We start from the raw sequence: 1,153,433 nt of genomic DNA, 5'->3' as shown, positions 1-1,153,433 counted from the left end.
GACGAGTTAGAAGACAGGTATTAAACCTATAATTGTGTAAGTACAGACAAACATTGCATAAACAAAGCAAAAATTACATAACAATGTCATAGTTATCCACTGGTCCAAAATTCACAATTTCATAAAATCAGTGAAAGGAACATTCAACATGCTGCACCCACTGAGTTTCTCCAGCAATTTTGTGTACCAAAGGAACATTAGTTAGTCGCAGGCTTTGTCCCGCCCCTATCTTATAGAAACATATACAATTCTTAAAGAATTGGACAGGGTAGATGCAGGAAAAATGTTCCCGATGTTGGGGGTCCAGAATCAGGGGTCACAGTTTAAGAATAAGGGGTAGGCCATTTAGAACTGAGGTGAGGAAAAACTTTTTCACCCAGAGAGTTGTGAATCTGTGGAATTATCTGCCACAGAAGACAGTGGAGACCAATTCACTGGATGTTTTCAAGAGAGAGTTAGATTTAGCTCTTAGGGCTAAGGGAATCAAGGGATATGGGGAAAAAGTCGGAACGTGGTACTGATTTTGGATGATCAGCCATGATCATCTTAAATGGCGGTGATGGCTCGAAGGACCGAATGGCCTATTCCAACACCTATTTTCTACGTTTCTATCTCTGTTTCAGCTTTCATTGCCACAAACCGTTGTGGAGGCTAACACATTGGGGATGAGCTGAATGGCCTAATTCTGCTCCTTTCTTATGGTTTTTCTCCCCCCCCCCCCAACAATCAGTCTGGAGAAGGGACCCAACCTGAAACATCGACTATCCTTATCCTATAGACATGCTGGCTGATCTGCTGAGTTACTCCAGCCCTTTGTGCTTCTTTTAGTTAGTGAACATCAATTTGTCGTATACTGACTTGTGCCAAAACAATGAGAAGCAATTATAAGCAAAAAAAATGAAACTATAGTTGTCTTCACCACCATCAAACCACCTAACCAATTATCCAAAATAATGCAGATTGTTGGCATTGAAGTGATTTATACTGTAAAGGAGTGATTCCTGACACACTGTAACCTTTACTAAGAGTTTATTATAGCACATGGCACACACGTCCCAGCACTGACTGCATCCAGCCTTCAGGCGTACCGGGACCAAGAGGGAGGAAACAAAGGGAGGATATCACAGTTATACTAATATGATGGGGCGTGGTTAGTGGTGATGAGGTAGCTACATTATAGGTTGCATGCATAAACCATCTACATCCTTCCCCTTACAAATTAAACAAGTTACGGCAATGGCAGGTTGGTTATACAGTACCTGCAAGCTAAACGAAGTCTCCGTATCGAGCCGGAGGTTTGACAATCCGACCCGAGCGAGTGCGCACAGCACCCTCACCCTCCCCACCCGAAAGAATAGGAGGAGGGACAGGAACAGGAGGGAGAGAGAAGGTAGGTGGAGACCCAAGCTTGAAAGGGGAACCGAGAGGCACAGGTGAACCAGGTGAAACAGAAGGGGTAGAATGAGCAGAATTCTGAGAGAGATGAGACCTGACAGGGGACGACAGGGCCGGAGAGGCGAACCCTGGAAGAGCAGGGGGAGGAGACCGAGGCACACGGACCGACCGGGGCATGCAGGGAGCAGAGGGTAAGTTAGTGGAGGAAGGCTCGACACGCGCTGGAGGGGTATACGGAATCGCAGGAGGTGGTATGGGCTCGTTGACCGCCAACAGGTGCTGGCGGCTGCGCCGGTAGATAGTCCCCTCAAAGTCCACCAGGTAGGACCGTGGCGAACAGTCGACCCCGACCACGGTGGCGAGTCGGGAGAAGCCGGTAGACGTCTGCAAGCGGACGACCTGGCCAGGCAGCAGTGGGGATAGGGGGCGGCAGGACTTGTCGTGCGAGCGGCGCTGGATTTCGTGCTTCTGAGCAATCCGTTGCTGGACAGCAGCAGGCTGCAGGACTTTGGGCATCAGGGACTGCTGGGCAATCGGCATCGGAGGGTGAATAACGCAGGACATGAGGCGTTGGGCAGGGGATCGCATTGTACTGTCCTTGGAAATATTCCGAAGGTTCAACAGACCCTGATAGAAATCACCGTTGGAGAGACGGGATTGTTCAAGCAGGTGCTTTGCACTGCGGACCGCACGTTCAGCCAGTCCATTGCTCTGCGGGAACTCTGGGCTGCTGGTGAAATGATTGAAGTTCCACTTCTCAGCGAAAGCTTGAAATTCGGCACTAGTGAACTGACGGCCGTTGTCGGTCTGCAACTGAACAGGGGAACCAAACGTGGCAAAATGACGGCGTAGCTTACTGATCACCATCTCGGAGGTGATGGCAGGGAGAAGGTCCACCTCGAACCAATTTGAGTAGGAGTCGACCAACACAAGGTACTGCTTCCCACGCCACTCGAAAATATCGGCAGCCAGTGAAGACCAGGGCATGTCAGGGGCAGGCTGTTGTAGAAGCGGCTGTCGCTGCTGATGCGGGGCAAGAGAGCTGCAATCCGGACAGGAGGCCACCCTGGCCTTGATGTACTTTGCCATGCCCGGCCAATAATATTGTTCCTGGGCATGCGAGATAGTGGCATCTGCCCCGGGATGCCCCATGTGGGCAGCGTTGAAGTACAAACCATGCAGCGAGGCAGGGACGACCACCTTGTGTCCCTTGATGATAATACCGTCCCGGAGGACCAACTCATCGCAAACCAGAAAAAAGGGGTGGACGCCAGCAGGCAATGAAGTCCGTTTGATAGGCCACCCGCGCTTGATGACAGCGGCAAGCTGTTGCAGGTCAGGGTCGTTAGCAGTGTGCTCAACCAGGCACTGGAGCTGCTTGGAAGGGACGAAGTTTACGTTAAGTACCTGTAGGTCTGCCTGCTCGAAGGGGTGCTGGTCGCAGGAGGCCCGGGGGGGCCCGGGACAGCGCGTCGGCCACATGCATCTCGGTGCCCCTCTTATAGACGATTTTAAAGTCGAACCGCTGTAGCTGCAGCATCATCCGCTGTAGCCTGGAAGGATGTAGATGGTTTATGCATGCAACCTATAATGTAGCTACCTTATCACCACTAACCACGCCCCATCATATTAGTATAACTGTGATATCCTCACTTTCTTCATTGTGGCGACCATGGTGGAGACCCATTCGGTGGGATCGCTGACAGCCTCCAGCACTCCCATGTTAACCATATGCTTCAGCACAGCCTCCACCTTGCCCTTTATGGCGAACGACACTCTGTGAGGTGGGCGGATCACAGGCACCACGGATGGGTCTGTTGCGATTTTATACACCAGCGGCAGCTTCCCCAACTTGTCGTCGAACAGGTCCGGGTACTCGGATAGTGGATCCATCACTGCTTGCACCTCGTGGACCGTACGGTCGAAGGACACCAGACAAAGATCCTGGCAGGCCTGGTTGCTCAGTAGAGTTACACAGTCGCAATCCAGAATAAAGAACGACAGGTCACGGGATGATTTCTGCAGCACACAGTGGAAGGTCGCCCTCCCTACAGGTGTTAGCTCCTCTCCCCCATAGGCACGCAAAACAGAGCGATCTGCAGTTAACAGCTCATTATTTCTTATCTTGTGAAACAGTGATGTTGACTTTACGTTCACTTTTGCTCCAGTATCCAGCTTCGCAGAGAAGGACTTATTGTTCACGGTAATGAGCACAGATGGATCGGGGAGGCGAGATCGGCTGTGGAGGAGAGTGTAAACACTTGCATCTCCCATGGAATAGCTGAGCTCAGAGCTGGGGGCAGTGTCGACAGAGGACTGAGAATCCATCTCACTATCAACCTGCTGAAGGTTGTTTAGGAATTGTCTAGGAGCCGAGGGCACATTCCCACAGGACCGGCAGGCAGCTGCAAAGTGGTTCATTTTCTTACAGAAATTGCAAGATTTTCCAAGAGCTGGGCACTGTGACTCCGTGGGGTGAACATAATTACAGTTTGGACACCTCTGAGAGCGCGAGACCCGGAATGTACGAACGGGCCGCGGTGGAGGGCGAAAGTTGTCCTGCATACGTCGTTGTCCAGCAACACCAGTCAGATTTATGGCTCGGCTGTCAGATCCCCTCTGCCCATGCGGAGGGGTAACCACTTCGGCGATGCGGCACGCATACATTGCTTGAGTCAGGGTTAGGTCAGGCCGTTGCAGCAAGTCGGCACGTAGTTTCTGGTCGAGCATGCCAGTGACGAGAATGTCCCTGGTGAGCTGGTCGCGCATGGTCTCAAAACGGCACCGCTGAGCAAGGTAGCGCAGGTCAGCGATGAAACACTCGACAGGTTCGTCCGGCTGCTGCTTCCGTGAGAAGAACCTAGCCCGCTCCAATATGCGGTTGGAGGGCAGGTCGCAAATCTCTGCAAATTTGCGCAAAAGACATACCGGGTCATCGGCAGATTCAGCTGGCTCGACAGGCTGGTCGTTGTCATCCAGGACCGCTGGATCGTAGACAAAAGCCTGAGCTCTCTTCATGGCGTCGGGACCGGCCAGGTTAAGCAGGAGTGAGGCTTTGACCGCGGCTGGGTCGTTCCGGTGCGCAATGTTGACGAAGTGAGTGTAATCCATCACAAAAGTAGACCATCGCTCCGCAATGTCAGCGTCAAAGACAAGGGGAGATGGCTTTCGGCATGAGGATGCCATATCAAGGGAAACCCAACACAGGGCACTCACGGGACAAATAAAAGAAAACCGGTAAACGGGAGGCGTGCGTTTAACTATCTGACACCATGTAAAGGAGTGATTCCTGACACACTGTAACCTTTACTGAGAGTTTATTATAGCACATGGCACACACGTCCCAGCACTGACTGCATCCAGCCTTCAGGCGTACCGGGACCAAGTGGGAGGAAACAAAGGGAGGATATCACAATTATACTAATATGATGGGGCGTGGTTAGTGGTGATGAGGTAGCTACATTATAGGTTGCATGCATAAACCATCTACATATACCATAGCTGCAAACATGCGCTAGTATAGAATGGCTTACAGCTAGTAGACCAGAGGTCTTGCATTCCCTGGCTAATCCATTTTAATGTTCTGAAATGCTCCTAGCTTTATAACACCTATTCAGTATTTTTAACGTCTGAAGTAATAATATTTGGAATATTTAGAAAAAAAACACGCCATTCAGCCTACGTTAGCTATGTTAGTTTCTTGGCTTTTGGTCTCAGTTGACTACGTTGGAGTGAATTCATTTTGTTTTCCATAATCTTGTGCATTAAAGCTCTTTAATTATGATGAGGTTTCTATATCCTCTACCCTATTGTGCAGACACCCTTCAGGTATAAAACAAACACAGCTGACTGTTCTATTCTTTCGACTATAGATGAGGCTCTCACCAGGGTCTCCTCTATATCCCGTAGCTCCGCTCGCACTCCCCATCCCCCCATTCGTAACAAGGACAGAGTCCCCCTTGTCCTCACCTTCCACCTTCAGCCATCACATACAACAGATAATCATCCAATATTTTTGCCACCTCCAACGGGATCCAACCACTGGCCACATCTTCTCATCTCCTCCCCTTTCAGCTTTCCGCAAAGACCACTCACTCTGTAACTTCCTGGTCAATTTGTTTCTTCCCACCCAAACCACCCCCTCATATAACCATATAACCATATAACAATTACAGCACGGAAACAGGCCATCTCGACCCTTCTAGTCCGTGCCGAACACATAATCTCCCCTAGTCCCATATACCTGCGCTCAGACCATAACCCTCCATTCCTTTCCCATCCATATAACTATCCAATTTATTTTTAAATGATAAAAACGAACCTGCCTCCACCACCTTCACTGGAAGCTCATTCCACACAGCTACCACTCTCTGAGTAAAGAAGTTCCCCCTCATGTTACCCCTAAACTTCAGTCCCTTAATTCTCAAGTCGTGTCCCCTTGTTTGAATCTTCCCTACTCTCAGTGGGAAAAGCTTTTCCACGTCAACTCTGTCTATCCCTCTCATCATTTTAAAAACCTCTATCAAGTCCCCCCTTAACCTTCTGCGCTCCAAAGAATAAAGCCCTAACTTGTTCAACCTTTCTCTGTAACTTAGTTGCTGAAACCCAGGCAACATTCTAGTAAACATTCTGAGGCCACGCGCCAACTCTCGGACACCTCCTCCTACTTACCCTTGCACCATGACCCCACTGACGAGCACCAGGCCACCATTTCTAGCACCATCACCGACTTCATCAATTCCCACGCCCTACCTGACCAAGCCTCCAACCTCATCGTTCGCCAGCCCCGCACGGCCCGTTTTTACCTTCTCCCCAAAATCCACAAACCCGGCTCTCCCGGCAGACCCATTGTCTCTGCGTGTTCGTGCCCCACCGAACTCATCTCCACATACCTTGACTCCATCCTATCCCCCTTGGTCAAATCCCTCCCCACCTATGTTCTAGACACCTCAGACACTCTCCGCCGCCTCCACGCATTCCACTCTCTGGGCACTCACCCCCTCATCTTCACCATGGATGTCCGGTCACTCTACACCTCCATCCCCCACCAGGATGGCCTCGGAGCCCTCCGGTTCTTCCTCGACCAGAGGAGCAACCTATACCCAGCCACTGACACTCTCCTCCGCTTAGCGGAGTTGGTCCTCACCCTCAACAACTTTACATTTGACTCCTCCCATTTCCTCCAAACACAAGGCGTAGCTATGGGCACACGCATGGGCCCCAGCTACGCCTGCCTCTTTGTCGGGTACGTTGAACAATCCTTGTTCGAGACGTACCAGGGCCCCATCCCCGACCTCTACCTCTGTTACATTGACGACTGCTTTGGTGCCACCTCCTGCACCTACACACAACTGACTGACTTCATCCACTTCACCACCAACTTCCATCCGGCACTCCAATGCACCTGGACGATTTCCGACACTTCCCTACCATTCCTTGACCTCACCATCTCCATCGCAGGGGACAGACTCCTGACCGACATACATTACAAACCCACTGACTCACATGGCTATCTGGACTACACATCTTCCCACCCTGCCCCCTGTAAAGACTCCATCCCCTACTCCCAATTCCTCCGCCTACGCCGCATCTGTTCCCAGGATGAGACATATCATACCAGGGCATCGGAAATGTCCTCGTTCTTCAGGGAACGGGGATTCCCCTCCGCCACCATAGATGAGGCTCACACCAGGGTCTCATCCATACCCCGTAACACTGCTCTCTCTCCCCATCCCCGCACACGCAACAAGGGCAGAGTCCCTCTGGTCCTCACCCTTCACCCCACCAGCCGGCAAATACAACACATAATCCTCTGCCATTTCCGCCACCTCCAACGTGACCCCACCACTCGCCACATCTTCCCACCTCCCCCCATGTCTGCCTTCCGTAAAGACCGCTCCCTCCGCAACTCTAATTCTTCCCTTCCCTCCCGCACCACCCCCTCCCCGGGCACTTTCCGTTGCAACCGCAAGAAATGCAACACCTGTCCCTTCACCTCCCCCCTCGACTCCATTCAAGGTCCCAAGCAGTCGTTCCAGGTGCGACAAAGGTTCACCTGTATCTCCTCCAACCTCATCTACTGCATCCGCTGCTCTAGATGTCAGCTGATTTACATCGGTGAGACCAAGCGTAGGTTGGGCGATCGTTTCGCCGAACACCTCCGCTCAGTCCGCAATAACCTACCTGACCTCCCGGTGGCTCAGCACTTCAACTCCCCCTCCCATTCCCAATCCGACCTCTCTGTCCTGGGTCTCCTCCATTGCCAGAGTGAGCAACAGCGGAAATTGGAGGAACAGCACCTCATATTCGGTCTGGGGACCTTGCGTCCTTATGGCATTAACATTGAATTCTCCCAATTTGGCTAGCCCTTGCTGTCTCCTCCCCTTCCTTAACCCTCTAGCTGTCTCCTCCCACCCTCCCATCCGCCCGCCCTCGGGCTCCTCCTCCTCCTCCCCTTTTCCTTCTTTCTTTCCCCCCCCCACCCCCCATCAGTCTGAAGAAGGGTTTCGGCCCGAAACGTCGCCTATTTCCTTCGCTCCATAGATGCTGCTGCACCCGCTGAGTTTCCCCAGCAATTTTGTGTACCTTCGATATTCCAGCATCTGCAGTTCCCTTTTGAACAACATTCTAGTAAATCTCCTCTGTACTATAAATCTCTCTGTAGACTTTGAAACTCTACTTCATTACCCGCAACCCCACCTATCTTAGTATCATCTGCATACTTACTAATCCAATTTACCACACCATCGTCCAGATCATTGATGTACATGACAAACAACAGTGGACCCAACACAGATCCCTGTGGCACCCCACTCGTCACTGGCCTCCAACCTGACAAACAACCATCCACCATTACTCTCTGGCATCTCCCATTCAGCCACTGTTGAATCCATCTTGCTACTCCACCATTAATACCCAACCATTGAACCTTCTTAACCAACCTTCCATGAGGAACCTTGTCAAAGGCCTTACTGAAGTCCATATACACAACATCCACTGCTTTACCCTCATCAATTTCCCGAGTAACATCTTCAAAAAATTCAAGAAGATTAGTTAAACATTGAATTGAATTGAATTGAATCCTTTATTTGTCATTCAGACCTTTCGGTCTGAACGAAATGCTGTTGCCTGCAGCCATACATGTAATAATAACAAAACACAATAAACACAAATTAACATCCACCACAGTGAGTTCACCAAACACCTCCTCACTGTGATGGAGGCAAAAGTCTTAGAGTTACTGTCTCTTCCCTCCTCTTCTCCCTCTGCGCCGAGGCGATACCCCACCGGGCGATGGTAAGTCAGTCCCGCGGCTCAACCGAGCTCCGCGAACGGGCCGGTTCAAGCTCCGCGGCCCGGGGGATGGTCGAAGATGCCCGCAGCTGTTGTGTCCTCCATTGGCCCGCGGCCGAGCCCCGGATCCAGGTCGCCGCCGCCAGAACGCCGCCAGAACGCCGCCGTCTCCGCTCCGCACCGGGCTGCCCACAAGGCAGCGTCTCAGCCCCGCACCGGGCTGCCCCCACGAGAGCACCTTCCAGCCGGGAGCCGGTCCGCCCACACGGCAGCGTCTCAGCCCCGCACCGGGCTGCTCACACGGGAGCGCCTTCCAGCCGGTAGCCGTGCCGGCCGCACAGGAGTGTCTCAGCTCCGCACCGTCCGCCCTCACCGGAGCACCGAGTCGTGCTGCTACCCGGACGTCGCCACAGCTCGAAGACGGCCAGCCTCGCGTTGGTGAGTCCTGGCTGGCTCTACCTCCGGACCCTCGAGGTCGGTCGCAGGTTGGAGGCCGCCAGCTCCGCCATTAGGCCTCAGCGCAGACGGGGGAAGAGAAGGGGGATACGACAAAAAGTCGCATTCCCCCGAAGGGAGAGACAGAAAGCTCTGTTTCACCCTCCCCCCACACACATAACACCACCTAATAACCAAAAAAATTACTAAACTAGACAAAAAAAAACAACATAAAAAGTAAAAACAGACAGACTGCAGGCGAGCCGCAGCTGTATCACAGCGCCGCCACTTCCGGAATGACCTTGACCTTCCAGGCACAAATCCATGTTGACTGTTCCTAATCAGACCCTGTTTATCCAGATGCTTATATATATTATCTCTAAGTATTCTTTCCATTAATTTGCCCACCACTGACGTCAAACTAACAGGTCTATAATTGCTAGGTTTACTCTTAGACCCCTTTTTAAACAATGGAACAACATGCGCAGTACGCCAATCCTCCGGCACTATTCCCGTTTCTAATGACATTTGAAATATTTCTGCCATAGCCCCTGCTATTTCTACACTAACTTCCTTCAATGTCCTAGGGAATATCCTGTCCGGACCTGGAGACTTATCCACTTTTATATTTCTCAAAAGTGTCAGTACTTTCTCTTCTTTGGTCCTCATAGTTTCCATAGCTACTCTACTTGTTTCCCTTACCTCACATAATTCAATATCCTTCTCCTTGGTGAATACCGAAGAAAAGAAACTGTTCAATATCTCCCCCATCTCTTTTGCCTCTGCAGATAGTTGGCCACTCTGACTCTCTAATGGACCAATTTTATCCCTCGTTATCCTTTTGCTATTAATATAGCGGTAGAAACCCTTCGGATTTACTTTTACCTTACTTGCCAAAGCAACCTCATATCTTCATCTGGTACTTTCCCTTGCAACCGCAGGAAATGCTACACTTGTCGCTTTACCTTCCCCCTCGACTCAATCCAAGGACCCAAGCAGTCTTTCCAGGTGAGGCAGAGGTTCACCTGCACCTCCTTCAACCTCATCTATTGCATCCGCTATTCTAGGTGCCAACTGCTCTACATCGGTGAGACCAAGCGCAGGCTTGGCGATCGCTTCGCCCAACACCTCCGCACAGTTCGCATTAACCAACCTGATCGCCTAGTGGCTCAGCACCTCAACTCCCCCTCCCATTCCGAATCCGACCTTTCTGTCCTGGACCTCCTCCATGGCCAGAGTGAGGCCCACCGCAAATTGGAGGAGCAGCACCTCATATTTCGCTAGGGTAGTTTACACCCCAGCGGTATGAACATTGACTTCTCCAATTTCAGGTAGTCCTTGCTGTCTCCCTCCTTCCTCTCCCCTTCCCAGCTCTCCCACAGCCCACTGTCATTGCCTCTTCCTTTCTTCTTCTCGCCCCCCCCCCTGAAGAAGGGTCTCGACCCGAAACGTCACCTATCTCTTCACTCCATAGATGCTGCCTCACCCGTTGAGTTTCTCCAGCATTTTTGTCTACGTTTTATTCCTCTCCTTAACTTTATATAACGTGTTATTATATTTTTTACCAGGGACATAATTCCTCCTTTTGCACCATGCCTTGTCCTCTCTTAACTTTATACATTTCATTTAAGTATTTATTCAGTCTCATCTGTTCCAAAGAAAACAATCATTCTTGAGGCATTTTCTTTACTTAAGTACAATTCTGTAACAGTAGTAACATCTGTACAAATGTTCCCAACCCTCTCTAAAGATATATTCTTGCTGTAGTGTGTTAATATAAACTGTACACTGCACTTAAATGTACCTAATTAGTGTTCTATACAGTTTATGCTCCAAATAAACCTCCTCCCAATCATTTTCATTGGATTGTATTAGCACTCTGTCACATACTACTTTAAAAATTTGAAAGGGGCTGAATCTAACCAAATTTCTACTTTCAGTTTTATTGAGAGAAACAAGTCCATTCAACACAGTATATAGCAGCACTAGCTGCAAACAATTTAACCTTTCAGATCTTCTGTCATCAACCAGTGTGGCGCAGTGGTGAAGTGACTGCCTTACAGCATTAGAGACCTGGGTTCGATACCGACTAGGGGTGCTGTCTGTACGGAGTTTGTATGGTCTCCCTGCGACCCTATGAATTTTCTCGAGTGCTCCGGTTTCCTCCCACTCTCCAAAGACGTTAATTGGCTTCTGTAAATTGTAAGTTGTCCCTAGTGCATAGGATAGTGTTAGTGTATGGAGTGAACTTTGGTCAGCACGGACAGTCGGTCGAAGGGCGCGTCTGAAGTAAAGTCCAAACGCAATTACACTATGAAAATAAACAAATAAAACTGATTGTATTGTATTGTTGTAAACCAGGAGATAGAAAAATAAATAAATTGCAAAAAAAATCATAGGAAAATAAAGCAAATTGTGGTATAATGTTCAGTTTGAACAAATGGGAAAACTGATAGTTACCAATTAAGTTAATGAAATGGAACAAAGGACTGGAAGCACAATGGATGACTGATTTGAAATTACACATTATCCACACCCTCTTAAAGTAACCCCTCTGCTTACTGAATCCCCAACATATGATCATTGTTGTAACTTATTTTTACAATAGAGTTGTGTGATGAGGATGTGCCTTGAAAAAAATGTGCGGACTATTGCTTCTTAGACAGAGGAGATTGCAGCTGTATGGTTTCCATCAACCTACTGCTCATCAATTGGAGATCTGGGGTCACTTCATACTTGGCCTATAGTTGCTCTAGAGGCCAGTCACCTAATGGTCAAGGGAAAAACTAGTTGAAAGTAGTAAATATAACATTAAAATTTTAAATTAATTAAGCAACATTACATTTTCACATCATGGAAATTCCTTCCTCAATGTTTCGGCAAGCATTTTCATCAATATAATTTAATTACTAAGTAAAATGACTTAATAGCAACAAACACAAAGAACTGCAGATGCTGGAATCTTGCAAGTGCTAGAATGACTCAGTGAGTCAGGCAGCAAATCTGGAGGATATGGATAGGTGTCGTTTCGGCTCGGGGCCCTTCTGACTATAGCATGTTGTTTGCATTGGTGCAAAATTGCTTCTTAATTAAAAGTAGACGAGATTTTTGCAGGGAAATTAATCCAATGCTTCTTTATGAAATGGGATTGCAATCTAGAATTTTATTTCTTCGATATATTTTTTTTATACTTTTCCATCAATGTGCAATATGGTGAAAGGTATTTGGACTGCAATTGTTCAGTCACAACTTACTTAAGGACTAATTTCTCTCAATCATATGAAAAAAGAAGTTCCTGTGATTGAGATAATGAAGATATTCACTTCTTGCATAGCAGCACATTTGATAAGATTACACAAAGGAATGTAAAATTATTACGCATTTTAAACACCTTCCATTTTGCTGATGCTAAACAAAATCCTGTGTGACATACTGGAGATTCTATGGGATGTTCACAGGATGGATATCGAGAGGATGTTTTCTCTTCTTGGTGAAAATAGAATACAGGTTCACTGTTAAAAAATAAGAGGTCCCCGATTTGAAACAGATGAGGGGATTTTTTTCCCCTCTCAGTGGGCCGTGAATCTTTGGAGCCCTCACGCTCAACGAGCAGTGAACGCAGACATTTCAAAACTTTTTGTCAGAGGTACACTGCTTTTTGACAATCAAAGAGATAGAAGATTACAGGGGTAAGCAGGAATGCAGAGTAAAGATTATAGTCTTTGATTTTATTGAATAGTGAAGCAAGCACAAGGGGCTGAGGATTTTGTTTTGTAATTTGTATGTACCTGTATATATAAATAAGCATGAAAATGAAGAACGGAAGGCACAGAAGTGCAGTTTCGGCCTCTGCTGTTTGCTCATAAGACATGACTTTCTGCAATCTAATGTGTAAACAATAATATTTGGCACTTACTTCACATTCTGTAAATGAACCACAGATGAAACCTGCATTTCATTGTCTTTAAACTTGCTTAACAAGCATATTGGATTAAACTTTTAAATCCATGTTTCTGAACCTCACCATTAAGGCTTTACAGTAAACATTAGAATTTCGGCTTAACCCCTACATATTTTTCTCTCTCTCTATAATTTCAAGAGGCGGATATCATTCGGTGTGGTTCAGTCTGGAACCTGCCTCAATTATTAAAGTTTTAAAGATGTTTTTTTTCTGATCAGGTTACACTTTGAATGTTGTACGCTTGCAAGTTCTAAAGTGGGTTAAATGGAACCAACAGAATGCCCTCTACTGTCAACCGTATATATATATTGATGGAGTTAATCGTGTCCTATTTAATCCTCTTGTATGAATTGACTTGCTCTAGGCCTTTGGGTTACTGTTATTTTTTTTCCCCCACTCTGAGTAAATCGCTCCAAAAATGAAAAGGGAAAAGAGATTATAAATGTTTTAGAAAGGCATTGTGTGTATTTACAAAGTGGCTGACCGTAATTTCATTGCCATTGGTCACGCACACCATAAAGACCCACACACACCAAACGCCGTGCTTGTTAACCCTTGTATTGAATCCCTATCCTCTATAAAAATGATGAGGTTAAATATTAAGCAACTCCAGTAAAAGGACACCTGTATTTGCTGGTCACATTATGCACAAACTGAAAACGCTTTACAGCTGGCCAAATTAGCATAATTAAATCCACATCAATTAGAAAAGCTCAATCAGCCTATTCCGGCCTTCTCATGCAGATAGTGGCATTTGTCTAAGGTGATAAATAACAAAGACTTTCAGAGTTGAAGACTTCATAGCTGAAAGGAAGAGTAATAGGATTTGTGTATTGTCCTGATGTTTTCACCTTAAAGCTAGTGGAAGTGATTAGCACAAAACACACTATTGAAAGAGGTACAGTTGCATTTTGCATTCCAATTACGATGGTACACAGGAGTCAGCATTGCAGATGTGCATTTTACAACGTGCCTCTGTTGCAATTACTCTTTTATCCACAAATAATGAGGGTAAACAAAACCTGGCTTTGTGACTTTGGCCCTCCTTTGCAGAGGGAAGCCCTGATGACCCTGCGATCATAACAAGACTTCACTGTGTGATGCTTGCAAGTAAATTCCTCCAGATGAGAAGTGACATGGGGTTCAAGGGTTAATTTGTGTAACAGGCAAATTTGCATACAAATGAAAAATGATGAAATTTCTGCTCCTAAATTTTCAATGTCAGTGACATCAAACAGCAGACAGCACTCCCTTGCTGTTCGTGGAATATTCATTACTTGTGAAACAGGAACATCTTGTTAGGTATTAATCTGAAACTTAAAGTCATTGGCTTAATTTGTTAAACTTTATCACTTACAACACTTGCCTTCCTGTTTTAGCTGCTCTTTGTTACTCTCCATGTGTACTTATGCATCACCACATAGGACTAATAAATTGCATAAGATTAGGGTGGTGGAATCTGATCCCTGAGGAACCTTCATTTATTTCACAAAGTCATTGATAAATGGAAATATCCTGCATTTGTTCTCTACCACTGGGGTAGAGTCATTTTACAGAGCTTGGGGCTGCAGTTTGAAAATGATAACAATTATTTTAAAATACATTTTTAGTGTATGTTCTATTACTTGTATATTTATTGTAAATATAGTTGAGTTTCATAGAACCAAAGATTTCATTTCACTTGTTTGAATTCAGAATGTCAAGTCTGAGAAGAAGATTCAAAGGAAGTTCTTCAGTAAACAAACATGTCACTTTTAGCAGATTCTTCATCTGCACACCTCTTCAAAATTGGGCTGGCATGAGCAGTATCTGGTCGAAATGTTTGCCAGCATGTATTTATGCCGTGAGTTAGGAAAAAAAATGTTTTGCAACTTTACAGAAGATGGGAGTTAGTTAGCCTTTCCACTTTCGTTGAAAAGGTGGTGGCAAACCATCAGATTGATCTCCTGACGTCCTTCTGAAAGGTTTCCGACTCTACTGCTGGTTAAGGAATTCTATTGTCCAGGATTTAGTCTAATTATGAAATCAGCAATATATTTTCAGTTTAAGAAGGTGAATGGCTTGAAGGAGAATCTACAGCTTGAGGGGCTGAATGCACTACACCTGCTCCAATTTCATAATGTTCTCTTGTTTTCCCTAGTATAATTCAGTTTAGAGATACAGCATGGAAACAGGCCCTTCGGCCCACCGAGTCCGAGCCAACCGACGATTCCATTACACAAGCACACACTACACACTAGGGACAATTTTCAATTTTTACCGAAGCCAATTAATCTACAAACCTATATGAGTGTGGGAGGCGACCAGAGCAGCCAAGGAAAACCCACATGGTCACGGGGAGAATGTACAAACTCCGTACAGACAGCACCTGTAGTTAGGATCGAACCTGGGACTCTGGCAGCAACTCTACAAAAGAGGCCTTGGGATTTAGCAATGTTGTTGAGATAGATTTACATACAGTGGATTTTGTTGATGATGAACATTGCAGATATGATGTGCCCCTGGTGGAAAGATTGAATTTCTTCATCCCATCTAAAATCTGCTTTTGTAGCCACAGTATATTCTACTCGATGATAACTCCCAAGCCATTGATGGTGAGGAACCTGGTGATGTTAAAGTAGTTGATTGTAACTAATGGATAGGCTTTCATAATGGAGATGGTTATTGCCTGACGTTAAGCATCAGTGCCTGAAAGTAGCCCTGGTCTTGCTGCATGCAGACATAGAATGCTTCAATGTCTTTCGTATTGCAAATTGAATTAAAATTTGGGCAATCATCAGAAAATTTTACACTTTTTTCAATGATCTTATTAGGGAAGGAAGATGGAGATGAAGATGGCTGAGCCCAGAACTCTGTCCTGAAAAAACCCTACAAGGTCCTAAGGTTGGGTTAATTGACCATCAAACACCACATTTATCTTCCTTTCTGTCAAGTGAGATTGCAATCAATGGAGATCTTCCCTCTTGATTCCCATTGACAAGTTTTACCAGGTTCATTGATACCATCGTCTGTACCGGTCCTCTGGACAATCCCTCTGATGCACATCCAGGATTAAATTATTTTGTCTAGGTTTGAATGAAGGCTTGAGTAAGCCTTGGAGGTAAGAACCCATGGCGGATTCCGAAATGAGCATCAGCAAGCTGATTATTGGTATTAACGCTTCCTGAATCACAATGTTGATGAGCAAAAGTAGAGAGTAAGGTGGCAATTAGCCAAATAGGATTTGTCCAGCATTTAGTGTAGAGGACATACCTGGATAAACAAATTAGTATTTAGGGTATTGAATTAAATGTGTTGAAAGCCCATGCATTTCAGGAATTCCCTTCTTCAACAGTACACCCAAGACATTGTGTGGTCCTGCATCCTTTGCCAAGTCCACTGCTCTCAGTTGATTCTTGACTTCATAAGGAGTGAATCAAAGTACCTGATGCAGGGACTGCTGGAGGAAGCTGAGTTGGTTGGCACATCTGGCTGAACATGATAGACTGGATAGAAGTAGAACTGGATAGACTCGGTTTGTACTCGCTAGAATTTAGAAGATTGAGGGGGGATCTTATAGAAACTTACAAAATTCTTAAGGGGTTGGACAGGCTAGATGCAGGAAGATTGTTCCCGATGTTGGGGAAGTCCAGAACAAGGGGTCACAGTTTAAGGATAAGGGGGAAATCTTTTAGGACCGAGATGAGGAAAACATTTTTCACACAGAGTGGTGAATCTCTGGAATTCTCTGCCACAGAAGGTAGTTAAGGCCAGTTCATTGGCTATATTTAAGAGGGAGTTAGATGTGGCCCTTGTGGCTAAAGAGATCAGGGGGTATGGAGAGAAGGCAGGTACAGGATACTGAGTTGGATGATCAGCCATGATCATATTGAATGGCGGTGCAGGCTCGAAGGGCCGAATGGCCTACTCCTGCACCTATTTTCTATATTTCTATGATATTTAGATCCCTCTACTTTGTCCATACGTTGTACACCATCCTCAATGAGGATGGGGTTAGCTTGAAGCTTCCCTTCCTATCGTTTTCTGATTAAAAATATCAAGCTAGAATGACAAGACACAATAAGCTGGAGTAATTTAGCAGGTCAGGCAGCATCTCTGGAGAAAAGGAACAGGTGACGTTTTGGGTCGAGACCCTTCTTGAGAACTCAGGGTCCGAAGAAGTGTCTGGATCCGAATTGTTACCTATTCCTTTTCTCCAAAGATGCTATCTGACCTGCTGAGTTACTCCAGATTTTTGTGTCTATTTGGTTTAAACCAGCATCTGCAATTCCTTCCTACACAAGCTAGACAGACAATTGGATTGTTGAGTTTTAAAACAATCCATTAATTGTGAGGTGGTCGGTGTGTACTTTCCACATGCTTTTGCTGTCTAAACTGGCATATAGTCCCGTTTTACAGTTTCTACAGGTTACCACTTCAAATATACTTTGACGTTATTTACAAATGTTTTCAGTGATTAGGCAACAGAAAATCAGGCACTACACATTCATGTACAGGCTTACAGTGGTATCAGAACAATGAAAACTCTTCATCTTTATACCCATCGTCTTCTGTACATGCAATCCATTAAAGTCTTAGATTTAGAAAGATTAAATTTCCTTAGGATAACACTGAATGAGGGGATTTAATTTAGTCAGTGTTTACACCTGTCTAATCTGATTTGAGTCAGTTTGAAGCACAGATGGCTTTAGACTGGCACCAGGCTTGGAATTTTGTAATCCCAGCATTTGATGGAAGGTGCCATTTAGATTGAAGTTCCTCAGCCCTCAACTTTAAATTAACAAGGGATTTTTACTGTGTCGTTGGCTAAACATGAGACATTCATATTTATTGCTCAAAGGTTTTGTTAACTTTTGTTTGACAGATAGTATTATATCTTTAAATGTAATACTAACTACTGAGACTTAAGGGCCTGTCCCACGAGCATGCGACTCCATGCGGCAAGCGCGACCTAACGTGGTCGCTTGAGCTGTACGGCCTCGCGGGGCCGGTCCCACTTTGATCGCCGGACCGTACGGAGTTGTGCGGAGCTGGTCCCGACATCGCGCGGGGCTCCGAAAAACTGACCGTGTTCAAAAATTCTGCACGGCAACGGCCTGCCGGCCCGCAGCCGCCTCGACGCCGTACGTACCGCCTCGACGGGCGTGCGCAGCCTCGACGCCGTACGTCACGCGCGAACTTCCTGCGGACTTCGCTCGAACTTCATGTCGACCTCCGCGTGGCCCCCGCTTCTAGTTTGGTCGCGGTTGCCGCATGCAGTCGAATGCTCATGGGTCAGGCCCTTTATACTTCAAAAGGGTATGTTTACATTTTGTTACTTAGCATGATTTGAATGTCGTTACACCTACTGTATATAAATACCTAGCACTACATAAATGTTACTGTTGCACAATTTACTTACAGCCTTGGCTAGTGACACCAAAAACTGCTAGTTGTTATTGGTATGAAATGCAAACTTTTTTGAACTTGAAGGTCTTATCTCATTTCAAGTAGGGCTTCATTCTTTCCCAAAAGTTCACCCTAGAATGGGAATCATTATTTTGCCAAATAAAACTTGCATATTGTATATTTTCTGAATAATCTAATGTGCATTCGGATCAGAATGTAGTTGTTCTAAAAGGTTTACCAATCCTTGCAGTTAAATCAGAAGATCGGTAAATTAGGTGGAAAGACAAATATAACTGATATTGATTCATGGTGTTTTGTCTCTTTCTAAGATGACTACATGAAAAACAGAAAATGGAAGAATTGTTCTGCTCTGAAGCACAATGAAAACGAGAAAACTAATCCCAGTTGTCTGAATTCCAGTAATAAGATTGAGCGGTTTAGTAATTCGGTTGGCTTCTTATTAGTGTATCTGAATCTTGCAATCATTTTTGTAAAGAAAGCAGAATGTGTGGGGAGGTTAATTCGTGATTTACAGGGAAGAATATTTTTAACGGCTTGAATGGCAAAATAATTTACAACATATTTCAATAGAATATGTATTTCCTAAACTAATCTCTTCTGGGTCGGCCCCAAAAATACAATTCCCATTATCCTCATTCTTAGTCTTTAGACTTTACTTTAGTTTTTAGACTTTAGAGATACAATGCGGAAACAGGCCCTTCGGCCCATCGAGTCCTCGCTGACCAGCGATCACCTTGTACATAGCACTATCCTACGCACTAGGGACAAATTCCAATTTTTTACCATGCCCAATTAACCTACAAAACTGTGTCTTTGGAGTGCGGGAGGAAACTAAAGTACCCAGAGAAAACCATGTGGTCACAGGGCGAACGTACAAACCCCGTTCTCTACTCTTCAACTACAAGATCGCCAGTTGAGCTCCATTCGGCGCGGCCCTGTCGGCTCCGGAAGCCACGGTCTCGAGTAGGGAGGCGGCCGTTCCAGGGTTCCCATGCCGCTGAGAGGACCCTCCCGACGCCGGAACATCATCACCCGGCGAGGACGGCCTGGAACATCGGGCCTCCGTAGAGGCAACTGTGGAGGCCTCAATAGGCCCGACTATGGGTGAACTGGGGTTGGGGACTGGACTTTGTGCCTTCCCCCATAATGGGAACCATTGTGGGGGGATGTTTTTATGTTAAAGCTATTTATTATTGTTATGTTTGTATTCTTTCTTATGTGCTGCATTGGCAAAAGGAATTTCACTACATCTAGGTGTATGTGACAATAAATCAACCTTTGACCTTTGACCTTTACTCTACCGCTGCGCCACTAACAATCTTACAGGAGAAATTTCTAATGGAATTAAAACATACTTTGTTCAGGAAAATTGCTTAAATCTGTGTTAGGGTTTACTTTGTCATGTTAATAACACCACAGTCTGGGAATTAAATCTTTATAAAACAAAGTTGTCTCCAGGATGAAACTTGAAAGTTGTTGAATTGGTGGGCATTTGCAAGTTGGAGGTGGTGACAGGGTGCTAAGAGATTTCAGAAGATTGTTATAAATCATTTTCCTCATATTTCAGGTTTAACGTCACACTCAAATATTCTCTGCTCTCATTTTAAATATGTGACTTAAACATTTTAAATTGAATGAGGAAATTCAACATTGTTAATTTTTATTTAAAGGGGGTGGCTTAAAGGAGCAGAAGGGAACGTTTTCAATGGAATTTGTTTATTTCAATCTATGGTGGTATCTTATATACTACATCATTTAAAACTGTGTCAGAATTGAAGATCACAAAGGCAAATGTTTTAAATGTTTTAGGAAATTGCCTGGGTGACAAGTGACAAAGGGAAGGACAAATTAACACATGGACAGAATTTTTCATTGACATTCATTTATAGGATGGCACTGACAATATTGCCCATTATTATTCATGTGTAATTGCCCCTGAATGGAAGTTATCATATGTGGGTCTGGAGTCAGATGTAGATCAGATGAGTTAAGTATATGAGCAGTATATCTTCCTTAAAGGATATTATTGAAATAGGTGGGAGTTTTTTTCCCCCCAAACAATCTGGTGATTTTATGGTTCTTGTACTGAGACCAGCTTTTCTTTTTAAGAAAGCCTGATTTATTTAATTACTTGAAATGAAATTCCTCAGCTGCCATGGTGGGATTCAAACTAATGGCTTTGAAACAATAGCCTAGTCCTCTGGCTGCCGGTCCTGGTAACGTAACCACTACACCACCGTATCCCTGTTGTTAGTGATGTCCTGCAAGCATTTGGCTGGGGTCCGTAACTATTTCCTACATTTGGTAGTGCCCTAGATGATGGTTTTGCCATGTATTCAAGTTGACATGATAATTGGTGGTGTCATGAGAAGTGTAGATGCAGCATGTAATTAAAAAGAGATATTAATAAATTAATAATTGTGCAATGTTGTGGCAAATGGAATTTAACTCAGGCAAATGTGTGATCGCACTATGTCTGTGCCCGACACCAGATTCCCAAAAATAGACACACTATACTGAGCTCCTGCCTCAAGAGGAGATTACCAGAACCGAGAAAAAGATTCAAGGATGTTCCGAAAGCTTTATTGAAAATGCAAAACCCCCACCAACTTTTGGGAATCCTTGGCCCAACATTATGCAAAGTGAAGAAGGAGAAACCTGCACTGAGAACATGGAGTCCATTCATTGTGAGCATAAAGAATGGCATTGTAAATGGCAGGAAGGCATGTCCCATCCACCTGTAACATAAGGTACATCCTGCCCCTCTCTGCATGTCTGCATTAAGAATGTTCAAAGACTGAGTAACCTTTCTTTTGAGGTCAATAGTTCCAGAGTTCCATGGAATATATTTATTTGGATGTGCTTGAATGCTCCTTTTCATCTCTTAGATTCCAGCATTTCATGATGATAGTTCACCATTGGCTTCATGATGGAAATTAGGAATGCAAATAAATGCTGGCATTCTCTAAATTGCCTATATTGTGTGAATAATTTTAAAAAGATATATATATATATTCTTTCACTGTCCATTTCTAATTGTCCTTCAACTAAATGACCATCTCAGAGGGCAGTTAAGAATCAAATCATTCAAGGACCAGAGGACATAGGTTTAAAGTGAAGAGGAAAAGATTAAATAGGAATTTGAGGGGTATCTTTTTCACAAAAGGTTGTCGGTGTATGGAGCAAGCTGCCAGAGGAGGTAGTTGAGGCTATCACAACATTTAAAAAACAGTAAGGCAGATACATGGATAGGACAAGCTTGAAGGGATATGGACCAAACACAGGCAGGTGGGACTAATGTAGCTGGAACGTTGGCTGGTGTGGGAAAGTTGGGCAAAAGGGCCTGTTTCCACGCTGTATCACTCTATGCGTCTATGACTCTAAACACATTGTTGTAGGTCTGTGGCCACATATAGATCGGAATGGTGTTGGTATTGGTTGATTATTGGTTGTGTATTGGGATACAATTAAAAACTGTTTGCCTGCTGAAGCTGTACATTTCTGAACATGTCGTTATTAGTTGAACAATAATCTAGTGGTTTCCCCGTCACCCTTCCTGACTAGCTTTATTTTGCAGATTATTTTTATGTACTGGATTTAATTTTGCATCCCTAATATTGGGATTTGAATGCACCATCTATCTCTGCTCTCTGGTCCTCTGGATCAGTAACTTAACCACCGGCTTACTGTAACCTTTGACAGTCAACAATCCTTCAATTGGGCAACCCAGACTGTTCATGCTCTGCCTCCTAAGGGAATGCAGTAAACTATAACCAGCAACCAAGCTATGCAGGTACAATGAATCATAGTGAATTACACTAAATAAGCATTTTCACTCAGTCAAAGTCAATTTAGGTCAGGCGCAGATGTGATAGATGACTCTTTCAGTCAGAAAGAACGGGCATGCTCATTTTGTTTAAGGTTGTGTAATAAATAATGTAACTTCGTAGTTTCGCAATTGACAAACCGGGTAAATAAATTTGCCTATACTTTTTTTTTCTCCTCACGAATGCCTGACTTATTTCAGTGAAGAATCACCAAATTGTACTTTTGTTAATAAGAGGTAATAGAAAATATGTTTGCATATTGCATTTGCCTTTCCTCAGTGGTTTAGCAAATGTAATAATGATCCTTTGAAGTGACTGAAAGCCAAAATGGTATTATTCAAAGCACTTTTACTGTCAATTGGGATTTTTTTTAGATAGCTTCTACCTAAGTTGAAACTGGTTAAATGCATATTATAAATAGGTGCAGAATATATGATTATTTCCCCTTGTCTTTAAAAGGTGACCGTTTTATCATTTCTCATTCCTGAACGAAGAAAACAGCCTTGTATTCCCTAGGTGGATCATCTGAATTGCTGTAAATCCTCACAATTCCTCGTGCGTTGCAAAACATACCTGGCTAATAAAGTATGATTATGATTATGATAGTATGATTATGAAATGTGTGTGCATGAGTGTGTTTGTAAGTGTAGTCAAGTCAAGTCAAGAGAGTTTATTGTCATGTGTTCCAGATAGGACAATGACATCCTTGCTTGCTGCAGCACAACAGAATATTGTAATCAAAAATACAGAACAGTTCAGTTCAATATACACATACATAAGCAGATAAAGTGCAATAGGCTGTTACAGTTCAGAGTCTGTTTGTTGGCGAGTTTAATAGCCTGATGGCTGTGGGGAAGCATGTGAGAGTGAGAGAGAGATAGTCATGGATGGAGGGTGTGGACAGGAATCATTTAATGAGATTGTTTTACCATTCAAGGTAATACTCATACAGAACCACTTTGAAGTACCAAGTTTCACTGTTACTCCATCCAACTATCAACAGCAACTTCTACATTAAAACATAGCTTAAGGTATTTGATTTATCAATGACTTTCATTGCATGAAACATTTGGAATTCAAGAACAGAGGCCACAGGACTATTCTATTGCTCTGATTTTTATTTCATCTGAAATGAGAAAAAAGTTTATTGATGAAAAATCTTGATTATTTACTTTATATTTCAAATATTTGATTATCTATCAAAACTATTCACCATTTACTGTTTTTATTTGGATAACATTTATAGTAATATCAGAAAATACTGATAATTAAACAGTCTTTTTAACGGCAAACAAACTGACAAACCATTGTAGAATACAAGAGTTTGTGCTGATGGAAGAGGCCCATTCCCATAAGGCACTACATTACTGATCAGGTTCAATGGGTTAACTTTGGGTCCTCTTTGAAGACTCAAATAGATTTCAAAGCAAGCCTTCAATACAGGGGATGCATTTTGATATACAAATCTAAATAGCTTCTCTGTTGTAGATGTATTCTGAAATTGGTTTCTGCAACAAGTGTCCACAGATAAAACTGATTCATATCTATCTGAAACAGATTTGAACTCCAAAGCATTTATTCCCAAAGAATTGTGCTGTTAATGCACTTTAACATTCATGGTAGCTTGCACTTTATGCAAATTTTAAACTTTAAGGATTTTAAAAAATCTTTTACCCTACGTTTGCTTGCTGTATTAAATCTGTTTGGAACTTATTTTTGCTACCCTCATTTTTCTAACTTTTGTTTTGGTACTAATTTAAAAAAAAACTCATCAATGCGATCTTTCAGAAGTAACTCCAAAGCTATTGTTTTGGTCACAATGTAATTCAATGACTTATTATTGTGCAAAGCTTAACTGCTGTCCTACTCATAGTTCTGTTTCTAATGTTCTTACATTCTAAAGCCCAATTACTTGACTTCTGTAAGTTGTCAGTTAGCATTTATAATCAATTAGTTCATCATATTGATTAGCTGGCATGGCCCAAATTACTCAAAATGAACTTCTTTTCATTCCAACTCTATTTACACAGAGGAAAGAACCATGATTAATTGATAAAAAGGTAAAAGGAAAATGCTTATGTGGACATTTTGAACCAAAATGGTTCTCTGAGTGATCATGCAGCACTCCTGAAGTGATTGGAATGTATGACGCGCTGAAAAGCTTTCCCCTGTTGAATAAACATAGAATTGTGTGGATTAAGCATATCATTAATATGCATGTTAAATCTTGAAATATTGGTCTGTGTCTCCCTGATATGTGTGTACAAGCTGGCATAAGTATTTGTAGACATTTGTAGTCACCTTTAACCACTTCCGAAACCATTCCCACTTGCTTTAAATAGACCACTATCATCCAATGAAAAGCAAAGTGGCGTGCCTTATTAGATTCAAGATTCAAGATTCAAGATACATTTAATTGTCACATGTGCCAGATGGCACAGTGAAATGAAATTCCCATACAGCCATACAATAAAAAAAATAAAGAACACACACTATAGAATTTGATATAAAACATCCCCACACAGCAGAATCAAAGTTTCCCACTATGTGGGAAGGCACCAAAGTCAGTCTATCGTCGACCCAATCTGACATCCAACATCAAATTTCTTCTAATCTCAAACCTAATTAGTTGACCCCTTATTACGAGGCTGTTATCCCTTGGTCTACTCACCTCAGCCATGGGAAACATTCATTCTGCATCGGCCCTGTTGAAGCCCTTAAGTATTTTATGTTTTTCAATTAGATTACCTCTCATTCTTCTCGACATATCTTTATGGGCCCATTTGGCTTGATATCTCCTTATGTAGCATATACAGTGCCCTCCATATTGTTTGGGGCAAAGACCTATCATTTATTTATTTGCCTCTATACTCCACAATTTGAGATTTGTAATAGAAAAAAAATCACATGTGGTTAAAGTGCATATTGTCAGATTAAAGGCCATTTTGATACATTTTGATTTCACCATGTAGAAATTACAGCTGTGTTTATACATAGTCCCCCATTTCAGGGCACCATAATGTATGGGACATTGTTTCACAGGTGTTTGTAATTGCTCATGTGTGTTTAATTGCATCCTTAATGCAGGTATAAGAGAGCTCTCAGCACCTCATCTGTCCATCACCTTTGGAAATTTTATCAACATGAGAACCAAAGTTGTGCTAATGAAAGTCAAAAAAACCGTTACGAACTGAGAAACAAGAATAAAACTGTTAGAGATATCAGCCAAACATCAGGCTTACCAAAATCAACTGTTTGGAACATCTTTAAGAAGAAAGAGAGCAGTGGTGAACTTACTAATTGCAAAGGGACTGGCAGACCAAGGAAGACCTCCACAGCTGATGACAGAAGAATTCTCTCTATAATAAAGAAAAATCCCCAAACACCTGTCCGACAGATCAGAAACACTCTTCAGGAGTCAGGTGTGGATTTGTAAATGACCACTATACGCAGAAGACTTCATGAACAAAAATACAGAGGCTGCACTGCAAGATGCAAACCATTGGTTATCCACAAAAATTGAAGGGCCAGGTTACAGTTTGCCAAGAAGTACTTAAAAGAGCAACCACAGTTCTGGGAAAAGGTCTTGTGGACAGATGAGACGAAGATTAACTTATATCAGTGATGGCAAGAGCAAATTATGGAGGACGGAAGGAACTGCCCAAGATCCAAAGCATTCCAATTCATTTGTGAAACATGGTGGTGGGGGTGTTATGGCCTGGGCATGTATGTCTGCTGAAGATACTGGCTCACTTATCTTCAATTATCTGAACTGCTGATGGTAGTAGCTTAATAAATTCTGAAGTGTATAGACACATCCTATCTGCTCGTTCATACAAATGCCTCAAAATTCATTGGCAGGCGCTTCATTCTGCAGCAAGACAATGATCCCAAACATACTGCTAAAGCAACAAAGGAGTTTTTCAAAGCTAAAAAATGGTCAATTCTTGAGTGGGCAAGTCAATCACCTGATCTGAACCCAATTGAGCATGCCTTTTATATGCTGAAGAGAAAATTGAAGGGGACTAGCCGCCAAAACAAGCATAAGCTAAAGATAGTTGCAATACAGGCCTGACAGAACATCACCAGAGAAGATACCCAGTAACTGGTGATGTCCATGAATCGCAGACTTCAAGCAGTCATTGCATGCAAAGTATATGCAACAAAATACTAAACATGACTACTTTCATTTGCATGACATTGCTGTGTGCCAAACATTATGGTGCCCTGAAATGGGGGGGGGGGGGGACTATGTATAAACACTGCTGTAATTTCTACATGGTGTCACCAGAATGTATAAAAATGGCCTTTAATAAAATCTGACAATATGCACTTTAACCACATGTGATTTTTACTATTACAAATCTCAAATTGTGGAGTACAGAGGCAAATAAATCAATTATGGGTCTTTGTCCCAAACATTATGGGCACTGTACACCACGCCAGGAATCAATCTGATGAAAACTTGCTACACTCTTTCATAGGTATATTGTTCCTTTTGTACTAGACCAGACGGGCACAATTTTTCAGACAAGCTCACCAGGGCTCCATCAACTTTGAAAGAAAGCAGCTCTTCTCTTCTACTAAAATCCTGTTGTAGTAAAATCGAATTTACATTTTGTCTCCTCAATTGCTCGTTGGACATGCATGTTTAGTTTAACTGATTCATATTTGGGGCACCCAGGTCCATCTAAACACCATCACTTTAGAATTCAACATCCTCAGTGTCCTCCATTTGTTCCTTGAACAGAGGCCCAATCATTTCCCCTCAACTAATACTCTCCTCCACCTGGTGGAACTTTTAACAACTCACTCTGAAATACTTATTTTTACTCATACCTCTCACTTTCTTTAGTCAAATGTGCAGCCATGGACACTCACATGGGCTTGGCTCTGTAGCTTTTTCTAAGGCTTTCAAACCTCCAAAAGGTCTACTTTCCTCTAACCCTGGCCACCTTGTACATCCTCATTTCACACCGTCAGATATCTGCACGTCATTAAACACTGATCACTGGGTCACAGTTATCCTTCATCCTTCTTCTCTTTTAAGGCATTTTCTAAATATACCTTTGTCTGTTCTATTGCCATCTACTGTTTGGTTGTTTGATTAGGCTCCCTTGAAGCAACTTGGAGATTATACTTTCTTAAAGTTAATAAATAAATGCATTTCTAATGGACCTAAAAGGACAACATATTAGATGCAGTTTTAAAAGGTATAAAGTATAATTTGACATTGAACCAGTTTCTCTCTGACTAGATTACTGCCATCAGATAGGTAGGCAGAAATAAACTGGCAACAGTTATTGACACATATGTTCCATGTAATATCTTGTTGAGGTTTCAATGATAAGTCAAAAGAGAAACACTGGAGCACATAATTTCATCTGACCTTAGATGCATGTTATTGTATTGCACTACATTTCTACCTGTTCTATATTTCATAATGCAAATAATGTAAAATCCAAATGTTTACTGACAGTAGAGAAATAATGCACAGGGCAAAAAATGTCAGGATCAAAATCAAAAAATCAATTAATCTGGATAACTGTCAAAATATAGGACCAATCAGTTGTTAATTGACAACTGTAAACTAATTCTCTACATGCTTGTTTTTACTTTTACAATATGTCAAAAGTTATTAATGTTCTCAGTTGAATTTTTGGATAGCAATTGTCACAACTGAAAGGGATTTAACGTAATCAAGTGTGTACTCAAACAGAAGGTGGTAGCACATTGCTTGTCAATTAGTTTGAAACAAAAACAACACTTCGCATCTTGCATTAACATAACACCTTTAATCAAAGATGTCCTGAGTTACACCACAGAAGCATAAGTTTAGACTGTTAACAGTTACAGTTAAAAAAAATGTCTAACTATGAAGAGTGACATTAGTCTGACGATATAAGCCTTGTGAGAGCAATGATACCTTTCCATCGTTTTACAATTTTGAGAGCGTATGGGCATGGCTTCCTCTGGCTTTACCAATAAATTACATTAATGGAAGTCCCCATTCTATTGCAGGGCCTCATTGACCAGCTTGGAACCAAATTCATTGAGATAGTTACTGCTGAAAAGTCTAGGGAAACCTAAGAAAATTCTAGGCATGAAATGTTCCTGACAAGAGCTCTTAAACCTAAGGAAACATGCCAGGAAATTCTGGACATTAAATTGGGAATTAGGTTTTCAATAAAAAGGTTCAGATAAGTAAATATTTATATAATGTCAGTTATTTACGGTTCACTAAAATGTTTTACCAAATAAACAGTATATCGATGTTTAATTATATTCCACCTCAATTGGGTGTTCATAAGTTGTAGGAGCAGAATTAAGCCATTTGGCCCAGCAAGACGACTCAAGTTTGTCAACCCAACTTCTAACATAAGAAAATAATACGCACTTGTCATTTCAATAGCTGAGGTATGGAACAAAAGATTCATTTTGCAGTATCCAGATCCTACTCTCATTTAGCTGGATACGGGACAGTAAGGTCTGCCTGACCTGCTGACTATATCAAGCATGTTCTGTTTTTATTGTATATTCAACAGTGAAGTTCTGAATTATGAGAACTGTGAAGTTTGATTGTGAGAGTGACTAGTAATTCTGAATCTGATGTAATGGGACATTCGTTTTTGTTTGTAATTTAGCAGGATAGCCACCTGTGTTTTTATTTCCATCTAATATCAGTGTAGATTCTACACGTACTGCATGGTAAGTTTCTTCAGATTAAAAACTGCAGATGGGGATCATGACAGAAGCCTCCTCGTGCCGATCCCTGGAAGCGACGACGCGATGCACTCTGACGCGTCGGGTGACAATTCTGTCAACATGTTGGATGACAACAGAAGCCAACAGCGAGTTACATCGTCTGACACACGAGCAAACGAACGAAAAACTGCAGATGCTTATTTTTGAAATAAAAATGGAAAATGCTGATCATATTCAGCAGCTGAAACTGCATTTATCAATAAGAGTTCATGTTTCAGGTTTTTAATCATTCTGCTTATAAAATCAACTGTCCTAAACATAAACTACACAGTATTGTCAGCATTTTCTGTACTTTTCCCTGAGACCTAGTCTAAAGGCTGAAAAAAAATTGCAATGGGATAATGTTGCGATTTGTGCAATGAACAATCACAGTTAGGCATTTTGCATTCCTAGAACTTTCATAGGTTGAACCAACATGGACAGTTCTTCCCAGTGTGCTAATCTAGGTCTGCAGTGTGCAAAGTGACCGAAGAGTTGGTGGTGTATTTTAGGAGGAGAGGATCACCCCTGTCCCCTGTCTGGTGTGGATGTACAGTTTACCAGGGAATACAAATATCATGTAATGTACTTGGACAGTAAACTGGACTGATTCAGGAACACTGAGGCCCTGTACAAGAAGGGACAGAGCCGGCTGTACTTTTTGAGAAGGCTCAGCTCCTTCAATGTCTGCAGTAAGATGCTGCAGATGTTCTACCTATCGATGGTAGCCAGTGTTATCTTCTTCGCTGCCAGGTGCCGGGGCAGCAGGGCGAAGGTTGCGGATGGCAATAGGATCAACAAACTCATCAGGAAGGCTGGCTCTGTCCTGGTGGCAGAGCTGGATTCATGGGAGGTGGTCTTGGAGGGGAGCATGCTCCTCAATCTGTGGAGCATCCTGGACAATACAGCTCACCCCCTCCATGACACACTGGTCATCCTGAGGAGTACCTTCAGCAACAGACTGGTTCCACCAAGATGCAGGGCATAATGCCACAGGAGATCCTTCTTCCCTGTGGATATCAAACTTTATAACTCCTCCCCTTTCTGTTGTAGAGTAGATTGAGTGACCCCCCCCCCCCCCCCCCCCATATCGTTGCACATCCCCCAAGCCTTTCCACTTGTCACTTTAATTTCATGTTTCATGTAATTTGTGCTTTCATGACAGTAGGCAGATCAATTTCCCTCCTGGGATAAATAAAGTTCTATCGTATCGTATTGCATCGGATTATTCTGTTGAAAATCCAGATCCACAAACAATGCCATTAAAAATGTCAAGGATTGGTGAAAATCATTAGATAAGTCAAACTGACAACCTTTTACAGAACAGACAGCTAAAGGACATGGATAACATCCACATAGGAGTGCTGTCAGCGACTGATGGTACTCAGAGGGGGTGTGCAAAAGATGTTTCATGTGTAAACACTATCAAGATAAACAATATCACTACCAATTACTTTGCTGTGTGCCTGTGGCTGTCATTCATTTTGCATTAGCAATAATCAATGTTTTATTTGGTACAAAGACCTTCTCAAAGAGGTTGCGTGTATCAGCTTCCTGTGAATAGTTTCACAGAGAAATGTTGTCGTCTTGAATTTAACTAGTAGTTTGCTGTAAATAGATTATGAGAGAGATATCAAGAACTATTTATGATTGTTATGATTGGCTACAAAAAACAAACAATCTTATTAGCCAATGAGGAATATTGGCTGGCACTGCATTTTAAGATTGAAATTCACACTCTGCCTTTTTCACATTCATCTATTTTGTTATCAGTTTATTATTATCACGTGTACTGAGATGCAATGAAATGCTTTTGTTTGCATGCTATCCAGTTGAAAATAAAACTATACATGAATGCAGTCAGGCTCTTGGGTTTTAAATGTACTTAATGCAGCAATTTGTGCATTTGCCTGCCTTAGAAACCCTCTAGTTTCCTTGCTGAAGAAAACTTTTGAATGGAAGACAGCGTATCTGTTTATCCTTAGTAAGACCATTATGACATGATAGACTGAGATAATAGTCACCACAGCAGCACAGCTGGTAGGGCTGCTGCCTCACAGCGCCAGAGACTCAGGTTTGATCCTGACCTCGGGTGCTGTCTGTGTGGAGTTGGCACATTCTCTCTGTAACCATGTTGGTTTCCTCCTGTTTCCTCCCATATCCCCAAAATGTGCAGGTTTGCCTCTGAAAATTGCTTCTGGTGTGCATGGAGTGGATGAGAACGTGAGATAACGTAGAACTAGTGTAAACAGGTGATCGATGGTCGGCGTGGTCTTGGTGGGCCAAAGGGCCTCTTTCCATGCTGAAGCTTGAAACTATACCAAAGTACACTAAATAATATGACGTTGAGGTGATAGGCCAAGCTGGTCGGAGAGCCTGTGTGGAGATGGACTTTGTGGACATGATGGTATTAGTTTGTGTAATGTTGTAAAATTGAAAGAAGAACCCACCCAGCATCCTCATGGATAAAAGGAGAAATAACATGATGCCTGGCCACAGTGTGGCACAATAATCCAATATTCAATTGGTGCACCTTCCACAATGGATAGACGACCAGAGTGGATGGAGGCTGGAGCACATCTTACTTCCTGACTTGTCTGGGGGACTCACTCTTTGTTGGTTGTCCATGGTGACTGCATCTCCTTGATCCCCTGTCCCCAAGGCTGATTAGTGAGTGGCATAATTCTCCTTGTTATCATTGCATATGTACACTGCACTTTGTCTATATGCAATATGAAAATCAAAATCAAACCAAACTCCAAGAAAATATAAACAGAGTTCCAGAATAGAAAGATGAATAGCAAATGAAATTCACTATAGCCAAGTATGGGGTGGCTTGTTATGTTAAGTTAAAGAAGCAGATCACTTGTCCTTGGAAGGTAACTAAGTGGAGTTTAGCCCAAAGATTCTGGCAATGTTAACACATAAAATATTATAAATAACAATTCCAGTTGATACGGTCATAAAGAGAGTGAATAACACACTGCATTTAATTTCTAATGAAACTGCATTCTAAAACAAGGAGGCAATGTTAGTTTTATTTGGAATTTTAGTTTGACCACACATGGAGTACTGAGCTCAGTTCTATTCTCAAAACCACTAATAGGATATTGAAGGTCTGGACAAATTAAAAAAAAAAAAATTTACAATCAGTGCCAGATCGGGAAGGTTGCAAATTAGGAAAGACTGAGAAGACCATAGTTTCTTACCCTGGAAAAGAGAAAACTCCAAGGATACTTCATATGGACTTTTTATATTACAAAAGTTTGGAAAGATGTGGTGATCTCAAATAAGAGCAAAATATAGAGAGATGCATCTGATCAAGGAAGAGGGCCTTGACCCGAAACATCACCTATCCATTTTTGTGAGGGCAACTGCTTGACCCGCTGAGTTACTCTGCCATTTTGTGTCTATTTGCAGAGGGAACCTGTTGAGCTTCTCTAGTATTTTGTTTGCTGCCAGACGGATATAGAGCAGAGTTGAAGGAAGAGTAACATCGGCCAGTTGTGTAGAATAACCTTCTATGATGCAGGAGATTGTAATTCTCCAGATTACATATTTTTTACTTTAATGGACCCAATATTATAGATAGTGACAAGGCAAGGAAGGGGCCAATAATAGTTACTACCATTCACACACTTGAAACAGGAACCAGGTTAGGCATAAATAATATGGTTATTATCAATGTGCTTAAAATAGCAATGGAGATTGTGTCATTAACAATGAGTTACTATGTAGTGAGTTCCAAGTGTGAATTCCAATCTCAGGTGCTGCAATGAAACAGAATCTTAACCTAAAATAAACCTTTGAGTTGACAAGGGTTCAAGATATCACAAACCGAATTCAGAACGTCCTCGAGAAGGAAGGTGAACAGCCGACAGTAGTTGTGCACGTGGGCACAAACAACATCGGGAAGAAGAGGAAGGAGGTTCTGCAACGCGGGTTTAGAGAGTTAGGAAGAAAACTGAAAAGCAGGACTTCCAGGGTGGTTATCTCTGGATTGCTTCTAGTACCTCGTGCCAGTGAGGACAGGAACAGGGAGATAGGGGGTCTTAATGTGTGGCTGAGGGACTGGTGCAGGGAGCAAGGATTTAGATTTATAGATCACTGGGATCTCTTCTGGGGTTGGGTGACCTGTACAAAAGGGACGGGTTACACCTTAACTGGAGGGGGACTGACGTCAAAGTGTTGTATATGAATGCACGAAGTATAAGAAATAAAGTGGAAGAGCTTGAGGCTCAGTTAGAAATTGGCAAGTATGATGTTGTGGGAATTACAGACATGACATGGTGGCTGCAAGAGGGCCAGGGCTGGGAACTGAATATTCAAGGGTATACCTCCTATCGACTGGTGGGCAGAGGGGGTGGGGTAGCTCTGTTGGTGAGGAATGAAATTCAGTCCCTTGCAAGGGGTGACATTGAAATAGGAGAAGTGGAGTCAGTATGGATAGAAAAGGAATTGTAAGGATAAAAAGACCCTAATGGGACTAATCTACAGGCCCCCAAACAGTAGTCTGGATATAGGGTGCAAGTTGAATCAAGAGATAAAATTGGCATGTGGTAAAGATAATGCTATGGTTGTTATGGGAGATTTCAACATGCAGGTAGACTGGGAAAATCAGGTTGGTACTGGACCCCAAGAAAGGGAGTTTGTGGAATGCTTCCGTGATGGATTCTTAGAGCAGCTTCTACTGGAGCCTACCAGGGAGAAGGTAATTCTGGATTTAATGTTGTATAATGCACCAGATTTGATAAGGGAACTTGAGGTCAAGAAGCCATTAGGAGGCAGTGACTATAATATATAAGTTTTAATCTACAATTTGAGAGGGAGAAGGGTAAATCGGAGGTGTCTGTGTTATAGTTGAACAAAGGGGACTATGGAGCCATTAGGGAGGAGCTGGCCAAAGTTGACTGGAAAGATACCCTGGCAGGGATGACAGTGGAACAACAATGGCAGGTATTTCTGGGAATAATACAGAAGGTGCAGGGTCAGTTCATTCCAAAGAGCAAGAAAGATTCCAAGGGGGGGAGTAAGGGGGGACCGTGGCTGACAAGAGAAGTTAGGGACAGTATAAAAATAAAAGAGAAGAAGTACAACATAGAAAAGATGAGCGGGAAACAAGCGAATTGGGTAATGTTTAAAGAGCAACAGAAGATAACTAAAAAGTTAGACAATACGGGGAGAACAGATGAGGTACGAAGGTAAGCTAGCCAAGAATATAAAGGAGGATAGTAAAAGCTTCTTTAGTTATGTGAAGAGGTAAAAAATAGTTAAGACCAAAGTTTGACCCTTGAAGACTGAAAAGGTGAATTTATTATGGGGAACAAGGAAATGGAAGATGAGTTGAACAGGTACTTTGGATCCGTCTTCACTAAGGAGGACACAAACAATCTTCCTGATGTACTAGGGAAAGAGAGTAAAGGGATAGTTAATGACCCCAGAATTAACGGGAAAAAATAGCCAAGTGTAATAGGGATCGATGTGAAAGGTGAGATGTGTAAGGAATTAAAATTATGGTATATGAATGCGCAAAGTATAAGAAGTCAAGTAGATGAGCTAGAGGCTCAGTTAGAGGTTGGTAGATATGACATTGTGGGGGTTACTGAGACGTGGCTGCAGGAGGATCGGGCCTGGGAACTTAATATTCAGAGTTACACATCCTATAGAAAGGACTGGCAGGTGGGCAGAGGAGGGGGGGGGGGGGTAGCTCTGCTGGTGAGGGATGGAATTCAGTCCCTTGAGAAGGAAGACATAGGGACTGATGAGGTAGAGTCACTGTGGATTGAGTTGAGGAATTGTAAAGGCAAGAAGACACTAATTGGTGTTATCTACAGACCCCCAAATAGTAGCCCGGATGTAGGGTGTAAGTTGCAGCAGGAGTTAAAACTGGCATGTAACAAAGGTAATGCCACTGTGGTGATGGGGGATTTCAATATGCAGGTAGACAGGGAAAATTAAGTTGGTTCAGGACCCCAAGAAAGAGAGTTTGCAGAGTGCTTCCGAGACGGAGTCTTAGAGCAGCTTGTAAAGGAGCCGACCAGAGAAGAGGCAATTCTGATTTAGTGTTGTCTAATGAACCAGATTTGATAAGAGAACTCGAGGTAAATGAACCGCTTGGATGTAGTGATCATGATATGATCACATTTAATCTGCAATTTGAGAACCAGAAGGTTAAATCGGATGTGGAAGTGATGCAGTTGAACAAAGGGGACTATGAAGGCATGAGAGGGGAGCTGGCCAAGGTAGACTGGAAAGGATCCTAGCAGGAATTATGGTGGAACAGCAATGGCAGGAATTTCTAGGCATAATCCGGAAGACGCAGGATCATTTTATTCAAAAAAGGAAGAAAGATTCTAAGGGGAGTAGGAGGCAACCGTGGCTGTCAAGAGAAGTTATGGATGGAATAAAACTAAAAGAAAAGATGTATAACACAGCAAAGAGTAGCCAGAAGCCAGAGGATTGGGAAACTTTCATAGGCAACAGAAGGAAACAAAACGGACAATACAGTCTGAAAAGATGAAGTACGAGGTGAAGCTGGCCAGGAATATAAAGGACAGTAAAAGCTTCTTTAGATATGTTAAGGGAAAAAGAGTAGCAAACTCAAATGTGGGTCCCTTGAGGGCAGACATAGGTGAAATTATTATGTGTAACAAGGAAATGGCAGAAGAGTTGAACAGGTACTTCGGATCTGTCTTCACTAAGGAAGACACAAACAATCTCCCAGATGTACTGGAGGACAGAAGATCTAAGGAGGTAGAGGAACTGAAAGAAATTTTCATTAGGCGAGAAATAGTAATAAGTAGGCTAATGGGACTGAAGGATTATAAATCCCCTGGGCCAGATGGTCTGCATCCCAGGGTCCTCAGGGAGGTGGCTCTAGAAATAGTGGACGCATTGGTGATCATTTTCAAATGTTCAATAGATTCAGGATCAGTTCCTGTGGATTGGAGGATAGCTAATGTTATCCCACTTTTCAAGAAAGGATCGAGAGAGAAAACGGGGAATTACAGACCAGTTAGCCTGACTTCAGTGGTGGGAAAGATGCTGGAGTCAATTATTAAAGAGGTAATAATGGGGCATTTGGATAGCAGTAAAAGGATTAGTCCAAGTCAACATGGATTTATGAAAGGGAAATCATGCTTGACTAATCTTCTGGAATTTTTTGAAGTAAAATGGATGATGGGGAGCCAGCGGATGTAGTGTATCTGGACTTTCTGAAACCCTTTGATAAGGTCCCGCACGGGAGACTGGTGACTAAAATTAGAGCACATGGTATTGGGGGTAGGGTTTTGATGAAGGCTTGGTGTTGGGGCCGCAACTGTTTACTATATATATATATAAATGATTTGGAAGAGGGAATTAGGAGAAATATTAGCAAGTTTGCAGATGAAACAAAGCTGGGAGGCTGTGTGACCTGTGAAGAGGATGTTATGAGGTTGCAGGGTGATCTGGACAGGTTGATTGAGTGGGCAGATGCGTGGAAGTTGCAGTATAATATAGATAAATGTGAGGTTATCCACTTTGGTGGCAAAAACAAGGGGGCAGATTATTATCTCAATGGGGTTAGGTTAGGTAAGGGGGAGGTGCAGCGAGACCTGGGTACACCAGTCACTGAAAGTTGGTGTGCAGGTACAGCAGGCAGTGAAGAAAGCAAATGGAATGTTGGCCTTCATAACAAGAGGATTTCAGTGTTGGAGTAAAGAGGTTCTTCTGCAGTTGTATAGGGCTCTGGTAAGACAATAATCTGGAGTATTGTGTACAGTTTTGGTCTCCTAATTTGAGGAAGGACATCCTTGTGATTGAGGCAGTGCAGCGTAGGTTCATGAGATTGTTCCCTGGGATGGCGGGACTGTCATATGAGGAAAGATTGAAAAGACTAGGCTTGTATTCACTGGAGTTTAGAAGGATGGGGGGGATCTTATAGAAACATATAAAATTATAAAAGAACTGGACAAGCTAGATGCAGGAGAAAATATTCCCAATGTTGGGCGAGTCCAGAACCAGGGGCCACAGTCTTAGAATAAAGGTGAGGCCATTTAAGACTGAGGTGAGAAAAAAAGTTTTCACCCAGAGAGTTGTGAATTTGTGGAATTCCCTGCCACAGAGGGCAGTGGAGGCCAAATCACTGGATTGATTTAAGAGAGAGTTAGAGAGAGCTTTAGGGGCTAGTGGAATTAAGGGATATGGGGAGAAGGCAGGCACGGGTTATTGATTTGGGACGATCAGCCATGATCACAATGAATGGCAGTGCTGGCTCGAAGGGCTGAATGGCCTCCTCCTGCACCTATTTTCTATGTTTCTGTGTTAAAAGATGAAATAGTGGCACATTTGGATCTGAGTTAGCATGGATTTACGAAGGGGAAGTCATGCTTCACTCATCTTCTGGAATTTTTGAGGATGTAACTAGGAAAATGGACAAGGGAGAGCCAGTGGATGTAGTGTACCTGGACTTTCAGAAAGCATTTGATAAGGCCCCACCCACATAGGATATTAGTGGGCAAAATTAGGGCACATGGTATTGGGCGTAGAGTGCTGACATGGATAGAAAATTGGTTGGCAGACAGGAAACAAAGAGTAGGAATTAACGGGCCTCTTTCAGAATGGCAGACAGTGACTAGTGGGGTACCGTAAGGCTTGGTGCTGGGAACGCAGCTATTTACAATATACATCAATGATTTAGATGAAGTGATTCAAAGTAACATGAGCAAATTTGCAGATGACCCAAAACTGGGTGGCAGTGTGAACGGTGAGGAGGATGTTCTCAGAATGCAGGGTGACGTGGTAAGGTTGGGTTAGTGGGGAGATGGGTGATTCTTCAGTAAGTGTCTACTTTGAAGTTTCTGGAAACCAATTATCCATATTACTAAAAGTCTGATCTTGTCCTCTTCCTGTTGTTCTGTACATTGATTTTAGAAAAAACACTGCCATTTACGGCTGTGATTTTTGGCCATCTTACTCAGAGTCCCCCTCTGCTGCGCAGAACAAGAGGAGTTTTCCCATCGATTAAAAATAAAACAGTTATTAGTGTTTAAAAAATGTTGAGATTCTCTCTCCTGAAGGCCACACCTCTTGCGGAGGGACTATAAAATCCGGAAGTGTTGAGTGCCTCAGTCAGTTTCTGCAAGATGGGGGAGCGAGAAGGTCACGTCTCTCAGTCTGAGCTGTGAATAACGCTGCACACATGTCTACTAAACTGCGAATGGTTTTACTGACCTGTCAGTGCCCTTAATGTGGTTTGAAAATTTAGTTTGGAAATGCTAAAGCTGTGTTGCCTTTGGTTTGGAAATTCTAAAGCTGTGTTGCCTTTGGTTTGGAAATGCTAAAGCTGTGTTGCCTAATTAAAGTTGCCTTGCCTAATAAAAGTTGCCTTGCCTAATAAAAAGTTGCCTTGCCTTTTATATAATTAAAAGTCTAATCTTGACCACTTCCTGTTTGCGCTTTATATTGATTTTAGAAAAAAACGCTATCACATACGGCTGTGATTTTTAGCCATCTTACTCAGAGTCACCCTCCGCTCACAGGTGCCGAGGATTATTCCCATCGATGAAAAATAAAAGTTATTAGTGTTTTAAAAATGTTGAGATTCTCTCCTGTCAATCATGCCATGAAGGCCTCACCCTTCTGGTGGGGGGGGGGGGGAGGGACTATAAAATCCAGTTGTGTGGGTGTGGCTCAGTCTCTGCAAGATGAAGGAGGGAGAGGTCACAACTCGCTGTCTTTAGTGGCCTTGCACCCTGCTTGAAATGGTAAGAAACTGCACTTGAATTTGGTGGCCTTGCACCCTGCTTGAGATGGAATTTCAAGGAATAGCCGTGAGTCAACTGCCAGCCCACCGGCCATGTGTGAGTGAGCTGCCAGCACAACAGGCTTGAGTGACTGAGCTGCCAGCCCAAGAATCCATTCAGCCAACAATGTCCATGCTAGCCCTCTAGAAACAAGTCCTTTCATCCCACAACACCCATACAAGCGCACCAGAAAAGATCAAACCCTAAATGAATAAAGTGTTATTTTATTTCTTTTTTCCTGATGTTTGATAGCCCTCCCCCCCCCACCCCCACTGGCCACCAATATTGGAATTGGTGGGGAGGTGGAATATTACATTGGGGTCCATCCCTCCCGTGTGATGCTGGGACCTAACGGGTCCCACTTAGTCTAGTAAAACTTAACTTTTTGCAAATTTGAATGTTGTTTCACATAGATGAACATCTCTACTATGGGAAAATATGTTTGGGGCAATCTTAGGGCATTTGATTTATTTTTTCCTCTAATTTTTCCAGGTTGCCCATTGCATTCAGTCATATCCGTTGCATTTTTATGATGAACAACACTGTTATATATATAACTGATATAAGATTATAAAATCAGTCTTTCAAATTATTGAGTATCTTCCTCAAATAAACCACCAAAAAATAATGTTTCTGTCTAACGCATTGATTTTAAACCTTCATAACATTTGACTGCTGAAAAAAGTGGTGATTTTCAGCAAGAATGGTAACTGTCACATGACTTTTCACCAACTTCCTCTAAAACAATATTAACTTCAGATGAATAGGCAGAAGCATACTGTTCATTTATCAATTACAATTCATAATTATGGTCATTGTTGTATTATTTTACACATTATGAGCATAAAATACTCATTTGAAGGATATGACAGTGGGATGGAAATGATCAAGTTCGAGCGTGCCATGCGACGGAGATTACTAAAATTATCTTTAGGGCCAGGGTTAGGGTTAAGGTTAAGGTTAGGTCTTCAGGTCTTGTCCCTCTCCCCCCACTCGGGAACACGGGCTGAAGTGGGCCGGGCGTGGAGAGGGACATCAGGTCACGGGAAGAGGCGACGGCTGCAACAGGCCTTTGTGTCCGGTTGGAGCTGGAGATGAAGCTGGAGCTGGAGCTGGAGCTGGAGCTGGAGCTGGAGCTAGATGGATATCGGGGGTGAAGTTACGGAGCTGGCCGTGATGGGTATGGTGGCCCAAGCCTTTAGCCCAGCATGGCCTCGCCATATAGTTTGGATGAATGGCACATGGCACGAACACATCTCCAGGACAAATAAAAAAACACAATTTTTAAAAAAAAATCTAAGAGTTCAGCACTGATCGGAGATGGCGCTGATTAAAGGTACGTACTCGTTATGCAGCAAAAAGCAGAGTTTTCACATGCTTCTAGTCCCGCGAATCAGGAGAAATTCACAAGGTAGAGGACTTTCGAATTCCACGGTCTTTTGAGGGCGGAAGTGCGCGTCTTTCATTTAAATCCACGTTGGATTGCTCAACAAAGGTGAGTGATGGGAAATGACCAATCGTCGGGACAAGAGATTTTTGAAAAAAACTAAGATTTATAATTTTCTCAAGAATAGATGATTTTTTTTTGATTTAAAAAAAAAAAAATTATTAGAAGTACGGTAAGTTACAATAATACACAACACATATGTCTTAATACATTTTTTTGTACCGCTTCATTTTTTAAGCTTTAAGAAAAAGATAGAAGTAAAGAAAGTAAGGAAAGTGCGCAAGAGTCGTGAAGGTGCAAGAGAGTGTTGAGAAAAGAAAGTCCCTTAGAAAAGAAGTTAGAGAAGGAAGTAAAGAAAAAAAGAAAGTAGACCCTAGAAAAGAAGGAAAAAGAGAGGAGAAACAATCGCTCTATTATAACATTAAACTCCGCAGAAAGGGAACTCCCAACCAAGTCTGTTTTTGTTGTTGTTTTTGTTGCCAGATCCTGGTACCATTTATTTATGTATTTATTTATTTATTTTTTAAATTACTATTGCACCTCATACTTGTAATAGTTCCAAAAACATACACCACGTCTTTTGGAATTGGTCTGCTTTGCCTGCTAAGAGGAATCTCATCTCTTCCAGATGTAGTGTTTCAAACATATCTGATATCCACATTTTTATTGTTGGTGTGGGCGCATTTTTCCAGAATTTAAGTATAAGCTTTTTTCCCATTATTAGCCCATAATTGAGTAAATTATTCTGAAACACGTTTAGTTCAGGGTTACCTTCCGATATTCCAAAAATAATCCATTCTGGTTTTGGTACCAGTTTTATTTTAATTAATTTTGTAAAGATGTCAAATATTTCATTCCAGAATGTTCGTATTTTTGTACAAAAAACAAAAGAATACGCTATGGTAGCTTCTTGACACAGACATTTATCAAGGGTATATATGGTGATTATTAATATCTACCGTTTAAAAGTATTTTTATTTCAGATAGATCCCCCATCAAATAAACATGCCGACTTGAAATTTCACAAGTAACCATCGGGGTTCCGGCAGGTCGCATGCTCGTGGGACAGGCCCTTAAGGCATTTAGAACGGAGATGAGGAAACAGTTTTTTACACAGAGAGTTGTGAGTCTGTGGAATGCTCTGCCTCAGAGGGCGATGGAGGCCGCTTCTCTGGATCCTTTCAAGAGTGAGCTTGATAAGGCTCTTAAAGATAGCGGAGTCAAGAGGTATGGAGAGAAGGCAGGAATGGGGTATTGATTGTGGATGATCAGCCATGATCACATTGAATGGCGGTGCTGGTTCGAAGGGCCAAATGGACTACTCCTGCACCTATTGTCTATTATCTATGTCACACAGTGGATGATCAAAATAATCATAAAACCACAGAATCGTTGCACTGAGCATGGCCATATTTTCCATTAAGTCCGTTCCAAACTTTTCTTTTGAATCTGATTAAAATTGTCCTTTCTCTCTTCTCTTATTTGCAGCTGTAAGGACTGCTAAGTAACAGCATTGAAGATTTGTGTTGTTATCATCGATATCTCAAGACAAAAATAATGCTAGAACATCTCAAGACTTGCAGTTTCTTTGTCAATGAAAGATGTTTTGAATAAGGTGAACAAGGGGGGGGGGGGGTGAAATGCAGAATGGAATAATCTGAACAAATACAAAAAATTGGCTACATTTGAACTGGACTTCAAGATCCTCTGGATGGTAATGAATGGATTATTTTAGCCAATGTCCATTAACTGTTGATATTTGCTTGCCATTGAAGCCACATAGTGCAATCCATAGTTATCTGCAAACAATGAAATGACATGCAACTTAATATTTTTTTAGGCAGGGATCCCCTGATGAGTTGTAACTAAATGAGTTGTAACGTAATGAGTTGTAACTAAAATGAAAACTTTGTTATCCTTTTTGCTAATTTCAATGAGGACAATAGCGATGATAATAATCTTGGACATTACTTTCTTTTGATTCCTATTCAGCTGGAAAACACCCAGGTTCTGCAGTGGACCTAAGACTGTTGAGATACACACTATGTCATTACTGACTAATATCAAAACCCACGCAGGTCACGGGTCAACTGTACAGACAAGCACCTGTAGTCAGGAACGAACCTGGGTCTCTGGCACTGTAAGGCAGTAGATCTACTGCTATGCCACATGCCACTCTTACCATCTCTAAGGCCAACTATGGTCTATTAAGTTAAATTCTAAAATCTTCACTCAGGTGTCAGATCCCAAACTAATTTAATGATTCCGTACAGATTATGCACAAATTATGACCCTTCTTTCTTGCTGTTTAACTATTGCGTCTTGGTTATTCATTCTCAATCCCCTCGGTAACTTCCATTCTGCCACCTCGATCTTTACAATTATATCCCGCTCACCTTCCCTTTTTATTTCATGTCTGTTATTTATCCCTCAATTAAGTAAAATTTGTTTGGGCATATTCATGTCTGGGAGGAACTGAATACTTTGCAGTCGGAATGCATAATATTCTTTAGACTTCCGGCAGCCTTTGAGGAGAAGTAATACATTAAAGAAGTGAGAAGGAACTTAAGGCAACAAAGCCAAAAGGGGTTCTGAACACAGATGTGAAGATGTTGCTAACAATATGATGTTGGAAGTACACAATGTGAAAAAATGTATTGTAACTTAAGATTATGAAATTTATTATAAATTATTGATTTAAAAAAAGCTAATACAGGCCGTGAAGTACCTTGTACAGTTTAATGAACTGTGTGTTATGGGGTATTGTTTACTGGAGTTGGAGGAAACAGCAGCTGTTCTCATAAATGCTGGTTGGTTACTTTGTCAGTTACAGAATGTTCTTGTTAATTATAGTCATGAGTTTGATTATTCCTATAAACGGTTAACCCTAAGAATGCTGCAGGTGAAATATCACAATTGGTATTTATAACATTCCTGTTCTAATTTTACAGCTTCCTTCGCTCCAGAAGCTGATCCAGTACCTGGACAAAACAATTTTCAGGCTCCCGTATCTTCTTCCCGACGACAGGAGTGAAAAGAGAGCATGGCCATAGTGGTGTGGGTCTCTGATGATGCTGGCTGCCTTTTTGAGGCAGCGCCTCCTACAGATCCCCTCCATGGTGGGATGGTCAATACATATGATGGACTAGGCAGTGCTCACCACTCTTTGCAATCTGCTTCATTCCTGGGCTTAATATTTTAATGTCAGGAATACAAAGGCAGCATGGTGGTGCAGTAGTAGAGTTGCTGCCTTACAGTGCTAGAGACCCGGGTTCGATCCTGACTACGGGTGCTTGTCTGTACATTCTCCCCGTGACTTGAGTGGGATTTCCCCTAGGAGCTCCGGTTTCCTCCCACACTTCCAAGATGTACAGGTTTGTAGGTTAATTGGCTTAGTACATTTGTAAATTGTCCTTTGTGTTTGAAGGATAGTGTGGGGATTGCCGGTTGGAGTGGATCCAGTGGGCCAAAGGGCCTGTTTTCGTGCTGTATCTCTAAACTCAATTAAATAATATCAGGAGTGTCTTATGGTGGATGGTCAATATTCGAGTTTACTCCAATCTTACTCCAAATTGTTTAAAATTACGATCTTGGTCTGGGGATAAATGTTTCCTGTGATTGGTTTATGCAAAATTAACAGAACAGTGAATCAGTGTTATAAAACAAAGTCAGTGGAATAATACATAATTAATGAAATAAAATTACAACAACATTTTTTATTCATCACTAGTCCACAATAACCTTAAAATAAGATTACAATACAATACAATACAATACAATACGGTTTATTTGTCACATTGCACATAAGTGCAAGTGAAATGAATATGGCAGCAGCGGTACAATTATAAAGAACACACACAAAAACACAATAAAAATTTAACATAAACATCCACCACAGCATTCATCACTATGATGGAAGGCACACATTTTGGCCAGCCCTCCTCCATTTTCCCCCGTGGTCGGGACCTCAACCCTCCGCAGCCAGAGTTATTATTGTGGAGGAGAATATAGCAGACAACAAAACAGAGAACGAGGGCTTACCAACAAGTAAAAGTGAACTTTTTGGGTGCTTTTTTATTATTTAAGGTATATTCTACGATCACAAGACCTGCCGAGTTAGCACTTTGTGTTTGATGCAGTACACAGACTAAGTTGTTCCCACACCAAATCCTCAGTCTTGTCACATCCAGCCAAATGGTGGTGGGCATTTAAACAGTCTCTAACAACATTTCCATTCTCAGTGATGATGGGGCTTTGCATTTGAGTGTTAAAAGGTAATGTTGAAGCATTCACAAACATGTTTAGTGGGCAATCAAGTTCAAGTGAGTTTATTGTCATGTGTCCCTGTATAGGACAATGAAATTCTTGCTTTGCTTAAGCACACAGAAAATAGTAGGCATTTACTACAAAACAGATAAATGTGTCCATATACCATGATATAAATATATACACACATGAATAAAAAACTGATAGTGCAAATAACAGAAAGTGGCTGCTAATAATCAGAGTTTTGTCCGAGCCAGGTTTAATAGCCTGATGGCTGAGGGGAAGTAGCTATTCCTGAACCTGGTTGTTGCAGTCTTCAGGCTCCTGTACCTTCTACCTGAAGGTAGCAGGGAGATGAGTGTGTGGCCAGGATGGTGTGGGTCTTTGATGATACTGCCAGCCTTTTTGAGGCAGCGACTGCGATAAATCCCCTCGATGGAAGGAAGGTCAGAGCCGATGATGGACTGGGCAGTGTTTACTACTTTTTGTAGTCTTTTCCTCTCCAGGGCGCTCAAATTGCCGAACCATCACACCTTTCTACTTTGATCTCATGTTTTCAGCAAATTTGATTCACTCCATATGTCTTCAAGAAAGGAGTGAGGGAATTGTATACAGCAAGGTCTCTGGGACCAGACAACATACGGTGGCTATAACGCTTAAGTCCAATTCCAGAACTAACCACAATTCTAGCTCAGCGGTTTCTGAACAGTTACGACTAGCATCTACCCAACAACATGGAAAATCATCCAGGATTTAAGGGTGGCGCAGTGGCATAGCAGTAGAGTTTCTGCCTTACAGCACCAGAGACCCGGGTTCTATCCTCACTATGGGTGCTGTCTACGGATTTTGTACATTCGCCCTGTGCCCACATGGGTTTTCTCCGGGTGCTTCAGTTTCCTCCCACAATCCAAAGAAGTGCAGGTTTGTACGTTAATTGGCTTTTGTAAATCTTCCCTGTGTGTAGGATAGATTTGGGTGATCGCTGGTCAGCACAGACTCGGTGGGCCAAAGGGCCTGTTTTAACACTGTATCGCTATGTCCGAAACTAAGACTCCAGCAGGTCAAGACATAGTTTTACCATCAATTTACCAAAGGCATCTAGGGATGACCAATAAATATTGGCCATGCCAGCAATGTCCAGATCTCCCAAAATAAATAAAAACAACTCCAGGACACAAATATTATTAGGACAATTAAAAATAATCTGTTTTATTGATGTCTATTGATGCATTACAATAGGCCAATTGAGGAAACTCTCCAGCTTCTGATCACAAAACTGACACGAGTTTATTTATGTTTAATTGATGAGGCAGATAGAATCTTGGGTTAATGCCTTGTTCACCTGAAAGACTGCATTTCTGACTGCACTAAAGAATTTGCCGAGATCCTTAGAACTTGCAGCACAGAGAGCAGCATCTGACATATTGTGGCTGTGCTAGTACTTTGGCTAAGTAATCGAGAACTAATCTCTCAGCTCTCAATTAAATCCACAAAATTCTGAATACTGAGGCAAAGCCAACACTATCGAGTTCTGACCATTGAAAATAATTTCACATATTGTCAAGTATCTGTCAAAATATTTTAAGCAATTTCTTAAATCTGAATTTTGTTTGGTGTGAAATTAATTTGCACTTATATAGGACTTTAATATAGGAAGCCCACCCAAGGCTCTTCTATGCACATTCTCGATAGCAAGTTTGTTCTTTCAAATTTAGTACGTTTTAATTGCTCCATCATTAGCCCTCGATACTTTTCCTAATGTAAAACATTTGTTCAGAAAGGAACGCTTTGTCCCAGGAATTAGTAGATTCAGAGAGTGACGTTTAAATGAGGAATTGGACAAATAATGGAAGCTGATGCTATACAAGGAAAGTAGAAGATCAGTGCATTAGTACCATTTTAGATTGCTTGGATGAATTAGAGTATTGGGGAACCAAATGCCTCAGTCTGTGCAATAATTTCAATGATGTTCAATAATAAATTTGATGATAAACGTGAACAAAAAAAAAAAATCTCAATTGTAACTGCATACTTCGTTGATGAACGTGACTTGGATTTTAATAATTTAGTTTCCAAACTTAACTTTTGAATTTGGTTCATGTAATGACCAAGTAATGTATTTGTATGTCAGATAGCTGGGATGCAGATGACATTTTAAAGGTTCATGCAAAATTCGCCACTGCTCAACTTCTGTTGAAGGATAAAGAGTAAGTACTTGTGTCCATGCATCAGGAGTAAGCTCAAAACCAGCATGTATGGTAGATGGAGCAAATCATTTCAGAAACAACCCAACTGCTCACCCTTTGGCCACCTTAGGTTCTATCTGCAGAAGAGCCTTCATTTCCCATGTTGGTCATCAATTATCTCAGAACACCGAAGGCAGGAGTGGAGGTCCTCCACTGATCTTAAGGATTGCCCAAGGATCTGATTTGGGACCAGCTTAATGGTCAATACCATTTAATGAAGAAGGTTAACAATTCCTCAGAATCAGCATCAACTACAGAACCACTTCATCATTAAAATGCCAGACATTTCTACAGGTTAATTATTAAGAAACTTTTGAGGATATCAATTAATTTTGCAGTATTGAAAGACCATGCAAGCATCAATTTAGGACAATGATGATTGAATATGAAAATATTGCATGGCCATAAATCAAACCATGTCAATCCATTCACTGAATTTTTAAATACAGAATATTTTGTTGCATTAGGCTTAAATGTCAGCACAACATAAAGATATCAGTGCAAATTTTGTTTCATTATCTTCCAAGAAATCTGCACAATTCTGTACATTTTTTAGCATAGTGAAAATGAGTCACAGAAGACTCCCCAGAATCTATTCAAATGTTGTGTGATACTATGTTACCTACATAGAACATGATTTAGCCTTTTGTTCCTCATTGTAAATAGCAAGAACATTCACATTCTGAATTTCTGTCAGTCTGCTGCAGATGTACCGTTTAACTGCTTGGACTCTCTATTGGTTCCTCAACCAGAAGGTTGTATATAAACAACATGTAGATAATGGATGGTTGTCAATAACTTGCATGGCACTAATTTGGTTAATCAGATAATGTCATAAACCATGAGAACGAAGCTCGATTAGTTAATGGATATTAGCAAAACCACAGTATTGACTGTTGCCTGGAATTCACTGGCTGAGCAGTTTTTAGATTTTGTTCTTTGCAATGTGTTTTCAAAAGTTCCTTTGGGATAAAAGGGGCAAACAAGCCAGCTGGAGTCAGTAGGTCCAGTCTGTACTGTGTTGAAACTTCCGTGAGTCTTGGATACCATCCATGATGCTGTCCAGCAGGAGAGCCTGGTCTTCATAGGAATCTCCTGCAACATGCAGCAGAATTTCATCTCAGATCCCACGTCAGCATAAGCTAGCTATGACCAGGCATTGGCGAAGCCATAGCAATAAGCAAAGTAAGACTTTTTTTTTTCTCCCTCGCTATTCTCTAGCGATTCCTTTCTTGGCTCTGAATTTTTTTTTCTGGTCAGACAGAATATGCGGAGGGAGAAAAACAAACTTTTATCACATGCAGGCAAAGGAGATTAGTTTAACTTGGCATTCGGTTCGGCACAGGCATTGCAGACCCAAGGGTCTGTTCCTATGCTGTACTGCTCTGTACTATAATAGGTTGATAAGTTTTCATGCGAATTGGTGAATTTTGTCAGAACTGGCCAGTTCTGATAATGTTAGCTCAGTATTTCCTTCTCTGCCTTGTTCTTGACCTCCATCGCCTTCTCTGCAACTTGAAACATGCTTGTTTCCTAGTAGTTCTGAATTCAAATCACTGACCTAAAATGTTAACGCTATTTTCATTTACTTCGATGATGCTTGACTTGCTCAATATTTTCAGCATTCTCTCTATTTTTAATTTGGATTTTCAGCATCCTCTGTATTGTTTGTTTAAAAAAAAAATGGAATCAGAATATAATTAGAGTAATCATTTCTTCAACTCTTATCCTTAGCACTTCAGCACAAATTAGGAAGGTTTATATACAATTCCTGAAGGCATTCCACTGGGGAAGATAATTCAATGGAGTCAGAGAATGATTGTTTTTTTTTTTGCATAAATCGCTTGGCCAATTTTAGATCTTTACTATTTTCTCAGCTGTTATCAGGTGCAAAATCTCTCAGCCTGCATCAATACTATTGAGTCAGTCTCCTGAACCTTCATTCTATTTCACCTTTCAACACTATCTACTTAATTATTCCAAAATTATTTGAAGTAAAGCAAGAGAACAAATTTCAAAAGCTTCATTATAGTGAGGAATATATTGATTATTTTTTTTTTTAAATTAAACAGCGTGACTCTACAAGCTTGCAAAAGAACAAAACAGAAACTGGTAAAGATGTCAAAAATGACAGACTACATTGATTACATACCCATAAAATCTATTCTTTCTGCTCAAATTATAAACATTTTATTACATTCCTTAATGGAAATGTCAAATTGTGGTGTGATATTTAACAAAATTGCATTGTGTGTTATTGCAAATAATTTAGGTACTAACTGGACAATAACTTTGAGTTGGTTTGTATGTAAGCTTACAAATAAGAGATTAACGTTTTAGAATGTCAAGCTGAAAGATATGGGGAGATGAATAGAGAGACTCATTTTAGTTTACAGATGAACAAATTGCATACAATTTATATTTTAATGGATATGTCAACAAATGAAAATTTCATGGTAGATGACCCAAAATGCTGAAAACCAGAAAAGGCACCTAGAGTCATAAGAAAAAGGAATGGAAGCAAAGGTCCAGAGGATTGATAAATGGGAAGATAAAAGGGAACCAATGCTATTAACAATCGACAATAGAAAATAGACAAAAGGCAATAGGTGCAGGAGTAGGCCATTCGGCACTTCGAGCCAGTACCGCCATTCACTGTGATCTTGGTTGATCATCCACAATCCGTATCCCCTTCCTGCCTTCTTCCCATATCCCTTGACTCCGCTATCTTTAAGAGCTCTATCTAACTCTCTCTTGAAAGCATCCATAGAATTGGCCTCCATTGCCTTCTGAGGCAGAGAATTCCACAGATTCACAACTCTCTCGGTGAAAAAGCTTTTCCTCATCTCTGTTCTATATGGCCTGTCCCTTACTCTTAAACTGTGACCTCTGGTTCTGGACTCCCCCAACATCGGGAACATGTTTCCTGTCTCTAGCGTGTCCAATCCCTTAATAATCTTATATGTTTCAGTAAGATAACCTCTCATCCTTCTACATACCAGTGTATACAAGCCCAGTCGCTCCATTCTTTCAGCATAAGACAGTCCCGCCTTCTCGGGAATTAACCTCGTGAACCTACGCTGCACTCCCTCAATAGCAAGAATGTCCTTCCTCAAATTTAGAGATCAAAACTGCACAAAATACTCCGGGTGTGGTCTCACTAGGGCCCTGTACAACTGCAAAAGGACCTCTTTGCTCCTATACTCAACTCCTCTCATTATGAAGGCCAACATGCAAATAGCTTTCTTCACTGCCTGCTGTACCTGCATGCTTACTTTCAGTGACTGGTGTACAAGGACACCCCGATCTCGTTGTACTTCCCCTTTTCTAACTTGACACCAGATAATAATCTGCCTTCCTGTTCTTGCCACCAAAGTGGATAACCTCACATTTATCCACATTAAATTGCATCTGCCATGTATCTGCCTACTCACCAAACCTGTCCAAGTCATCCTGCATTCTCATAGCATCCTCCTCACAGTTCACACTGCCACCCAGCTTTGAGTCATCTGCAAATTTGCTAATGTTACTTTTAATCCCTTCATCTAAATCATTAATGTATATTGTAAATAGCTGTGGTCCCAGCACCGAGCCTTGCGGTACCCCACTAATCACTTCCTATCATTCCGCAAAGGACCCGTTAATCTCTACTCTTTGTATCCTGTCTGCCAATCAATGTTCTATCCATGCCAGTATCCTACCCTCAATACCATGTGCTCTAAATTTGCCTACTAATCTCCTATGTGGGACCTTATCAAAGGTTTTCCGAAAATCCAGGTACACTACATCCACTGGCTCTCCCTTGTCCATTGTCCTAGTTACATCCTCAAAAACTGGGTGTGATCACTGACAAATTACTGAGAATTTTCTTTGCCAGCATTTTCTTTGTGCTGACATTGCAAAATATCCTACGAGTCAGTGCCATCCCCATAGGACAAACTTAGAGCAGGACTTAGAGCAAGGAGCCACAGTCAAGTTTCAGGCTGAGTTGACTGTCTCCAGTTCTATGTGCATAAGATTTTAGGATAGCCTTTTATTGTCATCCAGACCGAAGTCTGAACGAAATTTAAGCAGTCATACATACAATACAATACAATAAAAAAACAACAATAAACACATATTAACATCCACCACAGTGAGTCCACCCAACATCTCCTCACTGTGATGGAGGCAAAAGTCTTAGGGCTGCAGTCTCTTCCCTCCTCTTCTCCTTCTGCGCTGAGGCGATACCCCCCGGGCGATGTTAAAACCTGTCCCGCGGCTCAAACACCGCGGCCCGGGGTAGTCGAAGCTGCCGCTCACCAGACCTGCTGACGCAGCCGCTGGCCCGTGGCTGAACCCCGGTCTCAGGCCACCGCCACCAGAACTGCCGTCCCAGCCCCCGGAGCATCGTTCCAGCCCCGGGCCGGATCGCCCTCACGTGAGTACTGCCACCGTCTCAGCCTCGCGCCAGGCCGCCGCTCCTCCCTCGCGCCAGGCCGCCCCGACTGGGCGCCGCTTCTCCCTCGGGCTGGGCCGCCCCGACCGGGCGCCGCTTCTCCCTCGGGCTGGGCCGCTCCGACCGGGCGCCGCTCCGACCGGGCGCCGCTCCTCCCTCGGGCTGGGAACGCCGTACCTCCCCGAGCTCGGCCACTCCGACGGGAGCACCGTTCCTTCCTCGGGCCGGCCGTCACAGCCCCTCACGAAAGCCCTGTTCCAGCCCCGAGCCGGGCCGTCCTCACGGGAGCGAGCTCAGTGCGAGTCCTGGCGGGCTCTGCCTCCTGAGCCTCGAGGTCGCCAGCTCCGCCATTAGGCCTCAGCGCAGACGGAGGCAGAGAAGGGGAATACGACAAAAAATCGCATTCCCCCGCAGGGAGAGACAGCAAGCCCCGTTTCAACCCCCCCCCCAAAAAACACAAACTAAAAACCAAAACTAGACTAACCAAAACGAAAATAAACAACACAAAAAACACAAAACAAACAGGACTGCCGGAGAGCCGCTGCAGCCAGAGCCGCGCCGCCACTAGATCGGCAGCTGGCGTGTCCGTGCTTCCAAGATGATCCAGGGTCTGGATCAGCAGTATAGGGTTTGTAACGCCTGCTGGCTTTAGTGCTACCTCACTTTAAGGCCAAAGTTTTACTTATTTAAAATGAAGGGCTTATATTTAAATAATGTCTTTCTGGATGTCCCAAGACACTTTACATTCAATTAATTACTTTTTCTTAAACCAAAGTGTGTGTCGCTGCCATAATGCAAGAAACACGATAACCAATTAACCCATAGTAAATTCTCAGAATCTGCTAGCTAACAATGACCAGTAACATTTTTTATTAATATTGAATGAAACCTAAGTTTCATCCAGGACACTAAGCATAACCTTTTAAAATTGTGCCATGAGAACATTTACATCAACCATAAAAAACAGACCATGTCTCAGTTTAAAGTTTCATTAGGCTGGATTCCTTCATTAAACCTATCATGAATAAAAGCATTGTGCTATTGCTCTACAATTATTATTTAACATAACAAACAAACCAAATATCTCTATGCAAATGTTAGTGGCATTTCTTTTTGATATGGAGGTCATCCCAGAATTTGCAGGACTATTTTTGAATAATTTCCAGTGAAGCCCAAAGATGTATGGAAGATTCTGATTACTAACCATTCCACATCATCGAGACAATAAGGTTGCTTCATTTTTCTTTCATTCTGAATACTGCTTGGAATTCCAATGATATGCTTAACACAGCTGGTTAACATGAAAGATGTACTGTTCTTCTTCACAGGTCACAGTGGCTCTATATGTCAAAATAATACTAAATTATACTTCCACAACACGCAGACTATATCAGGAAGATCTGTATTAGAAATAGAAAGCCTATTTTGAACTGTAGCATTTCCTTAACCTTATCATCCATTTAAAATGATCAATTATCAAAATATTTTGATACCTGAGCATCATTTATTCAGTTGGAAAATCTCAAGGAGGCATCAGTGATGTTGTATCAATATTATAACAAACCACTAATGGCTGCACGGATAAATAACTTAAACAAAGATCATTGCATAGATCATAGGAATCTGGTGTAGGCCATTCAGCCCATTGTATTTCATCTGCTATTCAGATAGGGCTGATTTATACTTCATCTACATTTATTTACACATTTCTGGAAGCTTTTGTAAGACAGTATCATCATTGGGTATAAATGCTAAAGAAACTTGCTGGGGCTTCAACGCTGAGAAGGTAACTGTGATGTATCTATGTCTAATGAGAAGATTGCACAAAGTCAGGAGTGTCATATGCCACAGATAAAACAATGAAATTCTTCCATGTAGCAGCACCACAGAATATGTAAATATAGTTAACTGTAAACAATATAGTAAACGAAAAATAAAAGTTCAGTGTGATACGCACACATGTAAAACAAACAAACAATAATAGTGCAAAAAGACGAAACCAATTCTATATAGGTCAGAGCTTTACTCTTGCTCCTGTACCTTTCCCCCGATGGCAGGGGTGCAATGAGTGTATGAGCAGGGTGGTGTGGGTCTCTGATCATGCTGGCTGCCTTTTTGAGGCAACGACTCCTGTAAATCTTCGACGGCTGGGATCAATATTGGAAACTAATCACAGGTAGCTTTCCTGAATGAAGTGTTTGCTTTTTAGATTTTTTTTGAATGAGCTGCTATGATGAAAAATGTTAATGTCAACTCAAATTTTTTTTAAATTTTTTTTTACCCTAACACTTTCAAGAATCTTCATAGAGACAGAGTCCAGCCCCAAGAACACATTGCTGTTAAATTGTGTATTGATAACAGATTGGGTATTCCAAAGCAGGTCACATTAAAAAATGTAGCACTGAAACAAATCATTCAAACTATTAGTGCACATCTGTATTTCTACTTAACTCATCTATTGCATTGCACTCCATTTCCTGTTCATCGCAACTATTCCCTTTGGTAATTATTTCCATATTCTTGTAAACAAATAATAAAGAAGATGTTGGAGGTACTCGAGTGCCAATATCTCCAGAAGCAGAACCTATGAACATAAGAAATAGGCTAAGAGTAGGCTATTCAGTCCATGATGCTGGCTGCCTTTTTGAGGCAGCAACTCTTGTAAATCTTCTGCCATTCATCATGATTATGACTTGCACATTATTCCTGTGCCCTGTCCCTACATCCCTTGATTCCTTTAATATCCAGAATACTATTCACCGCTATTTGTATGACAGTCCATGAAAGAAACCCTGCACCTCAATGGATGGGAATTTCCAGATGTATTATCCTTTGAATGATTGGACATTCCTTCTAATTTCACTCATTAATAACCTCACAATTTAACAAATGTGATTTTGAATTTATATCTTAATTTTTTAATATAAATTGTGTATGGGATAAGGCTCAAGCAGAAGCTTAGTGCACCATATGTTCTAATATCTCTAACTCTGGACATTCACTACTTAATCCTGCTTTCTACATTTTATATTACTACTGATTCTGCTACTTGTCCAAGGATTCCTCCTGCTCTGTTCTTCATTGGTCTATAATATAGTACCTTACTGAAAGCATTTGGGAAATCTGGGTAAATGTCTTTAGAGATACAATGTGGGAAAAGGCCCTTCGGCTCACCGAGTCCACTCAGACCAGCAATCACCACGCACTATCCTACACACTTACACCCTAGGGACAATTTGCAGAAGTCAACCAACCTACAAACCTACAAACCTGTATGTCTTTGGAGTGTGAGAGGAAACCTTAGCACCCGAATAAAACCCACACGGCCAAAAGGAGAACGTACCAACTATGTACGTACAACACCCATAGTCAGGATCATCGAAACATAGAAAATAGGTGCAGGAGTAGGCCATTCGGCCCTTCGAGCGTGCACCGCCATTCAATATGATCATGGCTGATCAAACCCAGGTCACTGGCGTTGTGAAGCATCAACTCTACTGCTGCACCACTGTACATCTGAAATACATCCACTGTATTTGTCATGTCTAACCTCTCATTTCCATTTCAATGAAGCTGATCAAGTATGACTGCAAGATTTTTTGTTGAACAAACACAATCAAGAGGATGTCAATTGGATTGTGGATCACACAAGTCTGAAGTCCTTCCTCAATATTATCATTACTTGTTTAGAATAACTCAAATTATAAGTACCAATCTATGTAATAAATTTTACAGGCACTTTCTTTTCATTCTTTTTTCTTATGTTTAATGTTGAGTTGCACGCATTGCAAACAAGCCCATTCCCGATTGTCCTTGAAATAGTGATGGCAAGCCACCTTTTTGAACGGCTATAATCCAATATTTTCTCAGGAATTCTGGAAGCTCTAACGCATAGTGCAATTGCAAAATGAGGCTTTGCTCTCACATATCACAATGGTTGTTATAAAAATATGGATTTAAAGCAGAGGTTAATGGCTCCGGGACAGTATGCTAATTATCTCAAAGAGATTGAGTATCCTAATCCACTATTCCCTAAGTTTTAGGAAAATGCGAAGTGACTTAATTCTTAAATGTTTCGATAGGGCAGATGCATCCCTGACAGAGGAGACTAGAACCAGGGGCTATAGCTTCACAAGGAGGCCATTTAAGGGCGGCATGGTGGCCTGTTTCCACGCTGTATCTCTAAACTAAACTAAGTGGAAGAAGTGTGTTGGAGAATCTGCAGTTCTCTCTCCCAGGAAGGCCTCATTCATCCATTGTTTTCAAAATATAGATCAATGGTATTTTGGGTACTGGAGAAATCAAGAGATATTGGGGCAGGGAAGGAAAATTATGTGCAAGAGAGAACATGTCATAATCCTGATGAATGGCAGGGCAGGTTTAATAGCATGAAGGAAATGCTCTTTCAATAAATGCAGTTTTGATAAACGTTGTATTTATTTTAAAACACTAACCATTCACTTATGTGGTAGAGACAGTAAATATACATCAACATATTTTTTTTTTATGGCAACAGCCCCATATCACCACTAAGTAAATTTCTTCCCTTTGAATCTCAAGCTCTGGATTGCTTTTCTCAGGAACTTTGGAGCCACTTTATCTCCCACAACACGTATTACTGCTTCAGTCTACATTTCACAACCTAGTACAATATTTTATTTGTGCTCTTTTAGGTCTTTTGATTGTAAATTGAGACGTTTAAAGTGAACCAAAGTTAGTACACTTCAATCTTTTAAAATAAAACAGACCCTTTTTTGGGAAGTCAGTGATAGAACATGGAACAGTACAGCACAATAACAGGCTCTCTGGCCCACAATGTCTGTGCCAAACATGATGCCAAGGCCAGCTCTTATCTGCCTGCATATAATTCATATCCCTCCATTCCCTGCATATCCTTATGCCTATCCAAAATCTCTTAAACACCACAATTATATTGGACCCCAGGCAGCATGTTCCAGGCACTAACTCACACTGTGTTAAAAAAAAAATACCCAGCACATCTCCTTTAAATTTTGCCCCTCTTACCTTCAAATACAATTTGAACCTTTCTATTTGTTGTAAGTTGTGATAAAGTCATGATCAATAATTTCTAATTACCTTGGTGAGTAAACGTACAGGCTAACTGAAATAAGAGGATGTAGTACATTGTTAAATCAAGCATGTTGTGTCATATTTTTACACATAAATAAGACAGAGGAAATTGAATTGAAAGTCTTATGCAATTTTGTGATAGACATTAATGGACAATTTGTTGGCCATTTGATAGAATTGTTGTTTCTCCATGCGAAAATCCTTAGTTTCAGGCAATAGAAAGCAGCTCTAAGCAATTCACAGAATGATCTTTTAGGCATATTTAGGTCAGAACGTTAAGGCAAACATAATTTTCTGAAACATACATACAAGAACAGCTCACAAGACATTTTAATGATTTTTACTGCTTTCCATTTCATATACCTGCTCTTTCTAAAAATGATACCTCCATCCTAACTATTTATTGAGACATTTCCAGTTATACATTGCTTGATAAGGGATTATGAAGCTACAATACACAAGAGATTTTTTAACAATTCTATTTGAACAAGTTTATAAAAGGAATATTTGAAAGAGATGTCAAACCACCAATGGATTAAAATACATTTTCAGGTATAATATTTTTCAATATAATTAAAACACATTGTGTTGGAGTAACTCAGCAGGCCAGGCAGTATCTGTGGAGGAAATGGACAGATGACATTTCGGGTCGGGACACTTCTTCAGTCTGCTTGTAGTTAGGGGAGAAAACTGAAAAAGAGGTGGGGGTGGAACAAAGCCTGGCGAGTGTAGATGGATACAGGTGAGGGGAAATTTGATATTCAGATGGGTGGACAAAGGCTAGAGATGAAAAGGAGACAAAAGGGTAAGTTGAGAGAAGAGGAGTGAAATGTAAAGCCAGAGGGAGGGATATAAGTGGAAGGGGACTTGGGGAGGGGAAAAGGGGTATGATTGGGAGGAAGGTGGTGTATATGAGGGGGGAGAGCAGTTATTTAAAAGTGGAGAACTCAATGTTTTATACCATTGGGTTGTAAGCTACCAAAGCAGAATACGAGGTGCTGTGCCTCTCGTTTGCATGTCAATCAATCAATCAATCAATCAATCAATCAGGCCTCATTCTGGCAATGGAGGAGGACCAGGACAGAAAGATAGGCATCGGAGTGGGAAGGAGAGTTAAAATGATTAGGAACTGGGAGATGCAGCAGTCTTTGGTGGACCGAGGGCAAGTGTTCAGTAAAACAATTGCATGGCCTACACTTGGTTTCGCCGATGTAAAGAAGGCCACATCTAGAACACCGAATGCAGTAGATGAGGTTAGAGGAGTTGTATATGAACCTCTGTCGCAGATGGAAGAACTGCTGGTTCGTCTACAACTCAACAGTATGAACGTTGAATTTTCCAATTTTAGGTAACATTCACTCTCTTCCCACTCCAGTGTGCACACATTCCTCCCACTACATTGCCTTCATCCTTTCACCTCCCTATATCCCTCCCTCTGGCTTTACATTTCACTCTTCTCCCCTTATCTTACACCCTTTTGTCTTTTTCATCTATGGAAGTGATGAACTATAATGCTGAGAACTATATTCTGCTCTCTGTATATTTGTTCTTTGCTCTACCTATTGTATTTGAATTTGACTTGATTGTAATTATGTATGATATTATTTAATCTTATTGGATAGCATGCAAAACAAAGCTTTATACTGTACCTACGTACACATGACAATAATAATAAACCTAAACCAAAATCTTTCAGATACACGTTTGAACGAAGGCTATTGTGAGGACAGTGGTTACATTTAATTGCTTCTATTTCTCTAAATTATGAAAAAGTTACTGGTGTTTTATTTCAGAATTTCGGCAATATCAATAAGGCAAAAATCACCCTGTCAAAGAAAAGTTAAATTGCATGTACAATTAAATAATTCTTTATGGAAATTTAAATTGAGCAATGCACCATTAAACTTACCTGCTGCATTCATTTAATTGTTTCTTCTACTTGACAAACTTGCTGCTGCAGCCACTCTTTGTTAATTAAACAGTTAGTTTGATCAGCATTTAAAAGAAGAAGTGCACAGAAACCTTCTTTGATAAGCAATTAGTATGATTAGAAGAGCAGAAGGACAGGTTCGTCTATATTTCTTAAACTCAAATGACACTTTCCTGGATAACAATTTATTGCTGCAGTTACCGTGTTCAGTTTTGATTTGCAGGATTCTCATCTGTCTCATCTACCACTTACTGTAGTATTAAAGGAGACGTAGGAATAAAGAAATTCTGTGGTGATACTTGTCTTTGGATAACAGTAGGCGTCCCCAGTGTTTGTTTTATTTTGACAAACCTTGTTAGCCAGTGCCTGATTCAAATCTAATTAGCTTCAGTTGCTTGCTTCACTAGTTACAATGGTTAGTGTTTCTATGTGTAATCAATAAGTAATTCTTGAAAGGAATGTTGAGATTCACCCAGTTACCTTCCATTTAACATCAGCTGCTTACAACATTTGCTTTATTTCTTAATTATTCAGTAACAAGTAAAAAAATATTTACGCTATACATTTGCAATCAAATGTTTTTAACATTGATATTCCCTTGTGGTTGAGGATAAATAGCTTGAAGTCTAGTTTGCTGGGGTTTGAGAGAGCTGATGAAGTCTGTGTATATTGCAAAGACACCTGTGGAACAGATAGTATTTGATAGGTTGGGTGGGTTATTCAGAGTGTAGTTCCTGTTGCTAACATAGAAACTCAAGGTGCTCGGTGTCTTTCTGAATACCTTTCTGTTTTCACCAGTCAATGGCTATGAATCAATGAGGACTTTTTTTTATTTCCAAGGGCATTGTGAGAGCATTCTTTGTTCCTCCTGAAAATCTCTCTGACGGGGCATGGAATAGTGCTGGTTTCAGGAGTTTGCAGTCATAAGAGCCAATTGAGCACAATTAGATACTTGACACTAGGATGTTGACATTGGTTCACTTGACCTGCCTGTAGATTTGGAGGATTTTGCACACACAATTTTGGTGGTAAATCACCTGAGTTTGATGCATAAACTGTAAGCTATGCAGGTCTCCAAAACATAGAGGAGAGTGTAGATCTGTACTCTAATATATTTTTTAAGAGTTTTGTTCAGTTATCTGAAGGCTGTGCAAATGCATTAGAAACATTTGTGCTACCTTCATTGAATAGTTGCTCCTGAGATATGGAAAGTGATGTATGTGTTTCAAGAACTTGGCATGTTTATTGAAGATCAGAGGAAGGAGGTGGTGTTGTATGATGGGGCCCAAGTTGGTAGAAGACTTTCAGAATGTTTAGTGTAAGGTTACCCCTGCGTTGTTCAGCGAAGGAGTCTGCAATGGCCTGTAGGTCAACTTCTGAATAGGCATACAAGCAAGCATCAGCAGGATAATGCAAATCGATGACTAATCTAGGTTCTTGCATGGAGGTCATGGAGGTTGGACAGTTTCTTGTTCATTGTGTAGATTTACTCCACTCATGGGAAGCATGTTGGAAGCGAGGCGCAACAGTGCAGGGAAGAGCACTGGGAAAGAATAGATGCAATGAGATGGTCTTGCTAGACCCATTGGTTAGAATCACAACTTGCATGCATCATAGTGAGAACATAGATTGGCAATACATTTCTGAAAATACCTGATTATCTGAATATCTGATTCTCCACAATCCACAAGGTGACAATGTCAACATTAATTAAACTTAAGATGGACCTGTCAGATCCTCGCCTTGATCTGAATGCAATTAACACACTCCAAGGCCGCTAAAAACAAAACGTTCAGTGTTTTTGGAGTGTTTTTGTTATATTCAGATCAAGGCAAGGATCTGACAGGACCATATTATGTACTGCCCTCTAAAATGTTTGCCACCTGATACAGATCATGTCTATCTCGCGATAGGCTGAATCCACCTTACCAATCTGGAGAAATGTTTTGGACCACTGAGTGGAAATGGTCGAGGAAGACTTTTTGGCTACTGTCCTTGTGGCTGACAACATGAGAATCTCTCTATTCCATAATTTTACTTCTTTCTTGAAGGTAGTCATGATTCTGGTGTCTTTGAGATCCCCTGATCAGTTTTTCCTCTTCCTAGATAAGGAAGATGAAATCATGAATTCATGAAATCTAGGAACTCAGTGGGTCAGGCAGCATCTGTGGAGAAACTCAATGGGTCAGGCAGCATCTATGGAAGAATTTAGTGGGTGTCAACAACATGGAAGTGTATGCGTGCATTTAACAGGAAACAAAGTGTAGGAAAGCTCACGTTTAAACTAACAGGGCAGGGGGATGGGAATCAATGCAAGGAGACAAAGGGCCATAAAAGGAGGACAGAAGCAAAAGGTAGAAGGATGATAAGAAAAATAAACCGGAATGCTTTGTCCCTTAATGCGAGGAGCATTCGTAATAAGGTGGATTAATTGAATGAGCAGATAGTAGTTAAGGGATATGATATAGTTGGAATTATGGAGATATGGCTCCAGGGTGACCAATGCTGGGAGCTAAACATGCAGGGGTATTCAATATTCAGGAAGGATAGACATAAAGGAAGAGGAGGTGGGGTGGCAATGCTAGTTCAAGAGGAGATTAATGCAATAGCTTGGATGCTGTAGAATCGGTATGGGTAGAACTGCGAAATGGCCAAAGGCAGAAAATGCTTGTTGGAATTGTATATAGACCACCAAACAGCAGTAAGGAGGTTGGGGATGGCATCAAGCAGGAAATTAGGGATGCATGTAGCAAAGTTACAGCAGTAATCATGGGTGACTTTAATCTACATATAAATTGTGCCAACCAAATTGGTAACAGCACTAAGGAGGAGGATTTCCCGGAATGTATACGGAATGATTTTTTAAACCAATATGTAGAGAAAATGACCAGAGAGTAGGCCATCCTAGACTGGGTATTGTGTAGTGAGGAAGGATTGGTTAGGATCTTGTTGTGCAAAGCCCCTTGGGCAACAGTGACCAAGCATGGTGGAATTCTGCATTAGGATGGAGAGTGAAACAGTTAATTCAGAGACTAGGGTTCTAAACTTAAAGAAAGGAGACTTTGAATATGAGATGGGAATTGGCTAGGATTATACTTAAAGGGTCGATGGTGGAGATGCAATGGCAAAGATTTAAAGACTGCATGGATGAACCAAAAATTCTTCATCCCTGTCTGGCGAAAAAATAAAAGGGAGAAGGCGGCTCAACCATGGCTAATGAAGAAAATCAAGGATAGTGTTAAATCCAAGATAGTGTTAAATTGGCCAGGGGAAGCAGCAAACCGGAGGACTGTGAGAAATTTAGAACTCAACAGAGGACGACAGAGGGGTTAATTAAGAGGGGGGGGTACATCTTCGTTAACCATGGTTGAGCCGCCTTGTCCCTTTTATTTTTTCGCCAGACAGGGATGAAGAATTTTTGCCTTACATCAGTAGTAGGGAAGATGGTTGAGTCGATTATTAAAGATGTAATAGCAGCGCATTTGGAAAGCAGTGACAGGATCGGTCAAAGTCAGTATGGATTCATGAAGGGGAAATCATGCTTGACTAATCTCTGGAATTTTTTGAGGATGTAACAAGTAGAATCGATAAGGGAGAGCCAGTGGATGTGGTGTATCTGGACTTTCAAAAAGCCTTTGACAAGGTCCCACCCGAGATATTAGTGTGCAAAATTAAAGCGCATGATATTGGGGGTAGCATATTGACATGGGTAGAGAACTGGTTGGCAGACAGGAAGCAAAGAATAGGAATTAAAGAGTCCTTTTCAGAATGGCAGGCAGAGACTAGTGGGGGCCGCAAGGCTCAGTGCTGGGGCACCAGTTATTTACAATATGTATTAACGATTTAGACGAGGGAATTAAATGTAACATCTCCAAGTTTGAGGATGACACAAATCTGGGTGGCAGTGTGAGCTGTGAGGGTGACTTGGATAGGTTGGGTGAGTGGGCAGGTGCATGGCAGATGCAGTATAATGTGGATAAATATGATGATATCCACTTTGGTGGCAAGAACAGGGAGGCAGATTATTATCTGAATGGTGTTAGAATAGGAAAAGGGGAGGTGCAACGAGACCTGGGTGTGCTTGTACATCAGTCACTGAAAGTAATCATGGAGGTACAACAGGCAGTGAAGAAAACTAATGACATGTTGGCCTTCATTGCGTGAGGATTTGAGTTTTGGAGAAAGGAGATCCTACTGCAGTTGTACAGGGCCCTGGTGAGACCGCACCTGGTGTATTGTGTTCAATTTTGGTCTCCTAATTTGAGGAAGGACATTATTGCTATTGAGGGAGTGCAGCGTAGGTTCACCAGGTTAATTCCAGGGATGGTGGGACTGACATATTATGAAAGAATGGGTCGACTGGGCTTGTATTCACTGGAATTTTGAAGGATGAGAAGATACCTTATAGAAACATAACATTCTTAATGGATTGGACAAGCTAGATGCAGGAAAACTGTTCCCAATGTTGGGGGAGACCAGAACCAGGAGTCACAGTTTAAAAAGAAGGGGTAGGCCATTTAGGACTGAGATGAGGAAAATCTTTTTCACCCAGAGAGTTGTAAATCTGTGGAATTATTTGCCACAGGAGGCAGTGGAGGCTAATTCACTGGATGTTTTAAGAGAGAGTTAGATTTAGCTCTCAGGGCGAAAGGAATCAAGGGATATGGGGAAAAAGCAGGAACACTGTACTGATTTTAGATGATCAGCCATGATCATATTGAAAGGCGGTGCTAGCTCGAAGGGCCAAATGGCCTACTCCTGCACCTATTTTTCTATGTTTCTATGTTTCTACAAGAGGGTGGTTTTGTGTGAGAAGAATGAGAAGGTACTGAGTGTGTGAGCTCAATTATCTGTGGAAAGCCATGTTGAAATGGATCCAGGATCGTGAGTGAGTGTTGATCCGATGCCAGCAGGTGCAGTAGTTGTGAAGGTTGGCTCAGACATAACACACTATATATCTCAGGAAGCCCAAATTTCAATCAGCTTCATTACTCTTTATTATGCTGCACATACTCTGTTCACCTCTGTTTCAGTCACTATTTCTGGCAAGGATGGAAAATTGAATTTCTTTTTAAAAATATAACCTGTGCACAATGTGTTACATTTGGGGCAGTAATTCCATTTTAGGTTTCTGCGGCAGCTTTTCTCTTGCAATTTCTGATTTTATCTTAACTGATGCAATGAAGTACTGCTTTGGACTGAATTGCCAACCATCTATCTGTGCTCCATGTAATTGACAAGTTGCCCACCAGGGAAACATATGTGATTTCCATAGTTAGTAAGGAATCTTGGGTATGTTAGTACAAAATTGTTAACTTAAATTGGGGATGTCCAGCAGCAATGAATGTGACGATTCCATTTTTCCAAATTTAAGCATTGTTTTTTAATACTGGAATGTTAAAAAAATATATATGCAAATAATTTTTTTTATTCCGAGCTGTTTTGTGAACAAAGTATATCCAAGAGCATATCAAAACTGCTCAGTGCCGCGTGCTGCAATTTATTCATTACAATGAGAAGCTCAAAACATAATCAAAAGGACCTTTTGAAGTGGTGTTAATTATAAATCAAAATAAATGTATGAACAAAAAGACTGCGTTATGAAACATTGGTGGAGAATGCATCCTCTCTATTCAGTGTCCCAATATTTTGTCTTTTTTTGGAATTGGCTGATTCCAGTCAATGCGTTTTGATCTGTCTCAGGGATGGCATGTCCAAGTTCCAATATTCTCTTACGGCGAATGGAAAAAAATAAAGCATAAAACTGTCTTTAATCTGAAGAAGGGTCTCGACCCGAAACATCACCCATTTCTTCTCTCCAGAGATGCTGCCTGTCCCGTTGAGTTACTCCAGCATTTTGTGTATACCTTTGATTTAAACCAGCATCTACAGTTCTTTCCTACACATTTAGTCTGGCACTGTTTGCAGTCTCACTTGGAGAAGGGATGGCGAGTGCAGGAAGAAAGAAGGTGGTGCAGGTGCAGTAAGAATTACCCGTGTGAAGATATGGCCAATGTACATCATTTGGCAGAGTGGAGCTGAGTTCATTCCAACTTACCACATGATAATATTGCCTTGTGCTATTTTGTAATGGTTATTTCAGTTTATTTCAGTTCAGTTCAGTAAGCCCCTTCGGCCCACTGAGTACACGTTGACCATTGATTCACACTAGTTCTGTGTTATCTCACATTCTTATCCAGCCCTTACACAGTCAGGGCAATTTTGCAGAGGCTAATTACCCTACACGCCCGCATGTCTTTGGGGTTTTGGAGGAAACCAGAGGAAAATTAGGGATGGATATTAGTCATTGTGCTTGGCATCACCTCCCACACCCCCTTGGCATATAATTGAAAGGACTACTGTCTAAGATTGCAATGGCATTAGAGATGCAGATAACCAAATGCAGATAATTCAGTTCCTGAGATTGGCAAAATGATTCATGAATACTGAAGCTTAGAGGTGGCAGGGACATTCTGAAAGAGATATGTATCTTGATCCCGAAGAGTGATGGCAGCCAAGGCCTTCAACCTCCATGCCAAGTGGGGTTTCCAGTGGCTTGAATATAACATCGGCCCCAATTTTGTTGTATTCCTGAGCCTTCTCTTTAACTTGATGTCAGTGCATTCTGAATAATGGTAAGAAAAACTGAACATGCTGGAAACACATAGCAGGTGGAGAGAGAAAGAGAATTAATATTTTAGTCAAATATAGACGCAAAATGCTGGAGTAACTCAGCGGGACAGGCAACATGTCTGGAGAGAAGGAATGTGACATTTTGAGTCGAGACCCTTTTTCAGACAGAGAGTCGGGGAAAGAGAGGAGAGATATGGAAGGGTAAGGTGTGAAAACGCAGATCAAAGGGGACAATGCTCAAGGGAATGTAGAATGGTACATTTGTTAGATGAGGGGAAGGTAACAATGAGGCATACAATCAGTAAAATTTAATCAAGAGGATGATAGACAATAGGTGCAGGAGTATGACATTCAGCTCTTCGAGCCAGCACCGCCATTCAATATGATCATGGCTGATCATCCACAATCAGTACCGTGTTCCTGCCTTCTCCCCATATCTGCTGACTCCGCTATCTTTAAAAGCTCTGTCTAAATCTCTCTTGAAAGCATCCACAGAATTGGCCTCCAATGCCTTCTGAGGCAGAGAATTCCACAGATTCACAACACTCTGTGTGAAAAAGTTTTTCCTCATTTCCGTTCTAAATGGCTTACCCCTTATTCTTAAACAGTGGCCCCTGGTTCTGAGTCCCCCAACATCGGGAACATGTTTCCTGCCCAAGCACTTAATAATCTTACATGTCTCAATAAGATCCCCTCTCATCATTTTAAATTGCAGTATACAAACCCAGCCGCTCCATTCTATCAACATATGACAGTCCTGTCATCCCAAGAATTAACTTTGTGAACCTACGCTGCACTCCCTCAATAGCAAGAATGTCCTTCTTCAAATTTGGAGACCAAAACTGCACACAATACTCCAGGTGTGGTCTCACTAGGGCCCTGTACAACTGCAGAAGGATCTCTTTGCTCCTATACTCAACTCCTCTTGTTACGAAGGCCAATATGCCAATCGCTTTCTTCACTGCCTGCTTTAACTGCATGCTTACTTTCAGTGACCGATGAACAAGGACCCCCAGATCTCATTGTACTTCCCCTTTACCCAATTTGACACCATTCAGATAATAATATGCCTTCTTGTTTGTGCTACCAATGTGGATAACCTCACATTTATCCACATTAAACTGCATCTGTCATGCATCTGCCCACTCACCCAACCTGTCCAAGTCACCCTGCATCATCATAGCATCCTCCTCACAGTTCACACTACCACCCAGCTTTGTGTCATTTGCAAATTGCTAATGTTACTTTTAATCCCGTCATCTAAATCATTAAATAACTACGGTCCCAGCACCGAGCCCCACTAGTCACTGCCTGCCATTCTGAAAGGGACCCGTTAATCCGTACTCTATGTTTCCTGTCTGCCAACCAATTTTCTATCCGTGTCAGTACCCTATCCCCAATACCATGTGCTCTAATTTTGCCCACTAATCTTCTATGTAGGTTTCTTATCAAAGGCTTTCGGAAAGTCCAGGTACACTACATCCACTGGCTCTACATCCACAAAAAAATCCAGAAGATTAGTCAAGCATGATTTCCCCTTCATAAATCCATGCTGACTCGAACCGATCCTGTTACTGCTATCTAAATGTTCGGCTATCTCATCTTTTATAATTCCCTGTTTTCTCTCTCCCGCCTTTCCTAAAACGTGGGATAACATTAGCTACCCTCCAATCCACAGGAACTGATCCTGAATCTATAGAACAATTAATATATTTGAATAACTAGGATGTGTCAATGCCCTTGCATCAGAGCAGTGAACTATCAGAGCAGGGGACTATTCCCAACATGTTCTGGTTTTATTTCAGTTCTCCTGCATTCTGCAGTTTTGCATTTCAGTTACACGATTGAAGTGGCTGTCTCTGACTAAAAAGTGTAATAAGATTCACAAGTATTCAGCTGATGTTAATGGGAGAAATTTGATATCACTAGCAATAAGCCTTCCCTTTATTAGTGTGTGCTAAGCCTCATAGAAAGAAGAAATGGGACGTTTTCCACATCGCCTTCCCTCCCCTGCCCCAAACTGTTAAAAAGTCACAATATACTTCTGATAAAATTAATTGAAAGACAAATCATTGTAGAGCTGGGAAAAATCCAAATAATTTGAAAATACGAGAGTGAAGAATATCCAACTAGCCCTGATCTATTCTTGTAGCCCTGCTGCGATTAGTAACTACAAATGCAAAAGGAACAGGCATACAGGAGGATTAAAGCACATTGTTCAACCTCTCTTTGGGACTTTTTCATGTTGAAGCCAATCAATATCGTTTGTTGCGATCACTTCCTCATTGCAATTCCATTTATCATGTCTTTAAATGATCTCCTCATTATATAAAGCCACAAAAGCCTATTCAATATACACATTATATTGAACACAGACCCCAGTCATTACATGTAAGTCACAAAACCAGTCAAAAATGTCTAAAATATAACACTCTCATTCATAAGGATTTTGTCTGTAAGTGTTTGTTCTCTAATGAGCTCCCCTCAGAGCTGAGTTCATACTACTCTAACTATCCTGAAGGTGTTTCTTGTAGGAAGATGATAAAAGGATACTATTGAGAGTTTCTGTGGAAATATTGGTAGGTAAAATAATTGAATTGAATTACATTGTCAGAAATTCAAATACATTTAAGAGGAAGAGATTCATCTTTGGTATTCATGATTTTACAAATAATTTAGATTGAAAACCAAAAGGAAAAGGCTATATAAACGACTAAAAAAAATGTAACAAATTGCAATCTCAACATGGTCCCAATTTGAATGGTGAATTTACTGCAAATAACCCTTTCCAATTCGACAATTACAGGCAGATGTGTTTGTGTCCTTCATATATTAGTGATCAGATGAAGCCTTGCTTTTTACATGTAATCTATATTACTAAAAGTCTGTTCTTGACCGGTTTTGGCGATCTGTGCTGTGATTTCTGAGAGAACGCCGCCACCTACGGCCGTCATTTTTGGCCACCTCGCTCAGAGCCCCCCTCCGCCGCATGTGTGCCGAGGAATTTTCCAGTCGATGAAAAATGACAGGGATATTAATGATTTTACAAAATTCCCCATTCTCTCTGCTGCCGGGGATGGACTATAAAACCAGGAAGTGGTGTGCCTCAATTAGTCTGCAAGCTGGAGGAAGGCAGAGGGTCACGTTTCTCTGAGTTGTGAATAACACTGAACACATGTCCACTGTGAGTAAGTACCCTTAATGTGGTTTGAAAATGAAAATATGGTTAAAGTAAAAAAGCACTGCCTGCAAATGGTTGTTTGAAGGTTTGGGTTGAAATAAAAAGGCACTCTCTCCCCCCCCCTCTCCTCTCCCCCCCCCCCTCTCCTCTCCCCCCTTCTCCTCCCCCTTTCTCCTCCTCCCCCCCTCCTCCCCCCCTCCTCCCCCCCTCCTCCCCCCTCCTCCCCCCTCCTCCCCCCCTCCTCCCCCCCTCCTCTCCCCCTCCCCCCCCCCCCCTCCCCCCCCCCTCCCCCTCCCTCTTCCTCTCTCTCCCTCCCCCCCTCCTCCCCCCCTCTCCCCCCTCCTCTCCCTCCCCTCTCCTCTCCCTCCCTCTCCTCCCCTCTCCTCTCCCCCCCCTCTCCTCTCCCCCCCCTCCTCTCCCCCCCTCTCCTCTCCCACCCTCTCCTCTCCCCCCCTCTCCTCTCCCCCCCCCTCTCCTCTTCCTCCCCTCTCCTCTCCCCCCCTCTCCTCTCCCCCCCCCTCTCCTCTCCCCCCCCCTCTCCTCTCCCCCCCTCTCCTCTCCCCCCTCTCCTCTCCCCCCCTCTCCTCTCCCCCCCTCTCCTCTCCCCCCCTCTCCTCTCCCCCCCTCTCCTCTCCCCCCCCCTCTCCTCTCCCCTCCTCTCCCGCATCTCTCCTCTCCACTCCCCCCCTCTCTCTCCCCTCTTTTTTTTCCCCTCCTCCCCTCCATCCCCTCCCCCCACCATCCCTCCCCTAAACCCCCCTCTCCTCCACACACCCCTACCCCCTTCCCTCCACCCCCCTCCCCCTCCCTGCTCCCCACCTCTCCCCCTCCCCTCACCTCACCCCCTCTCAGCACACCCCCTCACTCCCCCCTCTCCTCTCTCCTCCCTCTCCTCTCCCTCTCCTCTCCCTCTCCTCTCTCTCCCCCCCCTCTCCCCCCCTCTCCTTCCCTCTCTTTCCCCCTCTTTCCCCCCCTCTCCTCCCCCCCTGTCCTCAACCCCCCCTCTCCTCTCCCCCCTCTCTCTTTATCCCCTCTTTTTCTCCCACTCCTCCCCTCCATCCCCTCCCCCACCGTCCCTTCCCTAAACCCCCCTCCCCTCCACACACCCCTACCCCCTTCCCTCCACCCCACCTGCTCCCCACCTCTCACCCTCCCCTCACCTCTCCCCCTCCCCTCTCCCCCCCCTCCCCCCCTCTCTTCTCCTCACTCTCACCCTCTCTCTCTCCTCCCCTCCACCCCCACATTTCCCCTCTCACCCACCCTCCCTCTTCTCCTCCTCGCCACCCCCCTCTCCCTCTTGCCCCTCTCTCTGTGTCTGCCCATTCTCTCTCTGCCCTCACTCTCTACCCCCCCCCCCGCCCCCCTCTCTAGATGTGACTGCAAGTTGGGGGCTATGCGTCAGTAGATAGGGTGGTTATGGGGTAAAAGGAGCAAATGAATAATATTAATATAATATCAAGGGAGGTAATTAGCGCGAGTGCTGCATGCCGCCTCCCCCCCCCACAACCGTACGTTGGGGGAACAGACCCAACGGGTCTGCACTTGGTCTAGTATTATATAAAACTAGACCAAGTGGGACCCGTTGTGTCCCGACCCCTCAAGTAGCGGATGCGGGGGGGGGGGGGGGGGGGTGGGCGGCCTGCGGCTGTCACACACAGTAACCACCCTCCTCCCACACACACTGACCACCCCCTTGATATTATATTAATATTATTCATTTGCTCCTTTTACCCCATCCCCCGCCCTATCCACTCACACATAGCCCTCAACTCGCAGGCACGGCTAGAGGGAGGGTGTAGAGAGAGAGGGACACAGTGCCACAGAGAGGGACACAGTGGCACAGAGAGGGACACAGTGGCACAGAGAGGGACACAGTGGCACAGAGAGGGACACAGAGGCACAGAGAGGGACACAGTGGCACAGAGAGGGGCACAGAGAGAGAGGGAGGGGGGGAGAGAGGGAGAGGGCGGACGAACTCTGCGAGTGGGTGGCATGGACACTGAGCGGGCGGGGGGCCACGGGAGTGCTTGGGACCTTGCGGGACCTCGGAAGACCACAGAAAACCTCGGAAGCCCTCGGAAGCTCAACCAAATTTCTGCATGTTCAGCGGCTTCAATCCAGAGCCCGGGGGACGGGGGCGGCTGGGCTGTTGGCGGGGCGGGGCGGACGGCTGGCCGAGTACGAGTCAACTGCGAGCGGGAGGTGATCAAATGACTGCGAGTCGTGACGTCTCACAGCGCGTGGAAAACAGTGCGTAGCAGGCGCCGCATGGAAAACAGTGCGCAGCAGATGGCGCGACCAGTCTTCAGATTTGTGAACAATTTTAATAAATATCTCTAGAAATAATGCATCAACTTTTCAGATAAGGCGATTTTTGACATCACGGCGTAAATCTCTATCGGAACATGTAAAAATGTCACCATTAGCGCGTCGTGTTTTCGAGGAAATGTGAAACACACACACGCACCAGAAGATCAGAATTTTAATAGTTACTAGACCAACTGGGCATGTCACATGGGAGGCTTGGTCCCCCAACGCATGCCGTTCCCCTTATTCCAGCACTCACCCAGAGCCGACAACTGTCCAGGGGTTGCTCATTTCACCTTATTCAGCCTCCCTCATTTTTACACTTAAAAAAAAATGCATTTGCACTTGCTAGGGCGAGCAGAACTCGGTGTACTTGGATAGCAATAATGTTGCGAGCAGGGCTAAGTACAGGGCTTAGCACAAGGAAAAAGCAGTTATTTTTCCAAGTTTCTGCACATTTGTGAACATTTTCATAAATTACGCGGGAAATAATGCATCAAATTTTCAGATGAGGTGATTTTTGACATCATGGCATAAATCTCTATAGGAATATGTAAACATTTCACTGTCGTGTTTTCGAGGAACGCAGACGAACAAAACACAAATAAATACACACACATCCAAGATCAGACTTTTATAAGTAAATAGATAAGCTAAGATAAGATAAGATAAGGTGATAATATAACGGGGACTCGCAGGAGTCCAGCCGAAAACTAAGCGGACACAAGTTGTGCGCTTGAGACGTGTTTTAATCGGAAAGATACAGCTCCCTACTCCTCAAATGGGCATTGCCCGACCTTAAATACCCTTATGGGTCAACCCCGTGACCTACGCCTCCCACACCGAGACACCTAACTCCTCCCTCCAGAGCCAAGGGTTCGCTGTGCCAGTGTCCTACCATGAGGTGCCGCCTCAATAAATTCATGTTCATAAGGTCATGTGATAGAAACAGAAAATCAGGCCATACCACCCATTGTCTATGCCATCCAATCATGGCTGATCTGTATCTGCCCTCTAACCCCATTCTCCTGCCTTCTCCCCATAACCCCTGACACCCATACTAATCCAGAATCTATCTCTGCCTTAAAAATATCCATTCTTAGCCTCCACACCCTTCAGTGGCAAAGAATTCCACAGATACACCACCCTCTGACTAAATAAACTCCTCCTCTTCCCTTTCTTAAAGTTCATAAGATGATCTAGGAGTTCACATCATACTTTGCTATTCTGGAAATATCTTTGCTGTCTCATGAAATTCATTTGGCCACAAGCATTGTAAAATCAACTCAATAAAAATACTATAAATAACAGAAACAGCCTTTGGTAATTAATTTAACAAACAATTTCTTTCTTGCAATGTAATGTTGGAGAAATGCTTAACTGACGATTGACACATTTTGCCATCTCTCTTTCATTCTCTTGCTGAAATTTATAACAAATAGGAACTACAATCAACCATCAATGTTATCACTACCCCTTTTCACTTCATCTACTCCACCATAAATTAAGATCCTCACTCTCTTCCCCATTGTCTTGCTTTAACCCCATATCTGTTCTCAAAATAAATCTCACCGGATATGTGATCACTGATAAGGTCCCTTAATGCCCGTGAGTAGGTGGCAGTAAGTTGTCTTTGTAAAATTCAACAATTCTTGTAGTGAAGGAATCCTATAGTGCTATAAATTCAGCACACCCTCATTATTGCAGACCTTTTTATAACAGATTTTGGTTATAGCAGATGGATCTACTGACATTCAGCGCGAGGCTGATCTGCCAACGCCACAACCAGGCCCACCCCATCTCCTCTGCCGCTTCCAGGCCAGTATGCCAACGCCTCCCTCGGCCCACACCGCTCGCCAACTGCTTCCAGCCTGCCACTGCTGACACTGCTGAGTCTTACCTGAACTCTAGCCTCAGCCAATCTTTGCCGCAATTCACCTGGATTTCAGGCCCAGTTCCAGGCCAAGAGTCTGAAGAAGGGTATCGACCCGAAACGTCGCCTAACCATGTTTTCCAAAGATGCTGCCTGACCAGCACTTTGTGTCCATTTGTGTATGAACCAGCATCTGCAATTCTTTGCTTCTATAACTTGTATAGTGATATTCCCTCACTCGGTTATAGTGGGGAATGGGCAATAACAGACACCATCCTCCCCCCCCCCCCCTCCCCATGGTCCGTTATAATAAGAGTTGACTGTATCTCATGTTTTTGACCCATAATGAAGAAGGAACACTAAACATTTCCGAGTTGGTTTTATATGTAATTTGGAACAAGAATCTTGTGCTCCTATGTCTTTGATGTTCCAGGTGATTGAAGCTGTGGGGTTTGAGGATGTGGACTTGAAATATGCTGTCAAATGTTTTTGTAGATTTTGCGTCCTGTCGTCACCGTGGGCTAGTAATAAACACATTTTGCAGCAATGATTGTTAAGTGTGCCAAACAAGTAATTTGTTGTGTCCTGCGTGGGGCCAAGCTTCATGTAGGTTGCTGGAGCTGCAATCATCTGGTTAAATGAAGAATATTCCATCACATGTCTAACGTGCCTTGAAGATAGTATCTCAGAAGTATCAGGAGCTGATTCACTTGTCACATTATACCCATGATCTTTCAACCACAGTATCAATGTAACTGATTTTGTCAAGAATCTGCTGAGCTGTGACCCTCAAATAAGGATGTTGAATGCCAGTGGAAGGTTGGTGTCTCTCTTGTTTGGAATGGTCACTATTTGGTGTAAGTGGAGAGAACATTATTTGGCACATCAGCTCAAGATTGAGTTATTCAGGTCTTGCTTAAAGTGAGGAATAGTTATTTCATGATCTAGGATTGCGATTGATTTCATTCCAATATCCATTGATCATCTTTAGTATGACTAACCATCCACAAGCCTCTCAGGTAGATAATTATGCAGATTCCCTTACTGAAGAAGTCTCTCCTCATTGCAATCCAAAATGCCATACCCTAATTTTCCCAACCAGGATAATTTTCTTTTAGCATTTAAACTGCTAAATCCTTTCAGATTTAAAACACACACCTCCAGATTCAGGGACATTTTCTTCCCAGCTGTTATCAGGCAACTGAATCATCCTACCACAACCAGAGAGCAGTGCTGAACTACTATCTAACTTTTTGGTGACCCTTGGACTATCCTTGATTGGATATTCCCTTATCATGTATCGATATACTGTAAATGGCTCGATGGTAATCATGTTCTGTCTTTCTGGTGACTGCATAGCATGCAACAAAAACCTTGCACTGTACCTCGGTTCACGTGACAATAATCAAAACTGAAACTGAGATTTTTGTGTCAATGTGGTTACCCCCTCATTCTTCAAAGTTTCAGTGATTCTGAGTTTATTTTACCGAATATCATCGATATGAATGGATTGAACTTGGTGTTGAAAGTCACATTCCCCAAATGGTCGGTTGACGCTTAACTTGCTAAAATGGTGAAGGTTAATTACAACAGTATTAGGCAGGAACTGGGAAGAGTAGATTGATAGTGGCTGTTCTTAGGCTCGTCCATATCTGACATGTAGGAGTTGTTTAAAGGCCAGTTGGTTAGAATACAGGATCAACTTGTTCCTGTGAGGAAGAAAGACAAGGATCACAAGATTCAAGAAACTTGGATGAAGAGAGACATTGTAAATTTTGTCAGAAAAAAAAAGGAAGCATATGCAAGGTTTAGAATGCTGAAATTGGACAGGGGTGATTGAAGAATTAAACAAGTAATCCGAAAGGGTAAAATGGGCCATAAAATGTTCTTGGCATGTAGGATTAAGGAAAATTACAACGTAATTCATCAACGCATTAAAAACAAAAGTGTAGCACAGGAAAGGGTAGGATATTTCAAGGACAAATGAGGACATTTATGCGTGGGTGCCAGAGGAAGTGGGCAAGATACTAGATGAGTACTTTGCATCTGTATTCACCATGGTGAAGAACATGGAGGATAGTAAGATCGGAGCGGGGCATGATGATATCAAGAAGGAGGAGTTGTAAGGTATTTTGGAGAACATTGAAGTAGATTAGTGTCCAGGGCCTGGTTGGATTTATCACAGGTTACTGAGAGAAATTATATTGGGAATGCTGTGACAGAGGCATTCTCTTTAACCAACGTGCGAGGTTCTTGAGGACTGGAGAAGAGCCAATAGTGTTCCTTTTTTCAAGAAGGGCAATAAGGATAATCAGCAAATTTTCAGCTAGTGAGCCATGCGTCAGTAGTCGGGAAATCAATGGAGAAGATTTTTAGGGAAATAATTTACTCACATCTGGATTTACAGTATTGGGGATAGTCAATATGACTGTGTATGGGGGAGATCATAGCAGACAAACCTGGTGGAGTTCTAGTAGGGGGAGGTGGTTAAAGCAGATATGATAGCAACATTTAAGGGGCACATAAACAGGCAGGAAATTGAGGGATATAGACCAGGTGCAGGTAGATGGGATGAGTTTAATTTGGCATCGTGGATGGCACAAATTTTAGGGGCCGTATGTTCGGATCCTCTGCTGAACTATTCCATGTTCTATGGTAAAATGAAAGGAGCATAGTGATGGGTTTCAACAGGATACATGCAAACTTGTGGAATGGACAAATGTATGGCAGATGATGTTTAATGTGGAGAAACATGAGATATGTGCTTTGCTAGGGAAAAAATGTGGAGACACAACATAAAGGGTACTGCTCTAGAGTAGGTGCAGGAGCAGAGGAACCTGGGGGTGGTCATGCACATAGCGTTGCAAATGGTAGGGTAAGTTTCAAAGATGGCTTATAAGGCATGCACTGTGCTCAACCAGTAGAGATATGAAGTGTAAAAACCAATAAGTTATACTGAATCTTTTTAGGCACTGATCTAGCTTATTTTGGAGTACTGTACTCAGTTAAGGTCACCACATTATAGGAAAGATGTAAAACTTTAGAGAGTACCCAGAATAAATCCAAGAAAATGGTTCCTGAAATGCGGGATGACAATTCCAAAAACTGGTTAGATAGGCTAGGGCTGTTGTCTTTGTGAAAGAGAAAGTGCTGATGGATTTGATAGTGGTATATGAAACAAGTTGTGGACCGGACAGAGTGATGGGGTGCATATTTTGGGGGTGAGGTTGTTAATTCTGGTCAAATTGGAGATGCCAGGACACTAAAATTGAGTAAAGGTTTCTGTGTTGCTAAGCCATTTGGTCAATTTAAATATGCCTTCTGCAGAAATGGGACAAGCTGCAGAATGGTGCCAGCTTGTCTAGAGCCTAGATAAGAATTGCAGGGAAAGAATGGGACATTTGCAGTTTCTTACAATTAGGTGTAAATTGCATGAAACGGATTTGGTGAATGCAAACCAGACATACACATTGTAAAAGGTACACAACATTGCTGGGGAAACTCAGCGGGTGCAGCAGCATCTATGGAGCGAAGGAAATAGGCGACGTTTCGGGCCGAAACCCTTCTTCAGACTGATGGGGGGTGGGGGGGGAGAAGGAAGGAAAAGGGGAGGAGGAGGAGGAGCCCGAGGGTGGGCGGATGGGAGGGTGGGAGGAGACCGCTAGAGGGTTAAGGAAGGGGAGGAGACAGCAAGGGCTAGCAAAATTGGGAGAATTCAATGTTAATGCCATCCGGACGCAAGGTCCCCAGACGGAATATGAGGTGCTCTTCCTCCAATTGAATTGTAAATATTGTTGCAAAGCTTAACTTTGCTAGATGTTGATTGGGTTAAGGGTTGAGCCTTGTCTGGGTTTCTTGAACATCTAGGCACATGTTGCATAATTTATCTCTGTTAACTTGCATCTAGAAACTTCATCAGATACATTGTATTAGTTACTGTATTATTGGGTTAGGGTATCTGTTATTGGACTGCAAAGAGACCACCCCCATATGGTTCGGTCCCCCAAGGTTCGGGGACTTATAAAAGGTAGCTCCCAATGTCGATCTTCTGGGAGAACGCTTAGGACTGCGTGACATTTTGGAGTGTCTCTGCTTGCATGAGGCTAGAAGGGCTTGGCCAGGAAGATACAAGGATCGAACCCGCGGTGGTTAGGTATAGTAGAGGGGAACTGTTATTGTGTTTTTCCAAAATAAAGTTTAGATGCGCAAGTGCTTGACTCAGTATCTGATTGACTGAAACTACACTGGGGGGGAAGCTTAGAATGAGCTATTTACATTGGGGGCTCGTCTGGGATCTCAATGGACCCCCAAACACAAGTTTGCGATTAAGGGTGTTGAGCTGTTTCAATTGCGAGTGCAGAAATAGGTGCCATTGTGCGGTTTTCGCATTGATTTCCAGCACTTCACTAGTCGGGGTGGATCGATCATTCGCGAGCTTGGGAAAGGGTCCCAACGAGAATGTAGAACAGAGTCTAGCAAGCACGGGGGGATGGATAGCACTCCTTTTGGTTAGGGGCCCATAAAACCAGGGCGAGGAGAAGCCCAAAACTTAGTCGTAGTTGGCCGACTGCAGCTGTTTTACGAGGTCCAAACGTGCATCCAGTCCCTGATTTGGTAATCAATTGGTGGGGTATTGAAATACGTCTGGTTTATGTGCTAAGCGGTGAAGCATTTGACCTGTCGTTGCTGGGAGCGCTAATTGGAAAGGTGCATTCCGCAAATCAGCATCGACTGCCAGCGCGAAGAGGCTACGTGCTGACACCCAATAATAACGGCTGATCAACAGTGAATAGTAACCCTCTGATCGATTGTTGATTAGTACCTGATAATTAGAGCCAGGATTTTGCCATAAATGCCGTGCATTTTCATGCCATTTTTGATGATTTCACCAGGATAATGCCTTTTTCATGATCGTGCCTAAATCAGCCTTTTTCTTTTGCAGTTTTGTTAAAAGGTCATGCTATTTTCTCTAGTTGTACCGTGATTACAATGCCATTTTCTATGTTAACATGTTAATATTAATGTTATTATTAATGTGTTAACATAATATAACTTCACCACCGGGGTGAAACCGGGGCACCACTGTCGGTCATTCATTCGTTCGTACCGCTGCCCACTGGTTCAGTCTTCTCCAAGATCAATTTAAAAAAAGAATTGCAGATGCTGGAAATATTGAAGGTAGACAAAAAATGCTGGAGAAACTCAGCGGGTGAGGCAGCATCTATGGAGAGAAGGAATAGGCGACGTTTCAGGTCGAGACCCTTCTTCAGACTGATGTGGGGGGGTGGGAAAAAGAAAGGAAGAGGCAGAGACAGTAGGACTAGAAGGAGAGCTGGGAAGGGGGAGGTGGAGGAGGGAGTAGACAAGAGCTATGTAAAATTAGAGAAGTCAATGTTGATACCGCTGGACTATCCAAGCAAAATACCCAAGCTTGGCTCCTCACTACATTTACTGCTGGCTCCAGTCGCAAATCTGAGTTTGAGTGATCTGTGCAAAGCATTCATTGATGCTGGAATTTCACTGTGGAAATTGGAAAACAAATCTCTCAGAGGTTTTTTAGAGAAATACACAGAGGACCATATACCAAGCGAGTCATCATTATGGAAACATTATGTTGACAGCAACTTCAACATTGGTGTGCATAAAATTAGAGATGAAGTTGCATGCAACAAAATATGGATCTCTATAATCGAGACAACCGATGCTGTGGGGCGATATGTTGCCAATGTGGTCATCGGTACACTGGAGGCAGGTCAACCATCAAAGGAGTATTTGTTGACATCGGAGGTATTCGAGGAGTCAAATAACTCAACTATTGCTCAGTTGTTTATATCTTCACTTGCTATACTTCGACCAGAAAGTATAAAACATGAGGTATAAAACACGGGAACGTTCATGCAGCTCCGTACATGAAAAAAGCTGCTCGTGCTCTTAAAGTTTTATTCCACAAAATGTTGCATTTGACATGCTTAGCTCAAGGACTTCAGAGAATTGCCAAGCACATGCGTAGCTTGTTTCCAAATGTCAATCGCCCAGTTTTCAATGTCAAGAAAATCTTCATCAAAGCACCGTCACATGTGCAGTTGTTCAAGGAAATGGCACCCGAGATTCCGCTACCTCCTCAGCCCGTTTTGACTAGGTGGGGTGCATGAATCTCTGCTGTATTCTGCAAAGCTGCAAATTTTGAAAATAAAAATAAATCGTCAACTGTTTTGAAGAAGAAGAATCTGTTCCAGTCAGGATCGTCAGTGAAATCATGCAGAAAAAGTCCCTTGTGTTTATTGCTTCCAATTTTGCAAACTTCCCACAAGCTATCACTTCCCTTGAGGAACATGGCAAAACATTAATGAATAACTGACGATATTCGTCAAAGTAACTGACGATATTCGTAAAGTTCTTGGTGATGGTGAAAGACAGACAAAGAAAATGTGAGAGAGTGATTTTAGCTAACAAAGATCTTGAAGAAATACAAAACATAGCTAAAGTTGTCAAATGTAGTTGGAATGCAGAAGATATTGACATGAATATAGAGTCAGTAGCTTGTTTTGAGTATACACCAATGACCTCAGCTGAGGTAGACAGAATTTTTTCACAACTGAAGCATATTCTGTCATAGACGGCATAGTTTAACACCAGATTATTTGAAAAAACTGCTAGTAATTATGTGCAACCAGGCAACTTTGGTCATTTAATGTAGAATACCTTTATATTATTATTTTAACCCATATTTTGGTTGGGGAAATAAATGCCTTTTAATGCCTTTTTCGTCAATAAATGCCTTTTTCGTGCCCCTTTTTGTAATTTTATTATGCCTTTTTGCCTGCCTATTTCAGTGTTTTTTAGTGCCTAAACATCCTGGCTCTACTGATAATGAAGAGTAACTGAGAGCCGGAACCTGGTTTACTCGGTGAAAAGTATCCGGATGTGAGAGGTATCCCTAATTCTGTAGAACTTAGAGAGGAGGGATAGAGGTCCTCCTTTAGAAGTCCAGTTTTAGCAGGGGAAAGTAACATTTAGTAGGAAAAGTAGTCCATTTAAGAAGTAGTACCCCTCAGCAAAGAGTACCCTAGGAAGCGGAAAATCTTTGGTATCAGAGAGAGAGGTTCACTGATTGATAACAGCATGACGCAGCATTGAGATCGAGTGTTTGTAAACTGTGCGCTAGCATGTTAAATTATTATTGTAAATTGTAAAAATCCAGCATCATTTTTAGCATCTTTATCGGATCCGAATTGTATAAATAGTTTGTGTACGTAAAAGGTTTAGAGTGTGTTAAGATCACGGACCGCTACTTGTATTGTCTGTGTGAGTGCTTAAGGATTTTTGGGTGTTAGATAATTGAAGTGAAAGTACGTTTGAATTGAACATTTGCATTTGTTTAAATCGGGTTTGTAGTATTGTTAGAATCCGATTCATGATGGTTCGATTAGGGTTTAGGCTGCGGTCCAAGGAGCTTTTTTGTTCAGGTTCCCAACTCACGGAACTACCTACATTTTTAACATATTGTGTAGAAATATTACATAAATCATACCTGAAACTCATCAAGAACAAAACCTGCACATTTTTAAGAAATATGAGAAAACCCTCAAATTTTCTGAGTAGTAATTGCCCAATCAATGCACGTTTGACATTGAGGTCGGACGCAAATTAACCAATCCCGCGCTTTGTTTTATGGTTGCTAGGCAGCGAGGACCTGGGATCATGGCTGCCTCCTCAGTACATCAAAACAATTACAAGGTTTCCAATGAATAAAGGTAATGCTCACCTTGCTGTTCATTTTGTTTCTCAGTTGATTTACTTTTAGTAATATAGATAGATGGTATAATAATATATGGTTTAAGGAGACTGCAATACAGAAATAGGCTCCCCATGGTGTAATATGGGCATTGGACACTAGATGGCGCTTACTTTTTCGATTTATTTTTCTTAGTTTAATTAATTAATGTGCAACTTTTGGTACTGACGAGTTATGACTTCCTTCTCAATTATATTTTATCTAAATCTGTGCAAAATTTCATGTAGTTCTGAGACATGGGTCATGAAAGTTGATTTCTAGACACATTTGTGATGCTCGACGCACAGCCTAGTTCGTATTCTTTCAATCGCTGTGTCGGGGGAGGAGTCGTTCCGTTGACCGAGTACGCCACGAGGAGGATTTATTAGAGTGTGATTCATCGTCATAATAAGTGGATTCTTGTAGTTTTTATTGGCGTGTGTCTTGGTTTACTTGTAATTGGCGGAATAATTTCTTGTTTGATTATAGTTTTACTTGCGTGGTTCGGGTTTATTTGTCTGTGTGAACTTAAAGTGTTCTGAGTGGCAGAGATTGCTGCTTGGGAGAGATTGCTGCTAATATTTAAATATTAAGAGCCAGAGCCTTAGTTTGGGAAACTGGAGATTCTTTGTTTACAGGCTGAGAGTTGAATGAAGTGACTGTGATCGAGCTGATAAGAAAGTTGAGAGCGCGATTGAATAAGAGCGATTGAGTTGAACAATTTAATAGAGCGATTGAATGGAATGATTGAATAACGGTTGGGAAAGATTGAAGGAACAATAGTGTGAGAAGGTTTGAATCTGCTAGATGTTAGTCATTGCGTGGGAGCGATTGCAGTGGCCTTGGAGTCTGAAAGGAAGGAGTGAGTAATGAGTGGGTGTGAGTGCTTTGAAACTTACCTGTATTGTGACTATTGTGCAGTGGATGGCGAATGTCTCAGAGAAGGATCTATCAAATATTCCTGAAAGTCCGATAAGAATAATTTGTGAGAAAATTCCGGATGAAGCAGAGAGATTAAGAAAATTATCAGGAATATTAAATAAAGTTTTGAGGAACGAGGTTTGGCCGATAGGTGGGCTAAAGTCTATAGTAGGAATAAGCTACATAGATACAGTTGTTAGACGTTATAGAAACAGTGAAGAAGGGAACGAGCTTATTGAAATATGAAAGGAAAGGAAATAAATAAGTCGTTCTGCTTTCTACTTTAAGAATGGCAGCATTCAAGTTAGGGATTAGAATGGAAGAAGAGAGAACTGGTCCTGCTCTAGACATTCTGGAACAGGGAAATGAAGATGGTGGAAGCCAGTAGCAGGAGCAGGAGAGAACATCAACTTTTAAAAGAGAAATGACTGAGATGGCTCCTAAAGGGGAGGTGCCGACTAAAATCAAACTTATTAAATTTAGTAAGAGTGCTGCGGTTAGTGTGGATCTCGAAGGGAGAGAAGCCCAATATATACAAGGGTGGGCAGACTTTTTCGGAACAGAGTCACAGCATTCCTCTCAGCGCTCTCATGTTCTTAGTTCGGAGACACCATGTGCAGCTTGCAAACAGGGCACTCGGGAGGAGTCAGTGGTATTTCCGTCTCCACCCACTAAATTCAAATCCAAAATAGGAAAATCGGGAAAGGACTCTCTAGCTCCGATGATTGCTTCACCAGCAGAGGATAGTGTGGGGGATCAAGGAGTTAGAAGAAAGGTTCCGCAGAAGTGGGTGCAAAAAATTAATTTGGAAATCAAGTGGAAAAATGAAAGAACCTTTCCTAAAATATAAAATGTAGCAGAATGAGCAGCATTTCCGAGGGTGAGACAGCAGGAGACTATGTTGTGGCTGATCCTGACATCGATAACATTATAAGATCAGAGCAAATTCCCAACGATATGGATATGGAGCGGTTTCCCCAAAGACAATTGCCTAGTAGGAAGCTGCCTCCTCCGCCTTTAGAATTAGATCCCGCAATAGGTGCAAATTATCCCCGGGCCACAGCGTCCACATTTCAATGCAACCTGGTTCGACGGCAGCTAAATCCTTCCAGAGACGTACTAAAAATCCAGAAACGGGAAGTAACTTCGAAGGAAGATAAGGAGGAGGAGGAATTTAAAGCGTGGTAGACGTGCCATTCCGAGAGCCGACTTTCCCTCGGTTTGGTTGGAGAGGCTATAGAGCTGTTAGACCTGATCAATGTTACAACTGTGGGGAATCAGGACATTGGAATCGATCTTTCCCTGTGAGGGAATACCGAGAAGGAAAGGAGCAAAGTAGAGTGCCACGGGGTCTAAGAAGTCAGTGGATCCCTAGAGGATACAGGGACACTTGGGACCCTGAAGGTAGAGGAAGAGGACACTGGCCAGAAGATCAGGGAGCAAGGACAGTCTGGCAGCTAAATCCATTCCGATAGCCCTAATCTGCCAGCTAATACAAAGTATGAAATCTGAGGGCATCCTCACATGGCCCAAAAATAATAATGTTAGAAGAACAAGAAAGAACACCACCCCTTCCGAATCCCAGGAAGAGAGTCACTAAGAATCTAATTGGGATCGAGAAACCTAACGAAAAGAAAGGACTACGAAAAGGGAAACATTGTGGCTGGTGTCAGAAAGAATAAGAACTAAAGAAAACTAAACTGGCACTAGGGTGAGAAGAAACTAACTTATTGTGCAGGAGTAGGGATAGGAGTCATTAAACCATTGTGAATATGATCAATAACTTGTTATTAAGTTTGTACCTGCAGGACAGTATAAACTACAACACACTACTATCTGGGGAGTGAGGTAAAGAGTATGTGGACCTTTGAGAACGGGCAGAAGACTCAGCTCAGGTAAGATAGCTCCCCAGAAACAAAGAAGAAATGATACTGTCCTGTCCCTTTAAGACACATCTGGGAAGGCCAACAGATAGAGAAGGCAGCTCCTCATATCCCTACTCCTTTGAAAGTAAGAAGAAGAAGATACCTACCCTAGTGCCCAACTTTAAAATCATCTAGCTTTTGACACCAGTGAAGGAAAAATAAAATAACACCATCCAACCTTTTCTAACAGATACAGACAACCTACTATTGGGGCAACTTATAATTTGAAGAATTGAATTTGAATTTGAAAATAGACACTCCTCTGTGGTTTGGGGCAAAACACCTACTTTGCACCTAAATTATAGTTATTAGAAATAAATTGATAACATTTTGAATTTGGTCTCTAAATTGTATGGTGATGAATTGGAGGGACTTTAAAGTTTGAGATTTGGAACTGACTTGTGAGATTTGGCTTAGGAGTACTTAAAGTTTGATTATTAATTGGGTATTGTTATTGTCTCATCCCCAGACAGGCAGCCAAAGATGGGAAGTATTATTCAGAGAACATCAGGAAAGGATGGAACTTGGGAAGATCTGGTAACATGGAAATATTATTCAGGGACCATGAGAGTTGGAATTGGAGATAGTAAAAAAAGAGGAACTGTGAACAGCAAGACTTCCCTTTAATAGACCAAAGTTTGCATTCTAAAGAATTACTTAGATGTAAAAGGAAATTAGTTATGAGAAAGAATCCCTATTGACTGAGAGACGAGCCAACATACTAAGGAAGAAGTATTGGAGGAGAAGTCTATTGAATTAGATGGAGAAATGAGGAAATGGGTGTTGAGGTATCAGAGGTGATGTATTTGACTGGTGGATCTAAACTGTTTAACCCTTGATAGTAAAGCAGCTTCTATTATCAAAGTGTAAAGAAATTGTCCCTAGATTCGGCATTCTTAATTGGCTTTATGATGAAATTGACAACATATGGAAATTGATTGATTAAATTTGAACAGCTGGGAATTCCACAGGAATTGGAATGGAATTGTTTTATCGACCACAAGCTGTGGAATGAGAAGGGTGAGACAGACCCTGAAACTTAAAATATTAAATTGAAAGCTGAGACTGAATTTAGTTGAATTGAAACATTTTTCATGGTTTGCTTTAAATAAGAGTCACACCCGTAGGGAAATCTAGACTGAACCCAGCTGAAATTTATATGAGAAACCATCATCAGATATACATTAAGGAACATTGTGTGAATACGGAGAGGGCTGATTAGTGTTGATCCTAGGATAGTAAATAGTATATTATGGAGCAGAATATAATAGGGATAGTATAGTGAAATAGAAAAGGGTTTGTGAAATAGAAATACAATGGAATGTATGGAAAAGCATTAGTGCATGAATGGTAACTTGCTTTGTCCCAAGTTCTTCAGGAATTATAGGTTATAGATTCGACTATGGAAAGGGATGGAAGACTAGGCAACAACACAGATGGAGGAAATTTGCGCCCATGAAAACTCGGGAGGTGAAGACTCATCAGATGGAAATTATGAAGCTACGCCCATGAAAACTCGGGACGCTTGATAAAATTCTGACAAGAAACATCGTTGTCTTGTTGTTGTTAATAGATGGAGAATGTAATAGTCACGCATATGTATATCTGGTTATCTGATTATTTGATTATTTGGTTATCATAAATGATGATTTATCATATATGGTAAAAGGAAGGAATGTAAATTCTGCTCAAATTGGAGATTGCAGGACACTAAAATTGAGTAAGGGCTACTGTGCTGCTAGGCCATTTGGTCAATTTAAATATGCCTTCTGCAGAAATGGGACAAGCTGCAGAATGGTGCCAGCTTGTCTGGAAACTAGATAAGAGTTGCAGGGAAAGAATGGGACATCTGCAGATTCTTACAATTAGGTGTAAATTGCATGACACGGATTGGGTGAATGCAAACCAGAAATACACATTGTAAATATTGTTGCAAAGCTTTTCTTTGCTAGATGTTGATTGGGTTAAGAGTTGAGCTTTGTCTGGGTTTCTTGAACATCTAGGCATATGTTGCATAATTCATCTCTGTTAACTTGCATCTAGAAACTTCATCAGATACATTGTATTAGTTACTGTATTATTGGGTTAGGGTATCTGTTATTGGACTGCAAAGAGACCACCCCCATATGGTTCGGCCCCACAAGGTTCGGGGACTTATAAAAGGTAGCTCCCAATGTCGATCTTCTGGGAGAACGCTTAGGACTGCGTGACATTTTGGAGTGTCTCTACTTGCATGAGGCTAGGAGGGCTTGGACAAGCAGATACAAGGATCAAACCTGCAGTGGTTAGGTATAGTAGAGGGGAACTGTTATTGTGTTTTTCCAAAATAAAGTTTAGATGCACAAGTGCTTGACTCAGTATTTTATTGACTGAACCTAGACTGGGGGGAAGCTTAGAATGAGCTATTTATAAGGTCACCAATTAGAAGTCACAGGTATAAAGTAAAGGAAAAGAGAATTAAGAGTGACATTAGCAAAACAAGATTTTTGGTGGCATGTGATTTGTATCTAGAACAATTTGTCTTCAACTGTGTTTGCACTGTAGGGACAGTGACAATGATATTGTTGTGAAAACCTACTTTGAAGAAAGGGCTGGTGGGTGGAACTTGAGAGTTGTTCTGTGCTGTAATCATATTTTGTTTCTCCGATTTCCCCTTATGGGGCCAGCTGCTTATCCCAAATATCATTCCAGCTAACTTTTATTCCCGAGGCTCAAAGACAAATATATCTTGACTTGGAGACAAAGTCAAAAAGTGTACAGAATGTTCCAAACATGATCCCGCAAAATCGCTTTAGAATTGCAGGAAGACTTCCTTAGTATTGTAATTCAGTCGTTTACCACATCTACTAGTTCAGCATAATCTGCTGGTTATATCCTCAAAAGCACAATTTGCCTTTCATGTTGACTGGCTAATTGTATTATGATTTTCCTTTCAATTTACCTATTACAGTTTCCTTAATAATGGATCGCAACATGCTTCCAATAACTGATGTCAAGCTAACCACATCTCATTATTTTCTCTTTCTTTCCTTTCTTGATGAATGTTATTGCATTTTCTCCTTTTCAATCCATAGTACCATTTTAGAATGCAATAAGTCACAAACAGTACATGCATTAATTCTGCAGCATGTCAGTTCAAATCCTAAAATGGCATCCATCAGATCCAGTGGGTTTTATTGACTTTTAGTCCCATTCATTTTGTCGTATGTGATTTTTACTAATACATCTTTCCTATTAAATCTTACCCCTCTCACAAACCCATGCCTGATTTCCCCACCCTGGGAAAAATACTTTGTGCATTCACCTTTTTTCTTCTTCTCATGATTTTAAATACCTCTCTAACTTCCCCATGATAAAATACCTATAAAAGATTTTACAGTTTTTTATTACTTCTGACACGATTTTTCGATTTTTAAACTCTATCTTGGTCGTTTTTTTTTATTATCCTTTGCTGATTTCTAAACTGTCCCAAAATATTGGGGCACATTACTCTTTCATTTAATATAGTTACTACATGGTTAATTGTGAATTAAATTAATCTAGTGGCTTAAACTTTGCTGAGAAAACTGCACTTTCCTAACATGCTGTGTGTCACAAGAGAAGGATATTTTCCATGATGCTTCTCATTTACTGGGGACTGAAATGTCTAACCACAAAGCTGTTTGATGTCATCTCTCAGCAGAGCTGGCAACAATGCCAAAAAATAGTTATTTGATAGCAATTTTCTTACAGAAAACAGCTGTAGAAATTTGCCATTTCCACAACTTTAGATCATATCATGCCATTTTTGAGGAGACAGGCACATGTCAGACAGAGAGAATAATAGATCCCTTTTAATTGGTTTTCTATTTCATCGAAAATATACTGCTTATAAAATTGTAAATGATGTTAATTGAAAACTGGTGCTGCTAGTGATGTCTCCAGTAGAGTTGAGTTGAGTTTCAAATAGTCTTAAGCTCCAAATACTGTCATGGTTGACGATAAAAGATTCATTGGATTTTTTCACTGCTGTAACACTAATAGGCCTTTTTCACGGGGCGACTTGACGCAAGAGTTAACCAGAGTTTAACATCGTGGGAACCTCGTGCGATAACAGTACGGCATTCATGGACCACCGTGGACCACCGTGGCGCTAACGGCAGGTAATCGTGTAACTTGGTGACTCGGGAGAAAATTCAAGCAAGTTTGAATTTCTCCAAGAGTGACTTGTACACTTGTGGTTGAGCATTGCAACTTTATATGAACGTAGTGGCCAGTGCGATATCCGTGCGATATCCGTAATAACTTTTGCGGTTACCGTGGGAACTCCTGCGAACGGTAAACCCGGAAGCTGGACAGAGGGGACAGAAGGTGAGTAAAAACCTGCTGATTGTATCTGATTCCACTTTTCGTAGCAAGTTCCACTTTTCGACACAAAATGCTTGAATAACTCAGGCAGGAAGCATCTCTGGAGAACATGGATAGGTGACGTTTCGGTTCCAGCTGGGAAAGAGGAGGCAGGATCAATCGTGGCAGGTGTCGGAAGGAACTGCAGATGCTGCTTTAAATCGAAGATACACAAAATGCTGGAGTAACTCGCTGAGTTACTCCAGCATTTTGATCTCTGGATGGAAGGAATGGGTTTCCCAAACTCACCCATTCCTTAAACCCATTCTTTCTCTCCAGAGATGCTGCCTGTTCCTCTAAGTTACTCCAGCATTCTGTGTCTATTCCAGGTAATAGATGGACACGGGCGAGGGGGCAGATGGTTTGAACAAAGACCCTAGATTAAAGCATAGTATGTAAGATAGGATTGTGAAGCATGGGGAAGGAATGTTTGGGGGAGGAGGGGGGGGGGAGGAGGGGGGGGGGAGGAGGGGGGGGGGAGGAGGGGGGAGAGGAGGAGGTGGGGGCGGAGGAGGGGGGGGGGAGGAGGAGGGGGGGGAGGAGGGGAGAGGGAGGGGGGGAGGAGGGGAGGAGGGGGGGGGGAGGAGGGGGGGGAGAGGGGGGAGGGCTGAAAGAGGTGCGAGTCTAGATGGGCCACAGTGGGGTGGGGTGCGGGCGAGGGAAAGGTAAGAAATGGGAGGAGAGAGAGGTTGTTAGAGGTTACCTTGTGGCTAGCATCCGTCCATCCATGAGAGATGATGGTGTGGCTTTAGAAACATAGAAAACAGGTGCAGGAGTAGACCATTTGGCCCTCCGAGCCAGCAGCGCCATTCACTATGATCTTGGCTGATCACCCAAAACCAGTACCCCGTCCTGCCTTCTCCCCATCTCCCCTGATTCCGTTAGCCCTGAGAGCGAAATCTAACTCTCCCTGATAGGAGTAGAATGAGGCCATTCGGCCTATCAAGTCTACACCATTCAATCATGGCTGATCTATCTCTCCCTCATACCCCATTCTCCTGCCTTCTCCCCATAACCTGTGACACCCGCACTAATCTCTGGGTTAGGCAGCAACTCCACTATTGTGCCGCAGTGCCGTTCCAAAATTCCCTGTCTGCGTGTGTTTTAATATCCCAGCCCAGCTTTAAACCTGGGAATGGGAAGGGTGATTTTACAGAAAATAGAACAATACAGGAGGGGACCAGTAAATGGTCAATTAGGGGAGGGCACCAGTAAATGGTGAATTTGGGGAACGCACCAGTAAATGGGGAATTAGAGGAGCGCACCAGTAAATGGGGAATTAGGGGAGCGCACCAGTAAATGGGGAATTAGAGGAGCGCACCATTAAATGAGGAATTAGGGGAGCGCACCAGTAAATGGGGAATTGGGGGAGTAAATGGGGAATTAGGACAGCAGCAGTGATAGTCATTGATTGTGTTATGTTATGCACGGATATTACACTGGTGTGAACTTGTATAATACGCTGAGCGGCAAAACTGGACCATGAGTTTAAGATCAAAGATTTGCGTGTAAATTGATATGACTGATAGACACAAAATGGACCCTTCTTCAGACTCTCTCCAGAGATGCTGCCTGTCCCGCTGAGGTACTCCAGCTTTTTGTGTCAATCTTCGACAGATTGGGTTTGCTGTAAATGTCTGTATGTTAATATGTGTGTCTTTTCCTCTTGGGCATTACTTTGTTTCTGTTGGTGGCTCCACATTTTATGATAGCCTGAAGTGTGATAAAGCTTTTACCTCAGCAGTTTGATTGTCAGTGCTTGTTTACCTCATTGTTAAATAAATATATTTTTTACTATCAGCTTGATGTCTGCAATTCTTCATTAACACATCACTATAAGATGAATGTCTCTAATGTTATAATCCCTCTCATGCTGAAACACAAAATAGTTGAAGGGAGGTGATATAATCACATTTTCATTAAGTTTCATTTTTGAGTGTTCAGGTCCATCAATTGTTGAGCTATTTAAACGTTTGAAAGTTTCACCTCTCGGTAGAAAATAAAATAAGCCAATCAGCACGGTAAATGTGAGACAAAGTCTTTAATCCTATTTGACAATATAAAAAGACGACTTCTTGCACATATTGAGAGAAGGTGCATCACACCAAACATTTGTCTATAAAAGGGCCTCGCAAACACGAAAATCAACAAATGAGGCACGCTAGATTATTTTAAACACATTATATTCATTAACCTCCGCAACAAGCCTAAACTCAGGCATTAAAAGGGACAATGCAATGTGCTAAATGGCAGGTTTTGCGGACGAACATCTTATAGGAAGCACTTTTCAGAGGACAACACTAGAAAGTCAGCTTATTTGCTATGCATTTCTGCTAACATGCAGTAATGTTCCTGTGGTCGGCTACCCATCAATATAGCTGTCCTGCCACGGCACACTCCCCAATTGTGAATTGTAGTAAGCGCAGAGATGGCCTCTTTGCTCTTTCACACCCAGTGAGACTTCCTCTTAATTCTCTTTTTAATTAATCTCTCCCTTCTGCCTTCACGCAAGCGTCCTCGATGCACATAGTGGGCTGCTGCATACAGCGCGTCAATGAAAAAAACCACCATCCTGTACTCGAAACTCCTTAGTATAGGCATGTCTCCAAATGAGCCAATTCAACCAAGGGAGAATATTTATAGTGTGTGAAAAAAAAAGTGACATCATTTGTGCCACGTGTAGTTCACAATGTTCATTCAAGATTTAACGGGAAAGCTCGGGAGACGGACAAGTCACTCGCACAAATAACGGAAATGCCGAGTACCGTGGGAACTCTTTATCTACACCCCGTTATATCATGTGATATCGTGCTAGACCACGACCACTTCACTCTGGTTACATCTTGCGTCAAGTCGCCCCGTGAAAAAGCGCTTTTACCCCATGTTTTTTTGATTTTCGTGAATGATTGTAATTTTGTACTTCTTTGTGTGATTATGTACAATATTTCTTAAATCTTGATTTAACACCTTGCTTTCTGTTTATTTACTTTGATTCAAAGTCAATCCTAACATGCCGTGTATTTGATGCTAGCTTTTAGTTCAGATTAATATTTTGCAATATTAACATACCTGAGTTAAAATAAGCAAATTAATCCTCGATTTAAAAAAAAGCAACAAATGAAATGCACATAACGGCATTAAATATTTTGCATAGAAATTCATCTCTGGTCACTTTTGCCAAACACAACATATTGTCATGTCAGCATGGTTTTCCTCTGAAATTCTCTCCTAAGAAATCCATCTCTCCTCCTAGGATCAACCACATTGTCCCAGAAATCATTCAGTCAAATTAACAGTCAGTCATTGCTTGTGTGAGGCACTCTACCAGCTCAAATAACACTACGGATCAGAGATGGGTTGTATGAGTGTTTCCACAATTTTATATTGTTACTTGAATTAATAAACCCTCCAGGTTAAAGATAAAGCATGATGCCAGTTAGATATGCCTTAAATGTGCCGTAAAGATATGCTTTTTCTCCATACATCTTGCAGAATCACAATTGTTTTTTCTTCAAATTAATCAAAACTTTCAGTTAACTGATTGAAGTGAGACAAGTTTTACTGGAGTTGGATATTCACAATAAGCTAAACATTATAATTTAATTGCTGGATTTAATGATTTCTCTGCTTGCAGGTATACAACTTCAACATTGGTTTAGATATGGTTTTCTTGTTGATTACAGTGCAAAATACCAAATTACTCCTTCAGGGCGGCAGTTTCTTTTTTAACATTAAATGGGAGAAAGCTGTTTTTTCTCCATAATTAACAAATCACTAATGATATCTCATTCTCAGAAATCACACATTTCAAAGCCTTGTAATTTCATTAGGGAGGCGTTAATTATATTAAAAAAACAGGTATTCTCCTGTTTTCAGTTGAAGTAAGAATGTTGGGCACTAAATTAAAATCTTTAATATTGACAACAATGTGCAGCAACATGGCTTCATTTACACCTCAGGTAACATGTGTAATTAATCCATAAATAGTTACAGTTTGGCTCGAAATCAAGAAATCAAGCTTTAATTAAGTTTGTGATGGTAAACCAAAATTTCTGTTTCTTTTCCCAAATGTTCTGTTGAAGTAAAAGAATAGAGTAGAAAAAGTGAGGCCATCCCCATTAGATATGTCATTGCCACTCGTTAAAAGATCTAAAAAAAAATAATGTGTCTGTATATTGAGGCAATGAAGTTTTAATTTTTAGATATAACAGCCCTTCATTTATTTTCTTCTGGCTCAGTGATTACATGGTAAAACTTATGACCTTCTTCAGACATTCTGTGCCTGCAGGAAAAATCTGCAGCTCATTAACCAAAGAACCTTTTCAATACTAAATTCAAAAGGAAAAGTTTAAAAATAATCCGAAGAACAGCACAAGTACTCTTGAAATGTATGAATCTAGTTGATAGATATAATTTGTGTGAATGGTCCAAAGTTACTTGATGTCACCATGGATGGAATGTGAACCACAAGCAAAAATAGCTTGATGTAGTTCTCTCTTGTATAAATGCATATTGAGGCTTTGGGGTCCACTGATACAATGTTAATACTGTCTATCTCTGATAAAGGAAATTATTTTAGCTTACAGCGATGAGGAATATGAATGCTATGAAATGCATTCTTCAGCCAAAAGTGACAAAAATGTTCATGTTCTGTAGAATATTTAAGGCCACAAATTGCTAATCTATACACATTAAAATTCTGTTGCCTTGTTGAGCTACGTAAAGCCCTGAAAACACTGGACGCCTAAATCTGCAAGAATGCCATTTTATATCATGTGATTAGTCAGTTTATAGATTAAAGTATCATTTTCCTAATGAAACACAGAAGTGTTATGTGTGACTCTAGGCAAGAAAGCTGTTCACTACCAAATACATTTGGTTAATAGGATTGTTTTAATGTAAAACTGTTTACAACACTTTGTCAGGAAGTTAAAATGCCTTTCAGGCCCAAAGGTCAAGGTCAATTTAAGCATCCTGCATAGAATTGGGCTTTTCACTTGGTTTATGACACTGCAATTATCATTGGCCTTTAACCCTCTAAGGGCATTCCATCACAGGTGTTGCTGTGGAAATCGGAACAAATACAGAACAGGTATTATGAACGCTCTGACTTCTTTGATGAGAGGCAGTGTTTATAATTAGATTGGAATCCAGCCAGTCTCCACATCATTAAAGTGTGCAATCAATACAAAATCAGCACATTTTGTGTGAATTTATTTTTCATTTGCTTGCTCTTAATTTCCATAGCATAGTTTGGAGTAGCTCGGGGAATGAGTCTGGCAGTTATGAGGTCTCTGTGGGTCAGAAGTCAGCGATTCCACTGGTTGAAAAAAAAAGTATGAATGTAAATTGAAGGATTTTGTGTGCCGCTATAGAACTAAGACATTAAGCTTTGGCAGAATGTTATTCAAACAAGTGAAAAAGGTTTGCAGAGTTAATATAAGACTTACTATTAAAGAGAGTCCATTTTGTTTTCCACAAAGGCCTCAATGCAGAACAATACATTATAGGTTACTGCCTTTAAAAATTAAGCAGCTCCAAGGATTAAGATTTTTTCCTGACAACGTTATATATTTCCATCTCTCGTTTGCTTAAAGGATGTGTTATAACTGTTGGTGACAACTCACTGTGAAGACTGTCCATGTTTCATGTTACAAGGAAAACATGAAATTAAAATATTGTTTTAAGGAAAATTCAATTTTACAATGTCTTTCCAATGAGAACAGTGACGAAAGCAATAACAGCAGCAATGACATTCATTTAACTAGAACTTTTAATACAAAGTGCTTGAGAGGAATGTTTTTAAATATAATTTGATAAAATAATCACATAAAGACGATACATGGTTGGTGATAGAAGTCTTGGAAGTATGATTTAAGTAGCCTCTCAAATGAGAGAGGAAAGAAACAAAGATTTAGAAGGGGATTCTTCACAGCCGAGAGCCAAGTCAGCAAGGCGCTGACTATTGAGGTGATTAAAATTGAGAATATATAAATTGGCAGAAAGGAAGGAGTGATTGATGATACAGAGGTGAGATGGGATGATGCAATGGAGGGAATAAATAAGAGAATTAGCTGAATGGGCAGATGATAATGTTCAGCAAGCATAATGGTGAAGGACCAGGGCAATGAAAAGTCAGATTATGGGGAACAATGTTTTACACAAAACCCATGTTCAACTTCAGTAAGATTTCCACAGAGAAATAGGAAATTGATGATCCCGATAAAGACGTAGATGTTTGTTGAGAAGCTCATTTCGTATAAGATAAATTTACAAAGTTTTAGCTTCAGGCAATGACCCAGAGATCAAACAGGTGATTCAAGAACAGTTGCCAAATCAAAATGGCATTTGTTCTCAGCAAACCTTCAATACAGGAAAATTCTATTCATCCAACACAGGATCTCCTACCTGATCTGGTGCAATTGAGTTGACGTCACCTTGCAATAATTCGTAGATGAGAAATTGGAAGAGGCAAAGGATCAATCCTTGGGGGATTATAGACAATAGATGCAGGAGTAGGGCATTCAGTCCTTCGAGCCAGCACCGCCATTCAATATGTTCATGGCTGATCATCCACAATCAGTACCCCGTTCCTGTCTTCTCCCCATAACCCCTGACTCTGCTATCTTTAAGAGCTCTATCTAACTCTCTCTTGAAAGCATCTGGAGAATTGGCCTCCACTGCCTTGTGAGGCAGAGAATTCCACAGATTCACAACTCTCTGGATGAAATTTTTTTTTGTCATCTCCGTTCAAAATGGCCTACCCCTAATTTTTAAACTGTGGCCCCTGGTTCTGGATTCCCCCAACATCGGGAACATGTTTCCTGCCTCTAACATGTCCAATCCCTTAATAATCTTATATGTTTCAATGAGACCCTCTCATCCTTCTGAATTCCAGAGTATACACGCCCAGTAACTCCATTATATCAACATATGACAGTCCCGCCATCCCGGGAATTAACCTTGTGAACCTACTCCCTCAATAGTAAGAATGTCCAAATGACCAAACCTGCACACAATACTCCAGGTGTGGTCTCACTAGGCCCCTGTACAACTGCAGAAGGACCTCTTTGCTCCTGCACTCAAATCCTCTTGTTATGAAGGCCAACATGCCATTAGCTTTCTTCACTGCCTGCTGTACCTGCATGCTTACTTTCAGTGACTGATGAACAAGGGCCCCCAGATCCCCTTTTCCCAACCTGACACAATTCAGATAATATTCTGCCTTCCTGTTTTTGCCACTGAAGTGAATAACCTCACATTTATCCACATTAAACTGCATCTGCCATGTATCTGCGTACTCACCCAACCTGTCCAAGTCACCCTGCTTCCTCATAGCATCCTCCTCACACTTCACACTGCCACCCAGCTTAGTGTCATCTGTAAATATGCTAATGTTACTTTTAATCCTTTCATCTAAATCATTGATGTATATCGTAAATAGCTGCGGTCCCAGCAGCCGTGCGGTATCCCACTAGTCACTGCCTGCCATTCTGAAAGGGACCCGTTAATCTCTACTCTTAGTTTCCTGTCTGCCAACCGATTTTCTATCCATGTCAGTACCCTACCTCAATATCATGTGCTCTAATTTTGCCCACTAATCTCCTATGTGGGACCTTGTCAAATGATTTCAACAGATCACGGAGCAAATGCATGATGAGAAGATACTGGAGGCTAAAAGGTAATGATTATTGAATGTTATCCCTAATGTGATAGTAAAATTCACAGTAAAAAGGAGAATCCAAAATAAAATTGATAGATGGAAACAAGGACCTTCACATACACCCATGGTCTTATAGCAAATAAATTGTGAGCCATATTTTGAAGGATATTCTCTTATGAGCCAAAGGCATTTGTCATAAGCTAAGTTCATCCGTTCAGATCTTTGGACTAGGGACTATCTAAACAAATTGATGCAAAAAATCACCAAAGTAGACCTGCTTACCAGGCTGGTAACATAATGGTTAAGTCACTCTGTTGTGCGGCAATCTCTCGACCTGGGTTCTGTTCCCTAGGCTGCCTGACAATTGAATCTGTCAGTCACACTTGGGATGAGTTTTGTCAGTTGTCATTTGAGTCACTAGGTAGGAAGCCTTGTGGTGGCAGAGCACTTCCCCCTTGGGGAGGTAAAATGCGACACACTGCATTTTACCCTGCAGCAAGTATATTTCCTGTTGGCTGCAAACAGAATGACATTGCCATCAAAGTGCTGCCAACACCTTCACCAGCTAAAGTGGGCAGGCAGTGTGGAGGTCTGAGGGGGGAAAAGTGAAGCAGACATAATTAAAGAAGCACCATTAGCAAAGCTAGCAAAACATTTTTGCATATCCAGGCTACTTTTGGGCAAGCCTTCAGTTTCAGGGTGATATTTCCTTAAGCTTGTTAAAATAGAATTTCAGATTTAAACTGGTTATTCTCAAATTGCTCAACATTTGTTTTTAGTTTTAGAGATACTGTGTGGAAACAAGCCCTTTGGTCCACCGAGTCCACGCCGACCATCGATCATCCGTACACTAGTTCTATGTCCTACACACTAGGGGCGATTTACAGAAGCCAATTGACCCACAACCCTGCATGCCTTTGGAATGTGGGAGGAAACGAAAGGCACCCAGTTACAGTGAGAACGTACAAACTCCATACAGACAGCACCCGTAGTCAGGATCGAACCCGGGTCACCGGCGCTGTGAGGTAGTAGCTCTAACACTGCACCACTGTGCTGCCCTAATCTATTGAGATCTATTCCTGATGTTTATTGATAAATCCCATCCACAATAGTATTGTTATTTTATTCTATATATTCTGAATAATTGTAAAACATACAACATATGGCAGATTAAAACAGGTTTGGTCTCATAATGAATTCTGTTTATTGATAGTTCAATTTCCATAGTATCTTAAGTAACTACTCACTGGACATAGTTAAGGTCCATTTTTTGTCATTACCTTCGGACAATTCCAGGGATTGCTTGATGCATTGCTTTTTTATATTACAAAGATTGACAGTGTTCAGATACCCACTGAGAAAGAGATATTTCCAAAGTATTATTTTATTACATTTTTCTATTATCCTTTGCTTCTATGAACTTAAGTTCAGTGGGAGCAACAATTGTTCTTGAAACTGCATGGAATATCTGTTTGTGAAAATGCAACGTCATTCACCTGCCTTTTATTTGTGAACATGATGTTCTATATCCTTGGAATAATCACAAAGCTTTATGTTGGTTGGTGGAATAACAATCCAATCAATAGGTCAGAGGTCAAATGACTAGATGATTGATGAGATTGGTTAATTTCATGATAACTGTGAAGATTCAATTCAGATAATAAAATAAATTTGAAATGAAATGTTGGTCTCACCTACAATGACTATGTGGAGAAAATTTCCTGAGGAAGATATCTGCTGCCTTTGCAAGCCTACATGTGATACCAGATACTTCAATGTAGTTACCAATTAACATCAATCTAAAATCACCTAGCAAGTGGTTCAGTTCCAAAAACAATGAGGGATGGGAAATATCTCTTGGAATGACCAGCAAAGCCCACTTCTTAGAGTCATAAAATCATATAGTCATGCAGCATGGAAAAATGCCCTTTGCCCAAACTTGCACGTGCTGACAAAGAAGCCCTATCTCTAGGCTAGTCCCACCTGCCCGAATTTGGCCCATATTGCTCTAAGCTTTCTCATCCTTGTACCTGCCCAAATGTATTTTAATTGTTATTTTCTCTTTTAAATGTGGTTCCTACCTCCTCTGGCAGCTCATTCCAGATACCCACCACCCTGTGTGTGAAGAAGTTCAGGTTCCTATGAAATCTTTCCCCCCCCCCCTCACCTTAAACCTATGTCCTCTTGATTCCTTTTCTCTAGATAAAAGATTATTGAGTCCTGGCAACAAACTTCTTTCTTGTGAAAGAATTGAAAACAGATTACCCGGTACATTTAAGAGAAATTAGTCATTAAATGACTACAATAGGGGCTTTCTTCTCTAGGTGAAATATGGAGGTGCTGATTTTGAGGACTCTCCCAATGATATTTTTAACGTCAGCCGTCAGTAATTAGGCTGCATAAGTGCTATTAAATTTCCAGAATAGAAATTGGAATTTATCCCAACAATTAATAGTCTCTTCTGCTGAGGTGTTGCATTCATTAACTTGTTCCTCATAGAATCATAGAGTCTTACAGAACTAGCTAATCACAATTTATCCTAATCTCATTTTATTCCCCATTACATCACACCATCTCCTCCAAATTCTACCATTTGTATCACAGGTTGCCTTGAGTTTGTACACATTGTTTGCACTTTGTGGGTGCTATTATTAACTCATGGGCAAAAGGATTCTTCAACCTACAGTACTATCTTTGTACAAAGGCCGCATTACATTATCAATGTCAACTTTGGAGGAAGAACAACTGGAAGAGAAAAGGAAATTACTGCTGATGACAGGAAATGCTGGGAGTAGTGGCCTTTTTAAGTTTAGATTGGGTGGCACAGGTGGAGCAGTGGGAGAGTTACTGCCTTACAGTAGCGATGTCACAAAACCTACCTTCAGCGGAGCTGCAGTTCTGCCAATGGCCGTGTGCGCCTTTGGGGGGGGGGATTAAAATGCAGGTTTGTATCGCTTGTCGGAGCAGGATTTCCTTGGGCTGCTCGTCGATGAAGAAAAATCGATCGGACTTCCGTTCCCGGTTTTTTTAATTTAAAAAATCGCTGGACAATTTAATAGTTGGATTAAAGTAAAAAGCGACTTCGAATGCCCTCAACGCCTACAACGTGACGGATCGTAATATCAGGACAAAACAAAAGGTAAGTCGTCTATTTCACATATAATCTAACTTCTTGGGGTGACTTTAATCTAATTTTACGACACGAAAATGTTATTTGGATCCCATATGAACCAGCAGTGTCTTTGCCTGCCAATATGGGCTTACAATTCACGGCACCGGCAACGTTCCAATCGATCGCATTCCAGAAACACACACTCGCAAGATGATTTAAATCCTCTTTTTTTTGGACAATCATGTCATAAGAGGATCTAAATCATCTATATTTTGTGTTATTGTCTATCCATAATCAATATTTTTATACTAAATATCCACAACAGTTTTAGCCACATGTTTTGTGCAAAAAAATAATAATTTTTATTATATTGCGAGTGGATGTTTCTAGATTAATTTATGGGAATTAAACATTAAATTCCTTCCATCTGGCATATAAATTCATGACAGTGAGATTTTAAAATCATGTTCTATTGTGAATTCCTGTGTGAATGGGATTAGCTTGTTATTTGGATACTTAGGCTATTAAAAAAATATATCATTTTCTTAAGAAATGGATAGATGTTTAGATCTAGTAATTGAAGTTAGATGAATTTAATTGATTTGATGAAACTGATGAATATGAATTCTTTGTTGGGTATTTACTATGTTTTAGTGTTTAACTTTATCATTTCTACCTTTTTTCTAAAACTGCAAATAATAACTTGTTTCTGTTAATGCTGTTCAGTGTTTTTTTCCATTACATTTTAAACAGATGTCTCCGAAGAAGAAATGCAAAATTGTCAATCCAAATGCCCAGCAAAAGAGACTGATTTAGACAGCATTCGCAGAGATTATCCAAATTTGGACTACTCCAAATGTGATGATCTACAGGACATTCTTAATGGGAAAGTAGTGGGCAGAAAGGTATGTCATGCGTGGTTTGAAGAACAAAAATTTCAGGTCATCCAAGTAAGATGTTTTATATTTGTTTCAGAATGCTTCAAACTATAATAACTGAAAATTTCATTCAGTTCTCTTAATTTTTAAGAAAGTTATGGGCTTTTGACTGTCCTCGATCACAGCTTTTGTGTGTCAATGGAAAAGCAATAGGGAACAAGATGCTAATTTCTAAGTATGAAAATGGCCATAATCTTTTTAATACTGAAGATATCAAAGTGAATTAGGTGTCAAATTAAACTTCTTTTTATGCTTTATCTGATGGGATAAATTGCACTTGATTTTTTAAATCTCAAAATTTTGTAACATTGCTACTTACAGCGCCAGAGACCCAGGTTCAATTCTGTCTACAGATACTATCTGTACGGAGTTTCCACGTTCTCCCTGTGATTGCATGGATTTTCCCTGGGTGTTCCAGGTCTCTAGTGCTGTAATGTAGCAACTCTACTGCTGTGCTACTGTGCCACCTTAAACCTGACCTAAAGGGATTCTTCAACCGACCACTCTCCCCAAGGCTTTCGGGCCAAGTTTGCAGATGATACGAAAATAGGTGGAAGGGCAGGTAGCGTAGAGAAAGCAGGGATTCCGCACAAGGACTTTGACAGTTTGGGAGAGTGGGCAGGGAAGTGGCAGATGGAATATAGTGTAGCAAAGTGTGGAGTCGTGTATTTTAGTAGTACCAATAAAGGTGTAGACTATTTTCTAAATGGGGAGTGAATCCAGGTGCAAAGGGACTTGGGAGTGTTGGTGCAGGATTCCCAAAGAGTTAATTGGCAAGTCGAATCGGTAGTAAAGAAAGCAAACTCAATGCTAGCATTTATTTCAAGAGGGCTTGTATACAAAAACAGGGATGTAATGCTGAGGCTCTATAAGGTGCTGGTAAGGCTGCTTTTGGAATATTGTGAGCAATTATCGGCACCATATCTGAGGAAGGATGTGCTGGCTCTGGAGAGGATCCAGAGGAGATTTACAAGAATTATCCCAGGAATGAGTAGGTTAACATATGATGAGTGTTTTTCGGCACTGGGCCTGTACTCACTGGAGTTTGGAAGAATGATGGGGGGACCTCATTGAAACATACAGAATAGTGAAAGGCTTGAATAGAGTGGATGTGGAGAGGATGTTTCCATTAGTGCGAGAGTCTAGGACTAGAGGTCATAGCCTCAAAATGAAAGGACTTTCTTTTAGGAAGGAGATGAGGAGAAATTACTTTAGTCAGAGGGTGGATAATTTGTGGAATTCTTTGTCACAGAAGGCTGGAAGGCTGTGGAGGCCAACTCAGTGGATATTTTTTAAGGCAGAGATACATAGATTTTTGGTTAGTACAGGTGTCAGAGGTTATGGGAAGAAGGCAGGAGAATGGGGTTAGGAGGGAGACTTAGATCGGCCATGATTGAATGGTGGAGTAGACTTGAAGGGCAGAATGGCCTAATTCTACTCCTATTACATGACCTTATGATCCCCTTACACACATACAGCAGTTGTAATGACGTGCTTCAGTTTCCAAACAAGGAATTTTCATGAATCAGAGGTTTGTTTTTGTTTTCATGATTGTATCATAGGCAACAATTTTGCTATCACCCAATTTAATAATTTGTCTGAAAAGTATTTATTTGACATGAAATAACCTGTATATTTTTTAAATATTAAAATCCTCCATATTTTGCATTTCCAATTAAGTACTTTAGAGAAACATGGCAAACAACGGTCACAGGGAGAGCATACAAACTCCGTTCAAATAGAACCCATAGTCAGGGTCAAACCCAGGTCTCTGCCTAAAACTCTGTTTTAGAGTTTTTAGTTTTAGAGATACAGCATGGAAACAGGCCCTTCGGCTCCCAATCATCACCGACCAGCGATCACTCTGTACACTAACACTATCATACACACTAGGAACAATTGTACAATATATTTTCCCCAAAGCCAATTTACCTACGAACCTGCACATCTTTTGGTGTGTGGGAGGAAACCGGAGCAACTGGATAAAGCCCATGCGGTCACTGGGAGAACGTGCAAACTCCATAAAGTCAGCACCTGCAGTCAGCATCAAACCTGGGTATCAGGCGCTGTAAGGCAACAACTCTACCACTACATAGAAACAGAAACATAGAAAGTAGGTGCAGGAGTAGGCCATTTGGACATTCGAGCAAGCACCACCATTCAATATGATCATGGCTGATCAACCAAAATTAGTACCCCGTTCCGGCTTTTTCCCCCATATCCCTTGATTCCCTTAGCCCTAAGAGCTAAATCTAACTCTCTCTTGAAAACATCCAGTGAATTTGGCTCCACTGTATTCTGTGGCAGAGAATTCCACAGATTCACAACTCTCTGGGTGAAAAGGTTTTTCCTCATCTCAGTCCTAAATGGCCTACCCCTTATTCTTAAACTGTGACTCCTTGGTTCTCGACTCCCCCAACATCGGGGACATTTTTCCTGAATCTACCCTGTCCAATCCTGAATTGTATATGTTTCTATAAAATTCCCTCTCATCCTCCTAAGTTCCAGCGAATACAAGCCCAGTTGACTATTCTTTCATGTACGCCACCGTATCGCCCCAAATCTTTCTAATGACATTGCTTGAGGTATAAACGTTTGTCAGGAAAAGTTTGTGGTGTTCTTTGAATCATGAATTGGGTTTATTAGTGGTTCCCAAGAGAACAGATGGGAGTCAGTTTTACATCTCAATCAATGGAAAGTGCCTCATTACTGCATCAGAGTGTCCGCCTAAATTACAAGCCTCTGAAGGACAACTGGAACCAATAACTCCCGCAGTTAGAGGTATAAATGCTGTTAAGGTTGATAGTTTGTAATATTTACCTATTGCTGGCTTTTGGCCCAAATCAACAGGCAGTGGCCAGAGCATGTGTCAAACAGAATAGAGTCTGTATTGGTTGTCGTTGTAATATGACATAATGTAGCAGGTTGATGCCAAATAATAGAGCTTTGTGCACGATTGTAAACTCTACAAATATGTTTAGCGTTGTCGGGTACAATTGGAGTTAATCTATATTATTTCCCCACACACTGACATTATCAGAATTAATCATCTAAAAACTGCTTATTCAGCAGTGTGAAATAATGCTGTGGCATTTATTTTCTTCATGTATGTATTTGGTTAGATTTGGCCTACTCCCCCAATTACTCAGTGACCCTCCAGCTTCTCCCAGAGAACATTGTTCATTAGCCTTTTCTGATAGTAATTTATTTTGCAGATGGCATTCAGAGTATGTATACATAACCTTTAATCCATCTGTTGTTAGCACTTCTTTATGCTGAAACCTTTATTGCAAGGTTCTTGTGATCAACACCTGGAAAAGTCTCTCTAGTCCTAATGCAAGGCCTGAAGTACGCTGGGATGGAGGACAAGGTGTGTTAGGACTGTGTACTGACTGTACATTAACAGTGACTTACAGCATCAATCTGTTTAAGATTCCTCAGTATATCTTAAATAAAGTCTTACCATCATAGAAATCCCCTATGCACCCTGCCTTTATCTTTGCCTGCTTATTGTTTATGTGTCCCTTGATAATAATCACTGAATTTCAATTTTCATTCATAAATATTTCATCCCAGTTGTCATGCTGTCCACTTATTTTATTGTTTAAAAAATAAATTCTCACAAAATTTGGAAAGGACTGTTCTTGCAGAAGATCTTTTGCTTTTTTTAAAAAGTAAGATTTGATGGAACGTCGTCAATAAATGAGTACTGCTATTTGATAAATTAATTGAGCCATGGGGTTAAATTTAGTCTCGAGATACAGTATTTCCTTTGAAAACTAGTCTTGAAAAATCATCCATGTGCAGCAACCTCCATATTCAGGTAAGAACATATGTCAAAAGGCACCAACACTTAGACATTTCTTCAGCTCCATGATCTTGGTTAAAAGCCTATAAAACCAGTGAAGCATTTTATAGCTTGATTGTAATCTTCCAACACAGACAGAGTTCTCCTCAGGCACACAAAATAACTTGACACACATACATACAGCTGACACAGTGTGACATATGGAATGGAGAATCACTTGTTCCTATACAGTCAAATAACACTGGGCAGTATTTAAGTAAGTCCAATTTAATTTTCAATGGGTGCTCACTGACTTTCTTTGTCTAAATTCACTGATGCTGTTTTATAAAAAAAGAAACACATTTTGTCAAAGTTTTGTATAAGCCTCGCACTGCTACAGTTTAATTTTACATTGGCATTTTATGTCTGTGTGTCCCTATCCTTTAATATAATTTGAACTGCTCTTCCATGACATTCACTGTTAACAATCTTATTGTTGATGAGAGGGAAGATTATATCATCATGGGAACATTTCTTCTTTTTCCAGTGCTATTCTTTGCATGCCAATTGACATTTATCCTGAGCTGAGTTTCCCATTATGCAAAACAGAGGGAATAAAATCTATGCCCCCTTTGTTTGCCCACCACAAGCAAATAAAGCTGGCTCTGAATCTTTTTATATTATTGCTGTTATTACCAAACTGTGAAATCATAATTCGGCAAAGCTTTATCTGATATTAATGTAATTCTGTGGCCACATTCTGCACTTCTATATATATATTTTAGGCTTAAAAAATGGAGGTGTGCCTGACTGTATGAAAATGTAATGCAAATAAGCCTTCACCCCTGTGGTACTTGAACTGTTTTCTCTTTGATAACCCAATTATTGTCTCAAGAGCTGTGTCAATTGCTCAAGCGATCTCTTCTTGAACAAATCACTCCTGTAACCTCGAGCACTTTATATTTGATTCTGCTATTTTTTGACAGTTCAAAGCGATCAGAGCCATCCTCACAAGGATGGGGATTGATTTTGTGTTCTCGCTTATCATGCTAATTCCTCTAAAATCAGTCTTTTCATCCCCTGCATGATTACTGCTGTTTCCAAAGGCTGTGGTCTGCGCAGAATCAGATGTGCTCTGTATTTGCATGAGTCTCAACTGCCCATTGCCTCAATGATTTAGCCTGGTATAATTGCATAATTATGTGTGACTCTTTCTTTACCCACTGGTGTTATTAAAACTATGAAGAAGGGAACAGAAATGTTATTAGTCACCAAGAGAGTGAACAAGCTGATCGATATTTTTAGAGAGCCAATGGCACTAATGTCATCATTGATTACATTAGCAAAGCTTTGAGCTGGAGTGAGGACGGTTTGTTTTCCAATTATTCATTTTTAAGGGGATGTCTTGATACACTTTTTACGGTTTTTGAAATTTCACCAGCTAGACCAAATCATCAATTGATCAAAATATATTCCCCTCCAAGAAGAAAATACATAGGTGGGAAGGAATAACAGGATATTTATACCAATGAGAAGTAAAATGGTAAACGTTGAGTGGTTTATAGAATTTGCTAAAACACCTCTACCTGCCAATGATTTGTTCACCTCATGCCTGTTTACCTGTAACTTTTATTCTGGAAAATGTCATTCAGCATGGAATTTTCTGTTGATCAATTTCTGATTATTTCTCAATCAACTTGGAGCAACAATATCACAGTTGTCGGTCCCTGTTGTGTGAGTGTCATCATGCATCAATGATATGGAGTATACTGACAGTTGCCATTGGCACTGACAGTTGCTGTCAGCACACAAGCAGTCCCAAAATGGTATAAAATTTCCACACAAAATTAAAGCGGTAATATGCAATACCATAGAAGCAGTCCAAGGCTGCATTGTTTGGCTGACAGCTTATGATGGCACCTGAATGACTCAATTAAATTACTGCATGAAAGCATTTTCCATACATAAATATCAGAATTACAGATTTTAAAAAAAGCATGTTGCAAAGAATGTAGCTTTGGCTTTGAATTGAAAGTTATAACGTGGAAACTCGCCATTCGGCCCACCGAGTCCACGCCAGCTGTTGATCACCCATTCACATTGGTTTTATCTTATCCCACTTTCTCATCCACTCCCTATACACAAAGAGGAATTTTACAGAGACTAATTAATCTACAAACCCGCATGTCTTTGGGATGCGGCAGGAGACTTGAGCACCTAGAGGATACGCACGCAGTCACAGGGAGGACTTACAAACTCCGCACAGACTCCACCTGAGCTCAGGAATCGATTCTAGGCCTCCGGTGCAGTGAACCAACATCTCTACCAGCTATGTCACTGTGCCACCCTTGTTTATCACAGTAAAATGACTGCAACCATCATATCCAGCATGATACTTATACATCAATAAAATCTTCTGCTAGAGGTAAACAGTGCTCCGGGGATGTGTCTAAGGTTTCCCAGGAAAGAGCTAGAATATGAAGGGTGAGTTGCTCAGAATAGAGCTGTTAGACCCTTTTGCACTTCAATGTCTAATTGTATTCTTCCTTATTTGATGAGGACCACTTATTCTTGCACTTCAAGCTCATTAATTAAGAGCGGAATCCATAAATGATTGTCACCCTCTTTTGAGAGAATTCCAGAAAAAAAATGCTTTGAATTTTTTACAAAAATGTTGCAGGCATTCAGGTTTTAATTTCATCCAGAGTTCATGTTCCCCAATTAATTAAAAACAGATGGAATGAAAGAGGTTGCAATATATTTGTGGTAGGACCGATGTGGGTGTCATAAGCAGAGTGAGGTCATTTGTCTTTACATGCTAGTAATATGTACATCTCCCTGGAGATCTTAGCAAGTGGAATTCCTTCAGGCTGACAGAGGTTTTAGATTTCTGTGGTTTGTTAAATATCTTCTGTAACTCACCTGAATTTCTCTATTGAAATGCCAAACTTATATCTTATTGAAACAAGATTGTAAATTAGAAGTAGTTCACTACAATGCTATTGCTCATTAAAAATCTTCACAAATGTACCCCTTTGCCATCCCTTGATCACTTCCATGGTCCAACTTTGCAATATTCCACCATATTCTCCTCAATCATCTCTCCCAACAGAATTTCAGTTCCAATCTTCTACTTATTGATTTGCCTCGAAACCAACCTTTCTTCCATTGACTCACGGTACACTTCCCGCTGCCTCGCCAAGGCCACCAGCATAATCAAGACGAGTCTCTGTTCTCCCATCTCCCATCAGGCAAGAGGTACAGAAGTATGAAAACGCACACCTCCCAGCTGTTATCAGAAAGCTGGACCAACTAGATCTACCATCTACCTCATCGGAGACCTTGGACTACCTTTACTCAGACTTTACTGGACTTTATTCCCTTTATCCTGTATCTGTACACCATGGACAGGTTGATTATGATCATGCATAGTCTTTCCCACTGACTGGATAGAACGCAATAAAAAAGCTTTTTACTGAACCTCAGTACATGGAACAATAAACTAAACTAAACTAAACTATAATCAACACCCAATGATTGGTGCACATACAGTCTTCTCTTTCCATACCATGATCCCATAGTCCACCTCTTCATACTTGGTTATCTTCCTCTAGTGGGCCTCCTCCAGATGGTCCTCCCACGACGCTGTCAGTTCCAACAAGACAATGTTTTTGGTCGCCTCTGAGACCAGGAGTCTGGCCTCAGGGTGGTCATAGCAATGTGCTGTGGGAACTTCAGCTGTTTCACCAGGTCTAATCTTTCTCCAACTTCAGTCCATAGCTCAACCAATAAATCAAGTCCGCAATGGAAGAAGTTTAAGAATAAATGGCTTAAGTAGGACGTTTGGTGTGTAAATCCTTTTTTTTAAATCATCCATCACGTCTTTGGTCTTGTGCTCAAAAGGATGTTGTTGCCAGAATTGTAGTGAGTAATTTTAATAGTTTAGCATTTTAAGCCAATAGTATAATAAAATGTTTTGATTGCCGGAACATGCATTCAGAGAATTTTAGTGTAAAATGCAACAAAATAAAATATGTTCCAATTGACTTCACATCCGACACAGTAATATGCCTGTTAAAACTAAATCGCTGCCCATTTATGTTGACGTTTCAAGAAGCAACTTTTTCAACCCCAATAATAAATGAAAATTTGTGTCTTCATTTTCATCTCACACATTGTATGACCCTTTCATGTCTTATACAGAGACACACTTTGCAATTCTGATTCATCATACCAGCATTTGCTGGGAATTATCAGAAAATATATTGAGAAATGGACGTGAATTACTGGCATGGAAACTTCTCCCCTGAGTTCATTGAAGGTGACTAATTGAAGGACTTACGATAAATATGAGCATTTTTAGATTATTTGAATTGTTTGGGTTGATTTGCATATTTTCAAAGTATTTGTGTTGTTATATTTCTAACAAAAATACTTCCATTATATTATTAATACATTATTTTCCGAATGTTAAATACATGTAGAAACATTTTTTTGACAGCTGGCTGTCAAATAGCTATCAGTTAGCCCGCCAGTTTCATGGTAAGAGTTTTTCCTATACCCGGTTCATGAGTTTTACCCATTCAGAGTTTGCACCATGAAGATATCATAAAGATGCATGAAGCTTAACGCTGTCTATAAAATTCAGATCAATAGTCACAACCTAAAGAGCGTAGATTGAGAAAAATGTCCCATGTTATGATACAAAAACATTTAAGTTTTTCTGATGCCTTGTTTTCTGCCCTCATGTACAGTTACAAACACAGTTTAAATGTGTTCAACTTATTTTAAGTTGTGAGGATGACAATAAAAGTGTCACCATCATATGCTGTATTTGAAAGCAAAAAGGGAAGGAATAAATTCAATTGTTACATTTGGAGTGATATTCAGTCCTGAGTTCACTCACTAAATATTATTGTTCATCGGCTCTTTGTGTTTAATGATTTGAAATCCCAAACTCAACCTGAAGGTACTTCTTCTTCTTCTTGCGTATGGCGTGCACAGCCTAAGGTTGTAGGACAACGTTCTATTTGATCTTATTTGATTGTGCACGCCAGGTTGATTGCATTCGTCGAAACAGGGCGGACCACGTGAAGGTTGCAATCTCCCACCCCAACATGAGTGTACTGAATGGCTCCAAAATGCTACATAACTGTGATACTGTTTTTGCTTCTTCAATGCATACACTTCCAGAAAGAAGTATAAAGCCTCAGATCTACCTACATTCAAACATAAATATGTTCTTAGTTTCAAATCAAGGACAAAATATTAAATATATATATGCATGTCTGTCTGTGTATGCGTTTGTGTGTATTTGGTTTTAAAAGTCTTTCAGTCAGATGATCAAAAACACGTTATTTCACTGCACCAATTTAAATATCATTCACTCATTCAATATCTTAGACAGTGACATAATGAAACTTTGATATGATGAACATTTCAAGGCAAATATAATGTATGAATAAAAAAAGTTAATGTTACAATGTCATGCAAATGACATGGGATTTCAGGAATGCATCATCAGTAATTGGTTGAATGACATTTTAGCTGTTGGTACCTGAAAGGAAATCAAGCACAATTTAATTCACAAAGAATCATTAAAATGCTTTCTTAAATATATGTACAGAGGAGGCTTCCATGGGAACAATTTAAAGTTACCAAAAGCACTCATAAATTATGGTGAATTATCTATCTAATTTACAGCTTGCAAGTTTGGAATTCCAATTCAAACCACTTAAAACTGGTATCAAATGTAACCGTAAAACACAGTACTGGAATAATTATGTGAGTCAAGCAGCATCTCAGGAGGACAGGCGAGGATAGGCGATGTTTTGGGTCACGTGTAAAAAAGGATCCCGACTTGAAACATTGCCTATCCATAACCTCCAGAGATATTGCCTGACCCGTTATTCCAGCACTTTATTTACATTTATCTTCTTCTTGCGTATGGCGTGCACAACCTAAAGTTGTGGGACAACGTGTTCTATTTGATCTTATTTGATTGTGCATGCCAGGTTGATTGCATTCGTCGAAACAAGGCGGACCAGGTGAAGGTTGTAATCTTCGACCCCATTTACATTTGTGAATCCTTTGGGTTACTCTTGATCTATCTTTTGTACATTTGTACTGGTCTATAGCGCTGTGGACCCAGAACTAAAGTATCGTCTAGTGTAAGGATGCAGAGCAAGAGATTAATGACTGACATAAGGAAAATCTGGGAACTGGGAGGTCTGGATAAGCCTGGGAGGTCTGGGAGGTCCATAAAGAAATCTGGGAGGTCATTTAAGACTTAGGTGAGAAAAAACGTTTTCACCCAGAGAGTTGTGAATTTATGGAAATCAGAGGGCAGTGGAGGCCAAATCACTGGATAGATTTAAGAGAGAGTTAGATAGAGCTCTAGGGGCTAGTGGAGTCAAGGGATATGGGGAGAAGGCAGGCACGGGTTATTGATACGGGACGATCAGCCATGATGACAATGAATGGCGGTGCTGGCTCGAAGGGCCGGATGGCCTCCTCCTGCACCTATTTTCTATGTTTCTATGTTTTTATGAAATTCTCTGCCACAGACAGCAGTGCAGTCACTCAATGAATGTACTTTTAGGTATCCAGGCATATACAGTACGACATCATGGGTTATGGTGAGAGACCAAGAATATGATATTGAGATATGGAATCAGGTATGATTGTATTAAGTGGCAATGCAAGCTTAAAGGGGTAGATGACATACTCCTGTACTTATTTTCCGTGCTTCTATAGAGTTATACAGTGTGGAAACAGGCACTTCAGCCCAACTTGCCCACACGAGCCAACATGTCCCAGCTACACTAATCCCACCTGCCTTCATTTTGCCCCATATCTCTCCAAACATGTCCTAACCATGTACCTGTCTAACTGATTCTTAAATGTTCTATGTCTATGTTATGGTTGCGATCAGTAAGAGATAACATTAGCAGTGGCTGTTATGGAGAACAGTTGTCTACATTGCTGCACAGAAGAAAGATATCGATATAAAACATATAATATCTCCAAATACACATAGTTATAGTGAAAAATAAACAGGGTGGATGGGATGACATGAGAGCTGGCATGGACCAAATGACCTCCCTTTGTGTATAGAAGCACAAAACAAACATCAATGAGAAATGCATCTCACATATCCTTAATAATACAGGTAACAGAATGCTTCCTTTAAAATTGTTCCTGCCACTGTTGTAGTGATTGTTTGTGTGTATTCATTGGAATGAGATATCACAAAATCAGTTACAGTTGAGAAGAGATGGCCCTTTGCATTTCGGGACAGTGAACATCTGGCCAGTCACAAATGTAGATTAACAAAACATTAAATCAGTAGTCAAATGAGAGAGGGAGTATAAATGGAGTTTTCAGACGTGGAAACAAGGAACTGCATTTGCTGGTTTACACAAAAAGAACACCACGTGCTAGAATAACTCAGCAGGTCAGATAGCATCTCTTTTGAACATGGATAGGTGACATTTCAGGTCAGGAACCTTCTTCAAACTGAAGTATTATATGTAGCACACTGTAACAATATAGCATGTAATGTTATATCTGTAGGTGTACCATTTACATATATTCTGCGCTGTTTACTTTAGCTTTTGCATTACCTGTTGTGTACACGGTTAGTATAATTTCTCCAGTTAGTATGCAATACCTCGGTATACCTGACAATAATAAACCCGTGCCAGTGCCAACAACGAGGGAGGCACAAGGAGGATAGTGTGAACCTCCTCATTACAGCTCGGCATTGCAACAGATGGAGATCCTGTTACAATACTGGTGCTTCTTCTTCTTATCGAGTCCACATCACAAGATTAGAAATTGTTCAGCCAGAGCTGAACACACTTCTCGGCATCTGCTTACAATGGCGTCTTGCGCTTCTTGTTCTTCTCGAGTGTGGCGGTAGAAAGATTGGTGGAAACAGAGCCTCGACATGAACACTCTATCCTTGACCCCATTACTGGTGCTAATATGTTTGGTACAATTCAATATCAACATTGGTCTAATTTAGAAAACAAGAATTGACTGAGGGAATAAAAGAGGAGAGCAGCTAGAGAAATTTAGTGGGACAGATATGATCTGTGGAGGAAAGGGGACAATTGATGTTTGGGTCGAGATCCTTCATCTAGTCAAAAAGAGTAGTGGGGAACTTCGGAATTGATAACTGCCAACTTGCACAGTCCAGTATTTATCTCCTACAGAAGATTCACTAGCAGGACTGCCATGATAGGCCCTATTGTATTTGCCTGCCCTTGGCCCACTAAACCTATCTCCTTACACCTCAACTCTATCTTGTTCCCACTTGTCCAGTTCCTTCCCATCTACATTCAAGATACCACACGTACAGTACAACATTTTAACAATTGCCCTGGAAACTGCAGCCTCATGTTTACCATGAATGTCCAGTCGCCATAAGGAAAGATGTGTTGTCTAAGCCTCTTGCAGGAGAATGCCCAGTTAATATTTGGGAAGTTAAGGACACTCACTATGACAACCCGATTTATTTTACATCTTTCCATAATCCATGTGTAAATCTGTTCCTCTACCTCCCATTCTCCATTGGGAGGCACAGTGTAATCCCATGAGAGAGATTACACTTTTTTTAGCTCCATCTATATTGTAGCAATGTTACAAAATTTTGAGATTTTAAAAATCAAGTCTGTAATTTATCCCATCAGATAAAGCATAAAAATAAGTTTAATTTGACACCTAATTCACTTTCATATCTCAAGTATTTAAAAAGTTATGGCCATTTTCATACTCGGAAATGAGCATCTTGTTCCCTATTGATTTTCTATGGACATAACAAAAAAGTTGTGATCGTGAACAGTCAAAAGCCATAACTTTCTTAAAAATTAAGAGAACTGAATGAAATTTTCAGTTATCATAGATTGAAGCATTCTGAAACAAATATAAAATAATCTTACTTGGATGACCTGAAATTAAAGCATATAATTAGTTAGTTACCTAATTGTAGCTAATTTCAGACTTCAATTACTAGATCTAAACATCTATCCATTTCTTAATAAATGATTAACATTTTTAAATAGCCTAAATGTCCAAATAATATTCACAAATAATTCACAATAAAACATGATTTTTAAATCTCATTTACATTAATTTATAGGCCAAATGGAAGGAATTCAGTGTTCAATTGCTGTAAATAAATGCCCATTTAAATCAGCTTTCCAGTGGGTCCCTGTGGAACGCGCTGGTTTAGAACGTTCACATTGTGGTAGATTTGTGCCCCAAATGCCCAGAAAAATACTGCGCGATATAATAGGCCCAAAATGAGCTACTCGCAATATTAAACTTTGTATAACGGGTTCTTTAGAAGCCCTTTTTAATGTAAAAATATACAACCTACCTTCAGCTGTCTGCTTTATAAGACCCTGCGGTCGCGGGTTTAGAGATTGATTTTTAAACTACTATAACTATTATTCAAGGCCTTTAAACCTAATAATAGCTTTTGCGACGGGGTCTTCCAGCGATTTTTCGTTAATAATTAACTAGGCTGAACATCTTCGATTTGAACAGCCTAGAGAAAATCGCGTTTTAAACCCGCCCCCTCTAAACGGCGCCAAAATCGCGCACACCCGCAGCGGCAGATTTTCAAAGACGCTTCAGGTAGGCTTTGCAACATACCTATATATTGTCTGCATGGATGATCCCTCAGTATATTCTCTCCGAGTAGATGTGACATTATCTTACTTAGTAATGCAACTCCTATATCTCTTTTACTATCGCCTCTATCACTAGAAAGTACAGCACAAGAAGAGGCCCTTCGTCCCACAATGTCTGTGCCGAGTGTGATTCCAAGACCATCTTTAATCAGCCCGCACATAATCCATATCCCTCCATTCCCTGCATTTCCATCTGCCTATCCAAAAATCTTTTAAGTGCCAGTATTGCATCTTCTTCAACCACCACCCCGGCAGCATGTTCCAGGCACTCACCACCCTCTGTGTAAAAGAACCTGCCTCACACATCTCCTTTAATCTTTACCTCTCTCACCTTAAAGCAATGCCGACTTTGATTTTTCCATCCTGGGAAAAGATTCTGACTGTCAACCCTATCAATGCCCTATGAAGAGAAGACAGAGGTGATTTTGTTTGGCCCCAATGGCTGCCGTGAACCTCCCTTTGTTGACTTGGGTCCACTGGCAATGTCTGTAAAGCCAACCGTCTTGAACCTGGGTTTTAGGATGGACAGTGATTTTAAACTAGACAAACAAATAGGCGCGGTGTTAAGTCCAGCTTCTTTCACCTAAGGAAGCTGGCAAAGGTGAAGTCCATTCTCGAGCGGGAGCATTTTGAAACAGTAATCCATGCCTTTATTACATCTAGGCTGGATTACTGTAACGCACTCTACTCTGGAGTCGCACGAGCTTCATTGGCTCGTCTCCAGCTTGTTCCAAATGCTGCCGCTCGCCTTTTGACTGGAATTCGAAAGAGGGAGCACATTACGCCAATTTTGGCCTCCCTACACTGGCTCCCAGTGCACTTTCGAGTTCATTTCAAAATTCTTTTATTTGTTTTTAAATCATTGAATGGGCTCGCCCCGCCTTATCTCTCTGAGCTGCTCCACCTATATGCTCCTGCCCGGTGCCTCAGGTCAGCTGATCAGCTGCTCCTTGAGGTACCAAGGTCTAAGCGGAAGCTCAGAGGGGATAGAGCCTTTTCTGTTGCTGCTCCGGTACTCTGGAACACCTTGCCGTTGCACATCAGACAGGCCCCCTCACTGTCCATCTTCAAATCCTCCCTAAAAACATATTTTTATTCTTTGGCTTTCGACACTGGCTGAGGCATTGCTCCTGTTTTTAGTGCTTTTAATGTCTTTTAATTTTTAGTGTGTTTTTTATAGTCCTTCGTTGTACGGTTTTTAATGGTTTTTAATTGTTTGTAATAGCTTTTTGTTCATGATTTCTCATGTACAGCACTTTGTGGCAACTGTAGTTGTTTAAAGTGCTTTATAAATAAAGTTATTATTATTATTATTATTATCACAATTTCATATGGTTCTAGCAGGTCACCCCGCTAACCCCAGGCACTCCAGAGAAAACAAGCCAAGTCTGTACGACCTAATAGGAATCTGAGGGGTAACTTTTTCACACAAAGGTTGGTGGGTGTATGGGACAAGCTTCCAGAGGAGGTAGTTGAGGCAGGGACTATCCCAACATTTAAGAAACAGTTAGATAGGTACATGTATAGTACAAGTTTGGAGAGATGTGGACCAAAGGCGGGCAGGTGGGACTAGTGCAGCTGGAACATGTTGGCCGGTGTGGGCAAGTTGGGATGAAGGGCCTGTTCCCACACTGTATGACTCTATGACTCTATGACTCTCCCTGTAGCTAATACCTCCTAATCCAGGCATCATTCAGGTAAATGAAGATCCTTGTACACATTCATAAACCTATAGGTTTCTTTAAGGCAGGGTTTCCAAACCCTTTTTGTCCCGTTTACCCCTGGCAACTTTAACAGCACATAACAATGTTATTTAATTTATTTATGAACAACTAATGATAAACAGATATACCAGAACCAAACACAGTCACAATGAGAACAAATATGTCCAAATCCAGAATCAACAAATTTACCCCCTGGGTAGGTGAAATTTACCACCTGGGGGTAAATTTACCCCAGGTTGGGAACCCTTGCTTTAAGGCGTTGAAATGTTGCTGTCCATTACTAACATTACTAACATCTGAAACACAAGTGTAGGTCCTAGATTATCAGGGTTCTGTCAAGGTTCCCGGAGGTTTTTGTCAGTCTCCCTACCTGCTTCCACTACCTGCAACCTCCGGCAACCACCTGCAACCTCCGGGAACCGGACGGAAACCTTGGGTGGGGCGCAAAGTCTCCAGAGGTTTCCGTTCAGGTTTCCTAAGTGGGACAGGGGCATAAGTGTCAGCTTACCATTGTTCCAGATAGAAAACAACATAATTGGTGAGTTAATCAGGGTAAATGAGGGTCCAGCGAAACTTTTCCTGTAGCTGCTCTACATGCTGGATTACTTGAGACATATCCAGTTGGCTCTGCATGTGTGAACCTGATAGGAATCCTCTTGTCACGTTTAAAAGAAGCGTATGTTGTTTTCCATCTGGGTCATCTGGACAGAAACAATATTGATATTGAAGAGGCTTTGAGATAGGCATATGGATTTGCAGGGGCTGGAGGGGTATTGATCATTTGCAGGCAGAGGAGATTAGTTTAACTTTGCATCATGTTCAGCACAGTTATTATGGGCAGAAGGGTCTATTCCTGTGCTGTACTTATCTCTGTTCTAGAGGGAATTCCACAGCTAAGTGGCAGCCTTGTGAAACTGGATATTTAAAAAATGCTAAATAGTGTTTATATGCTACACTCAACATTTTTTGTGGTATTCCAAGGTACTTTAATTTATTCGTTAACAACACTTGCTCACTTCCCTGATCAGTTAAGAGTTGACAACGTCAGGCCCAGAGTGACATTGGGGCCAGACCAGGTACGGGAGGCTGAATGCCTTCCTAGAAGGGTATATGTGAACCAAATAGGATTTTATGACATTCCAATGGTTTAATGATTGCTGGAACGGGGAACAGCTTTAATTCCAGATTTTTATTTCATTTAAATCCCTCAGTAACCACAAGAGATGCTTTGATATTACTGGTTGAACTTTACTGAGTTTATAACTCCACTCACAACTTTGCTGCAAAACTTACTATCTATAACATTTTATTTTTATTTCCATACTGTTGCAGTTAATCTGGCCTGTCTTTTTTAAGGCCAATGGTATCTCTCTCTGCCCCATGTAGCCGTTTATAAATATAGTTAAGTTCAATTAGTGATCAATGTATTGCTAGTATTGAATCCCAGAAATGACTGGCTTTCTTATTGTGGATTATTATGTTTTAGCAACTAAACTATACAGATGTATGATAGAAAATTTCCAACAACAGTTTTCAGTCTTATTGCTGGTTTGAGAATGATTGAGCTTGTTCTAAACTTCAAAACTTTTGTGTACTTTAGACGGCAATTTCCACTCTCCTGTCATTGTGGTTTCATTTTGAAGACTGATTCTCCACCTCCATTGCATTGAAATGCACACCTCTGTTTTCTGGCTCCAATGCTCTCGGGCACTGGCCACTCGCAGCTGCTCCTGTCCTCAAGCTGCTCCAACTGGCCCCAATGCTCACGGGCACTGGCCGCTCGCGGCTGCTCCTGAAGCCGCTCCAACCGGCCCCAATGCTCATGGGCACTGGCCGCTCGCGGCTGCTCCTGAAGCCGCTCCAACCGGCTCCAATGCTCATGGGCACTGGCCGCTCGCGGCTATTCAGAGTCGGACTCATCGGAGTCAACGACTCTGTTAGTTTTTCGCTTCGCTCTACCGCCCGGCCGTGGCCGGTGCGGTAGCGAAGTCGGGCACCGCTGTTCCCATTACGGGAGATTGGCGTGCCGTTGGCTGCTGCTGCTGGCTGCCCGCAACTCCGCGGTTCTCCCCCGCCAGCTTTTTCGCAGCCTTCATGGATCTGGTCCATGTCTCCACCTGTAAGGTAAGTGGAAGGAACGCAGAGTCTTCTTACCTGCTGTTCCCGGCTTTCAAATTCTGCCGCTAAGGGGAACATCGTTCCCCCTGCTGTGACTCGTTGCAATGCGTGTAGCGATATGACACGCATGCGTCCTGGCGGGGTTCTTCACGTAGTCACTCACGTTACTCCTCATAAAATAACGATCAAACTTCAAACTGGTAAGTTCTCGTTTAATCTTACTATTTTAAAGTTTCTTAACATGGTCAGTACAATGCTCTCATCCCATATTTGGGAGTACCTGGTTCTTGGGGGATTAACATTAAAAATGCCCCTCATGAGTTTGGTTACCAGGGTGTGTCCCAACAGAATGCCGCTCTGTTCCTTGCCACAGGTATGTTGACAGAGCACTTCTGGCGCAGTTGATGGCACTATGACTGAGCCTCTCATCGTAATGGAGGCTAGCCAGGAATTCCAGAACAGACGGGATGTTCATAGATCTGTGGGTGATGTTATTGTTGTGACAGTACTTTTCCCATTTCTTGATGACACCAAGTACTGTTTTTTGGTGGACTGTCTGTGGGCCGCTGATATAATATCCACTGTTCGGTCCGTCAGTCCCAGGTGTAGTAGAGGTGCTTTCAAACTATACAAATTAATAGGTTTATATAATTATGACATGGGTAACTACCCCTTGTTGCGGGATGAACCAGTAAATTAGGTCTATGATGGATGGTGATGCATGGTTCTAATACCATGTCGAGTATCCCCGGGACCCATGGTTGAGTAGGCCAATCTGGTACTATCAAAATACCAGACGCGGAGTCTTGCTATATTTTCCTTAATACCTGACAGATGAGGCAGAAAGGAGGGAATGCATAAATAAACAATATCCCCCAATGCAGCGAAAATGTATCTGTTGCCGCTGCCCCAGGTTCTGGTTCCCATGAACATAATTCGATAACTGGTGTGAGCCTGGATGTGAATAGGTCGATATCTGGTGTTCCATACCGTGCTGTAATTTCAACAAATACATTTCTATCCAACATCCATTCAGTGTTTTCGTTGAATTTGCATGACCTGGTGTCTGCCACTAAATTTAGTTTACCTGGTAAGTAAGTAGCTGATATCCAAAATCTCTCTGGATACACTATTGCCAAATTGTTTTGGCCAGATTGTCACATGATGTTGATTTGTTTCCACCCATATGGTTGATATATGCTACCACGGTGGTGTTGTCAATATGTAGTCTAACATGCTGGTGATATAACCCAGAACAATATGACTTAAGGCCATGGAATGCACTTAACATTCCCAGGTAGTTTATGCCCAGTGTTTGTAATAATGATGCCTCCTGTGCATTCCATCTCCCCCACAGCTGGAGATGGAATTGGTAGCACCCCAACCAAGTGCACTGGCATCAGTATGTAGTACCATAGACGGGTTGCTGATAATGTTTGGATTGGAACAATGCCTAATGTTATCTTTCCACCATTTTAGTTCCATTATGGCCTCTGTTGGTAGCTTCATTGGTCTGTCAAAATGACCACCATAATTTTTGAGTGTTCGTATTTTGCCCTCTGTAATTTTTGATAATGTAAAGGTCTGATTTGTGTGGCTGGAAACGCAGCCACTATTACCAATTTTACTTTGGAGTCACGTGAGTGACTACGTGAAGAACCCCGCTAGGACGCATGCATGCCATATCGCTACACGCATTGCAACGAGTCACAGCAGGGGGAAGGACGTTCCCCTTTAGCGGCAGAATTTAAAGGTCAGGAACAGCAGGTAAGGAGACTCTGCGTTTTCCCACTTACCTTGCAGGTGGAAAGATGGACAGATCCACGAGAAGGAATGCTGCGAAAAGATGGCGGGGGAGAACTGCGGAGTTGCGGACAGCCAGCAGCAACAGCAGCAGCCGATGGCACGCCAATCTCCCGAAATGGGAACAGCTGTGCCCGACTTCGTTCCCGCACCGGCGAAGCCGGGCGGGAAAGCGAAGCGAAAAACGGACCGAATGCCAGACTCCGATGAGTCTGACTTTGAGCAGCCGCGAGCGGCCAGTGCCAGTGAGCACCGGGGCCGGTTGGAGCGGCTGCAGGATGACGAGCAGCCGCGAGCGGCCAGTGCCCGTGAGCATTGGAGCCGGTTGGAGCGGCTGCAGGATGACGAGCAGCCGCGAGCGGCCAGTGCCCGTGAGCACCGGGGCCGGTTGGAGCGGCTGCAGGATGGGGAGCAGCCGCGAGCGGCCAGTGCCCGTGAGCATTGGAGCCGGTTGGAGCGGCTGCAGGATCAGGAGCAGCCGCGAGTGGCCTATGCCCGAGAGCATAAGAGCCAGTTGGAGCGGCTGCTGGAGGAAATACTCCAAAGTGGCAGGCTCCGGGAGATGGAGGCTAGCCACAGTGGGCAATTAGTAAGCCCCACAGCAGTACCCCTTGTGGGGCTGCACAGTGTCTCTCCCTCATCAGAGGAGAGCACGGAGGGTCAATTCTGGGCTGACCATGAAGAGGGCAGTGAACGACATACCCCCAGTATGCCTGGGGTGACAGAAAACATGCTGGACATGGTGTCCCAGTTTATCCAACCAGACCAAACTGGCCAAGACCTGGAGCCGAAAATAGCGGCAAGCATTGACTATATGTCATTTTACCAACTACAGGCACAGGCACTATCAGACACCATGGCACGACATTTACCTCCAGGGAACTGCAAGTCGCTAAATGTTCCCAGTGTAAACCAGTGCATCTGGAAACATGTGGGGACATCAATAAGAACCAGGGACTTGAAAATTCAGAAAGTCCTAAAAGTCCAAACGGCAGGAATTACAGCTTTTGCCCGCACATTGAAGGAGCAAAACATGACCCAAGACCACCAAGATGCACTAGCTTTACTCTGCAACTCACAATATGAGTTGAAAAACATCAGGAAAAGTGCTATCCAACCAGCTTTAGACCCCAAATTTGCCGGCCTCTGTAAACCTGGAACCTCCAAACCGCCAATACTACTATTTGGAGGGGATCTACCAAAACAAGTCAAAGAACTTGAGGAAGAGGCAAAAACACTGGGGCTCATAAAAGCAGCAACCAAAAGCCACTACGGCCAAAAATATCACCCCCTACGGAACCCCCAGTCGGCCAATACTAAACGGAGCAAGCGCAAAAACCAGGAACACCCAACATCGGTCTTTTTTAGGCCATGGCCCAGACCGACCGTCCTGGAAAATGCGCAAGCCTTCAACTCAAACCCAACAACAGACCCAGACAACGGCGCCTCAACGTCAACGGAGGATGCCGAAGAAATAACACACCTACCACTGGTAACCATGGAGGTAGGTGGGTCTGGTTCCTTAAGAATTAAAGGGAGCATGAAAGTTGGTGGGAGATTACGATATTATTTGGATGCATGGAATAAGATAACTACCGACACTTACATTCTAAGCAGTATCCAGGGTTATACTATAGAATTTATACAAAAACATAACCCTCCAGTACAGCATGTACCAAACCGAATGTTCGTGGAATTGAACAATGGAACCAAATCACAGGAATTCGTGTCCAATATCTTTATAAAAAACAAGAAAGATGGTGGTTGCCGCATCATCATCGATTTGACTACTTTAAATACCTTTGTACAATATATTCATTTCAAGATGGAAACCTTTGTTACTGCTAAGTAATTGATTTCCGAAGGCTACTACATGGCAAGCATCGATTTAAAAGATGCTTACTATACAGTGCCCATAAGAGGTTGTGAGATATATTGTTTGTGCTCACAATCACTACTCAGAGACTAAATCGTGGAAACAAGAAATGCTTTATTTGCGAGTCTGCAGAATCGGGTGCCTCTCCAAGTTGAGACACACCGAGCTAAGGAAAAACGTCTATTTTTATACAATTCAGTATACAGTCTTTATTGATCGGACGCCTCCCCTTCTGACCCCTTCCAATCAGGGTACCGAGGTTCACAATCTTCCAACCCTCCCCTCCGTGCGTCATCAATCATTCCCTCTCCTCCCACATCATACATCGCATGTACATTTAAATTAGGTTCTTTGTCATGAGGGGCGTAAAGTTAATATTCATTTAACTTATTAAGCATGCGCAATATCTGTTGGCCTAACCTACTTAATTGCCTTTGAGTGTTCTGTGTTGTCAGCTACATTCCTTACCTCATCTTGTTATTCTACAATGTTATCAACAGCTCTGAAGGTCTGACTGTTTGTTCGAATCACAAGGTTGGTGATTCCAACTTCTCGGCCCATCACAAGGTCGGTGATTTCAATCACTCGGCCCCTCGCAATGATGGTGGTTTAATCATCTTATCCCTCACAATCCTCCCTTTTTCTTTTGCTACGCATCCTGTATTAAACCCCATTCCTAGACTTCCTGCTGTTCCAAAGCTAATAACATTCTTTTTTATCTCTCTTTCCTCAGGGTCCTCTCTCGGCCTCATTATCATTATCTTCTGGACGCTTCCTTTCTCCCCCATGGGGACTACAACTGCCTGCATTTGGCTTATACTTCTAGTTATAAGAACCCTGAGACATGGTATACAACAGGGGATAATGATCAATGCAGCTAATGCCCATACAATCACCAGTCCCACCGCTTTCCACCAGGCTCCTCCTAAGATGTAATCCCACCATCCTGCTCCCATGATTGTGTTCCATCTCTGTACCGGGACATGTGCTATTTTTCTGATTCCTTCTGATATATCCATTACTGCTTGCCCGTTGTCATCTATGTTTAGGCAGCAATTAGAGAGGTTGAATTTTCCGCATACTCCTCCCTCTTCGGCTAGTAAGTAGTCTAAGGCCAAACGGTTTTGGTATATCGCTGTTCTCATCTGTGTCTGCTGCTTTGCCAACATCTCTAGTGCAGATGCAGTCTGGTTAGTAATTACTTCCAGCACTGCCTGTAGTCTTATGATCCGATTTAACATATACACTGGGGTCCGGTAGCCCCAGGATCCGTCCTGTGCCCAAGTGGCTGGTCCATAATATGAGATGATTCTTGCAGGTGGCCACTCATCATTTTCCCATTTTCCGATGTCCATTCCTCTCTTCGTTCGGTGTAGATCGTCAAAGATGGGTGTTCCTAGCGACCGCCCCTCCTCAGTGGTCAACAAAAAAAACCCTGGTTGTATCAGTCCAATTAAACAAGTCCCACTACATTTTTCTGGCAATACCGAGTATGCCTTGTGTCCGCATATCCATAGCAGTCCTTCAGGGGCCGGTCCACTAGAGGTAACATTGTCCCATATGTCCTGCAACACTGGGATTCCCTGGTAAGGGTTGTTCCCGGTGCAATTCCATAATCCAGTCGATTCGCTTCCATCAGTCTTCATCCAGATAGTACAGTTTCCTTCATCCTTTACAGTGGGATACCATTGAGGTTCCTCTGGCCACCACACTCGGGATTGATTTGGCCACTGGGTGATGATGCGCTGGCAGGGGCTGCTGCCTACTAGAATGGCATCCTTTGCCCAGGGCCTGGCGATACACTCAGTTCCAACCGGGGTGTGTGTCAGGACCCATTCCTGGGGACTTCGATCTCTTCCCACCGTCAAATTCCACTTTATCAGGTCCCATACATCAATGACAGATCCTCTCCATGGCCAGCATGAGCTCATCAGCGGTCCTCCACAAACCCAACAGTTAGTCACATTCAGGGTTCTGGCTATCCAGAGGGCCAAGTCCACAAACAGGTTTCTTCCCACCGGGGATCTCAATCTGCTGCTTTATTTCATCATACATAGTCTGGTGCAGTTGAGGCTGGGAAGGTGGGGGAGGTTTGTTGACTACTGCTTCTGCTAACTTCCCTATCACTACCTCCTTAATTTGGTCTAATGTTTCCTCCCTGGCTCGGGAAGGGATGCCTAACTGTCCTCTCTTGGTCATGCAGACCCATTTCTCCCCTTTTGGGCAGGTAATGTGCCCAACACTTCCTACATGTCCCTTATTTTCTACTACATAATACCCCCTCCCTCCGTCCTGACAAACAGCTCTAGTCCTTAGGTCGTAGCAATCATCACTTACATGGGAATGATAGGTAAATGATCTGGTTGTTCGCCCTCCATATCTGATAGGATGGTAGCACTTATCACAGTTATTAACACTTCTTATAATGGTTACATACATAGTTAGTAATACTACAACTGCTCCTTTCATGTTGTTAGTTTCATACACTTATTTCTTACTGAAAGTTAATGCCAGGGGCTTATTCCCTGGTTTTACCGTCCACTGATCGTCTTTCTCAGGAACTGACGGCGGGTCAACGGGTCCTTTAACCCGGGTCGCATGTGTCCACTCTTTTTCTTTTGTTCGTACTGCTGTCTCTGTTGTCAGCAATGCCATGTATGGGCCAGTCCACCGGGGCTGCAGTTTCTCCTCCTTCCAACTTTTAATCAGTACCCAGTTACCGGCCTTTATAGCGTGTATTGGAAAGTCGAGTGGTGGACTTTGTGCCAACAGTCCTTTTATTTTTAATTCTGCAAGGGAACGAGACACTGCCAGTAAATAGTTCCTCAGGAACACATCGCTGCCTTCGAAGGTCGGCGTGCCCTCTACCTTTCCAAGATAGGGCAGCCCAAACAACATTTCGTAGGGAGACACCGCAATATCTTTACGGGGTGCCGTTCGTATTCTTAATAATGCAATTGGTAAACAATTAGTCCAGGGTAGTCTGGTTTCCTCCATTAACTTAGTTATCTGTGCTTTAAGGGTTGCATTCATCCTTTCCACTCGCCCAGAACTCTGGGGGTGCCAGGGTGTATGCAATTTCCAATTTATTCCCAAGGTACTGCAAACCAACAGGTGAACCTTAGAGGCAAAATGTGTTCCTCGGTTGGAATCTATGGATTCGATGACCCCGTATCGGGGAATGATTTGTTCTAATAATATCCGGGTTACTGCCTGAGCGGTGGCATTTATCGTGGGAAATGCTTCCACCCACCTGGTGAAATGGTCTACAACTACTAGGAGGTACTTCCACCTTTGTATTCTTGGAAGTTCTGTAAAATCTACCTGTATTCTCTGGAAGGGTCTTATAGCCAATTGTTGTCCTCCACCAGGGACAGCTCTCATTACCTTCTTGTTAACCCTCTGACATAACACACAATCGGTGACTGTCTGCTTAGCCAAAGTATAGATACCTCGGCAAGCGTAGGTCCGTAGTAGTGTGTCACACAGGGCCTGCGCTCCCCAATGTGACTGGGAGTGCAGTTGTGTCATCAAATCCCGAGTTAATCCTTTGGTTATCATTTGTTTCCCATCCGACGTCCACCACTTCCCGTCAGTGGAACGCCGAGCCCCTAACTCATTCATTTTATCCTCCTCCTCCTGTGAGAATACAGGTATCTTTCCTACTCCTTCCCTTAATGGTATTAAAGACAACATCCTCACTGTTCCTTCTGTCGCTGCCTTTTTGGCGGCTCCGTCTGCCGCTTCATTTCCCCTTGCTTCTAATGAGTTCCCCTTTTGGTGTCCCGCCACATGGACCACCGCTATCCTTTCTGGCAAATGTAATGCTTCCAGCGCCTTCTCAATTAATTGCTCATGTGCCAACTCCTTTCCTCTTGCTGTAATCATCCCCCTTTCATTCCATATTCTCCCAAACGTGTGCACTACACCAAATGCATATTTGGAGTCGGTGTACACCGTTCCTTCCTTCCCCTCCAACAATTCTAACGCCCGTATTAAGGCATACAATTCACATGGCTGAGCCGACCAACTACCTGGCAACCTGCCCGCCTCCACTCCTTCAAATCCTTCTCCTCCTATTATGGCATACCCACTATATCTTTTTCCATTTATACAGCGGGAAGAACCGTCTATAAACCATCTCTCTCCCTCTACCAGAGGCTGCTCCTCCAAATCCTCCCTGCTCTTGGTCTGTAATTCTATAACTTCGCTACAGTAGTGTTCTGGTCTCTGCCCTTCCTGCTCGTCGTCCGCCGAGTATAAAAACTGGGAAGGGTTTAAATTCTTATCGGTCAGAATGGTCAAATCGTCTTTTTCCATAAGTATCACTTCGTACTTTAGGATCCTGGAGTCAGTCAACCACCGGTTGGACTTCTGAGTTAGTATTGTCCGGACCGTGTGGGGAGTAGATACTACCAGGTCACCTCCAAATGTCAATTTTCTACTTTCTTCCACTAATATTGCTGTTGCTGCGACCGCTTGAATACATACAGGCCACCCTCGTGATACCGGATCCAAGAGTTTAGAAAGGTATGCGACTGGCTGTCGCTTCCCTCCTCTCTTTTGTGTCAGTACCCCCAACGCAATTCCATTCTCCGCATTAACAAAGAGATGGAATGGTTGATCGATGGACGGGAGGATCAGTACCGGTGCGGTGATCAGGCTATTCTTTATTTCTCCAAATCTCTGTTCGTCCTCAGAATCCCATTGTACTGTATCAGTCTCCTCACACAATTTATCATACAAGAACTTGACTTGTCGGGTGTAATTGTCTATCCATAATCTACAGTATCCAATTAACCCGAGAAACTTCCTGATTTTTTTTTTTTTTTTGTTCCTTGGCATCGGCAGCCCGGTGATCCCAGCTATTCTTTCGGAGTTTATTCTCCTTTTCCCATCACTAATCAGGTGTCCTAGATATTTAACCTCCTGTTCTACAAATTGTAGTTTATTTTTGGACACTCTCAATCCATTTTCCCCTAAAAAGTTTAAGAGGGTTATGGTTGCATCCCTTACTGGCTCATTCTCCGCCTGAGAGTAACAAATCATCTACGTACTGCAATAATTGTGTCCCATAGGTCCTGGGAACATCCTCTAATACTTGTTCTAATATTTGCCCGAACAGGTTCGGGGATTCAGTAAATCCCTGAGGGAGCACAGTCCATCGATACTGTTGCTTCCTCAGTGTGTCTGGGTTTTCCCACTCGAATGCAAAGAGGTCTCTACTTTCCTCAGCCAGGGGGCAGCTCCAAAAGGCGTCTTTCAGATCTACCACACTGAACCACCTATGGTTAGGGGGTATACGTCCCATTATGGTATAAGGATTTGGGACTACCGCGTGTCGAGCCCTAACTACCCTATTCAATTCTCTGAGGTCCTGGACCAGTCGGAACGTTCCGTCAGTCTTTCTTACAGGGAGTATTGGCGTGTTGTAGGAGGACATACAACTCTCCAATACTCCATCCTTCAGTAAGATTTCTATAATTGGCTGCAGCCCTTGCCTTCCTTCCATTGAAATCGGATACTGTCTTACTTGTACTACTTCACTTCCTTCTCGCAAGGCTATCCTCAGAGGTGGTATTCTTAGCCCTCCCCTATTTCCCTCTCTTGCCCACACCTGTGAGACTATTCTTTCTTCATCTTCGGTCGTCAATTTATATAGTTGTACTATAATCTGTCCACCTACGGGAGCTGTGCCCATTCCTAATTGAACTTGTAAGTCCCTTCCCATCAGATTTATTCCTGCCTGGGGCACCAGGATTAAGTCTTCCATGGCCTCTCGATTTTCATATCTTACCATTACTCCTTCTATCTCGGGAGCTGTCATTACCTTTCCCCCTACTCCAGAGATTTTGACTTGCTTTTCCCCTAATCCCATTCCCCCGGTATCCTGGTTACACTTGATCTTTCCGCCCCTGAGTCCACCATAAATACCGTGTCTTCTCCTTGGGGACCTAATTTTAAGTTTACCAAGGGTTCCCGTGTATTTCCTACACACCCCAAGGAGGGGAACCCCTGATCCCCCTATTCCTCCATCAGTGTGTACGATTGTACTTCATGCCTTATCTTTGGACATTCTCTTTTAAATTGTCCTTCTTTGTGACAATGATAACACCGGGATGGCCCGGTGCGCCATCCCCCTGATCCTTGTTCTTTATTTCCCGGGGGACCCCAACCTTGGTCCCTCCATTCACCCCTTCCTCTTTCTCTTCTTTGAAAGTTTGGGGTCCCTGGTTCTCGCCCCCCCTCACGGGAGGAGCAGATGTCCTGACCACGGGGGTTCTTTGGGTTGGGTTCCAACGCCACTTATTTCTCAATCCGACAACTCTTCGGATTTCTCAATAAGTCAGACGCACACCTCACCCCCCCCCCCCCCCCCCCTCACCCCATCCGTGCAACATCCGCCCCAATGGACTATCAGGCGGAATGTGCGGCTCTTCACCAGTTTGAGCCTTTTTCCCCCGGGCCCTTACTTTGCCCGTTCCGGTTACCCATCCCTGTCAGACCTTTTCCCGTCCAACAGAACCCAATCGCCCGAGTAATACTTAATAGTCAATATTCTTACCCGAGTCCTGTGCACAGGAATTGCTCGATTGATTGATCCCTTTCACCGGATTCCCTCTTGTTTCCAGGGTCTCTTGTCCGAATATCACTCGCTCAAACCGCTGATGGCAAGCAAGGTGATCAGAGACTGCTGAAATCAGCAGGGTGCACCTTCCCTTCCTTTCGTGCCTCCGTCAAGCGGCCGGAGTGGCGATCCCGGACGAGCCCCCAACTTGTGAGATATATTGTTTGTGCTCACAATCACTACTCAGAGACTAAATCGTGGAAACAAGAAATGCTTTATTTGCGAGTCTGCAGAATCGGGTGCCTCTCCAAGTTGAGACACACCCAGCTAAGGAAAAACGTCTATTTTTATACAATTCAGTATACAGTCTTTATTGATCAGACGCCTCCCCTTCTGACCCCTTCCAATCAGGGTACCGAGGTTCACAATCTTCCAACCCTCCCCTCCGTGCATCATCAATCATTCCCTCTCCTCCCACATCATACATCGCATGTACATTTAAATTAGGTTCTTTGTCATGAGGGGCATAAAGTTAATATTCATTTAACTTATTAAGCATGCGCACTATCTGTTGGCCTAACCTACTTAATTGCCTTTGACCTAAAGAATAGCTTCTGTGTTGTCAGCTACATTTCTTACCTCATCTTGTTATTCTACAATGTTATCAACAGCTCTGAAGGTCTGACTGTTTGTTCGAATCACAAGGTTGGTGATTCCAACTTCTCGGCCCATCACAAGGTCGGTGACTTCAATTATTCGGCCCCTCGCAATTATGGTGGTTTAATCATCTTATCCCTCACAAGGTGACCACAGATGTTATTTAAAATTCAACTGGATGGGTCAGCTTGGCAATACAGGGCACTACCTTATGGGCTGAAATCAGCCCCCAGGTTATTCACAAAAATTTTGAAACTAGCGTTACTGCGTTACTGCGAAAACAAAAACACATGGTAATGGCATATCTAGATGACATATTTATTGTTGGCAAAACTTTGGAATTGACCAAACAAGCAGTAACAGCCACAAAACAATTGTTTGAAGAACTGGGATTTATCATCCGTCCAGTTAAGTCAAAATTAACGCCTTCAACAAAAATGGATTATCTGGGGTTCACCATTAACTCAGTTCTCATGTCAGTGACTTTACCGAAAGAAAAAGTTACAGCCTTGAAAGAGGCTTGCAGCGAAATCATTGACATCACCAAACCATCCATTAGACTGGTAGCTAGAATAATTGGGAAAATAGTGCCTGCATTTCCAGCCACACAATTTGGACCTTTACACTATCGAAATTTACAGAGAGCAAAAATAAGAGCCCTCAAAATTAATGGTGGCCATTTTGACAGACCAATGAAGCTACCAACAGAGGCCATAATGGAACTAAAATGGTGGGAACACAACATCAAGTATTGTTCCAATCCACTAATTATCAGCAACCCGTCTATGGTACTACAAACTGATGCCAGTGCACTTGGTTGGGGAGCTACCAATTCCATCTCCAGCTGTGGAGGGAGATGGAATGCACAGGAGGCATCATTATTAAAAACACTGGGCATAAACTACCTGGAAATGTTAAGTGCATTCCATGGCCTTAAGTCATATTGTTCTGGGTTAAATCACCAGCATGTTAGACTACAAATTGACAACACCACCATGGTGGCATATATCAACCATATGGGTGGAAATGAATCGACATCATGTGACAATCTGGCCAACACAATTTGGCAATGGTGTATCCAGAGAAATATTTGGATATCAGCTACCTACTTACCAGGTAAACTAAATTTAGTGGCAGACACCAGGTCACGCAAATTCAATGAAAACACTGAATGGATGTTGGATAAAAATGTATTTGCTGAAATTACAGCACGGTATGGAACACTAGATATCGATCTTTTCGCATCCAGGCTTAATCACCAGTAATCAAATTATGTTTCATGGGAACCAGACCCTGGGGCAGCAGCAACAGATGCATTTTCGCTGCATTGGGGGAAACTGTTTATTTATGCATTCCCTCCTTTCTGCCTCATCAGTCGGGTATTAAGGAAAATACAACAAGACTCTGCGTCTGGTATTTTGATAGTACCCGACTGGCCTACTCAACCATGGTTCCCGGTGATACTAGACATGGTATTAGCACCATGCATCACCATCCATCATAGACCAAGTTTACTGGTCCATCCGGTGACATAGGAAAGTCACCCCTGTCATAATCATACAAATCTATTAATTTGTAGAATTTGAAAGCGACACTACAACACCTGGGACTGATGGACCAAACAATGGGTATGATTGCATCGGCCCACAGACAGTCCACCAAAAAACAGTACTTGGTGCACATCAAGAAATGGGGGAAGTACTGTCACGACAATAACCTCAACCACAGATCAAACAACATTCCGTCTGTTCTGGAATTTCTGGCAAGCCTCCACTATGATGAGGGCCTCAGCTATAGTGCCATCAACTGCGCCAGAAGTGCTCTGTCAAACTACCTGTGGCAAGGAACAGAGCGGCATTCTGTAGGGACACACCCCCTGGTAACCAAACTCATGAGGGGCATTTTCAATACTAATCCCCCAAGAACCAGGTACACACAATGTGAGCATTGTATTGACTATGTTGAGAAACTGGTCTCCACCTACAGCTCTGTCCCTACAAACACTAACGATGAAAACGGTCATGCTGATGGCTTTGGTCACAGCACAAAGGGTCCAGTCACTACAAAAACTAAGGCTGGACAACTTGACTATTTCATCTGGGAATTTGACTTTTCATATCCATGAATTAATTAAACAGAACAGACAGGGATCAGCAGGGCAAAAAATAGAGTTCCGGGCCTACCCAACGGATGATCGTCTCTGTATAGTAACTCACTTACTATTATATATGGAACATACAAGAATCATCAGGCAAAGAAATGGCACTGTTAATCAGCCACAAACAGCCACACAAAAAAGTGACAGTCCAGACCATCTCAAGATGGCTAAAACAGGTCCTAATAAAGGCGGGAGTAGATACTAACATTTTTAAATCTCACTCCACCAGGGCTGCAGCTACATCTGCAGCAATACAGTTGGATGTTCCAATGGACCAAATCCTCAAGACTGCAGGATGGTCAACGGAAAGAACGTTCCAACGATTTTATAATAAACCAGTCATTGAACCTGGAACATTTGCAGAAACACTTTTAAGTTCTGTAATATGATTTTACCCCATAAATAGGGGCTATGATTTGGTGTTAATAAAATTTTCGTTGTTTCAATATCATATTGATATCTAATGATGTTAACACTATTCTCCCCATAATCAAGGCAGATGTGATGCATGGACTCGTTTCCACGGCATGAAATCACAGAGCTTTAAAATCTTCACGTAGTCACTCACGTGACTCCGAAGTAAAATAGTAAGATTAAACGAGAACTTACCAGTTTGAAGTTTGATCTTTATTTTATGAGGAGTAACGTTGAGGGAATACGTGCCCTCCGCTCCCACCCTTGATCATATACTCAACTGGTATCTCTTCTCTAATCTTACTATGTTTAGTCATTACAGTTATCTGTGATTTCACACCGCTGCTTTGAAGAATGACACGCATGCGTCCTAGTGGGGTTCTTCACGTATTCCCTCAACGTTCCTCCTCATAAAATAAAGATCAAACTTCAAACTGGTAAGTTCTCATTTAATCTTACTATTATTCTTGCTACCAGTCTGATGGATGGTTTTGTGATGTCAATGATTTTGCTGCAAGCCTCCATTAAGGCTGTAACCTTTTCTTTCGGCAAAGTCACTGACATGTGAACTGAGTTAAGGGTGAACCCCAGATGATCCATTGTGTTAAATAACATCTGTGGTCACCTCTAATGGGTACTGTATAGTAAGCATCTTTTAAATCGATGCTTGCCATGTAGTAACCTTAGGAAATCAATTGCATAGCATCAAAATGCCCCTCATGAGTTTGGTTACCAGGGTGTGTCCCAACCGAATGCCGCTCTGTTCCTTGCCACAGGTATGTTGACAGAGCACTTCTGGCGCAGTTGATGGCACTATGACTGAGCCTCTCATCGTAATGGAGGCTAGCCAGGAATTCCAGAACAGACGGGATGTTCATAGATCTGTGGGTGATGTTGTTGTTGTGACAGCACTTTCCCCATTTCTTGATGACACCAAGTACTGTTTTTTGGTGGACTGTCTGTGGGTCGCTGAAATAATATCCACTGTTCGGTCCGTCAGTCCCAGGTGTAGTAGAGGTGCTTTCAAACTCTACAAATTAATAGGTTTATATAATTATGACATGGGTAACTACCCCTTGTTGCGGGATGAACCAGTAAATTAGGTCTATGATGGATGGTGATGCATGGTTCTAATACCATGTCGATTATCACCGGGACCCATGGTTGAGTAGGCCAATCGGGTACTATCAAAATACCAGACGCGGAGTCTTGCTGTATTTTCCTTAATACCCGACTGATGAGGCAGAAAGGAGGGAATGCATAAATAAACAATATCCCCCAATGCAGCGAAAATGTATCTGTTGCCGCTGCCCCAGGTTCTGGTTCCCATGAACATAATTCGATAACTGGTGTGTGCCTAGATGCGAATAGGTCGATATCTGGTGTTCCATACCGTGCTGTAATTTCAACAAATACATTTTTATCCAACATCCATTCAGTGTTTTCATTGAATTTGCGTGGCCTGGTGTCTGCCACTAAATTTAGTTTACCTGGTAAGTAGGTAGCTGATATCCAAAATCTCTCTGGATACACTATTGCCAAATTGTGTTGGCCTGATTGTCACATGATGTTGATTTGTTTCCACCCATATGGTTGATATATGCTACCACGGTGGTGTTGTCAATATGTGGTCTAACATGCTGGTGATATAACCCAGAACAATATGACTTAAGGCCATGGAATGCACTTAACATTCCCAGGTAGTTTATGCCCAGTGTTTGTAATAATGATGCCTCCTATGCATTCCATCTCCCCCACAGCTGGAGATGGAATTGGTAGCACCCCAACCAAGTGCACTAGCATCAGTTTGTAGTACCATAGACGGGTTGCTGATAATGTTTGGATTGGAACAATGCCTAATGTTATCTTTCCACCATTTTAGTTCCATTATGGCCTCTGTTGGTAGCTTCATTGGTCTGTCAAAATGACCACCATAATTTTTGAGTGCTCGTATTTTGCCCTCTGTAATTTTTGATAATGTAAAGGTCCGATTTGTGTGGCTGGAAACGCAGCCACTATTACCAATTATTCTTGCTACCAGTCTGATGGATGGTTTTGTGAAGTCAATGATTTTGCTGCAAGCATCCATTAAGGCTGTAACCTTTTCTTTCGGCAAAGTCACTGACATGTGAACTGAGTTAAGGGTGAACCCCAGATGATCCATTGTGTTAAATAACATCTGTGGTCACATCTAATGGGTACTGTATAGTAAGCATATTTTAAATCGATGCTTGCCATGTAGTAACCTTAGGAAATCAATTGCATAGCAGTAACAAAGGTTTCCATCTAGTAATGAATATATAGTACGAAAGTATTCAAATTAGTCAAATCTATGATGATGCGGCAACCACCATCTTGTTTATGATAAAGATTTTGGACACGAATTCCTGTGATTCATGTTGGGTTTCCTCCATTACTCCTTTTTATAAGGCCACTGTAGTTCAGCATGCGCTTTTGATTTTTCTTTGCCTGTAAGCACGAACATTCGGTTCGGTACATGCTGAACTGGAGGGTTATGTTTTTGTATAAATTCTATGGTATAACCCTATACTTCTGAAAATATAAGTATCGGTAGTTAATTTATTCCATGCATCCAGATAGAATTGTAATCTCCCACCAACCTCGTAAGGAACCAGACCCACCTACCTCCATGGTTACTATTGGTAGGTTTGTTACTTTTTCGGCATCCTCCGTGGACGTTGAGGCGCCGGTGTCTGGATCTGGAGTTGGGTCGGTGTTGAGGGTCAGCGCATTTCCCAGGAAGGCCGGTCTGGGCCATGGTCTAAAAAAGACCGATGTTGAGTGTTCCTGGCCTTCGAGCTTTCACCAGTTTGTCTTGGCCGACTGGTGGTGCGTAGGGGTGCTGTTTCTGGCCGAAGTAGTTTTTAGACGTTGCTTTAATGAGCCCCAGGGTTTTACCCTCTTCGTCAAGTTCTTTTGCCTGTTTTGATAAGTTGCCTCCAAATAGTAATATTGGTGGTTTGGAGGTTCCAGGTTTGCATAGGCCTGCAAATTAGGGTCTAAAGCCGGTTGGATGGCACTCTTCCTAATGCTGTTTTACTCATATTGGTAGTTGCAAAATAAAGCCAGTGCATCCTGGTGATCTTGTGTCATGTCTTTTTCGTTTATTGTGCAGGCGAAAACCGTAATTCCCGCGTTAGGACTTTCAGAACTTTCTGTAGTTTCAAGTCCCTGGCTCTGATTGAGGCTCCGACATGTTTTCAAATACACTGGTTGGCACTGGGAACATTCAGTGATTTGCAGTTCCCTGGTGGTAAGTGTCTTGCTATGATGTCCAATAATGCCTGTCTCTATACCTGGTTGAATGACAAGTAGTCGATACTTGCAGCTATTTTAGGTTCCAGGTTTTGGCCAGTTTGGTCGGGTTGAATAAACTGGGACACCATATTCAATAGGTTTTCTTGCACCCCATGCGCACTAGGGGTATGTTCTGCACACCCCTCTTCAGGGTCAGCCCAGAATTGACCCCCCTGTGCTCCCCTCTGATGAGGGAGAAACACTGTGCAGCCCTACAAGAGGTACTGCTGTAGGACTTACTAGCTGCCCACTGTGACTAGTCTCCATCTCCCGGAGCCTGTCACTTTGGAGTATTTGTCCAACAGCCGCTCCAACTGGCTCCAATGCTCTCGGGCACTGGCCACTTGCTGCTGCTCTTGTCCTCAAGCCGCTCCAACCGGCTCCAATGCTCTCGGGCACTGGCCGCTCGCGGCTGCTCTAGTTCCCCGCTCCCAGCCGCTCCAACCGGCTCCAATGCTCACGGGCACTGGCCGCTCGCAGCTGCTCCTGAATCCGCTCCATTCTCGAAGGCCAGGAACACTCAACATCGGTCTTTTTAGGCCATGGCCCAGATCGTCCTTCCTGGGAAATGCGCTAACCCTCAAAACCGACCCAACTACAGATCCAGACACCGGCGCCTCAACGTCCACGGAGGATGCCGAAAAAGTAACAAACCTACCAATAGTAACCATGGAGGTAGGTGGGTCTGGTTCCTTACGAGGTTGGTGGGAGATTACAATTCTATCTGGATGCATGGAATAAATTAACTACCGATACTTATATTTTCAGAAGTATAGGGTTATACCATAGAATTGATACAAAAACATAACCCTCCAGTTCAGCATGTACCGAACCGAATGTTCGTGCTTACAGGCAAAGAAAAATCAAAAGCGCATGCTGAACTACAGTGGCCTTATAAAAAGGAGTAATGGAGGAAACCCAACACGAATCACAGGAATTCGTGTCCAAAATCTTTATCATAAACAAGATGGTGGTTGCCGCATCATCATAGATTTGACTAATTTGAATACTTTCGTACTATATATTCATTACTAGATGGAAACCTTTGTTACTGCTATGCAATTGATTTCCTAAGGTTACTACATGGCAAGCATCGATTTAAAATATGCTTACTATACAGTACCCATTAGATGTGACCACAGATGTTATTTAACACAATGGATCATCTGGGGTTCACCCTTAACTCAGTTCACATGTCAGTGACTTTGCCGAAAGAAAAGGTTACAGCCTTAATGGATGCTTGCAGCAAAATCATTGACATCACAAAACCATCCATCAGACTGGTAGCAAGAATAATTGGTAATAGTGGCTGCGTTTCCAGCCACACAAATCGGACCTTTACATTATCAAAAATTACAGAGGGCAAAATACCAGCACTCAAAAATTATGGTGGTCATTTTGACAGACCAATGAAGCTACCAACAGAGGCCATAATGGAACTAAAATGGTGGAAAGATAACATTAGGCATTGTTCCAATCCAAACATTATCAGCAACCCGTCTATGGTACTACAAACTGATGCTAGTGCACTTGGTTGGGGTGCTACCAATTCCATCTCCAGCTGTGGGGGAGATGGAATGCATAGGAGGCATCATTATTACAAACACTGGGCATAAACTACCTGGGATTGTTAAGTGCATTCCATGGCCTTAAGTCATATTGTTCTGGGTTATATCACCAGCATGTTAGACTACATATTGACAACACCACCGTGGTAGCATATATCAACCATATGGGTGGAAACAAATCAACATCATGTGACAATCTGGCCAACACAATTTGGCAATAGTGTGTCCAGAGAGATTTTGGATATCAGCTACCTACTTACCAGGTAAACTAAATTTAGTGGCAGACACCAGGCCACTCAAATTCAATGAAAACACTGAATGGATGTTGGATAAAAATGTATTTGTTGAAATTACAGCACGGTATGGAACACCAGATATCGACCTATTCGCATCCAGGCTCACACCAGTTATCGAATTATGTTCATGGGAACCAGAACCTGGGGCAGCGGCAACAGACAAATTTTCGCTGCATTGGGGGATATTGTTTATTTATGCATTCCCTCCTTTCTGCCTCATCAGTCGGGTATTAAGGAAAATACAGCAAGACTCCGGATCTGGTATTTTGATAGTACCCGATTGGCCTACTCAACCATGGGTCCCGGTGATACTCGACATGGTATTAGAACCATGCATCACCATCCATCATAGACCTAATTTACTGGTTCATCCCGCAACAAGGGGTAGTTACCCATGTCATAATTATATAAACCTATTAATTTGTAGAGTTTGAAAGCACCTCTACTACACCTGGGACTGACGGACCGAACAGTGGATATTATTTCAGCGACCCACAGACAGTCCACCAAAAAATAGTACTTGGTGTCATCAAGAAATGGGGAAAGTACTGTCACAACAACAACATCACCCACAGATCTATGAACATCCCGTCTGTTCTGGAATTCCTGGCTAGCCTCCATTACGATGAGAGGCTCAGTCATAGTGCCATCAACTGCGCCAGAAGTGCTCTGTCAACATACCTGTGGCAAGGAACAGAGCGGCATTCTGTTGGGACACACCCTGGTAACCAAACTCATGAGGGGCATTTTTAATGTTAATCCCCCAAGAAACAGGTACTCCCAAATATGGGATGAGAGCATTGTACTGACCATGTTAAGAAACTGGTCTCCCGCTACAGCTTTGTCCCTACAAAAACTGACTATGAAAACAGTCATGCAGATGGCCTTGGTCTCGGCACAAAGAGTCCAGTCGTTACAGAAACTAAGGCTGGACAACATGACTATTTCATCTGGAAATTTAACTTTTCACATCAATGAACTAGTCAAACAGAACAGACAGGGGTCAGCAGGCCTAAAATCAGAATTCAGGGCCTGCCCGACAGATGATCGTCTCTGTATTGTAACACACTTACTATTATATATGGAGTATACTAAGATCATCAGAGGCAAAGAAATGTCACTTCTAATCAGCTACAAACAGCCACTCAAAAAAGTGACAGTCCAGACCATCTCTAGATGGCTAAAACAGGTCCTAATAAAGGCTGGAGTAGACACTAGCATTTTTAAATCTCACTCCACCAGGGCTGCAGCTACATCGGCAGCTTTGAAGTTGGATGTTCCTATGGACCAAATCCTCAAGACAGCAGGATGGTCAACGGAGAAAACTTTCCAACGATTTTATAACAAACCAGTCATTGAACCTGGAACATTTGCAGAAATAATTTTAAGTTCTGTAATATAATTTTAACCCATAAATAGGGGCTATAATTTGGTGTTAATATATTTATCGTTGGGTTTTCAATATCGTATTGATGTCTAATGATGTTAACACTATTCTCCCCATAATCAAGGCAGATGTGATGCATGGACTCGTTTCCACGGCATGAAATCACAGAGATTTAAAATCTTCACGTAGTCACTCACGTGACTCCGAAGTAAAATAGTAAGATTAAACGAGAACTTACCAGTTTGAAGGTTGATCGTTATTTTATGAGGAGTAACGTTGAGGGATTACGAGCCCTCCGCTCCCACCCTTGATCATATACTCAACTGGTATCTCTTCTCTAATCTTACTATGTTTAGTCATTACAGTTATCTGTGATTTCACACCGCTGCTTTGAAGAATGGCACGCATGCGTCCTGGCGGGGTTCTTCACGTAATCCCTCAACGTTACTCCTCATAAAATAACGATCAAACTTCAAACTGGTAAGTTCTCGTTTAATCTTACTATTTGCACTCTCCTGTCATTGTGTTTTCATTTTGAAGACTGATTCTCCACCTCAATTGCATTGAAATGCACACCTCTGTTTTCAGATTCTCCATATTTAGTTAGTTGTGGGCAAGAACTAGGTCTAATGATCAACTTTAATTATGACTCAAGCAGTGGTGGTCGAAAATACTTGTGCAGCCGTTTTAAGTGATTTTGCTGGAATCCTGGAAATGGGATCTGAGCAAGAATTTTGAAAGATCAGTGACGCAAATGAACACCCACTGAAGCAACAAACTGTCTAAATATCTAAAATACCTTACAAAAGCCAGAGGGAGTTATTGTTTCCTCTAATATTTGTTAATTACGCATCAGACTGTGTCAGGATGTGCGGCAGAATGATGTCAAGCATCTTGTTATAACCAGTGTTTTGCAGAGGCCATAGTTACAAAGGCTTAACCGCTTCATCTGCTATGCCAAGGTATGACGATCTACCACAAATTTATGGTGAATATGTGTACTAGGAATAATTCCATCTAATTCAGTCTCATATTACTTTGGAAGTTTTTCCTAAACACTTGGGGTGCATACTGCAGCAACTATTTTGAAAATAAAATCCTTTTGTTACTGGATGGTGTGTGTTCTTTTCAGTGTATTCTCTTTAAATGGTACTCTGGCATGTGGGTCTGTATCATGTCACTTGCTAAATCCAGTTAATTAATCCTTTTTAAAACCTGGCGATTGTATTGAGAAAAGAGTTTTGCCAAATTTGTACTAACTCACTCCAGAACATATTGTTATATACAAGAGAAACTGTCTGTTTAGGGGGAAATGTGATGCCATGTGTAACAGTCACTTGGCCGCAGAACTACAGTGCAATGTCTGTCAAGGTTCAATGATCTTACGAGATAAGATAAGATGATGCTTCAAATCATGATCACATGCAGTACTATCTAACAATGATCTTGGCCACAAGTCTTCATTACAAGGTAAGTAACAATACAACTCTCCCACTACCTCTTTCGGGGGAAGCTTAGTATATTTGAAATTAGTCTTTCACTGAGACCTTTATGTGCTCCGACAATTCTCTCGATTTGGGTCATGCAAGTAGCAGCATATATTCTGAGCATTCTACTCCGGTTTAATAGAGAAACACTATCAAATTCATTTTGTAGGTCAGCTCATCTCTGATTTCCATTCATGCATTGCTGCATGGAGGTCAGATGACAATGTACCTGACTTGCTGCTCTTTGTCAAGCCTATGGATGGATAACATGCTGAGTTGGGTGTCTAATTGCATTTGAATGTGGCCCTTAACATCAAATGGCAAAAGTAAGTGTAAGGAAATGGTTTGATGGGTACATGTATTTTACCTGATCTTAATTAGTTTAAAATAATTTATTAGCAATTAAAAGTTTTTAAGTACATTTGTTATTAAAAGTTTCCAATTAGTGACATTTGAAAATAGTGTAAGCTATCAAAGGTGATCAGCATGGTTCAGGAGCAAGACTTTTGAAAGTGCTGCCTGAGGTGGAGTTATTTCTGGAAGATCACTCCACTTTAAGGCTGGCTGCCAAAAGGGGCTGTCCCACTGCGGCGACCGGATCCGCGAGTTAAGAAGAGTGTCTTCGACTTCAAGCTCGAGGGCACTCGCCTGGAAAACTTAGAAATGGATCGACCCTCAGCGTTGAAACAGAAAGCTGGATCGACCGACCGCGCACACACACACACACACACACACACACACACACACACACACACACACACACACACACACACACACACACACACACACACACACACACACACACACACACACACACACACACACACACACATCACAAAGACGGGGCCCAGGGAAAGCGGGGGAGCGCTGTCTGAAATTCACACCCGCGATGAAGAGGAAGGTAAAATACTGGCTGCACAGTGTACGGTAAACCCTTTAGAGAGTGTGGGGGGGGGGGGTGGGGGGGGAGGAGTAAATGGGGAGAGAAGGTTGAGAAGGGGGGGGGGAGAAGAAGTGGAGACACTTTTAAGAAGTCACACAAAGTTTAATAAAGTTTAGCGGGCATTTTACCTACTGGTTGGTTTTCCTTGGCCCAGAAAACTCCAATGAGCCAATTAAAACGCCCGGTCAGCGAAAGAGATTGCTTACGGCTGCCCTCGACTGCCTGTAACTAAATAGCGACCCCACTCCACTGCACCACGAGTTAAAAAGACCCATGCCGATCAAATTTTACTCACGGAAAATATTTCAACATGCTGAAAAATTAGCTGAGGCCGCGAGTGGGCGGGAACTTCCTTCAAGCATGAACGAGAGCAAACCTCACAGGTTGACCTCACAGGACCTCCTTAGGACCACCTGTCGACCATGCTGCAAGTTTGAGTCGAGGGCAAACTCTTCTAAACTCGCAGATTAGGTCGCCGCAGTGGGACAGCCCCTAAAGTGAGACTGCCAGGACAACAAGGAAGATAGGTCACAGAAAGTCTGGCAATGGAGTAGAGAAGGTGACAAGCATGGAGATTTCTTCTGAACACAGCATGAGAGAGTGATAGCTGCAATTACTATTGTCTTGAAATGTCTACACTGGTTAAAAATTGACATCAAAGTTATACCTCGAAGTGAGTACATGAAACATATTTAAAGATGCCCAGTGACCAAAGTCAATCATGGAACTGTATGAGATAAGATAGGCCTTAGAAGTGCAAACATATATAAATGCTTTCCCACCATTTTGTTTAGCGGCTGTTAATAGACAATAGGTGCAGGAGTAGGCCATTCGGCCCTTCGAGCCAGCACCGCCATTCAATGTGATCATGGCTGATCATCCACAATCAGTACCCCGTTCCTGCATTGTCCCCATATCCCTTGACTGCTATCTTTAAGAGCTCTATCTAACTCTCTCTTGAAAGCATCCAGAGAATTGGCCTCCACTCCTCTTGTTATGAAGGCCAACATGCCATTAGCTTTCTTCACTGCCTGCTGAACCTGCATGCTTACTTTCAGTGACTGATGAACAAGGACCCCCCAGATCTCGTTTTACTTCCCCTTTTCCCAACCTGACAATATTCAGATAATAATCTGCCTTCCTGTTTTTGCCAACAAAATGAATGACCTCACATTTATCCACATTGAACTGCATCTGCCATGCATCTGCCCACTCACCCAACCTGTCCAAGTCAACCTGCATCCTCATAACATCCTCCTCACAGTTTACACTGCCACCCAGCTTTGTGCCATCTGCAAATTTGCTAATGTTACTTTGAATCCCTTCATGTAAATCATTGATGTATATTGTAAATAGCTGCGGACCCAGCACCGAGCCTTGCGGTACCCCACTAGTCACTGTCTACCATTCTGAATGACAATACACAATAGACAAAGTAGAATAGGTGCAGGAGTGGGCCATTTGGCCCTTCAAGCCAGCACCGCCATTCAATATGATCATGGCTGATCATCCCCAATCGGTACGCCGTTCCTGCCTTCTCCCCATATGACCTGACTCCGCTATTTTTAAGAGCCCTATCTAGCTCTCTCTTGAAAGTATCCAGAGAACCGGCATCCACCACCCTCTGAGGCAGAGAATTCCACAGACTCACAACTCTATGTGTGAAAAAGTGTTTCCGCATTTCCGTTTCAAAATGGCTTACCCCTTATTCTTAAACTGTGGCCCCTGGCTCTGGACTCCCCCAACGTCGGGAACATGTTTTCTGCCTCTAGCGTGTCCAAACCCTTAATAATCTTATACGTTTCAATAAGATCCCTTCTCATCCATCTAAACTACAGAGTATACAAGCCCAGCCGCAACATTCTCTCAGTATATGACAGTCCCGCCATCCCGGGAATTAACCTTGTGAACCTACGTTGCACTCCCTCGATAGTAAGAATGTCCTTCCTCATATTTGGACAATAGACAATAGACAATAGGTGCAGGAGTAGGCCATTCACCCCTTCAAGCCAGCACTGCCATTCAATGCGATCATGGCTGATCATCCCCAATCAGTACCCCGTTCATGCCTTCTCCCCATATCCCCTGACTCTGCTATTTTTAAGAGCACTATCAAGCTCTCTCTTGAAAGCATCCTGAGAACCTGCCTCCACCACCCTCTGTAGCAGAGAATTCCACAGACTCACCACTCTCTGTGAGAAAAAGTGTTTCCTCGTCTCCGTTCTAAATGGCTTATTCCTTATTCTTAAACTGGGGCCTCTGGTTCTGGACTCCCCGCAACATCGGGAACATGTTTCCTGCCTCTTGTGTGTCCAAACCCTTAACAATCTTATATGTTTCAATGAGATATCCTCTCATCCTTCTAAACTCCAGAGTGTACAAGCCCAGCTGCTCAATTCTCTCAGTGTATGGCAGTCCCACCATCCCGGGAATTAACTTTGTAAACCTACGCTGCACTCCCTCAATAGCAAGAATGTCCTTCCTCAAATTAGGGGACCAAAACAGCACACAATACTCCAGGTGGGGTCTCACTAGGGCCCTGTACAACTTCAGAAGGACCTCTTTGCTCCTATACTCAACTCCTCTTGTTATGAAGGCTAACATGCCATTTGCTTTCTTCACTGCCTGCTCTACCTCCTTGCTTACTTTCATTGACAGATGAACAAGGACCCCCCAGATTCCATTGTACTTCCCCTTTTCCCAACTTGACACCTTTCAGGTAATAATCTTCCTTCATGGTTTTGCTACCAAAGTGGATAACCTCACAAATATCCACATTAAACTGAATCTGCCATGCATCGGCGCATTCACCCAACCTGCCCAAGTCACCCTGCATTCTCATAGCACCCTCCTCACCGTTCACACTACCACCCAGCTTTATAAAAGGACCCGTTAATCCCTATCAATGTCAATATCCTAATACCGTGGGCTCTAATTTTGCCCACCAATCTCCTATGTGGGACCTTTTCAAAATATTTCTGAAAGTCCAGGTATACTACATCCACGGGCTCTCCCTTGTCCATTTTCCTAGTTAAAAAATTCCAGAAGATTAGTCAAGCATGATTTCCCCTTTGTAAATCCATGCTGACTCGGATCCAAATGTGCCGCTATTTCAATACAATACAATTTATTTGTTGTCATTTGAACCCAGAGGTTCAAACGAAATTTGGTTTCTGCAGTCATACAAACAAGAAGAAGTACCAAGACACAACACAATTTACACGAACATCTATCACAGTGAATCTCCTCCTCACTGTGATGGAAGGCAAAGCCTTATCTCTCCCCTGCACTCCTCGTTCTCCTCCCGATGTCAGAGTCAAAGCCCCCGGCGGGCGATGGTTATTAAGTCCCGCGGCCATTATAAAGCCGCGTCGGGTGATGCAAGACCGCGCTCCAGGTCATCCTCAACCCCACAACTCAGGCGGGAGAAGTCGCCGTTGCGGAAGCCCCGAAAAGCGGTCTTCCAGCAGGGACCCGCGGGCTCCCGGTGTCATCGTCCACCGGGCCAGCGGCTGGAGCCCCCGAATCTCCTGGGTCGGGCCGCAGCAGCGCGCCACCACCGCTCCTCCCGCTCCGAACTCGGCCAGCTCCGCGATGGTGGGTAAGTCCGCAGCTCCGCGACTGGAGCCCCAGGTCGTTCCGGTTGGAGGCCGCTCCGCGGTGCTCAGCCCCAACAACAACAGAGACCCGACAGAGAAAAGGTTGGGTTCTCCATGCAGGTGAAAGATTTTAAAAAGTTTCCACACATACCCAGTTTAAAAAATAAATAAAAACTACATACAAACGAGACAAAAAATTTAAAAAACGACAGACGGACTGCAGAGGCCGCTGCGACGTGAGTCGCGCCGCCCACCCGACTTCATCTTTTATAATTGACTCCAGCATCTTCCCCACCACCGATGTCAGGCTAGCTGGTCTATAATTCCCTGTTTTCTCTCTCCCGTCTTTCTTAAAAAGTGGGATATCATTAGCTACCTTCCAATCCACAGGAACTGATCCTGAATCCATATCTTCTGAATGCTCTTTCCATAAGATAAGGCACTGTTCCATTCACCTCTACCCCATTGAGGACATTAGACTTTGTCAAAGGAACTGATACATTATAATGTGCGACACTGCTGAAAACTATATTTTGCACTCTGTATCTTCCTTTTTGCTCTATCTATTTTATTTAATCTTGAACCAAATGCATCCACGCATGGTATATCTGATCCATTTGGATAACATGAACAACAATGCTTTACACTGTATCTCGGTACATGCAACAATAATAAAGCTGGACACTCCCCTTAGCCCCTGACGTCACGTGATAGCCTTCGTAGCTACTGACGAGGGTTCGACCATAAGTGGTCTGTGTATCAGCTTACGCCACAAAGTAACAAATGTTAACACTTCAATAGGATCTCATTCAAATATACACTCTGTCAAAGAGTCTCTTGCCAGATGAAAATGCCAATAGAGATTTGCATGGAACACTAAATTAGGATGATCCTGTGGAATTAACCTTGAGTTCCAGCTGGTTTTATCATATTTCTTTTAGGCAAAATGCTGAAAAGCTAAGGCTGTACATCAGTCTATGCTTAAATGCCAATTTCCAATTGGTATTACCAAACATCAAAAGCTCGATGAAGCACATTTAAGCAATTTTCTAAGGTGGCACATTAATGGTGTGTTCCAAATGAATACCGTATATAAAATGAGGTGGTCAGTCCCTACTAATTTATTGTCAGTGTACAAAAGAAGCAAACCTCAGATATTTTGATATGACTTTATGCACTGTGTCTTTTTAATCGATTCCAAATCAATAAGTTAATAACATATCCCCTGAAATGATTCCAGTAATGATAATGTGTTACCGGAACGTTAAGTATAAGTACTACACTTTAACAAGATTTTTTGCTCCTTGGAATGTGTTTAATACTATTTCAATTATTCACTGCAGACCAAAATATTTTGACTGTTCTCCAGGTACATAATCAAGTTAAAAAAAAACTTGTAGGACCAACACGACAGAGCATTAAGATATTGTGCAGACTCAGAATAAACCCAAATCTGAATTACTTGCTCTGTTTGCTAGTAAACCTTGCAGAGCAAAACAAAACTGAATATTATGAAAAATTCGTAACCTGGGAAGCAATTTGGATCCCAGTAATATTAGCAAACAGGTTGCCAATTACAATGGAATCAATGAGAAAATGCTACGGGTTGAAAATGGTCAATGTCACTTGCGCAAAAATGGGCTAATTACCCTTGGCAGCCTATTGGACCTTGCGGCTGATTTTCTGTTAATGCAATTGATCGTGGAGTAAAATAAGTTGCCAATTTTCCATCAGGCCACTGTGCAATGCTGACATTGACCAGCGATGGTTCTCAAGGTGCTTATCAAAAGCGTTCATAGTTCTTGAAAGCCCAATTTTCATTATGGCCTGGCGTATAACTTTATTCAGTTCCACTGACCAAATAATCCAAATAGAATGGTCAGTGGAACAAATAGTTTTGTCTCTTTTTGTTTTGATGGAGACAACACTGTGGATAGTTTTTATCCATTCAAATTAAATTGTTGCCTCTTGATGTACATATAAATAACTAATGTTAGACCTTGAGGTTTGTTTCTTTGCATAACATTAAAATGAAACAATTATTATGCAACAATTTAAAAGAACTGCAGTCTAATTAAACAGTACATATTTGTTTAAATTCTAGGTTTTGCTAGATGTTGAGGTGGGGAAAATACATTTCTAGCTTGTGTCAATGATTTGGATAAAGAAACTAAACGGGCATCATATTTGCAGATGCCCTAGACTGGGTAAGGCAGAGGAATAGATTATAGCCCAGAATCTACAAACAAGGGAACCATTCAAATGTTGCAGGCATTGCCAAAAAAAAGTCACAAGGTTAATCCCCAGTGTCAGATGTTTGAAATATGAAGAGGACTGGTGAGACTTTATTGCTTCAGCCCTGAATCTAGGTGTCTCAGCCATGAACAAAAAGATTTATGTAGCTTTATATTTAAACTCGACTAAGTGGGAACCCATTCCCCAACGCAATATTCCATCATTCCATCACCTGTTCCCCAATGCAACCCGTTCCCCCAAAGCAATATTCCACCACTCAACCATAGCCCATAACTGCGCAGACGTGGCTCATTTCCCCTCATCCCCCAACACTCCCCACCCCTCCTCTTCATGTGTGGGAGGAGAGGAGGGGAGGCCGGTGTGTGGTGGGAGGGGAGGAGGAGAGTGGGGGTGTGTGTGGGCAGGGGGGTGGAGGTGGGGGGGGAGCATAGGGCGGGGAGGGTGGGGTGGGGGAGGGGGGTGTGGGGTGGGAGGAGAGGTGTGTATGTGTTGCGTTCTTCAGACGGGGGCTGTTGGGGGCCGGTGGGGGATGGGGGTGTATCCTGCACCCGGGGGAGAGGGGGTGGTGTGTGGGGGAGGGTGTGGGGAAGGGTGTGTGGGGGAGGGGGTGTGCGGTGGAGGGGGGGGGGGGGGTGTGGAGGAGGGTGTGTGTGTGGGGGGTGGTTGGGGGGGGGGGGAATTTGTGGGGGAGGGAGGTTGGGGGGGAGGGGGGTGTGTCTGGGAGTGGGGGAGGGTGGGTGTGGGGAGGGGTGGTCGCCTCAGATGCCACTTGCACTCGGCTCACTCCACACTCTGCTCACCCCATACCTTCAGCTTTCGGCCTCACTCAGCGGCTCCAGGACTGGCTCCGGTGCCACTCAACGCCTCCCGGCATGTCGTGCTGGTCGCTACTCACGCTACTCACTCCCCGCACGCTGCTCACTCCTCGCACGCTGCTCACTCCTCGCACGCTGCTCAATCTCTGCATGCTGACAAGATGAGAGTTGTATAAGTATACGAGACCAAGTGGGACCCGTTGGGGGGAGAGGGGGGCGTAGGGGAGAGAGGGAGTGGGGGAAGAGAGAGAGTGGGGGAGGGAAGGGGGAAGAGAGAGAGAGGGGGAGAGAGAGAGTGGGGAGAGAGGAGGGGGAGTGAGAGGGGGGGGGGTGTAGATTGGTTACTTCTTACTAACCAATTGTAGTGCTTTTTAGTAGAGCTCTGCCTACTATGCAGTTCATATTATTAGAAATCAGTTCATGTAGTTAGTGTGAGTAGTTGCTTAGCTTGCTTTAACACCATGCTGAAGTATACTGTGAATAGACGTTAATAAATGTGTTGTACCCTGACGTGCGTATGACTGGGATTATTACATGGTGTCAGAAGTAGGATCCAAGGCGACTAATATTTTAATTTGATAATTTTGTTTAAGTGTTAAGAGGGAACACGTGGTGTCCATGGGGACTTTGGAGGCTTTCCATGAATACTGGTCGCCGTTGAAGGTCGAGTGTTTTGTTGATAAACGGAACACTCGACCTTCAACGGCCATTCGTGGGTCCAGTTGACGTTGATGTTATTAATTTGATGATCATTTGTTTGTAAACTGTCAGAATAGGCAGTCTTTGATTGTGTTAATACTCTATGTTTATGTTTATTTTTTGAATAAAAGTAGTTTCATAATAAAAAATAAAAAAAATAAATAAAAAAAGGCGATATTGTATTTGAGGGGCAGCTTTCCAAGCTTGTTGTCAAACAGTTCTTTATATTGTGAGAGAACCTGCTGATTGCAGCCCTCAGTGCAAGAGAGTTGAAGGACACCATGCCCAAAGGAGACTAGGCCTAGATTGTGGCATGTATTGATACCATGTATAGTGCAGATTCCCCACGGATATTGAGTGTGTGAGACTGCGAGTCTATGATGCAGTTCAATTCAGTTTTCCAAGAGGGTGCAAAACCTCACCCTCGTAGGCCAGTTGCGTGGCCGTAATGCTCAGCATTACGTATCCATTTAAATTCAGATAAGGACAGGACATTGCATTATGCTCCTGTATCAATCTTAGCGAGCGCAATGTTGTTGTTGATAATCAGGGTGACTTCAGGGTCGAGCTGCTTATCAATAACAAAATTGCGCTCACTAAGATTGACACAGAGGTCGCACGTATTCAGAGGTCACATGTTTGATGTACCCTCCCACTACCGGGCCGACTGTTCCCTCGCGCCCAGTTGCTGCACAACAACCACTGACTCCTGGTTCCAGAACACTGATGCAATCATAAAGAAAACACATAAGTGCCTCTACTTCCTGAGAAGATTACGGAGAGTCGGTCTGTCAAGGATGATTCTCTGGAACTTCTACAGGTGCACAGTAGAGAGCTTGCTGACCGGTAGCATCATGGCATGGTACAGCAACCCGAGTGCCCAGGAGCGGAAAAGGCTGCAAAAGGTGGTAAACACTGCCTAGTCCATCATCAGCTCTGACACATCCGAGATCAGACTTTTAATAGTTACTAGACCAAGTGGGACCCGTTGGATCCCGTCCCCTCAACGAGCGGTTATGGGTGGGGGCAACCTGCGGCGCGACGCACATACTAACTACACCACACACACTAACCACCTCCCCCCCCACACACAGTAACCAACCCCACACTAACCACCCTCCACACACACACAATAACCACCCCCATTGATATTATATTAATATTATTCATTCGCTCCTTTTGCCCCATCCCCGCCCTATCCACTCACGCATAAGGAAGGATGCCAGGGGAGGAAGAGAGACCAGGGGAGAGAGAGGCGGGGGAGAAGAGAGAGGAGGGGGTGAGGGGAGGGGGGGAGGGGTGAGTGGAATGGGGGGAGAGAGGATGGGGGGAGAGGAGGTGGGGGGAGAGAGGGGGGAGGAAGAGGGATGCTGGGGAGAGAGAGAGGTGGAGGGGGGAAGAGAAGAGAGAGGAGCGGGGGAGACGGTGGGACAGAGGGGGGGAGGGGGGAGAGGAGGAGGCGGGGAGAGGAGGAGTAGTGGGGAGAGGGACCCGAACTGAGACAGTTCAGAACCTCACCTAATGTTACTTTTAATCCCTTCTTGTAAATCATTAATGTATATTCTAAATAGCTGCGGACCCAGCACCGAGCTGTGCGGTACCCCACTAGCCATTTGGCCCTTCAAGCCAGCACTGCAATTCAATGAGATCATTGCTGATCATCCACAATCAGTACCCCGTTCCTGTTTTCTCCCCTTATCCCCTGACTCCACTACCTTCAAGAGCCCTATCTAGCTCTCTCTTGAAAGTATCCAGAGAACCAGCCTCCACCACCCTCTGAGGCAGATAATTCCACAGACTCACTACTCTCTGTGTGAAAAAGTGTTTCCGCATTTCCGTTCTAAATGGCTTACCCCTTATTCTTAAACTGTGGTCCCTGGTTCTGGACTCCACCAACGTCGGGAACATGTTTCCTGCCTCTAGCATGTCCAAACCCTTAATAATCTTATATGTTTCAATAAGATCCCCTCTCATCATTCTAAATTCCAGAGTGTACAAGCCCAGCCGTAACACTCTCTCAGCATATGACAGTCCCGCCATCCCGGGAATTAACATTTTGAACCTACGTTGCACTCCCTCAATAGTAAGAATGTCCTTCCTCATCTTTGAAGACCAAAACTGCACACAATACTCCAGGTGTGGTCTCACTAGGGCCCTCTACAACTACAGAAGGACCTCTTTGCTCCTATACACAACTCCTCTCGTTATGAAGGCCAACATGCCATTCGCTTTCTTCACTGCCTGCTGTACCTGCATGCTTACTTTCATTGACTGATGAACCCCCAGATTCCGTTTTCCCCTTTTCCCAACTCCATTATTATCTGAACACCATTCAGATAATAATCTTCCTTCATGGTTTTGCTACCAAAGTGAATAACTTCACAAATATCCACATGAAATTGAATCTGCCATGCATCGGCCCACTCACCCAACCTGTCCAAGTCACCCTGCATTCTTATAGCATCCTCCTCACAGTTCACACTGTCACCCAGCTTTGTGTCATCTGCAAATTTGCTAATGTTACTTTGAATCCCTTCATCTAAATCATTGATGTGTATTGTAAATAGGAGCAGTCTCAGCACCGAGCCTTGCGGTACCCCACTAATCACCTATGTGGGACCTTATCAAATGCTTTCTGAAAGTCCACGTACTCAATATCCACTAGCTCTCCCTTGTCCATTTTCCTAGTCACATCCTCAAAAAATTCCAGAAGATTAGTCAAGCATGATTTCCCCTTCGTAAATCCATGCTGACTTGAACCGATCCTGTTACTGCTATCCAAATGTGCCGCTATTTCATCTTTTATGATTGACTCCAGCATCTTCCCCACCACTGATGTCAGGCTGACTGGTCTATAATTTCCTGTTTTCTCTCTCCCACCTTTCATCCTTTGAAGAATGAAACACGTTCCCGATGTTGGGGGAGTTTAGAACCAGGGGTCATAGTTTAAGAATAAGGGGTAGGCCATTTAAGACTGAGATGAGGAAAACCTTCTTCACCCAGAGAGTTGTGAATCTGTGGAATTCTCTGCCACAGAAGGCAGTGGAGGCCAATTCACTGGATGTTTTCAAGAGAGTTAGATTTAGCTCTCAGGGCAAAAGGAATCAATGGATATGGGGAAGAAGCAGGAACAGGACACTGATTTTAGATGATCATCGAAGGGCCGAATGGCCTACTCCTGCACCTATTTTTCTATGTTTTTTCTCTGTTTCTATTTCTAAAGAATGACCTTAACAAATCCTAAGAAAAATACAAAGAGCTGTAGAAACTCAGCAGGTCAGGCAGCATTTGTGGAGGGTATGGATGGGTGACGTTTTGTTTCAGGACACTTGGTTGAATAAATAAATCCTGCTTAACAAATCCCACCTACTAATGGACTTTCACCTGCTAGATTGGATGAAAAATCATTGGCAATTCAGATATGTGCTTAAGTCAGTAAGGGTGTTTCATTTGTAAAATTATACCAATAATGTGAAAACATTGGCAAGAATCTGGTTCAAAGGAATTGTCAGATGAAAAAGTAAAGGAAAAATGCATATATCTAAAAATGTACTCTTAGTCTAAAGTACTAATCAAATGCTCCAATAACTGCTGCCCATTATAATCTACTTCTAAAATATGGTTTTATTGAAGCCAACATAAGGGAACTTCACCAACAAGGTATACTGCACAGGTGGTAGTGTATTGACTCTTTAACACTATTGACTGCTGTTGAATTTCCATTCAGAATTTGGAAGTCAGTAAAAAAGTAAAACAAAATGCTGTCAGTATAATGTTGGTCTTTTAGCATCTTAAAATGGAAACTAATGTCTTTACTTTTATTGTACATTTTGTTTTTCTCAAAGGTTAGTAGTATGTATTTTAATTGCACCAGTAGACATATGCCATTTGCAGTCATTTTTTTCTGAGGATATTACTTCAGATGAGGAGCCAATTCCCTAGAATGTAAATGTGGATGATAAGTTGTGTGGAAGTAAAATTCTAAATACTTAAATCCAAGTAGACCTGGATTCTCCAATGTAATGTAATAGCACATTGATTTTGTTCCATAATCCCTGTTCATTATTCCCTCAGTGGTCCTTGCTGTTGTCAACCAAACAAACCCATCATCTACTGAATTAATGAAAACTGAAAATAAAAGAAACACCTAGCAGATCGCACAGTATCTGTGGGAAAATAAATAGAATTAACATCACAGATTAAAGACCAGCTGAGTGTTAGCAGCATTTTCTATGTGCAGGACAGATTCTCGGCACCTGCTATTTTTAAACCATCTATTGTTGTGTTAGATGGCCTTGGGATAATTCTATGTATATCAATCTAATTGTCTCCAGAGCATCCCTACGAATTATTACATTGGACAGTCACTACAATTGTCTCCCACTGATCCATTCTTTTCTCCCTTTGCTTCATCGTTTAAATATTGTTCTTTCATGAGATCGTCCTTGGGTACAAAATCTCAGAGTATACCTATGGCACCCTCCAGTACCTTTTCACCAGCGACCCTGATCCATTCAAAAGATTGAATCACCTTTGTACTTGCTGCAAAACTGTGTTTTGTCCTTGTCTGGAGAAAGAGCAAAAGATTCCAAAGTGTGACAATAACAAGATTTCCAAATGCCTTTGTAAAAACTCTACTCCACTTTGTTTGCCAACTGCTGTCTCAACTAAAGCAGATATTTATGCCCTAAGTATTATTTGTAAATTAAATTGAGACTTTAATTTCATGTACTCCCAGATTCCTTGATTACAAGCCTGGTGTCCCAATAACTCATTTACTACTGATGTCATTGACTACCTTGGAATGATTATTTTAATAATCTCTCCTTGCCTCCCACCCCTATGTATTTTGGCTCATTTAACAATCTGAATCTTATCTGTTTCATTGCATTGCCTGTATTCATCCTTGTAGACACCCACTCCCCAGAGACTATAGTTAAAATACTGATATGTGTAATGTTGATTAATGCATGCTTCCATTCAAAATAACTAGCATGGGATATTTTACGTCAAGTTGAGTTTATTGTCATGAGCACAGGTACAGTGAGGTAAAGGTACAATGAAAATCATGCTTGCAGCAGCAGAAGCAGCATCACAGGCATAAAGACTCGTATAACACCAAAACATACATTTAATGTAAATTACACAAATATAACATAATTTATAGAGGCCAAGTAAACTACAAACCTGCATCTCTTTGAGGTGTGGGAGTAAATCGGTGGAAGCCCATGTGGTCACAGGGAGAATATGCAAACTCCACATTGCCATCACCCGAGATCAGGATCGAACCCGGGTCTGTAGTGCTGTGAGGCAGCTGCTCTACCAGCTGCACCGCTCTGCATAGTTAGGGGGATAGAGATTTAAAACCAACCTTGATTATGTTGAATTGAGGGGCTAAATTATCTGCTCCTTCTTCAATACCTTTATGTTCTGTGCTTATGTCTCTGGAATGGGGGTTTTGCTACAAATGTTTGGTTCAGATGCACAAATGCAACTGTTAAGCCCAGCTGAAACATTGTGCCTCTGTGTAACTAGCACTTCTTTTTTTCCGTCATGGAATCCATATGTAATCTGAGAGAAGCAGGTCAATGTCATATTTGGTTTCTGGAAATAATCTTTTCTAAATCATTTGTCTTGAGATAAACGGAAACAGAAACATATGAAATGCTCTAGTTATAAAATTTAATAGAAGTTTGTTTTGAGGTGATTATTAGAATTTTCAGTGATATGGTGGTCAATATGTTTACTGCTTTAAGACTCACAGAATTTCTGGTCCTACAAATTTCAGCTGATAGTCAGCAGCGGGGTCACTAACTGCTCCAGTTCATCTCGTGAAAACAATTAACGTCGATTATTAAGTAAGTGGAAAATTTTCACTTTGAAGTTTTATTAAATTAATTAATTACAGTTATGGGCTCGTTAATGAGTGGCTATTTATAGACAGAAATAATTTGTTGGCTGGAGTTTTCAATTCATCACTATCTGTGCTGCACCCAATGTTTATTTCAGTTTTTTTTTCTTTAAGTATTTTCGACTATCAGTATCTATGGGGTATCTGTTATTTTTTCTGGATTATTCGGGTGGAATAAACGTAGATCCAGCATTTTGTAGGTATTATAAATGAAAATTAGTTTTGGAAATGTTACCTAACCTTGTTGATGAGTTCAAAGCTTACAAGGAAGGATTTGCTCTTTAGCACAGACAAGTAATTATGCACTGTAGCCCATGATTTATTTATTTTTACCCATTAAGTTACATTAATTTGTCGAGGCTATGTAAGTTTCTGATTATACACTCTTGGGTTGTGTCAAATGCCTAAGCAGAAAATCTCTTCTGAATACCTTGGATAACTTTAATGTTGATTGGGAAACAATCAATGGTTAATGCTGATTGTCAAAGTCATTATATTATATAACGCTCATGGATTTGTGTCACAACAGACATTTAATTCTCTAGAAGGTAGACAAAAATGCTGGAGAAGCTCAGCGGGTGAGACAGCATCTATGGAGCGAAGGAAATAGGCAATGTTTCGGGCCAAAACCCTTCTTCAGACTGATGTGAGGGTGGGGGCGGGAAGAAGAAAGGAAATGGAGGAGCCACTGGGCTGAGGCAGAGTTGAGAAGGGGAGGAGAAAGCAGGGATTACCTGAAATTAGAGAAGTAAATGTTCATACTGCTGGGGTGAAAACTGCCCAAGCAAAATATGAGGTGCTGCTCCTCCAATTTATGGTGATCCTCACTCTGGCCATGGAGGAAGCCCAGGACAGAAAGGTCGGATTCGGAATAGGAGGGAGTTAAAGTGCTGAGCCACCGGGAGATCAGGTTGGTTATTGTGAACCGAGCAGAGGTGTTCGGCGAAGCGATCGCCAAGCATACGCTTGGTCTCACCGATGTAGATCAGCTGACATCTAGAGCAGCGGATGCAATAGATGAGGTTGGAGGAGGTGCAGGTGAACCTCTGCCGCACCTGGAAGGTTGGAGGAGGTGCAAGTGAACCTGGAAGTTTGTTGATGAGTTCAAAGATGAGTTCAAATTCTCTAGAACTTGTTTACTGACATCGCTAGATGTTAAATTGACCTCTTCGATGCCCTCAATTTACATCTGTGTTTTTGACCTCAAAAAGGGATAAAGTCGTATAAATTATTTCATGCAGCGGAACTGTGTTTATTGTCAATGGGAGCTGTATTGCCTATAGAGCTCTACTATATCAGTAAGAGAATTTCTCCAGTTTTCTGTCCCGTTCATTGAAAGCTAGATGCTATTCTTTAAATTATGAGTCGACCAGTTGTGCATTAAGTAGACAATTTTACTTGATATTTATTATATACATCAATGATTTGGATGAGAACATACAGGGCGAGATTAGCAAGTTTGCTGATGATACAAAAGTTAGTGGTTTTGCAGATAGTGAAGATGGTTGTGAACGATTGCAGCGGGATCTGGATTAATTGGCCAGGTGGGCGGAGGAATGGTTGATGGAATTTTATACAGAGAAGTGTGAGGTGTTGCATTTTGGGACGTCGACCAAGGGCAGGGCCTATACAGTAAATGGTAGGCCTCTGGGTAGTGTTGTAGAGCAGAGGGATCTAGGACTACAGGTGCATGGTTCCTTGATGGTCGAGTCACAGGTAGATAAAGTGGTCAAAAAGGCTTTTGGCATTTTGTCCTTCATCAGAGTATTGAGTATAGAAGTTTGGAGGTCATGTCACAGTTGTATAAGACATTCGTGAGACCGCATTTAGAATATTATATTCAGTCTGGGCACCATGTTATAGGAAAGATATTGTCAAGCTTGAAAAGGTTCAGAAAATATTTATGAGGATGTCGCCAGGACTAGAGGGTGTGAACTATAGGGAGAGGTTGAGTAGGCTGGGCCTCTATTCCATGGAGTGCAGGAGGATGAGGGGAGATCTTATAGAGGTATACAAAATCATGAGAGGAATAGATCGGGTAGATGCACAGTCTTTTGCCCAGAGTAGGGGAATCGAGGACCCGAGGACATAGGTTCAAGGTGAAGGGGAAAAGATTTAATAGGAATCCGAGGGGTAACTTTTTCACACAAAGGGTGGGAGGTGTATGGAACAAGCTGCCGGAGGAGGTAGTTGAGGCTGGGACTATCCCATCGTTTAAGAAACAGTTAGACAGGTACATGGACAGGAGGCATATGGACCAAGCGCAGGCAAGTGGGACTAGAGTAGCTGCGACATTGTTGGCCTGTGTGGGCGAATTGAGACGAAGGGCCTGTTTCCACACTGTATCACTCTATGACTTTATTTGTCTTCTTGGCTGGCACTTCAAATTCTCGTAATCCTTTGCATCAATTATTCCAGTTTAATTCCACGATCATTACTGGCACTAGATTTGGAGAAGGGAGAGGAAAACTGATGGTTTGATAATGCAGCATAAGATGTGTACGGACCTGCTGGTATTTGTATGACTGCAGAATTAAGCAATCAAACTGCACTTTGGCATGGAAGAACTCTTGTTTAATGTTCCCATTAAATCCCATTCATAAACCGTGTTCCACTCCCACCACCAGTGTGGTCTCTGTGTACATCCAAATTTGCAACCGCTTCCCTAAAGAGCTGACCATGGAAATTTTATTACACTGTACCACACAGAGGTTTTATAGGATCTCTCTACCCATATGTTTTAATGACATTTTTTTGTATAAGAGCTCCACTATTATGTTTGATCATCATTGCCACCTTAAATTATAATTTTTTTTAAATGAGGATAACAACCATGTTATAATATTTCCTTCGAACTGTGTGATATGTAGATGTGACATTTATCCATTTCCCATTTAAGAGTGACCAAAGTCCTGACAAATGGCCATGATAATTATACATAGAAACATAAAAACATAGAAAATAGGTGCAGGAGTAGGCCATTTGGCCCTTCAAGCCTGCACCACCATTCAATATGATCATGGCTGATCATCCAACTCAGTATCCTGTACCTGCCTTCTCTCCATACCCCCCGATCCCTTTAGCCACAAGGGCCACATCTAACTCCCTCTTAAATATAGCCAATGAACTGGCCTCAACTACCTTCTGTGGCAGAGAGTTCCAGAGATTCACCACTCTCTGTGTGAAAAATGTTTTTCTCATCTCGGTCCTAAAGGATTTCCCCTTTATCCTTAAACTGTGACCCCTTGTCCTGGACTTCCCCAACATCTGGAACAATCTTCCTGCATCTAGCCTGTCCAACCCCTTAAGAATTTTGTAAGTTTCTATAAGATCCCCCCTCAATCTTCTAAATTCTTGCGAGTACAAGCCGAGTCTATCCAGTCTTTCTTCATATGAAAGTCCTGACATCCCAGGAATCAGTCTGGTGAACCTTCTCTGTACTCCCTCTATGGCAAGAATGTCTTTCCTCAGATTTGGAGACACAATACTCCAGGAGTGGTCTCACCAATACCCTGTACAACTGCAGTAGAACCTCCCTGCTCCTATACTCAAATCCTTTTGCTATGAATGCTAACATACCATTCACTTTCTTCACTGCCTGCTGCACCTGCATGCCTACTTTCAAGTCTGAAAAGGGTTTCGGCCCCAAACATCACCTATTTCCTTCGCTCCATAGATGCTGCTGCACCCGCTGAGTTTCTCCAGCATTTTTGTGTACCTGCCTACTTTCAATGACTGGTGTACCATGACACCCAGATCTCGTTGCATCTCCCCCTTTCCTAATCGGCCACGATTCAGATAGCAGTCTACTTTCCTGTTTTTGCCACCAAAGTGGATAACCTCACATTTATCCACATTATACTGCATCTGCCATGCATTTGCCCACTCACCCAGCCTATCCAAGTCACCTTGCAGCCTCCTAGCATCCTCCTCACAGCTAACACGGCCCCCCAGCTTCGTGTCATCCGCAAACTTGGAGATGTTGCATTCAATTCCCTCGTCCAAATCATTAATATATATTGTAAATAGCTGGGGTTCCAGCACTGAGCCTTGCGGTACCCCACTAGTCACTGCCTGCCATTCTGAAAACGACCTGTTTACTCCTACTCTTTGCTTCCTGTTTGCCAGCCAGTTCTCTATCCACATCAATACTGAACCCCCAATACCATGTGCTTTAAGTTTGTATACTAATCTCTTATGTGGGACCTTGTCGAAAGCCTTCTGAAAGTCCAGATATAACACATCCACTGGTTCTCCCTTATCCACTCTACTAGTTACATCCTCGAAAAATTCTATAAGATTCGTCAGACATAATTTACCTTTCGTAAATCCATGCTGACTTTGCTACAATGCATCACCACCTTATTGAGGGAGTTTATCGGAGTGATTAGTGTGTTCTTGGTATAGCTTTTGCCAGTCCATCTTTACTAAACCACAACATATTGTGAGAACAAAGGGGATAATCATGTGATTCACCATTCCCTTTGATGAGCAGCAGTTGCAGAAAATGTGGCATGGCAGATTTTAGCCAATTGATTAGTGTCATTTTTTCCAAGCACCATTTCTCTGATATATGGTGCTCTTAAGCATTGGTCTTCACTGGATTTGTCAGATTGCAGTATTGCTCCTAATATCAATTTTACAATGATATTTCTTTTTGAAATTTAAACTACTTCCATTGATCGGAACTAACATTACATGCTATATCTTGAACTTACTATGTTGTTGGATGAGAGATTGGAGATGCTGGAATTTGAAACAAAAAATCAGATTGTTGGAGAAACTCAGTGGTTTGAGTTGAGGGTACTGTAGGATTTTTTGGGGCTCATTTTGGGGATAATATCCATTTTCTGGTGTCCAGCTCAGAAACACAACTTCTTATGCAGTAGATTACATGAAGATTTTAATGAAATTATTTCGTCATTTCTAGACATAAACCTTTCCCTACGAGGACTAATCTCTACCTTGCAGATGCCAGAAGGCAGCTCTCGGATACCTCCAAATGCCTATGCCTGGACCTTGATCTCACCAACAAACACCAGGCCACTGTCATAGATATCATCTCTGGAGACCTACCCTCCTCAACCTCCAACCTGAAAGTGCTCTGACCCAGCACCTCCCTCTTCCTTCTCTTACCCAAGACCCACAAACAGCACAGTCCTGGTATGCCTCTTGCTTCTGCCTGCTCTTGCTCCACTGAATCTATCTCCTCCTACATTGACTCTATCCTTTCTCCACTTGTCCAGTCCCTTCCCATCTACATTTGGGCACCTCGCATGCCCTTTACTATTTTGATGATTTCCGACTCCATGGCTCCCATTGCCTCATCTTCATGTCTTTTAACACCACCATCTCTACCGCTCCCACTCCAAAATTAAAATCCCATTATCAGGATGGTCTTAAAAGCTCTCCACTTCTTTCTGCAACAAAGATCAACCATTTTTCCCCTCTACCAACATTCTCATTCACCTGACAAAAATTGTTCTTGCCCTGAATACCTTCTCCTTTGATTACTACAAATCAAAGGTGTAGCAATGGGAACTCACATAAGCCCCAACATGTCTGTTTCCATCTCAGGAGAAAAGCTATCTACTGATATTTACTGATCCCTCAGCTACCTAGACCAGACTTCAGATTCAGATTCAGATTCAATTTTAATTGTCATTGTCAGTGTACAGTACAGAGACAACGAAATGCATTTAGCATCTCCCTGGAAGAGCGACATAGCAAATGATTTAAATAAATAATAATAAGTGATAATAAGTGTCCGGGGGGTGGGGGGGTGATTGGCAGTCACCGAGGTACGTTGTTGAGTAGAGTGACAGCCGCCGGGAAGAAGCTGTTCCTGGACCTGCTGGTTCGGCAACGGAGAGACCTGTAGCGCCTCCCGGATGGTAGGAGGGTAAACAGTCCATGGTTGGGGTGAGAGCAGTCCTTGGCGATGCTGAGCGCCCTCCGCAGATAACGCTTGCTTTGGACAGACTCAATGGAGGGGAGCGAGGAACCGGTGATGCGTTGGGCAATTTTCACCACCCTCTGCAATGCCTTCCGGTCGGAGACAGAGCAGTTGCCATACCATACTGTGATGCAGTTGGTAAGGATGCTCTCGATGGTGCAGCGGTAGAAGTTCACCAGGATCTGAGGAGACAGATGGACCTTCTTCAGTCTCCTCAGGAAGAAGAGACGCTGGTGAGCCTTCTTGATCAGAGTTGAGGTATTGTGGGTCCAAGAGAGGTCATCGGAGATGTTGACTCCCAGGAACCTGAAGCTAGAAACACGTTCCACCTCCGTCCCGTTAATGTGGATGGGGGTGTGCGTGCCGCCCCTGGACTTCCTGAAGTCTACAATGAGCTCCTTGGTCTTCTTGGAGTTAAGGGCCAGGTTGTTGTCAGCGCACCATGCTGCTAAGTGCTGGACCTCCTCCCTGTAGGCCGACTCATCGTTGTTGCTGATGAGGCCAATCACCGTTGTATCATCTGCATACTTGATGATGGTGTTAGTACCATGTACAGGTGTGCAGTCATAGGTGAAGAGGGAGTAGAGGAGGGGGCTCAGCACACAGCCCTGTGGAACGCCGGTGTTCAGGGTGAGGGTTGAAGAGGTGTGCTTGTCTAACCTAACAGACTGGGGTCTGTTGGTTAGAAAGTCCAGTATCCAGTTGCAGAGGGAGGGGTCGATGCCCAGGTTACCGAGTTTGGTGATCAGTTTTGATGGTATAATGGTGTTGAATGCTGAGCTGTAATCGATGAACAGCATTCTTACGTAAGTGTCTCTGTTGTCGAGGTGGGAGAGGGCGGAGTGAAGTGCCGTTGAGATGGCATCCTCCGTACTCCTGTTCTTGCGGTAGGCAAACTGATAGGGATCCAGTGTGGGGGGTAGGCAGCTTTTGAGGTGTGCCAGGACCAGCCTCTCGAAGCACTTGGTGATGATGGGGGTAAGTGCAACTGGGCGGAAGTCGTTGAGGCTTGCCGCAGTGGAGTGTTTTGGCACTGGCACGATGGAGGTGGATTTAAGGCACGTGGGGACAACTGCTTGGGCAAGTGACAGGTTGAAGATGTCAGTCCAGACGTCTGTCAGCTGCGCAGCACAGGCCCTGAGCACGCGCCCGGGGATGCCGTCAGGGCCAGCAGCTTTACGTGCATTAGTCCTACTCAGTGCCACGAATACGTCGTAGGGGGTGAGTGTGAGGGGTTGGTGATCGGCAGGTAGCACAGCCTTGATGGCTGTCTCTAGATTGTCCCTGTCGAGACTTCTTCCAACCCTGAATTTTGAAAGAATAACTTCCCTTTCTGCCAGTTTCTCTGTCTCTGGCACATCTGTACTCAAGATCAGGTTTTTCATTCCAGGATATTGAAATGTTTTTTTTTAAGGAAACATGGTTTTCCTCCTACTGTGGTTGACAGAACCCTTTGTTTGCTCTCTCTCCATCTCCCCTCCCCCTCCCCCTGGCCCTCTCCCCCTCCCCCTCTCCCTCTCCCTCTCCCTCTCCATCACCTGTCGCCCTCTCCCCCTCTCCCTCTCCCTCTCCCTCTCCCTCTCCCTCTCCCTCTCCCTCTCTCTCTCCCTCCCTCTCCCTCTCTCTCTCTCTCTCTCTCTCTCTCTCTCTCTCTCTCTCTCTCTCTCTCTCTCTCTCTCTCTCTCTCTCTCTCCCTCTTTCCCTCTCCCTCTCTCCCTTTCTCCCCCTCACCCCCTCTCCCCCTCTCCCTCTCTCCCCCTCTCCCCCTCTCCCCCTCTCTCCCCGTCTCTCCCTCTCTCCCTCTCTCCCTCTCTCTAGCTCCTCCACTACCCAGTTTCATTCCTTCTAAATTCCATCCACCTACTACACATACATACACTTGTTGTTGTTGTTGTTGTTAACTATAATTGTCATTCAGGTATACACATAGACACAGTGCACATTGAACGGAATTTTGTTGCATTGACTCTTCAAAGTAGCAGCAGAATATAATATTTATATCAGGCGATCAGTAAAAGTGCTTAGTGTGTCCATAAAAAGTGCTTCATGTGCATAGTTCTGTAAAATAGATATGTAGGAAAGTTTTTTAAAAGTGGCAATGTATAAGAAAGTTCTAGCATCGGTTTGATTGTGAGTGCAATAGTCTTATGCCCTGGGGGATGAAACTGTTGCAGAACCTGGTTGTCCCGCTCTTCATGCTGCGGTACCTCCTCCCAGAGTTCAGCAGTGTAAACAGTCCATATTGTGGGTGTGTGGGGGCTCTGGTAATGCCCTTAGCTCTTGTCAGACAGCGTTTGTAACCAATGTCCATGATGGAAGGAAGAGAAGTCTCAATGATATTTACCGCTGTCCTCACCACTCTCTGAAGACACTTCCAGTCCGCAGCTGGACTTCACCCTTTAGATCCATACCCCTGGTCCTCTGTTTCTATCTGCCCTTCATTTTACTCTTTGTGGTTCCCAGTATCACTTCCCTTAAGGGCCTGTCCCTCTAACGCGACTTTTCAGTGCCTGTCTTCGACCTTCAAGCTCGAGGGCACTTGCCTGAAAAACCTTGAGCTGGATCGACCGTCAGCGATGAAACCGCAAGCCGGATAGACTGTCTGCACACATACACACACAAACACATCGCAAAGGCGGGGGCCAGGGAAAAAGGGGGAACGCTGTCTAAAATTCACACCCGCAATGAACAGGAAGGTAAAAGACGCTGGCACAGTTACGGTAAGTCCTTTAGAGAGCGCGGAGAGGGTGGGGGGGTGGGAGAGATGGGGGAGAGATGGGGGGAGAAGGGGAGAGATGGGGGGAGAATGGAAGGAGAAGGAGTGGAGACACTTTTGAGAAAGTGCCAGACAACTAAAGTTTAGCGTGGATTTAACAGGTCGGTTTACTTACCTTTTATTTCTCAACGAGCTTTACCTTCGACCACCCTCGATTACCTTTGATTGCTTTGATTACCTACGAATAACATGCTGACCTACTACGACCTACCTCGACTAAACCTATGAGTAAAAAACTATCGATTTTTTTCTATGGCGACCTTTTTTTACTCGCGGGCATTTTTCAGCATGTTGAAAAATACGCTGTGACCTAGCTGAGGCCTCGAGTACGCAGGGACTACTCTCGAGCATGAAGGAGAGTTACAAGGATCTCCTAGGACCTTGTGTCGACCATGCTGCGAGTTTGAGTAAAGATGATATTGCAAATGCCCTAGTTATACTTAAATAAACATGACCTTCAATTCATTTTTAATATATGAAGTTTTTGTGCTGAATCCCAAAATATTACATACTGAAGTGGTTTTGTTATATACTGTATGGCTGTTGTCTTGAACATTTTGGCTAAAATCAAAATCCATAAAACTTTAAATGTACTGAGGTTCATAAAATAGATATCATGCATGAAGAATTATGGCATTTTATGTTGATTGCAGTTCTGACCATGAGTTAAAGAACAGATACTCAGTCATTTTCCAAAATACAGTTATCCAGCACATTTGCAATTTCAACAGTAATGATGTGCCGTCTTTGTTGTTCGTTCAACATCACTAAAAAAAATTTTGAACTTCTGACAGCTTTAATTTTACGGCAGCCTATTTCTTAACATCTCGGGTTGGGTCACAGTCAATTAAAGTACAGTCTGGGCATTCATAGATTAGTCTTGTGAAATACTTACATTAAAAAAAAAAATCTGTTATTGTAGTTCTTATTTCTGTTGTAACCTTAGTGAACCCGCTAATTACTTACTCCTTCCTGCCGCTTTTTTGATAGTGTGCATGTTTTGATACAGTTAAAGGACCATGATTTGGTTGGCAGTCATTCAATGCAAAGCTGGCAACTTAAAAAATTAAGGTAAAACAGCGCAATGCATTCAAAGCAATTGATGAACAAATTATAATGCAGCCAATAATGCCAATTCATAGCAAAGAGTCTCCAAATCCACTTTTAGTTAATAGATACCATCTCCCTGTAGAAATAATGTAAAATAATGTATATTCATCCTATTTAAGAAGGTGGGTTTAGACCCCTTTAATTTTCCATATTTAAAGCAGAGAAGAGTTTAAAGCTGGGGAGGAAGATAGCTCTTCTTTTGAGTTCCTTAGAAAAATAAAGTCTTTCAGTTGGATTTGACCCTCTACAATAGATTGTGGAAATAAATAGGTGATTTTTATTTTGAACTATCTGAGACAAGTGTAGTGGATATACTCTGACTGGATGTGGGAACTATATGGTGAAGGTCTTCTGCAGATAATGCAGTATTACATTTTTATTCAATTTGTTTTGTAGCAAACCACACTGATGTGATTAGCAAATTCCTCCAAGCTTTCTGCAAGATAGGTCTGTATTAGTATCTGTCAATAGATGCCTAGTGGTAGTAGTGGCTAAATATGTGGCAGCCGTATTTTATTGTTATTTTAAAGCCTTTGCGAATAGAACTGACATAATATTCAAGGTGTAGACGAGGCTACACTTTGCTTACTGTGTAGGAAGGAAGTGCAGATACAAGATGATACCAAAGAGAGATACAAAATGCTGGAATAACTTAATGGGTTAGGCAGCATCTCTGGAGACAAGGAATAGGTGATATTTTGGGTCGGAAAGGAGAGGGAGATTTCAGAGACAGTCCAAGCACCTAGTCCAAGACAGATTCTTTGGGTCTGAAATAGGGTTCCAACCCAAAATATCACCTTTTCCTTTTCTACAAAGTTGTTGCCTGACCTGCTGAGTTACTCCAGCATTTTGTGTCGATCTTGGAATACTGTGTTTAGTTTTTGTCATCCTGCTATAGTAAGAAGCTGGTAAGGGTGCAGAGAAGATTTACGAATATTTTGCCGGAACTTGAAGGCCTGAGCTGTAGGGAGAGGTTGGGAAGGCTAGAACTTTTTTCCTTGGAATGCAGGAAACTGAGCGGTGATCTTATGTAGGTGTATAAAATCATGAGGGGAACAGATAGGATGAATGCACAGTCTTTCACCCAGGGCAGGAGAATCTAAAGCAGGAGGACTTAATGAAGATTTAATGGGAACTTGAGGCATTTAAAAGACATACAGCTACATGGCTGGGAAAGATTGAGGGATGTGGGCTAAACTTAGACAAATGGGACTAGCTTAGTTGTGCATCTTGGTCGTTTTGGATGAGTAGGCCAAAAGGCCTGTGTCCATGCTGTATGACTATGACTCCATGAAGTGAAGTGACTGGTGTAGTACATTTAGGTGCATTGTATTTATCTTTCAGAACATAATTGAAAATTATAAAATATCACTAAATATAATTTCTCTCCCCCACCACACTTCCCATTGTCACTCTCCAATTGCAACCTCAATCCCTACTCAGCATCTAATTGTTGCCTTCTCACTTCTCCTACCATTACTTGCAAGCTTGAGGTCCAGAATGGCAGGCAGTGACTAGTGGGGTACCGCAAGGATCGGTGCTGGGACCACAGCTATTTACAATATACATCAGAGATTTGGATGAACGGATTCAAAGTAACATTAGCGAATTTGCAGATGACACAAAGCTGGGTGGCAGTGTGAACTGTGAGGAGGATGCTATGAGAATGTAGGGTGACTTGGACAGGTTGGGGGAGTGGGCAGATGCATGGCAGATAAAGTTTTATGTGAATAAATGTGAGCAACTTTGGTAACAAAAACAGAAAGGCAGATTACTATCTAAATGGTGTCAGGTTGGGAAAAGGGGAAGTACAACGGGATCTGGGGGTCCTTGTTCATCAGTCTATTAAAGTAAGCATGCAGGTACAACAGGCAGTGAAGAAACCAAATAGCATGTTGGCCTTTATAACAAGAGGAGTTGAGTATAGGAGCAAAAGGGTCCTTCTGCAGTTGTACAGAACCCCAGTGAGACCACACCTGGAGTATTGTGTGCAGTTTTGGTCCCCTAATTTGAGGAAGGACATTCTTGCTGTTGAGGGAGTGCAGGGTAGGTTTACAAGGTTAATTCCCGGGATGGCGGGACTTTCATATGCTGAGAGAATGGAGAGGCTAGGCTTGTACACTCTGGAGTTTAGAAGGATGAGAGGGTATCTTATTGAAACATGTAAGATTGTTATGGGTTTGGACACGCTAGAGGCAGGAAACATGTTCCCGATGTTGGGGGAGTCCAGAGCCAGGGGCCACAGTTTAAGAATAAGGGGTAAGCCATTTAGAACGGAGACGAGGAAACACTTTTTCTCACAGAGAGTTGTGAGTCTGTGGAAGTCTCTGCCTCAGAGGGTGGTGGAGGCCGATTCTCTGGATACTTTCAAGAGAGGGCTAGATAGGGCTCTTAAAGATAGCGGAGTCAGGGGATATGGGGTAAAAGGCAGGGACGGGGTACTGATTGGGGATGATCAGCCATGATCACATTGAATGAGGGTGCTGGCTCGAAGGGCCGAATGGCCTACTCCTGCACCTAATGTTTATTGTCTATTGTCTATTAGGTTGTTCCAAACCATGGTATGTGCTTTGTTGAAATTTTAATACGACTTCATTAATAATAATTCTTTCAAAGTTAGCCGTTGACCAATTGAAAAAAGATGTAGATCTGATGCATTTGATTTTCTTAGTTGCTTATTATTTTCTAAGCATCGTTGGCAAGGCTATCATTTATTGTCTATTTATTGCCTTAGCTACCTTTAATACTAATTTAACCCTCTTGAATGAATGTTAAAATTGAATCTGCATTTGAAATTCGAACCACACACTCTGTAAAACAAATATTTTTCCCTGTCACTTTATTTTTTTCACTACAGCCTCTTTATCAACAAGATTGGAGGAATAAATCTTTATGTGACTCCTTATTAGTTGCCTTTTGAAAGTTTATACATAACACTTTTATATTTTCTTCATCTATTATTTTAAATAAAACTCTCTATCATGTTAGTTAGGCATGATTAACCTTTAGTAAATCCAGACTTGCTTTATTTAAGCAATACCCACTTTTCAATGGACTGCTAATTCTGTTTGTAAATATCATTTCTATAACTTTCTTCACTGTGTAAAGCTGACTGCTCTGTAGTCACTGAGTCTACCCCTCATCTTTGTTTAGAACAATAGCATGAATCTTACAATCATCTGGAATTCAGGGACTGTACCTGAATCTATTGATATTTGGAAGATTATTGACAGAACACACACAACTTCCTTCTTTATTTCCCTTTGTAGCCCTGGATGCATTCCATCTGTATGAGGTGATTTTACCATTTTGTACAGGTAGAACCTTAATCCCTTCCTTTATTAATTGTCTATTCAGAATCTCAACAGCATCTCCTTTTGGTGAGGTTTCATTCACCTCCATTTTCGTCAGTGGGCCAGAGGGGCACCCCCCCCCCCCTATGATCCTACTTATTGGGTGTCATTTTGTTTATTGGTATCTCTTCTGTCGGAAAAATGATGTTCCCTGGAAAAAAAATCATTTGGCCTATGGTTTTTAACCCCTTATTTCAATCTATGTCAAAATTGTGTTTTTTTTTTCACACTTTGCCCTCTTTCTTGTGGCTCTCTTCCATCATCCCATGTCAACTGGAAAGCAAATGCAGATTTTCGTGTGCAGCATTGGAAGCGTGATGATGGGGATGAAGCATTCAAACTGTGTACAAGAAAACATCTGGCATGGATGCTTTCCCGGAAAGCGTGTAGTGAGAAAGATCAAGAGCTTCCAGCTTGTGCTGGATTTGTCTCAGCGACATGTGAGGTGACCACAATTGACTACTATCCTGTGATCAATCATCCCATCACGGAATTTTGTACAGTTCAAGAGTGTTTATGAGCTTCTGAAGAAGCAAGTCATGAGGTTGGCCAAGAATATGTCATTACATCATTCGACTTGGGTGTCTGCATGTAGATATCCTCTCGTGTGGAGTCATCCTGCAAAGTACAAGAAACACATTGTGCTGATTGGCACATTTCATGTCATCTGTGCATACTTCAAAATGCTTGAAAAGAAAATGGAAGTATCCAGACTTATGGAAGGATCCGGACTTATGGAAGTCCTTACGGAACCTGGACATGTCTACTGGTTCTATGAAAGGTGTTATGACAGGAAAGAACTACAACAGAAGTCTGCACTGCCACAAGATGATGGTGGAGTGCTTGGAGAGACTCCTTCTTGATGAATTCCTGTCTATGGCTGGAAAAGATGCGGTGCTTTTCCAGCCATACCAGAGGAATCAAAGGGCATCTTTCAAGAGCTAATCCGATCTCCAACAAAGCAGGCTCTTGCTGAAGTCATGGCCAATGCAGATCTCAACACATTGATGGAGTCGAAAGAGAGCTTCAAAGCTGATGTTCGAAAAGGATCTCTCGGGAAGACTGCACAATTTTGGTTGTTGTATATGGATTCTGTGTGGATTGCTGTCTCATTGATTAGGACTGTGAAAGAGAACAACTTTCCATTGTACTTGCACTGTTTCATATGCCCAATCGCTTCTTCACCTTTGGTGGTCACAATTACTCCTGTTATCTGACCCACCTTGCTGTGTTCTTGGCAAATATCGAAGAATCACATCCCGGTGTCCTGGCTTTCCTCGAAACGGAGGCCATCAGTGTCACTAGGTCGTTCAAACTAGGAAATCGCTGTGCAAAATGATTGAGGTGACGATTATGAAGCATGGCAAATCTCTAGGTGGTGGTAGTGGTGTTGGGCTCTCTGGCATATTGGAGAATCACAGTGCTTATCAGAAATGGGTTTGAACTTCAACAGAAAGGGCACATTTTCTCTCTGCAACTCTCAGCCTCGCAGACATGACTTCTGGTACCAATCGCGGAATCAAACACAGAGATCAACAACCAACTGAGATAAGGAAAAGTGAGGCATGAGTAAAGAAAGCCATTGACGCTGTAAAGAGCTTCCTGAATCATTTTGACGTAGATGACAAGACTGGGTTGTATGTATTCCCTTCTGGTGTACGTGTTCCGGCTGAAGTTGAGAAAGATGTCATAAAGGTACTTACCACAGGGAAAGAACAGAAAGAGAAGTTCATCAGAGAGCGACTTGAGAAAAAGACAGCATTCTCCGAACCCATCAAGAATCTGAAGCTCAAAACCATGGCAGAAACAAAGAAAAGAGTGAAGCTGAAAACATCTGAACGAAAGGTTAAAGAATACAAGCAACAAGGAGATATTGCTTTTCAACTGATGGTCAAAGCACAAAGTTCTGGCAGTCAACTCAATCTACGGGAGATTATGAAGTACTCTCTGACCCCTGTACCTTACTGCATTGGTACATCAGACAACTTCTTTGCAAAGACTGATAAATCCAAGGGCCTACACTACCTATTGAAAGATGTAGACAACTCACAACCTCCTGCCAGTAACAAGACATTGATAGTGGAAGGTGGCAGTTGCATTGTACTATATCAAAGAGATTCCTGTAAACTTCAAAGAGATAGGCATCAAAATCCGCAATGCATTGTCATCTAATGATGTAGTCTTCAGTACTGATATGTACAAACCAGATTCAGTGAAGTCAAGTGAACAGACAGAATAATCAAAGGAGGAAAGACCAAAAAACCAAGAGATTGGAAGCAGTTCTTGGCCAATGATGAGAACAAGAAACAGCTCATTGAACTTCTTCTTGATGTGTGGAGTGAGCATAACATGGCAAATAGTCTACATGGAAGGGAGGTGATCTTCATTAAGGAAGGAGAGGTCGATATTTGGTTTCAATTTATCTTTGTCAAATCTGTTATAATCCATCTGAAGTTGCAATGTTACAAAATTTTGAGATTTAAAAAATCAAGTCTGCAATTTATCCCATCAGATAAAGCATAAACAGAAGTTTAATTTGACACATATTTCACTTTCATATCTTCAGTATTAAAAATGTTATGGCCATTTTCATACTTGGAAATTAGCATTTTGTTCCCTATTGCTTTTCCATTGACTTAACACAATAGCTGTGATGAAGGACAGTCAAAAGCCCATAACTATCTAAAAAATTAAGAGAGCTGAAATAAATTTTCAGTTATTATAGATTGAAGCATTCTGAAACAAATATTAAACAATCTTACTTGGATGACCTGAAACTAAAGTATATAATTAGTTAGTTACCCAATTGTAGCTAATTACAAAATTGAATTACTTGATCTAAACATCTAGCCATTTCTTAAGAAAAAGATTAACATTTTTAAATAGCCTAAGTGTCCAAATAACATTCACACAAGAATTCACAATATAACATGATTTTAAAATCTCATTGTCATGTTTATAGGCCAAATGGAAGGAATTTAGTGTTTAATTCCCGTAAATTAATGGGCTTTTAATCATCTTGCGAGTGGGTTTTGTTTGGAACATTGCGGTTGCGGTGAATTTAAACCCTATATTGGCAGGATAAATACTGCCGGTTCGTATGTGGCCTAAATCACCGTTTCGCAATGTAAAATGTGGATTAAAGGCATTTTAAGAAGCACTTTTATACTTAAAATAAACGGCTTTCCTTTACCTGTCCCGTACGTGAAATCCGTCCCCGTTGTCGGCGTTGACGGCTTTAGAAACTGATTTTTAAATTACTCCAGTGCTGAAATTGTCGGGCGATTAAAATTTTTTTTTTTTTAAATCACAGAACGGCCGTCGGAACAATTCTTCAGCAAAAGCTTGCACTCCGAGAAAATATATCCAGGACAGGTAGGAGAAAAAAGTAAGTTTTGTAACATACCTATCTGAAGTCAAGTGGACTAACTATATCTTGGGGTGGGCTATATATATATATATATATATATATATATCTTTCCATAGCTATTCTAAGCCCTACAATATAACATCTATTTCCTAAATATTTTCCTACAGGTATGTGTTCCACATGGCATGGCACTTTTTGCAAAACCAACTCCATAAGTGCTTCAAAAATCAAATGTCTGGAGGAACTCAGTGGGTCAAGTGGCATATGTGAAGAGAAATTGACTGTCAATATTTCAGAACTACTCGAGACGAAGGATCTCAACTTAAAGTCAACTGTTCACTTCCCTCCACAGATGCAATCTGACTGGCTGAGTTCCTTTAGTAGGAACCCACTGACTCCCATGGCTATCAAGACTACACTTCTTCCCACCCTGCTTCCTGTAAGGACTCCATCCCCTACTCCCAATTCCTCCATCTACGCCGCATCTGCTCCCAGGATGAGGTGTTCCACACCAGGGCATCGGAAATGTCCTCATACTTCAGGGAAGGGGGTTCCCTTCCCCTACTATAGATGAGGCTCTCACCAGGATCTCTCCAATACCCCGTAACACTGCTCTCTCTCCCCATCTTTCACCCCACTAGCCGTCACATACAACAAATAGTCCTCCGTCATTTTCACCACCTCCAACGTGACCCCACCATTTGCCACATCTTCCCATCTCCCCCCCCCTGTCTGTTTTCTGCCAAGACCGCTCCCTCCGTAACTCCCTGGTCAATTCTTCCCTTCCCTCCTGCACCATCCCCTCCCCGGGCACTTTCCCTTGCAACCGCAAGAGATGCTACACTTGTCGCTTTACCTCCCCCTCGACTCCATTCAAGGACCCAAACAATAGTTCCAGGTGCGACAGAGGTTCACCTGCATCTCCTCCAACCTCATCTGTTGCATCCGCTGCTCTAGATGTCTGCTGAACCACATCGGTGAGACCAAGCGTAGGCTTGGCAATCGTTTCACCGAACACCTCTGCTCGGTCCGCATAAACCAACCTGATCTCCCGGTGGCTCAGCACTTCAACTCCCTCTCCCATTCCGAATCCGATCTTTCTGTCCTGGGCCTCCTCCATGTCCAGAGTAGGCACCACCGGAAATTGGAGGAGCAGCACCTCATATTCCGCTTCGGCAGTTTGCACCCTAGCGGCATAAACATTGACCTCCAATTTCCGGCAGCCCTTGCTGTCTCCTCCCCTTCTCAGCTCTCCCTCAACCCTCGGGCTCCTCGTCTTCCTTTCTCCTTTCTTCTCCCCGCCCCCTCCTCATCCTATATCAGTCTGAAGAAGGGTTTCGGCCCGAAACGTTGCCTATTTCCGTCACTCCATAGATGCTGCTGTACCCGCTGAGTTTCTCCAGCACTTTTGTTGACCTTCCTTTAGTAGTTTGTTTTATGCTCCAGATTCCAGCATCGGCAGTCTCTTGTTCCTCCAACATTGGCATAAAAACATATCAACATAAAAAAACTTATTTGAACCCATCACATCCTGAGAGACTAGTGGAAGCAGAGTGGGTGACAGCTTTTACGAAGTTTGGATGAACATTTGGACTGTCGAGGCATTGAAGAATATGGGCTAAGTGCTGGAAGATGGAATTAATATGGATATGTGCCGACTGGACACTCAGACTCCTATTATTGCTACTCAGTGACTTCTTCCTATCTCCATAATTTTCCTGTAGGTTTTCCTCTCAGTCGTGCTTCCGATAGTTGACAGCCTATCACACAGTCCCCATGGTACAATCATACTCTTTTATTTCTTTAAGTTGATAGATTCTGGCCTTGATTGTTCCTCTGTCTCCAGCATTGCAATGTTCTTCTTAATCAATACTACTCTCCCTGCCTTTCCTTCTCTTCCCTATTTTTCCCTAAATCCTTTGAATCTAGGAATACTTAATGGATTTTTTTGTCAAGCAGGTTTGCTGTTATGGTCATGATATTGTCACCGAACATGGTTAATTGTGTCTTGTTTAAATATGCTATTTCCCTTTAAATGGATGCACTGTAAACCTGTCAGACATGTTTTGTATTATTTCTTAGTCTGGCACTACTTAGAATATCCCTGTTCCTTCTTTTGATGTTATTTATCTCCCACAATTATTTTGGTACTTTTTTCTCTCCTCTTCTTCACAGCGCCCATCCCAAACTGAATTATTTAAAATTTTTATTTCAAGCTGATGTGATATGCTGAAAATATAATCACTTCCTGACCCCTCTTCTCTTTTTCAGCTTTGCCCCCCAATCGTATCAGTCTGAAGAAAGGTCCCAACTTGAAATATCACTGGTTTATTCCCTCCTCAGATGTTGCCTGATCCGCTGAGTTCCTCCAGTACTTTGTGTTTTGCTCATAAATCCAACATACAGTATTTGCTTCAAAATCAGTTCAAATTAAATTGCATTCTTAATATTTGTATTTGTTTTGCTTTATCCCCGACCTATAATACTATCTTCTTTATTGGACATGCCGTGTAATCCGCTTAGGCCAAATGCTCAAAAATAGCGCGGCAGTGATACCAGCAGACAAATGATTAACTTACTCGATTAACTAACTAGATGCAGGAAGATTGTTCCCGATTTTGGGGAAGTCCAGAACAAGGGGTCACAGTTTAAGGAAAAGGGGGAAATCTTTTAGGACCGAGATGAGGAAAACATTTTTCACACAGAGAGTGGTGAATCTCTGGAATTCTCTGCCACATAAGGTAGTTGAGGCCAGTTCATTGGCTATATTTAAGAGGGAGTTAGATGTGGCCCTTGTGGCTAAATGGATCAGGGGGTATGGAGAGAAGGCAGGTACAGGATACTGAGTTAGATGATCATGCCATGATCATATTGAATGGCGGTGCAAGCTCGAAGGGCCGAATGGCCTACTCCTGCACCTATTTTCTATGTTTCTATGTCCATGTTGCTCAAAGAATATTTCTTTGAAACTGTAGCTATTTTCCCATAAGCATGAGAACATTTATTTAATTTGTATCCCCTAAAATGTTGGGTAGCATAACCGAATGTATGCATTCATGGGTTGCCTGCTTGTTTCGTTTGAGCCTCACTGAGGTTCAAATGACATTGAATAAATATTGTATTGTATTGTATTGTATTGTATTGAAGTTTATGGATCTAGTGGAATTTAATACAGCACAAATAATGTATAAAGCAAGAAATATTTCTACCAGGAAATATACAAAAATGTTCTTTAACAGAGAGGGTGGTTATAATTTGAGAGGAAAATTTAATTTGAAGAAACTTTATTTTTGCACGACAATGAAGAGTATGTGTATTTTAATCTGTGGGGTAAAATTGTGGATTGATTTGGATGTGGAACTCAAGCAAAGCACAAACATTACTCAGTTTAAGAAGAAGTGCAAAAAAAATATTTGCCAGAGGTATACGAATGAGGAAGGCTGTGATGATGGTTACGTTTTAATTTATTGACACAGTGTGATATTCGCGTTGTACGTAGAATTTGGATAATTGTTTATAAACTGTATAAATGTATGTTTGCGTGCATGCACATGCGTGTATATATGTATGCATGTGGTTTATGTATGGATATATGTATGTATGTATGTATGTATGTATATGTTTGTGTATGTGTGTATATATATGTATATATGTAGATGAGATAAAGTTTGTGAATTAATTGATGCGTAGCGGAGAAGGGGTAGGAATAAATAAATGCATACTTCCTCCTACTCTTTTTCAAACATATAAGATTTAATTTGTGATGTTAATGAGGTTATTCTATGTTGTGTAGAGGTTTACTGTTCATTTCATTTTATTATTTTGCTTTGTTTTTAACTTTTTTTGTTTTGCATGTTCGAAATCAAATCAATCTGCAGATTCTAGGTTTCAGATTTTAGATTAGAATATTAAAAAAAATACAAAGTATTTCTTTGACAACATTTCCTTGTATCAGCAAATTGTAACTTTGTTTTCTTTCTGCAAATTACCACTGAAAAGCTCAGTAAGGACTGGGAAGCACAAATAGAAACAAATATGAATTATTTTCAAATATGCTGACGTTAAATAGGTAGTATTGAGAAACATTTCACTTTGATCACACTGCCTACTGTTATCTGGTGAATTATCATGATAATTTTAAATCTTCCCCTTTAGAGGAAGTAATCCAGAATATTCTCATCGCTGCAGCTACTGTATCGGTACCCATATTGTCTGCTTTGCAGTAATGCAGATCAATACAGCTCCAAAGCTTTGACAATATTATTAGCAACGTGTATTACTGTATATGTTAAATACTCGGACCTCTTATAGATTATCTGATCTTGATATAATAGTTGCCATAAAATATATTGTTTGCATAGAATTTCACTGAATGTTCCTGCTAGAATTCTCAACTGCTCCATCAATGTATAATCACTCGTGTTAAAACAAGTGGAGATTGTTCAAAAAGGTATGTTTCTTTTTGTACACTTTCTGGATGACAAAGGAACACTTCTGTTGATTAAGGGGTTCCAGGGAAAAGAGGATATTTATGGTCAGAGGAAGGTCTTTCATTTTGTACATGTTACCTTTCAATGCACTTAGTGAATTTTCGAAACCATTGTGAAATTAACACAATCAACCAAGCTGCACTCTTTGATTGATTCAGGGGAGACAAGATCATTAATTAGGTAGAATAGACTGGAAGTAAATTCTGAAAGAAAATGATTTGGAAGTTATAATGAATAAAATTACCAACACTTTGACGGTTGCCTTGCCAGAGATCTTTCAAAGTTTCTGCAGAATGAGTGGTGTAATTTTGAAACAAATTATACTGGGGTTTGCAGGCAAATTAAGAATATTTCCACTTAACAAAATCTCATACAGTCAGGGCTGTTCAGTCAGTGTTAACTGGATAGAAAATGCTGAAAATTCATTATGACACATTGGTCATAAGGTCTACTCCCCCATTCAATCATGGCTGATATATCTCTCCCTCCTAACCCCATTATCTGCTTTCTCCCCATAACAACTGACACCTGGACTAACCAAAATTCTATGTATCTCTGCCTTTAAAATTATCCATTTACTTAGCCTCTACAGCGTCTGTGGCAAAGAATTCCACAGATTCACCACCCTCTGACTAAATGAATGTCTCCTCATCTTCATCCTAAAAGAACGACCTTGAAATCTGAGGCCATGACGTCTAATTGGTGATATTAAGATTTAACATTAGGATGTAATTTAACATTAGAAACAGGAGAAGGTCATTCAGACACTCAAGCCTGCCTCATCTCTTCAAATACTCCCGATGATCTCACCTCCACCACGCTCCAATGTAGAGAATTCCAGGGATCCACCATCATGTTAGACAATATAAAGGCCTATAATATTGAAGATCATATAATGGTTAAATTGACCGTGTGCGGACGTGGCGTCAAGGAACGAGAAGCCGAAGCAAAGAAGTGGAAGCCAAATAACCGAACGGAAACGAAGCCGAAACGCCAACTAACCGAAAGCGTACAAAGCCGAAACGCCAACTAACCGAAAGGGTGGGACACCTAAAAGCAAACTCACCGAAAGGCCGCTCTGCCGAAACACCAACACACTGAAAGGCTGCGTCGCCTATAAGCCAACTCACCGAAAGGCTGTGTCACCTACAAGCTAACTCACGGAATGGCTGCTCTGCCGAAAAGTCAAATAACGGATATGCCGTCGCTGGGGGGGCGGGATTTGTCAGCGATTGGTCCAGACCCTCACGTCCATTACATCACTGGCCGATAGAGACGGGAGGGTGGGGGTCATTTTCCCACACAACCCATAGGTGACTGGGCACTCGAGCACCAAGTTGTAAGCGGTCGAAGGAACGCATCCCTCGGGACAGTCCCCACTCTCCCATGTCCGCCCACCGCCTCGTCTCCGCACTGTGACAGGCTGTGTGTTGGCTGTGCCGGGTAGAGCAGAGGTGTGGGACAGTCTGGTTCCTCCGCCCACCCAGAGTCACTGACCGCGATGCACCGCCATAGGACCCCAATACCCACACCAGGGTGCTTCAGACCCCCAACCCCTGGACTCCAACCCACAACGGGGTGATTCACCTCCGACACCCTCACCAGGTGATTCAACCACCCATCCCGGACACGGGGTAAGACGGCTCGGGGCATTGGCAGCAATAGTAAATCACTTTTAAAACTTGTGGGGGGGGGGGGGACACAAATTCCCTGGTGGGCCGATGACAAGTGTGCATGACAACAAACAATTTTATCTCCTCCCACTCCCCCCCCCTCCACCCCCTCCCCCCCTCCCCCCGACCCGAAACGCTACCCATTCCGTCTCTCCAGAGATGCTGCCTGTCCCACTGAGTCACTCCAGCATTTTGTGACTATCTTTGGTGTGACAGTTGTCTCATTTCACCGGCTTCATGTATTGCGCGCATGGAAGAGATGCTTTACATTCCGCTTGCATCTATCCATCCAAGTGTGCTCTTAACGAATTCTCACATCTTTGCGAGGGAGGGATGGAATGAATGTAACCACCAGCTAAAGCAAAGGCATGGTTAGGACAGGGAAATAATCCAATCACTTAATTAATCAGGTTCCTGAATGTAAGAACTATTTATACATGTATCACTTTTGTTTTTAAATCAGCAACTCTCTTTTGAGTTTTAATGCCGACCCTGTCCTTTGGGAAGGGTTTGCGGCAGCTGGTTTCATAGTGCCTTCATTGTTGGTAGGTGCTGATCTTTCACATGGACTGCTGTCAGTGCTAGTTTTCTCAACTTCCATAGCCGCTCTGCATTAGTGGAGTTAGACGTGAATCCGCTCTATGATTTTTGGCAGTGACTCGTCCGTGCTGCGATTGCTTTTCGACTTCATTTTTGTTGCCCATCAGATTTTAGGCCGAAAAACAATGTGATGCCGAGCGGACATGATGTCAAAAAGCAGAAAAAAAGCCAAAACAAAGCAAGGTCGATGATCTATGGGAAAAAAAATCTTACTTATCGAAAATAAAACAAATATCAATTTCTTTGAATAACTGACATCGAAAAGCTGAAAAAGAACATTACATATCGAAAAGGAAGGTATTACTGTGTTTAAACAATAAATTAAACATGCTTCCTGTTGTCAAGTTGTGGGGGGGGGGGGGGGGGAGTGGGAGGAGATAAAATTGTTCGTTGTCATGCACACTTGTCATCGGCCCGCCAGGGAATTTGTGTCCTCGCCCATGTTTTAAAAGCGATTTACTATGGCTGCCAATGCCCCGAGCCGTCTGTCCCCACGGCCGGGGTGGGGGTGAATCACCCAGTGTGGGTGTCGGGGTTGAATCACCACATGTGTGGGTCGGGGTCCGGGGGTCGGGGGGGTGAATCAACCTGGTGTGGGGATTGGGGTCCGATGGCGGTGCATCGCGGTCAGTGACTCTGGTGGGCGGAGGGACCAGCCTGTCCCACACCTCTGCTCCACCCGGTGCTGCCGACACTCAGCCCGTTACAGTGCGGCCTCACGGGAGAGATGTGGCAGAGGGTGGCCATGGCCGTGGGAGAATGGGGGCTGTCCTGAGGGATGCGCTCCTTCAGCCACTTACAATTTGGTGCTTGGTTCTGAGTGCCCAGTCACCTATGGCTTGTGTGGGATAATGAGCCCCACACTCCCGTCTCCATTCGCCAGTGATGTGATGGACGCGGGGGTCTGGACCAATCGCTGACAAGTCCTGCCCCCCGGCGAAGTCATGTCCGTTATTTGACTTTTCGGTAGAGCGGCCATTCGGTGAGTTGGCTTGTAGGCGACGCAGCCTTTCAGTGAGTTGGTGTTTCGACAGAACGGCCTGTCGGTGAGTTTGCTTTTAGGCATCCCACCCTTTCAGTTAGTTGGCTTTTAGGGGATCCGACCTTTCAGTTAGTTTGCTTTTCGGCGTCCCACCCTCTCGGTTAGTTGGCGCTTCAGCTTTGTATGCTTTCGGTTATTTGGCGTTTCGGCTTCGTTTCCGTTCGGTTATTTGGCTTCCATTCTTTGCTTCGGCTTCTCGTCCTTCGACACCACGTCCGGGTACCAATTTAACTACATAGAATGCTATGATCTCCTTAACTATTGGAATAAAATGAGTTGAGGTGATTGCAAATGAAAGAAAATGTTTGTGATAACTCATTATGGAATGGTAGCTGTGTAGTACCATTACTCACTGCATCAGTGATGGGAAGGAAGCTGAATACAAAGGTGCAGTCAACGACTTTGTTGAGTGGTGTGGGCTGAATCACCTGCAGCTCAACACCGACTAAAGATTTAGTGGTGGTATTTTGTTGGTTCACATGCTTGATCAATGGTGTTTTATCATTAATGTTTTATTATTATTAATGCTGTGTTTTCTGAGTCATTTGTAACTGTCACTGTATGTCATGTTGTTACTTGTGGACGGAGCACCAAGGCAAATTCCTTGTATGTGAATACTTGGCCAATAAACTTACTTACTTACTTACTGTCCCCTGTTAGGGTGTGGATGCACAATTTACCAAGGAGTACATGTGCCTTGGAGTTTACCTGAACAGTAATCTGGGCTGGTTCAGGACCGCTGAGGCACGGTATAAGAAGGGACAGACCCGTCTGTATGTTCTGAGGAAGCTCCACTCTTTCAAAGACTGCAGTAAGATGCTGCAGATGTTCTATTAATCGGTGGTAGCCAGTGGCATCTTCTTCGCTGTCATGTACTGAGGTAGCAGGACGTAGGCCTTGGACACCAACAGAATCCACCTCATCACCTCATTAGAAATCCGTCCTGGGAGTTGAGTTGGATTCATTGGAGGTAGTCATGGAGGGGAGGATGCTCCCTCAAACTGTGGAGCATCTTGGGCAATACAGCTCACCCCCTCCACGACACATTGGTCAACCTGAGGAGCACCTTCAGCAACAGACTGGTTCCACCAAGATGCAACACAGAATGCCACAGGAGACCCTTTTTCGCTGTGTCTATAGACCTCCTCCCCCTTCTGTCATGGGGTAGACTGACTCCCAACCCCCCCTTCCCTCCCTCCCCCGTCCCTCTGTCCCTCCATCCCCAACCTTTGCACATCCCCAATCCTGGGCTTCCCACTCATCACATTAATTTCATGCTTCATGTATCTTGTTTTGTTTTATGAATGTTGGCAGACTAATTTCCCTCCTGGAATAAAGAAAGTTCTATCGAATCGTACCGTATTGTTACTGTGAGTGGTAATCACACCATTAACTGTGCATTTTATAACCTTCTGAACCGTCTGAATTTGTATGAGGGTGATTTGTCTGAAGAAGGGTTTTGGCCTGAAACGTTACCTATCTCCTTCACTCCATAGATGCTGCTGCACCCACTGAGTTTCTCCAGCATTTTTGTGTACCTTCTGAATTTGTAGTCGGCAGGGCAGTACTCTGCATATCGCCAACTCATATCATGTTGTGACTCACTTTGCTGATATAATCAGTTACTTTGAACCAGTGTACTGCTTACCAAGCAGAGTATAGTGGTTTTCCTCTGCAGTATAATTGCTGTGTACCTGTGACTTTCTTCATTTCAAAAGAGCTATTTTATGTGATGGAGTGTTCAGTACGGGGTGGCAATGGTGGTTTGCAACATTGGTTTTCCTATCATATCTTCCAGTAGTTATTGTAGACACAAAATGCTGGAGTAACTCAGCAGGACAAGCTGCATCTCCGGAGAGAAGGAATGGGTGACGTTTCGGGTCGAGACCCTTCTTCAGACTATTCCAGTATCTATTCATTTCATGACAATACTACCCAAATGTTAATTGGTTAGTACTATTTTTTTCACCATTCAACGGGAAATTATTACGCTTTGGATCAAGACGATAATAACTATTTCTGAACTGTTTCATGTTACTACAGAAATTACAAGTTTACAAACCTTTTCAACAAATGCACCAATGACATAAAATGAAGTTGAGTATTCTACTAATTTATACTACACTACCATTTGGAGAACAGAATATGACTGAAGGAAATTGGGAGGAGTAAAAACCAAAACAGAATATTTATCCATGAACACAGAACTGCTTGGAATTTATTGGCAGTTTCCTATTCCAAGGTCTCAAATTCCATTCAGTTAATCATCAATTTCGGGAGTCATTCTTCAAGGGTCTTATGCTCAGGTGCAATATTCAAATTTGGTTGCAAGAATCTTTGTTTGATTTTGCAGAACTTGCCATTCTGAAAAAAACCACCAATTCATGACTTTTCAACCCATAATAATAATAATAATAATATCTTTTATTGTCATTGCACGTCACTGAAGTGGTGAAATGTAGAGCAATATTTCTCATGTTTTGGTATCAGTAGAGTTGTTGCTGTTGGCTTTTGTCAATGCAGCATGTAGATGAATGAAGCATTTCTGTGAATGCTACTATACAGTGGTTCAGTCACCCCTTAGTTTAGATTAGCTTATAGATGCTTTGGCCCACCAAATCCTTGTCAACCATCGATCACCCGCATACTTGTTCAATGTTATCGCACTTTCACATCCGACAGACTGGGGGCAATTTACACAAGCCAATTAACCTACAGATCTGCATGTCTTTAGAAATTGTGGGGAAACCGGAGCACCCGAAGAAAACCCACACAGTCACAGTGAGAATGTACAAACTCTGCAACAGCAGGACCCGTCGTCATGGTTCGAACAGGGGTCTGTGGAGCTACGAGGTAGCAGCTCTACTGCTGCACCACTATACTGCCTTAATTCTGCAGATGGAGCTTTCCTTGTGTTTTGGAATAAACCGTTACAGGGCAATACACACACAATGAGGTAATCATGGAATTCCACCTTGATGTGATGTATTTGCATCGTGTGATGTTGTGTTCAATGGAAAACAAACATTGAATGCATTTACATATTTATTACTTTGAATGCAGTTTGCAGACCAACACCAGAGAGGTATCAAATTGTTTGTTGAAAACAATCCCATGGCATATCCCTTTAAGAACAACTCTGATTGCAAACTAGACAGAAAAGAGAATATTATTTTCAATTTGGCATTCTTGAAAGTTACTGCATATACAACCCCAGTAGCAATTTGCAAAATGTTCTGTATTCTCACATCTGATTTTTTTACTGCAGTTCATTTTGTTTTGGTCAGATAAATCTATCAAGGAAATGTCTTTGAGCATGCTGTTAAATTGCCTGGGCTAATGAGGGTTAAATTCAGATTCAAACCATAAAAAATATTCTGTACCTTTTACACGGTAGACTGGTTAAAAGGATCAAATCAAACTAAGGAGTGTCATGTTAATAAGGTTTATCATATCACCATGAATCTTAAATCATGTTCAGCAATGCCTGTTTTAATTGCATTAAACTAACAATATGTTCTTTCCACTAATTAGGCCCTTTAGGAATGTCTACATTAAAGTATCTTTAATTTTCCTATGTACTGCTCATAAAACAAATCACAGATTCTCCCTATATGCTCGCATGATTCAACCGAAGGCTTTTGAAAATATGCAAAAATTGAAAAGACCTCTAGGAGTTATTAATTCATGAGGTTTCAGTGAATATGAAGAAAGAGCAGATTAGTTTGTACCTAGTGAGATTGCAAAGCTCTAAAGTGTCAGAATTGATGTGCCTTCTTGTCATAGTCAGGAGCTGTTGCTTAGCTTCTGAGCGAGAGATCTTCAGAACCTCAAGCTGTAATAGATATCTGAACAAAGTAAATATAGAGCAACAGATTGGGGAGGGGATTACAAGAGCAGCAAGATGATATTGTGTGCGGCAAAAATAAGCTCAGGTTGGTTATCGTGCAATCTGAACCTTGAGCTTGTGTTACTGCCTTTAACTTCTTCCTCTCCAGCCTTTGGTCTTTTTTTTAATAGATATTGCTCTGATTTATATTTCATAGATGCCACAGACCCTCAAAGGTTTACCAGTATTCATAATGGATTGAGATCCCAATGGAGTGATGCCACTGAGTGTTTGTAACAATCTTTAAGACATGATAAAAGTGCAAAAAATTAAATACATGCCCAGTGAAGATGCAGTAGTAAAAAACCCCATATACTGCCAGAACTATCAGTGGGAAGAATTCAAAGTGTTTCTCGTTATAGTTAAGTAGTAAGGTAAATTATTTTTACAGTGTTTGGGATAGACAATCCATGGTTGTTTCTGCTCTGTTTTGGCAGCAATCCATTGGATTTGTTTAGGTTCCAAATGAGTCCTATCTGAACTTTGTGCAGAAGGTAAGTCAAAAATGAACGGAAACCTGCCCATTATTTACTGGGTGGGCTTAGCACTGTCAGGGTCTACCCATGTAATGCAAGCCCAATGTGTTGGTTATTGATTTATACGTGCTTTGATCAGCCATAACTACCCAGCAAGTAATGGTTATCATGCCCACCTGAGGATCGAAGGCAGGATTAAGACCCGGACTTCTGAAAATAATTAATTTGGTGATAAATGATCTCTACGAAGTTCACTGCAGTGGTTCGTTACTCTTAATCTAAAGTCAGTGGAGTAATATTATGCATGTTACTTTGATATTATAAAGCTACATATTCAAGTTCAAGCAGTTCTATTTCAAATATTTTTATATATACATCTATACATATAGGAAATGAACACCACAGATTATATGCATTATTCTTTTTATAGTACAAAAACATTATTTATAGTAGTGCATGTGATGTTTTTCTATTTTCTCAGCATTCTTTGCAATATAAAATGGATGATTGTGCAACACAAGGAAGTGTTGTGTACCAAAGATGTCATTATAAACATATATTCTTCTGGCAACAGATCAGTACAATTTTATCCCCTGTTGGTTTACCCCCATGTTTTTTTTCCCGTGATCTTTACACCACAGGCTGAATGTCACCTACCTGAAATGTATCTCCTTCCACTGTTCTCTGCTTCTCTGATAAGGGTTCAAAGGCAAACTCAGTGTTTCCCTGGAGCTGAGACTGGATATTTGGTTGGTGCAAATGACCAGTGAAAGACAATAAATGGGAAGTTTAATAATGACTATTTCTAGAACTATATAACACTATAATTTATTTCACCACATTTGGAAAGGTGAAGTAATGGAGTAATTTCAAAACTAATCTGCAGAAAAAAACAGAGCATTTTGTCAAACTTGGAACAGGCTTGAGACAATGGAAGCATTAATATCATTCTAAAACAAACAGGATAGTCTTTATACAGAAATTATTTTGGATTCAGGCCATTTTGTCAGTCATGTGGTTGAGATAATAAGTTAATTTTGGATCTATGATTTCCTTGGATTTATGATTTCCTTACTACCACATACTGTTCTGATTGATACGCATTGGTTGCTATGATTAGTCCATAACTTCATTGTGTGAGAATTATATGAAGTAAAGGGTTAGTGGAAGGCAAGCTGGTAGAAAGCAAGCTAGGAAATATTAGTCTTTCTTTATCTACCAGTTCATGCATGTGAGTGTTATATTTAGCAAAAACTGAGGAATTGAATGTCCACTCATTTACTGTATATGGGCTATAAATATAATGTGAATCATAAAGTAGAAATAATGGAAATGAAACAGCCTTTGGTTCAAAAGAAAGCCAGAAAAAAATAAATCAGATGAGTTGATGTTGTGCAAGAAGCTTAAGCAGTTCCAATTTTATTTTCAATTTCAAAACAGATAACATGGTGGAAAAATGGTAATGCATTTACCTAGCAAAACCAGAGAGATACCTGTACAATTTTGCTTACAATTGAAGTATACAAAATTGTTGCACAATAGATAGCAATTTGGGAGACATTTTATTTAGGGTTGTTCCATAAAGGCCAATATCACTTAAAAAAGATGAAATATAATTTGGTCACTCAGACATATATTTTGGTTGAATAGTCGTTGTTCTCACTTGATGTTAAAACTCGAATAAAATTGGGCTTCAGCAACCACTATCAGGTGATATAATTTAGAAAGCTGCGTCCCTTTTTCTTCTATAAGTTCCCCTTTTCTGAATTGTACAATGATAATTGATCAGAAAACAAATGTTTTCTCTTGTCAGTTTTTCATGTTGAAGAGCGATTTAGAAATAGACCTGGAATCTCGATTAAACCCTGTCCTTGCAGTGTTCACATCTTGACACAAGCATACAACCATCTGAAAATGGTTTATCTGCGCAGTTGGTTTGTTAGGAACTCAATGAATTACATAGTTGCAGGACGCTTTTTTTTTGTCAATTCCTATCGGCACAACATCATGTGACCGGAATTCGAAAATGGATCTAATTCGGAAAGGCTGATCATCAAAACTGCCAAAAGCTGTTATTGCAATAACTTTCTAAATTTTGCTGATTTCTTGACATATATTTCCATAACATTATTAGGAGATAATCCTGCTCTTTCACAAAGCAGATACAGAGAAATATTTATACAACATATTTTATGTTTAATTTTTAAGAATACAGGTACTAAATAATAAAAACAAATATTATCAGTATTGCAGTACCAACAGAGTCACAATATGTTCTCTTATTAAGTGAGAGAGAAGACATTTGGAGATTGTATATTGAAGTTATTTTTTCAGCTGCCACTGTGTGTTGACAATTTAGAGACTCAAAGTCAATAGCAAATGTTGGACTTTAATTTTCAGTCTTTTGTGCGGAAGGCACCTTTTTCCAAATTCAGCAAGTCTCTGTATCCAAACCTTGCAGATCAAATACAAGGAGTTGTATTCCGTGTTGTCTCTGGAGAAATCTGGCCTTGCGAGCTGTAAATTCCTGCCAGCAATGCCCCTTCAACGGTTGTGTAAAACTCATTGAGCTTTTTGTTAACTCAATCAATAATCAGTTGAAAGTGATTCATGCATGAGGACTGGATGTTAAGACAACGCTTAGTTCACACCCTACTGGAAGTGGTTTTTGATGAGAAAATTAGCATGGGCTGGGCTTCAGATCTGCCTGGCTCGCACCTTTGAGTCCAGCAAACATGCGTGATCAGTGTTACCAGTTCAAAGCCAAATTTTTGTAGGTGGGTAGAACTTTCTCACCTCAGTGAGGGGGAAAAAAAGCCAACATTTTGTCTTTCAGAAAATAAACTGTCTGGCATGAGGTAAACCTCTGAGTGCGAAAGTCAGCGGAAGTGAAAAAGGAACCTAGCAAACACGAAAAGCAAAATATCAGTAGGAGAAACCCAGTCTTAAAGATAACATGAAATAGCTTTTCTGTTTGTTAGGATAGCTTCATTGCTCAAAGAGAAAAGCAATCTTCCAGTGAATTATTGAATTAACCATTGATCAAACCCGAAGTTGTATCTATGAGACTGGGTATAAAAAAAAGTTGATCGATGTACAAGTAGCTATAATTGGTTAATTAGAAAGTTATTGCAATATTAACACTTGGCAACTTTGTCATCATTGCCAGCAACCCTCTACTACTTCATGAGTGCTAATTCTTCATACTTGGCAATAAGTTTTGATAATCTGTAGAAACAAGAACTGCAGATGCTGTTTAATACACAAAAGGGCACAAAGTGCTGGAGTAACTCAGCAGGTGAGGCAGCATCTCCGGAGAACATGGATAGTTGGCGTTTTGCGTCAAAACCCTTCTTCAATCAAATTATTCAATCTCATGGAACAGATCAGACAAAATCCTCAATTGACACAAACTTTATTAATCTGTTGTAATCTGATCCTTCTTCTAACCTGGGAGTGACCCAGAATGCTACACATTTCAAGGAAAATTAAGTTTGTCAGTAAATGCTGATTTGACTATCTACACCCACATCTATCGAAAGAGCAAAAGACACTTAGTATTTGGTCACAAGCCTTGATTTTTTTAATGAAATAGTTTATGTGATGAAGAGTATGTGATGATTAGTTTGTTGCTTGGTGTGATATTCAGATGGATGAGGAATTGGGATAAATCAGATATCAGATTTAATTACCCAGGAAGCAGGGGTGGGGCTTTGAATAGATGAGTGCAGTGAGAAATCTAAAGCAGAGGCCCAGATTTGGTGGACAAGGGTGGAGGAAAATATAAGAGCAGCGGTGGGCCTATTGATCCCTATATATGTTCCACCAATCAATCATCGATGATCCGTATCCAAGTCTATGAAGACCTTAAACTATTATATTCCTCAAGCTCAATTAACTGAGTAAATTGAAGAAGGGTCTCGATCCGAAACGTCACCTATCTCTTCATTCCATAGATGCTGCCTCACCTGCTGAGTTTCTCCAGCATTTTTGACTGCCTTAAATTATTTATGAGATAGTTCTTTATGCCTTGCTATAAAGAGATGTCCTTTATCTTTTCTGAAATGTTCCAAAGCGATAAGTGATATTCTCCAGACTATTCCTTTAAAAAAAATAACGTTAAAAATATGCCCTTTAATTTACTCTATTTTAATAATTAAAATTACATTTTGTTGTCTTCAATCACTGACTGTTCAAATAATCATGCAGTTTGAGTTTGACTGCAATCTGGCCAATATTAGCAGAATATTTTAGATTAGAAAAGTAAAGGCACTTTTGTCCAAATAGTTTGTACTGAATCATATAAAAATAAGCAACCATCAATCGGTGATTAAAAACAAAACAAAATAATAAAAGCACAATTCCAGGTAAAATTAATCTGTACAGATTAATATAAATGAAACTGAGGGAAAAAACAAAAAAAATGAGCATGCTAATGTGCTCGCAACCTTGTGCATGCAGCAGAACCACAAATTAACAATGTTTTCACAAACATCATATCTGAGAGCAAGATTAACCTCTGGGAGTACGGCACGCTCACAACCCCTCGGGGTTGAAGATTTCAGCATGCTCGGTAAGTATCAGATCGATTATCTGGTTTTGGTACATCATGTTCACTGCCATATTTGAATTTTCCATTTCAGGCCACATAAGAGTTGGTCCAAATACGATGCCTAAACTTTGCGACACCATCAGGTTCACCATTGACTTTGCTATTACCCTGGAATTTAAAAAAAGAGAAAAGAGATCAAAGTTTTTGAACCAGTCAGTCAGTTTCATTCCACTAATTAGAACATGAAACATTGAACATAAAAAAGTACTGCACAGGATCAGGCCCTTTGGCCCACAACTTCTGGGCCGAAAATGGTGCCAAGATATACTAATCTTATTTGCCTGAACATGACCCATACATGTCCAGAACCATGTGTCTTTCTAAGAGCTTCTTAACCACCACTATCGTATCTTAATTGGTTGAAGATGGACTAATACAGGTGAACTATTACAATCCTGAAGATGGACTGATTTCTGACTTACTGATATGAATTTGGTCAAAAACAAAATGATTAAAACCTGAATAGATCCCTCTATAGACTTCACAATCCGTCAATAGGCCATCTCAACAATGTTTTTCAATCTGGGCCAAACACCATCTGTCCTCAGTTTAGTTAAAAAAAAAAGGCTGCATTTAAGAGTTGCTATTTGCCTATTCTGTATTCAGTAAACCAATAAAGACAAATAGTGATCAAAGAAATCCCATTTAAGATGTTAGTTTGACACATTTAGTGCACAGAATAGAATATAAAATGTTACTTCCTAACTTGCTTAGTTGCTTCTACAGTGTATGCCACAAAAGATCATTTTTCCCTGTGGCTATCAAGCTGTACAACTCCTCCCCCTTCTGTCATAGGGTAGACTGATTCTCCTTCCCCCTCCACAATCTTTGAACATCCCCAATCCTGGTCTTTCCACTCGTCACTTTAATTTCATGTTCCATGCATCTTGTTGTGTTTCATGACTGTTGGCAGACAAATTTTCCTCCTGGAAACAATAAAGTTCTATCGTATCGTATTGTATGGACTAATGTAATCCATATTTGAGTGATATTCCATTGCAAATAAATATTATAGGTCAGTCTTTTAGCTCCGATTAATTTGAATAAAAAAACATACGGAGGAAATCCGATTATACATAGTGCTATACGTATGTGGAAACAACTAAAACCCACTCTAAAATTGGGTAATTTATCCCCTTTTTTCCCCGATTGCAAATAACCCTTCTTTTAAACCAGTCTGTTCTAGATAGAGGATTTGTTCAATGGAAAACCCATGGAATTGAAACAGGGGGAGACCTTTACCAAAATGGTATTTTTCTCTCATTTCAGGAACTACAACAGAAATACGAGTTACACGCTAATCATTTTTTTAGATATCTGCAACTTAGAGACTATGTAAAACTACAAATGCAAGATTACAGACTTGTACCAGAAACCCTTGATGAATGTTTGAATAGACATCCCAACACAAATAAATTAATATCTTATATTTATAATATCCTCTTAGATACTGAGGTCCCGTTTTCAGAATCATGTAGACGAGCATGGGAAGACGAGTTGGCTCAACCCATAATAAAAGACACATGGGATGAAAGTTTACAATATATAAATCACTGTTCGCTAAATGCTAGACACTCCTTGATTCAATTCAAATATTATACAGACTACATTATTCGAAGGTAAAATTAAATATGATTTTTCCAAATATTTTCCGCTCTTTGTGATAGATGTCAATTTCAAGAAGCCAACAATGCATACCTTTGTAACTTGTATAAAAATTCAAAATGTCTGGGTGGACATTTTAAAAATTATTTCTGAAGTTATCAATATCCAATTGGACCCAGAGCCAAAATTAATAATATTAGGATTATCAGAACATACTACAAACTTTACGACAAGTCAGTCAATTTCTTGACTACAGTCTGATAACTGCGAAAAAGTTAATACTAAAATTTTGGAAAAAAACAGCAGCCCCCACAATTAAAATGTGGGTTACGGAAATGACTGAGACCTTGCATTTGGAGAAAATAAGACTTGTCTTAATTGATAAACCAGAACTTTTTGTCTCCATTTATTGAATATTTGAAAAGGTAAACTGGTTTAACACATAATCAGGGTTGAAACCTGAGTTTCGGACTGGATGAATAGTTACATTCAACATTTCCCGGATCTGTCCCCATAATCTTGTCATTGGTCGTTTCTCTCTGCGTCTCCTTTTTTTAAAATCTCTTCTTCTTCTTCTCTCTCCATTACTTTCTCTCATCTCTTTCTCCCTTTATCTTTACTCTTAAAAAAAAACTGAAGCTATGTAAGAAATCTGTAATTAAATTGTCGCTTATTATTATTTGTACATATGCTTCTAATAAAAATAATTATTAAAAAAAATAATTATAGGTCAGATGGTACAATTTGCTGCATCAATAGCCATCCTAATTTATTGAGGTAGAATTATTCGCAATCAATGACAAATTACAAACAGTAATTTGTTGACTTTCAGGAACTTAGTTGAGACTTTTCAAACATGCTTTGCAAAGTCCCGACGCAATGAAAATCTATGACTTTATAAAAAAAGATTTTTGTCAGAAAGTTACATCCAAATCCCATAGTGAGAAGAAAATGAACCAACTTCACTATAAATTGTTAATTTTTTTGTGATATTTTCAAGATAAAAAGCTAACACAAATTATTTACAGATGGGAGAGCACATTGCATTTTACTCAGTTTAATTTCGAGATACAGCACGGAAACAGTCCGCAGCGGCCAGCAATCCCCACACATTAACACTATCCTACACACACAAGGGACATTTTACATTTATACCAAGCCAATTAACTGACTAGCCTGTACATCTTTAGAGTGTGGGAGAAAACCAAAGATCTCGGATAAACCCCACGCAGGTCTTGAGGAGAATGTACAAACTCCGTACAGACAAGCATCCATAATCAGGATCGAACCCAGGTCTCTGGCGCTGTAAGGCAGTAGCTCTACTCTGCACCACCATGCCACCCCTCTGCTATAGGACACTACGCCAAGTCTGACAGTAAAGCTGTGGAACCAGTTGTGAAATGACTTTTGGAGATCAGCTGATGCCCCGCAATCCCATCTTAAATGAGCAACAGTGTACGCCTGGAAACTATTGTAAGATGTAAAGACATCAATGGTAATCCTAAATAGGAAGGTCCAATAATGTTCTGAAATATCAACAGCAATTCCTGAACAATTCTGGAAGCAAATTAATTTTGGAACCCACACTATCCCTCTGTGTGCCAATTGGTGGCCACCAATCTTTGACGGTAAATAATTTGCTGGCATTGAGGAAAGAGCACGGTATGGAACTGATTTGAATGCTTATGGACCTGGTGAACAATATAATCTTTTCCATCCATTGACAATTCAATGTATTTTTAAAATGTATTAATTCACATGATGCGAATATATCAGCGTTTATTGTCCATCTCTAACTGTCCCCTGATCTGGTTTACTACGTCATTTCAAAGGACATGTGTTCAATTACTCTAACCAATCTCTTCACTTAATCCAGAGAAAGTGTCCTATCTGGATGCATTACGATGGCTCCAGAACTGCCCTGCCAAATACTGTAAGGAATCGCAGAGAGTTGTGAGCACAGCCCAGTCTATCACACAAACTAGCCTCCGTCCAACTCCACGCTGCCTCAGGAAAGCAGCCAACATAATCAAGGACTACTCACACACCTGTCATTCTCTTTCTCCTCTGTTCCATCAGGCAGAATATGAAAAAGCTTGAAAGATGATTCCTCCAGATTAAAGAACAGTTTCTTCCCTACTGTCCCCAAACTCTTGAACAAATCTCTCATATGCCAGGGATGAATTCCTGACCTTCCAATCTTCCTCACTGTTCTTGCACTTTAAAATAAATATTTTCCCTTCCCCTGTACTGGCAACACTATATTCTGCACATAGTTTATTTTCTCTTTTGTGCTGCTTAATGTATTTGCATATGGCATGGCTTGCCTGGATAACATACAAAACAAGTTTTTCACAGTTTCTTGGTGTGTGGGACAATAATACACCAATACCAGACAAATAGATCAAATAAGGGGAGCAGAATTTGTTCATTCAAGAATGTTCGTAAACCAATAGTACATGTTTCCAGATATCAGTCCACATTATCACTAAGGTAGCGTGCTCTTAATGATGTCCCAACCTATGATAACCTATCTTGTATGTTTAAATAACCCTAAAGAAGAGAATAGATTTGGCATCTCAATAGATTTTAGACTGTTTATTGTATATAACATAGATTAGCTCAGTTCGTTTTAAACACAAGATATATTTTAGTCATAAACTTAAAAGAATGTCTATATGTCAATGATTATTGACTTCAGGAGGTCCCATTCTGGAGAATACGCCCCAATCTCCATTTACGGGGAAAGTGTGGAGAGAGTGTCCAGCTTTAAGTTTCTGGGCACTCACATTTCAGAAGACTTCACATGGTCCACAAACACCGCCGCGCTGGTCAAGAAGGCACAGCAACGACTGTTCTTCCTGAGGACATTAAAAAAGACTGGTCTGCCCCAACAGCTGCTGACAACGTTCTACCGCTGCACCACAGAGAGCATACTAACGTACGGCATCTCTGTGTGGTATCTCAGCTGCACGGAGGCGGAGAGGAGAGCTCTTCAGCGCGTCGTCAACAGAGCGCAGCGGATCATCGGGACAGAGCTACCAGCCTTGGAGGGCATCTACCACACACGGTGCCTCAGGAAGGCCCTCAGCATCCATAAGGACTCATCACACCCCTGCCATGGTCTTTCAACTACTTCCCTCCGACAGACGTTACAAGGCCTTCTACGCCCGAACCGCTAGACTCAGGAACAGTTTTATCCCAAGAGCTATAGCGGCTCTGAACCGGCCCTAATGAGTGCCCCCCAACCCACTCCCTTTGGACAGTCTCCCTCAGATGGTCACGTCAATCAATTCAGCTTGCTTATTTATGTATTGTATTTATTTACCTTTCTTGTACATCAGTGGAGCTGCACACTAAATCTCGTTGCACTGACGTGCAATGACAATAAAAGATATATTATTATTATTATTATTATTAAAAATACAACATTTTAACTTGTGGAAAATTGGTAGTTTTTAGTTTCAGTTGTGGATTGTCTGATCTTACTTAGATTCTATACATTTGTTTACATCAATCCGCAACTGTAATCAAGATGTTCAAGGAAAATGTATTGGAGTGTTCACATCTAATGAAGTACCTTGAGTGAAGTCACATAAAATTAAGTGCAAGTGAGTAAATACAACACATACTGTCCATGTCCAACTGAATAATACCATTGAGATCATGGGTATCAATTTGGATGACTGGGAACAATTTTTGACCAGAAGACAAAGGGAGCACCATTCTTTTCAAATATTGGCAGGGTAACATTAGGATTTTAATTGGCAGATGGAATCTAATGATTAAAGGACAATACCATGTCGCTCAGTGCTGCATTGAAATAGCAGGTTGCATTATATATTGAACAAAATGGTTGGATTTGAACCCACAAGTTTTTGATCCTGAGGTGACAGTGTTATCAACTGAGCCAAGTTGCCACTTTTTAGTGCCATAAAGCACTGCATGTCTCGAGCAATCATTACAATAGCTCGATTTATAAATGCACATCTGGTGGCAACTACCATTAATGGTTCAAGCTCTCTTAAAATAAAATTCTGCTGCAGAAAATTGTTTTCTTCCTGCAGCGACATGAAGCAATGTTAAAGGAGACTTAACACTCACTCATGAGTGCTTTGCAGGTTTTCTTCCTGCAAGGTGCTGCTATGAAATAGTAACTATTATATTGGCGATTCGTGCTTTAGCTGACAGTATTTTTGCTGTGTTGCATATTTTTATGTCTTTCCTTAAAACTGAAATAATACAACCAATTTGTACCAAGGAAGATTTCCAGGCAATGTTAAAAATTAAAAGATTGTCAAAAACAATTTAACTGATGAGTCACTCAATAATCATATTATATATGATCCATTCTTTTGATAATGCTGCCATTATTCACCACTGTACATTTTATTATATTGTTGTTTTTTTTTAAATGCAAGTTTTTCTTGTTGCACCACGCTACAGACTGTGCAAAATAGATGCTCTTTTCATTGTGTCAATAAGCTGTTCTGATCTGAACACCTTTATCTTAAGTTAATTTTACTCAAAGAACAGACAGTGGCATTCTTGCATTTATTGACTGCAGGTCACCTCCTGAGGTTGAGGCTCTTAATCAATTTCTTCAGAGGATGGCAAACTAAGCCTTTTTGAGAATGTGACAGAAACATCTCCACGTTAGGTTGGAACTATGGGACAGACGGGAAAATAAAAGAAAACAGCTTTTTTAAGATTGTCTGCATTTCTGCACATCAAACAGGCTGAGGTTATTAGTCCTTATTATGCATATTAAGTAAGCCCATTAATTACAACACCAGGGAAATGTTCATTGCTAAGTGAATGCCTCCTGATGGGTACTGATACTTGGAACTTTCAGATGTGGCCCCATCTGGCTTTGTATGAACCAGCCCGGGCATATGAAAGATCACAAAAACTGGCGAGATACTCCTTTATTTAAATTATTGCCTTTATTACAAAGATGTGGTTGTAATGTAAGACAAAAAATGTTGTTTGTAAAGTTAGATATCCTTGTACCTGACTGGATTTTTACACGTAAAATTGCTCTTGGGCACCAAAGACAGTTAAAGTAATGTTAATTAATGAGTGCGCAATCTCAGGTTAGTTCCTGGTGGGTTTCAGTCCATGGCACAAAGCTGCCTATATTTCAGTACTAATTGGCACTAAATTGGCAGCCTCACTGAATGAGGCCTCAAGGATGATTAGTACAAATACCACATTAAAACACATGGAGGCTAAGTTGGAAAGCCACGGAAAATGGTCAAAGTACACCAAACACATGCTGCCTGCTCCTTTGCATACATTCTACATTGATGCAGTTCACTAATTATTCAGACGGTGATTCTTTTCTCTTAATTAATGTGAGCTTGGTCATATAAGCCTGATGGAAGACATATGAGCTTCAAAAGAATAGATGACACTTCAGATTATTATTGGACACTGATTAACCTGTTTCTAATCATCATTTACTGTTATGTGCTCACACCTTTCAGTAAGATTGGACCAATGTAAACACGCCTCAGGTGCACACTCATATTGTAGGTATCACTCTGCAACTAAGGTAGTCCAATGTCTAAACAAATCCAAGTTTCTCACCACAAGTGCTCTTTCATAATTAATTACATTAATTACAATCGCAGGTCACAGGCTGGTGCCTGTTTTCCGGAGCACCCGTTGCAACAGCTGCGGGCAGCTTCGACCACCCCCCGGGCCGCCATCGCCCGGTGGGGTATCGCCTCGGCGCAGAGGGAGAAGAGGAGGGAAGAGACAGTAACTCTAAGACTTTTGCCTCCATCACAGTGAGGAGGTGTTTGGTGAACTCACTGTGGTGGATGTTAATTTGTGTTTATTGTGTTTTGTTATTATTACATGTATGGCTGCAGGCAACAGCATTTCGTTCAGACCGAAAGGTCTGAATGACAAATAAAGGTATTCAATTCAATTCAATTCAATTCTGAGCAATACTTTTAATCTATGAATTGGAGCTAATGATAAATGTGGGTGCAAAATGCAAAAAATAAACTTATTTTTTCAATTCTCTTGCATTTTAATGAACAGAAAAACATTTTTTGTGCTTAACTGCGTTTTGATCTCAACAGCTCTATGCATAAAAATTATTTCCTGATCAATAATGCTAAACTCCCGATACAATAGACTGCATTTATACTCTGCATCTGGGGGAACTGAATATTGAATTCAGTCGCATCTAAATAGCACATTTAGCACTAATGATCATTTTCAAAGTGCGTAACTATTACAATAGTCTAGAATACACTGATATAGGATTTCTTATATCGGTACACTGAGAACATATATTTTTAATTATTTATGATTTGATACCGTAAGAGTTTCAAGTATAATATCAAGTATTTAAGTGAGTCAAATTAGCTGGACAATCTACTTGAGTGATCAGAGCTACTTGACAAATATAGACATTGTCAGATTTTTTTTTAATGTTCTGCTTGAATTGTAGGTCACTTTCATGATGGTGTTCTGGCAAACATTATTGGTTCATTTTCTTCCAGGACCACTCTCACCTTCTCAATTGAAGGCAAATCTACTTAAATGGGAGGATTAAATAAAGCATCGGAAAAGGCATATCCTTTCTCAAAAGGAATCCATAAGGTTATGCATTAGTTGAGGACACTGTAACAAACATTTATGATAAGAAAACAAAACATTAATAAAGAAAACACATTTGCTATTTTGACATAAACAAGACTGAAGTGGACCAGATGTGCTTTTTAAAGAATAGAATAACAAGCTGTTGTTAGCTGCACAAAATGTTCCATGTGGCATTTATTGGCAAGTGATAATGAAAACAAGACTTCAGAACTCTGAGAACAATAAAACAAAACTTGAATCAAACACAATGGATAAAATAACCTTCAGCATCAGTTTAGAAGGTGCTTCGATGGCAGAAATGGAGAACGAGAGTTGAGCTTCTAAACATGCTGCCTAAACGCTAAGCACTTTATTGCCATTCAGTGACCACATTGAGCAAGCCGAGTGTTACTAATTAAGATTAACTTTCAGTATATGGGTTTATTGCTTATAGAATTGAATGGTCAGGCTCATTGAAAGAAAGCCGGTTGAATGTACCATTTTGTCTCTTTTTCAAGTCACATAGACCTTTCCTACAGTGTAGACCTTGTGATTTGCTATTTTTGACTGAAGTGTAATTGGGCTGTTCTGCTTGTGGGACATGGTGTTGTGAAAATAAATGCAGGGACCTATTGCACTTTTCATAGCTGGATGTCAGTAATGCTGGAGGAGGAAAGAGTTAAAGCGAATCTTTGATTTTATTAACACTTCATTTATGTTTGGTTGCTCCTCAATAATGCAGCACTGTACTTCCATTTGTGGTGTTGCAGTTGTGTAAAATATTGAGGATGGCAAAGGAGAATGTTAAATACTTTGGGGAGATTCATGTCCACTAAGTTAGCCCTACTAATGTCACCAGTACTTTTCTTTTTAACAAAATGCAACTTTTCTCACATGCTTGGAGTTTATAAAAGCACAATTTTTAAGGAATGAATTCCATTGACCCCCACAGTGACAGTCCATGGAAAGCGACATGGTGACACAGTGACAGAGCTACTGCCTCACCGAGCCAGCGACCTGGGTTCAATCCTGGTGCTGTCTGTGTGGAGGTTGCATGTTCTCCTTGCGACCTTGTGGCTTTCCTCCAGGTGCTCCAATTTTCATCCAACATTCCAACGAAGTGTGGGTTTTTAGGTTAATTGGCCTCCGTAAAATTGCCCCAGATGTGTAGGAAGAGGATGAGAAAGTGAGATGACATAGAATTAGTGTGAACAGGTGACCAATTGTCCATGTGGTCTTGGTGGGCCATAGGACCTGTTTCTATTCTGTATTGTAATAAGTAAAGTAAAGATATGGATTACAAGATACGTTGCATATGTGGTGTAAGTTGAAAACTAGTGGTTTTATCTTATTCACTGACATAATTCTTATTAGTTCTTATTATGTTAAAGATTATCTACATTCATTTTGCATTGGGGAAGTTTCTGAATCGGATACGCCTCTACTTCATTAGAAAGCTTAGGAAGATTGGCATGTTCCCTACAACTCTCACCAACTTCTACAGATGCACCATAGAAACCATTTTATCACAATGCATCACACCTTGGTTTGGCAAAAAGCTCCATCCATGACAGCAAGATATTGCAGCGAATTGTGCACGCAGCCCAGACCATCACACAAACTAACCACCCTTCTATTGACTTCATTTATACCTCACGCTGCATTGGCAAGGTCAGCAGCATAATCAAGGACGAGTCGCACCTTGGCCACTCCCTCTGCTCCCCTCTCCCATCAGGCAAAATATATAGAAGTGTGAAAATGCACACCACCAGATTCAGGGACAGTTTCTTCCCAGCTGTTATCAGGCAACTGAATCATCCAATTACAACCAGAGAGCAGTATTGTTGACCCTTGGACTATTCTTGTTTGGACTTTGCTGGCTTTACATTGCACTAAATGTTATTCCTTTTATCATGTAAGCCACTCAATGGCTCAATTGTAATCATGTTTTGTCATTCTGCTGACTGGTTAGCACGCAACAAAAGCTTTTCACTGTACCTACCGTGACAATAAACTAAATTGAACTGTAAGCTTGGGTTGCAAAAGAAATGCATGAAAATGTATTAATTTCCCCCAACAATTCCAAAAGTTTCATGGGTAGTGGCTGTCTTCTGTCACCATTCTTGATCGTGTCCGTATCTGGTTATTGTTGCCTGCAGGATGTTTCGACGTGAGGTCATCACAGATCTATGTCCTCACTTTCACATGGGAGCCTTGGGCCTATGTTTGAAAGTAGGCACCCACGATGATTTTACCTCTTTCCTTAAATAGGAAAATTTTGTGGACAAAGATGTCAGCAGACAAGCTGATTTTATTTTTCATTATGTTTAATGGCATGGTGCAGCTAGACAGAATGGAGATGTTTAGGCAATTCTTTTGTCACACAAAACACTTGCATAAATTATTGGGGGTGGCACAGTGGCACAGTGGTAGAATTGCTGCCTTACAGCGCCAGAAACCCAGGTTCAATCCTGATTATGGGTGCTATCTGTATAGCGTTTTTTACGTTCTCCCTGTGACCATGTAGGTCTTCACCGGGTGCTCCGGTTTTCTCACCCACTCCAAAGACATACAGATTTGTAGGTTAATTCGGTAAAATTGTAAATTGTCCCTCGTATGTAGGATAGTGTTAGTGTATGGGGTGATCGCTGGTCAGCGTGGACTTCATGGGCCAAAGGGTCTGTTTCCATGTTGTATCTCTAAAGTCTAAAGGCTGATTCCTTGTTTTTGATATAACTATTCTCCGCTTTTGCATTTTTTCTTCTGGATTAAGGACCCATTTTAATTGAAGTTGGAGTTACTGCAGTTTCTGTTTCTTCTTTTCTTTATATAGACTCTGCTCTCTGACTATATAGACTTTGCTGATCTGTACACCGTTTCCTGCAACACATATGCTTCAGGTCATTGACTTATGTCACATTATCAATTGCTACACTAATTTTCAATTTATTTCTGGAGACGTAAGCATCAGTATCAAGGTTGACATTATTTGCCTAAAAGATATTTGCCCTTGAATTGGTAGTGGTGAGTCAGCTTCTTGAACTGCAGTAGTCCTGTGGAAAGTACTCTCACTATGTTTTTGCATTGGGAATTCCAGCTTTTCCTGAAAAAAAAAAAATCTGATCGCACATATCATGCTACTTTCTGGTTCACATTTTTGCAATCATCAACACGTGTGGCTGATGACCTTATAAAGAGGAAATTGCAACAATGGTGAGGCAATGTTAACAACTTGGCTTCACCACTTAGTACAACTGCAGTATCCTTGAAGGGTGTAGTAATGTATTGTTTGGCATTGCACAACGAAATGGAATCCAATTGGATATTTGATAAATATTAAGCAGCATGTTTTAATAACTAGCAGTCCTTCAGAGTTAAAACAGGAATGAGAAATAAATTTACTGGTGCTTCAGTATGCATTTAAATAAAAATGTAACGAAAATAAAACTTGCACAAATCAACTAGATTACATTACTGGCATGCTTTAACATTGGAATGAGATAGATATACAAGACAGAAACAAAATAATTTGTCAAAGATAAAATATGTAGAGAGTTCAGTAATAAACTGTATATGAATCCCAAAAAAAACATGCCAAATTAAACACAAACAGGATGCTGCTTCTTAAAAAATTATGGCTTAATAGCACTAAGCATGAATTCATCTTTACAGAAGAAGGCTTTGTACACCCATTAGTCTTTTGGCAACAGACAGAAAAGTAATATAAATTTAATAACATAAAAGAAGTGGAAAGGAAATGCCAAAGCTATTCCTTGTCAAGCACAACTGGAAAGAGCAGTGATCCATCAATTTAAGATTATTACAGAGACAATCTATAATCCTAGGCTAAAGATGCTGGAACGTACAAGCATGGACTCTGGTTCCTTGCTATGTGTAATATTTTCCAAAGGCCAGTTGAAAAAGTGTTGCAATTTCAACGAAGCCATTACACACATAAGTCATGTGGTCATTTTTTTTTACCAAATCAAAACCCTGCTGTTGGATTAAAGGCTGCTGCTTTCAGATGTGCATCATTATTTGGTGAGATGGGTACTTTGTTATTACTAGTCTACATGTTAGGCAAAAATGATTTCCTGTTGAGAGGCAGCAATCTCCCCCCACTGCAAACTCTGTTTGAACATAATGCTATGTACATCAGTGTACCTTCTAATCAGTTGCAAAAGTATTGCAATTACATTTTGATTAAAAACTAGAGAACAACAAGAATATATATTTACATACAGTTTCTTGTGTAAACGAGCTTCACAGTAAGAGGAAATAGTGGAAATATAAACATTTCTATGGTGCCTGATTGTGTCCTCAAGTATTTTATAGCAAACAATTTATTTTTGAGGTAAAAGGCACAATCCTGCAGATGTATTTGGTAGCTACTTTATGCACAGAAAGGCGACATGATGAAAGAAATGAGTGGATGTTCAGGTAATTTGCTTTTGGTGACTTTATTTGGGAGCTGTATGTTCATTAGAACATAAGGATAATTCATTCATAGTCACCAATGGGTGTTAAAGGATTTTTTATTTCTCAAAGATAAAATGGTAGTTAATTAGTCACTAAATTATTTCTGGTGCAGGTGAGTGACATAAGAATCAGAGTGATGGGCTTGTGAAAAACCATAGGCTGACAGGCCACAGAGAAAGGCACATAGAATTTCTGGCATGGTCTGATGGGATGAAATGAATCCTGTGTTATGATACTTGAGTGTCAATGTCAGCAATGGTTTAACATTGCATCCCGCTGATGCCAACTTCCCAGTATAAGATTATGCACCCAAATTCCTTGTTGAAACAATTGCAGTTACAAAGCCCCTCACACAAATTTACAATGTCCAAAAGTACGTCATTGGTAATAAAATGCCTTGCTGGCCTACTGTATTGTGGGAAATGCAAAAGACAATTTAAAAGCAGATGGATCCCATAAAGAGTGAAGTGATAATAACCATGTAAACATTGCTTGAAGACATTGATTGGGAGATAAATATTATCCAAGGCACAAGGGGTAATTTCCTTGTTCTTGACTGAAATAGTGCCATGTGATCCCATGCACTCAATTGCAATCATCAAATAATTCGTTTTCTCTTTTATCATTTTCTAGTTAACATGGGACTATCTACATAAGAATGGGGGTAATGTAATAAGAAAATACGAATTGGGAGAAAGAATAGGTTACTTGCCCTTGAGTTTGCTACATCGTTCTCACTCATGCCCCATAATCTTTCACACCATTGCTTATCCAGAATATATCTGCTTGCCATAAAAAAAATCAAGGAGTGCATTCGCTACACTTTGTTTGAGTCTCTCAGCATTTAGATGATAAAACCATTTTTTTCAAGTTTGACACAAAATGCTGGAGTAGCTCAGTAGTTCAGGAAGTATCTCTGGAGAAAAGGAATAGGTGATGTTTTGGGTCGAGACCCTTCATCAGCCTCATTGAGATGCTGCCTGACCTGCTGAGTTCTCCAGCATTTTGTGTCTATCTTCGGTGTAAACTAGCATCTGCTAAATGTATAGAAGTGTGAAAACGTACACCTCCGGATTCAGGGATAGTTTCTTCCCAGCTGTTATCAAGCAACTGAATCATCCTATCACAACCATCCTGGATAGAGTGGATGAGGAGAGGATCTTTCCACTAGTGGGAGAGTCTATGACGAGAGGTCATAGCCTCAAAATTAAAGGACGTTCCGTTAGGAAGGAGATGAGGGAGAATTTATTTAGTCAAGGGTGGTGAATCTATGAAATTCTTTGCCAGAGAAGGCAGTGGAGGCCGTCAATGAATATTTTTAAGGCAGAAATTGATAGATTTTTGATTAGTACGGGTGTCAGGGGTTATGGGGAGAAGGCAGGGGAATGGGGTTAGGACAAAGAGATACATCAGCCATTATTGAATGGTGGAGTCGACTTGATGGGCCGAATGGCCTAATTCTGCTCCTATCACTTATGACCTAACCAGAGAGCAGTGCTGAACTACTACCTACCTCTTTAGCGACCCTTGGACTATCCTTGATCGGACTTTGTTGGCTTTACCTTGCACTAAACATTATTCCCTTATCGTGTATCTATACTCTGTAAATGGCTCAATTGTAATCATGTATTGTCTTTCTGATGACTGGATAGCACGCAACAAAACCTTTTCCCTGTACCTCGGTACACGAGACAATAAACTAAACTGATCTGAATTTCAACTACCATGTATGTGTCTGACAATTACCGAGTACTTTATTCTGTTTATTCTCATAATCCTCAGTGACTATTATATTCAAATCATTTTGTGTCATTTGCTTATTTTGACTGTGTTGTGTGCAACGTCCAAATCATTAATGCATATCCAATACAGTTGTAGCTTAAGGACATTATGTTTGAAAATACCAATTCACTACAAACCTCTTTCCGCCCCTCTATCAATTTTGCCTCACTGCTGCTACAATTTTTTTTAACCCATGGACTTTCATTTTGCTATGAACGCTGCAATGCATTATTCTCTCAAGCACCCAATTTATTAAACACAAAATTCCCCATGCATATGCACATCAACGCCTCCATCCACTTTCTAAGTTATTTTGTTCAGAAAAACTCAGTCAAGTAAGTCCAACAGGATTTACCCTGAACAAATCTAACCTTTCAATCCTTCATTAGTTCATATTTTTCTGAGTGGTTCGTTAGATTATTGTTTCTATTCGCACTACTGTCCGTCATTATAAATAATTTATATTTGTACCATGAACATTGACCACAGGACCTCAACCATCTCCATCTCTATGTTTTCCAATATCTTATGTAACTAAAACTATAATTTCTGTTATTATTTCTTGAAAATTTCAATACCTTTCCAAGGATCTCGAATATTTTGCTGTCATATTCATTGGCACCAGAACAATAAAAAATTCTTACTCGCTGGAGGGAATATTAACGTATCAACATTACAAATACTTATACGATAAACAATAATGCAACAAATTATCTGTTACACAAAAATGCTGGAGAAACTCAGCGGGTGCAGCAGCATCTATGGAGCGATTATCTGTTATACCAGGTGATCAGACCATAATAGTGCAAGCCGAACTACATAGTACAACCTTTAACAAACTCCATAGTATGATGCTGAGGTAGGGCTGTGCAGGGTGGTTTAAGAGCCTCATGGCTGATGAGAAGTTGTTCCTGAACTTGGAAGTAATGGTTTTCAGGCACCTGTATCTTCTTCCTGATGTTAGCTGTGAGATGAGAGCATGGTTGGGGTAGTGTGCGTCTTTGATGATATTATGCTCCTTTCTTGAGGCAGGGCTTCCTATAGATCCCTTCAATAGTGGATAGGTCAATATCTGTGATGGTCTGGGCAATGTTCACCACTTTCTGTAGTGTCTGTGATCCTTGGTGTTCAAGTTACCAAACCAGGCTGTGATGCAAAAAGTTAATATGTTCTTCATCATACACCCGTAAATGTTTGTTAGAGTATTTAGCGACAGGCTGAATCTCCACAAACCTTTGAGGAAATAGAGGTATGGATGACCTATCTATGTAAATGTATCAATGTACTGAGCCCAGGATAGAGATATGCAAGTAGAGGAACTTAAAGATGTTGACTCTTTCCATCAATACCCTGCTGATAGAGACAGGTTCATGGACCCTCTGCTTTCCCTTTCTGCTCAGCTCCTCGGCCTTGCTGGCATTGAGAGCAACATTGCTAATCTGATAGTACTTAACCTGATTATCAATCCCCCTCCTGTACTCTGATTTGTTACCTATTATTCATTCAACAATGGTAGTATTGTCAACAAACTTAAAGATGGTGTTGCAGCTGTGTTTGGCTACACATCATGGATCTAGAAAGAGTAGAGCAGGGAACTAAGCACATAACCTTGAGGTGTCCCTATACTAATAGTCAGTGAGTAAGTAGTGTTGATGATAATTCATACTGCTTGAGGTCTGCTGATAGGAAGTCAAGGATCCAGTTGCATAGGGATAAATAGATACCCAGTTCCATGAACTTGATGAGTTTAGAGGGTGATGGTATTGAATGTTCAGCTGTAGTCAATGAAGAAGGGTCTCGACCAGAAATGTCACCCATTTCTTCTCTCCAGAGATGCTGCCTGTCCTACTGAGTTACTCCAGCAATTTGTGTCTATATGTAGTCAATGAACAACAGTCTGGTGTGGTTATTCCTATAGTCCAAGTGGTCCAGTGCAGAATGGAGAGCCAGAAAGATTGCATCTGCTGTTAATCCATTGTTGCAGTCAGCAAATTGGAGTGGGTCTTGATCCATACGAAGACTGGAGTTGATATGCATCACAACCTACTTCTTGATGTACTTCAATCACAATAGACCTGAGTGCCACCATTTGGTAAATTTTGGTCTATCACTTTGCTCTTCTTGGACATCGGCATTACGGGTATCCTTTTAAAGCTGGTGGGGACCTCAGAACATGGTGGTGAGAGGTTTTGCCACACTTCCTAAAATCAAGTGTACGCTATCCTCCAGCCAAAGTCCAAAGTTGAGGGTTCAGACCCCAAACATCACCTATTCTTTTTCTCCAGAGATGCCGCCTGACCTGCTGAGCATTCTGTTTCTATCTTTGGTAAAAACCAGCATCTACAGTTCCTTCCTACACACCTGTTTTACGTGTGTAGCTGTGGTTATAAGGCAAGTGTCTCAAAGATCAATTTTATCTCTCCTATCAACGTTCTCTAGCATATTCAATGATACATGCACTAATAAAGTTCTTTAATTTTACACCTCCTGGACATAATACTGCCTAGAATCTGACTATGGCAAGGAAGAAATAGGTCTACAAAATGTCGTGACCTCGTTCTCTCATGTTGATTGCTTTAGAAGGTCCTCAAGAACTTTCTTAAATCCACTATTAATATGATGAGACACAAAAATCACAGTTTTTCACTTCTGAGGCCAACTGTCAAAATGATTTTAAATATATTAAGCGATATACAGATGTGATGGACACTGAAAGGACTTCAAGCTGATTTTTGTTATGTTAACGTCTTTCTTTACATTGCAGCATCTTTACGAAATAATTACAATTAATGCAAATCTCCTGTGGCACATGGAAGTTAGAGTGCCAGGTAGGAGGGTGGTGACATGTGTCAACGATTTAGAAAAAAAAAAATGGATGCACAGATGATAATTCCATTCTTGGTCTAGGTAAAATTGACTTGCGTAATGAATTCCAGTGAGATTTTCTTTGTACATTTATTCTGCGCTCTCATAAAACATTTGCCAGTTTGTTGGTCTTAGCCATTTCAGTCATTGATTCCTGTTGTGACCACATTCCTACTTAAGCTTAAGCACTTCCTGGCAAGCTAAAGTTGACCTTAAGAGCTTCATGCTGTTAGTTAATCATTGCCAACCATCCCCTCATCAACCAACAGAGATCAACTTCCCAGAATAACAGTGTAGCAGGACACCAGGCACTCATTCCTTTGTGTAGTCTTTCTGAATTGAGGGAAACAATAACAATACAATGGTGTCTACATGCTGTGATTCCCGTCCCTCTGCCATCTTTATCCTCTTGCGGAATGATAAGTTAAATGTTTCATATTTCATTACTATGTCCAGTTATGAATAAAACTAGGGATTTTGAAGTCTATCCCTTGTGGGATCTTGATTTTCTTTAAGAACATGAGAATCAAGGCATTTGCTAATGGCTACCGACTGTGCTAAGATACCAATTTCCCAATCAGCAAATTGTATGATATAGAATCTGACAAAGATTGAGGTAAGAAGATAGACACAAAAAATTGGAGTAGGGTATCGACCCAAAACATCACCAGTTACTCCAGGTTTTTGAGTCTGCCTTCAGTTTAAACCAGCATCTGCAGTTTCTTCCTACACAAAGATTGAGACAATCCCAATTTAATGAAAAAAATAGTGCAGGCAGTTGTTGATTTGTAGGAATAGTTTAAAGTATTATTAAACAATAGTACATCATGTGATCTGAGAGTCTATCAGATACTTGATATAATAAATGGTGCATAATAGCTGAGAATTGTTTCTAAAGTTTTGCAACATTTATGTTGTTATTCCTCAATCATATCTGACAAGTTCATCTTGTCTCCACTTTTCCATTTTTTTTTACAAACTTATATCCTCTTTGTATATTATTAACATTTCCGTTTGCCTTTACATTTTAGAGTGTGCACCTTGATGTCTTTGTAATAAAGTTAATCCCAAATCAAGTCCCAAATTAATTAACCTTAGATCAGAAAGAAAGATCAGGTTGTTTGAGATAGTTCTTGCAAAATTATAATATTAGTTTAAGTAAAATAAATTGTATCATCATTGACAGTAATTCTATTTAATCTCCCGTTAAAGCTTATAATTATTATGTTGGAATATAAATAAACAAAACATACTAGTTATCAAAAACAAGTTAAGGAATGCTCATGGTTTTGATTCCTGTTTATAAAATTATATTTTAAATGAGTAATTATACTTTGTTGATTCAAATGGAATAAAATTAATAGTCCCTAATTTCTTCAGAGCCTGGGTGGAAGAAAATGATAATGTCATCAAATGGAAGCAGGATATTGGACAAGACCTGGAAATGCACGATATCATTTTGAGCTCCTTTTTAGCCAAAGCCTTGGGATCGACAAAGATCTGTTTCCTATCTGGCTTTGTATATTCTGAGGTCATTGATTCATAGAGTCATACAATGTGTGAACAGGTCATTTGACCCAACTCATCCATACCCACCTAGGTGTCTCCCTCAGTTAGTCCCAATTGTCTGTATTAGGCTCATGTCCCTCTAAACCTTTCTCATCCATGTGCCTGTCCAAATATATTTTAACCATTGTACCTGCCTCTGCCACTTCCAGCAGCAGCTCATTTCATATACACACTACCCTCTGTGGAAAAACTTGCCCTTCAGGTACCTCTCACCTTAAAACTATGCCCGATGAGGCCAATGTGGGAACCACAGACCACATCACAAAGGGGCAGGCAAGTGCATAGATTGCCAAGTGATGCACTCTTGCTGTTTCTACAGGTCTTCAATGCACTCCTGACACATGGACTTGAGGTTTTCTACTCCATCTCAAATGCTACCTTTCCATTTTGACAGTCATGTATGAGCGATTCCCAAGAGTTAGTGGAGATGTTGTGTTTCTTTCAAGGAGGCTTTGAACCCAACCTTGAATATTTTCTCTTGTGCACCTGGTAATCTATTCCCACAAAGAGCTTGGAATTGAGTATCTGTTTTGGCAGTGTAATGAAGTGAATGCAAATGACAGTGAGGAAAAACGTTTTCACCCAGAAAGTTGTGAACCTGTAGAGTTTTCTGGCACAGAAGGCAGTGGAAGCCAATCCACTGGATGTATTCAAGAGTGAGTTAGATATAACTCTTAGAGCTAATGTAATCAAGGGATATGGGGAAAAAGCAGGAACAGGGTACTGATTCTGGATGATTAGCCGTGATCATATTGAATGGTGATGCTGGCTCGAAGGGCTGAATGGCCTACTCCTGGACCTATTTTCTATGTTACTTTCTATGTAATGGCCTGTCCGAAGTAGCTGACAGAAAGCTACTGGGAGTCTCAATGGTGTAGATGTTGGCTTCGGATAGGAAACCTGTTGCTGTTTCACTTATCTTACATTATCTTATCCTCCAAGGATAAGATAGGGTAAGCCATCTGAACCAACACCAGTGGAGGATTCTGTGGAAGCAGTGTTGGTGGTAGCATTCTTGTGCCTAAAGGCATCTGTGGTAGTAGTCCATGTCGCAGAGGAGCAAAGATCATTATTGTTCAATGGATCACGAGTATGAAATTGCAGATCAGAAACATGTATTTTCTCTCTCCAGCGCGGCCTTTATCAGTCCAGAGAAATAGTGTCTGAAGAGCAAGACTTTTGAATTAATTGTCTCCTGGACCTTGTTTGTTCATCAAAGGTGCTACACAAGCTTAGGTTGATTCTTTTTTTTTTTTCAGCAACTCAGCATAATGTAAATAGTAAATCAAGGAAGAATACACAATTAATTGGGTACACCTTTTACTAATTTGTTACTGTGCTGATACATTGAACTTTTGTCATCAAAATTTGAGCCTCATCCTTTCCCTTGTATATAATATTTGCACCCTTCAATTTCACTTAGCATGTCGGATGTTGCACACATCCTGCTTGATTCAATTTGAATTTGTCAATAAAGAAATTATATTTTTCACTTTTAACCAATTTTTGCACATCCTTCATCAGCAATAAATGTAAAATTATCAGCTAATAGTCCATATATATTATGCTTATCTTTGCCAAGATCAAGCAGATATTTGAATGGCCCAGTACTGCACAACTTACTTAACAAGAGCCAAGTTTACAGTGATGGATTTATGCCAGACATGAACAAACATTAGAACTAGGTGCATGTGTCCCATCTGTACTTTATTTTAGACACATTCAAAAATAACACTTGGGGTCAAAGTCTTTTAACAACGAGCCCTGTACACATCAGCACATAATTTTCTTTTCCTTTACATTAGAAAATTGCATACTGACAATCTCAAAATTAGAAAATCTCAACCATGTGCCGCATGCAGACATTTCCCTGTCAATCTCTCTTCAATTTATATTTTCATTGCCATGCCTCTCTTTACATATGCAAAAGTTTAGTGCATTAGAAATCATGGAGAACTCAGTATTACTTTTCCTACTTTTGCTGTTGAATTAATCACTCCTTTTGTTTAAATTGTTTTATTTGGTTTGCTTTCTTTCCTGTTTTTTTTTTAATTGCACCATTCATCTTCCTGCCTTCTTTTTACAAAAAGGTGGAGAATTCAGTTAGTATTCCTGAGGAATTGTTAACTACTTTTTAAGCTTGGTACCTGCTGGGATCCGCTGGAGAAAATAGCACAGCTGTGCATCTGGCCTTCTGCTGACCCAGAACCTGTAATGGCAATATCCCATAGTTTTTGCCAGGTGGGGATGCCAGTGTCTGCAGATCACTGCACTGTGTGCACCTGGTCTGTCAATTTAAGCTGTCTGTGGAGTCCCCTGGCATAACATCATGCTTACGATATCACTTAAAGATTGACATACTGTGATTGGGACCTTTCCAGGGACTGTGCTGCATTAGCCAGTCACACCTTCACAAGGCATATTTGTGCCATTGCATCTGGCATCACAGACTCCTTTGGAAATTTAAGTTTCTGCACGCACTGATTCTCTGCCAAGGCAAGACGTGCTGCTCACTGCTGGTAGCAGAAGGGCATGGGGATACTGAGGACCAGGTACAAAAAACCTCTGACACTCGACATACTCCCATTTGTCACTTTGCTCCAAAATTTCCATCTGTGGGGAGTTCCACTGGGAAATCCTTTGGTGGCAGAATTGGAACTGAAGAGTGAAAAAATAAGTTGCCAAAACAATCAGATGATGCTCCTGAAAGGTTAAGTTAAGCATCATTTTTCCAGGTGGGAGTTCTTAATCTAATTAGTTTTCTACCCAGAAATGCATGCATGGTATTAATTCCACAGAGATCTGGTAGATGAAGCACTGCCAGATGTTGCCCTTTGTTACACCTCGTAATCATTCCTGGAAACCCTAGGGACATCAAAGTGTTTATTCTATTCCTATTAGAGTACTACTGGTTTCTGTACACATTATGGGTGGGAGCAGGGGTATGTACCAGTGTTGAAATATGACTGCAAACCGAGCCACATTAAGTGCACCCCTTATGTCCTTGGTGATATTGGGCCATGTGTAGGGCACTGTATAGGAGTTTGTGCTAGATTGCACTGTTTATTTGAGTGCAGCTTGCAAGAAATTGTCCAGACTGCTTTAAAATATTTCAGAATTTCCAGCACAAATTACATATATTTCATGTTGAGTTTCAGCAATCTTATTCATAGATTAAAAACTACTGCACAAGATGGCCCTGTGTAATATAAACTAGCTACATCCTCAGACTAAATTAATCACCATTCTGAGGTCTCCGTTTTGTAAATACTTGCTTTATAACAAGCAAGTGTTTGAATATTGTTTCAAAATTTAATTATCAGTATTTTTTTTAAATTTTTTAAAATTTGTTTTATTTTGTAGTTGGACTAATCAGACTGAGCGTTTTGTTTTTGTATTATCCAAATTTTACCGTTAACCTGTGCAAACTGAGTAATATTTTTTAATGCAAACAGAGTCCAATTTGGTGATTCATGGCAGATTCTGTATTCAAAGGAGTTTGTTCAGAATTTTGGGGAAAAATTACTTACAAAAACCAGCATTACTCTACATCTGAGTCAGGGATTTCAATCCAAATTGGAAACTCTACCCTCTGTTACACTGAAAGTTGCAAGCCTCACTAACCTGTTGAATAATATCATGGCTGTGATTACCTGAACAATGGTACAAGCCTGTGAAATTTACCAGTGCCTAAAAGTTTATCATTATTCAAAATATAAATGAGTATTCAATAATTGTAATACTAAATTGTTAGCAACCTCAAATAAGAATCTTTCAGGATGCTTACACTGGTACAATCATACTGATATGAAACAGTTTAATTTTCCATGTATACTGCAAGCACCAATTATGTACAGTGTAAGTTTGATCAAGGGACTTGAGAGTGAAGTCCAATGCAAATTCACTCTAGAGATACCATGGCCAAAACTAAACTGAAGTTACTTCATGCTGAAGTTAAATTGTCAGTAATTCCATGCTTAAGGGTATGATTTCAACCACCTTTGCCATGCTAAGCAGGAGATAAAACCTTTGGGCTTCATCACTCTGCCTCTATTTCAACACTTGGGAGCAGGGGTGATCACTTGAATCAGTGAGACATTGTACATTTTAACCTGATCGGAGAACCAGTCAGGGCTCAAAGAACATTCTGAGAGCCAACTGACCCAGAGAAATAATAATGAACAGGTAAAGCCTGCTAGGGTGGAATGGAAGAGTCAGCAAGAAACTACAAAGTTTATCAATGTGAGTTGTGTGTCAATTGGATCAACATAGTATGCCTGGGGCCTCAACTTGAATCACCAAGACATCGAAAGCTATAAAGCAAGTGCTGTAAGTTGAATAGTTGGGTACTGGATGTTTGCCATAGGCGTGGTGCACTATAGGGACTGATCGTGTGCTGTCACCTGCAAAACTTGCTATGACTGCCATTTGCAAAATGTATCTGGAGAGCTTTGCAAACCCAAAGTGTGATCTATTTGAGATTTGCAGAGCAGCAGACAGCTGGTATCCTCTCTTTATCCACCAGTGAAACATTAACTCCAGTAAAGGAAACCAAACAATACTTCCTCCAGTTACTGCCTGAGCTCATTTTCTTCTCCATTCAGTCTTCCTAAATGTACAAATACCCGACCCCCACCTGAGTACCATGAATGGCGCTGAATTGTTTCCTGTGGCATCTGGTCCACTCGCGTCTCAAATTTGACATATCTTTGGTTCTAACTACTGCCACAAAGTTGATGATTAAATATTGTCTTTCAATTGGAATCACATAAAACGTTTGGTAATTTTGGCATGTTGACTACATGACCAATTTGACTCAAGTCAACCTAAAATTTCCAGAATGAAAAATTATTTTATTCGAGGAATATAGTTCTCTCAACATTTGGATTACAGTCCTGTTGTTGGTGGAACATTAAAAAGCAGATATGTACCAAGTCCAACCCCTGTCTTTATTAAATGGTGCACATGACATCACATCCAGTGGGCTAAGTTCAAACACAAATCCTTTGATGTTGTTCTGTGCTACATCTGTGCGCATTTGCTCTTTATGTTTAGTCAGCAGTGCTTAGCTGCATCGGCCAAAATCATTTGGATTTAGGGTCTAAACCATTATTTCATGTTGCTTATTTTAACCCACGCTCAAGAACTAAGTAGGAACACACCAGCTAATCACAATCCCATATTGTACCTAATAAACACCCTTGCGAACTTGTGTATATAAGCAAGTTAAAAGGTCAAGGGGGAGTTCAGTACAAATTAAAGTATATAGGTCAAAATTATTTTTATTTAAATGAAAAACAGACACGACTGATGAAGATTTTAAATGGTTCCTTTTAGCGCGCTGCCTCGTGGAAACTGAATAATCATATTGTCCTGGAGACACAAGGAACTGCAGATGCTGATATAAAAAGCAGTGCTGGAGTAACTCAACGTGTTAGGCAGCATCTCTGGAGGAGATGGATAGGCAATGTTTTAGGTTGGGACTCTACTTCAGACCATTGTCTTCCAGAGATGCTACCTGACCCGTTGAGCAACGCCAGCACCTAGTGTTTTTATCAATCATATTGTCCTGCTCTACCTACTCATCAATGAAAGTCAATACATTTTTACTACACTTTTTGGTCACAGCAGTTGAAACAAAAGGAAATAGGTAGAAATGTAGAATGTAAAGTGTTCTTCATATATTCTGGATATGATTCAGCTTTAATGTGATGATATATTAGATTGGTCAGTTCAAGGATGCCAGTGTACTCAGCCTGGCAAAGTTGAAATTAGTTCCACTCATTTGCAACCATTTCCCTCAGAAGTGCCGGGTAGGTGCCTGCTAGAGTCATAGAATCATACAGAGTGGAATCAGGCTGTTTGGCCCAACTTGCCCACGCCGACAAGATGCCGTATCTACACTTGTCCCACCTGCTTGCACTTGGCCCACATCCCTCCAAACCTGTCCTATCCATGTATCTGTCTAATTGTTTCTTAAACATTGCAATAGTCCCTGCCTCAACTATCTCCTCTGGCAGCTCGTTCCATACACCCACCACCCTTTGTGTGAGAAAGTTACCCCTTAGATTCCTATTAAATCTCTCCCCCTCACCTTAAACCTATGTCCTTTGGTTCTCGATTTGCCTTCTCTATGCAAGAGACTCTGCATCAATCCGATCTATTCCTCTCATGATTTTATACACCTCTATAAGATCAATACACCTCCGTAAGACCAATACACCTCTATAAGATCAATACACCTCCATAAAACCAATACACCTCTATAAGATCAATACACCTCCATAAGACCAATACACCTCTATAAGATCAATACACCTCCGTAAAACCAATACACCTCTATAAGATCAATACACCTCCGTAAAACCAATACACCTCTATAAGATCAATACACCTCCATAAGACCAATACATCTCTATAAGATCATTGTTTTACCCTGCTCTCCTTTGTGCTGTTCGAGTTTCACCGTGACCACCTGTCTGCACATTCTTGGCTCAAACATGAATCAGAGAGATGAATTCCAATTCCAGAGGTGAGATGGGGAAAAAAAACTCATCTTGATATAAGAAGAACATTTCACTGAATGTGGCTTCCAGATGTCCTGCTACAAATGATGTCAATGAGCAAAAATGGGGACACTGTCCAATGGGCTGCAATCATATGCTGCACAAAGAAAGATGTTTGTGATTTTTTTCCAGAGTCCTATATAACTCAGGGTTATGGATTGAGGTATTAAGGGTTATGGGGAGAAGGCAGGTGAATGAGGTTAAGAGGTAAAGTTAGATCAGACATGATTGAATGGCGGAGTAGACTTTATGGGCTGAATGGCCTAATTTTGCCCCTTTCACATGATCATATGAAGCCATCACAAACATGCATAATTGATCTATTTGCCTAATAAACCAGATCACCAATGCTCATTTTGACTGGATTAATGGTCTACTATAATTTTATTTCAGCAATGTAGTTCTTTAGTAAACCTTTCCTTCTCTTTGATGTTCCAAGGATTGGATGGTTCCCGCTTGTTGTTTATAAGATCAGTAGACTACTGTCCAATGGCAACATCCTCTTACTGAATATTTTCATTACTAAAGGGCCTGTCCCACTGTACGAGCTAATTCAAGAGTTCCCCCGAGTTTTCCTTGATTCGAACTCGGAGAATTACGGTAATAGCCGCTCGTAGGTACTGGGGGCTCTCGTGGACATTTTTCAACATGGTAAAAAATCTTCACGAGTCTTCACGAGCTTACCGCGTTTCCCGAGTACCTGCTGTTAGCATTACGAGCCACTAAGAGACGTCCCGAGCTCTGACATACCCGCTACATACATTCTACGTGCTTACCACGAGTTTGATTTTTTTTTAAACTCGGGAGAGCTCTTGAATTACCTTGTGAAGTCGGACAGGAGTACCTTACCTTCAAAAGTAGGAGATGTGTCACAAGCTCTAATTATAGAGTTTGCTGTATCTGCTATATTGAACACGGGGGTGGAAGTCCAGTGGTTAGTTGAATCAGCCTGTTTTGATGAGTCTGATCTGAATCATTTTGATTCCCACACAGATTAAGAACAGCAGTATGACATTTTTACTTTGCAGAAAAAGCACTGTAATCACATTTGCACCATGCACTTGAAGTTTTTTGATGTGGACCAGCTGTAAGTTCTGCACAAGACTCAATTAACAGCTGCATTGTACACAGCATTGTGATTATCTGTCTACGGATGATGTGTGGATCTAACTGATGCCCTTTACATTGAGATTTATTAGCTAATGAAGATAATGCATTAAGTAGTACTTTACAATGATTCTGAACCCCATTCTAATTAAACCTAATTTATTCTTTCCCTTTCTAATGGCTTGCTGCATCTACGCTTTAGATTTCTGTGATTTGGGTACTATCTTTTCTTTTGGAAGCCCCAATTTTCCCAATCTGTCTCCTTTAAAACGTATTTTACTTTCTAGCTTTTTAACTGGTGGATACATTCACATTTCCCATATTGTACCCCACCTGGCACTTTCATGCTTAATCACTTAATTGGTCTGCATTGTTTTGCAACCTCCCTATATCCTCCTCAAGGCTTATTTTTTTCTCATATACCTCCCAGTATGGTATCATTGGCAAACGTAAATATATTATACTGAATTCCTTCATTCGAGATGTAACTGTACATTGCAGGTAGCTGAGATTGAAGCCCTGATCCTAGCATCTGTTTACATCTGCCGTCCTGACATTGGCCCACTGACGTCTACTTCCTGCTCTGCCATGTGTTGTTAATCCCAGTTCATATGAGCAAATATTCCTTGAGCCGCCTTGTATAACAATCCATTATGCAGCATTTTATCAAACCTCTTGTGAAAATCTAAATTTTCCACTTCCATTGGTTCTCCTGTATCCACCCTGCCAGTTTCTGCATCAAAACAAATCTAAAAGACCCATAGATATTGTTTCCCTTTTATAAAACATTGGTGACAGTCTGTAATCATATGGTTTTGCACCAATACCCAATGATAAATTGTGACCATATTTTTCTATTACTTTTATCAGAGAAAAACAATAATAATTTTTCTCTCTCTCTCTTCTCTTGAACAATTCTTTTATTGGATACTTTTCAAATCGAGGGAACCATTCTAGAATATAGGAAATTATGGAAGATCACAGCTAATGCATCCTTTGACTTCTGTAGCTAGGTGGCAAAATTGGCTTTGAAATATAATCTGATGTGATACATTTTTGTTTTGTTGTACCGAATTAAAAGTTACTAATACATTATTTATGTTAAGGTATTGCTCCATATGAAAATGTTCATCCACTTTCAATATTGTTTTGGATTCAGGAGGATCTGCCCACGTAGCCCCTCACATTAAAGGAGTACTTCTTAACGTCCACTGACACTTTGCACAGAGGCATGACCTGAGGGCACTACAAGAGTACCCCCTTGTGGTCCGAATTAGATGTTCTGGGTGTTGCATCTAACATTAAGTGCACCTTGCCAATCTGCCAGTAGCCAAACTGAAGAGATTTGAATGAGTCAAGGCCAATTACAGGTTGATTTTACAGGAGGCAGGTAATAATCAAGAAAAACTTCATTTAACTTTTGCTTATGAATAAGAATAAGAATAATCCACAGAGAAAGTAGAAATAAGGAACCACATATGCTGGTTTACAAGCAGAATCTCTGGAGAACATGGACAGGTGACATTTTAGGTTGGGACCCTTCTTCAGAATGATTTTGGTGGGGGTGGGTGGGGAAGAAAGCTGGAAGAGATGACGGACAGGAGAAGGTCTGGCTGGTACAAGGTTGATATGGGTGAGGGGATTTTTGATAGGCAGATGGTCAGACAAAGGGGGTGGGGGTAGTTATCTAAAATTCGATGTTCAGATTGTTGGATTATAAACCACCAAAGAATATGAGGTGCTGTTCCTCCAGTTTGTGTGGCCTCAGTCTGGCAATGGTGATGGTGCAAGGCAAAAAGGTCGGTATGAGAATGGAAAGATGAGATTAAATGGTTAATAATTGAGAGATCCAGAAGGCATTGGAAGATCAAGCACTTGCTCTCAGTCCGTTAAGGCCTACTAGTTCTCCTGGATGCTAATAATTTAACTCCTCTTCCCATTCCCAACATGACCTTTCTGTCCTGAGCCTCCTACATTGGCCAGAGTGAGGCCACATGCAAATTGGAAGAACAGCACCTCATATTGCACTTGGGTACTTACAACCCAATGAGTATGAATATTTGAATTCTCCAAATTTAGGTAAACACAACCCCCACCCCTTACTTCTATCCTCACATCCCACGCTTCTTTCCCCTAGCCCCTGCCCTTTTCCCCACTTGAACTTGCACCTATTTCTCTCCTCCCATTGCACCTAATTCCTTCTTCTAGCTTCACAATTTATAACTCATCAATATTTTTGTCTCACACATTCTATCTTTTCACTACTGGCCTTTATCCAGCCATCTGCCTGTAAAAACACCTCTTCACCTGTATCAAGCTATTACCAGTGTAGGAAGGAACTGCAGATGTTGGTTTACACCGAAGGTAGACACAAAATGCTTGAGTAACTCAGCGGGTCAGGCAACATTTCTGAAGTAAATGAATAGGTGACGTTTTAAGAGACCCTTCTGCCTACTAGCTGTCAGGTATTGTCCTGCTCTTCCTTTCTTCCAGCTTTCTTGCCCCCTCCCCCATCCCCCACAATCAGTCTGAAAAAGGTCCTGTCCAAAGAGTCATCTATCCATGCTCTCCAGAGATGCTGGCTGACCACGCTGAATTACTCTAGCACTTTGTGTCCTTTGCTATGTCACATTATCTCACATTTTCTGTTTAGCCTTTTGGGTCAGAACTGTTCTGTGAGTCAGATTTTCCTATCTAAACTCACTTCTGAAATGTAACAAGAACAGAGAATGATTTGTTTCCTCTTTTATTACTTTGACTCAAAGGAGAAAAGGTGGTCTATCTTCTGACTTTTGTTTGCTATTGAATGATGCACTAGGAATTCTGTCAATCAAATTGGTTGAATCTACCTAGATGTAGTCAATGACAAAACTATGTTTGACTCAAATGAAATATGATATCTCAATTGTAATATGTATAGATTAACCTGAGATGTGGCTTAACATATATCATTAAGAATATCCTCAATGCTAGCCTATTTATTTTCACTGTCCTGTTAACATTTGTGGAATGTATCCTTTGGGATACTTCAGACTTCGTTGCTAAAGTATTTCTGTAATGTTATTAGTAAGGGAAATTTGGGATTTGACCTTTGCATTGTTAAAGGAAGATACAAAAGTGTTGTTTAAGAAGCTTTTAGAAAGGCACATGGAACTGCAAGAAATAGCCCCTGTCCCACTTAGGAAACCTGAACGGAAACCTCTGGAGACTTTGCGCCCCACCCAAGGTTTCCGTGCAGTTCCCGGAGGTTACAGGTGGTTGCCGGAGGTTGCAGGTAGTGGAAGCAGGTAGGGAGACTGACAAAAACCTCCGGGAACCGCACGGAAACCTTGGGTGGGGCGCAAAGTCTCCAGAGGTTTCCGTTCAGGTTTCCTAAGTGGGACAGGGGCATATTGTACAGACAGATGAGATCAGCTTAACTTGGCATCATGTTTGGCGCAGGAATTGTAGGCAGAAGGAGCCACTCCTGTATTGCACTGTTCTATGAAGAGCGACATTTGTCCAAGTTAAAATTGCATACAACTTCAAGACTAATTTGAAAGTAGAAATATTGACATCAATAGTTTATCTCTCTCCATGTACTGTATATAATACGCACTGCAACCATGTCACAGTAATGTTGGAATGATTGGATGTTTAACTTGGTGGATGGGTATTCAATGCATTGACCATGGTAGATAATAGAAGGGGATGGTGTCTCAGTTAGGTATCACAGTACTCAGCATACGAGAGCCTGTTATAGTAACCTTGGTAAGTGATTGATTTAATTGAGTTGTGTAGTAAATTGGTGTAGTGAAATGCTTATTGCCAATGCAGCACATAAAAAAAGAATACAGACATAACAATAACAAAGAAATTTAAACATAAAAAACATCCCCCCACAATGGTTCCCATTTTGAGGGAAGGCACAATGTCCAGTCCCCATCCCCATGTCCACCCATAGTCGGGCCTATTTGGCCTCCGCAGTCGCCTTTACGGAGGCCCGATGTTCCAGGCCGTTCTCGCCGGATGATGGTGCTCTGGCATCGGGAGAATCCTCACAGCGGCATGGGAACCCTGGAACGGCCGCTTCCCTTACCGGAGACCGCGGCTTCCGAAGCCGACAGGCCGCGCTGGATGGAGCTCCACCACTGGCGATCTCCGCGAGAGATCCCAGGCTCCCGATGTAAAGTTCAGCGCCGCGGCCCGCGGCTGGCCGCTCCACAAGCCCGCAGCTCCGCGATGTTTTTATCGGCAGTCTCAGCTCACCGGAGTTCGAGCATGGCGACCCGGGCAAGGCATCGCCCGCTCCACGATAGCGCTTCAGCGCTGTACCGCCGCCGAAGCCGAAGTTCTGGCTAGTCCCGGCAGGAAAAGCCGCTCCAGGCCCGCTGGTAGGCTGTGAGGACGGATCGAAGGTGCTGCCCGGAGAAAAGCCGCCTCTCCGACCAGGTAGGGACCCTGAAAAGCAGTTTCCCCCTCCCCCCCCCCACCACATAAAAAAGACTAGAGCTCCAGAAACAAAACACTTTAACTAACTAAAAATAAAAAAAGAGGTGAAAAATGGACAGCTGCAGGCTGGGCAGCCATACCCATACAGGACGGTTGTAGGTTAAATACAACATTATAGCCATAATGAGATATTGCCATAATGAGATGTCCCATTTAAGCGATTTTTAGGCGTCTGCCATAGTCGTAGCAGGTCGCCGAAAAACTGGCGACTGGACCCCCCTATGAATGAATGAATGAATGAATTATATCTTTATTTCGAACGATTAAAAAAAAAAGAAGAAAAGAAAAGATGAAAATGAATAAATAAAAGGAAAATTATATATATACACATATATATTAACATAAATACATACACACATACATACATATACATGTACATATATACATACATACATATACACATATACACATACACATATACATAACATATATGTACATACATAAATTAAAAAATCAAAAGCCAATTTCAACATATGACAATGTCTAGGACAATGACAAGCTACAACAACCTACCACCTAGTTGACGTCAAGCTACGTCAAGCAACCGACAACCGGCGACCCATTAGGACGTCCATCTACGACCATACCCATGACATCCTAAAACCTACGACCACACAGGCGGCAACCTACGAATACCGAAGTCAATCTACGCACACCCGCAGCAATCTACGACCCTGTCAGCGACAACTGAAGACAATTCAGTCGCCGGTACCTGAAGCCGGTTGACGTAGGTAGTCGCCAATTGAATTCACCAAAGTCGGCACCGGCGACAACCTACATTACCTGGCGACTGTCGCCGAAAAGGTTTGAACATGTTGAAAATCCAACGGCGACCAGAAAGACGCTACGACTCTAGGCGACTGAGGAGACTACTCACGACCATACAGGCGACACCCCAGTGACCATGTGGCAACAGCCTAGTCACCTGTAGTCGCCTATAAAATAGCTTAAGTGGGACAGGCCCTAAACTGATGCACATGAACTTCAATGCCACCACGGATCCATGAACCATGTTAACACTGGCTCTCATTTTTTGATGGAGATTTATGCTTAAACAAAATGGGTGATGCAAACCTTTATCTTTTAAAACTTAATTGTCAATGAAAAAATACCACGTACTAACTAATTGAAAATTGGACTTTTATGTGCAGGGCAATGAATAAAAAAAGAATGAGATGATGATGAATTTGTGCAACCTCGTAGTTGGCATTAGCTGGAGTATCTTGTGTGGTCCAATGAACTGCCAATGTCATTCTTCATTAGGTGCCAAGAAAGGAGGCATTAATGGGTTGTATTGCAGCTTCATTTATTTTCAGCAGTTCTTAATTATACATCAGGGGTAGATTTACAAGTACATGCTGCTGACACACACCCTCACCTGCTGGCAGCACAAATCAGAGACTGAGCAATTCACAGACCACCATTTTCCAACCAATGGTCGGAAAGTCATTCAGATTTTTAATTTGCACTGCTGGTGGGCCAAGTTCCTCACTGGTGGCCTGGAGTCGTAAAGTTACGCCCATTATTGACAGATAGTGTTACAGGTTACGTACATAGCTGAGCAGAGCAGATAAAACTGACAATACTTAACATTTTGATAATTACTATGATTCCGAAGACAAAAGCATTGTGGAAATGTTGCTAGTCTTTCCTTTAGAGAGTGCAATTAAAATCAACTCGAAAGCAATCTAACAAGCTGTCAGCTTTGGCTCAATGATAGCAGTTTTGCCTCTGAGTCATGAGGTTGTGTTTTAAACCTCTACTCCAGAGAACGGAGCATGTAATACTGGCTGACAATTTAGTGGAGATAATGAGGAAGTACTGCACCATCTTTCTGATGCATTTTTAAATCGAGACACTGTCGACCTTCTCTCAGTAGGATGTAAAAGATCCCATGCTACTATTAAAACCAGAGCAGCAAGGTTGTCAAGGCCAGTATTTATCTCTCAACCAATATGGCGAAGTAAACCAATTACAGGGTCATTTAATTCTTGTCATTTATGGGACTTTGCTGTGTATAAAGTTGGCTTCTATGTTTTCTTGGGTTACAAAATGCATTAATATTCAAGAATTGGCTGTGAAGTGTTTTGGGACATAACAAAGTTGTGAAAGATGTAATACAAATTATTTATTTCTCTTTCATATTGAATTACACCCACAAAGAGTTTAAGGATGAATTCCTTTCAATGGTTTTCCTGTTGTGAAAGACTTCTATCTGATTTGACAAATTTGAAAGAAGTTTAAAAGTCAAATGTCTTTTGAGTTCAGTTGGTACAACAGTCAAATGTTTTTTTCAAAAATCCATCTAGCTAAAAAAGAGAAGGCATTGTTACTAGTATGGAAACGCAACTGTTACAATTAGCATCAATGAACTCTGACCTGCTCCCAAGAATCTTAGCAGAATAAATCACATTGTACGGACTAATTGATTCCATGCAACAGCAGCAATTGAAGGTGGAAACCAGAAAGCAGGATGTTTATTAATGAAGGTTCATTAATCAAGATTGACAATAGTTAAGAACGACAAACATGGAAGGCGTAATGTGAGTTAGAATAGATATTAAGTATTAGGGGAGCTAATGCAGTAACAATAATGGCCAAACAAATGGCACTGAGGTGGTATGGAAGCCAACATAAATGGCAACATCCCAACATGTTTACGCAGCACTGAAGATTCTGTGAGTAATTAATTATTATCTAATTTGAACCATAATACAACAGGATATAGCAGTTGGTTACTGATGCTTTCTTGCCCTTCGGCACACCTCATTAGGGTCATAAGTACAGTGGTTGTGTTGAAGGTCAGTTAGATAAGTTTGAGATCACTTTTACACAGGATTTTCTTTTGTGCACAGAAGATCTCGCTTCCCTGCCTCCAGCATCTCCTGACGATCGGAACACCGTGAACACTGAACAATGCAAACTTGTAATCACGTACTTTGTGTTTAGTTGACGTTTACGTAAAATTGTCACATTTACAAAGTCTACACAATACACATCTTAGAACACTGTGTGGAGGTTACCTTCTGCCTCAAATCAATTAAACATCAGGATTATTTAAGAAATATTCAACTACATTTTCTCATTTTTCACCACAAGAAATAAACTGGCACCGTCATATGTATTTATGTTGGAAAATAATTACATCACATTTAATTGTGCAATCTCTCAAATGGCTTTGATTATACTACATAACAAGATTCTTCATTAATCTTGGTGCTAATTTTGTTTCTTGCGAACATGATAGCAAATTAGAAACAATTCTTCATAAAGTACATTAAAATAGCTAAAAGATGTCAAGGAATGTAAATTAAAACTTTTCTATAAGATGTAAAAGGAATGTCCCTGGAGTTATTTCTGAATAAGTTCTTTTTTTTCCCCTTGACATGAACATGTGCCTAAAAGAGTTGGTGTTTGTTTCTACCAGACATAGGAAACAAACATTTCACATTTTTACAGATGCTTTTAATTTTGGAGTGGTTTCCAATGCAATTTAGATCAAAAGTATCCATGTAGACAATCCAGAATTGCTTAATTCCATGCCTTTCCAGGATAAAGTTGAACCACATCAGTAGGTATGGGTGTGACACCCACAATACTGGAGGCACTGCCAAATACTGGAGGCACTCCCATAAAGTATCCCAGAAATATTCGAGGCAGGCATCCATCTGTCTTTATAAAGCTAAAGAGCTGTTAGAAATATGTTGTCTCAGATAATTTATTTCTATCTTAAAGGTAACATGACATCACCAGCCTGAGAGCAAATTAAGCATGATAATGACCAATGCAACTCTAAAGATGGTGGCTTAAATAGATAAACAATGATTAGCAGCTGTCTTGCACCTCAGAAGCATAATTCTCATTGTATTTTCTGGTAAGTGAGGGTTTTCAATATGTATCAACAAATTCACTGATGTCATTTCATTTCATGCTCACTTATTTTGATACTTTTTAGTTCATTCTATTGCTCTTCTGTAATCAATTTCCTATCATAGAAAGAAAACTAAATATTTAAACATCCCATGATTTATCAGTTAAATGATCAGATTATTTTGAACCAATAAATGAACCTAAAGGTTCCACTGCTTCATATTAATCGATTTTCCATTATAATAAGAGGTAGTCTGCCACAACCATAAGGCCGCACCTTTTTACTAAAAGCATTTACAGCATACATATGGGTGCAGCTCTAGAGATTGTCAGTATTAGAACTCAACCTCTGTTCTTTCCATATTCATGAGATTGGGGCTGTGGGAAAGTGAGTGCTGACAATGGGGGCGAGAGAGAATGTCATCCAGTAATGTCAGTAGTTTTGTAGGCTGAAAATTCTGAGAAGTATAGGAAATAAATTTCTACAAATGCACTCTCTGTTGCAATGGAGCTATTGGGAGCCAACATTTGAAGTTGCCATCAGCACAATGACTGGTAGGGTTGTTGGCTCACAGTGCCAGAATCTTGGTTTTCATCTTGATCTTGGATGCTGTCAGTGTGGAGTTTGCATGTTCTCCCTGTGACCACGTGGATTTCCTAAAGGTGGGTTTCTAGTTGGCCTCTGTAAAACTGCCCTTATGTGTAGGAAGTCAGTGAAAAAGTGGGATAATACAGAACTAGAATGGGTGATCGATGATTGGTGTGGACTCGGTGGGCTGAAGAGTCTGTTTCCATGCCGTATCTCTAACCTAAACCTAAATATTAGCTTGAATGACAAAGGGAATGCAAACTGTTCCACAGCTAATCACATAAATCAATAATATTCATATCCTCCAGCAAAGACTTGTAATACAATAGGGACATCTGTTAACCATCTATTCGTTGGTAAATTTCTCTTTGTACATAACTCAAAAGAAAATGGTAGATGACACTGTCACAAAAAGTAATTATCTCAAGCTAACAACAATTGGAATTCAGATATATGACTTTTGGGCTTAAACGGAGGTAATGTGTATCCTCTAAATACTCTGTAGCCAACTTATCAGTTACCCCGTTATCCACCAGATCTTCACCCAAAATAAGATAGACACAAAAAGCTGAAGTAATTCTGGAGAGAAGGAATGGGTGACGTTTCGGCTCGAGACCTTTCTTCAGCCTTCTTCACCCAAAATAAGATGGAGGATTAGCAAGTGACTATCACTCTATGTGGTAAATCATCAAAAACAATTTAATAGCATAAATCAAAATATCCAAATTGCTAGTTAGTACTATGACTATATGACAATTAACAGATCACTTAGCTTGAATTCAAATCAGCACGCTTGAAGATGGATGAAAATTGGCTTCATTGCATTTTTTGGTTTTGTCCCTTCACAGGTCATTTACCTCCTGAAAGACTAATGGATATGGCTCCCTGGTAAATTCATAAGTTGATCACAATGCATAATGAGGATGGTCTTGCAACATGATGCTTACCGAGTAATGAAAGCACTCTTCCTGCAGAAGAACCTCCTTTAAAAGTAATAAACATTTTGAAATGGATGCTCCTGGCAGTTCCAGGGCATTTGAGTGGGGTATCTTTCCTTGTTTATTTCAAACTGATGTTTTTCATCAAAATGTCTGTCTATATACAGCTTCCCTCAGTTGTTCATCAAAATGTCTGTCTATATACAGCTTCCCTCAGTTGTTCATCAAAATGTCTCTTTACCTACCTTTGCCCTCAGCTTTTCATCAAAATGTTCATCTATATACCTTTGTCCTCAATTAAAGATGTGCACCAAGCCTACTTTCGAGATAAATAAGTGCTAAACATTTCAGTATACAAATCTGTACAAAAAAATCCCAATCTTGAACAAGAGTTCCACATACTGCCAACTTTATTGGAGTGACATTGTGTTTTCATATGGTCTGAGCATTAGGCCAATTTAAAGGCCAAGGTTTATGATTGCAGTAATGTTGTTACTATTCACAGACATTAGAGATTGCGACACCAACACTAACTTCCGGAGTACTTAAATATGGATTTAAAGATGGAAATCCAAAAGTTTTCATGAATTATCCCCTGCATCGTGCACTGACTTGCAATCTTCCACAGTATGATCTCCCTGTGTCAATGAACTCATGAAAACTTTAGGTTTACAAAAACTTTTTTCACTGTAAACATTCTTAAAGTTTATACATTGATATATGGTATAAGTGACATTTTGGTGCTATTCTGAGCCCATAATTATAGATCACCAACCTGTCTGGAACTAAATATCTAATTTTATATGTGGTTTGCAATTTTCCTGGAAAAATATATATAACCATGATGAATTTGAAGGTAACAAAATATATATATATTTTTTTTTAATACAGATCATGGTATTTCACTATCTCGTATGCAATTTCAGTGGCTGCTTACTTACATTGATGATATTCCAGTCACTGGATGCCAAAGGTCCTTTTGAATTTACACCTGTCAGAACCAGTGTTGGGAAAGATGCCATGCCATAGAACTGGCAAGGTAATTGTAGGGAACCTTTTTTTAAGTCAGAATTGTTACTGTCCCTTCATCAATGACTGCAAAATCCATTCTTAAATATTAATTAGCGACAGCTCCCATCTCCCAGGACCCATTTATAAAGTTCATTATGGCTGAAGAGTTGGATGATTGTAGACTTCAAGGCCAAGAATCATCAACTAAAATAACAAAATGCATCCCTGATTAGTTGTAAGAAGTATGCAGCATACTTGTGGCAACATGTGTAAATGATGCACAGCCCAGCAGAGTTGAATGTTCAAGAAACATACTATAAAAAGCTTTTCTTCCTTTTTCCTGACCACAAAAGGTATCACTATTGCTCCACCATTTTCCAATCTTAATTCAACACATTCCCTTCCCTCATTCACAAGGACCCCTTCTCTCCTCACCTTTCCACTCCGCTCCTCCCCTCCCCATCCCCCAGGATTTTACGGAGGAAATGAATCAATCCTCAGCTCCCTTGCTTCAGGCACATATTGGTAACGCAGTTAATTCATGACACATGAAAGAGGGACTGAGTAATTCCACAGAAAAGTGAGCAATTGTACACCGGTTACATGATAAAATAACGAGTGGCAATTACTGTAATATAAAAGGTCAGATGGGAAAGGTAGAAGCTGAGTTGTCTGTTTTGTTGTTTTGCATAGAAGACAGATATAAATCTTCACCTAGCTGATATCTTAATCATAATCTTGCATATCTCTGACAGGTTTTTTTTCCATGAGCTAGAGTATTACTAAAGGAAATGGTTGTTGAAATGATTATGATGTTGTTTAAATACTATCGACCTTCACGACCATTTCACTTGTACTCTACCCACCTACTTCGGGGTTTGGACAGTTATGTCAACAACTATCTCTGAGAAGGAAATTATACAAAACCCAGATATTGCTAAGGTACATTGCTTGATAAGATCAGCTCGATGGCTTTCCAATATTATCAGTAAATACTATTAAATGCATAGGCAGTATATCTGGGCTAATGCATCACTTAGGCAACAACCTGAGATACTTGCTACTTTTTTTTATATGGTCTTGATTAGTTTGAAAAAGATTCAAAATTTCTGCTGCCCAATATATTCTTCTTTAATAAGTGTACAAATAATTCATTTGTTTCAGTTTGAAACATTTTATAATCAAGACAATCAAAAGTTAACTAAAGTATCAGTGTTCAGTGTAAAGTATCAAGGAAAGAGCTTTCATGTCGCAGCCCTATTTTAACCAATTTTTCCACCAAGAAGCACAAGAAGCGCAATGCAGACATCATTGTATGCAGATGCCGAGAAGTGTGCTCAGCTCTGGCTGAACAACTTCTAATCTTGTGTGTGGATTCGACAAGAAGAACTGTCAGTTAATGCTAATTAAATTAAATTTACTTTGCATTTATCAATCTGTCTATATTTTAAATGTGATAATCTATGATATGCACAAAAGGTGTCTGCAACTTTTCTCATCTTGTTTATACTTGGAATGTATTTGTCATTTGACACTTTGACACGTAGAGATGCTACAACAATTAGTTAGGAGAGTGGTTATGTGAATATTTACATGTGATTTTCCAATATAACATTAAATTATGACAATAATAATAATAGAAATGTATTAATCCAAATTGAGAAATGACTTGCATCACCAAATCTGGAAACCTGGTACAGGTCATACTTGACTGTGACGATCCTTGAATATAAGAGGGTGGTCAAGTAACATTTAAGAATGCAATGTGTGTTCAGTTATGCCATCAACTTTGTGTAGGAAGGAACTGCAGAAACTGGTTAACATTGAAGAGAGACACAAAATGCTGGAGTAACTCAGCGGGTCAGGTAACATCTATGGAGAAAATAAAGAGGAGACATTTCAGGTCAAGACCCTTCTTCAGACTGAGAGTCAGGGGAGAGAGAAATTAGAGGTATTAAAAGGTTCAGAACAAATCAGAGCCGACACCTATGACCAAGGCAAAGTTGAACCCCCAATGGTCCATTGTTGGCTGTGGAAGAGGTGATAATGAAGGGATATATGGATGCAAGCAATGGAACTAGCAGGATGACTAGGCTGAGGGAGGGGCAGAGAAAGATGGAATGCTGGGATTACCTGAAATTGGAGAAATCAATATTCACCTATTCTTTTTCTCCACAGATGCCATCAACTTTCCACATTACAATTTTTTGTATTCAAATTCATAATGGACGTTCCTTTTATATGCTTACCATTATTGGCAAAAGTGTACTTATATTCTGTTCAGTTTATACAGGTAGATACAAAGGCCTAATGCTGTGGATTCTGGGAATTTGAAATATTACCAGAGATTTTGGAACTACTCAAGAGGTTAAATTTAAATTTAAATTTCTTTATTTATATAGCACATTTTTAGTCAATTTGCATTGACCCCAAAGTGCTTCACATAATTACATCCACACACACAGGCAAAGGTGGGTGAAGTGTCTTGCCCAAGGACACACACAGGCAAAGGTGGGTGAAGTGTCTTGCCCAAGGACACAACGACAGTATGCACTCCAAGCGGGATTCGAACCAGCTACCTTCCGGTTGCCAGCCGAACACTTAGCCCATTGTGCCATCTGTCGTCCCAGTTAAGCAGAATCTGTGGAGAAAGGAGCTAAATAAGTGGGGCTGAACTTCCAATGTTCTAACACCACTGGCTGCCTAACTTCATTTCTTCCATCATGGCCTTGGATGTATTCTGCTGCTGGAAGCCTGACTCCCAGCACTTTGGCTTTGCAGTGCAGAGCACAGTGGCACAGGATCTATCTCTGCCCAGGCAGATGGCTGTACTTACAGAATTACTTTTAAATCTGGTGAAGCCCCGCCACAGAACTAGCCAGCTGTTAAAGCTGTCACAGCTGCTGAATGAGTGTTTTATACAGACAAATAGAGATTCAATAATTTAATTAAAATTTAAAAAAAGTTTCACTTATCTTTCTCCCAGCAGCCAATTTCTTCTATTTAACCCGAGTGCAGGTTCAGCAGACAGCTTTTTCTGTCTTTTTAAAAATTCGACATCCAGGCCTGTGTCCTTGAGAAAGTACTGATGAGGCACGTACTGTGCCAAAAACCTTTGCCGTACTTTGAGTAAAGGCACTTCTGCACATACTGTAGTTGATTAGGGGTTCCCAGGATTTAAATCCAGTGATAATACATTTCCAAGTTAAAATAATGGTGCCACTTGAAGAGCAAACCGCAAGTGGTGGTATTACTATACACGAGCTGCCTTTGCCATTCTTGATGATAGAGGTCACATATTTGGGAAGTGTGTTAGCATAGTCTAGGAAAGTAACAGTAGTCCATTTTATAGATGGTTCATACTGCAGCAGTGGAAGGCAAAACTGATGTTTAGGGCATCTGATATTTAGGGCATCAGATGTGGTACCAGTCAAAATGATGACTTGCCTAGAATAGTGTTGAGCTTCTTGCTGTGCTCATCCAGGCAAGTGGAGCAACCCATCTCACTCATGACTCTTGCCCTGGAGTGTCAGGAAGAGAGTCACTCACCACAGGATTCCCAGCCTCTCACCTGTCCTTGTAGCCACAGTATTTACATGGCAGGCCAGATGAGTTTCTGGTCATTGATGACCACAGGATATCAATGGTGGAAACTCAGTGAGAGTAATGTCATCAAATGCCGGGGTAGGTGTTCATTAAGAGTACTTTTGTGGAACAAATGGTACTTGCCACTTAACAGCCCATGTCTAAATGGTGTTTGGGATTTGTTGATTGCAGGCATTGCTTAGTTGAGCTTAGTTTAGTTTAGTTTAGTTTAGAGATACAGCGCAGAAACAGGCTCTTTGGCCCACTACGTCCGTGCCGATCAGCGATCCCCACACACTAACGCTATCCTACACACACTAGGGACAATTTACATTTATACTAAACCAATTAACCTACCAACCTGTACGTCTTTGGAGAGTGGGAGGAAACCAAAGATCTCGGAGAAAACCCACATTGATCACGGGGGAGTACGTACAAATTCCGTACCGACAGCACTCAAAGTCAGGATTGAATCCAGGTCTCTGGCGCTGTAAGGCAGCAACTCTACCGCTGCGCCACCGTGCCACCCTATTGTGAATTGTGAATTGAAATGAACTTCTGTGCAATCATCAGTGAATAATTTTACTCCTGAACTTATGATGGAAGAAAGATCATTGATAAAGTAACTAAAGACTGTGGGCTGAAGACATTGCCTTAACAAGCTCTTGTAGTGATTTCCAGGTGCTCGAATGGTTGATGCTGGAATGATTGGCATGCAACAGCCGCGACACAGTGGCGCAACGGTAGAGTTGCTGCCTTACGGTGCCAGAGACCTGGTTTTGATCCTGACCATGGGTTCTGTCTGTATGGAGTTTGTACATTCTCACTCTGACCACATGGGTTTTGTCTATGTATTCCAGTTTCCTCCCACCTTCCTAACATGTACAGCTTTGTAGGTTAATTGGCTTCTATAAATTTTCCCTAGTGTGTAGGATACAAAACTGGGATAACATAGAACTAGTGTACGAGTGATCGTTGGTCGGCGCGGACTTCTTGGGTCGAAGGGGCTTTTTCCACACTTTATCTCTGTCAATGAAAACAAAACCAGCTTTCTATTACCTGAGGTATAATTCCAACCATGTTTGTCCTTTGATGTTCACAGACCAGAGTGCCTTGATGGCACACAGAGTAAAATGCTGCATTGATGTCAAGGGCAATAACTTTCACTTTACCTGCAGAATTCATCTTTGAGATTTATGCTTGAACCTAGGCTGTGTTGAGACCTGGAGCTGTGTAGTCATGGTAAGACCCAAACTGGGTATTGGTGAGTAGGTTATTGGAGAGTTAGTGCTACTTGATAGCACGGTCCATAAGATGGGAAGCCAGTGGGACTAAATGCTAGGTATACAAAAATGCTGGAGAAACTCAGCAGGTGCAGCAGCATCTATGGAGCGAAGGAAATAGGCAACGTTTTGGGCCGAAACCCTTCTTCAGACTAAATGCTAGTCAGTTGTACTCGTGAGGAGTTCACAACGGTAGCTGGCAGCCCAGGCTTGTGTCCATCTCTGTGTTGACATTGGATCTCCAATATGGGCAGATCCTGGCACTGATGCTGAAATCAGGTTAGAAGAATAAGCCCATTATTTCACTTTGATTTAAAAAAATAGAAAGAGCCTGTGTAACTCAGCAAGTCAAGGAATATCCCTGCAGGACATGGATAGGTGACGTTTCAGGTTGGGACCCTTCTGATTATTGATAGCTGCTCTTGATTTCAACTTGTTTGGAAAAATTTAGACTTTATAGTGTAAATCAGACAAAATGAATTAGCAGGTTAAAATAAAACCATGTCTTCATATCCAAAACCACTGTTGTACTAATATGTATTTCTGTTTGTACATGCAAATACTTACTTATTTATAAATTTCTTCTACGAGTTTCTTTTCTCTTGACAAAATAGGCAATTCTGGACTATACTTACACTCGACATCATTTGAGATTAAAAAATATATAATATCTCTTGTCTTCCTCTCTTCTACCTTTATGATACTTTAATTTTCTCTGCATCTCGGCATGTTTACATTAATGATGGTAGCTAAGTGAACCATCAGGACAACCATCATTATTGAGTTAGTAGACCCTAATTCTTGTTTGATATTCATAAATATCTCACTATCTGCTAATTTCATATGTCACCCTAGGAACTTAGTCCAATAGCTAAAATACGTGTGCTGGCTCAGCTAATCTGCACTTCACACAGGCACAAGGAACTGCAGATGATGGAATATTGAGCAAAACACAAAGTGCTGGAGTAACTCAGCAGGTCAGGCAGCATCTCTGGAGAACATGGATAGAGAACATGGTTTGAAGAAGGGTCCGACCCAAAATGTAGGCTATCCATGTTCTCCAGAATTACTGTCTGACCTGCTGAGATACCTCAGCACTTTCATTTGCTGCACTTATTAGGTCTCTACATCTCAACAGTGCACAGCAGTGCCTCTACCCATCACCTTATCACGTGTGCAGGAAGGAACTGCAGATGCATGTTTACACTGAAGATAGATACAAAATGCTGGAGTTACTCAGCAGGACAGCAGTATCTCTGGAGAGAATTAATGGGTGACATTTCAGGTTGAGACTCTTCTTCAGTCTGAAGAAGGGTCTCGACCCGAAGCATCGCCCATTCCTTCTCTTCAGAGATGCTGCCTGCCCCGTTGAGTTACTCCAGCATTTTGTGTCTACCTAACTACATATGCTGCCATCTCTGTTGAATCCTAGTGCTTTCCAGTAGCTTCAGATACAATTCAGCTGGTTGCTGTTTCGGTTCGGATCAGGTACTGCCTATTATAGTTACCTACTGATTTAATCCAGCTCTGTACATTTGTTTGTTATGAGTCAATTGCCGCTCCAGTCAGATACTAGAATTTACACTATTCCTTGAATGTCTAATGAAATATCAATGCTCCTCAAAACTTCTACAAGATGTAAAATAATTCAGCAGATATAAAATTTGTGCATTCATTAAAGGAGTAGATCCAAGTTTACAGAATCAAATTGGTCCCATCTTGCCGTCAAGATAATCAAACAGTAATTAATTCAGCAGCAAGAACAAATAAGAAAAATGTCCCATGTCGGGTCAGCCTACAAAATTATTTTAAGTAGAATTATTGCTAAGTGGCTGCTTTTGAATGTTGTCCTGATACACCATATAGCTGCAATGCATAGTTATGGTCACTTTTTGCTTATTGCTGTCATCTTACTTAATAAAGCCAAACGATCATATCATTTCTAATCAAAATAGTGAAGTCTTCTGAAAGAAAAATAAGCAACTGAAACTAAATGCTTACGCTGAGAAAATAGTCTAAAAACTGCTGATGTTAATAGGATCCTTACCAGTTCCTGCATTTGGAATGCAAGCCTTAGATGTTAATGTAATAATGCATTCCTTTTTCTGAACTGTTCCACTGGACAATGCCATATGTTGAATCCAAAAGTTTAACAGCACAGCTGAATCCAGATCTTCTCAGCAGGATAATCAGCTGAGTGTGGGAGGGGCACTCTGTGTTTGCCAATTTGAAAATATAGGCCTGTATTCCAAGTTAACAACTGTTGTAAATTATTGTTCTCAATAATGACTGAAAATGTAAAAAGCTGCAAGATTTAGAAGCCATGTCGTTGTTTTTAGTGGAGCATTTGCCAAAATTAATCTTTTTTTTTTGGCTGTCTAAGACACTAGGTGTGGGTCCGCTCCATCTCATTCTGAGGTAGAGAGCAGGAAAATTCTCTTAAACTCTTGTGCAAATGTTATCCTTTAACCAAAACGGTAAAACTACGATAATCTAGCACTCACGGGCCTGAGATATTGGTGGACCAGCAGATTTCCTGAGTTATCCCTATTAATGCCCAAACAATATTATTATTATTATTATTATTATTATTATTATTATTATTATTATTATTATTATTATTATTATTATTATTATTATTATTATTATTATTATTATTATTATTATTAAATAATTGCTGTCATAATAATGCTAATTATTTAAACATATTACCCAATAAGAAATGGAATATACACAAGCTCTCTGAACTGTGAATCCAGTTGCAAATAGTAAGATTAAACGAGAACTTACCAGTTTGAAGTTTGATCGTTATTTTATGAGGAGTAACGTTGAGGGAATACGTGAAGAACCCCACCAGGACGCATGCGTGTCATTCTTCAAAGCAGCGGTGTGAAATCACAGATAACTGTAATGACTAAACATAGTAAGATTAGAGAAGAGATACCAGTTGAGTATATGATCAAGGGTGGGAGAGGAGGGCACGTATTCCCTCAACGTTACTCCTCATAAAATAACGATCAAGCTTCAAACTGGTAAGTTCTCGTTTAATCTTACTATTTTACTTCGGAGTCACGTGAGTGACTACGTGAAGATTTTAAAGCTCTGTGATTTTATGCCGTGGAAACGAGTCCATGCATCACATCTGCCTTGATTATGGGGAGAATAGAGTTAACATCATTAGACATCAATACGATATCGAAACCCAACGATAAATATATTAACACCAATTATTGCCCCTATTTATGGGGTAAATTATATTACAGAACTTAAATTTGTTTCTGCAAATGTTCCAGGTTCAATGACTGGTTTGTTATAAAGTCGTTGGAAAGTTTCCTCCGTTGACCATCCTGCTGTCTTGAGGATTTGGTCCATAGGAACGTCCAACTTCATAGCTGCCGATGTAGCTGCAGCCCTGGTGGAGTGAGATTTAAAAATGCTAGTGTCTACTCCAGCCTTTATTAGGACCTGTTTTAGCCATCTAGAGATGGTCGGGACTGTCACTGTTTTGAGTGGCTGTTTGTAGCTGATTAAAGTGACATTCCTTTCCCTCTGATGATCTTAGTATACTCCATATATAATAGTAAGTGTGTTACAATACAGAGACGACCATCTGTCGGGTAGGCCCTGAATTCTGTTTTTAGGCCTGCTGTTCTGTTTGTTTGTTCTGTCTGTCTGTTCTGTTTGACTATTTCATTGATGTGAAAAGTTAAATTTCCAGATGAAATAATCATGTTGTCCAACCTTAGTTCTGTAGTGACTGGACCCTTTGTGCCGTGACCAAGGCCATCAGCATGACTGTTTTCATAGTCAGTTTCTGGAGGGACAGAGCTGTAGCTGGAGACCAGTTTCTTAACATGGTCAGTGCAATGCTCACATCCCATATTTGGGAGTACCTGGTTCTTGGGGATTAACATTAAAATGCCCCTCATGAGTTTGGTTACCAGGGTGTGTCCCAACAGAATGCCGCTCTGTTCCTTGCCACAGGTATGTTGACAGAGCACTTCTGGCGCAGTTGATGGCACTATGACTGAGCCTCTCATCGTAATGGAGGCTTGCCAGGAATTCCAGAACAGACGGGATGTTCATAGATCTGTGGGTGATGTTTATTGTTGTGACAGTACTTCCCATTTCTTGAAGACACCAAGTACTGTTTTTTGGTGGACTGTCTGTGGGCCGCTGAAATAATATCCACTGTTCGGTCCGTCAGTCCCAGGTGTAGTAGAGGTGCTTTCAACTCTATAAATTAATAGGTTTATATAATTATGACATGGGTAACTACCCCTTGTTGCGGGAAGAACCAGTAAATTAGGTCTATGATGGATGGTGATGCATGGTTCTAAAACCATGTCATGTATCACCGGGACCCATGGTTGAGTAGGCCAATCGGGTACTATCAAAATATTAGACGCGGAGTCTACTGTATATTCCTAAATACCCGACTGATGAGGCAGAAGGAGGGAATGCATAAATAAATAATCCCCCAAAGCAGCGAAAATGCATCAGTGGCCACTGCCCCAGGTTCTGGTTCCCATGAACATAATTCGATAACTGGTGAGAGCATGGATGCGAATAGGTCGATATCTGGTGTTCCATACCGTGCTGTAATTTCAGCAATACAGTTTTTATCCAACATCCATTCAGTGTTTGTCATAGAATTAGCGTGACCTGTTGTCTGCCACTAAATTCAGTTTACCTTGTAAGTAGGTCGCAGATATCCAAATATCTCTCTGGATACTCTATTGCCAAATTGTGCTGGCCAGATTGTCACATGATGTCGATATGTTTCCACCCATAATGGTTGATATATGCTACCATGGTGGTGTTGTCAATTTGTAGTCTAACATGCTGGTGATATAACCCAGAACAATATGACTTAAAGCCATGGAATGCACTCAACATTCCCAGGTAGTTTATGCCCAGTGTTTGTAATAATGATGCCTCCTGTGCATTCCATCTCCCCCACAGCTGGAGATGGAATTGGTAGCATCCCATCCAAGTGCACTGGCATCAGTATGTAGTTCCATAGACGGGTAGCTGATAATGTTTGGATCGGAACAATGCCTAATGTTATGTTTCCACCATTTTAGTTCCATTGTGGCCTCTGTTGGTAGCTTCATTGGTCTGTCAGAATGACCCCCATAATTTTTGAGTGCACGAATGTTTGCCCTCTGTAATTTTTGATAATGTAAAGGTCCGATTTGTGTGGCTGGAAACGCAGCCACTATAATGCCAATTATTCTTGCTACCAGTCTGATGGATGGTTTTGTTTTGCTGCAAGCCTCCATTAAGGCTGTAACCTTTTCTTTCGGCAAAGTCACTGACATGTGAACTGTGTTAAGGGTGAACCGCAGATGATCCATTGTGTTAAATAACATCTGTGGTCACCTCTAATGGGTACTGTATAGTAAGCATTTTTTAATACGATGCTTGCCATGTAGTAACCTAGGAATCAATTGCTTAGCAGTAACAAAGGTTCCCATCTAGTAATGAATATAAAGTACGAAAGTATTCAAATTAGTCAAATCTATGATGATGTGGCAACCACCATCTATTTTATGATAAAGATTTTGGACACGAATTCCTGTGATTCGTGTTGGATATCCTCCATTACTCCTTTTTTATATGGGCACTGTAGTTCAGTATGCACTTTTGATTTTTTCTTTGCCTGTAAGCACGAACATTCGGTTCGGTACATGCTGAACTGGAGGATTATGTTTTGTATAAATTCTATGGTATAACCCTATACTTCTGAAAATATAAGTGTCGGTAGTTAATTTATTCCATGCATCCAGATAGAATTGTAATCTCCCACCAACCTCGTAAGGAACCAGACCCACCTTCCTCCATGGTTACTATTAGTAGGTTTGTTACTTTTTCGTCATCCTCCGTGGACGTTGAGGTGCCGGTGTCTGGATCTGTAGTTGGGTCGGTGTTGAGGGTTAGCGCATTCCCCAGGAAGTAGTTTTTAGACGTTGCTGTAATGAGCCCCAGGGTTTTACCCTCTTTGTCAAGTTCTTTTACCTGTTTTGATAAGTTGCCTCCAAATAGTAATATTGGTGGTTTGGAGGTTCCAGGTTTGCATAGGCCTGCAAATTAGGGTCTAAAGCCAGTTGGATGGCACTTCTTCCTAATGCTGTTTACTCGTATTGGTAGTTGCAAAATAAAGCCAGTGCATCCTGGTGATCTTGTGTCATGTCTTTTTTGTTTATTGTGCGGGCGAAACCCGTAATTCCCACTGTTAGGACTTTCAGAACTTTCTGTTGTTTTCAAGCCCCTGGCCCTGCCATGTTTTCAAATACACTGGTTAATACTGGGAACATTCAGTGTTTTGCAGTTCCCTGATGGTAAGTGTCTTCCAATAGTTTTCTTGCACCCCATGTGCACTAGGGGTATGTTCTGCACCCCTCTTCAGGTTCAGCCCAGAATTGACCCCCTATACTCCCCTCTGATGAGGGAGAACACTGTGCAGCCCTACAAGAGGTACTGCTGTAGGACTTACTAACTGCCCCCTGTGACTAGTCTCCATCTCCCGGAGCCTTCCACTTACCTGCTCCAACAGCCGCTCCAGCCGGCTCCGATGCTCTCGGGCACTGGCCACCTCATGGTCACTGGCCATCGCGGCTGCTCCTGAAGCCGCTACTCCTCAAGCCGCTCCTGCTCCAGTTCCTGCAGCCGCTCCAACCGGCTCCAATGCTCACGGGCACTGGCCATCGCGGCTGCTCCTGAAGCCGCTCCTGCTCCAGCTCCTGCAGTCAGCCCAGGATTGACCCTCCGTGCTCCCCTCTGATGAGGGAGAACACTGTGCAGCCCCACAAGAGGTACTGCTGTGGGGCTTACTAACTGCCCACTGTGGCTAGCCTCCATCTCAAGGAGCCTGCCACTTTGGAGTACTTCCTCCAGCAGCCGCTCCAACTGGCTCTTATGCTCTCGGGCATGGGCCACTCGCGGCTGCTTGAAGCTGTTCTTCCTGCAGCCGCTCCAACCGGCTCCAATGCTCACGGGCGCTGGCCGTCGCGGCTGCTTGAAGCTGTTCCTCCTGCAGCCGCTCCAACCGGCTCCAATGCTCACGGGCACTGGCCGTCGCGGCTGCTTTTGAAGCTGCTCCTCCTGCAGCCGCTCCAACCGGCTCCAATGCTCACGGGCACTGGCCGTCGCGCCTGCTTTGTTCCCCGCTCCCAGCCGCTCCAACCGGCTCCAATGCGCACGGGCACTGGCCGCTCGTGGCTGCTCCTAAAGCCGCTCCAACCGGCCCCAATGCGCACGGGCACTGGCCGCTCGTGGCTATTCAGAGTCGGACTCATCAGAGTCAACGACTCTGTTAGTTTTTTGCTTCGCTCTACCGCCCGGCCGTGGCCGGTGCGGGAGCGAAGTCGGGCACAGCTGTTCCCATTACGGGAGATTGGCGTGCCGTTGGCTGCTGCTGCCGGCTGCCCGCAACTCCGCGGTTCTCGCCCACCAGCTTTTCTGCAGCCTTCGTGGATCTGGTCCATGTCTCCACCTGTAAGGTAAGTGGAAGGAACGCAGAGTCTCCTTACCTGCTGTTCCCGACTTTCAAATTCTGGAACGCAGAGTCTCCTTACCTGCTGTTCCCGGCTTTCAATTTTTGCCGCTAAGGGGAACGTCGTTCCCCCTGCTGTGACTCGTTGCAATGCGTGTAGCGATATGACACGCATGCGTCCTGGCGGGGTTCTTCACGTAGTCACTCACGTGACTCCGAAGTAAAATTTACCCACCTTCTTGATCCTTGATGTACTGGACCCCAACCCCAACCCCAACCCCAACTCCAGTTCCTATTGTTCTCTGGCCCACAGTCCATAACCCAGCTTCAGCCGTACCCTGAACCCCTGGCTCTGGCAGCACTCCACGCTTACCCTCTAGACTCATAGTCTAGATAAACGAGTGAGCCAGATCCAGACCATCAGGCTTCCTGAACAATCAGTTGCTAGGTCATTCCAATTTCACTGTACCACCAAAATAATCTTAGTACTTTATCTCTGTGCTTTCTGCATTTTTATTTTCATAAAACAGACCTTGAATCAATATCATATGCTTTGTATCTGGAAGGCACCATATAAATGAAAATTCTTTCTTTCTTGCAAGGGGGCATAAAAAAAGCTTCCTGATTGCCTTTTTGCAAACTGGTAGCCGCCTTAGTTTCAGGGATGAGAGTACAAAATCCCTCTATTAATAGCACCATAATTCTACGGTAGTAGTTTCTACATTTAATCTCTTCCACCATGCATTTTGAAAGAATGCATTTAACATATTGCTAAAGCAGAAACGATCAGATGGAACCTTTCGCCTGCAGTTTTAAGTGCTAGAAGACCAGAATGTTATACTTCTTGTAAAGGGAATGAAAACTAAAGAAGGAATCTTGCATATTAAAATAAATAATAAATAATGTTTTTTTGTGTGCTTACTTCTGTAAATGTGTAACGAGAACGCTCAAGGTATCGTGGTTAGGTTTTGGAAGTTTCTTCACCAGTTTTGCAACACACTGAACACGTTGATCGTAATCCTGATTTTCTGTTGGGTGAAAATGACTACAGTTAGGACACGAGTTGAATACCATTATTTTTCCTCAGCTGGTTTCTTGTGACACATTTATTGCATTCTGATGCATATGTGACAGTGACAGCTGAGTAAAGATACTACAATAAGAGAGAAACTGAATGCATTTTTAGTTCTTTTAACTAAACAATTGTTCACTTAATCCAAGAGATTCATGACAGTGATGGAAGGCATGCATGACCCAGATTGCCATCTGAGTTTTCTACAGTTCTGTTTCTGAATCTTTAAAATCAATACAGTAGGTCTATTGTAATACATCGGCATGGAAAGAAAAATCTAAAATGCAGAGGTTTTTGAGTTCAAGGTAGCAGTGATAATTCATTTTAATTGGTTTATCAGATACAACATATCATAAGATGTTAACCTGTTAATCACAGCTTCAAATCTTGGAGTTGTACGGCAGAAATGACTGCCATTAGCATGATTGTATATTGGCCTAACATTCCAGCACCACGTTTCACTAGTTTAAAGAGGTTAAACCATTTATTTCATGCTGGGATTAAAATAGAATTAGATACACATGCTTTAAATTTATCTGATAGGCCTGGAATTTCCTGGAATATTTTTGCCATTATTAAGCTGCAAGAACATTGTAGCACATTTTCGCTGGGTGAAGAGATTTGCATGACTTTTTTCAGTTTAAACAGAACCATCGGTGAGTCATAGAGTTGAACAGCACAAAAACAGGCCCTTTGGACAACCACATCCATGCCAACTCTTTTGCCCATCTACATCAATCGCATTTGCCTATACGAGGCCCAAACCCTTCCAGAGACACAAAATGCTGGAGTAACTCAACAGGACAGGCAGCATCTCTGGACAGAAGGAATGGGTGATGTTTCGGGTCGAGACCCTTCTTCAGCACTTTATGTCTATCATCGGTGTAAACCAGAGTCTGCAGTTCCTTCCTACACCAAACTTGCCATGTCTCGTCAATTTATTTGCCTGTAAATATACCTCTTAAACTTCATGGTTGTATCTGATTCCAGCACGCTCTCTGGCCGTGGTTTCCAGACATCAACTATTTTCTGGGTAACAAACATTCCATACAAATCCTTTTTAAAACTCCTTCTGTAAAAATGTCTGCCAGGGCCGCAGTTCCCCCCTTGCTTATCATAGGAACCAAGGATAGATCTCATCTGGCCTTTGGGATTTATTGGCTATTATGCGCCCCGTAACCTTTGCCTCTACTTAATATTAACCCGCTCTAAATTATCTATGTACCCCTCTCTGAACTCACCATCTTCCATGCCCTTCCACATGGTGAATACAAATGAGAAATATTTATTTAGAGCCCAACCCACATTTTCTGAAGCCATACACAGATTCTCCCTTTGTTACTACGAGGACCTGCTCTTTTCCTAATCCTTACAGAATGTCTCATTAATCTTGCTTGCCAAGGATATTTCCTGGCCCCATTTTGCACTTCCAATGTTTTTCCTAAGTTCTCTATACACACTCTATATTTCTTAAGAGACACTCTTAATCACCTTTGCCATGTATCCTTTTTTCTTATTTGAACATAGACTATATAGATAATTGCCATTCGGCCATTCAAGTCAGCACCGCCATTCAGTGTGATCATGTCTGATCATCCATAATCAGTACTCCGTTCCTGCCATCTCCCCATATCCCTTGACTCCATTATCTTTAAGAGCTCTATCTAACTCTCTCTTGAAAGCCTCCTGAGAATTGGCCTCCACTGCCTTCTGAGGCAGAGAATTCTACAGATTCACAATTCTGTAGATCAACCATATTAATCTCTGTCAATATAACCTTCACCACATATATTATGCATGATACACATTCCACCAAGTAATCCAGTCCAGGATTTGAGTAGGAATGCAGCCACTGATAACAGCCTGCTCGTCCCTTAGTTTGGTAGTCTGTAAGATGATGCGATGGATGTAACAGTATGTATTGTTCTCTCTGCATGGGTTTTAATAAATGCTTTGTGGTTCACCTAATACTTTGTAATGGTTTGATTACAAAACAAACTCTCTGTGTGAAAATGTTTTTCCTCATCTCTGTTCTGAATGGCTTGCTCCTTATTCTTAAACTGCCCCTGGTTCTGGACTCTCCCAACATTGGGAACATGTTTCCTGCCTCTAGCGTGTCCAAACCCTTAATAATCTTATATGTTTCAATAAGATATCCTCTCATCCTTCTAAATTCTGGAGTATACAAGCTCAGCCGCTCCATTCTATCAACCTACGATCTTATACTCCACCTTCCTTTTCCATTAGAATCCATCATCTGCAGTCATCCATCATCTGCAGTTCTCATCATGGCCAATCCTTTGCTGTTATCATCACCCCTCTTTCTCCACTTAAATCCATCCACCAAACCACCCCTCCACAAGTGGGTCCACCCATATGCCAGCTCCTGCCTACCTCACTCACCTCTTTACACTAGCTATTTCCTCCTCCCCACTTTTTCAGTCCAGGGAAGGGTTTCAACCCAAAATATTGACTGTCCATTTCCTTCCACAGATGCTACGTGACCTCCTACATTCCTCCAGCAGTTTGCTTTTTGATTCTCATGCTCAAGATGCTTTTCACATTTCCTAATTTGATTCCTCATTTTCAGTTTCTTATTTTTTCCTATAAAAAGTTTCCTCATCCATCAGTCTTATAAATAAATGAAGTAAGTCAAATTGCCTATTTTACTGGCATCAGTTTGATGTTACCATCACTGGCTGTTTAGTAGTTCACGTAGAAATGGGGCAAAATTGATTCACCTCATCTCCCAAAACTAGCCACCAATTTAATTTCAATGCCGAAACCTGTTCTGTGGTAGTTTCTAGGCTTTCCTGAGGAAATTAGAATGGAAATATATATTGGAAATAATGTGAATTTTCGCAACTCAAAGGCAATATATTTAATTTTCCATTTACTTTTGGCCTTTACCTGTTGTAAAGACTTAATTGTTAACAAGGTGTTAACTTAATGGGCAGACTTGAGTTTTGTTTCTAAGTAATACATATCTTCCAGCCACTTACAAAATGCTTCAAATATATATATATTTTGCGCCATTACCATTACCTCATTATAAGTTGTTGCCACATTTTAAGTGATGCGAACAGAATTCCTCCAATTTTCTCGTAGCACTACCTGAAGTCAACAGTACACACTGGCAAGCTGGTCAAAGAGCTTAAACATAGATTGGGGTGGGAGGAAGTGGGGAGCAAAGAACAATTTACAATGCATCTTGCATCTTGCAGTAACTCCAGTTGATCCTGGCTGCTTGTAATGCAGTTAACTGTTATGTGCTGACATTTATCAAAATAATTTAACCGCATTGGTCATTTGCAGTAAAGGTACTTTATCTTGATAAGAACTCAGTATGAATTATAGTTTGCAGCTAGGTAGAAAATTGTGCTTTCTGGATACCTTTTTTTGTTATAAATCACCCAGTCACAACACTGTTCTTTCGTACAAACCTGCTGAGACTAGTTTTTCTGACACCATTTTCATGCTTCCTGGAAAACTTTCAACTACTTCAGCTAATGGTAAATAGACCATTATTTTTAAAGATGTTACCTCAGCAGCTCACCGCTGAATATAATGAAGTGTTTGTGTTAAAGGGGGAGAACAATTTGGACTTCCTATTCAGAATGAGAAAAAGGAAGCTGTCACAGTTTAAATCTACATCCTTTCCTTCAAGCACGTTATCCTTTTTTTCCGGCTTTTAATAAACTCCTTTGAAGTTAGTAACAAATTAAAAAAACAACATACTATTTTAATTTATTTCAATTTTTTTTTTTTTTGCAAGCCAATGAGTCGATATTTTATGTCAATTTAGTATACAATAGCTGCTACATGAATAAATGTGATTATTTGATATTTTGCTGAAATACAGGTCAGTGGGTGTTGTATTAAGAGTTTTCTTTGTTAAATGGGATGCATTTTCATGCAGAAAAATCATCCCATTTTCTTATGTAATCTAACCTCCTTTCTTTAACTTCTTTGCCTTACATTCTTACAGAAGAAAAGATGGGTTTGTGGCTTAATCCCATGCCTTTTCCCTTAGGGGAAACTACAAAAAGACACAGGAATGTCCATTTAATTTCCTGTGATATGACGTTCTTTCCCATCCTGGAGTCAGCAATTTGCATCATTCTACTCAACATGGCTTCGATGAGGTAACTAACTGCGACACCAACTAAAGCCAGCAGTACAAAGGATTAAGGTTGTTCTGTACTGGAGTTTTGTTTTAAAGCATTCAGATCATAATGCAAAAGGGTTATGTAATAGCACCCTATTTTTCCGGATTTCATGCTTATCAGTGGAACAAATTTCCTTGAAACTATGGAATTATAGGGACCAACTTTTTTTCTCTAATTAAATTCACAATTTGCATTTCAACAATTAATCTATAAGTAAACTTAATATATGTCCATTTATAACAGATGGATTTTGTGATCTTAAAAATGACAATTCTGGTTACATATCATTCCAACTTTGTGTCAGAATAATATATTATGGATTGCATGGTGAGTGCTCAAGTCCCATTAAAATGATATCCTTCTTGACTTACAATGAGCAACAGTATAGGAGATCCATTGCAGCTTTTCAAAGTTATACAATGATATCAAATCTATTATGGAGTGGACTAATACTATCAATCCTAATGGGCATTTACTGTACCTTCACAGAAATCACCTAGCTGAAACAGAACTCAAATGGTTGAGTACAATTTATTAAATGAGGTGTTAAACCTGGAATATCCTAACACAAATTATACTTTGATAGCACGGTGTTTGGTGTCAATGGAAGAATGAGTTTGCATTTATCTGACTTCTTGCACATACCTCATGATACCCCAAAGTGCTTTAGATCAATGATATATTTGGAAACACCGTTGCATCTTCGTACTTTTGTACCGTCGGAGAAACATCAGCTCACTTGCACAAAGCAGTGATAATGATCAGGAAAGGTTTCTTTCAAGTCTTTGGACACAATTAATATTGGAAAATTGCTATGCTTTCCTTCAGTAATACCAAAGTCCTCTAACATTTCGTGTAATTTCTGATAAATATTCAGCATTTTTTTTATTTGTAATATTTCTTGATTAGTACAGGTCAGAGGTTGTGGGGAGTTGGCAGGAGAATGGGGTTGGGAGGGAGAGATACATCAGCCATGTTTGAATGACAGAGCGGAATTGATGGGCCAAATGGCCTAATTTTACACCTATCCCTTATGGCCTTATGATTTGCATCTCATTCCTTTAATTTTTCCTACTTTTCATCTGTTTACCGAACTTGCCTTCCCGGTTCCGATGATAGGTCAAAGACCTGAAACTTAGTTTAGTCCCTCTCTTTCTCTCTTTCTCTCTCTCTCCAGATGCTCCTTGACATCCAGCATTTATTGTTTTGTTTATGTGTGAAGTCAGGAAGTTGGTTTAACACGCTGTCTGAAAAAGAAAAAAACCTCTTGCCTTAGAAATGCACTAAAATATCAGTCTGGATGATGTACTTTCGTCCCTGGACTTCAACCTGTGGCCTCTTGACTCAGAGGCAAGAGTGCCAGCATTGAGCCAAGGTCAATTCCTCAGTATACTGTACATGTTACATTTTTACATGGCTGTGAAGGTGATTAATAACAGTGGTGTTTTTTTAAAAATAATTATTTCAGTTGCACAATGCTCTGGTTAATTATATATCTGAGATCTGTTATTGCAAGCTGCAGGTTAAATGACTCAAGTGAATACAATTGTTCATGAGAGAATGTGATGTTTGTAATTGTGAATTAGTGTTCGACAGGCACGACTCCAAGGCAATATAAAGTCAAATGCAGTTAGCTCTAGTTTTTTTTTGGCCAACAATATTAACTAAAAACAATTGTTGGTGGAATCTTTGCAGAATGTACTTGGCTTTTTCTCGGATGCCTTTGCGCATAGCTTGTATGTGCAATTGGCGCATAAAAGCCAATTTGTTCACATTTGATTGTGCTAGTCATCATTTCGAGACCAATTATTGACCAAGAGGAAATGGGCCCAGCATCTTCAGAAATGATTCTCATTAGTGCACTGTAAGTTTACCCAGGGTCAGAAGCTCAACCAAAGATGTTATCTGGTATGCCGTGGACATTTCTGATTTTAGTTGCGGACAATGCACAAATTGAAGGAGCCCACCATTTTAGCCACACTAATTTTTCTGCATTTCTCTTCTATTCACGACCGTCACTAACAATGACAGCAGCATCTCTATATTATGCATCTCAGTGCAAGATGTTGTGATCAGCCTGAGCCTCTCAGCAAGTGTGTGGACTACTGCAAGATCACATCTGATGTCCCTCTTCACCACAATGTTTCATCTACTCTCTGGCTACCTTTCACATTGATGCACCGCGGCTGTTCTCACTATTTATGCTCAGCTTGGAAATGACACATCAACTTTGTTCTTGATGAACCACGCAAATTAATGATTTATTTCAATGGATATTTCACTATTTTTTCTTTTGTAGGTCATTAATTGGATTGAATGTAGGTTCCCAACTAAAACACAAAGACGATGAACTTCATTTTCCAGTAATGTGTGCTTATTTTAACTATTGCTACATCATTTTTTAAATTGCTGATCATTACTGACTGTTTCTAATGGTTCTATTGGATATTGTTTAGATGTGACCCACTGGTATTTTTTTCCTCTTCAAAAGTAGCCATTGGTTACAACAGCTATTTCTACTTCGTGGATCAGCAATCCCTGTATTTTATTTATACATTTCCGTTAAGGATTTCAGAATAGAACAGCATCATGCTTGGCAAGGACACTATGGGCTGAAGGGCCTGTTCCTGTGCTGCACCGTGCTATGTTCTAATTCGTGAAGTCCTTTCGATCACAAGAATCACCGTTATCGTACTTGCTGAGATCATTAATGCAAACAAAAGCAGGAATTCAATGCAGCATCTTTCTGATCTGCATAAATATGTACCACATATGGTGACAATGGGATGAATTATATTGCTCGTTAGTCATCGTGCATGTAACAAAGCGTCTGTATGTATATATCTGCATGGCAACACAGAATGTGTCGGAGGTCAGATGTGACTGACAAATAACTCAGCATTGAGTCTAAAGCCCCTGTCCCACTTAGGAGACCTAAACATCAACCTCTGATGACCTTGCCCGCCACCCAAGGTTTCCATGAGGTCACCGGAGGTTTCGGTCACTCTCCCTAATGTTTGAAAGTGGTTTCCGCGTGGTCGAGGCTTCATCTAGGTTGCTGCTATTTTTTCATCATGATTAAAACCGGCCTCGATTAAAAATAGGTTGCTGTTTTAAAAATCGATTCTTTTTTTAGTCGCAGGTCCAAGTTCAAGTTCAAGAGAGTTTATTGTCATGTGTCCCTGATAGGACAATGAAATTCTTGCTTTGCTTCAGCACACAGAACATAGTAGGCATTTACTACAAAACAGATCAGTGTGTCCATATACCATTATATAAATATATACACACATGAATAAATAAACTGATAAAGTGCAAATAACAGATAATGGGTTATTAATGATCGGAGTTTTGTCCGAGCCAGGTTTAATAGCCTGATGGCTGTGGGGAAGTAGCTATTCCTGAACCTGGACACATATGCGTGGGAGGTGGTAGGAGGTTGCAGGTCACCTCGACCTTGATTTTTTTTTGGGTGGCGGGCAAGATCACAAGAGGTTGCTGTTTAGATCTCCTAAGTGGGACAGGGGCTTAAGTGTCCTCCATTATATCTAGAGCTGAAGAGCTACATACACTACTCATCTCTCTCCTCAGTTTGATATTACTTATTGAATGGAGCCACTGACCTCAGCTAAAGTGGTAAGAGAAGGTGATTTGCTTCTTTTTTTAAAATTATAATTAATGCTATTGGTTTTAATTAATTTGTACAGGTTGAATACTTGAAAGTTTGAGTTTTTAAAATTATTTAAAATTGATCTTTAGATACAGTGGAAAATAGCCTTATTTTAGAATGGTCCACAAGTAGGCTGCTGCATGGCAAAATAACAGTGGCAAGACCAATGGGAGGCACAAAAGACTGCAGATGCTGGAATACAGAGCATAAAACAAAGTGTTGGAGTAACTCAGTGGGTTAGGCAGCATCTGTGGAGGGAATGGACAGACGAGGTCTTGATGAGGTGATGAGCCCATCAGACCCATGACCAAACTGATAGGACCAAAGGGAGAGCTGTGGCTGCCAAATGTAAATGCGATTGCAAGTATTCTGTGAGAGAGAAATGTGTGATATGGGGCAGGTTCAATGCAATTTGGCCTATGTTGTTCATAATGTGCTCTGCATTGGAAAAAAATGAAGTTCAGAATGTATTCAGAGGTAGAGAGATGCAGCGTGGAAACTGTTTCCAACCTGAAAATTAGTCTGAAGAAGGGTCCCGACCCAAAGAATCACCTTTCCTTTGTCTCCACACATGCTGCCTGACCCACTGAGTTACTCCTGTACTTTATATCCATCTTCAGCATGGAAATAGGTCTTGTGGCCCACTGAGTCCACGCTGACATCAGCCACCCCATTACACCAATCCTACATTAATTTAATTCAACTTCATTCTCTCCATATTGTTTTAAATCCCCGCCCCCACCCCCGATTCTATCATTAACTAACACCCAAAGGACAACTGACCTAGGACAAGAGGACAATTGACCTACCAACATGCACGTCTTTGGGATGTGGGGGAAACTGAAGCACCCAGTAGAAACCCATGCGATCAACGGGAGAACGTACCAACTCCACACAGTCAGACCCTGAGGTTACAATTGAAGCTAGGTCTCTAGCGCTGTTAGGCAGTGACTCTACAAACTGTGCCACTGAGCTGCCCCTAAAAGGACACTGAACGGGTAAAGAAGCAGCAGAGGGTAACTTGCTTATTTATGACGCAGTTGGATGTTATTCAGCCCATCAGATCCATGCACTTTACTCATATACCCATCCACTAACTTACCAGCTATTCTTGGAAGGATATTGGTGCAACAGGCAGAAACCCATCTGGTCGCTGGGATAACATGCAAACATGCAGACAGCACAACGTTCCAGATTGAACCCGAGGTCTGGAATTGTGAGGCAGCAGCTGTGCAACAGTGCCCCCCTTCATTGGTTAGGTTCTTTTGTGAATGTTCAACTTCCTTATAGGTTTAAGTCAACTTCATTTGAAGCTGCAAATCTGACCCCTCAGTGACCTGCATGACTTAATTACCTCCCTATTGTTTTAATATTGTTCAGTCTAACCATAATCAGTACATGGCATCATTGCCTGTAGGAAGTGGATATAGTTATATTGGGATTTATTAGGAATTAGTAAACTGTACATTGGCATCTTGATGGCTGAAGTACACGATTAAGTACACAATAAAAATACACACTGGCCATACACATGGGCATAAGTAGGGAGGGGGAATGAAACACAAAGACAAAGACCCAGGGATATTGACACAGAATTAACATGCAATCAAATCAGCAACATATTTACAAAGGGAAATTTTTAGGAAGTATGCTTTCATACTGAAACTCCACAAAGTACTTCACGGACAATGAATTATTTCTCGAAGGCTTGTAGCTACAGTACATTGGCAGACAGTGTCATATACCACAGTGGAATAAATTACCAGCTAATATGCTTTTGTTTTTCATTCAACTTCCTGGATAATGTTGGCTAGTGCTTCAGGAAATCTCCCTGATTATCCTTTAATGGATCTTTCAGATTCCTAACCAACTACCTCTAATTCTAGGTCATTAGTTGGTGAAACTGTTTATTCTTAGATATAAGGGAGGCTAGCCACTGTCCCTTGGCCAGACTTCCATCTACTTCCATCGGCAAACCTGAGCTCTGTTAGCTACCTCCTAATGCTCATTAAATGCTGTTGACCCATTGCCCTGTCTTCGTTGACCTAGATTAGTTTACTGTCTGATGCTTCCTTGGATTTGCCGTTAGGTTTTTGTACAACAGCTTTCTTTACTACCACTGTAGGCTTCTTCAGTAATAAAATAGCACTGGCCTCATGCCTCCTTGACTTAACTAATTTCACAATTGGCAGGCAGGACTTCACCCACTGAGACAGAAAATTTGAAATTGCTCTTAATCATCTCTAGTCTTTCCTTCTTCGAGTCATACAGCATGGAAACAGACCCTTTGGCCCAACTTGCCCATGCCGACAAGATGCCGCATCTATAAGATGCAGTCCTATTTGCCTGCATTTGGCCCATGTCCATTTAAACCTATCCTATCCATGTACCTGTCCAAATGTTTTTTAAACATTGTGATAGTATATGCATCAACTACCTCCGCTGGCAGCTGATTTCATATACCTGCAACCCTTTGCATAAAAAAGATCACCCCTCAAGTTCCTGTTAAATCCTGTCAAAATGCAACACCTCGCATTTACCTGTATTAAACTCCATTAGCCATTCCTCCGTCCAGCTGCCCAACCAATCAAGATCCTGCTGTAACCTTTGACAACCATCTTTGCTTTCTACAATATCACTGACTTTAGTGTCAACTGCAAACTTACTTGCGCCTTGCATGTGCTCATCTAAATCATTGATATAAATCACAAACAGTATTTGACCAAGCACTGAACCACGAGGCACACAATTATTCACAGTCCAGTCTGGAAAACAACCTCCCATCATCACCCTCTGCTTCCCCCCATGATGCCAATTTTCTATCCAGTCACCTAGCTCTCCTTGGGTCCCATGCAGACTAAACTTACAGAGCAACCTTGTCGAATACTGCAGAAAACCATATATACAATGTCTACAACTCTGTCCTCATTAACTTTGCTTTGGTTACATCTTCAAAACACGTAATCAGATTTGTGAGATCCAATCTCCCACATACAAAGAGATGCTTCTTAAAAACTATTTTGACTGCGCTTCTGGTTATCAAAATGACTACATTTGAGAATTATTTAAGTAGCTGTAAAGCACTTTGGGTTTCCTGAAACTAAAAAAGACACTTTGTGAATGCAAATGTTCTTTTATTTCTTATATATCTGATTATCTTCCATGTGAGTCATTGTCACACTCTATGTGATAGTGCTCCTGTGAAGTACGTGAGGCATAACATCAGAAGGCCAGAAGTCAAGGTACAGAAATATCAGACTTAGAGTCAGCGAGTTACAGTGTTGTACAGCAGATAAACAGGCCCGATAGTCAAACCATATCCAGGCCTGTCTATACCAATCCTATTTGAAGAGGGATTATGGAATTCCATGTCCCTCTACATGTGGAAGTTCATTTAATTTCAGGAGCTGTATACAATAACCACACAAGTCTCAGCTGCTTCTTCCACCCGTCTGATTTTTAAAACTTTTTCATCTTCAAGGAACAAGATTTGTTTTTCTATTTTGTGGCCGTCATGACTACTTTTTTCAGTTTAGTTTAGAGATACAGCGCAGAAACAAGCCCTTCAGCCCACCGAGTCCATGCCAACCAGTGTTCCCTGCACATTAACACTATCCTGGACACACTAGGGACATTTTACTACTTTAGCATGCCAATTAATCTACAAACCTGTACATCTTTGGAGTTGTGGTATAATATCACCATGGATTCATCCGCTAGCTGTAATTTTATTCATTTGACCAGAAGCAGAAGGTTCTATTTCTAAGAACCCAGCAGCAGAAGATTGCATTTCATGTAGTTAAATGTACAATATTGCACTCCACCAAAATCATATTGATAGTGGTCTCTGAATATTTGGCTAATTAGCAAATATCAACTGCATGTCATATGAGACTATATACATCCAAGGAAGGTGCTCCACTCACTTAATTTTAACCCAGTATCCTTTTCCACCCATGTTTGGTTCATGGGTACAGTATCAGGTTGACTTCAGAAAGATCAAGTGTCATGATAGCTCTCCTGATTCTCACCATATAGTTTGTGTTGTACCCCCCTTCCTGGTGGCTGAATGACATAGATGGTGCTGTGATAAATGCCGTATACCATGCAGCAAAGTAAGCAAGAAACTAGCACTTCATCTAAAAACCACCCTCCAATTATATGCATGTACATATATGTGCATCCACATAAACACCCAATTACCCATCCCCTCCGTGCTGCACAACATCAGGCTTGTATATCTGTTATATATCTGTTATATTGGAGAGGCTGTTCAGAAGACAGAAAAGCCGTAAATTTCCAGGACCGGACAATGTTTTCCCCTCTACTCTCAAGCTCTGTGCCGAACAACTGGCACCGGTCTACACAGACATTCTCAACCAGTCCCTGCAAACCTGTACTGTCCCTGCCTGCTTCAAAGTCTCCACTATTGTCCCTGTGCCCAAAAAGGCAAGGATTACTGGTCTTAATGACTACAGGCCCGTCGCACTGACCTCTGTAGTCATGAAGACCCTTGAAAGGGTTGTGCTGGCCCAGATGAAAAATATCACCCTCTGCAGTTTGCATACCGGGCCAATAGATCTGTGGATGACGCAGTCAACCTGGGCCTGCACTTCATCCTCCAGCACCTAGCCCGCCAGGGGACCTATGCAAGGATTTTGTTTGTTGATTTTAGCTCTGCATTTAACACCATTGTGCCAGAGCTAATACACTCCAAATTTTCCAAGTTGACGGTGCCTGAACCCCTCAAGTTCGGTGGATCACCAGCTTCCTGACAGACAGGAAGCAGCATGTGAGGCTCGGAAAGCACATCTGGGACCCGCAAACCCTCAGCATAGGAGCACCGCAAGGCTGCGTACTCTCCCCTCTCCTCTACTCTCTCTACACCAACTACTGCACCTTCACTGACCTCTGTCAAGCTTCTCAAGTTTGCGGATGACACAACCCTGATTGGACTGATCCAGGATGGGGAAGAATCTGCCTACAGACAGGAAGTGACACAGCTGGCATCCTGGTGCCATCGCAACAATCTGGAGCTCGATGCCCTTAAGACAGTGGAATTGATAGTAGACTTTAGGAGAGCTCCCCCTCCCCTCACCCCATTCACCAACAACAACACCACAGTCTCATCTGTGGAGTCTTTTATGTTCCTGGGAACCGGCATCTCCATCTTAAATGGGGGGGCTACCATCGACTCCACAGTCATAAAGGCACAACAGAGGATGTACTTCCTGCGGCAGCTGAGGAAGCACAGTCTGCCACAGGCAATGATGGTCCAATTCTATACGGCCATCATAGAGTCTGACCTCACCTTCTCCATCATGGTCTGGTTTGGCTCAGCCACCAAGCATGACATCCGAAGGCTTCAGCGAATCATCCGATCAGCTGAGAAGTTTATTGGCTGCAACCTTCCCTCCATTGATGAACTGTACACTGCAAGGGCCAGGAAGCGAGCGGGTAAGATCATCTCTGACCCCTCTCACCCTGGCCACAGCCAGACTTAAAAACAGCTTATTTCCACGAGTAGTAGCTCTACTCAATAACCAAAAATCTGTAGCCTCCTTTTGCTCTGGTATTTTATTTCATTTACATGTTTAATCAATACTGTTTTATTATTAATGTTTAAATGTTTTATGTGTCATTCCTAACTGTCACTGTATGTTATGTTGTCATTTGCCGGCGCAATTCTTTGTATGTGGCAAATTCCTTGAATACTTGGCCAATAAACGTATTCAAATTCAAACATATAAGACATTGAGGAGTAGGTAATAATCTCTTGAACTAAAGTGACAACTCTTAAAGTTGACTGCTAACAACTCGAAGTAATAATAACGGTCTCCATCATTGAAAAGTTGCAAAGCTATTTTTCCCACTTGCTACATTCAAATTCCAGGGGAAAAATACTGAACAATGATCTTAGAATACATTATAAATGTCCTGCATTTATCAGTTGATTTAATCTAATTTAAAGATAGATTAACCTGGTCCTTTGAAAACATGTTTAGTTATCCCAGGTAGAATCAAGTACGGGACACTCAGTTGAGACATTATTTTCTGCTCCATAATAATGGCACATTAGTTGGTCCATTTTTGCTACATTTATAATGTTCACAAATTGCATTCTAAAGCGCCTGTCCCACTTTCACGACATAATTCACGACCTCTGCCGAGTTTGCCCTTGACTCATACTCGCAGCATGGTCGTCACGAGGTCGTAGGAGGTCGTAGGTAGGTCGTGATGCTAGTCGTAGGTACTCGTGGCATCAAGTAGGTTGGGGAGTTTTTCTAGCCTGATGAAAAATGTCCACGAGTAAAAAAGGTCGTGAATTAGGTTGTGAAAGTGGGACGGCCCTTAAGTCATAGAAAAAAGACCTTCATTAAGTGGTCAGGAATTTAGACATTCCACAAGTCCCTGGTGGGATGATGATAATAGGAGAAATGGAGGAGGTCAGGGAGTTGGCTTGTTGCTCATAATGAACTGATTGAAAGATACAGCATGGAAACAGACACTTTGGCCCACTGAGTCCATGCCGACAATCGATCACCATTCACATTAGTTGTATGTGTTCCCACCTTCACATATGTACTAGGCGTGATGTACAGATGCCAATTAATCTACAAATCCAGCACGGGATTTGGGATATGAGAGAAAACTGGAGCACTTGGTGGAAACTCACATGGCTACTGTGCTGCCCGATCTCCCAATAACCACAAATATCCGACTGGATGCCAACCATACTTGCAGAGTCTGCTATTCATGTCTTCAGTCCACTGCATTGAAGAGGGTTGAACCAACATTTTCTGACTCAGGTGGAAACACTACTGGGCAAAGCTCAATCCACACCAGGAAACACAATTTTGTTCCCAAGGCATATGAGACTGAATCTGATTGTGATATTTTTATAAATTGTTATAAATTGTTAGTCTGAACTCAGTATTGGATGACAGTATTGGAAACATGGGCAGCATGGTGGTCCAGCGGTTGAGTTGCTGCCTTACAGTGTTTGCAGCACCGGAGACCCGTGTTAGATCCCGACTATGAGTGCTGTCTGTACGGAGTTTGTACGTTCTCCCCGTGACTGCATGGGTTTTCTCCGAGATCATATTTTTCCTCCCACACTCCAAAGACGTACAAGTTTGTAGGTTAATTGTCTTGGTATGAAAGTAAATTGTCCCTAGTGTGTGTAGGATAGTGTTAATGTGCGGGGATCGCTGGTAGGCACGGACTCGGTGGGCCGAAGGGCCTGCTACCATGCTGCATCTCTAAACTAAACTAAACAGATTCTATTTGATTAATGATGCTTCTTGATGAAAACATAAAGGAGCTTAACATTATATAAATTTCTGCTGGATAACCAATGTCCAGCAAAGGTCATGGTGATGTATTATTAATGCTTCTTAATATATTTCATGGAAGTAACTAGTAATCTTCAAGGTGATACATTGGAAAAGCATAATTACTTTTTTAGTAATAATTGTGTATTTACATGTTAAAATTTCTTATCTCAAACTTACATGTGAATTGTTTCTATGCAGTCATTAATATTAGTACAACATTTTAAACTGGAGAGTAATGATGCATGGTGGCTGCAGGATGATGCATAGAACATAGTGCAATACAGGACAGGAACAGGCTCGTCGGACATGGGCCTATACTCAAATTTATAAAACATATATACATACATACTGTGGTGCTTTTAGTAAATTACTATTAAGGCATTGAAATGTTGTGCAGACAATAGGAAAGAGAATGTTACTGAAAAATAACATTCTTCTATTATCTTGAATAAAATACATTTTGCCAGAATATGGATTGTGCACATGTGGAAACCTATCATTTATCTGTCTAATGGATGCTCTAAGTTTGAAGATAACAGAACAGGAAAATATTAATCTGAAGAGCACATGCTTTATAAAATGTGGAGCTTGTCATAATCTCATCATTCATCATTTTATTACTCATAACCTGAATCGGGACTGAAGGACGTAGCAATTTATGTCTGCTGGCCTGTTTTACCGTGGTTCCAACTACCAAGAATCAATGATATCCTTGATCATACAATTAAGCTGAAAAAAATACTTTCAAGCCAGCATAATTAGTTAATTGTTCATCACATTCAGTTACAAGATATATACATCAGTGATGTGTTCTTAACTGGAACTACATTCGAACGGATGATTTTCAGTTTGAATCTGAACAGGACATATGTATAGAATCTGATTCATCCTCACGACTGATAAGCTGTTCTTTGAAAATAGTTAACCTCATAACAAGGGTACCACAAATGCCTGAAGAGACTGATAATTTTAAGCTGTGAAAGGAAAATGCACGACCATAATGAAATTTCTACAATCCGTCATGTGAGCAGTAGGTCTTTATCGATGGGCCACTTTAACCATGGGGACCTGGACATTCATCTGAGCTTGTGCTGGAAGTTTTTAGAGGTCACAGGAAAAAAGTGAAGCAGAAAACAAATATGCGGGCCAGCACTGCTCTCAAAGTCAACGAGCACCAATCTCATACTCAGAATCCTTGCCTTAGGTTCCTCGGGCTGATCTACACGGCACATGATGCTGAGTTCATCCAGCACTTTGTGTCCTTGTATGGCTCATGATGCTTCATTGCTGCATGCTGCACTGCAGGATTCATAAATAACTCAACCAGCAAAGTAGCGAACTCTCTATGAAAGTTACTTGTGCAATTATATCAGGAAGAAGCATTTAGTTTAGTAAAGTTTCGAGATACAGCACGGAAACAGGCCCTTCGGCCCACCAAGTCCACAATGATCAGCGATCCCTGGACATTAGCGCTACACACACTAGGAACAATTTACACTTATACCAAGCCAATTAACCTATAAACCTGTACTTCTTTGGAGTGTGGGAGGAAACTGAAGATCTCGGAGAAAACACACACAGTCACGGGGAGAACGTACAAACTCCGTACAGACAGCACTCGTAGTCGGGATCGAACCTAGGTCCCTGGCGCTGCAAGCATTGTAAGGCAGCAACTCTACTGCTGCGCTACCGTGCCACCCCTTTTACAAGGCTACCAATAGTGCAGACATTCATAAGGAGATCCTTTTGATACCACCATGCCAACTTCCTTTCACAAGTGCACTTAACACAAAGAGGGTGCCTTTTGTCCACACTATTTTCAGAACCATGTATAGATTCCTTTAGCTCTATGTAGAACTCAGCTACCTGCCTCCCATCACTATTGTCTGCACTCATTCTTTGCCAACTATCCCCAGAAGTGGATTTATCATATAATACTTTAAGTTGTTGGAAAGTTGAACTAATCCTGAAAACTCAACTTCTAATACCCACAATTCTTTCAATAGAGTATCATCACACAAGGGAGGTTGCCAAACCTGATTTGGACATGAACTTGAAAATGGTGTCATTTTTAAAAATGAAAGCTTTTTAAAACAGCATCAGGGAAATTACTAACACCACTTAAAAGGGGGGAAGGGGGAGATTCTAGGCTCATAAGTTATAGGAGCAGAATTAGGCCATTCGGAACAACCCAATTTTCCCGCATTCTCCCCATAACCCGGGACACCCGTACTAATCAAGAATCTGTTTCTAGGCTGTTTGTTTTTAGATATCTCAGATAAATCAGAGATTTTCAGATATTTTTAGTCTATGTGTGGCAACTAATACAAAATGTCTTCTCCCTTGATGGGAGACTTAGCACAGATTGTTTTAAATATCCACAGCATCTGACCTTAACTGGAAGGGAAATGTTTAATCCTCATTCAAAAATGCCCTTGAATAGATGGTAGTGAGGCATCTTCCAGAATTGTTGCAGTCTTTGTGCTCCCACTACCCTGTCACACCAACATGACCAATAACAGCAGGAAGGCATGGGCCACAATCCGCCGCCTCGGTGAAGACCATACCACACCGCCCACGCTCGCAACAGTCACAGCAAACTCAGTTGCAGCACAGCTGGTGGCAAACGGTTGTAGCCAAAACTGGCGCAGACCCACAGGAGAATGCCGCCGGACAGCGGTAACAGACCGCCTACAACCAGCCAGCGCTCTCACCAAGCCCTTCGACCTAGAAGAATTCGAAGCTGCAATGAGCATGCTGAAACCTGGGAAAGCAGCAGGAATCGACGATGTACTGACGGAAATGGTACAGCACCTTGGACCAAAAGCAAAGACCTGGCTCCTAGCAATGCTGAACTCATGCATGGCACAGAAAACAACCCCACCTGTATGGAGAAAGGCCAAGACTGTCGCAATTCCCAAACCTGGAAAGGACCCATCATCCCCAAAGAGCTACAGACCCATTTCCCTCCTCTGCATCACCTACAAGCTCTACGAGAGGCTACTACTCCAACGCCTTATGCCACTTATAGACTCCAAGCTTACTAAAGATCAAGCTGGCTTCCGCCCTGACCGCTCCTGTGCCGGGCAGCTACTGAACCTCACCCAACACATTGAGGACAGTTTTGAGGGCAAACTCATCACCGGAGCAGCTTTCATAGACCTCACCGCTGCCTAGGACACTGTCCAGCACCGCACCATGATCAGGAAACTTTTTGACATGACTGGTGACCTCGACCTGTGCCAAGTCATCAAAAGCCTTCTCAACAACAGGCGCTTCTTCGTTCAACTAAACGACAAGAAGAGCAAATGGAAAGCCCAAAAGAATGGCCTACCACAAGGCAGCGTACTGGCCCCCCTCCTCTTCAACATCTACACCAACGACCAACCACTTCCCCCACAATGCCGCCGCTTCATCTATGCTGATGACCTCTGCATCACCACCCAACAGGAGAACTTCCAGAAGATCGAGTCTGTCCTGGAAAGCGCCCTCCAAGAGATGACAACCTACTACAATAACAACCACCTTAAACCCAACCCATCAAAAACCCAACTATGCAGCTTCCATCTTAAAAATCGAGATGCAGGAAAACAACTGAGCGTCTCATGGGATGGCCACAAACTCTCCAACCACTTCCACCCCGTGTATCTCGGAGTCACACTCGACAGGACACTCTCTTTCAAAACCCACCTTCAGAACACCAAAGCCAAGGTCAACACTCGCAACAACATCCTGCGCAAACTGGTAAACTCAAAGTGGGGCGCTGATCCACCAACCATCCGTGCAACTGCCCTAGCCCTGTGCTTCTCCACAGCTGAATATGCGTGCTCAAGCTGGAGCCGCTCCCACCACACTAAACTGGTTGACACAGCCCTCAACGACACCTGCGCATTATCACGGGGTGCATAAAGACAACGCCAGTCCCGTGCCTCTACGCCCTAGCTGGTATTGCCCCCCCCCCCATATCAGACGATCCATCGTTGCCCAAGACTAGCGGAGAGCACAGGAGATCGATACCAGGCACCCCCTGCACGGACACACAGCACCTCCACCCCGACTGAAATCCAGAGCCAGTTTCTTGCAGACAGTCCCACCTCTCCAGATAACCAAAGAAACAGCAAGGACCAACATCTGGAAAGATGAATGGAACCAGCTCAACACACGAGCCCACGACTGGATGGAGAGAGGAATCACTCCGACTGAATGCCTCGCCAGCAGGCACGACCTCCCATGGCCAACCTGGAAGACCCTCAACAGATTACGAGTGGAGCAGGGGAGGTGCAAAGCATTTATGAAAGCATGGAACTACCAGGCAGAAGACACATGCAGCTGTGGAGCAATACAGACAATGTCCCACCTACTGGAGTGTGACGACGCCCCCCCAGTGCAGCCCCCAGGACCTGGCTGAACCGACCCGACCAGCTGTGACCTGCGCCAGATGCTGGCAGAACGACATCTGAGATTGCAACGGACTCGAAGAAGACCCTGTCACATATGGAGTTTTAAGGTTTTGTATTAACAACGATGGACCTTTCACAGATGCCACTTAAATATGCTGCTTGGTCCTTGATCATGCAAAACTTCTTGAGTGCTGCCAGAGTTGCAATCATCCTTGCATTGGGAATGTATCACCTCATCATTTCAACTTGCATCTTGTAAATGATTGAAATGTCAAGAGTCAGAAGACGAATCATTCAAAGCAGGTTTCAAACTGATGGGTCCTGTATTGAAATATCACCTAGGCATCATCTCCAGGGATGCTGCCTGACCCGCTGAGTTACTCCAGTAAACAAGCATCCGCAGTTGCTTGAGTCTAGATTTTTCCTACACCACTGCAAAATCTCCTCAGGATATGTCTACTTTGATGAGGTTCTCCTCCTCTCTTCGACAGGAATTTTGTTGGGAATCGCTGAAGGAGAGTCCCGACCCGAAACATCACCTATCCATGTTCTCCAGGGTTGCTGCCTGACCTGTTCAGTTACTCCATCATTTTGTGTCTAACACAATTTCTGACTTGCTATTCCAGCAGCTGTATTTTGTGTTGCTGTTCCAATAATGTTGCTGGTCATTGGTGGTCTTTGGCATATGGATGCTACAATGTTTGGGGATGGTAATGCAGTTAAATATCAGACATAGTGGTTTGATATTTTATTGATAGTGATGCACATTACCTAGCTCTAATACAACTTGAATGGTACTTGCCACATAAACCAATACCTGATTATTGTAGTCTTTCCTACATTTGGGCATGTGCTGAAATCATGGACGTGTGTTTCTAATTCAGAGCTTCTAATGAAGGGAGGAAATTGTACTGAGGAATTTTGGGGTTGGGATGACTGAAATTCAAAAAATATATCCATCTTCACATGATTTCAAAATAGAAAGTGCTAGACGAACTCAGCAGGTCACAAGAACGGCAGGGTGGTGCAACGGTAGAGTTGCTAACCTACAACGCAAGAGACCCGAGTTTGATTCTGACTATGGATGCTGCCTGTACAGAGTCTGTATGTTCTCCCTGTGACTGTGTGAGTTTCTTTCTGTGTGCTCCGGTTTCCTCCCACTTCTCCAAAGAGGTACAGGTTTGTATCTTAATTGGTTGCGGTAAAATTGTAACTGTTCTTAGTATGTAGGATAGTGTTAGTGTATAGGGTGATCGCTGGTCAGCACGGACTCAGTGGGCCAAAGAGTATGTTTCCGCAGTGTATCTCTAAAGTCAAAAGCAAACTCTAATGGTCAGGCAGCATCTGTGGAGGGAATGGACAAGTGATGCATCAGGTTGGAAGCCTTCTTCAGACTGAAGTCTGAAAAACGGTCAACAACCCAAAACATTGGCTGCCCATTCCCTCCACAGATGTTGCCCGATCTGCTGAGCTCCTCCACCACTTTGTGTTTTGCTTGAGATTTCAGCATCTGCATTCTCTTGTGTTGCCTATGATTCCAACCGGATTCCCCTCCTTTTCCATTAACTCCAATTCCACCAGATTGTAAAACAACTCATTCAGCAAGATGTAGAAAATCATGTCCATTCTAAGGGCATAGGACATAGCTAATGTCAATGATACACCAAATATGAAAAAAACAATACATTCTATCAAGATTTCATGTCGAAGTAATGTGCTCAATGTATAAGATATTCCAAAAATTAAGTTACCCTTGCTTTTGTATGTGATAGTTCATAAGAAACTCATAATTGCAGATCTACAGTATTTGTCATTAACAAATACAGTATCTTATATTTTAAAAGCACTGATGTTGAACTGTTATATTGACATCTTGAAATATGATTCCTCCTGAGAGCTCTTTGCATCCAGGAAGCAGCTAATGTTATCCCTGAAGACCATTTTGCTAACAATTATCAACCCTTTTCTCTCTACTCAAAGGAATGAAAGCCTAAAATAGGGAGAGAAGTAACAAAGGTAAAGTGTTGGACAATCATCATCCTATGAGGAGCCCCATTGGGCGGCACGGTGGCGCAGTGGTAGAGTTGCTGCCTTCTAGTGCTTGCAGCGTCAGAGATCCAGGTTCGATCCCAACTATGGGTGCTGTCTATATGGAGTTTGTACGTTCTTCCCGTGACCACGTGGGTTTCCTCCGAGATCTTTGATTTCCTCCCATACTTCAAAGACGTACAGGTTTGTAGGTTAATTGGCTTGGTGTAAGTGTAAATTGTCCCTAGTGTGTGTGGGATAGTGTTAAATTGTGGGGATCGCTGGTCGGTGTGGACTCGGTGGGCCGAAGGTCCTGTTTCTGCTCTGCAACTCTAAACTAAACTAAACTAAAGATAGATTTTCTCACATTATTGTGTGGGCAGATGGGGCTCGTCAGCCTGGGAAGGCAGTCCATCTAGGAGAGGGAAAACTCTGATTTAAAACCTCCACTGCCTTGTGGCCATATCCAGTCATGGAAAAGGCTCCAGGAGTGAACCTCAAGAAAATCCAGAGTCGGAGCCCCTAAGGCAGTTCGTCGTTGTCTACAACCTCGCTCTGGCAGCTCCGGCGACGACGCTGGTGCCAAACTGTAACGGCCCTGCTGTTCCTTTGGATCGATCAGCGACGTGGAGAGGGGGGATGTGCTGCATGGGCTACAGCCTGTCCTCCATATGACATCGCCCAGGCTTGCATCCAACCAGGATGCATCACCATGGTCAGTCATGACTGAGAGGGGCCTACTACTACTATGACTACTATTGTGTGGAAAGTGGAATGTGATCAAATTGCTATTGGAAATGGTTCATGAGCTTTGTTGAGCTGGTGTAGTTGGGCTACCTGAAGCACACCAATTCAAAAAGCCTTTGACTGTAGTAACATGAAAGGACACTCCCTATAGTCCAGTCAATCGAAAGGCACAAGATACATTTGAAAGTGGACTGGGACAAAATGGATTATGTTTCGGTGGGCAAATTGAACCCACACTGAATTTGAGTTCAAGGCATTTGAGATCCCATGATTAGTCTCACTCTGTTATTCAGATCCAACCGATGCTGTGAGACATTGTGAAATCCTCAGTGCTTCAGATCTGTACCCACAACATACACTGAGTTCTGGACCCTCACATGTGGTAAGATTCTACTCCTGGCACAATATTCCAGTCTGGATTGCAGATGATGAAGTAACTCTTTTGATCCATTTGAAGAAATAAACTCAGATCAGTGTCACTGCTGGGTACTGGCAGGGATAACATTGCTGCCATACATAACCATCTGGATACATACTGTTGCATATTTCCATTGTAATGGCATCCACCCGTACTAAATTCCATGTAACCAAGATAATCGTCACTTGTTTGCACAGAGTCCCACATGAACTCAACCTAATGCTGAATCCAGCATGATGGCTGTCTAGCAAAACCATTTTACCTCCTGAAAGACACAACCACCTTCCTTTTATGCAACCTGGACTGGATTTGCACCCAGGTCTTAGTCAACTGCGCCACCTAGCTAATCATTTTTATTTACTGTGACATGCCACAACAATAGAAAGAAATGGTAGGAGAAAAAAATTTGAATCTTAAATTATTCAAACAGAATACTAAGGTATTTGTATCGTGCATTATTAATTGAATAATTTAATGCTCTGTCTAGAAATGAGACAGTTGTCATGTTTTGTAAAATTACAGTCGTCAATTTGTGTTTTTGCCAGCAGTTACTAAAGCTCTCTGTCAGTGGTTTAATACAGAATTTATTCAGAATCATTAGCAGAAGCACTACAGAGGCCAACATCAGCATATCAAACTCTAGGTGCCAGTGTTACAACAGAATGACCGATAAAGCACAATTTTTTTTCATATTCGGTGTGACCAGTCATGTGATGCATAAAGTCTAAATGGCTTACTGAATGTTGTAGCACGGTTCCATCCCATTGGCTGCAGTAGGGGTGCATGCAGATGGATGACAGTGACAAGGGGGAGAAGTGCTTTTGCTTATCCGTGCGTTAAGATGCCATCCAGAGGCTCCGTGCTGCAGACACTTCATTAGAATGCCAAGATAATGGCAAACTACCACTCAGAGTGACACCCCATTTCCTGCTTACTGATCTCTCCCACCTCAGCAGATGTCAACAATCCTACGCAGCCCTCTGCACAGCCCTGATTTTCAAACACTTTGACTTCACATTTCTACCGTCCCTCTGACTTGAAAAATGTTACAGAATTGCAAGCCGAGAGGAAATTGTTCTGCATTTCCTGACAAATTGAGTTAAACGGACGTTAAGTGAGCCTTAAGAAAACAAATGGCTTTCTTTATCACAGGTGGATACTGATGCTTTAATGGGCCTGTGCTGATTGTATCGTTGCTAATGGTTTGACTGGAAGCATTAGAATTTTTCATTAAAAAAAAATCTGGCAGAGCACGCCTTGCTAACACAGACCTGTCAAGCGCACTCTGTCCCTTTTGTGCAGGGAAGCAGATGTTTCTAAGTATACTATAGACTGGCATTAGATCGAGTGGCAGATGCCTGTGATAGTGCCAGGATTTTTAGATTTTTATGAAACGAGCATGTGGTGTTCTGGGCAGGAACTTCTCTGTTCAAACTTTACTGATTCTCAAAAGGCATTTTTATTTCCCGGTTTAGATCTCCAATTTTCATTGTAAGTGTCCTATTACACCTAGGTATCTACCTGAGGCATTTACAGCAAGCTTGGTTATGTGTCCACACAGCCCTTCACTTCACTCATTACGAGGTTCAATTCACTCCCTTCCTGCCTTTGTTTCTAATCATTGCAACAGCCATTACATTTCTGTGTGGTTTGACAAGTTCCAGATGATTTTAAATAGCACTTCATTTTGATTTGTTTTATCATCTGACAAGTTTTAGGTAAATGAAAAAAAAGGTAAATGGCTTCATTTTCTGAGCAAACTATTACCAGAACCTTGCCAAAATTAAGCAAGATTAATTAAGCTTGTTTTAAGCCTTTGAAGAATTTACTCCAGCAATATGTGTGCTACATACAACAAGTTGCTAACTCAAACTGGACTGATTTTACCTCATCTTATTTGGTAAGGGAAAAAAACAAATGATCTGCTCAATTCTTCAGCAAAAAACTTACAGGCTCATTAGGGGACATCCTCTCCCTATGCATTTTTGTATCAATTGGTGCAAAAGTGAAGCTAGAATACTTAATGCATACCACAAAATGCATATTCAGTATCAATGGGAGTCAGTGAATATTTCATTGACTAGCTTTCGGAATTTTCTGACAATTCCCCATCGTCACAATGACTAAAGCAGTGATGAAACCATCTTCTTCTGCCAAACCAAACCGTTCAGTGAACGAGCTGTTAAAAATAACCAAATTCTGAAAAAATGACAGAAAATTTCCTGCTGCCTGACTTAAAGCAATTATAATGATTAACTGCAGCTAATAATGCCAGATTTTATGTCAGCAATATGTCAGCATTTGCCACTGACCTTGAAAGAGCTTACCTACAAAGTGCACAACTAGTTACACAATGCAGATTCCCATTTTTACCAGCATGCATAGGATTGAGTTCAATGGACAGAGATGATTGCTAACACCAACAGTGATGTCATCAAAATGGCTGAGCAGCTGATCTGATTTAGGAGTTCATGCAGCCAGGAAACCAGGAAGTAAAAACACTAATTTCTTTAAAGCATTTTAGCGGTATTACAGAAAATGAAATAAAGATTAGGTCACACATGAGATTAAGATGGTTGCTGAAATATCATTGACTATAAAATATAATTTCCATTATTTTAAAAATTATTGCCTATAAAAATCACACTTGGGCAGTAGTCGTAAAGTACTATCCATAGTACAGTGTGGTTCACTCTAAAATTCAATTTCATTGACTTCAATGAAATGAGAGAAAGTGTAGAGCATATCAACATTACCATAAACCATAAAAGGACATAAAATGCCGGTGTAACAAAATGGATCAGGCAGAATCTCTGGAGAACATGAAGAGGTGATGTTTTGGGTTAGGACACTTCTTCAGACTGTCTGTGAGGGTGGGGGGTGCAAATAAAGCCGGGAGAGCAGAGCGGCAGGACAACATGTGGCAGGTTGCCTACAAAGTGTGGCAACAAAAGCTTTTCACTGTACCTCAATACATGTGGCAATAAACTAAACTGAAACTGAATTGAACTGAGGTAATAGCTGGAAACATATGGGGGGGGGGGGGGGGGGGAGAGTTCATAGGCAGATGGTTGGAACAAAGACCAGAGATTAAAGCAGGTGTGTAACAGAAGGATTGAAGATATGCAAATTGTGAAGCCAGATGAAGGAATGTAGGAGGAGGGGAAGGGGAAGGGGAAAAATAGGTGCAGGTGGAGCACAGGGGGTGGGGAGGAGAAAGGAGGGGAGAAAGTATATATGCCATGTTCAGTACTACCAACTAAAGATTAATTTCTGAGCAACGGAATTTTCATGTTATTTTGATAGAATATTTCTACACTGATGCAAAAATTCGTTTCTGAAGGTCAAAAAGGTTATTCTGCAGCATTTATATCTCAGCATGCCATTGAAAATAGTCGCAACCTATTCACAAAGACGATACTGTCAGCATTGTTTGCAAGAATAATTTTGAAAGCAGCATCAAATTACTGGATAAACAGACACAAATTGCTGGATTAACTCAGCGGGACAGGCAGCATCCCTGGATGGAAGGAATGAGTGACATTTTGGGTTTAGACCCTTCTTCAGACTCAGGGGAGAGGGGGACACAGAGATAAGGAAGGGCAAGGTGCGAAAAAGACATCAAAAGAGATGCAGTTCAAGGAAAATGTAGAATAGATCATTGTTAGCTGGGAGGAGATGCCAACGAAGCATACAGAGATAACATTTAATCAGGGGGACCGTCTGTCACAGGAGATGCTGCCTTTCTCATTGAGTTACTCCAGCATTTTGTGTCTATCTTTGGTGGAAACCAGCGGGTGGAAGATTACAACCTTCACGCGGTCCGCCCTGTTTCGACAAATGCAATCAACCCGGCATGCACAATCAAATAAGATCAAATAGAACAAGTTGTCCTATAACTTTAGGCTGTGCACGCCATACGCAAGAAGAAGTGTAAACCAGCATCTGCAGTTCCCTCCTACATATCAAATTACAGGATCTGGGAATGACAAAATGCTGGAGTAACTCAGTGGGTCATGCAGCATCCCTGGAGAAAATGGGTAGGTGATGTTTCGGCCCAGGACCGTTCTTCAGTCTCATGGTCTACAGGGATGCTCTCTGACTCGTTGTCTGACTTGCTTTCCATGGTAAACCAACATCTGCAGTTGCTTGTTTCCAAATTACTGGGTCTGGTTAAATGCCTCAAAGATGACTGATACAAAAAAGTAAAGTAACATGGACAACCATTTTTGGATCGCTACATTTAACTGCATAGATGCCTGACATTGTGGTCATATTTACAGGGTAATAACGAATACTAACAGTTTTGACATTTTTTACAGACACAGTTTCCAGTCATTGTATTGTTAGTCACATCAAAAAGGTTGCTTAAGTTTTGCAGATTCCTGCCTCTCAATTGCGAGCAGTTTCAGGGAAAATGAAGTCATTTTGGTGTTAAATTAATTCTCAGCTCACACAACATTATATAGACAATGCTGTAATAAGTGGCTCAACAGCTAGGGGTAATTTCTTTTGTAATATTAACCCTCATCTCATGTAAATAAACAAACCAATAAAATCCCTTTTGATTTGGAATAATTCTAAAATGCTTCACATATTTTCTGAAATCCTATACTTTACTCTTTAACTTGAATTTAATCAGTTTGATATCTCTGCTCAAAAGGAACGTATAATTTCAATAAATGTACATAGTTAACTCTCCATCTGAAACAGTTGCACCAGCTATAATTATTGCATTACATTCTACTCTTTTAATTTTTCCTCCCATTTTCTAAGGTTTGTTCCCTAAGCAATTATGTTTGGAACCTTTTGTTTTCTTTGTTTCATCTTGCCTCTAGCATACATTTTTGGAGGTGAGGCAAATTATTAAAAATAAATTGCCTAATTTTTTGAGCCACATGGGAGTACGACCAAAAGGACTAACATGAATTTTCATCACATCTTTTAGCACATAAAATCTCTGCCTCCAGACCTAAAGATACACCCATAGGTAGCATTACATAGATGGTTAAACTGACCTATTTAAAAAAAAAGATATTACATTTATTTTGCCTTTGTGTCAAATAACTTGTTTTAAACTAATTGTGTGTGTGCACTGTTTTTAAGTATATCCACTAACAATTTAATGAAACTACATATAATCATATTTAAGCAAGGTCAGTCATTCTTTTTCATCAATTGACATCCTTCCTACATGTATGCATATCAACAACAAATTATTGCTTGCAGTATTAGCAAATGAATATTTAACTTAGATGTGACTTTCTTGCTTGCATTTTGAGGGAAGAACAAATCCATTTAAAATAACCAAGTCGGAATCTTGTGTATATAGTATTTTATACTAACAACATGTCATTTTAAGCATAAATTCCAGTATCAATAAGAATGAACAGGAATGCTCTGTTTCTCTGAAATAAAATAGCGTGTAAAATCTCATGGTATAGATATTGAAAAACACGTGCAGCAAAATAATGGATGGATGGTGTTAATAAATTTAAGAAGGATATTGTCGGCATATTGATGAACAAGATACCTCAATGATGTAAGGGATGAAGTCATAGAGTCATACTGCATGGAAACAGGCCCTTCAACCCAACTTACCCATTCCGACTAAGATGCCCCATCGATACTATTCCCACTTGCATGCGTTTGGCCCATATACTTCCAAACATTTTCTATCACACCTGAAGTGTGTCAGGTTTTTTGAACTTTGTCATTGGCTGGCGACTGCTCCAGTGGTCTATTCATATACCCACCATTTCCCGCCTTTAATATTACTTGGATATTAACTCAAATTGTGCCCTGTGTTGGAGCACAGAGGCTAGTTTGTAAATATACCACATAAATATTGCAGTTGAGAGGAACACAAGTAAAGACATGCTTTGAGTTTTTACTTGTTATAACTTGGCTGACCAGAATTCCTAGAATGATGGGGAGAATAGAACCGGATCAGTGTTGGATTAATGTAAATGGTTACTGGGTGGTTGGCAGACACTCCATAGTCCAAAGGACCTGTCTCCATTCAGCATGGCTCTACGAGCTTGAGTTTACAATGAGTGCTTTTAGTGGAGTAGATTTTATATGCACGGTGCATTTTTTGTTGGAAGCCCCAGTCATAGAGTCATACAGCATGGAAACAGGTCCCTTGCCCCATGGTAAAACTTGGCCATGCCGACCAACATTCCCAATCTAGACCAGACTCCCCTGCCCACATTTGTCCCAATTCCCTCTAAAGTCTTTGATATCCATGTACTTGTCCAAATCTATCTATACATAACTAAAACTCTCATCTTGTCATCTTCCAGTATGCGTTGTTTTCACATTTGTGCAAAAATGGTATGCAATAGCGCTACGATTTTTCGCCACCTTACTCACTGTGCTGCAATTGTTCCGATCGGTGCTATATTTTAAAAGTTATGAATGTTTAAAAACCTCCATTGTCAGTCGCTGGCCGTGGCCCGCCTCCCTGCCGGCGCCCACATACCTGCCGGCGTCGCCCGCCTCCCTGCCGGCGATGCTTATCCACACTTATGCCGGCGCGTCCCGCCTGCCTGCCGCCGCAGCCCGCCTGCCTGCCTGCCTGCCTGCTGGCGCTGTGTTCCTGCCGGGGATTCCGAGGCCAGGCCTCCTCCGGGGCACGCAAGAAGGGAGAGGAGCGGCAACCTCGAGATCCTGAGGAGGTGAGGAGGAAGAGTGGGGGGTTTTAAGGGAGAAGAGGTGGTAGGGAGGGAGAGTGAGTGGAAAGTGGGGAAGGTGAGGAGGGAGAGTGGGGAAGGTGAGGAGGGAGAGTGGGTGGGAGGGTGGGATTGAGGGATAGGAGGGGGGTATGGAGGGAGGGACTGACTGAAGGTTGGGGAAAAGAGAAGGAGAGAGAGGTGAGGGAGGGATTGTGAGAGGGGAGGAGGAGAGGGGAAAGAAGATAGAGGGTGAAGAGGAGGGGATGGAGTGCTGGGGGATGAGGGGAAATGAGCCGCGCCTGCGCAGTTGGGGTCTACGGGTGAGTGGTGGAATATTGGGTCCCTCTTAGTCTAGTGTCTTTTAATTGTCATTATAATACCTGCCTCAACTACCTTCTCTGGCAGCTCATTCCATATATCTACCACCATCTATGTGAAAAAGGTGCCCCTCAGGTTCTCTTAAAATCTTTCTCCCCTAACCTTAAACCAGATAGGCTTGGTCTGTCACCCTATCTATTCCAGTTCAGTCACCGTATCTATTCCAGCTTAAAGCTTGAGTCTTAAAGCTTTTGAAAAATCATTAAAAATTAAAGTCATTGCAATGTCAAAGTATAACCATTCTCTTTACATTCATATGGTCATAGAGTCTTACAGCATAGAAACAGGCCCTGCAACCCAACTTGCCCACACCGGCCATCATGTCCTATCTACACTAGTCCCACCTCCCTGTGTTTGACCCATATCCCTCTAAACCTGTCCTACCCATGTACTTGGCAGCTCGTTCCATGCACCTACCACCCTTTGCGTGAAAAAGTTACCCCTCAGATTCTTATAAAATCTTTCCCCCTTCACCTTTACTTTTGTATTTTTTCATCGTTTATTATTAAGATTGCAGCATTTAATATCAGGAAGTTTAGCATTCATGCTACAGGACAATTATTTATGAGACTAGAGAAAACGGAATGGTGTTTACAGCACAGTATTTACCTTGGACAATACGACATAAAAGTTGGTAACACTGCAATCTTTTGCAGATATCAATGCAAATCAATACCATTGAGATGTTTTCTTCTCTCACCAATAGCTTCATATAAACATATCTCCAGTCAGTATATCTAGAAAACCTGAAAATGAGACCCAGGTCATAATTTAAGGGACAAAAAGTGATACTTGGAAGTGAAGCTCCAGCTCAGGACCGGATAACATCCATACTCTATGCACACTTCAAATTGTCTGAGCTCCAATTAATGACTATTTCCAGAAGGATACTCTCTACCTGATCTTCTGAATGTACTATCGTTTTAAACAGCAACCCATCAGGTCAATAATTCCATCAGCAATATTAAAATCCCTGATGACCCATGACAACGCTTGTTATTATTATTCCCAACAACCACAAAACAGTCATGGATATTATGGGTAATTTCCCGGTGACCTCAGAACCATCTGCGCAGAGAATAAAATAAATATTACTTTATTATTGCACCTGAATTTGGATTTCCAACTTCCCACAAAGATGTATCATTGCGGTTTGGCCACTGAACATATCTGAATGTAAATACGTAATTGCACATGCACATATGCACATGACATCACGATGCACAATGATACGATACCCATATGGTATAAGTACATGGCTAGTTGTTGTCAGTTCAAAGTTAAGCCCATTAATACAGTGCAAAGTTTCTGGGGTTCATTTGATGCAATTTGGGATAGTTTAGTTTAGAGATACAGTGGGGAAACCCGCACTGACCAGCGATCCCTAATCCCTAACACAATCCTACACACACTAGGGAAAATTTACAATTTACCAAGCCAATGAACCTACAAACCTGTATGTCTTTGCAGTGTGTGAGGAAACAGAGCTCCCGGAGAAAACACAGGTCGCAGGGAGAACTTACAAACTTCGTACAGACAGCAACCATAGTCAGGATCGAGCTTGGGTCTCTGGTGCTGTAAGGTAGCAACTCTACTGCTGCACCACCGTGTCCCCTTCGATTTATCAACATAGGTTTGTTAAATGAGTTTTCCCTGTAAGTTCATGAGCTAGGCAATCTGCTCTCGACCACACATAACTAGAGAAAAGAGAAAGTAGTGTAATATCTCCTCACTCAAACAAAATGGAAATAAAATATAGGAAGTGAACATCTCCAAAGGGTGGAGGACAATTAGTTTTGTGTCAAGTGGATAAAAACCGACACTGGCAGTTTTATTTATCTGGACACCAACCAAATTAATTTTAAGGATAACTGACCTTTCCATTTGCCTATGAGAAGATGACCTTTAAATAGACAGAAAAAGAAGAAGAGGTATGTGCATTCAGGAGGTAAATTTCTCTTTTTCTGTGCAAGTGAAAATAAAATGCAATGCTATTTACCTTTATTTAGCTCATTTAATGTAATAACTAAAGTTAACAAGTGAAAACTTTTTAGATGGCCAATTACTGTTCTATGCCACTTGTCCCTACAAACTGACACTGAAGTATGCCATACAAATTAATTTTCCTCCTGGGATAAATGAAGTTCTATCACATCGTATAGTTTCATATCATATCGTAAGTACTGAACTAAACATTCTGCTTCACTATTTCTCCTGAATGTGAATGAGCACCGGCAGGTATTTGAAAATTATAGTTTAAAGTAAATAAAAATCTGAAGCTGTTTGAAGAAAGCAGATCACCCAGAACGCATTAAAGTAGAGGTAAGAGAAAAGGGATGTTGCATTGAAGAGAGAGATAAAGTCAAATGACACCTCTTTATACATTCCATGGGATGTTTAGCTCTTGGACAAAATACATATGATTTTTCAGCAGAAATGTTGACTGAGAAAAAGCCAGGTTCAAAGCAAATTCAATTTACACACTTTAATGCAAATTGTATCCAATGTAACTTGAATCCATTTTGTTCCAAGAGTTCACTGTTCAAAGCTGCTGACTTTTTTGTGTTGTGGACAAATTTTATATCTCTGCATATTAAATGCGTGGGTACAAATGTAAATGTGTTTGCAAAACATTATGCGAAGATTTTGCCTTGTGGCTCAGTTATTTCTTCACACTATTTTTTTCCTTTATTTTCTTGCAAGCAAATAAATGATTGCTAATTTCAAATACATGTATGCCAAAATACAGTGAAGGCGCACACCAACATATATAGATTGGTGGTAATTTACTTAAGCAATTGGAATGTCTCATAACAATAACCAAAACTTTGATATCTGGCATGTCCTGTTCATTAACTCATTTTATTGCTGTATTAAAGTGCAAAAATACTTCATTGGTTATACTGCAAAGCTCTTTATCGCAAAGAAAGGTCATTTATTCGATTCTCTCAATAGATGTATTGGATGGCAGAAGAGGTTTGCAGGGACTCTTTGGCTTTGCTTCTATTTCCCTGGTTCTATCTTCTTAAACAAAGGCTGTGAATAGAAACTCTTGAGCTTTTCAGAAGAAATTAACAGATCTTTGACTGGGAGTAGAGGAGATGAAGTGGACAATGAGTGGAAGGAAGACAAAATGATTCATGTAAGATCATAACATGGGATGGAATGCATGCATGCAATTATATTGTTGCTTTTGAAAATCTTGGAAGTCCCATCTTGAAAAATGTCAACAATTCTTAATATTTAATTACATTCACCTACAGTGTCAGACAGGCACACCTCAAACAAAGTACAATTAAAATTGACAAAAATAGCAAAAAGGAAAGGCAGCCTAATGTACAATAATAACAGCTGATGATGACAGCTGTTCAGTTTGTCAATGAATTTGTTCAGCTTGCTGGCAGAATGTGCAAATCAGGGATGCCGTTCATAATAATGTATGTTGATGTAGCAAGCGTTTGCTATTAAATGGAACCTTCGGAAACTGATGTGAAACATTGAAAACCTGGAATTACATGAAACTTCAAAGGATGTTTATACACCTACCAACTTTAGTCCCCTATTTCCTCCAGCAGTGACAGCCGGGCTCAACATTGCCTGCTGCTAGATTAGGGTGCAGCTGTTATGCCTACTGGCTCAATCCCACATGGGCATTAAGAGCTACTCTACTGGCAACACCTCCCATGAAGCACTTCTGTTATGGTCTTTGCAAGTGAAATTTCATGTCAAAACCTGCAGCTTCCTACCACATGCTTTCTGAACCAACAAATTGCAAACATGATCTACTCAAAACATGAGCTGATATTTATTCAATGGAACATATATCCTAATTTACTAATATATATCTTTGCACGCTAATGTTGCAAACATTAGTTAACTTTGGATTATTTGCTGGCAGACAATACCTAAAAAAAAAACCAGGGTGGACTTCTTGTTAAGTGGTTCAAGACTACTACATTGCCTGTTATTGGAATTAATCTGCACAGGTTTCTAAATTTCATGGTTGCATAGCATCTCCAAGGAAAATCTCATGGTTCAATGCGTTATGCTCAAGTCACACTTTCTCTTGGCTGATAACGATTGGTACTTCAGATTCAGCCTTCTAAATGGTAGCAAGAATTATGTGGAGATAAGCCACTTGCCCTTGTGAGCATTTGGTGAGAACGGTCCTTTGGTAGCATAGAAGAATCCATAAGATTGTTGTAGATTTAAAGCCACAGCAAAGAAATACATTGTTTTAGTCTTATTTATCTAAAATTAAATTTTGAAATAATCAGAATTTATGAAGGAAGTCATCTAAAAAATAAAATGTAAAATAATGCATATTTATGCCATGATCTCTCTAGCATGATTTATTTTCTCTTTGACATCTTTTGCATGAAAACATAGCAACTTCTTAAAGATCAGCTATAATAAATATGTCTACATTGTAAAAGTGTTTGCAGGTATTCAGGCACTTTGGGTTCTCCGAACACAGCATTTGACATCCAATTTCTATTTTATTTACTGATCTTCGGTTTCCTCCCACACTCCAAAGTTGTACAGGTTTGTAGGTTAATTGGCTTGGTATAAGTGTAAATTGCCCTGTGTGTGTATAGGATAGCGTTAATGTGCGGGGATCGCTGGTCGGTGCGGACGCGGTGGGCCAAAGGGTCTGTTTCCTCGCTGTATCTCTAAACTACACTAAATTAAACTAATTTTGGATTCTGGAGATTATAATATTTTATATTTATGGAATCAGATCCAATAATCCATTCTTGATCTGGAAGATAATATGATATTTTTTTTGGACGTAAAAAATACTGATATTACTGATTTCCTTTTTCCCCATTAAGTCAAAGACATTATTCTACACTTCCTCAGATCTATTGAACTGTCGAGAACCGTGAGGAAAACACTGTAGTTTCATGTTAAACAAGGAGGTACTAAACTATCTTTTTTTCAGTGCAACATATTCTCCATGTTCTGCCTCTATAATCACTGAAAGATTACGGACACAGAAAGATCGTTTCATCTATCAAAGCCAGACATGTATAAACCCACGTGATGACAAAACATTTACAAGAGGGAAGTATACATAACTAAGGGTATTTGAGCTTTATGCTTCTTGAATTTATTTTTAAAAGTAACAGCTGATTTAAAAATTTTAATGGTATAAATTGGTACAAATAATACTCAGAGATTGGAATTATCACCTGAAATTGGTGCCCTTTGTATAACGTTTTGCTGGCTGTTTGTCAGTATTTTTTCAATATAATTATTGGAATTAAGTGAAGGAGCAGGAATCGTTCAGCTGAAATTGTACACTCCTTACTAATAAGCCAGTTGCATAACTTCTCTCCTTAGAATTGGCCAAATCCAAATTGACAGAATGACATCAACCATCAGTAATGACATCACCAACAGCTATTGCTGCAGGATCTTTAAGATGACATTTTGGCATAGCTGCAGTTTCAAATCTGAGCTATAAACATGCTTTTTTCCCTCTGTAATGTGGTGCAGCTTTAAAGCAGATCCAGTAATAAAAATGACTGAGTTTGGTTCAGACAGCAATTTCAGCCTATTTTTCAACACATGGCTCATTCCAGCTCAGAGTGACATAAAGCAACCCTTCCCATCTACCCAAGAGGTTAGTATACTCTCCAGGCACACAGCCATGCTCTGCCCTCATAAACTTGTGTGTGCACTGGGACTTGCTGAACATGCTCTAGGGCTGGATGACATCTCCCTTCAGTGTGCCAACATCGGTCCCTCAGCACTATGTAGACTACAGTGTGCTGACTACAGACTGCATGCTGTGGATGATTTAATATACACAAACATCAAAGTACTTTCCTTGGTAATTATATATTTTCTCTTACAAACTTAGTGCCAGCCATTTTATGAACAATTGGACTCAAGCAAAAATTACTGGCATAGTTTAAAAAAAACCCTCGGTAGATAGGAGTGTATTAAGCAGAAACACTACTACGAACTTTTATTTGACATTTTATTTGGCTTTGAAAAATGACCAGCATTAGATTATAACATAATTTGTCTTGTCTTTATTACTAGCACAAAGGACACCATTCATTAATTATTCTGCTGTTGCAGCTTAACACTGCCTGGAAAGGTCTCTCTTTGGACAGATGGCTGGAAAGATGTTATTTATATCAATCAGTTCAAAATGCTCAACAAGGATTACTGTTTCTGTGACTGCAATGATTTATTTTCTTTTACCTCTTACACCATACACCCCTTGCCCATTGTACAAATTGTTATGTTCACTACAAGAATAAGCACCGACAATGCTGTACCAGAAAAATATGAATTGTCAAACGATGCTGATTTAAATACTTCCCATTATTTTAATTTGAAAATAAGTGCTTTAGGCCTTTGCTACTTGGTGTCGCTATTTTTAGTTAACTGCTAAAACAATTCATCACTTACTAACATAAATCCTTTCACTGAAAATATTAATTAGAAGGGCCCGTTTGAAAATGTTTCCCTTATTATAGTCTATAGTAAATAAATGGGTTAACAAGACAAGTTACTGAGTTCATTAAGTACAAGTCATATTGGAGTCTTAAATGAAGTTTGACCTCAAGCCATTTAGAGGATGTCCTGAATGCTGACACAAGACAATTGTATTTGTTTTTTCGTGGCCTGATCTCCCCCTGTAAACACCCAATGCTTCTTGCTATTCTACGGAAAAAAGGCTTTGTTCATTCAGAAAGATTTTCTTGATTATAATTGTCAAAATCTCATTTCACTTTCATACTCTATCCCAGCACCTCAATCATTCATATATCCAATGTGTTAAATTACTTGAAAATCTTCAACTACCAGACTTTGCATCTATTTTAAACAGAAAGAGAAAGGATTCTAAAGGCAACAGCATTGCATTAAAAAAAAACGCAGTCAAATTGTTTATTTACTTTCAGGTAGTTCATCTGTAAAATTTTGCCATAGGATCATCTTACTCGAATTAACCCTCTTTTGGCCTAACAACAGTAAAATGAGCATATACTGTACTCAAATTGAATAACATCTTCCTCAACTCCATCCATAGCTTCCAAAGCAATGTAGCCATGGGAACACTAATAGGTGCTGCCTATTGTATGCTGGTGTTTCTGTGGGATATACGGAACAATCTTTGTTTCTGTCCTTTGCAGGCATCTCCCTCATATAATTTTGAAATTCACTTCTAAATCTATTTCTGGTGCATCCAACTACTATACAAATTTTCATCAAGTTTGTTGCAGTTTTCACCCTCTTACTTTCATATAGTCCATCTCTGACTTTTCCCTTCTTTTTTGAGTTTACTCCATCTTTATCTCAAGGGACACGTAAGTGACCAATATCTATTACAAGCCCACAGACTCTCACAGATATCCTGGTTACACCTATCCCTACCTTGCTTCCTGTAGGGACTCCATTCAATTCTCCCTGCAAATCAGTATTACCCTATTTCCCGGCAATGAAGACACTACTTTTTACCCTAAAATAAGGCCCGAAATCTTACCCTCGTCTTGTTAGCCAAGAAAGATAGACTTGGCTATCCCTCATTGCAGCGGCTGTAAAAGGCCAGCACCCCTGGGGGGGGAGAGAGTCCCTTCCACAGCGTGTGGGGAGTCTGGCCCGGGTCAGCATGGCTGGGCCACCAGGGGTAAAGTTGCGTGGAGGGCAGGAGTGTTGAGGAGGGGGTCGGTGATCATGCTAGCAACTCACTCAGTAGCTCGGGTGGCTGCGGGCAGCCGCCAGGAACGCACAGCGGAACTCCAGCTAGACCTGGAGCTCGGAGGTGACCTGGGAACTGCAGATAGACCCGAGACTCGCAAGCGACCTGGGAACTGCAGCTGGTCCCGGGGCTCACAGGCGACATGGGAACTGCAGCTGGTCCTGGGCCTCACAGGCGACCTGGCCAGTACAGCCAGTCCCGGGGACACGAGGGATCTGGGAACTGCAGCCAGTCCCGGGGCATGCAGGATGCAGTGGTGGCCCGCCATCCACTCACAAAGATGCGCCCTGTCCCCTATGCAAAAAGGTTGCCGATTCCTGTACTAAACCAAACCCTTGATCCTGTCCCACCAGCCTTTTTCTAAAATTTAGCAACTCAAAATGGGGGTGCGTCTTAATTGCCGGGAAATATGGTAATTACAGTATCTTCACACCATTGCATGTCTCTTTCTCTTCTCCCTCATGCTTTCATTTTTCAACTACATATGTTCTGTTTCTCCCACTATTTAAAGCTTAGCTCCTTAGATCTCTTTCTATGTGCACCTTTTCCAGATGGATGAACTGCAACTTTAGACTTTGGAAATACAATGTCCTTGGGTCCACCGGGTCCACGCCAACCAGCAATCACTAGTTCTATCCGACACACTAGGGACAAGTTACAATTTACAGAAGCCAATTAACGTACAGACCTGCACGTCTTTGGGATTTGGGAGGTACCTGCATCACCTGGAGGAAACTCATACGGTCACAGGGAGAACGTACAAACTCCGTACAGGCAGCATCCATAGTCAGGATCGAACCCGGGCCTCTGCGTTGTTCCACTGTCCATCCCAATTGACAAGACCTCAACACATTCTCTCAGTCAACATCATCATATTGTGCCATTCAGTTTTGTTTGGGATCCCCAAACACGAGCATTACCTTTAATCAGTGCAGCATCCCCACCTTTCTCTGCAATGGAACTGCATTTGCTTTCTAATTTTTCTTAGTTCTGAGGAAAGATTATTAACCTTAAATGTCAACTCTTTCTTCCTCCACAAATGCTGCCTGACTTACTGAGTACACCCAGCAATTTCTGCTTTTATTACAAATAACCTTGCAGGTTCTGTTTAAGATTTTAGCCATATCCTTCTGCTTTTAGTTGAGGAAAAACAAGTCTTTGTGGATCTAAGTTGTAATTTATTAAACATAAAAGAGCCCTTGATGAAATATAGAAATGAGATACATTTTGCATTTCAAAGATTTAAGCTGACAACTTAGTTGCATGCAAATGAGGGAGAGATTTGTAAAAATATTTGAAAAGAAATTATTCTTGAATGTACTTATTACAATAATGCGGCATGTAGATAAGTGTAACATGCTGCACAAAAAGGCATTCATTTCTCCAAAGTGTTGAAATTAGCTTCATTCTGCTATTGTGAATTAATGTTCATCTGCCAGAAAGCTGAATATGCAAGAAGCGCAAAGAATTTGTAATAAATCTGTTAATTACATATTTAAGTGGTGCATCTCTGTTGTTTTCCCACTATGTTTTCAAAAGTAGGCTTGTTAATACAACTTTTGATTATTTATATTTAACTCAATGTATTTTTGGTTAAAATTCTTTTAGTTCAACACAATCAAGAGCTGTTTGCTTTCAAAATCAGATATGCTATAAGACATATATTTTATGATTGTGCTCATCACATTCACATTTGTCGAATGCAAATAAGACCGACCTAAGTGCTTTTAAACTGCAATTTAAATAAACTATGTGGCCAACTCTATCAAAATCTGTTTAAGGTTGCCATGGTTGACATATCAGTAGGGTCAGATACATGAGCAACAAAGGTCACCTCTCTCAATTGATTTATAACCTTCCAACGTTCTGTTACTTGATGACACCAATGTTTATAAAACAGCAAAAAAAAAAATCATTTGGCGACTCAGGCCCATTTTCTGTTATTTTAAGAGGGTTTTCTTTAGCTTTTTATTTTAAAATTGTTTATGTTTTTCTGGTCCAGGGAACCATGTTCTTCATCATTTACACACTTTGTAATTTACTTAAAACATGAATTTCAGTTTAAGTGAGCATAGCACAAATTGAAAATTTTAAGTACATCTGTGCCTGAATATTTATGTGGATACATAAATCCACATCATTAAAGGCACAGAAAAAAAATATTATTCATCGATTTTGTATTATATCATAACTAAATATTTGAATCAAATATATTGGCGAAACATTAATTGGCAGTATTTGGTCAAGAATCTTATGAATTGCATAGTTCGCCTGTGCATAAATATGACCATAATCTCTTTATTACTAAAACTCTCATCTTGTAAGTATATTTGTATGTATATGCCTGAAATACAGCCAAAACAGAACATGACAGCGCTAAAACTTTAGGCCCACCTTACTCACCATTTGTCTGGGGCGTGCAGTGGCAAGTTTAATTCGATTTGACAAAGTAATTCCTTTTAAAAACTTTAATTTACTTTCTATCCCCGGGCCCGCTGCGCTACCACTTGCCGGCCCCGTCAGCCATGCCTACGCAGGTGGGGGAGGGTTGCCGTGCCCAGTATCAGTGCATGCGCAGTTTTGGAGGGTTTCCAGGCCCACCGCCATTTTGAGATTGCCATTTTGACTCGTGTCACAAAGGGGATCTCTGGCATCACAACGGGGATCCATAAGCCGCACCTGCACAGGTGGGGGAGGGTTGCCAGGCCGGGATCACCATTTTTACAGAACATCGCCTCGTGTATCAGTGAGTGGTGGAATATTGCATTGGAGTAGGGGCATCCAACGTGTCCACGCTTGATCTAGTTTTATATAATCATTTAAAAAAACAATGCAGTTCTTGTTCAGTTTGTCTCCATGAAAATACCACATAATTTACACATTTTCAAATTAACTTTGTTTTATTCAGTATCCTTGCTTTTCCAACAGTTTTTTTCTCTCCGAATGACACCTGGTTAGTGTATCAAATCCACAACTCTGCCTTCAATTAAAATGCTTCATGATCTTTATACTTACAATTTGAAGTCAGTCTCGTTAAGATTAGACTTAGTTTGAATTTTCATGCTGCTCATTGCATGTTTTAAAGATGAATAACATTTATTCACTCATTAGTTTTATGCAAACTAAGATGAACATGAAAGAAAAATTGCAATAAATTATGGATAGGTTGTTAAAAATCTCTCTCTATTCACATTACAGTATTCCTGTTTAGAAATGGCATATTCACTTACTTTCAAAATTTTGCATATTTAATGCAATTCTGAAAAACATTCCCAAAATAACAATTTTGCGGTAATCTTAATTAATGTCTGTAATACAGTGAATATAGGTGCTCAGATCTCTATGATGAAATAAATACAGGATTAATTTGGTGTATTAGATGTGGGACAATTTCATACATCAATATGCAGTCTCATACACTAATGTGTTGTGTTGTTTAGAGGTTGTAGAAACCCAGTGGGAAACGGGTAACAGGTCCACAAAGCAATAAATCAATCTATCAATGATTCACGGTTGTTTGTCATACAATAAAAAGGGGATCAATATCTACATGTTCCTTTAATGGACAGAATCTTCAGTATAAGATGTAATGTATTTCCAAAAATTATCATAATTACCCACACTGTGCTGTATTAACACAATTCATGTGCTTCCAATTTAAGAGAAACCTTTGGTTGTCTAAAGTTAGACTAATTCCAATTCCTGCACCTGTTTCTTCTGATTTAGAATGTAGAATGGAGGTGCAAAAAAATGACAATCTATATTATCAGTAATACACAATACAAAAAGTCAAAATATGAATGCAGATTTTCCACCATCATAACTATAATAGGTGTTATTTTATCGTAACTAATCTCAACAGGACGCTTTAATTTAAGATCCAAAACAATACAGAGCATGAAGAAGGGTCCTGAACCAAAATGTCATCTATCTATTTTTGCCTGACCCACTGAGATACTCCAGCATTTTGTGTCTATCAGAGTAGGATGACTCCAATAAGAGGGAAGAAAAATCATAGTAAATGCAAACTACTGCAGATATGTTTAAAACCTCACTGTTACTGATACAGTAGATTACCGTGTAAAGGAACATTCTAAATTGAATGTATTTCCAGTTATTCTGGTTAAAATATTATAAAAGGAAAGGGTTCAATTTAAGTTCTGTTGTATTATCGTTATCAGTTCAATAAATGGCCCTTCACGGATCATGTGACCGAATGGAATAACTAAGTTCTCCAAGGATTAAATGTTTGATGTTTTAAATATTGTTTCCTCATAATCCTTATCTCCTTTCTGTGCTGCATATTGGCTGTGTTTGAAGAACCAGTCCCACAGAAGACTTCTGATTAACCGTGCTCTATTCTGTGCATTAGGATGCGACTTACATATTGCATAAAGAATGCGTTTTACTCTGCACGGACTTACATATTGCACAAAGAATGTGTTTTACAATTATTTTATAGAAAGCATAAATAACGATTATAAAAGTGGATATTATTACTGGATAAATAAATGTTCATTTGTGGCCATCTTAAAGCAGTTATTGCCTGCAAAAATGAATTATTTGGAAACCAATTATTACAGGTGAACGTTTGAATAGGTAATAACAAACTTTATCAGAATAGCACAAATCCCATTAGTCAGAGAACAGCTGTTTCCAATTTTAGTGGCAGATTTTTAAAACTTTATATTCCTGAGGGATAGATAATGTGTTACTCTTTCAGCAAAACAAAGTAAATAGAGAGGTACAGAATTAAAAAATAAATAACTCAATCACAAAAAAAATAGGCGTATTAAGCTCCTGGCATTCACACTTTAATAAATTCTGGACTTTTCTTTCTACGGTACCATTTCACATTAATTGCTTACATATAAATAAGTAGATGCTTCTTGTGGGAACAAGAAAGGCCTGAATGTATTTGTGCAATAGCTACTGGAAAAGTCAGGAGTGGACTTGCAGTATTTTGATGAAGTCTGTTGCATTAAATCTATCTGAAGTTTTTGATAGTTCACAAGTTCACATGTTATAGGAGTAGAATTAGACCATTCAGCCCATTGAGTCTACTCCACCATTCAATCGTGGCCGATATCTGCCTCCTAATCCCATTTCCCTGTATTCTCCCCATAACCCTTAACACCCATTCTAATGAACAATGTGTCTAACGCAGCCTTAAAAATATCCTCTGACTTGGCCTCCACTGCCCTCTGTGGCAATGAGTTCCACAGATTAACTGCCCTCTGACTAAAGAAGCTCCTCCTCACCTCCTTTCTAAAATAATGCCCTTTAATTCTGAGGCTATGACTTCTGGTCCTAGATGCTCCCACCAGTGGAAACATCCTTTCCACATCCACTCTATCTATGCCTTTCATTATGCTGTAAGTTTCAATGAGGTCCCCCCTCAATCTTCTAAACTCCAGCGAGTAGAGGCCCACTGCTGTCAAAAGCTCATCATATGCTAACCCACTCATTCCTGGAATTATATTTGTAAATGATTCAGTAATAGTTTGGTAATGTAATAGTTCAGAGATATCTATCTATTCCCATGAAAATATTTGAATAAGAATCAAGTCAAAGAGTATAGATCCTTCACGAGGTGAACTTCGAGGTGAATGCTTGAAAAGCATCTGGACCTGATGGTGTACCTGGCCACGTTTATAAAACCCGTTTGGATCAACTGGCTAGAGTTCATCTTCAACCTCTCATTACTATGGTCTAAGGTTTGCACCTATTTTAAAAGAGCATCAATAATATTGATGCCCAAAATGAGTAAGGTTACATGCCTCAATAACTACTAACCAGTGGCACTAACATCATTGGTGATGAACTGCTTTGAGAGATTGGTCATGGTGCATATCAACTCCCACCTTAGCAAGATCCTGGACACACTACAATTTGCCTACTGCCACAATAGCTCCACGGGGGCTCTCCATTCTGCACTGGACCATTTGGACAAGAAGAACATGCATGTCAGGCTGTTGCTGATTGACTACAACTGATTAGTATGGGTGCCAATTGATTAGTATGCATGTCAATGGTTATGGGGAGAAGGCAGGAGAATGAGGTTAGGAGGAAGAGATAGATCAGGCATGATAGCATAGTGGAGTAGATTTAATGGGCTGAATTGCCTAATTCTGCTCCTATCACATGACCTTATCAGCTCGGCATTCAACACCATAATTTCATCCAAACTGGTTATGAACCTCAGGGAACTGGGACTCTGCAAATCTCTATGCATTGGATCCTTGATGTTCTCATCACCAGACCACAATTGATACGGATTGGCAACAACACTTCCCCTTTGTTAACCATTAACACAGGAGCACATCAGGGCAGCGTGCTCAGTCCACTCTATACACTCTATACCCAAGATAGTGTAGCGAGACACAGTTCCAATTCCATTAGGTTCAAGAAAAGCTTTTTCCAGGAACCATCACACTCTGGAACACTACAAACACTAACTAAACTATGAACTATGTCTTGCTTGCACTAAGGTCTTCGGACATTTTGTAATAATATTGCTTTTTTTATTTATTATGTTTTCGTTGAATATTGTGTTTACAGGCCTGTGATGCTGTAAGTACGAATTTAATTATTCTGTTTTTCAGTACATATGACAATTACACACTTTTGACTCTTGACAAAGCAATCTCTCAATTTGCTTGCCCTTCCTCTACCACATTAATTCGAGCTTCCAATAGCAATTCTTGTTTTCTCAGTTAATGATAATTACATTCTCAACTGCCTAAATTTTGGTCCTTCCTAATCATCCTTAAAGCGTTGATAGCTTAATCTTTTCAACTACTCATCTTTGATTCCCAAATACTTTGTTCTACCTTAACTATCCTTGCCAGTTTCCCTGGCATACCCTTCAAAGCTCTTTTAAAATCAGACAAGATAACAAATTTCCAAGATTCACTCTTCTATTCTAAAACAATCTACAGTTCAAGATTCATTCTGGAAAGAATGGTAAATCCTAATAACCTTCCTCAACAACAAACATCCTCCTTAAATGTCTAGAAGTGCAAGGAAATCAGGTTACAAAGATTCATTCTCATCGGTTTCCTCTTCCACTTTCTTCTCATTATTCACTGATGAAATCCAAACTCTCTACTGTGTCATAACTATTTACTCCCCAGACCACAATATCAAAGATAAAAGTTGTAAAGTGCAGAAACAAGTCTTTCAGCCTATGCCAATCTGTCTATCTTAATCATGGTGCCTATCTACATGAATCCCGTGAGGCACATGTATCTTTACATCTTTCCCATCTAAGTACCCATCCACATGCCTTTTAAACCCTGTAATTGTATCTGCTCTACTACTTCCTCTGCCAGCTTGTTCCATATAACCACCCTGTCTCCATATAACCATCACAGATCTTCAAATTTGTCCCCTTTTCCCTTAAACCTAAATTTAGCCGCCGCAACCCCAGATAAAATACTTTCTTTATACTTTAGACTTTATAGATACAGCACGGAAACAGGCCCTTTGGCCAACGGAGTCAACGCTGACCTGTGATCACCCCAGACACAATTTTACCGAAGCCAATTAACCTACAAACCCATACATCTTTGGAGTGTGGGAGGAAACTGGAGCACCCAAGTTATGTTAAGTTTTCTGAAAACAAAACACAATAGTAGATTTAAAAACAAAAAGGATTTGTTTATGGTTTTTTCTCATTTTAATAAACTATGTCCCTATATATCCAAAGGCAGATTTCTGATCTCAATCTTCCACCAGATATGTAGACTGTGGGCCGAGGTGCTTTTTTGTTTAAATTTGTGACCCAAATCACATAACTACCTGAATTTTTAACATATTGTGTAAAAATATGATAGAAATCATACCTGATACTCGTCAAGACCAAAACCTGCACATATTTTTAAAATATGAGAAAAACCTCCAATTCCCCGAGTAGTAATTTCCAATCAATGCAGGTTTGACATTGCATTGGACGCCAATTGACCAATCACGCGCTTTGTTTCATGGTAGCTTGGCAGCGAGCACTCTGGGATCATGGCTGCCTCCTAATTACATCAAAACAATAGCAAGGTTTAGAAGGAATAAAGGTATTGCTAACCTTGCTGATAATTTTGTTTTACAAGTGATTTATCTTTGTAAAGTAATGATGTGAACTGTTAAATAAAATTGATAACTAAAAATGTAGAGCTAAGGTTAGGATTAGGATCAGTCGGTCGGTCGGGCTGTCGGTAGGCCGGTGGATGCTGTGAAGGATCGGTCGGACTGTCACGGCCGGCCCATGGATGCTGCGAGGGGTCGGTCGGGCTGTCGGGCCAGCCCGTGGATGCTGTGAAGGATCGGTCGGGCTGTCGATAGGCCAGTGGGTGCTGCGAGCGAGCGGGTGGACTGACGGAGCCTGCACTATGGGGGTGCTGAAGGCGGCCCGGGCGGCATGCTGCTCCCCACCATCATCACCATGATGATCCAGAAGGGCATGCTGGCGGAGGAGGACGCGCTGAGCGGCCACACTTACGGAGCCTGCAGCCGGTCCCAAAGCGGCTCCAGCCGTGGGCAGTTCTGGAAGGGGGGGCGAGTTAGGGTTAGGAATTTTCCTCTTAGTGGAAGATGCCTTAGCCTTCCCTCAGCCTGGCACTGCCCTAGTCCCACTACTGCCGTGACCCCCACTCTGCAAACTGGCAGTCAGTGGGGTTCAGTAAAGAGGGGAACCCACAGGATCTGCCCTCACCCATTAATTAGTCAAGAAACATTTTCGATGCTTAGTCCACAGCCTAATCTATATTACTAAAAGTCTGATCTGTTGTTCTGTATATTGATTTTAGAAAAAACGCTGCCACTTACGGCTGTCATTTTTGGCCATCTTACTCAGAGTCCCCTTCCACTGCACAGGACAAGAGGATTTTTCCCATCAATAAAAAATAAAAGAGTTATTGGTGTTTAAAAAATGTTGAGATTCTCTCTCCTGAAGGCCACACCACTTCCGGAGGGACTATAACATCCGGAATTGTTGAGTGCCTCAGTCAGTCTCTGCAAGATGGGGGGAGCGAGAAGGTCACATCTCTCAGTCTGAGCTGTGAATAACATTGAACACATGTCTACTAAACTGTGAGTGGTTTTACTGACCTGTCAGTGCCCTTAATGTGGTTTGAAAATATAGTTTGGAAATGCTAAAGCTGTGTTGCCCTTGGTTTGGAAATGCTAAAATTGTGCTGCCTTTGGTTTGGAAATGCTAAAGCTGTGTTGCCTTTGGTTTGGAAATGTAAAGCTGTGTTGCCTTTGGTTTGGAAATGTAAAGCTGTGTTGCCTTTGGTTTGGAAATGCCAAAGCTGTGTTGCCTTTGGTTTGGAAATGCCAAAGCTGTGTTGCCTTTGGTTTGGAAATGCCAAAGCTGTGTTGCCTTTGGTTTGGAAATGCTAAAGGTGTGTTGCCTTTGGTTTGGAAATGCTAAAGCTCTGCTGCCTTTGGTTTGGAAATGCTAAAGCTGTGTTCCCTTTGGTTTGGAAATGCTAAAGCTGTGTTGCCTTTGGTTTGGAAATGCTAAAGTTGCCTTGCCTAATTAAAGTTGCCTTGCCTAATTAAAGTTGGCTTGCCTTCTATATAATTAAAAGTCTAATCTTGACCACTGCCCGTTTGCGCTTTATATTGATTTTAGAAAAAATGCTACGTACGGCTGTGATTTTTGGCCATCTTACTCAGAGTCCCCCTCTGCTCATCAGGTGCCGTGGATTTTTCCCATCGACGAAAAATAAAAGAGTTATTAGTATTTAACAAAATGTTGAGATTCTCGCTCCTGTCAATCACGCCATGAAGGCCACGCCCCTTCTGGTGGGAGGGGGAGAGACTATAAAAAGGAGAAGTGTGGGCGTGGCTCAGTCTCTGCAAGATGGAGGAGGGAGAGATAATGACTCACTGTCTTTAGTGGCCTTGCACCCTGCTTGAAATGGTATGAAATTGCACTTGAATTTGGTGGCCTTGCACCCTGCTTGAACTGTTAAGAAATTGCACTTGAATTTGGTGGCCTTGCACCCTGCTTGAAGTGGTAAGAAACTGCACTTGAATTTGGTGGCCTTGCATCCTGCTTGAAATGGAATTTCAAGGAATAGCTGTGAGTCAACTGCCAGCACAACAGGCTTGGAATTGGAATTGGTGGAGAGGTGGAATATCGCGTTGGGGGACCAGCCCCCTCGTGTGATGCTGGGACCCACTGGGTCCCAGTTAGTCTAGAATTAGATATAGATCAGATTTAGACCAAAAAAGAGGAAACATTTAGTCAATATAAATGTTTATCTCCGCACTCAAAATAGTCTTTATTAAGTCCCAATTTTAGTCTGAGATGCCTGAAAGGTTGATCAAATTCTTGGTAATCTCAGAATCTTAATCACTCCTATCACCTCTTGCCAACTCGAGACACTAAGTGTCTTAGCCTCCACCCATGTAAAATCCTGTACTCATATCGCACAGTTGCGGTATGGATCATCCGGATTGTTTACCTTGTCGTGGTGAAGAGAATGGCGAGACCCAATCATTCCGAGAGCGATGCCGTCAGAAGCACCAGCTTCTGGTAGGGCCACCCATGGCGGTAAGGTCAAGAATGAGGGTCCAGACTAAGAACGATCCAACCTCAACGGTGGACAAGGCAGATTAAGTTATCTTCATGTGAAGACGGATGAAGGCTGCAACAGATCTATCAGCTCCAATATCTCGGTTCCCTTGCCATTGGAATGAGTTGATTGATTTCTGAAGGACCATGTGCTTCTTGGAATGCAACGTCAAGTACACGTTAAAAAAACACACGCACAGGCGTCTTCATTCTGTGTGCTGCAAAGCCAGGATTGGACACATAAACCACCTGATAGTCCATAAAAACAACAGAACGTAGACGACCATCCTGGACCTCGAGGGATAGCCACGATGACGACGGTATGGATGAGATGGACCGATAGAGCCTTTTTTCTGTGTTGTACATTTCCACGATTCAGCACTGTACCAAGAACTACTTATCTATCATCCTGTCGCGGAACTGACGGCCAAAGTGGGACAGGCCCAAGACCCTGGCGCGATGCAACGTCTCACATTCAACTGCAGCAGAAGCAAGCAAACGATCGCCGAACTCGGCCAGGTGTAATTCAGCGGGACCGACAGCATCTCTGGAGAGACTGAAGAAGAGTCTCGACCCGAAACATCACTCATTGCTTCTCTCCAGAGATGCTGCCAGTCACGCTGAGTTACTCCAGCTTTGTGTCCATCTTCAAATGACGTCACGCGCTCCAGACAGCTGTGCGTATGCATGTAATCGCGCCCGACCTTCGCGGGACCATCGCGGCTCAACGCGACCACAAGGTCGCGTAATTTGCGTGCCAAGGACACGTAAGTGGGACAGGCCCTTTAGAGTCTACCTTATTTCCTTATTCCTTTATAAGTCCAAGTAAATTTGCAATCTTCCCAAATACTAGTTTCCTCATTTCATTCTGCCACAGCATGGTTTCTCCAGATTCCTTGATCTCAAATTGTAGAACATTCACAAAAACACACCTCTCTCCTTTCCCTATTACCATTCACAAGACAGGTTCAACTCATCTGTAGTTACTGGTCTTATAGGATATCTGAACCTAAGCCAAGGCAGTGTAACTCCTGACCAATCCTTTTTACTTTGTAATAGATCTTACTTTGCCTTCCTCTATCTTCTCCCTTCAAACACTCCCTGAAATGCTGTTTTTGAATATTGGTTGCTCTACCTGACTTGGCAAAGCCACTGACCATGTGATGACTCCCCAAAATCATCCATACAAGCTTCTCTTTGATGATATTTGGCCACATTTTATTATCTATGCTTATTTTTCTTCCTTATGCATCTGTGATGTGCCTTGCGGCATTTTTTCTACATGAACATGTTATATGAATGCATGTTAATGTTGCTGTTTTAGGTTACACTTGCAGAATGCCAAAGAAAAATGCATACATATTTAATATCAATAGCAGAAATGAATACTGTGAACAAAAGACAGTTAAGTTTCATTATGGCAAAAAACTGTCCTGAGGTAATGATACCTTAACAGTTTCCACCATGCACAGGTAAGAAACATATTAATATCTGATATAATGTAATAAGCATTTCAAACGTTACAGATAATGTAGAACTATAAATCAGAGTCTCTGAGGTATGACTAAACAAATCAAATTCTTTAAGGAATGACTGACCAATGTTAAAAAAAGAATGAAATGCCATGAACACAGTTTTAGTTTTAAATTTTCCACACAATTTTCAACTTTGCAAAAGTCTTTCAATATTTTCTTTGATAGCACAAAACCTTTTTAGGGCGGCACAGTAGCGCAGTGGTAGAGTTGCTGCCTTATAGCGCCCGAGACCCAGGTTCGATCCTGACTACGGGTGCTTGTCTGTACGGAGTTTGTATGTTCGCCGTGCGGCCTGCGTGGGTTTTCTCCGGTTCTCCTCCCACACTCCAATGATGTGCAGGTTTTCAGGTTAATTGGCTTGGTATAATTGTAAATTGTCCCTCATGTGTGTAGGATAGTACAAATGTACGGGGATCACTGGTCTGCGTGGATCTGGTGGGCCGAAGGGCCTGTTTCCGCACTGTATCTCTAAACTAAACAAAACAAAACCTTTTCTTAAAGCATAACTTCCTGCTCTCTTAGTGCCAGTCAGACCTCAACTAGCAGGAACAACAATGAACTGAATGGGACCAGACCTGTTACAACATAAACTGTTACAACATGTAACCATTACCATTCTCCAAGACCATGTTGTGCTATTCTTTCTTGGTTACACGAGGTAAGGGTTAATAAAAATGAGGCTTGTGTTCCATAAGATGCAGTTCCAGGTTTGCTGGTCAGAATCGCATATTCTAATTTCTGGAAAAACTGATTCATTGATGAAAGCATTGCACTGATGTTTCCTTTATGGATATATCTTTGAGCAATGCTCATAAAAACTCAATTCATCAACATGAATTGTTGACTTTATTGCATGATGTCATTAGCAACAAGCTCACAATAGGGTGAATTTGTCACATAGGCAGGTGGTTTGAGATCTCTCAGAGATACCGAATTATATAAATTCTAGTTTTTTTGTAAATTTATGCCAAGTTTCAGGCAGTAAACACAGCTGCCTTGATTCTCTTCCAGAATAACAGCTTGGAAAGGCATGGAGGAGTTCTCTAAATCCACCTGAGGACACGGCCTATAAACAAAATAATGGCAGCTTGTTGACGGCTCGATAATTTGGTTGACTAAGACATTGGTCAAAGACTGAGTACTTCCCTTAGTAAAATCATGGTTTCAGTCCAACCATGGGATAAACGACAAAATATGTTTTGCTGACAGTGATCAGTGACTGTAAATAAAATTACTTTTGGCAATTGAAATATATAGTCATTCAAGAATGGGAGTCTTCAACATAAAATACTGCTGGTTTGGCATTGCCAAATCAATATTAAACATCTGGAGAATGAAAAAAAAAATTTGATGTGATGGGACAGATTCTGCTTAAGGTATTTATTTTGATAGATTCATGCCTTAAAGAACCCAGCGCTGCCATCAAAGAATGAACAGAACTACCCTTCTATCCAAGGCTATAAATTTGCAGTTTCCCGATAATATGATGACAAAGCTACACTTAGAGACTGAAGCTTCTTAAATACAATTTAAATTGATCAGCTGACGTCCATAATGGATTGTTCCTTGATCACAAGGGGAAACACAACAATTATAAAAGGAATCTAGCTTTCAGCATGGTTCCAAATGTTTTTATTGTGACGAAGTAATTGTTTTTGTCTTGGAGAACTTAACATTACTGGAAATTAAACTAGTGGTTTGATTCATTCATTGAACATCCTGACAGCTCGGAATAAATGCCAGGAGTGTATGTGTTCAAGGGCATATTCTATGCAGGTTACTTGCTGCACTTTATACCTGTTCCAAGGAAATGTCACATAACAGAAGAGATAACTGCACTGTAAATTGTTAAGTGCACGGAAGAGAGGAGAAATAATTAAAATGCACCGTTAACATTTGTTAAGCAACTATACAAGGAAAACCAATTAAAATGTGGTATCTACAAACTGTGATACATCCATAAACTGTGAATTCAAAAGATAATTTTCACCTGGGTTGAAATACATCTACTTAATTAAAGAAATCAAGTCAATAAAAAATATCCTTAAAGTTACTTCCATTAATTATTCTTTTGACTGCTGCTACATACATATTCTGCAATAGCCATTTAACCCTTCAACGGATTTTTGAATATAATAGTCTAAAGGGTTTAATTTTGTCCAACACATCGCATAACACATTTGTGTAAAGTTTCACTGTGCACCAATTTAATAGTGTCTTCAGCTTATTTATTTTAAATTGGTTAACAACTTGTAATCACATAAAGAAGCTTGCTAGATAACACAAGACACCCCAACAAGCACAGATATCAAAAGGGAAATTAGACCTTCTCTTCTTCATTTTGACACAATTTTGCAAGATGAACACTGCAATTTACATATTAATTTAAGATTTCTCCAAAATAGAATCATTTCACAATGTTGCTTCCCATATAAAGTATATAAGAAATACAATCTATAGATAACATTTCAAAAGAAACTACTGTAAGACACAAGCTTTGTATTACTGCCTTGAATCTTACCATGACCCATTTTCTGAGCGGTCTTAAATTTGACCTGGACAACCCTAATAATCCATCTTAAATGAACGAGTTTATAACTAATTATCTCAGGTTTTTAAAAGCCATTTTTAATTTTAAAAGCAGAAAGAAAAATTATGTATGTATTATTTCTTAAACTAGAATAATTTTGTTTATACTTGTATATATACTGAAGGACATCTATACTTAAAGTTGCACGAATAATTGGCCCTATTTAAAATGATTTTTGATTCCAATGGTATCAACAATTTGCAATATTTCATGAATGCAAATTTCATTATAGTTTTGTTTGTTAAGGGACATTAGTTTGTATTATGCAAGAATGCAGGTTCATGGGCACTCTCTTGTACAGAAAATGATTCTACAATGCATTACCTAAAACTAGAAGGAAACATAACCATGATGCTGCAGGATTGCTCTGTAGGTACAATTCAGGGAATACTACCTGCTTATTATGAATAATAAATATTAATATGTGCATATGCATACAGAGGAAACCTTTATCGTTTGGATAATGTTCATGAGATTGTTGTACAATAAAAATCTTTCCAAAATAAATGCTCAATTAATTTGATAGATATGGTACTATTTCTTTGAATTGCAATTACAATGCTTTAAAGATAGACACAAAATGCCGGAGTAAATCAGCGGGCCAGGCAGCATCTCTTGAGAAAAGGAATAGGTGGTATTTCAGGTCGAGACCCTTATTCAGACTGCTCTTGAACTACTGCTTATTCATAATATTGCAGAAAAGGTTGTGTGCTACTGTGTAACATCAGCTAAAACAGAAACAAGCATTAATTATGGCACCATTGCCATTCTATTTCTACTGAAGTATTCAGTGCACCAGGTGTGCAAGAAGGAACTGGAGATGCTAGTTTAAACCGAAGATAGACACAAAAAGCTGGAGTAACTCAGGGCATGACAGGCAGCATCCCTGGAGAGAAAGAATTGGTGATGTTTGGGGTTGAGACCCTTCTTCAATTTGAAGAAGGGTCTCGATCCGAAATGTCACCCATTCCTTCTCTCCAGAGATGCTGCCTGTCCCGCTGAGTTACTCCAGCTTTTTGTGTCTATCTTTAGTGCACCATGAGTGGGAGCAGGAAACTTAAAGCAAGCAAAATTGTGTGGTAAGTGCAATTTTGGATAAAGGCAATGCAAATTTTAAATTCTCAGCTTGGAGAGTTTTAGAAGTTCTGGAATTCTAATAAGCTTAAAGTGAACCTTACACTTAGATACACCATTATCTGCTGGAAAAAGGCTAGCTCAAAAGATATAACAATTTTGTTCTCATACATCTAAAAAGAAGCGTAAAGGGCCTGTCCCACTTTCACAACCTAATTCACAACCTTTTTTACTCGTGGACATTTGTCAGCATGCTAGAAAAACGTCCTGACCTACGTGATGCCACGAGTACCATCACGGCCTGCTACGGCCTCGTGACGACCATGCTGCGAGTATGAGTCAAGGACAAACTTGGAAGAGGTCGTGAATTAGGTTGTGAAAGGATTAAATTAGAATACAATTATTACCCAACAAAACAGATGAAATAGAGACACAAGAGACTGCAGATGCTGCACAGGATTTAAAAAAATCAAACTGCTGGAGGAACTCAATGAGTCGGGCAGCATTTGTTGGGGAACGGAGTTGTTGTCGTTTTGGTTCAAGTACCACGAAGATACATGATGTAAAGAGGTCAGGGGGAGGGGTGAGACAGACAGACAGGCTAGTAGGTGATAGGTGTATTGAGAAAGGGTGACGGGTAGATGGGGCCAGGTGGGAGAGAAAGGGATGGGTTGGGAGGCAGTGGTCGATGGGTAAGCAGTCAAGGAGAAAAAAAGGCATAGGGAGTCAGGAAGGAGGGGGTTGAGGCACGAGGATAGACATGGAGACAAGGCTAGAGAGTGTCAAGTGGGGACAAAAAGCTACGTAGTGGAATCAAGAGACTTAGAAGATGGCAGGTGCTGGAATCTAGAACAAAAACAAACTCAGCACGCTAGGTAACATCTGTGGAGGGAAATGGACAGACGGCTTTTTGGATTGGAGACCATTCTTCAGATTGATGGAATAAGGAGGAAAAAACAGGAAAAGAGAGGTATTGGGCAAAGCATGGCAAGTGATGGGTGGATACAGATGAGGGGAGTGGTGAATCATAGATGGGTGGAGTAAGTGACAAAGGCTAGAGACGAGACAAAAGGGTGTCAGACAAGCAGGGAACAGGATCGTAATGTGAAATCAGAGGGAGGGCTCTGGGTGGAATAGGACGTAGGGGAGGGGGGAAAAGGGAGGTCTCAGAGATGGAAGAGGTGGGAAATGAGTGAAAGGGGAGGGGAAAGAAGTAAAGTGATGGGTGAAATGTGTGCACACTGTGTGGTAGCCGGGAGAACTCAAGGTCAATGAAATGGATGAGAGGCACAAAAAAGCTGGAGTAACTCAGCGGGACAGGCTGGATATCTGGAGACAACGAATGGGTGATGTTTCGGATCGAGACCCTTCTTCAGGCCTATGCAATACTGGAAAAATTGTGATGTTGGGAATTTATTTGCCATTGAAATAAGACAATGTAATTCCAGCAGAAAGTGGTAATAGATACAAACTGAATATGTAAGTTTAAAATCAGATTACTTGGGCATATTAATTTCACAGACTGTGATTGTTATTGCATGTAAAACAGTAGTCGCAGCAGTTTACCAATTAAAAATAATACCTGGAACACCAGTTTACCTTTTATTTCTGATCTTTCATCATTAGTACATGATATTCACAGCAGCCAACCAACTCCAGGAAAAATGCCGTCAACAAAGGCAGCTTTTGTACATGGCCTTCATAGACCTGACAAAGGCTTTTGACTCGGTAGACCACCAGGCTCTTTGGAGCATATTATTAAGGTACGGTTGTCACGACAAGTGCATCAGAATATTGAGGCTTCTACATGATGGCATGTCGGTCACAGTGCTCAGCAACTGCGGCTCTGAGTCCGAGCCCTTCACTGTGGAAACGGGGGTTAAACAGAGGTGCATCATTGCACCCACCTTGTTTGTCATCTTCATTGGTGCCATACTTCACCTCATTGGTTAAGAGCTGCCATAGGGGATCGCAATGATGATGAGCTCTTCAACCTTAATAGGTTGAAGACCAAGAGCAAAGTCGGGAACACCGCCATCATGGAGCTTCAATACTCAGATGACTGCACCATTGCAGCGCATTCTGCAGAAGGCCTCCAGGGCATCCTGACTGCCTTTGCCAAGGCATACAGAGCCATGGGCCTAGCCTAAATATCAAGAAGACCCGGGTCCTACATCAATCTCCACCCAACCATCCGTCTACCCAGCCCACTATAAAAGTGGACGACACCACTCTTGAAAACGTTGACCACTTCCCCTACATTGGCAGCATTCTTTCCTCAAAAGCTGACATCGACTCTGAGGTCAACCATCGCCTGAGTTGTGCCAGTGGAGCCTACGCCAGACTCAGGAAAAGAATCTTTGAAGACCGAGACCTAAAGGCTCAAACAAAACTGCTGGTCTACAGCCGTTGTCCTCTCCACCCTGTATATATGAAGCCGAGTCATGGACCACCTACAGCAGACACCTGCAAGCTCTGGAACAATACCATCAAAGAGCCTTACAAAAGGTTCTGAGGATCAGCTGGAAAGACAAATGCACCAACATCAGCGTTTTGGAGGAAGCCAACATGACCAGCATCACCACCACAATAATGCAGCACCAACTTCGATGGACTGGCCATGTCATCTGCATGTCCAACACATGTCTCCCTAAACAAATCCTGTACTCTCAATTGAAGGAAGGTCGGCAAACCCCAGGCGGGCCAAAGAAACGCTTCAAGGGCAACATCAAGAGCAGTCTGAAGAAATTCCACTTCACATCGAGCAACTGGGAGCACATTGCACTGGACAGGCACTCCTGGAGGAAATCCGTGCAGGAAGGAGCTGCACGTCACAAAATGGAACTACGCCGTGTCACAGAGATAAAGCGACAGCACCGTAAGGAGAGAGAAGGGGGCTCGACGGCTACCAACCACCACCATTCTCCACTGCTCACGTGGCACCAAGGTGTGTGGATCGCGGATTGGCGTCTACAGACATCTGCAGACCCACAAGTAGACAACCCTATGGAGAGGAGAGGACAGTCATACTTGTTTCGAATGACCGCCGATGATGAGCACTTTTTTTCTTTTTTCTTTTGCCATTGACTAGTCAAAAGTAATTAAAAATGAAGGCAGAGCTTTTTTGTAGTGAAATTATGGAGCATACAACAAAACACAATTATTTTGAAAACTGTAGATGAGGAAAGAGTTTAAGTTGTAATTCTTTCTTATTGGATCAGATATTGCTTCAGGCATTAACTTATGGTTAACTAGACCCGCCGGGGGGGGGGGGGGGGGGGGGACTTCGGCACCACACACACTAACCACCCCCACACACACACACACACACTAACCCCGCCTTGATATTATATTAATATTATTAATTTGCTCCTTTTACCCCATCCCCGGCCCTATCCACTCATGCATAACCCCCAACTGCGCAGAGAGTGGGGGTAGAAAGGGAGAGGGAGGGGGGTAGAGATAGAGAGGTGGTGGGGGGCGGGGGCGCTGCTTCACTGGGGAGGCTTGGTTCTCAAACGCAATACTCCATCACTCACCCATAGGTCCCAATATTCACCACTTCCTAGAGGGGAGGGGGGTCAGAGGGGGGGGGGGAGCAGAGAGGGATGGGGGAGGGCAGAGAGGGAGGAAGGGGCAAAGAGGAAGGGGGGCAGAAAGGGAGGGGGGCAGAGTGGAGGGGGGGCAGAGTGGAGGGGGGGCAGAGTGGAGGGGGGGCAGAGTGGAGGGGGGGCAGAGTGGAGGGGGGGCAGAGTGGAGGGAGGGCAGAGGGGAGGGAGGGTGGAGGGCAGAGGGCAGAGGGAAGCCCCCCCCCTCTCCCCTCTCCCCTCTCCCCTCTCCCTTCCCGCCTCTCCATCACCCCCTCCCTTTCTAGGATTCAATTCAATTCATGAAAAACAATGGAATCAACAACCTGGCAGGCTGGGGGGGTGGGGCCAGGAGGCAGTTGGGCCAGGTGCAAAGGCATTGTGAGGTCAGCAGGTCGGGGCCAGGTGGGACCAGCAGCCAGGCTGGGGGTTGGGGCCGGGCGGGGCCAAGAGGCAGTTGGGCCAGGTGCATAGGCATTGTGAGGTCAGGAGCTGGGCAACTAATATTTTTTTTAAATGTCAGTTTGGTGATCAATTTTAGTAAATATCTCGGGAAATAATCAACCAAATTTATATTGGATTTTTGAAATCATAAGGACATTTTCTACCAGAAGATGTAAAAATGTCACTGTTATTGTAATGTCAGCAGCTGGGCAGTGGTCAGATTTAAATAAAAGGTCAGATTGGTCAACAATTTTAATTAAAAAGTCAGGAAAATAACGTACCAAAAATTTACAGAGGAGTGGATTTCTAAACTCGCAAGGAAAGTCTCTACTGAAATATGTAAAAATGTTCCCATTTTGGCGTCTAGTTTTCAAGGAGATGCATTTCACATGCAAAATGACACACACACACACACTTTGGCGTCTAGTTTTCAAGGAGATGCATTTCACATGCAAAATGACACACACACACACACACACACACACACACACACACACACACACACACACACACACACACACACACACACACACACACACACACACACACACACACACACACACACACACACACACACACACACACACACACAGTTTTAGTAGATACTAGACCAAGTGCAGACCCGTTGGGTCTGTTTCCCCAACGCGCGTTTTGGTGGTGGGGGGGGGGGGGTGGGGGGGGGGGGGGTGAGGCATCACACTAACCACCTGGTCTATTGGGTCTGTTCCTCCAAAGCACAGTTGCGGGGTGGGAATCTGGCTGGGGCTGGGGCTGGTGCAAAGGCATATGTAAATGGATCCATCCCGATTGGACATATGTGAGCATTGGGCATTGTGACATCACACGATGGAAACGATTCAAAAGGCAGACAGGCAGCCGGACGGACGCCGGATGTCGGACGGATGCCGGCAGCCACAGACTTTTATATAATAACTAGACCAAGTGCAGACCCGTTGGGTCTGTTTCCCCAACTCGCGTTTGGGGGGGGGGGGGTGGGGCGTCACACTAACCACCTGGGTCTATTGGGTCTGTTCCTCCACAGCACGGTTGCAGGGTGGGAATCTGGCTGGTGCAAAGGCATATGTAAATTGATCCATCCCGATTGGACATATGTGAGCATTGGGCATTGTGACATCACACGATGGAAACGATTCAAAAGACAGACAGGCAGCCGGACGGACGCCGGACGTCGGACGGATGCCGGCAGCCACAGACTTTTATATAATAACTAGACCAAGTGCAGACCTGTTGGGTCTGTTTCCCCAATGCGCGTTTGGGGGTGGGGGGGGGGGGGGTGAGGCGTCACACTAACCACCTGGGTCTATTGGGTCTGTTCCTCCACAGCACGGTTGCGGGGTGGAAATCTGGCTGGGGCTGGGGCTGGTGCAAAGGCATATGTAAATTGATCCATTCCGATTGGACATCTGTTAGCATTGTGCATTGTGACATCACACGATGGAACGTTCACCAGGGGCTGGGGCTGGGGCTGGTGCAAAGGCATATGTAAATGGATCCATCCCGATTGGACATATGTGAGCATTGGGCATTGTGACATCACACGATGGAAACTAATCAAAAGGCAGACAGGCAGCCGGACAGACGCCGGACGTCGGACGGACGCCGGCAGCCGCAGACTTTTATATAATAATAGAAGATATGATATGATATGATATAATATGATAATAATTCAGTAGTTGCAATTGTGCTGCCCCAGCCATCAGTTACAATTATCTTAAGTCATGGTTGTTTGGTTAATAATTTTTCCATAGTACTACCTCAATTGAATAATTACTTTGGTTCTGTCTTCACTAAGGAAGACATAAATAATCTGCCGGAAATAGCAAGGGACCAGGGGTTAAATGAGATGGAGGAACTGAGTGAAATCCAGGTTAGCCGGAAAGTGGTGTTAGGTAAATTGAATGGATTAAAGGCCGATAAATCCCCAGGGCCGGATAAGTTGCATCCCAGAGTACTTAAGGAAGTAGCCGCAGAAATAGTGGATGCATTAGTGATAATTTTTCAAAACTCTTTAGATTCTGGAGTAGTTCCTGAGGTCTGGAGGGTAGCTAATGTAACCCCACTTTTTAAAAAGGGAGGGAGAGAAAAAACGGGGAATTACAGACCAGTTAGTCTAACATCGGTGGTGGGGAAAATTCTGGAGTCAGTTATTAAAGATGGGATAGCAGCACATTTGGAAAGTGGTGAGTTCATTGGACAAAGTCAGCATGGATTAATGAAAGGTAAATCATGTCTGACGAATCTTATAGAATTTTTCGAGGATGTAACTAGTAGAGTGGATAAGGGAGAACCAGTGGATGTGTTATATCTGGACTTTCAGAAGGCTTTCGACAAGGTCCCACATAAGAGATTAGCATACAAACTTAAAGCACATGGTATTGGGGGTTCAGTATTGATGTGGATAGAGAACTGGCTGGCAGACAGGAAGCAAAGAGTAGGAGTAAACGGGTCGTTTTCAGAATGGCAGGCAGTGACTAGTGGGGTACCGCAAGGCTCAGTGCTGGGACCCCAGCTATTTACAGTATATATTAATGATTTGGATGAGGGAATTGAATGCAACATCTCCAAGTTTGCGGATGACACGAAGCTGGGGGACAGTGTTGGCCGTGAGGAGGATGCTAGGAGGCTGCAAGGTGACTTGGATAGGTTGGGTGAGTGGGCAAAGGCATGGAAGATGTAGTATAATGTGGATAAATGTGAGGTTATCCACTTTGGTGGCAAAAACAGGAAAGTAGACTATTATCTGAATTGAATTGAATTTAATTGAATTCCTTTATTGTCGTTCAGACCGTAAGGATGGTGGCCGATTAGGAAAAGGGGAGATGCAACGAGACCTGGGTGTCATGGTACACCAGTCATTGAAAGTAGGAATGCAGGTGCAGCAGGCAGTGAAGAAAGCAAATGGTATGTTAGCATTCATAGCAAAAGGATTTGAGTATAAGAGCAGGGAGGTTCTACTGCAGTTGTACAGGGTCTTGGTGAGACCACACCTGGAGTATTGCGTACAGTGTTGGTCTCCTAATCTGAGGAAAGACATTCTTGCCATAGAGGGAGTACAGAGAAAGTTCACCAGACTGATTCCTGGGATGGCAGGACTTTCATATGAGGAAAGACTGGATAGACTCGGCTTGCACACGTTGGAATTCAGAAGACTGAGGGGTCATCTTATAGAAACTTACAAAATTCTTAAGGGGTTGGACAGGCTAGATGCAGGAAGATTATTCCCGATGTTCGGGAAGTCCAGAACTAGGGGTCACAGTTTAAGGATAAGAGGGAAGACTTTTAGGACCGAGATGAGGAAATCATTTTTTACACAGAGAGTGGTGAATCTGTGAAATTCTCTGCCACAGAAGGTAGTTGAGGCCAGTTCATTGGCTATATTTAAGAGGGAGTTAGATGTGGCCCTTGTGGCTAAAGGGATCCGGGGGTATGGAGAGAAGGCAGGGATGGGATACTGAGTTGGATGATCAGCCATGATCATATCAAATGGCGGTGCATGCTCGAAGGGCCGAATGGCCTACTCCTGCATTTATTTTCTATGTTTCTATGTTTCTAACTATGCCTTTGCTTTAAACGATGGTCACATCCATTCCATCCCTCCCTTGCAAAGATGTTTCTATTACTTTAATTTCCTCTTGAAATACAGGACAATATATGTTTTGAGGATGTACATGTTTAATTTATTATCATTGGAATTACCAATGTAATCACCAAATTGTATTTATTAAACTGTTTGCAGGATACGGAAAGCAGAATATTTCTGGATGAAACGTATTTAATAGATCTGTAACAATGTCCGACAGATCAGGTCAATAAATGAAGTGTGACAGGTACATGGGGTGAAAACCCTGTTGCATTTCCCATTCAAAAACCGAGAGACTGGAATTGGAAAATCACAATACTATTCTTCTGAAAAAGAAAAAAAAAACAAAGAAAAAAACAAAGTGTCAAAATAATTCATTCTAATTTACAGTTTTGGTTTGAGAACTGTACACATCAGTATGTTTTCAATTTTTCATCTAATTTATGTATTGAAGTGGAACAGAATCATGCAGTTATTTCCATAATTCTATATGCATTGTCTGCATCTTTCATGAAAGTTGAGGCAGCTTTTAATAAAGAACTTTGATTGCCGTATTAGTTCAATTGAGCCCCTGGTTGCACTCAGTCAGCTATGTTGGGCAGGTCATGTCACTCACATGCCAAATACCAGATTCCCGAAACAGAGTTGGATGAATTGCTTCCCCTTGTCTGAGAGATTGCTGAAGAAGAACAGCAGAAAATGGGAGCATATTTAGACTTTCTAGAGACTGCAAAAACAAGCCCACACCGTGTCAGCCCTGGCCAGCGATCACCCTGTACAATAACAGTATCTTACATACTAAGGATAATTTACAAGTTTTACCGAAGCCAATTACCCTACAAACCTGTACGGTTTTGGAGTTTGGGAGGAAACTGAAGCGCCCGGAGAAAAACCACGGAGTCACAGGGAGAACGTATGAACTCCATACAGACAATACCCGTGGTCATGATTGAACCCAGGTCTCTGACATTGTAAGGCTGCAACTCTATTGCTCCACTACTGTGCACTGTGCATTTCACCTAGAGTACTTTTAAGTTATAATGAAGAAGTGGAAGTTTGTGAAGGGCCAAAAGCATTATACTGTACTTTAAACAAAAATGTTAAGAGAAGATGTAACAGAACTGCTCAAAGTTATGAAGGGTTCAGTAGAATACAGAGACTATTTGCACTGGTCTATAGGACTGGAAACATTGATGCAACATTATTACAGGTAAAACAAAACAATAGTGCGATCATTGCCTGATGGGCAATGTTTTTTTATGATCTTTAGAGGACAGTGAAAGCAGTTTCAATAATAAACTTCAAAAAGGAATAGCACAAATAGGAGAGATTTGGAAGGGCATCAGGAAAGTACTTGGGAGTAAATATTTAGGAAGCAATGCATTATGACTAGTTCATAAATTTGATGTTTCTATTATTTCATTGTCATAAACTGAAAATTAAATTATATGAAAATTGAACAAATATCCATATTGAAGAAGGAGAAAAAGGAAGTTATTTTGCCCACAAGGTAGGCCACATAATGCATCGAAACAGGCACTTTCATTGAAGAGTGAACATAATTCAAAATCAGCGACTTCTTGAAAGTCCGTGGTTTCCTCCAGTGACTTGTCCAGGGCCTTTGACAAAGGATGTGGGCCTGAGCAGTCCCAGGCAGATGTTGGGAATCAAACACAGATAAGCACTCTTTAAGTTGAATGTATGCCTCTTCTTCAGGCTCTCACCAACCCTTTACATCCTCATCACCACCCACTCAATAACACTCGCCTGACCCCTAAACTTGTAACTCTAGATGACCTACCAGCCCTGCCACAGATCTGCCCTGATTCACTACTGACTGCAGACTCCACATTGCGGCTGTCAAATGCACAGCTGATCCAACCAATTCTGACACTCCCTCTGTTGAGCCAACAACTTTGATCAGATAGCTAATATATCCTACTGCCAATCTATCACTGGTTTTATAACCCCACACATACACCATGGTCTACATTCGTACACTTTGACAAACAATCCAACTTTTGTTCCTTACCACTGCTCCTTACTGAACAATATCTCCACCGATTCCCTTAGGTTGATCATTGCCACTATTGCTCTACCCAGCAGTTAGCCCAAAGCACCAATCTGGCTTCTTTGCCCAACAGTCCCAAAGGCTCAAATGTATCTATCATATATTCTTTGTGTAATCTGCATTGATGGAACAGGCAATTGAGAGAGTTCCTTTGTACAAACTCTAAAAACTGAGCATATAAACATATGAATCACGGACAGGTATCAACCATTCAGTCTCTCAAACCTTCCAGCTAATTAATTATAATTGATGATTTAATTGTAAACCCAACTTTGCAGTGCCATCCACTTGTAGTAATCCATCACTTCCTTTTCATCAATCTATCTTGGTCTTAAACATGCTCAAAGTTTCAAAATCTCATAGCATTTAAAGAACAATAAAAAATGCTCCAACTGGGCCTTAAATGGATGATTCCTTTCTTATGAGCAATGATTTTTTTTCTAAATTCTTCCTCAAGGAAACATACTCCCACATCCATCTTTCAAGACCCCTCAGGACCTCATATATTTCAATCCAGCCCAATCTCATTCTTCCGAACACCAGCAGGCAGAGGATTAGCTTATCCAACCTTTCTTCAGAAGACAATCCATTCATTCCAACTATTAGTCCAGCAAACTTTTCAGTTCAATCTTTCTTCACAAGACAATGCATCCATTACAGCTATGTCCAGCAAAATTCAGAACTACTTTGAACATATTAACATTATTCCTTAAATAAGAACAATACCATATACAGTCCTCCAGTCTTGATTTCACCTGTGCCAATATAACCAAACCATACCTCCTTACATTTGTATTGAATTCCCCGATCAATAAACAATAATTTCTTGCGAGCTTTCCTAATTACCCTTTGCGCCTGTATATGCCTGTTTTGTTAATCAAGCATTGAGGCATACAGTCGCCTGTGAATCTCTACAATCACTCAACATTCAGACAGTACACATATTTTTGTATATTTAATAACAAATTGGACAATTTCACGTTTTCCACATTTACTCCATTTGCTAAGTCTTCACCCTTATATCTTTTTGTAGATGTTTTTTTGACCTCCACATGCTTCTAATGCTCTTTTTAGGTCCTCATGAGCTGCTGAATCTACTAACACGACATTTGTGGGCTTGCACACCAAATTTCAAGTATTCAGTCTTATAACTTATGGCATCACCTATATTTATCTTCAGAGTATAATAATTATTTTCAGTATTCCATAAATTGTCCATACAAAATCGGGACTTTAGTACTGTGATTACTTTTCCATCACAAAGTTACATATGTTAACAAAAGTCATAGCCTGAATAAATGTTAATTCACCTGAGTCCCAATGATAGCTTTTGGCTTATCGGAAGCAATATTGAAATTAAAGGGCCTCATGTGCCACTTTTATACCAGCCATTGGTGTAATGGTAAAAAATAGACAATAGACAATAGACAAAAAATATTTAGTATCATATTTTAAAATCAATCTAAGCTAAAACGGTATTGATTTTCATGACTTAGTGTACATCTCTGTGGGATTTTATTTGAATGGGACAACTGGCATTTCGCAAATGATAGACAATGAACAATAGACAATAGGTGCAGGATTAGGCCATTCGGCCCTTCGAGCCAGCACCATCATTCACTGTGATCATGGCTAATCATCCACAATTCGTACACCGTTCCTGCCTTCTCCCCATATCCCTTGACTCTGGTATCTTTAAGAGCTCTATCTAACTCTCTTGAAAGCATCCAGAGAATTGGCTTCCACTGCCTTCTGAGGCAGAGAATTCCACAGATTCAGAACTCTCTGGGTGAAAAAGTTTTTCCTCATCTCCGTTCTACATGGCCTACCCCTTATACTGTGGCCCCTGGTTCTGGACTCCCCCAAAATTGTGAACATGATTCCTGCCTCTAGCATGTCCAATCCCTTAATAATCATATGTTTCAATAAGATCCTCTCTCATCCTTCTAAATTCCAGAGCATACAATCACAGCCACTACATTCTCTCAGTATATGACAGTCCCACGATCCCGGGAATTAACCTTGTGAACCTATGCTGCACTCCCTCAATAGCAAAGATGTCGTTCCTCAAATTTGGAGACCAAAACTGCACACAATACTCCAGGTGTGGTCTCACTAGTACTCTGTACAACTGCAGAAGGAATGCTTTGCTCCAATACACAACTCCTCTTGTTATGAAGACCAACATGCCATTAGTTTTCTTCACTGCCTGCTGTACCTGCATGCTTACTGTCAGTGACTGATGAACAAGGACACCCAGATCTCGTTGTTCTTCCCCTTTTCCCAACTTGACACCATTCAGATAATTTTCTGTCTTCCTGTTTTTGCCACCAAAGTGAATAACATCACATTTATCCACATTAAACTGCATCTGCCATGCATCTGCCCACTCACCCAACCTGTCCAAGTCACCCTGCATCTTCATAGCATCTTCCTCACAGTTCACACTGCCACCAGCTTTGTGTCATCTGCAAATTTGCTAATGTTACTTTGAATCCCTTCATCTAAATCATTAATGTATATTGTAAATAGCTGCGATTCCAGAATCAAACCTTGCGGTACCCCACTAGTCATTGCCCGCCATTCTGAAAGGGACCCATTAATCCCTACTCTTTGTTTTCTGTCTGCCAAACAATTTTCTATCTATGTCAGTACCCAGCCCCCAATACCAATGCAACATCTGTGCATGCCCTGTCAAATGTGTAAGTCCTGAACTTATGGATTGATTCAGAGGGGAAAATCTATCATTTTTGCTACCATCTAGCTCCAAGTTGCTGAGGTTTCTCGGCAGTGAGGTCAGGGACTGCCCCACCAATTCTCTACTGCGTCACTTTCAAAGGGGAGTGAGTGTAGAGCTAAAGATCTGAATATAATGAGGAAGGCAAGCTCATCCTTTCAAAACAATTTTTTTCAGATTAACATTTTTCAGTGTGCTTTTAGTTAACTAATTTTAAAACAATTGTTAAAAAATGTGTTCAGTTTAATTTAGTTTAGTTTAATGATACAGTGCAGAAACAGGCTCTTCGACCAACCAGGCCCACACTGACCATCAATCCCAATACACTAGCATTATCCTGTACACTAGGGGCAATTTACAACTTTTACTGAAGCCAATTAACCGATAAACCTGCACATATTTGGAGTGTGGGGGGAAAGGGAGCACTCAGTTGAAAACCTGCGCGGTCATGGGGAGAACGTAGAAACTCCGTTCTTGAGGCAGAACCCATAGTCAGGATCCAACCTGGGTCTCTGGCACTGTAATGGGCCTGTCCCATTTAGGTGATTTTTTGGGCGACTACTGGCGACTGCCGCAAAATTTTCAACATGTTGAACATTTTTGGGCGACAATGGCGATAACGTTTACTGTCGTAGGTTGCCGTAGGTGCTGTCGTAGTTTGTCCACAGGTGTCGTAGGTGAATTCCATTAAAACTAGTCCCTGGCAGTCGCCTAAAGAGTTGCCTAAGGGGGACAGGCCCATAAGGGATCAACTCTACCACTGCACCACCTTACCGCCCATTTGGGTTAACTTGTGTTTACTCAAAAATACAAATTTAGTAGCTGGAGTAAACCACCTGTGTCACCGTTCATTATGATCCTGCCCGATCTGTCCTACTGCCTCAACTCTTCTTCGATGCCAGTTCCAAATAGCCTTCTATACCCTGGTACTTAAGAAACGTATCTACCTCTCCTTTCGGTATCTCCAGTGATGTAGCTTGACAGAGAATTCAAAAGATTCATCATCGTTTTCGAGAATAATTTGCTATGCATGTCAGTTTTATATTGTGGATATGTAAGCCCCCTCAATCTAGATTCTACCATCAGTGGAAGCATCTCAGCATCTATCCTGTCTTGCTCTCACAAAGATCTTAAGCATCCTAACCCTAGGATCAATAAAATTGCTTCTCATTGCGGCTTGTTATTTTGTGTGTGTAAATATCAGAGACATTTAATGAACATCTATTTATCCTCCTGCGTTTGGTGCCCAGCAAAACTGGAGGTGTGTTCAAAGCTTTCAGGAGCACTTTGGAGCAAAGGACTTCCTTGTTTTCATACCAGAAGCCACTTTACTGTCCATACCTTGTTCCTGAAGTTCAGATTGCTTCTGATCAGCAAGCGATATCCTATGCATCAGAGCAAGATATTTGGTTGTGGGAAGACCATTGAGCAGCAATTATGGACAGGGGAGTTAAGGGGCTGTCCCACGTGGGCGACCTACTCGCTGCACGGTCGGCACAAGGTCGTAGGAGGTCTTTGTAACTCTCCTTCATGCTCAAGAGTAGTCCCCGTGTACTCGAGGCCTCAGCTATGTCGCGGCGTATTTTTCAACATGTTGAAAAATGCCCGCGAGTTAAACAAGGTCGCCATGGAAAAAAACGATATTTTTTTACTCGTAGGTTTAGTCGTAGTAGGTCGTAGTAGGTCAGCATGTTAGTCGTAGGTAATCGAGGGTGGTCGAAGGTAGTCAAAGGTAGTTGTAGATAGTCTTCATCATAGTCGAAGGGAGGTTGAAGGGAGGTCCACCTCATTCAGCATTATTTCTTTAAAAAAGTTGATAGCAAAAACATCCCAAAAACAAATCAAAGATTACTAAACCATAAAGATAGAAACAAAATGCTGGAGTAACTCAGCGGATCATGCAGCATCTCTGGAGAGAACAAATGGGTGATGTTTTAGGTCGAGACACTTCTTCAAATGTGTCTGAAGAACAGTTTTGACCCGAATCGTTATCCATTCCTTCTCGTCCCACTGAGTTACTCCAGCATTTTGTGTCCATTTTCAGTAAACCAGCATTTGCACTTCCTTCCTATACAAAACTAAACCATCCCAGATTTGAAACAATAAGACTATTTAACTATGAAAACCTTACTGTAACCAACAAAATGGGGCATATGGAGTGCGATAACTAAACCAGCATTTACCAATATTCTGAAACTGCTGGAAGAAATCACCTTATTGACATCATGATAAAGATTTATGTACATTGGCTGTAAATTTACACGGGACAGCTTGCATCTTCCTGTGTAACAACATTAGATAAAATACAATTGTGTAAAAAAATAACAAAATAAATTGCTGTCATGAATATTAAGAAACTGGAACTGAATAAACACAATTACATTTAGGGCACTGATTTATGGATGCCATTCTGTTTGCAAATTAAAAAAAAATATTAACCTCATCCTGTTAAGTGGTGGAGTGTAGAATTGCAAATTGCTCCTTTAGTGCTCTGAGGGTTAAATTAATATTGTATTGCACTTACTTATGGCGTCTACAAATTGATCAAAAAAGCCGAATGGAAAAAGTGGCTCAGGCAGCTCTCTGAAAAACATCTTTAGTGCTCCTGTGACGACGTGGATGTCCTCCCACTGGCTGTCATCCAAATTCAGCTTCTCTTCTGGGAAAACATGAAGAGAAATGGAACAACTGGTTTTAATGAAACAATTACAAGACACTAATTATTATGTTAATGTTTGCCTACTATCATCAGCAACCGTTAACAGCCTCCTGCACCTAGAGGTTTCGAGCTGTGCAATTTTCCACAGAAGAACATATTCAGTACAATACCATCTGCAGGAATATGGTGTGCACTCTCTCTCTCTTTCACACGCACACACATACACGCAAACAAAAGGACATAAAGGTTCATGTTCATGACTGAAGATGTCAGGTACACTTATACCCATAATGCTTTTGCTGAAAAAATTAACAGCACTACTGAACATGATTCAATGCTATTAGCATTCAAGGCTAAGAGGGGCTGCGTAGTGGCAGCAACTGCTGGCTGAGCTGAACTCATGGGACCGGCCTGCAGGCCTTGCAGAGCCAACATGAGACATATGCTCAACATGGCAATTGAAAATGAGCTATTACTTTACATGTGTCAACTCTGCCACGTACAAGGGAATTAAAGATAACTCCCTTCCTTTGCTTGAATTTTGTGCTAGTTAGGAGTGAGCAGTAGGATTGGGCATTACTTCATCACACTCACTTTCCAGAAAATATTTTTTTTTACTGCTGTACTTAAAAAAATAAAACAGGTATGAAACGTTACCCCAGCACTCAAATAACAAGCAGATTGTTATTAATGTAAAGCCCAGGTTAAAAAAAAAATTTGAAACACCATCTTGTTGATAGGTTAACCTGAATGCTAACTTTTATCATAGCTAAAAACAAATCCAATTTTTCACAACAGGTTTAAAGACATTTCTGCCTGACCAAATTTAAAACAGGAACGTGTAATTGCATTGGTGTTGAACGACACCAGATGCTATATGTTGACATGGACTTTCATTATCCAGACCATCAAATGAGTTAAATCTCCAAAAAATAACTGTGCTGAAGATGGAAAATGTTTTTTGAATAGTTGCTGATAGGTTGAAAGTATATGTGCTTTGAAATTCAATGGCATAATACCCTTTTTGCCACATAGTTTACAATTGTAAATTGTTTACCCCCCCCCCCCCCCCCCCCTCCAGAGCAAAACGTAATTATGACTATTTGCAGGTCTTTTTGAGTCACTTGGAAAATCCGATGGGGAACTTCCTTGGTGATTCACCTTTGCAATGTGCACATAATTTTTCCATTGGGGTCTGTAGCATGATAACTTGTTGTGCAAGAGAATAGACTGCATGAGGGTATCGGAAGTTGGATGCCGTGTTCAAACTAGCATGGAACCAAACCAGGCTGCCTCTCATCTAAATAAACCATTAAGTAACCATTAAGTAACACTCTGCTACCTCATCTACCAACCATCCCAATTTCTGGTTAGACAGCAGGTCCCACAAATTATTGCCTGCCACATTTCATATACTTTAAGCAAATTTCAATAATTTGAAATTAAGTTAGTCAGAGAAGGTGGGTTGACAATTTAAATATACATAAAAATAAAAAAATAAATCTATTGCCTAGAAACTTGAATCACCCTAATTTAGTCTATTAAACTGGTCTGGAAAATACCCAATCAAGGACTGTAAAAACATTGCAAAACTGGGAAAGTTTATCTTATAAACAAGATTCGAACACATTTTTTTCTGATTGCAGCATAACAATGTTATCTGCTCAACTCCCTAAGGCCTGCATAGGCTGCAGATGATGCATCTTTTGTAATGAGAAACACAGGAGGTGGGACTCTGCCTTAAAGAACTCTCCCATGGCAGCTACATTTCAGAGATACAAAAAGGCTGGCTTTGAAGTGTGAGAAAACGTGGGGAAATATTCCACCACTTTTGTGGTCGCACTTCCCCCACCTACCATTATTAGCATAGATTGCGTCCTGTGTCATAAGTGGCCGTAAGCCAGTGCAAAGCACAGATTCATCACTGCAGGAGTTGCAGCATGTATCTCTACCATGCATAGCTGTAATAAGCATTGTGCGCCCCAGTAGTATTATGAAAACTGCAGAGCATTAAGAACTCAGGCAGGCAGACACTGATAGCTACAAGTTAACTTCTCAGTTAGGATCTTCTAACACATGTCACTTCTAGACATGCTTCTAGTTTATAGGGAATTTAAAAAGAAGACCATGGGTTGCATATCATTCTTCCATTTTTGTTGGTACTGCAGGGCTGAGGCTTAGGCATGTTGAATGCATCATTGTATGTGCAAATTACGTCATAAACTGCTCTGGATGAAGACATTTTTTCTTATCTCAGTCTTGAACTGTTGACCCCTGATTTATCTTGTGATATAGAAGTACAACGGAGCTAAAATAGGCCAGGATGAACCATCAATATTAAAGTAGTCAAAGCTGATTCTAAATGCCCCAGACAAGAGATAAATCACCCCTACACCTACACAATCAATTTCTGTAAGTTTTATATTTTATTCAAATCACTTCTCATTCTTCTAAACTCCAATTATAGGCCCAGTCTACCATTTATTTCCCCTTGGGACTATTTATCCATGGCACGTATCTGTCTAGTAAACCTTAATATCTCTCCCTCTATCTTGAGTATCTCCTTCCTTCTGTAGGCCTCTACACAATATTCCAGGTGCAGTCACATCAGGGCTCCATATAAATATGGGAATCTCATTTATTCTATCTGCCCTTTTAACCATATAACCATATAACAATTACAGCACGGAAACAGGCCATCTCGGCCCTACAAGTCCGTGCCGAACAACTTTTTTCCCTTAGTCCCACCTGCCTGCACTCATACCATAACCCTCCATTCCCTTCTCATCCATATGCCTATCCAATTTATTTTTAAATGATACCAACGAACCTGCCGCCACCACTTCCACTGGAAGCTCATTCCAAACCGCTACCACTCTCTGAGTAAAGAAGTTCCCCCTCATGTTACCCCTAAACTTCTGTCCCTTAATTCTGAAGTCATGTCCTCTTGTTTGAATCTTCCCTATTCTCAAAGGGAAAAGCTTGTCCACATCAACTCTGTCTATCCCTCTCATCATTTTAAAGACCTCTATCAAGTCCCCCCTTAACCTTCTGCGCTCCAGAGAATAAAGACCTAACTTATTCAACCTATCTCTGTAACTTAGTTGTTGAAACCCAGGCAACATTCTAGTAAATCGCCTCTGTACCCTCTCTATTTTGTTGACATCCTTCCTATAATTGGGCGACCAAAATTGTACACCATACTCCAGATTTGGTCTCACCAATGCCTTGTACAATTTTAACATTACATCCCAGCTTCTATACTCAATGCTCTGATTTATAAAGGCTAGCATACCAAAAGCTTTCTTTACCACCCTATCTATATGAGATTCCACCTTCAAGGAACTATGCACAGTTATTGCCAGATCCCTCTGTTCAACTGTATTCTTCAATTCCCTACCATTTACCATGTACGTCCTATTTTGATTTGTCCTGCCAAGGTGTAGCACCTCACATTTATCAGCATTAAACTCCATCTGCCATCTTTCAGCCCATTTTTCCAAATGGCCTAAATCACTCTGTAGACTTTGGAAATCCTCTTCATTATCCACAACACCCCCTATCTTGGTATAATCTGTATACTTACTAATCCAATTTACCACCCCTTCATCCAGATCATTGATGTACATGACAAACAACAAAGGACCCAACACAGATCCCTGAGGCACCCCGCTAGTCACCTGCCTGTGTGACCCCATTTTTAGGGAATTATGTACCTGTACTCCAAGATCCCTCTGCCCGACAACACTCCCCAGGGCCTTACGATTCACTGTGAAAGTCCTGCCCGGGTTTCATTTTCCAAAATTCAACACCTTGCACACAACTGCATTAAACTCCGTTTGCCATTCCTTAGAAAGAGGCTGTTTATGCCCAGCTGATCAAGAGCCTGCCATATTTTTTGATAACCATCTTAATTTTTTACAATATCACCCACTTTAGTGAGCTCCTTAATATTCCCAGCATTTTCTGATTTATTTCTGATATTTAACATCTGCAGTATTTTAATAGTCTCCAGTTAACCTGCAATCAGTTGCTCACCATTGATTGCTTTATCAGTTCTATTCATAACAACATATGTTTTGAGTGCCAGATCAAGATCTTTATATAATTACTGACCAGTATTTACCACCCACATTAACATTGTGGCTGAAAGAGCAGGAAAGAGGCTATTTTTATTGAAAGTTCACTAAGTAACTGGATGAATCCAACCATATCACAGATCACCAGTTTCTTCCAGATGTTTATTTTTTGGAGGACACAATCATGACAAGCTTAGCACTTTCTAACATGGTCAGTACTCCAGAAGTACTGTGGAGTTTTCATAGGTCTTTCAGATATCTGTTGTCTTGTGATATTGTCTTTTGTTTTTCCTTATCTTGTTCAATGCTATTAACTCTAGAATACTTTTAAGTTGTAAAATAAAAATTTATTCCTGAAAAATCAGTGCTCTGGGCTTTTTCCAAAGGCTACCCCGCTGACTGCTTCTATTTGTTTATTTTGAAAATCAATCCAGAGGTATTGTTCAGGTACAGCAATAAATGTGCAGAGAGGGCCTGAAATAGAAAGTGAATTTTGGCATGAATTCCATCAGATGAGGCAAGTTTAAGGTCCAGTCAGACGTTTGTAAAAATTGGATGAATTTGAAGATAAATAACATATGTGACCAGGAGAGATAATTTTAACAATTTTAAATTATATTTATTTTATGAAGACGTAGAAGTGCATGAAGAATAGTGGATTTGTAGTAAAAAGCTTCCATATATATTTTAATATCATGCATTCATGGGTTGATTTATTCCCTTTAAGGGCAATAAATTGCTTTGGAGCTATTATTTAAGTAAAAGAAAATGTTGAGTAAATGAAAAAATGTTGAATCTTTTTAACTTTACTGAATTGTTGCACAAGTATATAGCGCAATATATATTTACCAGGTGCTCTATAAAGTAGGGAAAATATGACTTTACTCAAATGAAAAGTATTAACATATCAATGACATGCATTTGCTAAGGCCTCATCTGATTTTGAATTTAAAATAAGAACTTTCTCTTACAAATACAATGTAATACTTTTAATAGAGTATGATAACATATTTATGATTTCTAATTGAATATATCTTCATTTTGAATCATTATTAAAACACAATTAGCACACATGACTCGAAAGTAATCGTCCAATTTCACTCTATAAATGCACTACTGTTAAAAACATTGCAATTCTTTTGAAAATAAATTGGAACTTTTGCAGGTCTTATTCTCTTATGTACACTAAAACCAAACTCACTCTGAGAGGTTATCCCATGCAGTGGTATTTCATTGTCATATCGAAATCGTATAAAGCACCAAGTTGGAAAACTGCTCCATTTGAATACATCCTTGTTTAAATTTAGCTTTTAATCATTGAACTCAGCCATTCACACGCTGTCCTGATCCAGATCCCCATCTGTTTGATTGAAAACACTTCAGGAGTATCCCTTTATTACATTACATGGTTTTAATTTCAATTGACTCCAGCCTAGTGGGTCTGTTCAAAACAGTCAATGCTAAACAATGACATCAAGAGCCTAAGGCCTAATGTGGCGTATAGTCACTTTAAAGAACAGAGGTTTTTAGTTTGTTGAAGTCTGTCAACTACTTTGAGCTGTTTATTCTCACCATGGTGTCACACCCCCTACATGTCCCTTTTGATACAAACTGTTTCATTTTCTCTTTGGTCAAATCAAATCTTACCCCTTAGCCCCATTACCCATTCACTCACCACACTGTCTGGGTTTTTTTTTCCCAAGTTAGTTAATCACTTTCTGTAACATTACAGTGCAATCCTTTTGTTCCTTATTGCTGTTTTAAAAATCTTACATTAGCTACTTTATATTATGTTTGTTATACAGTACACACATTGAGATCAAAATATAGTTGATACATTTTCATGTAATTCTGTATTTTCTTTCTCACTAGTTTAGGCCTTTTTTAATTGTAATTGTTTTCCAATCCATCTCAAATTAATCTTGTCACTTGGTTATCCTGATACTAAGCATGCACACTGAAGACTATTGCTAACATTTCACTGAAGCTCTTCCTAATGTTGTTATGTGTTAATGTCTGCAATTTCATTTTAAAGTAGATGTTTAATACCAGAAAAAAATTAAGTAAGAGATGTGTTCACACAACTCTTTAAACAAAAGGCATTGTGTTAATAATTGGTTTACCCCTGAGCAGAATTATGTTGCATTTATTACTGAGTTTCTCAGAACCTTTCAGGAAATGTGGTCCTTAATTTTGGTGAGATTCCCATTCTGTCTTGGATTTCTTACATTGTAAATGTTCCCCAAATAAAAACAAAACAAAATCCATCAGCAATGAGATTGTCAACCTTTCCGGCATGAAAAATGACAATTCATATTCACTCAAAGAACAATCAGGTTTGTAACTACCTGAAACTGTGCTGTGTAAAGGAAGAGCACTCAAACTACACATTTTGTACGCACTGACATGTGTGGTCTCTTTTGGCCTCAAACATTACCTCACATGTATCCCTTGACTATGGAGGTCAAGGCCATGGCAACTCTTAATTTACTATCTTCTGGAACTTTCCAGGTTTCAATTGTGATTCTCTGCCACATACTACACTTTGTTGCTGACTGCTGCATTTAGGAAATTGCACATCCTGTGAGGCTTTATCTACTTTTCCCTCAGTTCACATGAGATGGCAAAATGGGCATGGATATTCACCTACAGTCCACACTTCCTCATGGTACAAAGGCCCAGATACTTTGCCTGTAAGCCTCTACCTGTAGTGCTTAGTTGTAACTAGCTAGGGTTTCCATGGCCCCCCATGCACAAAAAAAGCCTTCTGTAGCCACTTCTTCTGAAGTCTTATTCTGAAACATTAGGAGCTCTCTCTCCCTCATACCTCTGCCATCATTGCAACAAACATTCATTCAGTAATAACACTACCCCATAGCGGGAAGAATGCTACTTGTTTTTGTGGTACACAGTATTTCTTTGGGAACTGGCTCCAAAGATCGCATCTGCTAGGCTACCTGTTCATTTTTTTCAGGAATTATAACACAGCATGAGTGTGGCAAAATATGTCATTTTAAGGTCCAAAAATGTGCTTGAAAAAGGATAATGTCTTCTTAGTTACTAAGATGTATTTTGCTCCAAACTGGAGGACCAGACAGATGTTTGGCAGCAATGGTGAGACTGGCTTGCCATCACTTCCAACACGTGAAAATCATGGTGGCTAAAATGACAGCAAGGCATTACCTCCTGATAGAGTCATAAAGTCATAGAGTGATACAATGTGGAAAGAGGCCCTTCAGCCCAACTTGCCCACACCGGCCAACAATGTCTCAGCTACACCAATCCCATTTGCCTGCGCTTGGCCCAAATCCCTTCAAACCTGTCCTTTCCATTTACCCATCTAACTGTTTTGTAAACAATGGGATAGTCAGTCCCAGCCTCAACTACCTCGTCTGGCAGCTTGTTCCATACACCCACCACCCTTTGTGTGAAAGGTTACCCCTCAGATTCCTATTGCATCTTTTCCCCTTCACCTTGAACCTATGTCCTCTGGTCCTCGATTCCCCTACTTTGGGCAAGAGACTGTGTATTCTGATGAGCTCAATGCATTCCATGCACACTTTGAGAGAGAGAACACTGATGTATCTACTTGGCTCCCCACAGCCCCTGATAGTATTACAATCTTAGTCACAGAGTCCGACGTCAGAAGATTGTTCAAGAGGGTGAACCTTCAGAAAGCATCTGAACTTGATGGTGTACCTGGTCGCATTCTCAAACCCTGTGCTGACCAACTGACTGGAGTTTTTTGCCTTCAACCTTTCAATAACGAGCTCTGTGATTCCTCTGTGATTCCTACGTGCACAAGAAGAATAAGGTGACTTGCCTCAATAACTCAGCGGGACAGACAGCATCTCTGGATGGAAAGAATGGGTGACGTTTCAGGTCGAGACACAAAATATCTCCCATTCCTATCCAGAGATGCTGCCTGTCCCTCTGAGTTACTCTAGCATTTCGTGTCTATCTTTGCTTTAAACCAGGATCTGCGTTCCTTCCTACACAAAATATTTTTCAGTATTTCCAAAAAATTCACCCTGGATTAAAAGTGCTAAATCTGCACCACATCCAAAGTGTATTCCATTGAGTTCTGATTAATTTCAGATTACAGCACTCTGGTGTGACCATAAAGTGTGTTTAATGAATCAATGCAAGGATATAATTTTAGACATCTGTGTCTTCAGAGGACTGATCTGCTAATTAGCAAATTTGTGTGAATAAACTAAATAATCTCACTTCTAAAATGTAGAGTTATCTTGGTGATGTTCTGGTTAACAAGAAAATAAACAACATCTTGAAGACTTGCAAGTAATTATTTGTGAAGATCTGATTAGTATTTTCTTAAAGGTGTTTGAAAAAAAACCATATTGTACGTTAATTGTTTCATACATTTGATAATGTGGCAGAATACTCTCCAGGACCCTATATCAGTGAAGTGACTGGGAAGTGAAGGTTCAATAACTAAAGTGCCTGACTTCTGTGGGAAACCAAATGAAACTGCATTAAGGACTGCAAGTGATTTTGCAATGCCTCTCCAAGTAAAGGCTACAGTACAATTAATCTGCTTTACATCTGGTTCATTTTTAGGCACTATCCAGGGATTTAACTGCAGTCATACAGCCATGTTGTGTGCCTCAGATGACAGAGATTTTTGTCAGGTGAACATGTCCTGAAAAACAGTTATTTGGGTCAATGCAACAGCAGAAAAATGTCAGACATGGCTTGCACCAAATATCTGGCTGTCCACAATTCAATTAATTGTACACGTACAGCTCCCAAACCATTTGCTCTCAAGGAGGATATAAAGTTGTACCATGACAGCAATAAGCACGGTCAATGATCCCTCATGTAAAATAAGTTATCAAACTCCACAGTACAGCTTAAAGAATAAGTCCCTGAAGTATGCTGCTTCTCTTGGATATATGGTCCACAGAAGTTGTACCTCTCTTTGTTTCATGTGTACTGTTTCAGCTCATCTCAAGTTTGTTGACCTTTCGGCAGATTATTTATCACATTTTATCGTTTGCCTTCTGCAAACGGAAGGTGGCATTATTTTAACAGAGATTTGTACATTCTTTGATTCTACTATAATAAAATAATTCAGGAAACCTTAAACCAAATCTTAAAATTATTTATAAATAACATTAACAATGCTTTTGAATTAAAGTTAGAGTAATCATTTGCTACTTTAAAAATAACTTGCAATACAACTGACAATGTTAGTAGAATTTTCAATCAACAATTTAGATTTTTTTGTAGTTTAGTTGCTTTTAAGGATAAAAAAACTTGTTCTTCTAATGTATTTTCTTCATGATCATTCTTGGCCTTCCAACCCAGGCAGCAAACACAAGGAGTAGAACTGTTTTGTTGCTTGCCCATTGATCACAATGACACCAGCTACTAGATGGGTGGAGTGTTTTATAGGTGCCTTTCAAACTAAAATGTTAACTTCCTTTGAATAAACAGAGGCCATCTGGCCAATATCCTTAAGCTGCATCAACTGCTGAGTAGGATAGTACAGTATGTGGGGATTTTCACACGGATTTTACTGAATTGTACAGCTCTGAAGTCATTGAGTTACTTATTATTTTGTCATTAAGACTAGCATAGACTTTCATCTAATTCTTTATAGGTGTTACAGGAATTAATTAATTATGAAAACAATGTATATAGTAAGATGGAGGCCATTCAGCAGATTGTGACTATACCATATTTTTTCACAGAGCTATCCCATTAATCCCAGCAAAAAGCAAACTGCTGGAGGACTCATGGGTCTGAGCTATAGAGCAAGATAGGTTTATTTCTTGGACCACAAGAGTAGAAGGGGCGATTGTATAGAGGTGTATAAAATCAAGAGGAGAATTGATAGGGTGAATGCACAAAATCTTTTCCCCATGTTCAGGAACTTGTAGTTTCTTGAACAAACCAGCACAAACTTTTTCATTCAGAGGGTGGTGGGTATATGGAATGAGCTGCCAGAGGAGGTAGTTGAAGCAGATACAACAACAACATTTAAAAGATATATGGATAGGAAAGGTTTAGAGGGATATGGGCCAAATGCAGACAAATGGTATTTGCTTAGATGGGGCATATTGTTTGGCATGGGCAAGTTGGGTTGAATGGCCTGTTTCCTGCTCTATGACTATGGCTTACTGACTTAAAGGATAGTGGGTACAAGCCAGTGTAAAGAGGAGAGGGGATGGGGTGAGGAAGGGTTGAACATAACCCTAACCAACACACTCTATTCTCCTTTCCCATTCCTTCTAGCTTCTCCCTCCCTCCCTCCTATCCGCACCATCACATAGCTTCCCCAATGTCATTTCTGGTTCTCTTATCTCCTCCCTCAGTTGATTTGATCTGCCCATCATCCCTACCTAATCTGATTCCACATAAACTTCAATAATCAATAGCCAATAGGCAATAGTCAATGTGTAGGAAAGAACTGCAGTTGCTGGTTTAAATCAAAGGTAGACATAAAATGCTGTCTGCTGTCTGAAGAAGGGTCTCGACTCATCACCCATTCCTTCTCGCCAGAGATGCTACCTGTCCCGCTGAGTTACCCCAGCATTTTGTGTCTACCAGGCAATAGTCAATCGCGGTTTTTACTGTCACGTATGTTCATTGTTAACACAATGAAATACTTGTCCTTTTTTTTTTTTTTTCAATTCAACTTTAATGTCATTGCACAAATACTAAGTATGGGTACAACAAAATGCAGTTTTGCGTCAGTCCGTAGTAGTAGTGCATATAGAAATTTAAAAAAAAGAAGATACAGAATAATCAAAAATACAGAATAATTAAACAATGGGGACGGAGGGACCGGAGAAATCTATCGGCGGGACTCCGAGTTCAGCAATGTGATGGTATTGTAGAAGCTGTTCCTCATCCTACTGGTACGAGACCTGAGGCTCCTGTACCGCCTCCCTGATGGGAGGAGGGCAAACAGTCCATGGTTGGGGTGGGAGGGGTCTTTAATGATCTTCCCAGCCCGTCTCAGACACCGTTTTCGGTGGAGGGCATCCATGGCAGGGAGCGGGGCACCGATGATGTGCTGCGCGGTTTTCACCACCCGTTGTAGTGCCTTCCTGTCCGCAACAGTACAAGCAGTCCAGTAGAGTATCACTATACCCCTAGTCAGCAAGTGTACAGGAATAATCTACTGAGCCACATGCACGAGGCGTCATGGTTTGGTGCCATGTTCAAAGTCATGTTCAAGTTTTTACGCGCAGTGCCTATACCAGGCAAGTCTAGTCGTCTTCTTCCTTGGATGCCACGTCCCTCTCCTCATTCCTTTCTCCTCTTACTTATCAGCTTCTGCATCTGCACCTCATGTTTCCATTTATCATCTTTCAGACTATCTCTAGCTCCAGCTTATCCTCCCCTATCTGGTTCCACCTGCCCCTCTTGTTCTCTTTTTTTCCTCTTTCCTCATCTGTCTCCGCCTATCATGCACTATCTCCTGACTCCACCCCTCCTCCACCTATCTCCCCTCTACACTCTCAGTCCTGCTCAAGTTAAGTTGTTAATTACCATATGCACGGGTACAGCGAGGTACAGTCACAATGAAAATCTTGCTTGCAGCGGCATCACAGGCACATACACGCAGTTAAACACACAAAATGCAAATTACGCACAAATTACAATTAATCTACAGGATAATGAAAAAAGGCTGTGCAAAAGAAAAATCATTAGTGCAAAACACAATTGGAAAACATGTCCATCATAGTGCAAGAAATGATACATATTGTTTCATTGCTGATGTAAAATTTGGATTGTGCTGGTTTGTTCAAGAAACTGTGAGTTGCTGAACCTGGACGTTTTGACCCAAAATGTGGACTATCCTTTAGTACCACAGATGCTGCTTGGCACATTGATTTCCTCCAGCTGTGTTTTTTGCTCCATGTTCCAACATCTGCAGTCTCTTGTATCTCCTGATCACCTTCCCATATGCTTTCCCTACAACCCTGTATTGTTTATCCCAGAAAAAGTTCAGATTAACCCTTGTGGTAAAACAGGTGCAAAGTAATAAAAAATGTGGACTGGGACAGAACAATTTCTACTTTCTTAACTATAAATCATTATGTGAATTTCTCAAAGAGGCAACTGAAATCGCACATCATGGTTTATTCCTTCAAGTACCATTGATTTCCACTGATCATTTTACCAATGCTTCAGATTATGAGATGATGCTCTGGTATTAACAAAACAAAAACAATTACATTTTTAAAATTTCAGACTTCAATAAAATATGTTAAAGTTTGCAACTGATTTAAAAATAATAATAATAACTTTGTTTTACGATACAAGGTTTAACATGCACACTGGTTTGGGAGCTGGGTTCGTTGGGTGTCATGAAAACATTCATGTACAAGTTATTCAAATGATTTTGCAGATGTGTGTGAATCGCAAGACCAAGACAAGTGCAGAACCTCAGAACAGACGCAATATTGTTTGCCACTGCTGCAGTGTCCATGATTTTAAATTCATAATATAATAGTAAACAACATCAAACCGACTTTTGCTTTGCACTACCAATGGGTTTCTTTGGAGCTTTGCACTATTCTTTAAATTGACTTTTAAAAGTTAAATTTCAGATTTTTCAAGTACTTGTTTCGCACAGGCTTATTGAAAAAAACAAAGATCTTAGCTCTCTTTCACAACCTTCAAATCTTTATATTTTTGCTGTTACACCATTAACAGAAAACGCATAATAATCAAGGGATAGAGTAATCATTCTATTCAATATAAGAGGGAACCAGCAAATCAATTAGTAAGCGATTATAATCCTGACTATTTGAATACAGATTACAATAATGTTGGCACCTCGAGTTACTGTTGCTTTGTATAATTCATCATTTTTCATGATCAACAAAAAAGATGTCAAGCACAGGGCAAATTGCCCAATTCAGAATGCTCCTGCGGCAACAGGTTTTTAAAAGGGAGATGTTTCCATACTGATCACCGTAGAGAAGTGTAGTTATCATTCAATGATTAAATAGAAATCTAGTTCATGACCTACTGCATCACAGCTTTCCAATGCATTACCTGAAGCAGTAAATGAAATGAACAGTCTTTAGCGCTATCGGATAGCAAAACAAGAATCTATTTTGCTGCATGCATAATGGAAGTAGCACGACTTGGGCCTTTCATGTTAATTTAGCATTGCATGAAATTCAACGCCACAGGTCTGAGGTCAAGCATCATTCATCATTAGCTAAAGTGGCATTTTCTCCACTTCATAAAGCAGCTGCTCAGAAGAAAAAAGGTATTCTTTAACAGTACAAGGCAAGGAATACAATTCGTTCTCTATGAGGAATCAACCACAGAAAAAAAAGGTGCCCCAGTGTCAGAATTCGAGTGTGTGTAAATTTGGTGATGTCAGCTGCCATAACCCGGAGAATCACAAGACCATTGCATTCCTCAGCTCATAAAATGAGCGGATAAGTCATATCCATTCTGGTTGTAAATGAATTACTGCTTGACTGAAAGCAGGTTTTTGTATTCCTTAATCATGATTTATGTTGGCCTGTTATCCTGTTTGTTGCAACTTTCCAGTGCTCCAACTGTCAACAAGAGCGCCATTTATTCACATGGTAACCTCAAGGCAACAGAGAGACTAAATCGGATAATTTATCTGGAACAAATGAGAAAATAAAGTTTTCTCATAAAAGTATTGCTGAAAGTTAATTTTACTTCAGAGGCAATCTTGACATTATATTAAAGGGACAGCCTAAAGAGGTAAACAGTTATTTTAATGCTTTGTAAAAGCAGATGTAATTGTAGAACCTTAAACAAAAGTACTGGGTTATGCAATGCACCGTTAAAATGGAATTGGCACTTATTTATCACTATGTACAATCTGTCAACATGTGATAAAACATTTCTAAACCTATTCTTGAAAGCAAGAAGTGAATAATGGAAAATACTGAGTTAAAATGAGAGTACTATTTTACGTCATCTTAAATTTGCACAAAATGCCATATAATCTAGTTATTAATATCTCTTCTCATTTTTGGAAGTTCAGCAAAATGCTGCTGCAATTTCATTGCTACAATATCATTGGTCCTGCTAAATGCACAATCATGTTGTCAAGAATTAATACTGTTATGCTGCTTTTGTTTCATCGAGGTCATAGCTAATATATTTAATGTAAAACTTCATATATTGTTTTTACTGAATTAATAACTGTTGTACAGTTAAAGTATCATTCAATCAAAGGAAACAAAGTAGAAGGTACACTTGGCTGAAATATTTGCAATAAAATATGTTGCGTAACATTAACATCTGAGTGCGCTTGACACACGCAATCATATTTATTTACCATTTCTTTAAAATAAGTAATATATTTTTGTTTGTATTATTTTAATAGGTAAAGAATAAATTATGTTTTGTAAATTAAACCTTTATACAATGATGTTATGGAATATGATTTCTAGGCTAGGAATATTATATGTGAGTGAATATTGAGATTGTCCTGTTATCTCTGCACAGCATTAATCTGCAATTGGGTAATGTTTCATTAAATGGCCATTTAAAAATACAAGGGATTGTAAAGATATGTTGTGCTTTGAGGGACCAGGACATGGTTCAGGGATTAACTGGGCTGGCGATTGCATGATTGTGACAATAAAAATAATTATGTACAAATAAAAACACTTATTTTAACTGCATGGACTTACTGCTGTGGTACAGTTTAGTTGAATACGATTTATTGAATGAAAGGAGGGTACAAAATATTTATACCGGCCACACACCTCCTCCGTGGGTTGAGATGTTAACTGGTACACATGCCACAGCATCAGTCTGCCTTTGGCTGGTGCATTGAGTTTAATCATTCAGAAGGAATAATGGGGGATACATTTAACAACATCAACAACTTCCATTTATAATGGTACCTTGAGCATACTAAATGCTCGTGCAAGTGCTTCAAAGGTGAATTACCAAACCAAAAAAATGATGCCAAGTAACAAAATAAGGTATTTGGAAAAATGCTCGAAAAGTATGGTCAAAGTGGTAAGTTTAAAGGAACATGTTAATGGGCAAAAATAAAATGGTAATAAGGTAAAGTGATTTAGAGAGGTATTTTTGGAGGATCTTAGTAGCTGAAGATATGGTATCCAATGGTGGGAATTAAATTTGGAGATTTTTTAGACCTCAGAATTGGAGAAGCTCAAATACGTTGGAAGGCAAGACAATGGAGGAATTACAGAATAAAAAAGTGTATGGATGGATTTGATTCAGGAATGAGAATTTTACGTTTATAGGATTCTTTAGCCAGGAGTTAGTGTACGTCAACTAGCAGAGAGAAAATGATTGGATTGTATGCAATGAGAGTTAGGACATGCCACAGATTTTGAAAGTCATCAAGTTAACAAAGAATAGGGTTAGAAAGGTGAGTAGGGAGCAGTGTATTGAGCAACTGAAACCTACGAGAGCTTTGGTAGAGATGGATTCAAGCAGTCTAATGAGGGTGAGGGATGGTGTCAACAGAGGGCTGGTTAATTAGATTGACCTTTAATCCCATAAATGCTTTATTAATACATTATGTAAAGACAATATACTCAAATACTGGAAGAGACGTTGGATGCTTTTAAAGCCTCTGAGTAAAAGAAAGAATGGAAGCTCAGATTCAAAGGCACTCAAACAAGCCCTATTGGCACACATTGATGCACTCTATGCTGATGCCATTTGCTTCAATTAGGCTCATTCCCCTCTATTTTCCTATCCAAGTACCTGTCTAAATACCGCCTCTGGCACAGCGTTCCAGATATTCTCCAAACTGTGTGTTAAAAACTTACCTTGCAGATCTCCTTTAAATGTCTCCCCTCTCACCTTAAACCTGTGCCTCGTCCTGGGAAAAGGATTTTTGACAATCTGTCCCATCTATTCCCCTCTTAATTTTATAAACCTTCATAAGGTCAACCCTCTTACATTCCTGGGTGAATAAACCAAGCCTATTAATAACAGTCCTCCATTCTAGAAACATCCTGGTGAAACTCTTCTGCATTTACTCTATTGTGACTACATCTTTCCTGTAGTATGCCGCCCAGCACTGTACACAACACGCTAAGCACAGATAATCAATGGTTTGTTCAAGCGGGATGTGATATCCCAAATTTTACACTCAATGCCCAACCTTATGAAGGCAAGCATACCAAATGCCTTTTCCATTTCCCTATACGCTTTCAAGGAGGTGTGGCGTTGAACTTCAAGATCTCCCAGTGCATCAGCATTCCTAAGATCCCTACCATTTACTCTCCAGGTCCTACCAGAGTTCGACTTCCCAAAGTGCATTGGTGGATTAAATGCCTTCTGCCACAGTCCCACCCAACTATTCAACTGCCCTGTGTCCCACTGTGTCCTTAGGAAACTTTGTTCCCTTTCTGTGACTCCACCAATGATCATGTGATCTGCAGTTATCAAACTATATTCTTATCCGTCATTTATATACATTACAAAGAACAAAGCTTCCAGCACCAATCCCTGTCGTACACCACTTGAGACCTACAGCCGTCAAAGAAATGGCCATTCACCACTACCCTCTGTCCCTTACCATAATGTTAATTTTAGATCCACTATGCCAACACGCATTGCATCCTAATGCCTTACTCCAGCCGACCATGCAGGTCCTTATTTAAAAAAAAACCTTAATAAAGTCAAAGTAAACCACATCGACTGCTCAGCCTTCATCAACTTTCTCATTACCATAATTACCTCCTCAGAAACTTCACTCAGATTTGTGTGACATGATCTACCCTTCACAAAAGCATGCTGTATCGCTGATCCAGGCTTGATCCTGACTCCAGGTGCTGTCTGTACAGAGTTTGTATGTTCTCCCTGTGACTGCGTGGGTTTTCTCCTGATGCTCTGGCTTCATCACACATTCCAAAGAGGTGCAGGTTTGTAGGTTAATTGGCATGTGTAACTTGAGCCTAGTACGGAGAATAGAACTAATATTCAGATGATCAATGACCAGCGTGGACTTGGTGGGCCTGTTTCACACTACATTTCTAAACTAAAATAAAACTAAAACACTTCCACACCACTGATGAAAGGCTCACAGCCTATAGTTTCCCGGCTTGTTCCTACTGCCTTTTTTTGAACATGGAAATAGCATCAGCTCTCCTCCAATCTTCTGGTGCCTCCTCCCTTAACTCTCTTGGCTTCATGCCATTTCCCTGGTGAAAACATTCATTTAAGATCTTGCTCAGATCTGCTATGTTATTATCTCAGATGTTAATTGCCCATTACTTATCTCTGGACGTTCTCTATCAGTTCTAAACTCTCCAGGCTGAGGAGCCAACATATTTGCATTCATTGCAGATCTTTTTCCAGGATCTTTTATGTTTCAGTGAGATCACATTTCAGGATTCTAACTTCCAGAGTATCCTGTGCAGCTTTACTCATCCTCTCATTACGGGCAACCATCTCATCCCAGGAATTAATCTTATGAATCTATGCTGTACTGCCCCAAAGTATTTATCCCTGAGCATGGAGACCAAGTTTCTCTGTGTAAAAAAGTTTTGATGTGATGTCACCCCCAAATCCTGCATATTTATAACATGTCCTTCTTATTCATCTTTTTCAATCTTGAATCTTGCAATAAAACCCAATATATTACCAGTCTTAAATAAAATCAGAAAATGCTGGGGCTACACAGCAGATCTGATGAAGATTGACATATTGCCTCACTCTTTTCAGACTCTGCTTGACCAGATGACTATCCACAACATTATCTGTTTTAATTTTGGATGTCAAACGTCTGTAGTTCTTTACCTTTCAAATATTATTTCGAACAAAGGTAAATATCCTAAAAGCTTGTTGTTCCTCTAAGTAAATTTATGATGCTTCACGAAATTTATAAATCTACGAATCTGGCATTCAAGAAAGGACAAAGTGAGCAAGTGCAGGGAAACACCATCCCCTGCAGGTTCTCTTTCAAGTCACACACTATGTGACTTAAAACTACTTCATGGTCCCCTCAACTTGATCTAAGTTTATGGTTCTTCTCACCAATATTACAACATGAGTAACCTCACCAGGACAGAAACAATTGAAGAATGTAGCTCACCAACACCTTCTCAAGGGAAATTAGAGATAAGCAATAAATGTCGACCTGGCTAGTGACACCTATGTTCTGTACATGAATGAAACAAAACCTCTCCGCATTTACAACATATTGCTAAAACCAATGGGATTTCAATTAATCAACATTACATTTAAGGCTATATATTCTCAGTGGTGTCATATGTGATCGATGGCAAAATAGCGAAAGCAAAAAGATTACTGTTGATGTAAAAATAATACAACTCCTGGAAAAAAAAGACTACTCGCTCCCCACTGACTCCTTTAACATATTTAGTTTCAAAGATGGACGGGTGGGGGGTTGGCTTTAATGCCTTTCAACCTGAGCATTCTTTTCCCTTTCTTAGACATAAAATCAAAAGGCCAAGCAATGCACCCTCAAACTCCCCTGCAGCCAACAAAGATACAAAGAGGGAAGCAAGAAAAGTCAAATCACAATGCAAAAAGCATTAGTGCCAGAGCAGCAGGATATCTCCCTAATTTGACTTTCCCTACAGGTGGTATGCAGCTGCATCAGAGCAGGTTATTTCACTGCCGGTCACTTGTGCTGTAACAAAGTGTTGCCTGTGCTCGACAGAATATATTTAGTGATGCGCAACGAGTTAGGACTATAATAAGAAAAGCATTTTTTTGGCATTGCCCAAGGAGACTCCCTATGCTGGGCATGGACAGTAATGCTCTTGTTTCAGTGTCTGCCGACAGAGATAAAAGCTGTCAGGAAATGCTGGTGCACATGACCCATTGGAAATTTTTTTTTGTAACTTGCATATGACTGGCTGGCAGACAATTCTTATCTCATTGAAAATGAATAAAGTCGCCTAGGATCTGAAAGTAAAGCAGCGGCAGCTCACAGGAGCCTTGAAATTCACAAAGAAAACTTTCTTGTTTAATACTTTTATTATGGAGTGGCATCTCAGTAGCCAAGACAAGCTATTGCCAAGACATGGATGAAGAAATCAAATTGCATTAGGTTCTGCTGGATTGGATCAATACCACCTGAATTAGATTTCATGGCGTCATCCATGATCAGTGTTCCATCTCTGAGCTTGGGGAATACTCAACACTTTTTGGAGATTTGTCTATTATATTAGTTCTATTTCATTAAAGTCATTGAAAAATGTAATAAATAGTTAACAATTAAAAATATGTACTTATATAAAAATGTCTGTTAACTGGAAGATTCACAGCTGATTCCCGAGTCTCGAGGACATGTTTGGAACTGTTCATTTATTTGAACTTTTAAAAGGGACAACATGTGGTGTTACCAAGTTGCATGTGTTTTACCAAATCCAAATATATAAGGCGTTAGAATCATTCTCATAGAACATAGAATCAAAATATTGAAACTACACTTACACTGTACCTTTGCCAATTGTATGTTAAGTTGTGCCTATCAGATACTGAGATCAGTTCAATGATTTGAGGAGAGCTATTGAATAAGGAAGACAGATATATATTTTAGACACTCTGACACTAAATGAGAATTTTTCATGAAACAACAATATGCTTTTAGAATAAGCTGTCCCTAGCTCATTTCAATGGATGGTGCTTCTTTGCTTATAATCTCACAATAAAAACATAATTTGTTATGTATTACCAGTAATTGGAGGACACTTAGGGTTTTTCAGGCAATTTGATTCCCCATGTTAGTGAGGCAATATTTGACTTTTCTTTGGACTAAAATGCAGGCACTGTCCTCCTAATGGGATTAATGGGTGTCATTCATTGACGCCATTCTATTTCATGTCCATATATATATAATAATGACAGAAAGAGTTTGTTGCTATTCCTTTCATTCTTCCCCAATTGACTGAAGACGATAAACAGTAAACTAGCCTAAAAGATATAGCTCTCATTTCTGGTGAGAGTGTTGGGGAGATCAATCACAGCAATAGCTACATTTACGTAGCACCTTTGATGCAGTAAAGTATGCTGAGAACCTTCACAGGTTCACAAGTTATAGTAATAGAATTAGGCCATTCGGCTCATCGAGTCTACTCTGCAATTCAATCATGGCTGATCTCTGCCTCCTAATCCCATTTCCCTGCTTTCTCCCCATAGCACTTAATACGTTCTAATCCAGAATTTGTCTACCTCTGCCTTAAAAATATCCACTGACAGCCTCCACAGCCCTCCGTGGCAATGAGTTCCACAGATGAAATACCCTTTGACAAAAGAGGCTCCTCCTCACCTTCTTTCTAAGTGAGTGCCCTTTAATTCTAAGGCTATGACCTCTCGTCCTAGACTCTCCCACCAGTGGAAACATCCTTTCCACATCCACAACCTCCACAGATCCATTAACAAATCATTTAACACAATGATGCAAGGGGCAATCTGGGTTTATGACTAATAACTTGGACAAAGAACAGATTTTAAGGAGGGATAGAAACATAGAAAATAGGTGTAGGAGCAGGCCATTCGGCCCTTCGAGCCAGCACCGCCATTCAATATGATCATGGCTGATCATCCTAAATCAGTACCCCATTCCTGCTTTCTCCCCATATCCCTTGATTCCGTTAGCCCAAAGAGCTATATCCATCTCTCTCTTGAAAACATCCAGTGAATTGGCCACCACTACCATCTGTGACAGAGAATTCCACAGATTCACAACTCTCTGGGTGAAAAGGTTTTTCTTTGTCTCAGTCCTAAATGGCCTAGCCCTTATTCTTAAACTGTAACCTGTGGTTCTGGACTCCCCCAACAATGGGAACATTTTTCTTGCATCTAGCCTGTCCAATCCTATAAGAATTTTATATGTTTCCTTAAGATCTTGCGAACTTGTAGAGCGGGTAAAAGTTATTGATGCAAAGGTTTAGGAAGGAAATTCCAGAGTTTAGAGCCTTGGCAGCTGAAGCCCTATGTGCGAATGGTGGGTCAATTATGCTGGAGAATGATCAAGATGCCAGAACTGGAAAAGTAGAGACATCTCAGAAATTTGGAAGCATTTGGAGGGAGAGTTTTGAAATAAGGGGGAACATTTTGAACTCAGTGTTTGCTAACCTGGAAACCAATGTAGGCCAGTCAAAACGAATGAATGAGGCTTACCTGTGATGCATTTACTTGTACATGCACTGGGTTATATGTTCAGAGAAATGCTTTAACCAAAATCACTTGGAGTCATAGGGTCATACAGCATTGAAACAGGCCCTTTGGCCCAACTTGATCATGCTGAACAAGATGCCCCATCTATACTCATCCCAACTGCCTGCGTTTGGCACATGTCCTTCTACACCTTCCCTATCCGTGCACCTGCTCAAAAGTCTTTTAACTGTTGCAATGATCTTGGAGTGGTCAGGTGAATAATACTAGGTCCTCTAATTTTGGCAGTTTAGTTTGTACTGGTAGGGAGAAAATTAAACAGCTTCATCTCTGGAGTGAATCCTGCAAATTAACCTAATTTGCATTCAACAAGATGACTAAGCCACTCAACCAAGTTTTCAATTGACTACAAGATAGTCTGCATCCTTCTAACTGTTTCTATCAATGACATTGCACAGCAGCAATATTCAGCATCCCTTTGGTTATACATTTTGGATCTTACAGATAATTATTGTCCAAACCTTAAAGTAGTCTTTGAGCATGTGTTGCTATGATCTTTATAAAGCCCATTTCATTTCCCCAAGTGTAATCAACTCACTTTAAGTGATGCAACTAAACACCTGAACAGAGAGCAACTGGAGGAATTCAAGGGTCAGGCAGCATCTATGCAGGGAAATGGACAGTCGACATTTTAGGTCAAGACGCTTCGTCTAGTCTAGAAACCGCTGAATTCCTCCAGCCATTTCCCCTTTTTTATGATAAAAGTGCCACATATAATCAAAATACTGAGATTGATTATAAAACATTAATGTTTATTTCTGGATTTGTATTACTCAAGTATTGCCTGCCGTGCTAAGAATGTCCGATACTGTCTTGTGTTATGGCCCGTGTACCTGTGCTGCTCAATAACCAATACGTTACCTTCACATAACTAAAACAAAAACTATGAATGACTAGTTTGGATCTGATGCATTCATTTAAAGGGGAAGCCCCACTTCACGCTGTTTCTGATAATTTTCTCCGATTTATTTTGTTTTTGAAAGTAATTATTTGCCTGTGATTATTCATTTCTTCACGCAAAGGGGAGTCACCCTTCATGTGAAGAAGTAAAATAATTCTAACAACAAATAAAGATCATGAATCATATTCCATTTAATGGAAACAATAACGAATGAAGAGAGCAGAGAAAAAGTGTGCAATGAAAGGATTCAGTTAAACTCATGAGCCTTTGTGGTTCAAGTTTTACAATGTTAAGTAAAATTACTATGCCTCAGTTGCCACTGAATTAATGTCTCTTTTATTAATATTGTAATGGATTTTTTTTTCCCCAGCACGATAATGGATAAAGGTCCCCTGAGTAAGAAATGTTATAGTTTTAATAGTAAGAGATATTTGCAAGTTGTAGCAGGATGGAGAATGAGCTATCAACTAGACTATAAATGCTCATTGTCTTTTGCTGAACTATTACAGAAGAATTGAACTGAAATGTTCTGGAGCATGTTTGATTACTCTCAACAGAAGTAACAGTGGTTTCCAGAAACTGAAAAGGGGATTGTCAGTGATATCAGATTGCATGTGGATCTGAAGTCACCCCGTTTGTGGAGTAACTCTATTTCACTGCATGGTTAGCATCAGGGTGACTGGGATTACACAAACATGTATTAACTATGCTAAATTGCATGCTAATAATACAGCGCAGGCACCTTAAATTAGCAATGTAATTAGAGATTATGTCTGGATTGTTTTTTTTTACTTTATATTGTCTACTTTTGTGTACATTGTTGCTTTGTTTTTGCAGGTTATGCTTTGATTCTTTTAGCATAAGTTATTGATTCAAAAACACCTTAAGAATGACCAGGAACAGGGTAATTCACTAGAACATTTCTTTCTTTTTTTAATTTCAAATGCTTTGTCCTGGCTAGTTCATGTTTTTTTCTGTTTTGTTGGACTTGTATTTGGTCAGGCAATCGGAGACTACTTCATTAAATTCTCAACTTATGATTTGTAGACCACCTCCATGTTGGACTATTATTTTCATAATTGTTCAAAAGATTTGGATCCATTAACATTGGGTGTTTTACTGATTTAAGTGGTAATTAACTGCTCAGATGACAAGAGGCTTTATCGAAATATGGACCGTATAATATATCTTAACGAAAGAAAGGTATTGTGGCATAGATGTTTAGGGAAGGAACTTTGGAATGCAAGGCCTAACAATTTAACCTGGGTATTTGAAATCTGAATAACACACCCAGATAACATCTAGTATTAAATTTTTTAAAATAATAATTGAGCTATCCTAAAGTATTCAGAGTAATGCAGTGGAGCTTCCACTACCACTTCACTTATGCGCATGCCTTGGATCATGCTGCTTCTTCTAGTGTGAACTGGCTAGAATCCCAGTACATTGGTGAGTTCCAGGTAGCATGGGGCCTCTCCAGATGCAAATAGTTTGATTCGGTGACAAGAACAGTTATGTCACCAGTGAGTACATACCGACTCCTCCAGTTGTTGAAGCTATTGTTTAAAATGAATATTTTCAGAAACACTTTAAAGAATTAAATTAGGTTGAGCAAATCAAATAAAACCTATTTCATACTTTTCTCCAGATAGCCTATTTTCTCCACTGATTATAATGTACTTATGTCAGGTTATCCTGGCGTGGAATCAGCGGGATGATTTCCAAGCCTGGGAATAAGACATTTGCAGATGCTTGCACCACCTCTATGAATCCCTTGACCACACTTTGCCATGTGGAAGGCTAATCTATAGCCTCCATTTGGCAATTGCTTGGCTGTGGACATATCTGCCAACAAATCCATTATGTATCTTGGAGGAAGAATTGTCCCCTTGCGAGACACTAATGTACAAATACACTGATGCATCAAATTACCAAAATTGCATAGAACAATTTCATTACTACAGTCGTGCGATTCCCAAAGACTGCAGCACCATTTGTCCTTTCTCCTTCGGCCATTCCTCGTAATTTAGATCTGCAATTCCAAGAATCAGCTTTGCTGTTCTTCTTTAACTTCTCAGTAAAGATGATGCTTTTCTTTGGCTCTGGTGTTTAGAATTTTGCAAACTGAACATTTAAAGCCATTTGCACTAGCTGCAATGGAGGAAATTTTAGCCATGGTTTGCTGTCTTTCAAGCATGCCAGTGAGGAGTCAAAAGTCAAAACCACCACAAATGTCTCATTATGAATGATCAACAGGATATGTACTACTAAAGAGATGCCATCAGTCTTGCAAGTTTTCCTTATCGCTGCTGTTTTCAAAGTAAAAGATTATATTACCCAATGCATGCTATTTGCAAAACTGTCAAAGCTTGCTCATTAAAGTCAATAATTCACTACCATATTGTAAATTACATCGGTAATCGATCTTTCTTGTTAGTGTTTTCCAAGCAGATTATAAAGACTTTAACATAATTCAATAGGCATCACTATTATTTCCCTCTGACGTGGCAAGTAATATTCATGTTTTTGAGAAATAAAGAGTCCAAGATATTCAACATTTCCAGGGTCAATTCCATCCTAGCCAATGGGTCACCACTGCCTAGTTGATAACCATTTCCGCCTTTTTAAATATTTAATTCTCAACCATCAACATCACAGGGCCGATGTACTATCCATAAATTGCATCACAACAATTCATTCAGGCATCTTCACCAGCACTTCCGAAATTAGTGATCCATATCACCAAGAAAGGCACTTCTGGTGCATGGTAGAAGCAGCACCTCCAATTCCCTTCCTTCATCATTGTTGATTGACCAAACTTCAGGAACTCCCTATTCAGAAACATTATGAGAGTATCTTCATCCCAGTAGCAGTAATGGCTCAAGGCAGCTCATGCTAAGGGGAATTAGAGGTAGCTAGTACATGTTGACCTTGCCAGTGATGCTCACAGCCTAAAAATGAACAATAATAAACCATCTATGCTGCCTCGATTTGTAATGCCTCCATTTCCTAGATTACGAAAGGAATGGGATACATTATTTGGACAGTTACATGAATAGGGAAGGTTTAGAAGGATATGGGCTAAACACGGGCAATGGGACTTGCTTAGATGGAGTATCTTGGTCGGCATGGTCCAGTTGGGCAGAAGGGCCTGTTTCCTTACTATAATTTTCTATTCCTATAATTAATGGGAATTAAGATTGGGCTCACATGAAGAGCTGGGCTTCATAATGCGGAGTATTGCACCTGCAGATGAAATTTGGCAGGTTTAGAATTCATGCATAAACTAACTTGCCAAGCTCCTGTTTGTATTTTTTTTTTCAAAAACAGTATTGAGATTCATTAGGCAGTCTGCTATGCCCAAGTCTGCTGACTACTGTATATAAGAGGCCTTCACACGCCAAAAGTATAGGTGCCACCCACAGTGTCTGAAGGCACAGCAGCACCAGGCAGTAAGATTCGCCCTTGCTGTGATCTGGAACAGGACACTGTCAATATTAATTGACAGGAAACCCATTCCAGAGATCCCCAGAATAAAAGAGCAAATGAGTCTGCTGGAGAATTAAAATTATTCAAAGATTTTTTTTGAATAAAGTCAAAGAAGTTTCATTACATATTTCTATCTCCTGCATAAAAAAGCTTACAAATCCTTTCAATTCAGCTTTAAACATTAAATCCATCAGCAGACGTGCAGTAAAATAAATTTTGCAGATACATTCATAAACAAAAATCTTATTTCCATAATTCATACAGCTGGCTGACATTTATTGTCACATCAGGTGCAATGGGGACATTTCATGAACATTAACATGTACAGCGTCATTTGTCAACAAAGCAACAATGTAAGCAAATCGTTCTGCACTCACACAGATTTACAGTGTGCGCTGCCAATTGCTAATTATGGTGTGTTGCTTATTTGCAGCAGCCCATTCTACTGAATTATGTTAAAGATAGGATCCCAATCTGCAGTAGGGGAATGATGCTTAACTTGAAAGCTAAACTGACATGGAGTCTAACAAACGCATTTGCCTGATAACAAATGAAGGAGATGGCCTTAACAGAGAATTGAATACCCAGATCTATGCATGTAACACTTTCTTCCTCCCCTCTGTCTTGGCACCTTTTTTTTTTGGAAACAAATAGTGTCCATCAGTTGTCACAGCTTTTTTTTGTAAGAGTAACTGAAAAACTATTAAAACTTCCACTGGGAACTGGGAGAATAAACAAATGATAAAGTGATGGTCTAAATTGCAGCTGTGCTGTTATAGTAAAAATGGGAATTAGTTCTATGGCAGAATTACTATATCTTGCACAAAAGACCTACACTGACAGTTAACATATGAATTCAGATTTACCGATAACAACATTACAGAAAACAATTATATTTATATGTTAATAAATGCCATTTTTACAGTGACAGTTTGGTAACAGCAGCTTCATTATTTTTTCCTGTAGTACTGGGTACATTGTACATTAGCATCCTCTGCCATATTTTGTTACCTTTATAAATGGCTATTTTGTTCTCATTCACCTGGGGAGCCAGTAAGCTTTAATGTAACAGAAATGTAGGGGAAGATTGCATTTTGGGTTAGCCTAGTCAGTTTCGAGAGAAAGACTGGTCAGCTGCAGTGTACACGTCAACACATTCGGTACTCCCGCCCCTGTACACAGATAAGGTACGCAATGCATTGGAGCTGCGATGCGGATATATGCCTTTACACCAGCTCTTTCCCTGGGCTCTCAATTGCGTCCAGTGGCATTCTGTAATAAGCGATCTATTCATGGCACATTCGCTGTGGTCCCTATTCATTTGAAAAAGCCCTGTTGACCTTCACCAGAAAAATGAAATGAAGGCTTTTAGCTTTTAAACTTATTAAACTTTGTTTACTTAATTTACATTAGTCAGGATTTTGAAGTGAATTTATTATTTCAAGTTTCAAGGAATAATTTGTATTTTTTAAGCTCAGGCACCTCACGTTTTACACAGGGGTTACATTCTTGAAAAATAGTGCGTACCTCAAAATTACTTAAACTAAACATATACGCGACTACATTGCCAGCTGTAAATTTGAATGCGTCATTTCAAAAATATGAGCGAGTAAATTAGGCTTTAGTATTAACTAGACTAAGTGGGACCCGTTGGGTCCCTGTCACACGGGAGGCCTGGTCCCCCAACGCAACCCGTTCCCCAACGCAATATTCCATCACTCACGCCTATCCCCCTCCCATCAAATCCACCCCCCTGTCCCCCTCTCCCTCTACTCTCCCCTTCTATCCCACCTTGCCCATCATCCTGGGCCCCTTCTACCCACCTCCCTACCCCCCACACTCCACTAGCCCTCTACCCCACTCACTCCCTCTCTTCCCTCTCCTTCCCTCCCTCCCTCTCTCCCCCCTCCATCCCTCTCTCTCCCCCTCCCTAATTCATTTCTCCCCCTCCCTCATTCTTCACTCCCCGCTCATTCCTCTCTCTCCCCTCTCCCTCCCTTATCTCTCTCTCCCCCCTCCCTCCCTCATCCCTCTCCCCCTCTCCGAGCCAGAGCTGCCCGCAGAAAAGGAAACTGCAGGATGGTGGCGGCCGGGCAGCCCCCAAGGCGCTGATACATCTTGACCAGGCCCCGGGCTTGGGCACGACTCCAGCCCTCAGCTCGGCCACCGCCTGGGATCCTGTCCAGGCACCGACTTCATCTCTGGGCTCATCCCTGACCCCGGACCCAGGCTTGTCCTTGGTTCCAGTCTAGGCCCAGGCCCAGGCCGTCCCCGGGCTCGGCCTATGGCTCCAGCCCAGGCCCAGAACCTGGGCTCATCCTGGGCTCCAGTCCGGGCCCAGTCCTCGGGCTCGGCCCGTGGCACTACCCTCCCCACCAGGCCCTGTGCGGCCGCAGCACCTGGGGCAGCGGCACCACTCATTCACCATGGCGACCTCCAACCAATAGACAGTGGACGCGGCCAATCAGTGCGGTGATGGTGCCAGGATCTTCCGGCGAGGCCCCTTCCTGAGTGACAGGAGAGGCAACCAATCTGCGTGGCGGTGACTGACAGCAATCTGCGCATGTGCAGTTTTTACGATATTTAAACCTCGATAACTTTTACCATCGATTGGAATGAAACTTGTTGCACTCGCAGCAGAGGAGAATGGTGAGTAAGGGGGCGAAAGATCGCAGGGTTCGATCATCCGGCGCGGGGGAGCTGTTAAAATGTAACAAATCACACAAAATACATTTTAACCTAAACATCCACCACAGCGAATCCTCCACATTCCTCACTGTGATGGACAGCGAAAACAAGTTCAATCTCTTCCCTTCCTTGTTCTCCTGCGGTCGGGGGTCTCAAGCCCTCCGTTGACGGGACGATCTTGAGTCCCGTATCCAGCGGCGTTTGGGCCCTCTACATCGGGGTGATCAGCTCCTGCATCGGGGGGATGTCAGCTCCCCTGCACCAGACGATCGAACCTCGCATCGGGGCTGGTCGAGCCTCTGCATCGTTGGAGCTCCCGACTCACCTCTCCCGAGACTGCAAGCTCATTATGGTAAAGTCCACGGTTGGAGCGATCCCAGGCAATGGATCGACTCCGATGTTAAGTCCACGCCACGCGGAGGGGCTCAAGGTCAGTTCGAGGAGGCCTCCAGCTCCATCAATGTTAGGCCACAGAGCGACCAGAGATGCGACCAGGAACAAAATCGCATCTTCGGCAAGATAAGAAACTGAAAAAATGTTTTTTCCGACCCCCTTCCCTTCCGCCCACATAAAACAAACCGGAGAACATCTACACAGACTTTTAAAATGCATTAAAAACAGACAGACTGTTGGCGGGGCTGCCAACCGTGCGGTGCCCCTGGTGGCTAGTGTAAGAGGTAGCCCGTAGTGCCCTGTTGTCAACACAGGATTAGGGTTGTGCCATTTCAATCAAGAACCTGATAGTTGAAGGAAAGTAGCTGCTCTTAAACCTAATGGTGTGTGATTTCCTGCTTCTGCGCCTCCTGATTGACAATAGCAGTGAGAAGAGGCATGACCTGGATGGTGGGGATCATTGATGTTAGATGCCGATTGCATGAGTCATGTGTTTCATGCAGGTGCTTTCAATGGTAGGGAGGGCTGTGCCAGTGACGGACTTGACTGAATCCACCACTCTCTGCAACCTCTTGCATTCTGTGGTTTGGAATTGCCATTTCAGGCTATAATACAACCAGTCAGGATACTTTATACAATACCTCTGGAGAAGTTAGTTAGAGTATTTGGTGAGGTGCCGAATCTCATTAAACTTTTAATAGATTGAAGGCACTAGTGTGCCTTCCTCATGATTACGACTATGTAATGAGCCTAGGATAGGTCATCCGAGATATTAACATCCAGGAATTTGAGGCAGTTAATGACATTGAACCACTGATCAAAACTGGCACAGGTCTCCAGCCTTCCTCTTTCAGAAGTTAATGGTTAGTTATTTGGTCTTGTTGACATTGAACAAGAGGTGAGGTTGTTGCTTCGGTACCAATCCATCTCTCTCTTGAGATGCTGGACTCATCACCACCTGTGATTGGCCAACCACAGTGCAATTCATCATTGGCGATTATATACATGGCAATAGAGCTGTCCTCAGCCACACAGCAATGGTGTAAAGAGAGTAAAGCAGAGAACTAAGGCTGCAGCAAAGAGGCGCACCTGTGTTGATGGTCACTGTGGAGGAGATAATGTTATCGATCTACACTGATTAATGTTTGCCAATGAGGAAGCCGATGAATATATCTAGCACTGCATAGTACCCAGGCACATACACTCTTGCCCATAATTTCAAAGCAATGGTAGCATTTATATTACAGCCGGTCTCAGACTACTGCAGAACATTATGCAAAGGTAACAGACTTGCTGCTGCCATATGCAACTCATAGTGAGAATAGTAAAATGATTCTAAGCATACACAATGGGAGATCTGAGTTAAGGGCCTGTCCCACTTGGGAGACTTCCACCGCGACCTCTAGCTACCTTAAGCGACTAAAAAAAAATCAAGGTCGCGGTGACCTACGACCTCCTACGACCTTCCTCGACTATGTGTACGACCTCCTACGACTATGTTGAAGACCTCCCTCGACTATGAAGAAGACCTCCTTCGACCTACTTCGCCTATGTTGAAGACTGGCTTCGACCATGTACTTTATACTCGAGGATGGTCTCTGGCAAATTGGTCCGCGAATGAACACGACCCCCTTCGGCCTCAGAGCACCACACCGAAAACCAGTAACGACCAGTGACGAGTGTCTACAGCTCAAATGATCACCTGATAAAATGATGTCATGTCTGCATTTTTTTCTCAGCTTTTAAAAAAAATAATTCTGAACCATGCAAGCAAGGAAGGAACTAGTTTGGAGGATGTTAGTAAACATACAACTACTGCTCTTTGCAGTAGCCCTTTTGCTTCAGCAGCCTTTTAAGAAAGGCAGAAGGGGAAGAGCAAGAGTGAAGAGGAGGCACAAGAAGAGGTCTCAATGGGTGAATGGAGATGATGTGATGGACTGTCCCAGTACACCAGATGACTGGAAGAGAGTGGCGCTGTGCTTTGACAAAAGATGGAACTTTAGGCACATATGTGGGGTAGTGGATGGCAGCACGCCATTCTTGTCCCTGTCCCTGTACACCTCATTTTCCTTATCGTACAGGATGGCATTCTGCTGGAACCATTCATCAAGGTCCCCCTCCTGCTGCCTGGTGAAGGCGTAGGGCATAACCTTCCTCCAGCCCTCCCTCACCATCAATGGGGCATCTGCCTCTGATGCTGTGTCAGACACAGGAGAAAGGGCTGCTTTGCTGCCTTCAAATGAGGCAGTGAAGGATGGGGTGGTGGTGGGGACATATACTACCACCCTGGTCTCCTCCTCCAGGGGTCTCTCATGCAGGGCTACCTCCTCCTGCACTATCACCTCTTGTGGCATCACCTCCTGCCACTCCTCCTCCCGGGTGGGAAACACCTGCATGACAGGTTTTTTTAGGGTTGTGCCCTCCCCCTGTGCTGCTACCTTTTTGGTGCCATCTCTAAAACACGTCTCCTCTCCAAAAAACTCTCCAGTTATGAATGAACATGCTCTGGGGTGACAGAGATCATGTGCTGCTGTTTACATTACCTTTTTTTCCTACTGACCTTTGTTTCACCCCGGAGCTATTACCTTCGACTACCTTCGACCACCTTTGAGTACCTGCGACTAGCACCATGACCTACTACAACCAACTTCGACAAAAAAATTATCGATTTTTCCCACGGCGACCTATTTTTAGTCGCGGCCAATTTTTAACATCTTGAAAAATACGCCGCGATCTAGATAAAGCCTTAATTTGCCACTTTTCATTTCACTGCACATCTCGTATGTGTATGTGACGAATAAACTTGACTTGACTTGATTACACGGAAACCACTCTCGAGCATGAAGGAGAGTGACGAAGACCTCCTACGACATCGTGGCGACCTTGCCGCGACTATGGGTCGCGGGCAAACTCGCCAGAGGTCGCGGTGGGACAGGCCCTTTAGTTTATTGCCATGTGTACCGAGATACAGCAGAAAGATTTTGTTGTGTGCTAACCAGTCAGCAGAAAAGGATTTTGATCCCTGTAAGATTATGAGGAAGAAGCATAAATTGCATGTGACCAAAATACCACTCACCACATATGTGCCAAATTTACCTTTAATGTTCTCTAGACTGAGATTGTCAACCAGATTTCTCTGCTGTACAGTATAAATTTGCACCTGACACAACTACTTGTCAAAACAAAATCTTGCAATAACTTCTCGGGTGATATGAAATTCATACTCAAGCAACATATTAGTCTGTCATGTGGATTTGTCACACTTTAATTACAGCAATGGGGAAAAAAATCAGGTTGTTAAAAGGAATTGCTCGTGTTAAAGTAAATTAACTGCACAATTATGGCAGAAAATCACAGCAGTTTTGGCCAATGGACTGGCCCTATAACTGCTTGGGCTTACCTACCACCATGTTTGCCTGCCCAGATTTACCTTTTGCAAACATTCAGTGTCAAATAAGCTGACCCAACAAAACAACGAGCTGCCTCACAAGGTGGAGAAGGCCTAAAGAGGTGAGTTGGCCTCAGGTGCTACCTAAAGGTTTTGTTATTTATAAATCCACCGATATGTGAAGACATTTAAAAAAACAGTAATTAGATTTAAATTACTTTTTTTTTTAAATTTAAACATAGGGATTAATTAAAACACCTTCAATGCTATTTTAATTAGGATGTTAACCCATTATCATGTGAATAAATTCATTAAAATAATGGGTAGAGAATTTTCACGCAATTTGTTTACATGCAAATATTATTCAAAAGACTATAGCTGGATGTAAACTCTTCAGATAACGTGATGCCACCTATTCACTTTTCATGTACTTATTGTGGTAAAATTATTTCAAATCAGTGGTTGGTCGATTTAGCAATTTCCATTCATTGGTGAAAATGATGCATGTGAATTCATAGTCATCTGCTACTTTATTATTATACAAATCAAACTAAAAGATAATTTGCAGATCAGTAATATACAATTACCATCTCACCAGTTAGCGGCTAGAGTGGATTAACCCGATCACAGGTTGCAGGACCCTTCACTTAAATAACTTCTACATTGAATTACATCCTGACATTTGTTTATATCATCATCTTTATTATTCCATAGTTTCTAACCCAGCTTCACACATAAACACTCATGATTCCATCTGGCATGTGCATAATAGCTTTCTGCTATCTCCTTAACAGATTAAATAGAACTATCAAACTTTGTGATTTATGCATCTTAACTATGTATGACAATTTTACAAATCTGCCAATGTGGGAAATAGTCAACAGGTTTGGAAGCATCTGAGAGAAAAATAAACAGATAATTCCTCTGATGAAGTACCTATGACCTGGAGCATTAACTTGGTTGCTCTTTCTACAACTGTGGCTGATCTGCTGAGTATTTCCAGTGTGTTTTGCCTTAAAAAAAAAACAAATTGCAGCAAGTGTGCATAACCAGCACACCCTAATTGCATGTCGATTTGGTAGTGAAACCACTTCATTGAACCTTTACAAACCATCTGGTGAAATTGCTCCCACATTGCTTGTGTGGATTGAGTTCTAAGATTCACCCCACTGACAATGAAGGGAACAGTAATATATTGTAGAAGTCTGAAGTCTAAGTCTGAAGAAGTGTCTCAACCTAAAACTTCACCTATCCATGTTCTCCAGAAATGCTGCTTGACTCATTGAGTTTCTCCAGCATTTTGTGTCCTTTTGCGTATTAACCAGTATCTGCAGTTCCTTGTTTCCAGTCCAAATAATAGTCTCGACGTGAAACATCACCTTTCCATGATCCCCAGAGATGCTGTGTGACCCACTGATTTATCCACCACTTTGTGTCCTTTTGAACAGTGTTATCTTTCCAAGTCAAGGTAGTACTTGGCTTGAAGGGAATTAGAGGGGCTGGCCTTATCCTTCTATATAGAAATCACGCAGAAGTTTCCTCTCATCTGTCCATCCCCTGGATTGCAGTGCATCGTCCAGAAGGCTCAAACTCTGGGAAGAGAGACTAGAGAAATCTTTGGAAGACATTCATATGGCAATCGATCCCTCTGAGAAACTCCCACCAAGTTCCGACCATGGATAATCTGGCGCAGTCTCAAAAGACTGCTGAGAGGCATGGGAAGGAGCAAATCGAACATGCTGAAGTGGGGGTATGCTGAAGATGCGGCAGACTGCGAGTGCGGATGGGGCCATCAGATCATGGAGCATCTCCTGAGCTGTGACATGCGGCATGACACATGCACTCTAAAGGACGGCCAATGACGTGGCACTAAAATTTGCTCGCTATTGGCAAACAGTTGTGTGATGACACAAAATAATAGCTAACTTTATAGACAATTGAGAATTGTTGATTTTGACAAGAGATTATATTAATACAATTCCAATGGTACAGTGAGATTTCAACGATTCCAGTGCACACACTTTAACAGAAACTGAGATGATTTATATTTTCATCCGCAATTATAAGCAGATTGCTGAAATGGCTGACTGAGGAGACTGGAAAATTAATGAAACAGTCACCAAATGAAAGGGTTTCTTTCATGTCTTTTCACCTCCATCTGGCACTCCTCATGTGGGAAATTGTATGAATTAGTCTGTGGATTCCTATGACACAAGCCCAAATGCTTAGCAGGTGAGCCACATATTTGATTTAATCTGAAAAGCAACATTAGATTCAATCTCTGGAATGTCCAGTTTAACATTTCGACTTCGAGCAATTCAGAAAGTGAGAGAAATTATAATGTGAATCATTTATGATGATTTCTGATGATGACTATAATTTCCTCACAGTAATTAGTGAGGAATTCACACAGGCAACACGGAAGAATTTAGAAGTCTGTGTGGATCATTGATGATGGGAGCAAAACCTACCAGGATTTCAGCTCCTTACACAAAGATGCAGAACAAAATTGGAAATGCAGAAAATCTAAAATTATAAAAGAGATTCAGAGTAACAGCAAAAAATATATTGGGATAAGCAAAGACATACTAGGAGTTAATAGTGAGAAACTGTAGGCTCTGGAGAACCGAGAATAAAGAAAGAACATACCGGCAATGAAGACACACCTGCGTCGAAGTTGCACCTCCATTTTGAGTTGCTAAATTTTGATAAAAGGCTGGCGGGACATAGAATTTCTCACGCTTAAATAAATAAGTAAACAAACAAATAAATAAATAAATAAATAAATAAATGAATGAATAAATAGATAAATAAATAAAGTAACAATTCAATTTGCCCAATGCTTCCATATCTCCTCCATTCTGAATGAATGAATGGGTGGGGGGTGGAGGGTGACGGCAGGTGGAGAGATGGTGGTAAAAATGGGAGCACACCGGGACAAGTTGAATCAGTTGTGATCTTATTGAATGCCAATACTTGTTCAAAGGACCAAAGGACCAATTACTCGCGCTGACACAGGAGTAAGCTCCACCGCCCGCTGACCTGTTATCCATCGCCCGCTGACCCACTCTGCTCTATGATCTTTGCTCTTTAGCTGGTCCCCCTCACTGTCCGGTCTCCGAGCCAGGTCAAAAATAGGAATAACGAGAAAGACACGGCAGGGAATGCCATGCAGTATCACCTAGCGCAGCAAGTGTCCTGCTTCCGGCGGCAGTCGGAATGTTAGGATTTGTGGGAAATGGTTGACATTAGTGAGGCTGGCGAGTGGCAGGAGAGAGGTGTTCAGACGGAGAGCACTGCCAGAGGTGAGCAGGCTGGCCGAAGGCGCTAAGGTGGCGGACGGTTCCACAGCCCGGTCCTGGCGGCCGCTCACAGCCACCCGAGCTACTTCCCTCCCCGGCCACAATGCGGTGGCTCCGCGCCCGGAGCGCCACGGCAGTGGTGAGTGAGGGAGTTGCCGGCATGATCCCTGACCTCCTCCTTCTCAACGCTCCTGCCCGTGCTGACCCGGGCCAGAATCCCCACACACTGTGAAAGGATCTCCCCCAACCCCCAGCGGCGCTGTCCTTTTACAGCCGCTTCCCACTTTACAGCCACTTCCCATCAGTTGCCAGCAATGAGGGATAGACTTGGCTAACATCAAGAACAATGTTGCTGTACTGAGGGATAGCCAAGCCTATCTTTCTTGGCTAACAACCTAACCTTGGCGTAGGTAAGTTTTCGTGCCTTATTTTTTGGTAAAAAACAGCGTCTTCATTGCCGGGAAATACAGTACTTATAATTCAGGAAATATTGTCAGGATGTTCAGAATATGATGGTTGGGAAAAACTAGGCATCCACAAATTCAGTTTTTCATATTTGAGAGAGGGAACATGATATGGCTGTCTAAATTCACAGAATATGCAGAGTTTCCGACAAATAATTCAGGACATGAATGTGCAAGTACTTTTGGGTTTTTACTGCTTTGTATCAAAGCAACGTGTTAAAAATGTAAACAACAAACAAAGCATAAAACTGATGGAGTGTCTAGCGAGATCTAAGCCAGAAACACAGTGCCAATTTCACAGATGCTGCAAATTTAAAACTGTGTCAAAAATATGTTGATGACAATTAAAAAATTAAAAAATAAATTGTAGAAACTTAAATAAGTTTAAAAAGAGAAGTGAAATTCTACTTTGGTAACATGGGGGCAAAAATACCTTTCCTCTGATTAGTTTTAATAGCATGAGTGTAATGCTATCAAATGTTATATTATTAAACATATTAACATATATCAATATGTTATGTTATTCAATAAATTTACAATTTAATTTAGATACAGCTTATTGGATTCAGAAGTTGTGAGGAGTTTGATTTCCATTTCAATTACTTTCAATGTATTGCATGTTTAAGGCGTTGCTCTTTAAGGGTTAATGGGACAGGGAATTATGATATATTACATAATATTTTGTGTTATTTATCAGTGTAAAGTCCATACTATTCAGTGCTGAGGTAGAGTTGTGGTTAAGGACGAGATGGTGATTCAAGATGGAAAGAAGCTGTTCTTGAGCCAGAATGGTCTCAGGCTCCTCCATAGGCAATTGTGCAATAGAAAATGACAGTGAGCCGGGAATGTGGCCCTACTTGGCTATCAAAGCAGCATATCAAGCACTTAGTCTGAGAGATGTCTACATCACCCTACACCAAGCCTCTACAACAAGATGGAAACTGGTCTCCCAGAGGCAGAGAGGGCACTGGGGTTTGCAAAAAGTAACAACATGCTCAGAGGCAAATATCCAGCAATCTCAGGAGACAGAGGTCTGCCCCTCTGATGTTAAGGATTAGAATATTTTAGTGCTTGATGATATGAATTCATTTTCAGTTCTAAAATAATGTGCCAAAGTGCAAATTTGAGCAGCACTCTGTGTGAGGTACAAGGACAGCATTATTGGAATGATAGATCAACGACCATATGAGAGATTCCTGCACAGAGCATGTTGATTACAGTTGAGATGTTCCTTGACACTTTGATGGTCTCTGTTCCTCTGAGTGTTAATCAATGTTCCTTAGATTTATTATTGCTTGAACATTAAATTGTTGCGTCTTATATAGCACTGGAATGGCATGGACAGCACAGGCTCAAATCTCAGAGCTCTACAACCTGTTAGATCTGTCTTAAAATGTAATACAAAGGTAATGGATGAAATACACTGTCTCTTATTTGGAATCAATCAATAGAGCTAAAACTAGAAGTAAAACAGAATTCTAATTTCCCCCATGGATTATACCAATACCTTATCTTTATATGCTTATATTTGCACACAGTGGGGAGTAGGGCATGTTCTTTCAAATTAATGACTTGTGTAGTTGGTACAAACACATTGTAGATTCATTGAAGTACAAGCATAATATCCTTTCATGGTAACTGACATTTTTAATTGTGCTGAAATAATGGACATAAATAAACATCTTTTGTTCTGATCTCCTAGCAAGTTGAGCTTTGTGGAAAATGAAATGAAAAATGTAACTATCCAAAAATTCATATTTTAGAAGTTACATACTTTCATCTAAACTAACTTATTCTTATCCAGCTGAATGTCGAATTTCAAAATTATTTTGAAGAAAATAAATGCCACAGAACCTTGTATTACATTTTGCCAAATCCCAGACAGGAATAGACTATCAAAATTAGCAAACTTTTCTGTTGAGTGGGCATCAAAGAGAAATCAAAGCATCAGCATTCTCCTCTTCCGTGTCCTGATCCCAATAAATATAACCTATATATATACTTCACAAAAATTGCTGCAAATGTGACAACACATATTTTATCCTGACCAGAACGGACAGCACCTTCGCTATGTGTCCACTTAAGCCATGAAGGTACATCACTGTAATACAATAAACACACCTCATCGCACCTTCAGGGTAAACCTCCAGTGTCTTAAGGGAACATAATATGTTTATATTCAATAAAGACTTAACTCATATATTTAATTAGGTAAGGTTAGTGGAAACACAATGATATACTTGTCGAGGGTATTCAATGAAAAATATGGAATTTTGCTAAATCTTTGATGAATCATGTTGTAAGTACTGTGTACAATTGTGCTTGTCATAATTTTAAAAGAAAGTAGAGACACTGGAGAGGAGTCCCGGGAGGATATCGAAAATGTTAAACAATACATATCAATAAGTACGAACAATCCATGTGTCTTCTTTTGAAGTTTAGTGTGCTAAGTCATAACACATAGACAAAACTAAGAAACTGTGGAGAGGGTTAATGTTTTAAGTCAAAACATCGGCATCTGCAGGCTTTTATAAAATATTTCCAGAGGTTTTGATAGAGTGGATGCAGAAATAATGTTCCACTCATGGTGAGATACACAACTATAAACCATCAATATACGATGATTAATAAGCAGTATTGGTACATTGACCTTCATTAGTCAGGGTATTGAGATTAAAATTTGGGCCAATATGTTACAGTTGTACAAGATATTGGTAAGCCCACATTTGGATTATCGTGTTCAGTTCTGGTCATCCTGTTATAGGCAGAATGTCACTGAGCTGGAGAGAGTGCGGAGAAGATTTACAAGGATATTGCCAGGATTCGAGAGCATGAGCTATAAGGAGAGGTTGGGCAGGCTAGCACATTATTTCTTGGAGCACTGAAGGTTGAGGGATGATCTTGTATGGGTACATAAAATCATGATGGAAATTGAAAGGGTCTTTTACCCAGAGTAGGGGAATCAAGAACCAGAGGACACGGATATAAGATGCAGAAGGGAAAGATTTAATAGGAACTTGATGAGTAACTTTTTTCATAGAGGGTAGTGGGTACATGGAACGAGCTGCCAGAGGAAGCAGTTGAGGTGGGTATGATAACATTTAAAAGGCATTTGAATAGGTGCATGGATAAGAAAAGATTGGACGTATATGAGCCAAAAGCGAGCAGGTAGGACTTGTGTAGATGGAGCTGCTTGGATGGCATGGGCAAGTTGGGCCAAAGGACATATGTCTGTACTGTATGACTCAATTACTTTATGACTCTATTTCCATTTAACAATCTAAATATTTGTTGGTATCCTTTTTACAGTAATCACCCGGGCTGTTTGTCGTGCTTTATATTCAAGAGTTTGCATGGAGTAGACAAATTATGCAAATCCTCAATATTGGGGTAAATGATTATTTAAACGCAGTCATGAAAAACACTTGCAACACATTGTTTAATCCCGGTTTGGGCAGGAAGATAAATTTACAGGCCATGGCAGTGTAACAGTGTTCAGCAGTGTGCAACCATGTGAATTTAAGTCAATTGGTTATGCCAATTGGTCTTAAAAACATGATTCATTTGGAGCTGAAATGAGGTGTAGTGACAGTATATGTACAACTGATTGCCAAATAAAATTCAGTAACTGAATAACTTTACACGTGAAATAACAATTAATGGCCATGGGTAATATGAAGTAATTGACCAACCATTATTAAGAGAAGAATTTTTGCTTAAAAAATTGCCACACAAATTCAAACCACACAAGATAAATCATATAGATAGACTACTTTGGGATGATGTAACAAGGAATAATGGAACAATGGAACAGATTTTTCTGGATCATGCTGACAGTTACACATGAGTTAAGAAACTATTCAATAAGGAAAGACACAGGCTTAGGTATTGGATTACTTTACACATTTTCTTCAGCGAAATGGGATTGAAAATGAATTGGCAAATGACCAATTAATAGCACGGATGCCTTATGTTATGCCAAACATTGTGCTAAATATTTTAATGAGTTTTTGTGGTTGGATTTCACCCATGGAGATTTCATCCATAGATAATGTCATCAGCATGCATCAATGATGTAATTTTGCCTGATGCACGGTAGTTATTCGAGGGACCTCTAATAAGTAACTATTGGTCAACACTCCTCAAACAACCACAATGTATTAATGTTACGCAGAAGGAGACTTGCAAAAGTAATTCATTCTACATATTTGTTTACCCGTGTCAAATCCCACAGGGATCCAATTCATCCTACATCATCCCATCAATCTGGCTTTTGAGATTGTATAGGAGCGAACAGCGGATGCTGGTTTACACCGAAGATAGACACAAAATGCTGGAGGAGCTCAACGGGTCAGGCAGCATCTCTGGAGAAAAGGTGATGTTTCGGGTCGTGACCCTTCTTAAGATTTTTGAGTTTGTTGACCTCTTATGAAATGAAAATGCTGACGTCTATGATAACAGTGCATGTACTGAAAGTGACTGATTTTTTTTTTACCAAGTTACTAATTTAACTACCAACTCTGTGACTATAACACATATTACAGTGAAGCAACAGTGGCCAATTTGCTTATTAATGTATATTTTTAGAATATGTGGATTATATTTCATTGATTGTGAATTTATTACCTTTTTATCTCATTCCTACTTGAGAGAGAATTAAGTTAACATTTCACATGGGTATTCTGGGCAATTATAAGTAGGTGCCATCTTATCAAAACAATTAACGCAAATTAGTGCTAATATTTAGAATTTTAGCTGAACAATTGAATGTACTGGAATCTATAAATTAGCTCATTCATTATTATTTAATTAATTCATTACTTCTCACTTCTTTGCATTATTATAAGTGTAAAATATTCCACCAAAGGAAAATGAAAGAAATGAATTTTAGCCTACTGGAGTCTTTAGTTTGAACGATGGTGTCATTATCAGTTAAATTAACAATACTTTTGCATGTGTATTCACTTATCAGTGTAATTAAATCCCTGTTAAACGCACCACATGGGTTGTAATAGTGCTTAAGAGACTTGTTGACTTTCTGTTACTCCCCCCCAAAAAAAAACAATTAATTGAGTTAAAACATTTTATTCAGTAAATTATTTAATCAACTTTAAATCGTTATTTAAATGAATAATTAAACATTGTGTAATTAATGTTTTGTAACAATGCAATTGGCTCCCACTTAATTAATCTACAATTTTCACAATAAATGAGATGAGATTTGATAGACTCATTTGCAACATCTTCATTTTGGCATCTCGTTGCTTCACTGTAATCATTTGTTTACAGCATTAGAATTTAGTTTCAGTAGGAACGTTTTAATGGTTTCCCTAGTTGATCTAAATGTGGACAAAATGCAACACATTTTTGAAAGTAAATTAACTTTGTCAGTCACATTGAAAATGCAAAAACATATGGAGAATATGTCACTTCCACTTGCTAACAGTGCTAACAATCTTCTTCTTCTTCTTGCGTATGACACGCACAGCCTAAAGTTGTAGGACAACTTGTTCTATTTGATCTTATTTTTGATTGAGCACACCAGGTTGATTGCATTTGTCGAAACAGGGCGGACCACGTGAAGGTTGCAATCTCCCACCCAGTGCTAGAATGACTTTACATTTCTCACTGTGTGCTTTGACTTTGCCTAATATGGCACAGGGCCAATGTTTTTTGTTTTGCCTTTCATTTTGTTTGTGGTTATCAACTAAACGTATGTCCAGTGATCTCTAAAAGGTTTCTGAATTTTGCAAAAGGATCTACATACAGGTTTGCAATGATTTATTGGAGTCATATGAATATGTTTAAGGGGTCTCTGTTTGCAGCTACAATGCACAAAAAATAAGTATATTGTTGCAGAGTTGAGTTACAATTTGTCACCTACATTTTCAGTGAATAAGCTTCAGAACTAAACTGAATGTTCATCACTCACCTTCATTATATTACAATCAATTTATTTGGAATTAGATTTTGTGTTTTTCAGTTATTTAGTTAAACAATTTAAATGTATGAAATGTTAACATTCTAATTCATTGCGATTATCAATGCGATTTTTACAAGAATAATTATATATACTGAATCTGACAAAAACAACTTTTAAAATGTCCTCATTATTTTTATCTGTGAACTGATTAGTCAATATGCTTTCCAGATCATCAACATTGACATTTAGGTCTTCCTAGTAAGTTTAGTTCTGTATCACTAACTGTTTCAAAGGTAGAACTTTCTTTCCCATACTAGTCATTGACGTATTCTGAACCACCCATCACAGTGATGTGACAGATAGCAATATCTTTGTGTAAATGCTGTTCCAGGTTCATTATGCAAAATAAGCAATCACAGTTCATAGTTAGGTGTTATTGCTTAAGGCACGATAAGAATGTTCAGCCTACAAGTCTATAATATGTCCTCTGCCACGTGTTGCTTTCATTATTCACAATGTGGAAAAGTTTGAGAATGGGATCTAACATCTTTCCACCTTTTATTCAACAGATGGAGCAGGCTTTTGGTGATTAATTGTGGGGAGAAATTAATCTTTTTTCAGAATTACAGAAGCACTCTCATATCATTTGATGAGTGGATCTTCACATTGGATCGTTAATATCCATCTAACCAAGCAGACAGAAATTGAATTTAAAATTATATCCCAAGAATCTGTCTTAAAAATAAAAACATTGTTTTGATTTTGAACCCCACTATTCACTAGATTTTGAGCTTGGGCATTGAGGTGGGGCTGAAGTCTGCAACCATCATATGCAGTAATTTATATATATATATATATATATATATATATATACATACAGATAGATAAAGACAAAAGATGCATGGTATCTTTATACTTTAGACTTTAGAGATACAGTGTAGAAACAGGAACTTCAGCCCACTGAGTCCATGCCAACCAGTGATCACCCTGCACACTAGCACTATCCTACACCCTAAGGCCAATTTACTATTTTACTGAAGCCAATTACCCTACAAACCAATACGTCTTTGGAATGTGGGTGGAAACCTGAGCATCTGGCGAAATCCCACACAGTCACAGGGAGAATGCACAAACTCCGTACGGACAGAACCCGTAGTCAGGATTGAACCCGGGTCTCTAACGTCGTAATGCAGCAGCTCTACTCCTGCGCCACTATGCCACCTTTAGAACCTTTTCTTGTAATAAAGAGTAGCTTTATTTGTGATGGTAGATTATAAGTATCTGCTTTTATGCTTGAAATCAGAGAGATCATTATTTCTGGTTTATGACAAAATAATTTGGTTTTGTTTTGGTAATATTTTGTTGCTAGAAGTAACTTCTGCAGGGAGCACAGACAACCAGCACGCTGAATAATGTCCTTATAAAAGTGATATTGATTGCAGCAAAACCATTGCAGGATCCCCAATAAATAATTAACAGTCAACCCAAAATAATTTGGTTAATTCTAAACTAACTCTTTCTGAGGCTAGGATAGAGAATCCTTAGCTTTGGGAATGTTCCGTCTGGTCCCACTCCCAATGAGTTATTTGCCTTATTCAGCGCAGATGAAATGTCTAAACCTTAAAATACTGAAATCCAAATTGATAATGTGACCTCTTCTCTCCTAATTCCTTGAAATTCCACAAATGTCCCATCAATATTATAGAGTTCTATAAGATTCTATATTACCATGGATCATTTATAAATTAGAAGCTTCATGGTAAAGTTTAAGCAACACTTTGTCGTTCTTTAAAATGAAATGTTCTGTAGGAAGTTCACATTAGAGGCAAAAGCATACAAATTTACCACCAAAATTTCATAAAACACACTACAAACAAGTTAAATAATAGCATAAACAAAGATTCTAGCTTACCACTTAAAAGCTAGAATCTTAGCATTTAATTTAGGGCTGTTTTGTGTCAGTTTAATTCTCCATATATTATATCTTCTGATTGTAAGCTTAGATCTATGCAGGCATTTCATTTATTCTCCATTAAATTTGTGTGTGTTTTTATGCAGTAAAATGCTCCCTCAATAACATATATATTTGTTAATTTGCGCTGTGGTGCTGACTCTACCAATCTGTTGGTTTACACAGAATAATATTATTCTGGATTATGGTGTTGCCCTACTTATACAGTTCAGGCTGTCATTAAGATATTAGTGAAAGAGAAAAAGATATATAGATTAAACTTAATAAAAACACCTTTCTTTATGTTGCCCAGCTGTCCAACTCCCAGTAAGCCAGCATAAATATTTTTTTGTGTGTCATGCACCCGTGAAGACTGCAATTATCAGGTAGTTCAATTCCTCTGTTCCACACACTAAGTGTTTTTGTATTTGGGATTGTGGAAACAGATGATGAAATGATTGATGCACCATACTGCACATCAGGAAATATATTAGCATTCAAAGTAAACACTTTAAAAGTACATAATGGTTCCAGTATATATATTAAGAATTGGCTTGCCTGACATAGGTTAATTAGATTGTCTGGTTGGAACCAGTCACACATATAGACAGTTTAAGACCATTTCCTTTGCTGATGAAATATTGCCGACTGATTAGTTTAGCAAACAATGGGATTTGTGATGTGGTCTGGAGACTGTCTTGCCAAGCAGAATATAAACATATTTTGAAAGGTGCAACATTCTCACATCCATCCAAGCTTTTAAAATGGGCCTGTTAGAAAGGAAATGCACAATCCCATTGAGGTAGATAGCTGTGCCTGAAGGTTTTTGGAAGTGATTTGGGAAAGGAACAGGATATCTGGTGAATGCAATGCAGTAGTAAACAAAAAGGAGTATTTGATGATTGTATGCCTTGGTGTAAAATTAGATGAGGAAGGTCATAGATTCCTAATTATCCTGTTTCCATTTGAGATATCTGTACAGGTACGTAGGATCTATTTTGAGTTTATCAGCTATTATTTTTACATCCTTGACATTGCAACAAACCAGAACACATATTTATTGCAGGAACAGAAGGAGGTGAAATGTCAAGCCTCAATGATTTTGCTGATCCCTGACACTAACATTGTGAGATTTATCCATCTGAAAATGGAATGCCTCTTGTCATTCACTCATTAAAAACTTATCGCAGGCATTTGCTTCTATCTCTTCATTTGTGATAAAATTCATATGAATTTGGCTGGAACTTGATTATTAAAGGGAAGAAAATAGAGATGTAGGTAAGCAGAACATGATAATTTAATGCCTCTTTTCTCAGGCATTGTCGTACTCTTACATATGTGTCATTTTACATTCGCACTTTGAGAAATAAAACTGAGTTTAATCTTAATTCCAGGATTTGACCACATAATCTAGAGCGATCTTTCATTCAGTTTGAAGACAGAATTATCTCTGTGCACTGACATTAAACCAGGATCCCATCTGTCTGCTGAGGTGAATGTAAAATATTTTTCAGTAAATCCTGATAATATTAATCCCTCAACCAACAGATTAGCTCGTTGTTGATTTGCTGTTTGTCGAACCTTGCTGCACATAAACTGTTTGATGCATTTGTCTGCAGTTCAACATGCATATACTTCAAAAGTAATTATTTGGCAATGAAGTGGGATATTCTGATGATATGAAAGGCCCTTGATGAATATAAGTTCTTTCACTAAACCCTATTCAAATTTAGACTGAATTAAAGACCCATTTCATGCCATTTTACACAGTGTGAAATTAGGGTCTTTAATGAAAACCAAGAGCAAAGGCTAGATGCTTTTGAAATATACAATGCAAAAACAATGCTAAGTATCAGCTGGAGGAGAGTGATCAACAATAAAATATGCAGAATGGTCTGTGACTTGTAAGAAAAGAATACTACAACAAAATGGACATACAGTACCACTATGCCCCATGCATGATTACCCTACAGAATATCAGTTTATAAAAAAATGAAAGATGATATCCAAAATGTAATCTTGCATAAAACTGAATGTCTCCATAGTGACTTTGTTTGAATATTGTTACGTTAACATTTAAACATTTGGACTACTATTCTTTTATTTTAAGTTTTGAAAGTAAAATAGTGGGATTAAATACCTCTTTAGTGACTTTATTTGAATATTATTACATTAGTTTATAATATGAGTAATAATAATAATAATAATAATAATAATAAACTTTATTATGGACTCAAGGTCCAGACAAGGGGCAACATTACATTAAAAATGCATTGCATATCAAATATCATAAATACATATAAAATCATGGTATATCACTTATAAAAACATCATAATTTATATATATTTTTTAAACCCACAATACTTAAGTTAAAAATCCAGATTAAAAGATGATCAATGTCCTACAACGAGACAACGATACCAGTGTCTCCACAGCTGGGATTCATAGCATGTAGTGCTAACCCTTATGTTTGTCAAGGCCACAATAAGCACATTTTTAGAGTCATTTATCCTGCAAATGAATTTATACATGTGGTGTCTTAGGATAGCTTCTAAAGTACTGACTCCTGCAGCCACAAACATATTACTGGCACTACACCATCTAGGTTGCCTTAGCAGTGTTCTCGTGGCATCGTTATATGCCACCTTTAGTCTCTGCATACTTGTCTTTAAATAGTTCGACCACAGGTGCGCAGTGTAGAGTGGTGTGCAGTATGCTCTAAATAGCGACATCTTCACCACATCTGCACACGCACCAACGTCGTTGCCTATAAACATCCTCATCATCTGTCATTTGTTCTGTAATAATATGCCCTAGATATTTTATCTTATTACATTATTATACTTTTATATTATACATTTGCACTACTATTCATTTATTTTAAGTTTTGGAAGTAAAATAGTGGTATTGCTTTGAGAAAGAAACTAAAATAGTTTCAAGTTTTTTCAATTCATACCAGGTTTAGATTTATGTTTACTATTGCCATGTCTACCAAGGTACAGTGAAAAGCTTCCGTTTGCATTCCATGCAATCAAACCAGATAATACAATGCATGAATACAATCAAGCCATACACAAGTACAAAAGGTAGAGTGAAGATACCCAAGTGCAAAATGTAGTTCTCAACAATGAAGCACAACAGTTCCAGAGAAAAAAATGCAACATTTGCAATGATGTAGGTTAGAAAGTCAGACTGTAACCTTGCTTAAAGTCATAGTGTCAGACAGCAAGGAAACAGACCCTCCAGCCCCACTTTCCCATGCCGATTCTAGTCCCACCTGTCTCTATTTGGTCCATATGGCTCTAAATCTTTCCTATCCATGTACCTGTTCAAATGTCTTTTAAACGTTGTTGTAGTACCTGTAGATTGGCTATTGCATGTTAGCCAATTAGAATGCTTAGTAATTATAACTCCGCCTGATTATATGATTTATAGTGTAAATACTCGCCTACTGAACTTCAGTAGCTGCAGTAGACTGAACGTGTGATGTACTGCATATGTGATGAGGAACTAGACAATAAAGATGCCTGTGCTTCAACCTGTGTGAAACTAAGCTAGTTACATAGTGTCTGAAAATTGGGTATAGCCCGCATCTATTTACCGCAATTTATTTTGTTTATCAGTTTTTATTTGTGAGTGATTTTGACGCATGGCTAACTCCTGTCAAAAGCCAAGCCCGCTCGTGTTTGATTCTGATATAGCCGACGCTGGCTAGTGTTTGAGCGAGACTATGCTCACTATATCCGCATCCTTCACCGAAACGACCCCGATGACCTAAAGGCATCGCTACTGTTAAATCTAGCAGGTCCGGAAGCAATGATCCACGGAGACAGCTTTGAATTCGCACCAGCACACCTCGACGCAAACGGTCTGGTACTCATGCCAGCTGAAACTATCGACAACCCAGCGGTCATACTGAGAAAGTTTAGAGAACTGTGCAACACTGGGAAAGCTTGTCACAAGTGCAAGAAACTCAATCATTTTGCCACGTGTTGTCGGTCTCGTGGGAACACTGCTTCAAGGACAAATCTGCACCCGATTCAACAAGATTCTGATTCCCAAGAACAAGACGATGCTTCCCACAGGAACGATTCCGATAACACAGACATTGACTCAACCGTACTATCCCTTAACCTGCACTCCCCAGCCAAACTGATGGATCCTGCGGTGACCATGATAATCAACAACAAGGCTTTGAATGCCAAATTCGACAGGCGCCAGAGTGAACGTAATGTCACTCAAAGAGATGTCACCACTGTCACCACTGAACTCATGAAAAAAGACTCCTCCACCCTGCATGCTTATGGGGGGGGGGGGGGAAGTTCTTCACCCGCTGGGTAAAGCTGATTTAAAATGCACCGTTATTGAGTAAACAAAAAACCTTATCTTTTACATTGTTCAACCAAACTCAGAAGCCCTGCTTGGCATCAATGCATGCCATGATCTAGGTCTGGTTTACTTCGGGCGTGCTGTCCATAAACTCTGTTTGACAGAGGAACCAACGCAACAAATGCTATCCAATTTTAAAGACTTATTTGACAACAAACTTGGCAAATTGCCTACGATATACAAGATCATTGTAGACCCCAATAGTTCGCGCATCTCACCGCGTTCCCCATGGCAGGCGGGAAAGAATACACGTCGAACTCAAGCATATGATTTCTATTGGAGTCGTTGCCGAGGTCAGCGAACCCTCGGACTGGGTCTCCACTATGATCGTCACCACAAAAAAAGATAAGAAAGAATGACGGATCTGCATCAACCCTAAAGATTTAAATACAGCAATCAAACGCCAAAACTATCTGATGAGAACCACTGAGGACGTAGCGGCACAGATTGGCAATGCAACGGTATTTTCAGTCCTCGATACAAAAAGCTCTTTCAGGCAAAAACCACTGACTGGGCATCAACTGCCCTAACAACTTTTCCCCTCCATTTGGCCGCTACCGGTTTTTAAGAATGCCCTTTGGCATCAACTCTGCCAGCGAAGTCCTTCAGCACGCAATGGAACAACTATTTGCAGAATATGCATGTGCCATCATTGTTGATGACATCATAGTATATGGCCGCGACGTGACCGAGCATGATGCCAACCTAAAAAAATACTGAACCGTGCCAGAGACATTAATCTGAAACTCAACCCTCTGAAATGCAAGTTCAGAGTCCCCGAAGTCACCTAGGTTGGTCATGTTTTTACCAGCAATGGATTGAAACCTGACTCATTAAAGACTGCAGCCATCAACGATCTGCCGGTCACAACCGACGTCACCAGCCTACAGCGATTCCTCGGCATGGTCAACTTCCTGGGCAAGTTTATTCCCAACCTCAGTGAACTGTCTGCTCCCTTACGACAACTGACCCACAAGGATAATGCATGGTCTTGGTACCCACAATCCCAAAGAGCATTCGAGACTTTAAAACTCCAGCTAGCCAGTGCACCTACTCTGGCATACTTCAATCTCAACCTTCCAGTCACTATCATCTGCGATGCATCCCAGTATGGGCTAGGCGCAGCATGCCTACAAACATCATTCGACGGCGACATGATGCCCATCTCTGACGCATCACGCACCTTGACTGAAACCAAGCAACGCTATGCTCAGATAGAGAAGGAACTGCTCGCCATTGTGTTCGCCTGCTCAAAATTTAAAGAATTTATTTTTGGAAAAACCTTCACGGTCGAGACCGACCACCAGCGACTAGTTACCAACCTGAGCAAGCCCACTTATGCTGCCCCTGCTCGATTACAGCGAATGATGATGCAACTGCAACGGTTTGACTTCCGCTTGGCTACAAGAAAGGTAAAGACATGCACATCGCAGATACACTCTCCAGAGCCCCGCGCACCACCAGCGAATGACACCCATTTGAGCAGGACGAATTCTCGGTCCTAAAGGTCTCGTTTGTGCCCACCGATCGCCTGCGCCGCCTTGCCGAACACACAGCTGCAGACAAAACCTCACAGCTGCTGACCTCCGTCATAAGAGGCGGGTGGCCAAACAAGCAGTCCGTTTGAAGTATGACTCTACTTCCTGGTCCGTGACGAACTGGTGTTACAGGATGGAATAATTGTCAAGGGTCACAAGGTGGTCATTCCCCCAACCCTGCAGAACGAGTACTGTGAGGAAATCCACGGAGGCCACCCTGGCACGGAGGCCACTCTAAAACGAGCAAAGAATATGATCTACTGGCCCGGGATGACCCAGTACATACGTCAAAAACGGAATTGTGCGATTTGCAACAGTCAGTCACCGCATCAGCAGAAGCAGCCCCTCTTACCCGAGCCAGCTCCCTCTCTACCATGGTCATCACTGGCTGCCAACATCTTTGCATGGCACGGGAAACACTACCTCGTTTTAGTGGACTCCTACTCCGACTGGTTCGAAATTGACTTTCTGCCAACGATCACTTCTGAAACAGTGATCCAAAAGCTGAGGATTCACTTTTCTGGACATCGGGTACCCGTTCAGCTTCAGACTGACGAAGGAACTCAATTCACCAGCTAAAAGTTTAAGTACTTTGTTAAACGGTGAAACTTCCAACATGTCACCTGCAGCCAAGAGTACCCACAGTCCAATGGACTTGCCGAGCATGCCGTTCGGAGCGCAAATCAACTCATGGAGCGCTCCTATCTCGCTAATTCTAAGGCTATAATATCTAGTCCTAGACTCTCCCACTAATGGAAACATCCTCTCCACATCCACTCTATCCAAGCCTTTCAAAATTAAATGACTGTGGAAATAGTTGGAACATTATTTTTTTAATCGGTCTTGGCATTATGAACCTTATTTGAGCTGTATCATTTTGCGATTTCATAATTATGGAGAAGTATGAATTGCATTTTGATAAACTCTGGCCCCAGAGATGAGTAGAAATAGACAATTTTCATTTCCTCCAAACAATGGGACACAAATTGATAGGTGAAGCTGAATTACATTAAAAAAAATGTCAGGCAAAATATTTTGGCAAATCAGTGCTTCTTTCATGATGCAATGAGTTGATTTGTATATTTTTTCAATGTTGATTTTGTTTTAACCTGAAATAACTGTGCCAGTTATCTTGCAGAACATAGAATGACAAATCCACACAGCATTAATCAAGGCTGCCAAACATTACTCAATGCAGATCGAGCAGCTAAATCAAACAGAATTATACTGTTTAGAGTTGAATGTACTTCACTTGGGGATAGCCTGCTGAATGAGATCTGGATATTTGATTTGGACCCAAGCAACCAGTTTTAACATTTCTCAGAGGCTCAAATACAGTATATTGTAGGTGCTTTTGGATGACATTTTGAATGTGAACAATTGAAAGATTTGAAAAACAAACACCTCATATTCTGAAGATCACATTGTTCATATAGTCTGAATGGCAAATACTTGGATTCTGCATTAAGAATTGGACAGTCAATGCTGTAAAGATTCATTTCGCACGCAGCATTTTGCCTCAATGTTAAAGCAAAGCTTGTATTCCCAGGCTATAACAAAAGATCATTTTGTAGTTTGAAACAATTTCACAACCATTTATAATGATTAAATTCAACAAATTCTCCGCAGCTAGAGAAACGTCAAAGACATGAGTCTTCGCATTTCCATTTAGGCAGGTTGATGAGAAAAAAAAGTTGCATATATGCATTCAGCACAACTCACCATGGTCCACTACAAATCGTAATTTCTGTATTATCGCCAGATTGCCGCTCACTCTGTAAATGCCATCAGCATCCAAACCTGACAAAACAAACATTAATCTGTGATTAAATTAAAATTTTAGAACATTTTTTCCTCCATGCTCCTTGAACTTGTGGCCTTATTAGAGCAATTACATCTACCCAAACTTGCTGACTGACACTGCATATACATTTCTAACAGTTCGGTCATCTGTGAATGCATATCTCATAGTCTGTTTACACCAAATCAGTCTCATGCCATTAGTTTTACCTGACCAAGGTCTTCAGGGTTACAAAGAATAAATCCATTATCAAACAGCATAATCATTAACTCAATTTTTATTTGCATTTATAAAGATTTTGTTTTGATTGCTCATGCCACACATTGAGCATTGACATTGTGACATGTTTATATCCCTATTCGCTCCAAAATGAAAGATGCTGCAACACCTTGACTTATTGCTATGGCACCTTAATGGTGCACCAACAATGAGACGAGATAGCATATTAATGCTGGTTGGTACAACTAAACAAACTATACAGCAGTGTCAGTGTACAGCATTCTGCTTCTAAACTTCATTCCATTGACTTCAATGGGGTGAAATTCAGAGGTTAATGTGCTGGTGATCAATTAAGTGATTATTCAGACTTTTTCCTTTTGAATGTAGGAGACTAAGAGATGATCTTATCGAGGTGCATAAACCATAAGTTGTGTAGCTAAGGTGAACGCACATTTTTCCCAGGGATGGAGAATCAAGAATGAGGGAGCATAGATTTAAGATGAAAGGGGAAATATTTAAATAGGAACTTGAAACATAGACATAGAAACATAGACAATAGGTGCAGGAGTAGGCCATTCGGCCCTTCAAGCCTACACCGCCATTCAATATGATCATGGCTGATCATCCAACTCAGTATCCTGTACCTGCCTTCTCTCCATACCCCCTGATCCCTTTAGCTACAAGGGCCACATCTAACTCCCTCTTAAATATAGCCAATGAACTACCTTCTGTGACAGAGAATTCCAGAGATTCACCACTCTCTGTGAAAAAAATGATTTTCTCATCTCGGTCCTAAAAGACTTCCCCCTTATCCTTAAACTGTGACCCCTTGTTCTGGACTTCCCCAACATCGGGAATAATCTTCCTGCATCTAGCCTGTCCAACCCCTTAAGAATTTTGTAAGTTTCTATAAGATCCCCCCTCAATCTTTGGAGGAAAGTGAGAGGCAACTTTTTTTTTAACCACGAGGGTGATACATATATGAAATGAGCTGCCAGGGCAAGTGGTTGAGTCAAGTATAATGAACAACATTTAAAATACATTTGACAGATACATGGATAGAAAAGGTTTTTTAGGGATATGGATCAAACATGGGGAAAAGGGGGTAGTTTAGATGTGCATCGTGGTTCGCATGAATGAGTTGGGCTGAAGGGCCTGATATGACTCAAAGTGAGATTATCGTGAGGATGAATTTAAAGGCAATCTTCTGCTTTCACATCTTCTGGATGCATCTTCTATATCTGAAGTAGTCGGTCCTTCTAAAATTTATTTTGGTTTAGCTCAGAGATATAGTGCAGAAACAGGCTCTTCAGCCCACTAAGTGTGCACCGACCATCAATCGTCATGCACTAGCACTATCCAACACACTGGGAACAATTTACAATCTTTTACCGAGCCAATTAACCTACAAACCTGTATGTATTTGGAATGTGGGAGGAAACCGGAGCACACGGGGAAAATCCACGGAGTTACAGGGAGAACGTACAAACTCTGGACAGACAGCACCTTTATTCAGGATCAAACCTAGGTCTCTTGCGTTGTAATGCAGCAACTCTACCATTACGCCACCATGCCGCCCCAGACACCAGACTGCGGAGTTTCAAAACTGAGCAGCAAAATAGAAACCGAAAGTACCCATGACCATCAGTTAGAAAAAGATAAAGTTGAATCATTGGATTAATTGCAATTAATTTGGGGATTTTGTGGAGACATTTGGAGAAAACCTCATGAAGAATTTGAAGGTTGTTCATCAAATGAATACATTTGTTATTGCTTCAAATTACAGTTTATCTGACAAAATATCACCCCGATCATTTTGTACAATGAAGGAGCACAATGTAAGTCCTTGTTTTAACGACAAATTGTCATCTCCTTGTTTTATACAGGCTAAAGAATCCAATTTTTTTGCACGATTTGAGTTTGGAAGTTGCAAGACTAATTAAGATGACAAAGAATTTTCTTAACTGAAACATTTCAGTGTATAGATTTTTATGCCAATGAGCAGGGGGTCTGCTGGATGACCACAAATTTGTATGAATGGATTCCACGGAGACATCTTGCACAAAAATGTAGGGCAACGCATTGAGATCCCAAGTAAGAGTGTCAAATCCTGGTGCCAGCCTGCAATCAAACTAAAGACATTTAGAGGCAACTTTACTGGACGCACGTATTGAGCACTTTTGATTCCAAATATTTTTATCATCAACCGTGAAAGCAGGAAGACACCAAAATAATGAATCAGTTGAAATAATTGAATAAGGGGCGGCAAGGTGATGCAGCGGTAGAGTTGCTGCCTTACAGCTCTTGCAGCGTCGGAGACCTGGGTTTGATCCCGACTACAGGTGCTGTCTGTACAGAGTTTTTTTTACGTTCTACCCGCGACCTGCATGGGTTTTCTCCGAGATCTTCGGTGTACTCCCACACTCCAAGACGTACTGGTGTGTAGGTAAATTGACTTGGTAAATTAAAAAAATTGTCCCTAGTGTGTGTAAGATAATGTTAATATGCGGGGATCGCTGGTCGGCGCAGACCGGTGTTTCCGTGCTGCATCTCTAAACTAAACTAAACTAAAAGATCAAAGTACAACTTAACTACAAGATTCAGTTAATCAGATTTTATACCATGAACCCAGCACATTTTTGGTACTTTGTTTTGATTCTTGCTGTTCTCAAATATCCCATTCCTCAACATGCTGTGAACTTGAGTTCACAGGTCACCCATAATATATTAATTTCCCAGATATACATAATCTTTTGAACTATAATTACTCAGGAAAGCATTAATTATTTAACACCTTGACTTTAGAATGTAGGTCTATGTTGATTAGTGAGTTAAATGAAGATCTTAAGTGACATGATTTTTTGATATCAGTGCATACATATGGAAGTTGTGGGCAACATATGTCGTGAATTTTTTGAAGTGAAAATGTTGATTTCCTGTCATTATTATGAAATGCAGTTTGTTCACAGAAACAAAGACAAATGTGTTTCTAGAAATGTCGTAAGCAATGACCAATTTCTATTTTGATGGATGCAGATTAATAGCCACCTAAAGACTTGCACTGTAGTTTGTTCGTGTCAGGATGTGGCTTGAACTCCATAAACACACTTAATTATGCTGCTACTGGGAGGGAATAGATTGGATGCCTCTCCAAACTGGGAGCGAAAATGGATGGGAAAATTGGCAGAATCATCCCTGGACTGCTTTGCCATGTCTCCTCACTGCTAATACAGAACTAGTTATGTTTATTGCTAATACTAGATTCAACTTGTCTGCCCATTCAATCACACTGGATTTGGGAGGATCAAAAGAATCAAGACAAAATAGTGAATGTAATGATCTTACTAAAATAAAGTCACGCCTGGAAGTGTTTTTGAAGCTTAGTTTGACGGTTTTTAACACAACCGCGATATTAAAGATTTTAAAAGTCTTTGGAAATCCTTGTTTTATGAAGTGTTTCTTCCATGTACAAATTTCATGGCTGTGTTATTCGCTGCTGTTTGGAAAGACAGGGGAAACCTGCAGTGCCAAGCTTTAGATGCTTCTGTGCTTGTCCTTTATCGATTATTGAATCAAAGACATGGAGCACCTAGAAAGAAAATTGTTGACTTTGGAAAACATACGATAAGTACATTATGGACAGGTTTTCAATGTAGTTCTACTATGCAGCAAATGTAAATGCAACATAGAACAGGACAGCACAGGTAGGCCCTTCGACCCATGATGTCAGTGCTACCCATGATGTCAAATAAAGCACGTCTCGACGTGGTTTATATCTTCCCCCATTCCCTGTCTGTTCAAGTGTTTGTCTACATCTCTCTTAAATGTTGCTACTGTATTTCTTTCCATCAGGCTATTCCCCCATCCTCTCCCTCTATTCACCCACTCTCCCTCCTCACCTCCTCCCTCTTCTTTTCCCTCTCCTTCTACCCTCCCCAATCCCTCCCTCATCACTCCTTTCCCCTACCCTCAGTCACTCCCCCCTCCCTCCCTCCCTCCCTCCATAACTCCTCTCCCCTCCCTACTCTCCTCCTCTCCCTCTCTCCCTCTCCTCCCCCACTCTCCCTCCCCAGGATCTCGAGGTTGCCGCTCCTCTCCCTTCTTGTGTGCCCCGGAGCAGCATCGTCCGTCGGCGCCCTTAGAGCCAGGCCTTGAATCCTCAGCTCGGCCCGGAAGCACCAGCAGCTACGTCCGTGCCGGCGTGTGGGTGGAGGGTGGGGGAGGAGATGGGATAGAGGGAGGGGAGGGTAATAGGAAGAGTAGAGGAGTTATGGAGGGAGTGAGGGAGGGATTGGGGAGAGTAGGAGGAGAGGGAAAAGACAGGGGAAGCTTGGAGAAAGACGGTGTAAGAGCCACGGGGGAGAGGGGGGTATCACAGAGGAGGGTGGCAGGAGCTAGCGAGGGGGACCAGCGGGGAAGAGGCAAGAGCTGCGGGGCTATGTAATGGTGGTGCATTTGGGACTCACAGCAGGCACTGGACGCTCTCTTCCGCCGGGATCAGACTTTCCGCTTTCCGTTTGGCGGCATCTCCGACCGCTAAACCTCGCTAACTTTTACAATATACTACCGATCAGAACGAAACTTGTTGCACTCGCAGCACAGGAGAACGTTGGGTGAGCTGATGAAAATCGGAGTGCTATCGCATACTATTTTTGAGCAAATAGAAAAACCACGCAAACCGGAAGAGCACAAGAGCGGAGTTTTAGTTAAGCATAGATGTTTAAAGAGTCATAGAATGTGAAAACATGCTCATCAGCCCAACATACACACACCGACCAACATGTTCCTTCAACACTAACCCCACCTGCCTGTGTTTGGCCCATATCTCACAAAACCTGTCCTATCCATCTACTTGTCTAATTGTTTCTTAAACGTTAAACGAACGCTAAAATAGTCCCTGTCTCAAATACCTCCTCTGGCAGCTTGTTCCATACACCCATCACCATTTGTGCGAAGAAGTTACACTTCAGATTACTATTAAATATTTCCCCCTTCACCTTCAACCCATGTCCTCTGGTGCTCTATTCCCCTACTCTGGGCAAGAGACGTTTATTTTATACTTAGCACTATTTTTTTTATCCAGCCTGATTTTCAAATGCATTATTGATCTGTTTATTTGGATTCCTTCTGGTTAGACAAATCCCCAACAAAACAATATAGCTGGTGTCAAAAGTGTGGATAAATGTTGAATATCATTTCATGTAATAATATTCACTGTTAAAGGGGGGGCAATTGAAAATAACTAAATCTTGAGTTTGCATTTATATCAGTATTATAGTAATGTGGAAAGTACAGTTGTGCTGTCTGGTGGACGCAGTGCAAGGTTTGGGAGTTACAGATCTTCATTTTTCATGGTGTTCAATACTTTCTAGGAAGCTCTGACTTGGTTGCTGCACTGTAGCTGTTGTAGCAAATTACTTGAGGCTGGAAAGCAATAGAATCAGTAGAAGTGAAGACAAAAATGTGCCTCTATGAACAAGAAGTGAAGTTAAGATTGAAACTGATAGTTTGAAGATTAAGCTAGGCCATTTGTTTAATTCCTTATTGGCAGAATTAGACAGGTTCATACATCTGAGCTCTGACATACTGAGTCTCACAGTTGTCACAGAAGCTGTGAGATATGCCCTCTTTCCTGTCTCTTTTGTAAGCGCTGAATGTAGCTGAGGCCCATTTGATTATTGGATGTGCTTATTGGAGAGAAGTGTGAATTTTTTTCATCATGTTCATATTAGTTCAGCCAATTTCAAACCTATGTGGATTCCGTGCAACACTCATATGAACAGAGTTCATGTTATTAATGACTAGTGAGTGAATCAATGTTACCTCATATTTGGAATTGTAATCTTCACATAGAAAGGAGATGAGAAGGAATTTCTTTGGTCAGAAGGCAGTGAATCTGTGGAATTCATTGCCACAGATGGCTGTGGAGGCCGTCAATAGATATTTTATGGCGGAGATTGACAAATTCTTGATTAGTGAGGGGGTTATAGGGTGAAGGCAGGAGATTGGGGTTGAGAGGGAAATCTAGATCAGACATGATTGAATAGATTTGATGGGCCAAATGATTGAAGGAAAGATTCAGCATGGAAACCAGCCCATCAGCTCACCAACTCTACATCAATCATCCATTACCCATTCACACTAATTCTATATTATCCTACTTTTTGGATCCATGACCTGCACATCAGTGGCTCCGTCAGTTTCCTTCCTGTGCCAACTGGTGATTTCTGATTTCTGAATTCTCTCCCCTTTTAGAAAATAGTCTACACCTATATTTCTGCTACCAAAATGTGCAGTCCGCACTCTTTGCTATGCCGTGTTACATCTGCAACTTCTTTGCCCACTATCCTCTATTCTATTTTTCTGCACTACCTGCTCCTGCAACTATCGTGTATCATCCTCAAACTTGGCCACAAACCCATCAATTCAATCATCCAAATCATTAGCATACAACGTGAAAAGTAGCAGACGCAATATCAATCTCTGCAGAACACCCGCTGAGTTCCTCCAGCAATTTTGTGTACCTTCTGCAGAACATCTATAGTCCCTGGCAGCCAACCAGAAAAAAGCCCTGTCTATTTTTCCTATCTATTCCGCTCAGGATCTTATATGCATCTATAAGATCGATCACCCCTCATCCTCCTGTGCTCCAAGTAATACAGTCCTCAAGTTCTGACAACATCCTTGTAAATGTTCTCTGCACTATTTCCAGCTTAACAACATCCTTCCTATAGCTGGATGAGCAAAACCGAACACAATACTCCAAATGTTGGCAACACTTGTACAATTGTAACATATCATCCCATCTTCTGCACTCAATACCCTGACTGATGAAGACCAATGTATTGAAAGACTTCTTGACTAACCCATCTACCTGAGATGCCACTATCAAGGAAATATTTACCTGCACTCCTAGATCTCTCTGCTCCACATACTGCCCAGGGTCCTGACATTTACTGTGAAGGTCCTGCGCTGGTTTGACCTCCTAAAATGCAACACCTCACACTGTTCATGTTTTGGTTCATTAAAAGTAAATGTGAACAAGCAAAGGGCATGAAAGGTGAGTCCAGGGAGAGGACTTGTTCTCACACAATCAGGCCCAATGTGCGATTTAACAGGGGAAGTTTAATTGTATGATTGTTCATGCTAAATTTAATCTTACATTGACTTGTTAGATAACAATTCCATTCCATGGCAACTTGAGGAGCACAAAGATATTCAAAATAAAATACAGACTTCAAAGGATTTTAATATTTGAGTTGCAATCATTTAATTGCCTGCAGTGATAATGCAGAAAATTAACTCTCTTCATCCACTCTGTAACGCATAGGACCTGATAAACTTCTCTCTTAACTTCAGTTGAAATGAAAATTAGGCGATGTGTCTGAAGAAAAAAAAGCACATCTTTCCACTTTAGACCACTGCAAAAGCTACATTTCAATTGTACTGTTTAAAATATGCAATCTGTGAGTTCTTCAATGGATTCATATGACAGGCGCTTTCTCAAACAGTTTAAGGATGTTATCTTTCCCACTTGCCAATTTCCTTTAGATCCATCAACCCCATCCAAAACATTCCTATGCAAGGAAGAAATGCTTTTGAAAAATTACTTTCTCAGATTTGATGAATTTATGTTGGGCTAATTAGTAAAGTCATGGGCTGCAACCTTTCTTATAACACATGAAATGAATTTTTAACGTCTCAAACTAAATTATCCATGTTTTTAATGCCGTGAATTGATTTGTGCACAATCATGCTCAAAATGATGTCCTCCAGAATAAATAGATACCTTGGTCAGCTTTTCTACCTGTTTCATCATAGAGTCGGAATTGTGCAGTACAAAAACAATCCTTTTCGCCCACCACATTCATGAACACAAATGTGGTTTGCCTGCATTAGGTCCACATCCCTCTGTGCCTTCTGTCATTAAGTGCCAGTCTCAATGCCTCTTAAACATGATCATTGTAACAAACTCCACTACCTCCTCTGGCAGGTATCAACCACTCTGTTGTAAAAATAAATACTCCCTCTAAACGTAACATAGAACTAATTAGTAGGCCCCTCTCGGTCATGACTGACCATGGGTGATGCATCCTGGTCGGATGCAAGCATGGGCAATGTCATATGGAAGACAGGCTGTTGCCCATGCAGCACATCCCCCCTCTCCACGTCGCTGATCGATCCAAAGGAACAGCAGGGCCGTTACAGCTTGGCACCAGCGCCGTCGCAGGAGCTGCCAGAGCGAGGTTGTAGACAACGACGAACTGCCTTAGGGACTCCGTATATTCTTGAGGTTTACTCCTGGAGCCTTTTCCATGACTGGATATGGCCACAAGGCAGTGGAGGTTTTAAATCAGAGTTTCCCCTCTTCTAGATGGACTGCCTTCTCAGGCTAACGAGTCCCATCTGCCTGAGGCTCGTGGGGGCGGGAGCGTCTACCTTCCTGCGCAGGTCTATAGCACCTGCCCACTGCCCGAATAGAACTAATAATTACTAATTAATTAAAGAAAATGTGTCAGGATAGGCTGAACATTCTTAATATAAACAGCCAGACAGAATATATGGCTTAAATCTGAATTATGACCAGAGTGGAGTTGATACTCAATTGCATGCACATCCTGTGTGAATTATTTTCAAAACCTCAGTCACTTTGATGGTTTAAAATATTGAGCAACTATCTGAAATTTAAAAATTAAATCGAGCACAGTTTAATTGTTCAAGATTTACATTCTACAATTTTTTTAATTTGTGACAAGTATGCATTATAAAAGATTTCCCATGGAAAGTTTTACTCAAACATTTGCAAGTGTCCATAGTCATATATATTTATTTTAATTGGTTACAGATACCAAATGACATAAGGAGTTTGCAATATATTTTTGTCCCTTGAGAGTTCTTTAAGCACTATTCAGGACGTATATGGATCAGAAACACAATTCTGAATTCAAATTGTGTATGAGTTGAAGGATTATTCAGTTATGGTCTTTTGTTTGGTTTCTGTCCAGGATCAAGATGTAAGCTTGTTTTTGGTATTTGAAGAGACATATATTGATCAATTGAGTGGTCCTTTGTGACTTTGGTAAAATTAAGTTTAATGTTGTTGTCTTTTACAGAGGAGACCAGCAAGTCTGATACAGGCCTGTTGGGAAAATATTTTGTTCTTGGTGGGGACTGTAGTTAATGAGTGCACCCTGACTCCAGCCAGTAACTGAGACAAAGTATAATGTGGGATGGAAGTGTTCGACTGTGTTGTTTGTCTCAGCTTAACAGGACCAGCAATCGATTGGAATAAGGACTCCAGCTCTTGCATCGGGCTCCTTTGGTAATGCAATCAATCACCCCAACCATTTAAATTTTAATTCCCCTTGAGGCCCTTAAACAATGCTATACACAAGCAATGCCAAATTGGCAAGGAAAAAGCTAAACTCTCTTGTAGTTTGAGATTCATGTTGCTAAATAACGCAGGACATTGATGATGGGGTAAACATTATATTGACTATTTCCCATGTTTTGAAGGACATCACAAGATGTTTACACAAGCCAACAGTTTTATAGATGTACATAGGATCTAGTCCTACCTCTGAAATTTACTCTGAAATTTACTTGAATTAATTGACGGACAATGGTTTGAGCATTCCCAGGAGAAATATTTTAGTACATTGAGACTGCATATTCTGGAATCTGGAAACAATTGCTGGAAACATAGAAACATAGAAATTAGGTGCAGGAGTAGGCCATTCGGCCCTTCGAGCCTGCACCGCCATTCAATATGATCATGGCTGATCATCCTACTCAGTATCCCGTACCTGCCTTCTCTCCATACCCTCTGATCCCCTTAGCCACAAGGGCCACATCTAACTCCCTCTTAAATATAGCCAATGAACTGGTCTCGACTACCCTCTGTGGCAGAGAGTTCCAGAGATTCACCACTCTCTGTGTGAAAAAATTCTTCTCATCTCGGTTTTAAAGGATTTCCCCCTTATCCTTAAGCTGTGACCCCTTGTCCTGGACTTCCTCAACATCGGGAGCAATCTTCCTGCATCTAGCCTGTCCAACCCCTTAAGAATTTTATAAGTTTCTATAAGATCCCCTCTCAATCTCCTAAATTCTAGAGAGTATAAACCAAGTCTATCCAGTCTTTCTTCATAAGACAGTCCTGACATCCCAGGAATCAGTCTGGTGAACCTTCTCTGCACTCCCTCTATGGCAATAATGTCCTTCCTCAGATTTGGAGACCAAAACTGTACGCAATACTCCAGGTGTGGTCTCACCAAGACCCTGTACAACTGCAGTAGAACCTCCCTGCTCCTATACTCAAATCCTTTTGCTATGAAAGCTAACATACCATTCGCTTTCTTCACTGCCTGCTGCACCTGCATGCCTACTTTCAATGACTGGTGTACCATGACACCCAGGTCTCGCTGCATCTCTCCTTTTCCTAGTCGGCCACCATTTAGATAATAGTCTGCTTTCCTGTTTTTGCCACCAAAATGGATAACCTCACATTTATCCACATTATACTGCATCTGCCAAACATTTGCCAACTCACCCAGCTTATCCAAGTCATCTTGCAGTCTCCTAGCATCCTCCTCACAGCTAACACTGCCCCCCAGCTTAGTGTCATCCGCAAACTTGGAGATATTGCCTTCAATTCCCTCATCCAGATCATTAATATATATTGTAAATAGCTGGGGTCCCAGCACTGAGCCTTGCGGCACCCCACTAGTCACTGCCTGCCATTGTGAAAAGGACCCGTTTACTCCTACTCTTTGCTTCCTGTTTGCCAGCCAGTTCTCTATCCACATCAATACTGAACCCCCAATGCCGTGTGCTTTAAGTTTGTATACTAATCTCTTATGTGGGACCTTGTCGAAAGCCTTCTGGAAGTCCAGATACACCACATCCACTGGTTCTCCCCTATCCACGCTACTAGTTACATCCTCGAAAAATTCTATAAGATTCGTCAGACATGATTTACCTTTTGTAAATCCATGCTGACTTTGTCCAATGATTTCACCACTTTCCAAATGTGCTGCTATCCCATCTTTAATAACTGACTCTAGCAGTTTCCCCACTACCGATGTTAGACTAACTGGTCTGTAATTCCCCGTTTTCTCTCTCCCCCCCTTCTTAAAAAGTGGGGTTACGTTTGCTACCCGCCAACCCTCAGGAACTACTCCAGAATCTAAAGAGTTTTGAAAAATTATTACTAATGCATCCACTATTTCTGGAGCTACTTCCTTAAGTACTCTGGGATGCAGCCTATCTGGCCCTGGGGATTTATCTGCCTTTAATCCATTCAATTTACCCAACACCACTTCCCGGCTAACCTTGATTTCACTCAATTCCTCCAACTCCTTTGACCCGGTCCCCTGCTATTTCCGGCAGATTATTTATGTCTTCCTTAGTGAAGATGGAACCAAAGTAGTTATTCAATTGGTCCACCATATCCTTGTTCCCCATGATCAACTCACCTGTTTCTGATTGCAAGGGACCTACATTTGTTTTAACTAATCCCTTTCTTTTCACATATCTATAAAAACTTTTGCAGTCAGGTTTTATGTTCCCTGCCAGTTTTCTTTCATAATCTATTTTTCCTTTCCTAATTAAGCCCTTTGTCCTCCTCTGCTGGTCTCTGAATTTCTCCCAGTATGCTGCTTTTTCTGGCTAATTTGTACGCATCATCCTTCGCTTTGATACTGTCCCTGATTTCCCTTGTTATCCACGGATGTACTACCTTCCCTGATTTATTCTTTTGCCAAGCTGGGGTGAACAATTTTTGTAGTTCATCCATGCAGTCTTTAAATGTCTTCCATTGCATATCCACCGTCAACCCTTTTAGAATTAATTGCCAGTCAATCTTGGCCAATTCATGTCTCATACCCTCAAAGTTACCTTTCTTTAAGTTCAGAACCATTGTTTCTGAATTAACAATGTCACTCTCCATCCTAATGAAGAACTCAACCATATTATGGTCACTCTTGCCCAATGGGGCACGTACAACAAGACTGCTAACTAACCCTTCCTCATATAAATAACAACAGAAAATGTGATGTTTGGATAGTCAAAATCCATGATCTTAACAACTTTTCGTAATATAAAGTGGAGCTGTTCTGTTTAAATCAGTGTGTTTGAAAATGTAAGAAGTAAAATTAAAGAAAGAAAGTAAATCAGCCCAGCTTTTCAACAGTGCGTAAATTAAGTCGAGTTAAGGAATGGAAACAGCTATAGAATATTGCAGATAACTCCTGAATTTGAGGAGTTGTGCCAGAATATCTCATCCTAAAGAGGTTATTCATCTTCTGCAAAGTGAACAAGGGCGTTCTAATTGGAAGTAATGTGATAAAACCTCCAGAACATCCAATTGGATTTAGTGACTCGATGGGATGGGAGATTGCAACCTTCACGTGGTCCACCCTGTTTCGACTAATGCAATCAACCCAATGTGCACAAACAAGATCAAATAGAACAAGTTGACCTACAACTTTAGACTGTGCATGCCATACGCAAGAAGAAGAAGAAGTGACTCGATATGGGATCCATCTGTGAAACTGAATTAAGATGCAAGAGCTAACTTAACTATGAGCTCAACAATAAACAGTGGAGGCTGGCAACACACACTCTTCCATAGTTTCTAGTTAGTTATGTATTTTCCAAAATATAATTGTATATTCTTTACAGTTAATTTATATGATTACATTTTTGTGGATATCTTTCTAAAGATCAAACTTCTGAGATCACAGATTTTCAGCATATCAGCAAAAGCAGTTACAATTTTTAGCCATGTTTATTTGAAACTCTGTATGTGATAGACCTTAGAAATTGATTAATTATAGTGTTACAATACATTGAAAGAGATGTTAAATGGGACAGAAATTTGCCACTGACTTCAATGGAATAAATTTCAGAACTGGAGTTCCTGTTTGCATTGTACGTGTTACTACAGCAATACTAGTGCACAGAATAAAGTTGAATATCTACTCTGGTTTGTTTGTCCATTTATAGACTATCATTCAGCTGACTGATTTGATAATATTATCAATGAGTGGACAGAATATATTTAATTTATAATTAAAACAAATATAGAAAGTCTGTTCAGTTGGATTTTCATTGTGTTTCTTACTTAGGTCTCATTAAGACTTTTTCAAACAATTCAAATGCAGAATAATAGCTGATGTTAATATTTTTGTTCTTTTTTGTGTTAATGATATTATCATGAAGACTGCCTCACTGAAGTCACTGAACCAAATAATATGAATGTCTAAAATCAATGTACACAAATTTATAGCACTAATATTATTCCCTTTTTTTTGCTTTATTTGCAATGGTGACTGTGACTAGCATTGACGATAAAGTTGCTGTGCAGTATATAAAAAGACTACCATGGTAAAGGTCATTGGCAACTTCCTTGATTTGCTGATCATATAGGAATTCTGATCTTTAATTGGGCATGTATGGTTCTGCTAAATATGTCTTTAAATATTTCATTGTGGTCTCATCCTGGTTCTTTTGTTATAATACATTCTGCACAATAATGACAAATATTATTTCTTCTAACCGTGACTGTTTTCTTGATAAATCCAAAATTTCAGTATTTGCTTTAGAATAATAAATTCAACACAGGGTGGATAAATTGGGATCATGATGTTCCACATCTAATCTACCATGAGAGCGCTGTTCTAAGCCCTGTACAAACATTAGCAGCTGCTATAGTTCCATGTTTCACATCCTCCTCTTTCCTCCACACCAAACCTGTGAATCTTCACCTCCAGCCCTGCACCAACATACAACCTGGCCAAGTATGACAGCTACTAATAGACAAGCTGATATCTTTGGCCTTTTAAACGAGCCTCAATAGTACCAATCGTTATCTGCAGGCCACATTTGGATCACGTTGCGTACCAGCTGTGATGTCGGGCCAGGTTGCAAGTTGGTGCAGTGCTGAAGATGAAAAATCACAGGCTTATTAACCATTTCATGCCAGAAGTATCATAATGTGAATTCCTCCCTCAAAATTCCTACAATGTTAAAAATGTGTTCGGGTGTGACCAAAATTATGTCTTTCCAGAGAGCAGAAACATCTAAACATCCATTCTGATGCTTAGAATTGAAAATGACACAAATATTTTCAAGGAACATAGCCATATAACATATTCAGTAAATCCATTTTAGATTTAGATGATGTAAATATGATCAATTAATTATTAGCATATGATGACATTCAAATGAAAATAATGGTCATCTCTGTTGGCCTTGCTTGATCCACACCCCTCAATGTCAGGCTTTCGTTAAAAATCTTAGTTTGTTTTGGTGTATGCGATATTGTCAACAATTATAATTTTTGCAGGTCTGTTGTAATTCAGCAGACAAGCAATACACATGAGAACATATTAATAGTCTTACAGGGTGCACCTCTTGGTTATATTTTATTCATGTTTAAAGATTTGGAGGGGAAAAAGGCAACAGATCTGTTTTGTGAAGAAGAGTTACTGATTTTTGGTTATTTCTGTATTTTTTTAATTAAATCGCAACCACTGTAATGTTTTTTGTTTTTAATTTACACTCTTTTCACCACTTCATGTTCTTTTGGTCTCTATTGCTCATGTCAAACAAGTAAACAATTACATTTGAGTCCCTCTAAAATAGTTAGGCGCATTAGAAAGCTTGATAAATCTCTTCTCACTGAGTGGGAAGAAGCTTTACTTCATACCACCTGAATATCTCAATGAGTATCTTTTCAAGAACTGAACTGTTCATTAGGTGCAAGTTTCAGCATGGATCAGTTTCTGTCATTTAGTAGAACCATATATGCAGCATGGAAACAGGCCTTTGGGCCACCACTTCTGTGCTGACCATCATGTATTAATTTACCCAAATCCTAAATTTATCCCATTTTATTTTCACTCTATAATAATAATAATACATTTTATTTATGGGCGCCTTTCAAGAGTCTCAAGGACACCTTACAAAAATTGAGCATGTATAGGAAAAACATGTAAGGGGAATGAAATAAATAGTAGAGACATGACTAGTACACAAAGTAAAGACAGAATTCAATACAAAACACAGCATGAGGCAATTAATGCACAGATGAAAAGGGACGGGGACGTGGGGCTAAGGATAGGCAGAGGTGAAGAGATGGGTCTTGAGGCGGGACTGGAAGATGGGGAGGGACACGGAATTGCGGATCAGTTGGGGGAGGGAGTTCCAGAGCCTGGGAGCTGCCCTGGAGAAGGCTCTGTCCCCAAAACTGCGGAGTTTGGACTTGTGGATGGAGAGGAGACCGGCTGATGTGGATCTGAGGGACCGTGAGGGTTGGTAGGGGGAGAGGAGGTCAATGAGATATGTGGGGGCCAGATGGTGGAGGGCTTTGTAGGTGAGGACCAGGATTTTGTAGGTGATCCGGTGGGAGATGGGAAGCCAGTGAAGTTTTTTGAGGACTGGAGTGATGTGATGCCAGGATTTGGTGTGGGTGATGAGTCGGGCGGCTGCGTTCTGGACCAGTTGGAGTCGGTTGATGTAGGTGGAGCTGATGCCAAGGAGAAGTGAGTTGCAATAGTCCAGTCGGGAGGAGATGAAGGCATGGATGAGTCTTTCAGCAGCAGGCGGTGTGAGAGAGGGTCTGAGTTTGGCGATGTAGCGGAGATGAAAGAAGGAGGTTTTAATGACATGGCGGATGTGAGGCTCAAGGGAGAGGGTGGAATCAAAGATCACGCCAAGGTTGCGGGCCTGGGGAGATGGGGAGACAGTGGTGCCGTCGATGGTGAGAGTGGGGTTATTGATTTTGCTGAGTGTGGCTTTGGAGCCTATGAGGAGGAATTCTGTCTTATCGCTGTTGAGTTTGAGGAAATTATGTTGCATCCAGGTTTTTATAGCTGACAAACAGGAGTTGATATGGGAGAGGGGGGGGTTGTGGGGGGATTTGGTGCCAAGGTAAATCTGGGTGTCATCAGCGTAACAGTGGAAGTCCAGATTGAAGTGGCGGAGTATCTGACCAAGGGGGAGGATGTAGATGATGAAGAGGAGGGGGCCGAGTACGGAGCCTTGGGGAACGCCTTGAGTGACTGCGGCTGTAGCAGAGGTGTGGTTGTGGAGAGAGATGAAGTGGGATCTGTTGGAAAGGTAGGAACGGAGCCAGCTGAGTGCAGAGCCTTCAATGCCGAGGTCCTTGAGTCTGGTGAGCAGGATGTTATGGTTCACTGTATCGAAGGCTGCGCTCAGGTCGAGGAGGATGAGGATGTTGAGGGAACCAGTGTCAGCAGAGGTGAGGAGGTCGTTGAGGACTTTGAGGAGAGCAGTTTCTGTGCTATGGAGGGGGCGAAAGCCAGATTGGAGGGGTTCAAGTAGGTTATACGCAAGGAGGTGGGAATGAAGTTGCGACGCAACGATACGCTCCAGGGTTTTTGAAAGGAAGGGGAGGTTTGAGATTGGGCGGTAGTTAATGAGAGAGGAGGGATCAAGACCAGGTTTCTTTAAGATTGGTGTAACATTCACCAATACATACATCTTTTCGAGGTTGGTGGAAACAGGAGCATCTGCAGGAATTCAACATTGTCTCACAAGAATGTGTACAGATCACACGGACACACCAGAGGTCAGGATTGAACCCTGGTAACTGGAACTGTGGGGTAGCAACTCTACTGGCAGCTCTACTGGCAAATATGAAAATTGCCTGCTCTCAGAAGCATAATCTTAAATTTGAGAGTTGTGTAAATCTTACATAGAGAAGGTTCATACTGGGAAGCTAATTCTGGGCTGATTGAGTACAATAAGCACAGTGCAGATGGATGGAGACTCAAGAGACTGCAGATGCTGGAATCTTGAGTGAAGAACAAAGTGGCGAAGGAACTTTACGTGCCCACGGTGGTGTTGTGGTGGAAAGTGGACATACAATGCTTTGGATCGAGACCCTTTCTCAAACTGTTGGATTTTTTGAGGGGGGCTGGTGCTGTATTATAATCATCTCTTATATCTCCCTTCTACTCTGATTCCACACCATGCACTGCCAACTATTCAGCTGGGATCATCTAAACACCTTGCATATAACTCACTGACACTCGCAGGACAAGGTTATATATAACTGTGCCAAGAACAGTTAACCTGGCACTTGTGTACCTCTGACCCTCATGCTGAAAGCAGTTCTTGGTCATCACTGGACTTGTACAAGACATTAGTAAATGAGCTTCCAGGTGGTGTTTAAACTGATGCAAGTAATTATCACACTATGATTTAGAAAGTGGAAAATAGACAAACTGGTATTTAATGGTTTTCTTCCCTTCTTGTCCCACAACATATTCAATCCTTTTAATTTCCCCCCATGAAGGAGACATTGATATATGTTAATTGAGGACTTGTATCTGACTTAAAACCTTTGAAAATGATTTGATATTCCACTTTACGATGTATTTTGCTTCTGGAGTTCTGTCCTGCTATTCTGTGTTTACATTTTGCTCTGACATTGACTACAAATCAACCTCGTCTTACTCCATTATTAGGTTTCTTTGTTTATTGAGATTTGCAAACATGTACTGTGGCAGTAGAGTAAAGGACTTTCAATCTGTTGACTGACTGTTGTACTCGATGATAATCTCAGTGCATCCACTTCATTGGCTTCCTTTAAAGGTGGCAAAATCCCAGGAAGTTATGGCAGAATTCCCTGTCTAACAAGCTCAGAGACTTAAGGACTATTACTGCTACACATGCCAAAGTTGATAACCATTCAATGAGCGTCCTAACATTTCATTGCATACCCAGTGAGTGAGGACCTTATAAGTACAACGTTTAAAGATTAACAGATTCGTATTCTAATATCCCATTAATCCAAATATTGAGTTATATTGCACAAATTGCATTCAAGTCATAGTGTTCTAAATTCCTAAAAACTGTTGCCCAAATATTTGTGTCAAAGTTTTGCACACAAAAGATCATCAATCACTTTCCTACATTAAACTCAGATTTTATTTCTCATTATTAAGTTAAGGAATTTGAAATGTTGGATGCGTTTTTAAAAAAATCAATGAGGAGTGAATGCAATATCCAGTAAGTTAATCAATGCAGATGGTGGCATTGACTGTACATTGGAACCAATCGAAATGTTTAACTGAGCAAGTTACCTGAGCACTTCAAATCCAATTCTAATTACCATGCTCTTTCCTAGTTTTGTATAGAGAAAGGCACTAAGTTAGGCGTGAGAAAAACCACATGGTCACATAGAGAAAATACAAACTCTGTACAGTACAGCACCCATAGCCAGGATCAAATCCGGGTCTTTGATGCTGCAAGGCAGCACTCTACCGCTGCACCGCTGTGCCAAGTCTATTATTATGTACATCAGTAAAATGAGGTGCAGGTATAATGAAACTCTTGCTTGCAGCAGCATCATAGGCACACAGTCTCAAACAAACATGCAAAAACATAAATTGTCCACAAATTATATATAGAAATATTAAAATGCCTTTTAGAACAGAATTTGGCAAAATCATTTGGTTGATTTAATACTAATAATAAACCAATAGAAATGCCAAACAATTACACGTAAAGTTCTGCAAGAAAGCAAAAAGAAAGAGGATTTCAGAAAATAATATGTTAGTGCAAAACACAATTGGAAAAAAGAGCAAGTCCATGGCAGTGCATGAGGTGGTCCAACCCCAGGTGGGAAAATCCACAGAACTGAGAAGAGGAAAAACGTTTTCACCCAGACAGTTGTGAATCTGTGGAATTCACAGTCACAGAAGGCAGTGGAGGCCAATTCACTGGATGTTTTCAAGAGAGAGTTAGATTTAGCTCTTAGGGCTAACGGAATCAAGGGATACGGGGAAAAAGCGCGGAACAGGGTACTGATTATGGATGATCAGCCATGATCATATTGAATGGCGATGCTGGTTCGAAGGGCCGAATGGCCTATTCCTGCACCTATTTTCTATGTCTATGTTTCTAAAACTTAACCACCATGGTATATGTTGCCAAATAGTTGCATGAAATTCCCACACATTTAGGTACCCTTCTAAACTGCCAAACAAATCCTCATTGCTCGTACATTTCAAAACTCAACTTCTTAAATAAATGGTCAGTACCCTGGTCATAATTGAAATGAAGTTCTAAATTTGTCAAATTAACTACCTAGCAAAATGCTTTGGTTATTTTAATGTACAGCTTTGTTTCTATTACTGTGTGGGAGATCTAACAGGCCTACACTTGTTTTTTATATCATGGTCATCAATGTAGATTGAAGTAAGGCCTTCAAGTAACTATTCTTGCAAGAGTCCCCTGGTTCAATGCCAACATTCTGTGCTTGCAGACACTTTAAGCCAAGTCATGTTCTACTCTTTTGTTTTGCAAGATTGATTCCAGGGATTGGCGGTTGTAATAGGAAAATAGATGAGGCAGCCAAGGCTGGGCTTTCTAGATCCAGGGATGACAGTCTCAAAATTACAGGGCAGCTTTTCAGGATTGTGATGCAAACAAATCTATTCACCCAACGGTTAGTGAATCTTACAACATTCTCTATCCAAGAGTGTTGCGGAGTCTCATCACTGACTATAGTCCAGACAGGTATCGAAGGATTTTGGAAACATGGGGTTAATACAGGATAATGTCACTGAGATATAGTAGAAGATGAGCCATGATCTCACTGAATGGCTGAGTAAGTGCAAGAGGTCTAATGGCCCACTCCTGCTACTGGTTCTTTTGTAAGTTCTTACCACCTAAATGTGTTTGAAAATGTTCAATGGGAACATGAGTATTTTTGTATAAATTATTTTCAATAAACCGAGTAGAATCATTGAAACAAGTATGCATTAACGGTTGTACATATTGAATCACATCAGAAAAGCTACGCAAGTATTTTCTTAAAGTGAGCTGTTTGTGAAAATAATTGAAAAGCAATAACTAATAAAATAGCATATAGACAAAAAGCACTGAAATTTGAAATGGGTGGTAGAGATTATTTTGAGTTCATATATTCTCATCTATTTGCAACTCATAATCAACTATAAGAACCCAGATAAAGATTTGCTGGGGAATACAGTTGGTTGTTCCCAATTAGAAGATCATATCTATCAATCTTCCTCTGTCTGCACACAATAACTCAGGATGGCTTCATTAATTTTTATTACATATCCAAATCAGTTTGTTTCCTCCCATGCATTCTCCCCCTGAATTTTGCCTCTGAAAAAAAGCACCAACATGCACAACTTTTCTTTTGTTATGCTAAGACTGGAGTCCAGAAATGATTGTTTGCCATTTTAATATGTATACACAGACCCTGATTTATGTGGTTTGTTTGTTATTTTAATAGAGGCATTTTCTTCAATTTTACTAATAGGTTTTGTGCATTTTAATCTTTTGTGAAAAATAAATCTTACAGAATTTATTCTCCCCAGTTTTCCAGCAATTTTGTTACACAACTGATGTGTTATCTTGCACAAAACATCTGCAATTTGAGGACTTTTTTTTTACAAAGTACAAACTTCAAAATTGATTTATTGTCAGATTATGGCTAACATCAGCTGGAGTGTGTAAAAGTGTGTTGAAATCTGAACTGAGAGGGTAGCTCTTTGTACAGGGAGTTAACCATCAATGACTTATGTGCTGTTAAAGAACCATTTATCCAGTGGAAGTTAAATTTTAGGGCACGAGACAATGCCTCATCACCACCCACACGCCCAAACCTTCATTTGCACCACAAATCTATATCTTAAGTTAAAAAACCTCATCAAATTGAAAATAATTTTCCCTGCCACAGCATATATTTGTGTAATACATGTTTTGAAAATAATTGATACTGCGTTAATTAGCATTTCAATAAAAAGACAAAAAGATTGAATAGAACTGGATTTGACATTTATGAGTACGGAGGAGACTTTACAATCCTTACTACCAGTGAGACTGCAACATACACTTTTTTAGGGTAGTTTAAGACTCCATGATGCCAGCAAAAACATTACTCACTGTTATGTCATAGATCTAATTATGCCCTGACCATTGTTTTCTTACAATACTGAATACCACAGGCCATGGAATCCCAAATTCCAATCAATGATTGCCTGATTATTTCAGTATAGACCCTTTAAATCAACATAGAGCCATCGAATTGTACCACATGGACGCAGGCCCTATGCCCACTGCATTAATATCGACAATCAGGATTGAGCCCTGATTCTAAGCCCTGTTCTTTCAAGCAGGCACGCAAATCGCTATCAAAACATGGGGGGGGGGGACACAATTTCTTGGCGGCCACGCGCGCATGCGCGCACACACGTGCACACACGTGCACACACGTGCACACATGCATGGCTTCGGCCATGGGCCCTGTGGACGGTAACATCAGGAGCTGACTTGGTTGGTGACCGACTCCGAACTCCAGCAACAGCAGCTTCGTCCGCCCCGAATCGTGGGGCTTCAAATCGGCCCATTAGTGGGGGCTTCAACATCGGGATCCTCGATCGCCTCGACGCAGCAATTTGATCACGGGGCGGAGGAAGATCCCGCGGCCAGCCGCGCCGCGCTGGGCAATGAAAAGCCCCGCGAACAGGCCGATTCAAGCTCCGCTCTATGATCTTTGCTCCACCAGGACATCCCCCTCCTCCAATCACCGCGCTCAATCCTCAGTCCCACCCGCCCCCTACTTCCGCCTCTGACCGACACCTTCCTCCAATCATCGCGCTGAATCATCATGGTCTCCCCCCCCACAGTCTGCTGACCGACGTCTCTCTCGTCCAATCGGCGCCCTCGGTCATCATTCCCACCCCCACTATCTCATGGAAAGCGGAGATTTTTAATAGCTTTTTGTTTACAGTTTTAAAATACGGATCACAAAACATGGGGGGAGGGGGGATCATCCCCAACCTCTTAAAACATGGGGGGGATTTCAGCCCCTGCTTTCAAGTACCTGTTCACATGTTTGTTAAACAATCTTGGTATTCCTGCTTCCACCACCTCCTCTGACAGCTCATTTCAGATACCATCTCCTCTGTAAGCTTCCTCCCTCTCACCTTATGCCCACATGTTTTAGACACCCTACTGGGAAACAGATACAGGCTATTCAACTTATCTCTGCCTCTCATAATATTATAAACCTGTATTATGTCACCTTATAGCCTCTTTTGTTCCAGGGAAAACAGACCCAGCCAGATCCAAACTCTCCTCATAACCAAATCCCCCCTAATCCAGGCAACATCCTTGTCATTCTTTTCCATACCCTCTCTAAATTAATCACATCCTTCATATAGTGATGACCAAATCTGCACAAAATGCTGAAACCAATGTTTGCCTCGCTGTTCAAAATCTTTTGACATTCACTTTCCTGCCCTATCCCCATAATTAGTGATCCTTCACTGATTATATCTCTATCTGTTTCAGCTTTAAATATATTTCATCCCACACTACTTTCCAGCTAAGGATTCCACACTCACAACCTTTCCAGTGAAGATACCGCACCCCAACGGTATGAACATTGACTTCTCTAATTTCAGGTAGTCCTTACTTCTCCTCCCCTTCTCAGTTCTCCCTCAGCCCCCCACCTCTTCCTTTCTTCCTCCCGTCCCCCCCACCCTCACATCAGTCTGAAGAAGGGTTTCGACCCAAAACGTTGCCTAATTCCTTCGCTCGATAGATGCTGCCTCACCCGCTGAGTTTCTCCAACATTTTTGTCTACCTTCGATTTTCCAGCATCTGCAGTTCCTTCTTAAACATACTGTTCCTCATCCCATTTGGAAATTAGTGACCCCTTAATTCTGAGACTGTCCTCTGGTCCTTGTTTCGCAGGTCAGGGAAACAACCTTCCTTCATTTACCCTGTGAATTCCCTTAAGAATTTAATATGCTTCAATATAATTACGTTTCACTCATCTCAAATGAACACACTCCTGACCTGTCAAACTTTTCCATGAGGCAATTCTTCCTTGTGATCCAGCTTTGATTCGTTCCATATATCTTTCCTGAAGGAAGGGCACTACAACTATAACCCAACTGTAACTATCAGAGTATGTCATAATTGACCACCGGGTGGTGCCCGTAATGGCCACCTCGTCAGCAGTCTGTCTTCTCCCTTCTCTGTTTTTGTTATTTTAAGTATGTCTTGAATCTTTGTTTTAACGTCTCTTGGTATGTTTTATGTGGGGGGTGCGGGGAGGGGGGGGGGGTCATAGGAAACCTTTTTCAGACACTTACCTCGACAGAGATGCGATTTTTCTCTGTGTCGCATCTCCGTCCCCCCTTTGCGGCCAACAACTTGGAATGGTGCGACCTTTCCTCGAGACCGGCCCGGAGCTTCAAGCCGCAGGTGCGGTGCGGACTTACCATCGTGGAGCCTGGGATCTTTTACTGAGGATTGCCAGTGTTGGAGCTCCGACCGTGGGGCCTGTGGACTTTAGCATCGTGAAGCAGCGGTCTCCGGTAAGATGCGGCCGACTCGGGAGCTCCATGTGTTCCGGTCCGTCCCGATGCCGGACCTTCGATCATCCCGACGAGAGGGCTTGAAAAGCAGACTGTCGGCAACGGCCCTGTTCAAAGGTCCCGACCACGGGTGACCAAAGGAGGAAGATGACTGAACTTTATTGCCTTCCATCACAGTGAGGAATGTTGACTCCACTGTGGTGGATGTTTATGTTAAACTTTATTTTATGTGCTGTGTGTATTTTTGCTGTTTACTTAGTACGGCTGTATGGTAACTCAAATTTCACTGTACCTTAATTGGTACATGTGACAATTAAATTGAATCTTGATCTTGAATTGTAAACTCCAACCCACTATTTATTAAATCCAGTATTCCTGCGTACCCACTACACATGGTTGTTAGCTTTCTGTGTTTCATGTATAGGGCCCCTAAATCCCCTTGCCATGCAGATTTCTTCATTCAAATAGTAATCGGTTTTATAATTCTTTCTTCCAAACTAAACACCAGATTTTTCCACAAATACTCCATTTGTAAAGTTTTGTGCATTCACTTAGCCCATTAATTCTATTTGTAAGTTGCCTATATCCAACTCACAACTTTCCTCTCTTCTACTTTTAAGTATCATTCACAAATCTGGTTTAGTTTAGTTTAGAGATACAGCGCGGAAACAGACCTTTTGGCCCACCGGGTCCGCGCCGACCAGCAATCCCCGCACCCTAACACTATCCTACACAAACTAGGGACAATTTACAATTATACCGAGCCAAATAGCCTACAAACCTCTACGCCTTTGGTGTGTGGGAGGAAACTGGAGAAAACCCAAGCAAGTCATGGGGCGAACATACAAACTCTGTACAGACAAACACCTGCATTCAGGATCGAACCCGGGTCTCTGGCATTGTAAGGCAGCATCTCTTCCACTGTGACATCGTGCCACCTTTACATTCACATTCTTCTGCTGAATCATTAATATATGATTCCAGCACTGATCCCTGTAGTGGTTCATTAGTTACAGGTAACCAACCTGAAAATAATCTCATTATAATTACCTAGTGCTATATAGACAATCCTTTATGTACACCATCCAACACAATGACTGCAAATAACAATGTAACCTTTTATATGGGACCTTACTGATAAATCTGAAAACTCATCTACTGGTTCTCATCTATCCACTTTGACTGATACTTCTGGCAAAACTCGAATAAATTTTGTTGGCAATAGCCAGCTGTGCTTTGATGCTGGACTTGTCAAGTAATTGCATGGGAAGGAATTCAATGGGAAATCTTCCTGACTTCCTGGGCTTCTCAAGAAACCACTCTAACTTGGGAACTATGAGGTTTGTTTGACACTGATGCTGGGATTTTTTACTGCTAAGGTTGCTTTCTTAATGGAAGTTATTATGAGTCACCACAACTTAGAGTTGCTGCCTTACAGCGCTTGCAGCACCAGACACCCGGGTTTGATCCCGACCATGGACGCTGTTTGTACGGAATTTGTACATTCTCACTGTGCCCTTGTGGGTTATCTCAGAGATCTTCAGTTTCCTCCCACATTCCAAAGACGTACAGGTTTGTAAGTTAATTGATTTAGTATAAGTTGTCCCTAGTGTTTGTAGGATGGAGTTAATGTGCAAGGGCCTGTCTCCGGACTGAATCTCTAAACTAAACTAAAATGAACTAAACTAAACTGACCCTGAGATGACATATGGATGTAATGTATAAAGAGAGATTGAATAATAGCATAACTTATGTACATCATCTGAAGGAAAAGTTTCAACCAGCATTATTCCGCCATTAACTCTTTAGGAGCATAGAGTTTATGTAGAAAATACCATTTTTGTTTATTGTTTCTGTTCCTTTTTTAAAAATATACAAAAAATGACTTGTTTATTTTAATAAAGTTTATAAAGGTTATTTTTTTCAATGTTTTCAATGATTTGCTATGAATCAGCTCCATGTTTTGATTACATAAGTAAGTGCAGTATGGGTTGGTTAATCCCTTGAATCTTACTACAATTTCTAACACATTTTGTTGGCAATAGCCAGCTGTGCTCTGATGCTGGACTTCGTAAATAATTGTGCTTAAATAAAGGGAAGGGATTCAATGGGAAATCTTCCTGCTAAAACCGTCTTTTGACAAGGGGTCTCGAACCTGAAATGTTGAAACTGTTTGTCTTTCAACAGATACAACCTGACTTGCTTAGCACTTCCAGCATTTCTTACTTTTGCTTTAGACCCAGCATAGGTAGAGAAATGCTCCTGTCCCACTTAGGAAACCTGAACGGAAACCTCTGGAGACTTTGCGCCCCACCCAAGGTTTCCGTGCGGTTCCCAGAGGTTGCAGGTGGTTGCCGGAGGTTGCAGGTAGTGGAAGCAGGTAGGGAGACTGACAAAAACCTCCCGGAACCTCCGGTAACCGCACGGAAACCTTGGGTGGGGCGCAAAGTCTCCAGAGGGTTCTGTTCAGGTTTCCTAAGTGGGACAGGGGCAAATAAATGGGGGATCAATAGCTATGTGAGAGGAAAGAATTCAAGTAATTTATATATTTTTTCAATATTGGTTTAATTTAAATGTCCCCTCTGCTTTTATGTGTTTTTCCAAAGCACAGAACCTTTTTAAACTGATCAAATTACATTAACACATTAGTTTAATCAATTTCTATTGTAGGAATTATGTTTAACATAACCTGAACCTTTGTTCTATTTAAAAAAAGGTTCAGTTTTAACTTTTTAAAGGGGTGGTTGAGGGTAGTATATAAAATTATGAGAGTCATAGATAGGGTAGACAGTCAAAACTTGTTCCCAGTGTTGAAATGTCAAAGACATCAAATGTCAAAGGGCATAGCTTTAAGGTGAGAGGGGCGACTTTTAAAAGAGGTGTACAGGGGAAGTTTTTTTTGCACAGAGAGTGGTGGGTGCCTGGAATGTGCTGCCAGGAGAGGTGGTGGAGGCAGATAAGATAATGGCATTTAAAAGGGTTTTAGATAGCCGTGTGAATATGCTGAAAAGGGAGGGATATGGATGAGATGTACAGGCAGAGATTAATTTAACCTAGCATCATGTTCAGCGCAGACATTGTGGGCCAAAGGGCCTGTTCCTGTGCTGTAATATTTTATATTTTAATAATGTTTCTAGTTTAATCATATATTCCATATTGAACAGGTATATTTTAATGTACACAAAAAAGCTGGAGAAACTCAGCGGGTGCAGCAGCATCTATGGAGTGAAGGAAATAAGCAACGTTTCGGGCCGAAACCCTTCTTCAGACCCGAAACGTTGCCTATTTCCTTCGCTCCATAGATGCTGCTGCACCCGCTGAGTTTCTCCAGCTTTTTTGTGTACCTTCGATTTTCCAGCTTCTGCAGTTCCTTCTTAAACACAAGGTTTATTTTAATGTTTCATGATATCAAAGATGTTACCAAATATTAAAACTCTCACGGCTCATTCAGCCATCAAAGTGTTTCAGTAAGTTTTATGATGGGAAGGCCCTGTATAACACTGTGCATCATGATGGGAAAGCCCTCAATGACCATACCAGATCTAGGTTTGTCTTGAAAGGTCCTGGTGGAGGATACACTCAAGGTAAGCGTTGGAAGTGTGGGAATGTTTGCGCACCCAGGAAAGTCCTACATTAAAAATTGATTAAACTAATGTGTTGGCGTAATTTGATCAGTTAATAATTGACACCATACTCAATAATATTTAATCTTGGCAGTAGCTCCGTGAAAATGCAGTCAATTGATTAAAGTTAAAGGCAATTTTCTCACTATTAGGTTAAGCCTTTAAAGGATGTACTGTTACAGGTTAGAGTGACTGTTTATAGAAGCTATCAAAAAAAATCAGCCCCGGCACTTTACAGCTGCTCATTGTTAGAAAAGTCCAAATAACTTGGAATGAACAGTTGCAGCTGTGCACCGATATTATCCTGGGATAATTCACACGTAGATTGATGCCATTTTATAAAATGATCATAGGCTTTATTGCATTTTGCTTTGCAATACCAAAAGGAGTGTTTTAATCACGTCAAAAACAAATATATATCTTGGGAACATTTTAGCTCCAGTCGATATTCAAAATGTAAACTACATATCTCATAGATGTGATGCGTTTATCGTTTTATCATCCTCCCAGAGTGATTTCAGGAAAGGAAACAGACTCACATGATGGAATGTGGGAAATTATTGTGAAACCATGTCCAACCCACTTAAACCTGGGCTGTAATTCCTTGGCAAGACTTGAATGCTGAACTTTACATTTCAGCTCAAGCTTTTGTTTAAATGATCGTACTTAAGTCTTTTCCATCTATCAGTGGATCATTGGTAAGTCACACAGGACAAGGAGAGGAAACCTTTCAGTCACACACTTGCAAATGCGTTCAAATCACAAGAGATAGATTTTCTGTGAAAAAAACAAACTGTTCTGTGCAGCAATGAGGGAAGTTTTCCCACATGATGGCACTTCCTGTCATCTGTGCACCATGAGTCAAAGTCTATTTTTAGCAATAGTAGTTCTGCTTCCAGTTACCACAGTGAGTATTTCACTGCCAAAAACAATCCAAATTTAACAATTTTATTGCAAGAATATTCATTCCAGTTGCGTTGATCAAAAGGAGTGGAACTAAGAGAAGCCGGAATTGAGTTGTTTTTTTTTTTAACTTTGTTTTTGTAGTGAAACATACTTCTTTGATTGGGGTTTTGATCACCTGTTCCAATATGTCCTTATGTGTCAGGTTTGAAGTGAAATTTGAAAGCAGCGGCCAAGTAGGGCAAGAAACCACTCTAATTTTGGAACTATGAGGCTTGTTTGATACTGATGCTGGGATTTTTTACTGCTAAGGTTGCCTTCATAATGGAAGCTATTATAAATGACTACAACTGACCCTAAGATGGAATATAGGAGTAATGTACAAAGAGAGATTGAATAATGGTATAACTTAGTTCAGACTAAAGGAAACGTTTCAATCACCAGTATTGTTAGTAACTCTAAGTCTTTAGGAGCATTGGTAGTGTTTATGTAGAAAATAATATTTATGTCAATTGTTTCTTTTCCTTTGAAAAATATACACACAATGATTTTCAACTCTCGATTATTCTATTGATTATTGCAAAGGTTATTTTTCCACTGTTTTCAATGATTTGCATCTATCAATCTATGAGATAGCTTCATGTTTTGATTACATAAGTGTGGTATGGATTGGTTAATCTCTTGAATCTTACTAAGATCTTATAAAAGCATTATTCTGAGCAACAGTTATTCTTGCTCAACAGAGCAATTCTGAATGCTTGCATGAACATTGGTTGATCTTGAAAGAGCCATATGCATTCTTAAATTGAAAAGCACACATCTCCCTTCTTCATTGGGACACTATAATGTATTTAATATTGTTTATCCCAGTTAGCAAATTAGCCAATTTAATCGGACAGTCGGTCCATATTTCATAAATAGCGAAATTGAGTAAAATGTCCTTTAGTACATTAAGTGGGAAAGCTGGATCTGTGCAAATACAGGTATGTAAGAATGTTTCGTGGAAATGTTTGCCATTCATGGCCTTAAAGTGATGGCATGTTTCCTACTTGTTTAAAATATTTCTAATGTTCCGTCATTAAATTCCTGTCATGAATCTTACTTCTTTTTATTTGGTAGTTGATAATCATTCACCAGTGTCAGAATAAAGCAAAGTGGTCCCACAATGAGAATTATGAAAAAATTCTGTCACATTAACTGAATGTGGTTAAAGATATTATTAAAGAAATATTAGTGAAGTTTCAATCACTTGGGTACTGTAACACTATGGACCATTCTAACCATCCAGTTGCCTGTAATTTTCATCAGAAATCGAGGTCATGAAAATGAAACATGAACTATTTGATTTGCTAAATGTTTTCAGTATTTTATTTTTGTTTCAGGTTTCCAGTTTATTTTTTAGCTTAATTTTAACTTGGCCTTCTAAATATGTGGGGGAAAAAACAGTGAGAACTGTCCATGAGTATGTAGACTGAGCTTCCAATGGCATGATTGGGTCCCCACAGTCATTTGAATTAGTAGTCTGATGCTTAGCTATCAGATGAAGCTAAATGGGTAAAGAGCTGTGGCTGGAAGATGCCCAAACAAGTTAGTGCCTTCCAGGAAGTTCTTATTTCCTCTGTTTGAGGCTTCATTCCCCTTTTGTCCCTTTTGAATCCGACACCTCTCTCATCCTCACTCTCATTAACATATCAATGCATCTCGGCTTGTTGCTTTGGTCCTCTTTGGCACCTCCCACAGCATGAACCTTTGCTCATGCCCTTTGGCCACTTGCCACATCTTATTGTTTTTGCTGAGTAGTTGACTGGAAGTATGCAGATGGTTTTTTTTAGCAGTGAACCTGATATTCTGGCCATTTCTGTTCCTGATCGCCCAATCTTCAACCCCAAATTAAAATTGGAACTGTAAAATGTCAATTTGATAAAAGAAAATTGCTTTTATGGGTAAATCTGAAACCCATAAAGCCACCTCAAAGCATTTTTGCTGATGAATAAATGGTCAGTATTATAAAACATTGTAAATGTAGTGAAGACTATATCATATTGTATCATAAAAATCACAAACAGGTGAGTTGCCACTTATTTTCTTTTAATCTGAATGTATGCAGTTAACCTTAATGAAAACATAGAAACATAGAAAATAGGTGCAGGAGGAGGCCATTTAGCACTTCAAGTCTGCACGGCCATTCATTATGATCATGGCTGATCATCCACAATCAGTAACCCGTGCCTGCTTTCTCCCCATACCCATTGATTCCGATAGCCCCTAGAGCTCTATCTAACTCTCTTTTAATTTCATCCAGTGAATTGGCCTCTACAAATTCACAACTCTCAGGGTGAAAAAATATTTTCTCATCTCAGTTTTAAATGGCCTCCCCTTTATTCTTAGACTGTGGCCCCTAGCTCTGGACTCCCCCAGCATTGGGAACATTTTTCCTGCACCTAGCTTGTCCAGTCCTTTTATAATTTGATACGTTTCTATAAGATCCCCTCTCATCCAGTGAATACAAGCCCAGTCTTTCCAATCTTTCCTAATATGACACTCACCATCCCAGGGATTAACCTTGTGAACATACCCTATTGCCTCAATAGCAAGGATGTCCACCCACAAATTAGGAGCCCAAAACTGCACACAATACTCCAGTTGTGGTCTCTCCAGGGCCATGTACAACTGCAGAAGGACCTCTTTACCCCTATACTCAAATCCTCTCATTATGAAGGCCAACATGCCATTAGCTTTCTTCACTGCCTGCTGTACCTGCTTGTTTACTTTCAGTGACTGGTGTACAATGACACCCAGATCTCATTGCACTTCTCTTTTTCCTAATCTGACACCATTGAGATAATAATCAGCCTCTTTGTTCTTGCCGCCAAAGTGGATAACCTCACGTTTATCTACATTATAATGCATCTTCCCACTCACTCAACCTGTCCAAGTCACCCTGCAACCACCTAGCATCCTCTTCGCAGTTCACACTGCCATCCAGCTTTGTGTCATCTGCAAATTTGCTAGTGCTACCTTTAATCCCACATTAATATATATTGTAAATAGTTGCAGCCCCAGCACCGAGCCTTGCAGCACTCCACTCGCCACTGCTTGCCATTCTGACAGGGACCCGTTTATTCCTGCTCTTTGTTTCCAGTTTGCCAACCAAACTATGTCCATGTCAATACCCTATCCCCAATAACATGTGCTCTAATTTTGCCCTCTAACCTCCTGTGTGGGAACTTTAAAAAAGGCTTTCTGAAAGTCCAGATATACTACATCCACTGGCTCTCCATCCATTTTACTTGTCACTTCCTCAAAAAATTCCAGAAGATTAGTCAAGCAGGATTTCCCCTTCATAAATCCATGCTGACTTGGACCAATCCTTTTACTGCTATCCAAATGCGCCGTTATTACATCTTTAATAATTGACTCCAGCATTTACCCCACCATCGATGTCAGGCTAACTGTTCTATAATTCCCCGTTTTCTCTCTCGCTCCTTTCTTGAAAAGTGGGATAACATTAGCTATCCTCCAATCCACATGAACTGATCCTGAATCTATAGAACATTGGAAAATAATCATCAATGCGTTCACGATTTCTAGAGCCACCTCCTTGAGTACCCTGGGGTGCAGACTATCAGGCCCTGGGGATTTTTCAGCCTGCAGTCCCATCAGTCTATCAATACTATTTCTTGCCTAATGCTAATTTATTTCAGTTCCTCTGTCTCCCTAGATCCCCTGTCCTCCAGTACATCTGGGAGATTGTTTGTGTCTTCCTTAGTGAAGACAGAACCAAAGTACCTGTTCAACTCTTCTGCCATTTCCTTGTTCCCCATAATAATTTCACCTGCCTTCAAGGGGCCCACATTTGTCTTTACTAATATTTTTCACTTAATACACCTAAATAATCTTTTTCTCTTAACATACCTAAAGATACTCAATGCTAGAAAATAAGTGATTCTGAAAAGTTTGCCAGCAGTTCCTGGAAAAAAAAAACCAGGTTAATGGACAGGACATTATGCAATATGAAATTTGGAACTGCTCCTACGAATTGCACTTCAGATAACTATAACAAAAACATACTTATATGCATATAAAATGTTGAAAACAACTCCATGGACAGCTTGACTGTCTTCAGCTGATTAACAACATGTTGTGCAGGTCACTGATCTATAGAGACACCTATTGTAACTTGTGCGCAAGAGATGGAAATTATATAATGTATGTAAATGTACATTGAGCTCCAGGGCATCAACTATCCTTTAATCTATTCCAGTTTTTCAACTCTGCCAATCCATTTGAGGGAACGTGCACTATATGAAAAATAGGATTTACTTTTGTCAGCATTCTAACTCTGTTTGTTCAATACAAAAGCATAAAATGTACAAAATGAATCAGAGGACAATAATCGGATTCATCTGGCTAATAGGCAATTGTGCAACTCAAATCATCAGTGACAAAAAAAATGTGATTGTTATAACAAATAAACATTTCCAAAGCCACAGGAAAAGAAGTCAGGACCCAAAGGTATAATTAATAATCATTTTAGTGGTTTCTTAACTGTTTGGAACATGAATCAGTGGGAGAAGAATCAAAGAGAAAGTTATATGATGAAAAGTGTTTGTTACAAAGGTCAGATCTCTGCCTGGCAAACTCTGTGAAAAAGCCTGGGAAAATACTGATCACACATACAGCCAACATATTTAAAGCCAATAACCTCCCCATTTCTTTAAACACACATCTACAAGTACCACTGGATACTGTCAAACAGAGACAGCAAAAGCACAACAGCTGCTGGGCAAATGAAACTGGAAGATAATACTTGTCTATGACAAAATAATGGTGAACACAATTGAGTTTCCTGCCAAGGGCTAGATTAAAGATGGGTGACTTTCTGATCCCGGATGTGGCTTATTGGCATCAATCTCAAACATGAACTCCTTTGCATATCCTTACTATTGAAGCACAAATTCTCTTCAAAAGGAGGCATCTAGAATAATTGGCAGAACATTTACAGTTCACTGAAAAGTTGTCCTAATTTCTGAGGCACAAGAAAAATGTTTGCTGATATGCAAACTACCACGACAGTTTTAGTTGCTAACATACTCTGCGAGTGGAATGCATTTCCCTTGATTGCCAGCTTTATGTTTAACTTTTTTAAAGTAAAAAAACTGAACAAACTAACGTTGATGATTCAATTTTCAATGTAAATTTAGGATAAAGATAAATATTAATTACTTTATTTACTGATGCAAAAGCATTTGTGTTTTCTGGTATTTTTCCCATTTTCACCTGGGTGACTGTCAATACTTAACTCACTGGGTATAGTAGTGTCAAATGTATTACTGAAGTTGGGCAGTGATAATGTGATTTGTGGACTTGGTGAATGAGATACCAGAGGAATTGTCATCCTAAAATAAATAGGCAGACCTCCCCACGTATTGCATTGTAAATTCCACTGTATTTTACTTGAAATATAATAGTTAGATTAAACGAGAACTTACCAGTTTGAAGTTTGATCTGTATTTTATGAGGAGTTACGATGAGGGATTACGTGAAGAACCCCACCACGACGCATGCATGTCATTCTTCAAAGCAGCGGTGTGAAATCACAGATAACTGTAATGACTAAACATAGTAAGATTAGAGAAGAGATACCAGTTAAGTACATGATCAGGGGTGGGAGCGGAGGGCACGTAATCCCTCATCGTAACTCCTCATAAAATACAGATCAAACTTCAAACTGGTAAATTCTCGTTTAATCTTACTATTTTACTTCGGAGTCACAGGAGTGACTACGTGAAGATTTTAAAGCTCTGTGATTTCATGCCGTGGAAACGAATCCATGCATCACGTCTGCCTTGATGACTGTAAGAGGAATTGTGTTAACATAATTTGGACATGAATTCGACATTGAAATCATAAAATTTATTAACACAAATTTATAACCCCTTTTTATGGGTTTAAATTAATTTACAGAACTTAAATTTGTTTCTGCAAACGTTCCAGGTTTCATTACTGGTTTATTGTAAAATAATTGGAATGTTTTTTCCCCCAGACCATCCTGCTGCCTTGAGGATTTGGTCCATTGGTACATCCAACTGTATCGCTGCCCCAGCCTGTGTTAGCACCTGTTTCAGCCATCTTGAGATGGTCTGGACCGTCACTCTTTTGTGTGGTTGATAGTGGCTGACCAAAATGTGCCTTCTCATTGCCTCTTAGGATTTTCGTTTTCTCCATGTATAACGACAGATGTCTTATTATACACAGACGGTCATCTGTTTGGGTATGACCTAAATTGTATATTGAGGCCTGCTGATCCCAGTCTGTTCTGCTTACTAACTCATAGATATGAAACGTAATATTTTCTGTTGAGGAAGTCATGTTGTCCAGTCGTAGTTTATGCAGTGACTGTACCCTCTGTGCCGTGACCAATGCCATTAGCATGACTGTTTTTAATGTCAGTCTGTGTAGGGACAGAGCTGTTGCTGGAGACCAATTCCTGATCATCTTCAGGATAATACTTACATCCCTATTTGGGAGTACCTGGTTATTGGGGGATTAGTATTAAAAATTCCCCTCATAAGTTTTGTTACCAGTGGGTGAGTCCCAACAGAGTAACGCTCTGTCCCCTGCCATAGGTAAGTCGATAGGGCACTTCTGGCGCAGTTGATGGCACTGTAACTGAGCCCCTCATCATAGTGGAGGCCTGCCAGATATTCCAGAACAGACGGGATGTTCATGTCTCTGTAGGTGATGTTGTTTTTATGGCAGTGCATCGCCCACTTCCTGATATAGACCAGATACTGTTTTTTGGTTGACTGTCTTTGGGCCGCCGAGATCATGTTCACTGTTCGGTCCGTCAGTCCCAGTTGTAGTAGAGGTGTTTTTAAAACTCTACAAATTAATAAGTTCAAATGTTTATGGCATGGGTGGCTATCCCTTGTTACGGGATGTAGCAATAAATCTGGTCTATGTGGGATGGTGATACATGGTTCTAATACCATGTTTAATACCACTGGGAACCATGGTTGAGCAGGCCAATCGGGTACTACCAATACCAGACGCAGAGTCTTGTTGTATTTTCCTTAATACCCGACTGATGAGGCAGGAAGGAGGGAATGCGTAAATAAACAATTCCCCCCCCCCCCAATGCAGCGAAAATGCATCTGTCGTCGCTGCCCCAAGGTCTGGTTCCCATGAAACATAATTTGATAACTGGTGGTTAAGTCTGGATGCGAATAGATCGATATCTGGTGTTCCATATTTTGCTGTAATATCAGCAAATACTTTTTTATTCAACATCCATTCGATGTTTTCATTAAATTTGCGTGACCTGGTGTCTGCCACTAAATTTAGTCTTCCTGGTAGGTAAGTGGCTGATATCCAAATATCTCTCTGGATACACCATTGCCAAATTGTATAAGCCAAATTGTCACATGATGTCGATTTGTTTCCACCCATGTGGTTAATGTATGCTACCACGGTGGTATTGTCTATCTGTAGTCTAACATGCTGGTGATATGATCCAGTACAATATGACTTTAGGCCATGGAATGCACCCAACATTTCCAGGTAGTTTATGCCCAGTGTGAGTAATAATGATGCCTCCTGAGCAGTCCATCTACCTCCACAGCTGGTGATGGTATTGGTGGCTCCCCACCCAAGTGCACTGGCATCAGTTTGTAGTACCATGGAAAGGTTACTGACAATGATTGGATTGGAACAAAGCCAGATGTTATCTATCCACCATTTTATTCCATTTTAGCTTGATTGGTAGTTTCATAGGTCTGTCAAAGTGACCTGCATTAATTTAGAGTACTTGTATTTTTGCTCTCTGTAAGTTTTGGTAATGTAGAGGTCTAAATTGTGTGGCTGGAAAGGCAGCCACCATTTGCCAATTACTTTTGCTACCAATCTGATGGATGGTTTGCTGATGTCAATGAGGTTATTCAAGCCACTATTAAATCTCTAGCCTTTCCCTTAGGCAGAGTCACCGACATGTGAACTGAGTCAATGGTGAAACCCCCAAATAGTCCATAGTAGTGGAAGGCATTAGTTTAGATTTAACTGGATGGATAATAAATCCCAGTTTTTCAAATAACAGTTTTGTGGCTGTTACAGTTTGTTTGGCCAATTCCAAAGTTTGGCCCGCAATGAGTATGTCATCTAAATATGCCATGACCATGTGTTTAGGTTTCCGTAGAAACGCTAGGGCTGGTTTCAAAATTTTTGTGAACAGCCTGGGGCTGATGACCCATTTGGCAGTGCTTTATACTGCCAGAGTTGCCCATCCAGTTGAATTTTAAGTAACATCTGTGGTCACCTCGTATAGGCACTGAATAGTAAGCATCTTTTAAATCGATGCTGGCCATGAAGTAACCTTTGGAAATTAATTGTTTAGCAGTAACAAAGTATCCATTTTGTCAGATCTATGGTGATGCGACAACCACCATCTTTTTTGTTTTGATAAATATATTGGACACGAATTCTAATGGTTCGTGTTGAGTTTTCTCAATTACACCATTTATGTAAAGCCGCTCCAGTTCAGCTTGCGCTTTTGATTTTTCTTTATCAGAAGGCACGAACATTCGGTTCGCTATATGTTGAACTGGAGGGCTGTACTTGTGTATAAACTCTATTGTATATCCCTGGATACTGCTTAAGATGTAAGATGTACGACTCAACCATCATAGGATTCATCACCAACCAAGAAACTGAATACCGTGCACAGGTCAACCAAGCAGTGACCTGGTGCACAGACCATGATCTCTTACTCAACTCATCAAAAACAAAAGAACTCATCATCGACCTAAGACGCCAGCCATCCCCCAAAACTCCTGTGCTCATTAAAGGTGAATCCATCTTCATCACTGACACTTTCAAACTCCTTGGAACCCACATCAGCAACAACCTCAAATGGAGGACAAACGCAGACCACATCTATGGAAAAGCCCAGCAAAGACTTTTCCATCTCCGACAGCTAAGGAAGTTCAGAGTAAGGTCTCATCTCATGCTCCGCTTCTATACAGCCATCATCGAAAGCATCCTCACTTCATCCATCACAGTCTGGTTCGGCAGTCTCGACTCACTCTCCCGGAAGAAATTACAGCGCATCATAAACAGAGCATCCAAAATTATTGGCTTACCCCTACCATCCCTTGAATCACTTTACCACAAACGGACACTTCACCAAGCCCGCAAGATCATCTCTGACCCCACTCACCCTGCACACTATGCCTTTCAGCTACTGCCCTCTGGGAGGCGTTACAGGTCAATTGCCTCCAAAACAAACCGCTTCAAAAACAGTTTCATTCCCACTGCAATTAACTTTTTAAACTCTGTACGGTGAGGAAATACGAATAAGCATGGCCCTTATGTATTATGAAATGTGTCTGTTTGTATGTATATCTATGTTACAAGTTTAATATTTGATGAAATGTTGGAACCTGTACCGAGCTGTACTGAAAACAAATTCCACCAGCCTGGCTGTGTGGTCATTAAAATACAATACAATACAATACAAAAAGTATCGGTTGTTAACATGCTCCATGCATTCAGAAAAGAGTGTAGTCTCCCCCCAACCTCCATGCTCCCTGTATTTTGTAGCGAACCAGACCCACCTACCTCCATAGTTACCAGTGGCAGGTTTACTTCTTTTTGTAGGTTCTTCGCTGCTGTTGTTGCGCTGGTGTCTGGATTTTCGGTTTGGTTGGCGTTGGAGGTCCCCGCATCTTCCAAGAAGGCCGGCCTGGGCCATGGCCTAAAAAGACTCATGTTTTGAATACCGGGCCTTCGAGCTTTCACCAGTTCTGCTGGTGGGTGCGTAGGGGTGCTGTCTTTGGCTGTAGTGTTTGTTGGAGTCCATTTTATTAGTCCAGTAGGTTCTCTTGTTCCTGCACCCCTTGCACACTTGTCTTTCCTTCTGCGGACCCCTCTTCCAGGTCAACCCAGAACTGACCCGCAGTGCTCCCCTCTGATGAGGTAGAAGCACTGTGCAGCCCTTCAAGAGGTACTGCTGTGGGTTTATCATAGGGCCCACAGTGACCCGACTCCATCTCCCGGAGTCTGTCACATTGGAGCAAATGCTCCACACACCGCTCCATCCGGCTCCAGCGCTCTCGGTCGCTGGCCGCCCGCGGTTGTTCAAAGTCGGACTCCTCTGAGTCCACGAGTTTGTTTTTGTGTCTAGCCTTTCTGCCCGGCTGCGTGGATCTGGCCGGTGCGGAGGCGACATCGGGCACAGCTGATCCCACTATCGGTGATCCGAGTGCCGCTGGCTGCTGCTGGCTGCCCGCTGCTCCGCGGTCCTCCCTCACCAGCTTTGTCATTACTGCCGTGGAGTGGATCTGACCGGTGCGGAGGCGACATCGCGCACAGCTGATCCCATCTAGCCCACCAGCTTTGTTGCAGCCCGTTGGTTTCTCCACCTGTAATCAGCATGGTAAAAACACAAAAAGACCGCAGCTCTTACCTGCAGGTCCAAGTTAAAATTGTCGCTACGGGGGAACGTCGTTCCACCCCGCCTCCTGCCGTTTTCGACTTGTCCAAAAAGTCGACGGCCCCATTTGAATAGTCTCCCGCCCGGCCGTGGTGTTCTGGCCGGCGCGGGACCAAAAGTCGGCACAGCTGATCCCTTACGGGGCTTGTGCCTTCAGCTGCTGCTGGCTCCCGCAACTTCGCGGTCCTCCCCAGCCAGCTTTACTCGCAGCACTTGTGGACACTATTTTGTCCAGCTTCCCCCCCTGTGTAAAAACAGCGCGGGGACAAAAACTACCGCAGAGTAAATCACTTACCTGCAGGTCGCGGTTTCAAACTTACCGCTGCGGGGGACACTCCACCCCGCCTGTCGTTTCACAAGCGTGAAAGCGATATGACACGCATGCGTCATGGCGGGGTTCTTCACGTAGTCACTCACGCGACTCCGAAGTAAAATTGCACATTCGAATGGTGTTGATATGCTGACTCAGGCATAGTCTCAGGTTAAAGGGTTAACTATTTAGGGGGGACTTGATAGAGGTTTTTTAAATGATGAGAGGTATAAACAGAGTTGACGTGGAAAAGCTTTTCCCACTGAGAGTAGGGAAGATTCAAACAAGGGGACATGACTTGAGAATTAAGGGACTGAAGTTTAGGGGTAACATGAGGGGGAATTTCTTTACTCAGAGAGTGGTAGCTGTGTGGAATGAGCTTTTCCAGTGAAGGTGGTGGAGGCAGGTTCGTTTTTATCATTTAAAAATAAATTGGATAGTTATATGGATGGGAAAGGAATGGAGGGTTATGGTCTGAGCGCAGGTATATGGGACTAGGGGAGATTATGTGTTCGGCACGGACTAGAAGGGTCGAGATGGCCTGTTTCCGTGCTGTAATTGTTATATGGTTATATGGTTATATGGTTATATTTAGGACTGAGAAGAGAACACTTTCTTTGCATGGAGGGTTTTAAATCTTCATTGAATGTATTTAAGGCTGAGACTGATTGTGATGTTGGACGTCAGTGGATGTGCTGATCAGGCAGGGAAGTTGATGAGACATAGAATCAACCTGCTTGAAAGGTGTAGAGCTTACCTCTAGTTTCACGTCATATGATCTTCAATTCTTATACTGCCTGTACATGGCCTGAATAAACACCAGTGACCCACTCATCTGTTTTTGATTACGGAGCAAAAAACCTCAATAGCTATAGTTAAATGTAGATTAATGTATTAGTGTGGCAAGTTGTATTCATGTTTGGATCAAGATTTGAATGAGATAAAGATTCCTATAACATCAGGACAGGTGATGTCTGCTTCTGATTGTTTCTTTTTAATTTCAAACCTATCTTCTAGAAGGGAAATTACTCTTTCTAATCCAAAATATTATGTACTGCATTTGAAGCTTTTTTTGTTGTTCCCTAAGAAATTCTTATGTCATCGTTTACAATTGAATCAATCGATCAAGGGTACAAGCCATGTTCTGACTTGCAAGCATGCTACCCTTCAATAGAGCGTGAAAAGCAAAGTATGTACCTGCAGCAAGACTTATTCAACTCAACATTGAAGGCTGTACTGCAAAGGCAATTTAGTGGTCCTCACATTAAAAAATTGTTAGTTTGCAACAAGGAACTTTCAAATGAATTTTTGAATTAGATTGTGAGGTGAAAGGAATGAACTGTCTTTTGTTCTCTGATCACCTGTGATTTTGCCCTTGACAAGCCTTGCAAATCCACAGAGAAGCAGTAGTGGTTCCACCAAATCAGGATTCATTCCCAAGCCTGTAGATATGTTGATGCTCAAACTAATGGTGGAGCAAACCCCATTCATACCTTCTCAAAATTCTGATCAACTCTGAATGTTCCAATTCCAAACACTTCAACATGAAAATGGTGACCACGTTAAACATTAATCCTTGACATAAGCATGAGAAACAGACTATTTTGTAGAATCACAGGAAAGAGACAAGGATAAGATAAAGATTATACAATGAAAATGGGGCTCAGCAATCAAACTGTAATCTATGTGATCTTTATCTTATAAAATAAGAATGGCTCAGAGCAAACTTTAACAACATGCAGGAGAGTTGCAGCTAGGATTGATCTCCTCTACACGTGGGAGCAGACTCCTTTGAGTTGCTGCCAGGAAGAGTTATGCTTAAAATCATCTCAAGTTAGAGATCTGTATGCGTGATTAATATTTAAGCAGATGGGGTGAATGCTTGTACAGATGGAAACAAGCTCCTCCAAGTGATAGTTGAGTGAGCTGTGCTCTGAGTTAGTTTGAAAGGAGCACAGGTGATGATGGTGCAATTAAAGTTCAAATTAAATGCAAAATATCATATGAATGCATGGTATTTTGTTCATTTTACATTTCATTACCTTTGATAGTTTCTTGTTTTTTTTACAACTTGCAGTGTTTATACTTGTTTCATTTGCAATATTTACTCATTCATACAAACTTTTTTTTAAAAGAGTTCTGGTTTTTACTGCTCTGTAAGCCTTGACTAGTTTTACTCAACCTGAATGAGTTTGGACCTAACTCAGGGAAAATGCATAAGGAACAATGAACTATAAGGGGAAATAGGAAAGTTAGCTCCTGTGATTCATTATTCCCTTCATATTCTTTGCTGACAACACCATAAAGATTGCTACTTCCTCGAGGTGAAGCCTGAAGAAACCCAAACCAGATAATGTGTCAAAGAGTGTTGTTTTAATTTATAAATCTTTGGTACAATTATTTACTCACTCCACAAAGCCATGCCAGATATTCAGTTATTACATAAAAATGTGTTATTTGAGTTCTGAATTGGTTTAAGTGTAAATGTGCCTTAAGGGAAATACAAATTATATCTTCACTATTTGCAGGCAAGTGGATTGCTCCCAACCTAATGTTAGATTAATAATATTTACAATTGTGTGCGTTACCATTTGATTACAATTCAGAGATATCCAGCTCCAGTCTTGTTATGTTGTTATTGCCCCAATATGAAATTGAATGGTTGAAATGAAATAAGGCTGCCACAGTTGCCATTTCAATCCTGCATTACTACATTTCAGCAAAAAACTAAAGAATGGACCCAAGAGAACAATTTTGTTTCTGATATAGAACAGGTGTTTCAATTAATCCATCGTAACTGCTCAGTGGTTATCACCTCTGATTCACAATGTCATGGAGTCAAGTCCTACTTCAAAGCATTAAGGACAGACATGAAAGGTGATATTCCGTTACAGAATCTTTGGATGGCTGTTTAAAATGCATGGTTCAACCTCAATCTTGAGAAGTAAAATGGAAGAGTTACCATTGATGGCCGGGTCCATATTTATATATTTTTTACAAATGTATTAAAATAAACTCTTTGGTTATTAGCATATTACGATTTGTAGGAGTTTGCTGTGTGCAAATCAGACAGGAAAGTCGACAAAGTTACAAAAGCACTTAACGGGCCATAAAGTGATAAAATGAGTGGTGCTGAATGGGACAGGAAAGGATCAATAAATATGCAAACTTTTCTTTTTGTAATGAATACTTTTGGTAATTGTGCAATCTGTTTTTTGACATGAACCTCTATTTACACCAATTATATGTGTTTTATTATTTTTGGTATTCTTGGTCTTAGTGTTGATATCAGTGATGTTTCAATGATATAACTTCTCCCAACTTCTGCACCATTTTGATCAGTCTTCAAATGACAAAAGCAGAGAGGGGCAGGGGGTTAAATGCTGTTTCCTCATAGGGGAGTGATAATTAGGGGACCAGGAAAAGGACAAGCCATTTGTAGGTGAGATACTCAGCTGAGAAACTTGCACACCTTCAAATTGGCCTGTGTGGGAAGGAACTGCAGATTCTGGTTTAAATCGAAGATTGACACAAAAAACAGGAGTAACTCAGCGGGACAGGCAGCATCTCTGGAGAGAAGGAGTGGGTGACATTTCGGGCCGAGACCCTTCTTCAGTGGACTGTGTTTGTTTAGCCCTTAAAGTAGTGTAAATCTGAGAAAATAAGGATCAGGCAGGAAAGTGACATAAGGTGGAGGAATAGCTTTGACCTCATGGAAGAGTAGAGCATACTCAAGGGGTTACTTGTGCTTTAATTCCTTGTCTAATATTATTATATTTGTGCGTCGTCCAGTTCAGCTGAAGACTACATTCAAAATGTTACGTTTTCCTCTTTTCAAGCGCTGCTGGTTCACTGTACGTTTATATCATGCACTGCTTTTTATTTCAGGGGTCAGATTGAATCAGATGATATAAGCCAAACTATATTTCCTTCCTCTATTTTACATGTAAAGCAAATGAAATACAAACAGTGGCCAATGAAGTCATGCAATTCAATTAGTGTGCGATTTATTGCATTTATTATTTAACAATAATTAATCTGAAACATTTGTACTTTACTGGAATAAAAGCAAATTAAGGTAGAAATGAGTGCTATTGACCATTTAGAATGTAGCTGAGCCAGCGATCTGTGTTAAAGTGTGCAATTACCATTAATTGTTTCTACTTATATATAACATTCATTTTCATGTGGCAAACTAAGCTAACTTATACAATTATTTTTTTGAATTGTAGCTTTATTTATTAATGTACAGTTAATTAAAATTAGATCTAGAAAGTCCCAGAAAATTATGATCTAATGTACATTCCATGTAAAGTGGTAATTGATGGTAATATTGCCATTATATTAATAAAACAGCATCAGTTCCCCAGTGCTTTTCTGGAATTATGGACTCCAACTTCGAAGATACCTGACTACTAGATAACTCCATATCTTGCCCAATTACTTCACCATCTTATATTAAGGGTGAATTCATCAATGACACCCTTAATCATTGCACACATTCAGAAGGGCTTACCAAATAAATGTTAGGGATGGGATTCTTTTTCGACTCTTGAACTCACAATGAAGAAAAATCAACCAATTAAAATTTAAAAAAAGCTTTGATGCAAATGTGGGACCTATGGTGGAACTTTCAACCATAAATGCAGGTTTTGAGAATATAATGTAAGAACGTAGGAAATAGAAACAGGAGATGGCATTTGGTCCCTTGCACCAGTAAAGTATTTTACCTCTGTGCCAAATTGCTCTACCTTAATATTCATAAATCTATTGTTTTTTTCCACAGCACTCATTATCCCGATACTGTGAACATTTTTTTTTTAATGCTATCCAGTCAAATCATACTCAGTACAAACAAGTAAACCAGGTAATGCAAATAAAACAAATCCCAATTCTGATAAAGGGAGTTAAAGGGCCTGTCCCACTGATGCGACTTTACAGCGACTGTCTTCGACCTCCAAGCTCGAGGGCACTCGCCTGGAAAACCTTGAGCTGGATCGATCGTCAGCGATGAAACCGCGAGCCGGATCGACCGTCTGCGCGCGCACACACACACACACACACACACACACACACACATCGCAAAGGCGGGGGCCAGGGAAAGCGGGGGAGCGCTGTCTGAATTTCACACCTGCGATGAACAGGAAGGTAAAAGATGGCTGCACTGTGTATGGTAAGTCCTTTAGAGAGCACGGAGGGGGGGGGGGAGAAGGGGAGCGAAGGGGAGCGAAGGGGAGCGAAGGGGAGTGAAGGGGAGAGAAGGGGAGAGAAGGGGGGGGGGAGAAGGAGTGGAGACACTTTTAAGAAGCCAGACAACTTTTATTAAAGTTTAGCAGGCATTTAATTTACCGGTCGGTTTTCTTTGGTTTTGAAAACTCCAATGAGCCAATTAAAATGCCCGGTCAGCGAAGGAGATTGCCTACGGCTGCCCTCGACTGCCTATAATGACATAGTGACCCCAATCCACTGCAGTAAGAGTTCAAAAGAATCGTGCTGACCAATTTTTACTCACGGAAAATTTTTCAACATGCTGCAAAATTTTCCTCGACCAAACTGTGGCCACGAGTATGCGAAAACATCCCTCAGTCATTTTTTTGCTTTTATAACAATAGCAGAATGTTATTCTCTGCAGGACTAAAAGATTGCCATACCTAGGCCACACAACATGGAAACAGGCCGTTCAGCTCACCATGTTCATGCTGATGCAATGCTCTACAAGGCGCTGGTCAGGCACATTTGGAATATTGTGAGCAATTTTGGGCACCATATCTCAGGAAGGACATGCTGGCTCTGGAGAGGGTCCAGAGGAGGTTTACAAAAATGATCCCAGGAATGAGTAGATTAACATTTTATTGGTATTTGACGCCACTCAGCCTGTATTCGCTGGAGTTTAGAAGAATGAGGAGGGGACCTCATTGAAACGTACAGAATAGTGAAAGGCTTGGATAGAGTGGATGTGGAGAAGATGGTTCCATTAGTGGGAGAGTCTAGATCTAGAGGTCATAGCCTCAGAATTAAAGGACGTTCTTTTAGAAAGGAGATGAGGAAGAATTTCTTTCTTTAGTCAGAGGGCGGTGAATCTGTGGAATTCTTTGCCACAGAAGGCAATGGAGGCAAAGTCAGTGGATATATTTAAGGCAGAGATAGAGAGATTCTTGATTAGTATAGGTGTCAGAGGTTATGGGGAAGGCAGGAGAATGGGGTTAGGAGGGAGAGATAGATCAGCCATAATTCAATGGCATAGACTTGTTCGGCCAAATGGCCTAATTCTGCTTCTATCACATGATTATTACCTATTTATCCAAATCACATTTACCAGCATTGACTCGTAATGTTCTACATCTGGGAAATTCATGTGCTCATTTACTTACTTCTTAAATGTTGCTAGTGACAATACCTCCACGACCCCTCAGGCAATTTGTTCCACATTCTAGTCACTCTCCATTTGATAAAAATCTTTCTAATTTTCCCACCAAAGCCTCCTCCCTAAACTAATGCTCTCAACTTATATACACCTTAAGACATCAGTAAACATACATCCCTGCTGCTCCCTTCTTCTTCTTCTTCTTCTTCTTCTTCTTCTTCTTCTTCTTCTTCTTCTTCTTCTTCTTCTTCTTCTTCTTCTTCTTCTTCTTCTTCTTCTTCTTCTTCTTCTTCTTCTTCTTCATGGCATGCACAGCCTAAAGTTGTAGGACAACTTGTTCTATTTGATCTTATTTGATTGTGCACGCCAGGTTGATTGCATTCGTCGAAACAGGGCGAACCACATGAAGGTTGCGATCTCCCACCCCCCTGCTGCGCTCATACCATTAGTTTGCAAAGTCAATACTCCCTAATGCTGGAATTAGCTTATATTGTCCCCAATAATACAGCAATCTTTCCCAACACTAATATTTTCTGGGATTCTTAGAACAGTGAATTGAGATCCTGGAATATGTCCTGTGAGCTGAGTTCCACTTTGTCTGGTAAATAACCTGCAATCTGACCTACTTAACCTATTCTAAATTACTCTTATGTTTCATGCCAATACCTTCAGAACGTGAGACCGTATTCCTCCCACCAATCTCAGGGACCATCCCTAAAGTAATGAGTCAGATTCCTGGTAAGAACTCTAGGCAAAACACCCACATGCTTATTAATCTTTTAAACTACTTTAAATAGACATCACAGGGGGATGTGTTTGCATAAGCAGCACAAGAAAGAGGCAATGGAATGATTTGCTGGCATTGTTGTCGGAACCACTGGGCAATTTACCAGTATGCTGAAATCTTAGCTTTCAATGCTGCTCTGATTAATGTATAACTAATCTGTTGGCTGTATGTGTCACCGGTCAATTGCTGGTATCATGTAAAATATCTACTGGTGAGTGTACAGGATAAAGGGAAGTGCAATGTAGATTAAGATGTCATTGAGTATTATAGGACATAAACAGGCTTGTCAGTCTAGAGTGTCTGTGCTGGCTATCAAGTACCTTTCTATAATAATCCCATTTTCCAGCACTTTACTTGCTGCCATCTATGTCATGATATTTCAAGTGCTCTTCTAAATACTCCTTAACTTTGTGAGAGTAGCTGCCTCCATCATCCCCTGAGGCATTATGGTCTGGATTTCAGCTACCGTCTGGTTAAAAATAATCTACTTGGAGACTATTCTAAATCTCTTCACCCTTACCTTAAAATAATGCTTTCTGCTAACTGACACCTCTGGTAAAGCAAAAAGTCTCTCACTATCTACCCTATCCATACCCCCTCATCATTTTCAAAACCTCCTCATGCCACCTCAACTTTCTCTGCTCTAAGGAAAACACAGACAGACAGTTTCTCCTCAAGAGGTAAAACTAGATGATATCTTGGCGACTCTCCTCTGGGCCCTCTCTAGTGTACTCACATCATTCCTATTGTGTGGTGTTCAAAACTGCAGCCAATACTCAAGCTATGGCTGGACTAGTGATTTATCTAGTGATGACTAAACAGTGGCACAACCTTGCTCCCCCAACTTCCTTTTCCTTTAAGCTTATTTATCTCTGGACATTTTCATGGGAATTATTCAATTCACCTATTTTTTCCATTATGATCGCACTGTAGTGCCAGACAAAGTCAGACACTAAAAGTCTCATCTGCATCTTCCCCCCATTTGTCTCATCATAGTCTGCCATGCTTTCACATATTCAGACCTTCAACACTAAAATTCATCTACTTTTGCTCTTCTCTGAAGATATATCTTTGAATAAGCTTCGGGGCAAGTAGATTAATGTCCCTTTCAAGGGTTCGGTGTTTTCCTTTGACTAGTGAAATTCTAGTGAACTGCCTTGCTGTGTTTTGTTATAATTAAAGGTGGTGTTTGAACTGAGAATGAGCGAGTACAAATTTTACACTCAGAATCAATTTTATTCTCAAGCATCAATCCTCAATATCCCCTTGGTTTTAGCTCACCAATCATTAGAATATCCATAATACTGAAAATTAAATGATACTCATAGTTATTATATGTTCTAATTAGACTTTGCCACTGGCCATAACATAATGAAACCTTATAAGGAGAATATTATACATATGTCCACGGCTATTTACGAGGAAACAAAAAAACGTGTTATAGATTGTAATTAATTTGGACCATGTGATCTTGATTTTCAATGGAATATTACTATAGACAATGGACAATAGGTGCAGGACTAGGCCATTCAACCTTTTGAGCCAGCACCGGCATTCAATATGATCATGGCTGATCATCCACAATCAGTACCCCGTTCCTGCCTTCTCGTCATATCCCCTGACTCCGCTACCTTTAAGAGCTCTATCTAACTCTCTTGAAAGCATCCAGATAATTGGCTTGCACTGCCTTCTGAGGCAGAGAATTCCACAGATTCACAACTCTCTGGGTGAAAAAGTGTTTCCTCATCTCCGTTCTAAATGGCCTACCCCGTATTTTTAAACTGTGGCCCCTGGTTCTGGTACATCTAAACACAAACTGGTTTAAAGTAAGGATTTAAAAAAATGTTACATAATTAAGCTGAAGGCAAATTCATGTTAATATTCATCTTTTTGTGGGGAGGAGGAGAGAGGGCTGTTACACTGTGATGATGGAAAGTAGACATTGAAGCAATGGTGCATGCTGAATTCTCGCTAAAATCAATGTCAGATGTTATAGATAATTCAAATTCAGAGAATCCTCACTTTAAAACAAAGTTCAGCACTTTAAAAAACTTGGCAAGAAACTCAGTATGAAATTTTAGAAATGAGTGTGTTTTGGTTCCTTGTGTGATAATACTGAAGACAATGTAAAAGGTTCTGCTTTTCCTTGGCTGTTTCTGACTGATTCCATGCATCATTGTAACTCTCACCTCTTCTGTTTATTCAAATTCAAAACTAAATGAGTTACGTTATTTTTCGACTAGTGCAGAGCAATGACACAGATGGTTGGGGAGAAAAAAAAATCGAAAGGTAGCATTAAATGCTCAAGGATTCAATTGTGTGTACAAAAATGCAATACTTCCAGACTTTTAGAGAAATTAATGTTTGTGTTGATCATTTTAAGAAACAGGCTAGTATAATTTGCAACTAATAAACCAATAAAAAAATGGTTACCAATTTTTCATGTTGAAATTTACCAATATAAATACTGTGACATGACAACAACCTTTTGCTATTCTTTTTGAAACATTCTCCACAATAAAGCCTCGCTTAAGAAAAAGTTTGTTTTTGTGAATTTCAACTCCAAATAATATCTTTCTAATAAAAGATATTAAGGAAGTATTTGGAAATATCTATAATACACGGCGGATGGCACAGTGGCATAGCGGTAGAATTTCTGCCTTAAAGGGCTTTCTCACGGTGCGACCTGACGCAAGACTTAACAAGAGTTTAACATCGTGGGAACCTCCTGCGATAACAGTACGGCATTCGTGGACCACCGAGGACCTCCGTGGCGCTAACGGCAGGTAGTCGTGTAACTTTGTAAGGTCGGGAGAAAATTCAAACATTTTTGAATTTCTCCAAGAGTGACTTGAGCACTTTTTGGTGAGCGTTGCAACATTGTATGAACGCAGATGCCAGTGCGATATCCGTGCGATATCCGTAATGACTCTTGCGGGTACCGTGGGAACTCCTGCGAACGGTAAACCCGGAAGCTTGACATAAGGTGAGTAAAAAAGGTGGTCTCAATATCGCCAATGGATCATGTGTCCATCGAGGACGTCCCACCTAATTGTCATTGTTTGAGAATCTTTTTCACAGTAAGACTTGCAGAGATGCCTCTCAGAAAAGCGCAAAGAAAGGGGTCAAAGAAAGTCAGAACGTTTTTAGCCATGCAGGTAAATGAGGAGGAGACTCAGCAAGAGAGACAGGTGGAGAGGCAAGAGGAGATGCCAGAGATACCACTGCCTGGAGCAGGGAGAGGGTGATCAAGGTGGATTTGAGATTGCCTCACAATCAGCACGGGAAATGTGATACAAAGTCTTTATTCCTATTTGACAATATAAGAAGCCGAATTCTGTCACATATTGAGAGGAGATGCATCACACAAAACATTTGTCTGTAAAAGGGCCTCGCAAACACGAAATACAACAAATGAGGCACGTGAGATTATTTAAAACACATTATATCCATCAACCTCCGCTACAAGCGTGAACTCAGGCATTTAAAGGGACAATGCAATGTTCTAAACGGCAGGTTTTGCGGACGAACATCTTATAGGAAGCACTTTTCAGAGGACAACACTAGGAAGTCAGCTTATAACATGCAGTAGTGTTCCTGTGGTCGGCTACCCATCAATATAGCTGTCCTGCCACGGCACACTCCCCAATTGTGAATTGTAGTAAGCGCAGTGATGGTCTCTTTGCTCTTTCACACTGGATGTGCCCGAGTTACCTTTCAAACGCTGTAGTGAGACCATTTTCAACTTGTTCGCACCACTTCTCCAAGCACCTAGTGTTACTTCCCGTGTCACTGTCCACTATGTCACCGTCCTGGATGGATGTTGCTGATCCAGCAGCTGCACCTCTCATTCAGATCAGGTTGTGCAGAACACATGCTGCATATACTATACTCTCCACATTCTTGGGCCTCTGCTCCATTGTCTTGAGCAAGCATCTAAATCTGTTTGCCAAGATGCCAAAATAATTTTCTACTACCCTCCTGGCCCTTGACAGCCTGTAATTGAAGATCCTCTGTTCCTTAGTTAGATTCCTCTGTGGATATGGCTTCATAATCCAGGGCCGTAGTGCAAAGGCTTCATCAGCAACCATCGCATATGGGGTGTCCGGGCTGTCTTCTCCTGACAGAGGTTCTGGATCAGGCATGCCTGCTGTTCCACCTTCCATTTTCTTTCCAAGCCAGGTTTCTTTCCAAATCCGGCCATCATCAACACTTCCAGGTGTGCCCACATCCACATACAGGAAGTTGTAATTATAATCAACCACCGCCATGAGTACAATTGAGTGGAATTTCTTGTAATTGAAATAATTTGAGCCACCTCCGGGTGGTTTACGAATTGCCACATGCTTGCCATCCAAAGCCCCACATGTGTGAGCAAAGTTCCACCTGTTTTCAAACCCCAGTGCAACTCTCTTCCACGCATCTGGTGTACTGGGGCATTCCATCACTTCAGCCGAATAAAATTGGATGATCGCCTCACAGGTTTCTCGGACAATACCACAGATGCTGTTGGTGGTGACAAGAAAGTTGTAAGATAGACTTTTATAAGAATCGCCTGAGGCCAAGTAGCGGAGGGTGATTGCTATGCGCAACCCTGGTTCCAGTGCCTTTCTCATTACAGTGTCAGTCTTCTTCAGCAGAGGTCCCAAATTATTCTTTAACTCATTAAAGAGCTCGGGTGAAATTCTGACAAAGTTTTTGAATGCACTTTTATCCTCTTCGCACAGCACATTAAGCAATTGCTCATATTGTCCAAATTGAGGTCTCCGTTGAAACATGGGCTTAACCCAGTGAGACTTCCTCTTAATTCTGTTTTTAATTAATCTCACCCTTCTGCCTTCACGCAAGCGTTTTCGATGCACATGTTGCGCTAATGCATACAGCGCGTCAATGAAAATAACAACCAGCCTGTACTCGAACCAACTTTGTATAGGCATGTCTGCAAATGAGCCAATTCTACGAACGGAGGATATTTATATAGTGTGTGAAAAAAAGTGACATCATTTGTGCCACGTGATTAACTACACTACAGTCCACGATGTTCATTCACGATTAACGGGAAAGATCGGGAGACGGATAAGTCACTCGCACAAATGACAGAATTGCCGAGTACCGTGGGAACTCTTTATCTACCCCCCGTTATATCGTGCGGAACTCGTGCTGGACCACGACCACTTCACTCTGGTGACATCTTGCGTCAGGTCGCACCGTGAGAACCGGCCATTACAGTTCCAGAAACTTGGGTTTAATCCTGACTACAGGTGCCGCTGTACAAACTTTGTACATTCTCCCTGTGACCACATGTGTTATCTCCGGGTGCTCTGGTTTCCTCCCACAATCAAAAGATGGGTAGGTTTGTAGGTCAATTGGCTTCTGTAAATTGCCCCTAGTGTGTAGGATGCAAAACTGGGATAAGATGCAACAAGTGTACCGGTGATCGTTGTTGGTGTGGACTTGGTGGGCTGAAGGGCTTGTTTCCAGCCTGTATCTCTAATCTAGACCAAACAACACTATTTGTAGTTGGAAACCAGATATATCTCTACAGTTGTTTTTAAGCTTACCCAGATATTTTAGTATCTTCTTTAATGCCTTCCCAAAGCAATACGTATGTATTGATATAAGAAAATAAAGTAATTTGCCTCAATTGTGAAAGTGTTTTCCCATTAAAATTCCACTGTTCATTAGGAGAATTTCATCTTGCAGCAAATCTTTACAGTTTCCAGTAATAAATATTTTCCAGTGAAAGCATCACAATTAAAAACAAATGGTCTCTACATTCTGGTGCTGTAAAGATAGTTTTCAGTCATCAGATGGATGATAAAGAATGTCTATATCCTCCAAATGGATCAAAAAACTGCGTTCATAACTTATGATTCATGTTCAAGTTTTTCCAAACATGTTGGGAATACGAGGCTGCTGTGACATTCTCATTGTAATTCCACGAAGCAAGTGCAAGGAACTGAAAATGAAGCATTTTTAATCCCATACAGAAATGAGCCTTTTGAATTCTGACCCAAAAGTGTTTTGATAAATTCCCCACTGAGTTTTTGAAAGCCCGGATAGATATAGTTCCAAAAAGTCACAATGGTGAAAAGGCCCCATGCACCATGAAGAACTTGAGATATTAAAGCATTTCCAGTCCTTACTGTGGCAAATGCTCTCCCTGTATCACAAAGGATCCTGGATAACAAGCAGTGTTTCTTCCAAAAAATTAGTAAAGACCAGAGTACCAAAGTGCAAATTGAAGCGGTAAACAATCTGATTTACTGAACAATAATAACAAGTACTGAAAATTTCTACAAATATTCAGATCAGGCTACTTCCGTGGGAAGAGAAACTGAGTTAACGTTTCAGGTTGAAGACCATTTTCAGAACTTGGAAAGAGACAAAAGGAGTTTGTTAAGCTGCAGAGAGAGAGTGAGTGTGTGGAACGACTCTGACAGGGTAAAACCAGAATGGTCATAGGGATAATGTGTTAACAAGCATATCTGGTCAGTGAGTAAATGGGTGCCATTAGAGAGTGAGAACATGCATAAAGGGACATGGAGAAAAGAATGTAGGTGTTGCAAAATGCCGAGCAAGAAGTTATGCTAAGCAGATGAGGCCAGGCATGACCTCCACTCTCAGAAAAAAAAAAAAGAGGAGATAAAAAACATACACGCCATGCCAAAATCACAGATAGACAACAGATACTGACAAAAGCTGGTCACCTTAGTCATAGAATTCAATATTATTTCAGAAGTCTGTAATATGCCAAAACAGAAGATGAGGTTCTATTCCTCAAGCTGGAATTATGCCTCACTGTAATAGTACAGGAGGCCATAGATCGATAGGTCAGAGTAGAAATGGGAAGCAGAATTAAAAAGGCAGGCAACAGGAAGCTCTGGGTCGCTCCTGACGATTGAACACGGGTAGTCTGTAAAACAGTCACCAAATATTCTCGGGAATTTCTTTCATCCTACTTGCCAAAAGCCATTTTGTGGCTCCTTATGGATCTTCTAATTACCCGAGTGAGTTCTTTACTCCTTGTTTTATGTTCGTCAGTTGAATGGTAGCTTTTTTAATATCTAGTTCATTTTTTTTACCTCAATTCCTCTCCATTATAAAGTAATGTCGGAAGATTTCTACATCAAGGTAAAGTACAAAATTGCAAGCTATTGTTATTGTGTTTGTTAATAACCCATATTTATTTCTGGAGCAGAGAACTGTAGTTGAGCAAAGCATCCACCTGGTATCACATCATATGTAATTCTCTGTGTATAATCAAATAAAAGCTTTGTACATTTCACAGCTTTCCCAGTATCAAAAGGAAATAATCTATGAACTGACCGGTCTTCAAATTCTCAGGACATATTAAAGAACTTCACAGTCAAGGAATTATTATTAAAGTGTAGTCGCTCTTGTTATGAAGGTAAATGCAGCAGAAAGGTCCTTTAAAGATCAAATGAATTGAGTGACAAGTTAATCTGCTTTTGGTCAGGAATATTGGATATTAGGAGAACTCCCTGGTTTTGATTTGTCGATGGCATGGGATCTCTTTCATCCTTGCAGTCTTGGTTTAATATCTCATTTGAAGGATATTACCATTGACAATGGGGCACAATGGGCCAATTTTAATTAGTGCCAGGATTCTTGGTGCCACCAGAATTTGCTGGATCAGCTGAGACTGTGCAGTCGTTAGTTAGACTCACGGTTAAAATAGTATCCGCCTTTGATGAAGCCATCAGAAAGCAACTCTGTGATTTAAAATTAACTTCACTCCTTTCCATTTGTGATCTTAACTCTTTCGCCACCTTCACTGTCATTACCAAATTTCTAAAGATTTCACATTAGTCCCTGTGTTGGTCTGCAATTTGTTTTGAAATCATAGTTTGTTTGACCCAGAAATTAGGAATATGAACATGTTAGCCAAATTGATTCTAAGAAACTAAATGGTATTACCCACAAGTGTTATATTTCACTCAGTTCCGACGTGCCAGGTATTATATGGCATAAAGTAATAATAATAATAATAATACATTTTGTTTATGGGCGCCTTTCAAGAGTCTCAAGGACACCTTACAAAAATTGAGCATGTAGAGGAAAAACATGTAAGGGGAATGAAATAAATAGTAGAGACATGACTAGTACACAAAGTAAAGACAGAATTCAATACAAAACACAGTATGAGGCAATTAATGCACAGATGAAAAGGGACGGGGACGTGGGGCTCAGGATAGGCAGAGGTGAAGAGATGGGTCTTGAGGCGGGACTGGAAGATGGTGAGGGACACGGAATTGCGGATCAGTTGGGGGAGGGAGTTCCAGAGCAAAGTAGAGGCAAGTATGTCGCTACTGACCTGTCAGTGGGGAACTCCATAATTTGTGATATTTTCTTGCTGATACAGATATAGTTGTGACCATTGTAAAACTATTAGTTTGGAGTCTATTTGTAATTGAGATCATAAAAAAATACATGAGGATATGAGGGAAGGCTGGGTCATACAACTCTTAAAGGCTTGTTTAATCATTCTGTGTTGTGGTTGATCCTACAACTCGTTAATTTTCCCAACTATACCCCATGTCTTCTGGTCCCTTGGTGTCCAGATAGATCTCCAGTTTACATGTATTCAACGGATAAAATTCTGGAGTACATTTTTTTTTGGAACTCTATACTCCAGAAGGCCACAAGTACATTTCAACAACATTACTTGCATTCTTTTGTGGTAAAGAATTCAAAAGCAAAAATATCCAAAGAAATGTACAAAGTTAATTACGGGCAGTTTTACAAAACTGAGATTGGGCCTGGGGTTGTCCATAGTTGAAACAGATTTATTTGAGGCTCTGTATATGCTGGCTAATTTAAGATGAAAAATGGGCCTAAAGGAGTTTCTGACCTTTATCTTTTATGACCTCAATAAATAATTAGTAAGGGAATCATTTGGCACACTCTTAAACTCCCATGTAAGGTTTTCTCACAACACCATCTACAGGTATAAGTCAAGCAGAATCTTATGCCACCTGCAGTATATTATAATCCAAGTAGATAATACACCAGCCTAAGTACAACACAGATTTCCCTGAATGGTGATTCACAAAAAATTATAATGCTATAAACACTTTATAGCTGTTTATTTTAATTGTGTACAATAATAAATCTTCCGCATCCAGGCTTTGCTATGCATGCCACATAATGTGAATCTCTGATTCACCTTAGAAAATGATTATGTACATGCTGGGTAAATAACATTTTACTTCTGCCACATGAATTGACTCAGAATTGGCTCTGTGTAGTTCCTTCAAGCAATTATATTCACGGTGTCCTCTGCTGACATAAACTGATAGTGATGAAGTACAGTTGCCCGATTGAACCAAAGGCAACTTATTGTTAGTTAAAATTGAATGAAAGATTTTAAAGTTATTGTTATTGATAAGTTAGGTTTCACAGGCAGATGAGGAAATGGAGAGTGCCAGAAAAATGTATCGCCTGCCTCCCAATCATCCAGCAACTCAAGGAGATTAGTGAGCTAAAGTGCTTGTCTAACATTTTAATGATTCCTGTTCTTCGTCTATTGTGGACAAATGTTTATACCTTATATAAACTGTCATCATATCGTTGCTAACTCCCCTTCACTTTGGCAAAGGTCCTGAATCCCAATGCAGGGAAAAGCCTTTAAGTGTCTTTAGAGTAGATTGTAAAGAAATAAAACAAAGCTTCTCGTAATAATATTTCCCGTGTCATAAGCTATCTCAGGAAAACTTTGCTTCCATGAAAGGCTTATTTGATAGTGTCATCAGTAATCAATTCTAATGAAAGTGGCAAAGAAGAATTAATAAACAGATGCCTACCTCTTTTCTCCACGGCCTCAATGCAAAGTTTCACAAATTTTGGAACAGTGCTTCCCTCACGTTTGCACAGTGTAGCCAGGTGGCAGCCAAATACTCGATCTATTAAATAATATAAACACATAGCTTGAATCAATTATAAGACAATAGCTTTGGTAACAATGCTAGATCTTTTTTCTGCTTCTCAAGGTAAGTTATCTTTCTCTAGTATTAGTTTTTTAATCATCTCTCTGAATCAGCAGAAATGTTACCACTGAATGGATGGATATTAATAAATATATGAACATGCAAAGCAATTACTGCTACCGTACTGAGCAATTTAACTAAATAGTAGCTGGATCCATAAAACTATTATAAAACTAGTTACAGTCCTTTTTTTCTGTTTTTGATTCTATCATATATTACTGCCAATATGATTATGGAAGTTGTTACATAGATATTGCAGTAAGACACATTGGCAGTGAAAAAAAACAGTAAATGACGATAATGGTGTTTCAAAATAAAATGTTTAAATGCTTAAATGCTTGTACGGGATGTAACATTTAGCATGAAGTAATTTTTGCTAAAACTTGGTACGTTAGATGTGAGCAGGATGATCTTGAATTTGCAAGGTGTCAAAGTAAACCTGGAATGGGAGATTACCATGAATACATATTAAATAAAATGATGAACTAATCATGATTAAGATATTGACAAATAACAACATTTAAAAACAGTACATGCTGATGACATTGTGGTGGTGGGCCTGATCTCCAATAACGATGAGAAGGCCTACCGGGAGGAGGTGGCTGATCTGGCACTCTGGTGTCAGGACAACAGCATCCTCTTGAATGTCAAAAAAACTAAGGAGCTGATTGTGGACTTAGGAGGGCACAACATGCGAGGACGTACACAACATTGAAGATAAATGGGGATACTGTGGATTGGGTGAGCTGCTTTAAATACCTGGGAGTCCACATTTCAGAAGATCTGACATGGACATCATACGCTGCAGCACTCGTGAGTAAGGCAAGGCAGCGCCTTTACCACCTCAGGCAATTGAGGAAATTCAGAGTGTCTCTGAGGATCCTCCATTGCTTCTACTCAGCGGCTGTAGAAAGCATCTTGTCCGGAAACATCACAATTTGGTTTGGGAACTGCTCTGCCCAGGACAAGAAGGCTCTGCAGAGAGTAGTGCGTTCGGCGAACGCACTATGGGAACTACATTCGCCCCCCTGCAGGAACTATACATCAGAAGGTGCAAATCCAGAGCCAACAAGATCATGGGGAACCCCTTCCACCCCAGCAACAGACTGTTCCAGCTGCTACGGTCAGGCAAACATCTCTGTTGACATGCTGTGAAAACAGAGAGGATGAGAAGGAGTTTCTTCCCAGAGGCCATTAGGACTGTAAACTCCTATCACACCAGGGACTAACTTACTGTACCACTCTACTGTTGTGTGGTGTCTTTTTTAAATTGCCGTTTTTTCTTTTTTTTTCCTCCCACAAATATGTAATTACTGATTCTATTCCATTCTGTTTTATAGTTTTTTTTGCTTAATCCGCAAGCATTGCCACTTTTCACTGCACATCCCGTATGCGTATGTGACGAATAAACTTGACTAGACTTGAAGCATACAACAGGTCAGGCAGCATCTGTGGAAAAAGAGATAAAGTTAATGTTTCTGGTTGGAGGCACTTCATTGGTGTCTTCAATTTGAAACATTAACTCTAGTGCTCTTTACATCGATGCTGCCTGACCAACTAAGTATTTCCCGCACTTTTTGTTTTATTTCATATTTCCAGCATCTGCAGTTAAAAATAATTATTAATGATGTACTTAAGTTTGACAACAATGATAATACAAGTAATTCCATCTGAGGTACCTAAATACATTTTGTATACCTTTCATGTTATTCAGTTAGCTTGTTTCAGGTTAAGAATTTAATGGTTTGCTGTGTAAAGTTTCAAGCAATTTATCTATTTTCACACAATAAAATGGAATTAAATATGGATGTTCATATGTTACAGATGTTAATGAGTTCATTTTTCTTGGGAGAATTTCCATGCTTACAGTGAGACATGGGAACTAATCTCGAATAGTATGTCTGAGTTCTGAACTAGCAAACGGCATCCAATACTGCAGATGCTGGAAAACTGAAATAAACGAAAACCAGAAATCAGAGCTGGTTCTGATGAAAGGGGATTCATTGATCTAAAGCATCAACTCTGCTTTTCTCTCCATAAATGCCATTAAACTTGCTGAATATTTCCAGCATTTTCACTTTATATTCTGATTTTCAACAATGAGATGTTAAACCAGATATCAGCTTATTGTCCATTTGAATTCTATTGCATTCATATTGCAGAAGTGATTCTTTAGGAAATCATGATTCATTAAAATATTACACAGACATTGCACAAATAGTTATACTGGATTTTCAAATAAAATGTTTTTATTTAATGCATGCCAAAAAACATATCATTAGTTAAAATGAACAGAGTCAATTATTAAGATTCTGGTGGAACTATGCATTTGCTTATGGATAGTGCTGGACTGAAATTTGTTATTTTAATTTAGTTTTGAAGTATTTGATTCAAAACATTAGTTTAGGTGCCAATTCTCATTGTCCTTCTGTATTTAACAGGCATGATATTAATTATATTAATCTCGAAATTTGGTAAAGAAAAACTTACGTTGATCATCCTCTGAGCAAAATAAGATGGTTGGTTTAAACAGGACAACTGGATCTCACCTTTCAGCAAGAGTGATCAATGGTGTTAAGGTGTAATTGGAGCCAGAAGTTAGACCTTTTGTTGTTTGTTAACAACAAAGTTGGAAAGGAAGAACTCTAGAACTTTAAGGTGCACTTGGATATAGATTTAGCAAACATTTCTTGATGTATGAGATTTCTTGATGTATGAGATAAAGATTAAAATCAACAACACATCTGCAACATTTCTGACAACTTTTTTCAGCAGTTCTGCATATCAAGGCAAGACCCCACGTTATTTTGGATTCAACGCTGTAACCTTTCCAATGAACTTCAGCATTGGAGAAAGGCTAAGGCTAGGCAAAGGATTTATATTGTCACAAATTTCTCCTGGTTTCAAAGAGACCCAATATATCCAGCATGCCGAAGCTTGAAATATTGTCATTTTCAAAATAGTGGATATAAAATCTTGCTGAGGATTCAAAGAGAGATTTCACTTGTAATATTTTCTGTGGATAGCTAACAACTGAGTTATGAAATCCAATTTCAAGTATGAGGATCGGATAACTTTGACACTAACCAAATGCCTGTGACTCCCTTAATCCCATCTAACAAAGGACTCAGCAATCAGAACCATTATGTGCAGCCGCTATAGTAGACACTTGTCTATGTTGCAGATCTAATTGAATCCTGACAATATTTTTGATCTAGCACTTTATGTTACCATGAGGAGGGACTACTGACAACCATTCTTCTCCAGAATAATTCCACATTCCTTGATCCTCAATTAACTGTGTCCCTGGAATAGGGGGCAGAGTTTTGCATTTGCTACCCTCAGAAGCAGAAAATAGCACTTTTTTTGCATTTTATTTTGAGTGTTAGTTGTAATTGCAGAGAGAAAGGATTGATGGGTACGAGGCATGTGGATCGCACACTGTCATTTTTAGAGTTCACGGAGTTTCTTTAGAAAATGCCAAACATTTTTGTGCCCAGGGAGCAGCTACTCATATGTCACAACCTTCAACAGGGCAACAAAGTTTTAAAACAACAAAATGTCTTCAATGCCATACAATGCAGGAATAGTCTATAAGATAATGTGCAGTTCATGAAACAAAATGATGCTCAATTTAGAATACTGTACTGCAGTTCCTTAACACGTTCCTAATCAGTTTCCTTGATTTGCAAAAATGGGCTGGTGGAGGTCGCAAAATCACAAGTAGAATTTTTTTAACTTAAGTTAACGTTAAATTCCCAAAATTAAATGTCTGCAAAATGTACATTGAAATAAATAAATGTTTATATTTGAATTGAATGATTTGGCTCCCTCCTTTGGACAAATTTGTTACAGATGAATTAGTGCTGTAAGTGTGACAAACTCAGCTTTTACATTAATCTGGAGATTCTTTTTTCAAATTTCTTATGCAAGACATCAGGCTAATATTAAATAAAATTGTTCCAGGGACACAGTTAACTGAGGATCAAGTTTCTCCAGGTTGTAGCAAGATACAAGTTGTGGCTACTTCCAAATTATTACATTGTTGCCAATAAGACATGTCAAACAGTGTTTTATTCTGCTAAAATAACCGCTAACCTTTTAAAAACTAAAAAGTGAGCACTGCAGAATAATTCCACTACTCACGAGAAGGAGGAAGTTTATCCTCCAAATATTTGCGTTCTTGAAAAATGCATTTCTTCTCCCATTTTTCTGCATTGACAGTTACATCTTCACTGACAAGCATGCTCCTTTCACATATTGTATGTTTAGGATTTTTGAGGAGCTGGAGAGTTCATTGTTCTTCTGCCTGTCCAGCTGCAGTGATTTCTAGGCATTTATCAACGTTGAGCTCTAAACAGTGAACTTATGCTTAAAGTCTCATGTAAACCTTGTGGTGTTATTTTTTCCTATTTTGCCAATGGGTCAGGTTTATTATTGTCATGTGTACCAAGGTACAGTGAAAAGCTTTGTTTTGCATTCAATCGAACCAAATCAGATAATACTTTCTAAAAACACAATCAAGCCAAACTTGAGTACAATAGATAGTGTCAAGAGAAAGACACAGAGTGCAGAATATACAGTAGTTCTCGGCATTGTGGCACAACAGTTCCAGAGACAAAATCCAATGACTTCAATGAAGTAGAGGGGAATCAGACTTTACCCAAGCTTATAGAAGGACCATTTAGAAGCATGATAACAGAGGAGAAGAAGCTATTTCTGAGTCTGGTGTTGCCTGCTTTCATGCTACTATCTTCTGCCCGAAGGGAGCAGGAAGTAGAAGGAATGAATGGGGTAGGAAAGGTCTTTGATTATGTTGCTGGCTTTCCCAGGGGAGTGTGAAGTGTAGACGGAGTCACATCTTTGTAACTAAATTTCCAAAGGTAAAATGCAGACCTTTTTACTTGCCCTTGAATAAGTCCAGCTTATTAGGTTATTTTGATTACGGATCTCAGGATCAGATATAAAAAGTGAGCAAGTTAAAACAAAAATCCTGTGATTTTTCAGGGAATAATTAGATTTTATGTTTCCTTTTTATTTGTATATACTAATTGGTGGTTTCCTTTGATTTGCTTTAAAATAAATTTCTAAAGTTTTGAACCCTAGTATTAATAACAATGTAGCAGAGTGACATTCTAGGTTATGATACTCCGTCTTATTGTATGAGATGTCAGGCAGCCCCAATACATCGATTCACTCAAGTAGGCAGATACCCACCTTCAAGCATTATGAACCATAACTAATAGTTTCTGTTTTTGCAGTAGTGAGTTAAACCACTTCACAACAGAGCCACTACTACAATTAGTTTCACTAATGCCAAGTAATGTAGCTTTAACAGAAAAATGATTTTGTCAGCAATAATCTTGGTGCCATCAATCCCAATGTCAAGGCAGTTCTTTTTCCATTCATTGCGCTTACTTTATACCCACGGAAAATTAGAAACTATATTAAGACATAATATAATATTTGGTTACTGATGCTCAGAACATTCTGTTTTAATGAAAATTTCATATTCTACGAACAAAATTAAAGAGAACCTCCATTAAGCAGTATTTGAGTTGAATCAAGATTTGAATGAGTGGGAGATGAACATGATGCTCTATTGAATGTGAATCAAGATCATAATAAATATGTTAAGTGAGGAAGTTCTACCTTTTATGGAATTTTAAGGACCACTCTAATTGAGCAATAATAAATGTGATAATGGTATAGCATACTGTAATGGTCATGATACGTTTTAGCAAGCCATGGTTATTTTGGCAGGACATGAAGCTGATACCACAAAGTGACCTTGATTAGCTAAAATTAATCATTGTTCCACATTTCATCTACTGCTTTAATGATCTGAAAGTGCAAGGACAAATAATTGAAAATTATATGTCTATTCTGTTCCGATGTCCTTTAACTTTCCTTTTGAACAATATGTTTACGACAGCTTTAATATCCAGGGGTTTAAATAAAATGCCTCGCCTTCAAAAAATGTAATAACCTCTTCACAAAAAATATTTATTTGCCAAATATGCTGAAAGATGTATCTCTGAGTTATCATGCAATCTATCTCATTTTCTTTTCATTCCACTAAGGAGAACATTCATTATATTTCTTTTCTTAAATACAATCTATCCTTCATTTTTAAATGGTGTTACAACCAATTAATTTCTTGCTGTTAAGTCCCACTATATTAGAAAATACTGAGAAATGACATATGAGGATAACATTAAGTTTAATATCAGATACCAGTAAATATCAATAATGTAAGCATAGCTTCATTTTGAGAGTTGAATTTTCAGTAAACTGGTTAATTTTCTGCGAGTGTTTTAGGTCATTGTAGAGCTTAATGAAAGTTCTAAACTGGCATATTTTACTTGACTAAACCAACTTCTCATAACTTATTTAAAGAATGTCACACCCAATGGGCACTTCAACAGCTAACTTTTAAATATGTGGACTCGCACATAGTATATGAAATAAAGGACTAGTTAATTTGGCGGCATTTTAATCAGTATCAATATTGGGAAAAATGCAATTGCTATTTAAAAAAAAAGTATTTGGACAATTTCAATAATTATGTTTGACGGGTCATTTCAATAATTGTGTTTCACTACTACACCCATCGCCACCCATGTGAGCAAATTAGACTAGCTTGGATAGGGCATCTTGGTCAGCAAAAATTAGCTGGACCTAAGGCCCTGTAAACATGCTGTATGACTTCATGACTATCATTCCTTCAAATCCTCCAAGCAGTACTTTATTTTGGACACATACTGTATTTCGTTATCCAACTCTCCAGACAATAACATTTCATATTTCCCTTTATTCCTCAACAACTCAGTGCCTTCCTCTGAACATAGAAATGTTTTAGCAATATTCTTGCATGCTTTAAAGAAGCGATTGAAAATTGTAAACATTTTGTCATCAATTTATGCAGAATAATATCTGATCTGTAAAAATATTACATAAGAATATTTTGAACTGTGTGAACCAGACATGGGGGATCTTAAGAAAGTATTTTACATACTATTGTGCTAGGGTAATTTGCCAGGCTATCAGTGTTGTTTAACATTTTGATAATAATTAATATTATTATAAAAAAATGTAGCAATCAGTTCATTGAAATAATATTTGCTTATGGAATTTGCTTGAACTTGCATTGATATCCCAGATCGTAACTGCTTATAGTTTGCCATACAGTTAGAAGAGGCCAGGGTAAAAACAACATCGCAGACAGAGGCATGTAGATATGCACAAGTAGGTTTGTTACAAAATGGAGGATAGTCACATCGTATGTTAATGACTAGGTATTATGGGACTTGAACACATTCCATTACTGTGGTCTCAGTGACAGAACTGATTAGATGGGCTTCTGTTTATCAGAATTGAGACAGTTCAAGGTGGGTACAAAAGGTCACTGAATACCAGAGACATTGTTCTAGCTTTGAGATAGTGCGCAGAATGTCTGGTAAGCATCATGGGATGACACAGAGCTGTCTCCAGGATGGTTAAACTGTCTCTTGTCTCTAATTAGAGACCTGGTTGGGTATGCATGTATTGTGTATAATCAATTACTTATATTGTCTGTAGCCAGCAGATGAACTAGAAAATATATATTAAAAATAAAAATATATACTTTTCCTTTATTCTGAGGAAAAGTTGTCTGAAATATTAAAATGCGCAGGGAATTTCCCCCACTCATGATAAACAATAAACCTTTAATGGTAGCATCAAATAGTTCAATGATATTGCTGTTGTTTAGTTTAGTTTAGTTTAGAGATACAGTGTGGGAACAGGCACTTGATCCCACCAAGTCTGCCCTGACCAATGATCATCTGCACACTAGTTCGATCCTACACACTAGGGACAATTTACAGAAGCCAATTAACCTACAAAACCACCATCTTTGGAGTGTGGAGGAAGCCGGAGTACCCGGAAAAGACCTATACGGTCACAGGGAAAACGTACAAACACCAAACATCAAGGTTGAACCTGGGTCTCAAGCATTGTAAGACAGCAATTCTTTCTCTGCACCATTGTGCCACCAGTGTAATAGCAAATACATTAAAATAAGGCATTTTAAATATGGCCTGATTATTGCAAGTTAACATTTGCTTCTAAATGATTGTTATCATATGATATCTATCTGATTTCATATTCATATTTTAAAAAGCATTCCAAATCTCTTGATCAGGGGACAATTATGTCGAATTAGAAGGTAGAGCTGGGACAGGAGAAAAACAAAATGATGCACTGATACTTAAATCATTATACAGCTAAATTGTTCAGCTCACAACTCAATGATTGAATTTACTACACCAATGTTATTAAGTGTTTTCGACCACATGCAGAATTAGTGCCAATTGTAATTGGCTGAATTAGTACCAAGGTTCTGGATCACACTGCTCTTTGACTGCATATGATTATATATAATGTCTCCAGTACAATAGCAACAAAAACAGCGATCATGCAAATATAGGTTTATAAAATCTGCAAAAGTTTTGAGGACTATCCCGCTTTTGCATCTCTTAATCACCGAAAAAAATACACCGTGCTGGAATCAGACTGAAAAAGGGTCATGACCTGAAATATCGCCTATCCATGTTCATTAGGGATACCGCCTGATGTGCTGAGTTACTCTAGCATTTTGTGTCGTTTTATTTGTAAACCAGCATCAGTAGTTCCTTGTTTCTATCTCTTAATCACCTAGTTTAACTGGTAAGTTTCAATCAATGCTACGATTTAGTAAAGTACCCCACCTTTCCAGTTGAAGGGGATACGGCACTGGGATGAACAAATTTAAAGGATGTATTCACAGTGAATATGTGAATAATGTGATTCATTCATACGTGAATTATAGTCGTTTCGCTATTTCTTCTCATGCATCCATCTAATTTTCCACTGTGGTTTACACAGCACAGTTTTACAGCTGGACCAAAGTTTTAAACATTTTGAAACCTTCAGATAGTTTTTTTTCTTCTTAAGCCAACACAAATCACATAATATGGGGGAAAGGTTCCTCTTCTGTTTTTGAAGGGTGGTGCCACTTTGAGAGATATTGAAGCTCTGAAAGGCATTGCATAAATGCTAGTTATTTTCAAACAGCAGGCAGGCAAGCCTTCATTGGCTCCATACGTGGGATGGCCCATTCACAAGCTTATTCATATCCAGTCTCACTAGCATCAAACAGTTCTGTCACAAATGATCAAACTCATTCCATTTATTAAAGTCCTTTTTGTGTCAGTCACAACCAAGTTTTTTTATTACATTCACAAGATTATGACTTCTTTTCAACTGTGGCCAAGCTGCTCACAGTCTCAAAAACAAGCATATTTCTGTTAAGATTTTTTTTTGTGCAACTGGAAATGCATCTAAATTAATGTGACTTTGAGTGTTGCACGATCCATTCCTGTCATCATATCCTTGATGCGCTTCCAAATTCTTATTGAGTTTAAATTCATGATGTAAATTCAGAGTGATTTCCGGTTCTTTTTATTCTGCTTTGAGTATTTGTGCACAGAACTGCACATTTTATACAAGTAATTATTGCTTCGAGCACCTACTGCATTTCTGAGGTATTTTCATCTGGGAAGATCCCCTTGAGGAGAGTTACATGATGGTCAAGGTCATTGAAACACACACACACATGTAAGGCAGCCCAGTGAAATCACATTTGATAAGCATGAACATTTTCCAGCCAAATATGAAAGATAATTATTACTGTTGACTTGGTAACACAGATGTTGGGTGTACTCTAGAATTTTTCCTTGTAAGAAAAGATGTCAAATAGTTATTTCAGCATTAAAAAAATGATTATCCCAAATAAAATCAAGAAAAGCATTTAACACATTAAATCGTGAAATCATTCTAGGTGTTTATAATGTGTTTCTTTTTAAGTAACTTTCATGAAAGGACGTTAACATTTGAATAGAACTGTGAACAGTTAACTTTAATTATGACTATAACCTCAAAAACCTGATAGCATTTTAACTCTTAACATTATATTTCATTGTTAGTAATAGAATACATGAACCAAGATGGAGACTGGGCCAGAGGCATACATGTGAGTGATTTCTTTTATAATTAACCCCTTTGCAAACAGAAAGGAACAGTTCTGAACTTAATTGCTGAGCCCTTAGGAAAGATGTTTAGCTTTCAAATGCATTCATTTAAGAGTTATATTTTATGCAAGTGTATTTTAATTTGGGCAACCATAATTTGTTTTGCTACTTTTTTGGGAGTACTTGGACAAGTGTACATTTCCAGATCAATTTACAATAGCTCACTTTCCCTAATCAACTAGCAGAAATAATTAAAATAAGCTGCATCCTGATCACTTTGTTTCAGTGAGAACATTGTTGGTTGAATTCAAGGTCAAGAAATCCAACATTTCACAAAAACGTAGAATAATAATCTAAACTGCTTCCTCAATACAATCCTAAAAGGATGCTGCACTGTTGAATAGACTATGCTGATTAATGCCACTAAATTTCTGCACCAACTCATCTTCCATGCCACAATTCTTAGCCACATTACTCTCCAACATAAGGGCATAGATAGTAACAAGCAAGTTGCTCAAGAAGGTAAGAAGGTAGATAGGTTAGTAAGCACAAGGGGCCAATTGGCCTATTTTGTCTGCATCAGCTATCCACTGGAGAACCTCAACTCTCTGATTCCATCCATTGGACCCTTCTGCATGGTCTTGCAAATGTTTTCCCCACGCATTTACCCATTTCATTTCCCTATCGAAGGCCTAAATGGAACGTATCTCTACTAAATCTATGTTAGCACAATCCACAGTCCACTGCTTAGTAAAATGCTATCAATTCCATCTAGTACCCCAGAGACACAGAAGACTTGGAGATGCTGGAACCTTGCATTAAAAAACACAATGCTGGGGGAACAGTGTGTCTGTGGAGGGACCTGCAGGATCTGTGGGTAAGACTGAAGTAGGATCCTAACCTGAAGCATGATCTGTCCATTTCCTTCCACAGATGCTGCGTGGCCTGCAGAGTTCCTCCAGCATTTTTTTATCCCCATTCAGACCCCTCAGCATTGTATGTAGGAAGAAGCTGCAGATGCTGGTTTAAACCAAAGATAAACACAAAATGCTGGAGTAACTCAGCAGGACAGGCAGCATCTCTGGAGAGAAGGAGTGGGTGACGTTTCGTGTTGAGATCCTTTTTCAGACAATTCAGGGAAAGGGAACAAGAGTATAGACAGTGATGTAGAGAGATATAGAACAAGTGAATGAAAGATATGCAAAAAGGTAACAATGATTAAAGGAAACGGGCCATTGTTAGCTGTTTGCTTGGTGAGAACAGGAACCTGGTGTGACTTGGGTGGAGAAGGGGTGGAGCAAGAGGGCGTGCAGGGGTTACTTGAAGTTTGAGAAATCAATAATCATACCACTGGGTTGTAAGTTGCCCAAGCAAAATATGAGATACTGTTCCTCCAATTTGTGATTAGCCTCACTCTGACAATGGAGGAGGCCTAGGACAGAAAGGTCGGTGTGGAAATGGGAATGGGAATTAAAGTGTTTGGCAGCCGGGAGATCAGGTAGGTCACTACTGCCCCTCACTGTCTATATCTCTTGTTTCCCTTTCCCCTGACGAGTCTGAAGAAATGTATCGATCCGAAACATCACCCACTCCTTCTCTCCAGAGATGCTGCCTGTACCGCTGAGTTATTCCAGCATTTTGGGTCTACCCTCATCATTTAATATATTTTATCAAATCCAAACACTCTAAGCCTATAGAATTTACCTTTGTAATTGTAATCTCTTATCCCAGGAATGATCCATGCCTTCATTTCCTTCATATAATGTGGCAACTTGAATTGAACACATTACTACAGTTGCAGCCAGATTTGTGTTTTGGGAAAGTCCAACATGCCTTCTCTGCTTTTATACTTCATGCCACTCTCAATGAAGTGCATAAGTTTGGATAACTTACCAATCACTTTTTCAAACTGTCCAAGCTCTTTTAAATACTTGTGTTCGCATAACGCACTCTGCTCCTGCATTCCTTGATATTGTTTTGACGTTTCAGATAACCTTGATTTATGGCTCCTTATCAAAATCCTTGTGGGAGTCTATGTGCACCACATTAACTACATTACTCCCATCAACCTTACTCCCATTAACCTTAACAAAAACATTGAAATTTATTATACTCACTTTGTCTTTAATATGTCTTAATTAGTCCATTTTCTTCTAGATGTCCATTAAATCTGACCAAGGTTTCTAAAAGGTTGCACGCCACTGAAGTTAAATTGATAGACCTGTAGTTACTGGTCATTCTTATGGGCCTGTCCCACTTAAACGATTTTTCAACGGACTTCCGGCGACTGTCAAGTTGCTGGCAGTCGCCTGAAAAACCGGCAACTGGAACAGCGACTGTCAGAGTGGAACACACACACACACAAACCCATTGCTTCCTTCACCAGCCTGTTATGCAGGCGGGGGACAGGGCAAGCGAGGGGTGCGCTGTCTAAAAAATTAACACGGTGCAAAGCGGAGAGGAGAGAGAAGGGGAGAGAGAAGGGAGGGAGAGAAAAGGAGCGAAGGGGGAGAGAAGGGGGGGGAGAGGGGGAGAGAAGGGGGGGGGGGAGAGGGCGAGAGAAGGGGAGGAGAAGGGGAGGAGAAGGGGAGAGAGGGGGGGAGAAGGCGTGGAGACAGTTTTAAGAAGTATAATAAAGTCAGCGAAGGAGATTGCCTACGGCTGCTTTCGACGGCCTGTAAGTAAATAGCAACCCACTCCACTGCCCTTCGACCTCCTTTGACTACCTATGACTAGCATCACAACCAGCTACGACTAGACCTGTGACTAAAAAATTATCGATTTTTCAAACGTGGATCTATTTTTAGTCGAGGCCAGTTTTAATCATGATGAAAAATAAGCAGCAACCTAGATAAAGCCTCGACCACACGGAAACCACTTTCGGCCATTAGGGAGAGTGACCAAAACCTCCTGTGACCTCGTGGTGACCTTGCAGCGACCATGGGTGGTGGGCAAGGTCACCAGAGGTTGCTGTGGAGGTCACCTAAGTGGGACAGGCCCTTTACCTTTTTTTTCCCCAAAGAAATTCACCAGTCAGCACCGGCTACAACCTACGAGAACCTCCGAGAACCTTTGACCCTCTGGCAACCCATTAGGACCTCCTGGCGACCCACCTACGGCTCGAGAATTCTCGCTACTCTCCATGGCGGCTTCATTCTAGCCGCCGCTAATTTTTCAACATGTTGAAAAATTCACGGCGACCATAATGAGCCCGCGACTAGTTCCCAGAATGCGGGAACTCCTCACGACCATGAAGGCAACTCCCCGGCAACCAACCGCGAACATGTGGTGACCATATGGCGACTGCATAGTCTCCTGCAGTTGCCTAAAAAGTCGCCTAAGTGGGACATGCCCATTATTCTTTTTCTTTCCGACTTGTATCCAAAAAGCTTTCAAAGATCACGGTCAGAGCACACACCATCTGCAAATTTCCATTTGCATTCCACCTGTTCCTGGGGATTTACCTACTTAACAATTTGCCAGCTTTTTAAATACCTCTGTCTTAATTGCACTATTATTGCTTGTTTATTTTTATTTTCAACTTATTTTTGAACTGAACTTTTTATTGTTGTTTACTATGGGTTTTACAGAGTACTATATTTAGTTTAGTTTAGTTTAGAGATACAGCACGGAAACAGCCCCTTCGGCCCACCGAGTTTGTGTCAGCCAGTGATCCACGTACACTAGCACTTTCCGACACACTAGGGACAATTTACAATTTTTACCAAAGCAAATTAACATTGAAGCCTTTACGTCTTTCGAATGTGAGATGAAATCGGAGCTCCCGGAGAAAATCCTCGCCGTCACGGGGAGAATGTACAAACTCGGTACATACAGCACCCGTAGTCAGGATCGAACCCGGGTCTCTGGCACTGTGAGGAAGCAACTCTACTGCTACACCACCATGCCGCTCCATTTACCTATCTGTGTAGGAAGGAACTGCAGATGCTGCTTTACACTGAAGATAGACACAAAATGCTGGAGTAACTCAACAGAACAGCACCATCTCTGGATAAGATCATAAGGTCATAAGGTAATAACTGATAGGAGCAGAATTAGGCCATTCGGCCCATCAAGTCTACTCTGCCATTCAATCATGGCTGATCTATCTCTCCCTCCTAACCCCATTCTCATGTCTTCTCTCCATGACCCCTGATACCTGAACTAATCAAGAATCTATCTATCTCTGCCTTAAAAATATCCATTAAAGGCCTCCAAAGCCTTCTGCAGCAAATATTTCCACAGATTCACCACCCCCTGACTAAAGAAATTCCTCCTCATCTCCTTCCTAAAAGAATGTCCTTTAATTCTATGATCTTTAGTCGTAGACTCTCCCATCAGTGGAAATATCCTCTCCATATACACTCTATCCAAGCTTTTAACTACTCGGTAAGCTGCAATGAGATACCCGCTCATCCTTCTAAACTTCAGCGAGTACAGGCCACGTGATGTCAAACATTTTCACCCAAGACGTCACCCATTCCTTCTATCCAGAGATGCTGCCTGTCCAGCTGAGTTATTCCAGCATTTTGTGTCTATCTTCCATTTACCTATCTGTTGTGCTGCTGCAAATTAAAAAAATCATTATTCTGTTTCAGGACATAGGACAATAAAACACTCTTGGCCCTTGTTATCAATTGTTAACACATCTAGAGCCTCAGTTATCTATAAATTACTCTTAATTTGGGAGTATCCACTTCCTTGATGAAGACAAATGTAAAGTATTTGTTTAACAGTGCCCTCAGCACAAATGTGCCTGACCCATTCCTCTCCTTAATGGGTCCCACTCCTGTGTTTACTATCCCTTTACTCTTTATATGCCTGCATTTTGGATTTCCGTTTATATTGGCAACCAATCAACCCAAGTTTTTCTTTGTTCAACAACCTTTTCAGCCAACAGCTGCACGTTTTGCATGACAACACGCTTTATGGTTATGACTTTCACCCCAGGAGTTTACATTGGGGATCCTGTGGCAATTGGCATCAGCATTGGCAACCAATTAATTATGGTTGGTCAGGTTTGTCTGCCTGGATTCAATGCCATATCAGCAATTTCGTTTATTAATTAGTCCTGGATTATGTGAGGCCACTTCACAGGAAAGCAGTACAATTTCAGTTTTCAAGACGACTGCATCTAAATACAGACAAAGGCCTTTGTGCATATTGAGCCTGAGTATTCACCAACTATATTCAACAGTAGGCTCTATATTTACAATTGGTCACCATAAAAATAACCTATTATGTGGGATTGGATACATGCAACAACTAAACTTTTTCACACAGAGTTGTGAGTGTGTGGAATTCTCTGCCTCAGAGGGCGATGGAGGCTGGTTCTCTGGATGCTTTCAAGAGAGAGTTAGGTAGAGCTCTTAGGGATAGCTGAATTAAGGGATATGGCGAGAAGGCAGGAACGGGGTACTGATTGCAAATGATCAGACATGATCACATTGAATGGCGGTGCTGGCTCGAAGGGCCGAATGGCCTACTCCTGCACCTATTGTCTATTGTCTATTGTCTAAATAAATAAATTAAACCAATAAATTGTACACCCATTAGTATAATTTCCCCATGGAATTAATCAAAAGAAAGCTGTATCTTTTCCAGGTGTACTACTTGATATTCACTTCTCCACGGAAATAAATGGAGAAGTGTTTCTTGTGTAATCTTGGAGATACCTGCACCATTTGTCAAGCATGTGTGGCTTTCCTTCAAAAGGTATTTGGTTATGAAGGATGCTAAGTTATTCTAAGGGCGTGAAATGCACTCTATCAATACAAGACCGTTCTTGATTGTTTATAAGCCTGTCGCTTGTTTGCCAACTCAAATCACAGTAATAATGCATATTGTGCACTGATGCAACACTAAAACCATATTACACCAATGCAGAAGCAGTTGTTCATCCAGTGTTTAACTCCTGCCCTGTCAGTGTTGTGTAATGAATTGATTTGCTGCTTTTCGGTGTTTGATTATGTATTATTATTGACATTACCAAATTCTATTTAATTGGAGAAATACTGTTCAGTTCAAAATCAAATCATATCAAGGATGGTAATATCCATAAACCAAGATTATCAGTTCAGGAAGAGATGGTGAAAAATCACTTTTTAAATGGTGTTGGCTCTGTATCCCACACACTGCACAGGACATCCAAGTTTACTGTGTAAGCTTGATGTTCACATTTGATAACAGGGCAACTGCACCTCCACGCTGTATCTCTAAACTGATCAAAGGTAAACCATGATAAAGTTAATGTAGTATTGGAATAATAACCTGATCTGGTACTGAAGTCTAACTCAGTATTTTGCCTTCCATCACAGTGGGTCACTGTGATGGATGTTTGTGTGAATTAAATTGTGTGTATGTCTAGGAAATTGTCTTTGTTTGTATGGCTGTGGAAACAGAATTTCATTTGAGCCTCACTGAGGCTCAAATAACAATAAATTGTATTGTATTGTTGTATTGTATTGTTGTATTGTATTGTATTTGTAGTTTATGGGTTAGAATGATCAGGAAAGCAAGCAAGGCTACCAAGTACTGAAGAAATAATTCATAAATAAAATAAATATATAGTTATACGTAATGACATCAACTGTGTGTAAAGAAAATATTTTTTTTTAAAAGAACGTCAATTAAATCCTGAGCCTTGCCATTATCTGAAACCTTCATGAGCTTCAAGTTGACAAATAATTTAAAGAACAAAATATACAAAAATAATTTGCAATTCAAATAGAACAATGTATTTTTTTCAATTACTTTACTGGTGTTAGGCTTTAATAAGACACTTGCATCATTCATATCTAAATATTGAATATAATTCATCTTGTATTTTGTCCTAAACAAATGATACAATGTGCTGGAGTAACTCAGAGGGTCGAGCAGCATCCCTGAAAGACATGAATAGGTAACATTTCAGGTCTTCAGATTGATTACGGTCACGGGAGAATGCTGGAAGAGGGGGAGGGATAGGAGAAAGCCAGGCAACTGGTAGTTGTATACAGGCTAAGGAGGTTTGAATTTCCCAGTCTGAAGAAGTGTCTTGACCCGAAACACCACCTATTCCTTTTCTCCAAAGATGCTGCCTGACCCGCAGAGTTTATCCAGCATGTTGTGTCTATCTTTGGGTTTCATTGGCAGATGGTTGGTTAAAGGCCAGACATTAAAAAACAAAAAGCTGTATGATAAGGAGAGAAGAAGTGTGACATGTGAAACCAGTGGAAGGGATATAGATGGAAGGGGTCAAGGGGAGGGGCAGAAGAGGGTGGGATTGTGGGAGACAAGCATACACATCCAGTTGGGGCACAGGGAAGAAAAGAAGAGGGTGTTTGTTGGTTAGTTACCTAAATTGGAGAATTCAGCATTCATACCATCAGCTTGTGAACTACCTAAGTAAAATAAGAGGTGCTATATTTTGTCCTATATAAAATAGTCTCGTCCTTTAGTTATTACGTGAGGTTGGACAAACTTGGATTGCTTACTCCGGAACATTAAATGTTGAGAGGAAACCTGTTAGAAGTAGATAAAATTATGAGAAACATAGACACAGTAAGACAGTCAGAACCTTTTTCTCAGGTTGGAAATCTTTAAAGACATGAGGGCAAAGTTTAAAGTTTGAAGATGATGCTCGATCTGTGTTTTTATCCACAGATAGAGGTGGGACCTGGAACATGTTGCCGGGGGTGGTAATGAAGGCAGATATGGTTCAATGTAAGATGGTTTTAGACACACACAACAATATGCAGGACATGGAGAGATATGGATCAAGTACAGGCTGGGGAGATTAGTTTAACTTGGCATCATGTTCAGCATGGACATTGTGGGCCAAAGGGCCACTTCCTGTGCTGTACTGCTCTATGTTCTATCTTGGTTGTATTTTACAATAAATAAAATATGTTTCTTTTAATTTATCTAGACACGTTGTGTGCAGAATCAGGAATTTTAATTGAGTGGAGGAGTTACATGCGAATGAACAAGATAGTGATGATCAAGAAACATATCCACTGATTTACCCTCACATCAAAGAGCAAATGCCTAAACATTTGTTATAATTTAGAAGATAATACAGAGATGTTTAGTTTAGAGATACAGCATGGAAACCCCTTTGGCCCATTGAATCCACACCGACCAACGATCCCCATACCCTAACGTTATCCTACATAGAAACAAAGAAACATAGAAAATAGGTGCAGGAGTAGGCCATTCGGCCCTTCGAGCCTGCACCGCCATTCAATATGATCATGGCTGATCATCCAACTCAGTATCCTGTACCTGCTTTCTCTCCATACCCCCTGATCCCTTTAGCCACAAGGGCCACATCTAACTCCCTCTTAAATATAGCCAATGAACTGGCCTCAACTACCTTCTGTGGCAGAGAATTCCAGAGATTCACCACTCTCTGTGTGAAAAATGTTTTCCTCATCTCGGTCCTAAAAGATTTCCCCCTTATCCTTAAACTGTGACCCCTTGTTTTGGACTTCCCCAACATCGGGAACAATCTTCCTGCATCTAGCCTGTCCAACCCCTTAAGAATTTTGTAAGTTTCTATAAGATCCCCCCTCAATCTTCTAACTTCTAGCGAGTACAAGCCGGGTCTATCCAGTCTTTCTTCATATGAAAGTCCTGACATCCCAGGAATCAGTCTGGTGAACCTTCTCTGTACTACCTCTAGGGAAATAATGTATTTCCTCAGATTAGGAGACCAAAACTGTACGCAATACTCCAGGTGTGGTCTCACCAAGACACTGTACAACTGCAGTAGAACCTCCCTGCTCCTATACTCAAATCCTTTTGCTATGAATGCTAACATACCATTCGTTTTCTTCACTGCCTGCTGCACCAGCATGCCTACTTTTAATGACTGGTGTACCATGACACCCAGGTCTCATTGCATCTCCCCTTTTCCTAATCGGCCACCATTTAGATAATAGTCTACTTTCCTGTTTTTGCCACCAAAGTGGATAACCTCACATTTATCGACATTATACTGCATCTGCCATGCATTTGCCCACCCACCCAGCCTATCCAAGTCACCTTGCAGGCTCCTAGCATCCTCCTCACAGCTAACACTGCCCCCCAGCTTCGTGTCATCCGCAAACTTGGAGATGTTGCATTCAATTCCCTCGTCCAAATCATTAATATATATTGTAAATAGCTGGGGTCCCGGCACTGAGCCTTGCGGTACCCCACTAGTCACTGCCTGCCATTGTGAAAAGGATCTGTTTACTCCTACTCTTTGCTTCCTGTCTGCCAGCTAGTTCTCTATCCACATCAATACTGAACCCCCAATACCGTGTGCTTTAAGTTTGTATACTAATCTCACTGGAGTTAAGTTACATTTATACCATGTCAATTATCCTAGAAACCTGTACGTCTTTCAAGAGTGGGAGGAAACTGAAAATCCATGCAGGCCACGGGGAGAACTCCGTACAGACAAGTATCCACATTCTGGATCAAACTCGGGTCTCTGGTGCTGTAAGGCAGTAGCTCTACTGGTGCGCACCATGCACCTTATGTGATCTGCATGTACAGTATTTAAACTACGCATGAGTGATCTACAGTCATGCTCAGGTGCAAGGCTTGTGTGGATATCCTTAGATTTTGGAGTGAAATTCTCAGACAAGCATCTTAATGTAGCAGGTTACAGAAGAATGCGCATGCATATAGTCATCGAAATGCTGGGAACATTGGCAGTTCTGTACGAGAAAGATTGCTTGCATCAATTTTGTACAGGGCATTGCACAAGGGCTGGAATCCATCCTTTTCACCAAAATGTGCATCTCTATTGGCAAACTTATTGGTAGAACCATGCTGTATCGGCAGACATGTCATGCTATTGTAGTGGAACTTCAGATAATAATCATAAGAGCTCAGCTTTGCTCAGACTCCATTGGTTGGATGATCAGTGCTCAGGGCACTTTAAGGGTGACAGAGGAATCCAATTTCACCAACTGGTGGGACTGCTGAAATACTGCCCCAATTGAGTACTTGGTTTCATGGCAATATAACCGCTTGCCTATGCTTTGGATGTTAGTTTTCCTTCTGCTCTACAGCCACACTATGATTGTTTGACAGCCAGTCAGACCAAATGTATCTGAAGCTAGGTCTTCAACGACCAGACCTGTCAGTGTCAGTCTCAAGGGTCATCTGGACTATCCTCAGCCATTCTGCAGCTACGGGGAAAGTGCTTTAGAGATAAGGGAATGCATAAGAGACTTTAAGGGATATCAGGTTGACATTAATAGCCGCTATGATTTTTAGCTGTATATTAGACATTAGACAATAGACAATAGGTGCAGGAGTAGGCCATTCGGCCCTTTGAGCCAGCACGGCCATTCAATGTGATCACGTATTTGTCAATAAATAACATGCTACCAGTAATATTCAACTCGGCAGACTGTTTTTCTTCCCTCATGTTTTACTGTGGAATTCAACTTTGAGACAGTTTCGATGTAAAAATCCTTGCAGTAATAGTATCCTGTTTTGACTCCACTTGCTTTTGCTGGCTTTTTTCTCCAGATCATTTGAACTAGTAATTGCAATAATGTTTTGAAAAAGTCAAAATAATGATTATGAAATTGCTAAGCTATATCAATTGCAATTTAAAAAAAATGCAGCTCATGGGCTGCATCAGTGAAACCTCATCTGTAAAGTAAAAAATGCCAAATCAAAATCTATACCATATTCTATTGATGATAAGGACACACCTTTTGATATTCATTTAATTTTATTACCCTCTTTCAGCAAGCACAACCACCACTGTGTCATCCATTCTTTACTAGTCTCCACCTGTTTACAGACCTACTCCTCTATGTCCACCCCCCTCTCTCTGCAACATAAGACTGATGTTGCCTCTTTCTTTTTCGTTCCAATGAAAGTTCAGCAATTCAAAACTGCTCATTCTATTTCTCTAAGTATACCTAGCATGCTGAGCATTTCTATAATTTGTTTTAATTTACAAAATTAATGCTGACATTCTACAAAGCAATCAGAATCACCAATTCAAATATTGCTCAGATGTTAAGACCAAGTTGAAAATCTTACTCCAAGTGCAGCATCTGGTTTATCGTTAAGATGGTACAAAGCCATTGAATCTCTAACAAGACAAGGTGATCAACACCAGCAAACCATTTTTCTGTATTACTCAGTGTAATATTAGTAAGTGAAGCGAAACTTAAAATTTCCCCTAATTGTAATGCAATGCTAAATTACCATGGTTACCACCATCTTTAATTATTTGCAACAGTGAATTTACCTCCATTTAAAATATGACTAAGTACCATTTTACAAAAAAAGACATCAAATGGTTCATAGTCTTTCAGCCAATCACAATTAAGAATCAATTAATAATATAATAATGATATTCAGCTATAGCTATGATCAATTTAATATCCATTAAAACATTAAATTCTATTTAAAAAACCCGATAGTGAATGCTCCTAAAGCAGAATAAACTTGATTGAAAAGTTTTAGGGTAGCGCTATGCTGATGAATCATTTAAACAATCACAGCTGTTTAATATTTTTATGGTATATTAATCATGAAGCCTATATTATGGACCAGCTCGGACTCTTAAAAAACCTGCATGATCATGCCATTTTACTGCTGATGCAACACATTTCCAATTTATGTTATAAGAACAGCTGACATTTTGCAACATAAATGCTATAACCTTGTTAAATCACGTAACTAAAAAAAAACTGGCGAAAGGGAACAAAAAATGGTGCCAAAGCAGCCAAGCTTTCAGATAGAAAAATGCACCAATAAAATTGCTAATTGACCTATAACCAGTTTTAATTGATAACTGGCCTGCACAATAGTTAGAGTTTTGTCTCCTAACCCATCATTTCAGTATTTAATTCTCAGCTGTAGAAGTCATTATTGTTAACTAAAGGATGCTTGAAATAAATTAGATTCACTTAAAATTCAAGCACTAATAATTTGATTAATGATATATCAGAGGCAATGGTACTGTGATCCTTTTCAATGGTTTAATTTGAACGTAACAAAGTGGGGGCTTATTCTATTTATAAGGTGCACACAGGCAATTATTTATTGATAAAACATACTTATTTGACAATCCAAATTCAGCGTGCAATTTTGGTCATAATCATTGAAATGCTCAATGCCTAAAAATTGTCACCTAAACTCCTTCGTCAACATTCAAGTGCTGATTAATCACCTTTATCCAGGAGCTTCATCTGACAGATTCACTGATACTAGAGAGAGGCTCAACTCACATGAAGAACTTGGGTACCAAACGGGTTCTCAGGTACAATACTGGAAATTTAGTGGAAGAGGTTGTTTTATTCACAGCAGTGAGAGATACCATCTTGTCCTCCATCTCATGTCATGAAAAAGTTCCTGTTACTCTGCCAAGCCTGTTGACTTCTTCCAAATTCTCATCAGCTAAAGGGATAATTAGAAAGGTGCACAGACTAAGCTCTGCTTTTATCCTGGTGGGAGTAACAGAAAATTTGATATTTTGGAAAATTCAGAGAGACTTGTTGAGACCACATTTAGAATATTGCGTTCAGTTCTGGGCGTCATGATATAGGAAAGATATTGTCAAGCTTGAAAGGGTTCAGAAAAGATTTACGAGGATGTTGCCAGGACTAGAGGGGTTGAGCTATATGGAGAGATTGACTAGGCTGGGTCTCTATTCCATGGAGTGTAGGAGGATGAGGAGAGATCTTGTAGAGGTATACAAAATCATGAGAGGCATAGATCGGGTAGGGAAATTGATGACCAGAGGACATAGGTTCAAGGTGAAATGGAATAGATTTAATAGAAATCCGAGAGGTAACTTTTTCACATTGGTGGGTGTATGGAGCATGCTGCCAGAGGTGGTAGATGAGGCTGGGGCTATCCCATTGTTTAAGAAACAGTTGCACAGATACATGGATAGGATAGGTTTGGGAGGGTTATTGACGAAGCGCAGGCAAGTGGGACTAGGGTAGCTGGAACATTGTTGGCTGGTGTGGGCGAGTTGGGCCGCATGGCCTGTTTCCACACTGTATCAATCTATGACAATATGAGTTGGTAGAGCCACTGAGTCAAATGGGATCTTTTATGTCATAAGAATTAGGGGAAAAAAAATATTTCTGAACTTCCCCAGATGTGCTTTGGAATTTGCCTTTGAAGCTCCAATTAAAATGACCATAAAGCTGCAATAACTTCTCAAAGTAAGATATGAAAATGACACAAACATCATGTTACTCCCAAACAGATCATGGCTGTGAGCAAAAGGTATAATTGAAGTATCAATTGTTTACTGGACAGTAAACTGGACTGGTCCAGGAACTTTGAGGCCCTGTACAAGAAGGGACAGAGCCGACTGTACTTTTTGAGAAGTTTCCGCTCCTTCAATGTCTGCAGTAAGATGCTGCAGACGTTCTATCAATCGGTGGTTGCCAGTGTCATCCTCTTTGTTCCCATGTGATGGGGCAGCAGGGCGAAGGCCACGGATGCCAATAGGATCATCAAACTCATCAGGAAGGCTAACTCCGTCCTGGGGATGGAGTTGGATTCATGGGAGGTGGTCTTAGAGGGATGCTCCTCAAACTTATTCCACCAAGATGCAGGACAGAATGCCACAGAAGATCCTTCTTCCCTGTGGCTATCAAACTGTACAACTCCCCCTTCTATCGTGGGTAGACTGAAACTGACATCCCTCCCCCCTCCCCAATCTTTGCAGATCCCCAATCCTTTCCACTCATCACTTTCATTTCATGTTTCACGTATTTTGTGTTTTTATGATTGTTGGCACATTAATTTCCCTCCTGGGATAAATAAAGTTCTATCGTATCATATCGTATCATATCAGTGACCTAAATGATGCGGAAACTCTTTGTGGAGCTCTAGGACACAACTTTAAGTACTAACTGTTTAATATAGTTCCAGACAGCTGCTCCTTGTGCTGGATTCAACTTATTACCAAGATGGCATCGTATGTTAGAAGTGTATTAAATAACCATTTGCATTTCAGGTACCATTTTGGCCATAAGAATGCAGAGTGTTCAGTAAAATTACCTCAGTGTCTCTCAAGACATACAGTTATAAAATATTGGTAACCCGAAAAAGCCTAGAATGCTTGACAGGTTCTAGTGTTATATTGTTCTTTTACTATTTAATTGTGATTGAATCTGCACTCTTGCTTATAGTAACATATGGTTATGATCTGCATCCCTGCTTACTTAGATAGGTTTCCATCTGTTGAGATGATTTCAGGCATTGACCATTATAGCTTTGTGATTGACTGTTAGAAAGCATGTATGAAATGAACATTATTCAGATCATTTTATTTCTCTCTTCAGAGACAAAGCATTTCTTTCCATTTACTGTTCCATCGAGCAACATGGCCAATAACTCATGAAATGTGCCCATCGGGCATAATCAAGCCAGGCTATAAATTAAGCTGCTGATTTAATGTCCGACTTCAAAATTGACTATATCCAGTAATCCAAGAGATGTACAAATGACAATGTATGTTTGTGTAGGATATACCCCAGCTACACTGTATGATAATCCATAAGGCATGAAGTCACGATTGTTTTCAACAGGTCAGGACTTGTTATAAAATATCCATTCAGCCATCACAAATATGATGTTCTCTTTGCACTTTAAATATACTTCTACAGAGTAACACTTTGGCTCATTAACATTAATTTTGTTAAGTTTTTTAACTGCTGCAGCAGAACGCTATTATCCCATGCATTCGGTTATGCATCATTATTTTAATATATTCCTGAACTTCAAGTCAAATATGTCAAAGTGGTGATGAGAATTTCTCCCAAGGACCCCTGCACAAGTTCATTTTTAATGAATGTTGCTTAATGCTTTACAAGAGCGTAATTATGGCATAAACATTCCCTGTATTGGCTCTGGGGTTCCATTATATGATATATGCTGCATTTACAGAAGTCACCTAAGCTTAATGGTTCATGCCTGCAATAAATTACTGATGGAACAGCAGCAGCAGGTTCTGGGATCACTATGATTTCTGATTTTATTGGGGCCTATCCACAATGGTCAAATAATTAATTCATAATTAGTAACGTGACTATCAAATTGCTCAAAGCAGATAATGTTTTTATAAAACAATAAAATGTGAATACTTAGCCATTTTTCAACAGTGGATTAAGATGGCACACAATGGGAATTCTACCCTGTAACCAAACAGATAGGTCTCCCTTGAAATTGACCAGAATGGATCAGTACGTATTTCTTCTTCCTGTCTTTCTAATGGTTTAGGTCTGAAATCTAATGTGTAGGTAACGTGGCAATAAATTATTATATTACATCTTCAGTGCTGTCATATATGGAGAATATTCCCACCTTAACATCCAAATTTACGTTTTATTTGAAATCAGACTAAAGATTGCCGAACTATTTTGTCTTTCAAATAATCAAATTAAATTCTGAATGATATCCCTGGTTAAAATAATAATGGTTTAAAAGTTAATTAAGATTAAAGTAAATTCAATTATAGTTTTCTTTTGTTTGGACAAGCATTATAGCAAAACACCAAAACATCAAACCAGCTTCTGAGAACTCATAGATTTTCTTATTAAACCCATTCTCCTTGGAGGAAAACTATCATTATGGAGAAATATATAACAAAAAGTGAGTGTGCGCATGGAACTAGAGCATATCATTTCTAAGTAACACATCCAGAAATATATAAGCTATGTAAATATTGATTACAATTTCCAAATATTTTGTCTAGATTTACAATCATATATCTTATCACCGAGTCAAATAAAATGTAAGTGATAAACATTCGATCAAAAATCAGATGCCAATTCAGTGTAACAACTGTTTGAGTTTTAGTTTTAGTTTGCCTATGCCTTCTATATGTCCCATCAAACCGCAAAAAAAAGTATATTGTCCCAATTCTGTGGTTCTTTCAATGAGATGGATGGAAAATGCTACAGGTTTTACCAATGCCAGGTTACTACAATGCTAGCCACTGGGAACAGTCGTATTCTTTTCTTCCTCATCCCTTCTCCATTGGCATCCCAACCACATATTGCAAACTCATGCTGTTTGAATGGGGAGCCAAATCTGTTCCTTATGATGCGTATTTAATTTTCTGTCATTTTCAAGAAAATTACACTGTAAATAGAAGTTACCGTAAATCCCATAAAATTGTCAAAACAAAATGGGTTTCCTGTGTTGTTAGGTTACTTGGCTACTGTAAAAGCTCCATATAAGTAGATGAGTGGGTATGATCTGGAGGGAGTTGATGGGATTATGGGGATATTAAATGGGTTTTGGAAGAGCTCGGGGACGTCTCTTAGCGGCTCGTAACATTAACGGCAGGTACTCGGGAAATGCGGTAAGCTCGGGAAGACTCGTGAAGATTTTTCAACATCTTGAAAAATGTCCACGAGAGCCCCGAGTACAGACGGGTGGCCATTACCGTAAATCTCCGAGTTCGAATCAGGGCAAACGCGTGAGAACTCTTTGAATGAACTCGTACAGTGGGACAGGGCTTTTAGTATATTAAAAAAATGGGTGCATTATAATCCATGCTGTATTTTTATACAACTGTAAGGATGATTGATAATACTTGGGAGACGGGTTTTTTTCTGAAAGGCAGATAGACAATAAAAATATATATCTTCTGGATAAAATGGAAAACACCATGCAAAGAGTTATAGATTTATAGATTGCTAAAGAGATCACAATAATATAAAACCGAGAGTAGATTGTGGAAACAATTATAATTTGCAGAAAGTAAATTATTTTGATTGGAGCTATCTTTTCCTATGCTTCAACAGACTACATTTTTCTTGATATTATATATTCCCATTTTGAAACAGTTAACCACATAATGGCTGTGCATGCTATTTCATTTCTGAAATATAGTTTGATTAAAGGTAATGGAAGTGAATTTTGTATTGTATTCTTGTATTGTATTCAAATTTATTGTCATTGTCTCAGTTAGAGACAACGAAATGAATTTCCCTTACAGGCAGTATCATAAAAATAAAAATAAATAAATAATAATAAATAATAAAACATATTAAAAATAAAATAGAATTTAAAAAAAAAGCACAAACAGTGAAAGTCCATGACACAACATAACACAGTGGCACCAAGGTGAGGAAGGCACCATAGTCCAGCCAGCCTCCACTCCGTTCTTCCCAGATGTTCACTCGTGGTCGAGGCCTTCCTAGCACCCGCAGTCGCCGCCCTGGGTGGCCCGATGTTCAGGCCCTCACGCCGGGCTGGTGGAACGCCGACGCCGAACCCTGACGGTGAACATCCTCCTCAGCGGCCCGGACCTCCCGATCAGCCGCCTCCCGCAGCCGGAGTCCGCAGCTCCCGTGTCCGCAGGCCGAGCCGGGCAGAGTCGCAGGACCCCGCGCTGTTCATCAGCGCCGCCCGCGTTGGGAGCTCCGCAAACCGCAGCTCCATGATGTCGGTGCAGCAGGCCCAGCACTCCGGGCTCCAGACGGCGATCCCCGGTAAGGCATCGCCAGCCCCGCGATGTATCAGCGCTGTCCCGCCGCAGCTGGAGCTCTGGTCGATCCCGGCAGGAAAGGCCATGCCAATCCAGTAGGTAGGCCGCTGGGGGGGGGGGGGGGGGGGGGGCGAGGACGCGAATCGAATAACAGTCGCGTCTTCACCAGGAAGCGGCTGAAGGACGGTATCCCCCGCACCGTACCCTCTTCCCCCACATCAAAACACAAAAACCCCACAAAAAAACACACTTTTACATAACTAAATAAACAAAAAAACAAAAAGATACCGGGCTGTAGGTGGAGGCTGCTGGCACCAGCGCCACCGGAAGTACAACACTTGGGAGGTAGAATGTAATGTGTCCTGCTACATTTGATATGGTATGATACATTTAGAACTATTGACTGGAGTTGAATTTCTAGGAGATCATGCTCACCTTCTATTTTGACAAAGTAAGTGCTAATACTTGTCTGGCTGTTGAAAGTGCTAAGACAAACTTCTCCATTCATATGTGCATGTACCAGCAGCTAACCTCAGAAACTCTGTTAATAAATTGGGTTATAGGTCAAAGATTGACAAATGATTTCTAACAAAAACCTCAAAATATGATGCTAGAAGTTTTCAGGACATATCTTATCCTTAGATGGTAATTATAAAATTAACTGTGTCTGGCGGGTTACCTTGATAAAACACAAAATGTTAATGAAGGCTGGAACCAGTGAATATTTCTGCTTGTGAAGGAGAAGAATCCTGAAAAGTCAAGACCGCAAATACCTCCTTAATTGATTCATGCAAATGGTATTCTCTAAGTGGCTGCTGTTAAGGAGAGAATTAATTAACAGATCTCCCTTATTTCGGAATCTAAGAATTCCGACACAAATTGCAGTGACAGGGTCTAGAAATACACCTAATGACAATCTTAACGAATTTGGTTATCTACAAGATTATTATAGGAAAAGCAAAGTATTTCAGTTCCAAGAAAGGAATCTATGTGTTAAAATGTTGTCTCTTGAGAATGGCAGATAATTTGGAGAAATAAAACCAAGATCACAATACATCATAAGCAAGAGTGGACTACTGGACCCTTCAAGCCTGCCCTTCCATTTATTATGAACATGCATGTCTTAGTCCATACCCTCAAATCTTTCTCTGTGCTCGATCCTTGATGTCCTCAGTCTCTGATCTTCCAAAAAGGTATCTACATATTAAAGATTTCTAATAAACTGGTCTCCACAACTCTGCAATAGAGAATTCCAAAGATTCACCACTCTTTGCAAGAAAAAAAATCTACATCCCTCAGTTTTAAATTACTTCCCCTTTATCTTGAAACTATGTTCCTTCAGTCGAGGCTCTCCCACTCATGATAACATCTCAGCATCTACATTATCAAGCTCTGCTTTGGATCTTGAGATCACACCTCATTTTTCTAAACTCCAAAATAATACAGACCTCTCTCTTGACTGGACAACTTCCTCATCCCTGGAATTAGTCTGGTGAATCTCCTATGGGCTGCCTCCAATGCTCCTTTATACTTTATAGGTAAAGGGACCAAAACAGTACACATTTCTGCAGGTGTGGGTTCTTCAACAGCACTCTGTCCAAATGTAAAGAAACTTCCATATTTCTAAACTCCCACTTCCTTACAATTTATTAAAAACACAGGAGTGAAGGACATAAATTGTTTGCTCTTATACTGTATGTCTTATTATGTTATCAGGACATCCTGGTTATTTTTCTAAGAAATTTGTGATTTTGAATTGTAGCCAGCATTACAACACAGTAATACATCACTAAATCTGAACAGAGATGATTCCTACAGCAGTGATCGTACAAATGGCAGATAATGATGTAGAGCTTCCCTCTGACATGCATTAAACACTCAACTTGGCAATTAATGTATATTACGTTCCACCTCTCTAATTTGATGTCATTGCCTTGTGCAAATGTGACTACATTGCAGATTTAGCACAAGGAATCATAGATGAATTTCCACCTGAAGTTAATTTTAATATTGTTGACAGTGATAAATATCTTCAATGAACTAACTCCCTTGTTCTTTCTGAATGGTGGTATTCGTGTGGTCTATATGTGGTGTAATATCTCATTCAAATAACGTAATCCTCATTTATTAATATTTCTTCAATAAAGAACTGAAGTGTCAGCATGGATTATATGTTCAAGGCTCCAATGTTGGACTTGAACCCATAACCTTCCACACAATGCTGTGAATGCTATAACTGTGCCATAGCTGAGAATGTAAAACTATAAATGAGATGGTCTCTATAATGGACAAGTGATCCATTTAGCAAGATTAAAGCCTATGACATGGTGAAATTTTAACTCAGTTTCCTATGCAGCCGTTGGAGCAGGGGTATCTCTTTTGACTGAGGAATTGACTGAGTACAGTTTCACTTTAAGTTGCTCTCTCAATGGCAACAGGCTATTAGATTAATGATATCAGAAGCTGAATCTCAGCCAGGCCCCTCACATTATTTTTTAACTTATTATATCAATTAGTGGTGCAGTTCATTTTATGAGAGTGTAGCAATGTAATTTAGGCTATAAAGCTCAAGATGAAGATGAAAGATTTTAAAGTTTTAGTAGAATTGCTCGTCATTTAAGTTTAGTGTTAGCTGATGGCTTCTCTTTCAAAATCTGCTCAGCAAAAGGTGAATTACAGACCTTCCATAAATTTGCCAGTGATCTCATAATGTGCACAAAGTGCAAATCCTGAACTGTAATCCTTCACTTGTGTAACTGTGCAGTCAGGTTACCTGATATTTTAAATGAGAAACTAATATATATTTTATTTGTCCCGATCAAATAGATAGATCAGATAACTGTTAAAATAATTCAATAAACCCTTTTTTTAAATTGAGAAATGATAATACATAGCAATGGACCTCTATAAAGTTAAAAATATATATATTTAAAATTATTGCTCGAACAATCACAGAACAGTGTTTGATGCTTCTGGTTTTGCAGTGTTATCCTGCACCAGACTCCGCATATGTTTTAAAATTCACAAATTGAGTAATTACACATCCTTGACATTCGATTGTGAAATAATATGATGTTTTGATTATAATGCAGCAACAATATAGGGGAGAGATTATGCTTGAAAAAAATAGCTTTTTTGCTATGGAAAAGGAATTGTAAAGAATAGTCTATGTTTCTTTCAACAATGTTCAGAAATATACGGAAGCCTTTGATTGAAAAGGAGAGATTGTAGAATGGTAAAACCTTTACCTGCACATGAAAATTGGTCACAAAATAATTAATTCAACATGGTCTCACACAATATTAATATTTTTTTAACCTATATAATCAATTAGTGTTCCTGATTGATAAACAACACCCACTCAGCTTTATTAAGTATTTCCTTGTTTTACTGGAGGATAGAATACTGTATCCAAAGGCAATGTTTTTTTTAACTCTCAGTTCATACAGGCTTAATCTGTTTGTCTACCCAGCTGTTATCAATTTAAACCCAATGAAACTCCCACACTGAGTCCATTTAAGCAGTCAATTGTAATATATCATGAAATGCGCAGTTATTCTGAATTGGCTAAAAAAGTAAAATTCATACTTAAGAACTAACAGTAAGCTGCATAACCCAGTAAATCATACATCAAGCACAGGCAGTTAGTCAATATTTGAGTATGGAAAATCAACAGGCATTTTAAGGGAAATAATCCTGCAGCAGTTTATTTTGTGGCTGTTATTCATTAGGGAAGGATGAGATGATTGATATGGCTATGGCTTTAATACAAAAGCATGGACAAACTAAACTAAATCATCTCAGATTTTACGCTAATATATCTTACCATGCAGAGATGCTATCTGACCTGTCACTAATAGCTGTACATAAATGTCACCTGACATCATTCACAAGCTACTGCAGGCCAGATTGGCAACAGATTGCTTTTACTGTAATGGTATTTGTAACCAGATTTCTCAAGATGGAGTTCTCACATTAGTTGACCTATAGAGGCTTATATTTAAATGTATAAAACTATTGTATTTATTTGTATTTCTGCAATAATGTATTCAGATTATTTCAGATTCAGAAGCTTTGGATATGTTATTGCCTAACCTATTCACTGTCAGTTTTACTTTGATATTAGTGACAGATTGAAGAGACGATTGAGGCAGTTGGTTTTAAATATATAATACTGACCTCAAAGTGTCAGTTATATCATTGCACAAAAAGTAATTTTGAAGCTGTTTGGGAAATAAAACTAAAATATCCTCACCTGTTGATTGTCAAAAATCGAGTCACATTTTATCCTTTAACGTGTCTCAATTTACTTAACATGGTCTGAATATACTTTAATGTGTTGTGCTTTGATGAAAATGAAACAATATTAACTAATAAATCATTGCAGGAATGCAGCTGGTGTTTATTTCAGGATATAACTGGTCTGAATTCTATCTTCAGCAAGTTTGGAAGGTATCTATTCAGCCATACTTTTACTGTCTGTATTCTCTGTCACCTTAACAGTTAATTGAATTCTGGATTAGAGCTCTTCCCTCTCTTTTTATTCTTCCCCTGCTTTATTGATCTTAAACCCACAAAACATTTTTTGCTATCTGAATGAAATCCGGTTTCTATAATCATCATGCAAAACCCCCTTCAATATTTAATGATTGGATTATAGTTTATTATGTCTAATACCCAATAATAATTTGCATGGCTAAATTTGGACTTGCTTATTCTGTTCAGTCTTTTGACAATATTTGGTTACTTTTCACTTTCTAATTCTGACATTCTGCACTCCAGATCTGAATGCATCCTTTCTCTTTCCATCAGTGAATTCTGTCTGGGCTGTTGGATTTTCGTGTTTTGTTTTAATTTTTGGTACAAAACAGAATGCAAATCCTGCCAATGTGAAAGCTCCATGGAAAAGTTGCCATAGCTAATGAGGAAGTCCAGCAAAAAATGATCTATTGTGTCTTATAAATCATTTTGGAGAGATGAGAGTGCCTTTTCAGAAAATTCCTCTTCATGTTTTGACCAAAATACATGTGGCTAAGAACCAAATTATATGGGAACAAGGGGAGATTATGCAATGAGCTAATGGATCCAGGCTAATTCATCTACATTCAAATGAAAATACAATGAAAGTTTATGTCCTCTGTAATATTGTTGCATATACTTATATGTTTCCTATTTTCTTAGGATTGTGGGTATAAACCAATAACAAGTACTGGACTGTATGGGAATTTGAAAGTGAGATCTAGTTGCAACTCTGTAGGTTCTGCTTGGACCTACCAGTGATCTGAAAAAGAGTAGAAGATAATGATGCAACATGTTTCATTTGTTTGTATGTGGATAAATGCATTGTTGTGTGTAAAACTAAAACATGGAGTCAAAGAGTCATAGAGTGATACAGTGTGGAAACAGACCCTTCGGCCCAACTTGCCCACACTGGCCTACATGTTCCAGCTACATTAGTCCCACCTGCCCTCATTTAGTCCATATCCCTCCAGGCCTGTCTTATCCATGTACCTGTGTATCTGTTTCTTAAATGTTGGGATAACCCGTGCCTCAACTACCTTCTCTGGCAGCTTGTTCCATATACCCTTTGCGTGAAAAAGTTACCCCTCAGATTCCAATTAAATCTTTTTCGCTTCATCTTAAACCTATGTCCTCTGGTCCTCAATTCACCTACTCTGGGCATGAGACTGTGCATCTACCTGATCTATTCCTCTCATGATTTTATACACCTCTATAAAATCATTTCTACTTCTCCTGCGCTCCAAGGAATAGTGTCCCAGCCTACTTAACCTTTCTCGAAAGCTCAGGCCCTCTTGTCCTGGCAATATCCTTGTAAATCTTCTCTGTACTCTTTCTAGCTTGACAACATCTTTTCTATAAGATGGTGCCCAGAACTGAACACAATACTCCAATACATGCTGTGACAAGAATCAGCTCAGGAAAATACAGTAATGATAAATAGAGATAGAAAGAAGTTTTCATAAATACTGAGAACAGAAATAAAAAGCTAATGAAAAGCAGAAGATTATCACCCCCAGTGCAACGGTTCTTCCCAATACTCTTTAAATCTTATTTTTTCGTAATTGGAACATTAATGATTTTCAAATCAGAGCTTCTTAATTTGAATGTAACTTCCACATTATATTGTTGATTTTGCTTATATGTCAACATCCTGGGCATCACTACCTTCTATAAATGCAACTAGAGATTTTCAGATTTTGATTACTTGGCAATAACAGTTTCATCTCTGATCTCCCGAAACCCTGACTGTTTATAAGGTATGACAGGATTGTGACAGAAAACCTTCCACTTGTCTAGATGATTCCAATTGTTCCAAAATCAAGATGCTCTATTATCCAGGACAGAATCATTTGCTCAACTGACAACTCCTTGACCATAAATATTGAAGCTTAGAGACTGTGCACATAATTGTCCCACAAATTAGACTTAATCATGGATTTAACGGGAGTAGGTTACAGAATCAATTACTATAGGGTGAAATTTCACCTGTTGGAAACTGGATCACCCTCATGTATGCTCACCTATTGATGTCATAGGTGAGCATCTATTTCCAGCAGGAACTACTACTGGGGAGAACACATAGACTTAATTCTTCATTTATGGAAAAACTAGTAGAGAATTGCCCCGGGATAAGAAATCTTCCATTTACAAGATTTTATATCATGAGCTCAATGTTTTGACAATAGTATTGGCCTGTTATCAACATTCACTACTTTGGTCATGAATCAGTGTTGCTCACTTCAATGATCATAACCTCCTTTTGCAACCCAGTTCTAAGCTGCATTCTTTAGGCTATGGTCTGATCATCGAATAGCTTAGTGCTATATTGTAGGAAGTTGGTTGGGGCCAAATAATTATGGGTGTCGAGATACAAGGGGGACCAATGTGCTGCCACCCTCCTACAACCATTCGATAATTTCCTGCATCTACATAACAACCTTTTCTGTTCTTATACGGTGGCTGCCATGGGGAGATTACCTTAAACACTAATTCACCTTCCAAAAAGCAGCACGACAATGCCACAGCAACAGTAATCTTGCTTGAAGCTTCAAAGCAACTGTACAGGTCTCATTTTTGCACTTGATTGTGCGTATGAAACACCACTCACCTGCTTTAGATGATTTTGATAAATTTCATAAATGTTTTTAAATGGAAGATCAACATGATCCACAAACCAATACATAACATACATTTAGTGTATCAAAAAGTGTGCTAACATTCATTTGCAGGCAATGCTCATTCATCCAGTTTAGTAGCAATTAATATCAAATTATTAGCTAATTTGCACTTTGGATTCTTGGCTGAATGAATTGATTGTCATAGATAAGAGATTTTCATAACTAGAATTTCAATCCAAGTCCAAAAGTAGAAAGGATAGAGAGATAATGCACGGTGGCACTCAGTTACAACCATCCCTTAAAGATGTTGTACAGTGCAATAGTCATGACAGACATGAAGTCTTCAAAAGAATAAAATCAATGGAGGAGTGCCTGGATATTGCATTAAGTTAGTCTCGTTCCCTTCCTTTAGTGGTAGTGACAAAGAGCCACAAAGTGCTGAAGAAACACAAAAACGAGTGCATTGTTTCTGTGAGACAAATGTCATAAAACTTTGCCTGTTTTTATTTACGTTGTCTGTAGCTTACCCATTAGTGATGCACTCCTGATAAATAAACAATGTATGTAATATCAGAGGCTGTGGTACATCAGAGTACTTTAGTGAAGGGCCACTTCACTGAGGAATGAAACACATTACCTTTAATCAGGCCTTTCTCTTGTAAAGTTTTCAATGAAGGTCGTCTTGTTATAAATTTTTTTAGTCTGCTCTTAACTCTCTTCTTCTCAGAGGTGTCAGATGCGCTGTGGTTCAGTCGTAGTACTAAGGGATGAAAGAATAAAATGGTTGTCACTTAACTGAAGCAATTCCTTGTAGAGATAGCTTTCATGTCCTATTACTTTGAAAACTAAAATAAGTATTTAAGGATATTGAGACCTTCTGGCATGCAGTATAAAATAATTCTCATTTCCAAAGATCCTGTTCCATTGAAGACGGGTTGATCCTCGTGATGCCCTGTCTTTTAAAATAATCTAAGCTCTCCAATTATCTTCCCTCCTTCTCCTGAAAGTGTTGACCCTGCCAGGCTACAGTTCTACTCACACCAGCAGTTCCAAAGAAATAAACACAAAATGTTACCCTTTGTTGGACATTGCACACCAAACAAGCTGCGCTGGCAGAGATTTTAATGGCACACACACTTTCCAGCAATCAGGAATAGATAAAAAAATAATTGATCTGTATTCGCTCTCTACTTTAGAATTCTTCAGTCTAATTAGCATGAAAATGTTAGTTAGAAAATCAAAGCAAAATCTGTTTATCTCATGCCATCCTTCAGATTACCACAATGGTTTGGTTTATTCCAGAATTTAACAGTCATATAAGTAGTCTGATTTAAAACCTAGTTTAGATAGGGATAAATATGGTTTGAAACTATATGTGCCAATCATATAAGTTAAATGGCTTATCCTTGCAAACAATGCATAAAAAAGTTGCATCTGAACGTGCGAAGTGTTCATATATTAATATTATACAATACATCTTCAAGTTCAACACTTTAAAAACAGATGGTATTCTAGTTTTCTTGGTCTGCATTAGCTATAATTAATGCCTTAGATTCTTTAAAAAAATTTCAAATGGAAAAATTCCAGAGAGGTATGCAGACTGCAGTATCTTGGTAACTTGAAAGCTGAGATAAAATTCACAATAAATAGCGACTTGGCCTCAGCCAAATGAGAACAGCAGATTATTATTGAAACAGAAAGGATACCTGTAATCTAACAGGTTTAAGGAATTCAGAAAAAGAAGCCACGTGCAGTCCAGTATTTGCCACAATTTTCAGTCTTTGAATCACATCTTCTTTGCTCACAGGACCATATATGTTTTAAGTCACAGATGGAAAAGTCTCCACTCTACAGTATCTATCACTGGCTTGGCATTATGAATGAAGTAGTGTAATCAAATAGTACAACATAGCAAATACAATTGAGATGTTAGATACAGAGAGTCAATATCTTCCTGCCTCTCCTCTTAGCACATTCCAATACTTAATCAAATTATGAAAGACATAAAAAAACTACCAATAGTGAAAACCTGAAATAAAATTAGATAATGGTGGGAACTCTTAGCAAGTCAGGCAGCATCCGTGGGAATGGGTGCTTATTTGGCTAAATGTACCCAACATGGTAAGTTATAAATACCAACAATTGGCAATTAGCAAGTGTCCTATAAATAATGCACCTGCTATTTGTAGGATACTTGTAGGTATACAGCTATAGCAGTTATAATAAGTAGAATTTAAAACATACTTCAAAAAGTTTTTCTTCAGCCAATAATCGAAGATACTAATCATAAAAAATAGTATAGCTTTGTAGAAATATTTTGGAAAGACATTGCACTGTGCCAACATGGATATACTGATGGCGGCACAAGGAATTGCAGATGCTAGAATCTAGATATACTGTCACTTGACACATATCTGAGATGGTTGTTGCTGTGATTTATCTTCCAATCTATTCAGCATATATAATAAGGGTAAAGTTGAATGATCAACACTAACACATATTGAATGGTGAATCATTGAACTTGACTCTAGTGGCTCTAGAAATCGTGGATGCATTGGTGATAATTTTCCAATGTTCTATAGACTCAGGATCAGTTTCTGTGGATTGAGGGTGGCTAATGTTATCCCACTTTTTAAGAAAGGCGGGAGAGAGAAAACAGGGAATTATACACCAGTTAGCCTGACATCGGTGGTGGGGAAGATGCTGGAGTCAATTATAAAAGATGAAATAGCCGCACATTTGGATAGCAGTAACAGGATCAGTCCGAGTCAGCATGGATTTACGAAGGGGATATCATGCTTGACTAACATCTGGAATTTTTTGAGGATGTAACTAGGAAAATGGACAAGGAAGAGCCAGTGGATGTAGTGTACCTGGACTTTCAGAAAGCATTTGATAAGGTTCCACATAGGAGATTAGTAGGCAAAATTAGGGCACATGGTATTGGGGGTAGAGTGCTGACATGGATAGAAAATTGGTTGTCAGACAGGAAACAAAGAGTAGGGATTAACGGGTCCCTTTCAGAATGGCAGGCAGCGACTAGTGGGGTACCGCAAGGCTTGGTGCTGGGACCGCTGCTATTTTTCAATATACATCAATGATTTGGATGAAGGGATTCAAAGTAACATTGGAAAATTTGCAAATGATACAAAGCTGGGTGGCAGTGTGAACTGTGAGGACGATGCTATGAGAATGCAGGGTGACTTGGACAGGTTGGAGGAGTGGGCAGATGCATGGCAGATGAAGATTAATGTGGATAAATGTGAGGTTATCCACTTTGGTATCAAAAACAAGAAGGCAGATTCCTATCTAAATGGCGTCAAGTTGGGAGGGGAAGTACAACGGGATCTGGGTTATCCTTGTTCATCAGTCTATGAAAGTAAGCATGCAGGTAAAGCAGGCAGTGAAGAAAGCGAATGGCATGTTGGCCTTTATAACAAGAGGAGTCGAGTATAGGAGCCGAGGTAATTCTGCAGTTGTACAGTGCCCTAGTGAGACCACGTCTGGAGTATTGTGTGCAGTTTTGGTCCCCTAATTTGAGGAAGAACATTCTTGCTATTGAGGGAGTGCAGCGTAGGTTTACAAGGTTAATTCCCAGGATGGCGGGACTGTCATATGCTGAGAGAATGGAGCGGCTGGGCTTGTACACTCTGGAGTTTAGAAGGATGACAGGATATCTTATTGAAACATATAAGATTGTTAAGGGTTTGGACATGCTAGAGGCAGGAAACATGTTCCCGATGTTGGGGGAGTCCAGAACCAGGGGCCACAGTTTAAGAATAAGAGTAAGCCATTTATGATGGAGACGAGGAAATACTTTTTCTCACAGAGAGTGGTGAATCTGTGGAATTCTCTGCCACAGAGGGTGGTGGAGGCAGGTTCTCTGGATGCTTTGAAGAGAGAGCTAGATAGGGCTCTTAAAAATAGCGGAGTCAGGGGATATGGGGAGAAGGCAGGAACAGGTTCTGATTGGGGATGATCAGCCATGATCACATTGAAGGGCGGTGCTGGCTCGAAGGGCCAAATGGCCTACTCCTGCACCTATTGTCTATTTTCTATTGTCTACTTTCAAGAGAGAGCTAGATAGGGCTCTTAAAGATAGTAGAGTCAGGGGATATGGCAAGAAGGCAAGAACGGGGTACAGATTGGGGATGATCAGCCATGATCACATTAAATGTTATCACCAAGGAATAGGGGACGTTTTGGGTCGAGACACTTCTTCAGACTTCTGAAGTACATCATTCTTTATGAATGGATTTAGATATTCTAAGGACATGAAATGTATTATATAAATGCAAGTTTTTACAAGCATTGAAGCCATATTTTGCTGGCTCGAAGGGCCAAATGGCCTACTCCTGCAACTATTGTCTATTGACTTCTCTTAACTATCAGTTGATGCCACTTAACGGAGTGTCATTAAACCTCACCTTGCAAACAATTCTAAATTGCTATTTTTACGGTTAGCAAGTATTTAAAACATTTCTTGGGCATCAACCTATGCTCAGTGTTAGCTTTTTCTTTTGAAGCATGTGTTCAAGTTCCATTTATTACTGTGAAGATGGCAGATAATATAGGCTGAAACTTGAAAACAGCACCAAGGTCACGTTGCATTTTTGGAGGTATTGTCTCTCTGACTTGACACTAAACTGAGAAAGACATAAAAGGTCCTGGTGGTCTTATTTGGAGAAATGTAGGGGATTTATTTCTGATTTCCAGGCCAACATTTTATCCCTTAAGCAACATCACTGAAACAGATTATATGGTCATTTATCACATTACGGCATGTGAGATCTGCTGCAGGCAAATTAGCTGCTGTATTTCCCTAACTTATAACAGTGACTACACTTCTGAAGTATTTAGGAAAGATCTGCAGATGCTGGAAAAATCGAAGGTAGACAAAAATGCTGGAGAAACTTAGCGGGTGAGGCAGCATCTATGGAGCGAAGGAATAGGTGACGTTTCGGGTCGAGACCCTTCTTCAGACTTCTGAAGTACATCATTCTTTATGAATGGTTTTAGATATTCTAAGGACATGAATATACTTTTATGCTGACGACACAGTGATATATTGCTCTGCGTCTACTCCAAATCAGACTCTCTGTCAGCTCCAAACTGCTTTTAACTGTGCAATGTAACCTGTGTGATTTAAAACTTGTTTTAAATGCTGACAAGACAAAGCTCATGCTGTTCACTAAAGCTAAATCAAAGCCCTCGGACCTCCCTCCTATCACCACTTTGCAGGGCTCTGTGATTGAATCTGTGTCTCAATATAAATATCTGGGAATTATAATTGACGATTCTCTCTCTTGTAAACCTCATATCCAACAACTTGTGAAAAAACTAAAGATAAAATTAGGTTTTTACTTTAGAAACAAATCTTGTTTTTCTTTTGAAGCCAAAAAAAGACTTGTTGCTGCAACGTTTATGTCTGTGTTGGACTATGGTGATGTTTTATATATGAATGCATCTTCAAAATGCCTACAGTCTTTGGACACAGTCTACCACGGAGCACTGAGATTTGTTACTAATTTTAAAACCCTCACGCACCACTGCTCTTTGTATGCTCAAGTTGGATGGTTTGCCCTGTCCACCCGCAGACTCCATCATTGGCATATCCTTATTTATAAGACTATCCTCGGTGTTCTTCCTTCATACCTGCAGAAGTATGTAATTCGAAAAAGCACAGGAACTTATCATCTCCGCTCTGAGGACTTGTTCTTACTAACTGTACCTAAAGTCCGTACTGAACTGGGGAAAAGGGCATTTAGCTATGCTGCTCCCTTCGCATAGAACCAGCTGCAGAATCAACTAAAACTTAAGGAGCTGGTTTCTATAAACAGATTTAAATCCCTTCTTAATGATGTTGAAGCGGGCTCTTCTGTCTGTACATGCTTTGTTTGATGATGTTCTGACTGTGACTCTATTTATATGTTCTCTGTTGTTTTTAAATTATTGTCTGTAACTGTGGAACTGTGCTGCTGCCTGTCTTGGCCAGGACTCTCTTGTAAAAGAGATTTTTAATCTCAATGAGACTTCTCCTGGTTAAATAAAGGTTAAAAAAAAAAATGAAAGGTACTATATAAATGCAAGTTTTTACAAGCATTGAAGCCATATTTTGCTCAGTTAGATTACGTTTTCGCAATAGTGCATCATTAAGTATTGAAAGAAGATAAACGTAAGTATTAGCATGCTTGTTCAGCTGTACCAGATATGAAAAAACACTCATTAAATGCTCAGTGGAGTAATGGTTACTTATTGTACTGCATTTCCAAAATGTTGTCCCATTGTCAAGAATACCACATTGCACAAGATAAACAGCTGATGGAATTCAGCAGTTCACCTAGCATCTGTAGAAGGAAATTGACAGTCGGCATTTTTGGTTAAGACCTTCATCTAGACTCACATGTCTGGAAGGTCAATATTTCTGGACGGGACCAAAACACAACTGTTCATTTTCCTCCACAGTTGTTGCCTGACTCTCTGAAATCTTCCATCAGTTTGCTTTTGCACCAGATTTCAAAATTTGCAGTATCTTACATCTCCATACTATCATTGTTTGTATATAGAAAATAGGATGAAGTTCTCACTGATTCAATAATTCAATGATACATTATTGTCACATGTACGTAGGTATAGTGAAATTCTTCGTGTTGCATACAACCCGGTAATCTCATACATTGCAGAGTTTTGGATACAGCCTATTCCATCATAGAAACCAGCTTTTCCTCCTAAATAACTCCATCAACATTCCACGCTGCTTCGTGACATCAACCAATATAATCAAGGACAACTCATATCCTTTCCTTTTCTCTCTGGTTAAGCATAAGACACAAAAGTTTTAAAGCACTTATCACCTGATTCAAGAACAGCTTCTTCCCTGCTGTAATCAGACTCTTGAATCACCTTGTGTGGCCAGATGCATGGCAGATAAAGTTTAATGTGGATAAATGTGAGGTTATCCACTTTGGTATCAAAAACAGGAAGGCAGATTACTATCTAACTGGCGTCAAGTTGGGAAAAGAGGAAGTACAACGGGATCTGGGGGTCCTTGTTCATCAGTATATGAGAGTAAGCATGCAGGTACAGCAGGCAGTGAAGAATGCGAATGGCATGTTGGCCTTTATAACAAGAGGAGTTGAGTATAGGAGCAAAGAGGTCCTTCTGCAGTTGTACAGAGCCCTAGTGAGACCACATCTGGAGTATTGTGGTCTCACTCAGACGGCGGTGGAGACCAGTTCTCTGGATACTTTCAAGAGAGAGCTAGATAGGGCTCTTAAAGATAGCGGAGTCAGGGGATATTGGGAGAAGGCAGGAAAGGGTACTGATTGGGGATGATCAGTCATGATCACATTGAATGGCGGTGCTGGCTCGAAGGGCCGAATGGCCTACTCCTGCACCTATTGTCTATTGTCTACCTTCTAAAGACATATTCCCAAACTCCCAATCACACTCATTGCAGCCTTTGCACTATTTAATCTGCACATTCTCTGTTGCTGTAACACTATATTCTGTACTCTGTTTCCTTCTCTTTTGCACTACCCATTTTATTCGTATGGTTTGATCGTACTCACATATGTTATGTTTTGCCTGGGTAGCTCGCAAAACAAAGTTTATCTCTATAGCTTGTGCACATGATGATATAAACCAAAGTCATAGGAATACCAGTAATGCAGCTGAAGGCCATCCTGCATCGACTATCCTGTATCTTCTATTTCTTAGTAAAACAGTCCTTTAATTCCTATTGTCATATCCATTACAATATAATTTGTTTACTTTGATGATCTATACAATCGGGTATCTAGACTTTGATGTTCATGATCACATCAGAATAACATGTAATATTTATGTTATAATCTTTCAAACATTTATGAGATTTATGCTATTCAGCTTTGGGAGAAGGCAGAAACAAATATCTACATAAACATCTGCCTTTTTAGAAACAATAAGAAACTAATTTTAAAAGATATATTATAATAATCTCACAATACAAAAATAGAAATACCACATTGTTTTGAAAAAAAAGTAGCAGATCAACAAACATAATGCATTTAATAATTTGATGAAGGAACAGACATATGGGATTGTTCAGTTGCACACTGATTTCTTAAGCAATTACTTCCAACATATTATGAACAACAGAGGATATTGTAGAACTATACATTAACCATCCCCGCTAATGGGCACAAGGTCTATTGACAGTAGATGTCAGAGTAAAGTGCTATTGATTGTTGTTGTTCATGAATATGACAAAATCTATTAATCTGAACTGAAGAAATAATGGCTGCAGTTTTCTCAAGTGCAATGTCATTGTCTGACTTGACATGCCAAACTCATTGTACTGACTGGGTGGGGAAATATTTGCACATTGTACTCCCAACAACAAATAATGTTCTTCCAGGAAAAATGTCCAACTCTGCCAGATGCCAATAAGAGCTGCTTTCAAGGAAGTTTCACAGACATTGATTTATGACAAAGAAAATAGGCTACTTTGGTACAATGCAAACATTTTCATGGCAACATGGGGAACATAAATGTTTTTCATCATTTAACATTTCAGAAAGTAGCATTCTGTTAAATTACAAGACTAAGATTTTGTTTTGAAAATTTCTATTATTGCCAAATAATAACATAAATTGTATTGCTTGGGGGGTTGAGGCATATTTGTCCCTGCAGCAGATGGACATGGTTTTAATTTGTGAGCCATGTTTGCCATGTATATGCTTTTCCCATTACCCTGCAATAAGGTCAAGTAACTTCAGGAGTTTGTACCTGCTAAAATTGTCCAGACCTCTATCAATATTATGCATTCTTTCTTAAAAGGGAAGTAGCTATATAATGCAGTAACATCTGGAAGTCCTTGTGCCTCTGACATGTTAGACAGCAGCATCGACAGTGCGGCTATGAAACAAACACCTTATTTTACCAACAGGACGTCAAAGTCATGATGGAAGTGGTCGACATGCACAGGAAGGTTTTGCTTGAAAAGTAATGTTCCTAGGAGCAGATAATAGAAAGCCATGGACAGGATAAACAGGTGAGCATGAGTTCCTGGTTTCATGGCGACAGGAAGTTTAATGAGCTCACACATGTTCAAAGTCAGTGCAAAAAGCCAGTTATTGTCCCAGTTCACCCACATTGGTGCTATGGCAAACAAAGCACACAAATGTTTCAACTTCAACTGAAAAATAAGGAAATTTGACATGTCTCCAATGACTCTTACCGATTTCTACAGAAGCACAATAGAAAGCATCTTATGAGGATACATCACAACTTGATTGCACAAGATTGGATGAACATGCAGCGAGTTGTGGATGTATCCCAGTACATCACACAAACCAGTCTCCTCCCCAATCGACTCCATCTGCACTTCACACTTCCTCGGGAATGCAACCAGCATAAACAAGTACCACATATTCCAGTCATTCTGTTCATAAACAAGTACCACTATCACAGTTTTCTCCCTTCTCCCGTTAGGTAAAATATACAAATATTTTAAAAAATGTTTCAGGAACACCTTTCTTCCCTGTTGTTTTCAGACAATTAAACAAACCTCTCATAGGCTAAAGGTGTTTTCCTGATCTCCCAACCTACCTCGGTGTGCCAATTGCACTTTATTATTTTATCTGCACTTTCACTGTTGCTGCAACACTATATTCTGCACACCGTTCATTTTCTCTTTGCATTATTGTTGTAGTGTATGGTTTGATTGGTCTAATTCATGTATGATATGATATGACTGGTTAGCATGCAAAACAAAGTTTCTCAGTTATTCACGGCACAGTGACAATATCAAACCAATATCAAACCCACCTGCTAACAAATGCACTAGTCATACAGCCATTCACTTACCAAGGGATCTGCATCATTTTAGAAAGCACCACTAACATGCTTTTCTTTCTCTTCTAGTAGTGCACAAAACTGAAGACTGCATACAATTCAGTGCATGTCGAATGGCCCCGTGCCCATGTAGTTCAGAGCAATCTTCATCTCTACAAACAGAACAGTTCATAACTGGGGTAGACAAAAATGCTGGAGAAACTCAGCTGGTGCAGCAGCATCTATGGAGCGAAGGAAATAGGCAACGTTTCGGGCCGAAACCCTTCTTCAGACTGGCGCAGGCAAGTCCCGAGAAAGCAAACATGGCTATGGTACCGGGTCTGGGTTAGGATATGGTCGTAGAGTTGGCGGGAAGGGGGAATCACAGAGGGGGGGCAGTGAGAGAGGAGGTCGTGAAACTTTCTTCGGAGAGAGGAGGAGAACTTCTTCAAAGTAGGCGTACCTTGAGGAGATTTCGCAGTGGAGTAGACAAAGTGTTCAAAACTGGGTATGTGTCTGCAGAAGATGACTTATCCCCTTAACTGCTGCCCTGATCGACCTCAACAAGAAGATGCTATTTCCTTAAATAGTTTTAATATAAGTCTGTGTCGCAGAAGACACTTAACAGGTTAGCTCCAAGACCACCTCTTCTAGTCCTCTGCCTTTAGATTCCATTGACAGGACATCCTGATCTTCTCCCTTTCCCTCCCAGCCCCCACCGAATTAAGCACCAAATTAAATGCCAACTGCATGGTCTGAGTTTTGAAAAGGACTCAGTGCAACCATAATAATAGTTGATGAAGTCACCATGAATGAGGGGCAATCTTGTGCTGCCTCTTGTGGTGTCTAATTGCTATTATCTGTCGAATTAACCAATTTCCACTTCAAATAAAACTCCCCATCAAACCTGCAGGTAGTTGATGATAAATAGCATGGGTACAAATCATGTTTACATTGTTAAGACCTACATTCCAATGCCTGATCAGGCCTGCATTTAAGCAGTGCACATGGATTGATGCCACTGATCATGACCTATATGTTCCATATGTAGGCATGTTTAACATTTAAAAACCGCCTATCAAAGGTTATGTTACGCGATATGAGCACAAAATGTACTTTTATGCATTTAACATCAATTTTATATCAAGCAGCACCTGAAAAAATGAGGTATGTGATAACAATTTTAAAGGTATTGTCTTATTTTTATAAAGCTAGAAAAGATAGCTCAATCTTGAACAAACCATTTGGAGGTTAATGTTTCTCAAAGAATGCCTTAATGAAAAACTGAGTTAGATTCAAATTCTCACAAGAGATATCCTAGAAAAAAACTTACAGGGTAAACTGATTGTTGTTTCAAATAGGGTAGTTAAACTTGTAGTTCATGACCCAATTTTGTCAATGTTTTCACACACTGATAACAGATAATAATTAAGTCCATCACTGTCTGATCATTCTATTTTCATTCAATTTGATAGGCTGGAACAAAATGAACTTCCCATTTTGTAAAATGCACTGACGGGTTAGGTGGCTTTTGATTAAAACATCTGTATTTGCTAAATTTTCAGATGAGCATTTGAAATTAACAACCAAATGCCACTCATACTACCTTTCTCTATGCTAGACAGAAAGGAGATTAATCAAACTGACAAGCAACATTATCTATGTTTATTTGTGTAATCTGTCTAGACTAATCCATGATTATACGCAAATGTCATTGAACAACAGGATATTCCTTTAATATCTGCTTTCGTACAGAGCTCATTCTTTACAACCAATGGAAAAATTCAGAAGTACCAGAAGACTAAAAAAATCTGCAACGGCTGAAACTCAGCCTAGTTGTGCGCCTAATATAGTAACATTTATCAAATGTCAACTTTTCAATTAATTAAGTGCATGATAATAAACTTCATTACTTTGCCCATGAGTGTTAACATTTTATAACGAAAACAGGGTAAGCTGGAAATAATCAACAGGTCAGGCGGTGTCTGCAGAGAGAGAAATAAGGTTAAAGGTTCAAGGCATTGACTATTCATCAGAACTAGCTTCTGCCTGACTGGTGGGTTATTTTTTAGCATTCCAATCATATTTAGTTTATTAGTTTAGTTTAGTTTATTATTGTCAAGTATAGAGGTACAGTGAAAAGCTTTTTGTTGTGTGCTTTCCAGTCACTGAAAATACGATACATGATTACAATCAGGCTGTCCACAGTGCACAGATACAGGATAAAGGGAGTAATGTTTAGTGCAAGATAAAGTCCAGTAAAGTCCGATTAAATATAGTTTGAAGGTCTCCAATGAGATAGATGGTAGCTCAAGATGTTTCTCTAGTTGGTGATAGGATGGTTCAATTGATTGATAACAGCTAAGAAGAAACTGTCCCTGAATCTGGAGTTATGCCTTTACACACTTTTGTACATCTTGCCAGATGGGAGAGGGGTAAAGAGGTGGGGTGAGGCTCGTCCTTGATTATGCTGAAGGTCTTACCGAGGTAGCTTGAAGTATAAATGGAGCCAATGGAAGGGACGTTTCCAATTTCTAGCATCTGATCTTTTCAATTAATATGCAGTTTTTAATATTTCAATTAATGTCTACATTTTCACCTCTGCTCTGACTGTACACCATCTATTCACAATGTTATAAAGCCAAGTTATATTTAATAATGTTATAGATATAGATATAATATACAGAGCAAAGCTGCAAATTGATTCAGTATTACAAGTTTATAAAAATAGTGGGAACACCATGCATTATTTAATCTTTTGCTACATGTTCTTATAATGAATGAAACGTAGAAGGATACATTCCAGAATCTCAGTAAATATCAAATGGTTTACAATTAATAAAGAACTCTTTCATGTTCTTGTCCAAGAAAAAATAGCAGGAAATTTGTCTCTGCAAAGTCAAAGCAACAGCAATGAGGTCAAAGAACAGTTAATGTGTTTTAATGGGATTGGCTGAGGACAATGAGAACTTTATGGTTGACCCTTGAAAAATATTATGGACTTTTTATCATTCATTTCTGAGCATAGAAGACTGCATCCCTAAGTGGATCTAATGCACACAATCTTCTGAGTCTGTGGTGAGGGGCCGAATGGCCTACTCCTGCACCTATCGTCTATTGTCTATTGAGAATACTTAGGTTAACCAAATAAAATGTTGTATGAAGTTTGTATTTTGGTTGCCCAACTTTGCAACTGGGTTTTTGTGCCCACTTCTTTCATAAATAACAACAGAAATGTTCATTATGTGGTCAAAAGGTTATTATGAGGATTGAAGGTCAATAATGGATACTCATGTAACACATCCAAAAGTGAATTCCAATTACTTTTTATTCCACTAACTCATTGCTTTCAAGGAAAGTAAAATGAGAATTGATGTTCTAAAAACATGAGCTAAAAACAACAAATTTATCAGCACAAAATTCTGCAGTTTTGAGTCATTCACTTGTCCATGAGGATCATTTCCCAAAAAAGGAAAAAATATGATTATACATATTCAGAGAATACTCAGTGACTATATATTTTTTCCATTCCCAAAGGGTTCTCCACTTCTCAGGAGAACCAACTAATTTCCAAATATTTAGACCAAGAAATATATCTACTGTATTGTATGTACTGAATGATGTAAACTACTTTACATACAAAATTCATCATTTCTTTATTCAATCTTATTTATACATTGTAAGCTTAATCCTAAAAAAATATATTAAACGACAAATCTAGAAAAGTTAGAAGCTATATTCCCCCAAACAGAATAGATTTGAATATTCAAGGATATAGTACATTTAGCTTAAACCTACAACCTAATATAGGTCTTGTCAGCATACCAGTTACAATAAATGTGTACCTTGTGCACAAAACTTGCAATTAAATTTAAGTCTGAAGAAGGGTCCTAGCCTGAAATGTCACCTGTCACGTTCTCCAGAGATGCTGAGTTACTCCAACACTATGTGTCATTTTGCAGTTTAATTCCCTGCGCTTTTTATATCCAGTCTTAAAGATACTCTGTGTATTTTCATAAGTTAGTAACATTGCCACTCTGTTTGGTCTCTGATTAGTTTGCAGGAATTATAGATCAATCATGTCCCATGTTTGTCTCAGGCAATGGACCTGGTCTATAAATGTGAGGTCTGCTGCCTAAATCTGTTTCAAGTTGTGATAGTGGGCTGTTCTTTTATATACTAGCAGTATGCACAAAGGTTGCTATAGAATATACCGAGGAGATCCATGGCAGTGATTCAGGAATCATAAATGTCAGTACAGCGTATAAGGGAATATATGGGTGGCACAGCAGCAGAGTTGCTGCCTTACAGCGCTTGCTGCGCTGGAGACCTGGGTTCGATCCCGTGTACGGGTGCTGTCTGTATGAAGTTTGTACGTTCCACCCCTGACTGCATGGGTTTTCTCTGAGACCTTTGGTTTTCTCCTACACTCCAAGACGTACAGGTTTGTAGGTTAATTGGCTTGGTATAAGTGTAAATTGTCCCTGCTGTGTGTAGGATAGTGTAAATATGCGGGGATCGCTGGTCGGGATGGACTAGGTGGGCCTAAGGCCCTGTTTCCGTGGTGTATCTCTAAACAAAACTAAACTAGCTAATTACGCTTAGGAAATTGAGTCTCAGATGAAGCCCATCTAGCTTTTGAGCAATCAAGTCCCTGATTCAGAGTAAAGTGCACAATTGTCTCCAACATCTTACTCCAGTCTGAACTTAAATAGTTATAAAATTATTATTTTAGCCTTCTCATCAATCACACATCAGGAAATATTGCTCATGGGTTTGTAGAATAAATGTTTAGATTAGTTATTAGTTCAAGAATTCTCATTATTTAGGTAGGTACGTCTCATGTTTTTTTTTTGATATATGCAAACAGCCGTGATTTAGTTCCCACAATCATGCTGGACTGCTGAGTTCTTTAACTTTAACTCCAGATGAAATAAAAATATTTCAACCAATGTTCGGACCAATAGAGAATTAATTTTTTCCAAATATTTTGAATGCAAGGGCAAAAAGCTATCGTTAACAGAAATATATGTCGAAAATGCACTAATAATTCTAGATTATTGCATGAGTTCATACAAGTATGCATTAGTTCTTGAAAAAACGGGCTTTCCAGCATCTTTTCCACCAAATATGGCAAGTCTCCCTGAAGGCTTTTGTTGTTTGTTCTGCCTATTGATTTTGGCATCCAGTGATTCAAAGTGACAAATATGAGAATGTCTGAGGACAGATTGGTTTGGGCTTATTTTCACACTTTAAAAGGGTATGGGCTTCATGTGACTTTTTTCCTCACGGTATATATTTTTTGTTCAGTAAGATGGTATCCACAGTAGGAAATGGTGCTAAAAAGAAACCTAATTGAAATGCATCTCAGTAATAATGTCATCTTTGGAAATTATTCTGTTCAGTGGAATCCAGATGTCATGGCAAATGGTGAAACGGCAAATGCCCAGCGTAGTGGTGAAAATGCTGGCCAACATTTCACATTGGTGCTAAAATGAGCCAGATCAGTTTTTTGAAATGTTAACCTCAGTTCCAAGTGTCAGCAGCTTTCAATGCAATAAAGGCCAACTAGTTAGCATGCATGCACAGATACACAAACACCCACAGACGCACATAGATACACACACCCACATCCACGCACACACACACAATCTGAAGAAGAAAACTGTGTGGAGTGTGGAAACTATTGGTATTAGAGTCAGCAAATTCAGGAGCTGGGAAGTCAGCAGGAGGCAAATATGTCAAATGGAACCGCAACAAAGCGAGAAAGAAAATGGTTTGATCCAGGACTGTGTAGTAGGTGAAGAACCATGCTGAATGAAATAGTAATATCCAGGGGAACAAGAGATGACCTATGAAGTAAAGTAATGAAGTTCTGACATAAGTAGAAGAGAGCAAAGTCTCTGCATCTTAGATTTTCTGTGAAGTGGAATTAAAATTTCAGAGCTCATCCGGTTAAACGCAGAGGCCTAGTGAGGCTGAAAGAGGGAGGATGGATAAGAAATTAATATAAATAATACAGGATACATAATTAGGTCAGAAAGCTGTTTTTCATACATGATATTTGCCATATTACCAATAAGTTTGTTGCGCAAAAGTTCCTCCAAATTTTTTTAAGCTATCCGGTAATTGGACTTCTGAAGAACGTTATAGCCTGCATTGCATCTGAGGATGCCTGGATAATATGAAAAACACATTATTAAAAAAAAAAAATGTATTAAAAAAAATCTAGTTGCCGATTATGTGTCAAGTTCATACCAGAATTAAAGCATGATTGTGAAATTCCAGGTAGTTATTTGACAGGGAAATCGACTCGAAAGCTGAAATCAAAATTAATTCTGATACAAAATATTCATATTGAGGGTTTAATTTTTAGTAATCTGAAGGTGTGGCACGTGGGGATTCCACATTAAGATTTCCCACCCTGATGCATGCTAATTTAGATTACATCAACAGAACACCACTGAAGGAAGTAGGAAACCTCCTCACTGACTCTCACACCACTTGAGAACATTGCTGGGAACTGCAGTGTGAAAATGTCAGCCTTCTCTGACTCACAGTTTCAACACAAGCAATGTTATGAATGATGAGTTTTATCCTTACATAGTAAACGTGTCAGAGGCCACATCAAAGTATAAGGAAATACAGGAGAATTGAAATGATAGAGAAAGATAACATCTATTTGGCACATTTTTGATCTCACAAATTAATCACTTTGTTTTTCAAAACAATTCAGCCTATACTGCCTTTTTTTGTTTCACCTTTCGGTGAATTACTTGTGGGCTGTAATATTCCTTAATTTAACCTGCTTAATGATACAAGTCAACTATTTGACAAGGGGTATTTCACAGCTGCCTCCAACATGTCCTTGAATGACCAGGGATGGTAACTTCAGCTCATTTGTTTCTCCCCCACCCCCACTCCCCCTCACCCCTCCCACTCCCTTCCCTTCCCCCCCCCTCCCCCCCCCCCATCAGGGTGGGAAATCTTAATGTGGAATCCCCACGTGCCACACCTTCAGATTACTAATAAATTAAACCCTCAATATGAATAGGTGATTTTGGGGTCAGGCGCCTTCGTTAGACTGAGGAAGAGTCTGAAGAATGGTCCCAACCCAAAATGTCACCTGTCCATAATTCTCTAGTTACTCCAGCACTTTGTGTCCCATTGTGTAAACTAGAATCTGCAGTTCTATGTTTCTACAATTAATTGTATGGCACTTAGCATATACCAGTAATATGCCTTGTGATCTATATATGGTTCAATTAAGCTATGCGTTTATCGCCTGTACAAATGCCGTTTTCCAAGATAATTAATATACAGATTTGGTTATTCATTCAAATCAAGAATATAATTTCAGTATGTTCTACCTATTGCCTGATTCTACCAATATTATTTTGTCTATAATTTTTAGAATACTTTTTTTGATTTGAAACATCATTCATAGTTTGCTGACATAGACTAGCTAAAATAAATATTTTGAAATATTTTGATTTTACTACAATTGGAAATAAAATTGAGTATCTGTGGTTAATGCGAGAGTATCATTTGTGAATTGTGCTCATCTTCTGATCTTTCATTGACTTCAATGGAAAGTTGAGAAATGAGTACATACAATAGTGTTTATTCTCATTCCTCTTCTCTAATATAACAAAAATATTACTTTTTATTTTCATGAGAAGTACTGGGATTCCATGTGAAACTTTTGATTTTTTTTTCTTTGGTCTCCATCACAAGGTTCTGGGCTCATGCACAAGTGTGTGCGAACATAGAAGTCATGAATTTTATTGAGAGATTTATTTCACAACTCTCCTCGACATTGCATCCTCAGAATCTAGCAACAGAATGACAGATACCCAAAAGTTGCTCTTGAGAAATTGCCCACTGAAAATGCATTAATCACTGGCGGTACTTTGGCCGCAGAATTCATTCTAATGGAGGTGGGTAGATATCATAGAGCGTAGAACAGTACAACACAGGAACAGGTCCTGCAGCCCACAATGCCTGTACTGAACATGATGCCAAGACCAACTCTTATCTGCCTGCACCTGCCCCATATCCTTTCATTCCCAGCATATCCATGTGCCTGTCCAAAAGTCTCTTAAATGCCACCATCATATCTCCTCCTCTACCACCCATAGCAGTGTGTTTCAGGCACTCACAATCTTCTGTGCAAAAAAAATTGTTCCACACATCTCCTTTAAACTTTGCCCCTCTCATCTTAAAGCCATGCCCTCTAGTATTTTATATCTCGATCTTGGGAAAAAAATGTCTACCCTGTTTATGCCTCTCATAATTTTATATACTTCCATCAGGTGTCCCCTCAACCTCCGGCATTCCAGTGAAAAGAAAACGACCTCTGTCCAACCTCTCCTTATAGCCTTCATTCTGGTAAACCTCCCCTACATACTTTACAAAGGGAATTACATTTTTATACTGGATATTACATTCAGGGAAATACATTGTTATACTGGGTTAACTTTAAATATTATTTAAATGTTCTGTATTTTTAATATAAAATAATTAATTTAAAATCATACTTGTTTTAAACTTCACTAGACCAAGTGGGAACCGTTGAGTCCCGTCCCCTCAATGCGCGCTTGCAGGGGGGGGGGAGGGGGGGGCGGCCTGCGGCATCACACACCCACGCTAAGCACCCCCCACACACACACACACACTAACCCCCCCCCCCCTTGATGTTATATTAATATTATTAATTCGCCCCTCTCAATAAGGGCAGAGAGGGGGGAGGCGTGGACTCGGTGAGCGGGGCGGGCCCGACTTGCTCGTTCTTTCTGCGTCTTTTTGGAGCGGAGTGCGGGCAGTGTCTTGAATAATGGGGGAGGAGGGAGAGATCGGGTGGGGTGATGTCACTCGCAGCGTGAGGAAGAGGGGTGCGCAGACCCATTGTGACGTCATTAGCGAAAGACAGTCGTTTGTAAATTCAAAGTTTTGTCAGATTTTTGAACATTTAAAGTAATAACTTAAAGCATGACATTTTCAGATAAGGCGATTTCGGATTCCACGGGAAAAATCTCTACTGGAATAGTAAAATTTTTACCGTTAGCACGTTGTTTTTTTGAGAAGATGTGATTATACATATACACACACACACACACAAATAAATACACATCCAAGATCAGACTTTTAAGTATATATATATATATATATATAAATATATATATATATATATATATATATATATATATATATATATATAAATATATATATATAACAGGCTGAAATTTTTTAGAATGAGATCCATAGACATTCAAATCATGAATATATATATATTCATGATTTGAATGACTATGGATCTCATTCTCAAAAATTTCTGCCGGTTTTATATATATATATGTGTGTGTGTGTGTGTGTGTGTGTGTGTGTGTGTGTGTGTGTGTGTGTGTGTGTGTGTGTGTGTGTGTGTGTGTGTGTGTGTGTGTATATTCATGATTTGAATGTCTATGGATCTCATTCTCAAAAATTTCAGCCTGTTATACTTTGACAGCTGGCTTAATTCTGGTATTGTGGGTGTCAAAGCATATCTGTTGGTAGCGATTGTTCAGCATGTGATGCTGCAAGACCCTGTGCTGGACAAGTACCCGCAATGCTACACTTTGGCCTTGAAATAAATTATTTACATTTGCATTAATTTCTACGATAACGCTGATGGAACATAAATCCCACGCTATTAATGCTGGAAGGATGATTGAAAATATGAACCAGTCTTACTGGTTAGCTGAACATGGCCTGGGCATGGGGATGCAGTGCTTTTTTTACCGGTTTTCTTTTATTTCGACTTACTCCATTCTCATTCAATAATACCGAGATATTGTTCTAATTAGCAAGCATAGCTCGCTTATGAAGAATAAATTTTGTTTTTTCAGTTGATATAGTTATATTTTGATTGAAGACACAGGAGTAATTTCAGTGCTCATGAACACTGTTTAAATTATTACCATTCTATGCAACACTCTCATTGATGACTTTTCTCATTTGGAACCATTAAGGATTTCTATTGTTTAATGATCAGATGTAATGTGTAAAAAAATGTTCACAAACTGAATAATACAGTGAGTTCAACAGAGTGACTAAACCTTGGAATCCAGGGGATCCTTGGATCAATCCACAGCCTGTGGTGAGTTGACTGATCTCAGGCAGAACAACAGTAGGGGACAAAAACATTTGGGAGGGGATAAAATAAACAGCAAAGGCTCCAATTCTTGATTATAACCCTGAAACCAACCTGAAACTCATTGGGCAAGTGTTGGTGGAAAAGGGTATGAACAAGAGTGGAACTCCAGCAACTTGACAACCTGCTGGCTCAGGTTTCAAAATGCACACAACAATTTACTGACAGAGCAGAAGAAAGATCAACATCAAATAAAGAACCAATGAACAATGAAAATATCCCAGTACATAGTAAATGAATAGGTGGCACTGTGCTGCGGCTGGTAGAACCATCTCTAAATTTGCAGACACCACCATTGTTGGACAAATAATGGGTGATTACAAGTCACAGTACAAGACAGGTCATAGCACAAGTCACCCCTGACCTCGGGCGCTGTCTATGCGGAGTTTGCACGTTCTCCCTGTGACTGTTTGGGTTTCCTATAGGTGCTCCGGTTTCCTCTCACACCCTACAGATGCGTGGGTTTATAATTTAATTGGCCTCTATAAAATTATCCCTAGTGTATAGGGAGTGGATGCGAAAGTGGAATAACATAGAACTAGTGAAAACAGGTAGACAGACAGATAGACACAAAAGGCTGGAGTAACTCAGCAGGACAGGTAGCATCCCTGGAGAGAAGGAATGGGTGACATTCCGGGTCGAGACCCAGGTGTCTATCTAGTGAAAACAGGTGAGATGATTGGCGTGGATTCGGTGGGCCAAAGGGCCTGTTTCCATGCTGTATCTCTGAACTAAACTAAATTGAAATACACAGGCTTACAAGATCATAAGGTAACACAGAGCACACCAGAGAGGCTTTGACTTCACAGCAGGCCAATCGATTTTTATTTTATCTATCTTTACTGAAGAAGCCAATTTATGCTTTGACTTTTAATCAGCAGCGAATGCAGAATTTCAAATATTTTGTGCAGGTTATTTTTTATTAATATAGGAATATTACGGAATCTAGGTGAACATATTCAAGTAAAATTATTTATTTGTGTCATTATATAAACACCGCACGGTGAGGTATTTTTAGATTACAAATTGCCATAGTAGACAGTATACCTAAGGATTATCCGATTTTAGTCAATAACAATAGGGTCACAGGACAAACTATGTCTGATTATACACAAAATATTTTAACTAATGAACTAATAACAAATATTATTTATATGACTATTATACTATATTACTTTAATTGCATCCCAGTGATTTGGATGTTAAATGTTGGCAAAAACAGCATTTCTTGGAGAATGATTGAAAGACTGTACATTAGTGATATTGCAAAGCAAGAAAGCGTATCTGGATATTCTTTGAAAGGAGCTTTTTTTTTGCATGGAGCCATGTTGGTTATCATAATATCAGGTTCAGGTGCAATCTGGGCTGGTGGAAATATTGGATTTTATTGACTTTGACCTGCACTTCACAGTTGCTGCCAGTGCTAGCTAGATGTATAGCATTTTAACAGCCACAGGGCTATCAAAGCACTGTTGGTTCTGCTGCTTGTAGTCATGAAAGTCCAGAACGTACTGTTACGTAAATTGCAACAAGCCTAGAGTTCTTTACAGAACTTTCAAGTGGCTGTCAGCACATGAGCTTCTCTTTCTCAGTCTTCTCATTTTATCGTTGGTTTGAAGTGAAGAACTGTACATGCTTGATGTACTTGTTCATAAAAACAAGTACATCAAGCATCACAAATGAACTCTGTGCAACTTACCTCAATAAATATTGGACTGCAACTTTTACATTTCAGGTAATAACCGAACTTTGTGAATCTGAAATATGACTATCATCAAATGGAGGGATGTATTATTTACACATGGTCTGGGAAACAAACAGTTAAGTAAAACAAAAAATTCTGTTGAATGCCATAATGTTCCAAAATAAATGACTGGAAGAGAGATATTTTGAGCTGGTTTGGGTTGAAGAGCAATGGGAAATAAAGAATCGATGGTGGTGAATCTCCTGCCATATTGCTGGTTCACCTAAATTTCTGTCCTGCTGACCTCTGGATGGCTAATTGCCATTCACATCACCTCCTTCCATATGTCTGATATGTTTTGGAGATTAAATATAGAAAGCTTCCATATCTTTGCCAATACTGTTGCCATTTAGATGACTATCTTGGTGACAGTTAAGATATTGCTGCATCTGGAGTCACATGCACACCAGATAGGGTAAAGATGACAAACTTCCTTTCCTAACTGTTTCAGAGATCCAGATGGGCTTTTATGACAATCTGGACCTTTCACAGTCACCACACCAGCTTTGTATTCCAGATTTATTTAATTATTTGAATTTAAATTCTCCAGCAGGAATTCTAGATCAAAAGTCCAGGCCTCTGGACACCAGCCCAGTAACTTAACCGCTATATTACCATATCCTTTCTCGTCCCAATAAGATTTCAACCGGAAATTTAGTTTGCCAACTTTAAGACCACTCCGCATTTTCTTGTTAGCTGTAAATATTTCCACCGTCTTGTTATCTCACCAAAGAGGGAAGACTTAAACTATTCTATTCTAAATATTTGAAAGAATAAAAGAATAAAACAACCATCTGAATTTAAATAAAAATATTCATTTTATCCATCTTTTATCTATCTTGCATTAATTGGACAACTGGTACTATATGAGCCCTGAAAAAACCCAGTGAAACGTACTAATACTCAGCATGACTACTTAGAAGAACTTTTCTCTCCAGCAGGAATTCTATCCTCTCTCACTGCATCTGTGATTCTTACTGCTCTCCTACTCCTTAATCTGTAGTATTTTGCCTTTGGACAACATGGGTTAGATCCTCCAAATATTCTATTTTTTTAAATTAATTAATTAATTTTCCTTTTGATGCCATTATTACAACTTTATTATTGCGAGCCAATATTTTGGTCATGATGCTTCTCAATTAAATCTTGCTGAAATATCTATATTTATTTCCTTCATTTCTTTCATTTTTCCACACCCTAAGCTATCCTGCTCCCAAACCTCTCTTTGTGCCTCATTTATCTCAAAGCCAGAGCATCAATAGTTATTTCTTGTGTACATCCACCTCAATGCCTTTCTCACCCTGATTGTATGATCAGGACCTAATTGAAATTAATCATTTGTATACAATATTACACACCCAATGTGTGAGCCTCACCCCTGAGAGGCTTTTGAGTGAAACAGATTATTTTTTAAAGCACAGTTGCTTATATTTTATCTATTAGTAGCAAATATTAAATTATGTTATGATAGCCAAATCTGGAATGCAATAGAGTTGAAAGTCCATTTTACTGCTGAAATAGAACGTACTTAAACATTAATATGGCATACAGTTATTTCAAAAGTTTCCATGTCGTGGATGTGGTAAGTATAATTTTGTTTTCCATTTTCAAACTGTTTCACATGATGCCCATCATTAACATTCTATTCCTCACCTTTCGATGAAAAGGTTGAGGAGAAAATAAAAATCTGTCACCTAATAGCTAAATAAAAGGTATTACATTCATCATAGCAAAACTTCTGTATATTACTTTGGCTGCTGCTGCAGTGCTGATTAAAATCAATAATAATTTCAGTGACCTGAAGAAATAAGTTCAGTGACTTAAAGAAGTAAATTATGAGCCAAGCATGCTTTTTATTAGGTTATAATAGATTCCCGATGGGTTCCAAAGCCACAACTCCATACAACAAACAGTGTTACAGCCGCACAACTTCTTCAACACAAAATTAACTTTTTTTTAAAAAGAGATAGATGTACAATTAAGAAAGCACGAAGAGTTCTTGCCAGAATATGTTCACCAACCACCACTTCAAATCATGAAACATTTGTTAAAAATTGCATTGAGGAAAAATAATATTTTCGATTATCGAGGAAGCACAGTTTCCTCAACCATAGGAATGAAGACCATTAAGATTCTGTAACTCGTTGTTTCTTGATTTTTTTCCCATATCCCTTTCCTCCTAATACAGTATTTTATACAGTAACATATGCTGATTTATACATAAATCCCCAACATTTAAGACCAAAATAGAACACTTAAAAAAAAGTGGGCTTTGTTTTAATTTTAATGCTGACACAATAAAGATTTTTCCCCCTTAGCATAAGACATTGGCATCCATTAAGCATAACTGAAATTATCCTTTGTTCAATATGTATTGAATCATGAAGCCTATCTACCCCTAATGTCCATGAGCGGTTCAAGACTTATTAAACACAATGCCTTTTTAAAAAAGTATCAAGAGCTCAGAACTAAATGAAACCGACTTAATATATTTTTTGAGGGCCACTGTGGAAATATCAACATTTTCTTCACTACTTGGGAATTATTACATTGTGAATGCTGCCAGACAAATCAACATAAACTGAATGTCCTGGAAACTGCATGTCCTGGAAACTGCTGAAGTTTGTGTGAAATCTAGCACACAGCAAGCACGCACAGCTAATGACCTTTGTTAGAAATGCTACAAGTTTTTTTTAATATTAAGGTTCAAAACAAGTTTGAATTTAATGATCTGGGAAGTAAAGTCTAAAAATAAGGTGTTCATTTCATTCTAAGTAATGCATGCTTTAAATGTCTCCAGACATAACTTGTACCAGATAGGATGGTTCCTGCTCATTTAGTGCATCCAATTGCCACTGCGGTCTGCAGAGGGAGAAGTGCATTTATGAGACATGGGATGCCCTGCATAGAAAAAAATGTTGTAGGGTGACTAAGAATTTAAAAGGACTTGAGCAGATTAAAAGTCTCTGCTTAGTAAGAACAAGTTGGCTGCAGACACATATGTGGACTTTCTCAAAACAAGGAAGCATGATCTTGAACAAAGCTGTTGCCTTGTGACTGCCAGATAATATTCATAGAAAGTTAATCGGAGTATATTGGTGATCTGACAGTGGTTGCTTCATTCCAAACAGACCAGGTGACAGTTAGTTACTATTTGAGAATTATAGTGTAGCCCAAAAACAACAATCACAAATGTATCATTCTCTTGGATCAAAGGGCACAGAAAATGTTGTGGCAAGGATGAACAGGTTTGTAGGTTAATTGGCTTGGTGTTAATGTAAAATTGTCCCTAGTGTGTGTAGGATAGCGTTATTGTGCAGGAATCGCTGGTCGGTGCGGACTCGGTGGGCCGAAGTGCCTGTTTCCGCGCTGTATCTCTAAACTAAACTAGACTAAAACTAAACTAAACCAGAGGTATTCAATGGCCCCGGAGTAACCCATCAACTAACCATATTCTCAGTATTCGTTTTTTTATACACTGACAAAAATACTTGTTTGACAGATTGGTCACTGTTCTGAATTTGATATATATATATTTTAAACAAGCATCCGAGTCTTATACTGAATTTAAATAGAGAGTTTATCTTCTCAACGGCTGGTATTTAAAAAGGCTACTACATAGAAATAAGATCCGCTCAAGAAATAGAACGTAAAGAACCTTCTTGACAGGGGCTCCATGTTCATGGCTAACAAATGCAAAATGCACAGTTTTACATTTGCCACAATTGCCAATGCCAACCAGACACCAGAAGTCATTCATAAGCTAAATGTCTAGAAAGACCTTGTGTGGTGGCTGACCTGCACAATATAATGCAGCACTCTGCTTGGACCAAAACATGTTCTGCCCATGGAGGATATGGATTAAACTTTCGATAGCCAGCTCAGCCAAAAATCCATGCTCATCTGACCCTCCATCTTACCTGATATTTAGAAACACCCAAAATGATCGAAATTCAATGGCACACTCAAAACATTTGAGAAGCCCAAAGATCAGGAAATGTACGTTGCTAAATGTAAATTGTTAATCGAGCATCCATTCAAGACTCAAGGGTGTTAATGGTCATATGGACTGAGATTGGAACCATAAAATGTTCACTTGCTGCAGCTTTACAGGCACATAAACACAATAGTACAATATATAAATATTCAATCAACATTAATACAATAAATTATCAGTGATACTATGTAACCAGACTATAACAGTATAAGCCAAAGGACGTAGTGCAACCTTATACAAAGTCTATGGCAGTTCAGTGCTGAGATAGGGTTATTGCCAGGGTTGTGCAGTATGATTCAAGAGCCTGATGGCTTTTATTTGCTTAATTGATTGAAACATATAACATAGAAACAGTCCTTATGGCCCACCGAGTATCCCCCGTTCATAATAATTCTATGTTATCCTATTTTCACATCCACTCCCTACACACTAGGGGCAATTTACAGCAATCAATGAATCTACAAACATGCACATTTTGAGATGTGTGAGGAAACCTATGCGGTCACAGGGAGAACATGCAAACTCTATACAGACAGCACCCAAGGTCAGAATGGAACCTGGATCTCTGGCTCTGTGAGGTACGATCTCCACTAGCTACGCTACTGCACCACCACTGATGGGAAGATGTTGTTTTTGAATGGAGAGATCACGGTTCTCAGGCTCCTGTACTTACTTATACATGAAAGCAATGAATTGAGAGCATGGCCAGGGTGGAATCTTTGATGTTATTAGCTGCCTTCTCAAAGCAGCACTTTCTGTATAGCTTTTCAATAGTGATGAGGTCAATGCCCATGAGGGATAGGCAATGTCCACTACTTTCTGCAGCTTTCCTGGGTGATCAAAGTTATCAAAACGGACTATGATGGAACCAATCTACCACACACCTGTTGAAGTTTAGCAAAGTATTTGGTGACATGCGAAATATCCACAAACTTCTTAGGAAGTTAAGATATTAAATGAGCTTTCATTGTGATTGCCTCATTGTGCTGGGCCCAGGACAAATAATCAGAGATGAGCACGCCCAGTAACATAAAGCTGTTGACTCTCTACATCGCCATTCCACCGATGAAGCCAAGTTCATTGGTGGTTTTACCTTAATGAAGTCAAGAACCAGCTTCTGGGTCTTGCTAATGTTGAGAGCAAGGTTGATGATCTTGCACCATTCAATCAGATTATCAATCTCCCTCATTTAGTTTAGAGATACAACATAGAAATAGGCCCTACAGTCCACTTAGTCCATACTGATCATTACCCAAACTCCACAGTGACAGATCCTGAGGTTAGGAGAGAACCCAGGTCACTGGCAATGTGAGGCAGCAGCTCTACCAGCTGCATCACTGTGCTGTGACTTGTCCTGTTCTGTGGTTAGTCATTATCCATTATTCATCCAACAATGGTGGAGTTGGCAAATTTAAAGATGGCTTTTCTCCCCATTGATCCGAATTGCTTTTCTGTTCTTGAACTGCATCTAACTTGGGGAAAGTTGTGGAAAAATTCCACATAACTACTGCTGCGTTTGTGTTTTGGCACTGAATACATGGGAATCCCAATATTGGAATGTAATTGGCAAAATCCCAGCAGAGCGTAGCCAGAAAGTTCAAGAATTCCGTATCTATGTTTGCATTCTGGGTTTTCTGATACTAATGTGGAAAAATTTCGACATTTCCCAGCAAATGCCGAAGCAAAAATAATTTAGCTACCATGATGTAATGACAGATAGAACTAGTTGAATCTTTCCTTTTGTGGAGACATAGATGGTGATTTTTTTCCCCCCTGTTCTGCGAGGCACGTTGCGGATAGTCTAGATTTCAGAATGCCCGTTAGTATAATACCTATCTGATAGTTGCCTTGCATAAGGAACAACTTCATTCTCTCTCCGATTTCATAGTACTGTGTGCATTTTCATCACTGTGTTACTTTGGGAACATTTGACATTAGAAGGGGATGGTAAGAAGCAGGTGAATGACTCTCGAATTAGGCATATGCATGTGAAGAGAATGAGAAACTGAATGTTTGAACTGAAGAGAAATAGCTCAGTAATAGTTAAGAAATGTTAATATCTTTCATGTCTTCAAGGCAGCCCAGAGCATTGCACAGCTAATGACTTATTTTTAGTCTAGTCACTGTTATTTGATCAGCAAATGCAAAGGCCAATTTGACGGTAGCAAGTTCCCACAAGTATCTTTCTCAACAGTGTATGTTGAAAGACATATTGTCCAAATTTTCAGGCCAAATACAGCACTTTTTTTTCAAATAATACCCAGTAAATACTAATTAAGGCATCTTTTATTGATCTTGGCTAATAAAGGACTAGCCAAGAGATATGCTGTGGTAACATGCAATGGCCTCTTTGTCAGCCACTTTCAACCTGCAGTCGACCATTGGGGTCAAGGAAAGAGCGTTCACGTCATGGCCCTGTTACCACCATCTTTCCACCACGACGCACGAGAAGCGCAAGACGCCATTGTATGCAGATGCCGGGAAGAGTGTTCAGCTCTGGCTGAACAAATTCTAATCTTGTGATGTGGACTTGAGAAGAAGAAGTCAACCACCATATGTACATGGCAAAGGACCTTGGTGAAACCACCACATGGAGCTCCTACTCATGCCAACTTCATCCTGACCTGGATATAATCACATGTCCTTCATCATGAGGGGGGACAAATTATAACAGTAGGGTATAACGGCTCTCAACACACAGACTACAATGGATCAAGGAGGCAGGTCATCAACACCTTCTTAAGGACAATAAATGTTTGCCTTGCTGATGATATTCACCTCCCACAAAATAAATAGAGAAAAAAAATCAATATTCTAAATGCTATAAATAAACTGAACATACATTCAATTTCAAATGATATGAATTGCATGGTTTAAGTTCAAAAAGGTAAATATGTGTACAGATCACACTGTTGTACGTCGAAGATTGTTAATATATATACACGATGAAGTGAGATGGTAAATTGAAAGGGAAACTGATTAGATATCTAGCAGTGGAAGTGATTATGCCTTTGAAAATTTATTAATTTAATTTTATCTTGAGGATTGTTGAGTTGCACCACAATCATCCTTTATATGTCTTTCTCGTTCTGCCCACACAGATTGAAGAGCAAGTGAAGGTTATCTAAATTGCTTTCTGCATTTTAAAATCCCACATTTCTGAAAAAGTTCAATTTTAATTGTGCCAAAGGACTCAGTAGGCCTCTTTGTAAATTCAAATACCTACATTTGTCTCATATTTAAAGGAATAAGTTCACTTTCTGTTCCCTCATAACTTTATAAATCAACCACAAAAAATATTTTAGGTGCAGCCTATAATATAGGTGCAATTTATTGGCACTTTGGACCAATGCAGTATGTTGTAAACAATTTACGTGCCTGATTAGTGTTTTTTTATTTATTTGTATTGTTGTAATGTTTTCATTCTACAATTATAATCTTCTATTGCCATTGCCTTTTTGTCATTTTAGCTCCCCATTATTGAGATAGTAATAAATGGATCCTGTAAAATTCCTAGAAATCCTGGAACTTCTGACCTGTAAATCTATAGCAAATGATATATTAATGAAAAATAATTGGAAAGGCAAATGAAAAAAAATAATATCAAACAATTTGACATTTGAGTTACTCCAACATTTTGTGTCTATCTTTAAACCAGCATCTGCAGTTCCTTCATACACCATTTGACATAATTATACATTTCACAATGGTGTAGATGAGTGTGGTTTTTGTGATAAGTAAATTTGAATTTCCTATTGATAACAATGTGACCCTGAGATTACTAGAAAAAATTAATAACTATTTTGATTATATTGAAGCTTTGAAATATCAAATCAGCCTCAAACATCTTTTGCCGCCAGTGTGGTATTTACTTGGGCATCAATAGATATGGTTAAATGAGGAGACAGAAGAAACTCGAGGGGCCAATCAGAGACATCATCTCCCCATTTTCTCCACAGATGCTGCCTGATCTGCCGAGTTCCAGCAGCACTTTATTTTTTTAATTAAGCTTAGTTGACCTGTTTCTGTTATCTATCTATACGTAACTAAAACTCTGATCTTGTTATCTTCCAGTTTGGCAGTTATTCTATTTGTGTAAAAATGGTTCACGATAGCGCTATGATTTTTCACCACTTCACTCACCATTGTCCTATGCTGCGAGACCACCAAGTTTCGTTCCGATCGGTAGAATGGTGTCAAAGTTAGCGAGGTTTACGAATCTTAAAAACCGTGCTTGCGCAGATCGATCTCTTCTCCTGCCTTCCAGCGCCGCGCGGATTAGTCTCTTCCCCTGTCACTCCCCGGGACGGTCCGCCCCTTCCTGCGCCATCGCGTCTTTACTGGAGCAGAGGAAAGCCGGAGGAGGTTTCCAACCAGACTTTCGGAGGGACCCCAAGCAGCAGCCCAACCCCAAGCAGCAGCTCAGCAGCTTTCCGAGCCCCCCCCCAATCCCGCCCATATGCTTCCGGGCCGAACGGAGGCCTGGCTCTGAGGGCGCCGATGGCTGACGCCCTTCTGGGGCACACAAGAATGAAGACGAGCAGCAACCTCGAGATTCTGGGGAGGGTGAGTTGGGGAGGAGGGGCGATAGAGGGAGAGGAGTAGAGTAGGGAGGGGAGAGGAGTAATGGAGAGAGGAAGGGAGTGACTGAGGGTAGGGGAAAGGAAAGGGAGGAAGAGGTGAGGGATGGATTTGGGGAGGGAAGGAGGAGAGGGAAAAGAGGGCAGAGGTGAGGAAGGAGAATGGGATAGGAGGAGGAATAGAGGGAGAGTGGGGCAGTGTAGGAGGTGAGGAGGGATAGTGGGGGGGATAGCCTTGGTGGGGGAGATGGGGGATAGGGGAGGGGGATATGAGGGGGGGAGAGAGGGGAAGGGAGGGGAGAGGAGTTATGGAGGGAGGGAGGGAGTGACTGAGGACAGGGTAAAGGAGAGGAAGAGAGAGGTGAGGGAGGGATTGGGGGAGGGGAGGGGGAGAGGGGAAAGAAGAGGGAGGGTGGAGGAGGGGGAGAGAGTGCTAGGGATGAGGGAAATGAGCTGCGCCTGTGCAGTTGGGGGCTATGGGTGAGTGGTGGAATATTGCATTGGGGGACCAATCCTCCTGTGTGACACTTAGTTTAGTCGATAAATATTACTTTTCCGGGAATTCACCTGAACTTTGAAATGTTTTGGTTTTCATCATTTCAGGTGTACACTCTCTTCCCACACCCATGTTGGCCCAGATGGGAATTAATCAGTTGAGCTACTGACGTTATAGTCATGCTTTACAATCTATAAAAGAGCAGATATAGTTCTTAATGATGATGGAGCTAATATCTTGTCTGTGGATTTAAGCATTAAATGTGAATAGTCTCAGCTGTTAGATAAGCAATGAAATGGTCAGACCAAGTATTAATGTACTTGGAATACAGAATGTTCTAAATAAAACATTATTTTGCTTATTAGCTGGGGACCCAATCTGTCTCTGCCAGGGGAGGTGGTGAAAACAAATTTAATAGCAATGTTTAAGAGGCATGTAGATGGACACAGGAACAGGCAGAAGATGCAGGCATGTGGATCATGTGCATGCAAGTGGGATTAGTTTAAATTGGCATCAGGATCGGCACTCACTCCGTGGACCGACGAAGATGGTTACAATGCTCCACTATTTTACAATCTATGTCTGAAAGCATCTATTGAATTTTACTGTGACAAAAGGTTTTATTTTCAAATATAATTACTTTGTGTTAAATAATGGAGTGTTCCGGGGAGCTGCGCGCACGGCGGGAGTGTCCCAGTGGGCCATGCGGGACAGATCCACCCACCAAACAACCATGGCACCGAAGACCGGAGCGATGACCGATGACCGGAACGCGCCACGAAGTCACGACTCGCCCTGCAGGCTTCCCAGGGGACTGCTAAGAAGCCGTGCGGCGAGGCCTGCCTGGGTCGAAGGACCCTCAGCGGTGGCGGCGATGGGAGACTTGGTGGCGGCAGTGGGAGACTCCATGGCAACTTGAGCCTCGTCGGCAACGGGAGCCTCAGCGGTGATGGGGCCTGGGCGGCAATGGGAGCCTCGGCGGTGATGGGGCCTTGGCAGCAATGGGAGCCTCGGCGGTGATGGGGCCTAGTCGGCAGCGGGAGCCTCGGCGGTGATGGGGCCTAGGCGGCAGTGGGACCCTCGGCAGTGATGGGACCTAGTTGGCAATGGTAGCCTCGGCGGCAGTGGGACCCCTGGCGGCAGCGGGAACCTCGATGGCGGTGGAATGTGAGGGGGGGTGGGGAAGACAATGGGGACCCAGCGTCGGGAGACTGCCGTGATGAACAATGGGGGACATGGGGGGGGGGAGGGGCACTCTAGTTTTAGAATCCTCTGCCCAGGGGATAAGGATGTGTTTGTTTGTTTGTTTGTTGTTCGTTCCGGTTCGTTCTGATGAAGGCACTGTGCATATGGCAGCCACCCAACAGTTGATTGTCTCTTTCTTTTTTTATGCACTTTTAATTTCAGTTTGTGTGTTGTGACTGTGTGTTGTGATTGTTGGCAGACCAATTTCCCGCCGGGGATGAATAAAGTTTTACGTATCGTATCATATCATGTTGTATCTTACCAATATTTGAATTAAAAGCTGTAAATACGGTCCAATTCTGTGTGTAATTGTGTTAAATACACGAGTAAAATTTAACTGATCTTAAAGAAAAACCCCTTTAATTAACCATTCAAGAGCTGTTCTCTCACTGAAGTTTGTTAAAGGCCTCAAGAGACTTCAACACCAGGGCGATATTTGTGGCAATATAAATCTTTTCGACTTTCAAATCTATTGCGCAAAAAAACCTCCCCGGCATAATGCAGGATTTGCTAATATGGTGCTCTCCAATGATTCAAGATCCCATGTCAGAGTCAGTGATCTAGAAAATAAAAGGTATTAATCTATGGTTTCGAGCTTTGTGTTTGGTAAACAGGATCAAAGAAAATACTGAAAATATAGTTTGAGTGAATAGGAAAACTTGCAAGAAAAGTCATCTTGCAGAATTGAAGTTAGTCAAAATGATTGAAAAGCTTTTGTCTCATCCTTCAATCATTCAGTTATCCTCAATGGGCCTCTCTCACTCATCCGCTGAGCATGCATAATTGGAATTATTATGAGAATATGCTTCTTCTATAGCAACAGCAACAGCAACAGATGCTTCTATAATAATAATAATAATTTTATTTGTATAGCACTTTTCATACAATTGAATGCAACCCAAAGTGCTTTCCACATAGACACAGGTCGAAACAAACATACAATTTAACATAGGCAGTTAATAGATTTATAAAGCACAGATGTATATAAAAATATAAAATATAAAATTGAGAGTGTAAAAGGACAAAGGAAGTAAAATCAGTTAAAAAGCTTCATTAAAAAAAAGTATTTAGCTGCCATTTAAAAATGTCAACTGAGTGGGCATCTCTCATAGCCCTGGGTAGGATATTCCACAGCTTGGGAGCGTAATTGAAAAAGGCTGCTTCACCAATTTTCTTATTGCTGTGTCATTGAGTGGCTAACAGGCCAGCATCAGAAGACCTGAGTGCTTGAGTAGGGGCATAGGGAAGGAGGGACTCTGTAAAATATGCTGCTCCTAACCATAATACATGGGGTCTTTGCGCTGTTGTAAGTATCACTCCCTAAGCCAATGCATGGTCAAGTTCCTCACAGCCTAACTGTTATAAAACGCTCCTACTTGACCTATCACGGTCAATTGCTGCAAACAGTTTCACGTTACTGTGAGTCATACTTAGCAAATTCAAATCATGCTTCCGAAATAATTCAGCTTCCACGGCTGCCACTGAAGAATCATCAAGACTAATCTCAGAAGTTTATAAACATCAAAATAGAAATACTGGAAACACTCAGAAGCTCAGGCAGCATTTATGAGGAGAAAAACAACTGACTTCAGGTCCTTCGGCTTTCATCAACACAAAGTTTCAAATCAAACAAATTAAATGTCAAATTTATGTAATTTCTAAGTTTCTTCTTTCTTATGAAAGGTCGTTGACCTGAAATGTTAATTCTGTTTAACACACCTGTTAGTATTTCCAGCAATATGTTTTTATTTCAGACTTCCAGTATCTGCAATTTCTTTTTTTTTGCTTCGAGCAGCTGACAGAAGTTTAATACACATAAAAGTGTTAAGTTTGTCTTTAGGTTTCTTCTTAAAAGGAAGTTGATTGTTAATTCAAACTAATAGAGATTTCTCCATGGATATTTATTTGAACAATTTTGATGACCCAAAGACAACAGCAATGTTTGCTGATTTGATTTCAGCAGAATAAAACCAAACAGTACAAATCTACAGGGGGAAAGAAGAAAGAATAAATACACCAAGGTAAGTGTTTCAAAGCAAACATTCATTAAATGATGTGCAAATTATTCCAGTATTTAAACATGGCTTTCTCAGCACGATGAAAAGAGGATTAATCATCAAATATCAGTCTGATTTCAAATGCCAGGTTTCAATATAAGCTGACGGGAGAAAAAAGCAACAAAGAGGGCAGGAACAGTACAGAGCACCACAGGGAGTACTTCTGATTTGAGCTCCAAAAGGATTTCTTTGATGGAACCTTTCTCAAAGCAAACATCAATACCACATACTGTAACTGCATTCAGCAGCATTTACCAAATAGCCTACCTGTCTCTAAAGTTTGATCCCCTGTGTATCAGAGGAAGCCTTTTAAATTCCATGTATAGAAAAGTGACACAAGGCTAAGGATTAACTATGTGGCTGACAATTACAGGTTTTTCTTTCTTTTATGAGTGTCTTAAGTTAGAGTTATTGAACCAAGTGCTCAATCCAGATATAGCCATGAGGGGACTCACTTGAAAGCTTCATTATTTCTTTTTGTTTGCCTTATAAGGCAAACTTCCAATACATCAAAATTATTTCATACAAACTTCTGATCTAACTGTACTACAACTATATCTTCTCATGAATCTTATCTCAAAACTTTTAGCCATTTTTAAATTGTAGCAGGTATGAAATGGACATACAGACCAACAGTAAGTGAAAATATTTGAATATTATAAAATATTTCCAAGGTCACCTTCAGGAAATAATAATACATCTTGTACATGACAATGTTTGAAATCAGTTACCATGTTATTTTTATGTGCCATCACCACATCAGGCCACTGCATTTACTTTTTAAACAAAAATGTTTAGAATTATGAGGCAGTGCTCATTAAAGTACAAACTAAACGCCAAGCCCAGCATGTTTCTAAAGTCTGTTCTTTGAAGAGGACACCTGCTCCAATTCTAGCTTGCTTTTTGTTTTCTTTTTAATTACTTACATTCTGAGTTATGTTTTACTGAGCATTGAATGTTCTCCTATTCTAGATTCCCCATTCCCATTTTACTTCACCATTCTTCACCATCCTATGATGGCTACAGCAATTCCTCCTCATGTCCATTCTGAAGGTACGTCCTTTTATTCTGAGTGTGGCTTCTGGTCCTAGATTCTCCCACTAGTGGAAACATCTTCTCCACATCCACTTTATCAAGGCTCTATGGTGTGTGATTCTAATTTTCTTGTAAAATCATCAATGGCTGAAATAACAGGCCAGAGTAGCCTCAGACAGTTCTAACTCTCTTAAAGGAGTGTCTGTATTTTCACTGCATATTTATAACCATATAACCATATAACAATTACAGCACGTAAACAGGTCATCTCGGCCCTTCTAGTCCGTGCCGGACACTTACTCTCACCTAGTCCCATCTACCTGCACTCAGACCATAACCCTCCATTCCTTTCCCGTCCATATACCTATCCAATTCATTTTTAAATGATAAAATCGAACCTGCCTCCACCATTTAGAGGTGCTTGACACTAGAAGAAGCACTGTAGAGACTACAGTTGGACACAGGAGAAAGGACTCAACTCTCCCAAATATTAACTCAGTCACCAGTGTATATCTGAGGCTGAGTACCAAACCCATTCAATATTGGCTAAATGCTTGATCGAGCATGGACCTGGGTTAGGGACAGCCTGGAACAGCAGGTTAAACAGCAGATACCAGGGATCATGTCCGGGTCAGCATAGGTTCACATGGTTAATTCCCGGGATGGCTGGACTGTCATATGATGAAAGATTGGAGTGACTGAGCTTGTAATCACTGGAATTTAGAAGGATGAGAGGAGATCTTATAGAAACATATAAAATTATTTAGGAATTGGACACGTTATATGCAAGAAACATGTTCCCGATGTTGGGGGAGTCCACAACCAGGGGTCTCAGTTTAAGAATAAGGGATAGGCCATTTAGATCTGAGATGAGGTTAAACCTTTTCACACAGAGTTGTGAATTTGTGGAATTCCCTGGAGGCTGATTCACTGGATGCATTCAAGAGAGAGTTAGAAAGAGCTCTTAAGGCTAGCGGAATCAAGGGGTATGGGGAGAAGGCAGGAACGGGATACTGATTGTGGATGATCAGCCATGATCACATTGAATGATGATGCTGGCTCGAAGGGCCAAATGCCCTACACCTGCAAATATTGTCTATGCATCTATGTATGTAACCAAAACTTCTGAACCACAAATGTAAATCAAAATCCATCTACAATTTGAGACACAAAGAAACAATATTGATAGACACAGGTTAATCACTATGACATGCATACTGTGTATTCAGAAAGTATTCAGACCCCTTCACTTTTTCCACATTTTGTTACGTTATAACCTTAAGGGCCTGTCCCACTGATGCAACCTTTCAGCGACTGTCTTCGATCTTCAAGCTCGAGGGCACTCGCCTGGAAAACCTCCAGCTGGATCGACCGTCAGCGATGAAACCGATCGACCGACTGAGCTGGATCGACCGACTGCACACGCACACACGAAAAAACATCGCAAATGCGGGGGCCAGGGAAAGTGGGGGAGTGCTATCTGAAATTCACACCCGCGATGAACAGAAAGGTAAAAGATGGCGGCACAGTGTATAGTAAGTCCTTTAGAGAGTGCGGGGGGGGGGGGGTTGGGGGGTGGGTGGGGAGAGAAGGGGAGAGAAGGGGAGAGAATGGGAGAGAATGGGAGAGAAGGGGGGAGTAGGTGGGGGGGGGGAGCATCGGGGAAAAAGAAGGAGTGGAGACACTTTTAAGAAGCCAGACAACTTTTAATAAAGTTTAGCGGGCATTTTACATTACCGGTCGGTTTTCCTTGGTCCTGAAAACTCCAATGAGCCAATTAAAATGCCCGGTCAGCGAAGGAGATTGCCTACGGCTGCCCTCGACTGCCTGTAACTACATAGCGACCCCACTCCACTGCACTACGAGTTCAAAAGAACCATGCCGACCAATTTTTACTTGCGGAAAATGTTTCGACATGCTGAAATATTTTCCTCGACCAAACTGAGGTCACTAGTATGCGGGAACTTCCCTTGAGCATGAAGGAGAGTTCCAGTGACCTCATAGGACCTCCAAGGACCTCGTGTCGACCATGCTGCGAGTTTGAGTTGAGGGCAAACTCTTCTAAAGTTGCAGATTAGGTCGCCGCAGTGGGACAGCCCCTTTATTCTAAAGTTGATTAAATTCTCTCTTTTTTTTTTATCATCAATCTACACACAATATCCCAGAATGAAAAAGTGAAAACAGGTGTTTAGAAATTTTTGCAAAGTAATTAAAAAGAAATAACTGAAATATCACATTTACATAAATATTCAGAGCCTTTGCTATGACACTCAAAATTGAGCTTAGGTACATCCTGTTTCCATTGATTACCCTTGAGATGTTTCTACAACTTGATTTGAGTCCACCAGTGGTAAATTCAATTGATTGGACATGATTTGGAAAGGCACACACCTGTCTATATAAGGTCGCACAGTTGACAGTGCATATCAGAGCAAAAACCAAGCCATGAAGACAAAGGAATTGTCTGTTGACCGAGACAGGATTGTGTTGAGACACAGATCTGGGGTGGGGTATAAAATAATTTCTGCAACATTGCAGGTCCCGAAGAGCACAGTAGCCTCGATCATTCTTAAATGGATGAACTTTGGAACCACCAGGACTCTTCATAGAGCTGGCCGCACAGCCAAACTGAGCAATCGGGGGAGAATGGCCTTGAACAAGAACCCGATGGTCAGTCTGACAGTGCTCCAGTTCCTCTGTGGAGATGGGAGAACATTCCAGAAAGACAACTATATCTGCAGCACTCCACCAATCAGGCTTTTATGGTAGTGGCCAGACAGAACCCACTCCTCAGTAAAAGGCACATGACAGCCCGCTTGGAGTTTGCCAAAAGGAACCTAAAGGACTCCCAAAGCATGAGAAACAAGATTCTCTGGTCCTGTAAAACCAAGATTGAACTCTTTGGCCTGAATGCCAAGTGTCACGTCTGGAGGAAACCAGGCACTGCTCATCACCTGGTCAATACCATATATAGAAACATAGAAACATAGAAAAAATAGGTGCAGGAGTAGGCCATTCGGCCCTTCGATCCTGCACCGCCATTCAATATGATCATCTCCAAGTTTGCAACATCTCCAAGTTTGCGGATGACACGAAGCTGGGGGGCAGTGTGAGCTGTGAGGAGGATGCTAAAGCGGCTTTTTCACGGGGCGACTTGATGCAAGATGTAACCAGAGTGAAGTGGTCGTGGTCTAGCACGATATCACACGATATAACGGGGGGTAGATAAAGAGTTCCCATGGTACTCAGCATTTCTGTTATTTGTGCGAGTGACTTGTCCGTCTCCCGAGCTTTCCCGTTAAATCTTGAATGAACATTGTGAAGTGTTGTTAAATCATCACGTGGCACAAATGATGTCACTTTTTTTTCACACACTATAAATATCCTCCCTTGGTTGAATTGGCTCATTTGGAGACATGTTTTACTGTGTATGTGGAGACACAGATGGACTGAGCACAGTACCTCGGTCTTACTGTGTGTGGGAGAGGGGGAGAAAGAGATGTACACTCACAGAGGCAGAGTCTCTCAGCCTGTGTAAGAGGGAGGGAGGGAGAGAGAGAGAGAGGCACACACAAGGTGGATGTGAAATCTCACCTGCCTGTTTCAGTGACAGACACCCACCGCCAGTAAATGAAGACACCCCCATCTGTCTCCCCCTCCTCTCCCTCGACTCCCCCACCTTTCCCTCCCAACTCCAGTCCCGTCCCGACCCCCTGGGAAACTGAATAGAGCAACAATCAACTGCTGCCTGTGCGCTGATATGACAATAAAGGCTACTTTACTTTACTTTACTTTACTGAGTTAAAGAGTTCCCACGGTAGACTGTAAAACTGGGCACTGGTTCTGGACTCCCCCAGCATCGGGAACATTCTTCCTGCATCTAGCCTGTCCAATCCCGTAGATACTGATTAGACCGGTATCTATTTATTTATTTTATTAATGATTTCAATTAAATATTGGGAACATCAGGCCGCAAACGTTATTTCTTGAGTGTTAGTGCTGGACTTTGACTCGACCTTCCTAGTTAGCCGGCGCCTGAGACTGAGCCAAGCAATGTCCAGACCTGACTTCAACACAAAGTGATGGAGGAACTCAAAGGGTCAGGCTCGTCCAACGCTCTGTGTTTTGCTCGTGATTCCTGCATCTGCAGTTTCTCGTGTCTACAGACCAGAGTTGCCACTTGACTCCGAGATGACCATCACAGAGCATACGGAAGATAGACACGAAATGCTGGAGTAACACAGCAGGATGGGCAGCATCTCTGGAGAGAAGGAATGTGTGACGTTTCGGTTCGAGACCCTTCTTCAGAGTCTCGTCCCGAAACGTCACCCATTCCTTTTATCCAGATGCTGCCCGTCCAGTATTTTATGTCTGTCTCCAGTATTACTGTGTCTATCATCGGCGCAAACCAACATCTACAGTTCTTTCCGACACATTAGAGGATACCGTCTCGCCATCACTCGGATTACCCGCTTCATTTCCATAACGTTGCCACCTCTCTTTACTTTGCTTACTGAAGCCTGATCCTTGTCACACCCAGTGCTCTATCGCCCAGCCTCTCATCTTTCAATCGGGTTCGGCCAGGAAGGAACTGCAGATGCTGGATTAAAACGAAGATAGACACAACATGTAGCTCAGTGGGACAGGCAGCATATCAGAAGGGTCTCGACCCGAAATGTCACCCATTCCTTCTCCCCAGAGATGCTGCCTGTTGCGCTGAGTTCCTCCATTTTGTGGCTACCTTGGGTTTATCCAGGATCTCCCCGTTGATGTCCTAACTCGCTTTGGTTTGTTATTATTGTCTCATATCGAGAACCAGCAGATACAGGTTTAGGTTCGGGGGGAATGATTTAATGAGAGCCTAAGGGGTAACTATTTTACGCAAAGGGTGGTGGGTGTATGGAATGAGCTATCCGTTAAGGTAGTTGAGGCAGGTACTGTCGCAATGTTTAAGACGCATTAGTCTGAAGCATGGATAGGATAGGTTTAGATGGTTATGGGCCAAACGCGGGCAAGTGGGACTAGTGTAGATGGGACATATTGGTCGGTGTGGGCAAGTTGGGTCGAAGGGCCTGTTTCTACGCTGTATGATTCTATGCAGGGAATAAACTTTTGTTTGCGTGCTATACAATTATATCAGATAATGCTATACATGAATATAACCAAGCCACGTACAGTCTGAAGAAGGGCCTCGACCCGAAACGTCACCCGTTTCTTCTCTTTAGAGATGCTGCATGTCCCGTTGAGTTACTCCAGCATTTTGAACCGTCGAGTTACTCCAGCATTCTCTTTAAACCGGCATCTGCTGTTCCTTCCGACACATGCACAAGAACACCAGGTAGAGCGAAGAGGAAAATACCAGAGTTCAGAATATATGTTTTCAGGACAGTTCCAGGGGGAAATAGTCCAATGTCCGCATTGAGGTAGGTTGGTAGGTCGGGTCAGTGCCCAAACGAATGGAAGGAAGAACCGTTCTGAAGCCGGATAAGAATAGGTGGTCGGCGCGGACTCGGTGGGCCGAAGGGCCTGTTTCCGCGCTATATCTCTAAAGTTAGGTAATGTCTAAAGGAACTGCAGATGCTGGTTAATACGCACAAAAGGACACAAAATGTTGGTGTAACTCAGCAGGTAAGTCAGATCTGGGAAGAAAAACATAAAAAGCTGGAGTAAGTCAGCGGGGCAGGCAGCATCTCTGGAGAAAAAGAATAGGTGGCGATTCGAATCGGAACCCTTCTTCAGACATCCTAATCGGAATTGAGTCTGAAGATGTGTCTCGTCCCGAAACATCAGCTATTTTTCTCCAGAGATGCTGCTTGACTCGCTGAGTTATTCCAGCTTTTTGTGTCTGTCTTCGGTTTAAACCAGCATGTGCAGTTCACTCCTTACACGGGTCTCTGGAGAACATTGATTGGTAGCGTTCCGGACCCTGCTTCGGAAAGGCATCGATCGCTAGTCGCCGAGGACTCCGAGCTGTATCTCTCAAAGAAGTACATGTGAAAAATTTCTCACGGACCATAAAAATGCGGGACCTTTCAGTAAAGTCCCTTTTAAAGTCCCTTTTAAAGATTATAGTTATTTTCTTGAATCTCATTAACATAACTCATGAATAAGTTGATGTCCATATGCGGATGCAAATCTTTATTTTTTAAATTCAATCCCACAGAAGACAATTTTTACTCACCTTCTGTCCCCTCTGTCAGGCTTCCGGGTTCACCGTTCACATGAGTTCCCACGGTAACCGCAAGAGTTATTACGGGTATCGCACGGATATCGCACTGGCCACTACGTTCATATAATGTTGCAATGCTCAACCACAAGTGTACAAGTCACTCTTGGAGAAATTCAAAATTGCTTGAATTTTCTCCCGAGTCACCAAGTTACACGATTACCTGCCGTTAGCGCCACGGTGGTCCACGGTGGTCCGCGAATGCCATACTGTTATCGCACGAGGTTCCCACGATGTTAAACTCTGGTTAACTCTTGCGTCAAGTCGCCCCGTGAAAAAGCCCCATAAGAGGCTGCAAGGTGACTTGGATAGGCTGGGTGAGTGGGCAAATGCATGGCAGATGCAGTATAATGTGGATAAATGTGAGGTTATCCACTTTGGTGGCAAAAACAGGAAAGTAGACTATTATCTGAATGGTGGCCGATTAGGAAAAGGGGAGATGCAACGAGACCTGGGTGTCACGGTACACCAGTCATTGAAAGTAGGCATGCAGGTGCAGCAAGCAGTGAAGAAAGCGAATGGTATGTTTGCATTCATAGCAAAAGGATTTGAGTATAGGAGCAGGGAGGTTCTACTGCAGTTGTACAGGGTCTTGGTGAGACCACATCTGGAGTATTGCATACAGTTTTGGTCTCCAAATCTGAGGAACGACATTCTTGCCATAGAGGGAGTACAGAGAAGGTTTACCAGACTGATTCCTGGGATGTCAGGACATTCATATGATGAAAGACTGGATAGACTCGGCTTGTACTCGCTAGAATTTAGAAGATTGAGGGGGATCTTATAGAAACTTACAAAATTCTTAAGGGGTTGGACAGGCTAGATGCAGGAAGATTGTTCACGATGTTGGGGAAGTCCAGAACAAGGGGTCACAGTTTAAGGATAAGGGGGAAATCTTTTAGGACCGAGATGAGGAAAACATTTTTCACACAGGGAGTGGTGAATCTCTGGAATTTTCTGCCACAGAAGGTAGTTGAGGCCAGTTCATTGGCTATATTTAAGAGGGAGTTAGATGTGGCCCTTGTGGCTAAAGGGATCAGGGGGTATGGAGAGAAGGCAGGTACAGGATACTGAGTTGGATGATCAGCCATGATCATATTGAATGGCGGTGCAGGCTCGAAGGGCCGAATGGCCTACTCCTGCACCTATTTTCTATGTTTCAATGTTTCTCTCATGGCTGATCATCCAACTCAGTATCCTGTGCCTGCCTTCTCTCCATACCCCCTGATCCCTTTAGCCACAAGGGCCACATCTATCTCCCTCTTAAATATAGCCAATGAACTGGCCTCAACTACATTCTGTGGCAGAGAATTCCAGAGATTCACCACTGTGTAAAAAATGTTTTTCTCATCTCAGTCCTAAACGATTTCCCCTTTATCCTTAAACTGTGACCCCTTGTTCTGGACTTCTCCAATATCGGGAACAATCTTCCTGCATCTAGCCTGTCCAACCCCTTAAGAATTTTGTAAGTTTCTATAAGATCCCCCCTCAATTTTCGAAATTCTAGCGAGTACAAGCCGAGTCTATCCAGTCTTTCTTCATATGAAAGTCCTGACATCCCAGGAATCAGTCTGGTGAACCATCTCTGTACTCCCTCTATGGCAAGAATGTCCTTCGGTGAAATACCTACGGTGAAGCATGGTGGTGGCAGCATCATGTTGTGGAGATGTTTTTCAGTGGCAGGAACTGGGAGACTAGTTCGAGGGAAAGATGAACAGAGTAAAGTACAGAGAGATCCTTGATGAAAACCTTCTCTGGAGCGTTCTGACTGGGGTGGAGGTTCACCTTCCAACAGGACAATCTTTTTTTTTATTTTTAGTTAGTTAAAGTGTTTTTGTTTCTGGAGTTCTAGACTTTTTTATGTCGGGGGTGGGGGGGGGGGGGGGGAGGGGGAAACTACCTTTCAGGGTCCCTACCTGGTCGGAGAGGCAGCTTTTCTCCGGGCTGCAGTTTCGACCCGTCCTCGCGGCCTACCAGCGGGCCTGGAGCGGCGTTTCCTGTCGGGGACCACCCAGAACCACGGCTTCGGCAGCGGCACAGCGCTGGAGCGCTATCGTGGAGCGGGCGATGCCTTGTCCAGGTCGCCGCGCTGGAGCTCCGGTGAGCTGAAGACCGCCGGGAACAACATCGCAGAGCTGCGGGTCTGAGGAGCGACCAGCTGCGGGCGGCGGCGCCGAACTGTACACCGGGAGCCTGGGATCTCGCGACGAGATCGCCAGTAGTGGAGCTCCAACCGGCGCGGCCTTGTTGGCTTTGGAAGCCGCGGCCTCCAGTACGAAAGCGGCCGTTCCAGGTGTCCCAAGCCGCTGTGAGGATTCTCCCGACGCCGGAGCACCATCACCCGGCGAGAACGGCCAGGAACATCGGGCCTCCGTAGAGGCAACTGTGGAGGCCTCAATTGGCTCGACTATGGGTGAACTGGGGTTGGGGACTGGACTTTCTGCCTTCCCTCATGGTGGGAGCCATTGTGGGGGGATGTTCTTTATGTTTAAATCTCTTATTAATGTTATGTCTGTATTCTTTCTTTATGTGCTGCATTGGCAAGAAGCATTTCACTACACCTAGGTGTATGTGACCAATAAAAATAACCTTTGAACCAATGACCCTAAGCACACAGCCAAAACAATGTAGGAGTGGCGTCGTGACAAGTCTGTGAATGTCCTTGAGTGGCCCAGCCAGAGTCCGGACTTGAACCCGATCGAACATCTCTGGAGGGACCTGGAATTAGCTGTGCATCGACGCTCCCCATCCAACCTGACAGAGCTTGAGAGGATCTGCAGAGAAGATTCGGAGAAATTACCCAAATACAGGTGTGCCAAACTTGTAGCATCATACCCAAGAAGACTTGAGGCTGTAATCGCTGCCAAAGGTGCCTCAACAAAGTACTGTAAAGGGTCTGAATACTTATGTAAATGTGATATTCCAGTTTTTTTTTTTTTAATTACTTTGCAAAAATTTCTAAACACCTATTTTCGCTTGTTTATTATGGGGTATTGTGTGTAGATTGATGATAAAAAAATGAATTTAATCAATTTTAGAATAAGGCTGTAACGTAACAACATGTGGAAAAAGTGAAGGGGTCTGAATAATTTCTCTATGCAATGTACAGTATTGGTGAATGCAGGCCTCCCATTTTATAATACTGGGTAATCATAATCGTCTGTATAGTTCCATCAGTACATAATACCGGTACACAACTAGGGGATATGGTTCTCTTGGTTCATTACCTTGGGGTATAGTGCTGGTCTGCACAGGTCTGTCAGTGCTGAACACGCGATACACAAGATACCTTTTGTATAACATTTCATTGGGACATTATCATGGTGTTCATACTTCTGTTAATACTTAACATTGGGGTACAAAAGGACAGCACAGTGGAGCATCTGGTAGAGCTGCTGCTCACAATGCCAGAGACCCGGATTCGATCCTGAACTCGGGTGCTGTTTGAGTGGAATTTTCATGTTCTCCCTGTGACTGTGTTGGCGCTCCAGTTACCTCCGACATCCCAAAGACATGTGGGTTTGGTCTCAGTAAATCGCCAATAGTATGCAAGGATTGGATGTAAAAGTGGATTAACGTAGAACTAGTGTCAATGGGTGATCGATTGTTGGCAAGGACTCGGTGGGTCCATGCTGTATCTTGAAACTAAAACTGGTGGGTAGAGGTCTTATACTGTCACCAATTTCAATGTGTTCTCGTGTGAAGTTGGTTCAGGCACAAAGATGAATAAGAATTACTATCCCTGCTGTGACATTCCACTTAGATTTGACTCTCACTAGAAACAGGCACATGCAGGTGAATTGATGAATTCCCAGATAAAGATTATGGTGTACTTGTTAAACTCCAGATATAGTGGTGTTGGAAAATTGTGCCCTCTCATGGGAAGAAAGCAGCTATGAACAGCTAATTTCTTAAAACAGTTTTATGTAGATGCATTAAATATCTGCAGTTACTTCTAGAGTTGCAGGCATAATAAAATATGCATTGAATACAAACCCATCTGAATGAATAAATGGGATTAATCAATGTCAGTAATTTCACAGATTGAAAGAAATGCTGCATGTTTAACTGAGGATTTTTCTTTATCATAGACATAGAAACATAGAAATTAGGTGCAGGAGTAGGCCATTCAGCCTTTCGAGCCTGCACCGCCATTCAATATGATCATGGCTGATCATCTAACTCAGTATCCCATACCTGCCTTCTCTCCATACCCCCTGATCCCTTTAGCCACAAGGGCCACATCTAACTCCCTCTTAAATATAGCCAATGAACTGGCCTCAACTAAAGGTTCTGTGGCAGAGAATTCCAGAGATTCTGTGTGAAAAAAGTTTTTTTGTTTTTTTTGCCATTTTCCCATTTTATTTCGGAGCTAGCACCACAATATATTTTATCTTCCAAGTTGTATTCCAACTTAATTTGGAACTACCATCACCGAGTCTAAAACCAATATAGTGAAAGTACATCCAGGAATTGAACTGATGTGATTCAAGAACAACCACTGCCTTCTCAATGACAATTAAGAACAGTCAATAAATGGCAGCCTTACAAGTGGTACCGAGACACTCAAAAATTAAAAATACTACTCCCCACATTTTATACTTCAAGATATTTCCCATCAAGATTTAGACAAAATAGTATTGATATCTGCCAAATAAACAATTTGTTACTGCAAAATACTACGATTGGCTGCAGTTTCTTCGAATTTGCCATTTACTACAAATGTTTTTACATATAATTCAGCAAAGGCAAAGTTTGATCAAGTTCTCATGATGACAATATCTTTTGAGTATTCCAAAGAGGGCACTATTTTATCAATGTCAACAGTAAGTTCTTCAGAATACTTTGGCAGCATTATAGCTGTGTTTTAAACATTGGCATATTCACCATCCCTCATGTGAGCAACCTTATGTCACAGTATTTTTCAAAGAATCTGAAAATGTCAACATTTGATGAAAAAATGTAGACACATGAAAGTGGCAGCAAAAGGTAGATAACTCTCCAAGATCACATCTTCTGATACAACAGAGTCGTGATGGCATTGAAGAAGGCACCCATGCCTACTGCTATTAGATGTTATGTATTTGTGTCTGTGAATATGGAAGTGTCATTTGACAATGTTCACTGTGGGTAGACACAAAAAGCTGGAGTAACTCAGTGGGGCAGGCAGCATCTCTGGAGAGAAGGAATGGGTGACGTTTTGGGTCGAGACCCTTCTGTAGCGTCTGAAGAAGTCTATCTTCGGCTTAAACCAGTTCTTTCCGACCCATGTTCACTATAGGGTTGTCTATCTAGTTAATAATTTGCATTCTTAAATGAAAAGGTATGTTGAAGTTCATGCAATCACAGAACTATAACTATTGCTATTTTGCCAAAATGATGGCTTTATTTGTGATTCTACTGGTCACCTAAAACAGTGACGGATAATAAACAGATGCCACGTGGAATGACTAATGTCCTAATTCAATTTGTTCTGAAATAATTTGTACATCATTACTAGGAAATAAAAAATGGTCAATGTATACCAATAAATATACAAAGATGTGAAAAAGCTAAAAGTGAATCCATCAGCACAGATTATGTTAATTTGCATTCAATTGAAGACAGCTGCTGATGCAATAAAGAACAAACAATAATGAATTCAGCATGTGGTTGCATCTTATTTTTTTTGTATGGAATTCTCAAGGCATATTACAAATATTTCTTAAAATAATTGGAAACCACATATGAAGAACAATGTTCACCCACATTTTTATCAAAAATTGTCTTCTTTCATCATGGCTCATAATACCAAAAAGCAAGATGTGATGAAATGTCACTTGTCTGTGGCTCTCAAAAAGTGAAATAAGTAGAAGTAAGTCCTTTCAAAAAATGTAAAGAGCCAAAATCAACTTAATCAACATAATTGCACTTTATTTAACGAGGAATAGCCCTTTAGTTTATTCCTATTTTCATTTGTTAATTAAAGTGAGTAATGACTGTGCCAGAGAACATCATAATTTATTTCTTTAGGGAGGCATGGTACCAAGCATTGCAAGGCCAGGGAATGTTTTTGCTACCTGAAGTTCTGAATCAAATATAATCTTTGCAACAATGCACCTTTGGTTCTCTGTATAAGATCACATCTAAAGATCACTTGTCTGTGTTCTGATCAAAGGTTACAGTATTGACTCATCTGTTAAGATTTAGATAATGGGATGAATGATCAAATCACAATGTCTATTGTTTATTTTGTTACAGCTTCACCTAACCAACAAATTGTCTGTCTTGTGATCTGGATTCATAGAAATGCTAAGTAATTGGAACAAGCCCTGACCTTGGTTGCAGATGCCTGCAATATCTTAGATAAACGAAATGAGAATGAACACTGACAGTTTAGACGTGCTTATTTGTTTACGCACAGTCCCAATAGACACAATGGAAGATTATGAATACTTTCAACATACTGGTAAGGGATCAATTGACATTTATAGCTATGTGGCAGAATGTAACTGAGGGAGAGAACTCTATTGCCAAGCAATGCTCTTTTTTTTTGCAGATGATTTGTCCATGTCTTTTGATCATTTTAGTTGCAATTTTCCATTACCCATCCTTAAAACAAAAATAACATATGTAAAATCAGGAGGTAGTTAGAAATCAGTTAGTAATTTTCCTCTTTCTTTCCTTTAGTCAACGGTTTGATTTTCTTTCATTGATGAGTAAGGAGAGAGAGAGTGAGAGTGAGAGAATGTGTGAGAGTCAGAGAGACACACACATTAGGCTGAGGATATTTTATCCGCACTAGTTTGTTGAAAGGTCATCAATCTGATATCTTAATATTCTCTCTCTTCCTCTCAATGCAGCATAACCTACTGAATATTTCCAAAACCCAACTATGTGAATTTGTGAACAGTTCTAAGTGGTCGATATATTTGTAGATTATACATCTATTGGATACGTAAAAGAGGAATTAAGGTATGGAGAAACAAAGTTACTTACTTAATGATTTTCTCTGCTCAGATTTTGCTTCTTTTGGATTAGGCTTGTCTCCCTCACACCTGTTCACTTCTTCACTGCTTGAACTTTTCCAGATACTGTGTGCTGGTATTGAGACCCCCTTCTTTGACTGGAATGGATTTCAGTAAGAGAAAATATTTAGATTTGAATCTCTTTATCACAAATGAAAAAAATATATATCATTTTGCATTTACCATTAGCCAACCAAGCCAGAAAAAGCAAATAAGATCATTGAAATGCAAAATGATTCAAGTTTGTTGCCTCCAATTTCTCATGCAGCAGATTCCCAAAGTGTGGCAAATCACAGATGAGGTTGCCAAGCAAAGTGATGCCTCCAGAGCATGAGAAGGAAAACTGGTATCCAATCTAACCAGACTTGCCTTTCACTTACCAACCAATTGGCAGAGGCATATGAATGGGTCTCCAAATCTTTTGAATGAGGGATGGCATATGATCTATGGGTAAGAGGAGGTTGAAAATGTCTTCCAGAGTGTAAGTGGGTGGACAATCATGTGAACTGTAAAGCATCTGTGCAGTGAAGTTTATTTTACCTTACCCTATCGTACATTTCACATATTTACCTCATAAATAAGTTCCGTAAGTTATTGATTGTACTTAGCTTTGAATGGCTTCACAGTCTCATTCTGTTATAATAACAAAGGCAAATACTTCATCTAATGTGAAAAATGTGACAATTAATGTGATAAACAAATGCAACTTGGTTATTATCAAACCATTGAATGGTCCTCTCATAAGCTAGGATGTAGTCCTGACCTTCCAACCTACCTCATTATAGACAATAGACAATAGGTGCAGGAGTAGGCCATTCGGCCCTTCGAGCCAGCACCGCCATTCAATGTGATCATTGCTGATCATCCCCAATCAGTACCCCGTTCCTGCCTTCTCCCCATGTGCCCTGACTCCGCTATTTTTAAGAGCCCTATCTAGCTCTCTCTTGAAAGCATCCAGAGAACCTTCCTCCACCGAGGCAGAAAATTCCACAGACTCACCACTCTCTGTGAGAAAAAGTGTTTCCTCGTCTCCATTCTAAATGGCTTACTCCTTATTCTTAATTTGCACTTTTTACACAGACACAGACTATGCACTTTTTTTCTGTAACTAACACGATAATGCTGAAACACTATATTCTGCACTTTGGTATTTTTCTCTTTGCATTTCCTGTTGTGTATGGCTTAATTGTACCCATGTACAGTATGAGTTGATTGGATAAATGCAAACAAAGCTTCTTACTGTATCTTGGTACATGACAATAATAAACTAATACCAAATGGTGTCACTAGAGTCTTCCATTGGGCTCCCCTTAATGAGAAACCACTTGAAAATAAAATTAGGATTTTGGAAACATTTGTGTTTCCAACCTAAGGTCATAAGTGATAGTAGAATTAGGCCATTTGGCCCATCAAGTCTACTCCGCCATTCAATCATGGCTGATCTATCTCTCCTTCCGAACCCCATTCTCCTGCTTTCTTCCCATAACCTCTGACACCTGTACTAATCAAGAAGCTATCTATCTCTGCCTTAAAAATATCCACTGACTTGGCCTCCACAGCCTTTTATGGCAAAGAATTCCACAGATACACCACCCTTTGACTAAAGAAGTTTCTTCTCATCTCCTTTCTAAAAGAACATCCTTTAATTCTGAGGCTATCACCTCTAGTCCTAGACTCTTCCACTAGTGGAAACATCCTCCCTACATCCACTCTATCCAAGCCTTTCAATATCCATTCTAAATGGTGATCCTGGAGAGATATTATTATATCAGTATCAAAATATGAAAAGAAAACCTTTGTAGAGCTATTGTAATGCGACTGACAATTCTCAGTGGTAACACTTTTATTCAATGTCATATGCATGGGTTCATGCCAGAGATTTGAGAACAAATTTTGGGTAACAGACTGAGGAAGTGCAGCACTGTAGTTAGAACTGGCATCCAGATTTGTTACTAAACCTAAATCATCTCGTATCCTCTCCAATGGATATGAAAGAATCCATAGAATTATTTCAAACTAGCTGAAGATTGAAGGAGTCATCACTAGTGGGCTGGCCAATATATTTCCTCAACCAACATTGTTAAACAAACAAATTATCAGAACTTTACCCCATATTTCGTACTATGTGCAAATTGCCTGCCATGTTTTATATAATGTAACAATGACAAAACTACAAAATGTATTATTACCTGTAAGGTTCTTGGAGACATCTTATGATTAGAGGTGATTTCTAATGTAAGTTATGCTTTACTTCCTGCTTGAAAACTTTGAAACTTATTTCTACTGCAATTAATTTACTTTCATAAATCCTATTCCCTAAATGTGCATTGGAAGTGAACATCTCAAATGCATAAAATAGAGCCCATGAATATTAATTTTGAGCATGATTGCATTGGTCATCTCAGAACTACATCTAATAAAAGTATTTTTGCGAAGGGTACTATATACCATCATTTAAAATTCTCACAAGATCAGCATACAGTTAAAAAAGTGTGGGTCTCGGATAAGAATCAGCCCGCATGCTTGTGTTAAATATGAAAATCAAGTTTATTTATAAATAATTTGGTATGAATGTATTTGACGAGAGTTACTGTGATGATAATAATGAAAAGTCGGTGTGAATATAAATTTATGGATTACATGTTAGTATATTTATTTCAATCTTTTATACATGCACATTATGTCCTGTTTGATTCATTTCAGGTCTGTTTTAAATTTAAAAAACCACCATGCCAAAACATTTGATAGAAAATATGCAAAGAGGGATTAATAATGCCACAGGGAGCTATAAACAAATGAAACAAGGTCCAAAAGGGGCTGATCAGAGCTTGAGAAGTTCAGAAAATATATGGGAAAATATTTTTCTGGCAAAGAATCTCAAAATGTATATTGTGCAACTTCTCGGACAGATTGAACAAATATACAAAATGCTTTTACTTTCTTCCAGGATAAGTTGTTTGAATAGGGTTAGGAGCATTATACGTACCATTTTATCAATCACATGTCTGATGGCCCTGTACCAGTCATGTATACTGTCATCATCAGAATGGAGAAGAAATTCATTCCCTGTCATTGTTGTTAGCTGTGTCAAGAAAACAAAAACAGTGGAATGCGAGTTAGTTTAATTGAATAAATAATACAAGAAACACATAGCCCTCTCAGCTGTCAGCACTTAGCTCATTATGTTCTGAAATAAGCATTACTCAACAGCAACAGAGGAATTAAGAAACTAAAGTTGACCATATTTCTGTTAGCTCTCCTTCTCCTGAAAGTCACATAATACAATCATAAGTGGAGACCAGTCAAAGTTTGACTTCCAATCCACTCTGTTATATTTATTGCAAACACATCTGCCTAAAACTGAAGGGAATACTTCGTTAAACCAGATGTTTCGGTCCTGTGTCCAGAATTAAAAGAGAAAGCATTGAAAATGAATTAAAATGCAAGGAAGAAGAACCTTGTGATAAATGAATTCTGATGAAACATTATCTCTACTTTGTCGCACTTGAATGGAGATGGACCTGATGGGCACTTCCATCATCGACTGTTTATTTAATTTAAACAAGAAAGAAAGGGATGTTCACTAATGAAAGACATGATTCAAGCCAGAATATTTGAAGATCAGCCAGGTTAATTACAATTCACCTTTGAAAATGAAAACAATATTACGGAAACAGACCTCCCCATCTTCTGTGAAAACTGGAGCAAACTTCCAACAGAAATAGACAATAGACAATAGGTGCAGGAGTAGGCCAGCACCTCCATTCAATGTGATCATAGCTGATCATCCACAATCAGTACCCCGTTCCTGCCTTCTCCCGATATACCCTGAATCATAGTGCAAGATAGTGAAATACTGTATGAGTACAGGATGAAATAAATGAAGTAACATTCTTGTTCTGCTTGGTATATATACTGGGGAGCTTTCTAGTTTTACTTATCACAAGAAAAATGCATGGGCAGTGATGCACACTTATTGGGGGGTAGAAATAAAGGGCAATTCAATCATTATTTGCAAAAGGTTCAAAAGTATTTTATTGTCATGTGTGCCAACGAAGGTACAGCAAAACTCGATTTGATCTCTCGGGATGCAGCCATTTCAATTTCCATGAGACCATAAGACATAGGAGCAGAATTAGGCCATTTTAGGCCAATTAGGCATCGGTGGGGGCGCTGCGAGACGGCTGCCCTGCCACACAGTGTTCGTTATTTCAACTTTTTTTTTTTTTTGGTGTATCTAAATGTTAGTTTAGGTGTTTCTTGGTGTGTCCTGTGTGGGGGGTGGTGGGGGGAGGGGGGGATAGGGATGTGGGGGTGGAAGGGGGAAACCACTTTTGGTCGCCTCCTCGACGGAGAGGCAACTTTTTCTATGTCGCCTCCCTTGTGGCCTAACAGCTTGGATTGCAGCGTCCTTTCCCGGAGTCGGGCCCAGAGCTTCAGCAGCAGGCGCAGCATGGACTTTTCCATCGCGGAGCAGGCAAACCCTTGCACGGGGTCTCCAGAGAGGAGTGCTCCGATCGCTGGCCGGGTGACTATGACATCATGGGGCTGTGGAGTTTCTAGCGGGGGGTGGAATTACCATCCGGAGCCTGGGATCCCTTGCCGGGGATCGCCGGAGAAGAGCTCCGACCGCTGGCCTACGGCCTATAACATCCTAAAGCCGCGATCTCCAGTAGGAAAGTGCCGATTCGGGCACTCCAGGCCACGGAGTGTGTTTGACCATCCTGACGTCGGAGTTTTGATCATCCCGACGAGACGGCCTGTACATCGGGCCGTATGTAGCGGCGACTATGGAGGGTTCATGGCCCCGACCACGGATGAACAAAGGAGGAGGACTGATCGAACTTTGTTGCCTTCACCACAGTGAAGAATGCTGTGGCGGATGTTAAATTCTATTGTGTATTTATTTTTTAAGTGTATCGCTGCTGGCAAATTCATTTCACTGCACCTTTGGGTGCATGTGACGAATAAAATTGACTTTGACTTTATTTTTGATAGAATATGCTTTCTGACCGTACCAAAAATATTATGATCTTTCCCTCACTGCCACTGCTCCAGTGCAACTACTCTTCTTTGGATAGAATACCCTAAGCTTCAGTCAACTCTGAAGGGCACAGGTTTGGAAAAGGTTCATAGGAACTTTACCAGAATGATAGCTGGATTAGGGGGTATTAGCTACACGGAGAGGTCGGACAGACTTGGATTATTTTCTCTGGAATGGCAGAGGATGAGGAGAGATTAGATAGAAGTATATAAAATGAGCGGCATAGATCCTTTTTCCCCAGGATGGAATATTCAAATATTAGAGGGCATGACTTTGAGGTGAGAGGGGCAAAGTTTAGAGATGTGCGGAGCAATTTTTTTAACTCAGATGGTGGGTGCCTGCAGCAAACTGCTGGGAGTGTTGATTGAGCCAGATATAATGGTGTAATTTAAGAGGCTTTTGGATAGGCACATGCATATAATAATAATAATAATAAATTTTATTTAATGGGCGCCTTTCATACATCTCAAGGACACCTTACATAGTAATCGGAATAAAAACATATAATCGGAATAAAACAAGTAATTAAAGACATCACAGTGACACAAATTAAAAACAGAATTCAATCCAAAAACAGAAAATCAAAAACAGTGTGAAAAGAGAGCAGCGGCAGCCAAAGCGCGCCAGCGTCCACTCTCTCTTCACGGCAGCCATCTTGGACACAGACCTACAGGACTACATATGCAGGAATGGAGGCAGAAGATTGAGGAACAAGAGGAATAAGATTGAAGTTTATTGCCTTCCATCACAGTGAGCAATGTGGAATCCACTGTGATGGATGTTTATGTTAACTTTATGTGGTTGTATGTCTTGTGGCTTTTCACTTAGTATGGCTGTATGGTAACTCAAATTTCACTGATACATGTGACAATAAACTGACCTTGAACCTTCAAACCTTGGAGGGATATTCATTATAAGATGTTCAAATTTTTGAAACGACATATTTGGATCTTCACTGAGCTGCTCTAATCATTAAAGGTCCATGGGAACATCACCTCCTGCAGGTGTACTTCCAAGTCACTTATCAGCATGTGTTGAAAGTATATCATTTTTTCTTCTTTTGTGCTGGGTCTAAATCTTAGAATTCCCAACCCAACAGCATTGTGGATGTTCCTTCACCAAAGCAACTGCAGCAGTTTAAGGTAGGGGTTAACCTAGCTTTGCGAGTGCAATAACTACTAGCCTTCCCGTTATAGGTCACATCATAGCAGTTAGGGGTGATGGGAGAGCTCATGTCCATGAAGGGTTAAAGGTAAGAAGGTGGAGAATATCAGCATGGGTGTTCATAGATGTCTGCATTAAGGTTGCAACTGCAGAAGAGCTCAGGTGGGAATATTTGTTGACCATAGCAGTGTGTCTCTGGTACAAGAACTGTGAAGTGTTTTTGTAAACCAAAGAGGTGGAGATATCTTGCATTCAGATGTTTAGCACAAGGCCAGACCGGATGACTTATACAAAGAACAGTAAGGATAATAATGAAACAGTAGTCAGGGAGAAGAACGAAATTGGTGGCAAGGGAACAGAATGCAGTTAGATCTTTTTCTTGGTTTTCCTTTCAGCGCTGTAGAAAGGGGCAAAGGTCTGATTGGGACTTTAGTATGTAATTGAGTGAAATACTTTGCAATGGTTTTTGACAATGATGGTCTCATAGGAATTCATTGATTATATCTGCTACAAATATTGCTGAGAGAAAATATTACTTTGGGAATACAGCCTTACGGATATAAATCCAAGAGATATTACATCACAAATTAGAAAGTCTTTTTAGGATTATAATTTAATGAAACCTCATAATCTCTGCAATGCTCAGATAAAAGATGAAACTCTCAAGTGAAAGCATGTACATTTCTTGGGAGTTTCACCTTTATCTTACATGAAGGAACTAATATCTATTTGTAAAAAAATATCGATATAGGTGATTTATTTTATTTTAAAGAGCAATTTTTGGAATAATCCAATCAAATGATACTGCGTTGTTTATTATTGCAATTTGAAGGTTATGTTGCTTATTTTCTCGTACATTATCCCTCCCAAAGTCTCCACTGCAAACATAAACGCATGATATATCCATCTATTCATCCTCAGTAACAATTAGTACGGGAGTACCTCAAGGCTGCGTGCTCAGCCCCCTGCTTTACTCACTTTAATACCCATGACTGTGTAGCCGGACATAGTGCGAACTCCATCATCAAGTTCGCCGACAACACCACTGTTGTTGGACGAATCACAGATGGGGATGAGTCAGAGTGAGATCGACCGACTGACCAAAAGATGCCAGCACAAAAACCTGGCTCTCAACATCAGTAAGACCAAGGAACTGATTGTGGACTTTGGTAGGGGAAGGATGAGGACCCACAATCCTGTTCACATCATTGGGACGATTGTGGAAAGGGTAAAAAAATTCCTGGGCGTGCATATTTCCGAAGATCTTTCCTGGACCCAGCACATCGATGCAATTATAAAGAAGGCACATCAGCGACTTTACTTCCTGAGAAGATTACGGAGATTCGGCATGTCAAAGAGGATTCTCCTAAACTTCTACAGGTGCACAGTAGAGAGCATTCTGACTGGTTGCATTCTGACTGGGTTCGGCAACTTGAACATCCAGGAGCAAAAAATACTACAAAAAGTAGTGACCACTGCCCAGTCCATCACCGGCTTTGACCTCCCCACCATCAAAGGGATCTATCGTAGTCGCTGCCTCAAAATGGCAGCCAAAATCATCAAAGACCCACATCATCCTGGCCACAAACTCATTTCACCATTGCCATCAGGAAGAAGGTACAGGAGCCTGAAAACTGTTACATCCAGGTTCAGGAACAGCTTCTTCCCTACAGCCATCAGGCTATTAAACACAACAACAAATAAGCTCTAAGCTCTGAACTGCAAAAGACTATATTATTATTGCACTATATTTGTAATTTATTTAACTTATTCTTTTTTTTCTCTTCCCCCGTTCTGTACTATGTTTACATATTCACATATTCTGTTGTGCTGCAGCAAGTAAGAATTTCATTGTCCCATACGGGACATATGACAATAAAACACTCTGGACACTTGACTATAATCCTCACAAAAGACAATTATTTTCAGGTCTTAATGATCTGGAAAAAGGTTATTTGTATGATGAAAGAAGGGGTCCACCTCTGTCTCATCGATTTATTTTACCTGTCAAATAATAGATGCTTTAATTGGTAAAAATCACCCTGCATGGGGAAGTTGAAGGGGGAATGATAATAAACTGGTATCCACTAGCTCAACCTTCTATTGGGTACTTTACCGTTGTCCTTCATTATAAAGCTAAGTTACTTTAACATTTTACTACAATTACCGATTGCACAAGTATGATATTTTTTGTATTTTGTATCAGACAAGAATATGGTCATATATACTAGCTCATCACAAAAATGTGCTAGCATGGCAATAGGAATGACAATAAGCTGACACTAACCCAACCTTAGATTGGGCACTTTTTGTTGACCTTCATTCTAAATCTGAATTACTTTGATAGTTTACTATAGTTACCAATATCATAATACAGGTGCCAGTTATGGGGAGAAGGCAGGAGAATGGGTTAGGAGGGAGAAAGAGATCAGCCATGATTGAATGATGGAGTAGACGATGGGCTGAATGGCCTAATTCTACTCCTATCAGTTTTGACCTTATACCTAGATTTTGCATTTTGTTTTGCAAAAAGTCTGTATTAGACAAGAATATAGTCATATGTACCAGTTCATCATAAAAATATGTTAACTCATTTTCACAAAATTGCAGAGATAATGGCCTCTACTATGTATATCACAAATGTTTATGATATTATGGTGTGCTATTTTTACTTGTAATATTGCGGCAAACATATTGCTGATCAAACAGTACTAGACCAAGACCAACTGTTCGGGACTATAGGGCAGTCAATGGTTATAGAGTACAGGCTGAGATCAAGATCCGATCAGTTATGATCTTAGTGATTGCCTAACTAGGTTCAAGCAGTCAAATGACATACTCCTGATTCTATTTCCTACATTCCTATCTTATCCTTCGCTGTATGCACTGACATCAATGCAGCAACATAAGCAAATTACATCCTCTTTCTGGAATTTGGATCCAATTACAGAAACAGATTTCAATAACACATATTGCACCTAATACATACAACAATGTTCTAATTTCTATGTCAAATACTTCTCAGCAGACAATGAAATGGGGTGTCTGCAAGTGATAAATGGTTCATGAGGTTGCTGAGGGAGAGACATGTAAATTGTGTCAGCTTTATTTGTAAAATATGTACATATTGAATAAAGTAAAATGGAAAATGATACAAATATTTGGAGTAAAAGCAAAATAATTCCAAAATAAATCTGGTATCTCACGGTGCACTGTAACCCGATCATATATATGCTCTTTGATTCCATCAATGATCCCCAGGCAAGTAGAATAAGGTGCAAAACTGGTGTAAAAACTCAGAGCTGACAAGATCTGAGAAGGAACATATTGCTGCAAAATATACCCACTAGTCAAAAAAGTACAGGCAAGCATAATAATTAAAAGGAAACACAGCATTTTCAGCCAAAATGTAAAAATAAGTGTTGGAGATATGCCTCTGTATATTTCCCTTGTAAACTATAATACTGCACAGATTGTGAAGATTGACACTGAATTTGGTGCAATCATTCATTATTGCCATGTCACTCTGCTTCTTGGCTCACTCAAGCTCAATCTGTGACATGTTTGTGATTATCATACTCATTTAGTAACTATATGGCATATGGAACACAAATACTATTTAGCTGCTTAGGGTTGGGTCATTCACTTTTCAAATGCCACCAAATTAGAATAATTTAATGTCCACATCACACAAACATGAGGCTCCAAAATTGCCACACAAAAAAAACCCTTCTAATCTTTTAACTATTTGACGTTTGCGGAGGACTTAAAATGCAGCAGCTAGCAGCATTAAAAAATAATTCCACAACTGAATACAAGTCACAGATTGTGTTTAAAGGCTTGATTCATAAGCTGCACCTCAGCAAAGGTTTAATAAGCAATAAAAACCAAAACAAAATCAGAACCGTTTTTTGGCACCAAATCATGCATGGGCTACAATTATCACTGCTAATTCATCGCAGAATAACTGCAATTTTAATGTTTTTTTCTGGAAGTGTGATAAAGACCGTTGTACTTCCCTCAACAGTAAAGAAAAGTCTGGAAACTGTTTAATTTCATTAGATTACTAATCCAATCACTTTAAAAGGTACAAGATGGCTTTTTTTTGGCACCTTTTGAAACATGCTTTGATTTTAATTTTATATAATATTTGATATTTCAATCAAAATATCTCAGGGTTATAATTTCTAGTATATCAGATGTGATATACAAACTAAAGATGGATAAGCATTAATGAAGAACAAGAAAATGTTGTGTGAATTACCCTGATGCAGGCTACCTAAACTTGGTCCCACAGCGGCGACCTAATCCGCAAGTTCAGAAGAGTTTGCCCTCGACTCATACTCGCAGCATGGTCGACACGAGGTCCGAGGAGGTCTTTGTAACTCTCCTTCATGCTCAAAAGTAGTCCCTGCGTACTCGAGGCCGCAGCTAGATCGTGGCGTATTTTTCAACATGCTGAAAAATACCCGCGAGTAAAAAAAGGTCGCCATGGAAAAAAAATCAATATTATTTTTACTCGTAGGTTTAGTCGAAGCAGGCCGTAGTAGGTCGGCATGTTATTCATAGGTAATCTAGGGTAGTCGAAGGTAATCGTAGATAGTCTTCAACATAGTCGAAGGGAGGTCGAAGGAGATCGAAGGAGGCCGTCTTCACTCTCCACTATTCCGTGTGCAATTTTCCCGAAGCTAGTCTTCAACATAGTCGAAGGAGGTCTTCCACATAGTTGAAGGAGGTTTTCAACATGACACTTTTTCAAACTCTCCTAAACTCTTCTAAACTCGCCAATTAGGTCGCAGCAGTGGGACAGCCCCTTTATGTCTTTGAGATTACTATGTTGAGAGATGAACTGTGTAATGCTGCAGGATTTTGTCCAGTAAATTTTAGAAAGGCCTCAGATGTCTTCCACCAATCTGAAACCACTCAACTTAATGCTGAACTTGTGTGAACAGCACACAAATCATGTATTTGATTGTTAACTGTTGAGAAGCAATCTACATTGTGCAAATTAACTCCTCTACACTGATCACATTCTCTTTAATTATTTGTTCTTACTTGACACTGAAAGGAAAACATTGTAGGGAATCACCAATCCATACACAACAGGTCGCCTAAAGCATGAGCCTTTGGGTGAATTCCTCAGTGATTTCTGCATTTATTTGTCATCCTTGGTTATTTTGGTTAACTGCAAAAGGTGGAGAATGTAATCTGAGATTCAAATCTGCTGAAGGCAAATTTATATGATATTAACTTATTGCAGTGTAACAAGTGAACAAGAATGTGATATTGATCCTTTCTCAAAACAAAAGAATCAAGAAATCTCTATCAGTGGAAGTGAAAGAGATCACCATCCTACAGCTTCCTGCCAGTTTCTGTTTTATTAACACTACAGACATGACTCAGATTTATTACAATGGTGCTCAATAGTATTTTATCAGGTACTTCACCAGGAACAATCCATTTAATAAATAAAACAAGTAGGCCAAACAGTATGGGGAAAAAAAGAAAGAACAGGGAATTCATTAAATGACACAAAATGCTCCCTTTTTCAGACCCGCAAGAAGGGTCCTGACCCAAAACGTCACCTATCCACGTTCTCTGGGCATGCTGCCAAACTTGCTGTTACTCCATCACTTTTGGTCCTTTTTTTGTAAACCAGCAGTTGCAGTTTCTTGTTTCTAAATTATTTCCAAACTAATGTTAAACCCATAAAAATATATGTTTTCATATAAAGAATCATTGCAAGGTCATTACGCTCAGTTGAAACATCAGCAAGAAATTATTGATAAGATAACAATAATTTCTTAAAAACCTGCTCAAAACCCTCGAAGCTCTGCAGCCGTATCTCTCAAGAAGTGGAACAGCTGAAAAACCCGGTTTTGCTTCAGCATTCATTTCATTCTCTAAAAGAGGAAATGGTGCTTCATTTCCATGAATTTATACACTAACATTGAGGTCTGCTCACCAAATTCTAAGTGTACGAGTTTGTTCTGGTTGATGAATTGGTGTGAGATTTTTGATATAATCTTAGATTGTTTTGTTGGGCTATTTGTAGCATTTTTTTGTTAGTTGTTAAACCATTGGGTCATCACCTCTTAAACTGTACAACAGAAGAATGCGCATCAATTTAATGAAAACTGGTTTTATAATTTAACGCTTTCAGCTTTGAATTTGTAAACTAGTATTGTACACTTTTAAATTTTCTCAAGATCCAGTGCACAACCTGATGTATGCCAATAGAAATATTAAACTCATCAGGAAGGCCGGCACCGTCCTAGGGGCAGAGTTGGATTCATGGGAGGTGGTCTTTGAGGGGAGGATGTTCCTCAAACTACGGAGCATCCTGGACAATACAGCTCATCTATCCATGACACACTGGTCAAACTGAGGAGTACCTTCAACAACAGACTGGTTCCACCAAGGTGCAGGACAGGACACCACAGGAGATCCTTCTTCCCTGTGGCTATCAAACTGTACAACTCCCCCTTATGTCATGAGGTAGGCTGAGGCTGAGGTAGGCTGTGACTCCTCCCCCCCCCCCCCCCCCCCCCATCCCCCCTCCCCAATCTTTGCACATCCCCAATCTTTTCCACTAGTCACTTTAATTTCATGTTTCATGTATTTTGTGTTTTTATGACTGTTGGCAGATCAAATTCCCTCCTGGTATAAATAAATTTCTATCGTATCATATCGTATCATGCATGATATTATTTTCCTGGATAGCACATAATGTTTTCCACTGCATTTTGATACTCATGAAAAAAATAAACCAACACCAAAACATATCTTGCTGCGATATTAACTTTCTGGGCTATGAATGAAGCAGCAAAGGACACCATGTTGAAGTATGCTGGTTCAATCGTAACCAAGGAAGTTACAGTTTGTATCTAGTTAGCCATCAAAAGCATCAAGAGATAAATTACCAAATAATTTGTACTGGTGCTATTGGTTGAAGCATAGAGGTTATTTAGTTTAGTTTAGTTTAGAGATACAGGCCCTTCGCCGCACCAAGTCCGCACCAACCAGGAGATCTCGGAGAAAACACACGCAGGTCACTGGGAGAACGTGCAAACTCCGTACAGACATCAGGATCGAACCAATGTCTCTGGCGCTGCGCCACCGTGCTGCTGGGAAACAGGGAGACCTCAAGTCTTTTAACCCAGAATCTGTGGCTTTCACATGTAAGGGGCATGAGAGCCTCAATGTAATGCCTTGTTCAAAGTAAGATTATTTTTGCTGTCCAGCATTCACTCAGTAACACATAAAATTGTCAGCCTGAACTGAGTGTTTAACCTTTAGGAGCAGGGTTCAAAGCTGACATAATCTGAGGGATTAATCAGGGGTTCTGTATTGCATAGTTAAAAATGTGATTCAGAAGACAGGGCCATGCAATGCCTGCTTGTCGCAGCCAAGAATAGAGACTTCTGACTAATTGAATTGGGACAATTTGTCAGAATTTGTTCATGAGACTTACATGACTAACTTTTAGTTCAACTTCTGCTGGCTCTGAGCCACATATCGGTTTGATTACTCTATGCAGCTGTGATTTATTTTATCATCTTTTTTGTGGCATTCTACTTTATGAATTGATTACGTCCTTCATATCTTTGAGACAAATTCCTCTCATTAGCAAAACTTATAAGAACAATTTCAACATCAATGTCGTCAGAATCCATATGTACCAGCTGGAAGGCATATTCACAGACCACTTTAACCTCCCCATACTCCAATCTGAGGTTCCGCCTGCTTTAAGAAGATCACTATCAACCTGGTGCCAAAGAATAACAAGTGCAATAATGACTATCATCCATTGAGACTCATATCCAACATCATGAATGGCTTCAGCTTGAGTTCTCTCTGTTTCCCAGCCAATCTTTATCCCTCAATACACACATCAACCCCAGCTTCTCAGACAGACGTGACCCACTGCAATCTGCCTGCTGCTGCAAGAGGTCCGCGGCAGACACATTCTCCCAGGCCCGACACTAATTCCTGGAATATTTGGATAACAAGGACATCTACATCAGATTCATATCTGTGGACACTATTTCAGCCTTCAAAACTATAATTCCAACCAAGCTCATATTCAAACTTCAGCAACCCCCTCTGCAACTGAATCCAAGACTTCCTAATCAGTGAGGATAGGCAACAAATCATCTTGCATGATCATACCAGTCTCAATACAGTACCCCCCCCCCCCCCCCGCAAAGATGTGGTTCTCAGACCCTATTTACTATACTCCCCATATGACTGTGTGGCCAAATTCTTCTCTAACTCTATTTACAAGTTCCCAGAAGATACAACCATGGTATGCCAGATCTCAGACAATGATGAGACAGATTATGGGAAAAAGATAAAGACCTAAGTCACATGCTGCCAAAGCAACAATCTCTCACTCAATGTCAGCAAAATGAAGAAGTTGGTTATTATTTTCAGGAAAGGGAGGGAAGAGATTACATGCCCCAATATGTATCAATGGTGGTGAAATGGAAATGGTTGAGAGCTTCCAATTCCTTGGTGTAAATATCACAAACAATTTGTCCTGGTCCAATACTTTGACGCTAGAAAAGCACACCGACACCACTACTTCCTCAGATTCCTAAGGAAACTTGACAAAACACAAAGTGCCGGAGGAACTCAGCAGGTCAGGCAACATCTGTGGAAGGAATGAACAGACAAGATTTTGTGTCAGGATCTTGCTTCAAACAGGAGAATGTCTGAAGGATGGTCCCAGTACTTTATGAAAATCATAAATATTTGCAAGTCCTGTCAATTACTGGCCTGTCCATTCACTCCACAGATGCTGCCTCACCCACTACACTTGAGTTCCTGGTGTCTCCAAGAAAATTCAGCATTCCTCCAATGACTCTTACCATTTTTTATAGATGCACCACAGATAGCAGGGTGCATTGCAGTTTAGTAAGGCAACTGCTCTTCCCAAGACACCACAAGAAACTGCAAAACTGTGAACACAGCCCAGTCCTTCATCGAAACCAGCGTCTCCCCCATGTTCCCCCCACCATCCCCTCCCTCCCCCCCCCCCAAATTTACACTTGTCATTGCTACAAGAAAACAGCGAACATGAAATAGTACTCACATCCCGGTTATTCCCTCTTCCCCCTCCTCCCCCCCCACTCCTCTACTCCCTTCCTGTAGGTCAGTTGATACAATGTCTTGAACGCAAACACAGACAGATTCAAGACCGAGTTCTTTGTTGATGTTAAAGACTTTTGAGTAGCCCTCTCATATGTTAAGGATGAATTCCCAATCTCTCAATCTACTTTGTCGCAGTCCTTCCACTTTTTTTATCTGCATGTTGTTTTATACCTTTGTAATGGTATATTTTGCATTCTGTTTATTGTCTTTTTTGCAACCCGGCGTACTCATGCCTAGGTAGCTGTTGCTCCAATTTCCGGTGGTGCTCACTCTGGCCGTGGAGGAGGCCCAGGACAGAAAGGTCGGATTCGGAATGGGAGGGGGAGTTGAAGTACTTAGCCACAGGGAGATCAGGTTGGTTAATGCGGACAGAGTGGAGGTGTTCGGCGAAACGATCGCCAAGCCTACGCTTGGTCTCACTGATGTAGATCAGCTGACCTACAGAGCAACAGATGCAATAGATGAGGTTGGAGGAGGTGCAGGTGAAAATCGGTCGCACCTGGAACGACTGTTTGGGTCCTTGAATGGAGTCGAGGGGGGAGGTAAAGCGACAAGTGTAGCATCTCTTGCAGTTACGAGGGAAAATGCCCGGGGAGGGGGTGGTGCGGGTGGGAAGGGAAGAATTGACCAGGGAGTTACGGAGGGAGCGGTCTTTGTGGAAAGCAGACAGGGGGGAGATGGGAAGATGTGGTGGGGTCACGTTGGAGGTGGCGAAAATGACGGAGGACTATTTGTTGTATCTGCAATTCATTCTTAAGTATTCATGCCTAAGAGCACGCAAAACAATGTTTTCTCACCGCATCTCGGTAACAATAATGAACCACTGCAGAGACCAAAATTGAAGCCATAGCAAATAACTCGGCATTGTATCTCATCATGAGTGGAAAATGTTACTGTTACTTTATGGGCAGCAAAATAATGTTTTTATTTTGCGTTCAACGCATATTAATATTTCTAAAAGAAGATTTCCCCCTCTTCCACATTTGGCTGTGTCTAATACTTGTTCAGATTTACTATATTTTGAAACTTATTTACACAATGATTTGGGTTGCATGATAGAAGTGCTTTTGCTGGGCGACCTCTATTGTGAGCTGACTGTAGCCTGATATTTTCTTCAGTTCCAGCTTGAAGACTGCTTGATGCTGGGATCAGAGAAAACAAGGAAGAAGTAAGCTTAAAAAGGATCTCCTCCTCAGCCTCGGATTATCACAGCAGTCAGGGTAATGTAAGGGAGTTATGTTATATTTCTACTGATCCACACCTTCCTGACAGCAGAAGGGACTGTATTAACTCAAGTAGAAATGTAATTATTAACAAAGGACACTTCAGGGATTGTGTCAGTTCAATTGTGCCTGACATATAGCTCCCTTGCACTGCTGAGATTGAGCAATTTTTACCAGCCAGTTCCCCAAAGACAATTAAAAGGAAAGTACTGGGTAAATGAACATCGATGAATAAAAGAAAAGCAAGATGTTAAACATAACCTTAATTTACAGCAGCAACTCAGCTTTTGAAAAAGAGTGTTAGTAAAGAGAGCTCTTTTCAAGTAATGGAACTATCATACTCTTCTAAGACAATGAAAGTTATAATTCATTTAATTTTCCTATTTTAATGTGAACGTAGATTATGTTATTACTAGGGAGGGAAAGTGACTCAGAGAGTTATTGCCCCTTGATACTGTGAAGTCACTGAACTAACATATCAAGCAATTTTAACTTTAATTGCACATTTTACTTCAACTTCCACACACCGTCAAGCTCAGTAACTCCTCCAGGCCAGTTACAGTGGGATTACTAACACTGTTTAAGTAATGGCATTCAAAGATAAATCACTAGAGGTTGAAAAATAAGCTTAATGTCGATCCATTATAATTGTTTGATATACATACTGAAGGAAAAACTTATTCTCATCTTTACTTAAATAAAATAGCTATTAATCAATGTAATCAATTCACAGTCGGTCGAAAAGCGGCTTATAACATCCAGAAATAAAACCGATGGCAGTGCAAATGACATACAAAAATCAAACAAAATCATCGTACATGAACTCAGACTAAGGACCATAAACCAGATTCTCATAGGATTGGTAACAGTGGAACAAACAAGAGTTAATGACATCACCCAATGTGCTGAAACTGCCTGCACTGAAAGCTCAGCAGCCCTGTTTAAAAAAAAAAAGCCAGGTTTTGGCCATAGTTTGAGATCCTACATGAGCAGGTCTGTCCCCAGCTGTTGCATGTTGGAAGGTTTACAGCATCTGATTCATTGCAATAGTATGTGTTTACAGAGCATATAACCCCTTAAGTGCTGGTTGCACGTATCAAATTCATAGATAAAAGGTCTTTGGGATTCTCAATCATTGCATAAGCATAAATAATCATTTAATCTTCAGAATTTCAAAAGTGTTTTAAGAAACACTGCATATGGACTGATGATTATATAACACCCATTTTTCTTTTGTTTTCTTTGACATGATGTTTTATTTAAATATTCATTGTACAAAGATTTTGTGTCAACTATGCCAAGGCACTTTTATACTTGAAAAAACACAAATAAGTAATCTAATGGTAAATGACATATCTTAAGCGACCCCATTTGGGGCATATGCAGGTCTCAAAAACTGTTAAGCAGCATGCAATAGGACTTGTTATGTGATAGCTGGTCAGATTTCAACGTTATTTTTCTTTTCAGAACATGGGGTGAGTCAATGACATTAAACTCAGCAGAATTGAGAACCTCTTGAAATCTTAGCTTATATTATAGGCTTGAAATATTACTTATTAAACTTCTGATATTTGATTAGGAGTTTTGCTGGAAAGATTTGGTTGTGCACATGTAGTTTATCATGGCACTCAACTCCAACCAGGATGGAATTATATACTTAGAGTCATAGTGTTATAGAGCATAGAAACAGGCCCTTCGGCCCAACTTACCCGCACCGACCAACATGTCCCATCTACACTAATCCCAATGCCTACATTTAGCCCATATCCCTATAAACCTCCCATCCATGTATCAGTCTAAATATTTTATAAACATTGCGATTGTACCTGCCTTAAATACCTCCTCTAGCAGCTCGTTCCATATATCTACCACCTTTTGTGTAAAGAATGTTACCCACCAGGCTCCTATTAAATCTATTCCCCCTCACTTTAAACCTATGTCCTCTGGTTTTCGACCCCCCTACTCTGGATAAAAGACTGTGTATTTACCCTATTTATTCCCCTCATAAACTTTGATCTCTTTCATTTCATCCCTCATCTTCCTGACAGTAAATTAACAAATTATATAACTAAGAATGACCTGATTACCTTACTTAATTATCCTGATTGTCGGAACCAGGTATTTCTTTTACCAGACAATAAATATATCAAAATCAAAAGGATTTTTTCTCAGCAAAAAACTGAATTAAAACCAAGCCACAGGCTATGTGGGCTGCCTAATAAGTTAGCTGTAGAACCACAGAATAAGTACCATATGAGCAAACAAAGCTGGAGAAAAAATACAACTTCTCAATTCGTCATTTACTTTTTTATGTGGAGAGATGAATAACATTGGGGCAAATATCAAAGTAATTTTATTTAGGGAGGAAAGTAAATAGAAAATGAGAAAATGGGTATTAATCAATTTCCTTTCCTCTGGAGAACAAAACCATACATCACATCACTAAGATTAGGATCATGAGCACTAATGCCTGCAGAGAAATTACCAGTCCTTATTGATCTTTAATATATAATTACTAGTGATTCAATGGAAATTTTATTATTGTGGGTAGTTTAAAATAAATAATGTCCCAAAATTGATGGACACAGGTCAAAACCTATATCCTGGATCTTAGAACATAAAACATAGCAACGCAAAGCACAGGAATAGGTCCTTTAGCCAACAATGTCTGTACCAAACATGATGTCAAGATAAACTGATCTCATCTGCCTGCACATATTCCATATCCCTCCATTCCCATCTTATTGACATAATGCATTACAAATAATAATAATGTCATTAATATTTCTTTCAACCATTAATGAATGCACTTTTACACATGTACCGCAGATAATTAACAATTTTAAGACACATTAATAAGAGCATAAAGGTTTCTGAGATATTTATGTAGAATGCTATTGGTTGCATACAAAAAGAGATGAGGAAGTAACAATTACAACTGTGTGAATAAATGTAGTGGATTTTCATGGTTTTCTGATGGATAGACATTACACTGCATGTCAGCGTTCCCTCTAAGCTGTGCGCGCGTACACAAGTTCTGAAACCAGCGCACAAAGTATTTTGAAATTCGGAAAAGAAAAACTCCGATATAAAATGTGTTTTATATCCGGCACCGGGGACAGCTGCAATGGGTAAATCATCAAATGGACCCTTTCATGGGCCGCATCCGTCCCCGTGTTTCACCCGGGGGTGGGCCAGGGCCGCCCTCCTCTAAGGTGGTGGTGCTGCTGGCAGGAACCCAGCAGTAAAAGGACGGAACTTGGAGTAGCAATGTTACAAAATTTTGAGATTTTAAAAATTAACTTTAATTTATCCCATCAGATAAAGCATAAAAAGAAGTTTAATTTGACACCCAATTCACTTTCATACCTTCAGTATTAAAAATGTTATGGCCATTTTCATACTTGGAAATTGGCATCTTGTTCCCTATTGCTTTTTCATTGACTTAACACAAAAGCTGTGATCGAGAACATTTAAAAGCCGATAACTTTCTTAAAATTTAAGAGAACTGAAAGAAATTTTCAGTTATTAAAGATTGAAGCATTCTGAAACAAATATGAAACAATCTTACTTAGATGACTTGAAATTAAAGCATATAATTAGTTAGTTACCTAATTGTAGCTAATTACAAAATTCAATTACTAGATCTAAACATCTATCCATTTCTTAAGAATAGATTAACATTTTTAAATAGCCTGTGTCCAAATACCATTCACACAAGAGTTCAGAATATAACATAATTTTAAAATCTCATTGTCATGGGTTCATAGGCCAAATGGAAGGAATTTAATGTTTAATACCTGTAAATTAATGGCCATTTAAATCAGCTTGCGAGTGGGATTTTCTGGAACGGGACCATTTGGATGGAACGTTCAGGATGCGGTGAATTTAGTCCCCCATATCGGCAGCAAATACACTGCCGGTTCTTCGGGGGATAAAATCACCGTTTCGCAATTTAAAATGTGAATTAAATACATCTTAAGAAACACTTTTATACATAAAAATAAACGACTTTCTTTTACCTGTCTCCTACATAAAATTTGGCCCCGTTGTCGGCATTGACAGCTTCAGAAGCTGATTTTAAAATCACTACAGCGATTAACTTGTCGGGTGAATTTTTTTTAGAACGGCCATCGGAACGATTCTTTAGCAACATCTTGCACTCCAACAAAATATAATTCAGGACCAGGTCGAGAAAAACCTTGTTTTAACCCCGCCCCCCCTCAAACGCGCCAAAATCGCGCACACGGCCAGTGGCAGAAGGTAAGTATTGTAACATACCTACTTGGAGAGGATGGAGAGGGAGATGGGGAGGGAGGGGATGGGGGAAAGGGAGAGAAGGGTGGAGAGGGAATGGGGAAAGGGAAGGAGAGAGGGGGAGGAGAGAGGGGGAGGGGAGAGTGGGAGGGGAGTGGGGGGGAGAGAGGAGAGGGGGAGGGGAGAGGGGAAGAGGGGGGAGAGGGGGAGGAGATAGGGGGAGGATAGAGGGGGAGGATAGAGGGGGAGGGGGAGGACTTGAAACAGTGTTAAAATAAAGAACTGTTTAATTTGAAAAACAAAAGCATTCAAGAGTGTATGTCATAGACACTACAATGTTACCTAAAATGTAGTAATCAATAATGATACAGTATCATAGTATATAATTTATACTTATTTGTTAAAATCTCATAATCATATTGACTTTATTGTAGAGTTTACAAAGATCCATTTCAAATTCTGTAGCTGGCTTATTGAGTTTTTATTGAAAGAAATGTTGATTCACCACGTCAAATTCAAAGGATGCAAAGGTTGTGAAACGCTAAAGAACTGCAAGCTGGTTTAAATTTGAATGGCTTAACAAAATAGTAAAAACTGCTACACCAAAAGCTCATGAGGTCATATATTTGCACAAGAATTCACTGCACACACACATTTGTAACAGCATAAAAAAATTGCACAATACAAGATTTCTGTGCCTACGTACTACTAAAAATTAGAGGGAACATTGCTGCATATGCTTGCAAATGGTACTCTGAAATAAAAGTCAAGAAAGCACACTAGGTGGAATGAACATGAATGATTAAATATATTATGTAGCTGAGTCTATTGAAAAGGTTGATATCTGCCTGCATAGCATCATGGTAATTGTAGTTCTTAAAGTTTGCCTTATTTAACAGTGGTGCACAGTTTTGAACTTTGCAAATGGCAGACCTTTAAATTAAAGTCCTTTATTTTGATTAATATTTACTTCGATATGTGAAAATTAACTCTCCCACCAGCTAGAGTGCAGTGCTGACTCTCCTGAGCCACAATCTACCTCATTGGAGACCTTCAAACAAACTTTTAAGGTCTCCAATGAGACCACAATCTGGAGTATTGTGTGCAGTTTTGGCCCCATAATTAGAGGAAGGACATTATTGCTATTGAGGGAGTGCAGCATAGGATTACAAGGTTAATCCCGGGATGACGGTGTAAATTGCTCGTTCTAAGCTTCCCCCCAGTCTAGTTTCAGTCACAAATCACTGAGTCAAGCACTTGCGCATCTAAACTTTATTTTGACAAAACACAATTACAGTTCCCACTACTGTACCTAACCACCGCGGATTCGATCCCCGTATCTGCCTGATCAAGCCCTCTTGGCCTCGCTCAAACAGAGACACCCCAGAAGGTTACACAACCCTAAGCGCTCTCCCAGAAGATCGACACAGGACCTCGTGATAGTGGACTTTTATAGGTCCCCGGACCTCAAGGGGCCGAACCACATGGGGTTGGTCTCTTTACAATCCAATAACAGATATCGATTAACCCAATACATGACAGACATTTTCCTAAACCAATAATACAGTGGCTAATACATTGTATTCAAACAGTGTTTCTCAGAGGAAACAAACATTGCAACATGTGCCCTGATATGCAAGACAAACCGACAAGGCTCAATACTTAATCCAATCAACATCCAGCAAAGTAAAGCTTTGCAACATTATTGACAATGTGTATGTCTGGTTTGCATTCATTCATTCATTCCATTCTATGCATTTTGCACCTAATTGTCAGGGTCTGCAGATGTTCCCATTCTCTCCCTGCAGCTCTGATCTAGGCTCTAGACAAACTGGCACCATTCTGCAGCTTGTCCCATTTCTACAGAAAGCACTTTTAATTAGATCAAGTGGCCTAGCAGCCCAGAAGCCTTTACTCAATTTTAGGGTCCTAGCCCCTCCAATTTGGCCAGAATTAACAGCGGGCCTGTCCTATGCTGAGGGAATGGAATGGCTGGGCTTGTATACTCTGGAGTTTAGAAGGATGAGAGGATATCTTATTGAAATATATAAGATTATTAAGGGTTTGGACACGCTAGAGGCAGGAAACATGTTCCCGATGTTGGGGGAGTCCACAATCAGGCGCCACTGTTTAAGAATAAGGGGTAAGCCATTTAGAATGGAGATGAGGGTCTGTGGAATACTCTGCCTCAGTGGAGGCCGGTTCTCTGGATACTTTCAAGAGAGAGCTAGATCGGGCTCTTAAAGATAGCGGAGTCAGGGGATATGGCAAGAAGGCAGGAACGGGGTACTGATTGGGGATGATCAGCCATGATCACATTGAATGGCGGTGCTGGCCCGAAGGGCCGAATGGCCTATTCCTGTACCTATTGTCTATTGTCTTTAACTGGACTTTATTGGACTCTATCTTGCACTAAATGTTATACCCTTTATCCTGTATTTGTATACTGTGGACGGCTTGTTTGTAATCATGTATAGTCTTTTCGCTGACTGGATAACATGCAACAAAAAAGTTTTTCACTGTACTTCGGTACACATGACAATAATAAACTAAGCTAAATATACACACAACACTGCAAAGGCTTAATATTCAGAGCAGACTCCTTTTGAGTTACATGAAGGCACCAGCACATTTTAAAACTTATATAACAAGAGGTTATTTTTAGATCATTAGAGTAATTATAACTGTATAAAACTTTGTGTCTTTGATGAAAAAGGAGCCTGAACATTAATTATATCTTCTGGTACCAAGTCCATGACCCTTATGATCAAAGGTGTTCAAATGGCCTCCCTAAGTGGGTTCTAGATATACTGTGGGTTTCTGCCAATGTTACTTTCAGCAATGCTCTCCACATTCCTACCACCTACTGGGTGGAAGAGTTTTACCACATGTTCCATCTTATTTTTCAGAGAGGTCATAGATTATTTCAAATCTATGACCTCTCTGAATGGGAACAGGTCCTTCTTGTTTATTTGTTGGTACATTTTGCTGCTCTTTGTTATATCAAAGAGTGTTATATAGCATTAAGATTGTAGCTCCTGTGAAAGGTTTGAATATTGGTTTCATTACTATTGCACAATGGGATATGCGAGTGAAGTTAATTTTCTTTAAAATAACTTGTTTGAAAAAAATATGTAGTGTTCAACTAAATGAACATGTTTTTAAAAAGCCATGGTACTCAATCAATGGAAGAAATAATACATTTAGAATTACCATTATGTATAGATTCTAAATGACATTAAAAAAACACACAATCAAAATGACACACACAGTGATGATCAACCAAATTGAAAAGCAGCTAAACATTGCACCTGTCTGGATTAAACTCAACTCCTTGCCTAACCTCCTAACTCGTGTCCTACACATGTGCTCTCTGGTTTTAGATATCTCTATTAAGGGGTAACATTTCTCACTATTTACTCTGTCCACATCTATATGTCTGAATCTGAAGCCTCAGCCTTCTCAAGAAGAAAAATAAACGCAGCCCATTCAGTCTCTTTTCCTAGCTGAGATAACTAAGCACCAATCTAGTGAAGGACAAAATGTTGGAAAGAACTGCAGATGCTGGTTTAAATCGAAGGTAGACACAAAATGCTGGAGTAACTCAGGCAGCATCTCTGGAGAGAAGAAATGGGTGATGTTTTGGGTCGAGACACTTCTTCAGACTGATGTCAGGGGAGTGACTCATTCCTTCTCTCCAGAGATGCTGCCTGTCCCGCTGAGTTACTCCAGCATTTTGTGTTTACCAACTTGGTGAATCTCCTTTGCACCCTCTATAAATTTACTCATCATAACTCCAAAATTCACATCCATCCAGTTGATATTCATAACACATAACAATGGATCCAGCATCAATCCATGCATTACACCAATGGTCACATGCATCCAATTGCAAAACAATCGTCGACCCTCACACTCCTATCAGCTCACCATTTTCGGATCTAATTTGCTAAATTGCAGTTGAGTAGGCTCTTTCCTTTGAACCAATCTCCCACATGGCACCTTGTCAAAGGCATTCTAAAGTCCATGTCAACTATATCAACTGCTCTACCTTTATTGACACACTCAGCGACCTCTTTGAAAAATGCAATCAAATTAGTCTGACTGGATTTCCCAATAACAAAGCCATGCCGTGTTAATCAGCCATGCTGATTAACCCCTGTCTCTCTAAGTGTAGATTAATCCTGTCCCTCAGAATCTTTTCCAGTAACTTTTCAACCAGATATATCATCAACCTATAACAAACTAATCTATTTTGATGCCATTTTCTCTGTCCTGACACCTCTTCTTAGGTCTGAGCCCCAATAGTCCAATTCCTAGCCTGACAAAGCAATCATGGATGAAACTTATCAGGCCCGGGTAATTGAATCACATTTAGTCCTGCTACATTCAACAAAACCTGCTTATCAATGGCAATTTGATCTAGAATTCCATTGCCACCTTCCTTGTTTTTTCCATCTACAAGCTCCTTCTACCCAGGACATCAATATACTTTTGTGTCCATGCACAGGTTTCTATATTTTGTAGGGCATCTCAATACTCTATACCTGCTCTAAAAAACCTTTGGGTATTTTGCAACCTTTGATATCACTTGAAATCCAATGTTCCTTGGACTGTTAGAAATAGCTTTCAATCTAATGGGAACGTGTTGGGTCTGAACTTCATTCAGATAATCATGAAATGACACCAATAAAGGCCATTGAACCATCATTTCCTGGCTGCTATTTATTTGTGAGGACAACTGGCATACATCAAGGAAAATAGGGAAATAAATATTCTTATTGTACATAGACTGGAAATATATGACCAGGTTACATTTGGCTTGGAACTGTTCCATAAATGGCTATCCATTTTTTTGGCTATTTTGTCAGCTGCAGTGAACAATCTAGGATGATCCACTCAGTATAGAGGGATACAAGAAATATTTCAACATTTGTAAAAGCTAACTTTCCCTATTTTAGAGAGTACGTCCATAAGAAGACATCAGAAAGCCGGTGTAGAAAATCTGGTGCCAATTATATTTTGATGGATGGGTTTAGGTCAGAGTCATAAAGGAAATTCACACTTTTAAAATGTTAAAGATAACTTGGATTTCACCAGTTTTGGAGCTAGGAAGGCCAACAGAATATTAGGGTCTTCATAAGGGTAAAGTTTAATTGAAGTGTTGTGACAATGTAAATCAATGAATAATCTGTCTTAGAAACATAGAAACATAGAAAATGGGTGCAGGAGTAGGCCATTCGGCCCTTCGAGCCTGCATGCCAGTTAATATGATCATGGCTGATCATCCACCTCAGTAGCCAAAGAACTGACCTCAACTACCTTCTGTGGCAGAGAATTCCAGAGATTCACCACTCAGTGTGAAAAAAGTTTTTCTCATCTCGTTCCTAAAAGACTTCCCCCTTATCTTTAAACTGTGACCCCTTGTCCTGGACTTCCCCAACATCGGGAACAATCTTCCTGCATCCAGCCTATCCAACCCCTTAAGAATTTTGTACGTTTCTATAAGATCCCCCCTCAATCTTCTAAATTCTAGCGAGTACAAGCCGAGCCTATCCAGTCTTTCTTCATATGAAAGTCCTGCCATCCCAGGAATCAGTCTGCTGAACCTTCTCTGTACTCCCTCTTTGGCAAGAATGTCTTTCCTCAGATTAGGAGACCAAAACTGTACACAATACTCCAGGTGTGGTCTCACCAAGGCCCTGTACAACTGCAGTAGAACCTCCCCGCTCCTATACGCAAATCCTTTTGTTATGAATGCTAACATACCATTCACTTTCTACACTGCCTGCTGCACCTGCATGCCTACTTTCAATGAATGGTGTACCATGACACCCAGGTGTCGTTGCATCTCCCCTTTTCCTAATCGGCCACCATTCAGATAATAGTCTACTTTCCTGTTCTTGCCACCAAAGTGGATAAACTCACATTTATCCACATTATACTGCATTTACCATGCATTTGTCCACTCACCCAACCTATCCAAGTCACCCTGCAGCCTCCTAGCATCCTCCTCACAGCTAACACTGTCCCCCAGCTTTGTGTCATCCGCAAACTTGGAGATGTTGCATTCAATTCCCTCGTCCAAATCATTAATATATATTGTAAATAGCTGGGGTCCCAGCACTGAGCCTTGCGGTACCCCACTAGTCACTACCTGCCATTCTGAAAAGGACCCGTTTACTCCTACTCTTTGCTTCCTGTCTGCCAGCCAGTTCTCTATCCACATTAATACTGAACCCCCAATATCGTGTGCTTTAAGTTTGCATACTAATCTATTATGTGGGACCTTGTCGAAAGCCTTCTGAAAGTCCAGATATCACACATCCACTGATTCTCCCTTATCCTCTCTACTAGTTCCATCCTCGAAAAATTCTATGAGATTCATCAGACATGATTTACCTTTCATAAATCCATGCTGACTTTGTCCAATGATTTCACCACTTTTCAAATGTGCTGCTATCCCATCTTTAATAACTGACTCTAGCATTTTCCCCACTACCGATGTTAGACTAACTTGTCTGTAATTCTCCGTTTTCTCTCTCCCTTTTTTTTTTAAAAAGTGGGGTTACATTAGCTACCCTCCAATCCTCAGGAACTACTCCAGAATCTAAAGAGTTTTGAAAAATGATCACTAATACTTCCACTATTTCTGGGGTTACTTCCTTAAGTACTCTGGGATGCAGCCTATCTGGCCCTGGGGATTTATAAGCCTCTAATTCGTTCAATTTACCTAACACCACTTCCTGACTAACCTGGATTTCACTCAGTTCCTCCATCTCATTTGACCCCCGGGTCCACTACTCCACGCAGATTATTTATGTCTTCCTTAGTGAAGACAGAACCAAAGTAGTTATTCAATTAGTCTGCCATGTCCTTGTTCCCAATGATCATTTAACCAGTTTCTGACTGCAAACAACCTACATTTGTTTTTAACTAATCTTTTTCTCTTCACATATCTATAAAAACTTTTGCAGTCAGTTTTTTTATGTTCCCTGCCAGTTTTCTTTCATAATCTATTTTCCCTTTCCTAATTAAGCCCTTTGTCCTCCTCTGCTGGGCTCCCAGAATTTCTCCCAGTCCTTTGGTAGGCTGCTTTTTCTGGCTAATTTGTATGCTTCATCTTTTGTTTTGATACTATCCCTGATTTCCCTTGTTATCCACGGATGCACTACCTTCCCTGATTTATTCTTTTGCCAAACTGGGATGAACAATTGTTGTAGTTCATCCATGCAGTCTTTAAATGCCTTCCATTGCATATCCACCATCAACCCTTTAAGAATCAATTGGCAGTCTATCTTGGCCAATTCACATCTCATACCCTCAAAGGTACATTTCTTTAAGTTCAGAACCCTTGTTTCTGAATTAACTATGTCACTCTCCATCCTAATGAAGAACTCAACCATATTATCGTGCCCAAGAGGCCACGCAGAACAAGACTGCTAACTAACCCTTTCTCATTACTCAATACCCAGTCTAGAATAGCCTGCTCTCTCGTTGGTTCCTCTACATGTTGGTTTAGAAAGCAATCCCGCATACATTCCAAGAAATCCTCTTCCTCAGCACCCCTGCCAATTTGATTCACCCAATCTATGCGTAGATTGAAGTCTTCACCTTTTGTGTTTTTCCAAACATATTTACTTAACGTTAGCACCCCTTTGAAATATAGAAACTAACCTATTAAAATAATTGTCATAAAATGTTCCCCAGTTTTGGAAATAAAAAGGCCCAGTGGTAGTGACATTTTCAGTAATACATTTTGGGGAAAAAATGGTCCTCTTATACAAAGTGAAAAAAAGGAACACAAGATCCTTGATGAGAAGGCCATTATACACAGTTCTGTAAGCATTTTTGTTACGCATGTGAAAAACATTCTCCAGCCCAAAAAAATGTAGAGACAGCTGGTACTCCCATATCAATCAGCCAAATTATCCATTTATTTACCTGTAACACTATATGGCCAGCACCTGTAGCCCTCCAGTGTCAGGTGGCAGCTTAACACTAAGAATGAAAGTAGGGAAATGGTTCAGGACATTATCTGTGTTTTCAATTTTTCGACACCTGTCATACTGAGGGCTTTGTCAGTCACATTTGAATCCTCTTAGGAAAATTTTGCTTGCCAACCTGAGTGCTGCCAGCCTGAGAAACAGAAGACGGTGCCAGAAGGTTGTTCTGCTTTTTGTACCACATGCTAGTGTTCAGAACAAGTGGAGTAAAAATTTGTTTTTGTAATCTCCCAACCTACTTGGCATTCACTGCTTTGATTCAAAACTGCAGTTGAGCTCCCTGCAGTGCTTCACATTATAGCACAAAAACTTTCAGAGAAATATTGCTTCAGGGTGCAAGACTTCCATTTTAATTGATGAAATGATTAAAAAAAACATATACTGAAGCAGAAATCAAAATAACAAATAATAAACAAAAACACTTACTCTTGAATGTAACGTTTATGTAAAGTATTTTGGGGTTCCCCCATACAAAAGATAATTTTCTTGAATTAATTTTCAAAAATCTTTTTGCTGAACCCCTCACATCCAATACTGTATACATCACTGTCCATCCAACATTGACCTCACTACAATAATCCCAATCACCATGAACACCTCCAATTCCATATACATATACAAAATTATGATTAATGAAAATTTTTTTAACTGTTTTTGCTGAAGAATTCTGAAGATAGATTTTTGTCAATTTCTTAAGTTAGAAGTACTTTATATGTTACATTTATAGAATCAACAAGCTTTTAATAAGCACAAACATATTCAGTTTGTTCATATGTTAATGATTTAGAAGTTCCTGTGGCTTGTTTAGTTGATGTTTACGTCGCTATCAGTGCAGAAATAAATTTACACTTAAAAGTGCATCCCATTTAAAACATATGCATGCATACTTACAGCTCTTTAATACTTCTTGATATATGATTGAATTATTCAAACAAATCTGTGTGTTTGACTACCCATAGTTAAATAAATGTGAGCACATCCATTTTTAAGTGCAATTTTACACTTAAATAAATGTGTATCCTCATGTATCTTTTTAAACATAATTATATCTGCTGTACTTATGTATATAGATTTCTGTTAGTTTTGTAAGCCAGTTGAATTTTATATTCATATACATACATACATACATTCATATAATTACACACATACATAAGTGTGTTTAAGTAGGGATATGTGGATGGATTCACATCATTTATATCTATTCTAGGTTAGAACTGAAAATCGGTCTTAGTCGTTTGCATGATTAACTAATTGTTATCCTGGTTAAATTATGTTCAGCGTATTGATATCAATTGACTTAAATGATTCAAAATAATACATGCATAAAAAACATTTGAGAGTGGGGCCAGGATAGAATGTTCCAGAAAAGTTTTCAGCACTGAGATATTCCCAAAGTAATGAGTAATATTGAAACTAATTTAGAGAAAAAAATAATATCCATGAGAATGCACATATCATTTCAAAAGCTCATTCTTCTTGTGGAAGAAAACATTAAAAAACTTTACTGGTTGTGATGCACTGATTAGTTTAACCTACAATGATGATTTTAAAAGACGAATTACAGTCAATTAATGTTGTTAACTATATACTGTTATTTAATGGTTGCATTAGCCACCTAAGCCATCATCAAACTATAATCGCAGACAATTCTTTCTTCCGTTATGGTGTGAAAAGGTGTTTTGCATTTTGCAAAAGAAACTATCCATTTCAAACAATCTTGTTTTTATTAGTGGAGATTAACAATGTTATTGTTGATCACACAACCTACGATTCAGCATAATTTAAACCAAACATGGAAAATCCTTGTAACTTGCAGTGTAACATTTCCTTAGGCAATTTATCTTCATATCATTTTCCTGAGCTCATTTCTTTTTACTGTACTTAGGTAAAGCAATCCTTTTGCTGGTGATGTGCTGCGTAGAGAACAGCAAAAGTCAAAAGTATACATCTTCATTATGTAGAAACAATAGCCAGAAGGTAGAAAAGTGTGGATGCAAATGATGGCACATCGAATAATTAGCCTTCAAAACTCTTGCGGCATTGCTTGTGGTAAATTTGCCAGTTAATAAGGAGCGTAGTTTTCAAAACAGTGAGCGAACAGGTGTATTTGCACGTAATGGAATACTCTACTTCCAAAAGTAAATCCATGAAAAACTTACCCTCTGACAAATCAAATTTAAATTATTCTGGGGTTTGGTTTAGCAGAACATGATTACTATGTAGTGCATTTTGAATCATTCAGAGTCAAAATAATCTGTGAGGTTGACTCACTTTTGATATATTTTTAAATGTATACACTTTTGATTAATTTGCATATAATGCAGTGAGATATCTGACATACGAGTCTTAAAAAGCAAAACATAAGTAAGCCAATGCTATTGATTATAACAGAGCTTCAACATCTAGGGGCTAGATTCAACAGGCTTTGTAAAAGGATCCTGGGATTGAACTGTTCAGTTAACCCATGCCCGTCCAGTAGAATGTAGTCTTCATGTTAATTTTGTGCTGTTTCCTCATTAGAATTATTTCAGCATTCATCCAACACTAACTGCATTGAGTATTGGATGGATGCTTCAGCAAGGTATTAATCATGTGAATGGCTAACACCAGTGGAGGGTAATACTGCTGGCAAGCAATCCACAAACAGAATTGGCATGCAGAACTATGAAGGCCAGAACATGAATGGATTTTCGATGCTGATCTAGGTAAAGGGAGAGAGAAGTGCGAGGAATGTCTCATATCCGCAAAGAACTGGGAACCCTCCAGAGATGCAGGTATAAGCGTTTGGCCAATGGACCTAACTGCTGGTCCCTAAGAGTTGAAATATCATAGACTGGTGGTCAAAGTCACCGTATGCATCTTTAAGTGGCATTCTCTATTGTGTACCACTCAGCTCAGTCCATACTCAAGATAGTCACACAATGTTGAGGTAACAGCAGAACAGGCAGCAATTCTGGATAGAAGGAATGGGTGACGTTTTGGTTCAAGACCCTTCTTCAGACATTGGTATAAACCAGCATTTCCTTCCTAAACACTCAGTGCATACTAATTTCATTATATCCCCAGCACTCAGTCAACCGGGAACCATAACTGCTCCCCCTACTATCCTCACCTTTGTCCCCTTCTTCCAAGTTGTCCTAAACCTAAAGTTCTCCTCTAATACCTTTGCCACAATGCATTGCAAGAACATTTCTACCAATGTAACTGCCTGGTTTAGTTTGGTAACTGGTTCTACACAAGGGTGTAACTTGCCTGTGCAAATTTGTGGACTCAGCAAACAAGCTAAATATTCAAATTCTCATCACTGTAAAATAATTCCCTGTACATTACTACAATATTTTTGCGAGACATGGAGAACATTAACTGGAGCATTGAACTTAAAATGGTGATCACCATTTGTACTCTGCTTCGATGTAGCAACTGTTTTGTACAGGAACCAAGTGGCATCCATAATTCCCAGAAGTAGGATAAAATTATTCAGATTTCATGTTGATAATATTGTTTGGATCTCTCGACATAGACTCTGTTCTTCAACCCATCCAATTTACGTGAAACCTTATGCAATAACACTCACACTTATATTTCATGTTATGCATTGTTAGTTGTGGACCACATCACCTAGAACTGCAGATTTGCTGCTATATTTAGAGGATTGGTTACACTATAGGAAAGTTTGGCCAAACTCAATTCTTGCAGCGGCCAGAAGTACTCGGTCCAAAACTGTTGCTGAGCTACCTTGTTGGCTGTCATAGACAATTTGCACTGCAGCATAATGTTGCTATTCCACAAAGGAAATTTGTGGTTTATACCATTACATCCATTTCAAAATACAGCAAATGGTCATGCAGTGAATTCACCAGAACAAAACTACATATTTCGGAACAATTTAACACAAAATGAATTTATCCATATTTATGTTTAACCCTTTAGATAATCATTGTCCCTTTAGATAATCATTGTTTCAACGTGAGGAATAGTGTCATCTTATAACCATAAAAGGACTTCTGCCATCAGATTAAGACCTATGATCAAGCAAACCAATCACGCAGGGTGTCAAGTATGTGGACATGCACTCTGCCAAGTAGTGAGTTCATCACCTAATATCCAAATTTTATTCAATTTAAATTATCTTTACTTCTAGACAATTCAAATAGAGGTTTTTCCTCTGTCTGTTTTATAATAAGTGTGATGGGTATGAGAACCTTTTTTTCTCAATAATAATGTGATCAGATGAGAGATATGAAATCCATTCCCTTCTGAAAACAATCCAATGAAGGGAAAGTTACAGAACGCAGAGTTTCATGTTTGCTCAATCTGTCTGCACAAGATCCATATCCCACCTTTCCCTGTATATCCGTGTGTCAACTTAAACACCTCTTGTTCCGTTTTATAACCTGGAAACTTAATCACATTTTATATTTTAATCTTAGTGATAGTTTGCAAAATTTGATATTGTCTAGACTAAATTGAATATTTTTGCGACAGCTTGTCAACCACTAAATTTCTGAGCACGATTCATGTTCCTCACCTATTTGTGGCATCAGAACACACCGTGACATTATTTTTCATGGAATGATCATATCTGCCTGTACTGATGTAATTTGAAGCTGAATCCTGCAAACTACAACTGTAATTGGACTAAGGAGCTAGTGGTGGACGAAAGGTGGAGAGGAACACCCCTGTCCCCGTCTCCATCAATAGTGTGGATGTGCAGTTTACCAGGGCGTACAAATACCTTAGAGTAAACTGGACTGGTCCAGGAACGCTGAGGCCCTGTACAAGAAGCGACAGAGCTGGCTGTACTTTTTGAGAAGGTTCCGCTCCTTCAACGTCTGCAGTAAGATGCTGCAGATGTTCAACCAATCGGTGGTAGCCAGTGCCATCTTGTTCGCTGCCGTGTGCTGGGGCAGCAGGCCGAAGGCTGCAGACTCCAATAGGATCAACAAATTCACCAGGAAGGCTAGCTCTGTCCTGGGGGTCGAGTTGGATTCATGGGAGGTGGTCTTGGAGAGGAGGATGCTCCTCAAACTGCGGAGCATCCAGGACAATACAGCTCAAACCCTCCATGACACACTGATCAACCTTCAGCAAGTGACTGGTTCCATCAAGATGCAGGACAGAATGCCACATGTGATCCTTCTTCCCTGTGGCTATCAATTGTACAACTCCTCCCCCCCTCTGTCGTGGGGTAGACTGAGACCGACTCCCCTCCCCCCTCCCCAATCTTTGCACATCCCTAATCTTTTCCACTCGTCACTTTAATTTCATGTTTCATGTAGTTTGTGTTTTTATGACTGTTGGCAAATCAATTTCCCTCCTGGGATGAATAAAGTTTGATCGTATCGTATCATATCATATTGTCTCACAATTGAACAGTTTCCGTAGAACCAGGAACACATTGTGTTCATCTGTTGCTTTGTTTGCCATTTAAAGGGACACTCGGCTGACTATGGGATACCTAATTGGGTAGCCTCAGAACAATGTGCAATCTGCTCTGTCTTATTTCAAAGTCCACAAAATGTGTTTAAATTAACAACGAGCATTTTCTCTTGGAAGGCAGCAAACTGAAGTCAGCAACATCAGAACATGTGCAGACAATACATGGTCAGTAACAAATATCCTACTGCCAGAGATTCTTCTCTGCATTCTATTTTTTCTTCTCAGATGAATAATGCATTGCCAGGATCAGGTTTACCTCGGGTGTCACTCTTAAGATATGTGACATTCTCCTGGAAGGCCTTTGGCTGTGTTATTTTTCTAAACAGCACTTCCAAAGTTAGTCAGTCACATGGGCTCTCAATTTCCTAGAGAGAACATATTTCCAAGGAGCCACAATTTGCTGCTCAACTTACTCTCCCTTCTGCATTAGAGAGACAAATCAAGCAGAGTATTCAAAAACAAATGTTTTAATCAAATCAGATTTCAATGAGGAATTGGTGGTACCTTGGGCACTGGGATTTGCAAGTATTGTTGACTTCCCATAAACTGACATTTTTGCCTGCTCTCGATTTCTCACAAGAGTTCACATGAAGTGCCCAGACATTTTTATTAACCTGAAAGATTTTCCCTTCCATGCCACACAGCTTGAGTAAACCATGAGATGAACTTCCTCATGATGAGTGTAGTCACCTTTTCAAGAGTATTAGGGATGGACTATAAATGCCAGCCAGCTCATGATGCTCACATTCTTAAACAATAATAAATAAGAAAACTTTAAGGGCCTGTCCCACTTGGCCGTCATTTGCGCGTCACGCAGATGACGCGCGAAGATTTTGTACATCACAATATCCTGCGATGCCGCGCGCAGCCGCGTGTCAATGCCTATATCATCACTCACCATGCGCATGTAATGCGCACCATGCACGCATCACATTCGTGTCATGATGTGCACGTCGTGCATCGTGACGCGTAAATGATGTCGCGTAAATTACGCGCAAATGACGGCCAAGTGGGACAGGCCTTTTAGTCTATATAGACATGGACTCGTAGGTGTGAAGAACGGCATCCAAATCAACATAAGACTTCGTACATTTCTTTTCACAACATTGAATTTTGAATTAAATTCTCCATCTTTAGATAACCTCCTTCCCCTCTCTATTCTCCCCAATACCCCCATTTCTTTCTCTCCCCCTCCTCCATTGTGCCCCACCTACTCATACCCATTCCTTCCTCAGGTGTCTTAATTTGCAACTCTTCAATATCTCTGTCTCACACCTTCTGCTTGAATCTCTGGCCATTGCTCCAACCATCCGTCCATCAAACCCCCACCCCCTCACCTCTCTCCACTGCCTGCCTACTTAGTCCTTACTGTACACTTAGTCCTGCCTACCCTCTATCTAAGATTTCTACCCCTCCCCCCACCGCACAACAATCAACCTGAAGAAGGGGGCTGAGCCTAAATGTCACCTATCCATGTTCTCCAGAGATGCTGCCTGACTCGCTGAGTTAAGGCCCACTTGGGCATCATTTGTGCATAATTTACTCGACATAATTTACACGTTGTGACGCACGACACGCACGTGATGCACGCATGGCATGTATTACGCGCGCATGGCGCGTGGTGGCGCAGGCAGTGACGCGCTGTCGCAGTCGGCGCCCCAGGATTTTTTGATTCACAAAATCTTAGCGCGCCACCTGCGTGACGTGCAAATGATGCCCAAGTGGGACAGGCCCTTGACTCAAGCACTTGGTGTCCTTTTATGCAAACCAGCACCTGCAGTTCCTTGTTTCTACTTTCTTTTCACATTGTTGCAATGTGCATGAACTATTATTCATGAAAGAGACAATTGCAGCCCCCTCCTGCCAGTCTCTTCCCATGTTAACCTGGGTATATCTGCTGCCCCGAGTGAATCTATTGCATCTGGTGCACAGAATCTCTCTCCTAACAGTTATCTTGTAAATTAGGATTTCCATGTCCCTTTGAGTGAATATGGATAATCTCTTCTCCCTCCTCCAGCCCCTTATTCTTCCTTGGGTCAATTCGCTTCTCTGATTCTTGGGCAGCAAAGTGTTAATAGTTGTGTTAATTGAGCTGGGTCTGATCGGGATTTACACAGCCTTGGTTCCTGTATCTTGGTATAATTTCAATGCCCTCATGATCAGTTGTGTAATTTTTACAAACAACCTAACTTAGGGTTAACACTAAAAGAAACCATGTTTGAGCACTCCAAAAATAGCTGACAGTTAATATCCAGGAGGATATATATATATATATGTTTTTTTTTTTTTTGGGGGGGGGGGGGGGGGAGGAAATATTAGTGGTTCAAGTAACACTGAAGCAAGAACAAAAGTTAAAGTCGAAGTTATTCAAGCAATAAATAATTAATGGAAAGTATGATAAAGAATATGTTATTACATGAATTGTGTGAAAATGTTTGGAGGTAAAGTCAGGAATCTCTGATTCGGATAATAAAGGCTCCAGACGTAAACCATCTCTGCAACAGCTGTCATGGGCTAATAACCTGACTCAGCATGAGAAGGGAAGTTCTGCACACTATCACTGTACTTTTCCTACAGAGGAGTTCCAGCTCCCGTCCCTCATTCCAGACACAGATCCAACATATGCCCATAGTATTGTCTAAAACCAGAGCTAATGGCAAATCAAAGTAGGTGTGTCATCCTCCGAGGAAATCTAGTAAATTGTTAATTAAGGTAGCATTAGAATGGTATTGCTACTTGTTAACCTACAAGTTTAATGAAGGTATTGCATTGTCCTTCCACCCATTATTTCCCCCTGTAAGCCTCAGGTTCTGATCCTCTGATCTTTGAGCCACATGCTGATAGAGACGGCGCTCTTTCCTGCCTCTTTCAGACACTGTTTGGAGTCCAACCTGGGTAATTACTTCTACAGTTACAACATCTGCATTGCTTCTTGAAATTTACCTCAGAACTATGGAAAACATTAGAAAGACATTAGCACACTAAGGGCAGGATAATACACCAGTGTAGCGGCACCTGCTGGTGCTCACATGTAATCGAAACCTGAGGCTGAGTTCCTCGAACACGTGACTCTGGGACGGGTCGGGTTTTCGCGCGTTTTCTGGGCTGTGCCCAGTTAGTTGTTCGAGACCACCGTTGTGGCTTGACCTGTATTCAAAGCGTTTGTCAGACTCATTGTCGTTGAACAGTTTGTGAATAAAACTTGATTCAAAAATCCGACTTTTGTCTGCATCCGCCAAATTGGTGACCCCGACGTGTCCAGCCGAAGTTGGACGAAGAAGAATATGCAGGACAATTATTTCTCCGCCGGTGCGGCCGGCGCCCAGCAGGACGCAGTCAGTCACAGATTGCCCCCGTTTTGGCCCGTTCAGCCTCAAGTGTAGTTTGCACACGTGGAGGCGCAGTTCCATCTGCACCATATTATAGCGAATGAGACCAGGTATTTCCACGTGGTGGGAGCCCTGCCACAGGAGTCTGCCACTCGTCTACTGTCCTACCTCCGAGACCCGCCTGCGACGGCCAAATACGATGCCCTTAAGGCCCTCATGCTGCACACATTCGGACTCAGCCGACAGGACCGTGTCGCCCACTTCCTGCACATAGACAGCCTGGGAGATCGGCGCCCATCCGCCCTGATGGCCAGGATGCTTGCGCTAATGGATGGACACCGCACCGTTCCTTGAGCAGATGCCCAATGATGTCCGTTGGTCTGAAGAAGGGTTTTGGCCCGAAACGTTGCCTATTTCCTTTGCTCCATAGATGCTGCTACACCCGCTGAGTTTCACCAGCACTTTTGTCTACGCCCGATGATGTCCGCCTGATGTTTGCTGGCGTAGACTTCAATGATACCCAGCAGCTCGCTGAGCGATCCGACGAGCTGTGGATGACAGGACGTCGGGTGGTCTGCGCCATCAGCCGCGTGCTCGCACCAGCTCACCTCCTGCCCCGGCAGCTACTTGAGGAAGGCACGCCCACAGCCTCTGCCGAGGTACAGCAGCAACGTCCCGAGACTCACAGTAGGCTCCATTGGTGCTACTACCCCCTCCGCTTCGGCGCATACGACTGCCATTCCGGCCGCCTTTTCCTGGTGGACTCCGGCGCGATCGACAGCATTCTCCCACCAACCGGCCATGATACCCGTGCTGGTAAGAAAGGCCCTGTCCTCTAGGCCGTTAACGGGAGTGACATTCGAACGTATGGTACGCGGACCCTTAACCTAACTTTCAACTTCCGCTCGTATAATTGGAAGTTTATCGTCGCGAACGTCACCCAGCCGCTCTTTGAAGCCGATTTCCTGCACGCATTCTCTCTCGTCATCGACTAGCGGGGCGGTCGAATGGTTCCGTGGTCAGACATCGGCCACACTGCGCCGCGCAGCCCGCCTCCGCCCATCCCGCAGCCTGACGTCATCGCCGAAGTTGAGGGCCCATTCGCTGCCTTACTTTCCGATTTCCCCAAGCTCCTTATGCCCAGTGGGGCGCTTCCCCGCCACGGGGTTCATGCACCACATCCCCACTGAGGGCCCCCCGGTGCATGCTTGGGCCTGCCGCCGCCGTGCCGCCGGACATGCTGCGAATTGCCCGGTATGAGTTCCAGCTGATGGAGGACATGGGAATTGTCCAGCAGTCCGACAGCCCGTGGGTCTCCCCACTCCTTGTGGTCCCGAAGGCATCTAGGGGGTGGAGGCCGTGCGGGGATTACAGGTGCCTTAACGCGGTGACCAGGGCAGACCGTTACCCGGTGCCTCACATACAGGATTTTTCGGCGCACCTCGAGGGCACCACTTTCTTCTCGAAAGTGGACCTGGTCTGGGGTTGTGACCAAATTCTCGTCCACCCTGATGACATTCGTAAGACCGCCATCATTACTCCATTCGGCCTGTTCGAATGGCTTTGTATGCCTTTCGGCCTGAAGAAAGCCGCTCAGGCATTCCAACGGCTTATAGACTAGGTCGGGCGGGGTCTGCCTTTTGTCTTCATTTATTTGGATGACATCCTGGTGGCCAGCGCTTCGCAGGCAGAACACGTTAACCACCTTTGCCTTTTGTTCCAGCGGCTACGGGAACACGGCCTGGTAATTAACCCCGCAAAATGTCAGTTCGGCCTACGTTCCATTTCATTTCTGGGACATCGGGTTACCCCGCAGGGTCCCACACCGCTACCAGCCGCTAGAGGCCATTCGGCAGTTTCCCCCGGACTTTGACCGTCAAAGGGCTGCAGGAGTTTATCAGTATGGTGAATTTTTACCACTGTTTTGTGCTGTCAGCTGTTGCTGTCATGCGTCCCCTGTTCCAGTGCCTGCCGGGCAAACCGTGGGACCTGATGTGGTCCGACGAGGCGAATGTGGCGTTCGAGGGTGCCAAGGAAGTGTTGGCTAATGCCACTTGGCTGGTGCACCCAAGTACGTCTGCCCCTACAGCGCTCACCGTCGACGCTTCAGATGCTGCCGTTGGTGCAGTTCTGGAGCAGTTCGTTGGCAAGCGCTGGCAGCCGTTGCCGTTTTTCAGTCGGCAGCTGCTGGCTCCAGAGTGTAAGTATAGTGCTTTCGATAGGGATCTCCTGGCGCTTTACTTGGCTGTCAGGCATTTCAGGTATTTCCTTGAGGGACGCGCCTTCACCGCTTTCACGGACCACAAACCTCTTATGTTCGCCCTTACTAAAATCGGGGATTCGTGGTCCACCAGGCAGCAGCGGCACCTTGCCTATGTCTCCGAATTCATGACTGATATTCGGCACGTAGCTGGGAAGCCTAACATCACGGCCGATGCCTTGTCCCGTCCCACCATTCCCTCAGTTTCGGCTCTCAACCAAGGCGGTGAGCTGGCAGCGGCGCAGCAGGCTGATGCCATTATGGCTGACTACCGCACCGCCGACTCGGACTTCTGGCTAGCCGAGGTACCTTATGGCACTGCCAGTACCCGGGTCCTGTGTGATATCTCCACAGGACCTGCCCGCCGGGTCATTCTCGTCAGTTGGAGGCGACGGGTTTTCGACGAGGTGCATGGTTTATCCCACCCATCCATACGAGAGACGTCTACCCTCGTAGTTGACAAGTTCGTCTGGCACGGACTACGTAAGCAGGTGGCTGCCTGGGCCCGCGCCTGCATTCCGTGCCAGACTTCCAAGGTCCAACGTCATGTATGAACTCCCGTGCAGGATTTCGCTGTCCTGGAGGGCAGGTTCTTGCATGTTCATGTGGATCTTGTGGGTCCCCTATCACATTCTTGAGGCACCACACACCTGCTCACCATCGTAGACAAGTTCACGAGGTGGCCGGAAGCCATCCCACTTTCTGATACCTCGGCCGAGGCTTGCGCCCGGGCTATGGCAACCCACTGGATAGCCCTCCGACATCACCACGGACCGTGGGGCCCAGTTCACCTCTTCCCTGTGGACGGCCCTGGCACAGCTCTATGCCACCCTGCTGCAACAAACGACAGCTTATCACCCGGAGGCTAATGGACTGGTCGAAAGGTTCCATCGGCACCATAAGTCTGCGCTGAAGGCCTGGCTTACGGGTCTGGGCTGGGTAGACCAGCTGCCTTGGGTCTTCCTGGGAATTCGTACCGCGCCGAAGGAGGATTTGACTGCCTCCTTGGCCGAGCTCGTTTATGGCCCGCTTTACGGGTGCCTGGCGATTTCCTGCCTGCCGCCCATGGTCAGGAGGTTTCGGCCTCGGTGTTGCTGGCTGAGCATTGTAAACGGGTGCACACGTTGGCTCCCGTTCCCACTCCCAGACATGGGTCGTCCGCGGTGCATGTGCCCGCGGTGTTACAGAATTGTGCTTATGTTTTCCTACGCAGCGACGATCACCGCTCGCCACTGCAGCAGGTCAATGAGGGGCCGTTTCAAGTGCTGCAGGCTGGAGTCGCCACATTCCTGTTGGACGTGGGTGGCCGGGAGGAGTTCATCTCTGTCGGCCGCTTAAAGTCCACCCATGTGGACAGTGACAGCCCGGTGGTTGTAGCTACACCGCGGCGTAGAGGTCGTCTTCCGGCTGTTCAGCCCTTTCTGAGCACCCCTGTTCCCGGCTTTGTTTCGCCGGTCCCCATTGTTACGCCCACCACCTTTTTGCGGATTTCGCGCCCTCCCAGCCCTGTTTTGCCGGCCCCTACTGTTACGCCCGCCCCGCATCTGAGAACAACGCGTTCCGGTCACACCATTCGGCTCCCTGCTCGTTTCCATACCTAGGGTTCTGGGGGGACCAGGTAGCGGCACCTGCTGGTGCTCGCATGTAATCGAACCCTGAGGTTGGGTTCCTCGAACACTGGGAGGGGTCGGGCTTTTGCGCGTTTTCTGGGCTGTGCCCAGTTAGTTGATCGAGACCACCGTTGCGGCTAGACCTGTATTCAAAGCGTTTGTCAGACTCGTTGTCGTCGAACAGTTTGTGAATAAAACTTGATTCAAAAAGCCGACTTTTGTCTGCATCCGCCAAACCAGTGAATAAAATCTAATGCAACATAAGAAACAAAACTCATCATTTGGTGTACAGAAGCAAAATAAATGCTGAATAACAAATCAGAAAATCTGCATTTTAAGTACTGCCATTACTGTAGAACATAATTCTGAGGTAAACTGGGTCAAAGGTTCAGATTTTAAAACTGTTTAGATAACAGATTAAGGATATCCCATCCTGAAAGCAAAGGTGGCATAATAACACAGCGGTAGAGTTGCTGCCAGAGATCCGGATTTAATCCTGACTACAGGTGCTGTCTACGGAGTTTGCACATTCTTCCTGTGACCAAGTGGGTTTTCTCCTTGTGCTCCAGTTTCCTCCCACACTCGAAAGACTGGTGTGTAGAATAGAATTAGTGTACGGGTGATCATCAGTCGGCGCGAACGCAGTGGGCCAAAGGGCCTTTTTCCATGCTGTATCTCTGAATTGCACTGAATTAAACAATCAGTCAATAAACCCAATCGTGTAATTGAGAAGTTAACCTAGAATATCATAAATTAAGCCTATAAAGTGGCATCCAAAGATTTATTGTTGATTTTTAGTAGAAGGAATTGTTATGGTTAATTATTACAATCATCCAGGTGGTATATTTCAGAACCTGATTAACGTGAAGGTTACACAAACATTCAAATATGCCTCACGGTCAGAAGTATTTAACCAACAGCATCTGCTACAATTTATGTTTACTCTTTAGTTCACATAAAATTCAACTAAACACTTAAGAGTGTGCATTTGTTCAGATTGCAGAAGATAATTAATCAATAATGGAAAGGAACAATTACATCATTAAGCTGAAGTTTCAGAGTAGGCTGTTCCTGTTTTCTCAGGAAAGTGACGTCTGTATGAAAGTTGAGCCTTATCTTGAAAACTTAGAGTTCTGCGTGGACAATTAATTGAAGTAAAAATTGTCAGGTACCAACGTGACTTCTAGCCTGCAGTAAGAATGAAGAAAGCACATGATGAAGTAAAACCCTCAGGTCAAAAGTGGCTGTGTTTCCTTCAGTGGGTACTAGGTTAGCTCCTCAAGAGCTTAACTTCTATCCATTAATAAATTGATTACTTTAATTTAAATCTGATCTGCATTCTCTGAGTTATCTGCTAAACTATAACACATTTGTAGATATCCACTGTTTTTATTATCTTTTATCCCAAGATAGGTTTGAAAGTAGCTTTAGTATGATTCCAGATCCCAAATTGGATTGTTTTGGTGTATTTTCTAGGCCCAATCTACAGTTCTTGGTCTGTAGAAAGAACATTTAGTATTGCCATGTTTTCTAGATTCGTTTTGGAAGCATAACCCTTCAGTTTGCTGCACCATCCAATGTTCATTAATGGCAGCAGGGGGTAGTGGTGCCGTTCTCATGCCCAGTAACAAAAGCATCATGTTTTCTTGCTTAACTTCCAAAATGTTAAGAAAATGGAAGCCAACCAGTATGTGTCAATTTAAAAGGAAACTCATTTTTGTTTTATTTTAATGAATTTAAAATTCAGCAAATGCTAATTATAATATGCACTAACCAATGCAAGTTGCCATAAGTCTGAATTCTGTGGGGGAAAAAATCAGATTAAGAATAGTAAGGTCTCGAAATGAATATGTCAAACTGCCACCAAATTTCAAATCATTTGACAGATTATCCTATTTATAGATTAATTTAAGCTACTTATAGATCCTGATGCAATGATTTAATGAATAGCTTCATATTGGAGAGCTATACATTATTTTTTTCCCCCTGACCACAGCAGGTGCCTTCAATAATAGACTGGGATACTCAGAACAATGGCATAAAAAAAGATGGCCAAATGTCCTCCTTCTGAGTAATACATTTGCAACGATTCCACAATAAGTCCTTAAAGGATCCGAAACAAAAACCTTGGGCTGAATCAAACTTTTTTTACAACTCCACCATTCCATTTGATGACAATTTGGTAAATTGATCTTACAACCAATCATTCAGATTAGTTTTTTTGCACCTTAATAATATTGCCCAACTCTGCCCCTTGGTTTATTTTCCCTGAAAATCCACATTGATTTTCTTTATCAACTTAAACCTCAATACTCCCCTATCCCCATGGATTTCAAAAAAGATCCATGATGCCCTATTTCACACCAAATGACATTTGCTTGCCATTTGGTTTGGGTTAGATATTAGAACAATTTATAAAGGGTGGCATGGTGGTGCAGCAGTAGAGTTGCTGCTTAACAGCGCCAGAGACACAGGTTTGATTCTGACCATGCGTGTTTGTCCGTATGGAGTTTGTACGTTCTCCCTGTGATCTGCGTGGGTTTTCTCCTGGATCTCCAGTATCCTCCTACGCTCCAAAGACGTACAAGTTTGTAGATTAATTGGCTTGGTATAATTGTAAATTGTCCCTAGTATGTGTAGGATAGTGTAAGTGTGCGGGGATCACTGGTTGGTGCGGACTCAGTGGGTCGAAGGGCCTGTTTCCGTGCTGTCTATCTAAACTAAACAAAACTAAGCTTTGCTTATCATTCTCTGTTGGTTTCATTCTGCAGGGCCTACAGAGTTAACATTTTCATCACCATATGAAAAGTTCTTCAAGGTGTGACCTCTTCTGATCTTTGAAAACTTTTCCAGTACTAAGCACCCCTTAAAAATATATATACCTCATAGCGTCCTGTTAAGATGATACATTCAGTTGCCTGGGTCTGAGCTTTTGAAAAGCCTCCATAAACCACTTATCCTTTCTCCCCTCCCATCCTTCTTTAAACTCATCATAATCGATTAATTATTGAGCCTCCTAAGAGCGGGCTCTTTAACGAAATGTCATTTCTTTCAGAGTAGTCATTTTTTAACTGTAATACATGTATTGTAATGCCAAAGAATACAGTTTAATTTTAATTGTTCTAAAGATGGGAAAAAGATGGGTAAGATATTAAAACAATATAATATGCTTGCGCTTCCACCCTCTTCGTTTTTAAAAGAAATGTTAATACACATCCAAATTAAAAGCCTTCATAATTATCGCCAACAAGCAAATCAAGATTTTAATGGCAGAACAATAAAAACACCAGTTAAAAGTGTAAGCATAAAGGTATATGAATGTGTTTATGCACAAGAGCAAGACAGAGGAGGAAATCTTCTGACTGACTAAATTTGCCTGTAAAATGTCCTATTTGTTATGATATTTACATTTGAAAATATTTTCTCAGGCTTTTGGAGGTTTCCCATTCTGTGTTCTGTTTCCTGGGTGCAATTTCCAGAAATCAAGTATACATTATAGAACACCATGTGGGATGGGAACATCTTCCCCAAGTGAAACCTCTTCCAGATTTTCTATACATTTCCACAATGATCCAAACCCACCTCATCTGCTCACCTTCATTACCAGTCTCTGAGTTATCCCTCCTTCCTCAATAACACATGTTATGCTTCCTCCAATTGCCTAACTTATTTTTGGCCATCTTTACTATATATCCATCTGCTAGCTTTCATTTCTCAACAGTCGCCCAGACTCTTGATCTGGTCACTCACAGGCAGGAACACTATTATAAATGAGGAGAATGATGCCAGGCCATTAGATTTAACAAGACCTTTGCATTCTGGCCACTAGTAAGTGCCTCCCCAGTGTGTCTCAATTTCATCATATATTTTGTTACCATTGTAGATAAGGACCGATTGCTAACCTGGTCTGTAGATTGCTTTACCACAAACTCATTGTAACATGGTCTGCTGAAGATGAGTGAGTGGATCTGCGGCATGTCTCTGAAATGGTTAAAAATCCAAGTCTATTGCCCAGAAGATGAAGATACAAGTTTACCACTGCTCACAGGTGCCTACTTCTTTGGATTTTGTCTCCATTATGTACGTTATTATAATGTTTAAATTAAAATCTGCACTTTCAGGATGTCTGTAAATAACAGTTTTCTATGTATTCAAAATATTCAAGTTTTCAACTTTTCACACTAATATAAGAAAATAATTTACGTTATTTTTCCACATTTTCATTTTTTATAATGCTCAATTTACACCAAATGTATAATAATTCATCAGCATACATATGCTTGTTTTGGTATGGCAGTTTAATAATTAATCTCCGAGAAAGCATCACCTCTTCCCATTCGAAAATCTTCTGAATTAAACTATTCTCAAAGATCATTGTGGTTTGTAACATCAATAATGATTCTGTGGGTATGGACTGAAGGATAATAGAAACTCTGTAACCACAGCTAGTTCACGGCTTGTAAAGCTATTGAGTGGTAAACTGCCCAGATCATTTTCGCTCTAGCTATAGATAAAACAATTGCTAAATGCAATGAAGTTGAAATACAAATGATATGGAGTGGTAATTATTGTCATGTTATAATTGAAGTAAACTGATCTTTGATACTATTTAATTGCTGTTTGGGGATCAACAAACAGTTAAACATGTATGTTTAGGAAGGAACTGCAGATGCTGGTTTACACCGAAGATAGACACAAAATGCTGGAATAACAGCGGGTCATCTATGTTGGTAGCTGAAGGGATTTACTGATTACTTTTTGATTATTTTAGTTGCACGGATGCAGGGTGATATAAGATAGAGGTCAGTACTAGGTTAATCTAGGTACACATATTTTATAGAGAAACATTTACTTTCGTAACTACTTAACACAGTCTACCATGGAAATGTAATTTCTTGAAACTGGCCAATACTTGAGCTATGCAAAATCTCAAACCTTGAAAAAATACACACACACACACACACACCTAATATTTAATGCTCCAACATCTCACTCTTTAACTACCAAGAAGTCAACTTGTCTAATTAAAACTAAAATAAAATCTAATTTAAGAAAGTTATATATTCATAAACCTCAAGCACTGGAAATCTGAGCTAGAGGGAATTGGTGTTTGAAATGTGAAGACAGCATAGAATGAAATACATGGGTAGAACCTGCATCAGCAGAAGTCCTATTGAAAGGAAGTGAAATATTTTCTCAAATTGCCAAATGCTTCCAAATATTAATCACTGCAAGTATATGCTGGAACGCAAACTTCACTTAAGTCCTTCGAAACAAATCAGAATTAACTACATTTACATTGAGCGAGGTCCAAATGTTGTCTTAGAAACCGTAATAAAATATTTTAAATATGCACCATTTCAGCACGTTTTGGTGTTTCAACGAAAGCAGTACTTTCATTTATGGGAAATCTCACCAGCCACGTTCATCAGTAACATCTCCCAATCAGTTAATTCCTTTCACGTGGTATTGCTAAAGGGAAGGTTATTGACAAAGATAATAAATATAATCTTCTTAATAAATAGTGGGATTTCATTCGAATACATGGATGAAAATTTAAACTATGTCAAGTAGAATTAGCAAGACAAAGAAAGTTCTAGACAGAATTGTTTGGATAAATAAAGCAGAAAAATATTTATCCTTTGAGCACAAACTCCTCAAATGTTTAAAAGTCTTAGAATTCCACAGCATAAAATCGGTCCCTAGACCCATCAGATCCATACCAAAATTTGTATCCGTCTACTCGAGAGTGACAGTGTCATAGAGTCATAGAGACAGGTCCTTCAGCTCAACTCGATGAAGGGGCGTTAAAATGGCTAGCAACCCAGAATTCCAGCAGGCCTTGGCGGACAGAGCCCAAGTGTTTGACGTAACAGTGACCATGCCTACGGTGATCAGGTTCCTAAACAGACCTGTAACAAAGAGCTTGGTATGAGTCGAACACCGCCACAGTGTGACATTCCAGCTTCAACCTGTACAGTTGCCCAGTTCTGCCAAGGCCTGTAGGATCTTCCTGTTGCTAACCATTTCAACTCTTCCCATTCCCATACCGGGAATGTCCTCAGAGTCCACCACTGCTAGTGTGAGACTACATGCTAATTGAAAGAGCAGCTTCACATATTCTGCATGGGTAGCCTACAAGACAACAGCATGTACAGTGAATTCTCCAAATTCAAGTAAACCGTCCGAACCTCCTCCTCATTTCCCCAACCTCTTGTGCACAAAACAGCTCTTTGGCCAACTATGTCCAGGCTGACCATTGTATTTATTTATACCAAAATCTCTCGAACAAAAACAGAAAATTGCTGGAAATATTTAGCATGTGTGGCTTTATCCGTGGGATGAATAAACAGATTCAACATTTAAGGTAGTAGACCTTTCCACAAAGCACATTACTACTAAAATGAATGACAGTTGCACCATATCCCCATGACATGTGTTTCTGCCAGATATTCTTCCTACATCCCAAAGACATGCAGCACATTGGTGTGGTTGGTGGAGCTTTTGCCTCACAGCGCTAGAGACCTGACCTCATGTGCTATCTGTGTGGAGTTTGCAATTTCTTCCTATGACTGCATGGGTTTCCTCCTGGTGTGTTGGTGTCCTCCCACAACCCAATGATGTGCAGGTTTCAAGTTAATTGGCCACTGTAAATTGCCCCTCGTGTGAAGGTACTTACAGGAAAAATGGGATAACATTGAACTAGTATGAACAGGTGATTTTGGTCAGTGTGGACTGAATGGGATGAAGGGCCTGTTTCTGTGCTATATCACTAAACTAAACTAAACTGAACTGTCAGTTGGTAGGGTAATTTGCCATCGTAAATTGCCCCAAACGTGTATGTTGTGAGTTATGGAATCAGGGCGGAATTGCTTTGAATGTGGGAAGAATAAAAAAGGATTAATGTAGGATCAGTGTTAGAGGGTGTTTGATGTCAAGCCACACAGGCCAGTTTCCATGCTCAGAAACTCTAAATATCAAGATAATCCTGGGGGATGCCCTTGAGCCCGTGTTGCATTCATTTAACCTGTATATCCCGTATCCTGTCCATGAATCAATTGAAATGGCATGAAGCAGGATATCATTCAATACATTTCTACAGTTTGACAATAATAGGGGCAGAGAATCCTGACACAAATTGATATTGTCAAACTGTGTTATGTATTTGAGCTCACATGTCATAATATTGTTAAAGTTGGGTTTTTGTAAGACGATTCTAATGTAGGGAGACATGACTTGAGAATTAAGGGACAGAAGTTTAGGGGTAACATGAGGGGGAACTTCTTTACTCAGAGAGTGGTGGCTGTGTGGAATGAGCTTCCAGTGAAGGTGGTGGAGGCAGGTTCGTTTTTATCATTTAAAAATAAATTGGATAGTTATATGGATGGGAAAGGAATGGAGGGTTATGGTCTGAGCGCAGGTATATGGGGCTAGGGGAGAATACGTGTTCGGCACGGACTAGAAAGGTCGAGATGGCCTGTTTCCGTGCTGTAATTGTTATATGGTTATATATGGTACTGCCAACATTCCAAAAAGTCAATGCATGAGGATTATATTGAGATTCAGGAAAGGGAAAGAATTTCTGATGGGAAATAGCTGTTAGAGTCTTAGAAGTAGTATTGAATGTAAATCACCATTTCCAGAGTGATCTTTGCTCAACAAATAATTCCACGATTTCCAGCTCGGTTGACCCTCTTTAACAGCTTTCTTGACAGATTAGGGTGCTTCCGCCACTTTATATTTCAAAACAGCATCTTTCAATCTACTGTGATATATTGGGAAGAGCTCAACAGTAAGTCTTATATTCGAGAGAATTTCCAGCATTCACTGTTTTGTACTTGTATGACAACAACATTTAATATTGAGAAAAAAATCCCAACTCACCCAAATTTTAATAAAATCTATGTTTGGAAAAAATGAATATTATCCATTTGAGATCTGGTAACCCAAAACATGTAACTTTGTCGGCACCAAAACGTGGCGACACTTGTGTACTGCCTGGGTGTGGTCTGCTGCATGGTTTTATCGGGTTGTATGCAAAACAAAGCATTTCACTGTACCTAGGTACATGTAACAATAAAGTATAATTGAAACATTGAACCTATCTATTCACTACAATGCTGCCTGACCCATTGAGTTACTCCACCACATTGTATTTTGCTCAGTGTTATTCATTTGTTTGCTTTTGAAAATATATAGTTAGATTAAATCCCACTGAGATTCATTATTTTGTTGATTGCTTGCAACATCTGGAGAGTAAAATAACACATAATGTTCTTCTGCCCCCTCAACTAAAGGAAAGTAGTTTTTAGCGCTTCTTCAATAAAGCAATGCCTCTTTAAATAAAAACAGCTGTGGAATAAATTAAATGTTAGATCAGAACAGTGCTCAACTGAGCTTCTTTCACCTGTGAGAACGGCCTGAATACATTTGCATCTGTGCCACTTGTGATTTATGGCAATCTATGCACTCCATATTTTGACATAAACTTTGACAAGTCGCAGAAAGATTTACAAGAAAGTAACTCATACCCCGGTATTATCCATCGCATGAGGTTTATAATCTTTCTCATTCTAAAGAGATAAGTGGCAATTATATTCAGTTGAAAGGCTTAAGGGTCAGTAACTCTTTTTTTTCTCAGAACAAAATTCTCACTGTATGTAATGGCCTGACTTTGGCAAGTGTGCCAACAATGTTCTAACTTTTAAAACCAGTTTGTTATGCTTGGCTTGTCTGCACCTGTGGTATTAAATCAGCAGAACTAAATCTCTCTATATTGCTTCTTTAGCCCCTGAACACCGTAACTATGCAACACAATACAGTATATACTTTGCAGGCCTACAATTACAATTAACGTGCTTGAGTACAGTAAGTCTCAGTTCATTTTATAGCATATCCGTTCATGATGCAGGATGTTTTAAAGTTATGCTAACACTGTTCCAGAATATAGGCAGATCTGTTTGAAGCCAATTCTACTGCACTACCGTTGAATATCACCGTACGCCCTCAGGAAATTACTGTAATAAATTTTCTTGTGAAATTAATTCAAGGGTTTCACTGATTGAACACCCTCGGTAGGTTTTTGTTTTCGATTGTTCAGGTCAGCACTCATGTTTGTTATCAGGGTGACACACACGACCCTTGCTAGCCATCCCACCATAATTCTATTGGTGCTTGTCGACAGTGTATTCTTGGCATGTCTGTTAATTCATTCAATGCCAAAAGATGTGAACATGAACTCATAGGTTGTTTTTTTTTGGTCAAATAGTCATTACAGTCAATCTTGACAGAATTTGCAGAGTTAGTTGGAGTTTGAACAGCTCAAATAGCTGAATTATTCAACAGGACATTCTCAGGAAATACTAGTTTCACAAAATCAACCTCACTTATCACAGAAATTATGGACTGGGAACAGGAACTAAGTGCAAAGCACAAGAGGCTCCTTTCTCCAATGGACATGAGAAGATTACTCACTTCCCCTGTAACTAGAGGCTTCATCAAACAAACATTAACCTCAGCATGAATTGAGTGACATGATCTTTATAAGGGATTTGTTGGTCTAAGTGACATAACATTTCATGAAATATTTTATCCCTTCCTTATATTGCTTATTATTGGACCATGTGCTCTCTTATGGGTACAGGAAAAAAGAAAGAATGAAACAAGAAAAGTTAGATTATGATCTGATAACATTACTACTCGGATCTGCAAAGGCTTGATTGCATTTTATGTGCATTATTCAATTTGACCACAATTAAATTCCAAAATTAACTCTAAACTTACATGCAATTATTTTTAAAGTGTGATCCTTGAACTGTTGCGTCAGAAATAAAATAACCAACTCCTTGTCTTGTAGTTCCACTGCTGTGAAAGGATAACTGAATAAATTCCCTTCACCTCATGTCATAAAGTTACATGAGAAAAATGCCCTCGCTGCCAACTTGATTTCATGTTTTATTATGTGTACAACAATTACATGTTTTGTGATCAGTGAATTGTGACTAATAATCAGTTAATGGATGGATAATAACATTTTGTACTTTTCACTGTCCTAATTTGGCCCCTTTTCAAATGCCACACAATGTAATAGTCATGAATTGTCGTTAATATGGCTTCCAGGCAATGATGAACTGTATGTTATCATTTTAAGGATTTGTGATACATCTGATGCAGATTGAGTGGGACTTTGCATTGCTCAGTAAAAATAAGGGCCAAATGTTTATCTGTACAACAGATGCTGCTTTTCAATGGCTTACAGGTGGACCAGAGATTATAAACAGAGCATTGATTAAATCAGTTCACCTAATCACTGACTAATCATGTTGGTTAGGTTTGCGTACACTTAACAGATTTGAGAAAGGTTAACTATCCTGATTTAGCATGAGAAACTGGTTTTCAGACTGTAATCAGCGTGGAAATCTGCTGTTGGTTGCTTAAATCCTTTCCTCAGACTGGCGATTAGCAACTAAATTTTTGTTTTGATTAATGATGCATTGAGTGTAAGCAGCTTTGAAGGGAAAAACAAATCTGCACCTTTTTCTACTGTGTATTACATGTCAGGTTTCTACCTCCCCCATCAGCTGCTCAACAAGCAAGTCAGAAAAACGGTGTCACAGCATGTGGGTAAAAACATTTTCCAGGCTGCGCAGGACATCTTCATCTACTCAGTGATAATTAATTCTCTGAATCACAGGTGATGTCCTAGCACAGATTCTTCCAGGGGCTCCCAGTAGGCCTATAAAACAGGACTCCCTCCGAGGCCTGTTAGAGCGGATCAGGTGGTAATATGGAAGGACAGATGAGCTTTATCTGACAGATGGCAGAATGACCTGGAAAACCTGCCCCCTTTTCTGGGATCAGACAGCAGCTGACAGGTATTATTTCATACAATAAAGTCAGAAAGGAATCACTGGGGCCCTCACATTAATCTGAGGCAGCAACCAAGCATGCATCAGCGATGTCAGAAAAACAATCTCTCTGGTTTTTAAAAGGAACATGCACTTCTTTCCTATCAAACCTAATGCTCCTGCAGGTGTGAGGGATGGATTTGATTCTTCATTTGCATGAGAGTTATAAAATACACTCTTGATAACATAAACCTTTAATGTTAAAATATTTGGATCTAGGATATTATTTCTCGAACTTCTTTTCTTAATATTACATTTTTACCTTATTCAATGGAAAGATTTTAAATTAAATCAAATTATCGTTCAACCACCAAACAAGAACTGGATGTACTAGGCAAGAAATTAAATGCTCAAATGTTTTACATTCCATGCAATAGAGTCAGAAAATCAGAAAGCACAGAAATATGCCCTTCAGCCCAACGCATTCAGACCAATTAAGCTGCCCATTTACACTAATCCAATTTACCCGAACTGTACCTATATATCACCAAAACATTCCTATCCATACACCTGTCCAAACGTAACTTAAATGTTGTTATTTCACCTGCCTCAACCACTTCCTCTGGCAGCTTGTTCCACATGCGTACAGTGTGAACAAGTTTCTCTTCAGGTTCCTATTAAATTTTATTCCTCCTTAAACTAATATCCTTTAGCTCTTGATTGCCCATCCCCAGGTAAAAGACTGTGCATTCACCCTATCTATTCCCCCTTTATTTACACACCTCTAAATGATTACACCACAGTCTCCGATACTTCAAGGAATTAAGTCCTCGCCTGCCCAACCTGTCCCTATAATTCAGTACCTCAAGTCTTGAAAATTGCATTATAAATCTTTTCTACACTCTTTTCAGCTTAATGACATCTTTCCTATAGCCAGATGACCAAAATTGAACACAATACTCTGTGCAGCCTCATTAATGTCACGTACAACTGCAACATAACAAGCTATCTTCCACATTCATTGCTCTTTACTCAATACTCATTGGTCAGAGTGACAAATGCCTTCTTCCACACCCTGTGCACCTGTGGCGTCACAGTTAGGAAACTGAAAATTAATCATTAGAAACAATTGTAGATCTTATCCACCAAGCATGCTCTGGTAATTTCTCTCACTGTTCTTCATAAGTATGTAACCAGTAGACATAACATCAATCAGCATGCAATGATCTTTAGGCATTGCAACTGCACTGCTGTCACACTAATACAGGTTCCAGAAATCTTGTATGCATCAAATGTAGGACAGACCACTCCTGGAAGGTATTGTACTGGCCAGTGTATTTTCAAACCCCGGTTATGTTTCTAACCCCGTGTAAGGAGGAACTGCTGGTGCTGGTTTAAACCGAAGATAGACACAAAAAGCTAGGGTAACTCAGCAGGACAGCAGCATCTCTGGAGAGAAGGAATGGGTGACGTTTCGGGTCGAGGCCCTTCTTCAGATCCTCTTCAGTCCTTTCTCCCAATAAACATTTAAACAAAAGCTATCTGAACTGTGAGACTATAGATGGGAACAAACACATTTGGGGTATTGCAGTCAGGATATATTAAAGCAACAGTACGGTTCACAGGTAAATTTTTTTGAACAATTAATTTTGTGCATTGGATATCATGTAATAAAGAGCAGTGATCTCCGGTGTTCATAATCAAAGCATGGATGCTTTGCTCCATCTTGTTCGGTGCCAATTGAAGAATGTCCAGGCCACTAAATATATTAAATATAGCAATGCGCATACCTCCAATCAGAGCCTTCATGGACGACCTGACTGTCACCACTGAGTCAGTGCCAGGAGGCAGGTGGATCCTGCAGGGGTTGGAGAAACTAATTGGATGGGCAAGGATGTGATTTAAGCCATGAAAATCAAGATCACTGGTGCTGAAGAAGGGCAAAGTCATGAACAGGTTCAGCTTCAGCATCGAAAGGACACTATTGCTATTGAGGGAGTGCAGCGTAGGTTTACAAGGTTAATTCCCGGGATGGCGAGACTGTCATATGCTGAGAGAATGGAGCAGTTGGGCTTGTACACTCTGGAGTTTAGAAGGATGAGAGAATATCTCATTGAAACATATAAGATTGTTAAGGGTTTGGACGCGCTAGAGGCAGGAAACATGTTCCCAATGTTGGGGGAGTCCAGAACCAGGGTGTCACAGTTTAAGAATAAGGCAAGGCAAGGCAAGGCAAGGCAACTTTATTTATATAGCACATTTCATACACGAGGCAGACTCAAAGTGCTTCACATAAAAACATGTCATACAATAAAATGAAATAATAAAATGAAATAAAATAGAATTAAAAGAAAAGAAAAGCAAAATTAAAAATGCATTATAAAAAGTGCAAAAGTTAAAAGTGCAATGTAGTTAAGATTTAGCTGAAAGCTAAAGTAAACATAAAAGTTTTCAGTCTTGTTTTAAAAGTGGTCAAAGTTGAGGCAAGTCTTAAATCTTCAGGAAGTTTATTCCAGCTATTTGTTGCATAATAACTAAATCCTGCTTTCCCATGTTTTGTATTTACTCTGGGAATCACTAACAGATTGGTTTCAGAAGATCTTAGCGGTCTAGAAGGCTTATATAGTGGAAGCATGTCAGTGATATACTTTGATCCTAAACCATGTAGTGATTTATAGGTGAGCAGCAGGATTTTAAAATCAATTCTCTGACATACAGGGAGCCAATGTAAGGATTTAAGAATTGGTGTAATGTGTTCAAATTTTTTGGTCTTTGTTAGAACTCTAGCAACAGCGTTCTGAACAAGCTGTAGCTACCTGACAGTTTTTTTCGGAAGACCTGCAAGGAGACCGTTACAATAATCTAGCCTGCTAGTAATAAAGGCATGTACAAGTTTTTCTAAGTCTTGAGCTGACATGAGTTCAAGGAAGGAGAAAGCCATTTAGAACGGAGACAAGGAAACACTTTTTCTCACAGAGAGTGGTGAGTCTGTGGAATTCTCTGCCTCAGAGGGTGGTGGCGGCAGGTTCTCTGGATGCTTTCAAGAGAGAGCTAGATAGGGCTCTTAAAAATAGCGGAGTCAGGGGATATGGGGAGAAGGCAGGAACGGGGTACTAATTGGGGATGATCAGCCATGATCACATAGAATGGTGGTGCTGGCTCGAAGGGACAAATGGCTTACTCCTGCACATATGGTCTATTGTCTATGGTCCAATCACAACTGTCTCTGAAAGGCCAGTGAAGAGTCTTGGCATGGTGTTTAACAGCAGCCTGAAGGATACAGAATCAGTCCAGGCGACCTGTCAGGAGCTGGAGAGCTGGTTGAGAGCAGTGGACCAGTCGGGGCTACCCGGCAAGTTCAAGGCATGGATTTACCAGCATGGTATCCTGCCAAGGATACTCTGGCCACTGCTTGTCTACGAAGTCCCAATCTCCATCGTAGAGATTGGAGAGGAAAGTCAACAGCCTTCTCAGAAGGTGGCTGGGACTGCCCAGGAGCCTTAGCAGCATCGCCCTTTACGGAAATAACACCAAGCTCCAGCTGCCCCTGAAGTCCCTGGAGGACGAGTTTAAGGTGACTCGGGCCAGAGAGGTGATGCTGTACAGGGACTCCAGCGACCCCAAGGTGGCTCAGGCAGGGGTGGAGGTGAAAACTGGGAGGAAGTGGAAAGCCGGCATGGCCTTGCTGCAAGCGGAGTCTCGGATACGCCACAGAGTCCTGGTGGGAGCAGTGACTCGGGGAAGAGCAGGCCTGGGAATCTTCCCATCTCCCCAGTTTGACAAGGCCAAGGGGAAGGAGAGGCGAAGGCTGGTCCAGGAGGAAGTGAGGGGAGTGGTGGAGGAGGAGAGGTCTACCAGAGCAGTTGGCTTGAGGCAGCAGGGAACCTGGACAAGGTGGGAGCAGGCATGGACCGAAAAGTCACATGGACTGAGCTCTGGCAGGCTGAACCACAGCGCATCAAGTTCCTGGTCCAGGCGGTGTATGATGTCCTGCCCAGCCCATCGAACCTCTTCATCTGGGGCAAAGAGGCATCTCCGGATTGCCCGCAATGCTCAGGCAAGGGGACATTGGAACACATCCTGAGCTGCTGCCCAAAGTCTCTTGGGCAGGGCCGGTACACCTGGCACCATGACCAGGTTCTTAAACCCATTGCAGAAGCCATCAGCATTGGAATCAGCAGCTGCAGACGAGCACGCCCCACCACCCAGATGATCACCTTCGTGAAGGCCGGAGTGCAGCTGACAAGAACCACAGCAGCCAGGAATCATTCAGGAATCCTTGCGACTGCGCAGGTCTGGCAGATTTCTGTAGACCTGGTGAAACAGCTGAAGTTCCCACAGCACATTGCTACAACCACAATGAGGCCAGACATCCTACTGGTCTCAGAGGCGACCAGAAACATCGTCTTGTTGGAACTAACAGTGCCGTGGGAGGACCGGCTGGAGGAGACCCACGAGGAGAAGAAGACCAAGTACGAAGAGCTGGTCATAGACTGCCATAAGTAGGGATGGAAGACAAGGTGTATGCCCATCGAGGTTGGCTGCAGAGGTTTTGCAGGACAATCGCTCTACAAAGCCTTGAGTGCACTGGGTATCAACGTAGTGGAGAGGAGAAGAGGCATCAAGAACACTACAGAGGCAGCAGAGAAAGCCTCGAGATGGCTCTGGATCAGGAGAGGAGGTCCATGGGGTGGAGCGACTGCCACCTGAACACGTCGTGGTCTGATTAACCACGTCTGGGTCACCTGGGTGAGGGTGTCTGATGTTGAAAGGCCCGAAACACCCAATGACCCCAGGTTACATCACTGATGATGTGTCCAGGAGCATCAATAGATGTATTTTTATCAATCATTGTATTTCTTAATTGTATCATTGAACAAATATGGGAAAGAGCTAAATAACTGAATTTGTGCACTGTCCCTCATTGATATAATAAACATTTAATAGAAGCTATGTGAATTGCAAGGCTATAGAGGAGCCCAAATGCAGTTGAACCGCTGCAATAAGGACATGTGACCGTGACTCTACAAACGCATGTATATTTAAATTTCTGCAAACCATCTTACTCAAAGTAGCCCCTTGCATTGTTTACATCCATCAAAGAGAGCTCACAGGATATTATCTTGATTTCTTATCCAAGTGATTGTACCTAAGATTGTACATGGCTCCATCAACAGTGGAGCGACTGGAGAACTACCTCAGTGTTTTGTGTTTATGTCTCTGGACTGGAACTTAAACTCAGAGTCTCTGACTTGCCGACTGTATTCAGAAGCTTTACTCTGCCAACGGTACAACATCTGCAGAAGTTTAATATAGATTTTTTTTCATCATTCAAAGATGGCTCAATATCATTGTTTTAATGCCATGACTGCTTTCGTCCCATTGATGTATGGTATTGAGGAATTGTGGTGCTGATATTAATCCTCTATGACTGTGAACAGAATTAAGGGCCTGTCCCACTTAGGCGGGTTTTCAGCGGACTGCCAGCGACTGTCAATTTCCCGGCAGTCGCCTGAGAAACTGTGAACTGGAACGGCGACTGTCAGAGTGGAACACACACGCACACACAAACACATCGCAAAGGCGGGGGCCAGGGAAAGCGGGGGAGCGCTGTCTGAAATTCACACGGTGCAAAGCCAAGGTGATACAGACACACACCGCAATGAACAGGAAGGTTAAGACGGCTGGCATAGTATCAGGTAAGTCCTTTAAAAGAGGGGGAGGGGGGTGAGGAGGGGGGGAGGGGAGAATGAAGGAGAAGGGGGGAGAAGGGGGTAGAAGGAGTGGAGACACTTTTAAGAAGCCAGACAACTTTTAAAAAAAAACAGAGATACATAGCTGTGAAGTTTGGCGGGCATTGAACATTACCGGTCGGTTATCCTTGGTTCTGAAAACTCGTGCTTACGTTTTTTCCCCAATGAGCCAATGAAAATGCCCGGTCAGCAAAGGCGATTAACTAAAACTACCTATGACTACCTCGACTACCCATAACTACATGGCGACCCCAGTACAACTGCACCTACGACTATAGGATTATTGATTTTTTCCAGGGCAACCAATTTTTGGACGCAGAAAATTTCTCAACATGTTGAAAAATTTGCGGCGACCATACTGAGGCCGCAACTAGTTCCCAGAATGCGGGAACTCTTCGCGACCTTGAAGGAGACTCACCAGAGATCATCATCGAACATGTGGCAACCATGTGGCGATCATGTGGCAAGCGCAGAGCCTCCTGCACTCGCCTAAAAGTCGCCTAAGTGGAGCAGGCCCTTTAAGATCACAATCCCTTGGACTGTACATACTGGAGGGTCCCAGGTATCATCTTAAGCAATAGGACCACAAGGGGTTACAGACATAACTGAATTACACCATCTTTATTATGGTTAGAATGAATGCTGACTCAAACAGTACTTACATAGACTACAGAACACTTTACTCAAGTTTATATTTTAAATAACCTATATACAACTAACAGAATATTGCATTCCTATCAGAATCCGCTCTCCCTAAGTTTTTTTTTAAAACTTTTGTTTCTTCTTTCACATAAGATTGAGAAAATAGTATTGGAAACACTTATGTAAATTAAATATTTCCTTGGTTCAATGTTCTCTTCTGAATTGAAAACCGAGAAAGTACCTGACAGCACAAAATCTGTGCATTCTGAACATAGATTTTTCAAATCACTCTAAACTGGAGGCTCAGTATGGTTTTATGAGCATGGGTACTCCATGACTTTGCAATAAACTTACAGAGACCACTGAAATGAATATGGAACCATCTTGAATGTTGAAAAGATCATTGTAATGTGTGTACATTCTACAGGGACACATTCTTCCTTAAATAAATAAATATGAGTGCATATGAACTGTTTGATTCTTAATAAATTAATGTTTGAACTCATGGAAAATCACAGTTTCTAAACAACTCACATTCAGTTTGGGCAGCTTACAACCTAGCAGTATGAATACTGATTTATCTAACTTCAAGTAACCTTTGCACCCCCTCTCTCTCCGTCACTACCTCACCCTAAACTTTGTACTAGAATCAAAGTCGTCTTGTTGAATCTCATTGTCTGGAACTCGTTTTCATCTAGAGCACAGCTAACAATGCCTGATTCCATTGTTACTTTTTTGCATATCTTTCATTCATTTGTTCATCTATATCACTGTCTATATCTCTCGTTTCCCTTTTCCCTGACTCTCAGTCTGAAGAAGGGTCTCGATCCTAAACGTTACCTATTCCTTCTCTCCAGAGATGCTGCCTGACCTGCTGTTATTCCAGCTTTTTGTGTCCATCTTCACATTCAGTTTAGTTTAGAGATAGTTTAGGCCATACAGCCCACCGAGTCCACATTGACCACCCATTCACATTAGTTCTATGTTATCCCAGTTACGCATCAAGTCCCTACACACCAGGGGCAATTTACAGAGGCTAATTAACTTACAAAGTCACGCATCTTTGGGATGTGGGGGTGGGGGGAGACTGGAGCACTTGGAGAAAACCCATACAGTCACAGGGAGATCATGCAAACGCCACACAGACAGCACCCAAGGTCAGGATCGAACCCGGGTCTCTGGCACAGTGAGGCAGCAGCATTACCAGCTGTGCCACTGTGTCACCCTAATGTCTATTCCGATTCATGAGGCATTTGTTGGTCTTCTGGTTCTAAGAGTGTTGACAACTTCCTGTGCCTCATTCTGGTAGATGCACTCCATTTATAAACCTAGCGGGCATCACCAGGCTTGGTACCTGTGCTGATGTCACAGAAAAAATAAAGAATGATGTATACAGCTACACATTCACACCTTTGACTGTGAGAGACCAGGATCACTTTATCTTCATTACCCGGGGCAATGAGAGCCATTGCAATATCCTTGTTCCATCCAAGACCTCTGGAAGTGTTGCATTTGGAGCAATAAGAATAGAATATTCAAATAGTTAAAGTCTTAAAGGTTATGTTAGTGTTATCTAAACAGTTTAAATTAATAACACGTCTATTATTTATAACATCTGCTTTATTTATTGAGAGATATTTTTATTCTTATTTTATATTTTAATGGCACTGTTGCTGGTTCAACAATTTAAAAGCAATGCATTATTTGCTACACTGATGAGTATTTGGCAGGTTTATTCCCTCCTAAACAATATAGGTCCTATACTATTGTTGGTGACTATTGCTGGTGAAGGAAGAAAATTATAATTACTTTATTTTCAATTTTCTAAACGGCATGAGCACTACATTTTATGGCTCTGCAGGAGTTTAATTGTATTTTCATTACCTGAATCCTGAGCTTTTCCTGCCGACTGTAATTATACTGAATTTCAAATTCTCCCACTTCTCCCAACCAAGAGAACATTTATCATTTTATGGATCCTATACGTCTTTCTCAAAACAAACACATTTCTTTTTGATATCAACCATTCCCAAAAGGGAGATCATTATGAAGTATATGGAAAATAGCAAGCATTCCCTCTACCATAATACCTCCAACAAATAGGTGTCCCAAAATATGTAAATTCTCCAGTGAAGAATGAGAAGCACGTTTACTTTCATTGATATTTAAACCCCTCGCAGAGATATAAATTGTGTTTTCACAAAAACAAATTTCCAGTGCAGGAGTTATATAATGTCAGAAGTCACTTGCATTCTAAATTTCTAATGTAATGGTAAATGGCTTTCAAACTTCATAATAGCAATTTGATTAGCATAGGTCTTTGGGGGTCTGCAGTAAGCACAACCAAATATCTTCAGAAGCTGACGTCCAGTCACAAAGCTTACTACTTTCTTAGAGACAAAGAACAGCAGATGCTGTTTTATTACAAAACAAGATACAAGGTGTTGTAGTAACTCAGCGGTTCAGGCAGCAAGTCCCAACCAAAATGGCATCTATCTATATTCTCCAGAGATGCTGCCTAATCTGCTGAGTTACTCCAGCACTGTGATTTTAATTTTCAGTAAGTGATGCAATGTTTTAACCAGCTAGTAATCTAGAGAAGCAAATTCAAAGATACTTTATTTATTCACTAACTTTATCCTTAAATTTCCCAGGTTGTTGTCCAATGGAAGCCATTCCATCCCCATCACTCTTCATAAAATAGATAGTGAGTATTGGCAACTGATTTAACCACCTCAAAGTACTATAATAAAAGCAAACCTCATATTTATCTATGAACATTCATGTCCATTTCTGGACATACCGATACACTTTGCAGTCATTGAAGTACTTTTGAAGTGTAATCACTGCTGTAATGTAGGAATGAGTATAATCCGCTTCTTGCCTAATACCTACACAAAAACACATGTAATGTTAAGTAGGATATTAGTGGATAGCAATCAGGACTTGGTTGATTTTCCCTCCCTAACCCAAAGTCTTGAGACCAAATATAGCTCCTACTGCGTCTTTGCTTAAGCATAATATATCCTTGAAGATATATTTTGGTTAAGGATATTGTTTCTGCCTTTCTACAATAGCAACGGGAAGATTAGTGAATCACATGCAGTCCACTTTTAATCCTTGTCTGTTATACAGCCTTATATCAGCCATTGTGCTGTGCAGTCCTTCCTGATGTTGTAAATTTAAACTGAATCACAACAATATGTTTGGCTGACAGCATTGCCATGTTTAAGTATACTTCATTGGTGAATGCTTTACTGTGATCAGAAAGAGGGAAAACAGAAAGTCATGCCTATAGGCAACTTCTAGTAATCCAACATTTATCATACAACATGGATCTGAGGAAACATACTTTAAGACACTATCTTTATTGTTATCAATGCTGAGGAAAGATCAACTATATTTATATAAATTATTAAGAACATGATTCAAGATTATTGATCAAGAAGTTATTTTCCGACAATAGATCCATCCATGTTTTAATGTTTCTAATTTCTATTTAAGATAACATGAAACCAGGAAATGTACAAAAATAAATTATTATAAGATAACAAACTACACCGAGAGAGTCAAAATGAATTTCAAAAGAAGTCTTGTTCAAACAACTTTAATGAATTCTTCAAAAGATAAATCCTACACTAAATTGTGACATAATAGATTTAGGAAGGTCAAGACATTTGAATTCAGAAGCTAGGCAGCAAAATTGATTTCAAAATAGTTACTGAAGAAAGAGGGCAGAAGATGAGTGAAGTTGTCTTTTAACAGATTGTCAGAATAAATAAACAGTGCATATCAAAGATATCCATATGTATTCAGTAACAGGACCTCTCTCTCAAAGCCAGCATTTATTTCCCACCCATAATTGCTTGTAGGTATGTGATGGTAAACCACCTTCTTCAATTACCACAGTCCTGCTGCATGTATCCTTATTGTAATGTTGATATGGGGACTCAAAAATGCAAATAGCAAACATGAGTGAAAGCTAATCTCATAAACAGAAGGTATATTATGACACGGTCAAAAGTTGGTAAATAGGAAAATTGCCTGAAACAGTCAACTCCCCCTCCCATTCCCAATCCGACCTCTCTGTCCTGGGTCTCCTCCATTGCCAGAGTGAGCAACACCGGAAATTGGAGGAACAGCACCTCATATTCCGCCTGGGTTGCTTGCGTCCGGATGGCATTAACGTTGAATTCTCCCAATTTTGCTAGCCCTTGCTGTCTCCTCCCCTTCCTTAACCCTCGAGCTGTCTCCTCCCATCCCCCCGCCCTCGGGCTCCTCCTCCTCCCTTTTTCCTTCCTTCTCCCCCCCACCCCCCATCAGTCTGAAGAAGGGTTTCGGCCCGAAACGTTGCCTATTTCCTTCGCTCCATAGATGCTGCTGCACCCGCTGAGTTTCTCCAGCATTTTTGTGTACCTTCGATCTTCCAGCATCTGCAGTTCCTTCTTGAACACTAAAGTTAGATTGCTTGGCAGAAAAGATGGAAAGCAAGAGAGTTATAGAGTCATACAGCATGGAATTAGGTCCTTCGGCCCAACTTCAAGGTCTTCAAGGTCTATAATCTAATAATAATGAAGGAACGGCAATATATTTCTATCTGATATGCAATAGTTGAAGGAAACTGTGATATTTTGTGAGCCACAATACTTGCACTTCTAAAGTGGTAGTAATTATAGTTTTTGGTGATTATTGTAGTAGACTTGGATTGTTATGGTATTGTATTTTGTAGATTGTACATAATACGTATGGTCATGGACGGTGTGAACGCTAAGGGTAAAACATGGGGTGCTAATTAAACAGGTTATTTTGTCTCAGAACCTGTGATCAATTATTGATTGATAAAATAGGACAATATTTATCTCTCAGCGACTAAAGCACATTATTTGTTCATTATGACTTGCTGTTTGAAAGCTCTGCAAATTGGCTGTTGTATTTCTCAGATTACAATCATGACTATACTTTAAAACTCAACAAAGTAAAGAGCTTTGAGATTTTCAGAAAGGGTTTTGAAATAGGTTATGTGAGTGCACATCGTTCTAGTTTTATTTTTGTGACAGGATCAAAACCTGGCTGAAAGATTTTAATCACGCTATGCATAGTTTGACATGGATTAGGTGACTACGTTCAGTAAAAAGGGATGTTGGAGGACAGATTTGCAAGGACAGATGGAGTGATAACAGCACATATTTGGCAGAGTGTTCAGAATCTGGGAAAGAAACAGTTCACAAGGAAAAGCAAGTGTGAGGAAATAGAAATTAGATCATCATTTGTTCATTGTTATAAGGTCAAGGATGGTAGTTATAGGTAAGGTAAAAATCAGAGAGGCAAATTAAAGGGAAACACAAGATGTGAAATCAGGACTAGGCTATGCTTGCACTAAAACAAATTGGTCGAGTTGGTTATTGGAAAAGGGGGAAGAGTGACAGCTGATTGTATGGTCTGAAGCTTAGGAACATTCTTAATAAATTTGTTATCATCAGCAGGGTTGGATAAAATGGATTGTTGCAATGCTATTTAGAGTGTAATCCACTGTTACCTGTGGTCATAAATAGGTTTCTAAGAGATGAGGAAATGAAGGTGAATGCATCCAATTCTAATTAGTTTTGTCATTGTCTATGCTACTTTCTTCTACAAATACCAGTGTAACTATTGATGTATGTTTTCCAAATGTTAGACTTAGATATAATTTCCCAGATAATTAAGATAATATATTAAAATAATGAAGCGCACTTTTTATTCAGGAACACAAGTTCTGTGAAAAGAAAATTGTAAAGCGTACAAAATGTTTTCCTTCATAGGAAAGGAATTCCAGGGGGAATGCCTGTGAAATCATCCTGTGGGTTAAAATATTACAAGATAAACTTATTTCTCAACAAATGACAAATATGGGACATGTGGCAGGTGATGTTATTTGGTTAATAATAATTATTTTTTGTTATCAGGGAGGAAACCCCTTTTATAGAAATAGCTGATTTGTAAAACATACTGCATGAAATATGAACAATTCAATGAATACAAAAAAACATTGTGATTCTCCTGTGACTAAATGCCTACTGCACGGTTTACAATCTGGAGAAACCATTGACTGAAAATATCAGATATCAAAATAAAATGATGTCTGACAAATATATTTCACAGCCTATTAATACTATCAAACATAATTGCGCCTGATATAAACCTCACTAATTTCTAATAATTGGTGTATGTTCCTTCTCTCTCACACAAAGTTGGCTGAAAAAGCATATGACTGACATATTCTTCAGGCTTCGTCTCCTGGGATAAATCTGCTACTGTCAGGCTGCAAAGCACCACCAGGTACTGCTGCTGCCACTAATTACACTACATCAATTTATATTCAGATTTTTATAGGAACCAAGAGGTGTGCTTTAGGGCATCAATGTGATGCTTCTTAACACTGCCATTGCTACTTGATAAAAATCACTCATCTCTGTGAGGTTTCTCAACATTTAAAAAAAAAATATATATAAACATTTAAACTCTGAGAAACAAGTTCACAAAATGTTTCACCTTTGCCAATAACTTTCTTTCACATCTGCACCTTTTAAATTCTCGTGACATGATCTGATAACTTAAAAGCCCAGATTGTGGCCTCTTTTTGTGTGTGTGTATGTGTGTGTGTTTTATTCCCCCCTCCCCACAAAGCTTGTGTTGGCTGAGCAGCCACCAAGGGATTTAGGATTTAGTGAATAAGGTAAGTGTGACTACAAGCTTTGGCTCACCATCTGCTCCCCAGCAGAGCCTGGGCCAACCTGCATAGCCTGCAGCAAGGACCAGGGCGCCATTCTCCCTAGAACCCTTTCCAACCTGGCTCAGGGAGAAAATTGTAAACAACACTGCGTCAATTTTCCTGTATGTCTGGGTGGAGGAACAATGATCAACTGACAAAATACAACATATAATACTCCTGATTAAATTGCAACATTGGTTTTACGTTAAGATCATCCTCCCATGTATCAATTATTCATAAACTCACTCATGTAATCCTTTCTCCGGATGGGACTAAGTGCAGTTAGATGTGTTACCATTTATTGCCAACGCAGAATTTAACTGCACTTTGGAAGAATTTGGAAGATTAAAAGTAATAACTAAATATGGAAAACAGATTGCACTAAAAAAAAATCTCTGCATGTCATGTTACTGTTGTGCTTTCCTGTTTGGAACTACATTTCAGCCAGTTTAAATAAACAGAGAGCAACTGAAATGGAGGAAGAATTGCAAGGTTATAATCTGAACAGAGTTCAGATGATGTAATGCAACCTGAATGGAAAACCTGAATCATTCAAAACTGGAGCACTTATTTTCACACATTTTCTATGATTCTATGATTATTTATAACATTTTCATATGGTGGAGTTTCTTCAGTTTTTTCCCCCAACCATTTTGATTGCTGGCAGAAGCTTCCATCATTTCTTTAATCTTTGTCTTATAAACTAAAACAACATTCTGCCATCATCATAAATGTGTGATTCACTGAGAAACAATTCATAGTTGTTTATCTCAAATTAATGAAGTAAAAGTTTCTGAAAGATAAGTGCACAACGTGTTTTTATGCACAGGTTTTTGTTTATAAATGAATTCACCTCCAAACATGTATGTTCTGCCCTGTACAACCCACACCACCGTAGTGGCTCTGTGCTGTCACTTTTTCAGTGTGGATAACAACAGATGACAACACACTAAATGCCATGATCTTCATAATTTCAAATAAACATTTTATAAAGATCATTTTACAGTATATGTTCTTTACTTCAAGTGTGAAATGAATAAATGTAAGTGTAAGGCAAACAGATCCTTGGTGAATTCAGTGAAATTATTAACATTATGTCGACAAATGTTTCTATGGAAACACTGGCAAAGAATCAAATGTGGCTTAAAGAGTTAAACTCATAACTGAGATTTATAACTTGAGCTCTGGCAACACAGTCAAAGGAAAAGGAAAGGTAACCTTATCATTTCAGTGAGTGCCAGTAAAATATTTCCTTCTCATATGTAATTCTTTCAGACCCTTAAGTTAGCTTATAACCAAAATCGACACTAAGTTTTCTTTATTTCTCGTGTATTTATACAATCAGAGGATGTGGATATCCCTGGCAATGCCAGCATTTATTGGCCATCCCCAATTGCTTTTGAATTGAGGAGGAAATAGATTCACAATGTTGGTGGGCTTGAGGACAGGAAAAAGTTCAGATTGAACCTTTTATTTCCATTATAAGCATTAGAGAATCAGATGGGTTTTTATGACAGTCTCATCACTCCATGGTTACAGTTACCAAAACCATGGGGTTTTTTTTAAATTCCAGATGTATTTGATTACTTGATTTAAAGGCTCCAACTATCATGTGGGAATTGAATACCAAATCTCTGGGGCAAAATCCAGAATTCAGGCTGCTGGTCCAATAACTCAACCAGTATGCTACTCTACCTATTAGTCAATAGCAGGTTAAATTAATTGAGTCTTCTCACTGTAAGATGGCAACAAATAATTCCATTACACCACCTGAGGCTGCTTTTTTTAAAATGTAACACACCTTAATTCACCAATGATCATACTCACTTTTGGTTTAGTTTAGAGATACAGCATGGAAACAGGCCCTTTGGCCTACCGAGTCCATGCTGACCAATGATCACCTGTACATTAATTACACGTTATCTCAGTTCTGCTAGGGGCAAATAGCCTACAAACCAGCACATCTTTGGAATGTGGGAGGAAACTGCAGCACCCGAAGAAAACCCACATTGTCACAGGGAGAACGTACAAACTCCATATAGACAGCACCCATTGCCAGGATCGAACCCGGGACTCTGGTGCTGTAGAGCAGCAACTCAACTGCTGTGTCACTGTGTCGCCCAAATTTCTTATTTATTTCACAATGACTGCAGATGTGGAAATATGAAATCAAGATTTATATTTTCAAAATCATCCAAGAAATTAAATACAGAAAATAAAAACTTATGACACTTTGCAAAGAGGATCTAGCTATCGAGGTGTGCTTTGGACCAATCTCTGCCATGTTTCTTTACCTGCGCCAACCACCAGCCTCCCTGCACAATACATATAATGTTTGGCAATCTGGGCTGAACAGCTTTACGTATGAAGAAAGCTGCTTGGGTAAAGTAATGAAGAGGTTCTGTCATCTCAGTATGAATTAGTGTCTTTGGGATAGGAGGGGAAAGGAACAAAATAAAATAAGATACAAAATATTATATATTGCTAAATGAATTGCAAAGTAATAATCCCTACATAAAATCAACAGTATACGTTATATATTAATAAAGAAAGATGTCTCAGAGTGATTTATAATCCAATCTGCAGCTTTTGATTGGATTATTACCTTGTAATTTACTGAGTATCCATTTTTTTTCCATCTATAAAATGCACAAGTATTAAATCTCTGTGCTTCAGAATGCATTGGTTTGCAGAGAAAAGATTTTGATAGTTAAAATGTATAGCCCCCTAAAACGGGCACAAGACTCTCAATGAATGTTTAACCCAAGCCTTGACAACTTGCTGCTCCAGCAGAAATGAATATTTTCTGTCACTTGCTTATGCAAACTGTGCTGATCTTGGGCTGGATGCATCAAGTGTCAACATTGTGAATGGCAATTATGAGTGAAAGCTAATTGTATAAACAAAAGATATACTGTGACAGTCAAAGGTTGGTAAATTGAAAATTGCCTGAAACATTGAAGGATGGCAGAATTTGCAGAGAACGGACACCAAAATTGGATGTTGTGGCAGAGAAGATACGGCATGGAAACAGCAAGATATCAAAAACAGGCCATCCATGTCAAACAAGATGCCCGTCTAGAATAGTTCATACTGCCAGCATTTGACCCATATCCCTCTATCCATGTTCCTGTTCAAAAGTTTTTAAATGTTGTTATGGTACCAAATAGTATAAATATAGTAGAGAGGTGCTGAATTCATGGAGGTGTCACAAGGGCTCTAACCACATAATCACAAGGCAGTGGGTCAGAACGTAAGCCCCAAGAACAGGACAGCATTAATTTAACTCCCCTCAATTTTGCAAGATAAATGAATTCATCTTCAAAAACCTTGTTCTGACAAATGCATTACTACGCTGCACAAGACTTAGTCTGCCATAGCACCATCCACCTCAATCATTCAGAGGACATGCCTAACAATCATATGTGGACATAGAGAGGATGTATAGGACCAGAGTGCACAGCCTCAGAATAAAATGACCTAATTTTGGAATGGAAATGTGAAGGAATTTCTTTAGCCAGAGGGTGGTGAATCTTGGAATTAATTGTCACAGACTGCTGTGGAGGCCAAGACATTAGGTATTTTTCAAGCGGAGATTGATACGTTCTTGAATATTAAGAGCGTCAAAGGTTACGGGGAGAAGGCTGGAGAATGGGGTAGAGATGGAAAGATAGATCAGCCATGATAGAATGGCAGAGCAGACTCAATGGGCTAAATAGCCTAATTCTGTTCTTATGGTTCCATCCTACTCTCACTTGGGGCTCCTGCCATTCTCATCTCTGCATCTCTTAGCCAGCACACTTCCAGTTATTCAACTAGAAGCCATATCACTCCAACAGATGTCATGATATTAATAGGCTATCCTGTAATATAACGGTCCAGAACATGAGGTAGCTGAAGCTAAGTGAAGGGAGAATGGATACAAAGCGTGCTGGTCATTCTTTGGAAGAGTAATTGCAGACAGCCAACAAGAATGAATCAATTAATGATGATCACTTCCACAACCACTGTGGAAAATAGTGAGAGAAAAAGTAAAAGGAAAGAAGACATACAGTCATACAGTTATGTGTAATGCCTTCTCTGTGCCAGTTTCCATCTTTAATGTGTCACCTACCTGGAAAACAAAATAATGGCATTTCTCTTTTTAGAGGTGCAGGAATGCCATACCCATGTGCACTGTCACAGAAAATAAAATTGACTAAAGGGAAATAAAGCTTCAACATAAGCTCTTGGTAGTATTTCCAATGATCATCCTGAGATCATTGTATGCCATCTTTTCAGTGCAATCCTAGTGTTTAACGTTCTAATTTCTCACCGATTCTCTGTTATCAATTTATCTGCCATGTACTTACTACCAGTTGTCACACTTCAGCTAAGTTTTTTCCAAAGTGCGACATCCTTGGGTATGATTGCAGATCACAGAGAAATTTGTAAATATTTTGTGAACTGGGTCCAGTGGCTATCCACTTGAGACTTTCAATTGGCACTTCCCAATGTATTTCATATAAGAACATTGCAATAAGCAGATCGTCCATAGTAAACATTGAACCACCAACTGATGGCCCTGTCCCAAGGTACGAGTTTATTCCAAGAGCTCTCCCGAGTTTAAAAAAAAATCAAACTCGTGGTAAGCACGGAGAATGAACGTAGCGGGTACGTCGGAGATCGGGGACGTCTCTTAGCGGCTCGTAACGCTAACGGCAAGTACTCAGGAAGACTCGCTAACAGCAGGTAAGCTCGGGAAGACTCGTGAAAATTTTACAACATGTTGAAAAATGTCAACGAGAGCCCCGAGTACCAACGAGTGGCCATTACCGTAAATCTCCGAGTTTGAATCAGGGCAAACTCGGGAGAGCTCTTGGAATGAACTCGTACCATGTGACAGGGCCATAACACAAACCTGAAACCAAGTTCCAGATGTGACAGGGCAGTTTCTCCAGCCATCCACATCATTCATTTTCTAAAGGAGTTTTCTAACCTGTTGATATGAATATCCCACCAATTTACCAACATAATATAAAATCTAAATCTTCGGCATGAAGAATTAATTTATTAGATAAAATCTAAAATGCAAACCACACTGGATATAATGAGGGAAATGCTCTTGACTGAAATTTTATGTGGGTGTTTATCGTGAGAAAGTCATAAACAATGCAAGTTATGTCAAAGGTTAGATACTGCAGTGCATCACAAAGCACTATAATGAGAGAATAATATATTTGTGTTGTTCAGAGTTGTGCACATGCAATAAATAAAATAAGCTCTGAGCACCTGCTATATTCATGGCTAATACAGTCTTTCCATAAAATTCTCTGTTTTATGCCTAGCTGTTTGTTATAGCGTATTCATTCTTTGATCCAAGGAGGCAGAATCACAGCAGTTAATCAACTTCTTGCTTGACTCAGAACTTTGTACATCACAGTTAATCGTTGCACAGTATGCATTTTTGAAACAGATAAATAATTGGGGATGATTTCTTCTATTTTTATTTGTATGAAATTAGTAATTGCCTTCTTTAACAACATTCCTTCTTCAGGGTTTCGGCCCGAAACGTTGCCCATCTCGTTCGCTCCATAGATGCTGCTGCACCCACTGAGTTTCTCCAGCACTTTTGTGTAACTTCGATTTTCCAGCATCTGCAGTTCCTTCTTAAATACCTAGCATGATATTCTGCTTGTTAAAATTGGCATGTCGTAAAGGTAATGCTATGGTTGTTATGGGAGATTTCAACATGCAGGTGGACTGGGAAAATCAGGTTGGTACTGGAACCCAAGAAAGGGAGTTTGTGGAGTGCCTCAGTGATGGATTCTTAGAGCAGCTTATATTGGAGCCAACCAGGTAGAAGGAAATTATGGATTTAGTGTTGTGTAATGAATCGGATTTGATAAGGGAACTTGAGGTTAAGGAGCCATTAGAAACATAGAAACATAGAAACATAGAAAATAGCTGCAGGAGTAGGCCATTCGGCCCTTCGAGCCTGCACCGCCATTCAATATGATCATGGCTGATCATCCAACTCAGTATCCTGTACCAGCCTTCTCTCCATACCCCCTGATCCCTTTAGCCACAAGGGCCACATCTAACTCCCTCTTAAATATAGCCAATGAACTGGCCTCAACTACCTTCTGTGGCAGAGAATTCCAGAGATTCACCACTCTCTGTGTGAAAAATGTTTTCCTCATCTCGGTCCTAAAAGATTTCCCCCTTATCCTTAAACTGTGACCCCTTGTCCTGGACTTCCCCAACATCGGGAACAATCTCCCTGCATCTAGCCTGTCCAACCCCTTAAGAAACATAGAAACATAGAAATTAGGTGCAGGAGTAGGCCATTCGGCCCTTCGAGCCTGCACCGCCATTCAATATGATCATGGCTGATCATCCAACTCAGTATCCCAAAGAATTTTGTAAGTTTCTATAAGATCCCCCCTCAATCTTCTAAATTCTAGCGAGTACAAACCGAGTCTATCCAGTCTTTCTTCATATGACAGTCCTGACATCCCAGGAATCAGTCTGGTGAACCTTCTCTGTACTCCCTCTATGGCAAGAATGTCTTTCCTCAGATTAGGAGACCAAAACTGTACGCAATACTCCAGGTGTGGTCTCACCAAGACCATGTACAACTGCAGTAGAACCTCCCTGCTCCTATTCTCAAATTAGGCGCCAGTGACCATAATATGGTAAGTCTTAAAAGAGAAATAGAAAAAGCTTCTTTGGGTATGTGAAGAGGAAAAAATAAGTTCAGACCAAATTTGGACCCTTGATGACTGAAAAATGTGAATTTATTATGGGGAACAAGGAAATGGCAGATGAGTTGAACAGGTACTTTGTATCTGTCTTCACTAAGGAGGACACAAACAATCTTCCTGATGTACTAGTGGCCATAGGATCTGAGGTGACGGAGGAACTGAAGGAAATCCACATTAGGCAGGAAATGGTGTTGGGTAGACTGATGGGACTGAAGGCTGATAAATGCCCAGGGCCTGATGGTGTGCACCCCAGGGTACTTAAGGAAGTGCATCGAGAAATCGTGGGCGCATTGGTGATCATTTTCCAATGTTCTATAGATTCAGGATCAGTTTCTGTGAATTGGATGGTAGCTAATGTTATCCCACTTTTTAAGAAATGCGGGAGAGAGAAAACAAGGAATTATAGACCAGTTAGCCTGACATCGATGGTGCGGAAACTGCTGGTCAATCATAAAAGATGAAATAGCGGCACATTTGGATAGCAGTAACAGGATTGGTCCGAGTCAGCATGGATTTGCAAAGGGGAAAACATGCTTGACTAATCTTCTTGAATTTTTTGAGGATGTAACTAGGAAAATGGACAAGGGAGAGCCAGTGGATGTAGTTTGCCTGGACTTTCAGAAAGCATTCAATAAGGTCTCACATAGGGCAAAATTAGGGCACATGGTATTGGAGGTAGAGTGCTGACATGGATAGAAAATTGGTTGGCAGACAGGAAGCAAATAGGGATTAACGGGTCCCTCTCAGAATAGCAGACAATGACTAGTTGGGTACCAAAAGGCTCAGTGCTGGTACCGCAGCTATTTACAATATAGATCAATGATTTAGATGAAGGGATTCAAAGTAACATTAGCAAATTTGCAGATGACACAAAGCTGGGTGGCAGTGTGAACTGTGAGGAGGATGCTATGAGAATGAGGGGTGACTTGGACAGGTTGGGTGAGTGGGCAGATGCATGGCAGATGCAGTTTAATGTGGATAGATGTGAGGTTATCCACTTTGGTAGCAAAAACAGGAAGGCATATTATTATCTAAATGATGTCAAGTTGGGAAAAGGGAAGTACAACAGGATATGGGGGTCCTTGTTCATCAGTCAATGAAAGTAAGCATGCAGGTACAGCAGTGAAGAAAGCAAATGGCATGTTGGCCTTCATAACAAGAGGAGTTGAATATAGGACCAAAGGGGCCCTTCTGCAGTTGTACAGGGCCCTAGTGAGACCACACCTGGAGTATTGTGTGCCGTTTGTTCCCCTAATTCGAGGAAGGACACTCTTGCTATTGAGGGAGTGCAGCGTAGGTTTACAAGGTTAATTCTCGGGATGGCAGGAATGTCATATGCTGAGAGAATTGTGCGGCTGGGCTTGTATACTCCGGGTTTTAGAAGGATGAGTGGGGATCTTATTGAAACATATAAGATTATTAAGGATTTGGACACGCTAGAGGCAGGAAACATGTTCCAGATGTTGGGGGGAGTCCAGAACCAGGGACCACACTTTAAGAATAAGGGGTAAGCCATTTAGAATAGAGATGAGGAAATACTTTTTCACACAGAGAGTTGTGAGTCTGTGGAATTCTCTGCCGCAGAGAGCGTTGGAGGCAGGTTCTCAGGATACTTTCAAGAGAGACCTAGATAGGGCTCTTAAAGATAGCGGAGTCAGGGGGTATGGGGAGAAGGCAGGAACGGGGTACTGATTGGGGATGATCAGCCATGATCACATTGAATGGCGGTGCTGGCTCGAAGGGCCGAATGGCCTACTCCTGCACCTATTGTCTATTGTTATTATAATTTTGGTGGGACTACCATTGACCACAATTCATTGGCCTTCTTCAAAAACTGCAGAATCTAATCTAATCTAAATAAACCTATGCATCCATCTGAATAAGGTTAAAATCTCATTTGACAGATGATCCTTTGAGATTGTGTTACTTCCAGTATAACATTAAATGTCCAGTTGTGGGTTGGGCTTGAAGCCATAACCTTTTGACTGAAGGATAAACTAAGATTGGGACGGGTTTATGCATACATCCTTGTTTAATGACTCAAAACCTAAAAATAACCATGCTATAGATTATTACCATGCTTTCTTCAATCATATTGTCTAGAGGAAATGTGGCTACTCCCAACCAAATAATGAAGCTAACCTTCATTCATGAAACCTAAACCTAAATTATTAACAACTTTAAATTACTAGTGAATGCAGACAATTTGAGAATGGGCAATGGGTTACCTTTGGATACCTATACTGATTTGCAATTAGCTTAGGGATGGCCACTGTACTTAAATGTGAAGAGGAACTACAGATTCTGGAATCTTGAGCAAACCACAAAGTGCTGGAGGAATGCAGCAGGTCAGGGAACATCTGCAGAGGGAATTGATAGGTGACATTTCAGGTCAGCTCCCTTCTTCGGACTTCTTGAGTCTGATGAAGAGAGTCCCAACTCAAAATGTCGGGATCGGTTGAGTTCGTTCGGAACTTTTTCAGTTGTACCTAAAAGTACATTACCTCAGAGCCAAGAGCCCAGATAAGAGCACAAGTAGAAACATTCAGTTTTTTCAGCCTTCTGATCACTCATATCTTACGAAAACTGGAGTTTCTGCTCATGTAAATTTTAATGCCATGGATTTCTTATATATTGTTTCCTGTGTGAAAAAAAACTAATTGCTCATCACCAAGAAACACATTACAATTTGCCCATCGACGAATTGCATGCGGTGTTTGTGATGCATGCACAATCCCATATAACCTTTAGTACATTTTCTATGATTTAGCTACTTATTTAATTCATCCTGGAGAACTCAATGCACAATCAGCTCCAATGTTTAAAGATCTTTTTGTGGAAATTGTCACTTCATTCGCACCATGTGAAATCTTTTATTTAACCACAAAACTATGGAGCTCATCTCATGTTTTAAGAGCCAGCATTTCACCTGCAACAGTTATTTATGCCTCCGATAGTAGTAGATTATGAGACATCATTATACCATCTCTTCTATGCACAGGCGCTGACTGAGAGCTTTACTTCAGATACAAAGCCACTTCTGATCAGTCTGACAAAGTGATAAAATTCTAGTTTTAGAAGCACTACAATAAATGGCAATCTATCCATATTATTGAAATGATAAAATTATCTATTAGATCAAGTATTACACACATCTTTTTATATCACATGCCAATGTCACATTTGGGAAATAAAATCCCAGACAACCATTTAAAATGTACAGAGAGACATTCCATGAAGAGAAAATTCCACAGTCAGAATGTCTGCCTCCTCTTGGATATTGAATAGTAATTAAGCTCCGAGTTCCTCAGAGACATTAAAGGGTCACAGTTTCACCTTTGCAGCAGAACATACTGTATTGTGTGTTGTACAACATAACATTTCATTTATATTGAAAGTAGCATGGAGATTTCATTTTGTTACTTTTATATCACATAGAAACATAGAAAATAGGTGCAGGAGTAGGCCATTCGGCCCTTCGAGCCTGCACCGCCATTCAATATGATCATGGCTGATCATCCAACTCAGTATCCCATCCCTGCCTTCTCTCCATATCCCCTGATCCCTTTAGCCACAAGGGCCACATCTAACTCCCTCTTAAATATAGCCAATGAACCGGCCTCAACTACCTTCTGTGGCAGAGAATTCCACAGATTCACCACTCTCTGTGTAAAAAATGATTTTCTCATCTCGGTCCTAAAAGACTTCCCTCTTATCCTTAAACTGTGACCCCTAGTTCTGGATTTCCCCAACATCGGGAATAATCTTCCTGCATCTAGCCTGTCCAACCCCTTAAGAATTGTGTAAGTTTCTATAAGATCCCCCCTCAATCTTCTAAATTCTAGCGTGTTTCACAGTTTCACCATGAATATTGTGGGTTTAAAAATTTGCCTGCGTTCCCTGAACTCCATCCATATATCCAACGGGTGACCAGGAAAATGACAGAAAAATTGCATGTTCTACTGTTTCTTTGGGGTTTCTTTCTTTCTGACCTCCCTCCAGGTATATAATAGAAAGTCAATTGATTTCTTATAGAACATCATCCCCATTGCTGAAGTCGAAAAGGATAAATTAAATAAAATGGAACTGCAGATACTGGTTTATACAAAAGATAGACATAAAGAGCCAGAATAACTCAACAAATCAGGCAGTAGCTCTACAGAAATGGGCTGTATGACGTTTTGGGTTGGGACCCTTCTTCAGAATGATTTCAGTCACCTCTACATGTTCTCCAGAGATGTTGCCTGATCTGCTGAGTTATTCCAGCACGTTGCATCTATGTCAAACTGGATAAATATATTTACAGTTCCAAAATGAAACAATTAAATATATTTATTTTTCTTAGCCACATGCTGAGATTACAATACAGTAATGCGTTGTATCCACTCCTGACATTGTATTCCAGGGACCACAATCTGACAAATTTCAGAAATGGAAATACAAAGTACAGTCATCACAATCTTGTTCATTTAGCATGAGTGACTAAGGATCAATTTTTATCCATTACAACCTGTGCTGTCCTTCCCTAATATTAGTTTTATGGTTGTAAAGGAGCTAGTTAATAATGTAGTGACCTATTGTTGCTGTTCTTATAAGACAATGTGCTGGCTCAACATGCACAAACTTAATCCCTTCATTCCAGAAATCAAAATGTAACAGTTTATTTGAACATAGCGGTAAACTATTGTAATAGACAATACACAATAGACAACAGATGCAGGAGTAGTCCATTTGGCCCTTCGAGCCAATGTGATCATGGCTGATCATCCACAATCAGTACCCAATCAGTACCCACAATCACAATAATATAAGGCACTGCTGCTTATATTTATTATGCCGATGTTTTCTTATATCTGATATTATTTTTGAATTTTATTATACATTTTGTGAGATGGGGGGAAAGCGAATAGAACTGTTTCTCACAAGAATTAAGAAGACTTAGAGAGGGTGGTAAGCTAGAATATTTTTCCCAAGACTGGGAAGTCTAGAACTGGAGGGCACAGGTTTTAGGTGAGAGGGGAGTAAATTAAAGGAGCTCCGATGAGAAGGTTTTGTCGCATAGCTGAATGCTGGAGGAGGTACAATTAGTATGATATAGAGATTGGCTCCTCATCTCCATCTGAAATAGTTGACCCCTCATTATGAAATCATGTCCCCTTGTTTTAGATGGTCCCACCAGGAGAAATGTTCTTTCAGCATATACCACCTTATGATTCAGAATCTTATGATTCAATAAGATCACAACTCATTCTTCTATATTTCAATGTACATAGAAACAACCAACTCAACCTTTCTCAATAAGACCTGATGTAATGTACTCTGTACTGTTTCCATTGCAGGCATAGTCTTCCTTCAGCATGGAGACCAAATCTATATGCACTACAGGTAATAGACTCAGTGAGTCCCTTTACAAGCATCTTTGTGTACTGCTCAACATATACTGTATATCTTCAGTGAATATGGCTACAATATACTTGGAATTACTTACAAATCATTGACATTGACATAGAGCCAATAATTAATAATCAATTAAAACATTCCAATAATAATATTAAAGAAAGTATTGGATAGATCGGTGCCTGATTCCAGGCTCCAAAGCAATAGTCAGGTGAATAAGAGCTTGTTTAGTTTATTGGTTGATCGGTGCCTTTGGGTTAGAAGACTTTGTGTTGAAATCCCATGCAATTATTTGAGAAAGTCACCCAGGCTGCAACAGTGAGTCATGCCACATTATCAGAGTTGCAACCTTTCAAATGCTATATTATATTGACACATGATTGGCGTACAGTTTCACATCAGTGGTTAATTATCTGGGAGCTCACAAGGTGTTCTGCGAGTATTCAATCATCAATGAACATCATGGAACATTGTCTCAATTTTGTCTAGGGACAAAGTGGAGCATGCACATACAATATGTTAGCCGCAATAACCCAAAGCTACATTGCCTTAAGTAAAGTAGCTTAAGTAAAGTAGAAAATTATTTGTAAAGCTAAAAAAGCAGAATATGAATGCAAATATTTTTTTTAGAGCAAAATCAAAGTTCTTCTGAAAATATGGCTTTAGTGTGTCCTGATCAGTTGAATTTGATTATCCTAAACAATTACAACTAACCTTGACTTCACAACACAGAAGGAACATCAGGTTTATTTATGGAGACACAAAAGATTCTGGCCTCATTAGATTCATTTATGTTGCTTTTATATTACACTGTCTATTTTATTTATGTCGAGTCTTTGGAAGTTACAGACATGCAGAGCCTCTTCTATTCATTCTGCTTAATCTTGGTGATAAATACTTGTGGGATTTCTTACTTTGATGATGGAGAGGAGGGGCATTAAAATTAAACTGTAGTTCTTGTGCCCCCTTTCTACTGGACAGAGAGAGCCTTGACATTTTCTCTTCCATACCCTTGCGTATTAAAATCCAACTGCTCCTACTAAAGGGAAAAGTGGTATTTTATCCATGCGTTACCTTATTAATGACATGAATGTCAATCTATTATTTTTTTTGGCAAACGCATACATTTTAGTTAAATTGTACACAAGGAGAGCGAGAAAAAAAAAATCAAATTTAAGTATTATGCTGTGAGCTCCAAAATTATTCTGGGGTTAAAAGCAAAATGAATGAATGATAAAAAAGACTATCTCATGGGAGCTAGCTCATGGACAGAATAGTGCAATAATTTTAATTAAAAGTTGCTTCTTGACTTTTTTGAAACGTGTATTTTGTTTTGAAGGACATATTAGTGAACTCAGAGATTGTTTGTAAAAGTATAATGAAGGAACTGATATTATTTTCATTTGGTTATAATCACAAAAAGTATTACATGGTAATTATTACTACAGGCTACTAAGATGAAAACGTGCTTTTTTTAGGGACCTAGGCAAATATCATGCTATACTCCACATTAAACATTGTCTCTTTCTGGAATTACTCAATGAGGAGTTCTAAATCGATGGAAAAATACTTTCTTCATAGAAACATAGAATCATAGAACATAGGTGCAGGAGTAGGCCATTCGGCCCTTCGAGCCTGCACCGCCATTCAATATGATCATGGCTGATCATCCAACTCAGTATCCTGTACCTGCCTTCTCTCCATACCCCCTGATCCCTTTTGCCACAAGGGCCACATCTAACTCCCCCTTAAATATAGCCAATGAACTGGCCTCAACTACCTTCTGTGGCAGAGAATTCCAGAGATTCACCACTCTCTGTGTGAAAAATGTTTTCGTCATCTCGGTCCTAAAAGATTTCCCCCTTATCCTTAAACTGTGACCCCTTGTTCTGGACTTCCCCAACATCGGGAACAATCTTCCTGCATCTAGCCTGTCCAACCTCTTAAGAATTTTGTAAGTTTCTATAAGATCCCCCCTCAATCTTCTAAATTTCATGCAGTTAGATGGACACAAAATGCTGGAGTAACTCAGCGGGACAGGCAGCATCTCTGGAGCAAAGGAATAGGTGACGTTTCAGGTCGAGATCCTTCTTCAGACTGAGTCAGGAGAAACGGAAACTTATACAGTTGATGAAATCTAGTTCTCTAAAAACCGGTTGTTTAAATGAATTTCTCCATTATGCCCACAAATGTTATTTTTTATTTTGTGCACATTCTGAATTCTGTTAAAATGAACAGCTGGTTTCACACGACTAGTGCAGTTGTTTTTACAAAGATTTGGACTTTAACTGTTTAATGTCTGCATTTATTAAAACACATAATTTTAATGGAGTTCAGCTAATATATTTTTCCCAAAATAAACACTTAATTTGTTAGATTAAAGCTTATCTAGATTTGTGACAAATATATTTAAAGACAATTCATTAAGCGATGGCATCAAAGTAGTTGGCAGTACATTTATAAATCATCAATTCTTAAATGATTAATTTTATTTTATTTTTCATTTCACTCTTTGGGAATTGTGGTAACTATACCTCGCATATTCACTTTTGGATGTCCTCTGCTGCTTCATAACCATTATATAAATAATCCCATCATATTATTTAAAAATATCTATAGTTAATTCCTCTGTTTCAATTGTAAAATTAGATTTCTCACAAGGTTTTAAACATTCTCTTAAATTTTCTTCATAGGTTTTAAAATGTAAACTTTTTTAAATTAGTTACACTAAAATCTTCTACAAAGTAAAAGATTAACTATTATTCAGTAACATATTCTTTTGAATGATTCATTAACACATAATGCATTATTGATTAAATTTTAATTTCATAAATGTTCTTTCCCTAAATAAAATAATTGCCTGTAAAAGAATTTCAGACCAAGACAAAATTTGGGGCTGATGGTATGGCTGGTCTTCGATTCCAGCCATGTTGCAAATTTATTTTCTGATAGCATATCATAAACATATCCCATTTTCATCCACAGGGCAAATAAAACATTTCAAGTTTGCTCGGCTATCTCTCCATATTCTCATTTTGCGATGCATGATTGCACAAAGTATCAATTAACAAAGAATCAACATTACCAATGCTCCCCAGCACACTCCTCTATGCCAACTGTTCTCTCAGAAACCATTAAAGGTCAGGTCTTGATGAATGTATGGCACTGAGGCACCTTGGTTCTCTGGAGAAGGATTTCCCAGGTGCAATATAAATGTTATTAAATTACCTTGCAAGGCAATGCTGTCTCTACTAATGACAATAATTACAGGCTTTTAGAGACACCAGAATGCATTCCTGTTTTCAAATAAGATGATGTCTTGTTGCCTAATGACTTTCTCTGCATGAGTCATGCTGGCGGTCTGTAAGGCCTGCACCAGAAAGACAGATGAGCAGAATGGCACAGCTTGAAGGGTCAGGATTCACAGAAATAAACTAATTTCTTCATAATATAATTTAAAGCTGGGTAGGTTTCCAAACTTTCATTAACAAGGTATTCATTGGTTTTCTATTTCTTTTAAATGTAATTAATAACTTTTTATACACAAAACATGAAGAAAATAAAGAATAGCAGCAAGTTCTTTTAATGAAACAAAATGTGCTAAGGTGCTCTGCCACAGTGTTACCAAACACAATGAGGCAAAACCCCAAAGGTAAATATTAAGGCAGAAGACTAAAGGTTCGAACAATTATGTTTTGATTAAAGACCGTCTCAAAGAGGCAAAGGAAGAGAATTAGCATGTTTTGGTAAGTGAATTTCAGCGTTTTGGCTTCAGCAGCTGAAAGTACAGATACCATTTGCAAAGTGATCAAATTAGTGAAAGGTTAGGAGCACAAATAGCAGATCAGATGCTTTAGAGGTTACAGGCCTGATGTAGATTACAGCAATGGAGAGAAAGGAATAAAATTATTGTGCGACTTAAAATAAATAGGTAGGAATGTTAAAATAAATTTAAAATCCAAAAAATGCTAATTTAAAGATAATTCAAAAAATGAAATCAAAACACAAAGGATAGCAGCTGTCAAAATTGATCTTATGTATTGATTTAGTTTTGGTTAATTTAGTTAAAATTAATTCGCATTAGTTCCATTTCCTAGCCATTAGGGGCAATTTTACACAGGTCAACGATCCACACGTCTCTGGTATGTGGGAGGAAACTGGAGCACTCAGAGGAAATCCATGCGATCACAGGGAGAACATGCAAACTCCACACAGACAGCGCCCGAGATCAGGATTGAACCTGGATCTCTGGCATCATGAGGCAGCAGCTCTGTCATCTTGTACCCTTCACGTCTGTTAAAGGGCCATTAATATTTTTGTCTAATTGTATGCAATAGCCTACCGGCTTCTGTACCCAATCTAAGGGGAATCATTAGAAATAAAGAAAGCTATTTTGAAGTTGATAAGCAAAAGAAACCCACATTGCTTTACAATCAAGTCACTATTTTAATGTAAGAACACTACAGCCAATTTGTACCCAGCTAATGCACACTAACAGCAATGATATTGATGGCCAGTTTATCTTTTTAAGGGACTGGTTATTTAGAAACAGGCTATTGAATTAAACTCACAGCTCCTTCATTACAACCACCTGAGAGGGCAGTCAGAATTGTATTTTAGCTTTTCATCCAAAAGGTCTAACTCCCACATGCAGAACTCATTCAGCATTAAACTGAGGGGGAGAGGGAGGGGGAGAGGGAGGGGGAGAGGGAGGGGAGGGGGGAGAGGGGAGGGGGGGAGGGGGGAGGGGGGAGGGGGGAGGGGGGAGGGGGGAGGGGGAGGGGAGGGGGAGGGGGGAGGGGGAGGGGGCGGGGATTGTGGTAGGGGGAGCGGGAGTGGGAGTGTGGACCTGCAATCTACACTTTAGTAATGAGAGTTCTGCTGCTGGGCCTTGAATAGAGAACAATTACAATATCAATAGCAATGTTGGAAGATGCCAGATTAGAATATGATCTAATGATGCATTTATCAAGACAAATCACCACATCTTTTACTTGGCAATGTGGTCTGCAGTTGGCTGCAGGGTTCTGTATCATTCTTTACATGTAATAATATGAGGGATTATAGAAATATGGGGAGGTTATAAAAAGAAATACCATTTGCAAAATGAGTAAATAAAGGGAAGAATAACATTTAATGAATGAGCTTGGATGCTGCATACTTTACAATCGCACTGCTACCATTGGAAAGAAGGTACAAGAGACTGTTACGTCAGGTTCAAGTACAGATTTGTTCCATCAACGTCTTGAACTACTCTGCATAATCCTAATCCCAACCCTGCACCAGCAATGAACTATTATGGACTTTGTATAGGTCGCATTATATACTTCCCCTTGCATTTTTATGGTTTGGTCACCGAGTATAGCTGATAATTTATTGGATTTTTATTTATAGTATATTTAAATGTTGCGTTGTTGCGTTAATATGCCTGTAAAACTATAGCAGATAATTTAATTGTTCTGTTCCCAATGGCATGACAATTAAAAACTCTCGGCCCTTAATTTATGCTGCCATGTTGGATAAAGAACTATTATTAGGGGCCCTAAATATTAAGAATTATTTGGCCAATTTAGCATCTGTGCACCAATTTGTGACATGTCTTCACTTTAAAAAAGATGTACTATAAATCAATGTTGTTGGTAATGATGTTACTATTTAAAAAACATTTGAATAGTTGGTACAATTTTGTTATCAAGATATTGTTTTCTTTGATTACATGTGATTATTTCAATTCCAAATCCTGGTGTTTGGTATGTGTTTTGCATGTGAACATGGCATGAAATCCTTCCAACATTGAAATACCATTCCAATCTCTACCACTCTTTGTGCAATTTCAACTAATTCTCTCCTCAACCACAAGGTGAGGCAATTTGCAAAGAGGGAGCATTTTCCTGGCGAACCCCATCTCACAGAGACATATTGCACAAACACAGTGTGCGACGACAGCAGCTGTGAAGTGTGCAGCCCAGATCATGCCATATTGACAGTAGGACAGCAGTGGGGATGTAATAAGGGAGGGGGGCGGTGGCAAACAGAAATAATTATTGCTCTTTCCAAGTCCCATGATATCATTTTTTTTTTGGTACCAACTGCTACTGCACCAGGCTGCCAGAAAACTCAGGTGCATATCTTATCACACTAAGATATTTGGATAAATGCCCCACAATAGTACCCAAGTATTCAGATCAATCCCAGCCACTGCACTAAAAGGATAATAAAATTCCATCGGACCTCCGGGCAACTTGTGCTATTGTTCATTCATTTTGTCTAGTTTTGAAATGTTGTTTTACATTTCCAGAATATTTCATCTCAGTTTCACAGGGTAACAATGTTATATTTGGTACAATACATCAGACTCATTCGGTCGCCATTCTCTAGCATTTTTTACATGTCCGGCTAACATTGTGCTGTCAGTTGCTACTAGGACTAACAGGAAAAGTCAAGTCACTGCCACATAATGATGACATAGACATCATATATTTACCATGAGTCCAATATGAAAAATAGTCACACAATCTGCAGATGACATGAGACAAGGATGCTTAATGCTGATTTTGATGCACAATAGTCCCTGATCCACAAGGCTAAAATGATGCCTGAATCTTTGTGCCTTTCTTTGGACATCTTTGTAAATTGACTAAAATTTATACCTGATACACAGAAAGCATGATGAAAATTGCTTTGCAAGATTTTCATAGTTGCTATGTTATGGAAGTAAACATGATATATTAATGCAGAAAGAAGGATTACTAGTTCCTTAAAGAGCACATTTGATTTTGAATGATGCAATCTGTGGTTAAGATTTGTATTATCCCAAAGGCAAGAACTTTGACTATTCAATTAATTCCTATTCAGTTTAATCTTTCAAGGAAGCTTCCATTCGATAGGCCAGAGTTAACAACAAATAATTTTAAAACAACACATTCTCCAGGACTAACTTTCTGTATCAGATAGCAACAGGAGAAAGATAAAATCCCAAATAATAGCAATTTTCATTTATAACTGGTATTTATGATTGATTCTTTTCAGGTTCCTAAGAGGATTGGTTTGTGTCTTGCTGGTATCTTATTCTGTACAAGACAGAAGAGTCGCATCTGTTCGCTGTTTGAAATCCAATTGAAACAGATGCAGGGAAAGATTTTTTTTAAATATGAGTGATTAAAAAAAGTTAAGTCTTTAAGCTGAATCCTCTGGGCATGATTTTCTGTTTATTATCTATTATAGGTTTTGCTGGCTGTGTTTGCAATGAATAGACACAGACAATTACATAAATGCCACAAGTTCTAATTTAACATTTTTATACGCCACATACATACAGTAATTGTATTAAAAAAAACAATATTAGTTTATTTTAAACCAAATTCTTCAACCACAAAATGGAATAATTTGCATTCCAAAAAAAATCAACTGCTATAAAAGTCATAAAGTGATCATGATAGCAACAAAAATAGGGCATCCCATTAACTGAGCAATGTTTGCTTGTGTTCTAAAACTATTTTTATTAAGCTTCCTCTTCACACTTGTATTATATGTTAACATCATGTTTAATCTCATCAGACTGCCATTTTACACCAGTTTCATGGGTCTAAAATAATGCAAAAATTGAGCTAGTTCAATGTGCATCAAATTTACTCATTCACTGGAGCAACAGAGAAGAAAATTGTATTGGCATTGGGATTGGTTTATACAGCAATTGTAGTGTGTACCGAGTCACAGTGAGGAGTTTTTTTGCAACCTATCCAGTCAAGTCAACTTAAACTACAAAGGTAGTGCAAAGAGAAAATTACCAGTGTAGCATATATTGTGTTACAGCATTCTAACATTCCAGTTATAGTGAAAGAGTTCAAGGTCCCCAATGAGATAGGTTGGAAGATTGGGACCACATTTTAACATATTAGAGGACCATTCAGTTGTCGATAACAGCAGGGAAGAAGCTTTTCCTGAATCTGGGAGTACATGCTTTCAACTTCTCTCTTTAGCCCGACAGGAGAGTAGAGAAGAGAGGATGACTAGGGTGAAAAGGGTCTTTGATTATGTTGGTTGTTCTCTCATGTTTCAAAAAGAACACCACTCATTCAGCTAAACAGCAAAGAATACAGATCCATTTTGTTTAGGTGCTCATGATAGGACAATCCTTTCATCCCAGGACGTTGGCTATTGAATCGGTTTTGGACTGTTTCCACTGACAGTTAATACTTTATGCAAAATATTGCTGAAGCACACCAGTTGTTACATTACCAGTACCCTGGACAATTGTAACTGTTCCTATATTTCTTAACTCCATCCTATTTGCAAATAATGGCTGTTTGCCTAGCAAACCACTTGCTGCACCTGCTTGCCAATATCTTTCATGATTAGAACAACAGAACACCTGGATCCCTTTCTACTTTGTGTGTAGGAAGGAACTGCAGATGCTGGTTTAAACTGAAGATAGACACCAAATGCTGGAGTAACTCAGCAGGACCGGCAGCATCTCTGGAGAGATGGAAGAGGTGATGTTTCAGGTCGAGACCCTTCTTCCGAACCTTCCTCAGCCTGAAGAAGGGACTCGACCCGAAACATCACCCCTTCCTTCTCTCCAGAGATGCTGCCTGTCCCGCTGAGTTACTCCAGCATTTTGTGATTATCTCCCTTTCTACTTTGCTCCTCTGCAGTCATTCTCCATTTATTAACAACCACCCTCAGATTCTTATTACCAAGACCTGAAGCTTACCCACATTACACCCAGGTTTACGCCCACTCCCTAAAACTACATATTTCATGTGGCAGAGTCCAATATCTACATTGCAATATTCCCCCTTCCCCCCAATGCTTTATGTGTCATCAGCAAACTTGGATACGTTACACTCTGCCCCCTCCTTCAGGCCATTAGTATACACTGTAAATAATTGAGGGAACATAACTGATCTTTAAGTCACTCCACTTGTTACAACCTTTCAGCCTGAAAAATACCTGTTCATTCTTAAGGGGCTGTCCCACTGCGGCGACCTAATCTGCAAGTTTAGAAGAGTTTGCCCTCGACTCAAACTCGCAGCATGGTCGACACGTGGTCTTAGGAAGTCCTTTGAGGTCACTGGAACTCTCCTTCATGCTTGAGGGAAGTTCCCGCATACTCGCAGCCTCAGTTTGGTCGAGGAAGATTTTGCAACATGTTGAAAGATTTTCCGCGAGTAAAATTTGGTCGGCATTGTTCTTTTGAACACGTAGTGCAGTGGAGTGGGGTCACTATGTAGTTATAAGCAGTTGAGGGCAGCCGTACGCAATCTCCTTCGCTGACGGGCATTTTAATTGGCTCATTGGAGTTTTCAGGACCAAGGAAAAATGACCAGTAATGTAAAATGCCCGCTAAACTTTATTATAAGTTTTCTGGCTTCTTAAAAGTGTCTCCACTCCACCTTCCCCACCCCCCCCCCCCCCCCTTCTCTCCCCTTCTCGCTCTCTAAAGGACTTACATTACACTGTGCAGCCATCTTTTACCTTCCTGTTCATCGCAGGTGTGAATTTCAGACAGCATTCCCCGCTTTTGTGTGTGTGTGTGTGTGTGTGTATGTGTGTGTGTGTGTGTGTGTGTGTGTGTGTGTGTGTGTGTGTGTGTGTGTGTGTTTGCGCGCACGCGCGCAGTCGGTCGATCCAGCTCGCGGTTTCATCGCTGATGGCCGATCCAGCTTGAGGTTTTTCAGGCGAGTGACCTCGAGCTTGAAGATCAAAGACAGTCGCTGAAAGGTCGCGTCAGTGGGACAGGCCCTTAACCCTCTACCTTCTATAGAATAAGCAAAATTCAGTCCAGGCTGAGACACTTCAAATACCATAAGTTCTTATCTAATGTAGCAGCCTTTTATGTGGTCCTTTGTTAAATGCATTTATGAAATCAAAATATATCACATCTGCAAGTCCCCCTCCCGTTCAACTCTGCTTGTTGCATGCTCAAAGAACTCAAGATAATTTGGCAACATGATTTACCTTTCATAAAAATATGTTGACTTGTATTGATGACATTAAGCTTCTCCAATGGCCAGCTAAATCTTTCTTCCTTGATAATAGACTACATCAAATTTCCCACAAAAATTATTTAACAGAAATATTCAAGATTAGCTCACAATCAGCATAATTCAAATGGTAAAGTCAGCTCTTTGTTATAATTTTTAAAAAATGCATTTGAAATCTGTTGTTCATTCATTCAAAACACATTTACCTATTTGTACTGTTCCTGACAAAATTTGTGCAAACGTTATGGTCATTAGCAGTAAAAGTGTGGAGGACCTATTGATTGCATGTATTAGAGCTCTTTTTTTAAATCAGTAGGTTGAGGAGCCAGACTATGTTAGATCTACAGTTAGTGTTGTGTAATGAGAAAGGATTAATTGATGACTTCTTAGTTAAGGACCCTTCAGGGAACATCAATCATAACAAAATAGAACTTCACATAAAATTGAAATTTGACTATGTAACTAGGGTTTAATTCCGAATAAAGCAATCAATGAAGCTGTGAGTCATTAGTTGGCGGTTGCAGACTGGGAGACAACCTTAAAGGAGATATGAGTTTATAAGCAATGGCTAAAGTTTAAATAATTAATATAGAATTTACAAGTCATATAAGTAAAATAAAACAGGGCAATGTTCCAACTCTGGCTATCATGAGAACCTAAAAATGATATTCATGGAAAAACTAATTCAAGGAAATTTGAAGAAGGGTCCTGACCCAAAACGTTCCCTATATACACTCCAGGATGCCGCCTGACCCACTGAGTTACTCCAGCATTTTGTGTTTTTCCTTGGTAAACCAGCATTCTTGTTTCTACATTAGTTCAAGGCAAATGGCTTAGAAAGTTGCCAAAAATCAAAAAACCTGAGTAGGAACATTTCTATGTAATATTACATTTCTATGTAATATTATATTCTGCACTGTTTCTTCTCTCTTTTGCACTACCCATTTTACTCATATATGGTATGATCTGCTTGGATAATACACAAAACAAATATTTCACTGTATTGATTAAGAATAGGAAAGTAAAACACAAGAATGGTCAAGCAAGAAAAATTAGGAAGCGTAAAAGTAAAGTTCTTGGAAATAGTGAAGAACCATTCCAGTGTGAAATGAAACAAATTATCATTTGATAAAAAGAAGTATTAGAGAAATTAAAGAGACTGCAAATATTAAATCCATAGGACATAATGCTATATATCCTTGAGTTTCCAAGTTGAAGCTTATGGAGAAAGTAAATGCATGGGTTACCATCTTCCAAATGTATACAGACTCTATACTGCAGATTAGCAAATGTAGTCACTGTATAAAAAAGAAAGATGAGAAAAGATAAGATCCATGAGATCAACTGATGTGGTTATTTTTCATGTCTTATTAGCACTTTCAATGTGTTTCCCACCGTGGGAAACACATTGAAAGTGCTAATAGGACATGAAAAATAAGCCAACAAGCTATTTTGTGAGAGAAATCTTGCTTGTCAAATCCAACTGTATTGTTTTGAGTTTTCAATCGGCTGAATATATGAGGCTAAACTAATATCCAAACGGTCTTCAATAAATTGACATGTAGGAATATTAGTCACTGTTACATTGCAGCACAGTAAAAGGTCTTTTAACTCATTGCAGACATGTCAATCATCCATTTTTTCCCTCTCACAGTGATCTCGTATCCTTCCTGCCCTAATCCTTCCACCACTCACTCAGACCTGAAACATTAACAGTTTCTCTTTCCAGAGATGCTGCCTGACCTGTTGACTATTTCTATCATGGTCTGTTTTAATTCCTCTCCAACCTTTTTGATCTACCCCTCCAATGACTGAAATTCTCCCATCGTTACTATCAATTTGGCACTGATCATGACTCTTCCATCTACAAACTGATAATTTTGTGTGTGATAACTCAGGTGATTTCCCAAAATCCAATCAACCACCCTTTCTTTCCCTTCCCATTTCCCCTTAGTGCTCCCAAAGGATTACCAGCCTCAAATCATCCAAGCACAATTCACCCATCACACCTACCCCGATCCACCACCCACAACAGCCACTATCCATTGATTACTTCCACTCCCAACGATAATCTGCTGGGTCCCCATTTGTCAGTGCTGCTCATTCACAATCCCAGCAAAATGTTGGACCTTGTTGTTGTGGGGGAGGAGAGGTATGGGTGATGACTTCCTGCGCCCACCCTTGGGACAATGCACAATCCCAACAGCACAATTCAAGATTAATTCAGTGGCTGATACCCAAAGTGCCTCTTAGAACTTACATCTTCAACACGGTGACACACCTTAATGAATTCACCATCATTTCCAGGCCATTGCATGCATTACCCTCTGGGATAATCCTGGATTTGTGAGCAGATTATAGCAGGGCCTATAGCAATGTTTCTGTTGTTTAACTAAATCCAGTGGTGAATGCATAAATGAATTTTCTTAGAATTTAGATTTCAGGTTAGTTGATTGTCGTATACACCAGGGTGTAATTAAACTCTTTGTTAATGTCTAGCTCATAAAACAGTATAGATACAGTATTGATAAGTACAACCATAAATAGAATGAGTGGAAAACAGCAGAAAATTGCAAGATTGTGGTGTAATTTGCGGTGGTGCACGAAAAATTAAAGTACAAAATCAAAATAATTGAATCAGATAGATTTAACAAGAAAAGTAAATGGCTCTATTTCCAGGAATGGGCTGTGAATGAGATGATCGATTCAGGAGTCTGAGAGCAGTAGGGAAGAAACCCTTCTCAAAAATTAGATGCTTGGGCTTTCAAGTTGTTGTATTTTCTCCCAGAAGGCGGAAGAGGGAAATGGCCATGGTGGCAGGAATCTTCAACTACACGTCTGTCCTTCCCAATGCAACATACTGGATAGAAGAAAGTGAAAAGATTGTAATGGACTAGACTATGTTTTCCACCCTTTGCAGGTTCAGATGGATAAGGGCAAAGCAGTTGCCACTAGGATGGGATGCATCCTATCAGAATACTTTCTATAGCGCATTGGTTCGAGTTCAAGAGAATCTCTATGGGCATGTCAAATCTTCTCATGCCCAAGTCGTAAATACACTGTTGTGCTTTCTTGATCACCACATCAATGTGAAGGGACCACGTTAGGTCGTTGGTGGGATGGATGCCAAGGAATTTGAAGCTGTCGATCATCTCTACAGCAGCTCCATTGTTGAAGATAAGGCTGTGTCCCCTCGCTTCTTTAGGTAAACAACCAATGTTTTAATCTTCATGTTCATAGTTTAACAGAGCAGAATTAGGCCATTTGGCCCAACAAGTCTACTTTGCCATTCAATCATGGCTGATCTATCTGTACCCCTCAACCCCATTCTCCTGCCTTCACCCCATAATCCCTGACACCCTTCCTAATCAAGAATCTGTCAACCTGCACCTTAAAAATACCCATTGACTTGGCCTCCGCAACTGCCTCTTGCAATGAATTTCACAGATTCACCACTCTCTGACTAAAGAAAATGTTCCTCATCTCCATCCTAAAGGTACATCCTTTTATTCTGAGGATATGGTCTCTGGTCCAAGTCTTTCCCACTAAAGGAAATATTCTCTCCACATTCATTCTATGCAGGCCTTTCATAATGCTGTAAATTTCAATGAGGTGCCCCCTCATCCTTCTAAACTCCAGTGAGTCCAGGCCCAGTGCCGTCAAACCCTTATCATATGTTAACCCAATCATTCCTGGGATCATTATCATAAACCTCCACTGGACACCCTTGCTGACATTAAATGCTCAGTTGTTCTCCTGATACCATGACACAGGCACCTCAATCTCTTTCCTGTACTGTTGTTTTGTTGTTGTGACATTTGCAACTCCATATAACTCAACTGAGTGACAATGACATTTCGAACCAAGAGTAACAGCCAGAGTGATACAGAAAGTGGGGAGAGTGATTCCGGCACTGGGAAATACAGTGCGCTCACAAACAGGAAAAGAGATTAGCTGAGAGCAAGTATGACAAGATCTCATAAATGTGCTACTGCAATAACATGTGACATTAATATTTAATTACAATTTTGCTGCTGCAAAATCTTCGAAATTAATGTTTTCCAGAATTAACATGCAGAGCACAGAAACAAAGTCATTCTGGGTGCAACTGTGATTAACAATACCATTCACATACGATAATATATTAATATATTACACTAGATATAGTCTAATGCCTTCTAATTGGAAAGGTACCATCATTTTATTAAAAAGATAAAATACTCTCCTCAAAATTTCTCGGTTTTGTATTTCAGTTATTATGTATTTCATCTATCAACCTTTTAGTGCTCTTTCACTGTTTCCCTTATACATCTCATAACTCCCTTGCTCTTCTTTTAATAGCCACGGTTTAAGTGCAGTTCAAGCAAATTTATCAAACTTATGATGTTGTCACTGTTACAAGCTGAAGTAATTAACATGGGACAAAGGCTAAATGACACAGTTGTTAGAGACAGTGGAATGCTCATCATCTATGGACATATATTGTCTAATTCCTGAATTTAAATCTTACTTTCATTATCAATCTATGTTTAGTTGAACAGAACTGTTCCTGGCAATGAGAAAACCTGTCACCTTGGGAATTAACCAAAATGTTTAAGAGATAGAATCTTGTAATCCATAAGTGGTTTACCTGTCTGCTTTAATGCAATTTCACAGAAGATGGGAAATGCATTCAGTGTTCTGATCACCAGGATCTGCAGAATGTCCAGCCATAGAACACTTGGAGAAAGCAGACATTAGCATTCACATTTGTTTCTCTCTGTCTCAATTGATGGAGGATAAGGAGGAGGTGATGGAGTATAAAAACAGAACAAGATGGGCGGTCACAGCCTTTTGCCAAGGATAGAGGAATCTAAAACTGGAGGGCACAGGTTTAAAGTGAGAGGGGAAAGATTTAAAGGGGACATGAGGGTCTTTTTTTTTTTCAAACAGAGGGTGGCGGGTAGGATGGACCCAGTTGCCAAAGAAACTGGTAGAGCCAAGTACATGTCCAATGTTTAAAAAACATTTCGATAAGATCAAGGATAGGAAAGATTTGGAGGGGCATGAGAATTGCAAGTAAATGGGACTACTTCCAGAAAGCGCCTTGATTGGCATGGATGAATTGGGCTGAAGGTCCTTTTTTCATGCTACATAACGATATGACTGTGCAATTTCCACAGATAAATCCAATTGTCTCTAGCTCAAATTCTTTCAAAAGCATAATTTAGGTTTAGAAGCAATTGATTAATGACTTGGGGAAACAAAATCATCAAATGAAGTAAGATCATGGAGACATTTATGATGAGCTGACTATCTTTGGCAGGATGTAATATTATATAAGCAGAATGATAATATCGCAATTCCTTAACAGTTATTTTAAATTGTCAGCAGCTAAATGATGTGGACCTGAAGTATCTAAGGATTTGAATTTGTGGAAGAGGTAGATATATTTGTTAATTAAAACAAGCAATGGTTGAAAGGTCAGCTAATATAAAGTACCATGTATTGATAATTGATATATTCTCCTTGGATTCTACTGGGAATGTGAGAAAATCAGAATGACATTTTAGTTCTTACTACAATCTTTAAAATGCTGACATTATGTAACCTTCATTTGCAGTATATGGTTCTCCAAGGATATGATATAATGGAAGAGCATTAATTGAAATTGACAATTTTTGACAAGTTTGCATCAAACTGAAATCCCACCTTCAATGTTAACCACTCAGCATTATATTAATTGCCTTGCTCAAGATTTCCTCGCTGAAGATTGTTTAACACTGTTGCAAATTTTAACAGCAAAATCAAAACTGTCCTAAAACATATTTTTCTGGGCTTTATTCACATATATTCTGGCTTTTTTGAAAGTCCCTGGTAAGTATTTATTTTAGCATTACACAAAAGTATTTATGAAATGTTTAGAACCAGGCAAAACAATTCCTTTTTTTTGTTTAAAGTCATTCTTGTATTCACAAAATTTGCTTCTTCCTATGCCAGCATCAACCTGCAGTGAAAATCTTAGAGTATATACACTTTTTCGATCATGATGTAGTTAGTAGCACTGTGGCATTCGCATTGGATTTTTAACAAAGGCCTAGTTTTTTGCAACAGAAACCCCAGCATTCAGTGTCATTGTACAATGGTACTGACAGTGACTTTTTGCGTTAGTACTGGTACAGCCAAACTTAGAAATCTTGAATTTTCTAGAATCTAGAACTCATTTCAAACTTCCCTGACAATAGCTTCAAAAGTCACTGTTTTGGTGCGGACTTTTGCTACTCACGAAATATTCTTGCTGTAAATGGTCGTAAAAGGGTATATGGAATGAGCTACCAGAGGAGCTAATATAGGCAGGTACTATAACAACATTTAAAAATCACTTGGATAGCACATGAATAAGAAACATTTAGAGAGGTATGGGCCACACACAGGTAAAGGGGGCATCTTGGTCGGCATGCCAAGTTGGGCCACAGAGTGTGTAGAGGTTTGCGGAGAATTGCTGGAGTGTCCATTAGAAACTGCTGACTCCTTGAAAAGAACAGAGTGGGAACGGAAGTAATTTGAACCCAGGGACAAAAAACAGTCTGAGAACTCAAGTAACCCAAGTCCAGCCACTAGCTTGAACCAGTTCAAACTGACAGAACTAAGTCAGAGCTGTGGACACCAACCCCTTATTAGGACAAAGGGAATGAGATAATGCCAACCAGCCCCCTGGGATCAGGACCAATAAGGAAGGGACATGACACAGTGATTGAGTTTAAGCCAGTGAGAAGAAGGGCAGAGATGGATAGTTACATTATTTGTTTCAATAAAGTAAGTTTGTGCTGCAACGGCTTTTAGATTTTAAGTTTGTCTGGATGCATTTGTCTCATCCTTTCTGTGTATGTAATAACTGCATGCTGTAAATAAAGAAGCCCTGAAACCTACCACCAGAGTCCAAAGGTCCTTGATAAAAATACATGTTCTAACATATTAATTTGAAGAAGTGTCCCAAACCTAAACATCATCAATCCATGATCTCCTGAGATGTTGCCTGACCCGCTGAGCTAGCCCAGAACTCTGTCTTCTCATATGTTTGAACAGCTTGTTTCCATGCTGTATGACTCCATGACTCTCTAAGACTCTAATTGATACAATTTATTATCTCATTTGTAATTGCCTTCTTAAAATACTAGGCCACAATTCTTGGCCTCAAAAATCCAATTTTATATCTGTGTGGATTCCTTAAAATAAATATTTCTAAATGCAATGGATTTTAGAGTTTTCTTTAATTTGTATGTAAATAAAATGTTGTAAATTAGCTTCTACCTTTGGAATGTTCCAACAGTGTTTTTTTTTACTTTGCAAATTATAGAATAATTCAGCATGGAAACAGGCTTTTTGGCCCATCAAGTCTGCACTAATCATTAAGTACCCAATAAGAGTAATCCTAGGTTAATTGCATTATATCTTCCTATATCTCCTTCAATTATCCTAGGTTTCACCACTTACCTACACTTTTGGGAAATTGAACAGTTCCAACTTAACCTACCAGCCTGTGCATCTTTTCATTAAAATGGGCTTTTAACTTGCAGGTTTACTGTCCAGAGGATTCGTACATGATTGAATCCTTTTTAGAATATTGTGGAAATAATTGTGTCTACTTCTGTGCACAAACCGGGGCAAGAAATTATTGGAGAAGCATTCAAGAACTGTAATACATTGGTGGAAGTTTAATAGGACTATACAATAATTGGCAGGATATTTATTTCTGGAACTGGGTACAATACCTTGCCCACACCTTGAACATAGAAACATAGAAAATAGGTGCAGGAGTAGGCCATTCGGCCCTCCGAGCCTGCACCACCATTCAATATGATCATGGCTGATCATCCAACTCAGTATCCCATACCTGCCTTCTCTCCACACCCCCTGATCCCTTTAGCCACAAGGGCCACATCTAACTCCCTCTTAAATATAGTCAATGAATTGGCCTCAACTACCTTCTGTGGCAGAGAATTCCACAGATTCACCACTCTCTGTGTGAAAACTACATGACATATTCACCAAGTTATAGAAAATACTAGACTAAGTGGGACCCGTTGGGTCCCAGCATTACACGGGAGGGCTGGTCACCAACGCAATATTCCACCTCTCCACCAATTCCAATATTGCTCGCCAGTGGGGAGGGGGGGCTTTCTGTTGCGCTAGTATGGGTGTTGCGAGCTGAAGGTACTGGTTTCCAGAGGGCTAGTATAGACATTGTGGGCCGAATGGAGTCTTGGGCTGGCAGCCAACTGTTGCAATGATTTTAAAAGTCAAGCCAAGGCAAACAATTTGGTTGCAGCCACCCGACAACCAAAATTCATTTTGTGAACACAAACTTATTAAAAAGGCGAGGCAAACAATTGGGCAGCAGCCACTCGACAACCAAAATTCATTTTGTGAACACAAACTTGTTAAAAATGCGAGGCAAACAATTGGGCAGTAGCCACCTTACAGCCGCATCGAGGGGACTCACCGTGGAGTAGACGTGCGTTCAGTGTTATTCGCAGCTCAGAGAGCCGTGACCCTCTCGCTTACTGGGTCTGGCAGAGACTGAGTGAGGGACTACACTTCCGGGTTTTATAGCGGGGGCAGCAGAGAGAATGGGGAATTTAAAAAAATGTTTTTAATATATCTCTGATTTTTCATCGATGGGAAAAATCCTCCGGTCCCGGAAGGCAGAGGGGGGCTCTGAGCGAGGTGGCCAAAAAATGACGGCCGTAGGTGGCGGCGTTCTCTCGGAAATCACACCACAGCGAGCCAAAAGCGGTCAAGATCAGACTTTTAGTAATATAGATAGATAGATATGACTGCAATAGAGAGGATGCAAAATTTAATATGGAATGGAATATCGTGACCAAAACAAAAGATTGGATAAGCATGATGATGGCTTGTTTGGGACAGAGGATCCAGAGTAGAGACTTAAAATACAAGGCAGAGTAAATAGGGAGAACTTGTTTTCCTTATCCTAGAGTGTAGATTTGAACAAATTGGTCGAAGGGTTAGAGGGGAGAGGAGGAAAACAAAATTCACCTGATGGATGAGAGGGGTCTAGAACACGTCACAGATAGAAATGTTCATCAATCAATATACTTATAAAACTGATCTTGGATGTGGATGTATTTGTGTATTTGTGTGTGTGTGTATGATCAAATGATCTTGAAAATCGCCTCATCTGAAAATTTGATTCATTATTTCTTGAGTTTTTTAATAAAATTGTTCCCAAATCTGAGATATTTTCAAAAGCTAACGACCTGATGACGTCACGATGGCTCTGTTCCTCGCAGCCAGCTGCGCAGAGTTTTCAATGTGCAGCCTGCTGGCCACTGTTTTCCACGAGCTGCGAGTTACGTAACCATCATCCCCCCGTGTAACTCACACTCGTCCGGTCGTCCGCAGCACCCTGCCCCGCCTGCAGCCCAGCCGCCCTCCCCCCGGGCTCTGGATTGAAGCCGCAGAACACGTAGTAATTTGGTTGAGCTTCCGAGGGCTTCAGAGGTCCAGCGATGTCCTGAGAGCTGCCGAGGCCCGCCGCCTACTCACAGTTGGCCAGTCCGCGCCGCCCTCTCGCCGAGTTCGTCCGCCCTCTCCCTCTCTCTCCCCCCTCCCCCCTCCTCTCCCCCCTCCTCCCTCCTCCCCCCTCCTCTCCGTCCTCCGTCCTCCTCCCCCTCCTCTCCCCCTTCCCCCTCCTCTCAGTTCCCAGTTGGGTACTTACTTCAAATTAGGGAGCATTAGGATTAAAATTAGACACAAAAAAACTGGAGTAACTCAGCGGGACAGGCAGCATCTCTGGAGGGAAGGAATGGGTGACATTTCGGGTCGAGACCCTTTTTCAGAGTCGAGACCCGAAACGTCACCCATTCCTTCTCTCCAGAAATGCTGCCCGTCCCGCTGAGTTACACCATCTTTATGTGTCTATCTTTGGTTTAAACCATCATCTGCAGTTCCTTCGTACACACATTAGGTTTATTGTTGTTCTTCAATCAGTTTAGGCTAAATAGTTTCTTTCTGTATAAATGCTCTATGATTTTACAAATATCAATGATTTTGAAAGTTTTATACAATTGCCAAATCGCATTACACAAAAGTATGTCTTTATTAAGCTAGTGATGATACTGTACAGATACATTTGAATAGAAAACATTTATTGCAGATATTGGTTTACACCGAATACACAGTAGACACAAAATCCTGGAGTAGGTGACATTTCAGGTCGAGAACCTTCTTCAGACTGAAGAAATGGTCTTGACCCGAAACATCAACTACTCCTTTTCCCGAAAGATGCTGCCTGACCCGCTGAGTTACTCCGGGATGTTGTGTCTATCTAGATTTTTCAGTTGGTCACGATGGAATAGACATGTAAAATGCAGAACATACATATTTGCATGGAACAATTTTGATGTGCAGTACTTTTAGCTGTATTTACTGAACAAACAAAAACACTGAACGTAGAAACAAGGAACTGCAGTTGCTGGTTGACCCAAAATGACACAAAGTGTTGGAGCAACTCAGCAGGTCAGGCAGCATCACTGGAGAACATGGATAGGTGACATGTTGCGTTGGAACCCTTCTTCACTTAATAACATAATAAGCCTTTATTGTCATTGTACTTAGAAATACAACAAAATTAGGAGTGCTACTCCTGATCAGTGCAACCAAAAGAAGTCCAAACAAAACAAAGTCACATCCAATACATTATTTTGCACTGGGAGAATATTACATTTTAAATTCAGTAAATACTTTAAAGGATTTAAAAAAAGCGGAAATATTAACTGACTGGTCTGTTTTATAGTGGAATTGATGACATTCTCATGTTGTGTGGATAGTTGAAGAATTTAGAGTTCTAATGGCCCAGGGAAATAAACAGTTCTTGAGTCTGTTTGTCTGGCTTTTGACGCACTTGTACCGCCTACCAGAAGGCAGGAGGTTGAACAATGACTGTCCAGGATGGAAGGGGTCTTTGATTTTTTTTCCTGGCTCTACAGAGGCACCGAGAGCTGGAGATGTCTTCCAGGGAAGGCAGAGGGCAGCCAATGACTTTCTGGGCAGTTTTGATCACTCTCTGCAGTGCTCTCCTTTCTGCTGCTGAGCAGCCGGCATAACGCACCGTGATACAATATGCCAGCACACTCTCGATGGTGGAGCGGTAGAAGGTCACTGGTAGCTTCTCCTCTAAACTGTTCTTCCTTAGCACTCTCAGGAAGTGCAATCGCTGCTGGGTCTTTTTTACCGCCGCGTGTTGGCAGACCAAGGAGAGATCCTCCGCGATATGCGTTCCCAGGAATTTGAAGGTGGAAACCCTCTCGACACAGTCCCCATTGATGAAGAGCGGGGCATCTTCTGTAGTCGATGACCATTTCCTTTGTTTTGCTGATATTAAGTGCCAGGTAGTTCGCGGAACCCCACTCTGACAGCTTCAGGACCTCATCTCTATACGCTGCCTCGTCTCCTCCTAATATGAGTCCGATCACTGTGGTGTCATTCCCAAATTTAATAATTGAATTTAATAATGTGGGATGGGGGTGGGCATGAAAGCTGGAAGACAGGAGGGGCAAGACAATGCATAGCAGGTAACAGGGGAACCTTCTTCAGACCAATGAACACTGAATGATATGTAGGGTGCCACCTAACCATTTGCCAAGGAAACAAATTAAAAGACAGATAATACAAATAAATCTGAAGTGTCATTAGTTCTTTGATTAGGCCACAAATACCAATGTACTTAAGTTTGACCTCCAACAAGATTATTATCTGAGGTGATGTGAAAAAAGTAGCAACAATTATAAAGAGGTATGAAGTGTGGAACCTAAACTAACCAAGATAATAGTGATACTTCTGAATAATGATCAAGGATTTCTATAATGGGAGTATATAGTTTCACCATAAAAATGTCAACTTGAATGGGGACCATTGTTTGTGGTCTGCAAGTGTAATTGAGATTATTGATTCATTTTATTTAATAAATTAACTCCAGTAAACAAGTGCAGTTATCAGGGTGGCTACTGGGAGAAGAAATGCATGGACCTGATATTCAAAGGCAGGTTATGATCTATTTCAAATTATATTCTAATGAACATTAAATAATTAAAATTCCAGTAATAAAAACTTGCTGATAAGGAACAGCAAATCAGAGAGATTTGTGTAAAAATTATAGCATGGAAAATGTTAATAGATGTTTGTGTTTTCACAAATTGAACTGTTGATGATTTTCAAAGAAAATAGCAAACTGCTAATATTCCCAAAAGTTAACTTCAAATCCTGACATCATTTAAAGCCTTATTTTAATTAGTTAGTTGTTAATTTGTCTCCTAATGGCATAGTAAACTTCACGAACAGGAATAAAGATGTTCCTGTTCCCATTGACTGCATTTATATTCCTACCACAACATCACAACAGCTAATAGCAGGGTTATTAACATAACAAACGTAAATGTTCTATATAAATAATACTGTTTCAGGCAGACATCAGCTCAGCTGACAGCATTTAAGCACCATCTCAACATCTGTTTATGAACACTTTGCCTAATGATATCATCAGATATCATTAAGTGCTGTGTAGCTGCACAGAGGCAGGTGCAGCTGCCTTCCGATGCCTTAACTACCCATCACACAAAAAGCTGTATCTAGATCTCAGACCCATCATTAGAACAATTTTCTTCTACAAGCCAGCCCTATGATTTAAATCTGTATATCACCTGTAATTTCAGTAGTTAACCAAACTCTGATTCTATACATTATGCAAAGGCTCCATATTTACTGTCTGAATATTAAAAGAACATGTGTGCATCCAGCTGTAGGCATTTTTCAGACTATTAACAAATTACTCAACAAAGTAATACTCTTAAGTGTTGCTTTGTGTTTTTTTGTCATTATATTGTTAAGAGGAGCTCAAATGACAGAAACTGAAGCTCAGTTAATCATAGCATATAATCATATTGTTCATCAAATTACCCTTCCATACCTGAATCAGTAACTTTAAAATCCTAACTTATTTTGTGATAGATAACCAAATAATAAGCATGATTACATTTAAATATAGTGGTAAAATAATCATTAAAACTTCTTCTACTAATTGGGAGAAGCTAAAAGAAAATAATATTCAAAAATAGCAAGTAAAAAAAAATAGTGCAAAACAGCTAGAGCTCAAATGAAAATTGTATCCCACTATTGACACAAGCTCCATGGGAATTCAAAATGGTGTAACAAAAAATATGATAAACGATATCTGTGCTCATCTGTAAATTAACCATTCTTTTTATTATTCACAACTACTCTGGGACTGCAACACCAAACCCACCCTGCTTCTCATTAGGGTGTAAAAAACACCATTGTGTTACTTATCTATTTATCTTAACTGAAATTGAGCTTTGACAAGATGGATAGGCTTTGTATTGTGTTTCCATAAACTAAGATATAGCTAGTGGGGTGGGATTTGCAACCTTCACGTGGTCCGCCCTGTTTCGACGAATGCAATCAACTTGGCGTGCACAATCAAATAAGATCAAATAGAACAAGTTGTCGTTCAACTTTAGGTTGTGCACGCCATACGCAAGAAGAAGAAGAAGAAGAAGATATAGCTAGTGACAAATAAGCATATATTAAAGAAACCAACCAGAAGGGGAAAAATTCTGCACATCCACACTCTCAAGACCTCTGAAGTACTTGTAAGTTTCGGCCAAGTTACTCACACTCTTAGGAACTGAGGCAGATACCAGCTTAGACATTAAAACTGTTTGCATGATATGATCTACCATTTCTGGATGACCTCCAGTGTATTGACATCCATCCTGAAATAAGAAGAGCAATTCAGATGTGGTCTCACCAGTGCCCTATACAACTGAAGCATAACCTTTTAATGTAAATTCAATTTATTTTGCAATAAACAAAACCAAATTATCCTTCCTGAAGTCTTGCCAAATCTGTATCCCAGCCTTTCGTGAATATAAGAACATATACGCATCCAATTGTTTGTCTTCCTAACTGCTCACAAGGGTAAGGGGGAACTGGGTAAGGGGGAACTGATGTATATATTACATTTATCCAGAAGGCATTTGATAAGATCATCATAAAAAGGTTATTGTGGAACATGAAAGCTTAGAGTACATAACCTGTCCTCAAAATGTAATCTTTTCAGTTTCCTATCATTCTAATTAATCTAAGTTGCTTCATCAGGCAGGACTAATTTATCCTTTATAATACTTTGGATGCAGTCTGACCAGTGGTTTATCTGTTATTTGCACAATTTCCCACTGTCTGTATTCCATCTACCTGGTTTCATTGGCATTTAATTTATTTTCCCCCTGCCCATTAGATTTTAGTCATTTCTGTACATAAGTATCTACATACTTACCCATGATTCCCTTTCTTTTCAGTATTTAGAAAATATGCTGATCTAACTTGGAGAATTTTATGCACAAATTCTAGCCTACAGCAACTCCTCACGTTTACAAAGCATTGATCAGCTAAAGGTTGTTTGCCTTCTATTATACCCCCTGCAATGCACAACTTTGTCTTCAGAAGTATCAGGATCCCACTACCATTGATAAAGAACATATTATAAACGATAGCAAGTCAGCAATCCCTGCTTTGACAAAATGTATCTTAAAATGTTATTTAAGACAAATTTTCGATCAATGCTACTTTTACAGTTTTGCAATCATGGAGGTACTTGAACCTCAGATGGAATAGAAGAATAGATCATGTTCAGAACTAGTTTTAACCTCCAAATCTGTCACATTGCCCAGTACTTTGCACCTTACTGGAACAGTTATTTTGCCCTGCCTGAATTTCACTTGGCTCCTTGTGTGACGTTAGCAAAAATGAAGTAACATTTTAATTTTGATGTTTACACTCAATGTTTTATAATACTTGTGGAGTTTAGATTTTATTTCCCCCAAAGCAATCCTGTAATTTATCATCAGAATGCTACAGGCACTTTAAGAACAAAAATAAATCACAAAATCTTGGAAATCATTCACTATGCCAATACTATCACAAAGAACTTGGTCACAAATCTATTCTAGCTCCACCTGCAGAATCTATTCTCCATCTTTTGCATAGTTTGTATTAACAGCTAGAAGACAGGGGAGTCCTGAATATTTTAGGGAAATTGATCTCTCAATCTAATGTATCTGCATTCCCTAATCTGCTGATGTTTTCCTGACAAGAACTTCCACATGCAGAGGATTGTCAATTTCTGCATGTATAAATGTGGTTCCTCTCTAAATGTCAAGCAAAACAATGCCCACAAATTGATAGCAATCTGAGATGGTCCCTGGACATTATTTCGGGATAAGCAAAATCACCAAGCTCTGATAAAATGATCGGACACCATAAAAGAAGCAAAAATGTAAGCAAACAGAATCCAGTGACAAAACTGCTGAATTATTCAGGTAGGGTACACAAAATTGCTGGGGAAACTCAGCGGGTGCAGCAGCATCTATGGAGCGAAGGAAATAGGCGACGTTTCGGGCCGAAACCCTTCTTCAGACTGATGGGGGGTGGGGGGGGGAGAAAGAAGGAAAAGGGGAGGAGGAGGAGGAGCCCGAGGGCGGGCGGATGGGAGGGTGGGAGGAGACAGCTAGAGGGTTAAGGAAGGGGAGGAGACAGCAAGGGCTAGCAAAATTGGGAGAATTCAATGTTAATGCCATACGGACGCAAGGTCCCCAGACAGAATATGAGGTGCTGTTCCTCCAATTTCCGCTGTTGCTCACTCTGGCAATGGAGGAGACCCAGGACAGAGAGGTCGGATTGGGAATGGGAGGGGGAGTTGAAGTGGTGAGCCACCGGGAGTTCAGGTAGGTTATTGCGGAATTATTCAGGTATGCTGATTACATCAGCACAGCAGTACAGTTGTTGGGTCCAGGAATCCAGATATCTAAACTAAAGATAAGGGATCATGAGTTCAAATCTCACCAGCTATGTAGAAATTTTAACAATATGCAAAATTATATTCATTAAAAATAATTTTGACAATAGGAAATTAGGAACACCTATGAATCATATGGATCCTCAAAACTACCCTGTCATTCAGTGCAATCATGGCTGATTTGCAACAAGCCATCGTTTTCTATGGTGCCATTTTCCCATAGCCCTTCATTTCCTGACATTTAAAAAATTCAGCTCCCCACTTTTTAAACTTCTCCAGTGATCTGGCCTCCAGAGCCCTTGGAGATAGTGAATTCCAGAGACCCATCACCTTCTATGAAGCAAAATGTATTTGTATCCAAGTTTTAAATAGCTTTATCTTGTAGCAATATCCCCTTCATTCAAATCTCTCCCACTAATGGGAACACCTCAACATCCATTTGTCCCCTTAGATCTTATGTTCCAAAAAGATCATTCCTTGTTCTTCGAAACTTCAAAGTACACAGATCCAACTTCATTCGCTGTTTGTGATAGCACAATTCTCTCATTACAGGAATTAACTGAGTTAATTAAATGACTGTCATTAAAAGCTCATTTAGTACACTAATACTCTTTGGGAAGGAAAACTTCCATTCTCACGCTGTCTGATTTATGTGTGACTTCTGTCTGAAATCGCTCAGCCAACCATTAATTTATATCAAGACACTACATCAAAATAAGAAAGAATAAAACTAACCGACCACATTTTAGACACTGAATATAGAAAAAAAAAGCAGCAACACACTTTGGTCAAATCTGCAAATTTGTCTGCATCAAAATCTGGGGATCTGTCTTAATTAACATAGTTGGGCTATTAACTAGTTCAGTGACCCAGCCATACAATCACACCTTTCAGCCAACTTTCTAGACTTCTCTATCTTGATCCACCAAAGGCAAGAGTACAGTCACAAAGAATCAGCAATGAACCTGGAAATCCTCAGCATTGATTCTGGCCTGTTCTTACACACTACAGTTCAACGTTTTCATGTTCCCACAGCTTTTGCACTATCTCAACGGTCCAATTGGGAATGTGATTCAATGTTATATTAATGGGTGACATTATTTTCAACAATATGCAAGAGATTCAAAACAATCCTGTACAAATCCACCAGCCTAACCATCTTTAACATCTACTCTCTCCACATGGTGAATGCAATGTATATCATCTCTAAACTCCACTAGATTAACCCAACATTTCCTTCTTGCTTCTCTCAGCCTTGTGATCTTATGATCCAGAATGGCAAGGGAGGAAAGCACATTGTATTTCCCTGTTCTCCAACTGATCACAGACAAGTTGGATCTTAAAATGTTTAAGAATTCTTCCTTTGTTTCTGGATATTAATCATGGAATTCCTTCCACAATACAACAGTGGTAGTTCAACGTGTTTACCATCACATTCTCAAAGATAATTAGAGATTAATACTATAATTTAAGACGGAGATTGACAGATCCTTGATTTGTAAGGGTGTCAAGGGTTATGAGAACAAGACAGGAGAATGGGGTTGCTAGGGAAAGACCAATTAGCCGTGATTGAATGGTGGAGGAGACTCAATAGGTTGAATGGCCTAATTCTGCTCCTATGACTTATGAACTTATTTTGTCAACATATCACAAGTAAAATGAATAAACCTTAAAAAAAATACACTGACATTAATTATTATAAAATCCCCTTTTGATCTAATGCAATGTTGCATAGGCTATGCATCTCTGACTGGGACTTCAAGAGAAAAAAATAATAATTTATGTTACAGATACCATTTGAAAAAGAATAACACACTTAGTCTGTTCATATTGAGTTAAATCCTAAATATTGTTCTGAATGATTTATGATGGTGAGAAAGATTGTTTGCTTCCATCTGAGGTACAAATGCTATTGAGGTAGAAAGTACTGGAGAGTGTGACAAAATTGTGATGGACTGATAGTGATAACTAGTCCATTTTACTTCAGGTGTCAAGTGAAGAAAAACAATGAGAAATGGAGGCAAACATAAGTAACAACAAAAGGGGATTCACATAATACTGTGTAAATACTGAATGCAGCTGCTGAAACCACCTACACAGTCTTGGTGTGGAATCAATCAAAAGAGAAGACAGGCCCGGGAGCTGTTTGGCAAATAATGACTGCTAAGAGTTTGGAGGTTCAGATAATTGACAAAAGGAAGACAGGTTTAATTCTCAAATCTACTGAAGTTAATCCTTAAATATATTATGTTATGATCAGTGGTTTCCATTGTGTTAATTAGCACAATTCACCTGATTTTTTTTGTAAACCACACAAAATATCATTGGATGTGATCTTCTGCTTAAATCTAAATGGCCAGAAGTTTGGATAACTTCTTCGAAAAACCTTTTTACAAGATACTGGAGTCTGAAAAAACCTCTGAAATGCTGGAAGAACACAGCCAGTCAAATAGCATCTGTGGAAAGAGAAACCAGTTGACATTTTTGGTCCAAAACAATTTGTCATTAAAATCTTGGCAGAATACTTGTTCTACACTGAAGAACACTTCATGTAATTCGATTCATCGACATTGATAGACTTCCCAGCAAACATACTGGGACAACAACCGAAAATGCTGGAAATACACAGTAGGCATCATCTATGAAAAGTGAGTAAATGCTTCATGCCCTTTGTCGAAATACAGGTAGAGATTGTTTCCTTGTTATGTCTAGTGCAAGCATAGAAGGCACAATGAAATCAATGGGAAGAGACAGCCACCCATAGAATGGCTAGAATAATTTGATATCATTGTTATTTGATTGAATTTAAATGCATTTAATTGTTTTCTTTTAATGTATGCAAAAGTAGTTTTTTTTAATGGGCTCACTTATATTTTTAAAATGCATTTTAATAGAGTTTGGTGTTTTTGAATCTATAGCAAAGTGAGCGGCCATGTACTTTTGTAGTAAGAATAAAGGCATAGGCTATTTTCTAAGTGGGGAGAGGATTCAAAAAATGGAGGTGGGAATGCTGGTACTGGATTCCCAAAATATTAATTTGCAAGTTGAATCGATAGATTTGTGTTTGGTGTTTGCGAGCATGGTGGGCGGCGCGACTCTCGTCAGCAGCAGCCTCTGCAGTCCGTCTGCGTTTTTATTATTTTATGTCTATGTTTTTATGTAGTTTTTGTTATTTTTTGTTGGGGTATGTGTGTGGGGGGGGGGGGGGTTGGGGGTGGGGGTGGGGTGGGAGGGAGGGGGTAACTTTTAAATCTCTCCCTGCACGGGAGACCCGACCTTTTCTTTGTCGGGTCTCCGTTGTCGTTGGGGCTGCAACGAGGAGCGGCCTCCAACAGGAAGACCGGTGGCTCTGGTGCCGACTACTCACCTCACCGTCGCGGAGCTGGCCGAGTCCAGAGCGGGTGGAGCGGTGGTGGAGTGCTGCTGCGGCCCGATCTCCGGAGCTCCGGAGGCTGCAACTGCGGGTCTGGCGGACGGCGGCACTGGGAGCCCGTGGGTCCCTGGAGGGAGACCGCTTTTCAGGTCTCCCGCAACGGCGACTTCTCCCGCCCGAGTTGCGGGGTTGAAGAGCTCCTGGAGCGGGGCCTTACACCATCGCCCCGCGCGGCTTGGAATGGCCGCGGGACTCTGCGAGCGCACGCCGGGGGCTCTAACATCAAGAACCCGGCGTGCGACCTTGCATCACCCGGCGTGGCTTTAATGGCCGCGGGACAATTTGCCATCGCCCGCCGGGGGCTTTGACTTTGACTCTGACATCGGGGGGAGAGTGCAGTGGAGAGATTATTTTTTTTGGCCTTCCATCACAGCAATGTGATGGATGTTTATGTAAATTGTGTTGTGTCTTGGGTCTGTTTGTTTGTAATGTATGGCTGCAGAAACGTCATTTTGTTTGGACCTCAAGGGGTCCAAATGACAAATAAATTGTATCGTATCGTATCATAGTAAGGAAGGCAAATGCAATGTTAGCAGTTATTTTGAGTGGAATATAATTTTTTTTTTTTAAACAGTGATGTAATGCTGAGGCTTTATAATGCACTGGTCAGCCCAAATTCGGCGTATTGTGAGCAGTTTTGTGCCCTGTATCTGAGGAGGGATGGGCTGACATTGGTGAGGGTCCAGAGGATGTTTACGAGAATGATCCCGGAGATGATTGGGTTAATATATGATGAGCGTTTGACAGCTCTGGGCCTGTACTCACTGGAGTTTAGAAGGAAAGCAAGGCATCCGCTCATCTCCTCTGCTGCCTGTTATTACTCGTCACTGGTGCTGCAAATCGCACCAAATACAAAACAGTGCCATACAATACAGTCAATACCATACTGTAATACTTTACTGTAAACCTTGCTGGGTTTATTCACTGGAATTCAGAAGGATGCGAGGGAATATTATAGAAACATATAAAATTCTTAGGGGATTGGACAGGTTAGCTGCAGGAAAAATGTTCCCGGTGTTGAAGGAGTCCAGAACCAGGGGTCACAGTTTAAAAAAATTGGAGGCCATTTAGGACTGAGATGAGGAAAATGTTTTCACCCAGAGTTGTGAATCTGTGGAATTCTCTGCCATAAAAGGCAGTGGAGGCCAATTCACTGGATGTTTTCAAGAGAGAGTTAGATTTAGCACTTAGGGCTAAAGGAATCAAGGGATATGGGGGAAAAGCAAGAAAAGGGTAATGATTTTAGTTGATTAGCCATGATCAGATTGAATGGTGGTGCTGGCTCGAAGGGCTGAATGACCTAGTCCGGCACCTATTTTTCTATGTTTCTATGCTTTTATGAGGGGGGAGCTCATTGAAACTTATCGAAAGGCCTGAATAGAGTTGATGTGTTGGTGATATTTCCACTAGTGGGATGGTCTAGGATCAGAGACCATAGTCTTAGAATAAAGGGATATATTTTTAGAAAGGAGATGAGGAGGAATTTCTTGAGTCAGAGGGTGGTGAATCTGTATAATTCTTTGCCACAGAGGCTGTAGAGAGTTCATTGTGTATTTTTAAAGCAGGCATTAACAGGTTCTTGAGAGGAGAAGGCAGAAGAGTGGGGTTGAGATGGAAAGATAGATCAGCTATGACACAAATGGCATAGTAGACAAAGATAGACACAAAAAGCTGGAGTAACTCAGCGGGACAGGCAGCATCTCTGGAGAGAAGGAATGGGTGACCTTTCGGGTCGAGACCCTTCAGACCAAAGATCCTATAGCGAGCAAGATAGTCCACTCGACGAAAAAGACATAGTACGGTCATGGGCAGATTCATGGGTAATTTGAGGCCCCATTTCCGTAACCGGCTTCCGTCTCCGCACCATAGATCCCATAGGATAATAGTGCGGAGACGGAAGCCGGTTACGGAAACATCCCCATAAAAATAAAAGTTATTTGGTAAAAATCTTCTCATTTTCAGAATTTTAATTTATTAACACAAACTGTTCCCCTGCATTGATTACACTGCGGGTCGGGTCGGGTCTCGGGTCAGGTCGGGTCAGATCGGGTCGGGTCGGGTCGGGTCGGGTCGGGTCGGGTCGGGTCGGGTCGGGTCGGGTCTGGTTACGGAAATGGATGAAAAAAAGGCCCACGTTCCGTTCCGTTGCATACTACACATCAGCCCATTGCATTCAGCAGGAGTGGTTTATCTTGCTCAGCTATAGGATCTTTGCTTCAGACTGGTTAGGGATAAGGGAAACGAGAGATATAGACGGTAATGTGGAGAGATAAAGAACAATGAATTAAAGATATGCAAAAAAGTAACGATGATAAAGGAAACAGGCCATTGTAAGCTGTTTGTTAGGTGAAAGTGAGAAGCTACTGTGACTTGGGTGGGGGATGGATAGAGAGAGAGGGAATGCCGGGGCTACCTGAAGTGAGAAAAATCAATATTCATACCACTGGGCTATAAGCTGCCCAAGCGAAATATGAGTAGTTGTTCCTCCAATTTGCATTTAGCCTCACTCTGACAATGGAGGAGACTGAGGACAGAAAGGTCTGTGTAGGAATGAGATGGAGAATTAAAGTATCCAGCAACCTGGAAATCAGGTTGGTTCACGCGGGGTGAGCGAAGATGTTCCACGAAACGATTGCCCAATCTGTGTACGATCTCGCCGATGTATAAGAGGCACATCTTGAACAACGGATACAGTAGATGAGGTTGGAGGAGGTGCAAGTGAACCTCTGCCTAACCTGAAAGGACTGTCGGGGTCCGTGGACAGAGTCGAGGGAGGAGGTATAGCGACAGGTGTTGCATCTTCTGCAGTTGCAGTGGAATGTACCCGGGGAGTGGGTTGTTTGGGTGGGAAGAGATGAATTAACCAGGGAGTTGCGGAGGGAACGGTCTCAGTGGAAAGCAGAAATAGGTGGAAATGGGAAAATGTGGCTTGTGGTGGGATACTGTTGGAGGTGGTGAAATTTTCGGAGGATTATATGTTGTATGCGACGGCTGATGGGGTAGAAAGTAAAGACTAGGGGGACTCTGTCTCTGTTGCAACTAGGGGGAGGGGGAGCAAGGACAGAGCTGCGGGGTACTGAGGAGACACTGCCTCATATGGACTTCATCTATGATGGGAGAGGGGAATCTCCGTTCCCTAAAGGAAGAGAACATCTCGGATGTTCTAGTATGGAATACCTCATCTTGAGTGCAGATGCGGCATAGACGAAGGAATTGGGAGTAGGGGATAGAGTCTTTGCAGGAAGCAGGGTGGGAAGAAGTATAGTTGCAATAGTTGTGGGAATCAGTGGGTTTGTAAGTGATGTCAGTCAATAGTCTGTTTTTTTGTGATGGAGACTGTGAGATTAAGAAAGTGGAGGGAGGTGTCGGAGGTGGAACAAGTAATTTTGAGTGCAGGATGAAAATTGGTGGTGAAGTTGATGAAGTCCATAAGTTCTGCATGTGTGCAGGAGATAGCACTGATGCAGTCATCAATGTAATGGAGATAGAGTTCTGGGATAGGGCCAGTGTATGCATGGAACAGGGATTGTTCAACGTAACCTACAAAGAGGCAGGCATAGCTGGGCCCCATGCGGGTGCCCATAGCTACGCTATGGGCACCTGAATGGACTTGGAGGATGTGGGAGGAGTCAAAGGAGAAGTTGTTGAGAGTGAGGACCCGCTACGCTAAGCAGAGTAGAGTGTTTATAGAGGTTCTGAGGTCAAGTAAGAAATGGAGGGCTTTAAAGCCTTCCTGGTGAGGGACGGAGGTGCAGAGTGTCTGAACATCCATAGTAAAGATGTGGGAGTGGAGGCTCAGTAAGCGGAAGTCATTAAAGAGATGAAGGGCATGCAAGGTATCTTGGACATAGGTCAGGAGAGATTGGAACAGGAGGGATGGGGCGGATTTGAGGTACATGGAAGTGATTTCCATGGGACAGGAGCAGGCAGCAACAATGGATTTGCCAGACTTTGTGGATTTTGGTAACTTGACAAATAGACTTGATGGGCCAAATGCCCTAATTCCGCTCCTATGACTTATGAACTTATGAATGTTTGAGAATGACAATGACATTAATGCTGACGGATAGTGTGCAGGACCTTCCCAAATGGACTTACTTGCATTAATCCCAAATTTTTTAATGTCTTTAATATTCAATAGCCCAATCATTTCTGACTTGGATATCCTCTCAAACATGACTCCACAGCTCTCTTGTGTAGAGAAACATAATGGAGCGTAAGTATGTTGTGGAGATGAGACTTTGGCTCCACAATGACTGATTAATACTATTGTGGGCAGATGCACTTGCAATAGGTAGAGTGGTGAGTGTATGGTTATGTCAGGTGGTTATAACCCTCCTTTTGGATCATCAACTACCTGCTGCAGACCCCAGTCTTGAAACACTCCTTCAGAATTTGGCCAGTTCAATTCATGGTATAGCTATCGTGCCACACTTCTCCATTACCTTATTTTACATTATCAAATAAAAAACTAGAGTGCAATTTCCTTTCCATTTGTGTCTAACCATTCTGTGACATAATATTGTAGTTGAATGTGCCATATCTGCTAGTAATAAAAGTAGGGTTACATGTGTGCTTAATAGCAACCCAACTCATTGCTGACCTTCCAAATATATTAAACCAATTGAACTGTGATCAGGCAATTGTGTTAATTCAGATTTGTGTCAATACAATGATTTGACGATTTAACTCAAGATTTCAAAACAAATCTTGTATTTTGCTTTTACCCTGTTTATAGAAATGATGACAGAACAATTGCATGTTTCCAGAGAAACCATTCAATGCATAAAAACATGAAATGCTGTAAAGTCAATTACGAAAGCTGATTTTTCCATTTATTGGTTGATATGTCTATAGTTCCAAAAGCTAACATTTAATATTTACTTCCTTCAACCTAGTTTTGGGCAACACATTTAAAAAAACTTTAATTCACCTTGGAATTTGAACCAGTTTAGAGGCAAAATGTAATTTTTTAAAATGATTCAATTTGTACAAGTTCTAGTTTTCATAGCCAGAAATTAAATTTGTTATAGTCACATAGTCCCAAAATCACAGAGTCATACAGCACGGAAACTGGTTCTGCTGCCCAATTTACCATGCTAACCAAGATACCCCATCTACACTAGTCCAACCTGCCCACATTTGGCCCATTTCCCTCTAAACCATTCCTATCCATGCACCTGTCCAAATTTATTTTAATTGTTTTTTCTGAACCTGTTCTAGATCAGTTTTATTATTTTACTCTACATGTTCAAATTGGAACAAATTCAATTTTGCATTATTAAAAAGCAAATAATAATTGCCAATAATGAAAGTCTGATAAGAAACACAGAATTCGTACCAACCAGTGGTCCCCGTGCATTAACACCGTCCTACAAACACTAGGGACAATTTACACTTAATCTAAGCCAATTAACCTACAGACCTGTATGTCTTTGGAGTGTGTGAGGAAACCGAAGATCTCGGATAAAACCCACGGAGTCACGGGGAGAACCTGCAGACAGCACCCGTGGTCGGGATCGAACCCGGGTCTCCAACGCTGCAAACACTTAAGGCAGCAACTCTACCACTGTGTCACCCTACTAAATCGACTCAGATATTCAAACCCACAAGCAAATTGGATGCTACTGGAGTTAAACAAGATGAAATTGCACTGTTGCAAGCACAGAGTAACAGCAAATATCTTGATGTCATACAACTACAAACACATCAGCTACTTGTACACCAAGCATATTTGGACCCAAACAAAATGTATAATTTTTTCATATTCCCCATCAGTACTCGATTTTATGGTGGTTCATTCCTTTAGCTTCTACCTATGAGCTACTATTTGCTTCTATGGTAAAAAGGCAGATCTTAATATTCTGCTCATTTCCATAGCTCTAACATGGTGGGCAAATCAATTCCGAAGCGTTCCCCCTCAAATCTATTGGTAACAGAATATTCCGTTATCACTACGCATTGGAGGAACCTTATATTTGTACTCAAAGTGTTTCTAAAGTAGAAAATGAATGTACAGTATTGCTTTTCAATACAGTATACATATTGAGAAATTAATAGAATTCTACCAGAGTAAAATGAGGAAGAGTTTAACATTTAAAGCTTCCATTTTTGTTTTTTCCCATTGGATTGCAACCTTGTCGTGGTCGGGGAGCTTGTGTGTCTCAGTGACCCCTAGAGCTATGCCAACGGGAGATTTGTCTCCTCTTAGGGTCTCCCATGCTGGACAGGTCGAAGGGTAGAGGCGAGACGAAGAGCGATCAACTGGTCCTCCAGGTTGGAGGTTGAGCACAGGACTAACAACCCTGTCTCGTAAAACAAATATGTTACGGAAACGGCAACTGAAGGAATCAACAAGGAGTGGAGGACCTTCGTTGCTGCCCTACATGCCAGGAGGCATAATAGGCAGCAAGTAAGTAAGTAAGTCAAACAGTAAAGATCCTTTACAAATTCTGAGCAGTAAGATACAAGCTTTGAAATCAAAAGATAGTTTGATTCACAGGAGAGTTTGAAGAAATGTTCATGGGGCTGAGCCATTTCTTTGGTTAATTATCTTTTATTTTGTGTAAAAGCTGTAAATTAATTTCGTATTTAGTAAACCAAAAGATACGATGATAACAAACTAAAACAGGTAAACTGTCCAGCAAAGTAAATGGCTTGCAAATAGAGAATATTGTACAGAAAAATAATGTCAGAATGCAGTGATCAAAGACATCAAAAGGAATTATGGCTGATTTAAATAACTTGGTTGTCTAAATGTATAGAATTTTTGCAAAAATAACTGAAAACAAAAATCAAATGAATAGTCAAACATACTATCAAAAGATATTGTATAGCATGCTTTTTTGTTCTTTCTTCAAAAGTATTACACTAATAGTAAATTATTAACACAAGAAACATTTATTAAAGTTGAATTGTGTTTTCTTACACAGGCTTTAGATTTAGTAATTTCTCTTTTCATCTGCCTTCTTTCGTTCAAATAACAGGTCAAAATTCTCTGTGGAAAAATGCTCATTACTTTACAGCCTCGGGCGCTGTTTACTGCTCTAACATATCCATCTTCTTGTTTTTTTGTATCTATATTTCCAGAATCTTGTTCTTATAAACGTGCCTAATGCTATAATGTAGCAGCAGTTTGTTCAAAGCACCACACTGATTTTTGCTAACAGCAGGCGATACACAAACTCTGATAAATTATTGAACCACGAGCCCCGCAGTAATACAGGCAATTCTGCACCCTACATGTGACATGGTTAGTACTAGCATGTTTCCTTTCTTCGAACAAAAAGGGAACAGAGGCTCTATTTCCTCAGTTCTTTCTCTTGTGATTCAACCCTGTTTTTTTTACTGAGCTGGAATGCTGTATAAAACCATTCAATGTAGCAACTAACTGGTCTCGCAAATATCATGATAATATTCACTATCAAATCTAAAAAAAAAGTCAACTTTGTTACTTTGATTCATCAACATTTTTCACATTTAGGAAATAAATTTACTGTCTAATTTTCTGTTTCATGATTATACTTTTTCAACTAAAAGAAAAAGAAAAATCAAACATAAAAATCGTGTCTTCAGATTTAAAAAATGGAAAGATACTTCAGAAACAGTAGTTTACCAATCTAATCGAACAGATGATTCAATGTGTTATTTTTTTGCATTTTTATTTTCTCACAGGTGAAAGGATTCTGGATTTGGACATGCATTGTCACAGGGCGGCACAGAGGTGCAGCGGTGGAGTTGCTGCCTAATAGCGCTTGCAGCATCGGAGACCTAGGTTCGATCGTGACTACAGGTGCTGTCTGTATGGAGTTTGTACATTCTACCATGACCGCGTGGATTTTCCCCCATATCTTCAGTGTAAAATGTCCCTAGTGTGTGTACGTTAGTGTTAATGTGCAGGGATCTCTGGTCAGTGCGGACTCGTGGGCCAAAGTGCCTTTTTCCGCACTGCATCTCTAAACTAAACTAAACTTAATGTACTTGGACAGGAAAATTTTAGAAAGATGTGTGCCAAACACAGGCAGGTGAAACTAGTGTAGATGGGGCATCTTAGTTGGCAGGGGCAAGTTGGGCCAAAGGGCCTGGTTCCGTTTTGTATGACCCTGACTCTAAGTCTCCTGTATAAACTCCTTTTCTTCCCATTCCTTTAAATGTCGCATTAGCCAACCAGTCAAACACTTTCTTGAAAATGTTCCAATGCCAATTACTTTAAACTGCTTTCATACTCATTTAAATATCATTTTATATTAGCTTAAATATATCATTATTTAAAATTAGTCTGCTAAAGGAGCCGTCAGACTGAAATGTCACCAATCCATTCCCTCCACAGATCCTGCCTGACCTGCTGAGTTGCTCCATCACTTGTGTTTTGTTTAAAATTAATAATTCCACAGCAAAATAATAATTTGACATCAAAGCTGTTATAGGCGAATGAAAAGTGCAATATCAGTTAAGCAGGCTTATATGAAAGCAACATATCAATAAATGTGAGTAAATGGTGATACATTATTGCATTATAGCAATGATTTTGCCATGATGCTTATGTTTCTATTCGTTTTAAAAGCTATCTAAGTTACATTATTCAGAATCTATTTACTTATGTTGCACATGTAAATCAAGTTAATATGTAAAGCTCATTGGTTGGTTAATCATGAGCTGACAAGCTCAAAGAGATGTGGCAAACTACAGGATTAATCTCAAATCAGTTTCAGTTATTGCATTCCCTATTTACAACAAAATGTCTCGCAAAAAAAAAGAGCCTCTTTCTTTCTGCTGCACACTATTAATCTCACAAATATTTCATGCTCAGCTGTAATCAGCGTTACCAGTTTCTGATTCTGTAAATTGACATTAGTAAGCCTATCTCACAGATTGTGAAAGTAAATTTGACAGCACCAAAGCATTTTGGTTACATTATTTCAAGTGTTTCCAGGTTAACAAAGAGTATTACATTTGGATTATAACAGGACAAATAAATCAACAGGACATATCAAACAATGTTCTGCAACATTTTTTAAACTTTTATTATTGTTATTTTCCTATCCTTTTATCTCTTTCCTTCACCGGATCTTAACAGGAGATTGAATGATAGGAAAAATAGATTCATCAGTCATTGGACGTCAATAATTTGGCTGTAGAACCATGAGGCAAGCAGATGAAGGTGTCCGATCTATATTTAAACAAAGAACTGAAGAGCTGGGTTATGATTTTGCTAGCTTACCTCAACTCCTTACCTACATGTACTGCAATGGGAGCCAATATGCACATTGTTTCCCTTAAAGCTTTTGGGCTTTAAAGGAGCTGGCCATGAAGTTCGAGGATACTTTTGACACAGCATCAAGAACTATAGCAACTTATCTTGATGTATGGGATGGATCAACATCCCATAATGCATGATGAACCAAAATGTATCCCTCAATTATTTAAAATGATAGTGGAACATATGACATAAAGGGCATCTTAAAGGAAGAAAGAGGAATAAAGGTTTACAAAGGAAATTCCAAATCAAAGGACGTTGAAGATAATTTACTGTGATTGAAGCAATGTCTGGTTGATCAAGAAAGTAGAATTGGAGACTGTTATATGTTTGCACTTTACATTAACTTTGATGCCACTCCTTCCTCTGGCGTCACAATTTGCAACTCTTTAATCCTTCTGCTCACACCTTGTACTCTTTCATCTCTGGCCTTAGTCCAACCATCAGCCTATCAATACTCTCCATCGCCTGTATTCATCAATGACCTGCTATGTTTTGCCCTGACCCAGTTTCTTCTCCCCACTCCCCCCAACTACAATCTGTCTGAAGAAGGGTCCTAACCCAAAATATTACCCATCAACATTCTTTCGTGATGCTGCCTGACCCGCTAAATTACTCCAGCACTTTGTATACTTTTACTGATGTCAATTCATTTGTATGATTTTAGTTCTGAAGGAAATAGTGATGCATTTATTTTTTTCCCCAACAAGTTCACCAAAGTTGATATGTGGTTGTTGTTACAGTGAAACAAGGAAATCAATATACCACCGGGTGGTGCCTCGATAGCAGCCTCGCCAACAGTCTGTCTGTCCTTTTCTTATTATTTTTTGTTATTGTTAGTGTGTTTAAAAAGTATGTGTTAATGTTCACTGTTTTTTTTTATGTGGGGGTGGGTGGAGTGGTGTCGGGGAAAACTTTCTTTCGATCTCTTACCTTGCCGGAGATGCGATTGTTTTCCAGATTGTATCTCTGGTCGCTCTGCGGCCTATCATCGTGGAGCTGGAGCCCTTGCTCAGGACCTACGCGGGGCATGGACTTACCAACGGAGCCGATTCCTTGCCTGGGATCAACGCTCCAACCAGGGCCTGCAGACTTTAACATCAAGGGCTCGCAATCCCGGGTTGAGACCGACGTCGGGAAGCTCCAAAACCCGCACAACGTTTGACAAGCGCCGACCCGGGGTAATTACCCGGTGCGGGGGAGCTGAGAATCCCCCCAATGCAGGAGCTTGATCGCCCTGACGAGGAAGCCCGCCGCCGGTTAAGGGAGTAAGATTGTCCCATGGAAGGTGAGAGGCCCCCGACAACTGGAGGACAAAGAACGGAGAGATTGACCATTTTTTCGCCTTGCATCATAGTGCAAAATGTGGTGGTCACTGTGGTGGATGTTTATGTTAAATGTATTTTGTTAAATGTATTTTGTGTGTTCTGTTGCTTTTTATTGGTATAACTGTATGTCAAATCAAATTCCTTGAATGTTGCAAAACATACTTGGCTTACATACTTACATAAAATATGATTATGATTATGAAAAGAGAAATAATTTTCTCAACGGATGTGAAAGTAAGCTTTCCTCCTTCTCTGTGGGAACAGCTCTACAAACTTCAGCTATCTTCCAAACTAGTAAAAAAAAATCAAGGCTTTTTTGAAATCCTGACGTCTGTAGGATTCTTTCAGCCAAAAAAGAACATCAAGTTAATAATTCACTGCGAGATGCAACAAGGAAACTATTTCATATTGATCTTCTTTCACTAATAATGTTGAACCAGTATATAAAATATTACAAAGATTTGTCTCATCTCTATGTTCCTCAGAGATAATAATTATAAGAAGGCTTGCATTGAAATTTCCCTTAGTTGATGTCACATCTACTACCTTTTTTATTTGTGAAATACTGCGGTCAAAATGAATGTATAATATATTTGATAATTGCACTCTACAAAAAAATTAACTAAAATACACTAACAATCAGCAGCACACCATTCTATTACCCTGGCACTGTTTGTCAGCCCTGATAACTTTGTGTGAGTAATCCCCTGTCTTGCAACTACTTGGCCACTTATTTTCAAGTTCGAAGGCTTTAAGGGACACCGAAGGAAATTTGTTCCAACAAGGGAACAAGCAGAAGGGTCTGAAGAAGCGTCTCAACCCGAAAAGTCACCAATTCCTTCTCTCCAGAGATGCTGACTGTCCTGCTGAGTTATGCCCCTGTCCCACCTAGGAAACCTGAACGGAAACCTCTGGAGACTTTGCGCCCCACCCAAGGTTTCCGTACGGTTCCCGGAGGTTGCAGGTGGTTTCCAGAGGTTGCAGGTAGTGGAAGCAGGTAGGGAGACTGACAAAAACCTCCGGGAACCTCCGGGAATCGCACGGAAACCTTGGGTGGGGTGCAAAGTCTCCAGAGGTTTCCGTTCAGTTTTCCTAAGTGGGACAGGGGCATTACTCCAGCTTTTTGTGTCTACCTCAGCTATAAACAGTGATTAGAATAGACCAGAATTGTGCAGAGTTGTTAATCAAAAAAAAGTGCTCTATCAGTTTTACACCCTTACATTTTGTAGTTTAAAACTAAGACGTTTTTTTAATTAAATGTTATGAAATATCCAACTGCCTGCAAGTTACAGAAGATTAGAATTAAAGCTACATTCCAATGAGATAGTGAAAGTCCCCTTATTTAAAAAAAATGCTTTCCCACAAGATTTTTTTTGGAACTGAATTTCCCATGTCATAATTAGCTATCCTAGTAATGGAATGTTAATCCAAGCAGGTGGCTGGAAGTGTGAACAGGTGTTGATCGAGCAGTACTACTGTAGAAGTTAACCCTTACATGCTGCAACTGAGCTCCCTTCTTAACCGTTTAAATTTGTTAACCTCTTGGTTCATTGGTTAATGACGAAGAGCAAAGGCACACTGCTGCCATTTCACCATTACCTTCCTCCATGGATGACTTTATGAGTGTCAACAAACACAAGAGGCTATGATGGCCCACCATGCCGCTGCTGAATGATACCCATTCAGACTCCAAATTAAACATCTGAAACTTTGTTTGCCACAGCTGAGAGGGAAAGAAAAAGTGAGAGCAAGGTACTGATTAAGATTCTGACACAGCTGAAACTGTCAATCGTGGCTCTGCCCTTTCCAAACATTTTTGGAACAACTGCAGCTGCCTTGTAAGAAGGAAAATTGTGCTACTCCACCCCTCTCCACTCCCACCCCCTCTTCAGCCCGAGCCGTGTAAAGCTCACAATGATCAGCATGGACAGAGCATCCATTCAGTCACGTCCAGAGCTCCAAGAAAAGCAGCTGCCGTTCCCAATCCTCCTGGGGTCTCCTGCTGAAGCACTTGAACAAATATTAAAATATTCAGACAAGGGCAGCCTTGTCGACAACATGTAGCACCCCGACGTAAATGCCTCACATGTGCGAGCCTGACCAGCTTGCCAAGGAGAACAATGGTGGAAAACAGGTGGTTATGAAAAATGTCTCCTGCCCTCAAGACCAGCTGCTATACATGAAATTTGATCAAGGTATCCCTATAAACAGCTCTTCATCCCATGTGCCCAGTATGCGAATGAGGCACTTAGTGTTGATTTGCACTGTGTATTATGTATTGGGGCAACTGGTGTAAGATGACTGACATAATAGCGGCACTTAATGGTTCTGATATTTTTGAAATTGTACTTAACTTGTTTACTGTGAATACAAATGTCTCATTCAAATGGCAGAGAAATCTGTTTCCTGAGGCTTTAGCCTGTTACTGTCCCTCTGACAGTACTATTTTACTTCAGGAGGACTTCCCAAGCTACAAAAAAACACCAGATCTGCCAGAATAATGCAAGGAATGTGGGGTGACATTCCTTTGACCAGTAGCATTTCCCCATTTAGGAATGATTTTGAGTTTTGTATGAATCGCAGGAGACAAGAATTTACGCGCTATTTTGATTTAACGGTGCTGAGTGAACACCTCCACCAGTTGCGTTGCTGCAACTTAATGGCTAAAAGTAAATGAATGGATAAATCTAACTATTGCTTGCAAAGGCTGGAGCTGTGAATGTTTGCACTTGGCTGATTACAACTCTGTTATTTTCCATGAGGTTAATAGAGTTAGGTAAAGTTGCTGCCTCATAGTGCAGGAGACACAGGTTCGATCCTGACTAGGGGTGCTTGGCTGTACAGAGTTTGTACGTTCTCCCTTTGACCTGCATGGGTTTTCTCTGGGAACTCCGATTTCCTGCCACATTCCAAAGATGTGTAGGTTTGTAGGTTAATTACCTTGATATAATCGTAAATTGTCCCTAGTGTGTGTAGGATAGTGTTAGTATGTGGGTCAGCACGGACTCGGTGAGCCGAAGAGTCTATTTCCGTGCTGTATTTCTAGACTAAACTAAACGATATTTGCTATTTTCATTCATATGGAACATTTTTGCCGCATATAACATAACAAAGCAATTTTGTTGAACCCTTTTTCTTTATTCAATGTCGCTTTGCAAAAGTATAAATAGCAGACTTTGAGCTATCAAATCTTTATAAGCAGATCTCTTTACACAAGCAAGCAAAATAGGTATGATTGAATTTTCATATCAAAAAAGACACATGGAGCTGGAGGTAAGGAAAATGAAAACAGTTTAATAATAAAAAACTTAAGCACTTCTTTCTTTGATTGTAAAATTACCCGTTTTGATTCCAACAATTTTTTTGTGCAAGAGGTAAAGTGTATATATTCTTCCATAGAAAGGCAAGACAGCAAAATATTCATCCCCATGTTGGGGTAATAATAACCATGATACTCCTAAAATTCATTTTCAATAATGACAAGGTAACCACAAATAAATAATAAATTTGGTGTCAATGAACAATACTGGATTTTTAGGTAACAAGCATTTCATAAAATAAGGCTCACTTCTGCCAAGATATTACTCATCCCTTTGTGGCCTTCTTATATTACACACCAAAAACATGTCCAAGAACACGAGCAGTCAACCTGTATTCTAATACTCATCAGACCAAACAACTCTACAATCATTTTGTCTTCAATCTTTTCATCTCTGGCCTTGATCAGCAATCTGCCTTTCAAAACCCCCCTCACCTGTATCAACCTTTTACCTGCCAGACCTTCTCCTACATGTCCTCTCTTCCAGCTTTCTCCCCCCACCTGCCCAATCAGTCTGATTAAAGGGCTCTGACCCAAAACATCACCCATCCACATTCTCCAGAGATGCTGCCTGAACTGCTGAGTTACTCCAGCACTTTGTGTCTTTTTTTGCATGGCAGCATCTGCTGTTCCTTGTTTCCATTCTTGACATTTTTGCTTTCTTCACATTTCCTGGTTCTCACTTAATTATTTCCCAATAATGTGCCCGAGTTCTGATTGTGCAATATCAGTGACGCACATAAACACCCTACTCCATCCAATACTTTGCCAACTCTAAGTCTCATTGTGCTCATTAACACTTTGAAAGTAAGCCATACTATTTCTTACGGTAGATTTATAAAAATGTACAGCAGAAAAGAAAAAAAAATCTATTACTTCTGTTGTAGGCCTATCAAAGTGTGACAGTTTGTTTTAATGCCAATGTGTGTTTTTGCAATATCCCTGTAAACATTCTTTTCTCTTTCAAGCATTTACCTGATGTATTTTTGAAAGCTTCTGTTTAATATTTTCATTATTTTATAGCTTATTAAATGAATAATTTGAAAAATGAGGCAAGTTTCTACATCTTTGGTTGGAATTTGCCCTAGCACTAAGAGAGCTAGGTAGAATTTGTATTTATTTCCCTGAGAAAATCCCCACAGACTGATCAATCACTCATTATAGACGTCTTTCAATTTTGACTCGCATTAAAATTGAGTAGGTTTTTTAACAGTAGTCTAACTACTCCACCAGCTTATCATGTGTACATTTTGCAGGGCACACAAAAATGTCACACAAATGAATTTCTATTCCTGCATTTCACTCCTTCAGTTGATCAGACAATAGTCCGTCAACACTGCCCAACACTTCAGATGTGAGCTCACAAAGAAAGAAAGTTTAATAGCAGACTGCGGGACATTAATTTCATGAAGATGGTTGGAAACTTTCAGCGTCTCTGATTCTTGAGTTTTTTGTGCAGATTGATTAAATAGTTGATCCCAGGCTTCCAGACACATGGTATTCCTCAGTCAATTGGAAAAAGAATATTGCAATATTCATGGTAAATTCACGAAACAAAAAATGAAATGAAATAATCACATCATGTTAGCAGGACTCCAGAATATAGCCCCATTCTGAGTGAAAGTAAATAAAAATGGTAAAGGAGTTACAGCCTCCCCTGTGACATTTGATTTTTCTTATTTACAAAAACAATTTCACTTGTGGAAGGAAAAAAACATGATCCTAAACCGTAAGTTTGTTGTTCTTCAGTTTAGTTTATTGTCACATGTACCGAGGTACAGTGAAAAGCTTTTGTTTCATGCTAACCAGTCAGCAGAAAGAGAATACATGATTATAATCGATCCAGTTACAGTGTATAGATACATGATAAGGGAATAACGTTTAGTACAAGCAAGGTTCGATCAAGGATAGAATTGATTTACACTGGATTAAGAATTTTCTGCTACAGCTCAGAGGGGAAATGGTCTTCAACATAAGAAATATGCATTTATAGGCAGCCTAACCAACGCAGTTCTGTACAAAGCTGTAACGTTCAAGCCCCTTCTGTAAATTTTCAAATCCTCTCGCAAGAAGATAACCAGAATCTGTATCTCAAATCATGGAGAAAATCCTTACTGTGAATTCTCAAAACTTTCTTGGAAAATCATTATTAAAGTAAATAATGGATTAAAATATAAGTAAAACTGTATTCCATGTACATGACAAGTAGTAAGTTTATATTTGTCTGAGTTTGAAACATATATTCTAGTCTAAACACAGTTATTTGGCAGGCTATGTTAAACCAACGTGCGTGCTAATACTGATGTGGGTCAGGGTTATTATTGGAGATTCAAATCAGGTTTCTCTTAACTTAGAGAAATGTCATCTGCACATGTAGAGAGCACTTAATTAAACACCATTCCCTGTATGAACTTGACCGAGGGATGCCCTCAATGCCGAACTTGGGGAAATCACAATCAGTTTAAATTATCCCAACTGATTTGAATGTGTTCTCCACTGGAAAAATGGCATGAACAGGGAAAGCTTAACCCCTTCTGCACCAGAATGGCAAGGTTAGTGAGGGAACACACATACAGGCTCCTTTGGTCTCGGTGAATGATCTTATGATATAGTTCACATAAATTATTCAATATTAGGATCGAACTACTTAACTAAAATATAAACTAAACTAGTAGTAATATCTACAATTAATTCATAGCTTTCAAGAATATAATTTATTTTTGGTTTTCTCTTACACACCAGCATTTATGTAATTTTGGAAGCTTGGAATAGGAAATTAATATCTACAGCTTAATTTGTGTCAAAACATGCGCACACACACAATACACAATTAATTAATGTGTAAGGGTACAGAAGAGTCCATTATATGAAAAAGAATGGTACTATTAAAGTCCATTGTAACATTAAGGTATATAAAAGGACTGTGTGAAAGTTGTGAATGTAACAAGACTGACACCCAAACTACTGTCTTAACAATTCACTCCCTCCAACTCCTTAGATGCTGCATATACATCTCAAAAAATGCACTCCAACAGCTTGCTAAGACTTTACAATGGCTTTGCACAAACCTCTAGCTAAAAGCAAGAAGCACAAAGCAGCAGGAAATAAGGATGCCACCACAAATAAGTTTCTGAGTGGCATCTCTTGTTAATTTTGTAAAACACTGTTAAAAAAATCACTGAGACTTGGACCTGGAACTGCTTGCAAAACAGTACAAAGAGAGTACCTTTGTCAAATAACTTACAGTAGTTCAAGAGGTCTGCTCACTAACGTATTGTCATGCACAATTTGGGATTGGCAATAAAGCCTATATTCTATCTATGAATATAAAGACAACAATTTGTTTTGAATTTGGAGGAACATGTTGGTGGCACCGTGCCGTAGCGGTAGAGTTGCTGCCTTACAGCGCCAGAGACACGGGTCCGATCCTGACTACGGGTGCCGTTTGTATGGAAATTGCACATTCTCCCTGTGACGGCATGGGATTTCTCCGGGTGCTCCGGTTTCCTCCAACATTCCAAAGACGTGCAGGTTTGTAGGTTTACTTCCATATTTTTTTTTTAAATTCCCTAGTGTGTAGGATATAACTAAAGTATGGGTGATTGCTGGTCGGGACGAACTTGATGGGACAAAGGGTATATTTCCACGCTGTATCTCTAAACTAAATACATTATGTATTAATTATGGCTGCACGGTAATTTTAAAGTATTAGGCTAGCACTCTTAGGAACATTGAACAGAATGAAATGAGGACCTTGACACCTGGTCTCTTACTGTCAAGACTTAGGCTGTATTGCTAACTGCCAAGACACAGTTGTCCTGGCATCAGTTCCCAAATACAGCTGCAGATGTGCTGCTGATGTCGTCAGAAGATCTACAGTTCAGGCAATATGCCAAAGATGATCAGAAATAATTCCTCCTGTTTTCTGTATAATGAAGGGAGTACAAAAATGATGGATGTGCAAATCATTTTTCAACTTTCGCATACACTTTGACACTGCAAGGAAACTGCAGAGAGTGGAAGACACTGCCCCAGTCCACAACAGATATTCACCTCTCCACCATCAAAAATAACTATTGGAGGAACTGTCTCAAAAAGGCAGCCAACATCAAAGACCCACACCACCCTGGCCATGCTCTCATTTCACTATAAAGATCGGGTAAGATATATAGAAGCCAGTAAACTGTGATCACCAGGTTCAGGAACAGCTACATCCCAGCGACAATCAAGCCCTTTAACACAACACAACTCTAACCTCATCAACTATGAACTTCATTGCACTGTGTCCTTGGTTGCAGTACAAACTTTGTTTTTGTGTTATTATAGTTACAGTTATTAATTACTTGTATTTTTGATTATTATATATTATCTCTTATATTTAGATTTCCTACCCCTTATTGTAAACCTATGCTTTTTGGGCAAACATCTATGCTTTTTGACTAGAGACCCAGATTTGATTCTAACTATGGGTGCTTTCTCTATGGAATTTGTACGTTCTCCTTGTGACATTTAATACTCTGAATTCTAAACTTCCACCATACCTCTCTCTAACTTCTCCAACTATAATATCCTTCCCCATGCGCAGATTGCCATCTTTAATAGGCTGTGGTCCAATAAGCCCTGGTACCCAAGCCTTCATGTATAGCATTTCTGCTGATGAGAAATTAAATCACATCTGAATAGACAGAGCCTGCCACATAATGTACACGACAACTGACGGTGTTATTTGCTAATGATTAAATGGACCTGTTGTTTTTAAGCACTTGTATCTATTGTTAAAGCATTCTTCAGATCTGAAGAAGGGTTTCGACCCGAAACGTTGCCTATTTCCTTCGCTCCATAGATGCTGACTCACCCGCTGAGTTTCTCCAGCATTTTTGACTACCTTCAATTTTCCAGCATCTGCAGTTCCTTCTTAAGCAACAGTGTAACATGTTAGTTATGTTCAGGCCTAAATAAGGGCAATGTACCAGAGATATTCGAACGCCTTCAAAACACATTAAGCTCACATTCACCACATCCCAACAAAGCCCAAACAAACTATAGCAGATGGTGAAAATCTGAAATAAAATAGACAAAGTTGTGAATTCCCAATTGATGGAATCTACTGAGGGAAAAAAAACACAGATAAAGGGGCTTTCCCACTTGGGCAACCTAATTGGCGAGTTAAGAAGAGTTTGAAAAAAATGACATGTTGAAGACCTCCTTCGACTATGTAGAAGACCTCCTTCGACCTCCTTCGACTATTTTGAAGACCAGCTTTGACTAGCTACGACTAGCTATGACTAACTTCGGGAAAATTGGACACCGAATAGTGGAGAGTGAAGACGACCACCTTCGATCTCTTTCGACCTCCCTTCGACCTCCCTTCGACCTATGATGAAGACTATCTATGACTACCTTTGACTACCCTCGATTACCTACGACTAACATGCCGACCTATTACGACCAAGCTTCCGAGTAAAAAAAGTATCGATTTTTTCCGTGGCGACCTTTTTTTACTCGCGGGCATTTTTTAACATATTGAAAAAAACGCCGCGACCTAGCTGAGGCCTCAAATACGCGGAGACCACTCTCGAGCATGAAGGAGAGTTACGAAGACCTCCTACTAACTCGTGTTGACCATGTTGCGAGTTTGAATCAAGGGCAAACTTGTCAGAACTTGCGGATTAGGTCGCCCAAGTAATTGTTCTGGCTAATGACTTTTCCCCAGAACTGTAAAACACTCAAAATAATCCAAGTTTTAAGATGTTAAGAATGCAGGAAAGATTTGAAGAGAAGAATAAGATCTGTGATGGGATGTAAACCAGGAGAGACTGAAGTGGTGGTAGCAGCAACTGAAAGGTTTAACTGTTGTATGTTATGTAAACTGTTTTATGTTAACTGTCGTATGTTAATTACATTATTGATACCAACTTTAAACTTTAAACTTTAACTTTTAAAAAAAATCTAACAATTATTTTTTATTTGTACTTTTTTTTTTCTATCCAGGTTAGCAGAGAGCACCCATAGTCAGGATCAAACCCTGGTCACTGGCACTGTAAGGCAGCAACTCTACAGCTGCACCACTGTGCCACCTCTTTGCCACTTTGCCAATGTGTGACTAAAATGAAAATAATAGCTTCTCAAAAGATAAACACAATCTGAATCTTGGAAAGGGAAAATAAAGGATTGCAAACATATTAACAGCAACGGTGTTTTGATTGATAAGGATATTGAAAACAGTCAGGGTGCAAAGTGTCAGGAATGCTAGCAAAGGCATAAAACCTTGAAGATACAAGAATAACAATGCCAACAGTCAGGACATATTTTAAGATATGCCACAGATAAGATACCTTTCCTGGTTTTGCATGAAGAGGAACATAAAAATGAAAAACCATGGATGAACAGAGATAACTGGACAGACAATGTCAAAAAGGTATGTCACCAGAAGGAACAAAGATGACTAAAGCAGCTGTGAACTGACAACAGTGGAGTGAATTATTGCAGTCCCATTGATGCTGCTGAGTTGACAGGAATTTATTTTAGTAGTAGTAAATTTAAGCTCACCCCATTCCCCAAACAAAAATGTAGGCACATATAGTAAATAAGTTCAATGAACCTAAACATATCTTTGTAGTAGATTTTTATACACCTAACAAACTGAATTGATGATATGGATTGAGTTAACCTGGAACAATTCATGTGGGAATACAAAACATCTTTTGATATGTATAACTCCTAAAGGTTTTCTATTTTTCACTTACAAGCAATATGGCTTTTGGCTTATAAAATTTCAAAAATAATTCTGAAATGTACTGCACTGAAACCAAAAAGCACTCTTGCACAGTAAGAAATCAAGAAGCTCGCAATATATATAGCTAGTAGCTAGACCCAGGGGAAGCTCTTCCAATTCTGTTTGTCATAGCTGAGATCCATCATGTCATGCAAGCCTAACTTACTACCATTCTGTTTTTGCATGCTCCAACTATTTTCTATTGAACTCTGCTGTCACAAGAAAACTAATAAAAATGCTCTTTTGCGAATACAGCTAAGGCATGCGTTCACTTCTCATTCAAAGTCTCTGGAGCCTGAGCATATTTTTAAAAACTGTATCTCCATCAGTGTGGAAGGTGAGTGACCATTGGGCACTCCTGTCATCTGTGAAAAGCTAAAATATATTTAGTACGACACTGAGCAAACCAAAAGGATGTTTAGATGCTGACTGGATATTTAGCTGTTATGGAACAAATTGAATGTTACAATGAAATTGATAGAAGGGAATATGAATGCTGCAAGGCAAGGAATATGAGTGTAAATGGAATTACCATCAAAAATAGATAAAACAGACAGAATGCTCCATATGTTCTTCAGGTCTGACCTAGTGCAGATGAATTAAAATATTCCTAATAAATACATAGTGTGTCTGTGTCATATCAATGACAACAATTTAGACCTCTATCAGACTCTTTTTATGTACCCCTCGCCACATTATATCATACTTCCAGTCTCAAGACACCGAACATTGTTAATCCATTATGTATTTTCCTGAAATCCATCATTATACTGGAAATGCAGTCATTAACAAATGAAAACCTACTTATAATTATTTTCAGTACAGTGGGAACTTACAGTGGGAACTTACGGAAGGTGAATACTACTTTTATTGACTCATCTTTAAACAAACTAAAATGTTACGGTCTGATAGAATGCCTTAGGCCAGAGTCTGTTAGGAAATATTAGTGTTTTATCCTGAATGTATCAGAGAAATCTGGGATATGGAAATCTCAAACTTGCAGGCTGAGCTCTGCCAGTGATTTCAAGCTCTAATGCTGGATTCAGCACAGAGTTTATCCAACAGAGCACATACTGCAGTTTCCCCACCAACTGTGCTGAGTAACTTGCAGTAATGCAGTAACAATGAGCCAATTATTTTGAAATGGAACAAATGTCAGTGAGATGGGTAAGGATAGGTATATGTTAATGAAAAATTATTTAAATTACTTAACTTTTTATTCACGTTTTTTTTATTATTTCAGTGCAAGGTTTTTAGCAAAGTAATTATTTCATTGATTCGCATCGTTTGAGAATGCACATTAAGCTGGAAAGAGTGCAGGGAATATGTATAAGGGTATTTCCAGGATGTGAGGGGTTGAGGTTGAGCAGGATAGGAGGGTGAGGTGTGATTTTATAAAAGTGCATAAAATTGTGAGGGGAATAGTTAGGGTGAATGAAGTTTGAGGAGGAGAATGAAGACCAGAGGACATAGGTTTAAGGTGAGAAGGGAATATTTAATAGGAATCTGGATGCCAATTTTTTCGCTTGGAGGGTGGGGGTATATGGAACATTCTGTCAGAGGAGTTAGTTAAGGCAAGTGCTATAACTATTTAAAAGATACATGTGTAGGAAAGAACTGCAGATGCTGGTTAAATCAAAGGTAGACACAAAATGCTGGAGTAACTCAGCGGGACTGGCAGCACCTCTGGAGTGAAGGAATGGGTGACTTTGGGTCGAGGCCCTTCTTCAGATTTAAAAAACACTTGGACACTTGGACAAGTACATGTATAGGAAAGCTCTAGAGGGATATAGACCAAATTTGTGCATAGTGGACTAACACAGATGGGGCATCTTGAATGAGTTGGGCTGAAGTGCTTGATTCCATGCTGTATGTCTCCATGACTATGTGTGCCATTTAAAAGTATTCAAAACTGATATTTTTGACTCTTAGCAGAGTATGGGACCAAGATTAAAACAACTGTCAGAATGTTTCACCCATGTGGTAGGCAAGCCATTTCTGGCTTGACTATGTGATGGCATCACATCACAAGGTGTTCAGAACCTCCCCGTTTACAAGTAGAATTGACAATGAGGGATCCACAAAAGATGAGGTCTGTCCCATTGTACTTCTTACCCACTTCCTGCAGCATCATGTTTTGGATCTGATTATTGACAAAGCTGACCCGGCTGATTAGATTACAACACTGGATCGGAAACGGGGTTACAAACTCATCAGGAAATCCTGGGGACGGAGTTGGATTCATGGGAGGTGGTCTTGGAGAGAAGGATGCTCCTCAAACTGCAGACCATCTTGGACAATACAGCTCATCCCCTTCATGACACACGAGTCAACCTGAGGAGTACCTTCAGAAACAGACTGGTTCTACCAAGATGCAGCACTGAACACCACAGGAGATCCTTCTTCCCTGAGGCTATCAAACTGTACAACTCCTCCCCCTTCTGTCATGGCGTAGACTGACTCCCCTCCCCCTCCACCCCCCACCCAAATCTTTGCACATCCCCGATCCTTTCCACTCATCACTTTAATTTCATGTTTCATGTATCTTATGTTTTATAACTGTTGGCAGATCAATTTCCCTCCTGGGATAAATAAAGTTCTATCCTATTGTATGGTATCGTATCGTATGGATATTGGGATATTGCAAGGATATTCCAATGATGTCTGAGTGAAATCCAAACTCCAAAAAACTGACTTCACACAGATTGTGCAAGTAAATTTAAATATCCAGTATTATATTGCACTCCTAAGACGTTTGCAATTTTTGAATTTATCCCAATTGTTCCCTTGATCAAACAGATTTAAACTGGTTATGCCAGCCACTTATTAATAGATTAATTGCTGAGACATTCCTTGTGTAAGGTCCTCATAATTTAAATGAACTAACATCTCCTGACTTTCCTAATGATAAACAAAGTGTAACCGAAATAAAGGTTAAATGGAAGACCCTTTGCAATATAATTCTGTAAACTGTTTGGAACAGCCATATTTGTCATCAAACAGGAAAATTTACCTAAGGGGGCATTATCTCATTTTTTGTACAATGATAAAGACAAATATTGTTATTCGGAGATGTTGAAACTCTCAATCCTATAGGGGTGTGGTTGCTTGCCTGCTGAACATAATCTAGAATGTCCTGATTTATTGAAATCAATTGCTGTCTAGGCATTGTTGAAGTCAAGGGATGGGGCTGCAGGAAAGTGGACAAATTACAGAATATCTCAGAATCTAGTTGAATAGCAGAAATGGCGAAGGGCTGTGTTCTTATCTATGATAGGTCAAATGATAGAAACTGTATATAAATGACATAACTAAGCCAGAGGGATACATTGAATATTAATAGTATATATGATAAATAGTCAATGTAAGTAGTATACCGACAGCATTTCCATTGGTTATTATTAATAGTTGTTTCTGCAAGTGAATAAAAATGATGTAGTTGAATAGTGAAGGCCTCGAAAACCATGGATTGATTGCAGTAATTATCATCAGACAACGATTTGTTCCATAGATCATTCAAAGTATTTGGAACTGACCAATAGACTAATCCACTCTATTCATCCTGTTTGGCTGTTTATGGTGTACCATTTTTGGCAGATGTATCCTGTGAATACTTGATCAATCAAATGTGCTGTGATAAGAATTGCAGTGGAACAAATCGCTTCAATTGGATACTATTTTACTTGCAGATGTTGTGCTGTGAAATCATAAACCTTTTATTTTTTCTTCTTCTGAAGGAGGGTCTAGACTCAAAATGTCACCCATTCCTTCTCTCCAGTGATGCTGCCTGTCCCGCTGAGTTACTCCAGCATTTTGTGTCTATCTTCGATGTAATCCAGCATCTGCAGTTCCTTCCTGAAACTTTTCTTTATAATTGGGTTTATGACTTTGATGCAAATTGTGCAAAAGCAAATCTTGAAACATGTATTCAGAATGGTTTCCACTGATTTTGACTTCTACCAACAAATTCACAAGAAAATGGGAGTGCACGTTTTTAAATTAAGGGATGAGAGTTGTTGACTAAGCCAGCAATATTGCCAATCCAAGGTCGTGAGAAAGTGCCAGAGACCCACTTTGTTGAATCAATGTCACCCTTCAGAAAAAGGTTGTGCGGGATGGTGAAAGATTTTGATATAGTGACAATGAACACTAATAACAACGTACATTTAGGTGAGGATTTGTGAGTGAAAGCCTTTCCATGCATCTGTTCCCCTTGTCTTTTTCGGTTCTATATCATTGATTGGAACAGTGCCATCAAAGTAGCCCTCATGAGTTACTACAGTGTATTTTGTTGATGATACTCATTGCAGCCATGGACAACTTGTGGTAGATGGAGATTTAGTTTAGGTTAGTTTATTATTGTCATGTGTACCGAGGTACAGAGAACAGCTTTTTGTTACGTGCTATCCAGTCATAGAAAAAACTATACATGATTACAATCAAGCTGTCCTCAGTGTAGAGAGACAAGATAAAGGGTATAACATTTAGTGCAATCGCCATCTTTTTTTCACAACGGCGACACGGGTAAGATGACTTCCATTTTACTGTTCCTCCGGGCCCGCAGGGATCCGCCGCCTTGGAGCTGAGGCTGGGGCTGTGTCTGCGGGCGGCAGCGGCCAGCTCCGGGGGCAGGGAGAGGCCACGATAATGATCCGGGGCCTGGGTGCTGAGGCTGGCTCTGAAGTAGATGGCTGCTGTTGCTGCTCAGGGCCGCGCGGTGTGTTCCGGGGGCGGGGAGAGGCTGTGCCGAGGATCCGAGGCCTGGGCGCTGAGGCAGGCTCTGAAGCTGACGTCTGTTGCTGCTGGTCCGGGCCCGCGCGGCGGCCTGAGGCCATGCCGAGGATTTGAGGCCTGGGTGCTGAGCCTGGCTCTGAGAGCGGCGGCGCTGCTGCTCCAGGCATGCAAGGAGGGAAAGGAGCAAAACCTTCGAGATCCTGGGGAGGTGAGGAGGGTGGGGATTGAGGGTGAGGAGGGGGTGGAATGGGTTGCGTTGGGGGAATGGGTGAGTGGTGGAATATTGTGTTGGGGAATGGATTGCGTTGGGGGACCAGGCCTCTCGTGTAACAGGGACCCGACGGGTCCCACTTAGTCTAGTCCTCTGTCATTTTTTTCCGTCTTGGATGAAGCTTTTCCCAAACCATGCTGTGATGCATCCCTATAAAATGCTTGCTGCGACACATCTGTAGAAGTTAGCAAGGGTTGTTGGGGACATGATGAACTTCCTAAGCCTTCTAAGGAAGTAGAACCAAAAATGTGCTTTTATGGCCATTGCTGCAATGTGGCTGGTCGAGGAAAAAATGTCGATGCTATTTATTCCTAAGATGTATACTGGGGTGTGTGAACTGCTTCGCTTCCTGAAGTCAATCACAATCCTTCTGAACCTTCTGAATTTTGTAGTCGGCAGGGCAGTACTCTGCATATCACCAACTTGGACAATTTTACATCTTTATCAAGCCAATTAATCAAGCCAATTAACCCACAAACCTGTACGTCTTTGGAGTGTGGGAGGAAACCAAAGATCTCAGAGAAAACCCACGCAGATCACGGGGAGAACGTACAAGCTCCATACAGACAGCACCCGTAGTCGGGATCGAACCAGGGTTCGATGCCGACTACGGCCAAAAAAGCACATTATTGGTTCTACTTCCTTAGAAGGCTTAGGAAGTTCATCATGTCCCCGACAACCCTTGCTAACTTCTACAGATTATATTCCACTACAAAAAAAACAAGTTAGGACTATGATGAAATTCTCTGCACTTGCCCGGATGAAGTGCAGAGAATGCTGTAAGGCAGCAACTCTACCGCTGTGCCACCATGACTGCAATTTCCCTTGTAGTGATGGTTCATGGAAAAAATACCAATGAAATTGCTTTGTACCAGGGTAGTTTCTAGTTTCTTGAGCAGTGATGGATCTACAATCATCCAGGCAAGTGCAGAGAATTTCATCATAGTCCTAACTATGTTTTTTTTGTAGTGGAATATAACTCTGCTGCTGTGTCTGAAGCTTCGTGAATGACCAAATTTGGGCTGCTGGTGAAATTCTGATTTTTTTCTTCTCCTTTGGTATGATTACCTATGTACCCATCATAAGGACTGGACCTTGTCTTTATATGACAGGTGAGATTGAGGTCAACATTACTTCTTTTGGTTCACTTGCCACTGGCCATAGACCAGGCCTGACAGCAATGTCATGGAAAAGTACAACACAGAGACAAGCCCTTTGTCCCATGATGTCTATGCCGAACATGACACCAAAATAAATCAATAACTTCTGCCTGCACGTGATCCATATAAAGTGTCTATCTAAATGCCTTTTAAATGCCAGTCATATCTGATTCCACCACCACACCTGGCAGTGTATTCCAGGCACGTAACCCACACATCTCCTTTAAACTTTCCCCCTTTGACATTAAACCTATGCCGTATTTGACATTTCCATTCTGCCTACTTTAGCTATGCCATTCATGATTTTATGAACTTTTATCAGGTCTACTCTCAGCCTCTGACATTACATGGTTGTCCATCCTCTCCTTATAGCTAACACTCTACTCCAGGCAGAATATTGGTTAATCTCTTCTGCGTACTCTCCACAGCCTCCACATTCTTCCAGTATTAGGGCAACCAGAAATGCACACAATCCTCCAAAAGCAGCCTAACCAAATGTTTATAAAGCTGAAATATTAATTCTTGAAAATTATGGCAGAATTTTTTTACAAGCTAATGGGTAATAATGAAGAAACTTAGTGAAATCTAGTTAAATTTTTTAATGTTTAGAATGCCTTGAAATTTCCTCCAATAATTCATAGATTTATTTGAACATTTTGAAAGAATTTAAGAGAGACTTTTCCAATCTTTAGATGCACAGAGTCTCTTGTCTAGAGTAGGGGAATCGAGGACCAGAGGTTCAAGGTGAAGGGGAAAAGATTGAATAGGAATCTGAGAGATAACTTTTTCATGCAAAGGGTGGAGGGTGTATGGAATAAGCTGCCAGAGGAGGTAGTGGAGGCTGGGACTATCCCAATATTTAAGAAACAGTTGGACAGTTACATGCATAGGACAGGTTTGGAGGGATATGGACCAAGCACAGGCAGGTGGGACTCGTGTAGCTGGGACCTGTATGTTGGCCGGTGTGGGCAAGTTGGGCTGAAGGGCCTGTTTCCACACTGTATCACTCTGTGACTAAGCCCTCAATTAATATGAAATCAAGTAGTTTCACATTTAGTATTGTTTACTATTGGCTGCCATACTTATAGTTGAAAGCAGCATCTATGAAGAACATGGACATGTGCTTGACCCAAAATGTCACCTATCCACATTCTCCAGAGATGGTGCCTGACCTGCTGAGTTACTCCAGCATATTGTATCCTTTTGTGCAAACCAGCATCTGTAGTTTCTTATACCTTTAGTTGTCGCATTTTTTAGTTCTAGAATTCCATCTCTATACTAGCTCATCTTTCCTCTTTTAGATTTCTCGTAAAGTCTACCTCTGACGAAGATCCTGGTCATGCTACATTGCCTTTCTGACCCAATTTCTATTTTTATTTGATAATACTCCTGTGAAGTGACCTGGGGATATTTTATTGTGTTGAAAGTGCTGTGTAAGTGCAAGTTGCTGTTGTTTTATTTTAAAATCTATCACATAGATGGCAAGGCTTTAAGGAAAGTTGCTGCCAGGAGATATAGTGTTATGTAATGACAGACTGCAAGCTCATTCCCTTAATTCTGTGCAGGATGAAACTGATAAATAACAAAACATCCTATATGAAAAGAGAAAAAAGCTGCATTTTTCATACATATAACTCAGGAGCAGTGGTGGTTCAAACACTTTGGAATATTGCTAGTATTTGAACTTAAATAGCAGCTCCAGGGTAAACTTAAGACTTTTTTTAACAATCAAAGTTCGAATTTGAAAAGCTGAAAGGTGTCTTCATCTAAAAGATCAGACACTGTCCAGATTATTCAGACTTCCCACCATGCCTGAAGTAGTTCTGTTATATACCAACAAAAGATAGAAATCTCAACCAATACTACTTGATGCTCATCTGTATATTGTGACTTTGTTTTTTGTTGATCTGTGTAATCCAATACTAATGCTTGAATTCTGCACCTTCAGGACCTGGATATATTTTACGTTGTGCATGGATTAATATGGTTCCTACAGCTAAAACCCAGGAGCTATATTCTCCAAACAAATCGTGAAAAAATACTGCATTTTCTTTTTTTTTAAATGAGCCTTTGATACTTTTTTAACAAGCTTCAGTGGGGCTAGGTAGGATATCGCTTTTGTTTGTTCACATTCGTTAAAACTTTCACCGCAAATGCCCCTGAGACACTACTAATTGGATCCACATGCTAATACCACTTACGGTCAGATAGGTAAATGGTGCACATGGGGTTGGCTAAGCAGGGAAATGCAAATTCTTTATCTGAAATAATTACCATTTTAAAACTACGAATTAGAATAAGATTTATTTTTAAAAGTAATAACAGGATAGTTAATATTCTGCTCCATGCATATTTCTGATCCTAATTTTTGTTTACTCAGAATAAACCAGACGATGTCCAACTCAAATGTCATAGCCAGTTTGCAAATATTTCTCATAATTTAATAGTTTTGCTCAAACACCATTTAATAAATACGTTACTTAAAATTGATAGATGCTGGGTGCTTTAGGTTTTTATTTTGTGATTCAAGTGATTCTCAAGAATGAATCATTATGTCCATGAGGACACTGCAGGCTGCAGTTCAAGCCACATCTAAGTTGCTGGTAAAGTCAGTAACTACCACATCCATGCCACCAATGCAACAGGAGAGGAAAAGCCACAGGAAGTGACAAGAAAAGACCATTGCATACATAGACTAGTTCCCGACTTCCTTATCACTTTTTTTTCTCTCTGGGAAAGGCTATATTTGTGCAGCTGGCTTTAACTTCTGTTGACCAGATCTTTGCATTGATTGTTCCCACAGATTTTTTTTTAAATATTCACCTCAAAGAACTCAAGTGCTTAAAGCTGTACTCCCCTTTGACAGCTCCAGCATTACATACTAGTCAAGCCATATTTACAAATGATGAGAATTATAATCCTGGTCTATTGCCAAAGAGTTCATGAACAGCACTTATAGCATATTGTATGAGGCATGGAAAATTTGTGTTAATACGGCAGCATCCCTTTTCTCTTGGAGTTACTAGGTCATTACTGATTTTCCTGTTGCTAAAATAGCTTTTTTTAACACTTTCTCATTCAGCTTAGCAGCCATTATTTTACAACCGTACACAATTGCTTCTGATAGGGGCAGCGCGGTGGGACAAGGAGCAGAATTGCTGCCTCATAGTATCAGTGTTTAATCCTGACTTTGGGTGTGTCGTGTATAGCACTGAGAGTTGTACTTCTTCCCCATGGCCGCGTGCATTTCATTTGGGAGCCATATTTCTTCTCACATCATAAAGATGTGCGGTTTGGTAGTTTAATTGGCCACCGTAAATTGTCCCAAGGCACAGGTGAGTGTTAGAATCTAGGGGTAGTTGATGAGAATTTGGGACTAATATAGGAATTGTCTCAATAGGTTGTTGATGGTCACCATAGACTCAGCGGGCCGAAGTGGCTGTTTTCATTCTGTATCGCTCAATACTCGGTGATAGATTTGCTATTACATTTTATCTTCATGACAATATTCTCACTACCGTGATGAAAATCAGAACTGGCTGTAAAATAAATATACAATCATCACTTTTTTCAGATCACCCAGCTGCATTGTGCACATCCACTTGAAGCATTGTCGCAAACAGAACTGACTCACAGATAATAGTTCTGTAGGGAACCAATGTCAGTTAGGCACTCAGTGGTCATCTCTTCCCAGACATGTGTGCATTGAAAATGCAGACGTTGACAACAAACTGGAGGTCATATATCAGCACATCTGACATGCCACACAGCTGCTTAAATCACCATTGTTCTGATGAGTAGAACTGGATGCACTTTGTATCTGGTCCCTCTGCTTTACATCAGAGAGGGCCAGTATAAAAAGGCCAACTCTAGTCATTTGAATGAGATCACCAAACCTATGTTAAAATGTAGAAACTGTTGATTTAGTTTGCTCAATGTCTTTAATTGTTCACTGTTGTTTGTCATATACATCAATGATCTGGATGATGGTGTGGTAAATTGGATTAGTAAGTATGCAGATGATACTAAGATAGATGGTGTTGTGGATAATGAAGTAGATTTTCAAAGTCTACAGAGAGATTTAGGCCATTTGGAAGAGTGGGCTGAAAGATGGCAGATGGAGTTTAATGCTGATAAGTGTGAGGTGATACATCTTGGCAGGACAAATCAAAATAGGACGTACATGGTAAATGGTAGTGAAGTGAGGAATGCAGTTGAACAGAGGGATCTAGGAATAACTGTGCATAGTTCTCTGAAGGTGGTACAAGGCATTGGTGAGGCCATTTCTGGAGTATGGTATACAATTTTGGTCGTCAAATTATAGGAAAGATGTCAACAAAATAGAGAGAATACAGAGGAGATTTACTAGAATGTTGCCTGGCTTTCAGCAGTTAAGATACAGAGAAAGGCTGAACAAGTTAGGTCTTTATTCTTTGGAGTGCAGAAGGTTAAGGGGGGACTTGATAGAGGTCTTTTAAATGATGAGAGGAGTAGACAGAGTTGACGTGGATAAGCTTTGTCCATTGAGAGGAGGGAAGATTCAAACAAGAGGACATGATTTGAGAATTAAGGGACAGAAGTTTTGGGGTAACATGAGGGGGGAACTTCTTTACTCAGAGAGTGGTAGCTGTGTGGAATGAGCTTCCAGTGGAAGTGGTGGGGGCAGGTTCGATTTTATCATTTAAAAATAAATTGGATAGGTATATGGAAGGGAAAGGAATGGAGGGCTATGGTCTGAGTGCAGGTAAATGGGACTAGGGGAGAATATGTGTTCGGCACGGACTAGAAGGGCCGAGATGGCCTGTTTCCGTGCTGTAATTGTTATCTGGTTATATGGTTATAATTATTTGCTAGTATTTTAAGATGTTTCTCAGTTAACATATTCGTGATTTTTTTTGTCGTTATTTGAATATTATTCCCAATATTATTGCATTTATATAAATATAGTTTCTATGTTTTTTGTGGATCAGAGTTTGAAGAGCAGGAAATTGGTGGTCAGCATTTGAGGCTGACTGATCCCTCCGAATCGACAGTCTAACCAGACTTAAGTCTCTGTATCTGGAAAAGAAAAGTCCTGGAAACTTGGCTCTGCAGGACTTGACAATGGGAAGTGGGAACTGGGCCTGGTGTGAGGTTCTGATCATTGATTCAATGTCCAGTGGTTTCCTCAAATCATTGTAGAGAACAAAAAAATAAAGAGAAAGGGATTATCATTGTAGAATGCAATTTCATGGCTATAGTTTCAAACATAATAAATTATGTACATTTCCCATTAAGTAGAGGTAGGATGTCTTCCTATATTTCTAACAAACAGGGAATGGAGTGTGGAACTTAGCATCTTGCTGCATGTTTACTGCAGTCCATGACTATATATAATCTACCGCTCTGATCGAGGTCAGGAAGTTGCAAGCTCAAGTGCCAAGTCAGAACAGTCTTCAGAATCTAAGATGAGTTCGCAAAATTGAATCTTAAAGGTGAGAAGTAAATCCTGCGTCAGTTATTAGTCAACTTCCGAAGGAAGAGGTTAATCACCCTCCCTGGCTATCAATGACTGCATTTGTGACCTCTTCACATTAATATCCATTTGAAAGTGTGGATGTCCTTGATGCCTGGAAAGTGGCCACCACATGTCATCTGCATGAATACGGTAGGAAATAAATCAAATGATTAGATCCCATAATCTTACAACCTCCACGGTGTGATCTCTAATGTATCCCAATACAAAACTGGTCCCTCCTTCAGACTCAAGTCCAGCAATTTGTGTTTCGGTAAACAACATCTGTGGTTCCTTGTGTCTCCTGTAAGATGTACCCATGCCATATTAGTAATTTGCAAAGCTAAATACCAAGACCAAAGAAAAGAATGAGGGGAAAAAAATGTGATTGAATATAGGCCAACAACAAATAGCTGAGTTAATGCTTTGAGACCAGAAGAAAACTGCACAGGGGTATTGGCTGGGCTTGGTCATAATTAAAGGCTCAAGATCAGACATTGCAAGAGACCCAGGGACAATGGGTAGACAAGGCAGGAGATAAGTGGCCTGAGATGGGGAATAAAAGGATGTAGGGCTAAATTTAAAACACGTCATTCATTTCCCCTCAGTGTAAAGGTAAGTACTGAGTATTTCAGCCGGGTTGTGAATTAGTGCCATTCAGCAATTGGAATTCTAAAATGTAGGCAGAAACTTGAGAAGTAGAATTAATATCTTGGAGGTAGATATTCATTGACACACTTCAAAAATAAGTGTGGTGTTGTTGGAAAATCAAGCTAACCAAGGGAAGAATAACATTGCACACATTTCTAGGTGCCACAGTACTTGTCAGGGAATTAATGAAAACAATTCTCAGCAGTATTTTCATGTCTCTAGCACTTCTTTTCTCCAGCATCAAATTCTTAAAAAATACCAACAGCAATGTAATATGTAAAATTCAGCTTTTTGGAGATTATCAACCCAAATAGTCTGAAAAATTACTTCTTATTTACTCCCAGATTTTTTGTCTGCCCTGTTTCCTCTTCAATAATACGAAAAGACAATCTAAAATTAATAATATTAAACGAGTCAGCACTCAAAAGTATTCATTGCCCCCAATGGGATATAGAATCTCTGAAATACAACCAAATGTGTATGCTTTGATTGATTTACCTATGGAGGTTAGAATCTGTTTCTTTGCCTTAGGATAATTCCAAACTGCTGCTGCTAATGCCTTCCACACTTTATGGTTAGCCACTCACTGACGCATTAGAAAGGCCATTGAAAATCATTTTTTTCTAATCATTCAAAGTAAAGTTTAATTTAGGGATATAGCATGGAAACAGGCCCTTTGGCCCACCGAGTCCATGCCGACCATCGATTCACCCGTTCACACTACTAATGTTATCCCATTTTCTCAACCACTCCCTACACGAGGGGGCAATTTTACCAAGGCTAATTAGCCTCCAAACCTGCATCTCATTCAGATGTGGGAGGAAATCCGAGCACCCAGAGGAAACTCATGTGGCCACAGGGAGAACATGCAAACTCCACGCAGACTTCATCTGAGATCAGGATCCAACATGGGTCTCTGGTGCTGTGGGGCAGCAGTTTTACCAGTCGTGCTTACCAAAGGATAGGGGTTTCATAGACTGAACCAGAATTTAATTGCCCATCCTAGTTCTCCTTGAGAAGGTGGTGGTGAGCTGGATTCTCGAAACTCTGCAGTCTGTAAGGTGTTGGTATAATGCACAATGCTATTAGAGAGGGAGTTATTTTATACACATTGTGTTTGTAGGTATACCAGTTAATCTTCTGGTCCTTTGTTACCCCCACAGTATTGTGAGTGGCGGATTCAGTGATAGCAATGCCATTGAATGTCAAAGAATGATTGCTGGACTTTCTCCCATTGGATATCTTCTTTGCCTGGTGCACATTACTTGCCATCTATTAGCCAGGCTTAGATATTGTCCAGCTCTTGCTATGTTTGGATGTGGACTGCTTCATTATCTGAAGTGTTGCAAATGGTGCTGAACACTGTGCACACTGTCATCCCCACCTCTGACCTCATGATTGAAGGCAGGTCACTGATGAAGGATACTATTAGGATGTAAACTATATCTCATATTTTGCCTGGGTAGTATACAATGGTCTAAGCACCGAATTTTATAATTTCAGGTAATCCACACCTTTGCTGTGCTCGTTGCACACACGCACCTGCCAACCAGCTTAGTTCTCCTTTGTATTCACTTTTTCTCATACTCACCCCTGATCTGATTCTATCAGCCCAACATCGCTTCCCCACCTGGGTCCACCTATCACCTACCAGTATCTGTCCCACATTCCCTTGGACTGGCAATATTTCCTTTTACGTTCTTGTTCCTGATGCAGGATCTCAAAACAAAACACCATTTGCCTCCACAGATGCTGATTGACCCATTGAGTTTTCAATTGTTTTGACTCACAACTCTTTTGTAGCACAATGGATTTAATTTTATGGAGTTGAGACAGTGGCTAATATAAAGCCCAGTTTTCTTTTCAGTGAATTTGAAACTTTCAACATTTCCACTCATAAGTATATTCAAATTATTTCATCAAATTCTTAAAATATGGATTAAATTCAACTTTTTTTTCCTTAAAGTCCTTTGACTGATTTGGGTCTGGCACTCATTCAATGTAATTTTTGCTTGTATTTCAGTCTGACTTTGGAGGATCTTGAAAACCAGTTGCAATAATATAGAATGTAATAATATATGTACATATTACTACAGATACTATACAGGTGTAATAGGTGTGGAATTAATTACAAAAACCAATTGAGACAAAATTGTATGATAGGGAATAAATATGACAAACAGAAAATGCAGTCAATTCAAGACATTTAGTATCTGACAGCAAGATTGAAGTGGACCTGCACATTTATATGTATTTTTCCTGGCAAAGGGTATGATGGATTCTCACTTTTGCTCTCCCTTTTATATGAGCTTGTGATATACACACATATTCTCAGTGGAGTCAACTAACCTCTCCTCAGAAATGACCTCTGTAATCTATGCTGCCTGTTCAGAACTCTCTGAACAGTAGCTGTCTTTCAAATCTTGCAAAACTGTAATTGTACCTCCATTTTATGTGAACTTGGAGGATCAAATTTAAACAAGTATCTACAATAAAATAATGATAAAATGCTTCATTCTTTAATATCACCATTACAAGCAAAATACCTTAAGCATGTACATTTTGATGTACAGTTTTGAAAATAAATGTTGCGATTTAAAAAAAAAAGTTTAATTAATCAGTGTAGCTATACCTATAGGTATCTATTACATGCCTCTGCAGAAAGGGTGAATTATACGGTTATTACTGATAACTGCTGACCAGTCCCATTGGCTTTTTTGCTGAGCTGCACTGAAACCACCACAGATACAATATTTCTAACAGCTTTAGTGTTGCTTTTCAAAAATCAATGTGATTGAACAAAGTCTACTTGCAGGAGTCACTGATGCATTATACATAGGGGGCTTGTGTTTCTTGGCACGTGTTAAAGTGTATGGAAAAAAACATATTTGGAGTTCACAGATCAATAATAAAATACTGGCAAGTGCAGCATTTTTGGAATATTTTGCAAACATAAAAATAAATAACATATAGTGGACTCTTAATGCAACAATAACTCTTGATAGTACGACACTTGTATGAAAAGAAGATGGTTTTATTAATTCAGAGTTCGGCAGGTAAACAGAACACCAACCAACTAATTTCAAATAATCTGTAATTAACTAAATTATTATTGACACATGTAGTAAGATACAGTGAAAAATCTTTTGTGTGTTGGCGATAAATCATACTAAATATGAACACATCAGATAGGGCAAAAGCGAAAATGAGCAGTGTGCAGAACTTGGTGTTACAGCAACAGAGAAAGTGCTGATATTTTGAAAAAGTGCCAGGGCTGCAATGAGGTAGATTGGAAGATCGTGAAATTCATCCATAGCACATGAGAGGTCTGTTCCTGAGTCAGATAACAGCAGGGAAGGAGCCATTCTTGAATCTGTTGGTACTAGTGTTTAAGCTTTTGTATCTTTTATATGATGTGGGAGGAGAGAAGAGAGAATGACTAGTATGCAAGTGTCTTTGATTATGTTGGCTATTTTCCTGAGGTAGTGTGAAATATAGATGGAGTCATAGGAAAGTGAGGGAAGGCTGATTTATGCAATGGATTGAAATAGTGATAGATTTCCTAAATCCATTCACTTACCATCTCCTTTCACAACAAGAATGTTTCCTTATTGCACTTAATGACTTTAGGAAAGCTATTTTATTCCTTTTATGAAAAATAATTATTGATACATTGCAGCACAGAGGTAATATGTTGGGTGGAAACATGACATACTATAGTGAGTCTAACAGAATTTACCATTAAGTTGTGGAGTCAGCGTTACACTACAAAAACAGGCTCTTCGGCCCAACTTGCCCACACCGGCCAACATGCCCAGCTACACTAGTCCCACCTGCCTGCGTTTGGCCTATATCCCTCCAAACGTTTCCTATCCATGTACCTGAAACAAAGTAAATTGTATAACAAATTATGGCATCTTCACATGTGCTGCTTTACATGGAAATCTGGATATCCATGTTATTGGTGTTCTAAGCCTTCCAGAGAATAGCCTATAAACTCCTTTGTCAATAGCCACCCCACAAAAGCATTGTATGCAGTTAATTAGGTCCCCAAGTCCATTCGTCACTTACGAAAAGCATCAGAAAAATAAACTTTAGTTGTAAAATGACCAGGAGTGAATTAAATTTGTTCTGAAGTGATGACCAATGACATCCACGTGAAATGATATTTCTTAATCAAGCCTTATTTTTCATTTCATTGTTATTCTTTCAACATGCATCTTTAATCTTCTTTATAAAAAGTGTCTCTGCGTGCTTTTTTTCCAATCTTACCGGTTGAAAAGCCGAAAGATTATTTTCCCTGCCCACAGAGACCAAAGATCCCTAGTTGGTTGTGTTCTTATATTTGAATAAGCTTCTAATTAGAAACTCATCAACAGTCAATGACATTAAATGCATTGTGTAGCCTTGGCATAAAGCATGGTATATTCTACCTTCAATATTTATTTATTGAATGACTTTCACCAGCAGTGTAATAATAATAATAATAATGGATGGGATTTATATAGCGCCTTTCTAATACTCAAGGCGCTTTACATCGCATTATTCATTCACTCCTCAGTCACACTCGGTGGTGGTAAGCTACTTCTGTAGCCACAGCTGCCCTGGGGCAGACTGACGGAAGCGTGGCTGCCAATCTGCGCCTACGGCCCCTCCGACCACCACCAATCACTCACACACATTCACACACAGGCAAAAGTGTACAACTTATTAACTTATTAACACAACTATATTATTGATTGTTATCAAATAGGAATTAACATATACAGTACAACTATGATTGAACATAAGGGATGAGGTTAAGGAGGTCATTGAAGTGAATTCATTCCAGTAGACACTGTGCATTTCTGTTCGTCTCTTGATAAATTTACCTCTACTTTTGATTCTTGGTGGGGTTGGGCCTTGTGTATTTCAGTCATAGATGGCTTTTGTTGGTGCAGAAGAACTGATGTGTGTCATAGCTATCAAATAGTTGCTGGGTTTTATCATCCACCATTTATTCTTCAAGCAATTACCTCAAGCTGCTGGACCTTGGCCTAATGATATCCGTCGAACTATCTATTTTTTTCCTTTTAGATACTGTGGAGCTTTTATTTCGGAAATACTTTATATTTGTTTAGATTAGTTTTTTTTAGTTTAGTTTAGAGATACATCATGGAAACAAGCCCTTCGGCCCATGCAGACTGTACATACGCAGGGGTTTGGGTACTTTGGAAATGTCAGACTTCTGTGAAAAAGGTCAAGCTTTGCTGAGGTGACAAAGGGACACCAGGTGCAGGAGGCCCATGTGATCTAAATGGTGCCATCAAGTCTGGGTTTCTGTAGAAGCTCCCAACAGTTTCTATTCCTGTGAAGCTGTAGGTGCCGTTAATTTTAGGTTTCTATTAAACAGACGCTAAAACCAGGACTGTGATTGGGTAGAGGATTTTGTGTTTATACATAGTATATGGATGTTAAAATGTTTTTGTATACATTGTATTGTAAGTAAGCAAAGTAAGTAACTCTTAATGTGATCTCTTATCTGTAAGAAGTGATTGGCATGAAGGGATGTCCACCCCAATGCACATTTGCACCTTTAGTGCCCCGCCTCCGTTTAGGGGTATAAAAGTGTATGTAATTCATTTGGGCGTGTCGGTTGTCTTTTACTTCTGTTCTAAGCGAGATGGCTGAGGGCTCGAGTAAGTAGATTCGAGGCCGGCCCCAGGGAGTTGTAGACAAATAAAGAAGCGTTTGGAATCCAGTGTTCGTCTCAGTGATTGACTGAACCAGACTAAGGGGATAGTGTTAGATCCGGAATCAACATTTGGGGGCTCGTCCGCGATCTCAACGGATTGCCAACACGAGTCTGCGATCAAGGAGCTAAATCGTCTCGGATCATGGAAAGAGAAATAGGTGCCCCGGTGTGTGTAGTTTTTGCTGCATTGTGCATGGATTCCAGATGAGATTGATTAAGATTAGTAGTCTGGCGAACACTGGTTCGGGTGAGGGTGAGAGGTCCCTGTAGGGTTCGTGTCCCCACCTTGAAGGGTTAGAGTCCCAGGTTTGGGTGAGGGCAGGCCCACAAGGTCCAAGTCCCTAGAGGGTTTGAGTCCCCAATTTAGAGGGTTAAAGGTCTGGGATTAGAGTCCCCGACTGGTATTGTGGCACTAATTGGCATGGTACCTTGAAAGACGATGCTTGGTAGGTTCAGTACTAAGTGGGGTAAGTAATGAGAGACAGCACTAAGCGGAATAGGTGCAGAGGATCAGTACCTTGCAGGTAGGAGGGTTTGAGTCCCTGGGTTTTCAATCCCTGCCTGTGACAGGTTTGAGTCCTTTTTGGTACAGGGGATCAGTACTAAGGCAGATTGGCATAACTACTGTGAAAATCTATCTAACTAAAACTCTCATCTTGTTTGAGTGTATGTGTTGTGTGGGTGTGTGTCATCTGGGCACAATCTGCTTGATTCTCATTTCCTTACAAACGCTCGGCCACAACCATCCCATTTTCACACATTGTACTAACATTTTCCACCTCAAGGTGATAAATGTCTTCGCTTTGCATTCCCACCTATATTCCCCAAGTTTTTAATCCTGTAAAGTTTTAAAAACAGCCCAAAAACTCACCCATTTCGGAACAAAACCCAGAGTGACGTCACAATGGACTCGCAAGGCAGGACGGGCACTCCGGGAAGCCCTGTCTGGAGCCGAGCCTGGTGCTCGAGCTGGAGTGAGAGCCGAGCCTGGGGCTTAGGATGGCGCCAGGACCGGCAACGCCCAACACCTGGTGGCGAGGGTGGAACCGCTGGCCCTGGCTGGAGCCGAGCCTGGTGCTCGAGCTGGAGTGAGAGCCAAACCCGGGGCTTGGGATGGGGCCGTGACTGGGGCCGATAAAGAAGCTGCAGCTGGAACCGATGTGCCTGGGTACAGAGTCAGGGACAGTGAAGTCAGAACCTGCACTGGAGCCCAGGCGGCAGTCGAGCTGACGGCTGGAGGCTGCTGCTGGAACCAAGGACGAGCCTCGGTCTACAGCCAGGGCCGGGTCGAGTATAAGAACCAGGCCAAGTTCCAGGCCCCTTTGCTGCTCTACGACCTGGGCAGGTCCTGGAGCAGGGAATGGGAGGAGGATGAGGGAAATGAGGAGGAGGGAGATGGGGTATGACCTCTACCCCCTCCCCTCCCTCTCTACACCCCTACCGCTTTACTTCCCCCCCTCCCCCTCTACCCCTTCCTCTCTAACCCCTCCCCCTCCCTCTCTACCCCCCATCTCTACCCCTCCCTCCCTCTCTACCCCCCCCCCCCCTCTCCACATCCCCCTCCCTCTCTAGGGTGTGGTGAGTATCGAGACCTATGGGTGAGTGGTGGAATATTGTGTTCGAGGACCACCCCTGTGACACCGTGCACTCTCCCTCCCCCTCCCGCATTGGGGGACGGGACCTGACGGGACCCGACGGGACCCAACTTGTCCCACTTGGTCTAGTTAGTACTGAAATTGCGGACGCTTTTGAGAAATTCTAGGACTGTGCGATCCAAATTCTTCGTACCTAAATTCCGCTAAATTTGAAGTGTTCATATTGAATGCTTTTGCTTATGCTTGTACTGTAATTGTAAGACACTTGTATTATTGCTGTGTAATTTTGAATTATAGCTGTGTGATTTACTGTAACTCTAGTACTGTAATTGTATGCTCATATTATATTCTAGATTGCTTTTGCATTATAGTTGTTGGTTGTATATGTTCTTGCTTAAGTGTGATTTTGCTCTGGTATTATAGTTGTATAAGTTTTGGTTAATTCATGTGATTAAGTTTGGGTGATTTTGCTACTGTGGTACTGCTTTAAGACATTGTGTTTTACTGCTTTAATTTACCGTTTTAAGAAGCTTTGAGAACTGTGTGTGAATGGTGTGGGGCCTCATCTGACAGGAGATAAAAGTGTGTGAAGTACTTGATGCATTGTGTTGGTGTGTGGATCAATCTTTTGTTTGATTTTGAGCTGAAATGGGTAACCTAGATACTGCCAAAGATCTTATAGCTCCGCTATAGGATCTTTGGATACTGCTACTGACCCTGAGCCCATTGCAGATTTTGTGAGTTAAACATCCAGAAGAGACGGAACAATTAAAGCATTTGTCTGGAACCGTGAATGAGGTTATGGTGTGACTTATGGCCCAAAGGAAGGATTGGAACCCCGGAGGGTATGAAGAACATAGAAAAGATCATTTGGATATACAGTCAAAATGATCATGCTAAAAGGCTTATTAGTCTCCCGGACAGAGCATTATCAAAATTTGAAGGATCAAAGAGAAGCTGAGTTGTTGGCAGAGAGGCAGGAAATGGATTTGAAGCGAGGAATAGTTGTAACAGAGAAGGAATTGTCGAACCTATGGATAAACTGAAAAGGGAATGTACTTGCACATATAGAGAATACAAAGAACGGGAGTCCAAGCAGACCCCAGATGAAAGAAGATAGTGAAAAAGGATTGCACGATCCAATGGTTGGCTTTGGCTTAGATGAGGGAGATGATGTGTATTTACAAGATTGGAAGAGTGCCCGTATTAGGAACCGTTTACAACCCCCACCTTATGCTCCTTATACATCTCCTGCATATATTCCCGCGTCCCCTGTAACAGATACAACTCAGAGTTCTGTGACCCCAACAGCCCCGAAATTGGCAGTCACCCCGGTTGCACTCAATACTATGAGCAAAACTAGGAGAAGTGTACCTCTACCACAAGATCAAGAACCAGTTCAGGAACCCCCTAAACCCAGAAGGGAAAAGCACAGACCAAGAGAACAGAACCAGTCCTTTGTAAATTATCGCCTTACCCCCTCAGACCAGAGCGAAGAATCGGAGAGCGATTTAACCTCCTGTGACACTGAGACTGAGTCTGAGGCATGGGTAGACAAAATAGTTGCGTGACGACCGGCTCGCTGCCAATTCCCAGTTAGGGAAATGCCTAACCCCACGTTTAATCCAGTAATTGCAGTTGGTGCTGGAAACACTCAAATGATAAATGTATATTCCCCGTGGAAGCCGAATGAGATAATGGCCATACTGAGCCGGATGCCTGATAGGAAAAAGTCACCCACCACATTTATAGATTACCTCCGAACTACAATAAGAGTGTACCATGCAGATTCGAGAGATTTATGGGCTTTAGTGCAACAAGTTATAACCCCAGCAGAACATGCAAGATTCTTGGTGAACTTGGGATCCCCAACTCATGATGCGCTAGCTAACCTGTTTGCCCAGAGCACGGCACGAGAGGATGCCATCCTAGCTGCCTTCACTATCACTCTGCAGAAACCTATTGATATTTCTAAAATTTAGGACATTAGACCCCAGAGAGGAGAGGGGGCAGACAAATTTCTAGAAAGATTTTCGGAAATATACATAGACCAGTCGGGAGATGTTAATTATCGGAACAGTACAAATTCTCCCCAGTATTGTGCAATTTTGGTAAACTGCCTACCAGCCGTTGTTGCTGAGTCCACAAAAACTAATAACATGGACTTGTCTGAGAATAGTCCAAATCAAATGGCCCTTGCAGTTAGATACCACTAGACTAGGTGGGACCCGTTAGATCCCAGTCACACGGGTGGCCTGGTCCCCAACGCAAACCATTCCCCAAAGCAATATTCCACCACTCACCAATTTCCCCAATGCAACCCGTTCCCCCAATGCAATATTCCACCACTCACCCATAGCCCCTAACTGCGCAGGTACGGCTCATTTCCCCTCATCCCCAAGCACTCCCTCTCACTCCTCTTCATGTGTGGGAGGGGAGTGAAGTGGGGTGTGTGGTGGGGGGGTGTGGGGCGGGAGGGGATGAGGGGTTTGTGTGGACGGGGATGTGTAGGAGGGGGGGAGAGGGTGGGGTGGGGGTGGGGGGATTTTGGGGGAGATGTGTAAGTGGGCGGGAGGGGTGTGGGACAGGGGGAAGAAGGATGTGGGGGGGAGTTGTTTGGCTTTATAGGAGATCTTTAGACTAAAGAGACTTCTGGGATCCAAGAGAACAGAGAGAGAACTGGCCAGAATGTCAGGAACCAAGATGACACACACCATTTACTCAAACTACCCCATTCTCTCAGTTCTGACTTACCAACCCGTCCAGGAATGGTGGACATCGTAAAATGACACCTAGCCTTGAACCTACTCAAGTAATTTACCATATGAAAGAATTGGATGTCCTATTATAGTGAAAACTGAAGATCATATAAGGAAAAACTGTAAGCAATTCTATAATTGCCCATGAAAAAACCATAAAGCAAAGATCACTGTAAATCTGGGAGCTTGTTGTATCTGTAAACAATTAGGTTATTGGAGTAAGGAATGCCCAGCTAGAAGACAGAATATAGCAGAGTGAAGGAGAAATCAAGGAGCAATAAAGAAACTAAGAAAAGAGAGAGTGTAGATGGTGTCAAAAGAAAATAAAATAACTCAAAGGAACTCAGGGTGGCACTAGGGAAAGAAAGAAAATAATTTATTGCGCAGGAGGTGTAGGAGTGAGGAATAGGAACAAGTGTAAACTCGTTTAATAACTTTTTGTTGAGTTGTTGTGCCTTTAGGACAGTACTGCTTATGACACGCCATTATCTGGGGAGTGAGGTAAAAGTGTATGTGGAGCCTCAAGAACGGACAGAAGACACAGCTCAGGTAGGATGTGTAATCATCATTTCCATCCAAATAGCTCCCCAGAGACAGAGACCAACAGAGAGAAGGAAGTGATACTGTCCTGTCATAGAAACATAGAAACATAGAAAATAGGTGCAGGAGGAGGCCATTCGGCCCTTCGAGCCAGCACCGCCATTCATTGTGATCATGGCTGATCGTCCCGAATCAGTAACCTGTGCCTGCCTTCTCCCCGTATCCCTTGATTCCACCAGCCCCTAGAGCTCTATCTAACTCTCTCTTAAATCCATCCAGTGATTTGGTCTCCACTGCCCTCTGTGGCAGGGAATTCCACAAATTCACAACTCTCTGGGTGAAAAGGTTTTTTCTCACCTCAGTCTTAAATGGCTTCCCCTTTATTCTAAGACTGTGGCCCCTGGTTCTGGACTCGCCCAACATTCGGAACAGTTTTCCTGCATCTAACTTGTCCAGTTCTTTCATAATTTTGTATGTTTCTATAACAACCCCCTCATCCTTCTAAACACCAGTGAATACAAGCCTAGTCTTTTCAATCTTTCCTCATATGACAGTCCCACCATCCCAGGGATCAATCTCGTGAACCTACGCTGCATTGCCTCAATCACAAGGATGTCCTTCCTCAAATTAGTAGACCAAAACTGTACACAATACCCCAGATGTGGTCTTACCAGAGGCATATGACTGCAGAAAAACCTCTCTACTCCTATACTGAAATGATCTTGTTATGAAGGCCAATTGTCCCTTTAACGTTCTCAAACCAGGAAAGGCCAAACAAAAAGAAGACTGCTCCTCATAGTGGTATTGCTGCTCCTACAAATTAAAGAAGATAGACATACCCTCGTGGCCAACCTTACCAACAAAACATCGTAATTGACATCAGTGAAAAAGGAAGAACGACGTCTCATTCTTAATTGGCGTTTGGCTTGACTTAAAATAATGGTCCACAACATATTGAAGTACATTAATGAAATTAAACAGCTGGGAATCCCACAGCAATTGCATTAAATTGTGCTTATCGACCACAAGCTGTGGATTGGAAAGGGGTAAGACAGATCCTGAAACGTAAAATAGTAAATTAAAGGCGGATACTGAATTTGGTTGAATTGAAGCATTCCCAAATGGTTGTTTTGAATAAGAGTCACGCCTGTAGAGAAATTTGGACTGAACCAAGGTGACATTCATATGAGGAACCTTCATTAAGAATACATTGGAAACCACCATGTGACGGCGGAGATAACTGACTCCATGTTAGCGTTGATCATAGTATGGGCGCAGGATAGTAATAGTGTATAGAGGGAATCCTTTTATTAACAGTGGATGACAGGAATGCATAGGAAAGCATCAGTGAGAGTATGGAATGCAACTTACTTCATCGCAGGTTCTCTTAGGAATTATATGTTCTGCTATGGATCACGTACAAAGGGATTGGCAACACGGATGGATTGGATACGAGCCTACAAAAACTTGAGAGGTGAAGACTCATCAGACGGGAATTGTGAAGCTACGCCCACGAAAACTCGGGAAGCTTGATGGGATTCTGGGAAGATATATCATCATCTTGTCGTTGATTTGTTTGACATAATGTAATAGTCACCAATGTATATCTGGTTATCATAAATGATGGTTATCATATGATAAAAGGGAGGAATATAAATCCTGGCTCAGAGCAATAATAGCACCAACATTTAGTAAATGAATCATGTATTGTGAAGCCAATGAGATTTCTGCAGAGGACCTCCAAGGAAGTGTAAAATGCATTGATGTGATTGGATTACTGCAAAAGCATTGTATATATTGTAAATAATGTCACTAGACAGTTGCCCTGCTGTTGATTGGCCAAAGTATTGAGCCCAGGCAAGTTTGTTTGAATTCCAGAGTAAATGTTGCATTATTCAAGTTAAGTTAACTTCCTCTAGAAGCTTCTCCAGCAACAATGTATAGGAGATGCTGTTATTGGTTTGGGGAACTGTCAATAACATACTGTTGTTAATTAATGTTTTTGATTGGATTGTAAAGAGCCCACCCTAATATAGTTCGACCCCTCAAGGTTCGGGGACCTATAAAAGGTCAGCCGTTTCAATTATACTGTACAATCCTCTCTGATGGCTCCACTGCAGTTTTAACACAGAAACATGGAGACAAACATCGACCAGTAGCTTACTACTCCTCCAAGATTGATCCTGTGGCATGAGGACATCCTATTTGCACACAGATCTTGACTGTGATCTACAACAGCTTGCAATCAGTTGCTAATTTGATTTTACAACAGGATATAACAGTAAACAGTTCTCAGTTGCTGCCTTGCTAGGACAACTGCAGACTCAACAGCTCACCATGGCTCGCCAGAACACGTATGAAATATACTTGTTAAATAATCTCAAATTATAGATCAGACAGGAGATACTATAGAAGCAACTGCCCTTGAAACGCCACTCTCTGCCCAACAAGCAGAACTGTTTGCCCAAATAAGAGCCTGTATCGTAGCTGAAAATTTAAAGGGTGAATGTTTACACCAACTCTAGGTATGCCTTTCTAGTGGTCCATGACTTTGGCCAGTTGTGGAGAAATAGAGGAGTCTTGACTTCAGTGGGAACTAAGATATCCCACCAGAAATTGATATCAGACCTGTTGCAAGCCTTAATGTTGCCAAAACTATTTTCTGTGATGAAATGTGGCACCCATACAAAAGGTCAACCCCCAGTAGATATAGGAAATTGGTGTGCTGACCAAGAAGCTAAAGAAAGTTCCCGGAAGTGCAGGATGGTTGTACCTAAAATGATGAGGCAGATTAAAAGTATAGAGAAAGAGAAGTGAAGGCAGTTGCTTCTATACTATAGAAAGAGAAGTCTCCCACGGAAAAGCCAATGCCAACAATCCAAGACGTCATTAGGTTACGGGAGGATGCTCTTGAGAAAGATGTAAAAATATGGAAGCAACTCGGTGGTGCGGTTGATTGTCTGTCAGGATTGTGGGTTACCCTGGCAGGACAAACATGTATGTGTAACGAACATGGGTTATTGAATGTGCACACTTTGTGGTGCCCGAGCAACCGGCGATACTCTATTAGCTGCATGGTGGCATCCGAGGTTGCAGACTCTGGCTCAGAGGATTAGTAGCCATTGGCTGATCTGCCAGCAACATAATCCAGGGAAAGGCGTAATCTGTGAAAGTGGGAAAACACCCTTGCCCATAGGTCCCTTTGAAACCCTCCAGATGGACTACATTGAGTTGGAGAGAAGTCAGGGATATAAGTATGTACTAGTAATCGTAGATGTGTTTAGTAAGTGATTAGAGGCTTATCCTACAGTGGACAACAAAGCCTCCACAGTAATCAATGTACTCATGAGAGAGATTATTCCGAGATACAGAATTCCAATTCGGCTAAATTCAGATAATGGTCCTCATTAATGGTCCTCGGCGTTATAGGACAAGTAAATAGAGAGTTCTGTGAACAAATGGGTATCCAGCAGCAGTTACATTGCGCCTATCGACCACAGGTTGCTGGACTTGTTGAACGAGCTAACCAGACAACAAAACATAAATTAGCTAAAAGGGAATTAATTGGTTCAAATTACTTCCTGTAGCACTTTTCCAGGCGCACTACACCAGCAGGGAGAGCATGATTGAGCCCATCAGAAATTGTGTATGGGATTCCACTTAGAACCCCATGGAACCAGAGTACACCCAAAAATGGTTCATTTCTATCATATGGCCACAGAAATGACTGATTATGTTCTATCCTCAACTGAAGTATTAAGAGATTTACATTCCAGGGGACGAGCGGCGTGTATTGAATTATCACCTTTAACTACCTCGTCTGGTGATTTTGCAATGATAAAGAACTGGGTAAGAAAGGATATGGATGCTCGGTGGGAAGGACCTTATCAGGTCCTCCTCACAACGCCGACTGCTGCCAAAATCGAAGGGAGAAATGCGTGGGTCCATCTTCATCATTGCAAAATTATTAGTAGTAAGACTTAAGTTGCTCACTTATTTTTGAGAGGTTTCTTTTAGTTACCCATAACACACAGCTGCTACTCGTTTAACTTGGATTACTGGTCGTGAGGAAGAGTATGACAACGTGATGGACCCAAGAGGATTCACACCCATGAAAAGTCTGGAGGTGGAGACTCATTGGTTGGATGTCTTAGGATCCACACCCATGCAAAGTCAGGAAGTGGAGCCTGACTCTTAGCACAACTTCATAATCATCACTGTTGGACTACTGAATCATGGACAGTTGTCATTTCACCCTGCTTGTAAAGATCGTGTAATGGAATCCTTTATGGAAAGAGTTGGTTATCATGGAATGATAAAAGGGGGAATGTAGATATGCAGGGGTTTGGGTACTTTGGAAATGGCAGGCTTATGTCAAAAAGGTCAAGCTTTGCTGAGGTGACAAAGGGACACCAGTTGCAAGAGGCCCATGTGATCTAAATGGTATCAAGTCTGGGTTTCTGAAGAAGCTCCCAACAGTTTCTGTTCCTGTGAAACCCTAGGTGCTGTTAAGTCTAGGTTTCTGTTAAACAGTCGCTAATCCCAGGTCTGTGATTGGGTAGAGGAATTTATACATAGTATATGGATGTTAAAAGGTTTTTGTATACGTTGTATTGTAAGTAAGCAAAGTAAGTGACTCTTAGTGCGATCTCTTATCTGTAAGAAGTGATTGGCATGTAGGGATGGCCACCCCAATGCACTTTTGCACCTTTAGTGTCCCCACCTCCGTTTAGGGGTATAAAAGTGTATGTAATTCGTTTGGGCGTGTCAGTTGTCTTTTTCTGTTCTGTTTACGCAAGGCTGCTGAGGGATCGAGTGAGTAGACCCGAGGCCGGCCCCGCGGAGTTGTATACAAATAAAGAAGGGTTTGGAATCCAGTGTTCATCTCAGTGATTGACTGAACCAGACTAAAGGAATAGTATTAGATCCAGAATCAACACCCATCATCGATTACCTGTTCACACTGGTTCAATGTCATTCCACTTTCCCATCCACTCCCTACTCACGAGGGGCGATATAGAGGCCAATTAACCCCTAAATCCGCACTTCCTTGGGATGTACGAGGAAACTGGAGCACCCAAAAGAAACACACTTGGTCAGAGGGAGAATGTACAAACTCGACAAATAACATCCTATGTTTGGATCAAACCCAGGTCTCTGGCACTGTGAGGCAGTGGGTTTACCAGCTGTGTCACTGTGCTGTCCTTTGTGCTTAGTAAACTGCTAATTCTCTTTCTCATTGCACAGTAAACCAGTCATGATTCTTTTTTACAGAGCATCTCTCCACAGACACCAATCAAGGTGAATTCAAATTCAGCTCATAAACTGCAGAGATACTGAAGGTTCTGCTGGCTGGCAGTTGAAATTGTCTAAGTGCACAGTTGGCCTGGTACAGCAAGCCACATCTCTTCCATTCCCAACACTAGACATTCAAAACAGACACTTTTTTCTGAAGGTACTCAAAAATGCTGGAGAAACTCAGCGGGTGCAGCAGCATCTATGGAGCGAAGGAGGTGCAGCAGCATCTATGGAGCTTCAGACTGAAGAAGGGTTTCGGCCCGAAACATTGCCTATTTCCTTCGCTCCATAGATGCTGCTGCACCCGCTGAGTTTCTCCAGCATTTTTGTGTACCTTCGATTTTCCAGCATCTGCAGGATTTTCTTGAACACTTTTTTCTGAACTTTTCTGTCATGAGAATTTTTTACTACATGGACAAATGAAATGATTCCATGATGTTTTCAGTGCAATTTAGCTGAAATGCAACTTTCACTGTTTCCCTGGGAATCCCTAGTCAGAGCCAGAAAGTAGAGAAGGCATGTTCAGGATGCACCACTAGAACATTCTTCTTCTCCATTGTATTTTTAAAAAAATCTACAGAGCTTATCAATAACATTTTATAACTCTGGGAATGGGTTTTATAGTGGATATAGACAGCCAGTGAATGGAGTGCTGTTCAAAGCGAAATATTCACAAATGGAACATAAACAGAAGTAATGGGTGTGTTGGACTTGGAAAACAAAATATGGAGCAACAGAGAAAATGTAGGAGAGCAGGACAAATTAGATAGTACTATTTAAGAGCTGATATTGATCAGTGATTTCCTTTAAAATTGCATTAGGCAAAGATTTTACATTTTTTACCAAATACGATTCTCTGGAGAGCAGTTTCACTAACACTGTGAGAACTTCTCATCTTTATACATCCATTGCATAATGAAGACAGTGATCAGAAAAATATTTAAATGCTGTAGACAGAAAATGAAAAATTCCATTTCAATTTTTATTCACTTGGCAGAAAGTTCTTGATTGACCTCAAGATCTTTATAATTAGGTACTCAAACAAATATTTTTCTTTGGGAGTCAGACCACAATTACCATGCAATTTTCTCGACAAACAGAAGGATCAGTCCAATAAAATGTCTTTGTACTGAGCCTTCCCACCTTTTAAAGCCTGCTTGCCAGATTTTCATTGACGTAGCAAAGAAATGATGAAGCAACGTCTCTCACTTTTTTTGTGGCACATTTTTGCCTAATAGGCTGATTATGGGTCTGCTTACACCCCCAGTTTCCTTAAACATTATTTCCTATCATTTACACAGAAAAAATATTATGTCACTTTACATCTAGTGCCAGATTAAACAACAGGAGTACAAACAAGAATGTGCATCAGTTGACTCTATCCGTCCAAATTCCCTCCTACAACTTGGCTGAGCTATCAAAGCTGTGAGCTATGACTTTTTTTTTGTTCGCAGAGTGCCTAGCAGTACATAGGCTTTAGATATTTTCTCACACATTCACAATAATGACCTTTTCATGCTCCCATTTTGATCCTGCTGGTGTCTTTGCTCCAGAGATGAATGGAAGATGCTTTGTGATTTTTAGATTTTGTTTCTCCTTCAAACCTGCTGGGGCATTTGGTTGTGAGGGGCGATCTTTCAATCTTTCTTTGCCTTATATGAAATGTCATAGTATTTATGGCAGAGAAACCAACTGTTCAATCTGACAGTTGCATGCTGATACTTTTTTTCTCTACATGAGCTTTCTGCCATCTATTTTCATCTACCAATATAAATATATGTTTCCATTTCTCTCTGACTTATGTACCAATCTAATCTTCACCTAAATGCACCTACTGTCTGAGATAGCAGGTTTCACGTTTTAACTTTTTGGATATATTTGTGACTACCTATTAGTATCTACATAACTTATGTGGACCTTAACTATGATCTCTCAGATAAATGGAAACATCTACTGTACATAAAAATAAAAACAGATGCAAACTCATCCGGGCTGATCTGAAATTCAGTAAGACTTTGCTCATGGCTTGAAGAATTATACCTCAAATCCATTTTTTGGTCAATGTGGCTTCATTTCCTTAGCATCCAAACCACTACCAACATCAGACCATAATAAACTCAACAACAGAACAGTCATAACTCTCTGGATCATGTTGTCCACTTCCAGTCCATGGGATCAGGCTTTCAAATTCATCCCTGCAAATTCCTTGTAACATCTTGTATATGTGTGAGATCATCTGTCATCCTTCTAAATTCAATTGCATAGTAAACAACTTTGGTCCGTCTTTCTTGGAATATTTATCTCATCAACATTTTTCATTATCTTATTAAATTCTATCAGGTCATTACCCAGCCTTCTCTTTCTGAGAAGAAATAATTCCAGTGTTTAGACTTTCCTTTTAAACAATAGTTATTAGTTTCGGCAAAGATCTCATTTGTTTTTGATTCGGCACAAAGGGTAAATATTTCCAAATTAATTCCTGGAATAATATTCCCAGTTCACTTCTTTTTCCTGAGTACTGTTAAGGCGTGATTTTAGTATATTGTTTTCCAAATTCTCAGAAGATTCATCAGAGAACATGTCTGCAGTGAGATCAGATGAAATACTGAAATCATCTTTGCCAATTGGTTTTATTACTAACTAATTCCTTCAGCCTGAAACATACCTTTGAATTAATGTAAATTCAGGACAATTTAAATTCAGCTGATGATAGGTATTTGTTCCATCTAACATCTTCTCGAGAGGATAAACATGGGTTCGCAATTTTTATCATCAAGTGGGTGAAGCACATCTTGAATGTTAAAATGGGCATGTTTAAGGGTAGGTTTGGGCTTGTTTGAAATGCCGCTGAAATTAATATGCACTGGTCGAAAACTTGCTCTGAAAGGACAGCATAGCTGAAATATGACATATGATGAAAGAATGGGTCGACTTGGCTTGTATTCATTGGAATTTAGGATGAGAGAAGATCTTATAGAAACATGTAAAATTCTTAAAGGATTGGACAGGCTAGATGCAGGAAAAATATTCCCGATGTTGTGGGAGTCCAGAACCAAGGGTCACAGTTTAAGAATGCGTAGGCCATTTACGACTGAGATGAGGAAAAACCTTTTCACCCAGAGAGTTGTGAATCTGAGGAATTCTCTGCCACAGAAGGCGGTGGAGACCAATTCACTGGAAGTTTTCAAGGGAGAGTTACTGTAGATTTAACTCTTGGGGCTAGAGAAATCAAGGGATATGGGGGGAAAAGTAGGAATGGGGTACTGATTTTAGATGATTAGCCATGATCATATTGAATGATGGTGCTGGCTAGTCCTGCACCTATTTTTCCATGTTTTTATGTTTGTATGTTTCCATGATGTCGAATTTCAGTGAGAAAATCAAGGTTAGTTGGCTGTTAATAACATTCATTAACTGATAAACAGGAGATTTTATCAAGTAGTATCTCTTATTTTCTTCAGAAGACATGCTTATCTCTGTATACGAAGGAACTGCATATGCTGGTTTATACTGAAGATAGACTGTGAAACAATGAGATGGATCAAAAGCTCTTTTAATCTTTTTAGGTTGGTTTACATATTTTTCTGACAACCAAAGGCCGTCTTACACCAGGCATGAACACTGAAATGGCAAGTCTAGGAGTGCAATCCATAATCTTGCATCACTTTGCATTATGTTTGGAGATATTTTACATAGAAAATAGGTGTAGGAGGAGGCCATTTGGCCCTTTGAGCCTGTCCTTCAAATTTGGCATTTGGCCTTTCGAATCTGAATGCTCTCCAGCAAGTGCTGCTCTAATTGTTTTCATTAAAAAAATGCTGTTTAGAGTGTTTGCATTAAAAAAAAACGTTAAAATTAAAAAAGTGTGTTAAAAAAATAATATCTCTAAAACAAGAATGGACACCAGCAGAAATCTATTGCGATTGAATAAGTTGGTCACAGTCAAACAAACAGCTGCTTAAGGTGAAGTATTGGGAAGCAATTGGTGCCTGAGGAACAGAACTCACGGAACAAATCAATGCTTTTCCAAGAAGGAGAATTAAAAAAAATTGGCAAGAAAGAAAAGAGCAGAAAAAATATCATAATGAATCTCACATTCTGGATATACTTTCAGTTAAATGTTTGTGCACAGCCCAAAATATGTGGCTTAGTTCCAGTGAGGAACCATGTGCCATTTTCACAATGCATGAGAAAGTCACCTTTCACCCACTCAAGAGCACAACAATTACACCACAAACTGGGTCATAACTCCTCTGCTTTTCCTATCCTTCACCCTAATTTAAATCTTACATTTGATTAGATTCCCACTGTTATTATTCCCATAACGAGGGACTGCATATTAGTGATTCTCTTGACACTATCAGTGATTCTCTTGATGCATATTAGTGATTCTCTTTCCACATACATTTAAACCACAAGGAATATTCTAGAAGAGCTCCTCCCAAAGACTGCTGTCCAGTACAATGTGTAAAAATGCACTAAAAACAAATCATACTCCATTTAACCGATTTCAACTACACAAATCAGACCAATGAATACTTGCCAATTTCACATCTGACTTTGATAGAAAAGCAATATTTTATTAAGACAGTCACTTGCAGAGACAGTCAGCACCATCATATATTGCAACTATACTGTTTCCTAATACTCACAGAGAAAGAACTGCAGTTATTGACAGTTCATTTTTCCATGTTTTTTTCTCAAACTCATTCCAATCATCTTCTCCATTCCTTGACCTGAAACCATCTTAGATCAACAAAGGGTTAATAGCTCTCATGTTACAAAGTCTATAAAAAATTACAATCTATGAAATTGTCAACTGGAAAACTAATCCTATTCTTGCACAAGAAAAGATCCAAATGTTGACATACAGATGAGTTTTTTTGTAACACGAGATAATTGGATGATGTTATATTTGATTCCCCGTAACAAAATCAAAAAGGTCATCACTGTTACATCTCAAATGAAGATACAGCTGAGATTTGTTAAGTCAGCACAGATCATGATTCAACCAGAATTTAAATTTTCATTGATTAAGACTGAATTTCACTCTACCCATATTGGAAAATTAACCCCGTTGAATCTTCTTGTCCATGAGGTCAAGTTTGACTCTTGAGCCACAGACCGACAGGGTGTGCCAGACGATTTGCCGTTAATATGGGCCAGCAAGAGGTGGCGGACTTTCCTACTTCAACAGGTTTGTAGGTTAATAGGCTTGAAATATTTGTAAATTTTCCCTATTGTGTGTAGGACTGTATAAGTGTGTGGGGATCACTAGTTGGCACGGATTCAGCGGGCCGAAGGGCCTGTTTCCGTGCTGTGTCTCTAAACTAAACTAAATGTATCCCACGATGCTACATAAATACATAGAGACTATGAAATGTTCAAACATGTTTCCTCACATTTGCTCTCTGCCTTGCTAACTTTGATGTTGGATTTGGGCAAAACCCTTGCCTGGCATATTTAAGCATACCACTGAATTTTAAATAGCCTCAGCCTCATATGAGATAGCCAAAGCTGGTGTCAAGTCCCAATTAAAGTCAATTATTCAGCTTTTATTATTCCTTTAAACACTATCACTGAAGTATAAAATAGTAATGACCTTACCCATTGCAATCACATAAAATGAACAGTAATAAAAGGAACAAAAATCCATCACTTGGAATAAGAGAAACATGTGTAATCACAAAAACTGCCATTATATTAATCCATTCAGTTCTGCAAAAGTCCCGTTTACCAGAACAGCAGAGCCTTCTCCAGAACTGTTAAAAATCAGGTTACAGCACAATGTCTGCAAATATAAAGGCGTGTATGTTATATGTATTTCTCCTAATATAAATTTTCGTAACAATATTATTTCTGCACATATTTAATATCCACTTCAGTCATAATTAGGCTATTTGATTAAGTCACAACTTATTCTGTTTTCCTGATTTTAAAGAGTTAACTAAGAAATATGGAAGGCATTTTCAAAACTGCCAACTGTGCATGTATTATATAATCTAGTTTGATTCTCTTTAAGAACTGGAAGTACAGGAAATATTTATAGCTTTAGGCAGGAACAGATGAATGTGACACATGAAGTCCTTCTGATAGTTAATGGGCTTTTAGTGTAAGTGACATGCTAACATATTGCAATCAGTCATTGTAGGATTCCTGCAGAGTTACTGAAGACTATACAAATGTATTCTGTGCATCATCGGGTGTACGGATATTTAAATGACAATATTTTGTTGGACACTAAGCAGGCAGAGCACAGATAAATGCACGTTGTCGAGATAATGGACCTTTGTTTTATGAAATGGCCCAGGCCATCTCCTGGTTTGGGCCAAACCTCAAACTCTGCCCAGCACCAGGAAACTTGAGGCAGAAAGTCTACACATCTGCAAGGAAACGTTGGTTGGCTTCTAGTCCAACTTTCACCTGAATTCCTCCTGTCGGGTCCCCCTTCATTCTTGGCGGCCCTACGCTGGGTCCCCCAGCATCTGCAGTCTCTTGTTTCTGCCTATCTATCTATATTACTAAAACTCTGTTCTTGACCACTTTTGGTGATCTGTGCTGCGATTTCCGAGAAAACGCCGCCACCTACGGCCGTCATTTTTTGCCACCTCGCTCAGAGCCCCCCTCCGCCGCATGTGTGCCGAGGATTTTTCCCATCGATGAAATATGACAGAGATATTAATGTTTTTACAACATTCCCCATTCTCTCTGCTGCCCCCGCTGGCAGCAGGGGGAGGGGGGGGGGGGACCAAAATCCCGGAAGTGTCCTGCTTCAATCACTTTCTGCTGGACCACAAAGTGAAAGGGTATTGGCTCTCTGAGCTGCAGCTCTACTCCAAGGTGAGTCCCCTCCATGTGCTTTTTCAGCCAATTGATATGTATGCTGTTCACTATTCACCATGGTCTGAAGTTTCTTGGCATTTTGTTGGAAAGAGTTTGCAAATCTATCTATCTATCATCTATATTACTAAAACTCTGTTCTTGGACGGTTTTGGCGATCTGTGCTGCGATTTCCGAGAGAACGCCGCCACCTACGGCCGTCATTTTTGGCCACCTCGCTCAGAGCCCCCCTCCGCCACATGTGTGCCGAGGATTTTTCCCGTCGATGAAATATGACAGAGATATTAATGTTTTTACAACATTCCCCATTCTCTCTGCTACCCCCGCTGGTAGCAGGGGGAGGGAGGTACTATAAAACCCGGAAGTGTCCTGCTTCAATCACTTTCTTCCGGACCACGAAGTGAAAGGGTCACGGCTCTCTGAGCTGCAGCTCTACTCCAAGGTGAGTCCCCTCCATATGCATTTTCAGCCAATTGATGCGTATGTTGTTCACCATTCACCATGGTCTGAAGTTTCTTGGCATTTTGTTGGAAAGAGTTTGCAAATTTGTCTATCTATATTGTCTTTGAAATGTGTATTGAACATGAAATACATTTGTAAATTTGTCTATCTATATTGTCTTTAAAATGTGTATTGAACATGAAATGCATTTGTAAATTTGTCTATATATATATTGTCTTTGAAATGTATATTGAACATGAAATGCATTTGTAAATGTGTCTATCTATATTGTCTTTGAAATGTGTATTGAACATGAAATGCATTTGTAAATTTGTCTATCTATATTGTCTTTGAAATGTGTATTGAAAATAAAAAGCATTTGTTATTGTTATAAAGCGTTTGCAAATTTGTTTTTCTTGGGTTTTAAAATGGTTGCAACCGTTTTCAAGTGACTTAAGCATGATGTCTGTATTGTCTTTGAAATGTTCATGTAAATTGAAATGGATTTGTTGCAACGTTTTCAGGCGGATAAAGCACGAATAAAGCTTTTTATTTGGACCAGAACCGTGTTTAAATTTAAAATTGGCGCTCATTTTGTGATTTTGGCGGTTGCATGATGGCGGAGATGACGTCATTTCCGGTGATCGGCAAGCCGGTGGCGATGACGTAATTTCCGGTCGGAGGCAAGATGGCGCTGCCCACAGAGTGCACGAGGTGCTGAAAAATGCTACAGAACTGGTAAGTGTTTGTTTGTTGCAGCCACAGCGTCATTGTGTTTCAGCAAAAGCTGCATTGTGTTTCAGCAAAAGCTGCAATTGTGTTTCAGCAACAGCTGCAATTGTGTTTCAGCAACAGCTGCAATTGTGTTTCAGCAACAGCTGCAATTGTGTTTCAGCAAAAGCTGCAATTGTGTTTCAGCAAAAGCTGCATGTGTGTGTGTGTGTGTGTGTTTGTTGCAGCATTATGTTTCAGCAAAAGCTGTGTGTGTGTTTGTTGCAGCATTGTGTTTCAGCAAAAGGTGTGTGTGTGTGTTTGTTGCAGCATTGTGTTTCAGCAAATGCTGTGTGTGTGTGTGTTTGTTGCAGCATTGTGTTTCAGCAGGATTTGAAGTTTCAAATATTCGGCTGCTTTCTCTACGGTAAGTGTGTGTTTGTTGGACGTTATTTAAAAGCAGCATTTTGTTTCAGCAAAAGACTCTACAGCAGGATTTGAATATTCGTTTTACACACTGTATTTTAGTGTTTGAGTGTGAATATGTGTATGTGTGTGTATATATATGTGTGTGTGTGTGTGAATATGTGTGTGTGTATGTGTGAATATTTGTGTGCGTGGATATATGTGTGCGTGGATATATGTGTGTGCGTGGATATATGTGTGTGCGTGGATATATGTGTGCGTGAATATATATAAATGTGTGTGTGAATATATATGTGTGTGTGTGTGTGTGAATATATATGTGTGTGTGTGAATATATATGTGTGTGATTGAGTCTGTGTGCGTGTGTGTATGTGAGTGAGTCTGAGTGTGTGTGTGGGTCTTTGTGTGAATGTGTGTGTCATTGAGTTTGTGTGTGCGTGAATGAGTGTGCGTGAATGAGTGTGTGTGTGTGTGTGTGTGTGTGTGTGTGTGTGTGTGTGTGTGTGTGGTATTTCGTAGTTCAGAGCTTATTTGTTATGTTTAATAGCGTGATGGCTGTCAGGAAGAAGCTGTTCTTCAATGTAGATGTTACGGTTTTCAGTTTACAAAAGTCGGACATGATTCCAGAAGACGGGCATCAGTCAGTCCACAAGCTGTGAGTCAGTCCAATGGCCATGAGTTAATCCCAAGGCAGTGAGTGAGTCCACAGGTCATGAGTAAATCGCTCATTGCCCCCCTCCTCCACTGACATGCCCCACCTCAAGACGCTGCCCTCTGCCATGCCATAGGACGCACCCCCTACTGAAGCTGTCTACATCCCCTGCATGAGGACACCCCACCCCTTCTCATCAGTTCACGACAACCCCCGCCTGAAGCTGCCTTTGGCTGCACGACATTTACCACCCATAGGGCAGCGTCTTGAGGAGGGGGATGAGTCTGTGTATGTGTGTGTGATTGAGTCTGTGTGTGAGTGTGTGAGTGAGTGAGACCGTGTGTGTGTGTGTATGAGTGTATGTGGGTCTTTGTGTGAATGTGTGTGTCATTGAGTTTGTGTGTGCGTGAATGAGTCTGTGTGTGTGTGTGTGTGTGTGAATATGTGCGTGTGTATATGTGTGTGTGAGTGAATATATGTGTGTGTGTATGAATATATGTGTGTGTGTGAGTGTGTGTGCATATGTGTGTGAGTGCGTGTGAATATATATATATGTGTGTGTGTGTGTGAAATAATATAGTATTTCGTAGTTCAGAGCTTATTTGTTATGTTTAATAGTGTGATGGCTGTCAGGAAGAAGCTGTTCCTCAATGTAGATGTTACCGTTTTCAGTTTACAAAAGTCGGACGTGACTCCAGAAGTCGGGCATCAGTCAGTCCACAAGCCGTGAGAGTCAGTCAGTCTAAAGGGCATGAGTTAATCCCACGGCAGTGAGTGAGTCCACAGGTCATGAGTAAATCGCTCACTGCCCCTTCTCCTCCACTGACATCCCCCACCTCAAGATGCTGCCCACCGCCTGGCTATAGGATGCACTCCCTACTGAAGCCGCCCTCATCCCCTGCATGAGCCCCCCCCCCCCCATTTCTCATCAGCTCACGAGAACTCCCACCTGAAGCTGTGCCCCTCCCTTGGCTGCATGATGTTTACCACCCCCCACCCTGACAGCCCCCACCTCAAAAAAATGTTTTGCACAAAATCTTCAGTGTCCATTAACAACTGAAATTGTCTTTCGGCTGCTTTTTCAACATCATGTCAGGAAATGTTAGAGGTCAAGGTGATGTGGCTATTGCTGTAGTATCCTCTGGGATAGCAGCTACATTTCTGCCTGGTGGAAGAACTACACATTCTCGATTCAAGATACCCATCCAAGTGGCCGAGGATACATTGTGCAACATCGAGAAGAACTCTAAGGGCACATTTCACGAGGCAAGTGAAAGTCATTGTTTGGGATGAATGTCCAATGATTAGGAGAGAATGCTTTGAAGTTGTGGACAGAACTCTTCCAGATGTCTTCAGCAACACCAAGCATTTTGGTGCCCCCCTGCCAGTACAGGCCTCAGTGACTGTGCTGCCAGCCCTCAGTGACTGAGCTTCCAGCCCAAAAATCCATTCCGCCCACAAACTCCATACTAGCCCTCTGGAAACCAGTAACTTTGGCCCAACACACTAGCTCAACAGAAATATGAAGGGGAATGTCAAAGGTTTCCTGAAGGATGGAACATCGCCCAAGAATGTTGTCATTAATAGCGTGCTTCGTTGAATGATGACTTCTGAGATATTCTCAGATTTTCCTTCTTAAAATTTGACCGCTGACTTTCTCTATATTAAAATTGTCTCTTTTTATCAACAGGAAATAGTCATCAAGAGGCAGTGAGCAGCAGAACACAACAAGACGCAACAAGACACAACAAGTAAAAACTTAATAAATCTCTTCTTTAAAATTTAAATTGTTCTTATATTTTAAGAGTCATTCACATTTTAAACTTTAATAAAACCTTTTTGCACTTTTAATGCTGTGTGTTCTTCATCACAATAGAACCTAATAGGCAGGGATGGCTGCTCTGTGGGAGAGCCACTAAGAGTGCATGGGGGGGGGGGGGGAGGTTGTGGGGGGATGCACTGAATGTGTGGGTGGGAGGGGAATGGCAAGGAGCAGAGTGGGGGGGGGGGGGGGGTTGAAGGTAGGTGGGGTGACTGAGTGAACTGCCAGCGTACCAGGCGTGAGCGACTGCACTGCCAGCCCACGAGCCGTGAGTTAGTGAACTGCCAGCCCACCAGCTGTAAGTGACTGAACTGCCAGCCCAATAATCCATTCAGTCCACCCTCTTCCCCCTTCTCTCTTACAGTCTGTCACCTGTTTTGGGCAGAATTTCTGGCAGTTTCTCAGCCGCCAGCCTGCCAGGTCCGAGTTAGTGTACTGCCAGGCCTCAGTGACTGATCTGCCAGCCCTCAGTGACTGTGCTGCCTGCCCAAAAATCGATTTGGCCCACAAACTCCATACTAGCCCTCTGGAAACCAGTACCTTCGGCCCACAACACTCATACTAACGCAACAGAAAGCCCCCCGCCCCCCGCCCCCCACCGGCCAGCAATATTGGAATTGGTGGAGAGGTGGAATATTGTGTAGGGTGTCCAGCCCTCCCGTGTGATGCTGGGACCCAACGGGTCCCATTTAGTCTAGTATATTAATATAGTTATAAAATAAGAGTTTTTATTGGGAGGATAACCACACTATCCAAATTTATTTTGAGTTTCTTTGCCTGTTGGAATTGGATAACTTTTGTTGCCACAAACTTGCCTATTTTGTTTGCTGTGTGCACTTTGCTTGTAAATGTAAACCGACCATATACATTAAATGCTGGGTTGGCATCTGAGCAGAAAAGGATAAGCAAAGTCCTTATAAAGTTATTCAAGGTTATGATGGACAATGAGAGAGTAAATAAGGAGACACTGTTTTCACTGATGCAAGGTTAGGGACTAGAGGATCTACATTTTGAATAATTGTCAACATAACCAAAGGAGAGATGAGCAGTTTTTAAATGCAGCGAGGCCATGTTATAATCTGGAATGCACTATCTGAAAGGATGGCAAAGCAGATTTTGTTAGGAGTTTTGTTAGGAATTGGATATATTATTGAAAATGAAAAAAAAGCAAGGTTTTGGGGAGTGAGGCCAATTGGAGAGCTGTTTTAAAGAACTGGCACAAGCATGAATGACATTCTTTTATACTGCATGATTACACGATTCAAAATTTTGTTCGGAGAAAAAGGAGACCTTGAATAGATCCATGGCGCAATTTGGCTTTTGGTTTGTACTTTTTATCCTGTTTCTTCTCATTAATTTCATTTACCAGCAGAATGTTCAACCCAAACGTATACTTTCTTTTAAACCGTTTCAAAAAAGTTCAATTTAATTGAAATCAAAGTTTTGTATCCAGCCAGTATGACAGAAAATGCACTTAAACACTAGATGGCAGCATATTTGATTCTAATAAGCACAGAAACTGTTTATTTCTACTTCAAGCTGTTTTTTTAGAGGATCACCACATTCATTTTTCCAAGTTTCAAATTTGGTCCTGAACAGCTAAAATTGATCTGAAAAGTTTTATATTAGGATGGTGGAAAAAATTTCATTGTAATAGGATAGTGGAACAATAGGTTCATTAAATAATCAAAGAGAAAACTAATGCTCAGTACCCAGAATAGCAAATCAAGCTCTATCGTCAAACATAAGGATCCTGTGGGTTTGGGAAGGTGGGCCAGATGCCTGCAAATTAAGATCAACCTAATCACGTGGGTTCACCCAATAGCTTTATTTTAACTGCAATACCACCAATCCTACCCTTTATAACATGATGTGCAGGTGCTTATGGTTAATTGGTTTCTATAAATTGCCCCTGGTGTGTAGGGAGAGGATGCAAAATTTGGATAAGATAGAACTACTACTGTGAATGGGTGGTCGATCGTCTGAGTGGACATGGTACGGCCTGTTTCCACGCTGTATCTTTCAATCAATCAATTAAAAAAAATTATTAAAATCACTCAAGCTGTGTTCCATTTAAAACAAGTTTCATTTCTTTTCCTCATCCCCTTTACCATCCCAAGGACATTAAGCACAATTTTCTCATTCTACTTTTCTTTAATTAGAATATGCGAAAACTACACAAATTGTGGCCAAGGTGCATTTATGTTTAGCATGAAACAATCTGCGGGAGGAACTCAGTGTCAGGCGACATCTGTGGAGGGAAATAGACAGACAACATTTTGGGTTTTGAGTCTACCGTCTGATGAAGGGTCTTCCCCGTAACATCATCTGTCTATTTCCTTCCACAGATGCTGCCTACTGAGTTCCTCCAACAATTTATTTTTTGTTCAAGATTCCTACATTGGCCATGCCTTGGGCCTGCATGTAGGTTTAACTTATTTAGCAGACATTATACCAATTAAATTGTTCATCAAAATCTACTACATCAAATAAAACCAGAGGACACAATTTTCATAAAGCATTGGACATAATTTGAAATAAAATTAATTGAATGAGCTGTATTATTTTATGTCTAATGTGGAGCTAAATCTCCATAAACATTGGAAAAAGAATGAAAAATCAATACAATTAAATCGTGCCAAGATGTTTATTGTACTGAGCTACTTAGATTGGTAGTAATAATGTTTTATCTCAATATATTTCCAGGACGTAGTCCAGTAGTGTAGAGGACAAGCAAACAATAAGCCTTGTTTCTGTCTGTAGTTACTACCCAGAGGCATCAAGTCACATGTAAAATTATTTTCAGATAACCAAACTTTCCTGATTGTCAGAATTGAACAGTCCTGTAGCAAGATCTTGAGTTGCAGCATATTCTTTTGATTTAAAAAAAAGTTTTTTTCCCCTTAATTATTGACAAATTATCTGACACCAATGGCATTGTGTCACCTGGACAACTTTTTCATCCACTCTACCACAAGAAATCCCTTATGTTTTATTCATCCTCCTCCTGCTCTACTAATTTGAAACAGAGAGAAAACAATGTTTTGTTTAAAACTTTGTCAAAGTTCGCTTTTTAAGAACTCCTTTCTCTCTTGGTTAAATTGGGCAGCACAGTGGCGCAGTGGTAGAGTTGCTGCCTTACAGCACCAGAGACCCGAGTTCGATCCTGACTATGGGTGCTGTCTGTACGGAGTTCATACATTCTCCCCATGACCTGCTTGGATTTTCTCCGAGTTCTTTGGTTATCTCCCACACTCCAAAGGTGTAGAGGTTTGTAAGTTAAATGGCTTGGTGTAAATGTAAAATTGTCCCCAGTGTGCGTATGAAAGTGTTAATATGCGGGGATCACTGGCTGGTGGGCCAAAGGGCCTGTTTCCACACTGTATCTATAAAACTAAAACTGATAAAGGATCATTGATCTAAAACACTAACCCCAATTCACTGCCTGCAGTTGTCACCTGATCTGCTCAGTACCTTCAGCACTTCTGTGTTAATGTTATTTGGCCAAATCAAGCAGCTGGAAGCAAGAGTAGTCAAGAGCTTCACATTCCAAAAGCTTTGAAATGTCAATGAAAAGAATATAAATGACAAAAGTTAAGAATAAAACAAACATCATTTAACAATATTTCGGCAAATAACATTAATGTAAAGTAAACTGATTTAAATATTATAAAAGGTTTTACACATACCCTTCTCCCTCACGAAATGAAAGATCTCATTGATCCCAAACCAGTTCGACTAGGCAACTATACCTGCCTAAGATCTGGAGAATTGCGCAAATTAATGCTCCACTTCTGGTGTCTGAATTTGGATGAAGATCTGGTTAACTCCTGCCCAGTCAATGTACTTTCAATCATCAGTAAAGAGACGCAGGTTACAATTAACAGCATTGTCGAGTATCGCTCACTCATCAATTGCCTGCTCTCCAATACCTAGTTTGGGTTTTGCCAGGACAGCTTGGTTGCAGACATTGTCACCATTTAGTCCATACACAAACTAAAGAGCTGACCATTTGACTGATTGTTGGATCAAGCAACTGTAGTAAAAGTTCAGTAAATGGGTATCAGGGGAAAAACAAATGAGAGGTTAATGTCATAACTTCACACAAAATATAAGAGTAATGGTTGTTGAAGTTCAATTCATCCAGCTTCAGAAAGTCACTGCAGAGATTCTAAAGGCCAGCCATCTCCAGCTGCTACTTCAATGGCCCTCTCTTTATCACAAAGTCAGATAGAGGGTATGTTCATTGATGACTTTGCAATGCTCAATTCCAATTGAAACTCCACAGCCAATGAAGCAATCCATGTAGAGTCATATAGCATGGAAACACATCCTTCAGCCCAACTCGTCCACGCTGTTGAAAATACACCACCTAAATCCATCCCATTTGCCCACATTTGGCCCATATCTTTCTGAACCAACCCTATCCATTTACCTGTCCAAATGTCTTTTTCAATATTATAATTGTACCTGCCTCAACCACTTAATCTGACTTCACTGGCCTCAACTGCTTCCCTGTCAACTACTTGCTTACAGCAAGATCTAGACATTATTCAGATGTAGTCTTAATACTTGTGCCATAAAAGTTCCTGGCAACAACCATTTCCAACAAGAAAGAAGCAAACCTCATACATTTGACTTTAAATGGTATTGTTGATGAAACTGTCAACATCAAAATTCTGGAAGTCTTTTAACTAGACACTTAACTGGGCCGGCAACACAAATCTGTTTTTTCAGCATTTCCTCATGTTCAAGGCTAAATAACTTCCACTCTGGTTCTGTAGATTCTGAGGTGGTTGATGAGGTCAACGTGTGATCCAGAGACTCTGACACAGATTGGGCAGATTGTTGTTGTCCATAAACTTGATGTATTCAATGCCATTCTAAATGCTACTTTTGCAATTTGATCAGTTATTGAACAGTAATTCCCATAAATCAGAGAGGATGAAATACGTTTTCAGAGAATGTCCTTGGATGGTGTCTCTTATCCGCTGAGTAATCCTTTGCCACTACAGGACTCGTTTATGCCGGTCTGGGGAGTTTGAATTTGGGTATGTAAACAAGCCTGCTTTTGCAGCATCCTGAATGCAAGTAGAACTTCAGAACTGGGTGGTAGCATGGGAGGAGATGTTAACAATGGATGCTTATCCTGCCAGTCAATTTAGAGTTGCTTTTCTAAGGCATTGCATCTCCCAAGAGCTTTGGTGCCTCAGATTGGTGGTCCATACTCAGTTCTACAGGGATAAATGCTGCCCATTAGATCATGAGTGTTGTGCATTGCTTGAGGTCTTGATCTCCAAACATTATTTTCCAATAATGGCTAAAGACTGTGAGGGACTTTTGTGGTGAATGGGAGGGCCCTGGGGAACTTTATAGAGCAGGGGCATTTAGGAGTACGCACAGTTTCCAGAAAGTGGCATCACAAGGAGATAGGCTGGTGAAGAAGACATTTGACATGCTGGCCTTCATCAGTCAGTAAATTGAATATTGAAGTGTTCAAAAGGGAACTGCTGATGCTGGAATATCGAAGGTACACAAAATTGCTGGGGAAACTCAGCGGGTGCAGCAGCATCTATGGAGCGAAGGAAATAGGCGACGTTTCGGGCCGAAACCCTTCTTCAGACTGCTCCTGCTGCACCCGCTGAGTTTCCCCAGCAATTCCGTGTACCAATTGAATATTAGCCAACCTAGAGGAAACATAGGAGGTCACTGGGAGAATGTCCAAACTCTACACTGACAGCACCCGAGATCAGGATCAAACTAGGGTTTCTGGTGCTGGGTGGCAAGAGCTCTTCCGGCTGTGCCACTGTGCTGCCCATCATTCCGAGAGGAATAGATAGAATTAATGCAAATAGGTTTTTTTTGCAGGTTAGGGGAATCAAGAACCATATTACATAGGTGAGAGGGACCAGGATTAATAGGAACCTTAGGCCAACTTTTTTACTCACAGGGTGGATGGTATCTAACACAAACTGCAAGTGGAAGTAGATGAGGCAGGTACAATAACAATTTTTAAAAGACATTTGGACATGTACATGGACAGGAAAGGTTTAGAAGGATTTGGACCAAACACAGACAAATGGGACATTTAAACTGTGCATTTTTGTCGGCATGGACAAGTTAGATCATGCTTCTGTGCTACATGATTCTATGACTCTCTGAACAGGAAATATATTATTACAAAAGCTACCTACAGAATAGCTCTGTAGGATTGTTTTCACTTGGAAAACAAGTGATTATAGACCAACCTATAGACCAGTAAGCCTGACATCGGTGGTGGGGATGATGCAGGAGTGAATCATAAAAGATGAAATAGCAGCACATTTTAGATAGCGGTAACAGGATCGGTCCGATCCAGCATGGATTTAAGAAGGAGAAATCATGCTAGACTAATCTTCTGGAATTTTTTGAGGATGTAACTAGGGAAATGGACAAGGGAGAGCCAATGGATGTAGTGTACCTAGACTTTCAGAAAGCATTTGATAAGATCCCACATAGGAGATTAGTGGGCAAAAATTAGGGCATATGGTATTGGGGGTAGAGTGCTGACATGGATTGAAAATTGGTTGAGAGACAGGAAACAAAGAGTAGGGATTAACGGGTCCCTTTCAGAATGGTAGGCAGTGACTAGTGGGTTACCGCAAGGCTCGGTGCTGGGACCGCAGCTATTTACAAAATACATCAATGATTTAGATGAAGGGATTCAAAGTAACATTAGCAAATTTGCAGATTGCACAAAGCTGGGTGGCAGTGTGAACTGTGAGGCAGATAGAAACATAAAAACATAGAAAATAGGTACAGGAATAGGCCATTCGGCCCTTCGAGCCTGCACCGCCATCCAATATGATCATGGCTGATCATCCAACTCAATATCCTGTACCTGCCTTCTCTCCATACCCCCTGATCCCTTTAGCCACAAGGGCCACATCTAACTCCCTCTTAAATATAGCCAATGAACTGGCCTCAACTACCTTCTGTGGCAGAGAATTCCAGAGATTCACCATTCTCTGTGCTATGAGAATGCAGGGTGACTTGGACAGGTTGGGTAAGTGGGCAGATGCATGGCAGACGCAGTTTAATGTGGATAAATGTGAGGTTATCCATTTTGGTAGCAAAAACAGGAAGGCAGATTATTATCTAAATGGTATCAAGTTAGGAAAAGGGGAAGTACAACGGGATCTGGGTGTCCTTGTTCATCAGCCAATGAAAGTAAGCATGCAGGTGCAGCAGGCAGTGAAGAAAGCGAATGGCATGTTGACCTTCATAACAAGAGGAGTTGAGTATAGGAGCAAAGAGGTCCTTCTGCAGTTGTGCAGAGCCCTAGTGAGACCACACCTGGAGTATTGTGTGCAGTTATGGTCCCCTAATTTGAGGAAGGACATTCTTGCTATTGAGGGAATGCAGTGTAGGTTTACAAGGTTAATTCCCGGGATGGCGGGACTGTCATATGCTGAGAGAATGGAAACATGTTCACGATCTTGGGGGAGTCCAGAACCAGGGCCCACTGTTTAAGAATAAGGGATAAGGCATTTAGAACGGAGTTGAGGAAACACTTTTTCACACAGAGAGTTGTGAGTCTGTGGAATTCTCTGCCGGAGGCCGGTTCTCTGAATACTTTCAAGAGAGAGCTTGATAGGGGTCTGAAAGATAGCGGAGTCAGGGTATTTGGGGAGAAGGCAAGAACGGGTATTGATTGGGGATGATCAGCTATGATCATATTGAATGGCGGTGCTGGCTCGAAGGGCCGAATGGCCTACTCCTGCACCTATTGTCTATTGTCTACTGTAATTGTCTATTTGACTGCAATGGCTCACTGCAAACTTTTCACGGGAAATTTAGGTTAGGCAATAAACAATGGCCTTGCCAGTAATGGACAAATTCCGAAAAGTGAATATATAAGATATTTGTTTAAGTTATTCGAGCCACATGTCATAGACTGCAGGTCAATACAGGAGTCCAAAATATGCAGTCAGATCATTCTAGCTGGGATTTCTCACATTTCCTAACAGATTTGAACCCATTATATCAAGCGCAGGATTTCTTACTTCCATTTGTTAACCAATAAGATGCTAGTTACCTTCCCATGATGATGAGATACAATGAAGTCTGTCACAATTGTCTTATTTTCTCCCTGCTTTTTTTAAAGTAAAATTTACTGTTTAAAATGAAAAAACTGGGAATGAATGATTAAACATTTTTGCAATATGTGTTACGTGTGCTAAATATAATTATTATTACATTTGTTAGTAATTTTGAAAATATTGAAGTCGAAAATTAATTAACACCTATTCTTGCTTTGAAAGTTTGCAAAAGCAAAAATATTACAGACTTTGGAAACTGGTAAAAACAATTTTGGAAATATGAAAGACAGCATAAGGTCACTTAGCTTTCCCCAAAACTGGAAGATAAAACTGGAACTAAAGTATATGACTCTATCTTCCATTACTGATGAATGACCTTTGGTGCAAAATATTTATTTCTCAACGATAAGCATGTGAAGAGGGATCCTGACTCAAAATATCGTCTGCCCATTCCCTCCAAAGATGCTGTCTGACCTAATAAATTCTTCCAGCACATTGTGCTTTGCTCTTTTTCAACACGTTGCTCCTCTTCAACTGCAAGAACATTGCATGCTCAGTAATAATAAAATAACTTAAGAACTAAAAAAAAGTAGGCTCTGAAATATTCAGCCAGCATATGTGAAAAATGCAGTATTTATGTTGATAAACACAATTAAAATAAATATAACTCATTCGCCTTCCTGTGGAGTCTCATAAAACTAAAACCTCAGTTAAGTGATCGTGAGCTCAAAAGTGTTCCTTTTGGATTGAAGTTGCACTGACTGTATCAGTTCATATCTGTGGGAATAGAATTTTTCAAGATAGCAGTAACTGATAACAAGAAAGAAATGAAAGGCAGTTCAGCTAAATTGGGAGCAACATTAAAACATTCATGTTTGCAACTGTCATCAACATAATTAGGTAAATGAGTATTCAAAAATAAAACCGAGTTGCACAAATTGAAATTTCAAGGTCGAAATAAGGGGCACTGAATTAAAACTAATTAAAAGAAAGATCTGGAAACCTATTTTTGCCTTCTCCCCTCACAAGTTATCAGTTTCTTTCTAACGTACAAGTTTTATATTCTTCAGTTTTCTCTTTAGATTCCTTCATTTGCCCCACTTTTTCATTGTGGCTTAAGAATTACAGTAATATTGAATATAAACTGAGACAATATCAAATAAATCATAAACCTTTACGTTTGACTCCTCCCATTTCCTCCAAAAACAAGGCGTAGCTATGGGCACACGCATGGGCCCCAGCTACGCCTGCCTCTTTGTCGGGTACGTTGAACAATCCTTGTTCAATACGTACCAGGGTCCCATCCCCGACCTCTACCTCCGTTACATTAACGACTGCTTTGGGGCCACCTCCTGCAACCACACACAACTGACTGACTTCATCCACTTCACCATCAACTTCCATCCGGCACTCCAATACACCTGGACCATTTCCGACACTTCCCTACCATTCCTTGACCTCACCATCTCCATCGCAGGGGACAGACTTTTGACCGACATACACTACAAACCAACTGACTCACACGGCTATGTGGACTACACGTCTTCCCACCCTGCCCCCTGTAAGGACTCCATCCCCTACTCCCAATTCCTCCGCCTACGCCGCATCTGTTCCCAGGATGAGACGTTCCACACCAGGGCATCGGAAATGTCCTCGTTCTTCAGGGAACGGGGATTCCCCTCCTCCACCATAGATGAGGCTCGCACCAGGGTCTCATCCATACCCCGCAACAATGCTCTCTCTCCCCATCCCCGCACTCGCAACAAGGGCAGAGTCCCCCTAGTCCTCACCTTTCACCCCACCAGCCGGCAAATACAACAAATAATCCTCCGCCATTTCCGCCACCTCCAACGTGACCCCACCACTCGCCACATCTTCCCATCTCCCCCCATGTCTGCCTTCCGCAAAGACCGCTCCCTCCGCAACTCCCTTGTCAATTCTTCCCTTCCCTCCCGTACCACCCCCTCCCCGGGCACTTTCCGTTGCAACCGCAAGAAATGCAACACCCGTCCCTTCACCTCCCCCCTCGACTCCATTCAAGGACCCAAGCAGTCGTTCCAGGTGCGACAAAGGTTCACCTGTATCTCCTCCAACCTCATCTACTGCATCCGCTGCTCTAGATGTCAGCTGATTTACATCGGGGAGACCAAGCGGAGGTTGGGCGATCGTTTCGCCGAACACCTCCGCTCAGTCCGCAATAACCTACCTGAACTCCCGGTGGCTCAGCACTTCAACTCCCCCTCCCATTCCCAATCCGACCTATCTGTCCTGGGTCTCCTCCATTGCCAGAGTGAGCAACACCGGAAATTGGAGGAACAGCACCTCATATTCCGCCTGGGTTGCTTGCGTCCGGATGGCATGAACGTTGAATTCTCCCAGTTTTGCTAGCCCTTGCTGTCTCCTCCCCTTCCTTAACCCTCGAGCTGTCCCTTTTTCCTTCCTTCTCCCCCCCACCCCCCATCAGTCTGAAGAAGGGATTCGGCCCGAAACGTCGCCTATTTCCTTCGCTCCATAGATGCTGCTGCACCCTCTGAGTTTCTCCAGCATTTTTGTGTACCATCAAATAAATCATCTTGTGGTTGGAAAATTTGTTTTGGTCATTTAATTTTTGGAGATTGCTAATAAGTTAACTTGAAATTTGTAGCCATTTCTAAAGGTATAATATTCATTTGGACATAAAATCCAATTCTAAACCAAATATGTTCACAATGATATGACTCATTTTATTATATTATTTTTCTTTCCACATCGGGTTTGTGTAGACAAGAAATTAAAAAAAATAACAGTATCATTTTCCAGAAACTCATGGTGCAAGTTCAAGGAAAAGGTAAGGAAGGAAGTGATGAACATTAATCTGTTTCATAGAAACATAGAAAAATAGGTGCAGGAATAAGCCATTCAGCTCTTCGAGCCAGCACCACAATTCAATGGCTGATCATCTAAAATCAAATACACCCCTTTCCTGCTTTTCCCCCATACCCCTTGATTCCTTTGGCCCTCAGAGCTAAATCTAACTCCCTCCTGTAAACAACCAGTGAATTGGCTTCCACTGCCTTCTGTGGCAGAGAATTCCACAGATTCACAACTCCCTTGGTGAATTTTATTTTCCTCATCTCAGTCCTAAATGGCCTGCGCCTTATTCTTAAACTGTGACCCTTGGTTCTGGACTCCCCCAACATATGTTTCTATAAAATCCCCTCTTATCCTTCCAAATTCCAGTGAATTCAAGCCCAGTCGACCCATTCTTTCATCATGTCAGTCCCGCCATCCTGGGAATTAATCTGGTGAGCCTACGCTGCACTCCCTCAATAGCAATAATGTCCTTCCTCAAATTCGTAGACCAAAATTGCACGCATTACTCCAGGTGCTGTCTCACCAGGGTCCTGTACAACTGCAGTAGGACCTCCTTGCTCGAAAACTCAAATCCTCTCGCAATAAAGGCCAACATGCCATTAGCTTTCTTCACTACCTGCTGTACCTGCATGCTTACTTTCAGTGAGTGAGTGTGTATAAACACACCCAGGTCTCGTTGCACTATCCCTTTTCTTAATCTGACACCATTCAGATAATAATCTACCTTCATGTACTTGCCATCAAAGTGGATAGCTTCACATTTATCCTCATTATACTGCATTTGGCATGCATCTGTCCACTCACCCAACTGTCCAAGTTACCCTGCAGCTTTATCGCATCCTCCTCGCAGCTTACACTGCCACCCAGCTTTGTGTCATCTGCAAACTTGGAGATGTCACATTTAATTCCCTTGCCTAAATCGTTAATATATATCATAAATAACTGGGGTCCCAGCACCGAGCCTTGCAGCACCCCACTTGTCACTGCCTGCCATTTTGAAAAGGACCCGTTAATTCTTAAGGGCCTGTCCCACTGTACGAGCTAATTCAAGAGCTCTTCCGAGTTTTAAAAAAATCAAACTCGTGGTAAGCACGTAGAATGTACGTAGCGGGTACGTCGGAGCTTGGGACATCTCTTAGCGGCTAGTAACGCTAACGGCAGGTACTCGGGAAACGCGGTAAGCTCGTGAAGACTTTTCAACATGTTTTTCAACATGTTGAAAAATGTCCACGAGAGCCCCGAGTACCTACAAGCGACTATTACCGTAATTCTCCGAGTTCGAATCAGGGGAAACTCGGGAGAACTCTTGAATTAGCTCGTACAGTGGGACAGCCCCTTTACTCTGTTTCCTGTCTGCCAACCAGTTCTCTATCCATGTCAATACCCTACCCCCAATACCATGTGCTCTAATTTTGCACACTAATTTCTTGTGTGCGACCTTGTCAAAGGCTTTTTGAAAGTCCAGATACACCACATCCACGGGCTCTCCCTTATCCATTCTACTTGCTACATCCTCAAAACATTCTTGTCACTGCCTTCCAAATGCGCTGCTATAACATCGTTAATAATAATATAATAATATATCTTTTTTTTTTTTTTTAATCGACTCAAACATTTTCCCCACTAGCGATGTAAGGCTAACTGGTCTACAATTCCCCGTTTTTTCTCTCCCTCCCTTCTTAAAAAGTGGAGTTACATTGGCTACCCTTCAGTCCACAGTAACTAATCCAGAGTCGAGAGAACATTGGAAAATGATCACCAATGCGTCCACGATTTCTAGGGCCACCTCCTTGAGTACTCTGGGATGCAAACCATCAGGCCCTGGGGATTTATCTGCCTTCAGTCCCAACAATTTACCTAACACCATTTCCTAACTAATGTGGATTCCCTTCAGACAATACCATTCTGAATGTTGTACATGCAAAACTAATTAACGCTCATTCCCTTTGGTATTTTTGGTGTGGCGAAATCTGGGCTACATATCTTGTCATTTTTCTTACAGTAGGTTTTACTTTAGGAGTGAAGCGGGAATCAGTGATGTCTCTTTTTGGAACCTTCTTCAACCTGTCCATAGGTCTGAATGTCACAATGAGCTAAACCTCTCCAACTTCAATTGTAAAGGAAATACTTTCAAAATCATTATAAACATTATTCAGTTGCTATGACAAGTGAATGAATCATTCTGTCAGGTTACCTACTAGGGAATGAAGAAGACAATTTCTACTATGTTATCTTTGAGATGTAAAATGTATATGGAGTACATATTTGCAGATCAAGTATAACACTTTGGAAAATGATACATAGAGCATGAATAGTTGAGACCATGTCAAATTGAATAATTCAAACTGAGCATAATAATGAATTACATATATTAAGTCTAACACAAGTAGTATTTAATTTGTCACCTGAACCCACAAGCTGTATTAGAGTCTATAACTCCCCAGATTTGGTAACATTAATATTAAACAAGTCAAGAATATACAAAAATTTGTAGTGAAGTAAATTATAAGTTGAAGTTGTACAATAGGAGTCTTTGATATCATCAATGCTTGGGATAAACATTGAGATAATAATTCTGGTATTGGTTTATTATTGTCACATGCACCAAGATAAGTGAAAAACATTGTGTATTATCAAGTCAAATCATTCCATACATAATTAAAATCAATCCATACATAAATACAACAGGTAGTGCAAAGGGAAAAACACCGCAGAGCAGAAAACAGTGTTACAGCATTATAACATTTCTGCTACGGAGTAAGTGCTGCTAATGAAAAAGTGTAATGGCAGCCATAAGGTTGTTTGGGAGCTTGGGACTGTAACCTTTGCTTATCAGTAGACTGATGATTCTGATAAATGTTTTTTGTTTTTTTTAAATTTCTACTGGCTTACATAATTTGAGGTGAAATGTATGTATAATTTAGGTAACAATAATAATAATAATAATAAATTTTATTTGCGGGCGCCTTTAAAAGTCTAAAGGACACCTTACAGAAAATTAACAAGAGAGAAAAAACATATAGTCGGAGTAAAATAAATAATAAGGACATCAACAATACACAAATTAATGACAGAATTCGCTCCAAAGACAAAAAAAATCAAAAACACAATGTGAAGAGAGAGCAGCGGCAGCTAAAGCGCGCCAGCATCCACTCTCCCTTCCGACAGCCATCTTGGACACAAACTAACATATTCACATTACACACAAAAAATCATCCCCCCCACAATGGTTACCACTGTGGGGGAAGGCACAATGTCCAGTCCCCATCCCGTTCTCCCAAAGTCAGGCCTATTGAGGCCTCTGCTATTGCCTCGACGGAGGCCCGATGTTCCTGGCCGTTCTGGCTGGGTGCTGTTGCCCCGGCGTCGGGAGAGTCCTTTCAGCGGCTGGGCCACCTGGAACGGCCGCTTCCTAACTGGGGACCGCGGCTTCCGAAGCCGACAAGGCCGCGCCGGTTTGGAGCTACCAGGCTCCCGATGTTAAAGTCGGCGCCGCCCGCTCCGCTCCGCAGACCCGCAGGTGTTGATCTCGGCGGTCACAGCTCACTGGAGCTCCAGCGCGTCGATTCAGCGTGGCGACCCAGGCAAGGCATCGCCCGCTCCGCTCCACGATAGCGCTCCAGCGCTGTGCCGCCACGGAAGCCGAGGTGCTGGGCGGTCCCCGCCAGGAAACGGCGCTCCACGCCCGCTGGTAGGCCACGAGGACGGGTCGACGGGGCAGCCCGGAGAAAAAGCTGCCTCACCGACCAGGTAGGGACCTAGAAATATTATTACCCCCTACCCCCCAACATTAAAAAGACTATCTCTCCCACAAACAGGGCACAGATGAAAAATAAATAAGTTATGAGTGTTTAAAAAATCATGAGATCAGCTGATTGGTCCTCTCGCCTGTCAATCACGACGATGAAGCTAATGCCCCTTCCGCCGGGGGGGGGGGAGGACTATAAAACCTCGGATGCCTGGACGTGAGTTAGTTACTCTGGAAGATCGCAAGGGAGAGTCCACAACTGTGATTCTAAGCTGTGAATCAACTCAACTGTGAGTCTGCAATGTACTTGCAATAAATGATTTGTTAGCCCTTAATGACAATACAATGAGTTGTTTGGCAATTTGGCTTGCACTCTGCTTGAAATGCTATGGAATTGAATTTGGTGGCCTGCACTGCCTGAAATGCTACGAAAATGAGTTTGGTGGTCTGCACTCTGCCTGAAATGCTAAGAAATCGAGTTTGGTGGCCTACACTCTGCTTGAAATGGAATTTCAAGGAATAACCGTGAGTGAACTGCCAGCCCACCAGCCCTGAGTGACTGAGCTGCAAGCCCACCAGCCCTGAGTGACTGAGCTGCAGGCCCACCAGCCCTGAGTGACGGAGCTGCCAGCCCACCAGGCCTGAGTGACTGAGCTGCCAACCCACCAGGCCTGAGTGACTGAGCTGCCAGCCCAAGAATCCATTCGGCCCACAATGTCCATACTAGCCCTCTGGAAACCAGTCCTTTCAGCCCACAACACCCATACTACCACACCAGAAAGCCCCCCCCCCCCCCAATATTGTAATTGGTTGAGAGGTGGAATATTGCATTGGGGGACCAGCCCTCCCGTGTGAACATGGGACCCAACGGGTACCACTTAGTCTAGTATCCTCTAAACCTTTCTTAACTACGTACCTGTCCAAGTGCTTTTTAAGGTTGTTATTGTACCTGCCTCAATTACCTCCTCTGGCAGCTTATTCCATAAACCCACCACTTCTGAGTACTTTAGATTTCCAGCATCAGCAGTTTGTTTTTAACTTTCGTTACATTTAGCTGGTTTTAAACTTAACTGTCAAAGATGAAAGATAATGATTTGTTGCAGTACAGTGATTTGGAAACATACCTTTGACAATGCTGTAGGGTTAAGACAAGTTAGTAAATTAATTAATAATTCCATCCTTCATTACTTTAATCGGATGATCAGGTGACAATACGTTTACACACAATTGGATCGGACAGGTTTGGAGGGATATGGACCAATTGCAGGTAGGTGGGAATAATGTAACTGGGCCATGTTGGCTGGTGTGGACAAGTTGGGTCAAAGGGCCTGTTTCCACGCTGTATGAATCTATGACTGTCATTTTAGGTTTCTTTGCATTATCAGATAAAGCCAGTAATCTTACAAATATAGTCTGTTAAGATTAAAAAAAAAAGGCTATTCTTATTTAATGCAATTCAAAATGAATTTATTATTTTGTTGTATAACATTGAAACATCATTTAAATATTGCTATTTCTGAACTCCATAGTGGGAATTACATTTGAAAAGACACTACATCGAAAAAGATTATTAAAGCAGAACAACAGGAAACTGTGGTTTCAAAATGATTTATGTAGATTAAAACTCAGATTAAGTTTGAATGTTTCAATATCAAAGCATGATTCATTGCTGGATTCGTCTATATTTTCTAGTGAGATGATCACGAGATAATTTTGTTGAGAATCTTATTGAAATGCAATTAAAATATTTAAATCCCAGAGCAAATGATGAAGAAATAAGCAATACAGCCAAACCATCTAGTGTAAAATACAATACTAAAGGTAAGCTTGGTGTCAAAATAAACAGAAAAAATAGCCCAAGGTTTGTTCACTGATTAAAAGGGTGATGCAGGCAAAATCTCTCAATACAGTTAGAAATACTTTGGGCAGGAGAGTTATGAATTGCAAGGCTATGGATCTGTTGATGGAGAGTGAGATTATGATGGGATTTGGCTCTTTTATGATCTGCATGGACATGATGGGCTGAATGGCTTTCATTTGCGCTGTAAAAACACAGTATGGTGTTTTCCATTCAATGTGAACTTCAATGTCCTTGGTGCACTCACTGCATTAAGTACGTATATCCATTTGTGGTGTCAATATCAGCAAGATATTTGAAGGGAAAATTGCAGGCAAGTGAAATTGGAAGAGATGCAAACAATTAGAAAGCAGCAGAATGTTTTTTTTTAATTAGTATTGGAAAAGCTTGGCACTTTAATCCATTTATAATATTTGCCAAGGCTGAAGGGGATGACAGAAGAAGCTAAGAGGTGACAGAAAAAAAATCTGCAAACATGGATGCACAGGCAGACGATGGTACCATTCAGCACTCAAGGCAAGTGAAGTGAAGGTGATGATGCAGGATGCTGATCAGAGGAGAGTGGCAGTATTCAGCACACATAAGCATCATCTTCATGGATCAAGATTACAGGAAATATTGAAGAAAATAGCAGGTTTAAAATTATGACAGCCTTGTGCTGTAATTCTACATGTGCCTCTATTATGATCGAAGGCTATTTGTGACAATTATCCTTCAAAGATTGCTCTCCGATACACGCAATCTCGCCTCTCTATATCGTTGGTAGCTTCTGAGTATGACTAATCAGGTTATAATGCCCAGTGATGATCATGGCATATGTCTTTTCATGATGTAATGCCGAAAGCATAACATACTACAGTGCTTCTCAAAAAGACATTTATCATTACAGTTGATGAAGCATTCATATATCTGATTTGTGCCATCCAATCTGTTATCCCAGCCGACTTTGGAAATAGGAGGCTGTATCTGCCAAAGCAAAGTCAGTCTGGCTTCTTTCTGTAGATGTGGGCTTGAAAGTATTCATGGGTGAGCAGGAGGCATCTATGCTATATTTTAACTGACAGGAGTATTCTTTGTTCCTAATGTCCTATCAGCTACTACAGTTATGGTAGAATTTTCTTTGAGAAACTTACTCTGCCTAACTTCAGGCATTGGAAGATGACAGATCTACGACAAATGCATGCAGCCAGATGAAGAAAACAGAACATCAGAAAAATTAAAACAGAAAAATTGTACAGAAATAATGTTAATAAGTTCTCCTGCACTTTTAACTTTTATAGCATCAAATAACATCACATATTCAAAAGGAAATGAGTGGGTGATAAATTAATATGATATTCGTCAACAAAATAGAGAGAGTACAGAGGAGATTTACTAGAATGTTGCCTGGGTTTCAGCAACTAAGTTACAGAGAAAGGTTGAACAAGTTAGGGCTTTATTCTTTGGAGCGCAGAAGGTTAAGGGGGGACTTGATAGAGGTTTTTAAAATGATGAGAGGGATAGACAGAGTTGACGTGGAAAAGCTTTTCCCACTGAGAGTAGGGAAGATTCAAACAAGGGGACATGACTTGAGAATTAAGGGACTGAAGTTTAGGGGTAACATGAGGGGGAACTTCTTTACTCAGAGAGTGGTAGCTGTGTGGAATGAGCTTCCAGTGAAGGTGGTGGAGGCAGGTTCGTTTTTATCATTTAAAAATAAATTGGATAGTTATATGGATGGGAAAGGAATGGAGGGTTATGGTCTGAGCGCAGGTGTATGGGACTAGGGGAGATTATGTGTTCGGCATGGACTAGAAGGGTCGAGATGGCCTGTTTCCGTGCTGTAATTGTTATATGGTTATATGGTTATATGTAATGACACATATATTTGCACCAATATATCTACATATCAGGCAACTGAACCATCCTCTCACCAACTAAAGAGTGGTCCTGACCTACCATCTACCTCATCGGACACCCTCTGATTATCTTTAGTTGGACTTTACTGGACTTTATCTTGCACTAAATATTATTCCATTTATCCTGTATCTGTGCACTGTGGACAGCTTGATTGTGTAGTCTTTCCGCTAACTGGACAGTATGCAACAAAAAACCTTTTCACTGTATTTTGGTTCATGTGACAATAAACAAAATTAAATTGGATGCTAAAAATAGACAATAGAAATTGATTGACAAAAGAAAAGGGTGCATGATAGTTAAGTGTGAATTTGGTACAAACTCATTGTCCCTGCCTTGTTATTGTGCCTGCTGAGACCTGGACTGCTTGTAGAACACATCTGAAGGCTTTGGAGAGGTGCCATCACGGTTGTCTCTACAAAATCCTCCAAATCCACAGGAAGGACAAGTGCACCAATGCCAAATCCCCTCTTGGCCAACATCCCTAGCTTTGAAGACCTAATTACACGGAGTCAGTTTTGTTGGCCAGGCAATATTGTTCACATGTCCAACACCAAGCTCCCAAATTAGATGGTGTGATTACAGCTCTCTTAGCTCTCTTACATTGGAACGGTGGTCATTGATGGAACAGCTTAGGGTGGATAAGTCTTGGACATTGCATTTCTTTATAGTGTTGTTCATGTATGAGACAAGAAGATTGCCGAGTAGCAATCACAACTATCTTGGTTTGTGTGATGCAAACCTCTGTTGATTTAAGGTTTCTCTTCTTGTTTCCCTCTGATAGGCTCAATCATATATTTTGTGCATGGCAATGTTTTAAGTATGTTTGTATATGAATGTTTCAAAATGCTACACTCGGCAAAGGTTTCATAGGTGATTTTTTAATAAACATATTGAAGAAACATGGCTGCAATCTTTCCATCATTCAAAAATAAAACTCCATCATCATTGCACCAAGCAATAATTGAATTCAATCAAACATAAATCAAGAAGGCAGAATTCAAGTATTCCAGGATATCTTATGCCAAAAATCTAAGGCACATTGATCATTCAATTCTATTTTTTAAAAAGATCTCTTTGTGCTCTGCCCAAGACCACAAGAAATTATAGAGTAGTCCATCACACGAACTAGTCTTTCTCCCATCGATTCCATCTATACTGCAGACTTCCTCGGGAAAGCAGCCAACATAATCAAGGACCACGCACTTCCTAGTCATTCTCTCTCCTCCACTCTCCCATATCCCATCTGGCAGAAAATACAGAATCTTTTAAGCACAACCACCAGATTCAAGAACGGCTATTTCCCCCATTGTTAAACAAACCTCCCACATGCTAAGGGTGTATTCCCGATCTCCCAATCTACCTTAAGATCCTTTCAATTTTTTTTATCTACACTTTCTCTGCAGCTATAATGCTAAATTATGCACTCTACTTTCCCTTTTTGAACCACCTGTTTTACTGATGTATAGTATGATTGAACCCATGTATTTCATGATTTGCTTGGAAAACAAGCCCTCCACTGTACCTCAGTATGTGACAATAATAAACTAATACCATTGCAGCTGTTACTAATTTCCAGGTCAGTTTTCACTCCTTGTTCAAGCTTCAAAATCATTTGAGGTGGTGCTACTGTAAACAAAAAAGTTTAGTAACCTGAAGCTTGCTCCAAAGCATACTTAATTGAGAAACCAGATTAAAGATGGTAAAGCTACAAATTTATCCAGCGCTAAAGTTTCACAGCAATAAAAAAATTCTGGTGGGTTTCAAATCAAATTACCCACTCTCCTCAAATCATGAGGCTAATTCGCATGGCACAGATTTGGAACAGATGATGATTGAACAGATTAGCCACAGCGTCAAACCTGTTTACAAACTCTGAAAGACAGACTAGAATTCTGTTTTTTGATAGTACTGTGGAGAGATGATTACAGCTGCAGTATCACCTCAACTTCAGTACCTATATTTTCAATGGAAAGTTCAGGAAAGTGTACAGGATAGCAAGTTTAACTGGTTTTGAAGAAGCACATCAAACACACATGGGTAGATGCACATCCTCGAGATGCTGAAAGATATTGCACATGGTTGGGTCCCTGTTAAGCCTATTTCGCACAAAACTCTGTTTATCATTAGTTTTCTAGGAGCACATCAACATTATACATTGATCAACTTCTAGATATCATTTTCACCATCGTTTTGTTGGATTCTTGCTGCAACCTACATTGCCAATAAAATAGATAATAGACAATAGGGCAGTAGTAGGCCATTTGTCCCTTCGGGCCAGCACCACCATTCACTGTGAACATGGCTGGTCACCCACAATCAGTACCCCATTCCTGCCTTCTCCCCATATCCCTTAACTTCGCTAAAAGATAGCTCAATCTAAATCTCTATTGACAGCATCCAGAGAATTGGCCTCCACTGTCTTCCAAGGCAGAGAATTCCACATTCACAACTGGGTGAAAAGTTTTTCCTCATCCCCGTTCTAAATAGCCTACCCATTATTCTTAAAATGTGGTCCCTGGCTTTGGACTCCCCTAACATATTTCTTTCCTCTAGCGTGCCCAATCCCTTAATAATCTTTGTTCAAGAAGGAACTGCAGATGCTGGAAGATCGAAGGTACACAAAAATGCTGGAGAAACTCAGCGGGTGCAGCAGCATCTATGGAGCGAAGGAAATAGGCTACGTTTTGGGCCGAAACCCTTCTTCAGTCTGAAGAAGGGTTTCGGCCCGAAACGTCGCCTATTTCCTTCGTTCCATAGATGCTGCTGCACCCGCTGAGATTCTCCAGCATTTTTGTGTACCCTTAATAATCTTATACGTCTCAATAAGATACCCTCTCATCCTTCTAAAACCCAGATGCTCCATTCTTTCAACATATGACAGTCCCGCCATCACAAGAATTAACCTCATGTACCTATGCTGCACTCCCTCAATAGCAAGAATGTCATTCCTCAAATTTGGAGACCAAAACTGCACACAATACTCCAGGTGTAGTCTCAATAGGGCCCTGTACAACTGTAGAAGGACCTCTTCGCTCCTATACTCAACTCCTCTTGTTGTGAAGGCTATCATGCCATTAGCTTTCTTCACTGCCTGTTGTATCTGCAAGCTTACTTTCAGTGACTGATGAACAAGGACACCCAAATCTTGTTGTACTTCCCATTTTCCTAACTTGACACCATTCAGATACTAATCTGCCTTCCTGTTCTTGCCACCAAAGTGGATAACCTAACATTTATCCACATTAAACTGCATCTGCCATGGATCTGCCCACTCACCAACTAGTCCAAGTCACCCTGCATCTTCAAAGCATCCTCCTCACAGTTCACATTGCAACCATCTGAAAAATTGCTAATGTTACTCTTAATACCATCATCTAAATCATTATGTATATTGTAAATAGCTGCGGTCCCAGCACCGATCTTTGCAGTACCCCACTAGTCACTGCCTGCCATTCTGAAAGAGACCCATTAATTCCTACTCTTAGTTTCCTGTCTGCCAACCAATTTTCTATACATGTCAGTATCCTACCCCCAATACCATGTGCTCTAAATTTGCCCACTAATCTCCTATGTGGGACCTTATCAAAGGCTTTCTGAAAGTCCAGGTACACTACATCCACTGGCTCTCCCATGGCCATTTTCCTAGTTACATCCTCAAAAATTTCCAGAAGATATTCAAGCATGATTTTCCCCTTCATAAATCCATGTTGACTCGGACTGATCCTGTTACTGCTATCCAAATGTGTTGCTATTTCATCTTTTATAATTGACTCCAGCATCCTCCCCACCACTGATGTCAGGCTAACTGGTCTATAATTCCATGTTTTCTCTCTCCCTCCTTTCTTAAAAAGTGGGATAACATTAGCTACCCTCCAATCCACAGGAACTGATCCTGAAGCTATAGAACATTGGAAAATGATCACCAATGCATCCACGATTTCTAGAGCCACTTCCTTAAATACCCTGGGATGCAGACCATCAGGCCCTGGGGATTTATCAGCCTTCAGTCCCATCAGTCTACTCAACACCATTTCCTGCCTAATGTGAATTTCCTTCAGTTCCTCCGTCACCCTAGGTCCTCTGGCCAATTGTACATCTGGGAGATTGTTTGTGTCTTCCTTTGTGAAGACAGATCCAAAGTACCTATTCAACTCGTCTGCCATTTCCTTGTTCCCCATAATATATTTACCTGTTCCTGTCTTCAAGGGACCCACATTTGTCTTAACTATTTATTTCCTCTTCACCTACCTAAATAAGCTTTTACTATTCTCCTTTATATTCTCGGCTAGCTTACCTTCGTATTGCCTTTTTTGTTATCTTCTGTTGTTCTTTAAAAGTTTCCCAATCCTCTTGCTTCTGGCTCATCTTTGCTATGTTATACTTATCTTTTATTTTTATACTGTCCTTGACTTCCCTTGTCAGCGACAGTCACCTTTTACTCCCCTTCCTTTCTACCTCTTTGGAATGAACTGATCCTTCACCTTCTGTATTATTCCCAGAAATACCTGCCATTGTTGTTCCACTGTCATCCCTGCTAGGGTCTCTTTCCAGTCATCTTTGGCCAGCTCCTTCCTCATGCCTCCAAAGTCTCATTTGCCCAACTGTAATACTGACACCTCCGATTTTCCCATCTCCCTCTCAAATTGTAGATTAAAACTTATTGTATTATGGTCACTACCTCCTAATGGGTCCTTTACCTTGAGTTCTCTTATCAAATCTGGTGCATTACAACACTAAATCCAGAATTGCCTTCTCCCTGGTAGGCTCCAGTACAAGCTGTTCTAAGAATCCATCTTGGAGGCACTCCACACATTTCTTGGGGTCCAGTACCAAACTGATTTTCCCAGTCTACCTGCATGTTGAAATCTCCCTTAACCATCATAGTATTACCTTTACAACAGGACAATTTTAACTCTTGGTTCAACTTGCACCCTATATCCAGGCTACTGTTTGGGGGCCTGTAGGTAACTCCCATTAAGGTATTTTTACCCTTATAATTCCTCAGTTCTATCCATACTGACTCTATATCTCCTGTTTCTCCTGTCACCCCTCGCAAGGGACTGAATTTCATTCCTTACCAACAGAGCAACCCCAAACCCTCTGGCCACCTGTCTGTCTTTTCGATAGGATGTATACTCCTGAATATTCAGTTCCAAGCCCTGGTCCCAAATGCAGTCATGTCTCCGTAATTCCGAAAATATCATACTTGCCAATTTCTAACTGAGCCTCAAGCTCCAGTTAAGATGTAACCCATCCCTTTTGTACAGGTCACCCCTACTCCAGAAGAGATCCCAGTGGTCTATAAATCTAAATCCCTGCCCCAGCCACACATTCAGATCACCTATGCGTGCATGGCATGCATTATTCAGATCATAACCACTTGTATGTATGGTCCATTTTATTGCAGCCACTTTCACTGTGTAGCCCAAACAAATGGAACTTCAGATATCAATTTTGCACACTATAACTTTAACCATAATGACAAATTTAGAGCACAAGAATCATGCAATAAATATGAAATGTTAATAATACAGAATTTTCAGTTATCATTGAAATCTTTTCAGAATAAATATGTCTTTTTACAGATAAATTCCTCTTCAAACCTTATAATTACATTTTTGAATCATATTTTATGATGGAATGTTAATTAATGGGTATTGTATTTAATGTATTCAACCACTGAACACATTTTTTATCAGAATTTTTTTAAGAAAAAGACTTTGAACATTTCATTAATTTCACTAGAATTCCCATAGGATTTTTTAATCCTCTTGAGAAGCAATATTCCTGTTGTAAAATGTGTTCCATTTTTTTCAGATTCTTTTAGTTTATTCCAAGAGCACCATGAACTGGAGAGACTTTCTAATTAGTGTGGGATTGTTCTGTATTTCTTAAAATCCATCACTGGAAAATCATTTGTGTTTCTATTTGTAAAGTTAAAGGAGGCTTAATGGTCAAAACTCAGCAGTTTAGGGCTTACTCATTCCTCAGCTCCCCAATACATAATGCTCCAATGAACATGAACATACTAAGGTTAGCTGAAGGAAAGTCTATGCCGTGCACTAATCAGCTGGGTTATATGACATGTTTCGCTGCTGCAAATTCTGTACGATTCTGTGCATGAAGCGATGAGTCATTGAAAAATCACATTGGTTAAGGGTTCTTTCAAAAACTTCATTGTCAAGTATTTATACTGAAATATTGAATAAAATCATTTGAAGAGTGCACTCGTCAAATAAATTTCCATGGCATCTCCTTCAGTTGGAATAACAAGCTTATGTAGAATGTTCCTAAAAGAGTTACAATGTAAAAAGGTCGAAATTAGATTTCTGCTTATTTACGTATGTGCATCAGTGTATAACTTTGAATCAGGCAAGACATAATTGCAAATTTTAGTTGCCATGAATTCACTTTGATTGTTGAGAATTGTGACGGTCATTCTTAAAAAAAACATTGTGTTATAAATTTTGTTGTAGGCCTGTATATAAGCATTGTTTAAACTCCACAGGCAGGCAGTTGCAATGTCTCTGCAATAATAGAGGATGATAAGCAGAATCACTGTTTGTTTATTGTTGTTCATGTTTAATCTTGGATTAAACCACTTTTCACGTCGAGACAATGAGATTTCTGAAATTACGCTAAACTACTTACCATTTCTAATTGATCTTTCTGGAACAATAAAATGTCACATCATACTGGTAAATTCAGAAGGTATCTAAAATTATTATCGGTTAACAGCTCAGTTCTTCAAAGGCATTTGTGTGGACATGAAGTGGAAGAGTTGTGCGGTAAGGAAACTATTTAAAAAAATCAAATGAACAAACAAATGTACAATTGAATTGAGAGCAGATAATCATTAGTATTCTATTTGTGAACTGATCAACTCTTTTTTTTAAATCATTGCATGAGGTTACTTGTATTATCTTGCAAATATTTAAATTGTGATAGAACTACGAGCCAACTTCCCTGAAACAGACACCTTGCCATGATGAAGGATAATTATATTAAGGCAGAGAATTCTGGGCTATTAAATGTCATTTAAAAAGAAAAGTATTCTACTAAGTAAAAACAAATCCAAGCACATTACCATGAGAGACAGAGATCAAGTGTTAAATTCACTTTCTCTACTGGCACAGTGTAGTAACAGATTTGTGTTAATAATAGTGTTGTTAGAAAGTAACATTTCTACAATGAAGGATGAAGAACTTGGGTAAAAAATATAATTCTCTAGTTTGGATGATTAATGTAACTGGCTTGCTAAAAAGCCAAAAGTCTAACCTTTAGCACAAATATTTAACAAAGTACATACCAATCCAAGATGCCTTCCGATGCCATTAAATTGAATTGAACAATGCTAAAATGTGACCGTGCTAAAAATGCACTAGCTATTTGTTTTCAAGGCTGAAGGTACGAGCTATTATCCAAGAAACCCTCAGTCAGCTTTGAATCTTGCACCTTAAATGTAAAAATATATCTGGTTTGCTGCCAGCATGGGCATAATCAATCGACCCCAACATAAAATGTGATCCAAGATTGATGGCCACACTTCAGAAACATAAAAGGACAGTTTTGTCTGCATTATTTTGCACCAGGCTTGACTCCTGTCAAATAAGCAGGGCTGGTGATGAAGAGGCACAGAGAAGATTGTGATCCATGTTCTCAGCTTCCCCGTGGAAGAGGCATATGGGCATGTCGAAAGTGACATTTAAGGGTTTCATTAATTAAAAATAGAATAATCGGCTTAAAGAAAAAGTTGAACAAAACACATTTTCCGTATCAATGCACAGCAAGATGCAGGTTGCACAAAGAATTTTATACTAGTATATATATATATGTATATATATGTATATATATATATATATATATATCTTCAAAATAGAATGGATGCACCCTGAATAGTTTGATAACCATGTGTTCAATAACTCCCATACAAGGCTATGCCAATAATACTAAACATAAGTATTCTTCCATCCTACAATACTGCTAGGTACTGAAATGTAAATGTACTGCCCAGCTTTCTTCTCTCCGCAATTGCCCACGGACGGAATTTAAAAAAAAGACCACCTTGAGCAAAATAGCACTTCATCAGCCTCGCCCCAAAACATAATTTGAAACATTTTGTAAATGATAGGTTTTCATAAACTTCAATTTTTGTTGTTGTTGCCTGCAGCATAACCAAGATATGCTGCATCAGCTAATAAATGGAAAGAAAATAAATGCATTGCAATTAAGGAAATGTGGCAGATCTTTAACTTAGAATCACGTCTGCTTACTACCCATAACGGGTTGAAATATATAATGATAAAAGCAATTTAAACATTAGAAACAAGCATCCATATACAGGCACAGAGAACATGCACACAAACCAAGCCACACAGATACACACATATATGGACATGCATACTTAGCCTCGCAAATGCACAGAGGCATCCGCAGTTGCACACAACGACCCATAGCAACGCACACATGCAAAAACATGCATACAGCTAAAGTGACGCATGAGAAATAAATGTCAGTCCATTGCACTTTTCCTGACGCACTTAACTTCTCGCTGCTGATTGACATTATTGTCCACCTTTAATATGGTTTAATTTTGTCATTGTTATGTTGATGGCACTTTGGATTATTTGGGTTTATAGAGTAATCCTTTCCAATCCTTATCGCCTCAAGTTTCAAACCAAATAACAAGCATTGAAGTAGCATCTTACACTGAAAACATATTAAGCTTGCCAGTTAGCCATTAAACTGAAATTATTTGGGATGGGGGGGTAACAAATAAAGTATGTCTGCAGCAAAGTTGATTCAATTTGTTTCAAAGTAATATATACTACACAGCCAATCTCTTTAGATAATCATTGACTGCAATCTTGGGACATGCACATGCATACATAGTCACAGGCTGTGGTGCAAATAAACTATGCAGTCACTAAGTCACTAAGAATTCTGCTAATAAAATGCATATATTTACAAAACAATGTGCAAATTATAAAGAGGCCACATATAAATGTGATTGGTATTAGAATGAGAAGAAAAAAGTTTCATATTCAACTCCATAGATCTCCCTAGAGTTATGAAAGCTATAGTGAATTGATAGCTTACAAATTTATTAGAACAAACTTTAAACACCTAGCACTTTAACTTGATTGCCCAATAAAATCATATGTATCATGATGGAAATGGTGACAAATAAAGAAAGATACAGGGTGAGAACTAAGTGCAATGTTGAAGAGGGTTCCTGTTGGTTTGTTTAGAAATTTATTGCTCATTATCTTTGTGTGAGCTTGCATGTGCTAGCTCAACCAAATGTATCAAATATTTGAACTCATTGCCAATCCCCATCTGTGGAAGTAACATAAATGTTAACGTGTACCCACTTTCCTGGTATCCTAATGGAAGGTTCACATTAGAAACCTTTTATGTCTATTCTCTTCATCTGGGCAATTACAGTATGGGCAATGAAGATTTCATGACCAATTTACCACTATGATATGGAGGAATTTCAATCCTAATCTGTTTATACTACTCTTTATTTTCTTACTTTGTAGTTTTTCCTTGCCAAAAATGCTATTAAATTAAAGAATTAATTGATTAACCAATCGCTTGTGATATATTGATAGAATTTATAACATGAAATGCTAAGAAAGGGTTGGAGTAGGATCTTAGCTTGCTTGTGGCTGATCTGTTTAATGCTCGTTGATTGTAGAACACGTGCATTAAAAGAGCTAATCCTGTTTCAGGAGGCTTGTTAAAATACTTTAAGGGGCTGTCCCACTGCGGTGACCTAATTGGCGAGTTTAGAAGAGTTTAGGAGAGTTTGAAAAAGTATCATGTTGAATACCTCCTTCGACTATGTAGAAGACCTCCTTCGACCTCCTTCGACTTTGTTGAAGTCTAGCTTCGACAAGCTTTGACAAGCTTTGGGAAAATAGGACACCGAATAGTGGAGAGTGAAGACGACCTCCTTCGATCTCCTTCAACCTCCATTCGACTATGTTGAAGACTATCTACGACTACCTTCGACTACCTTCGATTACCTTTGATTACCCTCGATTACCTACGAATAACATTCGTAAGGGCCTGTCCCACTTCGGGGACCTAATTCGCGAGTTTAGAAGAGTTTGGCCTCGAATCATACTCGCAGCATGGTCAACACGAGGTCCTAGGAGGTCTTTGTAACTCTCCTTCATGCTCGAGAGTAGTCCCCGCGTACTCGAGGCCTCAGCTAGGTCACGGCATTTTTTTCAACATGCTGAAAAATGCCCGCGAGTAAAAAAAGGTCACCATGGAAAAAATGGATATTTCTTTACTCGTAGGTTTAGTCGAGATAGGTCATAGTAGGTAATTGAAGGCAATCGAAGGTAATCAAAGGTAGTCGAAGATAATGTGTGTGTGTGTGTGTGTGTGTGTGTGTGTGTGTGTGTGTGTGTGTGTGTGTGTGTGTGTGTGTGTGTGTGTGTGTGTGTGTGTGTGTGTGTGTGTGTGTGTGTGTGTGTGTGTGCGCGCAGACGGTCGATCCGGCTCACAGTTTCATCGCTGACGGTCGATCCAGCTGAAAAGTCGCGTTAGTGGGACAGGCCCTTTATACTTTACATGCCACGAATGGGCATCCCAGAGTGTCCTGGTGGCACTGAACTAGCACAATATTAGGCACAATAGCACAATGATGGCTAAAGAAACCATCAGAAAAGTCGATTCATGGATGTTTCAAACAAGGATGTTGAAGAGAGATGGGGAAGTGGAGAGCCCATGGTATTCTTGTGGCTCTTGGAACACTTAGGCTTTTCTTTGCCACAATAAATTAATTTGACTATTTACCTTTTTTGGCTTTTTACTTCTGCCTGCCAAACTTGATTAAGCAACCAAGTTTTGTCACACTTTCACGACAGTAGATTGTTCAATTATTGCTGGATTACTTGCAAACCAATACCCATTATGGAAACCGCAATATTCCTCATTTACATGGCTTTAGCCCAACCAAGGTGAAGCATTGATTGCTAATAAAAGACGCAAAAAGCTATTTGAGGGCAAGTATGAGATGGCGTTTTAGGTTCGCTGTCCAATGTTAGATCCATTACAACATGTTTCCAAAGATCAGTGAGAGTTGTAGAGACAAAGAACTTCAGATGCTAGTTTATACCAAAGATAGACACAAAGTGCTGGAGTAACTCAGTGGGTCAGGCAGCATCTCAGGAGAAAAAGGATAGGTGGTGTTTTGGGTTAGGGCACTTCCTCACAATTCCTGTACTGAGATAATTTTCTAAACCCATCAATAAACCTATTTGATTTCATACTTTCTTTATTGCCTAAAACAGAAAACAATACAACTTCAAATAAAGCTGCTGTACCAAACAGCTTACACACACACAAAAATGAATCGTTTGAAAGGATCACAAAGATAATTAAGCTTGATGAAAAATGTCCTACCTGAAGAACATTCTTTCTGCTCGATTTGTCTTTTGCCCAATCAATCTGAGCACCACCCAGGTCTGCATTTTCTGGCTTGCAGCCTATTTTCTGTATGGAGGGATGGTAGGGGGGTGTGGGGGGGGGTGGAGTGAAGAAAAATAAGTCAAATCAGAATCTCCATCTCAATATTCCATCGAGGGCACATATTTAAAAAAATGAGATTATTAATTAAAAGGGTTAAAGAATTGCTTCGACAAGTTAAATGAAAATTGAAGTTCAATGTTTAATTGAACACTCCAGGATATCCGACATCAAGAACTGGAATTCTGAACAGTGCTTTTTTTTCCCTTATCTGCCTTGCACTGCAATAATTCTTAAAACAAAAACAGTTATTGTTAGTCATATCATTTATGCACAATTTAAAATTCCTATAATTTTATTCTGGTGAGCTCTTTAAGATTAAAGATGTCAATGCTGCAGAATTGAATATATTATTCACTATCATTTCCCAGCACTGACAAAAAGTGCTTGAAAGCTGGTCTTTACATCAGGTAGTTATACTGGAAAGCATCTTGAGATTTTCCCCAATAGCTTGTCAACTCAACATAAGAAAGAGCACCCTCTACTGCCTCTCTCAGTTGCTTCACTTTCTTCTCCGTTCTGTCTTGCAACCTTCCAGAGTATGACTTGTTAGTTTAGTAATCGTCTGCAGGTAGTTTGGTGCCCATTGAGTTTTATTACCACTGGCAAGAATGCGTCAGTTGATTTCACTCAGGATCTGACTGCTGAAAGGAAAGGGGATTTTGTTTCAAATTATATCATTCAGTTACCATGCGCTGTTCTCAATTTAATATCTCTCCTTGGCTGTAAGACTTAAACAATGAGGCATTGTAAGACGTAAATATGATGCTTCAGAGAATCTCATTGCACAGTGCGAATCTGTGAAACATCAAACTAGGCCCCAGGTCTGCCACTTTCACTCAAAATCCTAAGCAGTAATGGCTCGGGCAGGAAACAAGAGTACCTCATATATTTAGGTACATTAACATGTCAGGTGATGTGTCGAGGACATATAAGGAAGAACCATCGATGGTAAACATTGGTGGTATGGTGGTGCTGCTGTAGAGGTCCTACCTTACAGCGCTAGAAAACCGGGTATGATCCTGACTATGGGTACTCTCTGTATGGAGTTTGTATGTTCTCCCCATGACCTGCGTGGGCTTTCTCCGAGTGCTCCAGTTTCCTCCAACACTCTAAACGCTCAGAAGTTTGTAGGCTAGTTGGCTTGGTAAAATTATAAATTGTCCCTAGTGTGTGTAGGATTGTGGTAGTGTGCCGGGATCACAGGTCGGCATGGACTTGGTGGGCCGTAGGGCATGTTTCTGCGCTGTATCTCTAAACTAAAAACCAAACCAAACTATTCTGGATTAGAACTAACTCATAATGGAAGAATGGAAGAAGTCTAGAGTGAAGGGAGGGAAGCAGTTACCACACCAGAAATACCACCCACCCCTCACGCCCAAATAGTCATTCTAGCCTCGGGACTGGCAACTTGACGTGATCCAAGGGGAGCATTATGGAACTTACACGCCAGACAGATGCTGATCAACATCACTTTTTCCAGCTTTCCCATTTAAACTCAATGGCTTTATCAAAATAGTCAGAGAAATGACACAGTCATTGTCATGCATATAAACAAACATTATTTCCATTACCCTCACAGTGTGGAAATGAAACTTAAAGGGTTAAAATAATGAAACCACTTCATAATTAAAGAGCTTTATAAATATATTTTCTTTGTTCATAGCCCAAGAACAGATTGGTGGCAGTCAGCCATGGTGCCGGAGGTCTTTGCCAAATGCATCCTCTGTGCTAACTCCCCAACCAATTTCTGTGGATGGTGGAATCAGGAGTTCCAAAAATCTTGCACTGAACGTGGAAAGCATGGCTCAATTATCATTTACCACAGCATAGATGTGCACCATATGAGCACTCTGATGAAGTGCCTTTTATTTTTGTCATGTGTTTCAAGTCCTCTAGCACCATCATCTGACTTCTATCATACATACAAGTCATTCAAAAACAGAGATCATTAGAACTGTAGCTTTCTTCAATTGGTAATTTTAGGAATCACTTCCGTGTTTAGTTATTTCATTGTGCTGGTTCTCCTGCACAATCCAGCTTAAATCTTATTGCAGAATTAAAGGCCTTCTGACAAAAGCAGATTAAATGTAGATTCATGGAGAGAAATAGCATTGGAACAGAGCCTTTGACCCACCAAGTCCGCACTAACCATCAAGCATCCATTTAAACTAATCCTGACATTAATTCAATTTTCTATTCTCCTCACATTTTTACTAGCTCACCCAGATTCTACTAGTCACTTGCACATTATGGGGTCATTCCAGAAAAAAATGAGCCTATCAACCTGCAGGTCTTTAGAACATGTGAGAAAACCTACATGGTCACAGGGAGAACATGCAAGCTTCACACTGACAATATCTAGGGTCATGTTGAATTCAAGTCTCTGGCATTGCTAGTCAACAGCTCTACACTCTGCGCCATACACGGACTTTATTCTCAACTTGGAAAGGAATATACATCACCAGAAAAATCCTGATATAAAAAATAAACTTGAATAGTGAAAGGCCTGGATAGAGTGAATGTGGAGAGGATATTTCCACTAGTGGGAGAGTCTAGGACCAGAGACCCTCGCCTCAGAATAAAAAGCATTCCTCTAAAAATGAAATGAGGAGGGATTTCTTTAGTCAGAGGGTGGTGAAACTTTGGAATTAATTTCTGCAGATGGCTATGGAGACCAAGCCATTGGGTAATTTTAAGGCACAGATTGACAGATTCCTGATTAGTAATAGTGTCAGGGGTTATGGGGAAAAGGGAGAATGCGGTTGATAGTTCAGCAATGATTGAACAGCAGAGTAGACTCGATGGGCTGAATGGTCTAATTCTGCTCCAACAACTTATGAACTCATCCTGTAATTGATTAATCACTGAGTGATTGTACTATAGAAATCATGCATCTGCCGTGCACTTTCTCCGTTTTTATCAATCTAGTTCAAGAGAAATGTACCTGAAACCTAATAGCTAAGCAAAAGCACAAACATAAATTGCAAAGTTGATCCTTCTCTGACAGATTTTTAAAATTATGCTATTCAGGAGCATCCGTAGCCCAAAAACACAGTCATCTGTTGCTGCAACGATGGTGAATCATCAGATGAAAGTTCATCAGCCTAAAAGGTTGAATCTATTTCTTTCTCCACAGAGGCTACGCAGCATTCAGAAAATGTCATGCATTTTCAGCTCTTATTTAATACGGACCAAAAGTCAATTTGGAAAGGAGGGAAATGAAAGCAACATCCTGAGGTTGCAAAAGGCACTATATAAACACAAGCCTTTTTTCTTTAATGAATGTCATAGCAAAGCCAGAGTTTCTAACGTGTAAAAAATGGCCAAGTCCAGTCAGTATCTTAGAAACATAGAAATTAGGTGCAGGAGTAGGCCATTCGGCTTTCGACCCTGCACCGCCATTCAATATGATCATGGCTGATCATCCAACTCAGTATCCCGTACCTGCCTTCTCTCCATACCCCCTGATCCCCTTAGCCACAAGGGCCACATCTAACTCCCTCTTGAATATAGCCAATGAACTGGCCTCGACTACCCTCTGTGGCAGAGAGTTCCAGAGATTCACCACTCGGTAGGGGGCGCTGCACTGGCAGCGCCTGTCGGCAGCGTGTCCGTCTTTTTTCAACTTTTTAAATTTTTTTAGTATGTTTAAAAGTCTGTTTTTAATGTTTCTTTGTGTGTTATGTGTGGGGGGTGGTGTGGGGGGGTAAGGGGGAAACCGTTTCGGCCGCCTCTTCCATGGAGAGGCGACTTTTTCAGGACGCCTCCCCCGTGGCCTAACAGCATGGATCGGCGCCGACTTTCCCGGAGACGCACCCGGAGCTTCAGCGGCGGGCACAGCGTGGACTCTCGGCGTGGAGCGGGTGAGACCTCGTTGGAGGGGAGCGCTCCGTTACGCTGGCCCGCGGCAGCCGGCAGCCTGAAGCAGCGGTCTGCAGAACTCCAGCTGGTGCGGCGTCCACAGCCCGGGATCTCACGTTGGGACCCGGGGGGAAGAAGAAGCTTCCACCGCCGGCCCGTGGCCATCTTCTACCGCGGGCGCGGTATGGACTTAACATCACCCCTGGAGGGGAGCTTCGACCGCCGGCCCTGCAGACTGCGGTGCTTCCGGCTGCGGCACGGCAGGTACTTTAAAACTTTGACCGCCGGCCTGCGGCCAACACCAGCCTGAAGCCGCGGTCTCTGGTTGGGAAGAGCCGATCCTGGACTCACCTTGACTTTGACTTTGTCCCTTACCATCTGGACGCCCGCAGCAACGGCTGTGGAGGGTGGAGGTCCCGACCACGGGGGAAAATGGAGGAGGACTGGCCAAGCTCTGTGCCTTCCACCACAGTGATGAATGCTGTGGTGGATGTTTGTGTAAATTTTTTATTGTGGTTGTGTTCTTTATTATTGTACCGCTGCTGGCAACCCAAATACCACCGACCTTGGTTGTGTGGCAATTAAATTATTTCAAATTATTTCAAACTCTCTGTGTGAAAAAAGTTCTTCTCAACTCGGTTTTAAAGGATTTCCCCCTTATCCTTAAGCTGTGACCCCTTGTCCTGGACTTCCCCAACATCGGGAACAATCTTCCTGCATCTAGCCTGTCCAACCCCTTAAGAATTTTATAAGTTTCTATAAGATCCCCTCTCAATCTCCTAAATTCTAGAGAGTATAAACCAAGTCTATCCAGTCTTTCTTCATAAGACAGCCCTGACATCCCAGAAATCAGTCTGGTGAACCTTCTCTGCACTCCCTCTATGGCAATAATGTCCTTCCTCAGATTTTGAGACCAAAACTGTATGCAATACTCCAGGTGTGGTCTCACCAAGACCCTGTACAACTGCAGTAGAACCTCTCTGCTCCTATACTCAAATCCTTTTGCTATGAAAGCTAACATACCATTCGCTTTCTTCACTGCCTGCTGCACCTGCATGCCTACTTTCAATGACTGGTGTACCATGACACCCAGGTCTCGCTGCATCTCCCCTTTTCCTAGTCGGCCACCATTTAGATAATTGTCTGCTTTCCTGTTTTTGCCACCAAAATGGATAACCTCACATTTATCCACATTATACTGCATCTGCCAAACATTTGCCCACTCACCCAGCCTATCCAAGTCACCTTGCAGTCTCCTAGCATCCTCCTCACAGCTAACACTGCCCCCCAGCTTAGTGTCATCTGCAAACTTGGAGATATTGCCTTCAATTCCCTCATCCAGAACATTAATATATATTGTAAATAGCTGGGGTCCCAGCACTGAGCCTTGCGGTACCCCACTAGTCACTGCCTGCCATTGTGAAAAGGACCCGTTTACTCCTACTCTTTGCTTCCTGTTTGCCAGCCAGTTCTCTATCCACATCAATACTGAACCCCCACTGCCGTGTGCTTTAAGTTTGTATACTAATCTCTTATGTGGGACCTTGTCGAAAGCCTTCTGGAAGTCCAGATACACCACATCCACTGGTTCTCCCCTATCCACGCTACTAGTTACATCCTCGAAAAATTCTTTAAGATTCGTCAAACATGATTTACCTTTTGTAAATCCATGCTGACTTTGTCCAATTATTTCACCACTTTCCAAATGTGCTGCTATCCCATCTTTAATAACTGACTCTAGCAGTTTCCCCACTACCGATGTTAGACTAACTGGTCTGTAATTCCCCGTTTTCTCCCTCCCTCCCTTCTTAAAAAGTGGGGTTACGTTTGCTACCCGCCAATCCTCAGGAACTACTCCAGAATCTAAAGAGTTTTGAAAGATTATTACTAATGCATCCACTATTTCTGGAGCTACTTCCTTAAATACTCTGGGATGCAGCCTATCTGGCCCTGGGGTTTTATCGGCCTTTAATCCATTCAATTTACCCAACACCACTTCCCGGCTAACCTGGATTTCACTCAATTCCTCCAACTCGATGGGCTGAATGGTCTAATTCTAACTGCGAATGGTATGTTAGCTTTCATAGCAAAAGGATTTGAGTAAAGGAGCAGGGAGGTTCTACTGCAGTTGTACAGGGTCTTGGTGAGACCACACCTGGAGTATTGCGTACAGTTTTGGTCTCCAAATCTGAGGAAGGACATTATTGCCATAGAGGGAGTGCAGAGAAGGTTCACCAGACTGATTCCTGGGATGTCTTATGAAGAAAGACTGGATAGACTTGGTTTATACTTCTAGAATTTAGGAGATTGAGAGGGGATCTTATAGAAACTTACAAAATTCTTAAGGGGTTGGACAGGCTAGATGCAGGAAGATTGCTCCCGATGTTGGGGAAGTCCAGGACAAGGGGTCACAGCTTAAGGATAAGGGGGAAATCCTTTAAAACCGAGATGAGAAGAACTTTTTTCACACAGAGAGTGGTGAATCTCTGGAACTCCCTGCCACAGAGGGTAGTCGAGGCCAGTTCATTGGCTATATTTAAGAGGGAGTTAGATGTGGCCCTTGTGGCTAAGGGGATCAGAGGGTATGGAGAGAAGGCAGGTACGGGATACTGAGTTGGATGATCAGCCATGATCATATTGAATGGCGGTGCAGGCTCGAAGGGCCGAATGGCCTACTCCTGCACCTAATTTCTATGTTTCTATGTTTCTAACTCCTTTGACCCGCGGTCCCCTGCTATTTCCGGAAGATTATTTATGTCTTCCTTAGTGAAGACGGAACCAAAGTAGTTATTCAATTGGTCCGCCATATCTTTGTTCACCATGATCAACTCACCTGTTTCTGAATGCAAGGGACCTACATTTGTCTTAACTAATCTCTTTCTTTTCACATATCTATAAAAACTTTTGCAGTCAGTTTTTATGTTCCCTGCCAGTTTACTTTCATAATCTATTTTTCCTTTCTTAATTAAGCCCTTTGTCCTCCTCTGCTGTTCTCTGAATTTCTCCCAGTCCTCCGGTATGCTGCTTTTTCTGGCTAATTTGTACGCATCATCCTTCGCTTTGATACTATCCCTGATTTCCCTTGTTATCCACAGATGTACTACCTTCCCTGATTTATTCTTTTGCCAAACTGGGATGAACAATTTTTGTAGTTCATCCATGCAGTCTTTAAATGTCTTCCATTGCATATCCACCGTCAACCCTTTTAGAATTAATTGCCAATCAATCTTGGCCAATTCACGTCTCATACCCTCAAAGTTACCTTTCTTTAAGTTCAGAACCATTGTTTCTGAATTAACAACGTCACTCTCCATCCTAATGAAGAACTCAACCATATTATGGTCACTCTTGCCCAAGGGGGCACGTACAACAAGACTGCTAACTAACCCTTCCTCATTATTCAATACCCAGTCTAAAATAGCCTGATCTCTCGTTGGTTCCTCTACATGTTGATTTAGATAACTATCCCGCATACATTCCAAGAAATTCTCTTCCTCAGCACCCCTGCCAATTTGATTCACCCAATCTATATGTAGATTGAAGTCACCCATTATAACGGTTTTGCCTTTGTCGCACGCATTTCTAATTTCCTGTTTGATACCATCTCCAACTTCACTACTACTGTTAGGTGGCCTGTACACAACACCCACCAGCGTTTTCTGCCCCTTAGCGTTTCGCAGCTCTACCCATACCGATTCCACCTCCTCCAAACTAATGTCCTTCCTTTCCATTGCGTTAATCTCCTCTCTAATCAGCAACGCTACCCCACCTCCTTTTCCTTTCTCTCTATCCCTCCTGAATATTGAATATCCCTGGATGTTCAGCTCCCAGCCTTGGACACCCTGGAGCCATGTCTCCGTGATCCCAACTATATCATAGTCATTAATAGCTATCTGCACATTCAATTCATCCACCTTATTACGAATGCTCCTTGCATTGAGACACAAAGCCTTCAGGCTTGTTTTTACAACACTCTTACCCCTTATGCAATTATGTTGAAAAGTGGCCCTTTTTGATTTTTGCCCTGGTTTTGTCTGCCTGCCACTTTTACTTTTCACCTTGCTACCTGTTGCTTCTACCCTCATTTTACACCCCTCTGTCTCTACGCTCACACATTTAAGAAACCCTTTCCCTTTAACTCCATCCTCCACTATCCCATTCGACACCCCACCCCCCTTATTCAGTTTAAAACCACCCGTGTAGCAGTGGCAAACCTGCCTGCCAGAATGCTGGTCCCACACCTGTTAAGATGCAATCCGTCCCTTTTGTACAGTTCCCCCTTACCCCAAAACAGATCCCAGTGATCTAAGAATCTAAATCCCTGCCCCGTGCACCAGTTCCTCAGCCACACGTTCAGGTCCCGTATCTCCCTGTTCCTGCTCTCGCCAGCAGGAGGAACTGGAAGCAAACCGGAGATAACAACCCTGGAGGTCCTGCCTTTCAGCATTTTTCCGAGCTCTCTAAAGTCACGCTGCAGAATATTCATCCCCTTCTTTCCGACATCGTTTGTGCCGACATGCACTACCACTTCCGGATGTTCACCTTCGCCCTTGAGGATTTTCTGCACTCTGTCCGTGACTTCCTGGATCCTGGCACCAGGAAGGCAGCACACCATCCTCGCATCCCGTCTGTTGCCGCAGAAACACCTGTCCGTACCTCTCACAATGGAGTCTCCCACTACAATGGCGTTGCCTGCCTTAGGCCTTTTTGGTTTTGGCTCAACAGCCCTATTCGCATCACAAGCCAGTCCGCCACCCAGTGTAAACACCTCTTCTGTCCCGACAGCTTCTAAGTGGGTGAACCTGTTCACAAGAGGTACAACACCCGGGGACGTTGGTATTCCATGCTTCCCTCCCATTCTCACTGTCTCCCACCTTCTCTCTTCCAGTACCTTAGGTGTAACAATCGTACTGTAGGACTTGTCGAGGAACGACTCCGTTTCTCGGACGAACCGGAGGTCATCCACTTGCTTCTCCAGTGCCCAACACGGCCCTTCAGGAGCTCTACCTGGATGCACTTCTCGCATTTGTAGCAGCCAGAGGCACCAGCGGTGTCCTTGACCTCCCACATACTGCAAGCATCGCACTGAATCAGCTTGCCTGACATATCCTTCTTTCATCTCTACCTCTCAAGCTTATTGCGTGGTCTCCTCTCCTCAGCGCCGAAGTCTCTCGAGCCAAAGACTCACACTTTTCTCACAAGGCTGCTCACTCACTGCCGCTCGCTAAGAGCCGTCTTGCTTAAATTGACTGATAAATTGCCTGATTTACCAATTTACAAACCAAATTCCTCAGTTTTCAACTGTTTTCCCGGCACTGACTCACTTCTCTCCTCCCACTTGGGCTAGAGCCAATCAGTCGTATCTCTTGCTAAACTCCAGCTGCTGTTGCTCCCAAATCTACAACAGCAAAACTACATCTTGTTGTGTTGAAATTAATAACAATGAATGCAAGTCACAGGTGGAAATAGAAAATTGGTGTTTGAACTTGTTACCATATAGGTACCATATTCCCTTTTTGTCCAATAGTCAAATGACTGATAAAGTTACATCAGAGGGCACCTTATACCAAATAGACATTAACCCCTCTGGGTAATAACACTCATGCACAATAAGAACATATTCTCAGCTAAAACAAATGGTAAAATGATTGTGGGTGTCTCTTTACAGTTATATAATGATCACTGGAGACCCATTTTAAAACAAATGTTTTCTTCCACACAGGATTCTGCAAATCACACAAATTAAGCTAATCCCAGGTAGAAATAGGAATGTCAACCCCATATACAATTTCCTTCAATCTTCATGTCAGTTTGAAAATGCCAATTCCAAATGTAGATTCCTCAGACAAGGAGGAATAACCAAGTGCAAGGAAGGAAATCCAATATTTAAGCATATTTAAGCACAGAGATATGGGGGTTGAAGTAAATGACAATACATAAATACTATAAACCTGCTGTTGTTCTTTATGAAGGGTTAAAATACCAATGTAAATTATGGGTTTGCAATTACTCAATCTCTTTGATATAGTTATAAACAGGTTGTAGGTAAGTCAGGTCAGTCAGATATCACATACTCTGTCCATGGTTCACTAATTTACTGATTGGTTACATTTGTTTATCAATCTATGTTTTATGGGTTTCGGTATTTGACTAGAACGCAATGTATGTAAACTAAGGCATCTGTAATGGGGTTAGATCCATTAAATGCAGTACGAAGGCTCTTTTAACTGTGTTTTAGTAAACAGTAGAACAGTTTAAGTGATTGAGTAAATTCCACTTACCACATAAATTAAGGTTTACTGTCTAATTTGTTTATATGGCTCTGTTATAGCTTTCTCTTGCTGTCACTAAAGCTTGGAATGATTAGTAAAATTATACTCAGTGCAAGGTAAACTTCATTTGAATTCATAATCTGAATCTGCGTTCTGACATTACTAACAGGAAATAATGCTCTACATCAGAGTTTTGGTCGGCTATTGCAGTTAGTTTTAATTCACATCATTAACTTTTGACAATGTTTTAGTGATGATGACTTTTCGTTGACCCTGACAGTTCCGGTTAACTTTTTTTCAAAACACGTTGCACTTTTTGTTTTGCTTTATCTGGGTTTTCTTGTGTTGAGAAGCATTTGACCTGAGGCATGATGGCCACACAGCAGTAGGAGCATTTGTTTCATAATCTCAATGTCGTAAGTTTGAATTCTGTGACTGCTTAATAACTAAATCTGCCAGCCTTTCCACCCCATAAGCCATAAAATCTGACCAGTCCAATTGCTTTGATTGTACAGTAACTCTGAGATGATGTGTGCTTTAGATTACAAGCATATTCACTCTTTCAAGATTAATAGAGCAGATTTTTTTCACCTTGTATTATCAGTTTTTTTGGTTACATACTTCGAACACATCAGTTTTGTTATTTATTTGAATATAAATCTTGGTAAGCTTCCCAACTCTAAATTCTAATTCTCAGCAAATGAGTTGAGTTCAGAGATGTAATGTATTTAATGTAAATACAATGTATTTATTAGAGTCTATTGGAAGGTCAGCAAGTATTCATTCAAACATTGCAGATTGGCTTAATTGCGATTTTAAAAGTGAACTCTCGTTATCATTATCCCATGATATTTAGAGTAGAGAAGAAGAATGACAATTCAGATATGGCGTTCCAGGTGAATAATACTCAATTATAGAACAGTTTTATGTCCTACATTCAGTGAATTCATTCTTTAGTTGGTCTGAAATACAGAGCTAAAGTCAATGATTCCTCCTGAAGCTCAGAAGATTAGACTAGTCAGCAAACTATCTATACTTGCAGAACTATGGGAAGTTGTGGCAGTTGAATGATCCTTTTGAATGTCTGTGATGTGAACACACCTTCTTTAGCTGCCAAGATCTTTACACAATTAAACAAAGGCCTAGTCCAGCTCCTACTCCAGCTGTGAAGACATTACTGGCAGAAAAAAATGTCAGTAGCTATTTTCTTGAAAAGTTGCTCAACATTCATGAAAGGTAATATTCTTTAAGACTAGATATAATTTTTTTTAAAAGGCAAAGGTATTGCATAACCTAATAAAAAACACAACCATATTAAATAATTGTCTCCATCCTGTAGAGAATTGTTAAACTTCTATAGAGCTACCCTGTCCATGTTAACTATAAAGTAGCCGGGGTTGGGGGGGGGGGGGGAGGGTGTGTGCTGTTGAGCGATGAAAGGGTAACAGCATTTCCTGATAGCTCCGACAATTTAATCTTTTTTAATACACAAAAATGCTGATACAACCACATTAAGTCTTTTATTGAAATTTTGTTATCAAGAGAACAAAATTTACGCAAACAGGAGAGACAAAGTTGACATGAGGAAGACCAAAACCAAGAAAAACGATTCAAGCAAACTAGGCCTAGACCAAGCACCACCCTTGCCTGACATGCTGATGCCGGATGAGGTGAACGAGGAGGAGGAAGACCCATCTAACAAGGCTGTGCTAGCTGCTATTGCTGTGATAAGGACTGAGATAGCCCAAATTAAGAGCGACATATGCACAACCATCGATAGCCGTATCAAGAATGTTTACATGGACATAAGGGAGGAAATAACCACGGCTAAAAGAGATTTCCAAACTTCCATCTCCAAGCTTGAGACGACGTTGACCTCACACAACAACACTATCAAGGAGATGGAAAAGTCAGCCTCATTCCACTCGGATAGTGTTAGCATGCTACAACAACAAGTGGCTCATCTCAACTCGGAGCTGGAAAAGATTACTCAAAAATGTGAGGACTTAGAAGGCAGATCGAGAAGACACAATGTCAGAATCATCGGGATTCCCGAGGGGAAAGAAGGGCCCAAACCGAGAGACTTTATTGCCTAACTCCTGCAGGAGACGCTCTTTTCCTGGAGGAGAAACCACTTATCGACAGAGCGCACAGGACTCTCCGGCAGAGACCCGCACCCTCTAAACCTCCCCGGCCCTTTAGAATACGTCTACTCTACTACCATACCCTGGAAGATATCCTACGCAAAGCGTCATCGACAAGAAACATCCAATACCAAGGTAAAAAGATCCAGATCTTCCCCGACTACTCACCAACCATCGCGAAATGGAGAGCACTCTTCACTAAAACCAGAGAAATGCTACGGGACCAACCTGGCATCAGATACGGCCTGCGCTACCTAGCGAGACTCCTGGTGACCTACAACGGCGAGCAAACTTCATTCACCGATCCCCAAAAAGCCCAGGACTGCGCAGAACACCTACTCAGAACACGGTCAGACACAACAAAAAATATATAATACACTGGATGGTCCAGCCTCTCTCTAATATATATGTTTGTGTTTCACAAGTTCTCTAACTGTTCTTAACTAATTCATTGATACTGTGTTATAACCAGTTGTTTTTGTTTCTTATATTTTTGGAAAGTTGTTGAACTATTTTTAAGGTAAGAAGTAACGGAGGTAAACACGGTTTACAGTTACTTAGTAGAGAAGCTTCTTAAGTTTGATATTTAGTTTTTAAATTATTATTTCTTTTGTTTTTTTTTTTTCTCCATAGTGAACTCGCGCCATAACTATTTTGGTAATGGATAGAGATATTTTATTTTTATTATTGTTGTTAGGTATGTTACTAGTTCTAATGCAGAAAGCACAGAGAAAATCAGACAGGGACAGATCTATTCAGGAAGACTAAACTCTTGTAGATAAAGACACCCCATAAGATACACAATTGGGATGCAAAGTAATGTAAGTAATGAGACTGGCACGAAAAAAGGTTTGACATTCACAAGTTGGAATACCAGAGGAGAAAACAACCCAGTCAAAAGAGGCAAAGTACTGGCTCATTTGAAATCACTGAATTCAGATTTTTTGCAAGAAACACATCTAAAGAATGACCCACAATAGACTCAGGGCAAAATGGATAAAAGACATATATCATACAACCCTTTCCACAAAGGCAAGATGAACAGCAATATTAATAAGAAAAGGGATACCCTACATTCATAACAAAACAATTGCTGACAAGGAAGGACGATATCTGGTCGTGACTGGGGAAATACACAATACATCCTTAATTCTAGTTAATATATACGCTCCCAATATAGACAACCTTTCATTCTTCAAAAAGGTCTTTGCCCATATACCTGATATATCTCAAACGAACCTAATAATAGGAGGAGACTTTAACACTGTTTTGGATCCATATCTCGACAAATCATCCACCAAAAAGATCCCAAGAAACAATTCAACTGAACTCCTAAATACGTTCCTCAAAAATATGAATCTTTCAGATGTATGGCGGATCGAGAACCCTGCTGGTAGAGACTACACTTTTTACTCCTCAGTACATAACTCATACAGTAGAATCGATTACTTCCTGGTAGATACAATATTAATACCCTTTATAACAAATGTTAGGGGTGGAAGATTGCAACCTTCACGTGGTCCACCCTGTTTCGACTAATGCAATCAACTCGACGTGCACAAACGGAAGATCAAATAGAACAAGTTGTCCAACAACTTTAGGCTGTGCACGCCACACGAAAGAAGAACAAATATTAAATATCACAATATTGGGATCTCAGATCACAGTCCTCTCACTTTTTCACTGTACTTGGAAAACATGACCTCATCATATAGAACCTGGAGACTGAACTCGCAGCTACTAACTGAAAAAGAGTTTTGTGAATATCTAAAAACCCAAATTAATATTTATTTTGAAACAAATGATATCCCAGAAACCACCCCGGCCACATTGTCGGAGCCTTTAAAGCCTATTTGAGGGGATGTGTAATCTCATTCGAAATTGCAAGAAAAAAAAAACAATAAAATAAAAATAGAAGAATTAGTAAAACAAATCGAACAATTGGGCAGGGATAACACACTCTCTCCCTCCCCTGATTTACATAGGGAAATAGCGAATTTGAGATATCAATATAATCAATTACTCTCTGCAAAAATAAGCAAGGTGTTTTTATACACCAAACAAAAATACTTCAAATTCGGAGACAGACCACACAAATTGTTGGCGTGACAGCTAAGAAAAATGGAGACAGACCAAACAATACATAAAATTAAGTAACAATGGAACAGCGCTAACAAAATAATCTAACATAAATGATAGATTCCTAGAGTTTTATTCCAACCTATATACGCCCAGATGCACCGCAAACTCCCCTGAATTTCTTAATAAATGCAATCTCCCTAAATTGAGTGAAGAAGAATGCAATGGTCTTAACTTTGATCTCCCTGTTATAGATTGATAAAGCCATCTCGTCTCTTAAAACTAGCAAAGCACCAGGCGCAGATGGACTTCCAAGTGAATTATACAAGAGATTTAATGATACTCTGACACCGTATATATATATAGAATGTATAGACAAGCACAATTGGACAGCGCCCTACCATCAACACTAACTGAAGCAACAATTACAGTGATTCATAAGAAAGGAAAAGATGCCCAAGAAGTAAGTTCATACCATCCGATCTCACTGCTAAATATAGATGGCAAGCTATTTGCTAAAATCTTAGCCAAAAGATTAAGCCCATTAATAAGTAAATTAATACAAAGATCAAACGGGGTTCATACCTAATAGACAATCTGCCTTTAACTTGAAATGTCTGTTTAATATCATGTACACAAAAATAGAAGGAAACAACGACTTGGCTATACTAACGCTTGACGCAGAAAAAACATTTGACCAGATTGAATGGCCATACTTATTCGAGCTCCTCAAGAGATTTAAATTTTGATACAACTTTTTGGAATGGATTAAGCTTCTGTATAAAAATCCGACAGCACGAACTCTCACTAACCAAACACTCTCATCTCCCTTTAATTTGTTCAGGGGAACAAGACAGGGCTGCCCCCTATCAGCATTAATATTTGCCCTTGCTATAGAACCTCTTGCTCAGAGTATTCGATTAGATCCCCGTATTCATGGTTACGACATGAAAGAGACTACAAATAAAATATCTTTGTATGCGGATGATATTCTCCTGTACATAAGAGAACCTCAAACCACTATTCCAGCAATACTGGAAAAATTATCCTGTTTGGTACATTTTCAGGCTACAGTATTGTGGAATAAAAGTATACTGTTGCCAGTTCATACCATCCCCTTAGATACATACAGAATTTTCTTTTCAGAGTAACAACAAATAAGTTTACCTATCTAGGGATTGAGGTTACAAAGCGTTACTCTTCTCTTCTACAGGCCAATTTCCTTCCTATATTAGAAAACGTAAAAAGCAATATCCAATTCTGGAAAACTCTTCCAATTTCCGTACTCAGAAGAGTGAATACCATTAAAATGATCTTCTTACCCCAGCTACTATATCTAATTCAGAACATTCCTATTTCTCTTACAACATTTTTTTTTAAGAGATTAGATTTGATAATAATACCTTTCTTGTGGAATTACTAAACTCATAGGATTAACAAAAAACAGCTCTACAAATCAAAAACTCAGGGCGGGCTTGCTCTTCCAAATTTTAGATTATATTACTGAGCCTCCGCCATCAAGTCCTTTGCTTTCTGGCCTGACACCTCAAATATCCCTTTGAATTGGCTAAAAATAGAACAAGAAGATTGTCACCCATACTCAATAGGTACCATCCTATTAGCTCCTACTTCAATTGATAAATCATATTATAGATTTAATCCTGTTATACACAATTTGATACGTATATAGAAGCAAATCAGAACCCATTTTGAACTTAAACCTATATCTCTCACTTTGCCCATGGCAAACAACCCCACATTCAAACCATCTATTTTAGATAAGACTTTCTTTACATGGAATGAATTAGGAATCCACAGTGCCAGAGACCTATATATCGATGGTACGTTTGCCGCCTTTACACAGCTACGAAAGAAATTTGAACTCCCAAATATTAACTTCTTCAGATACTTGCAAATCAGGGATTATATACAAAAGCATCTGTCGGGATTTGAAGTTGAGAGGCAGTCTCAAATAGATGACTGCCTTAAAACATCACTATATAAAGACAAATTAATCTCCTATATGTATGATGTCCTTCTATCAATAACCTCTCCATCCTCTAGCAAGTGTAAGATCAATTGTGAAAAAGACATTAAATGTGCAAATACCAGATGAAATATGGGAGGAAAGCCTCAAACCTATACATAGGTGCTCAAACAATGCTAGACACTGCCTCATACAGTTCAAAATTATACATATACTTCACTACTTCAAGGCAAAAATACACAGTATACATCCAAATATTTCTCCTACTTGTGATAAATGTCACTCCTCAGATGCTAATCTTTTTCATAACTTTGTATCGTGCCCTAAACTCGCCTCTTTCTGGTCTGATATATTTAAGAATATCTCAGACATTCTTAACATCCCATTAAACCCAGAGCCCTTATTAATCATCTTTGGGGTATCTGAAACATCAAGACAACTCACAACAGCTCAATGACAATTCCTCTCCTACTGTCTCATTATGGCAAAGAAACTACTGCTCATGTCATGGAAAAAAACAACAGCTCCCAATTCCGGAATGTGGCTTCATGACTTGACCAGTACATTACATTTAGCAAGAATAAGATATGTTCTAAAGTATAGAGTCAACCAATTTAATAAAATCTTGCAACCATTTATGTCATTTCTTGCGCAGAAGAATATTGACACAATACACAAACCTATCTACACTCTAAACCATCCATTTTTATGAAATTATGAGTAAGGGATAGAAGACAAGAGAGTTAGAAGCTTTAGAAACAAGAGTCTTCACAAAGAATTAGTGCACCAAACTGCTCCCTATGTACTGTAGTCGCCTTCTGCACCTTACTTATGTATTTAATTATTTTTATTTTTAATATTTACTTCCCCCCCACTCATTATTTATATATTTATTTGTTTTTTAATGTTTTTATAAACATGCCCGTCGATATTGTTTGTCGAATATTCAAATGTTCTGTTTTAATATGTATATTTGGAAAAAATGAGCTTGGATATGGCAACATAAGCTATACCCATTTTTTGATGGCTTAATAAAATATTAAATATTAAACTATAAAGTAGCCATGTATATTTATCCTATTTACTAGCACTTGTTCTGGAGTCTTTTATGCCTTAGCAATTCAAGTGCTCGTCTAGATACTTCATACATGGTGTGAAGTAATAAAATATTTATCACATGGCTGTGCTTTAACTTAATTTATGGCACTTTGTTATTTACTCAGGAAATGCAAAATGATCATTTTAATTTATTATAATGTTGTTAATTCATATCTGGTTACAGTTTTAAATCATCAAACATATTTTATGCTGCATCTCTGATGCTGGAGCTGTCTACTTTAATAACTATATATTTTTTTCAATCCAGTCATATGTCATGGATCTGTTTTGCAATGTGTTTCTACTTTGTTCTCAAACGTGAGCTGAAAAATAGGTTCAGTCGTGGCATGCCTTGTATTGTATTTCACTAATAATACCAATCGGAGGAGTGCATATAATAATAAGGTAGCCTGTCTTCAGTCTGAAGAAGGGTCCTCACCCAAAACATCTTCTGCCCATGTTCCCCAGAGATGCTGCCTGCCCCACTGGATTACTCCAGCACTTTATGCCTCTTTTTGTAAACCAGCAGTTTTTGTAGTTTCTTGTATCCACATGAATAAGGTAGAACAAGGCACGACTTTGAAATTATATCACATTTATAATTTCAGATGAAAAAAAACCTGTATTTAAAAAGAAAGAAAAAAGAAATACACTACAAATAAAGGCCGAGCAACTTTTTCAAAAATGGTTATTCTTCTAAATTAAAAATATTCTGTGGAGAGAGGGATGTTTCTCTTATTGTTTCATTTGAAGTGGAAACACCATATTTGATGGCCATTCCTAATGCTTTTGAGCTGAGTTAAGAGTCAGCCATAGTGGTGATCTGGAATCACATATAGATCAGAGTCATATCTAGATCATTGGTGTTTTGGAATGACATATAGATCAGTGTGGCATATTTCAATATCTGAAGGACATAATTGAACTAGAAGACTTTTTACAGTAAACTAGTATTTTCATAATCACTAATGATAAAAGCCGTTTAATTCCATATTCATATAATTATCAGAATTTATATTTCTCACCGGTTATACAGGGATCATAACTCATTCCTCTAGCTCATTGCTCCTGGAGCTCAATCAGTTCACCACCATAACCAATAAACAATCTACTTGTGGACTAAGTGTGCTTTTTATTGGAGGAATTTGTAACCTTTGCATACCTACTCCCTGCATCCCACCCCCACCCAAGTAATCCTGCAAGCCTCACTGTTTGTATCCCTTTGTTATCACCTCTTCCACAGCCAACAATGGACCATTGTGGGCTCCACTTTTCCTTTTTCATCGGTGCCGGCTCTGATTTGTTCTATACCTTTTCATACCTCTAGTTTCCCTCTCCGCCGACTCTCAGTCTGAAGAAAGGTCGACCTGAAATATCACCTATTCCTTTTCTCCAGGCATACTCCCCGACCCGCTGAGTTCCTCCAGCATTTTGTGCCTATATTTGGTGTAAAGCAACATCTGCAGTTCCTTCCTACTCATCCTGTAATGCTACCCTATTGCTTCCACACAATTTGTTTGTTGAAGGATTTAATTATTTAATTTATGGATTAAAGAATTGACCTGATACCCATCCTCCACACCTATACAAAATGTGCCAGCTACCTTTTTTTGTCATGTATAAAATGATTCCTAAAAGATCTAAATATGTGTACAAACATGTATTTTTCTTGGTTATGTTCTATTTTGCGATAACCTGAATACTATTTTAAGAAATTTAAATGAGACATATAATACATTTGTTTCCTGTATTTGCAAGTTACTTTGAAACTACTACATTTTGATAAAATGTTGCATACTTATAATTTTATAAATGCTTCCTCACATTTGCCAACACAGTTGGAGAGAAAGTGTTACTCAGCTATTAAGGCCATTTGCAACGCTAAGTTGTACAGTCTGCGTTTCCTGCAGTGTTTAACATTTCAGTTTATTTGATAGATATCTTGGTCATTTTGTCAGAACTAATATGAGAGCTGCATGCTACAAGCTGCCAAAATGCCAAAGTGACCATCAGAGTAATGGATTTTTGTCAATTGCTACATCAAAAGACTTTATTCATTTTGACTCCTGTACAGAGTGCACCTTCCCAGCCGCACATCACTTCAATAAGGTCTGGCAGATCCCTCCCACCCCTGAGGGAATTAAGCGGTGGGCTACTGTCAAAAGCAGTTTCTCTCCCCATACTGTGTCACTATTTGAGCCCTGAACTTGATCCAATATGGAGGTGTGTGCCTGTCTTTTCCTGGAGCATCTCATGGCTGCAAAGTAACTGCCGCCATGCACTGCAATTCCTTGATATTTTGTTTACCACTCACATCTGTCACAGTCAGTTATTAATGCTGTTGCATAGGAAAGCATATCAGTGGCCTTGTGTCTTCCTCAAGGCTGGGTTTTATTCAGCACTGCAGTTACTTATGTCCCACCTACAAACTGACTAACAGGCAGCACCAGACACTGAGCTGCAGATCAAAGCCTGAACGATGAATGCAGGTCACTTTAACAAGATGTCATAATGCATATCTTTAGAAGTGCTTACCAAACTGGCTAAAGTTTGTTGTTTGTTTTCTTTGTAGAATTCAATTTTGTCTCCCTCGAGGCAAACCCAAGAACTGGTCCAGTTTTTCCTAGAAAAATAATAAGATTTGAGCCATTAGACCAAATATCTTAGCAGCCTGGATAAGTCATAACCATTAATGTCCTGTGAATCTGTCCGTTACTAATTAATCACATAGGAATGTCATATTCCGAAATAAAAACATTTAATTCTTATTTTAATTTGTATTTCTTCTACCACACCCAGAATCAGACTTTCCCAACTCTGATGTTCTGTTGAGTTGGTTTCAGATCAGAGATTAGCAGATATTGAAAAATATCATATGATTACTCTATGAAGTACAAGCTTTTGTCTCATTCTCATGATCCTCATCATTCCCTACTAATTTCCTTGAGGTGCATCAGTGGTGCAAGCCTAAAACAATTTGCCACAGTGGATTTGCTTTAAACATGTTAAACATTAAAAACAGTGCTCCATTATTTTTTTTGCTTTATTATTTGACCAGATATACCCCACATAAAATGATTGTCATTGTGACTGGCAAAGGGGGAATTCGTTTTATTGCAACCATTATATTTTAAGATGCTACAAATTCTTTCAATTAATTTTCTACTTTCTGTTCCTGTGTATTGATTCAAGCTGGAGTTATGGCTCCTTGAATCTTAGTTACCATCCAGTACTTTTGCCAGTTTGCCATTCTTCATGATGGAGCCTGGACAATGAGTTTAGGCAGACTATTTGGTGCATCTCAGGCAAGCTGATTCTGTCATTGACTTATGTTTGTACAGCTCTTGCTTGATTATGATCGAGTTAGAATGGTTGCCATCCATTGCCCAAGGATATTGAGACATTCTGTATTTCCGACTGAATTGAACCAGCTCACCACAGTGAGGGGATGAAGCTGGCATTCTTCCAAGATGGCATTGCTCAGTTCTCAATTCTGTCATGGCTCTCCTATTTTCATTTGATATTATATGCAGATATTTTTCATATGCAATTTTAAAGGTTTTGCAACTTCCAAATAATTCCTAAAGCACCTTGTGCTATCTAGTAAATGAGTATACATGTTTTTTTTTATGGTCAACATGGACCGAGTGGGATGAAGGGCCTGTTTTTGTGTGCTGTATAACTATGATTGTTAATAACCATACATTAACCTCAGTGCCAATTTTAGTATTGATAGAGAGTCTTTTATTTTGTTTTGCTCTGCCCAGATTGACAAAATGGACCATGGAAACATAGAAATATAGAAAATAGGCGCAGGAGTAGACTATTCGGCCCTTCGAGCCTGCACCGCCATTCAATATGATCATGGCTGATCATCCAACTCAGTATCTTGTACCTGCCTTCTCTCCATACCCCCTGATCCCTTTAGCCACAAGGGCCACATCTAACTCCCTCTTAAATATAGCCAATGAACTGGCCTCAACTACCTTCTGTGGCATAGAATTCCAGAGATTCACCACTCTCTGTGTGAAAAATGTTTTCCTCATCTTGGTCCTAAAAGATTTCCCCCTTATCCTTAAACTGTGACTCCTTGTTCTGGTCTTCCCCAACATCGGGAACAATCTTCCTGCATCTAGCCTGTCCAACCCCTTAAGAATTTTGTACGTTTCTATAAGATCCCCCCTCAATCTTCTAAATTCTAGCGAGTACAAACCAAGTCTATCCAGTCTTTCTTAATATGAAAGTCCTGACATCCCAGGAATCAGTCTGGTGAACCTTCCCTGTACTCCCACTATGGCAAGAATGTCTTTCCTCAGATTAGGAGACCAAAACTGTACGCAATACTCCAGGTGTGGTCTCACCAAGACCCTGTACAACTGCAGTAGAACCTCCCTGCTCCTATACTCAAATCCTTTTGCTATGAATGCTAACATACCATTCGCCTTCTTCACTGCCTGCTGCACCTGCATGCCTACTTTTAATGACTGGTGTACCATGACACCCAGGTCTCGTTGCATCTCCCCCTTTCCTAATCGGCAACCATTCAGATAATAGTCTACTTTCCTGTTTTTGCCACCAAAGTGGATAACCTCACATTTATCCACATTATACTGCATCTGCCATGCATTTGCCCACTCACCCAGCCTACCCAAGTCGCCTTGCAGCCTCCTAGCATCCTCCACACAGCTAACACTGCCCCCCAGCTTCGTGTCATCCGCAAACTTGGAGATGTTGCATTCAATTCCCTCGTCCAAATCATTAATATATATCGTAAATAGCTGGGGTCCCAGCACTGAGCCTTGCGGTCCCCCACTAGTCACTGCCTGCCATTGTGAAAAGGACCCGTTTACTCCTACTCTTTGCTTCCTGTCTGCCAGCCAGTTCTCTATCCACATCAATACTGAACTCCGAATACCGTGTGCTTTAAGTTTGTATACTAATCTCTTATCTGGGACCTTGTCGAAAGTCTTCTGAAAGTCCAGATATAACACATCCATTAGTTCTCCCTTATCCACTCTACTAGTTACATCCTCGAAAAATTCTATAAGATTCGTCAGACATGATTTACCTTTCATCAATCCATGCTGACTTTGTCCAATGATTTCACCACTTTCCAAATGTGCTGCTATCCCATCTTTAATAACTGATTCTAGCAGTTTTCCCACTACCGACGTTAGACTAACTGGTCTGTAATTCCCCATTTTTACTCTCCCTCCCTTTTTAAAAAGTGGGGTTCCATTAGCAGGTGGGTCTACTTTAAGTATCAAGCAAAGGCCTATGGGCCTGTCCCACTTCGGTGATTTTTCAGGCAACTGCCGGAAACTGTCAAGTTGCCGACAGTCGCCTGAAAAACCGGCAACTGGAACGGTGACTGTCAGAGTGGAACATACACACACACACACACATCGCCTCGGCGCAGAGGGAGAAGAGGAGGGAAGAGACAGTAACTCTAAGTCTTTTGCCTCCATCACAGTGAGGAGGTGTTTGGTGAACTCACTGTGGTGGATGTTAATTTGTGTTTATTGTGTTTTGTTATTATTACATGTATGGCTGCAGGCAACAGCATTTCGTTCAGACCGAAAGGTCTGAATGACAAATAAAGGATTCAATTCAATTCAATTCAATTCAATTCGCCAGTCCGTTATGCAGGCAAGGGACAGGGCAAGTGGAGGGAGCGCTGTCTGAGTGAAATTCACACGGTTCAAAGCCAATGTGATACAGGCACACACTGCGATGAACAGGCGTTGCAATTAAGATGGCTAGCACAGTGTACGGTAAGTCCTTTACAAGCGGGGTGAGAGGGGGGGGGAGAGCAGGAGTGGAGACAACTTTTAAGACACCAGAGATACACGGCTGTGAAGCTCGGCAGACATTACATTACCGGTCGGTTATCCTTGGTTCTGAAAACTACTGCTTACGGTTTTTTTTCCCCATCACGCCAATGAAATTCACCGGTCAGCACCAGCTACAACCTACAAGAACCTTCGACCTCCTGGCAACCCACTAGGACCTCCTGGCGACCCACCCACAGCATGAGAATTACGCTACTCTCCATGTAAGCCAAATAATCAAATGGAAATGAAGCCAAAACGGCAAATAACCGAAAGTGTACGAAGCCGAAATGCCAACTAACCGAAAGGGTGGGATGCCTAAATGCAAACTAACCGAAAGGGCGGACGCCTAAACGCCAAATAACTGAAAGGCTGCGTCGCGTAAAAGCAAACTCACTGAAAGGCCGCTCTGCTGAAACGCCAACTAACCGAAAGGCTGCGTCGCCTACAAGCCAACTAACCACATGGCCGTTCAGCTGAAAGATCAGATAATGGACGTGACATCACTGTGGGGGGGGGGGGGGTGCGGGATTTGTCAGCGATTAGTCCAGATCCCCGTGTCCATCACATTACTTGCCGATGGAGACGGGAGGGTGAGGGTCATTTTCCCAAACAAATCTATAGGTGACTGGGCACTCTGAACCAGAGCACCAATTTGGAAGCGGTCCATGTGAAAGGACAGCACCTACCAACAATGAAACCAGCTGCAACAAGCCCTTCCCACAGGATGGGGTTTTAACTCGGTATTAAAAATCAAAAAAGAGTTACATCTATTTAAAAACAAAAATGTATAAATAGTTCTTACATTCGGGAACCTGGTTAATTAAGTAATGGGATTGTTTCTCTGTCCTAACAGGAAGTACAGAGAAGGTTCACCAGACTGATTCCTGGCATTTCAGGACTTTCATATGAAGAAAGATTGGATAGACATGGCTTCTACTTGCTAGAATTTAGAAGATTGAGGGGGGGATCTTATAGAAGCTTACAAAATTCTTAAGGGGTTGGACAGGCTAGATGCAGGAAGATTGTTCCCGATGTTGGGGAAGTCCAGAACAAGGGGTCACAGTTTAAGGGTAAAGGGGAAATCTTTTAGGACTGAGATGAGAAAAACATTTTTTACACAGAGAGTGGGGAATCTCTGGTATTCTCTGCCACATAATGTAGTTAAGGCCAGTTCATTGGCTATATTTAAGAGGGAGCTAGATGTGGCCCTTTTGGCTAAATGGATCAGGGAGTATGGAGAGAAGGCAGGTACAGGATACTGAGTTGGATGATCAGCCATGATCTAATTGAATGGCGGTGCAGGCTCGAAGGGCCGAATGGCCTACTCCTGCATTTATTTTCTATGTTTCTATGTTTCTAACTATGCCTTTGCTTTAAACGGTGGTTACATCCATTCCATCCCTCCCTTGCAAAGATGTGAGATTTCATTAAGAGCACACTTGGATGAATAGATGCAAGCGGAATGTAAAGCGTCTCTTCCATGCATGCAATACATGAAGCCGATGAAATGAGACATCTGTCACACCAAAGATTGACATAAAATGCTGGAGTGACTCATTGGGACAGGCAGCATATCTGGAGAGAAGGAATGGGTGGCATTTCGGGTCGAGACTCTTCAGACTCAGTCTTCAGGTCTGAAGAATGGTCTCAACCCGAAATGTCACACATTCCTTCTCTCCAGAGATGCTGCCTGTTCCGCTGAGTTACTGCAGATTTTTGTGTCCATCTTCGGTTAAAACATTTTACAGATTATCTGGTGTTTTGTGTGTGGGAGCTTGTTGTATGCATTAAGCAGGCAACCAGACGGTAATAAATGAAATGTTCTTCTTGATTTCAAGGGGGGGGGGGGGGGCAGTGGGGGATTTTTAGGTTAATTGGCATTTCGGCAGTGCGGCCTTTCGGTTAGTTGGCTTTTAGGCGTCCCGCCCTTTTGGTTAGCTTTCATTTAGGCATCCCACCCTTTTGGTTAGTTAGCGTTTCGACTTTGTACGCTTTCGGTTATTTAGCATTTCGGTTTAGTTTCTGTTCGGTTATTTGGCTTCCACTTCTTTGCTTCGGCTTCTCGTCCTTCGATGCCACATCCGGATAACTTCTCAACTACCTACTCTGCCAGCTTGTTCCACATATCTTTCCCAAAGTAGCTGTCACTAAATGTTTGGGCCGACATGACTAGGATGCAATCTTAAGTTTTCATTAATGACTTTCTTATAATTTCTTGTGCATAAGGGACTTGAGTGGCAAAGTGAGCCATTGAGTTAACTGTACATCTGTAAGTGATCACGGAAACAGCTCTTCTGTGTGACATTTCTTGGAATAACCACCAGATGGTGGCAAAATCATCAGTACATGAAATCAAAAATATCAAGTGATGTGTGTTTTTTTTATCTAGACACTTTTTTTAAAGAACATATTTATAATTAGAAAACCCAGATTGTGAACTTTTCCAGGACTTCCCAGACTATGAAGTACACATAGGGGATTTATGGAGAGGGCTGCTCAGAATCAAAAATGGCAGCAAAGGTCTCTCCCTGTGATGTGAGCAAGGTTGAATGTATTATATTTGTATTTTTTTTCCCCCAGCTTTTCCTGGCGGCTCCTGTTAACACATGAATCTATTCTTCAGCAGCCAGATCAAAGTAACCATCACTGAAATGAAAGCTGGACAGTAGGAGATGAAAAGCAGCCAACCTGTTTTTTTCTAAAACTAAGAGCACTATTTCAGATGCCTTCAGTTAGTGCAGCGCCTGACGGAAATTGCCAGTATTGATAGTGATTTAAAGCACAGCTAACAGCTGACAAATCAGTAAACTGAAGTTTTGCTGACAAATACAATGGTTTGGTTATGTGAAAATCAGCAATATCCTGGAATGGATCTGAAGTGTGTTTATGTTAAATTTGTATGTATATACTTGCACGAAAGAGTGCAGCATATTCTATTTATTCCTGGTTAATTTGTTTATATCTTAATAGATATTGCTCAATATCCGTATTTATTTTTTGTAGAAAAGATTTTAGTTGAATTTAAACTTACCATGCAAGCACTACATTTAGTACTTCCCAATTATGAAGGTTTATTTCCATTTACAATTGTGACATTACCTGATTGCCACCAAAATAATTGTCAAATTATCCACATGTACAAACATAAGTCAATGACAGAATCGGCTTGCCTGAGATGCACCAAATAGTCCGCCTAAACTCATTGTCCAGGCTCCATCTTGAAGAATGACAAACTGGCAAAAGTACTGGACGGTAACTAAGATTCAAGGAGCCATAACCCCAGCTTGAATCAATACACAGGAACAGAAAGTAAGAAATTAATTGAAAGAATTTGTAGCATCTTACAATATAATGGTTGCAATAAAATGAATGCCCCCTTTGCCCGACCCGCAGAGTTCCCTGTGGGTAAGTTGAAACTTTCTTTTTGTTTATTAATTTGCAGAGTACCAAGTCGCAGATAGACAACATAAGATGGAGTAACTCAGCGGGCCGGGCCAGGCAGCAGCTCTGGAGAGAAGGAATAGGTGATGTTTTGGGTCGGGACCCTTCTTGTCCTTTTCTCCAGAGATGCTGTCTGTCCCGCTGAGTTACTCCGGCTTTTTCTCTCTCCTCGTGGGTTTAAAGCAGCATCTGCAGTTCCTTCCCACACACTTCAACACTGCAGGAGAGCCCGGTGTGGGGTCTCGACCCAGTCGAGGGACGGCCGCTTCTTGCTCAGGCTTCAGGAAGCCGGTACAGTGGAGGGCTCCATTCGATACGCTCACGCACATGGCAACCGCCGAAGCTTTGGTTAGTGGTGAGTTTTCTATTCTCGAGTCCTATTCTTTATTGTTTATGTATGACTCCAGTTTGTCCCATGGTATTGTTATCCATCTTACACTCTACCTGCCCACCAACACGCTTCATTCACACGAATACATGACACATAATCCTCGCGTGTTGTGAACTTAATGCTGCCTGCCCGCTGAGTTAAAGAGTTCCCACGGTAGACTCATGATACACTAAGGTAAACGCACGGGCCACTACGTTCTTACAATGAGTTAAGATGTTTCAATTCTTAACCACAAGAGTAAATTTAACTTGTGGAAAACTTTAAACATGTTTGATTTTTTCCAAGAGTTGACAAGTTTCACGGGTACCTGCCGTTAGCGCCACGAGTCTCTAAGTTGTGTCCACGAGTTCCGACGTTACAGCTACGTTAATCGTATGTTATTACCACGAGTTTTAACTCGGGGTACCTCTTGTGTCAACTCTCACCGTGAGACAGGGGTTTTACATACATGTAAATGTAGATTGAAACAATCAGTGTGAATTACTCTCATAATAAATCAAGTTATTCTGTCCTTCAAATTAATATGCATTTCCATCAACACTGTTATGCTGTAATGTTTGATTCTGAAATAAATCAGCAAATATAATACAAAACTAATTTCAGTTTGCACAATACATTCTCAAGGCATTATAAAAGTTCAACGATGGAGGACGTGCTGTTGTGAACAAGAATGGCAGGTACATCCTGGATTCTCACTGTTTAAATCAAACAGAATACGGGTCAACAAGTGTCACATAAAGTACAAAAAAGACAGAGTGTAAAAGCTAGTACAACTCCATTCGACACCAGGTAAACACAAAATGCTGGAGTAACTCAGCGGGTAAGGCAGCATCTCTGGAGAGAAGGAATAGGTGATATTTCTGGTTGAGACCCTTCACCAGGTAATGTCTCTAACATTACTATGATCTCAACCTTCATCATTATTTGTACAACAAATCCAAAAAAAGTTTTAAAAAATTATATTTTTGTGCATAGACACTTACGCAAAGACACACAACTAAACTGCACATTGTTGGTAGACACAAAAATCTGGAGTAACTCAGCGGGTTAGGCAGCATCACAGAGACTTAAGAAGGTACTACACACGCTAAATCTAAAGCTAAATCTAACTCTTAAAAACATCCAGTGCATTGGCCTCCACTGCCTTCTGTGGCAGAGATTCACAACATTCTCGGGGTGAACATGTTTTTCCTCATCTCAGTCCTAAATAGCAATATCTATGGAGGGAAATGGATAGGGAACATATCAAACAGCAATGGTTAAAAGATGCTGAGAGTTTTTCTTCGTCTTCACACAACATGGAGAATCAGTAAGATCCACAGTTTTAATGTAACAAAAGAGAATAAGTTAAAGTAGAAGAATGCAACAAATCTTGATTTCAAGTTCAGGAGAGAATAAGTATGTCAGTCCTGCTGGTTCATGAATTAACTATAAAACAGCTATTAGATTTGTATGCAAATCTCAATGAGTTGAACATCATGCAAATGGAATCAATATTCATTGGAACAGACTGCAACATTTAAAAGCAGTTCCCACACAGTGTTTACAAATGTTGCAGTCTGTTCCCTAGGTAAACAAATTTACTTCTGCAGGATTTCATTTACAAATCCATACTAAAGTTATATTAATTTACCTTTACACACACAATCTTAAAGCACAAAATAAATAGACAAATAAATAAATAAATAAATAGATAAATAAAGGAGCAATGATTTCCAAATGAGGTATATTCTGGTTTCATCTTTTGGTCTACCAGCTTAGTGATTGCCACATCTTCAGTATTTTTCATGAAATGCCAAACTAGAGAATGAGACTGTGCTAAACTATTATAGTTTCAGTCAGCACAACATTTCTATGAAGACATTGCTATCAGTGATATCCAGCTGAAGAAATCCTCAGTCTGAATTTGGTATTGACATCAATGTTACTTCATGATGTTTAGAACTTACCTATTTGTTTGCAAATAGTTATTTAGTTACATGATGTATTACTTGGCATCAACCAATCTCTGACCATGAAAGTGTAATTTTCAGAACGTGGTGGCTCAATCCATCAGAGTTAAATTAATGAGACACAAAAGACTGGTGGCTATGGAAACTTAAGCAAAGATAAACAAACTGCTGTATGAGCTCAGTGGGTCAAGCAATATCTATGGAGAGAAATGGACAGGAACATTTTGGGTCAGAATCCTTTTCAGACTGTCAGAGAAACATAGAAACATAGAAATTAGGTGCAGGAGTAGGCCATTCGGCCCTTCGAGCCTGCACCGCCATTCAATATGATCATGGCTGATCATCCAACTCAGTATCCTGTACCTGCCTTCTCTCCATACCCCCTGATCCCTTTAGCCACAAGGGCCACATCTAACTCCCTCTTAAATATAGCCAATGAACTGGCCTCAACCACCTTCTGTGGCAGAGAATTCCAGAGATTCACCACTCTGTGTGTGAAAAATGTTTTTCTCATCTCGGTCCTAAAAGATTTCCCCCTTATCCTTAAACTGTGAACCCTTATCTTTAAACTGTGAAGAGAGGAGAAAGCTGGTAAAAAAGAGGCAAGAACTGGCAAGTGATCCAGGTAATGATTGGCAGAGGGGACGAATAGAGTGGAGATAGTGACCAAGGCAGAGATGATGTGCGGACAAAAGGGTTGAATATAAAGATAGAAAGAAAGGTGGGGAGTAAAATGTAGAACCAGAGGGAAGAATTGTGGACAGAAGGGAACGAGTGGTAGAAAAATAGCAAAGGGGTTGGGCGATGATAGGATGGACAATGTGGAGGAGGGGAAAATAACTTGGTGACAGAGGCAGAGTTAAAGGAAAGAGATAGATGGTGCTGGAGACTTGGATACCTGAAGTAGGGAAATCTCAATTATCGTAGATTACCCAAGAGGAATACGAGTTGTTGTCCTTCCAGTTTGCATGTGACAGCTTGGATAAGGCCAGATATGGTCAGTATGGAATGGCAAGCAACCATGAGCTCCAGGTGGCCCTGGCAGACAGAGTGCAGGTTTTCAGTAAACCAGTTGCCTAACCAGCACATGAACTCACCAATAATTAAGAGCACCAAATGCAATAAACAAGGTTAGAGGAGCTGCCCGAGTTGAATTAGAAACAAGTTGTTTTGCTGTTCTGTAAAGAAAATAAGACATTCCAAATGAAAGGCGAGGTGCAGTGTCTCATTGAATCTTAAAATGGATGATAGACACAAAGCCCTGCAGTAACTCAGTGGGTCAGGCAACATCTCTGGATAAAAAATGGGTGACATGTTTGGTCAGGACACTTCTAAAGAAGAAGGGTCAAGTCCCAACCTGAAAGGTTACCCATCCTTTTTCTTCATATATGCTGTTTGACACGCTGAGTTACTCCAACACTTTGTGTCTATTTTTGGTATAAACCAGCATCAGCAGTTTCGTATTTCTAAATCTTAAAATGGATACGGGAGGATGAGAGGGTTGTTTAAAATGAATGCAAACAGGCTAAGATAGTGGAGTAAAGCAGTGGATCTGCATCCAGGAAACTATTTCCTTTTTGACATTATCTTGCTCTTTTTTTTAAATTCCTGCTCCCCTACAGCTTTAATCAAAAGCTGTGTGGCAATACCTTCCAAGGCTCAATAATCTCTGGCTTTACATTAAAATCTTCCCATCTTTAAATATCCTGAGTACATTAAATTGGTCTGAAATGCAATTTTACTTACTTATTGCTGGCTTCCGCTATAAACCTGATGAGAACTATATTTGGTACAGCTAATAATAATTTAAATAAACTGGATTAGCTCGGATCTGAATAGTTCTTAATCATTTTCTGTTGATACATGGAAGTAAACAAACTTTCTTGAATTTGAGCAATTTAAGCATCCCTGTTGAGCAGTTGAAATTAGGCTGCTTTAAGCACACTGGAGAGATAATCAGCTCAAGCCAATGAATTTGTACCTGAATAATAGGAAAGCAGTTGTTGTCAATCAGGTGAGCATGGCTTAATCATCCACTGATACTCAAGGCTCTAATGATGCCAAACGATGCCAAGTGATGAGGCTTTGTTACTAGGCAAATAGTTGGAAGCCTGGTAATAGTAGGTTTCTTTCCTCTGCATGTTATACACTGGGTCCAGGGTCCAATGTATCGTACAGCTGTATATCATCTTAATTAATTCAACATCGCCTTTGTCAGTATCAGATATTGATCAGGTTAATCAATAGTTCTTGAAGGATCATTTGAGATTGCGCAAATGTGGACAAGGCAGCTTTCTAAATTATGCTTCTAAGGAACTGACACTATGACTGCTTCTCCATTTTCCCCCAACTAATGCCAACCATGGCTGGTTCTCAGCATTTACTGCCTCCTCCATTATCAGCACCTTTCAGTGGAAGTAGGGAGGGTTTGCCAGGCACCAAACAGTGATAGTGATGCTTGTTTGGCATCCGCTGCCCTCTGTAAGTAATGTCTAAGTGGGCAAAGACATGCAGAATATTCAGCCTGATACTTATTTTCTTTGTAATAATCTTTCTTCTGTGGCTCTAAATATGATAATAGTATTCAGTATATAGGTTTATGAAGGTCAGAGTGTCAAGGTCAAGTTGCACAGTGGCCCAGCAGTAGAGCTGCTGCCTCATATAGCCAGAGAGCTGGGATCAATCCTGACTATGGATGCTGTCTGTACTGACTTTGTACATTCTTCCTGTGATCACTTGGGTTTCCGATGGGTGTTTGGTTTCCTCCCACATTCCAAAGATACGTACATTTGTCGGTTAATTGACCTGTAAATTGCCCCTAGTGTGTTCGATGGTTAGTGTGGACATGGTGAACCAAAGGGCATATTTCAATGCTACATTTATAAAACTAAAGCTAAAACTACTTGGGAACGTACATTATGAATGTGCTTACTATGGTGAATAAGTTAAGCAATTGAACATAAAGGTGATATGAGGAGTACAATGTGAGAAAAATCTAAGTATATTCACGTCAGTGCAAGGAATAGATTCATTTCATTCAGTCCAAGATTCAAGAGATTCAAGATTCAAGAGAGTTTATTGTCATGTGTCCCTGAAAGGACAATGAAATTCTTGCTTTGCTTCAGCACAACAGAACATAGTAGGCATGACTACAGAACAGATCAGTGTGTCCATATATCATTATATAAGTATATACACACATGAATAAATAAACTGATAAAGTGCAAATAAACAGATAATGGGCTATTAATGTTCAGAGTTTTGACCGAGACAAATTTAATAGCTCTGGGGAAGTAGCTATTCCTGAACCTGGTTGTTGCAGTCTTCAGGCTCCTGTACCTTCTACCTGAAGGTAGCGGGGAGATGATTGTGTGGCCAGGATGGTGTGGGTCCTTGATGATATTGCCAGCCTTTTTGAGGCAGCGACTGCGATAGATCCCCTCGATGGAAGGGAGGTCAGAGCCGATGATGGACTGGGCAGTGTTTACTACTTTTTGTAGTCTTTTCCGCTCCATGGCGCTCAAGTTGCCGAACCAAGCCACGATGCAACCGGTCAGCATGCTCTCTACTGTGCACCTGTAGAAGTTAGAGAGAGTCCTCCTTGACAAACCGACTCTCTGTAATCTTCTCAGGAAGAAGAGGCGCTGATGTGCTTTCTTAATTATTAAATCAGTGTTCTCGAACCAGGAAAGATCTTCAGAGATGTGCACGCCCAGGAATTTGAAGCTCTTGACCCTTTCAACCATCGACCTGTTGACATAAATGGGACTGTGGGTCCCCATCCTACTCCTTCCAAAGTCCACAATCAGTTCCTTGGTTTTGCTTGTGTTGAGGGCTAGGTTATTGTGCTGGCACCATATCGACAGTCGCTCAATCTCTCTTCTATACTCTGACTCATCCCCATCAGTGATACGTCCCACAACAGTGGTGTCGTCAGCGAACTTGATGATGGAGTTCACACTATGACCGGCAACGCAGTCATGAGTACAGTGAGGATGATAAGATGTGTCTTTGCAAAAAGATTGAGTAGCATCAGACTATACAAACTGGGGGTTCGGACTGAGAGATGTTAGAGCACAGTCTCAGAATAAAAGGATGTACCTTGAGAATGGTGATGAAGAACAATTTTGTTAGCCAGAGGGTGGTGAATCTGTGGAATTCATTGCCACATATGATGAAGGCCTAGTAATTGGATATTTTTAAAACTGAGATTAATAGGTTCTGTTTTAATAAAGGTGTCAAAGGTTAAGGGGAGAAGACAGCAGAATGGGATTGTAAGGGAAAATAGATCAGCCATGATTGAATAGGGGAGCAGACTCGATGGGCAGAATGACCCAATTCAGTTCCTATGTCTTATGATCATATGGTAATTGAAATGTACAACTGAAATTGATTGCCAAATGAGAGAGTGAAAGGCATGAGTGTTTAAAACCAGGAAGCACCACTTTAGGTAAATCGATTGATTGAAATGAAATCATTGAGCAGTTTTGAATCTTTGGAACATTTTGACCTAACACTCACTTAAAGAGTATACTCAGGGCTGGGATGAATAGCTTTTTGATGCCTGAATATTTTTATCAGAGCATATGCGACACAGGGATAAATATCTCAGGGGTTGTCCTCCTTTTTAAATTTATTTCATTGGAAGAATTTTGGAAAGCCAAGAGAATCTGATCTAATAGACTTTTTTTTTAACTCCACATGTTGGGCTTTTTATAAATATCATGCAAATAGTCAGGATGAACTTTGGAAGTTCAGTCTTTGGATCAGTAGCGTTCCTGCCTGGAGAATCAAGAGACCTTTCACAGTTCCGAAATTTTATTCTGATTAGATAAAAGGAACAGAACATGTGTGCTGTTGAGACTAGAATCTGATTTCTATTCAGAATTTTCCAATGGACATTGATAAAGTTACATCTAAAGTTACTATTTTCTATGTTACATCAATATCTGGAACTAATTTAGCACTCAGTAATGCAGGGCAGCTCAACGGCATACCAGGTAGAGCTGCTGCCTCACAGAGAGCCAAGGCCAGAGACCCAAGTTTGATCTTGATCTCGGAAGCTGTCTGTGTGGAGTTTGCATGTTCTCCTTGACCTTGTGGGTTCCTTCCAATGCTCCTCTTTCCTCCTACATCCCAAAGATGTGCGAGTATGTAGGTCAGTTGCCGCTTTGTGTCATGAGTGGATGAGATAGCGGGATATGGAACTAGTGTGAACAGGTGATTGATGGTTGGCTTGTCGGTGGGTCGAAGAGGCAGTTTCCATGCTTTGATTACAGTGCTATCTATGTTTGGTGGCAATGATCTAAACAATAGAGAAAGGACCAGCATCATCCCAAACGTTTGATGATCTCACAACATAAATATTTATCATTGGAAGTCTCCATTAATAGAGAAATTAATCAAGCAACGGTCAATCGTAAAACTGAAGGTCCAGGAATTCCAGGAGGCTCAGACATTTTGCTTGATGTTCATTAGTCTAATCTACTACAGCAGAAAGAACAAAATGCCCATTCATGCAGTGTCAGTATGTTCCAACGGTGCTACTTGTTCATTTAAAAACAATTAACATTTGCTGTGAGCATTGACATGATAAGTAGCAAATTTGACCTGTAGTAAGATTCACTGAGTTTGCCATATTGAATTAAAAGTTTGACTCTTGAAGCTGTCTAAAACTTTAACTCACAACTGGAATGACAAAAGCATTAATGACTGTGATTTATGTGAATTGTGTGTTTCAAATGATGGCTTTAGAGTCTGACATAATAGAAAAGTTTTAAAAAGCAAAATCTTAACAATTAAAAAATATATTGTTAAAATAACCTCATTTTTACCCCCTCACTATAAGGTCAGATTTATGCATTGAAAATATGAGAAAATACTTTATAGTTTGTGTCCTTGGTTTCTCAGGTGTCTATAGGGTGATTTCACTAAAGGTCACTGGAGCATAGATCCGCACCCACGTGACCGAAAATTTTAACTGGAGTACATGCGTCACTTCCGGTACATGTTAGTGAATGGGAAAACACGCACTTTCACACCCGTTAAAAACATCGAAAACGGCCCGTTTTTGAGCTGCAATTAACTGTACCAGTCGGGGTGACCGTGAGGCACAGCTACCTAAATTTACAGTCCAAAAAAAAGATAGAAACTAAGGTAAATTCAAGAGGGAGCTGAAGGTGTAAAAACAGCGGATGTTGTTAGCGGACATTTGCCGTGGAGATTTAAAGATCGAAAATATCGGGAATTATCACGTTTGCTCGCTGCATTTCATCATAAGGCATTATTGACTTTTTATCTTTATTCATTTGTTATATGAAAAGTATTAAAAGTTTTAAAAGTTAAAAATCCGTCAGTAAAATTGCAAAATCGCCCATGGTTCTCAGGTGGGTTTTAACATGCAAAATGAAAATGCTTCTGAAGCTCCATTTACCATTTAAATAATCGTAAACTATCAATGCGTTTTGAAATACATTTTACTGAGATGCAAGCTAAGGAATGGGATAATTGTCAGCTGTTAGTTGGACAAAAGCAGGACATTTTATTATTTGCCAAAATATATTTCTCAATGTTTCTTGTTTAAAGCCTGCATAATCACCCAAACTACTTATTTATTTATTTATCATCTAATAACAGACAAGCCTGCAGCATGGAATGATGTCAACAATCCTGATTGGGCACCCACTGTGAGCAGGATAGACAATGTGCACAAGAACGCCATGCACGTGCAACAAGAAGAGAGTATTAAAGCAGATTTGGTTGCAGCTCAAGCATCTATAGCTCTACAAGTTGATGGCGTTCTTGTGCGCATTGTCTATCCTGCTCACAGTGGGTGCCCAATCAGGATTGTACCGGAAGTGACGCATGTACTCCAGTTAAAATTTTCGGTCACGTGGGTGCGGATCTACGCTCCAGTGACCTTTAGTGAAATCACCCTATTATCAGAATCCTAACATTTTATGCAGGAGGATGCAGTTGGAAACATGACAAATAAAATGTAATGCAAAGCCTTCCTCTGGAAGCCTGTACCATATACCCATCACTCTGTGAAAATCTTGGTTGCACAACATTTTGATACATAGGTGGAGAAGCCGAGAAAGCTATTAAAGAAGCATCTGGGATCCTTTTGTAACTTGAAAAAGTAACAAGGTAACAAAGCTGGGATATTAGGTGAAACCTTGAAAGCAATCTTGTAGGGCTTCATTTAGACTAATTTTTATCAATTGAGGGCATTCCATTTATGAAAGCATATCGAGGGAACATGCAGAAGAGATTTAACAGAATGGCACCAGGGACTGATTAGGTGGAGAGACTGGAGCCTTGGTCAAGGTATTCAATATTCTACGTTGTTTAATGAAGTAGCTACTCAATGGAGATGGATTAAAACTGCTTGAAAGAATCAGAGGTGAAGTGAAGATTTTCTTTTGCAGCATCCAGCGATCTGGAATTCATTACCTGCAGGAGTTGTGGACATAAATTCAATAGCAACTTTCTAAAGAGGTTTGGATAATACCTGAAGGAGTACAATTACCAGGCTATGAAAAAACGAACAGGGGTGGGTGTGAGGCTAATTAGAGAGTTCTATTAAAGAACTGGCATCGGCAAAATGGACTAATAACTTCCTTCCGTGATACATCATTCCATAATTCAAATTTCAGTAATATTACCAATGTGTTCTCTTTGATCTCAACATTTTTCTGTGTTCTATTGACTATTTGCCCATTTCCATAGTTTCCCTAGACAATGCTTGAAGACGGCAGGAAGTAATGTTGCAGAAACAGCGCGTGGAATCCCAAAGAGCCAACACAATGATATACTGCAGAAAATAATATAGCTTGCTGCAAAATGGTCAAACCTTTGGAGATCAAAGCTCATGGCATCTAGCAAATCTCAATTCCAATTTGAGATTTCATGACCATCAGAGTCAGAGGTTCTCAGATAGTATTTTAGAACTTTCTTTTATCATATATTAAACAGTTAAATAGGGTAAGTAATTGCAGTTCAACCCCATATACTTTCATCCTAAATTGGTAAATCCAATTTGCTGCATTACGGTTCTAATTCACCTCAGATGTGAAATCAGTGTTTCCAATTTTGTTCACCTCAAGCAATCATTTGTGATCATAAAACCTTTATACAGTGCATAAGGATCACATTATTCTTTATCCACACAGGACACCGATAAAATAATAACATGCAGATTTGCAACATGTCACAAATAATTTTTTATCTTGCGAGAAACAGAGGTCACAACCATTTATGTGTGTAATAGGTAATTTTCCAGAGATTAATGCTAACTGTAAAATCTTTTTTATGCATGAGAAGCAACTCAGTACAACATACAGGTTTGATGAAACAAAAATGTGGAAATCTTATAGATGCAATTTGTTAATGTGTCTGCCACGTATTTCCTGGTAATAGTTGCTTTGGTTTGTTATTGTAAACTGCTTAAGGATGTATATTGTTCAATTTGCAATTATCACCACTGGAAACATAACTTACACTGCAGCCCATTGCAGTCCATTTATGTTCCATAGGGAGTAGGTCTAACTTAATCAGTCTGTTAAAGAAATGGGAAAGAAAGTGCCTTGCAGCATTTTTAATGACCAAATTGTTACTTTCTGCACTTGATGGAATAAAAAATAAGAATAGTATCAAAGCCACTGATGATGAAAGTAAAACTCTGATAATAAATTAGATTTATAGAAATGTATTTCTCCAGCTCCAGGAATGCAAACAAAATCACCTGCTCTTTTCACCTTTACAAATCATGTTGCTTTCCATTAAAGCCCTTGAACTCACTTTGTACTATTGATGGTGATAAATTTCATCTCAATTATTGGATGATTTTGAGAGATGTAAAAGAAGAAAGAGCTGGCGATGGACGTGATGGGTGAACGAACAAGGCCGTGGGAGAGGGTACCATCAAGGGTGGCGGCAGAGGCGCCCCGGGGCGACAAAGGTGGACGGGCGAGGAAAGGTATGTTGGTTCGTTGGTTGATCTGGAGCATGCTGCTTAGCCAAAATTGGGAAATGTGATCAGGATCAATTGGTTTCAAAGTGGCCATCCATGTGCAATCCATTCTCTGCTAATTCATGTGTGGGTATTTTAAATAGAGGCATATTTCCAACCACAAAAATAGTCATAGTGAACACTTATAAGGACGTCTGAAGAAGGGTTTCGGCCCGAAACGTCGCCTATTTCCTTCGCTCCATAGATGCTGCTGCACCCGCTGAGTTTCCCCAGCAATTTTGTGTACCTTCGATATTCCAGCATCTGCAGTTCCCTTTTGAACACTTATAAGGACCTATTCAGTTACAAATGAAGTATTGCAATCAGTTCTGGGGCCATATTTTACAACAGATGTCAAGGCTTTGAAAAAGTTGTAGAAGAGATGAATTATAACAATTCTAGATGGGTGACTTCAGTATGTGGATAGAATGGAAATATTGAGCTTGAACCTCTTGGAACAGAGGAGATTGTGAGGGGGAGGGCAAAGTTATTTCATATTATGAAAGGCATTCAGACTTTATTTAAAGACAGTCTGATACCGATGACATTGGGATGTAGAATTGGGCAAATTCATTAAAGTTGATTGTTAAAAGTGACAAAGGGAAAAAAAAACATTGTTGCACAGCGAGTGATTGAGGTCTGGAATGCCCTTTTAGGGGTGGTTGAGGAAGCAGATTCAAGATAATTGAATACCTGAAGAGAAATAATCTGCAAGACACTGGAGAGAGGATGGGAATGTGGGACTAGCTGGATAGCTCTTACAGAGAGTTATTACAGACTCTATGGGCCAAATGGCCCCATTCTGGAGAGTAATAATTTAGTGATTCTGATCGGAGAGTCAGACTACCGCAGATCACTTCAAAATAAAACATTAACTATATCTCTCAGGTGAACATCGGCTGGTGCAGGAATTTTAACACTGAATAATGCCACGCTTGTTGCCATCACATAATAAATGCCAGTCCTGGGAAAGAGCAGGAGAAATTAACATACAACCTCCAAAGCAATGGAGCCGTGTTAATTATTTATTATGCAGTAAACACTGTGAAACAATTCCAACAGAATATGGAAATATTCCAAATGTAGAAATCTATTATTTATTTGCCTTTTTTTAATAACATTAAATACTGAAAATCTAAGGGAATTTCTATATCTTCTCTCTAATTTGCCAGAGATATCTGGAACAGTATATATTTTGAGCAGTTTTTAAAGATTATTCATTAAGAACTTTGCATATATAATGGTGGGCTGGGGTGGTTGGGAGATGGCAGAGGGGATTGAAAATGCTGGGGAAATAGTGTACAGAGATAGGAAAGCCTTGCTACAAATGAACAGGGTTTTGATGAGTTGGCAGCTGGACAACTACACACAATATTGGGTTTCTTATCTTAAAGGTAATTTACTTGCACTGGGGGCTGTTTATATATTTTTTAAACTAAGGTTTACCAGGGTGATCCCTGAAATGTCAGGATTTTCTTGTAGGAATAGTTGTACTGCCAGACCTCAAAATAATTGGACTCTCAGGGACACAAACATTAAGTATGACTGTCGGTCTAATTGTCCAACTGGAGTTCAGAAAGATATGTAATCTCTTTGAAACATTTTGGTATGGATTGTTCTGCCAATGTTTAAGACCGGCGCTTTGCCTATGGCCACACTTAATATGCGCGGCCCTGGGATCTAATTGCCCTTGAAGTATTTCGGCTATGAATGCGACAGAGGAGTCCCTGAGCATTCTCTGGGGTTCAGGTGGCTGCTTCTAAGACTTCCCAAAGAATGAGAATAATAACCATTTGGCAAAAAGCTGCCGTCCAAAGATTTTGATCAACTGTTGGATGGCTGGAAGCATTTAAATACTTTCCAAATGGATCTAAACATTTGAAAAATACATTTAAATAAAAACATTCTTCAGTGATAAAAAACTATTACATGCTTCAGATCCTTCAACTCAGGATGGCTGTGTTCTATCAACAGATTCAGCACAGAGGAAGGATGGGCGACCTATCACCTAACTTCCTGCTCATTTCTATCTCCAGGTCACAATGTGTAGACATGGAAATCATGAAAGAGCTGACCCACATACACTTCATCCAGCCTCCTGTGATTCTCTATGATCCACTGTCTGAAAATCACAACATTCTGAGGAAGCTTGACAGGCTAGGTGCTGAGATGATGGGGGAGTTTTTGAGCCCTTAAGCATGAAACCAAGCTCTTTGGCACAACTCAAGTCGTCAAGTCAAGAGAGTTTATTGTCATATGTCCCAGATAGGACAATGAAATTGCTTGCTGCAGCACAACTGAATATTGTAAGCAAAAATACAGAACAGTTCAGTTCAATATACACATAAATAAGCAAATAAAGTGCAATAGGCTGTTACAGTTCAGTCTGTTTGTTGGCGAGTTTAATAGCCTGATGGCTGTGGGGAAGAAGCTGTTCCTGAACCTGGATGTAACACATTTCAGTCTCCTGTAACTTCTGCCTGATGGTAGCAGAGAGATGAGTGCGTGGTCAGGATGGTGTGGGTCCTTGATGATGTTGGCTGCCTTTTTGAGGCAGCGACTGCGATAGATCCCTTCGATGGTAGGGAGGTCAGAGCCTATGATGGACTGTGCAGTGGTCACAACTTTCTGCATCCTTTTCCGCTCTTGGACGCTCTAGTTGCCGAACCAAGCCACGATGCAACCAGTCAGCATGCTCTCTACTGTGCACCTGTAGAAGTTCGAGAGAGCCCTCTTTGACATACCGACTCTCTTTCTATACTTTCTATACTCTGACAGGGTTGAAGATTACCTGGAGCGGGGCCTGCATCACCGCCCCGCGCGGCTTGGAATGGCCGCGGGACTTTGTGAGCGCCCGCCGGGGCTCCAACACCAAGAGCCCGCCGGGGCTCCAAAACCAAGACCCGGTGCGTGGCCTTGCATCACCCGGCGTGGCTTTAATGGCTGCGGGACATTTAACATCGCCCGCCGGGGGCTTTGACTCTGTCTTTGACTCTGACATGGGGGGAGAGGGGAGTGCAGGGGAGAGATATGTTTAAGTTTTGCCTTCCATCACAGTGAGGAGGACGCACTGTGATGGATGTTTATGTGAATTGAATTGTGTTGGTGTGTGTCTTGGTTCTTTTTTTGTATGGCTGCAGAAACCAAATTTCGTTTGAACCTCATGTGAGGTTCAAATGACAAATAAAAGGTATTGTATTGTATTGTATTGTATTGTATTGTATCAGTGATTCATCCCACAACAGTGGTGTCATCGGCGAACTTGATGATGGAGTTGCGCTATGTCCGGCTACGCAATCATGAATATAGAGTGAGTAAAGCAGAGGGCTGAGAACGCAGCCTTGAGGTGCTCCCATGCTGATTGTTATCGAGGATGATACATTTCCACCAATACGGATAGACTGTGGTCTGTGGATGAGGATGTCGAGGATCTAATTGCAGAGGTATGCACAGAGACCCATATCTGAGAGCTTGGTAACCAGCTTGGAGGGGATGATTGTATTAAATGCCGAGCTGTAGTCAATGATTAGCAGCCTGACATATGAGTTTTTGTTGTCCAAGTAGTCCAGAGCGGAGTGGAGAGCCAGTGAGATCGCATCCACCATTGATCTGTTATGGCGGTAAGCAAACTGCAGTGGGTCAAGGTTCTTGTGGAGGTAGGAGTTGATATGCGCCATAATCAACCTCTCAAAGCACTTCATCACCACAGATGTTAGTGCCACTGGTCGATAGTCATTGAGGCATGTCACCTTGCTCTTCTTGGGCGCCGGTATTATTGATGCCCTTTTAAAGCAGATGGGAAACTCAGACCTCAGAAGTGAGAGGTTGAAAATGTCTGTAAAAACTGCAACCAGTTGGTCTGCACAGGTTTTTAGAACACGTCCGGGTATGCCATCAGGTCCAGGCACTTTCCGAGGGTTCACGCCTCTGAAGGATTTCCTGACGTCGGCCTCTGTGACTGTGAGTGAAATACCATCACGGCGAATGGGGGCTCGGGATGGCACATCAGTGTTCTCCCTATCAAAGCGTGCGTAAAACGCATTGAGCTCATCAGGGAGTGATGCTTCGCTGTAATTTGAGCTGCCTCCTGATTTTGCCTTGTCGGAGGTGATTGCATTCAAGCCCTGTCACAGTTGCTGAACATCCGTCTCATCCTCCAGCTTGGAGCAGAAGTCCCTTTTGGCCTTTTTGATGGCCTTACCAAAGTCGTATCTGGAATTCTTGTAGACCTCTGTATCTCCAGACATGAATGCCCGGTGTCTGGTCTTCAGAAGAGTGCGGATCTCAAGGTTCATCCAAGGCTTCTCTTTAGGAAACACTCGGAAGGTTTTTGTAGGGATGCATTTCTTTGTGAAGTCTATAACGACTGTGGCGTATTCGTTCAGGTCCGTTGCCGAGTCCCTGAACATTGCCCAGTCTACATACTCCAAACAGTCCTGTAAGCAGGAGGAAGCAGCACCGCAGTATGGACGGATTTACCAAAGTGAGGGCGAGGGATAGAGCGACTGACGTCTTTGATGGTCGTGTAGCAGTGGTCAAGGGTTTTTGATCTTCTGGTGCTGCAGGAGACATGTTGGTAGAAGTTAGGGAGCGATTTCTTAAGGTTTGCTTTGTTGAAGTCCCCGGTTATGGTGGTAAATGCCTCGGGATAAGTCATCTGGTGCTTGTTGACCATGGAGTGCAGCTCCCCCAGTGCCAGATGGACATCAGCCTGGGGAGGGATGTAGACCGCAGTCAGGATGATGGAGGTGAATGCCCTTGGTAGGTAGAAGGGACGGCACCTCACAGCCAGATGTTCCAGGAAGGAGAGCAGGAGTTGGATAGGACTGCCATGTCTGAGCACCATGCAGAGTTGACCATGAGGCAGAAGCTCCCTCCTCTTCCTTTCCCAGATGCCAGTGTATGGTCCATGCGATGGATGGAGAAACCTTCAGGCTGGACTGCTGAGTCTGGGGAGCTGGGGGTGAGCCATGTCTCTGTGACACAGAACGCAGAGCCTCAGCTCCCTTTGGTAAAGCAGCCTTGCCCTTAAGTCCTCCACTTTATTTTCAAGGTACCGTACATTGGCCAGTAGGATGGTAGTGAGAGGGGGTCAAAGTCCCCTGAGCTTCAGTCTGACCTGGAATCCTGCCCGTCGGCCATGTTTCTGGACACAATGGAGGCTTCTCCATTGTTTCCAGGTACTGTACTTACTGTACCTGCTGTTTCTGCGAACCTGTGCTGGAATGGGGATTCCCTTGCAGACGGCAGCTCCAGCTCCATTGCGATTGAGGATTCCATGCTGATCAAGTTGCTTAACTGAGCTAATTAACATGCCTGCACCTGAGCTATATCCTTTCTTTTCCTATCCATGTGCCTAATCAAATGTCTTTTAAATGTTGCATTCATATTTCCCCGCACCACTTCCCCATGCACAAACACGCACTATTGACTGCACGAAAAAGTTACCATTTGGTCCTTTTCAAATCTTCAAATGAATCCTCTGGCTTTAGAATCCCCAGACCTGAGGAAAAGACTGCCCCTTATCAATGCCTCTCATGATTTTATATATCTCTATATGGTAAAATACACAGTCTCTTCTTATAACTCAAACCCTCCAGACCTAATAACGTCCTTGTACAACTTTTTGCACCCTTTCTAGTTTATTGACAAACTTACTATGGCAGTGTAACCAGAACTATACAAAGTAGTTTAAGAAGGAACTGCAGATGCTGGAAAATCGAAGGTAGTCTGAAGAAGGGTTTCGGCTCGAAACGTTGCCTATTTCCTTCGCTCCATAGATGCTGCTGCACCCGCTGAGTTTCTCCAGCACTTTTGTTTACTATACAAAGTAGTCCAAATGTGGCCTCACCAATGTCTTGTAGCGCTGTAACATGCCTTCCCAACCTCTGAACTGACCAGTGAAGGCAAGCGTTCCAAAAGCCTTCTTCAGTACTCTGTCCATGTATGTCCACATCTTCATGGAACTATGAGCATACACCTCTAGGTCTCTCTGTTCTACAATAATTGCCAGGGCCCATCATTTACTGTATAAGACTAGCCTTGGTTTGTCCAACCAAAATTGAACACCTCGCATTTATCAGAATTAAACTCCTCTGCCATTCCACTTAATATGTGCAGCCCTGTGGATTTAATTGTCCTTGAAGTCTTTCTGCTATGAATGCGACATAGAAGTCCCTGAGCATTTTCTGGGATTCAGGTGGCTGTTTCTAAGATTTCCCAAAGAACGAGAATAATAACCATTTGACCAAGCACAAATATCTGTGACATAGCACTTGTACGGGTCTCCATTTTGAAGGACAATCCATGACCACCATCTTCTGTTTCCTACCTTCAAAGCTTAATCGGGGTCCAATATGGTTTAACCTTTCAGACCAGCCTACCATGTGGTGCCTCATCAAAGGCCTTGCTAAATCCCTTGAAAATATTGTAGTCTGCACTACCCTAATCAGTCTGCATGATCACCTCTTCAAAAAAAACAATCAAACTGGGACACGATTTCCCACACATAAATCTCTGCTGACTATTTCTAATCAATCCTTGTTTTTCCAAATGCAGAAGTTCCTCCAATAACTGCTGTAATCCTGTAGTTCCCAAGGAATGTAGCATAGAGGGATTGCACCGTCATAATAGTAATTGGTCTATTTAAAAATAGAGACAAAGAATTATGTCTCCTAGAAATGCATAAATCTTTATGGGCCTGTCCCACTTAGGCGATTTTTCAGCCGACTGCCGGTGACAGTCAAGTTGCCGGCAGTCGCCTGAAAAACCGGAAACTGGAACGGCGACTGTCAGAGTGGAACACACACACACACATCGCTTCCTTCACCAGCCCGTGAATTTTTTTGACAGCGCTCCTTCCACTTGTCCTGTCTAAAAAATTCACATGGTGCAAAGCCAAGGTGATACACACACCGCGATGAACAGGAAGGTTGGCGCTGTAAAAAGACGGCAAAAGCAGTGTACAGTAAGTCCTTTAAAAGAGGGGGGGAGAAGGGGGGAGAAGGGTAGAGAAGGGTAGAGAAGGGGAGAGAAGGGGAGAGAAGGGGAGGAGAAGGAGTAGAGACACTTTTAAGAAGCCAAAGATACATGGCTGTGAAGCTCGGTGGACATTTAACATTACCGGTCGGTCGGTTCTGAAAACTACTGCCTACCTTTTTTTTCCCAATGAGCCAATAAAATTCACCGGTCAGCACCGGCTGCAACCTACGAGAACCTCCGAGAACCTTCATCCTCCTGGCAACCCACTAGGACCTCTTGGGGACCCACCTACGGCTCGAGAATTCTCACTACTCTCCATGGCGGCTTCATTCTAGTCGCAACTAATTTTTCAACATGTTGAAAAATTCACGGCAACCATAATGAGGCCGCGACTAGTTCCCAGAATGCGGGAACTCCTCACTACCATGAAGGCGACTACCAGGCAACCATCCGTGAACATGTGGTGACCATGTGGCGACTGCATAATCTCCTGCAGTCACCTAAAAAGTCGCCTAAGTGGGACAGACCCATTAGAATTCTGTTCCCAAAGATCAGTGGAGACTAAGATATATTACACACTCAAAGGTGAGGAACAGACAAGGTTTATGGAAAATACGCAGGACAAATTAGTTAAATGGATGTAATGCTGAGGCTCTATAATGAGTGGTCAGGCCGCATTTGGAATATTGTGAGCATTTATGGGCACCATATCTGAGGAAGGATGTGCTGGCTCTGGAGAGGGTCCAGAGGAGGTTTACAAGAATGATCCCAGGAATGAATAGGTTAACATATGATGAGCGTTTGACGGCACTGGGCCTGTATTCTTTGGAGTTTAGAAGAATGAGGGGGGATCTCATTGAAATGTACAGAATAGTGAAATGCTTGGATAGAGTGGATGTGGAGAGGATGTTTCCACTAGTGGTAGAGTCTAGTACATCTGAACCTTCTGAACCTTCTGTATTTTGTAGTCGGTAGGGCACTACTCTGCATATCGCCAACTTGGACAATTTTACATTTTTATCAAGCCAATTAATCAAGCCAATTAACCTACAAACCTGTATGTCTTTGGAGTGTGGGAGGAAACCAAAGATCTCGGAGAAAACCCACGCAGATCATGGGGAGAATGTACAAACTCCATACAGACTGCATCCGTAGTTGGTATCGAACCTGGGCCTCTGGCGCTGCATTTTGCTGTAAGGCAGCAACTCTACCGCTGTGCCACCGTGACCGGCCTAGAGGTCATAGCCTCAGAATTACAGGACATTCTTACAGGAAGGCGATGAGGAGGAATTTCTTTAGTCAGAGGGTGGTGAATCTGTGGAATTCTTTGCTACAAAAAGCTATGGAGGCAGTCAGTGGATATATTTAAGGCGTAGATAGATAGATTCTTGGTCAGAAGTGGAGAATGCAGGAGAATAGGGTTAGGAGGGAGAGATAAATCAGCCATGATTGAATGGCAGAGTAGACTTGATGGACCGAATGGCCGAATTCTACTCCTGTCACTTATGATCTTATGAAAACAAGATCAGATCAGCGTCAATCTAATCAAATGGCAGTGAAAGCTTTGGAGGTCATATAGGTTTGTCCTGTTCCTATTAACTACATTTTAAAATAGCGAAACTTAAAATTGAAATCAGTTATATGCTTAAATCATAAATATGCAGCTGTGTTTAAAAATGCTCTGGGAAATTAAAACACAGAACTGCAGCTTTCAAACTACCTTGCCAGCTGTAGATTGGCCATACTAACCTCTACTGCCCAGATGTGACATTCAATTGTAGTTATTCCACGTAATGGTTTTCCTCACAATTTGTTCAACAATTAATGATTACCAAACCTGAAGAATGACCGACCAACCCAGACGACACATTGAAAAAATAAAATGTATCCACAACAGCACATGTAATGCATAAGCTAACAAATACGACATTTGAAAAGTTTTACATAAACAAGTACACCTGAAGTATTACACATCTGTTCTCCTTTGCAGCTGTTGACAGATATTGTAATTTATTTTTGCAGCCATTTTCTGCTGACCCTCCTGAGCATAGTATAATCTTTCCTACTACATTTGCCAACTGCAAACAAGGGTTTTTCTGTGATCTAACTAATGTTTTGTCCAAGTCTAACATTACTTCCTTGGTCTTGGGTCCAATAGTCCAAATACTAAACTTTCTGTGATGAGGAAACACTCTGCATTAACATCTTCCCTTTAAGTGTCAAACATCAGATCTTTGCCAATAGGAGAAGAGAGGAATATCATGGAGACACAAGAGGCAGCAGATGGTATAATAAGGCCCTGTACAAGAAGGGACAGTGCCGGCTGTACTTTTTGAGAAGACTCTGCTCCTTCAACGTCTGCAGTGAGATGCTGCAGATGTTCTACAAATCGGCTGTGGCCAGTGCCATACTCTTTTCTGTCGTTGCTGGGGCAGTATGGCGAAGGCAGCTGATGCCAAGAAGATTAAAAAACATCAGAAAGGCTGGTTCCATCCTGGGGTCGGAGTTGGATTTATGGGAGGTGGTCTTGGAGGGGGGGATGCTCCTCAAACTGCAGAGCACCTTGGATAATACAGGTCACTCCCTCCATGACACACTGGTCAACCTGAGGAGTACCTTCAGCAACAGACTGGTTCCACCACGATGCAGTACAGAACACCACAGGAGATCCTTCTTTGTGGCTATCAAACTGTACAACTCCTCCCCCTTCTGTCATGGAGTAGACTCTCTAATAAATGTTCTCTAAAAAGGTGTTTACAATCTGTTGAATGCAAATGGGGTAGAATTTTATATTCACTGTTTGGTAATAGTCTATTAAAGTGCACTACTCTTCTCTTCAATAACCTGTGCAATATTGGTTGCATTGATTTCATATGAGTGAAAATCTTGTCTGTTCCATGAAGCCTGAGCAACGTATCCTGCCTAAATACTGCTCAGGCAAGCAATACTCAAGACTACTTGCCTTGGACTTTGTACAAATCCTTTCCAGCATCTTCTGAAATGTCCTCTCAATGTTCAGATATCCAGCATTTAATAGACTCCCTTTCATAAAGTATTATGTGGGTCCTATAAAGAATTTGGTTAATGCACGATGCCTTTTGGAATTACAGGTCAACTGCACGAGTCAAGTAATTTCTCGTCTTAGTGCTGAACATCTTGCGACTGTTCCCCTCTGTGCAAAACAAATGGGCTTACTTGTCCTGACTAAAGAGCAAAACTGGACTGCGCACAGATCTATAGTAAATGTGTCACTTCCAAAGTATTTGTGGGCATTATGATTGCATTTGGTAGAATCATAGAGTTGCTTGAATTGGCTCCAGGACGTACATTCAGCCCCTTAAGCCCATTCTAGTTCTCTGGAAAAGCAATTTAATTGGTCCTATTCTTCATCTTTTTCTACATAATTCTGCAATATTTTTTCCCTCAAATACCGACCCACTATCTTTTGAAAGTAATGTTTAAATCTGCTGCTTCCACATTTTCAGATTACTCACTGGTGAATGGGTTCTCTCTGGCATCATTCAAGGCGCTTTCAGCAATCTTACGGTTAAAGTTTGTACAAAGAGGCTTTTGCATTAGAACTTATTACGGAAAGGGTACAAGGAATTGATTCACAAATTTTAGGCAAAGTAGTATACTCTTAAATTCTGTAATAATAAATGTGCTTTACCCATCCACTGCAACAATAGCAAAAGTCAGGAGAATATTTTACTCTGCGGATGGTCTTGGCTGCCTTTTATTTGACCCGAATTCTTCCAATCATACCACATATTGTGCACTGCACACCACTCCCATTTTGTACATAGCTTTACTCAGTTTTTAAATGATGTTTTGCCAGTTGTAATTGGCAACATGAATGCATCCCCTGCTGAAAGAACTCTGAATTCTGAATGGAAATGAAGAGGAGTGAACCATCATTCAGAAATCGGGATAAGTATTTTCATTTCCATTCCCTCTAAAATTACTTGCAAATCCTTATCTGTATTTGTCCCATTCATTTTCATAGGATAAATTCATTTTCATAGGAGGATGAACTTTCACATTTTAAGTTTATCTCTTGCATTACAAATAGTTCTGGTCTCCCTATCATTTTAACTCATTTTAAGCAACCTACCTTAAAGATAGGAAGCCAGTGTTTAATGAATGTAGCTTTTATAAATGGTAGAACATTAATTGCTTATGTCAGCTCAGAGATGCAAATTTTATTCTATCCATTGTGAACCAGTTCCTAAAATGGGTAATAAATCAGAAAATTCCAAAGGAAAATGTTAATACAGTAAGAACATACTTGCCATGTTTTACGGTTATTAAATTCCAGCAACATCTGTTCCAGCCCAACTTAGACTTAGTTTTATGTATATCACTCAATCCAAAAGGAAACTTGCCCAAGAATTAAAACAGCCATTTTAATAATGTCTGCACTGATAGAAGGGGAATTAGCTTTCATAAAATATGGCAACACTTGCTATTTATATACCTAATTCTTAATTCCCACTCCGTCATTGCAGAAGATTTTTTGAGACATTCGAACCTGAAATATTAGTGAGATTATTTTCTATAATACATATTATTCACGCATTAATATAGATTGATGGAGACAGGACAATATCCTCCAATAAATCATTAGAGATGTTAAAGTTATTTATCCTTATGAGTTTCTACTTTGCAGAATATATATCTCGATTATGAAAGAAAGATATGGTGTAAGCCTATTAGGTCAATTAAATTCTACTCTCACACCCTGTCAATATACCTCGAATATTAAAGAGGGTTATAGTATAAGCCGATTAGGTCCGTTAACTCTCCCAATCACAACTTGTCTCCTGATTGTACAAAAGCCAAGTGATGTGAAATTTCTTTCTGCAGGTAATCTCACTTCAGTTATGTTGCATAATGATTGCAATGTAAATTTCATTTTCGATGCCTTTAAATTTAGTGTTAATCTTGGTATGCTCATCATTTTCTTATCATTGGGAATGGTGCAGCGTGCAACACTGTGCAACTTAGTTCCTTAGAGAAAGGGGAAACTATGATATCTTTTTATGGGGTCTGTGAATGTACATGGAGGTCTGAGACCAAAATTGGACCACCAGTGGCAATATTTGAAGGAGGTGGATTCCTCTGTAAATAGAACCAAACTAAACACTACTGCAAATAATTACAGGAACACTTGTGTCACAGCAGCATTCTGACGACAAGCTCATGATGGAGAACTCACACTCCTCCTTTTCAAAACATGCTTAAGTAAAATGTATTTCTTATGGTGGACTGGCAAAACACACAGGGATCAGCTAGACATGCTATCCCACTGTCCTGGAAGAGATTCTACTACATGTTTTAGATCTCTCATTAGTCTGTGTGCTGGTCCCAGTAGTGGATCTGCATTCATTCATAACAATTGCTCTATTTGTTTAAACCTCTACTCCAACAGTAACATTGACAACTATGCTCTTCTTAATCTCCTCTCAGATCTGTTGATTGTCCGACACCTGGGACTATTTTTATTAGGACTTTACTGGACTTTATCTTGCGCGAAACATTATTTCCTTTATCCTGTATCTGTACACTGTGAAAGGCTTGATTGCAATCAAGTTCGACCACCCCCGGGCCGCGGAGCTTGAACCGCGGGACTGACTTACCATCGCCCGGTGGGGTATCGCCTCGGCGCAGAGGGAGAAGAGGAGGGAAGAGACAGTAACTCTAAGACTTTTGCCTCCATCACAGTGAGGAGGTGTTTGGTGAACTCACTGTGGTGGATGTTAATTTGTGTTTATTGTGTGTTGTTATTATTACATGTATGGCTGCAGGCAACGACATTTCGTTCAGACCGAAAGGTCTGAATGACAAATAAAGGATTCAATTCAATTCAATTCAATTCAATTCAATTCAAGTACAGTCTTTCCGCCCACTGGATAGCACACACCAAAAAGGGTTTTTCGCTGTGCCTAGTTACACAAAATAATAAACTAAACTAAACTAAACTCAAAGTTTTGATGTTTCTTTTAAAGATCATATACTTGGTAAATGACTCATTCCAGTAATATATTGGGAACTGTTATATGACCTTATGGAACATTACAGTGTTCAGAATTAGCTCCCATTGTGCCTATTTTTAGTTCGTACCTTGGGGGAAAGTAAACGGGTTTTTACACTAAAGTTATCTCATGGTAAAATGCATAGCCATTTGTCCATAAAAGTAATTATCATTCCACCCAAAATCCTAACTGGAAGATCCAGGTACAAAATATGTCCTGCATTACACTTTTGAATTTAATGAAACAAATTTGCCATGGACCAGAAGTCTCTTCACATTAGACATTCATTTTGCTCATTATGATAGTGAAAAACTATATTTAAATTAGGAGTAGGTATTTGAATGTTGCACCTGCTCTGCTATTCAATTGCCAATCTATTACCTCAGGGCCAGTTTTCTGCAAATAACTCATATCCATTGAGTCCCACAACATGCAACAATCTATTGAGGCCTGTCTTGAATATAGTCAGTGACTGAGCCTCTACAGCCATCTAGAGTACAAAGTTCCAAATATTTGGTACAATTAATAATTAAATATTTTCATAGAATTTTGTTTGATCTTTGTCAAAATGACCATCCACCTATGTTGAAGGTAGATAAAAATGCTGGAGAAACTCAGAGCGTGAGGCAGCATCTATGGAGCGAAGGAATAGATGACGTTTCAGGGTCGAGACCCTTCTTCAGACTGATGTGGGAGTGGTGGGGGCGGGAAGAAGAAAGGAAGGGGCGGAGACAGTGGGCTGTGGGAGAGCTGGGAAGGGGATGGGAAGGAGGGAGAAAGCAAGGACTCCCTGAAATTGGAAAAGTCAATGTTCATACCACTGGGATGTAAACTGCCCAAGTGAAATATGAGGTGCTGCTCCTCCAATTTACGGTGGGACTCATTCTGGCCATGTAGGAGGCCCAGGACAGAAAGGTTGGATTTGGAATGGGAGGTGGAGTTGAAGTGCTGAGCCACCGGGAGATCAGGTTGGTTATTGCGAACTGAGCGAAGGTGTTGAGCGAAGTGATGGCCAAGCCTCCGCTCGGTCTCACCGATGTAGAGCAGCTGACACCTAGAGCAGCGGATGCAATAGATGAGGTTGGAGGAGGTGCAGATGAACCTCTGCCGCACATGGAAAGACTGCTTAGGTCTTTGAATGGTGTCAAGGGGGGAGGTAAAGCGACAAATGTAGCATTGCCTGGGGTTACAGGGGAAAGTACCAGGGGAGGGGGTGGTTTGGGTGGGAAGGGACAAATTGACCAGGGAGTTACGGAGGAAGTAATCTCTGCGGAAAGCCAAAACGGGAGGAGATGGGAAGATGTGGCCAGTGGTGGGATCCTGTTGGAGGTGGCAAAATGATTATCTTTGTATGTGGCAGCTGGTAGGGTGGAAGGTGAGGACAAAGGGGACTCTGCCCTTGTTACGAGCGGGGCGATGGGGAGTGAGAGCTGAGTTACGGGGTATAGAAGAGACCCTGGTGAGAGCCTCATCTATAGTCGAACATTGTCCTACCAGGTTTTTATAAAATTGTACAAAGATTTCTGCTTCTTTGATTTAACTCTTACGATAAAAACTTACTGTTTACCTTTCTTGCCTGCTCCTCCTGCGTGTTAACTTTCAGTGAACACCATCCAGTTCCCTTTCAACATCAACTAATCTAAACTCTTATCATTTACAAAATCACACTGCATTGCTAGTTGTCTATCAAAATGTATGGCCATACATTTTCCCCATTATATACCATCAGCCATATCCTTTCTCATGTGTTCCTGAAGCCTTTCTGCATCTTCTTCAGTCTTTACTGTCACCCATCCTTGTACCACTAGAAAATATGGATATATCACAATGTATCTTTCATCCAAATATTTATAAAGATTCTGCCAGCTGGGGTATCGGCATCAGATTCTATGATATTGCAAGCTGAAAGTGATCTTTTTTTAAACTTCTCTCTTGTCTGGTCATTAGCAAATCCTCGATTCACACCATTGAATAATCTCGTACGGCACTTCATTAAAGAGCTTCGGAAAGTTCAAATACATCACCAATTGGTCACCCTTATCCATTCTGCTTGTTGCTATCTCAAAAAACTCTAAACATTTAATAAACATTATTTCCTTATTAACACATTAATTCAGACCGGTTTCCTGCTACAAAATGTCAAATAATAGATTCCAAGGAATTCCCCAGTCAGAGTGAAGACTAAATGATGTTCAAACATACCTCAGTTTTTTGCCTCCTTCTGTTATCTTTGCTTTGTTCAAGATGCCATTTTTCTCCAGTGGCTATAAACATCAAAAGTTAGGTGTAGGTAAAAATGGGTCATAGACGATATATAAGATCATTAAAGAGCAACATTTGCTTTATTATAATCACTATGAAATTGGCACAGTGTGATGATTTCTATGCATTTCTACATTCAGTGCTGGATACAAAATATATTTCTAAAGAATTGAAGGTAGTGAAAATGACCTGGTCTGAGTATCGTTGGAATCACCCATCCTGGCAATGTACTGAAGGTACTGAATGTACTGTACTGAAAGAACTGCAGATGCTGGTTTAAATCGAAGGTAGACATAAAATGCTGGAGTAACTCAGTGGGACAGGCAGCATCTCTGGGGAGACCCGAAACATCACCCATTCCTTCTCTCCAGAGATGCTGCCTGTCCTGCTGAGTAGCATAATGAACTGAAGGAGTGCTGCACAATTATTTGTCACCATCTCCCAGTTGGGAGAGTGAACCATGACTCCATCCATGTTTTTGAGTGGACATATATAATCCTTTCTCTCTTTCTAACAACAGAATAGGGATTTTTTCCTGAGGCTAAGGCCAAATTTTAACCAACTTCATGAAAATAAATTATCTGTTCATCACCATATTGCTCTTCATGAGCATATTCTTTGCTGGAAATAGCTACCGTGTTTCTCACATTCTATCTGTGTGAGCAATTTTGTAGGCCATGATGCAGTGCAGGATTAGAAGGGAGCTAAGTGAAAATTGTATGATTAACAAACTTCTATTGCAGTATTTTTTATACAAATATCTACATCAATACATTATTGCCATGTGCAGTTTTACTGCACTGTTGCATATATCCAGGAGAATGTTTGAATAAAGTAAGCCATTCAGGGACAATGTAACTGCTTTCAATTATGTGAATCACTTCAGGCAGACGGAAGATGGAACCAGAAGTGCCCAGCAAAAAACTATACCCACAAGTACCTTAACCATAATATTAGTACACTACAGCTGATTAGTTTTGGCATGCTGATGCTGATTGCTGCTTTTCGCTGGAACAAAATATTCAAGTAAATGAAAACAATGAGGCAGTTATTGGAAGACAGGATAGGAAGTGTCAGTTAAAGGGCAACAATGTGGGTTGAGGCATCAGGAAGTTATTAATTGGGGACATGAAGGAAGAGACTCCAATCTGGTCAACCAGGGTTAGCTTCTCTTTTTTCTTAAGCTAATCATCTCCACAAAGTCAACTTTATGTCAGTGTCGGTATTCTTTATCGGATCAACCAGTCAAAAAAACAACCCCCTGAGAGCACGATTACATTTACCTTTGAAAGACCATTTCCCATTGTAATCAAATTGACATGGGGCCTTGTCACTTGCAATGTGCTGGTGGTTTATTGAGGTCAACAGCTTTTCATGACCAAGTTCCAAGTAGAAGGAACTGATGCTTGAGCAATGTTGACAGCATGATTAGTGTGTATTATACTCTACTTACTTCCAGACGTGGGAAATATATTTCTCTCCAGCAAACTGCACTTACACATGCCAGCACAAGTTACGGTCTTTCATTTCTTTTCTTTAACAAGTACAAGCCTCTTGTTTTCCCAAATGTGACAGGAAATAGAGTCAGTCAGAAGACATACAGTACAAGATAACTTCTGTATGAAGTACTTACAGACTGATCCGCCATCCCAGTAATGTCTGAAAGGTTGTGCTGAGAATGATTTCGCCTGTGACGGGCTATCTGCAAGGCAAAACAACAACAAAAAATTAACATGATTTTTCAATATACTATTTTAGGGATATTATTACCAACATTTATTTCTCCATACCTTAATTATGCGCCAGGACAACTCAAAGACAAGGCAAAAGTTATTAAGAGCTCAGTGATCAGCACTGTAGGTAACATAACCTTTTCATCATGATTTGAATCAATATCATTAATGTAGATAAGTTTCAATCATGATCAATGCACACGTTCCTGTTTACGGTTCAACTGAATAGTTTGGGGAAACTACCATGGTGCATGTAATTACTAAATGAGCAACACTAAGCTGCTTTAAAAATCACATACCCATTAACACATGGAGATGGAAGACTGATTCATTTTTGAAGACCGACAAATTCCTGAGGATGTTGCCTGGATTGGACAGTATTAGCTATAAAGATAGGTTGGACGAATTTAGATTATTTTCTCTGTTATGTCTGAGGCTGACTAGCAACCTGATAAAAGTTTATAAAATTATGAGAGGCTTAGGTACGGTACACAGTCAGACCCTTTCCCCCTGGATTTGAATGTTCAAATGCTAGAGGACATAGGTTTAAGGTGAGAGGGAGAAAGTTGAAAGGAAACATGCAAGCCAAATGTTGTTTACACTGAGAGTAGCAGGCACATGGAATGCAATGTCAAGGGGGTGGTAGAAGCAGATATGAGAGCATCATTTTTGGAGGCATTTAGACAGTCACATGGACAATCAGAATAGAAGGATATACCCATTTGCAGATTGATGGGATTAGTTAGTTTGGCGTCATGGTTAGATGAAGGGTCTGTTTCTGTAAACCATTCTATATTCTATTAAAATATCTTATCCTGTAATATGTGTACGTACTCTAGATCTAACTTTACATTCGAATAACTACATTAAATAATTGGAATATGCATTCAAAACCTGATATAAATATTCATTTTTTAAATAAAAATTAATTCATATTGAACATAAATGTAGCTGTAAGTAAATTGGAGTCATGATAAATAAAAGAAAAACAGTAATAAATTGTAACAAAACTGTTGCAAATCCAACAGGCAGTGGAAATGACATTTGTGTTCTGGTTAATTTTATTTTGATTGAGTTATTGAAGAAAATACAAATGTACAATCTCATAACAAAGATTTGTGGACCATAAAATAATTGTCCACTTCAAGTATAACTCCAATAAAATTGTGCTCAACATTTAATTAGATTTTACATAAAACATTTCCATACATCCTGGTGATTTGAAATAATCTATTATTCTAATGCTATGTTCTACATCGTCAAGCAACAAAAAACGACAATCAAATATTCATTGACAGCCATGCACTGGGAGTATCTGCCTGGATTTAAATTGGGAACATATGCTTGGAGTAAGCTGGACAATTTGCCTTTTTGTTTTTGCAAGGTGCAATTACTTCTATGTTTCCTTTGCCTGAACGTAACATCTCCAAGGAAGTAGCAAAATAAAATCATAAAATTGGGTGCATTCACTTAATGGCTTTGATCAATATTATACACCACTTGGTATTGGTTAATTATTGTTATGTGTACCAAGACCGGAAACAGGCCCTTCGGCCCACCGAGTCTGCCCGGATTAGCGATCATCCGTACACTCGCACTATCCTACACACTAGGGACAATTTAATTTTTTTTACCAAAGCCAATTAACCTACAAACCTTACGTTTTTGCAATATGAGAGGAAACTGGAACACCCAGGGAAAACCGACGATGTCATGGGTAGAACGCACAAACTCCATACAGACAGCACCCGTAGTCAGGTTCGAACCCAGGTCTCTGGCACTGCAAGGCAGAAACCCTATCACTGTGCCACTATAAACCCTATCACTGTACCACCCTGTAATACAATGAAAACCCTTGTTTTGCATGCCATCAAGGTAAATCATACCATTGTGAGTACATTGAGTAATTCAAAAGGGAAAATAAACACAGTGCAGAATGTCATGATATAGTGTGGACTGTGGTAACCCACCAAAGATTCTTCAACAGAATTTCTCAACCAGTGACTTTCACCACCTCAAAGGACAAGAGAAAAGCTGCTACCACATGCCTATCACTCCTCAAGTCATACACTCTCCTCACTGAGAACTATATTCCTGTTTCTTGGGTTGAATTGGATTCCAATACCTTATTCCAATGGTTGGAATACAGGCAGCACACCAACTTGTCTACCTTGAATCTGTAGCCATTGCAAATTAAATAAATTAGAGATCTTAGTGAAACCTGATAGGTTTGACGGCAGATGATGGGAGGGCATTTACCCTTATGTAAAAACACAGGATTAGAGTGCACAGTCTTTGAATGAGGTGAGGTTGATTTAAGACTGATTTATGATCACATAATTATTCAGGGATTGGAATTCTCCCTGAATGACGTAGATTTGGATTCTTCATATCCCTGACACTGATATGAGTGTAGACAATGCCTGCCTGCTCCTTGGTGAAATCAGCAGAGCTGGTCAATCTCAGTACCTAGGTGCAATCTCATCCTCACTGAAGTAAATAATGATGTTCCTTCATGAATATAGAGCCTAGATGATGTCTACAATGCTCTAGTAAGAATGGCATTATCCAGAGGTTGAGAGTTAAGCCCCTGTCCCACTTACGTGTCCTTGGCACGCTAGTTACGCGACCTCGTGGTCGCATTGAGGCGCGACGGTCCCACAAAGTACGCGCACAACTTAATGTGCCCACACAGCCGTCTGGAGCGCGTGACGTCATTTGAAGATGGACACAAAATGCAGGAGTAATTCAACGGGACCGGCAGCATCTCTGGAGAGAAGGAATGGATGATGTTTCGGGTCGAGACTCTTCTTCACTGAAAGAAGGGTCTTGACCCGAAACGTCATCCATTCCTTCTCTCCAGAGATGCTGCCAGTCCCGCTGAGTTACTCCTGCATTTTGTGTCTATCTTCAATTTTCTTGACCCCGCACTGGGAGTAGAAGTGGGGGCGGATCCGGACTGCAACGGCCGTGAGCCCCAGGCCGAGCTTGGCGGTCGTTTGCTTGCTTTTGCTGCTGTTGGAGGTGAGACGTTGCGTCGCGCCAGGGTCTTGGGCCTGTCCCACTTTGGCCGTCAGTTACGCGACAGGCCGTTGGCACGCAAAGTTTTCGTTCGCTACAATATTTCTGAGCGCCGCGCGATACCGCGCACAACTCCATACCCCTCCGCGCTTCTCAGTGGGACCGGCCCCGCGTGGCCACACGATATCTGTGCGCCTCAACACGACGACGAGGTCGCGTAATTTGCGTGCCAAGGACACGTAAGTGGGACAGGGCCTTTACCATGAGACTAACTTGTATAAAGTGTGAGAACGTGTCTTGCAGAATGACACAGTTTCCAAATATTATAACAACAAAGGTTTAAGCTTGTAAACAAAAAGAGCTTCATCAGAAAGGTCCAGGCATAATCTAGTACCTTTAAAGACAGTAGTCTGTGTACAAGGCCTCCATAGATAACTTTAGTATGCTTGATCTTTGAAAAAACATAGAAAAGTTATGCTTGATAATCTTTGGTCATTGATCTTTCCTGAGCCAACTACAATGCTCTTTGAAATCTCCTTTAATAGAATGCTGCTATTGATTTCGCTACGGAGGCAGTCGTTGTTTGTTCTGCTCAGTAGCTACAACTAAATTCCCTGCAAGTTTGAGCATGTTCTGCAGACTTTGGGAGATGATTGCACAGTCTGCTTTCAGTTCTAAATCTACCCTGTTAGCCTTGAATCCCATATGTCTGCCTAAATAATGAAAAAAAGAATGCACCACACTCAAATTTATTTTGGGAGGGGCAGGAAAGGAAATTGCTTGACAGTTGTCATTATTGCCTACGCATCTGATATTGGGAAAACATCATGGAAGTTAATAAGAGATGCCCAGTCCAATTTCTGTTCCATAAGTGTGAATCCCTTCCCGTCACCTCTTTCTCCCAGCTATCCTTCCTTGACTACGCCAGTGTGAACTTCTTACACAGATCCACTTATAACTTGCCAATGCTTGCCAGACCTTTTCCCTCACATCTTTCTACTAGTTATCATCCCTCAACTCCATCAGTGTGAACTGTAGTTCAGTGTGAAATGAGTGTTATGGGGAGAAGGCAGGAGAATGGGGTTAGGAGGGAGAGATAGATCAGTCATGATTGAATGGCGGAGTGGACTTGGTGGGCCAAATGGCCTAGTGCTACCCCTATCACTTATGAACTTATGATCTTATGAACACCATACCTGGATCCACCTATCACTTGGCAACTCACCTTTCCCCTCACCTCTTTCTGCCAGCTAATTCCGCTCAATTTCATCATATACCTACTCCCATACCGATCCGTCTTCTGCCTACACCACTGCCACACACAGAATGGAATAGCAGCACCTCATATTTTGCTTGCAAAGCTTGAAACCCACAGGCATGAACAATGAATTCACAATTTCCAGGTAACAACCTCTCTCTATCCTTCTCAAATACACTGCTCCCTCCTCACCCCCACAAGACATGTACACTTTTCTTTTAACTCTGTCTACCACCTTCACCCACTTCTTTTCCATTCCTCACCTCCTCATCTGTTCATCACCAATCCTCTCCCTATTCCAGGTCCCCCATTTCCCCCCACCCCATCCATTCTTTTCTCAGGATCTATGTTTTACTCCCCACGCTCCTTATTATATTCCTATCTTTTCTTTTCTCCACGCAATTCCTTGAGCCTTGGTTATTATCTCCACATTTCTCTCCCCCCACTGACTCTTCGGTCAATCAATACCTGGTGGCTTGGTGGGGCAGCGGTTGAGCTACTGCCTTACAGGGCCTGAGACTCGGGTTCGATCCTGACTACGGATGTTTGTCTGTACATAGTTTGTACGTTCCCCCCGTGACCTGCGTGGGTTTTCTCCGAGATCTTCAGTTTCCTCCCACATTTGAAAGACGTACAGGTTTGTAGGTTAATTGGCTTGGTATAAAAATGTAGGATTTAGGATTTAGGGTTCCAGAATTTCTTGCATCTCAGTTTAGTTTAGAGATACAGCGGGGAAACAAGCCCTTCGGCCCACCAAGTCCATGCCGAACAGCGATCCCTGCACACTAACACAATCCTACACACACTAGGGACAATGTAGATTTAAATCAAGCCAATTAACCTACAAACCTGCACTTATTTGTAGTGTAGGAAGAAACCGGAGCACCCTGGGGAAACCCACACAGGTCACGGCGAGGGCGTACAAACTCCGTACAGACAGCACCCTTAGTCAGGGTCAAACCCAGGTGCCTGGCGCTGTAAGACAGAAACTCTACCGCTTCAACACCATGCCACCGTGTCACGATCTAATTTCTCAATTTTGCATGGAAATTATTGCTAAAGTAATTGACCAGGTAAAAAAAATGCACAATACAAGCCAATTTCTAGGCAGAAGTTTTTTTTTCCATAAATTTCTCCAGTTAACAAAACCTTTCCTTTACAACCTAATTTGCTGAATATTATTCAACCATAATACTTCAGCTATGGTTTGTTATGTGACATGGCTTTCTCCCCCAAGTGTTTTCTTATTCCTATTATTCTTCTGTATCTTCAGCAAGACAGCTTCCAAAAGAAATAGTGCAGTTTCTGGCAGCTGCTCCTTCAGGGAATTCCAAAAGTGTCAGTTTAAATTTTATAGATACTAAACCTTTTTTGCTGAAGTGCCACTTCGCTGTCTAAATACCACATTCACTACATAATTTGCACAGATAAATATGAAATATGTTATCTACTGTGCTTTGATGCATGTTACAATGTACTATATACTGTATTTGTCCTTCTATTAACTCATATCAGTTCACATCATGTATCAGGTCCTTGGCTTTAGAAAAGTTTAAAAACATATATTTTATCTAGTTTTGAGATTGTCTCTCATCAAGTTTAGATGCTGCCTCTCCCTCATTCAAGAAATCAATCAATGTAGATCAAAGCTCAGTTTGGTGTAAACTAATTTTTTCGCTCCCCTCATCTGATGCTATACTGTAACATGAAACCACTTTAATGATCCCAAAACAACTGTGGGCTGACTCCTCCAATTAAAGTTTATAAATTATGAATTTGAGTTATAGTTCTTAACATGATTTCTAGGTCAGGGGTCGAATGTTCCACCCTGTAAAATATGCAAACACATACTGGCCTAGATTTTGCAGTGACACTGACGGCAAATCTATTAGCATTCACTGTCATTACACTGTAAAGCAAACAGCAACTTTGGGAGTTCTGTGCATGCATAGCTTAATGTGGAATTCATAACACTGCTGTTAGCGATCGTTACTCTGCTGTTAGTGCAATGTTTGTAACCTCCTGTGCTGTGATCCAACAAGGTCAGCAGTGTCGTCATGAAATAAACATTTTCTTGAAATATTCTTGCTAAAGAATACACTGAAAATAAACGGACCTTTGTTGCATAAGGCTGTGAGATTGTACTGGTATCCCATGTGATAGCTTAATTCGACATTGGTTAGGCCGCATTTGGAGTATTGTGTGCGGTTCTGGTCACCCCAATATAGGAAGGATGTGGAGGCTTTTGAAAGGGTGCAGTGGAGGTCTGCCAGAATGATGCCTGAATTAGGGGGTTTTAGCTGCAGGGAGAGGTTGAACTTGAATTGTTTTCTCTGGAACGCCAAAGGTGGAGAGGCCTGATAGATGCATATAAAATTTTGAGAGGCATAGATATGGTAAATAGTCAGAATCTTTTTCCCAGGATGGAAAAATCAAATCCTAGAGGGCATAGATTTAAGGTGAGAGGGACAAAGTTTAAAGGAGAAAGCTGTTTTAATACAAGAGTGGTGCGCGCTTGAAACATGCTGCCGGGATTGGTGGTTGTAACAGATATAATAGTGGCATTTAAAAGACTTGGTTAGACTTATGGATATGCAGGAAATGGAGGGATACGGGTCATGGGCAGGTGAAAAATGATCGTCTCAGCACAGGTTGCCGAAGAGCCTGTTCTTGTGCTGTGCTGTTCTACATTCTATAACTAATGCTTTACAAATGTTCTGGGTTAATAAAAATAAATCTTTGCTTCAACAGAAAAATGGTTTAAATATGTATCTATTTTTCAAATATATTAAACAATGGCTGGATTGCAGAAGAAAATAGAGAATTATGCATCAGAATAGGAGGTCAGATACACCACAGAACCATTTATTTTCTGGCCTCTGTAGACCAGGACAACAGTGTTCTTTTTTGATGAACCTGTGATTCAGTAACATTTAATTAAAAGGAGTTTATGAATGATTGCAGTAAATCAACAGATACTGTTACACTGGGACACAGGAACAGGATAAAGCATATTAACTCTCAAACCCCTTTTGAGTTGATGACTGATCTATGATATATCTCTATCCACTTGTTTTTTGCCTAATATCTGCTAATATCTTTAATTTTTAAATATCTACTTTGGGTTTAAGGTTGACAAATAGCCTGCCATCAGCTGTCATTAATGGAAAAGACTTTCAAGCATCTACAAAATAATTTTGCCTTGAATTTATTGCTAGTTATTTTCTATTCATTTTTCCACAGTAATTTATTGTATACTGACCCCTGTCATGCACATATTAGCTATAATATATTTGCCTATTTAACATTAATCGTAATTCATTTTTAAGTGATTTGGGGCATCCCACAGTCATAATTATGATTGAAATTACCTTTATTTTTCCTTTGCTCATATTCTTTTATATTACAACAGTTTTAAAATTTTTAAATTAATTGGTAAGTAATAAATCTGAACTCAGGTAACATGCAACTGAACAATTTCTGATGCAAAAATTAATCATCCCAATGGGTCGTTAAATACAGATTGTTGTTCAGCCTGAAGAAGGGTCCTGACCGTAAACATCACCTATCCATGGTCTGCAGAGATGCTGCCTGACACGCTGGAATACTCCACCATTTATTGCCGTTTTTAATCAAAAGGTATGATCAGAGGGTGCAAGATATTAAGAAAAAAAGATTGTGCCATTTAGCTTCTCATGGCAACTGAGAATTCCTGAGTATTTATCACTACTCCTTCACTTACTCGATGTTTTAATTGTATGTCTCCTCTGCATATGTTAACATTTACTTTCTGAGACCAAAAACCATCTAACATCGATCAGTAAAAATGTAAACAAAATATCCCATCACAGAATATTCCTCATATTTCCCCAAATTAAAATAATTAACATCTCAGAACCCATTGCATGCATTCACAATCTTGCCACTGCAGATTTATTGTGTAAATATTACTTTCTGCCCTTGCAAGATGATTCGACAGCCAATATAAATTTCTTTAATTTACTTTGCAATATTTTATGAAGAAATAAGATCAATCTTTATGAAGAACTATTGCAGTGTCACTTTCTGACACTTTAGCTACATTTAGAAAAGCCATTTCTACCACACATATACGCAGAAGACTTAAATAAAAGTGTAATGACAAGGGTTTATTACTGCAATGACAATTTCTTTCTGTAATGGTGACATGTAGAGATTTTACTACATAAAACACAGATCAGTGGCACTTCCTCACTGCCCTGGCAGGTTCAAGGCCAGAACCCAGCTATTTTCAGCTCATCTTCCCAATCCATGAAGTAAAATGACAAGGTAATGCTAGCTGGGGTCAGCTACATTATATGAACTGTTACATAAAACGAGTAAGTGGAAATCAATCCCAGCTGACAAGCTCTTGGAGATAATCAGAACTCACTCTATGCTGCTGTCATGTCCTCGATATCAAATACCAGATCAGTGATGTTATATCTATATATTAACAAACAACTCTTGAGTGGAACAGAATGATTCAGGATTTAATTAATCCTCTGCTTCTGTGGCAAAACAATGCATGAATTGGCAGACATTCTAAGCTCTCACAGGTCATTGAACATTCTAGTTAATTACTCCACGAATAACCTACTTTTCCACCCTCTGGAAACAGTTTTATAATGGCAGTCTTGGTCTGACAAATGTGTCATCTACATAATTAGCTAGGAAGCAACACATAAAACATTAAGCACGCTTTGTGTCGTTAACTATCAAAACATTTCATTTGGTGTCAATAATTCATCACTGGTAGGCTCTGAAGGGGCTTTAAATATGTAAATAAGTCCAGATGCTAACAAGGTCACACATATCATTTGAAACAGTGAACAGCAAACCAGAATAAACAATTCAGTGTCTGACAAACCTATGTTAATCTTTTCTTCAACTGGAAAACGATGGCTGATGATCAATGCTTCTCTCCTATTGATTCTCAAATGAAGTTTGACAGAATCCATTGGCAGTTTATTTAGGAAACATCGTTACTTGCAAGTAAAATAAATAGTTGACTAGAATGCAAGCAATTATATCCCTGTGAGGTGCCAAGTTTTATCAATCTGCACTCTCAATGTCATTTAAGAGGAACGCTAGGATCCAGAGCGGGAGAATCTGAACAATGTAAAGCTCCTTACATTGTCATGAATATGATCACAGTCCATGCTGGTTAATTGCAACTGCGTTTCCAAAGAATGCTCTGCTGTCCTTCATAAAATGGAAATTGGTCACAAATGTAATTTTCCACTATATTTGGGGTTTTAAATGTAATATAGTACCTAAAAGGTCTGACAATCCCATTAAGTTTACTGTTAAAATTCTAATAATAATTTGGAATTAACAATCCACTCACATAAGAATGAACAAATCTTTTCCATTGCATGTTCACACTTAGAAATCAGTTAATGTTCAAGTCTAAGTTTCTCCAGTTCTTGCTTGACACTAGCTAAAATTAGAGGGTACATGACCTTTAAATAGAGGAACAATATCATGAATTCTTTACCTAGAGTCATAGTTGTACAGCATTGAAATGGGTCCTTCAGCCAAAATCATCCATGCCAACCGTGATATCTAATTACTCTAATCCTATTTGCCTATGTTAGACTGTTATCTCTCTACTTCTTTCCTATCCAATGATCTGTATCTATGCCCTTTAAGCTTGCAATTGAGTCTGCTCATAACCAAAGATCTTAGAGCGGAGCAAGATGGTTCACTCCGCGAAAAAGCCGTAGTAGGTGATGGGTAAGCTTCAGCGCCATTTCCGTAACCGACTTCCGTCATGGCGTCAAGCCAATTCAGGGAGATTCTGCTATATCAGGCTGAGAGATTAAAGGATAGACACAAAATGCAGCGGGTTGGGCGGCATTTCTGGACAAAAGGAATAGGTGACTGAGTCAGGGGAAAGAGGAACTCGGGTGTTTTCTTTTTAATTTCCCCCTTACCATTTCCGTACTTTTTCGATAGCTGCCATGACCCGTTTGATGTCATCCTTCGCCCTGCTCCTGGTCTCAGCCCGCACCGATCTGCCGGACATGCTGTGTGTGTGTGTGTGTGTGTGTGTGTGTGTGTGTGTGTGTGTGTGTGTGTGTGTGTGTGTGTGTGTGTGTGTGTGTGTGTGTGTGTGTGTGTTTGGCGGAGTCTGAGGGGAGAAGCGCCGGCACCAAGAGCGAGCGAATGCGTGGACAGATGGACGAAAGCAAAGATCAGAGAGTGGAATAGGTGACATTTCGAGTGAGACCCTTCTTCAGATGAGTCAGGGGAGAGAGGAACAAGAGATATAGATGGTACTAAGGACCTATATCTCCCGTTTCCCTTTCCCTTGACTGTCAAGGGAGTGGACCATCTTGCTCTGCTCCAAGATCTTTGCTCATATCATCTCCTCTGGCACTCATTCAATATGACCACCCTTATCACCACTCTCCCCACCCCAATGTGAGAACCATACTCTCCAAATCTCTGTTAAGCTTCTGGTTGCTAGACATTTTAATTCTCCTTTCCCTTCACAATGGACCTTTCCGTCAACAGCTTTCTCTACTTCCACAGTGAGGCCATGTGTAAACGGGAAGAATGACACCTCAGATCCCCTTGGGCAGCCTAAAACCCAATGACATGAACATTTAATTCTCCAATTTCAAGTAATCTCCCTGTTCTCCTATACTCATCCACTTTTGTGATTTATTCTCCTCATCCCCTGAATGCATACCTTTCCCCATAACCCTATCCTTTCCTAACCTGCTTATTTCCAACCCTTTCCTACTCAGAGTTTCCCATTTTCATTTTAGCTCTTCTCTTTTCCATCTCCCTGTCCCCTTCCACCCATATCCAGTTTTACATTTCACTCCTCCTTTACCTTCTTTATCTGGCACCCTTTTGTCCCCATTTCACCTCTAGCCTTGGTTACTATCTCCACCCATCTGGCAATCACCCCACCTCATCTGCATCCACCAAGTACATGCAACATTTTGCCCAAGTCCTACCTTTCTTTACCAGCTTTCTCCTCTCTACTCCACCAGTCTGAAGAAGGGTCCCAACCCAAAATGTCATCAATTCATGTATCTCCACAGATGCCATCTGCACTATGGAGTCCTTTGTTTTTTACACTCTTTTAAGATTATTTCCACTAATTTTAGACTTTCCAACCCTAGGAAAAAAAAAACTCTGACTATCCATGCTCTCTGTACCTCCTCATTAAATTATGAACCTTCCTAAGGTCACTTCTCAGATTCCTACATTCCAGTAAGAATAAATTCAACCTCGAGGAACTGAGCTGGTTAAACAGCATCTGTGGAGGCAAAGGGTGGTCGATGTTACAGGTTGAAAGCCTGCATCAAAAACATAAGTTCATAAGGTCATAAGGAATAGGAGTAGAATTAGGCCATTCGGCCCATCAATTTATTCCGTCATTCAATCATGTTTGATCTATCTCTCCCTTCTAACCGTATTCCCCTGCCTTCTCCCCATAACCTCTGACACCTGTACTAATCAAGAATCCATCTATGCCGTAAAAATATCCACTGATGGCCTCCACAGCCTTCTGATTCCACCTTCTGATTCTGATTCCACAGATTTACCACCCTATGACTAAAGAAAATTCTCCTCATCTCCTTCCTAAAAGAACGTCCTTTAATTCTATAACGTATAGTCCTAGACTCTCCCATAAGTGGAAACGTCCTCTCTACATCCACTCTATGCAAGCCTTTTACTATTCTGTATGCTTCATTCTTCGTTTCCCCCTGATTCTTGTAAACTCCAGCGAGTACAGGCCCAGTGCTGACAAATGCTCATCATAGGTTAACCTACTCATTCCTGGGACAAGTAGGATTCAACCATCAACCATCTCTTTGCCTCCACAAATGCTCCTTGACTTTCTCACTTCCTCCAGCAGATTTGTTTTTGTTCCCAATTCCAGGATCTGCAGTCAGTAATGCCTCGTGAGAATAAACCCAGCCTATGCAATCTTTCCATATGCAATAAGCGTTTCATTTCACACAATATCCCAGCGAATCTCTTCTGAACAGTTCTAATGTAATCCCATCCTTCCTGGAGTGCAGCAAATCAAAATTCATCATTAGACTGTTATAAGCAATGTACAGTCCCAGCCAGCTTTGTTTTAATGAAAAGTATAACTGAGATCCACTGCAATGCTAGTTAACAATTATTATTATTTTATTAAATCATTCAAAACATTAGCGACGCAGTGGTGCTGGTTTCTACGGTGATGGACGCACCACACATCTCCATCCTCCATGCAGCTGGCAAGCTCCTCTTTTGTCTCTACACATGCGTCTTCCATCAATGTCTTCAGCATCATCTTGATTGGCCGTCCCGGGTCATGTCTTCCATGGCTGGGTTCCCATAGCACAACCCTGTTTGTTGGCATTTCTGGGTGGCGGTGGCAGTGACCCTCTTCCTTTTCAACCTGATCTTCTCGGTCAGAGGTGGAACCTTCCAATAGAGCTGGGCATTGGTGATGTGGTCCCCCCAACTGACATTTTGAACTATTCTGAGCATTCGGGTGTTGGTACCATCGAGAGACTTGGACAGTGCTCAAGTGAGAGTCCATGCCTCTCAGCCGTACAATAATATGGTCTCTACTGCTGCATGGAAGAATCTCAGTTTGAGACCCTTAGACATCTGAGACGCAGAGCCATCTTAACAGCATTATAGGCCCCTGGGCAAAGCTGTGCACTGGGGCCCTTACACTTCCAGTGCCTTTATGCCGAATCAAATGTGCCATCATGCACTTGCGATGTTCTTCTCCGTTTTCATGTACTACAACAACATTCTACAATACATAGATTAGCATTTGCCCCCTATTCTCGTGGGGCCCCGGGCAACTGCCCAGCGTGCCCATGCGTTAAGACGGCCCTACCGAGACATCCAGCTTTCCCACATGTTATTGAGCACTTTCAGGACTCAAAATGCAAAATGACTCAATGACAAAATGAATCAAAGTTCTGAGCAGAATTTAGTGCAGAAAATCGTGGGTGCAGGAAAACAAAGAATACATGATAAATGGTGGGATTCAAAGGAGTAGAATAATTAATATTGGTGTGCATATCCTCAGGAAGATAAAATGGGATTAAAAGCCCAAATATAAGATTTATTTTAACCAGCCATTACATGACGAGGAAAAGTCATTACAAAATTGTATAAACTTAAAGTTAGTCCACCAATAGAATAGCGAGGACATTTGATCACTTCATCATGCATGGCAGAACTCAATAGCGCAGGGGTATAAACTGAACTAATTGGTGTAACGATTGGAAGGAAGTGGAGAATATAGAGTGATGGTGTTTCAGGATTTACAGCCTGAAATGGTGGTGGAGTCAATAACTTCAATTCATTCAAAATGTATTTTGATGAGGACTCAGAGAGTTGTAACTTACAAGGCAAGTAAGAATAACCTAAACAATGGGCTAGAAAGCCGTATTACTGCTCTTATAAATATCTATGATCATGTGCCATTTTTACTTTAGAATTATATGTTGGTTTTATTTAATATTGCTGTAATTTTCGCACAGAGTATAGAATATTTTTTGAAATATCGTAAAGGCGATGAATAAGACCAAGACAGTAATTATCAATAATTGTTACAGTTTAAAGCTGTGCTATGAAGAAACATAAGCTTTGTAGCCTTGAAAGAAGTCATCCAAGCAGTGGGACAATAATCGTAGTATAAGTGTATCTGAGTCAAGAAGACTTTCATTTTTCAGTGGAGAGTTTTAATTCATCTGCTCATAGTCTCTCCACATAAGGGCTAAATATCACTTCTGTCCTTGAAATAGGCTCAGCTATGTACATTGGCTTCAGGCACGTCTTTACCCAGAGACTTGAAGATCTTATGTTATATACATACACCCTCACGCATTCTCCGCAACTCCTTTGATGATCTAAAGGAAAAAAATCACAGCAGTGATCATGTGCAGCTTGTAATCATGGTGCACATATCATATTATCCAATTTTCAACCAGCCTATTCCTCCCACATCACCAAAGATGTGCAGGCAGGTACGTTAATTCATGGTCATAAGTGATAGGAGCAGAATTAGGCCATTCGGCCCATCATGTCCACACCGCCATTCAAGCATGGCTGTTCTATCTTCCCCTCTTCCACTCTATTCTCCTGCCTTCTCCCCAGAACCCCTGACACCAGTACTAATCAAGAATCTATATATCTCTGACTTAAAAATATCGATTGATTTGGCCTCCACAGTCATCTGTGGCAATGAATTCCACAGATTCACCCCCCTCTGACTAAAGAAATTCTTCCTCAACTCCTTCGTAAAGGGATGTTCTTTTATTCTGAGGCTATGACCTCTAGTCCTAGACTCCCCCACTAGTGGAAACATCCTCTCCACATCCACTCTATCCAGATGTTTCACTATTCAAAATCGGAGACTGCAACTTGTCCCTAGTGTGCAGGTGAGTAATAGAATCTAGGAATGTGAAGACAATTTCAAAATTTTCAAAACCTAATCGCACATGTAACAGGTTCTGAATGGAATGACCAGCATTTATGCATTTAAATGGAATCAACTCTAAAACATCGACACAGAGAGAAGCACAGAACGTAATCGTGCTGAAAGTTCCCAGCATATAATCTTCTTCTTAAATCTACCATTGAATCTCCTTATTCTATCTTTTCAACCAGAGAATTCTAAACATTGCAACTTGCTGTATTAAAAGAGTGCTTCTTAGCTCCCCCCAAGTTTTTATCCATAATTACCTTGTAAATGGGCAATCAGTAATCCTGTGACTATTTTAAATGCCAATTAAATACTAACATTATGTTTATTATACTCTATCCTTGGGGAAATGGGCAGAAGGTTCAGAGGTTATTGGAATTACCACTAACCACTTTGCATTCTCTGTATTGTATATGGTATGAAAGAAAGTCCCAGAAGAGCAAAGGGTGGCTCAAGTGCTTTTGCCTCCGGATTCTAAATCAGAAAATGCGTTTGGAGTTCCCCTATGGATTACAAGGGCTCAGAGCACTGTGTTTTTAGTCAGGATTTGTATTTTGCTGAGGCAACACATTGAAATATGATGGATTATGGGACCCTGTTAGCATATGACTCGTTTAGCCCAAAGATCATTGTAAAACATGATGAAAGTGGTTGTGGTCTTCTATTAATTTATTAACCAATGTATTGTTACTTCCAGATATAATTAAACAAATGCATAGGTTCGGGGGTTAAAGGTTTGCTTAAAAATAAACTAGCTATATTGTGAATATTATGGATCACCTTTGGCTTGCAATATTTGATATCAGTGATATCTTATGTCTGGATAAGTTTCTCAACCATGTATCCCCTGCTCAGGATATTTTAATTTTCTGCATGAGTGAAAGATCTTACACCCAGGCAGTGTTTGTAAAATGCATTGAGAAATATCCTACAAAGCCACTTTCAGGTTTCCAGATTGCACGTTTGAAGTCAGTATCACTTATGATCATTGTACAGTTATATTGTGCACACAAAAGATAAATTACTTTTAATGCAGGCTACATCCTTACAAAGGTGTATTTGAAATAGAAAAATGAAATTAATTTACTAATACTGGCTGGGGGGTGGGGGGAATAACTTGTGCAATTTAATAGTTGAACATGCCTGTACTTCTATGATTAGAATCTAAATTAAAACATATTTGAATTATTTATCTTCTATTAATATTCCCCCATTAGTTTTGTATGCTGGAGACTTCTAGTTCACTGATGCTAATGCAGATTGGTAATTTCCAATCCTTTATTAAACTATTCAAAAGCTGATCAACAGATCAGGTGATGGTTGGAATAGTGATTTTGGTAACAGGACAAAGAGTACAGGACTACTGCGCTCCTCAGTTATCCGGCAGTGATCTTACTCCATTATTTTGTTGGAAAGACCATAAGACATTAGAGCAGAATTAGGCTAATTTGGCCCACCAAATCTGCTCTACCATCTGATCAATTTCCCCCTCTCAACTCCATTCTCCTGCCTTTGCCCCATAACCTTCAGGTGGGAGGGGAAGGGATTATAAAACCCGGAAGTGTGGGCATGACTCAGTCTCTGTAAGATATGGAAGGGAGAGGTCATGACTCTCTGAGCAGTGAATCAACTGAACACACTGAATGTCTACTGAACTGCGAGTGTGGTTTTTATGAGGTTTTATGGTGGTTTCACCCTGCGTGAAATGGAATGAAACTGCATTTGAATTTGGTGGCCTTGCACCCTGCATGAAATGGTATGAAACTGCATTTGAATTTGGTGGCCTTGCACCCTGTTTGAAATGGTATGAAACTGCATTTGAATTTGGTGGCCTTGCACCCTGCTTGAAATGGTATGAAACTGCATGTGAATTTGGTGGCCGTGCACCCTGCTTGAAATGGTATGAAACTGCACTTGAATTTGGTGGCCTTGCACCCAGCTTGAAATGGAATTTCAAGGAATAGCCGTGAGTCAACTGCCAGCCCACCAGCCGTGAGTGAGCTGCCAGCACACCAGGCTTGAGTGACTGAGCTGCCAACCCAAGAATCCATTTGGCCCACAATGTCCATACTAGCCCTCTGGAAAGCAGTCCCTTCAGCCCACAACACCCATACTAGCACTCCAGAAAGCCCCCCACTGGCCACCAATATTGGAATTGGTGGAGAGGTGGAATATTGCATTGGGGGACCAGCCCTCCCATGTGAACATAGGGCCCAATGGGTCCCACTTAGTCTAGTATTAAATATTAATTTGTGAAGTGTTCTTGTTATATGTGCACTTGCTCTGTTCCTAATCTAGGAAGAGTGTAGTTTTAATACTTATCATCCTTATTTTCAAATCTCTCTATAACACGTGTGCCTTTTGAAATGCTGGCTGTTCATAGTCATTGCTGCTTTAAGAATGTACCACAATGAGAATTGTTTCTGAATTTAACCTATAACAAAGTTTAAAGAAGAATTGCTGAGTGTAAGGACATAATAGAAATGCTGGACCACCTCTATGTAAGTTTTTTTCTTATTAATATAGTTAGGATATATTACAGGATATGCTTCTCTATCTTAAAAAGAGATTAATAAAGTTACCGATACACCCTTTATGACTTTGCCACTTCACTATCTTTGTAACTGATTCCAGTCTTGCAACTAATTGAATTCTCTGTTCTCCTCCAATTTGGCTTTCGTGTCAATCCTTTGTATTTACCCATCTACCAATGCTACTCATGGCTGGACCTCTTTTACCTTTAAACTCTGAAATTAGACAACAGACAATAGACAATAAGTGCAGGAGTAGACCATTTGGTCCTTGGAGCCACCACCGCCTTTCACTGTGATCATGGCTGATCATCCACACTTAGTACCCCAGTTCCTGCCTTTTCCCCATATCCATCCCCTAGCTCCACTATCTTTAAGAGCTCTATCCAACTCTCTTGAAAGCATATAGAGAATTGGCCTCCACTGCCTTCCACAGATTCACAACCCTCTGTGTGAAAAAGTGTTTCTTCATCTCTGTTCTAAATGGCTTACCCCATATTCTTAAACTGTGGCCCCTGGTTCATGGACTCCCCAACATCGGGAACATGTTTCCTGCATCCAGCGTGTCCAAACCCTTAATAATCTTATACGTTTAAATAAGATTCCCTCTCATCCTAAATTCCAGAGTAAACAAGCCCAGCTGCTCCATTATATCAACATGTGACAGTCCCGCCATCCTGGGAATTAACCTCGGGAACATACGCTGCACTCCCTCAATAGCAAAAATGTCCTTCCTCAAATTTGGAGACCAAAACTGCACACATTACTCCAGGTGTGGTCTCACTAGGGCCCTGTACAACAGCAGAAGGATCTCTTTTCTCTTCTACTCAACTCCTCTATTTATGAAGACAAATATGCCATTCACTTTCTTCACAGCCTGCTGAACATGCATGCTTACTTTCATTGACTGATGAACAAGGACCCCCGGATCTCGTTGTACTTCCCCTTTTCCCTACTTGACACCATTCAGATAATAATCTGCCTTCCTGTTTTTGCCACCAAAGTGGATAACCTCACATTTATCCACATTAAACGGCATCTGCCATGCATCTGCCCACTCACCCAATCTGTCCAAGTCACCCTGCATCCTCATAGCATCCTCCTCACAGTTCACACTGCCACCCATCTTTGTGTCATCTGCAAATTTGCTAATGTTACTTTTAATCCCTTCATCTAAATCATTAATGTATATTGTAAATAGCTGCGGTCCCAACACCGAGCCTTACGGTACCCCACTAGTCACTGCCTGCCATTCTGAAGGGACCCGTTAATCCCTACTCTTTGTTTCCTGTCTGCCAATCAATTTTGTATCCATGTCAGTATCCTGCCCCCTATACCATGTGCTCTAATTTTGCCCACTAATCTCCCATGTGGGACCTTATCAAATGCTTTCTGAAAGTCCAGGTACACTACATCCATTGGCTCTCCCTTGTCCATTTTCCTAGTTACATCCTCAAACAATTCCAGAAGTTCAGTCAAGCATGATTTCCCTTTCGTAAATCCAAGCTGACTCGTACCAATCCTGCAACTGCTATCCAAATGTGCTGTTATTTCATCTTTTATAATTGACTCCAGCATCTTCCTCACCACTGATATCAGGCTAACTGGTCTGTAATTCTCTGTTTTCTCTCTCCCGCCTTTTCTTAAAAAGTGGAATAACATTAGCTACCCTCCAATCCACAGGAACTGATCACCAATGTGTCCACGATTTCTAGAGCCACTTCCTTAAGTACCTTGGGATGCAGACCAACAGGCCCTGGGGATTTATCAGCCTTCAGTCCCATCAGTCTATCCTACACCATTTCCTGCCTAATTTGAATTTCCAACAGTTCCTCCGTCACGCTAGATCCTCTGGCCACTAGTACATCAGGGAGTTTGTTTATGTCTTCCTTAGTGAAGACGGATCCAAAGTACCTGTTCAAGTCGTCCACCATTTCCTTGTTCCCCATAATAAATTAATCTATTTCAGTCTTCAAGGGTCCAACACTACACTATTTATTTCCTCTTCACATACCTAAAGAAGCTTTTGCTATCCTCCTTTATATTCAAGTCAAGTTAAATCGAGTGTTTTATTGTCATATGCCCCAGATAGGACAATGACATTCTTGCTTGCTGCAGCACAACAGAATATGTAAACAGTACATAATGGGAGAAAAAAAAGTTCAGTGTGTATATACACATGCACACATACTCAATAAATAAACAAATATTGTGCAATAATAATAATAGACTGTTGTAGTTCAGAGCTTATTTGTTATTGTGTATAATAGCCTGATGGCTGTAGGGAAGAAGCTGTTTCTGAACCTGGACATTACAGTTTTCAGGCTCCTCTATCTTCTTCCCAGTGGCAATGGTGAAATGAGTGAGTGGCCAGGATGGTGTGGGTCTTTGATGATGTTGGCTGCCTTTTTGAGGCAGCAACTTGGATAGATCCCTTTGATGGTGGGGATGTCAGAGCCGGTGATGGACTGGACGGTCGTCACATTCTCGTCTCGCTTACCAGTGGTTATATTCTTGGCTAGCTTACCTCATCTTTTCTCCCCGTATTGTCTTTTTAGTTATCTTCTGTTGCTCTTTAAAAGTTTCCCAATCCTCTGGCTTCCTGCTCATCTTTGCTAGGTTATACTTCTTCTCTTTTATTTTTATACTGTCCCTGACTTCCCTTGTCAGCTACGGTGGCCCCTTACTCCCCTTGGAATCTTTCTTCCTCTTTGGAATGAACTGATCCTGCACCTTCTGTATTACTCCCAGAAATACCTGCCATTGTTGTTCCACTGTCATCCCTGCTAGGGTATCTTTCCAGTCAACTTTGGCCAGCTCCTCCCTAATAGTCCCCTTTGTTCAACTGTAATACTGATACTTCCGTTTTTCCCATCTCCCTCTCATATTGTAGATTCAAACTTATCATATTATGGTCACTACCTCCTAATGGCTTCTTTACCTCGAGTTCCCTTATCAAATCCGGTTCATTACACAACACTAAATCCAGAATTGCCTTCTTCCTGGTATGTTCCAACACAAGCTGCTCTAAGATTCCATCATGGAGGCACTCCACAAACTCCCTTTCTTGAGGTCCAATATCAACCTGAATTTCCCAGTCTACCTGCATGTTGAAATCTCCTATAACAACCGTAGCATTACCTTTATGACATGCCAATTTTAACTCTTGTTTCAACTTGTGTAATAGCTCATTCTAAGCTTCCCCCCCCCCAGTCTAGTTTCAGTCAATAAAATACTGAGTCAAGCACTTGCGCATCTAAACTTTATTTTGGAAAAACACAATAACAGTTGCCACTACTATACCTAACCACCATGGGTTCGATCCTCATATCTGCCTGGCCAAGCCCTCCTAGACTCGTTCAAGCAGAGACACTCCAGAAGGTCACACAGTCCTCAGCGTTCTCCCAGAAGATCAAAACAGGTCCTCGTGGGAGCGGCCTTTTATAGGTACCCGAACCTTGAGGGGCTGAACCACAAGGGGGTGGTCTCTATACAGTCCAATAACAGATATCGATTAACACAGTACATGATAGACATTTCCCTAACCCAATAATACAGAAACTAATACATTGTATTCAAACGGAGCTTCTAGATGCAAGTTAACAGAGATGAATTATGCAACATTTGCCTGGATATTCAAGAAACCCAGACAAGGCTCAACACTTAACCCAATCAACATCTCGCAAAGTAAAGCTTTGCAACTATATTTACAATGTGTATTTCTGGTTTGCATTCACCCAATCCGTTCCATGCAATTTACAACTAATTGTCAGAATCTGCAGATGTTCCATTCTTTTCCTGCAACTCTTATCTAGGCTCTAGACAAACTTGCACCATTCTGCAGCTTGTCCCATTTCTGCAGAAGGCACATTTAAATGTACCAAGTGGCCTAGCAGCCCAGAAGCCTTTACTCAATTTTAGTATCCTGGCATCTCCAATTTTGCTAGAATTAACACTTGCACCCTTTATCCAGGCTACTGTTTGGGGGCCTGTAGATAACACCCATTAGGGTATTTTTACCCTTATAAATCCTCAGTTCTATACATACTGACTCTACACCTCCTGATTCTATGTCACCCCTCGCAAGGGACTGAATTTCATTCCTCACCAACAGAGCTACCCCACCCTCTCTGCCCACCTGTCTGTCTTTTCAATAAGAATTCTTGCTATTGTGGGTGTGCAGCGTAGGTTTGCAAGGTTAATTCCCGGGATGGCGGGACTGTCACATGCTGAGAGAATGGAGTGGCTGGGCTTGTATACTTTAGTTTAGAAGGATGAGAGGATATCTTATTGAAACATATAAGATTATTAAGGGTTTGGACACGCTAGAGACAGGAAACATGTTCCCGATGTTGTGGGAGTCTGGAACCAGGGGCCACAGTTTAAGAATAAGGGGTAAGCCATTTAAAACGGAGACGAGGAAACACTTATTCTCATAGAGAGTTGTGAGTCTGTGGAATTCTATGCCTCAGATGGAGGTGGAGGATGGTTCTCTGGATACTTTCAAGAGAGAGCTAGATAGGGCTCTTAAAAAAAGCGGAGTCAGGGGATATGGGGAGAAGGCAGCAACGGGGTACTGATTGGGGATGATCAGCCATGATCACATTAAATGGCGGTGCTGGCTCGAAGGGCCGAATGGCCTACTCCTGCACCTATTGTCTATTATCTATTGTCTATTGACGTATACACTTGAATATTCAGTTCCTAGCACTGGTCCTCTTGCAACCATATCTCTGTAATTTCCAAAACATCATGCTTGCCAATTTCTAACTGAGCCTCGAGCTCATCCACTTTATTTCTTATACTTTGCGCATTCATATACAACACTTTAACTTCGGTATTCACCTCCCCTCTCACACCGGTCACTATTGGCCCTGACCTTACTCCCTTATCCCTTCTCGAAATTATTTCCCATTAATTCGTGAGTCTTTTGTAACTTTTCCTGTACTCACATCCCCTTTAACTCCATCTTTATACTCTCAATTCGTCAATCACCCCCCCCCCCCCCCCACCATTTTGTTTAAACCCACACATGTAGCAATCGCAAACCTGCTTGCGAGAATGTTGGTCCCCCTCCAGTTAAGGTGTAACCTGTCCCTTTTGTACAGGTCATCCCTACCACAGAAGAGATCCCAGTGGTCTATAAAGCTAAATCCTTGCTCCCTGCCACAGCCCCCCAGCCACACATTCAGATCCCATATCTCCCCGTTCCTGCCCTCACCAGCATGAGATATTGGAAGCAATCCAAAGATAACCACCCAAGAAGTCCTGTTTTTCAGTCTTCTTCCTAACCCTCTAAACTTGATTTGCAGAACCTCCTTCCTCTTCCTCTCAACGTCGTTTGTGCCCACCTACTGCCAAGTATTCACCTTCCCTCTCGGGGATGTTCTGAAGTCTGTTCGTGATATTTTGAACCCTGGCAACAGACCATCCTCAAATCTCGCCTGTCGCCATAGAATCTCCAGTCCGCACCTCGGACAATGGAGTCACCCACCAGTATAGCTCTGCCTGATATCGGTCTCGCCAGTCGAGTCTTATGGCTAGGATTGGAGTCACCGACCTGTCCACCGCTTGGAGTGGAAGCGTTGTCTGCCCCGACAGCTTCCAAAAGTGTGTACCTGTTTTCATTTGGCACAGCCACTGGGACCTCCTGCACTCCACAGTTACTCCCCTTTCTCCCAGTCACCCACCTTCGCTCTTCCTCTATCCTTGGCATGACAACCTCACTGTAGGACCTGTCAATGAAACTCTCATTCTCCCGGATGGCCCTGAGGTCATTCAGCTGCCTCTCGAGTTCCCTAACATATTCGTTAAGGGGTTGCACCTGGACACAATTTCTGCAGGTGTAGTTTCCAGAAGCACCAGCAGTGTCCCTGACTGGACATTAGAAATGGAATTTAGAAATTCCATTTCTAAACCTTTTTGCTCTGTTGCGTTTGCTTCTACTTTTAGATTCACCCTAAAATCTTACTCCTTGACTTATTTTTCATGAATATAAGGTTATTTTTTGTATTGTTTGAAGTTACTTGAAGTTAAATAGCTTAGTATTTCATTACATTAAAGGAATTATGCAAACATGGGTTGTTTACAGGTCATTTTATCTCCTTCAAAGGCATTCCTGCAGTGAATTCTGGATATACAGTATTTACTATGTTTAAGGTGCTACATATTAACCGTTCATCAGCAGGTTGACACCAACACAGTTTGAATTCTCATAAGATTTTGCTTCTGACTAAACAGCACTCCTTAGACAATAGACAATGAGCAGTAGGCCATTCGGCCCTACGAGCCAGCATTCATTGTGATCATGGCTGATCATCGACAATCAGTACCCCATTCCTGCCTTCTATCCATATCCCTTGACCCCTTAGGTGAAATGCTGCCCTATCGGTCTGAATTATGTGCACAAGTCAATGTATCTGAACCCACTAACATCTATTTCTGCCATTGCTGCTTCCCATTCCATGGTTGACTTCTCCCCTTCTATGGGTGTCATCTGGAACTACTGAAACATCACTTAGATTACAAATGCAGTGAAATGGGTAATGAAAACTACTTCTCACTAATTACAGAGGCCTGACATTTTTTGGATGGCCCTGAAGCATACATTAATATACAATAAAGCAAAACCATCTGTAATTTCCAGAGGATAAGTCAGATAAAACCTGTCAAAAATTATTATCATTGCCACATGTTCGAATTGGAAAGGCAATACTCTTTGACTAAATAAACAAGGACATTCCCATAACCAAGCAAAGCAATAAGATTCAATTCTTTCAAGTTGGATAGAAATAAAGAACGTAAGCAGTAGAAGCAACCTTTTGTCTGTCAACTGCAGTATTCAAAATCATCATCTCCAATACTTTTGAAATGTTCTGAGGGGATTTGCAGTTCACTGGTATCCAAGATGTGAATGCATTCCCCCTAATGAGAAGCCCTGTCTCCTCCTTAACAGAAGTCCTGATGACAGTGGACCTTTAACAAGGTGGGTACATGGTACTGATAGAACACATGCTGGCCTCTATTTATGTTCCTGACTGTCATAACCACAAGCAATGGTTATGCAGCTGGTTTACTCGTTAAATACATTTCCTGTACCACAGGAGACTGGCAAGTATCCTATCTTTGCAGAATGTCCCTCCAAGCTTCTTCAAACCCCTCATTATGAAATTCATTTTAGAGACAAAGGCGAGGAAGCTATCTGCCAAATCCTAGCTTGTTGAAGTATAACGCAGTGACATTTGTGTAGCAGACAACTATTTTACCATAATGCATTGTCAGGTCTCCAGTAAAGAAACGCCATAGGCAGACCTGACCAGGCAGATCATCACCTCTCCTGGGAGTTGAATAAAATTGTTACTCTAGTTTTTTTTTAAATCAGCAGCTTCTTCACAAACATTTTTCAAACAACAAGACATTCATCCACGTCTACATTTTAAAACCCGCAGATTTATCACACACAGCTTTCAATTGTTATGTACCTTGCCTGTGTCCATATCCGTGACCGTATATCACAGATTGTAAAGAGAGAGACATGCTTTGTCTGTATTTATGCCAAAGCTGAGTGTATAGATAATTGATGTAATGAATTAAATGTAAGGCTACATAAGCTTCAATTGAAAAGTTTTGATCAAACCTACATGAAAATTTACTGTCAAGTATTTACTATATACTATGTGCAGTGATTAGTGCTAATGTTGTTCTGTATACTGTAAAAATAAATAAATGAAACAATTCCATTTTCTTGATGATCTATGAAGAAGAATGATTTGTGCCATGAGAAAAAACAATTTCAACCACTGATCTATCAAAATATTGTTTATAATAATGATGAGTTTACTTCACCAAATAAAATAGTACTATAGGATAGAGAGATTAAATAATGCATGATTTTTTTTTCAAATCTGTCGCTAAGAAATAAAGCTATTCATGTACATGTTTTAATCTAATTGGGGTACAGGCAGAAAATGGTGAGATCAAATACTGTACCTTGAGACTGCGCTGGATGTTCTTTGTAATAAAAACGCAGTAACAGAACAGTAGATAACAGTATTTTTTGAAATGGGATTCCTAAGTTCACATTAGGTTAAAAAATGGTTGAGTTTTTATACCAAAGGCGGGTCACAATTTTTTTTTTCAGGGATTGACCACACGTAAGCTACTGCAGTTGATTGGCTTGGTTCCCCATTGCAGCAAGAAATGACTGCTGTCCAAAAAGGGGCTTCAACCTGAAGTGTCATCTATCCATGTTCTCCAGAAGCATTGCCTGACCTGCTGAGTTACTCCAACACTTTGTGTCTTTTTGCATATTAATCATCATCTGCAGTTCTTTGTTTCTAGGATTTAGATCCTCGGGATAGCGATTACAAGGAAGGGTTAAAAATGGTGAGAAAAATAGTTTGGAACCTTGAGTGAGATGATAATGTGCAGAATGAACATATGTGGTCAGAGAGAGAACGGGAATAAAGATGTGGTAGAGCAGATAGTTGTGGTTTAAGGAACACAGTTACGGGGAAAATCTTAACCTTAATCCTGCATTATCATGAATTGTTTTTTTTCTAATAATGTTTTGTACTAATCTCTTGCTTTTCTGTACAGTTTTAAAAAATATTTTTACTGCTTTGCAGAATTTATGTGCCAGTTATGTACAAATTAACGTTTTTGCAAATGTTGTCTAAGTCTGTGTGCCTGCGATGCTACTGCATGCAAGATTTTCATTGTACTTGCACCTCCACAAAATTGTACCTATGATTAAGAGGTGGGGGTTAGTGATGGAGTATTGCTACAATAGAGATGGTTTTAAAACATTTAACTGTACTAGCACAGACTTTCTACCTGTAGTAAGACCAGCATTGTAGGCTGATTATCGATCCTGCCATTGGTAGTTCTATGTCTGCATTTGCAGCTAAAGCACGGCAGGGAACAGAACAGACGATCAGCAAAATGATGAGTATTATCATGAGGCTGATCATGGCACATATCAACACCATCCTGTCAGACAGCCTAAATCTACTTCAATTCACCTATCACTGCAATAGGTCCATAGCAGATGCCATCTCCCTGGCTCTAAACTCATCAATGGAACATCTGGACTAGAACACCTAAATCAGACTCCTGAATATTGAATATAGCTTCATCTTCAACTTCTATAATTCCAACCAAACCCATCTCCAAAATTCTGGAATCGGGACACGACTCCTTCCTCTGCCTCTAGATTCTTGACTTCCTGAGCCATTGACCACTATTAGTAAGTATTGGCAACAAGTTGGTATCAGTGATAATTCTCAATACCAGTCCTCTGTAAAGTTGCATTCTCAGTCTGAAGAAGGGCCTTGACTCAAAATGTCACCTATACAAGTTCTCCAGAGATGTTGCTTGGCCTGCTGAGTTACTCCAGCACTTTGTGTCCTTTTATGTATTAACCAGCATCTTAATTTATTTGTTTCTACTCTGACCCTTACTATACTCCCTATACACTCATGACTGTGCAACCAAATTCTGCTCTGACCCCATGTACAAGTTTGCAGATGACACTACCCTGGTGGGCCGGAACTCAAACACTGATGAGAGGGAGTGCAGGATTGTGTCAAGACAATAACATCTCCCTCAGTATCAAATAGTTGAAGGAGCTGGTCATTGACTTCAGGAAGTAGGGTGGAGGATATACCCTAGTCTGCATTCATGGTACTGAAATTGTGATGGTCAAATGTTTTCAAGTTCCAAGGTTGCTTCCTCAGAAAACTCAGGAAAATCAGCATGATTTTTAACAATTTTACAGTTGCACCATAGAAAATATCCTATCAGGATGGATCATACCTTGGTAAGGCAATTTCTCTGCTCAAGACTGGAAGAAATCGCAGAGAGTTGCAGACACAGCCCAGTCCATCACATAAACCAGGCACTCCCAGGCCCTGGTCCCATCTCTTATCTATTCCATCTACATCTCCATCTTGCTGCCTCGGGAAAGCAGCCAACATAATTGAGCATTACTTACACCCTGGCCATTCTCTCATCACCCCTCTCCCTTCAGGCAGAAGGTGGAAAAGATTGCAGATGTATTCCATCAGATTCAAGAACAACTTTGTTCCCACTGTTATCAGACTACTGAATGGACTTCTCTTACATTTGGGATGAATTTCCAATCTCCAAATCTACTTTGTTGCAGCCCTTGCACTATTTTATCGAGAGATAAAATTAAATGAAATTGGAAAATTCAATGTTCATATCGTTGGGTTGTAGGCTACCCATGCGGAATATGAAGTACTGTTCCTCCAGTTTGCGTGACTGTCTCTAACATCATACTTCCCTCTCTAGAACGCTCTATTTCCATTACAGAGGTCAGACTATCAACTGACCTCTACACAAACGTACTGATTCCCACCATGACCTTAACTACACCTACTCTCATCCTGCCATTTGTAAGGGCACAATCCCTTTCTCTCAATTTCACCTTGTAATTTGCTTGTGTATTCTGTTTTGCTTAAGATTCCAGCATTTGTAGTTTCAATAGACAATACACAATAGACAATAGGTACAGGTGTAGGCCATTCGGCCCTTCGAGCCAGCACCGCCATTCAATGTGATCATGGCTGATTATCCCCAATCAGTACGCCGTTCCAGCCTTCACCCCATATCCCCTGACTTCGCTACCTTTAAGAGCCCTATCTAGCTCCCTCTTGAAAGTATTCAGGGAACCAGCCTCCACCGCCCGCTGATGCAGAGAATTCCACAGACACAACACTCTGTATGAAAAAGTATTTCCTCATCGCCATTCTAAATGGCTTACCCCTTATTCTTAAACTGTGGCCCGTGGTTCTGGACTCTCCCAACATCGGGAACATGTTTCCTGCCTATAGCGTGTCCAAACCCTTAATAATCTTATATGTTTCAATAAGAATCCCACTCATCCTTCTAAATTCCAGAATATACAAGCCCAGCCGCTCCATTCTCTCAGCATATGACAGTCCCGCCATCCCGGAAATTAACCTTGTAAACCTACGCTGCATTCCATCAATAGCAAGAATGTCCTTCCTCAAATTAGGGGACCAAAACTGCATACAATACTCCAGGTGTGGTCTCACTAGGGCCTTGTACAACTGCAGAAGGACCTCTTTGCTGCTATACTCAACTCCTCTTGTTATGAACGCCAACATGCCATTCGGTTTCAGATTCAGATTCAGATTCAATTTTAATTGTCATTGTCAGTGTACAGTACAGAGACAACGAAACGCAGTTTCTTCACTGCCTGCAGTACCTGCATGCTTACTTTCATTGACTGATGAACAAGAACCCCCAGATCCCGTTGTACTTCCCCTTTTCCCAACTTGAACAATTTAGGTAATAATCTGCCTTTCTGTTTTTGCTACCAAAGTGGTTAACCTCACATTTATCCACATTAAACTGCATCTGCCCACACATCCAACCTGTACAAGTCACCCTGCATTCTCATGGTATCCTCCTCACAGTTCACACTGCCACCCAGCTTTGTGCCATCTGCAAATTTGCTAATGTTACTTTGAATCCCTTCATCTAAACCATCGATATATATTGTAAATAGCTGCGGTCCCAGTATCGAGCCTGCCGGACCCCACTAGTCACTGCCTGCCATTCTGAAATCCCTACTCTTTGTTTCCTGTCTGCCAACCAATTTTCTACCCATGTCAGCACTCTACTCCCAATACCATGTGCTCTAATTTTGCCCACTAATCTCCTATGTGGGACCTTATCAAATGCTTTCTGGAAGTCCAGGTACACTACATCCACTGACTCCCCCTTGTCCATTTTCCTAGTTACATCCTCAAAAAATTCAAGAAGATTAGTCAAGCATAATTTCCCCTTCGTAAATCCATGCTGACTCAGACCGATCCTGTTACTGCTATCCAAATGTGCCGCTATTTCGTCTTTATATTTCGCTGTTTGCCCTCCTCCCATCAGGGAGGCGGTACAGGAGCCTCAGGTCTCGAACTAGCAGGATGAGGAACATCTTTTTCAACAACACACTTACATTGCTGAACTCAGAGTCCCGTCGCTAGATATCTTTGGTCTCTCCATCCACATTGTTAACCAGTACTCTTCTTACTCTAATGTATGCTTGTTCTGTATTTTTTTTTAAATTCCTATCTTGCACTATGACTATGACCAGACGCTAAACTGCATTTCGTTGTACCTATACTTGTATCTGTGCAATGACAATAAAGTTGAATTGAATTGAATTGAATTGAAATTTATAGACCAGTTAGCCTGACATCTTCCCCACCACCGATGTCAGGCTAACTGGTCTATAATTCCCTGTTTTTTCTCTCCCACCTTTCTTAAAAAGTGGGATAAAATTAGCTACCCTCGAATCCAAAGGAACTGATCCTGAATCTATAGAACATTGGAAAATAATCACCAATGCGTCCACGATTTCTAGAGCCATTTCCTTAAGTACCCTGGGATGCAGACCATCAGGCCCTGGGGATTTATCAACCTTCAGTCCCACCAGTCTACCCAACACCATTTCCTGCCTAATGTGGATTTCCTTCAGTTCCTCCGTCACACCAGATCCTCTGGCCATTAGTACATCAGGAAGATTGTTTGTTTCCTCCTTAGTTAAGACGGATCCAAAGTACCTGTTCAACTCATCTGCAAATTTCCTTGTTCCCCATAATATTTTAATTGTGTCTCCATGATATATGCTGCACTCTATTTCCTTACTCTTTTGCACTACTTGTTGTACACATGTATGGGATAAATTCTGGACTGCAAGCAAAAAAAAAGGTTTTCATTATATCTTAGTACATGTGACAAGAACAAATTAATACCAATACCTTTTCAAATACCAGTGGCAAAAAGTAGAGAGTACAGCAAATGCTAATTTTGGAGGAAATTACATAATTGTGACACACAAAGTTTAGGATTAAAGCTGTGACTATTTGTTTATTATGCATTATTAATGCATTTTTGAATATAGGAATGATAATTTCAACAATTGCAGAGTATACAGTGTCTAGAAATGACGTAAGTGAAGTGAGGGATATTGGATTTCAGATGGGCACAGACAGGTGAAATGAACAGACACATGGCAGATTAAATTCAATGCAGAGAAGTGTGAAGTAATCTATTTTGAGAGAAAGAATGAGAAGAGGCAAAAATCATCAAGATGTTTTATTTCAAACTAAGACACTGAAGCAGAGAAACATGGAGCTCCAAATATATTACGTTTTTAAATTGACAGAATAAGCCATTCTATTAAAAACATCGTGAATCCTCAGCTTTATTTATTAAAGTAATATTTAACAAAGTATAATTCTAAACCAATATAAATCACTGGTTAGATTTCAGCTGGGGTATTAATTTCAGACATTATATTTCTTGGTGATATCAATGCCTTTGAAAGAGGGTAGTAGAGATTTGCCAGAATTTTTTCAGAACTAAGAACTTGATAAGAATTTGATTAGTACAGGTGTCAGAAGTTATGGGGAGGAGGCAGAGGAATTGGGTTAGGAGGGAAAGATAAATCAGCCATGATTGAATGGTGGAGTACACTTGATGGGCCAAATGGCCTTGTTCTACTCCTGTCACTTATAAACTACTTCACTTTGGTGAAAAGGTGAGAGAATCTGGGATTGCTTGTCTATTGGCAAAGAAGGTTAAGGAAACATTAATGGAAATAGCCAAGATTATGAATGTTTTCTATAGAATAAATAAGGATCCATTGGAATCATTGGCAGATGAGGATGTAACATAATTGACAAAAATATCCATGGGATGCAAGATTTCTTTACATTGTTATTGAGTGCATTGCCAGAAGAAATAGGGCAAAGATAGAAACTAAGTTTTCTGACCCTCCTAAAAGGCAATTCAGTGCTTCCTATTCATATTGTTTCTGGGCCTCATAAATGGATGCACTGCATTTCAGCTCCTTTGATCTTATCTTACCTTCTTTCATTATGACATTTTTCCAATCATGGCAATATTTTCTTAATTTTCCTTCTGTATACAAACATTTTCCTGTAACGTGGTGATCAGATACATATAGAGACATAGTCATATAGCTTGGAAACAGGCCCCTTTGTCCAACTTGAATATGCCAATTTAGATGCCCCATTTACATTAGTCCCACCTACCCGTATTGGACCCACATTTCTCCAAGCATTCCTTATCTTTCTATGTACCTGTCCAAATGTCTTTTAAATGTTAATTTAGTGCTTCCCTTAACTACCTCTTCTAACAGTTTGTTCCATACACCCACTTTGTGAAAAAAATGCCCCTCAGATTCCTATTAAATCTTTTCCCTCTCACTATAATCCCATATCCTCTGGTTCTTGATTCTGTTACTCTGGGTAAACAGGCTCTGTGCATTCTCTATTGCCCTCGTGATTTTATACAACTCTCTATGATCACCCCTCAGCTTCCTACCTTCACAACCTCTCCCTATAGCAAAGGCCCTCAAGTCCTGGCATCATCATCATAAATCTTCTCTGCACTCTTTCCAGATTAATGACATCCTGCCTATAGCAGGGTGACTAAAAGTGAACAAAATACTCCAAATGCGGCCTCACCAACGTCTTATACAACCAATACATAACATTCCAAATTCTATATTTAATACCCTGTGATGAATGCCAGTGCATCAAACGCCTTTTTGACCACCCAATTTACCTGTGTTGGCACTTTCAGGGAACTGTGCACATGCACTCCTAAATTCCTTTGCTCTACAACACTTCCCAGGACTCTAACATACACTGAAAGACCTGCCCTGGTTTGACTTCCGAAAATGCAACACCTCACACTTATCTGCATTAAACTCCATTGCCATTCCAAAGCTGATTTACCCAGCTGATCAAATTCCTGCTGTAATTTTTGATAAGCTTCTTCATTATCTACGACACCACCCACTTAAGTGTCATTTGCAAACTTACTAGTCTGCAGATCCAACCTCATCTACTGCATCCGCTGCTCTAGATATCAGCTGATTTACATCGGTGAGACCAAGCGTAGGTTGGGCGATCGTTTCGCCGAACACCTCCGCTCAGTCCGCAATAACCTACCTGACCTCCCGGTGGCTCAGCACTTCAACTCCCCCTCCCATTCCCAATCCGACCTCTCTGTCCTGGGTCTCCTCCATTGCCAGAGTGAGCAACAGCGGAAATTGGAGGAACAGCACCTCATATTCCGTCTGGGGACCTTGCGTCCTTATGGCATTAACATAGAATTCTCCCAATTTGGCTAGCCCTTGCTGTCTCCTCCCCTTCCTTAACCCTCTAGCTGTCTCCTCCCACCCTCCCATCCGCCCGCCCTCGGGCTCCTCCTCCTCCTCCCCTTTTCCTTCTTTCTTTCCCCCACCCCCCATCAGTCTGAAGAAGGGTTTCGGCCCGAAACGTCACCTATTTCCTTCGCTCCATAGATGCTGCTGCACCCGCTGAGTTTCCCCAGCAATTTTGTGTACCTAACTTACTAGTCATGCCTTATACATTCTCATACAGATGTGTATTACTATGTGTATTATTATGATATACCGAATGAACTCTAGATGCTCCCCTGCTCATATGTTCTGCACCTCGATTAAAAAAGAAAATCATTTTATATGTTAACTTACAAAATTCCTAAGGGTTGGACAGGATAGATGGAGGAAGATTGTTTCCGATGTTGGGGAAGTCCAGAACAAGGGGTCACAGTTTAAGGATAAGGGGGAAATCTTTTAGGACCGAGATGAGGAAAACATTTTTCACACAGAGAGTGGTGAATCTCTGGAATTCTCTGCCACAGAAGGTAGTTGAAGCCAGTTCATTGGCTATATTTAAGAGGGAGTTAGATGTGGCCCTTGTGGCTAAAGGGATCAGGGGGTATGGAGAGAAGGCAGGTACAGGATACTGAGTTGGATGATCAGCCATGATCATATTGAATGGCGGTGCCGGCTCGAAGGGCCGAATGGCCTATCCTGCACCAATTTTCTATGTTTCTTTGTTTCTATGTTTTTTTTCTAACCATCATATTAACCTGTTCTTCTACCTTTAATGATGTATAATTGTGCACTGGTATCTTTGTTGCTCCGCAACACTCAACATCAATTTATTTTATTGTATACTACCTTGTCTTGTTGCATCAGACAAAACACAGTACCTCACAGTGCTCAGCATTGAAATCCATTTACTACTTTTAAGCCAAATGTACTGAACCATCCAAACCTTCCTACGATCTATAATTTTCCTTGTCAACCTCAACCACGCATCCAATTTGTGCATCAACCACAAATGTCTTCATCATGTCCCGTATACTTGTCTACATTATTAGCACCTATTACCACATGCAAGAAACTGACTACTGAGCCCTGTGGAACCCCACTGGTAACAACCTTCCTGTCACAAAAAATACCCATCAATTATTATCCTTTGATTGATATCCCTGAACCATTTTTGGTTCCAATTTGTCACATTCCCATTGATGCCATGGGCTTCAATATTAAAGGTTATAAAAATATTTTATGATTTTTATTGGCATGACAGTGCAACTGCTTGGAACTTTCCTTTCAGCAAACTCCAATCAACAATTACAACAGGGTCTTGCATAATGTTTAACTCAAACCAGAAAATGCACTTAAAGTTAATAACTCTGCTGCCAGGCAACCAGCACAGACAGGAACAGCCACGATAACAATTGACTGATGTGCACAAAAGTTACAATCACCATTGGTTTGAATTACAGGGCGAGCAACAATAATTACTTTCTAATTGTTAGTTAGCTAGAGTGATGGTGAAAAGATAAACAGAAAAACATGGAATGGATTGATCAAAATATTATTCAAGTGCTCTACAATTTCCTATTTTTGCACTGTTTAAAGATTCTTAAACTGTTGATAATCCATTGCAATGGTGCCTCAGGAAAATCTAAACTAATAACTTTCATGTTTAATTGCCTCATTGCTCTATCTTCAAAATATGTAACACATTTACAATAAGTGATTTTGTTTTGTAAATTTAGATTGTGTATTAGATCTCTATTAATCATTGCGGGATAATTATATGAGAGCATTATATGTGATCAAAAAAAAAAACCTAAATCTTTTTCTCACTGACATTTATCTGTGTACCCAGTGAGAAATCTTTGATTTACTCCAAGGAGGTTTTCACCATCTTGTGCAGAATTTTCAATTTTGCAGAGATTTGAACTCATTCCAAGGATTTTCCTTCTCCGATCTTTTGGCTTGTTGAGACAAAATATGTACTTCTTCAACGCATTAAATTAAACTGAGAATTGATATCACATTTTGAATATGACTGCCTTTTGGAGACACATTACAAAATATTTAATCAGAATAACAATGTAAGTGCAACGCAATAAGAAAGGAAAAGGAACACAATTTCTTTTTTTTGTGCAATTCTGATCATTCGTCTATGAACTCACATTAATCTGGACAACTGTGTTTAATGGAATTTAGAATAAAAATACAATTGTCATAAAAGTGAAGCACTGACAATCAGAAAAAATGTTTTGATGAATGATATCCTGTCAAAAATGAAAGATGCTTACCTTGTCATATTTAGCAGCTGGATGTAGAAATGCTCATTAGTTTTAAGAGGGTTAATATATTTAGCTGTTGCATATTGATATCCCAATTATGTCTAATTGTATAAAAGCCATCACTCAAGGTAATAGTGCATAAACATATGAAAGTTATTAAGTATATCCCAACATGTAATAAAGTAAGTGTTAATTGGTAGCTGAGTTCTTTAGGGTATTGAGGTGGATAAGCTGGTGAGAGATGGATCACTAGAATTCTTTTGCACATAATTCCATTTGCAGGCACATGCTGTGCAGCTTTCATGCTTGTCAAAACCATCTACAGTCTAATACCTTTTGCCATATGCGTTCCATAAAGGCATAAAAACATCATTAGAAAACAAAGTAAAATTTTTATCATACTCTATTCCCAATTAAAAATTACAAAGAGACATGACTCTGCGAGAAATCAGTGTGCTATAATATGACAACTGATATAAATTGCCTGTTTTTTTCTTTCGCTTACTGATACTAAAGGTCAAATTTGTAGAGGGGTTAAAAATCCATTGCAAACTTTTCTATATTTCAGAAGAGAAATACCATTGCTATCAATATTATTTTAAATTATATTTTGCCTGCTTCAACTGCTTTGTTAAGAGATAAAATATTAAATAATTCTTAATTCAATTATGCAAGTATGATGTTTTGCATCATATAAAGGATAATATTTTCTTTGGTTCTATAACCTTTCCAAAATATATATATATATATATATACAGAGAAAAACATCTGCAATTTTGGCAGGAAATGTCAACATGCTACTCAATAATCTTTTCTCACATCTACAAAACTCCTCTTCCCCGTGGACACCCTCGTCAGGCCATTTACCCTCTCTCAATCTTTTTAATTACATTTGTTACTGTGACAACCTCAACACCCTATAAATAGGCAGTCCTTCACTCACTTCATACAGAGGTTCACATGCACCTCCTCCAACCATGTCTATTGCATTTGGTGCTCATGATGTGTCCTCCTCAATAGACTGGGCATCTGATTTGCACTGTCGCAATAGCCATCTTGAGCTTCCAGTTGTGTATCATTTTAACTCCCATTCCCACATGGACCTGTCAGTTCTCAGCCTTCTCCACTGGCAGAAGGAGGCCAAATGCAAACTAGAAGAACAGTAGATCTGTGGTTTCGGGCAGGTGCTGTTTGTGCTGCTGATCTTTGGCTTCTCCTGGCCTGTCTGCAGGAAAACAAGTAGAGGTGCTGTCGCCGAGGGAGGACGGACGGAGCCGCGGCTCGAGAGACTAACAGAGACTAACAGAGGCAAAGAGGTTTGCCACGCACTGTAGATATAAAACAGAGGCAAAGAGGTTGGCAAAGAGGTTTGCCACGCACTGTAGATATAAAACAGAGGCAAAGAGGTTGGCAAAGAGGTTTGCCACGCACTGTAGATATAAAACAGAGGCAAAGAGGTTTGCCACGCACTGCAAGGGAGCAGTGGACCAGACAGGAAGAGCGGACGGAATTACCACTAGACAGCCAAACCAGTAGGTAATTTACGGCTGGGGTGAGTACTTTCCCATTTATAGGAGGTAGGATTATATAAATAAGGGGTGTATCAATACAGTAGGGGATTCTTAAATAGGACCAGTTAATTATTTATATAAGATGGGCAGTCAGGAGATGTGCCAATACTGCGAGATGTGGGAATTTGTCGACACCATTGATGTAGAAGATCCCTACAGCTGCAGTAAGTGTTTGAGGCTAGAGGAACTCCAGCTCCGCATTGATGAGCTGGAGACCCAACTTCATACGCTGCGGTACATCAGGGAGGGGGAGTATTACCTGGATGTTTTGTGCCAGGGGATGGTCACACCGACCAGTTTAACTAATTCAGTAGGCAGTGAGCAAGGAAAGGAAGGTGTGGCCATAAGCGAGGCAGGTAGGGGGAACCAGGAGGAGATGCGGCAGGAGCCACAGCCCTTGTCCCTGACGAGCATGACCGAGGCTCTTACTCAATGTAAGGACGGGATCAGGGGCTGTGGGAGGGATGAGCAACCTGGCTGCAGCACCGTGGATCAGGGGGCCATTCAAGAGGGGGGAGTTAGAAGAAATGCCGTAGTGATAGGGGATAGTATTATTCGGGGGGTAGATAAGGTTCTCTGCGGCCAGCAGAACATGTCCCGAAGGCTGTGTTGCCTACCCGGTGCTAGGGTTAAGGATATCTCTGCGATGCTGGAGAGAAATTTGCAGTGGGAGGGGGAGGATCCAGTGGTCGTGGTCCATGTGGGGACCAATGACATAGGAAGGACGAGGAAGGAGGATCTGCTGAAGGAGTTTGAGCAGTTAGGGAATAAATTAAAAAGCAGAACCTCGAGGGTACTGATCTCCGGATTGCTACCTGAGCCACGGGCCAAATCGGCGAGGGTACGTAAAATTAAAAAGCTGAATGCGTGGCTCAAAGACTGGTGTGGGAATAATGGGTTTGGTTTCTTGGGCCACTGGCACCAGTACTGGGACAGGGGGGATCTGTTCTGTAAGGACGGACTTCACCTGAACGGTGCTGGGACTGGGGTCCTGGCAAATCATATAACTAGGGCAGTAGAGAGGTCTTTAAACTAAGTAGCGGGGGGGAGGTATCAAGGGGGGTAATAACGGCAGGGGTAGAGGATATAGAGCAGGGTATCAGTGGGGAAGCGGAAAGTCAAAATGTGACAGGAGACATAATGGGTGAAGATAAAGCTCTAGATGTAAAAGGGGCAAAAACGGAAAGGAAGGGTAGTAAAAATCATCTGAAAGTGCTTTATCTAAATGCACGGAGTATTCGTAATAAGATAAATGAATTAACGGTGCAATTAAGTATATATAGTTATGATATCGTGGCCATTACGGAGACATGGCTGCAAGGGGATCAGGACTGGGAGTTAAATATAGAGGGGTACTCGACAATTAGGAAAGATAGACAGGAAAGAAAGGGAGGAGGGGTGGCCCTTTTAATAAGGGAGGGAATAACGGCAATAGAGAGGAAGGATATTGCGTTGAAGGATCAGGATAGTGAAACAGCTTGGGTACAGATAGAGAATAACAAGGGGAAAAAAACACTAGTGGGTGTAATTTATAGACCTCCAAATAGCTGTGACGCTGTTAGTCAGAACATAAATCTGCAAATAGTTGACGCATGTAAAAAGGGAACTGCTGTAATCATGGGGGACTTCAATTTTCATATTAATTGGGCAAACCAAACTGGGCAGGGTAGACTAGAGGAAGAGTTTATAGAATGTATTAGAGACGGGTTCCTAGAACAGTATGTCACAGAACCGACAAGGGGGGAGGCAATCTTGGATCTGGTCCTGTGTAATGAAGCAGGATTAATTAAAAATGTCATAGTTAGGGACTCGTTGGGAACAAGTGACCACAATATGGTCGAATTCCATATTCAAATAGAAGGGGAGCAGGTTGAAACTCAGGCTAGGGTGCTTAGTCTAAATAAGGGGGATTATGAAGGTATGAGGACTGAGCTGATCAAAGTTGACTGGGATAGCAGACTCAAGAATAAGACGGTACATGAGCAGTGGTGTACGTTTAAGGGTCTACTGTATAACCTTCAAGAAAAATTTATTCCTATGAAGAAAAAAAGGGGTAAGGGTAAGAACAGTCAGCCATGGCTCAGTAAAACTATAAAGGATAGTATTCGGCTGAAGGCAAGGGCATATAAGGTAGCCAGAGATAGTGGGAGGGTAGAGGATTGGGAAGCATTTAAAGGTCAGCAAAAAATAACTAAGAGATTAATTAAGACGGGGAAAATAGACTATGAAAGGAATTTAGCAAACAACATAAAAACTAATAGTAAGAGTTTTTATAGCTATATAAAAAGAAAAAGGGTGGCTAAGGTGAACGTTGGTCCATTGGAGGGTGAGACTGGAGAGTTGTTGGTGGGGAACATGGAAATGGCAAAGGCATTAAACGAGTATTTTGTATCAGTCTTCACCATAGAAGACACAAAAAATATTCCAACGTTGGATAAACAGGGGGCGGTAGGAATGGAGGAGCTAAATACTATTAAGATCACCAAGGAGGTGGTATTAGGGCAATTAATGAGACTGAAGGAGGATAAATCCCCTGGGCCTGATGGATTACATCCAAGGGTCTTGAGGGAGATAGCGGTGGGGATTGTGGATGCATTGGTGATAATTTTCCAAAACTCCCTGGAGGCAGGAACGGTCCCAGTGGATTGGAAAATGGCCAATGTAACACCTATATTTAAAAAAGGAAGTAAACAGAAAGCGGGTAACTATAGACCGGTTAGTCTAACATCGGTGGTGGGTAAAATGTTAGAGACAATTATTAAAGAAACACTAACGGGGCACTTGGATAAACATGACTTCATCGGACAGAACCAGCATGGTTTTGTGAAGGGGAAGTCCTGTTTAACGAATTTGCTCGAATTCTTTGAGGAAGTAACAACCCGGGTGGATAAAGGGGAACCGGTGGATGTGGTATACTTGGACTTCCAAAAGGCTTTTGACAAGGTGCCACATAAGAGACTATTGCTAAAAATAAAAAATTATGGAATTGGGGGTAATATATTAGCATGGGTAGAGGATTGGCTAACAAATAGGAAGCAGAGAGTGGGGATAAATGGTTCATACTCGGGATGGCAACCGGTAACTAGCGGGGTTCCGCAAGGGTCGGTGCTGGGACCCCAGTTGTTCACAATTTATATAAATGATTTGGAGGAGGGAACCAAGTGTAATATATCAAAATTTGCGGACGATACAAAAATGGGAGGAAAAGTAGGGGATGAGGAGGATAGGAAGAGTCTGCAAAAGGATATAGATAAGCTAGGTGAGTGGGCAACAACTTGGCAGATGAAGTTTAATACTAATAAATGTGAAGTCATTCACTTTGGGAAAAAAAATGATAGGGCAAGTTATTTTCTAAATGAGGAGGAGCTGCGTTGTAATGCAACGCAAAGGGATCTAGGGGTATTAGTACATGAATCACTAAAAGTTAGTATGCAGGTGCAGCAAGCAATCAGGAAGGCCAATGGAGTTTTGGCCTTTATTGCTAGGGGGATTGAGTATAAAAACATGGAGGTCTTGCTGCAGCTGTACACAGTATTAGTGAGACCACATTTGGAATACTGTATACAGTTCTGGGGTCCATACTTAAGAAAGGATGTACTAGCCCTGGAGGCAGTGCAGCGAAGGTTTACAAGATTAATTCCTGCAATGAGGGGATTGACATATGAGGAAAGGTTAAGTAGGCTGGAACTCTACTCTTTGGAGTTTAGAAGAATGAGAGGCGATCTCATTGAAACATATAAGATCGTGAGGGGCCTTGATCGGGTGGATGCACCGAGGATGTTCCCAATGATCGGGGAAACTAGAACTAGGGGACATAGTTGCAGAATAAGGGGGGGCTCTTTTAAAACTGAGATGAGGAAGAACTTCTTCACCCAGAGGGTGGTTAATTTATGGAATTCACTGCCCCAGGGAGCAGTGGAAGCAGAAACTTTAAATATATTTAAGACTAAAATAGATGGATTTTTAGCTGCCAAGGGGATAAGGGGCTACGGGGAGAGGGCAGGGATATGGACCTAGGTATGGTTAGTATAGTAAGACCTGAGTGATCTCCTGGACAAGTGTCGATCGCCTAGATTGGGGTCGGAGAGGAATTTCCCGGATTTTTTTCCCGAATTGGACCTGGGTTTTTATCCGGTTTTTTGCCTCCCCCAGGAGATCACGAGGTTTTTGGGGTGGAGAGGGGTGATAGCGGTATAAAGGGGAGGGTAGTGTCTTGTGTTCTGTGTCTTGTGTCTACTGTTTGTGGGTAAGTGTGTCTGTTTAGTGTTCAGCCATGAGCGAATGGCGGTGCGGGCTCGACGGACCTGGTGGTCTACTCTCGCACCTACTTTCTATGTCTATGTTAACAGTACTTCTATTCCACCTAGGTAGTCTGGAAACATTGGATGAACTTTCCATTGTCAGGTAAACTCATTGTTCCCTTCTCTCTCCTTATGGTTAAACCAGCTCCTTTCACTGCCCCACTCCCCCCCCCCGTCCATTTCCCACCACCCCATCCCCATTATTCGAGCCTCCTTCCTCATTCCACCTGGTTCCATCTGCCCATCACCCATATACTTTGACAACAAGACTTCCTATCTCCCTCCCCAACCACTTCCAACTGTCTATCAACCACACACATTACCCACAAGGCTTGACACCACGCAAGACATTGCACCCTTGTTGATTGGTATTCAACCACTCTGAATATTCATTCCTTCCACCTCAAGAATAGAGTGGCTGCAGTTGATACCATCCATAAAATCCACCATTTTACTTCGGAGTCACGTGACTACGTGAAGAACCTGTCCAGCACGCATGCGCGACATGAGCATTCACGCAGATGCAATAGCGACGAACGGGAGTACGGGCGCTCCCGCTACAAGCCTGAAGGAACGGACTGTTAGGTAAGTACTTACCCACAGGTTCGATTTTACAACTTTGCTCCTCTTTGTTGCTCCAGGGGAAACTGAAGAGAGCAAAGCAGAACAGAGGGAAGCGACCCCCGTTCGACTCCAGGGAAGGAGTGTTCCGTCAGTGGAGGGGGGAGAGGTGGCACCGGGACCACACACGCTGCGGTCCACTATCAGGGTACTGAGCCAATGCCCAGTCCGCTAACAGCTGTCTGACCAACAGCAACGGACTGGAGGGAAATTCAAAAACCGTCCGGTAATCCCTGCATACTCCTGACAAGGAGACTCACTGCCCGAGAACTGCAGAAATACCGCCCGAAAACGGCAGGCAGCTTCAGAGCAAAGTCAGCACCAAACCTCGGGCTGGAGACAGACATGGAAGATGGAACCGGCACTTCAAACTACCGCCCGAGAGCAAGTAAGTGTTTGTTCTCCAAGCCTAGAGTAAGGACATGGAGTAAAAAACTCCAGCGAGGCTTGCATCGGGAGCTGGGGCAAGCTCGCCAAGGGAGCATAACACTCCCGCTCCAGTGCACTAACAGCACTGGCCATCTCCCTTATCGAGGGATCGATGGCGACCAGGGCTGGGCTGGTCAAGAAGAGGGGTCACTGGCTGAACAACATCGGGAGTATGCTTGAGGTACAGGATCAGGAAAAGCTGCTGGGTGTGGCCGCTACGTGGCTACACCACGAGCGAGATGGCCTTTTCAGTCTAAACTGACGGCCAGCTTACTACCTGTTTTTTCCAAAAAAACCCCCAAAAAAACCTCTCCAAGACAGGTAGTCACGAGGCGTTGGATTTCATCACGCCTCCCCAAAATTGCATTTCTCAAAGTGCCCACCATTATTGGGGGGTACATTGAGCAGGGCATTTAAAAACCCAAATATCTTAAATTGCATTTGATACCCCTGATGTACGGCTATCATTTTCGCATGCTCATTCCAGAGGGGCAGGGTAGTATGGCAAAACACCTGACCCTACTGTTCACAGTATGCTCCGCAACTGCTCGAAGGAAGTCATAAAACCTGCCCTCAACCTAAAAAATTCACAGGACTGTGAGAACGCCGACCACAGATCCTGCTATCTGGCAAAGTTACCAACCAAGCCTAAAAAACTGGACGAAGTGTCTAAGATATTCGGCATCAAGAGGGCAGGGCCTGGAATGAGCACCGCACAAAATCAGACAGCAGTACCTCCACGCGTCCACCAGTAGGCGTCTACTTAATGGTACTGGTGAAAGCTTGGGGCCCGCATGCCTGCCCCCGTAAGCCTTTTCAGGCCAGGGTCCAGAGCGGGCCCCATGGAAAATGCGCCACCCCCCAACAACACCATCCCTACAGACAAGGAACCAGAAACCGAAGAAATGAACACACCACTAAACAACAGTGAAGACAGATAAGTATGGTTCCTACCATCACATAAAAGGTGATGGGTTTGTACTAACAGGGGGTGGGGGGGGATCATACCTGGGTTGGAAACATGAAGAACTATCACACTTGGTAGCTATATACCAAAAGTATTCAATGATAAAAATTGAATTAAGAAACTTGCCACCAGTTCAGCATGCACCCCAAAGGGGTCTACCCTCCCATTAAAAAAGAACACGAGGGACTAGCTAACTGGAGAAGATATACAAAGGGGTCATAAAGAAGTCTAATATGAACCTTTGGTACCAAAAAACCCAAAGATGGTGAATGTCACACCATCATTGACTTAACCACTTGAGTATTTTCACCAGGTATACACACTTTATGGAAACTTGTAACTGCTAACCATGGATTTCCTAGCATACTTTATGGTAGACATCGACTTAAAAGATGCATACTATTCAGTACCCATTCATAAAAGATTTTCAGAGATACCACAACTTACCTGGATAGGGTAAACTATGGCAGTATAAATGATTGACAATGGCTAATATGAACCAAAACTGTTTCCAGATATTCAAACCAGCCCTGACACTATTAAGGAACATATCGTCATGGCATGTCTCTATGATATTAACGACAGACAAATCCATGGAAATAGCTAAATCAGCAGCATTAGCTACTAAAACTTATTTAGCCTGGGCTCTGTCATACAATCCAGATAAATCTACGTTGACACCATCCACAACTATTGAATATCTGGTATTCAATTAACTCTACCCACTCATCCATAACATTGCCATAAGGAGAGTCAGCGTATGGCACAACCTGTGACAATTAATGGTAACAATCAACCAACCATTCAACAAAGTGGCACGAGTAATTGGGAATTAGTAGCAGCATTACCAGCTACTTAACTTGAACCTTTCCATTAGAGCTAAGGTGCTAGTGTTTAAACAAAATAACCCATACCCAGAACATGGTGGCAAATGGACTAATCTGGAGTCGTCATCACTATAGACACTGGGCATAAAACCTAGTTGGAAATATTGAGTACGTTCTATTGGTAAAATCATATTGTTCAGTAGTGCACAATTTTGCATGTTCGTTTATAAATTAACAACATCACAGTGGTAGCATATACCAAACCACTTGGGCGGAATAAAATCGATATCATGTGACAATTTATTTAACAATTGGTAACCGTATGTCTTCAAACATATTTGACCATCAGCAACTTACCTACCAGGTGAGCTAAATACTGTAAACAGACATATTAAACCAAAGTATTTGCTGAAATTACAAAGCAATATGGAACACCAGATATCGATTTCCTTGTATTTTAATTGAATCAACACGTACCGATGTATGTCGCATGAAACCGAACTTTGAGGCAGCGGCAATGGATACATTCCCACTTAACTGGGGGGGGGGGGAATCTAATCTCTATGTTCTCCCCTTTTCTACCTCATCAGTCAGGTACTACGGCCTCATCAGTCGGGTACTACGCAAAATACAGATGGACTCTGCTTCAGGTATTTTGATAGTACCCGACTAAACCCACAGTCATGGTTCCCAGTGGTCCTCGACATGGTCATCAAAACCCTAACGATTTTCCCAGTAGCCCAAACTTATCAACTCACCCAGTTTCAGGCATAAGCCACCCATGCCACGATAAATTAAACTACTGGGTTGCAGATTTGAAAAGACCACTGCTGGGCCTGGGTTGCAGAATTGGGAAGACCACTGCTGGGCCTGGATTTGTCAGACAGCCCTATTGACACGATGACAGCATCCCATCGCATATCCACAAGGGAACATACTTGGCGAACATCAAGAAGTGGGAAGATACTGTTCAAATACAGGAACTACATATTCAACTACAACAAAACCTGTACTGGAGTTCCTGGCAGGTCTTCACCACAATGAAGGACTCAGCTACTGCGCCATCAATACAGCCAGAAGTGCTCTGTCAGCCTACTTAACTTGGGCACCAGGACAACAGGCCATAGGGTACCACCCACTGGTGATCAAATTCAGGAGAGGCATATTCAACTCTAATCCCCCAGACCTAGGTACACCTAAATCTGGCATGTCAGTGTGGTGCTGACGTACCTTAGGGGATGGTCACCAGCCAGGTCCCTCACCCTGGAACAGCCTACCCTGAAGACGGTCATGCTGATGGCCTTGTCTCAGCACAAAGAGTCCAGTTCCTCCATCTACTACGATTGGACAATATGCTTATAACACCAGACTGTGTCACAATTACCATTCAGGGGCTGGTCAAACAGAGCAGACCAGGAACATCAGGTCCAGTCATGGAATTCCGGGCATACCCACCTGAACCACGGTTATGTATCATGACCCACTTATTGAACTACATCGACACAATAAGAAATCTCCGAGGGAGAGAAAAAGCCTTATGGGTCAGCCACAAGAAACCTCATGGTCGGGTGACGAGCCAAACTATCTCAAGTGGCTCAAGCAGGTACTGGGAGTTGCTGGAGTAAATACTAACGTGTATAAATCTTACTCCACCAGGGCAGCATCCACATCGGTGACTAAGAGGATGGACGTGCCTATGGACCACATCCTGGCTACAGCGGGGTGGTCTAGGGAGTATACGTTCCAAACTTTTATAACAAGCCGCTGGCAGAACCTGTATTGTTTGCAGAAAAAGTATTAGAATCTGCAAAAAATATATAATTTAAGCCCAGGGGAGCATTTTGGTCTTGTTATTGTTAATAACACCATTATTGTTTTACAAACCGCCTCATGGTTGATTACGATAACATACTTCCTCCCTCGAATGACTTCGGCAGCGAGTGAAGTATGAACTGTTACACGGTTTGAAATCACAGAGCTTTAAAATCTTCACGTAGTCACTCACTTGACTCCGAAGTAAAATAGTAAGATTAAACGAGAACTTACCAGTTTGAAGTTTGATCTGTATTTTATGAGGAGTTACGATGAGGGATTACATGCCCTCCGCTCCCACCCTCAATTATAGAGATCAACTGGTATTTTTAGTTCTCCTTTTCTTTACTATGTTTATTTCAATTATTGTGTTTCCTGTGATTCCACACCGCTGCTTTGAAGTATGTCGCGCATGCGTGCTGGACGGGTTCGTCACGTAATCCCTCATCGTAACTCCTCATAAAATACAGATCAAACTTCAAACTGGTTCTCGTTTAATCTTACTATTTTTTTCCATCATCAACCCCAAAAATTGCAGCAGGATCTTGATCGATTGGCCACGTGGGCTGAGGAATGGTTGATGGAATTTAATACAGAGAAATGTGAGGTGTTGCATTTTGGGAAGTCTAACATGGGCAGGACCTACACAGTGAATGGTAGGGCTCTGGGAGGTGTTGTAGAGCAGAGGGATATAGGAGTGCAGGTGCATGGTTCCTTGAAGGTCGAGTCGCAGGTATATAGCGTGGTCAAAAAGGCTTTTGGTACATTGGCCTTCATCAGTCAGAGTATTGAGTATATAAGTTGGGAGGTCATTTTACAGTTGTATAAGATATCAGTGAGGCCGCATTTAGAGTATTGGGTTCATTTCTGTGCACCATGTTAGAGGAAAGATGTTGTCAAGCTGGAAAGGGTACAGAGAAGGTTAACGAAGTTGTTGCGAGGACGAAAGGGTCTGAGCTATAGGGAGGTAGAGTAGGCTAGAACTCTATTCCATTGAGCGCAGGGGGATGAGGGGTGATCTTACAGAGGTGTATAAAATAATGAGAGTAATAGATTGCGTAGATGCACAGAGTCTCTTGCCCAGAGTAGGTGAATCGAGGACCAGAGCACATTTAATGTGAAGGCGAAAAGATTTAATTGGAATCTGAGGGGTAACTTTTTCACACAAAGGGTGGTGGGTGTATGGAACAAGCTGCCAGAGTAGATAGTTGAGGCAGGGACTATCCCAACATTTAAGAAACAGTTAGACAGGTACATGGATAGGACAGATATAAACCAAACGAGGGCAGCTGTCACTAGTGTAGCTGGGACATGTTGGCCGGTATGGGCAAGTTGGACTGAAGGGCCTGTTTCCACAATGTATGAATCTATGACTATCACAGTGTTTGAAAAAAATGTAGACAGGTACATGGAAACATAGAAACATCGAAATTAGGTGCAGGAGTAGGCCATTCGGCCCTTTGAGCCATTGAATATGATCACGGCTGATCATACAAAATCAGTACCCCGTTCCTGCTTTCTCACCATATCGCTTGATTATGGTTAGGATATAGGTTTAGAGGGATTTGGGCCAAACACTGGCAGGTGGGACTAGTGTAGATGGGGCATTTCAGTGAGTGTTGCCAATTTGGTCTGAAGGGCATCTGTCCATGCTGTAGGACTCTCACTCTGTAACCCTCTGAGTAAATATACACTAATGATGAATATGGCAAAAAACAAAATGACCAGTCAAAACAGGAGAAAGGTGCAATATTGTAGCCCAAAATCTGAGAAGTGCTAAAGGATGTTAAATTATAATAATGAAATTATCGAATGAGGTAGAGTTAAGAGTAAGAGTATTTAGCAGTACCTCCGGGAAGGTGGTGTGAAAGAGGAGATTAGTTCAGGAGTCTGATAGGAGTGGGAAAGAGGCTGTTCTTATGTCAGGACATTCAAGCTTTCAAGTTCCTGTATCTTCTCCCAGAAGATAGAAGGCAAGAGCGACAGGCATCCTTGACACAACATCCAGCCTTCATGATGCAATGCACCTTGCAGATGGAATGTGATGAGGCCATGATAGAGAAGGCTGTGTTCATCACTCTCTGCAGTTTCAGGCTGTTAAGAGCAGAGCAGTTGCCACACCCGACTGGTTTGCATCTCATCAGAATACTTTCTATAGCAGATCAATAGAAGTTTGGAGAATCAGTCTGCTGCTTATATGGATGACTCAGAACTTAACAGCTGTTGACCATCTCTTCAGCAGCTCCATTGATGAGAACAGGATTATGTTAGCCCTCTTATTTCTTTAGGTCAACAACTAATTATTTTGCCTTGCAGATATTAAGGGCCAGGCTACTGTCCTGACACCATAACAAGATGTTAGCAATCTCTTTCATATCCTTCATCTCGTCATTGTTGGAGATCGGGCTGACAATGGTATTATCAACGGCAAACCTAAAATTTGAGTTGACATTGTACTTGGCCACATAGCCATGTGTGTACAGGGAATAGAGCAAGGGACAGATCACACAATTCAAACGGGCACCATTGTTGAGGGGCAGTGTGTAGAAAATGTTAGGATTAATTCTAATCTTCTAAAGTCTGCAAATCAAAATATCCAGAAACTAATTGCAAATGGAAGCCCCAAGGCCAAGATCCAGATATTTAGGGATGAACTTATTTGGTGTTATGGTGTTGAAGGCTGAGCTATACTCAATGAACAGAATCCTGACCTAGACATTCTTAATGCAAGCCGATCCTGGGCTGGATGTAGCGCAAGTGAGATCACACCCTGACCTATATTTCCTGTATACAAATTTCAGGGGGTTTAGATAGCAGAGGCAAGGGATATGCGGAGAAGGCAGGAACGGGGTACTGATTGTGAATGATCAGCCATGATCACATTGAATGGTGGTGCTGGCTAGAAGAGCCAAATGGCCTACTCCTGCTCCTGTTGTCTATTGTCCAGATTGTCCTGAAGACTGGTGCAGATGTGAAGCATTGGCAGTCTTTCAATGCATTACAAGGCAGTAGTCATTAAGAGAGGTCACTTCATTTTCCTTGGGGGAATGGAATAATGGAGGTTTCCTTGAAGCAGATTGGTAAAATGATTATTGAAGTAAGCGTTTCAAGATGTTGGTGAAGGTGGTGGTCAATTGATCGGTGTACGATTTAAGAAAATGCAGGGAATTCATCTGGGCTGACCAATTTCTAAGAGCTTACCCTCAAGGAACTGATCTGTCTTCTAACACCAAGATGTATGGAACAGAGCCAATGGAAATTGGTGTGAATGTCCCCAGATCCCCAGATGGTGCTTTGTTTTCTTGTTCAAAACAGGTATAAAAGGCATTAATCTCATCCAATTGAGATGCGTCATTGTCGGAGATTGCCCCCAATTCCGGCTTGTAGCCCATGATAGTATTCAAGCCCTGCCACAGTTACCTGGCATTCCCTTGATTAAATTCAGGCTCTAATTTGCTTTGCAAGTTTCTCTTGGCATCCCTGGTAGCCTTGCACAGATCATACTTGGCCTTCTTGTACAGAGTGGGATCATCCATGGACCTGCATTTTGAGTCTCTCTGTTCAACCAAGGTTTCTAAGTTTCCTCCTTTGCTGTGCTTCCTTTTAAATACATGCATTCCAGGCAGCAGGTCAGGCTCTGCTTGTTAAAGGACATTCATTCTGTAGTGGCCATTTGGCTTGTTTTGTGTGTCATTGATGATGGTATGTGTCTTTAAATTTTAGACTGCCCATTATTTTGTGAGTGGGATCTATGACGTATTTTTGGGCGTGTTTGGAGCTAAGTTTCCTGCGCAGAAGCTTAGTTTTTAGTTTAGTTTCTGACCAGCATGGAGACGGTTTACCCTTTGACCATGCGAAGTGTAATGGAGACACGAGGAGTTTTCTAACGTTTAAAGCGATAAGCTGGAGTTCGATGAAGATTATAGTATAGTTGGAAGAAGTTTGGATGTATCTTATTGTTTTTCATCAACAATAAAGAATTTATTCATCAAAAGACTGTGTTTTGGAAGATTTGTGTGAAGAAGCTCTGAAGATCCCTGATGGTGAGCTCGCATGCGTATAAAGACATTCCCCTTAACCATGTAGTCCATTTAGCAGCTATAGGGAGTAATCTCTTGAACAATATGAAATTCTGCTGCTACACATTCACCTGCAAGAGTTGGATTTGATTATGTCATTTAGAGTCCCGTGCTATTTTAGTTTTGTTTTAGTTCAGAAATACAGCATGGAAACAGGCCCTTTGGACCACTGAATCCATGCTGACCATCAATCACCCACTTACACTAGTTCTGTTATCTCACTTTCTTATCTACTTCCGACACACCAGCGGCTATTAACATAGGTCAAATAACCTACAAACCTGCATGTATTTTGGATGCAGGAGGAAACTTGAGCACACAGAGGAAACCCCCGTGGTCATAGGGAGAACATGCAAACTGCACACAGGCAGTACCCGAGGTCGGGATTGAACCTGGGTCTCTGGCACTGTGAGGTAGGAGCTCTAATAGTTGCATCACTGTGTGCCTAGAAGCTTCAAAACTGATTTAGTTCCATGAAACATCTTTGCAGATCAGGTGAATGCTCCTTTAAGCTTTTTGTTGTTTTTGCAATTGCATCAATTCTTCAATCTCCATCTTCATTTGTGTTAATGTAAGATGATCCACTTGGACATAAATCGAAAGTACCTGCCATAATTTATGATTTCCTCTCATCTGTCACCTAATATCATTGATGTTGAGATTATGTGGGTATCAGGTGTGATCTTTATCATAAGGCCAGTGTCATAAGTAAGCCAGCTCACCCAAACAAGCTACAAACACAATCCATCCAGAATTTGTATTCAAAATGTCAATGAATAAGTGCAGCTAACAAGATTAACACCACAGGTGGATGACTTTGGAATGTCATTGATCTGAGTGATTAGCACTGTTTCTCTTTTGACATATGCTACTTGACTGGCTGTTTCAGTTCAGATTTCGGCAATGTTTTATTGATAAAATCCATAAACCTCGAAATGAATTTTGCTGCCTCATATTGTGTTAAGAAATTATTATTACCTTCTGCTCCAAACTTTTTAAAATTCCTTATATCCCTAGACTGCATCCTGCACTCTTCAATGATGAGGGGTAACTATCTTTGATTCACCTTCTCCTATATTTATAGAATTTTAAATATTTCTATGATATCTTCCATAATTTACATTGATTTGAAAGGAACAGACTAATCTTTCAAGTCTTTTGTGATGATGGAGCTTATCTTATGGTGATAACATGCAAATAACTAAAAGCTTGGATTTTACACAACAGTGCACATCATTTGCAATGCATTTTATGCAACACAATTTTATCTTAATGACATACATTTCTCTGTGAAGATTGGTCAGTCCAATGCTAATTACATAATTTGTATGGGTTTGGTTTTATACTTGGAATATTACTTTCAGATCGTAAAGGTAAAAAAGGTTCACAAAGTGAAAAATAACTTTTTTAAGTTTTGTTTTAAATACTGACGCGGCTTTTAATTCAACCAGACAGTGAAAAATGTTTGCAACTTATCTTTTAGCGCCTGAGTTATTGTGCATCAGATTACAAGTAATAAATCTGTTGCTGGAAGCGACACTAAGGATTGACTGAGTCAGATGTGGCAAGCCATGGCATTTAATGTCAGAATTAGATCGTAAATATCACCTTCCCAAAATCTGTTGTTTGACAAAATATCTAATCCTATAATCCTTACAACTAGCCATAATGTAGTGCAATGGACCTTTCCACATGAAATTAACTTGTTTATATGAAAGTTTTGCTGTTGCAATAATCCATAATGGATTGTGACTGCATTGCGAGCTTTATTTACCTCTTATTGAATGGGAATTTGGAATCTGAGAACTGCTCAATAAATAGTAATGCTGAACAACATCTTTTCAGTACTGATCTTATTTATCTTTCCTTAAAACCATATTTTATGGCATATTATCTATTGCACCAACTTGCTTTTTTTTCATTGAGAATTCACCTCCACACTAAAGCCTGCCAACAGAGTAATTCTTGGTTACACACCTACTCCAATTGCAGCATGTCAGCCAAGTCTTTGGAGTGGATACGAGTCATAATTTCTAGTTGTGAAATTTCTGATTTTTATATCTTACAAATAGCCTGTTCTAATTCTCGACTGTAGGCAGACAAAAAATGCTGGAGAAACTCAGCAGGTAAGGCAGCATCTATGGAGAGAAGGAATAGGCAACGTTTCGGGTCGAGACCCTTTTTCAGACTAAACTTCTTCTCGACTGCAGGCAAATGTTTTTGAAGCTCAAGTTCATATCTGATCCGAGAGCTTTAGATTCTAAGTTTCAGAAATGTTCCACTTCTGTTCCATAACAAAATTGGTTCAGCTTCAGGAAATCTGCCTAGAGAATGCAGAATAGGGCAGCAGCTACATTAACAAAAACGCCAATGCAGAAAAAAAATGAAGTAAAGTTTGCTGAAGTTACTCAAACTAAAATCATTTAGAAAATAACAAACAATTGTCACAGAAAAAAATGTGAACTATTGGCAAGAGATATTCTTCTCTATTAATTGTTAACCCTTATTCTTTGTGATAGGTCCTGATTGTTCGTTAAGGAAACAAATTGACATGATTCTCCAGTAGTAAAACTTTTTTCTAACAATTTAAATTTCAATTAAATTTGGATTAGAAGCCAGGACCCAGAGTACAGCACTTCTTTCCAATCATGAGCGAATCCAATCCCCCACTGGTACTCAATATGCTGCAAGCTACCTAACTAATGATGCTTCGCGATTAAAGATGTTGTGCTCTATCACTAGAAGTTCCTTTACTGACATTTCTAAGGGTAGTGGGGGGTAGATTTATGGCCATCTAAAGTCTACATTTGTGATTGTTGCTCAGCAAAAAACAGAAACCCTTTTTGACAAATGGTGTCACCAAGCTATTTTGTAGTTTAGAGATACAGCATGGAAACAGGCCTTTTGGCCCACTGAGTCCACGCTGACCATCGATCACCCGTTCACACTAATTCTACATAATCCCAATTTCTCATCCATTTCTTACACTCTAGGAACAATTTACAGAGTCCATATAACCTACAGACTGGCATGTATTTAGGATGTGTGAGGAAACAGGAGCATCCAGTGGAAACCCACATGGTCACAGAGAGAACGTGCAAACTCTACACGGGCTGCACCCGAAGTCTGGATCAAACTCAAGTCTCTGGTGCTGTGAGGCTGCAGCTCTACCAGTTACACCACTGTACTTTTGACCAGACAGAAGTATTAATTTTACCAAAAAACCATGAAGCTTAAAGTGTATTAGAATCTGAAGGGTTAAAAGTTATCTATTAAATATTAATACTCATCAAATAATTGCCATTTGTCATTTCTAATGAGTATCACCTAACATTTCAATAAAAAACAAGTGAGTCGAGGATCAAGGGTTGTAATCTAAGGTTGAGGGGGTAATTTAGGACTGAAGTGAGGTAAAATGTCTTCTTCCAGAGAGTAGTGAAACTATGGAATTTTCCAAACTATGGAATTTTCAATCGTAGAGAGCTGGTAAAGCTGAATAACTTTATTCAAGAATTAGACATTATGTACCAAGGGAGAGACGGATCAAAGGGTATGGGGGAGGGGGGGGGGGGGGTGGTGAGTGGGAAGGAGGGAATGCTAGTACACAGCACTGAACATACAGTAGAACAGTACAGCAAAGGAACTGGAACTTTGGCCCACAATAACTGTGCCAAACATAATGCTGAGAACAACTCTTATCTGTGTGCACATAATTCATATCCCTCCATTCTCTGCATATCCATGTGTCTAACCAAAAGTCTCTTGAATACTACTTTCATTTCCTCCTCCACTACTTCCGCTGGCAATCTATTCTCTCCAAACATCAGGGACCTCAGATGTGTTAGAGAAGACACAAAGACCTTTGTCAAGGCTCTTGCTATCTCTTCTCTTGCCTCTTTCAGGCCCCAGGGGATTATCAATTTTAATGGTTTTCAAGAGCCCCAACACCTTCTCCTCCTTCATCTCAAACTGCCTTTGCATATGAGTACTCTCAGCACTGATCTCACTGTCATCTATGCCCTTCAGTGGTCAGTGTGGCGGCGCCTAACGGCAACGGCTCGACTGCAGTCCGTCTGTCTTTTTTTAAATTTTTGTCTTGTTAATTGTATGTTTTTGATTCTAGTTTTTATTATTTTTTAGCTGTGTTTATGTGGGGGATGGGAGGAGGGAAACCGTTTAATCTCCTCCCTGTACGGGGACCCGACTTTTCCCTGTCGGGTCTCCGATGTCATTGGGCCTAACATCGTGGCCGGAACCAACTGAGGGTAGCTCGCGGCTGCGACCCGGCTTCGGAGCTTCGGAGGCTCCGGCCGCAGGCCTGGTGGACAGGAACATCGGGAGCTCACAGGTCCCCGGTGGGAGACCACTTTTCTGAGCTCCCGCAACGGCAACTTCTCCTGCTGGAATCGCGGGGTTTAAAGGACTCGGAGCGGGGCCTAACATCGCCCAGCATGGCTTAAACGGCCACGGGACTTGCCATCGCCCGCCAGGGGCTTTAACATCGGGAGCCCCAGTTGCCTCGACGTTACAGTTGGACTGCTGGACCGCGGGAGAAGAACAAAGGGAAGAGATAGACTTTTGCCTTCCATCACAGTGAGGAGGTGTTGGAGATTCACTGTGATGGATGTTTGTGTAAATTGTGTTAAGTGTGGGTCTTGTTTTTTTTTGTAATGTTAAGACTGTAGAAATGTAATTTCGTTCAAACCAAGCTGTTTGAATGACAATAAAAGGCATTCTATTCTCCTTGGTGAAAACAGATGCAAAGTACTTGTTTAGTACCTTGCCTACATCGCATGGCTCCAAGCACAAATTCCCTCCTTTATCCTTGAGCGGTCCTATCTACTCCTTGGTTACCTATAAAAAGCCTTGGGATTTTCTTTCATCTGACTGATCAGGACCATTTTGTGGCCCCTTTTGTCCTTTCTAATAACCCACAAATTATTTCATCCTTGCTTTATATTCATCAAAGACCCTGTAAGAATTAATTATTTTAAATCATGCATGCGCTTCCTTTAACAACCCCTTTGGTCATCTAAGGTTCCCATGCTTTGCCATCTTTATCCATCTCATTACTGCAACATGCAGGTCCTGAGCTTTGATTAATTGTCCTTTAACCAACTCCCTCATGCTAAATGTGGACCTACCCAATTACAAGTTAAAAGAGATGTGAATTGTGAAGCCAGAGGAAGAAATAAAGGTGGAAGCGGATGGGGAAGTGTGGGAATGGGTATGATTCCAGGTAGGGCACAGGGTATGGCAGGGAGGGTGGAGGTGTGTGGGAGGGAGGGCATGAGAATGGGGGGGGGGGGGGGGGGGTGGGGGGGGGTAGGGTTGTTTATAGGTTACTTACCTAAGATTAGAGAATTCAATATACATAGTTGGTTGCCTACGCAGCAGAATATGAGGCGCTATTCCTCCAGTTTGTGTGTGGCCTCATTCTAGCAATAAAGGAGGCCCAGGACAGAAAGGTCAGTATAGGAATAGAAAGGGGGGTTTAGATGGTTAGCAACCGGGTGATCCAGTAGGCCTTGGCGGGCCGGGGTGAAACAGGTGTCGAGTCTACACTTATCTCTCTGGATCAATGGTCCAGAATTCTATCTGCTGGTCCAGTAAATGTAATCACTATATTATCATAGCCTGCATACATTGCATACAAGTGCTACCTTATCACCAAAAAAAATCACAAAATATTGGGAATATCCACATTAGAGTTGGTAATCTCATGTTCCTCATAGCTTCTAGCAATGCGAGCCTTCATTTGTCTAAATAAACTGTCTATAGACACACACACACACACACACACACGCATATATGCATTCAGAGATATTACTGAGCTGCCTCACCAACTATTTAATGCTGCATGTTGGTTCTGTGTGTTGGCATGTAATCATGAAGTACAGAAAGCTATAGTTTCTGGTGAATATGTGGGGTTTAAACCCCTCAAAGACTAGAAGGGTTTAAACTTGAGGGTATTATAACCAGAAATATAATCAATACATGATTAGCATTGTATCACAGATGTGTCAGACACTTTCTAAATTATCTTTGCATCAAACGTGATTTACTGATTTATAAACAAAATGGGAACAATCAGATAAACCCAACAGTTCAGTTAAAGCTTTAAAATCATATGACTACAACACTCATGTGGTGCAAATTTACAAGGAATCAATGTTGCCAGGTAACATTGCCACTGCCCCTGAGCTCTTATATTGAACTTGGGGGTGACTGGCCTAATGTATCAGAAGAAATATCTCCCATTCACTGAACAGGCTTTAGTATTGAGATGCAGAATGGTAACATGACCTTCGGCCCAACATGTCCAGGATGACCATAAATGCCTGTTTACACTAGTTCTATCCCACTTCCGTATACACACTTGGGTCAATTAACGCACAAACCCGCACATCTTTGGGATGTGGAAGGATTCTGGAGCACCCAGAGGAAGCCACATGGTCACAGGGATTATGTGCAAACTGCACGCAGACAGCACCTGAGGTTAGGATCGAACCCAGGTCTTTGACATTATGATGCAGCAGCTATAGCAACAGCGCCACTTTCGTGCCATATAATTTCCGGGCATGATAGTTTCCAGATTCTCCAATAATTTTTTTAAACATTAGTTCAGTGATGCTTGCAATAAATAAATGAAGTGCATATTATATTATGGAACATAAGAGTGTGGTCATTGAGTTACATTTATGATTGTCATTTATTTGAATGTAATTCCACAAAAATGTTTAAGATACATCTTACTTGTACTCTCAAAAAACAATATATAAAATTAATTTTGAATAATTATTTCCGTATTCCTTCAGCATGCATTGAAATATGGAAGTGTCAACTCACTGGAAACTTAAGTTGGTTGGGGTCAGTCAACACCATTGACTTTGTTTGGCTGAGGCGGTCACAGTTAGCAGTTCCACTTTTCACCCTCCGCAGAACAGCAGCAGAGCTGAACTGGGATGAAGTAGACAATGTTGTCTGAGTATTTGCTTTCGAAAGAGCTGTGGATCCATCCTATAGGAAAAGACAAGGAACTCCTGATTAGAAGCTATAGTTAATCAACTGTAAACATTAATTTATCAAAAAAATAATAAATACGTTTGAGGGGTTCAAGTCAGCTAATGCACAGGAAATATAGGTATGATCTTCACAAAGCCATTAGGGAGGCCAAGAGATAATTCTGAACCAAGCTAGATTTCTAGACCATCCATACAAATACCCGTTGATTGTGGCAGGGCTTTCATGGTATAATGGGCAACAAAACAAAGCTGGGCAGAATCATTAGCAGCAACGCATCTCTCGCCAATGAATGCAATATATTCTATGCTAATTTTGAACAGAAGGCTGGTGGAATGATGCCATCCTCCATGAAAGCCTTGGGTGCACCTGCACCCATGGTCACCATTGCAATTATCAGATCAGCCTTCCTGGGAGTGAATCCCTGAAAACAATAGCCTGGGATGGAGACACCCAGCTGTGTCCTCAGAAACTGCATAGACAAGCTGGCAGGAGTATTTGCAGACATTTTTAATCTTTCCTTATTCTAATCTGAGGTGCCCACCAGTTTTAAGAACATTACTATCAATCACAGTCCCAAAGAAAAACAAGGTACCTTGCTTTGATGACTATCATTTGGTTTATTTGACATCCACCATCTTGAACTGTTTTATGGGGCTGGTCATCGCAGTTATCAACTCCAAACTCCCAAATACCCTTGATCCACTGCAAGTTACCTAGTGTTGCAATAGCTACATAGCATATACCATCTCCCTGGCCCTACACTCAGTCCTGGAACATCTGGATAACAAGGACAACTATGCCAGACTTCTATTTATTGACTTTGCTGATGTTTGGTGAAGATTAAAGTGTACGTCAGATAAGAAGGTTGGATGAATATCTTATTGTTTCTCTTCAACAATAAAGAAACTATTAATCAAAAAACTGTGTTGTGAAGATGTATCTGTTGATAAGCTCTGAAGGTCTCATGGAGAGCTCACATGCATATTATGACATTCTCCTAAAGCCATGTTGTCTCTTAAGTGGCTAGAGGGAGTAATCTCTTGAACGATATAAAAATGTCGCCACATAAAGTCAAAGGATGCCTCTGACAGGAGGTGAGAGCCTCATCCCGGAGGGACAGAAGACTTGGCTAAGATCTCGAAAGAGGTTTTGGCCAGAAGACCAGTTCCAGAAGTGGAACTGAAGACAATAGATCTAGGCCAGAGATAGCCTCGAGGTTTATCAACAGCGACATGACATCTGAAGATTGAAGACATTGTCACGAAATCGTGAGTAGACATCGACTTATTTCTTTTGAATTTTTGAAGCTGGAAAGCTTTAATTTTGAATGGCTTCTGTAAGGTTACACCATAAGATGGTGTCGAATATTCAAAAAGAAAGAATATGAAGATAAGGTGGATTTCTTAAAAGAGAAGGAAATCTGTTTTGGATGTTTGAAAAAAGGACACATGGTGAGAGACTGCAGGAGTCCTATAATTTGTTATAAGTGCAGGCAATATCATCCTGAAGCACTTCACAATGTAAATAAGCTACCAGAGCATTGGGAAGAGGAAGAACCAGAACAAGTAGAAGAAAACCTACCAGAGCAAATAGAGGAGAAGAAGCCGGAGCAACGGAACAGAAGGAGAAGTCAGCTACTAGTGATGCTGAATAGCAAGACAAATACAGTGTTGCAAACATATGCATTTCTGGATCATGGAAGTTTGACTACCTTTTGCACAGAAAACCTGATGAGAAGGCTGAACATCACGGGAGAAGAGACTAAGATTTGATTGCGTACCATGAGTCATTACATTACAAGTATGGATATATCCAGTCTGCATGAAGATAATTTTATACCAATATCTGAAGTGTTTACACATGGAATCATGCCTGTTGGTCGTCAAAATATACTCAGATATGAGGACTTGAAACAATGGCCTTACCTGAAGAATGTCAAGATATCTGAAATTAATTCTAATGTTGACCTACTTATCGGAACGAATGCTTTGAATGCATTGAAACCTATACAAATTGTGAGGACCATATGCTGCAAAACCCCAACTTGGATGGGTTATCTATGGCTCCTTGAGAAGGAACAACGAAAACGGGAATCAGAAGAACTATCCTACCATTGCTGTTAATCAAATATCTACTGATAAATTAGAAAAGCTGGTGATGAAGCCATACAATCATGACTTCAATGAAAGTCCCAATAAGGAATTTGAGGATATGGCGAGAGAAGAGTTAATGTTTGTGGATATTATGAACTACTCAGTAAAGATTGACGGACACTATTGTCTGGACTTACCTTTCAAACAAGAAAGTGTTAGCCTGCCGAATAATCGCCGTAGGTCAGAGCAACGCAACCAGAATTTGAAACGCAAGTTTGGCAAGAATACAAAATTCCATGAAGTAACAATCTCTTTTAAGTATAATTTCGACATGGATGATTGCTTAAGATCCATGTCTATTGAGCAGGAAGCAATTCAAATGGTAAAACATCTGACTTCTCTCTGCAATAAGGGAGGATTCACACTTTCCAAGTAGATCAGTAACAATTATGAAAACATTCCACCAGATGATAGTGCCAAAGAAACCAGAGAGTTGGATTTGGACAAATATAATTTGCCAATGGAAAGAGCATTGGCATTTACTAATGCCAACACAATTGAAATATGTTAACACAAAAGAAAATCCTGCGGATTAAGTTTCTAGAGAACTGACAGTGAACCGCTTCTTAAGCGATGAGAGTTGGATCAATGAACTAGAGTTTCTCTGTAAGCCAGACAGAGAATGGCCAAAGCTTGAGCTGGGATTTGAAATCTCTGCTAATGATCCAGAAATTTAATCAAACCTAACGATGAACATTATTACTAAACATTCTGTTATTCTCTTGAAGGATTTTCACACTTGCAACACATCCATGAGTTGATCGGTCATGGAGGAAGGCGTTTCATGCTATCAAAGCTTTGCACTTTTGTGTTTTGGACTATATACTGGGTATCATGCCTGATGTTAAGGGTTTGGTGCGCACGGTACAACTTTAAACTAAAAACAATGTTTTAATAAAACCAATAACCAAGTTATGCTTGCTTCTAGAAGGCAAAGGTGAAGATGGAAGTTGATGAAGAATTCTGAATGCAGATATATAGTGCATGGTATTTTTTTGCTTTTGATATATGTTAAGCCTTCATGGCTACTTTTTAGATGTTTATCAATAATTGCCTCGTTATATAGTTGGAACAATTAGGGGCTGGTATGTAGTGGCCATTTGGCTTATTTTGCGTGTCATAAATTATGGCATTTGTCTTTAAATTTTAGACTGTCTGTAATTATGTGGGTGGGATTTATTACATAGTCAGGGGCATGTTTGCAGCTGGTGGTTGCCAGGGAGTCGCCTTCATGGTCGTGAGGAATTCCCACATTCTGGGAACTAGTCGCGGCCTCATTATGGTCGCCGAGAATTTTTCAACATGCTGAAAAATTAGCAGCGACTAGAATGAAGCCGCCATGGAGAGTAGTGAGAATTCTCGAGCCGTAGGTGGGTCGCCAGGTGGTCCTAATGGGTTACCAGGAGGTCAAAGGTTCTTGGAGGTTCTTGTAGGTTGCAGCCGGTGCTGACCAGTGAATTTTATTGGCACATTAAGAAAAAAAAGGTAAGCAGTAGCTTTCAGAACTAAGGATAACTAACCAGTAATGTTAAATGTCCGCTGAGCTTCATAGCCGTGTATCTCTGGCTTCTTAAAAGTTGTCTTCACTCCTTCTCCCCCTCTCTCCCCCTTATCCACCTCTCCCCCCCCTCTCCCCCCCCTCTCCCCCCCCCCTCTTTTAAAGGACTTATCGTATACTGTGCTTTAGCCTTCTTTTTACAGTGCCAACCTTCCTGTTCATCGCGATGTGTGTCTGTTTCTCCTTGGCTTTGCACCGTGTGAAATTTTTAGGCAGCGCTCCCCGGCTTGCCCTGTTCCCCGCCTACATAACGGCTGGTGAAGGAAGCGATATGTGTGCGTGTGTGTGTGTGCATGTGTTCGTGTGCGTGTGTGCGTGTGTGTGTGTGTGTGTGTGTGTGTTCCACTCTGACAGTCGCCGTTCCAGTTGCCGGTTTTTCAGGCGATTGCTGGCAACTTGACAGTCGCCGAAAGTCTGCTGAAAAATCGCCTAAGTGGGACAGGCCCATGAGGCAGGAAATCTACCGCTGCGCCACAGTGCCGCAACTGTATAATTATTAGGTATTTGCGTACCTCCTGGAAACTTGTAGAACAGAAGTGAGTTCAAATGATTTGTTGGCTTTTGAAAGAAGTCATTGTTCTTTTTAGATCACGACAGAATTTTGTCATATGGTAACAAAAACCCTCACTTAATCAGGATTTATCGTCAGTTTTCAAGGAAATGTCACAGATTGTAAAATTTCTATAATATAAAGAAGTAATGTACATCTAGCAATTCCAGATTGCCTGAGAAAATAATGTGGAACTTATTTGTGTGTATTAACCCCGTGAAAATCAGGCATTAAATTAACAATTCTGCATTTATTTGATGTATATATGCATAATTGAATAATCTAATTTGTCTAATTTGGTTCTGAATTTGTGTCTTACAAATAATTAACTAATTTGACTGGGTGATGTTGGAGGCCTTGACGTTGAGTTCAAATTCCAATGTTTAATAGTTTCTCTGATGATTTTAATAGTCCACCATTAAATGAATTTTGGATGGAATCCTACAGACTTTAATGTGCCATGTGTCACACACTTAAATTTTTTGTCAAAGGTCAAAAATCAAGTAATGGAACGTGCACTAAATAATTATTTTCTGAAGTTGGATTGAATTACTTAGTTTAGAAAAAATATCTTTATTTAATGTTAATTTAGCTAAAATATGTTGGAAATTAATGGACCTCCTGCTAAAGATCATGGACTTTGGATGGTATGATTTTCCAGAGTTAAAGCAAAGATAGCAATCTCTTTGATGTTTCAAAAAACTCTTTCAAAATGTTCCAAAAGTTGTTCCTGCCAGTTTGACAGTATCACACTCTCATGTTATACTACACTGCTTCATAAACATCGTGCTTTGACTGTTAGGTTTTCAGTGTATGTAGCACCATTCTTCATCAGAGTCCTGATCTCAGAAAAATAATACGTGGCTCTATATTTATTTTGATGAAAAAGTAGTTAAAAGTAAAGGAGTGACATCGGATGAAAGAGTAGCACCAAAAATCTTCTCCACTTTCCCTCTGAGCTAAGACCTCTGGAACCTGTCTGCAAAAGACCATATCAGAGTAAAACCAGCAGTCTTTCTGCTATAGTATTCATACTATGGGACGACAGATGGCACAATGGGCTAAGTGTTCGGCTGGCGACCGGAAGGTAGCCGGTTCGAATCCCGCTTGGAGTGCATACTGTCGTTGTGTCCTTGGGCAAGACACTTCACCCACCTTTGCCTGTGTGTGAATGTGTGTGAATGTGTGTGAGTGATTGGTGGTAGTCGGAGGGGCCGTAGGCGCAGAATGGCAGCCACGCTTCCGTCAGTCTGCCCCAGGGCAGCTGTGGCTACAGAAGTAGCTTACCACCACCGAGTGTGACTGAGGAGTGAATGAATAATGCGATGTAAAGCGCCTTGAGTATTAGAAAGGCGCTATATAAATCCCATCCATTATTATTATTATTATATAGGTTTATTATTGTCATATATACGGAGGTGTCTTGCTCGTGTTCTTTCCAATTAAATCAGATTATGGCATACACGAGTGAAATCAAGCCGTACGCTGGTAAAGAGAAAAATACCAGATTGCAGAATATAGTTTCTCAGCTTTGTAGCAACACAGTTCCAGAGGAAAAGTCCAACATCTGCACTGAAGGTAGGTTGAAAGATCGAGACTTCTCCCTAACTTATGAGAGGACCAAAGAGTAATCGAGGAAAATAAGCTTTACTTGAGTCTAGCCATACCAGAATGGAGAGACATAAAGAAGGAATGATAGGGTGAAAAAGGTCCTTGATTATGTTGGCTACTTTCCCAAGGAAGAGTAAAGTGTAGAACAAATTAATGTTGGGGAGTCTGGTCCATGTGATGGACTGGGCTAGATCCACAAGTCTCTGCAAGTGCTATGGACTTGGGCAGAGCTGTTCCCAAACCAAGTTGTGGTAGCATGCTTTCTTTGGTGCATCTGTAAAAGTTGGTAGAAGTTGGTACAGATAAGTATTGGGAGAATTTGAGCAGCTACAAGATAACTGTATTAATGGAGAAGAATGAATGAATGAATGAATCATAGAAACATAGAAAATAGGTGCAGGATTAGGCCATTCGGCCCTTTGAGCCTGCACCGCCATTGAATATGATCATGGCTGATCATCCAACTCAGTATCCCATACCTGCATCTATCCATACCCCCTGATCCCTTTAGCTACAAGGGCAACATCTAACTCCCTCTTAAATATCGCCAATGAACTGACCTCAACTACCTTCTGTGGCAGAGAATTCCACAGATTCACCACACATGTAAAAAATGATTTTCTCATCTCGGTCCTAAAAGACTTTCCTCTTATCCTTAAATTGTGACCCCTTGTTCTGGACTTCCCCAACATTGGGAACAATCTTCCTGCATCTAGCCTGTCCAACCCCTTAAGAATTTTGTAAGTTTCTATAAGATCCCCTTCAACCTTCTAAATTCTAGCGAGTACAAGCCGTGTCTATCCAATCTTTCTTCATATGAAAGTCCTGCCATCCCAGGAATCAGTCTGGTGAACCTTCTCTGTACTCCCTCTATGGCAAGAATGTCTTTCCTCAGATTAGGAGACCAAAACTGTACGCAATACTCCAGGTGTGGTCTCACCAAGACCCTGTACAACTGGTGAAGAATAAATTAATACGTTTATTGGCCACGTATTCACATACAAGGAATTTAGCTTGGTGCTCTGCCCGCAAGTGATAATATGACATACAGTGACAGTTAGCAATGACACATAAAACATTAAACATTAATAATAAAACATTATTGATTATACATGCGTATTAAATAAAATACCAGAGCAAAAGGAGGCTACAGATTTTTGGTTCTTGAGTAGAGCTACTACACATGGAATAAAGCTATTTTTATGTCTGGCTGTGGCAGCTTTGACAGTCTGGAGTCGCCTTTCCAGAGGGAAGAGATTCAAACAGTGGGGGAATGGAAGAGACAGCACATGTTTCTGAAGGATTATACGTGCTTGAATAGTCATGTGAAAAAGTCACTCGGTGACAAGTTGATAGGGAGGTGTCTGCAAAGAAGTTAATATGCTCCATGAATGCAGATTTTTTGGGAATCCTTGCATTGCAGCCAAATGTCCATTCCATATGTGAATGCAAGTGCAGACATTGTATAAGTTTGGCTGAATGATTTTTTGAAGTAACAGACAAATCTCAATCAATGGACAAATGTCCTTCGAGGCAACTTTCTGCCATGACTGCTCCCTGCATGAAAACAATGACTCCTGTACGGGTTAATTCTCAGAAACCCATGCAGCTGTGTATTGGGAATGATGAGCAGAAAGATGTGTCAGTTGTGCTCAGATGTATTCCTTTAAAATACACGGACAACACGGTGGTGCAGCGATAGAGTTGCTGCCTTACAGCGTTTGCAGCGCCAGAGACCCGGGTTCGATCCTGGCTACGGGTGCTGTCGGTATGGAGTTTGTATGTTCCATTTGTGACCTGCATGGGTTTTCTCCGAGATCTTAAGTTTCTTCCCACACTCCAAAGATTGGCTTTGTATAAATAAATTGTACCTAGTGTGTGTAGGATAGTGTTAATCTGCGGGGATCGCTGGTTCGTTGTGGACTCGTTGTGGACTCGTTGGGACTAAGGGCCCATTTCCACACTGTATCTCTAAACTAAACTAAATTAAAGATGCATTTCATGAGGTCAAACCTGTGAAGAAAGGTGGAGAGACTTTTAGTGCCACCTCCTTTATCAAAGAGAGTTGCTGATGACTGCAGGAGAAGTATCTTTGAGCTTTTTGTAACATTATTTTTTGAATCTTCATTGTTTTAAAATATATCTATTTTGTGCTTGAAGCTTTATACTAAAAAACATTTGCAACTACCTATGCACTGTGAACAGTACCAATCAAACCCAATAAACTGTTCACCAAATGTGGTTCTTTGCCCAATTGACATCATTTGGTCAAATTATCTGCCTGGAAAACACCACCAGTTTCTGCACATTTCTTACACCAAAGGAGGTCATGTAATACTAATAGCTGGCATTAACTCACCCAAAAGTGTGCACAAAATTGGTTAACATACAAATTAAAAACAGGAGAAACATGATTTTGCTACACGTCTCCCCCTCAAATTTGCTCCATCCTTCAAAATAATCATGGTTGATTTGCTTGGTTGAGTTGTATCATTGTTGAGGTGTAATTTCAGATAGATACATTTTTGATTAGTACGGGTGTCAGAGGTTATGGAGAGAAGGCACGGGAATGGGGTTAGGAGGGAGAGATAGATCAGCCATGATTGAATGGAGGAGTAGACTTGAATGGCCGAATGCTACTCCTATTCCTTACAACCTTATGAACTCCAAATGCACATTTACCAATACTAATGTTTCACAACTTGCTTGTCAACATTCTAACTGTCTTTAAAATATTTACATCCCTTTCATGATGAATTCTGCAAACTCACAACCGTCTGAAATAACTTTTCTAAACTTGCACGGCCTTAATGGGCATCTCTCATTTTGAAACACTGACTTTTATTTCTCGACTCTTGCATAGAAAGAAACATCCTCTCCAACCTGGTCAAAACCCTTCAGGAACTTGCATGTTTCAGTTACATTATTGACACTTTATTCAAACGTTATCGAAGGTTCCATATTTATTGTACAATATGGCATTTCCATGGGGAAATGTAACATTTTAATGCACAGCATCCGTCAAGTAAATATTAGCAAGACTCATTGCATCATGCAACACAATTTTAAATCTTTGTTTTAATATAAAATTGAAAACCGAATTAACAAGGTTTGCATTATTGCCGCCACATGATTGGCAGCCGTGCAAACCTATTGTGGCATTTTAAATGTGTGAGATCAACTAAAAGATTAGTTTGTTCAAGAATTCAGCTGAACACAAATAAAGACGGAGGTGCATTTTCAAACTTTGAAGCTGCTCTTTTCAATAAGAGAGTGAATCGTGCAACCACAAGTTCAATGCAATGTCAAAATGATCATGGTATAGGAATATACTGTAATTTGTTGTACACAAACATAAATACATTTCAATGCAAAGGCTGCATATTTTAGTTTAAATCACAGGTCAAAAGTTGAAGCTTTATACTTATAACAATTGCAACTACCTATGCACTGTGACAGGACTCGCATTTAATAATTTTCAGAAGCAGTATATTTTGCTACTGGCTGCAACTGTCACAAAAAAATGTTTGCTTTTCCAACAACAAAACTAATCAGAATTAAGGACTGACAACCTGGATGACAATAAAGACTTTTTACCGTAAGGTACAGAATGTTTAATCAAAATATTTTGCTTGTGGCTGGATTAATGACTAGCAAAACTGCAAAATCTATCTGCATTTTGCTGATCTGCTAGCATCATATCTGACCTTTGCAATCATTCAGCCAACTCTTTTGCTGAGCTGCCAGTGATAAACATAAGCTAATTCTGCAAAAGCGTCTTAGGAATCTATTGTTTATAAGGAAAGAATCTGTGCATATTAGTTTAAAATATTTTTCTTAAAAACATTTGAGAACACATTGAGCAAATGCAAAATCTCACCATGTAATGAAATATGGGAAAAAATAAAATTCTCACAAATATCACTAATTAAACACTGCTGTTCATGTTATTTATCCATTGACACCTGAATAATGCACATTTATACCACTGAACCGTGAATTAGAGTCATAGAGTGATACAGTGTGGAAACATGCCCTTCGTCACAACTTGCCCACACTGGCCAACATGTCCCTGCTGCACTAATGCCACCTGCCCGCGTTTGATCCATATCCCTCCAAATCTGTCCTATCCATGTACCTGTCTAATGTTGGGATAGTCCCTGCCTTAACTACCTCCTCTGGCAGCTTTGTCCATACATTCACCACCCTTCTTGTGAAAGAGTTATTCCTCAAATTAATATTAATTTTTTTTCAGCTTCTCCTTAAATTTATGTCCTCTGGTCCTAGATTCACCTACGTAGGACAAGAGACTCTGTCCAATCTACTCCACTCATGATTTCATACACCTCTATAAGATCACCCCTCAACCTACTGCACTGCAGGGAATCAAGTCCCAGCCTACTCCACTTCTCCCGATAGCTCAGACCCTCTAGCCCTGGCAATATCCTTGTAAATCTTCTCTGTACCCTTTCCATCCTATAAAATGGTGCACCGAACTGAACACAATACTCTGAATGTGGCCTCACCAACACCATTTTCAAATGTAACATGACCTCCCAACTCCTATACTCCGGGGGGAGAGACCGCTTCCCGGAGCTCCCGCAACGCGACTTCTCCAGCCCGTGTCGCGGGGTTGGAACGACCCGGAGCGGGGACGTACATCGCCCGGCACAGCTTCATGGCCGTGGGACATTCCAGCGCCCGCCGGGGGCTCCAACATTGTGACTTTTAGACTGGGAGCGGGGCCGTAAATCGCCCGGCACGGCCTAAAATGGCCATGGGACTTAGCATCGCCCGCCTGGGGCTTGGACATCGGGAGAGAAATGGAGAACAGGGGAGAGAAAAGACTTTGCCTTCCATCACAGTGGGTTCATTGTGATGGATGTTTGTGTGAATTAAATTGTGTGTATGTCTGTCGGAAATTGTCTTTGTTTGTATGGCTGTGGAAACGGAATTTCGTTTGCGCCTCACTGAGGCTCAAATGACAATAAATGGTATTGTATTGTATTGCACTCAATACTCTGACTGATGAAGGCCAATGTGTCAAACACCTTTTTGACCACCCTATCTACCTGCGACTACACCTACAAGGAACTATGCACCTGCACTCCTAGATCCCTCTGCTCTACAACACTCTACAGAGCCCTATCATTCACTGTGTAGGTCCTGCCCACATTAGACATCCCAAAACACCTCACATTTCTTTGTATTAAATTCCATCAACCATTCCTCAGCCCACCTTGCCAATCGATCAAGATCCTGCTGCAATTTTTCACAACCATCTTCACTATCTGCAAAACCACCCCACTTTTGTATCATCTGCAAACTTGCTAATCTTGCCGTGTATGTTTTCATCCAAATCATTGATATAGATGATAAACAGTAACGGGCGCAGCACTGAACCCTGAGGCACTTCACTAGTCACAGGCCTCCAGTCTGAGAAGCAACCTTCCATCATCACCCTCTGCTTCCTTCCATGGACAATTTCTATCCACGTGAATGATTTTTACACTATTTTAAATAAAATATGTTCAGTTCAGTTTATTGTCACGTGTACCAAGGTATAGTGAAAATATTTTTGTTGCTTGCTAACCAGTCAGCAGAGAGGCAATATATAATTATAATCCATTTAAAGTGTATAGATACATGATAAGGGAATATTGTTTTGTGCACGGTAAAGCCAGAAAAACCCGATCAAGGATAGTCCAGGGGTCACCAAAGAGGTAGATAGTTGATCAGCACTGCTAACTGGTTGTGGTTGAATGATTCAGTTGTCAGATAACAGCTTGGAAGAAACTGACGCTGAATTCTTGGTCATTGCTTCAATATGGGTGGTCCAGGAGAAGTTGTTGGTGATAATTACCTCCTAGGAATTTGAAGTATTCACCAAATCCCCTATCCTCACTGGGTCTGTTGGTCAGGAAGTCAAGGATCTAGTTGCAGAGAAGAGTGCTGACACCAAGTCCCGTGAGTTTGGTGATGAGCTTGGATGGTATAGTGGTATTAAAGGCAGAGCTGTAGTCTATGAATAGGTGTCTGACGTACGGCAGGTGTCTCTCTTATCCAGGTGTTTTAGGGATGAGTGCGGGACTAGGGCAATGGCATTGTCCATGGACTGGTTGTGGCGGTAGGCGAACTGCAGTGGGTCAAGGCCTTGGGTTGACTGGATTTAATGCGTTCCATAACCCACATCTCTCTCAAACCTTCCTATCCATGTACCTGTCAAACGTGGTGATCTTATGTTTAAATGGTGATCGTGCAATTGCCTCAATCAAGTAGTCTTGCAGCTTGTTCCATGTGCGTATCACCCTTTGTGTGAAATACTTGCCCATCATCAGGTTCCTATTAAAGGGTGATGTTTTGGGTCGAGACCCTTCTTCAGACTGAGGACACAAAATGCTGAAGTAACTCAGCAGGACAGACAGCATAGACACAAAATGCTGCAGTAACTCAGCGGAGACACAACATTCTTAAGTAACTCAGCAGAGACACAAAATGCTGGAGTAGTGTTACCTCACCCATCCAGAGATGCTGGCTGTCCCGCTGAGTTACTCCAGCATTTTGTGTCTTTCTTCAGATAAAACCAGCATCTGCAGTTCCTTCCACCACAGGTTCCTATTAAACCTTTCCCCTCTCACTTTGACCTAATCACTCATGTTCTTGATTCTCCAACGATTGGAAAAATACTCTAAATTCACCTTGTCCATGCTCCTTAAGAATTTATGCACTTCTATAAAATCACACCACAATCTCTACGCCCAAACAAATAAAGCATCAGCATTTAGTAGGATGATCAAAAGACAACATAATGCTCCAAATGTGCCCTCACCAACATCTGGTGCAATTGCAACATAATGCCCCAACTTCCATATTGGTATCATAGAGTCATAGTCCAACAGCACGGAAATAGGCCCTTCAGCCCAATTTGCCCACACTGACCAACATGTCCCATCCACACTAGTCCCACCCACCTGCATTTGACCCAGATCCATCTGAACCTGTCCTATCCATGTACCTGCCTAAATGTCTCCAAATGTTGCAATAGTACCTGCTTCAACTATCTCCTTCAGCACCTAATAACATTTACCTACCACCCTTTGTCTGAAAAAGTTACCCTCAGCTCACCCCCCCCCCCCCCCCCCCCCCCTTAAACATATTTCCTCTAGTTTTCGATTCCTCCCCTGCTCTGGGCAAGAGACTGTGCAATTACCCGATCTATTCCTCGCATGATTTTGAACACCTTTTATAAGTTCATCCCTCATCCTCCTGCGCTCCAAGGAATATAGTCCTTGCCTGCTCAACTTATTCCTGTTAGGCCCTCTAGTCCTGGCAACATCCTCGTAAATCTTCTCTGCACCCTTTCCAGCTTGACAACATCTTACCTATTACATGATGCCCAGAACTGAACACAATACTCTAAATGCGACTTCATTAAGGTCTTATAGAACTGCAACATGACGTTCCAACTTCTATACTCAATAGAAACATAGAAACATAGAAAGTAGGTGCGAGAGTAGACCACCAGGTCCGTCGAGCCCGCACTGCCATTCGCTCATGGCTGAACACTAAACAGACACACTTACCCACAAACAGTAGACACAAGACACAGAACACAAGACACTACCCTCCCCTTCATACCGCTATCACCCCTCTCCACCCCAAGAACCGCGTGATCTCCTGGGGGAGGCAAAAAACCGGATAAAAACCCAGGTCCAATTCGGGAAAAAAAATCCGGGAAATTCCTCTCCGACCCCAATCCAGGCGATCGACACTTGTCCAGGAGATCACTCAGGTCTCACTATACTAACCATACCTAGGTCCATATCCCTGCCCTCTCCCCGTAGCCCCTTATCCCCTCGGCAGCTAAAAAACCCATCTATTCTAGACTTAAATATATTTAACGTTTCTGCTTCCACTGCTCCCTGGGGCAGTGAATTCCATAAATTAACCACCCTCTTGGTGAAGAAGTTCTTCCTCATCTCAGTTTTAAAAGAGCCCCCCCTTATTCTGCAACTATGTCCCCTAATTCTCTGCCTCAGAGGCCAGTTCTCTGGATACTTTCATGATAGTGCTAGATAGAGCTCTTAAAGATAGCGGAGTCAGGGGATATGGGGAGAAGGCAGGAATTGGGTACTGATTATGGATGATTTGCCATGATCACATTGAATGGTGGTGCAGGCTTGACGGGCTGAATGTCCTACTCCTGCACCTATTGTCTATTGTCTGTGTTTAATGACTCGTAAATCTCAGCCAGGGTTCCCGCAATTTCCTCTCTATATTTCCACAGTAAGTGTCCTTACTAATAAAAGCCAATATGCCAAAAGCATCCTTTACCACCCTGTCCACGTATGATTCCAGGGAACTATGTACTTATACACCAAGGTCTCTCTATTCTACAACACTCCCCAGGGCCCTACCATTCACCGTGAATGGCCTGCCCTGGTTTGATTCCCAAAATTCAATATATCGCACTATAGGAATTAAACTACATTTGCCATTTCTTGGCCCATTGACTCAACTGATCATGACTTTGCTGTAAGTCTTGATAACAACACCACCTATTTTAGTGTAATCTACAAACTTACAAACCATGCCATGTACATTCACATTTAGTTGGTAGTGATGGAGTACATGGAGTGCAAGTGACAGAGTTCTGATGAGTAAAAGAAGAATGAGAATTAGTGCTGGGTGAACTTAAATAAGTATTTGGCTGAAGTAAGAAACAGAGAAATAAGAAGTTTCTTATTGGTAAGTAAAACAACAAGTAGTTAAAATAGTGATAGTATTTTAAATACAAGTATCTTGTATATTTATTCGTGTTTGATTGATGTACTTTTGAAAGAATGCAATTAATCCTTTAATATTGAAGCTTGATTTATGCACTGCTATATTTGAAATAACATGTTCATATTTACTGATGACAAAATAGTCAAGTATGAATTTCACACATGTTTTTCAATTATGCGCTGCTTTTCAGCGGCCACGGTGGTGCAGCGGTAGAGTTGCTGCCTTACAACGCTTGCTGTAAGATCCGGGTTCGATCCTGACTATGGGTGCTGTCTGTATGGAGTTTGTATGTTCTTCCCGTGACCACGTGGGTTTTCTCCGAGATCTTCGGTTTCCTCCCAGACATACAGGTTTATAGGCTAATTGGCTTGGTTAATGTGTAAATTGTCCCTAGTATGTGTCATCATCGGCGGGCACTCAAAATGAGTATGACTGTCCTCTCATGGAGGACGTCTGTGCGTGACTTAGTTTAACGTGGGTAGACTGGTGTATAAACCGCCTTCCGTGAAAATGCTGACCCTTAGATTTCCATTTCATCTTTCCCCTCTTACATTAAACCTATGTCCTCTAGTTCTTGATTCTCTTATCCGATGAAAAATACTGTGTATTCACCCTATGCATTCACTCTCATGATTTTATACACCTCTATAAGATCACCCCTCAACCTTATGCTCTCCAATGATTACAGAAGCAGAGAAGAAATCCTGCTCTGTGCTTTTGCACGGGATGCTTTGGAGAAAAAAAAAAACACCATACAAATAAAACGGTGTTGGCAACTGAGGTGATATGCAGCCTCCTGATCAGAGTATTCAGTTCTAAGAGGTTGCATTAAATGGATGTTAAAACTCATTTTAACACGTGTTTAAGAGGGAACTGCAGATGCTGGAAAATCGAAGGTAGACAAAAATGCTGGAGAAACTCAGCGCGTGAGGCAGCATCTATGGAGCGAAGGAAATAGGCAACGTTTTGGGTCGAGACCCTTCTTTCTGAATTTCTGAAGAAAGGTCTCGACCCGAAATATTGCCTATTTCGGAGGAAGGGTCTCGACCCAAAACGTTGCCTATTTTCTTCGCTCCATAGATGCTGCCTCACCCGCTGAGTTTCTCCAGCATTTTTGTCGGAAGAAGGATCGCGACCTGAAACTTTGCCTAACACATGTGTAATGCTTATCTTGAACACCAGAAAAATGAGTCAATTGTTTTATCCATCGCTTAAATCTCAATATAGATCTTCTGCACAACTTGCAATAATTTTGTATGCTTTTACTCCTGATAATCACCGTAACTTCAGACTTTTTTAAACTTGCTGTACCAACCATGACCAGGAGATGGCTGTATTGGACAACACTGCAAACCAAAATCTTAATTGTCAATGAACACCAGAGGGAGCACTGGACCACAAAATAAAACCGTTTCTTAACATGAACTTAAAAATGATGTCATCAGCTTTGTTTTATTCAGTACTTTAAAAAAAAGATTAATAGATGTAGGACATAAGGCTTGATGATCCTGTGAAGCTGTAAAGAGATTTGAATGGGAAATAGACATTTCCCTGATGAAAAATAGCAGGAGGTAAACAGACATGGCATCAAAAAACAGAAGATTGATTATTGACAGAGAAAGGCCGTCCACTAACTGCCTGTGGCAATGTTTCTACAAAATGTGAAAGTTAAGGTTATTGTAAAAAATGCACCCAGCATGCTGAAGATCATTCAAAAATAGCAAACAGTATATTGGTGTTTACTTGTGGAGGCACAAAATGGTTTTCCCATGAGGTGAAGACTGGAACTAAAGACCATCAGTATATGACGGAAACTAATATTAGAAATTAGTGCATCCACACCAAATGAGAGGTTGGAATGCTACATCTGGATGATGAATAGCTTGGTTGCATTAAAGGAGACAGTATGCACATAATGGAGAAAGGAAATATATATGAATAAAACATAATAAAATTGGAGGCAATACAAAGAGATTCACCAGGCTAATTCTGTATGCGAAGCTTGTCCTAACAAAATGTTTGCGCCTGTGTTCTTTGAAGTTTAGGAAAATGATTTGTGATCTTATTCAAACATAACATACTGTATCTTAGGGTGGCTTTATAGGGTAGATGTCAGGATGCTTTCACGTGTAGCAGAGTTTAAAACAAGGGGACATAACCAGTGATGGAAATGGGAACTAGGGGGACGCTAAGGTCCATGAGGCTAAGGTTGGGAAGGAAGGGGGGGGGGGGGGGGGATTTTTTATGTGCGGTCATACCCATGTAAGAGGACAAGAATGCATAACTTGTTTATTGTGTATTTGTAATACAGTTTATTGGGTATTATATGTCATAGCTGCTTTCTTGCATCTCTCTCCCTCTCTCTCTCTCTCTCTGTGTTGGCTCTAGCCATCGTCTGCTTCGGTGAGGGAAGTAGGTTGGTGATTGGTCACAATGCCCCTCAGGGACTGTGTCTGATTGGCCGCCAAGTGACCAGCGCATTATGTGATTGGACACAATGCCCTTGGAGACAGCGGTTGATTGGACGGGAGGTGACCGATTTGTTGATTGGACAGGAATTTTAAGGGAAGCTGGTCGGTGATTGGTTTGAATGCCCCTCAGAGACTGTGTCTGATTGGCCGCCGAGTGACCAGCACATTATGTGATTGGACATAATGCCCTTGGAGACAGCGGCTGATTGGACGGGAGGAGACCGATTTGTTGATTGGATGGGAATTTTAAGGGAAGCTGGTCGGCGATTGGACGCAACACCCTTAGAGACAGTGGTTGATTGGCCACCAAATAATCGTGCACAAAAAATTGACAAATAAGAAAACAATAAAATCAGAATTCCAATTTAAATCAGAAGAATATCATGCCTGTTCGGCAGCAGAGACACTGGTATCCGCTCTAGTATCTTTGATCTGCAGTTCCTTCCTATTGAAGAAAAACCCTGGCCCGAAACAACTCCTAATCCTTTCCCTCCACAGATGCCGCCTAATCCACTGAGCTCCTACAGCATTCTGTGTTTTTTATTTAACTCTGAAATTGAAGTTAGACATAAAACAGGAGTAACTCAGCAGCCAGCAGGACAGGCAGCGACTCTGGAGAGAAGACCCTTCTTCAGACTGAACTGAACGCCCGTCGGTGAGAGTACTTGTGATTGTCTGAAGAAGGGTCTCGACCTGAAACGCCACCTACTCCCCAGAGCCGCCACCCATCCCGCTGAGCTACCCTAGCTCCCCGTGTCCCCTTTTAACTCCAGAGCCAAACAAAAAACACAGAGTGTTGGAGGAGCTCAGCGGGTCAGGCGGCCCACTGAGTTCCAACTTCCTATTTTCTTGTCCTCTTGTGGAAGAGCAGCTTGTGCCAATGAGGTTAGAGCAACAGGACTGGGGGAAGCCTTATACGAGGCAAATATGATAATTTTCTATGTTTTGGACCAGATTATGCTTGTTCATGATTCTCATTTGTCACCTAATTTCACACCATCGGTTTTTGGTGATGTGCTTGTAATTATATCCTTCCGACTTCTCTATGGCCTCTTCACAAGGTTCATTTTCTAAATCGGGTGAGAATCCAGAAATTGCGGGTGCAAAGGGACTTGGGAGTGCTAGTGGAGGATTCCCAAATGTTAATCTGCAAGTTGAATCGGTAGTAAAGAAAGCAAACTCAATGCTAGCCTTTATTTCAAGAGGCCTTGTATACAAAAACAGAGATGTAATGTTGAGGCTCTACAAGGCGCTGGTAAGGCCGCATTTGAAATATAGTGTGCAATTTTGCACACCCTATCTGAGGAAGGATGTGATGGCTCTGGAACAGGTCCAGAGGAGGTTTACAAGAATGATCCCAGGAATTAGTAGGTTAACATATGATGAGCATTTGTCGGCACTGGGCCTATACTAGCTGGAGCTTAGAAGAATGAGGGGGAACTCATTGAAAAATATGGATTAGTGAAAAGCTTGGATAGCATGGATGTGGGGAGGATGTTTCCACTCATGGGAGAGTCCAGGACCAGAGGTCATAGCCTCATAATTAAAGGGCGTTCTTTTTGGAAGGAGATGAGAAATGTCTTTAGTCAGAGGGAGGTGAATCTGTGGAATTCCTTGCCACAGAAGGCTGTGGAGGCTGTCAGTGGATATTTTTAAGGCAGAGATAGATAGATTCTTGATTAGTACAGGTTTCAGAGGTTATGGGGAGAAGGCAGGAGAATGGGATTAGGAGGGAGTGATAGATCAGCCATGATTGAATGTAGACAAAATACTGTAGTAACTCAGCGGGACAGGCAGCATCTCTGGAGAGAAGGAATGGGCGGCATTTCGGGTCAAGAACCTTCTTCAGACTGACATCAGTGCGAAGAAGGATCTCGACCCAAAACATCACCCATTCCTTCTCTCCAGCGATGCTGCCTATCCAGCTGAGTTATTCCAGCATTTTGTGTCTACCTTTGATTTAAACCAGCATCTGCAATTTTTTCCTACACAGCCATGATTGAATGGCAGAGTAGACTTGATGCTGTCTATCCTACTCGTATTCCTTATGACCTTATAATAGCCCAGGAATACAAGTAGGGCATAGGTTGTGGAATTCTAGGCTGTTCCAATTGGCCTGATGTCTTTCAGACAGTTTGTCCCAGAGATATTCCATGTAGAGGACCTTGCTTGAGTATGCTAAAGCCTGGCAGTTTTTTGACACTATAGCACCCAAGGCTAAGGAGAAAGAGCAGAAAATTGATGGAGGATCAACCTTTCTCTTATTAAATGGTAGTAAAGGCTCGAGAGATTGTATGCCCTACTTTCATTGCTAGCATCTATAATAGCATAACCTAAACTAATTTAGATTCATTCATTCAGGCAACCGAAAACAATGTAGATTAAATTATCGATTTCCAAATCTGTTCCATAATTTAACCTTATTTCTGCTCTCTGCGCTTTACTAATGAAAATGCAATTCAATTATTTTAGATGCATTCTCCTCTTGGTGTGTTGATGCAGTTTTCTGAAGGTAATTAATCATGAGACGTCACTATTTTTGAAGAGGTGATTATTGTAAGTGGACAAATATTGTTTGAAGAGGTGATTGTTGTAAGTGGACAAATATTGTTTGAAGAGGTGATTGTTGTAAGTGGACAAATATTGTCAGATGTTGCAGGGATACTATGGACAATGCTTGTTCCAGATAGTTTGAAAATGCAGGATGTTTTGGTCTCTGCTGGACTGCCTGATTTTTTTAGCAAGTGGATCTCAACATCTCAACATTGCTACAACAGATTATCTGTAATATGCTGACAAATTCCAACTGAGTAAATGTGCATAGATTCTACAGGAGAAAGGAGGCAGTGATTGTTTTGCATTTGCTCTTTTGGCTTGAGATAACCATGCCAATCACAGATAAGGTTTCTATAGGAAGGAACTGCAGATGCTGGTTTAAACCGAAGATAGACACAAAAAGCTGGAGTAACTCAGCAGGACAGGAAGCATCTATGGAGAGAAGGAACGGGTGATATTTAGGGTTGAGATCTTTCTTCAGACCAGGTTTACCAGACAAGGTTTACATTCCAGTTCAAAGAGTGTTCCTCAAGTGTTAAGTCTGACCAAATTGGAGAGGCCAGGACACTAAAATTGAGTAAAGGCTTCTGGGCTGCTAGGCCATTTGATCAATTTAAATGTGCCTTCTGCAGAAATGGGACAAGCTGCAGAATTGTGCCAGTTTGTCTAGAGCCTAGATAAGAGTTGCAGGAAAAGAATGGAAACATCTGCAGACCCTGACAATTAGGTGCAAATTGCATGGAATGGATTGGATGAATGCAAACCAGACATACATATTGTATATAATGTTGCAAAGCTTTACTTTGCTAGATGTTGATTAGATTAAGTATTGAGCCTTGTCTGTGTTTCTTGAATATCTGGGTAAATGTTGCTATGTTTGCTTCCTCTCAGAAGCACTGTTTGAATACATTGTATTAGTCATTGTATAATTGGGTTAGGGATATGTCTATCATATACTGTGTTAATCGATATCTGTTATTGGACTGTAAAGAGACCATTCCCAAGTGGTTCAGCCCCTCAAGGTTCAGGGGCCTATAAAGGTCCGCTCCCACAAGGTCCTGTGTCGATCTTCTGGGAGAACACTTAGGACTGAATGACCTTCTGGAGTGTCTCTGCTTGAGCGAGGTTAAAGAGGGCTTGATCAGGCAGATACGAGGATCGAACCCGCGGTGGTTAGGTATAGTAGTGGAACTGTAATTGTGTTTTGTCAAAATAAAGTTTAGATGCGCAAGTGCTTGACTCAGTGATTTTTGACTGAAATTTGACTGGAGGGGAAGCTATTTAGAACAAGCTATTTACATAAGCAATGGAAGTAAAAATCTTCCACACGAGCAGGAGAGGTAACTTAATGATTCACACTATTTACACGTAACTTTTTTTGTTATAACCCTTTTTGTGTGAGGGAGGGAGAGCGGGTGGTGGTGGTTGATACCAGTAGCCTAAATATTCATCCAATTAACTGTCCATTTAAAGTGTGACCTTTTAATTCAGGCACACTGTTATTGAAAACCAAGATTAGGCTCCTAAAATCTCATGAAAGGCAAGCAAAGCATGAAAAGGTGTGGACTTTTTCCCACTTTCCTTTCAACTTATTATGCCTCTGCATTATAACTATTCCAGCAAAGACACCACTTAACGCAGTATTGGCATCTCACGTAGAGCTCCGCTGACTTTCAATCAACTTAAAAAGTCTGAAGAAGGGTTTCGGCCCGAAACGTCGCCTATTTCCTTCGCTCCATAGATGCTGCTGCACCCGCTGAGTTCCTCCAGCAATTTTGTGTACCTTTAAAATAGTTGCAGCTTGTTCATTTGCAGTACACACTGCAAACACTGTCTGCACACACTGTTTTTATTCATCTTTACATCTTTGCTGAACTCATAAGAGAGGTGTCAATTAGATTCACCAAAAGACACCACACAGATGTTAGTGATCCTTGATAACCAAAAGCATCTGTGGAACTTTGTGAGCAACAACCATGCCTTTCTTTGTCTGGTTGTGAATAACATTGCTGTGACTTATAGGGAACTTGATGAGAACGCAATCGATTGCTACTCTACGGAGTGTAACTAAATTACATAGATGATGTTGGCAATGGCTTTATTGGATCAAAATGAACAAGAAACTGTGAATTCAGCAGCAACTGCTTTGACTCTCAGAAAGCAGCTTCTTGTTTCTTTGTCCACTTCCACTTTATCTTATGATTCAACAAATTAATTTAAAGATCCTAACACATTGCACATAGAACATAGAATTACATGGTACAGAAACAAACCTTCTGTTCATCTTGTGTCTACTCCAGTCCACGTGCCTATCTATCTCATCTCATATCCTTTCACATGGTCCATATGCTTCTATTCCCTAGCCATTCATGTGTTTATCTATTTTGTTAATGTTGCAACGGTATTTGCTTCTACCATCTCCTCTGGCAGTGTATTCCAGGCATCCACAACCCTGTAAAAAGGAAAACTTGCCACACATATCTCCTTTAAAGCTTCCCATTCTCACCTTAAATCTATGTCCTCCAGCATTTAACATATCCACTATTGGAAAACGACTGACCATTATCCCACTTAGAACTCTCATTATCAGATGTACTTCTACCAGGTCGCCCCCTCAGCCTCCAGTGCTGTAGAGAAACAAACCAATTTTTCAGAACTTCCCCTTATGACTAATATACTCCAATCCAAGCAATATCCTGTAACTTTTAAGCAATGCAGTGGAGGACTCCTAAGTAGCACCTCAGACATGTTATCTTACTTGTATTAGATACAGGTTCTCTTCTAAGCAGGGTTCTTCTCCATCTACTTTATAACATGATAAACTACCTCTGAGGCAGCAAAGGTACATTGCTTCTCAGAAACTTTGCAGCACCCCTGCCAGATTCCTCTTGTGTTACTTGTCTTCCTTTACCGTCATCAAGATTTAACCCAGTCGACTATAACAACATGGATCTTGGATCAAACCATGCATTGGTCTCGGGAAGATTGTTGTTGCTGAAGCCATCACAAATGGAAAACTATTGTATCAGCTCTGTACGCCTTTCAACCTTAGTCTATATTCATCTAATAATAAGCATGTGCCATGTCAAACGCTGTTTTTGGGTTGTGCAAATCTAATCTTCAGCTGGCTGGACCAACAAACCATCAGTCAGAGATGTGTGATATTTGTCTACGTTTCCTTCTCTGTTGATTGTTAACTAATAATCTCCACAGATTCTACTGCAACAATCTGTCTCCATTACAGGAATGATTGGTGCAGAAAGTGCAAGTTCATTGATGCCTTTTCCTTCACACTGTAATGTACTGGTCATACTTTGAACAGCCAAAGGATAGCATTCTGTTTCAGATGAACCTAGGCTGGAATCATACTTTGAATGCTATCAAATCCATCATGAAGCACCCCAGGGTATTTGTCAAACAGATAGTCAGTTTTTGCATTCTCTTGTTGACTCTCAACCAACCCATATATTTACCTTCACTCTATTAAATTTGATAATGCTCTCGATTAATTAAAGGAGGGAGATTTGCTTCACTCATAATTGCCTTGCACTCTAACCGCACATACTACTTCTATCAGCTTGTTACTTTCCTCACTGTAATGACATTGAAAGGTGGATGATTCCCCAAGTGTACTGACAAATTGATTGTAAGTAAAGGGCCTGTCCCACGGCGATTTTTTCGGTGACTGCAGGCTCATTGACCGACTTATCAGGTCACCGAAAAATTTGCGGCATGATGCGGCGTGATGACGTATGACGCGCGATGAGTTTTCAAGTGTCGCAACATTTTTTGTCACCACTGCATTAAAAATGTTCAAAGTCATTGGCGACACTGATATGACACCGGCAGTCGCTGTAAAAATCATCGTGGGACAGGCCCTTAAGGGTAAGGAACTTGATGAGTAAGGGTTAAGAGGAGAAGGCAGGAGAATGGGGTTAAGAGGGAAAAGTAGATCAGCAACGAATGAATGGCAGAGTAACTCAATGGGCTGAATGGCTCCTATGAATTAAGAACTTATGAACTAAGGCTGATGTAGTATCTGGTCAATGCTGAATACATGCTTTTGCACACATCATAATACCATGGAACCATGGAATACCTATACTATAAAACTATTGTCAATTTTATAGTATTGAGAAACTATAATACTACCAGAAACTATATTAGCAAAATGACACTCTTTTTCCTTCAATACACACTGAATTATATACATTTTCACTAGATGTCTTTTTTAATGCATCACCATTGTTCAATCTCATCTTTCACATAGATAGACACAGAATGCTGGAGTGACTCAGCAGGTCAGGCAGCATCTCTGGAGAGAAGGAATGGGTGACGTTTTGGGTCGAGACCCTTCTTCAGTGATAGTCAGGGGAGAAGGAAACTGGAGGTATGAAAAGGTACAGAATAAACCAGAGCTGGCACTGATGGCCAAAGAGCCCACAAAATGTGGAGGAGGTAAAAATGAGGAGATACGAACAGTAAAACTAGCAGGATGACTAGGATGGGGGAGAAGGGACAAAGTGAGAAGGAATGCAAGGGTTACCTGAATTAGAGAAATCAATATTCATAAGCTGCCCAAACAAAATATGAGGTGCTCTTCCTCCAAATTGCGTTTGGCCGCTCACTGACAATGAAGGAGGCCCAGAACGAAAGGTAAGCATGGAAAGAAAGAGTTAGAGTTAGCTTTTAGGGCTAACGGTATCAAGGGATATGGGGACAAAGCAGGAATAGGGTATTGATTTTTGATGACCAGCCATGAACATATCGAATGGCGGTCCTGGCTCGAAGGGTCGAATGGCCTACTCCTGCACCTATTTTCTATGTTTCTATGGAATAGGAAGGTGAGTTAAAATATTTGGCAACAACAATCGTGTAAGCCAAGCGGACTGAACAAAGGTGTTCAGCAAAACCATCACCCATTCTGCGCTTGCTCTTGTCGTATTTAAATACGTGTTGCTGTCAATCCTGAGTTACCTACAATTTAGACGAGGTAACAATGGTTTATTTCCTATCCTGAAAGGCATTAGTGAACGGGATTCCTCCTGATTAACGTATAATTGAATTATGAGATTGAGACTGGGGTACTCACGCTGTTCAATCACTTTAGCCAAATCCACAAAAGCATTGTCTCATTGGAGCTAATGAAAACAAAGTTTCATCAACTTAGCACCTACAGATTCAGATTCAGATTCAATTTTAATTGTCATTGTCAGTGTACAGTACAGAGACAACAAAATGCATTTAGCATCTCCCTGGAAGAGCGACATAGCAAATGATTTGAATAAATAATAATAAGTGTCCGGGGGGGGGGTGATTGGCAGTCACCGAGGTATGTTGTTGAGTAGAGTGACAGCCGCCGGGAAGAAGCTGTTCCTGGACCTGCTGGTTCGGCAACGGAGAGACCTGTAGCGCCTCCCGGCTGGTAGGAGGGTAAACAGTCCATGGTTGGGGTGAGAGCAGTCCTTGGCGATGCTGAGCGCCCTCCGCAGACAACGCTTGCTTTGGACAGACTCAATGGAGGGGAGCGAGGAACCGGTGATGCGTTGGGCAATTTTCACCACCCAGATGAAAGCAACATGAACTTATTCCTCCATTCCAGAATGTCATTTGCAATGAAAAGGTATTCCATTTTTTCTAAGTAATCAGGCTATAATTAGATTGTGCTATTAGAAGAATCTAAAGTACAAATTGTGACTATTCTAACTTTTAGTGCAAGAAGCACCGACATTCATTTTGGCTGTGGCATTTCGTTTTGGGCTGAAAACTGTCCATTTATGATGTGACCCCGTAATTCAGGCGCACTATTAATGACAACCATGATTAGGCTCTTAAAATCTCATGAAAGGCAAGCAAAGCATGAACAGGTATGGACTTTTTCCGCTTACCTAATGATATTTGACCCACTATGTCTATGTTGGTTTCCAGAGTATTCCCATCAACTCACTCATTTCTCTGCAACATATTCCTTCATGCTCATTAACATCCCATAGGTAATTATATTTGGGATAATTTATAACAAGCAATTAACTTAACAATAGCATGTCTTGTGGTGTGGGAGGATCCGAGAAATAATGTCAACATGGTTAATAAGTTTGCCGATGACACCACAATTGGTGGTGATCAAAGAAGGTTTATTACAGAATCTAGATGAAATAGGGAAATGGGCCAAGAATTGGCAGGTGGAATTTAACTTGGACAAGTGTGAGTGTGTATTATTTGGTAATTTAAATCAGAGCAGGACTTAAGCAATAAATGGTAGGCCCCTGGAAAGTATTATGGAACATAGAGATCCAGGGGTACAGGTGCATAGTTTCCTGAAAGTGATAACACAGGTAGATAGGATGATGTTTGGCTTCATCAAACATGGCATTGGGCACAGGAGTTCAGATCCAATGTTGGAACTGTATGTCATTATTGTTGACCCACTCGGAGTATTATATGCAGTTCTGGCTGCCCTGCTATTGGAAGGATGTTGTTTATGTGGAAAGTGTGCAGAGAATATTCATGAGGATATGTCGGAGACAGAATGACTTGGAAGGCTGGATAGATTGGGATATTTTTGCCCAAGAGCATAGAAGATTGATGAGTGATTCAGAGAGTCCCCATGGTTAACATAATCCTGCCCTAGTTCTCTGATGGGTATATTTTGTTTTGTGTTAACATCAGATTTAGCATATTATTGGATATTATGAAGTTTAGTACTCCTGATCCACGATTCTGGACTGAGGTTACAATAATGACAACTATCTGACATACAAAATATACTTCTGTTGTAAATGGAAACATAGAAAATAGGTGCGGGAGTAGGCCATTTGGCCCTTAGAGCTAGCACTGCCATTCAATATGATCATGGCTGATCATCAAATATCAGTACCCTGTTCCCGCTTTCTCGTCATATCCCTTGATTCTGTTAGCCCTAAGAGCTATATCTAACTCTCTCTTGAATACATCCACTGCCTTCTGTGGCAGAGAATTCCACACTTTCACAACTCTCTGGATGAAAAAGTATTTCCTCATCTCAGTCTTATATGGCCTACCCCTTATTCTTTAACTGTGATCTCTGGTTCTAGACACCACCAACATCGGGAACATTTTTCCTGCATCGAGCCTGCACAATCCATTAAGAATTTTATATGTTTCTATAAGATCTCCTCTCATCCTTCTCAATTCCAGTGAATATAAGCCCAAATCTCAACCACTTTACAACATGTTTCAGTTTGGTTGAGTGATGTTAATAGAACGGTTTCAGAAAGATGTTTAATGCACAAAAACAACGGTTCAAATTTCTGCACACATTTGACACACATAGAAACATAGAAAATAGGTGCAGGAGTAGGCCATTCGGCCCTTCGAGCCTGCACCGCCATTCAATATGATCATGGCTGATCATCCAACTCAGTATCCTGTACCTGCCTTCTCTCCATACCCCCTGATCCCTTTAGCCACAAGGGCCACATCTAACTCCATCTTAAATACAGCCAATGAACTGGCCTCAACTACCTTCAGTGGCAGAGAGTTCCAGAGATTCACCACTCTCTGTGTGAAAAATGTTTTTCTCATCTCGGTCCGTGCAAATACAACCATTATCTTTTTTTTGATACAAATACAACGGTAGATGCTCCTGAACACATCATCAGTGATGTAACCTGGGGTCATTGGGTGTTTCGGGTCTTTCAACACCCAGGCGACCCAGCCATAGTTGATCAGACCACGACTTGTGTTCAGGTGGCATTCGTTGATGATTAAGATTGCCATGAGTACTTGGAACACAGAGATACTGATGAATTTAACCGTATGACTTTTTTTTTTTTTAAAGATTATTGACTTAAATTCTGCTGTGCTCATTTCCATGTAGGAAACCCTTTTGATCAGGTTAAGCCTAGTGGAGTTTGCAATAAAAAGCATTTGTTAGTCCTTCTTCCACACAGTCAATATAATATCTTTCCACAATACATTTCCTAGATCAATGTCTGTAATATTTTCCCTGTGGCCTGCAGTCTTGAAATACTGGTGGCGTAAGATATGTAATGACTGAATAGACTGAATTACTTAATTAAAATTGCTTTAGAGTATTTTCAATGCTTTTTCCTTTGATATTGGACTTCTGTGCCAAGTTACCAATCAATAGAATTTACCGTTAACTTCTACAATGGTTAAGAATTAATTAAAAAAGCATGCAGAACTTTGCTGTTGTGTTAAAAATGTTTGGGGAAAACACTGGTCATCTGTATAATTAATTGATAACTGGATTTCTGGAGACACAATGTGTAAGAGGGAACTGCAGATGCTGGTTTAAACCGAAGATAGATGCAAAAAGCTGCAGTAACTCAACGAGACAGGCAGCATCTCTGGAGAGAAGGAATGGGTGGGCCAGTCTGAAGAAGGGTCTCGACCCCAAACGTCACCCGTTCCTTCTCTCCAGAGATGCTGCCTGCCCTGCTGTTACTCCAGCTTTTTGTGTCTATTTCTTGGAGACACACCTTTTTTGGACACGCTTCCACCAATTTCATTGGAACAATATTAACTATGGAATTACAAAGAGGTATATTTATTACAAATTAAGTTCAGGGCCCAGGTAATATAAAAATTACTACAATGTGGAAATCAATATGTTGATCTCCACTGTAATAATCAACCAATAAATGAAAAAAAGTATTTCCAGAAAATATGCATGTATTCCCAAGTAGTATTAACGCAGTTAGGACAGATACAGCAGCTTTTACAACTCCTTTGCACTTTATTTAATGATCATTAATAACACAAGATTTTCACAATCAATACCAAAATGGGCCTTATATTAAAATCTTATCTAATTGCTTCATATTAATTTGCCTACAGTTATATATTTAATAAGATTCACAAAATAGAAACATAGGTATTTACACAGTTCTGTTCACAATCCCAATTTGTCCCAGAGGACCTTGTTACCAAATAAGTACTTTAGAGAATATTGTCGAATTGTATGCAAGGAGTGTGGCAGCTAATTTGCAGATAGCAAATTCCTTGAAAAGGCTGTGTAATATTGTCCAGATAATCTGTTTTAGATTGCTGGTTGATGAACACAATTATTGGCCCAGAGACCAGGAATGCTTCCCAAATCATTTTGAAATAGTACATCTTGTAGAGTCTTGGATTAATGTTTAATCTGAAAAAAGTCACTTCTGTCAATGCAGTGAAATTACTCTCAAAATAACTGAATAAAACAGATATACAATCAAGGATGCAATATAAATGCAAGCCTTTTAATTAACTTGTCAATATTTGTAAAACAGAATTCAATTATTATATGCATTCAAAGTTTATTATATTAAAATAACAATTTCAACACTGATGTTATATGTCATTACTCAATAACTTCACGTCTTTCTCCGTTTTCTTATTAACACAAAGATTGAATTTATTCTATCTATGAAAAACTAATGGGATAAGTTATGAATATTTAAAAAAAAATCTAACTTCTGACCTAAAGGCATGGAGCAGGAGGAAATGAAATTAAACATGTTTCTTTCAGCCATGATAAAAACAGAAATGTCAACTTTGGTTCATTTTCCACAAATGCTGACTGACTTGCTGACTACTTCAGCACTTTCTATTTTTATTTCAGATTTCCTGCAGTATTTTGTTTTACTTTTCAGTCATTCACCTGTAGTTTTTCACAGGTTAAGCTAACGTTTTTGATACAATTTTAAAAGTTCAAATTCCTGGGTATACATATGTCCGAAGGTCTGTCCTGCACCCACGCATTAATACACTCTTGATCTTCTGCAGGTGTACAGTAGAGAGCATATTGACTGGTTGCATCACAACCTGGTTCGGCAGTTTGTGTTAATCCTGGCCAGATTGGTGAGGCTAGGACTTTAAAATGGGGTAAAAGCTGGAATCTGGGACAAGCTGCGGAGTGGTGCCTAGAGCCTAGATACAATTTGCAAGAAAAGTATACGACCATCTGCAGACCCTGCCAAATAGGTGCACAATGCATAGAATGGATTGGATGGCTGCAAACCAGACATACATTTTGTAAATAATTGTAAATAATGTTGTAGAGTTCTACTTTGCCGAGTATTGATTGGATGAGGTATTGAGCCTTGTCTGGGTTTCTTGCAGATCAGGGTAAATTTTTCTAAGTTGGGTTCTTGAGAAGTCCGGTTTGAATACAATGTATTGAGCTGCTGTATTATGGGTTAGGGAAACATCTGTTTTGCATGGGCTTAATCGATATCTGTAATTGGATTATTAAGAGACCACCCCCATGTGGTTCTGCCCCTCGAGGTCCCGGGACATATAAAAGTCCGCTACCATGAGGTTCAGCGTCGATCTCCTGGGAGAGCGCTTGGGACTGCATGACTTTCTGGAGTGTCTCTGTTTGAGCGAGGGCGAGAGGGCTTGATCAGGCAGATACGAGGATCGAACCCACGGTAGGATAAGTACAGTAGTTGAACTGTAATTGCGCTTTTGTTAAAATAACGATTAATTGTTCAAGTGCTTGATTCAATGTTCTTACTGAAACTAGACTGGCGGGGAAGCTTAGATCTGAGCGATTTACACTTAACACACAGGAATGAAGAAGATTGCAAAAAGTGGTGATCTCTGCCTAGTTCATCACAGGTACTGACCTCCCCACCATCGAAGGGATCTATAGGACTTCCTGCCTCAAAAAGGCAGCCAGCAACATCGGGGACGCACACTCCCCCGGCAATGCTCTCATTTCACTCCTGCCATCAGGAAGAAAGTACAGGAGCCTGAAAATTGTAATGTTCAGGTACAGAAGCAGATTCTTCTCAACAACTATCAGGCTATTAAACACTACAACCTCCAATTAAGCTCCAAACCACATACAATTGGGGGGCACGGTTTTTATTATTTTTGTCTGCACCATTTTTTTAATATAGTGAACTTTTTTGTTATTTATTATGGTGTTTGCAGAGTACTTTGTTTACATATCTGTTGTGCTTCTGCAAGTAAGAATTTAATTGATCTGTTTCGGGACATTTGACAACAATGCACTATTGATTCTTGACTTGCCTCTTGACATCCAAAGTATCTATTAAGGCATGGAAGCAGTGCTAAATGTTATATCTTATAAAAAGGTATGACCGTAACTGTTCAATATGGTTTGGAATTGCGACTAGTGCAAGAGAACATGAGAGTGTTCGGAAAAGGCAATCAATCAGAAACATCAATTTAATCTCACCAGCGAGAAAGACTTTCAACATGGATACAATGGAGGATTAATAGTCAGCCAGAGGAAAAAGGATCGATAATGGCAAGCCCACATTTGCAAAGGGTAAATCATGCTTAATTTAATTTCATGGAATTCTTTGGAAAGGTCACAAATAGAGTTGATGAGGGTAAAGCAGAGTTTGTGCAATGACTTCCACACATTTTTGGTTAAGTTGCCATATAACAGGCCTAATGCAAAGCTGAAGTGCATGGCATATAAAAGCTCTTTCATAATATGCTTGAGGTTCGCTGAAGCAACAGTCAATACAAGATACTGATAAATGTGTGTTTGGACAGAAAGAAGATGAGTAGCTAGCTGTGTTACCCAGGGAAACAAGTTAGTCAATGTTTAAAAAAAAAATCTATATAGTATTAATCGATTTAGAATTAACATTGCCACAAAACTCAACAGTATTGTGAAGTGATCGAAACAAACAGATTGAATGAGGTGCCAAGGGAAAGGCAAGCTGATATATTTTGGTAGGAAAATTAAGGAGAGGCAATATAGAATATTATTGTAAAACGGTTGTAGGAACAAAGGTACCTGGGGGTATGGGTGCAAAAGTCATTGAAAGTGATGGTACAAGAGATTGCTGATGCTGGAATCTGGAGCAAAAAACAAATTGGTTTTGCTCATTGCAAGTGGTGGCAGATTGAGAAAGCGACAAATAAAAATACACAACTCTGGGCTTTATCAATAGATGCCTTAAGCACAAAAGCAGGAGTGCCAAGCTGACCCATTATTGTGCCGTTATCAGCTAGATAATGATGTTAGATTCCAGTCATCTCTTTATAGAGGGAGGATGTGAAAGTATTATGAATGGACCCAGAAAGATTTCATTCCTGAGATGAAGGATTGTGATTACAAGGATAGATGAGATAGGCTGGGATATCTTTCTTCAGAGAAAGTTGAGAGGAGATCTGATAGAAGTATATGAAATGATGAGCAGGGTGAACAGTGAATAGTCGGAGGTTGTTCTTATCAGAGAAGGGGTTAAGGATTGAGGATCACAAGTGAAAAATAAAGAGTGTGAACAGTGATATGTGGAGAAGATGTTCTAGGCAAATTTCATTGTGGCCTTCAAGAGGGAGTTAGATGAATGTACAGTCAGGAAAGGTTTGTAAGTCTGGGCCAAACTGGGCCAAACTGGGTTGGTGAAATGAATGAGTTGCTCTGATTGAGAGTTAGTAAGAACACAACGGACAGAAAAGTATTTTTCTGCATTGTATCCATTTTATAATGAAGCAAAATTGACTACTTATTATATTTTCTCATAGCTGTTCTAGAGGGGGCAGTGTAACATTATTGACAAAACTAGCATTTAGTGACTTTGTACAGGTGTTGTGAGCCGATTAGCTCAAACCTTGTGTTAAAGGGTTGTGTTAAAATTCTACCGGGTCAAAGACCATGGTAAGTTGCACTTAAGCCAAATGGGTCAGGATGCCATATTTCTTTCCCCCAAAAGTAATTAATTAACCAGGCGAGTACTTAATGTCAATCCATATAATAGATGGATAAAGATCACCATTAATATAAATAACTATCGATTCAAAATTTACTGAAATTCAACTTCCTCAGCTATATTGGTGGGATTTGAAATCCTAGATCTTCCAGATCAGTAACCTACCACTCTGGATTCATTGTGAAATTATATAATCACTATGCTACCATGTTCCCTATTGCATAGCTTTTTAAATAATAGCCAATATTTCTTTAACCTTTTACGATTTGAAGATATTTTATAAATGCCTGTTGACTTTTAAGGATTAATGTGCATGGCTCTTAAATCCTTTTACTACACCATAAACTGATTTATCTCTTTTAGATTCAGTAGATGATCTTACACTTTCCAGTACTGAACTCCATTTACAAGAGGTTTGTCCACTCATTTAATTTAGCTTTAAGCCAATGCAATTTCCTCTTTTCAGCTACACGGCCCAATGACTCGGTTGTAGTTTCAATGTGTTTTTTTAAAATATATTATCATGTAGGCTATTAATAAATATAGTGAAGGGTTAATGTCGCAGAAAAAAAATCTTGGACACGTGTCCAATCCTGCCATTCAGAATAATTGGGGATAAGACTGTTATATAGAAGCATAAGGAAATTACCTCTGCATAAAGTGATGGAAATGAAAAGGAAATATAAAGAATATATATTTCATAATCAGTTAAACATAAAATTGCATTTTTAATTATTGTACAGATACTCTATAAAAAATACAAAAGGTGAATCTAAAAGAGATAAATAAGTTTACCACAGGTAAATCATTGGGAAATAGTTTGGTTTGTGATATTTAAAAAAAAATGAAGATCTTTCAAGACATAAATCTGTCAATTATTTTAACATCACATAGAAACATAGAAAATAGGTGCAGGAGTAGGCCATTCGGCCCTTCGAGCCTGCACCGCCATTAAATATGATCATGGCTGATCATCCAACTCGGTATCCTGTATCTGCCTTCTCTCCTTTAGCCACAAGGGCCACATCTAACTCCCTCTTAAATATAGCCAATGAACTGGCCTCAACTACCTTCTGTGGCAGAGAATTCCAGAGATTCACCACTCTCTGTGTGAAAAATGTTTTCCTCATCTCGGTCCTAAAATATTTCCCCCTTATCCTTAAACTGTGACCCCTTGTTCTGGACTTCCCCTACATAGGGAACAATCTTCCTGCATCTAGCCTGTCCAACCCCTTAAGAATTTTGTAAGTTTCTATAAGATTCCCCCCTCAATCTTCTAAATTCTAGCGAGTACAAGCCAAGTCTATCCAGTCTTTCTTCATATGAAAGTCCTGACATCCCAGGAATCAGTCTGGTGAACCTTTTCTGTACTCCCTCTATGGCAAGAATGTATTTCCTCAGATTAGGAGACCAAAACTGTACGCAATACTCCAGGTGTGGTCTCACCAAGATGTGTTTAATCCTCATTTAAAATGTTAGAATCCATTATTTGCTTTCAAGGCATGATATATCTTCAGTCCTGAATAATTTACCTGCAATATGATTATCTGTGCCTAAAATGAAAATTTTAGTTTTGAATCATTGTCCTAAACTTGAGAAGCTATAACCTGAATGAAACTATGATTAATAGTGTGCACATGGCACTAAAATAGCTGATATCGTAAACATTGAAGATAGTTATCAGGATTTACAGTGGTGTCTTGATGAGCTGGGAAAGTGGGCTGAGGAATGGCTAATGGGGTTTAATTCAAAACATTATAAGGTATTGCATTTTGGGAAGTGAAACTAAGCAGGACCTTCACAGTGATTAGTAAGGCCCTGGAGAGTGTTGGATAACAGAGGGATCTAGGGGTACGCACATATTTCCCTCAAAGTAGCATCACAGGTGGAGAAGGTGATGAATGCCATTAGCATCATGGCTTTCATCATTCAAGGGAATTGAATATAGATTTTGGAATGTTACGTTGCAGTTGTGCAAGATATTGATGAGGCCACATTTAGAGTATTGTAGTCAGTTATAGTCACCCTACTACAAGGAAAGACATCAATAAAAATTGAAAGAGTGCATAGAAGATTTACAAGGATATTGCTAGGATTCAAGGGCCTAAACTATAGGGAGAAGTTGACGGGTTGCAGGAGATTGAGGAGTGATCATATAGGACTGTATAAAAACATGAGGGGCATGAAAGAACAAAATCTTTTTCCGGGGTAGGTGAATCAAGAATCAATTGGCATAGGTTTAAGAGAGAGAGGAAAGATTTAATAAGAACCCGAGGGGAACTTTCTTCACACATATGGTGGTGGTATATGGAGCGAGCTACCAGAGGAAGTAGTTGTGTCAGGTCACATTATAACATTTAAAATACATTTGGGTAAGTACATGGATAAGAAACTTTAAGGGATATCAGGCAAACATGGGCCAAACCAGCTTAGATGGAGAATTTTGCTCAGCATGGATCAGTTAGGCCAAATGGTTTCTTTCCGTGCTGTTTGACTAAAATGCATTAATAAGGACTACATAACAACATCAGGGTATCAGGGGTTATGGGGACAAGGCAGGAGAATGGGGTTAGCAGGGAGAGATAGATCGGCCATGAATGAATGGTAGAGTAGACTAGGTGGGCCAAATGGCCTAATTCTGCTCCTATCACTTATGACCTTATGTTCATGTAAGTAATGTGATTAATGGGCTTGCTTGAAAACCAGCTTACACTCAAAGGGCCAAAAGGCCTTCTATGCCGTACAAAAATAACATGAAAACTTTTTTGAAAATGGACCCATTTACCTTCATGTTCTGCATTCCCAGAAAGTGCCGAGGTGGCTTCCAAGTCTTCTCTTTTGTGACGGTGTTAAAGTAGTATTTTCGATCTGTGCTTTCATCTAAATGAACTTCCCAAATCCCCAGTTGCTGGTTGGGTGGATTGCTAGGATTTGGAGGCTCCAGTCTCTCTTATTTGTTTACTTTCTTGAGAAATAAAATTTGTCTTTTGGTTTTACAGCAAGTTTCAGATGATCAGATCTATAAATAAAACAGATCGTAATACCATTCAGTTTACTTGACCAAACAAACACACAACGACTTATGACTTTCTGTTTTGTAAATAATTTGTTCAATTTAAATTATCAATCAGAAAAATGCATTTAATTAATTCAGCTGCATATGAATTGCCTGTAGTGATTATTGTTCACACTTTGGCTTATCATTTTGCATTGTCATTTCTTAAAGAATTATTCTAAAGCATACCATAAAACACTGATTTCCACTTAATGATTTCCCCATAATTAACTTTTATAACTTTATGACTTTATGATTATTGTCCCAAAATAACTGGAGCTGAAGAAAGGATATTTGAAGTGCCTTTGTTTAAAAAATATAGGAAATGCAGTTGCAATTTGAATTAATACACTCCAACTACCAGGACAGGAATGTAATGAGTTCACCATTTTCTGTGATGTTGGCCTTTAAATTAACATTTTGGGATAGTTTATGTCTATGTGAATGGATCAGCAGTTCAATATTTTGTCGAAATGGCAACAAATCCAATTTTTCTTTTATTTATTCATATTTTAGGACCGTGATATTCACTGGCAAGGGAGACATTTGCAGCAGCTCATTAATTTGGTGATGATGACATTCTTCTTGCACTATTGCCATCCCTCTAGTAAAGCTTCTCTGTTATTATGTGCACAGCGTATATAGTGGTATGCATATGTGGAGTATAACGTGAATAACTATAAATAATAAGTATAACGTAATAACTTCGCCAACACATCAAGGTTCATAATGCATTTGTGGGGCTTATCTTGGGCCACCATTTTGAACTTTGGAAGATGTCCTGGTAGCTGACCTATGTTCGGACAATATTTGCAGACATGTGCACTGTTCGAGTTCCCCAAGACATAACTGTAAGGTGAGATGCGTGGGGCAATTTTTAAATATTTTTTTTAAACGCAGAGTAATGGGGGCCTGGAATGCATTGCCATGTGGAGGCAGATATGATAGGCAGAGACTAGAGAGATGTGGATCATGTACAGGCAGATAAGTTTAACTTGGCATCATGTTCGGCACAAACATTGTGGCCTGAAATGAGGCATGTGTCAGAAACCCGAGTTGAATTGGGTGCTGTGTTCGAGGAGTTTGCACATTCTCTCTGTGGTGGCATGGGTGTTCTGGTTTACTTCTTCGTCCCAAAGATGTGTAGGCTTGTAGGTTAATTGGCTTCTATCCATTGCTCTGTGTGTGTTGGGTGTGGATGAGAAAGTGGGACAACATCAAACACCTTTCTGTCCTGGGCCTCCTCCATGGCCAGAGTGAGGACCACCGTAAATTGGAGGAGCAGCACCTCATATTTCGCTTAGTCAGTTTGCACCCCAGCGGTATGAAAATTGACCTCTAATTTCAGGTAGACCTTACTATCTCCTCCCCTTCTCAGCTCTCCCTCAGCCCTCTAGGTCCACCTCTTCCTTTCTTCTTACTGGTGATCGAAGGACAGTGTGGACTCAGTGGGCTGAAGGGTCTTTTTAAATGCTGTGTCTTTCAATTCAATCAATACACAGGTAAGGAAAATATTCCCACAATCAGATATGACAGAAAAGTAACTGTCTTCTTATCATAATAAGTCTAACAACAATCTGCATTTTTAAATAAATAGGTAATAATTAATGGAAAATGGCCATAATGAGCTTGATTGTAGTATTTGATTCTTAACTGATGTGAGAGGATTATTACAAAATATTACCACATTTCTTTGCTACAAATGGTTCAAAGATGACAATAAACACAGGTCTATCTTAATTAGTGCAGTGGGTGATACTACATGTAATGAGAAAACCTGGAGAAATCTAGTTACAAATGAAATGCAAAATTGGTGAATTTGTTGAACAATCATTTTATTTTAAAGCTAGACAAGATGATACAAAATAACACAATGTGCTGGAGTAAGTTGACCGGTCAGACAGAATCTCTGCAGAATATGGATAGGTGATGTTTCATGTCAGGATCCTTCTACAGACTGAACCTCAAAGATTCACAGTTAAGTAAACATAATGAAACAATAGCATGGTATGGAGTTGAAATACAAAAGTCATTGCAAAGTTACAATTAAAGCAACACACTCCCTAAGATACTGAGAGACGAGTTAGTATGAAGAGCAAATGTTGTCAAGGTTCAAAAGCAATCCTCGTCAGAGGTGAATCTGACATTTGAGAGCACATTGAAAATTGCTTAAGTGATGGATTCACCAAGTAAAAACCAAAGGCCAACGTACCAAAAATGTATTTACCATCCTGTCTACCTGTTAAGCCACTTGCAGAGAACAGTGTACCTGCACTCCTCTGCTCTACAACACTCTCCTTTCCATACAACACCTTTCCATTCAAGTTCAAGTTCACATTTATTGCCACATCCACCAATTAAGGTACAGTGGAATTTGATTTACCATGCAGCAACACAATCAAAAAGAGCACAATACACAATAGAATATAACATGAATATCCACCACAGTGGAATCAACATTCTTCACTGTGGTGGAAGGCAATAACATTCAGTCTGTCCTCCTCCTTTCTTCATCCATGGTCGGGGCCATGAACCCTCCATAGTCGCCGCTACGGATGGCCCGATGTACAGGCCCTCTCGTCGGGATGCTCGAAACTCCAACGTCGGGAGGGATGAACACTCTGCGACTTGGAGATCCCGAATCGGCCGTTTCCTACCGGAGACCGCGGCTTCACGATGTTACAGGCCACAGGCCCGTGGTCGGAGCGTTTCTCCAGCGATCCCCAGGAAGGCATCCCAGGCTCCGCGATGGAAAGTCCATGCCCCGCCCGCGGCTAGAAGCTCCGCAGACCGCAGCTTCTAGTTGTTATAGTCCGCGGGCCAGCGATCGGAACACATCTTCTGGCATCTCCGGCAAGGATTGCCCGGCACCGTGATGGAAATTCCACGCTGCGCCCGCTGCTCAAGTTCTGAGCCTGACTCCGGGAGAGGCTGCACCAATCCAAGCTGTTAGGCCGCGAGGGTGGGCGAAAATGCGACTCGGAGAAAAGTAGCTTTCCACCGAGGTAAGTGACTGAAAAACAGTTTCCCCCTCCCCCACTAAAATACTCTAAAAACAAAAAAAAAGTCGAAAGGACGAACAGTTGCTGGCGAGGCTGCCGGCTCGTGGCAACACCCGATGGACTTGTGTCACCCGATTCACTGTGATGGTCCTGCCCTTTAAACTCCATTAACCATTCCTCAACCGATTTGGCCTGCTGATCAAGGCCCTGCTGTAATTTCTGATAACCACCCACACTATTTAAGATACCACCAACTTCACTGTCCTCTGCTAACACATTAATCTTGCCTTGTACATTCTTATAAACCACAAGCAGCAATGATGGAAGGAATTACAGAAAGTTGAGAAAGTTGACACCCTCCTGAGCAACTTCTGCAATGATGAGCTGGGATTGGGATTAATTAACTCCCTAGAACCACAATCATACATAGATGCATAGAAAATAGGTGTAGGAGTAGGCCATTCGGCCCTTCGTGTCAGCACCCCCATTCAATGTGATCATGGCTAATCATACAAAATCAGTACCCCGTTCCTGCCATCTCCCCATATCCCTTGCTTCTGCTAGCCCTAAGAGCTCTATATAACTCTCTTTTGAATGCATCCAGTGAATCAGCCTCCACTGCCTTCTGAGGCAGAGAGTTCCACAAATTCACAACTGAAAAAGTTTTTCCTCATCTCAGTTCCAAATGGCTTACCCCTTGTTCTTAAACTGTGGCCACTGGTCCTGGACTCCCCCAACATTGGGAACATGTTTCCTGCATCTAGCATGTCCAATCCCTTAATAATTTTATATGTTTCTATAAGATATCCTCACATCCTTCTAAGTTCCAATGTATACAGTCGTTCGTTCTTTCATCATATAACAGTCCCGCCATCCCGGGAATTAACCTCGTGAACCCGAATCGTCTCCTATCCATGTTCTCCAATGATGCTGCCTGACCTGCTGAGTTACTCCAGCACTTTGTATCCTTTTGTGCAAACCTGCATGTACACTTCCTTGTTTCTGCATTGGAGCGTGTTCCCTTTGTACCATTGAATTCCATTGTGATTGAACTCCTGAATGCCACGTTCGGTCGAGGGTGGTCACAGTTACCTCTCTTCTGGAATCCAGGTCTGGAATATTGAGACATTTTCCTAATATTTCCCTGAATAGCCTGGACTTTTAAATGCCACATATCTGGAGTGGGTTATGAGGTCACACTAATGTGATTTGATCAATTCATTTATTGGATTGGTTGGGCACAGCAGTTGCAGACCGAAACAAATGATATATATTTATCTATATAACTAAAAGTCTCATCTTGACCATTTCCTGTCTATGCTTTATATTGATTTTAAAAACAATGCTACCATTTCTCACTATGATTTTTGACCATCTTACTCGCAGTCCTCCTCCGCTGAGGCAGTCCAGAGAATTTTTCCGTTCGATGAAAAATACAAAAGTTATGAATGTTTAAAAAAAAGTGAGATCAGCTGATTGGTCCTCCCGCCTGTCAATCACCATGATGAAGGTTACGCCCCTTCCGGGGGGGGGGGGGGCAGTACTATAAAACCCCAGATGCCTGGATGTGAGTCAGTCACTCTGGAAGATCGCGATGGAGAGACCACAATTATGATTCTAAGCTGTGAATCAACTGAACTGTGAGTCTGCAATGTACTTGCAATAAATGATTTGTTAGCCCTTAATAAAAATGCAATGAGTTGTTTGACCTGCCCTGCCTGTGTTAGAATCTGCAATGCAAAATTGGAAATTAAGTGACAATGCAATGAGTTGTTTAGCCTGCCATGCCCGTGCTAGAAACTGCAAAGCAAATTTGTAAATGATGTGCCAATGCAATGAGTTGTTTGGCCTGCCCTGCCTGTGCTTGAAACTGCAATGCAAAATTGGAAATGAAGTGTCAATGCAATGAGTTGTTTGGCCTGTCCTGCCTGTGCTTGAAACTGCAATGCAAAATTGGAAATGAAGTGTCAATGCAATGAGTTGTTTGGCCTGTCCTGCCTGTGCTTGAAACTGCAATGCAAATTGGAAATGAAGTGACAATGCAATGAGTTGTTGGGCCTGCCCTGTGCTTGAAATGGAAAGGAAATTGATATTTAAATGAGTTGTTGGCCTGTCCTGTGCTTGAAATTGAAATGGAATTGAAATTTAAATTTAAATGAGGTGTTGGCCTGCCTTGTGCTTGAAATAGAAAGGAAATTATTCCTTTGGCCTACTTGAAACCACTCAGTTCGGCACACATGGCCCCTATTAGTGCAGAAACCATGCCCTATCACCCCAAATGCCCGTATTAGCCCAGGAGGAGCATTTTGGCCCAAAAGGCCCATGCTAGGCCAGGAAAAGTCCTGAAAAAGTGCCTTTCGCTGAGATTGCTCTTTTTATTTGTCCATTCGGACCATCAGGCCTGTACTAGCCCAAGAGGAGTCCCTTTGGCCCATCAGTAAGTATTCCCCCTGTAGGTATTAAACCTCACTCCAATATGTTTGTCCCTCTCTTCATTGGCTCCCTGTGAGATCCAGGCCAGGATAGATGTTCCTCTTTCATTGCTGTGATCTGCAGAAAAAGATGAAATATGTCTAAAATCGATTCTCCACCCTCTCCCCTATCTCTCTCTCAGAGTCTCGCACTAGATTTGGGCAGAATTTCTGGCAGTGACTGAGCTGCCAGCCCACCAGCCCTGAGTGACTGAGCTGCCAGCCCACCAGGCCTGAGTGACTGAGCTGCCAGCCCACCAGGCCTGAGTGGCTGAGCTGCCAGGCCTGAGTGGCTGAGCTGCCAGCCCACCAGGCCTGAGTGACTGAGCTGCCAGCCCACCAGGCCTGAGTGACTGAACTGCCAACCCACCAGGCCTCAGTGACTGAGCTGCCAGCCCACCAGGCCTGAGTGACTGAGCTGCCAGCCCAATAATCTATTTGGCCCAGAATGTCCATACCAGCCCTCTGGAAACCAGTCCCTTCGGTTCAACGATCCCACTTAGTCTAGTTATAATACCTGTAATAAAGAACTGAAAATTTGTTTGTTTTTTTAGCATTGGTCTATGTATAAATTTAATCCCAGATATTGAATGTGGAAAAAGCAGAATGGGATAGAAATTATTCCAGAATGGTTTTGATGAACAAACGGTATTCCTGTGGATGAAAATTGTACTCTGAAATGTAGCTATATTGAGGTTAATGGAATTTTGCATGAGGAATAAAATACAGAATTTCTATCAAATAGCATGAATTGTGCAAGTGGCAAAGGATGGATTTCCATCCCCAGGTATATTAGTTTTTCCTACGCCATTATTATTTTTATGTCCATGAGGTTATTGTAACTAAGCAGAAGTATTGAGGAAGTTCCTGGTGCTGTCTTTCAGCAGGTTTTTTTTAGATTTGGTAACCATCCACTCTCAAACCAAATTAGCATACCTCAATGCATCAATGTGTGTCTATGTATTTTTTTCCACAAAGAACATAAAACAATCGAGCACATGAACAGGACCTTTGGAACACAATAACCCAGCTAATCATGATGCCAAGACCAAATGCGGAGGAAAGAACTGCAGATGCTAGATTACACTGAAGATAGACACAAAATGCTGGAGTAACTCAGCGGGACAGGCAGCATCACTGTCCTCCTGATCAAATTTTACTGTTTGTTTGCCTCATTGTCACCTTCCCCTCAGCTAAAAATGAATCATACTACATTTTCCTTGAACATCGTCTCCTTTGATCTGTGTTTTCACACCTTACCTTTCCATATCTCTGTCTCCCTCTCCCCTGACTCTCAGTTTGAAGAAGGGTCTCAACCCAAGACGTCACCCATTCCTTCTCTCCAGAGATGCTGCCTGTCCTGTTGAGTAACTCCCGCATTTTGTGTCTATGATGCCAAGTCCACCTCTTATTTGCCTGCACATAAACCAAATCCCTCCATTCCTTGCACAGCAAGGTTCTGATGCAGAACTCTCTTAACTGCCACTATTGTATCTGCTTCCACCATCACCCCCTGCAGCATATTCCAGGCACTTATCTCCCCTGTGTAAACAACTTAGCCTGTACATCTTCTTTAAATGTCTTGGAATGCACTGAAATAAAACACCCATATGAGGTTATAGATCAAGAAGGCCATGATATCATAAAGGACCATGTTACAACTCTTGATTTCATTAACTGCAAATACTGGGCCAATATATTGAGAGAAGTAATTTGGCCAATGAATAGGATCTCCATCAGTAATTCACAAGGTCATAAGGAATAGGAGTAGAATTAGGTCATTCGGCCCATCAAGTCTACTCCGCCATTCAATCATGGCTGATCTATCTCCCCCTCCTAACCCCATTCTCAGGCCTTCTCCCCATTACCTCAAATGCCTATACTGATCAAGAATTTGACTGACCTATTTCACATATCCCATTGTAGTAATCTAGTAATAATTGCTAGGTATAAAATCTACATCTGTTATCCAATTATAATCCGTTTAATATGCTCATAAGTCACAGGTGCAAAATTACACTATTCTGCCCAATTTTGTCTACTCAGGTAGAGTTGCTGCCTTACAGCGCCAGAGACAGAAATGATAATCAGTCAACAATTCCAGTAGCAAAACACAGCTAATACGATGTGTTCTCACCAGAAACAATATTGGTCAAAGGAATCGGAAAAACAACTGATGGGGTAAAATGAAAGTCTAGTTTAGTTTAGTTTAGATTATACTATGGAAACAGGCCATTCGGCCCACCGAGTACATGCTGACCATCGATCACCCGTTCATACTTGTTCTACATTATCCCACTTTCTCATCCACTCCCTACACGTTACAGAGGCCAATTAATCCATAAAGCCACACATCTTTGGGATGTGGGAGGAAACCGGAGCACCCGGAGTAAATGTGCAAACTCCACACAGAAAGCATCCGAGGTCAGGATCGAACCCGAATCTTTTGTACTGTGAGGTAGTGACTCTACCAGCTATGTCAATTGGATTAAAGTTAAACGGATGTTAGTATAGGAAAAACAACACTGAGTCCATTTTGTCTATGATGCCTCTTTCCCACAATCACCCAATCACAAAGTTATCCAGAAGTATTAAAATGTTAAACAGAATACAAACATCATTAAACTCCCAATGCTCTTTTGATTAGACTTCCTTCCACCGATGGTCCAAGTCATTTAGGACCATTCATTTTTATATTAGGTTTGACAACAAGCTGAGTTGGGGTTGTAGTTTAAAGTCATAGTTATATCAGATGTCCTGCTTTTGTTGTGCGCTGAAAATTACAAGAAGTAAAATCTTCAAATCTTTAATGAGTAAAGTTGAGTATATGAAATTAATATAGCTATGTAAGTGTATATATTTTATAACATTCTGTTCTACTGAAGATTAGTGGTCTGTTTGCCACTTGGTGGTGCTATGACAAAGTGCAAAGTACTATGGTACGTTTAAGAATGAACTACAGATGCTAGAAAATTCGAAGGTAGACAGAAATGCTGGAGAAACTGAGCGGGTGAGGCAGCATCTATGGAGAGAATGAATAGGCGACGTTTCGGGTCGAGACCCTTCTTCAGATTCGGCGACATTTCGGGTCGAGACCCTTCTTCAGACTGATGAAGGTACAATCATTAGTAGATGACTGCATCAGCTCCAGTTTATCTGAGTTTGTTGCATGGTGAATCTGATAAACCAATCTCCAAACTATAACTGAGAGTTAGCATTAATGTTTCACATCAGCAGCACATCTCCACAATCTGACAATGCCAATTATTTAATTTAGCACCAGTTGAATATTGTGCCACTTTGACAGTTTCATTAACGTTTTACTCATCGATAAGATTTCAGAAAATTGTTAGTCATAGAGCTCCGTTATCATTTTCTAAGTCAGGAAAATAGATGGTGTTCATCTCTTCATATCTGTGCTTTCTGATTACTGAGGGTCTCAGTTTTATGTGATCAGTTGAAACATATAATATTATTAAGGGTTTGGACACGCTAGAGGCAGAAAACATGTTCCCGATGTTGGGGGAGTCCAGAACCAGGGGCCACAGTTTAAGAATAAGGAGTAAGCCATTTAGAACGGAGACGAGGAGACACTTTTTCTCACAGAGTGTGGTGAGTCTGTGGAATTCTCTGCCTCAGAGGGCGGTGAAGGCTGGTTCTCTGGATGTTTTCAAGAGAGAGCTAAATAGGGCTCTTAAAAATAGCGGAGTCGGGGGATATGGAGAGAAGGCAGGAACGGGGTACTGATTGGGGATGATCAGCCATGATCACATTGAATGGCGGTGCGGGCTCGAAGGGCCAAATGGCCTACTCCTGCACCTATTGTCTATTATCTATTATCTATTAGACCCAGGTTCGAAATTGACTATGGGTGCCCGTCTTTACGGAATTCGTACATTCTCCCCGTGGGTTTTAACCAAGATCTTTGGTTTCCTCATTTGTCACAATTGTCCCTAGTGTGTGTAGGATAGGGCAATGTGCAGGGATAGTTGGTTGCTGCAGACTCGCTGGGCTGAAGGGCATGTTTCCATGCTGTATCTCCAAATTAAACCCTTACTAATCAAGAATACCCAATGACGGCCTCCATAGCTGTCTGTGGCAAGTGGGTGATGGAGACAAGTACTCTCATGACTTTAACTATTTGGATGAAAATTTGAATTGCCAAGGCACAGAAGGCTCACTGTGTTAATCCTGGCCAGATTGGAGAGGCTAGGAGTCTAAAATTGAGTAAAGGCTTCAGGGCTGCTAGGCCATTTGGTCAATTTAAACGTGCTCTCTGTAGAAATGGGACAAGCTGCAGAATTGTGCCAGTTTGTCAACAGCCTAGATTTGAGCTGCAGGAAGAGAATGGGAACATCTGCAGGCCCTGACAATCAGATGCAAAATGCAAAGAATGGATTGGATGAATGCAAACCAGATATACACTTTCTAAATAATTGTTAATAATGTTGCAAAGCTTTACTTTGCGGAATGTTGATTGGATGAGGTATTGAGCCTTGTCTGGTTTTCTTGCATATCAGGGTAAATGTTGCGATGTTTGCTTCCTCCGAGAAACAATGTTTGAATACAATGTATTAGCCACTGTATTATTGGGTTAGAGAAATGTCTGTCATGTATGGGGTTAATCGATATCTGTAATTGGATTGTAAAGAGACCACCCCCATGTGGTTTGGCCCCTCATTGTCCGGGGACCTATAAAGGTCAGCTGCCATGAGGTCCTGTGTCAATCTTCTGGGAGAGCGCTTAGGACTGCGTGACCTTCTGGAGTGTCTCTGTGAGCGAGGCCTAGAGGGCTTGATCAGGCAGATACGAGGATCGAACCTGCGATGGTTAGGTACAGTAGTTGGAACTGTAATTGTGTTTTGTCAAAATAAAGATTAGTTGCACAAGTGCTTGATTCAGTGGTTTTTGACTGAAACGAGACTGGGGGGGAGCTTAGAACGAGCAATTTACAACTGCTGGTAAATAGAATTAGTATAGATTGGCAGTTATATGGTAGCATAGAATAGTGGGCCAAGAAATCTGTGTCTGTGCTGTGTGACTATGTTTTCACATTCAATATTATTGCAACATCATGGCTTCAAACATTATGTTGGCTTATTGATAGGGAAGTGAGAATTGTTACGGGATACATTTGGGTTAATTCTTGTGATCCACTACTGGGCCTGCATTGAAAATGAAGTACCGTTGTAAAAATCAGGGATGGATAGGATTCTGATCCTGTATCACTGAACATGCATACATATCTCCACTCAATAACTCTTCAGTCATTCTTTCCCCTATTTCCAAATCAAATGCTGCAGAAGATTGAGAGCCAAATCTGTCCTGTCAATCTGTCAGATTTTAAACAAAGAGATTAAAATCTCCAACATGAATGACAGTGTTAGAAAGGTCTCTATGGTGAGAATTACATACTACAAGCAAGTAGGAACATGAGGTTATGGAAAGAAAAATAAACTGATGTGGAAAAAGGCTATGGAGACACAAGAGACTGCAGATGTTGGAAAATGGAGCAAAAAAAACCTCACGATGCTGGGTCGCAACCTGAAACCTGAAATTCCTTTCCCCCCACAGATGCTGCCAGGCCCATTGAGTTCCTCTAGTAGTTGGCTTTTGGACAGAATGAATGTCTGATTTATAATGCGAGCAGAGATAAAGACCATGAAACGACCATGGAACAACACCAATTGCATTCAGCAAGCTGCTGAATAAGTGTTATATTGTGCCTGAAAACTTGGCAGAATCTATGATATTTTCAAAGGTTGCTGCAATGTAGGACCTCTTTTTGAACAAAAGCAAAGTGACAGCCATTGTTTAGGAAGGAACTGCAGATGCTGGTTTAAACTTAAGATAGACACAAAATGCTGAAGCAACTCAGTGGGACAGGCAGCATTTCTGGAGAGAAAGGATGAAGAAGGGTCTCAACCCGAATCATTACCCATCCCTTCTCTCCAGAGATGCTGCCTGTCCTGCTGAGTTTCTCCAGCATTGTGTGACTCTCACTGCCATTGTTGTTCTGTTCTCAGCTGGTTTCAGCCTGGAAAGATCTTGCACATGCAATCTGGTCTCAGACAAGTTAGAATAGAATAGATAAGAATGCATTTATTGTCATTCAAACCTAGGTTTGAACAAAATATCATTTCTACAGTTTTTTACATTACAAAACAATCCAAGACCCACACTTAACACAGTTTACATAAACATCCATCACAGTGAGTCTCCAACATCTCCTCACTGTGATGGAAGGCAAAGTCTTTATCTCTTCCCTTTGTTCCTTCTCCCGTGGTCCAGCAGTCCAACTGCAGTGTCGAGACGAACTGGGGCTCCGATGTTAAAGCCCCCGGCGGGCGATGGTAAGTCCTGAGGCCGTTTAAGCCACGCCGGGCGATGTTAGGCCCCGGCTCCATGTCCTTAAACCCGCGATTCCAGCGGGAGAAGTCGCCGTTGCGGAGCTCGGAAAAGCGGTCTCCCACCAGGGACTTGGAGCTCCCAATGTTCCCGTCCACCGGGTCTGCGGCCGGTGCCTCCGAACTCCAAAGTCGGGTCGCAGCCGCACGCCACCACAGCTCTTCCCGCTCCGAAGTTGGCCAGCTCCGTGATGTCAGTTCTGCAGGCTCTGCAACTGGAGCCCCCAGGTTAGTCCCGGCCGGAGGTCGCCGCCGGCTCCACGATGTTAGGCCCAACGACATCCGAGACCCGACAGGGAATAGTCGGGTCCCCGCACAGGGAAGAGATTTAAACAGTTTCCCCCACAGCCCCCCCACCACCCCCCACATATACACATCTAAAAAAAAAAAAAAAAAAAACTCACGACATACATTTAACAAGACAAAAAAAAAAAAAAGACAGAAGACTAGTCGAGCCGCTGCCGTTAGGCGCCGCCACTCCCACTATAAGGCAGGTTAGTCGGGAGGCAGGTGATTCATATGTCCATGAAAGTAGTACAAGTGCTGCAGCCACTTATTATTGTTGTACAATTAGATAATGACCCCCACTAATTTTAAACTCCTAGTTTATAGCAAGGTGCCTAGATTCTCCAGTTATGAATCTACAGTATTGGCAATGCAAACTGTTTTCAATGGTTGAAGCCCTGTCCCACTGTATGAGTTCATTCAAAGAGTTCTCCCGAGTGAGTTTGCCCCGATTCGAACTCGGAGATTTACGGTAGTGGCCGCTCGTCGATACTCGGGGCTCCCGTGGTCATTTTTCAACATGTTGAAAAATCTTCACGTCTTCCCGAGCTTACCTGCCGTTAGCGAGTCTTCCCGAGTACCTGTCGTTAGCGTTACGAGCCGCTAAGAGACCTCCCCGAGCTCCTACATACCCGCTACGTTCGTTCTCCGTGCTTACCACGAGTTTGATTTTTTTTCTAAACTCGGGAGAGCTCTTGAATGAACCCCCATTGTGGGACAGGGCCTTTAGCATTAAAATAAATAATTTAAAATAAACTAACAAAACGAAAATGGCATTTCGGTGGCGCAGCGGTAGAGTTGCTGCCTTACAGTGCCTGCAGCACCGGGTTCGATCCCAACTATGGTGCTTTCTGTACAGAGCTTGTACGTTCTCCCTGTGACCACGTAGGTTTTCTCCGAGATCTTCAGTTTCCCTCCACACGCCAAAGACATACAGGTATGTAGGTAAATTGGCTTGGTATAAATGTTTAAAAAATTGTCCCTTGAGTGTGTAGTATAGTGTTAATGTGTAGGGATCGCTGGTCGCAGCAGACTTGGTGGGCCGAAGGACCTGTTTCCATGCTGTATCTCTAAACTTCTTCTTGCGTATGGCATGCACAGCCTAAAGTTGTAGGACAACTTGTTCTATTTGATCATATTTGATTGTGCACGCCGGTTGATTGCATTCGTCGATACAGGGCGGACCATGTGAAGGGTGCAATCTTCCACCCCTCTAAACTGAACTAAACTAACAGTCAAGATTTGAGGCTCCAACTTTTTCTTGAATTGAGTTGAGCCTTGTAAATTATCTGTCATGTATACTTTTATTTAAAACATTTTCTCACATTCTTATCTCTACCCAAGCTATTATTTTTACATTCCCATATTTTAGGCATAGCTTATTCAAACATTCGATGTTGGACAAATTTATTGTTCACCTTCTCTTACATTCACATTCATTATATTTAATTATTAAAATAGATTGCTGAGGGAACAGTCTCAAAAACCTGAGAAAATTCCAAGAATCTTTTATTGTCCGATTAAAAATAGCGAACATTAATGTATTCTAGTCATGTGCTGCAACTGTGAATATATTTCTTCAGCTATATTTTATCTTGTTAGTCATACTTTAGTCATACCACTAGCCAATGACTTGCAGTCATATTTGCAAGGCTGATGATAGTAGAATGTTTTGCTGTATTGTGCTTCTTTGATGATGAAAAACTCATTTTTAAACTTTAGTTTTCATTTGGCCTTAATTCAGTGGGGTCATTCTTCTCAGAATCACAAATTAAAGAAACATTGCTAAACTTCAGCATGTAATGAAAACAGACTTGTGGACTATGGAGGGAATACTCCAGTCAAGGGTATACTCCTTCTGTTGAGACAATGACAATGTATCCTGGTTCCTTTAGAAAAATATGAAAACTGTCTGTCACTTGATTACAGACTTTCTCCAGTAGAACCAGAGTGGAAGCAAGACTCATTGATCTGAAGGGACTGCATAAGAATACTCTGAAGAAGGGTCTCAACCCAAAACTTCACCCATTCCTTCTCACCTGAGATGTTGCCTGTCCTGCTGAGTTACTACAGCATTTTGTGTCTATCTTAAGATAAATTATATTTCCCTCAAAAAAAAGTTAATTAACTGTGATCATGCAGATGTTTTTGTTATTTTTCAATAAAACTGCAACTACTGACTGACCCAGCTGGCAACACCCCTCCAAAGCTCATTGTTCTGGCAGCTGCTTTAAAAGTTGAATGGTTTTATATTTATTTGTCAACCAGCAGATTCAGGATTGTGTTTCTTGTTCTCGTGGGAGTGCAGATGTTGTCAAATTCATATAGCCTTATGTTTCCTCCACATGGGTATCGGTGTCCTGTACAAATGTGATAGGACTCAATTGGCTTTCAACTAAATGCCTTACAACATTTATCATAAGATCAAAAGTGATTGGAGTAGAATTAGGCCATTCGGCCAATAACGTCTACTCTGCTATTTAATCATTGCTGATCTATCTCTCCCTCCTAACCCTATTCCCCTGCCTTCTCCCCATAACCTCTGACAACCGTTTTTTTTATGGCAAAGAACTGTCAACAGTTGTGAGATAGGGTTTTCTTTCTGCATCAAAGTAATGCATTGGATTAAAGCCTAGCAGTAAAGGACAACCCATGTCACTCCTTATTCCAAAAGCATATACTGACCTTCTTTTAGACAGGGAAATACATAACAGTATTTAAAATACCTAAAAATACTGTGATGAGGTCTGGCCATTAAAACATAGCAAGACTCCCTTGGCAGCTCCTCAAAAGGTTTACAAATAGATCTTTCTAGTCTTTTATCAATGTTTAAAGTCACCCCATCAATTTGGGCTATAAATTGTTAATCCAACTGTGATCATAAATAAGTGACAAATACTCAGCAGAGAGGTAGCATATTTGTGTTGAGAAGAACCGAATTAACATTTCAGGTCGATGACCTTGCACAATACAATACAATACAATTAAATACAATACCGGTTTATTCGTCACATTGCACATAAAGTGCAAGTGAAATGAATATGTCAGCAGCGATACAATGAGAAAGAACACACAATACACAATAAAAATTTAACACAAACATCTACCAAAGCATTCATCGCTGTGGTGGAAGGCACAAAAATTGGCCAGTGGTCCCCCCGTGGTCGGGACCAGAGTCCAGAGCCCAGAGCCAGTCCATAGTCGGCTCTTCCCCACCGGAGACCGCGGCTTCAGGATGGTGTAGGCCGCAGGCCGAAGATATAAAGTCCTCGCCGCGCCGCAGCCAGAAGCACCGCAGACTGATAGTAAGTCCACACCGGGCCCGTGGTAGAAGTTGGCCGCGGGCCGGCGGTGGAAGCTTCTTCTTCCCCCGGGTCCCCCATGAGGGATCCCGGGCTGTAGACGCCGCGCCAGCTGGAGCTGTGCAGACCGCGGCTTCAGGCTGCCGGCTGCCACGGGCCAGCGAAACAGAGCGCTCCCCTCCGGCGAGCCCCAGCGAGGGCTCACCCACTCCACGCTGAGAGTCCCCGCTGCGCCCGCCGCTGGAGCCCCGGGCGCGTCTCCGGGAAAGTCCAAGCCGATCCTTGCTGTTAGGCCATGGGGGAGGCGACCTGGAAAAAGTCGCCTCTCCGTGGAGGAGGCGACCGAAGCAGTTTCCCCCTCACCCTCCCCCCCCCACACTAAACACACAAAGAAACACAAAAAAAACATACTTTAAAACATACTAAAAAAAACAAAAAAAGTTGAAATAAACGGACACGCTGCTGACAGGGCGCCGGCTTGCAGCGCCCCCACTTTTTCTGTCTACAGATGTTACAAGACCTGCTGAGCACTTCCAGCTTTCTCAGTTTAATTTTAGATTTTCAGCATCCACAGTACTCAGCTTTTGAAATATCAAGAAGGTGTTTTGAAAAGTGTAAATTGTGGCAAGCTGTACTTAAAAAAAGACGGAGGTAGACTATTAAATAGCAGAATAGAACAGTTTTTAATCAAATGTGACAATTCTATTTTCCACTATGTGTCCACTAATACTGTATATTCCCCGCAGTGTTCTTCGAAACAGTTTTGGCATCACCAGCATAATGCAAGAAAGAAACTTCTGTGAATTTCCTGATCATTTTATATCAAACCCTACAAGAAACCAACATGTCAAACAATGTCAGCATCTGTTATCAATTGAGAAAAAAATGCTTTGAACTTTTATTGCACTCAATCTAATTGAAATCTTCATAAACTCATCTCAGCTAAGAAAACTGAGTTCAAATGGCAGTTACATCAGAACATGACTGTCCACATCTTTCAAACCTTGTTCAAAGGAACAAGTAAATTAAAAATTATTTTATATTTAAGTAACTAACTACTGTAAGTTAAGTTTTAATTTTTCCTCTTAAGGCATGATCGGAAATCCATGCTAGATTTCCCAAAATGAAAATTTCAAGTGTCTGCATGACATTATTTGAACAGGCATAGAGTGATACGTGGAAACAGGCCCTTTGGCTCAACTTGCCCACATCGACCAACATGTCCCAGCTACAATTGGTGGGTTGGGTTCCAGCAGTACATTTATTAATTAGCAACCCCCCAACTCCCAAAAAAAAAATCAAGGTATCTTGTTTGGTGCTGAATGTAAATTTTCACTTCATGTTTTATGCATAAAATTGACCACATGTAAGATTTGACAATGTTTTATGCTGGTTTGGACAGTTCAGACCAAATCCTCCACAACCAACAACATAAACACAGTGTCAGCAAGAATGCTACTTAGCCAAGATCAACTCTTAACTGCCTACATATAATCCATAACCCTCCATTCCCTACAATCGAAAAGTCTCTTAAATGCCACCATTGTAACTGCCACAACCATCAGCCCTGGCAACGTGTTCCAGGCACTCACCACCATGTGTGCAAAAACATTCGCCCAGCACAAACCTTTTAACCTTTGCCCCTTAAAGCTATACAATGTTTCATTTGATTTTTGTATCCTGGAAAAAAGGTTCTGACTGTCTACCCTATCTACAATATGCCCCTCATAATTTTATATACTTCTGTCAAGTCTCCCCACAACCTCCAGTGTTCCAGAGAAAACAATCCCAGTCTGTCCAACTTCTCCCTAATTAGTGGAGGTGTCTTTGGTAAAACACCTTTGTTCTGTCATCTGAGAAAATCACAGAAACTCTTATGAACATATCTCTTTGGAACATGAAACATATCTAGCATCCAGCCTCAGTAGGGAAAAATAGGCAAAACAGTTATTTTCCATGTTACATGCTTAAGCTGGTTTGACAAGTATCATTAGCGACAAGTTATGACCACAGTCATCAAGAGAGCATCCTACCATCTCTCCTCAGTGTTTGAAAGCAATGCTTTTTGAGAATTCCATCCTGGGCTCAACATTAACTTGAACATAACATTGATCAGTCCCTAGAACGGTGGGCCTAAGGCTGAATATCGTGGCTCACCTCCAAACTCCTCGATTACTTTCTACCATGTACACGACAGGTCTGAACTGTGATGCTCCACAAACCAAGAAGCTCACTATTGTTGAAGCTTAAAAAAAGAAACTTGTGTGGCATCCCATTTACAACCTTAAACATTCACTTCCTCCTCTGGTGCCTTTGGGCTGAAGTTTGTACCACCCACGGAATGCACAACAGCAGCTTATTAAGGCCTCCTTGACAGACAACCCAAGCCTATAGCCTCTACCTCTTAGAAAAATCAGCAAGTTACCCTTCAAATTACCCATCAGTATGATTTGAAAACATAGTAATTATATCAGTTTTGGATCAGAATTCTGGAACTTTCCATTGAATGGCACAACAGGAGCACTTTCACCCACAGCAATGTTTAAATATTTGACTCGCCGTCACCTTCTAAAGGTCAATGTGACAGAGAATGGCAGTTCATATCAAGAGTGAATAAACAATGGCAAATGTGTGCACTCTTTCAAGTCTCTCCATCACGTATGTGGCTTTGTCCGATCTTGTATTGATGTTTCCATTATCTGATTCTGATATTATCTACACCTTCTTTTTGAATAACAGAAATATTAACTAGTAGTCCTTTCACTTCTCAGAAACTCCATTTCCAGCAATTTCAGTTTTAGTTATCTAGGTTAGTTTTTGTATTTGAAATGCCCGAATTATAATAAGCACAGATTTCTTTGTTCTTGAATTAACTGTTCCCAAGCTCCCCACGAGGCACTCAATCAATTTAAGTGCTAATTTTTGTAGTTATATTTTATGGACCCATGCACATCAGAAAGGCGCTCAATTGCTTATTTGATTTACTTAGCAAATTCAAAATCATTAGAAAGATGTATCTTCTCTCCTGTCGGCCCAGATAATTTCTATAAGCTTAAGTGAAATGAATGTGCTATGTGTATCAATTTTAATAAGTGAAAAGACAAGCAATTTACACTCAGGAAACATTTTAATATATTACTTTTCCCTTTATGCTCCTGAAGGGATTGATATCTTGTCTGATCTTAGACCCACTGATGTTAGCTACACTCCAACTAGCCGCGAGTCCAAGTTATATTTAGCAACTAGACTGTGGGACCCGTTGGGTCCCAGTCACACGGGAGGCCTGGTCCCCCAGAGCAGCCCGTTCCCCAACACAATATTCCACCACTCATCCGTTCCCCAACGCAACCCGTTCCCCCAACGCAATATTCCACCACTCACCCATAGCCCCTAACTGTACAGATGCGGCTAATTTCCCCTCATCCCCAGCACTCCCTCCCCTTCATGTGTGGGATGGGGGGGGGGGGGGGGGGGGGAGGTGTGGGGTGGGAGGGGAGAGTGTGGACGGGGGAGGGTGTGTGGGCAGGGAGGGGGTTGTGTGGGTGTGAGGGGGGTGTGGGCGAGGGAGAGGGTGTGGGGGGGGGGGGGGGGAGAGCACTCAGAGAAAAGATGGGGAAGAGCCATGGGGGAGGGGGGTATCACGGGAGAGGGGGCAGGAGCCAGCGAGGGGGACCAGAGGGGATGGGGCTGGAGCTGAGGGGCAGTGCGCACAGCCCCACCAGTGCCCAACCCTACCAGCGCCTGGCCCCATCAGCGCCCGATCCCGGCCCCACCAGCACAAAATCAGAGTTTTAGTTATGTATAGATGAGTGTCAATGGGACATTAATTTATAGGGATTACCACAACAAATTGGATTTTGTTCTATATGTTGGCTTGATTTTCCTTTGACAATGTCACTGCAACCCTTTTGAGACAATTCTGCAATATCTGTGAATCGCATCAACACAACCAGATGATCTGACCTGTGAATTTCACACTTGTGCTTTATCTATGTGGTGAATGCCTGTGGCAGTACATTGGTAACACTAACTTACCCGAGCACGAGGCATGGGGTCAGTTTTTAGATTGCGGTTTTAGTCTGTCAAGAGATATATGCATTTTCCTATACATTACAATACACAGATGACACTTACTTATGTGTTCCTTCAGAAGCCAAATTTTAAGTCAATTTTAATTTTTTCGATGACGTATATAAATAAAAGGAACCTTGCAGTAAATATTGCAGTAAAAGATAAAATGTCCTCCCTCTGTACAATATGTAGGAAGGAACTGCAGATGCTGGTTTACACCATAGATAGACACAAAATACTGGAGTAACACAGCAGGACTGGCAGCATCTCTGGGTGGAAGGAGTGGGTGACATTACCAGCCAAGACCCTTCTTCAAGTCTTCTTCAGGGTCCGAAGAAGGATCTTGACCCGAAACATCACCCATTCCTTCTATCCAGAGATGCTGCCTATCCCACCGTATAATGTTGTCCCGTGAAAATCAAGGTCCTCCATGTGATGAAATAAAACTCAAGTCCAAACCCATGGGTTGATTGCATGGACACTTCAAGGACCTGAACAAAAAGCATCAGACACCCCAAAGCACTGGAAAAACACCAACCCTATTATCTTCACAAAATCCTATTAACTCATAGGCATGATAGGAAAACAACGTCAATGTGGTTACCCAGATCTATGTCACCAACTTCTGGTTTTCATTCAACAAGCTCTGATGTGTGAGCCACACCATCTAAAGGGCCTGTCCCACTTTCACGACCTAATTCACAACCTTTTTTTACTCATGGACATTTTTCATCAGGCTAGAAAAACGCCCCGACCTATTTGATACCACAAGTACCTACGACTAACATCACGGCCTGCTACGACCTACCTACAACCTCCTACGACCTCGTGACGACCATTCTGCGAATACGAGTCAAGGGCAAACTCGGCAGATGTCGTGAATTAGGCCGTGAAAGTGGGACAGGCCCTTAAGCGATTGATACCAAATTCGCAAAGCAAGCACTCACACACGGATTCACCATGGAAGGAAATTTTCAGGAGCACCATGAAAAACATTCAAGGGTATTCTCAAAAAAAGTACAATATTACCACTAACTCAGGGGATCCCTGGTCCATGACCATTTAAAATTGGGAAGTTGTATGGAGAAGACAGTGAATGATTATAGAAGTTGGGAAGTCATGTTGCAGTTATACAAGAGGATGGTGAGGCTGCATTTGGAGTATTGTGTTCAGTTTCGGCCACTATGTTATAGAAAATGTTGTCGTCAATCTGAAAAGGATACAGAGAAGATTTACGTGGATGTTGCTAGGACTCGAGGGTCTGAGCTATAGGGGGAGTTTGAGTAAGCTGGGATTCTATTCCTTGGCACACAGGAGGATGAGAGGTGATCTTATAAAGTTGTATACAGTCATGAGGGGAACAGATCAGGATAGACACAGATTCTCTTGCCCAGAGTAGAGGAATCGAGGACCAGAGGACATAGGTTTAAGGTAATGGGGAAAAGATTTAATAGGAATCTGAGGGGTAACTTTCACACAAAAGGTGGTGGGTGCATGGATCGAACTGCCAGAGGTAGTTGAGGCAGGGACTATCACAACATTGAAGAAACAATTAAACAGGTATGTGGCTAGGACAGGTTTAAGCCCCTGTCCCACGATGCGAGTTCACCCAAGAGCTCTCCCAAGTTTAAAAAAAAATCAAACTCGTGGAAAGTACGTAGCGGGTACGTAGGACCTCGTGGATGTCCCGTACTGGCTCGTAATGCTAACGGCAGGTACTCGGGAAAAGCGGTAACTCGTGAAGTTTTTTCAACACTGAAAAATGTCCAAGAGTTTCCCGAGAGTTACCGCATTTCCCCCGAGTACCTACAGTCCGCATTACGAGGTCCTACGTACATTCTATGTGCTTACCACGAGCTCTTGGGTGAACTCGCATCATGGGACAGGCCCTTTAGAGGGATATGAGGGCTGAAGTTTGTTTATTTCTCAAGTTTAAAATAGTTGAGAAATGAATGGAAAATAAATAAACTTAGCCTGGATGGAACTAAAGGCTCCGTTCTTAATGAGGATCGATTTTAATTTTCTTATCTTAATAACATGAAGCATCAAATACATGATGTAAAATATGGATCAGCATAAAAATTGTCTATTACTGTACATCAGACACCAGTATGAATGGGAGGCCAATAAATCTGTCAGATGATGAAAACTTCTTGAGAAAAACACAAACTGCTGGAAGAACTCAAGGGCTCAGGAAGCATCTGTGGAGGGTATGGACAAACAACATTTTATATCAGGCCTCTTCTTTAGACAGGTCAGAAGAACAGTCAGAATATGAAACATCAGTCTGAAGAAGGGTCGAAAATATCACCTCCACAGATGCTGCCTGACCAGTACGAGTTACTCCAACACTTTATGTTTTGCTCAAGATTCCCACATCCCCAGTTCCTTACATCTCCAGGAAAACCTTGTGGTTGGGGATATGTGAATGACATTTATCTTGTTTGACAGTCACCTTCTACACCAATACAAATCTCCCACTTAATTAAATAGGCTGGCGAAATAATGCCTAATAACTTTCTGTTGGCCATTCATGAACCTGGCTCTGACGTATAAAGAACGTCAATGAACCTGGCTCTTCATATAAAGATTTTCTTGCAGTTATACAGTACCTTCCACAGCCACTGGATATCCAAAACTGCTTCCCTACCACTCAAGTGTGTTTGAAGTATTGTTATTGTCATGGAATAGGTGAACAATATACTCACACCTATCTGTTAAGGACAAAACAATGCTTGATCTGGGAATTTATACTGTCTGTCATACACTGTAATTTAAGAAATTATATTTTATATACCAATGACTTCCCCTTTACCTGAAAAAAGTTCACACAAAATTTTAGTTCACCCATGGACACGTTGAGACTTAATCTGTTTTCTAACTTTCCCCAATTTATCTTGAGTACTGATATTAAAAATACAATCAAATTTACAGCTTTTCCACACCAACGTGTTTCAATCATTGTTTAGGCTTTAGGCTTCAAACTCCAGCTGCTTGGATTATATATTTTTTTATTTGACTACTATGCAGAATTAATCTTTCTCTGACTTGTAATTTACTCCTGGAGGTGAGCCTATTATCCGTCATGTCAAGTTCTGACATACAAATTGTTCAGCTAGGTTCACATTTCCATATTCACTCATGACTTCAATCCAGCTTTGAAAACCAAAATTGGTGAAGTGAAGAAGTTTGTTTCCGGCAGAAACACCTACTAAAATTTAAGGGAGATTGAAATAATTATCTTTTGACTTCCAGCCATCAAGGAATGTCTTCCTCTTCTTCTTGTTGCGGAAGGCATGCATAGCCTAAAGTTGTAAGACAACTTGTTCTGTTTGATCTTCTGTTTGTGCACGCCTGGTTGATTGCATTCGTTGAAACAGGGTGGACCACGTGAAGGTTGCAATCTCCCACCCCACCAAGGAAAGTAATTGCAGTGAATAATTATTTGACCTGATTATTGTGATACATCTGCCTAGACATTTTGGCTGCTGTTGGGGGTCAACAATTTGGATGAATTCTGATGCTGATATATGAAATTTTCTCTCCATCCCTCCCCCTTCACAGTTCTCTGACCAGTCCGACTGTCTCCAAATACATTTTAGGTATGTTTGCTTTGTTGTTACCTTCTCACAGCTAACGAAGATCCATTCTACATTTTCCTTGATCTCCATCCCCCATCGCCATTTTAACATCATACACTTACTTATCTCTTTATCTCCTTCTCCCCTGACTTCGGTCTGAAGGGTCTTGACCAGAAACAACACCCATTCCTTCTATCCAGAGATGCTGCTTGTCCCGCCAAATTACTCCAGCATTTTGTGTCTATAAAATTGTAACTCAACATTGTGAATTTGTGCCGAATATCCCTCACAAATTGTGTGTTAAACCAGTGCCATCACCATTTTTCAGTGTCATAGAGTCATAGAGTCATTGAGTCTTACAGCGTGGAAACAGTGCCTTTGGCCCATCCTACCCACACCGGCCAACTAGTCCCATCTACCTGTATTTGGCCCATAAACCTCTAAACCTGTCCTATCCATGTACCTGTCTAGCTGTTTCTTAAATGTTGCACCAGTGGCTGCACGTATAGGCATAAATACAAAGCTGTCAGAGATTAGTGAAGCTTGAAGGTAATTTGCAAATGAGTAAAGAAGAGGTGCAAGAGATAGAAGGAGCCTTGGTAGAAACTAAATCAGTGTTGTAATCTTTAATCAATGACAGTAAAAGATGGGCAGCAAAACTTCCCAGATAATGTGTTGCAAGCTTAATGGGAGAGTTGAAAAGGAGTAGCAGCAGAGAAGGCAAGAGTACCATAGGTAATGGTCGGAACAAATGGTGGCTGAGGTCAATGTTAAGGATTGTGTCCAAAAGCATGGGTTATGTGCAGAAAATAAACTTAAACAGCTCTCAAGAAGACTATTCAATCAACATATCCTCCACACTGCAGAACCAGCCTCATTCACTGGTCAAATACACCACATTATGTTAATCACTATTAATTAGAACACAACCTCAACAATTATGATTTACTTTAAATTCTCACTCTAAAACTCACAATCATTGATACCCATTCATAAATGTCAGCCATATCACCAAACTAAATTATGTGATATTAACTCTCTCCCTCTCGGCAAAACAGCTCAGAAGGTGACAGTAGTATAAACTGGAGTAACTAGAGGGTTGCATTGTTGGTTAAGGAGGATGTCACGGCAGTGATCAGAGGTGGCATTACAGACGGTTCCTCTAGTGAGGCTATATGGGTGGGGCTGAGGAACAAGAAAGGGATGGTCACCTTGTTGGGGGTGTACTACAGACCCCCGAATAGTCAACGGGAATTAGAAGAACAAATATGCCAGGAGATTGCAGGCAGCTGCAAGTCAAATAAGCTGCAAGTCAAATAGGGGATTTTAACTTTCCCAATATAGACTGGGAAAATCATAGTGTGAAGGGTTTAAATGTGGTGCAATTCCTCTAAAGTGTTCAGGAGAGTTTTCTTAAGCAGTATGTAGAGGCCCCCATACGTGAGAGGGCAATGCTGGATCTAGTATTGGGAAATTGGGAAATTGGGAAATTGGGCGAGTTAATGAAGTGTTTGTGGAGGAACCTTTTGGGACCAGTGACCTCAGTTCAATTTGGTTTAAGATAGTTATGGATTGGGATGAAGAGGGTCCACGTGTTAAAATGCTCAACTGGGGTAATGCCAACTTTGAGCGAATGAGAGAAGGTCTCGCTCAAGATGACTGGAGCAGGTTATTTGAGGAGAAAGGAACATTAGCCAAGTGGGAAGTTTTTAAAAGTGTGCTGACGAAAGCTCACAATATGTACAACCCCGTGAGAGTGAAGGGCAAAGCAGGCAAATGCAAGGAAGCTTGGCTGACAAGGGAAACAAGAACAAGAAGGATGCATGGGACAGGTATAGACAGCTGGGATCAAGTGCATCCCTGGAGGATTTTCAGGAACTGGGGAGTAAACTGAAAAAGGAGATCAGAAGGGCAAAAAAGGGCCAGGAGATAGCTCTGGCAGGTAGAATTAAGGACAATCCCAAAAGATTTTATAAATACCCAAAGGGGAAAAAGGGTAACGAGAGAGAGAGAGAGAGAGTGGGACCTCTCAGGAAAAGAAAGCGGTCATTCATTTTGGGCTTGGATGGGCCGAGCAAAAAAAAGTGGCAAATGGATAAATGCTGATACAATTGGTTTGGAATATATAATTTTTTTTTTTTTTTTTTTTAACCATATAACAATTACAGCACGGAAACAGGCCATCTCGACCCTTCTAGTCCGTGCCGAACACGTATTCTCCCCTAGTCCCATATACCTGGGCTCAGACCATAACCCTCCATTCCTTTCCCGTCCATATAACTATACAATTTATTTTTAAATTATGACAACGAACCTGCCTCCACCACCTTCACTGGAAGCTCATTCCACACAGCTACCACTCTCTGAGTAAAGAAGTTCCCCCTCATGTTACCCCTAAACTTCTGTCCCTTAATTCTCAAGTCATGTCCCCTTGTTTGAAACTTCCCTACTCTCAGTGGGAAAAGCTTATCCACGTCAACTCTGTCTATCCCTCTCATCATTTTAAAGACCTCTATCAAGTCCCCCCTTAACCTTCTGCGCTCCAAAGAATAAAGCCCTAACTTGTTCAACCTCTCTCTGTAACTTAGTTGCTGAAACCCAGGCAACATTCTAGTAAATCTCCTCTGTACTCGCTCTATTTTGTTGACATCCTTCCTATAATTAGGCGACCAAAATTGTACCCCATACTCCAGAATTGGCCTCACCAATGCCTTGTATAATTTTAACATTACATCCCAACTTCTATACTCAATGCTCTAATTTATAAAGGCCAGCACACCAAAAGCTTTCTTTACCACCCTATCTACATGAGATTCCACTTTCAGGGAACTGTGCACAGTTATTCCCAGATCACTCTGTTCACCTGCATTCTTCAATTCCCTACCATTTACCATGTACGTCCTATTTTGATTTGTCCTGCCAAGATGTAGCACCTCACACTTATCAGCTTTAAACTCCATCTGCCATCTTTCAGTCCACTCTTCCAACTGGCATAAATCTCTCTGTAGACTTTGAAAATCTACTTCATTATCCACAACCCCACCTATCTTAGTATCATCTGCATACTTACTAATCCAATTTACCACGCCATCATCCAGATCATTGATGTACATGACAAACAACAGTGGACCCAACACAGATCCCTGTGGCACCCCACTAGTCACTGGCCTCCAACCTGACAAACAACCATCCACCATTACTCTCTGGCATCTCCCATTCAGCCACTGTTGAATCCATCTTGCTACTCCACCATTGATACCCAACCATTGAACCTTTTACTTGCTGTTTGAAAACAAACATTGTTATGGTCAGTTAAATGGAAAGGTAAAAACGAAGAGTCTACTGGTGGGAATGTGCGACTGAGATTATTTATACTGCTTAAGAAGTGGCTGTTGACCTAGAACATACATAGAAAGGGCAGTCCATACCATTATTTCCCCATTCTCTTCCTATTTTTTGTTCCTTTGCCCCTCATATTTCCCCCCTGATATTTCCATTACTGATCGTGACACAGACAGTTTGCTGAAAATTATAATCCTGGGCAACAGTCACGATAAATAGAGCAAATCTTGATACTTATTGCAGGATCTAGGCTCTGGAAACATAGGTTAAAATGTTCAATAGTCTGGTGAGCCAGCAGGCAATTTTTGATTTACTGCAATGATACAAACACAGCTGGCACAGAAAGACGATTGCAGAATGAAGGCATTGGCAGAAAAATAGGCTCACAGTTGCTTTATACTTTGCCAATCACATTGAAGTAGTAGATTTTTTTTGACTCGGGAAAATAACGGGGGAGGAGAGAAGATAATAAATAAATAAATAAATGCACCAGGGGGAACCTGGAAATCTTGTAAACATTCATATACTCTTTGTCTTCTCTGCCAATAATAAAGGCATCCTGAAATAAACCAGATACATGCAGGGAGACAGACACAAAATGCTGGAGTAACTCAGCATGACAGGCAGCATCGCTGGAGAGAAGGAATAGGTGACTTTTTGGGTTCCTTCTTGCCAGAGATGCTGCCTGTTCCGATGAGTTACTCCAGCATTATGTGTCTATCATCGATTTAAACCAGCATCTGCAGTTCGTTCCTACAGACACACGAAGAGTATGAGCCAAAAATAATCTTGACATCATAATTCTTTATCTGCTTTCATGATTTAAATTGACACATTTCAGTTTTAAATACTTCATGGAGACCAGGACTTCAGAAACATCAGTCCTCAATGAAAGACTAGCAAGAGAATTGCTCTCCAGTGAAAGATGTCCTGCTGGTAAGAATCCTTCTTCTCTTCTACCTCCTTCTTCAAGCAGTTCAATAAAGCCTGGGGTCAGTGAGTAAATCTGCTGACGACACCAATTGTGGAGGAGTTACAGACAGTGAGGAAGGCCGTCAGAAGATACAGCAGGATATGGATCAGCTGAAGAAATGAGTGGAAAAATAGCAGATGGACTTTATCCCGAGAAAGTGTGAGGTGATGCCTGTCCCACTTAGGTGACTCTTTAGGCGACTGCCAGGGACTAGTTTTAATGGAATTCACCTACGACACCTGGCGACAACCTAAGACAGCACCTACGACAGCCTATGACAGCAAATATTATCGCCACTGTCACCAAACATTTTTCAACATGTTGAAAATTTTGCGGCAGTCGCCTGTAGCCACCTGTAGTCGCCCAAAAAATCGCCTGTGGGACAAGCCCATAATGAGTATACAGTTTATGGCAAGACCCTTAACTGCATTGATATGTAGAGGGATATTGGAGTCCAATTCATAGCTCATTAAAAGTGGCAGCACAACTAGATAGGGTGGTAGAGAAGCCATGTGATATGCTTGCCTTCATTGCTAGGAGCATTGAGTATAAGAGTCAATAAGCTATGATGCAGCTCTATAGGACTTCGGTTAGGTCGTGTTTGAGGTATCGTGTGCAGTTCTGGTCCCCCAATTACCGGGAAGATGTGGAAGCTTTGGAGGGGATGCACAGGAGGTTTACCAACATGCTGCCTGGATTAGGGGGTTTCAGCTGCAGGGGAGAGGGTGGATAGACTTGGATTGTTTTCTCTGCAATGTCAGAGAATGAAGTGTGACATGATAGAGGTATATACAATTATGTGTGGCACAGTAGGGTAGAGTGTCAGAACATTTTTCCCCAGGGTGGAAATGTCCAACACTAAAGGACATTAGGCTAAATAGAGATGTGCAGGGCAAATGTTAAAAACAGATGGTGGTGGGGGCCTGGAACATTGCCAAGGGTGGAAGTGAAGGCAGATACCATAGCGGTGTTTGAGGCTTTTGGATAGGCACATGAAAGTGTAGGGAATAGAGGGATATGGATCATATGCATCTGGATGCGATCTGTTTCACTAGGCATCATGTTCGGCACATTACGGGCAAAGGCCCTGTTCCTGTGCTGTACTGTAGTGTTCTATGTTCAATGTTTCTCAGCCTACTTGCTTAACTGATCGAGATTCTGCTGTAAATTTTGGATAACCAACTTCGCTATCTCCAATACCACCCACTTCAGTGTCATCTGTAAACTTACTAATCACGTTTTCTACATTCTCATTCAATACATTCTCACTGATGTAAACCACAAAAAGCAATGGGCTGTGCACCATTCCCTGTGGCACACCATGAGTCACAAGCCTCCACTCTGAAAACAAACTTCCACAATCACCCTCTCCTTCTTTCCATGAAGCCAATCCTCTATCTAGTCAGCCAGCTCTCCCTGGACCCCATGCCATCTAACCTTAGAGACCAGTCTACTGTGCAAAGCTTTTCCAAAAGCCTTGATGAAGTCCATATAGACAACGTCAACATCTTTGCTCTCATCAACCTTTACTGGTTACTTCTTCAAATTTGTAATCAGATTCGTAAGACACGATCTGCCACATACAAAACCATCTTGACTATCCCTAATCAGCCCCTGTCTATTCAAATGCATATATATCTTATCCCCCAGACCCTTTTCCAGTAATCTGCCGACCATAGATGTTAAGCTCACTGGTCTACAGTTCCAAGGCTTTTTCTTGCAGATCTTCTGAAATAGAATCACAACATTAGCCACCCTCCAGTCTTCCAGCATCTCACCCATATCCAATGCTGATTCCTCTATCTTAGCCAGGGTGCCTGAAATTTCTTCTCTAGCTTCTCAGTGTCCTCAGAAATATCAGATCGGGGCAGGTGATATATTCTTGATCAACTGAGAAGTATTTCAGCACCAGTTCGACAATTCACAATGGATTACAGGAATTCATAGCTGTGGGACAGCTCCAAAAACATGTATAACTACACAAGCAGCCAGAGGAGTTGTTCCAGCAGCTGAAGCCAAAACAATTTAGATCTATTTAAGTTGCTGAGAGGAGGCAAGAGTCCTTCATGCCACAGCAAACATCTTCAATAGTGGAAGATAATGATCATCTATCATGTCTGCATAGAACCATTGTCCATTTGCAAAAAAAAACACAAAGTGTTGGAGTGACTCAGTTGGTTAGGCAGCATCTCAGGAGAACGTGGATAGGTGACATTTCAGATCGGGATCCAAAACATCACCTATGCATATTCTCTGGAGATACTACCTGACCTGCTGAGTTACTCCAACACTTTGTGTAGTTCTTTGTGAAGCTAAATCTGTAGTTCTTTGTATCTAGATGATTAGGCATATTGAAGTCACCACAGAACTTTGTAGGCTTGCACGGTGGAGCAGCTGGTAGTGCCACTGCCTTACAATACCAGAGACCTGGGTTTAATCTTGATCTCAGGTGCTCTCTGTGTGGAGTTTGACAATAGACAATAGGTGCAGGAGTAGGCCATTCGGCCCTTCGAGTCAGCACCGCCATTTAATGTGATCATGGCTGATCATCCCCAATCAGTACCCCGTTCCTGCCTTCTCCCCATATTCCCTGACTCCACTATTTTTAAGAGCCCTATCTAGCGCTCTCTTGAAAGCATCCAAAGAATCTGCCTCCACTGCCCTCTGAGGCAGAGAATTCCACAGACTGACCACTCTCTGTGAGAAAAAGTGTTTCCTCGTCTTCGTTCTAAATGGCTTACTCCTTATTCTTAAACTGTGGCCCCTGGCTCTGGACTCCCCCAACATCGGGAACATGTTTCCTGCCTCTAGCGTGTCCAAATCCTTAACAATCTTATGTGTTTCAATGAGATCCCCTCTGATCCTTCTAAACTCCAGAGTGTACAAGCCCAGCTGATCCATTCTCTCAGCATATGACAGTTCCGCCATCCCAGGAATTAACCTTGTAAACCTATGCTGCACCCCCTCAATAGCAAGAATGTCCTTCCTCAAATTACGGGACCAAAACTGCACACAATACTCCAGGTGTGGTCCCACTGGGGCTCTGTACAACTGCAGAAGGAACTCTTTGCTCCTATATTCGATTCCTCTTGTTATAAAGGCCAACATGCCATTCGCTTTCTTCACTGCCTGCTGTACCTGCATGCTTACTTTCATAGACTGATGTACAAGGACCCCCAGATCCCGTTGTATTTCCCCTTTTCCCAACTTGACGCCATTTAGATTTACATCTTCTCCCTGTGACCATGTAGGTTTCCTCCAGTTGCTCCGGTTTCGTCCCACATACCAAAGATGCATGGGTTGGCACATTGATTTTCCTGTGTGAATTACCCCTAGTATGCTGGGAATGGATACATAGAACCAATTGGGTGATGATTAGGGTGAACTCAGTGGGCCGAAAGGCCTGTTTCTATGTTTCTTACAATCAATCGATCAAACCTCGTTTTGAAAATGTGCGTGTACATCCAGAACCTGGCATTAAAAAAAAAAAGGACAGCACAGAACACAATTTGCAGCAAAATAAAATGGAAAAAACAAAAGCGCAATGTCATAGCCAAGATACTAGTTTATAGAAATGATTTGATTTCATGAAACAAGGAAGCAGAACTTATTTCTGAGATGAGTTTTAAAATAACAGTTATATGCAGACTTGTGCTTCATTCTATATCCAACTGTAAAACAATGTAAAAGAATTTCTCACAGGAGTTCTAATTTAAGAAGCATGCGGTTTTCCGTTGTTGACATTTTCCATTTGAAAATAGAATTACATTGCAGTACGGCAAAATCAGGCCACCATCAAGAAATATTTTTTACAAATTGATTTGTCAAATTTTAACATGAAAAATATTTATGCACTGCTGCAGAATTATTTCAGAAGATTCAGACCAGCACATAAACACATTGAAATATAGGTGCAGGAGGAAGCCATTCGGCCTTTTCGAGCCAGCACCACCATTCATTGTGATCATGGCTGATCGTCCCCAATCAATAACCCGTGCCTGCCTTCTCCCCATATCCCTTGTTTCCACTAGCCCATAGAGCTCTACCTAACTCTCTCTTAAATCTATTCAGTGATTTGGCCGCCACTGCACTCTGAGGCAGGGAATTCCACAAATTCACAACTCTGGGTGAAAAAGTTTTTTCTCACCTCAGTCTTAAATGGCTTCCCCTTTATTCTAAGACTGTGGCCCCTGGTTCTGGACTCGCCCAACATTGGGAACATTTTTCTTGTATCTAGCTTGTCCAGTCCTTTTATGATTTTATATGTTTCTATAAGATCCCCCTCATCCTTCTAAACTCCAGTGAATACAAGCTAGTCTTTTCAATCTTTCCTCATATGACAGTCCCGCCATCCCAGGAATCAATCTCGTGAACCTACGCTGCACTGCCTCAATCACAAGGATGTCCTTCCACAAATTAGGAGACCAAAATTGTACACAATACTCCAGATGTGGTCTTACCAGAGCCCTATACAACTGCAGAAGAACCCCTTTACTCCTATACTGAAACCCTCTTGTTATGAAGGCCAACATTCTATTACATAATTATAGAAGTATCTGGAAAAGTAAACTTAGTGAGTAAACCATTTTTTTTTGTTTTATAAAATCAGAATGCTCGTGTCATTGGTCAGGTGTCAGATTATTTTCTTGAAGTCACCGTCTCAGATGATAGATCATCTTTTCTAAGCTCCTCATCAGCTACTCAGAATCTGGGGATCATGTTTGTTTGAGACGGGGAATGAACAGAAATCTGTCTTTATCATATCTCAGACTACTGATTGAAGGGTGGATTATAATGATTCATATAAAAAATACGAAGTCACTTTTATGAAGTTTTATTCTTTCAGATATCAATATTTAGTTCAGTTTAGGGATACAGTGTGGAAACAGGCCCTTCGGCCCACCTTATTAATATGCGATCCCCGCATATTAACAGTATCCTACACATACTAGGGACAATTTACACTTATACCAAGCCAATTAACCTACAAACCTGTGCGTCTTTGCAGTGTGGGAGGAAACCGAAGATCTCAGAGAATCGAACTATGCCATATAACCATATAACCATATAACAATTACAGCATGGAAACAGGCCATCTCGGCCCTACAAGTCCGTGCCGAACAACTTTTTTCCCTTAGTCCCAGCTGCCTGCACTCATACCATAACCCTCCATTCCCTTCTCATCCATATGCCTATCCAATTTATTTTTAAATGATACCAACAAACCTGCCTCCACCACTTCCACTGGAAGCTCATTCCACACCGCTACCACTCTCTGAGTAAAGAAGTTCCCCCTCATGTTACCCCTAAACTTCTGTCCCTTAATTCTGAAGTCATGTCCTCTTGTTTGATTCTTCCTATTCTCAAAGGGAAAAGCTTGATCACATCAACTCTGTCTATCCCTCTCATCATTTTAAAGACCTCTATCAAGTCCCCCCTTAACCTTCTGCGCTCCAGAGAATAAAGACCTAACTTATTCAACCTATCTCTGTAACTTAGTTGTTGAAACCCAGGCAACATTCTAGTAAATCTCCTCTGTACTCTCTTTATTTTGTTGACATCCTTCCTATAATTGGGCGACCAAAATTATACACCATACTCCAGATTTGGTCTCACCAATGCCTTGTACAATTTTAACATTACATCCCAGCTTCTATACTCAATGCTCTGATTTATAAAGGCTAGCATACCAAAAGCTTTCTTTACCACCCTATCTATATGAGATTCCACCTTCAAGGAACTATGCACGGTTATTCCCAGATCCCTCTGTTCAACTGTATTCTTCAATTCCCTACCATTTATCATGTACGTCCTATTTTGATTTGTCCTGCCAAGGTGTAACACCTCACATTTATCAGCATTAAACTCCATCTGCCATCTTTCAGCCCATTTTTCCAAATGGCCTAAATCACTCTGTAGACTTTGGAAATCCTCTTCATTATCCACAACACCCCCTATCTTGGTATCATCTGCATACTTACTAATCCAATTTACCACCCCTTCATCCAGATCATTGATGTACATGACAAACAACAAAGGACCCAACACAGATCCCTGAGGCACCCCATTAGTCACCTGCCTCCAACCCGACAAACAGCCATCCACCATTACCCTCTGGCTTCTCCCATTCAGCCACTGCTGAATCCATCTTGCTATTCCTGCATTTATACCCAACAGTTTAACCTTGTGTATTTGATATTTCCAACCTGGGAAATATGTTCTGACTGTCCACCTTATCTATGTCTCTTATAACATTACATACTTCTAACATATCTCCCCGCAATCTTCAGTATTCCAGAGAAGACACGAAGCTGGGGGGCAGTGGTAGCTGTGAGGAGGATGCTAGGAGGCTGCAAGGTGACTTGGATAGGCTGGGTGAGTGGGCAAATGCATGGCAGATGCAGTATAATGTGGATAAATGTGAGGTTATCCACTTTGGTGGCAAAAACAGGAAAGTAGATTATTATCTGAATGGTGGCCGATTAGGAAAGGGGGAGATGCAACGATACCTGGGTGTCATGGTACACCAGTCATTAAAAGTAGGCATGCAGGTGCAGCAGGCAGTGAAGAAGTCGAATGGTATGTTAGCATTCATAGCAAAAGGATTTGAGTATAGGAGCAGGGAGGTTCTACTGCAGTTGTACAGGGTCTTGGTGAGACCACACCTGGAGTATTGCGTACAGTTTTGGTCTCCTAATCTGAGGAAAGACATTCTTGCCATAGATGGAGTACAGAGAAGGTTCACCAGACTGATTCCTGGGATGTCAGGACTTTCATATGAAGAAAGACTGGATAGACTCGGTTTGTACTCGCTAGAATTTAGAAGATTGAGGAGGGATCTTATAGAAACTTACAAAATTCTTAAGGGGTTGGACAGGCTAGATGCAGGAAGATTGTTCCCGATGTTGGGGAAGTCCAGAACAAGGGGTCACAGTTTAAGGATAAGGGGGAAATCCTTTAGGACCGAGATGAGGAAAACTTTTTTCACACAGAGAGTGGTGAATCTCTGGAATTCTCTCCCGCAGAAGGTAGTTGAGGCCAGTTCATTGGCTATATTTAAGAGGGAGTTAGATGTGGCCCTTGTGGCTAAAGGGATCAGGGGGTATGGAGAGAAGGCAGGTACAGGATACTGAGTTGGATGATCATGGCTGATCATATTGAATGGCGGTGCAGGCTCGAACGGCCGAATGGCCTACTCCTGCACCTATTTTCTATGTTTCTATGTTTCTAAGACAATCCAAGTCTGTCCACCCTCTCCCTATAGCACTTACCTTCTAATGCAGGCATCATTCTGGAAACTTCTGCATCATTTCCAGAGCCTGCACTTCCTTTCTATAATGGCAAGACCAAAACTGCATGCAATACTGAAAATGCAGCCTAACAAAAGTCATATATAGATGCATCATGACTTCCTGATTCGTATACTTAAATGCCCCAGCCAATGAAGGCAAGCATACCATATGCTTTTTTTTTTACCACTCTATCTACTTGTGCTGCAACTTTCAGAGAGTTATGGACTTCGACATTTTGGTTGGAGATTTGGAAATGATTTGAACTCATTTCTGAACTCAATTTTAATGTTCTCAACTCTGGTCTATTGAAGGGTCTGAAGAAGGGTCTTGTCCTGAAACGTTGCCTATTCCTTTTCTCCAGAGATGCTGCCTAACCTGCTGAGTGACTCCAGCATTTTGTGTCTGTCTTCTAGTCTCCTGCGTTCGACGTTCACAATGTAGCCTCTTCTGCACTGGGGAAATCAAATGCAAATTAAGTCATCACTTTGCAGAACACATGTGCTTCGTCTGCAGGGATAACCCCAAGTTTCCGTTACTTGCAACTTTAATTCATCATGCCTCCAACACTGTAACATCTGTCTGTGGCTTCCTGCACTGTTATAACAAGGGTCAACACAAACTTGATGAACAAAATCTCCCCTTCCACTTGGGGAAGTTGCAGCCTTTCGGACTCAATATTGACTTTTACAACTCTAAGTAGCTGATTCTTTATCCCCTCTGCATCAGAATCAGCAGCTTCTAACTGTCATCATTTAGCTCAGCTATTTTTTTTTGCATAGTCAGGCCTCCTGTACATGCCGACAACCTTACCAGTGAAAAACACGTCACACAAAAAAAGGTGGTTAATCTAATTTTAGCTGCTCTGTAACTGTCACGTTAAGTTTTCCGGTTTCACCCTATCAGACATATTCCCTTTAACCCACCTCAATGGTTCAATGGTGCTTTATGCAAGCTCTATGTACTGGAGCAGTTCCCGCTCCTCTCTGCGCCAGGCCATCTTTGTGTCTCAGGAACATCTCCTGCAGCCTCCCCCTATTCCCTATTACCTACTTCCTCTGCTACCTAATACTAACTTGTTTTATCTCTTTCTCGGATCTGGTGAAGGGTTCCAGAGGAAACAGTAATTGTTTCTCTTTCCACAAATTCTGTCTGATCTGTTGCATGTTTCCAGCACTTTTTAGGTTTCTATTTCAAATTAAAAATATTTTGATTTTCATTTGACTGAACTCAGTTTTCACTATTCCTTCCAATTGCATCCAAAACAGAAGTTGATCACCGGTATGCAGACTGCACAAGAAAGCATTGCATTTTGTGTAGCACTAATCCTTGGTATTTAACATTTACTGTTTTCCTGTGCATTCAAACTTGTTGTAGAATACACATATACATATACACACACACATATACACGCACACACACACATACATGCACATACATACACGCATACACGCACACATATATATACACACACATACATGCACACATATACATACACACACACACATACATATATATAAATAAACTTCCTGCATCACTGCAGTATAACCCATAGTATTTTCAATTATCAAGAGTAGTCCCTTATTTAATTACAATCAGAGATTCAAAAGTAAACTCAAAAGTAACAAAACTCAAAAGTAAAGATGATCATATTCATTATTTTTTATGTAGGTATTTTTTAAGGATACGTTTCCATCAACTTCCCCAAATCACAATTTATGTTTGTTTCCAATTTCAGAGCTGACACTTATACTATTACTGATGTCTCACTTCATTCTTTATGGCCTTCAGTTTTAGACTCTGCACTTTTCTCATTCTTTTTAGGTTTTTTTTACATGTCAGTACAAAAGCATGCAAGGCAGGTTCTTCCAAATTGTGTCCAATGGTCCTTTTCAGAACTGATGGTGCTCAAGCAAAGAATAGGAGAAATCATAGCATCATATAAATTTATCATGCAGAAAGAGCCCAATTGGTCCATACTATTTGAATGAATTTTTTTAAAAATGACCCTAATTCCACCTTCTAGCAGTGGGTCCATCACCCTTACATCTCACAGGTTTACAAATGCGCATCCAACCTTATTAAATGTGATGAATCATTGATTTCCAGAATCCATCTATCCTCTGGGTATGTAAAATAAAAATAATCTCTTCTCTAATCCTCAATTAATTTAAATCTATGTCCATCTGCTAAGGGATTTACACTTGTCTAGGTTTCTCATTATCTTATAAACCTCAGTTAAACTTACCCTCAGCTTCCTTTATTCCAACACAATCAACCCCACACTGTCCAATATATTCTCAGCTATAATTTTCTGGCAACTGGTAACAAACTTGCAAATCTCCTCTGCAGCCCCTCAAGCACAATTATACCTTTCCTGAAATATGGTGACAAGAACTGTGTGCAGTATTGAAATGAACAGTAAGCAGTTGTAGCATAATCGTACTGCTTTTTTTAATCTTTACCTCAGGTAGTAAACAAAAATAACCCATTATTATGTTTTTTTTAAACCAAATGATTCACCCACTCTGCTACCATTAAAGATCTTTAAATCTTAAAGAGCATAAGATGGCACTGGCATGGCGATTTTTGTGCACAGCCTTGGTGAAGTCTTCCATTCTTACACTACTTATTTATGTTTGGCTTAAGTCTAGTATTATTTTACTGAAAAAACTACCCCTCAAATTCAAATTGTTTCCCCCTTCACCTTAAACCTATGCCCTCTGGTTCTCAATTTCGCTTCTCTGGCCAAGAGTCTCTGTGTGTTTACTGGATCTATTGATCTCATGAATTAATACATCTCTATAAGATCACCCATCATCCTCCTGTGTTCCAGGAAATACTCAGCCTGTTCAACCTCCCCCTGTCGTTTGGGCCCTTGAGGCCTGGCAGCATCCTCGTAAATCTTCTCTGTACCCTTTCCAGCTTCACAACATCTTTCCTATAACATGGTATCCAAAACAGACCACAATACTCTAAATGTGTCCTCACTAACATCTTATATAACAGCAACATGAATCCCAACTTCTAAACAAATGAATGCACTCTGTACTATACAGTCCTCTGAGATCTCGCCTACGGCTAGAGATAATACACATATCTTCTCTCTTGCCTCTCTCAATAGCCTAGAACAGATCAAAGCAGGCCCTGGTAACTTAATTCACTTCCAGATATTCAATAACACCATCTTGATCTCAAAATGCCCTAGCAAATGTGTATACCCATCATTAATAATAATAATAATAATAATTTTATTTATAGAGCACTTTAAAAACAACCATAGTTGCAACAAAGTGCTGTACATCACTAATCATTGACAAAAAAGTTAATACACACAAATAATAACAATTAAAAGATGGAGTAAGTAAAGATATTCAAAATAAAGAAATATTAAAAACACTAAAAACAGGAGCAAAGTCTCATGCATGGTCAAAAGTCAGGGAGTATAAATGTGTTTTAACACTGGCTTTGAAGATGGACAGTGAGGGGGCCTGTCTGACGTGCAACGGCAGAGCGTTCCAGAGTGCCGGAGCAGCAACAGAGAAGGCTCTATCCCCTCTGAGCTTCCGCTTAGACCTCGGTACCTCCAGGAGCAGCTGATCAGCTGACCTGAGGGACCGGGCAGGAGCGTATGGGTGGAGCAGCTCAGAGAGGTAAGGCAGGGCGAGCCCATTCAGAGATTTAAAAACAAATAACAGAATTTTAAAATGAACTCGAGAGTGCACCGGGAGCTAGTGGAGGGAGGCCAGAATTGGTGTTATGTGCTCCCTCTTTCGAGTTCCAGTTAAAAGGCGAGCAGCAGCATTCTGAACCAACTGGAGACGAGCCAGTGAAGAACGAGCAACTCCAAAATAGAGTGCGTTACAGTAATCCAGCCTAGATGTAATAAAGGCATGGATTACTGTCTCAAAATGCTGCCGCTCGAGAATGGGCTTCACCTTTGCCAGCTTCCTTAAGTGAAAGAAGCTGGACTTAACCACCGCGCCTATTTGGTGATCTAACTTAAAGTCACTGTCCATCCTAAAACCCAGGCTCAAAACTGTCGGCTTCACATACCGTGACAATGGACCTAAATCAACAAATGGAGGTCAAACATTGGGATCAAATAAAATCACCTCTGTCTTCTTTTCATTAAATCCTAGAAAGTTTAGGGCCATCCAGGACTTAATGTCCTCAAGACAAGACAGAAGTGCTCTCCTTCACCTTGTTAAATACTGATGCAACTTTTGTTTTTTAATGTATGCATAAAATGTTTTAGATTTTTCTTTACTTTGACTTGTCGATCACATTTTATTCTTCCCGATTGAATTCCTTCCTGCTTTTTAAAAAAATATTCCCTGAAGCTTATGTCTGATTTCATCTTCCTAAACCTTACATAAGCTTCTGTTTTCTTTTTGACCAGTTACAACTTCTTTGATCATCCAAGGGTTCCTTACCTCACCATCCTTACTCCTTCTTCTTCATCAAACATGCAATCTTAACTGTGGTCAGCTGGTCTTTTAATGACTCTCACATTCAGATGAGGGCTTACTCCATAACAGCTGCTCCCAATTTACTCTCCCTACCTCCTGCCTAATAATTTTGTAACTTGCCTTTCCCCAATTTCCCTCCAGGTACAGACAATCTTATTCATGACTATATTAGAATTTCAGAGGTTGTGATCCCAGTTCCACAAATATGTATATGTTTTATTTTCTTCAAATACATTGGCCACTAAATTTCTCTAAATATCAAAGATACTTAACTCTTAAAATAGTTTTAAGGTTTCACAGTGTACAAAGCACTCCGGTTTTTGCTGGTGTCAAGCTCTCAGGAGCAGGGCCTCCACTATATGCCAGCCATGACCGATTGTCATATTGATCTCACTGCTGAACTTGTTGGCACTCAGAAGTGCAGTGCTAACAAGGTAAGCTGGGCTCATCAAGTAAATGATGGTTAGCCTTCTCCAGCAGCATCTTGCCCTACAGGTTTTTAGATCTATTAAACTTATATAGACAATGGCCCAGGTTTTGTCTTAATAGCAATGGTATGCATTCACCATTGTTGCTGAATAAATTGTACAATAACTTCAAAAATACATAATTAACATGGGGAATCAGAATGGTGATATTCAACTTGCAAGTTCCATTAAATTGCAGGACATTTTTCCCTGAGAGCATAGGAGGCTGAAGGGTGAACTTACAGAGGCATACAAAATCATGAGAGGTATAGATAAGGTGAATGGTCACAGTTTTTCCCCTGACTAGAGGAGTGCAGAACTCAGGCATAGATTTAAAGTGTGAGGGAAAGATTTATAAACGATTTGAGGAGCAAATTCTTCAAGCAGAATGTAGCGTGTAAAAGGAACAGAATGCTGTAGAAATAGGTACAATGGCGACATTTAAGAGACATTTAGACAGGTACATGGATCATAAAGGTTTAGAGGGATATGGACCAAATGGAGACAGATGTAGCCAGCCCAGCAGTAAAAACCTGGTCGGAATCAATGAGTTGTGCAGATATCATTACTCCATGAAAGATTCAGCATTTTAGCAATAATGGGAGTGGAGCTGTGATAATTAACCATATAACCATATAACAATTACAGCACGGAAACAGACCATCTCGGCCGTACAAGTCCGTACCGAACACTTATTTTCCCCTTGTCCCATCTACCCATGAGGAGGAGGAGCCATCTTGGTGAACGGCTGCTAGCCAGCAGCCGTCCGTTTTAAATCCGTTTTTTTTATAGTTTTTAGTGAGTCCTGTTTTTTGTTTGTAGGAGATATGGTCTTTTTAATGTGGGGGGTAGGTGTAAACTTAATTTCTAGGTCCCTACCTGGTCGGTGTGGCAGCCTTTTCTCCGGGCTGCCCGTTGACCCGTCCTCGTGGCCTACCTGCGGGCTTGGAGCGCCGTTTCCTGGCGGGAACCGCCCAGCACCTCGGCCTCGGCGGCGGCACAGCATTGGAGCGCTGGAGCGGAGCGGGCGATCCCTTGCCTGGGTCGCCGCGCTGGAGCGACGCGCTGGAGCTCTGGCGAGCTGGACCGCCGAGAGCAACAACTCTGGGCTGCGGGTCTGCGGAGCGTAGAGACGGCGCCGATTTTGTCATCGGGAGCCTGGGAGCTCCAAACCGGCGCGGCCTTGTCGGCTTCGGCAGCCGCGGGCTCCAACCAGGAAGCGGCCGTTCCAAGTGGCCCAGCCGCCAAAAGGACTCTCCCGATGCCGGGGCAAGACCACCCGGTGAGAACGGCCAGGAACATCGGGCCTCCGTAGAGGCAATTGCGGTGGCCTCAATAGGCCTGACTTTGGGGTGAACATGGGGTGGGGACTGGACATTGTGCCTTCCTCCACAGTGCTATCCACTGTGGGGGGATGATTTTTTTGTCTAATTGTAGTCTTGTAGGTCTGTGTCCAAGATGGCTGCCGTGAAGAGAGAGTGGACGCTGGCACGATTTGGTTGCCGCTGCTCCCTCTTCACACTGTGTTTTTGATTTTCTGTTTTTGGATTGAATCCTGTTTTTAATTTGTGTCTCTGTGATGTCTTTATTACTAGTTATATTCCGATTATATGTTATTCCTATATACTATGTAAGGTGTCCTTGAGATGTTTGAAAGGCGCCCATTAAATAAAATTTATTATTATTATTATTACCTGCAGTCAGACCATAACCCTCCATTCCTTTCCCATCCATATACCTATCCAATTTATTTTTAAATTATAAAATCGAACCTGCCTCCACCACTTCCACTGGAAGCTCGTTCCACACAGCTACCACTCTCTGAGTAAAGAAGTTCCCCCTCATGTTACCCCTAAACTTCTGTCCCTTAATTCTCAAGTCATGTCCTCTTGTTTGAATCTTCCCTACTCTCAATGGGAAAAGCTTATCCACATCAACTCTGTCTATCCCTCTCATCATTTTAAAGACCTCTATCAAGTCCCCCCCTTAACCTTCTGCGCTCCAAAGAATAATGAACTAACTTATTCAACCTTTCTCTGTAACTTAGTTGCTGAAACCCAGGCAACATTCTAGTAAATCTCCTCTGTACTCTCTCTATTTTGTTGACATCCTTCCTATAATTGAATGACCAAAATTGTACACCATACTCCAGAATTGGTCTCACCAATGCCTTGTACAATTTTAACATTACATCCCAACTTCTATACTCAATGCTCTGATTTATAAAGGCTAGCACACCAAAAGCTTTCTTTACCACCCTATCTACATGAGATTCCACTTTCAGGGAACTGTGCACAGTTATTCCTAGATCCCTCTGGTCAACTGCATTCCTCAATTCGCTACCATTTACCATGTATGTCCTATCTTGATTTGTCCTGCCAAGATGTAGCACCTCACACTTATCAGCATTAAACTCCATCTGCCATCTTTCAGCCCATTCTTCCAAATGGCCTAAATCTCTCTGCAGACTTTGGAAATCTACTTCATTATCCACAACACCACCTATCTTAGTATCATCTGCATACTTACTAATCCAATTTACCACACCATCATCCAGATCATTGATGTACATGACAAACAACAGTGGACCCAACACAGATCCCTGAGGCACCCCACTAGTCACCGGCCTCCAACCTGCCAAACAGCCATCCACCATTACTCTCTGGCATTTCCCATTCAGCCACCATTGAATCCATCTTGCTACTCCTGCATTAATACCCAACAATTGAACCTTCTTAACCAACCGTCCATGAGGAACCTTGTCAAAGGCCTTACTAAAGTCCATATAGACAACACCCACTGCTTTACCCTCATCAATTTCCCTTGTAACCTCTTCAAAAAAATCAAGAAGATTAGTCAAACATGACCTTCCAGGCTCAAATCCATGTTGACTGTTCCTAATCAGACCCTGTTTATCCAGATGCTTATATATATTATCTCTAAGTATCCTTTCCATTAATTTGCCCACCACTGAAGTCAAACTAACAGGTCTATAATTACTAGGTTTACTCTTAGAACCCTTTTTAAACAATGGAACAACATGCGCAGTACGCCAATCCTCCGGCACTATTCCCGTTTCTAATGACATTTGAAATATTTCTGTCATAGCCCCTGCTATTTCTACACTAACTTCCCTCAATGTCCTAGGGAATATCCTGTCAGGACCTGGAGACTTATCCACTTTTATATTTTTCAAAAGTGTCAGTGCTTCTTTTTCTTTGAATCTCATAGTTTCCATAGCTACTCTACTTGTTTCCCTTACCTCACATAATTCAATATCCTTCTCCTTGGTGAATACCGAAGAAAATAAATTGTTCAATATCTCCCCCATCTCTTTTGGCTCTGCCGATAGCTGTCCACTCTGTCTCTCTAATTATGGATAATTATCCATCAGTTGACCAGTAAACCTACCAGCAAAATTCAGGGCCTGTCAATTTAACTTTTAACCACTTTTTGGCAAATCCTATCTCTCATCAGCCTTGAACTTTGCCAGATATTTTGTTTGGTATTGCTTCAACTTAACATCAACATTCCACTTTAATTTTAGGCACTGGATAGCTATGTTCAATGTTATTACAGGGTAAATTAGTCAAGTTTTATTTCTGCTTAAACATGATCAGTTTTAAAGGCATACAAAATTATCCTCTGGTTTCATGTCACAAGTCCTCCTCTGGGAACGATTTGCCTTCAGTGGTGCCACAATTGCTTTTCACTGTTGGCTTTCATGGATGAATCTAGTAGCACTTCCGGGGGAATGCAAAGTCTGAAGAAGGGTCTCGACTCAAAAAGTCACCCATTAACTCAGTCTGAAAAAGAGTCTCGACCCAAAACATCACCCATTCACTCAGTCTGAAGAAGGGTCTTGAACTGGAACATCACCCATTCCTTCTATCCAGCTGCCTGTCCCGCTGATTTACTCCAGCATTTTGTGTCTATCTTCAATTCAAAGTACTGTTTGCAGTGATAAGGTAGACAAAAATGCTGGAGAAACTCAGCGGGTGAGGCAGCATCTATAGAGTGAAGGAAATAGGCAACGTTTCAGGTCGAGACCCTTCTTCAATTGATGTGGTGGGAAGAGGAAAGGAAGAGGCGAAGACAGTGGGCTGTGGGAGAGCTGGGAATGGGGAGGGGAAAGAGGGAGAAAGCAGGGACCACCTGAAATTTGAGAAATCAATGTTCATACCGCTGGGGAATATGAGGTGCTGCTTCTCCAATTTACGGTGGGCCTCACTGGCCATGGAGGAGGCCCAGGACAGAAAGGTCAGATTCAGAATGGGAGGAGGTTGAAGTGCAGAGCCACTGGGAGATCAGGTTGGTTATTGCGAACCGAGCGGAGGTGTTGGGCGAAGCGATCGCCAAGCCTACGCTTGGTCTCGACGATGTAGAGCAGCTGACACTTAGAGCAGCGGATACAATAGATGAGGTTGGAGAAGGTGCAGGTGAACCTCTGCCACACCTGGAAAGACTGCTTGGGTCCTTGGATAGTCAAGGGGGGAGGTAAAGCGACATGTGTAGCAATACTTGCAGTTGCAAGGGAAAGTGCCAGGAGAGGGAGTGGTTTGGGTGGGAGGGGACAAATTGACCAGGGAGTTACGGAGGGAGTGGTCTCTGCAGAAAGCCGAAAGGGGAGGAGATGGGAAGATGTGGCCAGTGGTGGGATCCCGTTGCAGGTGGCGAAAATGTCGGAGGATTATCTGTTGTGGCAAAAATGTTGGAGGATTATCTGATGTTGGCGGAAATGTCGGAGGATTCCTCACAAGAGAACAGATCAATAATATATTTTTAAATATTGTGTTTTATTAATTTCTTCATTTTCAACCAGCATTCATTGCACCATCTAACAGCCCTTTAGAAGGTGGTGATGAGCTGTCTTTCAGAAGTCCTTCAACATGTACTGTTGATGGTTAGGATGTTCCAGGATTTAGACCAAGCAGCAATGAAGGCCAGATAATACACTTTCAAGCCATGAATATATGCAACTTGGAGGGGAACCTGCAGGAGATGTGCTTCCACACACTTTTCTTTGTCCTTTATAATTGTTTAAATTGTGGATGTGGTCGACACTTTAAAATAGCTTGGGTAATTTTATAGACACAAGAGACTGCAGATGCTGCAATATTGAACAAAACACAAAGTGCTGAAGGAACAGCATCCGGGAAGAGAAGGGACAGGTAACATTTTGGTTTGGGGCCCCTTCTTCACACTCTATTTTATATATATGCCTTTTTTTATAATTTGAAAAAAGTAAAATGTTTCAGGTCATGTCTTTGTGGATTCTTTCAGTGTATGTATTGCTTCTGCCATCCAGCACCAGTAACCTGGGTTCCATTCTGACCTCCGGTAACTAGAGATTGCTTATTCTTCCAATGCTCATGTGGATTCCACAGCATGCTCTGGTTTATTCCTACATCCCAAACATGATAGATTGATTGATTGCTATATATTTCCTCTTCTGTAGATAGATGGAGTGAAAAATGAGGGTGTTAATGGGCTTATTACAGAGAATAGACCACATGGAGATATGTGGATGAATGAGGTTGACAGGGAGAGCTGCTATTGACTTGATGGGCCAAATGGTCTCCATCCATGTTGGGAGAAATAAGACATTTCCTGTAACACATTGTATGGAATTCCTCTATTCATTGTACCTTTGCTTTTCCTTATTGAACAAAAAAGGCTCACACAATTTAAGACACATTTTATCTATAGATGTCATATGTTTCCATTGAAAAAGCAATTTAAAGGTTATTTAAGACTGCAGCAGTTGATAGTGAAATTGAACAAGATAAAAGTATCATATTTTAATAGAATTCAAAGATCAATAGAACACAAAATTGAAAGACAACACAGGGATGTGAATATATGAAACCATTGCTTTTGTTTTCGACAATACATTTATATTCATATTTTTAAGAAACTATTGTTGACAAATATAAAAACCTGGGGAAAGAGATCTCTATAGATATGTTGTCAAATTTATTCAGGCTTAAAAAACAGTTTCTAGATGTAATTCAATGAAGTCCCTCTGAAGATATTGTATCTATGTGCAAACAATACCTTTTATTTCGTAGCTCTTTAATTTGAAACCAAGCTTTCAAATATTTCAATTACTGTTTAAATGTTGTTATTTTTTTAATGGTCCTATTTTGCAAACAAATCACGCAGAGATTCTAGATGTGATACTGTAGTAGTGCATTTAACTATGTTTCAACCAAAAGAAGATATTTATCCAGGTCAGGTTACATCAGTTATGTTCCTGTTAAAGTTCATTTTGTTCAGAGCAGAAGTTAATTTCAGATTTAATCACTTACCAAAAATATATTAAAATGTTATAATGAACAACATATTGCTTGATGTTCAAAAATTTCACGAATTTCAATATAATTGTCCAGCAATTCAATAGCACTGATCTCATACACATTTGCTTGTCACACTCTGCCTCCAAAATTTGAATATTTAAGAAAATATCATACACTTTTGACCATATTAATTTACTCCACCAAATGGCGATGTTCAAAGACATGGAGTTTTTGTATCATAATGGTACAAATGTAGGCCACTTGGTCCATCTAGTCAATCTTGCTGTTTCTCTTTCTCTCTGTTTTCTCCCTATAACCATACTCTAGATCTTTCCCTTCGATCTATCTATTAGACTCGAGTTTGGCTTGATTGTATTTATGTATAGCATTATCCGATTTGATTGGATAGCATGCAACATTAAAGCAATTCATTGTATATCAGTACACGTGACAATCTTAATTAACCTAAACCAAACCTAAACCGAACACGACAAAATGTGCTGGTTTAACTCAACGGGACAGACAGCCTCTGTGGCTGGAACATGGATAGAAGAGGTTTTGGATCGGGACCCAAAATATCACTATCAATGTTCTCCAGAGATGTTGCCTGATCTGCTGAGTTACTCCAGCACTTGGTGTACTGTTTTGTAAACCAGCATCTGCAGTTCCTTGTATCCACAAACCTAAACTTAACTGCCTCGCCACTTTCTTTTTGAATGTACTTAATTCGTCACTTCTATTATTCTCATTACAGATTGATACCACACAAAAATAAAGTTATTCCTCACATCACCTTTCATTTCCCACTCGGAACAGTTTGAATACCAAATATGCGGTAGTCAGTCGGTTAATTGGCCACTGTAAATTATCCCCAGTGGATTGTAAAGAGTCAAGGAAGTAGATAGGAATGCAGGAAAAGAAGTAAGAGAATGGGTCTGATGTGATCACTCTGACAATCAGCATATTTTAATGGACCTATTGGTCTCTTATGTCAAAAAGAAAATATAAAGTACGCAAAGCTCATTTTCAAATTTCCCATTAATTGCTCAATGATATATCTTTTAGTTAAGTGGCAATGGTTAATCTGCACCTTTGGATTTCTCATTGGTATCACCAGATGTTTTAAGTTAGTGATCAATTATGGAGTTTATACAGTGAAATTGGTAAATGCAGATTCTATTTGAGAACCAATTAAACCTAGGAACATTGATTTAACTGACTGTCAAATCCTCCTACATCTGTTTTGTGGTTGATGCATTTGCCACATTCCCATTGCACAAGCCAACATCCTTGTATAGTTAGGTCCTCATTGCGAAGGATGGAGTTAACTCCTCCTTGGATTCCTGCTGGAGGAGCTGGACAATTCAAGTTCAAACAAACTTTTGAAGTCTAAAACAAGCATGGGCACCTGACTGCTGAAGTCATATTTCCTCACTCTATTCTCACATGGTGTGAATAGATAAAGCAGAGTGGAGTACTGCAGGGTGAATGTGTCACATGCACATCTGCATAACAATCTTCCTATGGATAAAGAACACTAAATGAAGTAGAAATCTTTATGATAAACTAGACCAAGTGCAGACCTGTTGGGTCTGTTCCCCCAACGTGCGGTTGTGGGGGGGGGAGGCTATCTCCCCCCCCCTCCGCACTCATGCTAATTACCCCCTTGATATTATATTAATATTATTAATTTGCTCCTTTTACCCAATAACCACCCTATCTACTGACGCATAGCCCCCAACTTGCAGTCATATCTAGAGAGGGGCGGGCGGTGGGCGGGGGTAGAGAGTGAGGGCAGAGAGAGAAGGGGCAGACAGAGAGAGAGACAGAGACACAGAGAGAGGGGCAAGAGGGATAGGGGGGTGGAGAGGAGGATAAGAGGGAGTGTGGGTGAGGGGGGGAAAGGTGGGGGAGGAGGGGAGGAGAGAGAAAGGGTGAGAGTGAGGGGGAGAGAGAGGGGGTGCTGAGGGGGGGGTGAGGTGGGGAGCAGGGAGGGTGGAGGGAAGAGGGTAGGGGGTGTGGAGGGGAGGGGTTTTAGGGGAGGGGATGGAGGGGGGGAGGAGAGAAGGGGGGAGAGAAGGGGGGGGAGAAGGGGGGAGAGAAGGGGGGAGAGAAGGGGGGAGAGAGGAGAAAGAGGGGAAAGAGGGGGAGAGAGAGGGTGTGCTGAGAGGGGAGGGGGAGAGGTGCGGAGCAGGGAGGGGGAGGGAGGGTGGAGGGAAGGGGGTAGGGGTGTGTGGAGGGGAGAGGGTTTAGGGGAGGAATGGTGGGGGAGGGGATTGAGGAGAGGGGGGGGAGGAGAGGGGGGGGGAGGAGAGGGGGGAGGAGAGGGGGGAGGAGAGGGGGGAGGAGAGGGGGGGAGGAGAGGGGGGGAGGAGAGGGGGGAGGAGAGGGGGGAGGAGAGGGGGGAGGAGAGGGGGGAGGAGAGGGGGGGGAGGAGAGGGGGGAGGAGAGGGGGGGGAGGAGAGGGGGGGAGGAGGGGGGTGAGGGGGGGAGAGGAGAGGAGAGGAGGGGAGAGGAGAGGGGGGAGAGGGGGGGAGAGGGGGGGAGGAGAGGGGGGGAGAGGAGCGGGGGGGAGAGGAGGGGGATGAGAGGAGAGGGGGAGAGGAGGGGGGAGAGGAGGGGGGGGAGAGGAGGGGGAGAGGAGGGGGGGGAGAGGGGGGGGGGAGAGGGGGGGGGGGAGAGGGGGGGGGGGAGAGGGGGGGGAGGAGCGGGGGGGGGGGAGGAGCGGGGGGGAAGAGGAGAGGGGGGGGGGAGGAAAGGGGGGGGGGGAGAGGAAAGGGGGGATAACCTAAAAAACATTTTAGAACCAAAAAAGACACATTCTGCAAGCATTGTAGAACCAAAAGAGACATTTTTTGCAAACATTTTAGAACCAATAGACACATTCTGCAAGCTTTTTAGAACCACTAAGGACACTTACATTTGAGTAGACATGTGTTCAGTGTTATTCATAGCTCAGAGAAACGTGACCCTCTGCCGTCCTCCAGCTTGCAGACACTGATTGAGGCACACCATTTCCTGGTTTTATAGTCTCTCCCCCCTGCCGCCAGCAGGGGCAGCAGAGAGAATGGGGAATTTTGTAAAATCATTAATATCTCTGTCATTTTTCATCGACGGGAAAAATCCTCGGCACACATATGGCGGAGGGGGGCTCTGAGTGAGGTGGCCAAAAATGACGGTCATAGGTGGCGGCGTTCTCTCGGAAATCGCAGCACAGATGGCCAAAACCGGTCAAGAATAGACTTTTAGTAATATAGCTGAACACCCCTGTGTAATTGAAAACAGCCTTGAATACTACATGCACACAATTCATTATATATTTCACTTATGCAACCCATACAGAGCTACGATACACTTACTGAACATCCTTATCCATGGAAAGGTTACTCCAAATGCCAGACCTTAAAAGCAAGGCTACCATCCATCTGCCACACTTGTAAAAGCTGATCAGAAAAGCTACAGCTCAGTTGGCAATCGAGTATTTAAATTTGTTTGTGGTCAGAGTTTGGAAGCACATCTGGAAGGGTTTGAGATGGCACAAGGCGTCACTGCTGAGGAAAGAGCCAGCAAGGAAGTTGCTGCTGGGAGATCCATTAAAAATAAATGATAACTCAATGGCCATGTTAATCTTAAGAGCAGGCAGCATGTAAGTTTTAGGACATATTTTTTCTTCAAAGTCTGTTGCACACATTGGTGATGTTTCACCTAATCCAATGTTAATACTTTCTCCAAAAATCAATCTTGACCATCTTCTGCTCTCTCAAGCGCCTTCCTTAGCCGTGATGTTAAAATATTGAATATATCTTGAAATAAGAAAAAAAACACACATACACACATAACATATTGAGCTATTTCATTCAATTCATCATCCCTGTGCCATCTCTTTGAAGGAGCATTCCAATGTGATCCAATTAGTGGCAGTTTTATCCAATTAGTCGCAATCATCTGGTCTTTTCTCGCAGTAATTATTCCTTGTTGAACCTTCATTCGGGTTTTTTTCATCATCCCTAAGTTATCATTGATTTTGTTAGCACCACTCTTTAAAAAAATCATAGCTTTGCAGATCTTAACAATTTATGAGAAGAAATTAAATTTAATCTCTCTTCTAGTTATTATCCTTTTCTTTATTTTAATTTTGAGCTGGGGGCAACTATCTTTCGTGATGGAAAAGGTTTCTCCCTCTGCATTTGATCAAAATCTTAAATGTAAATCTAATAAACCTTCAACTAATTTCTTCTGCTGCAGATGAACCAGTGCCAACTTCCATAGCCTCTCGGCATAATTATATCATCCTGCACACCTTTCAAAGCTTTGAATTATTTTAAAAATGCAGTGTACAGAACTCTACACGATTTCCAGTGATTTATAAACATTTAACTCCAAGTTCGTTTATTATTTATAAAGCTGACTATTCCAATATTTTTGTTTTGTTTTTAATCAGCTTCATCAACACATTATTTTAAAGTGTGTCCATGTAAACCAATAGATCCTTGTATTTCTGCATATCTTTTGAAGATTGTACCATTTTTATTTATATTATGCTCTTTCATTCTTCTTCTCAAACATGAATCAATTCACTATTCTTTACATTAGATATGATCTGTCAGGTCTGTCAATTCAATCAGGCTGTCTATGGCCTCCTTTATTCAGCTTCAACCATTGCCTGAATTTCCAAGTTTTGTCTCATCCATGGGATGTAAAACTACGCCTGTATGCATGAACTCAGATCTATATGAAAAGGATCAGTGTGAAACATAAAATACAGAAGCACGTGAAGTTAGTACCATTTATGCTCCACCAGTTGTTGCCCAGCTACTTGTAAGATCAAAAAATAGGTAATTCCAACTTGAAGAACAATGTTAAACTTCCCTCAAAAGTAAGAAGAAAAAAGAATGACTTCAAAATAATTTGCCCCAACATTAATTAATTCTAACTTTACCTCATTTTAGTTTTAATTAATATTAATTTTAACTAATTTTAATTCTGTAAAAGCAAATGCTGCATGCTTAGCCTCCTGGTCTACTCTCTTTATACACATGACTGTGTAGCTAAGCACATCTCAAATTTCATCTATCGTTTTGCCAATGACACCACTGTGTTGGACAAATCACTGGTGGTGATGATGAGTTCGACAATAACAATAGACAATAGGTGCAGGAGTAGGCCATTCGGCCCTTTGAACAGGCACCGCTATTCAATGTGATCATGACTGATCATCCACAATCAGTACCCTGATCCTGCCTTCTACCCATATCCCTTGACTCCGCTATCTTTAAGAGCTATATCTAACTCTCTCTCGAAAGCATCCAGAGAACTGTCCTCCAATCTCCTCTGAGACAGAGAATTCCATAGACTCACAACTCTCTGTGAAAAAGTATTTCCTCATCTGCATTCTAAATGGCTTACCCCTTATTCTTAAACTGTGGCCCCTGGTCCAGGACTCCCCCAACTTCGGGAACATGTTTCCTTCCCCTAGCGTGTCCAATCCCTTAATAATCTTATATGTTTCAATAAGATTCCCTCTCATCCTAAATTCCAGAGTGTACAAGCCCAGCCGCTCCATTCTATCAACATATGACAGTCCCGCCATCCCGGGAATTAACCTTGTGAACCTACGCTGCACTCCCTCAATAGCAAGAATGTCCTTCCGCAAATTTGGAGACCAAAACTGCACACAATATGCCAGGTGTGGTCTCACTAGGGCCCTGTACAACAGCAGAAGGACCTCTTTGCTCCTATACTCAGCACCTCTTTTAAAGGCCAACATGCCATTCGCTTTCTTCACTGCCTGCTGTACCTGCATGCTTACTTTCAGTGACTGATGAACAAGGGCCCCCAGATCTCGTTGCACTTCCCCTTTTCCCAACTTGACACCATTTAGATAATAACCTGCCTTCCTGTTTTTGCCACCAAAGTGGATAACGTCACATTAATCCACATTAAACTGCATCTGCCCACTCACCCAACCTGTCCAAGCCACCCTGCATCCTCATAGCATCCTCCTCACAATTCACATTGTCACCCAGCTTTGTGTCATCTGCAAATTTGCTAATGTTACTTTGAATCCCTTCATCTAAATCATTGATGTATTTTGTAAATAGCAGCGGTCCCAGCATGGAGCCTTGCGGTACCCCACTAGTCACTGCCTGCCATTCTGAAAGGAACCCGTTAATCCCTACTCTTTGTTTCCTGTCTGTCAACCAATTTTCGATCCATGTCAGCACCCTATCCCCATTACCATGTGCTCTAATTTTGCCCACTAATCTGCTATGTAGGACATTGTCAGGTTTGCCAACAAAAGGGAGATAGAACATCAGGTCAAGTGTTGCCCAAATAATAGCCTCCATAAGATGAAGGAGCTAATTATTGAGTGCCTAAGATCATTGTGTACCATAGTCAATGAGGAAGCATAACTACTCTGCATGATTACTTGTTCCATTGGCCTTTCTAAACTGGGTTTGCAAGTCTCAAAAGACAATTGTGACAAGCCAGGGACAAATCAATCTCCTGACTGTACTTAGCAAGGGTGGAAGCTTTACATCTAAATTTACACATCAAACGTTAATACTATAGATCCCACACAGAGGATAGAGCGAGCTTTAAAAACTGGATTAGAGGATATCAGCTACAGGGCGAGGTTAAGCACGTGGTTTGTTTTCTCTGGAATGTTGAAGGTTATAAGCAGACTTCATAGAAGTATGTAAAATTATGGGAGCATAGATAGGGTAGGCAGTCAGAGCCTATTTCCCTCGATGGAAATGCCTAATACTAGAAGGCATAGCTTTAAGGTGAAAGGGGCACAGTTTAAAGGGGATATGGGAGGGGGGTGGGGGGATTTGATTTACAGGGTATGGTGAGCACAAGGAACTTGCCGCTGGGGCTGGTACTAGATGTGGATATGATAGTAACATTTAAAACTTTTGGATAAGCACATGGATTTGCAAGAAATTGAGTGATATGGATTATGTGCATGCAGTTAAGGGTTGGTCTTGGCATTATGTTCAGCACACATATTGTGGGCTGAATGGCTTGTTACATTGCTGTACTGTTCAATGTTCCATGTTCCTAGAAATAATGAAATCAATAAAAAAATAAGAAAATATAAAAAGAGTACATCAGCAAGAAATTTAAAAATATGTTTTTTGAACTTCTGTAAGCATTTAACAAGCAAGAAAAAAAACATAATTAGATTTGGGGCAGAAACTATAACAACATTTAAAAGACAAGGTAGACAAAAGTGCTGGAGAAACCCAGCGGGTGCAGCAGCATCTGTGGTGCGAAGGAAATAGGCAAGTTTTCGGGCCAAAACCCTTCTTCAGGGAGAAGAAAGACATTTAAAAGACACTTGGACAGATACTTTGATAGGAAAAGTTTGGATAGAGATGGGCCAAACATGAGCAGGTGGAACTAGTTTAGATGGGGCATCTTGATCGGCATGAGCAAGTAGGGCCAAAGGCCTATTTCCATGCTCTATGACTATCAGTCATCATAAATAGCTGGATTCCATTATTTAGAAATAATGACATTTTATATCTGAGAAAGAGAGAGCTTTGATACTGCTGGCAGCTATTCATTCCAACAAACATGACAAAAAAGAGCATTGAACACTTTTTTTCTTAATCTCTAACAACAAGGACCTCATTACAAATATTCACGTGATAATATTGCTGCATCTTCTGACAAATTGGACTTGCGTAATTACATAGTAATAAACCACATGGTTTTCTCCCTTTGAAGAAAACTTTATACATACTTATAAACAGTCATTACAGAACTTGGCCTGAGTAAGCCTTGGGACTGCCCGTTAACAACAAAGAATGGGTTATTAGCCATATGTCCTTCTTCACAATGGAACCATCTGAAACCATGTCACTCTGCAATGCTAATAACTTGATGACAATTAGGATGGTAACCTTCAAAACCCTTATAACATTTTTATTTGAACATGATGTCTTTAAAGTGCTGAAAATGCCAGAATTTATTATCAATCAGAAAATGTCCTGGAATTGAGACCAGTTTTAGTCATATGGCAAGAATGGCAGATTTCCTCCACTGAGGAAAATGAGTGACCAGCTTATTTTGAAGAACTCCAGATTTATTTAATTCTTGAATTTAAGTTCTCCATTTAGAGGGATTCAAACTTGTGCCCTGGATCAATGGTCCAGCAATGAGGGTGTTGATCCACTAATTTAACCCTTACAGGAATTTCCTCCGTTGACTCACAATACAATTATTTGTGACATAATTGCCGTAAAAAATAAGGTCTATGTCCCTTCAAGAGGTGAAATATCATGCAGATTCAGTGTGTGAGCAATGGGAAATATGTTCATACTGTGCATTCAAGACTACAAAGAAACATAGAAAATAGGTGCAGGAGGAGGCCATTCGGCCCTTTGAGCCAGCACCGCCATTCATTGTGATCATGGCTGATCGTCCCCCATAATAACCCATGCCTGCCTTCTCCCCATATCCCTACACTTTTGTATTTTGTTTTACAAGCTATTGATGCATAAGGGTAGCACAGCAGTAGAGTGGCTGCCTCACAGCGCCAGGCACCCAGGTTTGTTCCTGACTACGGGCGCTGTCTGTAGAGTTGGTACATTTTCCCGGTGATGACGTGGGTTTTCTCTAGGTACTCTGGTTTCCTCCCACATTCCAAAATGCAGGTTTTTAGGTTATTTGGCTTCTGAAAAATGTCCTGAGTGTGTAGTATAGAACTAGTGTGTGTGTGATTGCTGGTCGGCGTGGATTCGGTGGGCTGAAGGACCTGTTTCCACGCTGTCTTTCTAAACAGAAAATTAAACTGATCTATCCTTTTTTTTTACATGATGAGTTGATATAGTGGGCAACGCAATAGCAGATAGAATTTATTTCTGAAAATTATATGTAAATTTATTCCGTGAGGACTATTGAGATGTGAATATTTTCAAAGTATTAAAGAAACTTTGCTGAGGAGAAAAGTCTCTCACTTAACTTTGGATAACTAATCAATTCCCCCCTCAGCCTTCTCCATTCAAAGGAAATCAAATGCAACCTATTTGTTCTCTCCATGTAACTAAAGCATGCCATTCCAGGGAACGTCCTGGTGAATCTTCTCTGTACTCTCTCCAATTCAATTATAACCTTCCTACAGTGTGGCGATGGAACTGTACATTATACTCCAGCTATGGCCCAAACATGCTTTATAAAGATAATTCATGTTCCCTTCAACTATGCCCTGGTTATAAAAGAACATTTCGATATGCCTTCTTCATCACCTTACCTACTTGTGCTGTCACCTTTGAGGTTCCATGGATTTGTACATCAAAGCCCTTTTTGGCAATACTCCATTGATCATACCATTCATTGTATATTCCTATCCTTATGTGTCCTCTTAATGTGCATAACCTCACACTTATCAGTATTAATAATCTGGATTGCCTTGCACATCTTCCCCGACCAATATCATTTCACAGAGACATAATGACATAGAGCTACACAGCATGGAAACAGTCCCTTTGGCTTTCCCACCACTGATGTAGACCCACCAATCTGTACTTTGCTGGCTTGTCCTTGCATCTCTTAAATAACTGTACAACATTAGCCACCGTTCAGTCTTACTACAGAAGTATACCACAGCAATAGGGCAATTCACAATTTCTGGTCTATATGGCACAGGATCCAACCCACTTCCTGAACTCTCTACCCATAGTGATGGCTATCTACACTAATTCCATTGTCAGGAGGATCAGCCATATCAATTCTCTTTATCAGAATCATTCTGCAGTGAAGAGCAGAATGCAAGTAAACACTAGGCCTCGGGCAGCAGTTTCATGGGTCTTGCTCTCAGAACACATTCAAAATAGTTTAAAAGTTATTAAAAATAATGAATTAGAAATACCATTAAAAAAAATTCAGAAGTTTATAGTTTGTGAAGTGAAGTTCAGTAAACTCATGCAAATGAATGAGACCGAGCTGATGACATCAGCCACTGTCATAAAACTCAGGGGTTCGATACTAAATACATCCAACTCTTAACTCAGCAGACCTGCTGCCCTGTGAGATGACACAACCAATTGTTCCTTAAGGAACCTTCTGTCTCAGTGGGCACAATCCAGACCCTTATGTGATAAACAGAGTTAATCTTGTTGCATGAATGGGAAAGACCACATATATAATAGAGGATATATCTAGTGAGGCATTTAAAAGAATGTTAGCTGATATAGTATTAGTAGACAGTTAAAGGTATTTGCAAAAATGCCCAATGGTAGGTTGTTGCAGAAATTCAGGGTTCATGGATTTAGGGTAAAATGGGTTGAGAATTCGGTGAAAGACAGAAATTGAAAAAAAATAGACATAAACAGGAAATTTGAAGACTGCCAAGCTGTTACTCATGAGTACAAAAGAATCAATGCTGAGCCAGATTCAATTACAATCGGATAGCGCTTTCTCACGTGGCGACTTGACGCAAGATGTAACCAGAGTGAAGTGGTCGTGGTCTAGCACGATATCACACGATATAACGGGGGGTAGATAAAGAGTTCCCACGGGTACTCGGCATTTCTGTTATTTGTGCGAGTGACTTGTCCGTCTCCCGAGCTTTCCCGTTAAATCTTGAATGAACATTGTGAACTGTGAAGTGTTGTTAAATCATCACGTGGCACAAATTATGTCACTTTTTTTTTCACACACTATAAATATCCTCCCTTGGTTGAATTGGCTCATTTGGAGACATGCCTGTACTAAGTAGTTTCGAGTACAGGATGGTGGTGTTATTCATTGATGCGCTGTATGCAGCAGCCCTCTATGTGAATCAAGGACGCTTGCGTGAAGGCAGAAGGGTGAGATTAATTAAAAAGAGAATTAAGAGGAAGTCTCACTGGGTGAAGCCCATCTTTCAACGGAGACCTCTATTTGGACAATATGATAAACTGCTTAATGTGCTGTGCGAAGAGGATAAAAGTGCATTCACAAACTTTGTCAGAATTTCACCCGAGCTCTTTAATGAGCTGAAGAATAATTTGGATTTTTTTTAGACAAATGTTGTTTGGTGTGATGCACCTTCTCTCAATATGTGCAAGAAGTCGTCTTTTTATATTGTCAAATAGGAATAAAGACTTTGTCTCACATTGACCGTGATGATTGTCTTATTTTATTATCTACTGAGAGGTGAAACTTTCAAACGTTTAACCAGTCAGTAGACAGACAATACATGGTAACAATCGAACCATAAATGGTGTATACATGGTGAAGGGAACAACGCTGTGTGCAAGATAATGTTTAAAATCATGAGAGGAATCGATCGGGTAGATGCACAGTCTCTTGCCCAGAGTAGGCGAATCGACGACCAGATTACATAGGTTTAAGGTGAAGGGGAAAAGATTTAATATGGATCTGATTAAATACTGTCAGTCGTAAACCCGATCAAAAACATCATCAGGACGTCTATTAAACACCAGAGATCCCAGTAAACACCCAGCCAAGACTTATTACAGGTCTAGTGGAAAGACACAAAGCGCTGGAGCAACTCAGCGGGTCAGGCAGCATCGCTGGACAACATGGACAGATGATGTTTCGGGTCGGGACTCTTCTTCAGCGCTGAGTTACTCCCGCATATTGTGTCTTTCCAATGCAGATTAGCATCTGCGATTCTTTGCTCCTGCATTACGGGGTCTATCTCGATTCCCGATAAAGTCTAAAACCCATCCTCCAGAGTTCTCAGCCCAGGGCGCCCGTAAACAAGCCCTTAACTCCACACTGGGGACAGAGGCTGAGAGGTGTACAAAACCATGAGACGAACAGGCAGGGAAATAGACAGAGTCCAGGGTAATATATGTCCTTTGCCCACAGAGGGGATTGGAGGACCAGAGGGCATAGGTTCAAGGTGAGGGGGGAAGATCTAATAGGAATCTGAGTGAGGGGTAACATTTTCGCACAAAGGGTGGTGGGTGTATGGAACAAGCTGCCAGAGGAGGTAGTTGAGGCTGGGACCATCCCTACATTTAATAAACATTTAGACAGGTACATGGATAGGACAGGTTTGGAGGGATATGGACTAGACACAGGCAGATGGGACTAGTTTCGATGGGACATTTTGGCCGGTATGGGCAAGTTGAGCCGAAGGGCCGGTTTCCACACTGTAACTCGATAAAGCCAGTGAGTATATGATCTAAGATAGTCCGAGGGTCTCCAATGAGTTAGGTAGTAGTTCAGGAATGCTCTGTGGTTGGTGTTAGGATGGTTCAGTTACGTGAGTGTTCAAATGTAGGCACCGTTTTCGCAGTGGAAGCTCCCAGACTGCAGCGGGCGATTGTCGTGTTGGCTGGGACCCGGGCAGTATTCTCCTGTTCTCCATGCAGGGGATTGACCTCAGTCTGAAGAAGGCTCTCGACCCGAAACGCCACCCGTTCCTTCTCTCCAGAGATGCTGCCTGTCCCGCTGAGTTGCTCCAAGCAACTGGTGTCTATCTTCAAAGGACTAACCACCGGGCTGGATGTCGCGGCTGGCGTGTTGCGTTTCACAGACCGAACTGTCCAATTAATGGTAACAGATGGGCACAATTAGGGAAGTCCCCCCCCCTCTCTGTTTATCTGCCCTTTCTTTAACCTTTGTGCCTCTATGCAAGTATCTCGCGAGCCATCCCAGACTGCCCATTTCTGCTCCCTCTCGTCTTTAATAACTACATTTCCCTAACAATTACTATCTTTGTTAGTTATAGGAGCAAAATTAGGCCATTCGGTCCATCAAGTCCACTCCGCCATTCAATCGCGACTGATCTATCTCTCCCTCTCAACCACATTCTCTTGCCTTCTCCCCATAACCTCCTGACACCCGCACTAATCAGGAATGTATCTATCTCTGCCCCTATTCTTCACCCTTTTGACAGTAGTTTTGTTTTATTGGAGACGCGGGAGACAGCGGATGCTGGAATACAGAGCAAAACACGAAGTGCTGGAGGAACTCAGTGCGAATAGGGCTGTTGAGCCAAAACCAAAAAGGCCTAAGGCAGGCAACGCCATTGTAGTGGGAGACTCCATTGTGAGAGGTACGGACAGGGTTTTCTGCGGCAACAGACGGGATGCGAGGATGGTGTGCTGCCTTCCCGGTGCCAGGATCCAGGATGTCACGGACAGAGTGCAGAAAATCCTCAAGGGCGAAGGTGAACATCCGGAAGTGGTAGTGCATGTCGGCACAAACGATGTCAGAAAGAAGGGGATGAATATTCTGCAGCGTGACTTTAGAGAGCTCGGAAAAATGCTGAAAAGCAGGACCTCCAGGGTTGTTATCTCTGGTTTGCTTCCAGTTCCTCATGCTGGCGAGAGCAGGAACAGGGAGATACGGCACCTGAACGTGTGGCTGAGGAACTGGTGCACGGGGCAGGGATTTAGATTCTTAGATCACTAGGATCTGTTTTGGGGTAAGGGGGAACTGTACAAAAGGGACGGATTGCATCTTAACAGGTGTGGGACCAGTATTCTGGCAGGCAGGTTTGCCACTGCTACACGGGTGGTTTTAAACTGAATAAGGGGGGTGGGGTGTCGAATGGGATAGTGGAGGATGGAGTTAAAGGGAAAGGGTTTCTTAAATGTGTGAGCGTAGAGACAGAGGGGTGTAAAATGAGGGTAGAAGCAATAGGTAGCAAGGTGAAAAGTAAAAGTGGCAGGCAGACAAAACCAGGGCATAAATCAAAAAGGGCCACTTTTCAACATAATTGTATAAGGGGTAAGAGTGTTGTAAAAACAAGCCTGAAGGCGTTGTGTCTCAATGCAAGGAGCATTCGTAATAAGGTGGATGAGTTGAATGTGCAGATGGCTATTAATGACTATGATATAGTTGGGATCACGGAGACATGGCTCCAGGGTGACCAAGGCTGGGAGCTGAACATCCAGGGATATTCAATATTCAGGAGGGATAGAGAGAAAGGAAAAGGAGGTGGGGTAGCGTTGCTGATTAGAGAGGAGATTAACGCAATGGAAAGGAAGGACATTAGTTTGGAGGATGTGGAATCGGTATGGGTAGAGCTGCGAAACACTAAGGGGCAGAAAACGCTGGTGGGTGTTGTGTACAGGCCACCTAACAGTAGTAGTGAAGTTGGAGATGGTATCAAACAGGAAATTAAAAATGCGTGCGACAAAGGCAAAACCGTTATAATGGGTGACTTCAACGTACATATAGATTGGGTGAATCAAATTGGCAGGGGTGCTGAGGAAGAGGATTTCTTGGAATGTATGCAGGATAGTTATCTAAATCAACATGTAGAGGAACCAACGAGAGAGCAGGCTATTTTAGACTGGGTATTGAGTAATGAGGAAGGGTTAGTTAGCAGTCTTGTTGTACGTGCCCCCTTGGGCAAGAGTGACCATAATATGGTTGAGTTCTTCATTATGATGGAGAGTGACATTGCTAATTCAGAAACAATGGTTCTGAACTTAAAGAAAGGTAACTTTGAGGGTATGAGACGTGAATTGGCCAAGATTGACTGGCAATTAATTCTAAAAGGGTTGACGGTGGATATGCAATGGAAGACATTTAAAGACTGCATGGATGAACTACAAAAATTGTTCATCCCAGTTTGGCAAAAGAATAAATCAGGGAAGGTAGTACATCCGTGGATAACAAGGGAAATCAGGGATAGTATCAAAGCGAAGGATGATGCGTACAAATTAGCCAGAAAAAGCAGCATACCGGAGGACTGGGAGAAATTCAGAGACCAGCAGAGGAGGACAAAGGGCTTAATTAGGAAAGGAAAAATAGATTATGAAAGAAAACTGGCAGGGAACATAAAAACTGACTGCAAATTTTTTATAGATATGTGAAAAGAAAGAGATTAGTTAAAACAAATGTAGGTCCCTTGCAGTCAGAAACAGGTGAGTTGATCATGGGGAACAAGGATATGGCAGACCAATTGAATAACTACTTTGTTTCCGTCTTCACTAAGGAAGACATAAATAATCTGCCGGAAATAGCAGGGGACCGCGGGTCAAAGTAGTTGGAGGAATTGAGTGAAATCCAGGTTAGCCGGGAAGTGGTGTTGGGTAAATTGAATGGATTAAAGGCCGATAAATCCCCAGGGCCAGATAGGCTGCATCCCAGAGTACTTAAGGAAGTAGCTCCAGAAATAGTGGATGCATTAGTAATAATCTTTCAAATCTCTTTAGATTCTGGAGTAGTTCCTGAGGATTGGCGAGTAGCAAACGTAACCCCACTTTTTAAGAAGGGCGGGAGAGAGAAAACGGGGAATTACAGACCAGTTAGTCTAACATCGGTAGTGGGGAAACTACTAGAGTCAGTTATTAAAGATGGGATAGCAGCACATTTGGAAAGTGGTGAAATCATTGGACAAAGTCAGCATGGATTTACAAAAGGTAAATCATGTCTGACGAATCTTATAGAATTTTTCGAGGATGTAACTAGTAGCGTGGATAGGGGAGAACCAGTGGATGTGGTGTATCTGGACTTCCAGAAAGCTTTCGACAAGGTCCCACATAAGAGATTAGTATACAAACTTAAAGCACACGGCATTGGGGGTTCAGTATTGATGTGGATAGAGAACTGGCTGGCAAACAGGAAGCAAAGAGTAGGAGTAAACGGGTCCTTTTCACAATGGCAGGCAGTGACTAGTGGGGTACCGCAAGGCTCAGTGCTGGGACCCCAGCTATTTACAATATATATTAATGATCTGGATGAGGGAATTGAAGGCAATATCTCCAAGTTTGCGGATGACACTAAGGTGGGGGGCAGTGTTAGCTGTGAGGAGGATGCTAGGAGACTGCAAGGTGACTTGGATAGGCTGGGTGAGTGGGCAAATGTTTGGCAGATGCAGTATAATGTGGATAAATGTGAGGTTATCCATTTTGGTGGCAAAAACAGGAAAGCAGACTATTATCTAAATGGTGGCCGACTACGAAAAGGGGAGATGCAGCGAGACCTGGGTGTCATGGTACACCAGTCATTGAAAGTAGGCATGCAGGTGCAGCAGGCAGTGAAGAAAGCGAATGGTATGTTAGCTTTCATAGCAAAAGGATTTGAGTATAGGAGCAGGGACGTTCTACTGCAGTTGTACAGGGTCTTGGTGAGACCACACCTGGAGTATTGCGTCCAGTTCATTGGCTATATTTAAGAGGGAGTTAGATTTGGCCCTTGTGGCTAAGGGGATCAGAGGGTATGGAGAGAAGGCAGGTACGGGATACTGAGTTGGATGATCAGCCATGATCAAATTGAATGGCGGTGCAGGCTCGAAGGGCCGAATGGCCTACTCCTGCACCTAATTTCTATGTGTCTATGTTTCTATTTGTGTTTAAGAAGGAACTGCAGATGCTGGAAAATCGAAGGTACACAAAAATGCTGGAGAAACTCAGCGGGTGCAGCAGCATCTATGGAGCGAAGGAAATAGGCAACGTTTCAGGCCGAAACGTTGCCTATTTCCTTCGCTCCTTAGATGCTGCTGCACCCGCTGAGTTTCTCCAGCATTGATGTGTGTGGGTGGGATTTGGGGGGAGGGGGGTGGAGAGAGATAAGGCAGCCTGAAGAAAGGGTTGCCTGTCCATTTCCCTCCGTAGATGCTGCCTGGCCCGCGGAGTTCCTCCAGTCTTAGAAACTGCTTTAGACAAAAAGAGACACAAACTGCTGGAGTAAAATAGCTCAGCAAGTGAGGTACCTGAACACTTAAAAATGAAAAAGAATGAAAATGTGATTATATCACCTCCCTTCAACTATTTTGTGTTTCAGCATGTGAGGGATTATAACATTAGAGACATTCATCTTGTAGTGATGTGTTAATGAAGAATTGCAGACATCAATCTGATAGTAAAAAATATATTTATTTAATGAGGTAAACAAGCACTGACAATCAAACTGCTGAGTTATTCACCGTCCGCAGGAGTTCCCACGGTAAACGCAAGAGTTATTACGGATATCGCACTGGCCACTACATCCATGTAATGTTTCAATGTTCAACCACAAGTGTACAAGTCACTCTTGGAGAAATTCAAGCTTGCTTGAATTTTCTCCCGAGTCAACAAGTTACACGAGTACCTGCCGTTAGCGCCACGGTGGTTCACGAATGCCGTACGGTTATCGTTCGAGGTTCCCACGATGTTCAACTCTGGTTACCTCTTGCGTCAAGTCGCCCCGTGAGAAAGCGCTATAAATATATGACTTGGATAAAAACGTGAATGCAATCTTTCCAAGTCTGCTAATGACACTTTATACAAAGGAGGAGTAAAGACAAAGGGATGTAGATCTTGAGTGGACAAAAGCTATTATAAACCATGAAAACGTGGCTGTCCAGGAACAGGCCCTTTGGCCCACAATGTCCATGAGACCAAATCAAACTAATCTCTGCTTGATGTGATCCATATCTCTACATATCCTTGTTCCCAAATCATGTGATAATGTTAAAAAAACAACAATTATTCACTTTATTCGGGAAAATAAACAAACAGTGCTTCTTAAATGTTGAAAAATTAATTAATATTGAAGCTCAACATTTTTAAAATATTCTTGCACACTGAATAAAAAAATAATATCCATTATTTGCAACGAATAGAAACATGAATAGCATATTGCAAGCAGACTAATGTGCAATAGGAAGGAAGTCTTGCTGCAAGTCTTTCTTCGTTGAGAAAAATAACTGGATTACTATAGAAACATAGAAAATAGGTGCAGGAGTAGGCCATTCGGCCCTTCGAGCCTGCGCCGCCATTCAATATGATCGTGGCTGATCATCCAACTCAGTATTCTGTACCTGCCTTCTCTCCATACCCCCTGATCCCTTTAGCCACAAGGGCCACATCTAACTCCCTCTTAAATATAGCCAATGAACTGGCCTCAACTGGCCTACAATGTGCAGTGTTGGCTCCTACATTCAAGTAAAGTTATTCCTGTCTTCGTGGTCTGCTATATATTGGTCTCCAGGAAATGTGGCTACTTGGTGCAATAACATGATGCATTCTCCAAAAAATAAAAGATGGGTGAACTTACTGAAGCACAAAAGATTCTGAGAGCTTTATAAGGTGTGTAGTAAGATGCTGATTCCCTGAATAGAGAATCTAAGACTACTGATCTAGATCTCAGGATAACATATCATTGAAAACATAGAAGATGTTTTTTTACATAATTATTTGCTTATCCTTGGAAATTTCTACTCCAGAACACTTTCACTGCTCATTTATCTATTTATTTATTTATTTATTTATCTATTTATTTATTTACTTATTTGATTCTTTATTTCGAACAGAAAAAAAGAATAAAAAGCAAGTGTGAAACAGCATACAAAAAACAAAACAGGAATATTTATAAAGTGTCATAAACAATATCTATAAATAAATGAAATCGTATGTGTCCGAAAAGGAGCAGGAAGAAGCCAAAGCTTATTAATTCCCACCCCTTATTCAACTGCTTATAATTATCTTATACAAATTTAGCAGCTATATGTACACCATATGTACACCAGCAGCTATATGTACAACAAATTATTTACATTTATACACTAATCAAATATTTATAAAATTTAGTGCATTCATTTTTGGGGTTGATACATACTTTGATTGTTAGGGGATTCAGGCATATGGAAGGTAGACACAAAATGCTGGAGTAATTCAGTGGGACAGGCAGCATCTCTGGAGAATTTATGTCTACCTTCGATTTAAACCAGCATCTGCAGTTCTTTCCTACATACCTCAGGCATATGGAATCAGATAGAGAGATGTTAAACTTAAGGGTCAGACATGAGTCTAAGTTGTGAAGGAGGCTTGATGGACTGTGCTCCTTTTCTCTGTTTTTAGATGTATGTGGAAGCATTACTGTTCATTTATAAATACATTTCCTACCCTGTTCCAAATATGCAATTTGACTCGTTAAGCCCATAGGCAACACCATGATTGGTATTCTTCTCAAAAGTATCTCTGTGAACTTCAGTAGGAGAATACTGAAATTGGCTTGTGTTACATTCATTTTGACTAGCACATTCCCGCAATGGAATCATTTTATGTAGTAAATGACTGTATCTACACAGCTTGTAGAAATATATAGTAGTTAACAGACATATGTTTATTTATAACCCAATGCTAAATAGATTATAACATTCTGTAAGTAGCAAAGGAGAAGAACATTCATTTTTTATATTCAAATTGAAAGCCACTGAGCAGTTTGATAATCGAAATTCAGCACCAACTTTTCAAAGCTGAACATTGGAAAATAACTTTTACTTAGATGTAGCCATTTTATTTTAAGCTTAGAACATGCCTCCAGGCCTATGGCCCTTTAGATTTACTTATAGAGCAACTCCGCCAAGCGAACTATATTCGCAGTTAAGGTGAAACAAGTTTTCATTTTGAATGCAAATGGTCAGTTGAGGGAAATTTAAGAAGCATAAACAAAATTACATGTCTAAAATGGGTTATTTGGATGTTAGTTCATGACCGAAAAGCAAAGTTGGGGGTCATGGTGATGGAGGTCTGAAATGCTGTGGGGTGAAGTTGTTCACAGTCAATGCATTGTCATGGAGTATGTAAAATAGTGTCTGAGTTACAGTTCTCTAAACTGATATATGTAATTGGCATAAAATTGAATGTACCTTGATTCACTTGTATCCCACGTGCAAACTCAATCTCATTCTTGAAATCAACATTCAATTTGAATTCAAAAGACAATCTGCTCAATCTTTACTTTACCCTCAGACCCACCCCCAATTGATCACTTCCTTGAAGCAAAATTTCATACGGAAAACTGCACACGGAAGAGAAATGAAAATTCACATTAAAAAATTGTTAACAATGCTTTGTATCCTTCCCACAAATGCACATTTATTTACAGGGACCTTTTCTAAATTATGAATGCTTCATCTCTTCTCCCAAGCATCATAATGTTTGTGTAAATGGACATGCCGCCAAATCAGGAAACCAAAAAACAAGTCGTTTTTGCAATGATGGTAAAAGCCAGTCCTTTCAGAGTCACCATTAAAATTAAATGAATCAATTAAAGTAAGTCAAAGTTGGATTATACAAGTGCGTTCTTACCCAAAGTTCAGCTTCCTTCTGTCTACTCACTCTGCCATTAAGCAGCAACAGTTTTGTAGGCACTTCAGCAAATGAAGGAATCCACCAGAGGTCACATGTATGACTGTAATAATCTTAGCTAATCTTGCTGTACGTTGGGGAAGACAGCTATAGATTCTACACACAGTCTGCAAAGTTAAACCACATCCTGTTGGTTCAGCTATTTTTTTTACATAGAATATCTACAAAGAGCGTTGTTAGATATTTTTTGAACTGCATCACACATTCAGGGACTTAAATGCATACCCTTCCTGAGGGAACATTGATTAAAGAAGGGTTTAAACCCTAATGGGCATTTTATTATTTGACAACGGGCACCTGTGGCAACTTCTCCTTTTTTTCTGGTCATATTTAGCAACTGCTGGCACAAATATTTTGCAAGCAGTAGAAAGTTCCAACCCATTAATCAAAACTGTTTCATTTTAAGAGTGCAACCTCTACTATTTGCATAAATACAAATTTTATTTTCTATTCCAGTAATAGGTTTCATCAGCTGACATGATTTGTTCTCAAAGATTTACTTAGAATTTTATTTCATGGAATTTATAAATAATTGGATCAACAATTCATCATCACATCATTACATCTCAAAACATAACAGATTTGCACAATAAATATTTCAATATTTAGCAGAAGCTGTCCAGGAGTTAAATTACCACGTGGCATTGAGTCACGCTTCACTTATACAGGTCCGTTAACAATCGTACAATCTGGTACAAAGTCAGAAAATATCCAAAACATGTAGAAGGTTAGTTAGTAACCAACGAAAGAAAAGGTACTTCGAGATTCATATGTAGAATGAACAGTATTTCAAAAAGAACAGAATAAATTCAAGGGAGAAAATATGTGTAAAAATACAAACATACAATACTAGGAGCGAACAGCAGGAACACAGTGAGTAAAATGTAAGAAATTTGCAGTGGTAGTATATGATTCCCTGTGTGCATATTTTCCCTTTTCCATTTGCTCCATACAATTCTGATAGCAATATATATTCCAATGCTAAAGGCAGCATTATTGATTATTTAAATGATGTATTTGTCTCAGTGTGCGGACGGGGCAACGAAGGACGAGAAGCTAAAACCAAGAAGTCCAGATTCAGATTCAGATTCAGATTCAATTTTAATTGTCATTGTCAGTGTACAGTACAGAGACAACGAAATGCATTTAGCATCTCCCTGGAAGAGCGACATAGCAAATGATTTAAATAAATAATAATAAGTGATAATAAGTGTCCGGGGGGTGGGGGGGTGATTGGCAGTCACCGAGGTACGTTGTTGAACCAACGGATGCCAAGATAGCGAACGGCAACTAGATAGATAGATAGATAGATAGATAGATAGATAGATAGATAGATAGATAGATAGATAGATAGATAGATAGATAGATAGATAGATAGATAGATAGATAGATTGATAGATAGATAGATAGATAGATAGATAGATAGATAGATATGGGGAGAAGGCAGGCACGGGTTATTGATAGGGGACGATTAACCATGATCACAATGAATGGCGGTGCTGGCTCGAAGGGCCGAATGGCCTCATCCTGCACCTACTTTCTATGTTTCTATGTTTCTATGACCGTGGTAGATCAATGCTTACAAAACTTACAAAAATTCCTTTCAAAGACGGCTGATGGGTTCCCCTGTTTCCCTGCCCCTGATCCCCCTTCCTTCCCTCACCCCCCCTCCCCCCCCCCTCCACCGCCTCCGCACCTTGCCATCCCCCCCCCCCCCCCCATCCACTCTTAGCGGCTCTCCGGTGGCCCAGTCATTCCTTCCCATTGGGTTCCCATTGTGACGTAGAACACGCAGGTATTACTGTGCAGGTGCAGCTGATGGGCACAGCAAGTGGAAAAGGGATTTATTAAAGCTAAAAATGTGAATAACTTAAAACATAACAACAATTTAAACATTAAAGAGGAGATTTATTCAGTCCATACTTACTTGTTGTGTCTCTTGTTGCATTCTGCAGGTGAGGGAGGGGGTCAGCTTCAGGCCAGGGCTGTCGAGGGCCGGTGGGGGAAGCATCCTGCAGCCTGGGGAGGGGCACAGCTTCAGGCGGGGCTGTCAGGGGCCGGTGGGGGAGGGGAGAGCGTCCTGCAGCTGGGGGATGGGGTGCTGGAAGGGGCGTTACCTTCATGGTGACTGACAGGCGAGAAGACCAATCTGATCATCTCACAATTTTATAAACTTTCATAACTTTCCACCGATCGGAACAAAACCTGGTGTGCTTGGAGCAAAGGAGAACAGCGAGTAAGGTGGCAAAATATCATAGTGATATATAGTACAATTTTTGTGCAAATTTAAATACAACGCCGACCGGAAGTGATCAAGATGAGAGTTTTAGTAATAGTATAGATAAATAGATAGAAGATGGATAGATAGATACCTGGGCACACTCCTAAACCCATTGACGACTCCTTCCCACCAAACCCAGCCACGTGACCCTGCCCCCAACTGCTGAGTGTTCGCACAGTAAGTGGCCTAACCACCAGGTGGCGCCACATGATTCCCCCAGAACTGGAGGCACGAAAATGCAAGGACAGTCGAACAAGGCATTGCCCCCACACATCCACTAACAGGGATTGGACCGGGAGGACATTTGTGCCCAGCAATGGCTGGGAAACGTCGGCCACCATAAAAGTCCAGGTAAAATGGCAGGGGCTAAAGATGAGCAGGACTGTATGAACCCCAAATGTCCATATGGAGTTGCCATTTACTGCATTCAGAGAATGTCCCCGCTTTCCAGAATGAGTGTCGACCCCTGATGGGGGCAAAACACTAACTTCCGCACCCATATCAACGAGGAACCGTCATCCTAAATGTCGGTCCCAAGCGTAGAGGCAGTGTTTCCGGCTGACCGTTGCAGCGACTACTGGAGACCGGCCCCGACATTTTCCAGATACGAGCAGGGCGGGGGGCACTGACGGGCCACGGGACCCCAGCGCTGATGGTAGTAACACCACTTCCCCTTACTGGGGTCGCCTGGAACAGGCGGTGCAGCCAAACTCCCGGTGGACGCAGGGCCTGGTCTCTGGGCCCTCCAGGGCACCGCCAACACCCGATCGATTGAGTCACCTCCCTGCTCCTTGGACTGCCACAGCTCGTCCGCATGCTCCGCTAGCTGCAAATCCTCACCGGCAAGAAGCAGGCAGATGTCGTCCGGCATCTGTTCCAAGATGGCGTGTTCGAAGAGTAGGCAGGGCTGATGACCATCCATAATGGTGAGCATCTCACTCATGAGCACTAACCGCTTGTGATCGCCAAGGATGAGCCGCGCAGCATGGTCCCGGCGGATGATCCCAAAGGTACGCAGAAGTAGCACTTTGAGGCCATCGTATTTGTCCACATCCAGCGGCATGCGTATGTAATGGACCATGCGACCGGCCGTCCCTGATCCAATGCGCCGACCACAGTATAGTACTGGGTATACGTAGAACTGGGCCTCTGCCTGCTTGAATCACACTTCGGGCTGCAATGTCCAGAGCACAGGCAGCTTCAGGGAGACAGCATTCTGCTGGGATGGATTGACAGTGACCTCGGGCTGTTGAGGTTGATGTTTGGCTGCGTCCATTGTTTAAATCCAAAATTCCCGTTTTGGATCGTCGGGGTCACCAATATGGTGGGCGAATAAGGAAGCCACGTGTGGTGAAACAAAGAGTTCTTTTTTGACAAAGTAAAGAGAACAGCACACACACGAATGGGGGAAGGTTAACCCTGGGTTCATTATATATACCAGGACACACCCCTAAATCCCGAGACAACTCCTTCCCGCCAAACCCAGTCATGTGACCCTGACCCCAACTGCCGAGAGTTCGCACAGTAATAGAATAGAATAGAATAGAATTACCTTTATTGTCATTCAGACCTTACGGTCTGAACGAAATTTCGTGCCTGCAGTCATACATACAATAATACAATAATAAACAACAACAAACACAAATTAACATCCACCACAGTGAGTCCTCCAAACACCTCCTCACTGTGGTGGAGGCAAAAATCTTAGGGCTGCAGTCTCTTCCCTCCTCTTCTCCCTCTGCGCTGAGGCAATTCCCCACCGGGCGATGGTACAACCAGTCCCGCGGCTCACCGAACCCCGCAAACGGGCCGGCTCAAACACCGCGGCCCGGGGTGGTCGAAGCTGCCGCCCTCCAGTCCAGCGGACGCAGCCGCTGGCCCGTGGCTGAACCCCGGACTCAGGTCACCGCCGCCAGAACGCCGTCCCAGCCACCGGAGCACCGTTCCAGCCCCGAGCCGGATCGCCCTCACGTGAGTGCCGTTCCTCCCTCGAGCTGGGCCGCTCCGACAGGAGCGCCATACCTCCCTCGAGCTGGGCCGCTCCGACGGGAGCGCCATTCCACCCTCGAGCTGGGCCGCTCCGACGGGAGTAAGTGGCCTAACTACCAGGTGGCACCACAATATTCAAGAAAAATCTATATAGAGAAAGGATTTTATCAATGATTAATTAGCAAGCGTTGGATAGACTAGGTTGTTTATGTTGAAAAGAGGGGAATAGGTCTAATGGATTAAATGTGAGTTCTCTATGTTGTAATTTGCAAGATTCTTAATTCAGAATATATATGTTTTTCAATGCTATTCTATATTTCATACTATTTTAATCCTAATTTCTTAAGAATGTCTTAATGAAGAAGGCAAGATTGTATCTGACTGGATTTTCAAAAGATATTTGTAATAACTCGACTGGTATTAGTTTAGTTTAGAGATACGGCAAGGAAACAAGCCCTTCAGTCCACTAAGTCTACACCAATGAACAATCAGAGTACACTAGTTCTATTCTACGCACTAGGGATAAATTTACATGAGCCAATTAACCTACAAACCTGCACATCTTGGGAATATGGGAGAAAACCAGAGCATCCAGAGCATACCCATGCGGTCAGAGGGATAAGTCTGTACAGACAGCACCTATAGTCAGGATCAAACCTGGGTCCCTTGTGCTGTAAGGCCACAACACCACACCTGCGCCATTGTGTCACCCCCTTACAGTCTACTTCTTAATGTTGAGCATTGTTGTTGGGAGATTCTCTGAATGGAATACATTGTAATATTGCTAGCTGGTATTTTTTTCCCTTCTGTTATGGCAAATGATACTGTTTCTGTGAACTGTAGCTGAATAATAGACAATAGACAATATGTGCAGGAGTAGGCCCTTCGAGCCAGCACCGAAGATAGGTCAAACACAATATGAAAGCAGCTAGCCAATTGTCAGATGGATTAAATCAAATTGATGCAGAGGATTTAACCTAATGTGATGCCTTCCACTGACAGAAAATTCTAAATCCTCACATAATACGTGTACTATATTATGACTTTTGGTTGATACCAGATCCAATGTTATCTTTAATAATTTACAGGCCTCTAACAAAAATAATCTTTTGCAGGATGCACACTAGGATCGGCAGAACGTACGGCAAGATACGAGACTTTTGTTGCCGTCTTCTGAAGTCAGTGAAAGGCAGATTCTGCAATAGTGTTGCCGTAAATATTCCAAGATTTTCATCTTCTTTCCAACAGATTGATCGTAATGTGATGTTTGATGCCATCAAGTTAGCCTCTGCACAATTGGCTAAATAATATAAATATGCTCACTGCCTACTAACGAGGAACTATTTTGTTTGCCACATTGTTCACAAAAACCCTTTCAAACCAGTGCTCTGAAAGTAGTCTCGTGAGATTAATGGAATAGGCATAAACGCTATGATGATTAATGATCATTTCTCTGAAAGTTTGACCCAATATCCGCCTTAAGTACTTTAGGTTAAATGTAGAATATATTTTATGATAATGATATTCACTTTAAATGAGAAGTATTAGTCATTTTCATTTAAATATTGCAAGAATTGTATTCATGGTTTTTGAGCCCAATTTTCTCTTTTTCCTCACCACAGGTAATCAGTCATCATTTAAATAAAAGGAAATTAAGCATAGCACATTATTTTTCCACTGTAAAATACTTTCATGATTTAGTTGCCACATTCATCTGAAAGGTATCGCGCCGTCAAAGTTTCAATCAGATTGGATTCCATGTTTATTGGTGTTTAAATATCACATGATTTATATAGTTTACAACAGTAATTTATTTGCATTACAGTGATCTAAGTGTTATTTGAAATATGGGCAGTGGGGCCATATTTCATGGGTTGTATTTCAACAGCAATGTACTCCATCCTATGCTGATCTTACCAGCTTGTGCCAGCACTAACATTTCTCACATAGTCCTTTTGCCAATACTACTAGTCTGGCATAGTTTGTGTGCAAAAGTCACTCCACTGATAGATTGAGCTCTTATCTTCATCAGGGTACCTCCATCTCAAAACTAAAAGTTCCCCATGGGCCCTGGATCAATGCCCCCCAAATTTATTTGCAAAGGTTCAGTGGAGATCTGTTTAGGGAACAACATTGCCATGTAGTTGTCTTGAAAAAGCTTTGAGGATGCAAGGGTAACTCACACCCAGAGTTGCTAAGTCAAATCATAATCATACTCATAATCATACTTTATTAGCCAAGTATGTTTTGCAACATACAAGGAATTTGATTTGCTGTACAGTCATACCAATAAAAAGCAACAAAACGCACAAAATACATTTTAACAAACATCCATCACAGTGACTCCCCCACATTCCTCACTATGATGGAAGGCGAAATAAAAGTTCAATCTCTTCCTTTCTTTGTTACCCCGTGGTCGGAGGCCTCGAGCCTTCTGTTGTCAGTGCAATCTTGGCTCCCTCAACTGTCTGTCAGGTCCTCTGCATCGGGGTGATCACGCTCCCGCATTGGGAGGATCTCAGCTTCCCCACGCCAGGCGATCGAACCTCCTGCAACTTTGGAGCTTCTCGACATCATCTCTACCCAAGACTGCGAGCTCTTCGATGTTGAAATCGTAGGCCACGGTTGGAGCGTCAATCCCAAGCAAGGGATCACAGTCTCTGATGGTAAGTCCACGGCCCTGCGGTGGGGCTCAAAGTCAGTCTCGAGCAAGGCCGCCAACTCCATGATGTTAGGCCGCAGAGCGACCGGAGATATGATCCGGAAATCACTCGCATCTCCGGCAAGGTAAGAGATTGAAATAATGTTTCCCCCAACTCCTTCCCCCACCCTCCAAATAAAACAAACCAGAGAACACTAACACATACTTTTAAAACACACTAAAAATAACAAAAAAGATGAAAAGACAGAGAGACCATTGGCGAGGCTACCATCACTGACGTCACCACTCGGAGTGAATTGAGATAACTAGAAGATAATCATTATTGTGTTACACAAAACAAAACAATTTGGAATTGCATATTTGTGAAGTGAGATGGAGGACATTTGCCAATGGCCTCTGCTCCCGAGAGGAGCAAAGGGCTTAAGAAGAAGATATTTGTGAAAGTCTTATTCAATTGATCTGGATTATAGCGTTGCTGTGTGATATTCCACTATGTGGAATTTAAACCATGTCAGTGCACTAAAGCTTCCAAAATGTTCTTCCTGCCAAGATATATTAATGATCTGGATGAGGGAATTGAAGGCAATATCTCCAAGTTTGCGGATGACACTAAGCTGGGGGGCAGTGTTAGCTGTGAGGAGGATGCTAGGAGACTGCAAGGTGACTTGGATAGGCTGGGTGAGTGGCCAAATGTTTGGCAGATGCAGTATAATGTGGATAAATGTGAGGTTATCCATTTTGGTGGCAAAAACAGGAAAGCAGACTATTATCTAAATGGTGGCCGACTAGGAAAAGGGGAGATGCAGCGAGACCTGGGTGTCATGGTACACCAGTCATTGAAAGTGGGCATGCAGGTGCAGCAGGCAGTGAAGAAAGCGAATGGTATGTTAGCTTTCATAGCAAAAGGATTTGAGTATAGGAGCAGGGAGGTTCTACTGCAGTTGTACAGGGTCTTGGTGAGACCACACCTGGAGTATTGCGTACAGTTTTGGTCTCCAAATCTGAGGAAGGACATTATTGCCATAGAGGGAGTGCAGAGAAGGTTCACCAGACTGATTCCTGGGATGTCAGGACTGTCTTATGAAGAAAGACTGGATAGACTTGGTTTATACTCTCTAGAATTTAGGAGATTGAGAGGGGATCTTATAGAAACTTACAAAATTCTTAAGGGGTTGGACAGGCTAGATGCAGGAAGATTGCTCCCGATGTTGGGGAAGTCCAGGACAAGGGGTCACAGCTTAAGGATAAGGGGGAAATCCTTTAAAACCGAGATGAGAAGAACTTTTTTCACACAGAGAGTGGTGAATCTCTGGAACTCCCTGCCACAGAGGGTAGTCGAGGCCAGTTCATTGGCTATATTTAAGAGGGAGTTAGATGTGGCCCTTGTGGCTAAGGGGATCAGAGGGTATGGAGAGAAGGCAGGTACGGGATACTGAGTTGCATGATCAGCCATGATCATATTGAATGGCGGTGCAGGCTCGAAGGGCCGAATGGCCTACTCCTGCACCTAATTTCTATGTTTCTATGTTTCTATCACACTTTTTCACATTGTGATCTGGACATCAACATTATGCTATACATTTGCCAATTTATTTTCTATGCACAGCTTCTCATTGGAAGTATACAAGCCAACCATATTCCTTTATTAGGAAATAGGCATTATTACAACTCACAAAATATTGTCAGTAACTTAAAACCTGATCTTTGTTTCTCTCTAGATGTTGCCTGACCTGCAACCCCCATTCCAACAGAACTGTATGAGTATCTTCACCAGAAGATTTGTTGCTGTACAAGATGGCAGCACATTATTACCTGCTCTTAGGCAACTAGGAATGGGTAATAAATGTTAACTTTGTCAGAAATTCATAACCCAAAAAATAACGAGCATAAAAAATAATTTGCTGTTGGTGGAAGGCTCAAACAAAACACGCACTGAATTATCACATCAGGTTGGTTCCAAGGAGTGAGAAACAGAATTCTACACTGGCATTTGGCCCAGGTGAGATATCTGATCATAATGAAATAATAATTATTTTTTATTCCCCCCCCCACCCCATTCTGATGCCTTTTCCACCTTCCTATGCTTCAGATGTCTTCAGTTGAATTCCATTTCCATTTTGCATGTCCTTAGATTGGTTTGAAGTTGATATATCTGAAACCATGCGAACAACCTGTGTGAACCAACCAGCTGGAGTAAAAACAGATATCTTACAACGCCTTGCTTCTGCATTCTCAAGTTCCAACCTGTTTCAAAAGGGCATTCGTCACTGTGGTGCCCAGTAAATAATCAGTGCAGATGTCACGGGGTATGGGGCAAAGGCAGGAGAATGATTTTGAGAGGGAAAGATACATCAGACATGATTGAATGACGGAGTAACTTGATAGGCTGAATGGCTTAATTCTGCTCCTATAACGTGTGAACACCCCTCATCTTACTTCAGCAACACCACAGACCATCTCTTCTACTATCATGGAAATGTACAACCCCAACTCTTTCGATGACTATGCGCATCTGGGCTGCCTTCTACACCCATGCAGAACTCGTTGATCTCATTAACTTCACCACTAACTTCCATCTTGCCCTCAAATTTACATAGACTATCTCTGACAGCTCTCTTCCCTTGATCTCTTGTAGAGCTAGTAGAGCTGCTCCCCTCAACTCCAGTAACTTGGATTCGCATCTGACCTCGAATGTTGTCTGTGTGAAAGCTTAAATGTGTTGCCTTTGAATGTTTGGATTTCTCTCAGCCCTTCCTGTGTCTTATTACATTATAAATTATAAACTGGTTAGTAGATTAATTAGCCACCTTATAAATTGCCTGTACTGTGCAGGCGAGTGTTGGAAGTTAAGAGTATTTGGTGGAAATGTGAGATCATGTCAATGACCACTTGATTGATTTTGTGCTGTATGATTAAGACAGCCTAATAAATAAGAGGAATTAATTAGAGGAAAGTCGGGCAGAACATGGTTCACCGAAGTAGAAGCAGCTCGGCAGCACAGTGGTAGAGTTGTTGCTTTACAGCATCAGAGACCTGGGTTCGATCCTGACTGTGGGTGCTTGTCTGTACAGAGTTTGTACGTTATCCCAGTGACCTGCCTGGATTTTCTCCAGGAAGCTCCGGTTTCCCCCACACTCCACACACAGGTTTGTAGGTCAATTGGCTTGGTATAAATATAAATTGTCCCTAGAGTATGTAGGATAGTGATAGTGTGCGGGGATTGCTGGTTGGTGCAGACTCGGTGGGCTGAGGAGCTGTTTCCGCACTGTATCTCTAAACTAAACTAAACTAAAAACAAAATGCTGGAACTAATTACTTGAAATAGTGGTAGTAATCCCCATCCCATTTAAAGTTTTTTGATGAACGTTTGAAGTGTTGTAACATACAAGGCTGTGGAGCAGAATTAGACAAGGGAATTAGTTCTTCAGCTGGCACAAAATGGTGGATTGTGGTCTGCTTCGTCACCACAGCTTTCTGTGTTTTATTCCCTGCTGCCTCACGATAACATTCGCATTGCTGGAATTGTTTCCTGAAAGCACAAGAAAAATATGACAATTGGGATGACAGGGCGATGATAGCATTCACGGTGAAAATGATCTAAACTTTAAACTTACCAATGAGGGAAAATTTTACACAACATTATGGCAGGGGATTTATTTGCTTTACTAAAAAGTGAAGAGAATATTAATTATATCTTGTCGCATCCTGCAGCTTGTCATTTTTAAACACTGTTTGCTTCAACGCGATAAAGCTCTTACCTGGGATCACAGAGCAGGCAGCTGATCTGTACAACTAAATGCTTTTGGTTATGCCCAGAAGTCAATCCAAACATAATGTAAAATTATGTTTCAAGTAAATATTCCAAGGGACAATGCCAGTATGAAAATTTTATGTTATTACTACACTGGCAAAAGTAGTGCAAAAATGAAGTGTTTGCTAGATTTATTCAAAATACAACAGATATCTGTACATTGATGACAAACAGAGTGCTTTCACCAAAGCTAAAACGATGTGTTAATCATCGTTTTTGTTTCTAGCTGGATAAAGGGTGCCATCATAACATACTCATTGCAAATAGGAAATGGCAGATAGAATTTCACTCAGGGAAGACTTTGAAACCAATGAAATGAGAAGCCAAAAATGAATTATTCAAGTTATTTGCTAAATTTAAGATGTTCATATTAATACGTCATATTGCACTCATAATTAGTTAGCTTTAGAAGTGCGGCAGACTTTTTGATGTCCAGCTCAAGGAGATATTTCCTGCAGCCGGATGCATGCAGTATGATGGGTTTAGTACAAATGAAAAGATTTTCTGTGTTAATTAGGCATTGAAGCAAATTTGTCAGAATGGATTTTGCACAGAGCAAACCGCAATGACAAAGTGAGAAGATAACCTTTTTTAGTTCCGTTGGTGAGGGATAAATAAGAACATGAAATGCAATATTCCCTCATCCCGCACAAGGTTAAATACCCCATTTCTAATCTTTCCAAAGGAACCCAATATAAAATCCAAATGGATGTGCTGATTTTGGCGAGTGTCCAAATGGATTTTATCATGAATCCCTTTGTACCTATTAGAATTTATCAAGAGGCACTCAAGATCATTCACAACCGCCCCATTTTGCACTATTATATCTATATTTTAATTTTACTGCCATTCAATCATGCTTGACCTATCATTCCCACCAACCTCATTCTCCTGTCTTCTCCCCATAACCTTTGACCCCCTTACTAACACGAGCCTTTCAATTTCCGCCTTAAAAAACATTCAAAGATGTGCCCACAGTCACCTGTGGCAATGAATTCCACAGATTCACCACCTGTCTAAAGAAATTCCTCCTCATCTCGTTTGTAAAGGTCATCCTTTTATTCTGAGGTTGTGCCCTCTGGTCCTATACTCTTCCACTAGTGGAAACTTCCTCTCCACATCCGATCTACCCAGCCTTTCACTATTCAGTAGATTTCAATTCGGTCCCTCATCATCCTTCTAATCTCCAACGAGTACAGGCCCAGAGAAATCAAATGTTCATCATAAGTTAACTAATCAAGCAGGAATTGAATCTCCTCTGGACCCTCGCCAAAATCAGCACATCCTTCCTCCGATATGGTGCCCAACACTGCTCGCAAAACTCCAAATGTGGTCTCACCAGCACTATATAAAGCCTCAGCATTACATTGCTGTTTTCACATACTGGTCTCACGAAATGAATACTAACATTGCATTTGCCTTCCTTACTACCGATATAATTTGCAAATGAACATTTTAGGAATACTGCACCTACTCCCAAGTCCCTTTGCACGTCCAATTTCTGAATCCTCTCCCCATTTAGGAAATAGTCTACGCCTTTATTCCTGCTACCACAGTGCATGATCACAGACTTTGCTATATTCCATCTACCACTTCTTTCCCCATTTCGTAACCTGTCAAAGTCCTTCTGCAGCCTCCCTGCTTCCTCAACACTACCTGCCCCTCCACCCATCTTCCTATCATAGACAATAGACAATGGATAATAGGCGCAGGAGTAGGCCATTCGGCCCTTCGAGCCAGCACTGCCATTCAATGTGATCAATGTTGATCATCCACAATTAGTACCCCGTTCCTGCCTTCTCTCCATATTCCTTAACTCACTATCCCTAAGAGTTCCATCTAACTCCCTCTTGAAAGCATCCAGAGAACCAGCCTCCACTGCCCTCTGAGGCTGAGAATTCCACACACTCACAACTCTCTGTGTGAAAAAGTTTTTCCTCACCTCCGTTCTAAATGGCTTACCACTTATTATTAAACTATGGCCCCTGGTTCTGGACTCATCTGCAAACTTGGCCACAAAGCCATCAATTCAATCATCCAAATCATTAATTTACAATGTGAAAAGTAGCAGATCCAACACAGACCACTGTGGAACACCTCTAGTCACCGGCAGCAACCAGAAAAAGCCCTGTTTATTCCCACTCTTTGCCCTCTGCCATTCAGCCAATCTTCCACCATTCTTTCTAATACCATGGGCTCTCATGTTGTTTAACAGCATTACGTGCGGCACGGGTTACGATGATGGATTACGTGAAGAGCCCGCCAGCCCGCATGCGCATCAATTTTCAAAGCAGCGGTGTGAAATCACAGATAACAGTTGTTGAACTGAATATAGGAAGATTTGAGAAACTAGAACTACCAGCTGACCTTTATGAGAGAGGGTTGGGAGCAGAGGGCACGTAATCCCTCATCGTAACTCCTCATAAAATAAAGATCAAACTTCAAACTGGTAAGATCTTGTTTAATCTTACTATTATTACTGACTTGATAACCCGATGAAATAGGTTTTAAAGATTTATCTCAAGATTTTTTCCCCTAACTTCATGTTGAAATCAGAGTGACAACGTGAATATTTCAAAGCTCTGTCATTTCATGCCGTGAACACGAGTCCATGCGTCACACACTGCATTAGTTGACCAAGGATGAGTAAACATTAATAATGCATTCAGACAAGACATAGATATAGACATGCTGATGCTTTTTAATGAACAAATAATAATAATAGTAACCCCTCTCATCTGGGAGAAAACTATAAAACAGAACCTAAAATAGAGTTGGCAAATAGAATTGGCAAATACCCCCGGTCTGGCAATGGGTTTGTTATAAAATGTTTGGAAAGATCGTTCGTTTGACCATTCTGCAGCCGCTAGGATGTGGTTCAGCGGAACGTTGCTGATGTTGTTGCAGACCTGGTGGAGTGAGATTTGAAAATGTCAGTGTTCACTCCTGCACAAGCCAGAACCCGTTTTAACCACCTGGAGATGGTCTGTACTGATACCTTCTTATGAGGTTTTATGTAACTAACAAACATTGCTAGTTCAGAGCCTCTAAGGCTCTTAGTGACCTAACATACTTTTGTAGATGTGTGACCACACACAACCGAAGGTCCATGGGATATGCCAACAAATCTAGTTTGAGACCTGATGCCCCTGGTCTACTCTGCTTGAGTAAGTCATAAACATAAAATGTTATTTTCCCAGCAGATTTAACCATCCTGTCCAGTCGCAGCTTATGCAATGACTGGACCCGTCGCGCTGAAACCAGCGCCATGAGCATGACCACTTTGTAAGTGAGTTTGACCAAGGACAGGGATGTAGCTGGAGCCTACCGGCGACGTGGCGTTAGCACAATGTTAACATCCCATATCTCTGCGTACCTGGGCCTGGGAGGTTTTGAGTTGAAGATATCCTTCATAAATCTGGATATCAGAAGGTGAGAACCGACAGAGTGGCAAATTTGATGAGGGCACGTTTGGCACAGTTAATGGCACTATAACTTTTTGTCAAAGACCCATTCGAAAATGAACTTCAAGACGTCAGTCATCCATACCGTATTATATGTAACCAGTCCTAACCAGTCTGAAGAAGGGTCTCGACCCGAATTGTCATCCATTTCTTCTCTCCAGAAAAGCTGAGTTACTCCAGCTTTTAGTGTCTACACACATTGAACAATTATGCACAGTAGGGTTGCCAAGCACAGAATAATCTTTGATAAGTCATGTTTGTACTTCAAAAGGCCTCTGATGTGGCCAATAATTTGGTAATTTTCCATTGCTGCCAGCAGGAAATGGTATTCAATCAAAAGAAAGAGATGAAGGTGACTGAATTGTTCCATTAATAACACAGATGACAAAAATAATTGGTTGTTCTTTAGCAATTCTGTACAATTGTACGCGACTGATGATTTAAAAAAAATAAAACTGGCATGCCTATAAGCCTCTGAAATTTAGAATAATAAAGAATAATTTTCAAGATACCTGGCAATGAATAGCAAGTACTTAATTCTAACACAATAGCTACAAACATTTAAACAAACTGTTGCTCGTAGAGTTCATGCTCTTAAAATGTGATTGGCCTTTCGATGATAATGCACTGTAGTTGGTCATCTTTATCCAGTCCTGATCAAAGATCCTATAGCAGAGCAAGATAGGCCACTCCTATGGAATGCAATGGGCTGACATGTAGTACGCAACGGAGTGGAACGTGGGCATTTTTTTTGTCCATTTCAGTAACCGGAACCTACCCAACCCGACCCGATTCGCAGTGTAATCAACGTTGCGGGGGAACGGTTTGTGAGTGTGATATAGGGTTAGATTCATAATTCTGTTAGTTCATCATTCTGTTAATTCTTGTTAAAGAATAAAATGTTTATACATTTTGACACTGGTCATTTTCTTTTTTAATGTTTTTTTTAATAATTTATTTTTAAATGGCTCATATGCTGTGTTTGAGTTGATTTTGTATTACATTTGCACTCTGTAATTCATTCGTTTAATCACACTGTTCACAACTGCAGTATTTGGGAAAATAATAGCAATATGAAGATTCCAGTTGCTCTAGCCCTGGAATGTTACTTAATGTTTTTGTGTCTATGGAGTTATTTCTCAACAATAAAATGGGTCTGTTCTTCCCAATAGCGAGAGAGTGGAATGAGATCTGTCTGTAATGGTGGGGTTATCTAATTTAAGTATTTCACAAAATTAAATTTGTTTTGAGCAAGATTTACAAATGATGTATAACTTAAGGATGGTTTTATTCAACGAGCATACAACTGATTAGATTGTGCTCAAAAGAACACACATACAAAAATGTGATATAGATGTATATAATAATATATCACACACATTTACATTTCTTCCAATTTTTATATCCAATGATGAACTTTATTTCAGGCTAGACAAGGGACAACATTAAATAAAAAAACATTGTAAACCTCCCCGCAATATCACTTTGGTGTCTCGGCTGTGCTGATCCGGGCCAGACTCCCCGCATGCTGTGGAAGGAACATCTTTCGCTTTTATTGTGATTTATTTCTCTTTTTAACTGAATATCTGATAATGACACATTAGCAGCATATGGCACCAATATTGCACCAACCCACTCAATTTTAAATAATTCATAATAGAAATCCATTAACATGGTTAACACTTTATTTCTGACATGCATAATAAGATTTACATAATTCACATTATTCTGTGTGCGAGATATACAGGGTTGCAGTGTTCAGCATATCAGCTAACCAGTGAAAGTGTTGTACAATTCAACGTATGTAATATAATGGTAGCCCCACCCCTGCTTACACCAAAGAGCAAAACGTCCAACGTAGATACAATAATAAATAAATCGCCATTTGCATTGTTTTGCGCAGCTAACAAATCACAATTTCACACAATGAACATAAGACGGCAGTCATTTGACAAATACTCTGCAGTTCGGTGTAGGAGATCATGTCGGCGAGTATTCTGGACCCACTGTCGACATCTGAAATAACAGAGAGGTAGAAAGAAAATGCTCTTGAGAATATTTTTACAAGGATGTTGCCATTAGGCAACTAGTACTCCTGAAACCTATTCCAGCACTATCTAAATGGCGTCAAGTTGGGAAAAGGGGAAGTACAACGGGATCTGGGGTTCCTTGTACATCAGTCTATGAAAGTAAGCATGCAGGTACAGCAGGCAGTGAAGAAAGCGAATGGCATGTTGGCCTTTATAACAAGAGGAATTGAATATCGGAGCAAAAGATCCTTCTGCAGTTGTACAGAGCCCTAGTGAGATCACACCTGGAGTATTGTGTGCAATTTTGATCCTCTAATATGAGGAAGGACATTCTTGCTATTGAGGGAGTGCAGCGTAGGTTTACAACGTTAATTCCCAGGATGGCGGGACAGTCATATGCTGAGAGAATGGAGCAGCTGGGCTTGTACACTCTGGAGTTTAGAAGGATGAGAGGGTATCTTATTGAAACATATAAGATTGTTAAGAGCTTGGACACACTAGAGGCAGGAAACATGTTCCTCATGTCGGGGGAGTCCAGAACCAGGGGCCACAGTTTAAGAATAAGGAGTAAGCCATTTAGAATGAAGACGAGGAAACACTTTTTCTCACAGAGAGTGGGAGTCTGTGGAATTCTCTGCCTCAGAGAGCATTGGAGGCAGGTTCTCTGGATGCTTTCAAGAGAGAGCTAGATAGGGCTCTTAAAAATAGCGGAGTCAGGGGATATGGGGAGAAGGCAGGAACGGGGTACTGATTGGGGATGATCAGCTATGATCACATTGAATGGCGGTGATGGCTCGAAGGGCCAAAAGGCCTACTCCTGCACCTATTGTCTATTGACTATTGAGGCCTCGACTGTATCTGAGACAAAGGGGAGCACCCAGCTCTAAGATCTGAACTATAGTATATAGTGATCTGTATATATCACTATAGTATATAGTGGTCTGTGTATCTGTCTATAGTATATAGTGATCTAAGATCTGATTTATAGTGAAATTTCGGGCAGACTTAATAAAATTCTCAGTATAAAACAGTCAATATGTTCTTATTCTGCATTAAATAACAGGGAGGTAGAAAGAAAATGCTCTTGAGGAGAAGATTTTTACAAGGATGTTGCCATGAGGAATCGACCATCTGAGCTCAATGATCTAACTACAGTGAGAGATTGAACAGAATAAATAAAATTTTCAATATGCCACAAAGTAATAAATGTTTTCATACCTTTCCTCCTTAATGGGGAACCTGAAGAAAGACAAGTCGGGTCACCTACATTGCCGATTGGAGCAATTTACCACAGAGCAGAATGCAACACTAGTAGACGTGGACACCATGACCAAAGTGAAGATTATTTCGATTTGAGAGCGGAAGCGGAAGCAAAGATCCTATCTTTGGGTGGAAGCAAGATGGCGGAAGCAAGATGGCAGAAGCTGGTTACGAAAATGGGTCCTATAATTACCCATGAATCTGCCCATGACCGTAGTACGTGTTTTGCGTAGGAGTAGTCCATCTTGCTCCGCTAAAGGATCTTTGGTCCTGATTGTATGTCAGTTCACCATGAGCTTGTCCCCAAAATGTCCAGTAGATGGCTCTGTAAACCAATTAATATTATGAAGAACATTTGGGAAGTAGTGAATCATATTGAACAGATTTCTTAAATTATGAAAAATGGTAAAACAAAAACAGTGAACATTTTGAAATCAAGGGGGCACATTTAAAGCCTTATTAGGAGAGTTGAAAACAATGAAGGGGGAGATGAAATTGAGGAAGAGATGTTCTGTATGTCCAGTGGACCAACATATCCTCCATATATACTGTTACAAGGCCGCTGCAGCAGAGGATGCCAATGACAGGAGACAAATCCTGAGACAATATTATTATACTGCAATATTGCAATATTGCACAATGGACTATCAGAAGTTCAAGGACTTCAAATTAATGCATCTTCAAATGCCAAATCCCACCTTATCAGCCATAAATAACTGGTAAACACATCCCCATTCCTTGTCGAACCAAGAATCTTTATCAATACCATCTGACATCTAAAATTATCATGCTTCACAGCACCTAGGGTGGCACTGTAGTGCAGCAATGGCATTCCTGCTTCACAGTGCCAGGGACGCAGGTTCGATCCTGACTATGGGTATTGTCTGCATGGAGTTTGTCCATTCTTCCTGTGACAGCGTGGGTTTTCTACAAGTGCTCCGATTTCCTCCCACACTCCAAAGATGTGCGGGTTTGTAAGTTAATTTGCTTCTGTAAATTGTCTCTAGAGTGTAGGATAGAACTAGTGCACAGGGTGATTGTTGAGCAGCATGGACTTGTTGGGCCGTGGGGCTGTTTCCACACTGTATCTTGAAACTAAACTAAAACACAATCGGATAATATGACAGAATGTATTTGGCCATTTTTATCCAGTCCTGATTGAATGCCAGTTCATCATGTTCAGCAAATAAATACTGCTATTGCTGGAAACTAGAAATATAGTGACACTGCTGGTAGAACTGCTGAGTCACAGCACCAGAGACCCTGGCTCGATCCTGACCTCGGGTGCCATATGTGTGAAGTTTGCACATTGTCCCCATGACTGCATGACTTTCCTCCGGGTGCTCCAGTTTATTTCCCACTTCCAAAAGACACATGGATTAATTGCCTTCTGTAGAGTATTAAGAGTGCTTGAGAGAGCAGGATAACATTGAACTAGTGTGGACAAGCAATTGATGGACAGTGTTGACTCGATGGGCCGGAAGGCTTGTTTCCATGCTACATCTTTAAACAAAAAACAACTAAACTAAAAAGAAATGCTAGAACCATTCAGTCGGTCAGACAACATCCATGGAAAGAGAAACAATGTTTTAGGTTGATAAACCTTAATTGGAGCTGAAAAAGAAAGAAATCAAACATATTTAAGTGATTCCTGCATTTTTCCTTTTTATGTAATTTCAATTTTAAAGCATACTAGACCAAGTGCAGACCCGTTGGGTCTGTTTCCCCAACGGCGTTTGCTGGGGGGGGTGAGAAGAGGGGAGGGAGGGGAAGTGAGGAGGAGGAAACGGGATAGATTTGGGAGGGAAAGGAGAGCGGGGTAGGGGGTGAGAGATGGGGAGAGAGATGTGGGGGAGGGGGGATAGGGAAGATGGGGAGGAGGGAGGGAGAGGGAGAGGGGTGGGGGAGAGAGGGGAAAGAGTGGGGAGGGAGAGTGGAGGGGAAGGGGGAGAGAAGTGGAAGAGTGGGGAGGGAGGGAGGGGTAGGGGGAGTGATGTACCTGCCTTCTCTCCATACCCCCTGATCCCTTTAGCCAACGCAGCCGTTCCCTACCCGTAGCCCCCACTGGGGGGGGTGGTGGGGGGGTGGCATCACACACACTAACCACCCCCACACACAGAGTTGGAAAAGTGTATAAAGACCGTTCCCTACCTGTAGCCCCCAGGGGAGACGTGGTCGTCGAAGTCGGGTCCCGGCCGTCTTAAAATAGCGTATCTTGAAGTCGTCGAAGTCGGGTCCGTCTCTGCAACGCGGGGGGGGGGGGGGGTGGCGGGGCGGCATCACACACACGAAGCAACCCCACACACAGAGCCTTAAAATTGTAATGCCCCAACGCAGCCGTTGCCTACCCGATTTAACCATCCTGTCCAGTCGCAGCTTATGCAATGACTGGACCCGTCGCGCTGAAACCAGCGCCATGAGCATAACCACTTTGTAAGTGAGTTTGACCAAGGACAGGGATGTAGCTGGAGCCTACCGGCGACGTGGCGTTAGCACAATGTTAACATCCCATATCTCTGCGTACCTGGGCCTGGGAGGTTTTGAGTTGAAGATACCCTTCATAAATCTGGATATCAGAAGGTGAGATCCGACAGAGTGGCAAATATGATGAGGGCACGTTTGGCACAGTTAATGGCACTATAACTTTTTGTCAAAGACCCATTCGAAAATGAACTTCAAGACGTCAGTCATCCATGCCGTATTATATGTAACCAGTCCTAACCAGTCTGAAGAAGGGTCTCGACCCGAATTGTCATCCATTTCTTCTCTCCAGAAAAGCTGAGTTACTCCAGCTTTTAGTGTCTACACACATTGAACAATTATGCACAGTAGGGTTGCCAAGCACAGAATAATCTTTGATAAGTCATGTTTGTACTTCAAAAGGCCTCTGATGTGGCCAATAATTTGGTAATTTTCCATTGCTGCCAGCAGGAAATGGTATTCAATCAAAAGAAAGAGATGAAGGTGACTGAATTGTACATTAATAACACAGATGACAAAAATAATTGGTTGTTCTTTAGCAATTCTGTACAATTGTACGCGACTGATGATTTAAAAAAAAATAAAACTGGCATGCCTATAAGCCTCTGAAATTTAGAATAATAAAGAATAATTTTCAAGATACCTGGCAATGAATAGCAAGTACTTAATTCTAACACAATAGCTACAAACATTTAAACAAACTGTTGCTCGTAGAGTTCATGCTCTTAAAATGTGATTGGCCTTTCGATGATAATGCACTGCAGTTGGTCATCTTTATCCAGTCCTGATCAAAGATCCTATAGCAGAGCAAGATAGGCCACTCCTATGGAATGCAATGGGCTGACATGTAGTACGCAACGGAGCGGAACGTCGTCCATAATAATTTCTTTTTAAATGGCTCATATGCTGTGTTTGAGTTGATTTTGTATTACACTTGCATTCATTTAATCACACTGTTCACTACTGCAGTATTTGGGAAAATAATAGCAATATGAAGATTCCAGTTGCTCTAGCCCTGGAATGTTACTTAATGTTTTTGTGTCTATGGAGTTATTTCTCAACAATAAAATGGGTCTGTTCTTCCCAATAGCCAGAGAGTGGAATGAGATCTGTCTGTAATGGTGGGGTTATCTAATTTAAGTATTTCACAAAATTAAATTTGTTTTGAGCAAGATTTACAAATGATGTATAACTTAAGGATGGTTTTATTCAACGAGCATACAACTGATTAGATTGTGCTCAAAAGAACACACATACAAAAATGTGATATAGATGTATATAATAATATATCACACACATTTACATTTCTTCCAATTTTTATATCCAATGATGAACTTTATTTCAGACTAGACAAGGGACAACATTAAATAAAAAAACATTGTAAACCTCCCCGCAACATCACTTTGGTGTCTCGGCTGTGCTGATCCAGGCCAGACTCCCCGCACGCTGTGGAAGGAACATCTTTCGCTTTTATTGTGATTTATTTCTCTTTTTAACTGACTATCTGATAATGACACATTAGCAGCATATGGCACCAATATTGCACCAACCCACTCAATTTTAAATAATTCATAATAGAAATCCATTAACATGGTTAACACTTTATTTCTGACATGCATAATAAGATTTACATAATTCACATTATTCTGTGTGCGAGATATACAGGGTTGCAGTGTTCAGCATATCAGCTAACCAGTGAAAGTGTTGTACAATTCAACGTATGTAACATAATGGTAGCCCCACCCCTGCTTACACCAAAGAGCAAAACGTCCAACGTAGATACAATAATAAATAAATCGCCATTTGCATTGTTTTGCGCAGCTAACAAATCACAATTTCACACAATGAACATAAGACGGCAGTCATTTGACAAATACTCTGCAGTTCGGTGTAGGAGATCATGTCGGCGAGTATTCTGGACCCACTGTCGACATCTGAAATAACAGAGAGGTAGAAAGAAAATGCTCTTGAGAATATTTTTACAAGGATGTTGCCATTAGGCAACTAGTACTCCTGAAACCTATTCCAGCACTATCTAAATGGCGTCAAGTTGGGAAAAGGGGAAGTACAACGGGATCTGGGGTTCCTTGTACATCAGTCTATGAAAGTAAGCATGCAGGTACAGCAGGCAGTGAAGAAAGCGAATGGCATGTTGGCCTTTATAGCAAGAGGAATTGAATATCGGAGCAAAAGGTCCTTCTGCAGTTGTACAGAGCCCTAGTGAGATCACACCTGGAGTATTGTGTGCAATTTTGATCCTCTAATATGAGGAAGGACATTCTTGCTATTGAGGGAGTGCAGCGTAGGTTTACAACGTTAATTCCCAGGATGGCGGGACGGTCAGATGCTGAGAGAATGGAGCAGCTGGGCTTGTACACTCTGGAGTTTAGAAGGATGAGAGGGTATCTTATTGAAACATATAAGATTGTTAAGAGCTTGGACACACTAGAGGCAGGAAACATGTTCCTCATGTCGGGGGAGTCCAGAACCAGGGGCCACAGTTTAAGAATAAGGAGTAAGCCATTTAGAATGAAGACGAGGAAACACTTTTTCTCACAGAGAGTGGTGAGTCTGTGGAATTCTCTGCCTCAGAGAGCATTGGAGGCAGGTTCTCTGGATGCTTTCAAGAGAGAGCTGGATAGGGCTCTTAAAAATAGCGGAATCAGGGGATATGGGGAGAAGGCAGGAACGGGGTACTGATTGTGGATGATCAGCCATGATCACATTGAATGGCGGTGATGGCTCGAAGGGCCAAATGGCCTACTCCTGCACCTATTGTCTATTGACTATTGAGGCCTCAACTGTATCTGAGACAAAGGGGAGCACCCAGCTCTAAGATCTGAACTATAGTATATAGTGATCTGTATATATCACTATAGTATATAGTGGTCTGAATATCTGTCTATAGTATATAGTGATCTAAGATCTGATTTATAGTGAAATTTCGGGCAGACTTAATAAAATTCTCAGTATAAAACAGTCAATATGTTCTTATTCTGCATTAAATAACAGGGAGGTAGAAAGAAAATGCTCTTGAGGAGAAGATTTTTACAAGGATGTTGCCATGAGGACTCGACCATCTGAGCTCAATGATCTAACTACAGTGAGAGATTGAACAGAATAAATTAAATTTTCAATATGCCACAAAGTAATAAATGTTTTCATACCTTTCCTCCTTAATGGGGAACCTGAAGAAAGACAAGTTGGGTCACCTACATTGCCGATTGGAGCAATTTACCACAGAGCAGAATGCAACACTAGTAGACGTGGACGCCATGACCAAAGTGAAGATTATTTCGATTTGAGAGCGGAGGCGGAAGCAAAGATCCTATCTTTGGGTGGAAGCAAAGTGGCGGAAGCAAGATGGCAGAAGCTGGTTACGAAAATGGGTCCTATAATTACCCATGAATCTGCCCATGACCGTACTACGTGTTTTGCGTAGGAGTAGTCCATCTTGCTCAGCTAAAGGATCTTTGGTCCTGATTGTATGTCAGTTCACCATGAGCTTGTCCCCAAAATGTCCAGTAGATGGCTCTGTAAACCAATTAATATTATGAAGAACATTTGGGAAGTAGTGAATCATATTGAACAGATTTCTTAAATTATGAAAAATGATAAAACAAAAACTGAACATTTTGAAATCAAGGGGGCACATTTAAAGCCTTATTAGGAGAGTTGAAAACAATGAAGGGGGAGATGAAATTGAGGAAGAGATGTTCTGTATGTCCAGTGGACCAACATATCCTCCATATATACTGTTACAAGGCCGCTGCAGCAGAGGATGCCAATGGCAGGAGACAAATCCTGAGACAATATTATTATACTGCAATATTGCAATATTGCACAATGGACTATTAGAAGTTCAAGGACTTCAAATTAATGCATCTTCAAATGCCAAATCCCACCTTATCAGCCATAAATAACTGGTAAACACATCCCCATTCCTTGTCGAACCAAGAATCTTTATCAATACCATCTGACATCTAAAATTATCATGCTTCACAGCACCTAGGGTGGCACTGTAGTGCAGCAATGGTATTCCTGCTTCACAGTGCCAGAGACGCAGGTTCGATCCTGACTATGGGTATTGTCTGCATGGAGTTTGTCCATTCTTCCTGTGACAGCGTGGGTTTTCTACAAGTGCTCCGATTTCCTCCCACACTCCAAAGATGTGCGGGTTTGTAAGTTAATTTGCTTCTGTAAATTGTCTCTAGAGTGTAGGATAGAACTAGTGCACAGGGTGATTGTTGAGCAGCATGGACTTGTTGGGCCGTGGGGCTGTTTCCACACTGTATCTTGAAACTAAACTAAAACACAATCAGATAATATGACAGAATGTAGTTGGCCATTTTTATCCAGTCCTGATTGAATGCCAGTTCATCATGTTCAGCAAATAAATACTGCTATTGCTGGAAACTAGAAATATAGTGACACTGCTGGTAGAACTGCTGAGTCACAGCACCAGAGACCCTGGCTCGATCCTGACCTCGGGTGCCATATGTGTGAAGTTTGCACATTGTCCCCATGACTGCATGACTTTCCTCCGGGTGCTCCAGTTTATTTCCCAATTCCAAAAGACACATGGATTAATTGCCTTCTGTAGAGTATTAAGAGTGCTTGAGAGAGCAGGATAACATTGAACTAGTGTGGACAAGCAATTGATGGACAGTGTTGACTCGATGGGCCGGAAGGCTTGTTTCCATGCTACATCTTTAAACAAAAAACAACTAAACTAAAAAGAAATGCTAGAACCATTCAGTCGGTCAGACAGCATCCATGGAAAGAGAAACAATGTTTTAGGTTGATAAACCTTAATTGGAGCTGAAAAAGAAAGAAATCAAACATATTTAAGTGATTCCTGCATTTTTCCTTTTTATGTAATTTCAATTTTAAAGCATATATTCCCTGTACTGAAATAATTTATACAGACATAAATTGCTTTATCCATTCATAAAATGTAGCATATAATTTCAATTGTTCTGATCAGAAAGACAACATTGCTCATACAGAAGTTCACTATTAGAAATCTCTCAACACTTAAGTGAAGATTGTCTCTCCTTCCCCCCTCATGAACCAAAATGAAAATTTCAAAAACTAGCTACATTGAAGAGTTTATGCACACATTTTTTATCTTCAATAGCACTCGAGTGTGGGCATATTGCAACCAGAATTGAATTATCAATAGATACAGACCACATGTTCTTGAAGTCTGCTTAATGTAAAGAATTGAGTTCAAAGTAATTTGATAATTTAATTTATCATTTATTGCTTGACTAACCAGCATTAAAAATAAGAAACATTTTTATAGGCCTTGTTGGACACAAATTTCGTAATCTAACTGGACTAAGTGGACACACGTGAGGCCTGGTCCAGTCACATGAGAGGCCTGGTCCCCCAACGCAACCTGTTCCGCCAACGCAATATTCCACCACACACCCATAGCTTCCAACTGCGCAGGCGCGGCTCATTTCCCCTCATCCCCAGCACTCTCTCCCCCTCCTCTTCACCCTCCCTCTCCTTTCCCGTACCCTCAGTGACTCCCTCCCTCCCTCCCTCCATAACTCCTCTCCCCTCCCTACCACCCTCCTATCCCTCTATCCCCATTCTCACTCCTCACCTCCCCCACTTTCCCCTCCCTCTCCCTCCCTACCCCTTCCTCTCCCTCAATTCCCCCACGCTCCCTCCTCACCTCCCCAGGATCTCGAGATTGCCACTCCTCTGACCGGAGGTTGCCTTGACTGGAGGCCGTGCCGACCAGAAGCCGCACCGACCAGAAGCCGCGCCGGGCAAAGGTGGGCGCAGATGGTGACCGACAGTGGATGCGGCCAATCAGTGTGATGGTGCAGGAAGGGGCGTCGCCTTTCTTTTGTCGAAGAATTATTAGAATTTTCTCCTGTGAGGAAATCTGACAAAGGAGGATTACTCATGTTGTTATATGCAGCACTTAAAAACGTTGGCACAACAGCTGCGGAAAATAACAAAATATATACAACCAGCTTTTTGGAATTACAATGCAGTATTGTTAGAAAAATAGGTTCTGGCCAATGAACTTCCACAATCTTTTTTGGTTTAGTTTAGAAATATAGCAAGGAAACAAGCTCTTTGGCCCGCCAAGTCCATGCCAACCGGTGATCCCCGTAACACTAGCACTATCCAGCACACGAGGGACAACGTACGATCTTTACTGAACCCAATTTACTGAACCCTACACATCTGTACATCTTTGGAGCATGGAGTCATGGAGAGAACGTGCAAACTCCAATTAGACAGTACCCTTAGTGAAGAGAGAGAGAGAGATAGGGATGGAGGGAGGGTCGGAGGGAGGGAGGGAAGGAGGAAGGGAGGGAGGGATGGAGGGAGGGAGGGAGGGAGCAAAGGAGGGATGGAGGGAGGGATACATATATTTGGATGAAAATGTACAAGGCATGATGAGTAAGTTTGCACATGACACTAAGCAGGTGATATCGGAAACAGTGAAGATGATAATCTTGAATGCAGCAGACTCTTGAGCAGCTGGACAAGTGGGTTGAGGACTGGCCAATGGAGTTTATTGCAAACAAGTGCAAGTTGTTGCTTTATGAGAAATCAAATCAGGGCTTGACTTCAAAGTAAAAGGCAAGATTCTCGGGTTATACAGCAGCTGGATTGAGGAGTGCAAGGACATCCTTTGCTGAAAGTGGACTGACAGGTAGATAGAGTGGTAAAGAAGGCTTTTGGTACATGGGCCATCATCAGTCAGTTTATTGAGTATAAACAGATACAAAATGCAGGAGTAACTCAGCCATACAGGCAGCATCTCTGTAGAGAAGGAATGGGTGACTTTTCAGGTCGAGACCCTTCTTCATGCTGAGAGACAGGGGAGAGGGAGTCCAGAGATATGGAGGCGTGAGGTTTGAAAACGAAATATCAAACCAGCCGATGCTTAGGAAATGTAGAATGGTTCATTGTTAGCTGAGAGGAAGGTGACAAGAAGGCATACATTCTGTAAAATTGACTATAGAGGTTGGGTTTCATATTACAGTTATACAAGATATTAGTGAGGCCATATTTGGAATATTGTGTTCAGTTTTGGTCACCCTGCTATAAGAAGGATGTTATTAATCTAGAATGTTGCCAGGACTCGAGGCCGTGAGCGTTAGGGAGAGATTGGGTAAGTTACGACTATTCTTTGGAGCGAAGGAGGCTAAGGGGTGAGATTATAGAGGTGTGTAAAATTATGAGGGAAATTGCTGGGATAAATGCAATGAATATTTTACATGGTGTAGGGAATCAAGAACCAGAAGACATAGGTTTATGGTGATAGAGGAAAGATTTAATAGAATCTGAAGGTCAATTATTTCCACTCAGATGATGGTGGATGTATGTAATGAGCTGTCAGAGGTACCTGTAGATGAGACAGATACTATAACAGACACTTAAAAGACCCTTGGACAGGTTCAGATTTAGTAAAGGTTGAGAGGGAAATGGACCAAATGTGGAAAAGTGGGACCAGCTTAGATGGGCATCTTGGTCAGCATGAGCAAGTTGGGCCAAAGGGCCCGTTTATGTGCTGTATGAGGCTATGATAGTACATATTTGAAAGTCTTCTTGGATATGTTATTCCAATGACCATTACTTAATTAAATACATGTTTTCCACATGATGTTGTTCATTGTATGTTATCAATCACCAGTGATGTATGTATTAGATAATTAGTCTATTGTAATGTAGGCTAACTTTCAGATGTGCTCTTGCTTCACAAAGCCTACTTTACTTATAATTATTTGGAGCAGATTAATTTTAGCCTGGAAATTTTAACTAGGGTTGCATTTTTTAACATGCATGTGGTTTTGACTATCATATTTAGTGGATGAGAATTTGTTTAGTATTTCTCTAAAACCTTCAAACCAACACCAGGATTTAATGGGTACCTATTACAGAGCAAGCTGAATTCCCAAGCAGAATTTGGCTGGACAGGAGTCTTTAAACCTCATATGTTTTAATTTGATGCATCCAAGGCAGCTTGGAGATTATCAAATTGCAATCAATCCCTCTTGTATCAATTGCTATTTATACAAGGATCACCTCGTGAATCACATTGTAAACAGAATATTTATATTAAGGTGAGCAGAAAAGGGATAATGTTGAGACAAATGGAAAGAGGTCACAGTACTCCGACTTCAGGAGAGGATGTGTCTTGAGGGTGTCAGTGTTATGATCAAAGAGTGCTGAATGTCAATGCGTATAAAGGTAGACAAATCTCCTGGGCCTGATCAGATATATCCGAGGACACTGTGGGAAGCTAGAGAGGAAATTGCAGGTGTCCTGGCTGAGATTTACGAGTTATCATTAAATACAGGTGAGGAGCCAGAAGACTGGAAGGTGGCAAATGTTATGCCTCTATTTAAGAAGGTGTTGGAATAATTTACACGAGATGTGAGGGGGAGTTAACTTCCTCTTTATTTGCAATAACTTGTCAGACACAGAGAACAGTCAAGCAAGAGACTGTTCTACAGGCTCAAAGCAAGCAACCTTTTTATACTCTATCATATTTGACAGGGACATATGTTTACACAGTGGGTATTGTAATGCAGTATTCTGCCTTTCCCCCAGCAGCGCAGCCTTATTACTAAAAAACAGAACATGCAGGTGTCCAAATACTTGACTTGATGGGGCGGCATGGTGGCGCAGCAGTAGAATTGCTGCCTTACAGCACTTACAGCGCCAGAGACCCGGGTTCAATCCCGACCACGGGTGCTGTCTGTACGGAGTTTGTACATTCTCCTCGTGACCGCTTGAGTTTTCACCGAGATCCTTGGTTTCCTCCCGCACTCCAAAGACGTACAGGTTTGTAGGTTAATTAGCTTGGTACAAATGTAAAATTGTTGCTAGTCAGTGTAGGATAGTGTTGATGTGTGGGGATCGCTGGTCGGCGCAGACTCAGTTGGCTGAAGGGCCTGTTTCCACACCGTATCTCTTAAATAAAACTAAATTAAACCAGACATGTTTAGCCTAGTACAGAAGGAGTGGCTGCCTCGCCGACAGTCTGTCTCGTCCTTTTCTCTCTTTGTTGTTTTTTACTACGTGTTAAATGTATGTTTTAGTGCTCTTTAGCTGTTTTATGTGGGGGGTGGGGGAAATAAAAAAAAATCTCTTACCTTGATGGAGATGCGATTCCTTTCCGTATCGTATGTCCGTCCACACTGCGGCCTAGCATCAAGGAGCTGGCGGTCTCTTGCTGGGAATCAAATTCGGGAGCTCCACCACTGGAACCTGCAGGACTTAACATTGTCGAGCTCGCGGTCCCTTGGTTAGGGACCGACTTCGTGTGCTCCAGGCTGCAGGAGCTTTGACCTGATCGTGGGAGCTTCTACTGCCGCAATATGCGGGCGCCGATTGCCGGCTGCGGGAGCTTCGATTGCCCCGACTGTGGATGGTTCACCTGCCCCATCCGCGGGAGAATAAAGAGTGAAGAAGCTTAGACTTTATTGCTTTCCATCACAGTGAGAAATGTGGGAATCCGCTGTGGTGGATGTTTATGTCAACTTTTAAGTAGTTGTGTGGCTTGTTGCTTTTCTAATATGACTGTGTGGTAAATTGAGTTTCACTGTACCTTAATTGGTACATGTGACAATAAAATACCTTTGAAGCTTTGAACCTTTGAAGGAAATCTTTACTGGAACAAAGTTTAATTTCCACAGTACGAAGTGCTCCCATGATCATGACAAGATTCCCACAAAAGGTTGCAAGGAAAAGCCTGGAAATTATAGGCCAGTGAATCTAACATCTGTGGTCAGAAAGTTACTAGAGAGTATTCTGAAGGATAAGATGTACATACATTTAGATAGACAAAGGCTGATCATTGATAGTCAGCATGTGGGAGATTGTGTCTCATGAATCTGATCCAGTTTTTTGAAAATATAACCAAAAGTGGGCATAGCTGTAGTTTTCAACAGGCATTCAGCAAGACATTTGACATGGTTCATCATGGTAGGCTGCTCTGGAAGGTTAGATCACATGGGATTCGAGAACTAGCCAACTGAATAGAAAATTGGCTTAGGGTCAGAAAGCAGAGGGTGATGGTAGAAGTTTGCTTTTCGGACAGGAGGCCTGTGACTAGTGGTGTGCCGCAGGGATCAATGCTGGGCACATTACTGTTTGTCATCTATATCAATGATTTGGATGAGAATGTACAAGGCATGATTTGCAAGTTTGCGGATGACACCAACGTGAGGGGTATTGTAGATAGCCACATGGCTATCAAAGGTTACAGCTGGATCTTGAACAGTTGAGGCAGAGGAATGGTTAATGGAGTTTAATGCAGATAAATGTGAAGTGTTGCATTTTGGGATGTCCAACCATGGCAGGACCTTCACAGTAAATGGCAGAGCTCTGGGTAGTTTTGTAGAGCAGAGGGATCTAGGAGCGCAAGTACATTGAAAGTGACATCACAGGTAGATAAGGTGGTCAAGAAGGCTTTCGACACATCAGTCAAGGTTTTGAGTATAGATGTTGGGGTGTTATGTTACTGTTGGACAAGGCATCGGTGATGCCACATTGTGTTCAGTTTTGGCCACCCCGTTATAGGAAAGAGGTTGTTAAGTTGGAAAAAGTGCACAGAAGATTTATGAGGATGTTGCCAGGACTTGAGGGCCTGAGCGATGGGGGAAGGTTGGACAGGCTAGGACTGCAGTAGGATGAGAGGTGATCTTATAGAGGTGTTTAAGATAATGAGGGGAATGAATAGGGTAGATGCATATAATCTTTTTCCAAGAATAGTGAAATCAAGAACCAGAGGACAGGTTTAAGGTAATAGGAGAAAGATTTAATAGGAATTTGAGGGGCAACATTTTCACATTGGGTATATGGAATGAGCTGCTGGAGGAGGTAGTTGAGGCAGAAATTATAACATATTTAAAGGCATTTGGACAGGAACATGGATAAGAAAGGTTTAGAAGTATATGGACCAGGTGGAACTAGTGTAGATGGGGCACATTGCTCGGCATGGACAAGCTGGGCTCAAGGACCTGCTTCTGTGCTGTATGACCCTATGAATCTAAATGGAGCCTACAGTTGCAAGGCTGCAGCCAGGCAGAGCAAATCTTTAGTCAAGTATTGACATGGGAGTTCATGGCCCAAAGTGTTTATGCCAGAACAGGAAATCATAAGGTTCTCAACCCGAAATATCACCTATTACTTTTCTCCAGAGATGTTGCCTGAGCCTTTGAGTTACTCCATGATTTTGTGCCATTCTTCAGTGTAAACCAGCATCTGCTCTTCCTTCCTACACAATCACACACTACTTGCTGGTTTCCTTCCAAGTTATTATCACTAATTTTTTAATTGCTAGATCTGAATCATTGTATTCTCTGTGGGAATACCTTCAAAAGAATAACTGCAACAGGTCGAGATGGTGGCTACTGCCACTTTTATAAGAATAACTGGGAGAGAATAAATTCTTGGCTTGTCAAAAAATTCTATCCCCTGCAAATAAATAATTTTATCAAGCAGCGATGAGCAATAGGTGAGCAATAGATAGCAGTCTTTAGGATTGGTACAGAGCTTGGTTAGGTTAACTCATGTAGCTTGCCTTACAGAAAGAAATGATGGAATCCATCTTGGTCTGCAGGGATTCAAAATAGCAGCTGCATGGTTCATTGAATATTTGGAAATTTGTTTGAATTTTGCATCTCCTCTTTAATTATAAAGATGAGTGGCAATTCATCCACAGTGCTGAAGGAAACAAATTATGGGGATGACATTTGCTTTTAATTCCAAAATAATTGGATTCAATAGGAAAAATGTTATTCCAATAAATTTAGATTTTATTAAAATGCTGTTTACTCTTGCACAGTTGTCATGACAAATTGATATTGAACAGCTGTTTCTCAGCTGGAGCTACTGGATGACATGTATTCCCGCACCAATGTTATATGTAAGATTAGTAGCGTGGATGAATAAGAAATACAGACTATTTTTCAAAAATGTGATAGATCAATGGATCTCAACACCTGGAGTATTGTGTGCAGTTTTGGTCTCCAAATTTGAGGAAGGACATTCTTGCTATTGAGGGAGTGCAGCGTAGGTTCACAAGGATTCCCAGGATGGCCGGACAGTCATATGCTGATAGAATGGAACGGCTGGGCTTGTATACTCTGGAATTAGAAGGATGAGAGGGAATCTTATTGAAACATATAAGATTATTAAGGGATTGGACACGCTAGGGGCAGGAAACATGTTCCCGAAGTTGGGGGAGTCCTGGACCAGGGGCCACAGTTTAAGAATAAGGGATTGGCCATTTAGAACGGAGATGAGGAAAATCTTTTTCACCTAGAGAGTTGTGAATCTGTGGAATTCTCTGCCTCAGAAGGCAGTGGAGGCCAATTCTCTGGATGCTTTCAAGAGAGAGTTAGATAGAGCTCTTAAAGATAGCCGTCAGGGGATACGGTGAGAAGGCAGGAACAGGGTACTGAATGTGGACGATCAGCCGTGATCACAGTGAATGGCGGTGCTGGCTCAAAGGACCGAAGGGCGAATGGCCTATTCCTGCACCTATTGTCTATGGTCCATTGTCAAGCAATGACTGCATATGACTAATGTAGTTCTTCTACATTAGAAATATGTCTACCAATTCATTGTTCCATGGTGAGATTTAACAAGTACGATTTCATCCAGTACATTGGTGTTTTAAAAAAAAGTGATTGCCAAAATTTGTTTTCAGTAATTGCTGCAGAAGCCTTTTTAAAAGCAACCAATTTTATTAGCGCAGATAAAATAACTGAAATTTCATGTCCTATAAGAATAATCCATGTTGGAAAAAAAAGTTTTAAGCTAAAATATGCTCAGTTGGAAAAATACAACATATGCTGCTGTACCAATGTTTCCAATATTTATGTAGCTTCTGATTCTATTTTCCAGATACATCCTAAATAATTATCTTTTAGGAAAATGTGGCTCTGCCTTATATGTATATTATATATGCAATGTATTCAGTAGATCTTCCATAAAACTCAATCACAAATGAATATATGAATGGCTCAAAATGATTTTCCCCGAGTGAAGTATTCTTCCTGATGGGTCTGTATACCAATGGTTACTTCTGTTTACATCTGACCTTTAGTTTAGTTTCGAGATACAGCGTGGAAACAGGCCCTTCGGCCCACCGGGTCTGTGCCGACCAGCGATTCCTGCATATTAACACTATTCGCCAAACACCAAGGACAATTTTTACATTTACCAAGCCAATTTACCTACATACTTGTACGTCTTTGGAGTGTGGAAGGAAACCGAAGATCTCCTAGAAAACCCACGAGGTTACAGGGAGAATGTACAAACTCCGTACAGACAGCATCCATAGTTGGGATTGAACACAGGCCTCTGGCGCTGCAAGCATTGTAAGGCAGCAACTCTACTGCTGTGCTACTGTCCCGCCTAACTGTTTAATGAAATAATTTAGTGCGCCATGCAATTACGAATAAAACATTTCAAGTAATAGATTTTATAATCTACTAATAAAACGTGATAGACAGGGTATTTGATTAACTTTAAACTTACAGGAATAATGCGTGTGTACAATTAAATGACCTTTTGCCTGCTTCACCTATTGACTAGGAAATGGCTAATTAGTTTTTTTTTTGCCGTCATATATAACCTTCAGAAAGATTTTTTAGTAGCTAAGAAAAGCTAATTCTCTCACCTTTTGTTAAGAAGATGATTAGCATGGCGTTGTTAAGCGATGCTGCATTCATTTATTTTCACAAGATGATCATTTTTCAAATTTACATTTAAACAGCTATAAAATTGATTAGTCCTTATTTTTGAAATTTGCCCAATAGGACATATGTTTACAAGTGTTTTTGTCTCAATTTATTTTAAGGTTTTGTATTTGTTAATTGCATTAAAGTTTGCCATCTGCCATTCAAAGACATGTCAAAAAAAAGACCATCTGTCTCACTAGCAGGATACTGCTGTCTGTGGAAAGGCAAAGTAAACCATTACCTTTTAACAAAGATGAAAGTTTCTGGCATGGGCAAGCAGAGCAAGTTATATGGTTTTCAGACAATAGAAAAATCAGTTGAAATTTCCCTGATTCATTGCTGAATGTACCGGCTACAATTAGTTCCATTTTAGTCAACTTAACTTAACTCAAATATTCTGTTACGTTCTTGCATGGATACATCCGGGAGATAGAATAAATCTGCTGTCCCTATCCTTGCTTAGGTATCAATGCACGCTCACAACGTCGGAAAGCCAAATAACCTAATGGACGGAATGCCTAAAAGCCAAATACCCGAACCGGTGCAACGCTGAAAAGCTGGCGCAATGGCGAAAAGCCAAATATATGCGATGCCAAAAAGCCAAATAACGGACATGACGTCTCTCGTTCTCTCTTGCTCTCTCTCTCTCTCTCTCTCTCTCTCTCTCTCACACACTCCCCCCCTCTCTCCCTCTCTATCTATCTATCTATCTATCTATCTATCTATCTATCTATCTATCTATCTATCTATCTATCTATCTATCTATCTATCTATCTATCTATCTATCTATCTATCTCTATATTATATCATATCTATCTATCTATCATATCATCATATCATACCATATACATTAAAAGTCTTATCTTGTACATGTGTATATGTGTATATGTATGTGTATATGTGTGCGTATATGTGGTTGTCTTTACATTTCACAAAAACACTATGCGGTAACAATTACATTTTTACATATTCTGATTGACATTTTCTCCCTCGAGGCCGAGAACACCTTCACTGAACATTTTATGCTTTATTTCTCGACTTATTACATTAAAAGTAAGTAAGGTTTAAAAACATCATAAGACTTTGCATTTAAAATGACCAGCTTTCACTGATGACGTCAAAATGGCTCGGCTATCAGTGATTAGCTTCTGAAGATTTCATCCTATATATTCACGTTATTCGCAATTAAAGCTTGAAAAATGCCAACTTTCATAAGATTTTTAGTGTTAAAATCAGACCTGCCAGCTTCCAACACATTTCGATCCAATTTTGCGACATAGTAGCACACTGAACTTTTCACCTCACAGGAGGGGGAGGGTGAATTGCTATTGCAACACGCAGGGCAAGTGCAATTGGGAGCTACAGGTGGGGAACGGGTGCATTGGGGGAGCAGAACCGACGGGCCTGCACTTGGTCTAGTATATAGTAAAACTCTCATCTTGTTCGTGTGTATATTGTGTATTTTTAGATTTTCGCAAAAACACTACGCGGTAATGACAACATTTTTAGATATTATGATTCACATTTTTCCCCTCTAAGCAGTGACCAGCTTCACTGAAGATTTTAGGTTTTATTTCTCGACTTATTGCTGATTAAAGCTTAAAAATATAGAAAGACTCTCTTTTAAAACAAGTAGCTTTCACTGATGAAGTCACAATGAAGTTTGCTCGACTCGGAGCCTGTTTCACGCACAGAATTACTCCACGAGCTTCGAGTGATGTCACCCCCCCCCCCCCCCCCCCGGGATATTCACACTCCCCCCCTGGGATATTCACATTCCTCTCCCCCGGGTTATTCGCACCCTCAACCCCCACTGCCATGACACCCTAGCTGGGGTTTTATGTGGCCATCAAGGAGACAACGAGATCGCAGGGGTGAGGCCTGTCAGTTGTCCTGGTGGAAGTTGAGCTAGGGTTGTCGCTTCGTCTGCCTGGTGCCTGGTGGAAAAGTTGCTGACGTGGGCCAAACCTGGCAACTGGGCCTGGGCTGGAGCCGATCCTGGAGCTGGAGTGAGGGCCGTGGCTTGGGATGGGGCCGTGACCAGTGCCGAAAAAGAAGATGCCGGTGGAACCAAGGACAAGCCGGGTTCAGGGACGAGCCCGGAGATGAAATTGGGGCCTGGACTGGAGACCATCCAGTGGCCGAGCTGACAGCTGCAGTCTACAGCCAGGACCGGGCTGAGTATGAGAATCAGGCCGAGTTCCAGGCCCTGGTGCTGTCTACGACCTGGTTAGGTACACCCTCCCCCTCCCTCTCTACCCCCTCCCCTTTAACCCCTTCCCCTTTACTAACTCCCCTCTCACTTTAGTCCCTCCCCCTCCCTCTCAACTCTCCTCCTCCCTCTCTACTCCCTCCCCTCCCTCCACACCCCCTCTACCCCCTCCCTCACTACCCCCTTCCCCTCCCTCTCTGCCCCCATCTCTCCCAACCCCCTCCCCCTCCCTCTCTACCCTCTCCCTCTCCTTCCCCTCCCCTCCAAATCTACCCCCTCCCTTTCTCTACCCCCCTCCGTCTGAAGATTTCATCCTATATTGCACGTTATTCACGATTAAAGTTTAAAAAATGCCAACTTTAACAAGATTATTACTATTAAAATCCTTCCTCCCAGCTTCCAACACACTTCGATACAAAGTTGCAAGACAGAAACACTGAACTTTTCACTTCAATGGGATATTTCAACAGGAGGGGGAGGCCAAATTGGTATTGCAATTGGTACTGCTGCGGCAGGGAGGGGAAGTGCAATTGGAATTGCACTCCCTTCCACTGATGAGCGAGGCAGGGGAGTGCAGGAATCATACATTTGGGAACGGCTTCAGTTGCGTTGAGGGAATGGGTGAGTAGTGGAATATTGCATTGGGGGACCACACCATTGGGGGAGCAGATCCAATGGGTCTGCACTTGGCATATTACTAAAACTCTCATCTTGTTTGTTTGCATGTGGGTTTTGTCCCCGAAACTACGCCAAAAAGGTACATGATACAATTTTTGGGCCAACTTACTCACCATTGTCATGTGATGTAAATGAAACAAGTTTCGTTCAGATTGATTGTATATTTCGCAAGTTATTGACTTTTAAACCTTAAAAGTACTTAAAACAGTGCCCAACTTTCCGGCCGCACCTGTGCAGTTGGGGAAGGCCAATCAGCCCTGCTCTCTGCTGTGGGTCAGAGGGCGGGGAGAGGCCGTGGCGGGGACCCGGGGCATGGGCGCTGGGGCTGGGGCTGGGTCTGGTGGCGGCAGCACTGCTGCTCTGGGCCCGTGGGGGGGGGAGAGAATCGGGACCCAGGCAAGGACGAGGCTGCAGCCTCAGTCTCTCTCTCCCCGGCTCCAGTCTCGGCTTTCCTCCCTCAACAGCCCCTGCCTCAAGTACAACTTCATCACCAACATGGTAGAGAAAACAGAGCCGGCGGTTGTTTACATCGAGATCCTGGGGAGGTGAGTAAACAGGGGGGATTGAATGAGAGGAGGGGGTAGGGATGGAGAGGGAGGGGAAAGTGGGGGAGGTGAGGATATATTGTGGGGGAGGAGGGAGGATAGAGGGAGTGGAGGAGGGAGTGGAGCAGTGGGTGAGGTGAGGAGGGAGAGTGGGGTGTTGGATAGTGGAGTTATGGATGGAGGGAGGGAAGGTGTGACTGAGGGTAGGGGAAAGGAGAGGGAGGTAGAGGTGAAGGAGAGTGTGTTGAGGGGATGAGGAGCAAGAAAAGAAGAGGGTGAAGAGGAGAGAGTTCTAGGGGATGAGTGGGAATGGAGGAGGATAGGGGTAGGAAGAGGGATAGGGACAGAATGGAGGAGGGGAGGGGGAAGAGAGAGGGCAGGGAGGGGGTGGGGGGAGGTAGCAGAGGAGGGTTGGTGGAGGCTGGGGAGAGGGAGGATAATGGAGGAGGGGAATAGCGGACTGTAGAGGGAGGGTGAGATGCATTCACATTTATCTTATTTTTTACATTATTGCCATTATAACATTTTAAAACGTCAGCCGCGCCTGCTCAGTTAGGGGCTATAAGTGAGTGGTGGGATATTGCGTTGGGGGAATGGGGCCCAACGGGTCCCACTTTGTCTAGTATCTATATAATTAACCTCAAATCTTGACCACTTCCTGTTTGAAGTGCATATTGATTTTAGAAAAAACACTACCACTTACGGCTGTGATTTTTGGCCATCTTACTCAGAGTACCACTCCGCTGCGCAGGACCAGATGATTTTTCCCATCGATTAAAAATAAAAGACTTATTAATGTTTTTTAAATGTTGAGATTCTATCTCCTTTCAATCATGCCATGAAGGCCACGCCCCTTCTGGTGGGAGGGGGAGGGACTATAAATCCTGAAAGTGTATGTGGCGCACCTAAGACGGTGTGACCACCTTGATTTAATTTAATTTAGACTGCCTCAATCTCTGCAAGATGGGGGTGCGAGAGATCACGACTCTCAGTCAGAGCTATGAATAACACTGAACACATGCCTACTAAACTGCGATTGGTTTTACTGACCTGTGAGTGCCCTTAATGTAGTTTGAAAAAGAAAAGCAAATGTGGTGGTGGTTGGTTTGAAAAAGCAAAACAAATGTGGTCTTGGTGGTTGGTTTGAAAAAGCAAAGCAAATGTGGTGGTGGTGATTGATTTGAAAAAGTAAAACAAATGTGGCGGTGATTTGTTGGTGTGAAAAAGCAAAGCAAATGTGGTGGTGGTTGGTTGGTTGGTTCGAAACAGCAAAGCAAATGTGGTGGTGGTTGATTGGTTTGAAAAAGCAAAGCAAATGTGTAGGTGGTGGTTGGTTTGAAAAAGCTAAGAAAATGTTGTGGTGGTTGGTTTGAAAAAGCTAAGCAAATGTGGTGGTGGTTGGTTGCTTGGTTTGAAAAAGCAAAGCAAAAATGGTGGTGGTGGTGGTTGTTTTGAAATAGCTAAGCAAATGTGGTGGTGGTGGTGGTTGGTTTGAAAAAGCTAAGCAAATGTGTTGGTGGTGGTTGGCTTGAAGAAGCAAAGCAAATGTGGTGCTGGCGGTTGATTTGAAAAAGCTAAACAAAGGTGTTGGAGATGGTTGGTTTGAAAAGCCAAGCAAAAGTGGTGGATGTGGTTGGTTTGAAATAGCAAAGCAAATGTGGTGGTGGTAGTCGTTGGTTTGAAAAAGCTAAGTAAATGTGGTGGTGGTGGTGGTGGTGGTTGTTTTGAAAAAATTAGGCAAATGAAGTGGTGGTGGGTGGTTTGAAAAAGCTAAGCAAATGTGGTGGTGGTTGGTTTAATCACAACTCTGTCTGAGCTGTGAACCAACTGAACACACTGAATGTCTACTGAATAATCTACTGAATACTATTTTCTATGTTTCTATTTGATAGGGGACGACCAGCCATGATCACAATGAATGGTGGTGCTGGCTTGAATGGCCGAATAACCTCCTCCTGCACCTATTTTCTATGTTTCTATGTTTTCTAAGTATGAGTGTGGTTTTTAAGTGCTTTTTATTTGTTTTTTATGTGGTGTTTTGTGGTTTGTGGTGTTTTGTGGTGTTTTGTGGTGTTTTATGTGGTTTTGTGGTGGTTTCACCCAACTTGAAACGGTATGAAACTGCATTTGAATTTGATGGCCTTGCACCCTGCTTGAAATGGCATGAGACTGCATTTGAATTTGGTGGCCTTGCACCCCGCTTGAAATGGCATGAAACTGCATTTGAATTTGGTGGCCTTGCACCCTGCTTGAAATGGCATGAAAATGCACTTGAATTTGGTGGCCTTGCACCCTGCTCGAAATGGCATGAAACTGCATTTGAATTTGGTGGCCTTGCACCCTGCTTAAAGTGGTATAAAACTGCACTTGAATTTGGTGGCCTTGCACCCTGCTTGAAGTGGTAGGTACTGCACTTGAATTAGGTGGCCTTACAACCTGCTTGAAGTGGTATGAAACTGCACTTGAAATTGGTGGTCTTGCACCCTGCTTGAAGAGGTAGGATACTGCACATGAATTAGGTGGCCTTGCACCATGCTCGAAGTGGTATGAAACTGCACTTGAAATTGACATTCCAAAGATGTGCGGGTTCGTAGGTTAATTGGCCTCTGAAAATTGCCCCGGGTGTGTGGCAAGTGGACGAGAATGTGAGATAATGTAGAACAAGTGCGAACGGGTGATCAGCGTGGACTTGTTGTGCCAAAGGGCCTGTTTCCGTGCTGTGTCCCTAAATCAAACTAATCTAACTAGGTAAATGTAAGTCAATACCCAACAGGTGCAGGAGTAGGTCATTCACCCCCTCGTGCCAGCACTGCCATCATGGCTGATCATCCACAAATCCCATTCCTGCTTTCTCCCCATATCCCTTGACTCACTGTCTTTAAGAGCTCTGTCCAGCTCTCTCTTGAAAGCACCCAGAGAACCAGCCTCCACTGCCCTCTGAGGCAGAGAATTCCACACTCACAGCTCTCTGTGTGAAAACTTTTTTCCTCATCTCCATTCTAAATGGCTTATGCCTTATTCTTAAACTGTGGCCCCTGGTTCTGGACTCCCCCAACATTGGGAACATGTTTCCTGCCTCTATCGTGTCCAAACCCTTAATAATCTTACATGGTTCAATAAGATCCCCTCTAAATATTCTAAATTCCAGATTATACAAGCCCATCCGCTCCATTCCATTAACATATGACAGTCCTGCCTTCCCAGAAATTAATCTGGTGAACCTACTCTGCACTCCCCCAAGTTTCATACCATTTCAAGTAGGGTGCAAGGCCACCAAATTCAATTGAAGTTTTGTACCATTTCAAGCAGGGTGCACGGCCACCAAATTCAAATGCAGTTTCATACCATTTCAAGCAGGGTGCAAGGCCACCAAATTCAAGTGCAGTTTCATACCATTTCAAGCAGGGTGCAAGGCCACCAAATTCAAGTGCAGTTTCATACCATTTCAAGCAGGGTGCAAGGCCACCAAATTCAAGTGCAGTTTTCTACCACTTCAAGCAGGGTGCAAGGCCACCAAATTCAAGTGCAGTTTCATACCATTTCAAGCAGGGTGCAAGGCCACCAAATTCAAGTGCAGTTTCATACCATTTCAAGCAGGGTGCAAGGCCACCCCTCCCATCGGAAGGGTCGTGCCCTTCATGGCATGATTGACAGGAGAGAGATTCTCAACATTTTTAAAGCACTGATAACACTTTTATTTTTCATTGATGGGAAGAATCCTCTGCACCTGATGAGCCGAGGGGGACTGAGTGTTTACAAATACACAAGAACAGATGTTAAAAGTCCAAAGTGCCAGATATCAATTTACTCTCGATGGTGATGGGAGCCTTCTGCACTCACCTATGCTCCTCCGATGTTTAGAAAGGCTGGGCAGACACGTCATTGGGGTTATCAAGTGGGCACCTACTTTCATCGACGTTTCGCTGATTGAACCCACAACGTCTCCAGTAGGCTCAGCGCTGTATTCTGGCGTCCAAGAACCACCCCCCTCTGCATCTGTCTAGTCGGTTATTTGGGAGACCAAATGGGGTCTTTCCTCTTCAGCCAGAGCCACTGCGTAACTCCGCTCTGCCACACGTGATGTTTCTTTGATGGCCTGGCGTAGGGCTTGTCCTCTGATCCCCAGGTCCTTCATCAGTCTTAAGGTAGATGTTCCCACGAATCCTCGACATCCAACTTCTACCGGGCAGATCTTAGCTCTCCAACCCTGCTGTTCTGCCTCTGCTGCAAGCTCTGTATATCGCAGTTTCTTTCTTTCGAAGGCTTCCTGCACAGCATCCTCCCAAGGGACTGTGAGCTCCACAAAATACACCATGCGCTGAGAGTTCGACCAGAGCACAAGATCAGGCCTCATGTTGGTGGTGGCTATCTCTGATGGAGATGTAAGCCGTTGGTCTCACTATCAGATGCCTTCCTCCACTGCTTCTTGAGCTGCCTTCTCTCCCGTATTAGGCATTCCATCTCCTTTTGCCGTCTGGACTTGCTTTCCAAAGCTGGTGTCTTTTCCTTTTTGTCCCTTATTCCATATCGGTCTGCTCCATAGCCATAGATGATGTCCCCCATCTTATCAAGCTTTCTTTCAGCTGTACCCCTTACACCCTGTAAGATATGGGTCAGGTCTACATTTATGGTCTCCCATTCTTTCTTCTCTGAGGCTCCAGGCCATTTGACGCAAGGTTTTCTTCTGCTGATCTTTTTCTCCATTGCTGGTTTTCTTGGCTGGATGGGCTCCATATCTTCGTCTGCCTGCGTAACTATGCTGATGCCCTGCGAACGTTGGTGAGACTCCAGTCACTCAACTTCATTCGACTTACTTGATTGACTTCTCAGGTAGTACTTGATGGCCAAAAATCACAGCCGTAAGTGGCAGCGTATTATCTAAAATCAATATAGAGTGCAAACAGGAATTTGTTAAGTTTAGACTTTAAATCATTTGCTATATCAAACTAACCACCACCAACCATTTGCTGTGCTTTATTTCAAACCAACCACCACTGACCTTTTGCTGTGCTTTATTTCAAACCAACCACCACCGACCATTTGCTGTCCTTTATTTCAAACCAACCATTTGCTGTGCTTTATTTCAAACCAACCACATTTTCATTTTCAAACCACATTAAGGGCATTCAAGGTCAGTAAAACCACACTCACAGAAGAAATGTGTTCAGTGTTATTCACAGCTCAGACTGAGAGACGTGATCTCTCGCTCCCCCATCTTGCCGAGACTGACTGAGGCACTCAACACTTCCGGGTTTTATAGTCCCTCCGGAAGGGGCATGGCCTTCAGGAGAAAGAATCCTGAAAGGGGGGAGAGGGGAGAGGGAGAGGGGGGAGGGAGAGGGGGGAGGTGAGGGGGAGGGAGGGGGAGGGAGGGGGGGGGGGGGGGATGGAGGGGGAGTGTTGTTACTGAACTGAACTCACTGTGGAATGAATGCATTAACGGAGCCACTCTGCTGCTGGATCCGAAGTTGTACCTGCCACTGACGGTAAAGTCTGTGAAAGGGGCCCCATCAGAGACTATGAGGCCTCGCATCCTCGGCGGTTCTGACAAGCCGGCTCTGTCACGCTGGCTGTTTGAACATCCGATGTTTGGCTTGAGGCAGCGTGACAGAGCCAGGCCAGGCACCAGTGGTTGGGAAATGTCGGCGTTTTTGGAGCAGAGCCGGGCGTCAGCAGGCGTTTTGGTCGCTGGCCAGCAGCAGGCGACAAAATGAGTGAGTGGGGGGGGGGGATTTTATTAAAAATGTGTACATAAAAATGTCCAAATGTTTTGAGGTGTGCATGAGTGAATGTAAAAGTGAATTAGCTAGCGAAATGGAAGAAATCACGGAGTTCCAGCGTGTGGGTTTGGTGGACCAAGGAATCAAAGGCCGAATCTGACATACACCCACAAACACACACACACACACACACACACAGAGTTTAAAAATACATATATATATATATATATTGTGCTGCAGCAAGTAAGAAGTTAATTGTTCTATCTGGGACATATGACAATAAAACACTCTTGACTCTAGAAGGGAGGAAGGAAAGTTGTCTGGAACCATATTCTGGGACCAAAAAAAACTAGGGGGCTTAGGTGAGAGGTGAAAGATTTAATAAGAACCTGAGGTTCAACTTTTTTTACACTGTGGGTGATGGGGAAGTTACTAAGGGAGGTATAATTGTAGCGGCAAATTTTTATATAGTTCAAGCGATTACTCCCTCTAGCCACTTAAGAAACTACATGGCTTTAGGAGAATGCCGTAATACGCAGGTGAGCTCTCCGTGAGACTTTCAGAGCTTCTCAACAGATCATAACACAGTCTTTTGATTAATAGTTTCTTTATTGTTGAAGAAAAGCAATAAGATATTCATCCAACCTTCCTCTCTGACTCGTACACTCTAATCTTCGTCAAACTCCAGCATATCGCTTTTAAATGTTAGAAATGTGGATGGATAGGAGCCCTCTTTGTCTCTCTCTCTCTCTCTCCACATCACTTTTTTTTTCTCTTTCCAATGACTTTATTCAACAATTGCATATTACAATGTACCAAAAGTCCATAAATGTTCAATGGTCACAATACATCAAGCAGTCATTATAATACAATGGTCCAGTTTTTATTTACAATGCTCACGACCCCTCGCGGTGACCAGCACTCACGGCAGGCATCCAGCATCCCCATTGACACTGCGTATTTCATCCCCAGGGACACGCGAGCATGGACATAGGCCCGGAAGAGGGCCAGGCAGCCGACTCTGGTGTGACTTACTGCCTGGACCCGCGAATGACCATCTTGGCCAGGCCCAGGAGCAAACCGACAGGGAGATCCCTCCTTCCTGACCAGCCCTCTCCACTCCCTGCTCCATACCCAAACACCAGGATTATGGGACTGAAATGCAAACCTTGATAAGCAGCCCCTTTATATATCCGTATAGGCGCAGCAACCTTACACCCGCCATATACACGTGGAACACGGTCTCTTCCTCGCCGCAGAAGTTACAAGTGGCCGGCGAGCCCGTGAACGGAAATTTCAATTTTTGCAGACAGTGGATGTGGGCCAGAAACTGTTCTTCTTCGCTCTTTAAAAAAATGATACAATTCATCTCATTCTTTCAACGCCAGTCTTCACAAGTGTGATTTAAAAATCTCTGGAAGGTTTTTCAGGTTTATAATACTGATTTATTTTAAGGTGTAGCACTTTTGTTCAGCTGAGCACAAAGTGCTGGAGAAACTCAGTAGCTCAGGAAGCATCTATGGAGGAAACGAGCAGACAACATTTTGGGTTGGGACCCTTCGTCAGACTGATGCATCTGCAGTTTCGCGTGTCCCCAGTTTTGTTCATCTCTTGTGCCTGAGAGTTCATGGGACTGCTAGTTAAGATTAGTGCATAATCTAGCAGGTTTTTGCACGAAAGCGGAGAAACTGTAAGAGACCACATACCACAACGTGAGGAGCATCCACTATTCATATCACAATCAGACACACATGTATCTGAACCCCTGCTTCACAACAGATGTCAGTCATTACAGAACTCAGTCATTTGTTGCAGCGCAAACCAGATCTTTAAACCACGGCATGTACAATATTTCCTGCAGTGACAATCACCAGAAGCCTCAAATTTCTAACCTACTTCATCATTTCACATTTGAACACCATGTTACACATAATTGCATCGTTTTTAAAGCTATTTTTCCCAGGAGGAGCCAAGTCAGCATTTCCTCCCACATTACTTTCTTCAGGGAAAAGAACTCCTTGATAGCAGGTTTAGTTAAATTATCAAGAATAACTGATTGAATATGCATCATAGCATGTGCCTTATATAAAGAACCTAGGGGTCCTACATTGTGTGAAGATATTCAACAACAACAGCTCACGATTCTGCAATTGTCATGAAAGCCTTGTATTTTAGCCCCTTTCCATTTAGAGATAACGTCAAAGACATATACAGTGCAGGAACAGGGCCTTTGGGCCCTTCGTCCATGCCAACCAAGTCATTTAACTGAGCTAGTCTCATTTGCCTGTACCTCCCCAATGTCCTTCAAACCTTTCCTGCCCATGCACCTGTCTAAATATCTTATCTGGCCACCACCTGTCTACATCATTCTCTGTGTGAAAAATCTTTCCCTCACCCCCAGGTCCCTTTTAAACATTTCCACTCTCAACTTAAGCCTATGCTCTCTAGTTTTAGACTCTTCTTCCCAAGGTGAAAGACAGTGGCTATTCATCTTATCTATCCATTATTATTTTATATGGAATCATAAGGTCACCGCTCAGCCTCATATGCTCCTGGGAAAATAGACCCAACTTACCCAGCCTCTCCTGATAACTCAAACCCTCCTGACCCAGCAACATCCTCATGAATGCTTTTTGCACTCTTTCCAGTTTAATGACATTCTTCTTATAGCAGGATGACCAGATCTATGTTCACAATACTCCAAATATGGCCTTACCAAAGTCTTGTATCTCTGTAACATGATATCCCAACTCCTAGCATAGAAGCATAGAAGCATAGAAAGTAGGTGCGAGAGTAGACCACCAGGTCCGTCGAGCCCGCACCGCCATTCGCTCATGGCTGAACACTAAACAGACACACTTACCCACAAACAGTAGACACAAGACACAGAACACAAGACACTACCCTCCCCTTTATACCGCTATCACCCCTCTCCACCCCAAGAACCTCGTGATCTCCTGGGGGAGGCAAAAAACCGGATAAAAACCTAGGTCCAATTCGGGAAAAAAATCCGGGAAATTCCTCTCCGACCCCAATCCAGGCGATCGACACTTGTCCAGGAGATCACTCAGGTCTTACTATACTAACCATACCTAGGTCCATATCCCTGCCCTCTCCCCGTAGCCCCTTATCCCCTTGGCAGCTAAAAAAACATCTATTTTAGTCTTAAATATATTTAAAGTTTCTGCTTCCACTGCTCCCTGGGGCAGTGAATTCCATAAATTAACCACCCTCTGGGTGAAGAAGTTCTTCCTCATCTCAGTTTTAAAAGAGCCCCCCCTTATTCTGCAACTATGTCCCCTAGTTCTAGTTTCCCCGATCATTGGGAACATCCTCGGTGCATCCACCCGATCAAGGCCCCTCACAATCTTATATGTTTCAATGAGATCGCCTCTCATTCTTCTAAACTCCAAAGAGTAGAGTTCCAGCCTACTTAACCTTTCCTCATATGTCAATCCCCTCATTGCAGGAATTAATCTTGTAAACCTTCGCTGCACTGCCTCCAGGGCTAGTACATCCTTTCTTAAGTATGGACCCCAGAACTGTACACAGTATTCCAAATGTGGTCTCACTAATACTGTGTACAGCTGCAGCAAGACCTCCGTGTTTTTATACTCAATCCCCCTAGCAATAAAGGCCAAAACTCCATTGGCCTTCCTGATTGCTTGCTGCACCTGCATACTAACTTTTAGTGATTCATGTACTAATACCCCTAGATCCCTTTGCGTTGCATTACAACGCAGTTCCTCCTCATTTAGAAAATAACTTGCCCTATCATTTTTTTTCCCAAAGTGAATGACTTCACATTTATTAGTATTGAATTTCATCTGCCAAGTTGTTGCCCACTCACCTAGCTTATCTATATCCTTTTGCAGACTCTTCCTATCCTCCTCATCCCCTACTTTTCCTCCCATTTTTGTATCGTCCGCAAATTTTGATATATTACACTTGGTTCCCTCCTCCAAATCATTTATATAAATTGTGAACAACTGAGGTCCCAGCACCGACCCTTGTGGAACCCCGCTAGTTACCGGTTGCCATCCCGAGTATGAACCATTTATCCCCACTCTCTGCTTCCTATTTGTTAGCCAATCCTCTACCCATGCTAATATATTACCCCCAATCCCATAATTTTTTATTTTTAGCAATAGTCTCTTATGTGGCACCTTGTCAAAAGCCTTTTGGAAGTCCAAGTATACCACATCCACCGGTTCCCCTTTATCCACCCGGGTTGTTACTTCCTCAAAGAATTCGAGCAGATTCGTTAAACAACTCCTATATTCATTTCTCTGACAAATGAAGGTAAGCATGTCAAATGTCCTTTTCACCACTCTGTCCGGTGTCGCTACCTTCATGGAACGATGTACCAGCACTCATACGTCTCTCTTTTCTACACATTTGGTTGTGCAAGTGCTACCCTGGTATGTTCTCCCAAAATGCAATACATTGCATTTTTTTCCAATTAAAGTCAAACCTCCTCAGTGTATTGTGCCCTGTGGATCAGGCAATCATAGATAATTTTTGTCAGTGTTCATTCTACCACCAATTTTAGTGTCATTGGCAAACCTTCTACACTAGTACCCACGATCACATCCAAATTGTTAAATTAAATGTAGATTCAAGGAATTGCAGATGCTGGAATCTTGTGTAGGACACAACATGCTGGAATATCTCAGCAGGTGAGGCAGCATCTCTGGAAGATATGGATAGATGATGTTTCGGGTCCAGATCCTTTGACTGATATGCAACATTTTGGATCGGGAGCCTTCTTCAAATCATTGAACAACAGTGAACCCAACACAAATTCCATTGATACATCACTTGCTACAGGCCTCTAGTATGAGAGTCGGTCTACAAACAACTATTTACCACCTCCTTTCTGGTTTTTTTGTACCCAGTTGGCTAGTTCACTCTGGTTCCCATGTGATCTTGTGCGGCACGGTGGCACAGCGGTAAAAATTGTCCTCAGTGGGTACAGGATAGTGTTAATGTGCGGGGATCGCTGGTCGGTGCGGACCCGGTGGGCCGAAAGGGCCTGTTTCCACGCTGTATAAGTATAAAGTATGAAGTTTCCTTTATTGCCATTCAAACCTTTAGTTTGAACAAAATTGCGTACCTTGCAGTCATGACAGAAAATTAAATAACAGAACACACAATGAACACAGTTTAACATCCACCACAGTGAGTCTACCAGGCACCTCCTCACTGTGATGGAAGGCAAAAGTCTTAGTCCTTATCACTTCCTTCCTTGTTCTCCCTCTGCTTTGAGGCGATCCAGGATTCCGATGTTGCCCCCCCCCCCCCCCCCCCGCCGTGTGATGGTAAGTCCCGCGGCAGAATCCGAGCTCCGCGAACGGGCCGGTTCAAACTCCATGGCCCGGGGCGGACGTAGCTGCCACCCTCCAATCCAGCTGACAAAGCTATTGTTGTGGGAGCTCCGGAGAATCGGCCACCAACCTGGGACCTGCGAGCTCCCTGCGAGCTCCCGATGTTGTCATCCACTGGGCCCAGGGCCGAAGCCTCCGAGGCTCCAAAGTCGGGCCGCCACCGCAGTCCACCACAGCCCCAAAGTCGGCCAACTTTGCGATGGTGAGTCCTGGCTCTGCCTCCGGCGCCTCAAGGTCAGTCCCAGTTGGAGGGCGCCAGCTCCGCGATTAGGCCTCAGCACAGACGGTATTCCTAAACTAAACTAAACTAAATTAAATCTAATCTTCCAAATCAGGCTATCATGTCTTGCTAATAATCATGCAGACACAATATACCTCAATACCCTCAGTCTTCTTGTTCATCTCTTCAAAAAAACACAATGAAGTTGATGAGAAATGATTCCTATCCACAAAGCTATGCTGACTATCCTTAATCAGTCTTTTCTTTTCCAAATGCATGTAGATTCTACCTCTCAGAATCCCCTCCAATAACTTACACATGACTGGTTAGGCTCACTGGTCTTTAGATCCCAAGCATTTCCTTGCATCAATTCTTAATTAAAGGCACAACATTAACCATCCTCCCGTCTTCCCCTCCTCATCCATGGCCATTGAAGCATCTTTGCCAGTGGCCTCATAATGTCTGAGGATACACTTGATCAAGTCCCAGAGATTTATTTACTTTAATGTGCCTTAAGACCTTTCAGCACCTCTTCTTCTGTAATATTGATTCTCGCTGAGGCATCACCCTTAACTTTCCAGAGTTTCCTAGCATCCATGTCTTTCTTCATAGTAAATATAGGTGAGACATATCCATTTAATACTTTGCCCCTCTGCTATATCTTCACACATAGATTACCCTGTTGTTTGTTAAGGAGCCCTATTCCTTCCCTAGTTAATTTTTTGCCCATAATATATACTTGTGGAATCTCTTTTGATTCTACTTTACCTTTTCTTCCAAAACAATCTCATGTCCCTGTTTTGTCTCCTGATTTCTGCCTTAGGTGTATTACTATACCACTAAAAGAATTTGCTTGTTTTCAGCTGACACATGCCTAGTTTTTCCTGACCAGTCTTTCTGTATTACTCATCAACCAGGGTTCCCTACTCCTGACAGTCTTGCCCTTCACTCTAACAGGAACATGCTGATCCTATCTCATGTTGAGAAGCCTCCTACCTTCCAGATGTCTCTCTATCTGCAAACAGCCTCACAGTCAGGATGGCTTCAGGGCCCTCTAGTAATTCATTCAGGTTTTCACTCTCCTCCACCTGGCAGAACATACCCTCACCCTTAACAAGTTAGTCATAGGAAAAGGCCCTTCAGCCTAATTTGGTCATGCCAATCTAGATGCCCCAAGTTAGTCCCATTTAGCGGTATTAGTCCTATATTCCTCCAGATTTTCAAATTAATTAATGGTCCAAGAGTTTTCTTTAAATGTTGTTACAGTACCTGCCTCATCTACCTCCACTGGCATCTCATTCCATATAACAACCTCTTTCTCTTTTGACTCATAAGGCCATAATAGTAGAATTAGGCCATTCGGCCCATCAAGTCTACTCCACCATTCAATCATGGCTGATCTATCTCTTCCTCCTAACCCCATTCTCCAGCCTTCTCTCCATAATCTCTGACACCTGTACTGATCAAAAATCTATCTATCTCTGCCTTAAAAATATCCATTGACTTGGCCTCCACATCCTTCTGTGGCAAATAATTCCACAGATTCACCACCCTTTCCTCTCACTTTCTTCAAGATAAAGTTCAAGATCAAGATCAAGATAAGGGAGAATAAGTGTTCGGCACGGACTAGAAGGGCCGAGATGGCCTTTCTGTAATTGTGCTGTAATTGTTATATGGTTATATGTTATATGGTCATATAAAGGTGTATCCATGAACACACACATGGGCCCCATGTGTGCCTGTTTTTTGTTGGTTATGTTGACCACTCCTTGTTCCAAATGTAGCCTGGCACCATTCCCCAAGTCTTTCCCTGCTACATTGATGACTGTTTTGGGGCTGCTTCCTGCACCTGTGCAGAACTCATTGATTTCAACTTTCCTACTAACTTCCATACTGCCCTCAAATTCATTTGAGTTATATCTCTAACCTCCATTTTCTCAATCTCTGTCTTCATCACAGGAGAGATGATCTCCCAAAGGTCTACTGCAAACCCACTGACTCTCACGGCTTTTTCGACTATACCTCCTGCCACTGCAAGGGTGCAATCCCTTACTGACAATTTCTGCATCTCTGCTGCATGTACACAAACCTAAACCCATCTGCTCCCAAGATGGGGCTTTCCATTCTAGAACTTCTGAGGTATTCTCCTTCTTCAGTAAATTCTTCCCTACTTTTGTTATAGATGAAGTCCTCACCCATCTCTCCTCTGTGTCCCACAGTTTGGTCCTCATTCCCCCTCTCCATTGAAGGAAAAGGATAGTGCTCCCCACTTCCCAACTTTCACCAACCAGCCTCAGCAAACACATATTAGTCTCTGATAATTTGGAACCTTCAACATGATCCCACCAATCACATTTTCCAACTCCTTGGTTCCCTCATCTGTTCCCACCCAACTTAACCCATCCCCAGGCACTTTTCCATTCAACAGTGGGAGATGTAACTCCCGACCCTAGACACCCTCTCTCACTTCCATCCAAGGATCCCAGCAGGCATTATAAATGAGACAAAGATTCATATGCATCTCTTCCTACTTTGGCTTTGCATTTAGTTCTCCCAACATGACCTCTGTTACATCAGAGAAACCAAGCATAGACTAGGCAACTGTTTCGCAAGCCACGTGCTCTGTTCGCTGAAGCTGGTAGCCAACCATTTTAACTGAGAGAGGCCATGCACAAATTTAAAGAGCAGTACCTCATATTCACTTGGGTAGCTGACAATATAACAGTAGGAACATTGAATTCTTCAATTTCAAGTTATTCCCCCCCTCTCTTTCCCATTCCCCTCCCATCCAGTACACACCCATCTCTCCCACCACCTCCTACCACCCCAGTCACTCTACTCCTTTTCTCCCCCATACGCACCTCTCCCATCCCCAAGTCCCATAATTTATTTTAGCCCCTTGTTCCCTTTCTACCTTTATCCCTCCCTTTGGTTTTGTATTTTACTTCTCCTTTTCTTTCCTTATCTTACAATCTTGTGTCTTCTTTTCATCTCGAGTCTTTGGCACTTTCTCCACCGTTCTACAAATCACCACTCTCTCTCTCCCTTTGTTGTATCATTTCATCATTTGCCTCATTCTCACATCTTTTTTCCTGCTTTTTCCCCGTTACTCCATCAGTCTGAAGAAGGGTGCTGACCCTAAACATCGTCTATCCTTCCCCTCCATTGCTGGTACCCGACCCACTGAGTTCCTCCAGCACTTTGTGTTTTGCTCGATATTCCAGCACCTGCAGTTTCTTGTGTCATCATCAAGTGATTCATAGGAGTGGTAACCTGAATGTATTGCTTTGTTACATCTAGATATTAATCAAGATGACCGAATGGCCAACGATGTATTTTTCAAAGAGGTGTCTCAGAAGGGAAGAACATGCATGGATGAGCTGGGTGCTGCCATGTACAGTTCACAGAGCCTGCATTAGCATTGTCTTGGTATTAAAAACATGGCAAATGAAGATATTTCTCTTCATCACTATCCCAAAACCAACCCTTAACACCATTAAAAAAAATGCAGGATCTGGTGCTAATCTGAAATTAGACAAAATTATTGTTTGACCAATGATGTTGGTTTCAAATTGGCAACTCAGTGGTCTTGTAATAATTAAAGAGGTAACAGACACATCAGCCAAAGTTTATCTCCTCAATCTAATTGCCACTTCCAATTCAACAGGATTCTTAAACCCAACACATAAACATTCTTCTATCCATCATTATCTTGAGTATAAAATTAAACCAAGAGACATTAACAAAAAAAACCTTAATAATCTTAAAATTATATATTTTTAATATTTCAAGGTTTGACTCACGTGACTTGTTTTTCTGAATGGGTATAAACATTTCTGAAAGCTCTATTCCTGTACCAATTTCACATAGTGCTGTGCTCCACAGATTACTTCTATGTGTGTTTCATCTCCTGTATTAAAAACCCTGAAGTGGTCAGTCTTTTCAACACAATTAACGTTAGGTGTTCAGCATTTGCCAAGAATTATTAACATGTTTCCTATCACTTAGTCGTCCATTGGGAAATTAAAACATTACCTCATTAGCAACTTAATTATGGGTCATTTACTTTTTTTTTACTTGGATGAAATGATGATGAAATAAACATTTAAAAACTAACTCTTTGGAAAAGTGACAGAAATATTTAAGCCTGATAGAAAAATTAATGGTATACAGAAGCTACTGCTTGGTAAAATAGAAATTCTGTCTCTAAGGCACACAACCAGTGATTCTCAATCCCAAATGTACTTTCAAACAAGTCACCAAATCAAGTTCAAGTCCCTTGTAGGCACAAACTGCTGGAGTAACTCAACTCAGGAGAAAGGAATGGGTGACGTTTCGGGTCGAGACCCTTCTTCAGACTAATGTCAGGGGAGTTGGCAGGACAAAGATAAGGGCATGTCCCACGAGCATGCGACTCCATGCGGCAAGCGCGACCTAACGTGGTTGCTTGAGCCGTACGGCCTCGTGGGGCCGGCCCACTTCGATCGCCGGAGCCGTATGGAGTTGTGCGGAGCTGGTCTCGACATCGCGCGGGGCTCTGAAAAACTGACCGTGTTCAAAAATTCCGCGCGGCAATGGCCTGCCAGCCCGCAGCCGCCTCGATGCCACACTCACCACCTCGATGGGCATCTTGACGCCGTACATCACGAGCGAACTTCCCGCGGACTTCGCTCGAACTTCACGTCACTCACTCAACCTCCGCGCGGCCCCTGCTTCCGGTTTGGTCGCGCTTGCCGCATGCAGGTCGCATGCTCGTGGGACAGGCCCTATAGAATGTAGTCGGAGACTGGTGGGAAAACAGGGAAGGGGGAGGGAGAGGGAAAGCAAGGGCTATTTGAATTTAGAGAAGTAAATGTTCGTACCACTGTGGTCTAAGCTACCCAACCAAAATATGAGGTGCTGTTCCTCCAATTTGCGCTGGGCCTCACTCTGACAATGGAGGAAGCCCAGGTCAGAAAGGTCAGATTGGGAATGGGAGGGATAGTTGATGTGCTGAGCAATCGGGAGATCAGGTAGGTTAATGCAGACTGAGTGGAGGTGTTCAGCGAAACGATCGCCGAGCCTAAGCCGGTCTCATTTGTCTGAGATTGGCCCATAGTTTTCTAAACCTTTCCTATCCATGTACCTGTTTCAGTGTTTATTAAATGTTGTTATAACATCTGCCTCAACTACCTCCTCTGGCACATTGTTCCATATACCCACCACCCTCTGAGAGAAAAAGTAGTCCCTCAGGTTTGCATTAAATCTGGCCCCTCTCACCTTAAATATATATCCTCTTGGTTTTGATTCCCCTGCGCTGGGAAAAAGTCACCATGCACTCATCCTTTTTATTCCCCTCATTGCACAGAAACCTATCAACCCAAAATGTCCAGAACTCGCAAACTTTGGGACTCAGGGAGAGGTCTGTGTGTCAAGGGAAATCAGCAATGAACAGGTAATCTTGGAAACCTCCAATAAGAGGAAGATGGCATCATCTGTTGACCAAATTTCTGTCAAGTTCATTTTGTTAATGCAAATGTAATAATAAGCTTGTGGATAATAAGAAGGTGTTTATAATTGAATGGATGCTCTGACTAAGTTGGAGGAGGAGCCATCTTGGGGAGCGGCTGCTAACCAGCAGCCGTCCGTTTACTTCGCTTTTTAAAAAAGTTTTTAGTAAGTCCTGTGTTTCGTCCGTTGGAGAAATTGACTTTTTAATGTGGGGGATAGGGGGCAATTTTACTTCTAGGTCCCTACCTGGTCGGTGAGGCAGCTTTTTCTCCGCGCTGCCCGTCGACCCGTCCTCGTGGCCTACCAGCGGGCTTGGAGCGCCGTTTCCTGGCGGGGACCACCCAGCACCTCGGCCTCGGTGGCGGCGCAGCGCTGGGGCACTGTCGTGGAGCGGAGCGGGCGATGCCTTGCCTGGGTCGCCGCGCTGGATCGACGCGCTGGAGCTCCGGTGAGCTGTGTCCGCCGTGTTCGACACCTCCGGGCTGCGGGTCTGCGGAGCGGGTGGCGCCGATTTCAACATCAGGAGCCTGGGAGCTCCAAACCGGCGCGGCCTTGTTGGCTTCGGAAGCCGCGGTCTCCAGCTAGGGAACGGCCGTTCCAGGTCGCCCAGCCGCTGAGAGGACTCTCCCGACGCCGGGGCAAGATCACCCGATGAGAACGGCCAGGAACATCGGGCCTCCGTAGAGGCAATTGCGGTGGCCTCAATAGGCCTGACTTTGGGTGAACTTGGGGTTGGGGACTGGACATTGTGCCTTCCCCCACAGTGGTATTCATTGTGGGGGATGATTTTTTTGTCTGTAAGTAATCCTGTTAGTCTTTGTCCAAGATGGCTGTCGGAAGGGAGAGTGGACGCTGGCGCGCTTTAGCTGCCGCTGCTCTCTTTTTCACATTGTGTTTTTGATTTTTTGTTTTTGGACTGAATTCTGTTTTTAATTTGTGTTTTTTCTGTGATATCTTTATTATTTATTTTATTCTGATTATATGTTTTTTACTCCTGTTAATCTCTGTAAGGTGTCCTTGAGATTCCTGAAAGGCGCCCAAAAATAAAATTTATTATTATTATTATTATTAAGTTGTGAAAACAGGGAGCAGAGTCAATGCTGAAATTGGTGACCAGGGCAAAAATAGTGTTTAGCAAGTTTAGTTTAGTTTGGTTTATTATTGTCACGTGTACCGAATTGCAGTAAACAGCTTTTTGCTGCATGCTAATCAGACATCAAAAAGACTATACATGCTTACCATCAAACCGTCCACAATGTGCAGATACAGGATAAAGGGTATAACGTTTAGTACAAGATAAAGTCCAGTAAAGACCAATTAGTTCAAAGGTCTCCAATGAGGTGGATGTGAGATCAGGACCATTCTCTAGTTGGTGAGACGACGATTCAGTTGCCTGATAACAGCTGGGAAGAAACTGTTCCTGAATCTGGAGGTTTGTGTTTCCAACGTTTCAATGGTTCAATGGTTCAATGGTCCTTTCTTGTCACGTGTACCAAGGTACAGTGAAATTTGAATTACCATACAGTCATACAAAAAAAGCAACAAGATACATAACTACATAAAGATTAAACATAAACAGACACCACAGCGGCGTGCGAGATTCCCCAAGGCTCACAGCATAAGCGGACAACCACCAGTTCAACGTCCGGGCAACACACACGCTCCTTCACCGTGATATTATCGGAGTTGTACCGACCGCTGTCACTCTCTCTGCAGTCCCTGTCCACCCAAACAGTCAGAAAGCTGTGTGGATGGCTTTCTGACTGTTCGGGCGGGGCCTGCTGCTTCAACATCGGAGATATTTTGGGATATTTTGGTACGCAAGTTCATAAGTTCATAAGGTCTAGGGGCAAAATTAGGCCATTTAGTAAATGTAAAAAAAGATTGTCCCTAATGGGTATAGGATAGTGTTAATGTGCGGAGATCGCTGGTCGACGCGGATCCGGTGGGCTGAAAGAGCCAGTTTCCGCGCTGTATCTCTAAACTAAACTAAAACTAAAAAGGCTACTCCGTCATTCTGTCATGGATGATTTATCTTTCCCTCTCAGCCCCATTCTCCTGCCTTCACCCCATAACCCCTGACACCCTTACTAATCAATGTTATAACGGTCACTGGTGGTGGTGGCTCGTTACAATGGCTGTTCTAACTATGCACTGAACGCCTGATCTGACAAATTACTATTGTCCTTATGCCTCTCTGTGTGGTTTTGTCAGATGGATGCAATGGGTTAGCACATGTTTACACTAATTTAATATCTGGACTGAATATGTGTTCTCCATTTTATCTCTAAGAGTCCTATAATAAATAGATTTTAAGAAACCTATATTTAACTCACAATAGTTTTATATCAGAAAATTAGCTATTTAATTTAGGCACAAATGTAGTGATTAAAACAAAATAAATACTTGCATTTGGTGCAGTAGAGGGCGTCCTTTTGCAATTTTGAGTTGAGTGAAGTCATTGGAATTGAGCAGACTCAGCAATTTTATGGACCTGACCATATTTTAACTGTATTAGATATAGACAGCAGGTTGCAAATGTGTATAAATTGTCAGTTCACAGCACTGATCTTCCTCAATTAATGAACAATAATTTCTAGCTGCCAAAAGCTGGAAGGACTGCAAAGTACTTACCCAGAAAATACTTCCAAAATGTGTGAAAGACCGAAATTAAATTTGACCTTTGGTTAAGATTAAGTAAGAATGTGCATCTCTGAAAATCTTAACAAGTCCTACATATCTGATCAATTATTTTAAAGTGCAGCTAATGTTATTCAACACTCAGCCCTTTAACCTTTGAAAATTAGGAGACAGTTAGTCTCTTTAAGTGCACAGATAATAAAGATGCACAAAATTGTCATTAAGTGTTGCAGAAGTGTTACTGGAAACAATATATTAGACAGCATTAACTTCTACCCCACCCCCTCAACTATGATGAGTTGGAAATGTACAGGAGGAGATGGTTAAACTGTCAGATCTGTGAAGCATGGCCCTAATGTGCCATGCATGCACAGACTGCCAAAGCAAAGATGCAAGGAGATAAATGTATCTTTGTTCTTCATTGCTAAACCGATGCAAGAGTATTAAGGGCCTATCCCACTTAGGCGACTTTTTCAGCTAAGTTTTGAAATGTTCAAAACCTCTCGGTGACAGTTTGCTTGACCTTACGTGACTTCTCCTGGCGTAAGTGCTGTCGTAGGTTGTCGTAGGCTGTCGCCAGGTTGATGCCATCTGACGTTGGCTGTCGCCGGGTGTGACTTCGGTGAATTCAAGTGGTGGCAGCCTACATCATGCTACGTTAATCGGCGACAGTATCGGCTTCACGAGATGTCACGTTGTGTCATTTGAAAAAAAGTGCACCGCTCCGCCTGTCTTCAGTTGACGCCGTCATCAGGGTCGTAGCTTGTCGTAGCTTGTTGCGGGCTGACGTAGGTTGACTTCGGTTGTCGTAGGCTGTCGTCTATACCATCGTAGGCTGTCGTGGGTGTTGTCGTGGGTGGACGTCGCGTGTCGCAAAGAATTGGGACGCCGGTATACGTAGCTTGTCGAAGTTTGACGTCGACTAGGTGGCAGTCTGTCGTAGACATTGTTTCTTGGCGTCACGCCACGACAGTGACTGTCGCTGGCTGTCATCGAAAAAGTCGCCTAAGTGGGACAGGCCATTTAGCCACGAGTACTACTCACCTCCTAACAGTGGAACTGAACATCAATTGGGTGAACACATCCAGCAACTAAAGTTTTAGCACCTGCTTGGCATTAACAACCAAAGACAAGTTTGCCCCTTGAGGTATCCAAAACCTCTACATGAAGAGGTAGAACAGAACTTAACCTATATTTTTCCCTCTCATCAGTGTCTTTCAGTTTTCCAACCTCTGCACTTTTTACTTTGATGTTCAGATCATTAAGAGTATCCAGGATTTTTCAATGTACTGATATACATTTATGAGGGAACTGCTTTCCATAGAGTATGCATGAACTTTGAGAAACACATATGATAAGTAGAACTTGTCTGAAGAAGGGTCCCAACCCAAAACGTCACCTTTCCAAGTTGCTGCCTGACCTGCTAAGTTATTCCAGCATTTTGTGTCTATCTTTGGTAGAATTTGCAAGATGACTGGAATAAGGTAAAGGGAATTAATCAGGGTAGGATAGCAGCACTGTGATCAAAAGTCAAAAGTTTGGAAAATGGTTTTGAATGTAGGAAAATGTGAGGTTATAAACCTTGGTAGGTGAAATCAAAAGATAGACTATTATCTGAATAGGGAAAGATGACACATGAGTGGTATGGAAGAATCTAGGTGTCCTCGTGAATTAAAAGTGAGCCTGTAGGTAAAGTAATTTAATGCATATTGGCCTTTATGCTAAGGTTTGAACATGACAAATTGAGACATTTTGCTACATAGTACTGGTTGCTGATAAGGTTACATTTGAAGTACAGTGTACAAATTTGGTCCCCTTATTTAACAAAAGATATGCAAGCATTGAAGGGAGTCCAGATGAAATTCACTTGGCTAATTCTTGATATGAAAGGGATGTCTTATCATGAACAACTAGAAAAGCTAGATTATAATATTTCCTGGAGTTTAGAAGTATAAAGAGTGATCTTTCTGTAACATATAAAATGCTCAGGAGGCATGGAAAGGTGAATGTTAAGATATTTCAACGAAAATGAATATCTTATACAACAAGACAAAGTTACAAGATAGAAGGGAAGTTATTTAAAAGTGAGCTGAGTGGTAATTTCTTCTTGCAGGATGTGTGAATCTCTGGAATTTGCTACCACTGAAAGTTTAAAGCTAGATCGCTGGAAGTATTTAAAAGAGGAGGACTGGGGACAAGGCTTTTTTTGTGCTGGCACAGAGAAGCCTCTGAGAGGATGAGATCAGCCATGATCATATTGAATCGTATGGGATCCAATGAGAGATAGCTGAATGGATAGAAAATTGCCTTCATGGAAGGAAGCAGAAGATAATGATGGAAGGTTGCTTCTCGGACTGGAGTCCTATGAATAATTGTGTGCCGCAGGGTTTGGGCTGGGCCCATGACTTTGTCATCAACATCAATGATTTGGATGAGAACATACAGGGCAAGATTAGCAAGTTTGCAGATGATACAAAATTGAGTGGTTTTGCGGATAGTAAAGATGGCTGTGAAAAATTGCAGCAGGATCGTGATCGATTGGCCAGGTGGGCTGAGAAATGGTTGATGGAATTTAATACAGAGAAATGTGAGGTTGCATTTTGAGAAGTCTTACATGGGCAGGACATACACAGTGAATGGTAGGGGTCTGGAGAGTGTTGTAGAGCAGAGGGATCTAGTAGTGCAGGTGCATGTTTCCTTGAAGATGGAGTCGCAGGTAGATATGTTGGTCAAAAGGTATTTTGGCACATTAGTCTTTATCAGTCAGAATATTGTATAGAAGTTGGGAGGTCATGTTGCAGTTGCATAGGACATTGGTGAGGCTGAATTTAGAGTATTGTCAGTTCTGGGCACCAGAAACTTAGACATAGAACAGTGGACATAGAAATATAGAGAAACATAGAAAGTAGGTGCAGGAGGAGGCCATTCGGCCCTTTGAGCCAGCACCGCCATTCATTGTGATCATGGATAATCGTCCCCAATCAATAATCTGTGCCTGCCTTCTCCCCATATCCCTTGATCCACTAGCCCCTAGAGCTCTATCGAACTCTCTCTTAAATCCATCCAGTGATTTGGCCTCCACTACCCTCTGTGGCAGGGAATTCCACAAATTCACAACTCTCTGGGTGAAAAAGTTTTTTCTCACCTCAGTCTTAAATGGCCTCCCCTTTATTCTAAGACAGTGGCCCTTGGTTCTGGACTCATCCAACATTGGGAACATTTTTCCTGCATCTAGCGTGTCCAGTCCTTTTATAATTTTATATGTTTCTATAAGATCCTCCCTCATCCTGGTGGAGGAGGAGCCATCTTGGTGAACGGCTGCTAGCCAGCAGCCGTCCGTTTTAAATCCGTTTTTTTAATAGTTTTTAGTGAGTCCTGTTTTTTGTTTGTAGGGGATATGGTCTTTTTAATGTGGGGGGTAGGTATTAGCTGAATTTCTAGGTCCCTACCTGGTCGGTGTGGCAGCCTTTTCTCCGGGCTGCCCGTTGACCCGTCCTCGTGGCCTACCTGCGGGCTTGGAGCGCCGTTTCCTGGCGGGAACCGCCCAGCACCTCGGCCTCGGCGGCGGCACAGCATTGGAGCGCTGGAGCGGAGCGGAGTGGAGCGGGCGATCCCTTGCCTGGGTCGCCGCGCTGGAGCGACGCGCTGGAGCTTTACCAACTTTACCAACGGGAGCCTGGGCGCTCCAAACCGGCGCGGCCTTGTCGGCTTCGGCAGCCGCGGGCTCCAACCAGGAAGCGGCCGTTCCAAGTGGCCCAGCCGCCAAAAGGACTCTCCCGACGCCGGGGCAAGACCACCCGGTGAGAACGGCCAGGAACATCGGGCCTCCGTAGAGGCAATTGCGGTGGCCTCAATAGGCATGACTTTGGGGTGAACATGGGGTGGGGACTGGACATTGTGCCTTCCTCCACAGTGCTATCCACTGTGGGGGGATGATTTTTTTGTCTAATTGTAGTCCTGTAGGTCTGTGTCCAAGATGGCTGCCGTGAAGAGAGAGTGGACGCTGGCGCGAATTGGTTGCCGCTGCTCCCTCTTCACACTGTTTTTGATTTTCTGTTTTTGGATTGAATCCTGTTTTTAATTTGTGTCTCTGTGATGTCTTTATTACTTGTTATATTCCGATTATATGTTATTATGTAAGGTGTCCTTGAGATTTTGTATGAAAGGCGCCCATTAAATATAAAATTTATTATTATTATCCTTTTAAACTCCAGTGATATAAGCCTAGTCTTTTCAATCTTTCCTCATATGACAGTCCCGCCATCCCAGGGATCAATCTCGTGAACCTACGCTGCACTGCCTCAATCACAAGGATGTCCTTCCTCAAATTAGGAGACCAAATTGTATAAAGAAATAGGTTTAAGGTGAAGGGGAAAAGATTTAATAAGAATCTGAGGGGTAACATTTTCACACAAAGGGAAGTGGGTGTATGGAACAAGCTGCCAGATGAGGTAGTTGAGACAGGGACTATCCCAACATTTAAGAAACAGTCAGACAGATAGGACAGGCTTGAAGGGATGAGGATCAAATGCAGGCAGGTGGGACTAATGTAGCTGGAACATGTTGGCCAGTGTGGGCAAGTTGGGTTGAAGGGCCTGTTTCCACACTGTATCACTCTTTGACTCTATGTAAGGTGGGGCAGGCTTGAGGGACCAGGTAGTCAACTCCTCCCATTTTCTTGTTTTCTTCTGTCCTTGTGTTAAACGGGAGAAAAGAATGATAAGGATAGATAAGTGAATTCAGACAAAGTACTCGATTTCTATGCGGTTTAATTCTGGTTATGCTTATCACCTGTGCATTCAAGTACACCTTCAAATGTTGTTACCATTTATCTAGGATTTCTGAATTAATTGGATAAGATGCAATGAGAATGTGCCTTTGATGCAGTCATGACTTTAAAGATGTTCAAAAGGGAACTGCAGATGCTGGAATATCGAAGGTACACAAAATTGCTGGGGAAACTCAGCGGGTGCAGCATAGATGCTGCTGCACCCGCTGAGTTTTCCCATGACTTTAAAGATGTTGCTTAAACCAATTTATGCATGACAAATATTTTCAGTGCAGAAAGCTGGTTAAGCCTTGAGAGTGCTTGTTAAGTTATGCACAGCTCAATCCACAGTTATCAACAGTGGATTCCTTTCTTAATTTTCTCATTGAAAACAAAAGTCATAAAACATAAAAAAAGAAAATCAGCTTGCTTTACTGATCTGAATTAACATCAGCTTGCTTTACTGAATATAAAACAAAATAGAAGCAGAAGTGACTGCAGCACTCCACGCACAGTCTACAGTTCAATGAGTGTAGGAAGGAACTGCAGGGGCTGGATTACACTGAAGATAGACACAAAAAGCTGGACTCAGTGGGTCAAAGCCCTGTCCCATGGTACGAGTTCATTCCAAGAGCTCTCAGGAGTTTGCCCTGATTCGAACTCTGAGATTTACGGTAATGGCCACTCGGGACTCTCGTGGACATTTTTCAGCATGTTGAAAAATCTTCACGAGTCTTCCCGTGCTTACCTGCCGTTAGCGCGTCTTCCCAAGTACCTGCCGTTAGCGCTAAGAGACGTCCCTGAGCTCCGACGTACCCGCTACGTTCATTCTCCGTGCTTACCACGAGACTGATTTTTTTTAAACTCGGGAGAGCTCTTGGAATGAACTCGTACCGTGGGACATGGCTTTCAGGCTATATCCCTGAAGATAAGGAGTAGGTGATGTTTCAGGTCGAAACCCTTCTTCAGACTGGTCTGAGGAAGTTGTTCAGAATCTGAAGAAGGGCCTTGACCCGAAACTTCATCTATTCCTTTTCTCCAGGGACGTTGCCTGACCCACTGAGATACTTCAGCTTTTTGTGTCAATCCACAGTTCAATGATCTGCTCCAGACCTCATCACCTTTTCTTTGCCCATTACCACCATCTCTCAATTTCATGATTTTTCAAAAATATATTTACTTCCCCTCTAAATATCCCCATTGATCAGTCTCCACAACTCGTTGGTGTAGAAAGTTTCAGAGCTTTAGTGTCCTCTGTCGGAACTTCTGGAGCCTCAGTTTAAAATGATCATCCCCTTACCTTGTGGCTCTGCCCCCTCATTCGAGAATCCTCCACTCATGGAAAAAAGTCACCATCTGCCATATTATGCCTCCTATAAATCTTATATCATTCGTTAAGATCATCCCAATTCTTCTAAACTCCAAAGATCCCGTTTACCAGTTTTTGTTGTATTAATTTTGTATATTGAATTATTTACTCTAACCTCTAGGGACTCTATAAATCACAAGGGATCAAACTTTGCAAAGAACCCCATAATAGTTGTGTTAATTATTTATAAAAGGAAAGAAAAAATCAAAAGGTGGTTAATTTATGGACTATATATACTATTGCACTTTGTGGGCCTTTGGGAAGACACTGCAGCAACAATGACTCAAAATGACTTAAACCTCATGTTTTTCAAAGGTGTAAGGCTCAAGAAATTAGCCAGGAAAATCAGTTGGAGGAAGAGAAGGTGGATTTTGTGCAGGTTTGAGGTAATGAAAGCAGTGACCAGGATGTGCACTAAAGAATCAGTTGGAATAAAGGAGTGAATAAAGATGCTAGCTATTCACAATGTACATGTGAAAGTAAGTGACTATGATATTGCTCATGATTCCTGCATTTGCCGTCTCCTGTGCATCCACAACTCAACCTCACTTCTGTTATGAATGCCGATTATTGATCATTCACCTTAGCAGGGGGCCGCATCTACCAGACAAATGACTTTCTGTTTTGAGTTTGGCGTCAGAACTTAAAAAAGTGAATCCTCTGAGGAATCATATCTTTTCTTGCACCTTGACAATAACAGCAGACAGCTCTATTTGAGGCACAAAGGAACTGGCCTGCTAGCAATCTCATCCAAGATTTACTGAATGAGCTGTTCAAGATGTTAACATTCTTGGACAATAGGAGCTTTTTGACCTCACTTCGATGATTTCAATAGTAGTCGCATCTGAGTTATTGGGGTAAAAAGCTGTATCCTTGCCCACGATTGATTCATCACAAAGAAATGTACATACAGAAGGGCAGAAAATCATTTGATTGCCATCTCTGCTAAAAAAAAATTGGAAAAATAGAAAGTCAAAGTTTGTGATGTCTACTGTTTTGTTTAGAGAGGCCACAAAAGCAATTAAAGCAGAACTCAGTTAATATAGGTTGCATTCGTTATGAAAATGTAGACAGATATGTAAAATGTATAGGTAGTTTCCTGATGAAATTTGCATACTCACATACAAAATTAATGTTTGGCAGAATGAATAAGAGTATGAATTAAATATTAGAATCATAGGATTGTTGCAGAACAGAATGTAGAGTCTATGACAGGTACAATAATTCTGTCAGACCCATAATTAGTATCTATGACATGTACAATAATTGTGGCAGACCCATTCCCTCATTCTTTCCCTATAATCAGGAAAATAATTCTCTCTGAAGTTCCATCCAAGCCTCATTTAAGGCACTGATTGATTCTGCTACACATCGTGAATTTCAGACCATAACAATTCTCTGAACGTTTTTTGTCCCTCATATCCCACTTTAAACTTTTGTCCAAAATGTTAAATGTATACTTTCTAGTTCTTTGAACTATTCACTAATGGGAATATCACCTCTCAATTTATGTTACCTAAACCGATCATGCTGTTATTGGTCAAATAACATTTTGACCAATTTATGTTCCAGCCAAAACAACCCTAGTTACTCCATTCTAATCTCCTCACTCTAATTCCTCATTTCTGAGACAACTCCATTAATTCTTTTCTATTCAATTTCTTCTGCTAGTACATCCTCCCCAAGGTACACTGACCAGTATTAGATGCAATATTCCCGTTGTGGCTTAATAAGTATTTTGTACAGATTCAGCATCTCTGTTTTTGTGCTCCAGGCCTTTATACTGTATATGAATACCAGATCTTATATCCTTTAAGCATTCTCACAAAATTCCCTCCCATTCCAAGGATAATACACATGTACACTCAAGTTCTTTCTTCCTGCACACCATTTAAAACTGTGCCAATTATTCCATTTTGTCTTATTCTTTTTCCCAAATGGAATAATATCATACTTTTCGGTATCAAGTTTTATATAAATTTATCGGCCAATTTAGACTATCCATACCTTCATTTAGTTTATTGTTATCTTTCTCAGTGTTTTTCGCATTTCAAAACTTAGTGTCATGGGCACATTTGGAAATGTAACCATGTACACTTATATGTAGGTCATAGAAACATAGAAACATAGGAATTAGGTGCAAGAGTAGGCCATTCGGCCCTTCGAGCCTGCACCGCCATTCAATATGATCATGGCTGATCATCCAACTCAGTATCCCGTACCTGCCTTCTCTCCATACCCTCTGATCCCCTTAACCACAAGGGCCACATCTAACTCCCTCTTAAATATAGCCAATGAACTGGCCTCGACTACCCTCTGTGGCAGGGAGTTCCAGAGATTCACCACTCTCTGTGTGAAAAAAGTTCTTCTCATCTCGGTTTTAAAGGATTTCCCCCTTATCCTTAAGCTGTGACCCCTTGTCCTGGACTTCCCCAACATCGGGAGCAATCTTCCTGCATCTAGCCTGTCCAACCCCTTAAGAATTTTGTAAGTTTCTATAAGATCCCCTCTCAATCTCCTAAATTCTAGAGAGTATAAACCAAGTCTATCCAGTCTTTCTTCATAAGACAGTCCTGACATCCCAGGAATCAGTCTGGTGAACCTTCTCTGCACTCCCTCTATGGCAATAATGTCCTTCCTCAGATTTGGAGACCAAAACTGTACGCAATACTCCAGGTGTGGTCTCACCAAGACCCTGTACAACTGCAGTAGAACCTCCCTGCTCCTATACTCAAATCCTTTTGCTATGAAAGCTAACATACCATTCGCTTTCTTCACTGCCTGCTGCACCTGCATGCCCACTTTCAATGACTGGTGTACCATGACACCCAGGTCTCGCTGCATCTCCCCTTTTCCTAGTCGGCCACCATTTAGATAATAGTCTGCTTTCCTGTTTATGCCACCAAAATGGAGAACCTCACATTTATCCACATTATACTGCATCTGCCAAACATTTGCCCACTCACCCAGCCTATCCAAGTCACCTTGCAGTCTCCTAGCATCCTCCTCACAGCTAACACTGCCCCCCAGCTTAGTGTCATCCGCAAACTTGGAGATATTGCCTTCAATTCCCTCATCCAGATCATTAATATATATTGTAAATAGCTGGGGTCCCAGCACTGAGCCTTGCGGTACCCCACTAGTCACTGCCTGCCATTGTGAAAAGGACCCGTTTACTCCTACTCTTTGCTTCCTGTTTGCCAGCCAGTTCTCTATCCACATCAATACTGAACCCCCAATGCCGTGTGCTTTAAGTTTGTAAACTAATCTCTTATGTGGGACCTTGTCGAAAGCCTTCTGGAAGTCCAGATACACCACATCCATTGGTTCTCCCCTATCCACGCTACTAGTTACATCCTCGAAAAATTCTATAAGATTCGTCAGACATGATTTACCTTTTGTAAATCCATGCTGACTTTGTCCAATGATTTCACCACTATCCAAATGTGCTGATATCCCATCTTTAATAACTGACTCTAGCAGTTTCCCCACTACCGATGTTAGACTAACTGGTCTGTAATTCCCCGTTTTCTCTCTCCCTCCCTTCTTAAAAAGTGGGGTTACGTTTGCTACCCGCCAATCCTCAGGAACTACTCCAGAATCTAAAGAGTTTTGAAAGATTATTACTAATGCATCCACTATTTCTGGAGCTATTTCCTTAAGTACTCTGGGATGCAGCCTATCTGGCCCTGGGGATTTATCGGCCTTTAATCCATTTAATTTACCCAACACCACTTCCCGGCTAACCTGGATTTCACTCAATTCCTCCAACTCCTTTGACCCGCGATCCCCTGCTATTTCCGGCAGATTATTTATGTCTTCCTTAGTGAAGACGGAACCAAAGTAGTTATTCAATTGGCCCGCCATATCCTTGTTCCCCATGATCAACTCACCTGTTTCTGACTGTAAGGGACCTACATTTGTTTTAACTAATCTCTTTCTTTTCACATATCTATAAAAACTTTTGCAGTCAGTTTTTATGTTCCCTGCCAGTTTTCTTTCATAATCTATTTTTCCTTTCCTAATTAAGCCCTTTGTCCTCCTCTGCTGGTCTCTGAATTTCTCCCAGTCCTCCAGTATACTGCTTTTTCTGGCTAATTTGTACACATCATCCTTCGCTTTGATACTATCCCTGATTTCCCTTGTTATCCAAGGATGCACTACCTTCCCTGATTTATTCTTTTGCCAAACTGGGATGAACAATTTTTGTAGTTCATCCATGCAGTCTTTAATGTCTTCCATTGCATATCCACCGTCAACCCTTTTAGAATTAATTGCCAGTCAATCTTGGCCAATTCACGTCTCATACCCTCAAAGTTACCTTTCTTTAAGTTCAGAACCATTGTTTCTGAATTAACAATGTCACTCTCCATCCTAATGAAGAACGCAACCATATTATGGTCACTCTTGCCCAAGGGGGCACGTACAACAAGACTGCTAACTAACCCTTCCTCATTACTCAATACCCAGTCTAAAATAGCCTGCTCTCTCGTTGGTTCCTCTACATGTTGATTTAGATAACTATCCCGCATACATTCCAAAAAAAAATTTCCTCAGCACCCCTGCCAATTTGATTCACCCAATCTATATGTAGATTGAAGTCACCCATTATAACGGTTTTGCCTTTGTCGCACGCATTTCTAATTTCCTGTTTGATACCATGTCCAACTTCACTACTACTGTTAGGTCGCCTGTACACAACACCCACCAGCGTTTTATGCCCCTTAGTGTTTCGCAGCTCTACCCATACCGATTCCACTTCCTGCAAACTAATGTCCTTCCTTTCCATTGCGTTAATCTCCTCTCTAATCAGCAACGCTACCCCACCTCCTTTTCCTTTCTCTCTATCCCTCCTGAATATTGAATATCCCTGGATGTTCAGCTCCCAGCCTTGGTCACCCTGGAGCCATGTCTCCGTGATCCCAACTATATCATAGTCATTAATAGCTATCTGCACATTCAACTCATCCACCTTATTACGAATGCTCCTTGCATTGAGACACAAAGCCTTCAGGCTTGTTTTTACAACACTCTTACCCCTTATACAATTTTGTTGAAAGGTGGCCCTTTTTGATTTTTGCCCTGGATTTTCCGGCCTGCCACTTTTACTTTTCACCTTGCTACCTATTGCTTCTACCCTCATTTTACACCCCTCTGTCTCTACGCTCACACATTTAAGAAACCCTTTCCCTTTAACTCCATCCTCCACTAGCCCATTCGACACCCCACCCCCCTTATTCAGTTTAAAACCACCCGTGTAGCAGTGGAAAAACTGCCTGCCAGAATGCGGGTCCCACACCTGTTAAGATGCAATCCGACCCTTTTGTACAGTTCCCCCTTACCCCAAAACAGATTCCAGTGATCTAAGAATCTAAATCCCTGCCCCGTGCACCAGTTCCTCAGCCACACGTTCAGGTCCCGTATCTCCCTGTTCCTGCTCTCGCCAGCACGAGGAACTGGAAGCAAACCGGAGATAACAACCCTGGAGGTCCTGCTTTTCAGCATTTTTCTGAGCTCTCTAAAGTCACGCTGCAGAATATTCATCCCCTTCTTTCCGACATCGTTTGTGCCGACATGCACTACCATTTCCGGATGTTCACCTTCGCCCTTGAGGATTTTCTGCACTCTGTCCGTGACATCCTGGATCCTGGCACCAGGAAGGCAGCACACCATCCTCGCATCCCGTCTGTTGCCGCAGAAACCCCTGTCCGTACCTCTCACAATGGAGTCTCCGACTACAATGGCGTTGCCTGCCTTAGGCCATTTTGGTTTTGGCTCAACAGCCCTATTCGCATCACAAGCCAGTCCGCCGCCCAGTGTAAACACCTCTTCTGTCCCGACAGCTTCTAAGTGGGTGAACCTGTTCACAAGAGGTACAACACCCGGGGATGTTGGTATTCCATGCTTCCCTCCCGTTCTCACTGTCTCCCACCTTCTCTCTTCCAGTACCTTAGGTGTAACAATCATACTGTAGGACTTGTTGAGGAACGACTCCGTTTCTCGGACGAACCGGAGGTCATCCACTTGCTTCTCCAGTTCCCCAACACGGCCCTTCAGGAGCTCTACCTGGATGCACTTTTCGCACATGAATTGATGTGAAAAAGCAGTAGCTAATGCTGGGGAACACTAATGTCTCCCATTGTCTGAACTGAATAACCATTTATCACTACTCAATCATAGAGTCACGCAACGTGGAAAAAAGCCAGCAGCCCATCGGGAGTCCACCAACCATCAAGTACACATTTTGGCTATTCCTACCCTAACTCATTTTATTTTCGCCATCAACTTCTTTATCTATGCATAAGGCTATTTTATAGTAACAACCGATATGTCTCAGGATGTGGGGCGAAATGAGAGCACTCTGAAGGGGCTCAACCAGTCACTGGGAGAGTATGCAAACTGTACAAGGGCAGCAGCACTGTTGGTCTGAACTGAATCTGAGAAACTTAAGGCAGCTGCATCTACTCTCTACTGCCTGCCTTTAAGGCATTTTTTTTTTTAAATCCCTGCTTTTTATCAAGGTACTTCTGAAAATCTATATGCATTAATCTATTGCATTACCCTTCATTGTCCTTCCATATTACTTCATCTAAAATTTCTATCAGATTAATTAAATATGAATTCCATTTAATAAATTATGCTGCCTACTTCTTTCCCATCTCAAATGTCTCCAAGTGTATATTAATCTTTTTCCAATTTATTGTTTCCAAAATCTTCACTACATGCAAGATTGAACTCAGTGATGACATAAAGTCAGAGAGTCCTACAGCGTGAAAAACAGGCCCTTTGGCCCAACATGCCCACACTGGCCATAACTCTCCAAATCTATCTTATCCATGCACCTGTCCAAATGTTCATTGTGTGATGATAGTACTTGCCTCAACTACATCATTGAGCTTGGTCCATATACCCACCGCCCTTAGTGTAAAAAAGTTACCCATCAGGTTCCTATTAAATCTTTCCCCCCTCACCTCACTGATGTCTTCTGGTTCTCGATTCCCCTACTCTGGAGGTGTATAAAAGCATGAGAGGAATAGATCGGGTAAATGTACAGCGCCTTTTGTCCAGAGTAGGGGAATTGAAAACCTGAGTTTAAGGTTGGGGGGGAAAGATTTAATAGGAACCTGATGGGTAACTTTTTAACACTATGGGTGGCGGGAAAACCACCTAGTTTAGTTAATCTGCAAACTTGCTAATCATGCCTTGTACATTCCATTTCAAATCATTGATATAGATCAGCACCCCCAAACTTTTCAGCATGAGGGCCACATTATATATTTGGCACATTTTTGCGGACCATACACACAGACTCACACACGCTCACACACACTCACACACACTCAGACACACTCACAATCACACACACTCACACACTCACATCCACACACCCACCGCTGTCGTCGATCTTCACTGTCTCCCCAGGGCAATCAACGGTAACCTGTCAGCAGCTGCATACAAACCCTCTACTTGATAGCCTAGGGCAAACTGACGTGTAAGTACCCGCACTACCACAGAACCCGCTAAATAGCCCACCGCACGGAACGTGTTAAGTGCTTGCCGCAGGCCGGATAAAATCTTGTGGCGGGTCAGATGTGACCCGCGGGCCATAGTTTGGAGACCCCTGGTATAGATGACTAACAGCAATGGGCCCAGAACAAAACCCTGAGGCACACCACTAATCCCAGTCTCCAGTCGGAAAAACAACTATCCACCATCACCCTCTGCTTCCTTCCATCAAGCCCATTTTCCATCCTTTCAGCTGTCTCTCATTATTACTTTGCATGTTATTTACATTATTTTTAAAAGTGGAATATTACATTTGCCATTTTCCAGCTGCTGAGTTCTCACATACCGCTTGGGTGGATTGGAAGCCTCTATGGATGCTGCCTGGAGTTTTTGCTTCATGGCTGGCTTCAGAGAATTTAGCATAAGAATCTCCTTTGAACAGTGTAACCACGATAGAACTTTCAACATGAAATCTACATTAAGAAGCAACTAAAATCGAGAAATATCTAACAAATTAGGTTACAATGAAATATTGATTGCAATGGCATGAAAATCTTTGTTGCTTTTAATGAAATCACAAATATTTTAAGAGCAATTATATATATATGGAATCATAACACTTTTCTGTCACATTAAGTAAACTGATCCAGCATCTTGACTTTACAATATTGCTGTTTCATCATTTCAGTTGTTTGGAAGTTTAGTATAGTTTAGCTTAGTCCACCAGGCCCACACTGACCAACACGAGTGCTACACTAGGTGCAATTTACAGAAGCCAATTAACCTACAAAACTTACATGACTTTGGAGTGTGGGAGGAAACTGGAGAAAATCCACAGTTACAGGGAGAAAGCACAAACTCTGCACAGACAGCACTTGTGGTTGTAAATAGCTCGTTCTAAGCTCCCCCCAGTCTAGTTTCAGTCAGTAAAATACTGAATCAAGCACTTGAGCAACTAAATTTTATTGTTGATAACACAGCACAAATTATCCTATACAATACCTAACCACCGTGGGTTCGATCCTTGTATCTGCTTGGCCAAGCCCTTCTAACCTTGTGCAAGCAGAGACACTCCAAAAGGACACGCAGTCCCAAGTGTTCTTCCAGAAGATCGACATCGGATCTCATGGGGGCTGCCTTTTATAATCCACGAACCTTGAGGGGCTGAACTGCATGGGGGTGGTCTCTTCAGAGCCCAATTAAACACAGTAATTATAACATAATTGACAGTTCCCTAACCCAATAATACAATCTTGAATACATTGTATTTTAAAGAAGCTTCTAGAAGGAAGAAAACACAAATGAATAATGCAATATGTGCCCTGGGATTCATACAGTTCCTCCAAGGCTCAACAGTTCAATCAATCATCAATTAACAGGTTAACCGTCTCGCAACATTATTTATACTATTTACAATGCCCTTGCACTGATCCAATCGAAATGATGCATTTAAGGTTCGTTTGCAAAACTGTATACAATTTATCAATTTAGGAGAAACAAGGAGAACACCTGGATCCTTCAGCATCCTGCACATCAGTCTGAGCCTAGACTGGCTGGCACCATCCAAAGCCTGTACATTTCATCTGACAAGGGTTAAGTAATTCTAAGAAGTGCAGGGATCCTCCATTTTATGGTGTCTTTAATTTGATCAGTATTAACATTCCCCCGTTTTATCATTCATGATAACCCTCATCGTCAATGATAACCCCAGAATACAATGATGACTGCTTCACTTTAACAAATGTTCTAACAAGAAGATGTTGATGTAGCTTCTCAGAATTTCATCGAGCTTCCTGAGTTTTCATTGGCGTAGCTCCATGATTTCTATCTGATGAGTCTTCACCTCCCGAGTTTTCGTGGGTGAAAATCCCATCCATCAATCTTGATAGTTCATTGGTCCTTGATAAGATGGTGGTGCTGCCTTAGCAGCTGCGGCTCGCCTGCAGTCCGTTTGTTTTTTTCTTTTTTTGTTTGTTCTTTTGTCCAGTTTTAGTTAATTTTTGGTTTAATTATGTTATTATGTGTGTGGGTGGGGGTGGGGGTGGGGGGGGGGGGAGAAACATGTTTTTGGTCTCTTCCTTCGGTGAGATGCGATGTCTCTTGTCATATCCCCTGTGTCCGTCTCCGTCTGCGCCGAGGCCTAATAGCAGAGCTGGCGGCCTCGGAGCTGGGGCAGCGTTCTAGCGGCAGCGGTGACTCGACCTCGGAGCTGTGGCGTTCCAGCAGCAGCAGCAGTGGCGACCCGACCTCGGAGCTGTGGTGTTCAGGCGGCAGCGGCAGCGGCGTCCCGACCTCGGAGCTGTGGCGTTACGGCTGCAGCAGCAGCGGTGACCCGACCTCGGAGCTGTGGTGTTCCGGCGGCAGCGGTGACTCGACCTTGGAGGATCGTCCACGGGCCCGATGGACGACATCGTCGGGAGCTTGCAGGTCACAGGTTGGTGACCTGTTTTTCCGGAGCTCCCGCAACAACAGCTTAGTCCGCTGGACTGGAGGGCGGCAGCTTCGGCAGCTTCGACCTCCCTGGGCCGCGGAGTTTGAACCGGCCCGTTCACGGTGCTTGGTTTCAGCCGTGGGACTTACTTACTTACCTTCACCCAGCGGGGTCACAACATCCAAAGCCTGGATCGCCTCAGCGCAGAGGGAGAACAAGGAGGGAAGAGACAAGGACTTTAAGATTTTTGCATTCCATCACCGTGAGGAGGTGCCTGGTGAACTCACTGTGGTGGATGTTAAATTTGTGTTTATTGTGTGTTTTTGTTATTTTTATTATATGTATGACTGCAAGGCAACAACGTTTTATTCAGACCGAAAGGTCTGAATGACAATAAAGGCTACTTTGACTACTTTGACTTTGACTTTGATTCGTAATAGAGTGGAGAATGTCTAAGAAAACCTGTGAGGAAACAAGTTAACAATCTATACCTTCACTAATACTTTTACAATGATGAAGATGCACCCAGGCATTTTTTCCCTCTACCTTTACTGCTGTTGGAGTCATTAGAAGAACTTGCTAAGGTCCTTCCCAATGAACATCTGATCCTTTCATCACCCAATACTTCACTAAGACATAGTCTCCAGGTTTTACTTTAATGGGAGTTGCTAATGAAGGCATATCACCATAGGCTGCTCTCACTCTACAATGTAAATCACTTAAGGCTCTGGTCAAGGCTAAGATGTAGTCGGTCATCTCCGCAGTCATATGGTGGAAATTAACTATTTTCATCACATTCTGGTTCCAAAGGGGTTTTAAGGGTCTACCATAAATAATTTCAGCTGGGCTTAATCTAGATTTCCCTGCAGGCGTGCCTCGCATCTGAAATAGGGCTATTGAGAGCAATTTACTCCATCCAAGTCCAGTCTCCGCCTTTAATTTGGTTAATTTAGTTTTAAAGGTCTGATTTGCCTTTCTACAAGGCCAGCAGCCAGCAGTTGATAAGCACAGTGTAATTGCTGCTGGATCCCCAGCTGTTCACAATTTTTTTTAATTGATTTGTCCAATAAATTGTGGACTGTTATCTGAACTAAGTCGAATGGGGATACTGAATCTAGGGACAATTTCTCTCACTAGCACATTGACAACAGTAGCTACTTTATTGAAAAAAAATATATTTTTTTAAATGGCGCGGCCCTGTCCAGTCGCCGTTGTGGCATCTCCGCGAAAATTGAGTGTGTTTTTAACTTTCATGTTCCTTTTTAAGGGGGGGGGGATTCAGAATAGGGTGAGAGCCCAAGCCTTTCGTCCCCCTCTGCCCAGCATTTGGCGAATGTCCAGTCCCTGGAAAACAAGCTGGATGACCTCAGGGCGAGGATCAGATTCCAGCGGGACATGAGAGGCTGCAACATCCTCTGCCCAACCGAGTCCTTCACTGTCCATCATGCTGACAGAACAGAAGCATCTGGGAAATCCAAGGGTGGAGGAATCTGCTTCATGACCAATAACAACTGGTGCAACCCTGGAAATATCAAGATGCTTTCCCGTTCCTGCTCGCCGGACCTGGAGCACCTGATGATCTCATGTCGCCCATTCTACCTTCCCCGGGAGTTCAGCTCAGTGATCATCACAGCCGTCTACATTCCACCGCAGGCGGACACCAACGTGGCACTATCAGTAGAGACGAGGGACGTAAAGCGGTGATCCGAGCAGTCAGAGGCCATGCTGCAAGATGCACTGAGCGATGTCGACTGGAATATGTTCCAAGCAAGTTCCATTGACGTCAGTGAGATCGCGGAACAGTCACAGACTTCATCGCAACAATAACCGACAACATCGTCCCCACGGTAAGGGTAAGCACCTTTCCAAATCAAAAACCCTGAGTAGACTGGTCCGTTCATGTTGCCTTGAATGCTCGCACCGCTGCCTACAACTCGGGCCTGGCATCAGGAATCATGGACGTCTACAAGGTAGATTCCTACCGACTGCAAAGGGCGGTGAAGGACGCAAAAATGAGGTACAGGGACAAGATGGAGTCACAGATGGAGCAGCAGGACACCAGACGCCTGTGGCAGGGGCTACGGACTGTAACCAACTACCGGAGCACCCCACCCTCATCCGCAAATGCCGACACCTCCCTAGCTGATGACCTGAACTCCTTTTATTCTAGTTTCGAGATGGACAACACCACCCCAGGTCTGCCGACTATCGACAATACCGCCAGTGGGCTGGCTAACGAAGCTGAAGGGAGGAATGTGCACACATTCTCGCTGTCCGAGCACGATGTGAGGAGGGCTCTGACACGGGTGAACACGAGGAAAGCTGCAGGATCTGATGGCATCTCGGGGCGAGTACTCAAGTCCTGTGCTACGCAGCTGGCTCCGGTGCTCACTACAATTTTCAACCTCTCCCTGGACAAGTCCCTGGACAAGTCTGTGGTCCCTGCCTGCTTCAAAAAATCCATCACTGTACCGGTACCTAAAAATGCCTCCCCAGCCTGTCTGAATGACTACCGTCCGGTGGCTCTCACCTCGGTGGTCATGAAATGCTTTGAGAGGCTGGTGAAGAAACACATCTGCGCCTTCCTCCCTCGCAACATGGACCCGTTACAATTCGCATACCGTCCGAACAGATTCACGGATGATGCGGTCTCCCAGGTTTTGCACACTGCTCTCTCTCATCTTCGAGCCAGCACCGCCATTCATTGTGATCATGGCTGATCGTCCCCTATCAATATCCCGCGCCTGCCGTCTCCCCATATCCATTGACTCCACTAGCCCCGAGAGCTCTATCTAAATCTCTCTTAAATCCATCCAGTGATTTGGCCTCCACTGCCCTCTGTGGCAGGGAATTCCATAAATTGACAAATATGTTTCTATAAGATCCCCCTCATCCTTCTAAACTCCAGTGAATACAAGCCTATTCTTTTCAATCTTTCCTCATATGACAGTCCCACCATCCCAGGGATCAATCTCGTGAACCTACGCTGTACTGCCTCAATCACAAGGATGTCCTTCCTCAAATTAGGAGACCAAAACTGTACACAATACTCCAGATGTGGTCTCACCAAAGCCCTATACAACTGCAGAAGAACCTCTTTACTCCTATACTGAAAGGACATTCTTGGTATTGAGGGAGTGCACCGTACGTTTACAAGGTTAATCCCGGGGTGCCGGGACTGTCATATGCTGAGAGAATGAAGCGGCTGGGCTTGTACACTCTGGAGTTTAGAAGGATGAGAGGGATTCTCAATGAAACATATAAGATTGTTAAGGGTTTGTACATGCTAGAGGCAGGAAACATGTTCCCGATGTTGGGGGAGCCAGAACCAGGGGCCACAGTTTAAGAATAAGGAGTAAGCCATTTAGAACGCAGACGTGGAAACACGTTTTCTCACAGAGAGTTGTGAGTCTGTGGAATTCTCTGCCTCAGAGGGCGGTGGATGCAGGTTCTCTGGATGCTTTCAAGAGAGAGCTAGATAGGGCTCTTAAAAATAGCGGAGTCAGTGGATATGGGGAGAAGGCAGGAACGGGTACTGATTGGGGATGATCAGCCATGATTACATTAAATGGCGGTGCTGGTTCAAAGGGTCAAATGGCCTGCTCTTGCACCTATTGCCTATTGTCTATTGTCAAACACGCTTTACAAACTTCGAAGTTCTATATACACAGAATTCGAATTCTGCCGTACAGGTCAGAACCTCAATATGAAATTCTGTATTTAGGTACTTTAATTCTACAAAGGTCAAGAATAATAAATAGCTATTTCTCCTTCAGTCCCCTGTTTTCTATATCATCTTTCCCTCTCTCTATTTTCGCTCTTTTCTTCTTTCCTTCTCCTTACTGTTTGGTATCACGCCCTTCTCTATTTTTCTACTATTCTTTCTTTTCTTCCTTTTACTGCTAAAAAAAATAAATAAGAAGATGTACATAAAATGTAATGTCAATATATATTAGGTATCTACAAGGTACAACATTATTGTACTTACTTCTAATAAAATAAAAAATAAATTAAAAATAAATTCTACAAATTTAAGTTTGCTCTGATCGGACCAATTAGCTTTGCTGCATATCACTCAACATACAAAATTCAAATTTACTCGAACAATGAAATCTCGAATGGATTATAATATTCCCAGCCAATCTATATTCTAGCCACTGAGCCCGGTGCCTTTACGAGAGTACTCCCCATCTTTCCAGAGTTTTGGAAACTTACACAGGCATGGCCTCTAACCAACCTAGGCTCACCCCGTCAAAAGGGCCTGTTCCTTATCACCTGCTTGGCACCAGGTGTCAGCACCTCGCCTCTTCACGCTGGCAGTCGATGCAGATTTTCGGAATGCACCTTTTCAATCAGCGCTCCCAGCAGCGACAAGTCAAATTCTTCAGCGCTTTGCACGTATACCAGACTTGTTTCCGCCATAAGCTCAGGATTGAGGAGCACTTCAACAACAACTCCGACCCCCGACGCATGTGGCAAGGCATCCAGGCCATCACGGACTACAGACCCTCCAACACCACCCCCACATCCAGCGACGCCTCCTTCCTTGAGGAGCTTAATCACTTCTATGGCCGCTTCGACAGGGACAATCTAGAGACAGCCATCAAGGCTGTGCTCCCTGCCGATCACCAACCCCTCACACTCACCCCCTACGACGTATACGTGGCACTGAGTAGGACTAATGCACGTAAGGCTGCTGGCCCTGACGGCATCCCCGGGCGCGTGCTCAGGGCCTGTGCTGCGCAGCTGACAGACGTCTGGACTGACATCTTCAACCTGTCACTTGCCCAAGCAGTTGTCCCCACATGCCTTAAAACCACCTCCATCGTGCCAGTGCCAAAACACTCCACTGCGGCAAGCCTTAACGACTTCCGCCCAGTTGCACTTACCCCCATCATCACCAAGTGCTTCGAGAGGCTGGTCCTGGCACACATCAAAAGCTGCCTACCCCCCACACTGGATCCCTATCAGTTTGCCTACCGCAAGAACAGGAGTATGGAGGATGCCATCTCAACGGCACTTCACTCCGCCCTCTCCCACCTCGACAACAGAGACACTTACGTAAGAATGCTGTTCATCGATTACAGCTCAGCATTCAACACCATTATACCATCTAAACTGATCACCAAACTCGGTAACCTGGGCATCGATCCTTCCCTCTACAACTGGATACTAGACTTTCTAACCAACAGACCACAGTCTGTTAGGTTAGACAAGCACACCTCTTCAACCCTCACCCTGAACACGGCGTTCCACAGGGCTGTGTGCTGATCCCCCTCCTCTACTCCCTCTTCACCTATGACTGCACACCTGTACATGGTACTAAGACCATCATCAAGTATGCAGATGATACAACGGTGATTGGCCTCATCAGCAACAACGATGAGTCGGCCTACAGGGAGGAGGTCCAGCACTTAGCAGCGTGGTGCGCTGACAACAACCTGGCCCTTAACTCCAAGAAGACCAAGGAGCTCATTGTAGACTTCAGGAAGTCCAGGGGCGGCATGCACACCCCCATCCACATTAACGGGACGGAGGTGGAACGTGTTTCTAGCTTCAGGTTCCTGGGTGTTAACATCTCCGATGACCTCTCTTGGACCCACAATACCTCAACTCTGATCAAGAAGGCTCACCAGCGTCTCTTCTTCCTGAGGAGACTGAAGAAGGTCCATCTGTCTCCTCAGATCCTGGTGAACTTCTACCGCTGCACCATCGAGAGCATCCTTACCAACTGTATCACAGTATGGTATGGCAACTGCTCTGTCTCCGACCGGAAGGCATTGCAGAGGGTGGTGAAAATTGCCCAACGCATCACCGGTTCCTCGCTCCCCTCCATTGAGTCTGTCCAAAGCAAGCGTTGTCTGCGGAGGGCGCTCAGCATCGCCAAGGACTGCTCTCACCCCAACCATGGACTGTTTACCCTCCTACCATCCGGGAGGCGCTACAGGTCTCTCCGTTGCTGGACCAGCAGGTCCAGGAACAGCTTCTTCCCGACGGCTGTCACTCTACTCAACAACGCGTACCTCGGTGACTGCCAATCACCCCCCCCCCCCCGGTCACTCCTCCCACAGGAAAAACACTATGTCTGTATATATGCTAATGTAAATATTTATTCAAATCATATGCTATGTCGCTCTTCCAGGGAGATGCTAAATGCATTTTGTTGTCTCTGTACTGTACACGGACAATGACAATTAAAGTTGAATCTGAATGAATCTGAATCTGAAATTAACTCGAACAATGAAACCTCGAATGGACTATAATATTCCCAGCCCCCAATATAAATAGCTCATTATAAACCCCCCACATTCTGGTTTTAGTCAATAAAATACTGAATCAAACACTTGAGCAACTAAACTTTATTTCAGATAACACAACACAAATTCCCCTATAAAATATCTAACCACCGTGGGTTCGATCCTTGTATCTACTTGGCCAGGCCCTTCTAGCCTCGTGCAAGCAGAGACACTCCAAAACGCCACGCAGTCCCAAGCGTTCTTCCAGAAGATTGACATCGGACCTCGTGGGGGCTGCCTTTTATAGGTCCCCGAACCTTAAGGAGCCGAACTACATAGAGGTGGTCTCTTCATAACCCAATTAAACACAATAATTATAACGGTATATAACGGTTCTTGTTATCCTTCACCTGGATCCTTCACCATCCTGCATATCAGTCTGAGCGTAGACTGGCTGGCGCCATCCAAAGCCTGTAAATTTCAGCTGGCAAGGGTTAAGCAATTCTGACAAGTGCAGGGATCCTCCATTTCATGGTGTATTTAATTTGGTCAGTATTAACATGGTCAGGATCAAACCCGGATTCATTGCGCTGTGAGGCAGCAGCTCTATCACTACACCACTCTGCTGCCTTGAAAGGAAAGGTTGAAATAATGCATGCAGGTGTTTATGATAACCACTGCAATTCCCCCACCCCTCACCCCCAAGTGTCTGAGACATTATACTGAATTGGTGGATGCTTGAATTCAAGAGATGCATGCCCCTTTTATTGGAGTAGCCTTAATGGATGAACTCAGATGATAATAACATTTATGACAATTCAACAAATAAGTATATTCTTATTTCTTCCACATTGAGCTCATTGTATCCTTGCACATGGAAGAGAACTAATTTGTATTCTCTAGGTATGTGGTAGTACCCAGCATGAGAGTTTCATTTTGAAGAGTTACAAACTGTGAAATCTACTTAGTGGTGCAAAACTACAAGACTAGAAGAGAAGACTGTCATTTACTTATAAACAAGTCATTTTCCACATCCATCATGTATTCAAGCACTAGCCATCTTGTATTATATTTAGATAATACGTTGAATCCACACAGGCGGGATATTGATTTGCAATACTCTGGCAGCTTGTTCCATTATGACACTTAAATCTTGCATAAATATGAGCATGTTTGATATCATTTGTTTGAAAGAGTTCATGACAATAGTTTATGTCAATTGTAATTCCGATGTAATTTCATTCTATTTCCTTACAAGTATTGCAAATCCTAAATAATCAATAAACTGCAATAATCTCTAAGTGGCACGTTGACGTCATTCCAGACTCTCTATTGTGTTTCTTGATGTGCAATTAAACCTATTTGACAAGTGAATGCCAAACTGAACAATAGTTTTTTACTTATTGTTCATTCCAATTTAGCAATCAAAAGCAGCAAGAATGAGGTTGCAATAAGACACTTTGTTGTAAGCCAGCATTCTGTCTCATTGGAAAATTCCATGATGGTAAGTGAAACATTGTACGTGCGAGTATACATAATGTTAATCTAGGTGATTTGTCTGTGGAAAGCAGAATTGATTTATCCTCCTATGGGAACACCAAATAGGAACTGAATGCAGATGGAAGTGACAATAATAGGAAGTGTTATTAAAGGAGGCAACTTGTCTTTTTTGAAGTTAAACTAATCAATTCAGACAGCTTCAGATAATTAATTTTCAACAACCATTTTACTTTTAAAAGGGACACATACAAAGTTAAATATACGTAAACATTTTGTCATGCATACTTATGATGAAATAATTCGATTATAATTTTTTTTTTTAAATTTTGTGGTGGTGATGCTAAGTGTGATTGCAGTCCCATAATCTTATTTAGGGTTCTACTGCAAAATATACTGTGCAAAGTACTAGTTTTAGTTTTAGATATGCAGCATGGAAACAGGCCTTAACGGCCCACCGAGTCCACTCTGACCAGCAATCCCCGCAAGTTAACACTCTCCTACACACACCAGGAACAATTTATCATGCCAATTTACCTACAAACCTGTACATCTTTGGAGTGTGGGACGAAACTAAAAGCTCGTAAAAAACCCGTGCAAGTCACGGGGAGAATGTACAAACTCTGTAAAGACATGCACCTGTAGTCAGGATCGAACCGGGTCTCTGGCGCTGTATGACAGCAACTCTACTGCTGTGCCACCATGCACTAAAATGTCAGAAATATCTATCTTCAACTACCCACATGGTATCATGTAGAAATATATGAAATAGTTGAGGTATTTTTCTTAAACCTAGCATAAAACCAGGCACTGGATTTTCAGATCTGATAGTCAGCCTTATATTTACTGAAATTCAATTCATATCTGTGGCTTCAGGGATTAACGTCCCATTATTAACGTCAGATTAGGAAAAATGGACGTGCAACGAGATCTGGGTGTCCTTGTACACTAATCACTGAAAGTAAACATGCAGGTACAGTAGGCAGTGAAGAAAGCTAATGGCGTGTTGGCCTTTATAATGAGAGGATTTGAGTATAAGAGTAAAGAGATCCTTCTGCAATTTATACAGGGCCCTGATGAGACCAAATCTGGAGTATTGTGTGCAGTTTTGGCCTCCTAATTTGAGGAAGGATATCCTTGCTATTAAGGCAGTGCAGCGTAGGTTCACAAGGTTAATCCCTGGGATGGCGGGATTGTCATATGAGGAAAGATTGGAAAGATTGGGCTTGTATTCACTGGGATTTAGAAAGGGGATCTTATAAAAACGTATAAAATTATAAAAGGACTCGACAAGCTGGATGCAGGAAAAATGTTCCCAATGATGGGGGAGTCCAGAGTCAGGGGCCACAGTCTAAAAATAAAGGGGCGGCCATTTAAAACTGAGATGAGAAAAAACGTTTTCACCCAGAGAGTTGTGAATTTGTGGAATTCTCTGCCACAGAGGCAGTAGAGGCCAATTCACTGGATGAATTTAAAAGAAAGTTAGATAGAGCTCTAGGGGCTAGTGGAATCAAGTGATATGGGGAGATGGCAGGTACGGGTTACTGATTGTGGATGATCAGGCATGATCACAATGGATGGCGGTGCTGGCTCAAAGGGCCAAATGGCCTCCTCCTGCACCTATCTTCTATGTTTCTATGTTTATATTAGAAATTGAAAAAAGAAAGATTTTTTTTAAATTAGCAATTCATTCTTTCGATTCTAATCTTTGTTTTTCATGTTTATCAATCAGAAGGCCATTTGAAAAGTCTCAAAGAAATTAAATGTTGTTTTTTTCTGGAAGAGGACAGACCTCGAGAAAAGAAAGACACAACATTTTAGACATCTCAGTCCCCTGCCATCACCTGCTGTAAATAGACCACCATAACAGCTGGGAAATATAAACATAAACAATTAAATAAACATAAGAAAATATGGAATGTAAAAATAACATAGTTCAAGTGACAACAATCATAAAGCTATAGGATTCTTGCTGACATGCAACTTGAGAACCAACAACATGGTTGATTCTTAATTTTCTTTTCTGTTCTAGATCTATGGCCAATAAATCCAACTCTTACAAGTTTTGTCATTGTGTCATAAACATAGAAATCAGAACAATACAACCCAACAACCCTTCGGCCCACCATGAACATGCCAAACATGATGCCAAGTGAAACTAATCTCCTACGCTGGCAAATGACCCATATCACTCTATTCCCAGCGTATTCATGTGCCAATACAAAAGACTCTTAAATGCCACTATCATATTTGCCTCCACTACCACCCCTGATTCAAGGCACCCACCACTCTCTGTGTAAAACATTCCCCACACATCTCCTTTAAACTTTGCCCCATTCACCTTAAACCTATATCTCCAGTCTTTAACATTTCCACCCTGGGAGAAGGTTCTGATTGTGTACTCTATCAATGCCTCTCATAATTGCATATACTTTAATCATGTCTCCCCTCATCATTTGACACTCCAGAGTAAACAATCCAAGTTTGTCCAACAGCTAATCCCTTCTATTGCAGGCAGCAAACTGGTAACCTCTTATGCATTCTCTCCAAAACCTCCATATCCTCCACTAATGGGGTGACCAGAACCTCACACACTCCAAATGTTACCTAACCAAAGTCCTATCATTTTTTTAAGAAAACCATTCACTAATTTGATTACAGATTCATTCATTGATGTGTTCTAATCAGTACAGTTGTACATCAAAATGTAAGCAATGCCTTATATTGAATTTTCAGAGTAAATTTTGGTCATGAAGTCATACAGCACAGTAGCAGACCCATCCATGGTGACAAGGATACCCCACCTAAGGTAGTCCCATTTGCTCGCAAGTGGCCCATTTTCCTCTGAATCTTTCATATCCATGTACCTGTCTATGTGTCTTTTAAATGCTGTTATAGTATCTGTCTCAACCACCTTCTCTGGCAGCTCATTCTATATACCACCACCCTCTTATATGAACCCCCAGATTCATATTAAATATTACCTCTTTCTCCTCCTGTGGGTAAAAGATTCTGTGCAATCACTCTATCTCTTCCACTCATGATTTTTCAGACCTTTATAAGATCATCTTATCTTTGCGTTAAATATTAGGATGTGGTGAGGCAATATGGTTTTCAAATAGTTTTATGATTTACAAGGGACTTAATAAAAAAATGTCACTGCATATGGCAGTTCCTATAGCCCATGTGAACAAAGCCTCCCTCCTACATTCATTTAGGAGTTGACATTATTGATGTTCTCCCTGCCTTCTCCCTGTGGCTTCCCTCATCCTCCTGTTTCTACAGCATGCAGCACGCTATGGCAAAGCCTTTAAATTTGCCTGCCTTATACCCCAAAGTGCTTGCTTGATCTCATTGTGTTGGCATTCACCTGCTGTGTCTGGAGTGTTGACTAATGTGAGAGCCAGGGTAGTTCTTGTCCCATGGGATCTCTCCCACAGGGCAGTATTGCCTGCTAAAAAAAAGGCTGACAATGTGGACTCTTTCAGGATAAAAATAACAGAGGGCCAGAAACAAAGACTTTACTGTGAGACTGTTGAGCCCTTGTGAGAATACCTATTGGAAAGCTGGAAAATATAAGAGTTTAGATTCATAGAACCATAAAGCTGTACTGCATGGAAATAGGCCCTTCAGCCTAATTTATGTGCACTGAACAGGTTGGCATATTGGGCTAATTCCATATGGTTCTTCAAAATATCTTTTAAAAGTCATAATTATTTCTTGTTCTTTACCTTCCTGTGGCAGTTCATTCCAGGTATGGACTATTCTCTGAGTGAATAAGTTGCCCCTGAGGTTCCTCTTAAATCTCTCCCCTCTCACTTTAAGTCTATGTCCTCCAGTTTTTGAATTCCCTTCTCTGGAACAAAGATTGTGAGTTCATTTTGTCAATGCCCCATATGATCTTGTACACCTTATGGGGCTGTCCCACTGTACGAGCTAATTCAAGAGTTCTCCCGAGTTTCCCCTGATTCGAATTTGGATTATAGCCGCTCATAGGTACTCGGGGCTCTCGTGGACACCTTTCAACATGTTGAAAAATCTTCCCGAGTCTTCACGAGATTACCGCGTTTCCCGAGTACCTGCCGTTAGCGTTACGAGCCGCTAAGAGACGTCCCGAGCTCCGACGTACCCGCAACGTACATTCTACGTGCTTACCACGAGTTTGATTTTTTTTAAAACTCGGGAGAGCTCTTGAATTACCTCGTACAGTGGGATAGGCCCTTTAATAAGGTAACCACTCAGCCTCCTACACTCCAACAAAATAAGTCCTAATCCATCTAACCTCTCCCAATAAATTAAGCTGGAAGCCAAGGTGAATCGCTTTTGCACCCTTTCCAACATTGAAACCTTCCAAGCTAAGCAACCAGAATTGCACACAGTACACCAAGTGTGGTCTCACCAACAGCCTGTACAACTCCATTAGGATGTCCCAAACGTTGTACTCAATACCCTTCCCAATGACGGTTAGTATGCCATTCACCTTCTTCACTACACTGTCCACCTGAATCAAAATATTTAAGGAATGATGCACCTCCATTCCCAGATCTCTCTGCTCTGTAACACTTTCCAGGGCTCTACCATTTATTTTGTGAGTACTGCCCTGGTTTGACAATCCAAAATGCACACCTCACACTTGTCACAGTTAAATTCCATTTGGCATTGCTTGGGTCAGCTTCCCATCTGATCTCAAGCGTGTTGTAAACTCCTTTCTCACAGTTTACTATACCAACCATTCTGCTGACCAGCAAACTTACTAATAATATTAACTATATCGTCATTCAAATTTCTAATGTATATAACAAATAGCAATCAACCCCTGTGACATTTCACTGGTCACAGGCCTCCAATCAGAAATAAAACCTACCCTTTGATTCTTCCCACAAAGCCAATTGTGAATTCAATCATCTAGCTCATGCATTCCATGTGCTCCCACCTACCAGAGTGGCCTGCCATGCAGGAACCTGTCACTTTGTTCACTTGCCCTATCTTATTTCCTATGAGGAGGTCCAGTGATGGTGTAACATTGTGAAGAAACATCCTCAATGGTCTTTGAAGCAAAATGTATGTCTATATTATTCTACAAAAGTACCAGCATTGGGTTAAGAACAACACCGAAAAAATCTATAATCTAACAAAAAGATTAAAGCTTACAAATTATTTTTTTTTAAACTGGATTGATTTTATTTTAATTCAGTAGGCTTTGTTAAAAAAAATAATGAATTTTTAGTTTAGACATAATGATGTTGTGTGAGTAATTTCTATTATGCCATCATTTGAAAATTCCATGCTAAGGGAGTTCCATGATACATTAGGAAGAAAACAATGTTATCAGCACTAACTGGAAATAAATTAGAACTATGGATTTACAATCAGAGGATGGAGCCTAAAAGTTCAATTGATCAGTGACTGACCTGAGCAACTGCACATTTATTATAGTAACAGCTAATTGCCTAGAAATTAAGGAAAGTATCTGGTTTTGTTTAATAATTGTTATATCTTTATTTAATTGTATCTCGATCTGTTCCCCTACACCTCTGCCATTTGCTCCATTCAACATTTCCGATCTGGAAACTAAAACAAAAATCTGTACATATTGGAAACTTGAAATTAAAATAGAAAATGCTGGATATTACTCAGCAGATCAAGCAGAAGCTGTGGGGAGAGAAACAGTTAATGTTTCAGGACCAGGGCCTGACAGAGTTTCGGATCAAAAATGTTAACAATGTTTCTTTCCATTGATTCCACCCGTCTTGTTGAGTATTTCCAGACTTTTCAGTATATATTTTGCTTTTCTATCTCCCTTATCTTTTATTTGAAACTTCCCATTCTTTACCAAATGGTCTCAAACCACATGACCTTTCTGAATGCAACTGCACAATTTTTCTTCTTCAGCCTTTGCACTGAATGTCATCCCACCTCAATTCATCATGTTCTCTATTTTGATTGAATCCCTTTAACTTCTCCTTCGATAATGGGACTTGTATAGAAGAATACTTAATGGTCAACATGGACATGGTGGGCTGAAGAGCTTATTTCTGTGCTGCATGACCCTATAATTCATCTAAATGCCCAATGATATTTCAGTCATTTTTCTCCCTCTGGGCAACTATTATATCAGTAAACATGCCCAAGACAATAATTATTCCCCACTTCACTCATTATTGCCAAACATTTCTGCTGTTCACTAGCCTGCTTCATAAAACCCTCAGCTTCATCATAGTGCCGTGGTCTTATTTAAAAACACTACCTGTATATAATCCTTATACGCTGGCACTCAATTACTTGAGCGTTTGGGGTTTACACTCAGTTAAGTCATTCACCACACAAAATGGCCAATTCCTTTGTTCACTCTTTCCATGTCATTGTGGCATTGTTGTCTGGTACTTTTTTTCGTAAAGCTATGATCTCTAATGTCTCCATCCTAACCTTCAACCTTATGCAATTCACACATTCTTCACTTTCCCTCTCTGCACTCAAATCATCCTTAATGTTCACTATTCCACTTACTTTAAGTTTGCATTGATTTTTGTCCCAGTGCTTATTCCGCCAAATTCTGATCTCCCAAATTCTGTCCATGACACTTACCTTCTGCTGCCTCACGCCACTTCCCATTGTAATTTTGAGCATTAGCCTTCGTTCCTGCCACCCATATTAATGGTTCATTTGTTTTAGATATTGTCATCTTTTCCATCAAATTTACAACCATCCACACTTTCATTAAGCATTACATTGCTAATCTCAATATCCTTTCCAACAATCATGTTGTCACTTAAGGCACAAAGTGATTGAGTAATTCAGAAGGTCAGGCAGCATCTCTGGAGAACATGGATAGGTGATGTTTCAAGTCAGGACCTTCTTCAGACTGCCATTCCTTTGTTCTGGAACTTGGGTGCTTCGTACTCACTAACTTTGCAACTTTGCAACTGATTCTCTTCAGTTTACCTCATGACTGATACCATTCCATGTTAAATTTCCAGCACAAGAGTAATGGCAGTCACATCTTGTGACTGTGAATGTAATAAACTAGCTCCCCTGAATTTTCTGGAGCCCTTCATCTGATTACCCACAACCTACTCTAACAATGTTCTTTCATCACCAATCTAAGTTAAATTGTTCCTTCCCGTTTAGTTATTATCTATCCAACTGCAGCTAAAAGAAAGCCTGCAATGATTCCTCCACATGATCCATGCTTTGTGATCTTCAATTTCTTGTCTTTACCGTATTTGTCATTGTTGTAGTAGCCATTTAGCTTAACTCAGTATGTTATAACTATAACCAGTTACCTTTAAATTGTATCTGCCTGTAATGATGTGGGTGGGATTTCCACCATGCACGAGTTTGACTACGAGTAAGATCAAAATGTACTTAAACAAGAAGAAGTTGGATGAATATAGTACTGTTTTTACTATGACAATAAAGAAACTATTAATTAAGAGTGTGTTTTACTATATGTTAATTGGATGAGGTATTGAGCCTTGACTGGTTTTCTTGCAGATCAGGGTAAATGTTGCGATGTTTGCTTACTCTGAGAAGCCCTGTTTGAATACAATGTTTAGCCTCTGTATTATTGGGTTAGGGAAATGTCTGTCATGTATAGGATTAATCGATATCTGTAATTGGATTGTAAAGAGACCACCCCATGTGGTTCGGCCCTATGGTCCGGGGACCTATAAAAGGCCGCTGCCACGAGGTCTTGTGTCAATCTTCTGGGAGAACGCTTGCGACGGCGTGACCTTCTGGAGTGTCTCTGTTAGAGCGAGGCCTAGAGGGCCTGATCAGGCAGATACGAGGATCTAACCCGCGGTGGTTAGGTATAGTGATTGAATTGTAATTGTGTTTTAACAAAATAAAGATTAGTTGCGCAAGTGCTTGATTCAGTGGTTTATTACTGAAACTAGACTAAGGGTAGCTTAGAATGAGCTATTTACAGTCCCATAGAAGAAAGTCCAGTTTTGTTTTGGTTTCTTATCGGGTGTTTACAGAACACGGCAGAATGTTTATTAATAATGACTGAAGCAAACTGAAGAGGTCCTGTTAGTCCAACTAGCAGATTTGGTAGTCCGCCATGACCTGTTTAAATCCATGGAGCAAGATGGAGCAGGTGAGTCAGTGGAGCCACAAGGTGGCAGAGAGAAGCCAAGCTATCCGAAGAGACAAACTAAGTCCACTGAAAAGGCCCGAGTTGAATTTCTGGAGAAATGCCAGAAGGAGATAAACAAGTTATGGAAGAAGATGGTCCAGTTATTTGAATCTAATCTGGGGCAACTATTCAGCCTCAGTAAAGAGGTTGGAGATAAACAAAAAGCTGGATTCAGAGCTGCCTCAGGAAGAACTCGAAAGACCAACCCAGTGGTTCAAAGAAAAGGTGAAGTTATTTGATGATTCTATGGAAGATGCAAAGAGTTGGTTAGCTGAAGTTGGAAAAAAGGACCATGCGTGCTATAGCAGGAGATGCTATGCAACATGTTGTCGGAATAGAAGAGGAGATTAAACCACATGATAGTATCTCAAATGTATCTACATGAAGATCAAGATATAAATCTGGTTCTATAGCCAGTTCAGCATCAAGGGCCTCTGCTCATATAGAAGCTGAAGCAACTATGGTTGCTCTTTCACTACGAGTTGCCGCCTTGGCGAGAAAGCATGAGATTGAAGCACAGGAAGAACAGTTGGAAGAGGCCGAGGCACGTGTGGAACAGATGAAGAGTGAGGCTGAGGCACATGTGGAACAGTCAAAGAGAGAGATTGAGGAACAAAGAAGGCAGCTAAAGAGAGAGAAGGAACAGTTGGAACTGGATACGAAGTTGGAAGAAGCCAGGACGAAGATTGAGATACTGGATGGCCAAGGTTCAAGAGGCGGCTCTAAAGTATCTGAGGGGATGAGCTCTTATTTTAGAAAAGGAACTGCTCAAAGAAAAATAGCAGCTGAATTAAATCTACAACCACCAGAGGAAGACTGGTCTCGCCATTCAAAGCTGGTGCTGAGTAAGTGGATAGTCGATGAAGCTCCATCTCAACCACAGCCGATCTATATCAGTGAGACCAAGCGTAGGCTTGGCGATCGTTTCACCGAACACCTCTGCTCGGTCCGCACTAACCAACCTGACTTCCCGGTGGCTCAGCACTTCAACTACCACTCCCATTTCGTATCCGACCTCTCTGTCCTGGGCCTCCTCCACGGCCAGAGTGAGCAACACTGGAAATTGAAGGAACAGCACCTCATATTCCGCTTGGGAATCTGCATCCTGATGGCATGAACAATGAATTCTCACAATTCTGTTAACCCTTGTTGTCTCCTCCCCTTCCTACCTCTCCCTCAGCCCTCGGGCTTCTCCTCCTCCTTTTTCCTCTCTTCCCCCCGCCTCCCCCCACCCCCTATCAGTATGAAGAAGGGTTTTGGCCCGAAACGTTGCCTATCTCCTTCGCTCCATAGATGCTGCTGCACCCGCTGAGTTTCTCCAGCATTTTTGTGTACCTTAGAGATGGTTGAGATATTGAACAATTTCTTTTCTTCGGTATTCACCAAGGAGAAGGATATTGAATTATGTGAGGTAAGGGAAACAAGTAGTGTCACTATGGAAACTATGAGGATCAAAGAAGAGGAAGTACTCACACTTTTGAAAAATATAAAAGTGGATAAGTCTCCAGGTCCTGACAGGATATCCCCTAGGACATCAGATTCAGATTCAGATTCAGATTCAATTTTAATTGTCATTGTCAGTGTACAGTACAGAGACAACGAAATGCATTTAGCATCTCCCTGGAAGAGCGACATAGCAAATGATTTAAATAAATAATAATAAGTGATAATAAGTGTCCGGGGGGTGGGGGGGTGATTGGCAGTCACCGAGGTACGTTGTTGAGTAGAGTGACAGCCGCCGGGAAGAAGCTGTTCCTGGACCTGCTGGTTCGGCAACGGAGAGACCTGTAGCGCCTCCCGGATGGTAGGAGGGTAAACAGTCCATGGTTGGGGTGAGAGCAGTCCTTGGCGATGCTGAGCGCCCTCCGCAGATAGCGCTTGCTTTGGACAGACTCAATGGAGGGGAGCGAGGAACCGGTGATGCGTTGGGCAATTTTCACCACCCTCTGCAATGCCTTCCGGTCGGAGACAGAGCAGTTGCCATACCATACTGTGATGCAGTTGGTAAGGATGCTCTCGATGGTGCAGCGGTAGAAGTTCACCAGGATCTGAGGAGACAGATGGACCTTCTTCAGTCTCCTCAGGAAGAAGAGACGCTGGTGAGCCTTCTTGATCAGAGTTGAGGTATTGTGGGTCCAAGAGAGGTCATCGGAGATGTTGACTCCCAGGAACCTGAAGCTAGAAACACGTTCCACCTCCGTCCCGTTAATGTGGATGGGGGTGTGCGTGCCGCCCCTGGACTTCCTGAAGTCTACAATGAGCTCCTTGGTCTTCTTGGAGTTAAGGGCCAGGTTGTTGTCAGCGCACCATGCTGCTAAGTGCTGGACCTCCTCCCTGTAGGCCGACTCATCGTTGTTGCTGATGAGGCCAATCACCGTTGTATCATCTGCATACTTGATGATGGTGTTAGTACCATGTACAGGTGTGCAGTCATAGGTGAAGAGGGAGTAGAGGAGGGGGCTCAGCACACAGCCCTGTGGAACGCCGGTGTTCAGGGTGAGGGTTGAAGAGGTGTGCTTGTCTAACCTAACAGACTGGGGTCTGTTGGTTAGAAAGTCCAGTATCCAGTTGCAGAGGGAGGGGTCGATGCCCAGGTTACCGAGTTTGGTGATCAGTTTTGATGGTAACATTGAGGGAAGTTAGTGTAGAAATAGCAGGGGCTATGACAGAAATATTTCAAATGTCATTAGAAACGGGAATGGTGCCGGAGGATTGGCATACTGCGCATGTTGTTTCATTGTTTAAAAAGGGTTATAAGATTAACCTAGCCATTATAGACCTGTTAGTTTGACATCAGTGGTGGGCAATTGAATGGAAAATGTACTTAGAGATAATATATATAATTATCTGGATAAACAGGATCTGATTAGGAACAGTCAACATGGATTTGTGCCTGGAAGGTAATGTTTGACTAATCTTCTTGAATTTTTTTTAAGAGGTTACTAGGGAAATTGATGAGGGTAAAGCGGTGGATGTTGTCTATATGGACTTCGCTAAGGCCTTTGACAAGGTTCCACATGGAAGATTGGTTAAGAAGGTTCAATTGTTGGGTATTAATAGTGGAATAGCAAGATGGATTTAACAGTGGCTGAATAGGAGATACCAGAAAGTAATGGTGGATAATTGTTTGTCAGGTTGGAGGCCGGTGACTTGTGGGGTGCCTCAGGGATCTGTGTTGGGTCCACTGTTGTTTGTCATATATATCAATGATCTGGATGATGGTGTGGTAAATTGGATTAGTAAGTATGCAGATGATACGAAGATAGGTGGTGTTGTGGATAATGAAGTAGATTTTCAAAGTCTACAGAGAGATTTAGGCCATTTGGAAGAGTGGGCTGAAAAATGGCAGATGGAGTTTAATGCTGATAAGTGTGAGGTGCTACATCTTGGCAGAACAAATCAAAATAGGACGTACATGGTAAATGGTAGCGAATTGAGGAATGCAGTTGAACAGAGGGATCTAGGAATAACTGTGCATAGTTCGCTGAAGGTGGAATCTCATGTAGATAGGGTGGTAAAGAAAGCTTTTGGTGTGCTGGCCCTTATAAATCAGAGCATTGTGTATAGAAGTTGGGATGTAATGTTAAAATTGTACAAGGCATTGGTGAGGCCAATTCTGGAATATGGAGTACAATTTTGGTCGCCAAATTATAGGAAAGATGTCAACAAAATAGAGAGAGTACAGAGGAGATTTACTAGAATGTTGCCTGGTTTTCAGCACCTAAGTTACAGAGAAAGGTTGAACAAGGTAGGTCTTTATTCTTTGGAGCACAGAAGATTAAGGGGGGACTTGATAGAGGTCTTTAAAATTATGAGAGGGTTAGACAGAGTTGACGTGGATAAGCTTGTTCCATTGTGAGTAGGGACAATTCAAACAAGAGGACATGATTGGAGAATTAAGGGACAAAAGTTTAGGGGTAATATGAGGGGGAACTTCTTTACTCAGAGAGTGATAGCTGTGTGGAATGAGCTTCCAGTGGAAGTGGTGGAGGCAGGTTCGATTTTATCATTTAAAAATAAATTGGATAGGTATATGGATGGGAAAGGAATGGAGGGTTATGGTCTGAGTGCAGGTAGATGGGACTAGGTGAGAGTAAGTGTTCGGCACGGACTAGAAGGGCCGAGATGGCCTGTTTCCGTGCTGTAATTGTTATATGGTTATATTGGGGCTGGGGTAGAAACCTGTACCTTCTCCATCTTACAAGTACAGGTAAGGAATAGCAAGACAAATACAGTGTTGCAAACAGATGCATTTTTGGATCATGGAATTTTGGCTACCTTTTGTGCAGAAAGCTTGATGAGAAGGCTGGACATTACAGGAGAAAAGACTAAGATTCTATTGCGTACCATAAATGCGGAGAAATCCTGCGATATCTAGTCTGGCCAAAGACAATTTTATAGCAATATCTGAGGTGTTTACACATGAGACCATGACTGTTTGTCATCAAAATATACCCAGACACGAGGACTTGAAACAATGGCCTTACTTGAAAGATGTCAAGATACCTAAAATAAAATCTGGTATTGATTAACTTATCGGGATGAATGGACGACAGATGGCACAATGGGCTAAGTGTTCGGCTGGCAACCTGAAGGTGGCCGGTTCGGATCCTGCTTGGAGTGTGTACTGTCGTTGTGTCTTTGGGCAAGACACTTCACCTACCTTTGCCTGGGACTAGAGACGGAAATTAGCTACTGATTGGCTACAATCTCGCATATTTACATGCAAATGTTCATTAATATGCACTGTCCCTATAAACAAAAAACAAACAATGCTTTGAAGGCATTGGAACCTATACAAACTATGAGGAGCCAAGGGGATGGACCGTTTGCTGTGAAAACCCTACTAGGATGGGTTATCTATGGCTCCTTGAGAAGGAACAATGAAAGCAGGAACCAGAAGAACTACCCTGCCGCTGCTGTTAATCAAATATCTACTGGTAAATTAGGAAAGCAATTGATCACGCATTACTATCATGACCAATGAAAGTACCAGTAAGGAATCTGAGGAAATGTCCAGGGGAGAGTTAAAGTTCTTGGATATTATGAAAAACTCAGTCAAGATGATAGATGGACATTATTGTCTGGACTTACCTTTCAAACAAGAAAGTGTTAGTCTGCCGAATAATCGTCGTATGGCAGAGCAACGCACCCAGAATCTGAAACGCAAGTTTGGCAAGAATATGAAATTTCATGAGGAATATAGTCTTTCCTAAAGGATATGATTGACTATGATTATGCCGAAATGGTACCAACAAACCAACTAAATCGAAGTGATGGAGAGCTTTGGTACATTCCGCACCATCGGGTTTATCATTCGAAGAAAGGGACATTAAGGGTGGTCTTTGACTGTGCTGCAGTCTTCAAAGGAACATCACTTAACTGTCAACTTCTGCAAGGTCTAGACCTTACCAACTCAAGCATTGGAGTTCTCATTAAATTCGGACAAGAACCAATTACTTTGATGGCTGATATTAAAGCGATGTTTAATCAAGTTAAAGAATCAGAAAAAACACATTGGCTACTTGCGATTCTTATGGTGGCCTGAAGGGGATGCACAACAAGATCTTGTTGAATACCGGATGATAGTACATTTCTTTGGAGTGGTGTCATCACCAAGTTGTGCAAACTTTGCATTAAAGAAGACCGCAGAGGACAATAAAGTTCATTTTCCAGAAGAAGTGATAACCACTGTGAAGAATAATTTCTATGTGGATCATTGCTTAAAATCCATGTCTACGGAGCAGGAAGCAATTCAAATGGTAAAAGATTTGACTTCCCTCTGCAATAAGGGAGGATTCACGCTTTCCAAGTGGATCATCAACAGTCGTGTTGTATTGGAAAGCATTCCACCAGATGATAGAGCCATGGAAACCAGGGAGTTGGATTTGGACAAAGACAATCTGCCAATGGAAAGAGCATTGGGAGCTACTAATGTTTCACAATGGAAATATGTTAACACAAAGGAAAATCCTGCGGATGAAGCTTCTAGAGGACTGACAGCAGACCGCTTCTCAAGCAATAAAACATGGATCAATGGACCAGAGTTTCTCTGTAAGCCAGACAGAGAATGGCCAAAGCTTCTGGAATTTGAAATCTCTGCCAATGATCCAGAAATTAAACAAAACATCACAGTGAATGTTATTGCTAAAGATTCATCAAACACAACAAATGATTTAATTACCCACTTTTCATCATGGAATAAGTTGGTGATTGTGGTAGCTTGGTTTCTTAAACTAAGAACAAGGTTATTGCTGTTTGTTCAAAAAAGGAAAGAGATTGCTGAAGGTATCTTTGAAGAAGATCCTGAAATACTGAAGGAAAAGGTTGAAAAGAAGATGAAAGTTTTTAAGGCATCATTCGACATCTTGATGATCTCCTCAAAGTGGAAAAAGCGATTATCTCTTTCTGTCAGACAGAAATACAAAGAGGAAATATCGATGTTAGAAGCTGGAGTACATGGTGTCAAAAGAGACAGTCAATTGTACAAGCTTGATCCAGTATTGGAGGAAGGACTTCTGAGAGTGGGTGGTTGTCTAAATAGACTGGCAATACCTGAAGAGACTAAACATCCTATTATTCTCTCAAAGGACTTTCACATATCAACATTATTGTAATGACATATTCATGAATTGATCAGACATGGAGGAAGAAATTATATGCTGTCCCAGTTTCGTAAAAATATATTGGATTATCAAGGCTAACTCCGCTGCAAGAAAGATAATAAAACATTCTGTTGTGTAGGCGACAGCGTGGAAAGGGTGGAGAACAGAAGATAGTAGACTTACCTCTGGAGAGAATTCTACCTAATAAGCCTCCATTTACAGATGTGGGGGGTGGATTATTTTGGTCCTATAGAGGTTAAGAGAGTTCAAAGCCTTGTAAAAAGGTACGGTGTAATCTTCACTTGCCTGGCAAGTAGAAGTAGAACATCTTGAAGTTGCATCTACACTTGACACAGACTCCTGTATTCATGCATTACGGAGATTTATCTGTCGACGAGGTCAAGTTTCATCGTTAAGATCAGACAATGGTTCGAATTTTGTTGGAGCGGAATATCTCCATGTTTAGCCTTCCCAATAAGTCTATTTCCCTCCACAGGGTTATGTAGCCCATTCAATAAAGAGATGCCATGCTGAGTTAGTTAAGGCTGCATTTGCCATTTAGACTAAATTTCTTCCAGGAGTCCGTCGATAGTCATCTGGAGTAGAAATTCTCATTGATTATTCATTGAGGCCACTTGTACACTCTGACTGATCCCTTGGTTGACATATTGACCTTCTGGCCTGCATGCTGCAAGTGCTTTAAATTACTCTCAGCTGGAAGTTGCAAGACCGAGCTATTTGTTAACAAACATTGTTTATTTTGTAAGCAAATCACGGGCTTCTTTACCTTCCCTTCCCCCACTGGACCAAACCATGCCAAATGTTTATTTCACTGTTGCAGATGTCCAAGCGACCATTCTGAGAGTGAAACATTGGAAAGCAACTGGTCTACATAGAAACTTCACCCGCATCCATAGGACCTGCCTGCTCTCCACCTTACACTTTTACAAGATCAATAAAGTATTCGCTGACTTGACAAATCTCCTCAAACTTCTCAGGAAGTAGAGGTGTTGATAATCTTTCGTTATGATAATCAATGTGCTAATTGTGATAAAATGAGGAATGAGTCCTACAATGTGAATTTAGGGAGCTAAGTAACAGGTTAAAAAGGAGACCGCTATGGTTTTATTCTCTGTACTTTTGGTGCCCTGAAGTAGTAAGTGTAAGAACAGAAGAATTGAATACATGAATGTCAGGCTGAAGAGATGGTGCAGGAGAAAGAGCTTCAGATTTCTGGGCAGTAGTAATTAGGAAGGTTATTTCTAGGAAGGTTATCTCACAACTTGGATGGGCTATACCTGAATTGGAAAAGTCCAACACACTTTTGAGTAGAATTTAAAATAATTTGGCAGAGGAATGGAACACAGCAGGATTACAGTTGACAATGAGGAACAGAAAAAAAAATACAAAAGAAATCTAAATTTAGTTTAGTTGAGAGATATAGCGCAGAAACAGCCCCTACGGCCTACCGAGTCCACGCCGACTAGCGATCCCTGTACATTAACACGACCCTACACATACCAGGGACAATTTTACATTATAACTAAGCCAAATAACCTACAAACCTGTACGTCTTTGGCATGTGGGTGGAAACTGAAGATCTCAGAGAAAGCCCATGCAGGTCACAGGGAGAACGTACTAACTCCGCACAGACAGAACCCATAGTCAGGATCAAACTCTGGTCTCTGGCGCTGTAAGGCAGTAGTTCTACACCACTGTGCCGCCCTAAGTCTCCAGACACAGGGGAGGAACACAACTGGATTGCAATTATTTCAAGGCAATGTTTCAAAATAACACTGATAACTGAGGGTGATGATTGTATGATCTTCAGCCCTAATGGGGAAAGATATGTAAAAGACCAAGTGGCATTGCAATATCAATCAAGGAGTCTCAAGGAGAGAGGATATACTAGGTCCTTTAAACAAGGTCACTTGGATGTAGATTATGAACAAAAAGGGGATAATTACCCTGCAGTTTAGGTTTCCTGATACTTGGTGGGACTTCCTATTCTCATCGAGTCCAGATCTATATAGGCAAATAGGGACATGGCAAAAGAATAGGTTAATAATAAAAGTTAAATTTAATTGGCCCCAACAATCAGTGGAATCAATTTATTATTAATTACTTGGAGGGGATGAGAAATTTAAAGTCCATCCAAAAGAGTTTAGTCCTTAATTCATAATCTTACAGGAGAAGAGATGATACTGGATCTAATCTTTAGAAATATAGTTGGGCAAATGGAAGAAATGACGGTGGAAGTGTAAATAGCTTGTTCGAAGCTCCACCCAGTCTAGTTTCAGTCAATAAAATACTGAATCAAGCACTTGAGCAACTAAACTTTATTTTGGACAACACAACACAAATTCCCCGAACTATCGCGGGTTTGATCCTTGTATCTGCTTGGCCAAGCCCTTCTAGCCTCGTGCAAGCAGAGACACTCCAAAAGATCACACAGTCCCAAACGTTCTTCCAGAAGGTTGACATCGGACCTCGTGGGAGCTACCTTATTTAGTCCCCAAACCTTGAGGGGCCGAAGCACATGGGGGTGGTCTCTATACAGTCCAATAACACATATTGATTAACAAAGTACATGATAGACAGTTCCCTAACCCAATAACACAGTAACTAATACAATGTATCTGACGAAGCTTCTGGATGGAAGTTAACAGAGATGAATTATGCAACATGTGACCTGGGATTCAGACAACCCAGACAAAGCTCAACATCTCAACCAATCAACAACTATCCAAATAAGGCTTTGCAACATTATTTACACTATGTATATCTGGTTTACATTGAGCCAATCAGTTCCATGCAATTTACACCTTATTGTAAGAAGCTACGGATGTCCCATTCTTTCCCTGCAGCTCTTATCTAGGCCACAGACAAACTGACACCATTCAGCAGCTTGTCCCAGTTCTGCAAAAGCAGATTTTACAACCAAAATAGCCTAGCAGCACACAAGCCTTTATTCAATTTTAATATCCTGGCTGTTCCAATTTAGCCAGGATTAACATTCCTTCCTTTTATCATATATGATAAACCATCATTTATGATAACTAAATAATCAGAAAATCAGATATACATATGTGTGTCTATTCAATTTTCCATTTATTAACAACAACAAGATGATGATGTTTCTCCCCAGAATCTTATCAAGCTTCCCGAGTTTTCATGGACGCAGCTTCACAATTTCCATCTGATGAGTCTTTACTTCCCGAGTTTTCGTGGGTGTGAACCCCCTCCATCCATGTTGATGATCCTTCTATGCCTTTCCATAGTTGAACCTATAGCCTATAATTCCTGAAATACTTGGGACAAAGCAAGTCACCATTCATGCACTAATGCTTTCCCACACATTCCACTGTATTATTACTATTTTGTCAGTCACAAGCCCTTTTATTTCACTATCACTACTCCGTTCTATAATATCTTCTTTCTTATCCTAGGATCAACACTAATCAGCCCTCTCCGTATTCACACAATGTTCATTAATGTATATCTGATGATGGTTCCTCATATAAATTTAAGCTGGGTTCATTCCAGATTTCCCTACAGGCGTGACTCTTATTTAAAGCAAACCATGATGAATGTCTCAATTCAACCAAATTCAGTCTCAGCCTTAAATTTAATATTTTGAGTTTTAGGATCCATCTCACCCTTCTCATTCCACAGCTTGTGGTCAAAAACAACAATTCCATCCAATTCCTGTGGAATTCCCAGCTGTTCAAATGTAATCAATTAATTTCCATACTTGTCAATTTTATTATAAAGCCAATTAAGAATGCCGAATGTAGGGACAATTTCTTTACACCTTGATAATAGGAGCCAATTTACTATCAAGGGTTAGACAAATTTAGATCCATTGGTCAAATGCATCGACTCTGACGCAAGTACCCATTCCCTTTTTCCTCCTTCTAATGCAATAAGACTTCTCCTCCAATAACTCTTTCTGATTGTGTTGAATAGGCTCTCAGACAATGGGGGTTCTTCCTTATAACTAGTTTCCTCTTTCCGCAGAGTAACTCTTTCTTAGGCGGTTAACTTTGGTTTCTCAGAGGTGACTCCTGCTATTCACATTTCCTCTTTCTTATTAATTCCAATGCCAGCTCTCATGTTCCCTGAATAACTCTTCCCTTTTACCAGATCTTCCCAAGTTCCATCCTTCCCTGATGTTCCTTGAATAATCCTTCCCATCTTTGGCTGCAGTCTGGGGATGAGACAATAAATACACCATTAATAATCAGATTTTAAATACTCCTAAACCAGATCTCACAAGTCAGCTCCAAATCTGAAGCTTTAAAGTCCTTATAATTAATCACCATACAATTTAGGACTATACAATGACTATAATTTAGGCACAAAGTAGGTGTCCCCGGAACACAGAGGAGTATTAATTTACAAATCTAAAGTCAATTCTTCAAATCGGAGTTTTCTTTAGAAAATGTTGGTCATATCTTTTCCCTTCACTGGTGTCAAATGTTAGGTTATATTAAAGTTGGGCACCAGGGTATGTATCCTTTTCTTCTTCCTCGATGTTAGTTTTGAAGGAGTGGGAATACGATGGAGCAGCCTCCTTTGTTTGTTAGCCTCTCCCAGATGTATCTTTAAGGGACAGGACAGTATAATTTCTTCTTTGTTGTTGGTGTCTCTGTGGAGCTACCTGGATGGAGAAAACAACTCCACATCCTACCTGAGCTGTGTCTTCTGCCAGTTCTTAAGGGTCCACACTCCCCTGATAGTAGCATGTTGTAAGTAACACTGTCCTGGAGGCACAACAACTTTGTAACAAGTTAGTACAATAGCTCCTTTCCCTACTCCCGTACCTCCTGCACAATAAGTTCATTTCTTCTTTCCCTAGAGCCAGTTTAGTTCACTTCAGTTCTTATTCTTTTTGACACCAGCTTCCTACTAGGAAATTGCCTACAGGTAATTTGTTCCATATTCATAATATCGGGGATTTGTTCTGATCTTATAATTTTAGCGATATCAGGATCACCTATTTCATAGCCCCCTACTGTCTCACCCTCAGAGAAATTACTCTTTCTCACGATCGAGAACAGCGCAACACCCTTAATCGCAAACTTGTGTTTGGGGGTCTGTTGAGATCCTGGATGAGCCCCCAATGTAAATAGCTTATTCTAAGCATCCCCAGTCTAGTTTCAGTCAGTAAAATACTGAATCAAGCACTTGAGCAACTAAACTTTATTTTGGATAACACAACACAAATTCCCCTATAAAATACCTAACTACAGCGGGTTCGATTCTTGTATCTGCTTGGCCAAGCCCTTCTAGCCTCGTGCAAGCAGAAACACTCCAAAAGGTCACGCAGTCCCAAGCTTTCTTCTAGAAGATCGACGTCGAGCCTCTTGGGAGCTACCTTTTATAGGTCCCCGAACCTTGAGGGACTGAACCACATGGGGGTGGTCTCTATACAGTCCAATAACACATATTGATTAACAAAGTACATGATAGACAGTTCCCTAACCCAATAACACAGTAACTAATACAATGTATCTGACAACGCTTCTCGATGGAAGTTAACAGAGATGAATTATGCAACATGTGCCCTGGGATTCAAACAACCCAGCCAAAGCTCACCATCTCAACCAATCAACAACTATCCAAATAATGGCCTTGCAACATTATTTACTCTATGCATATCTGGTTTGCATTGAGCCAACCAGTTCCATGCAATTACACCTTATTGTAAGAACCTGCAGATGTCCAATTCTTTCCCTGCAGCTCTTATCTAGGCCACAGACGAACTGGCACCATTCAGCAGCTTGTCCCAGTTCTGCAAAAACACATTTAACTTGACCAAAATGGCCTAGCAGCACACAAACCTTTACTCAATTTTAATATCCTGACTGCTCCAATTTAGCCAGGATTAGCAGGAGAATTTTTGTTTTAAATATGGACCACATTGGTACTAAATTTATTCTAAGATCTGATAGTAATAAAAATAAGAGAGAAACTGATAAAAAAAATATAAGATGTATAAACGATAAGATTAACAAACCTTGGATATCAGAGAATCGAAAACAGATGGCCCTGTAGCAGTAAAGAAATTGTTGGGGATACTTTAATAAGCAATGAGGAGGTCAAATAAATCTATGCAATGCAGCTGGTGGGCAAATGTTTTATGAGTGTATTAAAGGTAAAATAACATAATGGTACAGTACGAAACCAGGCCCTTTTGCCCATATCTGACCAAACCAACACCCCACCCAGTAGTGCATTCTAGGCACTCACCACCCTCTGTGTAAAATATTTGTTCCACACATCTCCTTTAAACCTTGCCCCTCTCATGGTAAAGCCATGCCCTCCAGTATTTGATTTTTCCATCCTGAGAAAAAGTTTCTGATGGGCTACCCTATCTTCGCATAATTTTATATTATTTTATCAGGGCACCCCACAACTTCCAACATTCCAGAGAAAAAGTCTAAATCTGGCCAACCTCACTTTCTATAGCTAATACCCTGCTAATTTAGGCATCATTCGTATAAACCTCCTCTGCACCCTTTCCAAAGCCTCCACATTCTTCTTGGAATCCTTCAGATACAACTGTCACATGCAGACATTTTTGGATGATTCTGCAATGGTGGGCTGCATCAGTGAGGGTAGGGAAGCTGAATACACAGGTGTAGTCAACGACTTTGTTGAGTGGTGTGGGCTGAATCACCTGCAGACAAGACTAAGGAGTGGACTTTAGGAGGAGAGCAACACCCCTGTCCCTTGTCTCCATCAAGGGTGTGGATGTGCAGTTTACCAAGGAGTACAAGTACCTTGGAGTTTACTTGGACAGTAAACTGGACAGGTCCAGAAATGCTGAGGCCCTGTACAAGAAGGGACAGAGCCAGCTGTAATTTTTGATTTTGTAATTTTGAGCAGGCTCCGCTCCTTTGACATTTGCAGTAAGATGCTGCAAATGTTCCACCAATCGGTGGTAGCTAGTGCCAACATCTTCACTGCCATGCGCTGGGGCAGCAGGGTGAAGGCCAACAGGATTAACAAGCTCATCAGCAAGTCTGTCTCCGTCCTGAGAGCAGAGTTGGATTCATGGGAGGTGGTCTTGGAGGAACTGCGGAGCATCATGGACAATACAGCTCACCCCCTCCATGACACATTGGTCAACCTGAGGAGTACCGTCAGCAACAGACTGGTTCCACCAAGATGTAGTACAGAACACCACAGGAGATCCTCTTTACTCTGCAGCTATCAAACTGTACAACTCCTCCCCCTTCTGTCATGGGGTAGACTGACTCCTCCACCCCCCCCCCCCCCCCCCCCCCCCCCCCCCCCCCCCCCCCCGCAATCTTTGCACATCCCCAATCCTTTCTAATCATCACTTTAATTTCATGTATCTTGTTGTGTTTTATGACTGTTGGCAGACCAATTTCCCTCCTGGGATAAATAAAGTTCTATCGTTTCCCATCATATCCTATTGTATCCTATTATAGTGGGGTGAACCAAAACTGCATGCAATACTCCAAATGCACCTTCAACTAAATCCTATAAAGCGTCAACATTACCTCCTGACTGTTACAGTCAATGTCTCAACCAATGGAGGGAGGGGCTGCACACCTAATGGACCATGCTGAGTCCTTCACTCTCTGCAGCCACTTGTAATCCGGCACATTGGAATTGCCATTCCCGGTCATGACGCAAACAGTCAGGATAATTTCTATGGTACATCTAGAGAAGTTTTTGGAGAATTCTGAGTCATAATGAACCTCGTTAAAGTTCTAAGAATGTAGAGGCACTGGAATGCCTTCATCGTGAATGCGTCTATGTGCTAGGCCCAGGACAGGTCAATAGAGATGATTATAAACAGGAATTTAAACCTGCTAATTCTTTCCACAACCGACCCATCAATAGAAATTGGTGTATGAATCTTGATTTCCCCTTTCTGAGGTCAACAATGAGCCTAGTTCACATTGAGCGAGAGGTTGTTGTTGTGGCACTGCTCAACCAGTTGTTTCACCTTTCTCCTGTATTCTAATTTATTACTGTCAGTGATTCAGCAACTACAGTGGTGTTGTCAATATTTTCTTGGTCGAGATTGGAAACAATTGATTTCCAACCCTAACTTTTATTTATGGATTGCTGAAATTTAATGTTTTCTAGACATAAAATTGAGGGAAATAATCCCTTAAATCTGTTTACTGGTTTTCAGTTTGCGTTGGATAAAGCAAATCTTCTTTAATGTCTGTTGTATGGAAGCAAGTCAGCTTAAATTGCTTCAGCGTCTTTCAATTGCTTTCCTCTTTTTTGCCAACTTTATAATTATCTGATATGCCACAAAAGGTTTTGTTTTGTGATATCCATTGGGGTAAACCTTTTCAAATGCTCTCCTGCACCGCTATTACATGAGAATCTCTACTTATCTGTAAAATGAAACTGGAGATGATTAAATTAAACATTCTAATTCCAAAAACAATGTTTCCTAACTTCTGTGAATATGAAGTAAATTATAACGACCTGCATGATATTCTTCTGTTAAGAATCAGGGATTGATAAATTTTGTTAAGGAACCTCAAAGGCATTTGCTACAGTATTTTATATTCATGTCACACCTCAGTATGAAAGCAATTTAAAAGTAGCTTGTAGTACTTATCTCCATATGTAACTATTTATAGATTAGCATTTCATTTTCCCACTGTGGAATATTTCCAGGTACACTGAACATTGTGGATTTCAGGCTTTTATTAACTATTAACAAGCTTAGAAGATTTTTTTTATTCATTATTTTTCCATCCTGCTTTGAAAAGATGTTAGCAATACTCTATTACTTTGACCAAGCAGAACGTAATGGGATATTTGACCTAAGCCTAAGTATGTCTACACCTCCATATCCACACATGCACAGCGTACAGGAAGATCTACTGAACGGCACTCAGTTCCTTGCATAACAAAAAAATGAAAGTTTGGTTTGAAGCCTTTAATTTGCTCACTGAATATCAAAGACTTTCAAATAACATGCAACAGTTAAAGCATTCATCATTGTCTGTATTTATTGATGGCTTCTAAACATGTACCATATTGTTCATCTCGTTCCTCATAGATTTAACACAAACCAAGAAGAAAAATGTCTAAAGTAGTTGGTGGAGTTTAATTGTTTCTATGCAATATGTTCCAGTTACGTAACACAAAAGTTAAATTGCATGCATTGCCCTGATGACACTGACAGTCTTTTTATTTCTTGGTTGGTATCTAATCTGTAAATGGAGAGCTGAGCAATTTAGAGCCTATTAAATAGCATTCTGAAACATAAGAACAATATTATAATTATGCAAACAAAAGATATTTTGATAACTTTATAAAACTTGGCCAATGGAAATGAAAGCAAAGTTTTAGTTTAGTTTAGAGATACATCGCGGAAACAGGCCCTTCGGTCCTCCGTTTGCATCAACCAGCGATCCCCACACATTAACACTATCCTACACACACTAGGGCCAATTTATACATACACCAAGTCAATTAACCTACATACCTGTACGTCTTTGGAGTGTGGGAGGAAACCGAAGATCTCAGAGAAAACCCACGTGGTCACGGGGAGAACGCACAAGCTCCATACAGACAGAACCTGTGGTCGGGATCGAACCTGGGTCTCCGGTACTACAAGCGCTGGAAGGCAGCAACTCAACTGATGTGCCACTGTGCCAAGTTATATTGGTTTATCTGCCTGCCACCTTTTATCAGGCATTGCTGTCCAAGTGCTTTGACTGTTTTAATTTTGGCCAACTGTTAACATTTTTTACTGCGGTAAATTATTAAAATAGAGAGGGATATGAAGTATTTTGTCATTCACCGAGCCATCGGGTGAGCACAGAAATGGATGCTTCAACCCAACAAATTCCGGCCTAACATTAACCACCTATTTACAGCCATTGTACATTAATCCCATTTTTATTCTCCCCCCTTTCTTATCAAAACTGCCCAGATGACACCAGTTACGCCTACAGTACATAGCAAGTGTAATTTACAATGGCTAATTAACCACCAACCAGCACATCTTTGGGATAGGGGTGGCAATTGGAGCACCCAGAAGAAATTCACATGGTCACAAGAACAATATGAAAACCCATGAGGATGGTGCCCGAGGTCATATCAAACTGGGTTCTCTGACAATACGAGGCAGTGGCTCTATTAGCTGAGTCACTGTACTATTCTTAATTCAGTCACTAAAATTATTTCATCACAAAAGGCTACTAATAAACATAGAATGGAGACACAAGAAACTGCAGGTGTTGAAATCTTGAGCAAACCACAAAGCGTTGGAGTGACCCAGCGGGTCAAGCAGCAATTTTGGAGGGACTGGATTGGCAACGTTTTGGGTCACAGAAACATAGAAACATAGAAAATAGGTGCACAATGCCACCAGCTTTGTGTCATCCGCAAACTTGCTAGTGTTGCTCCTAATTCCCTCTTCCAAATCATTAATATATATGGTAAACAGTTGAGGCCCCAACACCGAGCCTTGCGGCACTCCACTCGCCACTGCCTGCCATTCTGAAAAGGACCCATTCACTCCTACTCTTTGCTTCCGGTCTGCCAAAAAAAAATCCTTCCATGTCAACACCCTACTCCCAATACCATGTGCTCTAATTTTAGTCACCAATCTCCCGTGCGGGACCTTATCAAAGGCTTTCTGAAAGTCTCGATACACTACATCCACTGGCTCCCCTTCATCCATTTTACTTGACACATCCTCAAAAAATTCCAGAAGATTAGTCAAGCATGATTTCCCTTTCATAAATCCATGTTGACTTGGACTAATCCTTTTACTGCTATCCAAATGCCCCATTATTACCTCTTTAATAATTGACTCCAGCATCTTTCCCATCACCGAAGTCAGGCTAACTGGTCTGTAATTCCCTGTTTTTCTCTCGCTCAATTCCTGACAAGTGGGATAACATTAGCTATCCTCCAATCCACAGGAACTGATCCTGAATCTATTGAACATTGGAAAATGTTCACCAATGCGTCCACTATTTCTAGAGCCACCTCCCTGAGGACCCTGGGATGCAGACCTTCAGTTCCAGGGGATATATCATCCTTCAGTCCCATTAGCCTCCCCAATACTATTTCTCGCCTAATTACATTTTCTTTCAGTTCCTCTACCCCATTAGATCCTCTGTCCTCCAGTACATCTGGGAGATTGTTTGTGTCTTCCTTAGTGAAGACAGATCCGAAGTGCCTATTCAACTCTTCTGCCATTTCCTTGTTGCCCATAATAATTTCACCCGTGTCTGCCTTCAAGGGACCCACATTTGACTTTGCTACTCTTTTTCCCTTAACATATCTAAAGAAGCTTTTACTGTCCTTCTTTATATTCCTGGCCAGCTTCCCTTCGTACTTCATCTTTTCAGCCCGTATTGCCCGTTTTGTTTCCTTCTGTTGTCCTATGAAAGTTTCCCAATCCTCTGGCTTCCGGCTACTATTTGCTGTGTTATACATCTTTTCTTTTAGTTTTATTCTATCCCTAACTTCTCTTGTCAGCCACGGTTGCCTCTTACTCCCCTTAGAATCTTTCTTCTTTTTTGGAATGAAATGATCCTGCGTCTTCCGGATTATGCCCAGAAATTACTGCCATTGCTGTTCCACCATCTTTCCAGTCTACCTTGGCCAGCTCCCCTCTCATGCCTTCTTAGTCCCCTTTGTTCAACTGCATCACTGAAACTTCCGATTTAACGTTCTCCTTCTCAAATTGCAGATTAAAACTAATCATATTATGATCACTACCTCCAAGCAGTTCCTTTACCTCGAGTTCTCTTATCATATCTGGTTCATTGGACAACACGAAATCCAGAATTGCCTTTTCTCTGGTCGGCTGCATTACAAGCTGCCTCAGCTCCTGAAGGACCGTGTTGGGGCACTGGAGAAGCAGCTGGATGACCTCAGGGCCATCCGGGAAAACAAGAGTTTCCTGGACAGAACCTACAGCGAGGTTGTCACGCGGAGGATACGGGAGGAAGGAAGGTGTATGACTGAGAGAATGGGTGGTAATCATGGAATGCAGGACACCCAAGTGGTTGTGCCTATTGAAAACAGGTATGCCCTCTTGGAAACTGTCGGGGGAGATGATGTTTCCAGTCCGAGCGGCGACACGTCGGTGGCTCTAAACCTAGAGATGGGACTCGACAGGCGAGACCGACATTGGGCAGAGCCATAGTGGTCGGTGACTCCATTGTCCGAGGGGCAGCCAGGAGATTCTGTGGCGGCAGACGAGACGTGACGATGATTTGTTGCCTCCCTGGTGCCAGGGGTCAGGATGTCACGAGCCAAATTCAGAACATTCTCGAGAGAGAAGGTGAACAGCCGGCAGTAGTTGTGCACGTAGGCACAAATGACATCGGGAAGAAGAGGAAGGAAGTTCTCCAACATGAGTTCAGAGAGTTGGGAAGAAGACTGAAAGGCAGGACGTCTAGGGTGGTTATCTCTGGATTGCTTCCAGTACTAGTGCTAGTGAGGACAAGAACAGGGAGATAGGGGACCTGAATGTGTGGCTGAGGGGCTGGAGAAGGGAGCAAGGATCTAGATTTATAGACCACTGGGATCTCTTCTGGGCTAGGGGTGACCTGTACAAAAGGGACGGGTTACACCTTAACTGGAGGGGGACTGACATTCTGGCAGGCAGGTTTGCTAGGGCTACACGTGTGTGTTTAAACTAAATAGCGGGGGGGAGGGATTGACAAATTGGGAGTATACAGATGGCGTTGAAGGGGAAGTGACTACAGGAAAAATTACAAAGGATTCTCGATTAATGGGAAGGAAAGTTCGAGAAGGGATAAAAGAGTAAGGTCAGAGCCAATTGCGAGCTGTGCGAGGGGGGACGTGAATACAGAGGTCAAAGTGTTGTATATGAATGCGCGAAGTATAAGAAATAAAGTGGACGAGCTTGAGGCTCAGTTAGAAATTGGCAAGTATGATGTTGTGGGAATTACAGAGACATGGCTGCAAGAGGGCCAGGGCTGGGAACTGAATATTCAAGGGTATACCTCCTATCAAAAAGACAGACAGGTGGGCAGAGGGGGTGGGGTTGCTCTGTTGGTGAGGAATTAAATTCAGTCCCTTGCAAAGGGTGACATTGAAACAGGAGATGTGGAGTCAATATGGATAGAACTAAGGAATTGTAATGGTAAAAAGACACTAATGGGACTTATCTACAGGCCCCCAAACAGTAGCCTGGACATAGGGTGCAAGTTGAATCAGGAGTTAAATTTGGCATGTAGCAAAAGTAATGCTGTGGTTATTATGGGAGATTTCAACATGCAGGTAGACTGGGAAAATCAGGTTGATACTGGACCCCAAGAAAGGGACTTCGTAGAGTGCCTTTGTGAGGGATTCTTAGAGCAGCTTGTATTGGAGCCTACCAGGGAGAAGGCAATCTGGATTTAGTGTTATGTAATGCTGGGACCCTTTGGTCTGGCAGTTCAGTCACTTACGGCTGGTCGGCTGGCAGTTCATATACTCATGGCTGGTGGGCTGGCAGTGCAGTCACTCACGGCTGGTGGGCTGGCAGTTCACTTACTCATGGCTGGTGGGCTGGTAGTGCAGTCACTCATGGCTGGTAGGCTGGTAGTGCAGTCACTCATGGCTGGTGGGCTGGCAGTTCAGTCACTCACAGCTGGTGGGCTGGCAGTTCACTTACTCACAGCTGGTGGGGTGGCAGTGCAGTCACTCATGGCTGGTGGGCTGGCAGTTCAGTCACTCACAGCTGATGGGCTGGCAGTATCATTAAAAAAATCACAAACCGTACGTGGGTTTTGAATTACATTTTACTCAGATGCAAGCCAAGGAATGGCATAATTGTTAGCTGTTAATTGGACATAATCAACCTCAGCAAATGGACAATATCCTATTGAAAGGGAGTGGGTGTTTAAGCTGTAAGGACATTTTATTATTTGCCAAAATATACATCTCAATACCATAATGATAGAAAACTTACTTTTCCACACACCACTCGTAAGTCTGGAGATTTTTTTAATGATAAATTTAGCTTCAGAAGCGTTTTCTTTTTGCATGTAAAAACCCATATCAGAACCATCGGCGATTTTAAAATTTTACAGCCAGATTTATCACTTCTGAAACTTTTTAGATACCAAAGGAATCATGAAAAAACATAAATAATGCCTTACTGTTGATGAAATGCAGTGAGCAAACGCAATAATTCACAATATTTTCAATCTTGATATCTGCATGGCCAATGTTCGCCAAGCACTTTAGCTGTTGTTGGCCCTTCAGCTCTCGCTTCTCTTTACCTTCATTTCTCTTCACGTTTGGAATTCTGAAGTAGGATAGATGTCTCTCACAGTTACCCCGACTTCCACAATTATTTACAGCGCAAAAATTTAATATTTTGGAGATTTTTAACAGGTAGGAAAGTACGCGTTTCATGTATTAACAACATATACGGGAAGCTGCGATGTCCTCCAGATGGATTAAGCAGTTCCGTTCATCAAGCCATTTCACCCAACCATTACACACACACACTCACACACACTCACATGCAGACTCACTCACACACAGACTCACTCACACACTCACACACTCTCACAGACACACAGACACACAGACACACAGACACACAGAGACACACACAGACACACACAGACACACACAGACACACACAGACACACACAGACACACACAGACACACACACACACACACACACACACACACACACACACACACACACACACACACACACACACATCCACCCAATACTAAAATGCCAAGTAACTTCAGAATGTGGTGAACATAGTGTGTAAACCGAATGATTCAAACGGTTAAAGCCTTATGTCGAGGCTGCCGATGAAGCAAAAACGTGCTTTGAATAACATCCAACAAACACACTCATCATAGACAGAGCAGTACGCTCTCTTGAATTATTCAACGATGTCTTCAATCTGTGCCTTCTGCAGTCAGCGCCATCTTGCCACAAACTGGAATTGATGTACTCAGTGCCATCTTGCCGCTAACCGGAAATGACTTCATCGGCGCCATCTTGCCACTAATGTCACAGAATGAGCGCCAATTTTGCAATTAAACACAGTCCTGATCTAATAAAATGTTTATTCACGTTTATCCATCCGGAAACTGTTGAAAGCCCTTTCAAAGCCAAACCAATTGGGCAAAGACACTTTGCAAGCCAACAAAACACGTTTTCTGAAAGCCCTTTAAAAGGCAAGCCAATTGGGCAAAAACAATTTGCGAGCCAACAAAACACATTTTCTGAAAGCCCCTTAAAAGCCAAGCCAATTGGGAAAAAACACTTTTCAAGCAAACAAACAAGTTTTCTGAAAGCTCCTTAAAAGCCAAGCCAATTGGGCAAAAACACGTTGCAAGCCAACAAAACACGTTTTCTGAAAGCCGCTTAAAAGCCAAGCCAATTGGGTAAAAACACTTTGCAAGCCAACAAAACACTTTTTTTGAAAGTCCTTTAAAGGCCAAGCCAATTGGGCAAAAACACTTTGCAAACAAACAAACACGTTTTCTGAAAGCCCCTTAAAAGTCAAGTAAATTGGGCAAAAACACTTTACAAGCCAACAAAACACGTTTACTGAAAGCCCCTTAAAAGCCAAGCCAATTGGGCAAAAACACTTTGCAAGTCAACAAAACACGTTTTCTGAAAGCCCTCTCAAAGCCAAGCCAATTGGGCAAAAACACTTTGCAAGCCAACAAAACACGTTTTCTGAAAGCCCTTTCAAAGCCAAGCTAATAGGGCAAAATCACTTTGCAAGCCAACCAAACACGTTTTCTGAAAGCCCCTTAAAAGCCAAGCCAATTGGGCAAAAACACTTTGCAAGCCAACAAAACCCATTTTCCAAAAGCCCCTTAAAAGCCCCACAAAAGCCAAGCCAATTAGGCAAAAACACTTTGCAAGCCTACAAAACACGTTTTCTGAAAGCCCCTTAAGAGCCAATCCAATTGGGCAAAAACATTTTGCAAGTCAACAAACACGTTTTCTGAAAGCCCCTTAAAAGTAAAGCCTTCAAAATGGCTATATTTTGTATGTTCAAAGTTAAAAAGGAGGACTAGGCAAGGATATCAGAATGATCACCTACAGCTGAGAAACAAAAGATAATTTGTGCATGAAGAAGCCATGACCAAAGCAAAGATACTAGAACGGAGATGGAAGCCAGTTACGGAAATGGTGCTGAAGATTGCCCATGACCCTACTACGGCTTTATTGTCGAGTGGACTATCTTGCTCCGCTATAGGATCTTTGGGTTCCAGCCTCCATGAGATGGAGAGTGTGAAGGAATGTGGCGCTGTAAGGGCAGTCCACATCTTTCACCAGCTCATTGGAACTTTTCCTAATTCCATAATGAATGTCTAAAAACTTGGCGCTCATCAGACCAGGCGTCTCTCCGCCGTAAACGGAGTTCACCTCCTGGACGCTCAACTCGTAGATCACCTGCTCCTTCCTGAAGTGGATATCAAACAGCTGTAAACCTTTGCCGGGCCTGTGGCAGAACGCGAACTCCCAGTCAAAGTAACGAACGTGGTTGTTTACAACGGGGTATCTTGGTCCACGTGGCTCGAACTTGAGGGGGCCGTAGGTTTGAAACTTCTAGCGAGGTCTCAGCGAAGCGTAGTTGGGATCCGAATCCGTCCTTTGTATCTTTCTTGCTCTCTCACTCCCTCTCTCACACCCTCTTGCCTCGGCATTCCCGGAATCATTTGCCGTTTTGTGGGGATGGCTGCATCTGCGGTTCCTTCTTGTCGGGGTGGGGGGGAATCCTGGCCTGTGACGGCTCCTGGTCCGTTCCCTCTGCAGGTGCCGCCTGTCCCTCTAAGTTCCTCCAGCAGTCTGTGTTTTTTGTTTGGCTCTGGAGTTAAAGGTGGCTCAGTGGGACGGGTGGCGGCTCTGGGGAGTGGGTGGTGTTTCAGGTTGAGACCCTTCTGCAGGCATTCACAAGTACTCTCACCGACGAGAGTTCAGTTCAGTCTGAAGAAGGGTCTTCTCTCCAGAGTCGCTGCCTGTCCTGCTGAGTTACTCCAGCTTTATGTGTAACTTCAATTTCAAGAGTTAAATAAAAAACACAGAGTGCTGGAGGAACTCACCAGGCTAGGCGGCATCTGTGGAGGGAATGGATTAGGAGTCGTTTTGGGCCAGGGTTCTTCTTCAATAGGAAGGAACTGCCGATCAAAGATACTAGAGCGGATACTAGTATATTTGCTGCAGATCAGGCATGATATTTAAATCGTAATTCCGATTTTATTGTTTTCCTATGTTCAATTTTTTGTGCCCGATTATTTGGCGGCCAATCAACCGCTATCTCTAAGGGTGTTGCGTCCAATCATCGACCAGCTTCCCTTAAAATTCCCGTCCAATTAACAAAACGGTCTCCTCCCGTCCAATCAGCCGCTGTCTCCAAGGGCATTGTGTCCAATCACATAATGCGCTGGTCACTCGGCGGCCAATCAGACACAGTCTCCTAAGGGCCATTTGATCAATCACTGACCTGCTTCCCTTACCAAAGCAGACGATGGCTGCAGCCAACACAGAGAGAGAGAGAGAAAGAGAAAGAGAAAGAGAAAGAGAAAGAGAAAGAGAAAGAGAGAGAGAAAGAGAGAGAGAGAGAGAGAGAGAGAGAGAGAGAGAGAGAGAGAGAGAGAGAGAGAGAGAGAGAGAGAGGAGAGAGAGGAGAGAGAGAGAGGAGAGAGAGAGAGAGAGAGAGGAGAGAGAGAGAGAGAGAGAGAGAGAGAGAGAGAGATATGCAAGAAAGCAGCTATGACATATAATACACAATCAACTATTATAAATACACAATAAACAAGTGATGCATTCTTGTACTCTTACATGGGTATGACTGCAGATAAAAAAATCCCCCCCTTCCCAACCTCAGCCTCACGGACCTTAGGGTACCCCTAGTTCCTAAAATCCCATTTCCATCACTGTATACATTGTTTAGTTTAGTTTAGAGATACAGTGTGGAAACAGGTTCTTTAGCCCAACGAGTCCTTGCTGACAAACGATTACTGGTACACTAGCTCTATGTTATCCCAATTTCACATCCTACATGCTAGGGGAAAATTACAGAAGCCAATTAACCTTCAAACCTGCATGTCCTTCGAATGTGGAAGGAAACCGGAGCACTCCAAGAAAACCCATGCGGTCACAGGGAAACCTACAAACTCCATACAGGTCGCACCCATAGTCAGGATCATACCCAAACTTTGGCACTATAAAGCAGTAACTCCCCCTCAACGTCACTGTGCCGCCCTTGTACCGCTCTGCCACTGTGCTGCCCTTGTGTACATAATTCAGTTCAATACCCAAAATCTCATCATTCAGCTGAGGACCATGAAATATGCTACCTAAATTCAATTCTTTCTTTCCAAAAATTAACTTGTGAAATAAATGTTGAAAAGAAGAAATAATCTGGATAATAAATGAAGTCAAATTCCCAAATAGTGGAACTTTATATAGAAACCTAACAAGTTCTTAAGTGAGGGAGATGTTAAAAGTTATTCAAGTAAATCAAAAGAGGAAAAGATGAAGGGGTAGTACTCACGGGAAAGTAGTACATGCGAAAGAACAATAAAAATTAGTCCAAAAGACGAAAAATACAGATCATGCATAAAGAACAAAGCAGCAAAATATAGGGTAGAAATGCAGAAAACAAAATATTCTTAGCAACAGGAAATTACAAAAATAAAAGGATATTCAGAAGAAAAATAATTACAGAATTAAAGTAAATGATCTAAGAACTGCGGCTTTTATTTTTTTTATATCTATTTTTCCTTAATTAATTGAACAGCTTGAAAGGGTAGTGGTAATGGGAAGAAAACACAAGTGACTGCTCTGTTAAGGAGCTTGAAATAATTGATTTCATTGTGGTAATTAGATGAATCTCTTGCATTCATAATGAAATAAATATTTTCATCTTGTTGAGTAGTAAACGAGGACAGTGTGGCTCATGTCCTAAAATGTAATCAGACTAAAACATGAAATAGATTTTCATCATGTCACAAGTGAAATTTTACGTTAATCTCAATTTATATATTGCTTGGATAAAGTTACGAATATGAGAAAATCAGGCATGAGACACAAGACAAAACTAATTTTGTATTAGCCAACAGAAAACTAATCAATCACCCATAGCCCTGTGGAAAGATAATAAAAATTAACACTGAAATATGGATAGGTGAGCAAGTTGCAATTCAAGTTAAATGGAAAGACAGAATCCACAATAATTAATGAGTCTCTCATTAAAAATAAAGCTACCTTCTTTCCAACTTTCCTTTCTCTTCAATTTAGGCAGTCCCTTGTGATTAAGGGTGACCATGCTTCCAATTTATTTCAGAAGTGTCTGCCGTGACTGATTAGTTTAATTTAGTTTAGAGATACAGCATGGAAACAAGCCCTTCAGCCCATCGAGTTCAGTTTACTTTGGCATCATGGTTGACACAGACTTTGTGGGCCGAAGGGCTTGTTGATGTGCAGAGTGATTTATGTTCTATGGAAAATCTGTGAAAATCTGCACCAGGCCAATACAAACTCATCTTCTGTGACATTTACAGAGTCCTGACTGTCTCATTACATTATAACTAGGCAGTGAAAATTCTGTAAATTCTCTGATCAAGCTTAGCAGCTCTACAGAAATATATTATAAAATAAAAACATTATATTTTTGTGTTCACTCTGCACTCCTTAACAACATTCTATCATTGTGTCAGCCCAGAGCTGGCAGGGTGCAGTGAGGTATCTGTTTGGTACTCATTGCTCACTGCAAATTTATTGTTGTACATCAAAATGTCATCTTATGGTTAAAATTTACTCTAACAGTGTTGAAAATAACTGCCTTAAATGATAAAGCATACATTCTCTGCTTTCAAATCATCTAAAGATTGCTCTGCAGGGATGAAAAAGGACTATTTTAAGACTGCAGCACTTGATGTGAATGCCAATATATGGCATTCTCTTTTAAGGTCACTATCTGGTCAACCCACAAAATCGTGACATTTCGAACAAGTGAACATTTATACCTAACTTCCTTTGCTCGGGTGCAGGCAGTAATAATTCCAATGCACCACAATGGCAAGGAATGGAGTAGTGAACAACAGTCCTCACTATCAATTACAAAAGCATGTTCTGAAGTCCACTGCAAAGTTACATTCGAGAAAACGGTTAGCGCTGGCAGACTATCCATTATTTCAGATCGCTATCTTAACTCTATTGTAAGTCATAAACATAAGGCTAAACCTAACTTTAGGAACATGAGGTATGGGGTATTACTTTAAGAAACAAGAGCTAGTCCTTTCAAATTTTGCAATAATAGAACTAGTAAAATGGGTTTTAAGCATCATAAGGCGCTTACAAAAAGGAAGCACCATGCACAAAAGAACCACTGCTGCAGAGTGCTAAGCTACAGAGAATCTAGATTTAATAGTGACCTCCTGGAATCTTCTGTTCATCCTGTGCTTCTATGGGAGACACTTAGACGAAGGAAAGTGTTTAACCAGTTAAAGGGAAACAAATAAATAATGAAACAACTATTTGGAACACTGTTAATGGGTTAAGGGGCAAGTTGTTTTCTTTGGTATGGTCAGTATAACATCCAGGGAAAAGGAAAAAACATGTGTAATCTAAAAGCATGAAATAACACTTGCACATGTACACGGATAGCAAAGGTTTAGAGAGCTATGAGCCAAACTCGGGCAAATGGGAATGTGTAGAAAGGAATTACAGATGCTGGTATAAGCCGAAGATAGACACAAAGCACTGGAATAACTCAGCAGGTCAGGCAGCATCCCTAGAGAAAAAATGCTTTTTCTCCAGGTGTGTTGCCTGCCCTACTGAGTTACTCCAACACTATGTTTATCTTCAGACAAATGGGAGTAGCTTTGATGGGGCATCTTGATCGGCATGCTGTATGTCACTGTGACTCTGACATTAAATCACTATTATTAATACTATAACAATGTTGCTGCTTAAAAATAGAATTTGTGTTAATTAGCCGAGGAATAGTTGTCACGTTTGATACAAAATTATATTTCTATAGTCTACTAGATCTAATCTGGGACACACAGCAACAAATAAATATTCTTGAGCGGCTCTGGATATTGACTTTGTAGAAAATGACTAAGGATTTACGAAGCAACACGAATCCGAATGTGAATTGAGACAATGCCAACAATGTTCACCAAAGCATCCAATCTGCCAGGAATTGCTACAATGTCCTATCAACAAATATTCTTATGTAGTCTTCAGATGAAAAGCCAATCTCAATGTCGTGAAACATATAATACTCAGCTATTATGAAATCAGCAGATGAAATGCATCTCTAAATGCAGTGAGGAAGGCCTGTTTTCAAGTTCGCAGGCAACGCCATCGTAGTGGGCCGGATATCAAATAATAAGGAGATGGAGTACAGGAAGTGGCTAGTAACCTGGTTCCAAGACAACAACCTCTTCCTCAATGTCAGCAAGACAAAGGAGATTGTGATTGATTTCAGGAGGCAAAGCAGTACACACCTCCTGGAATACATTGATGGTGCCAAATTAGAGATGGTCATAAGTTTCAAATTCGTAGGAATAAATATCACCAGCAATTTGTCCTAGACCAACCACGTCAAAGTTATGGCTTTGAAAGCACACCGACGCCTCTACTTGCTTAAAAGGCTTAGGACGTTTGGCATGATCTCAATAACCCTCACCAACTTTTACAGATGCACTGTAGAAAGCATTTTATCAAGATGCATCACAGCATGGTTTGGGAACAGCTCCATCCAATACCGCAATAAATTGCAGAGAGTTGTGGACGTAGCTCAGAGTATCACGCAAACCAATCTCCTTTCCATTGACTCCATCTACACTTCACGCTGCCTCGGCAAGGCTACCAACATACTCAAGGACCAGTCTTAGCCCTCACTCTCTCTTCTTCCCATCAGGCAAAAAGGTACAGAAGTTTGAAAAATGCATGCCTCCAGATTTCCCCAGTTGTTTTTTTTAATTTTATTTTTTATTTATATTTTTATTAGCAGTGTACAAAAGTATAAACCGCGGCATATGACATAATACATTTATTGTACGGCTTCCATTTTAATTTTAGCAAAGATGAAATAGAAAAAGAGAGGAAGAGCAAGAAAGAAAGAAAGCGAAAGAGAAAGTGAATATGTAAGAATAGAACCCCTAACTACCAAATGAGTGTAGTCTAAGAGTGAGTAAGTAAAAACTTAAAGAAATAAAAAGATAAAAACGGAAAAAAAATAAAAATAAGTGTTGATATACCTGCTTCATTTCTCTCCCCACCCATCACCCAGTTCGTAAATCGGTTTAATTCCGAAGTTGTGTTGCACCATACTATCCTTGTAATGAATCAATGAAAGGAATCCATATCTTTGAAAATTGCTCTGATTTTCCTGCTAAGACAAGTCTCATATCTTCAAGATGCAGCGTCTCAGACATGTTTTTTAATCCACATTTTAAGGGTAGGGGCAGATGTATTTTTCCAAAATTTCAGTATGTTTTTTCGCCATTATCAGGCCATAATTAAAGAAATGTCTTTGAAATATTGATAGCTCAGGGCAGGCTTCTGCTGTTCCGAAAATAATCAGTTCCGTATGGGTGTCCAGTTTTGTTTTTATTGTTTTTGAGAAAATTTCAAAGATTCCTTTCCAAAAGTTATGTAGTTTTATGCAAGAGGCAAAGGAGTGTGTTATAGTTGCTTCTTGAAGGAGACATTTGTCACATATAGGAGAAACATTTGAAAAAATCTTATTCAGTTTAGTCTTTGAGGAGTAGTCTGTGCAGTATTTTGAATTGGATTAAAATGTGTCTAACATTAATCGAACAATTATGTATATTTAAGAGATATTTTTCCCATCTGTCTTTGTCAAAAGGAATTTCACTACGTCTAGGTGTATGTGACAATAAATCAACCTTTGAACCTTTGAATGTTTAGGGCTAATTCCTCTTCCCATTCTCTTCTAATTACATCTGACGATGGAATTTCTATATTTAGAAGGGTATTATACAAGTATGATGTTAGGTTGTTTGACTCTGAGTTTCTATTCAAAGTCAAAAGTAAAAAAAGTCAAAGTAGCCTTTATTGTCATTCAGACCTTGCGGTCTGAACGAAATTTTGTTGCCTTGCAGTCCTACATATAGTAAAAATGACAAAAACACACAATAAACACAAATTAACATCCACCACAGTGAGTTCACCAGGCACCTCCTCACTGTGATGGAAGGCAAAAGTCTTAAGTCTTTGTCTCATCCCTTCTTTTTCTCCCTCTGCGCCGAGGCGATCCAAGCTTCAGATGTTGTGACCCCGCCGGGCGATGGTAAGTAATGTCAGTCCCGCGGCTGAATCCGAGCTCCGCGAACGGGCCGGTTCAACTCCGCGGCCCAGGGTGGTCGAGGCTGCCGAAGCTGCGGCCCTCCAGTCCAGCGGAAGCAGCTGTTGTTGCGGGAGCTCCGGAGAACAGGTCACCAACCTGTGACCTGCGAGCTCCCGACGATGTCGTCCACTGGGCCCGCGGTCAGGTCGGGTGGCCGCTGCCGCCGGAGCACTGCCCCAGCTCCGATGCCGGGTCACCGCTGCTGCTGCCGCTGCTGCTGCTCCAGCTCCGAGGCCGGGTCGCCACTGCCACCGCCGCAGCTCCGAGGCCGGGTGGCCACTGCCGCTGCCCCAGCTCCGAGGCCGGGTGGCCGCTGCCACTGCCGCTGCCCCAGCTCCGAGGCTGGGTGGCCGCTGCCACTGCCGCTGCCACTGCCCCAGCTCCGAGGTCTGGTCGCCGCTGCCCCAGCTCCGAGGCCGGGTCGCCGCTGCAGTCGGAACACCACAGCTCCGGAGTCGGACCGCTGCCACTGGAGCGCTGCCCCAGGTCCGAGGCCGCCAGCTCCGCTATTAGGCCTCAGCGCAGGCTGAGACGGAGACGGGGGATACGACAAGATGAGTCGCATCCCCCCAAAGGAAGAGGCCAAAACATGTTTCTCCCCCCACCCACACACATACACAACCTAATAAACCAAAAATTAACTAAAACATGACAAAAGAACAACAAAAAAACAGAAAAAAACAGACGAACTGCAGGCGAGCCACAGCTGCTAAGGCAGCGCCGCCATCTTATATTCATACCTTCGTCTAATATATCTGGCAGCAGGGTTTGATAATCATTGGTATATGTTTTCGAATAATCTCGAATTTGAAGATATCTAAAATATTGATTACCTTTCAGACTGTATTTCGACTGTAATTTCTGAAATGACAGGAAATTTCCCATCTCATGCAGATCTCCAAGCTTTTTAATTCCTAGCCTTTCCCAATAAATAAACGTTTTATCTATAATAGATGGCTTAAATCTATAATAGATTATTTCCCCAGTTGTTAACAGACAAATGAAACATTTTCTCACCAGCCAGAGTGCAATTCTGTCCTCCCATCTACCGCATTGGAGGTCTTTGAACTATCTTTAATCAGATTTTATTGGACTCTATCTTGTACCAAATGTTGTACACTTTATCCATCATCTGAGGACTGCTTGATTGTAATCGTGTATAGTATTTCCTTTGATTGGATAGCACGCAACAAAGACAATATTAAACTAAACTAAACTAAATATCGCTGAAAGTTTTGAGGCAACAGAGCTTCACCCAGAAATTCACCAGCTGTAAATGCTGTATGTCATTTTCAGAAGTTTCTTTTGAAATCTCTCTGATTTTAATAAAGACTAAAGCAGAAGTAAATAATTGAAAAGGTATAAAACATAATGTTAACTAAAAACTGATTAATAATTGGAAATATGTTCTGCACTGAAATAATTAAAAACAGGACTTACATTTCCCTCTGTCTTGTAATCCGAAGCCACACAATCTCCATTAAAATCAATGAGATCATGGCCCATCAGCGGACCTAGATTCCAGTGCTGGAATTTTGTTCAAAACAGCCAATAAACAACAGCAAGTACTAACCCTTAAGGGTATCAATGTTATTGTTAATTGCTTAATCGAATAGCGACTTGTATGGTAGCAAGCAAAATTCATAATGGGCACTTGAGAAATTACATGCCAAGCCTTTTTATTAAGATATGACTGAATCTGTGCAAGAACTGCATAATAAAAGCTGCTAGTGGACAACTTTTTAATATGGCCTCATGATTTCATGAGTCAAGGTGGTTTTTGCTAAGCTGACAATATTTTGAAATGTTGCCAATAAATGGTGGTGCTTTCTTTCTCCATTCCCTGCTGGCATATCTGGTAGTATTATCACTAGCTTTCCCTCATCGATTTAATTTTTGAAGTAATTAAGTAGATTTACTGGAAACTGGCACAGCAAATAAATAAACTTAATACCATGTTCAGATGTAAGCTAAAACTATCTGTGAGTTGTATTGAACACTTAGTCCTCATTTAATTGCAGTCACTCGAGAGTTCTCAATATTAAAGCAGCCATTTATCATCAAGTGAAAACCATTTAAATGTAAGTACCAAATGGATTAACTTTACATTGTACTCTAAAAGATTGACCATGAGTAACCGCAGGAAGCGAAGCTGTCTATTCTTCCAATACCTTGACTTTAATGTTACGCAAACCACTTTTACCAGATGCAATTATTATCAAATTTCTAACCTTCTTTGAGTTTCTCTCCTTCATTGTGAGGAAAGGTCTAACCTCCAGAAATACCTCACCATCTATTGGTTGAAATTGAAAACACAACTTGAGGGTGGTGTACATTTAACTGTGCTCATTGCTGTTTAAAAAAATTTCCTTTAATTCAGAATATTTACCATTTTATGTTCAGCATTTGTTTCATTTACATTTTTATCTTGTCCTCATCATGTTTTCAGCTGTTTTCTTATAATTCTGATTTGGAAAGAAAAGCTTACAGTTAAATGGAGACACAAGGGTTTGTAGATGCTGGAACTTTGCATAACACAAAGTGCTGGGGTAATTCAGGGGGTCACTCAGCATTTCAGGAGGAAGATAGTGCTGAAGTTAAATAGTTAAATGTTGATTTTGTGGCTATGTTGCTTTTCATCCTTTCTGAGCATTTTAAAATTAGTTAATTCTCAATACTATTTGAATTCTGTTGACCCCTTCCCTCAAACAAATAAATATTCATAATCAAGCAAGTTACTGGAGAATATTCAGAGGGATATGATATATATATATATTGGACAGACAAGGGCTGATTAGGGACAGTCAGCATTGTTTTGTATGTAGAAGATTGTATCTCACGAATGTGAGTTTTTTAAAGAAGTAACATAAAAGGTTGATGAGGGCAAAGACGTAGATGTTGTCTATGTGCACTTCATCAAGAAATTTCATATGGTTCCCCATGATAGGCTGCTCTCAAAAGTTAGATCACATGGGATACAAGGAGAGCTCTCAAAATGGATAGAGAATTTGTTTCATGGAAGGAAGCAGAGGGTGACGGTGGTTGTTTTTCGAACAGAAGGCCTGCGATTCGTAGAGTGCCTCTTAGTGCTGTGCCCTTAACTGTGTGATATATATTAACAATTTGGTTGAGAATGTACAAGGCACGATTTGCAAGTTTGCAGATCACACAGATTGGGCGGTATTGTAGAAAGTGATGGTTATCAAATATTGCAGGATCTTGAAAATGTGGGGTGGACTGAGGAATGGTTAATGGAGTTTAATACAGATAAGTGTGAGGTGTTGCTTTTTGGGAAGTCAAATCAGGGCAGGTCCTACACAGTGAATGGCAGGGCTCCGGGGAATGTTGTAGAGCAAAGGGATCAATGAGTGCAGATACATTGTTCCTTGAAGGTAGCATTGTAAATTGCTCGTTCTAAGTTTCCCCCCAGTCTAGTTTCAGGCAAAAATCACTGTCAAGCACTTGCACATCTAAAGTTTATTTTGACAAAACACAATTACAGTTCCCACTACTGTACCTAACCACCGCATCAGATTTGATCGTTGTATCTGCCTGATCAAGCCCTCTTGGCCTCGCTCAAACAGAGACACTCCAGAAGGTCATGCAGTCCTTTGCGCTCTCCGATCGACACAGGACCTCGTGGGAACGGACTTTTGTAGGTCCCTGGACCTTGAGGGGACGAACCACATGGGGGTGGTCTCTTTGCAATCCAATTACAGATGGCACCACTCTGCAGCTTGTCCCATTTCTACAGAAAGCACTTTTAAATTGACCAAATGGCCTAGCAGCCCAGAAGCCTTTACGCAATTTTAGGGTCCTGGCATCCCCAATTTGACCAGGATTAACAGCATCACGTGTAGATAGGGTGGTCAAGAAGGCTTTTGGCACATTGGCCTTCATCATTCAGAGTATTAACTATAGAAGTTAGGAGGTTATGTTACATTTGAGCAAGACATTGATGAGGCCATGTTTGGAGTATTGTGTTCCATTTTGGTCACCCTGTTATAAGAAATATGTTGTTAAGCTGGAAAAGGTGCAGAGCAGATTTATGAGGATATGAAGAAAGACTGGATAGACTCGGCTTGTACTCGCTAGAATTTAGAAGATTGAGGGGGGATCTTATAGAAACTTACAAAATTCTTAGGGGGTTGGACAGGCTAGATGCAGGAAGATTGTTCCCGATATTGGAGAAGTCCAGAACAAGGGGTCACAGTTTAAGGATAAAGGGGGAATCCTTTAGGACCGAGATGCGAAAAACATTTTTCATGCAGAGAGTGGTGAGTCTCTGGAACTCTCTGCCACAGAAGGTAGTTGAGGCCAGTTCATTGGCTATATTTAAGAGGGAGTTAGATGTGGTCCTTGTGGCAAAAGGGATCAGGGGGTATGGAGAGAAGGCAGGTACAGGATACTGAGTTGGATGATCAGCCATGATCATTTTGAATGGCGGTGCAGGCTCGAAGGGCCGAATGGCCTACTCCTGCACCTATTTTCTATGTTTCTATGTTTCTATGTTTCTATATTTCTATGTTGTCAGGACATGAGGGCCTTTGCTATAGGGAGAGTTTGAGCAGGCTAGTACTTTATTCATTGGAGCACAGGAGGATGAGGGTTGATCTTAGAGAGGTGAATAAGAATATGAAAGGTATAGATAGGGTAAATACACAGTCTTTCACCAAGAGTAGAGGAATCAAGAACCAGAGGACAGAGGTTTAAGGTTAGGATGGTGGGCATAAGAGGAGGCAGTTGAGGCAGGTACATGGATAGGATACATTTAGGGGGAAATGGGCCAAATGCAGGTGTGAGTGACTGGTGTAAATGGGGCATGTTGGTCAGAGTGGGAAGGTTGGGCCGAAGGCTTGATTCCATGCTGTATGAGTCTAGTTGTTGCAAACCATCCGATAGGGCAGGGCTGTTGATGTCAGCAAGTTGATGCTTTGTATTCAACATTTTCTGCAATATTATTCTTCAGTTCAAGGCCACCACATGTATTTATTTCAATATTGTTTCATATCAAAGTTCGAAAAACATTTGTTTTCCATGAAAACTGAATGTAGCTAATTAGTTACTCATCTAGTATATGAAATTTCCATCACTGGAACAAGCTATTAAACCCATGTTATCCACATTATGTTACACAGACCAATTTTACAAATGGCTGAATACATAGGCTGACATTTCCTGATAAATCTATCCCTAAATATATTTTTCTGCTCTCATTTCTCCCTTCCTCAGACTAACATTCAGCAGACATAAATTATAGAACAATATAGAACTACTGTGAATGGGTGATCATTGGTGTGGACTCAATAGGCTAAAGGGCCTGTTTCGTTGTATCTCTGAAATCTAAAAAGAAGAGCAGGATTAGGCTACATGGTCATGTATGCCTGACCTGTCGTTCAATACGATCTTCACTGACCTACCCAGTCTCATAATTCTCAAATTCCAACTATAAAAAAAACGAATTCTTAGCAATAAGCCAAGAGAAACTCATCTAAATACTTATATTTCCTTCTGTAAATAAGGAGAGAAACTGCCTCACCATCTCCCGAGAGTCAAGAGTGTTGTATTGTTATATGTCCTGAAACAGAACTACAGTATGACATTTTTACTTGCAGCAGCATAACAGGTTGTAAAGACAGTACACAGCAGACACCATAGTAAACAAAAAAAAGCTCTAAAAATTAGAAAAATAAACAAAATATCTCTCTGTACAATTGTCCCCGCTTCCCCGTTTCTAAACTTCCTCTTCCTTGCAACAAAGTCCAATCTGGCATTTGCCTTACAAACTTCTTGCCACACTTGCCTACCAACATTTTGTGATTTATGCAATCGAACAGCTAGAATCCTCTATACTCCACTCAATTGCAATCGCTCACAATTCAGATGAGTGTGCCTGGTAGTTCCTTTTGTCTGACAATGTCGATTAAAACTGCATTTGCCAAGTTTTTACCCACTCATTTGACACTATTTATAAATACTTGTTTCTTTTAGCTCCAAAGCATTCTTCAGTGTGTATGGCATGCACCATTCACAGGTCTTGAACACTCAACGGAATTCAAAGGATTTTGCAAAGTTACACATTGTTTGATATCATTGAGCATGCATGCTATATGCGTGGAGGACACATGGAAACATTCTGGAAGAGCAAACCCATGAACCAAGGACCCAATAGTGGCAACTAATCATGTCTTAATAATTGATTGTATTTTAATAACATTACTTCATGTAAATAAAATAACTAATGTGCTGCATGATGGGCAAGAATGGCACAGATGAAGACGTTCAACTACATTTTCACACAACTGATATGAGTATGTTCGCCCTGTGTACAGTGTATTGCAACAATTCATCAAGGTTTCTTTAATGGAGCCTCCCATACCTGCAAATCTCCACCATTTATATAGATAAGTGTGAACACCACCCACAAGTCTATGGTAAAACCATCATTATGCAAGTTGCCCTCCTAGTCACATACCTTTCTGACTTGTAATGTTTGCTGGATTAAATGCAGCAAATACTCCATCTTTGATGGATTAAATGCTGAATTTAATTCACCAATGAAACTGTGTATCTTCACCATTCCATAATGCTTCAAATTTGTGGTGGAGTGCCGGCTTCTCAAATGAGATTAATGATGGGCAAAAGACGTTGCCAGCAATGCCAGATCAAGTATATGAATTTAAAAAATGTCGAATAACATTTGGAGACATAATTTGTCAATATTGATCTGTTCATACTCACACACGGTTGCTGAACAGGACCAGAAGGTGATGATTGTTTTCCTACTATAATGATGCTGAATCTAAAATCAGGATTTCTACTGAGGAGTTATCTATGTTTTACTTCTCCACTTAGAACAATCATCTCTGGGGTCAATATCCCACTTTGCCAATTAGTGATCCCAAATATCTCAGCAATTGTTTTCTCGCCCCTCTTTGGTAAGCTCTTCTCAACTTTGTTCTCTCACCAATTCAGTCTGTTAAGATATCTGAACATCTTTCCATATGTTTTGTGAATCTCTGTTATTAATTATGCAACCTTTAACTATTTAGGTGCTAAACTCCTCTCCTAAACTACAGCCTCTTAGACTACCTTTCTCCTTTCAATTGCTGCTTAAATCTATTTCTTTGACGAAGCTATCAGCAATCATGTTAAACTTTTTTTTTAAATGCTCAGTGTAAAATATTGTTTGATAATGCTATTTTAAGTGTTGGTCATCGCTTTATTATTTCAAAAGCTCAATATAAATATAAATTGTAGTCTTTCGTGATGTTAAGAGATCAGAAAGAACTTTGGTATAGATGCTTTTGAATTAAATCAATGAATAAAAGTAGTAGCATCTCTGGTTTTCAAGGTCTGTTTCGTCAACATCACTTTCAACATGCTGCTTACATGAGAGGAAATAGGTTGGAGCAGTTATTAAATCTGACAGCAGCAGGCAACTGAATTTGCATCAGCAGGGAAAAGCTCATTATGCTTTGGCTTCATCCATGCATTTTGTGCCACATTACAGATGTTCAGAAAAAAAATATTCACAACAATGAATAAAGAATTTGAAGTAGGGAGGATTTTAATGCCATTTTATTTTTGTTCTTTGTTAAAGGAGCATTGATCCCAAATCTTATTCTGAAGATATAAAATGACAATGGTCCATCTAAATCTAGTTCAACCTTCACCAATGACAAAGAAATAGTCATCAGTCACAAGAAAGAAAATTATTGATAATCAATTCAAATTTCTTGGCTCCCCATTAAAAAAGATACATGTAGAGTAAATTGATAATGGCGTGGAATGACAAAAACTGTGATCTTTGTCCCAGCAGTTATAGAAATGGTAATTGTACCATGCCATAGTGTGATGTAATTGCCAAAACAATCCAGGAAAAATTATGGATGTTTTACCAAATTTTGCTAGTGCAGAGATAAGAAGCAGACTTTGCATAAAGATCATTCTAAGATTAAGTAATATAACTGGCAGCGTGACACTCAATTTTCATCTAGATTATTGTTGCCAAAGGTGATACAGCAAATATTGTTATTTAGTTTTCCTTAACTGATAAAATGAGGTTTGTCACAGAAATGTTACAGCATGGAGAGAGGTCATTTGGCCCGTCCAGCTCCTGAGGCTTTCTCTTCATGACATTGAACAGTTAAGATCAAAGTACACTTGCAACCGCATTCATAATTTCATTTCAAACATGCGTAGCAGACACTCTATGTTTTCTCATAAGCTGGAACATTCCGGACATTCTAAAATCCTCCACAGAAATGTAGGCTGTTTAAATAATTTGTTATCGATATATGAGTATCACAAGAAAAGTCAGGATGTATAAGCTTATCTCTGAAGAGTGCTGTTAGAGAGTCATATAGGTGATTTAACACACAAGTAGTCCATTTGGCATACCAAGTCTACAACTATCAACCATCCACTGAGATGTCATGAAACAGTTGTACAAAGCATTGATGGATGACACTTATGGGCCTGTCCCACTTAGGCGACTTTTTAGGCAACTGCATGACACTATGCAGTCGCCACATGGTCACCACATGGTTGCCGACGAGTCGCCTTCATGGTCGTGAGGAGTTCCCGCATTCTGGGAACTAGTCACGGCCTCATTATGGTCGCCGCAAATTTTTCAACATGTTGAAAAGTTAGCGGCGACTAGAATGAAGCCGCCATGGAGAGTAGCGAGAATTCTCGTGTTGTAGGTGGGTCACCAGAAGGTCCTAGTGAGTTGCCAGGAGGTCGAAGGTTCACGTAGGTTCTCGTAGGTTGTAGCCGGTGCTGACCGGCGAATTTCATTGGCTCATTGGGATACAAAAACATAAGAAGTAGTTTTCAGAACCAAGGATAACCGACCGGTAATGTTAAATGTCCGCCAAGCTTCACAGCCGTGTATCTCTGGTTTCTTAAAAGTTGTCCCCACTCCTTCTCCCCCCCCTTCTCCCCCATTCTCCCCATCTCTTTTAAAGGACTTACCGTACACTGTGCTTTAGCCATCTTAATTACAGCGCCAGCTTCCTGTTCATCGCGGTGTGTGTCTGTATCACCTTGGCTTTGCACTGTGTGAATTTCTCTCAGACAGCGCTCCCCCCACTTGCCCTCTCCACCGCCTGCATAACAGGCTGGTGAAGGAAGCAATGTGTGTGTGTGTGTTCCACTCTGACAGTCGCCGTTCCAGTTGCCGGTTTTTCAGGCGACTGCCGGCAACATGACAGTCGCCGGCAGTCGCCTGAAAAATTGCCTAAGTGGGACAGGCCTATTAGAATTTGTGTACATTCCATCTGCCATACTACAGGAAGGGTGTAGTAGCAACAGAGATAACGTGCAGAAGACATTCACCAGGCCAATGCTGAAAGAGAGGGCTGGGGTTACAATGAGAGATCAGTTTGACTGGGTTTAGTGGCACTGGAGGGTGAGCTCATAGAGGTTTATTACATTATGGGGTGCATAGATAATTAGAATTTTATTTTCCCAGGCAGATGAATTTATGACAGGTTTACGGTGATAGGGGAGAAATCTAAAAGAGATCTGAGGGGTATATGTTTCACACAGAGGATGATGAATATCTGGAAGGAGCTGCCAGACAAGGTGCTGGAGGAATATACAGTTATTTGGATAAGAAGGTTACAGGATATGGGCCTATGTGGGCAAATGGGACTAGCTTAAATAGGCATCACAGTCAGCATGGACAGGGTGGGTTGATAAGATGTGTTTCTGTGCTGCATTGGTTTAAAAGGATACAGGCTTAACACAGGCAAAGGGGAACAGATCAGTTCCGGAACTTGGTTGGCACAAACAAATTGGGTCAAAGGGCATGTTACTGTGCTGTGTAACTATAACTCCATGATACTCTACTTGCACAAACCTGGAAAAAATTATTATGAGTAAGAATGATGCGAATAAGCTATGTTAAATTAACTAATTAATAATATTAGTTTTTAATTTTTAATTGTTTAGAAGTACTTTAATGCCTTTAATGAATTCATCCTTTTTAATGTTTAAGTTTTAAATTTTTTAAATATATAATTCTGCACAATAAAGCCTTTTATCGTTGTCTGCATTTAGTTTAGTTTAGTTTAGAGATACAGTCCGGAAACAGATCCTTCTGCCCACCGAGTCCACACCGACCAGCGATCCCCACACATTAACACTGTCCTACACACACTAGGGATATTTTTTGCACATACACCAAGCCAATTAACCTACAGACCTTTACGTCTTTAGAGTGTGGGAGGAAACCGAAGATCTCCGAGAAAGCCCACGTGGTCACGGGGAGAAGGTACAAACTCCGTACAGACAGCACCCGTGGTCGGGATCGAACCCAGGTCTCTGGTGCTGCAAGCGTTGTAAGGCAGCAACTCTACCACTGCGCCATCGTGGTGTTTCATTTTGGAGATGTGTGAGGTTCTGGTGGTTCAAGTTACCCCAAAGCCTATCTCCCCAATGTAATGGCATCATGTGACAAAAGGATCCTTTGCCCCACAGGACTTCATCGTTTTGGATCTAAGTTATTATTTCATATCATCAATTTAAAGCTTTTACTTCATTTTTTAAAAAAACATTGAAGGAGGCTATTTATCCATCGAGTTTGTGTCAGCCCTCTGCAGTAACTGCCGGCCAAAATTAATTCTCAGCCAGGACTAAGCCATATTTGCAAGATATATTTCATGTGCCTTTCAAGAGTTTTATCGTTTCTACTCTATTATAATGTGTGGATTGAAAACAAAATACGCAGCTCAAGGAAACTACATCTATAAATTAAGAAAATGTGGCCTGGATATCTGAAATGTTGATGCCTGCCTTGTCACATTGAGCCACAATTATGTATAATAATAATAATAATAATAATAATAATAATAATAATAATAATAATAATAATAATAATAATAATAATAATAATAATAATAATAATAATAATAATAAATGTTATTTATGGGCGCCTTTCAAGAGTCTCAAGGACACCTGATTTATATACATATTGTATGGGCCTAGTACAATTAAAATAGATGTGAATCAGCAAAACGCCATATTTGGCACATAAAAGGATCTGTAAATACATGTAAACTTACATTGGAATGATTTTGGCGGTGAACTTGTTTTTCTTAATTCTGGTTTAATTTGTGCTTCAGAAAGAGGTGACGGATTTAAATTCAGAGGAGGTGGACAATTGTGGTTCTTTATTGGGTCCCAAACACAACCAGATTCAAGAGAATGTAGCCTCCTTCACAAGGATGCTAATGGAGGAGGAGGGAAAAATCTCTGAGACAGTGAATCCATTTTTCTCATGCATATTTTCTCTACCTCTCCACATACAAAGGAGCAATGCATCCAAAGGTTGTCATGGAAATCAGCAATCTGATGAAGCAGAGCTAAACTAACACACTCTGTCCTGGACGGTGGTAAAAGAGGTGGTGGTAATGGTTGCCCTACACTCCTTGGTTTCTGGCCATTTTGGTGCAGTACACTTGACAGTGATAATCACCTGGCTGTTGAGGTGAGGTTTAGGTTTAGGTTAAGGTTTATTATTGTCACGTGTACCAAGGTACAATGAAAAGCTTTGCTATGCATGCTATCCAATATGCTCAGGTAATACCAAACATTTATTTCGGGAGGACTGGAATACAAAAACAGGGATGTAATGCTGAGGCTTTATAAGGTACTGATCAGACCGCATTTGGAGTATTGTGAGCAATTTAGGGCACTATATCTGAGGAATGATGTGCTGGTGCTGGAGAGGGTCCAGGAAAGGTTTACGAGAATTATCCCAGGAATGATTGGGTTAACATATAATGAGTGTTTGATGGCACTGGGTCTCTACTCGCTAGAGTTAGATGGATGAGGGAACATTGAAACTTATTGATTAGTGAAAGGCGTAGATCGAGTGGATGTGGAGAGGATGTTTCTACTAGTGGGAGAATCTAGGACTAGAGGTCATCGCCTCAGAATGAAAGGATGTTCTTTTTGGAAGGAGATTTGGAGGGATTTCTTTAATCAGAGTGTGGTGAATCTGTGGTATTCATTGCCAAGGAAGGCTGTGGAGGCCGTCAATGGAAATGTTTAAGTCAGAGATAGATAGATTCTTGATTACCACAGGAGTCAAGTCAAGTCAAGTGAGTTTATTGTCATGTGTCCCAGATAGGACAATGAAATTATTGCTTGCTGCAGCACAACAGAATATTTTAGGCACAAATACAGATCAGATCAGATCCGTGTGACCATATACCATAGAATATATATATATATACACACACATGAATGCACAGATAAAGTGCAATAGGCTGTTATAGTTCATAGTTTGTTTGAAGTTGTGTTTAATAGTCTGATGGTTGTGGGGAAGAAGCTGTTCCAGAACCTGGATGTTGCAGATTTCAGGCTCCTGTACCTTCTACCTAATGGCAGCAGAGAGATGAATGTGTGGCCAGGATGGTGTGGGTCCTTGATGATACTGCCAGCCTTTTTGAGGCAGCTCCTGCGATAGATCCCCTCGATGGTAGGGAGGTCAGAGCCAATGATGGACTGGGCAGTGTTAACAACTTTTTGCAGCCAATTCCGCTCCTGGACACACAGGTTGCCGTACCAAGCCACGATGCAACCGGTCAGCATGCTCTCTACTGCGCACCTGTAGAAGTTCCTCCTTGACATATGACTCTCTGTAATCTTCTCAGGAAGTAGAGGTGCTGATGTCCTTTCTTTATGATTGCATCAGTGTTCTGGAACCAGGATAGATCTTCGGAAATATGCACGTCTAGGAATTAGAAGTTCTTGACCCTTTCCACCATCGACCCATTGATATAAATGGGACTGCAGGTCCCCATCCTACCCTTTCCAAAATCCACAATCAGTTCCTTGGTTTTGCTGGTGTTGAGAGAGAGGTTATTGTGCTGGCACCAATTGGTCAATCGGTTGATTTCACTTCTATACTCTGATTCGTCCCCATCAGTGATACGTCCCACAACAGTGGTGTCATCGGCAAACTTGATGATGCAGTTTGCACTATGTCTGGCAACGCATTCATGAATATAGAGTGAGTACAGCAGGGGGCTGAGCACACAGCCTTGAGGTGCTCCTGTGCTGATTGTTTTCGAGAATGACTCATTTCCACCAATACGGACAGACTGTGGTCTGTGAATGAGGAAGTCAAGGATCCAATTGCAGAGGGATGCGCAGAGACCCAGATAACCATATAACCATATAACAATTACAGCACGGAAACAGGCCATCTCGGCCCTACAAGTCCGTGCCGAACAATTATTTTCCCTTAGTCCCACCTGCCTGCACTCATACCATAACCCTTCTCATCCATATGCCTATCCAATTTATTTTTAAATGATACCAACGAACCTGCCTCCACCACTTCCACTGGAAGCTCATTCCACACCGCTACCACTCTCTGAGTAAAGAAGTTCCCCCTCATGTTACCCCTAAACTTCTGTCCCTTAATTCTGAAGTCATGTCCTCTTGTTTGAATCTTCCCTATTCTCAAAGGGAAAAGCTTGTCCACATCAACTCTGTCTATCCCTCTCATCATTTTAAAGACCTCTATCAAGTCCCCCCTTAACCTTCTGCGCTCCAGAGAATAAAGACCTAACTTATTCAACCTTTCTCTGTAACTTAATTGTTGAAACCCAGGCAACATTCTAGTAAATCTCATCTGTACTCTCTCTATTTTGTTGACATCCTTCCTATAATTGGGCGACCAAAATTGTACACCATACTCCAGATTTGGTCTCACCAATGCCTTGTACAATTTTAACATTACATCCCATCTTCTATAATCAATGCTCTGATTTATAAAGGCTAGCATACCAAAAGCTTTCTTTACCACCCTATCTATATGAGATTCCACCTTCAAGGAACTATGCACGGTTATTCCCAGATCCCTCTGTTCAACTGCATTCTTCAATTCCCTATCATTTACCATGTACGTCCTATTTTGATTTGTCCTGCCAAGGTGTAGCACCTCACATTTATCAGCATTAAACTCCATCTGCCATCTTTCACCCCATTCTTCCAAATGGCCTAAATCACTCTGTAGACTTTGGAAATCCTCTTCATTATCCACAACACCCCCTATCTTGGTATCATCTGCATACTTACTAATCCAATTTACCACACCTTCATCCAGATCATTGATGTACATGACAAACAACAAAGGACCCAACACAGATCCCTGAGGCACCCCACTAGTCACCTGCCTCCAACCCGACAAACAGCCATCCACCATTACCCTCTGGCGTCTCCCATTCAGCCACTGTTGAATCCATCTTGCTGCTCCTGCATTTATACCCAACAGTTGAACCTTCTTAACCAACCTTCCATGAGGAACCTTGTCAAAGGCCTTACTAAAGTCCATATAGACAACATCCACTGCTTTACCCTCGTCAATTTCCCTAGTAACCTCTTCAAAAAATTCAAGAAGATTAGTCAAACATGACCTTCCAGGCACAAATCCATGTTGACTGTTCCTAATCAGACCCTGTTTATCCAGATGCTTATATATATTATCTCTAAGTATCTTTTCCATTAATTTGCCCACCACTGAAGTCAAACTAACAGGTCTATAATTGCTAGGTTTACTCTTAGATCTTAGATCTGAGAGCTTGGTAACCAGCTTGGAGGGGATGATGGTATGGGGTTATGGGAAGAAGGCGGGAGAGATGGGTTAAGAGGGAGAGATAGATCAGTAATGATTAAATGGCAGAGTAGACTGGATGGGCTGAATGGCCTAATTCTGCTTCTATCACATATATCTGCTTCTATCACGTATTTATGTATAACATGAAATTATACATAAATACAATCATCAATCAACTCAAGTACAATAGGTGCAGCAAAGCAGAAGATCTCGAGTGCAGTTCTCAGTAAAGTGGCATGTCAGTTCCTTAAAACAATTCCAATGTTCGCAGTGGGGTAGGCAGAGCATGAAATTATTGCTACTTTCAAACAAGTCCAGCCCAATGTTTCTCCCTATTTTGGGAAAAAATCTAACATGATACAGCATATTTTTCAACATTTAATATTTCTGATGTTATGCATCATATCGAATAGTTCAAACAGCTCTATATTACAAATGCAAACCATCAATTCAATTAAAGACGTCTCCTCTAGTTTTATAATTCAATCAATAAAGTCAAAAGATTATCTACAACAATCTTTTCTGCTCCAAGCGTTTTCACTTTTCAATTCTTTTTTACAAATATCTGTTTAAAATATATTATTCACTGGTTTAAATGTATTCTGATCCTATTAACCTGTATTGCTTTGACTTTCTACTTTAAGCAAAACCTGAACTACTTGTCCTACACATTCATGCAGATTCAATTTACTTCCTATCTTCTTAGAGGGCAGATCTATCAATGTGGATGATAGATTTAATACATTTAGGCGTCTTTAACTTTTTCTTTCTATTGCAAAACCTCTTTTTCCATTCTCTGCAAAGGTCACAAGGTGGAAGGGTCTCAAATATTTGTTCAATTATGGCTTAAAAACACAAAGTTTAGAAAGTCTTTATATCTAACTTCAAATGGAATTTCAGACTTCAAAATCTTCCAATTTTTGCTCTGAAGATGTTCCGAGGCAGAAAATGTTATTTGCATCAATTGATTCATATCTTTTCCTGAGTCTGTCGAAAATAGACCATAGACAATAGGTGCAGGAATAGGCCATTCGGCCCTTCGAGCCAGCACCGCCATTCAATGTGATCATGGCTGATCATCCCCAATCAGTACCCCGCTCCTGTCTTTTCCCCATATCCCCTGACACCGCTATCTTTAAGAGCCCGATCTAGCTCTCTCTTGAAAGCATCCAGTGAAGCTGCCTCCACCACCCTTTGAGGCAGAAAATTCCACAGACTCACAACTCTCTGTGAGAAAAAGTGTTTCCTCATCTACATTCTAAATGGCTTACCCTTTATTCTTAAACTGTGGCCCCTGGTTCTGGACTCCCCCAACAACGGGAACATGTTTCCTGCCTCTAGTGTGTCCAAACCCTTAACAATCTTATATGTTTCAATAAGATCACCTCTCATCCTTCTAAACTCCAGAGTGTACAAGCCCAGCCGCTACATTCTCTCAGCATATGACAGTCCCGCCATCCCGGGATTAACCATGTAAACCTACGCTGCACTCCCTCAATAGCAAGAATGTCCTTCCTCAAATTAGGGGACCAAAAGTACACACAATACTTCAGCTGTGGTCTCACTAGGGCTCTGTACAACTGCAGAAAGACCTCTTTGCTCCTATACTCGACTCCTCTTGTTATAAAGGCCAACATGCCATTCACTTTCTTTACAGCCTGTTGTACCTGCATGCTTACTTTCATAGACTGATGAACAAAGACCCCAGATCCCGTTGTACTTCCCCTTTTCCCAACTTGACGCCATTTGGATAGTAATCTGCCTTCCTGTTTTTGATACCAAAGTGGATAACCTCACATTTATCCACATTAAACTTCATCTGCCATGCATCTGCTCACTCCCCCAACATGTCCAAGTCACCCCTCATTCTCATAGCATCCTCCTCACAGTTCACACTGCCACCCAGCTTTATGTCATCTGCAAATTTGCTAATGTTACTTTGAATCCCTTCATCCAAATCATTGATGTATATTGTAAATAGCTGCGGTCCCAGCACCGAGCATTGCGGTACCCCACTAGTCATTGCCTGCCATTCTGAAAGTGACCCGTTAATCCCTACTCTTTGTTTCCTGTCTGCCAACCAATTTTCTATCCATGTCAGCACTCTACCCCCAATACCATGTGCCCTAATTTTGCCCACTAATCTCCTATGTGGGACCTTATCAAATGCTTTCTGACAAGAGAGACTACATCCACTGGCTCTCTCTTGTCTATTTTCCTAGTTACATCTTCAAACAAATCCAGAAGATTAGTTAAGCATGATTTCCCCTTCGTAAATCCATGCTGTCTCGAACTGATCCTGTTACTGCTATCCAAATGAGCGGTTATTTCCTCTTTTATAATTGACTCCAGCATCTTCCTCACCACCGATGTCAGGCTAACTGGTCTATAATTCCCTGTTTTCTCTCTCCCGCCTTTCTTAACAATTAGGATAACATTAGCTACCCTCCAATCCACAGGAACTGATCCTGAGTCTATAGAACATTGGAAAATATCACCAATGCAATATTTCCCCAGAGTTTCCAATTATTTTATTTTCGTTTTTGCTTCCCCAACCCTGGGATAAGGACCATGAGCATTCACCCTATCTATGCCATCATGATTTTAAGCACCTCTGTAAGATCATCCCTCAAACTCCGATACTCCACAGAATAAAGTTACATCCTGCCTAACCACTCCCTATAAATCAGGCTCTTGAGCCTTGAAAACATTCTTGTAAATCTTCGCTGCACTCTTTCCACATTAATGACATCTCTCCGATAGCTGGGTAAGCAAAACTGAAACAATACTCCCAGTATGGCCTCACCAGCATCATGCACAACTACAACATATTATCTCAACTATACATAATTCCCTGACTGATAAAGACCAGCATGCCAAAAGCCTTCTTCGTATCCCTCTCCACTTTCAGGGAGCTATGTTCTTGTACTCCTAAGTTCCTCTATTCTACAATGCTGCACAGCTACTGTTCATTGTGAAAGTTCTACCCTGGTTTGACTTTCCAAAACGCAACACCTCACTGTTATCTGATTTAAACTCCATTTACAATTTCTCAACTCACTTACAAGCTGATCAAAATCTCGTTGCAACCTACTTCACTGTCTACAAAACTACCTATTTCAGTGTCATCTGCAAACTTATTACTCATGTCACATGCATACAAATTGTTGAAATAGGTGGCAAATAACAATGGGGCCATCACCAACTGCGGAGACATATCATTTGTCATGAGCTTCCATTCTGAAAACCAATCTTCCACCATCACTGTTTGCTTCCTATTATTAAGCAAATTATGTCTATAATTAACGAACTATTTCTGGATTCTATGTGATCTAATCTTGATAAGTATCTAACATGTGGAATGTTAACAAAGGCTTCACCGAAGTGCATACAGACGATATCTACCACTCTATCCTTATAAACCTCTTGCTTACTTCTTCAAAATCAAATTTTGTGAGACATGATCTATCAGGTGCAAAGCTGTGCTAACTATCCTTAATCCCCTCCCTGTCTTTCCAAAATGAATGTACATCTTATTCCTCAGAATTCACCCTCATAACGTACCTATCACAAATATTAGGGCTACTGGCTTATAGTTTAAGAAAGGCACAGCATTAGCCACATCTATTTCTTCAATAGCCCACTGGCTAATGATGCTGCAAACATCTCAACCAAGGCTCCTGCAATTTCTTCTCTTGCTCCCAGATTGTTCTTGAATATACTTGTCCAGGTCCTGGAAATTTAAGATATCCAGCACCTCTCGATTGTAATGTGGACAATACACAAGGCATCTTCATTAACATTCTCGGTTCCCTCTTTTTCATGTCTTCCTCCATGGTAAAAACAGATGGAAATTATCCATAGAGAACCTATCTCCTGTGGCTTCACGATAGATGGTCAATTTAATTTTTGAAGGACCTTCTCTCTCCCCAGTTACTCTTTTTCCCTTCATATACCTATAAACACTCTTTTGTACCTTCTTTGCCAAAGTAATCTAATGCCCCTTTGTTACCATTTAATTTCCTTCTTCAGTGTAGTCTTTCATCCCAATACTCCTCTAGGGATTTACTTGATCCCAGCTGTCAATGAGTGATGGCCCTGTCTCACGGTGCGAGTCCACCCATGAGTGATCCTGAGTGAAAGAAAAAATCAAACTCGTGGTTGTCCATGAGATTCCAAGTTTATGTTCACGAATTTAAATGAGTTCCCACGTGTATGTCTGTTTGCCGTTTACTTCTCATTTCTGCGATGTACCCAAGTTCCTCTCCCGAGTTACCAAGTTCCTCTCCCGAGTTACTCTTGAGCCAACAACGACTACGAATGTGCGGAAAAATCATCACATGGATAAAAATGATGTCATGCAGTTTTTTTTTAACTATAAAAAGCCTCCCATGACCATGGACAGAACTGCCCCGATGATCAGCTTATCCGTGTCTCTTACTTCTGCATGCTTCTCTTGTCATGTAATTAACCACTGTGTGTTTGCAAACAAAAAAAACAGGTATAACCTTTTATCAAATCGTTGCCTATCATTGCTACAATGCAATAAATGGCATTTAAAGTACTTGGCTGTCAAAAAAAGCGCAACACGTAAAGGTGTTTAAGAAATGGACAGCAGGGAGAACTTCAAAGCTTTTGTAAATCGATTAAATTCAGGTAGAAGTTGGACTCAAGATTTAAATCCCCTGAAAGTTAGGTTTCTTAACACAGGATAGATGTTCTGTCAGAAAGGAGTTGCTGAATAAAATCGTCTCACGTTTTCCTCCGTTTCTTGCATGACCTTGGCTTGCCAAATCGTTCTGTTTTGTAACACTCTCCAGGGCTCTACCATTTACTGGGTAATTCTTGCCCTAGTTTGACATACCAAAGTACAACACCTCACATTTGTCAGAGTTAATTTCCATTTGCTATTCCATCACCGGTTTTCCCAACTGTGCTCAGTTCTGTTGTGAACTTATTGATGTAAACAACCTACTGCAACCAACTTTTGCAGGCTCATGTCTGACATCATCGTAATGCAGCTTGCTCCAATTTAGAACTTTAACTTTTGGATCAGTTCTGTCCTTTTCCACAACTATTTAAAAACTGTTAGAACTATGGTCACTGGTCCAAAAGTGCTCTCCCACAAAACACCAGTCACTTGCCCTGCCTTATTTCCCAAGAGAAGGTCAAATTTTCCCTCTTCCTAGTAGGCCCTCTATATACTTCCTGAAAAAACTTTCCTGGAAACTTAACATATTCCACCCATTTATACTCTTAATACCATGGCTGCCCCAGTCAATATTAGAAAGTAAAAATCAACTACCTTGGTAATCATATTATTCCTGTAACTATCTCCAATCTCCATGCACACTAGCTCATCTAATTCCTGTTGATGATTTGTAGCCCTTTAGTACAATACCAATAAGGTAATCATCCTTCTTTTTAATTCAAAAAACTACTGCAAGGGTTGGAACCAACGAGGGGCGGTTGACTGCTCAGTAATTTAATCTCAAAGTACTGCCATGATCTTCTCATCCATTAAAATTGCAACTCCCCTACCTTTCTTTCCTCTACTTCTATCCCAATTGTAGTTACATGTACTACATATTAAGCTGCCTGTCCTGTCCATTACTCAACTGAATTTTTGCAATGGCTATAATATCCCAGTCGCCTTGCCTGTCAGGTCCCTTGTATTGAAATAAATCTAATTTAATCCAACAATTTTTCCACAATCCCCGCTGTGCTCTGGCCTGTCTTCTCCACTATTCTTTAATCTTTGTTTCAATCTTGCTGGGACAATTGAAAATATTAAGTCTTGTTCTGGGTGCTTTACTCTAACCAACATTTATTCACCTATAGAATGAACGCAACAGCGAGGAGTTATATTTTTACAGAGTACATTCATAACGTATAAAATTACACATCAGAAGCTATTGTGAAAGAAATCCATATAATTTTGAAAATAAATTAATATTTTATAACAGAAGCCTGAAACATAATTTAAAAAAAGATTGGAACTATGCACAAAACTTTGTTGTGGAGGAGGCACTACACAATAAGTTAACTTACTTATCACACACAGTAAAATTCACTGATGCTATTAACGCAAAATGAGAGGACATTTGGCTGTCATTAGTTACCTATTTTGTTTTTGCTGAAAAACAAGCTGTGGTGTAGCTGCAGAGTTGTTGCTTTACAGTGCCAGAGACCCAGGTTCGATCATGACTATGGGTGCTGTTTGTACGGAGTTTGTACGTTCTCCCTGTGACTGCATGGGTTTTCTGTGTGTTCCTGTTTCCCCCCACATTCCAAAGAGTTGTAGGTTAATTGGCTTCATTAAATTGTCAGGAGTGTGTAAAGGTTCAAAACTGGAAAAACAGAACTATTGGATGGGTGATCGTTTGTTGGTGTGGACTGGGTGAGCCGGAGGGCCTGTTTCCATGCTGTATCTCTAAACAAAACAAAACGGTGCCTCAGATTGTCATTTCTGCAGGCATCTTTTCTTAGATTAATGATATTCTAGTATGAGTATTAAAACAAAACTAACACCTGATTATTCTTTGGTACAAAAGCAAACCTGAAAATGTTGGAAATCTGAAACAAAGAAAATGCTGAAAAAACTCAGTATCATTAGGGCATTAAAAAACAAAGGGTTATTGGGGTATGGGACAGGCTGACAGAGCAGGTAGTTCAGGCAGGGACTATCCCAATGTTTAAGAAACCGTTGGACAGGTAGATGGATAGGAAATGTTTGGAGGGATATGGGCCAAACACAGTCAGATGAGACTAGTGCTTCTTTAGATATGTAAAAAGGAAAAGATTCATGAAGACAAATGTAGTTCGCGTACAATCAGAGACAGGTGAACTTATAATGGGAAACAAGGAAATGGCAGAACAGTTAAATGAGTACTCTGGTTCAGTCTTCACTAAGGAAGACATAAACAATCTCCAAGAAATACGAGGGGACCAAGGATCTAGTGGGAGAGAGGAACTGAAGGGAATCCACATTAGGCAGGAAATGGTGTTAGGTAAACTGTTGGGACTGATGGCAGATAAATCCCCAGGGCCTGATGTTCTGCATCCCAGAGTACTCCTTGTGGCCTTAAAAATTGTGGATGCATTGGTGATCATTTTCCAATATTCTCTCGACTCTGGATCAGTTCCTGTGGACTGGGGGTTAGCCAGTGTAACTCCACTTTTTAAGAAAGGAGGGAGATAGAAATCAGGGAGTTATAGACCAGTTAGCCTTACATTGGTAGTGGGGAAGGTGCTTAAGTCGATTATTAAAGACACTAAAGCAGCGCATTTGAAAAGCATGTGACAGGATCGGTCAAAGTCAGCATGGATTTATGAAGGGAAAATCATGCTTGACTAATCTTCTGGAAAAACTAGAGGATGTAACACGTAGAATGGATAAGGGAGAGCCAGTGGATAAGGTGTATATGGACTTTCAAAAAGCCTTTGAGAAGGTCCCACACAAGAGATTAGTGTGCAAAATTAGACCACATGGTATAGGGGGGTAGGGTATTGACACGGATAGAGAACTAGTTGACAGACAGGAAGCAAAGAGTGGGAATTGACGGGTCCTTTTCAGAATGTCAGGCAGTCACTAGTGGGGTGCCGCAAGGCTCGGTGCCGGGACCCCAGTTATTTACAATATATATTAACGATTTAGACGAGGGAATGAAATGTAACATCTCCAAGTTTGTGGATGAAACAAAGCTGGGTGGCAGTGTGAGCTACGAGGAGGATGCTATGAGGCTGCAGGGTGACTTGGATAGGTTGGGTGAGTGGGCAAATGCATGGCAGATCCAGTATAATGTGGATAAATGTGAGGTTATCCACTTTGGTGGCAAGAACAGGAAGGCAGATCATTATCTGAATGGTTAGTCTGAAGAAGGGTCTCGACCCGAAATGTCGCCCATTCCTTCTCTCCAGAGTTGCTGCCTGATCCACTGAGTTACTCCAGCATTTTGTGTCTATTATCTGAATGGTGTCACATTAGGAAAAGGGGATGTGCAACAAGACCTGGGTGTGCTTGTACATTAGTCACTGAAAGTAAGCATGCAGGTACAGCAGGCAATGAAGAAAGTTACTGGCATGTTGGCCTTCATTGCAAGAGGATTTGAGTTTAGGAGCAAGAAATATCCTACTGCAGTTGTACAGGCCCTGGTGAGACCGCACATGGAGTATTGTGTGCAATGTTGTCTCCTAATTTGAGGAAGGACATTATTTCTATTAAGGGAGTGCAGCTTTGTTTCACCAGGTTACTTCCTGGGATGGCGGGACTGACATATGATGAAAGAATGGGTCGACTGGGCTTGCATTCATTGGAATTTAGGATGAGAGGGGATCTTATAGAAACATATAAAATTCTTAAAGGATTGCACAGGCTAGATGCAGTAAAAATGTTCCCTATGTTGGGGGAGTCCAGAACCAGGGTTCACAGTTCAAGATTTAGTGGTAGGCCAATTAAGACTGAGATGAGGAAAAACGTTTTCACCCAGAACGTTGTAAATCTGTGGAATCCTCTGCTACAGAAGGCAGTGGAGGCCAATTCACAGGAAGTTTTCAAAAGAGTGTTAGATTTAGCTCTTAGGGCTAAAGGAATCAAGGGAAACTGGGGAAAAGCAGGAATGGGGTACTGATTCTAGATGATGAGCCATGATCATATTGAATGGTGATGCTGGCTCGAAGGGCCGAATGGCCTACTCCTGCAGCTATGTTTCTATGTTTTCTATGTTTTCCAGTGTAGCTGGGACATGTTGACCGGTGTGGGCAAATTGGGCCGAATGCCTTGTTTCCACGTTGTATCACTCTATGACTATGTCTCTAATACAAGTCGGAGCAAGGCATTCTACCTCTTAAGCCTTGTTCTGCCATTCAATATGCTCCTGACTTTACCTCCTCTACTGTGCCTCAGATAGCTGATGTTTCAGATCTTTATCCTGGACCTGAAATATTGCCCAATTACCCTTCCTAGTTTTTGTATATTGTAAATATTTGCACTTTGCTTTTAATGTGTGCAAGTTTCAGTTTTGACTGGAACATGGTTTTCATTGTGTAGATACAAAGTGTTGGAGTAATTCAGCGGGTCAGGCAGCATCTTTGGAGAAAAAGGACAGGTGACGTTTCGTGTCGGTACTGCACATCCATGATAAAGATGAGAGAATGTGAATGTAACTTTCAGTTATCAAAGATTTGATGGGCATATTAGGTGTCTTAGATACAGGTGGGAAGAGATTTGACAAAGGGGGATAGGATAGAATTGAGGTATGTGGAGATAGGTTCAGGTTTTCCTTATGTTCATTTTCCCCACCTAGACAGCAATTTATAATAGCTTTATTTAGATACAATATGCATCTTTAAATGCCCTAGATAAACACATAGTGCTGGAGTAACTCAGCGGGTCAGGCAGCATCTCTTGGAAAAAAAGATGGGTGACATTTTACATCGGACCCCTTCTTCAGACCTATCTGACTGCCTTATGTTTGGAAGTTGATCAGCACTTCAATAGTGTGAATTTTATTCTTTCTCACACCTGCTAATGATACATGATATCTGATCACAAATTTAACATCTATATCTTCCAGAAAATGAGTTGAGATGTATCAAATTGATGCTGATAGGGAAAGAAATCACATTGTTCCCAAAGTGCTGTACATATTCCATCTGCTGAACTTCATTCATTATCCTCAATTACAAAGCATTAATCAGTTTAATTTCATACTGACTGAGCAGTCCCTGTCAAAAAATTGATGAAAGTGCAACTGAAGAGTGAAATGAGAATAATTTATTCAAGTTAAGGTTAAACACTTTCAACCAAAATCATTATTTACATTAGAGTGAAACTGGGTTTTAATCAATCAATAAACCTTAATGATATCTAATTTAAATTAACGAGGAATGTGATTTAATAAAAATCATTTTTTAATTCCTACTTGAAAAGTCTTTAAATCTTACAGTGAGTTTTACCCATGCTATTAAAAATAACAGGTCATATTCCTGGCATATAACCGTAAATGGTAAAAGTATTGCCTTTTAAACTAACTTTAGAACTTATCTGTTATTATGCACAGGTTTAGGCTTCTTAACTTTCATGATGTGAGCTGAAATTTTTGCCAAGGAATTGAATGTAGACTTGAAGAAAGATACCCAAAATGTTCTACCTGCAGAGGGTTGCACACACTTGCTACTGATCCAAATAAAAGGGTATGTTCATAGTAACTATTGACGATTAGTTTTCCCTGTCCAGCCCAATCTTATATCTTCTTCATTGTGCATTCTTTGCTGCAATGTTTTTCCAATCCATATCATGCACACTATTTCTGCTCAAGTGGGACATTTCATTTTTAGCTGCTCATTTTACTATCTATAAAATCTGCACCTTCTAAGCTCTTGAGCCGAATTGCCACTATTCAGGTATTTGCTTCATATTTCATTGTCTGCTTCTCCTGGACATCCAATGTTTCAAGCCTGGTTTTTGATGGTTTCCACAGTTTTGGATATCTGCATATCTGTCTTTCGGAGTTAGGTCTATCTAATGTTTCAGACCTTCATTTGCACTACGGTGGCGCACGGGCAGTCACGTGGGCGCAGCGGTAGAGTTGCTACTTTACAGCGAATGCAGCGCTGGACACACGGGTTCAATCCCAACTACGGATGCTGTCTGTAATAATAATAATAATAATATATCTTTTATTGTCATTGCATGTCAGTGCAACGAGATTTAGTGTGCAGCTCCACTGATGTACAAGAAGGTAAATAAATACAATACATAAATAAGCAAGCTGAATTGATTGACGTGACCATCTGAGGGAGACTGTCCAAAGGGAGGGGGGGAGGGTGGGGGCACTCATTAGGGCCGGTTCAGAGCCGCTATAGCTCTTGGGATAAAAAAATGTTCTCCCCGTGACCTGCGTGGGTTTTCTCTGAGATCTTCGGTTTCCTCCCACACTCCAAAGACGTACAGGTTTGTAGGTTAATTAACTTGGTCAAAGTAAAAACTGTCCTTAATGGGTGTAAGATAGTTTGAATGTGTGGGGATCGCTGGTCGGCGCAGACCCAGTGGGGGCCTGTATCTGCACTGTATCTCTAATTCTAAAAAACTAAACCTAAAACTACGATCCCAATTTCTTTCAACAATCTAATTACAGGGTGAACAGAACTGAATATAAAATCCAAATTTGTCTATCATAATACTCCAAATTTGACCTCACTAATGTCTTATACAACTGTAACTAACCTCCCAACTTCAATACTCAATGCCCTGACTGTGAAGGCCAATGTGCTGAAGGCCTTCTTGATCACCCTACCTACCTGTGACAAGGTACTACACACCTCCACTCCTGGAACCCTCTGCTTTGCAATACTCCACTCACTGTGCCATTCACTGTGAAGATTCACTATCCATTCAATACTGGATTAGCAGATTTTAGAAATTAGGGACATCAAAGTTTATGAAGTTGATGAAAATGGCACTGAAGAGAAAGATGAAGTGGAAAGATTGTACTGAGTGCTAAAGCAAGCGTACATGATCAAGTGGCCAATCCTATATCTTATAATTTTATGTTCTTATAAGGAGCTTACTAGCCAGGCATGCTGCATTGTGAGCCAATCTAAAATCTGAATGCCATTTTTCATGTCCTCAAGCCAAAGTGCCTCAGTGAATTAAATACTTTTGAAGTGTGTTCAGTGCTGCAATATAATGGATATTGCTTCTGCATCAAGAATTCATGCACTAGGTTTTCAATGGCACAATGTAAGGCAAGTGCAAATAATTTGTTCTCTTTGATTCAGGAAACATGAAAAAGTGAAAGACGCTGACTATGATGTGATTAAAGAAATATCAACTTTTCATGTCCCTACTGCATCATGCATGTGATGTATTATAATCTTGTCAGCACAATGCAAGACGATTTAAAGTGATATAGTATGTGGAAAGGCATTAACAGAAATAAAAAGGTAGACAAAAATGCTGGAGAAACTCAGCGGGTGAGGCAGCATCTATGGAGCGAAGGAAATAGGCAACATTTCGGGTCGAGACTCTTCTTCAGACCAGTTTAACAACAGAAAGCAGAACTCACTTTCTTTAATAACCACAATATATGCCAGGTAGTAAAATGAAAAACTTAATTTTCTTTTAATCTGAAGATCTAAAACATTTCAACATGGAGAAAATGAATTGCATGCATGAAAATCTTTTGTGAAATAAGTAATTTCATATTTTGATTTGCTGATCCCATTATAATTGATATTACATTTGTGTGTATGAATGTTGAAGGATGTAAGAAATTCGGTTACATTAACCTGAGTGTTTTACATTGAAGGGATTGAAGAAATGTTAAATCTAACTCTTGGTGCCTTGAAACTGGATATTTTTTCCAAATGCTGCTTTTTTTCATTAAAATAAAATTCTTCATACTTGTAGGTGACAACAAAAACCCATTGAACTATAAGAGATAAAGGAAGATAAATGAGTTGAGTTCACCATGCCAGGTAGCAGTAGTTTATTTATTACAACAACTAAGTTTGAGATTGTATCTAAAGATCCAACCTATAATGAAAAATGCACATTATTGATGAACTATATCTATCATATTTTTCTATTATAAAGTAACCATCAGGTGGTCACAACATTTGTATTATAATGTTTATTGAAGGTGCTATGGACAATACATGGTGTGAAACAACTTGCTCGCCATTTATATTAGTAATAAATATAATTTATGTACATCTGAGTTTACTGGCATCAACTTTCTATGAAGTTGTCTGATTCCTAAAATAGATGAGACCTAATGTAAGAGTAGGTCTGGCCAGAATGAGTTTTAATCATGAAACAACTGGAAGGAAAACATTGTAGACATTCCATTGTGTTTCAATTGAACTGCACACAACGCAGCCTTGCTAAAGTTTTTTTTAAAAGCTCAAAATTAATTTCTGACTTAGATTAGTGAACCTGATAGATCTTCAATACAATATACAATATACAATATTTATTACGTCATTTGAACCTCAGTGAGGCTCAAACGAAACTCCGTTTCACATCAATCAACAATGGCTTTCATGGTGTTCAAAAAGGAACTGCAGATGCTGGAATATCGAAGGTACACAAAATTGCTGGGGAAACTCAGCGGGTGCAGCAGCATCTATGGAGCGAAGGAAATAGGCGACGTTTCGGGCCAAAACCCTTCTTCAGACTGATGGCTTTCATGGTTATTGTCACACTTGTTTAATAATAGTATTTGAATTCATGACCATCAGCCATGCTGGGATTTAAAGCCAGATCCCCAGGACATTGTGTTGGTGTCTAGATTATTAATCTCCCCTCTCTCATCAGGCAAAATATATGTGTGAAAACGCACACCTGCAGATTCAGGGACAGTTTCTTCCCAGCTGTTTCTTCCCAACTGAATCATCCTCCCATAACCAGAGAGCAGTGCGGAACTACTACTGGCTTTACCTTGCACTGAACATTATTCCCTTATTATGTATCTATCTATCTATATACCTATAAAAGCCTAATATTGTATGCTTGTGTGCATGTATGTGTGTGTGCATGTATGTATGTTTTGTATCTTCCTCAAAACGCTACGCGCTTACATTTTTACATATTTTAACATATTTTCCCATCCACGCCGTACACAGCACAAGATTTCATCCTATATTTCACAAGTTATTTGAGATTAAAGTTTAAAAAAAAGCCAATAACCACTTCTCACAGAGAGCCTTTTTCCATCAGCTTTCAATGATGATGTCACAATGCCATCTCACAGATGTCCAATCATAATGAATCTCATTTGCAAATGACATCACAATGGCACGTTGCCAACGGTAAACACAGCTTCTCACAGAGAGCCTTGTTCCAGCAGCTTCCAGTGATGCTGTCACAATGCTACTCACAGTGCACCAATCACAATGGGCACTCAAGCTGCCGAGTGCCACAATGACATCACAATGGGACGTTGCCAATGGTAACCACAGCTTCTCACAGAGAGCCTTTTTCCTGCAGCTTCCAGTGGTGATGTCACAACGCCACTCACAGTGCACCAATCACAATGGGCTCTCAAGCTGCCGTGCCACAATGACATCACAATGGGACGTTGCCAACGGTAACCGCAGCTTCTCATGGAGAGCCTTCACCAGGAGCTTCCAGTGATGATGCTATATCTCACAAGTTAATGATGCTTAAAGCTTTAAAAATGACAACTTTAACAATAATTTTACTGTTAAAATCATTCCTGCCAGCTTCCAACACACTTCGATACAAAGTTACATGACAGGAACACTCTGAACATTTCACCTCAATAGGATATCACAGGAAGTGCTTCAACAGGAGGGGGAGCACAAATTGGCATTGCAATTGGAATTGCTGCGGCAATTGGATTTTATTTTGTCCAGTGCTGAGGGAGACAGGGGAGTGCTGGAATCTAACGTTCAGGAACAGCTTCAGTTGGGATACCACGCCTCAATAGACAATAGGTGCAGGAGTAGGCCATTCGGCCCTTTGAGCCGACACCGCCATTCAATGTGATCTTGGCTGATCATCCACAATCAATACCCGGTTCCTGCCTTCTCCCCATATCCCTTGACTCCGCTATCTTTAAGAGCTCTATCTAACTCTCCCTTGCAAGCATCAAGAGAACCGGCCTCCACTGCCCTCTAATGCAGGGAATTCCACAGACTCACAACTCTCTGTGTGACAAAGTATTTCCTCATCTCTGTTCTAAATGGCTTACCTTTTATTCTTAAACTGTAGCCCCTAGTTCTGGACTCCAGCATCATCAGGAACATGTTTCCTACCTCTAGCGTGTCCAAACCCTGAATAATCTTATATGTTTCAATAAGATCCCCGCTCATCCTAAATTCCAGAATATGCAAGCACAGCCGCTCCATTCTATCAACAGTTCCCCATCCCGGGAATTAACCTTGTGAACCTACGCTGCACTCCCTCAATAGCAGGAATGTCATTCCTCAAATTTGGATACCAAAACTGCACACAATACTTCAGGTGTGATCTCACTAGGGTCCTGTACAACTGCAGAAGGACCTCTTTGCTCCTATACTCAACTCCTCTTGTTATGAAGGCCAACATGCCATTCGTTTTCTTCACAGCATGCTGTACCTGCATGCTTACTTTCAGTGACTGATGAACAAGGACCCCAGATCCCGTTGTACTTCCCCTTTTCCCAACTTGACACTATTTAGATAATAATCTACCTTCCTGTTTTTGCCATCAAAGTGGATAACCTCACATTAATCCACATTAAACTGCATCTGCCTTGCATCTGCCCACACACCCAATCTGTCCAAGTCACCCTGCATTCTCATAGCATCCTCCTCACAGTTCACACAGCCACCCAGCTTTGTGTCATCTGCAAATTTGCTAATGTTACCTTTAATCCCTTCATCTAAATCATTAATATATATTGTAAACACACTTTGATACAAAGTTGCAAGACAGGAACACTCTGAACTTTTCACCTCAATGGGATATCACATCGTGCATCAACAGGAGGGGGAGGGCAAATTGGTATTGCAATTGGAACTGCTGCAGCAGGCAGGGGAAATGCAATTGGATTTTTGGGGAGAGCGACAGAGAGACAGAGAGACAGAGAGACAGAGAGACAGAGAGAGGACGGGGCCCAACGGGTCCTCCTTGGTCTAGTACACTATAATGACCCGATTGTAATCATGTAAACTAAACTAATCCAGTGATAGTACCACTGTGCCTTCACCTCCTCTCTTTGCATTATATTACATAGGAGAGCTGCCCCATTTTTTACTATATGTTTTATGATTTGTATTTCTATTATTTTATTTGATCAGATTATAATAATCTATTCAAGAGTTCCAACTTGTCCTGCTCCCTGAGCCTTGTCTGTCTGTCCCCACTGGGACAGATTCAGACCAAACTCAGAGAAAAGGGAACTAGGGAAGAAACTGCCTACTCTTGTGAGGAAAGATTGGGTTGTCTAAGCCTGTGTCGGCTCAAGTCTACAAGAATGAAAGATGACTTGATTGAGACTTACAAGATCCAGCAGGGTCTTAACATGAACTTGCTATTTCTTTTTGTTGGAGAATCCAAAACTAGAGGTCACATTTTAAACCCCGTCAAGAAGAAGTCAAGATTTTATTTTCAGAGATATACAAGGGTTTTGAAACATTCTTCTTAAAGAGTGCTGGAGAAAATTTATTTGAATATTTTCAAGGTAGAGATGGATGGATACTTGAAAAGAGTTGAAAGGTTACTGGGAATAGTTAAGAATTCAGACTGAGATTACAATTAGAATAGCCATAATCAAATGAAATTAGATGGTGAGGGAGGGGGGGGGGGGAGTAGTTTGTGCACTGACCTTGCATGTTTGTATCTTTCGAAACTTAAGGCAAAGTCAAAGTTTTAAAAATGTATTATCACTTAATGAAACAATTCAAAAATATACTGAAACTGTTCCAAGCAATCAAAAACATGCACTTAATTTAAATAACATACCAATTAATTCAATCTGAGATTTTAGGGCACTTATTTCCCTTGCAGCTAATCATTTTCATTGAAATGAATAGACTTGTTCCTCTGCACTAGCTTTAATCTGCTACAGGTACCATGGGCAAATTCTTTAGTGCAATCCCTGTTATAGCAGTAAATTGAATATCTCAACAATAGACAATAAGTGCAGGAGTAAGCCATTCGGGCCTTTGAGCAAGCACTTCCATTTCACCAAGCCTTAATGTATATGAGTTTTATATCAGCATAAAATAAGGGATGCAATTAGGCCAGTGCATTGCCATACATTGATAGACATTAAGGTGGAACTATTAGAAAAGGACAGATTTGAGATCTCTGTCTCTTCTTTCACTTTTCTTCAATATCTAACACCGCTCCTAAATTTCCTCCCTTCACAAATTTCTCGTCTCTCCCCAACTCTCCATTATTCTAACAATACATACCCTCTCTTCTCTTTCTGTTTTTTCAGATTCAGATTCAAACTTTATTGTCATTGTGCAGAGTACAGTACAGAGACAACGAAATGCAGTTAGCATCACCCGAGAAGAAAGACATAGAATATGAGCAATAAATAAATATATTTACGTGCATACAGTCATAGTAGTGCAATTCTTTTTTTTCCTGGTGGAAGGAGTGTCCGGAAATGGGGGGGGTGGGGGGGTGATTGGCAATCACAGAGTAAAAGTGTTGAGTAATGTAACAGCCGCAGGGAAGAAGCTGTTCCTGGACCTGCTGGGCTGGCAACGGAGAGACCTGTAGCGCCTCCCGGATGGTAGGAGGGTAAACAGTCTGTGGTTGGGGTGAGAGCAGTCCTTGATGATGCTGAGCGCCCTTCGCAGACAACGCTTGCTTTGGACAGACTCAATGGAGGGGAGTGAGGAACTGGTGATGCGTTGGGCAATTTTCACCACCCTCTGCAGTGCTTTCCGGTCGGAGACAGAGCAGTTGCCATACCATACTGTGATGCAGTTGGTAAGGATGCTCTCGATGGTGCAGCGGTAGAAGTTCACCAGAATCTGAGGAGACAGATGGACCTTTTTTAGTCTCCTCAGGCAGAAGAGACGCTGGTGAGCCTTCTTAACCAGAGTTCATCGGGGTCCAGGAGAGGTCATCGGAGATGTTGACCCCCAGGAACCTGAAGCTGGAAACACGTTCCACCTCCGTCCCGTTAACGTGGATGGGGGTGTGCGTGCCGCCCCCAGACTTTCTGAAGTCTACAATGAGCTCCTTGGTCTTCTTGGAGTTAAGGGCCAGCTTGTTGTCAGCGCTTCACTTTCCCATGCTTGTCCATATACTCTCCAGTCCTTTCTTACTCTTCTACTCTATTTTCCTAATCCACACAGTCTGGTGTTCCGCATGACAATTGTTTTCAATCACTGCCTAGTGCATTATGTTCTATTCTTCGTCATTCCTTCATTTCAATCACTTTCAACACTCTTCCATAGAGTACCACTGCATTCTATTTTACTTTTCCATACACTCCAGTCTTCATCAGCTTCTCCCAATCCTTGTCGTCCCAGCTTCTGTTGCTTGTTTCTTTTGTTCTCGAGAGTTAAAAAAATGTCATTGTCATATCTAGCAAAACAGAACAATTATATTTTTATTTCTGTATTACTCTTCTGTATCCTGCTCTAAAATCCTGGCACGTGAGTACCTTAAAGGAAATCAATCTCATCCTTACCCAGTCAGGCTAATATATGACGAAGCTCCACCCCATGTGTTGGACGCTAGTGTCCTCTAAAATGGCCCAGCAAGGCAGTCAATTGTGAGTTGCTCATCACCACCTTCTCAAGGGGCAATTAGGGAGGGGTGATAAATGTTGTCCCTGCCACCGATGCCCAGTTCCCTGAAATTAATCTCTCATGCCATAATATTGCTGACCTACCTCAGCATCACTTCAACCATATGCCACTCTCACATCCTCTTGCTTAAATTGAAAGTTTCACTTTGCCTTAATTTCTCATGATAGATTGAGTTGTGATTTTTTAAATAGTATTTTGCACTTTATATTAACTTATAAATAATAACATCTGTCACTCCAAAATCATCAGAGAATACATACATTTTAATATTGCCTCGCTTCCTTATTAATTCAACTTACAATATAAATTGAGGCAATTATCGTCTAATATCCTGCCTCTCTCCCAGTAGAAAAGCAGCTGGCCTCTGCTCATTTCTTCCCCAGACCAACAGTGCTGCAATCAGAAACTCATTAGAGTCAAGGACTGAACTGGTTTCCCAGCACTTCATCATCCCACATATTAGTCTTCTACTGTATTGGCACACCCAGAAAAAAGCTTCCATTATCCCCATGATATTTCTTATCACAAATTAATCAAAGTCAGAGGAATGCACATTTGTAACCTGTAAGTTCAAAGTGTAGATTAGACTGCATGTGATGAGGGTCCAATATTCAGTAGCTGCGCCAAGATATCAACAAATCAATTTTGACTTTATTTTACTTTGGATATTTAAAAAGCGCATGCAAGCATCCATGGAAAAAAACATGATATTTGAATACAAAAGATAATGAACTTTAACACCATATTTATTTAATATGGATACTCAATGAGGCGGTAGAAATTTCAAACCATGTCCAATGGAGATTAGAATATTTAGTTGGTTGTCATTTTTCATCCTTCAAGATGACAACATTACATCATTCAAAGGAACGGAAAATCAATCCTAAAATATTCTGATGGAATGTATGTACAGCTATGTCATTTTCAAAGCCATTGAGTATTTTCTCAAGTCAGTATTTTTCTTTGGCAGTCTTTGTAAAATTACCTAAAAATATGGTGAGGTTAGGTTGCATTCAAAATAGACATGCTGCACAGCAAAAACATTTGTTCTAAAATACTTATCATATGCATACCATATGGAATTTGGGCAGGAAACAGTCATATGATGAATGTGCTCTATTAATAGGATTTGCTGCACCCTTTCGTGCTGTTGGGGGATAAAATCTCCATCACCAGCACATCATACATCTCTACTGTGATGGATGTACAACTTATCTTGCTTGTAGCACATATGCAAAGGTATTAGAACAGGGGCATACACGTGCCATTAAATATCAACTAACCGTTACCTTTCATTCAAGCCAGTGAAACTTCAAGTAACATCTAACAGTTATTTATTGATGTGCAAGATGTGTTGCAATTCATGAAGAATTATTTTCTTAACGTGAACCAGATGTTCATTATTCTTAACACAGCTGTGTTCAATTTTTACTTAGTTGCAACTCCAATCTGTTAGAAACATATTTCATGGATAACATTTGCTCATAAAGTCAAGGTGATCGACAGAACTGGCAAATCTACGTTATGAGGATCCCTACAGAATTATTTTAATCTATCAATAATTTTCTGCAGAAACCCTAAATTTTTTGCAAATTATTATTATGAAAATCGTGAAATTTTGATGTTAACAATAAAGATATATTCTTATATTATATAATGATATATTATTTTTCATATATATATATATATATATATATAGTAGTTCTGGTAATATTTATTTTCATTGGACAATGAGTTTTTCTTAATTCTATTTAACTCTTTTTTTTCAGACACCGTTGTACTGATTGAGTGAAATAAAATACAACTTTTCACATCATGGGGAGAATATATCATGACATTGTGATTTGGATCTCGTAATGTTGTGGGACTGAGATATTTGTCTATTTCATTTGAAAAGATTATATATTAGATGGAAAATTGTACTATTATAGTTTGGAATGCATTTGTTGAGAATTAACATAATGTACAATTAAAGCAAGTGACAGAAAATAAAGCATTTGATGGAGGAAAACCATGTAAAATTGCAAAATAATGTTTTAATTGTCTGAAGAATAAGTTAAAATTATAAAATTTTCATTGTTTTGTTGTAGAATCTAATTAATACATGTTAAAGTAACATAAAATAACAAACTAATATGTTGTATAGCCCCTGCAGCTAAAATATAACATGAGAAAAGAGGGGAAAAAAAACGTTTGCCTTCATTTGTAACCACTTCAGATGTCCAAAGTAACAGGTAACAGGAAAAGTACTTTACAGTAAATTAAATATTTTAAAGTGTAATTATTATCCTAAACGCATGGTCAATTCTTGCAAAACAAGCTCCAGAAAGGCAGTAGGATTGTGATCCCAAAGCTTCAATGATGCTTGTGTTAATACATTAAACATTAACATTTTGTTTGCTTACCGAATGACTGCTTCTGTTTTGTTTATTTTATCATTCAGCATTAAATTTTCTTCAACTTCAACTACAATTTTGCATCCTGAATGCTTATAAAACCAATCCTTTGTGTGAATTATATTGGAATATTATTCAGAACTTGCTACTCTGTTCATACTTTTAAGTCACAAAATATTGAAAATTCTACAAAACTCAAGGAAGGTACCGCCTTATTTTTAAGATCTGGCCTGGTAAATAAACAAAGGTTCTTGTAAAAGACTAAATATCATTCAATATGTACAGTCACATTCAATTTCTATTAAAATTGTGGACAGTTAATAGAGGAAACACAATAATTTGTAGCTTATTATACAGATCACACAGTCAGTCCCTAATTAAATCTCAATTTGTTTGACAATCAGTGTTTTAATCAGTTCCTAATTACGTAAAGAGTTTGTTTACCATTTTAAGTAGCATTAGGAAACTGGATCTATAAATGCTTCATTGTGAAGTTGACATTAAAACTGTGAGCCAACATTTTATAAATAACAATTAAAGTGACTGCCTTTGCACAAAGCATGAGAGACATTGTACATCACAGAGATAAGTTTAAACTGACAAATATGTTTCCTGTGATGTAATGCTAAAAGTGGGTATTGAAAAATTGAAAGTGAGATCATTGTTCACTTTCAGTGAAACAAGCTGTGGCATGATGAATAAAAAATTCAAGGCTAAGAGTTTGTTCAGCATTCTTTTTATCGAGCTGTTTATCAATGCATTAATAATTGGTACTTAATGAATATTTGCAGGTAGAGACCCACAGCCTGTACCATAATCAGGGTTGACTTCCCTGACAGATGGGGTGGGTGAGAAGTCTGCAAGATCGTACAATCCTTTCCCAGTTTTTTTGTTGGGGGCAGCACAGTTGCGCAGCAGATGAGTTGCTGCCTTACAGTGCAAGAGACCCGAATTTGATCCTGATTATGGATGCTGTCTGTACGGAGTTTGCACACTCTCCCTGTGACAACGTAGGGTTTTTTTCTGGGTGTATCGGTTTCCTTCCACATTCCAAAGACTTACAGCTTTGTAAGTTAATTGGCTCCTGTAAATTGTCGCAAATGCGTAGGATAGATCTAGTGTATGGGGTAATCACTGGTCGGCGAGGACTAGGTGGGCTGAAGGGCCAGTTTTCACACTTCATCTCTAAACCAAACTAAACTAAACTACAGGGCTTCTGTATGTGCCTGGTGCGCGGATTCCAGGTTCTCAACAATGTATCAAATGTTCTTTCCTTTCTTTAAGCAGTTATGTGCCTGGAAATCTCCAAGGTCAGTGGGGATTTCAAGGATTACATTTTTCAAGGAGGCTGTGAGAACACGTTGACACTTTTTGCTCTTAATATAAATCATCAAGGGACAGAAGAATGAATTCCCCTGCTGGTTATGACTCTTGTAATTCTCGGCAGAATAGATTTCAATTGAGGTGAGAATTTCTGCTCCACTCTCCTTTCACGATTTGATTTCCAGAGCCTTGGCATTTTCTAATCCGTATAAAAAATATGTACATTGTGAAGAAGCAAAAATGTCAGTCAGTGGCAAACTGATCAAGTCTTTCTGCTAACTGAATAGCATGCAACAGAAGATTTTCATTGTACCTCAGTATACGTGACAATAAATTAAACTAAACTAAACTAAGATGAAACGGTGCAAGATTTGTGCAGGAAGGAACTTCAGAAGCTGGTTTACACAAAAATTAGACTCAGAATGCTGGAGTAACTCAGCAGGACAGGCAGCATCTCTGGATAGAAGGAATGGGTGACGTTTTGGGTTGAGACCCTTCAGAAGAAGAAGGGTCTCGACCCGAAATGTGGTTGGAACATTATTGAATGATGCTGCCTGTCCCGCTGAGTTACTGCAGCATTTAGTGTCCATCTTAGAGTAAGATTTGTTGTGTATTAGTGATTCAAGACCTATGGTATGGTATGGATCCAAAGTTTTTAGTTCATTTTAAAATAAACAGTTAGTTTAGTTTAGTTTAGAGATACAGCATGGAACTAGGCCCTTCAGCCCACCATGTTCATGCTGACTAGCACCACCTGTACACTAGCACTATCCTAGACATGAGGGAAAATGTTTTCAGAAATCAATTAACCTACAACCTGCATGTCTTTGGAATGTGGGAGGAAACCGGAGCACCTGGCGAGAGCTCACGTGGTCACAGGGAGAACGTATAAACTCCATACTGACAGCACCCATAGTCAGGATCTAACCCGGGTCTCGGGCATGTTGTATGGCAGCAATTTTACTGCTGCGCCACTGTGCTGTCCGAAGTTATTGGCAGATACAACACTGAACTATCTATCTAATCCCATATATTAATAGCTCAATTGTTTGATTGTTACAACACTTTCAACATTATTTGCTTTCAGGTTTTTTATTCGATGATCAACTACACTCACAAAGTGTATGTTAATTTATTTGCATATATTTTTTCTAACAAATATCCACTCTCCTTTGCACAGAATCTTTATATGCAACCACAAGTGATGAGACCTGTGCCCTTTATCTTCTCCCTTCTCACTGTCTGGGGTGCCAAATACTACTTCCATGCAAAACAGCAATTCACTTGTACTTCTGTCAATGTAGTATAATTTATTTTCTGCTCACAATGTGGTCAATAGATTTGCTCTTTGTTTATTACAGAACACAGACACATGGTTCACAAACATTCATCCAAAGTTTCCAGACATATGACACTTTAATTCTTCTTTTCACTCCTATTCGAACCTCTCTTTCCTGACATTTTATCTTACATTGCCCCACGAAGTTCAACGTAACCTCAAAGAGCTGCATCTCACCATCCGACTAGGGTCATTACAGCCTTCTGGGCTCAACATTTAAATTCAACCATTTCAAAACTAGGTATTTTTATTTGAGATGTCCAAAATTCACTCCCGATTCATCTAATGACTTTAGACAATATTATGTATGTAAACCTTATCCAGATGTAGTTGGCCCCCCTTGGTCATGACTGACCATGGGTGATGCATACTGGTCGGATGCAAGCCTGGGCGATGTCATATGGAGGGCAGGCTGTTGCCCATGCAGCACGCTCCCCCTCTCCACATCGCTGATCAATCCAAAGGAACAGCAGGGCCGTTACAGTTCGGCACCTGCGCCGTCGCAGGAGCTGCCAGAGCGAGGTTGTAGACAACGACAAACTGCCTTAAGGGGCTGTCCCACTGTGGTGACGTAATCTGCGAGTTTAGACGAGTTTGCCAATGACTCAAACTCGCGGAATGGTCGACACGAGGTCCTAGGAGGTCCTATGAGGTCACTGGAGCTCTCCTTCATGCTCAAGGGAATTTCCCAAATACTCATGGCCTCAGCTAGGTTGCTCAACATTTTTCAGCATGTAGAAAAATTTTCCGCAAGTAAAATTTGGTCAGCATGGTTCTTTTTCAATCGTAGTGCAGTGGAGTGGGGTCGCTATTTTGTTATGGGCAGTCGAGGGCAGCCGTAGGCAATCTCCTTCGCTGACCGGGCATTTTGATTGGCTCATTGGAGTTTTCAGGACCAGGGAAAACCGACCGGTAGGTAAAATGCCCGCTAAACTTTATTAAACTTCTTAAAATTGTCTCCACTCCTTCTCCCCTGTTCTCTCCCCCCTCTCTCTCCTTCTCTCCCCTTCTCTCCCATTCTCTCCCCTTCTCTCTCCTCCTCTCTCCCCTTCTCTCCCGTTCTCTTCCCCCCTCCGCGCTCTCTAAAGGACTTATTGTAAACTGTGGCAGCCGTTTACCTTCCTCTTAATCGCGGGTGTGAATTTCAGACAGCGCTCCCCCGCTTTCCCTGGCCCCTGCCTGTGCGATGTGTTTGTGTGTGTGTGTGTGTGTGTGTGTGTGTGTGTGTGTGTGTGTGTGTGTGTGTGTGTGTGTGTGTGTGTGTGTGTGTGTGTGTGTGTGTGTGTGTGTGTGTGGTCGGTCGATCCAGCTCCCGGTTTCAACGCAGACGGTCGATCCAGCTCGAGGTTTTCCTGGCGAGTGCCCTTGAGCTTGAAGGTCAAAGGTACTCATCTTAACTCGCGGATTAGGTCGCCGCAGTGGGACAGCCCCTATAGGGGCTCCGACTCCGGATTTTCTTGAGGTTTACTCCTGGAGCCTTTTCCAATAATGGATATGGCCACAAGGCAGTGGAGGTTTTAAATCAGAGTTTTCCCTCTCCTAGATGGACTGCCTTCCCAGGCTGATGAGCCCCATCTGCCCATGACTCGTGAGCATCTACCTTCCCGTACAGGTCTATAGCACCTGCCCGCTGCCTGTTCCTTATTCAGACGATATTGTTGTTATCCAATAACAATGTATTTTATGTTGGAATGCCGTCCCTTTGTCAATTAACTTTTCCTGCCTTCAAAAGCAGACATTTTTCTCCTCTTCACCCCTCTTTCATTTCTCTGCATTTAAAAACTTGCTTGGTTCCATTAGTTCCTATATCTAATTAAAGTTTATTGATGTAAAGCATATCTGTTTCACTCTCCACATATGCTGCATGAGCAGGGTGGCACAGTGGCGCAGCAGTAGTACTGTTGCCTCACAGTGCCAGAATCCCGGTTTCAATCTTGACTATGGGTGATGTCCATACAGAGTTTGTACGTTCTCCTTGTGACCATGTGGGTTTTCTCCAGGTGTTTTGGTTTCATCCCACATTCCAAAGACGTGCAGGTTTGTAGGTTAATTGGCTTCTGTAAAATGCCTAGTGTACAGGATGCAAAATTTGGATAACATAGACTTTGTGTGGGTGATCGATGGTCTCGGTGGGCCAAAGGGCCTGTTTCCATGCTGTATCTCTAACCTAAACTAAGCTTCGGAGTATCATGAGCATTTCTGTATTATTTTGGATTTACAGCATGAGCTAATTTGCCCCGTAAAAAAATAACAACATCGACTAATTTTTGACAACAAGACAGCATTTTAGTTATTCAAGGAATGTTGGAGTTTTGGAAGATCTATATCACAACTATGGCTTTATTTCTAAAGGTTTTTGCCTTGCCAATAGAATGCTGCCTGTGGTCCTTGGGCCATGGAAGACACTCGATAAATCTAGCAGGTGTGAAACTTCAACATAACCTACTTGCATTAGTACATTATATTTCTACTTATCGATCCCAGGATCCCATATGCTTTACTGACCACATATCCAACATGTCTCTTTCAAAGATTTATACACAAGCACTTATATTTTTGTCAAAACATGTGGTAGAATATTTAAGGAAGGACAAGTGCCATTACAGTTGTTATAAATTATCTTTGATTTCTAACAGCTAATTTTAATATTATTGCATATTTTTAAGTGAGTTATCAGGTTGTATCAACATGATCTGTAAGCTTAAAAGGGCTTCAAATATGGAGATAATTCAAATAACCGATAAGATGACATGAAGATACTATTTCTGAAAACATAAGCTAAAAACAAATATGATTCTTACACAGCAAAATAATATTTAGTAATTTACAAAATTAATCCTAAATAAACTTGTGCAAAGCAATGTATATGTTTGCTCAGATCATTGTTTTTTTTGCACAAATCATGCTCTACCTAAATCTTATTTCACTTGTCAATCAGTTGGTTAGTCAATTTCTGATTGGCCACAAACAAAGTATGATCTTTAAGTATTTCCTTACAATTCTGCTGCATAATATCAAAATTTACACTGAAATTATCAACAACATTTACAATTGTTGCATTTGAACATAATCAGTTCAAATTGAAATTAGAAATCTTCACTGACACAGCTTCTAACCTAACAATACTGGGCACATATGGTGTGGAAATTCTCTAAACAGCTGAGACTGCGGGACCCGGAGCTGGGGCAGCGGCCCGGAGCGGAGACTGCGGGACCCGGAGCTGGGGCAGCGGCCCGGAGCGGAGACTGCGGGACCCGGAGTTGGGACAGCGGCCCGGAGCGGAGACTGCGGGACCTGGAGCTGGGGCGGCGGCCCGGAGCGGAGACTGCGGGACCCGGAGCTGGGGCAGCGGCCTGGAGCGAAGACTGCGGGACCCGGAGCTGGGGCAGCGGCCTGGAGCGGAGACTGCGGGACCTGGAGCTGGGGCAGCGGCCTAGAACTGGGGCAGCGGCCCGGAGCGGAGACTGCGGGACCCGGAGCTGGGGGCAGCGGCCCGGAGCGGAGACTGCGGGACCCGGAGACTGCGGGACCCGGAGCTGGGGCGGCGGCCTGGAGCTGGGGCGGCTGCCCGGAGCTGATGCTGTGGCGGGCAGTCTCGGAGCGGAGACGGCGTACCGGCGTTCGGCGGCGGCGACATCACCACGGAGGTCCGCTGGACTGGATCGATCGCCTCAGCGCAGAGGGAGAACAAGGAGGGAAGAGACGGAGACTAAGACTTTGCCTCCATCACAGTGAGGATGTGCTTGGTGAACTCACTGTGGTGGATGTTTAATTTGTGTTTATTGTATTTTTTGTTTTTATTGGTTCTGTGTATGACTGCAGGCAACATAATTTCGTTCAGACCGAAAGGTCTGAATGACAATAAAGGAATCTAATTCTAAAAAATTCTAATATCCCAACATTGTTGAAATGGCTGATTCAATTGTGATTCCAAGAAAATATTTCTAAGGCCTGTACATGTTGTTCTCAGGAAACTACTTGTTTTGCTTAACATCTTGGCAACTTTCCTTTCACAGCCAGGCCTTGTGTGCTGGATGGGTCTGAAATAGTTCCAAACTCTTTGGAATAATGACAAGAACACTTCAATTGCTAGTCCTCATTGAATAATTCTTGTGTCCCGTCCAAAACTAGGAGCCGAGAGATCACAGGCTGTGAGGGGCAACAGTTATTGTTCAGAAGGTACACAAAAATGCTGGAGAAACTCAGCGGGTGCAGCAGCATCTATGGAGCGAAGGAAATAGGCGACGTTTCAGGCCAAAACCCTTCTTCAGACTGATCAGTTATTGTTCAGAAACTGGATGTAACCAATAGGACACAATCCATTAATGCAGGTCATACAGTGAAGTAGAGAGGAGGAGATTGTACCAGGCAAATCATGATTAGGTTGGCAGAGGGAGAGGGAGAACAAGTGAGAGTCTCAATCATCTCAGTGTAGCAGCACCTAGTGGTGAGTGGAGAGGGCAGAAACCTCATCATTGGTCGGTGCGGTCATGTGACCGTGGGGTGTTGGTTTTCACGGGCTTTTGGGGTGTGTCAGTTAGATAGTCAGCTCTCCTCCCAGCGACAGGAGCATATTATTGTTAGTGCAGACAGACTCGCAAACTTCACGGGATTTCTTTGTTCACTTTTATTAAAAATAGAAAAACTTTTTCGCTCAACCTGTCTGGTCTCACTACATTTGGTGACCCCGACAATCCGAACGTTTTTCGGATTTCTTCTCGCCATGTACATCGACAAGAACTTTGATGACTCGCCAGCTCAGCAGAATGCGGTTGCACTTAAACTGCCCATGTTCTGGGCGACGCTGCCTCATGTGTGGTTCACACACATCGTGGCCCAGTTTGAGCTCCGCCAGGTCGTTGCAGATGCGACCCGCTACTTTTACATGGTGGCTGCTCTCATACAGGAGACGGCATCATGGCTGCTGCCGTTCCTGCAGAATCCGCCGGCCAGTGGCAAGTACAAGGCCCTGAAGGCGTTGCTGCTGCGCATCTTCGGGCTCAGCCACCGTGATCGCGTGGCTCGGCTGCTACATATGGATGGTTTGGGAGATCGGCAGCCTTCGGTTCTCATGAGTGAGATGTTAGCGCTCATGGGTGAGCATCAGGCTTGCCTGTTGTTCGAACAGGCGTTTTTGGAGCAGATGCCCGATGATATCCGCCTGCTTCTCGCAGGCTCCGAGTTCACCGAATCGCCTGCAGCTCGCTGAATAGGCGGATGAGCTATGGCTTTCCAAGCAGCAGGATGGTGGTTCCATCAGCCGGGTGTCGGTGCCGTCGAGACAGCGGCCTCACCGGGCTGTTCCTTCTCGGGATGACTTCACTGGCTCGCCGTCCACCGCTGTGATTCACAGTAAGAGCCAGCGGTGTTATTACCACCAATGCGGTGGTGCGGAGGCCCGCCAATGCCGCGCCCCCTACTCGTTTTCGGGAAATGCCTCGGCCGATCGCCAGTAGAGGCTATTGCGGTTGGCCAGAAACATCGCCTCTACATCAGGGTTCGCCATTCCGAGTTTCGTTTCCTCATAGACTCTGGGGCTGAGATCAGCATCATACCTTCGACCAGCCTCGATATCCGTGCTGGTAAGCATGGCCCTGCCCTGACCACTGTTAATGGTAGCCCCATTCGCTCCTACGGGACTCGGACTGGTTCATTTGCCCTCGATTCTCATCATTATTCGTGACCCTTCACCTTCGCCTGTAGGGGTTTTGGTTCCCTTTACTCCACTTTGGGCCCAACTGCCCGAGTTATTCTCTCCCTTGTCGGTGGGTCAAACGGCCACCACTCCACTCGAGCGGTTCCCAAGAGAGAATACAAAAAAAGGGGTTCCCCTGGGTTCTCGACCTCGGAATTATGGTGGGATATGATAAAAGGTTGACTTGACCAGAGCGTGCTGATGAGAGAAAACAGAAACCAAGACGGACTCAAAGCAAGTCTAAAATTTACAGGCTTTATTAAACAATGAGAAATCGAATCTCACCAACACTACATAATACGTGGCTAAACTTATGCTTTAAACTAAGACTATGGAAGGAAAATTATCGGGCACGTCGTAAAACTTACTTTACACAATTTTACTTACAAGTACTCCCCCTTTCCCCTTCTTCTCTCATCCTCTATCCTATTTCAGGAACTTCACCAGGTCACTGGGGTACTTACAGCTAGATTGATGCAGGGTCCGGAGTCGTCCAGCAGAGCAGAAAAGAGAACGAGTTCTGGCTTGACTCCTGCTTTTTATACCTGAGTTTCTCCCTTGAAACCCCCCAGGTTGTCCTCTGGACAAAACGGTCTTTCGATGATTCCCAGTTTCGATCTGACATGAACAATAGGCTTCCGATGATAATGGGTTTGCTGATGTCATGATGCATCAGCTTGATCATTCTCCCATCGCCTAGATGGGCTTCCATTGTCCCGATGGATGGGTCATCCACGATGGTGATTGTCTTGCTGTTGGGCTGTTCACCCCCGTCTGCTGAGGCTTGGATCCTTCCTTTGTGTTTCCAAGGTAATCTCATTATCTCCGTCTCGTGCTTTCCTGTTCACACCATTCACATCTTTGCAGCCAGCAAGTCTGTTTTAAAAATGTCCATGGTCATCCTCCCCGAGTTCCTCTATAATTTTGGAGTATTTGCCCCAATAACTTACATGCCGAAGTCTCCCAGCCATTGCTTGGGGCTGATTTTTTGTGGGCTTTTTCTTCATGGTGGATGTTCCTGGCCAGCGCCTCGTTCCTCCGGGTCCCCCTCCCCCAGCCTGTGGCTTCACCTAAGCATGGGATGGTGCATCACATCCTCACCGCTGGCACTCCACTGCATGCTTGGGCATTCCGAAAACCATTGAGCTTCATTACTTCACATTGTTCCTAAGTCATCTGGGGGGTGACGGCCGTGTGGGGTTTATTGCCGCCTGAATAACATCATGACCGCCGATCGCTACCCCGTCCCGGAAATCCAGGATTTCAGGGCTCATTTGGATGGTGCTACCATATTTTCGTTTCATGGTGCCACTCACATGCTCACGGTTGTGGATCATTACACACCCTGGCCTGAAGCTGTTCCGCTGTCCGACACCTCCGTTGCGAATTGTGCCCGGGCTCTCGCGGCCCACTGGGTGGTGTGTTTCGGCGTGCCTGCTGACATTTCTTCTGATCATGGTGCCCAGTTCACTTCTGCTTTGTGGTCGGCGATGGCTCAGCTGTATGGTGCGCAGCTGCATCATACCACCGCGTATCACCCTCAGGCCACCTGGTTGGTTAAACGGTACCACAGACATTTGAAGTCGGCGTTGAAGGCGCGGCTCACTGGCCCGGATTGGGTGGACCAATTACCATGGGTGTTGCTAGGGATCCGCACAGCACCTAATGTGGATATGGACACATCTTCCGCGGAGCTGGGGTATGGTGTGCCGCTGCGGGTGCCTGGGGATTCCCTTCCTGCGGCTCGGGGTTCGCCAGAGCCCGCCTCGTTTGAGCTGCCGCGTCTGCGTGAGAAAGTGGGGGTCCTGGCTCCCGTTCTCAATTCCCGCCATGGGGTCGTCCCGGTGTATGTTCCCCTGGTGCTTAAGGACTGCTCTTTTGTCTTCGTTCGCAGGGACACGCATCGTACTCCGCTCCAGCGGCCTTATGAAGGGCCTTTCCGGTGTGGCAGCCTGGGGTCGCGACTTTTGTATTGGATATCGGGGGTCGTGAGGAGATCGTGTTAGTGGCCCCCCTCCAGCCTGCTCATTTGGATATCGACAGCCCGGTGGTGGTGGCCCAACCCTGGCGTATGGGTCGTCCACCGGCCATGCCCTGTTCCCCGGTTGCACCTGTTGTGCCTGTTTCCACTTTTCTGCCTGTTTTGCCCTGTTCTGCATGGATTTGCTTTGTTTGTTTTTATTAAAAATAAAAAAAACTTTTCGCTCAGCCTGTCTGGTCTCACTACATCAGCTTTGTTAAACATATTACGTAAGGATCTACTTGACCAAGCTGATTGGCAGCAGCTTTTGGAAAAGCTGACGCCAAGAACTATTCATGCTGTTTGACACTGCATTTACAATACTTGTGCCAGGTTTATTTCATATTTATAAGCTCCCATCTGCCTGCGGTGGTTAACTGCCCTTTCCTGAAAATCCTAGAGTAAAAATTTACGGGGAGTGTAGGTGTAGGTGGACAGTATCAGAATTACCTAACCATTTAAAGTACATGTCCACCCTATTTGTAATGAGTGCAATTATTTAAAATTGCAGTTGGATAAAACTGATTCTATAGAGGTGAATTTGTGCCACGTAATTGAATTTTAAACACAATACATTGCAAAAGATAAAACTCCACATCCCATTCCATAGGTATGCTTACAGTTAAGGCCAACAGTGATTTGTAAATGTGAAAATCAATAGACATGTCTTAGAAACATAGAAACATAGAAAATAGGTGCAGGAGGAGACCATTTGGCCCTTCGAGTCAGCACCACCATTCATTTTGATCATGGCTGATCATCCAAAATCAGTAACCTGTGCCTGCCTTCTACCCATATCCCTTGATTCCGCTAGCCCCTAGAGCTCTATCTAACTCTCTTTTAAATTCATCCAGTGAATTGGCCTCCACTGCCTTCTGTGGCAGAGAATTCCACAAATTCACAACTCTCTGGGTGAATTTTTTTTCTTTTCTCAGTATTAAATGGCCTTCCCTTTATTCTTAGACTGTGGCCCCTAGTTCTGGCCTCCCCCAACATTGGGAACATTTTTCCTGCATCTTGCTTGTCCAATCCTTTTATAATTTTATACATTTCTATAAGATTCCCTCTCATCTTTCCAATCTTTCCTCATATGACAGTCCCGCCATCCTGGGAATTAACCTTGTGAACCTACGCTGCACTCAATCAATAGCAAGGATGTCCTTCCTCAAATTAGGAGACCAAAACAGTCACAATACTCCAGATGTGGTCTCACCAAGGCCCTGTACCACTGCAGAAGGATCTCTTTACTCCTGCACTGAAATCTTCTCGTTATGAAGGCCAACGTGCCATTAACTTTCTTCACTGCCTACTCTATCTGCATGTTTACTTTCAGTGACTGGTGTTCAATGACACCCAGGTCTTGTTGCACTTCGCTTTTTCCTAATCTGACACCATGGAGATAATAATCTGCCTCATTGTTCTTGCCGCCAAAGTGGATAACCTCACATTTATCTACATTATACTGCAACTGCCATACATCTGCCCACTCACTCAACCTGTCCAAGTCACCGTGCATCCTCTTTACAGTTCATACTGGCTCCCAGTGTTGTGTCATGAACAAATTTGCTAGTGTTACTTTTAATCCCATCATCTAAATCATTAATATATATTGTAAATAGTTGCGGCCTCAGCACCAAGCCTTGCAGCACCCCATTCGCCACTGCCTGCCATTCTGATGGGGACCCGTTTATTCCTACTCTTTGTTTCCTGTCTGCCAACCAATTCTCTGTCCATGTCAATACCCTACCCCAATATCATGTGCTCTAATTTTGCCCACTAATCTCTTATGTGGAACCTTATCAAAGGCTTTCTAAAAGCCCAGATACACTACATCCACTGGCTCTCCTTCATCCATTTTACTTGTCACATCCTCAAAAAATTTCAGAAGATTAGTCAAGCATGATTTCCTCTTCATAAATCCATGCTGACTTGGAACAATCCTTATTAATAATTGACTCCAGCATCTTCCCCACCACCAATGTCAGGCTAACTGGTCTATAATTCCCTGTTTTCTCTCTCTCTCTCCTTTCTTGAAAGGTGGGATAACATTAGCTACCCTCCAATCCCCAGGAACTGATCCTGAATCTATAGAACATTGGGAAATGATCACCAATGTGTCCACAATTTCTAGAGTCACCTCCTTGAGTACCATGGGATGCAGACCATCAGGCCCTGGGGATTTATCAGCCTTCAGTCCCATCCGTCTACCCAATACTATTTATCGCCTAATGCAAAATTATTTCAGTCTTCTGCTGCTACTCACCAGGTCCATTTACTGATAATTGTCAAGCATTATGTTAAGGAGGTTCCAGCTCAATGGGAAAATGCATGATTGGAATCTAACCCTGCACTCCAATCAAACAGCTAAAACATTCAAAGCATTCATTGAAAGATGCTCTCCGAACCAAACAATGAAGTATAGATTCCTCAAAGCAACCTGATGATTGCCATACAAACAACATTTATATTTGAAATATTGTCAGGATCTACAGATGAAGAGGATGAAATTCTACATAAATAAACACCTATCATGTGATGGACATTATAAGTAACTCTTGCTTTCTTTTTAATTCCATTCTATAATGTTTAATGTGAAGATGTGTGGGCCACTCCAAGGTGATGCAAAAGGGACAGAATATGAGCATTTATCCAGAAGCCTCCAGAGAGTAGCAATTACTTAAAATAGTATAACCAGCCAGGAGTTTATAAATTACTGAACAGTTTATTGTTTTAATTTGTTCTGTAATTATAATTTCATACAGATATTTTAATTAAAATTAGTAACATAAAAATAATTGTCCACATTTTCCCATGTTGCAAACAATGTTTCATTTGCCATGACCTTGCAAATTTCATTGACCTCACAAATTTACAGCATTAAAAATGTAGGTAGTAGGAGTACGATAAAGAGTAGGATAGTGGGCAGCTTAAAAAGAAGAGAACTATCTCCCAGAGCTTAACATATGCCAAGCAGAGACAGACAGAGCCTTTGCAATGGCACTTTACAAAACATTGTTTCCCTGGAAACCACATTGACAAATGTTGAGGAGTGGAATGACCTTGACAGTTTCTAGTGCAGAAATAATTTGCAAATAATAAAGTGCCTTTTACAAAAGATGACATTAAAAGTTTCAGGTTTATCTGAATCTCAACCCAATTTAAACTGATTCAAACTACATTATGTTGCACTGTTAAAATGATGATGGAGGAGCGATTTAAAAATATATATTTTATGGTTTGTGGACAAAGTGTGGTCTCCTGCTTAGTCTTATTTAAAAAATAAGTGCCACTACAACATCCTCCAAAGGGTGTTTACTGATAAATCACAGGAGTCTCCAGCAAAGTTTGATCGACCTCAGAGAAAAATACTACTCACTGGATCAAGTGTAGCTTATTAAACGCAGCATGGCTGAAGATCAAAGCCAGCTGGAATGTTAATATATTTGCAGTAATGGTAAAGTAGAAAATTAAGATCTGACAGTCACTTGATTTGGATTTAAGTTTCTCAGAGAGCATTTGCAGGGAAGATGCTGAGAATCCTTTTTTACTCTGGCTCGTAGGAGGTATAATCTCAAGATAAAAGGCAACTAATTGGAACTAAACTGGGAAGAATTCCTATTTCACATCGTATACTGATTCATTGGAGTTCTGCAGCTCAGAGAGCTGTGAATATTTGGATGTTGCACATTTTCAAGGCTGAGATAGATTTTCCAACTCAGGGCATCAAATAATCTGTGAACAGGGGTGGCGCAGTAGTGTAGCTGGTAGAGCTGCTGCCTCACTGCACCAGAGGCCTGGGTTCGATCCTGACCTTGGATGCTTTCTGTGTGGAGTGTACCTGTTCTCCATGTGACCGTGCACGTTTCCTCCGAGTGCTCTGGTTTCCTCCAACTCCCAAAATACATGAAGGTTTGTAGGTTAATTGGCCTCTGTAACTTGGAAGCACCTGATAAAATAAGGTGGTCATCATGGTTTAGTTTAGAGAAGATCTTGCCTGACTAACCAATTTTATTTTATTTGAGGAAGTAACAAGCAGGACTGACAAAGGAGTGTCAGTGGATATTTAGTTGGATTTTCTGAAGACCTTTGATAAGATGTCCCACATGAGGCTGCTAAACAAGATAGCTCATGGTATTATAGACAAGGTAGTTGCCTGGAAAAATGACTTGCTGATTAGGAGAAGGTAAAGAGTGGTAATAAAGGGGGCCTTTTCTGTTTGGCTTGCAGTGACTAGTAGTGTTCCACAGGAGTCTGTGATAGGTCCCGTACTTTTCACGTTACGTGTTAATGTTCTGGATGATGGAATTGTTGGCTTTATGGTCACGATATGAAGATAGGTGGATGGGCAGGTTGTGTTGAGGAAGCAGAAGGACTTGGACAGGTTAGAAGAGTGGGCAAAGAAGTGGCAAATGGAAAACAGCAAAGCAAAATGTACGGTCATGCACTCCGGTAGAAGGAATAAAGTATAGGCTAATTTCTAAATGGGGAGAGGGTTCTGAATTTGGAGGTGCAAAGGGACTTGGGAGTACCGGAGCAGGATTCCCAAAAGGTTAATTTGCAGATAGACACAAAAAGCTGGAGTAACTCAACGGGCCAGACAGCATCTCTGGAGAAAAGGAATAGGTGACGTTTCGGGTCGAGACAGTTCTGAAGTAGGGCCTCGACCCGAAACATCACCTACTCCTTTTCTGCAGAGATGCAGTCTGACCTGCTGAATTACTCCAGCTTTTAGTGCTTATCTTCGGTTTAAACCAGCATCTGCAGTTCCATCCTATTGGTTAATTTGCAGGTTGAGTCGGCAGTACAAAAGTCAAATGCATTTCGAGGGGGCTACAATATAAAAACAGAAATGTACTCCTCAGACTTTATGTGCCAGTGAGGCCACAATTGGAATATTGTGAGATTTGACCCCATGTCTAAGGAAGGATTTGTTGGTTTTGAAGAGGGTCCAGAGGAGGTTCGAGCCAGCACTACCATTCAATGTGATCATGGCTGATCATCCCCAATCAGTACCCCATTCCTGCCTTCTGCCCATATCCCCTGACTCCGCTATCTTTAAGAGCCCTACCTTGCTCTCTCTTGAAAGTATCCAGAGAACTGGCCTCCACCGCCTCATTCTACTATATCTTAAGGTCGGTCAATCGATCAATCGATCAATCAATCAATCAGTCAGTCAATCAATCAATTAATCAATCAACCTACTCCGCCATTCAATCATGGTTGATCTATCTCTTCCTCCTAACCTCATTCTCCTGCCTTCTCCCCACAACCCCTGACACCTGTATTATCCATCTTACTCTCCATCCATTAGGAAGAACTAAGGCAGATGAAATCCAATGCACACTCTTTAACCATTGAAATAAAGTAAATAGAAACATGCTTACTTAATGAATGCACCAAACTTTGACTGAACAAGAAATGATAGGCAGTTCTAATCCTCCCTAATATAGATGTTTTTTGTTGATTTGATCTTCTGATGCCTGGAGACGATTTTCTCTGTAAAACTCTGGCATCATTGACGCAAGGTTTAGATGCTGTGATAAGACTGGATGGTTGGAGCTATCGGGTTTTGCAGAGAGATGCATGAGATGAGCAAATGTGCTTCCTTCCTCACTGTGAAGCAATGTGATTAAGATGGGGCTGTTCCTTTAAAATAAATATTACTTCAGGGAACCACTATTCCAACAGTAGCGGTTTTCATTTATTGACACATGAAAAGCTACTGTTGAACCCTAGATGATTTATTGCAGAATTGATTGTACTATGGCAATTTTGCATTGCTTGTGGAAAGATGACATCATTTATCTGCAAGAATTGCAAAGAATAAATGATTACATGTACCAGAAGTCAAATATTTGCATTGACTGGTACATGGGTTTGAGCGTCAGTAGAGCCAGTCCATTTCAACTAAAATGAATCTAAGAATATTGCAGTATAAACTTCACATTTGTTACTGAAATGTCTACAGTATATTAATTCAAACAGGAAAATGTAATATCTCCCTTGACCTTTAAAAGATCAAGGGCCTGCAACATGCAAAATTGTACTATATGCTTAGTTTGATGGGATACTTTTCTAAAATATAATTTTTTTCAAATGCAAAAATTCCTTTTCAACTTATTCTCTAAAGTGTCACCTTGATATCATGATTGTGGAGTTTGATTGTTTATTATCATGATAAATTTGTGTTTTTCTTTCTGGTTACTGTTGATGCACTAAGCATTATGAATTGTTGAAAAAAATACATACATTTAAAAGTATATATATATTTGCAGTATCACAGTACCATTTTTCACTTCCCACAATCTTTTTACTTAGCCTTACTCAAGATGCCAATAAAAAATGGATTAGAGTGAGATTGTCTAAAATGATTTTGCTTCAACCTCTAAACAGCTATTATAAAAAAAGGACTTTTAATCTGTTCCATCGGGACTGCATAGAAATTCAAGTCCCTCGACATATAGCATTCTAAGCCACTGTACCAAACTGTTGTCGACTAGTTGCAATTATTATATTATTTCATTTACTGAAAGACATTGGATATCAGACTAAACTCGCATATTATTCTTTGCAAAAAATTACAAACCAAAATCTGAAACTCCGAAATAAAAATGGAAAATTGTGGAAATACTCTGCAGGTCAGGCAGATCTGTGGACACAGAAGAAGTGTAAATATTTCTGATTGATGATTTTTATTCTAATAGTGTGAAATCAAAATAACAGAAGAAGGTTGATCTTCACCCATTACAGGAAGGATGTGGAGACTTTAGAAAGTGTTCAAAAGATAATTACCAGAATGTTGCCCTGTTTAGAGAATATTAGTTATAAGGAGAGTTTGGACAAACTTGGATTGTTTTCTCTGGAGTGTCGGAAGTTGAAAGGTGACTTGATAGAAGTATATAAAATTATGAGAGGCATCGATGTAAACATTCAAAACCTTTTCCCCAGCATGCAAATATCAAAGACTAGAGAGCATAGCTTTAAGGTCAGAGGGGGGAAATTTAAAGGAAATGTGCGGGGCGAGTTTTTTTTTCGAACAGAGGATGCTTGGTGTCAGGAAGCAGTGGTGTTGGAAGCAGGTACGATGGTGATAGATAAAGGGGCTGTCCCACCGTGGCGACTTAATCTGCGAGTTAAGAAGAGTGTCTTCGACCATCAAGGGGAGAGAAGGGGAGAGAGGGGGAGAGAAGGGGAAGGAAGGGGAGAGAAAGGGATAGAAGGAGAGAGGAAGGGGGGGGGGGAGGGGGGAGAAGGAGTGGAGACACTATTAAGAAGTATAATAAAGTTTAGCGGGCATTTTACCTACTGGTCGGTTTTCCTGGGTCCTGAAAACTCCATTGAGCCATCAAAATGCCCGGTCAGCGAAGGAGATTGCCTATGGCTGCCCTCGACTGCCTGTAACTAAATAGCGTCCCACTCCACTGCACTAGGAGTTAAAAAGAACCATGCCGACCAAATTTTACTCGCGGAAAAACTTTCAACATGCTGAAAATTTTTCCGCGCCCTAACTTAGGCCGCAAGTATTCGGGAACTTCCCTCGAGCATGAAGGAGAGTTCCAGTGACCTCATAAGATGTCCTAGGAGCAGGTGTCGACCATGCTGCGAGTTTGAGTCGAGGGCAAACTCTTCTAAACTTGCAGATTAGGTCGCCGCAGTGGGATAGCCCCTTAAGAGTTTTTAAGAAAAGCAAATGGATAAGCAGAGAATGGAGGGATATGGACAGGAGATTAGTTTAAATTCAACACATATTATGGGCTGAAGGGACTGTTCCTGTGCTATACTCTCTGTTCTATGACCTGGAATGTTAACCTGTATCACTAAGCACAGATGTTGCTTGACTCTGTATCTCCATCATTTTTTGTTTATTATCTTTGATCTTTCAGATAACGGTTAAGTGATGCATGAAATATATATTTTTAAATTTGTAATGTCTGATAGGGTTTATTTAAAATGATGCAAAGAGAGAAGAAAATAAACCTATTCCGAACTTCAGAACCACCCTTTAATCTGTTTGCTGAAACAAATGTGCAGGGTAAGTATTATTTAGCAAAGATAATGATAATGAAAATGTGAAATTAAGTAAGGTAGACAAAAATACTGGAGAAACTCAGCGGATGAGGCAGCATCTATGGAGCGAAGGAAATAGGCAACGTTTCGGGTTGAAATCCTTCTTCAGACCTTCATCTGAAGAAGGATTTCGACCCGAAACGTTGCCCATCTCCTTCGCTCCATAGATGCTGCCTCACCCGCTGAGTTTCTCCAGCATTTTTGTCAACCTTCAATTTTCCAGCATCTGCAGTTCCTTCTTAAACAGTGAAATTAAGTAATATTGATGACATGCTATTTTTAAAATAGTTGGAAGCATTTTAGCAATGTTTCATTCATTTGTAAACAACAAAGGATTGATTAAAGACCAATTGAAGTATTTTGAAGTTTACTTTCAGATAATAAAGATGTCAGCTCACAGTGGTTTCACATTTCTTTACTAAATATTTTTATTCTTGCAGGAAGTCATCAGTCATTATTTTCAGTCATCTTAGGCACTTTGACATAATTTTGTAGGCCATAAATGAACATACGCATAAGTACAAATTAACATTTATTTTCCCTTCAACATACTCAATTGCTGTAATAACATGACATAAAAACTTCCATTATACATATGTAATGTTAGTTACTTCCAGCAGAGGGAGGATGGAGCCACTGTAAAAATAAAATAATGGTGTATCTATCTTGGAAGTTAGGAAATCCCAGTAAAATGTATGAATAAAAGGATGCATTAGAGATCTAATTCGAGTTTATTTGGAATGAACTCAAAGTATTATAACATGCATTGTTTAGGAAGAAACTGCAGATGCTGGTTTACACCAAAATGCTGGAGTAACTCTGCAGGACAGGCAGCATCTCAGGAGGGAAGGAGTGGGTGACATTTCAAGTTGAGCTTAAGCCTTGACCCGAAACGTCACCCATTCCTCCTCACATGAATTGTTGTTCGTTATTGAAGCGTTGCTTTGGAAATGAAAAATATGAATGGGTGGGTAGATATCGGACAAGGAAAAGATTTGGAAAAATTAATATTTGTTCATAGTACAGGTAGAAAATCCCAAAAAATGCCTCTTTCCAGCCCATATAAATTGTGTTGTTTTAATAAAGAAACCAAAATGGCAAGTTGAAAAAGTGGATATTGTTCTATGCTAAGATTAAAAATGATAAACTGAATCATATTAATAAAGAATTGCACTCAATGAGCAGAGACCTCTTTAAATCATTTGAGAATTACAAGGGATGAAACAGTCTGAGATTAATTTGAAAGCTGCCTTCTACAAAAACATAAGAAATGGGAGCCAGGTATAGTCCATTTGACCTTTCAAAGCATTCAATAAAATCACGGGTTATTTGAACTTGGTCTCAGGCCATTTTCCTGCTTATTCCCATAACCCTAGACTCGCATTGACTCTAATCAATTTCAGCCTTAACTATAACAAGTGACTCAGCTTTTACAGCAAAGGTTATGATTCTCTGAGTGAAGAAATTTGTCATCGTTTTAATTTAATTCACCTTAAAAATACATTCTCCCAAAAGAGAAACATAATCCCAGTTTCTAACCCTTAGAACACCCGCCCTCCATCCCCCACAAAAAAAAATCTTATTCCAATAAAGTCGCCTCATTCTTCTCAACTTCAATGTGTGCTCAAAAGGTAATTGTTTAATCCAAGGAATGAACCCAGTGAATTTTCTCAAAACCTTCTCCAATGCAAATGTATCTATCCTTAAATATGGAGATCAAAATGGTAGAGATTAGTCTAGCTGTGGTCTGACCAAAACTCAGTACAGTTTTTGGTGCGCAGTCCATGCTCAGAATCATTGAAGGAAAAGCCAATATTCAGTTTGCCTTCCTTATAACTTGCTACACGGAAATGCTATATTTCTCCATTTATGTACAAAGACATCAGGGCACCGCCGCGATCTCATTCCATTCAAGAAATATTCTGGATTTCTATTCTTCTAATAATAAAGAATATGCTCTCATTTTTCCACATTGTGTATCACTTTGCAACTATTTTGCTTGATCTATAACTTTGGAAATTGTCCATATCCTCATGCTGCTTTTTCATCCATTCTTTTATCATCATTTACTTTGGTTCCAGTACCCTGATATAGATTCTTGTCACAGACCACTAGTTACAACTTGACAACCTATAAATGGTCCATGTATCGCAGTTCTATTTGTTAGACAATATTCTATCCTTGCTAACATTTTACCTCCAACACAAGATATTCTAGTCTGTAAAAGGGTGCTGTGACTTGTGACATAAGCATAGGCTGAAGCTGATTGATATAAAAGTTATTCTCATCAAAACAATGAAATTCTCTCAGAGACACAGTAGAATCTCCAAACTCAGACTGTATCGAATGTATTAAATATGTTTTTGAACACAAAGACAATCAGCAATTAACTGTAGTTTCAAGGGCACACAACACCACAATATATGTAACTACAATATCAATGGCTATAATTATCTACTTCACTTTATATTTTGAGTGTAGACTGGTAACTTTGCAGTGTGGAAACAGGCCCTTCGGCCCAACTTGCCCACACCGGCCAACATGTCCCAGCTACACAAGTCCCAGCTACACTTGGTCCATATCCCTCCAAATCTGTCATATCCTTGTACTTTTCTAACAGTTTCTTAAATGTTGGGATAGTCTCAGCCTCACCTATCTCATCTGGCAGCTTGTTCCATATACCCACCACCCTTTGTGTGAAAAAGTTACCCCTCAGATTCCTATTAAATCTTTTCCCCTTCACCTTGAACCTATGTCCTCCGGTCCTCAATTCCTTTACTCTGGGCAAGAGACTATATGCATCTACCCGATCTATTCCTTTCATGATTTTGTACACCTCTATAAGATCAACCCTCATCCTCCTGCGCTCCAAGGAATAGAGACCCAGCCTAGTCAACACCTCCCTATAGCTCACACCCTCTAATCCTGGCAACATCCTCGTAAATCTTCTCTGAACCATTTCAAGCATAACAATATCTTTCCTGTGACATGGTGCCCAGAACTGAATACAATATTCTAACCTCGGTCTCACCAACATCTTATACATCTGCAACATGACCTCCCAACTTCTATACTCTATACTCTAATTGATGGAGGCCAATGTGCCAAAAGCCATTTTGACCACCTTATCTACCTGCGACTCGACCATCAAGGAACCATGCACCTGTACTCATAGATCCCTCTGCTCTACAACACTCCCCAGAGGCCGACCATTCACTGTGTAGGTCTTTCCCTTGGTAGGCACCCCAAAATGCAACACTTCTGTGTATTAAATTCCATCAACCGTTCCTCAGGCCACCTGGCCAATCGATCTAGATCCTGCTGTAATCTTTCACAACCATCTTCACTATCTGCAAACCCACCCACTTTTGTATCATCAGCAAACCTCCTAATCTTGCCCTGTATGTTCTCATTGAAACACATTTAAGTAGGCCTTTTGTGTTACAGTGTTTCCCCTGTTGTTTGTCACCAGTATCAAAAATTTGGAAGATAATGCAGTTAAAATTGTTTGTAATTTTGAGGATAACACCAACATTTATGGTGAGGGTTTAGAGTACAGGAGTTGGTACGTTATGTTAAAGCTATACAAAATGTTAGTGATACAACATTTGGAATATTGTGTGCAATTCAGATTACCCTGATATAGGAAGTATCCTTAAGTCAGAAAGTGTGCAGAAAAGATTAACTGGGATGTCACCTGGACTCAATGGCTTGAGTTATGAGGAGAGGCTGCATCAGCTGGGACATTATTTTCCTGGAACATAGGACACTGAGTGGTAACTTTGTGACATATACAACATGAGTACTGTAAACATATTTGCATTCTCCAGACGGGATTTTCATGTGATAAGTTTAAAATAATTATAATGTTTCAAAATGTAAGGATGGTGTACATTGTGACACGTTAACAGACAGACACTTGTAAATTCATACACCATCCTCTATCAGAGTATATCAATTTCAATACAAATCATTTTTTCTTTGAAGAATGAAAAATATGAAGTGTGGTTATGTTCGGTATGTTCAATCAATGGATTTAAGATGAATGGTTTCTGTATAAATCCTCAAAAAGGAAAACAAATGGAAAATCATTCAAACTATTGGATTCAGAAAATCAAATCTTCTGTTCATTCTTTTTTCTCTAGCAGGCAGGGTAAGCTCCCTTAGTGCCCAAGAAGCAGCGGCTCAGCCTTTTTTTGATTTGTGCATCGGTATTACAGATATACTGCTAATAGGAAGGATAAAATATCGGTATGAGTGCATATTTTCTCAAAACGTTCACCTCTCCTTCAGTGAATACTACTTGTGTTTGTTTCTAGGACTGTAGTCACCTTCACAGAAAGGGCTCAGTTTACTTCTGATAAGGCAAGAGTTTATACAAGTAAAAAGGACGAGATGCACAGAAGAAACCAAGATAAAATTGCCCAAATCTTTGAGAGAGTGGTCATGAATTTTGGCTTTAATTAGATCGAAGTGGATATCCTAGAATCTGAGTCAGGGAATTCAAAGAGAGACCATAAATGTAGTGGCCATTTGGCTTGTTTTTGTGGGTCATTAATTATGGCATGTGACTTTAAATTTTAGACTGCCCGTTATATTGTGGGTGTGATTTATGATGTATTTTAGGCCGTGTTTGGAGCTAGGTTTCTTGCGCAGAAGCTTAGTTTTTAGTTTAGTTTGGGATCAGCATGGGGAAGGCATACCCTTTGACCATGCGAAGCATAACGGAGACACGAGGAGTTTTCTAACCTGTAAAGAGATAAGCTGGAGTTTGATGAAGATTATAGTGTGAGTCAGAAGAAGTGTGGCTGTACCTTATTGTTTTTCATCAACAATAAAGAATCTATTAATCAAAAGACTGTGTTATGAAGATTTATCTGTGAAGAAGCTCTGAAGGTCTCTGACGGAGAGCTTGCATGCGTATAACAACATTCCCCTTAACCATGCAGTCCACTTAGTGGCTAGAGGGAGTAATCTCTGGAACGATATAAAAATCTGCCACTACAATAGATTAGAATAAAATGAAACAGAGAATCCCTCAATTAGATTGAAAACAAGAATCATCAATGAATTACTGCATGGGAAAGCCTGGGGACTATAGACCAGTGAGCCTAACATCTGTGGTAGGCAAGTTACAGAAGGAAACCCATTAAGCAAGAGGCATTTACAAAAGTGCATCACCTAGGGGAATTCATGTATGGTTACGTGACAAAGCCATGCATTTAGCATGGAATGCAGTGAAATGGAACTGAAGAAACAAGGAACTGCAGATGCTGCTTTACACAAAAGGACAAAAAATACTGGAGTAACTTAATGAGTCAGACAGCATCTCCGGAGAACATGGATAGATGATGTTTCCAATCGTGACCCTTCTTCAGACTGAAATGGAAACTGTTGAGAATGAAGTCAAGTGCAGCCGAATGGAGGATGAAATGCCTTAGAACATATTGAAAAGGCATATCGTCTCAGTCAGCACATTACATTTAGAGCAAAACATTCCAATAAACCACTAAACTCTAGAATGTATTAGTTTTCAATGGTCAGCATTGAGGTGGAGGTTATAAATTGGATGTGAAGGAAGGAACTGCAGATTGTCTGTGAAAAACAGACATTGAGCTTGTGAAGCCAGTTAACACACATTGTTTAATACAAAACATGCTGGATTCGGCAATGATGTTGGTATCTCATTAATGCACAAAAGGTTTTCAGAATCCTGTACTGGCTGAAGTCGCACGCCCATAACAACACAATCAGCCGCAGCCAGCTAGCAACAAAGGTCAGAGTTGATGTGCAAAGACTGCAAAGCAATGTGTGTAGTCTGCGCCACCTGCTACCATGAGAAAACCGACAATCAAAGCAAAACAACATGTTCTCTACCTGCTGTTTTTCGGCAAGAGTAAAAGAAGCACAGTTTGGCCATTTTCAGTGGAGTATGTGAGCAAATGTTCCATTGCATCAAAGACCTAATGCAACCAAGCAATGGGAAATTGAAAGCTTTGTAAATACCTGTAACTATTCCCAAGCCCAAATGAACCAGAGGCCTTAACCTTTATTGCCTCTGCTAACCTTTATTGCTGCTGCTATGGTACGTGTGCCAGATGTCAGTGAGAATGTCCTTAATGAGACATAGTTATGTCATCCACTATTTCCTGAGGTAGGAACATTTTTTCCTGTAAATATCGAGCAGGTTGGGTTTTTTTTGTGCGTCCTTTATCCCATGCATCTTCTGCTCCTGCTCTGTGTGCCTTCTGCTTACTCTCCATTTCAATTAGCAGGGGGAATATCTCCTATTTCATGCCTGTTGGTACGCACTGTCAGCAAAATGTCCTTCAGCACCTGCACACCAATCCCTGGAGATTTCTGTGACTTGAAGCAGCGATAGAAACCAAACACTATTAGAACTGCAGCAACTGTCACAGTAAATCAATGGCAACTAACCTGTGAGTTGCAAATGATCCTTGTAAATTGCACTAGTGTGGGCCCTTCATGTTCAGGATTGCGTCTTTCATGGAAGGTCTTTACTGGATAATTAAGCCTCAAAATTGCAGTGCTGACATCCTATCAGCATGATATAATGATCTGCCTGATCTGCAGGCTTAACAGCAGTGTTCCCTATGATGCCCAGCCCTCCTAATCTCAGAAGGGCGGACAGGTAGTGTGAATGAAAAGCAGGCTGCAACTGCAGTATATAAGCATGATGACTACCAATCTGAAGAAGGATCCTGAACCAAAACATTGCCTATCCATGTTCTCCAGAGATGCTGCTTGACATGCAGCACTTTGTGTTTTACATAAGATTCCAGCATCTGCAATTTAATGTGTTTCCATGATGACTATCATGCTAAATTTCATTTTAATGTTGTCCATTAAACATGCTACCGAGGTTTATATCTAATTAATGGCACAAGGTTCATACACAAATGGATTCCCAATAAACTGCTGATCCAGATATTTAGCAATGTACGTGCAACATTTTACTGCGATTATTTTTTGTCCATTTTGACACGCCTATCTTTCTCAAACTATAAGCTCTCTTTATTTCTTAACGTATCTTATTTGATATTTTGGTGTGCACTTTTAAATCAAATTTCTTCTAATTATTCCTGTGATTTTCATTTAATCCCCAAATCTCTTTGGCTGAGGAGACACACACTCTGGGAGTTTCTATTTACTAAGGATCAGTTGCCCTGTTAACCTTGTTACATGGTCATCAGCTCAACCTCAGGCAATCAAGGAAACACAAAAAAGAATTGTTGTTGATATTGCAATCAGACTATACTTCCAGAAATGTCCTGATCAAGAAAATCCAATTCCAATGGAATTTGCGTGGGAGCACTAAACAGAGAATGTGGCAAACTTCTTTGTGAGGGATAAATAACCTCAAAACCTTCTTCAATCTGAAAGAAAAGCTCTTAAATAGTATGATATAACAAAATTGCTTCAAGCATAAGGTAATCACATGAACATTTCAACTTTGCCTTTACTAAACAAATTCTAAAATAAAAGCAGAATGTTTAAAAATAATGCAAATCTGCTTCTTTTTCGTGCAACCATAATCATTTTTGTGTTCATAACCTGGCAATAGGAGTATTTTTTGAAGGTCTGATCATTAGTTGGCAGTGAAAGTAGGCGTTTCACACTTCAACCTTAAATTTTAACCCTATTGGTTTGGCCAGTTTTTTGAGGGATTCTGCAAAATCAGGGATGAAATTAATCATGCCTCTTATGTCAACAGTATTGACCGGTTTCCGGTTGGCGGCACGACTGACGTTGCAGAGGCCCCTGCTGCCTGTCTGTCCTTTTTTTTTCTTTCTCCAGTTGTAGTTGTGTTCTTTTATACTGTTTTTAACTGTGTATAAGGGGGGGGGGGGGGACTTTTAAAATCTCTTCCCTGCACGGGAGACCCGACCTTTTTCCTGTCAGGTCTCCGATGTCATTGGGGCCTAGTACCATGGAGCAGCCTCCAGCCGGAATGACCTGGGGGCTCCAGTCGCGGAGCCTGCGGACTACTCACCATCGTCAGGCTGGCCGGCCTCAGAGCATGGGGAGCAGTGGTGGCTCCCTGCTGCGGCCCGACTCCGGAGCTCGGAGGCTCCAGCCGCAGGCCCGGTGGACAGGAACATCGGGAGCTCGCGGGTGCATGGTGGGAGACCGCTTTTCGGAGCTCCCGCAACGCAACTTCTACCGCCCGTGTCGCGGGGTTGGAATGACCCGGAGCGGGGTCTTACATCGCCTGGCGCAGCTTTAACGGTCGCAGGACATGCCAATGCCCGCCGGGGGCTCCCACATTGAGACATTATGACCTGAAGTGGGGCCGTACGTCGCCTGGCGTGGCCTTAACGGCCGTGGGACTTACCATCGCCCGCCTGGGGTTTTAACATCGGGAGAAAAATGGAACACAGGGGAGAGAAAAGACTTTGCCTTCCATCACAGTGAGGAGGAGATTCACTGTGATGGATGTTTGTGTGAATTGAATTGTTTGTGTGTCTTGTAGAAATTGTTTCTGTTTGTATGGCTGTAGAAACAGAGTTTCATTTGAGCCTTATTTGAGGTTCAAATGACAATGAATAAATATTGTATTGTATTGTATTGTATTGTATTGTATTGTATTGTATTGTATGTGAGTACCATTTTAACTGAAGACACACACACCAGAGAAATTGTGACAGTCTTCCTGTCAGGGTAAAGTTTATTGGTTGTTGCTGGAAAGTTAAATAAGAAAATTGCCTTGGCTGGGTGAGGAAGAGCAGCTGAAGCTTGGCTTCTTCCCTCCCTTTACCCTACAAGATTATCAAGAAACTTTGTTCTCATTCATTACTTGAAGATCCGTCGACTATTGCCTCCTGCAGCCTCTTTTAATTTTATCCTGTCCAGAATGAGAATTCAAATGTCCTAGACCTGATACTCGTGTAGAATCTACACAACTCCTCCACCATTACAAAGTTAACAATTCTCTTCTTGGTGAATGCACATCTTACTTTGCAAAGAGGTCTCCCCTGATCACATTGCATAATCATATCATAAGTGATAGCAGTAGAATTAAGCCATTTGGCCCATCAAGTCTGCTCTGCCATTCAATCATGGCTGATCTATCTTTCCCTCCTAACCCCATTCTCCTGCCTTCTCCCCATAATTTCTGACACCTGTATATCTATCTAGTCTATCTATCTTCAGTGACTTGGCCTCCACAGCCTTTTCCCCGTAGCGTCTGCTACCTAATATGCCAATAATGTGCCAATTTCACAATCCAAATCTATAACTAGATTAATAAAAATATTTAGCAGTTAGAACTCTACCATAAACGTAATGCTTGATTTCCTTTCCAATAATCTACAGTTTGCATCTTGCTGTTATTGCTTAATGCAATCAAAAAGTATATTATTTGAACAGTTTATTTGTAAATCATTGCAGTCCTGGGTTTTTGATCTTGATTCTTTATCTCTCTTGCAATTTTTTTCTTTTCCGTTCTGAAAATTTTATAACCAAGAATATTGAAATTGCTCATCCTAACCTGTCAACCCTTACACATGATTTTCTATTGAGCATGACAGAGTAATATATCAATGTTTTACTTCGGATTTTGTCAGGTGTTTTTTGCTGATTCTTTTTGGATTCTGATTTTCGTCGCAATGTAATGCACAATTTAACCTTCTTGAAACACTTGTGTTTATTTATTTATTTAACTACGAGGACTACTTGCTTTTCCAGCGTTATTCTACCATTTTACTTAAATCCTTGATCTTGCTGCTTCCAACTCATGCAATATATATTAGTTCAAACCATTTAACTTCCTATAAGGATTTGATTGCAGCTCCATTGCCAATATACCGGTTTGAATTATTAATAATTCAACTATAATGTTGCACTATAATGTTCCTTACCGTTATATTTTAAGCAGAAGGTTGGAAGGCAAAATGGCAATCAGATGTTGACTACCAACAAGCTAATTTTGCATGGAGTATAAAAATGAATGTATGTCAATAACTGAAGAAGAGTCAATGTGAAGAGGGGACATAATCTAAATTGTTGCCTGTCCATTCCCTCCACAGATGCTGCCTGATAATTTGAGTTGACCCAGCACTTTGCGTTTTGCTTAAGATTTCAGCATCTGCAGTTCCTTCTGTCGCTATATTAATGTCTATCTCAGATGCACTACTTCTTCTTAGACAATCATTCAGGATAACCTGTTCCCATTGCAATGTTGTGGATATGGTAATCTAGTGAAAAACAAGCTGCTAGAAGCAATTGTTTTGAGCAGCATCTATGGGGGGAAAGGAATGATCAAAGTTGAAGGTTGATACCTTACATTAAACTCGATTTAGGGTCTCAACCTGAAATTCCTTTCCCCACACAGATGATGCTCAACCAAAAAAGTCCTGCGAGTTTAGTATTTGCACAAGATTCCAGTTTCAGCAGATTCTGGTGACATAGTGCTTGCATTAGCTGCCAGATTCTTGGACCAATAACCAAGAAACATGTGTTCAAAAGGGAACTGCAGATGCTGGTATATCGAAGGTACACAAAATTGCTGGGGAAACTCAGCGGGTGCAGCAGCATCTAACTCAGCGAGCTGCTGCACCCGCTGAGTTTCCGCAGCAATTTTGTGTACCAAGAAACATGTGTCTGAATTTCACCATAACTGAGAGAGAATTTGAATGCAAGTCATTAAACACATCTCAAATAAAAATCTTGTTACATTAACAAAACAACTGGATCATCATGAACCCTATCTGATTTAAAGGTGCCAGAGACCCAGATTCAATCCTGACTATGGCTGCTCCGTACAGAGTTTGTACGTTCTCCGTGACCAGCGTGTGTTTTCACTGAGATCTTCTGTTTCCTCCCACACTCCAAAGACGTTCATGTTTATAGGTAAATTGGCTTGATATAAATGTAAATTGCTCCTCGTGCGTGCAGGATAGTGTCAGTGTGCGGGATTGCTGGTGGGTGCCGACCCGGTCGGCTGAAGTACCTGTTTCCACGCTGTATCTCTAAACTAAACTAAACTAAATTTATTAATGTTCATTGGGGAAGATAATCAGCTGGACTTCCACTCTGTGACTATATATAATGGACTCTTAACTGCTGCCTTAGTGCAGGGGCAATTAAGGATGGTCAATCAAAGCTAACAATTCCTGCAATGTCACATAATTTTAATGTTTAAAAATAATTTGAAATTAAAAAAAGGGGGGAATTGGAAGCTAGCCCAATCCAGGTGCAATGGTGGCTGTGGAAAAGTATCGCTATTGCACAAAACGAAATAGGATGTGTTACTTGGTGTGTTATTTTGAAAGAGAAAGCAAATGACATACTTTACCTTAATGGAAAGATTTGCATTTTTTCTTGCTAAATATAAAAGTGCTGAATGGGTATGTTTTTTGAAGTTAGTTGTTGCTGATCTTAGAAGATCTTAAGTGAAATCCGTTCTGAATTACTGATAACAAAAATGTCTTTGTAGGTCCTATTTAAGGATTATGAAATATTCTGCATTTTTCATTGTGGAGGCATACTGACGATGTGTTCAGGAGCATCAAGAGATGTATTTTATCAATCACTGTGCTGGTGAAACGAGTGGTGACCAGGAATAGCCTGGTTGACAACCAAGAACAGGGTGGTGACAACTGGAGAGACAGTGGACAGCTCGGAAAGACGGCAACCGGGGAGGGGGGGGGCGTACAGGTTGGCAGCCCAAACCGCATCTTCTGAGAGGAAGAGACCCAAATCAAGTGACAGATCAACTCATGGAAAAATACCCCCAGGGTTGCCCGAGAGGGGGGGAGGATGAGCACCCCAATTTGACAGATACAAGGCTAACACTCTGCAGTCCGTCTGACTTTTTTTATTTTTTGTCTTGTTTAAATGTAGTTTAGTGTTTTTTTTTTAACTGAGTATGTGTGTGGGGGGCAGTATGTGTGTGGGGGGCAGGGGTTGGGGGGGGGGTGGGGGAAACCTTTAAATCTTTCCCCTGCACGGAGAACCCGACCTGTTCTCTGTCGGGAGACCTGGGGCTCCAGTCGCGGAGCTGCGGACCTACCTACCTACCATTGTGGAGCTGGCCGAGTTCAGTGCGGGACCCCGGAGATTCGGAGGCTCCAACCGCAGGTGTGGTGGACAGTGACACCGGGAGCCCGCGGGTCCCTGGTGGGAGACCGCTTTTCGGGGCTTCCGCAACGGCGACTTTCCCGCCCGAGTTGCGGGGTTAAAAAGTACCTGGAGCAGGGCCTTACATCGCCCGGCGCGGCTTTAACGGCCATGGGACACTTACCATCGCCCGCCGGGGGCTCCAACACCAAGACCCGGAGCGCGGCCTTGCATCGCCCGGCGCGGCTTTAATGACCGCGGGACACTTACCATCGCCCGCCGGGGACTTTGACTCTGACATCGGGAGGAGTGCAGGGGAGAGATAAGACTTTGCCTTCCATCACAGTGAGGAGGAGATTCACTGTGATGGATGTTTGTGTAAATTGTGTTGTGTCTTGGTTCTTTTTTTCTTGTGTGTATGACTTCAGAAACCAAATTTTGTTTGGTTCAAATGATAACAAATAAATTGTATTGTATTGTATTGTATTGTAATAGCAAAGGACAATCGACTATGAGTATGATATGCAGATGTAGAAAGGTCTGCAAGCACAGCCGAGGCCTGAAGATTCACCAGATCTGGATTAAGTGTTTGGAGGGAGAGGGAGCATCGCAACACACAGGTATTTTACCTGGTGAGACACAGGAGGAGCCGGGCCCGGAAGAACCCCACAGAGCCCGAAGCCTCCAAGTGGCGCAACTAGTCCCCCTAAACCGACCTCCTGAGAAGGTTTGAGTCAAATGGCCACATGACTGTAAGACGACAGTCTGGCATCAGTTCGTCGACAAGATGCTAGAAGCAACAGTAAAGGGAGGCTTGGACCAAAGGCTGCGGACTAGGACGACAATCATCGTCAGCCAAGCAGTGGATAGGTTTGGTGCAGGAAAAGCCTGCCAGAATACCTTTCACCATGAACCAAAGAGCAGCAAAGATCCACAAGAACCGGCAGGAGCTGAAGTCCCTCAAGAAGCAGTACAAAGAGGCCCACGAAGAGCAACGACTGATGAACAAGGAACCCCGATCTCGTTGTACTTCCCCTTTTCCCAACTTGAACCATTCAGATAATAATCTACCTTCCTATTTTTGCCACTAAAGTGGATAACCTCACATTTATCCACTTTAAACTGCATTTGCCAGGCATCTGCCCACTCACCCAACTGCCAAAGTCACCCTGCATCCTCATAGCATCCTCCTCACAGTTCACACTGCCACCAGCTTTGCGTCATCCGCAAATTTACTAATGTTACTTTCAATCCCTTCATCTAAATCATTAATGTACATTGTAAATAGCTGCGGTCCCAGCACCGAGCCTTGCGGTACCCCACTAGTCACTGCCTGCCATTCGGAAAGGGACACATTAATCCCTACTCTTTCTTTCCTTTTTGCCAACCAATTTTCTATCCATGTCAGTACCCTACCCACAATACCATGTGCTCTAATTTTGCCCACTTATCTCCTATGTGGGACCTTATCAAAGGCTTTCTGAAAGTGAATGTTTGGCGGCGCGACTCACCCGTTGCAGCGGCCCCTACAGCCTGTCTGTCTTTTTTTTATTTTTTGTCTAGTTAAATGAAGTGTTTGGTGTTTTTTAATACTGGTTTTAAATGTGTATATGTGGGGGGCGGGCAGGGGGAAACTGTTTAAATCTCTTCCCTGTCTGGGAGACCCGACCTTTTCCCTGTCGGGTCTCCGTTATCGTTGGGTCCTAACACCGTGGAGCGGCCTCCAACCTGAACAACCCGGGGGCTCGGGAGACTGCGGTGCTGCGGACTACTCACCATCGTGGGGCTGGCCGGCCTCGGAGCGTGGGGAGCGGCGGTGACTCGCTGCTGCGACTCAACTCCTGGGGCTCGGAGGCTCCAGCAACGCAGCCGCCGGTCCGGTGGACTGGGACATCGGGAGCTCACGGGTCCGGGGGGAGAGAGAGACCGCTTCCCGGAGCTCCCGCAACGCAACTTCTCCAGCCCGTGTCGCGGGGTTGGAACGACCCGGAGCGGGGTCATACATAGCCCGGCACGGCTTCATGGCCGTGGGACATGCCAGCGCCCGCCGGGGGCTCCAACTTCGAGACTTTTAGACCGGGAACGGGGCCGTAAATCGCCCGGCACGGCCTAAAATAGCCGTGGGTTCACTGTGATGGATGTTTGTGTGAACTAAATTGTGTGTATGTCTAGGAATTGTCTTTGTTTGTATGGCTGTGGAAACAGAATTTTGTTTGAGCCTCACCGAGGCTCAAATGACAATAAAATTGTATTGTATTGTATTGTAAAAGTCCAGGTACACTACATCCACTAACTCTCCCTTGTCCATTTTCCTAGTTACATCCTCAAAAAATTCCAGAATTAGTAGTCAAGCATGATTTCCCTTTCGTAAATCCATGCTGACTCAGACCAATCCTGTTACTGCTATCAAAATGCGCCGCTATTTCATCTTTTATAATTGACTCCAGCATCTTAACCACCACCGATGACAGGCTAACTGGTCAGTAATTCCGTTTTCTCTCTCCTGCCTTTCTTAAAAAGATAACATTAGCTACTCTACAATCCACAGGAACTTATCCTGAATCTATAGAACATTGGAAAATGATCACCAATGAGTCCACGATTTATAGAGCCACTTCCTTAAGTACCCTGGGATGTAGACCATCAGGCCTTGGGGTTTTTCCCCCTTCAGTCCCAACAATCTACCCAACACCATTTCCAGCCTAATGTGAATTCCCTTCAGTTCCTCCGTCACCCCAGGAAATCTGGCCACTAGTACGTCTGGGAGATTGTTTGTCTCTTCCTTAGTGAAGACAGATCCAAAGTACCTGTTCAACTCGTCTGCCATTTCACTGTTCCCCATAATAAATTCACCTGTTTCTGTCTTCATGGGTCCAACTTTGTTCTTAACTAAAGAAGCTTTTACTATCATTCTTTATATTCTTGGCGAGCTTACCTTTGTACCTCATCTTTTCTCCCCGTATTACCTTTTTAGTTATCTTCTGTTGCTCCTTAACATTTTCCCAATCCTCTGGTTTCCCGTTCATCTTTGCTATGTTATACTTCTCTTTTATTTTTATACTGTCCTTGACTTCCCTTGTCAGCCACAGTCACCCCTTACTCCCCTTAGAATCTTTCTTCCTCTTTGGAATGAAATGATCCTGCACCTTCTGTATTTTTCCCAGAAATACCATTCACTTTTGTTCCACTGTCATCCCTGCTAGGGTATCTTTCCAGTCAACTTTGGCTAGCTCCGCCCTCATGGCTCCATAGTTCCCTTTGTTCAACTGTAATACTAACACTTCCGATTTTCCCATCTCCCTCTCAAATTGTCGATTAAAAGTTATCATATTATGGTCACTACCTCCTAATGTGTCCTTTATCTTCAGTTTCCTTAACAAATCTGGTTCATTAGACTAAATCTAGAATTGTCTTCTCCCAGGTAGGCTCCAGTACAAGCTGCTCTAAGAATCCACCTCGGAATCACTCCACAAACTCCCTTTCTTGGGGTCCAGTACCAACCTGATTTTCCCAGTCTACCTGCATGGTGAAATCTCCCATAACATCCGTAGCATTACCTTTGCGACACGCCAATTTTAAGTCTTGATTCAACTTGCACCCTATATCCAGGCTACTGTTTGAAGGCCTCTAGATAACTCCCATGAGGGTATTTTTAACCTTACAATCCCTTAGTTCTATCCATACTGACTCTACCAAAGAAAGTGGAGATACAAGGGATTGAATATGCTGGAATCTGGGGCAGCTCTGCAGATCCAGCAGCATCTGTGGAGGGAAAAGAATAGTTGACATTTCAGATCTAGACCTTGCATAAAGACAGGATGCAAAAGAGTGCATGCAAAGAACTGGATACCAAAGATTAATTTGAGGGCAATTCAAAACTTCGCTGTGGGACTTTGCAAATGATTATTACTGATCCATGTTACCTTAGTAAACAGAATATGTTTCCAAGGTAAGTTAATTCCTACTCACTCACAATGGAAAGTACTGTAATTCGACAATCAGTTTACATGGCAAAGCAACACAATAAAGAAGACTGTGTTCATCTGATTGCTTATTTTAATTGGACATTTTTCTCACATTATTCTTTCCAACTAGAGGAGTACAGTATATCCGTTACAGGCAAATTAAGCAACTGAATGACTTGTTTCACATCTACATCTTGATGCGTTTGAAATGCAGACCAAAGATTCAGCTTGCAATTAAATAATTACATCATGTTGCTTTCTGTACATTTATTTTACACTGAAATAGGTGGAATTTGTGTTTAAGGTATTTAAACAAAATACATGTAATAGCAAGTGTGATGTGCTAGAGATAAATCAAAATGTTACATTCTTCGGGTATCAGAAATAATTACGCAAAATAGTTATAAAATATATATCATTTTGTTGGCTGACAAAACAAAGCATTTAATAGAGCCTCCTAATATGTGTACTAGATTAAATTAAATTCATGCCAGTCCCTCCTATTGGAGTTGCTTACTACTTGAAAATTCCACCCATTTCTCCCAATATTCAGTTCCCTTTCTCCCCATTCTTTTCTAAGTATATTCTTCCTCTGGATATATATTTCATTTCTCTTTCATTCCTTTTATCGTGTTATCTGACACCCTTTATCTCCTTTGCTCCTTTTCATGGGTGGGAATCCTGGGGAAGGGGAAATGGGGGCCTGTCCATCCCATGTTTTGAGTGGTCGGGGACAATCCTCCCCATGTTTTGTGGAACATGTTGCAGCAAAACCGCCACCACAGCCTCCGAAGTCAGCCAGCTCTGTGATGTTGAGTCCACAGGCTCTGCGACAGGAGCCCTCAAGGTCCATTCCAGTTGGAGGTCGCCAGCAAATCTCAGAAAAATGACAAATCATATTGAAATGGGTGAATCCTGGAGGACTTGACAAGATAGAAAATAAGAGGATGTTTCCCCTTCTGGAAGAACATAGAACAAAAGGGCATACATTCAAAACAAGAGATTTCTCATTTAAGGTTGAGGATTTCTCCACTCCAAGGGCTGTAAACATTTCTAATTCTCCACTCAAGACAATTGTGGATACTGAACTATTCAATTTAAGGTAGAAAGATTTTTGGCCTTGTGGGAGTCAAGGGTTATGGGCGAAGAGCCAAAATTTGAATTGAGGAGCAATCTCGAGACCATGACTTATTCAAGCTGTACATCAGATTGGAGATGAATGGTAAAATCCACTCCCTAAAATACACCAATGAATCAAATGGGGTTATATATCATGGACACCAATACCAATATTAGTTTTTTCTTCCAAATGTTTTAATTACTTGTGTTACTGCGGAATTCAAATTCTTATCATTGGATCAAATGTCCAGACCTCTGAAGTGAGACTAACATTTTCACCACTATGACAATGTTCACTAAGCAGCTTTCCAATAGAGTGGTGGACTGACTGGGACAAAGGAGAAGGCAGTTTGAGAACACCCATTGAGAACTGTCCGTTGCATTGTCTGAGAATAGTGAGGTTAAATTTTAATCTGACTAATCCAATAACCTTCTCATCAATTTCTCAATATCTATCAGTTATGTTAGTAACTAGTCTGCCAAATGTCAGCTAAAACTGCTGTTTGTGCTTTAATTTGATACATTTTGTGTATCACACATTATTGATATTTCACATAGGCATAATGTCAAGATTAAAATTTGCATATTTTACCCCAGCTCAATTATCTTCTCCAGGCATTTAACTGTCTTTCAATATCTGAACGCTTCCAAGTTTGATCTCTCATGCATTTGTGCTTCTTACCTTGTGAATCCTGACAAGATTTCTGAAGTCTTTGATCCAAGTTCTATAATCACTCCCATGTCTTCAGGGGGCAGAAGGGGGGAGAAGGGAGGGAGAAGGGGGGCAGTAGGGGGGGAGAAGGGGGGGAGAAGGGGGGAGAAGGGGGGGAGGGGGTGGGAAGGCTGGAGAAGTTGGGGGGAGAAGGGGGGGAGATGGCGGGGAGAAGGGGGAGGTGGAGAAGGGGGGGAGAAGGGGGGGAGAAGGGGGGAGGAGGGGGGGAGAAGGGGGGGAGAAGGGGGGAGGAGGGGGGGAGAAGGGGGGGAGGAGGGGGGGAGGAGGGGGGGAGGAGGGGGGGGGGAGAGAAGGGGGGAAGAAAGGGGGGAGAAGGGGTGCAGACACTCTTAAGAAGCCGGACAACTTTTAATAAGCCAGAAATACATAGCTGTGAAGTTTGGCGGGCATTACCAGTCGGGTTATCCTTGGTTCTGAAAACTCGTGTTTACGTTTTTTTCCCCCAATGAGAACCTGCCTCCACCGCCCTCTGAGGAAGTGAATTCCACAGACTGACCACTCTCTGTGAGAAAAAGTGTTTCCTCGTCTCCGTTCTAAATGGCTTACTCCTTATTCTTAAACTGTGGCCCCTGTTTCTGGACTCCCCCAACATCGGGAACATGTTTCCTGCCTCTAGTGTGTCCAAGCCCTTAACAATCTTATATGTTTCAATGAGATCGCCTCTCATCCTAAACTCCAGAGTGTACAAGCCCAGCTGCTCCATTCTCTCAGCATATGACAGTCCCACCATCCCGGGAATTAACCTTGTAAATCTATCCCTCAATAGCAAGAATGTCCTTCCTCAAATTAGTGGACCAAAACTGCACACAATACTCCATGTGTGGTCTCACTAGGGCTCTGTACAACCGCAGAAGGACCTCTTTGCTACTAAATTCTATTCCTCTTGTTATAAAGGCCAACATGCCATTCGCTTTCTTCAGTCAACATTTGTGTCATCTCCCCTCATTTCAATTGATGTCCTTAAATGTCAAATTCTATTTGTTCATATCATATGAAGGCTTTGCGAATGTTTTGTTTTCTTGAGGTTTGAAATCAATCCAGTTTTGCAGTTGTTGTCTAAAGAATTACTAATATGTGACTTATGACACAGTAAATCTGGTAACATTAATTATAAGCAAAATTATTGGCTTAAAAAATAATTGAACAAATCTACTGCAGAGGAGAATGATATTTTGGCATGCCATCAAGCACTCGTGCAGAATGATACTAACCCACAGGCTCTCACACGCTGGGTTCCCATTCAGAGTACAGTCATCTGATGTCATTTTTTAAAGGTCAATCAATATGACCCAAAAGTTTCAAAAACTCTAAACTTAACAGTAGTAAGTTTTAGATGAGTATTCCGACATTAAGTGTGCAGAATAAAAGCAACTCATTGTGCGAAAGATGCAGCATTAGGGAGATATTCTGTTTGAATTCATGCCATACATAAAGCCTGGAATTAATTATCTCCTGAGGAATCTCACAAAATATCTGTCAGCATTTAAATATTTACTGCATCAACATGAGATCAAAATGCTCCAGATCCTTCTCAAACTGGAATAGCTCTTTAAAAACTATCCATACAATGATAGATTAAGACCTATACCAATTTTATCCCTTTAATAATTGAGTCATGATACTTCTGCTACAATATAAAATTAGTTACCTTACAATCATAACATTTTTTTTATTAGGAGCACATTCAAGTCCCCTGACAGGATAAATTTGGGCCATTACATCAATCCACATTTTGCAGAGGATAAAGGAATTAAATTTGTCGACATTTGCTGTCACTGCAACATGAAATCAGCAACAACTGCATGAATTCTGGATTTGTATAATACTGTCATTCTGAAGTAGTTGTCAGAGGTGCAACGGGAGCCAGCATGCCGTACCCTGACACTGGTTTCATCATGGAGTGCAGTGATAAAGTGGCAACATGGGTCCATTGCTCATTATTTATGACATAAACTCACCCAAAAGTTCAGAACTTAAAGTTATTCTCCCATTGCTTTTAATGGAAGGAAACAACAGTGAGAGATGCATATAAGAGTTGGAGAAGATGTTCAACTTCAATAGTTTAAAATACACTTTTATATCTTTCTGAGAAATTTTGAACATTTCTAAATATTTATTATTTTGGATTAGCTACTGTGTATAACAGCTACTGAAACATTTCTGTTTTTAAATGGTTTAAATTATCTTAGGTCTTAATTGAGTTAAGTATTGTAACTTATTTCTGATTTTTGTGCTTTAGAATTTTGAATACTTCGGAATTTTGTCAGAATATTCTTTGTTACTGTTCAAGATGTAATTAAACTAATGATACTGAGATAGACCACAACAGTTCTGTGTAGCCTTCCCCCCAGGAATACCCATCATGGACTAGGTTGAAGGTATTATACATGATGAATTTGACATTCACCTGCAAACATTCATGAGGGGCTTTCCTCCTCAAGCTCTGTCACAAAATATAATATAAATACAAGCACAACAAATAATATAACATTGTTATTGCAAGAAACTACCAGTGTATGGTGTAAAATTTTACAAAAATATGTGCACTAATATAACATCTGGCTCTAATTATTTTACACAGCTTTGGTGTTACACATCTTGGTGACCTGACGTTATGTTATATAACTCTATGACTATGGCACATAATTAAACTATATCTGCAATTTCAACTGACATATACTCCCCATTACTTCTGATTCTGAATATATTCTCCTCACCACAGAATTGCATTATGCAAAATAATCTCTAGTGCAAGAGTGTTTTTAAAGGATACAACCCTTTTGCAGGTAAATGTCACTGTTAATCCTGGTCAAATTGGAGAGGCTTTAATATTGGAGAGGACTTTAAAATGGGGTAAAAGCTTCAGGGCTGCTGGGAAATTTGGTCAATTTGGAATTGCTCTCTGCAGAACTGGGACAAGCTACGGAGTGGTACCAGTGTGTCTAGAGCCAAGTTACAAGTTGTAAGAAAAGAATAAAGCGCCTTTTCACGGGGCGACTTGACGCAAGAGTTAACCAGAGTTTGACATCATGGGAACCTCGTGCGATAACAGTACGGCATTCGTGGACCACCGTGGACCACCGTAGCGCTAACGGCAGGTAATCGTGTAGCTTGGTCACTCGGGAGAAAATTCAAGAAAGTTTGAATTTCTCCAAGAGTGACTTGTACACTTGTGGTTGAGCATTGCAACATTGTATGAACATAGTGGCCAGTGCGATATCCGTGCGATATCCGTAATAACTCTTGCGGGTACCGTGGGAACTCCTGCGAACGGTGAGTAACTGAGCAGTTTGATTGTCAGTGCTTGTTTTACCTCATTGTTAAATAAATATATTTTTTACTATCAGATTGATGTCTGCAATTCTTCATTAACACATCACTACAAGATGAATGTCTCTAATGTTATAATCCCTCTCATGCTGAAACACAAAATAGTTGAAGGGAGGTGAAATAATCACATTTTCAATCTTTTTCATTTTTGAGTGTTAAGGTACCTCACTTGCTGAGCTTTTTTACTCCAGCAGTTTGTGTCTCTTTTTGTCTAAAGCAGTTTCTAAGACTGTAGGAACTCCGCGGGCCAGGCAGCATCTACGGAGGGAAATGGACATGCGACCCTTTCTTCAGGCTGCCTTATCCCCCCCCCCCTCCCCCTACTTCCACCCACACACACAAATGCTGGATAAACTCAGCGGGTGCAGCAGCATCTATGGAACGAAGGAAATAGGCAACGTTTCGGCCCGAAACGTTGCCTAATTCCTTCGCTCCATAGATGCTGCTGCACCCGCTGAGTTTCTCCAGCATTATTGTGTACCTTCGATTTTCCAGCATCTGCAGTTCCTTCTTAAACACAAATGCACCGTGTTCCTCCAGCATTTCGTGTTTTGCTCAGTATTCCAGCATCCGCTGTCTCCCGCGTCTCCAATAAAACAAAACTACTGTCAAAAGGGTGAAGAATAGGGGCAGAGATAGATACATTCCTGATTAATGCGGCTGTCAGGAGGTTATGGGGAGAAGGCAAGAGAATGTGGTTGAGAGGGAGAGATAGATCAGCCGCGATTGAATGGCGGAGTGGACTTAATGCACCGAATGGCCTAATTTTGCTCCTATAACTAACAAAGATAGTAATTGTTAGGGAAATGTAGTTATTAAAGACGAGGGGGAGCAGAAATGGGTAGTCTGGGATGGCTCGCGAGATACTTGCATAGAGGCACAAAAGTTAAAGAAAGGGCAGATAAACAGAGAGCGGGGGGGGGGGGACACTTCCCTCAGTGCCCATCTGTTACCATTAATTGGACAGTTCGGTCTGTGAAACGCAACACGCCAGCCCCGACATCCAGCCCGGTGGTCAGTCCTTTGAAGATAGACACCAGTTGCTTGGAGCAACTCAGCCGGACAGGCAGCAACTCTGGAGAGAAGGAACGGGTGGCGTTTCGGGTCGAGAGCCTTCTTCAGACTGAGGTCAATCCCCTGCATGGATAACAGGAGTCCCAGCCAACACGACAATCGCCCGCTGCACAGTCTCGGAGCTTCCACTGCGAAAACGGTGCCTACATTTGAGCACTTATGTAACTGAACCATCCTAACACCAACCACAGAGCATTCCTGAACTACTACCTACCTCATTCGAGACCCTCGGAATAGGTGACGTTTCGGGACGAGACTCTGAAGAAGGGTCTCGAACCGAAACGTCACACATTCCTTCTCTCCAGAGATGCTGCCCGTCCCGCTGTGTTACTCCAGCATTTTGTGTCTATCTTCCGTATGCTCTGTGATGGTCATCTCGGAGTCAAGTGGCAACTCTGGTCTGTAGACACGAGGAACTGCAGACGCAGGAATCATGAGCAAAACACAGAGCGTTGGACGAGCCTGACCCTTTGAGTTCCTCCATCACTTTGTGTTGAAGTCAGGTCTGGACATTGCTTGGCTCAGTCTCAGGCGCCGGCTAACTAGGAAGGTCGAGTCAAAGTCCTGCACTAACACTCAAGAAATAACGTTTGCGGCCTAATGTTCCCAATATTTAATTGAAATCATTAATAAAGTAAATAAATAGATACCGCTCTAATCAGTATCTACGGGATTGGACAGGCTAGATGCAGGAAGAATGTTCCCGATGTTGGGGGAGTCCAGAACCAGGGTCCCAGTTTTACAGTCTACCGTGGGAACTCTTTAACTCAGTAAAGTAAAGTAAAGTAAAGTAGCCTTTATTGTCATATCAGCGCACAGGCAGCAGTTGATTGTTGCTCTATTCAGTTTCCCAGGGGGTCGGGACGGGACTGGAGTTGGGAGCGAAAGGTGGGGGAGTCGAGGGAGAGGAGGGGGAGACAGATGGGGGTGTCTTCATTTACTGACGGCGGGTGTCTCTCACTGAAACAGGCAGGTGAGATTTCACATCCACCTCGTGTGTGCCTCTCTCTCTCTCTCCCTCCCTCCCTCTTACACAGGCTGAGAGACTCTGCCTCTGTGAGTGTACGTCTCTTTCTCCCCCTCTCCCACACACAGTAAGACCGAGGTATTGTGCTCAGTCCATCTGTGTCTCCCACATACACAGTAAAACATGTCTCCAAATGAGCCAATTCAACCAAGGGAGGATATTTATAGTGTGTGAAAAAAAAGTGACATCATTTGTGCCACGTGATGATTTAACAACACTTCACAATGTTCATTCAAGATTTAACGGGAAAGCTCGGGAGACGGACAAGTCACTCGCACAAATAACAGAAATGCCGAGTACCGTGGGAACTCTTTATCTACCCCCCCGTTATATCGTGTGATATCGTGCTAGACCACGACCACTTCACTCTGGTTACATCTTGCGTCAAGTCGCCCCGTGAAAAAGCCGCATTAGAACATCTGCAGACCCTGTCAATTAGGTGCAAAATGCATTGAATGGATTGGATGGCTGCAAACCAGACATACACTTTGTAAATAATTGTAAATAATGTTGCAGATTTCGACTTTGCCGAGTGTTGAATGGATGAGGTGTTGAGCCTTGTCTGGGTTTCTTGCAGATCAGGGTAAATGTTTCTAAGTTGGCTTCCTTGAGAAGTCCTGTTTGAATACAATGTATTAGCTCCTGTATTATTGGGTTAGGGAGATGTTTGTTATGTATGTGGTTAATTGATATCTTTAATTGGATTGTTCAGAGACTACCCCATGTGGTTCGGCCCCTCGAGGTCCTGGGACCTATAAGAGTCCGCTACCATGAGGTCCCGCATCAATCTTCTGGGAGAGCGCTTGTGACTGCGTGACCTTCTGGAGTGTCTCTGTTTGAGCAAGGCCTAGAGGGCTTGATCAATCAGATACGAGGATCGAACCCGCGGTGGGATATGTACAGTAGTTGAACTGTAATTGTGTTTTGTCAAAATAAAGATTGTTCAAGTGCTCGATTCAGTGATTTTTGACTGAAACTATACAGGGGGGAAGCTTAGAACAAGCAATTTACATCACTAGTGTAGGTGGGTAGAAAGGCTAGCAAGGATATGGTGGGTCAAAGGACCCGTTTCTGTTCTAAAAATCTGTCTGGCTGTGTAACTCTTTAATTTTGTAACAGGCGTGGCTATTTCAGGGGTTCTGGCAAGTCTTTCCATTCTCCCAAAACTAGTTACTATCTTCTCAACTGAATTATAGCTGGATCTTGGTCCTCAATGTCTTTGAATCTTTTCTATCCTTTAAACCAGACTTGATTGGCAGTGGAATTAGTCACTCATCCCCTCTTTATCTTCAAATAACACTGAACATATCAAAGGTTCAAAGGTTCAAAGGTTATTTAATGGTCACATACACCTAGGTGTAGTGAAATGCTTCTTGCCAATGCAGCACATAAAGAAAGAATACAGACATAACATTAATGTCAGGTCTCGCGTTTGATCTAGTTTCTGTTTCTTATTGGTTTGTAGTATTAGAGTTTGCATTCTTGTTTTATTTTGGTGTCTCACATCTCCTCTTGTTTCAGGTCCCATTTCCTGTCAGGTCGTTTACCCTCATGTGATTGTTGGCCACGCCCTGATGTGTTTCACCTGTGTCTCGTTATCCCCTGCTAGTCTGTTGGCCACGCCCTGATGTGTTTCACCTGTGTCTCGTTATCCCCTGCTAGTCTGTTGGCCACGCCCTGATGTGTTTCACCTGTGTCTCGTTATCCCCTGCTAGTCTGTATTTAAGCCTTTTGTGTTTTAGTTCCCATTGCCAGTTCGTGTTGTATGCTACTTGGTATCACCTCGTTCCAGCTCTCGTAATCTTGTGACCTTGTGATCTCGACCTTTGCCTGTATTTTCGACCACTGGTTTTTGCCTGCTCCTATATGGTACTGTTGCCTCTGTTTTGCCTACCTGTGTACTGACTTGGACCGATTAAACGCCGAAGACTGATCTGCCCTGTATCTGAGCCTGCATTTGTGTCCTCCTCCTCGTTCAGTTCTGACAATTAATAAGAGATTTAAACATAAAGAACATCCCCCCACAATGGTTCCCACCATGAGGGAAGGCACAATGTCCAGTCCCCAACCCCAGTTCACCCATAGTCAGGCCTATTGAGGCCTACACAGTTGCCTCCATGGAGACCCCATGTTCCAGGCCGTTCTCGCCGGGTGATGGTGCTCCGGCGTCGGGAGAATCTTCACAGCGGCTTGGGACACCTGGAACGGCCGCTTCCGTACTGGAGGCCGCGGTTTCCGAAGCCAACAGGGCCGCGCCGGATGGAGCTCCACTACTGGCGATCTCATCGAGAGATCCCAGGCTCCCGATGTAAAGTTCAGCGCCGCCGCCTGCGGCCGGACGCTCCACAGTCCCGCAGCTCCGCGATGTTTTTCTCGGCGGTCTTCAGCTCACCGGAGCTCCAGCGCGGCGACCCGGGCAAGGCATCGCCCGCTCCGCTCCACGTTAGCGCTCCATCGCTGTGCCGCTGCCGAAGCCGTGGTTCTGGGCGGTCCCCGACAGGAAACGCCGCTCCAGGCCCGCTGGTAGGCCGCGAGGACGGGTCGAAACTGCAGCCCGGAGAAAAGCCGCCTCTCCGACCAGGTAGGGACCCTGAAAGGTAGTTTCCCCCTTCCCCCCCCCCCCCCCCCCCCCACCCCCCACCCCCCACATAAAAAAGTCTAGAACTCCAGTAACAAAACACTTTAACTAACTAAAATGTTTTTAAAATGATGAAAAGACGAACAGCTGCTGGCTGGGCAGCCATACACAGGACAGCGCCCCCTTGACATATGCATCTCTTCTTGAAATAAGTTTCAGAATCTTTTAAATCCTCATGATTTGTGAACAACAATACAATACAATACAATACAATACAATTCAATTTATTGTCATTTGGACCCCATGAGGTCCAAACGAAATGTCATTTCTGTAGCCATACATTACAAAACATAAAGACCCGAGACACAACACAGTTTACACAAACATCCATCACATCGTTGTGATGGAAGGCAAAAACAAACTTATCTCTCCACTGCACTCTCCCCCCCGATGTCAGAGTCAGAGTCAGAGTCAAAGTCAAAGCCCCCGGCTGGCGATGGCGATTGTCCCGCGGCCATTAAAGCCACGCCGGGTGATGCAAGGTCGCGCACCGGGTCTTGGTGTCAGAGCCCCCGGCGTGCGCTCGCAAAGTCCCGCGGCCAATCCAAGCCGCGCGGGGCGATGGTGTAAGGCCCCGCTCAGGTGCTCTTCAACCCCGCAACTCGGGCGGGAGAAGTCGCCGTTGCGGAAGCCCCGAAAAGCGGTCACCCAGCAGGGACCCGCGGGCTCCCGGTGCCGCCGTCCGCCAAACCCGCAGTTGCAGCCTCCGAATCTCCGGGGGTCGGGTCGCAGCACCGTCCACCACAGCTCCACCCGCTCCGGACTCGGCCAGCCCCATGACGGTGAGTAGTCGGCAGCTCTGCAGCTGGAACCCCAGGTCGTTCCTATTGGAGGCCGCTCCACGTTGCAGCCCAAACGACAACGGAGACCCAACAAAGAAAAGGTCGGGTCTCCCGTGCAGGGGAAAGATTTTAAAGTTACCCCCTCCCCCCCACACCCCCACACACATACCCCAACAAAAAAAATAACAAAAACTACATAAAAACGAGACAAAAAATAATAAAACACAGACGGACTGCAGAGGCCGCTGCTGACGAGAGTTGCGCCGCCCACCGGCAGAGTGCCCACAATTGCTGTAAGCTTTATGATCAGCCTTGTTACAAGCAGAGAGACACAAACTAAAGATTTCACTGAAGCTATTTTTCAAGCTTTCCCTGTGGAAGTTGAAAATAAAATGCTAAGATAGGGCATGTAACACCTTAGTTCAATTGAAAGAAGCTGCATGTAACACCTTAGTTCAATTGAAAGAAGCTGCATGTAACACCTTAGTTCAATTGAAAGAAGCAATGGGGATTGGCAGAAAGAGAGAGCATAGATTAGGAATGAGCCAACAGATTGCTGCTGGGCATGGTGAGGTGATAGCGTGAAATAAAGAACTAACAATTTTCAGGATTTTCTTTGTTGTTTCTGATCAAATATCCTGTCTGTTTTATTCCTATGAATAGTTTTGCTTACTTTTTTGGAACATCAAAGTCCAACTCCATTATGGTAATAAAACCACAGGAGCACTTTAAATGACACACAGATTTTATTGATCCTTTTATGATTTTTACTTGGAACTGCGGCTGCATTACTGTTGTGTCACGCATCTGTGTTGACTAAAGAGAAAAACACTTGCAGTTTTATTTAAAATGCTTGGAAATATTCAGCAGATGTGGCAGCACCTGTGGAGTGAGTAACATAATTAATTTTTCAGCTTGAACAGAAATAAACTTGTTACTCTGGCATAATATGCTATAACCCAATAAATCGTTATACAGGTAAACAACCTTTTATCCGAAAGCCTTGGGACCAGACACTTCTCGGATTTCGGAATTTTTCGGATTTCCGAATGGAAGATTTTTAGCGTAGATTAGGTAGGTAGAACGGGCGGCTTGAAAAGTCTGGAGCGGCTGCCTCCTCCCCGGAGACCGGGGAATCATTGTAAATCATTGCTTAAATGTTAGTCAGTTAGTTTGGAGGGATTTTATGTGGTGGGGGGGGTGAAGGGGGAAACTTTAATTCTTAGTCCCATACCTGGTCGGAGAGGCGGGGAGCGGGCAATGCCTTACCGGGTCGCTGTGCAGTAAGCTCCGGAGCGCTGTGGCCGCCGACACACAACATCGCGGAGCTGGGGCTGCGGGCGTCCGGCCGCGGGCCGCGGGCAGCGCTGGATTTGGAGCGCCACGCAGCCAGGGGTAGAGTTGACGGGGTCGGAGCTACAACCGGCGCCACCCACGGCCGGACGCCCGCAGCCCCAGCTCCGCGATGTTGGGAGTCGGCGGCCGGAGCGCTCCGGAGCTTACTGCACGGCGACCCGGTAAGGCATTGCCCGCTCCCCGCCTCTCCGACCAGGTAGGGGACTAAGAATTAAAGTTTCCCCCTTCACCCCCCCCCCCCCCCTCACGTAAAAGCCCTCCAAACTAACTGACTAACATTTAAGCAATGATTTACAGATGTTTAAGTGTCTCCCCGGTCTCCGGGGAGGAGGCAGCCGCTACAGTAGTACAGACCTGGGTTGACCATGGGTCGTTTCGGGTCAAGTTTGGCGCCAAACGCGAGCTTTGGTGTGCAGACAACATCCTGGAACAAATGTCCGGTTTTCGGAGCTTTTCGGTTTCCGGAACTCCGGATAAAAGGTTGTGCAGCTGTATAAACAAATATGGCAACCGATTGTGAGTAGCAAAACCACCAAAACTGCATAAACAACAATGTATTACTCCATGTAGCAGTCTGAGTAATAGGTTGAATTTTACATGAGAAACAGGTCGACCACACAAAATGTATATAGGCAACAGCAATATCCACAGGGGTTCTCTTGATTTCTTCTGCAAGTTCAGCTGTGAACAAATTTGGCAAAGATCAGGACATCCTATAGAATTTTAATCTAGAAATATTTTACCGCTCTTGACCAAGAATTTGTAGTCATTCAGACAGTCTATCAAGATGGCTGTTTTATTTGTTGGTCCATCTCTAATTCCAAAAGTACTCAAGCTCTAAGAATCTGAATGTTAGTATTTTAATGTTGAGGCATTGCCTGACAGTGCTCTGATGTAGGTTAACTGGTTGGATTAATCCAGTAGCTCTTTCGATTACCTTAATTTCATCTGGAGCAGAACATGGAGAATCAGTCACAAAATGATTGAAATAGATACACAAAAGTAAGTGCAACAATACTGCCCCTCACCACCTGGTACTGGATTATTTCCCCCTGCTCCTTCTGTGCTGCCGAATGGCCTACTCCTGCACCTATTGTATATTGTCTATAATGTTACTATTTGGTAATCTCTGGAAATTAAACAGTTGATATTCAGTGCGAATTGAAAAACAACATCTTAAACTAAGCACTATTTTCCGTGTTAAAAAAAGATGCCTTTAGAAAATGGGTTTGGATTATTTTCATATGTTAACAAATGGGTGGCATGGTGTAGCGGTAGAGCTACTGCCTTACATCACCAGAGACCCGGGCTCGATCCTGACTAGGGGTGCTGTCTGTACGGAGTTTGTACATTCTCCCCATGACCTGTGTGGGTTTTCTCCAAGATCTTCAGTTTCCTCCCATACTCCAAAGATGTACAAGTTTGTTGGATAATTGGTTTGGTATGAATGTAAAATTGTCCCTAGTGTGTGTAGGAAAGCGTTAGTGTGCGGGTAACGCTGGTGGCCACGGACTCGGTGGGCTGAAGTACCTGTTTCCGCGCTGTATCTCTAAACTAAACAAAAGATGGAATTTCATGTTAATAGTTAACAATCTGTCTTAAGGGAATAATCTAAATTAAATGCTGATAATTGGAGCTATACTTTTCTGCATTTAACTTTGATTTTTCAAGCTGTGTTCTGTGGGGAAATCATACTTCTCCAGAAACATTAATCTCATTGGTTAAGGGTAGAAAGTGAGACAGGGGGAAGAAGTAGTGAAATTGGCTTTTGCTCAAAATTGACACATTGCCAAGAGATAGCATGTTTTACTTTTCACCTAATTAACAATTCAATTGATTTCAATAGCCTGCTAATTCAATCCAAAATGCAAACTGCTCATGCGGATTGACAGAATTGATGCAGATTGACAGGATAGATGCACCTTTTCCTCTCGCTGGGTGACTGGAACTAGAGACCAATCTCAAAATAAGGGGTTGGCCAATTAAGAACAAGGGATGAAAAGTTTCCTCACCCATGGGGTAGTGAATCTTAAGTTCTTTAACCAGGAGATCTGCAGATGTTTAGTTGTAGGGATTACTCAACAACAAATTAAGCCACAATATTTTTGAATGGCAGAGAAAGATCAAGGTGGCTAGGTTGGGTGGCTAACTTCTGCTATATGTCTTCAATTCTTATATTACTTTAGACACAAGAAACTGCAGATGCAGCAATCTTGCGTAGAGCACAAACTGCTGTAGTAACTCAGCTGGTCAGGCAGCATCCCCAGAGGATATGGATAGCAGACGTTTCAAGTTGAGACCAGTCTGAAGAAGGGTTCCAACTCAGTACGTTGCCTATACATGGCCATCCAGAGATGCTGCCTGATTCACTGTTCACACAGCACTCTGTGTTCTAAGCATGATTCCAAGATCTACATTTTCTTGTGTCTCTATTTTACTGCTCTGCTGCTTTCTCCTCAAGGCATTCCAACTTTGAAAAACATTCCCACCTCTCTCCCGCAAGAGTTTGGTGAGACCCATTCATTGCTTCCCCCACTGTCCTAATTCCTGATGCTCTCCTGCTCTTTGACCATGTTCTGAATCAGACAGTCTGTGGAAGAGTCCCTACTGGAATCGTTGCCTGTCCATATCCTCCAGAAATGCTGCCTGACCTGCCGAGTTACTATAGGACTTGACAAGATTCCAGCATCTGCAGTTCAATTTGTCTCCTGGTGTACTTTCTGTTCTGCTACCTGTCTCTATATTCCAGGAGCAGTAGGAATTCCATATGCAGCTTGTATTCATCTCCCTGAAATAATTATTTATGCCATTGCATTGTATGCAACTTCCAATAGACTTTGAGAAGCTCCGAGTTTCTCCAAACTATGATGAGATAGGAAAAAAAGCTTTTAACGAATGTCCCTGTGTTCTCGTTTAATCCGGAAATAAGTAGACTGATTCCTATTGAAAATAATGGAATAAATAGATTGCTGGGTAATTGGTAATTAAACTAAGCAAAGGGATTTAGTTAAATTGCTTATTTTTTGAGTGGGTTTTATGATGTGTTTGTCTTTAATGTTTAATGTCTCATTTTATAATATTTTTGTTTTAAACATTGTAATAGCAACCAAGTGATTTTGGATGTCAAAGACATTTGAATGAAGCGAGAGATCTCATTGTCAATGTGACCGGGGATAGGGGAACAACAGCGTTCACATATACTCTATGGGGGTAATAAGACATTGCTATGCTGTACTATGCCATGACTGAACTGCTGGGAGTTCGGCTTCCAGCAGTAGACTGTATCCATGACCACACTGGAAGAAACAGCATGCACAAGATCAGGTCAATGCACCACTCTTTTGCATTGACCGAGAACAATTCGAACTTGGGTCATCGTGGCTTGGCATAACTTCCTGAGATTCAGCACAAACTTAGCGAAAGGTTCCGATTGACTCAAGCGGTCCAGTAGAAAGCTTTAACCAATTTCTCCTTGATGTGAATGAAAGATTACTCACAACCTGATGTGACAAGTTACGATCTCATTCAGCCAGACAGGTTGAGAAATCTCTGGTAGAGAACAATTGCTGCTCTTAATTATATATTAAGGTATTTTAAGGAATGAAATCCTCTGAGTGCTTATCCTGGCAATTGATAGCTAAAATTAAAAAAAATGTATCTGTTTCTCTGCCTTGTTCCATTTATTGTTTCACCTTGAAGCACATCTTAAAATAAAACAAAAACAAATTTTCTTAACCTTAACATTGCTCAAATAATATTATACCTTCATCACTGTTGTCCAATTTACACCTGGTGATCTATTACTATTTCTTGAAAGTATACAACCATGATAGAAATGTCCTTGGTGGTGTTCCCACTCTCCAATGTGACACTGTATAACATAATATAGAACAATACCGCACAGGAACAGGTACAATATTTAGCCTTGCACTGTCTGCCGAATATGATGCCACTCTATCTACTCGAATTGTCTCTTTCAGGGAGCTATGGAATTGGGTCCCAAGATCCCTCGATATAGCAATGCTATTAGTCATCCTGTTATTAACTTATACCTCTCCTTTGCATTTGACTTCCAGATTTACAGCTATGTGGCCAGGCAGGGTTTACATTGTACCTCTGGTAGTGTGAGAGCAGGTCACAGTCTGAGAGGCCATCAAATGCCATTATGCACCTCATTGTAGGTTTTCCCAGCTAACTCGAAGAGGGAGCATTCCAGTTTGCCAATGCTGACCAGAGTAGAAAAGAGTGTTTTTCTCCAAATTGCAGACAGAGTTGAGAAGGCCATCACTGCTGTTGGAACCATAAATGCCGTTGATGAAGATATGTAATCAATTTATTTAAATAACTTTGCAGTTGTTTTACCTATACCTTCCACAAAGTAGATATGCAATGCAAGCAAGATCAGAACTAAAGGCAGTGTCTCAGTACATTTCCAAAACTTCTATTTCTTGATGATTTATTCAGATCTGCATTCACAATATTATAAAGTAGGTGCAGGAGTAGGCCATTCGGCCCTTCAAGCCAGCACCGCCATTCAATGTGATCATGGCTGATCAACCACAATCAGTACCGCATTCCTGCCTTCTCTCCATATCCCCTGACTCCGCTATCTTCAAGAGCCCTATCTAGCTCTCTCTTGCAAGTATCCAGAAAACTGGCATCCTCTGAGGCCGAGAATTCCCCAGACTCATAACTCTCTGTGTGAAAAAGTGTTTCCTCATCTCCGTTCTAAATGGCTTACCCCTTATTCTTAAACTGTGGCCTCTGGTTCTGGACTCTGCCGACATTGGGAACATCTACTCTGTATATATTGTTATTATCATCTCAATCACATAAAATTAAAACATTCAGAAAGAGGCCATTCAGCCCACCGTGTCTATACTTGTCCAAAAATGAACTACGCATTCTATCTCCATGTTCCTTCACCAAGTCAATAGCCCTGCAAACCAAGCATACCTTGCACTTATTGAAAGTTAGTTCAAATCAATATTGCTGTAATTTGGTGGAAAATTCTCTTCATGGATGCCAATTACAGTGAATGTGAAAGCAAACTAAGCTCTGTGCTTCTTATTCATTGGGTAACATCAAGTTGTCTGTGAAGTACTGATCGGTAAAATACATTCTCAGGTTCCTCAAACAATTGTTTACCGTTGTGTTTCTATTTCTGAAAATGGTTAGGAAACAGGCGGATAGAAATGACAGACAGGTTACCACAAGGGGAGCCGCATTGAAGGCGCCTCTGCCTACAGTCTGTCCGGTTTTTTTCTATCTTTTTTTTTAGTTTCTCTAACCAGTTTATTTTGGGGATACTTTATATGTTTTCTATGTGGGGGAGGGTAAGGGGGAAATTGCTTCCCAGTCGCTTCCTGGCGGGGATGCGACAATTTCTCCAAGTCGCGTCCTCGTCCCCCTCCTCGCGGCCTACCACTGGATTGGAGCGGCCTTTCCTACCGAAGACCAGAGCTTCGGCAGCGGCGGCACGGCACTGGATTCAACGCGGAGCGGGCGATACCTACCTGTATCCCGTTTGAAGCTCTGGAGCATTGGGCCTGCAGTGTCGACATCACGGAGTCCTGGGGCCCTTTGCCGAGGGCCACCAGAGTGAATCTCCGCCCAGCGCAATCTGGGGAAGTTGGGAGCCGCAGACTCTGGTAGGAAGTGGCCGATTTGGTGGTCCAAGCTGCTGAGGTTGGCCTCCCGTTCCAACGTCAGAGTTCCAACATCCCGGCGAACGGGCCTGAATGGCAGGCTGCCCGTAACAGCGACTGCGGAGGGCTCCGGAGGCCCCAACCACGGGTGAACATCAGGAACATTAGAGGAAGATGACTGACTTTGGTGCCTTCCCTCACAGTGGGAAACTTTTGATTCTGCTCTGTGGGGATGTTTTATGTTGAACTCTATCATGTGTTGTGTTCTTTATTTTTATTGTATGGCTGTATGGTGATCACATTTCACTGTGCCAACTGGCACATGTGACAAATAAATGTATCTTGTAATCTTGATTAGGTAGTTGTCTGATTAGCACCTGTGATCATAGAGTAATTGGGACACATTTCTTCAATGGGCAATGATATAATCTAATAAATGCCCCTAATGTTCAGGCTTTTGAACTAACATCGAATTCCTTCACTCCCGCAGATGTTAGTTGTCTCACTAAGTTCCTCCAGCAGATTGTTTGTTGCTGGAGCAAAATTATCATAAAATATCCTCACTATCTCTTTGACAGAAAAAGGTATTGGTTATTGCATGGTCAGATTGTCTACAGAAGGCTGTGGAGGCCACGTCAATAGATATTTTTAAGGGAGAGATGGATAGATTCTTGATTAGTACGGGTGTCGGCGGTTATGGGGAGAAGGCAGGAGAATGGGGTTAAGAGGGAAAGATAGATCAGCCATGAATGGTGGAATAGACTTGATGGGCCGCATGGCCTAATTCTGCTCCTATCACTTGTGAACTTATGTCAAATATTTTTTAAGATGGGCAACAACTCACTTGGGGTAAGATTTCATCTTACTCTTATTCCTTCCTTGCAAATAAGGTTTTTGTAAAAGATTGTTTCCTTTCCGAGCCTGCTATTAACATTGATTGGGAGGGATAAATGTATCACCCCCTTGAGTCTAATTAGGGATTGTTAAAGCATAAGGTAGAATATCTCATTGGCATCATCCTATGCTTCCAAAATCTGGATGGTTGCAACTGTGTATTCTATGATAGAGTGAGGCAGAGAGTATGTGGATATTTGCGTATCTCATACCGGAGATGCTGAAACACTAGGAACACTGTTTTTGATGGCTAGACTAATGCAAAATATTCTTGACTTCTAATAAACTCCTCACTAAAGTGAACCAAAGCTGCAAGGTGAACAGGGAATTAATCAACTTTCATGACTTCCATATCACAGCCAACATCATGACAACCCTTCTCATAAAGCTGCAATATTCAAACAGTATATGCATGCTCCGGGATTAATGGCAAAGTGATTATTAGAACAAGGTGCAGATGCTGGTTTATAAAAAAAGACAAAAGTGTTGGAGAAACTTAGGGGGTCATGCCGAATCTCTGGAGAAAATGAATAGGCAACCTTTCGGGTTGGGACACTTCTTCTGTCCCTTTGTACCTATAATATTTTCCTCCAGGTTCATATTTCACAGTCTTCTTTCCTTATCTCACTAACTTTTGTTTTTTTATCTCTGGCTTTTGTCCAACCATCTGCCAATCATCCCCCCCCCCCCCGCCCCCTCACCTTCATCCACCTATCATTTGCCAGGCATTATCTCACCCCACCACTCCCACTCCCTGCTGACATTGGTAAAATATATCAATATACAAATAAATATCTTACCTGAAGGCACAGCTAAAAAATCTGAGAGGATTCTCAATGGTGAAGTCTTGCGCAGTATAAGAATCTGACAGGTTAAAAAAGGAATTTCATGGATAGTGAAAAGTGGCCTCACCTCTCTTCACAAAATGGAAAATAAAATGGTTTCATCCTAAACATAGCAGGGACTTTTTTGTATTTTGGTTACATCTGAATAGTTCTGAATGTATCAAAGAAATTCAAATACCATTTCAAAGCCTTAAAAAAACCAAACAAAAACCCAAAATGTTAGATGTTTAAAAAAATCTTAACCTAATTTCTAAACCTTAAAGCATTTAGAGATATGGAATTATAAACTCATTATACACATAAATTATCTTGCAAACTTTTAAAACAGATGACACATCTGAAAATCCTTTTGAATTAGAAAACTTTATACGCGACTCTTGACACTGTTTTCTTTCATTAAGAACCAAAGTAAAACAAGCAGGAGTGGGCCATTTAATCACTTTAACTTTAAACTTTAGAGATACAGCACAAAAACAGGCACTTCATTGCCCGTGCTGACCAATGATCACTCCGTACACTAGCACTATCCTACACACTGGCGACAGTTTAGATTTTTACTGTCTTGGTATTTTGGTAGCCAATTTGGTAGCCAATTAACCTACCAAATTGTACGTAATTGTAGTGTGGGAGGAAACCGGAGCACCCAGAGAAAATCCATGTAGTCACAGGGAGAACGTACAAACTCTGTACATACAGAACCCGTAGTTAGGATCAAACTCAGGTCTCTGCCGCTGTAAGGCAGCAACTCTACCAGTGCGCCACTTGATTCAGCTGCACCATTCAATAAGACGATGGGTGATTTTTTTTAAACTTCACATCTACTTTGTTGCATTGAACATTTTTTCCTTGATTCCCTAAACTTCTAAAATTGTATGAATCTCAAATCAGTTAAACAAGAAAATTACAACCCAACCTTCTTAGTCTGCAATTTCTGGTGTGCCTGCCCTGTACGTTTTATGCAATTACCCTGAGTACCCTGCCGGAGATGCGATTGTTTTCTGGATCGCGTCTCCGGTCGCTCTACAGCTTAACATCATGGAGCTGGAGGCATCCTCAGACATAACATTGAAGCTGATACCTTGTGTGGGATCGCTCCAACCATGGCCTGCGGACTATACATCGAGAGCTCGCAGTCTCGGGAGAGGCCAAGTCGGGAGCTCCAACGATGCAGAGGTTCGACGCCCTGTCCCAGGGTCCGATCGCTGGTGCGGGGGAGCTGACATCCCCCCAATGTGGGAGCTGATCACCCCGACAAGGAGGGCACAAACGCTGCCAGCTACGGGAGTCAAGATCATCCCATCAACGGAAGGCTCAAGGCCCCTGACTGCGGGAGAAAACAGAAGGGAAGAGATTGAACATTTTTTTTGCCTTCAATCACAGTGAGGAATGTGGAGGAGTCACTGTGGTGGATGTTTATGTTAAAATGTACTTTGTGTGTTCCGTTACATTTTATTTGTATGACTGACTTGGCAAATGAAGTTCCTCGTATGTTGTGAAACATAATTGGTTAATAAAGTATTATATATATATATACACGCACACACACACACACACACACACACACACACATATATATATATATATATATATATGCAATATATATATTAGTCTAGTATATATATACTAGTACATATATATATATATATACAATATATATATTAGTCTAGTATATATATACTAGTATATATATATACTAGACTGAGTGGGACCACTTGGGTCCCAAGTTCACACGGGAGGGCTGGTTCCCCAATGCAATATTCCTCCTTTCCACCAATTCCAATATTGGGGGGGGGGGGGGGGGAGGGCTTTCTGGTGTGCTAGTGTGGATATTGTGGGCAGAAGGGACTAGTTTCCAGAGGGCTAGTATGGACATTATGGGCCAAATGGATTTTCGGGGTGACAACTCCGTCACTCAAGCCTGGTGCTGGCAGCTCACTCACTTCTGGTGGGCGAGCAGTTGACTCACGGCTATTCCTTCAAATTCCATTTCAAGCATGGTGCAAGGCCACCAAATTCAAATGTAGTTTCCTACCATTTCAAGCATGGTGCAAGGCCACCAAATTCAAATGTAGTTTCCTACCACTTCAAACAGGGTGCAAGGCTACCAAATTCAATTGCAGTTTCCTACCACTTCAAGCAGGGTGCAAGGCCACCAAATTCAGGTGCAGTTTCCTACCACTTCAAGCAGGGTGCAAGGCCACCAAATTCAAGTGCAGTTTCCAACCACATCAAGCAAGGTGCAAGGCCACTGAATTCAAGTGCAGTTTCATACCACTTCAAGCAGGGTGCAGGGCCACCAAACTCAAGTGCAATTTCCTACCACTTCAAGCAGGGTGCAGGTCCACAAAACTCGTGCAGTTTCATGCCACTTCAAGCAGGGTGCATGGCCACCAAATGCTAGTGCTTTTTAATGCCATTTCAAGCAAGGTCCAAGGCCACCAAATTCAAGTGCAGTTTCATACCACTTCAAGCAGGGTGCAAGACAACCAAATTGAAGTGCAGTTTCATACCACATCAAGCAAGGTGCAAGGCCACTGAATTCAAGTGCAGTTTCATACCACTTCAAGCAGGGTGCAGGGTCACCAAACTAAAGTGCAATTTCCTACCACTTCAAGCAGGGTGCAGGTCCACAAAACTCAAATGCAGTTTCATGCCACTTCAAGCAGGGTGCAAGGCCACCAAATGCTAGTGCTGTTTAATGCCATTTCAAGCAAGGTCCAAGGCCACCTAATTCAAGTGCAGTTTAATACCACTTCAAGCAGGGTGTAAGACAACCAAATTGAAGTGCAGTTTCATACCATTTCATGCAGGGTACAAGGCCACCACATCCAAATGCAGTTTCATACCATTTCAAGCAGGGTGAAACCACCATAAAACCACAAACACCATATAAACACCACATAAACATCACATAAACACCACACTCACAGTTCAGTAGACATTCAGTGTGTTCAGTTGATTCACAGCTCAGACAGAGTCGTGACCTCTCCCTCCCCCATCTTGCAGAGACTGAGCTACACCCACACTTCCGGGTTTCATAATCCCTCCCCCCTCCCACTGGGGGGCATGGCTTTCATGGCGTGGTTGACAGGAGAGAGATTCTCAAAAAAAATGTAAACACTAATAACACTTTTATTTTTCATTGATGGGAAGAATCCTCTGCAATTGATGAGCGGAGGGGGACTGAGTAAGATGGCCAAAAATCACAGCCGTAAGTGGTAACGTTTTATTTAAAATCAATATACAGTGCGAACAGGAAGTTGTCAAGTTACCACCACCAACAACCATTTGCAGTGCAGGTTCTCAAAGCAGTTACCACCACCAACAACCATTTGCAGTGCAGCATTTCAATGCAGTTACCACCACCAACAACCATTTGCAGTGCAGCATTTCAAAGCAGTCACCACCACCAACAACCATTTGCAGTGCAGCATTTCAAAGCAGTTAACACCACCAACAACCATTTGCAGTGCAGCATTTTAAAGCAGTTACCTCCACCAACAACCATTTGCAGTCCAGCATTTTAAAGCAACCACATTTTCATTTTCAAACCACATTAAGGGCACTCACAGTTGAGTAGACATGTGTTCAGTGGTATTCACAGCTCAGAGAGACGTGACCCTCTCGCTTCCTACACCTTGCAGAGACTGAGTGAGGCACAACACTTCCGGGTTTTATAGTCCCACCCCCCTCCCACCAGCTGGGGCAGCAGAGAGAATGTCAACATTTTTTAAACATTAATAACTCTTTTATTTGTCATCGATGGGAACAATCCTTGTCCTGCGCAGCGGAGGGGGACTCTGAGTAAGATGGCCAAAAATCACAGCCGTAAGTTGCAGCGGTTTTTCAAAAATCATGAAACAGTAAAACAGAAGTGGTCAAGATCTTTCTTTTAGTAATATAGAAATATATATTGTATATTGTATATTAGCATTTGTACCTGTTCTCTTTCTGAACTCCATGTGGTAGTGTGGATCTAGTGACAAATTTCAGACAGCTAGTTCTCGATTTCAATGCATGCGTTCTTGTGCCAAAATTCCTGTCAGTTCAGTAATGAAAGCAACACTGACAGTTTTGTGATTATCATACAGCAAAACCCAAGCCATAATGGCAGTTATATCTCACTGAGCAGCAATCTCACGAGACAGAAAGGTTCAAGTTCCCCTCCAGCAACCTGAAACCTGAAAATTCAGGCTGACAAATTAGTATAGTGAGGTTGTGACTGCTGCACTGTTAAAGGTCTGGCTTGTAAGTTACACAAGTTACTCAAGCATTTACCATGTGAAACTGTCAACATTTACTCACTTGAGTGCCTGGCCCCTGTGGAGATGTAGAAGATGCAGATTTTCTGGTCACACTATGCTAGCATTTTTCCAACTGCTCTCTGCAACTGGACTTACTCCGGAAAGAGTAATGTGCCTGTCCCACTTATACAACTTTTACAGCGTCTGTCGGCACCCGTCATAAGTCCTTGCAGCTCGCCGAAAAATGTCAACATGTTAAAAATCCAGCGGTGACCAGAAAGACGCTACGGCTCTTTGGGCGACTGAGGAGACTACTCATGACCATACAGGTGACATCCCGGTGAAGCCTGTATGGTCGTGAGTAGTCGCCCAAAGAGTCGTACCTTGTTCTGGTCGCCGCTGGATTTTCAACATGTTTAAATTTTTCGCCGACCTGCAGTCGCCAAAAAAGTCGTGTAGGTGGCACAGGCCCATAAATCTTTTATCTTCATTAAGAATTTTATTGTATTTTAAAAGTATGAAATTGCAAAAATATTTTTAAATAAATTATTTTCCATTATCTATCTTTCATATGCCAATGATTACATTTTCTGAACTTCTTGTTTTCGTGTTCATGTTCTAGGTCTGCACAAAACTTGAGAGTCTTCAATTTACAACAGAAGTCTTTAATGCTTTACCCTATGCTGGCAGCAAGACGTCGAAAAATGGCTGCACACACACTGTCCACAGACAGGATAAACTATATACGAAACATCTCTCTTTGTCCTGTGCAGTGCCACCTGCTGCATGGGAGGAGCAATGGGTCCTCCCACCCCACACAGTCCACCAAACATCACACTTGTCTGTTATGATTTTATGTTGAATTCGGCCATTCTACTTTTGTTTCCTTGTTAATACTTGTGCTGTTTGGTTCTCAGTCCAAAAACCTGTTGGTTAAAGAATTAGAAAATCAATTGCCCTAATTGCCTCCGTCTAGGTGACCTGTTTCTCTCCCTGCAGTGTTACTCGTACATAACTGGACTCAGAACTGCTGTAGCTTTGGGAGCAACAACAGCAGCAGGAGCTTAGCAAGAGATACGACTGATTGGCTCTAGCCCAAGTGGGAGGAGAGAAGTGAGTCAGTGCTGGGAAAACAGTTGAAAACTGAGGCATTTGGTTTGTAAATTGGTAAATCAGGCAATTTATCAGTCAATTTAAGCAAGACTGCTCTTAGCGAGCGGCAGTGAGTGAGCGGCCTTGCGAGGGAAGTGCCCTGTGAGTAAAGTGTGAGTCTTTGGCTCGAGAGTCTTCGGAGAGGAGGCTGAGGAGAGGAGACTACGCAAAACACTGCAGAGGGAGAGACGAAAGAAGGAGATGTCAGGCAAGCTGATTCAGTGTGATGCTTGCAGTATGTGGGAGGTCAAGGACACCGCTGGTGCCTCTGGCTGCTACAAATGCGAAAAGTGCATCCAGGTAGAGCTCCTGAAGGGCCGTGTTGGGGAACTGGAGAAGCAAGTGGATGACCTCCGGTTCGTCCGAGAAACGGAGTCGTTCCTCGACAAGTCCTACAGTACGATTGTTACACCTAATGTACTGGAAGAGAGAAGGTGGGAGACAGTGAGAACGGGAGGGAAGCATGGAATGCCAACGTCCCCGGGTGTTGTACCTCATGTGAACAGGTTCACCCACTTAGAAGCTGTCGGGACAGAAGAGGTGTTTACACTGGGCGGCGGACTGGCTTGTGATGCGAATAGGGCTGTTGAGCCAAAACCAAAAAGGCCTAAGGCAGGCAACGCCATTGTAGTAGGAGACTCCATTGTGAGAGGTACGGACAGGGGTTTCTGCGGCAACAGACGGGATGCGAGGATGGTGTGCAGCCTTCCTGGTGCCAGGATCCAGGATGTCACGGACAGAGTGCAGAAAATCCTCAAGGGCGAAGGTGAACATCCGTAAGTGGTAGTGCATGTCGGCACAAACGATGTCGGAAAGAAGGGGATGAATATTCTGCAGCGTGACTTTAGAGAGCTCGGAAAAATGCTGAAAAGCAGGACCTCCAGGGTTGTTATCTCCGGTTTGCTTCCAGTTCCTCGTGCTGGCGAGAGCAGGAACAGGGAGATACGGGACCTGAACGCGTGGCTGAGGAACTGGTGCACGGGGCAGGGATTTAGATTCTTAGATCACTGGGATCTGTTTTGGGGTAAGGGGGAACTGTACAAAAGGGACGGATTGCATCTTAACAGGTGTGGGACCAGCATTCTGGCAGGCAGGTTTGCCACTGCTACACGGGTGGTTTTAAACTGAATAAGGGGGGTGGGGTGTTGAATGGGCTAGTGGAGGATGGAGTTAAAGGGAAAGGGTTTCTTAAATGTGTGAGCGTAGAGACAGAGGGGTGTAAAATGAGGGTAGAAGCAATAGGTAGCAAGGTGAAAAGTAAAAGTGGCAGGCCGGAAAATCCAGGGCAAAAATCAAAAAGGGCCACTTTTCAACAAAATTGTATAAGGGGTAAGAGTGTTGTAAAAACAAGCCTGAAGGCTTTGTGTCTCAATGCAAGGAGCATTCGTAATAAGGTGGATGAGTTGAATGTGCAGATAGCTATTAATGACTATGATATAGTTGGGATCACGGAGACATGGCTCCAGGGTGACCAAGGCTGGGAGCTGAACATCCAGGGATATTCAATATTCAGGAGGGATAGAGAGAAAGGAAAAGGAGGTGGGGTAGCGTTGCTGATTAGACAGGAGATTAACGCAATGGAAAGGAAGGACATTAGTTTGCAGGATGTGGAATCGGTATGGGTAGAGCTGCGAAACACTAAGGGGCAGAAAACGCTGGTGGGTGTTGTGTACAGGCCACCTAACAGTAGTAGTGAAGTTGGAGATGGTATCAAACAGGAAATTAGAAATGCGTGCGACAAAGGCAAAACCGTTATAATGGGTGACTTCAATCTACATATAGATTGGGTGAATCAAATTGGCAGGGGTGCTGAGGAAGAGGATTTCTTGGAATGTATGCGGGATAGTTATCTAAATCAACATGTAGAGGAACCAACGAGAGAGCAGGCTATTTTAGACTGGGTATTGAGTAATGAGGAAGGGTTAGTTAGCAGTCTTGTTGTACGTGCCCCCTTGGGCAAGAGTGACCATAATATGGTTGAGTTCTTCATTAGGATGGAGGGTGACATTGTTAATTCAGAAACAATGGTTCTGAACTTAAAGAAAGGTAACTTTGAGGGTATGAGACGTGAATTGGCCAAGATTGACTGGCAATTAATTCTAAAAGGGTTGACGGTGGATATGCAATGGAAGACATTTAAAGACTGCATGGATGAACTACAAAAATTGTTCATCCCAGTTTGGCAAAAGAATAAATCAGGGAAGGTAGTGCATCCGTGGATAACAAGGGAAATCAGGGATAGTATCAAAGCGAAGGATGAGGCGTACAAATTAGCCAGAAAAAGCAGCATACCGGAGGACTGGGAGAAATTCAGAGACCAGCAGAGGAGGACAAAGGGCTTAATTAGGAAAGGAAAAATAGATTATGAAAGAAAACTGGCAGGGAACATAAAAACTGACTGCAAAAGTTTTTATAGATATGTGAAAAGAAAGAGATTAGTTAAAACAAATGTAGGTCCCTTGCAGTCAGAAACAGGTGAGTTGATCATGGGGAACAAGGATATGGCGGACCAATTGAATAACTACTTTGGTTCCGTCTTCACTAAGGAAGACATAAATAATCTGCCGGAAATAGCAGGGGATCGCGGGTCAAAGGAGTTGGAGGAATTGATGTAGAAGTATGGATGATCATTTGTACTAGTGAAGTTTTATTGATACTGGAGCTGTTTAACGTAAATGATGGAGGATTGTTGAAATACAGAATTGAAAGCAGCATAAGGCACGTGACAGTAGTATGCCTGGTTCTAATAATTAAATCCAGTGAGGTATTTTGCACATAGTGCATTGTAGCTAATTTGGGTAAAAAATATGTAATTACAGAAGTCATGCGAAAAAAATTACATTATGGTCACCTTTGCACTTGAAGGACAAAGAACAAAATCACTCAATGTGTACCCTTTGTCCTGACTAGGATTACAGAGCTCAATCCATGATATTTTATTTATTTAAAATCACAACAAATAGAGCAAAGTCATATTTCCGTAAATGCATTTAATTATTCTACTTGGATAGGAAAGGCTTAGAGAGATACGGGCCAGATAGACCTAACTTGGATAGAGTGGATGTGGAGAGGATGTTTCCAATAGTGGGAGAGTCTAGGACTAGAGGTCATAGCCTCAGAATTAAAGGACATTATTTTAGGAAGGATATGAGGAGGAAGTTCTTTAGTCATAGGGTGGTGAATCTGTGGAATTATTTGCTACAGAAGTCAGTGGAGGCCAAGTCAGTGGATATATTTAAGGCAGAGATAGATAGATTCTTGATTAGTATGGGTGTCAGAGTTTATGGGGAGAAGGCAGGACAACAGGGTTAGAAGGGAGAGATAGATCAGCCACGATTGAATGGCGGTGTAGACCAAATGGCCAAATTCTGCTGCTTTCATGTATGATCTTATACGGTGTTTCCATGTAGTATCTCTAAACTAAACTAAAATCTGAACGCGTGGTTGCGGGGGGGGGGGGCGGCCTGCGGTGTCACACACACACTAACCACCCCCCACACACATGGGGGGAGGGGGGGTGAGAGGGGGAGGGAGGGGGGGGACGGGGGGGGGGGGGGGGGGGGGGGGAGAGGGAGGAGTAGGGGGAGAGGGGGAGAGGACAAAGGATAAAGGGCATTTATTGTCACATACAGTGAAATTTGAGTTACCATGCAGCACACAAATAAGATAAACACAACACTTTAGAATTTAACATAAAACATGAGAAACATCTCCCCACTGCGGAATCAACGTTTCCCACTGTGAGGGAAGGCACCAAAGTTCAGTCCTCTTCCTCAGTTCACCCGTGGTCGGGGCCTATTTGAGGCCTCTGCAGTCGCCGCTACGGACCCGATGATTCAGGCCCTTAAACGGAAGAACACTCTCAGTGGCCCAGAGCCTCCGAATCATCTGCTTCCTACCGGAGACCGCAACTTCCAAAGTCCACAGGCCGAGCTGGGTGGAGATTCAACGCAGATGACCTCAACGAGAGACCCCAGGGCTCCGCGACGTTAAAGTCAGCGCTGCCCGCGGCTGGAAAGTCAGCGCTGCCAGTGGCTGGTAGCTCCGCAGACCACAGCTCCACGGTGTCAAAGTCGGCAGTCCCAGCACTACGGAGCTCCAACACGGTGACCCAGGGTAATGCATCACTCGCTCCCCGGTGGATTCCAATGCTGCGCCGCCGCTGATGAAGCTGAGGTTCTGGCCGGTCTCCGATAGGAAAGGCCACACCAATCCAGGTGGTAGGCTGCGAGGAGGGGGGGCGAAGATGCGGTTCGGAGAAGAGTCACATCCTCGACCAGGAAGTGACTAAGAAAACAGTTTCTCCCTCCCCCTACATAAAACAAGACTAAAAGACCTCCAAACAAACTTTAAAACTAAAAATAACAAAAAGAATGAAAGTACAGACAGCTGCTGGCTAGATGGCCATACTCGATAGAGCCACCACTCCAATCACTTGAGAGGGGGGAAAGGGAGGGGAAGGGTGGTTGAGGGGGAGGGGGAGGGGGGAGGGGAAAGGGGGCGGGTGGAGGGGGGTAAGGGGAGAGGGGACAGAGATGGGGGTAGAGAGAGGATGGGAGAGAGAGGGGGGTAGGGGGAGAGTGTGGAGGGGGCAGAGAGGTGGGAGGATGGAGAGAAAGGAGGGGGGAGAGTGGAGAGGGGGTGAGAGAGGGAGGGAGGAGAGGGGGAGGGGGGAGAGGCGGAGGGAGAGAGGGGGGAAAGGGAGGGATAGGGAGGTGGAGGGAGAGGGGAGAGGGGGATGGTGGAAGGGAGGTAGTAGAGGGGCGGAGGGGGCAGAGGGGGGAGGGGGAGAGGGGGGCGAGAGAGGGGGGTGGGGGGAAAGAGAGGAATGGGGAGAAAGGAGGGGGAGTGAGGAGGGGGAGGAGGGGGAGGGACGGTGGGAGGGGGCAGGGGCAGGGGACGATGGGCGGAGGGGAAAGGGGGGAGGGAGGAGAGAGTGTATAGAGGAGAGGGGAGAGAGGAGGGGAGAGAGGAGGGGGGAGAGAGGAGGGGTGGGGAGAGGAGGGGTGGAGAGAGGAGGGGGGCGAGAGGGGGAGGGAGGAGAGGGGGGAGAGAAGGAGGGGAGTCGGGCGGGCGAGCGGGCTGCGGGGCCCACGGCGAGCGGGTTGCGGGGCCAACGGCCAGCGTGTTGCGGGGCCCATTGCGAGCGTGTTGCGGGACCCATGGCAAGCGGGTTGCGGGACCCATGGCAAGCGGGTTGCGGGGTCCAAGGCTAGCAGGCGGGCGGCAACCGATTGACTGTGTCGGGGGGGGGGGGGGGTTGGTGACGTAACTCGCAGCACATGGAAAACAGTGCGCACAGGCAACGCGAGCAGATATATTGTGACGCAATCAGCTCATTTATATTCTAAGTTATTTGAAATCTTTGAACTTTTTCATAAACAACTCGAGAAATAATGCATTAAATTTTCAGATAAAGCAATTTTTGACATCACAGCATGAATCTCCATCGGAATATGTAAAACATTCACCGTTGTGTTTTCGAGGAAATGTGAAACGCACACGAACATCACATAAATACATACACATCCAAGATCAGAGTTTTATGTACAGAGAAGGAGAAGGATAAGGATGTTATACAGCCCAATCTGCCCACTGAATCCACACTTATCTTCAAGTGCCCATTTAAACTGATATTATACAAAACCATTTTATTCTCTCTATATTTACATTAATTTTCTCAGAATCTATGGTTTACCAATATACTAGGGACAACTAAATCTGACCAATTAATTGACAAGCACACATGCCTTCGGATTGTGGGATAAAATCCAGGCACTGAGGAAAGCTCAAGTTTCAGGAAGAACTCATAAACTCCACACAGACAGCAGCAGAGGTCGGGATTGAACCTGGATTGCTGAAGCTGTAAGCTGTAAGACAGCAGTCCAACCATGGGCACCACTGTGCTTTACCTAATATTATTTCTTTTTTCATTCTTACAATTGTCAATTTCGTAAAGCGATTAGAAGAAGAACCCTTGTCCAGAAGTCAATAGGGTTAATTCCAGGGATGCCGACCTAATAAGAAAACCATGCTTGAAAGGTGCATGGATCAGAAACAGCGCTAAAATATCATAGCTCAATTCTCTGATTTTTGCTTTTTGCAAAAGGAACACTCCAATGGGAGCATAGAATGGCAGCATTAACCATAACATCCTCAATCAGTGTCGTACAACCGAGTTCCCAAGGAGCATATGAGCTATTGCTAATCATGCCCCGTCTTGACAGCATATCACCTGTAATTTATGGCATATCGTGGTATGCTGTAGCAACAGTGATTTTAAATTTTTATTTCGTTTTCTCAGTTATCCAGAATAAATCAAAGCCTAAGCTAAATTCCCAAGTGTTGATAATATTTCCAATCGAATTTAAGATTTGCATTATATCAGCAAACAAAACATCTCAAAACTGATGGATACAAATATTTCCATGCTAGCATAAACCAGGAAACTATTAAATTCTCTATTCATCCTGAAGATTTATTCCTTTAGGTTGGATGAAAATATACATGTGATATCAAAAAAAAAGTATGGTATTTTTTTTAAAGTGAGCTACAAGTTGCCTTCGGGAGATTGTTTACCAACGGCAGCATAATCGGAGCTTCTTATTGATTTGCCAACGCCTTTCCAGTGGAAGTGTTGTAGTGTTTCTCTGACAAATTATGAGTAACTGCAGAAGAGAAAATTCACTTCTCAGCTATAATAGGACTCAAAACAAAACTTGAAATTGGAGAAATGCAAAAGACTAAATACTTGAGCAAAAATACAATCTACTGGAGAAATGCAGCAGGTCAGGCAGCATTTGTGGAGGAAGATGAATAGTCAATATTTCGGGTCAAGACTTTTTCTCTGGACTGAATGAGTGGAAGGAGAAAGCCAGTATAAATAGTGTGGGAGGAGAAGGCGGCAAGGCAAGAGCAGGCACATGAAAGATGAAACTCCAGCCTGTCCTGCTGTGTTACTCCAGCATTTTGTGTCTATCTACATGATAGATGGTTCAAGGTGAAGAGGTGTGGATTGCTGGATGAAGTCAGATGAGGATGAAAGGGCTTGGGATAACAACTGATGCTGGGCCATGATAGATGGAGGTAACCAGTGATAGAGGATGATTGTAAAGATGTGGAGATTGGGACCAAATAAAGGAGGTGAGGTGGGGACATGGGAACAGGGGGAATATATTTTATGATATGATTCAAGGATTTTGATATGAGACTTCTGATGTTTCAATTAGAAGTATGCATTTTGAAATAACAATAAAGAAACATTAAGATCCATATCCTGTTAGTGATCAGACCATCTGCTATGTTGATTTTCAATCCCACATCTTGTAATACTATTACCTCAGTTGTAAGCAGTGGGCCTACATTCAAAGACCACCACCTTTTTGAGTAAGATAAATCCAAAACCTTACAATCATCTGAGAGACAAAACAAAAATCCAGCTCGTCTATGTCGTAATTGTGTCCTAAATTCCACATTTTCCATAAAGAGGAAATATCCTATTGATATACATCCCATCAGGACCCTAAGGATGTTATATCTTTTAAGACCTCTTTCCCTCTTCTAATCACCAATTAGAGTACAGGCCACTCTGTCCAATCTTTCTCTTACAACAACATAACATCTGTAGTGGAAAGTTACTAGAGAGTATTCTGTGGGATAGGATATACAGGCATTTAGACAGACAAGGACTGATTAGTGATTGTCAGCATGGGTTTTATGTGGGAATTTGTGCCACACAAATCCGATTGAGTTTTTTGAAGATGTAACCAAAATGATTGATGAGGGCAGAGCTGTAAATGTTATATATATGGACTTCAGTAAAGCATTCAATAAGTTTCCGCATGGCAGGCTGTTCTGGAAAGTTAGATTGCATGGGATCCAAGGAGAGATAGTTGAACAGATAGAAAATTATCTTCATGGAGGGAAGCAGAGGGTGGTGGTGGAAGGTTGCTTCTCGGTTTGGAGATCTGTGTAGCGGTGTGCCTCAGGATTCGGTTCTGGGCCCATTATGGTTTGTAACTATATTAATGATCTGGATGAGAACATACACAGCAAGATTAGCAAGTTTGAAGATGATCCAAAAATGGATGGTTTTGCAGATAGTGAAGATGGTTGTGAAAAATTGCAGCAGGATCTTGATCGATTGGCCAGGTGGGCTGATGAATGATTGATTGAATTTAATACAGAGATATGTGACGTGTTGCTTTTTGGAAAGTCTAACTTGAGCAGGACCTACACAGTAAATGATAGGGCTCTGGGGAATGTTGTCGAGCAGAAGGAACATGTAGAGCAGAGGGATCAGAGTGCAGGTGCATGGTTCCTTAAAGGTAGAGTCGCAAGTTGATAGGGTGAAAAAGGCATTTGGCACATTGTCTTTCATCAGTCAGTATTGTGTATAGAAGTTGGGAGGTCATTTAGCAGTTGTATAAGACATTGGAGGGGCTGCATTTAGAGTATTGTGTTCAGTCCTGGGCACCATGTTATAGGAAAGATGTTGTCAAGCTGGAAAGGGTACAGAGAAGATTTACAAGGATGTTGTCAGGGCTACAGGATTTGTGCTATAGGGAGAGATTGAGTATGCTGGGACTCTATTCCTTGGAGCGCAGGAGGATGAGAGGTGATCTTATTGAGGTGTATAAAATCACGAGAGGAATTGATCGGGTGGATGCACAAAGCCTCTTGCCCAGAGTAGGTGAATGAAGGACCAGAGGACATAGGTTTAAAGGGAAGAGATTTTTATAGGAATCTGAGGGGTAACGTTTTCACACAAAGGGTGGTTGGTGTATGGAACAAGCTGCCAGATGAGGTTGTTGAGGCAGGGACTATCCTAATGTTTAAGAAACAGTTAGACAGGTACATGGATAGGACATGTTTGGAGGGATAAGGACCAAGCACGTGCAGGTGTGACTAGTTTTAGCTGGGACATGCTGGCCGGTGTGGTCAAGTTGTGGTGTGGGCCCGGTGTGGGCCCGTGAATGGCCAGTTTACCTAACTAGATCACTCTACGACTCTATGACCCTATGACCCATGCATAGCGAACACAGAAAAGTCTTCTGAGGAACTAGTCAGTTACCACCTTCCCATCCGTGGAAGAATCTGCAGTTCCCTCATTTTCCTCATCATGGAATTCGCAAAACAGAAGTGGAAGTAAGTCACCCTCAATCCTGAGGGTCTGTTTTTTAAGACAGAAGGAGACCAATATTGTACCCAGTACTAATGTGGTCTCAGAAATGCTTCATGTAACTTAACCACTTTATCTGCATAATGTATCCAAATCTCTTTCAATAGAAAATATTATGTTAGTTTTTCAAACTGTTTGCAGTTCCTTCTGTGATTTGTGCATCAGGTTACCCAGACCATCTGAATCTCAGGGGTCAATAATCTCTCCCCATTTAGATAACAAGCTGGTTTTAAATAACTATTGACTATTTAAATCATTTACAAGTTCCCATGGAAATAAAGTAATACACATGGTGAGACACTGTGGCCAAAAGACAGTAAAGGAGGACAAAATAGAAATGCATCTAATATGCTTGAAGGTGCTCCCACATAAGTTCCATTGCAGAGGACTCCCGAGAACTTTGATGGCAGCTTATGGTAAAAGGATGATGGATGTGGATGACTAAAAGCTCTGGAGGATCAGAAAAAAATGTCTGAATGTCTATTTGCATCTGGCATTGATTTGTCTGGCATGACCTTTTCACAAGGATTTGTGCAGCTATCACATTCTATGCCGTCCAACTTCCTTTGTATGTTTGTGGAGTCAGCCATGGTGCATTTATGATGTCTAAGTGTGTGGCTCCTATTGCAGCACAAACAGGAGTCATTCACCCATTGTCTGAGCATTGCAATAAATGCTTGGAATCAATCACGCAGAAACAGGTGCAATCGGATATCGCAACAGATAGACAACCTGTCATCAAAAGTTATCCTTCCAGGGGATCCTGGCAATGACTCCGTTGCATCAAATCTACTGCCTTCCCCCAACAGGAATAGCATGTTATCTAACTGTCATTTTGCCTCTGCAGTTGCCTGACAAATAAACACTCCACGTTGCTACTACCCAGAATAAGATCATGCAGTCTTCATTGCAAGGTGGCTGAATTTCAGCCTCCGAGCATATAATGCTGAGAAGACATTCAGTAGATCAGGATTGTTCCCATAGGATAAGGTTCAAGGAGCAGAAAACAAAGCTTTCACATTTTTGGCAAATGATGCTATGGGAATATTATAAAAATAAAACATGTTTGAGGGTATTTATAATTCAGGACAATGCCTGAAAGAGTGAAGAAGGTGGAATAAATCAGACCTTTTGAGAGAAAACTGAATGGGCACGAGGGGCAAATAAGTTGCTTCAAAAGTAGAGCAGGGGACTACAACTCTCATGATTGTTTTATTCAAAGCTACAGAGAGCTGATGGGATGAAAGTCCTCTTGTGTCCTGACAATATTATGATTCCATGCTTCAAAGGTAACTGCAGTGTCAAATGTGGGTTATTCATTAACACTTCTGAGACAGCAGTATGAGATTTTAAGTCCCATCACTGAGACTTGAAGACAAAAATCCATGCTAACTGCCCAGATCAGTATTGAAGAATTGCTGCAGACTTAAAGATCCCATTTTTTAGTTGACACATCAAACTAGTTTGGTCTCAAAGGTGGGTTTAAAACATTTACCTATTTTGAAGAAGAACATGGGGAGTTGTTTTTGGTGTGGAGGCCAACAGCCATCTCACAATCCAGATTGTTCTTAATATTACAGCCCCTCAGAAGTAATTCTTTGTTATCAGTGCTTTGGAAACCTTACAATTTTGATAAGTAGAATATAAACATGGGAATTATTTTTACCATTCCTTCTTTGCTGGAAGTTATCAACCTTTCAACACTCATGCAACTGAGACAGAATGTAGCTCCCTGCTTAGGATCACAGACAAAGCTAAAGCCACATGGAGGACTGGAACTCCATAAATATACAGTGGAGATCAATTTATGGCATGCAATAATTCTAATGTTGTTTTCTATAATTACTTTGCACCGGCTTAAACCTTTGCATTGTTTGGTTTAGTTTATTATTGTCACGTACAGGTATACTGAGATACAGTGAAGAGCTTTTGCTTGCATGCCACACGGCCAGGAGGTAGGATCGGAGGGACATGGCCTGCAGATGGAAGCTACCGAGCCAGGCTCCTGCTCATCCACAGTGGACCAAGCGCGCGGACCGGACTGGACTGAAAATGGTGTCAAAACCTGCCGGTCTCAGTACACTATCTCTATACACTTTGTACTAATTGGGGATTGTGCTTAGGTATGGCTATACTTTATTAAGGTGTATGCAGAAAAAGAATGTCACCATCTGTCTGTACCAGTAATAATAAAGAACCATTGAACCATTATCCAATCAAAGAGAAACTATAAATTAATGCAACCAACCCACACACAGAAAGTTCAAAGGTCTCCAATGAGGTAGATAAGAGGTTAGGACTGCCCTCTAATGGATATTGACCTCACTCTCGCTAATGAATGGTCTTGGGCTCTATGATGATCGGTATAGAGGGTGGAAAAAATATATTAGGTTTGGGATTAAAGGAAATGAAAGATGAGGAAATGGAATTATGTTATTTGTATCACACCCAGGCTATGTATTCCCTTCCCTCTGCTTCCCAATCCTTCTTTCTCTTTCTTCTGCTGCACTAAAAATAATGAAGTTGTGTAATGTGAAGTGGGAATCAATGGAAGGACATGCAAGCCATTGGGCAAGATTACTCCTGCAATTGGAGTAATATTAAGGCCAAAGCTTTTATTTCCTTGTGAATGATCAACTCAGCTCTTGCATGTACCAGCAGGAGTTCTGTCAAACAACATATTGGACAGCTGTCTTCAACCCCTTCACCAATGATCTGAGAAGAAAATAATTTAAATTTTCTGCACCAACTTTGTCAGCATTGCTGCCTATCATCTTCACTTATACATAGAAACATAGAAACATAGAAAATAGGTGCAAGAGGAGGCAATTCGGCCCTTCGAGCCAGCACCGCTATTCATTGTGATCATAGCTGATCATCCCCTATCAATAACCCATGCCAGCCTTCTCCCCATATCCCTTGACTCCACTAGCCCCTAGAGCTCTATCTAACTCTCTCTTAAATCCATCCAGTGACTTGGCCTCCACTGCCGTCTGTGGCAGGGAATTCCATAAATTCACAACTCTCAGGGTGAAAAATATTTTTCTCACCTCAGTCTTAAATGACCTCCCCTTTATTCTAAGACTGTGGCTCCTGGTTCTGGACTCGCCCAACATTGGGAACATTTTTCCTGCATCTAGCTTGTCCAGTCCTTTTATAATTATATATGTTTCTATAAGAACCCCCTCATCCTTCTAAACTCCAGTGAATACAATCCTAGTCTTTTCAATCTTTTCAATCCAGAAGATCCTGAATTCCCTTCAACTCACATACATACTCTGATACATACTGTCATGATGAGGTCTCAAAGTTACTACTAGCTATATAGAAGAAACTTAATTACAGGAGATGTAATTAACGCCAACTTTAACAGAACATGGGTGAGTGTTTGAAGGGGTGGAATTGGAGGAGATAAAAGATCTATTTCACATTATGTTATGCAAATTCATTCCACACTACAGATGTATTATTTGCATTGCAGAATTTTGGAAATTATAAAGCATATTAAAAAACTGTTCTCTTCAGAAATACAAAAAAAATGTATCAGCCATACAGCTCAAAGTGTAAAGACATTATCTAATTTGCCTTGGATTTTGACTGCCAAACTGTACTATAAAAAGAGAGAAGGACTTATTTTAAGTGCAGAAATAATGAGGTTCAAACTTCAGCAATCAGCAGATTTGGAACCAAAGCACTTTATGATAACAAAATTGCTGAATGAGTGGTTTATACTTGCTTTACCTGCGATTCCGAACAATGCTTTCAATAGATTATTCAGTTTAAAAAAAAGTCTGTTATTAACATAATACTTTACTGTTTTTTGATGGGTTAATAACTGCGGTCATTGAAGATACTATTTGTAACATGTATAGTTCATGTGGAAAGAAAAGGACACCTGCTTTCAGAAGTTGTCCTTCATAACTTCAATTCATCCAAAGCAGTGTACTAATAATACAAGTCTGAAGAAGGGTTTCAACCCGAAACGTCTCCCATTCCTCTATCCAGAGATGCTGCCTGTCCCGTTGAGTTACTCCAGCTTTTTGTGTCTACATTTGGTTTAAACCAGCATCTGCAGTTACTTCCTACACAATAATATAAACTGTAAGACTAAAAGGCATATTAAATTATTACAGAATTGAGAAATACAGTGAAGAAAAGTTATAAAGTTAAGTTTGACAAACTTTCTCTTAAAATAAAAAATGCAGGAAACCAATTCTATCATGGTTATTAGTTGTCACAATTCTAGTGATTACAGGTTATCACTGGTAAAGATCAAGGTGAAGATCCTTCCAGCTCCTGCCTTCCAGAAATTGTCTTTTGAATCCAAGTAATGGAGGAGGCCCGGGACACACACATACTGGAGGAACAATATCTTAAACTCTGCTTAGGTATACAGGTTGGTATATGGATAGGACAGGTTTGGAGGGACCAAGCACAGGCAAGTGAGACCAGTGTAGCTGGGACATTGTTGGCTGGTGTGGGCGAGTTGCGCCAAAGAGCCTGTTTCCACACTGTATCACTCTATGACTCTATGACTCTAACACAATGATATGAACACTGAATTCTCCAATTTTAGGTAACCTCTAACAACCACCTTTTCCCCCATCATCCCCCACCACCCGAGCAGCCCAGCTTTAGACTCCCCCCCCTTAGCTCTCCCACTCCTCCCCCCCTCAGCTAACAGGGAGGAGCTCCCACCCTCGTGCCCTCCCCCCCTCTTTCTCTTTCCATGACAGCAATGAGGATCTGCCCTTGGCTCTACAGCTGGTAAACAAGCTGTTTAAACTGAAGGTAAGTGTTCCGAAAATCATTCAAGTAAAGTTAAACATCACAGCTAACTCAAGATATTTGAAAGTATTTAAACTGACCCAACTAAATTAAATAAAACACATTATTTACCTTTCCATCAGTTTTTTTTTTTTCTTTTTCATTTCAACAGGCCCAGATTAACTTGGGTTCACAGCATTTTAAATGGGCTGAAGGTTGCAGCATCCTCTGGGACTCCACGAAGAGTGAACAGGGCAGCTGGAGGTACTGCTGGCACAGCAGATGGTTTCCATACCTCTTAAACACCACTCTAGAAAAATGACCCTGGCATACCATTAACTTTCTCAGGAACAACTGAAAAGTAGTTCTGACATTGCAACGTTGCAATGACTTTAGCAATAATGGATGTCCATGTTTTACCTTCTGATGTGTCTGAACAGCAATGACCATTGCTTACTCCAAAGTAACCAACATTTTGTGATGTAGTCAGAGGCTGAAGTGAGACCTGGTAGAAGTATATAAAATTATGAGAGGCATCGATAGGGCAAAAATCAGAGTGGAAATGTCAAATACTAGAGGGCTTAGTTTTAAGTTGCAGGAGCAGAATTAGGCCTTGTGGGCTATCAAGTGTACTCCACCATTGTATCATGGCTGATCTACCTTTCCCTCTCAAACCCATTATCCTGCCTTCTCCCCATAACCCTTGACACCTTTACTAATCAAGAACCTATCAATCTCCACCTTAAAATATCCATTGATTTGGCCTTCAAAGCCTTCTGTGGCAATGAATTCAACAGATTTCATACCTTTCCATAGGTACTTCCTTTTATTCTGAGGCTATTTTGAGAGATTCTAGACTCTCCCACTTGTGGAAACATCCTCTCCACATCCACTCTATCCAGGCCTTTCACTATTCGGTAATTTCAATGAGGCACCCCCTCATCCTTCTAAACTCTAGCGAGTACAGGCCCAGTGCTGTCAAGTGCTCATCATATGTTTTTTAAGGTGAGGGAGGCAAAGTTCAAAGGAGATGTGTGGGACCAGATTTTTACACAGATCGTAGTGGGTGTTACTGGTTGAGGCAGATATGCTAGTGATATTTAAGTGACCTTTAATATAGGCATATGGATATGCAAGGAATGGAGGGATACAGATCTTGAGCAGGCAATTGAGTTTAGTCCATGTTCGCCATGGCCATTTTGGACAGACACCCTTTGTTCTATGTTCTAGGATTTCCCTTCAGAAATTCCAACAACACTCAAATTGGATTAAATTCCCAATCTTGTTGGGCCCTTTGTACTGTTTGCTTCTTCACTTTCTCTATAGCTGTAACATTATAAACTGCACTCTGTTTCCTTCCTCTTTTTGTACGACCTGATATGCTGTTTTGATTGTACTTGTGCATTGTATGATTTTCCTTAATAGCTGGCAAAACATAATTTTCACTGTATCAAAACCACAATAAATTACTAATTGACAACTACCTAATTTTATTGTGGATTTCTAATATCCTATTTATAATGACTTACTATAGATTCAAGCATTTTTTAATGACCAACGTTAGATGAACGTTTCAATAGCTCTCATTTTTTTTCTTCTTTGCCTTCTTTTTCAAATAACAATTTCACATTTATTTTGCACTTGTGTCTTACACCCTCCCCACTCTTCATTCAAGCTGAGCCAAACTAGGCTATCTCACAGACTGTAGGTTGTAAAGTGCAATGATAAAAAGAATAATAAGCCAGCATGCTGGAAACTATTGTATATGAGTAAATATTAGTGTCATAAAAGTACATTAGAGGGACTTACTTTAATTGTCTGAATCTCAAATATATAATTATAGCTGTAATACGTCTGCAGAAAAATATAACTGATTTTGTTTCATTGTGTTACTTCATCAGAAAACGTGAGATTTCTGTCCTCCACACTGGTAAAATAACTCGTTCCCAGCCAGATTCTCTTCCAGATGGATGGTTGTTAATTTGGAATTTATTCAGATGGAAATTGTAAGTATATTCTTTTATCCTTCCTTCTAATGTGTATAGTGTCACCTTGAACAAAGCATTTAAACGAACAAGGTCATGTTCAGTAGAATTACCGGCAGCTCTCCAGACATTAGTTTATTTGTTCAGTTGGAATAAAGCTTTACTCTTCGTACAAATTGCTGACTGATGAAGCTAACATTGAAGGAGAGAATGTGTTCATCCAGCATTAATATGTGGGATTTTTTTGCTACATTCAATATGTGTGAAGAATATTTTCAATCATATTTTAATGATACCATCAGGAGAGTGAACTTGGAGGTGTTGAGCCTGATATCATGAGGAACTGAATTAATCAAAGAAACAAGGATGAAGCGAGCTAATGATTGTGTCGCTGCTAATGTTAATCGCATTCTCCTAGGATCAAACATAGAAACATCCCTCAGAGAATCTTTATCAATGATTCGGGCATAATTTATTAACCAAGGACAACTAACCATATTATTCAAGAGTTTGTCAAATTAACTTTATTGTCAGATGCACATGTAATGTACAATGAAAACCTTGCTTGTAGCAGCCTCACAGACACCATAGACACACATGCATTATACCACATTGTACATAAATTCTGTAAAGCAATAAAAATAAAAATATTGCAAAATAAAAGGGTGGCACGGTGGTGCAGCGGTAGAGTTGCTGCCTTACAGCATTGCAACACCAGAGACCCGGGTTCGATCCTGACCATGGGTGCTGGCTGTATGGGATTTGTACATTCTCCCTGTGACCTTCGTGGGTTTTCTCTGAGATCTCCCTTTTTCTGAGAGAGAGAGAGAGAGAGAGAGAGAGAGAGAGAGAGAGAGAGAGAGAGAGAGAGAGAGAGAGAGAGAGAGAGAGAGAGAGAGAGAGAGAGAGAAAGTAGTAAAGATTTGAGAGAGGACAGAGAACTGAGCAAGACGAATGGGATGCAAGAATAAGAAAGGACAGAGCACCTGGTATATTTTAATGAACAGTGTCAAACAATATATGACATATGTTCATCTTAAAATAAAATAATAGACAACGAAAAGGAAAAGGTTTTAAAGTAACATTGAGTGGTGACCGGGCAAAGCAGTTTGCAAAATGAATTCCAGAACTTGGAGACATGTGGGTTTGCCATTGATGAACCTTTTTAAAATCAGGGGTGTTTATGAAGCTAGAAATGAAAGAACACAGGTTTTGATTCCAGATTTGCAGGGAATATCAACATGGAGGTGCTTGAAAACAAGGATGAGAAATTTAAAATCCAAGCCATTACTTAATCAGGTGTCAAGATATTGTCATTGCATTTTGCTACCATAAGAAATCTGAAGCAAAATATTTTGGATGATGGATCTTTCTTCCTTTGACAGATGTCACTTGCCTGTTGTTTCCATTTTCTTTACTGAGATATTTCTGGGAATCTCGAATCTCACGGCATCAACTGGTCTCCTGACATCCGAATGCCTGTTGCTTCCTGCCATATGATCTCCATCACCTGCTCAAATTCACATCTCCTCTTCCCCACCACCCCACTAAACTCTATCCAAAGCTATGCATACAAATAGTAGTGCTTCTATCTCTTTCCTCTCCCTCCTCCCCATTCCCCTCCCACCATCCTATCTACAATGCACAGAACCACCTACTTCCAATCCCTCCACTCATGGCCAAAGACTCAATAAAACTCCTCCAAAACCTATTTCATTTTGACTGATCTTTGGAGTGCACTAATATTTTTAGGTATATGTCCTTTGTCAGAAAGATTTAACACACATGTACATAGAATAAAATGATTTTTTTTCCTTTTTTTCCTTGCTCACAAGACAGATTGCACACATATTTTACCAATCTCTCATTTTGCTACCATAAGAAATCTCTCATAAGAATACAATCGACTGAATTGTTCTGGGGGGAATTGTGCACCTCTGGGTTCTAGTTTATCTCAGCAAAGCTAAACTTGATTGCTGTGAGTCTTGGCACAAAAATACCTTGGTTATCTGGCATATTGATGATTATTTAATTTCAAACCTGATTGATTCTCAAGCTTTGCATTTCAGCTGCAATACCACAATTCATGAAGCATCACGGATTTACGGGATGCCTTGGGGACCTTGAAGTGCATGTAACTTTGGTGTACGGAAGTGTGGAAAGTTTTAAATCATCCCTATTTAACCTATTAGAGGTCAATGAAATGTAATTTATCTTCTATATATCCTTCTGTCATCTATATTTGCCTGCAAATCTTTCATTCCAATTCTCAATATATTAGGTTATTATTCTGATGAAATATTGAAATCAGATTATTGTACAATTTAGAATTGATTTAATCTTTCTAACATTTATATATCCTGGAGCTTCAAAGTTGTTAATTTCTGATGGAATTTAAAATTATGCCTATATTAAGATTCCACCACTCTCCAAGACTTGCTAATATGCTTAACTTTGTTCAGATATTTTCATTTCTAAATCGGTCCTGCTTTTTAAAGCACCTGGCCTTCACTCATTCACTTCCTTATAAGCTGAATTTAATTATTAACTTTCTCCAAATGTGCAATTCTTTTTGTGACAGTTTGCACCAGTGTGGCATACCAATACATCTGAAAAGGTAAAAACGAGATTTTCATATTTTTAGAGTTTTTAACATTACAAAAAGATCACTAAAGTTTAAAAAATCAAAATATCTCAATTAAATTTGGCGGTCTGGCTCTTAAACAGCTTAAAATAGCTAGTAGGATGATGGTCCGCCATTGACACCAACAGCAAAAAATAATATGTGTGCCACCAATTTCTTGGCTACAAAAAAATGTACTATGTGAATGTTCCCCCATCTCAATAGAATCATCTTTCCAATGGAAGGTGGGGCCATTGCACTAGACCTTGCTTTATATTTTCACTGACCTCCAGTGAGACCTCCTGTTACATGAGGATTGCTTCGACAGGTGCATGAATGAGACATAACCTAATGTCGTCTTTGGTCCCATCTTACTCCATTACCTTTATGGTGACTTCCTATTAAACGTCAAAGTCTATCTGAGTTTATGTTCAACACCATAAAAAATGAAGACATCTGGTGTCTTTGGTGCTAAGTCCATCCTGTGTCACAATCCTTGGTCATTCTGAGCAAGGATTGTTTGCAATCTGGTTTCCTGTTTTACTGAAATAAACCTTTAAGATTCATAACATTTCTGTTGTGCCCAGTACCAGCTTTGTAACTTTCCTTGCACAAGTCTTCTAACTCTGTCTTGTTATCCATGCCTTTATCAACTCCATACCTTCAGTGATCTTCATAACAGCTACTTCATAATAAACATCAGTTATCCTCATATACTGCTCCTATTTCTGATGAGATTACATGTATTGAAGATGAAGTACTTTGACCCAAAGACATGATAAAGGGCCTGTCCCACTTACGCAACCTTTACAGGCGACTGCCGGCACCCGTGATAGGTTGCCGAAATATTCAACATGTTGAAAATTCAGCGCCGGCCAGAAAGACGCTATGACTCTTTGGTGACCTCTCACGACCATAGGAGCCCTCTCACGACCATACAGGCTGTGTATGGTCGTGTCGCCAGGGGTCGCCTGTATGGTCGTGAGAGGTCTCCTATGGTCGTGGGAGATCTCCAAAAAGTCGTAACGTCTTTCTGGTTGCCGCTGCAATTTCAACATGTTGAAAATTTCGGCGACCTATCACGGGTGCCAGCAGTCGCCTGTAAAGGTCGCGTAGGTGGGACAGGCCATTAAAGCAATAATTAAATGACCATTTGCTTAATCTTCAAATGAATCAGATTAATATGATTTCCACTTTCACTCCAGCTGTTCAGGTTTTACAGCAAAATTCATGCTGTTCATTTTTTAATAATTAATGTCAAGACCTTGTTCGGTGTTCTTTCCATCAGTTTGTCCAATTGTGGTTGTTCCATAACATCCATTGCTTTAACTCCTTCTTTCTTTTATCTCAATTAAATTAATAACCAACCTTCATTTCTAAATGCCTTAACATTATCTCTCTTTTGATATACAAAACTAGTTTTATGACTTAAACCATACCTAAAGCCCCTGTCCCACTGTACGAGGTAATTCACGAGTTCTCCCGAGTTTTCCCCTGATTCGTACTCAGAGAATGTCCGTAGCGGATCCGTAGGAGTTCGTGGATGTCTCGTAGCGGCTCGTAATGCTATCGGTAGGTACTCGGGACATCCGGTAAACTCCTATCGTTTTTTCATCCCTGTAAAAAATGTCCACGAGTAAAACAATACTCGTGATTAAAAAATGTGTTACTTTTTACTCGTACGAGCCGCTACGAGACATCCACGAACTCCTACGGACCCGCTACGGACATTCTCCCAGTTCGAATCAGGGGAAAACTCGGGAGAACTCGTGAATTATCTCGTACAGTGGAACAGGGGCTTTACTTGTTCATGATTCCATGTGAAGGATCCTTGTGAAGAAATTTTGGGAGAATATGAACGAATCTTCAAATCACCCAGATTAATGTGATTTCTATTATCACCCCAAATCATGTACCTGGTGTAATGTGAAATTGGTTAAAAAACAAGTAAGGATTTAAGCAAAGGCATTTTATTTAAAAACTATATAGACCCTTGATGAGACTGCTCTTGGAATGAAGTATAAATCTACACTGATATTTTTCTCCTCACTCTAACTGTTGTATTTGTGTAGGGGTTGATTGTATTCATTGGTGATTGGATAGCATGCAAACAAAAACATTTCACTGTATCTCTGGGCATGTGACAATAATAAACCAATACCAACACCAATACCAGTCTGGTCTCCCCATCCAAAGAAGGATACAGATATTATCAAGAACATAGAACAAATATTTACCACACTGTAGGTGGTTGAGAAGGGAGACAGGGTTGCTGGCATTTGCCCCACTAGGATTCGAAACTCTGGTTTAAAAGATGATAAGTAATCTTATGGAAACATATAACATCCTTTCAGATATTGGCTGGGGTAGCTGTGGTGTCTATAACTGGGGTTCACGGTCTGAAAATAAGCCAACACAAGACTGGAATAAGAATTGCTTTCACCTAGTAGTGAATCATTGAACATCTCTATGAAGAGGGCTTTAGATTCTCAATGTGATAAAGGTTGTCAGATTTTCAGTATTATGGGAACCAAGGGATTTTGGTTCTTATGAGTAAACGGTATTGAGATAAAAGAACAGCCATGATCTTATTGAATGATGAAGCAGCCACAAGAGACCAAGTGACCTATTCTTTCTTCTATTTGTCCTGTTGTTATGTTTGTATTATAGAACTGGAAGGAAGTGCTGAAACACGTCTTGTGCAGTCGTGAATGCGATCAGGCTGAATGCAGTACAGCTGTCAGGCAAGAAGGGCATTAGCTCTCAATCGGACAGCCTATATGACATCAAGATAGTAACAACGCATACTTTGCCTGCAGAAGAGGAGAGAAAAATTGTAAAGGAGAGGAAGACAGAAAAAAGAAAAGGAAGACATAGACAAACAGACAGCAGGAACTATGTGCTGGGTTTATTTTGTTGTTGCAGGGATTCTGGCAAAAGGGCAATACAGAAAATGAGTCCACCCATTTGTATTACCCCATGTGAATCAAGTGAGGACAATGGTTGGAATGATTTCTGGATAAGATCGATCCAGATGGATTGTGATGTTAGTACATTTGTAGGTCTGCTTGACTAAATGCAGAAAATAACAAAACAAACGCACGTCCATCTTCTAGTTATCACAGGAAGGTATGTGGACAAAATCGACCATGGACTTAACTTGGAAGCCAGCCACATTTATTTAAAAAAGAGATGAGAAAATATCATCAATTGAAACTTCTGATTAAGTTATCAATATTCCATGCCTGTTGATAGGTTGCAATAACATTTGCACCACACAAGTCTAGTTTAGTTTAATTTATTGTCGCGTGTACCGAGGTACAGTGAAAAGCTTTTGTTACATGCTAACAATGCATTATTACAATCTATCCTCTTACGGTGTATAGATACATGATAAGGGAATAACGTTTAGTGTAAATAAAGCCACCAGTACGATCAAGGATAGTCCGAGGGTCATCAAAGAGATTGATAGTGGTTCAGCACTGCTCTCTGGATGTGGTTTCCTAATAGCAGGTGGGAAGAAACTGTCCATGAATCTGCTTTTTCCCGCCATCAGTCTGAAGAAGGGTCTCAACCCTATTCCTTCACTACACAGATGCTGCCTCACCCGCTGAGCTTCTCCAGCATTTTTGTCTACCTATGAATCTGCTGGTGTGCGTTTTCACACTTCTATAACTTTTGCATGATGGAAGAGGGGAGAAGCGGGTGTAGCCAGGGTGTGATTATGCTGCTGGTCTTGCCTAGGCAGTGTGAGGTATAAATTGAGTCAATACAAGAGCGGTCTTGGATGGAGCTGTTCCCAAACCAAGCTGTGTTGCATCCTGATAAAATGTTTTCTATGGTGCAGGCAATGACAACATCCAGCAGGAGAAAATCCAGTAATCACCCCCTGAACTGGTTTGCCATATACACAATGTAGATACAGGAGCTTGTCAGAGGCTAGGAACCCTGCAGGGAGTAACTCACATCCTAACTCTCCAAAGCCAACCCGCCAGGTACAAGGCTCAAGTCAGGAGAGTGATGGATTACTCTCCCTTTGCATGGATGAGTGGAGATTCAACAACACTCAAGAAGTTTGACACCAGACAGGACTTAGCAGCACACTTGATATCCACCACCATGCATTCATTCCACCAACATTGCACTGTAGCAGCTGTCTGTCTACAGAATGCACAGTAGAAACTCACCCAGACTTCTTAGACAATGCCTTCCAAACCCATAACCTCTGCCTGCTTGAAGGGCAAGAGCAGAGAAAGCATGGGGACACCACCTTCTGGAATTGCCCTGCAAGCCACACACCATCCTGGCTTGGAAATATATTGCTGTTCCTTCACCGTCGCTGGACCAATATCCTGGAACCTTCTCCTATGCGGCATGGTGACTGTATCCACACCTCAGAGACTGCAGCAGTTCGAGAAGACAGCTCGCCGTCACTTTCTCAAGGACAACTAGGAACGGGCGATTCAATGCTAGCTCTGCCTGCAAAGTCCACATTCCTTGAATAAATTAAAAAGGTGACGGCACAATCTTTCTGCTTCTATGCAGAATCCAGCCAGTGATCCTGTCTCTGCCACTTGGGAGTAGTTAGAAGCTGCAGAGCAAAGCCAGAGAGAAACGCCACATGTTCGTGGGCATATTATTGCTCACAGTGGCACTAGGATGCTGCCCTTGAGCAACAATCTTCCAGGATTAATGGATTCTGCAAGTAAATGGATAGTTCTCCTACTTAATTGGGGACATAACACCCATAAAATGTATCTCTTTTCCATTTTGAGCTGAGCTGCTAAGAGTGGATAGAGCTCATTGTGGACAGGGGAGTGAAGACGACAGGTTCAAACCACAATTACTTAACACTGGGTCTGCATGTTGAAGACATTTCAATATGATCTATATGCCAACAAATCATTGCATCATTGACTATCCAAACTCTTAAGACCTTGGAGAAATTGCTTAGTGACTAGATTCTGAACTTCCCATGATAAAGTCGCCATTTCACCTTCTGTGGCATGGAAGTCTCTGCACACACTTGTTTAGTTTTCCAGGGCCAGCAAGCTGAAGTTGCATTGAAGAACCAGCTTCTTAGAGGTTATCAATGACATCTGTGTTAATTCAAAAGGAAGTGGGACAGCCAAACAGCAGTTATATTGCAACTGTCGTGATGTCGCACTGAGCCCTACTGGTAGAATAATCATGAGGAAATGGCACGTGGGTTATTAATTTGATGGAAAATCATCCAGTACCATTCCTAATGCCATGGATTTCTGGTCAATTCTTTCAAGGTGAACATTAATGTTCACTGATAGAGAGATAATGAATGAGAAATGTGACGAGTATGTGTTAAAGGTCTGGCTGCATGAATGGAAGTGCAAAACAAAACTAGAATATTCTGTAAAAGCAGGTTTATCAAAAAAAAGTGTCAAAAGCCACAATATTAAAAAGGATATAAAAAAATGATGGGGGTAACCCAACAGAGAAAGAATAGAGGATCTCACTGAGATAGTCAGTATCTGTGGAGGGAATCGACAGAGAATGTTTTGGGTCAGGAACATAATGTTTATAAATGCACTTCAACAGTACCATTACACTACATACTCTACCATCTAGAATGAGAAGGGCAACAGGCATATAAGAATGCAATCTCTCGCAAGTTTATTTGCAAGACACAGATCATTCAGACTCCGTTCCCAAACCTGACTATTATCAGATCCTCACCTGACACTAGTCGACAATATTCATCAAAGTATCTTGACTACATGTTGACTACATTGGTTGGTGTTAGCTCACGACACCAGTCATAGGGCAATTAGGGGTGGAACTTTTCTAGCAATGCCCACATGTATATGGATATGCAAAATGTGTATCAATGGTGGTTAACTCATTATTTTAGCATCATTTTGGCTGCTATATGGGATTCTTGCTCTTACATGAAAGAGCTTAGAAAATAAATGATATTCTGACTACCCAGTTTCCCATCTGTCTGTGATCATATAAGAAGAATGAATATTAAAGGTTAAGTATTAGGATCATTACATTCTATTGATCTGATGTTGTATCAAGTCACCTCGTATGGTAGTTGGAAACATTATTGGATTGATTTAGTTCTCAGTGAGTGTTAGGATTGCAATACTTTGATGTACAGAGTAAGTCTGGATAATAAAGAAACTCCTGCATATATTATGAATAGGATAAATCTCACTGCCAAATAATGTAATGTTTTTTTGCTGCTGGCATATAAGCACAGAGAACTGGATTAAGGTTGTCAGACTCATTTGATTATGACAATCTGCAAGGACCAGAGTAAGAGTCATTTGATTAAGAGGACTTTGCAATCCAAGGAAATTGGACTGTCATCATTCATTTAATTTGAAAACTTGATTTTGATTTCATTATAAATACGTTCACTTAATAGTGGCTTTGGATTCATGTCTCCCTTTGTGCTGCACAGTTGACTTGAAGCTATGATAAGGGACATTAGCCAGATGCTACTTTCATCAACAAATTTTGGAAAAAAAACATGAACTTTTAGTTGATTCCTAATGGATTGAGTCCTGAGTAATAATATTTCTTGATGGCAACTGTTTTATTTTAATATAATTATTACCTTAAACAGGGGGCATTTTTTTTCAAAATCACATGATAATTCTATTGCTGTCATTTTTGGAAAGAAAAATAAACTCAGTCTTGCTCTGCAGATGGTGACAATGTAATGCACTCACTAAACTAGTAAGGGTTTTAAGTAAGATGAATCTTACTTCATAATTATGTTATGATTCTGATTTTCATTTGGATACTTAAAATATTCATAGCATAATGGGACATAGTGGTGCTCAATTTTAGTAATGATATTTTAGTCATAGTCATATAGCACAGAAAAAGTCCCATTGTCCCAACTCATCCATGCCAACTAAGATGCCCCATCTAAATTTGTCCTATTTGTCTCTCGGCCCATATTCTTGTAAACCTTTTCTATCCAGGCACCTGCCCAAGTGTCTTTTAAAGGTTATTAGAGTACTTGCCTCAAATACCTTCCCTGGCAGCTCACTACATATACCCACCATCCTAAAAGACCTTAGACTTTTATAAAGCTGCAGTAGAAAAAAATGGCAATAATTAAACATTATTATTTGCTAGAAATATTGTAATAGAACAACTTCTTACCTTATGAAATCTGATCTCAATTTAAATTATGCACAGTAAATCCTTTACAAATATCATCCATAATTTTGCATTATAATATATATAATATTATAAAACAATGCAATATCTATGTACATATCATAACATGTTTCTACAGCACTTCCATAATAAAAGCTATTCATTTCATTTAATACAAGTGATCATACTACACATTGTAATGAGATATCCATCACTTACTGTATGTATGTGACACAGGTTTTAAAAATCTCAATTTTTATGACATTATAACTGAATTATTAATTAAAAGTGATCCAAATATTGCTGGTTTTTCTGCTGGCAGTTAGAATTAAGATCACCTCATGTTCTAGGGTACATGAATGGGTTGAACCAGTTCTCAGTGAGTATTAGGATGTTACACTTTGAGATACAGAAATAATAAGCTCACCGGATAACAAAGCAGTCACTGAATATTTCATGAATAGGATAATTTTTACTGCCAAAGTATGGAGAGCTTTATGCTGTTGAACGATATCCACTGAAAGCTGGATTAAAGCTGTCAGAATCATTTGATTAAGAAGAAGTTGCAGTCTGAGAACATATGCCAGCAAGTTCAATACTACAAATTTATTCTAAACTTGCTAACAGAATTGCCAGCAGAAATCTGACACTGCACTGCATAGAAGTATTGTAGAGGAGGACAAACTTGCAGGAATGCCACAACATTTAAAATGAGGAATTTGCTTCTGCATCCTGCCCTAAATGAGATACGCAAGGAAGTGCAGATGCTGGAATCTTGAGCAAAACACAAAGGGCTGGATGAACTCAGCGGGTCAGGCAGCATCTAGGGGAGGGGGAGGGGCGGTGAATGGACAGGCAATATCGGCTCTGGACCCTTGTTCAGTTCGAGTTCCTCCAGCACTTTGTGTGGTGCCCTAAATTGGGTCCAGGGCTCTTGGATCCATTCCTTTGGATGACAGGCTCACAGTAGATAAAAGTAACAAAAGGCAAGGAGCAGTTATTTATATATTTACTAGTGCTTCTGTATTTGCTTTAAGTATTTTGATGATCCTAATTTAATTTGTGTTTAATATTTTATAATATTTTATTATTATTATTCAATTTATGACTTGCCATTAAGTAAAGTTAATAGTTTTGACAAAGCTCAGCTATACCTTTATTGCCTATTATGTAAATATTTTCTCAGCTGGTCCATGGCATGGCTTGTTCTCTCCTCCCCACATAACCCAATTATGATCCTGGGGTCAATTAGGTCGGTAATGCTTTTGTGCATCAAACTGCTATTGTTGGATGTTGCCACCAGAAAATTATTGGATATTCGAGTGGCTATTGTTCGTCATAAGCCCCTCTCAACAAAATCATAGTCCACATCAAGGACTGTGTTGGAGGATGAAAAGAAGCAATTCTTGTTCTCCAAGTGATTACAGTTAACAAGAACCAGATCCATGTTGTGCACATGGTCAAATGCTCTGATTTATAAAGGCCAGCACACCAAAAGCTTTCTTTACCACCCTATCTACATGAGATTCCACTTTCAGGGAACTGTGCACAGTTATTCCCAGATCCCTCTGTTCACCTGCATTCTTCAATTCCCTACCATTTACCATGTACGTCCTATTTTGATTTGTCCTGCCAAGATGCAGCACCTCACACTTATCAGCATTAAACTCCATCTGCCATCATTCAGCCCACTCTTCCAACTGGCATAAATCTCTCTGTAGACTTTGAAAATCTACTTCATTATCCACAACCCCACCTATCTTAGTATCATCTGCATACTTACTAATCCAATTTACCACACCATCATCCAGATCATTGATGTACATGACAAACAACAGTGAACCCAACACAGATCCCTGTGGCACCCCACTAGTCACTGGCCTCCAACCTGACAAACAACCATCTACCATTACTCTCTGGCATCTCCCACTCAGCCACTGTTGAATCCATCTTGCTACTCCACCATTAATACCCAACCATTGAACCTTCTTAACCAACCTTCCATGAGGAACCTTGTCAAAGGCCTTACTGAAGTCCATATATACAACATCCACTGCTTTACCCTCATCAATTTCCCGAGTAACCTCTTCAAAAAATTCAAGAAGATTAGTCAAACAGGACCTTCCAGGCACAAATCCATGTTGACTGTTCCTAATCAGACCCTGTTTATCCAGATGCTTATATATATTATCTCTAAGTATCCTTTCCATTAATTTGCCCACCACTGACGTCAAACTAACAGGTCTATAATTGCTAGGTTTACACTTAGACCCCCTTTTAAACAATGGAACAACATGCGCAGTACGCCAATCCTCCGGCATGACCTGCATGAGTTTGCTGTGAGAGCTTCAGTTTCCTCCCACAATCCAAAGATGTAGGTTTGGAGGTTGGTTGGCTTGGTAAAATTGTAAATTGTCCCTAATGTATGTAGGATAGCATTAGTGTGCTGGTCTTCGCTGACTCAGTGGGCCGACGGGCAAGTTGCTGCACAGTATCTCCAAACTAAACTAAAGGCGGAATTTCATGTTCATTGTAAGCAACCTAAGGGACTAATAGCATATCAATAGCATAAAATTAAGTAGACTGTGATTTGAGGATGCTTTAAGTAGACTTATGCTGATTCTGACATTTGAATTATGTCCTGAAATCAGTAAAAAGTGAAAGATTGCTATGCTAAAACTATTGAAGACCATTGTGCAGACATGGAAGGGCTAAACATACAAGCTTAATAAGCCATGTGGAGAAAAATCAGGGACAATAAGATCATAAAATTTGCGGATGACACAACAGTGCTGGGACTCATCAGCGGAGATGACGAATCAATGTACAGGGAGGAAGTAAAACAACTAGTGGACTGGTGCGGCAAAAATAATCTCGAATTAAATGTCGACAAAACGAAGGAGATGGTTGTCGACTTCAGGAGGGCGCAGCCAAAGCATACACCCCTCAACATCAGTGGCACTACAGTGGAGAGAGTGGAGAGCATAAAGTTCCTCGGTGTGCAAATCACAGACTGTCTCACCTGGTCCATGAACACCACTGGGACCGTCAAACGGGCCCATCAGCGACTGCACTTCCTGAGGAAACTAAAACAGGCCTCACTCCCCACCAACATCCTCAGGACTTTCTACAGGGGTACGGTGGAGTCTGTACTCACGTACTGCATAAATACGTGGTACTGCACCTGCAACTGCTCGGACAGGAAGGCTCTGTAGAGGGTAGTGAGGGGAGCAGAGAGGATCATTGGCGTCTCCCTACCCTCGGTACAAGAACTGTTCCAGAGCCGCTGTCTGAAAAAAGCTCAGAGAATTGCTAAGGACAAACTGCACCCCCTCCACATACACCTGGATCTCCTGCCATCAGGCATGAGATATCGAAGCATCAAAGCCCAGACCACAAGACTGCTAAACAGTTTCCTACCACAGGCTGTGAGGCTGTTAAACAGTCACTCTGTACTCACAGTCACTTGATTCTGCGGCTGGCACAGCCACTTTAATAACTGGCACTGGCCACTTTAATAACTGGCACTGGCCACTCAAATCAGCTGCCCCGGACATTTTTATGATTGGGTTATTGTATTTTAACATTGTGTTTTACCTGCTTTTAACTATTTATACTGTTCCATCAGGGACTGGATTGTTTTTAGTGTTATTATGTGTGAAATGTTTTAAATTTCATGTGCGATGCTCCGCTATTCCCTGGGAAACGTCTTTTCATTTTGCACTGTACAACTGTTGCTTGCAAGATGACAATAAAGGTTGATTGATTGATTGATTGATTGATTGAATCAATAAGTTTGATTCTTGCGCCACAGTACAGAAGGCAATCATTCAGACATTCTTGCTTGTGCAGATCTTATGATGAGCCATCCTACGAATCGCTTTCTATTTTCCCGCTTCTCTTATCTCCATATTACAGAAGACCCTCGTCTTTTTCACTCTTCTCATAAATCTTTCCTCCACCGTTCTGAAACACCTGGCATCTGTGAAATAATTGATTCTCATCTTGTTAGCTAAGACATGAAAGGTTGCCTTCCTTTAACTTAATGGATTTTCATTTAGTCTATATTGTCAAGGTTCCAATCAAAGCTCATGTCCGCAAACTTTCAATCTTTTGGAAAGTAAAAGTCCTTCATCCACATATATGCTAAGATTTATTTATTTTGCAGCACTTTTTACAATTTTAGCATTGCTTCTGATGCATCAAAGTAAAGTTTGTGTGAACAGGATAGTGTGTCTTATTAGTTTTCAAATGAAGAAATGTCATCCCATTGAATTTTACACATCTTCAGAAACTAGAATTTCATAAATGAAGTTCCAAGTATACAATACTCACAAAACAGCTTCAATATGATTTGTGCTTATATTCTTATTTTTGTTAGAAAAGCAGATTTTTTTTCTCTGAAATTGTTGAATGCAGTAAGCTGCCTGATCAAAAGATGAGGATATTAAAAATTGTTTGACACCATTTGTTTATGCTGTCATGGCCCAACATAAAGCTCTTTTTGAAAGCTACTTAAGGAGCACTGACTTCAAATGTTTCAGAACACGATTGAGGGGCTTCCCTCATTTTCTGTTGATGGGAGGTGGGGGATAGGCAATAGTGCTAGAAAGGGGCAGGGGATAAAAGGTCAGTAAATTCTCTCAGAGGTTCAGATAAATCTGGAGTATGAAATGAAGAACAGTCCCTTCAGAGGCATGTTCAGATTCAGATTCAGATTATTTAATGACCACACAGTCAAGCTGGTGAATTCAGGTTCAGTACAGGATGTTACACAATAGGCTGATTCCCGTCAAACATAACATAAAACACAACAACATACAGTATACAGTACATGCACGAGGTGGCTATGTGATATTTGTAGATGAGATATGCATGTGCCTTTAATATAGTTACCTCATCACTACTAACCACTCCCCATATCACAAGTATAATTACAACCTCCCCACCCACATATCGCCCTCTAGTTTCCGTGACAGACCATGGTCTTTTAACGAAGCTATGCATGCCTGCCGTTTAGCCAAAGCTGTCACCTCGGCGGTGTCACCGGCTGATCAGGACATTAACTTTGCCAGCGTTACCAGCCGTCGGCGGAACACGACCCCGCCACGACCCCCGTGGTCCGGCACTGCTCCCGGGGGACGCGCCCAGCAAAGGTGCCCCAATTGTAACTTTGTCACTCATCAGTACAATGTATGCCCTGCTTTGGGCAAAACGTGCAATTACTGCAAGAAACTGAACCATTTTTCTGCTGCCTGCCGTTCCCGTGGGAAGCCTGTTGCTGCTCCAAGGCGTATGTTAAACAACTTGGAGCAAGCTGATAGCGAGCTCGGTTCCCAGTACCATCTCAACGAACTCCCTGTGTCTGAATCTGGGTCCTCTCAGGGGGAGACCAGCATATTTTCTCTGTTGGATGCACCTGCTGTGATAACAGACCCTTCGGTTCGTGTAACTGTGAACAACTCGACCTTCACCGCTAAGATTGATACCGGAGCTGTTGCAAATGTTATGTCAACAAGCCTCTTCAGCAAGATAAGGACTAATGAGCAAGTTACTTCTGATCGCTCCACTTTACATGCCTACGGGGGAGGGGTGCTTGTTCCCGTGGGAAAGGCAACTCTGCGCTGCAAGATACTGGAAACCTCTCGGCCCCTCACTTTCTATCTTCTCGATTCCAACTGCATTACCCTGTTGGGCATCCAAGCATGCCAGGACTTGGGCCTGGTCTCCTTCCACCGTAGCATCCACAAGGTGCAGGCCCTAATGGACCTGTTGACTGAATATCCTGACCGCTTTGATGAAGAGCTGGGCAAGCTGCCCTGCAACTACAAGATTGTAGTCGACCGCAAGGTCGAGCCAGTGGTCCGTGCGCCACACCGTGTTTCCTTCGCCATGAAGGACAAAGTAGAATCGACGCTGCACAGCATGGTAAAAATGGGCATCCTAAAGGCGGTCAGCGAACCCACCAGGTGGGTCTCCACCATGGTTGTTGCCGCGAAAAAGGCACATGCATATCTCGTCTACAATATTGTCATAGAGTGTTCAGAGTTCAAATTGCATATGGTTTTTAAATCGTGATGTTTTGGCAGGCAGTGAGCTGTAGCGCCTTCCTGACGGCAGCAGGTGGAAGATGTGGTGAGCTGGGTGGGATGGATCAGAAATGATTTTCTTCACCCTTGACACGGACCGTTTAAGATTGAGTGATTCTATTGATGGGAGGGGAGTGCTGATGATTTTGGATGCTTTGTTGACAATGCGCTGTAGTTTATTACGGGAGTGAGTGTCTAAACTGCTGTACCAGACTGTTATTGATGAAGTGAGCATGCTTTGGATGATGGCTGTGTAAAATCGGATTAGGAGATGTTTCCTCACTCTGAACTTCTTGAGCTGACGGAGAAAGAAAAGTCTTTGGTTGGCTTTTTTATAAATGTGATCTGAATTGATTTTCCATTTGAGGTTATTGCTTATGTGAGTGCCAAGAAATTTGAATGAGTCAGTGGTGGATATGGGTTCGCCTGAGATGAGTAGGGGGGTCTTGGGTTGTGCCTTACGTCTGAGATCAATGATAAGTTCATGTGTGTTTGATGTGTTGAGTAGGAGGTTATTATCTGTGCACCAAGTGACTGCTTTGCGTGTTTGAGTGCGGTATTTTGTTTCGTTGTTGTTCGAGATGAGACCTATGATGGTTGTGTCATCTGCGTATTTATATATTTTAACTGAACTATACTGGGATGTGAGTTGATTTGTGTAGAGTGAGAATAACCAGGGTGACAAGACGCAGCCCTGAGGGGCTCCTGTACTCAGGTGCAGAGGGTGAGATATGGTGTTATGTATCTTCACCCTCTGTTGTCTGTTCCAAAGGAAGCTATAGATCCAATGACAGATGCAGGGGTCAATGTTCATGTCCGTTAATTTATGGAAGAGTTTGACCGGGTTGATGGAGTTGAATGCCGAACTGAAGTCCATGAACAGGATGCGGGCGTAAGTGTTGGCGGTTTCCAGGTGTTGCAGAGTGTGATGGATGGCCAGGTTGACTGTGTCTTCTACTAACCTGTTGGCTCTATATGCGAATTGATGTGGGTCCATGTTGGAGGAAGTGCTGGTTTTAAGGTGAGCGAGAATAATGCGCTCAAATGACTTCATGGCCACAGATGTAAGGGCAATCGGTCTGTAGTCATTGAGGCAGGATGATGTGTTAGACTTGGGCACAGGAATGATGGTGGATTGTTTGAAGCACTGGGGCACTGAACATTGGCAGAGGGAGGAATTGAAGATGTTGGTGAACACAGGGGCCAGTTCTGCTGCACAATGATGGAGCACTGCTGGGCTGGTGTTGTCTGGGCCTGCAGATTTGTTTTTTTCTGTCTCCTGAAGGTAGTCCTCACCTCGGCCTCTTTGTGCAATGGCACCATGATACCCATCCAGTCCACAGCCAGGCAGCATGGCATGCAAGCAAATCTCCATGAGCTGAAGGAAAAGTTAATCATGTCTCCTCTCCTTGAGCTTGGAGTTTGGGCAAATTTCCTAATGGAGCAGTGAACAACAAACAGTCTGAAGCTGGGTTTCAGCCCGAAACGTCGCCTATTTCCTTCGCTCCATAGATGCTGCTGCACCCACTGAGTTTCCCCAGCAATTTTGTGTACCTTCGATATTCCAGCATCTGCAGTTCCCTTTTGAAAACTTTGAGTTGTGACAGGAATCTCCAGGGAAATCTGCTTCGAACAATCCCAAGGCTAGAAAGCTGAGATGCTCCATAAGTAAAGCAGTCAGAGCACACGGCAAAATTGTAACAGCTAGTAGAATTGCTACGCCATGAGCTTAGTGAACTGGGTTTAATCTTGAACTCGGGTGGTATCTGTGTGGTACTTATACATTCTTCTCATCATGGCATGCATTTCCTCCATGTGATCTGCTTTCCTCCCACATCCCACTACAATTGTCCCGAGTGGGAAGGCGATTTGCAGTACCTGGGGAGTGTTGATTAAAATTTGGGGCACAATGGGATTATTGTAAATAGGATACATGTAAATGCATGGTTTACAGTCAACACAAACTCAATGGGCTATAGGGTGTGTTCCACGCTCTACCTCTCCATGACTCAATGATGTTTCAGATTGATTTTGACAAGCAAAATTAGTAATTTCATTGTTACAGAATGTCCTTTGTATACAGTATAGGCTCACAGTTTCAGGTTAAATGTAGTTATTAAACATTTTTGTTCTGTGAGTAAAAATGAACTTGTTTTTCAGATCATTGAGTTTAATAATCAAATGGAAGATAAATGTGTTTTGCACCACTATAGACAACATTTGGGTGGGGTAATAAAGTTAAAATAAATTACAGTGAAAGTGCTGCCAAAAATGAGGGGATATTGTTTTGTACTAAGACACCCCAAAACATGCACATTGATTTTGAGCTTGGCATTAATTCTCAACCTCAATTGAATGAATGAATTAATTAATTAATGTTTATTGGCCAAGTATTCACATACAAGGAATTTGCCTTGGTGCTCCACTCACAAGTGACAACATGACATACAGTGACAGTTAGGAATGACACATAAAACATTAAACATTAATAATAAAACATTATTGATTAAACATGTGAATTAAATAAAATACCAGAGCAAAAGGAGGCTACAGATTTTTGGTTATTGAGCTACTACTCGTGGAAAAAAAAGATTTTTATGTCTGGCTATGGCAGCTTTGACAGTCCGGAGTCGCCTTCCAGTGGGAAGTCATCCAAACACTTTTTGGCCAGGGTTAGAGAGGTCAGAGATGATCTTACCCGCTCGCTTCCTGGCCCTTGCAGTGCACAGTTCGTCAATGGAGGGAAGGTTGCAGCCAATAACCTTCTCAGCTGATTGGACAGTTCGCTGCAGCCTCCCGATGTCATGTTTGGTGGTTGTGCCAAACCAAACCATGATGGCGCTTGTACCTCATACAAGCTGTACACAAGGGCGTACAAAATGGAATTTTACCTTGTAGCTGTACAAAAGGGCGTAAAGTGTCAGAAAATGAATTAGTCATGGCAGGATACCAAACTTTTGTTCTAATGTTGATGTCCAGATGAGCTTTGGGTCCATGCTGGAGTTGAAGAAGGGTCATGAGCCAATACGTCACCCATCCTTGTTCACCAGAGATACTGCCGCTGAGTTGCTCCAGCATTTTCTGTCTATCTTTGAGCTTTTGGCCAATGCTGACTCTCAAGATATTGACAGTGAGAGACCTGGTGGGGTATTTTAGTTTAGTTGGGGCTCATGTTGTCGACCTCCCCATGGTGAGCCCTGTCAACTGACCTCAGTCAGGTGAACCACAACAAACAGAGACAGCAGCAGTGCAGCAGCTTGTCGAACCGGATTGCTTCACCCGGCTGCGGACTTCTGCTGCCTCAAACGCAAGAAGAAGAAGAGGTTTAGTTTAGTTTTAGTTTTGAGATACAGTGTGGAAACAGGCCCTTTGGCCCACTGAGTCCAGCAATCCCCCCCCACATTAACACCATCCTACAC

General features: G+C 41.2%; 1 protein-coding gene across 1 annotated transcript; it reads right to left on the bottom strand.

The window, feature by feature from the left end:
* Positions 1–182,195: 182,195 nt before the first annotated feature.
* Positions 182,196–905,070, bottom strand: arhgap15 (Rho GTPase activating protein 15). Its single transcript, XM_033024704.1, has 15 exons — positions 904,982–905,070; positions 838,754–838,987; positions 803,420–803,590; positions 747,069–747,137; positions 745,376–745,437; positions 712,062–712,149; positions 691,960–692,049; positions 498,363–498,458; positions 495,348–495,474; positions 447,619–447,741; positions 412,144–412,242; positions 356,150–356,227; positions 304,609–304,743; positions 236,173–236,278; positions 182,196–185,520 (listed from the first exon to the last, which is right to left on the bottom strand). The coding sequence occupies exons 2-15, from the start codon at positions 838,766–838,768 to the stop codon at positions 185,337–185,339; spliced, it is 1,443 nt and encodes a 480-aa protein (XP_032880595.1). The 5' UTR covers positions 838,769–838,987; positions 904,982–905,070; the 3' UTR covers positions 182,196–185,336.
* Positions 905,071–1,153,433: the final 248,363 nt, after the last annotated feature.

Source organism: Amblyraja radiata, chromosome 7, assembly GCF_010909765.2.
Source record: "Amblyraja radiata isolate CabotCenter1 chromosome 7, sAmbRad1.1.pri, whole genome shotgun sequence".
Taxonomy (NCBI): Eukaryota; Metazoa; Chordata; class Chondrichthyes; order Rajiformes; family Rajidae; genus Amblyraja; species Amblyraja radiata.
This window is presented reverse-complemented; position numbering and strand designations above follow the sequence as displayed.

What these genes read in the sequence shown, in the direction of transcription:
- arhgap15 (XM_033024704.1), bottom strand. An exon ending in GCAGAAAGAATGTTCTTCAG is followed by an intron (nt 498,459 to 691,959) that starts GTAGGACATTTT and finishes TTCTTGACACAG; the next exon opens with CTAACAACAATGACAGGGAA. An exon ending in ACGATTTGTAGTGGACCATG is followed by an intron (nt 304,744 to 356,149) that starts GTGAGTTGTGCT and finishes ATGTTTTCCCAG; the next exon opens with AAGAGAAGCTGAATTTGGAT.